Source organism: Hermetia illucens, chromosome 4, assembly GCF_905115235.1.
Source record: "Hermetia illucens chromosome 4, iHerIll2.2.curated.20191125, whole genome shotgun sequence".
NCBI lineage: Eukaryota > Metazoa > Arthropoda > Insecta > Diptera > Stratiomyidae > Hermetia > Hermetia illucens.
Window position 1 is genome coordinate 41,210,643 of NC_051852.1, and position 995,532 is coordinate 42,206,174.

The window sequence follows — 995,532 nt, forward strand, 5'->3', positions numbered from 1 at the left end:
AGCCTCATTAACGTTCACGCCCCTACAGAGGACAATATAGACTCGGATGACTATTTCGTTAGCATGGTGCTCCGAGCTCGAATAGCAACACCGCCCAGGATCCCCTCTGACAATCAGGTGAGAGTTAACACTGAAGTCATCCACAAGACAGCGCTCCGCAACACTTATAAGAGGGAAATGATGCCGCAATAACCGCAGTTAACAGAGGTCAACAAATGATCTTCACAATCACCTGAAGAACGTTACGCTCAGAACATCATTGGCCCATACCAAAGAGGCTTCACTCCAGGCAAATCAACAACAGATCAGATTTTCTATCTACGGCAAGCGATGGACAAACTGTTGGAATATAGACATCAGTTGCACCATCTTTTCACCGAATTTAAAACTGTTGGGTCTACTCTTTATATTATTCTGCGCCAGAAGGTTCAAACGGACTTCCACTTGCAAGTTGTTTCAAATAAGACAATAAAAGTACTTCAATTTATAGTCAACCTCTAAGTAACTTTCACTCCGGATGTTTGCATTTAGAGTAATTTCCAGTTTAGCGCGTTTAGCAAAACAGAAAATGAAATCAGTGGGAAATCCATTCAGCTTTAATTTAATTTAATATTTTTAGCCTTTTTAGGATTACATAAGTTTAATTAAAACAAAGCACCGAAACCGATCAAGAAGACACGTCTGCTTACACCGCCGCGGTTGGAACACAAGAGACCGACTTATTTCCATGCGGTCCTTACTGTCCCAACCAACGGCATATTTTTCGCCGCTAATTCTCCACTCCCCCGGTGCGTTCGGAAAATGAGTGAGTGGAGAGTTCGCCATCTACCCGTCCGCATCCGCAACATTCGAAATAAATTTCGAATGCCGCAGATCCTGCCGCGCCACAAAGCCATCTATGATAGCATAGCCAGGGTAAAACTGTACACGGGCATGAGAGAATTCGGTATCCCGACGAAATTAATAATACTGACTAGACTGACCCTGACCAATGTGCGAGGCGAGGATCACTCTCAAAACCATTCGACATCAACAACTGTCTACGACAAGGGGATGCCCTATCATGCGTCCTCTTTAACCTGGCCCTCGAGGAAGTGATCCGTGATGCTGAGGTATATGCGGGGGTACGATCCCTTTTAGGTTCACCCAACTACTGGCCTATGCTGACGATATCCACATCATGGGAAGAACCACCCGAGACGTAAAAACTGCCTTCATTCAGACCGAGCAGGCGGCGCGAGATCGTGGGCTGCACAGCAATGAAGACAAGACAAAATACATGGTGGCAACGTTAGCACCAAAAACCAACTAACCAACAACATCAAACCGCACTGGTCAAACGGGAAGAATAAAGATAGGAAACTACAATTTTGAGACCGTTGATAATTTCTCTTATCTAGGGTTGAAAATCACAACCGATAGCAGCTACGACGATGAAATCCGGTGGTTGGCTGCCAACAGAGTCTATTTCAACTTACAAAAACTGTTCCGCTCGAAACTTCTCACCATAGGGTCAAAGCTCTTATTGTACAAAACAATGATCTTGCCAGTCCTCATTTATTCCTCGGAGACAATGGTTCTTAGCAAGAAAAATTCTGAACTCTTGGCCGCGTTCGAAAGAAGAATCCTCCGAAAAATGTTCGGCCCCTTACATGAGGATGGACGATTCCGTGGCCTACATAACGACGAAATCTATGAGCCATACCGTGACCGTCTGGTTGTGGACAAAATCCGGTTCAATAGGTTACGGTGGGTGGGTCACTTAATCCGTATGGATGAGGATGATCCAGCCCGGAAAATCTATAAGGGTAATATCTAAGGTAGAAAAAGAAGACGAGGCAGACCCTGCCTGAGATGGAACGATGGCGTAGGTCAGGACGGCAGACAGCTTTTAGGGACATCAAATTGGTGGACCTCGGCGCAAAACCGAGATGTCTGGAGTTCCTGATTAAGGCAGGCCTAAACCGTATACCGATTATTGTGCCGTTGATGGTCATGATGATGAAAACGGCATGTTGGATTTGTGGAAAAAATCTATAGCATGAACGTTTTTGGATTTTTCAGAACCATCGTGTAATAGAATGGCAATATATGCATATACCCTCATCCGCATCCGTTTTTTTTTCCATCGCCGAATTTTTTCGCACTGCTGCCCACAAGGTTTACCTCGTACGCTCTCTTCGTTTTCCTGTTTATGTCAAGACCAATTTGCTGGACAATAGCAGAGGGAAAAACACATTTGAAAGCATCGCTTTTCTCCGAAAAATCTTCAATAGAATACGCGTATACTGTCACTCTTTCTCGCTTTAAAGCTTCCGTGCGTGCATTTTTAGTTTTACTCAGCATAGACCACAAAATGGTTTCCGTTGTTGCCTCTGTCTCTGCCGACCCTGCAATGTCCACTATTTCTCCAGCACCGTCATCTCTACACGTGCATCACTGTCATCGACTGCAATAGAGTGCTGAAGTGCTAGCACTTTAAGATCTTCAAGCCGCCCCAAATCGTCAGGTTCATCGAAGTCGGATGCGTTACTATCTGCTTTATATTCTGAAAAGTGACTACCACCATCACTATCAATCACTATCACACTATCAATGTCATCATCCATGTCCAGATGTCCGGATGAAACATCACTATGTCGCGACATTGTTTTCACTAAAAGAAATGCTGACTCATTTTGAATAGAATGCAAGTCTAATTAGATCAGTTTAGAAAATAGTAAAGGGCACTGAGTGCCCGAGGGACGCATGGGGGATGTTTGCCATTAACACGGATATCAAACAGATGCAGTGAGTGCCCGAGGGACGAATTTAGGGTTAAAAGCGTTTTTCTCAAAATAAATTTCTTCACATTTGCTCGAATTCTAGCTCAAAACACTATGAACTAACCGCTATGAATTTTGGAAGTATGATTCTTTGCAAAATTATGAAGAAGACGAACTAACATTTGGGATGTAATCATATTATTAAATGTGTTTTTTTTCCCATAATTGATGAAAAAAGTGGTGAAAATTAAAATATTTTTTTGAGCAATCTCAAAATTTTTAGCTTCGACTATTTTTACCAGCATGGAAGTTGATATTCTTAGAAAATAAATTTTTCGAAATAAGACTAATATAATGTTATTTGATTGAATTATAATTAATTCTTCCTAGTAAAAAAATCTCAAAAAAGTACACGAAAATCTCATGTGGTTTCTTACTTAATATCTCATCTTTGATGAGTGGGGCTTCCAGGTCCGGCCAAATATGTAAGCCTTCCAAATATCAAATGATGAAAAAAATTAAAAGGGGAGGGAGACAGCTTACGGCTTTGTCCTAGAGCACGGGCAACTCATCAGAAACTGCCTCACCCCTCCCCTGGAACTGCCACAAAATGAAAAATTTTCCAACTCCGACCAAGCGTTGATCTGAAGTTTGGGCGGATTTACGTTCGATATAATTAGCGTTCTTGTTATGTTTTGCGAATTATAAAAAGGAGCATATAACACCTGCGAACCGCTTCGGTTACGCTACTTCCAGGGTGGAGGTGATTCAGCGTCTGATGAAATAAAAAGAACGCGGTTTTCATCCTGTTTTAATTTTTTGAACCTTGCGTGTTACGCCCAAAAAGGACCTAGGACCCTTCAAAACCTAAACAAAAAATTATTAAGTGATGCTTCTTAATATTATCAATCACACACTCTGTAAATTTTCAATCAATTCTTGATAGAATGAAGTTCTGTAAATTCAAATAGGTGCCATCATACTATATATTTCAGTTGTATAGTAGTTACGAATATCTATCGTCCAATCCGAAAAAGATTTGGAATTTCGAGCTGATTTAGAGCTTTTCTATCTCAATATGTTTCCGCCAAATCAACTTCATATCTGGTAGAATTCCGTAGTATTTGGTCTCAGCAGCAGCGGGGCGGATGTTCCATTCAGTTCAATGGAGGGGTATTTCCACTTGTTTAGAATGAAAATAATATAGAAAGACTTCACCCGGTTGACTTGAATTCTTCATCAGACGAGCCATTGTTCGAAATTCTTCAGATGCTCCTGAGGTCATTTTAAAAGTCATAAAGTACAGTGCAGTGTAGCAAATGTAAAGTAAGATTCGCGTTGGTAAAAAGAAGCAGAGGATGAAGCAAACCCCCTGAGCCACTTCAGTTTTAATTTTAGATTCGTATGAGAGAACGATGAGTATTTTCTTTCAGAAAAATATTAGCATTAGTCATTCATCCTCTGCGGGGACTTCAATTTTCTGCCTGTCCCTTCCCAAACATATCACTCTTCCATGCTTAACTCTCACAGCGTTCTCAAGATAAGCGTCTCCTCTATCTAATTTTTTCCAACATCCAATATAACTTGTAATTATCTCCTAGTAACTTATTTTAAAATTGTCGCCAGTACCCAATGGAATTATAGCCGAATTGGTTAAATGTGGAGGCAACCAATTACACTAAGTAGTTCATCAACTTGTGCTCAAGGTGTGGGGCAGCGAATCAATGCCTGACGACTGCCAAAGAGGTATAAGCTGTCTCATACATAAAAAGGTAGATATCACACAGTGCAGCAATTATAGAGGTATCACGTTGCTGAGTATTATCTATAAGATATTCTCCGCTATCTTACTAGACCGGATAGCCCCATATGCCCAGAACATCATTGGCCCATACCAAAGAGGCTTCACTCCAGGCAAATCACAGATCACAAATCAACAGATCAGATTTTCTTTCTGCGGCAAGCGATGGAAAAACTGTTGGAATATAGGCATCAGTTGCACCATTTTTTCATCGACTTTAAAGCCGCCTATGATAACATAGTCAGGATAAAACTGTACACGGTCATGTGCGAGGCCAGATAAAAACAGCAGGATCACTCTCAAGACCATTCGACACACAACAACGGTCTACGACAAGGGGATGCCCTATCATGCGTCCTCTTTATCCTGGCCCTCGGGAAAGTGATGCTGAGGTAAATGCGAGGGCATGATCCTCTTTAAGTTCACCCAATTACTGGCCAATGCTGACGATATCCACATCATGGGAAGAGCCACCAAGATGTACAAACTGCTTTCATCCAGATCGAGCAGGCACATCAATCAAGACAAGACAAAATATATGGTGGCAATGTCAGCACCGAAACCAACAACATCAAACCGCACTGGTTCAACGGGAAGAATAAAGATAGGAGACTACAACTTGGAGACTTGGGTTCTTAGCAAGAAAAATTGTGAACTCTTGGCCGCGTTCGAGAGAAGAATCCTCCGAAGAATTGTTGGCCCCCTACATGAGGATGGACGATTCCGTGGCCTGCATAACGACGAAATCTATGAGCGATACCATGAACGTCAGATTGTGGATAAAATCCGGCCCGATAGGTTAAGGTGGGCGGGTCACTTAATCTGTATGGATGAGGATGATCCAGCCCGGAAAATCTATAAGGGCAAGAAGAAGATAGAAAAAGAAGACAAGGCAGACCCTGCCTGAGATGGAGCGATGGCGTAGTTCAGGACGCCAGACAGCTTTCAGGAATATCGAATTGGTAGACTTTGGCGCAACACCGGGATGTCTGGAGTTGCTTATTAAGGCAGGTCTAGACTGGATGATTAGGATTTTCAAGGCTGAGAGAAATTGGAAGAATAGATAGCACAGTCTGTACCAGTCAGCCAATAAAAGAACGTAAGTGGTAGAATCTAAACTGCACACCATGATGTCATGTTAGATCAATGGCTGATTTTAAACTGATTGACAGAGGAGATTCGAAGAATGATAGCAAAAGCGAAGAGAGGTTGAGAGGAATGAATGAACACAGGGTAACCTCATGATGCAAAGTTTTGAAAATAGAATACCATCTGACTGTTCATAGAAGATGTCGCCGATATTTGAACGGTTCTGAACATAAGCCCCACATATGGTAAATAGACTTATTCCCTGAATGGTTGAGTACTAAAAAGGATAGTATTTAGGAAGTTATACCATAATTTGTATCCAGAACACCGTTGTCCTTCGTGATCGGAGTGAGTCAGTAGGAGTATAAGCTGGATAATAATATGATGTACATATATGATGATTTTACTAGATTAAACCCCACATAATAGTTAATATCCTTTTTGGTAAATTTTTAGACATATTCGTATAGTAACAGTTGGTAAGCTGTGGTTTGTGTGATGTAATTTAATAATTTTTAGAATAATCTAACTCAATTCAATGATAATATCTATAACGTTGTTGGTTCTTGTAGAAGTTATATGATGATGTCATCATTGCGACCAAACATTTTCCGAAAAAAAAGCTAGCACAGTCGAATTGTTACATATGAAAACGAACGCTAGATGTCAAGCCAACTATAACCCGTTGACTAGAGGACTGTTTCCTCCTGCCAATTACCAATTACTCTAGTAATCATATATTTATTGTACAAGAAATCTTTAAACTATAACATAATGCGAGGGTTGAAATCACTCGGTGGTTTCGTACCGAAAAATTTGAGTGAATTTTATAGACTTGAAGCTTACATCACACTAAGTTTCTATTGACCTTGTTGAGGAACGGCTTTGTATCATGTCCGTCTCTTCTCAGAAATGTCTCTTGTAATCATAAATTTCACCTCAATAGCAAATTTGAATACTTGGATTTAGAAGTTCAAGTGGAGACAACATACTTCGACTTCCACTCTTTGCTTCTCTAGCATCAGTTTCAATTCAGATTGATGCAAATTTTATAACTGGTGTGGTGACTCTCCTTTTCAATATAATACAGGCTTTTCTATCCCCTTCCATCTAGGATTGATATGACGGAAAATTTCTTATTTAGATTCAAGTTCTAAACCTGAAATGTTAATTAGCAACAATTTATGCAGGTGTATATTTATCGATAGAAACTGGCCACTCTCTGGTCATCTGGCAGCTGATACCTGGGACGATGTGTGTAAAATTCGCCTGCAACTTTAAATTGAAAACCACGTACATGCTGCTAACTTACTTTCACGTATTCAAACAAAATGTTATCGTAATTACCATTTACATCTAAACTTCCTTTCCCTACGGCAACTTTCCTAGTATCTAAAGATTTTCATGCCTCCTAATCTTAATATCGTGAAGACAAATCATTTCGGACTTTACTTCCGCTCGTTTGAGCGAAAATTACAAAGGCGAATTGCGACCATAAAATCAACCTTCCGCTCACAAACATATCTTGTATCTATTATTAATAATCTTTCAACTTTTCATACAAAAAAACCTAAGTAGTCTGGGAAGCAAGTTACCACTTCGTCATGTGAATGAACGCATTAATTGATCACGTCCCGTCGATATTGTCTACTTGTCGATCTTCTCGGGGCTTATTTTATAATCTCAATGTCGTGATCTCCATTTTAATGCACCTGAAAATACCTGGACATCAGCTGCTACTCTGCTTTTAGTTGAATGTGGACGTTCCAAGTTCTTTCTTGTCCATCAGTTATTTATCATTGGAAGTCAATGGGTTTTTAAAAGTACTTGAACACTCGTTAAAGTTATGACTGACTCAAGCATGGTAGAAGGCCATTTTAAAGGTGTAGAAGTATCAATAGGTTGGAGAACCGTTAGGCACATATTTCCTTTCCGTCAATGAGAAAACAATAATAAGTCTTTTAGCTGATGTTTGTTGGTCTATTTACCGCAATAAATTTAAGACGTCTAGGTTATTATATAAACAATTTCCGCTACACGTTGACAGAAATCTATCTCAAGATTGCCAGTCGATTCACTTCCTCAGGTGGTAAGCTGCTCGACGTAAGAGTTTCCACGTCAACTATCTTCCTTGAAGTTTGAAATCTAAGATGACCCTTTTGAAATAGTCACTAGGAAAAACTGGAACAAGAAAGACAAAATCAGGAAAAATTCACATATATGGTTCAGTGTTTGGATGTATTGGATGACCTCGAATCTCCTTGCGCTGCTGGTATCACCAAAATAGTATCCATGTGGATAAATAGAGTGACTTCAAACCTGTCCAGCAAGTACATCGTGCACTTTTTGAAGAACGAGAAAATTCCAAGAAACAAGGTAGTCAAGTTAATGTCTGGAGTTCCTATGGGGGTAAATCGAGAATTCGAACTCCAGTACTATACTGTATAAGCCGCATACCTGTCAATATCTATAATCTTGCGAAAGCACCAACTGCCAACTGCAAAAGTGCCAGGAGTTTACATAGAAAACGTTCATCCCTGGCTACTCTATACTTGAAGATCAGTTAGGTGGCTTTACGTAAGCAACTGCCGTGTCGACCTAACACGGCGATCTTCTCATCACATGGATTAACTTTGTGACAACAATGAGAGTCCTGTTTATACAGAGAACAGGCAACATTCATACTGGTGCATGCAAGACTTACGAGAAACCTCTACCGATCTTAGGAGTATAACACGGCATGTTGTGCAATGCTACTCCACGCTTGAGGCCCGAAGGTCGCTGTCTGTGATGTGGACATAACCAGAGTCCCCATGAAACTCTCTCTGGGAGGCCAACCGCAAATAACTGTGCCCCGGGAATTCTCCTGAGACATATGAACTCGAATGACTATCCTGGTTCCCATATTACCAGATAACCTGTGGCGAAGCTTCGTGGCCGAAGCCCCTTCAGGTGAGTTTTCGTGATCGTGATCGCCACGAACAAGTCAGTGTTAATACAGCATTTCCCGGTGCCACCACGTGGAGGTTCTCCTTCGTAGCAATGAGGCCAAACTAATTTGTTTGTTTGTATATAATCTGAAGCCAGAGTTCCTTCGGTTTCGGTTAAGTCTGTGCATTTTCATTCAGTTTCTTTACCACCATTGCGAAAAAGTGGTTAGATGTAAGGGAGTTTCGCGGGGTACTATGAATAGATTCAAAGTCCATTAGAAAGGCTGAAACATCCGTGGAATGATAGCTTTCCCACGATACGCTGAAACCTACTTACTCCTATCCAAGAGGTGATAATTTCTATTACAGTTCCAACAGCGACTAACCTTCGTTCCCTCGTACGGTACGGTCACTTTAGATATTAGATGTGAGTAATGTTATGTCAAGTCGGTTTACGTTTTGCTATTGGTTGTTATCGACGGTATCATTTCGAGTTGTCACAAGACTAAGCGAGAAATCTTTACGTAAAGAAAGTCTGCTCTCTACATTCAGTAAGCCAAGAATTCCCTTCTTAAGGTTTTGTGTAAAACAAAACCTTATTAAAATCGGTTTACTGTCTGTCTGTCACATGCATTTTTCTCGGAACTGGTTGTACTATTGATTGACAGTGAAAAGGCGGGAATTCTGAACTCTCGCGCATGCAGCGAGTTACGTAATTCTACGTCGAATTTAAGGCGGGGGGTCCCCATACATACAAATGGGGGGTGTACATTTTTTTTCATCGAATACAGGCATACCCCACATGTGGGGTATAAAATGAAAGGTCTCGGTTAGTACTTTCCGAAGCCGGTGTTAATTTTGACACTTGTTGGGTGTTTGAAAGTGATAATTTCTTTCATGGACCTATTCTCACAAATTACTCAACTGAAAAATCTGAAAAAAAATCAGAAGGCTGCCACTATGCCTATGCTCTGAAATACCCTTCATACCGATATCTGTTCAAATAAATAATTACTATAATCCAAAGTTGTCGCTTCGTCTGTCAAAACAACTTCATTAATTCATAAAACTATTTTCATCCTTGATCGATCTGATGACACAAAGGAAAAGGAAGGGAGGATGAGATGTAGTAGCAGAAGTAGATGGATAGGATAAAGCTTTGAAAGTACAGACCACAGTTCCAGAAATTTTGTTTATAATCCCTTTTTTCACGCCCTCACGATGCCGTCAATATCTTTATACCACAATATTCATTTCATATCAGGATTATGACAATTGCATTGCATGTAGTGTCTTCTTACAAGATTTTCTCGATTGACCTATTATTATGCCTACCCCAGGGTTGCCGTTCCCGAGCGCGGCTGACTTGTCAAGGTTTCCGGATCTGCTATGCCGTCTAGAAAGCTGGCTTTGATTAGGCGGTTGATTGCCACCGTTCAAGTTTTACGATGCAGAAAGCATATACCTTTCAAAGTTAAATGAGACAAGGTAACCTTTGTAGTTTTTATCATCTAGCATCCTACAGTTTTTGTCATCAATTTGTGGCACAAGAATCATATAGTCCCTATTGGGCTTGGAATTCATTATGTTCCATTTTTCGCTTTTAAGACCCACCTTCTGACTTGTCAGCTTAGGGAGCAGTTTGTCTGGACCGTAGTATTTAAGATAAGTATCCAAACCAAAATTTTCTTGGCTTTAACCAGGAAGACTCTTAGCCTCGTCGAAACCTCTTCGGGCTAGCCGGAGCTCCCCCGCATAGGGCGGCCTTCAAATCAGGCAATTACCAACGAAAAAGGGAAAAGGGAAGGAAACTGTTGGTTCAAAGAGCTCCCTGCCGTCCAGCCCCCCCATCGGTCGAGTTCTATCTTTTTTGCAACAAGAAAAACCCGAAAGTAATGCGTAACAGAGCTCCACTTGTCAGCGCTCTTCAACATCTCTCTGACAATGTTGTCTGGAAAGAGATCCCCTTATTATCGACTTGGCGATCGATATGGCATGGAAGGTCGGGATTTTCTTTTTGGTCAGGATGACTACTTCGGTTTTTTTCTCGTGCAAGGTTGAAACCATGAGCAGTCAACCATCTGTTTACCCGTCGTATCAGTATGCCAAGCCTCTCTGCACCTGTCCAACAGTGCGTGCGGAACCAAGCGCTATATCATCTGCTAGCATGTCGAGTCTTAGCAGACTATCGTAGGAAGCGCTACCCCGCCGTGACCTCCATTCCCCTCTGACCCTCTAGCGCCTCATAGAACAGGGAGCGATTTCTCAGATAATCCCTGAATATCCGTAAGAGGTAGCTCGACACGTGGAATGTATTGTCCAGTGAAGAATTTTTCTCAACCTTACGGAATTAAAGGTATTTCTGAAATCAAGCGTTATGAGAAACACCGACGATTGTGTGCTCTGCTCAGTGAACGACATATACGATTTGCATGACAGTATTCACTGTGAATCTCCCTGCACTAAAACCGAACTCCCGTGGTGGTGAGTCTCTGGTAGCAGTATCGCTTCAGCGAAACTACTTCTGATGAGCTTTTCGAGCACTTTCCCGGCAAAGTCAAGTATCTGTAGTAGCCGGTATGCAAGTGACACCTTGGTTGATTAGCGCAAGCTTCACCACCTTCCATACAGATGGAAGAATGTCCTTTTCAAACAAGTGTTGAATGTGCCGAGCAATGGGTCTGGCTTATATTAGAGCAGCAGTTTGTGTAGCTCTGATTGGTACGTTTTTGTTTTTCATAGAGAGGACTGCCTCTTCTGACTCTGTTATAGGAAAAAGGCGCCGAGGACTCCCATGGTATAGGAATGCACAGGGAATAGTGGTCCGCAGAGTCCCGATTTGTTAGGTTACCAGTTTGCAACCGAGTTCCCACGGGTCCCCATTCTCTTGATGACTTTTACGCTGCGGAGTTTCCTTTTAGCTGATGTGCACTCTGCCTTCCGGTCGTGACACTCCTTCGGAAGCTCTGCATTTTTCCCCGTGCACAAATACATAGAAGGGTTGCCATGTCCTGATGCCCTTCTGGGTGGGGAAGATTCGCAGGCTGTCCTTGTGAGATTCATAACCGATGTATCCATCCACCCATCCAGCAACGATACCAGTGATTCCAACGTGAAGGTTACGTCGGGAATGCTTCCTGCGCAGCTTGGATTTTTTGGATTTTTGGAGTGGATCCGGTGTTTAAAACTACAAGTCCTGTTCTCACCGTCATTTCGAGAGTTCGCTGACTTCTGGGGTCAGAGTGAGGCATGCCCATTCAAGTGTCCTGGCACTGAATTTATCTTCGACTAGGATTTGCCCCGCCGTACCCACGATAGCGCCCTCAAGAGCGTGAAGGCTGCGTCGAAAGTCCGGCATCGTCTCACTCGGCATTAGATAATGAAAAACGCTACCCCTAAACTCCGAGTTCAGACAAAGTCACCCCCTCGGTCTTGGACAAGAATCCTAAGGTGGATCCCGTCCTTACTTTAGTGAAGGAGTAAATTGCTTCTCAAATCAGTGCGGTCCGCCATTAAGTAGCTGGCGGGTAGGTGTAGGGTAGGTGAAAATATATTATTTCGGGAATCAACTCTCCCATTCAACAGGAGCTCAGAGCTGGCGAGGACGCAGACTGAGCAACAAGCTTCTTGGCTGAGTTAACACTAATTAGCTAAGGAGAACCTGGAAGTAGTAGCAGCGGGAAAGGTTGTATTCGCATTGACACATGTCTCAGAAAAATTCCTGAGGGATGCGTTCTCGGTCCGGTTATTCATTGTTGGTCCCCTTGTCGGAGGTTCATGGCGACTGTGGTTGCGCGGGAAGAGTTCTTTGTAGGTTCAAGCGTGGAGTTGCACTGTGCCAGTCACAGCGAGGCTTTGATTGTGGTCTCCAAATCAGACAATAAATTAGGCCAACACAACGGATAATCATGTAAACCTATCAGGACTGAACCATCACATTGAACAGTATGCTGAGAAGAGAGCAGTTTTACATCTGCCTAAGTAGGGTTGTGGAAATTCCTCAGTTATCCCCCGCTGTATGGCTGCCAGCTGGGATAACTTAGAGGCAATGGACCATTTAAGTCCAATTTCTCGACATACAAATATGTAAATGTAGTACTACCAACTATGGATACTAGAAAAATGCTAGCTTGTGCTTATCAGTTCTGACTTAGGCAAAAGTCAAAAATATAATATATTGTGATTATCGTGGAATGTACTGTCGGTCCTTGGTAATGTGCTCAGTTCATTAACGACTTTTCGAGAAGCTTGCATTCTACCTATTATGCCAGACGTAGGTCTAGGTTGACCCGTTCGTAGAACATCCTGGGATGAAGAATTCTATTACAAGGGCTGACCTACAATGCACTCGACACCGTTACTCAATGTTTTCACACAAGCCAGCAGATATCATTAGCGTAGTTGTGGTGGTTAAGTAAGGACCCCGTGTCTATTGAGCCCCTCTACATCCTCTAGCTAAAGAAAAATAGCAGATCAAGCGAAGCGGGAGCGCAAACTCCGAACCCTGCTACGTAATAATTTGAAGGGTGTTAATCTGATCGGTACGAGAAAATCCAGAGCGGTAACCAATCTGCTCCTAGTTGTTTATGGTTTCGAGGTGTCCCTTGATGTATTCCACGAATATTGTAGCTTATATTTACGAAGGTAGGAATTGCAGGCAAATACCACTCCAATTATCGCACTAAAGGCCCGTCAACCCTGCCGACTTTATTTCTATTGGAAGCATTGATGACAAAGATAATCTGACTTGACGTATTCGCATGTAACAGTAGCTTGTTACATCATCCATAAATGAGCTTTACCGAATGTTACATGGTTCACTTCTTCAGGTGCGTATCATCGTGGATAAGAAGCCTATCGATAACGTCCCTAACAGGGTCATCAAAAGTTCTTTCTCCATGAAGTATCGTTACCATTAGTGGCAACTTTTGTCACGACATGGCCGAAAACGCACCACAAATAAAAAACACTTTGTATGGTGACCAAATGATCATCTATATTCTGGTGCGACATTGTGCGTTTATGTCATTTGTGCAGCAAGAATGTTTTCCCATTGCTGGACGACATCCGCGTCGCAGAAATAAGTCGTAGCGCGCTATCGGATAATGGTTCCTTTCGAGGTGGATGTTAGCACTCCTTTTTTATGTACGTTCAGAAGATAACTCCTCCTTAAATTTGGCTTAGAAGGATTGGATCATAGATTGTCGTTCTAGTTGGCAGACATTCAGAAAAACCTGAATTCGTAATGTTAGTCCTTCTTGAAAACCGTTCTGTATCCATTATCTGTGGCGTAGGGAGTGTATGTACCATTCATGTCACACTTTCGAAATTTCCTATAGGGGATTCACGAATTCTCTCTTTTAGTGGTTTTTCACGGCAACTAGAGAATTCTTTCTTCATTATTTGCATGAAGGAACTATGTTTAGGGCGAATTGGAACTTCATTACAGCAACACAAATCAAGGACTAAGTTGAATGAGAGCCTCAAGTGAAAGCAAATGAGGTATAAGTAAAACCATGTGCTCCTAATTTCAATAGCATGGACAGTCCCAACTGATTACACAGTAAACAACTTTAAAACTCCAAAATTTGATTAATATATAATTTTGAAGATGAAATAGTACCGACTCAATGACATGCTCAACTAAACATTTACCCCTCGGGCGTTATGTATTTTGTTTCAAGTAATCGAGATTGAAGAAAGTAAGAAATAAATTTTATATTTTTTATCTTAATTTAACCAAATTATCCATTTCTTTGCGGTTGTTCGGATGAAAATTAAACTCAACTAACCCAGAAATATAAGTAGTTGTGGTCGTCGTAGTGTCGATAATTTAGATTTATTTCCCAAGTACCAAAACCAAACAACTTATGAGAAATCCTTGAACTCAATTAGTGTTATCCAATCTCTTACTTAACTCAAAAATAATATACTTGCAGTGAAGTCAATAAAATATAGAAGATATACAATGTTTATCGGACGAATGTATGCCATCAGTGATCAATCCACCTGCCCGTTGGCTTCATGCAGGCCCTGTAGCCTGGGGCTCATAAGTGATCGACCACATTATTAGCATCAAGCCATCAAGGTGATCTACCGAAAGAATTCTCAGACAACATTTTTCCAGTAATAGCTACGTCTATCAAATGATGATCTTAACGATTGTAGCTTTGATGGAAAAAGCATTAAGCACTTGGATGTTGAGATCGGAATGGGTTGGACGTATCTCCTATCTCAACGTGCATATCTCACATTTTTAACACAATAATGTACTATAAATTTTCACCTTTGTCAATGCCACTCAGCCAATCGTAATTACCTCCACCTTCCATCCATCTTAGAACATAACTCAAATTACTCGTACAATGAAAAGAAATGCGACAAGATCACCAGCACGATCTTGCCATCTAATCGTCCTGTACGACAACCCATTTGAATCTTTTTGAATAAAATTAGATAATTGTATGCAAATGAGACGAGGGAGGCCCACCTCGGCTAGAAATGCCAGTGAAGGTGGGAATATTTTCATTTTCAATGCATTGAAAACTGATCATGTCATTTTGCCGCGGTAACTATTATTGATGTTGATCGTGAACAAAAGACACGGCACATGCGATCCCGCAAAAAGCACGCTTGGGAAATCTGAGAAAACTCTGGCGGTTTGTTGTGTATTTTTAAATGGTGACTAAGAGTTTTGATGGAAGATGGATTTGCTATTTTTTCTGCGGTTTCATTATAGTAACCACATCAGGTTGGCTGGAGCAGTAGCTGATTGGATGAATGAATGACTTTTCTGATCTTGAAAATTTGTTCGTAATGACCCTGACTTCCGTTCTGCTGGGAATGTTTCTAATTTCATAATTTCAATTGTATGGCACTTGCCTAAGATAATGATGAATGTTGTTGAATTGTCTTCACTTTTAGGACTAATAAATCATTTTTGGGGTGATATTAAGTGCCAGTACTTTAGGTAGGTGTTCTCTAGAGAATATTAAACATGATGATATCATCGCCATAAAAGATGACCGTAAAATTGATGTTGATGATAATCGAATTATTATCAAGAGGATTTTTCATTGTTTTCATATTTTGGTTACATAGGGTTTAACCTTTAGAATTTACTGAAATTTGATTTTGCTTCCGATTGACGGGTGCGCTGGTCGAGATGGGTGCGCTGGTCGAGATGGGTGCGCGTTGTCTCACGGTCTCGCTATCCTGGGTCCGAATCGCAGTCGTCTTGGATGTTTGTGGTCGTACTCGTGCTGCTGTGGCCTGAAGCATAGTCTCATTGAAACCTGAGACATCCACAGGCCTACATACCACAAAAGGAGTGAACAGGAGAAATACATTCTGTTTCTAAATAAAAACGCACCTAAAGCACCCCGCTCCTTATCGAAAATGCTGCAATAAAATATTTCTATTATTAATATACCTAGTAACCCCATGAATATTGTCACAATTATAAAAATGTTTAAATTCGCTAAAATTTTATAGTTGCCAGATTTTGACAATTAGGTTTATGCCACTCATGTCTAATAATATTTGCACTACTGCATTGCTTTTGGTGGCCGATGTGAAAATAGGCGCAGGAAGATCATTTCTATACTCCGGGCTACCTACTACGGATATTAAGGGACTATTTAAAGGACCGTGTCCTACTCTACCAGACCCGGGAAGGACAGCGCAGAATGATGGCAACATCAGGGGCGACTCAGGGATCATCCTTGCTGCGAACCTTTGGAACACCTTATACGATAGTCTCCTATAATTCGACATGCTTGATGAATCGTATCTGGTCGGATACGCGGATGTTGTTGCGGCGCTGATTACCTCTGAGTCAGTAGTAATGGTGATAGCGGGAGTTAGTCCGATCGCTCTCCATGCTGTCGAGCCGAAGCTTATATAGCTCAGAAAAGGCGAAGGAAATAAGGTAGATGGACCACTCATCTCATAAAAAATGTTCGATTGTTGCTTAATAGATAGTACGGTGAGGTTGACTAACTTAGCTGCTCCGCGGACGTGGCTATTTTAAATCTTACCCGCACACAATCGGGAAGGGTCTGCAGCCACTCAGCACTACAATCACAGTACACAATAGCGTGCTATTGCGCATCATCATCATCAACAACGCAACAACCAGTATCTGGTCTAGGCCTGCCTTAATACGGAACTCCAGACATCCCGGTTTTGCGCCGAGGTCCACCAATTCGATATCCTTAAAAGCTGTCTGGCGTCCTGACCTACGCCATCGCTCCATCTCAGGTAGAGTCTGCCTCGTCTTCTTTTTCTACCATAGATATTGCCCTTATAGACTTTCCGGGTGGGATCATCCTTATCCTTACGGATTAAGTGACCCGCCCACCGTAACCTATTGAGTCGGATTTTATCCACAACCTGACGGTCATGGTATCGCTCATAGATTTCGTCACTATGTAGGCTACGGAATCGTCCATCCTCATGTAGGGGGCCAACAATTTTTCGAAGGATTCTTCTTTCGAACGCGGCCAAGAGTTTGCAATTTTTCTTGCTAAGAACCCCTATTGCGCATGATCGATTTCCTTCAATAATTTAAATTTAATTGGACAGTTACTCTCAGTCAATCTAAATTTAAATAACTTTGACAGTGAAAATTGCAGAATTCTACGAATATTTTATAGATATACATAGTATACGAAGGCTAAGATAAAGTCAGCCCTAACATATAGACTAGAGAAGATACCAGTAAAATTCCCATAGAACTACATTCCCGCGATGGCAGGCCCGGAATCTGACACTCTGTCGATGTCGGAGTCAAGTGTCTAAAACTTAAGTTGTGTGGACCACTTTTCTTATGTTGATAACATCAATCGAAAAAACTTACCACCACTGTTTAGGGGTACATTAGGGAAAGGAATCTTTTCTCTTTTCGATTTTGGTATTTGGGCAATCAAGTTACAACCTAGATTCATGTTACCCCATGTTACGAGAATTTTGTGGAAGAAATTATATCCACTTCACTAGAAAACCTGCAGTCAGCAATCAGCCAGCAAGGAGAGTATAGAAACTCCCGTAAACAGAGGAACTGGGGATCTGCTTAGGGCCGGTTTGTCTGCGGCACGGTTGCCTAATTCTCAAGACAGAGAGGCTCCGTTCTAATGTCAAAATTGTTAGGTACAACCACGCGCAGACAATTCTTTCCCCAGTACCTATTTGTGGACATCTTACAATACTAGATTAATGGCAAGAGGAGGTCATAGTTGCCTCTGGATATTTTTGAAGTACCCTTTGCGGAGCTCGACATTTACTTTTATTCCCCGACCCCGAGGCTATGCCGGCCTTACAACACCCAATAGCTTAGGTCCTTTGGTTCAGTCTCTTCTTTAGCTTTAAGCGGATGTTAAGCAATTTACTTGCTCCTCCCTCTGAGGGCAATATTTAACTAGGAATTTACTTTTCCGTACATTGTCTTTAATTAAATAAATAGATAACCAAATGGCCTTGAAATCTTAATAGGTTCCGATGCGAATGCTTAACATGTTTGTCGGAGGAATAGCAGATGTAATCTCAGAATGCAGGGTCCGTCTCTACGTTCGTGTGGCTAATTAGAGGTGAAGTAAGTAACCTAACAATTTGTAAGTTGTAAGAGTTGATTAAAGACTGGCGGTTATTAGACCAAATTTTACTCCCAAACCACCGTTACTTCAGAATTTAGCCTGATTATTGGAAGTGAACAGATTGCAATATAAGGACGGAATTCTACAAAAACGGACTGAACAAAGTTTAATGAACTTCTTTGCAATAAAGTGCAGCTGCTTAGGCGACTAAAGACTTTTTAGGCCATGGAAGATTAATTGGAAACTTTGCACCGCATACTTTTAGAGTGCTTTGAAGAGGTTTGCCCTATTACCTGAACCTGAACTCCGTTAAATGGTCTCTAGTACAACGGAGAATGGCAAATCTCAAGAAATCGACCAGACACCTGCTGAATAGTGCTGTAAAAGCAATAAGAATGGAGACTGGTTAAACTTCCGGAACTCACAGCGTGAATATTATGAAGTCTCCCTACTCTTCACTATTTCACTGAGAACCTAGTGGGAGAGTTATTGGGCGAAGTGAATCCAGTTTTTTCAATGCCTTCTGGTTCTCGGATTGCCATACATCTGTTTGGTAGAAGATATGAGCTGAAGTGTATGCAATCCCAAGGGAAGCAGCCTGCATGATTCATGAAACCAGCAATTGGAATATCAGTAGCATTGGTTAAGACTGCTAACAAAAACTAGGAAAAACTTTCCATAATGGCAGGTGGCAGAGCTCTAGTGCTGCTAGACACACCGAACTTTTTCTGTCAGCACTAGACAAACATACTGCAAAGTTTATTCTGTCGAAATTCAGGGACATTTGCAAAAGTATTGCGAGCGTTGCAGACATATATTGAGAATAGGAATTCTTCAAGATGGTACGTGCCCATCCTGTAATAAGGAAGTAAAATCCGTGTAATATTGGGGGACGCATCAGACAACAGATTTTTGGAATTGATGTGAATTCGGGATATTCTGTTAGACGGGGAAATCGAGTACAATTAACCCCAGTGCTTTGGAGCTCTAATTTGTTGTTTCCTCCCATCTCCTACACACAGATATATACTTATTCCTAAAGACTACTTAACCGAAAAGTGAAAAAAAAGGAATACGAAGGATGGCTTTATAAAATGGAGCATATCCCCATATCTGCTTAAATAAACGTAATGATAATGCCGCTTCGTTTTGGTAAATGTTTATCCTAGCAGTAATCCCCCTTCGCAATAGTATGAGACAGGATATTGGAAAGTCCGGTGCAAATTTTCTCATTATTAACAAAACTATGGTAGATGAAATTGGCGTTAGTCGATTACCGCATCCTAAGACATTGTAGAATATCAGTATAACATTAAAATGAATAGTAAGAGGCCTTATATACTACGAGAGGATTCTTGGTAACTATAATGTACTGAGCCGGTCCGGTTCCAGGGCGAAACCTAAATCGGTACCCACAATGGAGTATAAAACCTGCTGAACCAACACGAACAGCGCTACTACCAAATCCTATCTCCCCTTCCACGTGATGATCGTAAAAACTGCAGACGGAGAAGGATGAAGGCGAGTCTCCCGCGCCTAAAAACGGGACAAATTGTATCAACTTGTCCTCCAGGTTGGGTAGGGCTGACAACCCTACATGGAAAACCTAAGTTACGAAACCACAGAAGGAGCCTCGCACAGGATGGAATTTAAAATGATGAATCCGGCAACGGCAACGGAATAACGATTTGCGCATTTTCTCATGGAACGTGCGCTTCCTGTACAGACCGGATGCTGCTCAGCAGTTAGTCGATACCCTGTCCCAATATAAGGCTGATGACAGCTTTGCAAGAGATGCTGGACAGAGATCAGTTTCCAGAAGGTTCACACCATATATTATAGTGGCCATTCAGTAAACCAGGTGTTCGAAGTAGGTTTCTTAGTCAGCCAAAAAATGAAACCTGTTGTTATCAGCTTTGAAAATATAAGCGAAAGGTTATGCACTCTGCGTTAGTGAGGCAAATTTAGAAACATAAGCCTCATAAATGCTCACGTCCATACAGAGGAGACTGCAGAGTCGGAGAAGGATACCTTCTACGAGGCAATTGAGCGGACCCTCGAAGCCTGTTGCAAGTCATCATCAACGGCGCAACAACCGGTATCCAGTCTAGGCCTGCCTTAATAAGGAACTCCAAACATCCCGGTTTTGCGCCGGGGTCCACCAATTCGATATCCCTAAAAGCCGTCTGGCGTCCTGACCTACGCCATCGCTCCATCTTAGGCAGGTTCTGCCTCGTCTTCTTTTTCTACTATAGATATTGCCCTTATAGAATTTCCGGGTAGGATCATCCTCATCCATACGGATTAAGTGACCCGCCCACTGTAACCTATTGAGCCGGATTTTGTCCACAACCGGACGGTCATGGTATCGCTCATAGATTTCGTCATTGTGTAAGCTACGGAATCGTCCATCCTCATGCAGGAGCCAAAAATTCTTCGGAGGATTCTTCTCTCGAACGCGGCCAAGAGTTCGCAATTTTTCTTGCTAAGAACCTAAGTTTCTGAGGAATACATGAGGACTGACAAGATCATAGTCTTGTACAGTAAGAGCTTTGACCCTATGGTGAGACGTTTGGAGCGGAACAGTCTTTGTAAGCTGAAATAGGCTCTATTGGCTGACAATGACCGTGCGCGGATTTCATCATCGTAGCTGTTATCGGTTGTGATTTTCGACCCTAGATAGGAGCAATTGTCAACGGTCTCAAAGTTGTATTCCCCTATCCTTATTCTTCTTCGTGTTTGACTAGTGCGGTTTGATGTTGTTGGTTGATTCGTCTTCGGTGCTGACGTTGCCACCATATATTTTGTCTTGCCTTCATTGATGTACAACCCAAGATCTCGCGCCGCCTGCTCGATCTGGATGAAGGCAGTTTGTACGTCTCGCGTGGTTCTTCACATGATGTCGATATCGTCAGCATAGGCCAGTAGTTGGGTGGACTTGAAGAGGATGTCGCAAGTATGATATCAAAACCATACTTCGAGATTTTAACAGTCAAGTAGGGACGGAGCGATACGTCGGCTCCCATCGGCGCAATATCCAGTTAGCAGTATCACACGAAATGGTTGTTGGAAGTACCTGGTTTGCGCGGAAAGCGGTCCACAAACATACGTGGGACCCTTTTCAACCAAATTAACCACGTGCTGATTGAACGTCGCCACTTCTCAACCTTGGTGAATGCCAGAATATATAGGGGGGAGGGGGTCAATATAGACTCAGATTACTATCTGGTTGGCACAGTGCTTCGGGCTCGAATTACAACACCACCTACAATCCCCTCTGACAATCAGAGAGAGAGTGAATACTGAAGCCATTCACAAGATAGCCTTGCGTAACACCTATAAGGGCGAAATGGATGCCGCAATAACCGTAGCTAGCAGATGTCCTGGAGATCAAGTATCAACAATTGATCTTCACAACCACTTGAAGAGCGTTATCATTGATATGGCCACAAACATACTTAGCCCCAGCCGCACGAAAAGTCGGAACGGCTGGTTCGACGATAAATATAAGGAAGCCTGGGAGAACCAACAGGTCTGTGAACTCCAAAAGTCCGGGGGTAACCGCACCAGGCGCGCAAGCTTTACCAACAAGTCAGCAGGATGAAGCCTCATACACCTCGATGCTCAACCTGCCACGAAAGGAAGGGAATCTGATTTCCGACAGAATGGGCATATTGGAGCGATGGGTTGAGCATGTTGATGAACTACCCAACAATCAAAATATCGGCGAGTTTCCGCCAACTGAAGACGACGGACAAATGCTACTACCACCAAGCATAGAACAAACTGTCCGTGGAATCCACCGGCTTAACTGGAATGACAGCCGAATTGGTTAAATATGGGGGCGACCAATTACGCCGAGTGGTTCATTAACTTGTACTCAAGGTGTGGGATAGCGAATCAATGCCTGATTGTTAGCAACGAGGCATTATCTATCCCATACATAAAAAGTGGACATGCCGCAGTGGAGCAATTATAGAGGTATCACGTTGCTGAGTACCATCGATAAGATATTCTCTGCTATCTAGCTAGCCCGGAGCCCATGTGCCCAGAACATCATTCGCCCATACCAAAGAGGCTTCACTCCAGGCAAATCAGGAACAGATCAGATTTACCGATTTATGGACTGAACAGTACATATCAGTCACTCTAGAGCCTTGCTAACACTAAGCTGACTTTCATCCCTCAAATTTTTTCTCATAAAAAGTCACACGCGTTATACCTAAAGCGAAGGACCACTAATTTCCCACTTGCTTTTAACAGAATTGGGACCATTTTTGGTGGAGTTAAAAAAAGAGTTAATATAGGTCGTAAGTTAAAATCAAATCAAGCAAACTGTTTTTCTCTATGACTACGAAATTCATGATAGAGGTAAAAGCCTCATCAATACGCAAAAACCATTTGAAATTAGTTTCGTATTTAGTACTAATTGGCGGCAAATATTTATCTTAGCATGAGGTAGCGCGGGCGAATATATTTTCAAATCTACTGGCAAGGTTTGACACACTGTTTGAAAGACAGCTTAATAATTTTTTAGAAAATTATAAGTAGCATAAGTAGAAGATTTCAAAGCAGTTAATATGCTGTATGTATTTAATGTGATATAAATATCTGAGGGGTCAAAACTTTCTAAATTCCCGTAATACAAGCATTCTTCTAATCACAGGGAGCAAAAATTCCTAACTTGATATTCAACTACGTCAATGAATCAGTGTGGGCTCCTTTCATAAACATATCTCGGCCTCTATTAGTTTTGACGTAGTGAATAATTTATGATAGCTTAACATTCCCGTAAATTCAATGTTGTACTCAATTTTCCCAGGTGACATTGAAAGTTACATATTTGTGCCAACTTCGCAATAAAATATGCTGAAAAGGAAAACAAGCGCCAGGCCTAGTTATATCTTTAGAATGGAGGTTACAGTCAAATTTTTACAAAGGTCGTACATTTAAGATTCAAAAACCTGCTAAATACTTTTTGCCAAATTAGCACATTTTTTCCTCAAGTTCTAGCCTCTATTTGGGTTACTGGTTAACAAGTGTGTCTTTATGCCCTGATCTCTTATTGTGTTTTCTCCCAAGCCATACCAAGCCCGGTGTATTGTGATGCTGGCTACATCGTCGTAGAATGAAAGTTAGTTAGTTAGTTATAACAATAACTATTAAATTTTCAAAAGAGAAGCATAACCCCTGCCATTGCACCCAAACATGTACCAACATTTTTTTCAACGCACAAAAGCTTAAAATAGGCTTCAATTATAAAGCAATTTGCGAGTAAATTGTGGGCGGACTATAGATGCGGAATGACCAAGATGTCTCTTTTAATGGAGCTATTGTTGTGCTGGAGTGTCTCTGGGGGCGCAGCGGGAAGATTCATAACCCGTCTTACCAGAAAAGCATGGCAGATGTGTTTATGTATATTTGAAGACGATTTTTGCATGAATTAACTTGGAGCTGATGCGTACAAGTTTTGAAAGATTGTCATGTACAGTAATAATGGAGCTTGCGATGATCTCATACATTTGAAAAATTGCTGAAAAGATGGCATTTAACAACTCACAAAAGGTGTTCGATGCTGACAGAAAAAAAGCAATTTGAGGTGGATTACTTTAGTGTGGAGGCAGAATCTAATTGAGGCTTCGATTTAGCTTGAAAGTCAGAATAGAACTGTGTCGTTGCCCTTGCCTAGACATCAAGTAAATATTTATTCTGTCAAATAAGTCTACTGAGACAAGCAAATAAAGACTACCACTTTGATTGGGTGTAGAAATTGCGTTACCGCTATATACACTCCATGGTCCAGTTTGGCGCTATCCAAATGACCATTAAGCCTGCAGAAACAAAACTATGCCACATTAATGGCTTGAAGCAATCAGAATCACGACATCTCTCTTGGCACATCTTCCAATGTCCGTATCTGGACTCTAATATCTTTATGACATTTCAACTAAGCTCTCCATTAACCGCAATTTAAGCCAGCAAACATTTCAATATATTCCAACCAGCCAGACCTTAACGTGTAGGCCCTCATATGAAATAATGTCTTCCGCGTTCGTGCTGATGTAGCACAAACGCGTTCATATCTCGACCTCATTCGATAAAATTGTCGATAAAATACGGCATACAATCAATTTTAGCATGTTCAACGTCGTCTATACTCGTCCATATCTTTTATACGTTTTATGCTTTTCTAAACATTCCAGTGACTGTTGTAGGAATAAAAGGTGCATAGCCTGCCTGAAGACCCCAAAACCAAATGCCACTCTCTTCTTGACTGTCGTGTGCTCGTATGGAGCCGTGGAAGCATAGTTTTATGGCCAAATGGCTTAGAAATGGAATGATGAAGCACCGATGGTGAAGATGTGGAGTATTGGGTGTTAAGATCCGTGTAGGTTGCTTAACTAATTCTTTGAAATTAGATAAGAAGTGCAGTCGGTTAACGTACGATAGTTGTTTATGGTTATGGGAGACGGAGAACGTTTATCTGTTATTTAAAACTAATATCTCCTTTCAATTTTCGGACCACCCAAGCGTTAAAAGATATAGTTTTGCGGTAGAAATTGGGTTGGTAAGCATATTTGCTAATTGCCGCAGTCAGTCACTTGAAAAAGTGAGTTCACAAAAGGGCTGGGCGCAATCTTGATACCCAACAATATAGTGGTATATAGAACTTGAAGTTATGTCATGCTGGAAGGAACTCTATGATTTGAAATCAATGGGTCGAATGGGGCATGACTGACTTCAGTCTTTCGATCTCATGGGGCGATGATATGGCGACTTCGATTCTGTAGGGCATTCTGCTACCATTCTCGAAAGAAAAGTTTTTGGGGAAAAGCTTGAGGAGTAGGAGGGTAGAATGCTCAAGATATAAAAAATCTTTCCGGAATTGGAACAAATTAGAGTCCTGGGGTTGGATAAGATCCACCCCAGATTGACTTTGGTTAGTTAGGAAGCAGAACTCAAGCTCACACTGGAATTACGAGAATTGTGACGTTCCATCCGTCCTGTTGTCTCTGAAATCCGTAACGCGATGGGCGAGAAATTAGCATGACCTGACGACATTTCTGCTGAGCTTTGGAAAGCGATGAGCTGAAATGGAACACTGTGGCCCAGCAAATTCGTCAATTGGATTATTGAAGAGGGTAGAACACAACAAACGAAAACTCTAACATGATAGAAGAAAGACAGACCAGCCGCATGTTCAAAGTATCCTTCCATCCGGTAGTTGTCCCATACCTATATTCATGGTACTGACTACTGATGTAATACACGTTGTGCGGTTATCCATGCAGAAACAATGTGAAAGACATCCCTCTTTCTACATTGCGCTTCTGGATCTGGAGAAGGTGTTTAACCGTGTACCACACAAACCCATCTGCTATCGTTTGGAATAACAACAGTGTGTGTGTGTATGGTGGGGGAGAAGCTACAGCTTCTGAGTACTCAGTGGCGTGTTGGCCCATTGTACTCGCCTCCCCCGTCTAACGGAATATTCCGGATTCGTTAACGTATCGCAGGTTTTCCGTTAGTGGATGTGATGCTACCCGTTGCAATTGGAGAACATCGGCACCAAAGATCTGATGCCTGATGCGTCCATAGGCGGGGCATTCACATAGGAAATGCTCCGTGGATTCCGCTTCCTCATTACAGGAGGGACACGTATCATCTTCGGTCATTTCTATTCTGAACATATGCCCAGCTAGTGAATTATGGCTTGTCAGAATGCCAACAATACACCTGCAAGTCCTCCTGCTTTTCGACAGGATAAACTTTGCGGTAGTTTTTGAAAACAGACTTAGCCAATGCTACCGATACTCCAATTGCTGGCTCCGGTCCCGGCATAGGGGAGATTGACCCCTCTTTCGCTAAAGCGTCCGAGATTTCATTTCCCTCTATGCCACAGTGACCAGGTACCCAGAGTAGTTCCACCGTATTGAATCTAGACATAGAGTTCAAACGGTTTCTGCATTCCTGAACGATTTTCGAGGTGATTAAAGGACTGCTCAATGCCCTCAATGCAGCTTGACTGTCACTGCAGATTGCGATGCGCCTGCCCTTCAACCGCTCGTCAATCACCCAGTTTGCCACCCTTAGGATCGCATAAACTTCGGCTTGAAAAACCGTTGCATATTGCCCCAAAGGTAAAGCCCACTTCTCGTTTTTATTCGAGAGATAGACTCCGGCTCCAGAACCCTCTTCTGTTTTTGAGCTATCGGTGTAGAAGACTTCCGTATATCCCGCCACGCATTCCTCTGGGTCTTCCCAGTCCTCTCTACGCTTCAGGGTAACTTCATATCTTCTACCAAACAGATGTATGGGGACACGAAAATCGGAAGGCATTGTAAGAACTGTATTCAGCCCTCCCAATAACTCTTCCAATGCTTTGTGCCTCCCACATCCGTTCTTTTCCCATAGATCTAATCGAATTAGTCTATGAGCTGCTCTCATTGCAGTGCTTTGAATAAATATATCCAGGGGCTGCAAATTGAATAGTGCATTCAGAGCTGCGCCGGATGTCGTGCTCATGGCACCAGTGATACCCAGACTCCCAGTTCTTTGCAGTGCGGCTAGTTTACGGTGAAAACCTTTTTGTAACAAATAGTATCATAAGAACTTCTCTTGGACACCACCTTGCTGTGGTGGGGTTGTATGTAGTAGTTCATTATTACACTAAGAATGTTCAACACATTAATACGAGAGCTAAGGTTACTAACTCTCTAGGTGAGAAGAAGTCACAATCTCCGAATCCTTTCGCGACTATAACCAATCACGTCGCAGTCGAGGCGGGGATTTTGGAGACCACACACATTTCTTCCCACGGACATATTTGTGGAAGTCATGCAATTTACTTCAATGGAAAGCTTATATCTAGTGTCTAAATCCGAAGAGGAAGGTACGGTAGAAGAAAACCTGCGCCAGTAAGCAAGGGAAGCAAAAAACTAAAACCAGGAAGAGCGCAAAAAAGGTAAGCTGATGATGTGAACGCAACTAGTATAATGCCGGTATGGAAAAATGGAGCCATGCTGATCAGACACCGTAAATTTGTTAAGGTCTCTATTCGACGGCAGAATATGGCTCTGTGAGGAAGGCAAAACTGCGTGAGAATGAGGATATAGACGTCACTGCAACAGTAGGTGTGGAAATATCAAGAGAAAATAGATGCAAGAATGCGGAATCTTCGGAGGAAGGTGTGGGCAAACTGGCAACTCCGGTGAGACCCACATTTGATGCAGTATGTTTTTGGGTCAGTGGTAAAGCGTGCAGGAAGCATTAGGGTACCACATCTGTGGTGAGAAAGGCTTTGTTATGCTCTGCATTAGGGGTTACTTTCACGTTTCCGGAAGGAACTAGAATCGGTTTGTCGGGAAGTGATCAAATCAGCGAGAGAAATCTCACCGAAGTTAGTTCCTCCCATAGGAATACCAGCATGAAAGCGGAGAAGAAGAGAACGTTTGCACAAACTAAAGCCTCGTTTCTGACTACAGCCACAAAAGTTCTTTCTAAGGATCTAAGGATGCGGTAATGCCTAAGGAAAAAAAAGTTGCGGCCTTTGCTAAAGCCAAGGTTTAATATTCAAAGTTTTAGCTATGGGTTCCTCCATTTCCAGTACACCGATGAGCCTGCCTTGAAGGAGCTTCAGTAGGTAATTATGGTGTTTAGTTCTGACGGTTGGATCAAGTTGACCATTGCAAACTTCGAGCTGTCCAGCACAGAATATGTCGAATATTGGATATCGAAAGAAGACAGAGGACATCATTTGCATGTTTGGTGAACAGAATTCGGATATAATTCTCAGACATCGGTAAAGTTCACGAATGCCAGGAACGACAAACGCACAACTAAACAACAAAAAGAGTCTGAAAATGATTAGGGACATCACTAATCATTTTTTCTTGGAAAAATTGAAATTTAATCAGATCAGAAAACTATAACACCATCAGTGTGTTTCTCAACAATTGATCTGCTCACGGAAAATATCATGTGTATTTGCAAACCCTCGTTTGGCGCTCGCCTGACGAAGGCACTATAAGCTAGATCCTACCTGTTAGTACCTTCTCCTCTCCGTTAACGGAACAAGCGGAAGAAAGGTCAGCTGTAGACGTAAACGGAATTGGCTCTATGCAGAAGTGTGCTTTACATGAAGAGACGAGTCCCTTGGTGGATGAGGACATGGACACCGTTGCATCACCAAATGTGATTTTTAAAGACTAATCCATCATGAGAGGATTGAGTCTTTGACGGTAGTGTGACGGAAACCTGGTTACTCATCCACCGTATCATATGCTTTTCCTTTTTCTTCAGCGTTTGTCCCGTTCTCAAGCGGGGTCGGCTCGTCGTGACTTCGATGTTAAGACCAATCTTGGCGAGTGAATTCTCGTTAGTGCGAATTACGTGACCGTACCATCGATGACGCCTCTCTCGCAATTTTTCCACAACCGGTGCAACTCCATATTGATTGCGGATAGCCTAATTTCGGTTATGATCAGAACGTGTCCCGCCAGCCGTGGCATTCTAAATGTTTTATATTACATACAAAATCACGCTTATGTTGGAAAACATAAAGGTTGGACAAATCAACGTAGAGTATGCCAAAGCGTCTTCCTTTCCACTTGCAACAAGTTTGACACCTAGCTGTAAGATTATCTTTATATCTTTCTGATGCAAGAGCCATGGGTTCGATTTAACATCGGTGCTATTGGATTAAAAGGCTAGAATCTTTTCCGATGAAGAATCTACAAGACCGAACGCCTGGCCTCCATGGTGAGGTAATTCTGTTGCCAGGTACTAGTTGTAATCATCTTATAATATCAGATTATAGAAAAAGGAAAAATGCGATAGTAGCCTTTGCGTACTTACCCAATAATTTTTCGCGCCTTCCGATGATACAAGGACTAAGGGATCTAGTAATGTGTGCAAAATCAAGTGGTCTTCAACTCTTAATAGGTGGTGATGCAAACCCTCATCAATACGCAATCCTAGAGGAGTGAGTTGATTTCATCACTTATGAGGCCAAGAAGAAGTGAAATAATTGACCTAAAAATCTTCACTTCAAAGATGTTAGGGGTTGACACGAAACTGGCAGGTGCAAACGAAGTCTAACTGTCAGCGTACCGATATTTAATATTAAATTTGACTATTACAGATGAATAGACTATAATACAAAGACAAAGTCCCAAGTAAACGCGGTAAAGCGGTTCCCTGGTAGAATCAAGAACTAGAACAGGAGGCTGATTGGCTAAAATCTTTCGAACAAAATGAGATGTGGGCTTTCTCTTTGGAACAATACGCAACGGTCCTTCAGACTGAAGTATATACTTTCTTAAACGCAGCAATTTGAGTGAATGGGGAGCGGTTAAGGGACAGACCCATTGCCAAGCTGGGATCCTTCAATGACCTCAGAAATGGTTCAGAAACGTAGAAACCAATTGAACTTAATACGGTGGAATTAATTTGAGTACCTGGTTATTGTGGTGTAGAGGTAAATAAACTGTCGGATGTGTCTTGGCAAAAGAAGATTCAATTTCCCCCCTCCCGGTATCGGAGCCGGCAGTCGGAGTGTTCGTAGCATTGCCTAATGCTGCTATCAAAAACTGGGAACAAGTGTAAGGACAACTGCTGCTAGACAAATGGAAGCAAAGTCCTGTCAAATAGGTGGAAGACTTGTAGAAGTATTGAGTGCATTCCGATTGGCTAAAATTCACAAGGTGGGCATATGTTTATAATAGGAATTCTACAATGTACATACGAGTGCTCATAGACGCATAATATGTTAATATTCGTTGGTGCGGCAATCCAATTGAATCAGGGCCTTGAGCCGTATTAGGACACTTCATTCAGGACTACAGTATACTGTAGGAGATAATGTGATCAGCATTGCGATTGCACGTGGTTATTATCCTGATTTGACTCAGATTCATTCACAGATAAGACGATTGGTGAACAACCAGTCACAATACAAATCCCTCTGTCGCCAGTTAAATTGCTACGACCAGTAATCTTCTAAGCCTCCCGTACACCCCGCAGCAATCAGACCTTTGGTGCTGATGTGTTCCAGGTGCAGTCGATAGCAGATCTACTAATGAAGGGTAGGTAGGTAGGTATCAGTGGCCGCTCCGAGGAGCCCAATTAGTGCTTTGGTGCGCTAAACTCCTAAGACCGTGACTGTTGTTATAGGAACAGGGAAGCAGAGTCCAGCCGGCTCGGATCTTCAGAGCCAGCCCGTAGCATTCACGAAGGAAAGCAGCTATCCGACCCTGCAGCTAGAAATCTCACTGAGGACCCCAAAGAATGGTTTACCCAGTGTCCGCAGCCTGACTCGAGCCAGAGCTGGGCAATCGCAGAGAAAGTGCATGAGGGTTTCCCTTTCTTCTCCGCAGCTTCGGCAATGCGGGTTGTAGGGTAAGCCGAGCCTAGCGGCATGGTCCCCTATGGGCCAGTGCCCCGTGCAGACCGCCGTAATCTTGAATGTATTTGCACGCGTCTGTGATGTGCCACCTTATGTGGTTGTTGCCAGTCCACTTGGCAATACCTTACTCTTCTTTCTTTGTAAATTAGATTATGGTTAGTCGGAGCAGCTAAATGCCAAAACTCCAGACTAACCAGCTATGGGAGCAGTAATTGCCTGAACTCCACAATGATCTAGTCAAGCAGTGTAAATTTTGGGAGCAGCAAATTGCCTGGACTCCACAGAATAAAACACGTTAGGCTTGTGTTCGATAGTTCCAACGAACTACGTATTTTTAATTCATATTTCCTATTTTATACAATTTTAACCTATACTTAGTAGGCCGGTACATATGAATTTACAGTATTTTAGAGAAAATATTACATAGTAGGCAATGAGATAATGTGGATAAGTTTACAGTATTTTAGAGAAAATATTACATAGTAGGCAATGCTAATGTGGATAAGTTTACAGTATTTTACACGTCTGACACAGGACCTCTCGTGATCGGGCTATGTTATAAGCGGGCCAAATTCTCCTTGATTTGGGACAGCTTGTAAGCCTTCGCCATCTCAGGCCCGCGGCTGCTAGGTAGTGCGAGTAGACTCGGCCCCCGACAGCCACCAGCGGAACACCGACTGTATTCCCCGAGGGACTGCCAAGAGCACAGCCTTGCCTGGCCAATCCGTCAGCCCGCTCATTCCCCTCTATGTTCCCATGCCCGGGAACCCAGAGGAGAGTGATCTTGAGCGTGCCGCCCAGATGGTTGAGCGCGTCTCTGCACTCCCCCACCAGCCGGGAAGATGTCGTCGTTGAGTACAAGGCCTTGATGGCCGCTTTGCTGTCGGTCAGAATGGCTATGTTACGCTTGGGGCTCGAATCACGCTCCAGCCATCGACAGACTTCCAATATCGCCAGTACTTCCGCCTGGAATACACTGGTGAAACCCGGGAGACCATACGCCCAGATTTCTCGAGGTATTTCATCTAGGATGTTGCTGTGGCCGTAGGACTTCGCTGCCCAGCATCCAGACTCACATAGTCCGACGGCACTACACGCTGCAACATATTTGATGTGGAGGTCTAAGGGGAGGAGATGCAGGAGTACATTGAGAGCATCTGCCGGGCAGGACTGCAGAGCCCCCGTAGCACCCGCACATGCGGTTCTTTGAATCCTATTAAGCTTCGTTCAATTGTATTTCTTCTTCAAAGCCTGCCACCATACAATAGAGCCGTACGTCAGGATCGGACGCACTACAGCGGTGTACATCCAGAGAACCATCCTCGGCCGGAGACCCCATTTCTTTGCAAAGGTTCTTTTACAGGCATAGAAGGCTATACAGGCCTTTTTTAACCCTCAGTTCTATGTTCAACCTCCAATTTAGCTTAGGATCCAGGATTACACCCAAAAACTTTACATTATAGGAAACAACCAATCTTTGTTCATTCAGCCGTGGTAGATGGAATTCAGGTATCCTTGTCTTGGTGGTGAATAGCATCAGTTGCGTTTTGGTTGGGTTTATGCTGAGTCCGCATCTTGCCGCCCACAGGCACACCTTTCGCAACGCTCCTTCCATGATGTCGCTCATAATGGACAGAAACATCCCTGATACTAATATCACCACGTCGTCGGCATACGCCACCACCTTCACCCCGCTGCTGTCCAATGTACGTAAAATTTTGTCCATTACTATTAACTAGAGCACCGGTGAGATGGCACCACCCTGGAGCGTGCCTCTGTTCACAGCTCTGGTCAAGTGGTTGCCTCCCAGATCGGACTGGATTATCCTTGTACTCAGCATGGATATAATCCAATGCGTGAGATATCCCTCCAATCCAATACCGGTCAAGGCTTCCTTGATGGCGTTGGTACTGACGTTGTTGAAAGCTCCTTCTATATCCAGGAAGGCAGGAAGGGTATACTGTTTGTACTGCAGCGACCGCTCAACCGTGCCAATTACCTCATGGAGGGCGGTTTCTGTGGATTTTCCTTTGAGGTAGGCATGCTGGGACTTAGAGAAAGGCGTTCTCTCCATAATCGTCCTTAAGTGAATGTCCACGACGCGTTCTAGGGTTTTCAGCACGAGAGGTCAGGCTGATTGGCCAAAAGTCCTTCGCGGACTCATGACCGCGCCTGCCCGCTTTCGGTATTAAAACCACTCGTGCGCGCCTTCAGGACTGCGGTACATATTCTAAAGTGATGCAGCTCCGGTAAATCTCAACAAGCCGCGGCATAACCCTGCTGCTTCTGTAGCATGACTGGCATTATGCCATCTAGGCCTGGAGATTTGTGCGGAGAAGCTGTTTATAGCCCAGCCGATCCTCAGTAATTACCGATTTGATAGTCTCGCACAGCTGGGGTTGCCGCAAACCCTCCAAGCGAGGTTCTGACTCACAGTCCTTCTCGCTGGAGGGAAAGTGCGTTTGCACCAGCAGCTCCAAGGTTTCGCTAGAAGATTTCGTCCAGGAGCCTTCCGACTAATGAAAATCCTGTCATTCATAAACGAATCTGAGATATTCCGTTTGACGAAGGAAACCGAAAACAATCTCCCATCTCATGTGTAGACATACAAACACCTCTAGAAGAACTCGTGCGCTAGAAATAATTGTTCAACCACAATTCAAAGAGTAAAGTTTGAAATGTGGTGGGTATATTAAACCACTTCGTGCCTCTGTCAGTGTTCATCAAGGAAATGCCCCCTCTTTGCTCTTGTTATGACAACTGCCACGCCCGACATCCAACGCTCTGCGCCCTAAACGCTACTCAATGCAGATAATGTTTTCTTAGCGTCTCACAACAAACCTGGTCTCTTGTCCAAACATGGAATAATTGCCCCATGCAGGATAGTCTGAGATTAAATCTGAATAAAACAGAACTTTTGACGACCAACCTTAATGATATATGCACAATAACTTAGCGAGTTAAATATCTCGGATCAAAGCTATCTGTCAATGGGTAATTGTGTTATGAAATTGTCTCATGCATCAACGTCTTCCGTCCCTTCACCCTCTATGGTTCTAAGTGTTTTCCGACTAGCATAGACAATTTAGTAGCTCCCACGTAGCTTACCGGAAGGGTTGCTATTAGTGCTGCCAAGTTTGAAATCGACGCCATGATGCGTTCTGGCACTAGCCGTGAGTTTTGATGAATCCTCCCGATTGATTTATAGAGACGAGCTTAACGATTCAGCAGCCGCCAAGTACTTCGTAACGCAAAACATCGAATTGGGCACCCCAATTAGTGCAGTCTTCCCAGATATTGCCGACAATGCACATCTAAAGGACTTATCAGTCACATCCATCTAAACGTCCTCCGCGTGAACGATTGAACGCTGCTTAACAGGCGAAATCAGTCATTCAATACCTAGTTGACATTCAAGGTAAAGCGAACATACATCTTCTAGAAAGCAAAAGTGGCTAGCACTGAGTGTCAAAGGCGAGCAAGAGAGCGACTTTCTCATTTCGGCACCAGAACACAGGAACAACGTTAGAAGTTAAAATCTTCATATCCTTTCACGGCGCCGTCTATTTATCGCGCTTTATCAACACCTGGATGAGGAAATGCGGAAGCAAAAGTAGGATGACATCTGTTTACTCTTCCACTGGGTTTTGAACCTTGGTCAAATGAATAGAGAATTGTCTATTCTCTATAGTACGGACTAAAGATGAACACCAACAAAACTAACGTTCTCATGACTGGACACCAGACTTTTCCCGTTTGCGTTAATAGGCAGAATATGGAAGCCGTCGATGAATTTGTATATTTAGGGGCGTTATTTCTTTCGGTGTTGGTACCGAACTTGATGTCGGCGAATTAACAGCGTTAAATCCGTCTTCGTTGCTTTGTCTAAAATTTGGAAGTTCAGCTACCTCAAGACCAACATTAAGTTGAGGTTGTTGCGTTTGAATGTTCCCTCCTATATAGGAGCAATACATACTGTAACTTGGAAGTGCCAAGCCTTCATCAACTCATGTTATGCCATCGAGGTATTCTGCCCTGGGAGAATAACAAATGAAGAGCTTGGTCGGCCTACGGGCCAGATGCTCATGGATATATTAATCAGAAAGTGAAAGAGGCAGTGGATAGGGCGCAGTGGAAGCTATTATCCCACAATGTTGGCAACTAGGGCGTCCTATAGCTGCGTGGCGTAGAACAGTGGAAGCAGAATCCAAGCCTCTCAGAAAATCCCCATTAGCAGAAGCCGACTGCGATTCCGCGTTATGATCCGAATAGCGTTATGCCCCACATAGGAGTTTATGACAACCATATATATACATATATATATTTAGCATTTTCTTTTTCTCTTTAGTTCAGTTTTTTTTCTCGTGCTTGAGACATGCATCTACGGTGGCGTTCTAGGATGAATTTTTCTCCAAACAAATAGTAATGCCAAAACGAAATTCTAGATAATGAATGGGCATACTCGCACCTACCCAGAGAAAATTGTCTCTTTATGTGCTACGAAATCTGCATGATCATTTGTTTTGTCTTATACAGATTTTGCACGCAATTCACTACTAAAATCTTAAATTTGCTACGAATTTTCACAGGAATTCTTCGCAAATCAACTTGACAAGGGAACAGTTACAGATGGAGATAAGCCGTCAAAAAAAGTAGGAAAGTGACTATGAAAACAGACATTCTTTTAAACATAAAACTTATGCCGAGAAAATTCTTGAAGCAACTGTATCTGAAGATCTTTATACTAAAGACTAGATGGAAAAAAAATTTAAAAATATTAGCAATTTTCACAGTTAAGTCGCAAAAAATACCGCAACCAAGTCCAAATATCTCAACATCACAAAAACTTATGTAATTCGTCCCAAAATAAACACCCGCATGAAGGCCACTTCCGAACAAGATTTTACTGTAAATCTATTAAAAAGCTTTTTAAAAACCAAAAGTATCTAGTCTAACTTGTCAGTTCGCTTTTACATTATGATGCTAATCATGGTCCAAGAGTATCTTTTTGCTCTTTACGGAATTTGTCACATCACGGTTCAAGACGATAATTGATTTCGATCATATGTTAATACATTCAACATGTGTTGCTACTTTATCTGCGAGTTTATAATAGCCAGACAAGATGCTTTGTGAAAATTGAACTTTTATTTGGACGGAAAGCAAGGAAAATCACAAAACAAGCCCCAAAACCTGAACAAAGGAAAATAAGTAAACAATATGGGAACATAAAAACCAATAGCCAAGATAAAAAGACATGTTTCGAAACCGCATTCCGTATTTTAAAATTACTCACAAGAATTTAAACTGTGATGGAGCATAAGATACTCGTTCGGCTCTGTACAAAGTTGGATTAAGTATCGTACGTCTGGCGACATGAAGGCTCAATTTAACCGACCTTGTAGTCTAATCACGTTTTTGTACAAGAATATCTACAACTGAAATTGTTTCGCATGGTGGAACCTGCAAATGAGAAATATTTGGAGGTATGTATCTACCGCAAAAAAAGCGACTCAAAGTAATAGATAAAAACTCAGAGACTGACTTGTTGAACTTTAGTTGGATATTGAATGCAATGAGGGCTTGTTTAGGAAGTCCGAATTCAGATTTGAAAATCAGAAACTGCACTCTGTGCAATTGATTTGACATAGGTACATATAGATACTTGCTGGAGCCATTAACGTGTTACATTGCTTTTCGGAGACTAACTTGTAATTTGAATTTAATCTAAAATGTATCAATGCGGACTATGTCGTAAATTTTGCAATAGACGTTGAGTTCTCCTCAGCAGGTTACTAGACTGATTTGCTAACCACAGTGTTTTTAGGGAGAGTTTTTTTGGATACTATTGCAGTAAGAAGATAGACATAAAAGTCATCTCTTATTGATGGAGTTTCGCAACACAGTTCAGTCGCTTCTATTCCAAATTTGTTAAATTTTGCTGTTCTGATGCATATTATATTTTGTAAACCTGTTACTTTTTATTTCCTTTTCCAGTTGGATATGGTTCCTTTCTGTACCTGCTTACAGTTACTGCTCCTAGGATTTCTTGTATTTGTTTTGTACCGAAAACGTCACCATGTGGTGCTGGATTTGTTTTTTATGATGAGTGATGCCGACCTTGATGCAAGAGCTACTGTCAGGTGAACTGTTTCAAAATTCCTAGAAAACAAACTGGCGATGTACAAACTAGTACTGAAAGCCAGAATCGCCATGCGTGGGAAACGGGATAGCGAAACCGCCATTAGCATAGGGGAAGCTTTAGATTTGATAAAACAGAGAAAAATGGCATGGACCTTCCACAACCGAACTCTGAACCCCAAGTCAGTTGAAGAGCGGAATTGATACGAGACAGCTAAAAGAGCTCGGAAGAGCATAAGATCTACTGGCCGGTCATCTTGGAGATGTCGTTGTAAGGAGATGATGGAGACGCAAGGTTTCATTTCCCACGCAGAATGCAAGAGAGCCATCACATAGCTGCAACCTCAAGAGTGATCTTGGATGCAATATCTTTCGGTCTATGACCACATTTGGGGCATAATTTATCCCAGAAATCAAAAAGTAATTCTCAATTCAGTGAAGAATGTTGGCCTTGCGTTCACTCCTTTGTGGATCATATGGCCGAAATCCTTCGTTCTCCTGAAGAAGACTTGAACCAAATCAATGAACACAGCCACGGCACATTTATCTTAGTATCTGAGAAATGAGCAACATCATGTAAATGTGAACCCTCGAATGAAGCGGACAACGAGGTTCTCCAAATAATGAAGTCTAAAAGTTAGAGGTATATACTACCACCTGTGCTACTGCACAGATATACATATTTGGAATATAAGCATTAAGGCCATCCATTGGTACCAAAAAATAAAGGATACAATCAGAGAGTCACTTTTTTCATTATAGTCTGTCAATTGAAGAAAATGAACGGGAAGGCATCCTGACTTTTTAGAAGGGCAAAATTCAAGGCAATTGAATAGCGAAAAGCCGAAGAATAGACAGGTGGTTAGTTGAAATAGATACAAATATGTCCCGATAGCTGTCACTTAATAATCCTAGTTGCGGCGGTACATACGGTAATTGGACTGTATTAAACGACACCAATGAATCCGATATACATATCTATTCTGGGGCAAATCGTAACAGAACGAAATGCCGATGGATCTTTTATTAAGTACGTCCTTTCGTTTCATAAGAGGCTGGAATCATCGGTGGATTTATTTGAAAGGAACTTAATGTACTGTCAATCTCCATCTAAACGACTTGGACTGCCTGCGATCCAAGATGCCTCCCAGACGCATTGAAAGTACTTAAAGATAGCCAATATCTGCGACCTATTCACTGCCATTTCCGCTTTTGTATCACATCGAGTACGGGCGACTAGCCTGTGCCCCGAGCAAGGTCTTCCTTCGAAATAATATCAGGCCAGCGCATTTTCCTGATACGTCGCAGACAGGTGATGCTTTGAGCATTCGAGTGGCAGTGGTTGTTACTTTCTATGTGCTACTCTCACATAGCAACAAAGTAAGAATACAGAATTATTTTAGCTATCATTTTTGCGACAGCAAGGAGCACGCACATATCGCTTCAATTATCACACTCAAACGGGTGCCTTTTTTAGTATGTTAATGATCATCTCCTTTTTTCACTTTCTGGGAAAGGTCGCGGATTCCCAAGGTCCACAGTAACTGCAGGCGCAACGATAAATAACTTTGCGGGTACAACGTCAAACGCAGACGGGATTTCACTCGGTATCGGAGTTCCAGCGTGTCGCACATACCTTCACTCGTAGCGATCAATAATGATTAACCCCTTTCCGTTCATCGATCCGCTTCCAAGATTCCGCAGACAACAAGATTTTATTATACTCCTTCGGGACGTGGCCGACAACTTGTGTATCATTGATATTCTCAGAGGGGTTATTCAATCTATCTGCCATCCAATCAATAATATAGCTCTCCCACTGTCGAGCGAAAGTTGCATAAAAAAGTGGTCGTGAAGAAGCTCTCCAACCCTGTAAGAAGTGGCGGGCGCAGTACGCAAGCCAATGTAAGCGACCATCATATGCTGATTCCTCTCGAGGCCAATATCAGCGCCCCTCTTGTTATGCACGTCCAGGGGACAACTCCTAAATCTATTGAGGATCGCAAGGTGGTGGATCTGTCTCGTGCGGAGTTGGTCAATTGAAGTCCAACGGACCTTATGGCAGGTTCTGTGTTCAAGAAATGCACCACCAATGACGAGACAGTGAAAGCAGCAGGAAGATGTCAAGACCGTACTTCCCTATTACATCTCCGAGCAAGGAGTTGTCAGAGCCACCTTAGCATTCAGATCATCCATTATAATCACAATGCCAACTATAGGAAACCTTCCCTGAACTGCGTTTAATTGCTCGAAGAAAGCATTTCGGAAGTCTCCGTTGGTACATAGAATTACACAATTGTGATGCTCCTTAACCTGGATCAGAATCTTGCAATAAGAAGTCTCTCAGAAACCGGCTCTAGGTTAAGAGAGGGCGCCTTGCGGCTGCCGTCAGAAACAACTCGACGTCAGATTCACGTCTGCTATCACTCGACTTTGCAGAGAACAAAAGCACATTGCCGCAAGAGGGATAGAAGTATTTTCCACCCCACTCCCACCATCCTACTTCGATTAGACCCAGAATGTTTAACTTATATTGATGGAATTCCAACTCAAGTTGTAGAAAGCGAGCATTCTGTAGACCCTCGCTACTGTTGTCGAGGAGCTAGCCCATTCCAGAAACTAGTCATAGTTCGTTTTCGTTACGAAAGGTAGGTAGCCGTGAGGTCAGTCCTTATCCGAGGCGTTATTGACATTTTGGTAGCAAAAAGTTGCAGGTTGCTAGATCACAAATGTCTATCCCTTTTAGTCACCTCTTACGACAAGAACAAGTACAAGCGAAGTGTATTCTTAAACTCCAATTCACAAGAAGTCTACCGAAAGGGACCACAATATGGGCAGACAGGAGGAAGATAAGTACTAAAAAAAAAGCAAGAGTTTACGACCGTTGGTTATTGTCACATTCAAATGAAAAGAGGAGAAAAATTTCGACTTTCTCTGAAAGGTGAAGAAGACGAGGACTTCCTTAATCAGCGGATGGAGGACTTTTGTTTGACCAGAAAAATGCAAGGATAAATCTGCTCGAAAAGGAGATTTTTCGATGAAACTTAAGGGAGTCATCCCGGGTGAAAACCCCTTTCTTTCGCTTTTTTTTAAAAGGTTTTTGTGAAGAACTGGATAAAGGTATAAATGCGAATTTTTTACCATATATTTATTAATATATAGGGCATGCGTGGTAATTTTTCCAGCTCGATAGCATAGTTCATTATTGAAATACAGAGCAATTTATAAACCCATCTGCAAAAAAGGTGTTTTTTTGCTGCCACGCTAGAGGGCGCTGTGACGATTTTAACGAAAAAAAGTAAACGGCATAAAATGCAGACTTAACTACAGTCTGCACACTAGGATTATTAAAAAATACTAGAAGCTAAATTTTTACCGACGTTTTAAACTTTTTTTTGCTGAATTTTGGTGTTTTTCAAGGCTTCTTTAATGAATAAAAAAACTACTGAATGAATCGAAATGATCCTAGTTTGGGGACCGTAGAAATATGTTCTGAATAAGTCCTGAAAAGTTCAAAGAAGTTCGTTGGATAGATTTTGGGCTATGGTGGCAGCAGATTTTCAATATGCAGTTTCGAGAAAAATGCATTTAAAAAGTAGATGGTCATTAAACTGCTATACCTAGTCTATAAACCTTAGGTTTCATCAAGAAATACATGTACAGCCTTGGCTTCAATTTTTGTGCTTTCAGTGAAGTCATTTGCACGTCATTCGGACCGACAAATAAGCGCTTTATTACGGCGATCGACATAAATTTGGTATGTGACTTATTACGTATTTAACACTATAATTTCCGAACGACTCCGAATATCAAAAACTCACTTTGCCCACATATTTTATACTATATCTATAATTGATGCAAAAAAAATCGATTCCGAGTGATAGACCAATTGTCGCAGCTTAACGCCCTGAAACTTTTGCTAGGCCCATTGTATAATATTATCCCCGGAGATCGCCGATTCCTCGACCTCTCGCCAGTCTTTCAACGCGCTAATATTATCAAGCCTATACGCATCATTAGCCGCTTTCTGGTTCACCTCCAAATGGATTGGAGGTAAATTTAGAATAGCTTCGAGTGCCATGGGCAGCGTATTACTTATTGCTCCAGTAATACATAAGCAACTGAGCTTCTGAATTTGATGTCAACAGCTTCCTGCTGTTAGCAAAGTTCGGTCTCGGCTACCAGACGATGCATGCATACACGGAAATGGGTTTTGTTATGGATGTATACATACAGTGAATCCGCTTTGGTGAAAGCCCTCAGGTCTTACCTATCGCAGTCCTACAACACCAGAGAAATCTGTACGATTTCTGGTATTTTCCCTGGATATGGTGCTTCCACGTTAACTTGGGGTTGAGATATACTCCTAAATATTTGACTGTTTATACCAGCTGGATTTCCGCCCTCGCTAAGGTGGACAGCGTGTAGCTGCCCCATCTGATGTTCTTAGTGAACATAACTAATCCAGTCTTCCTAGCGTTCAACGTGAGTCCATTATGGAAGCACATACTGTGCCCGCAGACGTGCCGATAATCATTATGGCTAGATCGTCCGCAAATAGCAAGGTGTCCATTACCAGGAACCATAACAGAGGAGAGGGAACTCCTCCCTGTGGGCAACCAATAAGACACGCTGCCTCAATAGACTTCGGTCCGGCTAATATGTGGATCTTTCTCCACTCTAGCATGTGAAGGATCCAACTGATTAACAGCAGATCGATTCCATGCTGTCTTGTCGCGTCATAAATCGCCGCGAATGAGGCACAATTGAAGGCGCCTTCGATGTCAATAAATGCGCAGACATTGCCTTCTCAATTTTTGCCGTTAGCTCATGGAGTGTTGTCTCCGTGGATTTGTTTTTCTGGTAGGCCTACAGTAAAGTGGCCACTTACACTAACACATATCTATCCCTTATGAACCAATGTGGTAGTCTTTCTGGTCATTTTAGCAGAAAGGAAGTTGGACTGATCGGCCGGAAGCTTTCTGCGTCTGTGTAGGTTGGATTCCCTGGTTTGGGAATCAATATTACCTTCACATCACACCCGCTGGTAAGAATATAAGCGCGTCCTAGGCAAGCGCAGTATATATTCCGAATATCTAGACCCAGGGCATCCATCCCCTGTATCACTCGGGGAGGAATAATGCCATCCAGACTCCCAGACTTATATTTGTGGAACGTGTTAAATGCCCATTTCACTGAACTCGTTCACTTCAGACCACTTTGCATGCAAGATTCGAATCTTCCGGCTGAGGGCTGTATATTTCTGTCGGTTTCGAGATGATGGATACTGCCTGGGGAGTGCACTTCAAGCAAATGATTTGCCGTTTCCTTATCCCTTTCTGTGTACCTCCCCCTCTGTAAACGTAGATAACCCAACTGCTGGCTACGTATTTTTCCAAGGATCCGGTTTAGCTTTAAGGTTGGCTCAAGAGAATTGATATCTTCATTAAAGCGTCTCCATAATGGCCGTCATGGCGTTTAAGAGATTTCAAATTGCGTATGAGGGTGGTTAGATCATTATCAAATGTAAGTGTATAGTGAAGTGCCGCCATATCAGGAACTCCTTTTACGAGATTGCTGTTCCATTGGAACCAAGTCCTTGTGCAACTGAAAAAACGATGGTATTACCATCGTGTGTTGTGTAAAATAGTGTCCGCAACTGTATTCGAACAGACAGAAATGCAATCAATAACTGTTTCGCCTTCTGTGAAAGGTTTATTAGATCTCAACCAGTTAGTTTCTTTTTATTAGTACTTTCTGCTATGGTGGCTATGCCCTATTTTAGGCATGCCGCCATCGCTGTCGGTTCTTGATGAAGGCTTTCATGTTCCAATCGTAGGTCATCCTTATTTCTCAAAGAATGGCCATTGCCCCTTACGCCTTCTCATCAGCATGGCCACGATTATCTGGCCCGTACGTTCTTCATTTGTTAGCGACTACGCCGATTATATGTGCCAGACATGAGCTGCTGAAATCTTGGAACTTTCGAATAACAGTGTTGATTACTTTCGACGTACGTGGCGCGGACCGGTATCAACGTCATGTTAGTGTTGCGATTTGATTTCGATACAGTCCGCGACACATTGTGGTGTCTTATGTAATTCTGGCAATACCTATTAGTTTGTCCGGCATGAATGCATGATGGAAAGGGACTCCAAAGTCCACCCACTACTCGACTGGGACACCATGTTGTCACTACAGGAGGATCGAGGACGTATACAAGCTTGCTCATTGTCCGTTCCGAGATTATTTTTGTTGTAATCCTTGCAATAGCAGGAAACACACAAATATCGCTCCAGTTGTCGATCTCAAGAATTTTCTGAGTATCAGGAAGTTAGAAACTGGGTGGATATCCCACGGTACAGGAAAAAGTGAATGAGCTTAATTTTTATTATGACAATTGTTCGAAGAGGGATATGTCAACTAATGCAATAATGCACTGTAAACCGAGTCCTACTACTGTTTTTTTTTCAACTTGCCATGAGAATTTACTTGGATATGTGTGTTTCATGCTACAATTGTTTACCTAGCTATAATGACAGCATCCTTGTCTTGAAAGCTATGATAGTACAATTAAGAAAGGAAATTCAACTTCAACAAATTACTTCATTATGATCCCTAAGGTATTGACCTGGTCAATACAAAAGAAAAAACAATCTAATCTACGCTAATCAAGCTCTTGAGATATTCAATAATTTGTTGCCCCATGTCATATTGAAAAACAATCAAAGCCTCCTATTAATGCACAAATTATATCAAGAAAGTTACTACCTCTGTTTGCGTACTAAACACTAAATCTATTCATGGTAGGAATCCGTAAATACCATTAAAAAGTACTTTTTAAATATGGTGATAAAGCATTCGACCTCTAGACATTGCCTTCCATAAAAGATAACAAGACAGGTTCTTATAAACCTCAGCTGCTAATCAGAAGGAGGTTATTTACCTTTTTATCGCATCTCTCACACTGCCAGCAGCGGGCGGTTTCTTTTTCTTCTAGTTTTTATTATTATCTTTCCTCAGAGATAAAACTGCACTAGCATACGGTTACGTGCTATGTTTACACATTCCACATATAACATTTCACCGGATTACACGCTTATAGAGGTATGGACAATATGCCAAGCCACGGGAACTGTTACAAAAGAACATTCATGCCACCGTCATCGGCCACCATAGAGTCAAGTTCTTTGACCATCATCATCACTATCAGCCAAGCCACGCAGAACAACGCTTCCACTCAGCTTCAAGAATGGAGAAAATAAGATAAAATCCATGTGTGGATGACGGAATCTTTTTCTAACAGTATGTTTGAAAGAAAATAGAAATAATTGCAGAGGAAAAAGGTTGAAGACTGGACACGTTGGTCGCACTTTTAATTTGCTATAGATCTTATGGGCGGGGGTACAAGAAAAGAGCTGACTGAAGAAGAAATTATTTAAGAGAATTACATAGAAACCTAGATGAAGCGGCGTTTTGATAAAAGACCAGAAATCGGTTGTTTTATCTCCGGTTCCAGCTGCTTCAGGGTTATAATTGCAGTGGTGCTAGTCACCTGTCCCAGGTGCTTCGTGGTCTTTTGGCTGGTTGGAGTTACCGTTAAATAGGAATTCATCAATAGAGCCGGAAGTATCTGAATATCTGATCTGAGGTGAAAGAACGCTTCTTAGAAGTCCCGGAATAAATTAAAATAGATTCAGATAACATTTTAAATTAGTGGATAGTTTCCATAACAAATCAATTTTATTCACTTTTTCTAGAAACGCACCTTCGGCAGGACTAACTGGAACTAATTAAAATTTCTATCGTTTTGCTTATTCACAATGAAAATCGAAGACTTGAATACCGACAAGATAATCATTTTATAACGCAATCAATTTATATTAATATTTTTATATTATATATATTATATTTATATTCAGCCCATCTTACCGGTAACACCTACCCCTTTGATGATAACTTCTGCAACACCGGCGAGATCACCTTCGGGAGTGTTTATCTGCCGCTTCAGGATGGACCGTGTTGTGGTTGGTCGACATGGATCCTCTTCTCCATGTTGTCGAGGGACAAGTTTCTTTCCAATCCAGATGGAATGTGTGCGCACCCTGAGATTGCTGATTTCTTGAAAACTGGTTGATCGTGGTAGCAAAAAAGATATGAACAGATTTGCAAACGTGAAGGTAAGAAAAAGTGGGAAAATAATATTTATTTATAATCCTGAGTTGTTGAGCATGCCGCAAAGAAATAGGTGTTGCGGTAGAGATTCATGAATGCGAATGGTGGTTGCCGACGAGAGAGTATAGGTAATATCGAGTCAGTGGTTGATAGGGGAGATTGGCGCTTAGTAGATCTATCTAAATTGTTCTCAGGGTCGGGTGACTTTTTTTCTAATTTTTTTACAAGCCAGTTGAACTAATTCGATCACATTGAAGTGCCTCTGACTCATTATTTTCAAAAAAATGCAATCTAAACAGATTCAAAGTACAAAATCCTTAACTGGCTAGATTAAAATTACTTTCAGGTATTGGGATTGTGGCACCAAAGCGGGGAATTGTATTAGCAGCTCGCTGGCTTCGCTAGGATGGCCGTAAACATGGAAAATCATAAACCTTTAAAAACAAACTCTCAAAAACCCTGAAATGATGCAACTTGAACTAAACTTCTTGCTTATGGGTTGCCATAAACGCCTACTTGCCACTGTTGACGGAATCTGGCAATATCCTTCAGCTTCTCTCCGACTTCCAGAGGAGCCTGCACTCTTTCCCTACTGTACTGCGTTATGTAGCTCTAGGGCGGCCTACTCAACGACTATTCTGGGATAATAGATTCCGCTGCATACTGGCAATAAAACCGCCACTTCCGCCTTTTGGGTAAACCTTCCATATTAATTTGCCCGTATACTGGCGTAATTTTTCACCTGAAATTCCCTTGGGCCAGGGTACATCGATGATATGAAGCAGGATTGAAACTTTCAAGTAACAGTGGCGATTACTTTCCATGTGTTGGCCCAGGTAGCACCACAAAGAGGACATTGATGCAAAACAATCATAACTTGGTGTTTGTGCTGAGCTGCGTTTTGAAATTGTTTACAAAATAATGAAGACGAATTAAGCACCATAAATGCGTTAAGCGATATGAAGTTCGGTTTCACCGTTGACAGCAGCAACGCTATCTAGATATAAAGAGTTTAGCGCTCTCGATGTTCTGCTCATTGCTGCAAATAGGAAGAGGGTGATAATCTGTCAAACGGACAACCTTTGTTATTTCCTATCCGAAATTGCTTGGTGAAGGTCGATGACCCGATAACAGAGTAAGCAGATGTCATTACCATAGTCAAGGTGTTCAAATAAAGATAACATGGTTGATTGAACCTATTCATACCTTCCCGGCAAGATACTATGAAGGAAGTTACCGCTGGCGAACAGAAAAGTTTCCGGGGGTGAATGTTTCCTCCAGGAATTTATGCAGCGCATGCGTTTTACGCCGTTGCATGTGGCCTTCATAATAGCTACTAGTTTCTCTGGAATAGTTCTCCTGTATAGCACTCTATAAGTTCTCTATGTTCAGCATGTGGAAAGCCATTTCGTAATTGATAAGGAGATGAAATGGAGATCTAAACTCCGTATATTGTTCCTTAATGATTCAATAGGGTCGGTATAAGAAGATCCAGTGTGGAAACCGGTTTCTTTTCTTTGTCGGTTCAGCTTTCGAGGTCTTCTTCCATTCGAAGGGAGAGTGCACGCAAAAAATCGTTTTCGTCATGTTAATCATGTTAAAGGTTTTTTTTCAAAAGCGATAAAAAGCAGGTGCAGGGGGTATCCTAACTTTGCCTACTGCTCCGCACTGATTGGTTGCTGTCGTTGGGTTTGTTGACTCTTTGATGCGTTTCGAGATTATTTTAGCTTGTATCCATTTGAGCACAGCAAGCGCGCAAATACCCCCTTTCTCTCTATTGACGACGTCGAAAGTTTTCCGGAAAGTGATGAAAAGCAAGTAGAGTGGAGATCTGAGCTCCGTGCACTGTTCTGCAATGATTCAAAGGTTATTGGCGTAGTCGGTGCAGAGGGATGCAAAACGAAAACCAATTCGCCTTCTGCCGACTTTGTGGTGTGTTTGAGGACATTCTCTAGGTAGCATCTATGCTACTTTTGACAGACAGTGCAGGGAGGAACCAGGAGCGCAAGTCTTACCAACATTTTAGCTGGATGAAGCCATTTACACCTCGACCCCAATTTCGTCGACACAAAGAGGGAAATCTGATTTCCGACAGAATAGGCACATTAGAGCGATGAGATGAATATTTTGATGAACTGCTTTACAACCAGAATATTGGCAAATTGGAGGTCCCTCCAACTGAAGACGATGAACGAATATTGATACCGCCACCTATGGAAGAAACAGCTCATGCAATTCGTCGGTTTAAGAATCATAACTTGCAAGGAGCCGATGGAATTACAGCCGAACTGGTTAAATGTGGAATCCAAACCACACCAAAAGATCCATCAAGCTATGCTCAAGGTTTGTGACAGCGTATTAATTCCTGATGACTTTCAAAGAGCATTATCTTTCCCGTTGATAATTCATAGGGTCAATGTACTAGACACTCATGTATTTCTCGGAGACTTGGGTTTCGCAAACTTTTAGTTGCGTTCGAGAAGGGAATCCTTCGAAGAATTTTCGGCCTCCTACAGGATGGGGATAATCTAACCCGGAAAGTCTATAGGGCAATATTTATCGTAGAAAAAGAAGACGATGGCGTAGGTCAGGACGCCAGAGAGCTCTTAGGAATATCGACTTTGTGGACTTCGGCGCAAACCGGGATGTCTGGAGTTCCTTTCTAGGGAAGGCCTAGATCGGACACCAGTTATTGCCTCGTAGATGATGATTTGATAGAATATAGTCTCAGGCATTATTTTTTTGAAGATAAATCAGATAATAAACCAAAGATTCACACAAATAACTAACTAAAAAGAAAATACAAAACATCATATTTTTCATATGAATTGCGGCACCACATTTCGCGAATATTTTTTGAGATTGACCGGTCATCTATTATCCAATTTGCTTGATTCTTTTGGGTTTTATTCTGAAGATTTATCTTTATAAAATTGTGTCTCATAGGGTTTTACATTTCGGATGGTCGGAAAGATCCCCTAAAACTTTGAACGTGTTCATCTCCAAACTAGGTTTTTCAAAACTTCTCCTCATGGAACTTCTGGATCGATTATAATAATTCTTTAATCAAAATGATCGTAATACTTGCCATTATGACCCAGAATTCCAACTAATTCTAATATATATTTTTTTTAAATCTGGGAAAATTATATTTTTCAACCGATCTCGCTGGGTCTAGTTCGGGCCATAACAACTTGTGTTCTGAAAAAAAGAAAAACAGTATTTACGTCCAGGGCAGAGGCAACTCATCAGACGCTGCCTCACCTCTGCCCTGGGAGCAGCGTGACCACACATCTTGCAAAATATACAAGGGATGCAGAAAACAATTCTACTGTTTGAAAGTTAAAACGCAATATATTATTATTAAGTTTATTTGAGCAGATATCAGCAGATATCAGATATTTTGAGATCTAGATTTTTTCCGATTTTTGGGTTGAGTGGTTTCCGAAAATGAGTCCTGTCTCACTTTAAGTGTACACATTTTGCACCCATCTTCACGAGAAAGAATTATCTGACACCTTTCACTTGATATTCTCCCCCCCCCCCCACATTTTTTTTGCATGTATAGGAAGTTCCCTTTAAACTTTACCTAAACTTATGTCACTTACTTTGTGGGATTTCAGAGTTTCCACATTTCAACAAAATTTCGTTTGAATTGGTGTTTTCGATTTGTAGAAATATGCGTGTGACAGACAGACAGAGAGACAGACAGCAAACCGATTTCTACAAAAAAAAAACTTAAAAACATTTAAATTTTTCCGAATATCAGGAACTCGAAAGAAAATTATAATAAACCATCGCATAGAGATTTCGCGATGAATTTACCCAACAACATTTGCGCAATAACTCAAGAAAGAGGATAGGGTGCTTTTTAGAAAAACATATCATAGACTTCCTACGATTCTTTCGATAAAAGTGGACAATGGCTTTAAAGAAAACTAAAAATCTATGCTTAAAATCTATACTTACCTTCGTCATCAGTAAATCCTCGCAATGGTTCATAATCGCAGTCTTCCTCACTCTGCTAGTTTTCCTGCAAGGGAAAAGAAAAGGAAAATTCAATTCAAACTGATAAGATCTAGAGCACTAGGTTGATAATTCTGACAAAGCGAATAATGAGCTTAACACTACTTTTAAGCATTAGAAATATTAGTGACCGGAACTTCAATATCTTCTGAATCATTACAAGAAGGAGTTGGGAATGAAATCTTTCAGAATTATTACTGTTGTAAAGCCATATGAAACTCCTCCCCTAGGTTCAAGGGCAATTATCCCTTCCGTTGGTACAATCGATGTGCCGCAGTTGAATTATCGAACAACCCAAAGAAAAACGAGTAGCATGTTTGTAAGTCAGGAAAGGAAAATGAAGTATAAACAACATTAGGGTGGAAATTGAGAGCGTAAAAACAACTAAAGTGCCTGCTGCAGAAGTGAAATTGTGCGGAAGCAGCGTCGTAGACCACACAAAAGCAAATGGATTGTAAAAGCTAGTTCGTTATACAAGCAAATTGAATTTGGTAAAAGGAAATCTGACAAGCTAAAAAATTAACCAGGTTAAAGATGGAAGAGAAAAAAGCTGCCGGATAACAAAGGCCGATGGCAATTACTTTTTACTTTTCTCTTTCTACACGGACTTGACTTTTAGCTTCATCTCGAGCCACGGGGACCACTTTAAGACATGATTTCGACTACTGAGAGAGGACTTCGCCAATTGTTTATTAAAATCTATCATCGGTTGCATGCCCATTGTAAGGTCTATCAAGAGAATCCATTATGAAAGATGAAAATAGTTAAGCAACATTAAGAAGGTCCAACATTGATTGAAAAAGGAAAGGATAGACCCACTAGAGTATGACTGCGTGAAGATCATTTATCTTAAGGAATTAACTTCTCTATAGTGTATCGGCATTGAGCCGGTTATTAAGTGAAAACTAATATTGAATTACTGAGTAGAAATTACGGCGTCTGTCAACTATTCCCAAAACAGATTTTCGTTTCCTGCATTTATTGGCAACTTTCATCCCTCAAGTTGACGACAAGTCGCCAACATCAATAATAACTTTCGTACTGCAGATCTGTTGCCAACATAGGACTCCGTGACATTAAGGATGATTATTTACTTTTGTTTTGGTCTCTGTTCAGCATATCCACATATTAGTGGAAATTCCAGGGTGGAATACCAGTACTGAACACTCTATACTTTTTGTCTATTTTTGGGGCAACCAAACAGAAAGCTGTTAAAAATGGGATTTCGTTAATCTGGCGATATTATAGTGCTGGTCGGTAACAAGAACATTACTAGATTTAAGGCCCTCCTAAAAAATCATAAAAATAAGAAGACAACTATTAGCGCTCTCAGTAGTTTACCATTAAAACTACAAGAAGTAAGCAAATGCTTGTCATTGAAAGTAGGGTGAAAATACCCAAGACCATGTGATTGCATAAAGTTGCTGTAGTCGACTCATAAACAGTTCTTGGGACGATCTCCGGTAATTGCTATAGCTAATAACCTGACACTTATGTATTAAATGTAACTATCAATGATACAAGAAAGGGCCAAACTTCCATAGACCGCACCTCATCAATAACTGAGGAGTGAAGAAATACGGGATTGCAAGTTCTAAATGCACGAATATTTTTGTATAAAATTTTAGGGGGGCTAAAGTCGTTAAAGAACTGCTTTTCCACTGCAATAGGTCAATTTTTTCCTATAAAGATGTTTCCGAGTTCATTCAGATTAAGGTTGTGTGTATGGTGGGGGAGAAGCTACAGCTTCTGAGCACTCAGGCCGTGTTGGCCCATTTTACTCGCCTCCCCAGACTAAGGTTAGTACATGTTTCCAAAACCGAGCTAATGCAGCCACTGTTTTGAATGGAGTGGTCTAAAATGGCTCAACGCACAGATACAATTGGTCTGTTGCCCCAACTATTACTATTAAAACAATCATTGCTATGTTTCGAAGAGTTGAAATATGTCATTTTATTAACATAATATTTCGTTATTTAGATAAACAATATTGTTTGTTATTAGTCTGTAAAATTCGACTATTATTGTTGTTAACTGTTCATATAAAGACGATACACTACATAAAAAAAGGTGAAATGCATTTACGCACAAAATGCCGGACTCCTCTCTCAGACAGATTACCGACTAAAACACCCTCTACAGCGGAACCGTTCAACACATTACATGAGGCCAAACCTATTCAGTATAGCAGCCAAACCCCGTGTATTCAGGGAGCCCCACCTACCATGAAAGATTGAAAATACCCATGTCCGCCGAGCAGCCGGTGGAGTCAATTTTACTGTTCTTTCGATTGAATCATGGCCGCACGTCTATTATGAGGTGCGCGGTACATCAACCCCTCGATTCTCTTTCCTAAGATTGCTCACATGCGCACAAAGTACAGGCTCTTTCAAAAACGACAGCTTCCTTATTTGCTTCGCTTTTTCTCAGGAATATATTCCGTTCGGTAGAGATAGGCGGACACAATCCGCAGAGCTCCTTGTCTTTGTACTTGCGCTAGGGGCTTGCGATACATCTCTTTACTGAGGGATTTAGCCTATACTTCGGAATTGTAAAGAAAGATGGACTGAACCATTCTCACAAGCAAGTGACGCCGGCTGGATAAAAGACCTCCCACATTGAAAATCGCAAACAGGCTATCATGATGCCGAGATATTTCGGCGCCGACTTTGACAAGACCATGGTTTCACCAACCTGAACAGGGAGGGCTGTGGCAACCCTCTCCTCGGTCAGGACAACGACTTCGTTTTTCTTTCGAGCTTGAGAGAATTCAAGTTCAGCCATCCATCTTCTAACTCGCCGCCCACCATTCTCAGTGTGTGGTGAGTTTTCTCAATCGTGCGTATGGGAACCGTTGTCGCAACATCATCCGCGTATTCCACTAAATGCGATTTATCAGGCATCTCGAGTTGCAGAAAACTATCGAATAAGGCGTTCCCACATACCGGACCAAGTGTAGATCCCCGCCCCCGATGTGACCTTCATTCTGCGCTGTCCTTCTCGGGTCTTGTAGAGTAGGGCAATAGGTTGCCTGGAATATGGAAATTATTTTCCAGTGCTTCACAGAATTGAAGCCGTTTCTTACGTCTAGGGTCACAAGAAGCGCCATTCGCCGACAGGGGCGCCTGTGTACCTTAGCCAGTTCCACCGCATAGACCGCTTCCCCAATGGCGTCAATTGTGAATCGCCCCGCTCTGAAAACATATTGTGTTGGTTGCGCAGTTTGCCGCAACATGTCTCGCATCGGCCAATCTTGGCGTGATGAGCAGATTCCCCGCTGCAACTAACATAATGACGATACGCTGACGGCGCCTCGGGATCGCTTTTGCTCATGCTTATCAGTACAAGCCCCGCAACGTTCTAGCGAGAGAGAAACAGCCATCGTAAAACATGCGTTGAATGCGCCGAGTAGCAAGTTCGGTTTTATTTACTTACGAGTTTCAACACTTCGCTGGGAATACCACCTGGTCTTTCATGAACAAGACCGTCTTCTCTAGTTCCTTTTGCAGTGAAGAGTGGGGATTCCTCAGTATTCACTCCTTCATCATCATCAGCTCAGATGGGGTGCTTAAGGACGCTCATTGTTGAATGAACTAGCGGTTCAGTCGCAGTTCTTCTACCTGCACTTGGGTCTTGTTGCTAATTTACCTCTATCAAGAGAGAGCTTTGACAAATTTTGCAACGTTGATATTCCCGATGTTCTACCCGGTAGGTGCTTGCCGGACGTCAGAACATTAAGAGAAGCAGTTTGTCGCTCCGAAGGAAGTGTAGCGATGGTCGTTGGACGTGGAATCTTCCAATACTTTCCATTGTTGGCCCGAAAACGCGATAAATAACTAGTCACTACAATTAGATAGTTGATTGACAAAGATTATGACAGTTTTGTAAGCCTGGTCTAAGAAAAAAATGCTAAGACAATTAAAAGCACCCAGATTTTGAAAATAATTTCTTGTTTAAGGATTGAGAGTCATGAAATCGTTTAATGGTATACCGGTCGGATCAATAGGACGAATCCCTCTTTCAGGGCTATGTACTCAACTTTTCAAAAAGGACAACTGTTAGTTCGTCCAGCGCCACTTTCGGTCATTATTATTTATTATTCTGTTAAGAGAAAGTCGCACCGCGTCCTTGAAGAACTATTGTGCCCCTTTACTGGTTATAGTGTACCTATTGATCATAGTATCTCAACTTTTTAGTATGTTCCCTACTTCCAGATCTTTCAGCTTTGCATCTGGTATTAAGTGTTCTCCCAGATGTCTCGACCTACTTTGCACAAGTGCCGGACACTGTCCCAGGACGTGTATAGAGGTTTCGTCCATCTCCTCACAAAACCTGCAGGCAATGTCCGTAGATGTCCCTAGATTCTCTAGGTGATAGTTCAGCCAACAATGACCAGTGAGAATTCCCACTATGATTCAGAGGTTCTTTTTGGTGAGGTTTAAGCAATCCTTTGTGCGCATGCCTTCGTATCCCCCAATAAGCACGCTGGACTGCTCCATCCCTAGTAGGCCCACCCAGGATAGTTCCCTCAATCGTTCCTCTTCACAGAAGGGTTCTGGCCCGTGTAGAGGCATCCCTGCTCCCTTCTTGGCTAGCTCGTCAGCTGCCTCGTTGCCTTCCAATCCAGCATGGCCTGGAACCCAAAGTATCCAGACCTTGTTGGACGAGCCGAGTGTATTCAGTATCTCAAGGCATTCCCATACCAGCTTAGAGTTCACCTGGTTGGACCTAAGTGCCTTGGTCGCTGCTTGGCTATCGGTGAGAATAGCTGTGTTCTGCCCCCCGTAGTTCATTTGCAGATTAAGGGAGGCACATTTGTCTATGGTGTATATTTCCGCCTGGAATATGCTAGTGTACCTGCCCATTGGCTCAAAGTACATTTTCCTTGGACCAATGACACCGGCAGCCGTTCCCTCCCCCCAGTTGAACTTGCTCGGAACAGGGGTGCATTTGGTTTTCTACCCAGACTAAACACAAATGTTTCTATAATTCCCGTCCTGGCGTTGTAAAAATAATAGTTAAAATTATACTTGAATGCATGAAAAATGACATCGCAAGGAGCCTGATTTCTGTTGTTGATCCTTCTACACTGATAATCTTATCATCCTATTGATCATAGTGGAACAGTGTATGGAACTAAGATTCAGGCAACCACTGATTTCGAGAAGATTTCCTGTGCGACAAAGGTAGCGAGGACCCACAGAATGGTCGCTCCCGCCAATCTAAGCTAGAAGTTCGGCCATATAGGCTGGGAATTCTGAGCTTAAGCTAAGTGAGCTGACGACTCTGGAGAGTTCTCCTCTCCCTCTTGAGCGATTGTGCTTTTGTACTATGAAAACGTAGATGATAGGAGATGCGAGTGTAGTGTTGGACTGCTACTGACGGCTGCCGCAAGGCTCGTTCTCTTGACCTGGAATTGCATTTCTGACAGGATCTTAACTGGAAGATTCTGATCTAGGATAAGAAGCATCACGATTATGCAATGCTATATTCCACTGGAGATTTCGGACATAGAGAAGACGGATGCTGCATTTATATGAAATTCAGGAGACAATGATGGTGATCTTAATGCGAATGTGGGCTTTAATAAAACCTTGCTCGGGCATATAATGGAGATGCATGGTGTAAGCGACCGTAACAACGGTGACGCGCACAAGTTCGCTGGATTTGTGGACAGGCTCTACGTAGAGCTACGTGATTGAAATTAAAGTGCATAGTTCATTGGCTATCTTTGAAGTCCCTTTGGTAGCAGGTCCACGATATCGCTACCGAGAAAAGACCTTGTCGTCCAGACTTCGCAGCCTTCCTTTACGTCACGCGGGCAACGTAATTTTTCAGAACGTTCTCTAATCCCTGAACTGTTCGTTCGATACTTTTATAGAGGTACACATGATCGAACTATTCTAGTTAACTTCTCAATTCCGCTTGATAGAGCAGCCTCCAATGTCAATAGTCAAATCAAGAATCATTTTTAGGGGTTGTTCGATTTAACTGGATAGAATCAAGTTAAAGGATCCAGATTTCAAAATGTGTTTTAATAATTTTAATAATAGAAAGGATATGTTCAACTGCCAAGAATTGGTAGCGAACGGATAAAAGGAGAGGTAAGTCAGTCCGATTTGTGAGTGCACTGAGAATCAATATCAGCAATCATCCCAACATACATCATCCTCCTCTATACTTTCGCATACCATGTAGTCATATTAGCCACCATAGCCACCAAAACAAGCAATCCGACCCGCAGTGAACGTATCGCGTCTTTCAGCATGTAACGCGAACAGGTAAATTCAGTCTTTTAGTACGCTTTAAGTTTTTACCTGATGATGATCGGTGCGAGCGATTGTCGCTAGTAACGTGTTGATTTCTTAGGTTTCCTGTCGTCTACAGACTTGAATAAGGGTCTCAAAAGTATCTTGTCGATTATAGTCTATGCGTCGGTATCTTTAGGGTACAAATACAGTACGTACACTGTCTAATGCGAAAAAAATCGAACGAACGAGTTGTTTAGCGTTTAGTGACCGGTTTTTCGTGATCGCGTATAGTATCTATTACTACGCAAGACGTGTGGTTTTCGCAATTACGTGCTGTACATTCCTATAACTTCTTTATAAGTTGTCTAGATCAGGCGAAGTGCTATACTAACGGTGAATTTTATTAGAGCAATCACTACACTATCTACTGTGCTAGATTGACATTATTTCGACATACCGCTGAGTGGTGCGCTGAGAAGATCAATTATCAATAGTCGATCTAAAGTGAGGCATATAAATCAGTGAGTGAAAATTCGGTGTAGATATTGCCTGATTTGAATTCTACTCAAGCAATTACCTTCGTCTTACGCTTTGGATTATACATACTTGGATAATTACCCATAATTTGAAGAAGATCTTGATTAATTAAGGTAAGTTAGAAAGAGGATATTGGAGCAAATTGAAAATGGAGCGCTAAGTAGAAAGATTAGAAAGATTTCACGAATCTAGGAAAATGTTTATAACGAATAAAAACTGACTTTGACTATGACATCAATTCAGTGAAGCGAAATGATCATGCTATGCAAACTATCTACAATGTTTATCCAACTATGATCCTCACTAAATCGTATCTGTCTACAACGGCCATTAGTACTCTTGACTAACTTTTCCAAGCTAATAATTTCCCGGTTAACATCTATGCATACTTGACTGATCCTCTACCCCACATGTTGGGTACCATAGACTATCGAAACCCATGCTTCTTGGCGATGCATACAAACATTTCGTGTCACACTGTTTATTGTTTGGTAAATTCAATAAAAATTTCTCTTTGCATAGAGCTATGAGGCATTTACCATTATTAACTACTGCTTCTGCAAGTACGGGTATTTGTCCGCAGTTTTACAGCGTATGCACAATTGAAAGGTTTGTATCTTTTGTGAGCAATGGTACGTGTGTGCCACTTATGTCACACACTGTAACGATCCTGAGTCTGTAATATAGCATACCTGCATGCATGCCCGCAAGTCGAAGAAAGTTTGTGCGATTTGTTGTTTATGATCAAACAGTTGTAATGATGAAGCTACGCGAATTTTTTTGGTAATGCTCCGAGATAGATACTTTAATGTTGGCTTGGGAGATTGGTATCTTATTGTCTAATTAGGAGGAAATGGTTTGAGATTGAAAAATGATGGGTGATAGCGATAATTGATGATCGTTAAACTTTTACTCTCAGATGCATTTAACAGGAATTAAATGTTCGTAGAGAGCTGCACACACTGAGCTTACAGCGTATTGGAAAAATTTGCATATGGGTGGGTCCCGCAAACTTTTTTATTTAAAAGGAGGTTAGTATGCCCCTTCGGTCTTCAAATTGTGCTTTCTACGAATGGATCGTTGGTAATCATTTGAGGAAATTAATGAACACGGAGCATATTTGCAAACTCTCGGAAAAAAGACCTGAGGCTCGAAAGCCCAATCAATTTCCCATTTTTCAATAGGAATTTATTAATCATTTGTTTTTGTATAAATTAAATAAATGGTTTACCTTAAACGATGTAACGTCCCAGATATAACCAGTCATCTTCTAAAATTTTCCCATAGATCAACGAAAAGTTAATCAAGCTAGCTGATAAGTAATGTCCAAGGAGAAAATCACCGTTAATAATTTCAACCTCAGAAATTGATATTTACATACAGCTCGACTCAGAAATGTATTGGAGTCGACTGGTTGCCCGAAGCGAATTGAAAACTGAGTACGTGTTGAAAGTTAAAAGGTATGAATACGTTATTGGGCAACTAGTAATCACACCAATAAGTTGAATAGAAAATGCTAAAGATACTATCCATCGACTTATGGTTGAAGGTAGTTTTCGCTTACAGGTGCATGTCTGGCCGCAAACTTAGCAGTTAAACCTTGTCGTACGTTGTGAAACGTCTATGATTTTACTGCCTAGTAGATATAAAACATAACGTATAATGGAGGGCTTTAATTTAAAACAAGATTCATTCAAAATCTTTGAGCACTTTTAATTAGAGGCCACTTAAAACATTGCGTTGATTGAAAACGTTGAAAATACAAATATTAACTACTTTCATTCAACAAATTAGCGCTAACTGGGTAAACATTTCAACTGTTTAAAAAACATGGTGCAATGGGGCTAGCGCCCGATTAACAGACACCTGATATTTTTTAGGAATATCTCGGCCTCATTTGGTTGTTCTACTCAAGAAACATTTTGCTGAAAAAGTTTCGAATTCAAATTTGAATATAAACAAAAATTGTTTAAACTAAAACAAGATGATCTGAATCAAGGTAGGAAAATGGGAGACCATAATTCCATAAATATATAGACGTAAGGGGGTGACGTAAATCATAACTTAGCTCCTGTAAGTGAAATGGAATTATCTGCAATTGTGTTGGAAGTTTTGATAGCTGGTTTAACTAGCCTGGTCGAAATGTTAGAGCCCATTGCTGCGGGTTCGTCATGGAAATTTGTGTTCATAGACAAGTAGCTTCCTCCAAACTACAATTTTTATTTTTCAATTTATGTATAGATATAGATATATAAATTTAGCTACTCTTGTAGCTTTGTACTGGTGAAGGGGGTAAGTTGCTCCCGAAATATATATCTGCATTGAAAAGTAAAGATTCTAGTTTGGAGGAAGCTACTGGTCTATCAATTTTAAGCTAGACTACAAATAGCAGACAATATCTAATCTCTTTGTGTTCACTGCTGCTTATGATAATGAAATTGACGCCCAATGGTCCACAATGTAGTAAAGAGAAAACAGACAACCTAGAACGATATTCAGGAAAAAAGATTAGAGAAAATAGAGACGTCACTATCAATACCATCTTCTTTAAACATACCCTTTTGAAAGATATGGCTTCATTTATCAACCCTCAAGATTTTACGATCCCCTAAAGCATGATGGAGACTCCATCTCAAACTCAGAGAGCATGAAGGAACATCTGGGGACCGTACTTTAGGGAAAGCCTCACAATTTACAGATACATGATCAGGTTCAGTATCGAAGAGGCACCTACAATTACACTCTATTTAATTAAAATAGAAAAACTTGACCTAATGTCTGTGTCAAAATTTTCTTGCCGAAAATGGAATTTCCATCACATATCCGCGTTTCTTCGACAACCCTCTTGCCCACACGTTTCCTCATTTCTCTATTAGTACTAGAGATCTTAGAACTTATTTCTCTATCACTACTAATCCTCTCGAGTGGAAGTGGTACAGAAATTAGGTGGCATCAGGTTTACAAAAGAATGGGCTTCAAACTGTCATCATGTGGACATCGTCATGTAGCAACACAAGAGCAGTTAAACATATATCTTTCACCAATGGATGTGATAGCTAAAATGAAGAAGTTATTCTTCACGAATTGACAAAACAATTTCCGCGAAATATCTCAAATCATTAATCGCCTTTCAAACAATCGTCTTTAGAGCAAATCAATTTCGAAACTAACGGGCAAGAGTGAGTCTGATGTTTACAATGCACGTCAAGTTAAGGAAATTTATATATATATATATGGTTACCATTCACCCCTTAGGGGGGTAAAATGCATCAACCACACCCGCGTACCATCGATTGCGGTTACCTGCAATGGCCTTCAGTACCAATCACGAAATGCTCGCACTAATCCTATACTGTTCTCTGCCAAGGGCCCTTGGGTCGACCCACTCGTCGACCATCTTGAAAGAGTGGATTCCACTGCATGGTGTCGCCCGCAATGCAATTGTCGCCCCTACTTAATATGTGGCCTATCCACTGTCATTTATCCCTTCTGATCATATTGCATACGAGTGGCAAACCTGTGCGCCGACCAAGATCTTCGTTTGAGATAGTGTTAGGCTAGCGTACTCCGATGATACGACGCAGACAGGTATTGACTAAGCGTCGGCAGAAGCTACGGTTCCTAGATATTCGAATTGATCGACACCTTCGGTGCTTTGGCCATTGACGCAAATAGGGAGAACGCGATTGATTTTATTAGTGTTTATCTTGTCTCCATCTCTACTTGCCCCCTCTTTCCAAATTCAGAGACATTTGGCCAAGATCCAACAGAGAGAACAAACAGATGTCATCAGCGTAGTCGAGATGTTTGAGGAAATATGTCATCGTCCATTAAATTTCTCCACATCCTTCGAACAATGGAGCACGAAGAACGTCACCGAAAATTATTATTACTATATCGGTGACAGGATGCAACTCTAACGGAATTCGCTTTAGACCTCATAATCCTTCGAGATTTTAGCTCGATGAATTACGTGAGATTTTGCGTCATCATATGTCGCTCTGATAATAGCTATTATTTTCTTCGGAGTGCCCCTCCTGCGTAGAGCACTCTAAATACACTCCCTGTGCAGGCTACCGAACTCTATCTCGAAAATGATGAAGAGCAGGTGCAACGAAGATCTAAACATGGTTTCAAAATGATCCGTAGGGTGTTGGCGTGGTTAATGCCGCGGGATCTGGAGCGGAAACCAGCTTGCTCTCTGTCGATCAAGTTTTCGAGATATTCATTGATGCTTTCCAGCAATATTTTAGCTATTATCTTTGCGATGGCAGGGAGCACGCAGATACTCCTCCAATTTTCACCATAAAAACGGGTCCCCTTCTTTGGAAACTTGATGATTTGACGATCATTTCCTTCTTCCACTGGTAACGATCTCTAATTCCCAAGATTTCTTTATGAGTGGAAGCAGCAGATCAGTAGTAACTGCGAGTGTAGCGGTAAATAGCTCTGCAGGGAAACCGTCAAGTCCAGCGCTTAACGCCGTTTGAATGCATTAATAACCGAAATGATTTCTACTCTGCCTGGAGGAGCAGTCCGTATCCGCATGTTACGATGACTAGACATTTCATCCACAAGAGCAGGAACTTCACCGGATGTAGTAAGATTAAGAACCGTGGTGAAGTGTTCTTTTCACCTCTTCAGTTGTTCAGCTTCGTGGATGAGAAGTCGACCGTTACGGTATACATTTCCTGAAATCATTGCCATCTGCGGCATGTTCCGCTTTTCAGACAAGCGCAATAGCAAATTCTCTCTTGTCACGGCGTACGCTATGCTGAACTTCTCGGGATTTCGCTCAGTAATGGAGTTCGAGCGCGTCACTCGCAGAGGTCAGTGGAGCCTTCAACTCCTTCCGTTCACCGATCCACTTCCACGATTCCGCAGTTAGCCAGATCTTATGAGGAGGACAGTCCCTAAATCTACTGCTGATCGCGAAGTGGTCGATTTGATTGCTCGTAAGGCGTCGGTCAGTTGAAACCCAACCAACGTTATGACAGGCTCTGTGCTCAAACATTGTTCCACCAATGGCGAGACGGTGAAAGTTGCAGAAATCCACGAACTTCCCACTATTACCGTTGCGGCCGCCAAGACCGTGTTTCCCCATCACATGTTCGAGCAAAGGATTGTCGGATCCCACCTTGGCATTCAGATCATCCATAATGATCACAATGTCAACTGTAGGAAGCCTTCTTCGAACTATGTTTAGCTGCTCGTAGGAAGCATCATTCTCCACTATATCAAAAGTTTCTGTTAGTGCGTAGCATTGTACAAGTGCAAGATGCTCCTTAACCTGGATCGAAATCTAGAAGTTAGAAATCTGTCAGAAACCGGCTTGCAAGCCTTGTGGTAGCCACCAGAAGCAACCCAACAACAGATTTGCATCTGCTACTACTTGGCTTTTCGGAATAAAGACCCACATTGCCACAAGAGGAAGAGGTGTACTCTCCAGAGTCCCATCATCTTACTTCGTTTAGATACAGAATGTCCAGCGTATATCGCTGGAATTCCCGCTCAAGTTGTAGAAAGTGAGCATTCTGAAGACCCTCGTTACCATTGTAGATGAGCCTACGCACAGGCAACTACATTCTAGGTCACTCTTTCGAGTCCTGTGAGCCACTTCACGCATGGATTTCGAAGTCAATATAGCATTGCCTTTAGTCCTTCTGGAGCACCACTGTGGGCAGTATCTAGTATTTTTCACCACAGCCTCGGAGATAAAACAAAAATACAAGGACACACACACACATTTATGCTTTTAAAATGAAGTGCTCTAATACGATTCAAGACCTTGGTCCAAATTGAATTGGAGACGAAGATACTTTTAGGAAATTTAATTTAGCTAATTGTGAGGGCGGAGCTATCTCTTGCAATTGGAAAAACAGCAAAAAATTGCGGTTCTGCTCGCGTCTTGTAACAAAAGTTACCCGCTTCTATCATTTGCGTCTGGAAATCTCATCAACTTTTTCAACAGTTAACAATGGTGCATATTTTTCTTATTTGAAACTTAGGAGACAAAAAACGATTGGAAAGATGAAAGAAAAACAACACAAACCAATTGTCTCCTGGTTGCCATTCGCGTCAACCGCAACTGTGCGAAATGCGCTTCAGCTCCCCCCACCACTTCCCGAGACGCTCGCATTCCCACCCTGCTGTTCTGCGGCAAGCGTCCTTGGATCGACCCACTCGGCCATCTTAGGAGGTTGGATTCCAATGTATATTGTAGCCCGCAATGCAATTGTCGCCTCTCCTTAAAGTGTGATCTATTCACTCTATTCAACTAAAGCATAAAAAAATGAAAAAGCACCAAAAAATACGTTATTATAGACATTAAAGCGAAAATCAGAAAACTACAAAAAGAAGAAAAGATTACATTCGGGAAAACATCCACCAGCTATTAAAGTCAATATCTCTCGTAAAGGAGAGGGGGACCGACCAACCGACATCAAACATCACTATCAGGCGCAAGGAACAACTTCCATCTACTCACCCCGACATTCGCGAAGGATAGAATGGATGTTGATTGAACCCTTCTTCTACTTCATCAGCCTTCGACACGTTCAGAACCCCGCGGCTCGTCTTGATCGGTTGGGCCATTTTGCTCTATCAAAGCCCCGATATGGATATAATCGCAAGACTTTCAGATCACCGTCCAGCGTATCAAGCCATCATTGCTTCGGCCGGTCATTTGGTCCTTTTCGATCGACTTTGATGTCCAGACCCATCTTGGGAAGTGAATTCTCGTAACTGCGAATTACGTGACCATACCGCCGAAGATACCTCTCTCACAATTTAGAAACATGTATAGCGTCAAATTCATTACTCGTCGCTATCAGTACAAGAGAAGTTTCTGAGAAAACTAAACGTATAGTACGTCAAAGAAGACGAGGCCTGTAACAGTAGCAGAGGAAGACAGTAAGAGTATGCTTCAAACGAACCCTAAAAACCAAGCTTTTCGAAGATTTCCTTTAAAAATTAGATTGTTCTGAAAAGAAGAAGAACGCAAGATCGGTCATATGGCGGAGACGTATTCCTGAAGAGACGAATTTGCAAGAGTCCTCAAAAAAAGAATATCCAGGAAATTGACAAATTGTGCTTGTACGTCCGTTTTACAATGAAAGCAATGACGAAACGGCAAAGATTTTCTTTAAAGTACATTTCCCTAGGGGCATGCAAGGTCATAACTGCGGGCTTGTCTCTGACCTGAAAGTGGTCTTTGGCATAAACGTACTATGTCATTCGAGCGAATTGAATGGGAATTTCATTCGACCTTCGGATATAAGTCCCTTTCCCTTAATATGGTCCTTGGTAATCGATACTTCGGTAAAGCTTTTGGAAGGTGATAGAATTTTTACCCAAGAAATTTACGGATGATCAAGTTATTGTGCTTTTGTGTAGCTGTGTAAGCAATTCACAGTTAATGTCTCGGAAATCGTCTCATGTTGGCCGCTGGGGAAATCGAAAGAGTTAAGTTTATGCTGCTCACTTTATCAGGGAACTATCCCAGTCAAATATTTGTGTATTTTGACTTTAAATTAACGGAATTATATTAAATAATGATCCTCATCATCAGTCTTGTATGAGACTCGGGCTCATTGCGGTTTCCGGAGAACTCAAGGATGAAACTAGGGCAGTCCATCGGAAAAATTGTGGCTGCTTACACTACTCCACTGTTTGGCGTTAGGTCGTTCTATAGTAGCAGAGAATAGTAGCGTGCTGTTAACAGCATTAGACCAGAACATTATAGCATTAAGCGTTCTTGACCTGGGTCAAAGCACTTGATCATTATTCAGAATCAAGATGTTAACAGATTAGTTTTGCAGTGATGGGATTGAAGATTTTGACACCATGTCATCCACTGTCAAGATCGTACTAAACGGCGGAGGCCAGGATCAACGTAGTCGAATTCTTTTTTTACTTAAATATAGAATCTAGTCTTTCTAAAGTTTGTGAAGGCAGACATGCAAACCGGCGTTTATCAAGTTAATGCTCTTTAAATTATTATCTGAAGGGAATTGAGATTATGGGCTCGATTGTGAGAAAGCTGAGAAAGCGGCCTGCATTTCATATGAAGCTATCCAGCTTCAGTAACCCTTTTAGAGAAATATATTTTTCGATGAAAAATTTGCTCGTTCTTCATCTCTAGAAAGCGTCCTTGAATGGGCAGTGGAGGGAGATGGATTAGCCTAAATTTTCCTCAATAAAAGAAAGTGCCAAGTAGTGCTGACAGAGGAAAAAGTAGAATTGGCAATCTAGGTATTGCATAGACAGTGACAATTTATCTAAGATTTACGAAAGAAAGACTAGTAGTCAATGAGGTTTTTTTTTATAAGTGATAATTGTTTGTGATACATCATCTTTTCAACTCTAGAAATTGCGGCTTTGAGCGAAAACCAAATTCCTTCAATCATCAAGCTCTGTAGTCGAGCGGCTCAACTCCCAACCCGACAAGTTCCAGATAAAGGATTGTTGAAGACTAGTGTTTACTAATGCAAAAAATTAAGGACCAGTGTTTGCCCTAATAAATTAACTACTTCTTCTCTACTTTTTTTAGTTGGGCCCTTGCGATAAACTGTTATATTATTTTTGATAAGAGAATACGGACTTGATAAATTGAAATTTTTCGCATTATTCAACAACGACCGTCAAGTTGCTAATGTCAGCACAAGAGGATCGAGAGCGCAAGTCGCTTATCGACTACCAGCATTTTCTTCCATGGACTTCAGTATTCTTTGAGCTATTATTTTTGGGACAACAGTGTCCCACGTTCACTAGCTAATTCAGGCAACCAGCTACTACCCATTCAAAATTGTAATTTCAATTGGTACCACCACTAAACATTCTTTATTCCTTTTCTTCAACGAAGTAGTTTCGGCAAACAGGAGCAAGTTTTCTTTCGATGTGTAAACGATGATGATTTTTTCTCCCTTGCGTCGTGGTTTAATGCCATGTTGTTCTGTGTAAGGATTGGTTCAATGACATGTTGTTCCATGCCAGTTAGCTTACCTGAGAATTAATAGATTGGAGCAATCTAAAAAACTTATGTTGATTTTTCTTTATAATTTTTTGTTAGCTTTATTATTGAAATGATATTGAGCGAAATACTTTTTCAGAATTCAGATAGAAGAGCAAAGAGAGATTCAGGGCTTAAGAAAACAAATTGTATGCCAGATCTTTCATGTACCACGGATAAACTCTTCAGGTGCTACCTGCTCACAGTATATAGTACTGAGACTTGTTAGCACTGATGAAGGGAACAAGTGGTTTCCGAAATATCGGTATTTACAAGACCAATGAATAGCACTAACCAATAGGAAAAAAGCAAGTCTTAAATTATTTCAAATAATTTAATCGCTAGAAATACCGCGTAATTACACTTAGATAACGATGTCCATTTTATTTTTAGTTATTTCTAGATCGATTCTCGGTACAAAAACAAGCTACAAAGAAGGTTAAGCAAATCGGTACAGATTGTGGCTTCTACGGATGTTCATAGTCAAACTGCAGTTCACTGTCTATCTAGGTTTAAATTGAATAGGAAGTTGAAGAAGGAATTCGACACTTCCAGTTTGAATAGACATTTCAGCTGTCAAACTGGGGGAATTAGAACTCATTTTTGGATTCATAAAAAGGCGACATCATTTTCATTACAGCTAGAAATCTGGATTTAGATTAATCACTTCGAAGCCGCTTCGCGCTTCTACAGGGCGAACACTTCACACATAATAACAGCATAACGCTTCTCTAGTTGCAATCAAACAGAAAAATGATCTCTAGAAATTAACTTTCTAATCCAAATTCATCTTGACTCAAATTCATTTTCTTGTTCCATTGAATTTCCAGAACTAACTAACCAAAACGCTTTTAACGTTTGTACAACATCGACTTAGAAGTTCTAACCCGAATAATAGCATCTTTTCCTAGGTCGATAACTGTGAAACTTATACCGAATTGTTAGATGGGCAACAAACCTTCATGAAGAATTAAGAGTTCTATCGGCTCCACAAAGTCAATTACAGCAAATTCAGGCGAACATTGGGATGTCATTATTTGTTTCACGGTTCATTTCTGCGGAATCATTCTGATCTGCCAAATCATGGTTAGTTCTAATTTAGATACAAAGCGCATCCTACCATTGATTATCAAGATGTCGGTTCATGCCTTTGAGTAACTTTTGTAAACATGGACTTATTACAGATTTTTCATAATTATGCACCCTATTTCTCACCATTTTGTAGCAATTCTACATTAAACCTCATCATGAGGGCTTTACAAGCAAAATTCGATTTACAAAACATGTTATAAAAAAGATACAAAGTAACATAAGAAATTGTAATGCTTACGCAAGTTTTTCGTGTAGGTAATATTTCAATATGTAGGTATGTATGCCCAGTAATAATTGCGGGCATTCAAAAGTTCACCATCACAATTTAGACAGAAACCAGTTTTGGAGGCATTCAACTTTCAAATTTGTTGATTTGGTTTGCAACCTTTAATGAAACTTGATTATATTTAAAGAAATGTAATTAGTGAATATTTACAAGGTGTCATGTAGACATTTTTAGAGGATATGGAAAGTTCCCCTTCGCAGGGTTAATACGGAAAGATATTATAACACCTCAATATATGGTCTCAATGAGACTTTGTTCGACCAGGAGAATTCAGATAAAAAGGGGCAATGAAAAAAAAACGTTGAAATTTATGAAATGCGAGTTTTGATTTGTTGTTGTTGTTGCTCCCTTCAAACAAGTGCAATATTTCTAGATTAATTTATTATTTAACGAAATTCTATTTTTTTCCTTACCAGAAGTTAGAGACCAATTCATTATCACACTTTTCCGTGAGCGCTCGGATCGTTATCGAAGCGTGCTCCCACATACGATCCTCCTGACTTATTATTTGACAAGCAATTTTTACTCCTCAGCAAAGGACAAAAATGTGATCCTTTGTGATCGCCCACTTTCTCAGTTAGACAACAATCTTACTTTATGTCTTTATATGATCCTAGAAAGCAATTCCGGTCCAGTCCCGAATTAAAATTTTAAAACAGTGGGGTATGAGATGAAAGGTCTCGATTAGTACTTTTCGTCGGTCTTAACTTTGACATTTGTTAGAAAGGCGGGGAATACGGAGGACTAGCCCGAAAAAAAACTGAAAAAAATCACCCAGCTATCCACGCCTCAAAATATTCTCTAGCATATTCTAATTCGACTCTTTTGCTTCCATTTTATCGCATCTAAGTTACTTTTTCTCTGGAAGCCGTGCAATTCTGATAGATCATTATTTCTCGTATCCTCTTCACAGGGGGTCGACTTGGTGCTTCTATTGGCATATCAGGAAATATTTACTGTGGCAGTTATATGTGTTTCCACTAAAATTTCCTTTCCTCTGAAACATTTAAGTTATAAATGAGATCAGTATTTGGTTAATTCGCTCTTTCTAGCCGTTTCCCCGTGGTGTTCTCATTGCAATTAAAATACGTACGCTATGTGCTCTCTCCTTTGTAATAAATTAGCCGCAAAGGCGGCTCTTTTATTTAATGTCATTTTTCACGAAAATAGCATCCCGTTTTCTTGATGGATTCATTTCGTCCTCACTGGTACAATCACATGACCTTAAAGAACGAACTCACAGCAACCAAAGTTTCCCGTTTTTCTCATTATAAACCAATGTCGATCCTCTTTATCTATCAGCATAAAGCGTATACGTTAAATTCAGAATAACGCAAATTTCCCTTATGAACTTTTCAATTACGTAAATGAAAAACGTCCTTCAAGATGATTAGCCTTCGTTCTAGCTTTCCCTATAGAAACAGGTATGACGACCAACGCTTCAATCGACTCTTTATGCGAGGATGAATACAGAATTTTACCTTTAACTGAGATTGTCTCACTGGACGAGTCGCCGTATTGATAACAATTAAATAGAAAATGCTTAACGCGCATCCTGAGTTTTGCTCATTATCATAGTTGAAACCCTGAACTTTTTTTCATTAAAAAATAGTATGTATAGTATATGTAATAATGATTCCCCAAGTTTTTCGTCTTTACATTTTTCGTCAATTTCATGAACTCTCCACTTTTCTCGCGACACAAATTTGGTAACCTGCTCTGAGTGGTGGAAGGGTTCATGACAAGTAAGAGTTATCCATGACGATGTCTAGTGAATACAGAAAAGGCGCTGCCTGGTTTGAGTCTACCAAAAAGCCTTAACGATTTAGGAAAAAAGGGTTGTACCTGGCATAGACTCTTAATCCAATCGTTCTGCAGTGATAATAATTTGTTATATATACAAACATATATGGTTGCCATAAGCCTCCATCTACTTCAACTCCCTCCTCTTTTTTTTGGAAAGCTTATACTAGTCCAATCACTGAAAGAGTTGTCTTATTGCATGGTATAACCTCTTTAATATGTAACCTACCTTGTACCACTTCCGCTTTCTAATCAATAAAACAAAGTACTTCATAAATTCTGCCTTAATTTTACGTTTATTTGGAGGAACAACCTGGAATACTCGTGCATATTACGAGTGCTTGCCATATCTTCGAAGGATGGAATTTGACCTGTTGTTCTACAATTCATTATCTTGGTGAAGTGCTTCTTGCATCTCCTCACCTTGTGTGTGCTCACATTGTGGATGACAAGCCTACCTTTAATGTTCCAAATACGACCATTGAAAGGCTTACGAACCCTTGCAAACTCTTTCATGATGCGGTAGCAAAAACACAGCTATTTTCGGGGCTTCTGCTCCCTAAAAAGTACAATCGAAGAAGTATTTGCCACGGCGTACTCTACCCCGCATTGGTCATCGATTCGCCTTCAGTCAGATCTTGTAATATCCTTTGTGTGATGTACCGCTAGAGAAGTAGATGCTTTTGATCGCGACTGAGTGTTCATTAATATCCTCGGGTGCATTGTTTAGAGTTTGTGCTGTCTGTGCAACAAGAAAGCTTTCCCAATCTTACTGAATTAGGTGAACTGACGCTTCGAGTAAATGCAATACGATAGCGAAAATAAGTGACTTTCGAATGATGATTCCTTTCGGGGACGATGTCATTACCTCTTTTGATACGTACATTTAGCAGGCAACCCCTAAACCCACTGCTGATATAATAAGATGTTTGTATAATAACTGATCAGTCGAAACTCAAATGGCTTTGAGGCAGATTCTGCACTTGAACAGTGTATTTCATCCTAGTTGTAACCGAGACTATCACGTGCCCAAACAAGGTGTTGCCAGAGCCTAATTTGGCAATCAGATCATTGATAGCGATCACAATGTCGCTTTCAGGAAGCCTCTCCAGAATTGCATATAATTACTCATATGAAGAATCTTTCCCAATTATATCGGAAATCTCCGTTGGTGTGCAGCACTGATGAATATGATGCTTCTTAACCTGAACTAGAGTTTTGCAACCAGAGACCGACTGCTAGGTCAAGAGATCATGCCTTGCAGCATTCCGATATCGGATTCGCGTTTACTATCACTAGACTTTCCAGATTAGAAGTGCCGCCAAAAAAGAAATGGAGGAGTACTTTCCAGAGTGCCACCATCTCTCTTCGTTTAAGCCAAGAATTTCCAATTTATATCGCTAGAATTCTCGCTCTCTACCTCGAAGAAAGTCATCGTCTTCGAAGATCGATAAGGCGAATCCGCCACTGAATATTTACCCGCGGATTTTATTATAAATGAGCAAATCCATTGAATTCGTTCTGAAAGATCCCAGGCTTTGCCTATCGTAGTTTTGCAGTTCCGGAACTGTCATGTGATGATACAATAACTTGGGGACCAAACACAATCTTAAATATTTGACAGCTTGGAATAATTGAGATTTCAGTACGAGAGAGGCCACAGGTTACTGTATATGACATAGTTTATGTTCCAGCATTCACTATTTAGAGGGCGTTAATTGTGGACTATTTACATAACAACATTGCACTGATACACCCTGCTCCAGCTCGTGATCAATGGCTTCTAGTTGAAATAAACAATTCGAAACTTACTTTATTAGTTTTTTATTTTCGTAAGACATTCATATTGTCCCCACTTATCGCCTTCCTCAGTGCTTTAGTTTATCATTATAAGAACATTTTGATTGGAAAAGTTTGGTGAGTCGAGCAGCATTAAGGCTCCGCTACCTGTCATTGTGGGATGCTTGTTCTCCATTTACGATAACAATATTATCCAATGCTACTGACACTTTAATTGTTGGTTCTGGTCCCGACATGGAGAAAATTGAACCCTATTTTGCTAAGGCATCCGAGATATCATTTTGCTCTACACCACAGTGACCAGGCCGGAAATAGAGTTCAATCGGTTTCTACATTTCTGGATGATTTTTGAGGTGATCAAAGAATTATTTAACGTCCTAAATGCACTTGACTGTTACTGCGGATTGCCATGTGCGTGCCCTTCAGGTTGCTGCCCTCAAGATAGCATAGAAAGGAAAAGCCCGCTTTTATACGAAAGGTAAACTCCTGCTCCCATCGGTGACCTCAGACCGCATTCCTCTATGTTTCAGGATAACATATCTTCTCCCAAACAGATGCATGGGGATTCGAGAATTAGAAAGGATTGCAAGAACTGAATTCAGTTCTCCCAATGCCTTGTGCCCCCACTTCCGTTGTCTCCCAATAGATCTAAAAGTATTAGTCTATGAGCTGCTCTCATTGCAGTGTTCTGAATAAATAAAGGAGCGGGCCGCAAATTAAATATCGCACTTGGCGGTGCGTCGAAAGTCGTGGTCATGACACCGGTAATACCCAGACAAACAGGTATTCGCAGTGAGATTAGTTTACAATGAAATTTATTTTTGAGGTTTGCCTGCACAGCCCATAAACTGTGAGAGTTCGTTTCAATTTTTTTATTATTTATTTATTTATTGTTCCAAAGGAAGTTATTATCTAGAATAATTCCCAGATATTTTACCTTTTCGGAGAGTTGAAGGCAAAGACCATTCTGTTTTCTACTTCTTGGAAATAATACCATTGCGGTTTTATTTGGATTGGCTGAAAGTCTCTGCTTAAGGCACCAACTGTCAATCAAATCAACAGCGCGGTATAGATTTCCACACGTCGTTCTGAGATCTCGGCTACCAGCTGGCGCAGCCAGGTTATTGGGCATGTATTGGCAGATTTTGCAGTTAGCATAATAGTGTGTCGATCAACATGTGTGTCATAACATACTCCACAGAAGTGGCTGTAATACACCTATTCGGAGGCAGCCCTTTGTTGCTTTGGTTGTAAGGTAGTAATCACCACACAGCAGTCACTGCATTAACATAGCGTAGACCCACTTAATTAAAGCATTAACGACATCTTTGTCTCTGGCATCATTACAAAGTTGGTAGAAAGGCACATAGCCAAAAGGTCCTTTAATGTATGTAAACTGCCCCATCATGAATGAAATCAAAGAATGAAGAGCAGACTCACAGGACTTTTCACACCCGTAAGTATGTTGGCTTTCATTTAGAGGCTACGATCTTCTCGTGAATGTGAATGATGTTAAAATGATCTGGCATATTTGAGCAGTGACACAATATTTTCCTCTCACAAAGGCGCAGTTTCTCGATTTGGGTTGGTGAGCTATCTGCCCAGAAAATGAACCCGAAAGTGAAAAGGGGTCGTATGAGCTGCTTATAGCAGAGTAGTTTAACTTTCTGCATAACAGGTCTACTGTACCGATTTAGATTTTGATTTAGTTGGGGTCGTCAGGAGGCGGTGGGATGTCCGAAGTAAATAATGAGAAGAGGGTGGCAGAGAGTACCGATCTCTGTGGAATGTCCCCGGGGCAAGTGCATACTTCAGATACATGACCTTAGACAGAAACCTAGCCTTTTCTATCATGGAGAACGCTGAGGAGAAGTTTGCAGAGTTGTGATGGAAACGGAGTGACCTTGAAACTTTGGCATTGAGTCCGTGTTGTCAAACGGAGTCAAAGGCTTTCAGTTCAAGAAGGCAGGCGATGGTTGGTGTTGCGATTGAATCCGCTGAACAGGTCGGTTTTGAGTGCGAAGAGTGCGTGCTCGACTGAATGTTGTGGACGGTTTGCAAAGTGGAAGTTTGGGATGATGTCGTTGGACTCGCAGTGCTCGTCAATCATCGTTTTGATGGCCCGCGCGAAGATATTGACGATAAGATTGAGATACTTGATACAGTCAAGTATCAACGGGTTCTAGTTTTTCTTCAGGATAGGGACTATTTGGCATCCTTCCGGATCGTGGGGAAGTGTTCATTGAGTATGCAGTGGTTGAAAACTATGGAGAGGAAGGGACTGAGAGAGGCGCAGCATTGAGGACGATATTTGGGATATCGTCCAAACCGATGGATTTTTTGTTCTTGGAGAACTTAATAGGTTTTGTAACTTCATTAGGCTTCAAGAACTTGATGCGCGGGACATTGTCGGAAGGAAGTGGGGCTATTAGGTAGCCTTGATGCTCGAGACGCTTTTGGAGAAAGGAGGGCTACTAGATAAGCTCAACGTGAAGGCAGAAATACTGGTGAGCGGAAGAGAGAGAAGATAGAGGAGGCGATTTCTTCATCTGCCTCTTTACTGCGAAGATGAAGTGTGGTGTGGCCACAAAAATACCTAACATCATTCTGACTAAAAAGTGGTTTTTTTCAGTAGTGAAAAAAAAGAATTAAGGAATGTCGAAAAACTTAGGCAAACAAGTGGTCTGGTGTGTCATCAAGTGGATGCAGATTCGGGATTCCCTTCATCCTCAACAATAAAAAGAAAACAATTACATCTACGCGATGTAAAGCGAACTCTCTTGACATTAAGGACTTTTTTTCAATACGACAAATAAATGGTCGCAGACATAGTGCAGGACGACGAAATGAATTATAATATGCCTAAGGTCCTGTGAAATGCCATCCAGGAGTCTCCATAAGCTCACTACCGCAAACTCAAAAGTGACCATTATCTTGTCAAAAATCTTGACAGGCGGAGTTAAAAAATTATTTAAAACCAACCACTCCGGGTACATTGTACGCTCCGCAATGTCTCTAAACTTTTTCATTGCACATAAAAGTTTTCTCAAGATTTAATTAAATGCAATTTTTGGCTGCCTCTATAAACCATCAAAACGTTTTCAGGTGCACTTAATTAGCTTAGTGAAGTGAAATTTCGACAATTTTCTCTATGTTCATTCCAAGGCGATCTGATGTTATCACCTCTCCTCCAAAAAACTTACAACAACGCAATTTGCTCAATTTAAAATTGCTCAACATGAAAAAATTGCATAATTATACCTGAACAACGAATTATTTTCACTGCAATTACTTGGCCACTCCGAGGAATGGAGAATCAAGTGCCAAACAATTGACCAATTATTTGTTTTAAAATGCAACTATTACATTTTTTTATCTTGTTGTCTTTATAAATCATAATAGCTGCGCATAGAGGCACAATAAAAAACCAAATTGCCTTGAAGCTACCTTGAATCTTACCTGAAAAACGTGTTTAATAAGTAATCGCGACTGTTTGTATCTAAATCACTGTAACATAACGAAAAAAACACAAACATTACAAGTCAGTCCCAGCAAGCATGAATAATGCAAATTCCAAAGCTTCCAACCTTTCCACCTGCAGAAATTATGCATTAGCCGCCCGGTTACCGTTTTGCATACCCGCCGACTTGCAAGGTGTGCACGAATTATGCTTTACGATGGAATTAAGATACTTTAGAAATTATCCAGTGATTAGACTGATTGGTTTGGGGCTAGGGATCGGATTTCCTGATGTTCAACAGAGGCCTTTGCGGTTTTGGATCATGAGCGCAGACACTCTCGGGACCACCTTCGCGAGGTGTTGGGTTGAAAGGTGGAGGTTAGTGAACAATAAAACACCGTAATGTTTACCACCTCAAAACTTGCTTCAACTGAGTGCCAGATTCATACGTGACAGGTAGGGGAAGAGGAAAATTGAAAGTGTTGCGTTTGCTGTTATGAATTTTATGTAATCAATGGAAAATCGGATTGATTATTTTGACTGCGGAGATTCATAATCGAAAATAACGGCCGTTTTGTGAAAGACGTTTGATTGAGGAAGTTATATGGATGCCTCATGAGAGCGTAACCGATTGTGAGCTAAAAATAATGTTTTGAATTGGATTATGTTTTGATTATGTGGTTGAATTGTCTTGTTGGCTTGAAGTGCTTGATTTAATTGGGAATGGCGGAAATGCTCTTTGGGAAGATTTTCAGTATTGTCAAAAGTGTAGCTGGACATGGTGCCATCAATTGGTGTTACGGTATTAGACCAACTGCATTAATAGGCTCTAAAAGATTAAAGCTGGTTTAGGTTATGGAAACGTAATAACGAGCTCCAAAAAAGGCTTTTTCAAAATGCAAGTGATGCTACTATGCCTAAAAGGCAACTGATCTGTAGTAGGCAACTCCACTACTGGTGGAAAAAGGAAATCAATGTTTTTGCGCAAGGAGACTTTAGGCTCAGAGGAAACGAGTGCGCGAGACCTCCATTTACCTATCGGCGGCAATACGCTGCGAGGTGTGCATGGTGTTCTTAGCAACCCAATAATCCACCTGAGCAGGTTGTCAGGTTTAAGCGTGCAGACTCCACTGAATGCAATAAATAAAATAATGAACCTGGTAAGAGACGTATCGAATTTTGGTGGGTGCTGTGTTGTGCTGACGTTGGATGTCAACTCCACCAACTGGAAACGAATTAAAGGCACATTGGTAGTTTGGTCGAGAATTACTTCTTGAAGAGCAGTCTCTCGCACGGGATGGAAAAGGGTACTAGAGAATACATCGTTACGGTGCCAGCACAACAAGAATCGGTGCTGGAGACTCTGGTCTGGAATGGGATGTACAATGGATTGCTTGCATAATAATAATCGTTGGCGCAACAATTCATATTGGATCAGGGCCTTGAAATGTGTTAGAGTACTTCATTCAAGGCCGTAACGGTACTACTACAGGATAACCTGTAGGAGGCAATGTGGTCAGCATTGCGCTCAGATTGTTTGCATGTCCCGTCTTAAACGATGCTATGATTGTCGGTTTTGCGGATAACTTGGTTATTACAGCAAAGCGTTCGAAGGATGTGGAGGCCTACACGACGGGCATAGTGAGTGAAGTTCTGGCTGGAAAGGACCGACTTTGGCTGAGAAGAAGGAAACGGTCTCACTAACAAACCGTGGAAAGATACTGTTAAAGTACATTATCAAATACTTGGGGAGGGGACACCTGATGCGCCTACACTGTGCTTGTCGACTTTTCCGCGGCATTTGCGAGAATGTTGCCGAATATTCGTAGATTGAAGCATTGCCATAGCTGGTTTATGGCTCCGGTGGTGCGCGTATTCTTCTATATACGCCGTTTGTGTCAGAGGAGGCGATAGCACGGTAGGTTAGTTCACTTTACCGTCTGATGATGAGGTAATGCTGACGAGCATGTCGCCAGTAAACATTCTCGCGGCAAAAATGATTATCCTGCCCCATATAAAACGTTTGGCGGGGTCGTTGTTATATAAACACTGGCAATACAACTGGGATGAGTTTTTGAAAGGTCGGTGGATACATAGACATGAGAGGACCAACTAATATATTACCCGGTTCCTAACAGAACATGGTGATTGCTACAGACATCGCTTTAGATAACTCCTCGAATTGTCCTGGATGTGATAGGTTTCCAGAAAATCTAGAAAAAGTTTTGTTTTACTGCGGGGCAGAAACGATCGAAAGAAAATTCCTGATAGAGGTGATGAAGACAAGGTTTAGTCCGGGAAGTATAATTGTAGACATCGTCAAGTCAAAAGAGAGACGGCCTACAGTTACCTCCCCATTTGTTGAAATATCACTCCTTCGCTAAAGAAGGCAAGGAGAGGAAGCCGAAAAAAGTCAAAAGCACGAGGATCTAAGGACGAACCCATCCGCGATATCTACATATTGGTCTCGTGCGATTTGGGTGCTGCGAATTGTCCTGAATGTAGTAGGCTTCCAAAAGGTCCAGAGCAAGTTATGTTTTACTGGCGGGTAAAGGTGAAATATATGGAGATCCTGATCGAGGCGCTGAAGCAGATTCCATGTACTACTCCCATATAAGAGCACAGAAAAAACACAGGCGCTAAATGATTTTAACGTTGGTGCTGAGGTAGTTGCATTTTCAAATCTTCGACAAACAGCCAAGGCGGATGTAGCACTGTTGATACGATGAACAACACCTGCCGCCGTCGTAGAAACAACGTTCCCTACACATCATATAAAAGTTGTTCAGTCCGCCTGAGCATGTTGGTTTTGTTGGTATTTATCTTCAGTCCGACTCTGCTTGCCTTCTCTGCGAAATCTAGAGTTATTTAGCCAAGGTTTGTGATTTGGTGAGAGAGCAAATAGTTTGGTAGAGGTATTTGAGTTAGGATGACCTCGACCATTGAATTCCTCCACGTCGTCCAGCCAAGGCAGCATAAAGAACGTCACCGATAACGAGTACAAAATGTATCAGTGACAAGATGCAACCTTGGCGCTTTCCACTTCAAAATCCTCTAAGATTTTATCTCGATGCATCTCATGACATTTTCCACCGTCATCTGTCACCCCGATAGTAGCTATTAGTTTGTTTGGAAATTTTGTACTATACTCAGTAAACAAAAATAAAATGCTGAGATCAGAGAAAAAGATAAATAAAGTATAGTTGGAATTATTCCACTATGCTAAATCCTACCCCATTTCTCTTGTTGAAAGGTCCCGCGACAGGCCGACCAAGAAAATGCATCCAATGTTGTTAAAAACAAAACGATCGTGTTGAGAGATCCTAACCTTTGGGAAAATGCTGAACCGTTCACCTCAGTCAACGCGGCAGAACAGGCCCTGGTCCTGTCGAGAAATGGGGAAGGGTTCCTGACGCATGGACGACGTCAGGACATAAGTAAATTTGTAAAACAAATAAGTGTCCGCATGCTAAATTGAATCAAATCATAAATCAAACGATTGTCTTATCTTATCAAATTTCACAGTCGTAAAAGCACAACGCAAGTCGACTATATTTTCATAAGATCATCATCATCAACGGCGCAACAATCGGTATCCGGTTTAGGCATGCCTTAATAAGGAACTCAAGAGATCCCAGTTTTACGCCGAGGTCCACCAATTCGATATCACTAAAAGCTGTCTGACGTCCTGACCTTCGCCATCGCTCCATCTCAGACAGGGTCTACCTCGTCTTCTTTTTCTACCATAGATGTTGCCCTTATAGAGTTTCCGGGCTGGATCATCCTCACCCATACGGATTAAGTAACCCGCCCACCGTAACCGATTGAGCCAGATTTTATACACAACCGGACGGTCATGATATCGCTCATAGATTTCGTCGTTATGTAGGCGATACCGTAGCCTACATAACGACGTCCATCCTCATGTAGGGGGCCAAAAATTCTTCGGAGGATTCTTCTCTCGAACGCGGCCAAGAGTTCACAGTTTTTCTTGCTAAGCCTCGGAGGAATACATGAGGACTGGAAAGATCATTGTCATTGTACAGTAAGAGCCTTGACCCTACGATGAGACGTATCTAGTGGAACAGTTTTTGCAAGCTGAAATAGACTCTGTTGGCTGCCTACAACCGCGCGCGGATTTCATCATCGTAGCTGTTATCGGTTGTGATTTTCGATCCTAGATAGGAGAAATTATCAACGGTCTCAAAGTCGTAATTTCCCATCTTTATTCTTCCCGTACCAGTGCGGTTTAATGTTGTTTGATGGTTTTCGTGCTGACGTTGCCACCATATATTTTGTCTTGCCTTCATTGGTGTGCAGCCCAAGATCTCGCGCCGCCTGCTCGATCTGGATGAAGGCAGTTTGTACATCTCAGGTGGTTCTTCCCATGATGTAGGCCACTAGTTGGGTGCATTTAAAGAGAATCGTACCTCTTGCATTTACCTCAGCATCACGGATCACTACCTCGAGGGCCAGGTTAAAGAGGACGCATCCCCTTGTCGTAGACCGTTGTTGATGTCGAATGGTCTTGAGAGTGATCCTACTGCTTTCATCTGGCCACGCACATTGGTCGTGGTCAGCCTAGTCAGGGTTCTCAATTTCGTCAGGGTACCGAATTTTTTCATGGCCTTGTATAGTTTTACCCTGGCTATGCTATCATAAGCTAATATGCCGACATTTTATCATAGTCAATGCACAGCAATACAAAACATCGTTGATTGCCGTCTAGCGAATCAAACCATCGATAAAACAGCGTGAGGAATACACTGATCCGGCGCACATCCGCATCCTGTCGCGATTTCATAAGGAAAGGAAGAAATGTTCTCACTTATGCGATTATCAACCATTACGAATGTAGAAGAATCTTGGAACCAAGTTAAAGACACAATCCACGAAGCACCTATGCATACATCGAGGTCATCAATCGAGATACTTGGCTTTAGAATAATGGAATAATGTCCAAATGAAGGCCTGTGAAAAGAAACGCCTCTACCATAAGCTTCTCGACGATAAAACGCAGATTTACAAGAAAGCCGACCGGGCAGAAAGGAAAGTGATCGCTGTTACCCAAGGCGTCTATTACAAAAATCTTTACGATAAACTGTACACTGGGCATGGCGAGAGGGATCTGTTTTGACGTGTCGGAAGTCGACACCAACGCACACAGGGTATCGAACATTGCTGCTGTATTAATGACAGGGAAGGTATTTGCTTACAGATCGACGGATAGATGGCGAGAATATTTCTAGCAGATTTCAACTGAAGAATTGTTCATTCTCCACTTGCACAAGCACTGCCCACATTTCGAGCAATTGTACCTGTCAGCGCAATTGAAATTAAGGAACTAATAAAACGAGTGAAATCCGCAAAAGTAACAGGACCTGACGACATTGCATCTGAGCTCTGTAAAGTGAAGAAGAAGTTCCAATATGGAAAAAAACGTAGTCCAGTAGAGTGTTCGAATTACCGTCCGATCCGGTTGCTATCCAATACCGTGAAGATTTATTAACGCATTCGTGGCATCTTTCAAATAACCGTGAATCAAGCCGGGTTTGTTAAGAACTGTGGAACTACTGGCGCAAAACACGTAGCATGGTTACCCATACAGAGACATCCAACTTTTTACATTTCATTTCTGGATCTAGACAAGACTTTTGACCGTGTGAACCACAAATTCATCTGGTATGGTCTACAATAACCCTTAGTGCCAGAAGAACTAGTGCGCTGGTTTAAATTGCTCTACCACGGTCCGAAAAGTAAAGTTCGAAGTATAGCGGGTGTAGCAAAACTACTTCGTGTCTACGCCCGTGTTTATCTCTCTCAGACAACATGCTCTCAGATTGAAACAGAATTTTTGACGACGGATCCCCATGAAACAGGCACTATCACTGTCAGTGGTAGTGACTTGGCAAGAGTGAGCGATTTAAATATCTCCGGTTAATATTATCAGCCAAAGTAGAACTGCGCTATGAAATTGCTTTACGCATTAGTGCATCTTGGATGAATTGGCGCTCTACAACTGGTGTGCTTTAGGATCGACATATTAGCGAAAGTCTCAGATCTAAAATAGTGTCGTTTGCCATGTTGCCCTCAGAGTTGAGAGTGTTGGTCGGCTATAAAAGACAATGATTGGCGTCTTGCGGTAATGGAGATGAAGGCTTTTAGTTGGACTAGTAGCGTAACACGCCTTGATTACATCCGAAATGCGGATATCCGCGATCGATATGGGGTTGTATCGATCGTGGAAAGATTGTGAGATAGTATGGTCGCGTAATTCGCGCTAAGGAGAATTCACTTGTGAAAATTGGTCTGACAACGATATACGGCGGCGGAATCGTTATTATTTGTGGTAGCTCTGTAATGATGGAATTCCTTTTATCACGGCACACATTACTCTGTATTTATCGCACTTTTTCGTGATAACTGAATTCCACAACGTTGCGCTTATTCCAGTTCCAAGCCGTCAACGGAGCTCCCAGCTCCATACGACAAGCGACTTTCCACTTCGTTTGCACGGTCAGTCGATTTTGCAGTCAAGATCATATCAGAGAACGGGTCTCAGGACTAGAGAGTGCACCCTGTCATAATCGTCAGCAACAGTTCGACATTAGATTTGCGTTTACTGTTGCGCAACCAAATTGCAGTTGCTCGATGAATCTGCAGTAATGATTGCAGGAAATAAAACAAAATCAAATTTGTAGGCGGTCCTTAAGGTTAGGAACCGAATTACACTGCCTATAGCGTGGCAGGATGGTAAGGCCAAAACAACAACCACTCATCACACGATTTTCACTCGTCAATATTTTAGAACGTAATGAAGTTGTTAATTAAATAGCCACATGATGAACTGAGGATGAGGATCATCGTATTTCCCATCCGATATTTCCCCAAGTACTTTTTCTTTGCGGAAGTTAATTCTTTTATTTTCAGAAATTTGAAAGTTTATATAATTGAAATGCAAACTTAACAATATTCTGGCTACTTTTAGAGAAATTGATGTCAGAAGAAAGGGAGCGACTTGAAGCTGTGAGGACGCCCCCTTAACCATGGAACATTTACCCCACGGCTTGTGACTTTGCCTTTAACACAAGTACATGAACCTCAGAAGCTTAACAGCAGGGAGGAGCCATTAATGTATTTATATGGAACGGTCCCAGAGCTAAACACTAAGTTAGCAACAACCAAGACTTTTCAAAGCCGACTACCCCTGGAGTTGTAACTGAAAAAAAGATCAACGGAAATTGATCTCAAAGTGAATATTAAATTCCCTAAACCTTTTGAATCATCGTCTGTACTGCTTGTATGTACATTTTGAATTTTTGGGTTAAGGCGGGGACTGGAGTCACTAGGAAATGTACATTTCATGGTAATTTCCTGCTTTTTCGAATGATTTCACATAATAATAATAATAAAAACACAATTAATCAAACATTCAACGAGCATTTGTGAAAATTTGTTTCTCATAAACTGCCTCATACGCTTTCTAATCTCATGGTTAAATTCGCGATATTATTCGAAATGAACTCGGATGAACGCGGAACGACCCCTAGTCGAGTCAATAATTCCACCAAGTTCAATTATGTGAACTCAATTGGCTGAAACTACCTTTCATTGCGGATATTTGAAAAGTTCATTGAAATAGGAAAATTTCTCCTCCAATTCTATAATTTACACATTTGGAAAAATTCACATTTTGGCATCTAAACTTACGGAAGTCTGGAATAATTAAAAGTTCATTGAAAGAAACCTTCATTAGAACAGAACAAACTAATGAGCTTTTCTAATTTTTAGAAGTTTCTTAGTAGACTCTGAGCATACTTGCTTAGTTTGTTCCATATAAAAAGTCTAGATTTGATCAACTTTGAAGGTTACCACCAAATCATTAGGAAAAACTTTGCCATGTTACCAAAAAAGATGTATAATTTATTGCCATAACGTTTTTGTGAAACAGTTTTGGTTTCTTTCGTTTTGACCAAAAATAATTTATTGGTTTAGTCGGCAATATGCTCAGGTGTTTTGTTATAAGACAATACCTCATTTCCCTAAGGCAACAAAGCATCTCGTAGTTTTCGCGTATAAAACGAAGGCTTCAGGCAAAGCAGAAACTAGTATGAATTTATAGATACTAGATGCTATACGTTGAATAAAAATTACATATCATCATGTACTGGTTGAGATATTTGTGTTTGTTAAGTGAGTAAAGGATACTGTATTGCATTTGGTCCTGAGATATTCAAGGAATATTTTTTTAACAGTGGTTTTCAGCGTGATCTATGCGCAATCTAATAAAAAATGTATTAGATGTCCACGGATGTATAGACCTGTTTGTGCCATTGAGGCCTGTAATAAAAGGACATTCAACAGCAAGTGCACGATGCAAAGGTTTAACTGCGTGAAAAACAGGAGTAAGTACTGAATGTCATAAAATTACGACCATGAGAAGTCATCATCTTATATATGTACATTATATTTAAAATCACTCTTCGTTATTATTCTGAAATACTCTAATTTCACCTTCTCTTCATGGTTCAATCCTGTCATGCAGTGTTAAAGAAATTGAAACATTTCCTTTCTCATTTGTTTCAGAATTTAAAGTACAATCGCAAGGCCTTTGTGATGGTGACGAAGCTTATGTAGATTAGTTGTAATTTCAATAAAATAATACAATGTTATTTTCTTCTCAATTCTTTTAATAATAATAAAAAGAAATATATTATATTAGTCAAGGAACTTTGTTGGGTTTGAAATGACCATGCTCCATACTCAGCAACATTGGATACAGATAAGAAGGCGTGAATTTATTATATAATAATCTCAAATGAGGGAGGGGTTTTATGAGAGAGTCGGTGGAGTCTAGACGTAAGTTAAACTACTACAAAAATTCTACTTTATTGTGGCAGAACCGTTATACCCAAAAAAACTTTGAGGTGTCAATATAATTATATTTTGGTTGTACCCTGATCAAATTTAGTTCATCCTTAATCTCAAAGGAAGAAACAGCCAAATAATGGGATTGAAGACAGCTCGCGCAGAACACTCCTGGAAAACGCAGTGGTGCAATCTACTATAATTTTTGTTTAATCTAATCGGAATATTCGCAAGCTTTTCCTGTTTTTACTTACGATCGTTAGTGCCGGAAAGACCAGATACAAGGAAATTGATGATGGAAATAATATTTTCATCTCGAGTTCCATCTTACGTCGGAGCAGCTGTTGGTACTGGTTAATCAAATATAAACTGGAATGAACGTGAGGTGCAAATGTCAATTTTAAAGGCAATATATGTTTGCCTTAAACCCCCATGAGGAGCACAGTGAATAAACTACGCCCATGCGCCATCGTTGCTGGGTCCTAGCAATGTACTTCAATTTCCACTGTTCTACGCCTCGTAGTAATAGGACGACCCACTCACCGGCGGTGGATCAAAGTCCATCCATCGTTGGCAAAGAACTCAGCTTCTTAAGAATCACGATAGCTTTCTTAGTTTACCATTTAGAAATTCCGTCAATTCTTCGCCCGGGTTGTTGATGAAAAAAGGCTTTTTCAGTGATATAAGTCATCATTCTTCGTTATAATTTCGTGATAGAAACATGAAGTCTTACCAAAAAAGGCCACAATCTGATTGCCTGCAGGAAAGCTTCCTGGATAAGGATTAAACTTTCAACACCATTCCCGGGCGGAGTGGAAAACTGATGAGCAATGATAGCCAGATCGTTACGTCTTAGTAGCAGATGAACATGTAGTAGTGGTATTACGTGTTGATTTGGGTACTTTAGATTGACTGAAGATATACCCTAAAACTAAAAACTCCCAGGTTCCTTACATTTAGAGTAAATAGTAGTGGATTTCAAGGCTAAACCCGTAAAGACCGTGCCTTCCCGATATTGAATTGCCGGCGATCATTGGTGTTATATCCAGCGGTAATCTAAATCATGTAAACCCCATTTTTCAAGCAGTCTGGATCTACTAATCGCATTCAATTCTCAATAGCTGACAAGATACAAACAATGCTTGGGGTCGTCAAACCCAGGGCAGAAAAGTAACTTCCATCCAGGAGCCGTCCGACTATTCAAGTTTCTTGGACAGAATCTTACAAAGGCTTGCGGATTCGCTGGTGTTTTCCATGTTCCGACAATAGTCCAACCAGGACCGCCTTCTGCCAGCGCCGATAGCTGACTTATACTTCTTCAGAAACCCTTATATGGCCTTATATCCAACTATGATATGAGAAAGATCTCTGTTCAGACACTCTTCAATTCTCCACCCTAAAAATCCCATTGTCGGTTAGTAGTATTAATATCAAGGGCCTCCTCCCAACCGCCACAGTTTTCCGAGCTGGGAAAATGGAAAGTTGCTGTACGGTTACACACCAATAGATGTGTATGATTAATGAAATCATAGAATGACTCACCTCTTTTGTTGATTTCCAAGCTGCCCCAAAGCGTATGCTTTGCATTGGCTTCGCAGCCTATCAACAGATTGGTCTTCCTTGCTGGTATGGTGGCCTTCAAATATTGCCGTTCTTCTGGCGGAGCTGATCGGCCGTGAGTCATGTAAGTCGAGGAATTATACACTCAGGTTTGGACACAGAAAAGCGCCTGCACTAGTGCGATGTCGATGTTCTTCTCTTAGCCGAGGCGCAGTTCGAGTGGTGCAGATTTATTTGCGCTACCTTCAGCATGATCTGCTTGCGTGGGGGTTCGCCAGTCTCCGTCGGATCGTCGATCCTCATCTTCTCCAACAGGTCGTTGGCGGCGTCGACTGGATCCAAGTGGTCGTTCGGTTTTGCAGACCGGAACACTTTCACCTTTACGTTTTTGACTCCGAACCGCGCTATATAGTCTACCTTTTCCTGTTTATATAGAACAGAAAAGGTTTTCTCCTCGTCTTGGATTGATAACTACCCAGTCCATGCATCAAATCAGAACAGGGGGCTCGATGATTATCTCCAACAGCCTGGCATCATGCGCTCTTCTTCTATCGTCGGTTTTCTGTTTTTATAGAGTCTATGTCTCCGTTTTACGAGTAGTCCGGGAGCAATATCCACTCTGGCTAACCTGGCAACCAGGGTAAGGGTGTTATTTGAAACTGAAGGTGTCCAAAATATTCAGAGTTCGCAACCTAAAGACCAAGCTCCTCATTGGCAGCCTGCGACGAATGTTGTTCCATCTTGGCTTACGACCCTGCTAGCACCTTCTCCAGTGCAGGGAGGATGATCTCGAGTTGTTGCTTCGGCTCATCCCCTCGCCAGATCCACTTGCCCCTAACATATGATCAGCAAGCAAACAGATCCTCGTCAGTTCGCCATGCTCATTCTTTGCCCGTCTGAAGACGGTTTCCAGCGGCCACCGCGAGGAGGATGTGGTAGGACTTGCCGAATTGTATAGTCTTAACAAAATTAGGCGCTACTTAGAGCTGGGCTTGGCACAAACTAGAGATAGCTACCCTAGCTAGACGCTTCGAGCTTGAAAAATAGCAAATGGTTTGTACGAATATAAAAATAAAATAAAGTGCCGAAAAATGGAAAAGGTATGAAAGTAGTCATTATTTTCAATACGATGAAGATGAATAAAAAATAGATTTGAATGATGATTACTAATAGTTAGATACTAAGATCAGTTTACCGAATTAATATCATATAAAGGAATCCGGGTGCAATTTGATTTGTTTTTTTTGGTCGTAAAAGGACACTAATCAAAATGTATCTGTAGGAAAATAAGAGGATAATTAGGTGAGTTTTCTCTGAAGCAAGCCGAAGGAATGACAGAGAAGTTCCGTGGACCTTCAGAACATAGAAAAGAGAGTATGCCTGGATAATATCATAATAAAAGGCCGCACTCCAGTTGAAAGAGCTCAACTTTGCAATTGAAAATGTCAACCATCCATAGTTAAGAGAAGACTCTCATGAGGAAGCGACTCATAAATGTGCCAGATTAGGGTTCTTCAAATTTCGAAATTACAAAGTTACAAACTGACAAAGTCTAGTCTTTAATCACTAGTTTTTAAGGTTTTGTCTGTTTGCCTGTCACACACAATTTTCAGAAACCATTACATCTATTGAAAGTTGCAACTGTGAGTATTCAATATATACACTATGAGATATTTAGCTAATTGGACCATGATTTTCCCAAATATTCTTACATAAAAAATCCACAAAACTTCTCATACTTGAAGAAAAAACCAAATTAAACTACCTGAGCACTTGGGCGTTAAGTTTCGATCTTATTATAGTATATTCATCAAAATATGGACAAATATGCAATTCAATTTGTTTACATCGCTTCTTTAACATATGTTTTGAACGGTTTTCCACTAATACTCATTTGTATTTACTATTTGATAAAACTTCGCAATTTATCGAAAAAAAGAAGATTTCATACAACCGGGAAGCGTAAATATTCTCCTCATATATAAATGGGAGATGTTTCTAATGTGGAAGTTAAATTCAGTGCAAATTTTTAATGGAACATTTCTTAATCTGAAGATCATTGGAAAAAAGGATGACTTGGATTCGATACATCTGTTGGCTCGGTATGTTAATGCGTAAATCGCATTTAAAGCGTTTATTAAAATTATTTTTCATTGAACTGTTTATTAAATACTAAATACTTGTCTAACACAGTTCTGGTCCTTGGGACTATCGCCCAGGACACATTTTGTCCCCAAATCTGCCCCCGAATATATCGGCCCGTGTGCGCAATAGAGAATTTCACTAAAAGAACTTTCAGTAACCAATGTGAAGTGAGAAAATACAATTGCCAATATCAAAGAAGTGAGTATTTAAACACAAGTGAAATCATCGTGTTTCTAAAACACTTGAGGTTGCTACTCGTAATTCAATTGTTAGTAGGAGCATTCAATTGAACCAGACAAGAATTTAAGAACGTTGACATTCAACGTGTTTCTCTAATCAATTGAATAGTTTTCGTTATTGCTTTGTTGTTACTAAATAAAAAGAAATATTTGAAATGCTCTGAAGCAATGAAATATATGTTTACAATCAAATCGATTAAACGTTATCTTTGCCCTTAGATTTCCTGCTCCTGAAACAAGGACGATGTTAAACCAATAATCAGTGATTAATTATTTGTGATCTTAAATGCTTTACCAATAAAATATATCATTTCGGAGTCGGATTTTCAGTATTATCTGAAATATCAAGACTAGTAAAAAAATATTCTAATTCCCACGTTCCTACACTTAATTCTGCTCTTCAACATAACATTATTCTTCTTTGTTGTAAACAAAGTAACTACAGTGTGCCACCATATTTATCCATAATAGCAAGCGATATCCAGGTAATTTCCGCATGTATGGTTTCTTTGGGCAAATGATACAAAATGAATTGATGGTTTTTCCTATTATGTTCCTTTTGCGAAAAGTTTGTGGTTAAAGGGATGGCGAAAGTTGGACCAGGGTTTCTGGGGAGTAGATAGCGTATAATACTGAAAATCAAATTAATTTCGAATATCATTATATGATGACGGAAATATGCTAAATATCTTTGGAGAGAAGAAAAGAAAACGGATGTGAATACCAACTAACAGGGCTGCGGAGAGAAAATCCTCCATCATTCCTTTATTTCAAATAAGACCATGCCGAAAATTATTTGTTTCCTTGAAATTGAGCAATGATTCTTACTTTGATAAAATCTATCTATTCCACCCCTCAAAGGGAATCAAACGTCCTCATCAGTAATGAGGCTAGCTTTCATTTTGACAGCTCTATTAATGATGCGATGCGAATACGTCTACAAAGGGTCACTATTTATTGCCGATTTTTGGATGCAAGCATTATCAGCAACTTTGAAAATTTAACAGGTCAAGGAACATTAACGAGTAGTCCTTACTACCGTGGCATGATGAACCAGTTTCTTATGCCAAAATTCAAATTGTTACATGAATTATTCCTTGGTGGTGTGATTTCTCATTTCGATGCTTAGCCGTCCCAATCATGCGATTGCACTCCGCTAGACTGGAACCTGAAGGAAGTTTTTCAGAGTACAAGTTTTATGTCGGCAGACTGGATTTGGAGAAAATTGAGCGCTATATCAACGAAATTTAGGCAGATATGATTTGCCGAATCATTGCAAAAGACATCTTTTGAGTTCTTGTACAACTCGAATTTATTTCAAATATAGATTTCTATACTCAGAGATGTAGAAATGGTATCGTAGTAATTTCGCAGCATTTACCATAGTTCTGCCTTGTATGGAGGATACGAAAAAGTTCCACGAACATCAGTGTTTTCCCCTTCCCCTTCCGATTACACAGATGATATTTGCTTGGTTATTTATCGAGTCATGGGCTTAAATTAAGCTATACTTTTCGATCAATTATAACATGGTCACTCTAAAGTCACTTCCCGCAAAACATTTGAAGTTGTCTGGATGGCTCAAGTGGTTAGAGCGCTGGGTTGTCGTAGCGGAGGGTCGCGATTCAAATCTCACTGATAACAGAGGGATTTGTTATCGTGACTGGATATCGGATACCAGTCGACTCCTACAGTATACTTTAATGTACTGTTATGATCTTGAATGAAGGACCCTAATACACTTCAAGACCCTGATCCAATATGGATTGTTGTGCCAATGATTGTTACTATTATTTGAAGAAAAATGAAGATTTCTATATTTTTTTTTTCGCATTGAATGAAGGATTAAACACTTCTTCGTCATTAAAGAACTAGTCTGAAACCGTTTTACACATCAGAGAGCCTCCAAGTCAGGGAATTCCCTTTAACAACGAGAAGGAAGTAGACGCAGGGAATTTGTTCGTTCAAAAAAGCTGCTATTATTTGGTTCCTCCATCGATCGAGTCCAATCTTCTTCGCATGAAGAAGAATTCGAACGTGATATTCCACACGACTAAGCGCTTCTCAACATCTCTCTGGCAACATTGGAGCGGGGAAGGTTTCCTATGTCGGTGTAAAATTGCTCACGAATCACTTCCCACTTTCCATAAGAAAAGACAAATTGACCCGGAAGCTCACCTCGGGGGCGGATCTTTGACAAAACAAATCTGATAAAATTATCCATTGGTTAAGAAAAAGATAATTTTTATTGGTAAATTATAGCCAAATATACAGGTCAAGTACACTCCGTTCTGACTGTTACATTTTTATAGTCAGTATCTTCAAGGTTAATAAGGTTTTGTCTTACATAATCAATCAATCTTACAATGTTTCCGGTTCAATAACGGACCTAAGTGTTCGCGAGCGGCGCAATCCATCTGCTTCTTCACGCGTTTTCCTAAGAGGGTTGCCAATCATTCAGTGTAGGTGGCTGCCACTTTCCTTGAGTCTTCTTCCTTGAATTTGTAGATTTTTTTGCGCCTCTTAGCAAGGAGGCCAACGGAGTTCACCCCTCAATCGTCAAACAATGCGGTAGGCAGACGCCCCTCAATCTTTTTATGTATTTTCTCAAAAGCAAAGGTCTATGAATCAAAAATGAGAAAACACTTTCTCCCCGACTAGTGCGGCTCGATATCAAATGGATGCGAGCACAATATTCTCTCAGTCATCACCAAAAGCTATCGAAAGTGTTTTTTTAATCGCTTGAAGGTGGAAAGATTCTGAAGTTACCATGTTTGTTATTACGCATGTTATTTCGTTGGTTGTAGCACAACAGGTTCATAGTATACTTAACTGATACCTCCTACTCAAGAGCAATGGACCAGACTTGCTTAGGGAGAACTAAGAGGCATATTCACGGTACTTAAACAAAGAACATAGAAAAAAGTGAAAATCATATTATTATTAGCAAAACGAGCAACGATTAGCGAAATAGAACTATACATGTCGCTGTAGATGCAAAAAGTATCATATCTCGATCAGCAGACAACATTAAAAAATAAAAATGTATTCAGGAAAACCATGTTTACATTATACGAAACCTCAATTCGGCAGTAGCTATCTAATAGCCGGTGACCTGAAAGGTGGACTAGCTTGAAAAGCAGATAATCAGTGACTCTGAATGTCGATTCTCCACGACAATCTAAGATACGATGTTTTAAAGCTGATTTCTGTGCTTGAAAATCATCTCGTTACATAGTGCTTTGCTTGAGAAGTGCTGCAGCATACTTATATTTACAAAATAACGTGCATTTTGCTTGCCTTGAACTCAGAATGAATCCAATTGTTGCCTAGGCCAGCACTGGGAGACAAGTAAACTTTGCGTTCTGATCATTGTTGCGAGTTTCCACTCCTTTTGTCTCTTCGGCTATATGTGGCCATCCTTTTCAGCCTTTTATAGACTTCCAAACAGAAAGCTATCTAAGCAATAGTTTGGTAGGTACAATGCAACTGGGGTAAAAAAGGACAATGCATAAACATCTTTTTATTACGGGACTACCCTGAAGTTTGACAGTCAAAATTTCCCTTTTAGTCTGCAAGTCATATTCAAAAATTCATGAATGATCGATGGTCCTAACTTCTAAACTAAATTAAGATTGTTTTTATACATTGCCGAGAGTTTGTACCCGAGCATTCGCAACTCCAAACTATTATAGTTTCAACGCTTTTGGCTACAAGACGAAAAATAGAGTTTCTATTATTAACTGAACATTATCCTGGCAATCAGAGTTTCACCTCTCCTTATATTTTCGTCGATTCAGGAAGTTCAGGATCTCCACTGCGGCGACCTCATTTTGGCTTTCGTCGAATCAATCATGCCATCCGAGAATTTGAGATTTGGGCTAGTCACTTCCAAAGATCTCTCTGAATAAATGAAAATGTTTTGCATGTTATGATTCGCCCGCAGCAGAAAGACGACTAAGATCTAGCACATTATCAAGTTAACAACCCTTTCATCTAGTCTAGCAGATGATAATGCGCTATACTGTATGGTTGTGTCAGGCAAAAATGGTTGCATTACTTATGGAACTGTTTAGTCCTCAGATGCAATTGATATTTATAAGTTGAAGTGTTATATTTACATTTGATTCAGTTTAGTTCGTTTAGAAATTCGAAAACCTTGAAGGTCAAGTCCTCAGTTCTGCCTTGGGAATGAAGTTTAAAAAAAAACAAAGGAAAATGAATGGTGGAAATAGTAGTCTGAAATGAATAAAAAGTGTGTGTAACAGTTCTAGGCAAGCGGTTTTTACTGCGAACAGCCTTACGAAACACATTCGTAACTGCTTCACAGTAATAATCAGGCAGGAATGGTGTCGCGTAGGTTAGGTTTATTTAGCAGGAGGAGTTGCAGCTCCAAGCACATAAAGTTTTTATTTGGCCCATTTACTCTTCCCTAAAATAGCGTATTCAACGGCTTTCTGCATGCTGCGTTCACGGATTTTTGCGAATCTGAGGACAACTTCCAAGGGTAAAGAATGCACAGATTCCTCGCTGGAGAAAACTGTTCCAAGGTATTTTCGTCTAAGGTCTGAGGAAGACATACGAAATGCAGAATCGTGTCCACCTTTTTTTTCACATTAGCTATAGATAGCTGAAACCCCCACATTAATTTTATCTGGAGGACCTGATGCCGAATTCTGGTTTTGGTTCCGCTATTGTAGAGCCAAACCCTTGATGAACCAGTCTGTCAGTCTCTTCATTGCCAGCGATAAGCGAGTGCCTTGGGACCCTCATTCAGTCAGTTAATTTTCAATAGCACCTAGTGGCAGCTCAACACCAATTGGCTTAATATGGTGTAGCTCTTTAATTTCGGCGCTGTATGACTGCCGGAACAGTTTCTTGTAATGCCAATAAAAGGGCACTTATCTAATTCAATTCATGTACAATGTCTTCCATGACTGATCCGTCTATGAAAATTGTTAAGTCCGTAATTTCAAAAGACTGGTGACTATGACAGAGTATGTCTTCCTAAAGACCATATGATGGGCAGGGATCAGAGCTATCCGTCGTTTCACCAAAGATGGACGCATGATTGTACGACTGATTGAATTTCCTTTGTGGATCTTTTCTATCGTAGTCTCGCAGGATTTATGCGGTCAAGGAATAGCTGAAGGCATCTCCAATTGCCTATTTCCGAATATGGCCTTCTAAATTTTTACCGACTCCGAAGATTTTCCTTTCTGGTAGGCATGCTGCTTGGAGTGAAACGAGCAATTAGGAATACATATATCCCTTATAAGCCGATCTATTAATGTGTGCCGTCCTTTTAGGACAAAGGAAATTAATCTAATTGGTTAGAAACCTTTTGAGATTGTGCACTTGAATTTCCCTGGTTAGAGAATCACATCTTCATCTTTTTCTTCAGCCTTTGTCTCGTTCACAAGCGGGGTCGGTTCGTCGCGATCGGTTACGCCATTTGTCTGATCTGGATGCAATCTCAAGGCTTTTAAATCCCCATCCAGCGTATCAAGCCACCGTTGTTTCGGCCTGCTTTTTGGTCGTTTATCATCGACTTCGATGTTCAAACCAACCTTGGTTAGAAAATCACATCGAGCTAGGTAATTAGAATATAAGTGTGTGCTAACCCAAGCTCCTTTCTCTATTCGTATAATGAAATCTGGGTTCTCCTCTTTTTTGTCCGACTTCTACTATGATGTTTTATTTGCCGTTACTGCAAGAAATATTCAAGGAAATCACCAGAATGACGTGATTAAGACATTGTAATATTGGACATGCACTGTTTCCTCTGATGAGCTTATTTAGTTTGATAGGATCTGTCTTGAAAGAGAAAAAATTAAAAATTTGGCCCCCTGGTGAGAGCTCCCAATACGGCAAAATTGTTATTCGAAAACTTTGAGAGCCCACAGTGGCCATTAGATTTAAGTTATCTTTGTTATTTTAAAAGATTGTTTTTTATTGTTCATTTTTCCAATCTATATACTATTGTTACCTATTTTTTAAAAGTAAAAATGATTTTAAAAACTAAAACTAAAAACTGTAAAATCACTTTATATATAATACCTATAAGTGGCGTTCCAGTACGATTCAACTCTGGGCCATATTATTTGTTTCTGAATAGAATACTTTATGGGTGTTTTTCTCAATACGGGTCCAAATCATAGATAATAGTTTGGACGAGAAATCTACGTATGAAACTAGTCAAGAAACCTGACTTATTGGAAAAATAATGAAATAGCAAAAATAGGCAAAATGGATTTGAAAAAGAATTCAAAGATACATTCCGAAGGAATTCATATATAATTTTTTTAATCGATGACTGCGAATTACAACACGAATATAACAGAGTATTCATTAAAAAAAAAAATTAAATAAAGGTTTTGCATCCTGGTTTGTAATAGGATCATTCCCTCTAGATATTACTTTCGAATATCTTTCTGAAAACCTTAGTATAATTGCTTAGATCTGAATGTCCAATGCATCCAAACGAATTAATTGAGGATAAATAAAATTGTATAGTTGGGTATCTAAATCCAGTCAACAACTAGGAACCTTAGCTTCCATCGGTTTTCAGAAAAAGGGCGGAGAAACAAATATACTTTTACGGCTGCACTTAAATTGAGCAAGTTTCTTTTTTCAATTTCTGTATGTCAATACAATAGTTAGTATGCTCGCTGCAACGTAGCATGCAACCATGTGGTCATGCAAGATAACATGCAGCTTAGCAAACAAAAACGAGCAACTCCTAACAATTACTGCACTATTAGCACATTTGAGTCATGCATTGAAAACTCTGCCTCTGTCCATTATTGTAAATTTCCACAATGCAGAAAGTTTGAACACACGTCATGAATATATACAATCACTTATCATCTACAAAATCACATGTGAATTAGCAAATAGAGGATAAATTTCAAATGCAATTAGCTATTCCAACAAAAACTATTAAATTTCTTTATTCACATGCACATGTATCTCGCTCGCTGGTCATACAAAATTTTTCATTCCTCACAATATTTTGCACTGAAAATTGTGAGGTGAAGTGTACCGCAACAAATTAGCAAATAATCTTCATTAATTCGACTATTAGATTTATAGATGTGAATTGTAATGTTTTCATGTGAGTAAAAGGAGGCAATAAAAATTTTTCACTTTGTTTTTACTCCACCAAGTTTAGCTGCAGATGAAATATACCCTGGGCGGTATGAAACTTTATAATTACTACGTTTTTTTATCTTTTTGGAAAATAGATAGTTGAAAGCAAAATTTGCTGTATGGCAAGTACGTAATTAAAGCAAAATAATAGAAATTCATAAAACAGAAGGTTTACTTCATCTGTTTGGCACAGGTTGCTGGTTAGGAGTAACAACGACTGATAGCAATTGGCAATAGGAAAGAATTAATTTTTACTTAAATTTAATTAGGCATGCGATTTGATTGTGGCTGTGAGGAGATATCGGAAATTCAGAGAAAAAGATCTTAATTAGTTGTAAGCTACGCAAGTAGGGAGAGACCGATGGCGTGTTGCTGCAATTCAATCTACATTTTGAAGTGGATCAATGAGATACAGACTATTGCATTACTGTGCCAGTAGTTGAAATTATGTGGAAACACACGAGTAATTGGAATATTTACGTTTTAGTTGCTTGCTTGATGTGTTAAGGTTAATTAGAGCTCGGGGGAATGTTTAAAGATTCTTCTGAAAATCCTACTAATCATTAAAGCAGAAATTAATTATCTTTTTTTTTAACTCACCAAAGTTAATTTTCTTCCTTTCTTTGTTTCAGATCTTGCTTCTAATTTTTCTTTAAGGATTGCAACAAAAGGTAATATAATAATTTCTAACATTTTCATTGTTTTAGATTTTAACTATTGGTTTCTTTGCGTATGAAAAGAAGGTTGGATATTTTTTCAAAAAGTAAAGCGTAAGACTCCGCTTATAAATCAAAATTTGTCACATTTGCTAAGAAATTGGGGAAAAATCCTCAAGAGGCCACAATGGACATAAGGAAGAAATACTTCTGAAGGTAACATCTGCGTGAATACGGCAGAAGTAACATTTTCAATTTCCAACCCCTTCGAACGATATAACTTTGTAATTCTAAGAGTCGCAAAGCTGCGGATATCGCCACCTATAGGAACACCCCTTGAGGGACCAGAAGAGAATTCGCAAAACGTTGCGTAGAGGAGAGTTTCCTATCTTTTTCTTTGACTGTATACCTCCGCTAATCAGTTCTTGTGTTTGTCGTGGGACTAATTGTCTCATAGTAATTTCCTTCCAGAAATGTTTGGATTCGCAAGCCTTTGCGGCTATATGCCGAAAGGTATGAACTGTCTCTCCCTATCTTTATGTGAAATGGTAATCTCTTCGTTAGTTGAATTGAAAACTTTAACAATCTTTCCCTGCGTCAGGATGAAGTTACAGCTGGCTTAACTGTGCTTATTTCGGCCCCAAAGTTTCATTCTCACTTTGTTTTCTAATTCCAAACGGGGAAGATTGGATTATTGCGATTCGCTCTGGCTTGTTTATGTTATTTTCTAAGACGGGAAGCAGCTTATCAGATATTTCTCCTTCGCAATGTGTGCGGGAATATTTGCCAGCAAAATTTTGAGCATTTTTAGGTAAGAGTGATCCAGAGCTAAACAATTTGGGGAGACGAATTCTCAAGTTCCCTCTGAGAATTGTTGCTTCATTTTGCATTCTTATGATTTTATGATATATGCGAACTCATGTGGCGTATTAGGACGTGAATACATAAACGATTTTACGAACTTGTCCACTGGTCCGGTCTGGTGCTCCTTAACGACAACTTTTACGAGCACCAGACACCAGACACGACTGCTTAATATCATACCTCCGGATCGTATATATACTTAACGAAAGAAAGGTTGCTAGCATCTGGGAATCGTTGGTTAAATTTTTAGATCTGATTTAGTCCGCAGAAAGGACATAAGTGCGAAGACTGTTTGGGGGAACGCCGCTGCTGCGATGGTAGGCTGCCGAATACTCACAAGCCAGAACTCAGCACCAAACAACGGAGTATTCCAGTTTCTACGGAGGTACCTACAAGGGCATTACGACAACGTCCCCCAGATTAGTTCCGAGAGTAACCCTGTTGCCAACACAAATTTGACTCCATCACCTACCATTGCAAGGAAATCGATGCTTTCGATTCTAAAGCCATAGCATGTTGTATGCAACAACACTTAGCGGCCAGCGAGTAGCAGAGAATACACATATATATAGTGTTTCCTGTTCATTCCCTAATAAAGTATAGGGCATTCATTATCACACGAAACGCTGTGCAAGTGATAAGCTCTCAGTAGCGAGACAAACATAAGTGGAGCACAAATACCCATTATGCCTGGGATTTGAAACCAGAGCAGCAAAAATAGGATGCTTCCAGCATGGGAAAAAGTATTTTTTGCAAGAATTCTGACCTGCGCTGTGTTGTGTCTGTGTGGAACCGGATCGTCTGCTGATAGATCGTATGAATATTCTCATAGTAAATGAACTGAACATTTTTTTGCCTGGCACGTGCAGCTGGACACGCTAGCTTGATGGTATGAATACGTTCGACTGTACTGTGTTGGTTACGCTCCGTGCTGGATACAGAACGCATCCTGCTGGATCGTATAAACACTCTCATAGTAAATGTAGGGAACAATTCTTTTGTGTCTGACACGCCAGTTACTGGATTGTATATATAGAGCTTAAGGCGAACTGACCTCGCTTCTGAACAGGACAAAGGCTGAAGAAGGAGTGTCTCGGAAAGTCATTAGACTTCCAGTGCGACTCAAACTCCAATCGGCAGCCTAATAACGGAGATAAAATTTTAAATAGTAAACACTGGAAGTTTGAGAATTGGCAGTTACATATACGCCAACTCAGGGGGCAAGTGGCGCTAAAGTGATGTTTCAGTTTCTTTACAGTGAAAGCATCTTCTAGTGCGTTGGAGAGCATACAAAAAACAAGTTGGGAAACCGAAAGCTGCACGCTTCAGGTATGAAAGGTTTTTGTATTTCTTTTATAAAGACATAATGTATGCATATATTATTTGAGAATATCCATATTTAGTGTTGAATTTGCGAAGAAGTAACAAATTATAATTTTATTAGCAGTAAACTTAGTAGGATGCGCTATATTATACCCTATATTGTTGCAAAATTTCGTGGTGCCAGAATGAACTGAAGGGGGGTTTTGCTGCCAATAAATGATCACTTTTGATCCTCTGCACTTCCCACCTTTCCAACAAATGTTAAAACTAAGACCGGCTTCGGAAAGTACTAATCGACTATACTTGGTAGAAAAAAATATACACCCCCCTTTTGCATATAAGGGGAACCCCGAAATATGCAGAAAGGCAGAGACAATAAGGATTCAGATGTCGAGGGTAACCTGCATCAAAGTTTTGCAACTAATTCCGAGGATCAATCACGATTTGTTTACCAATACTTTGTAATGGCTAATAGCATAATGTCATAGTGGAAAAAATAAAAATGACTACCGCTGCCAAAGTATGTAACAAGAATCATTCATTGTAGACAATAGGAACGGGCTGATGGAACGGGGTTAATGAGAATATATGATATGCATATGAGCCAATCTGGCCAGAAATGCGATGAGTCTTGGCCCGTTGGTATTAGAAATGAATTGCTTTATCCGAACAGAGGAGCCTGTCCTTGGTTACTTTCCAGAATTGATTGAAGGACTTTCGTACACTAGATGGATTGTGGATTGACTCCGTATTAGCTATTTACTGTAGTGCACGCTCGCGCACCCCGTTTTATTTTTAAGAGGGTGTGAAAAGCTTACGTGACGAAGACAATGAGGCGATTCCTTTATAGAAATGATAGGGGAGAACCAGGGTGGCTTTGACAACTGTGAAGCTTTTACAAATAGCTTATTTTGGCTTATGTTATTAGTTGTTGTTTCACCATATTTCTTCTCCCGCCTGCTAGATTAGGGTTTCTTACCTTTTCCTGCGTTGGCATACCACAAAAGATTGTTGTTGCCTTTCTCTGAAAAAAATGGGGCAATGGATACTGTCACCTCCAATACTTTTTCGTCGGCCGGTTTTCGGAGTTTATACAAGGAAGGCTGAATTTTCGTGGTTCTTTTGTTGGGAAAAAGAGGGAATACCAACATACTTGATGGATGATGTACCTTTCTGTCCATAGTAAGTTCTTCTTATCTGGCTTCCGGATTACAAGTGGTTTTCATTTTGAAAATGCTTTTAATTTTGTCTTTTCCTTATTTTAGTTAAATTAAGAAATTTTTGGTCTGTGAAAAAATGATTTCCCGGTCGCTGTTCTCGGTCATCTACCCGAAACCAAACAGAGAGGGTTGAATTTTCAGGGTTTCTTTCTTGGAAAGAAGAGGCTACTTGGCCGATGTTATAACTCTCACAATAGCTCATTCTCTTCTGGGTTTTGGATTACGAACGATGAAGAATATTTTTTCGCATTATTCCTTTTGCGTTCCTTTCTAATTTTTTATATCGCGATTCGATTATAATCACTTTTTTGCTGATGTTATTTCGTTGATTTATCTATTAATTTATTAAATTATACTTGAAGTTGGTAGGTGATTAACAGCTTGATAAATTGCTGTTTTTCGTTCGTTCTCTTTTAAGAGTTTTGGTTTTCATTTATATATTTTGTTATTATCAGATTCAATTTCCATTTCTTAGTAAATTTAAATAGATAGATAAGATATTTTTGAAGTCATGGATGACGCAAGGGGCAACGAGGAAAAAATACTGTGGATTGAGATAATAATTCCACTGAGGGTTCAGTGGCGTTACTTCACGAATTAAGCAGCTGGTTTGAGTGATATTGGTTTCAGTGCCAGTTTCGATCAACAGTTTGCACACAACATAACAGATAGGACAGCAACAGTTTGCTCAATTTGCATATACCTAGCAACTTACGCGGACACCAGGACCAAACTTTTAATTTGCTTCCAGAAATTTTTGTCTACACTGTCAATGAGTCTTTAGAGCTTATCAAATAGCTAACAACAACATCTAGAGTTGAAGAGAATGAGTTAAATTACGCGTCGGTCCTAGGGAACCCGATGAAACTGTTTCATTCAAAATGTCATGAATATCGGTACCGAATATCATTTGACGTCTAAGCAGCGAGCAAAAGCAGCGAGCCCGCACTTAAGCTGCGCTTAACTGAAACTGTTTCATTCAAAATGTCATGAATATCGGTACCGAATATCATTTGACGTCTAAGCAGCGAGCAAAAGCAGCGAGCCCGCACTTAAGCTGCGCTTAAGTGCGGGCCTGAACTCTCAGTAGTCGTCAATTTTTCAAAAATATGGTGTTGGTTGAGCACTTTCAGCATTCACATTTATTGTAAGGGCTTTGGCGATCAGAGAGAAATCACACCCGCGACGGAAAAAACTGGGATGATGCTTATGGTGTTGCTTCATAAGGAAACGAATGCTGCCATCAGAGCGAGAAACCACATTTTCATTTCAAAACCAGCAACTAACTTTCCTGTAGCGACAATAGATACTAGGCTGAACTTCAACCGACATTTTCAAAATACTTGGAATAATGGGTCCAATATCGGCATAACCGTGACAAGAATAATGCTAAATGTTAGAACCCCGACATGTACCCGGACGCTTCTTATAACTAGAATAATAGTAAAGACAATTGTGCATGCCGCAATGCAATTGGATCAGGATCTTGAAGCGTCTTAGAGTACTTCTACTAGTACCAGAAAAACTACAATCTCACGCAGTTTCTGACGGAGCATGGTGGATATCGTAGATGCCTGTTTTGGGTTTGAAGTGGACGGCTCTCTAATTATCCTCATTGCGATTGTATCCCACAAGATTGGAGCGTAGCTTCTTCCATTGTCACAGATTTACGTGAGAAAGGAAGGCCAGGAGGAGAGATTAGGGAGGACGCCAACACCTGAAAGCCTAATTGAGAAAATGGGTACCAAGAGAACTTGGATATAGTTAACGAGATGGTGTAGCGAGCTCATATAAGATGAAAAAGGTAGAAGAGGAGAAGGAAGCACAGCTGTGAATGTAATCGGTTGGAAAAGGGAGAGATACTGGGAAAAACCAGAATCTTGAGGGTAGCCAGATGCTATATATAGCTGGAAACCTGTTCTAAAGTGAATAACTGTTCTCATCCTCGAGTTTTCTCAACCCATACCGAAGGACAGTAATATTATTTTCACAATTTCCACTTGAACTTAGAAGACAGAGAGACATGGCATCTCATGGCATATTTCCATCTATAACCCATGACTCATCAACTATCCAACTTATCCCCCCCCCCCTCATCGCATCATAGTAGTGAACGATAAGAATTGTCGTTCCAGAGGAGGATAAGGATATATACCGAGAAGCTCGGACGGAAAAACTCTTCAACCTTGGCTAATATAGTCAATATTTTTAGAACCTTCTGAAAGCAACCACTTTCGGGTTCTAGGACCCCAATAAACGATACCAAGCAAAGTATCGCGAAGACACTTCCCTGTGAGCTGAACAACTTGAACACTTATCTCAATATAGGTCACATTAAGTTCTGTACCTTAATACTAACTGAGAAACTGATTGGAAGGCCAAAACCAAAGTTTGGGCGTAATTTAATGCATCTTACTATTTAAAAGGAATATGACGTAAAGACAAAGAGACGTGTCCCTGTCTAAAATTAGTGGGAAAGAGGCGTCATATGATGAGACCAAGTCATGGATTTTCCTCTCCCCGATCGCCATCTTGATTAGTGATTAGTTTGGCTCTATGCACACAGTTGAGCTATTATTTTTTTCCTTCTTTATGCACATCCATACCAATTTGGTCACACTATTGATTAATGCTTTGGTTTTCATTGTATTTCGATGTAAATGGCGTGGGTGAAGGAGAGACGTACGAAAAAACTGGCCCACTAATTCGAAAGGACCAGCAAAGAACAAGCCCTGTGGGTTAACGAACTCTGCTTTGACAGTCAAAATTTGCCATTTTTCGGCTTTGTTGAATCGCTCTGCGTTTGGTTCTTATTTGAGAGGATCCTTAATTTCTTTCAAAATCACGTGTTCTGTGTTAGTGTTATCCTGTGAAGTCTTTTGTGTTTTACTATACATAAAATGATATGTTACTGGCGAGGACGTTTGTTTGAGCTTCTTTGTTGAGCCATTGGGTAGTGTAGTCCCTGGGTACTCGAGGGGACTCACTTAGAGTGGCTCTCAGTGGAGGTTATTTGTAATCTACACCTATGCGTCGTCCATGAGAGTGAGGATACTTATAAGGCTGCGAAACCGTAAGATCCGACCAATGCTTAACATTTGTAAGGATTTTCTGTCAGCTATTGTAGAGATTGTTTCAACCAGCCATCTTCGCAATAAAAATCCATTAATGTTTTTCCAAAGAATAATTTAGTTTCAACGAATTCCAGTTAAAAGTTTAGAGAACCCGGTCACTATGTAGACTTAGTGAACCATGAAAAATAATGAGGAGGCATGAAAAACAGCATTTTAAGAAGAACTAAATCTGTACTATGTAGAGGAGTTACTTTATAATAAACTGCAAAAAGTAAAATAAAAGAAACAGAAGTCTCCCTAGTAACTAAGAGTCGTATGGAGCATAGAAACATGCAATTGCTTCCTGCTATGGTACTCCAATTTTTGTTAGGCAAGTGAAGTAAGTATGCGAATATTAGAACAACATTAATAATGTTTGATCGTTTTCTCATCTAACAATATTTGCGTTAGTACAAATATCTGGTAAATTTCTATGCCCCCATGTACTTACTACATTAGCGCAAAGATGTAAGTTTCCTGAATAGAGTATAACTCTTCGTACACATATGTTCAAAAACGGTTATATCGGTTAATTCTGGTCGGAATATTTGAGGTAAAAAGGAAAGAAGATGACAAGGAGAATATTAGTTTCTTAAAACCTGAATTTCATAATTTTTATACATTTTTCTTCTGGATAGTTTCTGAGAACAACTTCTCTATAACTTTCTCATCGGCACGGCCACATCAAAAACGCTGCAACACATACCGTATCAAAAATGCTGAAAGCGAAGATTTTCATTCTGAGTTATCATTTGATATGGGTCATAGTAAATTAAGAAACATGCTTGGATAATTTTTCAAGTGGATTTTCAGATTTTCGATGACAGGTTTCAACCTAGCCTCTTACTTGCATTTCACCCACATTCCTCTAGTTGTAACATTCAATCAAGACTCAATTTAAATCTTCTTACCTCAAAATCCGATCAGATTTTCGATTTCTCAAGTACTAAGACGATACCCTACATCTCACTAAAACCTAAATTGTCATTCAAAGTCTCGTGTACATTTTTTCATGTTATAAATCCGAGAAAAAGCTGTAACTTTTATCTACAGCATTCCATTCACTTTTCGTCCCACTCAAAGAAAAGCATAGGTACACACCATAAGTATCGAAATGGTCAATCAATTGAACTTTCTACGGTGACTACTTCAGAGTTCCATAAGAAACCCACATAGTCCCCAGGCAACTTAGATCTGTCTGCACTTGGGGTTTTTTTCTGAAATTAGGTGTGGTAAATTTACTTATAGGCCTCAGAGACGTGTATTCATCAGCCCATAGAGTAGATTGTGAAAATTTCACCTTTTTCTCAGTGATAGGCGTCGAGATGCAGATTGTTATTAAAGTATAATTTCCAATAAATCTATCATAAGAAAGCGGACTGTGCTTAAAATTCAATTAAGTGAATGGCTGGTTGCATTTAGAAATCGATATCTGGTCAGCCAGCAATTAGTATTGTTCGGATTATGGATTGCGTTCAATTGCATTCTTGTGATTCATCATGGTCAGCAATGTGATATCATATCGTGCGCTGCTAATTGCATCTGAGTATGATCCGCAGCTACTGCGGGCAAACTTGATTTAAATTTTCTCTGAGAAATTGCTCATTCGATTGCATTTTAATTCAATTTATTGCACACGATTAAAATAATCTCCATTAATAATTGAATATCGAAACAGACATTAGGGGAATTTGAAGAATTCCTGGGATTTAAATTTTCTGCAACTCATGTGATTGGGGAATTTTATAGCACATCAACATAAAACGGAGACACAAACTGCCTTTACATAGGAGTTTCAGATAATATGTTAGGGTCGTGCAGTGTAGAAACATTAGAAAGTTTTCAGATCTGCTATGCCAACTGCTAACCCGGAACCATTTCTAAAATCTTAAAAGAATTAACCGTTATTTATGTTTAATTTCGCATAAGAATACGTCAGCGTAAAATGCCGCTTTCAATTCAATTTAACCTAAATAGAGCGAGTGAAAAGGGATTTTGAGTTTTCTAAATTGTTCACAACAAAGTCTCCTGTTTGGCATTTCGGAGTGCTCGCCATTTGACCATATATACCTTAGGTTTATAACATTTGACATTTCAGCGGGAAATGGTATTTAATCCATGTTAATATGAATAATTCAAGCTGAAAATTTACAGATTTTTGTACCCGACTATGGGAGCTTTTGTATCAACAACCACAAGCTGTTTGACTGAAAAGGTAAACAATTCTTGACAGTTGACTTTACCATCAGGTCTGACTTTCTTTCAAAGAGAATTTCACCACAGAAATCCTTTGTTTCTGCCGGTACTATATAAATTCTCAATGCCTCTAGAGAGTATTAAAATTTCTTCACAGGCGGGAACAAAAGCGCCAAAGATGAAACCATTTCCTCAGTTTGATTGCAAATAATTGGGCCACCTAAACATGCTGACAGCAACTGAATAACGTCCAATCCTCGTGTTCGAAGTTTGACCTTTAGTCTTCCCAAAACCAGCGTTGAATCCACTTCAGTGCGAATTAAACCCAGTTATTATACCAAAATTGGAAGTCTAAATCCGCAGTTAGAATCCGTAAGGTAACCATGCATTCGCAGATTGAAAATTTGCGACTTAACTTCAAGGTGTGAATGAAAAAAAGGGAATCTGTTCCAGAAGCGAAGTATTAGTCATTTTAGAAACAAAAGGCATTTGTGATATTTCCTTAAATCTTAGAAAGACGAGCATCTGTACATAAAGAGCAAACAACTCTACTTCATATTGGCTACAGATAGCCGAATCCACTATTACCGATTTCCTGTGGATAATAGTTCAAGGATCTGTTCCCTGTTAGAGGCTAAGGTTTTCATGTCCTTCTTCTTAAGGGAATATGAAAATACCGCACTAACCGCCTTAATTTCACTTATATATTTGCGGTCGTAGAAGTTATGCCTTTTAAACTGAACACGGGAGCATTAGCCTCTGAACAGACATCTATAGCAGGCAACATTTCAGGTTGAATTGTAAAATGTAGGATTTAAAGTAGATATTATCAGGACTGCTAACGCAATACACGCTGTGCAGTAACTTATGGAGAAACGCCGTGAGAGCATCACCCACGCATTGCTTTACTGGATCTAGAGAAGGCTTTTTACCATGTGCCATACAAACTCGTCTGGTATACTGCGTGCAACACCTAGTGCCAGAGGAACTCAGACGCTGGGTTAAATTCTTCTACGCAATCCGAAGAGGAAAGTTCGAAGTGTCGCAGGGATGTAAAAATCGCTTCGTGTCTCTGGCTATGTTCTTCAAGGAAGAGCACTCGGGACAACGCGTTGCATCATATACACTGCTCCATGAAGGTGGTGTTTTCTAGGGTCTCATAACAGAGTTAATCTCGAGCAACTTGTTCAAAAGTGGAATGATGCGCCGCAATACAACCTCAGAGTGAATCTGAATAAATTTTTGATGACCAAACACAATGAAATAGCCATTGCGACCTGCCTAGAACTGACCGATTTAGATATCGTGGGTCAATGTGATCAGCCAATGGTGATCTGCTTTATAAGATTGCTTTACGCATTAGCACAACTTAGATGAAGTGGTGTTCCACAATTGATGTTCTTTGTCATCAACATGTGAGAAACGTCTTAAATCCAAAAATTAACCACAGTGTATTTCGTCCTGTCACCCTGTATGGTTCTGCGTGCTGGCTAACTATCAAAGACAATGGATGACGATTCGCGGTAACGGAGATGCAGCTGTTGTGTTCGGCCATTCGAGGTCAATCTGGGTTTGGACCGATTGTGAACAAAATTGCAAGGAACCGACTAAAACGCCATCCGAAACAAGTCAGTATGATGATTTGAGAGTCTTTCGACCCCATTTAGATCTGGCCAGCAAAATTGCATAATCGATCAGGGCTTTATAATTCAATGAAGTCACTCGGTAAAAGAAAGCTAACGAACTCACCCGATTAGTCATTATGAGCCATAATGGATTATTTATTTTCTCAACTATAACCTTTCCTTTATCTAGCATACAAACATTATCACGTTTAAAACTTCTTAATAGCCTTCACCTAGATTAGTACCACGCGAAAGTTTTCCCTCACTTCAGCCGAAATTTTACGCAGCAAGGATTTAAGCTCCGAAAATTAGCATAATCCAAAAATTGCTAGTAACAATTAAACTTGCTGTACTCCAATGATGATGCTGTGAAAATTGAACCTGACCTTAACAATCCAAGAACACATGGCTGCAACTAAGTTTATGCACCATGCAGTGCTAAAAATAGCATATTTCCAAGTTGTACGTCGAAAATGCTGTGCTTATAGGTAGATTCCGTCTATTTCCAAAATACACATTTTCTGGGCAATTATCGTTGGTATTGTTATGGAAGTTAATGTCCTTTTCGGTTGCGTGGGATATGACTTTCATTCCAATATGTAGGTAAAAGACTTTCAGGAAACTAAATTCCTCGTGAATTCTACGAAATTTTAGGATAGTGATGTTTAACGTCTTCCGTTTGTTTATTCCAAAATCCGTACGTACCTTAGGATACATTTCGAAAAAAAAATAGTTTGGGGGAAATATATGAAATTCTAACTTGTGCAGTACCAGATTTCTACATTTCGTCATTGCTGATTAGAAGGTAGTTTTACATTTGCTTTGGTAAATTGATTATGACGACGGTGCTAATTGCGATAATTCCGTTTATGTGTGCCATCACACAGATCAAAGCATCACAGTTTGAATAACTTTAAATTCTAACTTCATTCAAACAAACAGTTTCGTTCACTTTCCAAGGACAGGTTGCCAAGTCTAATACAAATTGTTAAGAACACGGTAGAAAACGCATTTGTCCTTAAACTTCAATCATAACCCCATCCCAACCATGGGTTACACTTCAATAGCCAAGCTCTAATGATACACTGTATTTACTCCCCATATGGTAGGATCGTTACTTCTCGCTTAGCGAAAGTTTATCTACAAAATTTCGACCTATGATTCAATTATAAAGGGGGAGAAGAATTTTATTAACTCACTTGCTAACTCGATTGGAAGAGTTGGGCGAAATGCTTTGTTGTATGATAGTACAAATTCCATGTCCCGATATATCAATGCAAATACAACGTCAAGTTTACGGTTCCATATCAAAAGAACTCAAACTGGGCCAGAACCCCTGCTTACGTTAGAAAAGACTTCTGCGATACGCTCCAAATCTACTAGGTAAGGTATAAGTGCCCGCTCCAAGGAGCCCAATTAGCATTGTGGTGCGCCGTTTTGATGCCACAAACACCTAACACCATTACAACTGTTGTAAGAGCAATTGAAGCGGAATCCAGCTGTCTCAGAACTTCAGAGCGTAGCACCCATGAAGGATAGCAGTTCTCCCACCTTGTAACTAGAGATCTCTTTCAGGTCCTTGCGCAACATAGCTCTAGCTAGAGTTGGGCAATCGCAAAGGTACTACCTGAGGGTTTCTCCCTCCATAGAATAGAATTGTATCTTAGGATGAGACGAATCACGACTGTGTCCATCCAGAGAACCATCCTCGGCCGGAGATCTCATTTTTCCTTTTTTTCTGCAGGCGTAGAAGGCTATACAACCTGTCTCAGTTGTATGTTCAGTTTCTAATTTAACTTAGGATCCAGGATTACATTGGAGGAAAGAACCAGTTTTGCTCATTTAGGCGCGGAAGGTGGAATTCGGGTAACCTTGTTTTGGCAGTGAATAGAATCAGCCGCGTTCTGGTTGCCGGTTCCTTTCTTAACGCACTCTTCATGGTTTCACTTATCACGGAGGGATATATCCTTGACACAAACATCACCAAGTCGTTGGTATACGCCACCATCTTCGCCCCGCTCCAATATGCGTGCAATTTCGGGTGGAGTGTACCTCTGTTTACAGGTCTGGTCAAGTAGCTATCTTCCAGATCAGACTGAATTGTACTGATGTATAGCAATCCAATGAGTAACATAACTGTGCAATCCTATTCTTGTTAGAGTTTCTTTGATGGCTATGATACTGACGTTTTTAAATGATCGGTCTATATCGAGAAAGGCAGCTAAGATATATTGCTCAACCGTGCCAATTACCTCGTGATGAGCCGTTTCTGTGCATTTGCATCTGAGATAAACGTACCGAGACTTGGAAAAGGGTGTTCACTCTACAAGAGAGATAAGATTCCATTCCGGACTCATAGCCGCGCCTGCCCGCTTTCGGTACGTAAACCACGTGCGACCGTCTACAAGAGTATGATATGTATCGGAAGAAACAGCTCCAAGGTCTCACCAAAAGATCCCATCGAGCGGCCTTCTGACTTCTTAGGAAAGGGTTTCTTGGCCACAATTTTATTGAGTCTCACAGATTCGCTGATCCTTTCAATGCTCTGACAATAGTGTGGTCAGGACCGCTTCCTGGCAATCTTCATGGCGGGCCCTGTATGACTGCCAGGATTTGTGCCTGTAGCAGATATCGAAGACCTCTCTCTCAGCTTCCTGATGTATATTTATTGCACCACGGTAGCAATGTTTTTTTTTTGCTGTATTTGGCAGGGCACGAGACCTCGAAGGCAATTTCGAATGTCTTCCCTAGAGCCTCGGTCTTTGAGTTTATTTCGTCAGTCTCGCCAATATTGCCAATTTGCGCAAGGAAGAGTTTGTTCTTGGTAGCTTGACCAAAGTTTCTCTAGTGGACCCTCCTGGGGCCTCTGAAAGTATCTAACTATGATCTAAGAAGAATCTCTTGAAAGTCCCATTGTCGATTAGTAGAGTGATATCGAGGATATTCTCCCAACCGTTGTAGTTCTCCCAGCTAGGGAAGTGGAAAGTTGGTGTACTGTCCCTGTGTACATACCAATAGATTTGTGTTTATAATAAAGGCAAAGAAAGACTTGAATCTTTCGTTGACTTCCGCGACAAAGTGTATGCCTTGCATTGGTATCACAGCCAATCAACAGACTGGCCTTCTTTGCCGCGATGGTGTTGTAGTACTTCTGTTGGACTCGATGGATCAGTCGAACTAAATCAAGAAAAGTTAGTCATGTCGGAGAAAAAATACAACTTAAGTGGGTCTCCCTGTGTAAAGGCTGGTTTTGAAGCATTTTTTCGGATTTTAGGCATATATCTCTATAAGAGGACAACCACCTTCAAAAAAGGTTGTTGAGGGTCTCGATAACTCCATCAGAACGAGACGTGAATTAGCAGAAAATATTTAAAACTTGAAAGCAAAAGGGCAAATCCTTTTGAGATATCGTGGAAACAAATTATGAAAGTACGGTTTTGAGAAAAACGCGTTTAAAAATTCATGTGCTTCACTTCACAATTGAATATCTCTCATTCCTGCCAATATTTTCATAACTCTTTCTTGAAATCCATCATTGAAGATAATTACTTCTTACTTTTTATGATGGCCAGGATGAATGTTGCCCACATTACTTTCATTTTTACTACTCATTGCGAAAACTAACAACTTATAAACTAAGTTCTAATTTCGAATTCATTTGTTGCGGCTGTTATTGTTTACAGTGCCAAACTTAGACTAAATTAATTTTAAAATTTCAAAATCAGTCTTAAAAAACACGTAAATCCCTACATCTAGCAGCTATAACTTTCTAACAACTTTGAATATTATAAAGTCGTTTTACCAAGTATAATAGGGTTAGAAATCCCATCGAAAAACGCAAAGAATTATTCTAATACGTTAGATATAAACACTAGCTTGAGTCGAAAAGAAAGATGTATACGATAGCTTTTCTCTAACTTTATAGATGTGATTCATATTCATAAGTGAATGAATATAATCAGAGATTCAGAATAGTGTTCTCTGAATCTTGCTTTACTGGTTCTGTTTGGTAGTCCATTTGACTCCACACGAAGCAATGGAAGAATAATTAAAAAGATTGTCAAAGGTATTAATTAAAAAAGTAAAGTTTCAACCTGTACAATTCAACTTCCACCAAGCTTCTCTGAGAGGAATTTTTATAGGAAATATTTTACTTCTTGGTAATCTGATATTATTTTTTGCTATCAAATGCAGTAAATAAACTTGTTAATGGGTTGTGCTGAATCCAGTTCAAGCCCATAAAAGTCGATGTGAAGAATGCAATAACCTGCCAGACTGACTGGCAGCATGAAATGCTTGTTTTCGCTGGTATTTGCTCTCTTCTTAGAGCAGTTCAATTGAACAATTTAGATAAGATCGCACGTAGCACCCTCGTAATCAACACGGATTTCAGACAAGAGGTAACATGAAGGAATCCACTAACAAAAGAAAGTTAAGAAACTGTGATATATTATGACTTCATTCCACCTAGAAACTTCAAATTCTTCTCAGATTTCGTTTGATGCTGAATGATGAAAGGTGCTTATTTGGTCAAGAAGAGAGAATTAGCAATCAAAACTAGTTTATTTTTTATCAAGCCCGGAAAATATCTTATTCATTTTGTATGTATCATACAGATACTACTACCAGTATCCTCGGCAATTGAACTTCAATGTAATATGCCTATCGAAGCTCTTGCTGACCCTTGAAGTAATTATACTCAAAAATCTTAAAAAATGACCTTGCGCTCGGCACAGAAACCAAAGACTAGATAGTTTAGATTCTATCTGAGATACTTTACCGAGTAGAGAGTTTAGTTTTTCTGATTGGCCAATGTATTATACAAGATTTCACTTCATAATAACTCAATGTAGCTTCCACCTAGACCCTAGAATAAATGTGGTGATAGTAACGACTTTTTGATGCATTTTTCTTTCAATCCGAACATTCGCTATAAAATCTAAATCAGCACCAAAATCTTTCACTTTTCAATCTCTCCAAAGTCATCAACCCCACTAAATGTCATTACTTTTTACGCACAACATTATTACAATTAGCACGAATTTATAACATCACGCAAGGTTCAGCCTTCATACGCCTTTCCACTGACTCTCGTACCTTCTCTGAACTTTTGTAATTTGACAAACGCCAACAAACTTTCGTGACAAACAATAAAATGTCCACTACGTGCCTTGGATGAACGTTGAACTCACATTTAACATATTTCTTCCATCATCATGCAGAGAAGATGCACTCCCAGTTTTTGAGGTATCTGGATTACATATTTATGGAACTTTCTCTAATTAAACTGAAACCAAGACGGTGATGGATGCTGGTACGACGACAGTATCTGACTCGATGCCATTATTATATTTGTGGGTTGTTATGTTTGGTTTTGCCAACCATTAATTTTTACAGATCCATTTAGGACCACAGCGGAAAGATGGTCGACTGTGAATATCTCAAATGTACGCAGATGTACATATTTGTATGGGTAGGTAAAGATACGGACGCTGAAGTGTTAATATGCATCTAGGAAATTGTGTTTTCGTTATTGTTGCATAATTTATAGCGATTCGCGTAAGATGCAAAAATGATAATTTAGTTTTCTTCGTTATGATGTCATAAGACAGATAATAGTTATTGAACGTAATCGGCATATTAGAGAAAAATAAAGGAACGCCATTGGTAGATGGAGATGTAACCGTTAACAAACATATTTTTAGACCAGCTATAATTTGTTCAGGTCTATGAAAATAGCATCACATTACATATGGTGCGGACCACATTCTTAGGCGATTTAATGCGAAAAAAACGCTCTTGGAGTGAAAGTAGAAAGAAGTAGTTATTTTCTGAATTACTACGTTGAGAATTCCTGCATTTTAATAAATATGCAGCGAAGCAGATAGTTGCACAATATTAGCAAAAGAAATTTGAGACCACCTGCTGGAGGCTAGGGAACGGCGTCTAGGTCTTTTCGTTTTCCTACAAAAATCTTTAAGGGTTAAAGTGAAAGTCTTGTTTCCAAATAATGGACATCACACTTTAAAACAAATTTAAGGTTATCCATAGAAAACTTAAATTAATAAAATTTAATTTTCTTGCAAGCCATGAGGAGCATCTGGAGGAAAGATTACAAAGAACCCCAATCGATGCAGGGGTCTTGAAAGTTGGAAGGAAAGGGATGGGATAGGATTTGGGGATGGAAAGGGAATTGGATTAGGAACATATGAGCCGGTGTCCTTGGGGGAGACACGCATTGGGAATGAGTGTGGCGGCCAATGTAGAGAGCTACTCTACCTTCCCCATCGAAAAGACGGTTATCACTGTTATGGGGAATGAGGATTTGAGGGAATTGATTCTTGTGCAGGAAATTTTCCTCGGTGATTTCAATGCCCACACATTCGACAACTAGTGAGTTGAATTCGACTGCATTTTTGACCATGACGGCATCGGTAGGCGGCGTCCGGGAAATGTCATAGAGGATCTGGTTGGATATGTACTTCGAACCATGGTCGTTTTTGAATATGCCGGTGCAGTGGCGGCGGATTTGCCTTACCTTGAGGTGTCGCCTCTCTATTTGTCTAGGGGAGATATCCATCCAGAAGATGAATCCGGAAGGGATCAAAGGTCTAATCAACTGTTTGTAGCAGAAAATTTAAACCCTTGGTGGAGTGGGTTTATTAAACTGAAGGATAGGGTATAGGGATTTCAAGGCACCGCTTACATGGTTTAGTACCTTGTTAACATGAGAGATGTCGGATAAGTTGGAGGTGATGGTAACGTCCCGATAGACGACTTGTTTAACTTTAGGAATGTGAATTGAATTGACGAAGAGAGACAGGCTCTTGATGTTGAAAGTCATTCTCCGAATCATCCTCAATCTATTCCCGCGGAAGACAATCGTTTGGCACACTTGAGGATTGAAGGCTAGGACCACCTGGTGAAGTATCGGTCAAACTCGTCCAAAGATGAATTCAGACAAGCTTGCCCGCATCGTATGTCCTTCGTGCAGATGTAAACTTTGATGTGGTCGGCATATTGGAGGATCTTGATGGGATTACGACTAGGAGCGGGTTTAAGAATACCTGCTATGAAGAGCGAGAAAAGGGTTGTGTAAAGGGCGGATCCTTGTGGGATGCCAGCAGGGCAGATATAGGGAAAGTAGAGCTGTTGTTGAACTTTCACTTGGAATTGCCGATCATCTAGAAAGCTAAAGGTTAACTTGCAAAGGTGCGGGTAGAAATTTAACATTTTAGTACGCTTATAGACTAACCCGTATTACCATATGGAATCAAAACCCTGCCTTATGTCAAGGGGCAGGCTATTGTAGGTGTCTTGCGATAACCCCGAGCAAGATATCGGTTTTGAGGATTAGCAGGGCGTGTTCAATCGATTGATCTGGGATGGAAAATCTGGGATAGTATTGTTGCTATCGCAATGCTCATCGATGATGAGTTTGATGATCCGCTCAAAGATTTTAACAGAGGTTGAGAGGATTGAGGTAGGCCTGTAGCTATTAGAAAGTAGAGGATTTTCATTTTTTTAGGGATAGGAATGATTTTAGCATACTTTTAGCTCAGCGAGTGGGCGTTCAGCAGGCAGTGATTAACTGAAAAGGGCAGAAAAGGGTTAATGACTGCAGAGGATTTTTTTAGGACAATGGTGGGGATTTCGTCAAGCCCGGTTGATTTTTTGTTTTTATTCTGCTTCGACCCATTTGGGTTTGACGAAGTTAATGGGTGAGATAGAGCTAAAGAGTTTGTATGGGAGAAGTGGATTCTGGAACACGTCAATTTGACTGGTTGATTGGGTGTATGTTGCTGTGGATTTGAGGAGCGCGATAGAAGCATTAACTTCAATTTCAAAGCTTTAATCAAGCATATGGAGTGTGGATTGGTGAGCTTTGTGAAAGTAGCTTGCAAGGACATTTTTTGAGGAGGAGAGATGTTTTGGGGTAGGATATCATTACGGCTGGCAGCTCTGCTTAGTCGCGGGGAGACGTTACGGAGTTCCATGTATATATTTGGATTGAGTTCTATATTGAATAGGCGGTTGTGTAAGTGGTTAGTATGCAGGGTGAAGATTGAATTATTGAGGTCATGGATTTCGTTCTTTAGGAAGAAATACTGCGGAGACTATCTACTTCGCAATAATCTCCCTTGTAGGGTTTTTTTTATATTATATATCTTGAAGGATGTCGTCTGAGGGGGAGATAAAGTTACGGTAGGTCAGAGTGTGGCCAGCAGAAGCTCATCGCATACCACCTAAATTACTTTCCTGTACTGACGAACTGTGTTATCAATTACATCATTGGATACCGGGTGATTTTGGGGAAGTTGAATTTGGGATAGCTTGGATCTAGGGGGCTGGTTAATGAGCCGGCAATTAGCATTTCTGAAGTCAGGTACAGTTAGGTGCGGTGGACGCATGACTCCATCAGGGAGTTGGATATCAAAGATAATGACATCGTGGTCACTGATGTCACGAACGATTTCGAGAAAGGGAAAGGTATTCGGGTTCGAATTTACGTTGATGTTGCTGCTGATCAGCACGTGGTCAAGGTAAGAGTGGCAGTTCCTTACGTTGTAAGTATATGTTTATATATGAATCAAGCCAAGAGGTATGTCTGGCATTTAAATTACCCCCAAAGATTAGGCGCCACAATTTGCCAGCTGTGCGGAATTGGTGAGGGGTAGAGAGGTCGATTGGGTCTAAAAGTCGTTTAGGATATTAGAGGAGAACGTTGTAGATGAAGTTGAATGTTGTTTCGATAGAGGCGATAGTTGCCTCTACAGTTTTAAGGAAATTAGGTGAAAGGAAAAGTTGAGTGGCGAGGAACCTGGTGTGTGTTAATATTGCGGTGCCTCCAGCGAGACATGCTGGGATTTGACAAACAACCAACCAACCTTGTTTAATTGCCTAAACTGGCAACCAGTCCGCAGCTAGGATAGAATGGTTTTTGCGCCTGAAGTGAGCTGCTCGATTGCAGGATTAGGACTTTACAAGAATTCTTCAATAGCGTTCATGATAGTATCCTTTGCTTGTTATTTGGTTCCTCCTATATTTATAAATTTTACTGATAATACGCAAAGAAAATATTAAAAGGGCACCTCTAAATGGAGATTATGTTGACTCAATGCAGGTAGTAATTGTTGAATGCATAGATTTACTGACAAGAATATTCCTCATCGAGACGCTAGGGGGGTACTACTTGAAACCGCGGCTCATCCTACGGCATTTCGTTGAATCCTTTGAGTAAAATGTCGAAGCATTTAACTATTCATTCCCGATATTACATGCATATCGAGTCACTGCCCAAGTGTTACTTGATTTTCTGCAAACTACCTACTGACCTCTTGAGATACTATCTAAGAAGTAAAAATAATGTCAATTTTAGTAGATAAAATTATCCGAAATGAGGGCAGAGATGAGGCTGAAGAGTTGCTTCTTTCCTGGACGGAACCGCTAGCCCTTGTTTTTGAATACTTGGGTGCTATGTTCTAAACGAGGGGTCCGTGGACCAAAAAACGTGGGAGAAAGATGCTTTCATTTGATCCGGTCAAACATCATGCGGATTTGGACTTAGGATCCCCCATATCCCAAACAATAACCTAGCTTTAGTCTAGCTTACGTTGAAACTATTGGCGGTTTAACTTGAATATAATTAGCAACCTTGTCGTGTCTTCGCGATTATATAAAGAAGCATTTTTTTCCACCTGTTCAGGAGGGTCATTTATAAACAAGTCGAAAACGGGCAGCTTAACGCTTCAGGTATGAAATGTTTTGTTTATTTCTTGTAGTATATGAGAACTATAAACTCTGCTTGCCTGTTCCTATAACAACAGTCACGGTCTTAGGAGTTTGTGGCATCAAAACGGTGCACCAAAGCGCTAATTGGGCTCCTCGGAGCGGCCACTGATACCTACCTACCATATGAGAACTATCCCATTTGTATGTAGCCCGTAATGTATATGTATACTTATATACATGTCGAACTACTCACTTCAGTGTGGTATTGACATTTAGTATTTTGGATTGCAGTAATTTTACAAGGAAAAGACAACTTTGAGCTACTATAACTTTTTATCAGTAATAGTATGATTTTGACCAAACTTGCGTATATCATGCTTCGTACTATAATCTATATCACTGTTTTTTTATGAACCTAGGATAAACATTAGGGAGGTTTCCCGGCCATTTCCCAAAAACCTAATAATATACTATTATTAACTAAATTGGAGCAGATATGTGGAGTCTTCCTTTTGATACCTAACATGACTATATTTCATCCCTTCTTTTGCATATATAGGGGACCCCCCTTAAAACTGACGTAGAATGATTTAACCCTGAATGCATGAATGTTTATAGTTTTCACCTTTCCACCGAATTTGATACCAATCGCTATAACCGTTTCCGAGAAAAGTTGGAAGTTGAGCAGAGAGAGTTGTGAGAGGAGAATATTTTGGTTATCAGGACAACAGGAAGGAGTAAGAAGAATGGCGAGAAATTCAGAACAATCTGCTCCTAGAAGAGCCGTAAAGGGCGCAGTGGTTGAGGAAGAAAACACGGAAGCGAAGTAAGAACAGAGTAATTCACAGTTGTTGGCAGTAGAGTTGGTAAAATTAATAGAAGAGGGAAAGATTGGGCGACTTACGGGGACAGGGAGTGTAAAGCCAAAACGATTTCAAATCACAACGAGCAAGGGGCTGATACCTCTCGACTGCCGCTTGCTTTTTTAATCATAGACTTCACAGTGGAGCGCATAGCTTTCAAATGGGCAAAGAAGACGCAATTCTGAGAAGGCATTAGATGGATGTAGTGAACCAATTGAGTAAGACCGCAGACAAATAGGAGCTCGGAAATAAAAGTGCAAAAATTGCTAGATGTTTGATCACATGACGATAATACGTGATTCAAATTTATTGAAGCTAACCACTCCACTGCTTGTGTAGAAAAACAGTTGTAATAGATGAATATCTGTAAGAAACTACTATAAAATCAAATCGAATAAAGGACATCCCATACATTATCTTTTAGATTCTATTGGGGTGTTAGAATGTTTCCGTCTTAAGCCACCCCTTAGCCGAATTGCTGCAGTGAATTGTAGAGTTGTCAAGCTGGGCGATTTGAAACCGACCAAAATGTGGTTTCAAATTACCTTGGAGAATACGCGGATGATCCCCAGTATCCATTGACCGCTAATATAGCCCTCCTGCATCCACTGATGCCTATTCAAATCATTAGGGCACAGATGTCTACGTGCCTCCCTGATGTAAGACTTCATCAAAGGTTGTTTGACTTTCAGACATTCTTTTTAATTATTAATAGCACTGGTGGAGCAACTAAAGGTTTTTCGATTTTACAAGCAATTTCAAAGCTTTACTTTTCGCCTTTCCCATTTTTGACAAATCGAAATGCCTGGCTGTCCTGGCAAAATAATATAACACTTAGATAAACATAAAAAAACTACTATAACAGCTCATATGAAGGTAAATAATTATACTTAAAATAGCTGCTGTATCAGTAAAAATACGACTTCCTTCAAATTTCAAACGTCACGTTTTTATAAAGAAAAATGAGTAAATTTTTTCCGCAGCACCAATTGCTTTCAAATTCACCAAATTTTACCCTTCTATGACAGGCTTAAAAAAAATTTGGCAACAAATTGGGTGAACCTAAAATTCCTGTGTCCAATAGTCATTAATTTTGAAAAGTTAATATCCTGAGAAAGGTGGATACCGGTATCGAAGACTGTGTTCACACACCAAATACTGATTGATGTTAGCTAAAAAGGTAAAAGTCTGTGCATACTGAACCCCGTAGCCTCTATTCGACGCGTAGCCATTGTGTCTCTAGCAAGCAAATTTGACAGCTGATAAAATACTGACCCATAAAGTATGTTAATTTATCTTTAAAAACAGCAAGAAAAACGGTGAATAACGCACGTAATATGAAACTTAAGATTTCCAATGTTGATCTTTTAACTTATCATCGTTCTGTAGAATATTTTCTTGTTATTGGATCATAAACAACGCTCCAAGTGTAAATTGTTTCTTGGCCTTCACAGATCAAAACTCTTCGCTTCTACTAAAAGAGAAATCTCATTATAAAATCGTTTTCCCGCAACTACCATTGCTTTTTCATCCAGAACACTTAGAAATTCATCATAAAATTCTGTCAAAATACGTTCTTGGTCTGGTTACTCGTTCAACTGAACATAAATTATTCCAAGTTAAGTAATTTTTGGGGTTCTTCCCAGACTGGCGCCGTGTTCTCCAAGTAGGCGTATGGTAGCCATAATTCAAACTTTTTAACGTTTTAACATAACCGTTAGTAAGATAGCTCCATCCAACTGTTAATTAGAATCATTTAAAACACATAATCGCATAAAATTTGCACTTCAATGAACTCTTTTCAGATTTTGGCTACCCCAAGTGTAAAATAATGCTTAACTATGCAACAGTACCTAAATATGGTTGTATTTTCTAATTAACAGCATTCCTTCAAAATTCCATACTGTTATGAAGACTTTACCACAGAAAAGGTAAAAGCATCTAAACAAAAATTCATCTGGGGACCGTAAAATTCAATTAAATGTTTATCGAAAAAACGAACGGCTACCAAACTGGGCAGCATAGAAAACACCAACGGAATTTTGCCTATGAGGTACGTACTTGGATAACGATTGGGGAAAATTAGTTTTAAATTATGCAACCGGCACAACAGTATTTACATAAATACTGAAATAATGCAGAAAAATCTGGTTTGGTGATTTGAATAATTGATTGAACCTCCATATGAGATGTGAGCAAATATACGTGAAAACTCTATTGGGGGAGTGAATATTTTGCATCTCATTTGGATATTCTGGCTTTGACGAAAGGTTTTACACCAATAATTCCCGTGTGAAATCTGATACGGTAATCAATAAAATAGATAACCTGCGTGTGAAATTGATTAGGGACAGAAGGAGAGAGTAGCACCCTAATTGCTTTGTGGTAGAGAAATTTCATTTCGATGCTCGATCTGTTGCCCCTTGGGAAGTAAAAATTTGTGAAAATATAATATGTTAATAAAAGTTTGATATGTTAAGTTTGGTACTTTCGCTTAGAGCTTGGGATATAATTGATTGCATGCGTGAAACTTTGTCATTTTTTTGGGTCAAATAGTGAAAATTAAACTGAATATATAATGCCCTATTATTCAAAGGCTGATTATCAGTTAAATCCCAAACTATGTGGAGCAACATAGCTTGACAATCACATCAGCTAAAAGTAATATCATACGAGCCTAGAAAGAAAGCTCTCCGGGAAAGTAGAATAACAATGGATTAATTGGGAAAGAACAAACTTTAAGAAAACTCTTCAACAAAGCAAAGTCTAGTGATCAAACAGAAAAGTTCTGATCAAAGAGGAAATTATGGAGGAACGTGCATGGAGAGCGACCTCCGGGCTACAAAAGATCAACATATACGATTTGACCCTAAGTAGCTAGTCCTATATTTAAAGCAGTATGACTACTAGAAAAATCAACAGAGTATCCTTTGCGCAACCTATTTATACTGGTTGGGACAATTATCTACGACAAAGAGATAGTCGTATGAACTTTCTGGCGCATAGATTGATACTTTTAATAACACTACAAACATATCCATTGAGAATGCCGCACAGAATAAAAATGAAAGTAATCACCATGCTAACAAATGGAGAATATGGTAGGCAATGGCTGCTTCTAGAGGATGCCCTTAAGATGGGTCTTAGCCACTTTGCTATAATCAATGGTCATAGATATACTTTTAGAAAAACTAACTTCATGCGACATTGAAGTACAAGAATATTCAAATGATATGTCATCATTAGAGGAATATATTAGATTAAGAGGTTTCGTAGAGTAACTCAGGGCCCTTGGACAGTGATCGATAGTTAACTAAGGTAAGGCTCAGAACTTTCTTCAGAAAACTCAAAAACTAATTTGACTGGAAATTACAGAGATCATAAAAACATGTCCAACAACTGCTATAGAATCAGTCTGGTCACCATCAGAGGGCTCAATAACCTAAATGACTCCATTATAAAACGGATAGGGGATACTCTTTCCAATGTGACGTAGCAACATATAATTTAAACACTACCCCAAGGAAACGCAACCACTAGGCAGCCTTTGCATGCTGAATTCTGAGGATTCATAGTATGACACACACTTATTTTTTAAAAACTCCATCATTCTGAGGATTCATAGTATGACACACACTTATTTTTTAAAAACTCCATCATTCATATGTGACCCATGGTTATTTTGACACTGCTGTAATCTGGAACGGACATTTTCAATGACGGCTTTGCAGGTGTTTTGTGAAATGTTCTGTATTTCCTCGTGAATACGTTCCTTTAATTTCTCAAGAGACACTGAGTTGCTGTTAAAAACTTTACTTTTAAGGTATCCCTACAGAAAAAAATCCATTCGGGTTAAATTGGGGCTACGAGGTGGCCAGTTAATATCACCTCTTTTGGATGTCAGTTTTTGCCCAAAAATTGCGCGAACTGCACTCATTGAGTCATTGCAGATGTCACATGTTGCCCCATCTTGCTGAAACCACCATTGTTGATTAAAACCATCGAAATTCTGTAACGCTGCAGCGAAAAAGTTCGGTAGCATGACAATATACCGCTCTGTATTCACTGTAACAGCATGTCCGCTTTGATCTTTATAAAAATATGGACCAATAATGCCTCTGGCTGACAAGGCACCCATATAGTAACCTTGGGTGAATGTAGGGGGAGTTGATGCTTCAACTTAGGACTAATGTCACTCCAATATCTGCAACTTTGTCTGTTTACGGATCCAGTTAGGCGAAAGTGTGCTTTGTCTGGTGAACTTCTCTAACATTTCGTTAGCAAACTGGAGCCTATGAGTATGATCTTAATTTTTTACTTTCTATACCATTTGAAGTTTGTACGGATATAAATGTAAATCTTTCAAGATGTCTTGGGCACATTTAGGACTCTAGACCGCATTTAAACAGCGAGGCCAGGTTGTTCACGAACAAATGTTCCTACACGCTCTATGCTTTCAGGATCCCTAGGTCGGCCACATCGTGATTGATTCATTGTTGAACCTGTCTCCTCGAACTTCTGCATCCATTTTCTAATCAGTTGAATCGACGGAGCTTCAAATATTCTAATGAGCGCCAAATGTTGCGTTGTAGTCAAAGAATAGTACTCGCGCACGCAGAGCGCACGTTGTGCTCCGCTGAATGACGCCATGGCACTGAATTACCATCCGCTGCTCTTGCGTGTCGCAACCCCTCCGCCCCACCCCGGTGTCGCCGTTCGATGCAGCTACCGAATCAAAAGTAAACGACTTTTGGTCCACCCTGTGTTAGTGTGATGTAACGGGCTAGGATCACAGGCATTTTAGATTCAAATCTGAAAAAGTCCTTTTCCACTATTATTCTTCATACGAAAGTACACACCACAGGTCTACAACCTAGCAAATTCATGTAGAAGTTTTTATCCAGATTAATTCTAATTAACTCATTCCTGTGAGTTGGGGCTTATCACCCATATCGTCTTTGCTTCTTGTAAAAGGTGATGACAACAACAGTTCGTATAAGAACTGACCTCTCATCGAAGACCTTCGGCTTTCGAAAACGGACTACGATTTGTTTTTGGAATGTGCGCTCCTCAACAACGATGGGAAGTAAGATGGCGGAACTCTGGAGATTAATCCTCTCTCTTTTGCGGCATCGTGCTTTTACTTTTTGGAAAGTCAATGAAGGCTACCGCAAGGAGCGCTCTCTTACCCTGGGAACCGCTAGATTCCGGTCTAGGTTAAGGGGCATTACAATTGTACAGTACTATACATCAACGGAGAATTCGAATATAGTCGAGAAGGATGCTTTCTACGAGCAATTACAAGTACTTCAGGTAGTGAATGCCAAGATGGGCCCTCACAACACCTTGCTCGAACATTTGATGGGAAAATACGGTCTTGGCGATCGTAAAGATAATGGTGGTAAGTTTATAGATTTTTGCAGCTTCCACCGATGAGGCAATGCTGACATCGGTCTGGAAAGGGATCACTATCTGACAGTTGCTTACCTTCGCTTGCGTGTTGCGCCCACCACTTATCGCAGAATTGGAGAAACGCGGCTCCTAAGTTCAACTTCGACCGCATGTATGGGTGTGGAAGTCGGAGAGCTATCTTGCTGATTGGACGGCAGATATCCTGAATAACCTGAGAATATCGATGAATTGGGTCGCCATGAAAAGTGTTCTCTTTTCGGATGTTATGCAGATCGTCGGCCAATTCCTTAAGGGGAGTCATAAGATCCGGCTGCCTGCGGAATCGTGCAGGCGGACCGATGAACGGAAGCAATTAAATCGCCGCGAGTGATAGAAAATTCAACGCGATGTGCGCCGGATAAAAGTGAATTCGTTTTTGTGCTGGTCCCTGCAGAATCACTCATCGGTGCATCTACACTTTCTGCAGATTTGCTACTTCCACCCGTGCAGAAATTCTGGAAATCCGGAAGACGTGGGGTGGGGTTCAATGGACCATGACGTTTTTCCTCAAACACCTTCACTGCGATGATAGCAACTGTTTGCTCTCTCATCGACTCATAGACCTTGGCCAAATGGCTCTTGGAAAACAGTCAAATAGAGTTGGATTGAAGTTAAACACCAACAAATCCAAGGTTCTTAGTCTGACGGGTCACCGAACTTTCCCTATAATGGGTAGAGCGTCGAAGGCGCCGATCAGATTTCAAAGAATGAAGAGCAGCGCCGTGATCGTTTCATCGTTTTCTGAAAATCAAACTACGCGACTTTCCCCCTCATTTTTTCTCAAAACACTGACTGGCTGATTAAAGTTAATAGCCCGACATAAGATTGACAGCGCGATGGTTGAGACGGTAGGCAATCTCGCTGCCCTGCATTCGAATCCCAGTCGTCATTGATGTTTTCCTCGCTGCTGGGAGCTTATTATGGCAATGAAGCAGAGTCCCACTGAAAATGGAGGAAAAAAACAATAACAACAAAGACAATACACCTCCCAGGAGCGGGCATGAGATACACAAGATTGAGTTGCAACTGGGGATCGCTATACAATTGCAAATCAGAAAATTGCAATGAAGTCTCTCTGAATTTGTACGATTAATTCATTGTTCACACACTATAAAAATAACTCCCCCTCATTGTGAACATGACAGAGTCATCCCTTTGTGTAGCCCTGACACCGAGTACTGCCCACTTTTAAAACATTGGTCGAATGACCCCAAATAAGCCTTTAGTGGCAGCGAGCCCAAACAAAATATAATTCAATATTAGCTGATCTTTACCTCAAGACCAGCATTAACTTAACGCATACTAGAGTTTTTTATTGAATAATCAGGAACACTAAAAGCCTGCTTACTGGTGCCGAACCTGATGAAGGCAATTAAGTATTCCCATTTTGCTTTTTGTAGATTATCTGTTCCTCGTGAGTGCTTCTAAAATCTAAAAAAAAAATGCAAAGGAAATTCCTAAACTCTACAGATTTTAAAGAGAGTCAAATAGAGAGTGAAACCAAGTCCTAAAATCGAATCAACAACAATTTCCAGGCGTCCAAAGCATTTATGGTAAGGTAAGTGCAAAGCTTACAGGAACGCAGCTGGTAATGAATGCGAAAATAGGCCCTGTCACACCTCACCAGGGAACGATTACCCTCACTCACAACATAACTAGGTTTATATATATCAGTCTGACATCAATTATACTAAAATACTGGTCGAGATTGGTTTGGTTTCACATTCGCTATAGAGCGGGTTCATTAAATATAATGCAAATGGGGAATATCCTCATATAAGCAAGGCAGGAAGTAAATTGAATAGACGTTAGGGTACAAGACAATGGTCCGGCAATATGGAGCCTGAGCGATTGGGGCTGATGGTCGGCCCACCTTTCTCAGTCTACCTGGAGTTACATAGAAATACAGAAATATTCTCAAAACTTACGATACATTTACTTTATTTCTTAATATCGGTTAGTCGTACATGATAAACTGATTGTTATTTTTAAATAACTTACATAGTACTCGACAGCAGCTTAATTTCTTTCTTTCTTTGTTTCAGATTTTGCTTCTAATTTTTCATTAAGGATTGCAACAAAAGGTAATATAACATTTTTCAATGTTTCATTGCTTTCAGATAGGTTCACAAAAAACTTAGATCTTTTATTAAAAGGCTTTCAGTGAGAGTTTCTTTTATGAGGAGAGGGGAGGAATAGATATTTTTCAGAGAAGCGGCCACACTTAATATCTATTTTACAATTTGATCGCTTCAGAACTTCAGATCATAGGACCTTTTCTCTCATCGTCCCAAAGGACCTAAATTTCGTGTAAAAACAACATTGAAAGATGGTTGTTGAGTATTTAGTTTCTGAATGACTCCATCTCCATGAAATGCATAATTACTGGTGATGAGACCTGAGCCTACGAGTTTGATGTGGAGGTAAGTCAAAAATCATCCCAATGGCGCTTCAAAAACGAGCCGGAAAAACAGAACGCGATGCGCTAGAAGTGAGTGAAAGGCTGGCACACGTGAGTCGCTGTTATTTCGAAGAAAATGAAATAAATTTTCTTGAAAATTAATCCGCTTTTACTTCATCGTTCCTAAACCCGAAATAAGAGACGAATTGTAATTCTTCTCCTTCGTGTCATGAGCGGCCGCATGTTCAACGTGTAACTAAGGTACTGTCAAATGCTCAACATAAATTTATTCAGCATCTTTCTCAAGTTTTTCAATGCCGTATAGTTGCCAGAAAGTCAGGAGCATGAGTAACAATAATTTACAAAGGAAAATTACTAGATAATTTTCAATAGGAGTTTCAGTCAACTTAACGCAACTCTATAGGCAATCCTCTTATAGCATCTTCGCTTTGTTTTTAGGACTTTCCTTGATATCCAGTCCTTCCTTCCTTTTGTACAGTATCCATTTACACATCATAATAATACCATGTTGACCAAACAGTTGTTGAAATTACCACCGTGTAGCATTCCTACTTACCCAATTGAAGTAATGTATTTTTGTTGGTAGGTTGCACTTTTTCTACTGACATTACCTCCATATTTCGTTAAATTCCACAGTTGCGAAAGTAACGCCGTGCATCCACGATTCATGGGTACGATTTTTGTCAATTTTAAAAATGAAATTGAATTTCCAACAGCAAGTTGGTACTGACAAGACAAAGACATAGTTTCCATGGCTGATCCAAAATGTCTCCAACAATAAAATCATTAAACGAGTTATTACCGCGTTTATTAGTACGATACACAGTCCAGACATCAAGCGAAAAAAAAATTATCACTGTATATAGCCATGTGCGGTATCAATTGAAATGAAATCAATGCAGATATTAATTTTAACTCTGGCTACAAAGGGGAGGAGCGCGGGGGTTCGGAAAGGGCCAATTACTTCCAGGAGCCGTTCTTAGAGACTGCTCAACCAAAAAATTTAAGAAGAATTAGTGGTCCACAGACATGGTATCTAAGCTTAAAATTACCTCAAAAAAGTTAATAATAGTATACGATTATTAATATATTTTTCAGAAATTGACGGGAAAGCTCCCTCCCCCATTCCCCCCAGGTCAAAGTTGTCGCTTTTACACAAATTTACTGCAATCTCAGACTTCGAATGTCAGTACTATATCAAAGTCAATAATAATCTGGCATACTAGATTCGTAAATATTAAGAATTAGGTACAAATGGGACCAATTTTCACTCAAATATTCTTACATAAGATATACACAAAACCTTTTATACAAGAAACGTCCAGTTCCCGATAAGAACCGTAGTGTTCTTATTGTAGATATTTTTGTGATGCAAACATTTTCAAGTTTCAGCTAGGGTAATTATCGGAAGCCAAAGGTTTGCATATATGAAATTTGGTAGATTGGCATTAGAGGAGTTAACCATTGTTGCTTTTCAAGAACAGATTATTAAAGCAGTCTAATAGTCCAGATCATAATTTTCACAATTTTTCACGATCATCTTCTAGCACACTTTCAACAGTGGGACAGGACTCTGTTGACCCTAGTCACAGTTGAAGTTTATTGTCTCCTCCTTTGGTAAAAATAATTTATTAATTTGTCAATAACAATAGGCCCACATCTCTACAAATACGTTAGCGTCACATGCGAATGGACAGTCTTTCACCAATATTATGCATACAATCCTTGGCTTCATAATCCACGGGTCATAAAAGCCATTTTATCGGCCACACAACTGTGCTTTAAATGCAATTAAATCTTTGGATGTTGTTTGTTAACTTGACTCCAATCAAAGGCTGCTTACCTGGCGTGAACTTCTTTCTCCCCAACTATGGAATCATGAACCATACATTAATTCATTTCTCCACATAAGTCGAATATCCACAAATGGCACGCCGTGATGTCAACTGCACTTCGAATGCAAATTTTTACATTCTCTCCAATTATAGCTCTCGTTGCACTGACTGCATCACTGCGATCCAGTCCGAATGACACGTTTTACTAATTACCTATCCAGATAACGTCATCACCATTAAAATAGTAACAAAATGACAATGTAGCTGAGCTTGTGTAACATCATCTTCCCAAGATAATGGTCATTGCTCGTTCCGTCATCTCTGTAATGGGTAAGGCATGCTAATATCTCAAAATCGTAACAAATGACCGTAACAACAAAACAAATATAGATACAATCTCCAAAGTTATTCCATTTTTATAAGGAAACGTCTCATATGGCATAAACTTCATATATGCCCCGAGTTTTTGGACCATGAGTGAACCCCAAATTGTGATCATATTTTGCGTTGTATCTTCGCTTTGTTACTATCTTGTTGGAAAACTTGATGAGCTCCGTCAAGCATTACGAGAAAATCAGTCAAGCATCCCATCAAGTGACAATGTATTATGAAGGCCATTTGAGGTCCAATTGGTGATTACCGGCCGTAGTTGCTGCTTTGCTGTTTATTCTCAGATAAAAATGGAAAGGAGTCTCTTAAGGCTTTTGTAGAAGTGGCCAAAGCGTGACTGTTAGTGAAATCAACGATATTGATAGCACGTTTGATATTGCCAGCCATGAAGTAATATCACTTGAAGAGATTTCTTTTGCATGAGGCACTCGTCTAGACTCGAGTACTGTAAGCTGATATGAGTGTATCAAATGTCACGTTGATTGTCGGCATCATATATCGAGTGTCACAATAACTATGATTCTACAAGCAATTAAGGGGTGATGAAAACGAAAGTTGAATGGCAGATTGGATTCTCTTCGATTTGTCTTGAAGGTTGCGCAGACTACGATAAGTATGTTTTATGCAACATTCCAAGATTCAATAATTGTAGTGATCTTACCACTAATAACTTAAATATGTTTGGAACTCGAACTGTTGTTGATTTGTAGGTAATCCGGTTGTCTTGGATAGCAACCAAAGGAGGTCAAACCTTTGGCAAGGTTGTTTGGTCTACGAACGAAATACGAAGATTCAGTTCAATTAGTCTTTTATAGCCTTATAACAGACTGTAATCGTTCCATGCAGAAATATTCTAGCCCCGAGTTTCAAATAATGACTTTGCAAATTAACAGATAAAGTATCTGTGTTTCTAACATATCTCCGGTGAGTGAAATCTGTAAAATGCATCACATTATAAGTATACTTTTTAACCAATTGTTGTTAGACCTTAGAGGCTCGCCAAAAGTAACCTAAGCCAACAAATGAGGAACAAAGCCCGTCTGTCCGTAACGGTCTAATGAAGATATAAGTACGTTGATTGCTACACCCAATGCTTGAGTGTTCTCTTTAAGCTTATGTTACAATAATGGAAATGTGTACGGTAACATTTCCTAATGATTTATACAACAACTTTCTAATAAATCTAATGTCTAACGCATAAGCGTGCTTCCCTATAAATTCATCTTTCTTGTTGGAGCCTTTTTTGTAACTTTTGCAGACGGAATATATAAATTTCAAGCCTAGACGAGGAATAAATGCTGATACCTTTCATTTATTCGTCATGCATTTGGTTTGGCTCATAGATTCGGTGCTGGTTATTACTTTTGTGGCGATGCGAAGTATCATTAATAACAGTCGCGCTTTGCGTTGAGTTTGAAAAAAGGCATACCGTCCTAATGAAATTATTAATTAGTTTTGGTTATATCATTGAAAAGAATTGTTGAAAGAGATATTACTCGTGAGGAGCTTGTTAGTTGGACAAAAATGATTCAATTAGGAGCACGGTTTGGCCCAGGAAATCACCCATGACATGAACATCTTGCTCTATGGGCAGAATAACCCCCAAGCGTACATCTACTAGCATGGTAAATCTTGTTGCTGTCCAAGCCACGAAAGGTCGTTATAGAAGCTTCATGATTTCGGAGGCGTGGATTCAATTTGATGAACTCGAGGAGCTGAACAGTTCAAATAATCGCTGTGAGCAGGTACCAGGTTAATGCACTAGTAATCCGATATCACTGAAAATTTTCGAGAGCCCAGTGTCATATTATGAAAGGATCAAATAGCTTGTGGTCCATTCGCAAGTGTTTCTATCATTCTATCTCGAATCCTATAGAGCGCGGTTACGGTCTTGAATGAAGTGCGCTAACACATTTGAATGCCCGGATACAATCATGTATTTCTGCATGTTTTGAACCAGACCGTGTCCCAGGGAGCCGTGAGGGATTTAGCTAAAATACCTGTAGCTGATATTATTATGGGAACAACAACCACTTTCTCGAGCCAGTAGCTCATTGTTCACCTTCTTCACGTTCAGTTTTACTATTACGGGAGATAACAACATCAATATTATACGCAGAGCGATCCGTCTTATCAACTAAGAGCACGTCAGAATTGTTCTGTTGCGTATGCCATTTAATTATAACTTGGCGGGCCCAATACACGCTGTAAGCAGAACTATCGAGTACGGCTTGCGGGTCATACCGGTAAACCGGACATGTTCTCGGGATCAGCCCATGCTTGTATGCAAGGTTTTGATGAACCACCTTACATATAACATTATGTCTGTTCCTGTATTGCACCGGCGCTGTGTAACCAGAAATGAAATGGTCTAACGCCGAACCACAATCTTGTACACTGATCGATGTCCACCCACTTTTTATTATAAGCTTGTTATAAGCTCGGATAACGATCAAAATTCCGAATGCGTATGTCAGTGAAAAGGCAGCCAATATGTTCAGTGCGCTTATTTTATTTTCCCCGGGAGATGCGATTTCGACACCAACTTCAAACATCGCAGGAATTCGGACAGCAGAATATACTTCAGATCACCAACTCGACCATGGGTTCCTTTGAGAATGGCTTGTCTAATCCAATTTTCGTCCGAATAGCATGGCTAAATACGACTACTATTCGCAACAGAGTTCTAAGATGGTCATCAGTACCAGCATACGACTTGATGTTATCTGTGTACATCAAGTGTATTAGCTTCAGCTTAGCACGTCAATGAGAAACCACGCCCTCTACCATCATCCAGTAGCCATGAAAGGGAATTTAGTGCCATGCAAAACCAAAGGGGACTCAACGAATCCCCCTGGAAGATGCTCTTTGGATTTTCTCTTCGGTAGCATCCGCAAAATTCAAGCCGGGTATATTGACAAGGCAAGCGATAATTCGCCCAAATTCCACCCCCATATTGTTTCGTTTCCGTTACCGGAAACTGCCCTGTCTGGACCCTCTGTTAGGATTTGTTGCGTGGTATGAGATAGCTCCGCTGGTTCCTCATGAACGATGCATTCTGGACACGTTTGCAGTCGTTGCAGTCGCCATTCCGTCCTAACCGACTGCATACGACAGAAAGTTTCTGCTTTAGTGTGCCCAGAATTTCAACTACAGGTGTCTCACTGTATGTAGCATAATTCCCTCTGCACTTTATTCTTTATCGATCTGTTGGCATTGCCAGCTCCTTAGTGAGTCACACCGACGTTCCAGACGGTGGATCTCTTCGGCCACTCAAATCAATAACGCGAAAGCGAATCTTCTGATTGTGCAATCAGACAGGCGCAACTGCACCAAAATACACACGTGATTCTAGTTGCAGCATCAACGTATCAGTACATAGTCGAGATGCGATCTCATCATTTGTTTCAAATAGAATTCCCGCGGTTGCTGGAGATGCATAGGACCTGGGAATACGGTATTGACGTCGCCTCTACCCCCATCGACGCTTGGTCACCAGTTTCCGCGATGAGTTGAAGTGAGGAAAAGGCTGGTTACCGCAATATGCGGGCATAATACAGCACACGTTTGAAACGTCTCACCACAGATTCAAAGCTTCTACAAGACAAGACAATGATGTTGCTAGTCCTCAAGTCATTCTCAGAGACTTAGGTACTTAGCAAGGAAAATTAAGAACACTGAGTCATAATCAATGAGTTGCGGAAGGCGTAAATCTTTCATCATCCAGAGAAGGATTAGAGTCTTAAATGCAGCTATTGGAGATAGAATAAAACCACTGAATACTCTAGAGGAGGGATGATGCACTAATTATATTGACGCACTATTGTCCTCTATTTACAATATATAATATATGATCGGTTTCTCTTAATTGCTTCGCTCAGTCTCTTTAATTGTTGACAGCAGAGATGAGTGGATGATTTCCTCGTACACCACATACAGCGCATTCTTTTCATATTCGCCAATCCTGGCTTTTCGACTGCTTCTAGAGCTTCAGATCGCTTTTTCCATGACTCACAGTTGTTTGTTTTTGCACATTTTCAGCGGTTCATTGCATGCAGAAATTCGGTCCATTCCATTTTTTGGACTCAATTTATGCACTTCTTGAACAATCCAGCGAAATGCAAATGGTTTAAAGCATTTACATGACCAATATCTAGCTTCTGAAAAAAATCACGAGTGTTCGCATGTTGATTTTCATGAACTTTTTTCATTATTTCGTCGACTTTTTCCTGATTGGCCGTCCAGAGCGAGGTTCATATTTGTTATCGAAATTTCCCGAACGCATCTACTTGAACCATTATTGTGCTGTAAGTGTTGTTACAGCATTGTTGCTGTCGCTTTGAAAGTTCACTATTTCTCTACACCAAAATATGTACCGCACAGTATTGCGGGAAGGTATTACCTACTAAACTATCTCCTTGATCAAAAACTAATGACCTCCTCCCCTATAACACAATGGAAATTATAATGCATGCGTAAAGCGTCCCTCCATACTAGAATGCATAATTAAAGGCAAAGTAGAGGATCAGAAACCTCCTAGCTCTCAAGTAGAAGGAGGCACTTAACGGCACGGACAATGTACTGTAAAAACCTCTTCGAGGCAAGAAAGACTGCTGTTCTAAAGGAAGAATAATATCCTCACCTGTGTGTGGAGACTTTAGTCTCACTTTCTACTGACCGAATCTTTCACATTTGTCAAATTATTGTTTATGATATGGGGGATCCTAAGTTCACATCCACATGATGTTGGAACGGACCAAATGGAGACCTTACTCCTACGTTTTTAAAGGACCGTTTTTCCACCTGTTGCCACTTTCGGCCACGCTGCTCCCAGGGCAGAGGTGAGGCAGCGTCTGAAGAGTTGCCTCTGCCCTGGACGAAACCGTTAGCCCTTTTTTAGTTTTTGGATGCTTGAGTGCTATGCCCCAAACTAGGGATCCGTGGACCAAAAAAACGTGGAAGTAAGTTGCTCTCCATTTGGTCCGGTCCAACACCATGTGGATGTGGACTAAGGATCCCCCATATCCTAAACAATTATCTTGAATATATTCTACTCTACCATGAAAACGAAAGCTTTTTCATAGAAACCGCAATCTACTGGGAAAAATTTTGAGAGAATATTTAAACATTGTATGCTAGATGAGTGACTGAGGCAAGTAGATAATATGTCATATAGAAAACCTGAAGAATTGCTTGCATCAAGTAAGATTTCCTTACGAAAGATGTTGAATTAAAAAACTCAAATAAGGTTCTGGACGAATTCTAATTAGGATATTCTCCACTGCAGAGCGCTAAAAATATTCCAGAAGTTTTTGAAAGAAAACCATCGACTAAATGGGCAACAGCAAACTGGTTGTTCCCTTTCAGCTGTGTGGCGAAATCTTTCTAAAATTGGTACCTTTTACATATGCGTTATTCTGTAACTCTAGAATTAGTTCTGGCCCTATATCGATTCATACCTAATTAATATTACGTAACAGCATCCACCAACAACCTTATCAATGAGTCTTGGAAGCATACATATATATTTCTAAGATGCATTTATTCTTTGTCTCAAATATATTAATTAATAATATGCTGGAAATAGTGTAACTCCACTCTGAGCGCAAAGGACTGTCGCCTAGGATTTTAAATATCAGCGGCAAGCGGCAACTTCCATACTAGGGCTCATACGATAAGATTTTCGTAAATAAGGAATCAAAAAGGAACATCCTGATTCGGGCCATCAGTTCAACTCGCAGGTCGGATAACTACTGGGTGCGTGCGATTTTACATTGGCGACCAACCATGTGGGGTCCCGGGATTTTCGACCGACAATTGATTGAAAGGTTGACGCTCTACCCCAGCATCGCACCGTTAAAATAAGGTTTCCATCATCATTAATTGTTAAAAGAAGAAGCTGTGTGGATACCCTACACTCCATTAAGGAGTGAATAGAAAACACTAAAACTTTATTGTGACAATTTAAAATCGAAAGCATAAAGTCAAAGACGTGACTTTGGTTGTAAGTAGACCAAACGACTATCCTGAGTTGCCTTCTCTCAATGAAAACCAATATATATGCCGCTCACGACCGAAAGCATGCTAACAATAATGACATGATTCCGCCTCCACCTAAGTACAGCTCCCCAGAAGCGGTAGTCGACACATGCTTGTAAGCTACCGTATTAACTAGTACCGGAAAGTTGGCAAAGCCCTTCCCATTTTCATCCCTCACATGGCATTCTACCAAAATATCACGTGTTTTATTCCTGTATCCTTTGGCAACAAGGGGAGCCTTGGAAAGTCAAGGACCAACAAAATTGCCGTAAACATCATCGTTCAGATCGTAAAACAAATCTGACTATAAACGTATTTGAGAAGCTCGTGCGGTGAATGTTTGCTTACCTATGTGTATTGCCAGAATATTATTATAGGTTGTCGTCATTTGTTTGGTTTGGGTCCCAGAATATTAGTTTGTGGTCGTTTATTTGGTTTGAGTTCTTCAAGCTTCAACATACTGGTGTCGTCACTGGATTGCTTACATGGTTTCATAATATATAAGAACTGGGGAATCACAAATCGATAGGTTACTCTAGATCCAATACCTGCATGGATAGGATGCAGATTTTGCTTGCATATGCATATTTTATTCCCCGGGATTCCAATTAAGCCGAAAACGACGAAAAGATGGCGGCTTCTTTGGAAACGAATGTCAGCGCCTCTCTTGATGTGTACATCCAGAAAACAACTCGCAAATCTATTGCTGGTTGCAAAATAGTCAATCTGATTACTTGTACGGTGTCGGTCAGCTGAAACACAACTGACCTTGTGACATCTGTGCTCAAACAATGTACCGCCAATGATGGGGCGGTGGAAGCTCCAGAAATTCTGAAACTTCCCTCCAGTATCGTTTACGCTCGCCAAATGGGTTTTTCCCCATTAGATATCTAAGGAAGATATTGTCAGAGCCCACCTTGGCATTCGGATCACTCATCACAATGTCACCTCTAGGAAATCACTCCTGAATAATTACTCATAGAAAGCATCCTTTCCCACTATATCAGAAATCTCCGTTGGTGCATAACAGTGTTCTTTTCCGTGAACCTTGATCTTGCAAACAAAATTCTGTCAAAAACCTTCCCTCGGTCAAGAGTCTTGCGGTAGCCATTAGTAACAATCCGGATTAGTATCTGTTATCACTTGGCTGGAATTTTCGCGCGAGTTGGAAAAAGTGAGCATTCCCGATACCGTTGTCGAGAAGTGGCACACATTCCAGAAAAAAAATCATTAGCCCAAATTATCACTTTGATTTCAGTACCAACTTACTACCTTCATCAGCGGGTCTTGGAAGAAAAAAACAATTGCCTATTCTGTCTTTTGGCTCATTCTGCCTCCTTTAGGTGTTATTTGATTCGACCATGAACCAGTCGTTTTGTCTGGCAATTATGGCAGTTCATCCGGTATATCCCGCGTTTTTCGGCATCGTGGTAATGGGCTTCAGCAGGGAATACACGCTCAAGAGTCGGTTAACAACAGCGAAAGCATAAAGGAGTGTTTTGCAGGGAACATAAAAGAGCGTTTTGATTGGGGATTCAGCTGCAATTTGAGAGATCAAAAATTTGTTTCCAGCGACTCGGCATGTTGTTGCCAATAAGTTCGATATCGGGAGCTGATGTATGAAATGACACAAAAGTAATATCACTTTAAAGTGTATTATCGCATTACCAACACTAAACATCACAAAATCACTTAACATCACATCGCTTAATATCACAACATTAACCGGCAGAGAAGTAATGATTATTTTATTCTTGTGATAGGTAATGTTTTGAAATGTCCCTGTTGATGTGGTACCACATTATAAAAGAACATTCGTTCTTCATAATGCAATTCGCAGTGGTGACTGTCGAGTGCCGATGTCGACTGTTGCTCACGAATCTGTTATTCCTAGTTCCCTTGGCTACCTAAGTAATATTTGATAACATTGCCTGGTGATATAACATCACATGTACGTTAGGGTAATGAAAGGTGCTGTTTGTGATCACACTTACTAAGGTATTACTTAACGCATCTCTACCATATATACTACAGAAATTCTTACTGCAGGTCGAGGAAATCATTGTAGAGACTTTGATGATAAGGGGAAACATGTACATTCCAGATACTTGTAGTTCGCGACTGAAATGTCATAACGGAAAAGTTCGTTTGGTACATGGTCCATATGGAGCCGAGGGATAGAATCTATGAATATCAGTGGATTATTCGATACCTTGACTTTCAAGTAATAACGCAAGCCAATTAAGTCGCACTTACATTTCTGATGACTCGCTCCTCGGTTCGATCTTCATTGGAGTTGTATGATTCATAGTTTAACAATTAATCATTCCTCACTTAAAAATAATCGAAAATGAAATCGAATTTTCTCGGTTTCTAAAATGGAGAGTCAAAATCACTTTTTTCCACGCTATCTAAAATTTATTAGTATTCTAGGTGGTATGAACAATAAAATCAATTCATATAAAAAGTTGGGGACACATTCAATAATAAAGTCTAATTGTCATCAAGGTCATTCGCATGTTTTGATGGCTTTCATTAAAGAATACAATGAGCAATAGTTTCCATTTTAATCTCAAATGAAAAGAAATCCATCACCTAAACGAGAGAGTATTTCATTTTACGCCTTTGGATTTTGAGCTGTCTCATGTGCGTGTCGAACGTTCATTTTGAATTTATTTTCTCAGTTTCACTTGTTCGAACGAACAATACATTGGACTATGGCTGATGTCGTCAATTAATTAAAATTCAAAATGAGCCAGACCGAAGTGCTGCGCTTCAACTAATTAACAACCAAGTTCCATTATTGGAAAGCAAACGCAATGCAAGCGTAGTCAAATCAAGATTTCAATTATCTTAAGTTGGTTGTTTGGCCGTCAAGCGTGAAGCGTGTTCAAGTTTTTCAAGTATGCGAAGGATAAAAAAAAGCTGGAATTGCAAGTAACTACTTACAAAGTGGAAATTGTTTTTTAACCGAAATTTCAATCAACAACCTGAATAATGTAAAATACGAGTAAGTACAGTAAAACAACATCTCGCTTTTTGAATGTAGTCATTTTGCAGTTAGGTAACCCGTTCTCACGAGAAACTGCAGATAAATTGTCGATTATTTACTGCTCCTCTGAATCTCCAATAATCAGCCCCCATATGTTCTCACTTCTATCTACAGGCTTAATGCATTTTTAATGAACATTTTCATATTCCCATCGAAAATTGGAATCAACCTCTGCAACAGATAATCCATCAAGAACCTCAAGCTTAATGGTATTACACGCTAATCCCCATTAATCACTATTTTACACTGGAAGCCATTTATTGAGTCTGGTAGTCACGAAATGGGATTTATTTACCATGTTTGGAGGTCTTTAATTGAAAAAATAATTGCAGGGTTAAGAATCAAAGTACGTTGACCAAGAATGCGTTAAGGTTAGTTTCTATGCGGCGCTGCATAAATATGTATGTGCTAGCTTAGCTTCCACTCCGAGCTGTTGCTGCATCGGGAGATTTCAATTGAAACCGTCTTGCGTAGCTTAATTAGATTGTGTGCAAGTGCATTGATGACATCGAGCGGAACCGATTTTAATACAACAGCCGCTTTCAGATACGCTTTAATTATGGCCTTCTTTTCAAAACAAGCTTGAGAAATTTTTAGAAACATGCCAATTTATCTTTTGAATCCGCGGTGAGTTTATAAGCACAGTTACGTATAAGGGGGCGACAGGAGGTTTTAGTTAAATAAAATTTAAGTTGATCGAAATAAATTTAGCATTTCCAAAAGCGGGAGTGACAAATTACAACTGCTTAAAATAAGTATGTCACGCGGATTAAAAAAAAAGTGACTAACATTTCTTTTCTCAGCAAAACTGGATTTGGTTTTTCTATACGAATTTCGTTGACTGTCTTTGATCCACCTTTTATACAAAACCTCCAATCAATATCTGTCTGTCCGTCTGTCTTCCTGTCTGTCAAACCCAATTTTCTAGGCAACGGCTGAACCTATTGTTATGAAATTTGGTGAAGAGGTCTACGAATTGTTTTACATGCAACGAGTGTTAAGTTTAAGCAGGGCTCTCCATACATGTGAAGGAGAGGTGTATTTCTTTCCCAGGATATGGGCTGTCAAATGAAACGGCGAGATTACTTTCAGAACTAACTTAACTTTCTATATTAGCTGGGAGGTAAGAGAGTTGTAACCCAAAATGTAGGCACCATAAAGTGTACCAGGGCTAGTTCTTAGAACCTACCGATTTGGGACCTTTACATTCTGAGAGACATAAACTAATCCTTCGTTTCTCTCGATTGTTATTTGCAAATGAAGCTGAAAATATTCTGATGAGATCTGTCTGACAGGTTGCTGGTTAAAGTCATTAGGCTGCAGTGAACTTTTCACTTTTCAATTCCAACCAACCTGAATATTGAAAAATGTAGACTTTCTAATTGTCGAAATTGATCAAAAACGGGATTGACAAAGTTAGAGAACTCTCAGAACAGGACAATCATATTATTTATAGGAAAAAAAAGAAAAAAAAATAAATGAAAAAAATTAATTAATTAATAATAAATTAAAAAAATCTGTAAAGACCCCTTTCAACAAAAGTGATGAAGAATGACTGGCAATTTTGCTTCTCAATCATTAAAAATAACGTACCTCAATCTACCAGTTTGAGAGTCCGTAGCATAGTTCAAGCGGAACCCCATTTGAAAACATACAATCAACATTGTTCAATAAAGAATTCAGAGATTCCTCCTTAAAATCTCACTCCATAGTTTCCCTTCCCTCAATATTCATCACGGGCCTCGACACTGGAATACTATATGGCTATATTTCTAATTTACCGGGAATGAGACGTTTGACATATGCATTATATAGATATGATGTAAAAACCCTTGGAATAACCTCAAATCATATCTTCGAAGCAGAGCTGTGTTCTCTGTTTTATGGTCCATATTCACTAGCGAACGTTGCTACACCAGCATTCAAACATTTAATTAAATTAAATCAAACTGCTAATTTGGTTAAAGTAAGCCATACTCTTATTGCACTTCAAAACGACAGTTGTAACTAACCGTATAACAAGTGATATCAAAATTACCCTGCGAAGAATACTGCTAAAAGTGATAGCTTATCCAAAAGCAATTTTACGACAATTATCAAATGTATGACATTGATTCCTAGCATCATACTTTGATAATGGAGCTTTCGAAATTGATACAACATTGCAGATACAGTAGGAAAAGGTGAAGTAACATGCATATCTTTTTCTTACGCAAAAAGGGAATAACGGGAAGTTATTATAATAATAATAATCGTTGGCGCAACAATCCATATTGGGTCAGGGCCTTGAAGTGTGTTAGAGCACTTCATTCAAGACCGTAACGGTATACTACAGTACACTGTAGGAGGCAATGTGGTCAGCATTGCGCTCGCTCAGGAAGTTATTACTATTCCTAAAATAGGTAGTAACACCACTACATTTGAAGCAATCGCAATCTCACAAATAACATTGAACCAGCTAAAGTATTTTAGTTGGGAACTGAAAAAAGTTGTCCGAAGAAAAATGGTGATTGGCACACGAGAATCTGCCCAATGACTATTGGTTTCCGTAAAAGCCTTCCTCTCGCTTGTATTACATCTGGAAAAAGTGGATAACTTTGAAAAACACTAATCAAAACCTTTCATTTGATACCCCACATGACCTTTTAAATGAATGTGGGCTCCTCCTTAATGCAAGGGAACACACAGTTCTCATCTTTCCACTAAATTTCGTATCAATAGGAGTAACCGTTTCTAAGAAAATGGCTGTGACACATAGACAGACTGATGGACGGATAGACAAAAAGACAGACAGTGCTGCGAGGAGTTACAAGATCATTCATCAGCAGCGACCCTAGGTTGCGGTAAGGGGTGAAATTTATGTGCGATGAACACATATATAATACTTTTCTTTTCTGACTGTGCTCATGTCTGGTGCGTAGATTAAAATATCCATAGGAGGGATACCTAGAAAATAATACCAAAATGGTGGAAGTAAAAAAGAGTAAACTGACGGTGCAGGGGCTCAGAGTGTGTAAGCGAGCTTCCGACTGCCAATATCTCAGTGCTTCGGTGGTAGACAACTTGGCCACCGTGGCATTTTATGTTACAAATGTTTTAGTTTGGGGAAGTAGGTGCTCAAACGAAGCACAACTCTACCAAAAACACCAACAACAAAGGCAAAGAATGATGGGCTGAAAGGGGATGGCTGGAAAAAGAAGACGATTTCAACACCCACCGCAACTGCTCAAGAGGTACTCCAAGACCAGGAAATATACTCATTCAGGAGAAGCTTATCAATTTTCAAACGTGAAGGAGCCTGTAAAAGGAGTGATATGGCAAGGACTTACCGAGAACAGAGCCCTGGTCCGGAAGAACCACCTTTCATGCATGAAGCTAAAATAGTGGAGCTGCCCGAACTCATTTAGGGCAAGCACAAGATGCACCAAACTATTAAGAGTCAACAACTTGTGGCAAAGCAAAAGAGTGCAAGACAAACAGGGGGAACCTTCAGGAAATCAACAGGCGCCAAAAAGGCAAAAAGGCATTCTGATGAGTTTAACAAACAGAACTAAAAGTTCAGAAGAGGGAAAACATACGTCCAAAGTAGGAATGTCGACTGGCCAAGCGAAACCCAAGGAAAATAAAAACGGTGGATGCAGTAAAATCATAAATAAAAAGAAGCAGAAACCAATGGGCGCTGGAGTCAGACAAATAAGAAGGTTAATCGTCTTGCAGACACACTCTTCGAAGAATCTTGCGTAGGTTCTGAGTCATTATGGAAAAGGTGAAAAAATTTAATAGAATCCTAATGTGCTTAGTAAGCAACTTTAAGCCAATAACAGCCGTCTAGCCTGTTTCTCGTATCCCTCCGTTCTCGGCATCTCCAAATTAGGTGCTAGTGCAACCTATATTAAGGGCTTTATCTATATCCTTCGTTGTCTACTGATAAGCCTTTGGATAGCACCATCGCCACGTAGAGCGTATCTTTATCTCATAAGAATCATCGAAGTTGCCTGATAACCTGAGAATTAGAAAATCTTTCAAAAAATTCTTAAGGACTTCTTGTTCAATGATGGTAGAGATACTAGCACTGAAATCTGTCTAGACACAATTAAACTCGTATCTAATGAGAAATGTGAAAGGGTATTTTCGCAGAACACGTAGTTACTTGTAAATGAAGAGTTTGTATTTTCAAAAGGCGCTACCAGCTGCTAAGGGCTCGTACATCTGAGAACAATTTTTTGTACCAAATATGTAGGTATGGGCCAGCGAGATTGAGAATGTTTAGTTGCAATTTTTTTTATATTCCTGCTTCTTGGTATAATTGTCCAAAAATTGAAATTTATTAATTGGCTGTGATTGAGTGATTTAACATTGTTAAACGCACTGAAAAAGAGAGCAAGTGGCTCTCAAAATGTCAATATAAATAGAATAAGAGTAATTGTATCTATAAAAACAAGGGAGAGACTGGAAGCCTCACTGGAAGGGTGGCCCCTTGATCTCGTTTTCCTCGGGTTCGAATCCCGGTTGTCCGTTTTTGCTGTAAGCTTATCTTATTGAAAATAAATGGAAAATAATAATAAAAACTAAGATACTGCGGGGATGGCTCCACAAAGAAGTAAACAGGAAGCATATACATATATTATGTGAGGGATTTTGGAAGCGCGATTAGCCCTTTGAATATAAGTTGACAATCTAGTATATTTCCGGATGCAATAAATTCGTAGACTCTCCTCCGCGATTTGGGGCTGCCACAAAGGAGCCAACCACAACCGGGCTCGGTGCTCCCAAACCAAATTTCTAGTCAGGTATCAATTGAGTCCCGTACTACCTGCATATATTATATTTAGGTTAGGTGGGTTCATTTCATTGAGGAAAACGGCAAATGGCTGCCGAAATATGTAATCGGTTAATGAAAAAAACTCATTGACTATAAGAAATTGAAATTGTTTCCTTTTTGGGTAAATTATATTTCTACGATATATCAGGTCTGTCGCCTAAAAACTCATCTTTTCATTCAAAATAGTCTCCTTGTATATTGATACCCAACGTTTTGCAAGGTTCTGTAAGAATATCCTTCAGAATGGCGATGGACGTCTTTTGTTTAGTCTCAATATCGGCAAAGCGCTTTTCTTTCAGTGCCTAATGCATGTAGTTGTCTGAAGAGGTAAAAGTCGCAAGGTGCCAAATCAGGAGTGGTTGACAGTTGAAATGTGATTTTTGGTCAGAAAAATGGCGTTATCGTGGGTGCTTCCATTTGCCACTTTGTTCCGGGGTCATATTGAAAACACCACGTGCTGTACTTGAAGTTTGGGTCCTTTTTCAACTCTTTAATCAACTCGTTAGAATATAGAATTCGGAGCAACTTTTGGTCATCAGTCAATTTGTGTGGTACAAAGCGAGCGAAAATCTTCCTGAGTGCTAATTTTTCGGTCAAAATGCGATGAAGTGAATCTTCTGATAAGTTCAGTGCCATTGCCTTGTGTCGCAACGAAGATTTTGACTGATCTTTTAAAAACCACGCACAATTTCCATGTTACTTGATGTAATCACGAAACTTCTCTGACCGGCATGTTCGTGTTCCTTGATGTCCTCATGACATTTTTTGAATGGTATAAACTACTATTGTTTCATCAATTCAAATGTTTCAGTAAAAGTTTTACCAAGTCGAAAACAAAACTTTCAAATTCGTTCTTTCTTCATTTTTGGACCGATGCTACAAACACGCTGTCACTTATACAACAACAACAACTCGGTTGGTCATGAAATTTTGACAGAACGTCAGTCAAGGATGTACCTTTCCAACTACTACTCTCGTCGAAAGATAGCTTCACTATAAATAGAGATTGCGGAAAAGTCTCGTTTAATTTGCGAGAGACCTGGTATAAGCTATAGTAATCCTCCGTTTCTCGGTAACCTTCGTGATATCCTCGGCTATAGATACCTGCCTACAAATTAATGACCACAAACTAAATAGACAAGCTGCGTGCCTTAACTTATTCCCATATCCAACAGCATTCCAAAGATACTCAATTTGACAAAAAGCATTAAATTTTATCTAAATTTTATCCCGGGATAAGTTCCACAATGAATGGCCCAATTTAAACATATTTTCTTGGTATCTTTATCAAAGTGTAGCGAATGTCATTATCTGAGACTAATCGGTAACCACCAGAGAGGTACACCTACTTTATTGCATACGTCAGCTTCTTTTTCGAAGCAATCGCATACCGCATACCGACCGAAATTAACCTATCGCTGAGCTTCATTCCTCAATATTCAGGGCAATTTTGAGGCAGTTACAAAATCCTGGTAGTCCCTGGTCCATTTGCAATTAGCACCGTTTGCAATAGATATTCCTCTACGCTGGCTTTCCATAGCAGTGTAAATCATTTACCAACCAAAACAAATTTAAATTTTGCAAGACTCATTACAAGTTCATCAGCAATTTTCTTCTCTGGGAACATTACAACGATCATTAAAGATACGAATATTAATGCATTACCAGAGACTAAGATAATCGTCGTGAGAAAGTTGACCTTGCGCGTCTTAATACCATTTTATCTAATGTAACACTATTTTTCAGAATTCGGAGGGAAAATTGAATTGGAAGCCGATCGAAAGTGAAATTTTCAAGGTAAACATAATAAACGGCATCAACCGCAAACAATATAAAACGGTTGCATTGTTCGCGGATCATCTTTCTACCTTGTTATTTATCTTTGCTCCGATATGCTACTGATGTGATGAAAGATGCATTATTACGAGTTGCTCTAGACGTCGGGCAAAGAAAAATGGAGATCATTATTTCATATCAAGTTCACTGTCTTATGGATCTAAGTGAGGATGCCGATTTTTGCTCTTGTATCTTTGTATCTTCTTTCTATCTATTTTTTCGGAAAATTCACACCTGCAATTACACTCACGAGCCGTAATGATAAGTGTGTGAAAAATCCCGAACAATTACGCATCAAATGGTTAATTTAACGGCTGAGCAAAATGATGTCTAGGGTATTGTTAGGATGGATAGATAGCATCATTAGAGATAGAGCTATTTTCATGATGGTAGTTGCTCGTTATGCGGTTGATAATCGAACCTGATGAGCGGATAATTGAAGATGTGTCGGAGATGGGCTTAACCGAAATTAACGGAAGGCTTTTTGCTTAATTGACTAAATTAATAGGCAGGAAAAGTGCGTTTGCATAAGATTACGTTGTACGAGATGCTTCATTGGATGTAAGTTGATTGACTCGTCTATGATTTAATAGCTATTGCTCCAGCCCATTACGTTTGATGATGCTTGATCGTGTTTGATGATAGAAAATGTAAGTTTCCCCAGCAAAGGAAGAAATTATCTGAAACGTTGTAAATTTTCTATAGGAAAAAAACAATTTCGTTTCATCTATAGAGTTGAAATATTTTCCCTAATTAGTATGCTGTAATTTTGGCTACATCCACCTTATGTAACCTTAAAAGATCTCAGAAAGAAAGAAAAATGTTTAATTGATTACCTACTCATCACAGTAACACAAATGCGCTAAGTAATGATGATAAGCATAAATTCTGTTGAATGAGCGTAATACTTATAAGTTAAGGTCCAGTTTTGTTTGGAATATTAGCAACGTTCGTCCTCATTCATTCTTAAAACAATAGACAAAGAGTCTAAGAACCTTAATCTGTCTTCCTTTCTTCCGATCATGTCTGCTTGTGACAGTAGACCCTGGAATTTATTTCGTCGGTCGTGTTACTCCTCCCCATTCTTGTCGCAGACGATAGGGGCGGCAATCTTGCTATGGAATGTAGTCGAAGCAGTAATTCCATTCCTGACCATGTAATGGGAGACTGTCTAACAGCGAATATCGTCATATCCGCTATTAATCTTCTTAAAAAAGCATCGACCCCCCAGGACTCGTCCAACCTCGAAATATTCACGCATCAGTAACCGAGGTTAAATACTGCAGCCGTGTTAATAAAATGCAATTGACACAATGTGAATAAAATTATGTTCAGCGACACAGATTAGCTCCAAACGAATATAAAGAACCTAGAGTCGTCTAGTGGATGAACGAATAATCCACCCGGGTAGGCTACTGCCAACCAAGAGGGAAAACTGTACCGCAGTATGAAAATCGGAAATCCATGGCTGTTCAGTTCAGTCGCTGTCGATATGCGACCCTTTGCTAATTAATTGGACAAGGTAGGCAAGGTGATTTGATTTGAAAATGAAATTGAGAATCCACTAACTCGGATATTTAATATAGCCTCTAGGCGTCAGCAGGCAAAAAACGGTGGTCGCTGGAATTCCTAACTTTCCTTCTTCTTCTTTATTTTTCCTGGTTTAATATATGTGGTCACCACTAACGCCTTTGTGTAGTGTAGCGCGTCAACCACACCTACGCGCCATTGCTCGCGGTTACCTTAAATGCGATTCAACTCCACCCAGGACTTCCCGAGATGCACGCGTTCCTCCTCTACTCTTCGGCACCAAGTGGTTTTGAGGCAGCTCACTCGTCGTTGCGAGAGTGGATGGCGAAACTCACAATGAAATTGCCGCCCTTTATTAATGTGTGATCTGGCCACTTTTGCCCTGGACGCTGGCCAAGTTCTTCGTTTGAAATAGTGTCAGATCATCCTATTTCGATGATACGATATAGACAGGTATTGATGAAAGCTTGCAGCTGTCGAGAGACTGGGAGTCACTTTCCATGTGTCACCTCTACATAGCAACACCAAAAAGGCACTAGCACAGAACAGTGTCCACTTGATCTTGGTGTTGAGATAACTGCGTTTCCATATTTTACGTAAGGCAGCAAATGCGGATATAGCGCTGTTAATCCGTCGAGTAATATCTAGTTCGGTGCTACCCTCGCCAGAAACTAGGTTTTCGAAAACTTGTTTGCACTGATGAAGGGAACAAGTGGTTCCCGAAATATCGGTATTTGCAAGAATAAATACCCACACCAACGAAAAAGAAACAACAAGTTTTATTATTTCAATTAATTAATCGTTGGAAACACCGCATAATTTCACTCTGAGGATTTATAGTCCATTGAATTCCTTGAAGGTCGCATGATATTGGTGACAAAATTCAACCCTGGTGGACTCCACTTTGAACCTCAAATTCCTCCGAGATTTTGCTCTGATAATACCTATTATTTTTTCCGAAATGCCCCTTCTACGTAGAATACGCCAGATACACTTCTTGTTCCCGCTGTTGAAAGCCTTTTTGAAATTGATTAAGAGCAGGTGAAGCGAAGACCTAAACTCCGCGCACTGTTTCTGCCAGCCTGGTCTTTGTCGATCAAGCTTTATAAGTGCCCTTTTATTGATTCCATGATTATTTTAGCTATTATCTTTGCGCCAATAGAGATCACGGAGATACTCTTTCAATACTCACATTCAAAACGGATACCCTCCTTTGGGATGACGACGATCATCTCCTTCTTCCATTCTCTGGAAAAGGTTTGGAGTTCCAATGATTTTCGGATGAGTGGAAGTAGCAGATCTGCAGAAACTGCAGGTGCAAGGACAAATAACTCGGCGCGGAGACTGTCAAGCACAACGACTTTACTTTATTTGAATGTACTGATGATTTCAGTCTGTATCCACATGTTACGGTGACTAGCCATTACATTAACAGGAGAAGGAAGGTCACCGGAACGTGATACATTTAAAAATCGTGGTGAAGTATTGCTGCCATCTCTTCAGCTGCTTGTCATCGTGGATGAGAAGTCGACCGTTAATGTCCTTCACAAGACCATCAGCAGCTAGGAGAGGCGAACACAATATGAAAGTGATTCCTTTCGCGGCCAATGCCAGCATCTCTCTTGTTACGCACATGCAGGGGAAAACTCCTAAATCAACTGCTGATCGCAAAGTGGTCGATTTGATTGCGTTTACTACCACGTGGCTTTCAAGGGAGAGAAATACTCTCCAAAGTCCCATCATCTCACTTCGCTTAGGCCCAGAATGTTCGAATTAGAGAACCTGAGCATTCTGGAGACCCTCGATATCGTTGTCGAGGAGCATGCGCATACTCCAGAAACCAATCATAGTCCCTTTTCTATAGCTAAAGTGGTTGCCAAGCCAAGGCGTTATTGACGTTTCGGTAACAATAAAGTTTCGGAATTTTCAGGTTGCTAGCCCACAAATTTCTATTCTTTTTAGTCGCCTTTTACGATAAGCAGGGAAAACTTTTTGTGTATTCTTAAACCCCAACGCACAGAGTTTCTTGCTTTTGCCGCCATTAAAGAATTTTTTTTCCTATAAATTCTATAGCTATGTTGCTAATCCGAACGAAATTTGACTTTTCCACTTTGAGTTGCAATAAAATCAACTATTTCCCTCGCCAGTCCAGCTTCTGTTAAATCCTTCAGCTGCTGGCAAAATCATTTGTTTCATCGCCAATCAACTGTTGCTGGTCCCAAGTGATTTCAACGGCTCGGACGGATTTGACTCAAACCCACTTCTTTTCTCTTAGATGAATCCGCTGTCCATCTAATTCATAATGCTAGTGATAGCACCATAACAGTAACAAATGAATGAGCTATTGTAGACATGATCACATAGGACATAAAGTAAAATCAAAGATATAGGCAAATCTAACCCAAGTGCAAGATGGGAGTAGAGGTAATGTGTGAAATAAATGCCCAACTAAGGAAGGGCAGCGTCGAAATCGATAGAAATAGGAACTGTATTACAAGGAAGTCTTAATAATTTTGGAAGGAACTCGGAAGTTGAGGTAGGGAGGAAGGAGGGGGTGGATGACTAAAAATCTATGCTGTAAGAAGAGGAATGAATGAAGGCAATTAGATGCATTTTGAAGATATACTCGTACACTACGCCAAGTGAATACTACACCTTTTGTGACTTCGACAAGTCATGTAAACGATCGATTAAAACCCATATTGCAGATCGCAAATTATTGACAAAGTTCAGCAATATTTTATATTTCTTTGATTGGTGTATTCTGTTTTTTTTTGTTATTTCAGTCCTCATTATCCTTCTCTCTTTTGTAGCTCCTGTCACTTCCCTTTTTGCGAACGTTGAATTCAATCCTCAATGTTCTACATAAATATTTCCATAACCGTCGACTGGATAATATGATCAGTTGGTGATTCCGTCCCCAACTATCATATATAATTTAGCACTATTTCATAATAACCCCCGCTGCTTTTCTATCACGATCTAGGGGTTTCCTTCTGTTTTCACCTGTTTCATCTTTTGCGAATACGCTTTTTTTCCATCTTAAAACACTCAGGTCCATTGATATTAGGCAACCAATTTCTCTCTCTAGTTGGTGGAATGTAGTCCTAACTTCGGGTATTAATTATCGTCTTCATGAACTCTATATTCATCGCATTTACTATGATTTGCCTTGGTGATCAAATCTCATTTCAGCTGTGTTACCCTTGCCATAAGTAATCTGCAACTGTGAAGCTTGCATAAAGTTATAGCCGCAGGCTTCCCGCTAAAAAATATTTCCGTAATATATTGTAAAACTAACACTGAAGAATATATTTTGCTTTTGAAATACGTCCTTGCTTGCGAAATATAAAATATCTACAGTATAAAGGAAACTGTTTTTGTTAATAACCTTCGTTATTCAGAAATCGATAACGACCTGACCAGAATTACAAAGTTCAAGGACTCGACGACTGGGCCGATTGAAAATTCCGAGTCCGTGTTACGCTAAGAGTTGCGAGCGCTTTGTTGGTCTTCGCCGAAAGATCGACCTTTCCGGCCCGAGAAGATACCGAGACAGTAGATATATTCCAGAGAATACTGCATTAGATAAAGTATGACTACCTGGCGCAAAAGATTATCGTAACGACCGCCCCTCTCATGCATATTATCAATTGCGAGGCATCTAAGCCCTCGTAACACCAGCTCGCTGTAGTTTACGAGTAAAAATGTGAGAGCAATGTTAAAATGCGTGTTAAGCATGGTACAAAATGGTATGGCATGGCACAAAAATGTCGGCATAAAAAAAAACCCCACTGAAGACAGATCGTGGCCAAGTTCGGTAAACTGGGTGGAAGAATATCTTCACCAATGGTTATAACTAAAATCTTGACGACAAGTAGCCTGCAACATATCACCAAAGCATGGAAATTGACCAATAGAATGCTCCAGAACTTGATCTTCCAGTTCACGCACGAGGAAGCTCGCACACATTCCAGCTGGAACACCGAAAATGAATCCTTTTTCGAAAATAGGTCCTCAGAAGACCAATAATAATAATAACAATCGTTGGCGCAACAATCCATATTGGGTCAGGGCCTTGAAGTGTGTTAGAGCACTTCATTTAAGACCGTAACGGTACACTACAGTATACTGTAGGAGGCAATGTGGTCAGCATTGCGCTCGCCCGAGATTATTACCCTGATTTTGATTCAGGTACTCATTCACAGCTGAGTCGACTGGTATCCGACGTCAAGTCACGATACAAATCTCACTGCCACCAGCGAGATTTGAACCGCGGCCTTCCGTATGACAGCATTGTGTTCTAACCACTTAGCTATCCGGACAGAAGACCAAAGCATTAAAAAATTGCTAGGTAAAGCAGACATCTACATTACTTCTAGGAAGCCCTTATTAGCAGGCGTAGTCGAGACAAGGACAGCAACGCTTGGCTAATGGACTCCGGGATTGTCGGTGACATTATCATTTCCCTCGGGACTTTATACAGAATTCAGATATCCTGGCATGCAGGCTGATCGAAGGAAAGGAAGCCCTTATTAGTGGGCGTAGTCGAGACAAGGACAGCAACATGTGGCTGATGGACTTCGGGATTTTGGGTCACATTATCAACCCCTTTAGGACTTTATACAGAACTCAGACATCCAGACATACAGGCTGATGCAAGGAGAGAAAGTCATCGCAGTCAGATTCAAAACGAAAAAAAAAAACTAATCGCGTCAGATTCAGAGTCATTTTAGTGGCAAACCACCATGAAGCAGATGTAGCCATAATTTGGCCTCTATTTTTTCGTACATAAGACAAGCCCACCGGAACGCGTCAAGTCAATGTCTGATCTTCGTGGGAATTTTATCCGCACTGACCTCTGCGAATCCTACCTAACAATATTCCGTAAGAAGAGTGGTGTATATTTCCCTGGAAAGAGGCCAGAAGTGCGAGGTCAGCTGGCGCATCAAGGATTTTCTCTAGAAAGTTTCCAAATAACTCGACAAATGCGATCCGGTAACAGCCTCGAATTTTTGAACTAACAAATCAGCAGGCCTAACCAATAACTTCAGGGTAATCCCCTGAAAGACCGTAGCAAAAGGAATCGAGCGAATGGGGGAACAGAATCATTGTCGGAGCAACACGAAGACCACTCCACACCAACTAATTCCCATCTGCAATTTGAGCGGAAAAAGCAAACTGCATCACCCACCCTTAACGGTGGAGTTAACGGGGCCAAACAGTGTCAGAAATAAGAAACCGACTAAACTTTGGAACAGCTAACGAATGGACATCCACGTCCCAAAAGAAAAAAACTAACCGATAACTCAATAAAGTAGCAAAACGTTATTTTAAGTGAAAGTGAGATCAAAGGTTACCGAATTTGATTTCGCAGAGACGTCAACTTCACGAAAAAAACAGTACAAGAATTGCTACATTAATTTAATACAGGACAGTGCAGCCGCAAACCACCTCTATGAAAAACCCCACTCAGAAATGGGTTAAAAAACTCGCGGAAAAATCCACTACGAACGCGAAGGCAGGATATATTTACCCATATCCAATAAGACATGAAAAGCAGACCATAGATTACCGAATTCGACTTTAGGAACAAGGCAAGATAAAACTCCATCTTCATAGGGAAACAGAGCAAGAATCGCTCCTCTAAAGCAACAGAAGACATGATAACCGCAAACCATGCCCTAACTTTACCACTCAAAGGAGCGATAACCTTCGAAGGCAACGAACATGACACGCTCGGAAAACATGACTTAGACCTAGCCTGAAAACTCGTAATAAAACCGACTATGAAAGCGAAGACTCGAACCAGGTTCAACTCAACAGGAAGTCATGATCTCTGGCGTAGACATGAACTGGAATTATTAAAATCACAAGCCACATAAAGATAACAAAGAACTACCAGCGAGCTTAGAGATGCTCAAACACAGAAAAATGGGATGCCACAATGGACGAGGAGTTCAATGCCCTAATTAATGTCCGAACTTCGGTTCCTGCTAAAAGAGTCCTCGTTGACCAGTATGTCATCTGGTAAAAATTGGCAGAAGATGAACTGCAACAACAGCATTTAGGGACGTAAGGGCAAACATGTAATCAGAGGTCTTAAGCAGATCGCGGGCATCAACTTCAATAACATTTAGCTCAGTGAAGGGATTCGACTCCATCAGGGTTATACTTTCCGTTCATCTCCTTGGTCTGAAGCAAACCATTTATATGCGCCAGTTTGAGGGGGACAACGATTGGAGAATCAAAATTTGCAAAGTCAATCATAGCTGACGCTCATATCAATCATACGACCTCAAATACTGCAAAGGCCGCTTCATGGATTCATTGAAAGATCTAATCGCCTGTGGGTGGCGGGTTTTGAGCCGCCAAGACGGAATTCGATAGCGATTCACAAGAAAACCTCAACATCCAAATACAAACCTCAACAAGGGTGTGTTTATTACTGCTGAGGTGTGTTTATTACTACTGAGGGTAATGAAAGTTTGATTTAAGAATCCAAAATCGGTTACGTTAAAATACTGGGCCATGATCTTTCCATCGGGAGGCATATAAATCGAGTTTACATCCCTGAGTTTCAGAATCGGTACTGTTTGGTCCCTTCCAAGATTGAAAGGCTATATCATGCGAAGCGGTGACTACAGCACTATTTTAATCGAAATTTTCTGATGCGTTTGCCATTGTAGTTTCATCTGTTGAGAATTTGTTTAACGCCAACTTGTTCTACGCTAAAGGACTAGGATTACTGACCGAGAAAATTCAACATCTCATTATTTTTTGGTACTATTTTCAAGGCTTCATCTGTACCCATGGCAGGAAGTGAAGGCATCTGAAATATTTAGCATTGCTTTCACCAAGTTCGACAGTTTTCTTTTCGATAGTCTACTGAGCTTGAGGTTCGCATTGTTATCTGTAAAAATATAAAACTCTAATCTAGGCAGAAGTAACTTCACTCTTCATCCTTGAGTTCAAATTATTTGAATCTAAATGAATATGGCGTCACATTATGTGGTTGATGCGTTTTATATAGCCTATTCAGGGTCCAGCAATGAATTTCATTTTATCTTTTTTCATGACCTATTTATCTAAACATTCTAAATTGACGTGTAACTTCTGGTAAACTCGCAAAAGCGAAGACTCATTATTTTTCACATTCTTGCGGAACTTTGAGATAAAATTGAAGTATTAGGGTCTTGGGAGTTCCCTTGACTAGTTTTTAATGCCAACACGTCCATTTTTCGCGATAAGTATTAAGAAAGACAATGAAAACAACATTTGAACCATTTAAACCTTTCGACAACTAAACACTCCGCTAATACACTTTATCTTTTTCAATCTTTTTCAGATATAATGCCATAATGGACCCACAAACAGCTCTAGTTCTTGCAATACAACTTCTTGCACTGTTCTCCATTGCCGGAGCATTGCTATTGTACTTATTATGCAAAGTTCGTGCGACTCGGCCTGAACTCACAGAATTACAGCATGGCACCGTGTTAATAACCAGCGCAGATACTGCCTTGGGACTCCAATTGTGCACTCATCTAGCGAATCGAGGTTGTAGGGTATTTGCCGGGATGAAGGACGCTGTGGACTCATTGCCGGCAAAGTTGCTTCGGGGCTGGATGAAAATGAAGGAAAGCTCCGACGAACCCATCCAAGGATCAATAGTACCCATGCAATTGGATGTGACCAGGGAAGATGTTTTGCGTGAAACCACTGAAGCCATGGGGGCTCATATGAATGCGGGCGAACGAGGCATTATGGCTGTGATCAATACCGCGGGAACTGTTTATCGAGGAAGAATTGAGAATCAGGATGTTCTGCAATGGGAGACCATGTTGAAGACGAATATCTTAGGATCGTTGAGGGTGGCAAAGGCATTTTTAGGACTATTGCGACCAACCCGCGGACGATTGATCTATTTGGGAGCAGGAAATAATAGTGGAGATGGATTGGTAGCGTTTACCGCATCACGTATTGCAGTTGAGAGTTGTGCAGAAGAGCTGAGGAAGGAATTGCAACCTTATGGAATTAGTGTGATAGCTTTGGACACATCTGGAGTTCCAGCAGAGGCTCTTTATCGTGCCCCGACACCGTATAGTATGTTTGTTATTGATTCTTTCCGCGCGTTTCTGGGTAGTTGGTATCAGTAGAAACGCTAACAACACTAACATGAAGAGAAAGGAGATAACTTGGCGACAAATTATTATTCGGTGTAAATTCGATTTTTATGCAATGATGAATAAGTTTCAAAAGAAAACATTTTCTTATTTGGATTTTAATTTGTGATCTGGATAAAATTCGAGTTTGCACTATATAAGATTCTAAATAGGATTAAGCAATTAATGGGCTTTTGATTCATTTCAGACATCACCGATGGCGAGGGTTCGCCAACACAATATTCTGCTGAAGTCCTCACATCAAGTGCTCTAAGTGTCATAGAACAGGCCCTCTGGGATCCAAGACCACACGAACGTTACGAATTGGCTGTACGAAATAGCAAATTCAATTTGCATCTGCCATGCCGATCATCATTTCACTTCCGACCGGACAGCAAGACAATCCAAAGGGTTTAAAAAAAGCAACCGGATTAAGAGAGTTGCAAATGTTCATCATCATTATCTACGTCCTCATCACCACTTTTTTCCAACTTTCCTGATCACACATTATCACTATGGATTCATTCGTTAAAAATGCGATTTCAGGTGTAATCTAAGATGCCATGTTTTGTAAGTGTTCACGTCAAATGTATTGGAAATTTAGTAGTAGTTCAAGGACCCAAAAGTCCGTTCAGCATTCCAAGGCCGTTTGATGTGAACATGCTTTTGATAATTATCATACTTTTGAGAACACCCAGAAATCGCTTACACACAATGTATGGAGAAATTGCTCTTTTTTAAAGGGTATTTACTTCTGACTCTTATTTTCCCAATATATTATATATTTTTTTTCTTTATTTGTTTCTGTATATATTAAACATTATGTACATATTCTATTTCCACTTCATATGCATACATATCATTCCCAATAAATATATTCAGTTAATATCAATTTAAGTCATGAAAGATTTAAAAATAAAACATAAAAATGAGTAAATTTAGATATATCTTTTATTTCAAAAGATAAGTAGTTAAGTGGATAGTATTGAAAAGATTTCAGTGTTTTGGACATCTGAGGAACAAATTGTGACATTGGTTTTTAAACAATCTAATGCGCACCCTACACCCTATATCAAATTGGCATATGAGCAAAAAAAGGATGCAAGAAAGTTGGGAGAATTCTACGGAGAGATACTCAAACACAAAGGCGTAACTATTCCCCACTTTGGCAAAAGAGGGTCAAAATTTAGATGGTAGAAAAGTGGCCCTTTAGTTGCAGATGCATATGTAAGCTGGTCATGTCCAAACGAAAAGTACGTGTTCCTTGTCATGCCCAAACGAAAAGTATGTATTCCTTGACTACCCCTCGGACTCTACGGCGCGATCAGCCAGAAGGGATAGAATAGTAACTCCCTTAATGAGAGGAACTGGAAACCTGACTACGGTCGGCCTGTCAGTGACACTATTGCCTAATTCTTCCAAAAGACGGGAGAAGAAGGCTCGGCTGCCGCAAAGGAGAAGAGACTACAGACTTGCCTGTCAGAACCTTCTTCTCCGCCTCTACGATGAAAAGCGGATGAAAGACTGGGTTTGTGGACGCAACTGGTCTAATTCCGGTATGTGGAAACAGGTCCCTGCAGCTCGGAAACCGTGAACTTCGGAGGACTCCTAGACGACGAGAATGGAAGGCACTGCAAAAGGAAGCGCAGCTTCTTGGGAATGAGGATATGGTCTTTGCTACACCACCAACTGTGGCGAAATCGGATACAAGAAAGCGGAACTTTCGGTGGAAGGTGATGACAAGCTGGTAACGCCGGTGAGATCCACACTGAACGCAGCAGACAATGCCAGGTTAATGGTAAGAACAGCGTTCGGGAGCAGGAATAAAAGTTCCCCTCCACCTAAGGGCGGCAACCTGGGTGATTGACGAGCGTTTAAAGGGCAGGCACATCACAATCTGTAGCGATATTCAAGCCACATTGACGGCGGTGAGCAGTCCTTTGATCACTTCAAAAATCGTTCAGGAATGTAGAAATTGATTGAACTCCGTTTCTAGATTTAATGCGGTGAAACTACAGTCGGTACCCGGTAATTGTGATGTAGAAGGAAATGAATGAATGTTCGATTTCCGCCATGCCCGGGCCAGAACCATCAATTGGGGTATCAGTAGCAGTGACTAATGCTGCTATCAAAAACTGAGAACAAACTTCCTATAATGACAGGTGGCTGAGCCTCAATGCTGCTAAACACACCAAACTTTTCCTGTCAGAACCACACAAATATACTGCAGTTTATCCTGCCGAAAAATAGAAAGACTTGCAGAAGTATTGTGGGTATTTCGACTGGATGTTCAGAATAGGAATTCTCCAAGATGATACGTGTCTATCCTGTAATGAGGAAGCGAACTCCGCGAAACATTTTCTATTTGAGTGCCCCGCCTATGAGCGCATCAGACACTAGATATTTGGTGCTGATCTGCTACAACTGCAGCGGGTAGCATCACATCCACTAACGGATATCCTGCGATACATAAACGAATCCAGGATATTCCGTTAGACGAGGGAATCGAGTACAATGGACCTCTAGGGTCTGAGCACTCAGCAGCTTTGCCTCTCCATCACCTTAAAAACACACGCACACGTGTTACTTGAACCGAAAAGGACCAAAACAAGAACAAGAAGATAAGAATTCGCCCTAAGACAATTATCATCTCCAGGACGGACGCTATTGGAAGCTTTCGAGAGGCTTATCATCGGCTGTACCATTACCAAGGGAAGCAGGCTACACTTTTGTGGCGACATAAAAATTCCGCATTGAATGAATGAGGATCGACGCAAAAAGCGCGGAAGAAGAGTCCTCAGGTCCATGTTATATCGTGGAGGGCCTAAATAGAAAGAATTCTTCCGAAAGCGACTAATTCAAAGGTATGTGAACGGCAGTGAGCAAAAGAAGTTGATTTGAACCAACTTCCAACATGATAGAGTCCCTCAAGATTTATTCTCGCAAACCAGCTGCAAATCGAAAATGTGAGTTGTCATAATAAACGAATCCTACAAAAAGTGCATTACTGGTGCAATAGCGAATTATTTGACTTCAATCGGCATATCAGAAAAGGGAAAACCTTAAAACCACAGTAAAGAAATTACTTTAGACTTCGCGCAAAAGCGTGAATATGAGGAAGGGCCTGTTGTTGTAGTAGTCAGGTTAAAAGGTCATATAGTACATGCCTTCCTCTAAAAGATTATCCAGAGATTATTCGCACACGAGGAAAAGTGAATGCTCGAAATGTGCAGACTAATAGTCATTAGTCATTATCAAGGCAGTCGCGGGGGCTGATAATGAGCTCTGCTTCTCTGTAGGCACACGGAATTTGGAAAAAATGGACAAGTTATTGAAAGTTTGAGAGGCCAATCGGATCCACAAATCAACATGAGTAATGCCAAGTATTGCGCAGCACCGATTACCTCTATCTGACGGATGGAATGGTTCAGCACATATTTATGACGGACCCCGCTCTCAAATAATAGACGCCAAATCAAGCTTTAAACAGCAATAGCAATATACTCTCTTGCTAGCATGACTCAGGCAATTATAATGCCAAATATAGGAGGCCCGCTATGCCCTTTGTTAGAGTAGTGGGAAGGAGTTGCAATACAAATCAAAAAGATGGGTGTGGCTGGAACGTTGCGCTGTCGTAGCGGAAGTCGGCCGTTCAAATCTCACTGATGGTAGAGAGATTTGTATCGTGATTAGATGCCGGATGCCAGTCTATTCAGCTGTGAATAAATAACTGCATCAAATCGAGATAATAATCACGGGTGAGCCCATTGTTGACCACATTGCTTCCCATAGTGTACTATAGTGTACCGCTACGTTCTTAAATGAAGTATCCCAACATGCTTCAAAGCTCTAATTCAATTGGATTGGCATCGACATATACCAATATTTCGGAACTCGGATACTCCTTCCTGCAGGACGTCTTAAAATCTAATATATATATATTTTTTTTTTTTTTTTTTTTTTTTTTTTGGGAGTAGGGTAGGTGAATGCGTTTACGCACAGAGTGTTGGACTCCCGCAACAGCACGCTGGCGGACTACCAACTAAACACCTCCCCGTCATCAGAGAACTAGCCTGGAACCGTTTGACACATTACTTCGGGCTAGCCCTCCCGCTCTCCCGGCTTTGGGAGCCTTCAAGTCAGGGAATTCCTTTCACCAACGGGAGGGGAGGGGAGGAAGGGAGTTGTTAGTTCAGGGAACCCCTTACCGTCCGATCCCTCTGCCGGTCGAGTTCAATCTTCTTCGTAGTAAGAAGAGCCCGAACATAATGCGCAATACGATTCCAGCTGCCAGCGCTCTTCAGCATCTCTCTGACAATGTTGTCTGGAGAGAGCTCACCTGTGTCTGCATAAAGCTGCTGGCGGAGGCCGTCCCACCTCTCGCAAGAGAAAAAGGTGTGTTCAGCGTCATCCGCCACTCTATTGCAGAACACACAGTCAGGAGATCGCGCCTTCCCAACCCTGTGCAGGTAAGAATGAAAACCTCCATGCCCACTTAGAAGTTGGGTAAGGAAGTAATCAATCTCACCGTGCTTTCTGTTCAACCACGGGTCTAATTTGTCGATGAGCCGCGCAGTCCACTTGCCCCTTGGCTCATTTTGCCAAGAAAGTTGCCACTCGTTAAGGGTGTGTTGACGTTCTTCACGGGCAACCACTTCTCTTAAGTTTTCGCCCTTACGGCGATAGATAGCTTTGCGCTCCTTGGCAAGGAGGGCAACGGGGATCACTCCCGCAATCACCATCACAGCCGGTTCGGAGACAGTGCGATAAGCAGACGCCACTCGCAAAGCTCCCCGCCTCTGCACTTGAGCGAGGCGTTTACGATGCACCTCCTTGTCAAGGGCATCAGCCCATACCTCCGCAACATAGAGAAGGACGGACTGCGTTGCTCCCATGAGGAGACGTCTCCTAGTTGATATAGGGCCGCCGACATTCGCCATTAGCCGACTCAAGGCCGCGACTCCTGCTGCAGCCCTGTCCGCGGCTGCTTTGATTTGCTCGAAAAAGCTCATCTTCGAGTCGAGCATTAAACCAAGGTATTTAACCGTTGGTTTTGACTCTATAGTCAACTCGCCGATCGATATGGGACGCAAGGTCGGGATTCTTCTTCTGGTCAGGATGACTACTTCGGTTTTTTCCAGCGCAAGGTTGAAACCGTGAGCAGTCATCCATCCACTTACCCGTCGCATCAATATGCCAAGTCTGCTTTGCGCCTGTTCAACAGTGCGTCCGGCAACAAGTGCCGCAACGTCGTCTGCATAACCGACCAGGCGCGACTCTTCAGGCATATCGAGTCTCAGCAGACTATCGTAGGAAGCGTTCCAGAGGTCCGGCCCTAGGATGGATCCCTGCGCTACTCCCGACGTGATTTCCATCCTCCTCTGGCCCTCTAGCGTCTCATAGAACAGGGAGCGGTCTTTCAGATAATCCCTCAATATCCGCAAGAGATAGCTTGGCACGTGAAAGGAGTTCTCTAGTGTGCCCAGCATATCTGTCCATCTCACGGAATTGAAGGCATTTCTGACATCAAGCGTTATGAGGAGCACTATCCGTTGAGATCGGCGGCTGCGTGCCCCGGCTCGATTAAACGCATCTACGACCTCCATAACAGCATCCACTGTAGATTTCCCTGTTCTAAACCCGAACTGCCTTGCGGATAAGTCCCCGGCAGCACGGATCGCTTCAGCGAGTCTACCCCTGATGAGCTTCTCGAGCACTTTTCCGGCCGTGTCAAGCATACACAGCGGTCGGTATGCAGACGGGAGCTCCGGATCTCCTTTACCCTTACGGATCAATGCGAGTCTGGCCACTTTCCAGCGAGAAGGAAAAATGCCCTCCTTCAAGCACGCGTTGAACGCTTCGAGCAGCAATTCTGGCCGTTGGCGGAACACCAGTTTGTAAACTTCCGCCGGGATGCCATCAGGACCTGGCGCCTTCCTGTTTTTCATAGTGAGAACCGCTTCTTCGAGTTCTCCCATTGTGAAAAGGGGGCAATCCACGACGCTTTCCGCGCTGTTTACATCAAGCCGTACAGGGTGTCTGGGGAACAATGCCCGCACAATGCGGTCCATCTGGTCGGTGCTCAGTATGCAGGGCTTCCGCAGAGCCCCGATTTTCCGAGTGACCAGCTTATAGCCAAGTCCCCACGGGTCATCATTCACCTCATTAATAAGATTTTGCCAGCCGCGAGCTTTGCTTTTATTTATAGCGCTGCGGAGTCTCCTTTTTGCTGATCTATATTGTGCCTTTATGGCACATGCCTCCTCGTTGGCGTACAAACGTTGTGCCAAACGGCGGAGCTTATGACACTCCTTCCGTAGGTCGGCAATTTTCGCCGTCCACCAGTACATAGAAGGCTTGTCGCGCCTGGCGCCTCTCCGGGGCATGGAAGCCTCACACGCCGTCGTTATCAGATTCATCACTGAATTTACGACGGTGTCAGCTGCGACACCACCACCCCCCGGAGTGCCCCCCAGCGCGGCCCTACCTGCTCCAAGAGCTTCGACGAACCTTCCGATGTTCACCTTCGCGACATTCCACACGCAGGGGGAACGTCGTGTTGGTGCTCGCCGGCAAGTAGCGTCAAACACTTCGAACGCAATGTACTGATGATCACTTGCCGAGAAGTCTTCTAGGACTCGCCACCCGTCCACCGATGATGCCAGAGATTCCGACGCAAAAGTTATGTCGGGAATGCTTCCTTCACAACCTGAGCGTCGAAACGTTGGCGTGGATCCGGTGTTTAAAATTACGAGCCCGGTTCTCGCCGCCATTTCCAGAATCCGTTTCCCTCTGGAGTCTGATTGAGGCATGCCCCATTCAAGAGCCCTGGCATTAAAATCACCGCCAACCAGGATTCGTCCCTCCGTGTTCGAAACGGCGTCCTCCAGAGCATCAAGCCGGCGTTGAAAGTCCGGAATCGACTCATTCGGCGTCAGGTAAACGCTAAAAAACGTTATCCCTAAACACCGGATCCAGGCAAATCCGTCCCCCCGGCCTTCGGCAAGAACACGAAGTCGAACGTCGTCCCGAACCCAGATGGCAGCAGTGCCCGATAAGTCGAGATACCATGAGGACGGATCCTTGTTTCGGTATTGCTCGCTAATCAGCACTAGATCAGCATTTACTTCCGCAGCGAACTGCGCTAGCAACTGGTGAGCGGTTGCACTCCGGTGCATGTTAATTTGCAAAATGTGGATCATGGCGTTCGCACCCTAGCCCTCTCCAATTCCGCCCTGAAGATCGGACACCGTCCCGAGCCCGCAGTGTGTGCGACGCTTTCGCCAGATGCGCCACGATCCCTGCAGAGAACACAACTCTCGCTTTCCTTGCAAGTCTTCGCTTGATGACCCGCTTGGCCGCATCTCCGGCATGCTGTCCTCCTGTCCGGACCCTTGCAAGCTGCTGATGTGTGTCCATAGTCCAGACACCTGTAGCACTTGGTGGGGACTATCCGCATTCGTACCCTGCATACTACCCATCCGATTTTGATTCTCCCGCTGTTAAGGAGTTTCCTCGCATATTGCTCGGGGACATCCACCACGGCAAGTTTTTGGCCTCGAGCATTTACAGAGGTAATACCTACCCGGGCATTGGTTACCTCTGGACATTCACGCTTTAGCGCCTCCTCTACTTCGACCTTTTCTGTGAGGCAGTCAAGATCCCGTATTTCCAGAGAGCACATGGGTTCTAGGCTGGAAACAAGGGCCTTCTCCCCCAATAGCCCCTTGACCGCTTCGCAGAACGTGCTCTTGTCGGTCGTCTTTGGGCCCAGTTCGACGAGAACTCCACCACTCCTCGTTTTCCGTATCGAAGACACCTCTGCTCCGTTTTCCTCGGGTTTCATCCTGTAGCGGATTTCACTAAGGACTTCCGCAAATGTCTTGCCTTCCGTCGGCTTAATGAGCAGAGCCGACGATCTAGTCCTTCTTCGTTTCCTCGTTTTTTCCGCTACTGGCTTTGGGTTGGCAGCCTCCTTGTTTTTGGACAGACGTGTCTCTGGCGCCGGAGTCCGTTGTTTCTTTTTATCCTTTTTCGCCTTCTTTTTTTGGGCCTTGGAGACTACTTCGATAAAGTCTCCTTCAGGCACGTCGTCCTCTTTCCGCTTTTTCCCCTGTTCACTTTGCAGAGGGCTATCTGCGGTCCGTTTGACGCAAGCAGCATTCTCAGCGGGGAGTGCGACTGTTTCTGCTCTACAATCGTCTTCCGCTGCTCTCCACGTGCGTCTATAAAAGGAAATGCGGTCCAGTAGTTCCTCCAGTTCCATCAGCCCGTTTTTGACGCCTTTGCTGACGTTTCTCTGAAGGAACGTTGCCGACCGCATACGTTTCACCACTGCTGCGCACTTTCGGATGAGCCTTTCCTCTTCGGCTCTAGCGAGGACGGTCGAATGCATTTCCACTCGATTTGTGTCCAAATCCATCTGCTCAGGACTAGCGTTTCTCACTGAGCTTACTTCCAGGACAGGGGCACTGCAAGGTAATGGAGTTGCCATCCCCGCACGGTCAGTCGCACCACTTGATGAGGCTTCCTCTTTATTTGGGCGCCCCGGTGTCTCATCGGGTATATCAGCCCTCGTTGCCTCTTTCACTGGTCGCTGCGGTGAACGACGCATCTTTGTGCTCCGCCCAAACGCACCCAGCTCTTCCTCCTTGTCCCAGCTCTTCCTTCTTGTTATATATATTGGGTTGGGGAAAAAGAAATGTATTTGTGATCGAAATTTGACACGTTATTTAACATACTTAGAATGATGCGATTTAGGTAAAATATGCGCCGTGTTGTTCTTGTTGCTATTTAGAAGGCAACTCTATTATCCCCTTCTTATAAACCCCCCCCCCTCCTTATTTGCAAAAAACTCAGCCAGTTTTCGTAACCCCGTTTTGAGGCGAACTTAGTAGCACCAAGAACGTTTTGCATGGACCGGAAGAGGTGGTGATCACTTGGTCCCAGGTCCGGACTATACGGTGGGTGCGATAGAACATCCCATCCGAGCTCCCGTAGCTTTTGGCGGATCATCAAAGATGTGTGAGGCCGAACGTTGTCCTGGTGGCACACAATTCTGACCGTTTCTGGTCAATCGCCTGCTTCAAACGGTCGAGTTGCTCACAGAAAAGGTCCGAATTGAGGGTCTGGCCATAGTTGAGCAGCTCATAGTAGATGATTCCCTTCCAATCCCACCAAACACACAGCCAAACTTTCCTAGCCGTCAATCCGGGCTTGGCGATGGTTTGGGCCAGTTTAGTGAATTACCCCAGCTACAATAGCGTTCTAGAAGATCCTGGAAGGGTGTGGAGGTAATATGCAAAGAAATGCGAAAGAAGCTAAGAAGTCGTGGTTATAAGTGAAGCTGATAAGTGAGTGAAGTGTTTTAAGTGTGAGTTTAAGAGTGAAAATATATGAGAAGGTGAAATTATCAATCAGATAATTATAAAACTTCTGAAGAAATATCGTTTTGTTTAATAGTGTGGCGCGGCAGGATCTGCAGCATTCGAAATTTATTTCGCTGGCGCTGAACGCGGAAACTCTCCACTCACTCGTTTTCAGAACGCACCGGGGGAGTGGAGAGCCAGCGGTAAAAAATGCCGTTGGTTGGGACAGTAAGGACCGCATGGAAATAAGTCGGTCTCTTCTGTATCCAACCGTGGCGCGGAACACTTCGACTCGCGTTTTCCTCGTAAAGTCAAAATATTATAATCAAAAAAATAAGAGTTAAATAGTTAAAGTAAATCAAGTCAAATCATTACAAGTCCAACTTTTTCTTTGCTTTCGATCCGATCTCGACTTTTCTATTTACTGCCCTCGACACCCAAAAGTTATTACGAAAATTCCCAGGGCATCTCACAAGAGCGAGCTTGTCGTGCGAACGGACAATGTTCGATTCCAACAGTGAAGATTAATTAAAGTGGTGACCCCGATAGGAAAAAGTGACAAATTATCCGCCATCGCCGCCATTGGCGAAGTTCTATTGACGACAAAATTCGTACGAGCAACACGGCAGAAATAGAACTTCCAAACACCTTTCACATACCGGACCAGCCATCATTGCCACGACCTTCCGACAATCTTTGCAGGAAATACTATCCGCGCTTCAGAAGTGTTCCCAAGGTGTGTGGGCGGATTAATGGCGTAAAAGTCTGACGACGTTCGTCAACAAAAAGAAAGTGTCTACGAGATCTCCATATTGCATTCCTGTAAACGCCAGAGTAGCGGACATTCTTGGTAATCGCTTTGAATTGTGGCTGTGTCGCTCGCAACTGTTCCGAGTCCGTGCCCAGCTCGCGCCGCTCTTTCGGCATTTTCTTTTCATCTTGGACAACGGCTCGTGGACAAAAGGAAAATCAGAATTGGGCAGAGTCCAGCCCGCGATCAGGTTCAGAGCAATTGGGCGCTGCAGCGTTCGGAAAGGATAAGTTGAACAACCGCCCGGTCTCCTCGCAGTCAGTGGCCGCGTCATTGCCGTCGTCATTTTGCAGCAAACGGACGTCCCCAGCACCGCCAACGCCGCAGCTACAGCCCGGCGAATTTGATCCAGCGCCGCCGTCGAGGAGGACCCCAGCTCGACTGGAAATTATTAAATATATTTATCTCATCTCTATATTCATTTTATATTCAATTGTAGCATTAGTTGTGCAATATTTACACGAATTATTCGTTATATTAAAAAGTGTTAATAAAATTAAAGCCGCTGCAAGAGACGGCGTTGAGGTGTTTCGAATCGCGAGTTCTCTGTTTTCCCGGTGTTTTTGGTCTGCGCTGGAGAGCGTCCGCTTCGGTCGTCGTTTTTCTCGGTTCGTGCGTGCATTTGTGGGTACGGCCTACCGTGTTGGTGTAAATGTCACCGCGTTTCAGTATAAACTCACCGCGTCTGCATCACAATCTCGTACTTCTCGGTAGGAAAAATGTCGTTTGACAGTAAAGACGCGGCAGGCCCATCGGACCCACAAGTGACCGCCCTCGCCGTACGCGTTCCTCCGTTTTGGCGTCGGAACCCCGAGCTGTGGTTCGTGCATTTGGAAGCACAGTTCCAAATGTCCGGCATCACATCGGACGCGACCCGTTTCAACTACGCGGTGGTCGGCCTGGACGAAGAGTCCATACTTCTGGTGTCCGACGTAGTGAAGTCGGCATCGTACGCTCAGCTCAAGAGCGAGTTGATCAGGCGCCTGTCGGCAAGCGAGTCGGCAAAATTAGACCACTTGCTGGCGGGTTTAACGTTGGGTGATCGAACTCCCAGCCAATTGCTTCGTGAAATGAGGCAATTGGGTGGGAGCAAGATCGGCGACGACCTGATCAAGTCGCTCTGGCTGCGTCGGCTTCCGGAGGGCACCCAGGCGATCCTAGCCTGCGTCTCCGGTTCCTTGGAGGAACTGGCAGCAACGGCCGATCAGGTACAGGAGGTGTACGTTCGCCCAACCATAGCGGCCGTTCAACCACCGTCGGATGAGGTCAGCGACTTACGGCGCGAGATCGCGGCCTTAACTGCCAGCGTGGCCGAGATGCGGGCGACGTTGGACGCTCAGCGTTCGAGTGCCAGGCCGCGAGCTCGCTCACGGTCTGCCACACGAAAAGGGCGTTCGGGTAGCAGGTGGTCAGGACAGCCTACGGACCAGGGTATTTGCTGGTATCATCGTAACTTCGGAGATAAAGCGACAAGATGCACGCTACCTTGCAAATTCGCGCCTACCACAAAAAACTAGGTCCGCGGGGGGTCTTGGCGACGGCCACCCAGAGCGCAGCGCCACGTCGCCTAACTATTTTCGACCCCCTCAGCAGGCGCAACTACCTCGTCGACACGGGTGCGGAGGTTTCGGTTCTTCCCGTACCCCAGCATCATCGACTATACCCACAACCCCTCAAACTGGCGGCAGCAAATTCCTCCCACATCAATACATACGGGTACAGGCAAGTGGACGTGAGTCTTGGCTTGCGTAGGACGTTTCCGTGGCGTTTCATCCTGGCGGATGTCAGCTTCCCCATATTAGGCGCAGACTTCTTGTGTCACTATGGGTTGCTGGTGGACTTGCAACATAAGTCCCTTATAGACCCCACAACCAAACTAAATTCGTCGGGCCAAATGGTATCTCACGCTGACAATAACCTTTCCGTTCTTTTGGAAGACATCTCCCACTCTCGTGTTCGGACACTCCTCCAAAAGTTCAGCCAGATAACTACCGAGTGTAGTCTCTCGAAACCAGTAAAGCACAATGTGCAGCACCACATAAATACTACTGGTTCCCCGATTTTCTCAAAGGTGCGTCCTCTACCACCCCAGAAACTGGCTATCGCGCGGAAAGAATTTAAACAACTTGTTCAACAGGGTATCTGCAGGCCCTCAAACAGCTGTTGGTCTTCCCCTTTACATACGGTTCCTAAGCCAAATGGCGAATGGCGTCCCTGTGGGGATTACAGAAGGCTAAACGCACAGACTGTTCCTGACCGATATCCGGTTCCACTCATCCACGACTTTGCGCATCACCTCGCGAATTGCCGCATCTTTTCGACCTTGGACTTAGCCAAGGCATACCACCAAATCCCAGTAGCTCCTGAAGACATTCCAAAGACGGCAATATGCACACCCTTTGGACTCTTCGAGTTCACCCGAATGACTTTCGGATTGTGCAATGCGGCGCAAACCTTTCAAAGGTTCATTCACTCAGTCCTGCGAAACCTCGATTTCTGTTTCGTCTATTTGGATGATGTTTTGGTCGCTTCTTCTACTGAGTCTGAGCACTTAGCCCATCTCGAGTGCATTTTTCAACGTCTCCTTGAGGCCGGTTTAGTCTTAAACGTTGAGAAGTGCAAATTCCTTCAAAAACAGGTGAGATTCCTCAGCCACTCCATTTCCTCTGAAGGAATACAGCCCGACCCAGACAAGGTGCAAGCAATCACAAGCTTCCCGCGTCCAAAAACAGTGAGGGAGTTGAGGAGGTTCTTGAGCATGCTAAACTTTTACCGTCGTTTCCTGCCCAAGGCCGCCCATCACCAGTCCGTTTTGAACACGTACTTGTCTGGCCCCAAAACAAAAGACACGCGAGAGATTGTGTGGTCTGAAGAGGCTGTCTGCGCGTTCAATAAATCCAGACAGCAACTGGCTGATGCTACACTTTTGGCATTTCCTCATCAAGATGCACCCCTAGCCGTTTTTGTTGATGCCTCTGACATCGCAGTAGGTGCTGCCCTTCACCAAAAGGTGGACCAAGTTTGGCAGCCGTTGAGCTTCTTCTCGAAGCAGTTGAATCCCGCTCAACGGAACTACAGCACCTACGATCGCGAACTGCTCGCCGCATACCTGTCCATCAAATACTTCCGTTTCTCCCTAGAAGGCAGGCCGTTCACAGTGTTCACGGACCATAAGCCTCTCACGTTCGCTTTGAAACAGAAGCCCGACAAAGCGTCCCCTCGTCAGCTTCGACACCTGAGCTTCATAAGCCAGTTCACGTCAGACATCCAGCACGTGTCCAGGAAGGACAACATTGTTGCTGACGCTTTGTCTCGTGTCTCCGAAGTCAACATCCCCGCCTCACTCGATTTCTCGGCTATTGCCAAGGCGCAAGAGGATGACGCAGCACTTCAGAGCCTCAAGTCCAACCCCAAATACAAATTTCGGGAGTTGCCCATCTTCGGCTCAAACCTCTCGCTCTGCTGCGAAGACTCGGAAAAGGGACCTCGGCCATACATTCCGGCCACATTTCGCAAGGAAGTGTTCCACGCAGTTCACGACTTGGCGCATCCCGGCATCAGGACAACAAACCGGTTAGTCACCGGAAAATACTTCTGGCCCTCCATGAATAAGGATATCAATTCCTGGGCCAGAGAGTGCATCGCATGCCAGAAGTGTAAAGTCTCCAGGCATGTAAGGAAAGAAGTGGGCTCATTCCCCCGCACTACCAAGCGTTTCCACACCATACACCTCGACATAATAGGGCCTTTGCGAGACTCGCACGGTTACAAGTATTGCCTCACAATCATCGACAGGTTCACGCGGTGGCCTGAGGCAATACCTCTGAAGGACATTACGGCGCAATCTTGTGCCGAAGCCCTCTGCCGAGAGTGGATACCTCGCTTTGGCGTCCCTGCAGTGATCATCACTGACCAGGGAATGCAATTTGAGTCAACCCTTTTCTCCGAGTTAGGCAAACTCCTGGGTTTTAAACGCCAGCGGACTACTGCATACCACCCGCAGTCCAATGGGATGCTAGAACGTTGGCACCGGACGCTGAAAGCCGCCATTATGGCACGCGACGACCCGTCCTGGACTCAAGTCTTGCCTCTCGTCCTACTCGGCCTTCGTACAACCCGCCGAGAGGAATTTGCTGCCAGCCCCGCCGAGCTGGTTTACGGGGAGAACCCAAGACTCCCAAGCGATCCGGTCTTCGACAAGAGATCGGGTCTCACGGAGTCGGGGTTGGTGCGTCTGCTGAGGGACAATCTCCGACGCATCAAAGCGCCACCACCCATTCGACACTCGTCCATACCTGCTTGTTCGCCCAAGGAACTGGACACGTGCACGCACGTGCTGATCAGGACGGATGCCGTCCGGAAGCCGCTGCAGCCTCCATATGAGGGCCCGTACCGCGTTCTCGAGAGGGGAGAACATTTCTTCCAGCTCGAGATCGGTGGTCACAAAAAGGCGGTCTCTTTGTCCAGGCTGAAACCCGTGTGCGCCCCGAAGCAACGTCGTGTCCGCTTTGTGGATTAACGGCGAACGAAGTTCGGGGATCCGTCGCCGAAACCCCCTAGGTTTCGTCTGGGGGCGGAGTGATGTGGCGCGGCAGGATCTGCAGCATTCGAAATTTATTTCGGATGTTGCGGATGCGGACGGGTAGCTGGCGCTGAACGCGGAAACTCTCCACTCACTCGTTTTCAGAACGCACCGGGGGAGTGGAGAGCCAGCGGTAAAAAATGCCGTTGGTTGGGACAGTAAGGACCGCATGGAAATAAGTCGGTCTCTTCTGTATCCAACCGTGGCGCGGAACACTTCGACTCGCGTTTTCCTCGTAAAGTCAAAATATTATAATCAAAAAAATAAGAGTTAAATAGTTAAAGTAAATCAAGTCAAATCATTACAAGTCCAACCTTTTCTTTGCTTTCGATCCGATCTCGACTTTTCTATTTACTGCCCTCGACACCCAAAAGTTATTACGAAAATTCCCAGGGCATCTCACAAGAGCGAGCTTGTCGTGCGAACGGACAATGTTCGATTCCAACAGTGAAGATTAATTAAAATAGCGTATGCAGAATCAAGTGGTCTCGAACTCTTAATATAATAGATTGCAACGCGAACATATTAGTGTGTAATTCAAAGATATAAGAGATACCTTAAGTGTTCGAAACGAGACTCCTTTAGAGCGTACTGGGAGGAACTAGAAGGCGAAAGAAAGACTTCAAGGCTATGCAGTGTCCTTGAAAAGGATGAGTCGGCCAAGTGGGACTCTCTTAGAAAACCCGATGGCACTTTCAATTCCAGACTGTAATTAGTACAGATCCTCTTGGAAGTACACCATCCGGGAGAATTCGTGAGAGAAGTGGAAGGGGGAGAGGTGGCGGTCCCTGCAACCCCTTCAGCACGTAAGTATTGCAAAGTGAACTGCAACACTACGAAAGCGGTTGTTATCAATGAAAAGATGAGAATTGCCAAACTGTCCTTGAACACTTCAAAGCACCTGGCATGGGTGGCATCTATCAACAATACTAAAGGAAGGTATAGGTCACTTAGAGCGACTGCTAAGAAATATTTTCTAGCATGTCTTGCTTTGGGCTATGTGCTACCTCTACGCAAAAGTTTAAGGTAGTCTTCATACCGAATCCTGGGAAAGATGACTATTCCAATCCAAAGAACTTTAGACAGACCAGTTTGACATCATTCTTACAGAAAAGTTGGGAGAGACTCGTTGAGCGTCACACTCCTGGGAAAGCGCTTATGTCACACTCACTAAATAAAAACCTACCCGCACTTCATTCTTTGGTTTCGGAGATAAAGGATGTAACTCTGAAGAGTGAGTACGCGATGGGGCCTTCGTGGACATTGAGGCCAGAGAGCATGGTATTGATGATACTTTAATTAAGTGGATCTATGCTATGCTACCGCATAGGTTGCTATGTGCTGAAGTGGGTGTCCAATGCTACTTAACAATAGAAACAACAAAAGGCCTCCCCAGGGAGTTGTGCTATCGCCACTTATGTAAAGTATTTTGATCGACTCACTACTACGCGAACTGCAAAATTTGCCAACACACGCCCAAGCTTATGCTGATGACGCGGCGGTTCTTACTGTTGATCGGAATCTCGGAACGATGTGATTTGATTGACAGTTGGTGTCTCAGGTTGATTCAAATAAAACTACAAATTTATTATTTAGAATTATGAACGTTACCTCCCAGAGATGGGGGTAGAATTATTCAATTCTCCGAAAAAGTGAAATATATATCTAATGTGGATCTAACTCTCCGAAAAAGTGAAATATCTATCTAATGTGGATATACGTTGCTATCTTTGGGAAGTTCCAGAGGAATCCGTCGAGGAATATACTTGTACACTGAAGGCTCAAAAATAGAAAAGAGTTCTAGAGCCTCTCAAATAAAAACTTTTCCTTTGGGGCAATATGCAACGGTTTTTCAGGCTAAAGTATATGCGATCCTAAGGACGGCAAACTGGGTTTTTGAAGAGCGGTTGAAGGGCAGGCACATTGCAATCTGCAGCAATAGCGAGACTGTATTGAGGGCGTTGAGTAGTCCTTTGATCACCCCGAAAAGAACTCTGCCTCTAATTACTCTAGGTACTTGATCACTCTGTAGAAAGAAATGAAATTTTGGCTGTCTTAGCAAAAGAAGGTTGAACCTCCCCCAAGCCGAGGCCAGTACCCGCAATTAGAGTATTAGTAGCATTGGCTAAGGTTGTCTCCATTAACAAGCTTCACATAATGACAAATGGCAGAGCCTAAATACTGATAGAGATACCAAACTTTTCCTGGCAGAACCTAACACGCATACCGCGAAATTGATCCTGTTGAAAAGCAGGAAGACTTGTAGGAGTATTGTTGGCATTCTGACAGGCCATGATTCGCTACTTGGATATATGTTCAGAATTGGAATTATTCAAGATCATACGTATCTCTCCTGTAAAAGGAAGCGGAATCCTGGATCAATTTTAATTTTGAGGACGAATATAAGATAAATCCAGACATTATGAAGAGACGATTAGCGATATCAAGCAAGTGCTAATTGAAACGGATTGAAAGTTACATCCAGGTCTCGATACGAGCTAAAACATTATTTTCCCAAAAATGAGGTAGTCCCAACCTTAACAAGTTCCACTGCACTTTTATGTAATCTCCCATGGCCATGGAAGCTGCTCCTTTGGAGGTGAATTGAGAGCAGGTGGAACCGACGGTTTGACAGCTGTTCTACGGTATTCCTGCAAAACTACACTGGGCGTCATCTAGAGTGCTTGCGCCTAAGGTTAGAAAAGTTAAGTGTCTTTGATGTTGCACGCCTTAGAAGCAAATCTTGATTATTCGGACTGTTCCGAAAATTGTCGGAAGTAGTGGAACCGCCATAGGCGTTTCAGGCGCAAAGGAAATTATAGCTGGGCGACTGCCAAACATCAAGCTAATTGCCGAAATAGACGATATTCTAATTGCTTTGTCGGTCATAGAATCACAACAGCCTAATAGAAACTTCTTTTTAGGCTTGGTCGATTTCGATCGGTAGAGGCGATCTCACCAGATGCAGTGAAGCAACGTGACCGAAAGCACTTTTTGCCTAATTCAAAACCCGACAAGGGTATTCATTTTTTGCATTTTGTTTCACACAAAGCCTTATTAGAATCGAGTCTGTCACACCTGAATTATTCGGAAACGGCTAGACCGAGTGTCTCGAAAATTGGTGAGAGCGTGTGATCTGTTGCCCCTTTACATACAGCAAGTGGCGCCATTTTGTGTTAAGTTTAAGGGGGGGCTCCCCATAAAATGTGGTGTATCAAATGAAAGGGCTCAATTAGCAAAATCTTTCTGCATGTTAGGGCTAAGATATGCTAGGATGCAGTGGGTTTTTAAGGCCGCCCGTCATTCGCTGAGCTGAAGTCCAATTGGGAATTTCATTTACACCCTGTTGCCAATGTCAACTGACCTGAGCTTTTGACCACTCCAGACAAAATGATTACAATGCGTAAATGAAAACTACTGATGTTTTTTATTTGGGTTTGTTGGGTTTCTTTAGATAGAAATCTCATTTTTGGTAGAAAGACAGGCAGCCGAATGAAAAAACCTAATTCAATTTAAAACGCTAATCTGATGACTTTAATGGATCTCACCAGAGGCGAAAAATTCGCGATGGGAAGCTGTCCCGTCACCGTTTTACCCAAATCGTAGCTTTTTTGTTCTACTATGGGGCGGATTTCTGGAAAGAAGCTAGAGCACCTTGCCAGAAACCGTTTTCTGGCTTGCATAAGAGCTATGGCTATCATTTATTAAAGACTTTAGCAAACAACATTAAAATAGAAGAAAGGAGAATATCAAAATTGCTTAAAAGGATACTTCAGGAAATTTTTATTGGAATAAACCCCCCATATTTTCTCATTTAAGGTTATATGGCCTACTTTCAACCTTAATGTTTGTCATTGTCGGCTAAAAGGTATCGGTTTAAAGTAAAATTTGATATCAGTTGGAAATATCTTGTCTGCCAAAAATGAAAAACAGATCCTCTTTCAGAAAAATAAAAAAAGACATAATTAAGCCATCTTACTGTAATTAGGAAAACCGACAATTATACCATATTTGAAACATAAACTCCATTTTTGAGATAATCCTTTTCACCCATTAGGGATTTATTTTAGGATATTGAAATTACATACTTCTCCTTTCCTGAATCGAAACATATAAATACTGCCAGCCAAACAAAACTAGATCAGACATCTTGTGAAAGTGGTGGAGATACTTTGACGACTCAGCGCCTTTTCTTTGTATCCAATATTTCTACTAAGAAACAATGACAAAAGTCATGAAGAAACCTGTCGAAGATAGCGGAGTCACCAAGGATTGGTTGAAAAAAGTTTGCAGTTTCTCAGGAATTGCCAAGAGAGTGCAAGATAAAGATTTAAGAATTAGAGCAATGATTCGAGCAACAATGCATAGAGCATTTGAGAGGCAAAAGGAGCAGATGCGAAAACATCGAGAAAGAGCTATTCGCAAACAAGCCGAACTCGAAAAGTGGAATTTAGTATGGGATAGAAAGAAGGTGCAGAGAGGTCCAGAGAAAAGTACATAAGTAGATACCTGAATTTTGCAAATTGACTACCAGCCAGTTTACCATTTCCTGATATAAGAAGTGATTGTGCTAGCTTTGTTCACTTAGATTTTTGACGCTTACAATACTTTGATAGAAGTCACAACAATAGGCTTTGGTTATATAATAGATTAACGGAGATCGAATATTGTCCGCAAGGGATTCAAAATCAATAGTACTACTAATGTTTGGTCTAACATTGAATATTTGCTTGGAATAAACAGTTCTACTCAATTGTGGAGTCGGTTTTTCCTATGTTTGGTCAAATGGGATGTTAAGGGTAAGGGTACGTTTTCACGCTGATGGCACGAAGCGAAATCTTCGATCAACAAGAAATTATTCACAATAGTATCAGCGATTCTCTTGAACATATCATACAATATCGGTATTCTAAATATTAACATGATTGTGCTGAGCCATGAGCCGGAAGTCTAGACCAGTAGTGAAAGTTGTGCACGTCCGCCAAAGGTACGAAACAATTCAAATTTTGTTGAGCTCTCTATTCTCTCCCCAGTCGGTGGACCTGTAATTTTTCGAATCGGCTCAAAGAAGTTACTACTGCCTCATTAAGAAGACGCAATTCAGCGGACGCTTTACACATGATTTCATCCATTCGCATAAGAAGGGAAAGCGTACTAATTAATTTTTAAGCTCAAACTTTCTTGAAATAAAATTCCTCTTTAATTTAGAAAATTTTTTATATTAATTTATTATTTCTTCTCTCTTCCCCCCGCCACTCCCCAATGCCGCACCCCAAACCATCCCCCTTCCCCCCCTTCCTTGAGACGATTCTGTGCTAATGTTCTTTCTGTGTTGCCAGGATAGTCGATGAGTAGGTCGCCTCAAAGACACTTGGCGCAGAACTGTGGAGAAGGAATTCAGGTGCCTCAAGAAGTCGGGAAGATGACCGTGAACGATGGCGCGTAGGTCTGGTTGGTACGCTGTAGCACACTAAAAGGTGAATGGCAACCATATATGCAAGCAGTTGCTTCCCCTCGAGAATGATCCTGAACCTATTTCGACGGAAGAGTGTCTTAACTGCACTGATGATGGTGTTACTAGCGAAATGCCTCAAATGACAAGAGACACGATGCGCAAAATGGTGGCCGTGGATTTGCCGATTCTCACAAAAACGCCTGTTTAGATCCACTAACTGTGTCACAATGCCGGTATGGTCGGTGGGAGGTTAGTGGAACATCAAGTACGTTTGCAGAATGGTATATTTCTGCATGGTTTGAATCAAACTGTGTGAGAGTCACAGATAATCGATAGAAGCGATCTGGGTGCACAACCTGTAGCTGAAAATATTATGGGAGCAACAACCATTCTCTTTTCTTTACCCAAATGGGCAAGGGTGAACTAGTTTAAATGTCTTTTAAAGAAACAGTATTATCATTATTCTGTTAAAGTCACACCGCGTCCTTAAAGAACTATTGTTCCCAAAGAAACAGTAATGCACACACAATGGTGACTGGCGACAGTTTAAGACTCCCATGACCTGACCATTCTTTGTCAAGATAATCGAACAAATAGAGGATGACTATCACTTAGCTCATCGCAATACTTCCTTTCTATTAACACAAAAAACAAACACTTCAAGTGAGAAAGGGGAGCTAATTTATTTTTGATAATTGTATTATGATCATAAGAGTTTTGTTTCAATTAAGAACTTTTATTTATTTATAACCTTTTCTTTGGTCGCGGAATGGAAATGAAAAAGCGGATTTATTATTATCACTTTACAGCTGCTCCAAAAGCAGTAATAATCTTGGTTTATTGTTTTATTAGTTTAGAGGTAATCCACTAACAAAATTTCTTCAGCATCCCAAAACCTTTGTGACTGATTTCTGCTCACAAACTCGTTTCAATAGCGAAGATTCGGGGGAACACCACTCCTCAGCCTCTTGTTTCATTTCGTCATCCATGGTGACGAATTAACGAACAAAACATTTTTTACTTTTCCTTCAACACTTCAAATGTTGCTGAGAAAGTCGAATTCGTATGTATTGTTAAAGAATGCTGCACCCGTTGCGCGCCCAGCTTTCTGAAACCCAACATTTCCTTTAAAATATGGCTTGCTGAGATACCTAAGGCCATTACTAATTTTTCTGTGTCATTCGACGATTTTCCAAAATCATATCCTGTATTTTTCTTATATTTTCTGAATTTGATACACTTTTTGGGCGTTCTGTGCGTAGATCATCTTTAATGCTTGTACGACCTTCTTTAAATTTACCAGACCACTTGTAAACCATTGTTTTCGGAGGAACAGATTCAAATAAACATTTACTATTTCGGTATAAATCTTCATTGGCTGGAAACCTTTTTTACAAAAAATTTAATAATTCCTGTTTTTCATTGTTGCAAAATGGACTGATAGGCCGAGTAGCCCGCCGCGAGCTCGCTGAAACTCAGCTGAGGGCGGAGTGTTGTAGCGGAATGAACGTACTCTGTTTGAAGAATGGCGTTGGCCATAGGAAAAAAATATAAATCAGTATGGACTGACCATCTCCTGCATTATTACTTAATGAAGAAATTAATGATTACTACTACGTTTTTTAGTAACAAATCATCAAAGGAGACACTTATCATCATGTCATCTGAATATCGGCTACTTTGTTGGTACAGTTGTCGTTCTCGATGGGTGGCTTCCCTAGGCCAAACAACTTCTTGCGGAAACTTAGTCATTATCTGTAAGACTGCTCTACGAGACCTAAGACTGGGTCTCTGGAACGCTTCCTACGATAGTCTGCTAAGAATCGGCTTACGATGCAAAAAACTGATCGTCTTCATTAAAAATGAATCCCGACGTTGTTGCCCGTGGCCATCCGCGAAGCGATGATAAAGTCAAAGTTAATAGCTACGTATATCGGTATCACACTCCACTTGAAGATGAGTACCAAGGGACAGGAGAGTTGGCCTTAAGTCGGTTAATGGTAAAAGTTGGAGGTTCTGCTTCTAACAGAAGACGCCTCCTCATAAGTATTACGCAGTTCGTCCTACTCTACCGCCCGTAGGTACGCCGTGATGTTCTTAGGAAGGAAGTGCATCGTAGATGCCTGATGCCAGTTGAAGAGATTTCAGGCTGGCGTAGTGTCTCAGAGCCGGCTGCAATCATGACCGTGGGAGTGATCACCGTCGCTTTCCCTGCTAGTAAACACAAGACCATCTATAAACGTAAGATAGTGCATTCCATAGAGGTGTTTACTTTTGGTTTACGATGACATGCACTCAACGAGTGGCATCTTTCTGGGCAAAACGACTCAATAGGCAGCCGGACTGTGTGACTAATCGGAAACTTAAGTTCGTTGAAGAACCGAAAACATGGTGAGATTGATTATTTACTTATCTAGTTTTAAGTAGGCATGGAGGTTTTCAGTTTTATCTGGTTGAGGGACCGGACCAAGCCCTGCAATGGGGTGGTGGACTATGCGGATCACAGCTTTTTTCTTGTAGAAAATGAGGCGCCGGCTGAGCGTTTAATATGCCCTATGTAGGTACATGGGCAACCCTTGCAAGGGATTTCTTTTTTATATTGCTTCTTAGAGCCTTTTTGGTGCCCAATAACCGTTTGGGCGTGTGATTCCTGCTTGATCCTACCACCTCAACACTTTCTGTGGCTACGGGAGGCCGCACGGGAGGAGAAATTTTCACGAGTATGTTATACTGACTCGTTTTGTATGTTTCATTCTCTCTTGTTGTAATAGTGTTGTCGGCGATTCCGTCCGTTCGTTTCCTGCTTCCTCCTTATTAAACTGTGGATTAAAGCTGACCGAAGTGCATCCACAATATATGCTAATTTTTTATACCTTTCTTTTGTGAGAGGTATTGATAAGAGTCTATGGATCATAGATCGGTAAGTGACCACTTTACCATGGTTCGCAATTTACGTCAGTGGATTAACAACGTTCTCCTCATATCTCAACTAAATGCAATTCCTTTTCACCCAGGCACAGCTCACAACAAAGGCTTTAGGCAGAACTCAAATAGCCAAACATGGAAGAGAGGATGCTATTGCCGTCGGAGACAAGAGGAAAATGAGGCTCAGAGTAACCCTGGCAACGAAGCAATCATATCCAAAAGGCAACTTTTAAATTTACTACTCACCACAAAGTGATCAATCCGATTGCTCGAACGGCATCGGTCAGTTGAAATCTAACTGATCATATGGTAGACTCTGTGCTTGAACAAAGGTGTCACCAATGACGAGATGGTCGAAGCTGAAGAAGTTCACAAACCTCCCACCAACATCTTTATAGTCGCCAAAGCCGTGTTTCTATATCACATACCTGAGGAAAGTGTTATCAGAGTCCACCCAGATCACCCATCACGATCAAAATGTCACTTTTAGAAAGCTTCTTCTGAATTGAGTGTAATTAATAATAATAATAATCGCTGGCCCAACAATCGAATTGGATCGAATTGGTCAGAGGCTTGTAAACGGAAACAGAATTGCCAGATCGAGTTGCTTTAAGGTACGACCGCACCTACGCTACGCGATGGTATATATGGTTTTGTAGGCAGCAATACACACTTGAGCGAAGTTTCTCGACGCGACGCGACGCGGCCGAGTTGCCTGGCAGAGAATATTTTGCAGTGTCACGTGTCGTTTCCATATAACGGACTCAGTTGACTGCTAACCTGTTAAAATGTCAAAATATGTAGTTGTTTGCAGTTGGCTGTCGCGCTAGTGAAATATGGGCATGCCGTCGCGGCAGTTGTGCGTCGCGTTGCGTGGGCTAAATGGAGTCGTACCTTTAATAACAGATGGAATGTTAAAATGTGATCCAAACCCTAGTTCTAATATCGATGGATAGATAGCGTTCCGCGAACTTTGTGACATACCTAATATTATAGGAATTACTCCAAACGACTTAAACAAATGCAAAATTAATTAACTCGCTCTAGTAAGACCGGAAGCGGAATGCCATAGAAAAGGTCGAGTAAATATGGTACATAAAGAAGTGGACGATAACTTGAAACAGATCTTAAAAGGACAATTGAGTGAATACATAAATAGTTGTACCTCACTAACGCTACCCCCGGAAATCGCAGCGAAGAGAACAAGATATTCCCGAAACTGCAAAATTAAAACAATTGTATTTACTTTCCATAGAAGCATCGAAAATTCACACAAATATTAACCAACCATTAACCATTGAGGAGACCAACCTAAAAGCAATGTATCTCCAATTTTTCAAATTTTTATAGCGAATATACGCGGTATATCGTCGGTCAGCCTTTTCTCTATCTATTCAATTTCAGATGTTACTACAAACGAGATCGAAACAAATTCAAAATAGGAAACGGCAATACGTGTTTACCTGTTCGAGTTTCACATGAACTATAAGTAGGAGTGTAAACTAAACTGTAAAATAGTGAAAATTACAACATATGTTCCTTCGAAGAAAAGTAGAAAAACAACATTTTGAAATCATCTATAACTATATTCGAAAACCAACACGTCAGATCCAAAAATATTTTTGTATTCTTATATAATAAGTAACGCTTTGATCTATAAAACTTGTAGTTCTACTTCTAAACCTAATCAATGGACTAACCCTAAGTACGTATTAACTAAGTAGAAACATATCCTTCTAGGACATTGCTTAAGATTCAAAGTGTGATATGAAGTCACATCTCAGTACGGAAGCATCAAGAAGTTCCCCGGCTGTAAGCACCTGCTTTTCTGGAGTCCATCCAGGCAAATGAAGCAGGACATCTGCCCCAAGGATGCTTTGCAAACGACTACTCATCTGAAAATTGATTTGATCCATTAGAAATTTAAAGAGTTGGACTGTTGTCCGTATGAGTGAGTTGTTAATTAGCATCCACTGATTACTAGAATGTGGTTAATGAACAGAAAAGATGAAAATTATTAAGATGAAATTTATGAAACTGGGGTTAAGTGAGACATCAGGAAACAAATTGTAATATTATCAGTAAGCATCAAGCAACGAAATACATATAATACAAATCAATGCGATACATATAATATACATCTACGAGAAATACGAGAAAGAAGAGCCAACCGCGCTTCTGAACGGGACAAAGACTGAAGAAAAAGGGTTGGAAAGTTTCCATTAGAAAAACCTGTGGTAGAAAAAGTAGAGTTGGCAGACTCTACATAGAGCGAGTATGTCGGTGTAAATTGACTTTGCTGTCCCCATTTCTAAATATACGAAATCAGTGTTTGTGGCATGCTTGCTTTTCTTCTCTTGTAAAGATACCGCACCTCAATCGATAGATCTATAGGTCTATTTAACCCAATGTATCCTAAATACGCAGCATACTCTCAGCACAATTAAATACTATGCCAAGCTCATTCGTCTCTGGTTCACGGCGGTGGTCACTGCTCCCGCTCAGGCAAAAGCCATATATAGCAGGATGAACCATACCACTCCGACTACGAGTAAGTTGTGACTGCATCTGGGGGTATCATCGTGAGCGAAACTTCCCTGCCTTTTTCAAGGTATCACTTGTTGTCATCCCCAGATATTTGATCATCGATTTCGAGAAGACCTCGCGAACACCAATCTGTATATAAGGAATGTTATCTTTCCTTCGATGGATATAAGAACATTTGGCTATGCGTAACGTGCAATGTATTTGGTATGACTTGCTACCAAAATCATTGCCAAATTGTTCGTAAAATCGATAACCGTTGTCTATCCGATACCTGGAGGCCACGCTCTTTATCATAAAAGATTTCCAGCAGAGAACGTGACGAACTCCTACCATAACCAGCGACCCTTATTGCAATAATAAGAGCGGTGCCTGGGCTGCAGATGTCACTGGCAAGGCGGCAATATGGACCTGTGGAAATCAAGCCATTCAAGAAGTTGGATTCAACAGGGCAAAAATAGCTGGTATCTGTATATATAGTTGTTATGCTCCACCAAGCGCGACGATAGCAGAATTCGAAAGAATGCTAGGTATGCTAGTCTCGCATGCAAGAAGTCGAAACCCCAAGATCGTAGCGGGTGATTTCAGCGCGTGGGCCGTGGATTGGGGCAGTCACATTACGAACACCAGGGGCCGGATCCTGCTCGAGGCTTTCGCGGAGCTAAACTTGGTGTTTGCAAATACGGGAAATGTTTCCACTTTTCGTGGGATAGGGTCGCGCTCAATAGTCGATCTGATATATGTGAGTACCACATTGACGAGGAGAATGGCATGAGCATTATACTCAGAGCGACCACCAGGCAATTTTCCTAGAGATCGAATATGGGCCATGCGGCAATGTGCGCTCCCGCGGAAACCAGGACTAGTCCGTGAACAAGTTTGAAGATGATGCATTCATAGAGATGCTATTGGGAGGGCACAATCCCGATCGTGCGGTTACAGAAAAGGTAGAGCAAATGATGGGACGCATAATGAGAGCATGCGCCGCTGCTATGCCGAGGCGGCGAGTCCTCGCAAAAAGGCGCTCAAGCTATTGGTGAAATTAAGAGATCGCGGAGTTGCGGGATGCGTGTTTTGGAGCTAGAAGGATCTGCCAACGATCTAGAGGAAGACCGAACTTTGACCAGAAACGGCAAGTATATGTGAACCTTCGAGGTAGGTTTAAGTGGGCTAGCGCAAGCGAGAATGCTTCAAGGAACTTTGCGCAGAGACAGACCTCTGGGGAACACCGTGGTTATGCAGAAGATGAGAGGGCGAACACCTCAACTGACCTGCCCGCATCTTCTGCTCTATATCGTCATGGCGCTCTTCCCCCCGGATAAAGGGGAGCGCAAACAACACTAGCGAGCATTGGACGTCTACACTATACCTGCGGTAACTGAGGAGGAACTCGCGCAAATTTTTCGGAGAATTGGTGACAACAAAGCACACGGTCTGGATGCTGTTCCCAGTAGAGCTCTTAAACTCGCTATTAAGACCAGACCCGACTTGTTTGTCAGCGTATTTGAAACATGCAGTGTAGGAGTTTTGTTCCCGAAGCCGAATAATCACCCAAGAGATCCGTCATCATACCGCCCGATTTGCCTCATCGATACGATAGGAAAGATGCTGGAAAGGGCCATTTACAATAAACTGCTAACTATCATTGAATATAAGGATGGACTATCGGAGCGGCAATTTGGATTTGGACAAGCCCACTCAACGATCGACGCCGTAGACGTTGTTTTGAATACTGTGCCGTGGTGACGTTGAAAGTGGGAGTGAATAAAATGCTAACTGGCTAAAACGGTTGTCCCTAGTTATTTGACTAAGGTCCTCGAAAGATACCTCTGAGAGGACAGTTTAGTACGATACGGATGAGAGATCGAAGCAGTACACCGTCACCGCAGAAGTACCACATGGCTCAGTGTTGGCTCCTCTCCTGTGGGACGTGATGTACAAAGGGGTCCTTGTCCTTCCCGTGCCAAAGGAGGCCACTATAATCGGTTTCAAAGATCTAGCTGTGGTTGTCGTCGCAAAACAACCTGAAGACGTTGAAATGTACACTAACGAAACCCTTAGCACCATAAAAGCGTGGCTGCGGATGGTTCAGCTTGACCTTGCGGAACAAAAGACGGAGGCGGTCTTGATTACCAACCGTAGGAAGAAGAATACGGTTAATATTCGTGTTGGTGGTAACATCATCACTTCGAAACCTGTTATGAAATCCCTAGGGCTGATGATTGACGATAAAATTGGATTTCAAGGGACACCTGGACTATGCCTGTGAAAAGGTGGCAAATATCAGCGTATCATCCAAGGTACAGTCGCAGATTACTTGTAGCCGGAGTGGTTCGCTCCACACTATTATACGCGGCACCAGTTTGGGAGGAAGCATTAGCGTGTGAGAGTAATCGTAGGAGAGTGAATATGACTTACCGCTTAGTGGCGCTAAGGGTGTGCAGCGCCTTCAGAACAATATCAGACGAGGCAGCGTGTGTTATTGCGGGAATGATCCCGATAGACATTCTGGCAAGTGAGACACGCTGCCTGTACGAGACAAGGAAAATGAATCCTCTTGAAAAGGATGCAGAATGCCGAAAGGCGGCAAGGCGGGAGTCGCTGGAGAAGTGGCAGAAATGGTGGGATGGCTCGCAGAGGGGTCGCTGGACCCACACTTTGATTCCCCGTATTGAAGAGTGGATCCAGCGACGACACGGTGAGATTAACTACCATTTGACGCAATTCCTGTCAAGTCATGGTGGTTACAGGAAGTATCTGCACCAGTTCAGGCCGGATGATTCTCCCTTTTGTCCTGAATGTGGCTGCACCCCTGGTTATATTCCACTGTCCACGAATTTACTCAGAGAGGAAGAGCCTGGAAACCCCCCTCTTTCTCCAACTGCTACAACCTGGCGCTGCAGTGTCTTTGGAAGATTTCCACCTCCATCCATGAAAAAAGACAGACAAACAGATAGTGAATCAATTTTAACAAGGTTTTGTTTCACACAAAATCTTAAAAATTATAACCGAATTCAATACTAAATAATTGATTTACACACGTCCAACTGTTGGCAATTTCACCATCTAATAAATTCGTTTCCTCGTTGATTTAAGAGAATCATCCCCTCCGGAGACCATCTGCGATCTTCAACGGATCGCTCACGAAATGTAGAGTGACGTCCCGGAGATGTCCGAGTAAGTTGTTTTGGCCATCTAGCTGACAGCAGACCCACGCCTTAGGTAGTAGTCGTAGTGTAGTGACCAGCGATGAAGGTGGCAAAAAAGACTGAAACCTCCGTGAGACAATGGAATGCGTAATAAAGGGGAAATTTCGGAAAGTGATGTGGATGCTGAGACAGCAATCCCAGTACTCTGCAGTGCTCCTATTCCAGAAAAAAACCCCAGAGAAAATCGCAGAAACTGAGCAGGTGGATTCGGACAACCAGCTTGGTTGGGGGCAGAGTTGAAAGAAGCTTATCATGAAATGCGCAGCAGTTCTGAAGCGGATGCGGTCTGCAGCCTACCTAAGGAAAAACGGCAGCAAGGGCGTGAAAAACCGGCTGATGGAACTGCAAAAAAGCAGAAACAACTGCGCTTCCCGTAGAAAACACTGTAATTGCCAAGCGGACTTGAGACTAAGTCCGTTCAAATCAAATTGGGGAAAAGCGGAAAGAGGAACATGCGTCTAAAGGAGACTACTGAATGAAAGTCTAAAGGGCCCAAACAAAAAAATGAAGCACAGGTAGCCCGATTGGAAAACCGTCTGCCCAAACTCAAGGCGGATACGAATGGTGGATCGCCAAAAGAAAAGACGAGGAAACGAAAGAGGACAAGTCGATGGAAGGCATGACATTTGCGGAAATTCTGAGCCAGGTGCGCTACAAGATCATTTGGAAAATGAAGGGTTCGGTTAAGCGAGAGAATGCTCGGGTTCTAGGCTAGAGTCTATATGCTCTCTGAAATTCTAAGATCTTGAGTTTCTCACAAAAAAGGTCGAAATGGAGGCCATTAAGCGTACGTGTCTACGAATTCACTGTGGTAAAATTTGTCGGGCAATACACGAGAAAACTTCATTACAGCGGTAAAATAAAAATTGGCTCAGTAATATGTAGATCATTAATGCGGAGAGGCATGCGAAGCCCATCAAATGTTACAGGCGCTTAGACTATGAGCGTAGGAAGGCAACATGACGTGGTGCGCCCGGTTAGTACTTTACAGACACTGCGGGGATGGCTTCGTCTGGATTCGGTTCTTAGGAATAACGTTTTTTAACATTTATCTAACACCGAATAACACTTTGTCGGACTTTCAACACACTCCATGTCCGCCGTTTAGTGCAACAATTAAACGCCCGGAAGGAGACACGGATTGCATGGTCAGAGTATAGATCAGGTAAAAGAAAACTCCGCAGTGTAATAAACAGAGACAAGGCTCGCTTCTGGAAACCTCTAGTCGGGGATCCTTGTTGACACAGTTATAATAATCACCCAGAAAACCGGAGATCTGCAAAAACGTTCTTCACTTAAGGGGGAAACCATATTAGAAGGCTTATTTTCACGTACTTCTTTGCAATTTTTTTAATTAGTCAAAATTAACTGGAATTTAATCAAATTTGGACATTATATTAGTCGTGTTTCGAAAAACTTTTGAGAATTTTTTGGAAAATTTAAGCATAAAATAACAAAGTTAAGCGACATTCGTCCGATGAAAGTCGCAACTAGAGTCCGCCAATTGCGGGACGTGTAGTAATTCCAGTTTTTATCTGAACAGAAAAAGGTTTTAATTTTGCATTAATAACTTATTCTCATGAACCTGAATGCAGGTGAAAATGATTAAAAGTTTCAATATTCACCACTTTTTCAGTAACTATGCACAAAAGGCGCCCTTAAAAAGATGGTATTATCCCAATTAATGGTTCATATTCTTGGTAATTTTATAAAAAACTGTACCTACAAATTTTGTAATGACCGCTTCATTACTTTCGAATAAGAATTGAAATGTTAAAAAAGGTATTTTGGGAAAAACGCGTCAAAAAATGGGTTGAAAGCACCTAATTAATTACAAACACAATACACTTACAACAAATACAAATGTACTCGTAGAAGGGACTGACGCCGATACACTATTTACATGGCCATTACCACCTGGGCGCTGGAGCCTGAGCCTGTACTCGATAATCGCTCCGTTCAACGCTCATAAAATCTAAAGGAACAGGAGGCAAACATGATGGAGAGGCTTTGACAGTTGCATGCAATGGCAAACGTATGGATCCGTGATGATCTGATCGACTACAAGCGCTTACAGAAACCAAGCTAAACACTCTATCCAGATGTTTGAATGCTTTCGACCCCGTCCCTTCCCCCGACGCGTTAACGCTCGACGGAGAAGGCTGCAGAGCTGACGTTTCGGATTTAATTCGATTAAAGATGAAAGATGGGGCACTACATTACTAGGATACGTCGTTTTATGAATGCATCACAGTCTCTTCTGTTCTATACCGCGGGGTTATGGGTTGATTTCCTTGACAAAAAACATTATTTATTCCTTATATCTCAATATTTCATGGAAATTGCCCTCTTCCTCAGTGATCCTTAGTCTGACTTAGACTTTCTTTTGGTTTTTTAACTATAACCACACTAGACAAAATTACATATACCACAGTAGAAAAATATAAATATAATTGAACAATGCTGAACGACAGATATGAGGAAAGCAATGGAATATTCTAAATTTGTTTAGTGTAGTAAAATTATTAATTGTTCAATAATGTTAGTGATGTGTTAGATAACTAAAGCATCCCCAATTTTCAATGAATACAATGAAATGGCTATGAATTTTTATGCCATCAAACAATAAGCAATGCAACCTAAACATGCACTTACCTGATTTCCAGTTACAGTAGCAAGTAGTTCCCCTTTTCGTGAAGTTATGGTTGCTCGTACATATTCTGGACGAGGATCCAATTCAATTTTTTCACTGTCAAGCTGGAATTAATATTCATTTATCAAAACCAAATTAATAGCAAGGAAATAATTAGAACAGAAAATGACAAATATATTTCAAATAGAATTTCTAATTTAAAGAGGATCTTAGAACGGAGAGGTGGTTTCTTCTTTCATATTAAGCACAAGCACTCACCTTAACTTTAATAACTGCCAATTTGCTTTTATTAATATCATGGCCGGAGGCGTATCGTATGGCGGGAAGCGTGAAAATGTGGAAACAAACAAAAGCTGAGACTGGATTCCCAGGCAGACCGAAGAAGTATTTCATACGATTGGATGCAAAAGTCATCGGTTTTCTGCGTGAAATAATTTCAAAAGTGAATTCAAAAACACGCTTAAAACAAAAGAAACGAAATTACTCACCCTGGTTTCATATTGACTCGTCCGAAATGTAACTTAAACCCTAGATCCGTCAAAACGGGCTTGATATAGTCTTTATCGCCCATTGATACTCCGCCCGAACATATAACGAAGTCGACTTCGTTAAACATGTTCTCAACAATCTTTCGGACATTGTCGAAACTGAAATTTAGATTTGATTTCGTATAATACTCAGGAATTAACAAAACTTGCTCAGAGTCATACTTATCATCCACCACGGCCTTGACATGGCATTTGAATCCAAAATTTTTTAATAACTCTTCCAGCATTGTTGTATTGGAGTCAAATACTTTCCCGGGTGAGTACGCCTCAGTGGGACGAACCAATTCGCTCCCAGTTGATATGATACCGATTTTTGGTTTTTTGATGTCATATTCGTGTCCCACGGATGCCATTAGAGATCGGATGGCCACGTCGGAGACATCAATATTTGGAAATAGAGGGCTACCTCGTTTGAGGTCACATCCAATTGGCCTGAAATTTAGGAAGAAATTAACAAGATCAATCAATCTATTTAACATAATAGTTTATATCATGATCATCACAGAATTTACTCAAACTCAATCATAATTTTATTCACTTCCCAACTCCTAAGTTCTTTTGTTACCATATGTGACAAATGTTTCTCGAATATATAATTAACACGCAATATAAGAGATATTATGGAGGGAGGATTGTTTTTCTTGAAATAAATAAATCAACAAGCTCTCGTGGATCCAGTAGCAGAGCCTTTACAATCAAAATCGTGTACAAGAGTACCGTCTGCGCCCAAATATTTCTAGAGAGTTCAACTTGAATCATCTCAATTTCCCCTTCTAGTCTATTCCCTATGTCGTCATGATAAACTGTTGGAGGAGTGCTCTTCCATAAACTATAGAGATGCTCCGTCGAGCTCAATGCAAACGTTCTTGCATTAGGATGCTAGGGCTTTGGGCACGTTCCGCGTTTACAATATGATAACTTTCCGCAGTTAAACACTGCGCAACTCGATGTTGCGGGGAGTTCTCGACGGATTCTCCCATTGACCTATCAACGGCCACTACCATCAGCGCCCCTTTAGTTTTTTAGAGAGAGAGATGAGATGGTCCAATGTCTCTAATGCCGAACCACACATTTTGCACTGGTCGTTCTCCACCCGTTCTTTCATGATGAGCTTTTTATAAGCTCGGGTGGCGACCACGCCGTCGTGAATGGCACAGATGAATCCATCCGTCTCAGCAAAGAGCTCCCCAGCACACAGCCATCTGTTCGACAAATGGTTGCCAAAGACAATTGAAAGGGTAGTATAGATCTCATAAGCATGGAGCATAAAACCTGGGAAATACCTGCTGAACCAACACTAACAGCTCTACTACCAAACCCTATCTCCACCTCCACGTAGTGACCGCTGGAAGCTCTTTCTTAACGAAAAGCTGCAGACGGAGAAGGATGAAGGCGAGTCTCCCGCGCCTAAAAACGAGACAAATTGTACCAACTGGTCCTGCACAACAGAAGCCTCGGACTGGACGGATTATACAACGACGAACTCGGAAACGACAACGGAATAACGATTTGCGCATTTTCTCATGGAACGTGCGCTCCCTGTACAGAGATGAAGCTGATAAGCAGCTAGCCGATACCCTGTCCCAATATAGGACTGATGTAACAGCGTTACAGGAGATGCGTTGGACACGGACCGGTTTCCTGGAGAAGAGCCGCTACACCATATATTATAGTGGCCATTCAGTAAACCATGTACTCGGAGTAGGTTTCTTAGTCAGCCAAAACATGAAACCTGTTGTTATCGGCTTTGAAAACATAAGCGAACGGCTATGCACTCTGCGCTTGCGAGGCAAGTTTAGAAATATAAGCCTCTTTAACGTTCACGCCCCTACAGAGGAGACTGCAGAGTCGGAGAAGGATACCTTCTACGAGGCAGTAGAACGAACCCTCGAAGCCTGTCCCAGATATGATATTAAAATCATACTTGGGGATTTTAACAGCCAAGTAGGCGATACGTTGGCTCCCATAGCTTACACGAAAAAACAAATGATAACGAACTGCGGATTATTCAATTAGCAGGATCACACGAAATAATTGTTGGAAGTACCTGGTTTGCGCGGAAAGCGGTCCACAAACATACGTGGGCCTCTCCAGACAGGACCACTTTCAACCAAATTGACCACGAGTTGATCGAACGCCGCCACCTCTGAGCCTTGATGTCAGAACATATAGGGGGCCCAATATAGACTCGGATCATTATCTCGTTGGCATGGTGTTCCGAGCTCGAATAACAACACCACCCCTCTCCCCCGCAATAACCGCAGTCAACAGAGGACCTGGAGATGAAGCATCAACAAATGATCGTCACAACCACCTGAAGAACGTTATCATGGTTACGGCCACAAACATACTTGGCCCCAGCCGCAAAAGGAGTCGGAACAGCTGGTTTGACGATGAATGTAAGCTAGCAATGGAACGCAAGAATGTCGCATACCGAGTAATGTTGCATTCTCAAAGAACACGGGCACGCGCAGAGAATTATCATGAACTCCGTCGAGCGGAGAAGCGGAAAAAGGAAGCGAAAAAAGGGAGAACCAACAAGTCTGTGAACTAGAAAAGTACAGGGAGCAACCGCACCAGGCGCGGAAGTTTTACCAACAAGTCAGCAGGATGAAGCCTTATACACCTCGCTGCTCATCCTGCCGAGACAATAAGGGAAATCAGATTTCCGACAGAATGGGCATATTGGAGCGATGGGTTGAGTACTTTGATGAGCTCCTGAATAGCCAGAACATCGGCGAGTTGGAGGTCCCGCCAACTGTAGACGACGGACAAATACTGCCACCACCAAGTTTAGGAGAAACAGTCCGTGCAATTCATCGGCTAAAAAATCATAAGTCGCCAGGAGCCGATGGAATTACAACCGAATTAGTTAAATATGGAGGCGACCAGTTACGCCAAGTGGTTCATCAACTTGTGTTCAAGGTATGGGACAGCGAATCAATGCCTGACGATTGGCAACGGGGCATTATCTGTCTCATGCATAAAAAGGGAGATATCACACAGTGCAGCAAATATAGAGCTATCACGTTGCTGAGTACCATCTATAAGATATTCTCCGCTATCTTGCTAGGTCGGATAGCCCCATGCGCCTAGAACATCATTGGCCCATACCAAAGAGGCTTCGCTCCAGGCAGATCAGCAACAGATCAAATTTTCTCTCTACGGCAAGCGTTGGAAAAACTGTTGGAATATGGACAACAGTTGCACCATCTAGTCATCGACTTTAAAGCCGCCTATGATAGCATAGCCAGGGTAAAACTGTACACGGCCATGAAAGAATTCGGTATCCCGACGAAATTATGATAATAAGACTGAATAGGGTGACTCTGACCAATGTGCGGGGCCAGATAAAAGCAGCAGGATCACTCTGAAGACAATGCGACATCAACAACGGTCTACGACAAAGGGATGCCTTATCATGCGTCCTCTTTAACCTGGCCCTCGAGAAAGTGATCCGTGATGTTGAGGTAAATGCAAGAGGTACGGTCCTCTTTTAGTCCACCCAACTTCTAACCTATGCTGACGATATCGACATCATGGGAAGAACCACCCGAGACGTACAAACTGCCTTCATCCAGATCGAGGAGGCGGCGCGAGATCTTGGGCTGCACATCAATGAAGGCAAAACAAAATATATGGTGGCAACGTCAGCACCGAAGACGAACCAACCAACAGCATCAAACCGCACTGGTCGAACAGGAAGAATAAGGATAGGAGGCTACAACTTTGAGACCGTTGATAATTTCTCCTATCCAGGGTCGAAAATCAGAACTGATAACGGCTACGACGATGAAATCCGCGCACGGTTGTTGGCAGCCAACAGAGCTTATTTCAGTTTACAAAAATTGTTTCGCTCGAAACGTCTCACCATAGGGTCAAAGCTCTTACTGTACAACACTATAATCTTGCCAGTCCCTATTCCTCGGAGACTTGGGTTCTTAGCAAGAAAAATTGCGAACTCTTGACCGCCTTCGAGAGAAGAATCCTCCGATCCTCCCCTACATGGGGATGGACGATTCCGTAGCCTACATAACGACGAAATCTATGAGCGATACCATGACTGTCAGGTTCTGGATATGGCGGGGTCATGGGCGGGTCACTTAATCCGTATGGATGAGGATGATCCTACCCGGAAAGTCTATAAGGGCAATATTTATAGTAGAAAAAGAAGACGATGCCTGCCTATGATGGAGCGATGGCGTAGACCAGGACGCCAGACGGCTTTTAGGAATATCGAATTTGTGGACCTCGGTGCAAAACCGGGATGTCTGCAGTTCCTTATTAAGGCAGGTCTAGACCCGATACCGGTTGTTGCGCCGTTGATGATGATGAAAGACATTTCACGTGTTTACTGTGCATTGCCTTGGACTTCCATTCATCGATCCGCTCTTGGTTCGACTTCAACCCATTCAGAGGATTGAAAGTTCGATCCGTCAAGTTAAGTGGAGTCAGCCCACAGTCTGCCTTACAGACAGCCGCATGCAAGGGACTCGCCTGCTCTTTGCTGTAAAAATAAGCGTCATAACGGCAGACTTTGGATGATGCATTCGGAATTTGGACATAGTTGTCCGTATCCGCAGCTGGACGTTTTCCAGATCGGTCTTCGTCCACGGCAATATTCCGAATGCATAAGCCAGTGAAGGGATAGCGAATACATTCAACGCGCTTATTTTATTCTTTCCCGAGAGATGCGATTTCAGCACCAGCTTTACACGTCGCAGGAATTCGGACAGCAGAGCATCCTTCAGATCACCAACTTGAGCATGGGTTCCTTGCAGAATTCCTAGGTACTTGTAGAAGTCTGTCTCATAGCTTCGATGCGGAGGTCACCAATGCTATGTCCGGCATGCGGCTCGTGATGACCTTTGCGGCTGGCTTCAATTCGACACTCGTCTAATCCAAACTTCATTCGAATATCACGGCTGAACGTGTATATTATTCGCAACAGACTTCTAAGATGGTTGTCAGTACCAGCATACAGCTTGATGTCATCTAAGTACATCAAGCGTATCAGTATTAAAACCTAAGAAAACACGCTTTCTGCCAAGGGACCGTAATAAAACTGGTACAATCACACTGTCGGAGATAGCGACCAGTCCTGAACTGAACGATTTAAGTATCTTGGATTAGCGCCATGAAATCACTTCATGTATCGGTGTAGCCTGGACGAAATGGTGATTTGCAATGTCCTTTACGATTGAAGCATCAAGGAACGACTCAAATCTAAATACCGCAGCGTCCTTTGCCCTGCCACCCACCATCTGAACGTTCGACAGTGAATTCCGCTTCGTGGTTGAGGATGAAAACGTTGCGTTGGATCAGTGGTATACCTCGATATTACCATGTTTGAAAAGAGAACAATCGTTGTCGATTCGAAGCTGCGCCCATCGAAGGAGCTACGAGTGGGAGCGATGGAGCACTTCCCCGCGCTTCTGATATATTCAGATAGAAATCAACAATCCTATTTGCGCATAAGAGGGAGTATATAAGGAATTATTGGCCCAACAGAATCTCTTCTCTATATCTGCGGTTACCGAGGCAAATAACCGAGAGCCCGTGGATCTTTTCGGGGCAACACGCAGCAAGGGGATGACCAGATAAGGAGCGGGACAAAAGGATACAGCTAAATCCACAAAATTCATTGTTTCAAGGATAAAAAATGCACAAACTTACCTTACATCTTGAAGAGGCTTCGGTTCAACCAATATCTCCACAAGATACTCCCTTCCGTCCGCTTTTTTCTCCAGCAATTTGGTATCTTCGATTTGAACCACACAATCTGCGTCCGTTGGCAAGGCAGCGCCGGTATTGATTTTGAAGCACTCATCGTCGCTCAGCTCATAGCTGTTAGCCTGAAAAAGGAAAGAAAAAAGAAATTTAATGAAATATTCCAATAGAAAACCAAACTCCCCACCTTGTCTCCTGCAGAAATGCACCCGACGACCGTCTTAACCCCAGCGAACCCTGAAGATCTCAAGGCGTAGCCGTCCTTAAGTGAGGCGCGAAACGGCGGAATATCCACTGGAGCCTCAAAATTTCGCAAGAACTCTCTGAAACTTGCACCTCCGAAGGCGGCCACTTTTTGCAGAACAATTTGGACAGCGTCCGACACACAAATCATCGGAAAAGGAGAATTTCGATCGGAAATTTCGCCGGAGTTGGTCTTATTGGGACAAACGTGGCGATAAATGGTCTCGACGGGTTGCTGGACAGTATCATGAGTTTTCCGAACAAGTTTCACTTCATCGCGGATGAGTTGGATTGCGTGGGGAAGCACCATCTTAATCGACTCGAAACACTCTCGAACCGCCTTCACGCTCCCCGGGAAATTGACGATCAACGTTTTTTCGCGGATACCACACACGGCACGAGACAACGCTGCGAATGGAGTCTTCTTGAAGCTCTCCAAGGCCATGGCAAGCGCAAGTTGAGGACATTCCCGGTCAATCACCGACTTGGTAGCCTCCGGCGTTACGTCGCGTGGAGCGAACCCCGTCCCGCCGGTCGTAAAAATCACCTGCACCCGGTGCTGGTCCGCATATTCACAAAGAGCCATAGCAATCACCGATTTCTCGTCGGGAACGATTTTCCCGAGGATGGAGGAGGTCTGGAACGCCTCCTCGATCAATTGAATGAGGCATGGTCCGCTGGTGTCTTCGGCGGTTTTGTTGAAGCACGAATCACTGACTGCAAAAAATTCGAGAGATAATTGGTGCTTTCATAACCAAATGACATGCAAATGAGATAATACCTGTAATCACGGCGAATACCGTCTCTGGCATGGTCTTTTGCTTATCGGAAGATCAGGCGGGGCTTAGAAACCGGTCGTGCCTTGCAAGGAACTTCGAGGGTGAGTGGCGGTGGTGCGAGATTTGATGTCAGCTGGATGCCCTTGCACGTCCTTTGGAGGGTGCAGTTAGCACAAGGCACATCCGAATGTTTTGACAAGATCCAGAGGAAAATAACCGATAAAAAGGCGAGAAACCAACCACCTGTTGATAGGAATTCCAAACACTACCGCGGAATTAAACAGCTGATTAAGGTGTGGGAGAAGATCCGCGCCGTCTGTAGGTCAAATTGAGTACTATAGATAGAGTTGAAGTTTGAAGGCAAGTTTACATGAGATAATCGGAAATTGGAAGTTTTCAAATTGTTTGCTTAAGTAACAGCGTTTTGAACCCCTTTGGTAATGATGACTGCATTGGACGAATAAGCATAATTTAAAAAAAAAAATTATTGAAATTTCAACACTTGCGAAGAGGGTGGAATTAATAAACTGCAAAACATATGATAATTAATAGATTCAAACGAGAATAAGTAGCTGTTTCTCATGATACGGGAGAGCTCGTTTTATCAATGTTCTGGGAATTGAAACATTTTCAAAAATGTGGAACGACGGTTTGCTCCCGGTTAGAAATAACTCTTCAGAAACCTCTCCATATATACCGGTCTTTCGTGACTACCATAAGTAAATAAGCATAACTTACCAGCTTTCCTCCCTCCCTTTAATTCCCAAATGTGTCTTATACATAGATTTTATTCTACGAGAACCGGAACCCTATAATTCAAGCCATAATTTGGCAAGCAAAGGTTTTCTTTTCGAGATCGAGGCGGACCTCAGTTCGCATTCATTAGATATCCGACTGCACCAATTGAGAAAAAAGTGTTGATTCATTTTTAGTGCACCCCGAATTTGGTAAATAGGACTAAACAATTTTTTGAAAAGGTGATGTTTGATGATCGAAATTCTTTCCCGTTCGTTACCTAATTGACCAGCTGTAACGCTCCAATATTGAAAAGGTCATATCGTTATTGCGGTAAACAGCAGCCGCGTAAACAAGTATTTTGCACAATACTTCTGCTGAAGCAGCGTGTTCCATATTCCGAAACACACGATCGACGACCTTGCGTGTATTTACTTCCGTGTGTTAGTATGTTACTAGCAGAAATTATAATTTTTTATAAGAGTTCATACTGCTTAATGAACTCGCGTCGTAGCAGCTTAAACGTAGAACGAGACGAATGAGCAAGTACCAACGAATGAATTAATTAAGTAGCATTTTTTGTAAAATAAAATCTATCGTTGTTCTTATTCTAACATATTCCCTTTCAGCAGCGTTGCCCAGGGAGATTCAAGAGCTTCGCAAAAGAAGCTCAGGAAAACAACGCGGATCCACAATTTCAGGGCGTGAAGCTAGGCGAGATTTGCTAACGCAAATCAGGAGTTTCACGGGCCGGATCAGCATTTGTTACTTGTCCCAAACAGATGAAGTTGTCTCTAGACTCGACAATATCAATATTTCACTTCCCTAAAGAAATATTTAATGCTATTTGCATAACAAAAGGTTCCAGCACCAGAAAAGAAGGGGCCTTTTTCTTGATTGGAGCTTATACTCAGGGTAGGGATCCCAACACTAAACAAAAAAAGGCCAAACACACATTCTCAAATAAAAAATGGGCAATTCGACAATATCCGAACAAAAAAATATTCAAACAAAGAAACTGATAAAATACCGACTGGAGACATGATACAAGAACTCATCGGTGAGGGGATTGCCGAGGGAAAAAAGGTCGATAAGAAGTCATGCCAAGGAACAGTCGATAGCGACTCATGGCTCATGACTTTAAATAAATAACTATCACAAGCGGTTTTCGAACAGAGACCATTGTAGGTAACTTATAATAATTATAATCGTTGGCGCAACAATTCAATTGGATCAGGGTAGGTGTGCTAGAGCACTACATTCCAGACCGCAACGGTACACTACAGTACAGTCTAGGAGGCAATGTGGTCAGCATTGCGCTCTCCCGAGATTTTTACCCTGATTTGAGTCAGATACTCATTCACAGCTGAGTCGATTGGTATCTGATATCCAGTCACGATAACAAATCCCTCTGTCACTAGCGAGATTTGAACCGCGACCTTCCGCTACGATAGCCCAGCGCTCTAACCACTTGAGCCACCCAAACATTGGATGAAATGTACTCAGCGCTATGAAGACGAATGCCTTCGACTGGTTTTATTTGGACAATAATCACTATTAACTTTTCTAGTTTAATTCGGAATCGCAAGTTTAGATGCAGATCCGCAATTATTTCTCTGTTTCATTGTGTAACCGGTTGCATCTATGATGCCTGCAGTATAATGTTTTCTTGCCGAAGAGTTATCGGGCAGGAACAAAAAGATGGCAACCGTCGTTGCGGGTTGTAGTTTGCATCTAGATTTATTAAAGCTGTATATGGCAGTGAATTCCTTAAAAAACACAAATTATGCCTTTCATTATGAATGTTCCGGGTCTAAAAAACCTTGGCATCCGGAGCGATGACTTTTTCAATTTAAATTTAATTTAATTCAAAGCTTGCAACATGTAGAACAGGGCAATGGTCCAGAATATTCAAGGTATTAGAATGGTTTTCAGGAGTTGACAAATGAATTCACGGCAACACGAGCCGAGAAGCAGGATCCTGCACTGCAAGAAAATGATTTTGATGTTGTCCCAACGTACTGCTTTATGCTATAATAATACTATGCTAGATAATACTTGGAAAATTATCTTTCGAGTTCCTCATGTAAGTGTCTGTTTCAATAAGTTTTTTTGCACACGATCTTAGCTATTTCGAGTTGTGAGCTATGTAAGGCCATCCAAAATTTGTATGACGTATGTTAAATGAATTTTTGATAAGTTTTTATCAAACATGTTCCATATAAAATCCAATACAATTGAAAAATTTACGCCATTAAGAAGACACGAAGCACTCGCAATGAAGTAGTTGATACTTTGCTCCTCATCACCAAAACAGCATAAGACAAACGGTGGTCCAACTGAATGACTGCTTCGTACCTTTAGTATCCAACAAGGAACTTTGAGAACGATCGGCGACAACGGGGCCCCAGGTTTGGATAGCATCCCAAGCAGAGCTTTGAAGCGGGCAGTGAAGACTCGGCACAAACTTTTTTGCCAACGGGTTTGGAAGAAATATTCCTTGTTCTTAATGTTGCGTCAACCCAGTAAGCCACCTGGAGATTCCGGATCATATCACTCGATCTACTTGCCGGATACAACATTGAACGCCAGTATGTGTTTTGACGCCCCTACTCTACGGCAAATGCAACAAGCATGATGGAAAAAGATGCACTGAGCTTTGGTGGCTGCTGTGCCGAATGACATTGGCACTGAATGTTAAAAGCGCATTCAACTATCAACTGAATGCAATTTAAAGGCGCAATCACTGACCTAGACGTTGCTAGATATTCTGTGAGTCTAGTGGAGAGTTACCTTTTGGAGAGCTCTCTCTAATACGGGATGGAAGATGGCCCCAAAGAATCCATCGCCATATCGAGTGGATCACAGAATTCGATATTGGGTTCCCTACTGTGGAACATCCCTATAGGGGTGTGCTTGTACTCCCCGGCCCAGAAGAAGTAGTAATAGTTTGCACATCAAAGCACTCGGAGGATGTGCAGGCTTACGTTTGGAGACAGTGCGAGCGATAAAGTCTTGGATGGAAAGGGCTGAACTGACATTGGCGGATAGGAAAAAGGTCTTAACAGCGAATCGTAGAAAGGAGGAAACTGTCAAAGTGGAAGTCGATGCACCCACGGTCATCTCTCAGTCGGCGCGTGAACTTGCTTTATCGGCTGATGGTTTTGGGGGTTTGCAGCGCTTTTAGAACCACATCATATCAGATAGCAGGGGTGGTGTTGAGTATGATCCTAGTCGATATTCTGGCAAGAGAAATGAATAGATTATACCAATCAAAACGAATGGAAGTGCACTCAGAATGCAGTAATGGACCGTAAGCCTGGAGAGTCAGCTGTGGAAATTCTGATGTCGAAGGAGGGTCCAGATGGTGATCCCGTGGCGTTGGGGATGAAAAGAAAACGGATGGTTTTTAGTGGGTTTTTAAAATTTTTACACTTTCACGTATAGGGTTCAAATATTCCAATTTGAAGTTAAACTTTGGAAGTTCAAATTTGAATTTTAGGACCTCGGCCACGGAAAGGAAATTTGTCTGTGTGGCGCCCTGCTCTGCTTTGCCGCGCTACATGATTGGGGAATTGGTTTTTCGAAAAAGAGAGAGAAGAAGAAAGTTGTCAAGTGCTTATAACTTGCAAAGAGCGAAGTCGTTTTCCGTCCGGGGAAAATGTGTAAAGTGGATTGCAAGTTTTGCGAGTGCTAGAGAAGACACCCGTTTGCAATTGGCGAAAATTTTTCGCGAAGTGAAAAATGTGAGTCCATCGATTGACAGGAAGACGGACATTTTATAGTAACGAGGAGACACCAGAACGCGCAAAAAATTGCTGAACAATACGGAGAATTGATCGATACAGCAGACTTGCAGGCGTTCCTCGTCACAAAAGTCGAAGGAGGCGGTAGCTGTGCAAGATGAGGCGACTGCAATGTCAGCAGAGACAAACTCGTCCACCGAATCCACAGCGACTTTAAGCACTATCAAGAGGGAAAGCACCAAGCCGACTACAATGTCTAAGTTCCCCGAACGATAAATGAAAAGACTTGAGTATTTCGAGTAAGGAGGAAAGGAAGACGGGGACCGCTCGTCGCATAGATGGTCGAATCAGCTCAGAGCTGATACTTCCCCGTCCATTCGTTGCGCGTTAGGTTTTTGTGAGTTGGTCCTATCTCGAATTATGCCGTTTGGCATTTTAGCTACTTTTTGATTAAAATCTTCAGTGGAATCATTCCGCCGTGATTGGATTGCTTTAAGCGTCAATAAATCTTCCCCTTCCACACTCTACGTTGTCACAGAAACGCCATTTATTCTTTAAAGAAGTTCCTAACTCTATTAAAGTGGCTCAACTCATGAACCGAACCTACTCCCATCTAATTTGCTAATGAGTGGGCATGATTTTTGGTTTCGCAGAACTTTGTAATGAGTCTGGTCATATTTTGTTTAGAAAATGGCCCAAGTTTGACAATTAATCTTAAATTGTCATAAAAAATGCATCTATCAGATCCTCACAAATAATTTTGTGAACTGAATTGAATTCAGATTAGTACCGATTAATCTGTTCACGAATTGAACAAATTTCTACACATAGCGTTCAACAATTTTTTACGTCTAGTGTAAATGCACCCACCGCACCATCTGCCTGTCGAAAACACAACGTCGTGCTGTCAAACCAATTGTCAACTCGGCAACCAAATTACTGTAAACATTCTAGTCCTCGCATTGAATCTGTGAAAATGAGTTTTTCGAGCGTTGAAGACTTGTCAGAGGCAGGAAAACTAGCCCAACGGCGATCTGAAGTGAGTCCACGAACTCTTCCATTCACCACTGACCCTAACTCGCCCTAAATTCCAACTTTTAGCCAATTGTCAAAGCCTTGCCCGAGAACCTGACCCCCGGAAGACGGAAGCTGCGCTGCTGGCTCGGCCGCTACTTTCGCGTAGTAATCACAGACGGGCGGATCCTGGTCGGGATGTTCAACTGCACCGACAAGGATGCGAACATCGTGCTGGCCATGTGTGCGGAGTACCTGAAGGAGGACGGCGAGCCGCGGATCCTGGGCAACGTCATGATCCCGGGCAAGCACATAGTCTCGATCGAGGTGGACAAACGCTCCTCCGACGAGGACGACTGACACTCGAGCACAACAAACTCCTCGTGTTAGATTTTAGACGAGTTTTACTTCACTATTTAACTTTAATGACTAAATACTTCGATATAAAAATTTACAAGTAAAACAACTGAAATTTTTTTGCCTTATTTCTGGTCGCGTAACGGGTCGTATCCTTGGTTCATCTTCGCCTGGAACTGCTCGTACAGCCGCTTCCGGTCGAAGTGCTTGACCCATTGGCTGGGGCAGTTTTTCTCGAATAACTTCCGGAGCTCCTTGCACTGGTCCGGCACTTTGTCGTCGGTGACATTGTGTTGATCGAGACATCGCCAGTACTCGTCTCGGGCGGACCAACAGCGCTCTCGGTCGGATTTGTTGGGGAAGGACATTGCGGTGGAGTAGACTTGATTTAATAAAATAAAAATATTTCCTAAAATTCAATCGAACGGTGGAGCAACAACTTCGGAGCGGGACGTAACCTAAATTCCACTGTCACAGCTGTTTGATTTGTGTTGAGAAATTGTGGAATGTATGTGGAGAACGATTCTGGTGGAGCAAAGTTCGTGGTGGGAAACTGATTTAAATCTAAAGCTGAATCAGATACAAGATCTTTAGGGTTGGACGAAGAAAGTGCAAGACTTGCTTTCTTTGGAGGATTACCTGCGATACTTTTCATCACTGAATTTCTCCTACTAACCAACAGTCAACGTAAATTTGCATCAAGTGATCTAAATCTATTGAAAAAAGTTTAGGTCCTAGTTTTCATGGCATCTTGGTATTTTACTTTCAGCTTAGAATTAAACGAGATTTTACCCACTTACAAAAAAGGTTGCACGGCTTTATCCTCTTAGCAAGAATGACTACTTGTTGGTTAGGCTGGTTAGTACTTCGAGGGGCCAATTAGCGCTGTGGGGCGCCGTTTTTATGCCACAAACATCTAAGACTGTAAGGAGGGGGATTCCAGCTGGCTCAGATCTTCAGAGCCAGCCCGTAGCATTCACGAAGGAAACTCTCTGAGGTCTCCAAAGAATGGTTTACCTAGTGTCCGTGGCCTAACTGTAACTAGAGCGGAGCAAACACAAAGGAATGCCTGAGGATTTCCCCCTCTTCTCCGCAACTTCGGCCGTGCGAATTATAGGGTATGCCGAGCCTGCCGGAATGGTCCCCTGTAGACCAGCGCCCTGTGAAGATCGCCATAATCTTGTATGCATTTGCACGCGTCAGGCACAAGAGGTGAGATGACCTTGAGCGTGTCAGCCAGAGTGTTCAGCGTGTTTCTGCACTGCCCTTCTAACCTGGAGTATGTCGCCGCTGAATACAAGGCCTTAATGACCGTTTGGTTGTCGGTCAGAATGGCTATGCAGTGCTTTTGGCTTTGATCATTCCCCACCATCGAGGAAGAGCAGGAGTACATTGAGAACATCTGCCGGGGAAGACTGCTAGACCCCGGTAGCACCTGCACACGCGGTTCTTTATATCCTATTAAGCTTCATCCTATTGTATTTTTTTCTCAAAGCCTGCCACGATACTATAGAGCCGTACGTAAGGATTGGACGCACCACGGCGGTGTACATCCAGAGAACCATCTTCTGTCGAAGATCCTATTTCTTTACAAAGATTCTCTTGCAGGCATAGAAGGCTATACAGGCCTTCTTAACCCTCACTTCTATGTTCAACCTCCAATTTAGTTTCGGATCCAGGATTACACCCAGATACCTTATATTGGAGGAAAGAATCAAACTTTGCTCATTGGTGGTGAATAGCATCAGTTCCATTTTGGTTGGGTTTATGCCGAGTCCGCATCTTGCGGGCTACACGCACACTTTTTGCAAGTCTCCTTCCATGATGTCGTTCATAATGGACGAAAACTTCCCTGACACTAATTTCATCAAGTCGTCGGCATACGCCACTACCTTCGGTTCTGTGGTTTTTCCTTTGAGGTAGGCATGCTGGGACTTAGAGAAAGACGTTCTCTCCATAATCGTCCTTCAGAGGATGTCCAGGATGCGCTCTAGGGTCTTCAGCACGAAAGAAATAAGGCTAATTCGTCGAAAGTCCCTCGTGGACTCATGGCCGCGCCTGTCCGCTTTCGGTATGAAAACCACCCGTGCGCATCTCCAGGACTGTGGTAAACCCTCCAAGCAAAGCTGTAACTCACAGTCCTCTTCACTGGCGGGAAAGTGCGTCTGAACCAGCATCTCTAAGGTTTCACCAGAAGATTCCGTCCAGGAGCCTTCCGACTTTTTAAGAAAGGATGGGCCCTTATGTCCCTTGGACAGGATTTTGTTGAGCCTCGCGGATTCGCTGGTGCTTTCGATGTTCGGACAATAGTCCAACCACGCCTGCCTCTTGGTGGGTTTTGATGGCTGACTTGTACTTCTTCAGACAGTCCTTGTATGACTGCAAATCTTTATGCCGGTAGCAGATGTTGAAGATTTCCCTATTTAGCTGAGGCTGGAGAGATTTTCATTCTACCACGGTGGCAGTGTCTTTTTGCTGTACTTAGTAGGGCACGAGACTGTAAAGGCGGTATCGAATATCTTTTCCAGAGCTCCGACCTTTGACTTCAGTACGTCTGTCGTGTCAATCTTACCAATTTGCGCACCGGACAGTTTGTTCTTAATTACTTGACCAAACTTTCTCCTGTCGATAGTCCTGGGGTCTCTGAAAGGTTTGGAGACATTTGGGGCGAGATCTAGACTGAAAAATATCCAACTGTGATCTGAGAAGGATCTCTCATCAGACACTCTCTAGTTCTCCACCCTAAGAATCCCATTGTCCTCCTTCCAACCGTAACGGCACCCGCATCTCAAAGCCTCAATGAACAAATGGGGAAAGTCGCGAATACTTCTAAATGAGGTGACGTAAAACTGATAATAATACAATAATCTAGGGAGGTTCTTGATATTACCCTACTTACGGACTTTCAGAGTGGAGAAATTAAAAGTGTCTGACTAAAAACTCTTCCAAAATTTCATTTGGATACTTTCCAGTCTGAATTCCATTGCGAAGGTCTCCGACTCTTTCAGAGACTACAGGACAAAACTTCCAAATTATCAAAAGCAAATTCGCCGGCGTGGGAAATGGTAATATTGGGAAGAATGGTGAACAGAAGTCAAAGGTCGGGACTCTGGAAAAGGTATTTAAAAGCGCCCTTAAAATCCACTGTGGTGGAATGAAGATTTGTCTATCCTTAGCAAACTAACCAGGGAGATCTTTAACATCTGCTACAGGCACAAATACTGGCAGTGATGCAAGGACGGTTTGAAGAGGTGCAAGTCGACCATGAAGACTGCCAGGAAGCAGCCCTAGCTGAACTATTGTCAGAAAATTGAAAGCACCAGCTTGCAAGACTTACCTACGTACCTAGACGTGTTCGAGATCAAGGTACTCCTTTTACGAGAGGATTGACGATTAAGAAGGCTGTATAACAATTATGGGTTCGTTACTTGATTCGAATGACGAGGAAGATCTTGCGTAATATCTATTATAAGTGAGCATAAGGTTGGCACTGCCTTGGTAGCGCGATGATGTATCTTAAGATTATTTTCGGATGAAACGAATTGGACAGCGTTAGTAGGACAACGTGCTTCTGTAACTTTCAGTTACGACAGGACGAAAGCGAATATGGATGATCACGAAGCGGGGTGTGATCCCTCGATGGGAAAGAGTAAAGGCGAAGACTTCGCGGGTCAGGGGGAAACATAGGACTGCGGTGCCATAGAAGAGGAAGGCCATAATGGCAATCAATTAAGGTTCTATTTGATAGAAGTATATAAGAAAAGGATCTTCCTGTGTAGTAACACAATTTTGACATTTCAAATGTCCAACAGTAATGGAGAATATGCATGATTGACCTTCTATGACCCACTTAGGTTATCGGGACCGGCTCCTGATTTGAATCCCCAACAAAACTCCTAAGGCAGCAGGCAATATAGCGCCAAATATGTTTGCCGAGGTATTTAAATATCTTAAGGAAGGAGCATTTCCCACAGCGTGGAAAAAGCAGAGACTAATTCTCATTGCCAAACAAGATGAACGTATGGATGAACCTTCATCATACAGACCAATATGCCTTCTCAATAATACTGGAAAATTATTTGAACAAATAACCTACAACAGATTACTTTCGATTACGGAAAAGGAAGGCAGATTCTCTGAGAACCAGTTCGGGTTTCGAAAGAAAAGGTCTGCGACCGTACCGGATCGTGAACCTTGGCCAAATGGCTCTGGATTTGGAAAGAGAGGCAAGTAGAGTTGGGTTGAAGATAAACAGCAACAAAACCAAGGTTCGGAGTCTGATGGGTTATAGTACTCTCTCTATTTGCAATGATGGGCAGAGCTTCGAAGGCGTCGATCAATTTGTATATTTTGGAAGCGTGATTTCGGTCCACGGTGACATCGAACTGGGTGTCGCCCGAAGCATTAACAGCGCTAGATCGGGTTTCGCCACCTTGTCTGAAATCTGGAAATGCACTTATCTCAACACCAAGATTAAGTTGAGGCTGTTCTCTCCAAGCGTTCTTTCTGTGTTGTTATATCGGAGTAGTATTAGGAAAGTGTTACTCAAAAGTTCCAAGCCTTTGTCAACACCTAATTGCATCGTATTATCGAGGCACACTGGGCTGATACTATTACAAACGAAGAGCTTGGTCGGCGCACAGATCTGACATCCATAAGCGGTGTGTTCGGAAGGCGGAAGTGGCAGTAGATAGGTCCCATATTAAGGAAGGGCAACAAGCAGGAAATCGTGGGGGAGCTTAAGCACATTTCAGTTAACCGTGAAGAATGACATGCTATACCCCACCAAGAGGTAAATGGCAACCATATATATAAAAGCCCTTACTGTGTAGGACCAAAATCTTGTGTCCTTCTTCGGAAATTTAAGTCATAAGCAAATAAAATTGCTCTTGTTTTGATTATGCTTCAGATTAAGGTTGCATAATTTGGCAAGTTCTTACACGCCCTCCCCATGGCGGCCGCTAGAAACCGTATTTGGACGGGCCAAGAGAGTGCAGGATTGGGCTGTGTGTAGATTCATTCAAATGACGAGGATCCGTTTATTTGCTGTTTATGTTTTAGGGGCAAGAGCATCTGACAGGGGATGGATCAAAGCAAAAGGCGATGCCAAGCCAGGATAGAATACCATATGCTGAGTGCTATGTGGCTAATTGGAGTTTCATATCTAGTATGTGAACTCCGAATACCTTACACAGCTTCAGTTGAAAGTAGGAGTAGGGTGGACATTTTTGTCGGATTACTTGTCAGCCTAAGACATAGACTTAAACTTTGCAAACAAAAACGGAAGACAATAAAGGAAGGAGAGGTTTTGTTGCCAGACGGACCATTGGGGCAGATCTAGAGCTCCAGTGTAGACCTATATGCATCACAACTGATCAGCGCCACCAAAGGAACCACCACATTTGACCCCCATCATCACAGCGAAGAAGGTCAACCTGTAGGACAGTACACTAACCTTCCTATAGAGGTCTCCAGCCCTTTCAGAGACCCTAAGGGGATTGGTCAAGTTATCAAGAAGAAACTATCTGATGCGCAAAATTGTAATATTGGCACGAAGTGAAACGTCGGGGTTTTGGGAAAAACATTCGATATCGTCTGCAGAGGCTCGTGCGCTGCAAAATAATGCAAAAAGACATTGTGACCGAGATAAAATGAATATCAGTCTAACCTCAGGGTGCTGACCAGGAAGGTTTCCAGCGTCTGCTACAGGCATAAATACTGCCATGGAAAAACTGTCTGCAGGGGTATAAATTGGCTATTAATACTGTTAGGAAATGGTCATGGCCAGATCATTGCCAGAACAACAGTCTGCGAGACAAAGTAAGATTCTAGACAAGGAACACAGGGGTCCATCTTTACGTAAAAAGTCGAAGGGTTCCTGAACGGAATTTGCTGGTGAGCCCATGGAGTTGCTAGTCCATACGCATTTCCCCATCAACGAAGAGGACTGTGAGTCAGAGCCTTGCTTGCCCCATTTGTGTGAGATTATCAAATCGGTCACAGCCGACGATAAAATCAGCTGGGCTATAATAGCTTCTTGGCACAGAGGCATAGAGAAACAGCAAGAAAGGGTTGTGCCGTACCTTGTAGAGATTTATCGAGGTTGATTTTCTTTCGAATACGTGCCGCACTTCTAGGGGTGAGTGTGCATCGTTTTCATACCGATCATGAAGTCCTCGAAAGACTGTTAGGAAATCAACTTCAGTTTTTTCGTATTGAAGGCCCTAGAGCGCGTTATGGACATCTCCTTAAGAACGATCATGGAGAGGACGCCATTTTATAAGTCTGAGTATGCCAACTTCAAAGGCAAAACCACAGAAACTTCTTCTGAGGTAATTAGCATGGTTGAGCGGTCACTACACTACACGCAATATACCCAAAGGGCCTTCATGGATATAGAGGGCGCATTTAACGTTAGTTTGAAACCATCAAGTTCTAACCAACTACTGAAGCTCTGCAATTTTATCCCCTCCTGCAGCTCCTCCCTTTGGACCTATACATTAAATACGCTGCAGCGTACAGCAAAATTCGGAGGACCCAGAAAGGGAATCTCATGTTTGAGCTGAAAAAATCCAGCGTGGGGAAAACTGACGGCTTTCGTAACCAAGTTATAAACTCACTTGGGGAGAATGTCGTGGTTCGTTCCCAAAAACATGAGGTCTATATACAATGCAAGGATCTCGATGCGGTAACATCCAGAAAAGAGATCTGCACTGCTTTGAAGCGACAATTCAAGTTGGAGGAATTCAGCGAAGAATCTATCGTGAGCGTGAGTAAAGCTTATGGCGGTACTCAAACTGCCACAATCCGACTGCCAGTGGCAGCGCAGAATTTGTTGGATTGGGTAGGTTGTTTGCCGACTGAGGGAACAGATCTCTTTAAAGAGTTGCTTCAAGTGCTTAATGTTTGGACATTTCGCAAAGGCATGAACTAGCGGCATCGATCGGTCCGATCAATGTCGAAGGTGTGGGGACACAGGACAGGACAGGACATATTGCCAAGGAGTGCAATAGAGACCCCAAATGCATTTTGTGCGAAGAAAAGGAGGGACGAGATAACTGGCATATTGCCGGAAGTGGTAAATGCCCAGAATTTAGAAAGGCCTTAAGTGTAGTGAAAAAATGTGGTTAATCCAAATAAACCTCAATCATTGCAGGCTCGCACAAGATTTGCTTGCGCAGACCACTCACGAATCGGCGATGGAGATTGCTATCATTAGTGAATCGTATAGAAATCTTTACGGTGGTGCATGGGTCACAGATTCGACTGGTGGAGCGGCAATATGGGCGTGCGGTTGCCAAACCATATAATATAGCATGGGTCATGCAGCTAGTGGCTATGTATGGGCAAAAATAAGCGGTATATTCGTATATAGCTGTTATGCTCCACCGAGCCTCACACTGCCTGAGTTTGAAGACCTGTTAGACGATCTTGTTCACGACGCAAGGGGGCGAAGTCTAAAGTTGATAGCTGGTGACTTTAATGCGTGGGCTATCGAGTGCAGCAGCAAAGAGATTAACGTAAGGGGGCGGTGCTTATTAGAAGCATTCGCCCAGTTGAATGTAGTTTTGGCCAAAGAAGGCGATGTAAACACTTATCGGAAAGGGGGAACTGGTTCAATTGTAGATCTGACTTTTGTCAGCCTTGCGTTAGCACGTGACATGTCCTGGTAAGTTAGCGAGGACTTCACGTACAGCGACCACGATTAGGAACCAAGGACGGAGCCACAAGGCAGGAGACCCGCACCCCGGAAGCCGAAATTCAAAAGAACACCAGGATGGTCTGCAAAAGCGATGGATGAGCAAACATTCATGGAGGTCTGGCTAGATCTGCCTAGCAAAGCAGGCACCTCTACGGATAGAGCATCTCTAAAGCATGTGACACGTCGATGCTTAGGAGATGGTCATTCCCCACTAGAAGACCCAATTATTGGTGGAATAGTGAACTTGTCAGCCTTCGATCGATTTGTCGTAGAGCCAGACGAACGGCTCAAAGGGCAATAGGTAGGATCGATCAAGGGGAAAAGGAGCATGCCTATAGGGAAGCTCGTAAGAACCTCAAGCTCGCTATCCAACGGAGTAAGAGGGAATGTTTTAAGGAGCTTTGTTCTGAAGCGGACATAAATCCGTGGGATAGCGCCTATAAAATCGTGACAGGGCGATTCAGAGGCCTATGCTCTTGTTCAAAATAATCCAGGGGTTATTTCCCCAGCAAGAGGGGGGTACTGACACCTTCTAGCGTCTAATGAATGTGACGCCGATTTCACCAGTCATCAGGGACGAGCTGCTGGAGATCTGCAATTAAATAGGCGACAGCAAAGCCAAGGGTCTGGACGGCATACCAAATAAGGCCCTCAAACTTGCCGTCAAATGTAGACCGGATATGTTCACGGAGTTGTTCGAAACGTGCATGTTCGAGGGTATCTTTCCTGCACCACGGAAGCGGCCAGAAGCTGGTGCTGCTGCCTAAGGCTGCCAAACCTCCTCCTTCTTGATACTATGGGGAAAATGGTGGAGCGGGTAATTTATAATAGATTACTCCAAGTCGTCGAGAGCCAAGGGGGCCTTTCAGATAGGTAGTATGGGCTCCGTAAAGCCAGATCAACCATTGATGCCATCAAAATGGGTACCGGCTTCGCCGAAAATGCAATTTTCGGGAGGGGTTGTACCAGTAAATATTGTGTGGTGGTGACCCTGGACGTGAGGAATGCATTGGCCAATTGGAACCTTATACGAAAGTCTCTGGCGGCGATTGGTGTTCACACCTACCTCGCCGCTATTATCGATAGTTACTTGCAAGAGCGGACACTCTGGCATAATACCGATGATGGACCTAACGAGTGCGTTGTCCCCGCGGAATCCCACAGGGCTCTGGACTGGGTCCACTACTGTGGAACATTATGTAAAATGATGTACTTAACCTTCCGGTTCCGGAGGAGGCCACGGTGGTGGTTTACGCCGATGACATAACACTGGTTGTGGTCGCAAAGCATCTCGAGGATACTCAGTTGTACTCAAGCGACGCAGTCAGTATTGTTAAGGCTTGGTTAGAGAATGCTGGACTGGCGCTCGCGGAGGAAAAGACGGAAGCGGTCCTCATCACTAAGCGCTGCAAGAGAAATTACGCCTGCCTTAGAATAGGAAATCATGTTATCACTTCCAAGCGGACCATCAAATACTTGGGAGTGATGATAGACGGAAAACTCAATTTCAAGCAGCACATAGAGCACACTTATAAAAAAGCATCTACGACGAGTATGGCTCTCGCAAGGATGATGCCGAACGTAGGAGGACCGCAGCATACTTGTACATAGGCTGTTCATACCCAGGGTGGTGAGTTCTATCATGCTGTATGCAGTCCCAGTTTGGGGAAAAGCGCTGCAGGTTTTAGGCAATGCACATACTCTCAGTGCGATTTACAGAATAACAGCTTTGAGGGTGTGTTCTATCTTCAGGACCATATCAGACGATGCAGTATTCTCCATCTGGGGAATGATGCCGATTGACACCCTGGCAACCGAAATGATGAACATTTATAACACCAGGTCCATCTCTCCCTTATCGCAAGTGAAAAAAGCTGAAAGGGAGAGATCCATAAGGAAGGATAGGACCAGTCAGAAAAGGGAATTCCAACGACGACAGGTTGATCGCTTCCATCGGGGAGTGGCTGGAGAGACAGCACGGGGAGATCAATTATAATGTCACCCAGTTTCTCACCGGCCATGGAGGATACCGTCAATACCTGTACAGGTTTAAACTGGACACCTCACCTAATTGTCCAAACTGCGACGGGGTCCCAGAGGACCCAGTGGTGGTTTTAGTGGGTAAAAATCCCACACTCTGGCGTGCCCAAGCCAGTCTTTTGAAGATTTCCACTTCCGGAAAAAAAGACAGACAGACAGAATTGACCCAATTCTAATAAGCTTTTGTTTTGCAAACAAAACCTTAAAAAAGAGCAACCCTAAATGTGTTGCAATTCTGGCCTTCAAATGCCTTGGCTAGCTTTAAGCATGTGATTTTGATTTTCTAATCTATATATAATCGATCGATAAAAAAATTCGAGTTGTCTAAAAATTACACTTATATGTATGTCTTGATGAATGTTTGCCTGTCTTTCATGAATTACACTGAAACCCGCTGTCACATCGCAGAGGCTCTCCAAAGGTACTGGGGTTGGTTGAAGCACGTTATCCGAAACCAACAGCAATGGAGCGTAAGCATGATTGAACTTCTATGGTCTAGCTAGGTTACCAGGAACTATTTATACATATATTCATTGTATATTCCGGAAGGGGATTGGGGGGGAGACATGACAGAGGATTTGAGAGTTTTAAAAGTTATTTTGCAACTCCGTTATTACGTTTGTATGATATATTCGAATCGGGAACTAAGGTTTGTCGGCCTCTGTAAATAAATTAGGTCCAATTTTACAATTCTGGAGACATTTTAATTTTATGAAAGAAGTTCTTTTGTTCAAATAAAGTACTGGTCGGCCATTAGCTCTTGAAAGGGTCATAAAATCATGGTAAAGCCCATTCTGTTCATAGCACCCACAACCACTGTGCCAACGACATTCTAAGTAAATAATATTTAAGTCAAGTTCAGAGACAACGACCGCAAAGAATAACAAACAATAAACCAAACAATTAGTTATGCATGTTCGCTAATTGTTTCAATATTGGTGCAAAATTACCCGAAGAACAATAAAAATGTGAATATCAGTTGGAATAAGGCAAGAAGCAAGTGGCAGCCATCATTGTACGCATTTCGCACTTCGTCTGTGGATTTCTCAACACTTGTTAAGTTAAATATTTTCTCGAAAACAATTAGCTATTGTGGTGATGCTGCAGCCCCCAGAATCCATGGTTTTAACCCGAGTTTACTGAGAGTGTAATACTACGGGGCTTGGTTGATTTGTATCTGAAATTGAGGAACAGATTTAAAGCTATCTTCGATTGGGCCAGGTTCTGGGTCATGTAGAATAGAAGGACCAAATTCGATCCTATGAGGTGTTAGCTTAAATGAATATCTAGGTATCTTCATAAAAGACTCGATCATGGGTTAACTCCCTGCTTGCAACAAGCCTCTAGTAATTGGCGCAAGCTGCCATAACCCATAATACGACTCACCTGGACTATTCTCCCCAGAGATGCCAGGTGACTAAGCCCATTGTCAATCAACAAACACCTTCGCTACCTTTACGATTGCAGCCACGATGACCAAGTCACGCATTCCAGCCTAATTGAATTGAATCTGGAATTATTCCGAAGGCCAATGTCGTCGCTGGGCTGGGTCTGTTTATGTAGCGTCATGAGTTCTCCTCAGATTATTTTCCGACACACGTTCCAGGTGAGGCTGTGGGAACTGCACTACGACGAGAAGTACGTGTACCACTTTTTCTGTTTATTTATGCATTTTTTCTTCCGAGTCGAGGTATAGGTAATAATTCCATATGGAATTTGTAGTAAATTGTGACAATTCACGGCGGATGTAATGAATAACCGCGCGATCTTGATGGAAATATGAATGTTTACTTTCAGGTGAGCAGGTGCCGTGTTAGATGCCGACAAAGAATTTAAGACTGTGCAGCTAATGAGGAAAAACGGTGGTCAGTTCGCTCGTAATTTAAGATGGATTAGCCAATTGTTGGTCAGTATTCAACCGCATTAACAATTTTTCCAGTCGAATTCAATATTGTCGACATTGATACTGTCAACGTTTACACTATAATCGTGTTTCTCCGTTGTATTGTCCAATAGAACTTTACAGTATCATTTTATAGTGCAGCGACGGTTGTCCTTCCTTTGGGTGTAAATTAACCTCAAAATTTTAAACAGCTCAAAGTCGCAAAATAGATTGACTTATCAATCTAGCTAGCACCACTGTAGGCATCCTTTCTTCGGATCTGATCTGCAACAAGCAATAATCAGACTATTCCTTGCCATCTTCGTGTTAAATGTGAATGCTACATTATTTGCTATTTTAGGAGTAGTTTTATAGCTTAAATTAAGGGCATCCAGGAAGGGATGAATGGGAATTCGTTACTCTCCATAGAACAAACTATTTTGAATTGGAACGTGTTCTCTTTCAGGAGTTATTTCCTATTAGCGCTAAGCGGCAAGAAGTCTTGAATTGAGTTCCTCTTCGATGAATTAGATAGATGGTAGCATACTAATAGGTTTTACCCAGAACGAGCGCAAACCAACACTCTGCAGATTAAGGTGGAAAGGAAAAGGAAAGAAAAGAAATTCACAGAAGGAAATGGCCAGTGATAAATTGCTCATGTTCAAAATTCTGCGAAGTTAACTAAAAATTGAGTGCTCATCCCTGAGGAGTATATCGCTGACGCAACTCTGTGAAGGTCTATAATGAACTGAGTCCTCTATTTTCTTCGTTCTTCTATCCTGCCAAATGGGGAAGGCACTCCTGGACCTAGAGACGAAATTAACACATTTTTAATGATTTTAGCACTGACGTCAGCACCTAAGCCAAATAGTGAGTACATCGCTTTTGACACGTTAGCTAACAAGAAACAGTTTTTGAGAACAGCTTCTCAATTTAAGTGACTCCTTTATGACCCCTTCAAACCCTTGTTCCGCATATCGACTTTGAAACTAAGACCTGATTTGGAATGTACTAATCGAGACCCTCTATTTGATACCCCACATGGCTATATTCGGTGAAAAAAAGATTACCCCCCCCCCCCCCCCCCCCTCCTTTTGCATATATGGGGACCCTCCTCCTGAAGTTCTGCATAAAACCATGTAATTGAATGCAAGAATGGGTATTCATAGTTCCCACCCTATTGCCAAAATTGGTGTCAATCGGTACAACCGCTTCTGAGAAAAGTGCGTATGACAGACATATAACGCGACCGCAGGTGGCGGATAGGGGCATACCTATTGATGTGTTTGCTCATCTCTGCTGCGTGGACCAAAATGGCTATGGAAAGGACACCCAGAAAATAAAACCAACATGGACGAATTGAGAAGAAGTAAAGTTACGGTGCAGGGGCTCGAAAACCCAGTACCGGCGGCTTTTGGGGGTGATCAAACGGGTTGCCGAACGTTGTTATCTCTCGACCGCAGTACCTCGGTGGTGGACAACTTGGCCACACTTGGTAGCATCTAATGATACAAGTGTCTTAGATTTGCAGATGGAGATATTTAAACGAAGCATAACTCTGTCAAGAACACCAATTGCAGGGATAAAGAATGATGGACTAAAAGGAGATAGCTGGCCAAAAAAGGCGAATTCGACACCCATCGTATTTGTTCAAGAGGTACTCCAGCAGCAGCGAATAGATTCGTTCGGGGGAAGCTCATCAATTTTACGATCTCGTTCAATACCAAAGCGGGCAAAAGAGAAAGCTCATAGGAGCTTAGCAATTGAAAAAGGGGAAGGAAATATGAATGGTGGTTGGATTAAGGTCGTAACAAAAAAAAAAGAAACAAGAAACCAAAGGCGCGAATTCGCCCGGATGCAATTGTAATCTCCAGCAAAGAAAATCTTACGTATGCGGAGATACTGATAAAGGTGAAATCTGACCGCGACCTAAAAGACCTAGGCGGAAATGTCAGCAAAATCTGGAGGACCCTCATGTTGGAGCTGAGAAAATCAAGCGACGTGGAGAAACTGACGGTTTTCGTAACCAAGTTATAAACTCACTTGGGGAGAATGGCTCGTTCCCAAAAACATGAGATCTATATACAGTGCAAGGATCTCGATGAGGTAACATCCAGGAAAGAGATCTGCATTGCCTTGCAGCAGCAATTCAAGTTGGAGGAATTCAGAGAAGAATCTATCGTGAGCCTAAGAAAAGCTTATGGCGGAACTTAAACGACCACAATGCGACTGCAAGTGAAGTCAGCGCAGAAGTTGTTGGCCGTTGGGAAGATTTGAAATGGATGAGTTGTTTGCCGACTAAGGGAACAGATCCCTTTAGAAAGAGAGGTTTGGACACTTTGCGTAAACATGCACTAGCGGCATCGATCGGTCCGATCGAAGGTGTAGGGAGAAAGGACATATTGCCAAGGAGTGGAATAGGGGCCTCAAATGCATTTTATCTGAAGGAAAGGAGGGATGGGATAACCGGCATATTGCCGGAAGTGATAAATTCCCGGAAGTTAGGAAGGCGTTAACTGCAGTGAAAAAATTATATTAATGCAAATGAACTTCAAACATTCCAGAGTCGCACAAGATTTGCTGACCACTTACGAATTCGCAATGGAGATTGCTATCATTATTGAACCGTACAGAAATCTTGACGGTGGTCTATTGGTCACAGATTCGACTGGTGAAGCGGCGATAACATAGCATGGATCAGGCGGCCAGTGGCTTTGTGTGGGCAAAAATAAACGGTATATCCATACACAGCTGTTACGCTCCACCAAGTCTCACCTTGCCCGAGTTTGAAGACTTGTTAGACGATCTTGTTCACGATGCAAGGGGACGAGGTCCAAAGGATGGCGTGGGCCATCGAGTGGGGCGGCAAAGAGACTAACACAAGGGGGCGCTGCTTAGTAGAAGCATTCGCCTAGTTGGATGTAGTTCTGGCCAACGAAGGTGATCTAAACACTTATCGGAAAGGGGGATCTGGTTCAATTGTAGATCTCACTTTTGTCAGCCCTGCGCTGGTACGTGACATGTTCTGGCAAGTTAGCGAGGACTTCACGTACAGAGATCACTAGGCAATCACCTTTGAACTAAGGGCAAAGCTGCAAGGCAGGAGACCTGCACCCCGGAAGCCGAAATCCAGCAGAACACCAGGCCGGTCTGCAAAAGTGATGCATGAGCAAACATTCATGGAGGTGTAGTTAGAGCTACTTAGGAAAGCAGGCACCTCTAAGGATAGAGCTCCCATCTTACACAAAGCATCTCTAAAGCATGTGACGTGTCGATGCCTAGGAGATGCTCATTCCGCACTAGAAGACCCAATTATTGGTGGAACAGTGAACTTGCCAACCTTCGATTGATTTGCCACAGACTCAGAGAGGTAGGATCGATCAAAGGTAAAAGGAGCATACCTATAGAGAAGCCCTCAAAAACCTCAAGGTCGCCATCCAGCGGAATGTTTTAAGGAGCTCTGTTCGGAAGCGGACATAAATCCGTGGGGAAGCGCCTATGAAACTGTGACAGGATGATTCAAAGGCCGATCTTCACCGCCGTTCACGTGCCCTATGCTCTTATTCAAAATAATCCAGGGGTTATTTCCCCAGTAAGAGGGGGATACTGACACCTTCAAGCGCCCCTTGACTGTGACGCCGATTCCACCAGCCACCAGGGGCTAGCTGCTGGAGATGTGCAGTTGAATAGGTGACAGCAAAGCCCCGGGTCTGGAAGCCATTCCGAATAAGGCTCTCAAAGTTACCATCAAATGTAGACCAGATTCATTCATTCATTCTCAAAACGAATAGACCAGATATGTTTGTGGAGCTGTTCGAAACGTACATGTCCGAGGGTATTTTCCCTGCACTATGCAAGCGGCAGAAGCTGGTGCTGCTGCTTAAGGCTGGCAAACCTCCAGGGGAACTATGGGAAAAATGTTGGAGCGAGTAATTTATAATAGATTACTCCCAGTCGTCGAAAGCCAAGGGGGCCTTTCAGTTAGGCAGTATGGTTTCCGTAAAGCCAGATCAACCATTGATGCCATCAAAATGGTTACTGGCTTGGCCGAAAATGCAATTCATGAAGAGGACAGTACCAACAAATATTGGGAGGTGGTGACCCTAGATGTGAGGAATGCACTCAACTCGAAAGTCTCTGGTGACGATTGGTGTTCCCAGCTACCTCGCCGCCATTATCGGTAACTACTTGCGAGAGCGGACGCTCTGATATAATACCGATGATGTTTCCGCGGGTGTCGCACAGGACTCTCCGGAGGAGGCCACGGTGGTGGGTTACGCCGACGATACCGCTGAGTTATACAAGAGCGAAGCAATCAGTGTTGTTAAGGCTTGGTTGGAGAGTGATGGACTGGAGCTCGCGGAGGAAAAGAGGGAAGCGGTCACACATTAAGCGGTGCAAGAGAAATTACACCTGCATCGGGAATCGTATCATCACTTCCAAGCCGTGTGGTTGATGATAAACGGAAAACTCAATTTTAAGCTGCACATATTTGCGAAAAAGCATCCACCACGTGTATGGCTCTGGCAAGGATGATGCCGTAAGAGGACCGCGGCATACTTGCAGGCTGCTCACAGTCAGGGTGCTATATGCAGCCCCAGTTTGGGAAAAAGCGCTGCATGTTTTAGACAATGTATCATACATAAACTGAGTATGGTCTACAGAAGAACAGCCTTAACGATGCGTTCTGCTTTCAAGACCGTCTCAGATGATGCAGCGTTCGTCATCTCGAGGATGATGCTGATTGACGTCCTGGCAACCGAAATGATGAACATTTATAACACCAGGTCCATCTCTCCCTTATCGCAGGTGAAAAAAGCCGATAGGGAGAGATCCATAAGCAGATGGCAACAGCGATGGGACCAGTCAGAAAAGGATCGTTGGATTTACAGGTTGATCCTTTCCTGTCGGGGAGTGACTGGAGAGAGAGAGAGTGGGAGATGAATTATAATCTCACCCAGTTTCTCAACGGCCATGGAGGATACCGTCAATATCTGTACAGGTTTAAATTGAACACTTCACATAATTGTCCAAACTGTGATAGAGTCCCAGAGAACCCAGCGCACGTATTCTTCCAATGTTCTAGGTTCGTGGAAGAAAGGAGTAACCTAGAGAAACTCTAGGTGAAATGCTGTCACCGGAAAATTTTCACCGGAGAATGGTAGCTTGCCAAGAGGATTGGGATGCGATCAATTCCAAGATCGCAGTAATCTAGGATAAACTGCGAAAAGCAGAAGTGAGAGCGGTTACGAAATCCGCGGGTAGAAGTAAGCTAACTTCACTCAGTGACGTAATATCTACAGGTGGTTTCACGCGGTAGGGATGAGTCGGGGTTAGTTGTAATGGGTAAAAATAATTGGCGTGCCCAGGCCATAGTCTTTTGAAGACTTCCACCTCCTTAAAAGAAGACTCCATCATATGGACAAAAGGAAGGTGTATAAACTTACGGTGCAGGTGTTCGGAACCCTCGCGCTATGGAACAGAAGTCCGACCTGCAGGAGTCTTTCTTTTCGCTTGGTACGAAAATTGTTGAGTTGTCAGAATTTATTAAAGGTAAACACAACGTGCACCAGGCAATCAAGCACATGGTGACAGTCATCAAGGTTCTGTATAACAAATGCAGTAAGATGCAAAAGAATTGAAGGAGAGCTCTAAAATTATTCCTTCGACGGTAACGTAGTCAACGCAGGTGATACCCAATCGTATATTCGTGGATGGACAAAGAATTCACCTTCCTACAGGCCTGTTTGTCTATTGGACACTTTGAGGAAAAATGCTGGGGCGAATAATCTATAACAGATTGCTCCCGACTGTAGTGTTTGGGAGGCTTATCAGGCCGACAATTCGGCTGCCATATGGCGAGATCAACAACGCAACTAAGCTGCTCACTGGTTTAGCTGGAAATGCGAAATATGAAAAGGGTGACACTAGCAAGTAGCAAAAATTGCGAAATTATTGCTTTTGACTCGCCAAATGCGATCGTGTCAAAATGGAGAAGTGTATCATTACTTCAAAATTTCAAGCAGTAGCTATAGCATGTTTTCACTAAGGCGTCCAATGCTAGCATGGCCCTGGCAAGGATGGTCCCAAATGTTGGGGCACTACACCCGTAGGCTGCTAGGGTGGTGTGCTTTACACTGCTGTATCAGCTTCAGTTTGGGCAACTGCATTGCATGCTCAGGGCCAGAATATCCAGTTTATATCGTTACAATTGTCGCTTGAGTTCGAGAAAGCAAATGAAAACATATGCTTGGTCCTAACACATTGTCACTGATCATAAAGTAACCAGCGTCCATTTTTTAAAAATCACCCTTACTTTACTATTACTACTATGACAGGCATCGACTGTTTTTCTGAACCGGTTCATATCCTTTGCGAGGAGCCTTTCTCCTATGATGTGGTGAATTCCTGTTCACAATAATGCTATCTGCGGCGAATATGCTGAATATCCTGATCACAGATTACAACCAGGACCATTACACTATCCTCTGGAAGGATATTTTTGAACTAATAAAGACAGGAATAGAATGCTATGAATAAGGAATGGTTTGTGTATGAGCTTAAATTTTCGAAAAAGCTATTTGAAACTCTCCAAATGTGGAAATCAAGTATCGAGATACAAAAAGGAAAGTGTTAAGTATAGACAATTATCCTTTGTTGAGGATTGGTTACAAAAATAGAGCCCAATTTACTGGTTGGGACTAAAAAAGGAAGGGTGGATTGGTTAGTTGTGCCATGGGTGGAAAGAAAAGGTCGATAAACATTTTGAAGCTGATAGCAGACAGTATCCTTTTATTGAGTTCCTTAACCATTCAGTTTTTTTGTGGGAAGAGAAACTTTTAGCTGTCAATTTCCAAAAAGGTTCATAACATATATGTAATTTATAGATAGCAATTTTACGAAAAATCTGGAAATTTATAACCAAATTTATATAATTTTAAAGACACGACGGCATTGCTTTGCTTTTAGAAGGACTCTTTGAATGATATTTTTGTTTATCAAAAAAGGACGCCGAAACCTTATTGTTTTGAGTGTTTCTACAATTTAGGAAGTCAATTTTTGGAGTCAATAGATCTTTTTGGATATTTTCCCCTTTCGTTTTTGCTGAAGCTGACTTGTGTCAGTGTGATTATGGTGTAAGATTGCTTTTAGCATCGTTATTATCAGCGCTCATGTTCTGAGGGCTGACTGCCAGAACTGAACTGGATTAAAAAGTGGAGGATAGTAGCGTTATTCATTAATTTCTGAGGAGGGGAAAAGGTGACTCTGTACGGATCTTACCATTGTTCTTTTACCTTGTTCGTTTGCTGATGACTTCAAACATTCTAGAGGTGCTGGGGGAGGCGAGGCTGAAGTTGTAACTATGAACAAACTGAAAACCTTGTGACCAGAGAACTATTCCGGAATTATCTCTTCCTAGACTTTCTGCGTGGTTATTTTTTTGGGATGCAATCACAAGGCTTCGTTGGTGATTAGCTCCTCACTCGCTCCCTCTCCTTTTGTATGTCGCCTGTTCATTCCTGTGTGGAGTATAGTGCATCCGTGTAGTCTCTTTGGTTTTGTATGGAACAATACCTTATTAAAATCGATTCAATGTCTGTCTGTTTCTTTCGTGGTGTAAAAAAGGTTTTGTGTAAAAGCAAATCCTTATTAAAATCGGTTTACTGTTTATCTGTCTGTCACACGCATTTCCTCGAAAACGGTTGTAGCGATTCACACAAAATTTGAGGGAAAGTTGGGAACTATGAGCGCTCACGCATATAGCGAGTTACCAAATTCTACCTGGAATTGGAGGGGGATTCCCATACATGCAAAAGGGGAGTGAACACTAAATGTAGTCATATAGGGTATCAAATGAAAGGTCTCGGTTAGTACTTTTCGAAGCCGGTCTTAGCTTTCACATCTGTTGGAAAGGTGGGGAATGCCGGGGGAGTGGGGGTCGAAAATGACCATTTCTTTCACGGACCCATTCCCAGAAACAACCCAACCAAAAAATCTTAAGAAAATCAAGAAGCTGCTAATATTTTGGGAATTATCAAGTTAGGTAGATAGCAGAAGGTGAATGAAGAGCCTTTTATATAAGCTTTAGATGTGTATTTAAATACATCTGACCTGCATCTCAATGTGAGAGCTGTGAGCAGACTGACTCTTCTACCGAGTGACTACTCTCCTTAACCCACAGCAATTGGCTAACTTTTAGCGAGTAGATCACTTCGGCAGAAAACAAAAGTAGTTAAAAGTTCTATTCTTAGACGAGTGTCTGGAAGTAATTGGCACTACACCAGAATCTACATGTATAGTTTGGCACTATATGAAAGAGTATTTTGCATTCTTAGCTATGAACAAATGGAAAAACGTGCATAGAGAGGTGCTCCGATAAAATGAAGAAAAGACCTTTATACCCGAAGCGCCGAGCTTCCGGTATTCGGACTTGTTTTCAGTGAGACTATGTTTCACATTCACTATTATTATACTAATGCTTTAATAAACTTACAGAAGTGGGACTTTAGGAGGAACACAACGATTCATGGCGACTGGGATTCCAAACTAGAACAACGAGATTGAGAGGCTGGTACTCTACCCCCTGAACTATCGCAGTATCTGTTTTTAATCTCTTGTTTTTTGTAGTCTATTTGCTTAGTCAGACCATTTAAACATTACTTTTGTGGGTTTCTTCAGGTTCAACTGACGATTCTTGCGCCCTTTACGATACATTGTTACGTACTCGGTTTATGTAGACTTGTATTACTGGATTGCGTAGCACTAGACAAAAACCAGTTCTACATAATTAATTACAAAACAATTTACAATCGACGCGATCTGTTCTAACTCGAGAACTAGATTGGCTCGGTGGGCGGACTTCCGGCCGTTTTATACCCCGCGGAACGTTCCAGAAAGGCATGCAAACTTTGTACTAGAAAACTACTTTGCGCCTTTGACAAGATTTCCTTACTAGAATTAGAGTCATCTGTTAACAATTATCCTAACTAAATATTCGCCCTACTTTTATATAATTTTGTTGCCCTGACTAATTATCGTTACTATGATTTACATTGACGTCACACATAATTTTCCCAAAGTGGTTTTCGTCATAATATATATGGTTGCTATTCACCCCTTATTGCCTTACAGTGTGGCAACCACACCTACGCCCATCATTCACGGTTCACTGAAATGCGCTTCAACTTTCCCCAAAACTAACTGAGACGCGCGAATTCATCCTCTACTGCTCTGTGCCAAGTGCTCTTGGGGCAACCCCTTCGTTGCCCATCTCGAGAGGCAAGGCGTAGCCAATAATGCAATTGTCGCTCCTCCTTAATGTGTGACCAATCCACTGCCATTTCCACCTTCTGATCACATCGCCCACGGGTGATAGGCCTGTGCGCCGCCAGCAAGTCCGAAAATGTTTCTTTGTACACTGGCTACCTGATGTTCTTGGTACCCTTTCTGGTCTGGAACTATTCTCGAAATAAGGTACTGTATCTAATGCTTTTCATTTTTGCTTGCAAATGAATAGTTGGCGTAACAATCCAATTGGATTTAGGCTTTGTAGGGTGTTACAGAACTTCATTCAATACCTTACACTAAAAGGCAATGTGTTCAGTATTACGCTCGCCCGTGTTTATTACCCTGATTCTGATTCAATTACTTATTTTCAGCTGAATTGACAAATATACAGTCACGATACAAACCTCTCTGCGACCAGTGAAATTTGAATCGCAACCTTCCTTGCGACAAGCTAGTGTTCTAATCACTAAGTTATCCAAACTTGATGGTACCTTACTATATAAGAAGAGGATAGCGCAGTGCCCGCTGTGGTTCACGACTCAGTGGAAGAGAGAATGGATGCTATGTATTTGGATTTTCATGAGAAACAACATTCTCAGTAAACTTCATCATATAACCCAGGCGAATCATATGGGCATTATAATATCCCACATTTTGTTTTTTTTAAGTAAAAAGCTCCTGTTTGGAACCTCCCTTCTATAAAGTTTAATGACAGTGTCCACCCTGTTAGTGCTGTTTGAAACTTACTTAAAATTAACTGAAAACAAGCAAAAGAAAGGTCTACATTTAATGCAATGTTTCATCATAAACCACAGGGTACTAATGCAGTTGACCTAGGAGGACCCAGAATTGAATTCGGCCTACTCTTTGTTGATTAACACTAGACATTTCCTTTTCGTCCTCTTTGGAGGGATTAGTTTTATTATATCCAGGACCAAAGGCTATTATCTCTATTACATTTTTTTTTATGTAGCACGATGACCCACCATTTCACTGGAATAGGGTGGAGCTTAATTTACCTTATATTTGGAGAACTTGGAACCTGTTATTCGGTCTGCTTTTTAAATTATTTATTTATTCGAACTATGATTAATCTCCAACATTCCCAAGTTCAAAAAAATTACTAAGCCTCTAAGTTCGGTTGATACTTTGTATAGAATGAGTTTCAAGCAGTGACAACCCTTACTTCCCACACACACTAAGGAACGGAAAACTACACCAACTTCCATTTGCAGCGGTCATATGGGTTCTCAGCTCTCTGTAAAATTATTAGTCGTTTAGGTTCTCTGATTATCATCTAAAATGAGGCCTAAAATTTGATTTGCAATAGAGTTAAACGTACTTTCATTGGTGGCCTAAATTTTGTTAACATTCCTTGTTTAATTGATCAAGAAATCTGCCTTTCATTCGAAAAACTCCAGGTGGATACCAAATTGTTACTAGGACTTTCGAGTTGGCAAATTAAAATCTAATCGTCAATAGTGTCAGTAGATCTATCGAAATAATTGTTGAAATAATTAACGTAAACCCCGCTAAAGTTGGATTAAAAAAATACTGTACCCGTTTAGCACGACCAAGCGATAAGTGAGAATGACAGTTCTCTGAATACACTCACAAGTTAGTGCTTCCAACAGACAGGAGATGAGACTCAATTTCAACATGACTAATATGCAGCTGTATCTTGGCTACTAAGATACAGCCGCCTTCCTAGATGTATAATTCAGGTGTCCTTAAAATTTAGTTTTGCGTTGATCTACTTAAAGGGTACCGTCGCCACCAACCAGAATGCTAACAGCATTGTTTTTCAAACAGTTTGGGATTAAGACCGCATCTGCCTTTAGTTTCGGTAGACGAAGCACCAACACCTCTAGCTACATTTTCATGATGATGATGGAACAACATCAAACCGCACTGGTCAAACGGGAAGAATAAAGATAGGAGAATGCAACTTTGAGACCGTTGATAATTTCTCCTATCTAGGGTCGAAAATCACAACCGATAAAAGCTACGATGATGAAATCCGCGCACGGTTGTTGTCAGCCAACAGAACCTATTTCAGCTTACAAAAAATGTTTCGCCGGATACTTCTCACTATAGGGTCAACGCTCTTACTGTACAAGACAATGATCTTGCCAGTCTCATATATTCCTCGGAGACTTTGGTTCTTAGCAAGAAAAATTGTGAACTCTTGGCCGCGTTCGAGAAAAGAATCCTCCGAAGAATTTTTGGCCCTCTACATGAGGATGGACGATTCCGTAGCCTATATAACGACGAAATCTATGAGCGATACCATGACCGTCAGATTGTGGATAAAATCCGGCTCAATAGGTTACGGTGGGCGGGTCACTTAATCCGTATGGATGAAGGTGATACAGCCCGGAAAGTCTATAAGGGCAATATCTATAGTAGAAAAAGAAGACGAGGCAGACCCTGCCTAAGATAAAGCGATATCGAATTGGAGGACCTCGGTGCAAAACCGGGATGTCTGGATGGATGGATGGATGGCAGGCCTAGACCGGATACCGGTTGTTGCGTCGTTGATGATGATGGTTTCTTCAGCGTATTCAAAATCCTCACGTTCACGCCAGCATTTACAGCCCAGTCATCCGTAAAACCTATTATCGTAGTTTCATTCATTACTGAAAGAAAAAGAACTCCATTGTACATCGCGTACAGGAAAGGACTCAGTACTGAGTTTTGTAGCTCCCTGACTCGATTCGTACCAGTTGTTCCTCTGGGAGACTTTAACAGAACAACTATGGATATCAATTTTTGACAGTTCTTAATGCACCTTTTGAGATAAGCTCAACACCAGACCAATTGCGTAACTAGGATGCGTTGATTGAAATATATGATAAGTATGTATGGCCTAACTTACTATCTAGACCATCTTAAAGAGCATACCAAAAAGCCAGATTACATTATGCTTGATGGTTTTGTTACGAATGGCATCTTAATGCGGAAGTTTTTCATCTCCAATTTTTTTACAACTTTCCACAAGTTCCTTCGCGATTAGTTTAGGTACAGTGAATATATTCACTGCTGTTTTATATTTCTTACGATCTCCTTTCTCGTACGACAAAAGATCTATATCTTATATTGAGAAAAAGATGCGGAAAGATCAGCGGTAGTGTTTAGTCCCCAAAAAAAAAATTCTGCTTGCTGCCTCAGGGATTCAAATCTGTCTCCACGCAACGCTTTCCTAAGTATTTTTACGTGTTGGTGAGTACGATCTCCAAAGAATGGCACATACTTTCTATCTTCTACTGAAATCCTGACTCGCTGGCAAAAGTTTCCTGCTAGAAGGCATACAGCCAGGCAGCTCAACGATGCCATTCATCCACCGAGAGTTTGGCCGTTTATTTGTGAGTATTTGCATTCGTTATGGATTTTCTGCAGTTACACTTTCAAGATCATGTCCTCCTAACCCCATTCCACTCAAAGCACCAACCCGATAACATTTTGCAAAAAGGCTTTCGCATGGCTGATTTGAAGGCAAATTACTTGGTGATTGCTCTCAGTATAATGCCCACTATTCTATTAGACTATCCCTCAGATAATATGGCATTCACGAATGCTAGGTCGACTATTGTGCCCGAGTCCTCGAAAAGTAAATGCCTGTCTGGTGTTTGCTTGCACCGTATCTACTTCCTTGAAATGCTTGAGCAGGAGAGTGTCCCTGTTGTCTCTAGCTCTAATGTTCCATGCCATGGCTAAAGTGTCAAAATGACCAGCTATGATTCTGGGAATTTCAACTCCTCACATCCGAAACCCAGACATTTAACATCTCCTCATATGGTCAGGTTGGGTTTGGAGGAGTATAACTATTGAAGATGTGAACGCCAGTTATTTTTGTCCTGATGGATCACACATTGGGGAACTCTATAATTTTTCGAGAGGCTTTGTTTCCACAAACCCATACTGTTGCTTGCTAGTGATATCTTTCAGTTGCTGTCACTGCGGTAACGTTTGCAGATTATGGCCCCCTTTGAGATCATAGGTTTACTGGACAGCAGCTCACGATCCAGCAAGTGCCTGCAGTTTGAAATCTGATTTCGCCGGTAAACTTATCGTTTCAGTTTTAAATACCCCATTTACCTTCCTGAACCCCTTAACTGTCAGGTTGTGCAGCCTTAGTAGCTCCGACTATATTTCTAGAGTATTGCAGATGACTGCCTCATTTTGGTTTTTTCTCAATAGTGGTGATTTTCGGCTCTACCTTAGGCTGGCGTTCTGGGGACATGCCTGGCGTGTGCCTTTTTTAGTTCCGAATCAAAACCCCAGGTATCAGCCCAGAGTCCAATTTTCTTTTTCGAAGAATGTTGGCGTATATCAAGCTACCTTTTCTGAAGATGATAATCGATTCATGATGTATTATCCTTTTATTGGTCAACTCTTTAACCGGTTCAAACTTAGGTCATGCCTTGACTTTTTTGGGGGGCCTTTTCGCTTTAGCAAAAGTTGAGGCGGATGTCGCTGCTTCCACGGTTTTGAGAGAATTTCCTCGCGTTCTCGCTTAGATAGTTTAATAAAGTGGTATATAGCAGTCCTCTTAACTATCCTTTCGTCTATGCTAACAAGGCATGAACCAGCGACCCGTCCACCCCCACAAATCATCAGCACTTCGATTTAAAGCCATATCACAGTAAGTTCTGTTTTCTATTCCTTCTCTCTTTTGGATATGCAAAGACGTGCAAGCAGCTGCACATATATATGCTTTAATTCGTTACCTGAGGTTGTCTCAGGTGGAGGATCCGTTAATTTCTCACAGGTCTTTTTTTTAAAGATATGAAAATCTTCAAAAAATACTTTCGCGGGTATGGTACACTGTGCATTTTTGCCAATTAAAATCATTTGCCGCTTGTCCCGTGGAACCACTATAAGGCATTATACCACTAGGAAGGGTTCACCTCAATTTATCTAAATCTTTTGACTTTGAATCAGATGCGAGTGGCGGAATTTCGCGGTTCCAATCTGATTGGTGGCAGGTTGACTGGATGTCGAATACCAGTCGACTCAACTATGACTGAGTACTTGAGTCAAATCAGGGTAATAATCACGGACGAGCGCAATGCTGATCACATTTCCTCCTTGATTGTATTGTAGTCCTGCAGTGGACTGTTGCGGATTTGAATGAAGTGCTCTGACACGCCTCAAGGACCTGATTCAATTGGATTCTCACGCCAAAGATGATCATTATTATATTATCGGCTGCGGAAGGATGTCAGAAGTGACAAAGTTGCTTATAAAACCTTTAACAAATTTAATTAGTGTACATAGGACGGAGAAGGTTCGGAATTTCGAAGGAAGAACGTCAGTTACTGTAGTTAAAGAACGTTCATTTAAAGAATATGGGAGCTCGTGAATGCATATTGAGCTGTCTCATGTAAGATTTACATTCGCGGATATTTTTGACGAACGAGTTGAATAAGATAAATGAAAGTAATTTGGGATCGGACTGGGAGCAAGAAAAAGGGAGAAATCCAAAAATCTTTGACACATCTCTAAAAATATCGGCAGATCCTTACGAGCCGAGCTTGTCACCGGAGGTTATACGTACGCTTGAAACGGGGCATTGATTTGACTAAGGGTGACCACTGGAGTAATACTCACAGTAGTGGCAATGAAGCTTCATTTCCAGGTTGTAGGTTCTTTCACCTAAAGGATGAGGTTTTTTTTTTTAAATAAGGCAGGAGTGGGTCATCCTATGGACAAAATTTAGGTATTCAGTCACTGCGAATGGTGAGAGTTGAAGAGTGCGTTAAGATTTCTGCTGTATAGACTGAAATGTTTCTAGATAAATGCTAACTGAAGAGAATATGGGAGAATCCATATACCAGGATCTAGGAGGATGCTAAAGGGTAATGTAATTTCAATTAGAGGCGTTGCTCCTTTTTAGCTAATAATTCAATATAGAAATTTTGCAATGATCCAAATGCATTTTACTCTCATTGAAAAGTCAAATAATGGCCTAGTTTCCTCAAATAAAAGCAGGTGCAACAAATCTCAGGCCTGATGGCTCTTTCGATCAGATCTCCTAGCATTGCGTAAATAATCTAACCTAAAAACCAATACCTTCAGATATTTTTTGCCATAATTTACCTTCGAAATTTACTGTCTCGTGTCGCTTTTGTGCCGAAGAAGCCAATTAGCAACTTTTTGAAAAATACAATTCATTCATTGTTTGACGATATCGATCGTTTACATGTTGGCGAAAAAGATACAACGCTCACTTAGAAGACGATCTTTCTTGGGACATTGTAATTTGTTTTCTTCGCCAGACCAATTGAAATGGAAATTTGTAACCTGTGGACACATATTGCAAACGCAAGGTACATTGTGGGGTACCTAATGGCCACGTATTTACTAATTTGTGGAAAAAAAGGTGTTTATTGTTTGATTGCATAATAAATTTGACTTCTAAGCTGGCTCTGGGGCTAGTCTAAAAGGCGACCTAAGTCGTGCTGTTGTCGGGCGAGTCATACATTTGTAACTACTGCGGCTACTATGTAATCTACAGGGTGACTAATCCAGCACTGTGGGAAAATCATAGACAAACTGCATGCAAAATATATTATGCTAAACTGAGTGGGAGCGAGTATCTTTTGAGCTTCCGATCGAATATATAAATATTGTGTTCTTAGAGATCTTCATCAGTTCGTTTCGATCTTTTTTATTCAGTACAGTCTTGTGAAGGAATATCTATTCAAACATGAAAGTTTTAGTAAGTGAAAAATTGACTATAAAGGACTCTGTGGATATCTAATTTTGTGCCAATTATTCCAGGCTTTGAGTGTCTTGCTATGCGCAGTAATAGCAAATGCTGAGGAAGCAGTACCACAAAGCTTGGAACTTGCAGTGGAATCATCGTCGCCATCTACACTGAAGAAACAGGAAAAACGTGGAGTGTATGCCGGAGGATATCCAACTGGAGCTGGTTATGGATACGAACAGCCACTAGGATACTATGGGGCTGCATCCGCATATAATAATCCAGCGTATAACCCAGCTATTGGATACAATGGCGGAGCCGGATATTATGGAGGATATAATGCAGGTTTAGGTTATAACGGCGTAGGATATAACGCAGGTTTGGGATACAATCCGGCTGTAGGATACAGTGGAGGTGCTTTGCCTTATAATCCAGCCTATGGTGGATACAGTGGTTATTCAGGATATCCTAGTAATCGCGTTATTGGACTTGGTGAGTGAAATATCGAAAGGCTTCGATTAGTTTATTGTGAAAAGTGAAATCGACTTCTTGTAAAATATCCTGTCCTCCTTCATATCCTAGATTGTCTCCAATCTTTATTTGATATAATTCCCCATTTTTCAATTACATTTCTATCCATTAAATATCTTTTATATTCTTTATTTTTTAAAGGCTATAACACTGGCTACAATGGATACTCTGGAGCCGGATACAGTGGATACTCCCGCTTCGGTGGAAGCTACCCATACACTTACAACCGATACAATACTTACAGCAACTATCCAGTGAATGGCTATGCTGGTGTGGGCGCAGGAGCAGGATACTCATATGGGCCAGGAGTATCTGGAAGCGTTTACTAGAATTAAGGACAGCATGCGGGGTTGCTTGACCGACATTTCATGTTTTGTACTAAGAATCCATTTTCTGCCAATCGTTTCATTGAAACTGTGCCAATTTAAATTATAAATTTATTTTCAAAATAAATTAAAAATTTTGTGTTGATTGATGATTTTATTTTATTATTGGTTTCTGTGTATGTGTACTGATGAGAGTATACAGATCAAATTTTGGAGAAGTCTGTTATGCTCCAGGAAGTTAAAGGTTAGTTAAAAGAGAGAAAATAATGTGATACTGATAGGCGCTAGCAGAATACAGATTATATTGGGTTTATTTTGAAAATTCTGAGAGAGAAACTGCCATCATTTTGTTGATGTAAGCTCCTCCTACCTCCATGCATCATTACAGCATTCCCGTCTCAAGACCTCAGGTTTTCTCACTAAAATCACGTTAGAGATAAGTACATGTCGTCCAATTTCTTCCTCACGAAATATTTTGAAAGATATTGAGAAAGGTTGTAGGAGGCTGAAGGTGGTGTTTTCCCTACTAGAAGTTGCAAAGGATCACTAGATAGCTCTTCGGATAGCATCACTGATCGCCATGTGGGTTGTGGCTTAAGAATACAGTCAAAGTCTTCCCTGCTTCTCGTAATGATGCATGTGCGTAGCAAGAGAGGCATTGACATCGGCTTCGAAAGGGATCACCATCTGATGATGGCTTACGTTCGCTTGCGTGTTGTGACCGTCACTTCGCGCAGGGTTGCAGAGCTGCGACCCAACTTCAACATCGACTGCTTGTATGGTCTAGCTGTCGTTCAACAGTGGGAGAGCTATAGATGCGAATCCAGTGGTGGGCTGTTTTTTGACCTGGGAACCGGGTCCTAACAGACTTCTGGCTGGAAGATTCTAGTCCAGGTTAAAAAGCATCACAATTGTACAGCGCTATGCGCTAACGGAAACTTCTGGAGTAGAGAAGAATGCTTTATACGAGTAATTGGACATAGTTCAGGAGAGGCTTTGCAAAGGTATAAGAACATTGTGATCGAGGTGGGTGATCTGAATGCCAAAATAGGCTCTAACAACATCTTGTTCTAGCATTTGATGGACAAACACGGTCTTGAGGAATGTAACGACAATGATGGGGACTTTATGTATTTCTGCAGCTTCCATCAACTCCATCCATCTGGCTGAATGCGGAATCGCGAAAGCCGATCGATGAACGGAAAGGATTGCGAAATTCCGGAAGTTCAACAGTGCGCGGCGTGACAAAAGGCGATTTGTTACTGCGTTGGTCAGGCAAACGGAAGATGCTACAGAACAAAATGATTTCAGAAGAATATACCGCATTACGGGAGAACTTACATGTCGTCGCAAATCACTCGATGGTTTTGTGAAGGACGTCAACAATCGACTCCATCTCCATGGTAACAAGCAGCTGAAGAGGTGGAAGGAACACTTCACTACGGTTCTTAACTTTATCATATCTAATGAAGTTGCGCCTCTTGTTGATGAAATGGCTATTCACGGTAACAAGAGGATACGGACTGTTCGTCCAAGCAAAAGAGAAACCTTTCGGCCATCAATGTGCTCAAACGGAATAAAGCTGCTGAGCTTAACGGTCGCTTCGCAGAGTCATTTATTATGCAGTAATCGCAGATTACCTACCTCCACTCGTACGGAAATGTTGGGAATCAGAGACCTGTACCAGACAATATACGAAGAAGATGATCGTTGGGATTCAAAAGAAGGGCACTCGTTTCGAGTGTGACAATTGCAGGTATATCTGCGTGCTGTGCACTGTCGCAAAGATAATAGCTAAAATGATCTTGAAATTCATCAAACAACATCCCAAGGCTTGATCGACAGAGTGTAGGCTGATTTGTGTTCTGGATTCTCCTGTATTGACCACATTAACATCCCCGACTCATTTTGGAACAGTGCGCTGAGTATGGATCTTCGCTTCACCTGGTTTTTATCGCTTTCGAGAAAGTTTTCGATAGGAGGGATCTTCCAGAGAAACTAATAGCTCTTATCAAAGCGGCATATGAGGGCGCAAAATGTTACGTGCTGAATTGAGATAAAATCTCAAAGTAATTTGAGGTTTAAAGCGAAATCCCACAGGGCTGCATTTTGTCACCAATATTATTTCTTCTTGCTATTGGTGACGTTCTTCATGCTGCCCTATCCGGAGGTCTTCTACGTCCTCAATGGAGTATGACATCTTTCTACAAGCACCTGGACTACGCTGATGACAGCTGTTTGCTCTCTCACCGGGACATCGACCTTGGCCAAATGGCTCTGGATTTAGAAAGATTGACAAGTTGAGTCTCAGTCTGATGGATTATTATACTCTCCCTATCTGCGATAATGGGCGGAATATCGAAGGCGGCGATCAATTTGTATATCCAATAGCAGCTGTATGTCGCTCAATGCATTAAAAACGCTAAATTCACTTCCGCTGCCCAGTCTTAAATCTGGAAATGCAGTTGTCTCAATATCAAGATCAAATCTAGACTGTTATCTGCTAGTGTTGTTTCTTTGCTGGTGAGGGTACTGGCAGTGGCTAGGTCACACATTAACGAGGGGTAACAATTGCATTTCTGGATATGCTATGCAGTAGAATCTACTGTCTTAAGATGGTCAACTAGTGGATCGCCTTAAGAGCACTTGATGCAAAACAGTAGGAGTGCATGCATCTTCGGAAGCCTTGCGGGGGCTGAAGCGCATTTCAGAGACCTTCGGGCGTTGGCGTGTCGGTGTGCTTGGCGCGTTATACCCCACACGAAGGGGTAGATGGTAACCATATATATTGGAATTTTGAATTCAATTTCTTTCCCCGTGAAGAGTTTTCAAGAGACCAGAATAAATAATAATCTGAAGGTGTATAGATAGAGCTATACAGAGAATGGTTCAATAGCTAAAATCCCCCAGTTTTTGTCGAGTGACCGAAGATGTGTGTGGCCTTGCGTTGTTCAGTTGGGAGAAGACGCCACGGGTTTTGGTTCTGATCGCTTTTCCTTAACTACTTTGGTTAGTTTCGTTAATTATTGACAGATCGAAGTCAATAGTTTTGGCTGGCTGGAGCAGTAGTTCGAAAACACACAGAGCATCATCTTCCAATTCGTCAAACCTGGTTTCGCAACTCTTTTTGGGGTTTCTGATCACTTTTTCCACGACCTCTTTTGCTGCACATTTTTCATTCTCAGTGACCAATGATTTCAACAGTTGGTTTTCAACTTCTCAAGAGTTAATTGCATGCAAAAATTGGGTCGTTTAAATTTTTTGCCCTTAGTTCTTGCACACTCACTTATCGAGCTTCTTGACCAATCTAGTGAACTGAAAATAATTTAAAACAGTTATGTGATCATTGTTTAACTCCTGAGCAATCTCGCATGTGAATTTTGAAGCACTTATCCATTAGTTCGTTGAAATTTTCCGAACGAAATCGCTTCAACCATCATTGTGCTATACGTGTTGTTACAGCATCGTCATCAAAAATTTCGTGGATGTTCTGACGGGCCTGCGACGCATTCTTGTCTTGCGGGAAATAAAACTTCAAATTATCACGAATTTCTTGGCACGACACGTTTATTTTCAAGATGGAACAACTTCTAAACGGTTGATCACAACAATGGAGTTTCTTCACGTAAAATGACCTATGACATGCCACCTTTCCAATGCGTTCTTACTCGTCAAAATTGATACAGTGTTGTCATAGAAAATACAGCTACATCTTTCAATAAAATATGAATTATGTACTCTTCACCAACCTAATTTAACTACAGCATAGATGGTGCGATTGCCGAGATTATTGGGGCGTTAGTTTCACGATCGCGGCGTCGTGCCCAGGGTTCGAATTCCGTCTACAGTCATGGATGTTTGTGATTGTCTAAAAGGGTTAGGGTGGATAGGCGGCGAAGTTCTTGGAAAGATGATGGGAGGATTGAGACCGGCGGGAAAAAATTCCTCCCGCGGGTCCTTATTCACTACAACGGCCATAACCGTCTGTTTGACAGGAAAAGTAGATTAATCTTTTACACGGGTCGCCACTCCTATTTCTAATACGTTCCTCCATATAGCGACTAACATCGTTTCTGACCAATTCTCTTCGCGATCCCAGACCCTATCCTGTCCCTCCGTCATGCCCTCTCTTCTCTCAAAACGATTAGACATTCCAAATGCCATGTCAACGTTATCCAAGAATCATATCTTATTAGTTTAGGCCTCTATGCATATCTTTAGTTTAAGTTAGCTCCTACTGTCGGGTTAAGTATCTTTAAAATGTTGGGGGTCCTTATTTTTTAATAAAAATCTTTTTTTTGGGAAAAGTCCTTGGAATTGAGAAACCTATTCTGGATGGTTCAAGTTCCTTCTCATGAAATGCCTGCTGCGACTTGTTCCTCTCAGGTATTGTCGTTGATATATTTACTTGCGTCGACTAGGGTCCATCCATCAAAGTATCCTTCTGCATCATTACTATCGATATTCCTGCAAGTGATGTATTCTAATTCAAACACTCTTTTTTCAAAATTGAGAAGTATTGGCGGCTAGCATTCTGCTTGTTCACTACCAAAAGCCAAAAGTGCCTTTCTGTACATCTGTATGGTTGTCCCATCTAATTCATTGGCGCACAGCTTCCTATCCGCAATGTGTCTTTTTCCTCAATTACAATGCGGATAGTCCCTAATTGAAACCATTGCTGAATTCACAGGAAGGATATGTTTTGTGGTTGTGTACCATAGTACATCGAGTAGTCGGATGATTTATTAATGAAGGTACTATGAACACACTCTGCATATTTACCGCTGTGGTGCGTTCAATCCTGACGTACGGCCCTATTTTATGGTGGCAGGCTTTGAGTAAAACGTACAATAGAACGAACCTTAATAGGATTGCGACTGCAGGCGTTACTGGGGCTTTGCAGTCCTGTCCGGCAGATGTTCTCAATGTACTCCTACATCTCCTCCCCTCTAGACCTCCTCATGAAATACGCTGTAGCGTGCAGTGCCGTCAGACTACGTGAGTCCGGATGCTGGATAGGGGAGCGCTACAGCCACAGTAACATCCTAGACGAAGTACCTCGGGAAAACTCGGCATTCCCCCGGACACACACAAGCTGAATATCACGAGAAACTTTGCTGTGGACTTTCCAACCAGGGCAGAGTCGAAGATCGGCGACGTGTTGGAAGGTTGTGACACAGTATTTGTTATCGATGGATCAAATATGGTCTGTGGAGTCGACGCGGGGGTTTTCTCGAATACACACAGTGTATCCGAGTCGTATGGTTTACCAGGTTTCGTCAGTGTCTATATCTGGAGCATGATTTGAGCCCCAAGCGTAACAAAGCCATTCCGACCGACAACGAAGCGGTCATTAAGGCCTTGTACTCAATGAGGACATCCTCCAAGCAGGTGGGGCAATGCAGAAACGCACTGAACAGTCTGGGCGGCACGTTCAAGATCACCCTCGTCTGGGTTCCCGAGCATAGGAACAGAGGGGGCTGACGGATTGGCCAGGCGGGGCTCTGCTCTTGGCAGTCCTTTGGCAGGTACACTTGGTGTCTCGCTGGCGACTGTCAAGGGCGGAATCTACTTACACTACTTAATAGCCGCGGGCCTAAGATGGCGAAGACTTACTACCTACCCTAGATCAAGGAGGATTTGGCCCGATCGCGAGAGCTCCTGTGCCCGACGCGTGCAAATGCATTCAAGATTACGGCGGTCTGCACGGGGCACTGGCCCATAGGGGACATTGCCGCCAGACTCGGCGCATCCTACAGTTCGCGTTGCCGAAGCTGCGAAGAAGGGGGGCGGACCATCAGGATTGCCCAGTTCTAGCTAGATTCAGGCTACGGGAACTGGGTAAACCATTCTTTGGAGACCTCAGTGATGTTTCTAGCTGCGGGGTGGGAGAGCTGCTTTCCTTTGTGAATGGTACGGGCTGACTCTGAAGATCTGAGCCGGCTAGACTCTGCCTCCCTGCTCTTATAATAGCAGTCACGGATTTAGGAGTTTGTGACATCAAAACGGCGCATCATGGCACTAATTGGGCTCCTCAAAGCGGCCCCTGATATCTACCTACCCTACGAACACACTACTAAGTTGATTCTTCAGTTTTTCTTCAGATAACTCCCCCACTCCACCGTTTAAAAAGATTATTTGAGTCCTCCTTTGACACCTACCCTAAACTATCCAAATCAAAATGAAACTCAAGCATTGGCAATTATCCAATTATTTTCACCTTCCCTAATTTTAGGTGATATTCTATCCAATAGAGAGATTAATTGGATACGACACTGCTATTTGCTATGTCTTCCACTCACGTGCTGTTGTCAAGTTAGTCTGACGGGATAGTGCCTCCCTCAATACAACTTACGATACATTCACCAGGAGTCCTCCGTGGCACTGACTCGCTTAAATCATTACTGACGTTAATTGAAACAATAAAAAGCTGTGGAATGTTCCGTTAACTTCCCTTGAGTGTATTTACAATGAAAGGGAATTTATAGAGTGAAACGAAGCAAGGGGTATTTCCTCAAATTAACTCCTTTCAAGTCTATTCTTCAACTTAAATTCTTTATCCGAAATAGAATGGAATTATCTCGTTACCTGGCGACAGTCCTTCCTTTCTCCAAATGGAAAACTTCCTACGAAATTCATAAATTTCACTGGGAAATCAAGAAACTTAACATTACGTATCCAAGTATATCTGCCATTGAAATTCCAAAAATCTAAATACAATGCTAATGTTGAAAAAGCTGGTCCCCAACACGGATTCCTAGGGAAACTGTTTATGTCGACTAATTTACATAACTGCTTTGTCACGCTCCTGTACACACATTCGCGTAAATGGAACCTGCCAAGTTAGGCTCTAGGTAGTTAGATGGAGGATGTCTGTATGAATATACACACATGATCTGAGAAATCAAGAAAAAAGGACCAACTAAGCTTTGTATGATTCCTGCAAGGAGATGCTCGTAGTGTTGTTTGTCGCGACGAGTATCCTTGTTGCCAATGCCGACGTAGGTGTTTTGTTCTTGCTGTCGTCATCACACATAGCTCTTCTACATATCCCAGATGCGTACAACATTATAATCGTGGAAGCCTTGATAGTCCTTTGAGTCCTGCCATGTGCCAAACGATATTGTATTCTACATCAATTGGTGCGTACGGTAGTGATGTCTTTAAAAATAATGTACATTTCATAGACATGTAAGAGCCTTTTCCGTTTAGCGACTGATGACTCAGGATGTTGTGTGTACTAGTCCGGGTTGTGCCCAAGATTGAAGACTAAAGATATACTATTTTGAAGAAGTTTAGAAATGAAGCAATGAACTTTGCTTTGAAGTGAGGCCTGCATATCTACAGGAAAGAGGATGCATTAATTAGTCTGACAATTGCTAAGTTAGAGTATTTGCGTCCTGTGATGGGCTCCATGCCTGTAGGAATTTCCCTTGATGAAATAGGTTGAAATAGGGAGGGGAGGCTCCTCAAATAAGTTGCAACGAAGCTTATCCTTTACATGATGTGCAACAAAAGTCAGTCTTATTCTCTTTCCTTGGAAAAACAAACCCTTCCGCAGTTTTCTCATCTCTCAATCGATTTATTCTTTACAATTCAACCCATACACATGCGAAAAAAGGATTTGCGAATTGAAGTCGAACAGACAGTGAGCTCTAGCCAGCCACCATGCTTCACCCCAAACAATGTATCTCGGAAATGTGATTAATTTTCATTTGTGTATCTTCCAGCGAACAAATCGAAATAAGATTTCGCGAAATGTTCGCCTTGATGATATTATCATCAAGATAATCATCGTCATCGCCATCTCCGATTAAAGGACAGTCGCATGAAGACCTCATACCCTCCGTTTATAAGGCTTTGGGATTCATGTAATTATTCGCAGGATACGCGATCATCAAATGTGACATGTATGTTTTAAAAGGGATGACATATGGGTGACGCCTGGAGCTCTTCTTTAGAAAGTATGAAATGCGCAAAGTGTGTATGCCCATAAATACGTTGTTCGTATGTCTGTGCATATGGGCTGATGGTGTTATGTTTTTCGCTTATTATCCTTCTTGCGACTAAGTAGTACGAGAGTGAATGTAACTTGTACAAATGTATTCTCTTTCTGAATGATGATGATAAAGTTTGTCAGTCCTCCTTCCCAGGATAAGGGATCCAAGCGGCCCTGCAAATGATGAGTGTAAGCTCTGAGATGTGAACAGAAGTAGTCTTTCTTATTTGCAGGTGTTTTATGATTATCAAGGAGTACATATCACGCACATTTTCTTCAAATTGAGTCGTAGACAGATGACGGGGTTTTCGTGGAAAAACATTTGAAGTATTAGATACTTGAAAAACTTGGCTAAGTGAAAATGGGTCTAGGGTGAGATGCGTAAAATAATTTCCAGACGAGCGTTGTGGTTATCAGAGCAAGATAATGCTCAGTAGTCAGATACTTGTAGAAGAACTACGACTAGGGGATCTGATTTTTACACGCTTCGTCTATCATTGCGTTCCTCAAGGATAACTTCAGTCATGACGACCCCATGTTTAATTATCCATTTACTACTATATTTTTCCCTAGATTCTTTTGAAATACGACTTAAAGTATCCAATTTTTTTTGGGATATTTTCAATTTTTTCCGACTATTCTAGCAAGGTCTTCATATGATTTTTTTTGTTTTTTCGGGTATCATACCTTTGAATAAGAAAGAAGAACTAGTCGTTGTAGTTTAAATGGCTGCGTAACACGTAGGCTATTTAGTGTGTAGGTGGAGTAAGCTTCACTCAGACTAAGAGTATCCATCTATATTTTCACCCAATAAAATCTCCCCGACTTCTCCGCCCATATCGCCGCGCGACCACCGTGAAGTATTACTCCGCGAGCAGGGCTTTGGTTTACAGCACAACTAAGTCACGGGTCTGTCACGCTTTCCAGGCGCGATCCTGTTCTTGTAGCTTTTCCTGTGTCGCAGTTACTGTTGCATTTATCGCACTCCAATTTGCTTCCGACCTTAGCGTCTCCTCCACGAAATCATGGGGTCTGATAATTGCCTTGAGGGCGTCGTTTAACTTTCCTCTTTCAATCGTGAATTTCGGACAATGCAACATAACATGCTATGGGTCCTCGGTTATAGATGCGCATTCGGGACAGTCGGGGGACTCATCCAATTCGAAGTGATGCAAGTACTTCCTGTGTTCACCTTGTTTCGTAAGGAACTGTGTTAGGTGGTAACTCAATTTTCCGTCCTTTCGCGCGACCCATCTATCAATACACGGGAACAGTGTATGGGTCCAGCGGCCTTTTTCAGAATTATCCCACCGTTGTTGCCATCTCCTGCACACACCTCCTAGCGGCTTTCCGGAAGCCCACAATCACTTCGGTCGAATCCGCCCTCCTTCTTCGGTAGAGACAGTGAGCCTCATTCGCTAGAAGATCCAAGGGAGTCATCCCTGTGCCTAGTACTTCCTATATGCACTGCACACCCTCAGCGCGATCGGTCGGTATGCTAAACTTATCCTTCCCTAGTTCACTGTGTTATCCAGTGCGCACGCTTAGAAAAGAGGCGCGGATTTCATTGCCTCTGCGATAAACAGCCCGCGACTAGATTTTGGCCCTCTAATATTAGACATCATTCTTGCTAGAAATGAGCTAACCTTGCAGCCTTTTCGCGTGCATAGTCCAGGTGCCCCTTGAAGTTCAACTTAGCATCGATCATTACCCCCAGGTATCTAATGATCGATTTTTAAACAACCGTTCCAATTGTAACGACAGTGGACGGCGCTCTGCGAAACCCCTCTTGTTCTTTGGCAAAGTCTCCTCGCTCGCAGACACGATGCTCTCAACAGCACGATTTCTTGGTTCCACTAGTAGCATTGCAGAGTCGCATGCCTAAGTTACCCGCTGACATAGTTGACTAGTTGAGGTTAATTTGTATCAACCTCATTTAACCCTGCGATTCAGCTCCCTGCTATATGCCGGCACCTACCACCACCTACAACGTGCCGGACGTCTACTTCTTTTTTTCCTTTTGCACAACATGCATCGCGGACCTCTAGTGTAATCTTTGATAAGATAGCCCTCAATTTGGAACTTCCTGTGTGTGAACCAAGGGGTTCACTTATTCCGTCCTTACTTCGTTTGCCTGCCTTATGTTGAGGAGACGTTACCAGCGTTTCTCGCGTGACTTTGTCACATGACGCTTGGGCGTCTTTTTTCCTCACCCTATTAATATAGGACAACTTAGAGTTCATTTATGCGCTCCCCAATGAAACAAACACTGTTACAGTTTGCTGCATTCTACGCTCGTTTTTTACAACATCAGTAATCATGTCAATTCGGGGAATATCCAAGTTCCTTTCCGAGCCCCGCGACGCCTGTTCACAAGAAATGTTGCCCTCAGTGCTGACCTCCCAAGCTTTGAGCTCTTGCGAAAAGGATTCGGTGTAGATCTCATTTTCACTTCATCAAGATCTCTTGCAGCATTAGATGCCGAAGTAGCCAAGTTTCTCACTACTGAGGCACTGCGGTCGCTGGATATCGACGGCTGGTAGCCCGCTTGCCCACTCCCAGAAACCCGCCAGTGCTGGGTTTACGAAGCCCTTCACTGTAAATAAAGTTCCTTTCTCGTCCTCCATATTTGGTTTGATTTCTGGATGTCCTTCCCATAGCCAATTTTTATCCACAGGTGGGCGTTTGATTCCCACCTATCCGGCCTGCGCATAAGCATGGCCATGCACGCACATCTCCTGATGCGTACATGCACATGCACATAATGCATCCGAGCGTTCCCTTATCTGCACGAAAGCATGTGCCTGATAGGATATTTGACTAACAGTATCTACTACTAGGACGGAGGGTCGAAATCCCGCTAGGATAGTGACTGCCTGGAGCTGCATGTTAAGAATTCATTCAAAGTATTCACTTCTCGTTTTACGATGGGGGTGTTGAACGACAAAGCACGTGAAGCCGTCAAATTTGATGTGTGGCCTTCAAAATTCCCATCTTTTTTTGGTGTCCTCAGGCCATTAAAAATGCGAGTAGAGGATCATCTCCAATTTAGTGTCAGATCAGCGGGAGTGAAAGAAGAGTGGTTCACCGTGGATATTTTTCTGAATTATGGCCTTCGAGTCTCAAATTTTCTGGTTTCACACCCACGGTCGTGTCCGTTTCCGTTTTAACTTAGTCCAACATTTTTTTGTGCATTTCAGGTTCCCTTGCGGTCCCCGCATCGGATTAAAGAGAACATAATGTCTTTGCTAATGACGTGAGAAGGTTTGCAATGTCCAAAGCGTCCAAAAGCGAGAAATTATCACGTGATGCCTAAATCTCACTCTGCTTTTTATTTAAAAGCTCGGCTGATGTCCAAGCTAAGTCTATTCGCCAAGGAGGTTCCAGATGAAGAACAACGTTCGCCCACCTTCGAGAACTCGCTAGCGAGCGAAGCGGCCATCACCTCCTGTTTCATTGCCGCCTATGTTACCCTCATTAACGCTCCAAAGCAGTTCAGCAGCACACGTTTAACACTTGGAGTCTAAAGTATATTAGTTCGTAAGGTTGGCTATCCATTGACGAATTCCTTTTACAGGTTCGAACATTTGACTTAGCAAGGGAATTTTTCTCTGCTGTCGGAGGATGTCTAAATGCTCTTTACATTACTGACTGGGACTGGGAATGTCGACAGCCCGTTATAGAAGTTGCGCGACATTCTTTGGGATCAATTCCACAACTGGTTATGCGAAATTCAGCTTTGGTAGTGAATTCACAGTCGGATCCAATGACACCGTGAGCCCTTCGCCAAATTTTATCAGGATTTACACAAACTTGTGTCTGGTGGAAACCTCCTAAAAGCGTGGTTTTCCATTCAAGTTTCTATGGTCCGGAAATTAAATGGATGCGTGAACAAATTCGATCGGCAGCAGGAACGTTTAGCTGCCGGCAAGTTCTCTGAGAAATCTACAGGACACAGAATAGTAAATTTCGACCGGAACATTACAGGCAGGATTATTTGGGGCAACGGCGCCGCACATGCTCGCATTGCGCCCTGCTAAAAACCAGAAGATACGTGGGGCCAAGGATCCACGTGGGCTCTTAGGCGATCTAACACTTTATTGACTGACACAGAATCATGACCACTACTTATCGAAGGAACTCGATGCTTCCAGTTATAAAATCGTTGCGGGGAAGACTCCAATAATACCAAGTGGCCAAAGAACAAAAAATGAGAACAACAGAGGTGATGAGCAGAAACCTATGCTCTCTACACTTCGCTCGCGTCAATATTGGCAGAAAATAATCCTCAGCCATCGTCTCAACTACTCTGTTATTCTCTTCAGCCTCATCGGCCCAGCCATGATATCCGTTCATATGTGGATGTCACGGTAATTGGTGAAAAGGCCTCAGGACTGGATGATACCAGAGTCTCCAAGTTGTGTGGCTTGTACCTTGGTGCTGATTTTGTATGAACTTATATAGAAGATATTTTCGCCTTCGGTTTGATCAATTGCAAAAATGGAGAACGTTAACCGTCAGAAGAAGTAAACCAATTAAGCAGAGGCACTTTTCAGTTTTTCCTGCAATCGAAAAGCTCCTTTATGCCGAGATTGATCGGATGCTGGCTTTGGTAGTCATCAAGGAATCACAAAGCACATGGCCTCCGCTGGCAAACCTTATGGTCAAATCTAGCAAAGTGTGCGTTTGCCTTGATTTGGATAAGGTGAACAATATCGTCGTGAAGAACGCTTATTCTCTGCATCTCATCGAGGAGTTTTTATGTCGTTTCCCAAAGGCTTGATGTGTTCTGGCAAATTTTACTGAGTGAAAGCCGTCCTATCGAGCTCCAGGCTGACCATTTTATCAGTTCGTGACAACGTCGTTTGAATCCCGCAATGTATCTCTGGTATTCGCGCAAAGTCAAAAGCCTTATCAGGGTTTTCATGTCTCCCTTTTCAAGGGGCAGTAAAAATGCGCTCTAAAGGCACAGGGTTATTCCACAAAGATTATTGCTTATAGGCAAAATTTCTTCATTTGACTGCGTGAACCCCTGCAACTTCACTCTGCAGAATAGACTAACTAAGTAGTGGGTGGGATAACGCCAAATGCAGGCAGGCTCTTCAATTTTTGTAAACTTGTCTGTCAGCTTCCTCGTTGATAGTTGGCCAAGTTTCGCATCAATTGGTGGCAGATAAACCCCAACTGGCATGTCCTTATTTAGTACTGATAATGCTGCCTGACTGTCGGAAGATATTTGAATGGTGTGACCCCGTCATTTTGACCATTTTTCTGCCGTAAATAATTTCAGACCTAAATGCCTTATTAGCTACATTGCGGTGCACCTCCAAACGGGGGGGGGGGGGGGGCCGTTTTTATATCACCTCAGTTACCACGGTCGGCGTAGTTCCCATCATTCTAGCATCAGAGAAATCTGCAGGATCTCAGATATTGTTCGTGGATACGACGCTTTCATGTTCGCGTGGAGTCGAGGTATATTTGTAAATATTTGACTGTATCTGCTGGATTTTCATCCCTAATAAGGTGGATAGTGTGCTCCTCTATTTAACGTTCCAGACAAACATAACTGTCGGTAATTATTGCGCAAAGGCTTTTGTGTCCTCCAGGAGCTATACCAAGGTGTCCATTTGCAACAGCCATAGTAAGAGAAAGATAACTTCTCCCTGTGAGCAGCATCTAAGACATCCTGCCTCAATAGATTTTTGTCCAACTTATGTGTAGATTTTTCTCTACTCCAGCTGATTAATAGCATGTCCATACCAGGATACCAAAGAGATGCCACCGTAATATCAATGAGTTTTCGCCTGGTATTGAGTAAAGTGAGTGGAATCTGCAGTTCGGTCCCCACTAAATATTGTAATTATTTCGGGTATCAATGAAGTCAAGCGGGGCAAAATCGGGGTAATCGTTGGTCGACGAACTGTTTCCTCCAACTTCTGCCATTTCTACTTTAGCTCATACAGAAATCCTGCAAATTTGAATCTCCTTCAGGGAATGGAAGAAGAGGATATTTCTTAAAAGAGAAAGGCATTCGCGTACTTACCGTCGGAACTTGATATATAAATTGAGATGGGAGTGAAGGTGAAAAGGAGAAATAAAAAAAGTACCGCTTGGACTGCGCGCGTAGAGCCGTAACATCAGCGCCGCGATTAAGAGAGAAGGGTCACGACGGATCACATTCTTAATCAATGTTTCTCCTGGTGGAGAGATATTCCCCATAACCCCCTTAAGTCATTACAGGTTGAGGTGAGTAAGAATGATTTTGGAAGTCCTTTCATCGATTTTGAATGATGGTCTAGCAGAGAGAATATAGACTTTCTTGCTAATACTCCTTGATGCTCCTGGGGAGCGTTATGTTTGGGGATTTCTTCCGTCCATACTTGGCAGAGAAAAATTTGGTATAGGAGGTAATCTAATTTCATTTGTCTAATTTTTTACCTTAAAGATGTGTCGTTAACAGCAAAACATATCGAAGACACGCAAACACTTCACCTGCTTTCTAAAAATAGAGGCCATTAATCTATATTTGTCACATCCGAAAATGGAAAATTTACGACTACCCTAATGAAATGTATCAGATAATGACCGATCGTAAACACCACTAGCATAGCAAAACCCAAAAAAAGGATCTAACTACGGAACACTCCCCATCCTGTTCTATACTAGCCGAAACCTTTCTGATAACTTTTAGCTTTCAACTTGAAAACTTCGTGAAATGTACGTGATCTCATTTAATGCATATTGAAAACGTGGTTGCGCTCTACATGTCGCTGACCCTGCTCTCTACGCGGGACAAGCGGGTCCCCGTTGCTTTGAACACTCAGCAAAAACCCGAAAATTAAGTAATGTCCTGTCGTAAAATCCAATCCACCTGCAACACGTACGAAAACGGGACACACACTATCTGTTTAAATGGCATCCGCCATCCCACCGGTTGAATCCTTAGGCCTGCTCCTTTAGAGGGTCGAGCTGTTGTGTCTACATCTCATGCTGCCTTTGTTGGAAAACTTGACTATGACTTCTACCCCCTCAGTAGCTTGTCATGATAGCATTTATGCCAGCGATTATAATTCGGTTGTAATTAGAGAGAGCGCAAATTAAATTTCCGACTGAAATAATCAGGACTACAAAACCTCTAGACTCGGTTGGACTGACATGCACATAAGGACGAGAGAGCAAAAAAATTAGAAGCGAGGCATTAAATTGAAAAGAACATTGGGGAAATCTAATTACGAGAGTAAAAGTCACGGCAAGGAGGAAAAGGAGGTGATAGGGTGTGAAGTCCTTGACTCCCCATGGTTTTGGTATCTGTCTATCGTCTCACATAAAAAACTCTTAACTCTGAAAATTTGTTGGACGGAATATTAGATTTTAGAGGCGAAATGAAAAGCCGCCAAATTGGACCTATTCAAAATGTCCACATTTTTCATTTTGTGTCACAGTAAATGCGCAGTGGGTGATTGTTTGGTTTGCTTTAGGTAAAGTTGCACTTTGTGATGCGGGTGCGGAATTCATCGTCCAGCATGTTTCACGCCCATATAATCTGTTTATGGGTTCGAAGCCCTGGACCGACTTCATGGATAGTAATGAAGTTTCAGTGTATGGTGCATGGTATTCATAGTACAATGGTATATTAAACTGTGCTTTTTCCAGTTTAGTGTTTCTGGTGATATGTGGCGAATTTGAAGATATGGCATAGATAATATGCTCCTTAAATTGACGTGTGCGAGGCGCAAAGCTGTCATTAGCCTTGTAAATAACGAAGAACTCTGGACGACAGGAAATCATTCCCTCGTAAAGAGCAAAAGCGGCCAAATTTATTGACAATCTTTTGTTCTAGCGGAGCTGGCTTGGTGTATTCCTAGAGTCGCTCTATATTGAGACAGCAGGCATGGGGACTTTATAAGGTTTTTAAAAGCTATGCAAGCATGTACAAGAAAATACTTATGGAGAGAGGGCGCTCACAATTGCCTCGAAAGAGTTTTAACTTTCAATGAGAAGCGGTTCCGACTGAGATTATTGGAACTGTTGGTTTTATCCAGTGCAAAGGCAACTCATCAGATGCTGCTTCACCTCTACACTAGGAGCAACAAGGCCGAAAGGTGTTAGGTGTTTGCTCCATACACTGATCCATAAACATGACATGTAAATTATATTGAAGAAAAACCAGGACCAGGACTACGTAATTTCTGTTTTAGTATTGAGTGAGTCACCATCCTCTTTTTGGTCTACCAGAAGAATAATAATGGAGATAACCTTTCGTCTTTCGTTTTGTTGAAGCGGTGCTATTCACACCCAAGTCATGACTAAGGACCTATATGAGGGAGCTAGCAGCACCTAGGAAACATTTTCCACCGTCACGCTGTTCCAGGGGAAGAGACCAGGCAGCGTTTGAATGAGTTCCCTTGAAACGTGCGCTCCTTGTATAGAGAAATAGCTGCCAAGCAGCTAGCCGACATCCTGTCCCAATATGGGGCTGGTTCCCCGGAGAAGAGCCACTACACCATATATTATAGTGCCCATCCGATAAACCATATGCTCGAAGTAGGTTTCTTAGTAATAATAATCGTTGGTGCAACGATTCATTTTGGATCAGGGCCTTGAAGTGTGTTAGAGCACTTCATTTCTGACCGTAGCGGTACACTACAGTACACTGTAGGAGGCAATGTGGTCAGCATTGCACTCCCCGAGATTATTACCCTGATTTGACTCAGGTACTCATTTACAGCTGAGTCGACTGGTATTCGACATCCAGTCACGATTACAAATCCCTCTGCCGTCAGTTAGATTTGAACCGCGACCTTCCGCTACAACAGCCCAGCGCTCAAAGAACTTCAGCTATCTAGACATAGGTTCCTTAGTCAGCCAAAAAATAAAACCTGTTGTTATCGGCTTTGAAAACATAAGCGGACGGCTATGCACTCTGCGGTTGCGAGGCAGATTTTGAAATATAAGCCTCATTAACGTTCACGCCCCTACAGAGAAGACTGCAGAGTCGAAGAAGGATACCTTCATCGAGGCAATTGAGCGGCCCTCGAAGCCTACCCCAAGTATAATATCAAAATCATACTTGAGGATTTTAAAAGCCATGTAGGGACGGAGCCCGTATTCAGGCGATACGTTGGCTTCCATAACTTAAATAAGGATACCAATGATAACGGGCTGCGGATTATTCAGTTATCAGTATCGCACGAAATGGTTGTTGGAAGTATCTGGTTTAGGCGGAAAGCGGCCCACAAACATACGTGGGCCTCTCCACATGGGATCGCTTTCAACCAAATGGACCACGCCGCCACCTTTCAGCCTTAATGAAGAGCAGAAGGGCCAATATAGACTTGAATCGCTATCTCGGTAGCATGGTGCGCTGGGCTCAAATAACAACACTACCTAGCATCCCCTCCGACAATCAGATAACTGCAGCCATCCACAGGACAGCCTTTCGAGATACATATAAAACGGAATGGATGCCACCATAACCGCAGTCAACAGAGGTCCTGAAGATGAAGCCTCGACAAATGATCTTCACAACCACCTGAAGAGCGTTATTATTGATACGGCCGCAAACATACTTGGCCTCAGCCACAAAAAGAGTCGGAACGGCTGGTTCGACGATGAATGCAAGCTAATAACGGAACGGAAGAATACCGCATACCGAGTAATGTTGCATTCTCAAAGAACGCGGGCACACGCAGAGACTGATCATGAACTTCGTTGAGACGAGACTTCACAGATGGAAAAATGAACCCTAGGAGAACCAACAGGTCTGTGAACTCGGAAAGTACAGGGAGCAACCGCATCAGGTGCGGAACTTTTACCAACAAGTCAGCAGGATGAAGCCTTATACACCTCGATGCTCATCGCGCCGGGATAAAGAGAGAAAGCTGATTTCCGACAGAATGGGCATATTGGAGTGATGAGTTGAATGCTTTAATGGATTGCTGAACGAAGAGAACATCAGCGAGCAGGAGGCCCCACCAACTGCAGACGACGGACAAATGCTGCCACCACCAAGCACAAAAGAAATAGTTCACCCAATACACCGGCTTAAAAACCATAAGTCGCCAGGAGCCGATGGAATTACAGCTGAATTGGTTAAATATGGAGGCGACCAACTACACCAAGGTGTGGAACAGCGAATCAATTCCTGACGACTGGCAACGTGGCATTAACTGTCTCATACACAAAAACTATCTACAAGATATTCTCCGCTATCTTGCTAGGCCGGATAGGCCCATACGCTCAGAACATCATTGGCCCATACCAAAGAGGATTCATTCCAGGAAAATCAGCAATAGAGCAGATTTAATCTCTACGGCAAGTAATGGAAAAACTGTTGGAATATAGGCATCAGTTCCACCATCTTTTCATCGACTTTAAAGTCGCCGATGACAGCATAGCTAGGGTAAAACTGTACATGGCGATAAGAGAAGAGTATCCCGACGAAATTGATAAGACTGACTAGTCTGACCCTGACCAATTTGCGACAAGAGAATGCTCTATCATGGGTCCTGTTCAACCTGGCCCTGGAAAAAGTGATTCGCGATGCAGATGTACATGCGAAAGGCACGATTCTTTGAAGATATTGACATTATGGGAAGAACAACCCGTGATGTACAGTCAACCTTCATCCAGGTCGAGCAGGCGATGCGAGATCTCGCGCTGCACATTAATGAAGGCAAGATGAAGCACATGGTGGCACCGTTAGCGCCAAACACCAAAGAAAGAACAACATCAAATCGCACTGGTCAAACGAGAAGAATAAAGATAGGAGACTACAACTTTTAGACCGTTGAAAATTTGTTCTATTTAGGGAAACCACCATCGATAACAGCTACGACGATAATTTCACGGTTATTGGCAGCCAACAGATCCTATTCCAGTTTACGCAAAACTGTTTCGCTCGAAACGTCTCACCATATCCTTATGTATTCCTCGGAGAAGTGGGTTCTTAACGAGAAGAATCCTCCGAAGAATTTTTGACCCCCACCATGAGGCTGGGCGATTCCGTACCTTACATTACGAATAAATCTATGAGCTATACCACGCCCGTCTGGTTGTGGATAAAATCCGGCTTAACAGGTTGCGGTGGGCGGGTCATTTAATGCGTATGGGTGAGGATGATCGAGCTCGAAAAATCTATAAGGGCAATATCTATGGTAGAAAAGAAGACGAGGCAGACCCTGCCTGAGATGAAAATGCATGTTAGCATCCAGGCGTATTGTGAATAACATTTAAAATTACCCTGGACATTTGAAAGTCAATAAAATCTGGCCTTATAACCGACAAGAGTCAAGCGGCGTTCCAAGTTGGTTTTAAAATACTGATAATTATACAAACTCTCTTTCTCTCCATGGTTGACTACTCGTGATAGCAATTTGAACATCTCAGCCCTTCAGTTCCATTAGAATTGCTTTTTGTTTATAAGAAATATACCCCAAAGGCCAACGGGGACCAGATTCAATTGTAGCATCTCGCAACTCTACCACGAGCCACATAAATAAATTACCAGTCGATACAGATACAGACTCTCCGTGGTGATAAGAATGAAGAAGTGCATGACAAAGTAAGATGCGCTACTACAACTAGTTAGTAATTGGCTTGATAGTTGAAGAAAGTTAGAAGCGAAGGCAACTACACAATTGAATAATAAGTCTGAATGACGTGGTGAGGCCCTAATATCTATGATCCTTATCAAATAAAACACAAACATACTGAACAAAATATAATTCGAATAAAAGTTGGAAGTAATAAGAATGGCTCTACTACCAAATCCAATCTTCACCTGTGATCGGTGGGAGTTCTTTCTTAATGAAAGACTGTAGGCGAATAAGGACGAAAGCGAACTTTCGTGGCTACAAACGGGGCAAACTCCGCTAACTGATTGGGTAGAGCTGCCAAACCTACGCGGAATACTACATGTTACGGAGAGACGAAAGGAGACTCGGACGACGACGGACCTAGTAATGAAAACGGATAAAGGAATTGCGATTTTTTACAAGTAATGTGTCCTTCCTGTACAGAACAGGAGCTGTCAAGCAGCTAGCCGATACCTTGTCTCAATATAAGACTGCTATCAGAGCATTACCTGGGCAGGGACTGGATACCTTCCAGAAGGCAGCAGAACAAACCCTCGAAGCGAATTCAAGTTGTGAGAACAAAATTCTACGATATTTCGGCTCCTAGAATGTGGATTATTCAACTAATAGTGCTATACGACGTGGTTGTAGGTAGTACTTGGTTTAAGTGGAAAGAAATTCACAAACGAAAGCTTCTTCGGATGGGACACAACAAAACTGACCACGTGTTAATCGAACGCCGTCACCGGATAGCCTTGATGAATGTTAGAACATGTAGGAAGGCCAATATAGGTTCAGATCACACTATATCGTTGGTATGGTGCTCTAGGTTCGATAAAAAAAAATATAAAGAGGAAATGGATAGCACAATAACTGCAGATAACATAAGTCCTGGAGATGAAGCATCGGTAAATGACCGTCATAACCATCTTAAGAATGTTATCATTGGCCCTACTAGCAAAAAAAATCGAAAGGACTAGTCTGACGATAAATGTAAGCTAGCACCAGGATGTAAGAATTCTGCATATAGGACAATGCGGTAATCTTAAAGAACATGAGGACGCCGAGCGAAGAAGCGCCTTCACAGGAAGAAAAAGGCCACCTGAGAAAACCTGAGAATTCGAGAAGTGGAGGGAACAATTGCACCAGGTACGGGAGTTTTACCAACAAGCCACCAAGATACCTTTCCTGCCAAGAAAGAGGGGAAATCTAATTTTCGACTAAATGGGTGTATTGGAGCGATGGGCTGAGTCTTTTGGTGACCTACTCAATAATAGCTGAGAAATAGCCCATGCAATTTATTGGGTTAAGAACCATAAGTGACAAGGGCCGATAAAATTACAGCTAAACTGGTTGAATTTGGAGGCAACTAACTACACCAAGCGATTCACCAATTTGTACCGAAGGTCTTTGGACGACGAATCAACACCTGATGACTGGCAGTAGGATATTATCTGTCCTATACTAGGACAGCCACACGGCAGCCATCGACAACAACTTTTGCGGAAGCGGGAGAAGACGACTACTGACTAACTGATTAGTAAGTCCTTTTTGTAGAATATCAGAAATACATGCATGTTATACCAAAGGAGGGGCGTGTCATGTTTATTTCCTGTTTGTTAATATGGAAGTGAACTTGATCCGCAAAGATCTATCAAATAGATGTTGTCCGCTATCTTGCAAGGCCGGATAGCCAAATACGCCCAGAACACCATCGGCCCATACCAAAGAGGCTTCACTCCAGCAAATCAGCAGCATCATCATCATCATCAACGGCGCAACAACCGGTATCCGGTCTAGGCCTGCCTTAATAAGGAACTCCAGACATCCCGGTTTTGCGCCGAGGTCCACCAATTCGATATCCCTAAAAGCTGTCTGGCGTCCTGGCCCACGCCATCGCTCCATCTTAGGCAGGGTCTGCCTCGTCTTCTTTTCCTACCATAGATATTGCCCTTATAGACTTTCCGGGTGGGATCATCTTCATCCATACGGATTAAGTGACCCGCCCACCGTAACCTATTGAGCCGGATTTTATCCACAACCGGACGGTCATGGTATCGCTCATAGATTTCGTCATTGTGTAGGCTACGGAATCGTCCATCCTCATGTAGGGGGCCAAAAATTCTTCGGAGGATTCTTCTCTCGAACGCGGCCAAGAGTTCGCAATTTTTCTTGCTAAGAACCCAAGTTTCCGAGGAATACATGAGGACTGGCAAGATCATAGTCTTGTACAGTAATCAGCAGCAGTTCAGATTTTTTCTCTTTGGGGCAAACAATGGAAAAATTGTTGGAGTATAGTCAGTGACGACATCTCTTCATCGACTTGCAGGCCGCCTTGAGACAATTTGGTATCCCGGATAAATTGATAAGATGGACTAGACTGACCCTGACCAAAATAGGAGAATACAACTTTGAGACGATTGATAATTGTTCTAATCTAGGGTTGAAAATCACTAACCGATGACAGCTATGGTGAAGAAATCAACGCACGGTTGTTGACAGCACTCGATATGCTTCGCCACAGGGTGAAAGTTCTTACTGTATAAGACAAAGTCCCTTCCAGTCCTCATATATTTCTCGGAAACTGATGTCGAAAGCAAGAAAAGTTGCGAAGACTTAACCACATTTGAAAGAAGAAACCCTATAAGATGATGGACGATTCCGTAGCCTAAATAACGAGCGAAATCACGACCAACTTGTTGTGGATAAAGCTACGATGGGCGGGTTACCTAATATATATGGGTGAGGACGATACAGCCCCAGTCTATACGGGCAATATCTATGGTAGAAAACCTAGACGTGGCAGACCCTGCCTTAAATGGGGTGATAGACCAGGACGCCTAAAAGCTTTTAGGTAGATGGTGGATCTCGACTTAAAACTAAGATATCTGGAGTTCCTTACTAAGAACGACGTAAACCGGACATTGGTTGATGCGTCGTTTATGATGATGGTCCTTAATTTGAGGTTGCTGCTGGAAGTAACTTTATTATCGATGTATGAGTAAGTGAAGAGTTTTGAGTTAAATGGATTTTGCTTTTGCCATTAGAGGCTGATGCAAAAGGATAGATACAGCTAATCCCCTACATTTTCTACTATTATTTGTCTGTGCATAGCTAAATTGCATTAAATCTTAATAGAGCTTTCACTTACTTTTCACCGAACCCCGTTCACATCACTTTGAATCTTTCTTCGTATTTTTTTCCAAAATCCTTAACCTTCGCCGGATTCTGATAGTGTGTAGCTGAATGATTTCTTTAATAAAATATGAGCATTCAGATTAGATGGTGTAAAAACGTATCGTGTCATGCTTCGTTAAATCTCAGCAAACTAAAAATTGAAGTGTGCATTTTGAAACTCCGGAGAAAGAGGAGAGCACTTCGAACGAGGTAGATCAGCCTTCATCCTTCCGTTTTACTTGTTTCAAGTCTTTTTTGATATTCACGTTATTTATCCTGCGAGTTTTACCTGGTTTTCATTTATGTATGTAGCTGAAAACATCACTCGGGTAATTTCAATTTTAGAAACAAATTGGAGTCATGCCAATGGGAGGGGAAAGTTGGGTGAGGGTGTATTGTGAACAAAATGAAAAGCGGTTCTTTCAAAAATGGAAGCCGTGCACCTGTACATGGATAATACGATTACATTTTTGATTTTTCATGTTTAGGATTACATATCCACCGTGTTTGCTCTTCACAGGACTTTTTATAGGGAAAAGGTGTTCAACCGTTTTTACTGGTATTTGCGATGGTTCCTCCCTTGGCGTTTCGTTTTAATTAGAAGCGCATTGTGTTGGCTGTATCCCTACAAGGATAGAAGCCGCTTGTGGGAATATTTTTTTCTCTATTTCATGCTTGGCAATTTTCACTTTGTTGATTTTGTTTCCGAGTTTTGATTTAATCGTAATTAAGAGTGGCAGTTACTTTTACGCCTAAAGCTCTTTGTTGGTTTTTAATTCAATCAAATATTATTTCGAGCAACTGAGAGGACCACAAATTACTCAAGATAATGTCGTTATATTTCAAATGGATAAGAGATTTATGATACTTAGGATTTATCTGGTGTTACCTGAAAAACCTTGGAGAAAAGTGTCAAATTTTGTTGAAGCACTTACGAGTGAAGTGCTGATTTATGTAATTCCAGGAAAAACTTATCGGGCTAATAGATTTGAAGTACTTTTTCTATCCCATTATAAACTGTATGGAAGTGGCTAGGCCTGTACCAAGCTTACCAGGAAGAAGTGGTGTGTGACAACGACGATAGAATTGATATACGAAAGTACCCAGGATGGAAAACTGTTTGACGGAGGTGGGTATACTTTGAATGCACTCTACAAATTCGTCGGGGCGAAGTACAATGTCCACCGTACATTAAGGTAGTGGTTGGGAACCTTAAGAGCTTCTGCGGAGAGGCCATAGTCGAATTGAATTTGACTGACCAAGGCGCAACGAATGCAGAGCATTTCCAAATTCCCGGGTTGACCTCATTGTGGCAGGCAACCATTGTTGCTAAAGAAAAAAAGTGAGCTACTCAAACATGACTGGAAAGTTGAAGCGAACATAAAGAGGATTAGAGAAATACTTTTAACTTCAGACAAGTGCTGAAGATCTAAGAACTCAACAGGAGGTCTGGGTCGAAAGATTAGAATTTTAAATTCGGAATTGAAACCGATGAAATCCCAGAGTTGGAACGGACAACTCTGAAAATAAAGGAATAGTTAAATCCGTCCGGGCACGATTGTTATCGAGAGCAAGGGTGACTTCTCTTTCGCTGAGATTCTGGTGAATATCAAGGGACATCCGATGATAAGCGGTGTAGGTGATAATGCCCCAAGAGTTAATTCTTCGTAGTTTCAGAAAACGCAGTATGCATAACTACCAGAACCTGATAAGTTGATCTTCAGGAAAGGATATTACGGCTAGACAATTGAAACACGAGATTCCTGTGAAGTGTAGGAACCTATATGAATGTCGATACAATTTAATACGCATACGGCGGCATGTGAACAGCAATCATCGAATGGGCAGTCTTTAGATATTGCTCTGATTTGCGATAAAAACCCTGAATGTGGGTTGAACAAGGATGCGGGCCACCCACAGGAAGCACTGCCTAAAAGGAAAACAAGAGCAAGGAGCAAATGAGGTTGATTCAGATAAACGTCAATCTGACTGATCTTGCTAGAAACCTTTTCGTCGGACATTGCGCTTACTAACACTGAAAGCACCTAACGTACCTAACAACATAAAGGGAGAGTAGGCTTAGTGGTAGATAATACTTTCGTAAGTAGTGCATTGACGAGCGAAATTAGCGCGCGAGTTAGTGAACACCAAGGCCATATACAGCGACCATCAAGATACTGTTTAGTATAATAGAGAGCGGGAGAATAAGGAATTCGAGAGACATAAGATTAAGTTGAACAAAGCAGTGGATTTCGATGATGTTTAATCTGGAAATGATCATTGATATTTGCACGTCATAGTTAGGAGGGGACAAATCTGAATAAATCGTTAGTAACGTAGCCGCAGCCTGTGATACATCTATGCCAAAGCGTTGAAAGAATATCCACACATTGCTGAAAACCTGTAGGAATGACGAACGAATCAGACACCTACTTGAGGAATGCCTGCAAGCGGTGATTACCTACGCGCAAAAACTGAGCACGAAATTGCACAGAAAATGGCGGGAAATTCGGGAGCAAACATTTAAAGAAGAGACCACCATGAGCCAGCGAAAGGGGCATATAGAACAGAAATAGCTAAGCTGAAAGGAAACATAACCCAACGGATCAAGTTCAAGATAGTGACTACTCTATTTTCATGATAAGACAAACGTAATATTTTGAAAGAGAGCATCCCCCAAAAGATATTGCAGGTTTAACAAAATGCGAGCTTATCATTGCCTAGGCTGGGTCAGGAAATAGTGGAAAAAGCAGATACTGGTGCTGCTAAGAACGAGTGGCAAACCACCTGTTGAGCCATCAGCGCATCGTCTCATTTGTTCACTGACATTATGGGAAAGCTGCTGGACCACATTATACACAACAGGTCGCTCGTGGAGGAAACAAGAGGAATGTCTACACAACAATATTTTCCTCGTTGCCCGATCAACGCAATGGTCCATCTACTGGAGGAAGCCATTGCAGGTATAAGATGTGCTATCATCACACCTTCGATTTGAGGAATGCTTTCACCTCCGCGCAATAGCAGCGTATTATAAGATCTCTGAACCGGCTTGATGTGACCACGTATATTCAGATAATCATCAGGGTTTTTTTTTAGGCAGAGAGCAGTCAGCTGAATATCTTTTTCTCTAACCGACGGAATACCTCAAGGTTCATAGTACTAGAGTGTAAGGTATGACGATGTGCTACGTCAAATTCCTGCGATAAACTATCCTTATTCGCTATGCTGACGATATCGTAATTGTGATAGTAGATAAATATCTCCAGCATATTACCAAGCCATGTGAAACATATGTCAGGCTGATCAAGGAATGCTTGTGATTACATAGGAGAGAGAGTTGAACGACCACAAGACTGAGACTGCACTAGTCAGCAATCGCAAGTGGAAAGCAGTTCTAAGGTCTGTGTGGGATAGTATTGGAAAGAGTCCTAGCTGTTCATCAAATACCTGTGTTGTCCGGCATTATCGCTTAATCTTCAAGTCCTTGACATATGTGAACGAAAATGTGGGTAAAGTTGTAGTTTCACAAATTGACATACTGCCCAACATTGGGGGACCCAAACCACTGAGTAACTTGATGTTAGCCGCAATGAGACCGTCTATTCTGTGGTACACAGCGCTAGCTGGGATGAAGGGCCTTAATGTTGAAGAGTATTCGAGCAAACTATCGACAGTATATCATGTAAGCGCACTAAGAGTTGTTAGCCCATCCAAATTCCGTCAGACGAACAACATTCGAAGAAGGTACACGGTGACTATAATGTGAAAAAGCGACAATGGGAGGAAAGAAGGCGCAAAAACAGGGTGTGACACAAATGTTGGGATAATTTTCATAAAGGAGGGTGGATGCACAGGCCAATTTCAAATGTCGTGATTTAGACTATGCGCAGCTATTGCGATGTTCGCTATTACTTGATTCAGATTCTGACTAGTTTGATGGAAGGCGCTCTATTCTCATGGTTTCCGACATGACGATTCCTCCTCTCCTGTCTTGATTGTTTAAGTAAATGCATACACCCAGAGCACGTACTTTTCCTGAGATTCTTGAAAATTATGACGATCATTCCGAAAATAAGTAGACTTTCAAAAAACCAAAAGGGAGGAAACAATTCTCATAGTAGGAGTAAACCGGTGGGGCTTTAAGCCGGCGTACGACGCAATGTTTGTAGATTATTCCGTGTGACACAGCGAGAGAGGTGGTTTTAATGGATGGAAGTCCAGTCCATAACTTCAGATTGTAATACAGCTCTCCGTGTTCAGAGGTGCTGACGAGACAATAAGGACAGCAGTGTTTCCGGGTCAGTTAACACTAAATGGCATCGAAAACATTGTGTCCACTGTGACTTGCTGGTCATGATGCAATGGGCGAATGCTCTAATAGGCCCGAGTCCTCACGAAGCATCTGGTGGCATTGAAACTCGAATAGCCCTCTGAGATCATATGTCTCAGGAGTATTTCTGGGGATGGGTCTTTTTGTGGGAGTTTCATGGTGGCTGTGGTTATACTTACATCAGGCAGGGCTTCTTGTGGGCGTGGATTTCCGATGTACTACTCTGGCTTTGTACCCCTTAGTCACGGTAGAGGTTTTAAGAAGACCTCGCATCCACCGGTATGACTGCTGAACTTGCACTCAGTATAAACCAGTACCGGCGTTACCCGTCACGAAAGGGAAATCAGATCATGTCCGAAAAGGACCCTGGCTCGGGTACTCATGAAAAACCACCAGGACTTAACTATCCTCCAATCGCTCATCAATGCTGTTCTTATTGCCGCACAGCTTTCAGCTAGAACGATCGTTCTATATTGGCTCAAAAAAACCCTCTTCTTTGGAGAGCAAAGACTTCATCTCATTTTTGTACCACTGCAGTTTTATTTGGATCTACGGAAAGCGCTTGTCTAAACTAACTGTCAATCGAATCAACGGCATGCTGTAAAATTTTACAGACTGTTCGGATGTTTCGATAAATCGGTAGCATAACCACGATAATCATATGTAATCAAGCGTGTATCGGCTGATTTGGCAGATCAATTGGCAGTCCTTGGATCAGTGCACTATCTTTCGATTCTTTTGTCATCAAGTAGACATCAACACAAACTGCCACACACAGCAATCTCTGCGTCAGCATACCGTAGATCCATCCAACTAAAGTATCATTGGCGGCATACTCTGCACAGCATAACAAAGTTTTTTAAGGAGCGGGCAATCAAAAGCTTCACCAACTTTGGAAGCCACGAATAGAGCATATTAGTTTTCACTCGGTAAGCGTAGTAGTTTTCACTCAAAGGGTATAGTTTCAACGTTTTCTTGAGGAAGGGCTCTTCCGCCTTCTGGTTCCTCGCAGTTTGTTCCCAAGGAAGATCATCTTAACCTTCTTACAAGTCTCTTATATTAACGCTGGAAGTCCCTGTAGTTTAGCCGGTCTTCATTCTTATTGTTGTTCATTGTTTTCGATTCCACTAGGGAGACACTTTATTACGGTTTTGAGTTTTCAATTCAGATTCTATCATTCGGTCCTTTCGGATTCTGCCCTTGTCTTTTCTAAATGACGGTGGTCTAACAATCAGACTTCGTCTAGCACTTGCCAATCTCTAATTCTCTCTATACCTTTGCAGTACAAATTGCTAGGCCATCTTATCTGGTTACAAATATGTTCAACGTTCGTATTCCAACCTATTTACAGTTTGAAACCACATGGATCTGCATTTAGTATCAGATCCTTTGCCTCATGAGACGGCGTAAGACACATATAATCATATGAAAAATATCCAAAGGCAACTATGTCATTTTTCCTCTTATGACTAACCTGGTATTGCAACAATTGTCTTTACATGGTTGCTTCTAACAAATTTGACGTTAGAACACAAGCTCTCGGTCTTGTAGATCTATTATCATAGAAGATAATAGCCTCCTTCATAATCATCAACGACGCAACAGCCTTAATAAGGAACTCCAGACAACCCGGTTTTGCACCGAGGTCCATCAATTCGATATCCCTAAAAGCTGTCTGGCATCCTGACCTACGCCATCGCTCTATCTCAGGTAGCGTATGTCTCGTCTTCTTTTCTACCGTAGATGTTGCCCTTGTAGAATTTTCGGACTGGCTCATTCTCATCCACACGGATTAGATGACCCGCCCACGCAACCTGTTGACTTTATCCACAACCAGACGGTAGTTGTATCGCGCGTCGATTTCTTCGTTATGTAGGTTACGGAATCGTTCATCCTCATGTAGGGGGTTAAAAAATCTTCGGAACGCGGCCAAGTGTTTGCAATTTTTTTGCTAAGAACCTAGGTCTCCGATGAATACATAAGGACTGGTAAGATCATAGCTTTGACCCTATGGTGAGACGTTTCAAGCGAAACAGTTTTTGTAAGCTCTGTTGGCTGCCAACAACCGTGGGCGGATTCTATCGTCATAGCTGGTATCGGTTGTGATTTTCGACCCTAGATAGGAGAATTTTCAACGGTCTCAAAGTTGTAGTCTCAAATCTTCATTGTTTTCGTTTCACCAGTATGATTAGATGCTGTTCGTTGTTTCGTTTTTGGTGCTGACTTTGCCACAATTTACTTCGTCTTGCTTTTGTTAATGCGCAGCCCAAGATCTCGCGCTGTCTGCTCGATCTGTACATCTCGGGCGATTCTTCTCATGATGTCAATATGCTGCTTTTATATGGCCTCGCACATTGGTTAGGGTCAGCCTAGTCAGTCTTATCAATTTCGTTGGGATACCCTGGCTATGCTGCTTTAAAGTCGATGAAAAGAAGTTTTTCCATCGCTTGCCGCACAGAGAAAATCTGATCTGTTGCTGATTTGCCTGGAGTGAAGCGTCTTTGCTATGGACCACTAATGTTCTGGGCGTATGGGCCTAGCAAGATAGCAGAGAATATCTTATAGTTGGTACTCAGCAACGTAATACCTCTATAATTGTTGCACTGCACTCATTCATCAAAAATCACAAATTTTGCTAGAGCGAACCCATTGCTTTTGTACGAGAAAAATATAGGGGCAGTTCTGCAACTTGGCTAACCTTGATGTTATTGTAAAGAAAGATACTTTGGCATTTTCAGGTTAATTTCACCAACCTTTATTTTCGTATGATTTCGGCACTTAATATCTAATGGAAAACTACCGCTGACCGAAGAATCTACAATCGTCATCATTATATACAAATGGACGCTTTTGATGCTCCGCCCATTAATGCTAGTAGGGAGGGTGTGATGATTCGCCAGACTGAACACCCTAGTTTTGTTGGTGTTTATCTTCAGTCTAAATCCACTCGCCTCTCTTTCCAAATCCAGAGTTATTTGGCCAAGGTCCACGACCACATGTCATCAGCGTAATCAAGATGTTTGAGGAAGGATGTTATCGTCCATTGCTAGGGTCTGCTTTGAACGTTAAAGTCCTCTGACATTTCCCTTCGACATTTTGCGTCATTCCAACTGCGTAGAATCCTCAAGATACACTTCCTGTTCACGTTATCGAAAGCTTTCTCAAAATCAATGAAGAACAGGGGAAGTGAAGATCTAAACTTGCGCTTTGTTCCAAAGGGTGGTGATGTGGTCAATGCAAGTTGATCCGGAGCGGAAACTAGCCTTCCCTCAGTCAGTCATGCAATCGAGAATGCATTCCAGAATTATTTTAGCTTTTATAATATTTTTCGACGGCAGGGAGCATGCAGACACCCTTCCAATTGTTATACTTAAAACGGGTGCCCCTCCTGGGAATCTTAACGATAATCCCCCTTTTCCATTCTCTAACTGCAGTGGTGTATGCAGAGGTGGGCAACTTTATTTCTTGCGATTTCGCACGGTGCCGGAGTTCGGGCACGTCAGGCTCATCATCACTCGCAGCAGTCACTTTCACGATTTCATTGTTAGCCAAATCTTATGACACCCCTTCGAGACGTATCCGACGAACTCCGTAGCATCCATGAAAGGAAGATTTTTTATTGTAGCCCAATGTCCATCGATATTCTTAGGCGGCTTACTCAGAGCATCTCCTGTCCGATCAGCAAGATACCTCTTCTACTGTCGAGTGGCAGCTGAATCATACAAGCGTTCAATGTTGAACTTGCTAGAAGTTCCAATACGCAAGCGAACGTAAGCGACCATCAGATGATGATCTCTCCCGAGGTCGATGTCAGCGCATCTCTTATTATGCACATCCAGGAGGCAACTCCCAAATCTACTGCTGATCGCGAAGTGGTCTATCTGCTTGCTCGTAGGGTGTCGGCAGGCCCTGTGCTCAAAGAATGTGCCACCAATGTCAATGTCCTACCATTATCATTACGGTCGACATGACTTTGTTTCCCTATCACACGTCCGATCAAGATCTTGTCAGAGCCTACCTTGGCATTCAGATCACCCATCACAACCACAATTTCACCTTTAGGAAGCGTTCCGTGAACTGTGTGTAATTGCTCGTAGGAACCATGCTTCCTCACTACATTAGAAGTCTTCTTTGGTGCGTAGCATCGCACAATTGCGATGCTAATTAACCTGGAGCGAAATCTTGCAATTAGAAGTCTATCAGAAACCGGCTCCCCGGAATTAGCGTTCGCTACCACTTGGCTTTCCTTCCTTAGGCTCACTTATATCGTTGGAATTCCCGCTCGAATTGAAGAAACCGAGCATTCTGGGGATGTTGGATACCGTTGTCGAGGAGTGTGCGCACATTCCAGAAACCAATCATTGTCCGTTTTCTATCTGAGATATTCTTGATTTTCAGGTAGCAGTAAAGTTTCGAATTTTGCAGGTTGCTAGACTACAAATTATAGCCCATTTCGCAGCAGATTATTGCGAACTCGAACTTAATTTTGCTGCATCGTTAAAATGCTACCGTAAGCACCTCTCTTTATTTTTAAGCTTGGTACTCAGATATCAGAGACTCATTGCACATTTTTTGAGAAAAAATGTAATCAAGCTGTCATTCACTCCACCATCACGGTCAGAAATATTAGCTCTTTGCAGATGGTGCGTAGATACACATTTCAAATGGTTGTACTCGTACATTCCTGATTTTTGTTGCTGATTCTTACCAGCCCCAAAACTACAGCAATCGTATTTCCTCAATGGAATAAATTTTGTCAGATTCTGTTCCACTACTTTACAAGTATACATGAAAAATATGATATTCCGCGAAGTATTTCTCATTTTTATTAAAAACTCCATAAAAAAGAAATTCCTCACCTGCATTGCCTCTGATGCTTTTTATGGTGGTAATGACGATAGGTCAAGCATTTTTACAGATTTTTCTGTAATCCTTTGGTTGATAGATACACGTATAATCCAATGAAATTCACTCCGAACAATTGGGGAATTAAATGAAAATGGCACCGTGCCCAGGTGAAAAAAGGCAATGGTCGAAATATTCAGGTGAAAAGGTGTATTACTGCCCTGAATGCAAATAAACTAAAATTGATAGTGTTTTCATGGCTGGTTGGTCAAGTAGCGATACAAATAGACAGATGTTTTCAGTAGGTTTTATTCGATATAATCCTCGGATAAATACTCGTATTGGATGTAAATTTAATATTTGGTTTGCTTGCCTTTTACATGGCTGAATCTTTTTTTCGACTGAGCGAAAAAATATTTCAATTCAGTGTTCAACAAGCGTAAAAACATATAAATAAAACATACCTGTATAGGCGCACGTATGGGCGCAGACGAGGTGAGCGAAAATTGAAAAAGGGATTACCAAAGTAATAGTCCTGGTATTGTTCGTGGCATTGAGCTGGTATTTCCCATTTAATTTATTGCATTTATTGTTCTTAATAATTCGATTTTGGTTTTAATTCAGTTTTTTATTTTTATTATTTCTTTTGGTGTATTTTTTGTTTGTTGAATTTCCACTCAGTTATTCAGAATATTGTTTTATTAAAACAGTGCATTTCATTCAATAAATTTTATAGGGAAAAACCGTTTTTGGTTTGTTTTGAATTTTTCATTTATGTGTTTTCTGATATTCGTAACAAAGATCGCTGAACAATTTGATTTTCAAAGGATGAAACAATTAAAACAAAACAAATCGAAAACCAATAATTCGGCGCTTCAGGTATGAAAGCTTTTGTGTAGTTCTGACGTAAGAATATTTGAATGGACATATTGCCAAACCTGAGGATATAATAGGATAAACTTAAGGAGGAATTTCCGTCAATTTCGAAAAAATATAGTATTAAGAAATATGGTACCATGCTATTATTAATTTTAATTAAGCAGATATCGGTATAGGGGGTATTTTAAGGCCTAGATGCTGAAAAGTGGCAGCCTCGTGATTTCTTCAGATTTTTCGGTTTTCCAGCCTTGCATTCCTCCTATTTTGCGTCAAATGTCAGCACTGATGCTCGATTTGGAAAGTATTAATCATTTGATACCTCACATGACTATATTCGGTGAAAAACAAATTTCCAACAACTTTTTGCGTATATGCAGGAGGACCCTTCTTAAACTTAGTATGACGTTACCAACGACTTTACCGATGTTATCCAGTTCCAACCTTAACACCAAATTTCGAACCAATAGGAGTAACAGACAGGTAGATGTGGAGACAGACAGGCAGGGAGCAAACTGATTTTAATAAAGTTTTGTTTTAAACGAAACTCTAGAAAGGCACTTGACAATTTGAAAAAGTTGCCAAAACATGATGAAATTTAGAAAATTATACCTTTTCAAATCGATGGAAGGGCTTGCCAATCTCCTTTAAATGAGTTTTTATTGAAAATAGCTTCAGAGGAAACCACGATCGGATATGGCGGAGAAGAAAGGTGAGCACCAAAAATCCGCTTTGTGGAATATGTTTAGAGAATAGGAAGAACGCGGAACAGACTACAAGAGCCATTGCAGAAAATCTCAAATCAAAATGTAGGCAACATCTAGGTGGGAGTCGACAATGAGGTTTACAAGCGAAACAGGTGAATGAGTAGAAGTCTTTGCACAGACAAGGCAACTGCTTAAAAAGAACAAGTCGGGAAACCGGAAGCTGGATGCTTCAGATACGAAAGGTTTTGTGTATTTCTTAGTTCACAGCAATTTTGCGTGATATTGACATTCACAGTCTTGAATTTGCAAAGATTCAATAACTTTGACGTATTATAATTTTGTTAGTAATAGTGGTGTGCTCTATATTGTAACCTACATCACTGCAATCAATTCCGTCGTGCCAGGATGAACTTAAGGGGGGTTTTGCTGCCAATCACTAAAAATTATAGTAATATACTATTAGTAACTTTATTTGAAAGGATATCTGTATGGAAGGTATTTTGGAGCCCAAGCCCTATATAGTGGCAGCCTCCTGATTTTTTTCAGATTTTTCGGTTGGGTGGTTTCTAAGAATGACCCCCTTAAAGAAATGATCACTTTCAACCCCCCGCACTCGCCACCTCCCCAAAAAAACGTCAAAACTAAGAGCGCCTTCGAAAAGTACTAACCAAGACCTTTAATTTGATACCCCATATGACTATATTTGATGAAAAAAAAATTTACATATGCCTTTTGCATGTGTGGGGGGGGGGGTTTCCCTTAAACTCGATGTAAAAGGATGTAGCTCACTGTATGCGTGAGCATTCACCGTTCCCACCTTCCTACCAAATTTGGTGTCAATCGCTATAACCGTCTCCGAGAAAAATGTGTGTGACGAACAGACAGACAGACAGACAGACGGACAAACAGAGCATGGGGAGATCAATTATAATCTCACCCAGTTTCTCACCTGCCATGGAGGATACCGTCAATACCTGCACAGGTTTAAATTGGACACCTTACCTTATTGTCCAAACTGCAACGGGGTCCCAGAGGACCTAGCGCACGTATTCTTCCAGTGTCCTAGATTCGTGGAAGAAAGGAGGAACCTAGAGGAAACTCTAGGTGAAGTACTATCACCGGAAAATTTTGTCCGGAGAATGGTAGCTTGTCAGGAAGACTGGGATGCGATCAATTCCATGATCGCAGTAATCCAGGAAAAACTGCAAAAAGCAGAAGAAGTGAGGAAGGCGGGGTTACGAACTCCGCGGGTGGACGGAAGGATATCTAGCTAAAGTAAGTTAATTCCCCCGGTGATGTAATACCTAAAGGTGGTTCCACGGAGTAGGGAGGGTGGTTTTAGTGGGTAAAAATCCCACCCTCTCGCGTGCCCAGGCCAGAGTCTTCCACCTCCTTCAAAAAAAAAAAGACGGACAGACAGACAGTAAACAATTTTAACTTGGTTTTGTATTTACATAAAATCTTAAAAATTGACAATAAACAAGTTTACAAAATTAAAGTTAATTGATATTACAGTGATTTGAATTTAAAACAACCCTATGTAAATTGAATGAGGCATAATTATTGAAGATGACAAGGAGACTCCAGGATGACGTGTAGTTTAACTATTCAGGCCAAAAGATTGGTTGCCTGGCATTGATGGCATCTCAAAGAAACTTATTAAATAACGTAGGCAGCAGACTTCAAACGTCATCTATTGCGTGCTCTGCAAATGCAGAAATAGTATGGAGACCCCACAGAAAACCAGTTGATTACAAACAGGTATGTCCACATACTTTGTAGGTCCCATAAAATATTGACGAAAAACGATGCTAAGGAGGTTTCTATGATAGTCGAATTGACTAGCTACTAACGATCAATCAAGGGTTGGAACTCAATATCTGTGCTCAATAAATGTTCATCGATTTCAAACAAGGATATAACAGTGTTAAACGAAATACGCCGTTAAAAACAATGGTTGATTTCCAAACTGCAGTCAAATTGATTCGATTCAATGGTGAGGGTAAACAACCGTTTGAAAAATATATTGGAGACACAAATCGAACAAAAGCAGGTTAGACAACTGGTTCTTCTTTCATTCAATCTAGGATTAAGCACCTTCTATAGAATCTTCCGATGAATGTTGTAAGAATGCCGCTTTGTAAGCCCAACCTTGGAGTTTGCGAAGAAAATTCATACAAATCTCGATCAGCTTTCGAATGAAGTAGGCAAAAATTATAACACAAACTTGAAATATGGTTTTCACCAGAGAAAACATGACTAATGACTGATTTCAATGAATTTGACGAATACAACAGGCAAATAAAGTGTTTTGACTTTACGAGGTATATGAAATGTGTTTCAGCTGTTTCCAGGGCTTCGGAGAAGTTTGCGGTCCTATTTCTACTGTTCTGAGACGACCCACCCGTCGGCCACTCTGCAATAGTGAGTTTCATAGCAATAACATTTGGCCAAGGTCCATGACTCCGTTATGAAGAAGCAGACGTCATCAATAGTCATCAGTACAGGCGAAGTGTTTGACCAAAAACGTTATGGATCATTGAAGTTCTCCACGCCGTCCACAGAAGACAGCAGGACTTATATTCCTCTGAGGTTTCACATCGATGCAACATGTGACATTTTGAGTTCAGCCCTCCCGCACTAGGCACGCCAGGTATACTCCTCATTGACGCTGCTGAAAGCTTTCTCAAAGTCAACGAAGACCAGGTGAAGCGGAGAATTAACCTACTGACACAGTTTCACAATGATTTGCATGGTGGTGATGCTGTCGGTTAAGGATGATCCGAAGCCTAAATCATCCTGTTCTTTGTCGACGAAACTTTCGAGGTGCTCCCTGGTATATTTCAGGATAACTTCAGCTATGTGAGTGTATACGGTGGGAGAGAGTATATGAGGTGGTGGAGAGGCATAGCTTCAGAAAAAAGTGGTCCATTATACTCGTCCCCACCATTTAATGAACGCCATCCACCAATGGCCACCCAGAACGCCTGTTGTTAAACAACACTTCATCTAAGCTGCGTTGATGCGTAAAGCAATTTCATAACGCAGCTTACATGATCGACGCATCAACAAACGATCCGAACCTAAAATTTACCGTAGTGACATGCTCCCAGCCGCCCTCTTTGGTTCTGAGGGCTGGCCGACTATAAAAAACAATGAACAGCGCCTTGTGATAATGGAGACGAAGATAATGCGTCGGACCAATGGCGCAAGCTCCATTCGAAGTGAGTATGGCGCATTTTATTTTTCTGCACACGATCAACAAATCAACGGCTAGTACACACACCTTCCGCATAAGCTTGGGCGTTTATGGGCAAATTGTGAAGTTCACATAGTAGTGAGTTACTCACCATACTCCGCAAAAATGGCGGAAGCACATTTTCTTGAGGAGAGTTTTTCGTTGCTTCTATCGTCACGTAATGCCGCAGCGGCAACGGCTGCGTTAGTATAACATTGGTCAAGTATCAAAAACCTCTTCAATGTCCATGAACACTTCCACTTCGTCCTCCCCTTTCAGAGTTGCATCTATTTTTGAAACTAATGAAGAACAAGTCGGGCTACCAGAAGCCGGGCCCTTCAGGTATAAAGGTTTTGTGGTCATCTTATGTGAGAAACTCGCTATACACGATTTTCCATTCGTACATAGCCAAGAAAACAAAATATTTTGTCAAACCCCATGATACACATATATACATACAAATCAACGACATAAATACTGTGTTCACCCTAAATAAACAAACATTGTCTATTACCGCACGACGATGCATGCATATATAATATATGTGCACATCTAAATTGATGTAAGGCATCATCACGCATTTCCACTTTACTCCGTGCACAAAAGCATACATATATATAAGTAAGGGCCAGATGGCAAGAGGTAACTCTCGAATGAAAGGACATCAATGGGGGACGCAGATTGCAGTTATCAGCCTGCCCGCAGAGACATCGTCCAAAATACCAGCGGCGGGCAGAGTCAAGATAGGCTGGGTCAACTGTCGACTCAGAGAGCGAGTGGATATGAAAAGATGCTTCAAGTGCCTCGACTTTGAGCACATTCACCAGCGCCCATGGTAGATCAAAGCGGTGCAGAAAGTGCGGAGGAGATGGACATATCGCCAAGGAGTGCACAGCTGATCCGAAATGCATGCTGTGCGAAGGACAGGAGGACATCGACAACCGACATATTATTGGTAGTAGCAGATGTCTAGTATTCAGGAGAGCGCTAAATACAAGGCCCAAATGAGATTCATTCAATTCAATCTCAACAACTGGGAGGCGGTGCAAGACCTCCTTTCACAGACCATCCGAGAGAAGGGAATTGACGTTGTCATTATTTGTAAATTCTATCGCAACTACGGTCATAATGTGCGGAGTTGCCAAATCTCCCATCAGGCGCGTCCCTTCGTGCGGATAAGGGAATGCTCGGCGAATGTGTCATGGGCATGCATATGCACGCATCCGGAGATGTGCGTGTATGGGCATGCTTATGCGCAGGCCGGGTAGGTGGGAAGTAAACGCCCACCCGTGGATAAAAATTGGCTATGGGAAGGACACCCAGAAATTAAAGCAAATATGGAAGAGGAGAAAAGTAGTTTTTTTACGGTGCAGGGCTTCGGAAACCCAGTGCCGGCGGTTTTTGGGAGTGAGCAAGCGGGCTCCCGGCCGTCGATATCCAACGACCGCAGTGCCTCAGTAGTGGGAAACTTGGCTACTGTGGCATCTAATGCTACAAGAGATAATGGTGGATTGGAAATTAGGTCCACACCGGATCCCTTTAGGAGGAGTTCGAAGCTTGGGAGATCACCACCGAGAACAATGGTTCTTTTTGGTAGTCGAGATTCGTCGCGGGACTCTGAAAGAAATACGAATAGTCCCTTAATCGAGATCATTCCTTGTGGCGCAAGGCGCGAAAGCAAACGAGAACATACCGGAATGGCGTTCGTTACACTTGGGGAACGAATAAATGAACTGTGTGAGTTCATCAAGGAGAGGCGGAATATCCATCAAAATATTCGAGCCTTGATAAGAGGCATTAAATTGTCTTATATCAGTTCACTCGAAGAAAAGAATTCCCAAGCGTCAGTTGGCAAGGTCACAAGGGAAACGCAGGTGACGCCTCCCCGTGATAAAGCATGCGGGAAGACAGGAAAACGGGCTAGAGACGGTACCAGCGAGCCTCTTGGACCACAGCAAGCCCCGAAGAAGAAAAAAGCCTCTTCACCAAAGAAGGCGGAGTCGGCGAGAGTACCCGCGAAAGTCGGTAATCTCACGATTGCAGCCACAACACCTACAAAAGTGGAAGAAACCAACGCCCGGAGGCCCGAACAATGGACTAAGGTGAGCAACAAGAGGAAAAAGGACAAAAAGAAGCTCCGCCCGGAAATAATAATTATTTCCAAGAAGGGAAATATGTCCTATGCCGACATCCTGCGAAAGGTGAAGTCAGACCCGGAATTGAAGGATTTGGGGGATAATGTGAGCCGTATTAGGCGAACACAGAAAGGGGATCTGATGCTGGAGTTAAGTAAATCCGCCGACAAGTCGGCCGATAACTTCCGCGGGAAGGTGGAAAGTGTACTTGGAGAGGAAGCTGAGGTAAGAGCTCGGAAACAGGAGATAGTGGTTGAGTGCAAGGACCTAGATGAAGTCACCTCACGGGAGGACATCTGTGCTGCGCTAAAGCAGCAGTTCAACCTTGGCGATATAGACCAGAGTGCCATAAAAAGGATGAAGAAGGCATATGGTGGCACACAGACCGCTATTATTAGTTTGCCGGCGGAATCAGCTATTAAGTTGATTACCGCGGGCAAGGTAAGAGTAGGTTGGGTCGTGTGCAGGCTCAGGGAACAAATCTCTCTAAAGAGATGCTTCAGATGCCTCGATTTCGGCCATTTTGCGGCGGCATGCACTAGCCAGCATGATAGGTCGAGGAGTTGCAGGAAGTGTGGGGAAGAGGGCCACCTCATCAAAGATTGCACCGGAGATCCACGGTGTATGTTATGCAGTGGGAAAGAGGGCGTGGACGGCCGGCATATTGCGGGAAGCAGCAGATGTCCGGAATATAGGAGGGAGCTGAACCGCACAGGAAAATGAGATTGATACAAATCAATCTCAATCACTGTGAGGCAGCTCAGGACCTGCTCTCGCAAACCATTCGAGAGTCGAATGTCGATGTCGCGGTTATTTGCGAGCCATACAGAAACTACGGCGGTGCGACTTGGGCGGTGGATGCGTCTGGCAACGCCGCAATCTGGGCGTGCGGAAGACAGGCCATTCAGGAAGTCATGGCCCCCCCGGCAGCCGGTTTTATAAGGACGAAGGTCAACGGTGTCCATATTTACAGCTGCTACGCTCCTCCTAGTGCAACCTTAGCACAATATGAGGAGATGTTAGACAGTCTGGTGTTGGATGCTAGAGACCGCAGCCCTAAAATCATTGCGGGCGATTTCAACGCGTGGGCCCTGGACTGGGGAAGCCGATCGACGAACACCAGAGGTCAAATTCTGTTGGAGTCATTTGCGGAGCTGGACATCGTGCTGGCCAACGTTGGATGCGTGCCCACCTTTCGAGGAAGAGGGTCGGGTTCGATCGTTGACCTGACATTTGTTAGCACTTCACTGGTGAGGGGGATGGCTTGGCAAGTGAGTGAGCACTACACCCACAGTGACCACCAGGCCATCTTCCTCCACATTGGGAACCGGGGAAGCAGTCAACGACGCTCTGGAGGTGGAAAGGCTAAGGCGGTTGGCTGGTCTATCGGAGCTTTCGACGAGGAGATATTCCTGGCCGCATTGGAGGGAGCCCATGATCCGGATGGAACAGCGGTGGAAAGGGTCACACAGCTGTCTCAGCGTGTAACCGAAGCATGCGACGCTACGATGCCACGACGACGTTTGCACCACGGCAAGAGGCCAAACTACTGGTGGAACACGGAGATCGCTGCCTTGAGATCCTCTTGTCTCCGAGCGAGGAGACTTTCCCACAGGACAAGAGGAAGGCCGGAGCACCAGGAGCGTGAGGAAGAATACAGGGATCTGCGAAGCAACCTTAAGAAGGCCATTCGGAGAAGCAAGCGGGAATGCTACCAGAAGCTCTGCATGGAGGCTAATACGAATCCGTGGGGTACAGCCTACCAAATTGTAATGAAGAAGATCCGCGGGCGAAAATCACCTCAGGTGACATGCCCACGGCTCTTGTTGCAAATAATTGCAACTCTTTTCCCGCAGCAGGAGCAGGACGAAAGAGAACCCCAACTGGCAGCTCAGCAGGACGTCTTCTCGATCCCTGATGTTACCGAAGAGGAACTTTGGGAAATCTGCAGACGTATTGGGGACAGCAAGGCTCCGGGATTGGACGGAATTCCGAACAGGGCTCTGAAGGTGGCGGTCAAGGCCAGACCAAGGTGGTTCGCAAGCACATTCGAATCGTGCATGGCGGAAGGAGTGTTTCCCGCCCAGTGGAAGAGGCAGAAACTGGTCTTGCTACCGAAGCCTCGAAAACCACCCGGCGTGCCCTCTTCATATCGCCCTATTTGTCTCTTAGACACCATGGGGAAGATGTTGGAGAGGGTGATATACAACAGGCTGCTCCCGTTCATCGAGCTTGCGGGTGGTCTTTCAGAGCGGCAATATGGGTTTCGGCGAGCCCGTTCTACGGTCGATGCAGTAGCAAAGGTCGTAGAATTGGCTCGAAATGCGATGGCCATGGGCAAATGCTGTGCTCTGGTGACGCTGGACGTCAAAAATGCTTTTAACTCAGCCAACTGGGGCTGGATTAAGGGCGTTTTGGCCAAACTGGGTGTTCCTAGCTACTTGGCTCGGCTCATCGAGAGTTACTTTTCGGATAGACTTCTCTGGTACGAGACGGACGACGGGCCGAAGGAGTACATTGTGACAGCAGGTGTGCCTCAAGGTTCTGTATTGGGACCGCTGCTGTGGAACATAATGTACGACGGAGTGCTTGGCCTTCGCGTGCCGGAGGAGACAACGCTGATTGGTTTTGCGGACGACTTGGCGGTAATTGCAATTGCAAAGCATCCCGAGGACGTGGAGCTTTATGCAAATGAAGCCATTCATACCATCAAGTCATGGTTGCGAATGGCCAAGCTGGACCTGGCGGACGAAAAGACGGAGGCGGTCCTCATTACCAACCGTAGGAAGAACAACACGGTTACCATCCGGGTTGGTAATCGTGAGGTCGTCTCAAAATCGGTTGTCAAATACCTGGGGGTGATGATCGATGCCAAGCTGAGTTTCAAGGGACACTTGGATTATGCGCGAGAAAAGGCAGCAAATGCCAGCTCATCCCTTGCAAGGATGATGCCTAACGTGGGAGGGCCGAAGTATAGTCGCAGGCTACTCATCGCGGGAGTGGTGAGGTCGATCCTGCTATACGCGGCCCCTGTCTGGGCGGGAGCGTTGAACCACGCGGTCAACCGGAGGAAGATATGTTCGGCATACCGGCCAATTGCGCTAAGGGTGTGCAGCGCATTTAGGACGGCGTCGACGGAGGCAGTGTGTGTTATCGCAGGAATGATCCCTATAGATCTTCTAGCGAGCGAGGCACACTGGCTCTACGAAAAACGGAAGGCAAATCCAGCCGAGGTGAATGCGGATTTCCGAAAAGCCATCAGGAGAGAGTTGTGTGGCAAGTGGCAACGACGATGGGATAACTCCGACAAGGGCAGGTGGACCCATACATTGATCCCGTGCATCGAGAAATGGGTCAACCGAAAGCACGGAGAATTGAATTACCACCTGACACAGTTCCTTACGGGACACGGTGGCTATAGGAAGTACTTGCATCGCTTCGAGTTGGACGAGTCTCCCAACTGTCCTGAATGCGGTGCTACACTCGAGGACCCGGAGCACGTTATGTTCTATTGTCCCAGATTTCTACAGTAGAAAAGGAGGTTGAACAGCATCTTAGGGGCGGACATCGAGCCCTCCAACCTGGTGGAAGAGATGTTGAAGTCGGAGGAAAACTGGATGGCGGTAAATGAGGCAGTAGCCATGGTGCAGGCAAAACTCCTGGAGTTGGATCGAGCTCGGAAGGCGGCGCGACGGAGACGTGACATGGACGAGCTGGTATAGCGAACCAGAGCCTCCCCCGCGAAGTAATACTTCACGGTGGTCCCGCGGGGAGGGGCGGAAGAGTGGGGGTGGTTTTAGTGGGTGTGAATCCCACACACTGCTGTAACCTGGCGCAGCAGCGTCTTTCTAAGATTTCCACCTCCATCCATAAAAAAAAAAAAAAAAAAAAAAAAAAAAATATATATATATAAGTAAGGGCCAGATGGCAAGAGGTAACTCTCGAATGAAAGGACATCAATGGGAGACGCAGATTGCAGTTATCAGCCTGCCCGCAGAGACATCGTCCAAAATACCAGCGGCGGGCAGAGTCAAGATAGGCTGGGTCAACTGTCGACTCAGAGAGCGAGTGGATATGAAAAGATGCTTCAAGTGCCTCGACTTTGAGCACATTCACCAGCGCCCATGGTAGATCAAAGCGGTGCAGAAAGTGCGGAGGAGATGGACATATCGCCAAGGAGTGCACAGCTGATCCGAAATGCATGCTGTGCGAAGGACAGGAGGACATCGACAACCGACATATTATTGGTAGTAGCAGATGTCTAGTATTCAGGAGAGCGCTAAATACAAGGCCCAAATGAGATTCATTCAATTCAATCTCAACAACTGGGAGGCGGTGCAAGACCTCCTTTCACAGACCATCCGAGAGAAGGGAATTGACGTTGTCATTATTTGTAAATTCTATCGCAACTACGGTCATAATGTCTGGACCGGGGATCAGACCGGTAAAGCAGCGATATGGACGTGCGGCGGGCAGGCCCCTCAGAAAGTTATGCAACTTCCGGAAGCTGGTTTCGTGAGAGCAAAGATGGGCGAAATTTATGTCTACAGCGCAACAGGTGCGTAGTACGAGGAGATGCTACACCATTTGGTGCTGGACGCAAGAAGTCATAATTCAATGACTTGAATGCCTAGGCCTGTGAGTGGGGCAGCCGAAGGACAAGCGGGAGAGGACGTATCCTGCTAGAGGCATTTGCTGAGTTGGATGTTGTACTTGCCAAAGTTGGGAACTCATTTACGTTCAGAGGGAGAGGCCTGGGCTCTATCCTTGACCTCACGTACGTGAGCGCCGCATTGGCAAAGGGGACTACCTGGTATGTCAGTGAACATTACAGCCACTACCAGGCGATCTTTATTAAAGTTGCTGGTGGGGCAAGTGGCGGGTTGAATGCTCGTAGAAAGTGAGTAGGGAAGTCGGGCTGGACGACGAGCAGGATAAATTCTCTGAAGCTCTGGCGGGTTATGACGATCTGAATGCCATGGCGACCGAAATGGCATCGAGAATCACGCGACGGGTGATGGAGGCTGGTTATGAAGAAGTTGCAGGGGCAAAGGTCGCCTCAAGGGACCTGTCCACGGCTTCCATAAAAATTGTAACCACACTCTTTCCGTATCAAACGGAGGCCCAATTCAAGGTGGATGTAATACCTCGCGTTAACGAGGAGGAACTTCGGGAGGTCTGTGGAAGGATCGGCGATGGCAAAACTTCGGGTTTGGATAGCATCCCTAATTAAGCCGTGAAGCTGGGGGTGGGGACCAAACCTGATTGGTTCATACATACCTTCGAGGCGTGCATGGCTGAAGGTGTATTTCCTCCACAACGGAAAAGGCAAAAACTGGTGTTGTTGCCCAAACCCGGCAAACCACGGGGGGACCCAGCATCCTATCGGCCTACCTGTTTGTCGGACTATAGGGAAGAAGCTCGAGCGTATCACCTACAATAGATTGCTCCCAATCGTAGAAGACGGGAATGATCTTGCGGGTGAACAATATGGGTTCCGGAAAGCTCGCTCTACTGTTGGCGCGGTGGACTTGGTTCGAGAGGCAATGCTTTCTGGCAAGTGGTGTGCCGGGGTAACCGTGGACGTAAAAAATGCATTCAACTCCGCCAACTGGGGCCGCATTAAGGAGTCATAGACTAGAGTTAATGCACCTGTATACTTAGCTGATTAACTTACCTGTCGGACAAAGCTCTCTGGTACGGGATGGACGACGGGCCCAATGAATACATCATTACAGCGGGGGTACCACAAGGTCCGGTGTTGGGCCTTCTGCTCTGGAACGTGATGAATAACGGGGTTTGTTGCTTCCCGTAGCAGAGGAGGCCACATTGCTGGGTTTTGCAAATGACCTGGCCATAGTAATCGTTGCAAAACTTTCGGAGGATGCAGAGGTTTACGTCATGAGTTGGTCATGGCTGTAAGGTCCAAGCTCCAGGGGGCCGGACTGAATCTGGCGGGGGAAAAGACGGAGGCAATCCTCATTATAAATCGCCAGAAAAGAAATACGATCAGTCTGCGAGTTGGAAACCATATGATCGTCTTAAAGCCGACCATCAAATATCTTGGTGTGACTCTCGATGCTAGGCTGAGTTTCAAAGGGCATATATTCCACGCCTGGTGGTGGACCTGGTTGTCCATACTATTGTATGCATCGCCTGTGTGGGCGGAGGCTTTGAACAACGTACAGAACTAGAGGAAAATGAATGCTGCCTATCGTCTTATTGCACTGAGGGTATGCAGTGTAATTCGAACTAGTTCGGATGATGCAGTGTTCGCAATTGCAGGAATGGTCCCTTTTGACCTTTTAGCGAGAGATATGCGATGCCTGTACGGGCGGGTGCAGGCGGGTTCATCAGAAACGGATGCAGACCACCAGGGAATTGCAAGAGAGGGGTCGCATAGACTCTGGCAACGACGGTGGAACGAGTCGTCGAAGGGTCGGCGGACATACAAGCTTATTCTCGATATAAGGGAATGGCTTGACCGACGACACGGGGAGGTGAATTATCACCTCGCGCAGGTTCTCACTGGACACGGTGATTGCTACCGAACGTATCTTCATCACATTGGAGCATGAGCTGTTTGAGTGCTAGAAATTCCGGCAGGAAAGAAGAAGCCAGAGCGAGGCCCTGGGAGTCGGCGGGAAATGCTCTGGTCGGAGGCAAACTGGACTTACAAACCCAGCTCCTGAGAGAAGCAAGCGAAAGAAGAGCGGAAAGAAATGATGGAGATAGAATGGAGCTGCTGAACGAAGCAAAGAAGCGGAAGACTGCAGAGTTGGAAACATGAAGGCCTACGGAAGGCAAGCCCGCCCCGCGAAGTAATGCCTAAATGGTGGTCCTGTGGGGCAAAGGCAGGAGAGAGAGGCCAGCTTTGACGTTCACACGGCAGACCTGAAATGGATGTGTCTTTCTAAGATTTTTTAACACTTCCGTATATTCAAAAAAAAAAAAAATACGGGCAAGTTCTATTAGCGTATACATGTCCACCTGGAATAATTGACACTGAATTGCAAATAACTAACAAGTCGGAATACCGGAAGCTCGCGCTTCGGATATAAAGGTTTTGTGTTCATCTTATGTAAGAAATTTCAACGCATATTTTGCTATCCGTATTTAGCTACAAATCCAACATAATCCTTCATATTTTTCCAAACTACGAGACATACGTACATATTACAACCATAGATATTACGCTCACCCTAAACAAACAAACTGCCTATTTCCGAATACTGTACACATATATGCACGTATATAAATTGATAATACCCATATTTCCGATTTACTTCTTATATCTATTTGAATTAGGCACTACCCGCAAAGTTCATTAGCACGCATATATTATATACCTACATGCACACATGTCTGGCTGGCAAATAACTAAAAAAACTAAAACAAAATAATTCTCTGCGACCCAATTCATAAGAACTTATTTCATTGTGGTATTGGCGAATTGATATGTGATGATGACGTCATGCAGGTTGTAGAGTGCACGAAATCCACAAAAAATTGTAAAGTTTCACCTCCTATAACTTTGTTAATAATAATTGGATTTTCTTCAAACTTGACCAAATTGTGCATTATATTCTTCATTACACGCATGCCGAATTTTGTACTTCTGGGATGAACATAAGGGGGGTGCCGGGTAAATTTATAAAATGTGTAAATATACTATTATTAACTTTATTTGTGCAGATGTCGGAACCGGATATATTTTGAGGCCTAGATTTCGTAGAGATGCGCTACTGTGATTTTTTTCAGATTTTTCGGTTGGATAGGTTCTGAGAACGAGACCTGTTACACTTTTTGGGGGTCATATTTTGAGCGCTCACTCCTCCATGTTTCACCCAATATCAAATATTGAACCAGTTTCGAAAAGTACTAATTGAGACCTTTCATTTGATACCCCACATGGCTACATTCTTAAAAAAAAAATTTGCACCCTCCATTCACATGTATGGGGAGCCCCCCCTTAAACTTAACACAAGATAGCGCCACTTACTGCATGTAAAGGGATCACCAGATTACATACTCTCACCAATTTTCGTGACAATTGGGCTAGCCGTTTCCGAATAAATCGGGTGTGACAGACAGACAGACAGACAGACAGACAGACACCACCTTCCGGTTCCGGAGGAGGCCACGGTGGTGGGTTACGCCGATGACATAGCACTGGTTGTGGTCGCAAAGCATCTCGAGGATGCTGAGTTGTACTCAAGCGAAGCAATCAGTGCTGTTAAGGCTTGGCTGGAAAGTGCTGGACTGGCACTCGCGGAGGAAAAGACGGAAGCGGTCCTCATCACTAAGCGCCGCAAAAGAAATTACGCCTGCGTCAGAATCGGGGATCGTATCATCACTTCCAAGCCGGCCATCAAATACTTGGGGGTGATGATAGACGGAAAACTCAATTTTAAGCAGCACATAGAGCATACTTGTAAAAAAGCATCCACCACGAGTATGGCTCTCGCAAGGATGATGCCGAACGTAGGAGGACCGCGGCATACTTGCAGGCTGCTCATAGCCAAGGTGGTGAGTTCTATCATGCTGTATGCAGTCCCAGTTTGGGGAAACGCGCTGCAGGTTTTAGGAAATGCATATAAACTGAGTAGGGTTTACAGAAGAACAGCCTTAAGGGTGTGTTCTGCCTTCAGGACCGTCTCAGACGATGCAGCGTTCATCATCTCGGGAATGATGCCAATTGACATCCTGGCAACCGAAATGATGAACATTTATAACACCAGGTCCATCTCTCCCTTATCGCAGGTGAAAAAAGCCGAAAGAGAGAGATCCATAAGCAGGTGGCAACAGCGATGGAACCAGTCAGAAAAAGGTCGTTGGACTTACAGGTTGATCCCTTCCATCAGGGAGTGGCTGGAGAGAAAGCATGGGGAGATCAATTATAATCTCACCCAGTTTCTCACCGGCCATGGAGGATACCGTCAATACCTGTACAGGTTTAAATTGGACACCTCGCCTAATTGTCCAAACTGCGACGGGGTCCCGGAGGACCCAGCGCACGTATTCTTCCAATGTCCTAGGTTCATGGAAGAAAGGAGGAACCTAGAGGAAACTCTAGGTGAAGTGCTATCACCGGAAAATTTTGTCCGGAGAATGGTAGCTTGCCAGGAAGACTGGGATGCGATCAATTTCATGATCGCAGTGATCCAGGAGAAACTGCGAAAAGCAGAAGAAGTGAGGAAGGCGCGGTTACGGACCCCGCGGGAAGACGGAAGGAGACCTAGCTAAAGTAAGCTAACTCCGCCCCGTGATGTAATACCTAAAGGTGGTTCCACGGGGTAGGGGGGGAGTCGGGGGTGGTTTTAGTGGGTAAAAATCCCACACGCTGGTGTGTCCAGACCAGTGTCTTTTGAAGATTTCCACCTCCTCCAAAAAAAAAAAAAAAAAAAAGACAGACAGACAGACAGACAGACGGACAGACGGACAGACAGACACCGTCTCGATTCTAATAAGGTTTTGTTTCACACAAAACCTTAAAAATGGTCAAAAAAGGAAAACTAAAACGTTCCCATCGACCCCGCCGTTCATATAAGTTCATTTTATATGATGATGACGTCATATGAAATGCGAAACTTTGACCTTTGATAACTTTGTTAATAATAGACAGATTGCTTTCAGAATTGTGTTCTATATTGTCGTTTGTTGTTGATATCGTGAATAGTATTTCTGGGATGAAGTTAAGGGGGGTTTTTCGAAAAATTTCAAAAACATAGTAATATACTATTATTACCTTCATTTGAGATATGGGACTTGGATGCATTTTGAGGCCTACATTTCATAAAGCTGCATTACTGTGATTTTTTTCAGATTTTTCGGTTGGGTAGGTTCTCCCTATGTTGCATTCAATTTAAGAAATTTTCGAAAAGAACTAATTGAGCCCTTTCATTTGATACCCCACGTGACCATGTTTTGTGAAAAGAAAATTTACACACCTCTTTTCGCATGTATGGGGAGCCCCCTTAAAATTCAACATAAAATGGCGCCCCTCGCTGCCTTGATGAGCACAAAATGTAGTATAGTAGCTTTTGCTCCCGGTCCGATCACGACTAACACACCGCATCAAGTCAAATGTACAAAAAATGTAGGATCTCTTCCTAACTTCGAAATGCTTGAGGTCTTCAGTGGTGTCTGATCTTGGAATTATAGTCATCCCAGTTTTTTACAAGAATGCTTAGGTGTAGAATCCAATTAATACGAAACTAGTATATGCGCCCAGTTTAAGCAGCTGTTTATGGAGTCTAGTACAGGACATTTTGAATGTGGTTGCAAAAGTGCTACAATTCTCTTTTCATTCTTTCAATAATATCAAAAGGTTAGAAAAATGCGCTACTAAATGTCCCATTGCTAAGGATATTGATATATAACTTACGAAGATAAAAATATGTAGCCGAATATTTGAACGGATGAAATTTAAGAGATACTGTATTACACAGGTACGTATTACACATATGTCATAACCCTTTACAATTACTGTAATAAATCATGCTGGAATGGCACATGATTGCAAATAATCACTGTTTCTAAAAAATGATTTCAAATCGACGGCACAACTTTCGATTATTTAAATGCATTCATAAATCATCCAACAACCAACCCTAACTCTATTACTCCATTTCATGGAGATAATTAATTTCGCGCCATTCGCGGAAGGAAATTTACTTCCTTTTCGCAGCAACAATAAGCGTCTAATAGCGAGCAAATTGTTGTCATCATTCGATATTATCCCTAATATATTTTCTTTATATTAAAATTTATCACCGAAAATCATGATTTAGGCTTTAATCTTTGATTTAGTGAATCTAAAGGCTTGAAAATTTATATCTGAGCAATACGTACTTTCATGACATTCTTATGGCCACGTTGTTATTATTGTTGGCGCTGCTCGCCCGTTTCTTCATAAAATCCTTCTAAGAACGTCGTTCCTCATCCGTTCGTAAATCATCAAAGACGGCAATGAACAGTTTATAATAAATAAAAAAAAAATAGGAAGATTGTTGATTCATTGGCTTGAAATGATGGCTGGTTTGTAAGGGAGTATGTTCCAGGCAACGTCCACAAGGTTTCGTTTGGTTTTTCCTGCTTCTTGTTAAATTGCATTTAGGGTTCAGGATATTGAATTTTATATGAATTAGGGATTATTTCAATGGAAGTATCAAGGCCGCGTAATTTACGTTTTCCTGTACCTTGTCCTGCGCAAAAAAATTTGGTAAGGATTGCGGTCTCATAGGTCCAAAACACGTGCGGAATTGCTATGGGCGGTAAAACGTTTTTATTGGAAAGAGAGAATGAGGAGGTGGTTTTTATCTCTTCATATGGGGAAATATTCGCCCCAGATGCATGCTGAGGGAACGGCCATGAAGTGTGTAATAGCAACCGTTTCTGTTTAACTGACATGTTTTCACACCTTCATACCATTCCTATATTTCTCATAAAGGAATAATAATTATTTTTGTCCTAAGGAAGAGAAATGATAATATTTCAATCACAATACGGATATTTTGATTTTCCGGTTTAAATTCCTCGTGATTAACTAGCCCGTGAACGTTTAGCCGAGGACCGTATAATAAGTGAGGATCGAAAGAAATGAACTCTTTCCAGATTTTACTTAGTAAGAGTTGATACCAGTGAACCTAAATCTTCTGAAAATAGGTCCCTTTCTCTCACAATTTCCTTCAAAGATTATACTAGAACAGTGGTTAATGCACTGTTGCTTGGATGCTTCTCACTAATGTCTAACCAATCGTTTGCATTGTCGGAAATCGTAAATTAACTCCTTTTCATAGCCTTTTGCTTAAATCAAACTCTAGAAGATATTTAGATTTAATACCTTACATATTTAATGATCTTATATAAAAGGAGATGGCGGTCAAATAGTGGTCTAGGTCCCATGGCTAAAACGTGAATTGGTAGCCGCGATGGATTAAAAAACCTGGGAAACACCTGCAGAACCCACACCAATAGGCTCTACTACCAAAGCCTATCCCCATCTTAACGAAAAACTGCAAATGGAGAGGAATGAATGTGAGTCTCCCGCGCATAAAAACGGGATAATTTGTACCAATTGGTCCTCCAAATTAGGGATTCGGAAGGCCTGACAACCCTACATGGAAAACAAAGAGGTCCTCGTACTGGATGATCTTACAATCACGGACCCGGCAATGGGTGTCCTAATATAAGACTGAGGTAGCGTTCCAAGAGATGCGCTGGACTCAGAGCAGGTTTCGATTACAACGAAAACCCGCTTGAAAATAATACGAGGACTACAAACACCGTTCTGAGACCGATTAAGCCGACCAAGGTTCGTTTTCGTGATTTTTTAGTTCAAGAGGAAATACAACCCCAACACCAAATTTAAAATACCCGTGGAGCCGAAGCTGAAGACAGGCACCGACTCAGTTTGTGTCTTAGAGGACTCCCTAGATGGTGGGTTGCCATCAGTAAATTCCGATGTAGGAACAACATCTTTCCCAGCACCTTCACTCGCATCGACACCCGTTTTGGCTACAACAAGGTATTTGATGTCACAACTTCAGTAGGAGCAACCGCGGTTTTCATGGGCCAGTCAGCACTTGTTCCGCTTGCGTGTTGTTGATGTTTGTGGGTTTTTTGCTTAAGCTAACGATGTCCACCAGAATAGAGGCACACTCCTCGGTAACCACCGTGGTCGTACGGGTGTCGCCGCTTCGGCGTAGGAACTCGGCAGCAGGATTCTCTAGCTTCAAACACACACTAGTCAGGCTGGATGAGGAGATAATTGAGCTTGTCTCCGACATTTTCGACGACTGCTCTTACGTTAGGTGATCGTACGTCAGCTCAACTGCTGCGTGAAATAAAGCCTGCAAAGATCATGCTCGCATGTGCGGCTTCGAACTCTCTGGACACGTTAGCTACCATCGCGGATACAACTCATGAGGTCTACGTGCGACCCATGGTTGGCGAAGTGTCTCGCGACACATTAAGGCAGATGACTCAGCTGCAGCAGATGGTGACAACATTAACAGCTACCGTCTCTGAGTTGGCAGAGGCCGTCAGTGCTTTACATTTGGGGATTGGGACTGGATCAAGGTCTAGATCCGTCTCCCGAAATGGGCGATCGGATATCGATCGGTCGTCGGAATTCTCGTCAAGTACCGGGGCATGCTGGTGCCTTCGTAGGATTATCGAAAAAACTAAGAAATGCACCAACGCTAGCACTTTATCACCGAAATGAGCCACCACGTCGCTTCAAAATTTACGACCCTCGACCAGTGCACCTACCTGGTTGATACAGGCGTTGAACTCTCGGCTCTTCCCGTATCGTGGCATTATAATTTAATACCATAATTTTTGAAACTCGCCGCAACAAGTTCTTTGTCGATTCACGCTTATGGCTACAGGCAGGTAGACTTGAGTCTGGCACTGCGATAAGCGTTTTCTTGGCGCTTCATTATCGCGGGCATCGGTATTTTTTCGAACTTGGACGTTAAGGCATACCATCTAATCCCTGTAGCTCCCGAAGACATCCGAAAACGACAATAAGCACACATTTCGGACTCTTCGATTTCATTAGGATGACTTTTGGATTAAGCAACGTGGCATAAACAATTCCTCGGCCACCTGAAGGCATCAATTAATCAATCAACTGGACTCAGCTAAGATGCAAGCGATTTCAAAATTTTCGCTTCCAAAAACTTTTAAGGATCTGAGAAGGTGCTTGGACATATTAAATTTCCATCGTTTCTTGCCCAAGGTCTGGGCCGAAAGCCAAAGATTCCCGTCTGATTGTGCGGTTGCCAAAGGCTGTCCGTGCGTTGGAGACCTCCAAGCAAGAGCTGGTGGATGCTACGCTTTTGGCATTCACCAAAAAGTGAACCAAATCTGACAGCGGTTGCGCTTCTTCTCCAAATAGATCAATCTACCTCAACGGAGCTACTGCATCAATGATCGTGAGTTATTCGCCACGTATCTCACAATTAAAAACTTCCGGTATTCCCTTGAAGGCAGGCCGTTCATAGTGTTAATGGGCAATAAGCCACTCACTTTTGCTGTGCACTTGAACTTTATCAGTCAGTTTGCTTCTGATATTCTTCACGAGCCTGGAAAAGATGATATAGTTGCTGGCAGAGTGTCACGTGTTGCAGAGGTCAAGATCCCGGCCACCGTCGATTTTCCGGCAATCAACGAGGCACAGAAGGACGACGCAGTTCTTCAGAGTCTAAGGAGCAACTACAAATACACATTTAGGGAGTTTCCTATTTTCGGCTCAACGTCCAGTTTATATTGAGAGACCTCAGACAAGGGACCAAGGCCATATACTCCGGCGGATTTCCAAGAGGAAATGTTTTGCGCCGTTCACGATCTAGCGTCCGCAGGCATTCGGACAACGAATCGATTAGTCACGCCGAAGTACTTCTGACCATTTCTGAACAAGGACATTCATTCTTGGGCCAAATAGTGCATTCCATGCCAGAAGTGCAAGACTGTAACGTTGTGAGGAAAGAGGTAGGCGTGTTCCCTCGGTCCACCAGGTGATTTCGCACAATCCACCTCGACCTAATTAGCCCTTTGCAAGACTCACACGGTTTCAGATATGACTTCACAATTATCGATAAGTTCACGCGGTGACTTCAGGCGATACCTCTGACACATGTTACATGTTGAGGCCCTCTGTCGAGAATGCACTCCACACTTTAGTGTGCCGGCATTTATAACTACGACTAGGAAATACAGTTTGGGACCTCCCTTTTCTCAGAGTGGGGCAACCTGCTCGGCTCCAAACGCCACCTGAAAACTGTGTACCAGCCTCAGGTCGGGATTCAATACTACCGTATTCAAGTGATATTTCAGCTCCTATAATTTAAATAAAAACACCAAAAAAAAAATTCGGAGCGAGAGGTTCGACAATCAATATATCTAGTTAGCAACGGAATGGTAGAATGCTGCATAGCGAGCAATGTTGTAATCTCAGTGAGCGCGGTCACGTGCAGAGATTTATCACGAGCATTGTTGAGCGGAGAAGCGAGTTCATAGACCAAAAAAGAAGCCTGAGAGGACCAACAAGTCTGTGAACTCGAAAAGTACATAGGACAACTACCGAAGTTTTACCAACAAGTCAACAGAATGATAAAACTGTTGGAATATGGACAATAGTTCCACCATCTTTCCATCGAATTTAAGGTCGCTTGTGATAACATAGCCAGGGTAAAACGGTCCCGGTATCCTCGCGAGATCGTTAAGCTTCCACAACAGAGTAAGACCTTTTAACCTGGTTTGGTAAAAATTGATCTGTGATGATCATATAAATATGAGAGGCATCCTCCTGTTTCCATCCATCCAGGAAAACAGGTAGGGTGAGAAGAAAACGATTGAAACCTTTCAACCAGAACGTGTTGGAAGGGAGACTGAAATACTACGAGAGTAGTTATTACCGAGCTGTTATCCAGTCTTTTGAGCACTTCGAAACACTAAGTATGCAGTGCATTTGTATAGCAATGGTAGATGAGGGTACATGCTATCTAGAAATATTATTCCTACTACTTGGTTACTTCTTGGCAGAAGACTAAGGTAGTCTTCATAAGGAAGTCTGGGAAAGGTGACTATTCAAACTAAAGAATTCGGGACAGATTAGCGTAAGATTATTTTCATTGAAATGTGGAGATTGGTTGAGCGTTACATTCGCGAGAAGGTGCTATGGTTGCACCCACTCAATGAAAACTAACATGTTTTGCAGCGTAGAAAGTCTTTTGAGTCTTTTGTTCACTCCTTCGCTTTAAAGATAAATCGTCCTACTTTGAGAGCCGAGTAGTCGATGGTGGTGTCCGTGGTCCTTTGATTCTGAACATTCCAAAAGGATTGCTATGCCGTTGGGGGCATAATATGTAGGGTGGTACGTTAATTAAAGGATCTATGTTGTAAAAATCTAGCGAGTGCTATGCACTGAGGTAGGAGTTGATCACTACATGAAAACAGAAGCAACGAAAAGCTGCATTCAAGGAGGTGTACCATCGGGAGGTTCATCGTTTCACTATTACTGTGACATACAAAATCTGATAATACACGTTCAAGTTTGTAAGGATAAGGTGACCGTGGTAGATGCTGGCAGATGGGTGTATAGAAATATACAACGCACCGCCGCTTTGGTTGATACTTGACACCTCAGGCGCGGGCTTTCAGTATAACCAAATAAAACTACAAGGGTATTATCTACAAAATGGATTAAAAGGAATAACCTTTATGTTCTGAGGATAAGGCGAATAATCCGCTTTCCGAAGAAGTGAAATACTCGTATCTGGTAGGTATTCCAGACAAGAATGTTGTTTGGAATGCAACAGACAAGTAGAGGCAAAGATGAAACGATTCTCGCGGCCGATGGGCTCTGCAGCCGAACCTTTGCTTCAACATGGGGACTGAGGTCTCATGTAGGCCTCACTGTAACCCACCCTCACTACAAAGGACGGTCTGTCTAGGTATTATCGTTGCCATGAACTCGACATCCGTATGTATACTATGTATATATTCAGAGCACTGTAATGAGAGCAGCACATAGACTAATTTGTTCAGGTCCATGGGGAAACAGCGACCGTGAGGCGGAGACAGCATTGGAAGAAATATCGGCAGAACTGAATGTGGTTTTTATGCGTGGCGGGATATATGAGGCCTTCTATACCAGTGGTTCAGAAATAGAACTGGCTTCTGGAGCAGAACTCTACCTTGCGGATAAAACTGAGAAGTGTGCTTCTTCTTTGGGACAATATGTAATGGCCGCAACTTGGGTGTTTGGCGAGCGATTGAAGGATAAGCACACCTCAATCTGCAGTAATAGCTAACTTATATAAAGGACGTTAATCAGTCTTTTGAATATTTCAAAAATCGTTCAGGAATACAGAAATTGTTTGAACTCAATTTCTAGATTCAATTTCTTTGAATCTTTGGATAACTGGTCGCTGTAGTGTGGGAGGAAATGAAATCTCGGATGCCTTAGAAAAGGGGGTTCAATTTGTTGCTTGCCTGTTTGTACCAGAATCAGCAATCCTGTTGTCAAAAACTGGGGACAAATTTTTCATAAGAACCAAGCCAAGCCAGAATATTGCTAGAAACACCAAACTTTTCCTGTGAGAACCAAACAAACATAATGAAAAGGTTATCCTCTCAAAAGGCAAGAAAACTTGTAGAAGTACTACGGTCATTCTGATCATTAGCTGGGAATATTTTCAGGATAGGAGCTCTTCTGCAATCAGAAAGCGGAACATTTCCTATATGATTACCTCGCCTACAGATGGATCAGACATCAGATATTTGGTGCTGATGTGTTTCAGTTGCTACGGGTCACATCACAACCACTAACGTAAATCCTGCGATACATTTTATAATTATTCTGTTAAAAAAAAGTTGCACTGTGTCCTTAAAGCACTATTATGTCCCTTTTACTGGTTGTAGCGTACCAATTAACTATAGTATGTGAAGCAAGCCTATAATCGTTAGGAATTTTAATATCAAGTATTTTAACTTTACATCTAATATTAACTATTCTCCTAGGTGTTTCGACCTACTTTGCACAAATGCTGGACATTGTCCCAGATCGTGTATGGAGATTTCGGCACACTCTACACAGAACCTGCAGGCAGTGTCCCTAGCTTCTCCAGGCGATAGTTTAGTCGGCATTATAATCTTTACGTTTTTTTTTTTGGTGAGGTACAAACAGTCCTTTGTGCGCTTGGGTTCATATCCCCTTATAAGCACCCTGCACTCCTCCATTTCTGGTATGCTCACCCAGTGTAGTGCTCAGCTGTCCCTCCTCATTTTGTAATGTGATATCCCGTTTTCAATTTCACAGAAGCGATCTCATCCGAGTATAGGCCTTCCAACCCAACATGCCCTGAAACCCAGAACATCCAGTTCTTACTGTACCAGCCAAGCTTATACAGTCTCTCAAGGCATTCCTATACCAGTTTAACGTTCACGTTAGTTAAAGAAGGCACATCTGTCTATGCCTTAAAGAAGCCACATCTGTCTATGACATCTATTCTCGCCTGAAATATGCTAACGTGCTTCCCCATTAGGATGAAGTAGATTTTCCTTGACCCCAGCACCCACTCCGTCTGTAATCTGGGATCTGTCAGTGTAGCAAGTAATGAGTTGCTGGTTTCAGACATATGACACAGCCGTGGATTGTTACTCGAACTTCCTATAAACTTCTTCTCGAAGTGAAAACCCGTTGTCATGGTATCACTTGGTATCAATACCGCCTAAAAAGAATATTAATTTTCCTTTCATTACCCTTGGTGCATATCAAAAGAAGTATCTTCGGAGTGTAACCTCATTTCTTTGGAGACATCGGTAGGTTTCCCACACAGGTACGTTGCCAAATCTATAGTTGATATGGCAACTTCGACGTTTGATCGCTTCCAGGGATCGGTCATATTCTGAACAATTGGGCGGCTCATAAGATTTTCCCGCGTTGCAGCTTTAGAAAAAAACAATGTCGCCGTGAGTGATATTGGATTTCATCCCCAGAACATGTCGACTATTCTGCTCCCTCCCAGCCTAGCAATTTAGGAAATATAGTTCTAAACCACTCCGCAGTGTCCTCCATCGCGTAGCCCACCAGTAAGTGACCTAGTCGAAAACGTATCCCGGTGTTTTGCTGTTGTTTCTGATATACTGATCTCAGACGTACTTTTGCTTCTCCCTGTTCTTTAAGCAGTGGTCTTTGTTGGTTGTGGTCCTCGCAGTATGCCAATGTTGAGCTTGGCTCCACTGCGTGACGCCCCAAATTATCGCTTTTTGGGTGTAATCACCTAGCTCTCAGTATTTCGGAGTTCTACCTCCGCCCGGTTTGCCAGTTCATATGCGGTACAGGCTCCCACTTGTTTGGTTCTAGTTTTTATTCGTGTCCTCATTTGGTTACCACGAGGGGTTAGGAGGTTCGCCGGCCATAGCCCTCGTAGTACGGAACCGTCAAACTTACTTCTTAAGGCGACCAGGTGTCAGTTAGACTCTGTTTGAATAGTCCGTTATCCCCGACTAAAAACTATCCAATGAACACGGTTCGCATGACAACCTGGATTAAGGGAGATATTTTTCGACTTCCCAGCCCCTACGATACATAAACTAATCTGAGATATTCCGTTGGAGGGGTGCGTCGAGTACACTTGACTACTACGGTCTGAGTACTCTGAGGCTGCGTCTCTACAAGACCGCATTAACCCCCTTTAAGGTTCAGACTTGATACCTCAATTCAAAATCACATTTCACCTTTAATCTCTAACCTATCGACTCTAAATAGCTGTCGTTTCTTTGACAATAATGTAGAAAATTACCGCCATTATACATCTGTTTATGTTCATCCTTCATTGCCCATACCCTACACAGAAAATCTTTAAAACGGTTCAAGGACTTCTAGGTACTCCATGAAAAGATTATTTTCCATATGAAAAACACAAATACACTTATTTATGGTGATCGCATGCATGAATGTCGGTGAAAGGGAGCTTTACATAATGCAGCCAGTACCTTTCATCGTCAATTCGACGCTCTAAATACCGCTGCTCTGCGTCGCGAATAACAGAACGCTATGAAGGACATTCAGGGGAGCAATTCTACATAATCAATGATATATTGAAGAGGCATTTAATAGGCCCTTAGCAAATGATACGGGGCTTTACTTATGCGGCGTTTATGGTGAAGGCTTTTGACTTTTAGTCCAGGATTTCAAATTTAATGTCAATTTTTTAACGATGTTTACAGGGGACATGTGAGTAAGCTCACGGATTTTGAAAAACGTAGTGTGTGAAATAAAAATGGGCTTAGCCATGTTTGTTAAATTGCTTTTCGTTAGGCATCTTATATGCATGGTTATGGTATTCCCAAGCAGTTATGGTTATGGTGCTCCTATGCAGTAAAGGGCTGACTAATCCAGAACGAACATGGTCTCTGAAAAGTCCCGAATCTAAAGGACATCATTCGTTTGTAAGTGAAGATGCGCGGCTGTTAGCTCAGGGTCCGTGATTTGACGACGAAATCAAGGTAAGTAGCCATCCTGGGAATCGGCTTTTCTTTAGCTTCCTTTGAAGAAGTGATTTCCCCCATCAGTAATTTAGGGAGATAAGTCACAGGGACTTTGGAGGATTTAGAGCAATGAAAGCTAAACCGGGATATCGGGGATGACCTGAGGTTTGACGAAGGTATATTATAAATATATCAATGAAATTTTCGGGGCCAAGATAGTGACAAAACAATATTTTCTCACAGCCTATGCACAATAAGCGACCAATCCTTCATTTTCTCATCCCCTGTCTCGTTGGGAAAAATACTGCAAATCATACGCCACATATGTACGTGAGCAGAATTTCATCATAACATTTTCCCTCCCTTTTGATAATTCTCTGTTTTCCTTTCTTTTCACATATAGTATATCCGATCATCAGAGCAAATCGAATTTTATTGGCAATTTAGATATTTCCCTGCCATGCGATCCTGAGAAAAAGGCGTTATGTAGGCTCGTGTGGATGTCCCGATTGTGGGTGTAATGCGGAATTAGCGTAAAGTCATCTTAAAATTGTTATTATGTTTATTATGTTTGTAAATATTGTAAGCACTTAGCGTACGTTTTGGATATAGATGACTCAATTTAAATTCTCGACTTTACGTAACATTTTGAGGGTTGAACTGGAATTGGTTCAATAATATTGCGGTACGTTTCATGCGAGTATAACTATAATTTTGAATATTTGGGTATCTAGAGCAGTATGGATTCCAGGATTTGAAAAGTATCTAGGATCAGGCACAAGTGATTAAGAGTTTGATATCTTGTAAAGTATGATATGGTACGAATTGTGTCGCAACGTTTGCAACAGGATTTACTGACGAGTAATGCCATTCTCTCACTTCATACTAAGGCTCTATCCAAGCCAAAGGACACACATTGTACCATTTTCAATATAGTATCCTGACACTAATTGGACATACAACATCCTTCATTGCAATTCTCGAACGCGCCTTCTATCATATCAGCAATAGAAGGCTATCCCTTGTACAGGACATAAGGGCTAAAAAAAATCGGATGATTCCTTGACAATTTGACAATAGATCCTCCAGTTTTTTTCATGCATGAAAACTCATTCAAATCAAGGACACCGTCCATCTGTGTTAGATGTTTGTCCATGGTCGTTCAAGTTCAATAGCTGAGCAATCAAGATGCAGTCCGTAGGGCATTTTACAGCCTCGACAGTCTGGCTAGCAGCACCATAATCCTCTATCTCTAATTCTCGATTTCCGATTCTTCAATCCAGCTTCTCGCATGTATAACGCAAGAATTATTTAGCCAATTCAGCTGGCACATGGTGAACAAGCGTTTAGGCTTTTATGCTCCGATGAAACCATGACAGCTAGTGCGGTAATCCACTTACATGCCGCCGAAGGATGACGACAATTCGATTTAATGAACTTCTACCCGCTGTTTGCTATGCTTGGAGAGGTATAGAAAGAGAGTGGGCAGGAATGCTCTGTCGTTGTTCTTGGTAATTCAGCTGAAGCAGTTGTTGCTGCAGTCGTCATTTGTAGGGATGCAATGCCAACAAAGACGAGTATCAGATGGAAATGCATGTGAGCTGGAAAATTGGAAATATGTGCGCCGTTTAAACTTTCTGATTGGTGTTATGATTTTGCCAAATTGAATCAATTACTTCCTTCGAAATTGATATAGGTAGAATAGATAAATTATTGAAAGTAATTCGAATGGATTACACTCAGTCACTATGACAAACGAAGCTAATTTCATCAGAAATTATCCAACCCCAAAAGATAATTCACTTCCTGGGATTTCAGGGAGCACGCCTCAATCTTTTTTTTTGTACTTTGGCAAGTCTTCCGGAAGTAAGCGTGAGTTCGGTGCTGGATTAATGATTACCTTATCAACTGGATCCTCCCACTTTCCTACGAACCGATATTAGACTCGATATTAACAACAAATTTCAGGATCAGAATGGGAAAAATCTCAATAGCGCAGTGTGTAGTATCCGAAGGTTGTGCAACATTTCGTTTGCTGTGTCCGGTGACAAGCTGCCTAGGGAATGAATTTGCTAAAATCCAGAGCTTTTCTTCTCGTTTTAGCTCCTCTTAGCTTCTAAATCTAAATTTTAATATATTAATTAGTATTCCGAAAATGACCACTAAGTTTGTTCATGTTGCATATTATTAGCAGCATTCCTAACGCTTGTTTCTTGTTAAAGTGAAATGCATGCGAATGCAAATTGATTTTGTTGGGTGTAATGAGGCTGGTACGAGGCTCAAATTATATATGTAATGTATAGTAATCTAGGTTTTATAAAGGAAGGTTTTTTGTTTTCTATAGTTCGTTTCAAAACAAAAAAAAGTTTCCGATTTTACTACAGATTTATTTTGGATTTTTGAAAAATGCAAACACGTGTTTCGGACACAACATGTGCCCTTCTTTAGTGCTGGCTTTGTACTTAGTACAATAAAAATATATAAGATAGGCCCTTCTAAACCAACCATTATAATCTCCCATATCTGAAAGTATTGTTGATTACCATTTTTTCAGTTTTCAGAATTGCCACAATATTCGCAGAATTCGAATTTTACCTGATACTAGCGCTAAGTGCCAAGCATTTCTGCATGGTTTGAAGCAGACTGTGTGAGAGTCCATTGCATTGCTTGTTCTCTATCCGCTCTTTCATTATGAGTTTTTTATAAGCTGGGGTGGCGACCATGCGGTCGTAAATCCTCCGTCTCAGCAAAGAGCTCCCCAGCAAATAGCTACGACAAATGCAAATCGACAAATGGCTTTCCACTTCCGTTCATCGATCCGCTCCTGTTCAGACCTCACCCCATTCAGCGGATTGAAAGATGGATTCTTTAAATCAAATGTAGTCAGTCAAACAGCTGCATGCAAGGAACCTGCCTGGCCTTTGATGTAGAAATAAGCGCATAGCGAGTCGATTTGGCGGTGATGTTGTGCGTTACATCGACCACGCTCTTGCTGCCGTTTAGTTGATGCATTCGGAATTTCAACACAGTAGTCCGTATTCGTCCACGCAATATTTGCAATACATAAGCCAGTGAAGGGACAGCGAATGCATTCAATGAGCTTATTTTATTCGGGCGGAATTTGGCCAGCAGGGCATCCCTCAGATCACCAACTAGAGTATGGATTCCTTGTAAAATTCCTAGACAGTTGTAGATGTGAAGGTTACCAATGTTATGTCCGGCATGCGGCTCATGATGACCTTTGCGAATGGCTTGGATTCGACACTTGTCTAATCCAAATTCCATCCGAATTCTTTCTTTTTTTGACTGTATTTTCTCATTATACTTCTTAAAAATGTTTGTTTTTTAATAATTTTTCTGTATTAGGCCACTATGCTTTAGTAATAAATGGTAACGAAATGAATCGGAGATAAAATATTTTCCTTCCTTCCTCTTCTCCTGTCCTCTAATCCGCAGGACGCACACTAACACAGGGACATCCCTCATATAACGGGCACCTCACCTCTGAGGCAGAAGAAGCATCGATTCAGGGTACGCTCCGTTGTTGATATTGTCTCTCGATCGCGGCAGTCGAGTCCGGAGTTATACGGCTGCATACGCGTGGCAGTTATTTTTTTGTTTTAATTTCCAGATTTAACTTGCATGTTATATTCCGATAGGTATTGCGACGTTTGTTCGTTTTTCAGGTTCTCGTGCGGACCTACTGATCGGCTAAAGTCCCTGTAAAGTTTCATTAAATTGCACGTAAGGGGCATACGCAGGAACTGAAGTATTTAGAAGACCTACCCCCTATATTCTCGAGCTTGGCTAGTAAAGAGGCACGCCTGTGTCGACAGAACACTTCCATGGAGCTTCAATATTTCCGGTCTCTTGGTCGTTTCCGGCCGCACAGGTTGGTCTTCTGCCTATCGTACAATCACTATAAGTCGACAATGTTGCATTCTCTTTCCGATACTATTCTTCTATTGATGGTCCTTGATGTTGCCTTTGCTTTCGGTTCAATGACCTAGTGTTTAAGATTAGGATGTAAGGCTTGATCAATCTGGTCACCTTACCGTCAAAAACCACAAGCTCTTAAAGTAATTAGGGAGTTAAAATTCCTAGTATTCGGGTTTATTGTATACAAATGGAAGTGCTGGGTTCTATTCTTATATGGTGGTTCCGAAAGCCCCCCCGACTATTTCAGTTAATGGTCAATGTGATGACGACACCACACGAGTTAAAGAGTCAACAGGATGATAAGGAGCATTCAGCCTACTTTCCGTACTATACAATAGGAGAAAGCAGGAGAAACATTAAAATTGGTTTCTGAGTACGTTGAAGAACGGGAACATTATTTGTGACGCCTTCTATTAAAAAAGGGAGTTGTTTCCAAAATATCGGTATTTGCAAAATACAATACACTAGACTAGCCACGACAACGATGGTTGCAATTGTATTTACTTCCGCTAGAAACACCGGGAATACATGGCAAAGACTGTAAAATAAATAGAAGATGCTCATCGCTCGACTATGCGCTGGCCCATATGCCACCCTTTGTTTTTCAAAATGTCAGCGTTTTGCTTCGTGCCTTGTTGTTGACAATGTTGACAAACAAGCGGCCAGGACGACAACTTCGACATCTAACGAAAAAATGACAAAGATAACTGTAAATGTCTGTCAGTTAGTGGATCCTTTCCTTTCACTAGATGCAAAACAGAAGTCAAAATCTAGGAAACGCAAGACCTTCATTTTTCCTAAATTAGCTTAGGATCACATCACGATTAAACAACTCGACAACCGTCTTACCAGCCCTCTTTATTTAAGACCTACACATAGAAGCGGACTCTAAGGACATTCTTTAGAATGATACGTACAAAGTGCGCAAATGAAATACCATCGATCGCTAATTTTGTGCCCAAAAAACGTTCACCGCAAGAAGAATAAATCCTTCCCTCCTAATGAGTTCAACGTGGTCTTTAGGGTGCAGTATACCCTTGAGAATTATTATTATTATTCTTGATAGAGTTAGAAGTCATCAGTATGTTATACTCATTTTTTAACTACCTACGGGATCGATTTTCCCGCATGCTTTCGAATTCCGTTAATCTTAAGCTTGTACGAGAATAGATGTTTTTCCGACATTCAGATTCTAATCTTTTTTTGGTCGCCCAGCATGTTTTTGGTCAAGATACGACTTTGTGCGGTTCATATTCGTATGGACGCCACACTTTGAAGCACCAATGATTTTCGAGATTTTCACAATGCCCATTCTGCTTAAAATTTTAATTGAGAACGTCTTGCGGCCCATATTTTTCCGTTTTTTTTACCATTTTTGGCGACCAGAGATTCCAAGAAAAGGCTTTTTCAATCCATCTAAAATTTTCCGGCGGTAGTATCAGTCTGACATACTAAATGCATAAACATTGCGAGCTAGGTACAAATGGGATAAGTGTTCACTTACTATATAAGAAATACACAAAACCTTTCATACCTAAGGCATCTAGTTTCCGGCTTCCACCAAGTGTCAAATTCCTGTCTCAGGCAGACCACTGACTAGAACATCCCCTGTTGCATCCAGGCGTGGCCAACCATAGTTGTAGTGAATGCAATCGGTCGACCAGGTAAGACTAAAATTCGCTGAGCAGCTAAATTAGGCAATAGCTAACCTCAGCGTGTTTTCGATTGAACGACGTCCGTAAGTCTTTGATGAGATGCGGGCTCAATCAACCTCTCGACTCTATTTCCCAGGATTGCCGCCTCCATTCTGTAGCATGGAGAGTGATCGGAATAATTCTTGCTATCACCATTACTATTGCCTCCCAGTCGACAGTTCAAACTTCAGAATCGAAGAGTAGGACGGACCAAATCACACGCATCAGCAAATGACGATTACTATATGAGGGACTTTCAACATTGACGATGAGTCGGCAAATTGCAAACGTTCTAGCTTTGACTGTGGTGTTGCGAATCCGTTCGAAGAAGCTTATCTCCTCTAGCATGATGCCAATGTATGGCTCCAAGAAGGCCATGATTTCACTAACCTGAACAGATAGAACTGTGGGCACCCTCTCCCTGATCAGGATGATTGTTTCGGATTTCTTCAGATCTAGGGAGAATCCATGCTCAGTTATATATCTGCTGACTCGCTGCATCACCGACCTCGGTGTGCGTTGAGCATGTTTGACCGCAATATCACCCGCCTATTCGACCAGATGCGATTTATCAGGCATCTGGTGTCATAGCGAATTATCGTTTCAAGCTCTCCGAAGTTCGTAACAAGAATAGATCCCTAAATTGCCCTAGTTGTGACCCCTCATTCTATGCTGTACTTCCCGAGCGTCGTAGAGTAGCGTGCAATTCGTTAATTCCTCAATATCCGCAAATAGAAGCAGGTAACAGGTTGCCAGCGAATTGAGTACTCCGCACCACCTCGCAGAATTTAAGGTGTTTTTAAGATATAGCGTCACCCACCCATTGATAGTCACGATTGTCTGCCTCAGCCACTCTCACCACTTAGATCACTTTCAGAATCACATCAACTGTGGATGGTCCCGTTCTAAAACTAGATTGTTGTTGATAAGAAGTATCCCGCAGCATTCCGCCATTGAATCTTACGTAGATGAATTTCTCAAGCAGTTTCATCGATGTGCACTGTTTGTTCTGTGAGAACAGTACGCTGATGGCGCCTATTCTTACCCGCTGTCCAATTCGCCAAAGTCGGAGGCAGTTCCTTCGTACACTTACAGTTTTAGTAGTTCATCAATGCAGAAGTAATTGATTAAAGTCAATCTTTCTCACAGGCTCGCGGGCGCCTTCAGGAAGTGCAATATTTGAGTTTTTCGTGTTACTCCTTGAAAATCTGGGGGCATTCTGAAATGATGCGATCTGTAATTATCTTTGCAAAGATCTCGGATACAACATCATCCGGAATACGGTTCTATTCTTGTTGTAACAAAGGGAGTGGAGTATGAGCAAGTCCTCATCAACAACCTACAAGTCTGTCCCTCGCGCTGATCGTATTCAAAACTTGATTCTGAGGAGATGCACCTCAAAGTAATCATCCAGCCAAGCAGTCCGTCAATAATGAACTATGCCATGATCTCTGATGTTTTCGGGGGATCTTCGCGGTTCTTAGATGGGATCGTCGATCTACACGTGCTTCCTAGGCTGGGGTGTCAATTTTTATGCTATCTCATATTCGAAGGTAGTATAACTTTCATGTAGAGGCTGGATCTTCTCGACCCCAATATATTACTCCCTTGAGACGATTTCAATGGCGAATGAACTTTCCATTGACTCTAATATAAAAATTTTTGATTTTTTATCCCACCTCCGCCGATATAAAATTTACGACTCTTTCACTGCTTGCGTTATATTTCTTCAAAATCATGGAAAGAAAGATTGCTTCGATCAGTTTGTTCACGCTAAAAATAAACATGCAAAGAAATTTCTATCGCATTGTTATGTCTAACTGCAAAGGTGGCTGCGAAACTACTTAAAAGATTGTCGGAAAATGGCAAGAAACTTTCGTTCCCCCTAGTCAGGTTTAATAACAATAAAGAAAAGCATAACATTGATTTAAAACCTGTCTCCACATAACCATCGTTATGCATATTTGAGATAGCCACGGGAGATGATTAAGATAAGTCTTCCAAGTGTATCAAAACCTATACAATTTGCAAAATTATGCAAGAATGTGCCACATAATCCATCGAGATTATGAATAATGACTGCATCGCAAGCAGGAAAGCACAGAAAAGCAAAAACTTGAGGAAGTGACAATAAAATACGTCGATCAACGTAAATTAGTAGAAACGTCGTTTGGTATTTACGACGTTTGCCTTCCCTTTTATTATCGCAGATTATTGGATGATCTAAAAGACGGTGATGCTCCGCTAGTAGTCGAACTGCAAGTGCCACAATGATCCTCATCGGTTTGCAGCACTTAGACCCCAATCAGGTATACTATTTAAATGGATTAATTGGACGGGATTTCTTGCGTATATGCACCAAATCGACACTCTGCATCTGCCAGGTCTTCATTCTCCACATTCTCTCAACATTTCATAATATACTAGTATTACACATCAAAGTATCTTTTGATATGCATCTACCATTTCGCGATGAGTTTACGCGATGCTTTTAAGATCGTCGACCTTCAGGTGTGTTTACTTATGCAAAATGCTGGAGGCAAAGGAGTGAAAAATCGGAATTTCAGATACACTGGAAATTTATGAATGTCGAGTAGAAACGTAGCGATTTGAATAGTGCATGTCTAGAATATTTAGAAGCTTGGCGCGAGTAAGGAGAAATCGGCATCTACATGATGCTTGTTACCAATTCTAGGACGTGGCTCACTTTTTGAGTCACGAAAAGTAGATTTCCATCTGGAAATCACGGCAGTATTTTGGGGTATCAGATAATTGATTTCAATTTCTGTCATATAATCAATGCTGCTTCATACTCCTTTCCACAAGACCACTCTTACTATGCAAAAGGTGTTGATCAGTTGATAAGTTATAGGAATACCAACTTGACATCAGAGTGAACTAAAAGTGCATCTATCCAACACCAGACAAACTGAATCGTTATAATTGATTGGGTCATAAGAGGCGTTAAATTGATGACAATTTTATATTAGCTCCTTCCAGGGTACACTTACCCTGTGCATTCAACTTTTTGCTCTCAAATTACCTATGGCGGAGTCTACACATATTAGCCATATATGCATACACTTGGCGCTTGCAATGTAATGCAAACCACCTAACACTGACCATTAAATATCACTTTCGTTTTCATAGTCGAAGTTCATTGTAAATAATACTTGTCCTAAACCGGAATCGTGTGGGGCTTTACGCATGACTAGGAAAGTAGAAATGGAAATACGATGATCACTTGGCGAAGTACTTGTTGAAGGCTTGTGTATGGCTTCAAAGCAAGTACTTCAGGCCATGGTATTCGCTCGTAATAAATTCAATGATTTAAGTAACGGAAGACTTGCACTACTCAAGAGGATTTTTATGATATCAAAAAATTACATCTTGATCGCAACAATTTATGGAATTTTCTAATTGGACCAGAAATGCTAGGCAGTAGAAAGTGCGACATGGTAATTATGGGGGAATATTTACATGATTAGATCTGCTATAATAATGTAAAATAGTAGTTGGCCCCGGATCAGAAAGATGCTATTCAAGTTCTTCTAATTGCATAGCCCTTGGTGTTTTCGAAATCTTATTGTTCCTCACTCATTTAGCGTCCTAGTGACCATTTGGCACAATGTGGAGTCGAATGTTCTGCCTAGAGGCATCAGCACAGGTACCTTTATTTTCAAAAGCGAAAAAAGTTAAGGTTTATCTGAACACTACCCTTTAAGTTTTAGTTGAAATGCCTTTGCAGTAAGATTGTATCCCTAACAAAGTTTTGAAATTGGTAGTAGGATGGGCCAATTGGTTAAATGTTTGATGAATGCATGATAGATGGAGCAGCTGCAAGGATAAAAAACCGTACTACCCATGGAGTCTAACGATCCATCAGGTGATCAATACTGTACCTGTAGGATCTAGTAGACAAAATGCTGTAGAGAATCACAGGGACTGTAACTTTCCCATAAAAAATTGGAATTTTCTCTAAAAGTTCTAACTACACCGCCATGATCATGCTGGTTGTTACAGATGCACTTAACTCTGTCATTTGGGATATATTGGATTTCGCAACAAATATTCCGAACTCTAGTTAGTTTGTGAATCCTCCATACTGCGAGTAAACACTGAATTTTTGAAGGATTGGTTCATTGATGCGCATGCTTCAACGAAATATAAAGAGGGTGCAATGACGGATAATTTGTATAGCCCAGCGTGATTGTAGTGTCCGCGACTTCCTAGCATGTGTATCATGCCGTACACTTTTTTCTGTGAGAAGTTGAAGGGAGACTTATTTGACAATATCCAACATTTTTCCTATTTATTTATTTAGTACCTCTAGCTTCTCCTTTCAAGCTTTTAAAATCCCATCCCGATATTCACTTATTTTAAAATATCAGTTTATAATTGATCATTTGAATATTCTTTCATAATTGTATTCACAAAATCTTCTCTCTTTTAAAATTCATTTAAATATTTCTAATAATAAAGAGATTTCCAAATATTTCAAATATGATCATTTATAATTTTTGTTGTTGTTTTCACCATAAACCCGTGCTGTACATTATTAAATGTATTTCTAAAATGCTATTCATGCAAATACAATTGCGAGGATTTTGTAGGTGAAAAAAGGCCGGTGGATGGAAGGATAGAATATAGAAAAATTAGAAGTAGCTTCTACTGGTAAATTGAATTTTGAGTTCATTGGGTGGTCAAAAATTAGCAGCATATTTAGCAGCCGGGGCAGGATGAATCGGCTCAACTGAGACATACGATTTGCTCCGACCGAAATGGTAATAAGTGTTGGCATATTAATCAGTTTTTTCAACTTGTTCAGGAATTGAAGTGACATTAAGCAGATTCAAATGTCAGTTAACTGAACCCCCGTCATATGTTGGGCATATGTTTCTCCAAAACGGCTAAACCGATCCGAATGAAACTTATATTAGTTTTGGCGTGAATTGCAAAATGCGCGAGTAAGAAGTCAAAATGTACGCACTTAAAATGAGACAGGACTCATTTCCGGAAACTGCCTAAATCAGCGTGGTGCGCTTAAATGAAATCTAGGCCTCAAAATATGTCCCATTCCGATATCTGCTCAAATAAACTTACTAATAGTATATTACCAACTTTTCGAAATTTACTGAAAAACCTCCCATAAATTCATCCTGGGACTACCATGCACCAGCATACAGGACAATATTTCATATACACATGTCAGATTTCATGGAAATCTGGTATGCTGACGCCAACGTTATAGTAGTAGTAGCTTAGCAATTTCGTGCGAATTCACTGTTTCTAAAGTCATGCCATAAGATGCTGACGTCATAATTAACGAGAATAATTGACATTCGTCCGGATGGCTCAAGTGGTTAGAGCGCTGGGCCGTCGTAGCGGAAGGTCGCGGTTCAAATCTCACTGGTGGCGGCGGCGATTTGCTATCGTGACTGGAAGTGTGAATGAGTATCTGAGTCATATCGGAGTAATAATCTTGGGCGAGGGGAATGCTCACCACATTGCTTCCTACAGTGTACTGTATGTACCGTTATGGTCTTGAATGAAGTGCTCTAACACACTTCAAGGCCCTTATTCAATATGAATTGTTGCGCCAACGATTATTATCCCGAGTTATCACAATCTCGGCAGATGCCGGATTTTACCTAATACTAGCACTAAGTGCCAAGCATTTAGACTCGGACGATCCAACCTACTCAAAAACTAAAGGGTCGCTGGTGGTGGCGGTCGGTGGTAGGTCAATGGGAGAATCCGTCGAGAACTCCCCGCAACATCGAGCACGTATGCAGAATGGTGTACTTCTGCATGATTGAACACCAACTGTGCGAAAGTCCCAGGACATCAACAGAAGCCGTGAGGGATTTAGGTACAATACCTGTAGCTTACAATATTATGGGAGGTGCCAAATTTCTTTGATTTCCCTAGCTAATTCTGTTCGACAAATGGATGCCAAAGACAAGTCAAGTATTTACCGTGCATTGTCTTCGACTTCTATTCATCGATCCGCTTTTGGTCAGACTTCACCCCACTCAGAGGATTGAAAGATCGATCCTTCAAGTTAAGTGGAGTCAGCCCACAGTCTGCCTTACAGGCAGCCGCATGCAACGGACTCGGCAGAGTTTGGATGATGCTTTCGGAATTTGGACATAGTTGTCCGAATCTCCTCGCCGCCAATAGCGAATACATTCAACGCGCTTATTTAATTCTTCCCCGAGAGATGCGATTTCAGCACCAGCTTTACACGTGACAGGAATTCGGACAGCAGAGCATCCTTCAGATCACCAACTCAAGCATGGGTTCCTTGCAGAATTCCTAGGTACTTGTAGAAGTGTGTCTCGGTCATAGCTTCGATGTGGAGGTCACCAATGCTATGTCCACCATGTGGCTCGTGATAACCTTTGCGGGTGGCTTGAATTCGACACTTGTTTAATCCAAACTCTATCCGAATATCACGGCTGTACATGTCTACTATTTGCAACAGACTTCTAAGATGGTAGTCAGTACCAGCATACAGCTTGATGTCATCTAAGTACATCAAGTGTGTCAGTTCGCACTTAGCACGTAGGCCATATTTAATTGCAAAATCATGCCTTCTAGCATCATTTAGTAGCCATGAAAGGGGGCTCAGTGCCATACAAAACCAAAGGGGACTCAACGAATTTCCCTGGTAGATGTCCCCCCGTATACGGATGGGCTCTGAGGTATTGGCACCCTCAGATGTACGCATCGATTAGTCAGGTATGTGGGACGCTATCGAAAACCTTGGTACCCGCCCCGCCATTATTTCGTAGTAGGAGCGGATGATGAAGAAGTTCACTTCTTCAGTCCACTTCATCCGCTGCCTACGCGAACCTGCTAAAGTGATCCCCACAGATTGTGGCGAAACAGCTGCAGCAGGTGGAGCAATGCTCCTGGTCGTCGTGGCGCCTAGACGTCGAACCGCCCCACGACTAGCGGTTTCGACGCCGTTGTGTCCATTACGAGAGCCCAACCCAGTTACCAAGTCAGACAACTCCCGCCGGTTATCTGTACCCGACCTTAAATTCCTTCTTCTTCTAATAGATGGATTTGCATTTTATACCCAACTGCCAGGTGTGCCAGGTATTATTATTATTATTAATTGACATTTGCGTGAAATATTGAAGTCGCATTTATGAGGAATCTGCTTCTCCCCAGCCCTTTTTAAGGTTTTGTGTAAAACACTTACGTGAAATCTAACCCTCGAAAGATGTCTTCACATGTATGGGGAGCCCTCCTTAAACTTAACACAAAATAGCGCCACTTACTGCATGTAAGGGAAACAACAGATCACACGCGCTTACCAATTTTCGTGACAATCGGTCAAGCCGTTTCCGAATAAATCGGGTGTGACAGACAAACAAACGGACAGACAGACAGACATCGACTCGATTCTAAAAAGGAAAACCACATTGAAGAAGCAAAGAAATTTGTTAAGCTACTACAAAAGGCAATTTTTTACGACACACTAATTCGACCGATTACCTCCTCGCATGTGTATTACGAGGGTAGTAGTGAGGGGTGAGAAATTACATTTTGACTTTTACTGCTATTAGTCAATTGTGATGAATCCTGAAGGCATATCGAATTTGTAAGCAGAGGAGGAATAGAAATTTGCATGCCCTCGCACGTTGCCTTTGTTTTATGTAATTTTGCCTTTGTTTCACCGACTTGGGATTTGAAGTTGAAGGTCGGAGTCAACAAAAGCAAAAATTATCGGGATCCGGACTGATAGAAGAGTTTGAACGTTGATCAGCAGGATCGCAGTGACGTAGTGCAGGAAAAAGGAGAAAAATAAAATAATCGTGATCATTAGTGAATTTTTGTGATTAATTACTGATTTTAGAATTGAAATCAAGAAATTAGGATGGTGTCTCAGTGTAGTGTACTGGGAATGAGTTGGTGGGATTTGCGTGGAAGTAGTGGCGAATCGGGATAGCTTTTCGTCCTTCGCTGGCGTGTAATTTGTTTAGTCATCAGCTGTGCGATAAGCTGACGATCATCAGATTCCAATGGCTGGGATCCCGACTCCATGTAAACAGGGCGAATTAAGTAAATTAAACGTCACGCTGTTTGTAGACACGTTGGAGAATGTCCTGCAAACTGGAAATTTGGTAATAAGATGGTGGCCTACAATACTGACCAATTCAACGAATCTTGATTTGATAAATGAAAAGAAAATCTATTTATGGTTTTAATTTGATGTGAGAGAATATGAACAAATCTTTATTATATCAAGCTATTATATACAATATATTTCAGTGAGACAAGGACCTGGGACTCAAACATCTCTTTCTTTTTATGCATGTTGTTTGTCCTTTTTGATGTGAACCAAACCTTCAGAGCTCTCGAGGCAACGGGACTTTTATTCCAAATGTTTGTTTATTGTTGATCATCATCTTTTATTTTCGCAATCATTTTATTTTCTTGTTTTTTATCTCTTCTTTGTTTTCATTGGTATACGTTTTTCCTTATGTTTTTTCTTATTTTTTCTCTTTTTATTATAGTTTATGTTTGCATACTATTTATTATAAATTATTTATTATCTGTTTTTTTTTCTCGTAATTGGTCCTTCTGAGTGAGTTAAATTATAATGCTCTCACATTAACCAAAGAAGCATCCTCCACTAGAATGGCGTGAGGATGCCAATCCAGGGAGAGAACCTCAAAGGCTCTGCTTCCTATCACGTTGTGGATTTTCCTTCTCGAGTTCGGAGCTTTACGGCTTACCCGCTTTTGCAATTTAGTTCGCGTGTTAATCAGCCGATGGAAACACGCGGAGTCCCGTGTTGGTTTGGTTATTAGATTCCGGTGCGAATCCACGATCTGCTTAAAAACCATGTGCAGTTTATCTCAAATGATACAACTTCAATATTGTTCACTCGACCACCATGACAATTGGAGCAGAGGTTGTCCTTTTCACCCCACCCTCGCAGAGGTTTTTGTTATGTTGTCATTGTAGTGTTTTAATTTTCAACCCTACCGCATGAAGGAAAAACGATGGGAGGGGTATGCAAGGGAAAGACGATTTAGCTTTGAACTCCATTCGCCAAAGCGAAAGGGGAGATTTTCTCTCTCAAAGTCCTATGAAAAATGGCCACGGACACCTCCCCCTAAAAAGTAATGGGAAATGAGAATATTTTGATATCAACCTGGTAAAGTTGGATTTGCTGTAAGTCCTGAAGAGCAAGATACACAACGTCAAGCTGAATGCTCACAACAGGTTCGGTTAATATTAAGAATCGATCACCATAAACCAGTATTAAGTTACAATGAAGACTACGATTACAACAGGTGAAAATGAAAAGACAAGGGTATCATCAAATTGATCCACTTCTTCGAGTACCCAAAACAAATGCGCAGCTTTTGCAAATATACACAGACAGAACAAGGTCTGCCGGGTTCAGCTAGTAAAAATATAATGAATAAATGTAGAATTTATGCACAATTTTTCTAAACATACATAAAAAGGAAGATATCACACAGTGCAGCAATTATAGAGGTATCACGTTGCTGAGTACCATCTATAAGATATTCTCCGCTATCTTGCTAGGCCGGATAGCCCCATACGCTCAGAACATCATTGGCCCATACCAAAGAAGCTTCACTTAAGGCAAATCAGCAACAGATCAGATTTTCTCTCTGCGGCAAGCGATGGAAAAACTGTTGGAATATGGACAACAGTTGCACCATCTATCCATCGACTTTAAAGCCGCCTATGATAGCATGGCCAGGGTAAAACTGTACACGGTCATGAGAGAATTCGGTATCCCGACGAAACTAGTAAGACTGGCTAGGCTGACCGTGACCAATGTACGAGGCTAGATAAAAGCAGCAAGATCACTCTCAAGACCATTCGACATCAACAACGGTCTACGACAAGGGGGTGCCCTATCATGGCCCTCGAGAAAGTGATCCGTGATGCTGAGGTAAATGCAAAAGGTACGATCTTCTTTAAGTCCACCCAACTACTGGCCTATGCTGACGATATCGTCATCATGGGAAGAAGGATGAATAAGGATAGCAGAATGCAACTTTGAGACCGTTGATAATTTCTCCTATCTAGGGTCGAAAATCACAACCGATAACAGCTACGATGAGAGCCTATTTCAGCTTACCTTTGTAAGTTCCGCTCGAAACGTCTCACCATAGGGTCAAAGCTCTTATTGTACAAGACAATGATCTTGCCAGTCCTCATGTATTCCTCGGAAACTTGGGTTCTTAGCGAGAAAAATTGCCAACTCTTGGCCGCGTTCGAGAGAAGAATCCTCCGAAGAATTTTTAGCTCCCTACATGAGGATGGACGATTTCATAGCCTACACAATGACGAAATCTATGACCGTCCGGTTGTGGATAAAATCCGGCTCAATAGGTTACGGTGGGTGTGTCACTTAATCCGTATGGATGAGGATGATCCCACCCGGAAAGTCTATAAGGGCAATATCTATGGTAGAAAAAGAAAACGAGGCAGACCCTGCCTAAGATGGAGAGATGGCGTAGGTTAGGACGCCAGACAGCTTTTAGGGAGTTCCTTATTAAGGCAGGCTTAGACCGGATACCGGTTGTTGCGCCATTGGTGATGATGATGATAAGTTCATTTTCGTGTGTGTTTATTAGGTTCTAATAGGAAAAGTTTGATGTGTCCAACAATATTTAGGTTCTCCCACTTGTCATTATGGGAAGCTTGTTCTCTGTTTTTGAAAGCAGCCTTTTACTGCTTACACTCAAATTGTGGTTTCGATCCCCGCTGGTCAATCACCCCTTAATTTTTCAGCCTGAAAAACTGTTACATATTGCCACAAGGGGGAAGCCCACTTCCCATTTTATTTCGAGAAGTAGACTCGTGTTCCATGGGAGCCGAGAATCAGAATGCAGTGTAAGAAATGGATGTAGTTCTTCCAATAAATGTCCCAATGCTCTGTACTCGCATTGCAATGCTTTGACTATATATATTCAAGGGTTGTGAAGCGAGTAATGCATTTAAAGATCTGCCGGAAGTTGAGTTCATGACATCGGTTATACTCAGATACACAATTTCTACGTCTCATGGTAACTCACCACATTACAGATGCATAAACGAAGATCCTTGAAGATATTCATTCGGATGGAACGTTTCTTGCAAGACAAACTTTGAGCTGACCTATTGAATTAGCGTTTGGAGATAAAGACAACCCTTTGCGCCTACTTTCAAAATTCAAATTGTTACCATGTTGGCATCTCTCGGGCACCAATAAAAACCATGTCTGTGTATCAGTTCATTTTCCAAATGCAGAAGGTCAATTCTCTCTCTCCATTGAAGACATTGAAGACACTGGAACAAAGGTTTTTTCTTCACAATCGCCAGCTAACAGGCAAAGGTAGGCGAAAGTTTACGAATCAGGAAAGGTTAAAACCCTTCGACTGAAGTATTTTCGGAAAAAAACGAAGAACCATTTAAATGGCTTTTGGTGGCTGGAGTAGTTCGATTTCAAAAAGTAACCACTCGGATGTCGTATTCAGTTGAGGAATCGGTAATAATGGCCTTTCAGATCTCCTTTGCGGTTTTGCAACTGAGACAATGATGAAATGTGAAAGTGTCCTTATAGCCATTTGATTGCAGTCTAACTACCCACAGACTTTTTGCGACTTGCAATACAAATGAATGACTTGGGCAAATTAAAAGCTTGAAATAAAATTCGCTGTAGATACTCAATTGCAAGCTATGAAACTATCCGAAAACTTTCAATTAGCCTGATGTAATTGCACCATCATTTTGAGTACCTCAAAGCATCTACTCTTTGCTAGCTCAAAAAAAATCCGGGAGCACATATTTTTTCCAGCCCTTGTCTACTCGTCTCTGTTCTTTCGATACAAGCAGCAGCTTCACTTCTTCGCAGAGGCTTCGAGGGCACTTACATCCATCTTCTGTTCACTCCGAAAACTTTTGCAATTACGCAACACTTCCTAAACAGAATCGGTACAGCGACTCTGTTAGTATCAAATATAATTGTTAGATAATCACATCTAGCGTGAGTACTTTAATTCTTACTTAAATTGAGCGAAGAAATTGTACAAATTAACAAAAAAAGAAAAGAAACTGTACTTGGGCTGAGTGAAGTTAATTTAGTTTTTGGAATTTTCATTATGTCGGCGTTGGATAAGTTTCACGGCAATTATGAAGTCATAAAAAAGTTAAATTCAGAGTAATGAATGGAATCACATGTGAACATATGAAGTGAATTGAAAATACATGTAATTCCGTTTGGGCAGGTTATGAGTGTCGGAAAGGGCAAAGTCTTATGAGTTATGAATGGGCGGAATTCCAGGTTTCTATAAACTAACAGAAATAGTTAAAAGTGCATTATCACTTCCATGAAGGCATGAACATGGAAAACACAAATATCTTTCGAAAGTTTGGAAACAGAAAGGCACTGCATTCTGTTGTGACTGGCTCAGATGAGTAAAAACTTCAATAGTGCAAATATGAATGTCTTCTGGCTTATTGCAGATGCATGACTTTCATGAGAGTCAGTCAGTGAATTGTTGCTTAAGTGCAAGAGAAAAAGGATGGAAGGATCTTGCTGGCTGTCTTTTAGTATATAATCGGTATTCTTAAAAACCAATGCCTTACTTAATTTAAGCCAAGGTATTCCTCTTAGGTGAAGGGTTAGTAAACTTCGAGGTATCGCTTACCTGAGTTAATTCTGAACCAGTCCGCCTTAAATAAATAAGGATCGGCAAGGTCGCAAATGATGTTGAATTTAGATGCGCGAAGAAAAAAATCACTATCATTTTTATAGTTAATTCATCAGGTCAAATCAGCGCAAACAATGCTGCAATCAAGTAATCCTATTAAAGTGAAAACTATTCCAGTATCAAAAATATCATCAGTTTCGAAAAGTACTAATTGAGCCGTTTCATTTGATACTCGACATGAACATATTCTGTGAAAAAACATGTACACCCCCCTTTCACATGTGCGGGGAGCCGCCCAGTGCAAAATGATGCCACCAGTTGTATGTAAAGGGATTCACAGGTCACCCATTCTCACAAAATTTCGTGATAATTGGTTTAGCTGTTTTCGAGTAAAACGGGTGTGACAGACAGACAGACAGACGGAGAAACATCGATTCTAATAAGGTTTTGTTTTACATTCATATAATTTAAAAAGTGAGGAAACTATTTGTTTTAGATTGTCTTTTCCTAGGTTTTGCAGATAAGTTTACGGCTTTGTCTCTAACATTTTGTATGGTAACAATTTTGGACCCTGGTAAATAGTTCTGCCTACTCGTCGAATCTAAACTACTCGATGAATTTAACTTTTGGTCAATAATATCATCGTTCTATCCTTTGACCCGAAATCCCGTTACTTCCTATAATAATCAGGAATCCTTAAATTGGTTATTGTGTCATCTGAAAAACTCATGATCTACTTGATCCAGGAATTGAGACAGTTCGGTACTTCCTGCCTATGCATTAGAATAGCAAGTGGAATTTTGTCTTCCTCTTAAAAATCACTTCTCTCGGCGATATCCACGATAGTATTGTCGGCACAATGGTCCAAATTTTCTTCCAGCTTGAATGTAGTACAGCCTGAAAAATTTTATCCCAAGCGGACTTTAAAAACAGAATAGCTTTGTGGATTATAGCTTTCTTCAATGCTACCGATATGGAGATCAAAGCGAATCTAGTGCTAATTAGCGAACAGTACCGCAAAATGGGGCACAGCTCATCCAGAGTCCAGATCCAAGTAATTACGGTGAGAATGGAGCCCGTAGTTTTAAACACTGGATCCATGCCAATGTTCGCGTCGGGATTAGTGGCGTCGTTAGTGCACGGGTTGCGAGTTCTGGAAGACCTTCTGGGCAGCAATATATCGCATTCGGAGTGATTGATTATATCTCTCTCGACCAGACCAACACTCTCCCTCCGCGTGGAATTCGTCGAAGCTCTTAGAACAGGCAAAGTTGCGCTGAAACTTCGGGAGGCCGTAGCGGAGACTTGGTTATAAACTGATCACCAGAAAGATCGATATTCATCCGAAATCCCCCGAGAATTGCGCACTTTTCACAATGAAAAACGTGGAGGATGTAGTCTTCTCCATAAAAGAATATACAGGCGCAAGGACCTGAGGATATCGCGGAAAGATGTCTTATTTGGGGGAGGCAATTTTCCTTAGTGCTGGAAAATGTCAACGCAGCGCAAATTAGCTAATACAAAGGAGACCCTGAGTTGCCGTCTACATATCGATCATTCTGTATGCTCGAAAAGCTCATAAGGACTAGACTTCGCGAAGCGGTATATGCTGCGGGGGAATTATCCCTAAAACAGTCCAGTTTTAGAGCAGAAAGATCTTGTGGATGCTGTTCACCTCTCGTAACTCGTAACGTCAGAAATGCCTTCAATTCTGCAAGATTGGAGATATGCTAGACACGCTATAAAGTTCATTCAACATGCTAGGTTACCGCATATTGAGAGGTTATCTGAGAGTCCGGTACTTGCCCTATGAGACGCTGGAGGCCACAGGAGGATGAAAATCATGTCAGAGATAACACAGGGCTCATCCTAAGGCCGAACCTCTCAAACATTTCCTACGATATTCTGCTAGGACTCAACATGCCAGAAGAGACGTACATATTGGTGAATAGTCACAAAGCAGAGTTAGTATATTAATGTGATGGATAAGCGGATGGATGACTGCTCATGGTTTTAGTCTTGCTTCGGAAAATACCGAAGTAGTCATCTTGAATAAAAAGGAAATCTTGACTCTGCGTCCTGTTCGATCGGGAAGATTATTAAATAATCAAAACCAATTAGTAAAGTACGTTGCGAGCTTTTGAGTAGATCTAAGCGGCAGTGGACAAAGCCACAGCCGGAGTTTCGTCCCTAAATCGGCTCATGACAAACGTTGGCCCTATCGTTAGCAGAAGATGTCTTTCCATGAATGCACCAGTTTCAGAATCTATAGTGATGGTGGTCGCGGGAGTGACTCCCGATCCTTGCTAAGGAATGCAAAATGATTTACAAGGAAGAGATTCAAGGGAGATGGTTGCTCGTGAAAAACAACAACAAAGGCCGATATATTGCGCGGTTTATTAGTAATTTTTGTGTCCGGATAGCTGAGGGGTTAAAACACAAAGCTGTCGTACGAAAGGTCGCAGATCAAATCTCACTGTATCACTGTGATTAAACGTCGGATACCAGTCGACTCAGCTGTGAATCAGTACCTGAGTCAAATCAGGGTAATAACCTCGGACGAGCACAATGCTGACCACATTGCCTCCTACAGTGTACTGTAGTGTACCCTTCCGGTCTTGACTGGCGTGCTCTAACACACTTCAAGGCCCTGATCCAATTGGATTGTTGCGCCAACAGATATGGAGGATTTCAGTGTCACCTGGACAAGACTGGGAAGGTGCGATTCCCTGACTATGTGTTCTGCAATGGTGGACGGCGCCGATCGCATCTTTTTTCTTGTGAAAGTTGGAATAGAATTCATCAGTAACTTTACGCAGATACAGGAGAGCTCTCTACGGACAATAGTTGTCAGAAAAATGCCGAGAAAATTTGACAAATGGACCGGTTTTGCGCGTTATTTTTAGGTGCTCCATGCGAAAAGCCCGGTATGGTACCAGGTCGTTCTTAGACAACTAACTAACAATGCCCTTTCTCTTCCAATACCTTCTTTTTACCAAAGGGAGGGCAGGCTTTGGTAAAAAGAAGGTATTGGAAGACCCACGGCTTACCGTTACGGAAGTCGATGCGTTGGACTCTACTCTATCTATAATAGAAAACGAGAATATTGGAAGAATGGGAAATAAAACATAAGAAAAGCTCGGAAATTAGAACCACTTATTCTAATTTCAGAGCGGCACATGTGAATAAATAGTTTGTTCTAATTTCCAAGCTTTTTAAGGGGGGGGGGGGGGGGGTAAGGTATTTAATTTTTTTTTTATTTTCGAAATTCAATCCGTAATATCTGAAGAATATTGTGTTAAATTTTCAAGTCAATTGGAGCAAAATTGACGAAGTTATGAGTAGATCAAGCGCTCATGACTGGGCGCGATCCACTGACTCCATACGCATAAACCGAGCAGAGCAGGAAGCTCAACGACAAACCAAAAAAGGCAGGATTCTTCGTAGGCAGGAGCAAAAAGATGCATTAGACATCATCGGTGATATCAACATCCTCTATGGACCTGGCATTGATGACTCAGTGTGAGGTATGTCGATAAAATTCGCTTATAAACGTTTTAACTAGATTTTTTTGTGATTAAAACTTTAAAGCGTTTTTCCCACAACTCACGTTTTCAAAGTCGGTGCCCCTGATAACTCCAAAACTACTGCACCGATCCTTTTGAAATTTTAAACACTATTTCTGTACATCATTTACGAGGTAACGCTGTCGAGTTTTTTTTTTTATTCATAATTTTGATTTTGCAATAACAAATTAGCCGATTTTTTTCCACAAAATTGTGTTTTTCCCTTTAAAGTGTTCGAAAAAATGAAAAAAATTTGGGAAAAAAAAACTCGACAGCGTTACCTGGGGAAAACTATTATCTAAGGAATGAACTTTGATTTTTTGATTTCAGATGATCCAGCACCAAGTTATGAGGGGCACCGCAATTCAACTTTTTTTCGAGACACGTCCGAACAATTGCTGCCATTGCCGTATTTTTTAATATTTCTTTGTAAAAATTTGATGAAACATTCTTCGAATGTCATACTTTAATGTACCATTGGTTGAGTAAATAAATTTTAACTGTGTCGTTAGAAAAAAAATTACAAAAACATGGCTTTTTTTGTACGATTTGACCCCCCCCCCCCCCCCCCTGAAGGGATAAGTCGTTATTGTACAACTAACGAATAGGACGTTCAATGGTACGAGAATAAGTTCATGCAGCTGAGAATGAGTTTATATTAATAAACTTGTTAAAAGAATTGTACAATTCTTGAAAGAATTACTTATTCTTAAAGTTGAAGCATTCTTACTTGTTGCCTACCATGCCCCTGCCATGATACAATTCAGAACAACATCCTTTCCTATTATTCATTACCATGAAGTCGTTAATGCTCCAAGGGTGTTCGAAAGGAAAATTTAGCACAAAGTTTATGTGAAATTTGTAGAACAAAGATGGAGTTATCTGATCCATCCTCATTTGTTCCAAGAAATTGAAGGTATTCATTTACATTCATTTAAAATTTAAAATTTCAACCAAGCATTGTATTTAAAAGTCTCAATTCCTGAATTTCAGTGAAAATTCCAAGAGTACCATCAAGTGCGTTGTACCTTACTTGCCTTCTAAGAAATGTGAACATATTGTACTGAAATATGAGATAAAAGCCAACAAATTGGATTAATTACCCTCAAGTATATATGAGCATCTATCTCTTAGGGTCGCTGAATTCTGCTAGGTCATTCACTATGATAGAAATATTCGATGTGCATAGTTGAGTTGATTCAATAGGAAGATTAGAAGATAACTCCCAGTGGACCTTTTAGCCAAATTTCATGTCAGTAGGCTGTTCTTGATATAAAAGCCTGCGATAGACAGGCAGATAGCTGGATAAGAAGATGGACAGATGAATTGTAGACTGTGGCTGTGAGACAGCGGCAAATACCAGCGAATTTTCAGCAGGAATGACCCCTAGCATTGGAGGTCCAAAATATAGCCGCGGATTACCTGTGGTCAGTGTGGTTCGTTCCACACTATTATTCGCGGCACCGGTCTGGGAGGAAGCACGATACCGGGTGCCGCGCCTTCAGGACAATCAGACAAGACCGCGTGTGATATTGCGGGAATGCATCCTTTCTAGTAAGTGGGTCACGCTGCCTGTACGAGAGAAGAACAATGAATCTACTTGAAAAGAATACATAATATTCAATGGAAGCAAGCCGGAAGTTGCTGGAAAAGATCAGAAGCCGGTAGAAACTGCAGCAATACAATCAACACCAAAAGTGCTCCTTTATAGATGAAGCAGCGTAGCAAGTACGTAGGACAGAAAAAGGTCTGAAGCAACTAGAGAGGCTCTCCCGATGCGTTAACTATAATAAAAACAAAAACAATATTTTGCGCAAGTTACCGGGTTCAGATAAATTTGTAAACTGTATAAGAGGAACGCAGTAGGGTTGAGGTGCTTGAATTCGAAAACTGAGTCGCCATTGGGGGAAATGGCAATGTGAAACTGAGTAGAAATCAAGTGGCGCTCGAATACTAAAACCTGGAAAGATTAATACAAAGAAAGAAATTTACCAATATTTACGGTCTTAACTAGGAGTAGTGTTAAAACAAGGCAAAGATATTCAACGACTAAGGAAATTCTATGGCGGCACACAAACTGGCTAACGATTTAAGCTACAAAAAGAACTACCACTGTTGAATCGATTGGATTATCTGCTGAGTGCGAGAACAGACGTCCCTATTAAGATACTTTAGGTGTTTGGAATTTGCGCACTTAACAAAAAACTTTACTAGTGAACGAAATTTACAGGAGTGTTCAAAAACACTCAATTGTCTGTTCTGCATGCAAATAAATGACACAGATAATGCTTCCATTACAAACAGCAATCCATTTCCGGTATGTAGAAAAAGGCGATCAACAATATGCGTAAATGACACTTTGACAGCTAAATCTGAACCATTGCCAAGTGAACTAGGACCTTGTTTTCCAGAATGCACTCGAGAGCAAAGTCCATGTCCCCATGCCTACAAAAAGTATAAAGTTGAGTATATTAGACGATGACGGCCTTGCGGTTTTTGACCAGGGCAGAGGCAAATCGGCAGACGCTGCCTCACCTCAGTCCTGGGCGTAGTGTGACCGGAGCCGCTCGCAGATGTTAAGTGCTCCTTTATATAATTTGCAGAACACAATATGACTACGAATTATATTGGGCGTAAATCCGTGCATACTATTGATCGAAACTTGGTCAGAGCTGAAAATATTTTCTTTTTTTGAGAATTGCGGGGTCCTAAGTCCTAAGTGGACTAAAAAAAAACAGGGAATAAGTTGCTTGTTATACGGTCTAGTCCGGCATCAAGTTGATGCGGACTTAGGACCCCGCAGTTCACAAAAAAAATATAAAGTTGAGATATACATCTTTTTTGTTTGAATTTTGTACTGGCAAACATTGGATGCATCAAAACTTTTTGAAATAGGTAAATGAGATGGATGATGAATGTCACATTTGTTAGCGACACTTTAGCTAATGATCTCCGGTAACATGTCAGTGGGGACTACACACACAGTGTCTATTAAGCCATAATTTTTGAAATGAGAAGTGGTGTACAATAATAAATTGGTCACGAAAGACGTTCCGCGGTAAAATGCAACGCAGGAAGGAAGCGCAAACGCTAAGGCCTTATATATATGCGACAATTACGGCGAACATTTGACGCATCCATTAGTATTAGTAGTATTAGTTCCTCGAAAAGAGTATAACTTTTGGCGGAACTCTGAAATTGAGGAAAGCTGCAGAACTGCTTGAAGAATAGAAGGCGCTGTCAACGAAATCCAAACCCATCTGGATCTGAGGACAAGTCGCCGTATATGGGAACTGAGTGGTGATTGCATGCAAAACAATAATGCCGAAAGTCATTGTTCACTTCTTAATCGAAAGAATTCAGTACAGAACGGCATTTGGTGGGGTCCTAATGTAGATGACCCAAGGTCGAGCTAGTCAGCAACATCCTACGGTTTGTGGCTACGAGAAAAATTAGACTTGCATATCGCACTCCCGATCTGCTGCGCTCATAGAACCATATTCAACAGTGCGGCCTGTTTGATTGCAGGGATGATGCCAGTTGATATTCTGGGAGAAGGACAGCGTTTATACGATCAATCATATGTTATCGGAAAATCTCCTACCCGTCGGTTATATATGCGAGAGCATGAGAGTGGATCAGCTTTTTTTAATGAATGTTCCACATGAATCTCAGGTTGGCTTTAGGACTCATCCGATAGGCTGAAATCGCCAGCCGTAATGTTTGGGTAGAGAACTGACTTCAGTACTAAACCCACCGTTAATATTGCGAACTGCGTCGGATGCTGTGGGCTTACGGAAGAGTGCGCATTTTGTTAACATTTGAATTTCAGACTAGTTTCAGCCCTTATTCATTGAGTAGGAACTGGCCTAATATTTTGGAATTTGTTGGTTGCTGTTTCAGATCTTTAGTCATGTTTAGAAATGTGAAAAAGCACGTAGAAAAAACTTACCGGAAAAGCTCTAGTACCTTTGTTCCCATCATTGAAAGTTCAGATACTATTCAGATATTATTTTTTCAAATTTCTTGTTTGAAGTGCATTTTTCACCAAATAGACTTTTACATTCATCAAAAATTTAGGACCCTCTTTACATTGAAACTTGATCACGAGAACTTCACAAGTTCACCTCTTTTGGCGCATTGCACGCTACTGTATATATACATAGATATACATATTTATGAGGGAAAGTTTTAACAGCAACCAATGAACGACGAGCGGATTTTATCCGGATATCCTGGTGAAATATGGGTGCATCCCAAAAATTTACTTCATATGATTATCGATCCAGAAACTGACGGAATTCAGGGAAAAAGTAATGTGAGCAATGGAAAACGGTTTATGCCATTACAACTAGGTACACACTTCTGGTTGAAACCAGCAGCAAGCAAACCTTTAGCGCAACATTCTAGTCCATGTTCCAGGGTTCTGGAAGTTTGTAAAATTTTTGAAAGTAATAGTATCTTTTATACATCCTTCGACTTTAAAATTGGTGATTGCCACTTCATAGTCGCGCAGCTAACGATTAACGTGATGGTTTTTGTAGAGATCATTCTACGTTCTCACCAAATTGTTCTTCCTTCTTTGTACCTTTCTCTTGTTTACCAGTAATCCTGGTCCAATTCTTTGGGCATGCGAGTGTAATTCTTATTTTCCGTTTGATTTACCTGGGAGTTCCGGTATGGTTAGGATTCTAAAAATTGAATTACATTTGACATTTTCAATTTCTTTGTTCATCTTCCAAAAAGAATGAAAAATCTGAATATTATAGCAGAGCCAACTCAACTCCATCAGCTCTCTCGTGTGTGAACCTGATGGTTCTCGCGACTGAGTTATAGCTTCCTTCAAAGTTATATTTCCGCACGAATTCAGTCAGTCGCTTTAAGTACTTACGTAATCTTGTAGCGCAATGTAAATAGAATATTTACAAATACTTGACGATAAACCTTTCTAAGAGTGGATTTGGATTTGTTGTAACTGTATTTTGTTAGTAATTAAGAGTGAGAAATAACTATCCTAAGGGCGACTTTTCAAACCAATTTTTCAAACGCTACAAACGTGGTGGAAATGATATTTTTTTTTGTAACAGTTGCAAAATTTTCGATTTTGATTATTTTTACTGGTACTGAGGAACAGATTCTTAGAAAATGAGTTGATAATGTAAAATTAAAAGCTTTTTGGCTTCAGATAAAAATTGGAGTCGTTACACGTCCCGTAGTTGGAGAACGATCTCCATCGGAATAATGTCGCGTGACTTTTTTGTTTTTGGCTTAAATTTTTTAAAAAAAATCTTCAAAGTTCTTCGGAATATAACTGATATAATCCCTAAATTTGATTTAATTCTAATTACTTTTTTCTACTAAACAAACATTCCAATTCCATTCCACAAAAAAAACTTTGTGGAAAATAGCCCTTCTAATGTGGTTTCGTCCGTTAGGTTCTTGTTTTCTCCTCCTTTTGAGGACACTGAGTTACTAGAGCTATTACAGTTTATTATGTTTATTAGTCTGTAAATAAATAAATAAATAGTTTAATTTATTACCATCCCTGCTTGGCTTCAACTAATATAAAATTATCTTATATCAATAAAGGAATATTTTCCATTTCTAGTATCACTACTTTCGAAAAAAAGGTAGACTTCAAGCCATAAAGCTGGAAGTACTCTAAAAAATGCTTAAGATTTGTTCCTCAATAATAGTAAGTAAATCTGCCCGGTTGTTTAAATAACACGCGGGTCCAAAGTCCACATAAGTATGTGAGTCAGAGGCTATATGCTATATCCACAGATAAATATCATATAGGTGACCGGTTTTAGTGAAATCTTAGCTCTTTGAGTGAAAGGTTTCACGGCAAACCGACTAGGAACTTTATAACAAAAAGATCATGGCAATGAATAGTATCTTCTTTTCCTTCAGCCTTTGTCCCGTTCACAAGTGGGGTCGGCTCATCGTGATCGATTTCGCAATGAATAATATGCTCCGGGGAAATGTTATACGAAGTTATATATTATATGTAACTACGGGTGACACAATGCGAGTGGTAAACGTATCGACTATTTTTCCGACACTGACTTTACTTACAAATTTTATTAAACGATTGTCACATCTTCCAAAAGGGGTAGATTTCTCTCTACAATGCCATTATACCTCAGCATGGGTGGGTGATTGTTGTTATCTTTGACTCTGCAAAAATGATATCTAAATGAAAGGCTGTAACCACAAACATTTTCTCGTCAATAAAAACTTGCCCAATTGACAAGTTTATAAGAACGTCAAACACGAAACAACGAAAATTATCGCTGTTACACCGGCTGCCCACTACTTTTTTCTCCTTTAGCCTTTGTCCCGTTCAGAAGCGGGGTCGCCACGTCGTAATCGTAATCGGCCATTTCGCTTTGTCAAATGCTTGATTTGCATGCGATAGTGCGGTAAATTTTGATTTGAGACGTTCGCTGATATGTCAATCGCAAAGAACGCTACTTATGGAACGCTACTTCATCCAGATTGTGCTAATGTGTGAAGCAATTCCATAACATATTTTACCATAGCATTGATCCAATGTATTTAAATCGTTCAGGTTTGGGGAGGTCACCAGCACTGACAATGGTGATGTCTGTTTCATTGGGGTTGGTAGTAAAAAATTCTGTTCTATTCAGATTCTGTTTGTCTGTCTGTCTGAGACCGTATTGCATGAGGCGACCATTCCATTTTCGAACAATTTAAATTTAATTTTAAATATTTTAATAGCGTGATGATCCCAAGCCCGGACAAAGGAGGAGAATTTGAGATAAATTTTGTATTGTTGTCGGTAAAACAAAAATAAAATGCTGAGGCGAAAAAGGCATAGTTGGAGTTATGCGCTATGCTAAATCCTACCTGAGGTCTGATAAAGTCCGCAACAAGCTGACCAAGAAACTGGTGAACACAACAAGGTGAAAGATAATTACCTTCAGGTTCTCCATTAAATTTATTTAGAAACAAAAAAAAACCTTTAGCTTGGATGACAACGAAGGGTTAAATTCATCATCATCATCATCAACGGCGCAACAACCGGTATCCAGTCTAGGCCTGCCTTAATAAGGAACTCCAGACATCCCAGTTTTGCGCCGAGGTCCACCAATTCGATATCCCTAAAAGCTGTCTGGCGCCCTGACCTACGACATCGCTCCATTTCAGGCTTGGTCTGCCTCGTCTTCTTTTTCCACCATAGATATTGCCCTTATAGACTTTCACGAGCAGGTTCAACCTCATCCATACGGATTCAATGACCCGCCCACCGTAACCTGTTGAGCCGGATTTTATCCACAACCGGACGGTCATGGTATTGCTCATAGATTCCGTCATTATGTAGGCTACGGAATCGTCCATCTCCATGTAGGGGGCCAACAATTCTTGGGAGGATTCTTCTCGAACACGGCCAAGAGTTCGCAATTCTTCTTGCTAAGAACCCAAGTCTCCGAGGAATACATGAGGACTGGCAAGATCATTGTCTTATACAGTAAGAGCGCGGATTTCATCATCATAGCTGTTATCGGTTGTGATTTTCGACCCTAGATAGGAGCAATTATCAACGCTCTCAAAGTTGTAGTCTCCTATCTTTATTCTTCCCGTCTGGCCAGTGCGGTTTGATCTTGTTGGTTGGTTGGTTTTTGGTGCTCACGTTGCCTTGATATATATGTATATATATTGGTTAAATTGGCCAAATTAAATCGATAAACAAATCACTTGTATGAGATTGGGGTTGATTGGTATACGTAGCTACTTTACAAGACGTGAGTGCAGGCTCAATAAGCGTAATTGCGCCCCTTTAAAACCATGAATTCTACGATACTACTATGCGAAGTCGGACAGCATTTCATACTGTAATGTATTTAATATGGTAGTTGAAGAGAGGAAGGACAATAAAACACTCAAAGTCTCTGTAAGCATGATAGAAAAATACCCATAATGATGTTACATGCTAATCTTTATACTTTGGTGAGCTTCCGCTATGTTGTAGCCTTTTCTTAGCGCAGGCTATCTCCAACTTTGCCACAATTTTCCTGGAGTTTAGTCTAGATACCGTTGATTGACCTGCATCATGTCACCAGTCCATCACATTCTTTTTGGACCTTTTGGGTTTTCCCGATATCAATGTTGTTAAAAGCTTCTATGCCTAGGAAAGAGGCAAGTGTATATTGTTTGTAGTGAATTGTCCATTCAATCATACTTAGTACTTTGTGAAGGACTATCTCAGTCAATCTTTCTTTCGGGGATATACATTGAAACATGCTTGCGGGCAATCTATCTGAGACGTGAATCTAAAGTGTGTTCCAATGTTTTTAGCTCAAACTGATAAGTCTTATAGGTCTACTACCTAACTAAGAAGCATTTGATAGCCTATTTTATCGCACTAAAAGTTCCATCGTCCCGGTAAACGGCTCTGCAGTGATAGACGCATCATGCTGTATTTCTTGAGGCAGTTTCGACAGCTTCGTGCAGTGTTTGTATTAGAAATGGTTGTTTTTGGTAATTTAAATCTGCAGACTTGACCAAATTTGGTCCAACCGATTCTTTTTTATATCAAAAACTATCCAGCTGTAATTTGAAAAAATGTCTTGTCAGGCATACCCTAGTTGCCCAATCCGAAAACTTCACTAGCTACTATGAAAATAGCATTTATATCATATTTTTTTGCGTTTGCGTAAAAGAAATTAAGGTTGCCTTTATACTCCGCTTTTCCAGTGCTTCCAGGCACTTTTCAATCAATACGAATGAGGAAAAATATTTCCTTGAAGTTCCTCGTCCTTGGTGACTGTCCAATCAAGAGATTTCAAGGGAGCAGACATGGACCAAGCTTGTTTTTAACAATGTTTGTCTTGGTTACCGAAATTCTGACGATAGGTGTCCTGACCACCTTGTTAGTCGCAATTAGCGCAGCTTCCTTCAGCTGCACATAGATAACATGATACTCCCCAAATTATTTGGTCAAGTCAAGGTGAAAGGGTGTCTTGGGGGTTCTTCGGAGACGTGATCACGTCATGTAATTCTCATCTATGTAAGTACATGCAGATGGCTTCTGCCCAACTCATTAAAAGGCATCCTGACGGTGTCCATTCTCGCTACAAATTGAGAATGTAGGCTCGATTATTTGCTGCTAATGTCTGACTTTTTTCGACTTAAAAGAAAAATATCTTAGAAAGTTTTTTTCAGGTCGAAATTTGCAAGTTCCTATCATTTGGAAGATGTCCTTAAATTTGCAAAAGCCAGTGAGCGTCGCAGCCAAAAAACGGTCTAAATAGACGTGTCAAAGAATAGTGCAATATACTTAATGGACGAGACCTAAATGTTTGAACTCTTCATATCTCCTGAAGTAGTGGATAATATATTTTCTTAAATTGCAGCCTTCCAAATTTATAAGTGGCCTAAAATGTCTATTTTTTAGACATTTTCTAAAACAGGTAGGAATATTCTGAATGAACTGCTAATTTTAGGTCATGGAAGCGCTTAATACACCGAAGTGTGTTATTCAACTCGGTTTCCTTTTAATTTTCCACCGGAAACTGATACAAAGTTGCAGACAAGAGGCGAACGTCTTCTAATGACTTAATAAGAAATCATGCGTTTAACATAGATGCATCTACTCCGCAAGTAGGAACAAATTTCTCTGGTGCAACGTTCGAATAATTTTTGGAATTTCTACCTGAAAATTTCGTGATTGTTTCAACTCTTCTGGAAGCTAATTGCCATAGTGCATTAGCAACTCGCGCATTTCACTGCACGAAAGTTTATAATTTATATCACATTTTTGAAGAGCAACCTTGCTCTTCTGCCGCTAATTTTCTTTTCTAATCTAATTTTTTCACTCTATAACCCTCCCAGCCACCTAAAAATTAGCTGGCGCGACTCCAGATTTAATGTGTACACCTTTTGATTACTATGATTTTCTTTGCCGTGTGCGTTTTTTCCACTCAACTTTTGCTACATATTCCGTGCAAAAAACAAACAACAAACCAACGCAATCCCAAACAAAAATTTACCTTTACTACCGTCTTGCTTGGAGCATGATGACGACTCATGCAATGTAGTATGTTCGCGACATTCACATTTCTTTTACTGTTGCATATCTCGGGTATGGATCATGTGGGGAGGAAGTTGTCCGGCCCAACGGTAGCGCAGCTCTTTGAGGTGATACCTTCCTTACCGCCACGGCTGTGCCAGCATAAGATCATTGATCGTGGCGATACACTGCGACTGCACATGGTATAAATATAAAAATCATTTCAATTCACTTTTCAATTTCACTTTCCGTTCGAACATTCCGGTGAACTGATTGAGCTTCATGGTTTGACGAGATTACCTAAGGACTCCGAGAATTTCTTAAGGATACCCCCCAGTGTCCAGTTTCAAATTTGAAGTTTTTGAGTGATCGCGATCGAGTTCTACCAATAGTGTCTTGGTTTTTTCTCGGTTCAGTGGTTTTTTAAAATTCTCGCTGGAAATATCTTGAAAGTTATTGTGTAGTGAAAGATAATTGATAGTTGGGAGACCAGAATGAAGATCATGGTAACGATCGCTCCAATTAATCAAGTCGCGATTGTTTTTCTTACAACCCCTAATTAACTTCGGATTCTCTGTAATTTGTAATTGTAGATTGCATTATTGTTTGGGTTTGTTATGGTAGGACGAGTTTTGAGTGATTCACCACACAATAAAGATGTTTACGGAGGAAAACGAGATGATGACCATGGAGGTAAGCGCTTTAAATTGTTGATTGATTAATTTGTAGTGTTTATTTATTTGCAATCAATCCTGAATATTTTTAAAAAGTAGTAAAATATTTCAAATTATTCATTGAAACGTAGATCTTTGTTGTCATTTGCTTTAGAATGAACGTGTATTAACTCAAATTTAGATTAATTTTACTAATTTGTCCACAATCGACCGTTCTATCCTTTAAAGTTAAAGAGATAGCTGGAAGAGTTTTATAAGTGTCGAAGGAGCAATGACAGTGTAGTTAAATTTAAGATAGTCTAACAAAGAGATATAACAAGTGCGTCGGTTATATAAATTCGATTCAGCCTAAAATAATCCTATGATATTCATAAGTGTTCAATATGCGGCTTAATTTGGTGTATGCATGAAAATTCTTTATTGCAGCTAATATCCGTAAGAATGTGATGACAATTGTAATTACAGGAAAAGGAGTTCAATATGTTAACAACGTAGGACCTGCCAGCCATTATGTTCTTGCTCCAGCTGGACCGGTATGTATCTTTTATTGTTTGTAGGTATAATATTTAAGAATTTATATTCACAATCAGGGATTATTATTGAGCAGATGTTTGTATCATTTATGCTCCGAATGTTTGATTTCCGCATATTGCATAAATATCGTATCTAATCGAAACAGATTTTCAATAGCTCGAAAACAAAATAGAAAACAATTCATCAACGCAATTGCAAATCCTCTGCTATGCATATAATTAAAAGCGAAAATGGAAAAAGAGCACATTCGGAAATAAATCTGTGTCTATGTCAATGTGCCGAATCAAAGAGGAATGCATTCATTCTGAATTCATTGAGCTCTAATTAAAATGCATTGTCATAGGTTTCAATGCATTATTCAAAGCGTAATTGAAAACAAAATATTGAATTTTTCATAAATTATAGTATAAATTTTTTGCTTCAAAATAGCAGTGAAAGTAGAGCGGAAGCATTTGTTGATTTGTTTCAGATTGGCGTAAATATTTCAAAGGGAGGATATAGCAATGCATATATGCATAAAAGACTATTGTGTCCTTGGTGACCAATTTCTATGGAAACGGGCTTTAGTTTACGACTTTACTTTTCCTATTGTTGAGATGTACTCAGGCCCATTGAAAGGAGGTAGGAGTTCCGCAAAGTAGACTTTTTGCCTAACGAACCCTGAAACTTACAAAATCAAGTCAGTTCTGCAATTCGGGAGGGAGGGAAAGGAACCACTTTCTGTCATGATTTTCACTCCTAGCTCCATTGTTCCTTCCTCTGATCCTGGATGTACCGAGATTTTTATATAATTTGAAGGAGCTGCCATTATGATTGCCTTGCTACGGATTCTGAGGCCACATGTCCCTGCGTGGCACTGATCCGTGTTGGACACAACTCAATTTCTTAATTCTGCAAGGTTAATATTATGTAAAAACCTAAACTTATTCTCCTACATTTTCATCGCTTTGATCGGGAATTGCAGGATATCCAACGTCAATATTGGCAAATTGAGAAACTTTCATCTTCGTTGTTGAAGACACTGAATAACTCTTCGCCTTGAATATGCTTCTCTGGTTCAAGTCATTTGTCAGTGATAGTTCGAAGCATAATTAGCAATTTTTTGAACATTTTCAGTTAACGTGGCGTAAATGTAAATGTCCAAACTCGACGTGAATCATTCTGATTGATTCAAGTAGGTCCCTCGTTTCCTTTGAATATGGTTTCATTGACAAATTTGATACAATCATTCCCGGTAATTCTTTTGTTACTGCTCCTTGTGCTTTCGAAGCCGACTTTTTTTTTGAAGTTACTGAGTATGAGAGCAATACCACCTGCACCATTCGGCATTATTTGTGGTTTCGCTGCCAACTTTGATGGAGTCTTCGCAAAGCTTTCTCGCCTTTTTCTGGTGAATGCATCTTGTGTGCTTTACTTCATGATTTGTTCCAAAATATTCTAATGTCCTCCACCCCTTCAATGTCGACCATGAATTACTTCGCAGAATCGTTTGTAAGAGTTTTCATTTGAAATTGCCCAATGGTATGCGAAACTTTTACAACAAAGATAAGACAGGAGTCTTTTATATGGTAAATTTTACATTTTGCATGTTTCAAGGCTTAGTTATGAGGCTTTATATTATGCCCAATTTGCTGTTAATATTTTTCATTTTCATTCCCAGAACTTGGAAGTCACCAAGATTAGATCTTGCTGAATTTTTTCCTCTTTCCTTGATCCAATTCTTATTTAAACTCAAGACAACTCACTGAGTATAAAAATTCTACTTTCCCTTAGACAATTTTCTGAGTACAGGGAAGGTAGTATACCTTCCCTTCTATTATGAGCGTCAATGATGAAAGCCCCAAGTAACATATCAACTAAAATTTTGCGAATGATCGAAGTTCAATCCATCTATTTGGCCTAACTCCGTTTCAGTTTAGACGCTGTCGATCGCGTCGTGGGATTTAGCCATCGCAATCTGAGAACGTCCCAGTATTGGGATACATGCGATCTAATAGAAGTCTCAATTTTGGAAGAGGCCTAAAATCTTTTGATAGTAAGACTGTTAAAGGCATATTTTATTATATTTGTATAGAATAATTTATTTGTAAAAAAGGTTTCGCCACATAATCAAGCCAAAAACCACAAGGAAACACTATCATAAGATAAATACAAACATTCATACCAGATCTAAGCGGTCATATATAGCATTTCCACACTAAATTAACGGCAGATGAAATCGACAATTTTCTAAATCAAATTAATAACTTTTCTGATGAATTTAAAATTTTTCTAAAACAAATTCACGATTTTCCAAATGAAATTGCCATTTTTCCATGTCAGATTCCTGATTTTCCAAATGAAATTATCTTTTTTGTAAATCAAATCCATGACTTTCCAAATTCTCGAATAAAATTAACGACTTTCCAATGGAATTTTTCAGATCAATTTAACGACTCTATTTGAAAAGTTTATTAATTAGCACCCCGCATGAATATTTTGGCCCAACCAACCTGCAAAGCATATTTTTACGAGAGTAGGTATCCAAATTAGATGCCTCATGGGAAGGAGAATTAATTATAATGGATAACGCCCAGATCCACAAAATAAACGAAATCAATGGGACATAACAATGTACAAGACAAAATTGGACGTTATTGCTGCCATGCCCCCGATGGTGAATCTAATTGAGAATGCATTCTCAAAACTCTAAGCATCTGTTCGGCAAGCTGCAAGTGATGTTACAGGTGATCGTGCCCTTACTATCTCACAGTTAATTCGGTAACATCCAGAGATTTCTTTCATTTGCATCGATTGACATTCCATATATTAACAACTTTCTAAATCAAATTAAGGGCTTTCCACTCCAATTTCACGTCTTGCCGAATCAAACTCACTTTTTTATTAATGAACATAACCTTTTTACAAATCAAATAAACGATTTTCCCAATAAAATTAACATTTGCCAAATTAAATTTTCAGGATGAAATTATTTCATAATCTAAAAACATTATTATATTCCCACTTTTCACTCATAATTTTCTTGTGGATTATTTTATAATTTGATCCTGTAAATTTGATTTGAAAAAATGTTAATTTGACATAGAAAAAAGTTAACTTCATTTTGAAAATCGTGAACTTGATTTGGAAGGACGTGAATTTGTTGTTGACAGCCGTTAATTTCATTTGAACAATTGTTGATTTCATCTGGAATGTCGTCAATTTCATTTGGGAAACGTCAATATCATCTGCTGCCTTGTTAATTTCAATGAAATGTCATCAATTTGAGGAAATATAGAGATGCTATAGAAAACTTGGCAAAAAATAAAATTTAAGCCTTTTGCCAATAAACTATCTAAAAATCAACCTGGTTTTCAGAGGGTAAAAATTGTCACATGGAATAACTTTTTTCTAAGGAGCTGATGCTTTTTCATGATTATGTCACACCGCTTTTCGTTAACCCTCTTAAATTGAATGAATGCCTTTGGAGCAACAATGTCTTGTTGGGAAAAAATCCGTTATATATATGTATACGTTATATGGTTGGTACTCATTTCCTAGATTGTGAAAATAGGACGACATGCTTTACTAGGAAGCATATCATACTGGATGTATGTATTTAACATTGACTGATTTTTCGCATCTACTCGCGAATTCCAGGACAGCACTCTTTGTCACCTCAAACTACATCCCTACCTTTATTGCTGTTCATTTGGTTTCGTTGCGATCTTTTCATTTAAGTGAACATTTGCCTGTTTAGCATCAGGTTTTTATAACCATCCCTTTTACTATCATCGTAAAACTGCCTGTCATATGAATGGTCATTAAATTGAACAATTGAACATCGTTAATTTTTGGACAAAATAATACGTATTTCCTAGAAATTGGTTTTCAGTTTCCGTGATCGTAAGGCCCAAGAACGTTTATTGGCTCTTTGCTATCGTTGTCAGATCTGTTGGTACCCTGAAATAATTAGATTAGATTTGATATCCCGTAAGGACTATGAACTAGGGTGCTTCCAATTATATCCAACCAGGCGAGCACATTTACAGTTATATTTCAAAAATAACAACACGCTTTTTGCTAGCGGCTGAAGTTGTGGATATGAGTTTAAGGTGTTTAGCTATTCACTAATCCCTTGAGGACATATACGTGGAACTTTCAAAGACGATTCGCATAAATAAGTTCAAACTGCTTCTTAACGAAAACATTGAAACAATTCAAGTGGTACTGAGTGTCAACAACGTTGACTTGCTCAGAATAGAAGAACATTTCCATTCGAAACCTTCTAAAACAGGTATACCTTTCGGGTGCTACTTCCACGGAATGAAACAATTGTAGTTAATAGTTAGGTGATTTCTATCTGGCTTATATGTATAATCCATTGGGCACGTTAGGTCTATAAATTATATATACCGGTGAATTTTTTCATGAAGGAAGGAGGAAGCTTCCACTTACAGCAACATAGAAGTGGAGATAGAAAGTTGATTATGACGTATCGAACCTATCACTGAAGGTTTTCATTTTGAAAAAAGGGCCACAAGATATCAACGCTGCGAGCAGATATATTGGTCACTAATGTGGACTTCCGGTGCGTCTAGCAAGTAAATTCAGTTTTGAACTTTACTTGTTAGTGAATCTTTTTATTTCGCTGAACTTACGTCCATCTGCTACAGTTTCCGACAACGCCCTCCTGTCTATCTTATCCACTACAATATGTATTCTTAAATTGGGACGTGCTTCTTCTACTAAGAAGCTACAGGTATAAATTGGTCCCTGGTCTCTAAAAGGATATAAAAAAGGAAACAAATTATGCACTTGCATCTACTGTTGCTCTGATTAAGCAGCATAAAGAAGATTAATGTCTTAACAGCTAAGCCACTTTCTGAAAACATCCTAAAACAACTTGTATTAACCTTCAGCAATAGCATTGGTTCTATCCTATCCGACATATTTACAACACAAGCAGGAACAAACGCACCACAAAAAAACAAACAGGATGACTTTACAGATAGCATAAATATATCCAAACTATAGAAAATATTAGATGTTCCTGCCATTCCTACTTCCTCTTTCCGATTGCAATGACACTAAAAATGAATCCCAGCCATAATAATAAAACTTGTTTTTTCTTATTCGCTAGTGTTGATATGTTTATTTTTGCAAATACCGATATTTCAGGAACCACTTGTTCCTTTCATCAGTGCTAACAAGACTAGCGGATAAGAAAAAACAAGTTTTATTACCTCAAATAATTAGTCGCTGGAAACACCGCATAATTACACTCAGAATAAGATTCAGCAGCATTAAACCCAACAATGAACCTGTTGCCAAATTATGACCCTTTGTAAGAGTCAGCTGAGGTGAATGGCAGACCCTCGCCACCATTGAGGTCCAATCTTTAGATGCGTGCGTGTAACCGGCCCGGACGAGAGGAGGGAAAAAAGAGGGAACTTCCAACAAGCCTAGAAAAAAAATTTAACGAAAAAATGGAAAATAGGCGGGCCCGAATAATTTTCTCCCCCGTCTTATGCACAATTGGCCTTGGCGCTGTTTTCCATACAATCACCCCGATCCCGGATTTTCTCTATACAGAAATGCTACTTCGAGAAGCCTAGCATATTACGGTAGGACAAGAGCACAAACTCGTCACAGAAATACGGAGTATTTAACAGAGGGAAACTCTGGACTGTCATATTTCTGAATGTAATCCAAATTTTCAATAGAGTTTGTCACGAGGCCCTTGTTTGTAATTGTCTTAGAGAGCTACTTACTGAACAAGAAGTGCGTAGTGGCGCAAAAGAACTTTACCTCCAACAGGTATAATGTCCCCGTTTGAGGGAAGGGTTCTAGTTCCGATAGCTTGATAACGATCTACGTAAGCAGAAAAATTGGATAATTTCATAGAGCCAGGACATCCAATACATTTTTTTTTGCAATGTTGTCTGGAGTGTGTGTTTAAATAGAGCTGCTGGCGAATCCCATCCCATCTTTCACAGGAAAAAAAAGTGCGATGGGCGTCGTCCACAGCTCCATTGCAAAACACAAAATCCGGAGATCGTGTCTTTCCAATCTTGTGCAGGTAAGACTGGAAACTTCCATGCCCACTTAAGAACTGGGTAGGGAAATAGCCTCACCATGCTTCAGATTCAGCCACGGACCTAAGTTGCCGATGAGCCGCGCAGTCCATTTGCATCTAGTTTCATTTTGCCAAGGTGCGTTGCCGTTCTTCACTAGCAACCACCTCGCTTGGCTCTTCTCCCTTGCACGTGCATATGACTTGACGCTCCTTAGCAAGAAGGGCAACGGGGGTCACTATTGGGCTGTTTAGAAGCTTCCTCGCGTATTGGTCGGCAACTTCCACTACGAGTTTTTGGCCTCGGGTCTCCAGTAACCAGTTTTAAAAGAAGATTCGTTTCATTAAGAATCGGTACATACCATTGGGATAAAAAACCTGTAGATTTGTTACATGTTTTCATCGGACATTTATAGATAAAAGCCTACCCACTGTACTTAGCCATCTTTCCTCAAAAATCCTAAGATTTTTATGAGGAGTCAAGGTGAATGAGATACTCGAGATTACTTTGGATCGGAGTATCTTGACAATATATCGCAGGCAATTATCAATCAAAAGTTAGAGATGTTGGCCGTATAACCTTTTTCCGGAATTTTTCCAGCTTATCTGCTTTTAGGAGTAATTTTTGCAGTCTGTAGAATGCCTCCTTCTGTGACAGTTTCGCAGTAGTAAATATCTGAAAAATTAAACTCTCAGAAGAAGGAAACAATTCGTTCCCGAAATAAGTTATTCTTAAAAATTAAAGAACAACCTTTTAGTCTAAGGAGGAGAGCTGTCATGCCTTTTCTTAAAAGGTTAACTTTAACAATCTGGCAAAGTAGGATCCCCAATTATGTAATTCTTTAATTTGCACCTTCCCATTTAGTATGTAGATAGATTGATTTGAACTGATTTTAGGTTATTTTTTAAACTCCGTGATGCTTTTAATATTGTTTTTATTCATTGACTATTAAGTTGACATTGTGAGCTCTACCCTTAAATTCAAAAGCGTTTTTAGTTTCCCAACAGTATCTTATTGCTGCGGGACGTATGTAGTCTATTGCTGACATGCACTGATTGTATGCAGATAGAATCAGTCGTTATTCGGATTACATGTAAGATCCTGAATCCTGAAAGGAAAATCACCTATTGAAGCCTTTCTAATCATTGCGCTTTGTTTATATTCGACCTGTTTTTTAAAGAGATACAAAGAAAGGCGCACTTTATCGGGCATAATAATTACCCAGTTATTATATATTGAAATTATCACTTGCGCGCAAACCTTTCACTGGGCTAAAATTAATTACACATGTTGATAATGATTGAGTGTGAGGTAATGAAATTGCTCCCAAAATTTCCCAGGCCTACTAATAAATTTCAAATATTATACAACAATAAAAGCCGCTCAAAAAAGAAAAGTGTACATAGATACAAACTAGTTATTAGCTACTTAGAGACCTAAAGTCTGACTCCTTCACTTGTTGCTGAGTCAAGTGTGACTGATTTATTTGGACAGCACTTTATCTTCAAGAGAACCAAATAAATCGCAACCCAGACGCCACTTTCCAATGGAACCTTCCGCATATCTACTAGCATTCATGTTGCGGAAATGGCCCCAACCACACGTTACCGTCAATCTTGCTTATTAAAGATCTATCTAATTCCCGGTAGCTGCACTAATTGGCTCAAAAGAAAGGCACTAAAACCCGGCGCGAAGAACGCCCAAAACATAACGATAATTGTAGCAGAAATATACGTTGTTACGCGGGTTTTTAAGAAATGTTATCTAAGACCCCAGAGTTATTACAATGACTGCACTTAGACCATATGACGGCAATTACTGTGATGGGATGCTGGATGTGATGCTGGTTGTGATGTTGTTTGTGTTGATTGCAGCGGTGGACAGTAGTCGAGAGAAACAAGTTCAAGTGAAAGTAAATTTTGAATGTAATGATCTGGCCGTCTAATAGGGAAAATTACTCTAAGGCATAACATGAAGTGCATCTTTGATCTTGTTAGGAAAATGCTGGGCTTGCAGACGAGGATGCTGTTAATATAGATACGCAGATAACCTTGTAATTGATGGGTAACACGAGCCGTTCATGGAGCATTGCTTCGTACATACCTGTGGTCAGTGAGGTGGTTGGTTTGAAATTGTAGCTTAGAAATTATGATATGTGAGAAGTGCAATGTGTTTATTTTTACAAGATGGATTTGGTTGCAACAAGAGGAAAGTTGGGTGGTATTATGAATTTGATTTTTACACTTTTGGAAACAATTACTTTTTCCCACCAACCATCCGCTCCTTACGCTTTTTTATAAAATACAAGAAGCATAATTTCTCAATCTTCATGTCATATACTACCCAGGATTCTTGGATTTGATTGCAAGATGGCAATTTCTCTTCATCGGTAGTAAATGTTGCGTGTATGTATCTCTTCTCTGTGTTGGGTATCTACTATGCTTTTACGCCAATAGTTACTTAATATCCGATTGTAAACGGTCGAACAAGTATTTTTCAGTTTTTCTTTTCCGTCAGTCGATTGGATAATTAATTTCCGCACGTATATTTATCGGTCAGGAAGTAATCTTCCACCTTTCCCAATTTAAATAATGGCTAATTAGATACTTACTAAAAATATGTGTGGATGAGCAAGTCTCTAGAAATCGTGGTTATCTTTTAAACAAAAAAAATGATCATTACATGAATTAAGTTTGAATGATTTTACCATATCACTGAGGCTGGGAATGGCATTTTTGTCTCAAAAACGGAAGGTGGATGTAGAGAAGATTTCAGAGACACTGCATCGAAGAGGTTCATTCAGATAATCTAATACCTTCACGCAACTCAAGCAGATCGCATATTTGTTGTGCGTCTATTCTTCTGGGAGCCGTTAGCGTTAACACAAATACTTGATGCACGCACTTTAGTGATCATCATGGTTATGACGAACTTCTATCTGAACCCCAAGGCGCCTTTGTCACTAGGATTCCTCCAACTTCTAAATCTGTTACTTAGGTCACCATTGGGTAGACTTCGAATATTATAGATAAGGCCACCTTTGGGTACCCTGGCATTTATTGAAGTATCGATTTCGAAGGTTCGGTATTTTGCAGCATTTCCAAAATTTTCTCATACGTTCCAACAAATTTGAGGTAGTCAATCTTTCGTTTAGATATATGCAAGCAAATATGGGTATCAGCAGCGTTTAGTTTTATTTTTAAGTGTTTGTTGAAAAGTTGTTGATGCTGGCACCAAACATTCCCAGAAAGCTGCTCATAAAAGTGAAAAGTCTAAGCTCCATGGTGAAAAATAACCAAAATAAGGTCATTACCAATATTGGTTGACTTTGAGAAATCATTTCATGCTAGAACATTGTTAACACGATCATTAATGCTGAATTTTTAGAGGAGGTTCACGTTTCGACTTACTTTGAGGACTATGGGGGCCAGATCTCTGCAAACTTCAACCATTCGATAAAAATAATAAAACCCATCATCCATCAAAAAACTAAATATCGTTTCGCGAAACAGGATAAACAGCTTCCGTCAGGATTGATACCAAAGAAACGACCGCGGAAACGAATGAATGACTACGATTTTAGATCCTGAAATGTTAGACCACTAAACAAATCTAGTGCTGTCAAAGACCTATTTCAGCAGGCCCGCAAATGCAACGGCAGGGTTTTAGTACTCCAGGAAACGAATTTTTAATATATGGCCTTTGAAGGATGCCCAGATATTGTTCTGGGCCTGGGAAGCCTACAAATGACAAATGGTATGACCTAAAACACGCTATTAAAACAACAGCAGAAGAAGTGGTTGGATATGAATCTTGGCGTTGCAGAAATGTTTGGGATAATGATGAATGCCAGGAAGCGCGAAAAGAAATACGAGACATGCAGACAACATATAGATCGAAAACAAGGACGAAAAAAGAAATTTGCGAAGTTTATAGACGAGCGACATTAGGAGCAACAACACCATTAGTGAGGAGCCTGAGGCGTGGATATCAATCCAAACCAATCCTTTGCAAAACAAAAACGGAGCACTCATTAGGGACGAAAGTGAATCACGTGAGAGATAATGATAATAATCGTTGGCGCAATAATCCAATTGTGCCTGGGCGTTGAAGTGTTTTAGAGTTCTTCATTCAAACCCGTATTATCAAATTAGGAAGCAACGTGATCAAGCAATACGATCGTCCGTAATTATTGCCCTGATTGGACGCAGGTACTCCCTCATCAGCCTAGTCGACTAGTACCGGACATCCAGTCACGATACAAATCCCACTCTCACCAGTTAGATTTGAACCATGACCTTCCCTACGACAGACTAGCCCTCTAACCACTGGACCATCCGGACACATAATAATGGACGTTTTATTTCAACCACTCACACATAGCTCACAAGAATTATGGTCGAAAATAATGGGAATATCGAATCCCCAACATTGGAAGAAATAGGAACCAGCAATCAAATGCCAATGGTCCATGGACTATGAAAGCTATCCATAATTTGATTCTCTCCATCTGGAACCATGAACAGAAGCCGCAAGAGTAGTCAAAATGTGTGATGATGCCTCTATTACATAGATAGTTTACTCCTTTGCATGTCCAATAAAATCTTCACAAAAAAACTACAGATGAGAATTAGATTATCCGCCGATAAGACGATTGGTGAATACCAAGGAGGTTTTCGGACTGGAAGAGCGACATTTGACCAGCTATTCACGGTCAAATAGATGGTAGAAAAAAGTTGGGAATTCAACATTGATGTCCATCAAATATTCGTGGACTTTAAGTAGGCATATAACAATATTGACTGAAATGTACTGTACAAGGTAATGTTTGCCTTAGGGATTTCATAAAAACTAGTTAGCTTTCCCAGAATGACATTGCCTCACACAACAGCGCAGAACAGAGTCAATAATAGTCCGACCGATCGGTTTGAGATAAACGTCGGATTAAAACAAGGAGATGCGTTGGGACCTCTACTATATAGGCTGGCACTGGAGTGGGTTATACGAAAGTTGCCTGTGGACAGAAAACGCCCGTTACTCTATGTATAAGTCTTGCCGAGTCGTCACATATGTAGATGATGCAAACATAATTTTTATAAACCGCGACAAAAGTTCAAACGAAGTTGGTCTACGAAATTATGACGCCCACAGCTGTATAATTGACCAAAAATGGAGATGAACTTTACGAATCGCTGTCGCTTTAAAGAGTCGATCCGTGTATACAAAATAATAATAAGACCTGTTCTCTGCTACGGATTTGAAACATGGGCCCTAACACAAACTTCTGGAAAACTTGTCAATACCTTCGGGAGGAAGCACCTGGGAGGAATAACAGGAGCTAAACGAGAGGACGACCAACGGCGAATCAGATACAACCATGAGTTATACTATATTTATTGAGGCCTGGAGTCTCCAAATTGATAAAACTTCGGAAATTACAATGAGCTGGCCACGGGCAACGTATGGACCATACACCAATAAAAAGGTATTCAAGGGGAGAGTTAGAGGACGAGGACCGGTAGGAAAATTCCGAAAGCGCTTGGCAAATTCTGTTGATGAAGACAGTGTATCACTGCTCAGATTTTGAAATTGAGGACGCGGTCGATGGATGGTTGGAACAAGACCCAAAATGGGCTGTAGGGTCTCGACGACGAATCAGTAATTTGTTTTTGGTTTATATATCAGCCTTTCAATCCGCCTCCTGGCTAGGCTTCACGTGCCTTTCTTTCATACTCCCAAGTTGGAACGCCGGCAAGATGGTCTAACCACATCTTATTGCATCGTGTACATACTTTTACTAAGCCATTAGAGCGGGTATTCGATATCGGCCTAATAACTCTGCCCATCAACCAACTCATGTGAAAATATTGACTAGATCAACCTTTAAGGGCAATTTCGGGCTGCTGAGTATTTACCGAAGCATTAAGGACGGTTGGTACTAATGAAAAGCTTTCCCTAATTTTAGCATAAATTGCCAAATTAGCTATTCCAGAGAGGCGTCTTCGATGTTACGGCCACGTAATTCGCGCTGATGAGAATTTACTTGCCAAGATTGGTCTGAGCATCGAAGTCGATAGTAAGTGACCAAAAGGCCGTCCGAAATAACGGTGACTTGATACGCTGGATGGGAATTGAATTCAGATCAGGCATTTGATAGAACCATATAGAGAAACCGATAATGACGAGCCGACCACGGTTGTGAACGGGACAAAGGCAAAAGAAAGAGGAGATTAAATTAGGTATTCCACCGTAGACGGAGTTGGATCTGGCCTTAAAGCGTGTTAGAGCGATTCATTCAAGATCGGAATGATACGTTAATAGGCAATGTGGTCAGCATTGCATTTGTCCGTGATTGTTACCCTGATTTGACTCAGGTACTCATTCATAACTGAATAGACTGGTATGCGACATCCAGTCACGACACAAATCCTTCTGCAACGAGCGGTTTTTGAACTGCGATGTTCCGCTATGACAGTTTAGCGCTTTAACTACAAAATTTTCCGCTATCGAAAAGCTACTTTTGCCGAGTTTGACCAAACGCTGGGATTGACAATTATCAAGGTCAATCTTATGGTAAAGTACTACTAGTAGTATCCTGTCAAAGCTGATTGTCCTCTACCACTTACCAGCAGTGTTTTCAATTCTCTCCCGAAAGCCACATTTATTAGCTATATGTGCACATGATCATCCCTACTCACTTGCGATATCAAATATTTAATAATTGGGGATACTTTACTGACAATTTATTGAACGCTTAGTAAAATTAGCACTAAATCTAAATTCCCTGGTCTATGATTGTCTGATTACGCAAAAGGAGATACGATTATCTGGAATTACGCAAAAGGAGATTAGTTGAAGGGAGGACGAGTCTAGAACTTTGGACTCCGGGAGGTGACGTTCGAGGTGACCGCCTGTTCCAATCAACTTTCAAAATTTCAACCGATAGGTAATTATTCTTTTGTTCATAGATTTCATCGGCTGATACAACAGATTGCGCGTCGCTAATATTGAAGCAATAGTCATTCCGGATTCCAATCTTAACTTTTTATTCGTGGTATAGATCAAACGATTTTCTGTGTCCTCGGATTATTCTCTTATCTGCAGATTTATGTGTCACTAGAATACCTGGAGAAGAGAATATTCCACATCCCTGAGGTTCCTCTTTTGCTGCGTGAAATGGCTAGTAACCATAACATGCGGATTCGTCTTGTTCCTTCAACCAGAAGAGAAATCATTTCGGCCATCAATGCACTCAAACAGAGTAAAGCCGCTTTGCTTACCGATCTCCCCACATTTATTGCTGCAACTGCAGGTACTGCCGATCTATTGCTTTCACTCATATGGAAATCTTGGGAATTCGAAACTTTTCCCAGAGAATAAAAAAAGGGGATGATCATCAAGACTCCAAAGAAGGGCCCCCGTTTTGAGTATAACAATTGAAGGGTATCAGCGTCTTCTTTGCCGTCGCAAAAATAATGACTAAAATAATCGTGGAAAACACCTTACGGGTCATTATGGAACAATGCGCAGGTTAGATTTTCACTACACCTGCCCTTCATTCATCATCATCAACGGCGCAACAACCGGTATCCGGTCTAGACCTGCCGTGATAAGGAAATCCAGACATCCCGGTTTTGCGCAGGGGTCCACCAATTCGATATCCCCAAAAGCTGTCTGGCGTCCTGGCCTACGGCATCGCTCCATCTTAGGCAGGGTCTGCCTCGTCTTCTTTTTCTATCATAGATATTGCCCTTATAGACTTTCCGGGCTGGATCATCCTCATCCATATGAATTAAGTGACCCGCCCACCGTAACCTATTGAGGCGGATTTTATCCACAACTTGACGGTCATGGTATCGCTCATAGATTTCGTCATTGTGTAGGCTACGGAATCGTCTATCCTCATGTAGGAGGATTCTTCTCTCGAACGTAGCCACGAATTCACAATTTTTCTTGCTAAGAACCCAAGAGAGAAATACATGAGAACTGGCAAGATCATTGCCTTGTACAGTAAGAGCTTTGACCCAATGGTGAGACGTTTCGAGCAGAACAGTTTTTGTAGGCTCTGTGGGCTGACAACAACCGTGCGCGGATTTCATCATCGTAGCTGTTATCGGTTGTGAATTTCTACCCTAGATAGGAGAAATTATCAACGGTCTCAAAGTTGTATTCTCCTATCTTTATTTTTCTCGTTTGACCAGTGCGGTTTGATGTTGTTCTCGCGCCGCCTGCTCGATCTGGATGAAGGCAGTTTGCACGTTTCGGGTGGTTCTTCCCATGATGAATGAACAAGGAGTGTATCTGGACTGCTTTACGCAGAAGGGACATTCATCAAAAATTAATCAATATTATCAGAGCGACTTATCCAAGTGCAAAATGTCATGCGGTGCACCGAGATAAAGTCTCAAAGCATTTTGAGAAGGAGGATGTGCAGGAATTCAATGGACGATGACATCTTTCCTCAAACACCTTGACTACGCTGATTACATCTGTTTGCTCCCTCAACGAGTCATGGACCTTAGTCAAATAGCTCTGGATTTGGAGAGAGAGGCAAATAGAGTTGGACTGAAGATAAACAACAGCATAACCAAGGTTCTGACCCTAACGGGTCATCGCACTTTTCTTATTTGTATTAATAAAAATTGTCAATCAATTTGTATATCTAAAAGGCGTGTTCTCTTCCGACGGTGCCATCTAAGTAGATGTCGACCGACGCATTAACTGCGCTAGATCAGCTTTTACTGCCCTGTCTCTGGAAATGCAGCTATCTCAACAGCAAGATCAAGTTGGAACTGTTCTGAGCTAGTGTTCTTCCTGTGTTACTACATGGGAATAGCAATGAAAAGTGAACTCCACTATTTTCCAAAAGCTCCAAACTTTCGTCAGCACCTGCCTGTGTCGTATCTTCAGAGTGTGCTGGCTTAATACTATTACAAACGAAGAACTTGGTCCAAGCACAGGCCTGCTATCCGTAGGCAGTGTGATCGGAAGACGGAAGTGGCAGTGGATAGATCACACATTAAGGAGGGCGACAATTGCATTGCGGGCTACTCCATCCAGTGAAATCCACTCTCCCAAGATGGCCGATGTGTGGGTCACCCGAAGAGCCCTTGGCACAGTACAGTAGAGGAGGAGTGCGAACGTTTCGGGAAATCAATGGGGGCAGCTGAAGTGCATTACATCACCAAGGGCAGTGGCAACCATGCATTTGCATTTAGCGAGGCATGTATCGGGGGACTTCCCCCTATTCCGGTGCTTTTAGACACTAAACTTTTTTAATGTTCTTGATGGTGTAGCTTTTTTTTACTTCAGGATGCAGCTATCTAAATACGTATTTTTGGATTTGTCGCCCCCACAAGATTAAATGCAATCTATTTCCAAACTTTCATCTCCATGGAATTCTAATTTAAGCGGATATTGTAATGCAATACCATCAAACATAGAAAGAATTTCAAAAGTATAAAGGACGCTCTATGAACGGAAGCCCGATAAGTAAGTCAAGAACAATAATACCATCGAGAGTAGGTGTTCAAAAATTAGTATCACCCACGTTTCGTTTTTCATATTTCACAATTTCCGTACGTAGCAATGTATCTTCCATTCTAAAAGGTCTTTAAAGGTTAAACGAATACGAATACAATCCATTTAAGTTTTTATGTATGTACAATTTATACGTGCGACCAAGATGTATATCACAAAAGTTAACGTGTCTTTATAAGAATATGTTGGATTCCTGCAAGCCAGGAAATTGCCAGGTGATAGTTTGATGATAGGTTCAAGATTCGAAAAGTGGAAAATTTGGGATTCACTCTGACATTCTTCCCTATTTTTTTTCATAAGCACCCACTTATGCTGGAGAAGGCATCCAGGAGAATCAAGAAATATACTACATGTTGATTGTCATTTTGACAAATGCATTTCCCTACAATGACTGTATAAATAATACACGATGTAGACATGATTGCTCTATGAGTGTTTGAGTGAAAGGTGGTCTTAAATATATTTATGCAACCGCAATATGATCTAATTAGAAAACAAAATGAGGACAAAATACTAACGAGTAAACTGGAGAATATATATGTAAATGCCATGAGCACTGGGAAGAAACTAATACGAGATCTATATGGGGCCGGTACCTTTGTTCAGCTCAGTTATTACAACCGGCCATAGAGATCTTCGGGTCCTGCATCCGTACTGGATATTATATTCGCTTGATTAACGATGGACGATGAAAAATTTGGAGAATGCAGGTTGCAGCATTTCAGTAAAATAGTCTGCTAGCTCTAAGAATCCAAGGTTTTGTTACATTTGTATACCTTTGGGTGATAATCAATAGCCAGAACCGAAAACCTCCCGGTTAATTCCCAAGGTAATATACGCTAAGTATTCTACTAATTGGCGACATATTCCGCTGAATAAGATCCTGAACAGGATACTCAGTCTGACAGTAACGAGAGAGTTATCCGTAGCATCACAACGAAAGTGCTGCTAAAAGTAGGTCCCTAATATTGTTAACAAAGCCTCCGGGAATCATTTGACAACATTAACGGTATCATTCAAATCCACAAATGGATAAAATTTTGTACCTGAATATACAAAGTCTATCCAGAAACAGGTTCTTTATGTCAATAAGTTAACGACAAACTTACAAAGTATCTATCGGAATACAACCTTATCTTCAAAAACAGGGACGATGGTTTTAGTAAAGTTAGGATTGCGTTCAGCAAAGACATTACATTTCGACAAATCTGATATGATTGTGATCATGATATTGATGATATGTTACTCAAAACATCACCATAGTTTCGGTCTACCTACCGTTGTATACACCAAACAATCACAGCCACCCACCTTATTTTCTTCATAACATGCCTTTAAAGTAGGCAATGTAAATGCCATGGCGAGGTGCAATGCTGACACCGTTGATTCTCTTGAAGGGCGTTCACTCGGGGTCCTGATTTATAATTCAGAACTCACATTTCCTACTAACGGCAAATTCACTTTTTCAAGCCCCTAACATACTCAAAGATGCAAGGACCGACACCTAATATAAATCTGTTCACTACAAAATTTCCAATAGCATCTCTCTAAAGCTTCAGAGCAAAGAAACTACCATACAGAGCTTTCAGGAGTGAATTTAACAGTCACTATCATCAAATATTCTCACAGGTTTGTAATAAATGGCTGCTAGCGGTCAAAAATTGTTAAACGAAGCACTAGCAGGACACTTGGAGCTTCTATGTAATAATTGAAGGAAGGATTTTTGGTCCAGCAATATGGGTTGTTGCGCCAACGATTATTATTATTATTATCAGATAGTTAAGGCTCTTTCGAAATGAGGGAACTGGCGAGCAAAGATGGAACAAGAAAAGCAATCAACTCTATCTGCTGCAGACACCATGTCCGTATAACCACAGCGGGAAGAGCTCTGACTTTACCAATTGGTTCGGTTTGTCCTACAACCTTCGTCCCTAGAAGATCTGTCTGAAACCCTGCAACGCTAGTTTGCGCAAGTCTGGATAGGATAGCCTATCTTGATATACAACAGCTCAATGAACAAACGAAGGTCGCGCTTCTGAAGGTTCTCAATCAAATTTGGCTTGACTTAAAGGCTCAAACGATTGGAGATGAAAGCGATCTCCATACCCAAGAAATAGAAGGACTTCAGTAACATAAGAAATTATCAGCCTATATCCCTTATGAATACCTTTGTTATGTGCTTAGCCGTATGATCCAATCAAGACTATCATTCCTCGCCGGAAAGAAACGTTATGCTTACTAGAAGGGCAAATTTACCCTGATGTGATTGAATGAAATCATTCTTCACATCTCAGTGGTCATGAGCAAAGAAATTACCTCTGATGGCCGTTTCGTTTGATATTAAAAATGCGAGTTTCCTGGAAGTGCTGGGAGGTATATTCTTATACCAAAATTTCCCTGGAAATATTTCAGATTCATGAAGTGCAGAAAACTAGCTGTTGACGATGACTTGATCCTGATCAGCCATAGGATTACACAAAGTTGCGTCTTGAAACTGGTGATCTTTAATCTGTATACTTCCTGACTACACAGAAGATCGTCTAAAAAGATGGAAATGGAACAGTGATTCAGAATCCAAGAGAGGAAGCAGAAAAGTAAAAGTGCAATAGGCTCAAGGTACTTTAAATATTGAGAAGTCGAACACTAACCGTCACTCACCATCAGAAATCATGTTGACCACATCTCAAACAAGATCAAAAGTATTGCCAGGGTCCTCAACTTCCATTCAGGGTATAGTCACGGACTTTCTAAAGAAGTCTATCTATAAAACCGTGATAACGCAGACAATGTTTCTCACCCTTCCTACAAGCTCTTTGTAATCCTTTCTCCTCTTTCAACACTAGACCATCTTGCCACAAGAGGAATAACAAAAGCCTTTGGAGTATAGGCGAAGTGTTTTAAAAATGACGGCTATCTGATTGTAGCATTATCAGCTGAACTTTTTGTATTCAAGGGAGCACGGGAAAGACAGATTAGGAAATTGGCAATATTCAGTGACTCACTAGCACCAGCAATGCCCTTACTTCTACTGATCCAGTATCTTGCAAGGACGATCCACAACGTGATAAGAAGGACCAACTGTGCCAAAGTCTATGTTTTATGGTGCTCTGGCCAAAATGATGATTTTAAGAACGAGGATCCCCATCTGGCTGGTCAGAAGGCATAAAGCGTAGGAAGACCTGTTAGCCTATTGCCAGCCACTTCGGATGGCTGAATTATTGTTCTTAAATGTTTGCAACAAGAATGGGAAGATGAGTACAGACAGATTTAGCTGAACAACGAAAGGTTCTTTGTTGACAGGTTTTTGAACCTCGCAGTCAAACCGAGTGTATTTTGCCCGCCACACATTTGTAGCGGAGTCAAAGTTTATCTACATGTTACTCATAAACTAATCCTTGCGAATGACTTCGGAAAACTGTGACTCATGTGGAGTCAACGAGACGAATTATCACATCTCTGAATACTCGAGTGTGATAGATAAGTACAACTAGAGTCGTTCATATGATTTCCTGAGGTCTCAGCTTATGGACCGGTATCCGGAACATTTGCAGGACCTTGCCAAGTGCATTAAGTCGAGACTAAAACATAAGCGTTTGTATTTTCACAAATTTTTGCTTTTCTTTCATACGTAACTTCCCTTTTTTCAAAACCAGTTCACCTTCTGTCTGTTTGTCACACGCGCTTCTTTTAGAAACGGTTACATCTATTGGCACGAAATTTAGTACAAATGTTAGAGCTACGAACTGTCCTGGCTGATTGGATACGACAAGGGGATGCCCTATCATGCGTCCTCTTTAACCTGGCCCTCGAGAAAGTGATCCGTGATGCTGAGGTAAATGCAAGAGGTACGATCCTCTCTAAGTCCACTATTACTACTGTTTCATGCTGACGATATCGACATCATGGGAAGAAGGACCCGAGACGTACAAACTGTCTTCATCCAGATCGAGCAGGCGGCGCGTGATCTTGGGCTGCACATCAATGAAGGCAAGACAAAACGTCTGCACCGAAGACGAATCAACCAACAACATCAAACCGCACTGGTCAAACACGAAGAAGAATAAAGATAGGAGAATACAACTTTGAGACCGTTGGTAATTTCTCCTACCTAGGGTCGAAAATCACAACCGATAACAGCTACGATGATGAAATCCGCGCACGGTTCTTGTCAGCCAACAGATCCTATTTCAGCTTACAAAGACTGTTCCGCTCGAAACGTCTCACCATAGGGTCAAAGCTCTTACTGTACAAGACTATGATCTTGCCAGTCCTCATGTATTCCTGGGAAGCTTGGGTTCTTAGCAAGAAAAATTGCGAACTCTTGGCCGCGTTCGAGAGAAGAATCCTCCGAAGAATTTTTGGCCTCCTGCATGAGGATGGACGATTCCGTAGCCTACACAATGACGAAATCTATGAGCGATACCATGACCGTCCGGTTGTGGATAAAATCAGGCTCAATAGGTTACGGTGCCGTATGGATGAGGATGATCCCACCCGGAAAGTCTATAAGGGCAATATCTATGGTAGAAAAAGAAGACGAGGTAGACCCTGCATAAGATGGAGCGATGGCGTAGGTCAGGACGCCAGACGGCTTTTAGGGGTATCGAATTGGTGGACCTCGACGCAAAACCGGGATCTCTGGAGTTCCTTATTAAGGCAGGCCTAGACCGGATACCGGTTGTTGCGCCGTTGATGCTGATGATGATCGTGCAAAAGAAACTAGAACAAATGACAAAGCCCGAATTGACCAAGACACGGCTACTGATACAACTTATTTAAGATGCTCTTTTATTAGCATCTTTAGTTTATTTAAATTATTAAAAATTTAAAAAAAAAGCGCTTTGACTGCGATACTTAATTGAAGGTAAGAATCATGTGATCTCCATACTAATAAAAAACTTGTTTGGTCCCTATAGTCATGTAGTCTTCGATAGTGCGATGGGGGAGTTGGTGGAGCATCAGCCTCTCGATCTCCTTGCTCTGGGTCATGGATGCTTGTCTTCTTCATTGTTCCATTAAGTGTAATGAAACTGAAGCACACACAAAGTAGAGAACGGATATCATATATAGTGGTTGAAATGCTAGCCAACATTTTCCCTTTCGATTTGTTGGATGGTCCTCGTTCCGTGTTTTTTGACTTGCAATTTGATGGGACCATGGTTCTTAAGACTTTCTACAATAACCAGGAAGAGATCATTCAAAGAAATTTTTGAGGTAACCAGTAATCTTTATCTGTGTCTGTGGAGAGTAGAAACCTCCCATCTGGAAAAAATGTTTCCGAAATAAAAGTTTGCTGCCATATTTGGACTTTATGCTTACTTTGCCAGCGAAAAGTTGCTTCCAAACAAAAACTCTTAAAGTTTCACTATCCACCAAATGAAATTCAAACATATATTGGAGTATACGAAAATGTCCACATATACAGCTCTCCCATCGTACTAACTTTCCATAACTGCGTCACAAAAATATATTTACCATCGACAACATATAAATATTTTTTTGTGCTCGCCGGCAAGAAAACACTAAAAAACATTAAATGAACCCACCGTACATAATACAATATCACCACAAAGTGGAAAAGTATGTTCATTTTGACTTTTAGCTCCCTGAAAAACTGCTTTCTGTACCTTTTTCCATTCTCTTCCAGTTCGTGGAATGTTCTCAAAAGAACTCGCATACAAACGTGAATATTCTAACGAGAAAAGCATAGAAAACAGCAGCAAAGAAAAAAAATTATTCTAAATTTTTATAGCAACCAAACACGTGTATGTGTATGTGGAGCATATATGTCGAGGTATGACTAAATGGCGTTTTTCTTTCCATTGAAAAAATTTAAAATATTTTATATAATAAGCGCTTAAAAATGGAGAATTCATAAAAAATGTATGTGTACCGCTGGTGAGTGTCGGTGATGCTTTTATTATGAATGTTTATATGATATTTTATGCATAACTGAATGTTGAAAGCATACAGGAATCATGGATCATACGTAAATGCGATGAAATCACAAGAGAGAGTTGTTGATGCAGGCGTATGTATTGTGTTTGATTCGGAAGAGAAAGTTGGGAAAATATGGTAAACTTACTTTGACAGAAATTGTCATGTGTCCGTTGGGCAAAGAATGTAATGTTATGAGGAAATTTGCAATTCAAGTCAAAAGTTCAATCGCCCAAAAATTATCTTTGGTATTTTGCGTCCTTCTTGGTTGAATAATTTGTCAGGTGAAGGACGAATATCAGAGCATGGATGTCAACCAATGAAAGTTTACAAACTCTGTAAATTTAATTTTTAATGAAGAAATAGAGGTCCCAGAAGCTTTCTCACAGATATCCACTTTCGATTTATTTTTCAGTCACCGAGTCCAAAATATGAGCTTAGCTTAGCATATGCACCAAATAATTACCGAAATCCCCACGTCGAAGCTGTACCATATCCCGGAGTGTACCACTACCCATCAAAAATGGGTCCTATACAATACGCGGTTGCCCAACACCAACAACATGCCTCTTATCAGCAGCCCATCCACATGATCGTTACTACTTATCATTCGAACCCGCCAGCGCATTATAAAGGAGTTAATGTACCAGTTCACCATGGCCAACCCAATGTTCCACGGGCTCCAGTTCACCAATCAGCACCGGTTCATAAATATTCTCCAGCCCAATATAATACTGTTGTTCCTGTCCATATTCCACCCCAACATCATGCTCATCGCCATCAGCCACAGTCTTCGGCTTTAGTACCAATCGCTGTTCCATTGCAACACATTCACCACCAGCAACCTGTCAGTCATGCACTTGCAGTTTTACCGTCAGCTCCTCAGCAGAACTACTACACAACTTCCGCTGCAGCTCAACATCAACAACACGAGGAACAGCATGCAGCACTCCCTCCCCCACAACCTGTTACCACAGCTGCAGCTTCACAGCCAACACAGCAATATATTAGCTCACAAAGCAATCAAAATCAAGGACATCAGCAGCAGCATTACAGTAAGTAGGAGAGGCCTTCCTGCCTTGCCATTCAAAAATTGAAAATCATTAACGTCTAACTTCTTCTCTGTTCTAGCATATTCTATCCAACCATCAGTTCAGATTTCAGCAAGCAAGCAAATTGTTGCACCTGCACCGCCTACACCACAATACAAACAGGAGAACTACCCAACCACCCAATATTCCAATGACGCAGGTATTGCCTCCAGTTACATTTCGTTGATCCGTCAATATACCATGGCTCCACCGAAATCAGCCATCCCAGTGCAACAGGTTTACTATCCAACTCCATCAACTCCGGTGTATTCCACTGCGAAGCCCTACGTGATGGTCCCAGTTCAACCAACAGGACCAGGAGGCAACTTGGATTACACAAGCGCAGGAGCGGCTACACTGCAGTACGGTACCCAGCTCTACCATCAACCCGGGGGTAAAACCTCAGCCGTATCAGCGGCGAAATATGCCTAGGTTTAGGGTTGATTGAAGAATGTTTCTGGCATTGAAACGAGTTATTATGCAGAGTTGACGTACCTATTTATTATATGTATTATTTTATATATGAATTTATTAGACTGTTAGATTTCGAGAGTATTGTTATGTACTTATTGCGCAATATAATGTTTTGTATCAGGGAAAATTGTTTAATTTTTGGCATTTGGAAGTTGGTCCCTGATAGAGGTCACTTTACAAATATACATATGGTTCCCAATATTCCCTAAATGGGATAGAGGAAGGAGCGGGTGCCGGTGTCATTGGTCCAAGGCAAATGTACTTTGAGCCAATGGGCAGCTACACTAGCATATCCCAGGCGGAAATATATGCCATAGACAAATGTGCCTCCTTTAATCTGCAAAGGAATTACAGGGGGCAGAACATATCTATTCTCACCGATAGCCAAGCAGCGATCAAGGCACTTACGCCCAACCAGGTGAACTCTAAACTGTTGTGAGAAAGCCTTGAGAGATTGAATACACTCGGCTCGTCCAACAAGGTCCGGATACTTTGGGTTCTAGGCCATGCTGGGTTGGAAGGCAACGAGGCAGCGGACGAACTAGCCAAGGAGGGAGCAGGAGCGCCTTTGCACGAGTCAGAACCCTTCTGTGGAATCGGAAATGGTTTCATGGCTATGAATCTAAGAAATGAAGAGGAACGGTTGAGGGAACTATACTGGGCGGGCCTACCAGGGATGAAGCAGTCCAGGGTGCTTATTGGGGGATACGAACCCATACGCATAAAGGATTGCTTAAACCTCACGAAAAAGAACTTCCGAATCATAGTGGGAATTCTCAGTGGTCATTGTCGGCTGAACTACCATCTAGGGAAGCTAGGGATATCTACGGACACTGCCACACTGCTTTGTGAGGAGTATGACAAAACCTCTATACACGTCCTGGGACAGTGTTCGGCACTTGTGCAAAGTAAGTCGAGGCATTTGGGAGAATACTTAATACCAGATGCAAAGCTGAAGTAGGGAATATACTAAAGTTCCTGCCGGTTACAGGCCTGCTTGAGATACTATGATCAATAGGAATACTATAACCAGTAAAACGTTCTTTAAGGACGCGATGCGACTTTCTCTTAACAGAACAATAAGAAATAGGATAGAGTGTGGCCACTATGCTTACACGTCATCGTTCCAATTCGACGAAATTAGTTTTAGCTCCCTGATTTCTGGCCGAGAAGTCTACGCTTCTCCTCTACTGTTTCTGCACTACATGATTCAAGAGCGACCCACGCGTTGGCCACCCTGAGATATTAGATTGTCTTTCTTAAAATGTGAGCTATCCGCTGCTATTCCCTTTAACCAATACATCTGCCGATACCTAATCCTTAGACCGAAACAAACTTTCCTTTCGATATTGTATTGGGCATGACTACCCTGAAAATACTGCGGAAGCGGGTATTAACTTTTGGAGTATCGATTGCATTCACTTCCCATGTGCTACTTGCATATAACAGACAGCGCGGATCTAGCGTTGCTAATGCGTTGGGTAGCATCATGCTCGAAACAAGGCTGCCAAAATAGACAAATTCATGAACGCCTTCCACGTTCTGCCTTTTAACACAAGTACGAAAAGTGCGATGACCAGTCAGACTAAGAATATTCGCTGGTGTTCATATTGAGTCTGGCCCTGACTGTCATCTCTACATCCTGGCCAGGATCCATGGCTCGATAAGATGGCAGATAAATATTATCAGCGTAGTGAAGCTGTTTAAGGAAATACGATATGTTCCATCGAAATCCTCCGAACAAGGCTACTTGAAGGACGTCGCAGATTGCAACCTTAGTGGACGTCACTTTGGAATTCAAATTACTCAGAAATTTCATCTCGATACAACACGTGACATTTTATTCCATCATATGTGGCTCTGAAAATAGAACACCTTTCAGGTGTGGAGTGTACCCGATATACTTCCTGTTCATTCTGTCGAAAGGATCAACAAATCCCTCAGGATTCACAAACCAGGCAAGCAGATGAGAGGAATTCTTTTCGCGGAAATGTCATTAAAGCATCAACTAGCCAAATAGTTGATGAATAAATTCAAGGATATGGTTAATTCGTTTAAGACTAAATTGCCAAAAATTCCAATGATCCTCGCAGACTCTTCAGTAGATTGGAGAACTCGAGAAACAAGAGACAGTCTTGATGTTCTTTGAAATTCAGGCTCTTCTTACCAGTATTCCGGTCAAAGAAGGAGCCACTTTAATAAAGGATTAGCTACATCAATAACAATATTAGCCAAAATACAACTACACGATGGGAAACCCTCTCTACCCATTCATTTGCGAAATCTTAATGTCCAAATTAGGACCATCGGAGAACAACAAGTCGAAAATAATTTCAACTCTCTCAATGGATTACATCCAAATATTGAATTCACCCTAGAAGTTGACGAGGATGAAGGCAACTACCATTCTTAGACCTGTTATTGAGAAGCATACAGAACATATTACACCGGAAGATCTGCAACGGCTTCCAAACTAGTCATTCCTAGCACTTCGGACCACGCTCATCAGCACAAAGTCGTCTCTCTCAAGTAGGTGACGCACACGGCTCTCAAATCCTCGGAGAGCGTGTTAAAAGAGACCACACATTCAAGAACGTATACATCTCCAATGGCAAGCGCTCGTTAAAGTAGAGGACCTGGTTTGAACTCTTCTGCAAATTGCAACAAAGTATACATCGGATAGGCAAAAAAGGTGTGTGCAGAGCACCTCAAGAAAAGGAAGTTGGCAAGAAAACATCCGCTTCTTCGGCGAATCTAGTAATCAAGATGACCAGGTTAATGAGGATCCAATTTCACATACCGGGTGGGTACCCGGTATGTGAAACAAGAAACGGTATATGTCGTCATAGTTTTTCCCTGCTCCCCCTCAACGAGCTGGCGATTAGTTTATTTCATTTTCCTCTTTAGCTTCGAATGACTTCGCTATTGTAAATTGAAGCAAAGGTTTTACTTGTGTTTTTTATTATTATTAAAGCACCAAAAACGTGTCTTTCAATATTTTTTTATAATCCTAGTTTACGTTAAGTCCGCATGTTAAAATGCCGTCTACTTTTTTCTTCTTTATGATGAGCAGAGTACCCTCTAGCGTGGCAACTAAAAAACACTTGTTTTGGATATGGTTGTAAAAGTTGCTCTGTATTTCTATAATAAACTATGATATCGGGCTGCAAAAAATATTACGCATGCTCATGATATTAGTAAATATATGGTGACAAATTCGTATTTGTATCTTTATCCAGTTCTTCACAAAAAATTCTAAAATGACCGGAACAAAACGGCCTTCACACGGGATGATCCCCTAAATGTCATTACGAATTTAACCCAATTTAGGATTCATCAAGAATTTTTGAATCATGATATGGAGTTAAGGACTTTACTAAAAAAAAATTTACCTGTTGTCTTTGGAGTTCATCGATAGCCAATTTTCTTCTGATCTAGAGTTTTGCTTCATTAAGGGTTTACCAAAGAATAAACTGAGATCATTGCCCACCCTAGGTGCGATTCCCTCTAATAGTTCCTATTGCTAGCACTTAGACATCCTGACAATACAGACATTGTCAAGTTTTTGAATCGATTGACAATATCCGTAGCCATTTTCAACCATTCTGCTCCGTAGGACAAAGGTGATGGCACCTCTTTTTGGCGCTGCCCTAATGAACGAGACGGTCAGTAAATAAAAACAAAACTTTTTTGTTTGTGGCATAATCCTACATCTTCATAGATGACCTTCTCTTTGACCTTGTGCTCCGTTGACCACTATCAATCCCCGCAAAAGCAAAATTTTGTTGTTGTGTGTTTTGTTATAAGTGCGATGTCATTGGTAAAAAATGTCATCCGGAGTTAGCTACCAAATGATTAAACTGAACTGCCAATAAATCTGAATTGTACTACCTCTGACCATATGCCAGAAAAGATTGTAAAGAGTCAACATTAGTTACAGTGCAGATAATATAATATTTAGGCGGTTCACTCAAAATCTCCCTCAGATATAGGAATATAGAAGAGAATGTTTAGACCAATAAATTGGACAGACCTGGAACCGATTTTGCTAGCGCCTTGGTGGTAGTAATTTGCGTCTCCTGGCTCGCAGTACTTGTTAGTTATTGACCCCAGATGGTCCTAAATCAAGAAAAATTTGGCCTTCTCGACACGAAACCTAGACCGCTAGACCCCTAGACTGTTATCATAGGCACTGGCGGTGTTGCGGGGAGCAAAACGACGCCTCTATTCACTTCTTTCGTGATACCTAAACTCTAACCAGACCCAAAGGATACTACTAAAATCGTTCTTTGACTATCTCAAAGAAATATCTAGTTGTAGGATAAGGAATTTGGCGTCCTTTCCAAACTCCATGGGCCAATATTAAGATTCAATACCCGCTGAATTTTCAGGGTTGTGGCATCAAAACGGCGCACCACAATGCCACTTATACTTACTTCCCCAAGTAAGCCACTAATACGAAAATATACAAACCGCCATCCATTAGGTTCAGTTCTATACTTCAAGTTTATCTGGAACTCAACTCATTGTGGCATATAAACTGTTATCTCAGCAGATTTTAGTCTGATAACGCCTTTTCTAGAAGAGCATCCCAGATGACTCCTCTGCTTTTGTTCTTAAAATTCTCAAGTAAAAAATGGAGAATGCTGACGTGGACATTGCAGAAGGATCTAGAATAATACTCAATACTCGAAGACCTCCAATTGTTGCCCTGAAAGGAGCTAACTTTTAAAATTTATATGAATATATTTTAGTTAAGTTTCAATTTTTAGGTCCTTAGACATTGACGAGCGGGAAAAGTCTGCGGAAACTAATTCCACAAGGAGTAACTGAAATCTAACTATTTCTCTTCTCACAATTGCAATTGGGTCAAATGAAACCTAACTTAAAGAGAGAATTGTATCCACAGTGAGTGGCATTTCACTCACGAGGCATCAAAACTCTTTGGTTGAGCTTCGAATTGAAATGTTGGTGGAATATTACCTTTACCTTTAGCTTTTAATCAGATCATCAAATGACCGTCTGCTACCAGATGATTCAGATGAAAGGAAGGAAATTATTTATGTAGCCTTCAACATAGATGGAAGCAAACCTCCCCCCCTTCCAGGGATTAAAATTACTTCGGTAAGAATACCCAGAATAAGAAATCAGCATCGAGAGACAAATCAACAAGAGTCCTGGTCCTGGGTTTTCGAAACAATGTAATAGTACATTGTTTGGAAGTGGGAAGTTGGCCACTTGGCTGCCGATTTTAATTCACGGTATGTATGTAACAGAAAACTTGGCTAATGGTGCAAGTTTACATTAAGGCATCGCAAGAGTCAAACACCTAATCTGTACATAGGAAAGCAACAAAAGGAACGCAGATAGTATTTCCCAGAGCAGCAGGAAGTAACAGTGAATGCAGGCGGTATAGATGGACTAAATGAGCTCTTGGGAAGGCAAGAAACCATTAAAAGAGAAAAATCCTGTCTACGAAGGTCAATAATATATTGGCGATGGCTTCGTCAGAGGCCGGAGAATGATGTACTAAAAAGTTTGCTGTTGGAAACAGTAGATCACATCTTCATTGGTAATTTGAATGCCTAGGTCATGTAGTGAAATAGCCGATAGATGAACTCTAGCAACAAATTCTGCTTGAAGCCTTTACGGACCATCGTTTGGAAAGGGGAGGGAGTTACGCTCAATTAATGGCCTAACAGGCGAGGGAACAGGGTGCTTTAAAGCAAGGTTTGGTGGCTTTGAAAGGATGTGGGGAGCCGAAAAGAACGATGAAGAAGGCAGGACAGTTGTCTCAACGCGTGAGCCAGAGTGCAGCAATACGAGGAGACGTGGTTTCCTCTTCAATAGGAAACCGACTTGCTGGTCAAAGTATGAAGTTCATACGACGATGCCATCCTGTCTCCCAGGGGAAGACTCTATCAAAGACAAAGAGGGAGACCGATGTGTCTGAATTTCGGAAATAGCTTTAAGCAAACTATATGGAAGGAAGGAAGGAATAAAAGTGTCCTAAATTGGCATGAATCCATATGGCACCAGAGACAAAGCTGTTATGAACAAAGTAGGTGGCTCTTCAATCCAGGACAATCCTAGAAGGAGGAGTGTGTCCCTAAGGTTAATTTCAACGGTATGTTCTCTCAACGCCCTCATTGGAAAGAATTGCGGAGGATCTATGAGGATATTGAAGACGACGACGACGCTCCGGAATTGAAAAAAAACTCCGAGTATGTTGAGAATTTTTTTGTTCATTTTCATTTTTTTCTTGCGTGGTCTAAGAGGGTGAGAGTGATATCCTTCGGAAAATACCGTGATGCGCCGCATCCAGGTAACTAGGGCTGAAATAAATGCACTTTAGGTAGCTTTGGCTATTTAGTTCATTGAATGAAGAACTACCTTTCAGAGAGATTTCGATGGTGCAAGATGAATTATATTGTTAAGGCAGGGTCCCCCAAAAGTTCTAGAGTCTCCTTCATCGAGTTTTCAATCTTTGTGTTTTCGAGAAGGCAACGGTTATCGGCTTAGTGGTCAACTTGGCGGTGAGTGAAGTTGTAGATTTACACCGATAATACGGAGGTATACGGAAGGAAATCCTTTCATACCAATAAAATATGGTAAGTTGCAGGGTAGTTGATTAGTTAAAGAATAAGGCTGTCGTACGGAAAATCGCCGTGCAAATCTCACTGGTGACAGGGGAATTTGTATCGTGATTTAACGTCGGACAGCAGTCGACTCAGCTTTGAATGAGTACCTAAGTCAAATCAGAGTAATAATTTCGGGCGAACGCAATGCTGACCACATTGCCTCCTACAGGGTTCTGTAATCCTGTCGTGTACCGTTAAGGTCTTGAATGAAGTACTTTAACACACTTCAAGGTCCTGATCCATGTGGATTATTGCGCTAACGATTCTTCCTTCTTCTGCCAGGGAGAAGAAGTATTGAATTAGAGATAAGTGAATTCGGCTTACCATGTCGTGTAATGGGAGTGGACAGCATATGATATTTGTGGTCTGTGGCTTAAAAGTATACTTAAGTATTCCCTGTTTGTCCTAAAATGCGAATAAAAGGGATGTCAATTTGTGGCTAACAACCTGTAAAACCTTATTACTACTAAAACATCAACAGTGTTCCGGATAGGGAGTGTCTTCACGATTATGAGTTTTGGATATCGAAAACGGTTTATGAAGTAATGGAACTCAAGAGAGTACTCCTCCTTCTCTTGCAGCACTTGCACTCTGGAGTTGGTTTCTGACGGGGTTGTGACTGCAAGATTACGGTTTACGTTAAGCAGCAAAACGATTGTACAATACTATGCGCGAATGAAAATTTCGAATATGTTGCGGATGGATGCTTTTTATGAACAACAAGAGACGCTACCTAAAGGTGGAATTGTAATGACTGAATGCCAAGATGGGCTTGTTCGAGCATGTGATGGGAAGGCGTGATATTGGTGAGCGTAAAATCAATTGAAGGAGGAGAAGAGGAGACTTCTGTGGCTCTCAACCCCACGTTCTCGGAGGCACCCTGTTTGAACACAGACATAAGGTCAGTTGGGTTTCAACTGAAGGATAGCAAATAACTAATCAGATCAACCAGATTGTGATCAGCGGTAGATTGTCTTCTGAACGTGCGTAAGAAAAGGGATGCTGGCATCGGTTTGGAAGGAGACCATTGCTTATGTGTCGCTATTCCACCTACTTCCAGGGAAGCAGAGCATGAGTCTACCAAATTCAATCACAACAGTGGAAATATTTTCTTGTTGCACAAACGACACAAACCCTAAACAACCTAATCAAGAATATTGATGAGCAGTAGACCATCACCAAAAGTGACTTTGTTCCTGTCACAAATGAAGTTGTCAGTCAAAAGGACGTCCCCTTCGTTATCGATAACGCTGTTCATGCTGTCTTGAATTGTAGACGTGTCGGGATTTAATGGACAATGCAGTATTTCCTCAAACTCCTCGGCTACACTCATAACTCCGGTTGTTTCCTTTCCCAGTTGTAGATCTTGGCCGAATGCTCTGGAGAGGAAGAGAGTCGTACTGAAGATAAACACAAAACAAAACCAAGGTTCTCGGTCTGGCATGTTATCGCTCTTTTTCTATTTGCATTGATGGACAGGCAAGTGCATCGCATAATTTGAAAATCGAGGAAGCGTTATTTCCGCCGGTAGCAATGACTTTGTTGTCGCCCGACATTTTAGCGTTTAGGGGAGGACGTTTCTAATGTAGTGCCGGCAAAGTGACGACCAAAGTTAATCGTGTCATAGGGGTAATAGGGCTTGAGATACTAAAAACTGAAGATCTTTGCCAGCGAAGGGTGTAGATGCCCGTGGATGTTTTGATGGGTAAGTAGCAGTAGATAGATAGACACGTTAAAAAAAGGCGAAATGCATTATCCCAGAACTCAGTAGATTAAAATAGTCGGAGAATAGTGGAAGCCTCTCACATAACCTTGGGGTGCGTTGAAGTATATTGCTAGCAACGGGGAATGATGACAAACTGTAACCATATAGCATCGAATGAATAACGACGTATTAACGGAGGTCCGGAAAGTATCAATGTTGTATTTTAAAGGACGAGGCTTTACGGGAAGCTGCACGATCTCCCACATCCTTTTGAATGAATTGGTTGAAGAATCCAGCATATATATATAACATATATGCTCCTTTATGTCCGTTCGGATATAATGGACCACTTGGGTCTGAAGTTCAGAAGTTTGGCATCTCCTTCACCTCATACACAGGCACACCTCTGTTCATATGGTCCAGGGAAAGCTCGAGCTAAATAAAACGAAATAAGGAAACTAGGCTCCTTAGTGTGGAGATAGTGTTCCTGTTATCAGAAATACATGTTTGCTTCTGGCTTCTGTGATAAACTAGCGTGTTCGGTCACCTTAGTTGCGCCAGATGCAGAACGATCGGAGAAGGATGAAAAATCCCAAATGCCGGAATATGAACTGACAGGACCATTACCTGATTTGAAGGTCGCAGCAGTTGCATTAGTAATCTTTCGTAGGCTAATGCACTGGTGAAACAAATTAACTAAAAAATTTGTCTACCTTAACAGGGGACGAAGTAAGGAAATTAACAAGAATCTACAAATTCTAGATTATAAATTCGCTTTTCAGGGATCTTTTTGGAGTCACTTAAGATTATAAGAGTATTTAATCATACGGAAGCCATTAATTCAGTGAGATTACAATCCCTTTTTCACAGTAGTACATTCATATCTGCCCAAACTCAAGTTCGCATGAAAATTACCTTCTGAGCTTCCTTTCTTTGCTGGATGTGGTATAATGTCAAAGGGATATTTTCTAAGGACGACTATTTGCCGGAAAGACTTTGCCATGTAGTATGGAGAACGTCCGCAAATGTGTCCTTCACCTTCGTTTCACCGACGACTAGGAATCGAAAGGAGGGCTGTAAAGGCAAATATCAGCGTGTTACTGTGAGAATTAATGTGAACAACAGGATACTTCCTGGCTTCATGTTTTTACAAATGCCACATAGAAATATATTTGCCAGACTATTCTAGACTCGACACTATCCTTAAGTCGAAATTATGATGACAATTATGGTGTTTAGATGGTGGTTTTTGGTTCTCTCACATGGAATAAATTGCTTCTCCCAAAAGTATGTATGTAGCTTATATGAATGTGATGATTTCCTGGACGATATGTGGTAAACACTTAAATTCAGTTTAGCTTGTGGAACTTTGGTAGTTTTTCTAGTATCTGTTGGTCTATTTGGTAAAGTAGTCCAATAGAGAACCTTATTCGAGACGTATTGTTTACTTGTGACAGTATTCTGACTTTATGCATCTTTACTTTTTGGACCACTCCAAATAGGATGGTTTATTCTAAATTTCTTCGTTTAAAAATTTTTGGGAAAAAGTTGACTTCGCCCCAAGGTACGCATCCTTCTTAATCGAAATAGCCCAATCATTGGCGTTGATGGCAGAGTCTAGACATGGCTATTTTAAGGAATACCAAACAACTTATCGCAAACAACAGAACTGTTCTCACTGTACCGACAGGATCCCTTCAGGAACAATATTGCGTCTGATGGGTATACACGTAAACATGCTCCTAATAGACAATAACTTACCTTCATCTAAAAGAGACATTTTCATTGGAAATTTATAGATACAACATTGTACTACATAATTTGTGTTAGCGTCGACATATTCAAGGATATTTTTGACCACACACAATTCACGAAAGCTCGCGTGGAGCAGGGAATCTAAAGGTTGCCCCTAATAGCATTCTCCATGGAATGTTTGTAGATGAGATTTATAGGGGAGGACATGTACCCTGCCTCGGCCTATTGGCTTGTCTAGGATATGTACATACTCGTATGTCCTCCCCTAGAGAACCTTCTGCATACATGAATTTTGACCACGGTAATCCAAAAACCCCGAACTCCTCCGTATCTGTAAACATATCTTACATAATCTGCTACAAATCTAAGGCTTGGAGAATGTACATACAAGGGTACATGTATGCTTTAATAGGTCCTGTTCCGATGTTACAGATAAAATTCGATAAACTCTGAGAATTTACGCTAACAACTACAGCATTGTCGGTGCAACAAGTTGTCGAATTCGTTGTGCATATTCATTGTGATGATTTTCATATTTGAGTAATAAATTTTTGTCAGCAATGGAAGAGGAAGTATTGAAAATCGGTGAACAGTTTTCGACCGAACGGTTGTGAATGATGGCGGTCGGAGAGAATGATTGGAATCATCGATTATGATTGTGCAGTGAAATGTGTGGATATCTTAGTGGTTAAAGCACTAAGCGGTCACAAGCAAAAGTGGTTAGAATCTCACTGGTGATAGATGGGTCTCTATCGTGATTGGATGTCGGATATCATCGGCTCAGCTATGAGTGAGATCCTGAATCGAATTAAGGTAATAATCACGGGTGAGAGCAATGCTGTCCAGGTTGGTTTTTAGTGTACCGCGCTGTAGTCTTCAATTAAAGTTGTCTAACACGTTTCAAGGACTAGATCCAAATTAGATTATGACACTATCGATTTTTAAGGTTTTGTGTAAACACAAAACCTTATTAAAATCGGTTTACTGTCTGTCTGTCTGTCTGTTTGTCTGTCCGTCACACGCATTTTTCTCGGAGACGCTTATAGCAATTGACACCAAATTTTTTAGAAAAGTGGGAACTGTGAACGCTCACGCATACAGTGAATTACATCCTTTTACATCGAATTTAAGGAGGGGTCCCCATACATGCAAAAGGGGGGTGTAAAATTTGTTTTCATCAAATATAGTCATGTGGGGTATCAAATTAAAGGTCTCGATTAGTACTTTTCAAAGCCGATCTTAGTTTTGACATTCGTTGGAAGGGTGGGGAGCGCGGGGGGTTGAAAGTGATCACTTCTTTAAGGGGGCCATTCTCAGAAACTACCAAACCGAAAAATCTGAAAAAAATCAAGAGGCTGCCACTATATGGTGCCTGGGCTCCGAAATACCTTCCATACCGATATCTGTTTAAATAAAGTTAATAATAGTATATTACTACAATTTTTTGTAATTGGTTAGAAACTCCCCTTAAGTTTATCCTAGTACCATGAAATTTTGCAGTGATATAGGCTATAATATAGAGCATGATCTTACCAAGTTTGGTGGAAATCGCACTATTACTAACAAAGTTATAATACCTCAAATTTGTTGCTTCTTTGAAAATTGAAGACTATGAATGTCAATATCACCCGAAAGTGGATACTCTCACATAGTATATGGATATATTACGTGCTACGTACTAAGAAATACACAAAACCTTTCGTACCTGAAGCGTCCAGCTTCCGGTTTCTCGACTTGTTATTATTACTTTCCCTGAAATGTAGCCCTCATTGGATTTGAGAGCTAAATTCTAAATACTTCGAGAAATACAAACATGACTTTCAGGAGCGGAGGAGTTTTAAGGGTATTAATATTGATGCGGGGGTCTCCCACCTCTCTCACCCTTCATTTCAGAAAATAGGATAAAATTATTCCAATGCCAAGAAAATATATTATTTGTTCGGCGAAAATCTAGCCAATCTCAACGATTACTTACCTTGTCATGGAGAGGGGCTCAGTAAGGGGGATCCTCTAGGGAACCTGTGGAGAAGCCTGAAACTAAGTGGCAATCAAAACCCAAAGCCAAGGTGTAACTACCGTGCTGAATGGTCAGAGGGGTTAAGACGAAACCGCAAACGTTGAACTCTCGATACTAGGCGATCCCTACTTTCAACTCGTCGTGCCTCGGCAAAATCGATTTAGTTTCCCCAGTAAAACAAAGGCCATGGCGGCAGACAATCATTGTATGGGGTAACTCTGAGCTCATCGATGGAGAACCTGATGTTAAACTCAGATTTTCCACTTATTCAATTGGGGGCCATTTCAATTGAGACCTAGTCTTAAATAGACGAGTCGAAGCAGGCCCAATCCCAATCTCCCCGGGCATCTGCGGGCAAGTTGAAGTGGCAGCGAAACTATGATGATCCTAACTAGTCGACATATGTGCGGAACTAATACTGAAAAGGGTCTCTGAGCTGCCACCGTTCACCAAGTGCTTTCTCTCGCTTCCAAGTTAGAATTGTCAGGATCAATTCTTGTAAGACACTCAGACACCTTAAACAAAATCTATGGGTTACTGGTGGGTTAATAGGGACAGACTATTTAGACTGTTAGAACACCTAGTATAAACCAAAATGCAGGTCGTCAACTTGGCTAAGAAAGTCACACTCTTCGACGTGGTCGGGCGAAAATTCAACGACTCTTTCCGGAGTGTGGCGGGTATCGAAGGATACCACCTTCTCAGAGAACAAGCGCATTGATTTCACAATAGTCATGCATCCACCTCCTACCGCTCTATTTATAAATCGGCAAAAAATAGATTGGACGACGTACAAATTAGTGCTGAGCGTCCAGGTTAAGATCCGTGGAAGGCCTATAAACTCATATGAAAAATGCTTTCGAAACAGGAAACAAGTCGAGAAACCGGAAGCTGGACGCTTCAGGTATGAAAGGTTTTGTATATTCCTTATATATAAATATTTGAATGGACATTTGCCTCAGGGATAACTTTCACCTATTATAACTTTGTTAGTAATAGTGCGATTTCCACCAAGCTTAGGTACGATTATGTTCTATCTTATAGCGTACATTGCTGCAAAATTTGGTAATTCTAGGATGAACTCAAGGGGAGTTTTGGAGCAAATTACTAAAAATTATAGTAATATACTATTATTAACTTTATTTGAATAGATATCGGTATGGGGGTTATTTCTGAGCCTAGACACCATATAGTGGCAGCCTCTTGATTTTTTCACATTTTTCGTTTGGGTAGTTTCTGAGAATGGATTTTTGAAAGAAATGATCACTGATCACTCCCGGACCTTTCCAAGAGATGTAAAAACTAAGACCGGCATCGAAAAGTACGAATCGAACCCCACATGATTATATTTGGTGAAACAAATGGCACCCCCCTTTTGCATATATGGAGACCCCCTCGATCTAGAATGATGTAATTCGCTATTCCCACCAAATTTGGTGTCAACCTCTAAAACCGTTTCCCTGAAAAATGCGTGTAACAGATAGGCAGGCAGTAAACCGATTTTAATACGGTTTTGTTTTGTGAAATGTACCTCCGAAATAGCATTTTGCTCTAAGCCGACGAACCGTATACAGCCTTCAACCCAGGAATTGTACTCTGCATACAAAATAGCGCCGTTTAAGCGAGTAAAATGGGCATTTAACCCGGGGAACCCAGGGAACCCACCTCCATGGACACAAAAATTTTCCGACCTATCAGCCTACCATGCAGTTAGCCTACCAGAAGGACAAATCCATGGAAACAGCACTAAAGGAGCTAATGGCGAAAAATTGAAGAGGTGTTATCCGAAAAGGGGTACACTATGGTTTTTCTAGCTAAAAACAAGGCGGAGAAAACGACATAAACAACGCTAGAATCATATTCTGTCGTAATCACTAAATGTGAAGAATAGATGAAAAATGGCCACGAATCTTTTGGGATTACAAACTTGATAGGTAATTCCCACGGATGTGTCAGTTATAGAAGATAGATGGGGCTCAGGAGTGTTTTCAGAAAACCGATTATGTAACTGTCCCGAGCCACCCGAAAAACGAGGACCATATTCGAGGCGGAGTTATATGTCGTTGGTAGCCAAATGGTAGCTTCAACAGACAGGCAGCGTTATCAGCACTAAGTAGCAACAGCATATCAAACCAATTGGTGTGGAACCAATTACTTCTAAATCTTGGTGAACTGATCGAAACACTCCTGATGTGAATGCCAAGGACTTGAATATTATTGACAATGAGGAGGGTGACAGACTTGTCCGCCAAGGGACGGGCTTCATAGCGGTGGTACTCGAGCTAGCTTTTGGCGTTACGGCAACCGCTATCAATTTTAGTCTGAGTGGTAGAATCGCTAGGGTTCCAGCGGCCGGCTGGGGAAAGTTCTCTTGGCAGGTGAAAATCTTTGTAAACCAAGAGTCTCGAGCGGCATTATTACTGGTTCTTAGAAGGGGGACATGGACTACCCTTTCCACAATATATTCCTCCTAAAACTACCACATGAAGAAAATCGGATGATAGTCAATGTGAGGAAGACAATAGGACGACTCGCATGTCATATGCAGCTGCCCTGTCCCCTTAGATGAAGATATATTGGAAAGGTTTGTTTCATCGAAGAATCAGCCTCTGGAAGAGGTTCTCAAATCCATAAAAGCCTGTGAACCCCGCAGGTGGTAGAACGTTGCATAAACGATTTTATAGGATAGCACAATGAGCCTAATAAAAGGCCTGAGTACTTAGAGCTTTGGCTCCATCCTAGCCCAACCTAACCTGACTACTAACTGCATCCGCCAGTTAGATATCGACATTTTCTTGCTCGTTCCTTTGTGATTGACTTGAAGAATTTGAGTAAAACCTTCTCATATTATCACCAAAATCTCATATTATTATATTACCAACCCAAGTACTCCACTGTACTGAAATTGAAACGTAAAACCTTTCCTCATCTCTTTCATCTACGTCCCTAGTGGGGGGAAGAATCCGAAGATACAACTTATTAGGCCTTCGTTTTTAATCAATTCTTAAGATTCTCGATGACGGTGATTCGGACTGAAGTTGTCTAATGAAGCTACACGAAGGCTAGACTTAAGTTCTACTTCATATCAAAAATCCCAGAATTATTGCGCTCAAACATAAGGTTATTTCCCACCACCGCGCGTCTCGCCAGCGTTTAAGTTTATTTGTTAGCATCTTCAGCATTAAATACGTTTTCTTAGTGACTTATCGAAGGATCTGCCACCATGAGAGTTAAGTATATTGAAGAGTAGTTTATTTCAGCACATGTTACGAAACTACTCGTGATCTGAATTTAAGGTTCAAAGTTTTAGAGAACGTGCAATTAGCACCAATGTCTATCAGAAGATGTATAGTCGAGAAACAGTAAAAGGTAAAGATAACTCCATTCCAAATAATATGGCTATCTAAGAGATTACCTAACAAAAGAGAACTAGAGACACCAGCTACCTAGCGTACCCGGGAAACCAACAGAAATAGTACACACGCAGGTGGCAGCACCAGCGATCGAACGGATAAGTGACAAATTGGGAATGAGAGAGATGTGAGTGAGAGTGAGTGAGATTTTCTTTAACAATAGCCGAACAAATATAAGGTAAGGGAATGTCGAAATAAGGAGACTAGATACCTCCATTTATTCACTTACTTAGCTTACGTTAATCTATCCTTCAATGCGTGCAGTTTTGTAGTCTGATCCTTCTTATTTGAATATCGAAAGATGTCTAGAGATAGCCAGATGCAGACTTGCACTAGGTAACTAATTTCCCAACTATACCAACCCTCCATCCCAGATTACCAAACAGTCTCTTCCAATGGACAAGAAAGAAGTGACCCCTTTAAATTACATAGATGAACAAAAAATAGGCTTCTATGTTTCGCTGTTTGACATCTGTAAATCGTAAAAAAAATAAACAAAATATTTATGGTGGTTAGACACAACTGCATCTGTATCCGTTTTCAATCTCATACTTGCTCCTCCTGCTTCCTTAACCTGACACAAAGAAGGAGATGTTTCGTTTTCAATACTTTTCGCGACCTTTTTCAACACCAACTTTTGCGCCCGACCGCTGTCAATTACCTTCTTCCTCCCGGCGAGGAGAGAGAGCTTTAGTTGGGCGATAAAACAACAAGAATTTTCATTCAGGCAGGAAAAGACAGTTTCTAAACAGTCATACAGGCAGCCTCAAGCTGCAAAAACTTCTGTTGGAGAGACTGGGAGGTGATACTGTCAACCTGTCAAATGTGCAAAGCCAGGTAAAAGCAGCAGAAACACTTTTGAGACCTTCACCATCAACAAAAGGGTAAGGAGATTTTCCATCCTGCATCTTTTTTAACCATAGCCCGGAATAACTTTCAAATACAACCGTATTTATAATAAAAACGAATAATTTTCTAATTCTGGATAAAACAAAATCAGATAAAAAGCATCTGACAAAAATTAAAGGAAAACAGTTTTTCAATTATCTTTTCCTTTCGTTTGACTTTTGTTTAATGTCGTTCCAATTTAAAAACGAAATTGCTTAAATCGCTTATTGAGCAATTTCATTCGAGAGAAAATCATCTGCGTGTCTCTGGCTTTTGCATGCTGCAAGTAGGAAACGTGGTATTCCACTGAACAACGGCGAATCTGCAGGACTACAATCTACAAAAAGTCAACTAAAAGTACTTTCACTGGTTGAGCCACCTTGTCCAATCCGGGTCAATAAGGCCCCGGAACAGCAGACTTGAATCAAGAAGCAACATCTTTAAATCGAGATTTCGTTAGCGCCTATATTCACAAGAAGAGAAAGCTAAAGAAGAACGCAAGCGAGTGTCTGAAGGAAGAAAAACAAAATACTTAGATTCCGTTACTTATGTGACCGAGAGCGGTGGCGAAAGTGAGAATTGAAAATGTTGGCTATTCGCACTGTCAGACGACAATTCTCACTAGCGGCAGCGAACCCTTCAATTACCACGTACTCAAGAAATCCAGCGAGCGCGACCATCTACCAACATTCGCAGCAGAATATGCCAAAGGACAATGAATAGCAGTAGCGGCGCTTCGCAGTAGCAGCAAGAAATCGAGTAACCTTCACTAGCCAGGCACTTCCCAAGGGAATCATCAACATTAATGTTGCAACCGCCCCCAGCAGATAATAATTTTTTTTTTCTCTATTATTTTATATTATTGAAAAGGATTAAATCTTTTAATGTTAAATCATTATTCTTTTTGTAAAGTAAGTTGGCCGCAAGAGTTGTCACTGCCTTTTTCTGTTATCATAAGAAAAGAGAACGCCGCAAGAGACGATGCAGGACCGTTTTCTTCCCCGCTCTTTCGCTTCTTTGGTTCTCGAACTACACCCATTCCAGTTCGTTTCCACTGAAGATGTCCTCAGTCCTTTTGGCGTAGGAGGAGGCAGGATGATTCCGCCGTGTCACAAGCTGACTGCTACGTGAAATGAAGCAATTCGGCACCGAGCTGCTAAAACCTTTGTGGCTACAAAGGCTTCCGGAGAGCGCACAGGCCATCCTGACGTGTGTGGATTCGGGGTCTTTGAATACGTTAGCCGCCATCGCGGACAAGATTCATTAGGTCCACGTGCGACCCAAGGTGGTGAGGTGTCTTGCGATAACTCAGCCCAGGTGGCTCAGTTGCAGCAGATGGTGGCAACATTAACAGCCACCATCTCTGTCGGTGCTTTACGTTCGGGGAGTAGGACTAGATCAAGGTCTAGATTCGCCTCCTGAAATAGGCGAACAGTTAGTAGGTCGTCAGGACGTTCGACAAGTACCGGGGCATGTTTTCGGTTCTTCCCATATCCCGGCATCATAAGTTAACGCCGCAATCATTGAAACTCGCGGCAGTAAATTCTTCATCGATCCGCACGTATGACTACAGGCAGGCAGACTTGAATTTAGGACGACGACGAATGAACGCTTCAAAGAACCTTTTAAGCAGAGTATTTCCAGACTTTCAGACAGTTGTTGGTCTTCGCCACTTCACTCTATTGCAAATTGCCGTATTTTCTCGACCTTGGACTTAGTGAGATCCCTTACAAAGGTTCAGGTGCAAGTAAACCCCATGTAATCCGGGGAATAAATTCTGGATACCTGCGAATCCGCTGTTAGGACAGAGCGTAACGAATCAGCAGACGAACGTAGAGAGGAGACGAAAATCCTTATATGGCAGGAGGAAGGAGATCATAGCCATGAGAATCAAAGCGGGCTAAGAACAATTGATGAAACCGGATTACGTTTGTGAGAACATCTTGTATAAGTCAAAGTGCTTGCCGAATTGCTCAAAAGTAATCAAGGTGTCTGAAGATGTACCCTAAGCTCAACCTATCGAAATCGAATTTTCGAGGATATCTGGAAGGAATAATGGAATCTCCATAGAATTTTCCGGGGCAATCTTCGGTATTTGCGCACAGTATGAAAATAGGTCGTGGAAACTATCTAGTAGCAGGTAAAAGCAGAAATACATTAAATGCAAAAAAAATTTTCCAATGATTGAACCGAATGAGATAATATAATTGTGATAGGCACAATAATTCTGCAGAACATGGCTCACATCCTTTTGATTGAATAATAAATAACTAATATGCATATGTATATATACGGAAACTGACTTCTTTATCATATTGACAACCAAAAATTTCTTCTGCTTTTTTATATTGATCTAAGCTGTTTTAGGGATAATCAAAAGTTTTAACTGTAAGGTAGCTGCCTAACTCAATTTGTGTTAAGCTATGCTTCCATTCATGCATTTTCTTTTGTGCACCCAAGAATTACCAAGGTAAGTTTATGCTTTGAACTGAATTCTCTTAAGCTTAAATTACCTCTGGTAATTGAAAAACTAAAAATTAAGAAAGTTACCTGATAATGTCCTATCCTAAATAACACTGATCACACTTTTTCCGGTTTAAAATTAACTTTAATTTCACTAATCTCTAATGAAAAAACACCTGAGCTATGCATATTCCAATAAAGATACTAAACTCCGTTTTCATACGACCAACCTGCTTGGGCAAATGCGCGGGACTGCTGAAAGGATATCAATCCTAGATCCCGTCCTTCATTTGTTTAAGCTAAGATCTGCTATCATACTTTTGCACCCCTTGCCTTAGGCAATCTGTATCTTCCCATTGGAATCTTATCTTTCCATTGCATACTCTTTGGTAGATTCACGTCTGGTGGTTATATTGGCTTTTGATAAGTCCAATAATCAATTGAGATAACATCATCTGTTTCACCGGAACACTGTTCGAACTTCTTGAGTTAGGACGGGGACTATGAGAAAAATGTCCACATGAAGTGCTTAAGTATTTCCGCTTTGGTCTTGAATATTTGCAGATATTACACATGTATCTAATACCTTTTTTACAACAGAGTGTTTCCGGTTTTGTTGTTTTGTAACAGGTCACTTGTACGTCATTTACAGGCCCGTGGAAAGAAAATCCGGGCCCGGCGTGAAAATTATTCGGGCCCCTCTATTATCCCTTCAGCGTTAGTTAATTCTTTATGTGCCTCTATTCAGGGTCCAAGAGTAATCACCTCCTTTCCTCCCATTCCAACCGGCCTGAGGAATCTACTTGCGATGGCGCCGGGCTGGTTGTTCTTTAACGTGTCAACAGCGCTGGATCCGCTGCCTTGTCTAAAACCTGGAAAGGTCATAAGTAGCAGATAGAAAGCGACCAGCAGTGTTTTTCAAAAGCTGGAAAGTTTCGTCAAGGCTTATCTGCGATGTGACATAAGGTTGTTCAGGCCTGATAAAATTTCGAATAAAGAACTTGGTCGGCGCCTAGGCCAGTTATGCATTGGCAAGTTGATTAGAAGGCGATAGTGGCAGTAGATAGGTCACACAGTATATCATTGCACTACATGCTATCGAACCCATTATCTCAAGATTGGCGACGAGTGGGCCGCCCAAGGAGTAGCCAGATCTCCTGTGAGGAGTGGCCAGATCTCCTATCAGGCGCGACCCTAGCTGGCGGATTGGGGCATACCTATTGATGTGTACATATGTGGGCTAGTGTTTGCTCATCTCTGGTGCGCGGACCAAAGTGGCTTTGGGAAGGATACCCAGAACATAAAACCACCATGGAAGACGAGAGAAGGAGGAAACTTACGGTGCAGGGGCTCGGAACCCCAGTAGCGGCGGCTTTTGGGAGTGAGCAAGCGGGCTCCCGGTTGTCAATATCCCTCGACCGCAGTGCCTCGGTGGTGGACAACTTAGCCACCTTGGCATATAATGCTGCAAGTGATTTGGATCTGGAGATGGAGCTGTTTAAGCGAAGTACGACCTTACCGAGAACATCAATAACAAGCAAAAGCAAAACAAAGATGAACTAAAAGCAGCTTTTTTGACAACAAAAACCGTGACAACACCCACCGCACATGCTCAAGATGCTCGACAGCAGGAGGTGCTCCAGGAACAAGGAAAAGATCCATTCAAAAGAAGCTCATCAACTTTGAGATCTCCACCAATGCCAAAGACGATGAAGGATAAGGTACAGGCAAGGTCAATAAACGCCAACAGTGAAGGACCATGTAAAAGGAGTAACCCTGCCGGGACTTATAGGGAGCAGAGTCCCGATCCGGAGGAATTACCCTTCACCCAGCTTGGGGCGAAAATAGTTGAGCTGTCCGAGTTTATCAAGGACAAGCACAACGTGCACCAAGCCATAAAGAATATGGTGAGGGCTATTAGATTCCTCTATAATAGATCACAGATGGAGGAAAAGAATAAGGACACGCTGAACCCCGCCGTGCCAACAGTATCACAAGCGACCCAAGTGACGCCTAACCGTACTACCATCGAATCCCAGCGAAATAAGCGAGTACGTGAAAAAGAGGGGGATCCTTTAAATAATCAGCAGGCGCCTAAGAGAAAAAAAGGCGGACAAGACATCCTGAAAACCAACACCAACAGCTCAGAAGGAGGAAAGCGTACAGCGAATCTAGGAAACTCGACCAGCGTTGCGAAGCCCAAAACGAACGAAAACGATGGATGGACTAAAGTTACCAACAAAAAAGCGAAACGAAAAGCAAAAGTGCCAACTCGTCCAGATGCAATTGTTATCTCCAGTAAGGGCAATCTCTCCTACGCGGAGATACTCAAAAAGATCAAAGCTGATCCCGACCCAAAAGATCTGAGCGGAAATGTGCACAGAATCCGAAGAACCCAGAAAGGAGATGTCATGTTCGAGCTGAAAAGATGCAGCGGTAGCAAAACTGATGGCTTTCGCACTCAAGTGAAAAACTCACTTGGGGAGAATGCCGCAGTACGTGCTCAAAAACATGAGATCTATATACAATGTAAGGATCTCGATGAAGTCACATCGAAAGGCGAAATTCGTACTGCTCTGAAGGAGCAATTCAAGTTAAAAGAATTTACCGATTACGAAAGGCCTATGGTGGTACTCAAACGGCCACAATACGAGTACCAGCGGAGGCAGCGCAGATGTTGTTGGCAGCCGGAAGCGTTCGGATTGGTTGGGTTTTCTGCCGTTTAAGAGAACAAATTTCACTGAAGAGGTGCTTTAAATGCCTCATGTTTGGGCACTTCGCGAAGGGATGCACCAGCAGCATTGATCGATCCGATCGATGCAGAAGGTGTGGGGAGAAAGGCCTTATTGTCAGAGAGTGCAATGGGGACCCCAAATGCCTACTGCGCGTAGTAAAACAGGGACAGGATAACCGGCATATTGTCGGAAGTGCAAATGTCCGGAATCTAGGAAGGCACTCACTGCAATGAGAAGATGAGGTTTATTCAAATAAACCTGAATCATTGCAGGGTCGCTCAGGATTTACTTGAGCAGACCACGTTCGAATCTGAGATGGAAATTGTCACGGTGGCATATGGGTCATAGATTCGACTGGCGGAGCGGCGATATGGGCTTGTGGTCGACAGGCCATACAATGTACTGCAAGTCAGGCAGCTAGTGGCTTTGTGTGGGCGAAAATAAGTGGTGTTTATGTATACAGCTGCTACGCCCCACCAAGTTTGACACTGTCTGAATTCGAGCAAATGCTTAATAATCTTGTTCTCGACGCAAGGGAACGAAGTCCAAAGGTGATTGCTGGTGATTTCAATGCTTGGGCCCTAGAGTGGGGCAACAGAGAATCAAATGTTAGGGGGCGCAGTTTAATAGAAGCTTACACGCAGATGGACATAGTTTTGGCTAACGAAGGTGCTGTAAACACCTTCCAGAAAGGGGGGTCAGGCTCAGTTGCAGACCTGACCTTTGTCAGCCCTTCGCGGGCGCGTGGTATGCCCTGGTGCATCAGCGAACGCTACACCCACAGCGATCACCAGGCAATCTTCTTTGAGACATGTGTCAAGCCTAAGGCCAAAGTGCACACGCTGGTGTGTCCAGACCAGCGTCTTTTAAAGATTTCCACCTCCTCAAAAAAAAAAGGAACACATCACCTGAACAGTGGAGGGTGCATGTAAACGTGATTGATGCACTATATGCCCCATTAAGAGGTAAATGGTCGCAGGTATAGTGATTTCCAGACGTCCATTACTTTTAAATCCCTGACTCTTAACTGATTTCTTCAATCTAACGCCAGTAATTGATTTGATTTAGCCATATTTTGACAGAAGCCTTTGAAAATGGTGGCTAATCCATCGGCTAGGAAGTTTTAATGATTTTGGCATCTATCTGTCAATTGAGACCGTTGAAAATTTCTCCTATCTAGGGTCTAAAATCACAACCGATAACATCCGATCCGGCTCAATAGATTACGGCGGGCGGGTCACTTAATCCGTATAGATGAGGATGGTCCAACTCGGAAAGTCTATAACGCCAATATCTAAGGTAGAAAAAAAAAGACGAAGCAGACCCTGCCTGAGATGGAGCGGTCAGGACGCCAGACCGCTTTTAAGGATATCGAATTGGTGTATCTCGGCGCAAAACCGGAATGTCTAGAGTTTCTTATTAAGGCTGGCCTAGACTGGATACCGGTTGTTGTGCCATTGCTGATAATGATGAGCTGTCTATTGAACACCGAGTGAAAACGATAAATTGCACCTTAATAAGTTTGAAATCGTTAAGCTTTGGCTAAGAACTCCTTTCTCAGTATAAAAGTTGACGCTTAAAGGTTACCAAACTAACATCCAAAGAGTGTCCATTTTAGCAAAAATTGAAAGCTTCACTTTTGGGTTGTTTGGCACTAATCAAACCTTTCGATAGCTAACACTCGGATCATAGTTTTTGAGCTTAAAAGGCTGATTATTACTGCCGCCTTTATCTTGTGGTGTCTTGGGGCTTTGTTGCCTGTTTTTCCAAATCCAGAACCAAGGCCAAGGTCTATACTCGCTGAAGGAGTAAAGAAATAACAGGAAATCAGCGTGGTTGAGGTATTTGAGGCAGTTATGGTCCGTTGAAACTCCCTACCTATTTTAGACAAGATAGCATGAAAGAGTCCACTAATAATATGAAGAAAAATATTTGGGACCGAATGCAGCTTTGTCGGCAAAGACGGTTTAAGATGTGTTCGGAGGAGGATTATGTATCGGGATGCCCGTTGACTAAGCATTTCATCCATAAGATGTGAAATTTTACCAGTTTTTTACGGTTGGGAACTTTTTAATGGGGCCAAGTGTTCATCAATATTCTAAGGCAAGCTGTTTAAAATTTTGTAATCGTGTAATAAAGATGGTTCCCCTACTGCCGACCGAGAGGCGGGTCATGAAACAAAGGGTTTTTATGCCCTATGTTGCTGTGGCATTAGCAATGCCCTCTGTTACTGTCAAGGAGAATAGGATATGAGACAGCGCTCTCGATTTAACTTGGCCTTTGGTTTATCGTTAGAAAGATCCAAAAGCTTGACGGTAAATAATTACTTTTTATTACATGGATTGCCCTAAAGAACGTTGTCAGTAGCCTGTCTAAATATCCAATTCAATTGGGGACACTTTTAATAATAATAATAATCGTTGGCGCAACAATCCATATTGGATCAGGGCCTTGAAGTGTGTTAGAGCACTTCATTCAAGACCGTAATGGTACACTACAGTACGCTGTAGGAGGCAATCACTCGCCCGAGATTATTACCGGGATTTGACACAGGTACTCTTTCACAGCTGAGTCGGCTGATATCCGACTTTCAGTCACCATAACAAATCCCTATGCCACCAGTCAGATTTGAACCGAAACCTTCTGTTACGACAGCCCAGCACTCTAACCACTTGAACCATCCGGACACTTCTAAGATCAATGAAAAACGGGAATCTTCGAAATCTTGAATATGCATAAAATGCTAATATAGTCAATGGACTAAGATGGACACGATCTTAAGTTGCGGCTTCGATGACTAGCTTAACTAGTATCCATACATCCTTCTTATTATTACATTCAAGCTTAGAAATTATACACAGAATGTCTGGGCCTAGACGAACCACAAATCCGAAGCTGTAAAAGAGGAAAAGATGAGACGAGCGATCGCACGAGTAAAGTTGCGTTGAGCTCATTCTCCAAAGTCCAGCTAACACTGTAGTGGAGTTGGTCCTAAGGAGACAACTGGAGGTCCAGATTACGCTACGAATTGTGTTTTTTTTTGCGGATGAAGGTGGAAATTTTGAAAGGACGGAATGGAGACCACCGTGAAATATTACTTCGCGGGGGTCTAGCAGCACGATTTTCAGGGCCGCTTGTCCGACACGCTTTTCGGGCTTTATTCATTTCTTGCAGCTTTTCCTTCATCGCAGTTATTGTTGCGTTGTTTACCGCGCTCTAATTTACTTCCAACCTCAGCATGTACCCCTCCTTCTTCCTCCTTCGTGATGTATTCATGCATGATAAGGGCCCGAAATAAATGCGAACCCATGTGTGTTGTCAAACAAACTTAATCGTTTAAAAATCTCTTTTGCCGGCCTTTAAGGAATCGCTACGTCCGGGGAGAATCAACCTTTCCCCTCTCTCGTCTCGTCAGACCTGCCTACGCTTCACAAGGAAAGAAAGAAAGCCTATGCTCTTGTCAAGATTACGCCTACGAACGAAAGTGTCATCAGTTTACCTAAGTGAAGCGTAGGCTCACAAAGAAAGAATGAAAGCCTATGCTCTTGTCAAGATTACTTCTACGAACGAAAGTGTCTGTTTACCTTAATCAACTACAGTCGCATGGTAAGTGCTATAAGGTGTTATCCTACAAACAACCGCCTATTGTTTTGAAGCAACCAATCTGGCCTATACCGCACTGGCTCGGAATTATTAAATCAGTTTGACTCCGGCCTCATTCACAACTGAGTCGATTGGAACACATCCGGCCCCTAGAAATCCTTTGCCCAACAATGAAATTTGGACCGCGAATTTCTTAGTGTGTCAAACGAACCCAAGATTAAATCGTCTAAATCACGTCCCCAACACAAATAAGTATATGACTTGCGGTTTCGTCCACGTCAGAGGCAACTCATCAGATACTGCCTCACCTCAGCCCTTGGGTGCTTGTCCAAGAATGAGGGTTCCAACTGGTCCGGTACTCCATTAAATGGATGGCGGACTTAGGAATCCCTCTATTCTTAAACAAAATTTTATAAAAAAGTAATTCAAACTTTTAAACACGAAGATAAAGAAAATTTCACCAGAAAGTATTGTTTTGACCAATGACCGGAAGCTTTGATATAAATCCAGCTGACACCTCGGGATATATGTAGCATAGCAAGGTGTTGACGATTGGGATAGATACCTACAGTATTAATAGGCCTGGAATCACCCAAGTGAAAGGCTAGTAGCATCAGAATTTTCGACTTAATTCCTTGTCACCTTGATTAAGATAACTTTCTCTTTCATAAGAAGTTAGAACCTAGGAAAATACGAGTATAATGTTCCTGTAATCTCTATACCACAAGACTTAAAACAACTACTAACCGAATAAGAAGCTAAACAGTGTTATAACACTCCCTGTATAGAGTTTACCAAATGAAATAAGCTCAGCGTTTCCTATCAAATTAAGTTTTTTTGAGGAAAAACCAGTATCATCTTCATCACTTTCCAATTCCTCAACACTAATACTCGCTTATCCCCAACGACACGTACCAACTTACTTAGGCCAATAGGTACCTACTTTATGTCCTTGTAGAGATGATCCTAACAAGAGTTAGCAGTGCAGATCGACAATAGATGCCAGGTAGTAGTGAGTAGTGAATGTTATAATCAGCTCTATTGGCTTGACCTTACCAGAACTTTTCGACACGCCTTCGTCCAGGTTACACTGATATACGAGGTAATTTTACAAGATTAAAGTATGCGAAAAAACAGGGTCTGGGGTGGAAATTATACGAATCTCGAGCGAAAATTATGCCTACCCGCTCCTCCCCTTCCCACATCAGATCTGGTGATTTAAATTACAATCGAATGTTGTTATCAAAAATGCAGTTTTTGTTACGTTGAATAATCTATCAATAATCGATTTTTTTGAGTTATCAGGCCAACGAATATCTCGGATTGGGTCGATTATGGACAAACCCCCCTGTATCCTCATGATCAATTATCAGTTTCATGGAACAAAGTTGTCCCAACTCCCCCCCACTCTCTCTTCGATCGACCTTCAATTTATACTACACTACCAGCCAATAGTTTTCAAGGTAAATGTTTTCGTCAATGTCTGACTCCCCTTCATGCGTCGCTACGCTCCCCACTACATCATCTGATGGCACTTTCCGATATGTAGGTTGAACGTAGAGTTGGGACTCTGCTGCCTAAACTAATCAGGGAGAACAACCCAAATCATAGTATGGATCGAAATTGGGAGATTATTCTCTATAGACCCCTAGTTACTCCCATTTTACTCCCAAATAGCCTCCTGTCCAAATAACATTTGCTTGCTTGCTTATTTTGTCGCTCCATGTATTTTCAGGTGATTTAGCCAAGCTTTTATTCTCTGTGATGACTTCAATTTTCTTTTCAATGAGTATCCTATCCTAGGAATTCTCTCTGCTAATTACTTTGCACGTGAATGTGCCCAACATCATCATCATCATCAACGGCGCAACAACCGGTATCCGGTCTAGGCCTGCCTTAATAAGGAACTCCAGACATCCCGGTTTTGCGCCGAGGTTCACCAATTCGATATCCCTAAAAGCTGCCTGGCGTCCTTACCTACAACATCGCTCCATCTTAGGCAGGGTATGCCTCGTCTTCTTTTTCTACCATAGATATTGCCCTTATAGACTTTCCGGGCGGGATCATCCTCATCCATACGGATTAAGTGACCCGCCCGCCGTAACCTATTGAGGCGGATTTTATCCACAACCGGACTGTCATGATATCGCTCATAGATTTCGTCGTTATGTAGGCTACTGAATCGTTTATAAACGGTTTCAAAGTTGTATTCTCCTATCCTTATTCTTCCTGTTTGACCAGTGCGGTTTGATGTTGTTGGTTGGTTGGTTTTCGATGCTGACGTTGCCACCATATACTTTGTCTTGCCTTCATTGATATGCAGCCCAAGATCTCGCGCTGCCTGCTCGATTTGGATGAAGGCAGTTTGCACGTCTCGAGTGGTTCTTCCCATGATCTCGATATCGTCAGCATAGGCCAGTAGTTGGGTGGACTTAAAGAGGATCGTACCTCTTGCATTAACCTCAGCATCACGGATCACTTTCTCGAGGGCCAGGTTAAAGAGGACCTATGATAGGGCATCTCCTTGTCATAGATCGTTCTTGAATGTGCCCAACATAAAATATTTATATTTATATTTTGAAGGCTCACTCAATTGTTGACCGACACATTCTCAGAACCTGCCCAACCGAAAAATCTAAAAGAAATCAAGAAGCTACCAACAAAAAAATCCCCATACCGATATCTGTTCAAATAAAGTTAACAATAGTATATTACTATACAATAATATAGGGTATAATATAAGGCGTGATTCGGTGAAGTCTGGTGGAAATGATTTGATAAAAGAAATACACAAAACCTCTCATATCTGAAGCGTCCCGACTTGTTCCTAACTAACATGGATCTGCAAATCATCAAAGCACTCGTAGCTTTCTTATACACATATTATAGATGGCGTCTTCCAGAGTAGCTGTATATTCTGACGGTCCTCAAGCGTTCTACAGAGCTTACTCTTTCCAATTAATAGTACTATGACTGTCTTAGCTCGATTGACGTTTAGGCCCGCCCTCCTGCTTCCTAATGATTTGTATCATAGCGGCCTTCATTACTCTGCTGCATCAGTTACTAGTAATTCTTAAACCTAATTGAATTTTATTGCATAAGGTGTAGGTAGCTAGATCGTCTAAAAGAAAAGAATGACACCTGACAGCTCCTTTGAGGAATATACCATCCGTTCTGATGGTGGTGGTTTGAAAATTTTCACTTTCCATTCCATTTAAAATTTCGAGCACATGTCTTCTGCAATTTTTCAGTTTTCTTTTTTTATTTCTCTGTCTGTTTGGGTATCACACAGAATTTTACTGCGTGGGTACAGTAGGATATGACCCCGAGTAAGCGGTTTCGAGAAGTAGGTGTATCATATCCTTCGGTGAATGTTCCGTCCTCCTTTTTCGTGCAGACGGAGAAAATTGCGTCGCTTTTAACCACAACTTTATAAAAAACTAAAAACTATTTCGTTTTGCTTCCTTAATCATTCATGGCATTTATGACATCTTTTGAAATGTTCCACCATTGTGTTCAATTGTAGTTCATTCCTGATGTGTTATACAGGTTCCTAGGCTTCATCATCTATTTTTCTGGGAATTCTTATGGTTTTATCTATTTTGAAAATGCCCATGATATTAAATCTGATTATCTTTTGATCCGGCACAGAGGGCTCATTCGAAACTCCTCAGTTCTTAATTAGCCTACCATAAAAGTATTCGCTAGGGCTATACCTAGAACCATTGGTGTGGGCTCGTGCTAGTCACGAATTTCGGCCTATTCCCTACATTGTGCATATTCAGCTATCATTAAAAATATGTTCATAAAGATGTAAATCTTTTCGGTTAGCCTCGCTGCTTGCCCATTTCTCGCTTCCTTTCGTAGCACCCCCTCAGTTTATCAACATACTCCGGGGGAATCAGAGTGTCTTGTTTTTCCTTTCTTTCGCGAATTCTACAGCCTGCTTTCTGTGGAACTTGGACAGCTAATATAAAGCCGAAAAATATAAATATACATTTCAAATTGCATTTAAGATAGATACAAGCCCATGGTTTTTATAGAACCTACCTCAAATTACTGCATATCTTTTCCTGGCAGACAACGGATCCGCCCTTTGTGCGCCCAGAGAAGTTGAACGAGCTCTACTCTGATGTCATCCTTGAAAATTACCCTTGATATTACTAGCAATTCTTTAGCCTAGTGCGTGGCCTTTTCTTAGCACTAGGGGCATCTCACACTTGGGAGATGAGAGGTCTGGCTCCTGAAACTGTCCAAGTTGGTTCCCGGAAAGCTACATATATTTCAGTAGTCAGCCTCTTTTCTATCGACTTATGACTATTGATTATAGACTGTTTTTACCGCCTTTAAATACTCCCACGCATTGTTGTCCTCCATAGCTATCAATTTCTGAATACCAAGATGTTTTGATGCGTTTGCTTTGGGATCTTTGGCTTAAACTTCAGGAGAAAATCAATATACCCTTTGAATGCAACACGGAATCACTATTCTTGTGCTGGCTTATTATTGGAATATTGAAATTGCTACTCTCATTTGTCCAGTTAAGTGATGACGCCACAATATTTTGAAGCGATATGTCATGGAAAATTATAATGGAAACAAGACCTACTTCGTGAAAACAGATGACGGCTACCTAATGGAGTGTGTAAAGGAATAATGTTTTTGGTTGGTTCACCAAAACTATATGATGCGTAGTTCATGTTGAAGCCAATATGTTAAAAAGAAAAAAAAGCCACTTCGATCCCATTATTTACATACCATGCTGGTTCCAACCCCAGCTAATGAAGGAGTGTTTGAGGCAACGTAGTATCCTCAATAAAAGAAAAATAAAATACTGAAGTCAGGAGAACAGATCTACACGCTAAATATTGCCACTCTCACTGTAAAAACGGAGTCCTTCGGCAAAAGCGCGGTAAATATGGCTATAAACTTGTCAATTTTGGTAAGCCAGGGACATAATATGGTGTCGTCATTGTCATCTCCGAGAGTTTCCGTGATGCCATCACAGCACTCGAGCAATTTGATGATGAAGCTGACTATTGTATCAGCTGATCCCAAGATTCATTTCGTAACTGCTTGCACACCGCAGACAGGTCGACCCGATGCCGAAAAACATATATATCTCAACTACTAGATACAAAGACAACGTGCTTGCCGATGACTATGCCGTCATTGAGGGCGATCTTAATAGTTACATGAGTGGAAAAGAGTGGTGAGCATATCGATTGACTTTCGGACTCCCGCGATCTTTTACTCGTCAACATATGGTTAATCAAACGATTGTCTGATCTTACCAACTTTTATAGTGAGACGCCGCCTCGCATTAAACGGTGGCGATTTCGTGAGAAGGAAAAGTGCATTTTCCGATCATTACCAATGTCCACAAACCGGCCTCTGCTATCTTCGAGTTCATCAAGCCTGGTAAAGAGTTCATCAGTTGAAATATTGCAAAGATCTTAATGGTAGACTGGACACTCGGGATGGCGAGATAGATCTGTATCGACTTGTTAAAAGCGGACACCCACGCGTACAGGACATCGTATACTTCTATTGCGTTAATGACCAGACGGGTAGATGGCGGGAATATTTTGACCAGATTTCAACCGAATAATTTGTTCATCCTCCATTTCCATAAGTACTGCCGATATTTGGAGTAATTCCACCTATCAGCACCAATGGTGTTCAGAGGTGGCAGGGAGGAAGACGGGGCGGCAACCCTGTCGGCCAAACCAAAACCAAGTGGCGAAGGAGAACCTTCTTAGTGGTGGCACCGGAAGACGCTGTATCGCAATGCCTTGCTGGCTGTGAAGCAGTAGGCGAATGCTACAATGGCCTAATTAGGGCGATCAAACCCGAGTCGGCACGGGACTCATCTGAAGTGTAAACAGTCACGAAACCTTACCAGGGGTATACTGGTAACATGGGAACCGGGAATTCACATGCTTCCTGTTGTATGTGCGTTTTGCTCGGTTGTTTGCGGTTGGCCCCCTAGTGGGAGCTTCATGAGGGTTGTGGTTGCGTTCAAGCGAACAGAGACCTTCGGGTATCAGCGTGGTGTTGCGTTTCAACGTGGGTGCCGTACTCCTTAGTTCGGTAGAGATTTAGATAGATCTTGCATTGTATGAATGCTGAGCCGTGCACTCGGTATAGACTGATACCGTCGTAGCTTGCTGCGGCGGGGCTCAGATTGTGGTCACAAAATCAATCCGTGTCTTAAGAAGACCGTGGGATTAAGTCCTCGTGACAGGTGCCCACTTAAAACACTATCACGTAACTGTCAGCACCAATGAAGTCGAGGAAGCAATCAAACGAATGTATTTGGAAAGCGAAAGGCTGGGTAACAACACTGTGAGTGAGTTTTTCAATCTGGTTATTATGTAGAATTGAACACCATATGACTGGCAGAAAAGCACAAACGTTTCAATATGGAAAAGAAAGGTAATGCCGGAAATGAACGCCCTATCAGATCATTGTCCATCAAGAAGCTTTTTGTACGCATTTTGGACAAACATTATCGGGACATCGTTCAAATAACCGCGAACCTAACACACGCCGCACGGTTACTTATGCCGTGGGAAGTATCGCCTCTTTCTACATTGCATTTCTGGATTTAGAGAAGGCATTTGATCGTGTGCCACATAAACTCTCCTGATATGTTCTGCAACACCTTCTGGAGAACTCACTCTCTGGGTTAAATTACTCTACCGAAATCCTAAGAGTAAGGTTATATATCCGAACTCGTGTCTCTCTAGGTGTTCATTAAGGATCATCTTTTCGCCCTTCCTCCTTGTTTTTGTTAAGGACATTGCTACACGGGGCATCCAGCATCCAACGTACTAAGAGATTAGATTTTTGTCTGCTATTTGTAGTCTAGCCTAAAATTCATAGGCAAGGAGTAGCTTCCTCCAAACGACAATTTTTAGTTTTCAAAGTAAATATATATTTCGGAAGCAACTTAACGTTGGACTATTGGCGTAAAACGTCTGAAATGAGGATACCCGCGATCGATATGAAAACTGGGTCATGTGTTTTTTTTGTCTCTTGGATCCGTAATATTAATGAACTTAATTTCTTTCCCACGGCTCATCGAAACGCTTCATCATCATCAACGGCGCAACAACCGGTCTAGGTCTGCCTTAATAAGGAACTCCAGACATCCCGGTTTTGCGCCGAGGTCCACCAATTCGATATCCCTAAAAGCTGTCTGGCATCCTGACCTACGCCATCGCTCCATCTTAAGCAGAGTCTGCCTCGTCTTCTTTTTCTACCATAGATATTGCCCTTATAAACTTTCCGGGTGGGATCATCCTTATCCATTAGGATTAAGTGACCCGCCCACCGTAACCTATTGAACCGGATTTTATCCACAACCGGACGGTCATGGTATCGCTCACAGATTTCGTCATTGTGTAGGCTACGGAATCGTCCATCCTCATGTAGGGGGCCAAAAATTCTTCGGAGGATTCTTCTCTCGAACGCGGCCAAGAATTCGCAATTTTTCTTGCTAAGAACCCAAGTTTGCGAGGAATACATGAGGACTGGCAAGATCAGTTGTACAGTAAGAGCTTTGACCCTATGGTGAGTCGTTTCGAGCGGAACAATCTTTCTAAGCTGAAATAGGCTCTGTTGGCTGACAACAACCGTGCGCGGATTTCATCATCGTAGCTGTTGTCGGTTGTGATTTTCGACCCTAAATAGGAGAAATTGATAACGGTCTCAAAGTTGTATTCTCCTATCCTTATTCTTCCTGTTTGACCAGTGCGGTTGTTGGTTGATATTTTGTTTCGCCTTCATTGATGTGCAGCCCAAGATCTCGCCTCAATCGCCGCCTGCTCAATCTGGATGAAGGCAGTTTGTACGTGGTTCTTCCCATGATGTCGATATCGTCCGCATAGGCCAGTAGTTGGGTGGACTTGAAGAGGATCGTACCTTTTGCATTTACCTCAGCATCACGGATCATTTTCTCGAGGGTCAGGATAAAGAGGATGCATGATAGGGCATCTCCTTGTCGTAGACCGTTGTTGATGCCGAATGGTCTTGAGAGGCACAATGGTGAGAGTCAGCCTAGTCAGTCTAATCAATTTGGTTGGGATACCGAATTCTCTCACTATCGTGTAAAGTTTACCCTGGCGGCCCATAGGCGGCTTTAAAGTCGATGAAAAGATGGTGCAATTCATTTCCACATTCCAACAGTTTTCCCATCGTTTGCCGCAGAGAGAAAATCTGATCTGTTGCTGATTTGCCTGGAGTGAAGCTTCTCTGGTATGGGCCAATGATGTTCTGGGCGTATGGGGTTATCTTATAGATGGTACTCAGCAACGTGATACCTCTATAATTGCTACACTGCCTAATATCCCCCTTTTTATGTATGGGACAGATAATCCCTCGTTGCCAGTCGTCAGGCATTGATTCGCTGTCCCATACTTTGAGCATCAGTTGAGAACCTTGATGTAATTGTTCGCCTCCATATTTAACCAATTCGGCTGTAATTTCATCAGCTCCTGGCGACTTATGATTTTGAAGTCGATGAATTGCATGGACTGTTTCTTCTAGACTTGGTGGTGGCAGTATTTGTCCGTCGTCTTCATTTGGCGGGACCTTCAAATCGCCGATGTTCTGATTGTTCAGTAGTTCACTAAAGTACCCAACCCATCGCTCCAACATGCCCATTCTGTCGGAAATCAGATTTCCCTCTTTGTCTCGTCGGGATGAGCATCGAGGTGTATAAGGCTTCATCCTGCTGACTTGTTGGTAAAACTTCCGCACCTGGTGCGGTTGCTAGATGGATTTTTCTCGTGATAAGTCTCTGCGCGTGCCCGCGTTCTTTGAAAATGCAGCATTATTCGGTATGCAGCATTCTTCCGTTTCGTAGCTAGCTTACATTCATCGTCAAATCAGCCGTTCCGACTTTTCTTGTTGCTGGTGCCAAGTATGTTTGTGGCCGTTTCGATGATAACGTTCTTCAAGTGGTTGTGAAGATCATTTGTTGATGCTTAATCTACAGGATCTCTGTTGACTGCGGTTATTGCGGCATCCATTTCGCCCTTATAGGTGTTGCGGAGGGCTGTGTTGTGAACGGCGTCGGTATTCACTCTCACCTGATTCACAGAGGGGATTGTAGGTGGTGTCGCAATTCGAGCCCGGAGCACTATGCCAACGAGATAGTGGTACGAGTCTATATTGGCCCCCTTATATGTTCTGACTGGCTGAGAGGTGGCGGCGTTCAACCAGCACGTAGTCAATTTGGTTGAAAGTGGTCCCGTCCGGAGAGGCCCACGTATGTTTGTGGACCGCTTCGCGCGCAAACCAGGTACTTCCAACAACCATTTCGTGCAATACTGCTAACTGAATAATCCGCAGTCCGTTATCATTTGTATCCCTATGTAAGCCAAGTCGACTTACTGCGCGCTTATTGTTACAGCAAAGAGCAGGCGAGTCCTTTGGATACGGCTGTCTGTAAGGCAGACTGTGGACTGACTCCATTTAACTTGGAGGATCGATGTTTCAATCCTCTGAGTGGGGGGAAGTCGAACCAAGAGCGGGTCGATGATTGATGGGCTGATCACGGGAGCATATCCGGTATACCGATATGAGTCTCAAGCAATACTAATTAATTCTGCTTGTAGGTTGTATTGGGACTGGCAGGTTCTAACTAATCGCCACATTTCGCACAACAAGCCTAACGTGCTGTTCGTTGACAAGATTGGTCGCTCCGCGTATATAACTGATGTTGCTACCCCTCATAATAGCAACATTGAACGGAAATATATGGAAAAGAAGGTGAACCATGAGCCACTGGCTCAGGAAATTAAAGAAATTTGGCGTCTCAAACGGGTGTTTATAGTTTCCACAATATTGTTAGCTTCAGGTTCCCTTGATGTCCTAGGACTCTCACAAGTCTGGGTCAAACCTTGCAGAAATATACCATCCTGCATACATGCTCGATATTGCGGGGGGTTCTCGACGGATTCTCCCACTAACCTACCACCGACCACCACCACTAGCACCCCTTTAAAATTTAGGTAGGCAGTATCGTCCGAGCCTAAATGCTTGGCACTTAGTGCAAGTATTAGGTAAAATCCGGCATCTGGCGAGGTTGTGACAACTCGGAAAACAATTGTTGGGCAACAATCTATTTAGATCAGGGCCTTGAAGTGTGTTAGAGCACTTCATTCAAGATCGTAACGGCACACGACAGGATTACAGTGCCCTATAGGAGGCAATGTGGTCAGCATTGCGCACGTCCGAGATTATTGTCTTGATTTGACTCAGCCATTCAGCGGTATCACTGTGGCTAGAGGCCCAGCAGCGAGCTTGCTGTTTGTGTAAATATTTTGTTATACAGTTTATTTTTGTGTTATTTGCATGTAGCGTATGGTGCAAATGGTAACTATTTTATTGAGAATGGGGTTCACCCTGTCACTTGCATCCTGTTGGGGGTTCTTAACTTTCCCTTTCGGACTACCTTTGCAAACGTGATCCTAGGGAAAATTGGTGTTAAAGAGACGGTATCTTATGTATTGCGATATGCAGGACGCCCACGGTACGAAGCTCTCCATTGCCGCAGTTGACACAGAAAATTTTTCCCTTGCCCTCTGGTTTAGCCAACGAACATTCAGCTGCCGCATAGCCTTTCCCGCACTTTACACATCTCAAGACCATTTGGCAGTCCGCTGCCGAATGACCATCGCGCTGGCATCTTCGGCACTGAGTGATTTGGCCCTTCAGAGCTCAAAATAAATCCTTTGGTCGTTCGACCAGATGCCGATCAGACCACTTCCTCGGGTCTGCGGGCTTATCTGCACGAGGAAGTGCAGGAGAATTCAGTTTTTCAAAACGGATGTCCTTGTACTAAAAGACAACATCCAGAGGAACTTGACCTCAGTTCCCGTCTCCCGGAAAATTTTGAGCACCTCCTCGGGGTCCTCCTCCGCATCTAAATCTTTCAGAAGGAAGATTTGCACCTTCTCTTCTTCTGGGGTGTAAATAAAGTGAGGAGCCTTTACTCGCTCAAGGACCTCCCTTACTTTCTTGTAATCGCCATTATGTGTAGGTGGGGTTGCTCCTTGACTTCGAAAGCCTCTATTGTTGAGTGGCATATCGCAATGTTATGCTCTGTAGCCTAGACTGTAGTTTAATTTGGTCTGGAATTAATTCCCAGGTTATGAGGGCGTGCTTTCGAAAGTAGTCAGCATGGATCCGATATCACATTAATGTCTACTATCTCAAGCTTGGCAGAATACAAATGTATAGAGTAGCAGAAGCGAGAGGAGCGTTCAAGAAGGTCTCATCATCTACTGTGCTGAGGCCCGGAATTTAGGGTGGGTATCGCTTAAATTCTCTTTTAATTTGGAAGAAGCGAGCATTCTAAGGAGAAAATGTTCCAAGCAAGTGCTTTTTCGTTTTATTCCTATTTCCCAATTTACGTCTGGCATATCTGAAAGTGCCATCAGATCAGGTGTCCTTTCCAGACTTCGGCACAAAATAATTGTTTCGAAGATATGTCGACAATACTTCCCTTGAAAGGCGTTGGTTCAAATCAAGCTGATATAAGGGGGCATTGAAACAGCGTTGTTCAGTGCAGTTGGTAGATCGGAGGTGGAGGATTTGTCCATATTATAAAATTCGATTATTGATTCATTTATTTAACGCAGTAGACACTGAATATTTGGTATGTAAGTACTTCCATATAAAGTTTTGCAGAAAAGCGCTAGCGGCTGAGGAAATTTTAGGATGGGATGGCTTCACTCTATTATCTGTACTTAGGCGCATCGGAGATTATGAATTCTTGACAATGGCTTATTGTTATTCTTCAATTTGCATCATTACTGCATTTGGAATTACAGCAAAGTAAATACAACCACCAAATCTAAATGTATCTAAACGTATGCAAAAAAAGATGCGATATCTTTTCTTGGGATTGCATAAGTTCAGGTAAGTAGTCTAAAGGTAGGAAATTCCACACCTGAAACAAATGAAGGACAGAACATAGTATTGCTATCTTTTCAGCAGTCAGGTGTGTTTGTCGGATGAGATCGGTCGTATGCACCTAAAGGTGAAATTTAGTGTTTTTATTTAGATACAGCTCATTGAGATTTTACATGTTTGAAATCGGGAAGAAATGGAATTGGCATTATTTAACCATAGGTAACCATTTTAATTTTCAGTTTTTGCAAAATACCAGAAATAAGTTAAGCTTAAATGAATGAAATTTTAAACACAATTTATCTTGGTAACGGTTATGTACAAAAATCAAAAAAATACAATTGAAGAAGGATTGTTTCGAACTGATTTATGTAGGTAACTTTCCTACAATTACAAATTTTGGTTATTATTTATAACGCTATAAATACGATCATAGTTAGCGATGTATAGCAAAGCACTTCAGTGTTATTTACTGTTCAATGAAAGGGATGAGCACCATGTCTTCGCCGAATTATTATGTCCCTTCGAAGGTTGTGTACTTACATTACATTCGGTTCTATAACCGACAAAAAACTTACTATGTTATCCACTTTTGCCAGCTACCAAATACCTGGTGAATTTTTATAATATCCCGGAATGCTGAACATTGTTCCATTAAGCACTTCACAGAATCTGCAGATATTGTCCTGGAATATCCTCCTTTTTGATAGGTGGTAGTTTAGGCTACTTTACCGTTGGATATACCCACCAAGATTGTTAGACACTTTTTGGTTATGTTTGGGCACTCTGTCAAGCGGGTTTTTAATATGTTCGCAGAACTAGCGCCATCCCTGGTAGGTTCACATCCAATACCAAAGTATCCCCCCGAATCCCGAAGTATTCAGACTATTGTACGGATTATGATTATTTCCTTGATTAAGGCACTCCCATATCAGTTTGCTGTTTACCCGATTAGATTTGAGTGTTTTTGGTTACCTAACTATCCACTTAAATTGCAATTGCCGTATATTGTTTTGATACGATTTAATTGAAAAAAAAGTATTTGCTTGGGTTTGGATTGGGATTAGGGTGGTTTTATATGATTGGAAACCGTATATTTAAAATACCGGGCAACTATCAGGATACTCAAGCGACGACGGCTTTACGGTTTCTTACCAGGGCAGAGGCAAATCGTCAGACGCTGCCTCACCTCCTAATTAAGTTGATGCGGACTTAGGACCCCATCATTCTCAAAACGAATATTTCAGCTCTGGCCAAGCTCTGGTCAATAGGGTAGGCATGTCGTGTTTTACGAATTATATAAAGGAGCATTCAACATCTGCGAACCGCTACGGTCACGCTGCTCCCAGGGCAGAGGTGAGGCAGCGTCTGACGATTTGCCTCTGCCCTGGTAAGAAACCGTAAAGCCGTCGTCGCTTGAGTTTTTTTAAAAGTTTGGGTGCAAGCCCTAAGCGAGGGGTCCGTGGACCAGGAAAGAGGGAGTAAGTTGCTCCCCATTTGGTCCGGTCCTGCATTAAGTTGATGCGGACTTAGGACCCCATCATTCTCAAAACGAATATATCAGGATACTACAATTCATCATCATCAATGGCGCAACAATCGGTATCCGGTTCAGCAATTCGGTATCCCTAAGAGCTGTCTGACGTCCTAACCTACGCCATCGCTCCATCTTAGACAGTAGTAGATATTGCCCTAATTGACTTTCCGAATCATCCTCACCCATACGGATTAGATGACCCACTCACTGTAATCTGCTGAGGCGGATTTTATCCACAACCAGACGGTCGTGGTATCGCTCATAGATTTCATGGTTATTGAGGCTGCGGAATCGTCCATCCTTATGTAGGATTCATCTCTCGACCGCGGCCAAGGGTTCTCACTTTTTTTTGCTAATAACCAAGCCTTCGAGGAATACATAAGGGCAATAAGTAACAGTTTTTGTAAGCTGAAATAGGCTCGGTTGGCTGCTAACAACCCTGTGCGGATATCATCGTTGTAGCTGTTATCGGTTGTGGGTTTCGACCCTAGATAGGAGACATTATCAACGGTCTAAAAGTCGTAGTTTCTTATCTTTCTCTCTATTTGTTTGACCAGTACGATTTGATGTTTCTGGTTCTTTGGTTTGTGGTGCTAATGTTGCCACCATGTACTTTGTCTTGCCTTAATTAATATGTAAACCAATATCGTGAGCATAGGCTGGATTTGAAGAGAATGTTGCCTCTTGTATTACCTTCCAGGGCTAGATTAAGGAGGTCGCATGATAGGGCATCGTTTTGTTTTCATTCAGGGTCAGCCTAGTCAGTCTTATCAATTTGGTCGAGATATCATTCTCTCATGGCCGTATGTAGTTTTACCCTGGCTATGCTATCATAGGTGGCCTTAAAGTCGATGAAAAGATGCTGTAACTAATGTCCATATTCCAACAGTTTCTCCATCGCTTCCCGCAGAGAAAAAATCTAATTTATTGCTGATTTGCCTGAAGTGAAACGTCTTGGGTATGGACCGATGATGTGCCCATGGGCGTATCCGAGCTGGCGAGATGGTGGAGAATATTTTATAGATGCTAATTAGCAAGGTAATACCTCTAAGATTGCTTCACTGCGTGAAATCCTTCTTTTTATGTACGGAACAGGTAATGCCTTGTTGCCAGTCATCTTCAGCATCAGTTGATGAATCGCTTGGTGTAGTTTGTCGCCTCCATATTTAATCAGTTCGGATGTAATTCCATCGGCTTCTGTAGGTGCACGGACTGTTTCTTTAGTACTTAGTGGTGGCACCATTTGTCCGTCACCTCTAGTTGGCGGGACTTCCAGCTCGCCGATTTTCTGGTTGTTGAGCAGTTCATCAAAATACTCAACCCATCGTTCCAATATGCTCATTCTGTCGGAAGTCAGATTTCCGCCTTTGCCTCGGCAGGATGAGTATCGAGCTGGATAAAGCTTCATCCTGCTGACTTGTTAGTTAAATTTCTGCGCTTCGTGTAGTTGCTCTCTGTATTTCTCGAGCTCAGAGGCTTCCACTTCCAGGCTCCTTTTTTGTCAGTGAAGTCGCTTCTGTACTCCGCGTAGCTCGTATAGGCCTCTGCGCGTTCCCCCGCTGAGAGTACAGCATTGGCCCGCATACAGCATTTTTCCTTCCGTTGCTAGCTTATATTCGTGGACGAATCAGCCATTCCGATTTTTCTTGCGGCTGGGGCTTTTTATGGTCGCGTCAATAACGTTCCGCAGGTGGGTGTTAAGATCATTTGTTGATGCTTCAGGCTCTCCAGGCTCTGTTATCTGTGGTTATTGCGGCATCCATTTCTTCCTTACAGGTGTTACGGAGAGTTTTGTTGTAGATGGCTTCAATACTCACTCTCACTTGATTATCAGAGGGAGTTCTAGGCGGTGTTATAATTCGAGCCCGGAGCATCATGCCGACGAGATAGTAATTCAAGGCTATATAAATAATAATAATAATAATCGGTGGCGCAAAAATTCATATTGGATCAGGGCCTTGAAGTGAAGCTCTTCATTCAAGATCGTAACGATACATTACAGGATTACAGTACCCCGTAGGAAACAATGTGGTCAGCATTGCGCTCGCACGAGATTATTAATTTGATTTGACTCAGGTACTCATTCACAGCTGAGTCGACTGGGATTCAACGTCAAATCACGATGCAAATCCCATTGCCACCAGTGAGATTTGTGTGAGATCGTGGTCTAACCACTCAGCTATCCGGGCGAGCCTATATTAGCCACTCTATATGCAGAACATAATCATCAAGGCTGAGAGGTGGCGGCGTTCAATCAACAGCTGGACAAATTGGTTGAAAGTGGTCCCGTTTGGAGAGGCCCATATATGTTTGTGGACCGGTTTCCGCGCAAATGAGGTACTTCCAACAACCATTTCGTGTGTTACTGTTAACTGAATAAGCCACAGTGCGTTATGATTGGTATGGCCTGAATACGGGCTGTTCCCCTACTTGGCTATCAAAATCTCCAAGTATGATTTTCATATCATAGGAACTGGCTTCGAGAGTTCGTTTTACTGCCTCGTATAAAGTATTCTTTGCCGACTCCGCAGTCTCCTCTCTAGGAGTGTGAACGTTAATGAGGCTTATATTTCCAAATTTGCCTCGCATGCTTTCAAAGGCGATGACAGCAGGGGAAACCTACTTCGAGCACATGGTTTACTGGATGGCCACTATAATATATGGTCTAGTGCCTCTTCTCCAGGAAACCGGTCTCTGTCCAGCGCATCTCTTGTAACGCTGTTGAATCAGCCCTATATTGAGATAGGGTATTGACCAGCATTTCATCTGTACAGGGAGTGCAAGTTCCATGAGAAAATGCGTAAATCGTTTTTCTGTTCTCGTTGTTGTAAAGTCCATCCAGTTCGAGACCCCTTTTGTTGTTTTGTAACAAGTTGTCTTCCGTGTAGGGATGTATTTGCCCGGGCCAAATGCCGCTTGGATTTTCAGTTTTGTGACCTCCCCACCAGTCGCGAGAAATGTGAGCCTCTATTTTTATTCGTGTATTGCCATTCCTGCGGAGAAGACTTCGACCGTTCAAGTTTCGGGTTTAGGTTCAACCTCACCGTGCTTGAAAAATGCGCCTGACCTGTTGTTTCCACATCCTGGCTATGTGCCCAAACGTACAGTATTTGAAAAACAAGTTCCAAACTGCTCCTGTCTAGATGATCCACCTGATCTTCATTTTCCCATCATAGAAAGGTCAGTTTTTATTCTCTGGAGTTGAGAGTGAATAAGAATCATACTTTTTTTGAGATTGATCAAAACTGGTTAATCTCGCTTGATTCCTCTTTACCTTGTTCTATCCGGAAGAGAGTTCAGAATCCCCATTTCAAAGGTACATGTGCATTCGAGACTATGTAGAAACAACTGCTTTTGTTCACAGGTTTCATTTTAGGTTGCTTCGTACAACATGTATGTTTTGTCATTGTTCGACTCTAGCTCTGGTTCTCCAGCATTTCCTTGATTGGCTCTCTTACAGGTTTCTCGGCGAACTATTGAAAAAGATCGACTACCATTCGGATTCATGACCAGTTCTTCCGGCCGTGGCTTTTTCGTCCTAGTTGTAGCTATTGTTATCGCAGTTGACTTTAGTTTTAATACAGTGGGACCATTGTTGCTGTTTTCTAACTTAGACTTTTGCTACATGTTTTCTACGGTATCTGTTCTGTTTGGAAACTAGAAGATGAATTTCTCTTGCTGCATCATTAGCGGTAGATCTCCGCCTTTTTCCCTTGGTCTCCTTCTATCGGTTTTTTGTTTTGTCTCTGGCGAGCTAAGGGTGCTTCATTTTAGACAGCTAAGGTTTACGCTGGCGATATTTTTCCATAGGGAAACCTCTCCTTTGGTCTTTTAGAAATTTTCCTGGTTTATGATAAGGTCTTCCTGTTCCTGCAGCTCCATTTATAGCACTTTTAATGTCCAAAGAGGTATTTGTTTAAACGATTGTAGCAGCTTTCATTATCTTTATGACCGCTACACACATACTGAGCAGTTTCTTTTTTTCGATCTTTCTCTTCCAGATTATATTGTATTCATTCTCTTCAGGGCGATAAATTGCGGCATAAATGCTTTTTCAAGTTGAGAATATATCGTCTGGCTCCAATCCTGCCATGTTTTCTCCCCACTATTTTTTCAATCTCCGTTCGGATAACTGAGTGGTTCAAATCTCGCTGGTGGCAGTGGGATTTGTATCGTAATTTGACGTCGGATACCAGCCGACTCAGCTGTGAATGAGTACCTGAGTCAAAACAGGGTAATAATTCTACAGTCTACTGTAGTGTACCGTTGCGGTCTTGAATGAAGTGCTCTAACACACTTCAAGGCCCTGATCCAATAAGGATTGTTGCGCCAACGATTATCATCATTATTATATTTTTTCAATCTCAGGCCGACAGCGTCTTTCGTTTTTGGTTGGCAGTGCTTCTAGCTATTCTCCCACTTTTTCCCGTCTCCTGCGCTTGCATGCGCTCATGACAACTAAACTGAAGCGCTTAGTTCCAATTGTTTTGTTACTTTTTACGGAATTTTTTTCGACCGATTCCTATGAAACAGACATTATCACTGTCAGTGGTAATGACCTGCTTCCAACTGATCGATTTAAATAACTCGGGTCGATGATATCAGTCAAAGAAAAACTGCGTTATGAAATTGCTCCATGCATTAGTACAACCTGGATGAAGTGGCATTTTACAGCTGGTGCTCTTTGTGATCGACATTTTAACGAACGTCTCAAATCTAAAATTTACCGCAGTGTCGTCCGCCTTGCCGCCCTCTTTGGTTCTGAGTGTTGGCCGACTAAAAAAAACAATGAAGATGTTGTGTTGGACTAGTGGCGTAGCTTTGATCACATCCGAAATCCGCAATTGATATTGGGTTGTACTAATTGTAGAAAAATTGCGAGAGAAGCAACTTCGATAGTATGGTCGCGTAGGTCGCGCTAACGAGAATTCACTTGCCAAAATTAGTCTGAACATCGAAGTCGATGGAAAACGACCAAAAAGCCGGCCGAAGTAAGGGTAACTTGATACGCTGGATGAAAGTCCTGCGGGTTTAACGTGAGTACCTGCCGTGTAGGCATAATCCCACGGTCCTCTTCGGACACGGATTGATTCGGAAACTACAATCAAAGCGCCGCCATGACTGGCACAGCGGTACTGGTTTATACTGAGTGCAGGCTCAGCATTCATACCAGTAGATGTAAGGCCTATCTAACATCTCTGCTGCAGCTAAGGGGTACGGCATCCGAGTTGTACAGCGCTACTCCACGCTTGAGCTCGGAGGAGCTCTGTCCGCGATGTAGGCATAACCACAACCACCATGAAACTCCCACTGGGGGCCAACCGCAAATAACCGGGCCGAGAACATATGCTCCAGGAATTCTCTTGGAGCATATGCTCTCAGGGGGCCATCCCGGTTCCCATGGCACGAGATAACCTCCGGTGAGGCTTCGTGGCAACTGCCACTTCAGATGAGTCCCTTGCAGACTCGGGTCTGATCGCCCTCCTCGAGTACATGGGTGATACGCTGGATGGTGATTTGGAAGCCTCGCGACTGCATACTTGATCAGACAAATGACAGGGAAAAATGGCGCAAACCGATTACGACGAGCGACTCCGCATGTGAAGGGGATAAGGGCTAAAGAAAAAAATAAGTTTTCCTAAAACTTCGACAAATAAACTTCAAACTTCCTTTCTCTTGAAAGAAAGGAAGAAATTCCATTCATTAGTAGCCTTTCATTACCTTCCCTCTATGCATTCTCAATAATTTTAATTAAGTAGATCCTATCCTTCATTCAAACCAATATGTAGAAGCCAACACGATTCAAATTTATTATATTTTGTTGCTTCAATTATGATTTGGAGGAACAAAAAGTTTCAGAAGTTCTACATTCAAGTGTCAATTAAATGCTGGCAAATTTAATTGAAATTACTATTTATAACTCGTCCTTTTCAATAGTTTAGACATTTCAATTATTTAATGGCATTACTTCCGCCTGTCTGATTTTAAGGTAGCACATATAGGTTTATGGAGGCGCAGGAGATGCTGCTGAGTTAAAAGCCTTTCATCTTTGATCATCTCCAGGATAAAGAAAAGTTTCTTTACAGGCACATATGAGTCAGGGAAACAAGAAGGATTTCGTCAACAATAATCACCGCAAGTCAACACATTCCTTCAGATAATTCACCCTTCCCCTATTTTATAGCAACATGTTGCTGGAATCGTTCGAATTCCGAATAACAGTTCGTCTATGAAGCGCATGTTCCAGATAACTTTCAATGTCACAAGGTGAAAGGATTCTTCCCTTGAAATATATTTCCCCTTCGAAATTAGTCACTGCTCTTTCGAAGTACTGTGATTTCGGCATTCCCATCCCATTGTCCTCTGGGGTAGGTGGAATGAGCGGCACTCATCCTACCCTCGTGGCAAATTCGAAATTATAAGGTATACGCGGCGAATTCACTAGGGGAACTTCACATTTGCAGACAGCGTGTCTTCTTGTCTCGCAGCAAATATCCTTGCAAAGGACTCTTGAGCAAGTTCGAGTTTCGATTAAGCGACTGTTTCGACGCCGAGGTCTGGCGAGGCGAATCAGGCAGATTTAACATCCTGATATCTCGGCACGGTGCTCATCCTGTCGTATCAGCCTGCCAGGACCAACGCGGTATGTTCACCTTCTTACTTGGCTCCCGGCAGTCCCATTCTACGAATTTTACGGGGGGTTTCGCCACGCTCACCATAAATATACGTTCGCTTGTAAATATCTTTTGTTCGTCCTGTTCGTAGTTTGATCGTTGGTAGTTCGTTTATCGGGAGCATCCTTAATATCAGTGGGGCCTGGTACGCCGCCCAGCAAACATGTTCCGTTAATGGGTTCTCGGCTCGTGTTCGCGGATATAGCTAGCTTTCCTGGCAAGGCAATTAAGTCCTGAAATTGACCTATCTTATTCCAAATAAATAATCGGGAGTTTTTGGGTGAATGAAGATTTAAAAATTTAAGGAAGAAAATTAAATTCTTGTTTCATTTGGATCCTTTCCCGGATAAGGATAATCATATGGTGAATATTTCTTGAGTTATATTTGTTGTTAAATAATGGCGCGGTTATGAACGATTCAGTGTCCGGGTCAGTAGATAAGGTTTTGTTCATGTGATTTTTCTCCTGTCTTGGCGTCCCCGCAAAAAATGGGTTGGTCTTGAAAAGTTTCCTCAAGTTTCCTCATTAGTTTGTATACTTAGTGAATTGCTCACGAGAGAAATATTAAATCCTTAAAGTGATGCTAAGTGACGGTGTTGTTCCGATTGGTGTATTTGTGCTCTGTTGACGCCCCGTTCGGTGCTCGATACCTTCCTTGCAAAGTGGTGATAGGATGCAAAAGTCAACAAATTGAAACTTTAACTTGGATGGAAAATTTATCGGAGGAAAACGTTGCGGCATCCTGAATTCACCGTTCCAGTGAATATACTCATAGAAGAAAACGTAATGTAAATTTATATCAGTTGTTTCAGGATATTGTTCCAAAGCTAAGAGTCCTGGCGAGGTAGTGATGTAAGCACGTTCTGTTCTAAATTCAATCAAATCAAGGAATGAGTTTACCTCGGTCGGTGCTCTATGTACTGCACTGAACTTTCCGATAGTTTCGTAATTGTAGCATATTGAAGACTTCGCTACCAAAGGCTTAAGCTTTGCTGGCTCCTTTTTCACTTCATCACAGCATTAGAATGCTTCTGGATAAAGTATCTCGTGTTGCAGAAGGTAATACGAGACAGATGTTCTTAGCAAACTTCTTTTCAAGAAATTCGCTTTCTTCGGTGTTTGAGGTAGATAGTATGAAGGGTACTCGGTGAAGGAATCTTGGAAACTGTAGCACCTTCAACAGGAAATTGGTATGCAGACAGTAGCGTCTACTTCTTAAAGGATTATCGGCATACCACTAAGGATTTACGATATTGTCTCGGAATGTGAGTGATGAAGGCAGCGGTAAATTGTATGATTTGTTATATTTTCATTCCGGTGGTGAGTGGTATATAACCACGATATTGTGTTCTAATTTCCGGGAGGATTTTGTGTTGACTCTTCTTCCTGAATGTTTCAGAGGCGACGTTAACCTCCCCTTCAAGTTAGTTGAGAGCTTGATATGCTTACCTTGGAAAATTGTGATAATAATAAGGGTTGGTATTCCCCTGGAGTACGTATGATTTCATTTAGTTGAAAACTTTTGATTCTTGGAATTTGGGGAGACCGGATTGTTCATTACGGTATCTGTGGTACTATCTATTTAATCAGGAAACTCTCCCAAGTTTTAGCGATGATTATTTGTGTCTAAGGAGCACCAATGTTCACCGCTTAGGTTTATTATCTTCGGAATTCTTGAGTGATTAACTACCAGATCCAATGGTGTTACTTCTTTATGAACACATCCTCTACGATATTGGGGATGTATTCAATGGAAGACCAGTCAAAATTGAGACCGTCTTGTATCGTCATTTTTAATGATCTGGGCTTCTGCTTTACCCGTTTGCATTTAGCTATATATTTTCGACCCGTTTTCCTGCTTTGTGGACGTGCTTCTTGGCTTATGTTCTGAATTGGTCATTTCGGCAGTTTATTGCTTCCGATACAATCGACGATGCCGGCTTTTTGTAGTTTTGCTGATCTAATGCGTGGACATTTGCAGTTTATTGTAATGTGGTACATGTCTCCCTTTTTATATTGAATTCGTTATTGACGCTTGTAATGTGTAGCTTAATGTGTCTGAATATTTGGAGGTCAATCACTCTGGAAGTTTTCTCAGAAGTTTATTTAAGGGTTGAAGTTTTATTTCTATTTAGTTGCTTCACGAGGACTTGGTAGATGCTAAAGTTTTTTTGCTGTATCTGTTTGGAGTTATTTCTGCAGAACTATGAAAGTTATTCTTTATCTTAACTAGCTAATTCCAAATTTCGTTCTCGTTCTCCTTTGGGCAAAAATTCGGTTTTATTCCAAAGTACCTCTTATCTGTCTAAAGTAGCAGTAGAAAGATACTATTTGTTTATTTGTGCCGACACCTTGGGCATTAGGTAGCATAACTATAAGTCAACTAGTCTATAACTTTGAAATGGAATTCAAAATCTCCCGTATTTAGGATTCAAAACTCTAACACTTCTTATCTATGTTTCCTGAAACCAAACAGAACCTATTTTAGCTTCCAAAATCTCTCAAGACATGATAGACTCAAAGTTCATACTGTACAATACAATGATCATACCCTCATATCTTCCTTGGAGGGTTAGCGAGCTCTTAGCTGCATTCGCCAGGAGAATCATCTGAAGAATTTTTTGGTCCCTTACACAACGAAAAAAATTATGAACGGCCATTGTAGAGAAAATTCGACCCTTTACGGTGGTGGTTATCTGCATGGGTAAAGATGATCCATCCCGAAATATCTGCCATTTTTATTCTAGAGAAAGAAGACATGACTGATCTTGGCACAGATGGAACGATGAGGTTATTTGGCTCCTGGTATAGGAATCGAATTGATATACTTTAGTAGAAAACTGGAAGGGTTGAATTTCCATACTAAGGCAAACCTAGATCGGGCACCGGTTGTTGCGCCGTTGATTCCTATTGTATCCTTTTTAAGTATCATCATCATTTATTTCCTAGCTTACATAATAAGTTGTGATAGGCGGGTCATTTAATCTGTATGGGTGAGCATGATCCAGCCCGGAAAGTCTATAAGAGCAATAACGAGAACGTGCCGGACCCTGCCTTAGATGGAGCGATGACGTATACCAGGCCACCACACAGTTTATAGGGATATCGAATTGGTGGACCTCGGTGCAAAACCGGGATGTCTGGAGTTCCCCAGTAAGGCAGCGTTAGACCGGGTATCGCTTGTTGCGTCGTTGATGATAATCATCTACACGAATCGGTAACCCGGTATCGGCGGCTTTTATATTCAACGTAGTAGCTGCTACCCAGGCCCTCTAGGAAGCATAGAAGCCTTGCAATTGGATACTGTGGACAAGCTGATGAAAAAACGTTTTTTAAGGTTTCCATCACGAGAGCTAGAACATGCTGGTAGACCCCGAGTTCAAAGAGTAAGTTAATACCAACGCTTTTATCCATAAAATATATATTATGGTAGCATCAACACGTTTGGGGTTCAAAGATCTTTGTTCCAAAAAATAATGGCTTTGAGTTCGACTGTCACCCGTAATTCAAACTGAAACCAAATTGAAACTAATCGACTATTCAACTTGACCATGATAATAGCGCCTACCTTTGTATCTATCTTCACGTTAAGTCCTCTAAATTGTTCAAATGGTCACTCTTTTCAATTTATTGTACACAACAACAAAAAACTTTCCCTTTACTGAACTATTTCCCAGGACACGCTTCTGCTTTCAACTTTCAGAATCTGAATGATGCGACATTTACCCGCCGGTAGTCGAGATTTGCTTGACATTATCAGCCGCCACTGTTCTAGTAGTTTTTCAGCCGATCAAAAAGAAAGTTGTTTCTTTTCTAGAATGGTAATTAAACATTTTAGCTCCCGCACGCATTAAAAATAATCCCAGGCTGTACTTGCCAGCATGCGAATAGCGCCAGTGGACTCGTTTTCCAAAAGTACATACGTTTTCCAAGTACATACATACAAATGTTTCTCTATTGCTTGCTAAGATCCGTTAGGCAAAAATATTTTTGATTGTATGGTATGATGGAAAGGTGCATAGCCTTGTAGAAAAAAGAAGGTTAATGATCATTTTAGTTTGGAAAAGTACTAAATTGTGCATTTGCTAAACAGGTTTTAGGGTCACTGGCGGCTTTCGGCTTCGTAGGTTTGGGGTAGCAAGTTTAAAATAAAGCTGAAATGGTTATTTAAAATGAATTCTTAAAAGACATTTATTAATGTTGAATCGAGATGATATTTAGAAAATTAAAAATGAGAATTTCCTTAGAAAATGGCGAATTCGAAGTCAATAGCAGACGAAGGGCAACTCATTGTTTCTGGCGTTGATATGAGAAGAGATCTGCGTTCAACCAGCCTTTTTTGACATCTCAGTGCCTTTCTTCTATTCGATTTAGAATTGTCAGTAATCCTTTATTAATCAGAAGAAGATTACAAAAAGAATTACTTCACTCTCTCTATTTTAAAAAAGCTGCAAATGAAATCAGATCTGATATATTAATTAAAGTGGCTCTTCTTTCTATCTTTACATCTAGCAAAGGTTACTGACCTTGATTGGATGTTGTACATCTACAAAAAAGTTTGTCATTTGGCCAAATAAATTCTTAGAGAAGTCGATCCTTCTGATCTGCATTTGGTTGTTTGATTTTGGGTGAGAGGACTATGTAAGGGTAAGCATATTCTTGATGTTAACGTTCAACATGGCACAATTAGTGGAATCCACAGAAGCCGCAGTACTCCGGGAAAGTTATTGCCTTTGTTATAAAATTATTGGATGAAAATTTCCATGAGATGAAGACGACCTTTGTTGCAGGGAAACTCTTTTAACAGAGTTGAGTTTTCCACTTTACCAATTTAAAGTGGGAACCGGGGTTATCACATTGATTTAACATGTATTGCATGTTGCAGTATTTTGGAAAAAAATTTTTCTTTCCTTCAATATAAGATCTTCCGATTAACTCGCACTGAAAAGGGAGAAAATGGTTCCAGAAATTTCGTGCATGTACGTAATAAAGCAATGAAAATATTTAGCCAAAAAGGAAACTTTTTTGACTGTTTCGTATTTAGGGGTTTATGTGAGCGACCAAGACTACCACGAACTATTGACTTATTTTATTATAATTTTGTCCAAAAACTTATAGATAGATACGCAACGTAGAAAGCTTTCAATGGAGTTTTTGGATTTTTCAAAATAAAACTTTATTATGTGGATCCTGATTGCTTGAACTACGTTGATGGTTGTCTACCTTTTACTTTCTTCTTGTAGGCTTTTGCGTAAGAAGTGTATAGCTTGTAGGTAACTTTACTTGCGCTTGTCTTGGAACAAGCCCGGTAGACCAGCTCCTCATTTTTAGAAACCTTACCTTGTTGTCATTTCTTTGTCATATTTGTAATTGCCTTCGTAAGCTCTTAAGAGCTGTCATTTCATCCCCGGAAAAAATTCACGTTTAATACTGTCCTATTCTTGCCATTTTAAACTTTTCCTTTACAAAAATAATTTCTATATTCATCATTAACGCCGCTCCAACCGCTCCTAGTTATAAGCGCAAGAAATTCCGACTTTTCGCCGAGGTCCTGGCCTACGTCATCGCTGCATCTGAGGCAGGGTCTGCCACATTTTATTTTTCTATCATCATTTAAGCCAAATAGTTATTGTAATAGAAGTTATTGTAAGCAGAAGTAGGCTTTAGTGGATTCCATTGTCGTAGCTGTTATCGGTTGTGATTTTCGACCCTAGATAGGGAGAGTTATTAGTGGTCTCAAAGTTGTAGTCTCATATATTTGTTGTTCTTATTTGACCACTACAATTTGGTACTGTTGTTCCTCTGGTTTTTTGTATATTGCCTTTCTTACTTTTCTCATCAATTGGAGTTTTATACCAGCCCTCGGGGAAAATATGTTGCGTTACCGTTTGTTTAAGCTCTTGTCAGTATTTGTGAAATGCGCAGTTCCGGTGGCATAAAAGAGCCACTTCTAACACCTTAACTGGTCAATCTAGTTTGAATTCCTGTCGATTTTGAAATCATTGATAAGACGCGACAATCACCATGAAAGTAGTTATACAAATGACCATCTGATTTGGATGGGCAGAGCTATCAGGAAAACCTGGGAAAATGAAGAAACTTGGCCGAAACTGCTCCGCTAGCAGTTAAATACAGCTTAGCTAGAATGCTTCGGCGATACTTAATTGCGATGGAGGGGGACGGGCGTGGGTTTGTTGCAAGCTTCAGTCCCCTCTTGTCTTGGGTGTGAAGTGACTCTCTATTAAAGTTGTCACTGTTCCGTATTGTAGTGGAGTTGGTGCTCGCAATTTGGGTTAAGCTCCATGTGCCGGATCCAGGGAGGAGCGCGACCTTTAAAAACGCCCAAGGGTCAGCCTTCTGGGCAAGCTCCATCCAACTGTTACCATTGATGCATACCATATTTTAGGAGTGCATGAGAAAGTAGAACGTGCACAAATTATTTCACTTAAGACAACTGAGGTACATGTCCTGTGCAGACGCCGGAGGATAAACTATGGCAAGTGCATAGACTCTCTTATCCATAATGACTGATCCACTACAATGGACTATCATATTAAGCAACAGCTCTTGAACTGTGACCCACACAACTTTAAACATCACCACCTCGTATCTAAAGGAAACCAACGTTGTCAATCCTGAGGCGGCTGCATGTGAGATTGCAACATTAGCTGAATCCGTGAGACAAGTTTTTTGCAATAACGAAAATGATTACAAAGTAGTCATTTTATAGTGATTAGGTATGCTATCGGATGGCTTTCTTTATTTAACGTTCTTTGAAGTTCTTTAATTGTTGGATGCACTCGCCTTTTCGCGAAAAATTTTCGATTTTTTTCCATATGACGATGCCATTACAGATATCTAAAGAGTGGGAAGTATATTTGGACCAAATATGAGCCGTTGTGCAGGTTTTCTGGTCAGACATGGTTTCATCCATTAGTAGGAACCAAGATTAGTGTAATCTGAGGCTTGAATTCGAATTTTCTCAACCCGTAACTGCGTCAAAATACGCGTCGATTTTTCCTTTGTAAAGAATAAATCCGTGTTTGATTTGATTTTTTACTTTTTCCTTTCATGACTCTCAGTATTCTCCTCAGAAATTTGCGCCTACTTCAGTTCACACATTTCGTGGAAACCTTGGAATAAGCGTTTCCATTTTGTTTCGTTGGTACTTGACTTATCAAGAAGTGAAATGTGCCATAGGCAGTCATCCTTGCGTATAATATACTTAACCAGAACACGCCAATTGTATGTATAGAGCTCAATACCTCCAGCAAGTGTCTACGAGGATAGCATATCAAGAACACGCAATATATCTAGTCATGCCTTGTTGAAAGTAATTATTTTGCAGCTCAGATAAGGGAATAACATTAAATTGAACGTTATCATGAATAAAGGCCAGACGGTATTGCACAAGGGTCAAATACTGGAATTATGAAAAGCTAGCATTCAGAAAAGTTATCCACCGGGCTGAAAAGATCCTTTCGAGAACGGGTTTTAAATAATAATTCTACTATGATTCGTTAACCGGTGGTATCGTACCCTTTTCAAAAACCCCAACCCATTTTGGGAATATCTAGGAGAATAAGTTTTTTCGGAATTTATGAGCAATAGTCGCAGGTTCGATTACAGTCATATAATATCTAACCTCAAAGGAAGTTCGGTACTGTCACATATTAAAAAAGAAACCGCGCGTTGTACGGTATACACGAGATGCCTATTTGAAATCTACTCTACAGGGATGCGTCATTCACGTCGCTTATTTTAATTCCAGAATAGTAAGGATCTTCTAGTATACGACATTATATTCGCTAAACATTAACTGGCATTTGCTGCATTCGCTACGATATAATTCATCACATTTGGATGTTTACTAATCGATTTTGAAACAACCTCACAGTCATCAATCCGCATGTTGACAATGTTATGTTTGCTGCGGCCAGCGGTATCGATTACCTCAATTTTTTCCTTCCCCATTCCCAGTTTCCCGGTACTATTTGCAGTGGAACCCACTCTCCCAAGATAAGCGACGATCGAATCGCCCCAAGAGTACTTGGCACAGAACAGTAGAGAAGATGTGCAGGCATCTCATGAAATCGTGGGGGAAACTGAAGCGCACTTCAGGTAACCGCGAACTTTGGCACGTAGGTGTGGTTGACGTGCTATATTCCATTAAGGGGTAAACCTCCTGCTGTAACAATGTACTCCTGTATCCTTCATTGATCTTTGGGAGAAAATTCTCGATTAGCCTAGCTTTGCATTCAGGGATACTGAATTTCTCTAAGACGGCCCTAATCCTGTTAGCCGATTCAAAATCACGTTTGATGTCAAGAGTTACTATAGTCCGCTTAAGGCACTTGGTATTCCATCGGTCATCAACAGGGTCGTTGTTATGGTAAACAATGAGTTTCTTATATGAATGGGAGCAGTCTATTCTATACCACTCCCTCCAATCAATATAGCATGGTATTTAGAAGTATAGGGCGATATGAAGAGAGATTTTTGTGGTTTTAGTACCAAATCGAACATAAACACTCACGCGCCCTGCATGACCTCAACAGTCAGTTTCAAGGCTTAACAGTCAGTTTAAAGGCTTCGTTTTGAATTCCACCCAATTACGGAGCTTTATAATCAGCAATGCGTTTGCAGATCTTCTACAGTGCCGCTTTGCACCTGAAAGTACCGAAGAACCGTTCCGCTGTATCATAGAAAGATTTTTATTACTTTCAAGAAGAGTGGACGTGTACAGGTGGCTTTTGCTCATGACTTGCTCATAAAATCTTTGTGAACAGGGCTTTAAGGGATCATGTACATTTCAAGACACAGTTTTCTGTAATATTTTTACTCATTCCGTTGTATGCCCTGATTAAGACTGCTTTTTAGGTGTGTAGTTCTTAGTTATTCGGTCTTTCTCTTATTCTTTGATAAAGTCCTGTGTCCGGACAGACTAGGAGGATATCAGAGAAGGAAAAAGACCTTCGTTGATGAAAAGAGGCCTATGTCTGAGATAATAGTTTTGTCTGGATTTGGTGTTATTCCTGACCACGTTACTCAATATTTGTCTATGCTCAACTTTCTGCGTAAGAATGATGCTCTGGAGGACGATGTCTTGGGCACGGACGGGGGGATCCCGGTTGGAGGAATGCATCATTCGGGGAAAACGGGTACGAGGAGGACGAGCAATTGCCAGGCTGCAGAAGGACTGTCATAAGTTCCACCTTTGGCCTTAGCTATCAAGAGATCGGGAAGAGGCATGCACTAGATTGGGAGAGTAGAGATTCGCTAAAAGGAGATTCCGCAATAGGATAAATAAAAGCAAAGTTTACTGCTGGCAGGTCCTGGTTGTACTTGGTTTTAAACTCATCCGTAAAATGTGGACTCTGAGGAAACCCTGCTTCCTTAATGCCGAATAGATGGACACGACATTATTTCCAGCATATCCCGTTCATGTTGACGTGAACAGCATAAAAGGCACTAGTGATTTCCCACTTGTCGCCATAAAAGAGCTGGAAGAGTAGTATTTCGGCTGAGGTACAGAAACTGGTGTTTCACCGTTGCGTGGACCTACTGCCTGGCGCAGTTAAAGTTTACTGAAGTAGGAATCTTTTCTCTCGTTGACCAACAAAGGCAACGGAGACCTTAATTGCCGTCTGCATACCGATCCTTCTATATACTTAATACAGTCGAGTCATGAGGCATATGACTGCGCATCTTATTGGAAATTTAGGTTCCTGGCCGTACCCAAAAAATGGTGAGATTAATTATTTCCCTAACCAGCTACCAAGTGGGCACAAGGAGTGGAGTGGAGGTTTTCAGGTCAATACTTTAGGGAGATGCTGGGGAGAGATTGGATGCGGGAGGGCTAGTCAAAAGTAGTGCGTCAAATGCTTTCAAACTAGTTAGCAGGCGTCACTACAAGTTTTATTCTTTCTTTCTTGATGGTTTCATTTCACGAACAATAATACCGAGTTTGGTCGAACTCTATTTCTAAAAGTCGAAACCTGTCGTGAATATTAAAATATGTATTTCAATTATGCAGAATAGCGCTCATTTATGGTTTTACATCAGAAACCAACGTTCGCGGCAGAATCTGAAACCAAAATAACAACAGTAACTCTCTTTCTCAATATTGTTAAGAAGGTAGCAAGAGCGTCCCGAATCGAATAGAGAGATTACGAAAGAAGTTTCGAAGAATAAGAAAAGCAAATCGCCTCAAAAACTGCCAGGGAAGCCACCTCAAGAAAGGCCACCTTTCTAAGAGATCTAGGGGAGAACGTAACGTATATCAGGCGAACGCAGAAAGGTGGATCATTTCTGGCGATTAAACGTGATGAAAATCACTCGGAAAACTTCCACAAAAAAATCCAGGGAAAAGGCACAAGAAAAAGCTTTGTTTCGATTGAGTGCAAGGATCTGGAAGAGATCACCATCAAGGTTGAGTTATGCGAAGCGTGACGGTTGCAATTAGGTTTACAATTTACACCGATTCAAATACTGTAAGGATGAGAAAAGCTTGTTGAGATACTCAAATTTCGATGATAAACTTACCGCCCGAAGTAGCGAAAAATGCCGTAAGTAAAGTATGTTTGGGTTGTCTGTCGACTCAACGAGCAAATATCGCTAAGAAAATGCTCCAAATGTCTAGAGTTCGAACACGTGGCGAAAAACTGCAGCAGCCTACCTGGCAGATTTGACCGATGTCAAGCTTGCGCAACTATGCTGCGTTCTTCAGTTCTATTTGTTGTTGATTTGTTGCGTTCTTTAGTGCTATTTGTCTTTCACCAAGGTATCGATGGGGACCATGCTTCCTATCAGACATGCCGTTTCATGAGATGCTGTACGCTGGAGACACAATGTTCGAAATGTACTTAGTTTGGTGTGAAGTTCCAAATTTTTTTCGACATAATTTTTTATCTAATGCCAATGTCCAGACAGGAACTGCATAAACCCAAATGGAGCTAACAAATCTCCAAACAAAGATTCGACGTCTCTCGTTTGGCAATATTCTCCAGATGCTTTTATGGGGAATCTCTCAAAATGTGTAGTTTATGGTGTAGTTTCCGGTCAATCATGATTTTTAGATATTTGAACCCTGTGTGCGAATATATTGCTTGCTTGCCAATCTTTCTATCTTTATAGATGTTTCCTTTCTTCGGTTCGTGAGTAAAACTACGAGCATGAGACCAGCATTCTTAAACTAGGAATTGCGTGGTTGTGGTCGGTCACTTCGATGTCATCTAAAACCCCATTAACGACGAACTCTTTAGGGGATCTACAGCGTCGCCCTTATAAATTAGTATTCATAACAGAGGTCCGAGGATTGACCCTCGTTGAACCCCATAGTTTGTCCGATGAGTTTTATGTTCAATGTCCGAATCGAAGCCCAACAGCCTCTCCAGGAGGAATTCAACACTGACCCCACAATATATTTGGAAGTAGCCAATTTAGTTAAAAGTTTAATTACTTCGCTCTACTTCGTAGAATTAAAAATAGTCCTCATATCGATATTAGCTATTACGTAAGATTTACATGCCTCCATTTCTATTTCTGAAGTTTTCATTAATGTACTGATTGCAATGGTAGATTTCGTCTTTCAGAATACGAACTGCGATACTAAGCAGACTACCCGCTTTTCCAGCGATCAGCAAAGGGCTTTTCTAAATGACCCGTTTGAATAGTTTATAGGACAAAGGTTCCCTCAGAAAATTATTTGGCTTCAACTTCTGTTGGTTCAATTTTGTAGGGACAACTTTACTTTCAGGCACGCCGTTAAATTTTGAATTAACGTTGAACTTGTCGATAACCTTCTTTACCGCTTCAAGGACTTCTTCTGCGGTTGTGTTGGGAATTTCATTGGGATGTGCCTGAACAGGGAGTGGTTTGCCTCACTTGGTACTTGCGGGAAAAGAGTGCCAATAATGTCCCGTTGCAAATCAGCACTGATGACTTGATCGCGTTTTACGGATCCCAATGGGCCAGAGTTTGCTACTTTGCATAATCTTTTAGTAAGCGGTTGTGCTTACCGAAATGCTTGTATGCAAAAGTTTTCTTGCCTTTTTATATTGTTTGTACAACTCTTCTCGCTTAGGTTGGTTGGCGGTAAACTAGATTTTGTGGCATTAGCTAATTCCAGAATTCCACTCGAAATTGGAAATTCCTTTCTTGGATACAATGCAGCGTCTATGGAAGAGTTGCTTGCTTTCAACTTCCATCAATCTCTTTTGCAGCTTTCCTTTGCTCACTACTTTAGTTCAGGTGGAGCCGTTGGTGTGTTTATTCGTAGACTTAAGATGGGTAAAATTGCTGATTACACCGGTGGTCTCTGTCCGTGATTCGTGCTACCAAATGAAAGCTCAGAATTTGACATCACTTGGAAAGTGGAGGTTGTGGGGGAGGTGGAGGTTAGGTCCAGTTATATGTCACTTAAATAAATGGGTCATTCTCAAAACTACGTATCCAAAAATTCTAACTAAAATGATTATATCCTCTATATACTGATATTCTATTTTGAAAATTAACCACCTTTTGCATCCGAAAAGTATAACATTTTCCAGCAATATATAAAGCATCATACTAGAAAGTTTGGTGAAAACCTTATTATTATTAAGAAAACTTGAATAGGTCAAAGTCGTCTATTTCGCATGAATTTATTGCATCCCAAGAAACCGTATGTGTATAGAATGTGGGAATTACATTAAAGTGAGTAGTCTGACTTGCATATTACGAGCTTTTTATAAATGGAGTTGTCGAGCGCCAAAATATTCTTACGCAAAAAGCTTTCAAAAACGTTTTCAATTTGTTTGATTTCATGAACACAGTCGGGTCGTAACTGTTAGCCTGCGAATGATCTTGTATTTTAACAGGTCTCAAAACAGCATTTTTGGTTCAAAAATGTCCGATGCCGTTTCGGAAGTTTGTATAAGAGTGACGAGGATTCTAGAATATCGAAATTGACTTTTCCGGTACAAAGGCGAAAACCCAACCCGCACGATCCGTTCAGAACTACTTTCGATTTTGGTTGATTTAGTTGTTGAACCAGCTGGTTTCGGGCTTCATCCATATTAGCTAGTTAGTTGCTCACATTTTTATTCGAAAAATTTTGAGAACTTTTAAAGTGAGTATCTAAATTCATCGCAATAAAGTCATGGTTGCCACAAATGAACGTGATTACTTGCATATTTGTCCTGAATCTTTCTTGATTTATTTCGATTTATGGCTAATTAAAGACCACCTCACATTGAGGAGATGAGGTAATAGTACCCCATCATCCCTAGCGACAATATGATTGATGGAAATGGGCTATTATATTAGCATGGCATTGCTCCTGGGAATTCGGGTGAGTTTTATTTGATTTTATCCGTTGCTTCTGAAGGGATGGTTTCCTCAATTAACGGAGCCAACCTTCACCTTTTTGGCTCGGAGAAATAAAGGCCTGAAAAGGTGAGATGGGAAGGCTAAGCTGCCCTTAACAAAATATTGTTGAAAACATAACTAGCAAAGCAGAAGATTCCCATGGGAATAATATAATTGGGGGAATGTTGTCAGGATTAAGGTATATATTCGTAATTGCAGCTTCTTACTACCAGCATTCAATGTAGAACGTCTGCCTAATGTAGCGTTTGAAGTCAGCAACAAATCTGTGATATAATTTCACCCTTAACAAATCAGGCGTGAACGTTTCGCGACATTAATTTTCAACCCACAGCCCAGGATGACACAGGGATTTAGGTTATTTTAATTAGGTTTCTAATTTAAGTCCCTTATCATCCTTAGTCCTTCCTCTTTAAATATTGATTTTACGTTTACGCTAAGCGGAGACAGGCTCTTGTAAAAATTTGAAATATGATATTGAGGGTATTGCACTCTATTTTAAATTTATTTTCACCCACAAATATGGTTATAAATATCTTTGATCGAAAAATGACCTTTAGGGAGGTTTGACGCTTTCAAATGATAGCAATAAGTTAGGCGTTGACTATTGGAACATCTGATTTAGAGGCCGAAGTAGGGAGGGGAGAATGTTTGCATCATATATTTCTTGTTTTATTATTGAAGTACTTCCAGCGCTTTTTTGTGACTCATTTTCTATTGAAAGGATATCGTTTGACCCATATCCATTTGCATCTTTTCCATATCACGAAAAAAACGTTGTGAGATTAGGTGGCGAATGCAGTTTACAGATACTAGCTAAAAACGGTCGTGGAGACAATTTCAATAGAATCGCATCATTGCAATGCTCCGCAGTAGTTATCGCACAATTAAGTGCATTTTGCCTAAGTGATCCGGTACAGGCAATTCAGAAATATTTATGTATGTAATGCTATGAAATTGTCGGATGAGCATTCGCATTAGGGAAAGTTTAGCCTCGGGATTTTTGCTGTTGCGGGCAGCTACCAAGATGTGCATTCGATTGCTTGAGGTGATAATGAGGTGATAAATTAGAAATTGGCTACGTTATGTAATAATTGGTTGCGATGGTTTGTCATGCGTTGAGTAGTATATAATTGTGCAGTGAAGTAAATTTCCTGGAATAATTAATAATTTTATTTTTAATACAGGGATCCCTTCCTCCCTACCGGGGAAACTCTTACTAAATGGTATAATGGCTGGAAAGTACCGGGTTAGGTAGGGTTCCTAATAGGCCACACCTCTTCGACATCTGTGATATGAAACGTTTTATGTATTTCTTAATGCTCATCCATTTACTTTGTCAGAATATTCAATAAATTTGCACAAAAGTGGCAAATTTGACCCTTTATTTTTAGTAAAAGTGTGGCTTCCATCAAACTTGGTACTATTATGTTCTGCAGTACAGCCTATACTACTTCGAAATTTGATGACTCTAGGATAAACTTAATGAAGGTTTCTAGTCAGTCTCTAAAGGACATACTAACTACTGGTAATATACTATTATTAACTTTATTTAGACAGGTCTCGGCCTGGAGAGTATTTTGAGGTCTAGATATTATGTGCATGGGCCACCATAATTTTTTTCACATTTTTGGATTGGGTAGTTTCTAAAAACGGCTATATTCATCGAAAAAATGTACACCCCACTTTTGCATATATGGGGATCTTCGCATAAACTCACCGTAGAGCAATATTACTCACTGCATCCATCTTTTCATCAAATTTCGTATTAATAGGAGAAACCGTTTTTGAGAAAATGAGTGTGATAGACAGACAGACACACGTACAGACAAAACAGTTCAACAGTAGTTCGCAGAAACACTTACGGCGTGCTTCAAAGAAGGGAAGCAACAGAAGCTTGTGCTAATTCCGTAAACCAAATAAACCTTTGGGCGCTCTTTCGTGCTATAGGCCTATGTGCCTATTAAACGACATTGACAAACTTTTCGAACGAACTATGGAACACACCGCAGGGTTCCACAAGGAACAGTCCTCTTTAAACGGAGGTGTAGTGAAGTTTGCTACGACCTAACTCAATTCCCAAGCCGACACGGAGGGTAGCGTACATACCTGTATCGCTTCGATTGTGACGACGCTCCATCCGAGAATATCATGGACCCCATGCTAGCGTCTGAAACAATTTTGAGGGTGGACGAAAGACGATTCGCAACCTGTTGAGGAAGGAGGAACTTCGGAGGACGGTGATAAGTAGTAATACGAACCGTAGTTCCTAACTGTGGGGCAAGCGAAAGAGAAGGAGGTAATTTTAGAGAATAAAAGTCTCACATAACTGTATGGTAGGAGCTAGAGGTAAGTTTTGAGCTTTTCCATCTCCCCGCTAAAAAAAAAAGCAGACAGACAATAGACCGATTTTAATGAGGTTTCGTTTCACAGAAAGCCTAAGTAAAATGCTGAGATCAAGGAAAAAGATGAATCCTTCCTGCTTTGTATGTTCTATTATTACTTGAAATTTATGGACCACTTCAGCATAAACGGCACTGTTTTTAGTATTTCAAAAGTTACACATATTCCTTTCTTGGTTTTGGCTCTTTAATTTCCCGTCAGATAGATCGGCGAAGTTATTGTAGGTAAATTATGAGGTCTGCCTGGTTGATTTACGATCCACTGGGATCATCTCACCATCTGACGGGTGATTTTTATGCTCGCCGTTTTAATTTTCAATTTCAAATTTTGGGCAAATGATAAGCCCACAACAGCAGGATCACTGCATCGCCATTCCCCATTCGCGTGATGATCCCATCTCCATTCAACATAGTACTTTAGAAATTTAATCGTATTGCCTCCGTATCCTGAGCGATTATAGAAAAGAACACATTAGTTCCGCAAATTTGACGAAATCATGATTATGTACCTATATGACCTCATGACGTAAGGTACCATACTAGAAAGTTTGGTGCAAAACCTACTATTAATAGGAAAGTTATGGCAGGTCGAAATTGTTTCGCGTGCATTTATTCTGTCTAAAGACATATGCATCTACATTGAACGTCAGTATCGTATCAGAGTAACTGGTTTGACTTAGTTGATACATATTCACTACGAGCTCTGTGGAAGTGGAATCATCGACCACCCAAATATTCTTACATAAAAAGAACCTCAAAATCTGAAGCAAAAAGCTTTTAGTTTAGTGTTCTTATGTTGGGTTTGTGATCGACAGTTCAATCCTTCAGTACTTGTTTGGTCCTTCATGGAGTACCTTACATACCATAATCATTATGGTTTAGGCTGGGTACTGGATCATATAATTTCAGACAATATACCTATATTACGTCAAGTTCTAAAACATATCCGTTTGTCACGGAGTCCTGTTAAATTTAAATTGCAGGATTACTGTTGAAATAGTTCTTTTCCGGAAAGCCATTCCTATTCAACCATACCAATGAAATGGGACGTTCAGGAAACTTCACAGCAACATGATGAAAAACGTCCTTAAATTTTGAAGAATTCACAAAGATATCTTGATTCTTTCTGGTGGCAAAGGGAACGTCATTCTGATAATGGAAAGGGACGAATCTATGCACTTCAGACATACAGCCTTTATTGAACCACAAAACAATTAACAAATTGCGTCGGGGTATTCAGTGTGTGTAAGCTGTGTGTGATTGTAAGCTGTCACTGAAAAAATGACTTCTCAAGAGTTAAATAATAGACAAAAACATTTTGAGTTAACAATAATACAACAATCGTTATATAGGTTAAGAAATCCTCCTGTAGCAGGTTCCTTCAAGGATTTTTCTGTCGAATGCGGCTAAGAGGTCCGGAGGAAAACATAAGGACAACGTTATTGCATTTTATAGTTAGAAGCTTTGGCCATATGGCAAAACACTTTATGCCCAGCAGTTGTAAGCAGAAATAGGCTCCACTGGTTGCCAACAATCCCACATTCCATCGTTATATGTGTGCTATTTTTAATTGTGTCTCTCGACCCTTAATAGGAGAAACTCTCAATAATTTCAAAGCGGTAACCTCCCATCTTTATTGCTCTCTGTTGACCAGTGCTATTTGGTGTCAAGATCTCCCTATGACTGCTTTATCTGGCAGTTTGTATATCTAGGCTACGTTTTATTATGCCAATATCGCGGCCATAGGCTAGCCTTAGAAAAGGCCGGGTTAAGGGGGTCAACCTGTGTGAAGGCCGTTTTTTCGCTTTCTTTAGAAATTTTTTGTGAAGAACTGGATAAAGATACAAATACGTATTTTTCACCATTGTTTTTTTTTGTTAATATCTTGACCATGCATAGTAATTCTAGCCCGATAGATTTTTGAAATACAGGATAACTTATACACCCATCTCAAAAAAAGGTGTTTTTCTGCTGCCACGATAGAGGGCGCTGTAATCATTTTAAAGAAAAAATGTAAACGGCATTTTAAAGTGCGGACTAAACTACAGTCCGGAAACTAGGATTATTGAAAAATATTGAAAACTAAATTTTGATGCCTAGTTAAGTTTCTTTAATGAATAAAAAAAATACTGAATGAATCGCAATAATCCTAGTTTGCGGACCGTAGAAATATATTCTGAACAAGTCCTGAAAATTTCAATAAATTCCATTGGATAGATTTTGGGCTATGGTGGCAGCCGATTTTCAAAATGCAGTTTTGAGAAAAACGCATTTAAAAAGTAGTATTCGATTTTTAGCCATATAACCTTAACTAACCATTAATCTACTGTACCTAGTCCATAAACCTTCAGTTTCTTGAAGAAACACATGAATGGACTTGGCTTCAATTCTTGTCGTTTTAGCGAAGTCATTCGAACGTCATTCGGACCGATAAATACGAGCTTTGTTACGGCAATCGATATAAATCTAGCATGTGACTTATCACGTATTTAACACTATAATTTCCGAACGACTCCGAATATCAACAAATCACTTTGCCCATATTTTCTACACTATCTCTAGATACAATTGATGTAAAAAAAAAAAATTTGATTCCGCGGATCTGACACATGGGATGACCCTCTTAAAAAAGTTGTATTTTAGAAAGTTGCGCTTGCGGTACCAGCACTAGAACGTTTTATATTACTTACTCAAACTACCTGAAACTACGTTGCGACTTAACATAACTTAATACTAATATTTACAGTAGGACGTTGTGATATATTGTGCGTGACATCAATGTAGCCCTATCAGGCAAGGGGAGCAAAAAGGGAAAGAAAGGCGCGTTTTGAGTTCGTGCTTACTATTTGACAGGGCATTAAGAATGTGACCAATGAGTTGTTCTGCTCTACTGGTATATATATCTTACGAGTGGGTTTCAATGAAAGAGTTCACACAAAACCTTAGAAAGAGCGTCGCAAGAGATGGCCTTCGTTCTCTTTCGCCCTGTCCTCCTGCTTTATTCTGCACTTCTTCCGCTTGCGTTTGTTTGTTTTTGTAGGTTGTTCGCTTCCGCTCAGGATGTTTACTGAATAGAGACAGGTCCTTTGGTAATTGTCGTGCCCGTACGCGTACCGCCGCGTGTATTGGCGTAGGAACCTGCTTCCTCCAGCTCGAGGCCCGATTTGCTTTGGTTGGCGTGACAATGAATGCTATTCGCGTCACGAACTAGTCGGGCTAGATGAAGAGACAATTGGTCTACGCGCGACCCGTGTTTGGCGAGGTGTCGCGCGCCCCAGTTGCAGCAGATGATGGCAGCATTAACAGTTACCGTTCCTGAGTTGGCAGAGATCGTTGGTACATTCGGGAAATAGGATTAGATCCTTCGATGAACATATGATTGCAGGCATGTAGACTTGTGTCTAGGATTTCTGCATTTCCATCTTAGGCGCGGATTTCCTGTGCCACTGCGGATTGCTAGTGGATCTACATAATGAGCCCATGATTGACTCTGCAACTTCCCTTAGGTCACCAGGAAGAATATCATCCTGCTCACTCAGTACTCTTTCCATCGTTTTTGAAGATGTTTACAAGGCACTCTTTCTCAAGGGTTCTTTCTGAACCCTTTAAGCATAATTTTCAGTATAACATCAACACTAAAGGGTCCCCGATCATTTCTAAGGTGCATCCATTACCACCGCAAAGGCTCGCAGTTGCACGCACGTTCGAAGATCTTCTTAAGCAGGGTTTTTGCATACCTTCAGACAGTTTCTGGTCTTCGCTACATCACATGATCCCTAAATCTAATGGTGAAAGGAGACCTTGTGGCGACTACAGAAGTCTAAATACTTAGAAGATTTCAGACCGATATCGTATTCCACGCTTCCACGATTTTGCGGACTCTATTGCAAACTGGCGTAGTTTCTCTACCTTGTAGTCAGTCAAGGCATACCATCAAATCTCTGTGGCTCACGAAGACATTCTGAAAACGGCAATATGCATATCTTTCGGACTCCTTGAGTTCGCTACGATGACATTTGGACTGTGCAGTGCTGTGCAAACCTTTCACAGGTTCATGTGCTGCGAAATCCCCACTTCTGTTTCGAATATTTGGATGTTTGGGTTGTGCCTTCCTCTGAGTTCGAGAGAGAAAGGCAAATTTCTAGAATCGCAGGTAAATCCTCGGCCACCTGATTACCCCTGAAGGCATCCAAATAGCGATTTCGAGCTTCTTGCTTCCCAAAACTGTTAACAATCTAAAAAGGTTTTTTGGCATGTTAAACTTGTTGTCAAGGCATTTGAGATCCCCAAGGAAAAGCTGGTGGATGCTACACTTCCCCTCAACAAGATGTGGCCCTAGCTGTATTCGTCTGTTACTCAGCCATTGGCGTAGGTGCTGATCTTCACCAAAAAGTGAACCAAATCTGGCAGTCGTTGAGCTTTTCTTCCAACCAGTTGAATCACACTCAACGGAACTACATCATTTATGACTGTGATTTTCTAGCCGCGTACCTTTCATTTAAATACTTGTGGTATTCCCTTCAAGGCAGACCATTCGCAGTATTCACGGACGATAAGCTTTCTCACTTTTGCTTTGAAACAAAAGTCCGACAAAGCGTCCCCTCACCAACTTCAGCACTTCATCAGCTAATCAACTTGTGACAATCAAGACGTGTTTGGAAAAGATAGCATAGTTGCTGGCGCTTTGTCACGTGTCTTATGGGTGAAGGTCCTCCCCACCGTCAATTTTCTGGCAACCGCGGAGGCGCAGAAAGATGACGCGGTTCTTCAGAGCTTGAGGACCAACTCGCACATTTAGGGAGTTTCCTATCTTTGGTTCAACATCCAGTATATACTGCGAGGTCTGAGATAAGAGTACAAGGTAATATACAGGTATTCTGCTCGATTTCCGAGAGAAAGTATTTCACAGCGTTCACTATCTAGCGCTTGCAGGCATTCGGTCTACGAATCAGTTAGTCACTGCAAATCATTTCTGGCCGTCAATCAACAAAGACGTTAATTCTTGGGCCAGACAATGCATTGCATGCCAGAAGTGCAAGATTATAAAGTATGTGAGGAAAGAGGTAAGCGTGTTTTTCTCGGTCCACGAAACGTTTCCCACATAATCTACCTCGAAATCATTGGCCCTTGGTAAGATTCCCACGGTTTCAGGTGTTGCCTTATAATCATTGATAGGTTCACGCGGTGGCCTGAGCCGATACCTCAACCCAAGACATTAGTTGATAATCTTGTGCCGAGGTCCCCTGTCGAGAATAAATTCCAAGCTTTGTTGTGCCGGCAGTTGTAATCATCGACCAGGGAATGCAGTTTGGCTCCTCCCTTTTTTTGGAGTTGGAAAAACTTTTCGGCTTCAAATGCCACCGGAAAAGAAAGAACCACTCGCATAGGACGCTGAAGGCCGCTATAGGACGACCCCTCTTCGTCACAGATTCTGCTACTCGTCCTACTTGGCCTTCGGACAGCCAATCGGGAAGAATTTCCTGCAAGTCCCGCAGAGCTGGTATACGGAGAGACTTGACACTCTCTTCTGACCCTGTACTCGACGTTAGGACGGGACTTAACACTACCAGTTGGTTGTGTCTGCTTAGGACTGAAGTTGAAGTCGTCAACACCCGCCAACCACGCGAAAACCGCTGGTGATGTACCCGGGGATCTCGAATTCTCACCGCATGTCGTAATTAGGACGGTCGCCTGACGGAAGCCGCTGTAGCCCCTTTGTGAGGGCCCCTTCGATGTCCTCGAGCGAATAGCCTTAACATCGGAGGCACGGTCAAGAGGATCTCCCTGGCTCAGCTAAATCGTTTCACCTGGCTTTCTCATATATGTATAGAGTGCCAACTCCACTGCCTAAAGTAAAAGCGAGGTGTTTATCAAATATCAATAAATCAGGCACTTGTTTGCCACATTGCCAAATCACAGCTCTTCGCAGGTTGAGAGAGGTTTACGGTCAACTCAAGGCTAAAAGTTTTGCACCTATTTTCGGCCATCCCTTACGATTAGAAAATTGTTCAGAATACTGTCATGGCAAATATTGTATTCGAACAGTATTTCTCCAAAAATCAGGGTGTCGATTTTACGGAGGTCAATCAACTTTGGTTTCAGCATGCTTTTCTGAGAAAGCATTTTTTTTTCTTTTAGAGGGTCGTGTTCGTTTGTACGAGGTCCTGCTCCCTGTTCACGGATGAAGTCACAACCTTGGTAATATAATTGCGGAACTTGAGACCGAGTTAAAAACACTAACTACTTAATTGCGTTTTCCTTATAGAAATGAATGAGGCAAAATTGACTCCTTTTGCACCTTTTTCATTCCCACAAAGGTCTTCGATGGAGTTTTCCTTGGAATTCAGACAACATCTCAACTGCCAAGTACTAGAAAGCTGCTGGAAGCCTTCATTCTATAATAGTCATCATTATTTCCTTTGGCAGTTTATTTAAGGAATTCCCAATAAAACGAGGTCTTATATTATTTTACCGGAAAAAATCAATGAAAACCTCGGCCATGATTTCTCTCTAATTTATTTCTCTTGAATTCATTCAGTTTCTTAATCCGCTTAGTGCTTGCTTCGTTTGAAAAATATTCCTGGAAATCAAAAAGGAGGAAAAGAATTTTGCAGAGAAGCTAAAAGTGAGTAATTCCATTAAATCACTTTGAAGGACACACAGAACAAAGGCGAGTCGGATTTATGCAAAGCATACTCATATCGATAAATTCAGCATAAAATGAATGCTATTATCATATTTACGTTTCGAGGAAGCGTCCTAATTGACTGCTGAGGAAACTTTCTTCATTTCGCCTCATCATTTGAGGATTTCTGTTGAAATAAGTGAAATCACGTTTAATGTCGCCAAGTCGTAAGAATCCATTGTAGGCCGGACTCTGACTTTTCCTGTCTTCGTTATACTTTATTCCTTACACGTCAGGATCAATCACTTCATTATGAATCCTGACAACTCAGCGAATTCGCACAAATACATATATTTTGAATAATAATGGCATAGACTCGTCGTTCGGCTGATATTTTCCGACTTCAAAAAGGTTATGTGATTTCTCGAATGAATAAACAGAAAAATTTTCACAGGAACCAAAATATGATTTTCTTTTTCTATTGTGAAAATTCCCATTGATGCGGATGCTATATTTTGCCTGGCAAACAAGCAAACTTATCGATTTTCGTGCTTCTTGGAGTCTTAAACGACGCGATACATGTGTGGGTTTGTGCATATATGAATGTGGAGCATCTTACATACGCAGATGATTTCATCGAAGGAAGGATTTTATTTTTTCGGATCACATTTCGCCATTAAAAGTTGGGAGGGGGGTGGGATGAATAGCTTATTTACGGGGCTGCCACTAATACTAAGGCCCAGCTCTCAATGAACAGTAAAAGTTTTAAGAAGAACTCACAGGAAGGATACAATGCTCAAGGATATTTCCATAGCTTTCTTACTTCAACAATTGTAAACACACATCCCTTGTAAATCGGTAAATGATTCCTGGGTTACGGCATGGTCTATTGAATTTTCCCTAATAATAATTATTTACGTATGGAGGAGGAAAGGATGTCAGAGGACTTCATTTAACTTTGATAATACTCGCATATCGATTTATTGTGTTAAGTAAGCGAACAATGAAAAAAGGGATGGAGAAAGGATTGTGTACTTTATTCGCCATAGTAGTAGCTCCATGGTTGTTAGCCTTATGAAGCGGAGGAGGGTCGCCTTTAAGGTCTAGATTAGTAATTTGATTTACAACATCAAAGGGATTGTGTACAAATTTTATTTAGGGGGTTTATGAATTTGAGTTGATTAGGAATCTTCAAATTTTTTTTAGAATTTTTACTTAATGTTTTCGAACTTTCGTTTGGAACAAAATTGATTCATTGTCTGTCTGCGCGGTTGTTTCCCCCTTTGATTTTGGGGATGACCATTTTTGAGACCATGTTATGTAGAGCAACAGCGACTCTCATTTATCCGGCCCTTCTCGAGGTCTCACCGCAAAATATTGTGTGGTCGAGTGGATATCGATTCTCTTCTCTTGCACTGGTTGCGTGTGAAGTGGTACCTTCTCGCCCTTCCCCACTTTCTACCATATTATCTTGGGATGCCAGTACTTTTTGTATTATATTTACGTACTATATTGTATCGTTGTTTCTGTTTATTTTGTTTATATTTTTCGAGGGTACCTTCTTGGGGAGTATTTCTTTTAGGTTCCCATATTCACTCGTAAGTCTCATATAATAAATAAATAAGTGATGTGGATTTTGATTCATTATCGTGACTTACGAGCTGCTAAGGTTGACCGGATTTGGGGATTCACGCCTTCGTCACATCGCGTGCGAAATTCGGTGTGAATATATATAATTAGCCAATTCATTTTCTTCAGATTAATAACAGTGGATCTGCAGGGCCATTTCCTTTTCTATCCCTTTCATTTATACCTTTGGGAATATCTCCTGTGCGCGCCTTCTACGTATGGGTTGTTCTGATCCGAGGAATATTTTGAAATAAATGAAGTAACATATCGTCCTTCAGATTAACCACCAAAAATGTTACATAGTAAAAAGGACGCAGATCAAACCTGCATGGACCCGTTGTGCTGGAGTTTAAGAATACCTTCAAAGTAATTCCTCTTCGTTGTAAAACGCGACGAACGTGATTGCCTTGCTTTGTTGCGACGGAAACGTTCACAAGGCTCAGAATATCGACTGAACTGCCTTTGGCTATCGAAAAAGGTACAAACCTTTGGTTGGGTAACTCTGCTCGACATCGGTACGAGGGTCTCCAGATTGCTCGCTTTCTCCAAGTTGAGTAAAAATTTTGCCGAGATAAATCATACCTTCCGAGTCTTAGCCAAGTGGCTTGGTAGGACTTTGCTGCTCACCCCTCTGTCTTCTGCGAGACTATGCTTTTGGGAAGCCTAGTACCAGCAGATGGATCTGCCTTCAGACTGCTACTGCAGACTAGTCCAAGAGGTTCCTGTTTCTGATAGCATCAGCCTGGAACAAGGAATCAGCTTCCAGAGGGAATTCTCTCTTGCTGCGCAAACGAGACAAATTCTTAACGATTCTCCTGAGAAAATTGATAAGTACTGGGTTATTATCGATAGGGTCTTAATCTCTTGTGACTGGAAGAAATTGCCGACCACGTCACGAAGGGAATTAACAGAATCTGGCTAACTGATTACTTAGCCACGAATTGAAGAGCTGGCTTGCTGGCTATGAGCGGAAGTGAGTGCTGGAACTCCGTCACTGCAGAAAAGTACACGAAGTTTAGCGTAGCGTTACCCATAATAAGAAAAATTCGATAAGTACATTGGTGGGGAAGCAGAAGCTGCCGCAAATAGCAGCAGCAATTTCACTACCGTATACTGCATCACGAACGATATTAGAGACAATTGCAAATCGTTTCAAAATAGCAAGAACATTAACAATAGTTTTTTCATTCACGATGATGAGCAGCTGATTAGGTGCAGATTTTCAGTCTTATAACTTTCGGTAAAGTTTCACTTCCTGTGGAAGAGCCACTATAACATTCTCCTGTAAATATAGGTAAAATTATCTTTTTCATCAATGCGCTCAAATAGAGTAAAGCCGCTGCCCTTAACGTGCGAAACGTTTCCAAGTAGTCCTTCCAGTCTCTTCAGAGTTGCTACTTACAGTCATTCGTAAATCTTTGGCATCTCTCTTATCTGTCTTCCTCTTTCTTCCTCCTCTGTTCCATGTGTCCTCGTCCTGCAGTGTAGCCTCAATTATGGTGTACGGGGGCACAACACCCTCCCATCGAAAGGTAATGGCGCTCCTACCTTCAGCAAAAAAAAGGTGTGGCATGCATCAACTACCACATCCTTAAAGTAGATGCAATTAGGTGACCATGATTTCCCGTGTCCGTGTCTACCGAGCAGATAGATAATAGTCTAAGTTAGATAATAGTCGACCCTGGACTTGGGAACTCTTTCCTTGGGAGGTTTTCTCTAGAGCTAGGGAGAATTTATGTTCAGCCATCTAGCTTACTCAACCCTGCAGTTCCGCGACATCATCCGCTTATCTGACCAGATACTATTCATCAGGTATTTCGAGCCGTACGTGACTAGCATATAAGGTGTTCCAAAGGCTCGGACCAAGGATAGCCTCTGAGCCGCCCCCGATATTACGGGCGCATTCGGCGCCAGCGTCTGGCAGAGTAGGGCACGGTCTTTTAAACAGTCTTTCAATATCCTCAATATGTAGCCTAGAGTATGGAAATGATTTTCTAACGTGTCCCGCATGGCGCGACTCTTCGCAGAATTGGTTGCTTTTCTTTCGTCTAGAGTTACAAGGAGCACCACTCGCCGGCAGTGGCGTCTTCTTCAATCGCCTTAATTATGAATCGCCCCGCTCTCCTGCAGCACGTATTGTGCCAATCAGTGTTGGCTTGATGAGCTTGTCAAGAAGATTCCCAGCTATGTCCGACAAACTGCGAGAATGATACGCTGACGTCGCTTCAGCGTCGCCTTTGCACTTGCAGCACAAATCTCACAATCTTCCAGCGGGAGGGACAAATACCCGTTGCCAAACACGCGTTGAATATGCTGAGTAGCAAGATCGGATGGTACTTACATACAAACTTCAGCACTTTGCTGGGAATACCATCTGGTCTCGTTGTTTTTTTGTACTTTGTAGAGAAGACTGCATCCTCTAGTTCCTTCTGACGGCTACCGCAAAGCGCACTCTCTTGGCTTGGAAGTTGATTTCTGCAGACTTCTGGTTGCAAGGTTCCGTTCTAGGTTAAGAAGCATTACAATTTTAGAATGCTATGTGTTAACGGAGATTTCCGATTTAGTGGAGAAGGATGCTTTCTACGGGCAATGAAACGCAGTTTGGGGAGGCTTTTTGTAAGTGGCATTGTAATCGCGATGGGTGATCTGAATGATAAGATGGGCCCTGACAACACCTTCTTCGCATATGTGCTGGGGAAGCATTGTCTCGGCGACCATAACTACAATGGTGAAAGGTTCGTGGATTTTGGCAACTTTCACCGCTTCATCTCTGGTTTCATAGTTGGGTTTCAACTGACCGACACCGCACGAGCAATCAGATCGACCACTTAGGGATTAGTAGTAGATTTGGGAGTTGCGTAATAAGAGAAGTGCTGACATCGGTATCAAAAGGGTTTGCTATCTGATGGTCGCTAACGTTCGTTTGTGTGTTGCGTCCGCCACTTATCCTAGGGTTGGGGGGCTTCGACCCCCTAAATTCAACATAGACCGCTGATTTGATTCAACTGTCGCTTGATAGTGGGATAGCTATATTTTTAATCGGACGGGAGATACATTACATACACCTGCCTGAGAATATCAATGAGCATTGAGCGCCATCAAAAGGGAAGGGACGTCATAAGATCTGGCTGACTATGGAATCGTGGAAGCGAATCGACGAACGGGGTTAAAGGTTCTATTGATCGCTGCGAGCAATGGCGGGTATGGTGCGCTCGAAGTCCGAAATCGAGTGAAATCCCGGGAAGTTCAGTGTAGTGTACGCCGTGACAAGTGATCGATTACGTCTCGAAGGGGCATCATAAGATCTGACTGCCTACAGAACCGTGGAAGCGGATCGATGAACGAGAGGGGTTAAATGCTCTACTAACTGCTGCAAGCAGTGACGGGCGTGATGCGCTCGAATTCCGATACCGAGCGAAATCCCGAGAAGTTCAGGATAGTGTACGCTATGACAAGAGAGAATGGGCTATTGCGCAGGTCAGGGAACCGGAATATGCCGCAAATCGCAATGATTCAGAACTGTACCGCATCACGAAAGAGCTTCCACGTGGTCTATGGAGAGGGGTGACTGTTAAGATTCAAAAGAAGGGCACCCGTTTTGAGTGGGCGTGCTCCTTGTTGTTGCAACCATGATAACTAAATTAATTCTGGAAAGCATCAGGAAACAACTGGAAAGCTTGATCGACAGGAAGCAGGCTGGTTTCCGCTCTGGATCCTCCTGCACTGACCACATCAACACCCCAGGGTTAATTTTGGAACAGTGCGTGGAGTTTTGAACTTCGCGTCACCTGCTCTTCATCGGTTTTGAGAAAGCTTTCGACAGGCTGAATAGGGAGTGTATCTGTAGTGCTCCACGTAAGAGGAGCATTCCGGAGAAACTAACTAAATCGGAGTCCGCCGGAGTTTCATCTTATCATCAATATCATTTTTTCTTATTATTAGTGGCGTTCCTCCTGCTGCCTCGTTCGAGGGACGAGGAGGAGTTCTTTCTTTCTTCAAATACCTCGACCGTGCCGTTGACATCTGATTGTCCTTTCACCGGACAATGAGCCTTGGGCAAATGGCTCTGGATTTGGAAGGAGAAGCAGGTAGAGTTGAACTGAAGATAAACACCAAGAAAACCAAGTTTCTCAGTTTGACGGGTAATCGTACCCTCGATATCTGCATTAATGGGCTCAGCACCGGAAGCGTTGATGAATTTATATATCTTGGAGGCATGGTTTCTGCCGACGCTGGCATTGAGCTGGATGTTGCTTGATACATTAACAGTGTTAGATCTGCTTTCGCTGCCTTGTCTAAAATCTGTAAATGCAATTATCTCAACACTAAGATCAAGTAGTGCTAATGTCCTTTTCGCGTTTCCTGTGGGAGTAGTACATGTAAAGTGAACTCCACTGTTACTAAAAAGCGCTGAGCCTTCGTCAACCTCTATTTGCGTCGTATCATCGGAGTATTCTGGGCTGATACTCTTACAAAAGGAGGACTTTGTCGGCGTACAGGTGACGTGATCGGAAGGCGGAAATGGTAGTGGATAGGTCAGACATTAAGATATTCACAAAAGACCGACGAGTCAGCCACTACAAGGGCGCTTGATGCAGAACAGTAGAGGACGACTGCGAACGTCTCGGGAAGATATGGGGAGAGCTGAAGCGCATTTCACGTAACCGCGAACAATGTCGCGTGGGTGTGGTCGATGCGCTGCCCCATCAAGAGGTAAATAACAACCATATATATCTTTTTCATCTCATTGGCGGGAGAATGGGTGTTCATTTCTTTTCCAGAACAGAAATATACCACTGGGTCACTGGTTCATGCTCAAGTCGGTTGTTGTTGGGCTCTTAATGGCTTTGTTTTTAAACAGTGTATATTTTCGACACCGATAGATGGCTTTCACTAGTAATCACAATCACGCTCCTCGATACATGCAAACATTGAGGGTGCAGGTAGCTGAAGATTCCCAGGATATAGGTTCTGTACGTGCATATGGGGGAAACATGTGAGACGTATTATCACATCTCTACTAGAGACGAAGTCAACGAGGTGTTGTCATTATTGGTTTCGCGAAGACTGGCCTGGTGTTTTTCCTGGGTGCGGGTTCTCCTCATTTCTAATTTAGTTTAAAGACGTCTGCATAATTCATCTTTAGTTATCTCTTAATTTTCTTAAGTAGGAGCATGTCCTTTGACTAGCCATAATTCAAAAAACTTGCTTCGTATTTGAATTGAACACACCCTTTTTGTTGATGGGTTTCAAGTCTACAAAAAGTAGTTTGAGGGTTTCATCAAATCTAAACTTTCTCTTATGTTTCTCACTTTTAAGGGTTGTGTTCGATTTCATGTCCGTGAGTTGTTTTTTGCAACCCTCCGATTTGACTCGGCAGCCCGCACTCTCCGCTAACGAAGAATGTAATAAAGCGAGTAAATAATTGCTCTTGTTGCAGCGGTATCCTTCATCGTGTTGTTTTGTGGGGCAGGAAATTCCTGTAGTGACGACCGGTCAAAATTCCTCCAGCCAAGTAATGACCTTGTTTATGCTATGTGCCATCTGACCATATGTACTGGTAAACTTGTTGTAAATTATGCACCCGATCCGGACCAGGCCCCTCCACTTCTTTGAATTGCTGAGAGCTCGCTGAACCTTCTCTTCGAAAAAGCTCAGCTGGATTCTCTCGCACGTTGCGTGCTGAACACGTCTGGAGTGATCTTCGCTATGTGGTCGCAATCTATACGTTCGTACGGGGTAGTCTAGTTACGGCAAACCCTCCGCACGCTATTTTCAACCTTCTCTGGTACTGATAGTGCTGATTTCGCCTAGTAATGTGCAGTTTCAATGAGACCCGCTGACGTTTCAAACGAATTTCCCACGGTAGATTTATTTGGTCATTCAAATAAATAATATGAATGCGAATCTTTTGGCAGCGCAACCTGATAACTGGATCCGTACTATAATACACAAGTGGTTTTAGTTGCAGCAGTAGCATGTCTGCTGTCTGCTTGCCAGAGCTGAGTAGAGTCAACCTAGCAATGTCCTGCCTTAGTGAGTCACGCCGACGTTCCAGACGAATTTTTCATGGTGCATCTCTACGATCACTCAAATCAATAACGCGAAAGCGAATCTTCTGACCGTGCAATCTGACAGCCGTAACTGCACCACAATACACAGATGATTGTAGTTGCAGCAGCGACATATCAGCACACAGCCGAGATGCAATTTCATTATTGATTTGAGATAGAATTCTCGGAGTTGTTGGAGGTGCACACAGCCTGGGAATACCTGGTCTATGTAAAGGATCTATTTCCGAGAATTCAATACACGCTCTTTGGAATTCGTCCTGAACCTCAGCGGTAACTTCAGTTGGACGTTGGAGAAGAGTGCTTTGGCGAGTTCTGAAACTGTTCCTTGCAATGCGGCGTGGTGTTGCTGATGCCGCTGTCACTGGAACCATTCACTCTTGGTCACCAGTTTGCCCGATGACCTCAAGTCGAACACGTTCCCTGATGATGGCCGGGATTGTGCTGCTGAGAGTTGTAAAGCGGTACTGGTCTGTGACTCGCTGCACAGTAACGTGCGCGAATTGCGGGAAACGCTCGACGAATCTCCGGTGCAACAAGGGGCGGTAAGATGTTGTACCCGCCCCCGCTGTTATTTCGTAGCAGGAGCGGATGATGAAGAGGTTCATTTCATCAGTCCACTTCATCCGCAGCCTACGCGAACCTGCTAAAGTGGTCGCCACAGATTGTGGCGAAACAGCTGCGACAGGCGGAGCAATGCTCCTGGTCTTCGTGGCGTCTAGACGTCGAACCGCCCCACGACTAGCGGTTTTGACGCCGTGCTGTCCATTATGGGAGCCCGACCCAGTCACCAAGTCAGACGAATCCCGCCGGTTATCCGTACCGGACCTTAAATTTCTTCTTCTTCTCATTTTTGGTGGTGCATTTTTTCCCTCGCTGGTGTATGGATAGCTTCCTCAGTGAGTAAGACTGCAAAGTTCCTCCACTTTCCTCACCTAAACACTGAGACGCTGCAGTGGCGTAGAGCCATTTAGACAATAGCCATTCATCCCTCCTCCTTTCACAATCGGGCTTGGGACCGGCTACGGCGGAGTTAGAGGCAATGTCGCATAGTTATTATTATATTCTGGTGTCTGAATTCCTAACGTAGCCATTTTACAGCTCTAGTATACTATAATATGGCATCTTGCTTTACTTGCAAGCTTTTGGTTGCGGTTGTGTGGATTTGTGGCTCACATTACTTTTGGGATTTGTTCAGAGGGTATAGTAACACATATTTTCTTACATCGCTTTCCTCAGGAACTTTTAATAAATAACGAAAGACTAGGCATCCCCTCGTTGATTACTTAAATCTCAGAAGTGGCTACCCTCGCACCGAAAATAAATTGAAGAATCGACTGAATGAAGTGGAAATATAAATTAGTTAAATAAAAATAAATTAGTTTTATTATTCAGAAATTGTACTTCAATATCTAAAGTCCTTCATATTTGGCATTATGTTAGAGCTCTCTGAATTACCAAGGGAATTTATAAAATTCTGCATTATTTACAGAGGGGCTGACATTCTCCAGGACTGCGTGTACGAATACAGCTCACTTTTCAGACTTTCTCGTTATGCGTCTTAAATCATTTCATTGTTATTTTGTAAAGGTCAAAGCAGGAAAAATTACGTGCCAGCGGCACTCAGCCAATTTTCCCTCCCCTCTAACCGCCAGTTCATTTCCCAGCCTACACCGTTCAAAGCCCTTGAGCACGAAATCGCGATTTCTTTGTAGCTTCTTATCATCTCGCCAATTTCGGCTTGGAGCCTGAAGGGTGTATCCTTTTTCACGCCTCATTCTACCCCATCATATCTTCCCATCTATCTGTTTTATTAGTTCTATTCATACGACCCACAATTAGATCACAAGCGACAATGAACGTAATTCGATGTGAATCAAGTTCCAAATGTTAAGTGTAGGGACGCGTATAAATGTAAATATATTTGGCAGAGTAGGCGACACAAACGCTCAGTTCAGGATGCTTGAAACCTGGCACCATTAGTTGGGATCATTAACTTTGAACTTTTCACGACTAACGACTTGTAAATCAAATCAGCGCCATCGTAGTCATTTTGGAGCATCATTTGCCAGCCAAGCCTGACAATGATTTCACAATTGCATTACACCCTCTATATAGTTGTAAATTGTGCTCTTGGTTCAGGGGTTGGGACCAGGAAAGATCTAAAGATTTTCAGTCTGCCCTTTCGGGGTGAGCTCAATGGAGTTCAGTGGAGTCTGGGAGGCTCTCGAGATATATTTTACTATGCACAGGGTTGATTACTCGAGTTGTGGAAACGGAGCTATCGCAAGGGTGGGTGTTGTGTTGTTTCTGGAAATATGATATGTAGCTGTAAATTGCATGGGGAAATGTACCCTTTGTGCATATTGCGAACAATTTCCGAAACATGCACCAATGTAACAATGCAGTCTTGGCTTTTTAGATAATTAATTTAACTGGAAATATCGACGCTTTCAGCAGTCATAGAGAAGAGCCCTGGCTACCCCACCCACTTGTATCCTCCTATTGCCATTCAAAAACGAGACATCAGCATCAATGGCATCGGAGTCATTGTCACCCCCTTTCAATTTTCTTATATTTTGGGTTCTTTGGCATTTTATCAAATTTGCGATCCATTTCAATGGAATCACTTTTCTACCGTGGAGTGGCATTATGAAGGTCTCCTTTATCCTATCATGTCTTGCATCAATTTTTTTGCTTTTTTTCCGTTGTTGCTCGTTGAGAGCCATGTCGTCGTTTATTTACAATTTTTTGCCATCTCCGGTTAATGTTCTACACGTCGATATGCCTTGTGACAGGGAAGGTGATGAAGATTATGGTGTTGAGGACAAATAGCTACGTGCACGGACACTTTAATGGAGTGTGTTAATTTATTCGGTAGACATTGAAGGTTTCATAATATTGCTCAGTTCGGTGTCGAAGCGCCTTGTTGCGGCATTTGATAGTGATCGAAGAAAATTTGTTGTCTCGCAGGAAGCCCCATTCATGGCGCTTCTTGGTACAATGAACATTAACAGGCAACAAACTCGGTCGTGTGTCCTTTCTCCTCATGTGTTCCACTTTCATCCTCCCGGAGCTCAAAACCTCGAACAGTCCCAGGCCCATTCGACCTCATTGCATGCTTGCAAAAACTTATTCGAACCCAAATATTTACCTAGACAAAAAATCACTTACCTGTCTCTTTTTCCGCACTGGGGGTGGGGATTTCTGTTGTCACACAACACTCACTACATTAATTTTTCCCAGGCACTTTACCAAAGTAAACACAGAGCGGTTGAAGGTTGCCGCCGATGGCTCCGTGTTGCAGGGACATGGACATCGACATGGTGCGACAATTTATTCGTGCTCTAGTTGATGGTAATCAATTTTTTTCTCATTAAATATTAAGGACGAGTAAATGGTTGAAGTAATAGTAGGTGGCAGCCGTCACCGACTATTTTTCCGCAGTGGCTTCAGTCCTCTGTGGAATGGCTACGGTGCATAGCAGTGGATTCCATGGAAAATCCTTAAAGCTATGCAATCAGGCTTTGATGTTGTAATTGTTTAAAGTTTGCACAAGAGAATTCCACTCACTGTTCGTGCCTGAGATGCTTGGATGTGGTTTGAGGATGATTGGTTCCGTTGCTTAATGACAACCGTAAGGGGTTGTCTGTCGTCTTAGGGAGAGCCTAATGAAGACCCAATTCGGAGCAATACGGCTATGTAGAGTGTTTTGGTTTTGTATCTAGGAAGCTATAATTGCTTCATGACTGAAATTATGTCATCATTACGCTGAACATTTTGAATTGAGGGTCGTTGTTCAGGGTAATGGTTTTTGACAGTGGTAAATTGGATTGAAGGGGGAGATTTCCCGGCACAGTAGAGTCATGAATTTCTGGTTGGAATTCAAAAAGGAAATGTGGTCTCAAGATTTTGGTGACATTACCACATCAATTTAGAACTGGTTTGAGGTGATGAAATCGCTTTTAAGACTTCCCAGCTGCCTTAGGAGTACTCAGATGTCACATTTTAGATTCCTTTGACACACCCTTGCCTTTCCACCCTCTGCTTGGTTTCTCAGATGACTATGTCTCAGGGAATTCCAATCTTCTCTAACGATTGAGGTCTCGATTTTAGATTGTAATCACAACTTTAAAAGTATAATTTCACTGCCTTATATCTGTGTAGTAATGCAATGTCGCATTCTTCTGTAGAGTTTATATGGTCACTATTGTGGATTCGCCTCATCTAGAGTCCGTGAATGTTCCATTGCCCTCGGCGGTCATAATTCGGCTCGGTCCTGTCTTCATGCCCATTCCATCGTATTGCTTGCTAGCTTCATGGCCTTTTATTGTCCTTGCTTTGATTTGTTAGTGTAATATTCGCATGTGATCCTACATGTACGACTGTAATTTATGTTTCATCAGCCCAATGGTCCTTGTCTACACGCTAGGCTACTTGCATGGGACAGCGGCATCCCTTACTAGGCGCGGTAAAGTAGGCAAAAAGGAGTGAGGAGATGATCAGTATACTTAAGTCAGAAGGAGTTCTGCTATATGGTGCAGGAAGGAACTGTACATTTGGCCTTAATTTTTGAGCATAGGGAACGAGTTTGCGATCCTCACAGTTGCGAAAAGGGAACGTCAAACAGAAACTTACCTAGCAATAACTCTGAATAAGGAAAACTAGTTCAGAATTCATTTTACATATTAACCTTCTCGGAGTTGAAGAGAGTAAAGAAGAAATCTGGGTGCAGCTAGATTTAATAAATTAATTCGAGTAAGGCCGTTTCATTGAAGCAGCTAACCGTGCCTCGGATAGGAACCGAGGGGTTTTTGCTTGCTTATACTTAGTCATCAGGTTTTAAGAACTTTCGTTCTACAATTGAATCACGTTAGGTGTTTGCTGACATTCGCCATCCAAGAGATCAACATTGGACGAATGCAATATCTAAACCTCTTCGACGAATGCAATATCTAAATCTATCCCAGGAGCAGCGTGCTCGAAGAGATTCGCAGGTATTAACACAATGTGAAATCCGCCCATACTTGACGAAACATTAGCCGGAGTTAGGACTTTTGTTTAACGATCGAGCGATCTTAAGTCTGTATCCACTCGATGTTGGACAGAACGAAATGGGAAGCAACTTGCTCTCATTTTTTTTTGTCCACGGATCTTTCTTTAAGGGCTTAGTATCCAAGCGATCAAAGATTTAGAGAGGAAGACGACTTGACGTTTTGTACCAGGGCATTGGCAACTCACTACACACTGCCAGTGGTAGATTCCCGCAACGGTACGCCGTCCTCCCCGTCGCCAAAGAACTAGGCAAAAACCATTTGCCATATTACTTCGGACTAGCCCTCCTGCTCCCCCGCTTTGGGTAGCCTTCATGTCAAGGAATTCGTTTCACCAACGGGAGGGATAAAAGGGTTCAGGGAACTCCTTGTCATCCGGCCGCTCCACCGGTCGAGTTTTATCTTCTTTGCAACAAAAGGAACCGAAATGTAATGCGTGACACCTCTCCACCAGCCAGTGTTCCTTCGCATCTCTTTGAAAGTGTTGTCTGCAGAGAGCTGCCCAGTGTTTAGATGAAGTTGTTGATAAATCCCACCCCATCTTTGACAGAAAAAAAGGTGTGATCGGCGTCACCCACAACTCCATTGCAAGACACGTGTAGGAGATTGTGCCTTCGTGCTCTTGTGCAGGTATGCCTGAAAATCTCCCTCGCCATCTTTGTACTTGCGCAAGTCGTTTACGATGTACCTCTTTGCTATGGGTACCAGCCCATACCTTCGCAACATTGAACAAGATGGACTGCGCTGTAGTCATTAGAAGACGTCGCCTGCTAGATGTAGCAACACCAATGTTTCCTATTAGCCGACTTAAGGCCAAAATTCCAGCTGAAATCTCCTCTGCTGCCGCTTTGATTTGATCGGAAAGGTTTATCTTCGAGTCGAGTATTAATTCAAAGTAATCGACAGTTGATTTTGACTCGATTATCGACTCGTTTATCGATATGGGACTGGCGGTTGAGATTCGTTTCGATTTTCCGAGCGCAAGGCTGAAACCATGAGCAGTCCGTTTATCCATCGTATCATACCTTGGACTGACTCTTGACTTGAAGATGAGCTTTTTTGAGCAAATCAAAGCTGCAGCCGGAGTTTCGGCGTTAAGTAGGTTAATGGCAAATATTGGTGGTCCTATGTCAAGCAGGCAGCGTCTCCTGATGAGTTTAACGCAGTCTGTCCTGCTCTACGGCGCAGAGGGCTCTTGACAAGGAGGTATATCGTAAGCGTCTCGCGCAAGTACAGAGACGGGAGCTTTGCTGGTGGCGTCTATGTACCGCACTGCCTCTAAACCGGCCGTGATAGTGATTGTGGTGGTGATCCCGTTGCTCTTCTTCCTAAGGAGCGTAAAACCATATACAAGCGCAAGGAAGAAGAGCCAAGGGAGCTGGTTGCTCGTGAAGAAGTTAACGCACCCTAGATGGGTAGCAATTTTCTTGGCAAAATGAAACTAGAGGCAAATGGACTGCGCGGGTCATTGGCCAATTAGGTGAATCGGAAGCATGGGGAGACTGACTTTTTCCTTACCTAGTTCTTAAGTGGCCGTGGAGTTTTTCAGTCTTACCTGCACCAGAGTGGAAAGGCGCGATCTCCCGATTCTGCCCACCACACATTTTTTCCTGTGGAAGATGGGATGGGATTCCGCAGCAGCTTTATTTAAACATAGGAGATCTCTCCGCAGACAATATAACTGAAGAGATGCTGAGCATTGCTGACAGGTCGAGCCGTGTTGCAGCGTTTGGGATCTTCTCGTTGAAAAGAAGATACTGCTCGATTGGTGGAGGAGCTGGATGGGAGGGGGTTCCTTGAAATGACAGCTTCCTTCCTCCTCCTCCCTAACGTTGGTGAAAGGAATTCCCTGATTTGAATGCTACACAAGGCAGGAGAGTTCGTTGGCTAACTGGAAGTAATGTGACAAACGGTTCCAGGCTAGCTCTCTGACAATGGGGAGGTGTTTAATTGGTAGTCCAACACTGTGCGTAAATGCATTCACCTACCTTACCTAAAAAAAAAAATCCATGGTATCAATATGTCTGCGCCTGCCACAACAACATCTACATAATCGACTAAATGCGACTCTACTGTCGTCTTGGTCATAACAGACTATTGTATGAAGCGTAGCAGAGGTATGGCTCCGACCCTCTAGGGTCTCATAGAGTATAGAATGTTTTCTCGGATAATCCTTCAATGTCCGCAAGGGATAGGCCGGCTCGTCGAATTATTGTCTATTGGAATTAAAGGCATTTCTTACATTAAGAGTTACGTGGAACACCACCCGTTGAGGTCGGCGATTGTGCGTCTCCGCTTGATGGGAGCTTTCACTGTGTTAAGTATACAAAGTGACCAATGTGCAGATGGTAGTTCAATCACCTTTCCCTTTGCTGATTACCGTGAGTCTTACCACCTTCCAGTGGAAAGTAAAAATGCCTTCTTTCAAACAGTTGGTCTGGCTGATATTGAGACAGCTGGTTGTATACCTCTGCCGGGGTACCACTGGCTCCTGGCGTCTTCTCGGTTTTCATTGAAAGTGTTGCCGATCGCAACATTTTTATAAAGAAAAGTGGGCAATCCTCGGCTTTTTTCACGATGCTGACATCAATCCGCGGATGTGCAGGGAGTCGTGCCCGCTCAATGGGATTCATCTGTTTGACCTTAAGCGATCAGGGCCTCGATTTTTCGTGCTATCAATTTATAAACGAGTTTCCACGGGTTCTCATTCACCTTGTCGACTCGGTCTGCTGTAGTTATGCAGCGGGCTTTATTTCTATTTATCGCGCTGTGGCGTCTCCTTTAGCTGATTTGCACTCTGTTAACTTGCTACATGCCTCCTCCGGTCGTTTAGGTGTTTTGTAAAGCGCCGAATTTCATGAAATTTTTTCCGGAGTGCGACAATTTTCGCCATTCATCAATGCATGAAGGGTTTGCCATGTCGGCATGCCCTTTTAGACATGAAAGTCACACAGGCTGTCGTTATTAGGTTAATAACTGAATTTACAACAGTGTGAGTTGCAACTTTACCACCCCCGGAATGTCCTCAAGTGCGGCTCTATCTACTGCAAGAACTTCGACAAATATCCCGGTGTTCACCTTCACGAAGTTGCACGCCCAGGAGGGGCACCAGACTGGTGGTGTCAACCGATGTAATGATCGTTGCTTACTGAGAATTTTTCGTCTCATCCGATCGCGCAATCCGTTCACCAACATGCGAAGGCATGTTCGCCTGAACATTAGTTTGCATTCGGTTTTTAGAACTACGAGCCAGTCAAGTGCGCAGGCGTTGAAATTACTCTCAATCAGCACATCAGGCCGTCATCAAAAGTCCGGCATCGTCTCATTCGTTGTGAAACAAGCGTTGAGAAACATTACCCTTAAACATCGAATCCAAACAAAGCCATCCCCTTGGCTTTGGGCAAGAGCCCTAAAGCGGGTACTGTTCCGAATGGAGATGACGGCAATATGTGATAAAGCGAGGTGCTATGAACTGCGTTGTAGCTCCTGAGCTTCTACGTTCCGGTGTATGTTAATTTGTAGCTCTTTCCAATTCCGCCCTGAAGACTATGTACTGCCCCGAACTCTCTCTAGATGTGCCATGATCCCTGCACAGAACGCAACTCTTTTGTTCATTCAGGTGTTCGTGGTCTTCCTGGCTGCATTCTCAGTATACAGTCCTCCTTTAAGACCCACGGAGGGTCTATAATCTAAGTATCAGTAACACTTGATGGACCTGATAAGCCATTCATCTCCTACATACTACCAAACAACCAATTCAAATTTTCCCATTGTTAACAAGTGCGGATGGCTAAAGTGGTTAGAGCGCTGGGCTATCATAGCGTACGGTAGCGGTTCAAATTTCACCGGTGGCAGAGGGATTTGTTATCGTGAGTGGATATTGAATATCAGTCGACTCAATTGTCCTCAGGGCGATAATCTAGGGAGAGAGCAATAATAATAATAATAATAATCGTTGGCGCAACAATCCATATTGGATCAGGGCCTTGAAGTGTGTTAGAGCACTTCATTCAAGACCGTAACGGTACACCACAGTACACTGTGGGAGGCAATGTGGTCAGCATTGCGCTCGCCCGAGATTATTACCCTGATTTGACTCAGGTACTCATTCACAGCTGAGTCGACTGGTGTCCGACATCCAATCACGATAACAAATTCCTCTGCCCCCAGCGAGATTTGAACCGCGACCTTCCGCTACGACAGCCCAGCGCTCTAACCACTTGAGCCATCCGGACACACGGAGAGAGCAATGCTGACCGCATTTCCTCTTACTGGGTACAGTACTCATCGTATAGTGTGCAGTTGCGGTCTTGAAGGACTGCGCTGATCCAATTGGATAATAAGTCTCCTGGCGTATTGCTTGGCAACTTCTACGAAAGTGCGTTTTTGACTGATAATTCTTAGGAATGATACCTATTTGGCAGGCCATTTACGATTCTTGACCTTCTCTACTTCGGTCCTTTCTGTCCATCAGTCAAGACCTCACAGTTCCAGGAAGAGAGCACATGGGTTTTAGACTAGAAACGAAGAGCCTTGTCTTCCAATAGTCCCATGACCGTTTTATTGCTTTCGAACTAAATTGGACGAGAACTCCATGAGTTATACCAGCGCATCGTGTGCAAGGAAGCGGGCCGTTCCCTGAGGTCTGGCCTAAGTTTAGCTGACACCGGAACTTGCAGACGAACAGGGCTCTCTCGGGTCAACGCGATTTATAAATACCGGTTCGATGCACACTGCCAGACGAAGAGTTAGGAGAAGCTGGCTCTTTATACATGGCACAACTAGCATCTTGGCGGAGCTAGGCTTATATTATTCCATCAACGCTTGCGAAGAATTGTCGACAGGTCCAGTGTGTCCGGCCGTGTATCGGTCATTCGCGGTCCGCTCTTCACCGAGAAACTTTCTGGTGGCTGTTACTTAGGGCGCAGATGTCAGATAGGAGGTCGAAACTACTTTCTCGGGAACTTTTTGAACTCTACTCTTCGTATCGTAAGTAACTGATTAAAAATAGCTGAAGACCCCTGGGCGCTGGCTCGTGTTTGCGATTGTTAGGTTGAACACAGCTGGAAATGATATCAGCCAACGAAAATGATATCAATAGGTAGCGAAAAGGCAGATGTGTTTGAGCTGTATGTAGACATTACTGGTGGAATAGTACTTTGTTTGGACTGATCGAAAAGATAAGAACAAGCCCCCCCCTAACTTGAAGTTATTTGTGGGAAGTGAGAAGACCGTCAAAAGCAGTTGGTTCCCTGTGTATGGTGGGTTTGCAGAAAGCTCTATACGGGGAAACTGCTGAAGCGGATAATAACTACTCTGGGTTGCTGATGGTGTAAGGAAATTGTATTTCATACAGCATAACATCGCCGCTATTAGGCTGACTGATAAGTGAGAGTGGTGATACACGCAGCGAAGCTCCTGCAGCATTCAGCGACTTTATGGTACAGCCAAAGTTGTAGGTTGCTCGGACCTGAGGAGTGGAGGTAAGAAGGAGATGATTTTCCACAAGCCTGGAATTTTCGGGGGCTGAAAGTATAAGCAAACAAGGAATCTAAAGCCAAAGGGATGATAGAGGGGTCGCATAATTTTCCCATGATTTTTTCTTCATGCCACTGGTCGGCAGTTACCTTGCTCAGTTCAGGTGTTCATCTGGATAAAGGTTTCACAGTTTACTCCCAATGGGAGTGACATTTGAATTTCATATCAGATATATCCCGTTTGGAGGCTTTAATAAAGCCCACAGGGCGAGTATTAAACTGAAATAGAAAAGGTTATCCTTCAACTTTCCACTACATTTGAAAAGTCGAATGCACAAATTTGAGCGAAGTTTATGCTTCACAGAGCAATAACTCTCCATACGCCATCAACCAACAAAAGGTAGACAATCGATTCCAATCAACATTGTTTTCGGGAAACCATTGACAAAGGATTTCCATCACAAACGCGACTCCATGTACACACTAGACACATTCTTTTTTCCCAACCACATAGCATCAATTGCGGTATTCAAATACTGAATTGTTGGCACAATTCCACACAGAATCCTTTCACCTCTATCAGCGAAATTCCCAAAGAGAATGCAGTACAGCTTGCATAGTGCATTGTATGCTCGCTGTGTTCGCGGAGAACTATTAGAAACACTGGCGCACATACATATATTTGGGAGTGTGTTAAGCCAGTTTTTTTTTTTAAATAATTCCACCGAAAAATGGCTGAAAATCCTTGCAAGGCTCATTGTTGTTATATTGTAGAGCTGATTTTACCACAGGACCACTTTTCAGAGCCCTCGTTGCCGAATGTTCGCTGGGGTGAATGCAAATTTCCCCGATGAAAGAAGAATGTAAACAATTGGCGTAACTGGCTTTTATGTAATTTTTTTTCTGTTCGCTTTCAAGCTTGGAGTGTTTTCCTTCCGGAAATATTCAAATTCAGGACTTTTCACTTTGGGCATGTTTATTATGATGGAAGGGATGTTCATATAAAACGGAATGAAAAGCTTTCGAATAGAGAGGGTAGGGTTTTCGGTGCTTTCCAATAGGAATACTGGTTTAGCCTTTTTTGCCGTTATACTGGAGGCACTACCTTAGGAGTCGCAGAATTATACCCATTTAGCCACTACGACCTCGTTTTTACCTATCGGATTAGCATTTGATTTCAAGGACTTTTTGCATGATTACTTGAAAGGAGTGTCGATCTGGAAAGTTGAGTACTCAAATGAATTTAGTAGTTAATGATGATTTTTTCAATATGGTCCCTTTGGTATTCAAAAGTTGTAAGGATACTCAAGGTTTTTTTTTGCGATTTAGAGATACCCAATCTAGAGGATCTGCCTTTATATTCTATTTCTTTTTATTGTAAGGGTTTGAAAGGGCTAAGAAATCATCTGAAAATAATTTTTGATATTTGCATTCCGTCAAGTCATCATTTTCCCTAAGCCGCTATCAAGTAAAGGACGAAATATTTACTTTTCAATTGATCTGATCTGATTCCAGCTGCGAAAACCTCTAGAAACCTCTAAAGAAATTCCCTAAAAGCCTCGGCACAATTGATCAGTAAACCGATTAGATTCTGAAAAGTTGGCTGCAAGTCCTCAGAACATACTTCACTTCTTCAATATTTTATGAGGAGAATCACTGCAGATACATATCGCATCCACAGACTACGACATTCCAACATAATATTCATTCACATTTGTATCCTTTGGATTCGGATAATTTGTAATAGACATACATAGCCTCCATGATTCGTTCAGGCATCCTGGCAAGTCAGCAGACAGTTGGACAGATAGAATCCACTTTACAGACACATTGATGATATATTACATTCGAGGATGGAACGATAACGAAATTATGTTGCTAATCCGATGACGTTCAGTAGACATTTATGGTCCTGATACCAAATTTGCTGGTCAGTATTGGAATCGGTCGAATCAGTCGACCATTGGCTGAATTAATCAAATCGTATAACGAATTTCACGTAAGAGAGAAGGCTATGAAGGTTGTTTTTATGGTATTGATGCTTTCAGCGTAAAGAATCTGCATTGCGAACAGGAAAATTCACCAGTTATTGACAAATCCTGTACATCCGCAATATCCAGGGCACATTAAATTGCATGATCTGATTCATTTCAACACTCTCGAGAGTGTAATGGTTTCCCAAGAAGGATGCAGTAAAATTAGCATTTCTGCAGCAATAATTCTTGCCTGAATTATTAAAATTTAATTCAACGTTTTCCAGTGCCGTTTTGTGCACATTTTGATATGGAGCAATCAAAATGCCAATGGACTGGCTGACGGGCAAAGACTGCTTGACCTGTGAAAATATTTGCAACTGCCATCACAAATATTGAGAAAATTTGTTATTCCCTGGAGGGCGTGAATCTTTTAATTTGAAAGGTTTAAATTTTTATCGATTATGGTCGCCATGCAACTAAGTGTTATTAATGTTTGGTCCTGCGAATATCGTATATGTTACAGAATTAGGAAGTATTGGAAAAAGCAGCCACAGCAAAAAATGTAAATATCTTTTTGGTGTTCAGTTGAAATTAACTTAATCAGGATCTACTTTCCTGGAGAAAGGGTTCAATGGGAGGAAGCGCCAGGCTTTAGTAGGTCATTTATTTTGCAGTACATGAAAAGCCTTAGCCTGTTGATGAAAACGCCCAGGAATTGTCTTCCAAATAAGGACTACGGAAAGAGTAGAAGACTTTTGTTAGTTAGATTTTCCCCAGGTTCTTATCTTCAAAAGGCACTCGCTTTGACACGATACTGGTTGTGGGTTATTCATCAGTTAAAACCATCCCTACTATCTCCTCCCTGTTGATAGGTGAGATTGTAGTCAATCTTTCCATGTCTCTAGGCTGTCATTACTGCTATATGGTCCTTTTCTAAAAACTGACATTGGGTAGGCTAAGTAGAATTTCGTCAACTACGTCAATAAGAACAGTAAACAAGAGCATTTCAAACCTCCTATGTTCGGCATTCCGGTTGTCACGTCTAATGAACTAAGTTGGTTAAGTTGACCGTGGAGCCGAAGTCTTCGAACCCATGTGTCGCGATCGAAAGGAAAGATCCGCGACGAATCACAGCTTCGATTCTAGGTTCTCCTGCCTCAGATGTTCAGTGAGGTGCAGCCTCTGAAATTCCCACCCAACCTTGACATCCTAAGGTCATTTTTTGGAGGATATCTCTAAATTGTGAGAGTTTTGCGGGGCTAAGGGGTAGGAGAGGAGAAAGGAGAATTAGAATTAATGATATAATATATTCGCTTTTAAAAGTGCGCAACTCCTGTTCCGTGATATAAGTTTAAGCACGGACCATGGCATTCGCAATGCTTCTAGAATTATCAGGTGCTTACATGCAACATTCCTGTAATATTTTAATCCGGATCAATGCTATCGTTTTAACGGTTTCACCAAACTGTCCTAATTCATTTTCATATAAAGCAAAATCCAAGCTGCAACCACTTTCTGCTAACACGCAGTGAAGAAACGACTGATCGGCATGAAGTTGTCGCGCGAATGAATCTCTTTTCAAATTAAAGTACCGACCCTGCTCATGGTTTTTTGATGAAGTTTTACCACCCACCTGTCATATATTTCCTGCAGATATAGTCAACCACTGCTTCAATTGCTATACCCGCTGTCCAGATACTATCATTGACGACCAATTTGGCAAGCCTCCATAACACGCTATTTCCCTTTATCTTCCTCCTTCGGCTTCCGTGTTCTTGACTGATCGATGTACGACAATCTAATATTGGATGGTTCTATCCCCCTAACTATTACTATTGCCTGAACCGAAATCACCACTCAAAGGCTGGAGAAGTTGGCATCCTTGTAAGTAATTACAAGTTTCTACTACTTTACGTACAACAGCCAATACTGCCTCAATTAATTTAGTACCTGATTGTTATCATATTGGCGAAGTAATATTGCGTATTATTACATGCATTCTCCCGCCAGATTGTCCCTGGACGAGGCAAAGAAAATGTTGTCGATGTCGCAAGGTTGCGGCCACTACATGTGCACAAACCGAACCAATCTTATATCGTCAGTGCAACTCTTAGCTAGATATTCAAGCACATTATTCTGAATGGTGCTCACCAATATAGGGTAGTAGGGAGTCTTGTGGGATACTTGAAGTTTCATACTGGACCCGACTTCCCTAGCAACGGGTTAGATGGGAATACCAGTTGCCATTCTTAGCTCTGTTGCGAGTGGCTTATTGTTTCAGCAAATTGAATTTTCGGTGAAACTACCTACCAATTTTATGATAACCGTGATTAATCCAACTTTATCTAGCATAGTGCCAATCAAGAGCACTGAACTATAGTCTATACACTCTAGTATTTGCTTAAGAAGAGAGGAGGAGTGGACAAATATGAAAAGATGAAGCACGGTACTTTTTGTAAGTCTACACGCTTCTTCCTCTTTCTCCTTCCTTCCTTCAACTCGCCGAAATAATGTTTACCGCCTTCTTCTGCAAAACCGCTAATTATAAAAGGCATAGCTTGCTCATTCGGAGTAAATCCCCGCCTTGCAAGCGCAAGGACGAAATCTTGTTAGAAGAACGATGAAACAATTCAAACTGTAATTTGTATAACTTCGCGGTGGCTAATAACGACGACCGAGATGGTGCATTGTCTAATTTAAGAGATTTTTTTTGCCTCAGTTGCGGCGGTTCTTACGCAATCTTTTTCATCAGCTCGTCAAACAACGATGCATGATGCTCTTGGCCCTTTTTGAAGGCATACGACTGAGATAGCTGCAGGGCTATCTCATAAAATAGTCGACATAACGTCACGTGCTGCTCTTCTTCAACTTTTGTCCCAATCAGAAGCGGGATCGGCTCACCTTGGTTGGTTCATGGCTTGCTCTGTCAATGGCTTATCCACCGGCATTTTGCTCTATTCTCGCCGTGAATCCGTACTGGATCCTGAAAACTGAATTAAACTCGGGGATTCGTGCGAGCTTAACGGAATAACCCACATGCGAGCGAAACCTGGAATCACAAAAGAATAAAAGAACAAGACGGCTCGACGGCGTACGAGGATTCGCAAATCTTCGAAGCCGCGATCGAAAAGAAGGATCCACGGCGGATCACATCATAGAGCATTGTTCCTCTTGCCTGAGATCGCTTTCGTCGGCGTTACCCCCTCTTCTCTATTATTGGAATACGCATATATACTATTTACCGGAGAATCGGCGGACTGGTTCTGGGAGTATCGGCAAGGCAACCCAAATGCTCAGTGGGCGAATCCATGGGACGTTCTCCGGGATCAATTTCGGGATCGTCTGCCAGACGTTGACCTTTGGGAGCGGATTCGAAGCCGGACCCAAAACAACCGAGAACCCTTTGTAGGGTCCTATAAAGAAATCCGCCATTTGGTGTCCAGACTCTAGCAACCGCCCATGGAGGCTGAACTGGTTGAGACCCTGCGTCGCAGCTTGAGACTCGAAATCATGTAGGTAATTTCTCCATCCACATAACCACTTTTCGCGAGTTGCGTGGATGGGTAGAAAAATTCGAGAACCAGTAATATCGTCCAAAGCGTCTCTTGTCGGAACTGGACTCAGTGGAAACTTTTGGCGAAAGGTTCCGACAGAATCTCCATGATCTTCGGAGAGCAGAGCTCGAAGCGGTTCAGTCTCATGGTTGCTGGAATCTCGGACACCAGTAGCAAGATTGCCATTGCAGTCTCTTCTGCTTCGGCTGTTGAACGCCAAATATTATGAAGCCACTGCATCCCCGCTGCGCACTTCTAAAAAAAAATCAGGGAAGGCCGCAAAACTCAATTGCCAGCACAACACTAAATGTCCCGACTCCAGATCCGTTGCTCGTATGGAAACCGTCCGGCAACCTAAAATTGACGTACTCGGATTTGACTCCATCATCTATCATTTCGAGAAAACCAATGCTTTCGGTTCTGAGGCCGTTGCAAGTAAGATAGCAATAATACCAAGCGGCCAGAGAAAGGATCTTCGATGTAGTAGCGATGGCGATGCTGTCATTGGCAGTTTTCTGTCTTTCAAGTTGGATGTACAAGTCCAAACGACACACGTCATCGATATTGGGAATAATAAACCGATTAAATTGAGACATTTCTCTTATGCCATCGAAAAACTCCTCTATGAAGAGATTGACCGGATGCTGGCTTTGGGAGTCATCGAGGAATCGCAAAGCCCCTGGTCTTCGCCAGTCACTCTTGTGGTGAAATCTGAAAAAGTGCGGCTTTGCCTTGATGCCCGTAAGGTGAACAATGTCACCGGGAAGGACGCTTATCCTTTACCTCTCATCGAGGGAATTTTCATTCGCCTCCCAAAGGCTAGATTTATTACGAGTCTGGATCTGAAGGATGCGTTCTGGCAAATTCTACTGGACGAGGCGTCCAAGGATAAGACTGCCTTCACAGTTACAGAGCGACCACTTTATCAGTTCGTAATCATACCGTCTGGGCTCTGCAATGCATCTAAAACCATGCAGCGACTGATAGACGAAGTCATCCCTGCTCACTTGCAAATTTTTCGTATATTTAGATAAATTGTTGACCATCACGGAGACTTTCGACCAGCACTTGATGCTCTTAAGCGAATTGATTCTCTTTATGACACGAACTGGCCTGACATTGAACATCCGGGAGAGCAAATTTGCCATGAAGCAGCTTCGATACTTGGGGCACATTATTGTTAATGGAAAGATTTGTACCGATCCCGAGAAGGTGTGCGTCATCAAAGATTTTCTGCAGCCGAAAATCGTCAAACAACTACGGCGGTTTCTTGGAATGTGTGGGTAGTATCAGTGATTTGTGACAAATTACGCTTTGACGTTGAATTCACCATTGACAGACATGCTCCAGAAGAGCATCATTTTTGCTGGACTGAGAAAGCCATCTCGGCCTTCGACGCTCTAAAAACGAATCTCTCAGTGGCTCCGGTCTTGGACAGCTGCGACTTCTCTAAACTTTTCGCCATCCATGGTGACGCAACGCAACATGGCATAAGAGTGGTGCTGATGCAGAAGACAAAGGAGTGAGATGAAGTTCCTATAGCGTACATGTTGAAGAAGCTCACTCAGCCCTAGCGAAACTACACTGTTACTGAACAAAAATTTTTGGCAGTGGTGGAGGCAGTATGTAGTTTTAGGGCGTAGGAGCGCAGATACAACATTCGAAGTAGTAACTGACCATGCTTGTCTCAAATGGTTGATGAACCAGTCAGACTTTCACGATAGACAGGTCAGATGGGCACTGAAGCTTCAAGGGTTTTCGTTCATCATCAAACACAGGAAGGGCTCACAACATCTGGTGGCGGATTTTCTATCTCGCATGTATTCATCAACGGAGGTGGATGCTTTGGGGAGAAATGGGAACAACATTTTCGGTCTGCGGACTACTTGCGACTGATCAAGCGCATTAGATTGAATTCCAACACACTCCCTGATCTGCAGGTTTGCGATGGATTGGTATACAAGCGAATCAATCATGCTTCAGGAGATGAGCTGCAAGGACAACAGGCTTGGGAGGTTTTATTGCTCTAAAATGGTTTCGCGAGTCAGGGAATACAACGAAATGTGTCGACGAACGATCAATTTCGTCTACTTTTTTTAGGTTCTTGGGATACCTCTTCCCTCTAGGTGATAATCGGCCACTCCTGATGGTCGTTTGATCATCGCTATCCGAATTTAAGCCAATACACATGCTGTCGCGGAAAAAACGAATGAATGATCTATCTACTCTTCCCCTCTAAATTTTCAAGCATATAGCAAGTGTCGAAGGTTGCTAAAATGGTATGAGAAATGTCATCTGCTTCTGACTTCATTAAGGGTAAATTCAATTGAGAGTTGCCTAGAACTGCTTTTATTCTACTTCTATTTGATAGAATATTAACACTTGGCATCTCATCCAAGATAAAATCTCAACATTTAGAAGCAGATATCCCGAAAAGTTTGTTGTCCATTCGAAGAAACTTCTATAAAACAGGCGCCTCAAAAGGACTCATTCACTAGACACAATTTCCGAAGGTTGAAGATACCTAGCATTGGGTAGCGGCTTTGAAGATTGGATACAGATTCAAGATTCGATAAATACTTTGTACGTGCTGAAAAAATTGCTGCTGATTAAAGCAATGGAAGAGAATAAAACCTAGATCAATAAATTTCCAGTTGCGATGAAAATAAATCTAGTTGTCTACCCAGCGTTGGAATGTGATCAATATTCTTTTAAAGTCGCCCACTTGCATCTTTACCTTGTAAAGCTCCCCCTTAGTAATTCCAGCCAAAGCTATAACTTGTACCGCTTTGGGGAGTCATCAAATTACATCCTTCGACCATTAATCTAATAATCGTTAATACTCCTTCGCTCCTGAAATTATTTCGCCTCTCATTAAACTCCTTAACGTCCGCAAACTTGAAATTATACTTTTTCTTAACGATACCCGGGCAGCCTTGAATACTTTCCTTTTCCTTTTCAATTAACATTATCATTGTTGTTTTGACCCTGTCAAGGAAAACGGTTTCGTACTTGAGGGTGTCTGCCACATACGCTTCATACCACATTCCAGCTATGCGCTACACTCCAATGGGAATTGGATACTGGTTGCTGCCAGTGCAAACCATATATTTAGTTAGTCATTATCGCGATGACTTCTAAATGGGGTGCTTTATCCATAATTGCCTCTCTTGCCGATTAAATGTACTTAACAGTCATAAAACTTCCTCACCATTACCTTCACTCAATGTACGTTTTAGGTATACAGCGTTACTGTTGGTATCAAGTTATGTTGCGTTATCATGTTGGCAAGTAACAGCTACTCAACGAATTTGTAGTGAGGTTGAAATAGGTTTCAGAAGCGGGGAATGGCTCGTTGTAGGATGTGAGGTTGCCAGGCTGACGTACCAGCGCGTTTGCCGAACAAGCTCAGCAAAGTGGAAACACTCAACTTTTATGCGAGTGTTTTGTTTATTATTCATGCGAGCAGGGATACTAAAAACCTGCAATGATTCGGAATCAATCCATCTTCGGTTGGGGTCGAGAGGGAGATTCAGGTTGCTCTTTTGGCGCTGCTTAGGATTCCCGCTGATTTTTCTACGACATTATGGGATTCCCAGAATACATTTATTTGCATGAATAGCAACATGATCCTTAAGTCATCTGAAAGGGTATCCTTCATGAACCTACTTTTATACATAAACCTAAAAATTATATTTTTACAGTCTTCGCTACTCACATTTTAATATTCTTCCATACAAACCACTTGTGCCTGCTACCCTCCATAAGCAGAACGAAAGATCCGGTCATCTTCCGCTTTACCGTGGCACATCGGCAAACTTTATTCTTCGGGTTAAGCTCTAAAGACCCATTTAATTGAGACCATTTCATTCTTCTCCATTACGCAACACGTCCATTCCCATAAAAGTGCTGTAACGTAGACAATGTAGACATCGCGGCGTAATAACCTCGCTCCCAAGGTATCCTTTCCGCAACAAGGTCAGTACATGTACCTGAAGTTTTTCTTGTACGCTGGGAATCATAACTTCAGGGCACATATTCAATTATTTCTTGGAATGTATCTTATTGTGCTGCAAGGTGTCTATGCTGCGTGCAGGTTGCTATTTTAAAAGGTTTATATTTTGCGCAAGCATCATCTGTGCAATTTCCGGAGATGTACGATAGCCGAAAGGGCAAAATGGGAGTATGTGTGTAAATCAGGTTGGGGGAAGTAATAATAATGTTTTTAAGAAAGAAATACATTATTTTAGCGAAGTTTCCGTTTACTATAATTATTTGAAGCTCTAGTTAGTGATCCTCCCAGCAAGTTGTACCGCAAATTTTTTTTTCATTAATTTTTCTGCGCCTATGATGATTGGGGGATAATGAGATATCTCTATATATTTTGACTTGAATCGTAGGCTGCACGAAATTCGCTCCAGTTCCTCAAGATTTCCCAAGTGCCCTTGGCACGACCCGCCCGTCGGCTATCTTGTAAGAGTGAATTCTACAGCCTGGCGAAGCAATAATACAATGTCGCTCATTTCGTGTTTCGATCACATGGGCTACGAATGCCAAGCCTGTGCGTCGGTCAAGTTTTTCGTTTGTAATTGTATGAAACCAGCAAACTCCGATGATACGTTGCAGACAGGTGTTGATGAATAATTGGAGCTTTTGAGTAACATCAGGGGTCACTTTCCATATACATCCTGCATATGCATAGCAAGACAGAAAGAACAGTCTCAACTTGATCTTAGTGTTGAGGTAACTGCAGTTACAACACCCCCCAGATATACGAACTGATCGCCGCCGTCAATGTTCTGCCTGTTAATGCAGACAAAGAGGGTGCGATGATCCGTCAGGTTTATTACCTTGATTTTGTTGGTATTTGTCTTCTTCTTCTTCGCTGTACCGCTGCGTCTCTTTCCGAATCTAAAGCCATTTGACCAAGGTCCATGACCCTATAAGAGTGCAAACAGTAGCCACCAGGTTCCCTTCTTTGGAAGCTTACTTTCTGGAAAAACTCTCGGATTCCTAAGATTTCCGTACGAGTGAAAATAGCAGATCTGCAGTTACAGCGATAAATAACTCTGCGGTTAGGCCATCAAGGTCAGCGGCTCGACCACGTTCGACCGCATTGATGGTCGAAATGATTTATCTTCAGCTTGGAGAAACAATTTGTATCCGCATTTTACGACGACTAGCCATTTAATCTACTTCTGTTCTTCTAACCTTTTCAGTTTCTCGTCATCGAGATTTCACTCGCAATCGGGATTCGAGCACGTCATACTCGCTCACTTGCAGCGGTCAATAGAGCCTTCAAGTCCGCCCGTCCATCGATTCGCTTCGGAATCTTGCAGTCAGAGGTCAGAAACCGGCTCCTAGGTCAAGAGAGCGCGCCTTGCAGTAGCCGTCAAAGGCAACCTGATATCGGATTCGCATTTGCTACTACTTGGCTTTTCAAAGTACAAAAGCGCCTAAAAACGGGACAAATTGTACCAACTGGTCCTCCAGGTTGGGGGTTGGGTAGGGCTGACAACCCTACACGGAAAACAACCTGTTACGAAGTCACAACAGGAGCCTCGGATAGGACGGATGTTAAAACGACGGACCCGGCAACGACAAAGGAACAACGATTTGCGCATTTTCTCATGGAACGTGCGCTCCCTGTACAGAGATGAAGCTGATAAGCAGCTAGCCGACACCCTGTCCCAATATAGGGCTGATGTAACAGCGTTGCAAGAGATGCGATGGACAGGGACCGGTTTCCTGGAGAAGAGCCACTACACCATATATTATAGCGGCCATCCAGTAAACCATGTGCTCGGAGTAGGTTTCTTAGTCAGCCAAAAAATGAAACCTGCTGTTATCGGCTTTGAAAGTATAAGCGAACGGCTATGCACTCTGCGCTTGCGAGGCAAGTTTAGAAATATAAGCCTCATAAACGTTCACGCCCCTACAGAGGAGACTGCAGAGTCGGAGAAGGATACCTTCTACGAGGCAGTAGAAAGAGCCCTCGAAGCCTGTCCCAGATATGATATCAAAATCATACTTGGGGATTTTAACAGCCAAGTAGGGAAGGAGCCCGTATTCAGGCGATACGTTGGCTCCCATAGCTTACACGAAAAAACAAATGATAACGGACTGCGGACTATTCAATTAGCAGGGTCACACGAAATGGTTGTTGGAAGTACCTGGTTTGCGCGGAAAGCGGTCCACAAACATACGTGGGCCTCTCCAGACGGGACCACTTTCAACCAAATTGACCACGTGTTGATCGAACGCCGCCATCTCTCAGCCTTGATGAATGTCAGAACATATAGGGGGGCCAATATAGACTCGGATCACTATCTCGTTGGCATGGTGCTCCGAGCTCGAATAACAATACCACCTAGAATCCCCTCTGACAATCAGGTGAGAGTGAACACTGAAGCCATCCACAACACAACCCTCCGCGACACCTATAAGAGGGAAATGGATGCCGCAATAACCGCAGTCAACAGAGGACCTGGAGATGAAGCATCAACTAATGATCTTCACAACCACCTGAAAAACGTTATCATGGATACGGCCACAAATATACTTGGCCCCAGCCGCAAAAGGAGTCGGAACGGCTGGTTTGACGATGAATGTAAGCTAGCAACGGAACGGAAGAATGCCGCATACCGAGTAATGTTGCATTCTCAAAGAACGCGGGCACGCGCAGAGACTTATCACGAACTCCGTCGAGCGGAGAAGCGACTTCACAGACGGAAAAAGGAAGCCTGGGAGAACCAACAAGTCTGTGAACTAGAAAAGTACAGGGAGTAACCGCACCAGGCGCGGAAGTTTTACCAACAAGTCAGCAGGATGAAGCCTTATACAGCTCGATGCTCATCCTGCCGAGACAAAGAGGGAAATCTGATTTCCGACAGAATGGGCATATTAGAGCGATGGGTTGAGTACTTTGATGAGCTACTGAACAACCAGAACATCGGCGAGTTGGAGGTCCCGGCAACTGAAGACGACGGACAAATACTGCCACCACCAAGTTTAGGAGAAACAGTCCGTGCAATTCATCGGCTAAAAAATCATAAGTCGCCAGGAGCCGATGGAATTACAGCCGAATTGGTTAAATATGGAGGCGACCAGTTACACCAAGTGGTTCATCAACTTGTGCTCAAGGTATGGGACAGCGAATCAATGCCTGACGATTGGCAGCGAGGCATAATCTGTCTCATACATAAAAAGGGAGATATCACACAGTGCAGCAATTATAGAGGTATCACGTTGCTGAGTACCATCTATAAGATATTCTCCACTATCTTGCTAGGCCGGATAGCCCCATACGCCCAGAACATCATTGGCCCATACCAAAGAGGCTTCACTCCAGGCAAATCAGCAACAGATCAGATTTTCTCTCTGCGGCAGGCGATGGAAAAACTGTTGGAATATGGACAACAGTTGCACCATCTGTGCATCGACTTTAAAGCCGCCTATGATAGCATAGCCAGGGTAAAACTGTACACGGCCATGAGGGAATTCGGTATCCCGACGAAATTAATAAGACTGACTAGGCTGACCCTGACCAATGTGCGAGGCCAGATAAAAGCAGCAGGATCACTCTCAAGACCATTCGACATCAACAACGGTCTACGACAAGGGGATGCGCTATCATGCGTCCTCTTTAACCTGGCCCTCGAGAAGGTGATCCGTGATGCTGAGGTGAATGCAAGAGGTACGATCCTCTTCAAGTCCACCCAACTACTGGCCTATGCTGACGATATCGACATCATGGGAAGAACCACCCGAGACGTTCAAACTGCCTTCATCCAGATCGAGCAGGCGGTGATTGGCGCGAGATCTTGGGCTGCACATCAATGAAGGCAAGACAAAATACATGGTCGCAACGTCAGCACCAAAGACGAATCAACCAACAACATCAAACCGCACTGGTCAAACACAAGCACGAACAAGAATAAGGATAGGGGAATACAACTTTGAGACCGTTGACAATTTCTCCTATCTAGGGTCGAAAATCACAACCGATAACAACTACGATGATGAAATCCGCGCACGGTTGTTGTCAGCCAACAGAGCCTACTTCAGCTTACAAAGACTGTTCCGCTCGAAACGTCTCACCATAGGGTCAAAGCTCTTACTGTACAAGACTATGATCTTGCCAGTCCTCATGTATTCCTCGGAAACTTGGGTTCTTAGCAAGAAAAATTGCGAACTCTTGGCCGCGTTCGAGAGAAGAATCCTCCGAAGAATTTTTGGCCCCCTACATGAGGATGGACGATTCCGTAGCCTACACAATGACGAAATCTATGAGCGATACCATGACCGTCCGGTTGTGGATAAAATCCGGCTCAATAGGTTACGGTAGGCGGGTCACTTAATCCGTATGGATGAAGATGATCCCACCCGGAAAGTCTATAAGGGCAATATCTATGGTAGGAAAAGAAGACGAGGCAGACCCTGCCTAAGATGGAGCGATGGCGTGGGCCAGGACGCCAGACAGCTTTTAGGGATATCGAATTGGTGGACCTCGGCGCAAAACCGGGATGTCTGGAGTTCCTTATTAAGGCAGGCCTAGACCGGATACCGGTTGTTGCGCCGTTGATGATGATGAAAAGCATATTGCCGTAAGAGCGAGAGGAATACTTTCCAGAGTTCACCACCATCTTCTTCTTTAAGACCCAGAATATCCATCTTATACGGTTGGAATTCCCGCTTGATTTAGAGAACGCGAGGATTCTGAGAACATTCGCTACCGTTGTCAAGGAGCGCACGCACATTCCAGTAACCAACTATAGTTCCTTTTCGATAGCCAAAGAGCTTCTGCGTGAGGACGGTCCCTATCCGGATTCGGTAGAATAAAGTTTTCAAACTCGTAGGTTGCTAGCTCACAAATTTCTATTTCAGTCGACTCCTATGGCAAGCAGGGAAGGCTTTGAGTGTGTTCTTAAGTCCAAAGTCACAGAGTCCTTAACCTTATTAAGGATAAATTATCAACCTTCCCTGTGTTCCTGATCTGTCTTGGAAAAATCGTGACCGCAGACGCAACGGTCGACGCTCGAGATCGCGTGCCGATCTTTCACCAGGTAGATGTTCAAGTTCAAACTCTTGACTATGTTACTTGTACTCGAGGATCGTCGCCGGTGGACGAAAGTGGAAGCAGTTGTGTACCCCTATCAATCATCAGCACAACTAGTGCCACATTCAGAATATTGTCACCGGACTGGTGGACAGATGAGTTTTTTTCAAAAAATGACCTCCTCCATGTATTTTGCCACCTATCGCAGATGCTACCCTATCGAAAACAACAGTCATCATGCTCTTCAGATTATTCGAGTTTCTCCTTATAAAGCTCGGAGTCACGAGCCCAGCATCGATTATGGATGATTTTGCGCGTGCTGTATGACTCGATTAGAATATGATGACCTCGAACAACAGCAAGAGCACTCACATCTAGTATTTAATAGACTCTGTGACTATAGGGTGGTAATCAACACCTCAAAGCTTACCTTTGGTGTTAAAGAGCTCGAGGACACCAAGTCAGTGAATATTGTTCCTCCATCACTTTGCGTCGAAACCGTCGACTGTGAAAGAGCTTAGTCAATTTCTTAGAGCTCTGAATTATTATCGGTGGTTCTTTCCAGATGTTGCTATGTTATAAGTCCCGTTGCACTATTACTTGTGCCACTATAAGAAGGGAGAATGCTTATTCGGTTTGTTGGATCCACACAATGGGTTTGTACCTGACAGAAAGTTTCAGTACTCGTATTTGGACATGGAAAATAGCTTTCTTAGCTATCGATCCAGATAATCCGCTGCAACATCCAGGGCAACCTCAAACCCCTCTGTCACTGATCGGACACCTTACCAACGTCACTAATGTGCTCCTTAAGGTTCAACCATTACCGATTCAACTTCAACATCATTGTCAATCGAAATCACCACTGAAGATCATTCAACCGATACGCTTCCTAGCCTGTTAAGAAGGGCATCACCTTTGATTGACTATGTTCTCCAACCCCAACACTTTTCCTAGCATTTAGGACTGCACCATCAAAGTCCACCCAGTAATGTTATTCTCTGTGTTAGGATACTACAGTTAACGAGGTTGCGGTTGATTTATTCAGGGTACTATAATATACTTAGTTGAGATTATCGAAAGATTGAATGCAATTGATTCAAGGGTTGAGAGGGAAACGGCCAGAATACAAGAACAGAAATAACAAATGTTGATGAATGCCAAAATGGAGCGTTCCATTTCTTGGTCCACTTTGTACAGATATTACTTGTGCCGATTATTTGGCTTGTATGAGCATCACTAACACAAAAGCAAACGAGTCGCAAATTTCTAGCTCGGCGATTTACCTATGAAAGGTATAGTCGATGTCTTTTTTTGGATATTCGGGTACACTGTCCTTCTGTTCATACATATAGCTCTTAGTCTACATCCAACAATTGATTTTAATGTCCAATTTCAAGAGGAAGTGACAATTCCGACCTATTAAAATTCAGTTGATAACAGTACGGTTTGCATGAAACTTCCTGGCATGATATTATGGACTACATTATAGCCAAATCTTATGAGTATTAGTTGAACTTAAAAGGGTTTGCAGTAAATTTGCAAATTATATAATTAACATTACCTGAGTGCATATCCTGACTATTTTGAGGGTTTCATTGTATTATACGGGCACTACCATGATTTATTTCAGATATTTTTGATTGCGTAGTTTATGAAACTCCCATTCGTTCTCATTTATAACTTATTAATGAAAAACTAAAAGCTGATTCGGAAAATGTCCTCATTTCGGTCAACCCTTATTTTCAGGTTGCTTAAATTAACAATTATTACAGTAATAAAGGCAATAATATGGAGCACCATATTGAAAAGTTTGATGGAAACCCTATCCTTATTAACAAAGCTATATTAGATTAAAGCTATCTACTTTATGTAAATTTACTTTAATCCGAGATATGAAAGGCCTTGACAAACTAAATGCATGAAGTTGCTAGCTTTCCGTTTCAAACTTGTTTTCATTTTCAGTTGATGATCTAATCGTTTTCAGCTTTTTTACTTCAGATTGATAACATTATTTACTATCGCAATGTAATGAAATCCTCATTATACCGGCAGTACATTATCCAGAAGACCACCCTTCTTTTTTTATTTCAATGAGAAACAACCCCGTCAGCACTTTTTAAGCGAGCTTTACTCTGATGCACTTCAATATTTTGCACCTTTTCTTGGTAAATTTATTCTCCCGCTGGTACACACCATATGCCTTACTTATGAGAGGATTATTCGCACCATTCATAAATGATATATGTTATCTCACCTGAAGTTGTTTTGTAACCGTAGGACAAACTTAAAACCACCGGTGTTGGTTAAGTTCTTTTTTCTGAGTGATTCGCAAGACCAAATTTTGTTATTTCACCTTCCACTGGATACTCTTCCATTTCAACCCTTCTTTTCAGACTTGTAGCAGTCTACCAACCACCCTGGCTGTGAGTAACCTAGCTTATTTTCTACGTTGAGTGTTAGCTACTACGGGCCCTTACGAGATCACAAGGGAAATTCTCCCTAAGCCCAGGATTCTCTCCATGACCAGAAATAGAAACTTTAGTGAAAAAAGTGGTAACATGTTGGCAAGCATAATTTTCATATCATCCCGTGTCCCATCTTTCCGTATAATTTTCCTTCCGAATTTTCCCTTTCCCACCCTGGCTGACAATGCCCCATTCGCACATCTTCTCTATTGCACCTTAGAGACAAATCGGGCGATGTTTGTTGTGTATGGGCGGCTGATCAACAAAACTAGCCTCAATTCTATCCAACAGGTAGGGAATATCACTCCAATCTTAGAATCCTCAAACTTAAGAGGGTCATCCCGTGTGAGGGCCGCTTTTTGACTTTTTTTAAGAAAGTTTTTGTGAAGAACTGGATAAAGGTGCAAAGACGAATTTTTCACCATAGATTTATTAATATCTTAAGCGTTCATAGTAATTTTTCCAGCTCGATCGCATAGTACGTTATTGAAATACAGAGCAATTTATACGCCCATCTGCGAAAAAGATGTTTTTTTGCTGCCACGATAGAGGGCGCTGCGATCATCTTAAAGAAAAGTAAACGGCATTTTAATGTACAGACTTAATTGCAGTCCGCAAGCTAGGATTATTAAAAAATATTAAAAGCCAAATTGGTGCCGTGTTAAACTTTTTTTTTGTGAATTTTGGTGTTTTTTCACGGCTTCTTCAATGAATGAAAAAAAAACTACTGAATGAATCGCAATTATCTTAGTTTGCGGACCGTAGAAATATGTTCTGAATGAATGAATGAAAATTTCAAAAAATTTGGTTGCATAGATTTTGGACTATGGTGATAACAGATTTTCAGTATGCAGTTTCGAGAAAAACGCATTTATGAAGTAGTAATGGGGCTCGAGTCGGAAACTTCATTATTCTTCCATGAATCTATATAAGTTGTCAATTTTTTATGTTCTTCATCGGCAATGATGTACTAGTGACCCCTGTTCCCCATTCCTCATCATGAACCTTTCCTTTAGTCAATCGTATGACTTGCTTGCAGGGCGCCAATTGTATCCAGTCTATATGCGTCCTTAGTGAATTTTGGACCTTGAAAATCTCCCACGTTATTTTATTCAATATTTAAAATTATAATTTAATTTTTTCTTTATTCCAGGTAAGTGGTCAAAAATTATTGGCAAAATATTTTTGATAAATTCAGTTAGGGTAAGTACTTAATACGTTTCTGTGAAGTTTTCTAGAACTATTGCAAACCATTATATTCAAAAGAAAAACTTTTAGAGAAGCCTTTTTATCGTTGACTTGAATCCTGATGGAAACAGAAGCAGACCTAATCCAACTAAATGTGGACATAATGAATCGATTTCTCTAGGTTATCTTTTTTTTTATTTGGGTTTGATTTGATGATCGATAAAATAACTGTAAGGTTAACGATTAGAATGACCTCTTTCTCCAATCGGACTCTCCAGCTCGGAACCGTTTCCGCATTACTTCAAGATGGCTTCATTTTTCTAGGTCTACTGTCCCCTGGTGAAACCTTAGAGCTGGTGGTTCAGACGCATTTTCTCGCCAGCGAGGAGGACTGTGATTCAGAGCCTTGTTAGGAGGGTTTGCAGCCACTCCAGCCGCACGAGACTAACAAATCGGCAACTATCGAGAATAACACCGGCTGAGCCATAAAAAGCTTCTCCGCATAAAAATCTTCGGCTTCAGATGGCATAATGCCAGTCATGCAAGAGAAGCAACAGGAAACGGTTGTGCCGCGGTTGGAGCGGGGTCAAGGTGGCCGCGTATGTCGATGATTTGGTTATATTAGTGTCAGGGATGTTTCCCTGTGTTATGAATGATATCATGGAAGAATCGTTGCGAAAGGTGTGCCTGCGGCCAAAGAGATGCGGACTCGGCACAAACCTAACCAAAACGGAACTGATGCTATTCACCACCAAGACAAAGGTATCTCAGTTCCATCTACCGTGGGTGAATGTACAAAGATTGGTTCTTTCCTTCAATGTAAGGTATCTGGGTATAACCAGTTTGGGTGGCACGCTTAAGGTCACCCTTCCATGGGTTCCCGGTCAACATAGAGGAGAATGAACGGGCTGACGGATTTGTCAGGCGGAGCTCTGCTCTTGATAGTGCTTCGACGGGTACAGTCGGTGTCCCGCTGGTGACTGCAAAGGCTGGAATCTACTCGCCCTACTTAGAAGCCGCAGACCTCAGATAGCGAAGGTCAGGTCGTGGAGGATTTAAATGCTCCTGTGATTACGGCGGTCTCCACAGGGCACTAGTCAAAAGGGAAACATGCCGCCAGGCTCGGCATACCCAAAAATTTGGAAATCCGCACTTCCTCTGCAGATCTAGCTAGAGTCAGACTGCGGACACTAGGTAAACCATTATTTTGGGACTTCAGAGAGATTTCTATCTGCGGGGTGGAAGAGCTGCTTTCCTGCTAGAAAGCTAGGAGTTTATGGCATCAAAACTGAGCACCTCAGTGCTAATTGGGCCCATCCATGAACGATCGGATGTCAGTATGGTTTTAACCTCATTAAGACCCGGATTTTTTAGTGTTCTTCAGTCTTTTCACTGCGGGGGTCAACTCTTGTTCTACGAATAGTAGGGAGCTGAAAGTGAGCGATATACGAGTCTGCCAGGATTTCACTATCCATCTGCACATCAGAATTACTTTGCAGACTCCTGAATTACGATTTTAAATACTAGTCCTCAAGGGTAGCTGTTTAGATCGTTACGGAATCCTTAAACTTTCGCCTGTTTATTTCAAGTTGTCCTTGGCTTATTTGAACTCACGCGCTTCTGTAAACGTCGTGGTAGTGTTGTTTTGTGCAAGCAACTTTTCCTCAGTTGCGTGATTTCCAATGTTCGCCACTGCATAGCTGACAACCCTTGACAATTAACTAGCGTGGATGTTTGGTTAAAATGCCATGCCTACGAGCATTGACATTTACTTCGAATAAACTTCGGTTTTTATATATTTTAGAATCTATGCTGTAGCACCAAAGCATTCCATTTTCTTGTACCCAACTTTTTGTTTGTAATCTATATTTTTTTTATCTGCACTCTATGTAAGACTTTCGAAGCTAGCGTGATGCTCGAAATGATCCTCACGAATTCTAGTCTTCTGAAGGCTGTAGAGGTACCTATCATAGCTACTTCTCTTGAACTCATCATTTGTATGACCAATTTAACTGTCTTATGTTTCAAATGGGCTATACTATTAAAGGTCCTCATAATTCTGCTGCTGATGATGCCTCATTTGAAAGGCCTAAGTAAGTTTATTACTAGCCCCTTATTGTAATCAGTTTGCTGTTGAGGATCGCCAAATCGTGCTTACAGGAACCTTAAATAAACAACATTTTGGAATTTCAACGCACTGATTACTCTCGTGCCCTTCTTCGACGCAGCATGGCTTTGTCGGTCTGGGCCAAAGGAATCCATATCTAAATGATCTAGAACGAAACAGCGACATCATTTCTTGGCGTCCTGACAGAGACCTATACTGGCTCTGATTCAGCCGAACTTTATGCCTGTTTGCTTGAGTAGAATTTCAGTCCATTGTTGGTTTCTTTCCGGGGTTATTCAGGAAAAGCCCTAAAAGCCTCTGTTGAATTTCACTACGATTCCTTAAGACTTTGGCATAGCCGCTTAATTTTTTTCGGTAAGCACTGCTTTGGCCCTACTCCGCCCCTCTCTCTTTCCTTTTTTTTTGGAGAATTTCGTCCCCATACTTTTTCCTGTTTTATTTCTTCGAGCGACTTTCTTGTATTTAGTGAGTTCCTTTCTTTGGCAATCTTGTAGTTCTTTTCGGGTTTTCTATCCCTCGTTATTTTACCGTTTGGGTGAGGCTAGCTGCTAATTTTTCCGGTTGCGCAATTTGTGCCTTCTTTGCGGCCTCTGTATTAAGTTTTGCACCCGTTGCAGGGGTTACCACCGTGGTATTTTGTATTGCCCCTTTTTCAATTTCTCTCATGATTTCCGACAGTATTGAATGATGTTGGAAAGCTTTCGCATCTCAGTGATACCGTCTTTAACATTAATACTGATGTTCCTCTACGCTACGTCGTTCCTGACTGAATTTAACTAGCGTTTCCTGTTCTTTAATCTGCTATTTTATAATCCACTCTTGTCATGGGAAACGCCTTGCTTTTAGTGCTTATTGCTTTTGTTATGGTCGGTTTGGCGTCACAATACCATCGATCGGCGCTATGTGTAGTTTTTCCATGATCTATTAAAGTTGCGTTTTCCAGGATCTATTAAAGTTGTTTGGAAGCGAATTATTGAGGAGTTTTTTGCTAACTTTGGAGTTGAATGATTCTGGGCACTTGTCATAATTTTTAGCGGATTTTCTCACAAGGAGCGTGCAAATAGTTGGGGCACAAAAGTAATATAAAAATCTTAATAATAATTGTAATAAGAGAGCTTGAATTACATGCTAACAGAACTATCATGCCCCTTAATCGTTATAGCATATTTGCGAACTATGATATGACGATGAATCCTATAACAGCCGGAAATTCAAGGATGTTTTTTCTTTTTTGGTGTCGTAATCTAGCATCTGATCATCTCTCAGTGCTTTATCTTCCTTTGCATATATGCCGAATATTATTCTAGGATATGCGCTCTGCCCATAGGACCAGATAGTATCCCCAAATATCCCGAACTTATCCGTTTGGTAATTTATTCTGCAGGGACACACGAGTATTCCCACAACGACCCTTGGTGAGGTTTCAAAAACCCTGCGAAGGCTTTGATTTATATGAACACCCTGGACTGCTCCATCTTTAGCAAAGCCGACCAGTATAGTTGCCTCAACTGTTCCTCTTCATTTCTTAGTGCCAAGACCATGAATTCCTTCTCGATTGTTCTGTGTTCAATTTCCGCCAGCTCATTCACTATTTCATTGCTTTTTAACTCAATAAGACCTGGAACTTAGAGTATCTAAACATTATTACGCTAGCCAAGCATTTGTTAAGGCATTTCTATACCAGTTTAGGGTTCACCTGGTGGGAATCGCCATGTTCTGTCTCCTATAGCTCCTTTCGAGGTTAAAGTAGGTTCACCTTATCAATGGTGAATATTTTCGCCTGAATTATATTGATATGCTTACTTATTGATTTGAATTACGTTTCCTTTTGGACCAATGACTCTTGGGTCCGCTTTCTCTGCTGTGAAGGACCTGACAGTTAGTGGTATCAGCCGTCACTGCTCCACTCTCCTGATCTTTCTTGTTACTCCATCGTGTTTCAAATTTTTTTTTCCAAAGTAAAGCTCATTGTCATGCTATCCTTGAATATCAATAATTCGGGATGTCACCTATAAAGAATGTCAAATTTCTTTCGACTTAGGAAGCTCTCTTCCTCACTGATAGCTCGGACATTGCGAGAATTGCACCTAGCCCCTTGCTAGCATTTGTATGAGAATATAGAGAGGAGTCAATCTCAAAAGAACTTCCAGAGATGCCGTTGGGCATGTCTTCATCGCCCCAGTTATATCTTACAGTGGTTTGAAATCTTCACCGCCCATCTTATTCTAGCATCCGTGGCTTGTTTCAAATTTAATTTTTTTCTCCTTCTTTCAGCTACTTGAAATATCAAATGAAATATTATAGGTCTTGGCCATTTTTTGGGACCAGGGAAAATTAATTTTGAGATGCAGATATACCGTGCCCGCCTTGTTCTCGGTAAATATTCCATTTTCATTTTTCAAATAGACAGAATATATTACCCTATCCTTGGTTTCACTTTTGTGCTTGGATGTTTTTCGGTTTGGTCTGTCCTTTTACAGAATTTACTGCACTTATTTCGTTTTGCTTCTCTGTTTCCATTGCTATCGTTGTTAGTGCGTTTGCCGATTCGTCTCACTCGGTTGAAGGGCTCTCCGACTTCTTTTGTCGTGTTCCTTGTCTGCTGAGATACGTCCCTTGATGTGGTTGTTGTCTTAACTGGACAGCCGGTCTCAAAAACTTTAATGATGGCTCTGTGGAAATCTTTCGCCACTGTCCCAGTTATTGATATAACCGCCCCTTCTAGATGAAAATATTATTGCTCAGGTGTCTTAAATAGGAACATCACTCTGTTTTCTTGGAATTCCTTAGTACCACTTTGGAGTTGCTCTGAATGTCGAATTTTATTATTCTGCAATCCAACATAGAGGATTCCGATGCCCGTTCATAAGAGTATTCCCTAGGGTTATGTCTAGGACCTCTTGCCTGATGCTGGCTATGAAGGTTGGCGGGCTTCCATTGGAAAAATGGAGATCTTCGGTCGGAAATCTTAAGGAAATATATATTTTAATTTGGACTTAGAAAATGATGTAAACTCTAACCTTTTCACAGGAAGAATCGAATATTACCTGCCTCCTTGCAGTCCAGGAATCTGTCCCCGCTCCTCACGGGTTTTGAGCCATCACTTATCCAAAGTCATCTTTGAAAGTTGACTTTGAATTACTACTGATGCAGCTTTTGTATGGTAGAGGTTTTCCTGGGCTATCATAGCCCTGATCATTGGCCCTTGCTGCTGTTTTTCTCCAATGCCAGAGTATCGTTCTCCTCCCCCTTTAGGCCTTGGGAGATCTAGGATTAGATCATCCAGCTTCCCCTCCTTAATAGACAATAGGTATACTTCCGTAACCGATTTCTGACTTTTGATTGCCCCTAGGGATCATCGGTCAACTAGCCCGGTCGGATGGAGTTTGATTTTGCTTTCCACTCTGTTCCTAAATGCTCTCTCGACAACCATGCGTAAAAAAATCCTCATTTTTGAGCCGTTAAGAGATTCCTGCCACTGCGTCTTTAGGAAAGTTGACTGTCACCAAGTGCGCCTTGGTATGACATCCCCAACACACGTGCACATTTCTATACCCTTCCTATTTATTTAGGGATAATCGGCCCTTGTACACCTGCGTGTTCTGCTTCTCACGAGTGAGTGTTTACTCCGGAAATGCCCTTCATCGCACTAGCGTAATTGACGCTCTACTTTCGCCCTTGACCTACCCGGAGTTTGCTCCTTCGTGGGTTTGGACTCAGAAGCATTCCTCTCTTGTGGGCTGATCATTGTTGTTCCTCTTTTCTAAGGTTACACTATTGAGGGCTTCTTCTGTTTCCCTTCAGGTAACGTAGATACCGTTTAGTACCCGCGCCACTGAGGCTTGTTTACTTCCTGACTTCTGATACGCTAAACTCTAACGTATTTTTGTTAGTCTCCGCTTTCTGATCAAAGACCATTAACTGGTCCACTGACTGTCCTCTCCTTCCTTTCTTGGGTGTTATCCGCTGGTTATCAATATTGCGTAGATGCAAGGACCATATTCAAAGTCAAATGTATGGAAGATAATCAGCATTGACATAAATGGAAATAAATTAGGAGGAGTACGCAAATACTCATCCTGAGGTATTTACATTCATTATCCTAAAAGCGTCACTTCTCCAGAAAAAATAGAATGGGAAAAACTTCCTCTGCAGCCTTGACATTCTCACCTCAGACTGAGTAATTATCATCTTTTTGTGCTATTCATTCCATTTTCGTCCTTTGCATACCATTCAGTTCTTATTAGATACGGATATGGAGAACTTTTTCCAGTTTCAAGTACCAACCATAGATGGAATTCATACCTGTCTAGATATATATGTAGCACACATGAACGTACCATCCTGCGAAGGTAAAATGAAATTTATCTCTTCAAAAGAGGTGCAATTACGAATATATGTAAGTTTACGAGTGTATGAAATCTCAACTTTCGCACGTAAACTCGAAATTTTTCCGTAATTACACAAAAAAGACAGAAGAGTAAGCTGTCGATGTTTGCACACACACTCCCCGTGTGGCTTCATATGTGTGATAATTTATGGGAGAAAACTCTGAACTTCTCTAATTTTCCTCCCCTACTTCAAAGGGAGCTCAAGGATTTCCAACTAATAAAGTTTAGCGGATGAATTTCTGCCTTGCCGATGTGTGCATATCTAAACCGGTTAAGCAGGAATGGAAGGAAGGTTTATATCGTCTACTGGAAAGATGAAATTTTATGAGATTATTAAATATTTGTTCTTTTGAGTTATTTTTCCAGCCACTTGAAGATGATCCAGCTGAAAGTGCGCTTTTTGCATAGCAATTTACTCACACAGGATAAGGATTTTGAGTTTGATGCAGAAATCATTTTCATGATAGGAAAGTTTTATTGGAATTTCAAGGAATTTTCATTTTGTTTCGAAAGCAACATGGAGAACTTAATGCATACTTTCATCTCATTGAGGTACATCGGAACTTTCCGAGAGAATTGAAAGGATCTAGTTAGTTTTTGCCAATAGATAGTAATTTCTTAAAGCTCTCGTGAACCATGCGCTATGAGCTTGGGCTACTACCTCTTCAACAGCATTACAATCTACCCTTCGAGTCCGTATTCGAAAACGAAACTCCTTTCAGTCAAATTTATCTATGCATCCTTTCCACATTTGTTCCTTTCAACTTCTAAGCGGTTCCTTCGCTTATCTGAGTTCATTTTTTCTCACCCCAGGAGGGCTTCTCTTCCTGCCCTTGTAATGAAATTTAAACTCCTATGTAAGTAGGTATGTGCAACATTTAATGAAGGTGTACAAACTTTCTAATTAAATGCAAATTGAAAAAGTTAATAGCTCGCAGCGTGGTGGTAGACGACGTTCAAAAAACGAGAAAGCCGGTCGAGGAGAAATAGCCTCTTACATCGCATCTACCATGCATGCGAAAGCTCCAACCATCTAGGATACCTGCGAACAGCCTAGATAGATGCACTCACATGCACATGTCTATCTGCAAATATATCCTAGTTTGTCTGTGGCCCGGAAAGGCTTGACGAAAGTGTTACGGAATTTTCACAAGGCATAAGTTGAGCATTGTTTGAAAATGGTGGTGAAATGATGCACGAGGTCCTTAGAGAGTAAAGTTGAATGGAAGGAAGGCTTCTGTGACAAAGACGATGGTGTGATGACGACGGAGTTGACGGAAGAGCCTCTGCTGATGACAAGGATATGATGGATGAATGAGGTGATAAGAAAAGTGCATAATAAATGTTAATACAAAGATATATTTGGAGCTATACGTGGAGTGTAGCGTAATGAAATTTGGTCTTTTTCAAAGGCACTTCATTAAGTCGGGTTTTAATGGAGAGAGGTGTTGAGTGTGCATACCTCTAATAAGGAAAATTATATTAAGAATGAAACTTGATGAGTTTGTTTGCATATTCCACAGAAAGTCCTTTGTGCACTTTGAGTTTGCTTTGGATGGATTGCGATAATTGTTGTCGTCGGTAAGGAAAACTGTGAAGAAAGTATGTTTGCTTGCGTTAAGAACTTCTCCTATATATGGGGGTGCCAATTTGAATAATTGAATATTGATGTATGGTTGCAATAAGTTCTATATGAAGCACAACGCGGCAATTACCCCTACGCACCACTGTTGACGGGGCGTTGACACGATGATGCGTTGTTGACATGAGATGATGGAATCTGTTATTAATCCATCGGATGACATCAAGCTCCGTGCCACTGTTGCCAAAATAACGTTGCCTAAATATGCAAATTGGTCGACCCCTTGACGTTTCTCCTATTGATCCATAAAAGAAGATTGTGGTAACCCACCAGGTTGTCAATCTTGATTTTGATGGTATCTTTTCTACGATTTGTGACTATGATAATCCACCTGGCTGTCATCTTCTCAATGGAAGAACAATAAGATGTCGTTACCATAAGCGAGGCATTTAAAGAAAGATGACATGTTGAATTGAACTTCTCTAGGCCTTCCAGCTACGGTAGTGGTGATGGTAGTTTAGATGTAGATACCGAGTTTTAGATTAGCCAGGTTGCCAGCCGTGTCGGCGGCAGTGCAGTGCGTGGACGGAGGTGAATTCACCACCGGCAATGCAGTCACGGTTCATGACTCCGATGTGCCGCCATTTGGGCCCGCCTCGAACGTTGTGCTTGAAGGAGTGTTCCCGTCGCCTCCGGCGACGTGTGTCGGAAAGACGGAGTCGGCTACAGCATGCTGGAATCGCTTTACCCTGCTCTGATATCCAGCACAGGGTGGGCGGGGAGTCGCAGATTTTCCGTGTACATAATTTCAGGGGGGTTGGCCGCCAACTCCTCTCGGTGAGCTGTGCGAAGGCCGAGGAGGACAAAAGGCAAGGACCGTGACCACGACGGATCGTGACGAGCCATTAATATGGTCTTTAGTGTCCAGTGCTATTGGACTGCGGATAGTTAGCAGTGGTCCTGTGACGGTTGAAACCAAGGAACTGGCCTTACTCCGAGAAAAGAATCGTCTCAAACTGCATTCCGTCCGTGATGCTTACGGCTGGTACACCAAAAGAAGAGATTCTCGGTTCTCGACAGAGGTCCTCCGCCATTGATTGTTCCGTAATGTCAGTCAGCGGTATTGCTTCATGCCTCCACGTAAACCTGTCGATGATTGTGAGGCAATACTTGTATGCGTGCAAGTTTCGCAAAGGGTCAATGATGTCGAGGTGGATGGTGTTGAAGTGCTTGGTAGACCGGGGGAATACACCTACTTCCTTTTTTATGTGCTTGCTGATTTTTACTCTTCTGGCCCGCGGTAGACTGTCTGGCCCAAGAGTTTACTTCCTTATTTATGGATGGCCCGAAGTATTTTCCAGTGACTAACCGGTTCGCCTGAAATATTTCCTTGCGAAAATTGGCCGGGATGAATGGCTTAGGTCCTTGTCTCAGGTTTGGCAGAGTAAGTTGGAATTTGAGCCGAAAATGGGAAACTCTTTGAACTTGTATTTAGAGTTTGTCCTCCTCCTGAAGCTCTAAGTCGTCTTTTTGCGCCTTGCCGATTGCCGTATAATCGACCGCGGCGGGTCTGTGACCTCTGAAATTCGAGACAAAGCGTCCGGAATGACGTTGTCTTTTTCAGACACGTGTTGGATGCCGGAAGTAAACTGGCTGATGAGGCTTAGTCGCCGAAGTTGGCGAGAAGACGCTTTGTCTGGCTTCTGTTTAAGCTTAAAGTAAGAAACTTGTTATGTTCACGATAAACAGCCCGTCCTCAAGGGAGAAGCGGAAGTATTTAATGGAAAGGTACGCGGTGAGTAGCTCACAATCTAAGGAGCTGTGGTTATGCTGAACTGGGTTGAGTTGTTCCGAAAAGAAGCATAACGGTGGCCAGGTTTGATTCACCCGTTGCTGAAGAACGGCGCCTATCGCTGTGTCTGAGGCATCGACGAATACGGTCATGGGTACATCTTGCCGAGGAAGCGCCAGTAGTGTAGCATGAACAAGCTGTTTTTTGATGGTTTCAAACGCCTGAACGCCCTAAGTAGACCACGCAACTTCGCGGGAGTCCTTGATTTTGGGCTCAGATAAGTAAGCGTTGACGATCGCTTGGTGGTAAGCGACCTTGGGCAAGAAACGACGATAGAAATTTAAAATGTCCAAGAACCATCACAGATACTTCACTGGTTGGCAGTGGGAAGTTTTTTATCCCTTCAACCTTGTCTGGGTCTGGTTGAATTCCATCAGGGTTGATCATAGGGCCGAGAAATTTCACCTGCTTCTGTAGGAATGTGAATTTTTCCACGTTCAGAACGAAGCGAAGATGTTAAAATGCACTCGAGATGGTCCAAGTACTCAGATTTGGAAGGCGCGAATAAAACATCATCCATATATGCGAAATAAAAGTTTAAGTTTCCCAGGACAGAGTGGATAAACCTCTTGAAAATCTCCGCATCGTTGCATAAACCGAAAGTCATCCTGGTGAACTCGAAGAGTCCGAAAGGTGCGCAGATAGCCGTTAGTCTTCGGGAGCGGCATGGATTTGATGGTACGCCTTGGCTAAGATCCAAGGTCGTGAACATACGACAGTTTGTAAGTGAGTGCACGAAATTATGGATGAATGGAATAAAGTATCGGTCTGGAATTGTCTGGGTATTCAGACGCCTGTAACCCCTGCAAGGCCTCCATTCGCGGGTTTGGCTTAGGTACCAAATGGAGTGGGGATAACCAACAACTATTGATCTGCAAATACCCTGTTTCATGAGAGCATTGTGTGTCTGGATAGAGCACAAGGCTGCCGTACGGAAGGTCGCGGTTCAAATCTCACTTGAGGCAGTTGCGCCACGGAAACGTTCGGCGTAGTCCAAGGCTTACTTTCAATTGCCTGCAGCCGTAAGTGCGAATGGGGGAAGAGTTTGCGGCAACTAGTCGCAAGTTTTGCGGTATCAAGATGTTTGGACGGGTACGGTGAGAACCGACAGCTCGGCGCGACGGTGTCGACCAGATAGCAACGCCAGCTCAGAGGGTCGAGTATTTGAAAGCGACGTGGTACTGCGCTTCGGGTGACCGTCGTAGCAAAGTGAGCGGCCTGAGAGTATCGTGGTAAACTCCTAGGAATTCGATGTGATTTTCGCTTGATCGTATATGCATTTTAATTGTCGTTTTGTTGATTTGGCGGCCGTTTCCATAGGTCTGCCAAAACGCGGCGTACCGACTGGTGTAAATTCCCATCTTACGTCGTCCTTGCTTGCGACCAATTCAAGATACACTGCCTTGGCAGGCGTACTTATGAAGATAAAAATATACCCCTTCAAAGGATTAGTGGATCGGTCCTCCGACATTCGTATCCACTTTGCGGTGTAGAAAACGTGTCTTTCGTGATATTATAGCGCAGCAAATCAACCAGCAGCTGCTGATTCATATAATTTACATAGGTGAGACAACTGGGCCATTCCCTCCGTTTCCCTGTCTGGTTATTAAAACTGTCGGCATGCCAAGTATTCCGGTGAACCTCTCGTCTAATTAGCTGGGTGGCATGATGATTTCTCGGTGGGAGAATTGGAGATGTCTGAATTTCCAAGCCTGCTTCTAACCCGAAGAAAACCATAGATTGAATGCAAAATTCTGGACTACATTGTAGACACATGGTTTTTCCTTAAATCGTGCATCTTTCTCTTTGCTCTCTTTAGCAAAGTCTGTTTCTCGGAGAGATTGTAGGACCCTGAACAGACTTTTTTGGTATTTTGCCACATTGATTGGTCTCCATTTTGCCAAGTGGCGAACCAGGAAATGGAGGCCGCAATCCTTGCTAGTTCGAAAAATTTCGAGTGCCGTTCTAACAGACTACCCTTGTTCGCAACACCAGTAATATAGACTCTTTTTCGAAGTATCGTCCAACCAGAAGCCACAATAGACCCTGGCACTAAAGAGTAACTTTACTCCAAACCGTTTTCATGACTCCTTCTTACTTGTTTCAATGTAGAACAAACTTTTGGAACAACACTTTAATTCCTCCCATGAAGTGAAAATTTGGATCAATCATTGGATAAAGAGCTCTTTCAGTGATATCTGGTATGTGCCACATAGATGGACAAACATCATAGTCAGCGATAAACAAATCTCTTGATTACCAAGTTGCATTTCCCCTAGTAGAAATGGATGCCCATAATTCAGATAAAAATCCGCCTTTTGTGTTGGTAGATCTAATAAGTACTGCAATGTCAAATTGAACTAAGAATTCACGAAAGCTAGAGTTAAGTAAAAATTTGGCATCGGCTCCGTTCAATATGAAACAGCGAATGAACCGGCGGACTGGTGAAAGGTTCCGTAGCGGTTCTCCGCCTCGGGCTGATTCCAGTTAACCCGTTGAGGAGTTCCGTCCCCACGTACTCGAGGAGGCCGGTCAGACCCGAGTCTGCAAGGGATTCATCTGAAGTGGCTCTGTCACGAAGCCTCACCGGATGTTATCTGGTGCCATGGGAACCGGGATCGCCCTCTGAGAGCATATGTTCCAGGATAATTCCTGGGGGATGTGTTCTCGGCCCGGTTATTTGCGGTTGGCCCCTTAGTGGGAGTTTCATGGTGGTTGTGGTTATGCCTACACCGCGGGCAGAGCTCCTCGGAGCTCAAACGCGGAGTTGCGTTGTATAACTCGGGGGCCGTGCCCCTTAATTGCGGCAGAGGTGTTAGATAGGCCTCGCATCCACTGGTATGAATGCTGAACCTGCACTCAGTATAAATCAGTACCGCTATGCAGTCATGACGGGGCTCTGATTGTGGTTCCAAAATTAATCCGTGTCCGAAGAGGACCGTGGGATTATGCCTACACGGCAAGTACTCACGTTAAACCCCCGGGACTTTCAATGCATACATGCTCAATATCAAAAATCAAAATTGTTTATTAGCACAACATGAACGAATACCCAAAAAGCGAAATTACTTACACTGGTAAAAATGCTTAGGAACGTTAAAACCCATTCATAACTCCAAAGCAATCAAAACTCGCTCTCAAGTGTTCCACTCCACCCACTCAATATCTCCAAACATTTGAATGGGTTAGAGAATGAATAACTTTGGCCTTCAACAACACATCCCCAACAGAAGCTTCCCAACCCTAACCTGCAACAATTTATACATTCCAACGCACATGTAATCTGTTTTTTCCATCTGTACCCAAGTCATGTCATTCTGCGGTACTTAGATCTGGTTTTTCACGCTTAATCCGTTTTAACAATTTTAGTCACGCAACTAAAATCGAAAAGCCATGAGATAGGGGAGGCCTAAGGAGACTTATATTAGGTCATCATACCTTGTGGTGCTTGCGCCCGTCCCGTACACTTGATGGCGTCTTTTCGCTTTTTGGAAATAAATTTCAGGACTTTTTTCGCACTAAGCTGTGTAGGTGCGAATGTGAGTGAATGGTGTTGATAAGTTGATACTTCTGTAGAAGGGTTTAAGGACATTAAATTCCTAGTAAGCGGAGATATGAATTTGAGTTACCCAGGGTGGGATTTGACTTTGGAGTTGCTAGAGTCAGGAGTTTAGGCCCTTAGTTTTTGAGCACCTATAGTTGACCCTTAAAGAAAAGTGGCTCAAATCAATGCTGAAGTTCCTTTGCATGCAGATTTCAGCAGAACATCATCTGGATAGACAGTTTTCTTGGTATCGCTCAAATTTCTGACTCCTTATGACGTTCTTACCCACTTAAGTCTCAAGGACTCACCGAAAGCTCCGCTGAAAACGGCAACACCTTCGAATGCGACGTGAGCTTATGTAGACTCCTTGCGAATATTCTTGTCGCAAAGATAAGTACAGTTGAAAAAAATCAAGTTATCACCATATTCAGCCGACACTTCCCCATCCCGTCTAGCTGCGACTGAAAACCACTTGGAGAAATAGCTCCCGAATACTAAGAACTGAAAAAGGAACTGGAAGAAAGGCTCTTGCAATGAATTTTCCGCGTGACGTTGACACTCTGAGACGATCATCCTGAAAAATACGCAAAAGTTGATTCCTTCTTCTCGGATTTTTTTACTTTGCTTTTATACATTTTTTGCTCCTTTGCCTTTTTTATAGCATCCTCTGAGAAATGCCTACAAAATGTACATACAGTAATTTATTTCTTGGATTGACATAACACTCGAGAGGATTAAACGTATTTATTTTCGCCTGCATGCCCATACTATTCCGGCTGTGATATCCTTATTTTCTCCTCACACTGAATTTCCATTACTTTTCCAGTATCAATGAGGTGGGGGTAAGACACATACGGAGTGGGACTGGAGAGACTGCTACCGTGGCAGCGATGATGATGATGATGACGACGATGATGATGCTTTTACACTTGAGACGCATGGGAAAATGCTGTGCGTTTGAATGATTGAATTTTACTAAATGTGACATTGTCGTATTTTTTAACATTAATGATACGCGTATGAACTCATTTCCGGGAGTATCTAGGATTGGATGTATGCCGTGTGCAGATTGTGAAGATGTTAAGCTACTTCACGGGGGATAATGATGATGTACTGAGCGGATATTAAGGAGTATTAGAGGGAACAGCAGGGATTAGAGGTCCTTTATTGACTAGAGCACGTGTGGTGGAAATGGCAATTTGTGGATAATTACATTTGACATTATTAAGGGGTCGCTAAAAATTTCAACCCCGTCCCAATACTCTGTGTTGTGTTCAGCAGATTTGATTTCTTGGAATCAAGGATTTTGCTTCCATAAAGAACTTTCTTCATATTCATATTTTCCAAATAAAGACTCTCAAAAATTCATATTGTGTTAGAAATCCTCGGTGCAATTGTGGCAAACACTGGATTGATTTCCGAGAATAATATATCCAGGGCATGATTAGTTTCATGATGGTTTCCTTAAGAAGCAGCAAGTCTGGAAAATTCATTGCTTGCAGTCACTGTTTTTCCATTATTCTGAAGAAAGTATCCAATTTACTATTTCTGCACACGTTCCTGAAATAATCCGGCGATTATAGTCAATATACATAGATACAAGTTGGAGAAATTTCCATTTTGATCAAAGGTGGATAGGGGGAAGTGTGCGGGACTCAAAGTGTGGTTACACATGTATGGGATTTTCGCCTTCCAATGATTACTTCGATCACCTTTTAGATATCTGTTCACAGGGTAGGCTTACTTCAAGACCCTCTTCATTCATACCATTCCTACTCTTGTATTTTTTAATAAGTTTTGTTGTATTTTTGTAATTACAGAGATAACTACAGGGTTTCCCTTAATTTCCCTAAATTTCTAAATTTTCAGCTTCTTGTTTATATATACACGGTGGTTGCCATTTACCCCTCGGTGGGGTATGGCGGGTCAAGCACACCTACACGCCATCGTTCACGGTTACTTAAAATGCGCTTCAGCGCTTTCCACGGTGTTCTGAGACGCTGGCACTCCTTCTTTACTGTTCTCCGCCAAGTGCTCTTGGGAGCCATCTTGAGGGAGTGGATTCAGCAATGTAACTGCGGCCCCTTTTCAGCGTGTGACCTATCCATTGCCACTTCTGCCATCCGATCGCAGTGCGCATCATCTGCCTTCGTTTTTGATAGTATCCGTCGTATCCAATGATCCAGATTTAATGTAGGGGTAGACCGGTCAGACTGAGAAACTTGATTTTGTTGGTATTTATCTTTAGTCCAACTCTACTTACCTCTCTTACCAAATCCAGAGCTATTTGGTCAAGGTCCATGACCCGATGAGAGATGAAACAGATGATATCAGCGTAGTCGAGGTATTTGAGGAAAGATGTCATCGTCCTTTGAACTTCTTCACACCCTCCTGGCAGGCAGCATGAAGAACGTTACCAATAACATGAAGAAGTAATATCGGTAAGAAGATGCAACCCTTGCGGACTCCGCTTTGGACCTCTCTCTCTTCTAAAATTTTACCTCGGTGCAACACGTGACATTTTGCGGCATCATATGTTTCTGTGGAATGCCCTCCTGCGTAGACCACGCCAGATGCCCTCCTTGTTCGATAAAGAGCAGGTGAACCGACGATCTAAACTCTGCGTACTGTTCCAAAATGGCGGATCCGGAGCGAGAACCGGTCTGCTCTCTGTCGATCAATATTTCGAGATATTGCTTGATGGGTTCCAGATCTAGTTTAGCTATCTTTGCAATGGCAGGGAACACGCAGATACTGTTACACTCAAAACAGATGCCCTTCATTAAGATCTTGACGAGCATCCCCTTTTTCCGCTCTGTAGGAAAGGTCTCGGATTCCCAAGATTTTTGAGTGGAAGCAGTAGATCTGCTGTAACTCCAGATCTTCTTTTTCTTCAGCCTTTGTCCCGTTCACAAGCGGGGTCGGGTCGTCGTGATCGGCTTAGCCATTTGGCTCTATCGAATGCCTGATCTGGGTGCAATCTCGAGGCTTTCAAATCCCCATCCAGCGTATCAAGCCACCGTTGCTTAGGTCTGCCTTTTGGTCGTTTACCATCGACTTCGATGTTCAGACCAATCTTTGCAAGTGAATTCTCGTTTGCACGAATTGCGTGACCATACCATCGAAGACGCCTCTCTCGCAACTTTTCCACGATCGGTGCAACCCCATAACGATCGCGGATATCCTCATTTCGGATGTGTTCTAAACGTGTGATGCCACTAGTCCAACGTAGCATCTTCGTCTCCATTACCGCGAGACGCCGTTCATTGTCTTTTATGGTCGGCCAACACTCAGAACCATAGAGAGCGACTGGACGGACGACATTGCGGTAAATTTTAGATTTGAGACGTTCGTTGATACGTCGATCACAAAGGACATCAGTTGTGGAACGCCACTTCATCCAGGTTGCGTTAATGCATGAAGCAATTTCATAACGCAGCTCTCCATTGGCTGATAGCGTTGACCCGAGGTATTTAAATCGCTCAGTTCTGGGCAGATCACTGCCGCTGATAGTGATTGTGCCTGTTTCATGGGGATCGGTCGTCAAAAATTCAGTTTTGTTTAAATTCAATCTGAGACCGTGTTGCATGAGGCGATCATTCCATTTTTGAACAAGTTGCTCGAGATCATTTTTACTATCAGATGCTAGGAAAACATCATCTGCATAAAGCAGTGTGTGGGGCGCTGGACGTTGGATATCCCGTGTGACGGTGTCCATAACAAGGACAAAGAGGAGTGGTGAGAGGGCACTTCCTTGATGAACTCCAACAGAGACACGAAGCGGTTTTGATACACCCGCCATACTTCGAACTTTACTTTTCGGATCGTGGTAGAGCAATTGAACCCAGCGCACGAGTTCTTCTGGCACGAAGTGTTGTCGTAAAGCATACCAGATGAGTTCGTGTGGTACACGGTCAAACGCTTTCTCTAGATTCAGAAAGGCAATGTAAAGAGGGCGATGCTTCTCACGGTGTTTCTCCATGAGTAACCGCGCAGCGTGTATTACGTCAGTAGTTCCACGGTTCTTGACAAATCCGGCTTGATTCACGGTTATTTCAACGATTTCGCGAATACGGTTGTCAAGAATGCGTTCAAAAATCTTCATGGTATGGGAAAGTAACCGGATCGGACGGTAATTTGAACATTCTGCTGTGCTACCTTTCTTTTTCCATATTGGAACAGTGGTACTTTCTTGCCAGTCAGATGGTGTTCTTCCTTCCTGAATAATCCGGTTAAAGAATTCACTGAGCCACAGTGTTGGGTCCCAACTCTTCGCTTTTCAGAGCTCAGATGCGATGTCGTCAGGTCCTGTTGCTTTTCCCGATTTCATTTGTTTTATTGCCTCCTCGACTTCAGTTGCGCTGACTGGTGGAACTGCTCCAAATGTCGGCAATGATTGTGGAAGTGGAGGATGAGCAAATTCTTCAGTTGAAATCTGCTCGAAGTATTCTCGCCATCTATCCGTTGCGGCTCGACGGTTGGTAAGCAAAGTACTGTTCTTGTCATTAACACAACAGAAGTGTTCGATATCCTGTGTGCGTTCATCACGGCTTTTAGCAAGTCGATACAGATCTCTCTCGCCATCCCGAGTGTCCAGTTTATCGTAAAGATTTTTGAAATGGTTCGCTCGGGTGACAGCGACCGCTTTCTTTGCTTCCCGGTTGGCATTCTTATAAATTTGCCAATTAGCAGGCGTTTTATCGTCGAGAAATTTGTGGTAGAGGCGTTTCTTTTCACGGACCTTCATTTCAACATCATCATTCCAAAGCCAAGTATCTCGGTTGATGTACCGCTTACCCGGCTTGGTGACCCCGAGGGTTGCAGAGGCCGCTTTGTGGATCGTGTCTTTCATTTGGTTCCATGATTCTTCCACATTCGTAATGGTTGGGAATCGTATGAGTGAGACCGTTTCTTCATTCTTCTCACCAAATCGCCACCATTTAATGCGCGGCGGGCCAGTGCGTTCCTCACGCCGTTTTATCGGTGGCTTGATTCGCAGGACAGCAATCAACGGCCGATGCTGAGGTGCGATGGTCTCATAGGGAACGACTTTGCAATCAGTGACAGTGGTAAAATGTTGGCGTCTTATGAGAATATAGTCGATTTGCGTTTTATTGTTCCCACTATAAAATGTGGGAAGATGAGACAATCGTTTGATGAACCATGTATTCATAAGTACAAGGTCATGGGTGTCCGCAAAATCGATTATACGCTCGCCACCTTCATTGCGCGCTCCGAACCCCTTTCCCCGATGGCATCTGTTACCGTCTGCCTTTTCACCCACATGACCATTAAGGTCGCCGGCAATGATTATGTAATCGTCAGCAGGCACGTGACAAGTCTTTTCATCGAAAAGTTGCCAGAAGGCATCTTTCTCGGCATCTGGTCGGCCTGTCTGTGGTGCATACGCGGTGAAGAAGTGAATAGTGCGATCAGCTGATATAATGGTGAGCTTCATCAGCCGATCATCAAATCGTTCGACTTCTTTAATGGCATCACGGAAACCCTCTGAGATGGCAATGCCAACACCATATTGAGTGTGTGGGTTACCAAAATAGAGAAGTTTGTAGCCATTTTTACCGCGTTCGCGTTCAATGTCGCAGCTTTTGGAACCAGACCATCGGGTTTCTTGCAGAGCGCAGATGTCAATGCACCTTTTCCGAAGGGCTCTTGCGAGTTCCTCGGTCTTTCCAGTTAGGGTACCAACATTTAGCGTGCAGACACGTATTTGTTTTGTTCGTTGTGTGCGGACTAACTTGCTTACGTCCTGACGCCGTCCATGCGTCAAGAACCCTTGCCCATTTCTCGACAGGACCGGGGCCCGTCCTGCCGCGTCGACTGAGGTGGACGCCCTAGCATTTCTCCGAGGCCTGTGACTTAATCCGATCATCATGTTTGTAACGACATTCTACCAAGAGAGATCAGGTAGGATTTAGTATAGTAGAATAACTCCAACTATACTCTATTTATCTCTTTCCCTGATCTCAGCATTTTATTTTTGTTTTACTGAGGATAGTACAGAGTACGTTGCCTCAAACCCTCCTCCTTTACCTAGGCTTGGGACCAGCATACTATGTTAATAGCATGGCGGAGTTGCTGCTGTAACTCCAGATGCGAAATGATTTCTCATCTTCTTGGAGGAACAGTTCGTATACGCAGGTTACGGGTATTTCATCTACAAGATGGGAAACTTCACCGGATGTGATATGGTCAAGAACCGCAATGAAGTGCTCTTTCCACCTCTTCAGTTGCTCGTCATTATGGGTGAGAAGTCGACCGTTGACGTCCTTCATAACACCATTGAAAGATTTACGACCACATGCAAGTTCTTTCGTGATGTGGTTGTCGCTTCTGAAATCGTTTCCTTCTGCAGCATCTTCTGCTTCCCTGACGAGCGCAGAAGCAAATTCCCTCGAATGCTCCATGTCCACAATTACTCGCCGCGGTCAATAGGCTCTTCAATCCCTTCCGTTCATCGATCCGCTTCCACGATTCCACAGTCAGTGAGATCTTATGATTTCTTTTCGGGACGTGGCTGACGACCTGTGTAGCACCTGAGAAAGTAGCATTTTTGATGGCAGCCCTCATCAATATTTTCAGGCGGGTTATCCAATATATCTGTGGTCCGATCATCAATGTAGCTCTCTCACTACCGAGACGGCTCATGCATCATGTTGAACTTGGGGGGTGGCGCATCAGCAAGGTGTTGTGAGAGCCCACCTTGGGATTCAAATCACAATGTTACCTCAGGGAAGCCTCACCTGGCTTGCAATTGCTCGCAGAGAGCATCCTTCTCAACTTTATCGGAAGCGTCTGTTGGTGCATAGCACTGTACAATTATAATGCTCCTTAACCTGGACCAGAATCGGGCAGATAGAAGTCTGTCAGAAGCCAACTCCTAGGTAAAGAGAGCGCACCTTACGATGGTTGTCAGAAACAACCTTACATCAGATTTGGAGGAGTACTGTTCAGAGTCCTTCGCATAGGCCTAGAATATCCAGTCTATTTTCCAATTTTAGGGAAACTGTGTAATCTAGGAAGTGTAATTACCATTTGCTAGGCTGGTGTTGGCATGACTTTATCGTTCACCATTTTCCTGGTGCTTCACAAGTATTTCCTTGCAAATATGTATTTCCACTAGAATCACAATTGCTAGACCAGATATCTTAGAGGCGCTGACAGAAACACGCAGGTGAAAACTATCTACCGATGCTCGCGGCCCTTTGTTTTATCAATTTATTTCCGTAGCCTCCTAATCCAACAAAGGCTCACTTCGGAATCAGAATACGCAGTGAATTTAATAGGAATTGTCCTTAAGCTACTCAATACGTCCTTGGAAAATTTTACACGAAAACTACCACGCGCATCAATTCAAGAAATGTGTCGTTTGTCAAGGGAGAGGCAAAGTCGAGTATTTGCCAGGGGCACGGAGTTGCTCCTCAAATTTATAGTGATCCGCCATTAAGTAGACGTCTGATCCAGGATTACTTCATCATCAAATAATAAAAGTTGTGGTTCAGGCTTAGACCAATCAAAGGTTTAAACCGACGTCTGAAGTCATAATTTATACCCATGACAGGTTTTGAATTAATATATTCGGAGTCAACAACACCGGTGCTGCTTTCGGTCACACTACTTCGCAGGGTAGAGGTGAGATAGCGTAAGTTTACCTTTGCCCTGCGAACAAAACTACCGAAAAACACTTTTTGAAAAGTTAGGTTAGGTAAAAAAAGAAGAGAGGTCCGTGAACTAGAGGGATAGAGTAAGCCGGTCCACAAAATTTTTGCTCAAGGCCACACAGTCCTTAACAAAACAAAAAAAATCTTTTCTAACTGAAAGCTTCAAAAGCTACACATGCCGGATTCCTGGGATTTAGAGTGAATCAACCACAACTGCTGGTATATTTTGTTTGGCAATATATTATCGCTGGATTCGCTATATGTCACCGCCATAAATCGATGCTTTCTTAAACTTTATGTTAACATGCCCAGTCCATCGTAGACTCCAGATTTGATTTAAGCATTTTAGTGACGTCAGGATCTTCTTCTGTTGATTCTTAGATGATGGAAGGACAATTCCAGCCATACCCTCCCTTCCCCAAATGCTGAATATCAATCCTTAATTTCATCATGACTGTAAGTAACCAGGCGTTTCGATCAAGAACAGAAGCGCCTATACTTACCACCCCTCTTTTGGAATATATAGTATTGAAGTTCAGATGAAAGCTATAGCGTAAACAGTCTTCTTTGAGATTATAGCGTAAGTGAAGAATCTTAAGATCCTTCTCTGCTTTCTCTTGCTTAACATATGACTCAACGTGGCCTAGTACTTCTGTTAGGTGTCCACGTTATCAATAGATGTTGACCTTTCGTTGTTTCTTTCTTTCTTTATGAGTTTGATAGTGTCCTGCATTTGTTTTAGGTTGCGACTCTCCGGACAGAAGTTCTTTTTCATGATTTAGATTTTTCATCTGGAAATTGAATGTCCGCTCAGTCGAGTGGTATCCGACATCCAGTCACGGTAACAAATCCCTCTGCCACTAGTAAGATTTGAACCGCAACCTTCCGCTGCAACAACCCAGTGCTCTAACCGCCTGAGCCATCCGGAGACGATGAACTACTTTGGCTTATACAAAGATAAATCAAACTCTCTGGGAGTCGGCATCTCCATTTCTCTTGTTGTTGTCCGCGTTGAATCCGCTATGAGTGAGCTGGGTCGATGCCGGTACATTTGACTCCAGTAAGGTTTTTCGAATTGCTCACTATTATACACTTGCTGAGTGACTCTAAAGGGTCCCTGTCCATCGATACGTCCTGGAATCGGTCGGCGCCGAATAAACCCAAATCAACTCCTGATCGTCCCTGTTCCTTGTAGAGTGATGATAGTGCGTCCCTGGTCTGAAAGAATGCTAAAATGATTTGGTCCGTCCGTCCCTCGATTTCAACCTTGTTATTCCGCAATTACTACACCTTTCGACGGGTTTTGTTGTAGAAGGTGCTTACAATCAACCATAAATTCTGAGCAGACTTTGTGGACTCGGGGTCCGCTTCTCCTGTCGAAGTTTTCACATTGATTCTCAGATGCCATCGATTTTAGAAATCCGAGCTTGCTGGGTATAAATGATCTTATGGATCTCCATCATGGTTTGTGTTGAACGTGCAAAATTTGGCTCTAATTGACTAAAGTTTTTCTTTTTCGATTTCACCGAAATGAAATTGGAGCAGTAATTGATTTAATAAGTAGCTGATGAAGATAGAATGGTAACTCTCTCATTTCAAGTAAATAACATGGTAGTCCCAAGACCAGGTAATGGAAGGAGGGTTTGATTTAGTACTATTCTCAGCAAAAAAACCTGTGATTGAGACAATCGAAAAAAGTGGAGGTGAACGCCCTGCTTAGTTTGTCTCCACGATGCTGCATCCTAATCACATTCCTTTGTCAAAAGGGTCTAATGCAATTATCCTGGTCTTCCAGGTTCATGTATAGAAACAGAATGAACAGGGGGAAGGACATCCTGAAAACCAAGGTCTGAAATGGGCTGTAGCGCCTTCACGACGACTATAGCAGTACAAGCTGTGATAAATGCTATTTGAGGCCCAAAAAAAATTTAGATCAGAGCCTCTTGACAATTTCAATTTTAATTAAAGGACCTGTTTTGGCTTATCCTTTTTGAACTTAGACCCCTGATCATGAGTTATTTCGAATGATGAATATTGTTCTTGTCTGTATTGTCTGCTCTTTTTAATAGAGCCAACCTTGTCAGGTGTAATCCGTTTTATTGTCAAGAGAAAGTTCTTTGGCATTGGTCTTCATGGTCCACCTCCACCTCATTTACACTTTGTGGTAGACAGATTATGGCAAAGTCGACTAAGGCGATGGCAGTGGTTATAGGATTAATATTCAGCGTCTAAAAGCTAAAGCCTTGAACTATCATCCTTAACTGAAAAAGAATTGTCGGGTTATTTCTAAGAACCAATTCATTTCCCGAAAAAGTAGTAATTATGTAGTTTTTCAATTAGAAACCAGGCATAGTTTTTGATGGTGTACTTGTGTCCTCGGCTTAAAGCAATAAACCATTTATAGGTCGCTCTTAACGCAGGGGCTATGATGAAGCTATTAAGGGAGGATGAGCTAAGAGGTACCTCGATTTCATCAAAACGCAGGGAACCATGCCCTTTTGAATGCCACTTTTGCACTCGATGTTCTGGCTTTTAGGTTGTATAGCGTATGGGCCACAGCCACATCCGCAGGCACTTTCTTTAGAATTATTCGTAAATCAGGAAAAAGATTCAGTATCAAGCAAAACCAAAGAGGGTTATTGTAATCGGCTTGAAAAATGCTTCTCCATGTGTATATGGACAGGTGGGGGGGGGGGGGTGTATGCTATACCTGTAGTAGGCCTGAATGTATGTAATGCTGATTAACACGACGATTGACCAAATATACGCGCCGCTGCCAGAAGCCTTGACATAATCTGCCTGTGGTTGTTCGTTCTGTGTCGAGCCGAATATGAGCTGGTCTTTGCAAACTTTCTTTCCAATTCCGCAACCTCCACTCCTAGGTTGGAATCTGTCCATTATAGGTGCACATTGATCGTATTATTAATGACAACTGTGAATTTCTTGCCAACTGCTAATACAGGTAATACATCTTGGGTTTGTAGGACCATGCGTCATGTTTATTTTAAGCATAAGCCATAGTGTGAATAGTGGAGATTCCTTCGGTTTTTATCATGTACCAACAGATAGCGTTTACTGAAGATCCGGGGGGTTTAACGTGAGTACCTACCATGTAGACATAACTCCCAAGTTGTCGTCAGACGCGGATTGATTTGGAGACCACAATTAGAGTTGCGCCGTAACTACCACTGCAGTACCGGCACCTAGCATATCTAATATCGCCACTAAGGGGAGCAGTACAACTCCATATTTGAGCCCACGATATTCTTCGTTTTCTTGTTTTTTATGGCTATTTGAACCGCCTCAAATCCAGAAATCTCATTTCGTGGATATGGAAAAAAGAGCAAACCTCTGATGTTCAGGCGAATGTGTTATCGATGCTTCATGTTCGCCTTCTAATCAGTATATCTACCTAAACCTGCTTTAATGTTGTTGCGTGAATGTCGAGACGATGGAGGTTGGGGAAGTCCACAAATCTGCCACCATTATCGCTAGGGTCACGGTGATCGCGCTTCCTCATCACATGTGCTCTTTAGAATTCCATCATCTTACATCTTTTAACCCCTGAATGGCTAGTCGGTAAAAAATGAAATTTTCATTAAAGTTGGAGCAAGCTAGCATTCTGGGGGGCCAAGAGGTCGTAGTCGAAAACGAGATAAGTTGGAAGGCATAGCAGGTTGCTAGCTAAGGATTCAAATGGGACACATTCACGTGAGAGAGTATTAACTTTCCGACTTCACACTTTTATTAGTTCAGGCGAAGTTTATCCGCATTGACATACCTGAGATGCCTAGATGCTGGACAGCCATTCAGCCTATAGTGGCTTTTCCTTCCTCTTCTCTCAAAGGAGCCTACAACCGTGTATGGTTTCGAGCGTCCGCTAAATCTGAAAACCATGCCAATATTTTGTTTGTTTGTTTTTTGGGTAAAGAGATTTCTGAGTCCGCATCTACTTGATAATAGATCAGACGAAGTAAGAAGAAACGGTCTCTTCCTTCCTTGAGCCATGGTACTCTTTCTTTACAAGAAACAAAGCGTTTGTTTATCCGAAAAAGTAGGAAGTGGCAGCTTCGATTTGATCAGAGAAAACTCAGCATACGCTTCCTCGCCTCTGCGCTGTGAGCAGCATGGCCAAAAGTTTTTGCTACGTATTGGTTGATCGCTTATATATGTACATACGAGTATGTTGGCAAACAGGACTCGAACATTTTCGACCATACTGCTCACAGAGATACGGTGGCATTAGAAGAGTTCCTTCTGCATTGAGTGAAACAGTTGCCTATTCTTTTCTTCCAAGTCATTATGATTTCTCTCGATAGAACCTTATAACCTTTATCCGAGATATGTAATGAGCAGTGCATGATTCATAGCGATATTCTTTGCATCACGGTAAGCGTTGACAGAAGGGATCGTTATTCCACCTTATATCACCTCCATTGTAAAATTTTAGTAGGGTCATAATTCTCTGGCTTACTGGTTATGGTAAATCTATTCACTATATTTTGTCAAACATACTTCCAAGTATTTCAAGTTGGCATCTGGTATAAGTATTCTCGCAGGCACCTCAAGCTACTTTGCATAAGTGCCGGGCACTGTCTCAGAACATGTAGGGAGGTTTCGTCTCTTTCCCAGTATCGTTCCCTAAACGGTTCCTCCTTATTGTTGAACGTCATCGCCATGGACCCATTCCATATTCAATAGGAAAGTTCTGGTCCTTGCAGAAGTGCTCCTGGTCTGAGAGTATCCAGACCTTATTGAGCGATCTGAGCTTCTTCGGTATCTCAAGGCAATCCCATGCCAGTTTGTAAAGGAACCGTCAGTGTGCCAGGTAATTAGTTGTTGGTTTAGGCTGTAGATCATGTGTAACTCCGTGGCTGTTGTTTAGTTCTACGTGCGAGGATAATCCATAGGTAATCATTGGCCTTGCTGTTGCAGTGTGTATCCAGTAGTAGTTTCGGAGGGTGTCCCCATTTTTTTCTTGCTATGGACCTGCAAGTAATCACAGCTCTTGAAGATTTCCGACATGTCTTTCCATGCCTTTCAGAGTAGAGAGAGACCTTATTGTTACTCGATTCACCTCTACGCCATGTAATTTAAAGGTTTACAGGTGGTCAAGTTTCTGCGCCCTAGTGAATGGTACAATAGTTCATTTTGGATTCTATCACATAGAATATCCTCATATTTGCCCCCACAGATGGCATTAGCGTAATACTGGATCTGTACTACAGTGTTTACTAGCTTCCCTATTAGTTTATCTACTACCATACTCCACATTACCCAGCCCTGTAGACAACCTCGAGTAGTGTTCATGACAATAGAATTTGTACCTGTCGGCACTTTCATCTGCCTTCTCTTTAACATCCTGTCCACCCAGAACGCCAAGGTGTTTCCTACTCCCTTGTGGATCAGAGCATCTCGTTTATCTGTTCGTAATGTGTTGTCGAACGCTCCTTTCATGACCAAAAACCCACACCCTTTAATTTCTATAGTACCCCGAAGTATATTTGTCATCTGATTCAGGGCAGTTTCGGTTGACCATCCTGCCCTGTAAGCATGTTAATATAGATATAGGGATTGCGCATTAGAACGTTGGTTCTAATATAGTTGTCTACAATCTTCTCCAGTGCAAACGATGTCAGGCAAATTGATCTGAGTGATTTAGGTTAAAAGGATCCTTTTTACGTTGCTGGAGTGTCAGGTAGAATGTTTCCGCCTCCCGCTATGAGGTAGGACTTCGAGAAATCAGTTCTGAGAAGCAGATGTACCCTGTTCTCCTCATTCTAGGTAAATGTCCCATCTTCCTTCTTTGGACAGACAGAAGATATTGTCCGGTTTGACTATAGGTTCGTATAGCCTGGATGCTTCTATGATTAGTTGGATACCTTCACAGAATTCTCTGAAATTTTTTTGTACGTTTGTTCTTATTCTGGCAAGGTTTCTGTTTCATCAGGGTACATCCCATGGTGGCATACTGCCTTAGTCGGGCAACTGGCTCTATATGTGTTACTACTATTTCGCGTCTGGTATCACCGCCCCTGAGTTATGTTATTGCTGAGGTGTCTTCCATAGGAGACCCAATCTCTTCTCCTGGGATTCAGTACTACTCTTTTTGTTTCGGAGTTGCTTTGCAGGTCGAATATGATTATTCTGTGATCTGACATAAAGGACTCATCTGGCACCATCCAACCCTTGACCAGTCCATTCATCAGAGTATTCATTAGAGTTATGTCCAGTACCTCTTGCTTGGTGCTGGTCACGAATATTGGAGTCTTCCCAATATATATATATGCATGTGTGTATACTTCTAGTTTATCGCTATGAATAAATTCAGAGAGCTACTCACTTCTTTGTTTAGTGTCGCTGGTTCCGTAGGCTTCAAGATGAGTGTTGACATCGAAGCCGAAATGAAGTAGTAGCGCCTTCTTCTCGCAGAACTTCATCCGTATAGCAATTAAATCCGGTCGGATTCGCATGTCGTTTTTTCAGAAATATCTTGATGTTACGATTGACTCCCGAGTTCTCCTCTCCCGCTTCCAGTAAAATTTTGGACTGCCTTTCATATACAGTTTGAAAAAAAGAATATGTTGGGAATATACTGCACAAATTCTAGATTGAAATTTGAAATGTTTACCTAGTGACAAAACGTGGAATGTTGTTGTGCATACCAAAATGCGTTTTTCTCGCAAAGACATTGTTCAACAAGAATTCTGTTCTCCTGATTGGGCTGAAATTTTTACACATCTATAGTTTTGGTCCAAACCACGATTACGTATTTTCATTTATAATTTCTTATTTTGACGTTTCAATGAAAAATAGAATTGATGTTTGAAGATTTTTCTTACAAGCTCTGCCATTTTAATATCATGGTATATAAAATGTTGAAATCTCGGCCGTCACATAGGAAAACTCCCTTAATGCTGGTCATTGGCTCTATTAGTGTTAGGAGCTCTTCCCCATTGCCGGGACGTCATCCTCCTCCGACATTATACTTTTCTGCATATTACTGTTGCCCCGGGCAGTAGATTTAGATCTTCCAGATTCTCCTCGTTGGCAAGACCCCTACTTGGTTCTGACCTTTCAGCCGCTTTGGCCTCCACGATTCTTTCGAGGATCTCGGTTACCTTTCCACCCGATAATTCCCCAGGGATCATTCATCGGAAGTTAACCTTTGCCCTCCTCCTTGGTTTTGAAGACTTTCCATAACCGGATATCAAGCAATTTTGAGCAATTAGGATGCCCATAAGTTCCTCCGTCACTAGTACTGGAACTTTAAGAAGGTAGACTGTCACCATGTGCGCCCCTAGTATATCATTATGCTTCCTTCCGGCCTAACAACTATAATTTAGGAACACTGATCCAAAGTCATTCCACCGTGTCCTCTGTTCCGGTGAACACGAGTTCTGCCCTCCATCGGCTGCACTTCTGCCTGACGATAAGGTGTTCAATAATTTCTTGCTCCTCACGAGTAAGCATTTGCTCTGGAAATGTTTTCGGGAGAATCTCATTAACAGCACTTGCATAGCTAACGACGGCGCACATGGCTCCAATCTTCAGCCCTGATCTATTCATTATTTGCTACCTTTTGTGTTCGGGTTGGCGGTTCTTGCCGGCAGTTCCCTTTTGTGGGCTGATGTCCGCTGCTTCCCTCTTCCTTGATTTTATATGCTGTCTTCAAGGCTTAGGTCTGTCCTGAGCCTTCCTGAGGACCCTTTTCTGATTACAGGCCTTTCTTCATGTAGCCCAGATACTATTTTGCACGTGCGCCACTGATGTTTGATATCCTGACCTCAGACGTATTATACTTTTGTTGGTCCCTTCTGAGCACCCTGACCTTTGCTGGCTGTGGTCTTCGCGGTAGGCCAATTTCGAGCATAGCCCCAGTGTTTGACTATCCAGCTTCTCTCTTTCTGGTGTAGTTATGCCTGATGTGTGCAGTACGGTGTCCTGTTTGTTTATTTTTTTTTGGTCCTTGTCCTCTGTGCTATTGTCCCCCTTACCACGGTAAGATCAAGCTTCAAAATAATTGGACCCCGATAAACTTCCAATACTAGTGATATTCTTTTTATATAAATATAAATTTGACAAACTATATTCCTGGAAACTGATATATGCCAGTTTATTCAGACAAACTCTATCATTCTAGACCATTTTAAGGACACAAAGTTTGGGTATATCTTACTACAACTATTTGCCATTTCCCGGGAATTATTGAATAATTCTAGTCATAATTATATCCTGTCAAAGTTTAATGGCATAAGAGATTGCAAGTAATCGTTTTTGAGTGTGGGTTCATATCAAACAGTTTTCAAGTGATTATTATTTATGTAAGCACGAAGTTTCCAGGACATCAAGAAGGAGTGCTGTGACTCTTATTGCATCACTTAAAGTGATTTGCTTACCGTCACGTCGTGTTGAGTTTCAGTTATGCACAGTATGCCACCAAAACAATTTACCTCCCTTCGTTATAGTTTCTGCTGGGATTTCAATAAGGGGGTGGTAGGGATTATGACGAGGATGACTAGTATGACTGAGAAAATGGGAGTGGAGTACCCTGCGCCTAGAAGTATGGGAGGTAATAGTGCCCTAACCTTTATTGAACGGAAGTAAACGTAAGATGCGAGATTGAGCACTTGATCCATCGATTTGGGAATTCTATACTTTGTTTACTTTGTAGAATGTGCTTGAGATGTTTAGTAAGTTTTGGATATGAATTTCGTGGAATCGAGTGCTCTAGCGTATCCATGCATGTCAAACTTTATCGTAAATCAATACATTCTATAACGAGGAAGGATTAAATGCAAAAGTATTCGGTTCTACAATAAATATGACTCCCTTGAGAATAGGCAACGCTGATTTCGAGTTATGACCGTTCCTCGTCCTTTATTTCTATATTTACACGTTAATAGTTGGTAAACCCCTGAAGCGACCTGACCAAGGTTGTGAAGTCCTTAGAAGTCAAAATGCCTGTTGCAGTCGGTTTGAGGCTTTCTTTGCACAAAACCTGTTTGACGTTTAACCTTTTCTAAGTAAAACAACACCGAATCTCGTACCACACACCAAAGGTCTATGAATCCTAGAGAGGAGAGAAAGGGTAAAAACAAAAACAGAAAAAAATCATAACATCCATACCCGCGTATACGTATGAGCCTGATTACGAGAATGACATGTGGTTTTCGCCTTCATTCTCAATTCCCTCGGCACTGGGAATTGCTTTTATTGGATGACACGAGGAGTTCCTCTCATGTTTCCGTAGCAAATTAATTCTAGGCTTTCGTTTTTCAAAATTGTTTACGAACACGCACCGCATCAGGTTTTACTGCTTTACTAGCATTGCTCAGCATAAACGGTGACATGACATAAAAAGGGAATTCTCTTTTGAGCGTAGCTGATGTGGTAAAGTGGTTTTGGATGTGAAAACCACCGAGACATGGTATGTTATAGATGTTGGAGAGATGTGGTGGGGGTCGCTAGTGCACGCAGGTACGCTGGCTTATCAATCATATTATCTACTCCGGAAGCAGGTTAATGGAAGAAGCCGACAGAGGACGACTGGAATATATCTAATAATTTGCATATGTTTGTCCTTGATGGTTAGCGAAGCATGAATATATCACTTTGATGGTATGATGTAGGTCAGTGGGGTCCTCCTGTCTTTTTACAATTAGCGCACTTTGTAGTTTGGTACGTATTCGAGTTAATTAATTATGCTTTTTTCATTTACTTTCAGGTAAGTGTTGCTTACTGTTCATCATATTATTCCGTATCTAATATAAAGTGTGAGTAATTGCGAAGTAGGTAATACATCTTACAATGAGAGAGCTATCTAGTGATAGTAAAGGTTAATTTACGACTATGCTTCTAAATTTATGACTTTGTAAGTTCACATTGTAGGGAATTAAATAAGAATGGGTGAGAGAAATTTTAAAACCGGAGACGGCTGATTTTTCTTTACTGTCTTTCGCAGTTTTATTTTCTAAAACTTCACGTCCAATGGAGAGTCGCAGGGCAGGCGTTCACAAATTAATCAGCTTCTATTGAGGATATGTGAAACCACGGAAACTGTGTTGCCAATCATATACTGGACATACAATCTTTGTCGACTTCAAAGGAGTGCTTAACCATTTAGATTTGCCTACTGTAACTTCCAAATTGCACATTATAAGTCGTGAAGAAATTCCTCTATGGCAATGATGACTCTATTCAGGTTAATATTGAGAGGATTTCCGCCGGGGTTAATAGTGGGATCCCCCAATGATCAGTCATCCTCAAGTTTTCCTTGTAATCCGAGTCTTGATAAAAAATGTACTCATCTGGGAATGGCTATCCCACCTTGTTAAGGAGAATAGTAAAACTGTCATGGCGCGGATCACAGTTGGCACTGTTGGCGGTAATTCCCGAAACGATGGTCAGTGTAAGAGGAAGAAGTAAAATCGGTTGGGATTTGAATATTAGAGCCAGTTCGTGGAGTTCACAAAAGATAACAACACATTTATTCTACAACAAAAGTCTCAAAATGGCGTCGGATGAGTAGTTCTACCTAGAGCTGAGTTATGGCAAAGAAAATGTATTAGGGTCTTTCCTTTCTCATCCCAGCTTCGGCAGTGCGTATTATAGAGTATGCTGAGTCTGGCGGCATGGACCCCTATTGACCAGGATTTTGGTAATCTTTTCCTGTTTATAGACGTTGTGCCCGGGCGCCAGTTGAAGAGAGCAACTGAACAGCAGTGTGAGTAAATTCCGCTTTTTACTGCAGTCGATCGGTCATACCTGGTCAGTTCGTTCTTTTCTATGTTCCTATGTACGGGACCCAAAGACAAAGACTTTGAGTGAACCAGACTGAGCGGTTCAATTAACCTGTCTACTAACTCGAAGCTAGCTTTTAAGATGATGGTGACCTCACTCCGCTCTAGCCTGTCCTAGAGTAAAGAAAGGAGAAGGGAGGGTTAGCTGTAGCCTAAACGGCTGAGTTACACCTAAGCGTCTCAGGTTAGTAGGGGGTCACGAACTACGTAGCCGAACCTGCCATATTATTGTGTGATCTCTGGCACGTTTCGAACCACTGGAAGCCATTGTAGTCGAGGCCACCCCTAGATAGATTCAGTAGGCCGACAACCCTTCCATGTAAAAATTACTCCTTGTCGAGAAACCTGGAAAATTTGCCTCGGATTGGATGGATGAATGACGACGGCCAAGCAAACATCTAACGGACTATCCTCCCAAGACCCTCCTTCAACAGGTCGAAGTTTACAAATGGCACATGGTTCCAGTCCAAGAAACAAATTGGATAGCTAGCGAAATAAGAGATATGAATTCGTACTCAATTTTCAAAAGTTGCCACCCGTCGAATCACAGGGAGTTTAGAGTTACATTTGTAGTGAGCAAACAGCTCAAGCAGCTCGTCACTTACTCGTTTTTTCAAACTCTGGATCTTCAATTGCGCGCCGCGACTGAAGTCAAGGAAGATGCAGTGAAGGACGAGTTTTATGCACACCTATTGATGTCAAAATACTGTTGGGGGATTTTAATGTGAAACTCGGAAATGAAAGCTGGCTTCAGGGAACCACAGGAGGATACAGCCTCCATGAGGAATGAAATCATAATCGCGAATGATTAATTGACTTCGAGCAGTAGAAATCTTGTCGTAAGCTCCACATGTTTCCCGCATCGGCGCATTCATAAACAGACTAGGAAATCACGAGACGGATATACTGTCAACCAAATTGACCACATCTTCATTGATGAAAGATGGGTGTCCAGTGTATTGGATGTACGATTTTATCGAGGAGCAAACTGTGATTCAGACTATCATTTGGTGGAGGCAACATATCGGTGCAGAATCTCCACAATCCACCAACTGGACCCTGCCAAAATCTTCGCGGCTGATAAACTTTTGAGCAATGCTATGGCACAGGCGCAGCTGCCCTGGAGGAAAAACTATCACCTATGCTACACGACATCAGCAACACAGGGAGAAATCAAAGGCATCATCAAGGAAGTTGCAGAGAAGACCAGAATTGACTGGTTTGACGATGAATGCAGAATATCACTCGACGCAAAGAACGAAGCCTACAGACAATATATCCAACGTGCAACCAGAGCCAAAAAAGAAATATATGACGAGTAACGGCGAATTCCGAATAAAATAATTAGACGTAAGAACCTGAAATATTTTGGCTAGCAAATGCTGAACATTAATGAAAACCTAGCTAATAGAAACAGCAGTCAAGCATACAGACTAGTGAATACAATTAAGAACGGTCATCAACCCAGGACTAGCCTCTGCATGGACAAAGATGCCGACAGCATCAACAAATTTTGGGCGTCCTATTTTGAAGAGCTTCTGAACCCGACACTTGGCGCCCCTATACAATGGTGGGTGGTGGTCCTAGCTCCATTACATATCCTCCGACAGCAGAAGAAGTTGATTTCGTCGTGAACACTGAAATCAAAGAAAGCGCTGGGCACGGACGAGATTTCTGTCGAGCTTTTAAAATCCGGTGGAACGATATAGGAGCATCATCTGTCCCATCCACAAAAAGGGAGATCGATTTCGTTGTGAAAACTACAGAGGCATTTCACTAGTCTATTCATCCTATAAAATACTGACGAAGATTACGGAGAATAGAATAAGACCATACGCCGAACGACTCATTAGCGAGTACCAAGCGGTTTCAGGCCGGGTCGTTCCAAAGTCGACCAGCTTTTTTCTGTCAAACTAATCCTAATAACGCCTATAATCCTAATAACTAATAACGCTTCAATTTGGTATACCAGCTAAATTAGTACGACTGATGAAGATGACTATGACCTATTCCATCTCACAGGTCAGGATCTAGAACAGGTTGAATAATTGTTTTGCAAGACGTTCTGGTTTGAAGTAGGGCGCCGGAATGGTACTGGCGCACTTCCATCTGGGATTCGAATACGCTATCCGAGCAATGAATACCAACACCATCGGGACGCTATTCATTAAGTCGACATAATTGTTAGCGTACACAGATGACATTAACATCATGTCCCAAAAGCTAACCGACGTAGAAGAACTTCTGCATACTCTTGATACTGCTGTGAAAGAAGTTTGACTACGCATCAATGAGGACAAAACGAAAATAATGGTGCCACCAAGAAGCTGGACGCCAGCTCATTCGAGTATCAACGTAGGGGACCTCAACATCGGACTCGTAGGCAGCTTTATATATCTGGGTAGCAGCCTGTCAAAGAACGCCAATGAGACTGACGAGGTCAAGCCACAGATACAGTTAGCGATTAAGACTTGCTTTTCGGTCCTTCCCATAATGAAATCAAAGCATGTGCACAGAAACATGAAGCTTCGCGTATACAAAACCATCATACGTATATGTGAGTGAGGACCTTCGATGAGCGAGACCGTGTAATGCCAGTGTCGTCGGTTTCTTAGATCCTGTTAAATTTGGTCCTACTTCCTGCTCAGCGCTCTCATCACACAACAAAACCTAACTAAAGTTTAAATGAACGACGTAACAAAGCTCCTAGTTTTTATTAAGTTTAGCTTTGCCTTATTGGCGGATTGCATCGGAACAATTTCATTTGGACTTATCATTACCATCAGTGGTGCAACGACCAGTGTCTAGTAGTGGCCTGCTTTAGTAATATATTCTGGTTTTGCGCCGAAGTCCACGGGTTCGATATCCTTAAAAGCTGTCAGGTGTTCTGGCCTAACCATCGCTCCATCTGAGAACTACCATAGATGTTGTCCTTATAGACTTTCCGAGCACTCGTCGCAACCAATTGAGCTGGATTTTATTCACAACCAGACAGTCGTGGTGTAGGCTACGGAGCTAGTACCCTTTAACATAGATGTAGTTAGTGTGGAGGTAGTGCCAGTGTCGGCGTGGGCAAAAATTGGCTACATCCAGAATAAATATGGAGGACGAGAAAAAGACATTTTTTACGGTACAGGCTTTTTTTTAAATGGGCAAGTCCACTCCGGGTGCGAAAGTGTGAAAGGGAAAACACCGGAACAGCATTACTTTCACTTGGATAATGTATAAATTAAGCGTCTTAGTTCACCAAGGAGAGGTGAAATATCCGTCAAAGCAGCCAGGTTTGGTAAGGCACATTAAATTCAGGTATACTACGACATTGGATGAAAAGAAGCTCGAGCATCAGCAAAGTTACGTGAGAAAGCGACAAAAGTAACTAGGGACATTGAGCCCTCGGGTTCTCAATAAGCTTTCACGAAGATAAAACTCGAATACAAGGACCGGGACGAAATGACTTCGCAGAAGTGTATCTTTTGTTGCTCTAAAGAAATAATTTATACTTACCAGAATACAATAGACTGTCATGAATATTGTGATTTGGTACCAGGCACCATATTAGGTCGAAAAAGTGCAGAAAGTGCAGAGAGGAGAGCTACTTCATCAATGATGACACCCGAGATCAATGATGCATGTTGTGCAAAGAGAAAAGACGTGCGGGTGACTGTCAAATGGCAGGTGGTGTCAGGGGTCCAGGCCGACTCTGGCAAATGAGGTTGATACAAATCAATCTCAACCGCTACGAAGTTGCTGAGGCTCTGCTTTGACAAACCATGCGTGAGTCGAATGTGGACGCGGCAGTATCGAAATTACGGTAGCATTACTTGGGTGAGGTACAAGTCTGTCAACGTCGCAATGTGTGTATGCGGAAGAGAAACCATACATAAGACAATAGCCTTTTCAGGAGTTTGGTGTTGAGCGCTAGAAATCATCATCCACATCATCAACGGCGCAACAACCGGTATCCGGTCTAGGTCTGCCTTAATAAGGAACTCCAGACATTCCGGTTTTGGGGCGAGGTCGTCTTCTTTTTTTACCATAGATATTGCCCTTATAGACTTTCCGGGCTGGATCATCCTCGTCCATACGGATTAAGTGACCCGCCCGCCGTAACTTATTGAGCCGGATTTTATCCACAACCTGACGTCGTTATGCAGGCTACGGAGCGCTAGAAATCACATCCCTAAAATAATTGTCGGGGATTTCAACGCATGGGTCTGTCGAAAACTAGGAGTCAAATCATAATCTTAACCTTTGCGGGGCTAGATACTTTACTGAGGGAGAGGTTTAGGCTCGATTAACTGCTTAACTTACACAGTACCGGGTTGGTTAGAGGAAGTAGTTTGCAATTCGAGTGAGCACTACATGCACAGCGTCCGGGTGGTCAATATTTTCGACCCTAGAAATGGAGGAATCGGAAATCGAAGGTGTGCTGGACGTAGAAAATCGTAATGGTTCGCTAGTTTACTGAATTCCTATCGGCTTCAAAAACGGGGCACTGCTTAAAGGGAACTGCGATGAAAATCGTGGGCCAGTTGTGCTACTCTATAACTCAGAAAAGCGATGCTACGCCTCGAAAGTGTTTGCACCTTAGCTGAAAACAAAATTGCTGGGGAAATTGGAAAATTTCAAAAATGGAAACCAGAACGTCGGAACCTGGAGGAAAATGCCGCGACCTCCGCAGTCACTTTATGAAGACTACGCCCAAAAACCAACTCGAGTCGACAGTAGTGCTCCAATCTTAATATGATTCCGTGGGACCTGACTACAGGATTGTAATGAACAAGAAACATCGGCAGAAATCATCTCCAGCGGCGTCCTCGTTGCTTTTCTTGAAAGCAATTACATCTCTTTATCCGCAGTGGGAGGTTATTGGAAGAAACTGCGGAGATATGTGGTCAAATTAAAGACAAGAAAGAGTCGAGGTGAGAACCGATACCCAACAAAACTATAAATTTGGCTGCTAAGAACAGGCCCGAGTTGCTCAAATGAGGAATTGAATGGGTGCTTTGCTTCCGTTTGTTAAGCTTGCAGCCGGGTCTACCAGGTCGCCATCGTTCGCAGTTACCTGAAATGCACTTCAGCTCCCCAAACTTTTCTGAGACGCTTGCACTCTCCTTTTCTGCTGTTATACGCAAGTGCGCTTTGGTCAACCCACATGTCGGCCATCCTGGGAGACTGGATAGCCCTGCACGGTGTAATCAGCAATGGAATTGCCGCCCCTCTTTGATGTGTTACCTATCCACTGCCACTTTCGCCTTTTGTTCACGGTGGGTACAAATTTCAAGATTGCATCAGGCCTGATGATATGACGCAGACAGATGTTGAAGAAGGCTTGGAGCTTATCAGTAACAGTGGGGTTCACTTTCCATATGCACACTAGCACAGAACTTGATCTTTGTGTTGAGGTTACTGCCTTTCCAGATTTTAGATGAGGCAGCGAAAGCGGGTCTAACGCTCTTAATGCGCCGGGCAACACCCAATTCGTTGTTACCGTTGCCAGAAACCACGCTTCCTAGATATACAAATTGATCGAGGCTTTCGATGCTTTGCGCATTAACACAGATAGGGAGAGTGCAATGATTCATTAGACTGCAAACCTTGGTTTTGTTGGTGTTTGTCTTCGGTCCAACTTGATTTCCTTCCTCTGATGAATTCGGAGCCATTTGGCCAAGGTCCATGACCCAGTGAGAGAGCAAACAGATGCCATTAGTGCAATGATAGAATGATCCATAAAGTGTTGATGTAGTGATGTGGTGGTGGGTTCTTCTTTGGAGTCTTAACGATCATCTTCTTCTCCCACTCTCTGGGAAAAATCTCGAATTCCCAAGATGTCCGTACGATTGGAAGCAGCAGATTTGCATTAATTGCAGGTTCATTGATTAACTCCGTTTGAGTGCATTGATGGCCGAAATGATTTCTCTTCTGCTTGGAGGAATAGTCCGTATCCGCATACTACCGTGATTAGCCACTTCATCCACAAGAGGGAGGACTTCACCGGAAGTGATATGGTTAAGAACCTCTTCAGTTGCTCGCGATAGCAATGGTCGCGGATATTGCTGGGGAGGCGAAGTCCGTTGATAAGTGTTGGTGACTTAGATGCCAAGAATGCCTTTAATTTGAGTAACTGAGTTTGAGAGGTTACTTTGATTAATTGATTGCGTTCGACTACTTAGCTAGGTAAGTTGGGAGTTGCCTCTCGGGGAGGCTTCTTTGGCATGAAATGGATGGTGGCTAAAAAACCACATTACAACAACGGATATGCTTCTGTCATGTATGTCGGAGCCCTTGGCTATCTTGAGCTTGACTTACCGGCCAATCACGCTGATGGTGGGTGTGTAGGACAGCACCAGGTGAAGCAGAGTATGTTATCGGCGGTGCAAATCGGAGCGCTACCGGAGAAGTAAGATTTGCTCTCATTTGTTAAAAAAATCGGCTGGAGTACTTTTGTGTGAAGTTGTCTATATGATAAGTAAGAGAAAAACCGAACCAAGGTTTTCGAAATTAACCTCGTTTAGTTGTTTGTTTTATTAAGGCCGAGACTAACTACTTTTAGAAAAAAAAAATTGGGCGGATAGTTCCGCTTTCAATGGGAACGTTCTTCCACAACATCTTCTCCGCCATCTTGCATTTTTAGTAGCTCCAGTATCATTATTACATTCACATACTGTAATCCGCAGCCTAGAATGGTTAAATAAAGTGTACCGAAAATATCGTCAACATTATCATCTTTCCTACATTCCACGTGGGCACGCTTTTGACCCATTCACCTCTTTTCTTTCCCAAATTACGATGAATTTTATCCTTCGAACAATCAGGGAGACTCCATCATGTTTACAAGACTTTACCGTAGACTCGATTATTAATCATAAGCTTAAATTGAGAAGAAACACGCTCTGCTGCTGTCATCTATACTTGGCGCTAAATTGCGAGCCACACACTCTCGTGAAACCAACTGGAATCAACGTATGAACGCATTTCCGAAATTCCCAGGGACCACCCCATCCATCTGTTAAGTAAACAGACAGAAAAAAAATATGTGCATCATTCTAAATTTTCACTTGTCTTAACAATATTTCTCAGATAATTAACTCCAAGACATTCGCTTATCTCTTACAAATGGCAGCACGTCCATCATTTCAATCTCCACGATATTGGCCACGACCCCATCGGGTTCTGGGGTGTAATTTTTCAAACTACATCAACAAACTCATTTTGGAAGATACGAGATACAAGATTCAAGGAAATATTAACGTTGATAATATGTATTGTGTGTACAGCATTCCCTGTCAAGTAGGCAACGGAAAATGCTACAGGACCTTGTGCGAAAACTCAAAACTTTTCCTTTTTTTGTCGTGCAAAAAAAAGTTCCTTTTTTGGTTATTTTATATTTTGCTCTCGGTTGCGGAAGATAAGTATGTACTTTGATGATAATAATGATGACTACGATGGGATGCTGTTACCATGGCTATAACGAGCCAACTTGAAGAGGATGAAAAGTTTTGTTCGGAAAATGGTTGTATGCAATCATTAGATAATGTCAAAATATATTAAATGGAAGGACTCCTCTCTGAGGAAGCTGAATACCAACAGAAGTAAGGAATTGCCCTTATCTACGTCGAATGCATAATTTCTGCTGATAAGAAAAGTTGGCGAAGAATAGGCTGACTTCGAATTCCAGGACTGTTTAATTATTTGAGAAACAGCCAATTCCACATTAAATCTCGACAACAACTTCCAGGAGGGTGGGTCTAAGTCCTTCTGCTCCAATCTCATATTTTACCCTTATTTTTCTGATTCTGATTCTTGCACATGAACCAAATGAAAATCTCACACCATGCTGACCCCTAGAACGCACGAGTACTCCGTAGGAAATGCCAAACTAGAGAACCTGTTAAAGACAGATTTCCCGGCAATAAATTGTGGTTTTAATGGGTCCCAAATGTGCACATGTGTTCATTGCCCAAAACGTTCTATTAGCGAAGTGATAGTGTACATAAAATTCAACAAATTACCTTTTTCCCCGCAACTATGACGTTGCTACTGCCCCGGATCCTGTCGTGGGTACTCTCCTTAGATGTAGCGCCATTCGAATGACCGCTGGCGCTGGAGTATGGCGAAACCTCAGCTGACTCAATTCAACATGTTGCCTTTGCTTTTATGTGCATGAATATGTAGACTTGAGCAAGCCCCGAAAATATCTATTATAACATCTCCCTTGTCAGATAAAAAGTTTTCGGGTTGAACAGAACTATCCTTTGAGTAATGCGTGTTTTGTTATCCTTCGACCGCGCCGACCCCCTGGCCGCGAGGGATATATGAAAAGGAGTTAAAGTTTGGACGAAAAGATTTTCGATATGAGATATAAAGTACGTACGCTATGGGCCGTATATGAGCTTTTAGGAAAATTAGCTCGGTTTTTGTGTGAAAATAGGGTTAAGTGGTGGCAGGGGGTGGAAACATTTGTTTTATTTTGTTTATTTTTTTTCTGGTTTACATGAACATCTGCCGATAGTAAATCTTTGCACAAAATTAGGATCTATTTTCCAGAAGTAAATTGTATTCCCATTCAAAGGGTTTTGTTTATATCTTGTTATTTTTGTATAATAGGTTCGGAAAGTCCCAGAAGGGAGGATTAACAGGTTTGAGTAACGACACATAAAAGTTTTGTGGGGATTTGAATTGGTATGTCCGTTTAATTTATAGGTGCACGCAATCAGATCTTTTTCGGTGTTTTTGAGGAAATGGCTCCAGGTATGGGTTATTTTGTTTAGGGTTGTTACGATTTGAATGGGTGGATGTTATTATTTCGTTAAATTTTTTATGTATATTGAACTATTGGTAGAAAGGTTGGAACGAAATGACTTTTGTAGTTGAGCGGGGAGCTTTTAGTATCTCTTGAGTTGAAGGTGTTAGGCATGAATCTGTTGTATAAAAGGATGGAATAGCTATTCATTGGGCCGAAGTTAAGTACTTTAATTTTATTTCCGATTTCCACTTTTTATGAGCAACCAATCTTGATGAATTGAAATTCGCGTACCGGAATCATATCGATCTGTTGATCCACGATGTTATTGCATGTCCTGGGACTCCTGAAAGGGTCAAAATTTATGTCAGGCATCGAAAGAGGACGTGTCAAATATGCTCCAATTTAAATATGGATTATGTTTAATTACTAGTTTTTAAGGTCTTATGTAAAACAATACCTTATTAAAATGTCTGCCCGTCTGTCTGTCCGTCGCATGAATTTTTCTCGGAGACTGTAGAAGGGATTGACACCAAATTTGTTGGAAAGGTGGGTGCTGTGAACGCTCACGCATACAGTGAGTTACATCCTGTTACGTCGAATTTAAGGGGAGGTCCCCATACATGCAAAAGGGGAGTGTAAATTGTTTTCACCAAATATAATTATGTGGGGTATCAAATGAAAAGTCCCGGTTAGTACTTTCTGGGCTTCTGGTCTTAGTTTTGACATTTATTGGAAAGGCGGGGAGTTTGGGGGGTCGAAAGGGGTCATTTATTTAACGGGGCCATTCTCAGAAACTGCCCAACCGAAAAATCTAAAAAAAAAAATCAAGAGGCTGTCACTATATGGTGGCTAGGCTCACATACATACCGATATCCCTTCAAATAAAGTTCAGTAGTTGTAGAACCCCGCTTAAGTTCACTCTAGCTCCGCAAAATATTGAAGCAATGTAGGCTATAAAATAGAGGTTGATTGTTGATGATTTGGTGGAAATCGTACTATTGCTAACAAAGTTATAATAGATTAAAATTGTCACTTCTTTGGAAATTTAAGATTCTGAATGTCAATATCACCTGAAAGTGGATATTCTCACATAATATATGCGTATATTACGTGTTACGTACTAATGGGACAAATTTACACTCAAATGACTTAACAAAACAAATACATAAAGCTTTCACGACTTGTTTCAAATTTTTTTATTTTGTAGTTGTATGGAGGGAGAAACTTTGGAAAGGTTTTGCATGAATAAAAGTTTTTGTAAGCTGAAAAACACTCTGTTGGCTGCCAACAACCGTGCGCGGATTTCATTGTCATAAATGTTATCGGTTGTGATTAGAATAGAATAGAATTTAGGAACAGTTAATGTCAAACAAGTGCTTTAAAGTTCAACCTGGCATCAACTATTCCTACTGGTGCATAACGGTATACCTCGTAGCATATAATCCGGATATTGACGGTATTATCTTTTCCGATGTAGGTGATTTTGTATTGTACAACCATATGAGCTCATTCGTATATAGCTCAGAGTCTTCATTGAACTTCGCAATTCCAATCTTGGCGAGATAATCTCCAAAACTGATTGGTATGATCTCATGCGATATTCAAAAACCAGGTACTCCCTCGTACTTCACTTTTGATTAAACAGGTTGCAATACAGAACCTAGGGTATCAGAATTTTTGAAGAAGCGATCCGCGTAGTTATCAGTGCAAGAAATGGCCCTGCTTTTTACTTGGATGGCACAATATTCCAATATTATATTTCCTCTCTTCCTCTCCGTGCTTGCATTGAGTTGTACTTCTTTAATCAGTTTTCTATTTGGATGGAAAAGGATAAAATTTGGGTTGCGTTCTCGAATCGCTGGAGGAGCCAACGTGGGTGCGTTAATGATGCTAACTTGAAAATGCAACTATCTTATTATTATCATTAAGCTAGGGTTGTTCCCCACCAATGTTCCTTCTGTACTTATATATGGAACTAGTATATGGAAATTGGTCAGAATGACGGTAGGGCCGAAATTAATGTCGCTCTTTCCATTAACAGCGGGAGATTCGCTTTCATTGTTTAGATTAAGATCTGCAAATATACGCATCTCGATACCAATTTCAATTTGAGAGTATTCCGTGCTAACATTCTTTCTGTGCTGTTATGTGCCTGTAGCCCGTGAAAAGTGACCGCCAAAGTCATTCGGAAAATCTAGGCTTTCATGATCCCATGTCTGCATTTGTCCTGAGTCATTAACAAATTGGGAACTTTCTAGGCATGTAGGTCAGATACACGCAATGGTGTGGGAATCTAATTGAATCTGGGCCTTGAACCGTATTATCATAAAACATATTACACAAGGAGGCAATGTGATCACCATTCCACTCGTATGTGATTGTTACCCGGATCAGACTTCGGTATTCTTTTAAATCTGAACCGACTAGCATCAGGTACCCAGTCATATAACAAATCCCCCTACTACCATTGAAGATTTGATCCGCGACTTTCTCCTGCGACAACCTGACCATCCGGATATATTAAACCTTTCTCAAGTTTCTCGAATAGTCGCGGCGGGAGCTGCTTGGCACGTGTGCGTGTTGAAGACGCTAAATGTCATATAGTTTATGGAAACCATTCAGAGAATTCCCTTTCTCACCGTTGCTCTACCTTGTTCATCGTCGCTTCGAATCAGCAGGACATAATCAGGATACGATTTTAGCTCTTGAAATAAACAGCTATACACTTAAGATCTCTCCTTGCCGCTTCATTCAAGTTTGTATATTGACTTGCAAAGCCGGCAAGTTAATTTTTGGTCCGTGAGTTTGTAGACAATATATATCTCCTTGTTAAGTGGAAAGCCGATAGATCCTACCGGCTGCGTTAAAATGTTAATCGTATGTACTGCTACCTAAAGTGCAGTAGTACATTTATGGTTTCCTTTGCTTATCTAGTTTGTATATTCGTACGGGTAGCCCCAATTTCATCTGGGTTTTACCCCGTGCTGTCACTGCTCTTAAACCAAATTTAAAGAAGAACGTTATCTAGAAGATAGTTCTTTATGAATCTTTTCTATTATATAGAACATAACCTTTAGTTACATATAGCTTTACACAATCTGCAGTGGGCCAAAATCTAAATATGAAATGTCCTAGAAACGGGTGATAAGCACACGAGGTCCATTGGACGAAAGCGCAAGAAGTGCATAAAAAATATATACACAAATAACAACTATTACTCGAAGCACATGGTGAGAGATAGTGGGTGTGGTTTAGGTGGACGTGCGGGTACTCGGATCGAAGCAGCATAAGAGATTAAGGCGCTTTTTATGCTGGTTCGCTTCGATATTGTACTACTGCTACGTACCAAAAGTGTCTGAAGCTTTTAGCTTGGATTTTGCATATCATAACATCCTCCTCCCCACTATGACTTTCAGTGAGACCATGTTCGGATCGAGTTTTGCTTCAAGTGTGCAGAGTAAATGAATTGACACATACCTTACTGCGGAGAGGAGGAGTATGACGACAACTCTATTCCGTGTTATACCATGCAATAGAATCCACTACCCCAGGATGACCGATGAGAGGGCCTCTCTAGAACTACGGGTGTAGAACAATGGGGGTGGAGTGCAAGGGCGGAAAATCGGGAAGGGACCTGAAGCACATTGGCGAGACCGATAACCCCATATGCCCATATATGTTATTATGACAACCATATTACTACTGGGGAGTATGTCTTCATGTAGTTCATATCTTCTATATGTGCATATCCAGACACGAATGGTCTCTCTTTGTGACGTTCATTGCGGTTTTACATTTTCTGCGGTTTGTGGAAGTCGTAGTCTTTTTGAAGTTTTACAAATCGAGGTCTGACCTGTATTGATGGTGCAATTTTCTTCTGAATTTTTTAGGCTTTATAATACTGGTATGGGAAGTTCTGATACTCTTTTCATCTTCAGAGATAAGGTTCACATTTCTTGGCTCCTCGGCGTAAACAGAATACGCTACTGCTGCCAACTCAGCCCTCCTGTCATCCAGCAAAAGATAGTTTTGCTTACCGAAGCCTTTAAAATGGCTATCGATGTGCCAACAAGCAGATGGTGCATGAATTCCATTAGGGTTCTTCTTCAGGCAGCTGTCGGAAGCTGCACAGCTGTATTCTACTTACGGCCTCATCACGTCAGACCAGGCAGCATAATTTCATCAGTCGGTTGCGTGGAGGCGCCGCAATGAGATGTCAAGATATTAGCGCTGACGTCCACTCCGCCTACTATGCCGAGTTCAACGGCACGATCAAATGATATATACCAATTTCATTTCGGCGCGAAACTTTCGACACCATTTGTAATCCTGATGGCTTAACATGAGTACCCGACGGATTGATTTAGTAGCACAAAATATCTATCCGTGGATAAAAACTGATTATGGGAAGGATACTAAGAAATAAAGCCAAGCATAGAGGAGCAGAACAGGAATAAAGCTAAGGTGCAAGACTTCAGAAGACCAGTAGTGGCGGATCCTTAGAGTGGGAAAGCGGGATTTTGGCCGTCGAGGGCGACTAGAACTGGCGCCATCGGCATGGCTCAAGATGAAAGCTTAGTGAAGGCCAACCCACTTGAAGACCAGCCCCAAATAATGGCATAGGGAACACATGCACTAAGAATTCTTTTGTGATATATGAACTCAGGGAGCTTTCCCGGTTTCCTCTTTATCAGTGATTAGATTTCATGGCCGGAATCAGTGCAGGTGAGTCCCCTTGCAGAATCGGGTCTGATTGCCCTAATTAAGTCTTGGAGCGTGCATCTACTGCATCACGATTAGTAAGTCACAGTGAGTGCAGCGTTTTCTGGTTCCACCATGTGAAGATACTTCTAAGCCACTTCGTTTTAGTTCCGTTGACAGGATCTTGCCCCGTATTCCTCCTTGCTATCGCAAAGCAACCACATTTATCAGCTAGCACACCCCAGCGGCCGGTTAGGTTTTTTAGGCCGAGTTTCCGCAAGGTCTTGTGCTCCGCTAGTCTTGTGCTGGGCTAACCAAAGTGTGCTATGTCAGCTTTTCAAAGTACACGACCACAACAGTGCAGGATTTATTAATTTTGAAGCGCTTGATACTCGCTTCGATCACAGCCAGGTGGACCTCATCCTTTATGCAAAATGTGTGGGAGTTCTCTCACCATTATCGATCGTTGCACATTGTGGCATGAGGTAGTTCCAGTCCTGGATACGACGGCCTTACCGTACGCGTATGTATATCACCGCTGATCAAAGTCGTCAGTTTGAGGTTGATGTGGGGAAAATGTGTCCAACCGATACCTTACCACCGGATCAACAGAATGGTGAAACGGAAACACCACACTCTCAAGACTGCCCCAGATTCCATGGCTCTGGGGACTTCTAGCAGTTTTCCCATCTTCTAAGAGGCAAGTTTTTCCGGCTGAAATGAGTTTTGGTTTATCGTTCCGCATTTTAGGCAAGTTTATCGCTTTTCAAGAGAAATCAGTCACCAGCCACAACAACTTCGTTATCGACCTGCGTAGCTTCTTTAGAGCTTTTCGTCCTATCCTAGCGTCTAGGCATGAATATCAATATTTCGTCTTGAAGGAATTACTTTACTTTTCCCGAATAGAAGCAATCAAGATTTCACTTTCCATAGTCGTCGTAGAGATTAACAGGGTAGTAAGTTATTTTATGGACCACCTGAAATCTGCTTATCTCGAATGAGCAGACCCACCATTCTCGCAGGTTCCTTTATCCCAGTCGCCACAGACCCGGACACCTTAGCTACTGTTTATCAATCTGCAGCCTTTTGATATACAGCTGCTTTCATCGCTTCTTCGCCAACACCATCAAAATATCGCAGCCTCTAAGAAGAGGATGACGTTTTCACTCCTTTGGCGGCCGCAAAAGTCATTAGGAAGAGAATACCATCACCAACGCTCCTGCAGCCAGCTCAGCGCAAGCGAGCGTTGTTCTTGCGCGGGATTTTTGCCTGTAAGTCAGTTCCACTTTAGTGGACCGTAGAACTAGCCATGTTTGCCTTTGGATGTATTTTACACCGATTGTCGAGATTATGGGTATCTGTAAAATTTAGTTTTATGATTATCAGTGAACAAATACATGCAATTAAGCAGAAGTGCAGTGGGACAATTAATAACTTGCTCTTTACTCTTTTTAATTTTGGTGTTAACTTGCTGCAGTTAAAATTTTGTTTGAGAATCGAGGGAGTCCTAAGTCCGCCATCCATTTAACGGCGGACCGTACCAGCTGGAAAGCAACATATTTTCTCGGTTCTGGTCTACGGATCCTTCATCCTTGGACAAGCACTCAAGTTGGACGAAACCGCAAGTCATATATTTTGCAACTTGGGTGCTTGCCCAAGGATCAGGGATGTGGTCCCGTCCGCCATTCAGTGCATGGTCGACTTAGGAATCTCTCGATCCTCAAACAAAATTTAAGTTTCACCTCGGCCGGCTTAGGCCTGAATTTTACAAGGCGGTTTTGTCTTCATTGTAATTCATATACATATAGTGTTTTTGAATTAATATAAGAGAGCAAATGCCAACTTATAACCATTTCGGTCAAGCTGCTTCCAGAGCAGAGGTGGCGCAGCGTCTGATGAGTTGCCTTTGCACTGAAGGAGTCATATCATTTGCTGTAACTGTTTGGTTGTTTGAATTATATTTTTTCGATGTTGTCAAAGGTTTTAATTTATACTAAAGGTCGTTGTTCTTACTTTATTGCTGATTTTGCCGCGAGGTTGTCACTGGATAAAAGCTTACAGTCTGTTTCATTGAGGCCTTATTTGTAGTTTTTATCTGGTAGGGTTAGACCCAGCGCAGCCCACTAGATGGAGAGTTTCGAAAAAATGTTATGAAGTGATGGCTCCTTATGGGAGTGTCGTGATCCTGTGTTTGACATCCCAAATACCAGGGACTCTCTCTAAGAGTAAGTAAGAGTTTCTCCAAAAATTAATTTGTTTTTTTTTGTAAATCACTCTTTCTTGAGTTTTATGATAGCGAATATCAAACCCAACGGAATTCCTGAGCTCAAAACTTTCCGGCATCTTCCACCTTGGAGTAGGTCCAGAGACGAGGAGAAAATCTTGACAGCGCATATGGTTTCGAGCAATTTCGAAACTGGGTCAATCTGACTGAAGCATAGGAAACTCCTTGTTGAGTAGCATTTACTACTCGCTTCAGATCCCCTTGAGCTTCAGGTTTCTAGATCTGTCAATAACTGAGATGTCCCTTTCTTCTAGAAGTCTTTGGCATCATTATGGTACTAGAGGGAACTGCCCCCAAATTAAACAGGGAGGAGGGGGTAGTTTTTATTGAAAAGAATGCCATAGAATGCGTAGAGGGAGGCACTACTCAACGGAAATTGCTGCAGGGTTGGCTTCAGTCCTAAAAAGTTCTTCATGGTAATTCCTCGCAAATGTCAAGCCTAACTCTGCCTTCGCAGTTGACAAAACATTTCTCTACTTCTAAACCCTCTGGTTGATAACGATAGACGAAACTGGTCTGCTTACATTGCCCTTCATTTCTTCCAATGTTTGAAATAAAGAGGAGCTATTATCATACTAAACCTCTTACTCACTTACGTTCCGGCCAGACATTGGAAAAACAAAAACAAAAATATTTTTCATAAAACTTTCTAATTACTGTCATCCATTTCTTCCTGAATCTCCATAAATCACGTCTCCCCTCCGTAAATTCAACAGAACCACTCAAAAATCGACATTTCACACGAAATGAATTGTCGAATTATTCAAATCTAATCATTCATTCTTCACAGTCTGGCCGTCTTCTAGAAAGGGTTTCCACCAGGCTTAAGTATTAATTCCTAGCTAGCTAGCGCGTGCACTACATTAAGCAGTAAATCTCGAAGCTAAGTAAGACATAAACATCGTCTATCCCTAATTGGCTTTCTCCACTTCGATTCTGTGTTTCGCCGCCTGGGCCATAAACTTTTGTCAATAAATTATTATCCTTCCATTGTCCTTTTCCGCTGTGCATTGTTATATATATTGATGGTGGCCGTTCCCCCGTAAAACTTTAATCTGCCGCGATAATGATTTATTCAAAAACTATATATAGGGAGAATCGCAGCCAAGGAATGTGGTTTTGCTGTCGATCCTGACGATGTTGTCGTCCTTTTTGTCATTTCTTTTTCAGGGTTTCGGTGTCGCAGACAGGAGTACGACTGGATGTGGTTTTCGCTAGTTGTGGAAAGTAATAACGATGACAATAGTAGCGATACAAAAGCGTAAGTAGCCCAAGTAGAAGGGAAAAGACGTCGTAGCTTTGTATCCTGTCGGTAAGATCGATAAATTCATTTTGAAAGCCTCAGCGAAAAATTTACATAAACAAACTTTTGTGTAAGACGCAAACACATAGACGTATGAATACCGTAACGGAGGATGAAGGAAAAATTTTCTTGGGAAAATGACTGGAAGTATTATCTCTTTAAGGGATGAAATTGGAAGATTTGCTTCTTTGAGGATATACTTGTGGTGGAGTGTTATGGGTTGATGAAAAACTTTTAGGTAGGGCATGGAATGTCCTCGGTTTGAGTTCCTTTTTCTCTTTTGGTGGATTTTCTGAATAACACACATTTTGTTTAACAATATAGTCGTAGTTGAGAAAAATGATCCCTCTTTATGGATGGTATTGTAGAAATTTAATAAAGACGAGGGCGTCATATATTGATGTGATTACACCGAAAAGGCATGGCAATAAGGATAATTATGTACATTGCATAATAGCATAATTAGCAATGATTTCCAAGGGCCATCTAGTATCCCGATTATTTATTTAAGGTGTATAGATCTCCGCTCCAAACCGCGATATTACCTTTCTCACCACTAATACCGTTAGCTCGGGAATAGTGTTGTAGGTGGACATTAATGGCAATTGCTTCAGAGCTCTAGAGGAAATTAAACGAACCGTGATAAAGTGATGCCCGGCTTCAGCTTAGTCCGCATTCCTCCTATCCTGCTCGAAAAAGCTCATCTTTGAGTCTTGGCAGTGATCTAATGAACCCGTACGGGAAGCCCTGTAGGAACCCTCTCTTTGCTCAGAATCATTTCGGTCTTTTCTGAAGCTAGGAAGCATCCGTTCCCAGTGAGCTATCCGCCGGCTTGCCAATTTGGCTTCCATTCTCCGTTGTCTTTCATTGGTCTCGTAGAGTAGGGTGTGGTTCGTTAGGTGGTTAACCTCGCAACCTTCCTGACCGAGAGAACACAAATGTGTTCAATTCGCTGAGAAACAGGTGTGACTTATGATAAAATGAAAATTCCACCATTTCTTTGTAGATACTATTGGGTACAGCCGTTTTTTTTTGTCCTACATGGCCAGGAGCGCTCCTTGGTTGATTTATTGCGCGTACTACGTTTCTTGCAACAAGTATTGGCTTGCACGTATCTTCCTTTATCGGCGCCAGAATGAATTTCTAATGCAAATAGTCGAATATTGGCAACTGAAAGTTATTGTGTAGAAAACCCCAGCAAGAGCAGCAGGCGATGGGAAAACTGTTGGAATATGGACAACAGTTGCACCATCTGTTCATCGACTTTAAAGCCGCCTATGATAGCATAGCCAGGGTAAAACTGTACACGGCCATGGGAGAATTCGGTATCCCGACGAAATTAATAAGACTGACTAGGCTGACCCTGACCAATGTGCGAGGCCAGATAAAAGCAGCAGGATCACTCTCAAGACCATTCGACATCAACAACGGTCTACAAGAAGGGGATGCGCTATCATGCGTCCTCTTTAACCTGGCCCTCGAGAAAGTGATCCGTGATACTGAGGTGAATGCAAGAGATACGATCCTCTTCAAGTCCACCCAACTACTGGCCTATGCTGACGATATCGACATCATGGGAGGAACCACTCGAGACGTACAAACTGCCTTCATCCAGATTGAGCAGGCGGCGCGAGATCTTGGGCTGCACATCAATGAAGGCAAGACAAAATAGATGGTGGCAACGTCAGCACCGAAGACGAATCAACCAACAACATCAAACCGCACTGGTCAAACACAAACACGAAGAAGAATAAGGATAGGAGAATACAACTTTGAGACCGTTGACAATTTCTCCTATCTACGCTCGAAAATCACAACCGATAACAACTACGATGATGAAATCAGCGCACGGTTGTTGTCTGCCAACAGAGCCTATTTCAGCTTACAAAGACTGTTCCGCTCGAAACGTCTCACCATAGGGTCAAAGCTCTTACTGTACAAGACTATGATCTTGCCAGTCCTCATGTATTCCTCGGAAACTTGGGTTCTTAGCAAGAAAAATTGGGAACTCTTGGCCGCGTTCGAGAGAAGAATCCTCCGAAGAATTTTTGGCCCCCTACATGAGGATGGACGATTCCGTAGCCTACACAATGACGAAATCTATGAGCGATACCATGACCGTCCGGTTGTGGATAAAATCCGGTTCAATAGGTTACGGTGGGCGGGTCACTTAATCCGTATGGATGAGGATGATCCCACCCGGAAAGTCTATAAGGGCAATATCTATTGTAGAAAAAGAAGACGAGGCAGACCCTGCCTAAGGCGTGGACCAGGACGCCAGGCAGCTTTTAGGGATATCGAATTGGTGGACCCCGGCGCAAAACCGGGATGTCTGGAGTTCCTTATTAAGGCAGGCCTAGACCGGATACCGGTTGTTGCGCCGTTGATGATGAGGAAGAGCGATTTCGAAAGACCTTTTTTTTCATTGATGTTGCAGATATGAAACAGGGATACTTAGATTATTTGCTAGATTGAAGGGGATTATTCCGATCACTGACTAACCGGTTGACATGTTGAACTCCCTCTTTTCCTGTTCAGATCATTGGAAAGTACTTCCGTATTACAGTGGGACTGAGTTCATAATCCCCGGTTATAAGAAGCTATCAATTCTATTTTAGTATCCTAATATTTGACTCATACAGATGAACTAACTGTCCGGCCTTCCTCCGCGTCTAGTCCAGAGGTGACCTCTGGTGAACAAAGCTAGGCAGCTAATGACATCCAATTAAACCAACATCCCTTTAATCCAATTCCTGTTGGCCGTATTCAAGGTGGCCCTTATCAACGACTACTGCTGTCACATTTACTGTAGACCGTGCTTTATATTAATATTATATTAGACCACCCGGAAGCCCGATGAACGAATCCCCCATAGTGGATTTGCGGGTCGTTGGTAGAAGCAATTTCTGCCATTTCCACTGAATAGAGAACGTATATATGTATGGGGAATATATGGTTCAGAAGAGCTGGTCTTAGAAACCAACAAACTTTTTGAATCTGTTAACGTTAAAATCATTAAAAAGCTTTACGTTGGCCTTAATTCAAAACTGTCTGCGGCAATCCCGTTTGATATTTTGTATGACTTTCCCGGTATTTTTCTTCCAACTCTTAGTATTACGGTTCCTAGACATAGCCTAGCTCCTGGTAAATCCTGAAAAATGGCGCTTGCTAATTTGTGATTGCGTTGTTCGAGGAGTAGGTGCTTTGCCGATTAGAGAATAGTCACCTTTTGGGCATAGTAGTATTACGCGCTTTCGTCATTGGGTGATTTGGATGAAATTTTCTCTGGCGATACCATCCAGAATTACGTTGGGCTTGAGCGCCGCGAGAATCGTGTCACCTGAAAAGCTTTCGCCGTCGTCTCGAGCAGCCCAGGTGGCATTCTGTGAGAATTCTTTATTGGCCTGGATTTCACTGTGAGTATAGTCCTTACTGACTTCTCAAGCAATTCAACTGACTAAACCTGCGCTCACGTATGTCAATTCCAAAATATACTCCACTTGACTTCCTCTGAAAGTGTATGAGGTCCCGACATTTGTGAGTACCACGTCTAGCTTTCAAGTAACGTTCTGCATTTAAGAACCCATCACTGAGTCCTGTGGTTACCTAAAGCTAACTTTTGTCTAGTTTTGTTCGGATAACAAGGGATACCTCTTTTAATAAAAAGCTCTTTATCCATTTCCACCGAACCATGACGCAGTATTTGTTCGAAAAAACGGTCATGGAAACTTTTTCCATCATGCATGTTTTAAAGACATAGTGAAATTAGTCGAGCCTGGTGATAATAGGGGCCGTAGAGCAATCTAGCCTGGAGGTAATAGTGATTATGGCTCAGCATACCTTAGTGGTAGCAGCGTGCATATATTAGATAGCCCTGGTAATTGTGAACTCAATGGCTTTCTTCGGAATAGTATTTAAACCGAGGCTTTTATTATTCCAGTTCTCTGGCAAATCCCCGGTTACCGCGGTTACAACCAAAGCTGGTTCATATTTGTCATTTTATCTTTGCGCGAGGAAGATCATCGTCATTTTATTGAGTAGAAGGTAAGCAGGTCAACTGCGGTATCGTTCCTTCCCCCTCGAATGCCTACAACGTAACCATATATTCTCCAGTGATTTAGATTTCATCATTCCTATTGATTGGTGCGTATAGCTTGCTGAGGCTTACTTAATATTTCCTGTTTTCCTTAATCGGAAGCATGTAATTCTGATTCCCAACTTCGACTAAAACACGGCTCCTCAGGTTTGTTTGTGTTTCGACTGTCCCTATTGATAGTCTAAGCGATAAAATCACCAGCTATGATTTCGAGGCTTCGAGCTCTCCCTACTGCGCTTTAAACTTGCTAGTGTTGTGCAATTGTTGCGCTTGGTGCTTTTACTCGTAGTTTAGAGGAATTCGACATGCTAGAATTCCATAATTTCTATAATCGCTTGATTTTCACATGCTCGTATTGTCGGCCTGCCACTTCTATCTTTCGCTCACGACCCACTGCTGGTGTTGCGAAAAAGTGGTTTTCATAGATGGTCCGTAAGAGCAAGTTCTGCGCTGCCTCGCAATGGTTGAGTTCGATTTATATTGACCTCATTTTTTCATCGTGTCCCTGGCGCTCTTGGCATATGATTCTGTTTGCAACCATATTTTTTTGGACAATGTTTGATCTTTCGCAATCGTTGGTGCAAACTGCGGTTATACTGCTGAATTCAATGCATCTGAAGCAATGCTTGAAGGACACCTAACAAGACGCTGTTCATTGTCTTTTATATAACTGCCACTTCATCCAGGTTGCGTTAATGCGTGAAGCAATTTCTTTACGAAGTTCTCCTATTTTCTGAGTCGACAAATGACCTAGCCTATTTTCACGTTATTAACTGCCAGCAGTCCTACTTCAGACGGTGAACTATTATTTAACAATTGCTTGCCTTTATACTTCAACGTGCTCTACCAAGAATTTCTTCATCCTGCAGAGGAAATGTTCAGCCGTTTTGCTGAGAACTTCTCTTTTAGCGTATGGGGTCCCGAAAATCAGAAAGCATTGCGAAAACTGAATTCAGTTCTCGCAATAACTCTTCCAATGTCTCTCTCTATGCCCCCACTTCCGTTGTTTCCCCATGGATCTTACCGAATTAGCCTATGAGCTGTTCTCATTGCAATGCTCTGAATAAGCAAATTAAAGGGCTGCAAATTGAGTAACGTATCTAGAGCTGCGCCGGATGTTGTGCTCATGACACCGGTAATATTAAGACCCACAGTTCTTTACAGTTTTCTAGTTTACAGCGAAAATTCTTTTGATTCACCTTATTACGTGAGACCTAAGTTCCCATGTACATGCAAAGCCCACAAGCTGTGAGGTTCGTTTCATCTTTAGCTCTTTTTCTTCCAGAGAAGATTCTTGTTTAGAATAACTCCCAGACATTTCACTTCTTCGCAGAGTTGAAGGGTTGTACTCTTCGTCTCTCAAATGCAAAGACCATTCAGTTTCCTTCTTTTTGTAAACGATGCCCTTGCGGTTTTATTTGTATTTCCTGAAACTCCATGCTATCAATCAAATCAACGGCGCGTTGTGTATTTCTACACACCATTCCGAGATTTCGACCAACAACTGCATAACCACATCATCCGCATAAGCTTGAGCGTGTGTTGGCAAATTTTGCGGTTCGCATAGTAGTGAGATGATCAACATACTGCACAGAAGCTGCGATAACACACCTCCTTGTGGGCAGCTTTTCGTGACGTCCGTTGTTAGGTACCGACCAACACTCGCTCCAGCATACAGCAATCTCTGCGTTAGCATAGCATAGAACTACTTAAATAAAGTTTTATCAAAACCATGCTCTCTGGCGGCATCACAACGCTTTTGCAAGGGCGCACAGTCAAAATCCCCTTCAATGCTCCCCAACAACCCGATGGCGTACTTGCCTTTCAGAAGTTTACCTTCTATCTTTCAAAGCAAAGAGTGAAGGGGAGATTCACAGTTAGGCATGTTGGTTTTCATTTAGGGGGTGCGAGCTTAGCAATCAATCAAGCAATCAATCAGTCTCTCCAGACATTTCAGCGAACATTTTGTCATCTTTCCCAGGCTTAGGTATGAACGCTAGGCTAACCTTCTGCCAAGAGGGAGCCACGTAGCCTAGAGCAACACATCCACATCTTAAGAGCAACTCTAAGTCTTCTATACCTTCCTTTACCATTGCTAGATGGAGGCAGACCCTGACTAAGATGGAGCCATGGCGTAGGTCAGGACGCCAGACAGCTTTTAGGGATATCGAATTGGTGGACCTCGGCGCAAAACCGGGATGTCTGGATTTCCTTATTAAGGCAGGCCTAGACCGGATACCGGTTGTTAATGATGATAATGAATTTTGACATGCTTACACAGACCCTCGATTTCGAGGATCTCTCAACGAGGAAGATCCTTGCCCCTTTACTGATCCAATACCGTAGATTTTGTTGAAATGAACCCAAGGCTCTTGAACCAGAAATATGTAAGTACAGCCCTGCAATTTTGGCAGCCTTGATGCTAATAGATAGGAAGAGGCTTTGGCATGCTGCAGGTTAATTTGACTAGCTTTTATGTATGTAGACATAGGTGTAGTCGCCGCTAACTGGAAAATCCGCTGCGTTCATCGTGGGTCTCACCGGGGTTACTAGATTGTCCTCACCGTCTGCCGAAAATATCGCTTTCTTGTGTCTGATTTCTCTGGATATCATCACACTTCCAGGTGTATCAACGCCAACGTCCTCATTCCGGCTTCCTTCGCAGTGTTTTCTGTTGTCGTCGGCTGTGAGTCTTCCTAGGTTCACGGTGTCCGGACTGCATAGATCTGTTTCCACATACCGGAACTAGAGCAGTTGTGTCCACATCAGCAGCCTCCCTTCCTTTCGATTTCCCTGGTAGAGGCGGAAGAGAGCATTCTGATTGGCACACCTTTGGTCCCTTCTGCTTTTCTGTTGAAATTTCTTCCTGCCGAGTCTTCCATTCCCGTTTTATGGAAGAGTTAGGCAACAGCGTCACTGACAGACTATTTTTTGTTCTTCTCAGTAAAGGAATCGCTTTCTCCTGACGTAGTGAAGTGGAAAGGTTGCTTTCGACGGATTTTTCTGTGGGGAAACATGAATCTGGTACGTCGGGCACGACCTAATTTCTGAAAGTCGCGAGTGGATTCGAAGTCTGTCACTTCCTGGCTCTTGAAGAGTTAAAATTTATTGCTTCCATATTCATGGGTTTTTGGACACACTTGCTGTAGTAGTAAACTATTATAGGCTCCTCCACCACGACACCGTGGTGCCATGAGGGGCAGTATAGCGCGAACAGGGGGGTTATATTTTTTTCTCCAACTATAGCCATGTGGCCATAAAGGGTCTCTATTAGTAGTGATGATATTAGGAAAGTTTTAAATGATTTTCGATCAATCAGAGAGTCCTCCCTCCACTTTTGTCCGTTCATTTTTAGTCGACACAAGACAGTTTAGTGGGAAAGAATTTTAAGTCGTCAGCATTGAAGGCTCATAGTTAAGTGTTGGTTAATGGTTAAAAATCGAAGCTGTGATGTGGATTTGTATCAGGCATTAAAGAACGTTTTCCTAGTAAGGATAATTCGAAAACAGTTTAGTCCAACACCCTACCAACGTCTTCAGTAGCTATACCAAGGAATTATATCAAAGCAAGCCACTTGAGGAATTCTGTTCTAAATATCATATGTATAGTATATTTTGTGGCTGCTTACTTCTTTGCATGCTTCACGTTAAAAAACTTGAAAATAAATATTTTTTATGTGGTACACCAACTCGTGACATTATTATGAAAGTTATGAGGTCTTGTACGTCCTTCCGGAGTATCTTCTCCCAGCTCCTAATGGCGCTCTATCGTAAAACGTACTGTCCGGTTTTCCTGTAGCAACATTCACGTTCGGAATTGATTACAAACTTTTCCCCCACCTTCCACTACTACTTGTGCAAAAAATTCCACTTCAGATACTCACCACAAACTGTTCTTTCAAGGTAAATTTTCCTTTCACCTGCGTTTTTCACAAGCCTCCTGAAACTTTTCTTCTGATCGTTAAGTCACTGAATTTTCCACTAGAAATTTTGGTTTTATCGTCGCCGCAATTGAACAGGTGGAAGAAGAAAATATAAAATTCAGATGAGATGGAGGGACGGGATAAAGTTTTGTCGCGACTTTTTTCCACGGTGACACCTGAGAGACTTTTAGCAACGATAAGTGACCATGAAGATGGAATCTGAATAATAATGCATTGGGACTTGAATCAAGTTCTTTGGAGATGAGTGGCTCTCAGATTTTGATGGACGATTGCTTTGCAATGTTATCGAGCCGGGATAATGGTGGATGAAGTTATGAAGACGAAACAGAGTTGCTGATTTTGAAGGAGCTTAAGATTTTTACAACAACTTTTCCGGTGTATGATTGGCTAAGGATCCCTTTCAACGAGGATATTTATCTGATATGCCTGTCATTATCTGAAGCGAATGAGGCGAAAATTAATTTCTGATTAACAACTTCGAAAGGAAAACGGTGCCAATACCAACTAATTTTCTTCCCCGAAGCCTAATTAGGGTGATTTAGCAATGAGCCCAAGGCACAAGAAATGTTGTAACTACCATCCACATCACCTGCGGCAGCTTCCAGTCAAGGCTTGAAAAGTGCCTGCATATCGTGCGCAATTTGATCCTATCTCTTCACAAGAAACCTAAGTATGACAGCCCCATAATGGAAAACCTGGTGGTAATCCAATAAAGTCGCTCGATTTTAAGTTATAGGAAAGTTTTCCGGCTGCCTGAAAAAGATGCTACTTAAGATGCTGAAAACGAGGCGGTTGTATGGGGTGGGTGTGTCGGGGTCATCTCGCGTTACATGAATATTCTATCGTAGAAAATTTCTGGTGCTTGTTTTCGATAAATTCAAGAATTTTCATAGACAAACTTTCTCAGTTGGGTAGTCATAGTAGGAGAGATGAGCGTTGTTAGGATGAGAATTGGTTCCTGAATTTTATTCATTAATTGTGCGATTTCTCGTAGGTAATGGAGTATTGACGCGGCAGAAATAACAGCCTATTAAAGGTTTCTTTTCTTTGGGGAAAATAGAATAGAGCTTGTCTCCTTCCAAATACGGACGATATTTAAACATTTTACCATTGAGAATTAAGGTAAATCGTTCTCAAGCCCTTATAGAGCTTATCGACTAAATTGGATTCGCGAACTGCTCATAATAACAGGGAGGGAGAAGTTCCACAAGTCATAAGCTTCCCCTGTTGCCAAACTGAACCACACACTTCTCTACCACTTCTGAAATGCCCTCAAGAAGTTACCTAGATCTGCTTGGCATTCTAATATATACCGAAAATCGATATCTGCACTTGATAGCTTTCCTCCATCCAATCTTCCCACCTGCCCACGCCGTCCTGTCTCGATGGTAGCGGTAGCTATTGGGAAACAAGCTATAAGCCAATAGCAGGAAATTTAATTTGGTAATCGCCTAACTTAGTGGTAATTGACTGAGATTTTAGTGTTTTCGCTTCGTAGGCATTTCAGTGGTTTCGTGTTCCTAAGACGCTAGTTAAGTATTCAAAACCAAAAGTCTTTCGCTCACTCGCCCTTTCTCGCTGGGTGCCAATGTCAGACATACGGGCTGAGAAAGTTCATAAGATAGTCAAGCCATCAGAATTACGGGAAAGTAAAAGTGAAGTAGAGAGCACGAAGTAGTTCTTGAAAACTAAGTAGTTTCGAAAGAATGTTGAAACAGGATTGTTGACTGGACTCCGAAGTGAAAACTTAATACGAACAAGGTGAATAAGGTAATGTTGAAGTTTGCCCCGAGCTGAGATTAAGACAACATTACTACGGGACAAGTTGGAAAAGTTTCCTTAATTGCACTTGTAAGGAAGGCAGAATATTGGACGCTGATTACTGGGAAATTAGCTTTTGAGTCTCTGCGATACACCAAAGAAAATTTCATTAAATAGTTTGGGTATTTAAAGTTTTTTAATTCATTTTAGCTTTCATACTTAATTCAACTGCTAAGCAAGTGGAAAATGCAAATTACCATTATCTGACCAAATTAGATTCTGATCAATTGTTTGGGTTTTATTTCTGGGGAGACAGGTTTGGACCCACAGGAATGACCCGGAAGCATATGTCTGATATTTGGTTGCCAAGTTTCCTTAAATGGATTATAGGGTGTTGACCGGCACAATATATGATAGATCAGCAAAAAGGAGACACCCCCGCGCTATAAATAAAAGCAAAGCTCGCGGGTGGCAGAATCTTGTTAACGAGGTGAATGAGGACCCGTGGGGACTTGGCTATAAGCTTGTCACCCGGAAAATCAGGGCTCTGCGGAAACTCTGCAGCGATCAGATGGACCGCATTGTGCGGGCATTGTTCCCCAGACATCCTGTACGGATTGATGTAAATAGCGCGGAAAGCGTCGTGGATTGCCCTCCTTTTTACAATGAGAGAGCTCGAAGAAGCGGTTCTCATTATGAAAAACACGAAGGCGCCAGGTCCTGATCCCGCCGGAAGTTTACAAACTGGTGTTCCGCCAACGATCAGAATTCCTGCTTGAAGTGTTCAACGCCTGCTTGAAGGAGGCCATTTTCCCTTGTCGCTGGAAAGTGGCCAAACTCGCGTTGACCAGTAAGGGTAAAGGAGACCCGGAGTTCCCATCTGCATACCAGCCGCTGTGTATGCTTGACACGGCCGGAAAAGTGCTCGAGAAGCTCAGCCGGGGTAGACTCGCTGAAGCGATCCGTACTGTCGGGGACTTATCCGCAAGGCAGTTCGGGTTTAGAACAGGGAAATCTACAGTGGATGCTGTTATGGAGGTCGCAGATGCGATTAATCGAGGCGAGGCACACAGCCGCCGATCTCGACGGGTGGTACTCCTCATAACATTTGACGTCAGAAACGTCTTTAATTCCGTAAGATGGAAAGACATTCTAGGCACACTAGACAATACTTTCAACGTGCCGAATTATCTCGTACGGATTTTGAGGGACTATCTGAGGAACCGCTCCCTGCTCTATAAAACACTAGAAAGCTAAAGGAGGATGAAAATCACGTCGGGAGTAGCACAGGGATCCATCCTAGGGCCGGACCTCTGGAACGCTTCCTACAATAGTCTGCTGAGACTTGATATGCCCAGATGGCAAAATGAGGCAAGGAGCAGGCGGACTGCGCGGCTCATCGACAAATTAGATTCATGGTTGAACAGAACACACGGTAAGATTTATTATTTCCTTAGCCAACTTCTAAGTGGGCATGGAGGTTTTCAGTCTTACCTGCACAGGATAGGGAAGGCGCGATCTCCTGATTGTGTGTTCTGCAATGGAGTGGCGGACGAAGCTGAACACAACTTTTTATCTTGCGAGAGGTGGGACGGCCTTCGCCAGCAACTTTATGTAGACACAGGAGAGCTCTCTCCAGACAACATTGTCAGAGAGATGCTGAAGAGCGTGGCAGCTGGAATCGTATTGCGCATTCTGTTCGGGCTCTTCTTATTACAAAGAAGATTGAACTCGACCGGCGGAGGGATCGGACGGTAAGGGGTTCCCTGAATTAACAACAACTCCTTTCCTCCGCTCCCCTCTGCTATTGCGGGAGTCCAACGCTCTGTGCGTAAACGCATTCACCTACCCTACTCCCAAAAAAAAAGGGTATTAACCGCGCCTAAGTGCCATCACTACCAGTCCGACATAATGTGACTCAGTTTTCTCCAGGGGTCCCCAAGACGCTTATACTCGCCTTTATTGTTCTCTGGCACATGTTCTTAGGGTGACCCTCTGGCCGGCATTCGGGAATGGAAACCATTGCAAGCCATAGCCAGTAATAGGGTTTTCCCTTTCTCGGGTGTGGCGTATCCATTGCCACCTCCGTGCTCTGATTAACACATCGACAGGTACGAGGTCCATATGCCGTCTCAACTCTTCCTTTGAAAATCGCTGAGAACAGCGTACCCCGATAACACGTCGCAGACAAGTGTTGCAGAAGGCTTTAAGTTTTTTGGCAATAACGGTTGTCACTTCCCATGTAATGTGTACTCCTTTATAACAGCATAGCAAGAACAGGCGGATTCAGCGTTGTTAATGCGTCGATGCCTACATCGGCAAAAATGACGCTTCCTAGATATAGAAATTGATCGAAACTTCAGATTTTAAATTTTTCTCAGATTTTACCTCGGTGTAACACGTGGCATCTTGCCGCATCCTAGACAGCTTTGATAATAGTTTTAGTTTCTCTGGAATGTCTCTTAACCCAACTCAGACACAGTTTCTCTTTAGGTTATCGAAAGCCTTCATGAAATTGATGAATAATAGGTAAAGCGGAGATTTAATATCCGCGGATTGTTCCGAAATGATCGGAAGAGTGCTGATGTGGTCAATGCAAGAGGCTTCAGATCGAAAACTAGCCTTCTCGCTGTCGATCAAGTCTTTGAGATGTTCCTTCCGTGTTAGGATTAGGAAAAATACGCGTCCAATTGTCGTACTCAAAACCCTTTTTTTTGCTAAATCGCAACGATCATGTCCTTCTCCCACTCTTTAGCAAGGTCGCGGGTTCCCAGGATCTGCTTATATCTGGAAGAAGTAGCTATGTAAAAACTGCAGGAGTGGCGATGACTAGCTCTGCGGGGAGACCCTGAAGCCCGTCGACTTTTCTCCGTTTGTGTGCGAATGTGATACGGTTGAGAATCGTGATGAAGTGTACCATCATGGACGAGCACTCGACTATTAATGTCCTTCACGGGACTATCGAAAATTTACGACCACCTGCCATTTCTTTCGTGATGCCGTGTAAGGTTTTGATATAATTGCTATATGCGGCAGTCCTTGCTTCGCTGATCAATCCAGGTAGTGGATGCCCTCTGAGTTGGGGTTGAAGACTACACTTAAATTATTCCCTGGTTGTCGTCAGAGGCAACTAAAAAGGATAGAAATTCGTGGGTTTGCAACCTGCAAATTTTGAAACTTTTCTGCTATCGAAATGTCAACAATGCTTCAGGTAGGCACTGATCTCATGGCAATGACCTTTGTCTATTGATTTATTGGATATATGCACGCTTCTCGATAAAGGTAGCTAGGGTCCTCAGCATGATCGCTTTCTCTAACTTGAGCGGGAATTCTGGCGATATAAACGGGACATTTTGGCCCTAAGCGAAGTAACATGGTGGTTCTCGGGAGAGTACTTCTTTCCCTCTTGCCACACTAATAGATGGCAATGTGCTTTTGTACTCTGGAAAACCTGGATAACCTTTTGTAAGATGTGCGGATGAAATCAAAGTTACCAGTATTGAGATAAAACGGTCGGTAAAAGCTAGGTGAAAAACAAAATGTGCTTAAGTTCTTTCCCGGACTTGCTGAGAAGCGTACAGTTCTTCTCTACATTGTTGCATCACCCGTTTCTAAGATGGTTCTGGGATAGTGGATTCCATCCCACGGATATCGAACACTGCTGTTGCGTTAACGACAAGAATGGTACTTTGTTTACCAACCGTCGAGCCGCAACGGACAGATGGCGGGATACTTCGAGCAGATTTCAACTGAAGAATTTGCTCATCCTCCACTTCCACAATCTTTGCCGACATTTGGAGTAGTTACACCTGTCACCGCGACTGGAGTCGAGGGGCCAATAAAACGAATGAAATGGGAGAAAGCCACAGGACCTGACGATATCGCATCTGAGTTCTAGAAAGCGAAGAGTTGGGACCCAACACTGTGGCTCAGTGAATTCTTCAATCGGGTTAATCAGGAAGGAAGAACACCATCTGACTGGTAACAACAGTTCCAATATGGAAAAAGAAAGGCAGTCCAGCAGAATGTTCAAATTATCGTCCGATCCGATTACTTTCCCACACCATAAAGATTTTTGAACGCAGTTTTGACAACCGTATTCTCGAAATCGTTGACACAATATACGCTGTGCGGTTACTCATGGAGAAACACCGTGAGAAGCATCGGCCTCTTTACATTGCATTTCTGGATTTTGAGAAAGCATTTTACCGTATACCACACGAACTCATCTGGTATGCTTTACGACAACACTCAGCGCCAGAAGAACTCGTGCCAGTTCAATTGCTCTACTACGATCCGAAAAATAAAGTTCGAAGCGGGTGTATGAAAACCGCTTCGTGTCTCTGTTGGTCTTCATCCAGGAAACGCCCTCTCATTACTCCTCTTTGTTCTTGTTATGGACACCGTCGCATGGGATATCGAACGTCCTGCGCTCTACACAAAGGTTTATGCAGATGATGTTTTCCTAGTATCTGATAACAAAAGTGATCTCGAGCAATCTGTCCAAAAATGGAATGATCGCCTCATGCAACGCGGTCTCAGATTGAATCTAAACGAAACTGAATTTTTGACGACCGATCCCCATGAAACAGGCACAATTACTGTCAGCGGCATCACATCCGAAATGAGGATATCCGTGATCGTTATGGGGTTGCACCGTGAAAAAATTGCGAGAGAGGCGTCTTTGATGGTATGGTCACGCAATTCGTACTAACGAGAGTTCACTTGTCAAGATAGGTCTGAACATCGAAGTCGATGGTAAACTGCCAAAAGGCAGAACGAAACAACGGTGACTTGATACGCTGGATGGGGTTTTAAAAGCCTTGAGGTTGCACCCAGATTAGTCATTCGATAGAGCCAAATAGCGAGGTCGATCATGACGAGCCGACCCCGCTTGTGAACGGGACAAAGCCTGAAGAAAAGGAAGAGGTATACTCCGCAATGGAATCATTACCGACTCTTAAAGTGTGAAATTGTGCCGAACCACAGTACCTCGGTGTCGTTTCAAGTTACAATGGAGCCCATTTTGCGTCTGCTGATCTTCAGGCTATGTCTTCTTTTTTATATATTCGACTATAAGCAATACGACCATTTTGGTCTTGATGAAGTTGATTCGCGGGATTGATCCATTAACCCTTTCTAAGAAGAGGTGTGATAGTCACGTCTGGCTCACTGGACAGTGAGGATCGGATACAGTTAATTGATGCATTGGTTTTACTCTTGGTCGAACATGGGAAGAATGAAGATGCAGGCTTCCACGAGAAGTTGACTACATTTCTTTTCAGGAAGGGATATGTTCTCTGGAATGATGACATTATGGCGAGAAATTCGACGAACTCACGATGATATTTGCTTGGTCTTGCTTTATGCATTTGAATTTAGTTCGGCATTGGAGAGTCGGTTATGGGGGTGGTTATAGGGTAAAAAAGAGGTTCTGCTGCTGCTACGCCGCTGCCTGGTGTTCATGTAGTGTTGACGTCATGCAGGATATCAATTGGGAGTTTTTGACGGTGTTGAAGGAGCGCGTTGACACGAATTCGTCACATGCCTTCTGAATTGCTTCAGTCCGTTGACTAACTGTACGGTTAGTTAATGGATGGTGCCCAATTAGGGTCAGGGTTCGTATTCGTTGGCTATGATCGCTTCGAAATAATTCGCCCTTGTACCAGTATCGATAATAAAATGCATCTGAAGCATGGTGTGGGTTGCCGCTGCGTTGTGCTTCGACGAAAGACAAGGTTGGCGGGACGACAAAATTAGGACATTTTCGGTAGTTGGCAGGGTGATCGCATATCCTCAATGTATCTACGTAGGACTTTCGTTCGGCTTTCAAAAGGAAGTTCTTGGTGATGATATTGGAATTGAAAGCCCGCGTAGCTCTGGAATCGTCTGCTTAATTGAAACAATAGGAGGAGTGCTATTTGTGACTTATTTCTTCGGAAGTATCTCTGCTCGAGCGCATTACAATCTGCTGTTTACTGTCAGGTTTATCAATAGAAATAGTATAAGGTGCCTGTTCCTGCTGTGTTGATGTCAAGTAGTTGATTTGTTTGGGGCTAGATCTAACGCATGCTTAAGCAATTGCTACTGCAAGTAACGTATTACACTTCCAGGGACTTTCTATTATCTGTAATGACGACTGAGGCCGCTGTTGACGCGAGCTCGTATTCTTTATAGCTTTTGCAATCACCACTTGGGGAGTCAAATTACTGTTTTAGGTTTTTGTTCTCCACGCTGGCTAGATTGCTTCCGTGAGGTTGCCTTCTTTGAGGTATATTCTCTATCCTCATATCCAACTTTGCTTGGGTGTTCAGGTGACCAATCTATTAATTGTACCCTTTTCAATGAAAAGGTAGACTTATTACCTTTCTCTTCTTCTTTTGAAAGCGGGGTTTTTGACCTACTAATGGTGATTTACCGTTTAACCAAATTTCATTTAAACAATTGATGTACACTCGGTATCCCAACTTGTATCACGATAGCTTCCACGCGATGGTACGATATATTTTTTCTAGTAAAACCTCTATATCCCGCATTAATTTCTTTAAAAAAGATCTATTGATAATTTCTCCTATCTAGGGTTGAAAATCACAACCGATAACAGCTACGATGATGAAATCCGTGCACGGTTGTTGTCAGCCAATAGAACCTATTTCAGCTTACAAAAAACTGTTCCGCTCCAAACGTCTCACCATAGGGTCAAAGCTCTTACTTTACAAGACAATGATCTTGCCAGTCCTCATGTATTCCTCAGAGACTTGGGTTCTTAGCAAGAAGAATTGCGAACTCTTGGCCGCGTTCAAGAGAAGAATCCTCCGAAGAATTTTTGGCCCCCTACATGAGGATGGACGATTCCGTAGCCTGCATGAAATCTATGAGCGATACCATGACCGTCCGGTTGTGGATAAAATTCGGCTCCATTCTTGTCTAGAAAATTAACACATTTTTCTAGAAATTAAGAATCATTATTGAAAATAAAGGATACGGTTGTGATGGTCAGCCCCATAAACAAAGGAAATTATTGGCTTCTTCATCATTTTCCAAGAAGGAAACAAAACTCAATTTATCATTACATACCGCCACCTTGCTCAATCATGGCTATCATTCTCGTTCCTTTTGTTTAATCCCACAATGATTAATCTAGTTTTCTGCTTCGATTCGGCAACAAATATCAGCACAGTAGAAAGAATGAGTCCAAAAAAGTTCCTTCATTTCAAAGCCAATCTCTTACACGTTGCTCTATTTACCCTTATATCTCATCAACCAATATCCAGCCTCATCAGATACAGAAACAGAGGAAAACAATTCTCGCCAGTTTACTTTTGTCTGATTGAAACATTTCCTTCTTACCGCAGAATCCATAGCCTTAACTCATTGATTAGAAAAGGCAACACAATGGACTCCTTATTCCAATCACTGCCAAACACAAGCCGATGAAGGTTCGAGCAAAATCACAATGTGGATAGGGAGTAAAAAAGTGCAGGCATTTCACGGTGTTGAATTCTAATCACTGAAGCCCGCAATCATCCGATCCTTTGCCCTGAATCCTTCCCTCTCCGCTTAGCCACCGAGTTTTAAATAGACATTAATCAGAAGCAATCATTCCTATGTATATTTGTATTGTGTGTAGATAATTCCTGCGAATTTCTCTCTCTGGTCCTGATAAGGCTGATTTTCATTTTATCATGACTAATGATGCTCATATAGTTGGCCACCTTTTATTCAACCGAAAAGAAAGGACTTAAATCTCTGGTAAAGATATATTTATAGCTTATAACCCGAGCAACTTTAACCTCATCCCTGGAAAGGATTTATTTTTTTCCATTCTTTTCATAAACGAGGTCGATACTGAATCATCCTGATGCCTGGAAGAAGGCAGGACATTGAACTAATTCCGAATTTCCAGCGCTGACTGACTGCGTCAAGGAGAAATTTGCGAAAGAATTCGAGAAGACAATACAAAAACAGGGAGAGCTTTTCAGACGGATTTTTTCCTTCCATTTTTGGATGCCCAGTCGGTTCCTGTTCTTTTAATTAATAGGAACCATTTTTTGGCTGGACTCAAGATCCTAATACTGTGGCAATTTGTCTGTTCCCTGGACTGTTTTCGCTTTGTTGTTTCATCTTTCATAACATTGCGCTTGACCCACAAATCCTAAGCAAACAATTGCAAAAAATGGGTAATAAGTTTTAGAAAATGGCGGGTTTTACTCTGGTCCTGCCTGAATTAACCGCCATAAAAGTAATAAATCTTTCTATTTCATTTTTTTTGTCGAGGAGGAAGAATAGAGTGCGTAGGGACTGGACAGCTAGGAATAAGGAAAAAGTTGAGTTACTGAGGGTCTGCTAGAAGCAGGCGTCTTTGTTGACGGAAGCAACGTGAAACATTTGGATATCCTTTTGTACCATCGCGACTTGTACTTTTGGGGGAAGTTTTACGCAATCAAGGCATTCAATTTATATGGTTGCAATACAGAAAATGAAACTTACACAAGCAGGGCTTTATTTTTGAAGGACTATCTACACGAGAAAGAATAAGTGAAATTGAAGATGAGAAAGTTATGCTGAAAGGAAACATGAAACTAGCTTGAAGTTTTTCTGAACACTTTCCCATAATATAGTATAATTTTTGTGGGAATTGGTATTGAAAAAATAATTTCTACTCACAAGCGTCACAGTCTCAAAAGGAAGAAAATCAGGAAATGGCATGCGTCAATCGAAGTCCTCTCATCGAAAAAGCAGCATTGCATCCATATTATAAGAAAAAGGATTTTGGCTAAATCCTAGTTGCTAATTCAGTTAGATGTTCTATAGCTATCGCCTTACTCAATTTCTTTTCCAAACACTTTTCATAGACGAGAATAATGAAAGGAAACATATTTCCGAAGCATTCCGCCCCATTCCTTCCCGTCTTCTGGAGCACTCCCACAGCTGCGACGATGAGGCCAACTATAGGTACTTGCGGCATCCCCCATACCACTGGAAAATTTGAGTTTGTTCCGTGTTTCCGTTTACTCCAGACATTGAGGTTGGAAATATTTCTGTTTGTTCACAAGATATTTTTTTCGATAGTTCCTAATGTTGTTCCTATTTACTCAACGATTTGTCCTTAAGGCAACTCCCACTTGCCAAATAGATGATCTTTCGTCGTAAATGCGCTCTTATTATCGACGTCATCCCAGCAATATTATGTGCCGACTGAGATGGTCCTGGAAGCGCAGCACACTCCACTAGCATCTATTACCATTGCTACGGATTACGACGGCACTGGGCTCCGCGCATTTCCCTCAAAAAAGAATCTTTTCTGCCAGCAACAACCATGGACCATAAAAACCGATTTCAAAATTGGAAGACATATGAGTTGTATGTTAACTCAACTCATCAGACGCTCCATCACCTCTGCCCTGGAGCAGCGTGATCGAAATTAGCGACAGGTGGTTGTCGATTCATTTATATACAATCGGGAACACGACATGAGTGCGGATTATATTGAAGTGAAATCTGCGCTAAGTTCAAACCTAGTTCAGGCCGAGGTGAACTTTTTTTGTTGAGGATGCTGGGAGCATCCGCATCCACTTAATGACGGTTCGTTTTCAAGTGAATGCGGACTCAGAACTCCCAGCATTCTCGTCAATGATTTATTTTTTTTTAAAGTTAATATAAAACGAATTGCGATTACTGAAACGATTCCGACATCCTTTGCCGGTGACACGCTTTTAACTCATAAGGAGATTCGCAAAGCAATTCATGAAGTCTTCGTCAACAGAGTTTCTGGGTCTATTTAATCCGTCCCAACTACACTTCTGTCATTGACGCTCTCCTCAGCGAACAGCAAAAGGGTCAACTTCAATTCGGACGACTCAAAAATCTACAAGCTCAAAACTTCTGAAGCGTTGGTGTATCGATAATGGTCTCCACCTCATCATCATCATCATCAACGGCGCAACAACCGGTATCCGGTCTAGGCCTGCCTTAATAAGGAACTCCAGACATCCCGGTTTTGCGCCGAGGTCCACCAATTCGATATCCCTAAAAGCTGTCTGGCGTCCTGGCCCACGCCATCGCTCCATCTTAGGCAGGGTCTGCCTCGTCTTCTTTTCCTACCATAGATATTGCCCTTATAGACTTTCCGGGTGGGATCATCTCCATCCATACGGATTAAGTGACCCGCCCACCGTAACCTATTAAGCCGGATTTTATCCACAACCGGACGGTCATGGTATCGCTCATAGATTTCGTCATTGTGTAGGCTACGGAATCGTCCATCCTCATGTAGGGGGCCAAAAATTCTTCGGAGGATTCTTCTCTCGAACGCGGCCAAGAGTTCGCAATTTTTCTTGCTAAGAACCCAAGTTTCCGAGGAATACATGAGGACTGGCAAGATCATCTCCACCTCAATGTTGATAAATGCATTGCCATGAGTTTCTCTGGAAATTAGCTTCAACTCATCACTAATCCGTCGATAAAGTGAAACTGAACAGAATTGATCATGTCACTGATCATGATATAGTTTTGGACAGTGAAATGCGCTTTAGTACACAATATGACGGAATCCTGTCCACGGCCAATAAACAAATTGGAGTTCAAAAACATTTCGGTCACAAGTCCTTGTATAGGACCGACATTGAATTTATCCAGAAACAATTCTTGTTTTCTTTTGCATTGGCAGATTCTCCCAAGATGGCTGACGAGTAGGTCCCAAGGGCACTCGGCACAGGACAGTAGAAAAGGAGTCTGGGTATCTCGGGAAGTTCTGGATTTCAGGTAATCGCAAGCGGCACGTATGTGGAGTTGACATGCTATAAACCACCAAAGGGTGAATGGCAACCATTCATTCAGGAGAACACCAATCTCAGCCTTTTTTATAGTTGATATTATAAGCGGTGCAATTAATGTTGACGTTCCTTCAATTAAGATCAATTTTGAGGAGCAGCCGAAATGCACTAGACAAACATCTTAAACTTAAAGCATATCAGTACCAAACTAATAATAATTGTTGGTGCTTCAATCCATATTGGATCAGGGCGTTTTAGAGCACTTCATTCGAAACCGTATCGGTACACTATGGTACACTGTAGGCGACAATGTGGTCAGCATTGCATTTGCCCGAGATTATTACCCTGATTTGACTTAGGTCTCATTTGCAGCCCGTAAACAGATACTGTCGAATATTCAACACTGCCAAGGCGCACTACTCTCACTAGTCTATCTAGATCCCAGCTCAAAAACGACCTTTCGAGGAACCGTCTAGCTTTATGGTACTATATCCTACCTTAATTTGCTTAGTTTATGATATTTAACGTATAATTGTTAGCTCATAACGTTTATCATTGTCTTTTGCTTTGTGTTATATTAAATCTTAATTTCATGTACTACTTATTATTTGCAACCTCATTTATTTCGGATATTGTGTAGCATACACACACACAGCTTATGTGGCAAATAAATGAATGATTATATTTATAAATCACTGCTCAATGCTTCCTGGCACTACATTTTTAAGGTTTAGTCTAACACAAAATCTTATTAAAATCGGTTTACAGTTTGCCTATCCGTCTTTTTTTTCTGGGGGTGCAGATATTCTAAAGGCACTCGTATACACCGTTTACCCACTAAAACTTAACTACTGTCCTGTTTCCTGCGGAATCACCACCACCTCTCCACTCGCCCATTGATTGCATTCGTAACCGCGTCTTTCTCGCCTCCTCTGCCTCTCTCAACCTGCGTCTGCCCCATCATATCGTTAACTGCAGTTTTCCTTGCACGCAAGGTTCCCGGGGCTACTCTTCCTCCCAATGTCTCCTCTAGACTCTTCCTGTCCTCTGCGAATCTAGGACAATGGAATTTCTTCTATGCTTCGGGTCCTCTGGAATACCTTCGCAGGGGATTGGGCTGTTCGGTGAGCTGTCCAGTTTAAACCTATAAAGGTATTTACGGTAACCGTCATGTCCCGCGAAAAACTGCGCGGAATCATAGTGTATCTCACCATGTGTTCTCTGCGTCCACATCTTAATCTGAAAATCCATCGATCCTTTTCTACCCGTTCCCATCGTTGTTGCCGCCTGTTTACCAACTCTTCCCTTTCGACGTTTTTCCCGTGCTGCTTAGAGGAAGAATCGTGTTCATTGTATACGCGTAAATACAAATCTCCAGCACTTCTTTCGTCGTTACAAGCGGTTTTACAGCCACATCTAAAGGTATCTGCCGCCTGCAACCACTTGTGCTCTCCTGAGGAAACAAACCCTCAACATTTTTCAGTAGGAGATGGAGACATGTAATTTGTGGAGTTGCCTGATCTTTAATCTGCCCATTACATCCCTTTAGGCGATTCTCCATGGGTTTATACCAGATTCAGTGCAGAGTTACAGCTTCAGCTTTCTTCAAGCTTCCTTGTAAATTCGTTGCATCACCTCCTCGTCAATCCTACCCGTTGCTATCTGGGCATCTTTCTGTCTGTCTTCATTTCTCTTAGAAATAGTTATTCCGATTGACACCAAGCTTGGTGGGAAGGTAGGAACTCTGACCGCCGTCGCATGCAGTGAATTACATCGTTTCACTTTGCATTTAAGGAGGGGGTCCATACATGCAACCGTACAATTTTTGCATCGGCTATAGTCAAGTGGGGTATTAAATGAAAGGAAACGATTAGTACTTGTCAAAACTGTTCTCAGTGCAGACATTTTATCGACATGGGTGGTGAATCTTAGAACCCCAGCGGAAAAATATAAATATAATAGTCAGGAAGGTGCCACTACATGGTACCTAAGCTCCGAGATATCTTCCATATCGATATCCGCTCAAATAAAGTTAATAATAGTATAAAACTATAATTTATAGTAACCGTTTTAAGTTCTTTATGTATTTATGACATTTGGCAATAACATAGGCTACTATATAAAGCATGATCCTTCCAAGTTTGGAAACAAAGCTGTAGTAGTAATTCTAAGCCTTTGTAAGTGAGTATTCTGACATAATTATGTGCTATCTGCTGCCATGGGAAAAATGTCCACTCAAATGTGTTTATATAGAAATACACAAAACTCTTCATACCTGAAGCCCTTAGGTTATATTTTGACCAAACCAACTAGTTTAATATCGAATAAGCCTCCCAGATTCCATTTGGAGAAATCATTTATAGATAACTCTTCCCAGTATTTTCATTATTGTGTCCAGAAAGGCATACGGGTTGGGGTATTTATCAGCTTTAAGCCGCAATACCAGCTTTTGAGGTTTTCATAATGCACGAAAAATCTCCTAATTTTCGGCCTTAACTCCACATATATGAGCCTTACTTAAGGCACTCAACATTTGGTGGTTTTTTGTCTCCCTTGCTCTTGTAAAATTTCCTGCAGTTCCTCTCATAACTACAGGGATTATAAAAGCGTCTACATGGGGGTTATTTGATTCAGAGTGATGGTATGAGAGTGGTGGTAGAGTGAGTATGGGCGGCCGAATATTTGTTCCAGCTCAGAACAGCGTTTCCTTGTAGTTATTATTTTTTACTTCAAATTTCAACCCATCGATGTTTGGAACGGTAAAATGCAATTTGCAGCTGCAGTTCTTCCCAGCAGTTGGGAGCGCTGCTAAGGAATACGTATCATTTCAGCAATTATGGGGTTTACACGCCTATCTATAAATGCATGCTAGCTCTCAACAACTTGGTTTGTTTTTCGAAACGAAGATGATTGCCTGTTGATCTCTATGGATGCAGTGTTCACCGAAACTTCAAGACATATTGCGGGCCCCATTTTTTACAGGTGATCGTGTTACCCTACCTAGCTAATGTTATGCTTAACTGCGCAAAGCCTTCCTGCAGGAAATACCGTCCTGCACTTGGCAGTGAACTTCCAATTGCTAACTTATTGAAGTCATTGGCGATGATTCGCATCATACGTTTAATTACGCTCAGACTCAGTTACCGAGAGGTAAGGAGGGACCTAGTAACTCAATACGAATACGGCGACTATTTTTATCCATAATAAGGCGCCAGTTGTAGCCAGCTTTATCTACTGGGCATTGCTTGTCTCTCGATGGATTTGGTCTAAGGCTGTACCAGCCAATTCACTATAGATATCTATGCTTCAGTTTCTGTAATAACATAGAACGACTTTCACTTTGTCAGCTATGTAAAGTTTATTACACAGTATCATACTTATGTAAAGCTATTCAAGGACGGTTGGTCATTCACACAACAAATGATACTATTACTAGGTCATTCCAGGAACGCTAAATAACTAGATTTGAGATTAATCACATCAAACAAACCAAGGTCCGTAGACCTAAGCAAATTTTTTTATAAGCTTCGTCCAACTCAACTTACAGAATCATCCCAAGTTATTAGATGCGCGGAATCACTGGCTAACGTTTAATTCGAATATTATGAGCCGGGAAAATCTACCTGCCATGCAGCTAGCACTTCTTTGCACGAGTTGGCGTCAAGAGACCTCCCAATCTGCATTATGATGGATTTTTGAGAGAAATGGACAGTTGAGAAAATGAACATACCATCCAGCTACATGAGTTGGAGGAAGCACTGTCAAGAGACGTTTGGAGCCAACAGTTCTACTTCGAAAACCAGGTGATCTTCAGCATGACTAAACGAGGTAGATCACGTGAAATGGAAGTGTGAAACCTAAGGTATGTACACTGTACTATTTAGCACGACAGTGGGGATTGGGAGGAGGCGCTGCGTATTAATGAGGGAGGGCAACAGTTAAGATTACGAAACAAAGGAATTCGCGGAAAAAAAAAAGTGGCATTAAAAAGAGTACGTTTCCTATGTTACTATCTCAAGACCCGAAACATTGCTTCAAAATTTTGTATGAACCGCGAGTATAGTAAATCTGGAGTCAATTCGAGAATCTGTTCTTTGTCATTCCTTTCCCTACGGAGGGTCTTCTTTTATTTCCTTTATTTGGGCCACTTTTGTGGAACCTATCTCATAAGTCATTCGATACCCAAACCTACCTAAATAATGACACGAACCTTTTCAGCTTGAATTTATGAATGTAGAATTAGTTGGAGTCTTATCCATGCGTGACGATTACAAGGAATCTAAATTTCTATTGATCATGACATCGAATCAGCATTACATTTAAGAGTGGAGTTAGGTCACACTACCTAGGTCTCCTCCCTTCTATTGGTGGTATTTGTAATAGTGCCTTTATGGTCTCTTTCACTTCTCTCAGCTTATATTGGATTCAGTCAACCACTGAGCGATTGACGCTACCAATTCTCCTGACATATTGGCTTTCCTGGCATCTGGATTTACCGATTAAACCAATTTACCTACACTCTCGCAATTTGTCACTTTCGTCTTCTTCTTTTTGTTCAGCCTTTGCCTCGTTCATAAGCGGGTCGACTTGTAGTGATCGGTTTCGCCATTTGGTTCTATCAAAAGCCTAATTTGGATACAATGGCGAAGCTTTCAAATCTTCATCCAGCGTATTAAACCACCTTTGTTTCGGCCGGCCTTTTGGTCGCTTACCATTGACTTCGATGTTCAGACCAATCTTGGCAAGTGAATTCCATACCATAACATCGAAGACATCTCTTCCGCAATTTTTCTACGGTCGGTGCAACCCCCATAACGATCGCGGATATCCTCATTTTAGATGTGATCAGTACTAGCGGAATTTTCCATATGTCGCGAGAAACTGGAGCAGATTGTAATTGATTTGCCCGCTCTTCTTCCTCCGTAACCGCTTCTCCATGGCCGGGTTCAGCCTATAGATTCATCCACCCTTTCTTGAACATTTGATCGTTATTGCCACCTGTTTATAGATCGCTTCCTTTTTGGATGCATTTCATTCTTTTTTGCTGAAAAATTGGGACTGTCCTCATATACATGTATGCCCGACATTTCATGTACCAAAATGCCAATTGGTATCATTGTCCCGTTGTCAAATGTTGCAACATCTGAATGGTCTTCTGGAGATCGTATTTACTTTTTCTGCATTCTGCCTAACTGGCATATAGAACATGATGCAGCTCCTTATCTTGGCTGTATCACATTAGTATTCGACCTGCGTTTCCATTGCCATAGCTATAGCCGCGCAGGATGCTTGCTCATTATTTTAGTCAGACATAATTTTTTTCAGTTTTGGTCATGCGGGTCTCCGACCATTGGGTTTCCCCTTAATTCGAAGACAACTAACTGCCGGATGGTCGCTGAAAGTGGAATTCTCGGTAACGTGCCAAGGTATGATGGAGGCCAGTGCTGTACAGAGGAAATTCATGACAGGGTCAGTCCTTGATTTCAGGTAGAAATCTTCACTGGTTCTGCAACAGTTTCTACTAAACTGTACTCTCTTAAGTTTCCTCATTCGAGAACCTCGTCTTTGAATTTATTTGCCAGCATCACCCGGCAAAGCTAGTAGCTGATGGTATGATTTTTGACACTATTGGCAAGGATTCTGTTCCATTTCCGTTCCGTTTACTTATAATTACATCGTGAATTAGTGAGAGGTATGCGTGAGTGAATCCTGAGAGGACTGTTAAGTTTGAGGTTTATTTGAATTAACGTAATTTCTTCGTTGTTGTGGACATCCCCATAAGATCCAGTTATTGTCATTCCTGGCTAGAGGAATCTGCTCTCCCAGACAGCAAACAAACCACACAAGGCGAACTTTCTCGGCGGCCAATAATTGGTATGTCTTTTTTTCCACGCTTGTGTACCTTTCGGCTTCCTCTCTAAGTTTTTCGGAACCGATGACTGTCTTCAAGTGAACTAGTAGGTTTAGTTTCTCCTGGTGCTCTTTCTTTACGGGTGGAGTCTGTCCATCGTTAATGCTTTTCTTGCGCTTGACTTTACTTGCCAACACTCGGACTTTGGATGTATTTTTGCCACATTTTTAGCTCTTAGTTCGGTATATCCTTTAAATCGGGCGTTTTTTACTGGTCTTCTTTTAAGCCTACGAGCTATTTGGTAATTTGACTTTTATCTTTAAAAATCTTCGAAACGCTAAAGCTTCTCCTGAATGAATTCAAGTCAAATTCCTGTAGTACAATTATTGGTGCCCCATCCTGGAGGATGGAACTTAAGCTAAACACATCCTTGTTTAATTTATTTTTAGTTATATATGCAATGGTAGCTAATCAGTCTACTGACGTGGAATTTCGGGAGATAGCTACGATCGGGAACTGGTTTCTATCGCTCCCAGAAGCCGTTTTGACTGGGATGTCAAGCCACCGCACCGTTAGCTGAAAGCCTTATTTTGCACCCATTTAAATTTTCTGTTCTGAGTTTCCTTGTTTGAGAGATGTGCATACCCGTGCCTGTGTAGAACGTATGCATGAGGTTCCTGACAGACTCTTTGTCTGTCTATCGAACGTAGTTTATTTGAAAATACTTCTATGATATATTTGGGGAGGATATTGATAAGGAGTGAACATTTTTTTCTGAATGTAGCAACTTCTGGCATTAAATGGAAGATCCCGGTTAATACATTTGAAAATGTTGTGATATGAATTTTGAAGTATGTATCCTGGAGGATCTGAGTTTTTCAGTTTTCTAATGCGTGCCTCCAACCAAAAGAGCCAATATGGTCCGCTTATTCTTCAAAGTACACCTGTATTATTTTTGTGGATGCCTATAAAAGTAACCAGTCTCTGATGCTTCTTTATATTTGGGTAATAACATAATGGTGAAGGTATCCTCGATCCCTAAACTGAGGCTTGAAGTGAAACCATTTCGTTGATACTTGCCCTCACAAGTCGTTTTTATTGAAAGGCTTCCTTACTATCAGGGGGCCTTCAGGATGACCTGTCTAAATATCTCGGCGGATTGACCTAACTTCTTCAGTACACATTTATGTAGGTTTTGAATCTTCTAGCACTTATTCGATGGTCTAAATCGAAAAATTGATATTCAAGGGTAGATTGAATAGGGTAGATTGAAATTGAATATCACTCAAGGGTAGGAAACACTTCTGCTGCATGCATGTGCGTCAAATGGCCACGGTCTCTGCCTCTTTGCAGGCGCATTCCTTATAAATGGGGCTGTATGGCCTTGTGGCCTAAAACGTTTGCATGCTGCAAATGAAACATTTCAAACTGGTTTCTAGCCCCATATTGATCGTCATTTAATGAGTTGTAATGAACATGGACATTTTAGAGCCTTATTTTACTTAAAATAGGTAAATATAGATATATGTGGGTCGTTAGCCGTACCCCACAAACAATACTTCATGCCTCATGCTAGATTTATCTACTATTTGAATCACAATAGTGGGTTTCCCTCACTATTCAGACTGCAGTGTACGATATTTTGTATCCAAGAGATAGAAAGCATGCACCAAAGATGCCAGGTTTCCCTGTACTATTTCAGCATACAAATGTTTTCCTTGGCTTCATTGGTGTACTATTTTCGATGCTTTTTAATCCCATAAATTAACAGAAAAAACGGCACATTTAAATTGGATTTTGAAACCCAAACAGGATCATGAAGGCATTAGTATGCAAAAGTGAGAGTTGCCGGAAGTAACGACTTCAAACAACATTCGTAACAGCTTTACCTTTTCCATTATCTTTTTTGACTTTCTGGACAGTATGCACCAAATGAATACATAAAGGGAAAAGTCTCGAGGGATTATATCCTTTGTACATTCATTCCACATCATGTGACTCCACAGTGAACTGCAACGACCCTTCCCCCGTTGAAACTCATGCCCATGTTTTACCAGCAGATGAATCCGGGAAACAGTTGAATTACATTCATATCTGGAGAACAGGTGACAGCCGACTGGAAAAAAAATCCAACTACATGGATCCAAAAGGATAATCAGATTTTATGTACTTGAAAAACGATTTTTCGTCTAAGCGGTTGGATATCCAGAACCGTGGCAGCAGCACTATGGCAACAATTTCCCGAGTAATCAGCTTGTAAAAAAGGGGAGAAGGGCGGGAGGCAAGAGAAGACAAGAAAAACTAGTTACATGACACGAATTTGCTTTTGAAAGGAGCAATTTAGTCCTGGAAAGAACGTCAGGTGAATGTGAGCAAGCATTGTAATGAGGTAAGAATAAAAGTAAGCTGGGAACGAGATACAAGTTCACCTGGATGTATCCTTACAGAATGAAACTGTGTTTTTACAAGTCCTTGTTACGTACATGTATGTAGAACGAGTTTTCTTTATTATGCAACTGAATAGGATTCACCTAAAATCCCATTCGTGTGCGACCATAGGATGTCACGCAATCCTTGTTTGTGAAGGATTACGGATTCTAATTGCTCCAACGATATGAATTCTTTGCAGCAGAAGCTTTCAAATAGGATTAGGTCCGAACGATTACCAACGCAACGCACAGATCCGCCTGTCTTATTCCATTTCCGCTCCCATTTGTGGAGAAAATTGGTTCCCAGAAAGGATTCATCCGTTCAAGTGTCGGATACTTAGGATCGGAGCACAAAGGTCCCAAACAGACGTCCGATATTCTACTCAGTATAATTGTCGGGAATTAAATTTTCTTTTGTTCCGCTTTTGATTTCCCATCGGATATGATGTAGTTGATGCGCCGGCCCGATATCCACTCTCGCTTCCGAAGCTGGAGTGGCATGTAAATCTCCAAAGGAAGAAAAATGGAAAGGTCCTTTTTTTTCTGCACATTTTTCCGCTTTCATCTAATCAGAGTTGGCGTTTATCCTTCATAGGACACTGGAGGGAAAAAAAGACGAACAAATGCGGGAAATGGATTCAGTTAGCATTTTTCCTCCCTTTGTTGCCCTTTTTCATCGCAATTCGCAATAATGCGAAACATGGCTTGCATTAAGTCATGAATATTAAGCAAGGCCAGAAGGAGGACAGGAAAATCAAGAACAAATAAAATCTGAAGGGATTAAAAAGGTAATCCGTTTAAAAATTTGTATAAATTTTTTAATTTATTTCGGGTTGTCAGGAGATTTGTGCTTTCGGAGAAAAAAAAGGTAGCGGTCGTTGATGAATCATAATTTGCCGCGGAGCGAAAATGTATTGATAAAGTTACTTCTCTCGCGGGAAACTTCGCCACTTTATTTCCCGAAATTTAAAACGGGTAATAATAATTAATGCATGTCTTACAAATTAATGCCAGAGGCATTTCGGTTTTCGCGGCAGATTCATGTTTCGGGAATTAGGTTCACGGTATCTAATAAGCCTGAAATGTTTGCGTAGGTTAAAAAGTTACAGAAAGTTTGTAAATCGAAATTGCAAAGAGCTTTTCTCTGATTAAATTAGTACATATTATTGCTGCGTGGCATTTACTAATTTACCTAAATTTTTTACTAAACAAATTATAGCGATCAAGGGTTAACCTTTTGGTTATATAGTAGTGAACACTTTGCTAGGAAGCCAATGACTGTTATGGTTAATTTTGGAAAAATGCTTAATTATTAATCGCTGCCCAAGGGTTCCATAGTTTAAATGATTTAGGAAACAGGATAAAGGCGAGTTCTGGAATAAGTCTCTCTTCAGCTTGATCGATATCAGTGGCGTTTGATGAAGTAGCTGACAGGACTCTGAAGCGCGCCTATGAAGATCAGTTGACGCATATCTAGCGTTGTGTGGTTGAAAATAGACCGGAAGCATTGCGTGGAAACTTTGTTACGAGCTTCTTAACACAGATCAATTGGAGGTAAATGATTAGGACTTGAACCTCACCCGGGAAGAGAATAATATTCCACTCTTCTCGCTTTTTTTCACGGTCCGTCTTGTTAAATTCCACCAGGTGTGCAACCCCATCCATGATCAAAGGGAAGAACATCCCATATGGATCGGTATTGATATTCCACGTAACCACAATATTCTGCCAAGAATTGTGTCGGCTGGTAATTAATTTTTCCGTGTGAACGTTCAATCCACTCCTTAATAAAGGAAATGGATGCGTCAATCCAGTGACCTTTTAGATTAATCACACTACCGTTGTTGCCACTATTTCCATGCCTCTTGTCTTGCCATTTTTCGGTATCCCATATTATTTTTTGGTAAAGTCATTATTCTTCTCTCATACAGGGTAAAGCTAGCCACTTCGACCGTGAGGATGACCCTTAGTGTTGATAGTTTGACTGTTTCAATTCACAACCTAAGCGTTAAAATTACAGGTTATATTCGCGATCGTTATGGGGTTGCACCGATCGTGGAAAAGTTGCGAGAGAGGCGTCTTCGATGGTATGGTCACGCAATTCGTGCAAACGAGAATTCACTTGCCAAGATTGGTCTGAACATCGAAGTCGATGGTAAACGACCAAAAGGCAGACCTAAGCAACGGTGGCTTGATACGCTGGATGGGGATTTGAAAGCCTCGAGATTGCACCCAGATCAGGCATTCGATAGAGTCAAATGGCGAAGCCGATCACGACGAGCCGACCCCGCTTGTGATTGGGACAAAGGCTGAAGAAAAAGAAGAAGAACTTTGTGTTTTTGAGTTTTCTCAGTCTAAGTAAAGACACCTATCATCCCTTCGTTGAATTGTTTCGGTTTGAATTGTTTTCCAAGGCCTTATTCTCTTATCGTGTGCTCAAACCCAGGTCCCCACGATGCCTTTTTGAGGCTTTAACTCCCGCATTCATTGAAGCTGGTGTCCCTGTTTTGGTAGCAGGCCCTGTCAAATCTTGTTGTGCTTTATGAAATGGATTGGATTATTTTCTTCTTACTACTTACTCTTTTCCGCGCAGGGCAAAATATGACTCGTCCGTATTCGGACTTTGCTCCTTTGCTTGGTTTTACATCCCAGAACCTCCAATTTTGATGATTTTTGCAAACATTTCTTTCAGCAATACCTCCTTTCAAGGATACTTGTAATATCAAATCCAATAGTGGCCAAGAATCTCACCACCACTTGCCACTATACTCTAAACTCAAAGCTTCCGCCATTAAAAGTCCGAACTTTGCACAATTCGTTTCATTCTTTTTCTTTCTTGCATTTTGGTCAATTGTTCTATTTTAAGTGTACTTTTAGGAGCCTTTTGTGTTCGAGTGGGAGTTCCCTCCCACCTGCTTAACATGCACGCACCTCATTATGCGTACATATACATGTAAATGTACTCTTCTCACTGCAGACCAGAAGCCCTCGGATGCCGTGGAACTGAAAGTTTCCCACTCGGAGGGCCAGTTGGGGTGTCCTTTGGCGGTAGATGATTAAATGGTGATGAGATTCACTGTATGTATCCTAAGCGATTTTTCGGAAGCTAACCGGCATCAATGTAGAGTTGGAACCGATGGGTGTCAGCACTATCCCTCGATGCGTATCGAACGTGGGTCATTTACTTGCGTTGATGAACTCTTTAACGTCATCCTGGCGGTTGTCCGATGTGAAGAATTCTCCTGATAGTGATAGCGTTGAACTGTATACTTCTCAGCTGTTGTTGCTTAGTCCCAACAAGGTTTTTTTCTGGTATCTAAGGATGCGTTTAGCGATCGATACGGCTGTTCCAGGAGGGCATTCGAGACTTGGCCTTTTAACAGCCCGCGAGTACTGCGAGAAAGACTGACTAGAATTCGGTGCACTCGTCTATAGTAATCACTTGAGGTGAGCCATAACTCGAAATCCACAGTGAGCCGAATGGGTAACTTCGAGGCATCTAGAGAGCCTACCTATTATCGTCAGACAATACTTGTATCCCTGCGATTTAATAAGGAGCTCGTGAAGGTGTTTAAAGTTTCGAAGGGTTGTCTGCACAACAATTGTGGAGCGAAGGGCTGGACGACTCCCGTAGAAGTATCACAGATGATGTTCGGTGTTTCATTTCGACGAATTGCGTGCAGTTTCGGCAACGTTGTATTCAAATTCAGCAGTTGGCTAAGCTCGAGATCGTGCTTTCTTGTTCCCGAAACAAATACGATACTTGGATACCTTGGGGCTTTATCGACCTACCTTTGGAAGACACAAACTAGGGGCTTATGATCCATGAAAACCGTGGAGCTTGATCCTTCTAAGAAATGTTTGAAATGCTTGAGACTAACTCACACTGCCAAGAGTTCTCTATCATAGCTCAGTGCTCGAATGCCTTGAAAGTGCGCCAATGGTATCCATCTGCCATATTGAAACTACTGCAAGACCGCACCGACTAGAAAGTCTGATTCAACCGCAGTTAAACGTAGGGGTAGTACAGGTTTGAAATTGAAACCAGAAGTGTGATGTCTGCGAGAGGCAGGCCTGCAAGGCTCACCCAGAATTTGGAATTGGAGGACCTTATATATAAATTGTTGGAAAGTTTGGGCTATGGGTTTTAACCCGAAAATAATCGTTGTGAACTCATATAAGCCAAACATCGTGATGACTGCCGTCTTTGGTATCTTCTCTTCCACTACGGAAATCTGAAGAAGAGCCCGAAAGAGGTTTAGTTTAGAAAATATCTTCTTCCCCTGTAACTCTGCGACGATATTGACAATATATCATTCTGAATGAATAAGAAAGAGTGATGTTGAGGCGCCGGTAATCAGGAGTGTCAGGAGTCCTTTTTGGCCGCTAAATGAAGCGTGCTAGCTCAGCATCTGGAAGCCGGGCGACAGCGACCACTTTTCGGCACAATCTCAAATTCTCATAGAGCCACATTCAATTTATTTATGGTTGCTGGATTTAACAGATGGGCGTTCCAAAGATATACCAGAAGGCCGTGATGTCAAATAAAATTGACGCCTCGTATCGGTAGTGGTGCCTTTATCATCACCAACGGCGCAAAAACCGATATTCGGTCTAGGACTGTCTTAACAAGGACCTCCAAACATCCCGGTTTTGCGGGAGATCTACCAATTCGATGGTGGTACCCTGGTGATCACAAACTTCTATTCAAACGCTCGTTAGATTGAAGAAGTGAGAAAACCCCGAAGTTTAGTATTAATTTCCTTAGAATCGAAATAACTAACTAACTAACATCGGATTTGAATTATTAGTATAAACATCCACCTAAAGTAGAGCTATTCATGAATAACCTGAACCAGACACGAATTTTCTCTCTATGGAATTATTATTTTTTTGTGTCCGGATGGTTCACTGGTTAGATCGCTAGGCCGCCTATGCTCGACTCGAAGATGAGCTTCTTTGAGCAAATCAAAGCAGCAATGGACAGGGCTGCAGTTGGAGTCTTGGCCTTGACTCGGCTAATGCCGCATGTAGTTGACGATGAAATGAAAAGCAACGGTTAAATGCCTTCGTTTAATACTCGGCTCGATGATGAGCTTCTTCGAGGAAATCAAAGCAGCAGCGGACAGGGCTGCAGCTAGGCTCGGTCTCAAATCGGCTAATGACGAATTTTAGGGGCCCTATATCTAATAGGAGACCTCTTGTTATGAGAGCAATGCAGTCCGTTCTGCTCTAGGGCGCGTAGCTATGGGTTGATAGGGGTTGAAGGAGGCGCATCGCCTTACTTAAGAGTGGTGTCAACTTATTGTACTGACTCAGAACCGACCGTGATGGTGATTGCGGGAATGATTCTCGTTGCCCTTTCTTGCCAAGGAGCTTTCTACAGCCGGAAGAATGAAAACTTAAGAGAGGTGGTTATCCGTGCAAAATGAGCCAAGAAGCAGATGGACTGGATGGCTGATTGACAATTTAGATCCGTGGCTGAACCGAACACATAGTGAGATTGATTACTTCCTTACTCAACTTCTAAGTGGGCATGAAGGTTTCCAGTCTCACCTGCACAAAATTGGGAAGGCGCGATCTCCTGATTGTGTGTTCTGTAATGTAGTGGCAGACGACCTTAAATACACCTTTTTCTCTTTTGAAAGGTGGAACGGCTTTCGTCAGCGATCGTCAGATACATTGGAGATCTCTCCATCTTTCTCCAACATTGTCAGAGAAATGCTGAAGAGCGCTGGCAGCTGGAGTCGTGTTGGGCAATACGATTGAGCTGTCCTTATTACGAAGAAGATTGAACTCGCGCTGCGGATTGGATGGCAAAAGCTTCCCTGAACGAACAACTTCTTTCCTCTCTTTCCCTGACTTGAAGGGTAAAGCCGGGAGAGCCGGACAGCTAGTCGGAAGTAATGTGTCGAACGGTTCCAGGTTGGTTCTCTGATGACAGGCATTAAACACTTAATTGGTAGTCCGACAGCGTACTGTTGCGGGAGTTCAACACTCTGTGCATCAATTCACCTACTCTACTCTCCAAAACCCACAACGCCAGGACATCGTAAACACGAACACAAAAAAAACATGACGAAGCGGGATTCGAACACGCGACAAGGAGAGATGACACACAACCAGCTCAGTGATTGCCCCGTCACATGATGAAACTAAAGGGCCGAAGTTATTTTCCAAAATTTATAAATTATTTCTTGAGTCGTATTCCGAAGAGGTCATCATCCCTGACTATATTTGTTTTAAGTGTTCCACGAGTATCTCCAAAACTACTGTTGGTAAGAAGGCCTTTTCAATTGAGGAATGTTAGCTAATTTTTTATTCTTAAGATCCTATCGCTAGGAGGACAGCGAAATTCCTTACTTGTCCTCGAAAATTCACAGCTCCTGCGGAGACATTAAGTATTTGATGCATTATAAGGAACTGTAATCCTCAAGCTTTAATTAAAAACTATCGCCTTTTGCAAATCATATGTCTGAAGAATGACCTAATGTTCCGAAACTCAAGATAGGCTGTATAGCATTTGCTATAGATTAACTCATTATAGTCCTACTCTTCTCACCTTATCTATATTAATGCGTCCTTTCATCTGGTGAGGGTGTAATTCCGAAGCTGCAGGTGTTCCTTTCTGCCAATAGAATTATTACAATTAGAATCTCATTTCGTTGACGAACAGTCATCTAATCTTTGCACTAATATTGGCTGTTTCGGATTGTAAGTCTTATTTTATGCCCATGTAAATAGGATTCACAGTTTCCACCTTTACGATTTTTCGGGAAGTTTGTACTTCTCCTCCGGTGTTGTTTTAGGGCGAACCAATCGTCCTGGATTAGCGAGGTATACTGCATTGTAAAGTTCTCGTTTGTTCTTAATGCGTGACCTATTCACTGCCACCTCCGCCCTTTGATAAAAAAAGATGATCAACCCGTGCCTCGACCAAGCTCTTCATTAGTTACTGTGTTAGGCTAGAAAGTCCCAATGACGCTAGCGCAAAACAGCCTCAGCCTGATGTTAACGTTGAGAAGTTGCATTTCCAAATTTTCTACAAACGGACGAAACACTAAAAACTATACTCTACCCAAGTTAACATTTCCAGTGCAGATTATGAGTAATAAAAATGAGTACGAGATCAGCAGCTCCTACCTAACAATAACTCTAATTCCGTTACAATGGTGCAAAGGCCCCAAGGTGGGACACCTTCCAGGGAAAATTAACTCTCTCTTTACAAATTTCTATGGCAATAATCCTTATGACTATGCTCACCAGGGACTGATGACCAACATTTTTCCTTTTCTCGTGAACCAATTTCCAACTAGAGCTCAGGTTTATTTTGCATCAACTTCGGTAAAGATGTGACCACTCCTTTGTGATGTTGAAGGTGGAGCTTTGCTAGGTCATTACATTTTCCTAAAAATCGCGAAAATACACCGACTCAGACTAATTAGTACGAAAGACATAACTGAATTAGTTCAACTTCCGGCCAAATATTCGGCGCTCATAGAAAATAATTTTGCTAGCAATATTGAAATTATATATCCATATATATATATAGAGTAGATGACCCTGTTTTCGGGTTTTAGGAACATTTGCTTATTTGTGTATACTTACTGGAATATCCCGTCAATGACGAGTACTTAATCCTCGCCTGCAATAATTTTAACTAGTGCTCAGAATGAAACCGACGGAACATAAAAGTCAGCCATGCTGAAACAGTGGATTTTATTTGCCAATGTATCATGTACTCTTCTTCGGGAATGACTACATAAAATCCAGCACATTTAACACAGCAATCTCTCAATTATCTGACACAACGGAAACCTAATATTGTGCAATTTCCGACATACTTTTTTACGACCCTAATTAAAAATTCCTTGGCTTTGATTCCATTTTTCGATTTTAATTCCATTTTTATCGCATAAACACAAAGTCTGAATTACAAACGTTGCAAAACGACGGACTTATAGCTGGTCCAGTCCCTGAGGCAGGACAGCATAGCGTAAAGATGGATCGCGATATTGTCACACCAAGCACCAACGTAAAGTAAAGCCTTTATTGCTTTACGGCTCAATTTAAAACTGTCTGTCCCATCGTCTGCATTGCGCTCCTTTCTTGTCAGGATTTGCCTCACTGTTTTTAAAATGATACATGAAAATATGATATTGCTATCAGCAGCCGCTGAATGGGACAAGTTCAACTGATATTTTGGTGTTTTTAACGTCGGTCGTAAAACAGAAAATTGACGAATAGCTTCTTCCTGAATGGAAATTATGGCGAGAATGTCTCTCCCCGTCGCATTTGCCAGGATAGGATCGTTTAGTAGTCAATTTATGTCGGAAAATTCCCAGAAAGCTATATAAAAGGTTCGACGAACAGAAAAGCTGTTATTTTGAGGTAAACAATGACTGGCCTTTGACTTTTGATTGCACCGCGGCCCTTTGTACGGCAGCCATCTGGAAAACATATCAGCAATTTGAAAAGGGCTGAGTAGCGGTTGCATAGCAGCTTACATTACGCTCGGCATTTCAACGCATCCTTTGAAGGTTTTGGTAGGAGGCAAACAAAGAAGAGTCCTTTCCCTCAGCTAGCTCTGCTACCAATTCGTGCCTCACCAGCTTTTGCATCATTAAAGCGACCACTACCGTTCAAAGCAATGGATCCTTTTTTCAAAAGCGTTTAAAGCACTTATTTCCTTTTATTGCACTTTCCTTCGTTCAGTTTTATTTCATTTTCATTCGCCTTTTATCAGGCCATCATACAGAAATATGACAGCGGACGGTCGAGGCGATGACCGAGGCATGATGATAGGATCAGAGCATCGGAGCCATGATTTCTGCATGGGACGACAGGGATGCTGGGAGTAGCAGTGAACAGAAGGAAGACGACACGGGCTTCGGGACATGCAATAAAAGGCGACTTGATGAAACGACACGATGGTGTTAAAAATGGAAAATGTAATTAAACGCGATTTTATGCCTTCGAGCAGAGCTCAAAAGCTTCTCGCGTTTCTTTTTAATATCGCGTTCTCGACTGTACGAGAATTGTAGAAGTAATTGTATTGAGTGGGAAGTGAATTAAAAGATTTTCCTTCTTCCGTGGTCTGGTAAAATGAGTTCCCGTTGAGTGTTGAGGGTGTCATATTTTAGTAGTTTGGTTGCAAATAATTTCATGTTCAGAGCTTTTTGCTGTTACCACTTTCTCCACCCAGTCTTTCACCGAATTTTTGCTTGAGACCCATTAAAAATGTAAAAGAAAATTCTTGAAGTTCTTGATTTGCTGAATGTGAATTAAAACTTAAAAGTAGTGACGAATTTATTTGGAAAATATTTAAGCTTGTTAGATTTCAGTTTAGAATTGAAGAGGTAGCTTCATTATAGGCAAGTATTTGTCAAATCGTTATTCTGGTTCAGAGTTATATATCTTTGTACATACCAAAAAGTGAGATGCTTATGAATTAAATCGGCTTGAAAAAAGTCGCTTAAAAGAGAAGGTGAATCTTTCAACGAATATCAAATTACCATTAATCGCAAAGGGGATAAAGTTACAAATGAGGTTTTTATCGCCAAATCCTCTTGAGGAGGTCGTTTGGTTCTTGGTAAGAAGAGATTGGGAAGACTGTCAAGACCAGGACTGACATTGCCGTCAAGATTGCCAATGAAGTATTGGACTTATGAAGGGGTAAAGAGGAATGTTGCGGACAGCACCCAGAGGGAGAAGTGAGGAGTAAAACAGTTGTACTCCGAGAAAAAGTACTAAAAATGTAAGTCATACGGGAGTTGGGGCGAGTCAGCAAAAAAGCCTGCAAACCTTACGATAACAGGAGGAAGGCGGGCGGAGTTGGTGGTGTTGCAGATGTGAGATTAGAATGGCTTGAAATTCCCGCATTCCAATGCGTCTCGGCACTGACGAGATACTCCTTTCTGGACTTAGTCATCAGCGACTTCACTGAAGTTCAAGGAACTTTGAAAAGAGTGAGGTTAGTGTGGCTTCCGGTTGACTTGACTACGCATGAAAGATAAGCTATAAGGAAGTAGGTTGGAACGAATGGTATAAAAGTAGTCGATGCCTTGGTCTAACGTTAAGGGAGTAAGGGAGAGATCCCAGTTGATAGCAGCCAGGTTTGAATTTAGCTCTTCACAATTGGCTTTTCGAAAATTGAACTTAGCAGGCTTGCACACAAAGTTGCGACAGTAATTTGCCCATTGAATTCAATAGTAGGATGATGTGCATCAGGAGGGACGAAGGGACGACCTTCGAAACGCACCGAACATTTTTCTTAATTAAACTAGCCCTGAAATTCTGCCCTTTTCGCATTATAGGTACAGCATCCATAGCAAAATATGTCACAATTTAAGGCTTTTGTAAAGCAAAACTTCATTAAAATCGTCCGTCTGTCTGCCCTCTTTTTCAAGGAGATGAAAATCTTCAAAAGGTACTGATCTGGACCCGCCAGTGTGGGATTTTTACCCACTAAAACCACTTCACATCCCCTTTGCCCCAGGGAATCATCATTGGGTATTGCACCACGAGGTGGTGTTAGCTTAATTTAGCTATGTCTCCTTTCCTCTAACGGTGGAATTCGCGACCGCGCCTTCCGCTTTCCGTAATTCATTTTGGATTATTGCAATCATGGAGTTGATCGCATCCCAGCTCTCTTGGCATGCTATCATTCTTCGAATAAAATTTTCCTCTTTTCTTCTATGAACCTCGGAAATTAGAAGAATATATGTTTGGGACTCCGTCGTAGTTCAGCAATCAAGTGATGACCTCAATTTAAACCTGCACCGGTATAGCCGATGAGAAACTGGGTAAGATTTTAATTGATCACCCCGATGGCAGCGATGAACCTTGAGTGATTCCATCGTTATTGCCATCTACTTATAGATCTCCCCCTTATGACCTTTTTCAATTACAACAAAGGAAAGTAGAACATGCCTGCTTGCAGGACTGTTCTGCTTTTATCTCTGTAGACTGCATTCAGTTTATGTGCGCTAGATAAGATGTGCAGCGCTGATCCCCAAACTATGACCGCATACAACATGGTTGAATTTACCATCCTAACTTTAACCAATTTATGAAAGAAGTACATCATAACAATCGGCGTCATTTTTGCTAAGACCACACTTGTGGTTGACGCTTTCTTGCAAATATGTTCTATGCTTAAAACTGAGCTTTACTTACTTTCAACTAGTTGATACCCAGAATGGAAGTGATGACATGATTTTAAATACTAGAAGTTCTCCTGAGACATATGAACTCAAAGGGCTATCCCGGTTCCCGGTTCGTATGAGTCCCTGTGCAGACTTGAGTCTGATCGCCCTACCCAGGCCATGGAGCATTTGCCTGTCGTATGACGATCAGCAAATCAAGTCAAGGTGAATACAGCGTCTACCGATGCTACCACTTGGAGGTTCTTCAAGTCCACTAGATGCTCGCCACTTCCGAGCACCACTGTGAAAGATTTATAGACTTTTCCAACTTCCACCGCCCGATTGTGTATTAATTAAGTTGTCATTAGGATAAGTGCAGTAAAGAGGGTCTCATGTTGCTGTCAAAAGAGTCTTTTTTAGGCCGCTAAGTTTAGTAGGAGTCATTTTCATCAAGTAACTGACCATGTCAAAGTTTTGCAGATGATAGTTCAACAATGTACGGGATTACCACCTACTATTTATTGGCTGATAAAAATCTGAAGTGCTCTGTTGAAATATTTCTTTCTGACCTGCTATCTTCTTTCTTTGCTTTATCATCGTCTTTTGAATCTCCGTGGTGCCTCTATATAGGCAAGTACATCCAGATTGAAAATAATTGTTAACTAAAGTAAAATTTGATGTTCGAAGGGTCTCTTGGAAATCGGACCTCTTCGAAAGTCTTTTTCCACTCTGGTTTTTAACGGGAGGCTCACTGACACAAATGTCAGGTTTGTAATCAGACTGGTACTTCCTCTTTCATAGCTGGACCTCCCCTACGTCCTGTTTTTTACTTTCATGAGCGCTAGAAAAGATGAATGAAGCAATGAATATGACGCTATCTGCATCTGCGATTTTACGAAATGCTTGAAAATATATTTCATTAAGCCGGGAGTTGCTGAATACCTCATTTACTTCGTTTCGCATGGGTAAATGTTTCTCAGGAGTTCCTGAATATCCGATCCATACTTATTGATATAAAAAGCGGCGTATGAAGATTCACATGTACATACCGAGATGAAATGAAGCTTGCAAAACGTCGTGTCATAAACCAAAATCGAGAAAGCACCTTGAGATAAGAGTTTGTAAGCAGGATTAAATCTTCTAAAGTAGAGACATAGATAAGGCTAGTTCCTGAAGAGATCTATGAACTGCTTTTTAAGAATCTTTCGGGCGTAGTGGTTTAAAGCGGAAAGCAGAACCAGCGACGTGTTGCAAGGTTTTCTCTGATATTTACAGTGTAGCCCAGTTGTACGTTCTCCCAGGATTCACTAGTGTATTCCAATTAGAAGTATTCACGTTACTGGAAGGCTGTCGATAGTTGGGATATATATTGTAACCATTTTGGCCGACAGTCAAGGGACCATTAAGGTTTTGTACTCAATGGTGACATTGTTCAAGTTAGTGAGCCAATGTATTTACGCGCTGAACGGTCTGAGTGACACACTTCTTTGGGTTCTCGATCATAGGAACATAGAGGGAAATGCGTGGGTGACGGACTGGTTAGGTGGGGTTCTGCTCTTTTGCAATCCCTCGGTGGACAGAGTCGCGGTGCCGCTTGTGTCTATAAGGGTCGTAATCTAGTTGCACTACTTAGCAGCCGCTGACTTCAGATGGCAAAGGTTTACCACCTGTTCCAAACCAAGGAGGATTTCATCCGCCTATAACAAGACCCCATCGCAGGAGCTGGGGCTCCTTGGAGCGGCTATCTACCATTTCCTGGAATATAGCTCTCCTGATGGCAGCGGATCCACGACCGAATACGCATCGGAGTCTTGTTACCAAACTATGGTTACGCCCTTGGTTGCTCGTCATCAACCGCGAGACAGTATTTATTAAGAATTAGTTGTCAAAGCAAAAGTTTGACTATTGCCAACTATGAAGGCAGAGCGGAGTCAGAAAAATACTATAGCATACTGTAGAGGAAAGAAGAGGACATGGGAATTAGATGAATTTTTGAAGCGACTCCGGAGATGAAGTGACTACACAGTGTACAATATTTTATTTATGACGCGCCAACAACGCTTTAGGGACAATGTATCCCGTGTTGTTGAAAACACCCGGCAAATTTTTAAACAGACGGACCTGAATGTTCCTTGATGATTATGTGGTACAAATAGTTGCCAAATATTGATACTAATAAATACTCGCATCGCTTTGCAAGGCATTTATTTACTTTTTTCAACAAAAGTTGCGACTTTTTCAGGCTCGTCTCTATTCCAGTTATGGTCTGTTGATTGGGTTCATGGCTCACAATAGAGGCCTGGTCTATTGAGTTTTTTCGATGTTATTTCGGGGTGGGGTAAGATTTGCTAGAGATTATTTACAGTTTCCTGACATTTTCAGGCTTTCTTTGTAGTTTGATTTTTTTTAGCGTGTATACCGTATCGCTTGTCCCAGACAGGGCTGTGAAGCGGGTGCATAGCCAGAAAAACCCTAGACTGTGAAGATTGCTCCTTGATCTGCCACAATTGCCCGTTGTAACTAAATGACTAAGTACTTAATTAAAAAGCACTTTGTCCACTGTGGTAGTTTTCTGATCAAACATAAATCTCGTCAAGTCATCCACCATGGAAAGACTTGCCTTTCGGTGTCTCAGGCAACGGTTCTACCAAATCGTTGTATATCTTATCGAATAGCCTGTCCGACGCTGAATCAATCAGAATCTTATTTTACAATAGTTCTTGTTTTTCTGGCATCTTAAAACACCCGGCCATATATCCCTAGACTTCCTTCTCCACCTCCTTCCACCCGAAAAACCTTCTCACTCTAACGAAAGGTTTGCTGGCTTCGAAGTGGCCTCCGAATCGCGAGTCATGATAGTCTCTAAGAACTAACCACACTTCCTTCAAACTCCTTACTATTTGTACATCGTGCTTCTCTTCCACCTCATGCCGCGTCAATTCCTTCCTATCTTCAGGCATCTTTCCTTCAGTGACTCGCATCATTCACCTCTATCCGGCGCTTTGATCGTGCTACTACTAAGCAATAAGATTTAGATACTGCTAAATCTTTCAGCTGAATCGCTCTACTCAAAGCATTCGTATTCTCTATCGGCCGGCTATACCTATATATTAATTCGTAATTATATTCCGATAACTTCTGCTGAAGGCGAAGCATCTGACTTATGTTCCAAGCCTTCGGCATTCCCTTCAACGGCTTGTGATCCGTGGAAAACTTAAATGGCTTTCCTAAGAGGTACCAACGGCGATTTTTGGTTGCTAACGTTAATGCCAACAGTACTTGTTCGAAAATGGGGAAATTCCTTTCCGCCTGGTTTAGCTTCCGACTCACGTATGTACAGGCCGTTCCCCCTACTCCAGTACGTCACCAAGGACCTTACTACTAGCGTTTGTCACTAAAGTAAACTCCTTATCGAATTGGGGATACCCAAAAATGGGCAGCGATACCAATTTTGTCTTCAACCTTCCAAAAGCATTCCCGTACTCTTTGTTCCATTCAGATTTCACTTCTTGTCTCACCAATCGATTAATAAGAGCCGCAATATTCACAAAACAAGGTACAAACCTTTCACAGTAATTGGGCAATCCGAGAAACGATTTTAGCTGCTTGGAATTTTCGGGCGGGGGAAATCGCCGGTTTTTTCTATTAGTTTGGTATCGGCTATAATTCCAGCTTCTGAACAAACGTGTCCCAAGTAAGTCAGCTCCTTTCGCTAGAAATTGGACGGTCGCAACCTCGAATTGGCGTAACGGAATCGTTGAAACATCTCGTTCAACTTTCGATTGTGGTCATCCAGATTTTTGACAAATACAATGATATCATCTAAGTACAATATGCAAAGTATTTTATATCCTGCAAGCCTTACAAAATCTTAGCTAAGACTGAAAAATGGAGGAGCGGTAAAAGGTAATTTCTTAAACTGCAGGTGCTGGTATAAAAAAACTGAATGCTGTTTAGCTCATATGCATCGGATTGATAAGCACCTGATAATACCCTTGGGTCAAATCAAGTAAAGGGAAATGTCTTGAATTCCCAAGCTTATCCAAGATATCATCAATCCACGGCAACGGGTACGTCATAGGTACCACTTTCGTATTTACCGCCATGGTTCTGGGTTTGGGCGACTATAAAAGACAATGACCGGCGTCTTGCGGCAATGGGGACGAAGATGTTGCGTTAAATTAGTGGCGTGACACGTTTCGATCATATCCAAAGTGAGGACATCTGTGGGCGATATGGAGTTGCACTCATTGTGGAAAAATTGTGGGAGAGGCATATTCGATGGTATGGTGACGCTGAGGAGAATTCACTCGGGCCAGCTTGTGAACGGGACAAAGGTTGAAAAACACATAGCCGAAAAGTTCCTTCCCCACCTTTCAACTACTTTTTCGGTACCAGGATTGGGGGGGGGGTTGTATGGACTATCGCTCGACTCAATTATATCGTCTTCTAAAAGTTTATTTATTTGCCGCTTACGTTCATACCGATGATGATGATGGTGGTCCGCCTGCTTTTCATTGATTTCGAGAGGAGTTTGTAGTCCAAAATGGAGTCCTCCAGGGTTGCGTCTGGTCACCGATGCTGTTTCTTCCTGCCACGGTGACTGGAGGAGATGGAGCGGTTCGCACGGTGTCATCTATCCTCCAATATATCGACTATGTTGATATCATCTGATAGCTCCCTTAGAGAGTCACCGAGCTTGGCCAAATGGGTCTGGACTTGGAGAATGTAGAACATAATATCATTTGGAGATTAGCACTAAAAATCCCGGGTTTTCAACCCAATTAGAAAATATATTAATGGCCAAGTTGGCTTGTAGGAAACTGAGTCATATATCAGAAATATTAAGAGTGTTAACTCCAGAAAATCTTTGAATTGTCGGATAAGTTTCAACACAATATCAACAATATCCACCCCTATTGAATGCAGAAAAGGAAGCAAAGTACTCAAAACTCTTGATGGAAATTCAGATCCCAAAACATATTCAAGGTCCAGCAATGCCATAGTTGCCATAAATAAATAAATAAATAAATAAATAGTTACCTCTAACTCAAGTGCCCTTTTGGAGAGTAGATGGACATGGGAAAAGTGCTTAAAGAAGCGTGGCTTACTTTGCTGTCCCAGGTTATCGGTTGATTCTCCTTCATGTTCTGCTAAACAACTTGCCAAACTAGCCCTGTCTTCTTAGTTTTCTAACTTTAGGAAAAGGCTATGAAGGTCGAACTATGTACCAGCGCTGCAGTTATTTCGTGCTAACTAAGAATTTTTTGGCCCCCTACATGAGGATGGACGATTCCGTAGCTTACGTAACGACGAAATCTATGAGCGATACCATGACCGTCAAGTTGTGGATAAAATCTGACTCAATAGGTTACGGTGGGCGGGTCACTAAATCCGTATGGATGAGGATAATCCAGCCCGGAAAGTCTATAATGGCAATATCTATGATAGAAAAAGAAGACGAGGCAGACTCTGCCTGAGATAGAGCGTTGGCGTAGGTCAGGACGCCAGACAGCTTTTAGGGATATCGAATTGGTGGACCTCGACGCAAAACCGGGATGTCTGGATTTCCTTATTAAGGCAGGCCTAGACTGGATACCGGTTGTTGCGTCGTTAATAATGATGAAGAATTTTAGTTAAAGTAGCTTTCTAACAAAAATGCCTTAAACTTCCAATTATTTCGAAATCATACACTTCTATTCAAGGTCGGCAATAACCTTCTTTTCTTTAATTTTTTACAGGTGAACGTATAAAAGTGCAGCCATTCTCCTCTTCCATTGCTTATTCACTTCAAGGTATTATAGCTCCTAAATTCATCTCCAAACTACGTAACTAATATGGCGTATCGAAATCTACTGCAACAATCAAAAATATTGTGATCCAATCATAGCCTCGGATACTGAATAAATCTGCAGGCGAGTGGGACTGTAACATCCAGTTCCACGTCGCCACACCACAAAGTAGAAACCACTTACATTAAAAGCAACGATCAGGAGAAACATTTACAACCATGACTACCCTCGAGAACGCCACTTGGAACTCCACAGATTTCTTCAAACTCTACGATGACACCAGCTTCATTACAAACGACACCACAAATCACACCTTTTCCAATCTCCTCTACAATGGCTACGTGAACGGAAATTTCGGAGCACTAGCCAGTGCCGAGGCCCTGAGTAGCGGAGGTCTGGATTTTGGAGATTACAATGACGCAGGTGGCGTGAGTGGGGGTCTCGGTGGAATACCATTCAATCGAAGTGGGGATGAATTGACGGTTAGTAGACGGCAACAAAATGGATATGAAGGTGCTGGCGGCGGGAACAATTTCATGCTATTGTTGGAGGATTTCGGAGAGTATTTTTATAATTACAATGGAACAGGTATTGCGACGGCGGGAAGCGGTGCAGCGACGGGAACAACTCCAGGATTTGGAAATACTACGGATTTTGATTTTCAGACAAATTGCACGGTGACAAACTCGACAACGTGTCCGGAGATAGCGGCAGGTAAGCGACTAACCTTGACTCCAATTTTTCAATAATGTGCACACCTTCGTCTTTATTTCTTATCCCAACCTATTTCAGTCCAAAATCATTTGTCTGAAATCTGCGGAAGTTAGGAAGGTACATTTAGTTCCCATCTAGGCAACGTATCCAACATATTCTACCAGGACCCCTCCCTAAAAATCGATTAAGAAAACTATAAGTTCTGCTTCTGAATACGGATTTTTTCCGCCCCTATTCTCTCCTTGGAACTTGGAACAATTAAATTCGATTCATAACAATCCTTTCCGCTTATCTGCACATCCATTTTCATGTTAGATAATTCTAGTACGGAAGAGTGAATCCCTTTCCACGGTTCCAGGTTCTATTTCTAATTGTATGTTGCCTCTTAAGCTGAGCCTTTGGCTATTAAATCTTGCAGATGGGCCCCGAGCTAGAAATGTAGAGTGAAATAGCCCCCAATTGCCATTAGAGACATTCGACACTAGTCCTTGCTGATTTAAAGATTGAAATTGATCTCGGCCGGGAGAGGTTAATTGCGTGTTAAAGGGTTTTATTGGGGGAATGCCGAGAATGACGATTAAATGGCTTTTGTATAATGGCTAAGCGATAACAGCTGATTTGCGAGGTTTGGCATTCTATCCGCATGAATGGGTTGCTAATGGCTAATGGCTTAGCTTAGATTGAAATTGTCCACGACGTTACTGGTCTTATTATCCTTGAATATACTCTGTAAGTAATTTCATTCGACTACCCTTCAGAAGAATGCGGAACTGACAACCCGATTTAGGCAAACCCCAAATTCCTAAGCCTACCTTCCCTCCAGGCCATCACATTCAGCTAATCTCCGATGGGAAACCGCCAGAAATAGCCATGGCTTGCCCCCATTGGAACATTATGAACATTTTAAGAGTTTATTTTTGCTTTGAAATTAATAGAAAATCGCATTATCATAATACGAGTGAAATTTTCTTTGGAAAAGTGCCCAAGCCACTTCCCAATGAGATGTCTGGCAGCAGCACAAAAGGAGCGATTGAGGATTATAGTGTCAGTTATTGGTCGGATTAATTTCTCTGACGTGGAAAACCATTTTAATAGATTAAAATGGTGGTAACAGCTTGCTTAAATGTTTTTCCGGAAGGCTTCAAGGAGTATATGTGGCTGTTGTATGTGTGGGTTTGCAATGATGATAGAAAACTTTCCATTATTGCGTTAATTGAAAAGTTGAGTATAATTTTAGCTCCTCCGAAAATAGATTGTTTACATAAAGGGTTAATTAGAGTCGATTTGGTCCAAGTAGCATAGTGAGAAGGATTACTGGTTCGAATTTCATATTATTATTCTGGGGGATGCCTACTATTTTGGAGGGTGAGTTGTAAAACTTATGTAAATCTTCTGTGAAGGCCGCAATAAACTTTTAGCTGATAGAGTCCTCATTTTCCAAGTGTGCTGCAAGATAAAAAGTGTATTTGCGATTTAGCTCTTCTGTTTGTTGAGATAAATAAAAGCTCTTCAATTAACCTTCCTTGCAGCTTCCACAAAATTTATATAACACCCATCTTAAGACAATATCACTAATTTCCTCATTATTATATCTGCCGACGACATATTGCTAAACTCCGATAAGAGCAAAGCTAACTGTGGGTTTAGATGAATATATGGTTGCCACTAACAACTGAATGGAGTTGAGCGTGGCAACCATTCCTACGTGCAGTGGTTGACCGTTTGCTTAAGGTCTGTTATCCGCTTGGACGTAACTAGCAACCCCTATGAGACTCTCATTTTGAGACCAACCCCAATTAGCCAGGCTGAGAACACATTTCTCAGGAATTCTCCTGAGAGGTATGAACTGAACGGGTAATATCGGTTCCATCTCCCGAGGAAATACAAATTGAACAGCGCTGTCATTATTCTGCCCACGAAAGCAAATAGGAAGAATGGGATGATCAGTCAGACTGAGAACCTTGCTTTTATTGATCTCTTATGGAAGCATCCCCCGGACAAGGTACCATGAAAAACATCACTAGTAACATGAAAAAAAATATCGGTGACAAGATACAACCCTGGCGAATTCCGCTTGGATCCTCAAATCCCTGATATAATAGCGTGACCACCAGCAAGTTTTTTCGTTATGCAATCAGCGGTAGCGAAGTCATAAATATTAGCAGCAGCTGCTTACCTGACTAGCGCGACTATTTACACTTCACTTTTGGCGATTTTTTGCGATACTATGACACAACTTCTCTAAGGCTCTGGCTCGAGTCAGGCTGCGGACACTGGGTAAACAATTCTTTCGGGACCTCAGTGAGATTTCTAGTTACAGGGTCGGAGAGCTGCTTTCCTTCGTGAATGCTACGGACTGGCTCTGAAGATCCGAGCCAGCTGGACTCCGCTTCCCTGTTCCTAAAACAACAGTCACGGTTTTAGGAGTTTGTGGCATCAAAACGGCGCACAAAAGCGCTAATTGGGCTTCTCGGAGCGGCCACTGATACCTACCTACCTACCCCCATTCTAGATCCCAATTTTCCAGCCGAACACTCTTCTATCACCACTCCTTACTTGGCTCGGTTGGCAAAGGCTAAGTCTTTCTTTGCAGTCAGAACTATCGAAACCAATACATGGGTCTTGTATGACGACAAGAATCCATCTGGTAACTATAGTAAGCGGTGCGAACAAGTCAGAAGGAAACCCTTCTTAGCCGCAAAAATTGCGTCATCGGAAGGCGTTATTCTCTACTTCTTTACTTTTCAAACTTTCTCGACGAAAGCACAAGCAGTTGTTGTTGAGGATGCTGGAAGTCCACACCCAGTTGGTGATGGACCGGACCACTTGGGAAGCAAGTTACTCCCTCTTTTATAGTCCACGGACTCCTCCATCTGCCGTTTGTCGTTTTATTGAAAACTTGAGTGTTTAACTCAAAAAAGAGGAGCCCGTGGACTACAAAAGAGGGAGTAAGTTACTTCTCAAGTGGTCCGGTCCGTCACCAAGTGGGTGCGGCCTCAGGACTCCCAGCTTTCTCAACAAAAACTTTACTTCGGCCTCGTTTAGGTCTGGACTTATGACGGATTTCACTTGAATATAATTCATACGGCCATGAGAGAATTCGGTCTCCCGACGAAATTGATAAGACTGGCTAGGCTGACCCTGACCAATGTGCGAGGCCAGATAAAAGCAGCAGGATCACTCTCAAGACCATTCGACATTAACAACGGTCTACGACAAGGGGATGCCCTATCATGAGTCCTCTTTAACCTGGCCCTCGAGAAAGTGATCCGTGATGCTGAGGTAAATGCAAGAGGTACGATCCTCTTTAAGTCCACCCAACTACTGGCCTATGTTGACGATATTGACATCCTGGGAAGAACCACCCGAGACGTAAAAACTGCCTTCATCCAGATCGAGCAGGCGGCGCGAGATCTTGGGCTGCACATCAATGAGGGCAAGACAAAATATATGGTGGCGACGTCAGCACCGAAGACGAATCAACCAACAATATCAAACCGCACTGGTCAAACACGAAGAAGAATAAGGATAGGAGAATACAACTTTGAGACCGTTGACAATGATGATGAACAGCTATGATGATGAAATCCGCGCACGGTTGTTGTCAGCCAACAGAGCCTATTTCAGCTTACAAAGACTGTTCCACTCGAAACGTCTCACCATAGGGTCAAAGCTCTTACTGTACAAGACTATGATCTTGCCAGTCCTCATGTATTCCTCGGAAACTTGTCTTCTTAGCAAGAAGAATTGCGAACAATTGGCCGCGTTCGAGAGAAGAATCCTCCGAAGAATTTGTGGCCCCCTACATGAGGATGGACGATTCCGTAGCCTACACAATGACGAAATCTAAGAGCGATACCATGACCGTCCGGTTGTGGATAAAATCCGGCTCAATAGATTACGGTGGGCGGGTCACTTAATCCGTATGGATGCGAATGATCCAGCCCCGAAAGTCTATAAGGGCAATATCTATGGTAGAAATAGAAGACGAGGCAGACTCTGCCTGAGATGGAGCGATGGCGTAGGTCAGGACGCCAGACAACTTTTAGGAATATCGAATTGATAGACCTCGGCCCAACACCGGGATGTCTGGAGTTCCTTATTAAGGCAACCGGACACCGGTTGTTGCGCCGTTGAAGATGATGATAATTCGTACCCATTACGTGTTTGCGATTATATTTAAGTGGATCGATTACAATCTGTCGTTACTTTCGGTCACGCTGCTCCCAGGGCAGAGGTGAGGCAGCGTTTGATGAGTTGCCCCTACCCTGGACGAAACCGTCGATCAACTTTTTCGTTCTTTTTTCACAAACAGTTGGCTTTGTAGTTCGTTCAATAAATGCTTCTTTAGGATTTTAGTTGAGAACTGTAATGGCGCTGGGGCTCTAGACTAACTTAGTATCCAAAATAACTTCAATATCACAGATTTTGGTGGGTACCAGTGTAGAAGAGAGAATCAATAGGTCGGAAACTTTCCTTACCTTCGGTGCAGACTCAAAAGGACCGTAGGCTACGGGTTTGTTATCGTCACGTTACAAGCCTTGTTAAGTACAGCCCACCGCATTTTTATCTAAATCGTAGACCTTAACATGACTGCGTATAAGCGAAAGCAGGGGCATTTATTTCGTACTGAGTTTGGATCCATGTCTAGTCGATTCCGAAAATCAAACGAACTCCATTCCCGAAAGGTGGGAAAAGAACTGAAATGATCGCAACTAATATCAGAGAGCCTTCCAAAGAGAACTCTCAAATCAATACATCCAAGAAGGGTAAAATTCTCAAGAAGGAAGCTGACCCTTTTCAAAGTTGGAGCTGACTCTCTTTTCACAAAAAGTGTGGAGAGGTGTAAAGAAAACAATGAAGAAGCGGTAAATCAACTGATTGAAATGCTTTTTCACAGGTATATCCAAAATCGCAACTCAGGGGGAAAACTACATACAGTCTCAGTCGGGATATTAAATGAAAAATAGTGTCACTTGAGTGAGTGAAATGGGCTTTCAACTTGTCTCATAGATATGAATCTGCGGACCCAGATAACGTGATTCCTCCTCTAGTAATAGAGGGAATATGTGCTCTCTACATATTCATGAACAGCTATGCCCCGTTTGCGGCAACGCAGCATGGAATCGATTCGGTGCTAATCAGTTGAGTTCTGCCAGAGTAGAGAAAGGCCCACATAATGGTCGGTCTACTGACGTAAAATGTCTTAGGAGCTGCCCACAGGGAGGCGTTCTCTCCCATTTGTGATGGCTCCAACTAATAGACTTCTTATTATGTTTCCTGCAGGATACCGAGGCCTTTGCATATGCATTTCCGGACGATAATCGTTATTTAATAATTATCGTGAAGTATGTGACTATTTGAATGCAACTCTGCAGATTATACTTCGTTTGTGCCTCTGTAACAGACTCTTCGCAAATCCTAGGAAGACTGTACTGGATACGCTCACTAGAAACATTAGGTGGGGGAGCAACACGCTACCAACTTTATCATTTCATATTTATACTCGAAGTTCATCTCGCCTTCTGTCTTTCAGGCATTTTGTATGAAATTTCGCTATTTCATCGATCTGCCAATAGGTAAGGTTGGCATGGAAGCATAACATGCTAGATATATCTGCTGGGGCAGCGGCGATTCTTTTTCTACATTCGTTCCAGTAAACTTGGAGTTCCAGCGCAACACCTTCAAAAATCAATCCTCAACAAGTGGTCTTGATCGCTGTTTCTGGTCTTTTCTGGTGATGATTTATTGTTCTGTGTCCTTTACTGATTGTAATATATTTTGCCTAGCGGTCGCTATGCGTATATTCTCCGCTAACATGCCAGTGTGGACCTTGACAGTGAGTCAGTTACGAAAGTAATATCCATGACGAAGCCTATTTCTCCAAGCCTAGATGTGCTTACGTTTGCAATGTTAGCCAGGGTGGTATGTAGGAAGGAGAAAACCTCGAGTAGAATTCCTCCCCTTTTCACTTGGGTGATCTCATTTATTTAGGGTACTTCAAGCGATCCTGTAGGCTGCACAATTGGTATTATCCGTTATATGGTTTAGTTTTTCTACATAAAAGACATTGAGGGTTCTTAGTGTAATCCTTTGCTAAATGACTTTCACCACATCCTCAACACAGTTTGGATCTATCTGTACTATTACTGGTGTAATTTTCCATCATATGCCTGATTCCGAGATATTTGAAGCAAATTTTTAGTGGAATTAGCTCGGGTAACCTGCACACGATCCATCCAACGCGGACTTTATTCTCAAACAGTGATTTTGTAGCTGATGCCACAGACATAGTTGGCGGTGTTGTCTACGTTCTACGTCCTTAGGCCCCTGATATCCATTTCCTACATATTTTTTATTTTTTAGCGTTGCGCAAATTTTCTCCTCGATGGTGACCTTGTCAAGAACTCTGCTTATTGAGTGATGACCTGATCTTGTTTTGTAAGTCATCGTGATCGTTTTCTTTTTTCGATAGTTCGACCAGCACTCCCCGCCTTATCCGCGTAACATGTCGCTAAGCTCCTTCAGCGTAGGATTTGCCTTAACTCTGCGTAAGATATCAGCATTGGACTTACGCTCCCTTGCTGTTAATACCGGAGTTCCTTGGCGATTCCGTTTCGGAATTATTCTCCCCGCTTCGCCTTGCTGCTTTCTGGTATTAACCAGAGTTCAACATGGGTTTCGATTCCCTTGGCTGTTGGCTCCTCTTACCTCAGCATTGACCAATATTTGTTTTCTCTTGTGCCTGTTGATGTAAGGTTGGATCGTCAACAGGCTCTCTGACATGCTTTTGTGTATCGTGTTTTGGCTGCATTGCTGATTGCTGATTTAAAGACTTCCTTCATATGTGGACTAAACTTTATTTTCTCATCGGTTTCAACATATTGAATGATACGCCTTCCCCCTCTGAGGAAATTTTCTCACTCCAAAACTGGTTTCAGATCAGTTCTCGTGGCAAGTTTCACCGGCCCATCCATGATTACATAATGTTTTTGTTAATACTTCCAATCTGTAGTGATAATAAGACAGCTGGGCTTTTTGTTAATACTTTTCTTCTTTTTTCTTTACAGTTCACCATAACTACTGGGCATTAATATTAATTTTATTTCCATTTTTAACGTTATTCGGTAATGTTTTAGTGATAATATCAGTGTGTCGTGAGAGATCATTGCAAACGGTGACCAACTATTTTATAGTATCATTGGCATTAGCTGATTTATTAGTGGCTGTTGTTGTGATGCCATTCGCCGTTTATGTTTTGGTAAGTATCTTTGAAAATTTATTATAGTATTATTTCAGCAATGGTAGAGATAATCTTAACAAAAATAAACCTTTTTTATAACGTAATGAGTGAGAAAAAATCGAGATTAGAGACGAAAAATACATACTTAATTAAGACCTTGCATTGAATGTTACTTTTGTTATTTGTCCCACATCACTAAACTTGGTGCAACATTTTGAAAAAACTCTTTCCGTCAATTTTTTTTTACGTCTCCATCAACATACAAGGTATGTGTGTATTTTATTCCTATCCAAAGAAATGTCTTAAAGATCATCATGATCAACGGCGTAACAACAGGTATCCGGTTTAGGCCTGCCTTAATAAGGAACTCCAAATACCCCGGTTTTGTGCCTATGTCCACATTTCGATGTCCCTAAAAGCTGTCTGGCGTCTTGATCTATTTTCGACCCTAAATAGGACAAATATATATTATACTTAATTAAGACCTTTCATTGGATGTAATTATATTTGTCGCGCGTCAGTAAATTTTATGCAAATTAGTCTAAGAACTTCCAGATAAACGTTCGGGGTAGATATATACATAGAGAGGTATCAATCGAGTTTGATACTTTTGATTGCAATCTTTCGGAAGAACTTTATCGGTTAAATTTTTTTTACGTCCCGATTAACATGGAAGGTATGTATGCATTTTATTCCTATCCAAAAAGTGTGTTAAGGATGGTATGGAGAAAAGTTTACCCAGTGCATATCATCATCATCAACGGCGCAACAGCCGGTATCCGATCTAGGCCTGCCTTAATAAGGAACTCCAGATATCCTGGTTTTGCGCCGAGGTCCACCAATTCGATATCTCTAAAAGTTGTCTAGCATCCTGACCTACGCCATCGCTCCATCTTAGGCAGGGTCTGCCTCACCTTCTTTTTCTACCATAGATATTGCCCTTATAGACTTTCCGGGCTGGATCATCCTCATCCATAGGGATTAAGTGACCCTGTCTAACCTATTGAGCCGGATTTTATCAACAACTTCACGGTCATGGTATCTCATAGACTTCGGAATCGTCCATCCTCATGTGGGGGGCCAAAAATTCTTCGGAGGATTCTTTTCTTGAACGCGGTCAATAGTTCAAAATTTTTCCTGGTAAGAACCTCGGTCGCCGAGGAATACATGAGGACTGGCAACATCATTGTTTTGTACAGTAAGAGCTTCAATCCTATGGTGAGACGTTTCGAGCGGAACAGTTTTTGTAAGCTGAAATAGGCTCTGTTAAATGCATGCATACATGCAGTGCATATGTCTGCTTTAAATGTACGGCTCATACATCGATTGAAATGTTACCTTAAGTCTAGCTATACTGTCTTTTTCTAAGATTGTAATTGGCAATATATGAGGGATACTACTGGACTAGGTTGAAGTAAAGTGTCGGATTGACACTTACCAAAACAATTTATATTTTTCTTTCGCCTTTATTCCCGCGAGCAAATGGATCCAAAATGTCATAAAGAAAATCTGTGGATTGAAGGCACCCATGAAATATTCGTGGTGATACTCCCGCTAACCCATTTCCTTCCTCAATGGCGCTATAGTCAAATATCAGTCCTTAATAATAATAATAATAATCGTTGGCGCAACAATCCATATTGGATCAGGGCCTTGAAGGGTGTTAGAGCACTTCATTCAAGACCGTAACGGTACACTACACTACACTGTAAGAGGCAATGTGGTCAGCATTGCGTTCGACGGAGATTATTACCCTGATTTGACTCAGGTACTTATAGCTGAGTCGACTGGTATCCGACGTCAAATTACGATACAAATCCCACTGCCACCAGTGGGATTTGAACCGCGACCTTCTGTATGACAGCCTTGTGATCTAACCACTCAGCTATCCGGAGTCCTTGGTTTCGCCGAATTCTCGGCCCTCACTCTTCTTGTTCGGAAGCCCGCGTTCTCCATTTTCGAATACCGAGTAGCGTCCAACTAGTGTGGTTAACGGAATCTTCTCTTCTATTTCGAGGTTACCCACTCACGTCTGTTTTACTTTGACTTCAAGGACGCGTCTGGCACCTAAATGGCCTGTTAATTTGGGTTTCCGGTTGATGGTGCGTTTTGGCTTCGATATACAGAAGTTGCAACCGCCTGTTATATCTGATTTGCATCTACAGTTGTCCTCTTTTTTAGTTAGTTTTAGTCGTTGTTTCATGTTTCTCTCTTCTTCTGAATTGCTTCTCATAAGTCTCCAGTTGCATCTAATGGAATTGTTCCTTTTCCATTACAAAACTATTGCACTACAATCGCTAGAATAACTATAGTGATCAGTACCGTGATGACGTGATACGTACCCGCCGCGTAATTACATTTGGTTTACGGTCCTTGTCTACTCTTCCATTCATAGAAGAGCCGTAAATAATTAGATGGGTGGTACCACTCACGTCATGAACAGCCTGTGAGTGAATCTCAGTTCCCTAGTTTTAGGCATTATTTTTGCCAGAAATGAGCCTACCCCTATTACCTTTTATCAGCGTATAATCCAAATGTTTTTCGAAATTTAACTTTGTATTGATTATATACCTTAGGTAAGAAAACCTACACTTAACTTCGTGGTCATTAACCGCAGTATTAACAACGTTTATCTTTTATTCCGCCAAGTTCAGTGCAGATTTTGTGGGTTTGGTACTAAAACCAACCTTTCTGTTTCTTATTTACTGCTATTCATCCTCAGAAACCTAGCGTTCGCAGTCAATTTGTGTGAGCTTCTTCGGAAATTCCATAAAATTCTGAAACAATCTCCTACCCAATACAGGTTTCACGCAGTACTTCCTTGTTAACTGAATGTATAGAGATGACAGCTCGATAAACTAAAGTAGGACATTCATCCTGCCATTTCTTTATTATTAACTACAACCTTGTAGGCAGTGCTTCTCGAAATCATGTTCGCTTGGAGTCATAATTTCCTATAGCAGAGCTGTCTGCTCCCCCTATAGTACGATACTTCGGAGATGGCGATGTTCTTCTTCAAGGTTCGTTTGATCTTACAGACACAACAACGTCAAGGACTCATATAGACGCATATAGACCACCACTCTCCTCATGTCATAATTTCCCCGAGGAAAAATGCTGGTTAGAAACTACGAAGGAGCAGACAAGCGTGTGAAAATATCTTCCTCCCTATTCCTTCGTTTTCAGTATCGAGGAAGATCAGCTAACGGTCACTGTGGGTATGGTGTTCGCAACTTCGCCTGTCAACTCGCGTCGTCGAGGAGACACTGACATATATTATCTTTCTCTTTATCAGTATGAAGAACGTTATCGATAACAAGAAGAAATAATATCGGTGATAAGATTGAACCTTGGGGGATTCCGATATCGACTCCAAAATCCTCTGAGATTTTACTTTGGTGCAGGCGATCTTTGAATCGTTTCAAAATTATTTTAAATAATATCTTTGCGACAGCAGGGAGCCCACAGATACCCCTCACATTTTCACTCTGGGAAAGGGCGTTCCATATGATTGGAAGCAGAAGATGTGCAGAAATTGCATGGTACGGCGATAAATAACTGGGCGGGGAAACTGTCAAGCCAAGCGGCTTTACTTCGTTTGAGTGCATTTATAGCCCCAAACGATTTCCCTTCTGCTTTGAGGAATAGTCTGCATCGGCATATTACGGTAACTACCCATTTCATCCACACAATAGGTGGAACCTGACCGCTCGTGATATGGTTAAGAACCGTGGTGAAGTGCTCGCCCCACTTCTTCATTTGTTCATCATCACAGTCGACCGTTAATGACCTTCACAGCACCATCGAAAGATTACTGATACTTCTGAGCAGTGCAATACCAAATTCACGGAATTTCGCTCGGTATCTGTGTTCGAGTGCATTACGCCCGCTGTCACTCGCACTCGCGGCCAATAAAACTTTCTAGTCCTCCGAGAACTGGCGGGCGCAACCCGCAAGTGAACGTAAGCGACCATCAGATGGTGATCCCTTTTTAGGCCGATGTCAGCGTCTCTTCTGTTGCCCACATCCAGGAGTGGGCTCTCTCGCAAAGAGGTCGATCTGATTGCTTGTACGGTGTTGGTAAGCTGAAACTTAGCTGACCTCATGGCAGGCTCTGTGCTCAAACAATATGAAACGAATGAGGCGATGCAAACCGTAGTTATTCAGGAATCTCATTGTCATTACGTACGCCGAAACTATGCTTTCGCATCATATGTCCGAGCAAGATGTTGTAAAAATGCACCTTGGCATTCAGACCACCCATTACGATCACAATGTCTCTTTTAGGAACTGGGTGTAATCGCTCGTCCAAAGTGTTTTTCTCCACGCAAGTCTCCGTTGGTACGTTGCATTTGCGTTGCAATTGTGATGTTCCTTAACCTGGACTGAAACCTTGCAGTAAGAAGTCTGTCAGAAAACGGATTCCAGGTCACGAAAACGGGCCTTGTGACAGTCGTCAGAGACAACCCGACGTCTGCTAGCACTTGGCTTTCCAGAGTACAAAACACATTGACGCAAGTGGGGGAATACTCTCATATTACTCTTATGCACAGAATGTTCTCCTTATATCTTTGGAATTCCCGCTTGAGTTGGAAAAAGCGAACATTCTGAGGAGTGTCGGTATCGTTGTCGAGGAGCTCGCGCACATTTCGGAAATCAATCATGTTTTCGATAGTCAAATGTCTTCGCCATGAGGCCAGTTGGCATTTCGGTAGCGGTAAAGTTTCAAATTTGCAGGTTGCTAGCCCACAAATTTCTATCCCTTTTAGTCGCCTCTTACTTCAAGCAGGGAAGATTTTCAGGGTATTCCATTACTGCAGAGCGAGTACAGGAAACCCAGAGCGCAGTGCAAGATAGGAAATTTAATAAAGGAACACTTCTTCAGAGCAGACAAATGTCGGTTCTAATTCGTTGAAGAGCTGGCTGTTAGTTAGTTCCCGAAAAAAAAAAACGGCTTCAGCAGCGCCGATAGCGGGCAAAACTTGCGGCATTTGCTCCTCACGGTTTACTATCTATAATAGTAACAACTAGGTGATTTTTTTTTTGGGAGTAGGGTAGGTGAATGCGTTTACGCACAGAGTGTTGGACTCCCACAACAGCGCAACAACACTGGCGGACTACCAACTAAACACCTCCCTGTCATCAGAGAACTAGCCTGGAACCGTTTGACACATTACTTCGGGCTAGCCCTCCCGCTCTCCCGGCTTTGGGAGCGTTCAAGTCAGGGAATTCTTTTCACCAACGGGAGGGGAGGGGAGGAAGGGAGTTGTTGTTAGTTCAGGGAACCCCTTACCGTCCGATCCCTCCACCGATCGAGTCCAATCTTCTTCGCAATAAGAAGAGCCCGAACATAATGCGCAATGCGATTCCCGCTGCCAGCGCTCTTCAGCAATTCTCTGACAATGTTGTCTGGAGCGAGCTCCCCTGCGTCTGCATAAAGCTACTGGCGGAGGCCGTCCCATCTCTCGCAAGAGAAAAAGGTGTGTTCAGCGTCATCCGCCACTCCATTGCAGAACACACAATCAGGAGATCGCGCCTTCCCAATCCTGTGCCGGTAAGACTGAAAACCTCCATGCCCACTTAGAAGTTGGGTAAGGAAGTAATCAATCTCACCGTGCGTTCTGTTCAATCACGAGTCTAATTTGTCGATGAGCCGCGCAGTCCACTTGCCCCTTGGCTCATTTTGCCAAGAAAGTTGCCACTCGCTAAGGGTGCGTTGATGTTCTTCACGGCAACCACTTCTCTTAAGTTTTCGCCTTACGGCGATAGATAGCTTTGCGCTCCTTGGCAAGGAGGACAAAGGGGATCATTCCCGCAATCACCATCACAGCCGGTTCGGAGACGGTGCGATAAGCAGACGCCACTCGCAAAGCTCCCCGCCTCTGCACTTGAGCGAGGCGTTTCCGATGCACCTCCTTGTCAAGGGCATCAGCACATACCTCCGCACCATAGAGAGGAACCGACTGCGTTGCTTCCATGAGGAGACGTTTCCTAGTTGATATAGGGCCTCCGACATTCGACATTAGCCGACTCAAGGCCGCGACTAAAGCTGCAGCCTTGCCCGCGCCTGCTTTGATTTGCTCGGAGCAGCTCATCTTCGAGTCGAGCATTAAATCAAGGTATTTAATCGCTGGTTTTGACTCTATAGTCAACTAGCCGATCGATATGCGACGCAGGGTCGGGATTCTCCTCCTGGTCAGGATGGCTATTTCGGTTTTTTTCCAGCCCAAGGTTGAAACCGTGAGCAGTCATCCATCCGCTTACCCGTCGCATCAATATGCCAAGTCTGCTTTGCCCCTCTTCAACAATACGTTCGGCAACAAGTGCCGCAACGCCGTCTGCATAACCGACCAGGCGCGACTCTTCGGGCATATCGAGTCTCAACAGACTATCGTAGGAAGCGTTCCAGAGGTCCGGCCCTATGATGGATCCCTGTGCTACTCCCGACGTGATTTCCATCCTGCTCTGGCCCTCTGGTGTCTCATAGAGCAGGGAGCGGTCTTTCAGATAATCCCTCAATATCCGCAAGAGATAGCTTGGCACGTGAAAGGAGTTCTCTAGTGTGCCTAGCATACCTGTCCATCTTACGGAATTTTCTGACATCAAGCGTTATGAGGAGCACTATCCATCGAGATCGGCGGCTGTGTGCCCCGGCTCGATTAAACGCATCTACAACCTCCGTAACAGCATCCACTGTAGATTTCCCTGTTCTAACCCCGAACTGCCTTGCGGATAAGTCCCCGGCAGCACAGATCACTTCAGCGAATCTACCCCTGATGAGCTTCTTGAGCAGTTTTCCGGCCGTGTCAAGCATACACAGCGGCTGGTATGTAGACGGGAGCTCCGGGTCTCCTTTACCCATACTGATCAACGCGGGCCTGGCCACTTTCTAGCGACAAGGAAAAATGCCCTCCTTCAAGCACGCGTTGAACACTTCAAGCAGCAATTCTGGCCGTTGGCGGAACACCAGTTTGTAAACTTTCATCAGGACCTGGCGCCTTCCTGTTTTTCGTAGTGAAAACATCAACCGCGCTATTTGCCCGTACAGGGTGTCTGGGGAACAATGCCCGCACAATGCGGTCCATTTGGTCGGTGCTCAGTATGCAGGGCTTCCGCAGAGCCCCGATTTTCCGAGTGACAAGCTCACGGGTCCTCATTCACCTCATTAACAAGATTCTGCCAGCCGCGAGCTTTGCTTTTATTTATAGCGCTGCGGAGTCTCCTTTTTGCTCATCTATATTGTGCCTTTGTGACACATGCCTCCTAACATCTAGGTGATATTGACATTGTTCTGGTACCAGTATCACGATGGTATTTTACTTGTCATTTGTTATCCAGACGAAGCATTTGCTGGCTTGCTTGATGGCAACTCAACAACCCTTTTCAGCATTTGATACACCGTAAATTTATGCATTGCTAATTGCTAATTAATTAATCAAGTATCTCGCATCATAAACTGGCTGATCGGCATCAATCAAACTAAGTCAGGTTCAAATACGAAAGCAAATCAGTTGCCATGCATCGTACTAACCCCCAAGCACATCTTCAACATGTTTGATTACCAATCGCTCTCCTGTCACCCTTAGCCGATCATCACTCACGTACATTATTCCCAATTCCTAATGCTCCACATAATGTCCTTGCTCTTAATATCTCGGGAAAGCCTCTTAAATGGCCTTCATTAGGTGCCTATTAAGCTTTGTTACCTATTATCACATCGAGAGATGACTAATTGACGATAGAGCCAATAATATTTTCTTTTCCGCCCGTAATGGCAGGGATAATTGATTTTTTGTCACAATGTCAGGCTTCCCATTGTCCTGGCTCCAGGTAAGACTAGTTAGGAATTGTAAAGGCTCCATAAATTGATATTGACTTAATTTCCTTGGGGACTCAGGTGCAAATGGAACTTACTCCGCGTCCTTTCTTCTGAAATTATGAGGTGAAAAGCTTTTGTTGTCAGCAGAGTACGTGGCGGAGATTTAAAGAAATTGAATAGTCGCGTTAGGTGGGGCTTACGAAGAACTTTTTTGGATTAATTGGAAACTCCTACAGGTGTTTTATAGCTTTTTCAATTTTGCCCAATGGTAAAGAAATTAAATTTTCAATCGTTGGTTGGCCTTTGACATCAATTTAATTATTTTCTCATACAAACATTTCTAATTAATGCATGTCAGCTAAGGGAGGATGTTCGACATCAAAGGCGCTTACTGGGAGTCAATGGGATTGAAGCCTTAGAAGCTCCGAATATATAGGGACGATGGAGATATGTAGCATCCAAAGAATCCGTTCGGCTCTCTGCCTTGATTCATGCATACATGCATCCAATTCCGACATTCATTCCCCATTTGGGATCAACCAATTTGGGTCATAATATTCAGCAATCCTTCCTTTCCTGCAATCCTCTAGGATAAGAATCTTTTCGAACCATTATGAAATAAATTTCTCATATTCTTTAATTAGTTTCACAAAGGCTGCAGCCAGTATTGCTGGAAATTTGAAATAATCGAAATGAGAATTACTGCCCTGCGAATGCCGCCGTTACAGATGAAATTAATATTCTGAGTCAGGCATCAGACTAGATAACAGCAAAAGTTTTTTAATCAGACTGTGCGGCAAGGATAAGAACGAAAAGTTGCTAAGACCAATGGGAATCTTTTGAGATCAGGGAATATGTTAGGATATTCTGTTTGTTTGTTTTTTGCTCTGTACGAGATGGAGGAGGGTATGTAGATACAAAGGTTGTTTGTGGTGGAGATTAGCAAAGTTTCCATATGATCCGCTTAGTTTTGCTTGATTTGAACTTTTGGAATTCGGGACAGTAGACAGAGTGTGGAATCTATCGTTTGATTTGGAAAGGATTCTCATGTTGTGACCCGCTGGATAAGAGTTTTCCACTGGAAAGTGGTAAGACGTAGAAAAGACGTCTGGTTGGGTATGGATTAGATGACTTAATATCAGGAAAGTCGTATTTGCAAGCAAACGACATATGGGTTTCTGCAGTCTTTGCCCCACAAAGGTTATAATCATGGAAAAATATCATCTTTGCTATTTCGCGTGTCCAATTTGCTTTACCTTTCCTAACGCAACTTATATAAACTAGATCAGGCAGGGGTTCGGAAGTTGTGAAGTTATGTATGGTCGATAACAACCATAGGCAGCACAAAACTCTCATAAGAGAATTAAATGCAAATATTTCCATAAAGAGTGAACTTTAGGAAGATTTCACTTTAGAAGGATATCTTCGCACTCGTGTTACAAGATAAAACTATCTGAAGTCTCATACCAAGAAGATCACTTAGAGGATGAGCAAAACGAGTTTATGTGGCACGTCATTGCATATATGTCGGTTAGATACCAGTTAGCTAACTGACGCATGTGCCGAGAATGCCTGGATGATTTTCTTGTGCATCCATCATGCATCAGATACACGACACTAACACCATAGTAAATGGCCGAAATTTTTCACACGCAACTGATTGAAGAACATAGAACATGTGCAATACTCTCCTTCCACCATGCAAATCCAAGTAATGGATGGATTGAATTAAAATGCGTGGTAAGAACACTATGGCTAATTATAAATCAATATAACTCAACCGCACATAGTATACTGGATGTATAACCCGTGTTTATCTGCGCACCTCTATAATGATGGCCAAAGATAGAGCAGAGAGAAGCTGAAAATAAACTTCCCTGGCTTCAAAAACTCTCTTTTCTTTGTGTCTTCTGGGTGCTACACCTTTATCACCCTCGGATTGTATAATCAAAAAAGAGGCGCGAATCAAAAACAAAACATGAAGGAATGGGGCAGATGTGTGGGTACTTCTAATCCAACACAATATTTTAGACAAAAGTGTATGCGATGCGCCTATGTGACCGGGGTAATCAATAAGAAAAGCCAGACGTATAGGAATCCATATTCTCTTAGGCTTAAAACCTGTTGAACCTCTAGCTAGATCCAAACTGAAGTGGGAATGCCAACAAAGCCTTGAGACCCTGTCTAAAAAGGAAGTAACTTTGAAGTTGGCTGTTGGCACATAAATGAAAAAGTTCCACTTGCATTTGTTCGAAATCACAATCCCTATTTGTAGAACCGGAATCGAAGTGGTGGAAAACATAGGTGACTGGATAATTAAACTGCTAGTCCACCGACGGAAACAGCAATAGGATACTGGCACAAAAATTTCATGATGCAGGATGTTAACCAAAAGGACCGCCATACGAGGTCAAGTGTCATACGCCGATATTCGCAGAGTAACAGCACTGTATTAGCTTCCTGGATAAATTACCATCGGAACTTCAGACATTCCGAACGGCCAACGCCGCGATTCGCAAGTGTATTCAAAACTGGAGTACTGGCAATACTGAAGGTCTGTGGATGGCTGGGGCATGATCCGACGAACAATGTCGCTGTCGATCACCCCTTCGGGTGGTAGAGCGCGTTAAACACATCTACGCTTCATCATTTCCTGTTACCTGAAATGCCCTTGAGCTCCCTCCACGACTACCCGAGACGCTCGCACTCCTCTTCTACTCTTCTGCACCAAGTGCATCTTGGGAGACTGGATTCCATTGTATGACTTAGCCAACAGTGCAATGGTCGCCCCTCCTTAGTGTGTGGCCTATCCACTGCCACTTCCGCCTTCCAATCACGCCACGTATGAGTTGCCAAGCCTGTATTTCGTTTGAAATAATGTTAAGCCAGCGCACTCTGACCAGGACAGCATGAACAATGTCATCGAAAACAAGACGAATCTCCTGTATGTAGTCTTCTTGCCTCCCCCCCTCCTTCAGTGTTGGCCATCATGTAAAGCGAATAGTTTTGATCATCCAAATTATGTTTACAGCAATGCAGGCATCGTTTTGATCAAACTTCAAAATTAAACAAGAAAATGAGTTTAGATGAGCTTAGTTCCAATACCTATGTTTTGTTGAGACTGTTAACAAATCATGTTGAAAGGACAAACAGACCGCCGGGGCTCAACGAGCCTCCACTAAAGCTAAGCTTTGTTTGTAAGCACCGAAACTATTTACAATATCCTTGCTAGAGTCAATGAACTTTGGTTAGCAAGCCAGTTAATTACACTGTTGAAACCAGCCAGTTAGTTACACTGTTGCACTTCTGGACAACTGAGAATCTATTAACCAACAATAATTACATCGAAGTGGACAGTATTCTAAAGGTTCATATGTGGTATATCCTGTGCACATCGTTGTCATTAGGCATTTATACCAGCGTCTAGAGCTGTGTTTCTAATTTCAGCTCCTGCAAAATTTCCCTCTTAATGGCACTGGTAAGGAATTTAGAGTGGCAGCGATTGGACTCTCTGTCGTTTCCTAAGCCTCCTCAATTGCTAGGTATTATCGACTTTTTCTGCCATTTTTAAAACTGTCGAGGCGCCTATTCTTCGTTCGTGCTCTTTTGGTGGAGACTTTAGTTTCTCATCTTTATCCATCTGTCATCCGTTGCTATGAATAGTTTCTATGCGATCAATTAAGAGTTTTCTTTTCAAAAACAATCGGAAGTCCAAACTTGGGCTGTCAAAGCTGGGTATACATAGTTCTCACGAATACTTTATAGGCAAATAGCTTGCACGTTGTTAGCCGCTCCCTTGCTAAATAGTGAGTAATTAGGGCCATTTGTCGCCCCCTGTAATCGATTCATGAGCTGCCTGAAAATATAATACATGAAAGTGGATGCGATATCTAGATGTAGTTTCTTCGAATCTCTTTTCTTCTTCTTTCATCAACTTTGCTCCTGGCTATATTTTTTTTTGTTTGACTGATTTGATTTCCTTGTTAGTTCGGGCTTAACAGCACACTGGAAGGCTTCTTTGTTTGTTGGAAAAGGCGACTAAAAGAAGGAGAAGTATGTGGACTAGAAACTTGCAGATTTTGAAACTCTACTGTTACCAAAATATCAACACCGCCTTGGATAGGGGCAGACCTTCCGGTTGCGACCCTCCTTTGGATTTTCCAATGTGCACATGCTCTTCAACATCTATTTCGATACTCTGGGCCTAATCGTTCGGAGAATACTCTACTCTCTACTTCCGGCGGCAAGGTGTTTTTCGTTTTTATACTCTCGAAAGCCAATTGGTAGTAGATGTGAATCCTTTGTCGGATTTTTACTAAAGGCTACCGCAAGGCGCGCTCTCTTAACCTTAACCTTCTAACAGGGTCTAGATTGCTAGAATCCGATTGAGATTAAAGAGTGTCACCAACGGACACTTCTGAGATGCAAACAGATGCTTCCTACGAGCAGTTACATGCAGTTCAGGAGAACTTTCCCCAAGACGACGTTGTGATCGTGCTGAATTGTCTAACTGACATGCGATGGGGAATTTGACCGTAACGATAATGATGAAAGATTTGTTAATTTTCACAGTGCCACCGCTTCGTCTTTGGTGGCACATTGATCGAGCACAGAGCTTGCCAATCAGGTTGACGACTTTGCGATTATTGACTTTTGAATATGGGGAGCAAGAAAGGCGCTGACACTGACCTCGAATAGGATCATTATCTGATGGTCGCGTCAACAGCCCTAGATTCGCTTGCTTGTCCAAACCCCAGAAATGCAGTCATTTCAACACCAATATTAGGTTGATACAGTTGGGTGTTGATGCACGTTGCTGTTGCTATACAGGGGTTACATGAAAAGTGATCACAACTAAAAGGTTATCACCACTGTTATTCAAAACCTCCAAGGCTCCGTCAATGCTTGTCTGCGACGTGACATCGGGATATGTTGGCCTGATACAATTTCGAACAAGTTGATCAGAAGGTGGAAAGGGCAGTGGATAGGTCACATATTAAGGACGGGAGACAGCTCCTTTGCTAGCTATTCCATGCAGTGGATCGCACTGCCTCAAAATGGGTGACGACAAGGCTATCCCACGAAGACATGCCGCAGAACAATGGAGGGGGAGTTTATGCATCTTGGGAAGTCGTGGAGGGAGCAGAAATGCATTTTAGCCAACTGCGAACTATGGTATTTAGGTATTTGATGTGTTTGAAATGTCCTGGCCTGGTTAGAAAGATAGCACTCCTACTGCCCAACGAAAGCCGGGTCATTAAACGGAGGGTTTACATGTTCTAGGTTGAAGTGACATTAGCAGAGTCCTCTGCTACTGTCAAGGAGAATAGGATATGAGATAGTGTCCTAGATTAAATATGGCCTCTGGCTTGCACAAATCGTTAGCAAGATCCAGAAGCTTGACAGTTAATATTTACTTTTTATTGCATGGATGTCCCCAAAGGAAAGGTGTAACAACACTGTCGGTAGCTATTGTTAACTCTATTTCAGGTTTGGGACCCTTCAGGATTGTGCCCTGAGATTGTAACAGGCATTTCAGTTCATAGATATACTCTCTATCAACGTTCTGGTGATACCAAAAACTTTCGCAGAAACTCTTCCTGTCTAAAATGTTTCAGATGTTTGATCGGGGAAACTCCTAACATCAATGGAAAACGAGAAGTGTGGAGATCCTGAATTTGCACCTCAGTTAACTATGATCCATAACGTGCTACTATAGTCGATGGGCTAAGATTCAAATTAAAACACAATCTTTGATAGCTTAGCTAGTATCAATCCGTCCTTCTTGTTATTGCACTCAAGCAACTGGATAAAAATTATACGCAGGATATTTTGGTCCAGATGAACCACAAATCCGAAGCTATGAAAGAGGAAAAGAATGAGCTGAGAGATCACGTAAGTAACGTTTCATTGAAATCATTCTTCAAAGTCTAGCAAACACTGTAGTAGAGTTGGCCCTGGGAAGACAACCGAAGCTCCAGATTACGTTCCGAACTATCTTTTTTCTTACGGATAAAGGTAGAAATTTGGAAACCACCCCTACTTCTTCGCACAGGTCTTCTGTGAAATATTACTTCACGGAGAGGACTCTGGTCCAACTGCATGATTTTCAGGTGCCTGGCGCGCTTTTCGGGCTCTTGCAGCTTTTCCTATATTGCAGTTATGATTGCTTTTACCGCGCTCCAATTAGCTTCCGACCTCAGCTTCTTTTCCTCTCCCTTCTTCTTTAATCCGCAAATGCCGGGCAATGGAACATAACATGAGAGACACTAAGAGGACCCGTCCTGTATTTGTCTGTCTGTGTCTGCATCCAACGTATAGCGTAAGGAACTGTGTTAAGTGGGAATTCAATTCCCCGTGTTGTGACCCATCTCTCAATATTAGGAATCAGTGTATGGGTCTAGTGGCCTTTTCCGGAATTGTGGCCGAGTCAAAGGCATTTCAAGTATCTACCATCACCACCGTGCAGCACTTTAGTTAGTTTAGTTTAGTTAACTGGGGGGAGCCGCAGCTCCGAGTACTCAGGCCATTGTAGGGCCATTGTATCCTCGTAAGTTGCCTATTCAATGGCTTCCCGCCTACGGTGTTAGCAGGCTTTAGCGAATCTTAGAACATTCGCCAGAGGCAAAGAGTGTGCAGATTCCTCATTGAAGAAAACCTTCCCAAGGTGTCTTCGTCTGATATCTTAGGATGCCTGCCAGCTGCATAAAAAGTGCAGGGCCGTCTCCTCCTCCTCACATTGGCTGCACACAGCCGAAACCACTACCCCAATTTTTTCCATATACCGTGCAGCACTTACCAACGGTGCTATTCCATAGATCGTAGGATCGGTTCGGTGAAACGTATGAACGAAGACAGCCTGTTGTATATCACTCTATCTAACATCTTACTTATGGTATATAGAAGACAGATAGGGAAATATGAAGAGAGCGCGGCTGTTTAGTTTTGGGGCTTCCGTAGAAGCACCAATCTCTGCCTCTTCCAATAGTCGGGAAACAACCATGCGTGCTTGATTTTAGCAGGCGTCCAATCCTGGAGCCTTACGATCCCTAATTCGACGGCAATTCTCTTATAGTCCCTCTTCGGCCGATAAGTAGCGCCAAAGCACAATTAACATACCAGTAGCAATTCTGCTTATTTTCCCGTATGGCCTTCGTAAGATTACTTTAAAGATTGCGGTATTCTTGCTCCGTCTGACCATGTTCGGGTTTTCGTCTTGTCTTTTGGCGAAGTCCTGGTTCCACTAGAAGTTTGGGAACGCCGTCGCGGCATTGTAGAGTCGCATCACTCTGACGTAGATGGCTTAGGTTTACCAGCGCCGTTCCCTTCGGGTTATGACTTCGTTCTATAGCATCCAGGAATATCTTCTCTTCGAGAGCCCCAGGGCACCAACCAACTGTCCGGATTTAACCACTTCTGTTACCCTCTCGACTATCGCCTTCTGGGTTTCTTTTGTCGAGAAAAATGATCTACTGGTCATTGTGCATTTAGTGTTCACTCACTCGCCAGAGCATTCCTCTTCCCAATGAGGTACTAAGGTAATTCAGATCGACAATTAAGTCCAACTCTCAGCCTCGAAAGATGGCCACCCTACCAATGCTGATCAGTACAACGTCCAGCTTCGCGCTGGTAATTTGGCTTCCCCAATCTAAAGCGAACGCGTTTTTTCCTATGCATAACATTCATCTTTGGTCTTCAATCTAATCTTTGATGAGATGCTCCGCCCCCTCTTCACCTGTACCTTTCCGACTGATCGTGCTGACTAGTGCTTGTTTTTGCAAAGTGACCAAAAATAAGGCAGCGAGGCGAACTGTGGTGAAAGCGTTTGAAATAGATATTGTAAGAACAGCTTCAGTAGAGAGACTTCGTAGAGATCAGCGCATATATCCCCATCAACGATATTTGGTAAGTACATATATAAATGTCAATGCCAGCCTAAACCTGTTCAAAGCCAAAAAGTTGAAATTCTGTTTAAGGATACGGATTTCTTGTTCAGAACAGAGTGGTCCGTGGACTGAAAACAGAGCAAGAAAGTTTCTTTCCAATTGGTCCGGTCTGCCATCAGTGAATGGCAGACTCAGGACTCCCTCATATCCTTAAACAAATTCTAGATTTTCCTCGGCTGGCTTACGACTGAGTTTACCTGGCAGTCTTTATCATGAATATTGTACATACTCGGGTTGTGTTATAGTTCGTATACAAGAGCAGAAACAACAGCCAGTAACGACTTCAGTCCTGCTGCTCCTAGGGCAGAGTTTAATGCATTGCCTCTGTCCTGGACGAAACGGCATGTCGTCTATTTTTGTGCAAATAGATTGTCTTAATCTGCGATGTACATAATTTATATCGATTATTTTGGCTGTAATTAAATTGATTCCCCCCTCCTTTCCAAAAAGGTTTGGGACTCTTGTGAAATATGACAATTCCTCCTGATTAGTTTTCCCAGTACGGTAATTTTATGGTTTCCAGAATTAAATTCTGTATCTGTTTCATGTTCCATTTCGAGAAGTGGCAATTACAACATACCTTTCACCCAATTCCTGGGCCATTAAATGATTGGCACTATCCTTAAACCCAAGTGTTGAATCTGTCAACTGCAATCATCAACTAATCAAATGCACCTGAGCTTGGGCATTGCAGCCCTTACACTTGAGCTCCTTCAAGTACAATAATTGCCTACAGGCAATGGTCGTCCTTTTCTGTAATACATGAATGAGTGCTATCCCTCAAAGGAAGCATATTCACCCCCTGGTATTGCTGCCGACAATCAACCACTTAACAGAATTGATGCATCTGACAATGCGTGCGTAAACAGAAATCCACTTGTGTACAGATCTCAAATGCAATCTCCGTTTCAACTGAAGTTTAAATTGTCACTGCTTCTAGTGTGCCTACATGTGTCCCTGGCATGCCTAAAACCGAACTTAAACGAGATTCTGGTATCCCACCGGTCTGTGCGTGAACGAAAGATGCGCTTGAATATACAATTGGGGCTGGTCGCCCCTTTCTGCTCCAGTTAACATAAAATCATTAGACGTCCTCAAGGATTTTGTGTTTGATGTGATTCCTTCCCATTTCCGGTCACAATGTATTTAGAATGCGATGATGGAAAGAGGCATGTCTGTCTCGTAAGATTCTCAAGGACGGTCCTTGCTCGCCTTCTCTTGAGTTTATAGGTGACTCCCGCTTGTGATGCGTCTGAAGTCACAAAAATTGTCGTCGTTGTATCATCATCATAAACGCTGTCTTTTATCTGGAGTTCCTCTGAACGTTTTTCTATGGCTAACATTAACTCACCGCCTCATGCCGCCCGCTCGAAGTGTCCTCCTTTCACAAGTGCAATTCAATCGACTGGAAGCAAAGTGGAAGAACCTTTTAACAGCTCAAAGCATTTTCTTCTGCCATTACAATTGTCTCTGTCCTAGGATTTATGCTTTTCTGTGCCATTGAAGGGAGTGCGGTGTTGCAGGCTAGTGGAATGGGAACTGTGCAGGGGGAGGGTCGGCGGTAGCAAGCGAACATGTGTCATTGTGGATGAGGCTATAAGGCAAGTCGCTCCGAAGGAAAGGGGTCCTTTAGTCAAATAACTAGTTGGTACTCTTTGAAAATTTGAAAAACTTTAGCATCCAGTCGGGCTTTTAGGAAGGAGAATGGCTGCAAGGACATTTAACAAGAAATTTTTTATTTGTTTAGGATGCTGTAGCTTTGATGACTCCAGAGCATGTTAGACAGTGACTTTAGTTTTAAAATGGAAAAGGGTTATTTGATGTTGAAAGTCCATATTTGAATGGAATATTTACTCGAGAACAAATAATTATTTTGCATTGTGAATTGATCCAGTGCTTTTGAGGTTTCAGAGCGGAACCTAGGATGTTGGCGAAAAGGTCTTAAAGTTAGTTTAAAGCCTTCCTTTGATATAAATCTGGAGGAGGAAATAATACAAATAAGTAGTAAAATCAAGGGGAAATTTTTCGACTTTTCTCTGGTCTCATTATAAGCTAGGGATGAAAGTGCAGAGGTGTCTGCTTCTAAAGAATGGGGCTCATGGTTACATGACTTCATCTAGTCGTTGATTTCATTACCGGTGTAGACACTGTTTGGAAATTATGAGTACCCTTCTCTTATATTCGTTGATGGTAAAGTTGTGGCTTTCTAGCCTATGATGAATGACTAAAATGGAACCGTTTTACGGCTTCTCTGGGTAAAGACGATTGTCAAGATAAGTCAGAAAACTTGTGATAGATAAGAGAAGCATAACATAATATCGCATAGCTACTAAGTAGGCGTAAGAATAAATCCCAAAAGGATTCGGATGATATAATTCGTAAGTAATGCCGAATATATTTAAGGTCTCCGTCTGGTGGAAGCTTGCTAATGGTTTCATGCAAAGGATATAATATCTTCATAGATTAGAACAATCATGATCGTTAGGGGATAATCTATTGGGTCTAAGTCATAGCGTCCGAGATCTGTGCTAGAATAAAGTATGATATCCTGGTTTCAAAACCCAGTTGTTGTGAAATTAAGCGATGGTTTCTTTTTTTGAGGTAGATTAGGTGAATGCGTTTCCGCCTAGAGTGTTTGACTCCCGCAACGGTACATCTCCAAGCCTTATAGCACAATGGACTGCGTTGCTCCCATAAAAATACGTCTCCTGGTAGATCCCCCCAACAACTCCCCAACATTCAAAATCAGCCGACTCAAGGCCGAGAATCCAGCTGCAGCCTTCTCCGTTCCTGCTTTAATTTGCTCAAAGAAGCTTATCTTCGGGACGAGCATTAAACCGAGGTATTTAATCACTGGTTTCGACTCTATAGTCAACTCGCCGATCGACCTGGGACGCAGTGCAGGATTTCGTTTCCTCGTCCAAAAAGACTAATGGAGTTTTTTTCCAGGGCAAGGCAGCAACCATGAGCAGTCATTCGTCCGCTTACCCGTCTTACCAATATGCCAAGTCTGTTGAAAAGATCTTTGCCCCAGTTCAACAGTGCGTTCCAGGGCGAATCTGCTTGTTCCAAGAGCTTCGACGAATTTCCCGATGTTTACCCTCGCGGCGTTATGTGCCCAGTTGGTTGGTTTGGTGTACGATGACAGATGGCGTCAACCATTTAGAACGCAATGTATCGGTGGTCATTTGCCGAGAAGAATTTTAGAACGCACCACACGTCTACCAACGGTGCCAGAAACTCTGATGCGAAAGTTACGTCAGTGATGCTTCCTTTAAAGTGTGGGTGCAGGAACGTTAGCGTGGATGCTGCGTTTATAACTACGAGCCAAATTCTCACCGGCAGGATCCGTTTCCCTCGGGGGTTTCGGGGTGGTATGCCCCATCCAAGGCCCTAATATTAAAGTCACATCCTACTAGGATTCGCCCCCCGTGTCCAAAACGATGTCCTCCAAAACATCGAGCCTGCACCGAAAGTTCGGTATCGTCTCATTCAAGGCTATGTAAATGTTATTCCTAAATACTGAATCCAGTCAAACCTATTATTTGAGTATCCGTATTCGTACCTTGCATGCTACCCATCCAATTTTAATTTCCCTCTGTTACGGAGTTGTTCAGCGACTTCCACAACAGCGAGGCTCTAGACTTGAAATCAGAGCCCTCTCCTCCAGTAGCTTTTTCACTGCCTCTCAGAACATACTTGTGCGTATTATCTTCAGGCCTAATTCAACGAGGACTCCGAAACCCTTCGTTTTTCATATGGAGGACATTCTTGCTCTATTGTCTTCGGGCTTCATTCTGTAGCGCATTTGATTATGAACTTCCGCAAATGAGTTGCCTTTCGTTGACTTAATGCCTTTGCCTTTTTTTGGGGCCCTGAGGACTCTTTGGATAAAGCTTTCTTCAGACATTGGGCTCGTGTACGAATGCATCTGCACGGGTCTACCGATTTTGTCTGAACTTTTTTTCCTTATATCCCTAGTATCTGCATTAACTTACCAAAATATCCCGCCAGCTTCCACCACAAGCCGCTGAGATATCGAGTAACGCAACTTGTTGAGCAACAACAAACATTACATAGGTACAGAAGAGTGTCGTACCTATGCAGTCGTACCTATCAAATCGAAGACGAAGACCTCTTAAAAAAGGTGAATGGAATTTCAAAGGTTCCCAAATTCGAAATTGAAAAAAGAAAACACCAATGCAGACAGGATACCGAACATTTCTGTTACGTTTATGACAAGAAAGTTACTTTGATTACCGATCGACTGTGGCTGACTCTGTTCAATCAATCGGATTATTGAAAATTGGCAAGAAAGCACCTCAATTCCGATTTGGAAAAAGAATGGCTGTCCAGCAGGGTGTTCAAATTACTGGTTCATTCGGTTGCTTTCCTATACGATGAAGATTTTTGAACGCACTCTTGATAATCGTATTCGTGGAATCGTTTAAATAACCGTGAATCAAGGTGGATTTGTCAAGAACTGCGGAACTACGGACGCAATACACGCTGCGCGGTTACTCATGGAAAAACTTCGTGTGAAGCATCGCTCTCCTTACATTTCATGTCTGGATCTAGAGAAAGCGTGCCATATGTGCTCATCTGGTATGCTCTATGGCAGCACCTAGAACCTGAAGAACTTAACCTCTGGGTTCAATTGCTCTACCACGATTCGGAAAGTAAAGTTCAAAGTGTGGCGGGTGTATTGAAACCGCGACGTGTCTCTCTCAGCGTTCATCAAGAAGGCGTTCTGTCACCACTCCTCTTTGTTCCTGTTACGGACACTATTATACCGGACATCGAAAGTCACACTGCTTTGCGCAGATGATATTTTCCTGCGCTTAATAGTAAAATCGATCTCGAGCAACTTCCACACGCAACACATTTTCAGATTAAATCTGAATATCATAAAATAGAACTTTCGACACCGATTCCCATGAAATAGGTAGTATTAGTTGCAGTGGCCAGCGCAAAACTAAGCCATTTACATATTTCAGAATAATGTTATCAGCCAATGGTGAACTGCTTTACGAAATTGCTTCACGCGTTAGCGCAACCTTGGTGAAATGGTGTTCCACACTGGCATTCTTTTATGATGGACGTATCAACGAACGTCTCAAACCGAAAATATATCGTGGTGTCGTACATCCTATCGCCTTCTATGCTTCTAACTATTGGCCGACTCTAAAAAACAATGAACGTTGCCTTGCGTTAATAGACACGAAAATGGTGCATTGGACTAGTAGTGTAACGCACCATTTTCGTATCCGAAATGAGAGTATGCACGATAGATATGAGATTGCACCAATCATGGAAAAATTGTGAGAGATGCGTCTTCGATTGTTTGGTCAGCCGGCCCCGCTTCTGAAGGGCAAAGGAAGAGCAAGAGGTGTCGATGAAACATTGGGACCTAGTTTCCTGCAATGAGGATAGGTAGACACTTCCCATTAATCTTGCTGAGAATGAATTACTCTCGTTTTTTGAAGTGGAGCGTTCTTGTCAATTACAGTGTTGTTCCGTGTTCGACTTTCTGCCTGCGGCGATAGAGATATTCAGTCTTACCCAATACTTTGGCATACTGTTCTGTTTCTTGATTGTTAAATTTATTAATGGTTTTCTACAGGGGCTTGTTCTGAAAGTAGTCTCAGATTGATCTGTCATCAATACCATAAGCTCCAGGAGGTACTCATGGATGTGGAATGATTCCTTATAACTTGTGTGAAGTTCTGCGAATTGTAGTCGGTATTTACTTGTTTTCCTTCACCTTACTTTACACACGGATAGAGAATTTCACCTGTCATACTATTGGAATTTTTCCTTTTATTCTTCACTGATTAGCGGAGCTTACTCTCTATCCTTTCTATAATAATAATAGTGTCAAGGAAAACTAGGCTGCGGCCTAGAAGAAATATTTGCCCCTTTAATGGTTATGGTACATATACTTATTAACTATAATATGTTGATCAAGTCTACGTCTGAGAGGAATTTCTAGATGTTTCCTGCTCCCAGGTGTTTGAGCGTGACGTATTCTCCTATGTGCCTTAACCTACTTTACAGAAGTACTGAACCTGCCCAAGAACTTATATGGTAGTTTCATCACTGTCCCCATAGAATCTGCATACAGTGTCCTATCTCCCCCAAGCGATAATTTCACCTACAATTACCAGCGAGTATTCTTACTATGATCTTAAGGTTTTTTTTGAGCACCCAGGACTGGTCCATTTTTGGTAAGTTCGCCCATTATATTCCGTCAGTAGTTCTTCTTCATCCGCTGACGCCATGGCCATGGACTCCTCTCCGATATCTCAGAGCGGTTCTGGTCCGTTTAGCGACGCCGCTTCCCCTTTTTTGGTTTTCTAAGTCAATACGGCCTGAAACTCAGAGTATCCAAACCTGCCGCCCTAAGGGAGAACCTTATTCAAGCTTCCTAGAAGTGACTACATCTTGGGGGTATTGAATCTACCCTTACGAAAATTTAATTTTCCTCAAGATTGATTGTCTGGAGATGTCGGTATTCATTCAGATACTAAAATTTCAATAAGCACCTTATTTGATGTTGGCTTTTACTTTCTTGTTTCTTCTGACTTTTGCATTCGCAGTCGTCCTTATAGAGTTATACTGCGTAAAAAGTCTTGAAACCATTAGCAAATAAAGGATCAGAGCAATTCGAATGATGGTAACCAGCATAAGTCATACGGGTTGGAAAAGGGGCTGGGATTACGCTTCTCCACTTCCCTTGAGTACAAACGATGTTAGCCAAATTGGTCTGAAAGATTTAGGGTGAAAACGATCTTTTTTACCCGCTTTCGGAATAAAGACCACTTTTATCCGTCTCCATGCCCTTGGTATGTATCCCAGTGCTATGCTCCCCCTTACCACCCTCAGAAGAGGCTCTAAGATAATTCCTAGGCCTTTCTGGATTAGTGCTGGGAAAATAGCATCTACTTCGGGAGATTTCAGTGGTTTAAAAGTTGCCTACTGCCGACCTTAGCCTAACTTCTGAGCATACCTCTTTTGCTAGTTTCCAGTTCATTTTTCTTCCCCTTTTGTTCGTTGTTGGGGTGTCAGGCAGAAAGTTGTCGCCTGCCACCGAGGGGTAGGACCCCGGCAAATGAGTTCTGAGAAGCAGGTATACCCTGTCTTCCTCATTCTCGGTAAATGTCCCATCTTCCTTCTTCAAACAGACAAAGAATATTCCCCCGTCTTTGACTACAGCTTTGTAAAGCCTGGTTGCTTCTGTGATCTGTTCGATCCCTTCACAGAATTCCCTAAAGCTGTTCTGTTTTGCTCCCTGATCGCGTTGCTATACGCATTCAGTGCATTTTTGTACCTCCGCCAGTCCCGGGTTTGTTTTGCCTGATTGAAAAGTTTTCGTGCCTCTGTTCTCATTCTAGCCAGGTTCCTGTTCCACCATGGTAAATCCCTTGATGACTTACCTGTCTTAGCCAGATAGCTGGCCACATATGCGTCAATGACGACTGTGCTGAGGTTTTCCATCACTGTTCTAGTTCCACTTCGCTCCTAATGTCACTGCTCCCTTCAAAGCGGGCAATGTTGTTGCTCAAGTTCGTTGCGTAGGATTCTCAATCGATTCCCCTGGGATTCCTTATTATTCTATCTATTTCGGAGTTACCCTCAATATCGCATCTGATTATCCTGGGATCAGACATAGAGGGCTCATCCGACACCCTCCAATTCCTGACCATTCCGTTCATTAGAGTATTTCCTAGAGTTATGTCTAGTGCCTCCTGTCTAGTGCTGATCACAAATGTTGGAGTGTTCCCTAAGTTATATATTCCTAACTTATTGCTAAGAATAAATTCAAGAAGGAACTTGCCTCTACGATTGGTGTCGCTTCTTCTTCCCCAGACTTCGTGGTGGGCGTTGGAATCGCACCCGAGGAGAAGTGGTAACGCCCTCTTCTCACAATACTTCGTCAGTTTTGCGACTTGTTCCGGTGGAGCCCGGATTTCGTCTCCTGGGAAGTATCCCGATGTCACGACTGCCTCTCGAGTGTTCCTCCGGCTTCGGAGACTTGCATAGCCACAAGTTCCTCGGTTGAGAACTCTGAAAGACATATGTATTTTATATTACGTTTAAGAATTATGCAAGCTCTTGGTTTTTCACAAGATGAATCCTAAATTACTTGCATGCTTCCTCCTTGCAGACCACGAATCTGCCCGTGGTACACCCAGGGCTCCTGAGCCAGCACTATTCCAATGTTCTCTTTAGAATTTGCCCTTGCAATTGCCGCAGATGCAGCTATCGCATGGTGGGGGTTTATCTGGGCTGTCTTAGTGCTGGCTATTGGCTCCGTTATTGTTTGGAGCTCTTCTACACTGTCGGAGCCAGCGCATCGCTGTCCATCTTGAGCTCTAGGAGTCCTAAGTCTAGGTCGTCCAGCTTCTGCTCTTCACTGGGTAGCATGTCTACTTCACTGGTTGATCCAGTCCTTTCCGCCTCTATGGTTTTCGAGACTTCTTCGGGGACCTCGGGATGTTTTTCACCCGATGTCTCCTCCGAGGTATCTTACCTCGGCTTTTTCCTGTGCACATGACCGGGTATGTTGCCAAATCGGTAGTTGATATGGCAATTCCAATGCTTGATTGCCTTCAGGGATCGGTCATCTACCCCGATCGGTCGCTTAACTTTTATTTGCTGTGCATAAGGTGGTGATTTCTATTATAAAAAGATTAGTCAGCGGACTCTTTCCCTTTCGAACTTCCAAAAAGATATCAAGTAATATTCTTATTCATTGCAAACATTCGAGTAACTTTCATCGTAAGAAGCCACAATTACGCAACCATTTCACCTAATTCAATTTCACCCCCTGAATTTGCAAACAATTTTGTCCCGAATTCCCAAGCACATCTCTCCGTGAAGTGTAAATGGCTTACTTAACACTCCTCGCTCGGAATTACTAAGATATCTAAAGAGCATTTGTGTCTCGTTTATAGAAATTAATCGCCAGACAAAATGCCTAGCACGTCATTTAAGTCACGTTTGTCACATCAGCGCGCAACAGTCCCGCTAGAAAACGAGGTATTGACGTGCGGCTAAACGCTTAAAGGATATACGCAAAGATAAGGTCAGGCTTACTATGTTATTGCCTTTCACATTCACTGTTCGAGCTTGCATGCAGATGAAATAGCGTGAAGGGTGCGATCCGGGACATACATATGTGGAAATGTGAAAACCACTAGGAAATGAACAACGTCGCCGTGCGTTATTCAAGCGCTAACATTTCATCCCCTACTTTTGTTGCTTTGGTAATTTCGATACGATGTTTTACGCGACGTCTGGCAAAATTCATTCCAACACAAATCCCATTTTTGAGTGCGACTAACAGCTCTTAAGCGCAGAGAGGAGAACCTCGTTTCCTTGGCAAGTTTTACACCCTTAGCACATTATTTTCTTGAGAAGTAACATATAAACGAAGTGGTAGCGGTGATAGTCCCAGTACTCGTTTAAATTTTCGCGTCAGGGGAAAGAATGCTATCTCCCTGGTGAAGACGTATACACATTGCACGAGGTCGGAACGATGTTGAAAATGTCCTGCTATCCGAAATGAGCTTAAGGAGCCAAGCTAACGTTTCCTGGGTGGTTAAATCGCAGTTAAATATGCTTCACTTTAAAGGACAAATTTTCACTTCCATTCACTCACGGTAGGTAGTTAAGCACTGCATGTGGATCCTTTCAGAGAATACGGAGATAACCAAATTTAAGATGCTCATATGGAATTCATTCTTCTGAGGCGAGGAGTGAATGTAAGCTGGGAACAATGTAATGAGAGATAAGTGGAAAGTTACGATGTTGTTGAAAGATAATGTAGAATGTCACCTTGAAAAGCTTTCCAGGATTTCATTTTATTTTTTTTATGATAGGAATCAGCACACTGAAGCACGTTCACTTAGCTATAACCAATAATTCATCTAGGTTTTTTCATTCGTTTCAACTTCATGTCGACTGTCTGCTATCTCCACTTGCATAAGTTGATAAGTTCCTCAGCATAACATATTATTCCAGAATTCAAGGTCGTAATCCTTTATTTCACCGCGTTTAAAACCCGAAGAGGATGTCACTAATGGCGATATTTAGTCGAGGAACTTTTTATCTTTGTCTTACTGAGGAAAGTATAACAGGCTGCAGAGTTAACTAAGGAACAAAATTACACAGGATTAGGCAGTAGTTACAGGGTTGAGATACAATTTGAATAATGCTACAATAATGTAGAGACTTTGGCAAAATCAAAGAAAAGACTTTGGGAAATAGTATATTTCTTCGTGTTAATTTTCCCTGTTTTATTGGTAAACTTGACTATCTTTCTCTTAGATTACGAGAACAACGACAGTCCTTAGTAGATACGAGTATTTGCTGAAAATAATAATAACAAAAATAATCGTTGACGCGGCAATTCAATTCGATCTGGGCCTTGAAGTCTGTTAAAGAACTTCGTTGCATACCGTAACGATACATTAAAGGGTTATGGTACCTCGAAGGAGGCAACGTAGTCAGTATTTCGCCCATTTTATTGCCACGGATCGATCCAGCTGAGTTGACTGGTATCCGATATCCAGTTATAATACAAACTCCTTTGCCACCATTAAGATTTGGACAGCGCCCTCCGTTACAGCACCCTACCACCTTAGTCATTGCAAATAATATTTAGATTTCATTAGATTCCTAGGCTTTTATATAACAAATCCTTTCAGGTCATTCGTGTATGTCTTTAATGTCCCACTTAACTTACAATTCAAGGTTGACAATATAATAATAATCGTTGGCGCAACAATCCATATTGGATCAGGGCCTTGAAGTGTGTTAGAGCAGTTCATTCAAGACCGTAACGGTACACTACAGAACACTGTAGGAGGCAATGTGGTCAGCATTGTGCTCGCCCGAGATTATTACCCTGATTTGACTCAGGTACTCATTCACAGCTGAGTTGACTGGTATCCGACGTCAAATCACGATACAAATCCTACTGCCGCAGCGAGATTTGAACCGCGACCTTCCGTACGACAGCCTTGTGCTCTAACCACTCAGTTATCCGGACACTGACAATAAGCCACATGAAAATCTACATCTGTGGTGATTGATTGTCTCCAAAGTTTCCGCATCCTCTTGTTCACGAAGAGACAGAAAATTAGAAACAGGATGCCTTGAACATATATGGAACCTAGAACAGAAAACCCGGAAATTAGGATGATCATCCCGTCAGACTACCATGAAGAACTGACCCATGATGCATTTTAAGCTAGTGTGGTCTGTCGCCAATCCAATAGTTGCACCCTTCGCATAATTTACAAATTTAAGTCTGCTAAATATCCCTGCCCAATGACAGCGTAGTTTCCTCGAACCTGAATAGCAGTTTTTTCAACACATCGCGGAACTTCATTTGCCCATCTGCTTTTTACATCAAAACCGCATCTAGAAAATGTTCATTTGCGTTACAAGACTTTCACTTTTATGCAATTAAGATTGTAGGAGACAGGAGAGTCCGAAAAATTCCATAGATTAACAAAGCTGACACTTCTTTTGCAAGATGTCTGTCAGTCATGCAGTTAGCGAAGCATGGTTTGGTGCAAACGGTTGATATGACCTACAGACTTCAATGAACTGGAACTCTTCGATGACTCTCAGAGCTGATTATTCCAGATATAGAGAAACTTTGATAGTGCTAAAAAACAAAACATCTCAAAGCCAATCAACCACCACCACTTCCTCGGTAGAACCAAATTTAAGAAGAAGAAGTCCTTTTATCAATTATTAATGTAATGTGACGCGATGTAATGTTATCTAGTATGCCGGCCTTTGTGAATGTAATTGGCAATTATGACATTCGATTTTCGACCAATTCATAGCTGTTAAGAATACTTTCGTAAGCATAGCATTCAGTATGTTCGACTCAATGAAGTGTTCCGACGGCACGTGTGCTGCTGGACACGCTCAAAAATGCGGGGGGTCCTTTCAACACTTCAGCCCCTCACGGGTTATATTCTAGAACTTCACGTGTCCTTAAGCAACTCGGCCAAGCGCGTGAAGCAGTAAAACTTGGGACACGAGTGTCTCGGTTGAGATCTTCCCCTGCCTCAGCTATTCATAAGGTATGGTTTGTCACCCTGCCTTGGGATCCAATGCAAATGGCGCCTCACGTTGGTGAGTCAATTCTAATTCAGTGGATTGGTTAGTCCACTGAAGAAATTTTGTACATAGGGGCTTAGACGTGTTCGGATGTCGCAGCCATAGTAAAAGAAACTGAGATATTCCAGACAGTCTACGCACAAATGTCTAATCTGCCTTCAATTGCAGCAGACCAAATTTGAAACATAATCTTGATCCTCAAACTGGGGATTTCCTTTGATGTGCTTAATTTTCATTCCGAAAATCATCAGAATAACTGTACAATTGGTTAGACAGCCTGCTGAGGGACGCTTCTCTAAATTTTCCCTTTGCTGTGCTAGCTTACGTAGCCACTTAACTCAATTTGCCTTCCGAAAAAATTTGCTAGCCTATTAGTTAGCGTATCTCGGCTTTATAGTTCCTGATGAAATTCTTGTATGAATCGGGTACGGCCTTACATCTATTCAAGTATATCCCAGTTATCTAATGAGCCCCTTAACTGCAGGCGAAGGGGGTCTTCCAACAGACTGTTGGTAGCCCCAATACCGATTTGCTGCTCTAACTCTGAGAAGAGTATCTACATGAACACACAGTAGATTGAAATCCCCTTATAAGGTTGTGTGGGTTATTACCGCCATGCAGAACAGGAACTGGTTGATTGGCAGATCTGTCAATGTACCATCAAAAATCAGCTCCCAAGACGCGATAATAATCTAAACCCGATCCGCTGAAATTGTCTTAAACAGCCATGCCTAGCAGTGGTGAATCATTGTCTGAGTCGTCATCATCATACATCAGGACCGAATCTTTCGCTACTAAAAAGTTACCGGATCCATACCTGGCGTCAATTCTGTAAAAGTTGGGTTTCCGCCCATCGCCATGTCTGTCTTTTAAATGTGCTGTGTGAATTGAAACAGGCAGCGGTTGTGTGGATTAATACACCAATTTCGTGTTCTGGTTCGAGCCAGTCGCTCTCGAATCAATCGTTCATCTCGTGAAGCGATAAATACGTGCGTTGCATCCTCGTTTAGAACAGACGCGCAAGGAAACTCCCACGCAAAGCGCATTATCAAAAGGAGAAACATCAATCGAATTACTTGTCGTTACAGAATATAACATAAGAATCAAATTAAAAAGGAATCCTGTACTCGTGTTCAGCGGCCGTGAAATCTTCCAGTACGCTCGTTATCTTTATTGCAAAGGTCCCGTCAGGGATAGTGCCTTTGCAGCCAGGATGTCGGAATGTCGGAGTGCTATCGATATTCAAGAAATGCCCTAGTAGCCATCCTCGCAATTTTTGTGTTTGGATAATCTCGTTAAGTTATATCACATTCCGAGGCTCTGGCGTTAAAGTCTCCTCCAACCAGAACTCTTTCGTGTTTCAAATTTCGATTCGTTTGCAAAAGACAGCTTCTTTACAATGAGCCGCAAGGAAGTCATTTTCTAAACAATGATCCAACACACACAGTTAATCCTTTCTCTCATCCAGATGGCAGCAGTGACAGATATACAATAGTCTGCTGAGGAACAACAGTTCAGTCCTTTTTAAGGTTTTGTGTGAAACAAAACCTTATTAGAATCGATTCGATGTCTGTCTGTCCGTCTGTCTGTCTGTCTGTCTGTCCGTCTGTCTGTCTTTTTTTTTTTTTTTCGGCGTTGGAAGGTGGAAAGGTTCAAAACCTAGTGCTGGCTCCTGCCACGCAGCTATGTGAGACTTCTACTCACTAAAACCACCTCCTTCTCATTCCACTCTCCCCACGGAACTCCTATCAAGTATTGCATCGCGGGGCTGGATCAGCTTTTAGCTGCGGCTCATTATGGTTCTCTCCCTTCCTTGTTTTCGTCGTAGTTCTTCCTGCCTAAGCTGTTGGTGAATAGCTTGCAGTTCCCTTACAACCTGGTTCCAGGCATCCGTTGACTCCAGCATAAACTCCACAATGTTTTCGGGTGTTAAACGTCTGTCTGCGACCGCTTCCATTCTTGTTCGGTGCGCGGTGAACCTGGGGCAATCAAATATGACATGCTCCGCATTCTCAGCCACGTTACCACATCTTGGGCAGCATGGTGATTCGTCGTGACCAAATCGATGTAAATAAGCACGATAACCTCCATGTCCACTCAAGAATTGTGTTAGTTCGTGGCTTAATTCCCCATGGTTTCGTTCAAACCATCTCCGAATATCCGGAATGATGCGGTATGTCCAACGACCAGTTTGGGACTCGTCCCATCGCTGTTGCCACCGTTCGATAGATTCCCACCGTGCCAGCTGCCGTCGAAATGCGCTAGACTCTCCAGCTGCATACGTTTTGTCATAGAGTCGCCGACTTTCCTTCGCCAAGATGTCTATGGGGAGCATCCCTGCTAGTACATATGCCGCTTCTCCTGATGTTGTCCGATATGCACTGCATACCCGGAGTACACTTAACCGATACGTCATTCCCAATTTTCGGCAGTTCACTTTGTTATTCAGAGCAGTTGCCCAAACTGGAGCTGCGTAGAGTAGCACGGAGCTGACTACCCTGGAGAGCAGAAGACGTCGACTTTGTCTTGGCCCACCAATGTTCGGTAGTATCCTCGAGATCGTTGTAGCGATGGAAGACGCTTTAGTTGCGGCGTACTCAATGTGTCTTTTGAAGTTGAGTCTTCTGTCAATAATTACTCCCAAGTATTTGAGCGATGGTTGGGAGTAAATTGTTTTTCCGCCAACTTTGATTTTCACAGTTGTGTTCTTTCTTCTCTTGCTAATGAGAACTACTTCTGTTTTATGCTCGGCAAGTGAAAGGCCAGAATTTCTCAACCAGGAATTGATCTCCCATATCGCTTCATTTGCATAGATCTCGATCTCGTCTTGGTGCTTTGCAACCACCGTTATTCCGATATCATCGGCGAAGCCAATAGTTGTCACGTTGTCCGGTAGGCGTAGCGTCAACACTCCATCGTACATAACTAGCCACAGCAAGGGACCCAGGACAGAACCCTCTGGCACTCCGCAAGTTGTCGGGAATATTTTTAGCCCATCGTCCGAGTCGCAGTAAAGTCTTCTCCCAAGGAGAAACTCGACTACAATGCGTACAATGTACTTCGGGGCTTGTATCTTGTCGAGTGCCTCGATGATTTTATTCCATTTTGCACTATTGAACGCATTTTTTACGTCGAGGGTTATTACTGCGCAGCTTTTTCCTTCTTCTATTGCAGCCTGAGCCAAGCCAGTCAGCATGCTGATTGCGTCGACAGTTGATTTTGCCTTACGAAATCCGAATTGTTTGTCGGAAAGGCCTCCTTCCTTTTCCGCAACAGCGAGCAGTCTGTTATATATTACTCGTTCAAATAGTTTGCCAATGGTATTGACCAGACATATCGGCCTATAAGAGGAGGGGTCACCTTCCATTGCTCGGGGAATTCTCCTTCCCTAAGGCATGCCGTGAAAACTTGGGCAAACATACCTGGTGCTGTCCTGGCTGCTACCTTCAGGGCAATGTTAGGGATTCCATCCGGTCCTGGAGTCTTTTTTTCAATCAATCTTTTTGCTGCGTCTAGAACCTCCTCATTTACCACTATCGGAACTTCGCCGGGATTTAAATGTACTGCAGGCAGACTTGTACCATTCAGATCCACTGGGAATAGAGTGTTCACTATATTCTGCAGCAACTCTGGGCAAGTAATCGGTGGGGAGCGCTCGCCTTTTAGTGATGACATCACCGACCTATATGCGCCACCCCATGGGTCAGAATCAGCTTCAGTACACATCCACTTGAAATGTTCGGATTTGCTCCTTGCGATAGCTACTTGCAATTTTTTCCTCGCATTTTTATATTGCACGTGTAGCTCTTCGAACTCAGGTCGGTTTCTTCTGCGCTGGGAGCGTCTCCTAGCTTTGAGACACTTTTTCCGGCATTCCTCAGTTTCGGAATTCCACCAAAAATTAGGATTTCGTCTTCGGAAAGTGCTACGTCGAGGCATAGCGGCATCGCATGCCCGCTGCAATTTTTCCACGACCTGTGAAACTTTGTTTTGTGCGCTTCCCGATAGCAATGTATCTTCCAGAAGTACCTCCTTGAACATTTCTGCGTCGAATTTCTTAGTTACCCAGCTCATCGTTATTCGTGTTAGTGGCTTCAAATTATTCCTTTGCGAGGTTTGAAAGCAGCAGATAGCCTGATGATCGCTGTGTGTGTACTCCTCGCTGACACGCCACTCCAAGTCTTTGATTAGGGTATCACTGACGAAGGTGAGGTCTACCACCGATTGCAATTCTCCCCTCCGGAATGTGTTGGCTCCCCCAGAGTTGGCAAGTACCACGTTCAAGCGCGAGAATGTCTCCAGCAATATTCGTCCTCTTGCGTTGGTTTCTCTGCTACCTCATTCTTCTGCCCATGCGTTGAAGTCGCCGGCTATTACTTTGGGGTTGTAGCGACTTGCATTGAAGGATAGTTTCTCCAGCAATGACGTGAATTCCTCTAATGTGAGGCTCGGTGCTGCGTAACAGCTATAGATATATATCCCTCCAATCTTGGCACGGGTGAACTCGTCTTCAGGATGTTTTTTCGCATCTACTATAGCTTGGCTTCCGCAGCTCCATATCGCCGCCTTACTGGTTTTGTCTGCTATCCATACTCCGCTATGCAGATTTTCGTATTGTTCAGATACAATCGCAACGTCGACGTTGTTCTCGAATACGCTTTGGGAAAGTAGGTCTTGGGCCGCTCGACAGTGATTCAGATTGAGTTGCATAAACTTCATTTGGCTTTATTTATGAACGCCTTTCTGAACACTGGGCATTTACTGCTTCCTGCAATGTGTCTGTCTGTCTGTCACAGCCGATTTATTCGGTAACGGCTGAACCGATTATCACGAAAATTGGTAGGAGTATGTGATCTGCCGTTCCCTTTACATGCAGTGCAGCAACTGACGCCATTTTGTGTTAAGTTTAAGGGGGGCTCCCCATACATGTAAAAGGAGGGTGCAAAATTTTTTTTCACAAAATGTGGCCATGTGGGATATCAAATGAAAGGTCTCAATTAGTACTTTTTGAAACTGGTTCAATATTTTATATGGGGTGAAACATAGGGGAGTGAGGGCTCAAAATATGACCCCCAAAAAGTGTAACAGGTCTCGTTCTCAGGAACCTATCCAACCGAAAAATCTGAAAAAAATCTCAGTAGTGCATCTCTGTGAAATCTAGGCCTCAAAATATATCCGGTTCCGATATCTGCACAAATAAAGTTAATAATAGTACTCGTATATTTCAACATTTTAGAAATTTACCCGGCACCCCCTTATGTTCGTCCCAGAAGTACAAAATTTGGCATGCATATAACGAAGAGCATAGTGCATAATTTGGTCAAGTTTGAAGAAAATCCTACTATTATTAACAAAGTTATAGAGGGTAAAACTTTACAATTTTTTGTGAATTTCGTGCACTCTACAACCTGCATGACGTCATCATTACATATCAATTCGTCAATACCACACGAAGTAAGTTCGTATAAATTGAGTGGAAAAGAATTATTTTGTTTTAGTTCTTTAATAATTTGTATATGAATATCAATTATTCCAACGAGACATGTGTGTATGTAGGTATATAGTATATGCGTGCTAGTGAACTTTGCGGGTAGAGCCTAATTCAGATAGATATAAGAAGTAAATCGAAAATATGGGTACGATCAATTTATATACGAGCCTATATGTTGTACAGTATTCGAAAATAGGCAGTTTGTTTGTTTAGGGTGAGCGTAACATCTACGGCTGTAATATGTACGTATGTCTCGTAGTTTTGTAGCTGGATACGGGTATAAAAATGTGCGTTGAAATTTCTTAGATAAGATGAACACAAAACCTTTATACCCGAAGCACGAGCTTCCGGTATTCCGACTTGTTCTTATATAATCATCCCATCAAGTCGTGAATATTTGCACTCCTATGCTTGCAGGATATGGATCAAGGTGCTTCACTTTTCACTTTCTGAAATTCTTTTTTGAAAGAGGGGAATCGAAACATGAACCACAAAACTTTTCTTTACAGACCGCAGTTCTTGCTAAGATCGCAGCATTTTTCAGACTCGCAAGTCTTTCCATGGTACTCGGGTTCGCGACAATTCTAACAAAAAGTGCTTCTTTCCTCTCCTTTGGAAACGCCGGCTATGTGCCCGCACGTTAAACACTTCAAACAGCGTGCTGGAACTACCATCTTGAGGTGGCTCTCAGCTGGGTAATCCTTTTTTATCGTCTCCTTCACCTCTTCCGAGACAATCCAAATAACTTATTTTGAGAGTATATATGGGTTCTAGGCTCGAAACCACTGCTCAAAAGGTTTCGGAATGTTTCGTAGAACGTGCTTTTTTTATCGTCTTTGACGTAAGGTCGATCCCGTAGAGTGGGCTCGCCGAAAACCATACTGTAGGACCGAAAAGTCATTGCTGCTTTCAATGATGGGTAGGAATCTATTGTATATGACCCTTTTCATCATCTTCCCCATTGTATCCAACAGACAGGTTGGACCATATGATGCTGGTTCTCCCGGTGGCTTATTGGGTTTAGCAAGCGACACCAACTTTAGCTTTTTCCACTGAGCAGAGAATATTCCTCCTTTTAGAGACATCTCGGAAGTTAAAAAGGAGTGCTACTCTTCACTGTCGGCTTCAAAGCTTTGTTAAGGATACCACTCAAACCCGACACCATATTGTCGCCGATCCTATCGCATTTTTCTCACAGCTCCTTCGAAATTACTGAAAGTATTATGTCCTTGTTGAGCTGGACAACCATTTGCTTTCAGCTTTTTCGTGATAAGGGAGCGGAATAGTAACAATTTGTTTTAGGGAGCGCGGAAGGTCATCTGATCTTTGTAGCCTTTTTACTACTTCTCTTTCCTTTGCACATTAAACAATTTGGGTCAGTTCGACAATCCTTGATGATATGGCCTTCCATTGCGCATCTTCTGCATTGCTCCGACCTGTCAACTGGACTGGTACATGTCCTCGCAATGTAATCGAAGCCAATGCCTTGCACGTTATAGTGATCTCATGTCTGCTAGCCTTTATGTCAGCTTCCTACACTAACATCTTTCTGATTTGGCTCAAAAATTGGGCTTCGGGCACATCGTTGAATTTATTGAGCTACAACACAAAGACCCCTTTCTAGGATCGGCTGACATTGTTTCCAAATTCCTGGGGACGCAGTCTGCCTTCACTTTACTGAGAATGTCAGCTTTTGATGCTTCACCTTGTAAGGGGATGATAATCACCTCCGATCTTATATTTCTTTGATCTCTTCCCTTTCAAGGTGCCACAATTCTCTAGGCTTTCATATCCACCTTGAGAGATCCAGTTCCGTTTCCCGAAGTCGCGGCTACTTGAATTTTGCCGATAACTTCAGCCTTTGTCCTGGCGGGCTTCAGTTTAGCAGGCTTTTGAACTCCCCCTTTCTTGATTGTTCAACCGCTCGTGTAGTTTTTCTCCAGTTTCTCCTCTTACGTGCATCGCTGATATGCCGCCGCATAAATTTAAAGTTTTCTCCAACGTCTTCTGGTTTGATAGAGATTGGGTGGGGAAGGAGATTCCTAACGGTTCGGTTTAGTGAGCATAACTTCTAACTGTCGTTTGTCTCTTCTCTTTTTCTTTGGCGCTCTTACAGTGGAGTCACAGCCCTCGCTACTCAACTTTTTTTTCTTACTGCGTCATTGGTGGCAAATCACCGCTGTTTTCTCTTCGTCCCCTTTTATGAATTGTTTGTTCTCCATTTGGCAGGCTGAGTGCAATGAGTATTGTGCAGCTAGGGACAGCGATAGCGATGGCTTTTTCTCTTCGGCTCTTCTCTGGCTGTTTTCGGTGGGGTGTAATGAGGTTTCGGAGCTCCCCCATCTCAATTATGCCACTTTTGACATCTATAAAGATGTTTCACTGGACGACGATAGGAACCTTTATTTTTTTTCACCACGCCGCACTTTTTGGGTAGCCTTTGTTCCTCTACCTTTGAATTTCGGAAGATGCCCACTCTTTCCGACGAGATGACTACCGTTTCCACCTGGTTGGTCAATTCATCAATCTTTTTTCTGTCGAGGGAGTGTCCCACAGCTCGGAATTTGCAATCTTTTTTTTTGCCCGACTTCGAAGTCGATGATATCTCACCTTTTTGGCCACCAGAACTCTTACGTTTCACGGTGGCACTTCCTTTTTCATTACTAATCGCCTTCAACATTGGCGCAGGGGACCTTTCTATTTATTCAGTAGGTCAGTGTAGTAGGTTTGTGCTTTTTGTAAAGGGATTTATAGTAGGATCTCTTATTTCAATTGCCAAAAGCGGAGGGCGTGGTGTATTACCGCTCGTTCTAAAAATATCGGCTATCGCCGGTTGCACTGCCAACTTAGTTGGAAACGCACTTACAACTCTGCCAAGATTGCCATCAGGGCGAAGGCAGCTGTAATATTAATGTGAAACCCGTTTCCATGAGATGTCGTTCCGATGTAGTAAGGTAATAAAATGCCAGAGGCACCAGTTCATGTCTAACCTATTACGAATGCGAAATCATAAGTCCATACCATGTCGGATCGCCGTTGTCATCGCCGCTCATATTAGTTCGCTTCTAGACCAACTGGTTGTTATCCGGGGATACCAGCTGGATGGTGTGAGTTGACTTGGTTCAGAAATAACGAGCATTGTTGCCATCTTGTCTTTTTAAGCCTCACTTCGGGTGATGATGTCAGGATGATCCTGAAGCAGCATTTTCAACACGTTCATATTAAGGCGTCCAAAGTCAGCTTAGGCTTCTCAAGGGTAATGCCAAATCTCAGAAGCCGTGATGCTGCCATAGGCTACTTACAACTAGAGTAGTGAACTCCATACTGCTCTTCCAAGCGCCAGTTTGCGGAACTATAGTTTATCAAAACATGAATGAGGTTTAAAAGAGGACCACCTTAAGAGTGTGCTGTAGTTTTAGCACCGTCTCAGGTGATTCAGTATTCGTGATAGTTGGTGTCTATTGGTATTTTAACCAATTAGACGATGTACATCTATAATGAATCCGCTTCTTCCTCCGATCCGTACGTCAAAATCATCTATAGGGAGGAATTGGTAAGCTGGTGACAACCACAATGGGAACGGGCGAGAAAGTTACAATAGTTTGGTTAGTTCCAAAAATCAATGCAAGTTAAATCTATGCACCTGGACAGTTTGCCCACCTGTCCCAATTGCGACAGTATCTCAAAGTGCCGGGAGCATGTCTTCTTTCATTGCCTTAGATTTCCAGAGAAAAGAAAGAGTCTTTAGGAGACGTTGAAAAGGTCAATAACGAATTAGAAAAACTGGCGTGCCAGGAAAACCTGGGATGAGTTAATGAACTGGTGGGATGAATTCAATGTAAACTGAGAGAGATAGAGGAGGAGAGGAAGGTGTCGTTGTGAATTCAATCAATAGGCGAAAGGGAAGGTAGCTACTTCCTAATCCATTCTACTACGGAGCTAAAGGTACCTTTGGAGACAGGCAATTGTTGTTACGCAATACAAACCCTTAATCTTTTTCCTAATGCGAAGAATATTTGCAAAATTTTTGGAATAGAGAGTCAACCCATTTTTGGATCACAAGATATACCCTAAATATACATAACAAAAACACTTTAAGGTAGAAAGGAGCTGAACTTTTTCAATGTAGTAATGAAAAAAACTTAAAGGGAGGCAAGCGCTGCAACCCTTCTTACATTATATTTACCTTGAACTTAATTATGTCTAATTGGCCACAACGAGATTTTTGCCTCATTCAATCAACTTTTTAATTGCACATAGCATCACGTGGCTAAAATGAATCCCTGAATAATATAAAACCCTCAAAGAATATAAGGCAATTTTTACAACATCAAGGAAGAAGTGAACCAGCTGCAAATTCTCCCAAAATCCGTGGCAGATTTACTTAGACATCCTTACGCGTGTACATCACAGAGCTCGCACAGCTTTTAGAGTTACTACCCTTTTTCGTACCAGAGGTACTAAGGCATGACTAAAATCCAATCCCCTGAGCATAAGCCATTGGTTTCTATGCGTTGCAACACAAAGCGAAATAACTCCACGTTACTGTGGATCATCCTGACAAGCAAAGACCATCCGAGGACGAGCTGGAGTATCCTGTGTAATGTATATGGAACATAGGACTTGCGGAAAGAACACAATTTTGCTGCTGAATTATTCATAAATGCACAGAAGTAGGCAAGCAGACGAGCAGACAGGCTGCAACTGGTGGTTACATAAAGCAGTACAGTCGCATCCTGTTTCCTACATGAAATGTACACTGGGAAGGGAAAAACTTTGTGCACGTTGGAGGGGAGAAAAACCATTTTCGATGCTTGATGAAAGTTTCCAATGATTTCGTTGAAAGACTGGCCTGAAATAAGAGAGCGTTTTGAGCCTCAAAGGATATTGGAAATTCGATGATACTTCTTGCAGTTTGTAATCAAAAGTGGTGAAAATTTCGGGTGAATGATTTTTTTTGTAATAAATTTCTAGCCTTATAGATTCAGTCTGGATGACTGTTAGTTTTACATAGTCCTGTTTTCCCTGATCAAAAATGTTCCTCAATTGGAAGGTGGTAGTAATGCAGGAGTAATATCTGACCATGTAATAGCCGACCATGGTTCATAACTCACAAGAGGTGGTGAAACGTTTTCGCAACGGAGTATCCGCGGATAGTTGAACTAGAGCGCGGAGATTGAATAATCACCAACTTATGAAGTAAACGATTCACGTACCATCAAGCAATCACTCTTGGTTTCACCATTTTACATCTCCTCCTCGCACAGACTCAGGATCAGCCCGGAATCTGTAAATACATGAATCCATTATCCTGTCGACAGCAGTATTTTATTAATAGGCATCGCGGGGCTGATTAATTCATGGAACGATTAAAGACTTGCGGTTGAGGCTTTATCTGGATTTAATTTTGCCAGCGGAATGACGAGGCTGTCGCGCATACCATCGTCATCCGACCACATCCTGCAATCATCGCGACTGCCAATGTTTCGTAGCCATTTGCGTTCCTGGAGATTTTTATTTGTTCTTCTCTAATGGATTCTGAGCAAACTGCCATAATTGAAAATATAATCTTGCCCTGGATTACATGAATTGCGAATAAGTAGATTCTGTGTGTGCTCGAATTTCAAGATGGTCGGGAAGATTTATTGAAATTTGTCGAGCGCTGACTGTAGTTGGGTAAATGGAAACGGTTGGTGATAAACTGGTAATAAATTAATCAAGAACCAGCAAAGATTGCGTCGAGTGTGGATGTGGTTTAGGAATGTGTTTGGGTAATTTGTTTTTCATTCAGATGAGATTTGGAAACAACCTACATTAAATTTATCCACGTGGCTTCATTTACATTCGTACACAACTTGGTTGATTGCTGCCTTGTCATTTTAATAACGAGAACAGAAAATTACCGAATCGTAGGTTTTTCCGCCCATGGTTATTCGCGTCTTGGAGTGTAACACTTCCGCATGGGTTGGCTTTATTTACTGGCTTTGAATTGATTCTTCAGAATCTTCGCTTTTGTAATAAACACGTGGGATTAAAACGGAAATCCGAGCGTAAATAGCGTAGGTAGAAATGTTTATGGGATAAACGTCTATATCCGCAAATAATACAGCTTGGAGTGTAACTTATCCAAACCTGCATTGCGTTGTGGAATCGGATAATTCTGGGGAAGAGCGCAACGTTCTATTGGAGTAGCTACGATTTCCACTAACCTGGAGAAAACGAGCTCTGTGCGATTGTAAAGTGTCTCAAAGGCAAGATATAGTTGTTCATATGAAAGGATTTAAAATGTTGCATCCCCAAGAGGTTTATCTAGGGACACTCTTTCAGAATTTGATAGCAAATGACCCAAAAAAGTAGGTCCTGAGTCGAAAACAATTATACCAAATTCCCCTTTCCCCTTCCCCCGCAAATACTACAAAAGAGAATGATTGCGTGACAGACAGGAATATTTCGAAACCGATAAGACTAATCACTTTGGAACAATCGTTTGCTAATTTGGGCCAATCCGTCGTATGAAGACCAGGAGTACCCAGGATCTTCCTTCCACTTCTAAGTTGATGCTGTCGAAGGATATTTCTATGGGGCTACACATAGATGTGAGCGGCCTTGAGCAGTCAGTTGGGGTCGATCTTTCAAGAGGAAATAGACATTAGGGGATGCTCGTTTCACCACCCTCAGGTCACTGTGTTTTTTGCGTAACACAAAATGATCTGGAATGAAATAGTTCCTTCTCCTACCAATAAATATTTCTTATTGCACTCAAAGACTTCTTTTTTAGGTGAAGGTGATCTTAAATTGACCTCGCGTAATGTGTTGAATTTTCACCCACTCTGGTCTACACCATCACGTCGGACAAGTTTTTTGGGATCGTTTCAATTCCATGGGTTTCTTTTTGACGGTGATCATTAGGAGTTTAGTGGCATTCTATTCACTTTCGACCTCGACCTCCAGTTCTCCTCCATGAAGCTTACAAAGAAATAAAATGCACTCCATGTCTTCGGAGCGTAACTACGCATTCCTCCAGTTGGGAGACTTGTTCAATCCGAAAGGAGGCAAACACACACTATAACCACCGCGTTTAGTAAAGAATTCTGTCAGGAGGTAGTTCCGTTCTCTGAGCTATCAATGGATCCATTTTTCCGTACACCAGATAATTTTTCAGTATACCGGATTAGTTATATATCTTCTTCCTAGCGTTTTCTGTAGTCAATTCAAACGGATTCGCCCTCTTCCTCTGGTAGAGGACTGGCCCCTTATTCGGTGGAAGATCACAAGGGATCATTTCTATGATGACGCACACGGCTTAACCCAATGTTGTCCAATATTCTATGCACACTCTCGTTGCCATTCAGGCTCCAGCAGTGTCCACAACATGAGTCGACGGATTTTGCTTAAGGTCTGGTGATCGATTTTGGAAGGACTTTGTGATTACTAACCCGTATGTTAACAGTACTGTTTTCTGTAAGGATCAGTTGGAATATGATCGCCATCCACGATTAGACCGGCCTGTCAGTTACGCCGAAACAGTCCGCAGTTGGTTTGCCACCAGAACTTGGATGGGAACGGGCTGTCCTGCCAGTTTGGAGTGTGCAGGCGGCCGGTGATCGATTGAAAACCGATTCGGCTAGAATGGAAATAAATCAAACTGGTACTTTAGGCAGAACGAGAATTTAATGCACATCTTCCTCGCTGGTAAACACTTTCTATGAATGGTTAAAAGCAAATCCATTTCAAATTGCTATCTCAATGTCTATTACGACTAGAGTTTAATAGTTGGTGCCGTCCGGCTTGGCTTTGCGTGGCTGGTGTTGTCAGTAGGCGGAAGGACTGGAGACTGTTCAGGAGAGACTGACAGCCTGTTTCATCGTGGATGGCCGGTTTAAGCACAGTTGTTTGAATTAAAAGCATTTCTTACATTAAGCATCATATCTCGAGCTACACTGATGACTACTTCGCTGATTATTCCATCGATTGTAGAAATCCATATTGTTGCCTCGATAGACCACCTGCTAATTTGTTGAACGAATGCCGTTAGCCACCCCCGTCTAAATATTCCCTGTAGTATCCAAAATATAGATAGCGAAAGGCCCTAACCCCTTAATGCCGAATTTCTGGCGAATTAGATCAATGAGGAAATGTTCATCTACATGAATCAATTGCCACAAATCTCTGAAGAGATAACCGCCGCTTCGACAGGGAAGGTAAAGTAGTCTTCTACATAGGTCACTGCTCATGCGCTCAATGCGTTCCATCTAAACAAAACGGCTGACACCGTTTGTAATCCACCTTCGTCTCAAGTCTAATCCCTACCCCATCCTTCTTATTCTCGTACTTTTACCGACCCTTACCTTAGAAAACATAGAGCATGACGATAGTAAGTTTTTCAACCTTTCTTCTGGGTACCCATTTACATAATCTACAACAATTAAATAAAATACTGTTAAGTTCTACAATTTTAACATCAGATTAAGTTAGCTTCTTTTCTGTTAGATTAAGTATCTTTTAAATTATGATGTTCATATTTACTTATTTTCGAAAGCCTTTGGAATCTACGTAGGTTGAATTATCTGCAAATTTTTAGTAGCAAGACCTTTTTAGTCGCTCCTGATAAGTTACGTTAATGGAAGAACCCCAACAAAATTACAACCAAAGGCAAAAGAAAATTGAGTCGGCATTTTCGAATATTCAATTAAATATGGATCCGATGATGACATTATAGAAAGATATTATGTCAAAGGGTAGTATAGGTCCCAGGGCGAAACGTGGATTGGTACCCAAGATGGAGCATAAAACCTGGGAAACGCCTGCTGAACCAACAGCTCTACTACCAAACCCTATCTCCATCTCCACGTGGTTATCGCTGGGAGTTTTTTTTAATGAAAAACTGTAGACGAGAAAGAATGAAGGCGAGTCTGACGCGCCTAAAAAAGGGACAAATTGTACCAACTGGTCCTTCAGGTTGGGGGTTGGATAGGGCTGAAAACCCTACACGAAAAACCTAAGTTACGAAGCCACAGAAGGAGCCTCGGACAGGATGAAATTTAAAACGATGAAACCGGCACCAACAAAGGAATAACGATTTGCGCATTTTCTCATGGAACTTGCGCTCGCTGTACAGATATGAAGCTGATAAGCAGCTAGCCGATACCCTGTCCCAATATAGGGCTGATGTAACAGCGTTACAGGAGATGGGTTGGGAGAAGAGTCGCTCCATCATGTATTATAGTGGCCATCCAGTAAACCATGTGCTCGGAGTAGGTTTCTTTGTCAGCCAAAAAATGAAACCTGCTCTTATCGGCTTTGAAAACATAAGCGAACGGCTATGCACTCTGCGTTTTTGAGGCAAGTTTAGAAATACAAACCTCATTAGCGTTCACGTCCCTACAGAGGAGACTGCAGAGTCGGAGAGGGATACCTTCTACGAGGCAATAGAACGAACCCTCGAAGCCTGTCCAAGAGATGATATCAAAATCATACTTGGGGATTTTAACAGCCAAGTATTGAAGGAGCCCTTATTCAGGCGATACGCTGGCTCCCATAGCTTACACGAAAATACAAATGATAACGAAATTGCGGATTATTCAATTAGCAGAGTCAAACGAAGTGGTTGTTGGTTGCGCGGAAAGCAGTCCACAAACATACATGGGCCTCTCCAGACGGGACCACTTTGAACCAATTGGCGAACGCCGCCACCGAATGTCGAACATATAGGGGGCCAATAAAGACTCGGAACACTATCCTTTGGGATGGTGCTCCGGGCTCGAATTACGACACCACCTATAATCCCTTCTGACAATCGGGTGAGAGTTAACACTGAAGCCATCCACAACACAGCCCTCCGCAACACCTATAAGAGGGAAATGGATGACGCAATAACCGCAGTCAACAGAGGACCTGGAGATGAAGCATCAACAAATCATCCTCACAACCACCTGAAGAACGTTATCATTGATACGGCCACAAACATACTTGGCCCCAGCCGCAAAAGGAGTCAGAACGACTGGTTTGACGATGAATGTAAGCTAGCAACGGAACGGAAGGATGCCGCATACCAAGTAATGTTGTATTCTCAAAGAAAGCGGCCACGCGCAGAGACTTATCACGAACTCCCTCGAGCGGAGAAGCGACTTCACAGAGGAAAAAAGGAAGCCTGGGAGAACTAACAAGTTTGTGAACTAGAAAAGTACAGGGAGCAATCGCACCATGCCCGCAAGTTTTATCAGCAGGATGAAACCTTACACACCTCGATATTCATCCTGCGGAGATGGAATTACGGCCGAATTGGTTAAATACGGAGGCGACCAGTTACACCAAGTGGTTCGTCAATTTATGCTCAAGATATGCGACAGCGAATTAATGCCTGACGACTGGCAAAGAGACATTATATGTCTCATACATAAAAAGGGAGATTTCACACAGTGCAGCAATTATAGAGATATCACGTTGCTGAGTACCATCTATAAGATATTCTCCGTTATCTTGCTAGGCCGGATAGCCCCATTCGCCAAAGAGGCTTCACTCCAGGCAAATCAGCAACAGATCAGATTTTCTCTCTGCGGCAAGTGATGGAAAAACTGTTGAAGTATGGACACCAGTTGCACTATCTATTCATCGACTTTAAAGCCACAATTGATAGCATAGTCAGGGTAAAACTGTACAGGACCATGAAAGAATTCAGTATCCCGACGAAATTAATAAGACTGACTAGGCTGACCCTGACCAAAGTGCCAGGCCAGATAAAAGCAGCAGGATCACTTTCAAGACCATTCGACATCAACACCGGTTTACGACAAGGGGATGCCTTATCGTGCGTCCTTTTTAACCTGGCCATCGAGAAAGTGATCCGTGATGACGTGAGACGTACAAACTGCCTTTCAAACGGGAAGAATAAAGATAGGAGACTACAACTTTGAGACCGTTGATAATTTCTCCGATCTAGGGTCGAAAATCACAACCGATAACAGCTACGATGATGAAATCCGCGCACGGTTTTTGTCAGCCAACAGAGCCTAATTCAATACGTCGATCGTCTGTTTTAACTCCTATGTTGTGTGCAAACTAACTATGTCCAACTATCTGAGCTCAACCCTAGCGACTGCTAACGTTAATAAAATTGTTTGATGAGTTGCCCCTACTCTGGGCGAAACGACAAGTCATACCATTACTAGTTTTCTTCTTCACCATCGACCTGTCTAGCTCCAAATTACATTATTCTCATGACTTTGACTTTGTCCAAGTCACCTCCATGGTGCCTCAAAGTCAAGGTTTTTGAGGAAACACACTCACAGATTTGATTTGGAACCCCATTCTCGGGTGGTGTAGAAAGGGTGAGAAAAGGGAAGCCGGAGATATCTTTTTTTCAACCGGTTTGGATTTTTAAATGGAGACTAAGTTGATATCATCAAGGTAAGTTGTCATTGGTCCCACCCCCGAGGGAGATGGGTGGGCGACTCATGCAGAATATTTCGTCTTGATAGGCCGACTAAAGACTCGTAGCGATGTCGTTCTATTACAAAGTTACGCCCTCCTCCGTGCATAAGTTTGACAAATCAAACTTTACTCTTTACTCTCTCTCTCTCAAAGTACACCCCCCGCCCCCCCCCCCTTTGAAACGCTCCGACTTTAGTGGAAGGGGGGGGGGGAGGTTGACTACTGCAATTATAGGGAAGGGGTTGATTGTCACATTTTTTTTAATTGGATCGAAGAGACAAGTTCTCCCGCTTCTCTCTCCATACGCTTTCTAGTCTCCCTAAAGAGAGGATCAAAAATTAAACGATACCTAACATAGCTCCGCTTTGAGGTTCCATAATGTTTTAAGCAAGAAGATCGCTATAATTGAAGAATAGAAAGAAGGACATCAATGCTCCTCCCAGTAATCGCTTCCCCTTCCACGGTAGGGTTAAAAATTCAAACATCAGTTGAAGGGTACCCGTTTTTTCTCCATAGACTCCCCACTTCTCTTCTCCATCCCAGCATGGTGTTGAAAATTCAACTTTCATTAGAACTTTATTTTCACCCTCCGATTTTGATGCTTTGTCAGTGCTTTAATGCGTTACAACTTGATTCATTACAATCTTTTTATAGTTTTCAGTGTAGGCTAAGTAGATAACTTTCTCCTCCTTCTGATGGCAATATGGATTCTCCCTGTTTATTTTCCTCTGAAATAAATAAATTCCTTCAACAAAACTGTATTCATGTTTGCTCTCTTTTTTCTTTATTTCAATGTTTCTTTCAAGGTTCAGGTTCCATTCAGTTGGGTTGCCTCAATCAGAAGGATGTTCATTTTATAAGTAGAGAAATGTGAAAAATATTTAAGAGATTCTAGGGATTTCCAGGAATGAAGGACTAAGTAGCAAACCTACTTGAAAATTTTGCAAAAAATCTCAGTTTTTCGGATATTTTTCCAAGATGTATCTGAAATGAAATCCTATAATACATATTGTATGTAGATATGTTGTGTATAAATATAATGAATACCGAAATATGGGCCTAATCTGGAAATCAACGAATAAAAACATCATCAATCAATCTTTAATGTAAAGCATTGTCTGCGTTACTAGAAATAAAAGTTAAAATTGCGTAACAGTAAATTCAACTAGGAAAATCCATTTACTTTACGCTCAAATGGAAGGAACAATTATTTCAAATCGAAACTTCGCAGTATCAATCACTGGCTCGAGAATTCGGCGTGACAATTTCAGTTTATATTGATCTGCCGTCGAGCTTCAGATATAGATTCATTCGCTATATACACTCGTGCATATGTACACAATCTTAACCAATGGATATTCCTTACATAAGCAGCAAACAAACCATTTCCCAGACAAACATTCACCAGATAAACAATTAATTAAACAAGGATAGCTCCTTGCTTTTGTATCCGCATCTAATTTCTGTAAATTCTCTGTTGATTTCCGTAAGATGTTTTCAACTGAACCGAGAAATGGAAATGAATTGATTTTGGCAAGATTTATCCAAAGCCCAGTATAATTTCGTATCTATGAACAGATTGTGTGTAGAATGTTGAAGATATTAACTTGTCTGTATGGGTTTCGAGGCTTCCAGGACTGTCGGAAGTGAATGGTTCATTGGGGAGATCAATATATTTGAGTGTTTTGAAATTTGTCTATTGTGCAGCATTTAATTGAAGATATAGGAGTGCAAGGATACACAAATAAAGTGTTAATATGTACATTGCTCCGGAAATTTGTCTAATGTGCAATACTGAGCTGAAGTCATCCAAAGCCAACAGAGCAATTCTCAAAAGCTACTGATAAGATTGTGTATACCTATGTTGCAAAGCAAAGCGGTTGATTTGGGTGAAAGATGAATTTTCAATCCCATTCTCGGTCAGGAAGGGGATTTTATAAAGGGGGAAAGGCGGGGTCATTTTCGCAAGAACTTCGGCGGAAACTACTATCATGAAAGCAACCCTCCCACGGCAGTTAAGAAATTATGGGACCAGAAAGTGGTTTCATTTTATTTCATTAACCTCGCAGGTGAGAAGGATGGGAAAGAGCGCAATCCTCTCCCCCTCACAAATCGCGGCGATAATTGCCTCATCGGCAAATTTATTAACTATTATATATCACCGTCAGTTTTTTAAGAGAGGCGACCACCGAGTTTTCAATGTGTCTAAGGAAGCGGAACCTTTATCTACCCACCCTGCGGGTGGGATTGGTAAATCAATATTTACTATGCTGATATTAAACTGCCTGGACCGCTCTCTCTCTTCCTCTCCATGTTCCCTGCCATCCCCGGGAGTAATCTAGACATTGAAATGGTCCTATTTGGAAGCATCAGAACTCCTTAAGGTGACAATCCTTCGACGAGGTTAAATTGTTCAACTTTCTAAGATTTTTCCAAGAAACCGATACTTTTTTCAATTCGTTTACAGCACAAACTTGCGGAGAGATGGACTTTTCCGCTCCACTCGGAACATGGATCCCATTGTGTAGTGTAATTAGCAATTGTTATAATGAGGCGGAACAAAATTGAAACAATAATTAGCAAAAATTAAGCCGTAAGATTACCAAACAAATACCTACGCACCATCGGAGGATTAGCCTGAAGCCGTTTGGCCCATTACGTCCGACTGTATCTATCGCTTTGCCCCTTTGGAAAGCTTCAAATTCAGAGGGGCTTCAACCACGGATTAAGTGCACTCTTTAACAAGGAGGACGACTCGTGCCTCTCTAACGATAACCATCACAGTCGGTTGTGAAACAATGCGCTGGTAAGACACGGCCTGTAAAACTTCAAATTTTTGCACTTATGGAGGATGCTTGCGACACATTTTCTGGCTAAAATCATCATCTGTTCATTGAGTGTTGGACTACCGCAACCGGAAAACTTTGGATTAACGACCAAAAACTTTCTCATCATCGGAAAATAAGCCTGGAACCCTTTGACCTATTACTTCGTTCTAGTTCTTCCGCTCTTTCTGTGTAGGGAGTCAAGCGAGGAAAACTTTAGCCACATATTACGCTCGTTTGGACGGTGCTGGTCTCTAGCGATCTCTAACGGTCACCGCCACAACCGGTTCTGAAGCAATACGCTAAGCAGACACCACCTGTTAAGCCTCAGATCTCTGCACTTACGAAAGCTTGAATGAGGCAGTCCCCAAAGTCTTTTCTTTCGGTTTTCCGATTTATTGGAGAAAGGTCCTCTTAACATTAACCTTTGGTTTTGATTATATAGTCGTTTCATGGATTACCACGAGATGCTCGAATCTTTAGGTTTTTTAACGCAGTGTTGAAAGCATTGTTAGTCATTCGACCGGCAACAACTGTCACAACATCATTTGCATAGCCGACCGGGCGTAACTCTTCTGGTGTGTTGCTATAACCGGAGTAGTTTTCATTTTCCTATGTCCTTTTAGCGCTTCCAAAAGCACGAAACAACTCTCAGATAATTCTTCAAAGTCCACTAAAAGTAGCCAACCGCAAAATTTCTTGTGACTGCTATATTTGATCATCTTACAGAGCTGCAGGCATTTTTACCATCGAGTGCTACCAGAAGCACTATGCACTATGCGATGAGAATTAGAACCAGTTTGTATACTTTTGCTATGATGTGGGTTCTGGCGCTTTCCTATTTTTCATAGGAAGAATTGGCCTTTTTAAGTTCTTAATGCCGAAATGTTGGAAAGTTGAGGAAGAATAATGTACGTGCGATGCGGTCCAACTGTTGGGCATTTGGTGACTCAGATCTTGTGTCCATAAAGTCCTAATTTTCCGGGTGCAGAATTTATAACCAAGTGCATTTGGATTCATATCATATCATTCATATCATCGTCTAATTACTACTAGCAGTTAGCTTCGCTGCTCTTGATGAACTTCCTCCATCTGTTACATGCCTTCTCCTGGTGGTTTAAATGCTATGTCAAATTGCGGAGGTTATGCCTTCCTTTCCCCAAATCGGCAATTTCCGAGGTCCGCCAATACATGAGAGGCCTGTCACCACATATAGAGCTTCCGGCCGAAACCAAAGTTGGATTTTCTCCAAAAACCCAAATAATGACAGTACCTGGTGAGTCCATACCGTGAATCTGACCAGCTGGTCAGTGATCAGCAGCACGTGAGCTGTTACTTCCACAGCGAACTCCACTAGCTACACGTGAACGGTTGCATCTTGGTGGATATTGACTTGTAAGATTTGGATAATGCTGGCCCCATCCTAGCTCTTTCCAGTTCTGCTCTGAGGAGTTACCACTCTTGCAGAAATCGCAACCCTTTTTTTTGTTGCCTGGTGCCCTTCCTGCCTGCTTAAGCAACATTCTCCTCTTAAGCTCGCTATTTATGTACTGTTCAGTCTGTTAGCTACCCCTGAACAGTCTGTATTTGACCGTGGGTCGTAACGTGGATGGGATGCAGTTGGTTTTTGCTCACACGAAAAAATATCTTAAATTTTCTCTCTCCACGTGGAGAGTTGAACCAATAATGTTGCGGCTTGCAGATACGTTAATGACGCTTTCAATTTAACTAGCGGTCGGGTGCATTGCGGGCTCATTCGATGTAACTGACAAGCTGAACTGAATGCGGATGGTGGGTTTTATGTAAGTTCTTCGGCTGGAAGAGACCTATGATCATAGTCCAATACTTTGTGGGACCTCCCGTACTCGTATCTTACATATTACCCAACCAATACAGATGTTCCGACTACTAACAGGCCTTCTCGTGTATTGTTTGGCGATTTCCACTGCGGGTGAATTTTGGACTCGACAATTTGCAGAGGCGGTGCCTTTCCGAGCTTTGGTTGCCCCTGGGAATTCACGCCATTCAGATTTCGCCAGCGTTCGTTTCCCGCATGAAAGATTTTTCCGCTCCACTGTTTTTGGGCGTGATCTTATCGCGGATCTTGTCGAGGACTTCGGCAAAAGACTTGCTTTTCGTAAACAGAGATGGCGGCGTAGATCACCTCGCGTTACTTTTGCCGCTCCACTACTCTTATATGGCGCTACAGGTTGTTTTTTTTTGTTTTCTTTTGCTTGTTTCGCGCCCTGGCGACTAACTCAATCAAATCTCCTCTAGGGGACTCCAGACCAGACTACCTGCGATCTATTTGGCGCTTACAGTGCTCTCACTGGAGATTGGACTATTTTTGGTTTTTGCTTATTTTCTACTGCTGTCCATGCTCCTGTATTTCCGAATAAATCCTTCCTTTTCAGCCCTGGCAAAGGCTCAAGTTCAATGTACTCAATCTCTTCAGTTTCAGCAATTGATACCTTGCTCGTTGCGCACAGCGGCGAGTGTTTTATGTAGAAATTCATCCCACTCTTTCTACTTTCTTACTATCACCTCTTTTTTTAAAGTTTTTTTTTTGAAAACCCATCAACCGCGCGTCCGTGCTCTGGCCAGATCTCCGTACGAGAGATATTTGAAGCATGTATTCAACGAGATTTGCCTTCTAAGGCGATAGACTAACCACCTATTACGAACCTTTCCGAGACCTAGCAGCTTGCGCGCTGCTTTTACTGGTAGCCGGATGGTAGCCGTCTGTCTGCCTCCATACGCCTTTCTGAGACTTATAATAGATCCCTCCTGCAAGTCGTTCAGCTTGAACTGTTCCGCTAAAGCAGTGCAGAGTTCCGCTTTAGGAGTAGCCTCATCTAGGTCCTTGCACTATATAGCGATCTCTTGCTTTGAGTACGCATAGCAGCACTTTCTACAAGTAAATTGTTTACTAGGCTGCGGAAGCCTTCAGCTTTGCTTTCTCCGAACCTTTTCAGCTCCAGCATGAGATCCCCTTTCTGGTTCTCTCCGAATTCTGCTTACATTTCCCAGTTTCCCTGCCTTGAACATACAACGCGTGTTTGGCCGAACCTCAGACCGACGTCCCGTATCTTTTAGTCGGACAAGTAGGTAGGACTTTTGTTCCACGGTCTCCATTCTTCTTTGAGACATTAACGGGGTTCTTTTGGTCCAGGCCTTTTTCCGCCTTTAATATTGGAGGAGATCTCATAATCGCTGAGCTTCTCCTAAATTGCTTCATCTCTCGATCCTGAGGAGCCTCTCCTAATTCATTACGCACGGATGTAGTTGGTGTCACCACTGCTTTTGATGGCCATGGTTCTCCCTTGCACACATGCTTCTGCGCTTCTGTTATGGGGAGCGATGTGCTCAGTTTAATTACCTCCTTATCTAAGGTGCTTTTAGCATTAGATGCCATGGTGGCCAACCTCCATACCACCGAGACACTGCAGTCGAGGGATTGCCTGCTTGCCTACTACCAAAAGCCACTGGTGCTGGTGTCCCAAGTCCCTGCTACGTAAGTTTAAACACTTTCTCTTCATTCACATTGGTTTATTATTCTGGGTGATCTTCCCATAGCCATTTTTGTCCACGAGTGAGCGTTTTCCTCCTATTTCCTCAATCTGCGCATAAATCTGCCCATGCATGTACACCTCCAAAACATATTCATACGAATCTGCCAAGCATTCCCTTATCACACACACAGGTGAGTCTGTTTGTTCATCACATCCATTTCCTCAGAAATGGTTATTCCTATTGATACGAAATTTGGTGGAAAGGTAGCAACTGTGAATCTCTCCAAGCATTCCCTCACATTACTCACTAGTAACATCTCTCTACCTTGAGTTTAAGAGAGGAGGGATGTAAAGTGTATTTTCACCGAATATAGTCGTGCAAGGTATCAACTAAAAGGTCTCGGTTAGTACTTTTCATTTTGTTTTGAGATTGGATGCAAGAGACGAGTGCAGGGGTCTGAAAGCGGTCAATTATTTCAAGGACCCAACTACTCAATCAACAAATTTGAAAAAATCACGGTGATCAAAATGATCCTCGTTACGATATCTGCTCAAATAGACTCAAAAATAGAAAATTATATCTTGATAATTAACTGCAAATCCCCTTAAGTTCATCATCAAAATAGTGAGCATTATACTGGGAAGTCTGGTAGAAATCCTGCAATTGTTAATAAATTTATAGTATGTCAAAGTTGCCTCCTTTCTCGTCAAATCACTACTCCACATGAGATAAAATGTCGGTACCACGTCGAATTTAATATCAGGTATGTCAAACGTATATACATTACCAACTATGTAAATGGTCCTATCCTGTAGCCAAATATTCTTACGTAAGAATATCAACAAAACCTTTCATACCGGAAGCGTTCAGCCTCCGGTTTCTCGACTTGTTTTCATTTTCCCTGGAATTTATGCTAGTGCAGCCGAATGACTCTATTCTCAAGAATAACGCCCTTATCCCAGTTTTATGTGACTTAGCTGAGCCCGGAATTCATGAAGAGATCAGCGTCATGCCGAACGACGTGGCCTCTCAATACCGATTCAGTTAACACTATCTGAGCTGTTTCTCGAAAGAACTAGTTTCTGATATACAGCATAACCATCGCCATTGCAGAGCCAGGCTCATAACACCCCATGGATCTTAAGCTTTTACCTGGGATCCTCGTATCGAAAGCGACCCATTAAGGAGCACAGACTACAGAAACTCTCATTTTCTGCTCCAAGAAATACCTGTTCAAAAGACCTTTGAAAGGTCGAGGTCGTTTCTCAGTGGCAGAGACTGTGCCGATTCCTCGGTGTAGAAAACCTGTTCGAGTCAACATTGTCGAAGGTCTGAAGAGGTTGATTAGTTGGCTGTTTTCATAATAAGGCCACTATCCTAACTTCTTGGGCTTTATAAAGCAACTGCTCGCGACAACAATTATTTCGGCAAGGTTGTCATAAAGAGTTGCTTATGCGTGATAATGGTCGTCCCTAGTACTGTTCTCAAAAGGCTCAATTTCACGTAGCTTAACATAGCCGTCCTAGATACTTCCGGTTGAACCTTGCTTGCCAATGAAGGCTAGCCCTAGTTGAGATTGATATTTCCCTCCCTCAGCTCGTTTGCAGGATAAAGTTAATATCACGTTTTTCAATAATAATTCCTAGCGACCAATTTAGAATTTGTTTCTCTGAACTTGAACATTCTATTTTAGTGAAACGATAGGTTACAGACCTTTGGTGACCACGCGTCATTGAGAATTCAAAACAACCAACTTTATGGCAATATTTTATAACAATAAGTTTTTCAAGTTAAGCTCTCCACTGGTTTCCACTTTTGTGGGTTCTTCCAAAATGCTAAGTATCGACATCAAATGTGGCTGAAATCACAAAGGAAGCTGCAAAATTTTCATCTCTGCAAAATTTTCCGTCTCAAACCCCTTTACCCAGAGAGACCGATGTCATTTCCGACTATAATTATTTTAGAACCCAGAACGTGATACTCTTACTAAAATGAATATCTTCTGGTTGCAGACTTCATTCCTTTACTCTAAACTTGTTAAGATCAAGTTTTCATACACATATTCCCTGTCTAACAGAGTAAGGTGAAAAGTTTTGCTGTACTGATTCCATTGTAAGATTTTCTTTGCATAACTTCATAACAAAGTTAGAAGAACCATCAGAAGTTTATGGCTCAGAAGATCAGCACATATGCATGTTTCACGACTGCCTCGAATATACTGATACGCATATGCACAAACATACGTGCAAACCTCCATATATCAAGTTCACTCAACCCTGCTCGCAATATTGCCGTCTACTGCAAATCCCTGCGGCCAAGTTCCCAATAAACTTTATTATAATCGGCTCGCAAGAAGGTGTGGTGAAATTATCCTTCCCGCATTACAGAACTAGGAGTAGTTTAGACGTAAAACTTACTCGCAACAGTTAAATTGGAATAATCCATTAAAACTACATCATCCTTCGGCGCGTAATTGTGTTGCGGCTGTTGTAAGTCTCCTTGTCTAGACAAAGTGAAAGTTTGTCTGTTCTGTCGCTTCATTTGTAAATTTTCTAGTTGATTAGCAATCACGAATGTTGTAGTTATGCAAATTCCCTCATTAATTCCAGCTGAACCATTTTTCCCAGTATTTATGGGCTGGGAATATATATGCAAATTTGGAGGTCATTGAGCGTGTGGCAAAACTATAGATCGGGTAGGAAAATTGAAAAAAAAACAACATTTCATATTTAAAATCTTGGGCAGACTTTTACAAAATAAAACCCTTTCATGCGTTTCCTTAGACTTTCTAAGAGTGGACCTCACTGGAGTGAGACGAGAGCATACACTCTATTCGGAAACTTGGCGAAGCAGTAACTTCTTCAAAGACAATATCAAGCTCAGTTGAAAGCAGGTAGAAGAAAATCGCTCATGTCCTAAACAGGAGGGGATATTCAGATAGTTCAAAGTGTCGCCACGGTAACTCAATAATTACAGACGTGTTGGCCTAATTGTCAAAAAGGAGTCAACTTATTTATGAGATAGATTTCAGGCGTTCGTCCCCAGGATTCTGTTTCTCATAAATTATAAAAAGGGTTGTCTGTGGAAAGTGGGAACGCTCAGTAGATGACTGTCGAGTCTGGTGGAACTTTATTGGCACTAAATGCAGTTTGATCTGGAAGCTTGTAAGTAAGCTATACCGAGAATTCTTCTCTCATATGCTAGAAATCCGAGTTCGTATTTGTTAGAGAGGTGAAGTAGCGGTGTACGGGTCACACAATTCGACATGGAAAACAATTCCATTACTGACTATATCAGGCTACTATTCCAGAGTCCTCTTCGGCAACCCCATATTGATCGCGGACATCTTCAATTTCGGATGCGATCAAGGCGTGTTCTGCAACCAATCATCATCATTATCATCAACGGCGCAACAACCGGTATCCGGTCTAGGCCAGCCTTAAAAAGGAACTCCAGGCATTCCGGTTTTGCGGCGAGATCCACCCATCCTATATCCCTAAAAGATGTCTGGCGTCCTGACCTACGCCATCGCTCCATCTTAGGCAGGGTCTGCCTCGTCTTCTTTTCCTACCATAGATATTGCCCTTATAGACTTTCCTCGCTGGATCATCCTCATCCATACGGATTAACTGACCCACCCACCGTAACCTATTGAGCCGGATTTTATCCACAACCGGACGGTCATTCTATCGCTTCGTCATTGTGTAGGTTACGGAATCGTCCATCCTCATGTAGGGGGCCAAAAATTCTTCGGAGGATTCTTCTCTCGAACGCGGCCAAGAGTTCGCAATTTTTCTTGCTAAGAACCCAAGTTTCCGAGGAATACATGAGGACTGGCAACATCACAGTCTTGTACAGTAAGAGCGGAACAGTCTTTGTAAGTTGAAACAGGCTCTGTTGGCTGACAACAACCGTGCGCGGATTTCATCATCGTAGTTGTTATCGGTTATGATTTTCGACCCTAGATAGGAGAAATTGTCAACGGTCTCAAAGTTGTATTCTCCTATCCTTATTCTTCTTCGTGTTTGTGTTTGACCAGTGCCGTTTGATGTTGTTGGTTGATTCGTCTTCGGTGCTGACGTTGCCACCATATATTTTGTCTTGCTTTCATTGATGTGCAGCCCAAGATCGCGCGCCGCCTGCTCGATCTGGATGAAGACAGTTTGTACGTCTCGGGTGGTTCTTCCCATGATGTCGATATCATCAGCATAGGCCAGTAGTTGGGTAGACTTGAAGAGGATCGTACCTCTTGCATTTACCTCAGCATCACGGATCACTTTCTCGAGGGCCAGGCTTAAGAGGACGCATGATAGGACATCCCCTTGTCGTAGACCGTTGTTGATATCGAATGGTCTTGAGAGTGATCCTGCTGCTTTTATCTGGCCTCGCACATTGGTCAGGGTCAGCCTAGTCAGTCTTATTAATTTCGTCGGGATACCGAACTCTCATGGCCGTGTACAGTTTTACCTTGACTATGCTATCGCAGAGAAAAAATCTGATCTGTTGCTGATTTGCCTGGAATGAAGCCTCCTGGGTATGGGCCAATGATGTTCTGGGCGTATGGGGCTATCTGGCCGAGCAAGATAGCGGAGAATATCTTGTAGATAGTACTCAGCAACGTGCTACCTCTATAATTGCTGCACTGTGTGATATCTCCCTTTTTATGTACGAGACAGAAAATGGCTCGTTGCCAATCGTCAGGCATCGATTAGCTGTCCCATACCTTGAGCACACGTTGATGAACCACTTGCTGTAACTGGTCGCCTCCATATTTAATCAATTCGGCTGTATTTCCATCGGCTCTTCGCGACTTATAATTTTTTAGCCGATGAATTGCACGGAATGTTTCTCCTAAACTTGGTGGTGGCAGTATTTGTCCGTCGTCTTCAGTTGGCGGGACCTCCAACTCGCCGATGTTGCGGTTGTTCAGTAGCTCATCAAAGTACTCAACCCATCGCTCCAATATGCCCATTCTGTCGGAAATCAGATTTCCCTCTTTATTTCGGTAGGATGAGCATCGAGGTGTATAAGGCTTCATCCTGCTGACTTGTTGGTAAAACTTACGCACCTGTTGCGGGTGCTCCCTGTACTTTTCTAGTTCACAGACTTGTTGGTTCTTCCAGGCTTCCTTTTTCCGTCTCGCTTCTCCGACGGACGGAGTTCGTGATAAATGTCTGCGCGTACCCGCGTTCTTTGAAAATGCAACATTACTCGGTATGCGGCATTCTTCCGTTCCGTTGCTAGCTTACATTCATCGTCAAACTAGCCGTTCCGACTCCTTTTGCGGCTGGGGCCAGGTATGTTTGTGGCCGTTTTTTGCCGGGTTCGTCGTTGTAAAGTCCATCCTGTCCAAGGCTCCTTTTGTGGCTCCGTAACATCGGTTTTCCGTGTAGTGTTGTCAGCCCTACCCAACCCCCAACCTGGAGGACCAGTTGGTGCAGTTTGTGCCGTTTTTAGGCGCGGGAGACTCGCCTTCATCCTTCTCCGTCTGTAGCTTTTCGTTACGAAAGAGCTCCCAGCGGTCACCACGTGGAGGTTGAGTCGCGATGTGCAATCTTCTCATGAAGTCATCCAACTTTGGACCAAGTGATGATTACCAATAACTTTTGGGTTTTTCTCCGGGGATATTCTGATTTTACGCCAAGAGTTCTGGCGACTGTACGGCATATACGACCCTTTTAGCATACATAATAACCTCCGAATTCGACACTGCGAGAGAGAGAGTAAAGTAAGACTAGACTAATTACCTAAATTACTTTAAAAAAAAAATTAAATTATTAACCTAATTACCTGGTAATTACCGCGGCCAGTTTTATTAATTTTGAGGGGCAATTACCGGAATCTGTGTTTAATAACCGCGTCGCGTCTTCTCTCAAAATTTCTAGACTTTCCCAAGGGTCCAAGGTTGCCGGTTTGTATGCCACAAGAATTCAAGATTTTCACGTTGAATGGTATGGGCTTCCTCGTCTATTCGCGCTGCGACTGATGATCTTATGCACGACTTTTGTTTCTGAACACTACTTCCCACTTCCTTGATGTGTAAATTAAATCTAGTCGTTATCAGGCGTTTCGTCTGTCCTATGTATATTTTATTACAGTCGCTGCACGTTATTCGGTAAATCCCGCTTTTTTCCTCCGCTCCCAAAGGGTCCCTGACGCTTCCCAGTAAATTCCGCAAGGTGGACGATCGACTCGAACCTGCGACTTCCAGTTTGTACCTTTTTACCCAATTCCTGATGTTGTTAAATAGGTAGGAATACGGGATACTTATTCGTCCGGTGGTTACCTCCTTCTGCTGCGAAAATAGTGTGATATAGGCATGCCTATTGCGTTGCTTGACTTTCCTTCCAATCAATTTCTCGATAGTCTGAGGATTATACCCATTCTTAATAGCGTTGTCGATAATATATTGTCGTTACTTATCGAAACCATATTCTGAAAGAGGGTATGTGATCAGTCGGTGAATGATGCAATTATAGGCTGCCATTTTTTGGGAAAATATGTGGTGCGAAGTTGCTGGTATCGTTCTCTGTGTTGCTGTAGGCATATCTCGAACTTAAGCTTTCCATTAGAGTTGACGATATTTAGATCGAGGAAGGGTAGAGCCCCATCCTTTTCTGCCTTCCACTCTCCAATTTTCGAAAAACAGCCTGGTCATACTTAGCTTTTTCCATAGCAACGACGTTGTTCCCCTTGTCCGCCTTGAGAAAGTACAGCGGTTTATTACCCATTTGGGTAGGATTGCGAATTGAATGAATGAAGATACTCTGAGTAGAGCGGTTCAGTAAAGTTAAGAGGCAGTAACCTCAGGATTTGGGTGGTTAGCAGTGATGTGACAGCCCGAAGCGCTAGAAAAACAGAATGCAGGTGATATAAAGCGTACGGAAAAGACGCCCTAAGTTGTTAGAGACTATCACAACAAGGTTCAAGATATGAAGGGCTTGCCAGGAAGAATTCTGCTAGAGTGAAGAACTTGTTCAAGTAGAAGGAGGTATCCAAAGTGTCAAAAGGACAATAATCGCCGTCAAAGTAAAATATCATTGCTTATTGTATCGATGTCGCTTTGGTAGGACTACTGTTCGAAACTCGATGAAGTGGATGATTTGACGAAATTTGTGGCTAGCAGGTTGTTCGATGAAGTGAATAGCCGCTATTCTTTCCCACGGGTCATTCTGACGGCTGAGAGTCGAACTTTTTATTTAAATCATCCGCAATCTAATGCTGTAGAAAGGGAGCATTGGTTTCTGGTGAACTATTTACCATATTTCGTCGGTAATGCACCTCGTTTATCTCGTGTCTGTCGGACACTTCCTTTTCGTGGTGGGGGAGCCTGTAGTACTATTACACTAAGGGTGCCCAAGCAAGAGTATGGAAGATATGGATTTCAACACTCCACGTGGTAAGAAGTTAGAAACATGAACATTCAGGTCGCGGCCGAGGTGTGAATTCTGGAGGCCACACCAAATTCATGTCCCCCTTAGGAGAAATCTGTAGAAGGCATGCTTTATAATTCAATGGGAAACTAGCATTTAGTGTCTACGGCGGAGTCAGCCAGAATGCCCGTCCGTGGTACTACAGCCCAAATCTACTCGCAAACGCAACTTAGGCCACTAAAGTTGAATCCCGTCAGACAGAACCTTCTCCCTCACCCTTATCTGGAGGAACGGAAGAAAGGGAAGCTGACGTGGACGCTACTGGTTTAACGCTCGTATGTTTAAATGGACCCAAGTGGCCCGGATGCCATGAACCTGGAAGGGCCGCAACCTGTCGGCAGAAGAAGGCACTGAGAGGGAAGATAAAGCATCTTGGGAATGAAGACATGGAAGTGGCTGTACCACTAGGTGCGGTAATGCCCAGAGAAATTGGACGCAAGGAACAAACTGATAACCCCGATAAGACCTACACTGGACGCATTAGACTCTTTTGGTAGCGGTAGTGCGCGCAAGAAGCGTAAAACCAACACATCAGTGTTGGGAAACGCTTTATTGTGTTCCGGAGCAGGGCCTACATCCGGGCGTCCCGCGTGGATTAGGACCGGTGTGCTGGGAGGTGATCAATTCAGCGAAAGATATTTCAACGAAGCTGGCCGCTCCCATAGGAATAAGGACACGAAGGCAGAAGGGAAATGGACGTATACGCAACTTTCAGGCTCATTTCTTACCACTGTCGTGGGAGTTTCGTTCAAGAACTGTAAAAAATCAGACGGACAATTTACCATCCTCTGGGAATGTCTGTGGAAAACTTACTGGAGCTATGGGCTTGGAGTATATTGATAATGCTGCCTTAAAGTGGCTCCAGCAGGTAATCACTCAAAGAGCATTGGAGGAGTTACTGGTTGAACTGAATCCAGTTCTTATAAGTTGCAGTGATGACAAGGCTGCATTGAGGGTGTTGGGTAGTTCCTTGGTCACCTAAAAAATCGTTCAGGAATGTAGAAACCGATTGAACTCTATCTCGAAAGAGGGTTCAATCTCCCTTATGCCAGGACTGGAATTAGCAATTGGAGTATGAGTAGCATTAGCTAGGACTGTCTTCTGGGAACAAGCTTTACATAATGACAGCTGGCAGTGCCTATATGCTGCTTGACACAACAAACTTTTGATACGTGTCGCTCCTGCAATGAGGAAACGGAATCCATGGAGCATTTTCCATGTAAATGCACCGCCTATGGGCGCATCAGACATCAGATCTTTGGTGCCGATGTGCTTCAGTTGCAGTGAGTAGCAGCACATCCACCAACGGAAATCCTGTCACACATTAAAGAATCGAGTACAATGGGCCACCACGGTCTGAGTGCTCTGAGGCTATAGCTTCTCCCCTGCCACGAAAACACACACACACAAATGTATTGAACTTTGATTCCCTGCCTTTCGCCTTAGCTCAGTGATCCTGTTGGATGGGCAGTACTGATTAGCTTGTAGAATGACGTGGTCACTGTATAGAGTCGGAGTTTTCAACTTACAAGCTATGCCCTCATTGCGACAATGAATGATAGTACACAAACTCATCTTATTTATTAGGGTCAATCCTCATGTTTCCCAATGAAACCCCAGGCAAACTGCCGAGTTTCACCAGAATGTGAGATGAAGGACATCGCCAGCAATTGACAATGAGCATGTCTACAAAAGCCTAAGTTAACCTTAGCATGATATGTACACGTATTTATATTTGACTCGAAAACAATCCATTTCAATTACAGGACAATGTTATATTCATGTTGTTCCCACTCCAACCCACAATTTTTCTGAGTGATCCCTCAATAAACCTTTGCCCGGCTGATACTCATTATCCTTGATGATAAAAAATGTGCGGTGGAAATTGTATTATGATAAATAGGTGGGGCTTTTATTGATTTCCCACAGGTATATCATGATGGATTAAATCGGTACAAAGTGGATTCTTGCTCCAGGGACTTCATTACTTGATTAGTGTTCGATTTAATATATTTATCTCTTGACTCAATCCAGTAAACAAATTGCGACCAAACCGAGAAGTGAACCGTGCGTACTATCTACGGTGATGCTATTATGTAAATTACACTGCATATATCTTTTCAAACATATTGAATTATAACCACGTGCTAATGAACTCTTTTGAAGTCCTTTGACTACTAACTAAACTCTGCTCCAATGACTCCATGCCAACCGCAAAGACCCGATGATTTCAATCGAAAACGCTTGTTCCAATGCTGTTTCAATCTTTGAGTACGGATAAGTATGAGATAAACCCTGTGTCTAACACGTGCGATTAACGATAAGGACATTGTCATAGCAGATAACCAATAAGACAAGCACAAGAGGATTTTCGGTTTTGAACCGTCCATAATCAATTTTTCCTAGTAAATGTCCCTTTTTTAATTTACCCTTAGCATTATTCCCAGGAAAGCTGCCGATGATGATGATGACGATGATGATGGTGATGGCGACTACGATGACCATGACGTCCGGCACAATGAGGGCTATAAGGACCATATAAGGATAAAAATGATCACTGGAGAAATTCGTTTTCCACTCTGTTTGACCGGTCACGAAGATAAAAGTCCATTTCATTGAATGCCCCGAACACTCCACCGTTGGCCCCGCAGGATATGACCGCTTAAAGCTCCTTGACTCGTTTTCATCCGTATGAGTCTTTAATGGAATTTAATGTAAAGGGATAATGGTTTTTTAGATAGTAAAGCATAAAAGGATGTGACCATCATAATACGTAATACACAAGCAAAAGTTAGGATGGATTACAATATCCTAGGGGACGGTGTTAGTGGATCTTTCAGTGTAGTCCTGTAGACTGTTGGGTTGTACAGCATAACGAGATGTCCTTAGCCGGGAAAAAAACTAAGCCTACTCCTATCTTTGTGTAGCATGTTTCAATTTTATTTGATACTGTTCTTTGATAAGGGAGTGACGGACGGATGCAGGTTATGGTGGTCACCGCTTGGTGCTTAGCGTAGCGTGGTATGTTAGCTGAGGTTATTAGTTTGAAAAAAAACTTGAAATTTGAATAGTTGTCTCTCTTTAGTTTGAGAATATTCTCTACAAATGTTAGGTGTAATATCAGAATTTTACATCTGTCTGTATCCTTCTGTATCCTAGAATAACAAACCACTTCCCTTTTAGTCTTTCATTATTTATTTGAAAACTTCTCTGAATTTTGATATTGTGAATCCTTGAATAAATAGAGCTCAAAGTTGGTTGCACTAGCTGTATTTACCATCTAACTTTTTCATTCAGAGTATCAAGGACGAAAGCCACAGACAGCTCTCCCAGTGAAACTGTATATATGAGCAGGGATATCATATTTATACGAATACGGGTATGAGGATAATAATGACGATTCCTGGAAACCAGGTTGTACTATTGACAGTTTCATGCGACGCACTCTGTACGGTCAGTCCAGTCAATCCATTAATATAAGAGCCAGGAAGGCACATGTTATATAGAAAATCAAGGAAAGCTGTCACATTTCTAAGAAAAGAGATATGAACTCGGTCATCTAGCGTCTTTGTTCCGGAAAGATATTGGCATTAAGGAGGTCTTATGTCACATGCTCTGTGAAGTAGGATTTTATCCATTCGATTCATATATAGTATATGGTCACAAGTACGTATGTATCGTATTTTAGAGTTCTTAGGGATGGATTACGTCCTAACTGCCATTCGAATACATGTATCCTGTCTTAGCCTTTAGAATTCGTTTTGCCTTTTCTTGCTCTATGGATAGAAAATCGTATTAAGATGACGTCAGACGATCTGTGATTTTTGGGTGCTTCTCATCCTTTTCGTCCTATCCTAAATTGTACTTTTTCTTTAATTCTTGGCGGACCCAATTGAAGATAAATTGAATTTTTAAGGGTATTACGGAAGAGATCAAACGGATAAAATTTAATACTATCGGGAGTGGTCGATAAGGGTTGAATTTTGGTTTTCAGCAAAATTGAATTTTCATTGTTCAAGGATGTAACTTTGGCAAAGTTTAAAAGAGATTTTTGAGAAATTTTAATGGGAAAAATGTCTAAATAGCAACAGACAGAGGAGTGAAGCTACATTTTCTAGCACTGTTCTGATGATCTAGTGAGGACTGGTTGCTGGTGACACTTCTGGTGCAATGATATGTTAAGAGTGACTCAGTAGGGGTCAACAAATTTAAGAATTATTTTTAGGGCAGGAGCAGTTTGTATTTTTTTAATACAACGAGATATTCGCTAGCCTGAAGTAAGCCTTTTTTTTTCTATTTGAACTTTCGAAATCCATGTGTTTCCTGTTCCCTCCTTTGTGGAGTGTTTGACATCTATGTACGCTGCTTTCCTTATTATTTTTTCCTATTTTGTTTTCAATGAGACTGCCTGATTTTTTAAGGTTGAACCTCTCTACGTTGAATATTTCCCCTTTCAGTAGGTCGCCGTCCTTCTTGAGGCATATTTTCTCATCATGGTCATCTTTTAAAGATGCGATGGTGTCCCCTGTCGACGTGACAATACAATTTTTCATAAACATTGCTGAGTAGCTTCGACAGGACCATAATATAAGTTCGATTAATCTCTTGCATCCAGTGATTATCACGATGTGCTTGGCCACTTCTCATGTATAATACTAATTGATGAGAAGGCCTCAAATTTAAGCTCGGTAGCCAATGACCTCCAGCTGAGCCCGCATGCAATCTCCTAAGTTGGTTGTTCATCATCTGTGTCGCATGGAGCCGTAGGTATAAACATTTTGTCGTACTTGTCATTGGTTCAAGCTAATCTACTTGGAGCCGAAAGGGCACCCTCTCGAAATTGGCGAGTTCATAGATGTATACTTTCATCCTGTTGTTCCTGATTATGAACACGAAATCTTGTTTAAGAGCCCGTCTCATGATATCGACTTAGAATTAGGATGGCTTTAGTTTGCGGTAAGCAAGTGGGAAATGTTTTCAAAGTCGATTCTGCGGCAAGAGAAGCCGTAAGGGCGCCTGGTTTTCTTGCTTTCCTACTCGTTTAGTACAGAGAACTACAGCCCTCATACTGAAACATCAGTTGGTCGCTTGGAGCTGCAAAAAGGAGACCCCACCGTTCATTCAGCCTGCAATATCTGAACGGGAATGGATGCTTTACGAATGCCATTCAAGAAGGAAACCTCGAAAGGTAGTAAGATTCTATGAATATGATTTAGAGGTATCAATTGCCCAGAAGCTTGGAGCTAAACCCATCGTACATGGTTTTCATAACTTCTTTAACGCTTGCCCGCTGCCAAAAGTCCGTTCCCATAAATGATACGCGTGTGAATTACGTCTGGTTTGAGTCTTGTAACGGAAATTTTCAAACGGATGCAAAAGATTTTAAGGAACGCAGGCGGATGTAACTGAGTTGAATATACTGCTTGGGAAAGGAGCTAGCCCCACTGAAAAAATCTAGTTTGCGCAAAACTGATAGCTTTCGTAACCAAGCTAAGAGGGGAGAACGTCACGGTATGGGCGGAGAAATTTGTACCGCGCTGAAAGAGGGATTTAAATTGGAGGAACTGGGTGAAGAATCCATTGTGAGCCATAGGAAAACCTATGGTAGCACTAAAACGCGACAATGCGACTACCAGTGGAGACAGCACAGAAGCGGCAGGAAAAGTTCGAATCAGATGGGTTATCTGCCGGCTGAATGAACAAATATCATTTAAGAGGTGCTTTAAATGCTTCATGTTGGGACACTTCGCGAAGGCATGCACTAACTGTATCGAGCAGTCCGATCGATACCGAAAGTGCGCAGAGAAAGGCGGTATTGTCAAGGAATGCAATGGAGAGAAAGGACAGGATAACCGGCATATTTCGGGAAGTAGTAAATGCCTGGAATTCAGAAAGGCGTTGACTGCAATTAGAAAATGAGGTTCATTCAAATAAACCTCAATCATTGCAGAGTCGCTCAGGATTTACTTGGTTGCCATCGTAAGTGAACAATCCAGGGACCGTCACGGGGGCCTATGGGCCATAGATTCGACTGGTGGAGCGGCGATAAGTGATTACGGGAGGCAAGCTAAACAATGTGCCACAATTCAATCGGCCAGTGGCGTTCTATGGACAAGAATAAGCGGCGTGTACGTGTACAACTGCTGCGCCTCCACTCAGTCTCAAATTGTCTGATTTTGAAGTCTTATTGGACAACCTTGTTTATGATGCAAGGGGCGAAGTCCCGAGATGCTTGCCGGTAATCTAATGCGTGAGAATAATGCAAAGGACCGAAGTCTGTTAGAGGTTTTTGCCCAGTTCAATGCTGTTTTGGCCAAAAAAGGCAATGTAAGCATTTGTGGGAAAGAAGAGTCTATTTTAATCGTAGATCTGACGTTTGTAAGCCCTGCACTAACGTGTTATATGACCTAGCACGTTAGTGAGGACTACACCCACAGCGATCACCAGGTTATTATTTTTGAATTAAGGAGAAAGCCACACGGTGGTCAAATAACATACCAACCAGTGCTTGGTTGAGCGGACCTTCATAGCAGTGTGACATAATGCATTTCTAAGGCATGTGACGCAACTCTGTCTAGGAGATGCACATTCCCCAGTAGCAGATCCATAGTGAACTGGCCTGCCTTTGAGCAGCCTGCCGCCGAGCCGGAAGAGTACCCCAGAGGGCGATAAGTACGTAGTATGGATCAGGTTCAAAAAGAGCATGCATAGGAGGAAGCCGGCAAAAATCTCAAATTTGCCATCCAGCGGAACAAATTGGAATGTTTTTAGGGGCTCTGCCCTATACAGATGTGATGGGACGATTCAGAGGACGGTCATTTCCGCAGACCACGTATCCTACTCTCTTCTTGAAAATCATATCCACCAAGAGAGGGTGCCCATACCATTCAGAGAACTTTAGATGTGGCGGCAATAACCGCTGACGAGCTGTTGGAGATCTGCATCAGAATAGGTGATAACAAAGGGCCCTTAAGCTCGACAATATGGGTTCCGTAAAGCCAAATCAGCCATTGATCAACCATCAAATTGGTTACTGGCGTGGCTGCAATTGCGATTAATTGAAAGGGTAGTGCCAGTAAATATTGCTCGATAGTAACCCTGGATGGGTCAAATACATTTAATTCTGCCAATTGGGGCCGTATACAAAAGTCGATGATTTGTGTTCCCAACTATCTCGCTGTTGTTTTAGAGCTAGCTGAGAACATACGTTCTGGTATAACACCCATGATCGATTTCAGGAAGATGTTGTCTCCGCGGGGTCCCGTAGGGCTTTGTATTGGCCTCACTATTGTGGAACATCATGTACAATGATGGTCTTAATCATCTGTTTCTGGAGGAGGCCACGGTAGGGGGCTACGTATTATATGGATTTTCCATGTAAAGAATTATATTAAACTAATTTTCATGTGACACCCAGATCCCTCCGTGAATTGTGAAGCCAAGAATACTTTATGAGCTGGTCTGTAGATTTGTTGACTTAATTCATGAAGGAGGGTTAGATTTCAGAGAGTTTTGTTTAGAAGTGACGCTGTGATGTTCGTCCAACGATTTTCCAAGATATCCTGTTGCTGCACCTTTGGCCGCATTTTCTTTTCATACTCCTCATATTCAGTGCACATATCCCTTAGTAGAACATGGAAACTTACTCGTAACAATGTCCCAGAAGTTATACACCATACTCTAAACAATACACCAGAAGTTTCCAGTTCAGAGCGGAGCGCGTAATCAACAATTTGATATTACACTGGGCCCGAGTGGGAAAGTGCAAAGCCAGGTGAGCGAATGAAGAGGATACCGTCCATTGATTCCCTAAAGTTTGAGTGGAGGAGCGGGTGGACCTGAATCTCACCATAAAATGTTTTGATTTTGTTCAGCACTGCTGGAAGAGGATGTGGTTTTTGATAGTTAGTTGCCTGTTCTGCAGGAAGGATATCGGCACGCAACAAAGTTCAAAACTAAGACAGTTGTGAACAGGTATTGTTGCTTGCATTGTTGGAGTTTGAAATTTATTTACGATTACATGAGTTAGGAGTGATTGAGTTTGTTGAAAGTTTAACCAGCAGTGAATCTACTGACTAGGAGTTAGGTGAGTGTTTAGATTAGAAGTAGTTGCATGCATTTGTCGGATGAGTTCAGCAGCTCTGGGTGTTCCTATACTACCAAGTCGACAATCTGGTTTAATATAAATGCAAAGTACCAGGAGAAACATAGTCCAGTTCAGGATAGGTACTATTTAGTAGAAGCCGCTGTCTGCAGTTTCTGGTGCATATTTATATTGGTTTTATTGCCTGACAGGTTATTATATTAACATCCTAGAGAAGGGTTTTCAGGACGTTTTATTGAACTAACATTTCATTGATAATAAGTCATAAAAAAAGCTTTGTTTTTATGAACTGAAATTTTTCAGCCATTTCCAACCATTTACATATGGTTGCCATTTTACCTTACCTTTTTTTGGAGTATAGCGCATCAACCGTAACTATGCGTCATTGCTCACGCTTGCCAAGAATTTCAGCCTCCCCTCCCACGATTTTGCGAAATCCCTGCACTTTTTCTCTACTGCTCTGCGCCAAGTGCCCTTGGCAGTGACCTACTCGTCGGCCTTCTTGGCAGATTCCATTCGACTGCATTAAGTATCCAGGATTGTAATTGTCGCCCCTCCTTAATGTGTGACCTATCTACTGCGACTTCCACCTTCCGATCACATTGCGTACGGGTGCTTAGACTATGCGTTGACCAAGTTCTTCATTATAGTATCAGGTCAGCGTACTCCGATGATACGATGCAGGTAGGCGTTGACGAAGGCGTGAGCAACAAAGGAGGACTAGTGTTCCTTCTTTGTTGCATAAAAGTCTCAATTTTATTGCAATCTCGTTGCATTCCTAGATTTTGAACAAAGCGGCTAAAGTGGTACCACCGTCGGCAGAGACCACGCTTCCTGGATATACAAATACATAATTAATCATGTAAAAGTCATCAATGGTGCCATAGAAGCTCCCAAGGAAGATAATGTCGCCACTATATTGGGTGTATGGACCATCAAATTAGAGATGTCATAGCCATTTTTACCACTTTCGTGTTGTCTGCTTGAAGGGCTCTTGAAAGCTTCTCCATATTTTTGTGTGTAAGTAACGAAAATCCAGTTTTTCATGTGTGTAAACCACTAAAGTCGTGATGAGTAACAAGGCTACGTGGAAATAAGTTACGATACTTATGTCATCTGAATCCGGAATTCCAAACCCAAAGTCTGAAACCGTAAAACGTTATTTTCCAGGGCTCTGAAGCTAAAGTCCTGTCTATGGGTAAGCATCGGTCTTCGGGCAAGGAAAAGTCTCCGAGCAAACGGCCTTAGGGCAAACCGCCTTCGGGTAAACCGCTTCCGGACAAACCACCTTCGGGCAAATCGCCTCCTGGAAAATACAACTCCCGGACTATGCCAATGTTGAAGGGAAAGGATCGTCCGGAGTTATCTGCGGCTAAGGGCAAACCAAAGCGGCAGCGGCCTTCTGGTGATCCCAACTCTCCGGCTCAAATGGCTGCAAAGGGGGCTCGGTCAGCCACGGCCAAGTCTTCATTTGCGACCAAGGCTATCGAAGCTGATCCTTGTATGACGACACCAATCTATTCGTTTACGATATCGAGCAGTGCGCACCACTTAGGAGAAGACTCGCTTTAGCTGCAAGGACTGCTGGAATTATAATACGCTTTGAGTCGATAGGAGTATACCGTAAAATGTTACGGATAAACTTTCTGGATGAATGCACGAACGAGTGGCTTAAATAGAATTGCTCTTCCTTAAATGATATGTGGGAGGGTGCACGACTGACCCTGAAGAGAGTTTTCGAGCTACCATCATTCAAAAATGTTTTCTCTGGCTTCCAAAAGAGGAGCGTAATGGCACTTAAGTCCTTGAACAACTTAGAGTCCAGATAACCTGAACACCTCCACCCGGATGCTGTTTGGTAACAAAGCATCAGGAAGACCCGATAGGCCGGAACTATCCTCACTATTAGCATTCCTGAACGGGGTATTAAGAAAGTTCTGGAACAAACGGGCTGCCGGCTCTACTATGGGCTAGTGACCGTTACATTACAAGCGTCGGCTGCTAAAATAAGGAAGGAGACGTGCAGTCCACGGCATCTTCATCTGAATCGTTGCTGAGCTGCAATATGCATCAAATAAATTTGTATTATAGCAATAGCTGCAAAACATGTATATACCTCATACAAGAACCATGGGTTATTGGTGGAGAAATTAGGGGCTTAAACTTCCGACATGTTGGCTTGTTGTATGCCAAAGGAAGTAATAGGCGCACCTCCCGAATGGCGGTTTCAAATTAACTCCAAATTATCTTGGTTTACGACCTATGTGATGGCGACACCCCAGCGATCAAATTGACTATAAAAAGTCAACAGGGAAATAAGGAGATTCTATGGTGCTCTGCTCATTTTCTTTATGATGTAGGCGACGTTCCTCGTGGAACAAAATATGCCAACCAATATATCAAAAGTAAGAGCCTGGGAATAATAGCAGGGTGTGACGTTAACGCCTACCATATATGCTGAGAATTTCCAACATCAAAGCGAGAGGATTGAGATTACTTGAGTATCTGGTAGGAACCGAATTTCAGATCCTCAATTTGTGTAATGAACTCCCCTTTCTTCAATGTGGTTGGTAAGTAGTCATCGGCATTAAGGTAGCATCCTCTGGCATTGCGACTCTAGTCGGAAGGTGGAGAGTATCAAACGATGTCACCCTCTTAGATCACAGGGGCATTGATTTCGTAATAGGCATAGATCCATCTTCACCCACTTCATTTAGCAATTTACATAAGAATTGGGCGACGTATAAAACAAGAATGAACGCCTGAGTTACGATCCCTGGGAGACGTATTAAATCCATTGCTGGGATTCAGAAACCAGACCAAATGATCGCAGCGTAGTATGAGAGAAGCCAAAGAAGGGTAAGGCACCATGGTGGAACTCGGATTTGGCGAAAAAGAGGCGAACGACAGCTGAGCTCTAATATCCGATCCAACCGCTGGCTGGAATTGATGCAAAAAGTCTCTGAAGAAAAGCATAAGGTCGGCTAAACGATCATCATCGCTTTTGTGAAGAGACCAACTCCTCAAAGCTAAAGAGGGATCCTTGTCAAAGAGCGTAGCCAGCATCTGAGTTATCTAAGCCTGTGGATCCAGATGGCATTTTTCCTGCTATAGTAACAGAGGGAATCGATGTCCTGAGCTTACACATTCGGAATGTATACCGTACTTGGCCAGCACATGCTTAAATGTGAAGATAATATTTATTCCCAAAACAGGCGACCGCTGCACTGTAGACAACATGCCTATCAGAAAAGTAGACAGCATTTCATGAGCTAACGGCAAAAATTGGGAAGGCGATGTCCAATAAATAAATACGCCCTAGGCACATTCCTGGACATCGAAGGCATCTTAAATTATGCCTCTCTCGCGACGATTTGTAATACAGCAAGTCAGCATAGAATTGATCCGCTGTTAACCAGTTCGATCCTTCGCATGCTAGAGTGAAGAAAGATCCACATATAAGTCGGACAAAAGTCTATTGAGCCCTGAATGCAACACTGCATGTAATACACAGTTAGCGCATCCATAATGGACTCATGGTGAACGCTAGGAAGACTGCACTAGTTATGTTCACTAGGAACGTTAGGTTGCGCAGCTGCATGCTATCCACCTTAGCAGGGTGTAGATCCAGCTATTACAAATAGTCGAATATCAACTCCATGTTAACGTGGAAGCACCATATCCAGGAACAATACCAGAAAACTGCAGATTGCTCTGGTGTTGCAAGACTGCGATTGGTAAGACCTGGGGACTTTCAACAAAATGGACCCATTGGATGTACACATCCTTAAAAACCCCATTTTGATGTGAGCATGCATCGTCTGGTAGTCGAGACTGACCGACCGCGGCACTCGAAGCTATCCTAAATCTACCCCCTATTCATTTTGAGGTGAAACGGAAACGCATATAAGCTTTATACTATTGGCGTACGGTTATACGTCCATTTGGACATTTTTTGGCAAACGTCAGACGGTTCTGATGCCCGCTGATCATATGGTTTCGAAATTCGTCTTCGAAAAGACACACTCTGTCGTAATCGCCAACAGAGAAGAATGTCGATAAATGGCTACAAGTCTTTTGGGATTAAAGACTTCATATTCGTCACCTCACTAACCCGTAACCATGGAAGATGGACCGGGTGCACGGGTGTCCTCAGGAAACCAGATTGTGGAGCTGGCTCAACCTTTCGGAAAAATGACGACCATACTCCAGGAGGAGATATATGCCATTTCATTGGCAGCAGAACAATGTTTGCGACAAAAATGTAGAGGCCGTACCATTCGAAGCTGTTCCGACAGTATAAACGGCATTAAACGGCAACGACAAGTTAAGTTGTTGTGGGGTTGGTGCGGAGTTGTCATCAGGTCCTGCCAAAACTTGACCTCATGTAAGTGGCACTCATACATCGCTGGTAATGAGGAAACTGATAGACTGACTCGCCAAGGTTGTGTACCTACAATGGTAGGGCCAGAACCAGCTTTTGGCATCCAGCCATCCACTGTCAAGCCCAAATCTTGAAGGGGGAAATTGAAAGGATTCATGCTGCCGAATGGAGAAATTTGAACTCCCACCGGCAGGCGAAAATTTTTGTGAAGGAACCCGGGGCCGCTAGAGCGCCATTTTTGTTCTCCCTTAAGAAGTGGGACATGAAAACCCTAGTAGGGCTTTTAATGGGGCATTGCTTCTTAAACTACCAAATGGAAAAATTAAGGTGGTGGTCTCGGCCATATGCAGCCAATGTGAGGAGGAGGAAGAGACGACCCTGCATTTCGTACTAGCTACTCGGCCTCCTCAGACCTCAAACAAATATACCTTAGTAAGGTTTTCTTCGACCGGCACGTTGGATTCGCGACTTTCTTCGATCATAGATTTGGTCCGGGTTGACTTGTGAGGCTCTGGATCTGCATTTGGGTCGTTTCTTTTCGGCTTCGATGTTCATACCAGCCTTAGCTAGTGAGTTCTCGGTCGGATGGGTTCAAATGTCTTGGATCGTCTGAAAATACTATAAAGCTTGTAGTTGTCTTAAATAGTACTGAGTTTTGCTACTGCATTAAAATGCGCTTTTTTCTGTATTCTGGTTTTCGCTTCCATTCCCATCCTGTATTTCTACATTTAAACTAGAAGGAATATCTTCTTCAGCGTCATAAATTGAGAGATTAATGATTCATGTTTTCGAATCAAATTTCATGCAAAACTCTTCAGAAAGTCTAACGAGGATCCTGTCCATTAGATAAAAGCTTCCATTATATGATAGAATACAATTTGTATTCTTTCTATTAAATTTCTCCGCCATTCAATCACTTGCATAGCCCGATGAAGCCGTCCAATCTCTAGCACTTCATCCTGTCCTTACGAACTTCTTGCTCATTCTATTCAACTATCCCTAATGCTTCATAAATCCTTAATTCCACTCCGTAAATAAGTGGAGCAACAATACCGAGTATCTTCCTGCAACACAAAGAACACACAAATCTATTGAAAATTTTCTTGCTCTCACGACAATATGTCGTAGGGAGTAACTACTTGTACAAGCAGACTGCAAGGAAAGCGCAAAGAAAGGGCAGCCAGGATATTATTGTTAGTTGGGGCTTCATCATGGTAAAATGTATCGTCTCATTATAATTAAATATCCGTCACATTGTACTTCTTTTGTGTTTGCGCAAGAAACCCAGGTTCCGACTGAATGACCCCGTTCACCCTGCGTATGGAACTTTGTATGCTGTACAAGGAATTTCTAGTTAGGACATGAAAAGGATGTGACCAGAGGTAGCATAATGGGACAACTATGATATCTGTATTTGTTGTGAAAGATACTCTCCCTCGTCGTAGTCTGCGAAGAAAAAATTGGAGATGCAGAAGTGAAGGACGAACACGGGGAAGATACTGCATCAATCTCTTCAAGGAGTTTTCGCTGATACACAAACGCAAATCCTGTTCATGAAGGAGTGTAGAGGGTGCTTGTGTGTCCATTTACCTACTTTCCATAAGAGATTGGAAGCTGTGCATTCATGGTGAACCCCACCCAGGGATAAACGCATATTCACAGTTATACAGTTTTGATGAAAAATCTAATAAACAACACAAAGCCGGCAATCAATTGAATTTTACGCATCCGACTCATGATCAAAAACCTGCTATTGCGTCCTTTCCATCGATTAATAGCAAATATTTCTGGCAATTTAAAAGCTCCCAGTTCCGATTTATAACGGAATTAGTCGATCCCCCCAAATATCAAACGGTATGGCAAATAGGCTGAATCAGTAGAATATTCCGCTCGTATTACTCTATCAAAGGATATAATTTATCGAATGAATATATCGTAAATAGAACATACGAGTTCAAATCACAGGACACGTTCTAGATGTGGGCTGGATACGTATGGGAATTTATTCGACATTGGCTATCCTTTTTCCATTGCTTTGAATCGATTAAAACATTGGGTCGATTTGTTAGAAACCCAATTTTTCATTTCACGTGAATGCAGATAAAATTAAATTTAGTATTGGGATCACTGTTTTAGATACTTTAAAGCTTTCTATTATTTCCCGATTGTTTTATTGGAAAATAGGTGCTCTTCGGGCTCCTATTCCAAAGGGGATATTTAATTTGATGACGTTGCATTTTCTGGTCAGAGCAAAGATAAAGGTGATTTATATGCATTGGGTATGTGGTGTGTGTTTTGTGGAATGGAAAGATAACTTTTCAGATTTTTTTTAATACAAGCAACAAATGCGATTTAATTTCATTACGAATTTCAGAATTAGAAGAGGTGCCTTGACCTTAGGAAGGTTTTGAATCCGAACGATAATTATGATTTACACGAAACCCTTGACCTACCAGTTTCCATCCCTATTCTGGTTGGCGTACTTTGAAGCTTTCAATACAATAATTTTACTCTCTAGTCGCCATGGGAATTTGTGTTCGTTTTATGTTTATATCACTGTTGTGAATGTGGTGATAGTGAAACTGATGCTGGTTATACTCCATTAAGAAGTGAAGAGAAAACACTAAGGTAATTGATGAAGTAAAAGAAGTAGACCTTGAATGGATACTCCTAGCATACTTGAGAAAGTGTAAACGGGACTGGATGCACACCCACTAAAAAAGGAATGGATGACGGGGGAATATTTAGGAAGGCGAATTTGGACACACGATTTACGATTTTGTACGATTTACAAAGTCAGAGAAATCCTTGTCGAAAACGTGTACTCCCTATGGAGAATGTGGTTATTTCACCTCAACGTCCTTAATCGACGTTTAGCTGAGCCGTGTTGCTTTTTAACTGCGAGGTAGCCAAAGTTAGTGATCCACCGGTCGTACAGATACTTTTAAGGATTTGAGAAGAGGGGATGAAAAAGGACGGCAATACTCAGCGAGTGCAGCATCGGCAGCTTCATATTAAGGGTTATAAGAGCCGCTTTGCACAAACTAACTAGCTTGAAGTTTTCTCATACTAAAACTCTCTGGACTCTGACCAGATGTTCCCTTCAGGACTTAATTATCCATGATTTTATCTCAAAATTGGAGGAGTAGGCGGTTTGAAAGGTGCCGAAGGGTTTATTCTTCAAGTTGCGCTTTTACAGATTTACAGATTTTCTGGTACCAGCACCTCTCCTAGAGTCTCCCCTACATTCCTCCTTTCTTCCACTAATCTCGGATAGTGGAAGAATACATGCTCTGGGTCCTCTGGGACCCCATCACAATTTGGACAGTCGGGTGAGGTCTCCAATTTAAACCTGTGAAGGTATTGGAGATATCCTCCATGTCCCGTGAGAAACTGGGTGAGATTATAGTTAATCTCACCGTGTCGTCTCTCCAACCACTCCTTGATGGCAGGAATGAGCCTGTGAGTCCACCGACCCTTTCCCGAGCGTTTCCACCACTATTGCCATCTATTTATCTACCTCTCCCTCTCAGCGTTCTTCGTCTGCAATAAGGGAGAGATTGACTTCGCATGGTATTCGCCATCTCATCTGCCAAGATGTTAATCGGCATCATTCCAGAGATGATGAATGCTGCATCATCTGAGACAGCCCTGAAGGCAGAGCATACCCTCAGAGCTGTCCTCCTGTAGACTGCATTCAGTTTGCTAGTATTAACTGATATCCGCAACGCCTCGCTCCAAACTCCGTCTGTCTGTCTGTCACTTTTCTCAGAAACGGCTATACCGATTGGCACGAAATTTGGTGAGACCTATAGACCCCCAGACATGCAGTGAGTGATATCCTCCTACATTGAGATTTAGGGGGGTCCCCATACATGTAAAAGGGGGGTGTAAAATTTTTTTTCACGAAATATAGTCATGTGGGGTATCAAATGAAAGGATGAAAGGATTAGTACTTTTCGAAGCCTGCCTTTGTTTTGAGATTTGTTAAAAAGGCGGGGAGTGGGATGGGTGCAAAGTGATGATTTCTTTAACGGACCTATTCTCAGAAACTACTCAACCGAAAAATCTGAAAAAGATCATGACGTTGCCTCTATTTGGTGCCCAGGCCTCAAAATACTATCCATATCGATATCTGTTCAAATTAAGTTAATAATAGTATATTACTATATTTTTGGGAAAATTTAGTAAAACCCCCCTTAAGTTTATCTCAAAGTTATAAAAGTTGGTATTAGTATAAAATATAATATGAGGCATATTATTTCCAAGTTTGATCAAAATCATACTATTAGTAACAAAGTTACAGTTGCTCAAAGTTGTCTTTACCATGTAAATTTGCAACCCGAAGTACTAATTCTGACATGTTAAATGCATATACATAACGGGCTACGTACAAATGGGATAGTTCTACACTCAAATATACTTACAGAAGAAACAAACAAAACCTTTCATTCCTCAAGCGCTCAGCTTCCGGTTTCCCGACTTGTTTAAGGTTTTCTTTGCAGAACAAAACCTTATTAAAATCGGTGCAATGTCTGTCTGTCTGTCTGTCACGCGCACTTTTCTCAGAAACGGCTGTACCGATTGACACGAAATTTGGTGAGAAGGTGGGAACTGTGAACGCCCAGACAGGCAGTGAGTGATATCCTTCTACGTTGAGATTTAGGAGGGTCCCCATACATGTAAAAGGGGGGTGTACAATTTTTTTCACCGAATATAGTCATGTTGGGTATCAAATGAAAGGTCTCAATTATTACTTTTCGAAGCCGATATTAGTTTTGAGATTTGTTAGAAAGGCGGGGAATGGGAGGGGTAGAAAGTGATGATTTCTTTAATGGATCCATTCTCAGAAACTACCTAACCAAAAAATCTGAAAAAAATCATGAAGCTGCCTCTTCAAAATACTCTCCATATCGATATCTGTTCAAATCAAGTTAATAATAGTAGTATATTACCATATTTTTGGGGAATTAAGTAAAACCCCCCTTAAGTTTATCCCAGAATTATAAACGTTGGTAGTAGCATAAAATATAATATGAAGCATATTATCCCCAAGTTTGATCAAAATCATACTATTAGTAACAAAGTTACAATAGCTCAAAGTTGACTTTACCCTGTAAATTTATTTCAACTGAATATCATTATCACGCTAAAGTGGGTAGTCAGACATGCTAAATGGAGATACATAACGGGCTAGGTACAAATAGGATAGTTCTGCACTCAAATAAAATATACTCACAGAAGAAGCAAACAAAACCTTTCATACCTGAAGCGCCGAGCTTCCAGTTTCCCGACTTGTTTTTTTTTTAAAGCCAGAGTTTTCAAATTGTTTACTTGTTTAGATTTGGCTTGGGATTGTGCAACAGGCTATCAAAGAGAAGGTGGATTTTAGTAAGATTTTATTTCATCTGTAGGATCTCACTGTCACACTAAGTCAACCCATTCACCTCAGCCTAAGAAAAATATTAATATGTTGAACCAATGGTTGTGATATGTCGCATGTATCTGAGTCCCAGTTACCTGTCCATTCATTTACGTTCTGAAAGTTTCTCGTCCTCGAGTCCTCTTTGGCTAGAGTCCCGCGGAGGCGCATTTCTTCTAAAAGTTTCCTGACAGAATCTTGTGTGCATACATCTATTCTCATTTGAAGTGATGATTACCTTGTTTAGCTCATCTACGGTCAGGCGGATATCGTATGTGAAAAACGCTTTTGGGAATACTGCATTTGCACACCTCGGCGCAAAACCGAGATATCTGGGTTTCCTTATTAGGGTAGGCCTAGATCTGATACCGGTTGTTGCCCCGTTGATTATGTTGATGTGTGCCTCGCAGTTGTAAGCCAGGTACCGTAGTTCCTTCGTGAGTAGAACAACCTACACGTCGTCTAGGAAATAAGCGTTTGTCACTAAGTAGTCCCGCAGTCACTGGAAATAAAATCATTTAGTGATAGTGTCAAAATATATGCCGTCTTTCTCATCTCTTACTGCCACTAGTCCGGCTATTCTCCTAGACAGGGTTTATAGATCAACTAGTGCAGGACTATGATTGCCCTCCTCACATCTTTACCATGCCCATAGTTTATTTTGACGTAAGTTGCATAGAAAGACCATCTTTATTGAAACTATTATAATCCTGCCTAATCTAAAAGTATGGAAGAGTCCAAATACCTGGTTGTATAGATGGCATCTGCTTGCGCCTACACTGAGTAATGCGGTGGGTCAAATCCTGTCGATGTACCCATTTCGGCAGCAAAGTTGACGACTAGGCCTAGAGCTACCTGGCGTGAGCATTTGAAGAATCCAGTATTTTTTTCCACGTGTCCCTATGGGTAGCTTTTTTATTTGGGTTATTTATCGAGATGTATTTCAAGATACGCTGTCCTATTATAAGAGTATCATGCTTGTATTTGGCGTAATATAGAAGTATCGCTTGCAAAAAGTCTACCCACGCTCAGCAACTCTGTTCAAGATGCCTTGCCTTGATATTGTTTATGGGTTGGCTGGAATGCTTGTGACGTTGTGGGAGGAGTCTTTTAACAAATTTTCTTCATTTGATGGCTTTTGTTCAATTCAAAATGTCATGCCTCGGTATAATTTTAGGCCAGATGGGTAATTTCGCGGAGGATGTGTGATATTTTATTCATCGCAATGAGAATTATCAGCTTATATAGCTTTCATAGGCATTCGAACTTATCATTCTCAATTAATTGAGGGAAAATTATATTACTCCTTCCTTATCTTTTTTCTAACTCATTATTATTGTTCCTAAACATTTTGAAATAAAGTTTTAACAAATGTCTTCTTTTCGTTATAGGTAAGTTTGCAATATATGTATATTTTGCTGTAAGGGTGAGTATATGCAAATATCTAAAAAAGTATAAAATAATAGATAAATAGGAATTTTTTCAAACATGAAATCTGTATTTAACATGTTTATAAATTAGTTCAAGATTCGCTTAATATGATAAATTCTAGTGATGCTAATAGTTCCTGCATACTTCTGTGACAGAAATGGTAAACTACTGTTTGATTATTTATCGAAGAGTAATCTATTAAATATTGGTTTTTCAGAGTGATGTGAACTCTTTCACCGAATTTGGTACAAACCTCAAACCGCAGGAAGGGTATTCACAATTCAATGGTTAGGCAGTTTACACCTCCAGCTTAATTTTGCCTCAGCATCCTTCTTGGTCTGTTTGTAGTTAGTTAACTCTGATTGCTGGAAACATTTTCACTAACACAAAAATTTTCTCTCTTAGCAATATACATAACACTTCGTTCAATAAGTCCCGGGACTAACTATGAAAACAACATTTTATCGGCAAAATTCTTTATTATTCATCAACATAATCTCCTTCAAGGTATAACCCTTCCTTCCTTCCCTTCCTCCCTTCCTTCCCTTCCAACGCTTCTCTAACTTTTCAATGCCATGTTTGTAGAACGATTTGTCTTTTGACTCAACATGAGCCTCAGTAGCAGCGATCACCTCCTCATTTGAGCCAAATCTTTTTCCCTGGAGCATCTTTTTGAGATCCGCAAAGAGGCAGCAGTCGCTGGGGGCCAGATCCGGCGAGTACGGAGGATGAGGAAGCAGTTGGAAGCCTAACTCGTTGAATTTGGTCATCGTTTTGATTGACTTGTGACACGGTGCGTTGTTTTGATGAAAGATGACTTTCTTTTTCTTCATGTGTGGGCGTTTTTTTCGCTATTTCGGCCTTCAAACGATCCAATAACACCATGTAGTAGTCGCTATTGATGGTTTTTCCTTTTTCGAGGTAGTCAATGAAAATTATACCATTCGCATCCCGGCCGACTGTTCTGTTTTTGGACGCTTTGGGCGGCTTTTACCGGTCGTACGCCATTCAGCTGACTGTCGACTTGACTCCGGAGTGAAATGGTGAATCCATGGTTCGTCCACTGTCACATATCGACGCAAAAAATCCTGTTTATTGCGAGTAAACAGTGCCAAACAGCTCTCTGAATCATTGATACGTTGTTGCTCTTGTTCCATTGTGAGCAAACACGGCAGCCATTTGGAAAAAACCTTTTTCATAGCCAATTTTTGGTGCAAAATAGTAAATGCACTACCAGTTGATATGTTCACCATCTTAGCTATCTCACGCACTTTCATTTTGCGGTCACCCATCACGATTTTCAATACTTGCTTGGTGTTTTCGGGAGTTACTCCCTCATTTGGCCGACCCGAACGTTCCGCATCATTTATATCAGCACGACCGCGTTTCACGTAGAAACCACCGACAAATGGTTGTTTTCGACGGAGTAGAGTCCGGATAACGTTTTTCAAGTTTTTCATTAGAAAACAATGTTTTATCAACACACGAAACTCGTTTTGGTCCACTTTTTAAGGTTTTGTGTAAACACAAAACCTTATTAAAATCGGTTTACTGTCTGTCTGTCTGTCTGTCTGTCTGTCCGTCTGTCTGTCTGTCTGTCTGTCTGTCTGTCTGTCTGTCTGTCCGTCACACGCAGTTTTCTCGGAGACGGTTATAGCGATTGACACCAAATTTGGTGGAAAGCTGGGAACTGTGAACGCTCACGCATACAGTGAGTTACGTCCTTTAATGATGAATTTAAGGGGAGGTCCCCATACATGCAAAAGGGGGGTGTAAATTTTTTTTCATCAAATATAGTCATGTGGGGTATCAAATTAAAGGTCTCGGTTAGTACTTTTTGAAGACGGTCTTAGTTTTGACATTTGTTGAAAAGGTGGGGAGGGCGGGTGGTTGAAAGTGACCATTCCTTTACGGGGGCCATTCTCAGAAACTACCAAACCGAAAAATCTGAAAAAAATCAAGAGGCTGCCACTATATGGTGCCTGTGCTCCGAAATACCTTCCACACTGATATCTGCACAAATAAAGTTAATAATAGTATATTACTATAGTTTTTAGTAATTCGCTGCAAGACCCCTCTTAAGTTCATGCTAGGACTACGAAATTTCGCAACAATATAGGACATAATATACAGCATGATATTACCAAGTTTGGTCGAAATCGCACTATTACTAACAAAGTTATAATACGTCAAAGTTGTCGCTTCTTTGCAAATTCAAGACTATGAATGTCAATATCATCCGAAAGTGGATATTCTCACATAATACATATATGCATATATTACGTGCTACGTACTAAGAAATACACAAAACCTTTCGTACCTGAAGCGTCCAGCTTCCGGTTTCCCGACTTGTTCACGATTGCAAAGGTAGCGTCAGTTTAACCACTATAGCTTTCTTGGTTATGTTTCGAATTACATCAAATTTTGACACATCTTATCTGAAGGTTGGTACTTCTGAACCTTGGTATATAAATGGCATTATTAGCGCCATTTCTACGCTAGTCCCGGGACTTATTGCACGATGTGTTATATGACATGATTCATCCATGCCTCCTACAATGGTCCGCGTTGGGAAAGGTTACGGGTTGATCCTTTTTGATTTGCTTTTTGTTTATGGATACAAATAGTTATTTACTATTCTCGAGTTAAGCAGGACAAGTTTCCCGCTGATGTAAATATAGTCTGCAAGGAATTCTTAAGGTCAGCATATCCATCTAACGGCCGCTTTTAGAGTCAGTACTACTTTGACGTTAGCTATTGTATAGATTCTTTGCAGAGGCTTTCCGGGAGACCACAGTAATACTCAATGGATTCGTTTCCCGTGTCGCGTAAGGATGCCATACCATAGCAGTTAGAAAATATTTACATATCTTTTTCACAATAAAGCCTGTGCTCGCCAAAGGAGGAGAGGCGGTTTTTTTGGACACTTCAATAGAGCTACATCGTTTGATCGTGTCTGAGACATCAGTGAGTCCTGGGATCTGAAGTAGAACCGAAAGGACTGGAACCGTGTACGTGTGAAATGAGCATTACAGCGAGCATTTCTTTACTATCCCAACAGTAGAGTTCGCGAGGTGCCCAAGCTAGCGGAGCAGAGTGAAGACTTAGAGAAGCATCTCTCTAGCAGATATTTGGAGCAATCACAAATTTTTCTGTTGAACCAGATTCGATGCTGTCATTGACACGCGTCATAGATGTTAGTCACCGCCATAGCTGTTTCTTGGTATGCATGGGTGGAATCCATCACACCACACTTTCATTGAACAGGAATATATAGCAGCGGTGGAGGCAGGGCGACTCCTCGGCTCGTAATATCTCTTTCGCATGTAATCTCCAACGGAGGTGGGTGCATTTGATATCTTTGAGCAATGACAAGTTTGGATATTGGTTTACCACATTTTCAATCTGAAGGCTACATTTGCCGTTAGTAGAGTTCACTAAGAAGCCTTTCAATAAACTCCCTGATCTTCTGGAATACAATGAAGGGGCATAGCAGGCAATTAATAATACTTAAGGAGATAACCCGTGTCTATGATTTTTGAAGTATGCAAGGCCGGGGGCGGGAATTGATATGATCTTAGTTGCCTGCAGAAATAGTTTTGCGGATCAAGGATTACATTCGCTATTATGAAATATGCTTGACTTCGAAAGCTTCGACGTTCAACGGTCAAGATGCTGACCTTAAACAGGCTTATACGCCACGCCACGCGCTGAAAATTTTAGTGCAATAGTTGTTCTCGATTCCCTCTTGAAGTTTTTATTTGTGGAAGTGATTAATATGGTTTACCACGAATGGGTACTTGGGAAGGAGAATCTTTTATGTATTCGGAATCCCACAGTCGTTAACGTCTGGCGATGGGGAGGGCATTAAACATATCTATACCACATTGTTACGGGGAGTAGAAATGGAGACATTGAATCATTCACCGTTGGCTGCTAACCCACATACATATATCATTCCTTACATCAGTGGTCGTGATAACTGTTCTCTCCTTGCAATAAATCGCGTTGGGACTTCTCCCAAGTGGGGGGGCTTTAGGTAAAGCACTACTCATTGGAGTATATATGTCCTTCTGAAACGATTAAATGCCTGACGCAATGTAAGCCTGGACGCCTACCTTCTGGAAAGGCTTGCTGGTCAGATTGCAGAACTTTAAAAGGATATTGTGCACGCATAGAAGGAGGGTTACAACTTGTGATCTTCAGCTCGTGAATTTTGTGGAATGTATCGCTTAAAATCCGTTCTTGAAGCAGTGCGGTGAAAAGTTCGTTAAAGCAAAGCTTGTCGAAAATGTTGGAACCGTTCAATGCGAACCGGAGAATGGTCGTAATCTCGGTGCCGTTCGCGCCAAAGATCGCAAAGTTTAAAGTACCATCTCGGTAGAATGTGAGCTCCCAATATTGGCTAATTGCCCACAATACTTAACTGTTTGACAATTTGATAGCTGTCTCTATTCTCTCAGTCATATAGGCGTATAATAATCACCAGACAGTATTGCCTAGAAAGGTTTACATGCTTTCTGATGTCAAACATGCTCCAGTACTTGTGGCTTCTCAGTTATAGCCATGAAGTTTTTTGGGGGAGACAATTTCCATTTTGCCTTTTTTATCACTCGGGTTTTGTTGTACAATTGCAGTTGCTGTCACTAACGCCATTGTCCTATCTAGGCAGACTGGACGAGATGCTTTTCAACAAAATGTAAAATTTTGGTTCATATGTTATTTTCAATATTTGATTCTGCCTTGACTATAACCTCTAACCTACTTTCCTAAAACAAACGCACAAGTGGGTGAATTCTATATAGACTCCAAAAAGCCAATCAATTTCAAATTCATATTCCAATCATATCCCCAATTTTCACAGTAATAGCTCGGAGCGCCGCACCATGATATGAGCATCAACAGCAACCGAACCTATTTCTTTCATCTAGGCCCAATATTGCATTATCTTTCATGCGAAATAATAAAAAATTGAATCTTTCATCGACATTTTTAAATTGGTGGTAATACAAGTAATATTCATCTAATACCCCAGTCTCCCCGCAAGCAAGGTGGATTCATCACTCTAATGTAATTCTGCGGGTTTCTCGTTTTTTTTGGGAGTTTTCATTGACTTGGAAAAGGGAATGTACATACTCGGTATACGCTATCAAACATGTATTTTATTTTCATGCTATGGAACGAATAATATCGTGAAGGAGAGGGGACCAGACTTGAAAGAAAAATCATACACCACCTTATTATTAAGAGGATCATGGAAAATGTCGCGGATGCATGGGCGTAAGACACAGGTCGTTGGTATATCTAACGTGGGAATCAATGCCAGTTCTGCTGAACAGAAGGAAAATGTGATATGGTAATAGAGTTTTCTCCCGCCACCTTTATCGCCCATAATTCCAAGGGCAAAACATAAATGTGCAAGGGAGCATGACAAAAAAATCGTAGCTTTTTTTAAAGGCTTTTATCTTCTATATCATAAAATCCGATTAAACCTTAATCAATGTCATTTATCCTCTTTGTAGTATTTAAAGGGATAAAATGTGCTTTCTGTTTAAGCAGTTGCAAGAGTTACCGGTTGAGCAACTTTGCAATTTTCTTTTTAGTTTTGCCAACCGATTTTGTTTGTTTCAATTGAATTCACAAGCTATCCTCTCGTAAGGGTTGCCTAACCTATTTGGGGTGGGTGTCGGCTCTCCATACATGTGAAAGCGGGTGTAATTGTTTTTTCCACAGAATATGGTCATGTGGGGTATCAAATGAAAGAGATCGATTAGTACTTTTCGAAACTATATTTTTTATATTTATATATTTTAGATATCGGGTGAAACGCAGGAGAGTGACGGCTCAAAATGTATCCTCCAAAAAGTGAAACAGGTCTTGTTCTCAGAACCTATCCAATCGAAAAATTTGAAAAAATTCATGAGTTACAAAATATAGACCTCAAAATATATCCCATTCCGATATTTCCTCAAATAAAGTTACTAATAGCATATTACCATACTTTAGAAATTTGCGTGAACATCCATCTTAAGTCCTAAGCATGCGAAATTTGGTAGCATTATAAGTAGTAATGTAATATACAATTTTGGCAGTTGAAAACATTCCAACTGTTATTAACAAAATTGTAGAAGATCATAGTTGCGCATTTAACGCGAATTTATGGCAATCTAAGACGTGTATGATGTCATTACCATACAAAGCGAACTCATATGAACGGCGGAGTTGGATATATCAAGGAATATTTTGAATTTTTAGCATATACGACTGGGAAAGGGCGTTTAAAAAATTTCTCACACAACTTGAACGCTAAACATTTATACCCGAGGCGCCCTCCTTTCGGTAATCCGACTATTTTCATTTATTTTGAAAACGAAGTATAAATCTGTCCCTGCATGTAGTGATATTAGTCTTACAAACTATGTGATTCGTCCTGGTCGTTGAATTTGCCTGTCATAGTTCTGTAAGCAAGTTAAGAGAGTTTATCGTTGAGGTGAGCTACACTTAGCCCATTTTTGTTGTTCACTGTACTGCTAACAGCAAACCAGGCAGGGTGTACTTCGTTAACCACTCATACAAACAATCGTAGACTTGTATCTATATGCTTTAGCGCTCCAAAAATTCTTCCCCATAATGTAGCATAGTTTCGGACCAACCCGTTGGGAAACTACGGTCGATAGCATTACCCAGGGTTAGTGTTGCTTATATCACAGCTATCGTGTCTGTATATTCAGACAGGTATTTGAGAAGTTTGCATCTGTCAAATGCTTTTGGTCACGAGGTCATTATCGCGGAACAGCATTAGCAACGCAAACACACACTAATTCACTAAACTTCTTCCTCTTCTTTCGATGAGGTGAAATGGATTCTACAATATTAGCAAGAACAAGTTAAAATGGCAGCTCTGAGATCTGACCTTATAATATATGCGAATCTGATAGTTGTTTTAGAATAACCTTCGTATCGATTATGTAGCTGATCGCATTCCACCATGATAGCACGCTTCCCACAAGATTTTTTAGTACCAGCACCTCTCCTGGAGACTCCTCTAAGTTCTTTCTTTCTTCCTTTCTCCCCTACCACTCTTTGATATCAGGGATAAGCCATTGCATCCAGCGACTCTTCCAGAGGGTTCCAGCCGTTCTTGTCATCTATGTATAGATCTCACCCTTTCGGCGTTCTTCGTGTGCGAAAAAGGGTTATATATGTTCGTTATCTCATTTACCAGAATATCAACCGGCATTTCCGAGATGACGAATCATCTTAGACAGTTCTGAAGGCGAAGCACACCCTCCCTGAAATGTGACCTGCATTGCTTATCCCCAAGATTTCTGCGTTCTAAGTTGATCGTTGATGTCCTTCACAGGACCATCCATGAATCCGTAGTCACCCAGATTTTAAGACTCCCCTTCGGGACGTGGACGATGACCCGTGTAGCACCCATGAAAACAGTACTTTTGATGCCGAGGGTCCAATGCTCATCGATGTTCTCAAGCGGGTTACTCAGCATATCTGTCATTCGATCAACAAGATAGCTCTCCCATCGTCGAGTGACAGTTGAATCGTACAAGTGCTCAATGTTGTACTTACGAAGTCGTAGCTCTTCAACCCGAGAAATGGTGGACACAATACTCAATCGAACGTAAGGGACCGTGAGAAAGGGATCACCTTTCGAGGCCGATGTCAGCGCTTCTTCTGTTACGCACATTTAACTATTAAATCTACTGCTAATCATGAAACGGTCAATCTGATTACTCGTACTGCGTCGGCCAGTTGAAACCCAACTGACCTTATGGCAGTCTCTGTGCTCGAACAATGTGCCACTAATGACGAGACAGTGAAAGTTGCAGAAAGACTGTGTTTCTCCATTACAGATCCGAGCACCATGTTGCGAATTCCAACTTGGCATACGGATCACCCACCACGATCACAATATCACCTTTAGGAAATCTCTCTGCGTTTAATTGTTCGTAGAAAGTATCTTTCTCCACTACATCGGAAGTCTCCGTTAGTGCGTAGCATTATACAATTGTGATGCCTTTTGACCTGGATCGAAATTTTCTAGTTAAAAGTTTGTGAGAAACTGGCTCCCAGGTCAGGAGAGTGCGCCTTGCGGTGGAAACAGCTCGACACCGGATTCACGTGGGTTTACAGAGTACAAAAGCAGCAGCCGCAAGAGGGAGTGGAGTCTCTCCAGAGTTCCATTACCTAACTTCGCTTAGGCCCAGAATGTCCAGTTTATATCAGTGGAATTCCCACCCAAGTTGAAGAAAGCGTACGTTCCGGAAGCTAATCACAGTTACTTTTAGACAGCCAAAGGTCGTTGTCGCGAGGTCAGTCCCTATCCGAGCGTTGTTGACGTTTTGGTAGCATTAAAGTTTTACAAATTGAAGGCTACTAGCCCGCAAATTTCGTTCCCTTTTAGTCGTTTCTCACGACAAGCAGGGAATACTTTGGGTGTATCCTTAACTCACTGGTGCGTTCCCGTATTAGTTTCCAATTGACCGAATTGAATGCAATTCTCACGTCCTGGGTCAACACAACGCAACACTTACTGGTACCACCCTTTCTATAAATTGCATCTTCCGCCAAGCCAGTAATCAATTTGCTGACATCAATGGTTGATCTAGCTTTACGGCTGTCGATCTGCGAGGCTTGCTTTGCTATAAACAACCGGGAGTAATCTGTTGTAGATTACCCATTTTTTTCTCACAGTATCCACATGCACGCTTTGAACAACTCAGCCAGCATATCGGTCTAGATTTTACCGCAAGTTTGTGGACCGCACTTGGTATGCCATCAATACCTTCCCTGTCTCCTGTTCTACCGCAAATCTCCAGCAGCTCGTCTCTCTTGACTGGTGGAATTGCTGTCATATTCAGCAGTCGCTGGGAGTTGATAATAGCGTCCGTTAACTGTGGGACCCTGCATGATTTTTTACAATAGGGAAGGGCACATGATCTGCGCTGATGAATGGGCTTTGAATCACGATCTATAGGCGGTGCCCCAAGAGTTTATGTCCGCTTCCAAGCAGAACGTCTTAAAGCTCTGGCTCCGTTGGGTGGCATGCTTAAGGATTTTGCGGGCTTCTTACTTATAGGCGTACTGCTTTTGCCCTGATCGATCCTACCTACCGACCTCTCGGCTGTTCGTTTGACTCGGTGACAGGCTGAGATCGAATTCACTATTTCACCAGCAGTTGGGTATTTTACTGGAGAATGATCATATCCTAGACATGGAAATGTCACATGCTTTCGTATTTCGTATTAACTGACATGAGCAGCTCTTTCTGCAGAGGCGCCTGCTTTATTAGGTTAGTCTAAAATACCTTTCTGCTTGAAATTTAACTGGGCAAAAGCTTTTAATAGACTGTGCTCCCTTGAATTTGCCTCTCACTCGAGGGCCCAAGCGTTGAAATCACCGGCAATCACCTTTGCACTTCGCTCACTTGCATCGAGAACAATATTTCAAGCATTTTTTGTCAAGTTCAGACAGTGCCAGATTCGGTGGGGTGTAACAGCTGTACACAACTATACCACTTATTTTTGTCCACACACACTGGCTGCCTGCGAAGTTGCTCCAATTTGAATTGTTCTCCTAAGGCAGTTTAGATTTTTGCTTTCGATATGATTTCTTTAAGATCCTTAGAGTCTATGTAGACATGTACTGTAGTATTCTCCCTAAGCAAGCTTCAAATTGAGTGCGAAAACCATCAGTTTTTCTCACGCTGAATCATTTCAGCTCGAACATGAGATCCCCTTTTTGGGTTCCTCGGATATTATTGACGCTCAGATTTTTGGGTCGGGATGAGCTTTGGCCTTCTTGAGTACTTCCGCGTAAAGCAGATTTCCCTTGTTGGGGATGACAATCTCCTCTGGGCGAATTGGCTCTTTTGCTTTTCCTTTCGCTTTTTTGTTGATTACTTTTATCCATCCATTGCCGCTGGTTGAACTTTTGTTCCCGGTTTTTGGAGCTGCCGGCATCCCCTGTTATTGCCCAAGGATCCCCATCTTTTTCTCGTACTCTTTTATTTAACTATAATTTGATGGTAGTATTGTTAGTCACTTGGGTCACCTGTGACAGTGTTTGGACATAGAGTTCGGTGTCTCCTCGGAATCTCTTTCCTCCTCTTTCGATCTATTATAAAGAACTCTAGTAGCTCTAACAATATCCTTTATCGCCTGGTGCATGTTGCGCTTAGCTTCGATAAACTTAGACAGCTCAACTATTTTTGCCTCTAGCTGGGTGAAAGGTTATACCTTCGAATCAGGGCTCTACTCTCATAGAGAGCGATGGGGTTACTCCTTTTATATTCTCCTTTACCTTTGACCTTCTCTGTACTTTGCCATTTATGATCTTTGGTATTGGCGGAGATCTCAACGTTGACGCACTCCTGAATGCGTCCGTTTTTTTATCCTGGAGCACCTGTAGCACCTCTTGAACAAATGCGGTGGGCGTTGTTACCATTTTGTAGTCCAGCGATCTGGTTTGAATTCATCTTACTTTGTTTTGGTTACTAATGTTATTGATACTACATTTAGGCACCTCTTGTTCCAAATCTAAATTACTTGTAGCATTCGATGCCACGGTTTTTAAGCCGTCCATCACCGAGGCACTGCGGTCGAGGAATATCGATGACCAGCTTCCTCACTCCCAAAAACCACCGGTACTGAGGTTCCAAGCTCCTGCACCGCAAGTTTACTTCTTCTCTCGTTTTCCATTGTGCTTTTATATTCTGGGTATCCTTCTCGTAGCCACTTTGGTCCATGCACCAGAGATGAGTAAACACGTATGTATGCGCAGTCTGAAAAAAGAGCTTCAGCGTGCATATTTACACATTGCTAGGTGTATTCCTATCCACCAGCTGGGGTCACGGTTGATGGGAAATCTAGCAACTCCCCACAGAGGTCTGTAGGCTTATTGATATAGTGAACCATCTTCAAATATATAGCTCGCGGGTGATCCTCCTGAGCCACAGTTTAGTTTGTGATCATACACATGCCTGGGTCTCAATTTTTTAGGAAAATACCTTTCTCGGAGCGGTGAAGTATTTTTTTATACTATAAACCTGGAGCAAATGGAGACAACAAACTAAAACAAGTTTAGCGCAGATTGTCCTCCTTAAGGAAGTTTCATGACGTTCTTCAGTACGTTTGAAACTGGATACATACTTCTCCTTTTTAAATTATGTTCATAAAATTAAGCTCCCTCGGAACACAGCTTGTTCAATCGTCTCTATTCATTGACTATATTTGCTTTTTAATGAATCATATCTTTTGGCATTAGTAACATGTTTCCTTTTAATTTCGCACTTCGATATTACAAGTTTTTCACAATTTCCTAAACATTGTAGTCTGAACAATCTATAAAGAGTAAATGATTGAATTGATTGCAAATCAATATCTTTGAAACATACACATTCCACGCCAGCCATTTATCTCCAAAAAACTTTCTCTATCGGCAACTCCATCTTGGAATTCACTTTCTTTCAATCGATGTCCACGAACAGTGCGATAAGAAGAAATTTACTGGAGTGAGGACATCAGTTATTATGACTGAGTTTTTCCTAATATTTTTTCGTATCTTTTTCCTCGAAAAGATCGAATTTGTCGTTAAAGTTTCTTCTACATATTTGGCAGTCCTTTTTCATGTCCTTCATTTTTTCGCTCTCTTTCTATACTATTTCCATTCATCTCTCTGGGTTTTCCTGAATAGCACAGATTCGCATCCTTCCCCATCGGAAATTTATTTATCTAAGGCGTGAGAATGTTCATGTTCATCTTCGCATTCATTTCATTTTCTCACTCGATACGTTTTCCATCGTTTCCTGTTCTCTGCATATCAGCCGTCCGTGACATCCTGATGAAAAGTGCTGTTTGATTTCGTGGTAATGAGGAAAACAGAGATGGAAAGGACAATGGGGAGCACGTAGATGAGAGATTTCCCGAATCCTCGTGGAATGGAATCTAGTGACGTAAATGGTAAATCGACTCCAACAACACACAAGCTTTAATTGCATTGCCTATGTGGTTCCTTTTAGCCAACACCCCATTAAATTACTGCAGATGGAAGACCTTGTGATTATGACCATAAAATAGAATTAGTTTTGATGACTGGCCGAAAACGTTATGTGGACGATGGAGTAAATTTTTGGAACCCGTCGAGGGTCGACAGACCGGACTTCGAAAGGGAAAAGTCTTGAAGAATAGATGGCTGGTATCTATCTGAGCTAGTGTTAATTTTTCGATTAATAGACATTAGAGGCTTTCTTATTCTTTGCTAATGGATACTATATTTGGAATTGGTATGGACTGCAATGGCTCGGAAAATTGATTGGGGTGATAATGAAGAATGACATCTGAAAAACAAAATTTATTAATCTTGTTTAGCAGTGAGGAGTATTTAGTAACGACGCCAGTTTTGTTGTATTAAATAAACGGAGAAAATAAATGGAAGTTAATGCTAATCGCGTCAACTTTGTTGGATGTCAATACAGGCTTCTGGGCCAAAATTTTAACATTTCTGTACGCTGTTGAATTTAAACCACATAAATAGTGTCTGTTTCGGCGAATGTCGGTTGAAGTTTATCTTCCAAAAAGTTACAGTTTTCAGAACCACGTTCTATCTATCGCTGGCACCTAAAAAATATCCAGCGGAAGTGTCCACTGCAAAAGTTTAATTGTAGATGTGGCAATAAATGGTCTATGACCGGGGATGTAGCTGAGACTCCATAGTGTAAATGCATCCCCGATACTTCCAAAGCTAACACTAATTGAATCATACCAGGTGAGCTACCTTAGTAGCTTAGTAGCTTAGTAGCTTAGTAGGGCTTTTCAGAAGTTTATAACCTCGAAAATTAATGACTTAAAATAACAAATTGGAGAGCTTTTGCTTACTTCTAGGTTTATTCCTGGAAGGAAGCAAGCATATAACCCAGATCGAGGGTCGCAATTTAACTAGAACTAAAAAAATTGTTGGAAATGCCGGGTTTGAACTGTACTCCATAATCACATCGATTTCGATTACTTAGAAGCGTTGTGGTTTATTTAATATTTTACCAACCTATCTCAGGTGTCAATTCCTTGATAATTTAAGGCTTAATTGCTAGTTACCTTCATTGCGCCCCAACACGAAAACGTGAAAAATGGAAGTGCGCTTTTATGATATTCCTGGATTTTCCTAAAGCGTCTACCATGCTAGTAAATTTTCGCAGGAAAGAGAATCTGACACAGCCTACAGTGAAAGTTGGGCTAGTTCATCAACCAATGAGTCGAAACGCGGTCTATCACCACTTTATCAGTTGAGAGGAACTTCTGGCCAAAAGAACGTGGATGTCGAATATACTTTGTCAGGATCAGTACAATTCGTCCTGCCGTCCCGTCGTCAATGATATTCCCTGAGTGTCAAACCATCAGATCCAGTTTATTCAAGGGCAGCAAATGCTAGTCAAAGACCATGCTCATAGGCAGCAAATCATCCAGGAATCCAAAGATTTTTATCATCAGTGAGATGAGTTTCTTTCATCATCCAAAATACAACATGCTCAGGAATTGAAAAGATGGCGGGCGTATGAAGACCGTGTTATTCTTCGACAGTTGTTAGAAGGCATCCTCGTAATGAATGTAACTTTTGAGAGAGAAATTAGATAACTGTCTATAAGTAGCAGTACATCGCTCATAGTGGCGCTGTTAACAATCGCACTTTGCAAGGTTGCATCACGAAAATAACAGAAAAGGATTAAGTTTTTTGGTACTCCTCCTTAATTCCCAGTACTAACTTCTAATCAGTATCAGCATAGAAGATCTTACCATAAATGACAAGAGAAATTGCCAGGTAATATTTAATAGGTTTGCTAGTACCAAAATTGGGATGTGGGTCACAAGACTTGTACCAAGTAAGTCCTCGAATGATAAGAATGACAACTTTGAGCCTCGTTTGAGATTTGTGCATATTAAAACTTGAGTATCAAGTCAATATCACGATTTTTAGTTAATAAAGTTAATAACTAACTATGGAGGAATGCCCACGGTTCCCTATGATGCCAAGTGAAACTCTTTTTACTGTCATCAGCTATCCTACGCATGGTATCTTTCAACTACACTGTCTGCGCTTCTCACAAAAATGCTAAGAAAAGAATTTTCTCGAGGCTTTAATATCCACCGAACCCAAGGTTATTATATTAAAGACAGTGACCTAATGGCAAGGATATGTGGTTTGGTCTACCAGCAACAATAGCGTAGTATCATCAGCTTCGCAGCAAAAATCTAACAAAGGACAGCAGATCGTCTTGTTTTTCTCCTGGAAATACCCTAATTCTGGCTCGATATGTAGCATGGAACAACAACAAACGTTATGTCTTTGCAGCAATGTTACCGTTTTGAAAGTGGCTTACCCGGCTAAAAATCTAAGTTTGAAAAGCGTAGGGTAGCGATTTAAGCAATTGAAGCTAACTGATGCTCATAGAAAGCTGGTGCGGCATAATAGGTGGAGAGGCTACAATTTCTTTGTGAAAGCAGGCAAATCATCTTGTGTGGATATTTGTCTTCGAACGCTTTTTATTATCATTCTGTAAACCGCACCGCGGACTTATGTCAACATTCTCGTGCTGTCTAAAGCAGTTTGTCCTGGCTTTGAAGCGTTAATTTTAGCGTATTTCGCCTGCTATAATTCAGGAGCCATGTTCCAACGAGTTCAACACGGGAGCACCTCTCTGCTCATATTTAGACAGTATCGTGAGGAGAAAGATAGCCGCTCTTAGTTCGTTTGGATATTTTCTTATTTCTTGAAATACCTGCCTCTTTCGCGCCTCTTCCCTAGGCTGTCTCCTGTGCCCCCACACTTTGCATCGAATAGCAAGTGTAAGATCTGCTATCTTTCTCTCTTGCTCTTTTTTTGGCGGAGTACCGGGCATCCACACAGTGAGACTATGCTTCAGTTTCATTATCATCACATCTTTTGCAGTGCAAGTGATAAGCTTACAGCAACAAGTAACTATAAGACCAACACAAATATTCACGTCCGCTGGAAGTCGAACCCAGCGGAACGAGATGGTGAAGCCAGCGTTCTAACCTCCCAGACTGCTATGACTCTTCTGAAAATGATGGCGTATGGCACATCACCCCTAGTTCTATACTTCGTTTTCTTGGGTGCGACTTTCTTTCGTGCCTCCGCATTCTCCTTGTTTGATTCACTCCTGTCTGCAGGCGCTGTGGGTACGCGGTTTTTGCTAACAGTTTCAACCGCCCTCCTCCCCCGTTCCGCTTTCTTCTCACCCCATCTTGTTACGTATTTTGAAAGGGCGCCTCTTGTGTCGCCTGGGTTATGTTTTAGTTCGATTCCTCTTTTTTTCTCTGAGCCATTTCACACGTCAATGTGGTGATCATGACCCTTGTATTACGGGGAATATTTCCAGTTCATTAGGCATCAAAATCATCTATTTCCGGGCTCGTTCGATTGAAGAAATATTACCTACATCCGCGCATTATAACTTCTTTTCATATTATAGTCCTGTTGAATAATCTACGCGTAACCATACCACACACACCCTGTTAGTGTTTTGTAATTCACACGAAGAAATGCACCCCATGGGGAACTTGGCAACTCCACATAGGTGAGCTAATTCACCCTCTTAGTTCTCTGGGTACCGTAAATTTTCTACAAATGAAATGAGTCTTTTCAGGCACATCAGTGTTGCTGTTGGACCACTTTGCCTCTTACAATACCAAGGAATTCTTATAACACTGCTGTTCTACAGAAAGGCACATGTCAACTTTTCTTCGGTAGATGAATCAGCTCCTTTTTTCCGATACCCTGTCGTTGGTTCCTGAATAATGAATTTCTTTTCCGCCCCAAACTGGAAGACGAGCTGCTTCCTCTTCGTATTCCTTCCAAACGTTAATTTTGATGTGAGCATTTTGATACATCTGGTTAGTCTCTGCAATTACTTCACTTTTCAGAACGATGTTGTCATTCTACGGATTTATTAGTGGCTCCCAAGTTGAACACCGGGAGTACTTTTTTGATTATATTGTCATCCGGGAGGAATTGGCTTCTTAGACTCAGCTTTCATAATCATCATTATCAACGGCCCATCAACTGGCATCCGGTCCAGGCCTGCCTTAGGAAAAAACTCCAGACATTCCGGTTTCGTGCGGATTTTTACCAATTCGATATTTCTAAGAGCTGTCTGGTGTCCTAGCCTGCGTCACAGCTCTATCCGAGGTAAGGTGGAAGGTTTAAGGGAGGAATGCAGGAGATACCTGGGAGCTGCTTCCACTAGTGCGACAAAAGAGGAGGGAGAATAGGGAACATGGATTCAGTAGAGAATTTAGTGAAAGGAGGTGATGGTGGGGCGGGACTGCGGGAGTTGCGAATGTGGGACCGGAGTGGTTTGAGGTTTCCGCCCTCCAATGAGTGTTCTACATCGTGGTCAGATATTTCCGTCTGAACTAAAACATCATGTATTTGACTGAAGAACGCAGGCTTTTGAAAAAAAAAAACACGTAGTCAGCATAGGTTCCAGAAGACAGAAACTTTTTCCGAGGTGTGAATTTTTTACGCAGTCCTTTTGGGGTTGCGAGGGACGCAAGGACTTAAGGAGGGGACGTAACAGGCAAGAAGATCTGACAAAATAGTACGTTAAGTGAAGGAGTAGGGGTGCCCAGTTGATTGTACGGCTGTAACATCAACAATATATTGGGACAGGATATCGGCAAGCACCTTTTTTTTTACAGGAAGCTCACGAGCCATGAGAAAACAAGCAATTCATTTGTGCGTTTTCGTTGCCGTATCCATCCTTGTAGAATCTACCAATTCCGAGGCTCTTTTTGTTGCTCCGTAAACTTGGTTTACTATGTAGCATTTCCGGCACTACTCAGCTTTGGTGATTGCGTATGAGTAGGGTTTTCTTCTGGAATATCCTTTTTAGCTAAGATGAGATATTTGGCAACATTTGCTGAGCATTTTATGTTTAAACGAGTTAAGATGATGAGGCCTCTTTGGATATTTTCCACCGTCGTTGGTTCCTATATCGCTGTAGTTTGGTTCTAACAATATCTATAGATGAAATTGTAGCCTGATTGCTAATTTACACTGACATGACGATTACATCACATGGAGGAACTCCTGGATGAGCTAACAAATACTAGAATACATGCCCAAGGTTACGCTAACGACTTTGTTTTAATTTGTAGGGGCAAATAAGGGATTAAGGGTTACTAGTGCCTGGTGCAGGAAGGCGGGGTGCTTATCAATCTAGCCAAAACGACTGTAGATCATTCACTAGGAAACGTAAGCTTGATCATCTGAGAGCCATAAGGTTACATGATATGGAGGTGAAACGAGAAACAGAGGTCAAATATTTGGGACTTATGCTAGGCCAAAAATCACTGTGGAAGACTTATGTCGGGAGACCACAAGGGCTGTGATAACTTGTAAGTCCATAGTAGGAAAAAAATGGGGTTGCACTCCGATGATACTATTTTGAATATACACTGCAATAGTAAGGCTAAGGATTACCTATGGGGCGGTAATCTGGTCAGAGAGAACTGAGCTCAGTGCGCAAGCCGGGGAGTCATAGAAACTCTAAAGACTGGCTTGCGTGTGTATCAGTGGCGTCCTTAGAAGTCTTTGCGGGATTAAACCCTCTCCATCTGCACATACAGATGCAGGCATGAAGGGCAATTTTCAGGATGGCCAGGAGTATCAGTGAGGCAGAGGCCTGACTAAATCGAAGGAAGATTGATAACATAGCAACGAGGTTTCACTTCGATTAGAAGTTTGAAACACGTTGGAGTAACAAGGTAAACTGGGAGAGCGTGGCTGTAGCACACGGTTTAAACCAGCAACTGATTACTTGGTATACTGTAGAATCCCTTACAGCAGGGGTCGTTGGCCCAACGAAAATGTATTTGGAACCAATGGGTAAGCACACTAGCATACTCCAGGCGGTAATATACACTATAGACTGATGTGCTTACTTTAGTCTCCAAAGGAACTACAGGGAGCAGAATATTGCTCTTTTGACTGACAGCCAAGCGGTGATCACGGTGTTTAGATCCGATTAGCTGAACTCTAAACAATGCTTTGAAAGGCTAAATTCACTCGGCTCGCTCAACAAGATCTGGATACTCTGGGTTCTAGGCCATGTGAGGTTGAAAGGCAACGAGGTAGCGGACGAACTTGCCAAGAGGGTAGTAGGGATGCTTTTACATAGGCCATAACCCTTCTGTGGAATCGGAAATGAGTTCATAGCTATGGCATTAAAAAACGAAGAGAAACAGCTGAAGGAACTATACTGGGCCAGGCAGTCCAGGGTGCAAATTGCGGGATACGAACCTAATCGCATAAAGGACTGTTTAAACCTCACTGAGTAGAACCTCCGAATCATAGTAGGAATTCTCACTGGTCACTGCCAACTAAACTATCACCTAGGGATATCTACGGACACTACCTGCAGGTTCTGAGCGGAGTATGTATGATAGAAACCTCTATACACATTCGGGGAGAGTGTCGGAGACTTGCACACAGTAGGTTAAGGTACCTGGGAGAATGCTTAATGCCATAGGTAAAGTTGAAAATATGGAAGTAGGGAATGTACATAATTTCCTAACGGTCATAGGCTTATTTGGCATACTATAGTTAATAGATGCACTATAACCAGTAAAAGGGGCAAAATAGTTCTTTAAGGACCCAGTGCGTCCCTTAACAGATTAATAATAATACATTACAATCGCCAGTAGATTTCGAAGGCAGATGACCTATAGATACGGGTAATTGGCTTTATGGAACACTAGGAGCACAAATACAGATACCATAAGCAAGTCTCACACTGAGTTTAGTTCACTAAATCTGCTTATTTGCCTAACTTTTTACTCTGATGAAAATATTTCAATTGATTCAAAAGATAGATAGAGGTAATCCAAAAAGTACTCATAAAAGTGGATCAACCCTACAACTTAACACAAGGACGCAGACAAATGAGTTAATTTTCAACTGAATGGCAACAAATTTCTGCAGACCAATTTGTCACGGAACACATTCGCTGACTATGATAGCTTCACTCGCAACCCTTTCTCAATAATATTCAGGATATCCTGCATTCTCATCAAATTTTACGATTCGCGTGCTTCGACTGTTCACCTCGTTCTTGTTCTCTACTTACAACGACAGAAGCTTTCCAAACAAAGTCCTTATTTTTGTTTCGGCCTCGTTTTTTACTGATTTTATGGTATTCATCTATCATTCCATTGTACCTTCGAACTCCATTTATTATATTTGGAATTCCGGTTTGCCGTAGTCGAGAAATCCCACTCCCTTCACGGGGCTGTAGTTGGAAACACCTTGTTTGGTATTTGCAAGTTACAATTTCGTAACGACTGTTGATTGGGCGCAATGTGAGGGTAGAGGATGGATGGCAATGGAGATGTAGATATGGAGATTGTCCGATTTTTTCCTCCTTTCTTGGCAGCAGATTTATGAATGTAATTTACGGAAATAGCTAAATTTGAATGAAAACCCATTGATTTGGGGGATAAGGAGAAGCTTGTTCATGCGAAGGGGTATGAGGAGAGCAGAGGGACCTCCATTAGAAAGGATATTTGGAGCTTGTGAAATTGATCAATTTTCTGATTTCACTGCGGATACATAAAAGGTAAATTACCCTATTTGTATCGATTTTCATAGTTCATGGCGTACTAGCATGTTTATTGCCAACCTCCATAACGCAGTGATAGTGTCGTAATGTACTAGTAGAGGACGCGCGCCGCCTGTTTCCAACAGGACAGAAAAACAAGAGGATAAATCTCTGAAAAAGACGTGCATGTCATAAAATTTTATAGATGAAATCACTGGCATGAAAATCCATTAACTTGAAAACATCATTTCGAAGAGGAGTCTCCAGGAGACCCGTCACTCCGCGTTAGGATTCCCTCAAAGCAGACACTCAGCAAAGGAAATGAGACTCAATTCGGGAAAATTTTGCGCCACTTCCCTGGAGTCTTTTTTCACACATAAGTTTCACTATGTCAAGCTTGTGTGCTCGCGTATAGTAGGAACTTCCTCCGGATTCCTCAGAATATTGTTCTTATGTCCCGAGTATGGAGAAACCATCTATATTTAGCTTTTAATGCTTTCAAAGCCAGTTTTTCACATCATTACATTCCTATTTTCGTTTTAGAACGTCCAACAATTTGGGCTAAATTATCCACTCATCGGGTCGCAGAAGAGGATCGCGCGGATATGACATGAGGATAAAGCGAGAGAGGAAAAAATCCCATATCCTTCCGTTTTACGCCTTTCATCGCATTATTGACTTCGTAGCGAAAATCCCCTTATCTTCTATTTTACTTATATTTTTCCTCTACTTACACGTCCTTGCTGGTGCCTCTTATGGATGTACAAACGTGTTTTCTTCCTTTTCTTTTATTCGCCTTTTATTTCGACTCTTTTCCATGGAATGTTATGACACATGAGAGAACACGTACGCAATTTTATGTACGTACATCTTTATTTCGGTTCATTTCACCTTCATATCGATTTACCGCATTATATCAATGGGCGGTGGCCGTCTCAATATTCCAGGCGTATGGGTGGCATGGGTTACTGTGCGGATCCTTGAAAAGTAGTCCCAAAATGTAAAGCCCAAAAAACCTGTCGTAAGGAAGTCATGGGAACCATTTTATGATCTGTGGCTTATTATGGGTAGTACTGTGAAAAAATATGAGCTGAAACATAGCGAATTTTCGGTAAAATACTATAAATTCCCATATACGATTTTTTAGGGTTGAATTTAGGGGAAGTTCACATCCGGGTGGGTCTATATAAATTGTTTTAAAAACATTGTAATCAGAAATATAACTGCTCCAATGATAATTACGGTTTATAAGAAATTAAGCTGAAAGGGGCGTAACAGTTGTTTTAACCGAAATCCAAACCTCTAAGACCGAAATCCAAACCTCTAAGACCTCTAATTCGGCTTTACCCCTAGATTTTGAAAACTGGGAAGCTTATTCTCAGAAAAGTATTCTTTCGCGTGAGATCCACCGAGCTATTCAATCCTTTGGAAATAAATGCGGTTCTTGGCTTTAAGAAGCCCCCGACGTCACTTCTCTCAATAGAGCCCCAATTTTGAAAATTTTATGTATCATGTTCGTTCCTATCTGCAGATCTTTGTTATTATTACTCCCAATTTTATTTCCATCAAGACTGTGCCCCAGGCATTCATCATATCCATTATCATAATATGCTATAATGTAGGCAATAAACCTACAGCTGCGAAGCAAGCACAACGCCAAATGCAGACTAACATCAATGCTAGGGTCCAAACCGGCTGCAAGGTCGAGAGACTGACACTCAACTCACTCAACCATCGCGTCTTTAAACAAGCGTCTGCTTGAATTCTCCTGTCGCGTATCTGCTTTATTTCCCTTCACCAGGCAGACCACACATGCTTCTAAACTTTGATAAGGTTGTTGGCTTCAAGGTCGACGTATTGGTTCGCCATCGGCCTTCCCCCTTACCAGTCCTTAAAATCGTCGAAGGATTGTACTTTTGAAGGTATTAAATACTTCGTCCCTGGCCTGAATCAATGTTCTTCTGCCATAGTACAGGGTTTACAGAATCAGTGCCATGTCAGCTGTGTTCTTCTGTGGATATTCTTTCCAAACATTAGGGACTGAAGATAATACATGATTCATCTCTTCAAATCTTTCCACTCCAGTTCGTAGTCTGGTCTGATGAAGTGAAGTGGTTTATGTAATCAATAGCCGCGAAGTTCTCTGCGATAGCTTAGTTATTAATTTCGAACACGATATGAGCAACAAATTCGAAAATTAGTTTATTTGTTTTTTGGTCGCTCCCTTTAATTCATTTTTAAACTTAATTTAGTCATGAACCATAATAAGCCAAGGCAATAACTTAGTCATGACTCATAATAAGCTATACCATCTTTGTTTTTTGATTATTGAGGGAGCCAATCTAGTTGTCGTCTACATCATTTGGGGGAAATTGCCTGAGGGCCGAGGTATAACATAAGAGCTGCGTCCGCCCTAGATGAAACCACCTTATATTTTTTTAAAAGAATCGCATATTCTCAAAACAAGATATAACATAAACAAAGGGCTGATTTTGTGAGATAAGCGTGGTATACTTTTCTCCATACACCGTGATTCTTGTTGGTAGGGATCAATCTGTGTTGTCCAGTGACTCTTTGTTAAGCATTCCCATCGCTGGTTCCATCAATTTATAGATTCCTCCTTTCCGAGATTCTTCGTTTAGGACAAGCAAGAAATGGAATTCACGTTGAACTTGTTCTTTATCTTATCTGCCAAGGTGTATTCATTCACTTCCTTCATATCATTCCTGATATTGATCACACTTAGTTTACGTGCACTAGATTTGTAAAGGTGGTTTCCTAGCTGGGACCGCATATGCCAGGATGAAATTCACCCCTCTGGATACAAATGTTGTTGCCATTTATCCCTTGGTACGGCACTGAGCTTCAACGAAGCCCATGCACCGTGACACACCCTCTACTGCGCTTTAGCTCCTTTCAATACTTCCCGAGATCCCTACACTCTTCCCCTACTGTTCTTCGCTAAGGGCTCCGGGGGCGGTATAATAACAGACCAGCGTACATCGATGACCTGCCGCGGACGTTCACGAAGGCTTGCAGCTTTTGAGAAATATTCGCATTGAATACTATTATAATATTAACACAGAAACTTGGTGTTGGTCTTGAGATAATTGCATTTACAGATTATTGACAATATGATAAATATTGACAATTGTTAATACGTCGGGCAACATCCAGTTCGCTGCTACCGTCGGAAGAAGCCATGCTTCCTAGATATACAAATCCGTCAATGCCTTCGATGCCCTGCAAATAATGCAGATGGGGACAGTCCAATGACCGGTCACCGGACTGAGAATCCTCTGCTCGTCTCTATTTCCAAACTCAGAGCAAGGCCCATGATTCGGTGGGAGGGTTGGCAGATGTTATTAGCGCAATGGAGGTGTTTCAGGAAATATGTCATCCTCCTCTGAACTCCTTCGCATCCTCCAGACAAGGCAAGCTGAAGAACGTTACCGATAACCAAAAAAATTGGTATCAGTGACAAAATGCAACCGTGGCAAACTCTATTAAAGTTTTACCAAATGCCGTAAAATTTTGTGTCATCATTTATCACTCATTATTAACGTTGCTTGAATGCTCCTTCTAAACTATATCAAATATCTAAACCCCACGCATTGCTCCAAAGTGATCCGTGGGGTGTTGATACGAACAATGCAGGAGGATCCAGAGCGAAAACCAGCGTTTTCTTCGATGCGTTCCAGGTTTATTTTAGCTATTATCTTTGTCATGGCAACGGGCGCACGTCACTCCCGTGGCAGCCTTTCTTTGCAATTTTGACAACTATCCCATTCTTCCATTCTTTACAGTCTTGATACGAGTGGAAGCAGGAGGTCTGCAGAAACTGCAGGAGTAGCGTTGAATTGTTCTGCGGGGGGGGGGGGGGGGGGTCAATCACGCCCAGCGGCCTTACTCCTTCTTGCTTCTTCATCTGCTTGTTAACGTGGATAATAACTGACTTTACGGTAAGCTTTGGGCTCGAACTATGTGTCACTCCTGAATACGCGTTGGAAACTACAGAGACCCAGAAACCATTTACCATTATTGTAAATATCACCGAGGCCGAGATTCGTCACTAAATGTCTTAGCAAGGTATTGTCATAGTCCACATTGGCATTCACATCGCCCTCCACGTTCGCTATGCTACCTCCGGAAAGCCTCTCTGCAAATCCATGTAATTGCTGATAGAAAGCATTCTTTTTCCCGTACGCTACAACTAGATCTAAGAAGAGAGGAAGCAGACGATGTCGTTCCTACTACATTTGGCTTAAATGTATGTGTCAGTGTTATTCATCATCATCAAGGGCGTAACAACCGGAATTCGCTCTAGGCTTGTCGCCGAAGTCCACCAATTCGATATCCCTAAATGTTCTCTGGCATCCTGGCCTACGCCATCGTTCCATCTCAGGCAGAGTCTCCCTTGTTTTCTTTTTCTACCACAGATATTGCCCTTATTGACTTTCCGGGCTGGATTATCCTCATCCATGCCGATTAATCTAAAGATCAATCTTTTCGACTAGACTTGCGGTATTTGCTTTTGGTTCCAGATGGAAAAAAGCAAATAATTAATAGCTTTTATGGTTTCAATGTGATGAATCCTTCAGGAATATCACCGATGGGTAGCTTCCTTGTTGTTGCAGGGTCATTATTTTCGAAAGATTTGACTATATTTCTACCTAGTTCGAGTATTTTCCAAGCGGTTTCCTCCATTCTTTTGACTATACGGCTCCACAGTGGCCCGCTCACAGGTTATCTGGCATTCTATAGTATACCGGAAATCGCAATGAATTAAGTATCCTTTCTCGATATGCGACACTGACTGACATTTCTTCCTTGCCATTAATACATTTACGGGTATCTAGCGCGTACGGCAAGGAAATATTCCAACTCAATCATCCTAGAGTAAATGGGGAAGACACTACGGAGATTCTAGTTGAGGAAAGGCTGGAGGGTTCGAGGAACTCTGGGGATCATCAGCGTAAATAGGTAGAGTGCGGCGATTCGCCAATCTAACTTTGCTTGCCTTTTCCACCAAGCCCGTTGCCACTTGATAAAGGTCAATGTCTGTTTGAGAGAACAAGCAGATTTTTCTGTAATCGAGGTGCCTTAAGATAATATCGTTCCTCTAGGGGACAAAGTCCCAAACTCCATCCAACTAGTGGTCTACGCTGACGATATCGACATCGTCGGAAGAACAACCCGAGATGTACAGTCTACCTTCATCCAGATCGAGCAGCCGGCGCAAGATCGTGGCCTGCAAATTAATGATGGTGGCAACGTCAGCACCAAAATCAAAAGAACAAACAAAATCGAATCGCACTGATCAAACGAAAACAATGAAGATAGGAGACTACAACTTTGAGGCTGTTGAAAATTTCTCCTATCTGCCGTCGAAAATCACAACCGATAACAGCTATGCCGATGAAATTCGCGCACGGTTGGTGGTTGCCAACAGAACCTATTCCAGCTTACAAAAACTGTTTCGCTCTAAACGTCTCACCATAGGGTCAAAGCTCTTACTGTGCAAGACAATCATGTTGCCAGTCCTCATGTATTCCTCGGAGACTTGGGTTCTTTGCAAAAAAAACTGCGAACTCTTGGCCGCGTTCGAGAGAAGAATCCTCCGAGGAATTTTCGGCCCCCTACATCAGGATGGACGATTCCGTAGCCTACACAATGACGAAATTTATGAGCGATATCATGACCGTCCGGTTGTGGATAAAATCCAGCTCAATAGGTTACGGTGGGCGGGTCACTTAATCCGTATGGATGAGGATGGTCCAACGTGGAAAGTCTATAAAGGCAATATATATGGTAGAAAACGAAGACGATGCAGACCCTGCCGTAGGTCAGGACGCCAGACAGCTTTTAAGGATATCGAATTGGTGGACCTCGACGCAAAACCGGGGTGCCTGGAGTTACTTATTAAGGCCGGCCTAGACTGTATACCGGTTGTTGCGCCGTTGATGATGATTCTTGTGAGCAATCCTCTTCATTTTTTTAATACTAACTATCCTTATTACAGCGGTCTCTTGTGTATTTACATTCCAATTGCCGCCGTTTCAAAAAACTTGGGGTTACAATTATTACCAGTGGCTTGGTGAGCAAACGACTGCTCAATTATCCTCAGCAAGTAATCCATATCGATAAATGGTCATTTTTATTTTCTGTCCTGTTTACCTTTGTATACTTTGTATATCAATATCATAGGATGATACGCGTAATTTTTGTTTGCATTTTCTACAAGAAATCGCGCCGGTTTTTCTCAAACTTCATGCTTGGCTTTGTACACACACGGAAATGTAAAATTTTTAAAAAGAAACGTCTGCCCCTGTGACCCGAGCGGCTGACCTAGAACATGTGTGGGCATCGCACTCGTTAAAAACCATCCGCAGACTTCCCAGCCTCAGCACAGTGTGTCACTATTTAGGTATTCTTCTTTCTCTTCTTATTTCACCAGTTTGCATCCTCCTCTTCACTGTGCCCCCTCTTTATTTATTTCACCAGCTCCTTCTGTATCTTTACAAGTGCGTAAGCCAGTTCCTCTAGCTGCATTTTGGCATGCATATTCTAGGTACTCCCTAAAGCTCATTTCGGCGTCAACTATCACCCCCAGGTACTTGACTGCCGGCATAGAGGCGATCGCACGTATGCCGAGTCCCACCTTTATGTGGTTTTTCTATCTACCGTTTGAAGCACCCGGACTTTGCCGACGTGGTTTACCGCTCTTATTTTCTCGGTCGTATCAACCTCCAGAAGCTCTGAGTGCTTTGATGTAACAACTACAGCCGGGTCATCGACAGTCGTAGCCTTGTCTTGGATGAGATATTAAAGCACTCAATTGTACATAATATTCTACAACAAGGGATCAGAATTAAGTTCTGTCGTACACACGCTGTCGCGCGGGTAATGTTCCCGACTGGACTCGGCAAATATCTAGGCACACCTACGCCTTGTGCATCCACCATAGAATGGGCAAATCGACACCCATCATGGCGCTCTGGCAGGCTAATGCCGCTTTCGATCACAAAATCCATTGTAGAGAACTCCATCATCTTGCACATTTTATACAGCAGCAAAACTAACTTTAGTTTTTTCATTGTGCAGATAATCTTCGAAAGCACATCTCGAAAATGTTAGCCAAAAGATCGTGACAAGCCTTCATTTCCAACCAAACCTGGGACATATTTTCACTGATCCCACCACTTATTTCCGGTAGATCCTCCGTGGTAACTGAAGTTGTCACGCGCTCGCTGACTTGGACCATTGGCTGGTTTTCGGTGATCTGATGATGAGGAAACCGAGTTGCAACACTTCTTTTCAGAAAGCGCGAACAGGACAACTAGGGCGATCTTCGCAGTCTTTTCGGTACCAATCTGTAAGCCCCACCCCAAAAGTATATCGACTCCTTTCTAGCATCATAGTTCCTTTAGCTTTTGCAATGAGGTCCTGAAGTCGTCTCCTTCCTAATTCTCTGGTAAAGCCTCTTTACCTGAAAACGTTCGGCTTGCAAACTTGCGATGAATCGTTGTTACAGAAGTTGGACTGTTTACTGGGAACAGTCCCCTTTTGGTGAAAGTAACATTGCATAGTGCCAGTAGACAATGGGTAATTTGGGCGACTTTGATTACGGCCATACCATTCAGGGACACCCCGCGAATCCCCCAAAAACTCTGTAAGCTCTTTTGGAGGTTCTTGCCTGGTGGTTGCTGTGACGGTAGTTCTCAATAACTTGACAAGTAACTCTTCTGACTAAAGAAGTGTTTACGTATGTCAAATCCACTATAGACGCAGGCCTCTTCCTCTGAAAGTGTATTAAGTCCAAACATTGTGGAGTACCATGTCTTGCTTCGCGAATGCTTCGAGTAGAGTACGTTCTCTCGCATTACTTGCTTGACTGTCTCTTCCAAGAGACTATGCAATTAAATCACCTGGCGCTCAACATTTGTTCAGATTCGTCAAGTGTAGTGCTGAGTGGAGTAGCTATATACAAGTATTCCTTTCACCTTTGCTCTGATGAAGTCTCCTTCCATGTGCCTCATAATGTCTTGGAAAGCTTGTTCTTCATAAACCCATAAAGTTATTTGGCCCGGTTGATTCTTGATTCAAATGCGACCACTGTGATTTCGATATGGCCACATCGATATCTTTCTCGCGGATGATTTCCCAGTGTAGGTCTTGCGCTGCTTGGCAGTGGTTGAGATTGATTTATATAACCTCATCTGCGATTTGTGTTGACAGTTCCCCTGTATTCTGTGCACCTGCTGGTGCTTGCAATGTGCCGATGGTCCAAACACTCCTTTCCTTCGCTCGGTGGGCAATTTGAGTCCAATCCAATCCTTCCTGATGTGTCCCTCCGCTCCGAACTGGTACTTACCGTTGTGATGTGACCGAAGCCAAGGCGTCTTAGGTACCGTTTCAGTACCACCTGCCGCTAAAGAAGACAATAATGTCGAAGTATTCTTCCAAAGCCTCGCGCACTTCCATCTCTGCGGTAATCTCATCTATATTCTTGGAAACTATAGGGATCTCTGCTAGCAATTTTTGCAGCTTCCTGAAATTTGACTCAAAAACTTGTTCACCATTATATCCTTGGATTTGCTGAGCTCCAATGTAAGGTCTTTTTTCTGGAACCGGCTAATGTGGCTAACATTATTTCCCAAATTAGTGAATTCCGGGTTTGCCTTCATTCTCCTGAGAGTGTCACCGTACGGCCTTTCACTTCATTTGGTGATGATGACCTTCGCTCACATTCTCCTCTTATCTCTCTTTTACGGCGCTACCCTTGTCCGGTTTTTGCTCTCTTGAGTTTTGAGTGGGGATCACTTATGTTGTCTTTCTTATTTTTTCGCGCGACGTCTTCAGTCCTCTTTCATGCTGACCTTTGCCGTTCGCCAAATTGATGCCCCTTATCATAATATATTCTCTCTCTCTCTTATATTCTGGTGAATATTCTGGCGTTCTTTGATAAATTCGCATAACTCGGAGATTTTATTACCCAGTACAATAAAGGCAGCTTAAGATTGACCGCTGCATCTTTCATCACTCTGGTAGTTAGGCGTCGTAGTTTCCTCTTTTCCTTATCCTGCAATACTCTCTCTCTCCCCCAGGATTAGCACTTCCATTCGCGGAAGTTTTGCCCGTAAGAGTGGAGATCTACGAAAAAGTGCGATCATGTTATAGTAGCTAAGATCCCCACTACTGAGGTACTGTAGTTGTTGAATATCGATGTCCGCGGAAACGCTGGCTCATTTCTAAATCCCCCTGGGTTTCCGAAGCTCTTTATTTTTGGGTATCCTTCCTATAGCTGCCTTTTATCCACGGGAGGGGGGCGCTATTGTCCTCACCTACCCGTCCTTCGCATAAGTCAGCCTATTTACGCACCTGTATACCCATGACACATCCGCCGAACAATCCCTTATCCGCACGAAGGGTTGCGCCTGATGGACTGTTTTGCAACTCCACGCGGGGCTAGAGGGTAGTTTGGAGGGTCCAATATAAGAGTGTTGGAAGTAGTGGTTCTCCTATTTCCTCAAGTTAATTTACCCGAACCTATGCTGAGTATTCCAACTTACAAAAAGAAGAATAAACCGTATCCATAAAGCCAATCACAGCAATCATGTTATGATACTTGGCAGACACTGGCATATCCTGCATCGTCTAGACAACTTGCAACAACTTTCAACTGTTCTTTTATTCTCTACGAAAGGTAATTCGCTGGATACTTCCACGTTATTTTACGAGAAGCAATTAGGAGTTTTGAACGAGTCCTGGGAAAGGTTAATTATTTTGAACATATCAGCTCGAACTTGACTAAGCGAAAGTCGTTCCTAAAAAAATCCGAAACAGGTCATGATCCTCTAAACAGTGCACTGCACCGAATGGTTTTCCCTCGAAATTCCAATCCGCCGCCAACTACCCTCCAAAAAGGTTCTCCCAGAATTTCCCAAGAAATATAGCTTAAGAGCTTGACCTTTTTCCCTTCGGCAAATTATTGGCAAAACTGAATTTTACGAACAGTGACGGCATATTTTACGTCAGAAGGAGCAACACATAACAAAGGTGTTTTCGCACTTGCCAGCGCCGAACGTAAGTGGGGTACGTACGCATCGTTCAGCCAGAAAAAGACTTTTCCTTTGAAAATATTTTCTAAACGATTCCTGAATACCAAATCACGTACAAAAGGTGGAAATTTGTGTCAGGTGAAATTTTATTAGAAAATAGTTTATGCGTCTATTTACGTCACATGCTCGAGAATGGATGGAGATAGGTTGAAGTGGTTGCTTCCCTTCCGGGGGGTTGAACAGAGTCTGACATTTCGACTGGAGCTAGGATGATTTATTGAATTTCTTTCGTAGAATGAAGTCTGCTTACATACAAACGTACGTATTCAATTTTCTCAGCCAAGAAATGGGGGTCCTTTAAGCAGGATTTGAGGAATTAGACAAGCTTTTTCGCTTTCTTGCCGTACTCCATTGTGGTCTCTTTGCATCTTCCACTGTGCTGACGTTCGTTGATTCTTCGATATTTCTTTGGTGGGCGATGCTAATACCGGAAGAAGACGTACTCATTTGGGATTGATTGAGTGGCCAGGTGAGGTTCCTGGAATCGCAGTTTATGTTTACTTCAAGATCAAGAACTACATGAATAGGCAAATTTCTGAAGCAACCAGCTGCAACCAAGCATTTATCTGTTTCAGCCTACACAAGTTGAGTTAGAAGTAAGCCAACTGTTAGCAGCTTAACGCCAGAAATTGTGCATACTGGAATGGTTATCCTTAAGCCCCCGCAGATCAAACATTTGGTCCTTATTGTGTAGGTTGGTCTTCATAAATGTTCAGGGATGGCCTTAGTCTCGCAAAGTAGTTACGTTTGTAGCCAAGAGTAGAATTCGACCCGAGGCACAAGGAAACGAAGACCCAGAACGTCAACTTGCAAATCTAAACCCCATTGGAAAGGATGGTGAAACCACCAGAGCACCTAGAGGATATGTCAGTTTACGAGTGTGAAAAGTGGTTTCTCTCGTAATTTTGATGATGGGAATAATTTATTTGTCTCATATATCAGATTCACAACTAAAAGCAAAAACTTGTGTGCGAGCATGGGAATGAAAAGTGTATGACGAGATAGGAGCAGAGGAGACGTACGGACGCTGTCTCCCCTTTGTGTGACGTGGAAAATGAATAGCTTGCTCCCATGTAAGTCCTCGCCTTCCCCGGATCCTTCATTTCTCTCGTTATGAATGTATGAATCGTGACATCATCTTTCGGAGTAAATTTGGAGCAAACGGTTGTCACTAATGATAAGTATTATGTCAGAGAGAAATGTTGCTGGGAATGAATCGAATATTGTCTTGGTTGGTTGTTGGGAGAGACAGTTTCGCCTCTGGATTAAACTTGCAGAATGTGGTTTGTAACTTTTTGATGGATGCGGTTTAAAATCTGCCTAGAGCTATTGCCAGGTTGATGCAGTAATATTTCATGAGGGATAAGGATCTAAACCCAAAACGAGGGCACAACTTCCTAATAGGGTAGAATATCAAAAATATCGATTTCCTAATTTCATCCCTTTACTTTTGGGGACAATTTAGTGTCGGAGAACCTGTTTATCAGTGAGTCGATTGACGCTTTGTATATGTTTTGATGTTTATTGTGGTCAAATGTGATTAGCCTTCAGTAGTTTACAAGTCCGCCCGAACCAATAAATACTGGATCATCGAAAATTAAAATGGACGTGCTAAGTTTGGGTTTCGTAACAATTAGGAAGAAATATAAGGTATATTTCTCCAGTTTTCTCTGAATTAAACCCGTACCACTTGTTTCATGACATCTGCCGTTGGCGGACGCACGTGTTTGTATCGACAGGGCTGTTTAGTTTGAAGTTAAATCTCTTTTTGCCTATCCGCATGGGTCTAATAAACCGTGTTTTTTTTTGTTCTTTCGGCTGTGAATCCGTTCCTGCTAACGAAAGGTGACTGTTTAAGTTGTTTTCTGCTCTTACATATAATCAAACCTTGAAGTAGAAATCTGTTTCTGCATTATCTGGTGTGTGTTTTCTCCTGTAAACAGGCATTTCTGCCTTAGTCAAGATAGGCCATGGAGGTTAGGGAATGTGAACCCCCAGACAAGGGGAAAATAAATTTAGACCGGTCCGTCTCCCAAATACCAATATCTCCTCAGACACCTGTAGGGCGACAGTTCAAAAGCCCAACAGAAATGGGTGGCTATGTCCTGACATGGAAAGAGAGCCTGTCAAGATCCCCGATTCAATCTTCCACGATTAAACAGCAAAAGGTTTCTGGAATTCTACCAGCCACGGCTCAACTCATAGCTTTTCCTGAGGTTACCCAGTCTCACGACCTAAGTGAAACTTTTTCTCCAATGGAGAAGCAAAATATAGTTCCTAGGGAGCAAGCAACCCCAGTGTACAAATACAGCGAGAACGCTCAATGTAAAGCCTACACAGTATGTGTGGAGAGAAGTCGCCACAAGCACATACATAGACAAAGTTCATGGGCAAGATAAAATTGAGGCTTTCAAACCCCTCAATTTCCATAAATTTACGAGGTGTGTTAATCTCCATGGCCAGGTAATTATAGTCAAGGAAGATGGGCCTATGAGGATACAAGTTTATTGTAAGTCAGCGTCCTGTGCGAACAACCTGACATCCGACAATCGCTTGAGCACATTAGGGCTAAAAGCATACACTTCCTTGAGAGATACCCATAGATTTGGGATCATTAAAGGTATCCCCACGGATTTCTCTGAAGATGAAATACTACAGGATATTAACTCCCCGATTGGCGAAAATGCAAAGGCTAAATTTCAGATCTAAGGAAAACAAAGAGGTCTTCCTTCCATGTCGAAGAGTCAAACTAACCTTCGTAGGGTTTGAGATCCCCAAACATATCTCAATCGGTAACCAGGTTGCCCATTACTTGAATAGACCAAGACAATATTTTGCTTGTGGTAGATTGGGCCACATTGAATAGAACAAGACAATGTTTTGCTTGTGGAAGACTGGGCCACATTGCAACTGTAAAGCGAAATCGAGTAGATGCTTAAACTGCAGTGATCCTAAAGATCAGTGTGATGGCAACTCTTTCGAAACAAAATGTGCTCTATGCGGTAAATCAGACCTTGACGCCAGGGACAGAAGTTGCGCCATCTGGGTTGAACATTTGTCAATCATTAAGATAGCAGCAATAAAAAATATCTCCATGAGTGAAGCTACCAAAAAAGTGGAAAATGCCGGATTTTACTAGCACTAAGTGACAAGCATTTAAGCTCGGATGATCCTAACTACTTAAAAACTAAAGGGGCGCTGGTGGTGGTCGCCGGTGGTAGGTCAATGGGAGAATCTGTCGAGTACTCCCCGCATCATCGAGCACGTATGAAGAATGGTGTACTTTTGCTTGGTTTGAACCAGACTGTACGGAAGCCCCAGGACATGAAGGGAAGCCGTAAGGGATTTAGGTACAATACCTGCAGTTGACAATATTATGGGAACTATAACCGATAAATTTCTTTAATTTCCCGAGCCAGCGGCTCATAGTTCACTTTCTTCTCTACGTATTTCCGTTCAATGTTGCTGTTATGGGGGATAGCAACATTAATAATATACGCGGAGCGATCCGACTTGTCAACTAACAGTACGTCAGGCTTGTTTATTATGATTATGATTATTATTATGCGATGTTGACTGTGGCGTAGCCTTCCCTCCGCTGGAGAAAAGAGCAAGTCCGAACAACTGGATGACGAATTCTCAACATGAGTTTAACAAAACCATCAGAGGGAGTCAAAAATTCAGTTCTGCAGTCAAATCAAATGAACGCCCGAACACCAGAACACCCTTTCCCAAAGGTGACTACCAAGAACTACCTATGCCAAACCATCCTGTTTTCGAACACCCACCCTATACGGTTGTATCCGAGTATCAAAAAGTATTGTCGCAAATTCTCAAACTCATGAACAGGGTCTCCTCAAAGATACAAGATCCATCTTTGGTAAAAGGCATACAAAAAATAAAAAAAACAGAATGACAAACTCAACATCACAAGGGACTTAACATTCGTAGAAATTGCAAATGGTCAACATCCTACAATATAATATTCAAAGTCTAGCTAACAGAAGTTTGAAATAGAATACTTTGCTAATATGCATGGCTATGACATGTTATCCCTGCAGGAAATTTTCACCTTTAACTCGTTTCATCATTCTCGTTACCTAAAAGGCCTTATGGCCTTATGTACATAATTCAGAGGGGATAGCTATGTTAGAGTTGCCCTTGCGTTTCGCAAAGGCATAAATGCAAGGCCAATAACCTATGATACCGAGATGAACATCATTATCGGTAAGACCTTGAACCTTGACACTGAACCTTAATCCAAACATCGCCAACGCCTCCATATATATGCTCCCACATACAACCACGACTTCTTTCAAAGTAGAGCTGGACAAACTATTTCAATATCTTAGCAATTTTTGTGGGCCAGTTAACAAATGGAAAATCAAGAGCAGCTGCCCCAGATGTCACCCTCACTAATTCCAATACTATATCCTGATCCTGCACCGCACTGTTACAACCGATTTCTAAGAGCAGGCATAAACCAATAGCCATTCACAGCAACACCATTGTAATTCAACAGAAATACAAAATAGGTTTTTTTACCCTTCGGAAAATTCCTAAAAGGATCCTGGGTAGGTAGGTAGATATCAGTGGCAGCTCCAAGGAGCTTAATTAGCACTGTGGTGCGCTGTTTTGATGTCTTCGCCTTAATTGCCACTTGGCTATCAGCCAGAATGACTATATTACGCTTGAGCCTCGAATCATGCCCCAGCCATTGATAGACTTCCAGTATCGTCAGTACTTCCACTGGCGAAACATGGGAGACCACAGACTGTGTCTATTCAAGAAAACTCCCCCACCGACTCTACAGACTATCTTTGATCCGTCGATGTAGAACAGCCTTGCCACGCACCGCTAGTCTTTCACGCTGTTCTGATTGGAAAGTCCACAGCAAAATTTCTCATGAAATTCAGCTTGCATGTGGCATAGTCCGTAGGGGATGCCGAGATTTCCCGGGGTACATCGTCTAGGATATTACTATCGCCGTTGGCTTCGCTGTCCAGCATCCGGACTCACGTAGTCTGACTGCACTGCACGTTACAACATATTTAATGTTGAGGTCTAAGGGGAGGGAAGTAGAGAGAGAACACCTGCCGACAGGACTGCAGAGCCTCGATAGCACCTGCACACGCGGTTCTTTCAGTCTTATTAGACTTCATTCTATTGTAGTTTTTTATTAAAGCCTGCCAGCATACAATAAAGCCGCACATTAAGATGGGATGCATCACAGCTGTGTACATCCAGAGAACCATCCTCAGCGGATACACCATTTCTTTGCAAAGTTTCTCTTGTAAGCATAGAAGGCAATACAAGCCCTCAGTTTTACATTCACTCTCTAATTTAGCTCTAATACCCAGACAATTTATATTGGAGGACAGAAACAATCTTTGTTCGTTCAACTGCAGTAGGTGGAATTTAGGCACCCTTGCCTTGGTGGTGAATAGTGGGGTTGGAGTTATGCCAACTCCGCATCTTGCTGCCCGCATGCACACCTTTCTCAAGGCTCCGTCCATGATGTTGTTCATAATGGAGGAAAATATTCCTGATATTAATATCACCAAGTCATCGGCATACGCCATCACCTTCACCCCGCTGCTGTCCAATATTCGCAAAATTTTGCCCATCGCTATTAACCAGATCACAAGAGAGATGGCGCCACCCTGGGGTGTGCTTTTGTTCACAGCTCTAGTCAAGTGGTTGTCTCCCAGATCCGACAGACCCCTCCAATCCAATACTGTTCAAGGCTTCGTCGATGTGGTTGGTACTAAGGTTTTGAATAATAATAATCGTTGGCGCAACAATTCATATTCGATCAGGGCCTTGAAGTGTGTTAGAGTACTTCATTCAAGACCGCAACGGTACACTACAGTACACTGTATGAGGCAATGCGGTCAGCATTGCGTAGGTGTTGAATGCTCCTTCTATATCAAGGGGGCGGTTTCTGTGGATACCCTTTGGGACCTGGAGAAAGTCATTCTCAGCATAATCGCCCTTAAGTGGATGTCCAGGACTCGCTCTGGAGCCTTCAACACGAAAGACGTGAGGCCGATTGGTTGAAAGTCCTTCGCGGACCGAAAGCGGACAGGCGCGGCCATGCCTGTCCGCTTTCGGTATAAAAACCTTGCGTGCGCGTCTCTAAGACTGTGGCACGTATCCTAAAGAGATATAGATCGCAAATTTTGACAAGCCACGGCACCACCCTTTCCTGCTGCTCCTGTAGCATGACAGCCATTATACCATCTGGACCCGGACATTTATACGCGGGGAAACTGTTTATAGCCCAGCCGATTTTATCCGCGATATTTACCGATTTGATAGTCTCGCACGCCTGGGGTGGCTGCAAATCCACCAACCAATGCTCTTGCACAGAGTCCTCCTCGTTGGCAAGAAATTTCGTCTGAACCAGCAGCTCCAATGTTTCACCAGAAGATTCTGTCTAGGAACCTTCTGACCTTTTAAGAAAGGATGGGCTCCTATGTTCCTTGGACAGAATCTTACTGAGCCCAGCGGATTCACTGATGCTTTCAATGTTTTGGCAATAATCCAACCACGTCTTGATGGCCAACTTGTACTTCTCTAAGGCAGTCCTTGTATGTCTGCCAATATTTATGCCTGTAGTAGATGTTGAAGATCTCCTTCCCATCACGATGGCGGTACCGAATGCCTTTTCCAGAGCCCTGACCTTTAACTCCAATTTGTTTGTCGTGCCAATCTTGCTAATTTGCGTACCGGATAACATGACCAGACTTCCTCCAGGCGATCCTCCTGGGGTTTCTGAAGGGTTTGGAGACCTCTGCGGCGAGAGAGAAAGTGATCCAACTATGATCTGAGAAGGACCTGTGATCAGGTACTCTTCGCCCTGAGAATCACATTGTCGGTTAGGCGGGTAATATCAAGGACGTCTTCCCAACCGTCACAGTTCTTCAAGCTGGGAAAATGGAAGGTTGATGTGCTGCATCTGTTACAAATCAATAGATTTGCATTAATAATAATACCAAATAATGACTGACCTCTTTCGTTAATTCCCGAGTTGCTCTAAGGCATGTGCCTTGCATTGACGTCTCAGCCTGTCAACAGGTTGGCCTTCTTTGTTGCTATGATGTTCGTCAAATGTTGTAGGTTTTCTAGAGGAGCTGATCGGTCGTGAGTCATGTAAGCCGATCAAATATACACGTTCTCTCCCCCCCCCCCTGCTCCAGTTTGACCACGAGTAGGTCGCTGAAACTTAGGTTCGGACACAGAAAAGCGTGAAGACTCCTCCTCGCGGGGATATATGATCTAGGTCTGTCCTGATTAGCGTTTCCTGTGCTGGGGAATAAATTTTAGTATTTGCTTTGGAGCCGTTTGATGATTTGGTCTAAGGCTTCTGTACTAGTGTGATATCGATATCTTCCTCTAGGAGGAAAACGAGTAGATTATCCGAGACCGACTTCGAGTGCTGCAGATTTGTCTGCATTACACTCAGCATGATTTGCTTGCGTCTCCGTCGGAAAGTCGATCCTCATCTCCAACAGCTCTTTGGTGGTGTCGATTGGATACAGGTAGTCGTCCGGTTTTGCAGAGCGGAACACTTTTATCGTTGCGTTCCTGACTCTGAACCGGGGACGGAGAATCTCGTCGTAGGAGATGGGTTTCAGCTTTACATCCTCCCAGGCGTCGCTGATCCTCACTACATACGAACCCTGGAGAATTGGTGATCGCAAGCTATAATGGGGAATCCAAGGACCACTTGAGAGGAATCAAAGCAAAAGATTGATCCCGTGCGTTCCCCTTGGGCAACCAGAAGATGCTCAATAACCATCCTCAACACTGTAGGGAGGACGATCCCCGGGCTGTTGCTCCACCTCATTCACCGGCAGGACCCCATGGCACTAACACATGATCAGCAAGCAAATAGTTGCTGGTCAGTTAGATGAGTTTTTCCCAGCCCAGTTCTACGTACTCTTGGCCGCTTTGATGACCGCTTCCAGGGGCCATCGTGACGAGGTCGTGTGAGGACTTGCCGAATTATACAACATTAATCTGAAGCATAATCAGACCAGGCTGCCAAAAGATCCTAAATAGTCAAAGTATTTGCGAACTATTTCCTACGATTATCTAACACTCCAAAGTTCTATTCAAAAATGGAAGTCTTCGGCCCAAAATTGTAACTAAGTAACTTACCTATTTGGATAGCAGACGGGTATTGTCTTTTGTAAATTGTTGAACTTTTTAATGGTGTATCCTTTTTTCTTCCCAGCTACATTGAATAATATATATTTAACATATCCACCTTCCTTCTTATCAGCTACACAATTTGCAGGATAAGTAACTACACAACAAAAACTTTCCTGATAAACAGGTCTGAAACGAAAATCTTCGAAAAAGTGAATGTCAGACTGGAAAATCTACTTTAATAAAAATCTTCCTGTCTGTCCTGACAAACATTCTTTGCCCGAATTTTTTCCCTTTTTTAATTTCGGTCCCAAGCTTTACATGGGAAGGGATCCCTTTTTCAAGTTGTCATCGCATTGTTATAACATAAACCTGTCTCTATGAGTACCTTCTCCTATCTACGCATTACACTTCCAAATACTTAGGTGACATATATATATATGCTGCTTTCGGTTTTTGCTCCATGTATCTAGTACCATTGGCTCCATAACCCATCACAATGGTGTCCCTCGTTCTGGCATTCCTTACTTTCGGTTCGATGTATTAAATTTGTGAGTCTGGGTTTACATTCACTGCCCGTGTTCATACACCTGTAAGGGGATGAGTGGTTACTTGTTATAATACCATAGATTCCTCCCCATCGTGCAGGGTACATACTATATTTTGGCTCAGATACAAGACCATATGTACCCCCAAAAGTATTATAGATACATATATGCAGGACCATGGGGGTAACTGAATTCGAGATGTTTTCCGTACTTAGTGGCACAGATCTACCGCCGTCGAAGCTAATACAAATATCTGAGCCCAGAAACGTCGAATTGCTCTACATCTTTAACGCTGTCGAGAGGAGATCTTGCGTAAAGTAATTTTCCCTCGAGTACGTATGTAAACATTTTGATACCATATTGGAACGGAATGTATACAAAGTTAAGGTGTTGCGTTGTACGTTGCTAGCGATGGTAATGGTGATAGCGGGAGGGTTCGGTTTTGATAAAAAATGTAATATTCGGAAAGTCTCAAGGCTAACCGAGAGTCGATAAGATGATTCCATACTTAAGAAGGCTGAAGGGCACCCAAGAGCAGACTGATTGCGAACAAGATGGTTGCCTTGCCACGTGTTTACGTATTTCTCGAGAATGAACTCACTCCTGTTTTGCATGCTTAAGTCCATTAATTCTGCTTCACTAGACAATAAAGGTGTCAATGCCGTAAAAATCTCGGGCTAGATGGCACATATCTCCACGAAATATCGATTCCTTGTTCGTCTTTTCGACTTAATACTTCCCATTCGAAGCAAGCAGCTGACAGACTTCCCCTTGAGACAAGGCTGCTAAACACCCTGCACAAAAACTGACGTCACGCCATCCATTGTGCACAATTAGCAGGCTTAGGGCATAAAATTCCGACACTACGTAGCTACTTAATAAAAAGGCACTTCGTCCTGAAAACCCCAGACCGAAGACGGCGAACGAAAAGAATCCTTAATTACTCGGCGGCATGAAAATTTGCTTTTAATTCAAATCGGTGGCGTATTAAGGTCGTGGGACCAACCTGGTTCCCTAATCCGCTCACTCTCAGTGCCCGACCCCCTCCACTTCGACTGGCATACCTCCCTCCCACCTCTTCGTCGCTCAGAACATCTTAAACCATGCATAAGTAAATGGAACCACATCGCTCAAGAGATGGAAGCAGCAGAAACGGTTGAAGGAATTCCTCCGCTACAACGACTACTTAGGCAAAAAGTACTTTCTTACATCGCGAGCTTGTCATACGCCAGCCTGAAGGGGTGGGGGTTGCTCTGTTTACGTGTATTAACTTTTTTGATTAAGATCTTTCGGGCGTCTTTTGGAAAATTGCTTTTTGCCATTATTATGCGCGGGTTCGGGAGCGATTTAGGGTTTCGGTCGTGCTTCGGGCATGCCATGTTGTACCGGAAAGAATAGGAAACAAGGACAAGAAACACCGAAATGGCATTAGCATTGGAACTTGAACCTCAGGCTAAGTTTAAGGTTGCACTAGAATCGTACGCTCGTTGTAAATGTTAAATTTTTATGATGTATGCCAAAGGGAAATTAACGGGAAATTATAGAGGAATAAATGCTTAAATGAGAGGATTTGTATCCTGCTTTCCTTACGTGCTCAAATTGGGTGGATATTTAGTGAATTAGAGGTGACTAGGCGACACAAGGACGAAGCGTGTCCTAGTGGGATTAGTCACGGATGTGATGTGTTGGGTAGTGTGATATTAATTTTCAGATTAGTAGTTATCGGAATTAGCATAGTTCTCGTGAGTATGGAAGGGAAATTGCGTTTTAATAGCCCACGACCAATTCAATCAAATTGGATTCGTTATGGATTATTCAGATTTGACGAGTGATTCATCACGACACCGTATAATTCGAATGGAGTTCAATAACGTTATTTTTCAAGGAATATTTCTTTCATTAATTTCTCATTATATGGTTTCCGGAAACACCTCAAAGCCTTTGGAGTCGAATTTCTAAGAAATAACTCTCTCATAAATTGAGGGTCATGTAATTAATTCTGTAAGTCGAATTGGGATTTTGGGGCCTTTGTTCCGTTCCCGCACAATATGGCAAGGAGTAAGTTCCTGGGGAATATCCTCAATTTGACATTTGTTTCGAAGGAGCTAAACGCAAATTTTGCCAGGTTTTTTAGTATTATGTGCATTACGGCACGATGAACTGCGTGTACTTGAATTTGTTTGTGTTTTCTGCATTCTTATTCCCCAGGCTCCCCATCAAATTGAGAACCCTTTCGCCATTGGGTAGAACAGAAAGCAGATCCGTTTTCCAAATTTGAGAAACATCTTCTGAAAACAGAGAAGAAAATTTTACTAAATTTAAATTTCCGCAGGAATTTCGCCTTTCAGAATAGACTTGGCAATTGATGGTCGGATGTTGGTTCTTCTCCCACCATTATGGACCCAGACCCTTCGTGAACCAGTCTTTTGGCTCTTTCATTATAAGCGATGGTCGAACGACCTGACGCCTAACGCCTATAAACCTTTCGTTCAGTTGGCCAAGTTTCAGCAGAACATGGCGGCAGCTACACACCACCTGGCTTGATATGTTGCTGCTATTTAGTGCTTAGTGGTTAGAGCGCAAGGCTGTCGTACGGCAGGTCGCGGTTCAAATCTCGCTGGTGGCAGTGGAATTTGTATCGTGATTTGACGTCGGATACCAGTCGACTCAGCTGTGAATGAGTACCTGAGTCAAATCAGGGTAATAATCTCGGGCGAGCGCAATGCTGACCACATTGCCTCCTAGTGTACCTTTACGGTCTTGAATGAAGTGCTCTAACACACTTCAAGGCCCTGATCCAACATGGATTGTTGCGCCAACGATTATTATTATTATTATTATATATTTAGTGCTGGTAACGTGGCTCGATTATTACAAGGATATTGCGACGTAACCATTTTTGTCGCAAGCATGATTCTGCTGCCAATGTTCTTCTTCTTCAGCCTTCTTCTGCATTCAGTATCACGGTCGGCTCACCTTGAACGGTTGCGCCATTTTGCTCGGTCAAAGGCCTGATCTTGATGAAGTCAAAAGGTTCCCAAATCACTACGCAGCGTATCCCGTCCGAGATATTGTCAACATTTTTAATCAGATTTTTCGAGAACTGCTGACTTCGATCTGTTTTCTTCGACTGATTCACCGGTGAAGATTATTAAGTCTTGCATTCCCAAAAGGCTTTATCGACCATTATTATCCATTATTTGTCGACCATTTTTCTATATAAGTCTTTCTGAGGAGATATCTTCAAACCATCAGAGCCAACTGATGTTTCGCCAGCGAGTTCCCGATGCATGTATGACGGTATGACTGATTAATTAAAAGCTCCTTCGAAGTCCTCAAATGTGCCTAAAGAGTATTCCTTTCTGGATATCGCCTTCTCAAATTTTTACCGTGAGCACATAAAATGTTGGCCACCTAGGAATGCATGTATGTATCCTTTATAAACCGATCTACTAGTTTTTCCAGTCCTTCTAGCAGGAAGGAAGTTAGACTAAACGTCTAGATAGGTGGGTATTCCTGGTTTGGAGGATATGAGCGTGTAACAGACATGCACGGCATATATTCCGAATATATAGACCCACTCCGTTACTATATATGTTTGCCCTTCACTCCCTGGTGGGACATACCGTATCAATCACAACTACGTGATTGCGCACTCTCTCTATTCTACGCCAAGTGCCCCTGGATCTATCTTAATAGAGTGGATTCCACTGCATGGCGTTGCTCGCAATGCAATTGTCGCCCCTCCTTAATGTGTGACCTATCCACTGCCACTTCCGTCTTCCGCTAACAGATTATACGAGTGCCAGGTCTATGCGCCGATCAACTTCTTCGTTTAAGGTAGTGTCAGGTCAGCACAGTGCGATGATATCGTGAGAGGACACTAGCACACAACAGTCTCAATTTGATGTTGGTGTTGAGATAACTGCATTTCCAGACTTTATATAGGACAGTGAAAGCGGATCTAGCACTGTTAATGCGACGGGCAACACTCAGCTCGGTGCCGCCGTCGGCAGAAACCACGCTTCCAGGATACACAAATTGATTGACGCTCGATGATCTGCCCATCTTTGCAAACAGAGAGAGTGCGTTGAGACGACTTGACTGAGAATTTTGGTTTTGTTGTTTATCTTCAGTCCAACACTACTCGCTTCTCTTTCCAAATCCAGAGCCATTTGGCCAAGATCCATGAGCCGATGGAGGGCAAACAGATGTCACCGGCATAGTCAATGTGTTTGAGGAAATATATCATAATGCAATGAATTCTTCCACATTCTTGGGACAAGACAGTATGAAGAATGTCACCGATAACAAGAACGGACTCCGCTTTGAACCTCAAAATCCTTTGAGATTTTATCTCGTTGCGTGATATTTTGCGCCATCATATGCTGCTCTAATAATAGGTATTAATTTCCTTCGAACAGTGCACCAGATACGCTCTTTTTTCACGCTATCGAAAGCTTTCTCTAAGTCCATAAAAACAGGTGTAGCGAATATCGAAACTGCACAGTTCCGAAATGACCTATAGGGTTTTGATGTTTTTTGATTAGTCCATTAGCATTTGGAGCAATAATCAGTCTTCTCATTCCCGATCAAGCTCGCGAGATGTTCTTTGAGGCGTTCTAGGATTTGCACGCAGATACCCCCCCCCCCCCCTAATTGTTACACTCAGATAAGCTCTCCCTCTTTGGGATCTTCACGATCATCTCCTTCTTCCACTCTGTGGGGAGATCGTCACGCTCAATGGCTTTACTTCGTTTGAGTGCATTAATGTCTGAATTTTTTTCTCTTCTGTTTCGGGGAACAGTCCGAATCCGCATGTTACGGTGACTAACATGGATTTGGATAGTGAGGCAAGTAGAGTTGGGCTGAAGGTAAATACCAACAAAATCAAAGTGCTCAATCTGTCGGCATACACATCCACGTCTCTTGTCACGGTATACACAACGCTGAATTTCTCAGGATTTTACTCGTTATCTGAATTCAAGCGCGTCACGCTCGCTATCACTCTTAGTGGTCAGTAGAGCCTTGAAATCTTTGCGTTCATCGAACCGCTTCCAAGATTCCACAGTCAGCTAGATCTAATGGCATTTCTTCAGGTCGTGGTCATCCGAGAAAAGAGTAAGCGGGTTACTCAGTATGTCTGCTGTCCTATCATCAAGATAGCTCTTCCACTGTCAAGCGGTCAATGTTGAACTTGCACAGTATTGTACAATTGTCATGCTCTATGTTAAAACCTGGGCCGGAATCTTGCAGTTAGAAGTCTGTCAGAAGCCGGGAACCGGTTGTCTAGCAGATCAAAAGATCCCAATTAGCTGCAGTTTTTACGATGTATTTTAGAGCGTTGGTAAGGTTTACATTCTCAAGGTCATGCAGCGACATCCTTTCGTATGCCCGACCAGACGCATTTCTGTTAAAACAGGCTAACTATTGCTCTTACGTTACGACGCGGTTGTGAAACACATCAAAAGCTTTCTTGCGTAAAGTTAGTGGATAGCGTCTATCGCTTTCATTCGGAGTGTCGTAGAGGATGCCTGTGGCCGTCGATGTCCCATTGTTGGAGAGCCAGCTTAAGGTTTGAGACTAGAAGATGGATTTCCTGATCGCTTGCTTGAGCTTCAGCAACGACTCTGCATTGAATGTTTCGGGCGTTGTGGTGGCGCACATACGGGAGAATCCGTCTGCTACTTCGTTGTATATTCCCTTCATAAGCTTGAAAGCTACCGAGTATTAAAATATGTATTCCATCTGAGGCGCTAGTCTTCTCGAGGGCATAAAAAAACCGTTCACTGGAGCTAATATTTCAGCAGCCCTTGGACTGCAACGATCGTGAAAATTCTTAGAAACTGGCATAGCTCGGCGGTTGTCTCTGGCCTCCAAAAATCCTTGATGACTTGCGTCTATCACAAAGAAGGTTTGATACCTTCTGAAGAGGCGGTCTAGCCGAAGCAATCTACTTCGCCCCGCACAGGGCGGATTTGTCTAAGTTGATGACTAGTTTCTCGAGAGAAAAGTCTGAAAGAAGTTGTCGCGATGTCGGAGGTTAATATGAATAACCTCATTTTTTGCTAGGATTTATTTTCGTACGCATGTACCAATATTTCCGGAAGGAGTCAGTGCTATATGTGTTTATTGTGGCCATCCCTTGTTGTTAAATGAAGAAGGCGCTCTGCAAATCTGCCCCTGAAAGTTATACCAGTACCAGTGTCAGTTGGCTGTTGATGGGATGGGATGTCTCCGTTGGCGGCTGAATCCTTTGGCACATCCTCGCTGCCGCTGTTCAATGGCGGAGGTGACCGCCTGGTTCTTGATCGACTGCCTGGTCAGAAAAATCATTCTGGACCGGAGCGTTGCTTGCTTCACCCAACTTTTGGAGGCGAAAATGTAACTTAGCATGATTAAGTCCGAAGAGAGGGCGTTTGTGGATAGTATGTCCTCGTATGCATCGTGACATTACACAGGGAATACTTTCGATGGTTGAGTCATATAATTTGTGGCTAAAATTATTTAACTTAGTAACAGCAAGGTTCGTTCGATAGATAACTAATTTTTGTAAAAACATTGCGGGGAACGTCACTTCTCCCACATTCGTGCTTGACAATTAGTTTTCAAAAAATCATCCAATTGAACATGCTTTCTGATGATAGCTAGAGAATCGTATCGCTAATAACGATGGAGCATAATTGGTCTGATAAGCGTTACTGATTTAGGTGCGTTCACTATAAAAGCATTATATATTGAGACAACTAGACATCGTACATCTTACGTATCTCATTTGAATTGTTAAATTGCTCTTTAAAGTCAGTGCGATGGTACTGAGTTTGATCAATCATTCACTTTCTCTGCTTGATATATGTTACACTTTCTTCTGACTTTGTCTTATAGATGGTTGCCCTTTATTCCTTGTTGAAGTACAGTGCGTCACCCACACCTACGCACCACTGCTTCCAGTTATCTGAAATGTGCTTCAGCTCTTCCCACGACGTCTCGGACCTATGCAGCCCTCCTCTACTGTTCCATCCAAGTGCTCGTGTGGCGACTTGCTCGTTAACTATCTTGGGAGAGTGGATTTCAATGCATGGCATAGCCAGCAATGCTTAATGTGTGATACGGGTACCAGACTTGTATAAAGATCTTCCTTTGCAATAGTATCCGGGCAGCGTACTCTTTTGATACGATGCATGCAGGTGCTGACGAATGCTTGGAGCCTTCGAGTGATAATGGGGGTCACTTTTCATGAGCTACTCCCATATAGCAACACAGAAGAATGCTCGCAGAGAACAGTCTCAACTTGATCTTAGTGTTGAGATAATCACGTTTCCAGATTATAGACAAGGCCACGAAAGCGGAACTAATTCTGTCAATACCCTGGGCAACATTCAGTTTGATACCACGTCACTAGAAACCACGCTTCCTTAATATGCAAATTGATCGGCGCCTTCGATGTTCGACCTAAAAATGCAGATCATTGCCACAAAACATCTTAAAGGAACCGGTGAAAGTTCACATTTAGGACTCTGAAGTTGTTGTATAATGGCTTAGCACTTTTATTGATAATAATCATACATGGGATTTTTTTCAAAAGCCTTTACTGGTCCGCGTAGAATATAAATGCCAGATTGAATTGAAATACACAGAAACGACGCAAATCGGGACAGACTTAGGGTATCCATTCTCGCCAGGAAGAGCCTGCCCGCTTTTCCATGTCCGCATTTGTGTTCCAGCAACCCAATCGTGGTCAAACTGCAGTAGGCATGGTTTCCGACCGATCAGCTCCGCCAGAAGATTTACAGAAGTTGATGTCTAATTACGCGCCAAAGAAGGCCAAACAGTTCATAGGCTTCGAAGCCAATATAAGAAATACGCTTTGGAGCTTGGAAATCAACGAAGGAGGTGGGTCTCTCTTCGATTTTATTATTAATACAAACCTTTGGGTGCGTAGCAGGGGCAGTATACCAACCTTTCATTTCTCCTGCAGAGGAACTGTGACGGTTGGCAGGAAGTTCTTGGTATCAACAACACAATAGGACTTTTAGGGTAACCAACCCTTCCAGGGACCGCAGGAAGATTGACTGGAGGCAGAACAAACAGCGTATAAATTGACAACATTAGCACGACAGTCGAGCGGAAGTCTAAGACTGAAGCTGTTGGAAAGGCATTCGAAAACGCCGTTTTCAGTTTTGCTGAACACATAAGACGTTGACATCGTGGTGGAATAAAGATCTTTCCAGCTGGGCGGAAATGTCTTCATCAGCTACTGGCACAAGTATGGGAACCCATACAAGCATTGCGTGAAGAAGTACAAGATGTACGGGCATCAAAACTACCATGAAATAGTCCAGGTGGGACTACTGTCAGAACGCTTGAGTAAATCTACGAGAATCAGTAATATTCTGGCCATGGAACATAGAAGCCTATCCATTCTTAAAAAGTCGAAAGACTCGGGGATGGGGTCTAGCAAGGAGGACTGTGGGTCGGAACCTTGCGTGGAGGTAAATACTGGGGATAAAATCAGCTCGACTATAAAGAGATTTTCCGCTTAAGAATCTCCGGGCCCAGGTGGTACTATGATATTCATGCTATAGAAATTCGCGGATCTCTTTGGGATACGTACTATACTGTTGCGGATGTGCGCGCGTGGTTTACATACCGGCACGGTCTGGAACCCGGGAAGGACTTTCGACCAATTAGCTTTACTTCTTTTGTATTAAAGCCTTTAGAGCGCGCCCTTGACATTTACCTAAGTACGATTGTGGAGAAAACGCCCTTCTCCAAGTTTCGGCACACCTACCTCAAATGTAGGAGGCCCTCTTCATAAGGTAATCAGCAATATACTCCAAGTGTCTTCCTAGATATAGAGAGAGCATTCAACAAAGTTAGTACATATCAACTCCTTCAAGCACGCTTTTAACAGTATCTTGCGCATTCGAGCTAAGAGCTTGGATAATCCACCCTGGTCTGAGAGGTAACCACTTAACCAGAGCTGTGACCCGAGGTTCGCCCTAGGATGACGCGAACTCTCAGGGGTTCTGGCTGATAGTAATGGACGAAATTCTATGCATATCGGATAGGAGCGAAGCGAAGGACGACTTGGACATTAAACGTAGAACTGCGGACTAAGAAGCCTGTATAGTCTTCAGTGCCTGCAAGAGGGGTTTTGTAAGCAAATGGGGTCTATGACTGAGGATGCTTCTCTGGATAGGAGTTTGTAGCAGCAGAGCGGCGTATCACAGCACAAATTGGGCTCCATGAAGCGGCCATCTGTTTCAGTCTTTTTGAAATTTGATTTTCATGGGATCTTCACTTGCAAGGTTAAAGTCGGTAGGAATGAAAATCTTTTTTGACTAAAACTTATTAATTAAATATAAATCAAAACTTTTGTAAAAATTGCAAGGTTTCCTTCCCGCCAATTTCTTATCAAAAGTCTCCCAAAAATGTGAAGAATCATCTGCAATCCTGAAAAATTAAGAAGTTCCCTAAAGGCTTTCATTATTAAAAGCAAACGTCACATAAAAGTACTTAATTCCACTTAGGTGTTAAGGAGTTAAAAGTTTGTCTTGATAAAATGGAGTAAGAGTTCATGTCACACTGCGAACTTTACTTTCTTCCTTGCTTCAAGTGTCCCCTATTCTTTGCTACCTGTCTGGGATAAGTCACTCCATATATGAATTCTTCGCTTTATTTTAAGGATCATTTTGTTTATGGCTTTATATGTTTTCCTCGCATACAGACATATCACGACTTTTATTAATGGAGTTATTCACCTGCCGCCATAATTTTGAAGACCCGTCCTGGAGAAATATGACTTAAGAGGATGTAAACGTTGAAGGCGTAAAAGTAGCTCTATAAATACTTGCTTTGTTTTGAATGTAGGAAATAAAGGATATAGGATGATAGTGATGAATTTTGTGTAAAGTTGAAGCCATTTCGGGTAAAATATTCAGGGATGGCTCTTAATGTTTTGATCAGGTTTAAATTCAGCTCTTGAAAAATCTGAATTTGTAAATGAAATCTAGAAGAAGAGTCGAAAGTTTCTTACATAATTTATTGAAATAACAGCAAAATATTGCATTCTTTGTAGAATATTCTATTCTAGGATTTTTCAAGCACTTTTTTGTATTGCGTCAGCAAGATATATCTTTGGCTCTAATTAATAATTTATCTTCTAAAAGATATGAACTTTGCCAGGATAGAACTCTCGAATGTTATTCGATTTCAAACCTTCTATTTCCCAGCATTTTAGTCCCAAAGTGAAATAAATTCATTTACACTTTGTGTTTGACCTTCCTATCTTTGAATATATTGATCGGCTACACACTTAAATCCTTTTCTTTTCAAAGCCCAGAAAATCTTTTATAATAAATTATGGTTATGGTTGCTAATGCATACGTTAACTCTTCCTCTATTGAAAATTTTTCCACAAAGTTACCCTCCCTCAATGAACCCCGATTTGACTTTTCAGCCTCTTCCTTCGTTTCTGATCCGGAGGTCCTCAAGTATTTTTCAATTGTTTTATGTTAAATTTATAATTTCGTTTGACTCTTTGATGGAAACCGCAAGCGCGTGTAGAATTTTAATTTAGAAGAAAAATACTAATAAAAACAATGTTTAGAGAAAAACGAGAAAATCAGAAGGGCGGTTAGTGTTGTTTCAAGGCAGAACCAACTTCCAAAATGTTGTTCCTCCTACACTTCAAGAATGATGTGACCAAAGGCCAGAATTAAGCTGGTGCGCTTTACAGTCCTGATTTCTTTCAATTCTTGAGAGGAATAATTCATGAGCATTTAATTCTTTTCAAATCATTTATTTAGGGTCAATGCATAATTTAATATCTAATGAGGCAATAAAAATCTGCATCGATCTCAATCCTAATGGTTTTTAGCCCACATAACGTTACTAACCAGTAGTCAGGGAAATCAAACCGGAACATTGAAAGTGTGGTTTTCTCCACTTCAATTTATTCAATTTGATTCAAAAGGAACGATCGGAAAAATGTACTGTCCCCTTGATAATCTCCAACTAGGTACGCTACTGACAACCTAATACTATTCACGACATAAAGCCTTCCTTGGTGTATTATTGACACCTCCAATTCACTGTGGCGGTTACTTAAATCCCAACCTATTCAACTACGGGCTAAGGTTGAAGGATCAAGACAAATCTCACCCTCACTTTCAGGTCAGTTAGTCCCCGCAAGGGTTGATGCCTCAGGAACTAATCCCAAAACGCTTAAGACGGATCTACAAATCACTTTAAGAGGTGCAGACGACGGTTTCACACCAAAGTAGATGCAACTCGTCACATGCTGCCCCACCTCTGCCCTGGAAGCAGTGCAGCATCAACATCATCAACGACTCAACAACCGGTATCCGGTCTAGGTCTGCCTTAACAAGGAACTCCAGACATCCCAGTTTTGCGCTGAGGTCAACCAATTCGATATCCCTAAAAGATGTCTGGCGTCTGCCTCGCCTTCTTTTTCTACCATAGATATTGCCCTTATAGACTTTCCGGGGTGGATCATCCTCATCCATACGGATTAAGTGACCCATCCACCGTAACCTATTGAGTCGGATTTTATCCACAACTTGACGGTCATGGTATCGCTCATAGGTTTCGTCGTCATGTTAACTACGGAATCGTCCATCCTCATGTAGGGGGCCAAACATTTTTCGGAGGATTCTCGAACGCGGCCAAGAGTTCGTAATTTTTCTTGCTAAGAACCCATGTCTCCGAGGAATACATGAGGACTGGCAAGATCATAGTCTTGTACAGTAAGAGCTTTCACCCTATGTTGAGACGTTTCGAGCGAAACAGTTTTTGTAAGCTGGAATAGTCTCTGTTGGGTGACAACAACCGTGCGCGGATTTCATCGTCCTAGTTGCTATCGGTTGTGATTTTCGACCATAGATAGGAGAAATGATCAACGGTCTCAAAGTTGTATTCTCCTATCCTTATTCTTCTTCGTGTTTGAGCAGTGCGGTTTGATGTTGTTGGTTGATTCGTTTTCGGTGCTGACTTTCCTACCATATGCTTTGTCTTGTCTTCTCGCGCCGCCTGCTCGATCTGAATGAAAGCAGTTTGTACGTCTCGGGTCGTCAGTATAAGCCAGTCTCGGATATCGTCAGTATAAGCCAGGGAGGACTTGAAGAGGATCGTACCTCTTGCATTTACCTCAGCATCACAGATCACTTTCTCGAGGGCCAGGTTAATGAGGACGCATGATAGCGCATCCCCTTGTCGTAGACCGTTCTTGAAGTCGAATGGTCTTAAGAGTGATCCTGCTGCTTTTATCTGGCCTCGCACATTGGTCAGAGTCAGCCTAGTCAGTCTTATTAATTTCGTCGGGATACCGAATTCTCTCATGGCCGTGTACAGTTTTACCCTGGCTATGCTATCATAGGCGACTTTAAAGTCGATGAACAGATGGTGCAACTATTGTCCATATTCCAACAGTTTTTCCATCGCTTGCCGCAGAGAGAAAATCTGATCTGTTGCTGATTTACCTGGAGTGAAGCCTCTTTGGTATAGGTCAATGATATTCTGGGCATATGGGGATATCCGGCCTAGGAAGAGAATATCTTATAGATGGTAGTCAGCAACGTGATATCTCTATAATTGCTGCACGTGTGATATCTCCCTTTTTATGTGTGAAACAGATAATGCTTCTTTGCCAGTCGTCAGGTATTGATTTGCTGTCCCACACTCTGAGCACAAGTTGATGAACCACTTGGTGTAACTGGTCGCGTCCATATTTAACCAATTCGGCTGTAATTCGCCGGAGCCGACTTATGATTTTTTTATCCGATGAATTACACGGACTGTTTCTCCTATACTTGGTAGTGGCAGTATTTGTCCGTGGTCTTCACTTGGCGGGACCTCCAACTCGCCGATGTTCTGGTTGTTTAGTAGCTCATCAAAGTACTCAGCCCATTGCTCCAATATGCCCATTCTGTCGGAAATCAGATTTCCCTCTTTGTTTCGTTAGGATGAGCATAAGGCTTCATCCTGCTGACTTGTTGGTAAAAGTTGCGCGCCTTGTGCGGTTCACAGACTTCTTGGTGTGCGCGTGCCCGCGTTCTTTGAGAATGCAACATTACTCGGTATGCGGCATTCTTCCGTTCCGTAGCTAGCTTACTTTCATCTTTAGACCAGCCGTTTCGACTTCTTTTGCGGTACTTTTTCCGAGTGTACCCGTCAGACACGGTCTACACAATTTCGAAACGCGGCTTAACAAACACCGCACCTCAACCAAGGAAAAGAGCGAAAATTGCCAATATACAAAGCTAGTGTCAATATCTATGAGCGAAAACTACTTCACCTTCCGGAATGAATACTACAAAACTACTGCAGGCACGGGTTCCGCCTCTACTTGGCTGTTAAAATCCCCAAGTATGATTTGAAATCACATCTGGTACAGGCTTCGAGGGTTCGTTCTACTGCCTAGTAAAAGGTATCCTCGTTCAACTCTGCAGTCTCCTCTGTAGGGACGTGAGCGTTAATGAGGTTTATGTTTTAAAATTTTCCGCGGAAGGGCAGAGTGCATAGCCGTTCACTTATGTATAGTTGTCGTGGCCGGGTTCGTCGTTGTAAAGTCCATCCTCTCCGAGGCTCCTTCCGTGGCTTCGTAGCGTTGGTTTTCCGTGTGTTGTCAGCCCTACCCAACCCCCAAACTGAAGGACCAATAAAATTTGTCCGGTTTTTAGGCGCGGGAGACTCACGTTCCAGTTTTCCATTAAGAAAGAGCTCCCAGCAGTGACTACGTGGAGGTGGAGGTAGGGTTTGGTAGTAGAGCTGTTGGTGTTGGTTCAGCAGGCATTTCCTAGGTTTTATGCCCCATCATGGGTGCCAATCCACGTTTCGCCCTGGGACCTACACTACCCTTTCACCGCTTGTTAAGCTAAATGCATAAAAATATGAACGAATTCTAAAGAAAAAAATTGGTAATTTATTGTTTTGGCACTCATTTGAAATCGGATTCGTGATGAATGGCTAACCTGCACGCATCAGTCAATAAGGACATCCTATTTAAAACCGTGCCATTCATTTCCTTGCAACTACCTAGAAGAAACATAGAACTAAACTCAATTCATACTGCGGTGACTCCCAGTATGATAAGATTAAATCTCTCTACACGATGACTATTGCACATACAGTTGTCTACAGTTGTCCATAATGACTGCAATAGCACAATAACAGCAGAAAGCAAATTGAATAATTTATAATTCGAATTTTGCTGATTTAGATGGAAGGTGCGGTATGAGTCCTTTGTAGACAGTAAGAGAAATGGTTACAATGCATGGACGATTTTAACTTTGTTTCTTTTGAAGTTTGTAAATTGGGAAATATCTAGGTGTTAAGCCATCCCTCTCGGCAGTTTCTCCCTCTGATGTAAGCAATGCCGATTTGGTGAAATTTCCTCTACCTTGCTCAATAGTCTTTACGGTAGATTTTGCTTTCCCTCTAGATCTAACTTTCTAACTGTCACCCAGGATCCAAAGCTCCATTATTTGTCGCCCATTTCCTTACAAAGAGAAAAACAAATTTACAGTAGAGAGCCCCCACATATGCAGATATCAATGGATCTGATTCACAAAAATTGTTTTCCAGTTTACACGTCCCAATTTTTCATAAGGGTTATTCGTATTCTAATATTGATTTGCCCACTGAACTTCGGGATATTTATTCTATGTACATTTGTATTTCAAGGATTGAAAACATCACAAAGATTCGCCTAACCGCATTTAGCTACCATTCCCACAATTCCCTCACACATAACCGAACATTTTCTTATTTAAATTTCAACAACGGCTTCCATCTAAGTGAGCCTTGTGGATTTTTTATTTATTCAATAAATGGATTCACTATGGCTCCTAAGTGTGTCATAAAAGAAAATTCATTGGAACTCCATGCTTGCTGAGGTGAGAGTGAAGGGTGGCAGGTGCCGAAATCCAGCGAAAGTAAAATATAAAAGGACTTTAATATTGAGGTTCAATGTACCGACATATGGTCTTGTTGTTATGTTAGAGGTTAAGGCCCAAGGATTGTTTCTGCATGGTAATTTGCTCCTTCGCAGAACCACGCAAATACTTCTACTTTTGTGCAGCGATAAAGGCTAGACGCGCTTAGACATGCAAAATGTAGCTCTGTAATATTGAAAGAAAATGGGAGGCAAAAAATCGGGATGGGTATGGCTGAAAAAGGAGTCTGTATACGTAAAGCGTTAAGCAACTGAAGGTTCATATGAAATGCCCATAGGTATCCTTGGATATAGTTCGCCCTGAAGTATTTAGGACCTTCTAATACAGGTGATTGTAAAGAAATCTAAATATGTGCTGGAAGGACACAAAATTATAGGACTCACGAGTCCTTATTTTTGAGCTGTTCCTCATTTTGTTAAGAAGTGTCCTTTTATATTTCAACGATATGCAAATTAACCTTCCCCAAGGCAACTTGTTCAGCATATCATCAAAAATACGGCACCAGCCATATGCGCAAATGTTTCGACTTCCTGAAAACACGGAGTGCATGTCTCCCGTACTTCAAACTCCATCCCCTGAATCGACTTCCATAGTAATTACCAGATCTGAATCGATCTCACTTCCAAATCACAGTTCCCTCAACCTCGTACACTGTCAACGTACACAAATAGTGCCGGACGTCCTGAATTGCATTATGGATGTATTGGGATTTGTTTTTACTGTCCAAGCAATAAATACTAGAGTGGCGAAATGTTGAAAGGAGCAGAACGTAGAGAAGCCATTGAAGATGGTGGAGCTGATAAAAATGACAATGTCGTCTCGTTGCCCGGCATTGAGCACTCTCTACATCTCACGAATGGTATTTTCGCTGGTGGAACAGAGGAGCGACATTAAGAGGACAGAATGTGACGATCCCCCGGGAAGGATACTACACTAGTCTCAAGTGAACTGTACTTCGTTTTACGGTTCGTCACGAACAACAAGCAAATATTTTATTCATAGATAATCTACCAGTATCTATCTTCCATCTTCCGCTGGTGCGTCCTTGCCGCTCAATATCCTGTCTCTCAATGTGTCGCTTCGCTCATTGCTGTTGTTGTTTTATTAACTTGAATGTATTCCGGTTTCGAAATGAAGGAATCTAATGATTATCTTCTCCTCGGATCCAATAGGTGTATTCTGTCCTGTGCACTTTGTATTGATTGGTCTCCGAATATCCATTCATCGGAATTCAGTATCCATCTTCAAGTTGTACCAACTTCTGTGTGTTTGTTTGCCTATTCGGTGGTTTGTAATACCTGCTATTCGAGGACAACCACTGTTGCAGGCTTCTGTAAATCTCGACGGCGTTGTAAGCTGTATTAACAATTTCAAAAGACTATTCACAGGAAATGCTTTGGTTTTCCTTATGGTAATTGCGTTTGGAAAATGAATAGTTTGGGGAATACTTTCGGAGACTTAGATGGATGGGCACAAGTAGGTTTAGAGTTAGAAAACCAGGAAACGATTTGAATTTCATGTCAATTCTGGGGAACATGTTTGGATTATATATACATGAATTGGGACAAGAAATCTGATGAGCTTAGCTTTTTGAAATTGTCCACCCTTATAATGGGCCTTTCTACATTGTCCCTAACGATTTAACCTTTTTACGGGTTTGATTACTAGACGCCCTTAATAGGACCTTGGAAGTTTGCAAATCCAATACCATTCCAGACTATTAAGTAAAAGCTTTATGGTGATAGTTGGCGAATCCGACAGTTAGTAATCACAATTGTTATATTATAGTAAAATTAAAATTAAGGATATTTATAAATCCTTTCACCCCTCCTTTTTCATTCACGAATCTCGGGCAATGGAACATAACATACTCCCGATCCGGCATCATCCTTGCTAGAGATGAATTCGCCTTTGCCGTTTTCCTTCGCATATAGTCAAGGTTCCTCTTGAAGCTCAACTTGGCATTGATTATTACCCCGAGGTATTTAATGAACAAATTTTGAAACGACCTCGTGCTTGCCAACCCGGATTTTGACAGTATTGTTTTCCTGTGATTGTTAATAAAGACTGTTTGGTCTTTTTGTCCACCCTGGACCTGGACCATTTATAACATGCTTTCATGGCATGAATAGATTCACTTCCATAAAGTTCTACGTCCCCGGGGTGTTTTGCAAATTCTACCAACGTTACTTCCTTTGGCACGCGAAGGCTAAGCACTTCATCATACATTATATTCGCCAGTAGGGACTCTAATATGGAGCCGTGAGAACGCCTGCTCTCACAATATATTTTTCCGGCGCATCAACAGGGTTATCTTAATGCAACTCGAATTGGCCGAATTAAAGGCATTCCTGACATCTCACATCACCACCGCACAGAATTTACTATCGACATCTCCTTCGCCAGATCTTCGCCCATTACTATTACATTGGCCGTAGAACGTCTCTCCGAAACCCACAAAGCCGCTTCAACTACCTTCCAGCTGGGCGAAAAAAACAGCCTATTCTACATAACACTCTCCAACATCTTCCCTATAATGTTGAAAACACAGATAGAGTGATATGACGATATGCACCAGGTGGTTTTAAAGTTTGGTTGCAGAACCAACCTTCGCCTTTCCACTGGCGGGAAAACAATCTTTCCAAAATCTTCTTTTTCTTCAGCCTTTGCACCGTTCACAAGCGGGATTGGCTTGACTCAATCCGATCATGTTGTTTTTAACGATATTGGATGCGTTTTCTTGGTCAGCCTGTCTCAGGACGAATCACGAAGAGAGATTAGGTATGATTTAGTATTGTGGAATAACCCCAACTATTCTTTATTTATCTCTTTCCTTATCTCAGCATTTTATTTTTGTTTTACTGAGGATAGTACAAAGTACGTTGCCTCAGACCCTTTACTTGGGTTTGGGATCAGCATGCTACGTAAATAACATAACGAAGTTCTTCTTCCAGTGTCCACAATTCAAATGTGCTTATGAACCATGCAGGTCTGATTTTCGGAATCCCATCCAATTCCGGTGTCTTATTATTATCAATTCATTCACAGATCTCTCGTAGTTCATCCTCAGTTCAGAGACGTCTTTTTAAACTTTTTGTTGACATCCATTTTCTTCATGTTGTTGGAGGAGAGAATTGTGATTATTTTGGACAAGAGTCGCGGGCACGTCACTTGCGGTGATTTTTCCCACCAAATCTTCTTCATTACAAGCTTGTAAGCAGCACCCCACGTCAAGGCACAACTGCCTGTAACAATTTCGGTTATTCTCCCGTGTGGCCTTCTTCGAAAACTGCCGATGCTTTTCTCCAAAAGCCTCCCTCTTTTCCTTTGCCAAAGCCTCCTTATTCGCAGACAGGATGATCTCAACACCGAGATTCACTGGTTTTACCAGTAGTTTCATTTCGTACTGTGGTGGAAACTCCGTCGCGGTATTATAGAAATGCTGACATAGCTAACTCCATTTTCTCAGTGCCGTTACCTTCGGGTCGTGACCTCCTTCTAAAGTCATCAGGAGTGTCTCCTCATAAGTTCCAGTAAACAAGCCAGTTATCTGGGCTTTTTTTACTTCTGTTGTGCATTCGACCATCGTGCCCTCTATTTCTAATGTCGAGCAAGATGGTCTGGTTCACGTTCGCGTTCATTTACTCGCCAGACCATCTCTTTCGCAAATCGGGTACTGAGGACGGTGGGCAAAGCACTCATTCAACATTGGCTAGAAATGATGTCCAGCTCCGCGAAGGTTCCGGGCTGGATTTGGCCAATGGTGTCCATTACTCGGCTTGCCCAGTCCGAGGCCCTCGCGTCGATATTGCTGGCAAAAATTTAAGGACTATTGGCCCTAACACCAGTATCTCTAGTATCGCATTGTGCTAGTGTTACACTAGCTGGCACGTTAAAGTTGTAGATATGGATGCTGTCGACTTTTGCCCTTAAAATACGACTCCAGAGAATGCTATTTTTTTGTATGACTTGCCTTTCGCATGCTGATATTGCCGCGTTTCCACATGAGCCCTCCACTCACACCTTCAACACTTCCACATTGAATTCTCGAATGGTTTCCGAGAGCAGATTTTAAAATGCCTCGGAATGGTTTGTTTGTATTAACTTCATTTAGCCCTCCGATTAAACGCTCTCCTATATGCCGACCACCGACCACCACCTGCACGCGCCGGTCGCCCACTTTGACTTCCCTTTGAATAACATGCATCGTGGATCTCTACTGCAATCATTGATAAGATGACCCTCTTCTCCACACTTCCTACAACTGTTGGAACTATCGATCGAAATCGAGGCTGATATGATATATATTTCTTGAGAAGTGCTCGCTTCCTCGGCAAACGACTCAACCTATTCTTACCTTCTCCACGGTAGTTAGTTTAACGGCTAAGTGCACGGAGATAGTTTCATACCTCTCCTCCATCCTCTTTATCGCACTCTCATCTATTCCGTTAAGGTTAAATTGATGTCTTAACGCAAGATACTCTCGCGACAAAACCCAGTCTTGGTCCTTGCACTTGATTACACTCTCTTGCTTTTTAGCTTTCACTTCTACTTGCTTACTTAGCACCTTTTCCACCTGGCTGCGAAAAATATCCGCTGTCTTCCAAGCTCCGAGCTCCTATGAAAAGGATCCGGTGTGGACCTTATTTCCGCTCCACTATTATCTCTTGTAGCGCTAAGGTACTACGTTTGCCCGACATCGACGCGGAGAACCACCTTGCCCACTCCCAATTACCGTAATTTTTGGGTTTCTAAAGTCTTGCACCGTAAAAAACTTCCTTTCTCCTCCTCCGTATTTAGCTTAATTTTTGGCTATGCAGCCAATTTTTATCCACAGTTGGGTATTTGCTCTAGCCTAGCCGGCCTGCGCATAAGCATGTCTATGCGCAAACATCCCCTTATACGTACATATGCATGCCTATGACGATTCCGCTGAACGTTCCCTTATCAACGAGAAGAGTTGCGCCTGATGGATGGTTTGGCAACTCCACACAGATCCCTTAGGATCTCTTAGGAAAAAAACCAATGGAGATTATGATGCCTTAAACCGCTGAAGGGGTAGACAGTTGTTGGAACCGCAAGGGAATGCACCATACCGTAAACTAATGGTGGTGAGCCAGGGTCCCTAGGTCCAAGACTGACTGAAAATAATACGAGGATTAATCTCCAAAGAAACATCAGTGAGCAACAATTCACAAAAAACTCAACACGTCGTGTAGAAGAGTTAAGATGACAGATGCGCGCAGGTCCAACCATCCAAAAAATGGAATACCACAGGGTGATCAGAGACATTGACGATGTAACCTCAGCCTTGCACGTCAAGAATGAGCTATAGAAATGCTGGTAAAACGATGAAGGTAGTTATTAGCTCTAAATATCCTACTATGGTTCTGATAGAGCAAGTATTAAACTCTGCTAAAAAGGACCACAATATCTATTGCACTGTTTTCCAATAGCTAGTAAATGGTATAGGTTGAATATAAGGTATCTTACAGATTTGGTAGATCGAGTTTAGTCCTCTGAAAATAAGAATTAAAGTAGCGTATGGTGGTATTTCTAAACAGATCTACATTAACCAGCAGGTCAAATTGGATTAGAGGTTTTCAAAGAAAAAGAATATAGAACCCCTGGAGATATCAATGGAATATCAGAGGCTTCGCTTATCAATTTGGCTATGTGATTTCGCGATTGGTCTTAATATGATAGATATTTTAACGACGACTACTAACCTTCCATTTATAAAATATCAAGAGATGATCGCAGCCTCAGTTATGCAGTTGGTGGCTTTCACTTTGTTACACCGTATTGGATAAAATCTTTCTGATTCTATTGTTGCTGATAATTTAGACTTAGGAAATACCCATTAAGAAAGAGGAAGTAGAGGCTACCATTTCACATAAATCAAACCAGGGGTACCAGTGTCAGCGCCACGTTGGACGTTATTTGTAATGAGTTAATCGGCTGAGGGTTCATGCCCGGCCTTGGGCGCCATTTATACTGACGTAAGGAGATTGAAATGTGGCCAAAAATAATCCCAGTTGGTGGAAGTCGACCAAGGGGCTAAATTTAAATTAAGAAAAGATTATCATCAGCTCTTATTATCATTATTTTGTTCAGCTAAGCTTGAGGAAATCATAAAGCGCCTCCTCTGCCTACTCTATCCGAAACGATGTTCTCGACGAAGAGGAACATATTGCACACTTGTCAGCAAAAGAACTAGAAGGGATGGTTTCGTCATGGAGCGTCGGAACTGGATGGTATCCCCAGGAAATGGTTGGAGCTTGTGTTCAGGCGTGAGTCGGTTTGGTAGCTTATGTTCTCCCTTGTTGATCAGAAGTCCCAAGCCTCGTGCTGGTAAGTGAAGAAAGGAAAAATCCTGAATTATAATGAGTGCATCGTCCTTTCAACATATTAGATATCACGGGGAAGCTATTTGAAAGCCCATCAAACCGAGATTTGCAGACTCTATTCATATCACATGAGATTCATCGTCAAAATTGTGTGGTTTTAGAGCAAGGTCTCCACAGATTAGTTAAACAATTTAGGGAGTGTTATTGCCGACGAGTGCACCCCTCTAACCCCGGACTTAATTTCGCGAACTGTGCCAGTATGCTTTAGGCTTGGAAAATTGCGATGGTATGGCCACTTAATTTGTGCTAACGAAAACTAATTCGCCAAAGTTGGTCTGAACATCGAAGTCGATTGTAGGCGACTGAAGGGCCGATCGAAGCAACGATGGCTTACGCTGGATAGAGATTTGAAAGTCTCGCGATTGTATCCAGATCAGACTTTTGATAAAACGAAATGGTGTAACTGATCACGACGAGCCAACCTCGCTTGTGAGCGAGACAAAGACTGAAGAAAAAGAAGAAGGTTTCAGCTTCCTGATCCAACATCGGGAATGCTTCGGGCCAACGAGAGGATCTGTCTACACACGTAAGGCACCATCTTTTGCCTTCTGACGTTGCATAACGATTATGTCGATGTGTCCAAGTTCGAAGCGTGATGATGGTGATAAAAAGCTGTCCACAGGTATGCGTGTATGTCCCGAGACTTTCGAATAATTGGACTGGATTCACACTTGCGCCTATATGCATGAGATGAAGCATTTGCTGACATCCTGCTTTGTCGCTTTGATGCCTACATGAGGTAAACGATGGAAAGAGTTGAAGGGCCCTCGTCGAGCGGCTTGTGTGGAAATATCGCAGTATATTTGACCATTCACGCCTGGAATGTTTATTTCCTTCAACTGGAATAAACATGGTGAAGCGAATAGTTGCTTCAGTTTCTCGTCATCTCGCTGTACTCGCGCAAACGTTGCATAATCGAGTGACTTTGACTCTTCTCCGATGCGAAGGAATGCACCGGAGAGGATGTTGCCCGACCCAGCGACGTATGGGGTATTCGTGAAAAACTGGGCGATGAAGTCCGGATATCGAGCTGTGGTGAAACCTTCCCGAGCCTCTAATGAAAGTCAAAGGTAAGCGGCTTATTTATGAAAAGTCACGTCCTCCGTCCCAGCGTGTGTCGAAACTGTTAAACAGTCACGTATGCAGCGAGCAGGTCTCGGCTGAAGGTGCTGTAGCAGCTTCAACAGGGCTAAATTTCTTTGAAAAGAAGGCTGGCGGCTCCCACAAGCAGTTAACTTGCTGTTGAAGGGGCTACCGCCCATCGATGAAATCAGTAGCATCCGTTAAACGCCGAAGTGGCACTCTGTCCTGAGGATAGGCGAGCAAGGTAGCTTGCACGAGGTCGTCTTTTGCCATCTGGAAAGTCGCCTCAGTTTTGGAAGTCTAGCGCCATGTCCATGTCTTTGGTATTGCCGACGAGAAGATCATTGGGTGGTGGTTTTGTTTCAGTGCAGTCTGGTATGCAGCTTATGTGGAGGTTCATGATACCAAGCAGCTTCTTGGCATTGTTTGCCTTGGGATAATTGAGGGCGGCTTCGACCATCATCGTTAACCAGATGACCAAGAAAGATAACTTCAGGTGCGTCGGAAACACATTTTGCCATATACAGAACAATCTCGATTGTCAAACCATTGGAACAGGATGCGAAGGATGAGGATATCGTCCATATATAGGGGGAGTCTTCAGGTAGCCTTTGGCATGTCTGCACCCCATTGCGACAACCGAAGGTCAGGTACGGTGATTCAAACAGGCGAAATGGTATCCTCATGACAACCTTCCCAATGTCTTCCTTTGCCATAGGTGTAAAGCGGAGGTGCCCACCTGCTGGGAGATGGATGCATCGTGCCCGCCATGGTTTCGTAACGTAATCCGTCGCGAGACACTGAAATTTCCTTACTCACGTCTACGGTGGCCCGTGGCATGTTTGTCAACTCCAACACGGTCGGCGGTGCTATTAATCTCGGGGAATTCGGTTAACAGCTGATGGTAAACCGATCTATTGATGATAATAACCTTTACGTGCGAAACGTTACACATAGAGACATGACCATTAGAATTACAACTCGTCTCTCCGTCGATGAGCTTATTGTTTTTCAGATCCATCGTAAAAATTTACCCCGATAAGGGGTCTTGAATGGATTCGTTGAAGATCGCTGCTCGGTTGACAGCTGCACATAAAGTTAATCTCTTAGCGAACGAACTGAAATTCGTCCTGAGAGCGTTCCTGAGAACTGTGCTAATCTGTCGTGCCGTGTCGTTCCCAGTAAGTGCGCTCTTTCGAGCGGATCCTAGTACAGCAATGGTTTCATGAGGTGTGCTGCCACCCGTTTTGAGATCATTTCGAAGTAGAAGTGCTTTATAAAGAGGTTCATCGGCTTACCCTCTGTTGGCAAGAATGTCATCGCAGTACTTAATGAAACACTCATACAAGGCGAGAGGAAGATCCAATATTTCACAATGTTTCCTTGGCCATGACATCAATCCGTTAGTTACTTTTACATATTGATCCTGGCATCTTACACGTGTATTCTTCCTTTTCGTCAGCTAACCCATTGTTTCTCACGTAGATACAATGAACAGCTGCCCCGAACGTACAAGGTTAGTGAATAATATTGATTCAAACGAGAGATTTCCATCATTCCAGGTATGTTCGCTTCAAATAACAACCCTTACTGTTGTCATGCTTCATATCCCTCTCTCTAGAAAAAAAATAAACACCAAAAATTGAGAGTTCCACAGAACTCCATGATACTCATCAGATTCAAAAACATAAATACTTGGAAAATTCGGTTATCCATACTTTCCCAAGGATCTCGATTGGCTAGCTTCCAAGAATATTTCTTGCCAGATGTTTACTGTAAACAGAAACAAACGACTTTTCCCGGTACCCACCTGAATGTTTCCTGAGAATTATCGAGCAATGAACCTGTTACTGTGTTTTCCTATGCAAATTTTATCTTGGCTTATTCACCGAAAAACGATAATATCACATTATCTGGATTTATTTTTTTTGAGGAAAAAAAGAATTCCGCGGAACTATGTTAATGGAGGAGCAAAATTCAATCTCCTCTCATTGAATTACCGTTAACAGGTTAGGCGTGGGGGAACTTATTATTCCTGAATTAATTTTCGTTTAACTAAACTTCATAATTAGCACAACAAATTATCTTGTACACGCTCAACTGAAAGTAGAAAATTAGATTATATCTTCAAGCGCAGTGTTCAGAATGATTCATGGACTTGGCAAACTTTTCAAATTGAAACTTTTCACATTTATAGTCTAATTACATATGAAATATATGCAAATTAGGACAGAAAACTTGAATAATTCTCCAGCCGAGCGCACATTATTCAATAACCCATTCCCATCTACCCACCGTACCCCATGCAAGCTAATTTGCAAGGTTAAACTGGATTCCCTGACTTTTTCCACTCCACCGAGGAAACTTCAAATTTTCTTGTTTACCTAAATCCTCTCAGCAAATCCGAATTCCATTAGCGACAAATATTCCTTCCATATTTACACTTTGATTCGCTCTCACAACCATTCAGCTCACCGTCGAGTTGCGAGCCCAGATAAAAAGCGGAGCAAGATAAACTGTATAATAAAATGCCAGGACTACATATGTCCTAATCCTGAATATGAAAATTTATGCTGACACCCTTTCCAATAATCCACTCCTTGTCGTATTGCGACGAAACGAAGGAACTCTATTCACGAAACGAATCAGACTCATATACGGATATTCCTGCAAGAGAAGTCCTTTTTTATAACGGTTAAATAGAAAGAGCTGGAAAAGTGACGAAGACTAAAAAAACTAAAAACGCAATCATACAGAAGTAAATATTGCATATGTAGTATATTGGGGGAGATTTAGAAAGCCCAAAAAGGATACTTTGCATATTTTTTACCAGAGCCCTCCTTCAGTCCGCCCCCCCCAAAAAATCGGGTATTTCGGCACCTCTATAAAACATGGTACAAATTTTTTAATATAAAACTGGAAAAAGGCATGATATGCGTCCCAATTGTCTACTTCTGCCCTTTATGCTGGCTGTATCGCCAAGCAGTACTCAGCTGACGTGCTACCGGCGAGAGATATGAAATGCAAATTTTTCTGTTTGTAGTCCTCTTTGCCACTAAGAGAAAGGATTGAAAGGTTTTTATTTTCCCTAAATTTATACAGTTATTTTTTCGTTAGTCGAAAAGAGGTATAAGCTTCGTGATATGAGAAAAAAAAAGATGAAACACCCAGAGAGGGAGAGTAAAACCGTCTAGATAACATAAATGCAAAACAAGAGCAAACGGGCAAAAAGGAAAAAATGAAATCTGCATTTGTTTTATTGATTCAATATTTTTGAGCCTTACAAGGTACTTTTCACCACGTATGTGTGGGCTGGTCCCTCTATTTGGTACCAGATTGGGTGGACTAAGGGTCTACAGACATTTCGCTGGATATCAGAGAGGGAGGAATTATCTTCAGTGCCTTCATCCAGTTTCTATTAGTAACAAATTTGACTACTGCTACTACTACTGAAAAAAATGGATAAAAATTCCTGCAGGAACATCCGAAAGCAGCAAATTTTGATATAAAAAGGATCTGAACTTGCCTAAAATCTGCCTTAGCTGTTTGACAAGCATTGAGGTATTGGTACTACAGGTTAAGGCGCTTTTTTAGAAGAAGGTAAATAAATTACCTAATAAATTTCCTCTTCCAGATGATTTCCAAAAGACATTTACCCAATTGGATCTTTAGTAGTTTGACAGTTGAAGCATCCTGGTGGGGCGCTTCCCTTTAGTTAGCTGCGATGAACTGCGCTGATAACTGTTCCTTCCCAGTCTATCCCATATTCTATCACGCAACTCACCATGTTGAATCACGCACTATATAACGTCCTAATTAATGTCTCCTCTAAATATATCCTTCCATATAAACCTGCAGTAATGAAAGAAAACGTGCTTTATAACCTCCAACTTTCAGACTTCCGAGACTTGTGAGGAGTGGGGCACATTAAGACTTCAACAGAGTTCGTTGAGTAGCATGTGCTGCCACCACGAGTGCCTTGCGGAACATACTCTCAGAGGCTTTGAATGCTCTTTAAATGCTCCTTCCTCTTGGCCACTTCATTAAATATACCAAACCATACAGTGCAGTCTGATTATAGAAATCAAAATGCCGGGCAACCAATCCTTAGGAACTTAGCAATATCCCGGAATATTTTTTCCAAAAACTGGGGATAATTTCAACTGACTTTACCATAACAAAAATTGGTCTTACCAAAAGTTTCACCACGGAAGTTCTAACTTGCGCATTGGGTGCCTTAATTTTTACTGGGTCATAATTCACCTGATCGTGAAATGTTGGATCGTTGTATCGCTTATCATTCGTAATAATTGGTTGGCCTACAGTGTTCGAAAACAATGGGCACCTGCCCAGTAAAGTTAACCCTACACAGTGACTTTGGGGTGGATGTAATGGCTGCTCGTAAATGATATGAAGATTCCTAGAGCACAGATATGAATATGTTGTTCGTTCACGTTTTCAATATGATGGAAATGGGCCTTATCACCCTGATAAGTTTTAACAAAAAATTGGACATTTCGCTTTTAAGATCTAGGATGGCCCAAACGTATCTCAAATGCATTGCACGGTCAACCGGCAATAGCTAATGCCGTCTGCATTTTGTAAGTGAACATCTTCAAATATTTATTCAAAATGCGGCCCAGAGACGACCGCGAAAGGTCCAGTTGAGTCGCAAGTGATGTTGTTGCGTTTCCCACCATACCCTGAGCCACAAACGCCTGAAGTAGAACGAGCAGTTCAGGATCCTCAACTCTTTAATTCGAGTGACTAAACACCGAAACGTTCACATAGTGGACGTTATACAACCTGGAAAACGATGACGGAATCCAAGCTGTGTCTAAATTAACAATCACAAACACTCTGTTTTCTTCAGATTTATTGAGTCCCGTGGTTCCTCTACACAATTTTTTAATAGTTCATTCCTCATTACTACCCCCACCGTATTCAATGGTTTCTTTACACAGCTGTGACGTTTGTCTTCGTTAGGGAATTAAAAATCTTAAAAATCTTCAGATAAGAAGCATGACAATTACATAAGCGTTGATATCCTGATTTATGTCTGATTTTATCATCACCATCATCAACGGCACAACAACCGATATCTAGTCTAGGCCTGCCTTAGTAAGGAACTTTAGAGACTTCGGTTTTGCGAGGTCTACCAATTGGATGTCCCTAGAAGCTGTCTAGCGTTCTGATCTAAGCCATCTCAGGCTGCCTCGTTGCCTTTTTCTACCATAGATAATGCCCTTAGAAACTTTCCAGGCTGGATCATCATCATCCGTACGGATTATATGACCCTTCTACCGCTACCTGTCGAACAGGATTTTATCCACAACCAGTCGATCTTGGTATCGCTCATTGATTTCGTCGTTATGTAGGCTGCGGAATCGTGTATCATCATGTAGGTGGCCAACAATTTTTCGGAGAATTTTTCTCACGACCGCGGCTAAGAGTTCGAAATTTTTCTTGCTAAGAACCCAAGTCTCCGAGCAGTACTTAAGGATTGTCAAGATTATAGCCTTGTACAGTAATAGCTTTGATTCTATAATAATACGTATCGAGCGGAACAGTTTTTGTAAGTTGAAATATGCTACCAACAACCGTGCGCAGATTTCTTCGTCATAGCTGTTATCGGTTGTGATTTTCAACCGACTATTGACCAGTGCAGTTTGATGTTGTTGGTTACATTGCCACCATATATAATATTTCGTCTTGTCTTCATTGATGTGCAACCCAGGATCTCGGGTCACCTGCTCGATCTGGATGAAGGCAGTTTGTATGTCTCGGGTCGTTCTTCCCATGATGTCTATATCGTCAACATAGGCCAGTCGTTGGGTGGACCGTGCCTCTCGCATTTACCTCAACATCACGAGTCACTTTTTCAACAGCCAGGTTTAAGAGGACGCATGGTAAGATGTCCTCTTGTCCTAGACCGTTGTTGATGTCGAATGGTCTTGAGAGTGATCATGCTGCTTTTATCTGTCCTCGCACATTGCTCAGAGTCAGCCTAATCAGTCTTATTAATTTCGTCAGAAAATCGAATTCTCTCATGGCCGTTTCAGTTACAGTTTCGCTCTGGCTATGCTATCATATGCGGCTTTAAAGCCGATGAAAAGATGGTGCAACTAATGTCCATATTCCAACAGTTTTTCCATCGCTTGCTGCAGAGAAAAAATCTGTTCTAGGCATATGGGGCTATTTGGCTTAGCAAGATAGAGAAGAATATCTCATAGATGGTACTCAGGAACGTGATACCTCTACATATAATTGCTGCACTGCGTGATATCTCCCTTTTTATGTATGGGCCTCGCTGCCGGTCGTCAGGCGTTTACTCGCTGTTTCACACCTTGGGAGTTAGTTAATGCACCACTTGGCGTAATTATTCGCCTCCATATTTAACCAATTCGGCTGTAATTCCATCGGCTCATGGCGACTTATGGTTTTTAAGCCGCTGTATTGCTGTTTCTTCTTCTTCTTCTATACTTGGTGGTGGCAATATTTGCCAGTCGTCTTCAGTTGGCAGCCAACTCGCCGACGTCCTGGTTGTTAAGCAGTTCATCAAAATACTCAACCCATCGCTCTAACATGACCATTCTGTGCGAAGTCAGATTTTCCTTTTTGCCTCGGCAAGATGAGCGTAGAGGTGTGTAAGGGTTCATCTTGCTGACTTGTTGGTAAAACTTCCGCGCCGGGTGCGATTGCTCCCTGTACTTTTCGAGTTCACAGACCTGTTTTGCTACCCCAGGCTTCCTTTTACCGTCCATAAAGTCGTTTCCCCGCTCGACGGAGTTCGTGAAAAGTCTCCGCGGGTGCCCGTGTCCTCTGAGAATACAGCATTACACGGTATGCGGCATTCTTTCATTCCGTTGCTAGCTTACATTCATCGTCGAACCAGCCGACTTTTTCTGCGACTGAGGGCAAGTATGTTTGTGGCCGTATCAGTGATAACGTTCTGTATGTAATTTTCAAGATCGTTTGTTGACGTTTCATCTCCAGGATCTCTGTTGACTATGGCTATTGCGGCAACCATTTCCCTCTTATAGGTGTTGCGGAGGGTTGTGCTGTGGATGCCTCCAGTGTTAACTCTTACCTGATTGTCAGAGGGGATTCTAGATGATGTTGTTATTGCCAACCACCACCACTACGTCAACGAGATAGTGAGTCTATATTGGGCCTCTATATGTTCTTGCATACATCAAGGCTGAGACGTGGCGGCGTTCAATCAAGACGTGATTAATTTGGTTGAAAGTGCTTCGGCCTGGAGAGGGCCATATTTGTTTGTGGACCGCTTTCCGCGCAAACTAGGTACTCCCGTCAATCACTTCGTGTGACACTGGTAATTGAATAATTCGCAGTCCGTTATTATTTATATTTTTATGTAAGCTAGGGGAGCCAACGTATCTCCTGAATTTGAGCAACCTCCCTACTTGGTTGTTAAAATCCTTAAGTATGATTGTGTCCTGAGTGGTTAGAGCGGAAGATCGCAGGTAAATTCTCACAGGTGGTAGTGAGATTACACAGGAGAAATATTCCGCAGAAACTGATTGCTATCATCAGAGCTACATACACCGGTACAGAAGTAAAATCTCAGAGTATTTTGAGGTCGACAGCTAGGGTTGAATCTTTTCCCCCACATTGTATCTTCTTGTTATTGGTGATGCTCTTGATGCTGCCTTCTCCCGAGGATGTGGAGGAGTTCAATCGACTATGCAATCTTTCTTCAAGCACATTGACTACTTTAATGATATCGGTATATTCCCTCACTGGGTCATGGACCTTGGCCAAATGACCCTGTTTTTGCAAAAAGAGAGCTAAAAAGAGTTAGATTGAAGATAAATATCAAGAAAACCAAGATTCTCAGTCTAATGGATCATCCCACTCTCCCTATCTACATTAATGGGCAGAGCATCGACGGTGTCCATTAATATCTCCACCAAGGAAGAGTAACGTCTGCCGTGGTACTGAAGTGGATGTCGCCCAACGCATTTACAGTGCTAGATCTGCCTTCGCTGCCTTATTTAAAATCAGGAAATGCAAATATCTTAGCATCAAGATCAAGTTGAAACCGCTTGGTGTTAGCGTTAGTTTTGTGCTCCTATATGAGAGTATTCCATGAAAAGTGACCTCCACTGTAAGCTTTAACTCTTCGAGAATATCTGTCTACGACATACCGTCGAAGTACGCTCACCTGATACAATTGCATATATTTCGAAACAACTTGGTCGGAACACATTAAAGACGGGCGACAATTCTATTGCTGCTACGCCTTGCAGCAAACTAATGATAGTGATGTGTTTGACTACACGGCGATTCATCTGGAACCCTGTGGTTTTTCGTCATGGACCACATATATCTTCCCACGTGATAGCCTTATCTACCTTGTCTTATTCTGTAATAATTTCCTGATTTCGAGCTCTCCTCTTTAAATCTGCCTGCTGTCTGAAGTCCGAAGTATGAAAGACTTTGAACATATTTTCATTTTTTTCTCGCTGAACTCCTAAACAATAACACGTTAATTCTTACCTGAGAACTTGGTTTTTCAGAACGCCGCTGTGAGATATAATTGCTAAACGCCATCCATATTAATAAATAAAACAAAACTTTCCTTTTTTTCTTACAGGTAAGTGTGATCATCACCTTTTATACCTCAATGAATATATCCTGAGTAAGTACATAAAAATATCTTAGTTAGGGATCCACTAAAATACAAACTTTACTTGATAGTCCATAGTTCTTGTTTCCGAGGGGCAGGGGGTATCAGCAATAAGATGAGAGGAAGGCAAAAAAGAATATGTGCGAAAACCAAATTTTATTCAAATCAATTTATTGTCTATTTATCTGCCACATGCACTTAAACGAAATTCAATGGAAAGGTTGGAACTGTTAGTTCATTTATAATCAGCGAATGACATCGTTCTACGTTGACCATGCATGCAAAAGGAGGGGTAACTTTTTTTCTATCCAAGCTGGGCATCAAATGGAATGTGTAGGCTAGTGTACCAGCAGCTTTTAGTTTTGACACCGTTTACAAAGTGTAGAAGAGGAAGGACTAGAAATCATCATCATCATCAACGGCGCAACAACCGGTATCCGGTCTAGGGCTGCCGTAATAAGGAACTCTAGACATCTCCCTTTTGCGCCGAGGTCCACCAATTCGATATCCCTAAAAGCTGTTTGGCGTCCTGACCAACGCCATCGCTCCATCTCAAGTAGGGTCTGGCTCGTCTTCGTTTTCTATCATAGATATTGCCCTTATAGACTTTCCGGGCTGGGTCATCCTCATCCATACGAATTAAGTGACACATCCACCGCAAGCTATTGAGCCGGATTTTATCCAAAACCTGACAGTCATAGATTTCGTCGTTATGTAGGCTATGAAATCGTCTATCCTCATATAGGGGACCAACAATTCTTCGCAGGATTCTTCTCTCGAACCCAAGAACATCAAGAGTTCGCAATTCTTCTTGCTAAGAACTAAGTCTCCGAGGAATAAATGAGGACTGGCAAGATCTTGTACAGTAAGAACTTTGACCCTGAAATAGGCTTTGTTGGCTGACAACAACCGTGCGCGGATTTCATCATCGTAGCTGTTATCGGTTGTGATTTTCGACCCTAGATAGGAGAAATTATCAAAGGTTTCAAAGTTGCAGTCTCCTATCTTTATTCTTCCCGTTTGACCAGTGTGGTTTGATGTTGTTGATTGGTTGGTTTTCGGTACTGACGTTACCACCATAAATTTTGACTTGCATTCATTAATGTGCAGCCCAAGGTTTCGTGCCACTTGCTCGATCTGGATGAAGGCAGTTTGTACGTCTCGGGTCGTTCTTTCCATGACGTCGATATCGTCAGCATAGGCCAGCAGTTAGGTGAACTTAAAGAGGATCGTACCTACTGCATTTACCTCAGCATCACGGATTACTTTCTTGAGGGTCAGGTTAAAGAGGACGCATGATAGGGCATCCCCTTGTCGTAGACCGTTGTTGATTTCGAATGGTCTTGATAGTGATCCTGCTGCTTTTATCTGGCCTCGCACATTGGTTGGGGTCTGCCTAGTCAGTGTTTTCAATTTCATCGGGATACCGAATTCTCTCATGGTCGTGTACAGTTTTACCCTGGCTATGCATTGCTCCGCCTGCTGCAAAAATTTCGCCACAATTTATGGTGACCACTTCAGCAGTTTCGCGAAGGCAGCGAATGAAGTGAACTGAAGAAATGAACCTCTTCATAATCCGCTCCTAACGGCGGGGCAGGTATAACATCTTACAGCCCCTAGTTGAACCAGAACTTTGTTGAGCGTTTCCTGCAATTCACACACGTGACTGTGCAGTAAGTCGCAGACCAGCACCGCTTTATTACTCGCAGCGACACATGATGATGTTTGATGATTGATGTCATCGCGGAAACTGGTTACCGTGTCTATGGGGGCAGAGGCGGGATCGATAACACCACGCGGCACTGATGGAAACAGTTTCAGTAGCTCGTCGAAGTCTCCACTGAGGTTCGGGACGAATTCCAAGAAACGTGTATAGAATTCTCGGAAATGGATCCTTTGCATAGATCAGGTATTCGCAGGCTCTATACATCTCAAGCAACTCTGGGAATTCTATCTCAAATCAATGAAGAAATTTTATCTCGGCTGTGTGCTGATATGCCACTGCTGCAACTACAATCACTTGTGTATTGTGGCGCGACTCACTTAGGCAAGACATTGCTAGACTGATTCAAATAGGGACTGGTAATGTGCAGAAAGTTTACAGGAACTAGTCATTCTTAGTGAGACAGCCGTAGTTGAACCAACCACTACGCATGCCATGAATATGTCACCGAAGAGGAATTTGACGAGCCATAAACAACTTGAAGAACTGGAGGGGTCCTGGCCTGGATTGGGTGCAGAATTTCTGGTATAAGAAATTTACCAGTATACACAGTCTGTTGGCACACAGCACAAATCAGGTCATTAGTCAGCCGGATGATTTTCCACCCTTCTTCACTGCAGGAACTACCTACCTCCCTAAAAACGACCCGGTGCAGAACTCCGCGGACACAAGATCCATTACTTGCTTGCCAACCCTATACAAATTCATAACCCCCATTGTTAGTGGTAGGATCAATGCGCACCTCGAAACTAACAACATTTTGTCCGAATAGGAGAAGGGTTGCCGAGTCGGCTCAAGAAGTTGCAAAGAACAACTCATTATCGACTCGGTAGTTGTAAGACAAGCAACTAAAGGCCAAAGAAACCTTTTTATTTGCTTTATGAACTATGTCAAGGCTTTCGACAGCGTACCGCATACCTAGCAAATCGATGCCATATGCCTGTACCGCATTGATCCTGAACTAATAAAGTTTTTCGCGGCAGTCATGGAAGGGTGACACACCACCTCATCAGGGCGTTCATCTGAGGGTGCCAATACCTCAGACTCCATTTATATATGGAAAGGCATCTTCAAGGAGGATTCGTTGAGTCCCCTTTGGTTTTGCATGGCACTGAACCCCCTTTCGTGGCTACTGAATGATGCTAGATGGCATGATTTCGCAATCAAATCACTTGATGTACTTAGATGACATCTAGCTAGATAATGGTATTGACGACCAACGACCATCTTAGGAGTCTGTTGCGAATAATAGACATGTGCAGCCGTGATATTCGGATGGAATTTGGATTAGGAAGTGTCAAATCCAAGCCATCCGCAAAGGGTCATCACGAGCCGCATGCCGGACATAGCATTGGTGACCTCCACATCCAAGCTATGACCGAAACAGACTTCTACAAATACCTAGGAATTTTCGAAGGAATCCATGCTCGAGTTAGTGATCTGAAGGATGCTCTGTTGCCTGAATTCCTGTGACGTGTAAGGCTAGTTATGAAATCGCATCTCTCGGGAAAGGACCAAATAGGTGCCCTGAACATGTTTGCTAACCCTTCACTGGTTTACGGGTTCGGAATATTGACGTGGACAAAGACCGATCTAGAAAACGTCCAGTGGCAGATACGGACAACTATGTTCAAATTGCGAATGCATCATCAAAACTCGTGACATCGGAGTTAGGGCGTGGTTGACGTGAGAGCACAATATCTTCGCCAAGTCGATTCGCTACGCCCTTATTTTTACAGCAAAAAACAGGAGTCCCTTGCATGCAGCTGTTTGTGAGTCAGACTGTCGGCTGATTCCACTTTGCTTGAAGGATCGATATTTCAATCCTCTGCGTGGGGTAAAGTCGGACCAAGAGCGTATCCATGAATGGAAGATGAAGGCACCCGAAGTTATAAAAAGCTCATAATGAAAGAGCGAGTGGACAATAACCAGTGCAGAATGTGTGGTTCAGTGTTGGAGACATTGAGCCATCTCATTTCAGGCTGCACTGTTATGGCACCGGTACACCACCAGGCACAATGCTGCATGTAAGGTGATACATAGAAACCTTGCAAACAAATATGCGCTAACTACGGGAACATGTCCGGTTTACCCATATGAGCCACAAGCAATACTTGATGGTTCTGCTTACAGCATGTATTGGGACCGCCAGATTCTAACTGATCGCCACATTTCGCCCAACAAGCCTGACGTATCATACTATTGGTTGACAAGATGGGTCGCTCCGCGTATATTATTGATGTTGCTATCCCCCATAATAGCAACATTGAACGGAAGTACTTGGAGAAGAAGGTGAACTATGAGCCACTGGATCGGGAAATCAAAGGAATCTGGCGTCTCGAGCGGGTGGTTGTAATTTCCATAATATTGTCAGCTAAAGGCTATGGCTTGCCTTGATTTCCTGGGAACCTCACATAGCCTGTACACCGGCACCTACCGAGATTGTGACAACTCTGATAATAGTAACCGTTGGCCAACAGGACACAGGAAATGAAGGATTTACAGGGTAACAAACAGGAAGAGTTTTCAGGATTAATTTTTTAAATTTCGAAGATGTAAGGAGGGATAAAGGAGAATGGGAATTTGAAGTAAAGAGAACTCGAAAAATGCTATGCTCTACGAGAATGATGAAAGCAATTAGATGTATTTCCAACGAAGGACTGAGAAGCATCGTGAGTAATGAGATTTACAGGGGTTTTGCTTACAGTTGATTTTCTAACTTGTGAATAAGTAAAACAGTGGAATCCTGGTAATTCGTACATCGATTATTCGCACTTCCGGCTAATTAGTAGTAATTTCCGGTCCTCAGAGTTAACTTTCGGTAATTTGCATTCTCGATATTTTATAGCAAATCGTCAGTCCCTTGACCATATGAATTATCGACAGAGACAAGGAACAACAGAAAGAACCGAGGCAAACTAATGGAAAAGTTTCGAAAGTACCTATTATCTTCTATTACATTTATCCATTCATAGCTTAATAGGCTTAGTACCAGTTGCTGCCCCGTCGGAACGAAAATTCTAAAAAGATCAGAATTGATTATTAATGAAGTTGCCCTTTCATTTTGAAGGTAAAAGAGCTAATCTTGTATTCAAAATTAACCTTTTCCTTTTTTTGAAAACAAAAACCGTTTATTAAATCTACAGACAAAAAATTCATTTTCAATCCTCCACATTACTCATATTCTATTTTCACCTGGGAAATGAATGAAGATAAATCGTCCGAGTACAATGAAAATTGATGTAATGCGTCGGTTGCCATGAATTTATCATCTTCGAACCCATCACTCGTGGATAAAATAAAATTTATTTCAATATTGTTTCAAGCCGTCCTCTCCCACTTGCCCTTAAACTGTTGGAAAAACACCTGTAAGTGGGGGTATCCAGCATAAGCAAAGTATCTAATATCTTTTTCGTATTAACATTTTTGAAACTTCTACCCTCGACTCTACACTTAGACAACATAAATTTACATTCCCGGCAGGTAGTCCCAGTAGATGTGGATGTAGAGGTTTGTCTCTCTTAAAAAAGTTACCAAGAAAGATTTTCCACATTTTTTACGACTTTAATCGCGTGGCCGGATTGGACATGCCAACGCCAAGGTAAAATCTTGCCTCGAACATTTCTCACATATCCAAAGGACAACGTCATAATCACAGGCAGGTTTGAAAGGAAAGTTTTACAGCCTCCCCTCAAGCACATTACCGATCGCAACCCAGCATTTTCTCCATCCGCAATGGAGTTTTCTAGTCCGGCTACCGAATTCCGAGAAAGTAAATCTCCTTTTCTTCTCCTTGCGGAGAAGGAAGAGAAAAAAGAAAATTTTCACGGGAATTTTCTCGGTAATAATTTATGGCAATCCTGTGGCAATTTTGACTTATATTCTGCCTAATAGTAGGGCTAAAAGCGGAGCATTTCGCAGTACATGAGAGGAATTTCAATAAGATGAGACGATACACCCTAAAGGAGATTGAGTACCGGAAGAAGGAGCCGACCTGCTACGGGCTCCTGTAACTGAGGGCTGCAGGGAGCAATGTTTTGAGGAATGACGCTATCTACCTTAAGTTTACGAGTAGTATGACTCGTGATGAATAGTGTGGCGCGGCATGGCGGAGGGTGGGTAGTTCCTTCGAACATGGCCAAGGTGAAGTTAAGTCCTGGCACTACATGTATGGCAGACGAGGGAGGTGCATGACCACGGCAAGTAGCTTAACTGAAACGTGCAGAGCGAGCTCCTCCACTCAGGACGATTTTTTCTCTGACAGTTTAATTGAAATTTTCGAATTTACGTTTAAATTATATTTTTGTATGCAATGCGAAAGTGTTTCTTGCTTTCACGGGAGTTGAATTTTATGTGATGACTGGATAGCATGTCCCGGAAATTTCATAGCAGATGAATGAAGTCAGGGAACGTAGCAATGCGGAAAAATTGGGATAGAATCGTGGACAGTTTCGCTGGAGTGAAAATTGGCAATAAAGTGAGAAATGAACAAGCGGAGAGCACCTAGTCTGAATTTGTTATCTCGCAATTAGGCGGGCAAACTTTCTGAATGAGCTGCAATTCGAATGCACTTTTATATTGGGCAAGGCTTGCACGTACAGATGCAGCATTTTAGTTATTTGCTGAAGCGCTTGTCATAGCTCTTGTTGCAAGTTTGCCGTGTTTTGGCAACATAAAGGTGATTTTTGAGTACTGCAATGTGGTTGCAAATTGAGTGCTAATTTGTTAGTTGGGAAAATTCTACAGGGAGTCCTTTTTCATGATTTTCATGAACAGTGGTACTGAGAAACTTTGAAATTCGTTAAATTTTTCAAACTTTCGGTCTAGATAATTAATTATTTGGATCAGGAAATGTTTCCTTTGTCATCTTTCGATTAATACTAGTTGGTTAAAAAGTTTTACTTATCACAATTGATTAGCCACTGTGCCGAAAGATAGCTCTACTGTGTATTATATTTTTAGTTAGTCAAACCCGTATGTGGTATTATTACTGTTTTTTCACCTTTTTTCTATACGCGGCGCACGTGACCGCGTTTTTCTCTTCTCCTCTGCTTTTCGCAGTTTATTTGGATAGATGCGATCATAGAGTTGACCGCATCCTAATTCTCGTAACGTGCTAGCATTTTCGGCACTAGATTTTCTGGTACCAGCACCTCTCCTAGAGCCTCCTCTAGATTCCTCCTTTCTTCCACAAATCTCGGATAGTGGAAGAATACATGCTCTGGGTCCTCTAGAACTCCATCACAATTTGGACAGTCGGGTGACTTCCAATTTAAGTCCAATTTAAACCCGTGCAGGTATTGGCGATATCCTCCATGCCCCGTGAGAAACTGGGTGAGATTATAATTAATCTCACCGTGTCGTCTCTCCAACCACTCCTTGATGGCAGGAATGAGTTTGTGAGTCCACCGACTCTTCCCGAGCGTTCCCGCCGTTCTTGCCATCTATTTATGCATCTCTCCCTCTCAGTCTTCTTCGTTCGCGATGGGGAAGAGGTTGGCTTCGCATTGTATCATCTCATCTGCCAAGATGTCAATCGGCATCATTCCATAGATGACGAATGCTGCATCATCTGAGTCTGAGAGTAGGCAGAGCATACCCTCAGGGCTGTCCTCCTGTAGACTGAATTCAGTTTGGTAGCGTTCACTAACATTCGCAATGCCTCCCTCCAAACTGGGGGTCACCACCTTGGGTGTAAGCAACCTACAGGTATGCCGTGGCCCTCCCACGTTCGGCATCATCCTTGCCAGGGCCATACTTGCAGTTGATGATTTGTCGCAAACATACCGCACATGTTGCTTATAGCTGAGCTTCCTCTCTATCGCCACCCCCAAGTATTTGATGGTCGACTTGGAAGTGATGATATTATTCCCGATTCTTATACAGGCGTAGTTTCTCTTCCGGCGCTTCGTGATGAGGACCGCTTCTGTGTTTTCCTCCGCCAGTGTCAGACCTGCGCTCTTTAGCCAACTTTTAATAGCACCGATTGCTTCGCTTGAGTATAACTCAGCATCTTCGAGATGCTTTGCGGCAATAACAAGCGCTATGTCGTCAGCGTAACTCACCACTGTGGCTTCCCTCGGAAGGGAAAGATTAAGTACATCGTTGAAGACGATGTTCCACAGTAGTGGGCCCAATACGGAGCCCTGCGGGAAACCCGCGGAAGCAACGTACTACTGGGGTCCGTCATCGGTGTCATACCAGAGCCTCCTTTCAGTTAAGTAACTATCGATGATAGCAGCGAGATAGGCGGTAATACCAACCTTCGCTAAAGATTTCCGTTTTAGATTCCAATTGGCCGAATTGAATGCATTTTTCACATTTAGAGCTACTACTATGCAATATTTGCTGGTACTACCCTCTCCGTGAATAGCATCTTCGGCCAAGCCAGTAACCAATTTGATGGCATCAATGGTTGATCTGGCTTTACGGATCTGAAAGGCCACCTTGGGTCTCAACAACCGGGAGTAATCTTTACAGATTACCCGCTCTAACATTTTCTCCACAGTGCCCAAAAGACATATGGGTCGGTATGAGGATAGTTCACCTGGAGGTTTACCTGGCTTAGGCAGAATTACCAACTTCTGCCGCTTCCATGCCGCTGGAAATATCCTTCCCATGCATGCAACTCAGCGAACATGTCCGGTCTGGATTTCACTGCAAGCTTAACCGCCTTATTCGGTACTCCCTCTAGTCTCGGCGCTTTATTGTCTCCTATTCTACTGCAGTTATTCAACAGCTCGTCTCTGGTGACTGGAGGAATTGCCTTCACATTCAGAGGTGGCTGGAATGTGTCGGTGCTCTCCGCTTGCTGTGGGAATAATCCCTGGATGATTTTCAGCAAGAGAGTGGGACACGTGATCTGCGGAGATAAATGGCCTATGAATCGTCACATCACGATTTATGTCTGCTTCCGAGCAGACCTCCTTAAAGCATTCCCTCTTGCTTCGCTGGATGGCGAGCTTGAGGTTTTTGCGGGCTGCCTTATAGGCGCGCTCTTTTTACCCCTGATCGACTCTACCTACCACCCTCTGAGCCGCTCTTCTGGCTCGGTGGCAGGCTGATCGAAGATCAGCCAGTTCACCATTCCACCAGCAGTTTGGTCTCTTACTGGGGAATGAGCACCTCCTAGGCATGGGCGTGTCACATGCTTTTGCGATGCATTGGGCCACATGGATGGTTCTTTCTGTGTGGGACCCACACTGAACGTTACAAAATATTTGGGAGGCATTAACGTATGTAAAATGTGTAAGGCAAACACAGTCAATGAAACCAACGAAATGGGCAAATTGAAGTCCTACCAGATTCAGATATTATTGAGCGTCATCTTTTGAGAAGAAAAGAAACCACGGGCTTTTACCAAAAAGAAAAGCATGGCAACATTACAGTCAAGGAGCTACATGTTTAGCCCTACCTATAAGTTTATAGCAGTGTATCAGCACAAAGCCAAACATAAACATCTACGACCAAAGATCATTCGAATCCTCCTTCTGTCAAGGCGACAGTCGGGCCGTCAATATGGCTGGTTGCATGCTAAACCAGAAGGATTTCTAGCAAGGCTGCTTGTGAATGGGGTGCTGCACCGTTTGGCCCGAAAACATATAGGTTTGCCAAATGAACTGGCAGCAACTGCGGTCTGCGTATTCTATGATCTTCTGGGTCGTCATCTCACGTAAAGGGTCTGGCAAAGTATACAGAATCAAGCGCTTTCGAACTGTTTGTTCTCACAAGCTATCAATAATCTGAAACTACTTAATTCAGCGTTTTTGCTTCAGAAGAGGAGCCAAAGGATCAAAGCCTAGGTATGTATATGAAAGCAGCTGTGATGTTTCTATTCTTCACATTAATCTGGCATTGCAAAATGGCCAGAGCTAGGTCCTGAGAATAGAGTTATCTCAGCATGGTTGTGGAAGGTAATGATAAGATGCCAGCGTTGTCATCTAGTAGCTGGTTGCAAAAACAAATTATGAGTCTGGTTACAAGAACTGACTTACCTTGTTCTGGAGGAACTATTTGACTCTACCACTTTAGCAGCTTTCATGGCTACTAACATAGGTTGGACCCCGATATTAGTCGTGTCAAGGAAAATTGAAGTAATTGACATAAAAATGTGTTCTTAAAAGAAAAAAGTTTGAAACAATACTCTTTTGGAATATATTGTGAGAAACAAGCAGGCGAAAGAGAGATTTCAAGGCGGACTTCTTAAGCGGGATGAGTCAGCTAGGCTAGGCGCTGTTGAAAAGCCGAGTGAATTCCAGAGAGGAGCCAATGTAAACTCTCTTGGATATCTGATCTTGGCAAATAGAGAAAAGACAATCAGCATGTTTGTTTATTGCTTGATGTTTTTTTTTTTTTTGAAAAGTTATGGTAGTCTTCATGCCAAAGCATGGAAAGAACGACGGCTCGAGCGATCTTTAAGGTCGTACCTGCTAACTGAAAGCAAGCATGCTTATCGGCACGGAAAACCTGAAATCCTGCTTCATTAATATGTCCGTGGATGCAATTCGGAAAGATGGGTATGCGATGGGGATGTTCCCAGACACAGAGAGCGCTTATGACGGTTCGCGTTTTCAGGAATTTAGTGATATTGACATGAATGCATCATAATGTCAGTAAATTAGGTATCGATAAGAGGACAAGGAGAAGTCGTAGTAGTAGAAGACGCGAACCCAGGATCGAACTATTGCTGACGGGGCTACCACAATGACCTGTGAGCCAGTCTGCCATGACCTGTGAGTCAGTTTCTAACAAGATCTTGACTAAGAGATTACGGTCCAGCTTAAGGGCCATTACAATTGTACAATGTTATGCGTATACGGAAATTTCTGACATAGTGACTACGCTCTATTCAAGAGAGGCTTCTTGGAGGTCACATTGTAATCGTGGTGGGGTCTCAGTTCAAGGTTTGCCGACTTCTGAAATTTTCACAGCTTTGTAATTGGCGTCACACTACTCGAGCTATTGCACTGCTTCGAGCCTAAACTACCTCCACACAATTTCAGTTCGAAGTAGCTTTTACATTCCGGCTTTTCTTCTTTCCCGCTGGATAAATGCCACAAACTCGAAGCAAACCCCTCAGAATATTGATGAATACTAAGCCTCTAGCCCTCATTCTTAGTGCACAGTGGAGTGCCACATTATCTGGCCGTAGACGTATCGGCTAAAGTAATCAGTTTTAACATCTATTAATGGTTGTGGATGGTTCGCAGGAAGTACCGAACGTAAAGCGTAGTGCTTGCTGTTACGAAGCGAATCCCATAATCACGTTGGCGATGGAAATAGGAGCTGCTGCACAAAGCAGCGATTCCCCTACCATATATCGCATCACGAAGGGTGTTGCAGGTGGCTCTATGGAGGACTTCAACGTTCGTTATCCGTGATGGAAGGCAACAGAAGAAGCCGAAGCAGCACTTCACCACCATTCTGTTTAACTTCCGATGAATTTCCACCTCTGATGGATATGGGCAGCTCCACCCGACGGAAATGGAGTTACTTTTGGCACAAACGCTCTTAAAGTGAGTAAAAACCTTGAAAGTCTCCTTGCAGAACTTATCTGCTCAGCCCCTGCAATCTCTGCCGAATTGCGTCCTCCACACATTCATAAATTCTAGAAAGCTGAGATCTTTCCCGTTAAGACTTCGAAGAAAGGCATTGCGATACTTGAAGAGGATTTATATGGCTTCTCCTGTCGCAATCAGTTTGGAACGCGTCAAAGCATATTTGGCAGGGAGGAGGCTGGTTCGGTTGTGAATCGTCCAGAACCGATCACAGTAACACCAAGTAATCATTGTAGAGCAGTGTGCGGAGTTTAGATCACCACACCACCTTCTCTTCATTGGTTTCGTGAACAGAGAATGTGCCCGGGATGCTTTACGAAGAAGGGATATTCCATGAAAAATAATAGCTATTATCAGAGCGACATATGATGATGCCAATTATTGTCTTCTGCATTGAAGCAATATCTTCGAGGAATTTGAAATCCAAAGCGAAATCCGCCAATCTTACATTTTGCCACTGATAATTTTTTTCTTGTTATCGGAAATGTTTTTCATCGTCCCTTGGCTGATGAACGTGGACTATATTCAGGACATCCATCTGCTCTCTCAACGAGTCATAAAGCTTGCTGGTGACCCCAGCTCAGTCCGGCTGGTTATTGCACTTATTGAATTAAGAGCAGAATATTAAGATCATCGAGCACTTGATCTATTCAGCAACCGTTATTTCCGCCGAAGGTAGAGTCGATTTTGATGCCTTCGGTGTTTCCTCGCCAGATGCCCTTAAACGTGTTAATGAGAAAACGTAAGTGATAATAGATAAGTCACATCAAGGTGGGCGACCGTCAAGCTACCCCTCCGATTCAGGGGGTTCACGTTGTGAACTCTAACTCCCAGTGCAGGAGCTACCTCGTATATTGAAACCGCGATTTCCTTTGGTGATGCCTCCTTGTTGCGGCTCTTCACAACCACTGATCACTAATCTCATTACCTTTGGACCAACGACATTCGGGACCATCACAGCAGGGCCCCATATGGCAACCATTTGCGACCATCAGTTCTCCGCTTTGCCGCTGAGTACGGCATCGTTTCCTGCCTTTCTGGTTACCATTCCGCTGTATTTCAGGACGACTTCATTGGTGACTTCATTAATAAATTTATGCGCAGCGCCGTTTTCCAGCAGAATGCCGTCATGTTTGCCAACTATTTGGCTGCCCTCTGCTCGTGCATAGGACAGGAGGAAGGAATTCAAGTCTTTTAGGAAGTTCCGGAGGGAGACGGAGCAGGATAATAGTGACAACGATGGTACGTAGTTGTTAGCACGGTTATGGCGGACAGAGTACACACTGTTAGTTACAAACTTACCATGTTAACGAGGAATCGTCAAATTATTATCACGCCGTCCTTCTTTGGTGATTCACAAATAATACGTCTGCAATGTTTTGTACAAAATTAATCTTTCTTTTGGATTATCAATTTCTTTGATTTCTGGGTAGGTTATTTTTACTGGCCTTTGTTTTCACCTAAACATTATCTTTTCTAAGCCTGAAATTGTTCGACTCTATTTTATGTCTTTCATCTTTCCCTAACGCCCGGATATCTCAGTAGACTACACAACCTCGAGGGAGTCTTTCGTTTTGGCCCCGGGAAAGTAAGCTTTGAGGATCGCTTGGTGATGAGCGGCCTTGGGCAGGAAAGGACGATAGAAGTTTAACATACTCAAGAACCTTCGCAAATCCTTGACAGTGATTGGCAGGAAAAATTTTTTGATCGTTTTACCCATGTCTTGGTCTGGTTGCATTTCTTCAAGAGTGATCATGTCACCGAGACATTTCACCTGCTTCTGTATGAATTTGTCAACGTTTAGAATGAGCCCGGCCTCAAGGAGACGTCGAAAAATCCACTCGAAATGATCCAAATGCTTATATTCGGAAGAAAAGGCAACCAAAACATCATCCATGTAGACAAAACAAAACTTAAAATTTCGTTGGACAGAGTGGATGAATCTCTTGAAGTCCGCTCATACTGGTGAACTCGAAGAGTCCGAAAAGTGTGCTGATAACTGTATGTCTTCAGGGATTTGGTGAGACGCTTTCGCCAGAGCCAAGGTCGTGAAAATACTGCAGTTTGTCAGTGTATGCGAAAAGACATGAATGAATGAAATAGCGTATCGGTCGAGAATCGTGTCAGCATTCAAAAGCCTGTAATCTCCGCAAGGCCTCCATTCTCCGTTTGGCGTAGGGACCATATGGAGTGGAGATGACCAACAGTTATATTAATGTTGCGATATTTTCGGAGGAGTGCGCGAATGCGATGTTCGGCAACGTCCTTGAAAACAATGAAAAGAGTGTCGTTTGCGCAGGTGGAAGTTCTTTCTGTCGACTTCGAAGAGGTTTCGGGGTCTATTGGGGCTTTATTCTGCAGCTCCACTAACAGTCCATAGTGACACAGGAAGTCTGCGTCTAAAATGGGAGTGCTAGTTTTCGTCAAAACGAATCGCCACGAAAACGTTCGGCGCAATCCAAAACTGACATTCATCTGTCAGCCCAGTCAGTCGCAAGTTCTGCGCTATCAACGTGTTCGGACGGACCGACACCTCCACGCCCGTGTCGACTAGAAAGGAACGGCAGCTCAGAGGGGCGAAAATTATAAGTGCAAGTGTCGTTACCCTTACTTTCAGGTCTTCCACTTTTTGACGTCTGTTTCTAGAGACTGCCGCGACCACTGGGCGTGGATTTTATCGGTCGTGGCGGGCGTCCCCGAGTCCACGCCGGCCAAGATGGCGCGGGTGCTCTCCGGGAGCCGCTGCACCCATAGGGTCTTCAATAGCTCTGAGCCGACCTTATTTCCAACCAACTGCCTAATTTTCTGAAGAAGCTGGCTGGGGTGCCGTCATCCAGCTTCAGCTAGTTCAGCAAGTTCAACTTGGCTTCCGCACTCACTGACAGGCGGCGTATAGACTGCTCTGTTAGCTTGTCATAGGAGTCGTCTTTCTTTGGGCAACAGTAATGAATGCCACTCAAGGATCAAATTACAAGGCTTCAGAGCAAAGAATAGTTAAGCACACGGCGTATTGCTAGCCACTGAAAATTCTCCCCACATATTTCAAAATCATAATCAAGGAATTTTCTTCTAACTAGCATATTTTGCCGACTAAATAGATCTGGAACATAAATAGCTTTGTGAGCTCTTTAAAAAACAATTGATTTCATTCCTCTATCCAATATAATTTTCCAGAAGACAGGGACGGGCTTCATCAAGGCAGGCGTTCTTGTGCCATGAGGGATGATTTCCATCACGTATTCTCCAGATAATTTAATTATGATGGAAAAAAGTTTCACGACTGCTACGCTATGAAATTAATATTGTACAAAAAATTCTCTGGATAAAAGAATTCTGTGCTTTCTGCATTCTGCGAGCTACCGGGATGTCTGAAATTTTTTCCTCATATTGGATTCACAGCTGTGCCAAAGATAACAAAAGGACGAGAGAAGACAAGCAAACAAATAAAAATCTAATTACCGCACCCCCGAAAGGACAGTATTTCCATTCAAGAAAAGAATGAAGGACCATCGTTCCTGCATCGCCAAAAGACAATGTACCTAAACGTTCCGTTCTATAACTGTCATCTGCCAAGGGATACAAATCGATATTAAAAGGTTGCAAGGAATTCATTCAAGTTGTCCACTAACTTCATAAATTTTTTCACACTAAATTTCCCTTGGAAGTGGTTGGGCGATGTTGGCCGGAAAACTCAGTTGTGGGAAATAGTTTGGAGGACGATTTTGTTAGTTTGCTTTCCGCCTCATTCGACCAAGAGCCACCTTTAACCGAGAAGCGAAAAAATGCCATCAGGAAAGTACATTTCAAAGGAACACGACAGAGCCAGAAAGCGGTCTCTTCAGCACACACTACACTTTATTACATAATTTTTAGTGATTTCGCGACAAGCAATTAAAGTAGGGAAAGGACGAAAGTTCCTAATTAATTAGGAGCAAAACTTTCCACTTATTTGGCACAATTAATATTTTGATTTATTTGTTTGAACACTTCTGCGGAGTAAACTGTGAATTTGTTCTTCAACTTGCAATTAGGACGGGTTTATGATTTGGAGTAATTACTGCCGCAGACACAAGCTTAGCTTCATAATTGTGGCTTTTAGCTACATAACTGGCAGGCATTCGTTGAGAGATGGAGGGTAAATATTGGTGTTCGAAAATGTATAAATAATGGATTTAATATGAATTTAACGAGGAAATTAGCATCGCTTTGGGCTGAAATCTGTAAATATAGATATGAATGTGAAGCAATGATGAAAGTGATATCATATCAATCACCGTGATCTGATAGACATCACTGTCGCGGTTGTATCTTCTGAAATTCTGGAACTAAGCATTTATCTGTTGATTTTGTTTAAGAGATGTTTTTGGGAGAAAACCACCTTAACAAGAGTACTTTTTTCAAGATGAGAAATTCTAAGTCAGTACCTACAGTTTTAGAGAATAGTTCTCCTACGTTACTGCTGCACGGTTAAGCTGTCATCATAATTTGCAACCATGCAACGTTAGCGAAGTTTTAGAGGGAAGCTACCGTTTACGGTCACACTTCCCCCTGATAACATTTGCAATAACATTTTTCCGGCCTTTTAAAAATGTGTGGTACTCGATTACTGATAAAGCCTTTGAAACTGCCAGTAAACCCTGTTCGATAGTTTCTTTTAACTGAAAATGATTACTTCCACCAAAGCGTTATACAAATTGAAAAATGTCGAAACGTATTCTCGTCATGTTTTAAATGTGAACGTTTTTTTCCAAACAGCCAGGAACACACACACTGAAGGCCTAGATAATATTCATTATGGCCTGTTTGACTCTCTGAAAGGGATATTTTGTCAGCAACGTCACGATAACGGAAGAAAACTGTCAACTTAATTTTGACTTTAGATTTTTCTTCTCTTTCGTTCGCATTTACCTTTAGCATGATGTTATCTTCACCGTTGAGTTATATGCGGATTATTAGCATACATTTCTGTTCAAAATGTAATCAATTTATTCAAACAAATGCCATATTTCGGGAATCAGCTGCTCCCTTTTCAGTGTTTATTTGCCTTCTGGATTGACGGAAGGAAGATGACAACCAACTCCTGAAATATGGCATTAAAAGTAAGAAAGTTTTCTACTTTTACATCATCACTGAAGGAAAGTATCTTTTGCTTGAAACACCTCGTCTTAAACCAACACTTAGCAGGCAATATTATATATTCGGCTGCTATTTAACCCTTAGCTCGTCAAACATACCTACGTGCAATCGTTTACGGTTGCCTGAAATACTCTTCAGTTCCCCCATGATGTTGACATAACTACATTTCCAAACTTTAGTCAGGGCAGAGAAAGCGGATCTAGCGTTGTTAATGCCCCTTCGATGCTCTGCCCATTAATGTAGATAGGGAGAGTGCCTTGGCCCGTCAGACTGAGAACCTTGGGTGGTTGTTCGTGTTTATCTTCAGTCTAACTACACTTGCCACGCTTTCCAAATCGAGAAACATTTGCCTAAAGTCCATGACCCCAGTGAAAGAGGAAGCAGATTTCATCAGCGTAGTCGGGGTGTTTGAGGGAAGATGTCATCGTCCATTGAATTTCTCCACGCCTTCCGGACAACCACAAAGCAAGAAATAATATCGATAGCAGGATGCAACCTTGTCGAACTTTGCTTTCGACCTCAAAATCCTCCGAGATTTTACCTCGTGCAGTACGTGACATCTTACGTCATCATATTCCGCTCTGATAAGAGCTACCAGTTTCTTCGGAATACCCTCCTGGGCAAACAGCTTCAGATACACTCCCTGTTTATAATTTTGAAAGCTTTTTCGAAATCGATGATGAGCAGGTGCAGCGAATAAATAAACTCCGTGCACTGTTCCAAAATGACCCCTAGGATATTGACGTTATCTCTGCTGTTCAAGCTCTCGAGAGGTTCTCTGATGCGTCCCAGGATTATTTTACCTATGATCTTTCCAACGGCAGGAAATACGCAGATCGCCTCAAACCGTCATACTCAAAGCGAGTCCCCTTCTTTGGAATATTAGCGATAATCTCTTTTTTCCACTCTCGGGGAAAGGTCTCATATTCCCTAGTTTTCCTTACATGCAAAACTAGCAGATCTGCAGTAATTGATGACAATAGGTACAGCGATAAACAACTCTGCCCTGAGACCATCAAGCCCAGCGGCTTTACTCTATTTGAGTGCATTGATGGCCGAAATGATTTCTCTTTTGCTTGAAGGAACAGTCGGAATCCGCATGTTACGCTGACTAGCCATTTTATCCACGAGAGGATGATCAGTGTTCCAGTACTTACAGAAAACTACTACGTAGTTAACAACAAATGAGATGAGTTCCATTTAACTTTTAATTTTTCTAACTCTCCAATCTGTAGGTGAGGTGAAAGTAAAACTTGTACCTTTCTAAATTTGGGCCAATTAAATGGTTTATGGAAAGTTCTAGATGATACTGCCATTATAGACAGTTATGTTTTTAGAGTGGACAGTTGAAGGCCTTTTTTGGCCGCAAATTTAAGGCGAAATATTCTTTCTTGGGGGGATTCGATTCGAGAAACTGGAGAGAATCGTCCTCCAAGAGACTGGAACTTTTAGTGAACGAGCTCTTCAGTTCTGGTGCATCTTTATTCTTGTCGTTTGACCAGTATTGTATTTTGTCTTGCCTTAAATGATTGCGCCGCCTGCTCGATCCCCTTGTCTTAGATTGTTGTTGATGTCTTATTTAACCAATTTAACTGTAATTCCATCGGATCCTGGCGACTTATGGTCGTCTACAGTCGGCGGGACTTCTAACTCGCCAATTTTCTGGTTGTTGAGCAGTTCACCAAAATACTCAACCCATCGCTCCAATATGTCCATTCTATCGGAAATCAGATTTCCCTTATTGTCTCGGTAGGATGAACATCGGGGTGACTTATTAGTAAAACTTCCGTGCCTTTCCGTCTGTGAAGTCGCTTCTCCGCTCACCGGAGTTCGTGATAAGTCTCCGCGCGTGCATGCGTCTTTCGAGAATGCAACATTACTCGTCATGCGGTATTCTTCCGTTCCGTTGCTAGCTCCCGTTCCGACATTTTTTGTGTCTGGGGCCAAGTATGTTTGTGGCCGTATTTATGATAACGTTCTTTAGGTGATTATGAAGATCATTTGTTGATGCCTTATCTCTAGGATCTCTGTTGACTGCGGCTATTACGGCATCCATTTCCCCTTATAGGTGTTGCGGAGGGTTGTGCTGCGGATGGCTTCAGTGTCAACAATTAGCTAATTGTCAGATGGCATTCTATGTGGTGTTGCTATTCGAGCGCGGAGCACTATGCCAACGAGATAGTGATCCGAGTCTACATTCGCCTCCCTATGTGTTCTGACATTCATCAAGTCTTAGAAGTTCAGTCAAGACTTGATCAATTTGGTTGAAAGTGGTCCCGTCTGGAGAGGCCCACGTTTGTTTGTGGCCAGCTTCCTGCGGCAACCAGGTACTTCCAACAGCTATTTCGTGCGGCACTGCTAATTGAATAATCCGCAGTCGGTATCGCCTGAATACGGGCTTGGTCCTTGCTTGGCTGTAGGTTACCTACTTGGAGAGAAATACCATTCCTGGATATCAAAATAATTAGAAACGGGGAAGATTTCGAGTTCGATATATTCAGGAAGAGGCTATCCAAACAAGCAGACATGTGTAACTTAAAACTTAACTTAGGAGCGTAAAGGACCCGAAATTCAAGGAGGAATAGAGCTTGATCTATAAGATCACATGCCCATAGGGCAGACTAAGCGGTTGGTAAAAATACGACTTAAAGAACATACTCAAAGAACATACCAAAGAAGAGGTGAGGCAGCGTCTGACGATTTGCCTCTGCCCTGGTAACAAACCTTAAAGCCGTCGTCGACTTTTTTATACCAAAGAAGCGAAACTAGCGGCAAAAACCCACTACGGCATGTCAAGTCTGCAGTCGCAAAACACATAGTAGGTAGCGGCCATAACATTTCTGGGGACGACGTGGATATTATAAAAAAAATACTTAAACTTTAAAAAAACAGTTAAGTTAGTTTCAAGCCTTTATTAATACCTGTCATCACCATGTGGTTCAGCTACTTTGGCCTCAGACAGTCTCGAACGAAGAGCTACGTTGTTGTATTGGCTTGATGCTAGTGGACCAGTTAGTTAAAACGCGGAATTGACTGTGAATAGGTCACATTTTACGGATGGCCGACAGCTCCATTGTCGGCATTGTCATGCAATGGAATCTACTATCCCAGAGTGGTCGAGCGTAGGCAGCAAACAGACAGCGATGACGCTTAGTGATTTGTGGCAACCATGTATAAATGCTTTTGTGAATATTGGTTGCGAATGCCATTTCGGTGCATGCATAGTCGCTTGATTAAGAACTAGGAAGATTGCCAAGCTTGGCATTGCCGATTTCCCTAAAAAATTAGAAGAACATCCTAATTCGAGGCTATATTCTTCTTGAATGGAATCTTGAACATATTTGATAAGAGCGATGTGATGGTATTAGTCTGGATAGGAGACTCCAACTTTGAGACCGTTGAAAATTTCTTCTATTTAGGGTCGAAAATCACAACCGATAACAGCTATGACGATGAAATTCGCATACGGTTCTTGGCAGCCAACAGTGCCTATTTCAGCTTACAAAAACTGTTTCGTTCGAAACGTCTCACCATAGGGCCAAACCTGTTACTGTACAAGGCTATGATCTTGCCAGTCCCTATGTATTCCTCGACTTGAGTTCTTAACAAAAAAACTGCAAACTCTTGGCCGCGTTCGAGAGACGAATCCTCCGAAGCATTTTCGGCCCCCTACTTGAGGATGGACGATTCCGTAGCCTACATAACGGCCGGCTCAACCGGTTGCGGTGGGCGGGTCACTTAATCCGTATGGATGAAAATGATCCAGCCCAGAAAGTCTATAAGGGCAATATCTATGGTAGAAAAAGAAGACGAGGCAGACTCTGCCTGAGATGGAGCGATGGCGTAGGTCAGGACGCCAAACAGCTTTTAGGGATATCGAATTGGTGGATCTCGGCACAAAACCGAAATGTCTGGAGTTCCTTATTAAGGCGAGTCTAGACCGGATACCGGTTGTTGCGCCGTTGATGATGATGATGATGGTATTAGTCTAAGGATTGTTTTCCTCTTCATCAGTGTTAATCCAAATAGTGGAGACGTAAATCGACTCAAGCATGCACCAATTGTCTGTCATTGTCTGGTAGTGCAATGTATGTTGGCAAAGCGCTGAAAACGAAATTTTACTGGGAACTATTGAACTGCAGATTTAGAAAACCTCATTATATCTACAAAAGTACCTTCACCAGAAAGGTGAAAGGTGAAAAGCTGAAAGAAGGGTATAATATATCGAGGTTCAACCGAGTGCAGAGAGCAGCATCACGAATGTTTTGCTGACGTGCATTACAGAGGTTTTCGTTATATCCCCCCTCTTTCGACTACCATATATATATACTGTAGCATGTAGTGATGTTCAGCTATGAGAATTTGCATTCTAGTAGAAGGTGAAATAAGGTTTTAAGAAGAATTTTCCGTTGTGAGCCATTTAGCCTCTCGCCTCGCCTGCTTTTGTTCTAAAAAGCGTCCCTCTTCCACAGTTTTGTTTATTTGTGATTATTGAGCTATTGCTGCTTAGGGGAACAGCTAAATGTGCTGTACTAATATTGCTAACGAGTGTGAATGGAGTATGCGGGTAATAATAATCGGCCGCACTACTTCACTGGTACTCATAGTAGTTTAGATTTGCTTTGGGGTGATACGATAGTTTTGAATGCTACCTCGCTGCTAGGAATTGGTTTACGGGTTTCGGCAAATCGTACCGTCTTTTATCTTAAATCCATCTGTATACGACAGTATGTAGTTTCTGAGGTGGATACGACTCCAAAGGTTGCATTTCGCTATAACTATCGCGATCTCGACTTTGAGATCGAAACAGCATTTTAGTGACTTAAAATCACTGCCGATTCCACCCGCTTTCTCTCCCTAATATGTGTCATAATCTGATTAAGTAGAGAATGTTCCTTTCTCATTGAATATGAATTGTACTTTCAAATCCAAGTACGCAAATATTTTCCATAAATTGGATAAACATTTCGTTCAAAGACGCAAGTTATAGCTTAATCATAGCAAAAAATACTAACACAAAACAATTGTGAAGACATTTATTCAAATAAGCACCAACCAATTGAATGAAAACTAAAAATATCCTTGCATTTCAATATAAACCTCACGTTTATCCTTTCTAACTAAACAATTTGTGGAATTCAGACTCAATTTGCAAATATACGATCTGATTTGTTCGGATCGAATATGAACGTCAGAGTTGTGCCTATGTCTTGGCACAATAATGTGGTTTTCTCTTATCAGATATCCCGGAAGCTTACAAAGTCCTTAGCAAATACCCTTGTATGGTAAACGCTTTTACCAAATTCTCGCTTTTCAACCTGTTTTAAACGAAAACTACAGAGAAAGGAAATGTTGTATATTCGACACGATACAATTATTCAAATCAATCCTCGGAAAATAGGAAGGGAAACAAGGAAAAATGTTAGGCTTATGCTACTAGGGATTTTTTTGAATATGAAATGCAAGGATTTAGGGAAATATCAATGTTTGGTAAGGAAGGATTTAGGAGGCTCGAAATCAAGTGAAAAAAAATGTATGTAAAATGTGATATATATTTCCGCTATTTACATGATTATCTTTTATTCTGTTGATGACTATATGTATTTGTTTTGGTCCTTTACACAGCTGACAACTAAATGCCATTTAATTCTCACGGTTTGACATTTGTTACGTAGTATAATTTGGAAAGTAACTTGAAACCTATCCGAAGTCCATTTCGCGATTTTTCAAGAATAAAAGGATTACAAAAAAGTAATTGGAAGAAATTTTTTCCTTATGGGAAACTAAACTAAACTACTCTTATTCTTCGGGATATGCCAACACGTATAAGAGGAATTTTTTAAGTTTTGGATTGAACGGAAGGCTGGCTCAACAACAATGGCTACGGCTGATGATCTAACAACTACTGGACACCACCCGGACCAAGTCTATGACCGAGAAAAGTGGCAAATTCGACCTAAGTGAGTGCATCCCGCCACCGCAATGGATAAAGTTTAAAGAAGAGTAAATGGCTGACCTAATCCCCTATGTGCAGCATAGTGCGTCAATCACAGCTGCTTCCACGATTTTTCGAGAAGCTTGTACTACCCTTCCAATGTTTTACGCCATTTAGTCATAACACTAGCCACTCGTCGGCCATCCTGGGATAGTGACTTCAATTTCATGTCATTGCTCGCAATGGATCACTTTCGTTTTCTAATCAACAAGTCTACGGGCATCTGGCTCGGGTGTCGAATAAGTATTTTACCATTTTATTGTCTTAGGCCAAAATACGCCAAAGATACGACGCAGATTTGAATTGATGAAAGCTTGGGGTTTTTGAGTAACACTGGCGGTCACTCTCCATGTACGTCGTACTACTTCCATATAGTAGCATAGATCAAACATTGGCATAACACATTTGAATTCCCAAATTTTGGTGAAAACAGTGAAGGCGGATCTGGCATTGTTAATGAATCGTGTGTCATCCAGTTCCGCGTGTTACTTATTATATCATCCACAACAGACGAGACTTTCTTCGGATGCTGTACAATAGAGAATGGTGATGAAGCGCTGTTCCACCTTTTCAAATGCTCCTCGTCGCGGGTCAGAATAATAATAATAATTGCTGGCGCAACAATCCATATTGGATCAGGGCCTTGAAGTGTGTTTGAGCATTTCATTCAAGACCGTAACGGTACACCCCAGGATTACACTACCCTGTAGGAAGCAATGTGGTCGGCATTGCGCTCGCCCGAGATTATTACCCTGATTTGACTCAGGTACTCATTCACAGCTGAGTCGACTGGTATCCAATGTCAAATCACGATACAAATACCACGCGGGTGAGAAACCTACTGTTAATGTCCTAATGAGACCACCGAAAGACTAAAAGCTTTTTCGTTATGCCGTAACGAAATCGACGTTATTTACGGGAGCTTCTGCCTCCCTGAGGAACCCATTGGTAGAGTGACAATTTCATCTGAGCTGAAGATAGGAGCTCTTTTGAAGGGGGCGCAGAGCTCATGAAATTCGTGGGTTGGACACAGTTTGTGTAAGGAAGCTTTTCCACTGTTGGAGAAGAGCCGAATCTCGCAGACGATACGCTTTGAATTTGATAACAAACGCTCTGTTCCTTTAAGAAAGTAAGCGATCATCGGATAATGGCCTCTTCAAAGCAGATATCACCAGTTGAGTTTAGTAGAATGCATTATTTGTAAACAATGATACTTCCTTTCTCGTTTTACCGTCTGTACAAGTCTGGTAATAACCTTACATCTGAGGAGAAGAGTTAGCCGATTTTGGTGAATTCCTATTAATAGGGTCGATCGTTATATATAATAGTATCCATAAAAGTATTATATAAAAATATCGAAAGTAAAATTCTATTGACCTTCTCAAACTTCAAGCTGAACATATTCATCTATACTAAGGGCATTTTGGACCTTCATACTGGTAGATATTCTTTTAGGTAAACGAAGCCCGGTGGGACCAAATGTGGAACTTCATACGCGTTTTAAATATACCTTACTCCTGTAGTACCATAAGTACTCTGAAACTACTGCAGGAGACGTCTGAACAGTATGTTTTCAAGAGAAAACACTGTTTCTCATTCTTGTCACTATAATCAATCGGTCACTGTGGTCTTGACTTTACCGCTACTTATGGGATGCATGGGAAAATCAAATTACACATAAATATCAATATTACCGAACATTGCGTGTTCCCTATTTGCCTAAGAAGGTTATTTCAGCAGTAGTTTTTTTTGAAGTGTAATATGAGGGTACTATGCTGAAAAGCACTTAAATGTGTCACTAAAAGGTCCAGTTTATTTAATTGATAATTACAAGGGATCTACTTTATCAGTCATGACGGTACAAAAGTTGTGATAATTTAGCCCCAGTGCCTCGATGTAATCCCTCTTGTGTAGGCTTCAAAAACATAAAGGGCCGTGGTAATGAAACTTATGAAATAAGATAAAAATAAAATTGTAGAGAGTCATCTCTCTTGAGTGATTTAAAGAGTTCTGAGCCGGCTATCCAATTGATTTCGGCTGGCGCTACTTAGGAAGGAACTTTTGGTACACGGGCCCCTAATTTCGGGTAAATGTTGGAGACTAAGGTTCCTAGTTGACTACTTAGTGAAAATTGACTGCGGTTCTTCTGAAGAGCTTAGTATCGAATTGAGTTACAAAAATTATTATCCACCAAAAAATGGTGAATTTTGATCGTTTTGGCTCGCCAACATTTCTATCTCGGAATATCCAGTAGTGGGCACCTAATATCGCGAATATGATCTGTGTTCCACCGTGATGGTTGTAATATAAGTGACAATAAAAGCTGGAGCGTTTCATGGCAAAGATAACTGCTTCATCGAGAGCTTGATGCATGGTGATGAGGAGGAGCAAGTAGTAGCCATAATCCTAGCCAGGACCGGGCCTTTTCCTCGAGTTGAATCCAGATCCCTTGGGAAAGGTAGTTCAAAGTTGGCGGCAGGCATTAGCTGTGGCACAATGAGTTAAATTGAGCTTCAAATTAACGATTCCTGCACTACTGTAGGATGATCTGCTGCACCGCTTATGTGTCTACTGTGATGAAGAAGGCACTGCTGCTAATGGTATCAAAAAGCTGAGTAACTTCTGTTGTCTCCACTTCATGGTAGTCCCAGGGGGATGTTTCCAATGCTCTCGTAAAACGATATATAGGCGCTAGCCGAACTTGACAGAGCATCTTCTCGACGTGTGCAGATGACGCCACTCTGAACTGAATGAAATTGGAAAAGAATAGGTCGTATTGGAAAAGAATAGGTCAGCGTTCAGCGAAAATTCTGCAGCACAGTGTGATGTAGGCTGTACCTTACTCAAAAACACACTCTGAAAGAGAATTAACGCACTGCATGTCCACCAGCATCTCGGTTTCTCGCATGTTCTGTGCGCATTTATCAGGAAGTTGAAATTGGGAACAACGTGGCGATGGGGGTTCTAAGATTGTCGCGAGGTTTTCTGTTAAGAATAACCCACGTCTGCGAACTCGGTCTGGAATTGGATCTTGCAAATGTAGCTGGCTTGGAGTTCGAAACTAAGTGCGCGATTGGATGCCAATCTCTTAGAAATCTTCGTATAAATCATTATCATCATCAACGGCGCAACAACCGGTATCCGGTCTAGGCCTGCCTTAATAAGGAACTCCAGACATCCCGGTTTTGCGCCGAGGCCCACCAATTCGATATCCCTAAAAGCTGTCTGGCGTCCTGACCTACGCCATCGCTCCATCTTAGGCAGGGTCCGCCTCGTCTTCTTCTTCTACCATAGATATTGCCCTTATAGACCAGAACGCGTTCTTGCTAAGAACCCAAGTTTTCGAGAAATACATGAGGACTGGCAAGATCACTGTCTTGTACAGTAAGAGCTCTGACCCTATGGTGAGAGGTTTCGAGCGGAACAGTTTTTGTAAGCTGAAATAGGCTCCGTTGGCTGCCAACAACCGTGCGTGGACTTCATCATCGTAGCAGTTATGGGTTGTGATTTTCGACCCTAGATAAGAGAAATTGTCAACGGTCTCAAAGTTGTATTCTCCTATCCTTATTCTTCCTGTTTGACCAGTGCGGTTTGATGTTGTTGGTTGATTCGTCTTCGGTGCTGACGTTGCCACCATATATTTTGTCTTGCCTCTTCATTGATGTGCAGCCTAAGACCTCGTGCCGCCTGCTCGATCTGGATGAAGGCAGTTTGTACGTCTCGGGTGGTTCTACCCATAATGTCGATATCATCAGCATAGGCCAGTAGTTGGGTGAACTTGAACAGGATCGTACCTCTTGCATTTACCTCAGTATCACGGATCACTTTCTCGAGGGCAAGGTTAAAGAGGATGCATGATAGGGCATCCCCTTGTCGTACACCGTTGTTGATGTCGAATGGTCTTCAGAGTGATCCTGCTGCTTTTATCTAGTCTTGCACATTGGCCAGGGTCAGCCTAGTCAGTCTTATTAATTTCGTCGGGATACCGAATTCTCTCATGGCCGTGTACAGTTTTACCCTGGCTATGCTATCATAGGCGGCTTTAAAGTCGATGAACAGATGATGCAACTGTTGTCCATGTTCCAACAGTTTTTCCATCGCTTGCCGCAGAGAGGAAATCTGATCTGTTGCTGATTTGCCTGGAGTGAAGCGTCTTTGGTATGGGCCAATGATGTTCTGGGCGTATGGGACTATCCGGTACTCCGGTAGATGGTACTCAGCAACGTGATATCTCTATAATTGCTGCACTGTGTGATATCTCCCTTTTTATGTATGAGACAGAGAATGCCTCGTTGCCAATATGCCCATTCTGTTGGAAATCAGATTTCCCTCATTGTCTCGGCAGGATGAGCAGCGAGGTGTATAAGGCTTCATCCTGCTGACTTGTTGGTAAGACTGCCGCGCCTGGTGCGGTTGCTCCCTGTACTTTTCTAGTTCACAGACTTGTTGGTTCTCCCACGCTTCCTTTTTCCGTCTGTGAAGTCACTTCTCCGCACAACGGAGTTCGTAATAAGTCTCTGCGCGTGCCCGAGTTCTTTGAGAATGCAACATTACTCGGTATGCGGCATTCTTCCGTTCCGTTGCTAGCTTACATTCATTATCAAATCAGCCGTTCCGACTCCTTTTGCGACTGGGGCCAAGTATGTTTATGGCCGTATCCATGATAACGTTCTTCAGGTGATTATGAAGATCATTTGTTGATGCTTCATCTCCAGGTCCTCTGTTGACTGCGGTTATTGCGGCATCCATTTCCCTCTTATAGGTGTTGCGGAGGGCTGTGTTGTGGATGGCTTCAGTGTTCACTCTCACTTGATTGTCAGAGGGGATTCTAGGTGGTATTGTTATTCGAGCTCGGAGCACCATGCCAACGAGATAGTGATCCGAGTCTATATTGGGCCCCCTATATGTTCTGACATTCATCAAGGCTAAGAGGTGGCGGCGTTCGATCAACACGTGGTCAATTTGGTTGAAAGTGGTCCCGTCTGGAGAGGCGCACTTATGTTTGTGGACTGCTTTCCGCGCAAACCAGGTACTTCCAACAACCATTTCGTGTGACCCTGCTAATTGCATAATCCGCAGTCCGTTATCATTTGTTTTTTCGTGTAAGCTATGGGAGCCAACGTATTGCCTGAATACGGGCTCCTTCCCTACTTGACTGTTAAAATCCCCAAGTATGATTTTAATATCATATCTGGGACAGGCTTCGAAAGTTCGTTCTACTGCCTCGTAGAAGGTATCCTTCTCCGACTCTGCCGTCTCCTCTGTAGGGGCGTGAACGTTTATGAAGCTTATATTTCTAAACTTGCCTCGCAAGCGCAGAGTCCATAGCCGTTCGCTTATGTTTTCAGGTGTCATTTTTTGGCTGACTAAGAAATCTACTCCGAGCACATGGTTTACTGGATGACCGCTACAATATATGGTATAGCAGCTCTTCTCCAGGAAACCGGTCCCTGTCCATCGCATCTCCTGTAACACTGTTATATCAGCGCTATATTGGGACAGGGTATCGGCTAGCTGCTGGTCAGCTTCATCTCTGTACAGGGAGCGCACGTTCCATGAGAAAATGCGCAAATCGTTAATCCATTGTCGTTTCCGGGTTCGTCGTTGTAAGATCCATCCTGCCCGAGGCTCCTTCCGTGCCTTCGTAACATCGGTTTTCTGTGTAGGGTTGTCAGCCCTACCCAACCCGCAACTTGGAGGACCAGTTGGTACAATTTGTCCCGTTTTTAGGCGCGGAAGACTCGCCTTCATCGTTCGCCGTCTGCAGCTTTTCGTTACGAAAGAGCTCCTAGCGGTCACCACGTGGAGGTGGAGATAGGGTTTGGTAGTACAGCTGTTGGTTGGTTCAGCAGGCATTTCCCAGGTTTTATGCTCCATCGTGGGGACCAATCCACGTTTCGCCCTGGGACCTATACTACCCTTTGACCACCTTCGTATAAATAGAAGCATTTAATATGGATCTCTCAGTGAAGATTCCTACCGCCGGAGTGCACAGCAAGTTTGGAGAAATTGTATTGTGAAAGTTTGGCTTGAAACAGCCTAGCTAGATCTATACGTCCCCGAACATTGGCTTCAAATCGGATGTCGGTGCCTGTTGCCAGAACAATCGAGACCGTAAGTCGCGTCCGTTGGCATGAGAAAAGGCGGATAATCCGGCATCAGGGTCGAAGCTAAAGCCTGCTCATTTGTTCTACTTTTCCAGGCTGACAAATTGCTGAGTTGGTAAATGAATTTATGGAGAGAGTATTAGACTCGGGCGATGGTACATCGTCGGATTATCATCTACTCACCTCGTCGTCATCAGAGAAGTAGTTTGAAGTTTGTCAGATTATTTTGGACTAGCCCTCCCGCTCTCCTGCCTTTCGGAGTCTTTAAATCAGGGAATTGCTTTCACCAACGAGAGATGAGAGGAGGAAGGCAACTAGTATTTCAAGGAATCCCATGTCATTTGGTCGAGCTCTATATTCCTCGTAAAAATTGCCTACTACCCCCTAGTGGTGCCTACATTTATATGCACACATCTAAATTGATTGTACGCATCTGAATATTTCCACTTTATTTGAAACACAAGGGAAACTGAGAGTGATATACACATAACTATGAAGAGCTAAAAAAATAAGAAACTCCCCTCGCGCAGTTCGAGAGGACCAGAGATTGCCCAGGCGAATGATTATGCACGCTACTGCTGGAGCATTGTTTGGGCTCCCAAGATCTCAAGATCCTGAACGTATTCCCGAAAGTGACTGAACCATGCCTTGCTTGATATAATTTTGTGGCTTGTGGCTTTTCTCCTCTTTCCAGTCTCAAACATTCCATCTATAAATTCTCTTTAAAACCATCTTTATGACCAACACCGAACCGCATATACTATCTGAATCTCACAGCTAAGCAGATAGACATTTAAGATGATTTGAAAATCTTTTCTATTACCAGCTATTTTTAAAAATCCCTATTAAATTTGAAAGGTACACCTAGGAAGCCCGCAAAGTCCAGAAAAGAAATTCGCCCCTAGTCAGCCGTTAGTAGAAGAAAGAGGACATAATGCGGAAGAACTTTGTGATTCCTTATACCTCCTCATGACGTGATATGACTTCTTATTTCCAAAATACTTATCCCCTGTCTTATCTCCGAAGACACCAGAAGACAAACTATTTTCCGTGAAAAACCACCAAAGATTCAATTAACCTGGAGGCTACGATTAACGAGGACAACAGCAACAACATGATAAAATGATGAATTTCATCTCCTGCTCTGGGCCGGGCTTCATCCCCATGGGTTCCGCTTGGCCCCATTATTTATTCTTATCATATATCAGATGTTTCTCAAATTTGGACGTGATTTGGGTTAATACTACCCCAGCAAAGATACTGATACTATCATTTCACTGTACATGCGATGAAAGGATGCTGCAGTGGCGGCAGTGACTTATAGTAATGCAAAACAAGGAGATGGGAGGACTACTCGGCCCGCTTCTTCTGCTCCTTCCTTGAAGCTAAAGTATTGAATATTTTTTTTCGGCATTTACATTGTAGTGGATTTTAATGTGATTTGATGGGGCTGGGCTGATGGCGGTTAGGACTTCAAGTGATGGTCATTGCGTACATTCTGTCAAGGCATGGGAATCCGAGCGAACACAGACACGTAGAAGAATGGGCAAAGAAGAAGATCAACAAAATACACAGAACCCAAAGAAACTTTGCTTCGTTTTCAAAGACGAAAAGTTTCAATGAAGGAAATAAAAACGAAACTCGCAAAGTCAATATTGGAAAAGTTAGGAAAGCAGCAAAGAAATCTGATTGTGATTTCTCTCTTTTCATTGTGGACTCGTGTAGATTTGCATGATGGACGCATTAGGGATTATTATTTCTGCGCAGTTTGTACAGGCTTCCAGCTGCAAAGCGGTTGGGGTATCATCAAGAGGACATTGTTTTCAATTTCTGGGAAAAGGACAAAGTTGAAATCCAAGTCAGGATCGGATATGATTTTAGAACAATTCCATCGCAGACATAAGGACAATGTTGACTTTTCTGGACAAGCTTACAATAATCCAAAGTGAGTGGATGTGATTGCCGGAGGGACATTAGGTGAGGGGCATTGAAAGTGGCCCCAAGTTTTCCTATCATTTTCGTGTTGCATAATTCAATACTAAATATATCCTTGCCGATTATTCGGCTTTTATTACGTTTACACCAATGGCCTCTAAAAATGTACTCGGCAACAAAAAACTGGAAAAATCCGAATTTTCCGCATACATAAGACCTGTGGAAAGGGTGAATAAAGGAATGAAATATTCGAGCTACTTACCGAGGAAATCACATTTACATGAAAATAACCAAATAAAATCGCGGCAAAAATATTCTTTTCTTTAGTTCTATTTTTATTCGCTACAATTTGATTAATCGGACATAAATGAGGCAAGAACCCGCCAATTGATGACTATAAATAGGCGAATTAGGATTCTAGGTGTATGCTACGCTCCGTCTCGAAATATTCACGCAGGCAAAGTTCTCGTTACTTTCTTGTTTGATGGGCCGATTAGTCCTTCCGACATAACGAGAAATCTAATAACTCCAGGTGTTATAGTAGTTGGAATTTCATATTGCATGCTGGCGGGATATTGATATTAGCCCATTTGGTTGCGGGCATGACGGTTTCGTATTTTAGCGAGAATAGATTAAAGTCGCCTGGGTAATTTCGATGTAAATACAATTGATTGCACGCTGGTATACACAATTATGTATTTTATTGCCATAATCTGTTGGAACTCCTTAACCAACCTGAAATGAAACTCTTTTTCCTCGAATTGCACCATGTACTTCTTGGACGACCGACTCAAGTCCAGAACATCCGGGAGAGCCTGAGAAGCAGTTTGGTATCCTTTTTTCTCTATCTTTTACCTTTGCACACGGAGTGCTGGACTTCACCAACTACCACCTAAACACCTTCTCATCGTCTGTGGATTAGCCTGGAACCGTTTATCACATCATTTCGGGCTAACTCCCAAACTCATCCGCCTTAGGGAGCCTTCTAATCAGATAATTCCTTTTACCATCGGGAGGGGGAGGAGGAAGGCAACTGATAGTTCGAGAAACTCCCTACTGTGCGGCCCCTCAACCAGTCGCAACCAGTTGCAACGGAAAGAATCCGCGACACGGTTCCACCTGTTCTTTTTCTTGTTTCGTATAGCAAAGAGAGTTGCCTTTCGGTAAATGTGCGTTGATGTGCGTTTACCAGCAGCCACCTCTCTTAAATCTTCACATTGGCGACTGCAGGTAAGGAAGGCAACGGGGATCACTTGCGCAATTACCATCATGGCCGCTTCTGGGACAGTGCGTTAAGCCGGTGCCACTCATAAAGCTCTCTGTCTCTGCACTCTGCCTGGGCAAGGCGCGTGCGAGGAGATGTGTCAAAGGCCCATTCCTCCGCGACGTAGACAAGAAGAAGTTTGCCGGTGGATATAGAGCCTCCAACATTCCCCTTTAGCCCACTCAAGGCCGAGACTTCAGCTGCAGGTCGGTCCGCTGCTGCTTTGATTTGTTCGAAGAGCTCATCTTTCAGTTAAGCATTAAATCAAGGTATTTAGCCGCTGGTTATGACTCTATCGTGAAACTAAGCGATTGGTAAGGGGTCCAAGATTGGGATTCTCTTTCTGGTCAAGACTTCGCTTTTTTCCAGGGCAGAGCTGAAACCATAAGAAGTCATCTATTCGCTTACCCGTCGCACCAATAGTCTGTCCAGCAACAAGAGCTGCAACTTCGTTTGCATAAACGACCAGGCGCGACTCTTCTGACATGTCAAGTCTTAGCGGCTTATGGTAGTAAGCGTTCCAAAAGTCCGGCCCTAGGATGGATCCCTCCACTACTCTCGACATGATCTCCATCGTCCTCTGGACCTCTAGCGTCTCGCAGGGCAGGGAACGGTCTTTCAAATAATCTTTCAATATTCGCAAGAGACAACTCCGCACGTGGAATGAGTTTTCTAATGGGCGTAGCACATCTGTCCATCTTACGGAATTGAAGGCCGTCGAGATCGATGGTTATGTGCCTCTGCTGAACCGCATCCATGATCTCCATAAGAGCATCTACCGTGGATCTTCTGGCTCTGAACCCAAACTGGCTTCAGAGTAAGTCTCCGGTGGCAACGATTGCTTCCACGGGCCGTATCAAGCATACAGAGCAGTTGGTACGCAGTTACTTTGTTGATTAACGCGAATCCTCCCATCTTCCAGCGGTGCGGGAAAGTGCCTCCTTCAGGGAAGCATTGAAAGCCCTGAACAGTAAGTCTGACTGCTTACTGAATATCATTTTGTAGACTATCGCTGGGTTTTCATCATGACGTGACGCCTTTTTCTTTTTATGGTGAGAACTGTCTCTTCGAGCTCTCATGGTAAAAAGCAAGCAGTCCTCGATGGCTTCCGCGCTGTTCATACCATCCTGTGTGGGGTGACTGGGGAATAGCGCTCGTACAATGCGGTGCAGAGCCCAAATTTTCCGGGTGACAAGTTTATAGCTAAGTCTCCACGCGTCCCTATTTACCTCGTTGGCTAGGTTCTGCTAGCTGCGGGCTTAGCTTTTATTTATAGTGTGGAGTATCCTCTTTGCTCATCTGTACCCTGCCCTTACGGCGCCTCGTGGGAGTTTATGGCTCTCCTTTCGTAGGCCGGCAATTTCTGCCGCCCATCAGTACACAGAGGGTTTTCCCCAGTTGGAGTCCCCCGGGGCATGGAAGCTATACAGACTGTTGTAATCGGACTTGTCGAATCTCCCAGTATTCTCCCTCGCGACATTCTAAGTGCAGGAAAAGCGCCGGATTGGTGCACGCTGAAAAAAAGCGTCAACCACTTTGAGGGCGATGTTCCGGTGGTCACTGGCTGAAAAGTCTTCTGGAACTTACCACTCGTCCATCAACGGTGCCAGAGCAAGAGTTACGTCACGGATGCTTCCTTCGCAGCCTGAGCGCCGCCACGGTGCCGTGGATCTGGTGTTTAAAACTACGAGCCCGGTTTTCGCCCCCATTTTTAGGGCCCGTTTCCTCCTCTCTAGTACTAAAGACGTTTCATACCAGGAGGGAATCTTCCGTGCCTAAAACAGCGACCTCCTGGGTATTGAGCCTATATCGAAGGTCCGGCATTGTCTCATTGGACGTTAGGTAAACGTTGAAGAACTTTATCCGTAAACACCGAATCCAGACACAGCCTTTTCTTTCGACCTTGGGCAAGAACCCGAAGTGGATTGCCGTCCCAGATGGCAGCAGTACCCGATAAATCGAGAAGCTACGAGGCCGGATGTTGATCCTTGTTCGATTCCAACCCATGTTGTGTTTGCACTCAACAACGAGTCTCTTCTACCTTTTAGAACAAGGACATTTTTAACTGGAAAGCGAACAACCGCTGGATCTACTCCCTCATCACATGGACTCCTTTTCATGGACAATAGTCTAACAGACGGTATGGAAATAAACAAAGTCTTACTTACTTAACCCTCATAGAAATGTAAATTGTTGGAACAGTACCGATCTAGCTATGGAAAGTGCCTGGTGACAAAAACATTAACAACATAGCAATCATTTAAATCTGTGATCACGAGACTGCGTGACTTCGGCGCAGTAATAACTTCTAGAATGAGAGGGGCAGTGAGCGTGCCAGATCGCCGCGTGTCGGTGGTAGATCCGTCTGTTTACCCTTCCTCCGTGACTTCCGCGCTGTAAGTGGAGAGAATAGAATGAAGGCTAAAGAGTTGCCTGAATTACAAAAAGCAAATTTTTCAAGATATATCCTATAGACCTTGGTTCCTAGTTCTCCGATTGAATTCGTAGGATATGAAATGCCTTAACAGAATAGTAACTAAGTTCTCTCATACTAAATTTCACTTGGCGAAAATCTATGCAGCAGAGTCAGCGGACTGCGACTGCTGCGGGGTGAGGAGGACCAACGATGGCATAATTTTCTCGTATAAAAAATTCAGAAATATAAATGGAGTTATAGACGAATAGAAGTGGAGTATGGTAACTATTTTGATTCCTTGACCGCCTTTTCCGTTAGGCAGAAACCCACTCTGAGAGTGGGTCCTCACCCACTCATACGGGAGGTTGCAATCAGACTCTAGCTTATTTGACGTTATTTTGTATTTTCTCTTACCGGTGGTCTGTAATATTTTGGCCGCCCTTCAAATCTCAAGTTTTTTTTCATTCATACCAGACTCACCCACAGTACAAAAAAGAAGGAAGAAGGGGCAAAACCGTTCGACGTGAAGGAAGGAAATTTCGCCCTTTGAATGACCACCGACTTATCGATACCGATGGAATCTTAAGCAATAAACTTGAGTGTGTATCAGCCGATTTTGCAGATCGTTGATCAACATACTCCACAGAAGTGGCGATAGCATACTTCCTTGAGGGCAGCCTTTCGTTGCTTCCGTTGTTAGCTAGCGATCCACATCCACTTCATCAAATAGCAATATCTGCGTTAGCATAGATCCCCTTAAGTAAAGTTTCGCGTTCCAGAGTTATGTCCTGTACCTTTGAAACCATAGAGTGAAGAGAAGACTCACAGAACTTTCTACTTTGGTAAGCGTCTTTGTTTTCATCTTTGGGCGCGACAGTGGATGCCTCTCCAGAAATTTCAACAAAAATGAAGTTAGGCTGATTTGTCTGAAGTCCTTTGGATGTAAATAGTCAACTTTTGCAGGCTTCAGTATGAAGATGACATTAACCTTCTGCCAAGAGGAAGGCACGTAGCCAAAGGAAGACATGCACGAAACTCTAAGTGTTCTATACCCTCCTTTAACACCGCTGGATAGATGCCATCCATGCCAGGTGCTTTGGAGTCTTCAAAGGATAGAATACCATCTCTCACCTTTTCAGTGGTAATAACTGCGCTCGCAGTGTCCCGATGCCCCTTTGCGTTGAAAGATTTGCAGGAACTGAAGTTCATCAAACTTTGTCCAATCCGTTTTCCAAAGGAGGGGGCCTTTATAGTACAGACCATGCGCCTAAAATGGTCATGATGGTCTGAGAGTGACACTCCGTCCAGCCGTCTCCACTCTTTAATCAACACTAACCACTATAAAGTGGCGACTATTAGGTCAATTACTTCACTTCTTCTTGACTCTACAAACGTAGAGGGGCACCCTACATTCGCGGTCATCAGATCAGCTGAAGTGGTAAAATTAAACAGCTTTGTGCAGGCGCTGCAGGGTGGAGCCGCTTAGCGAGAATTCACCCAAGCTCCACACCAAAATAGGGCAACTCACCACGACTCGAAACTCACCCAGTAGCTCGCCTCCCTGTTAGCAGGTTGACAGCTATGAGGCCGCCGTTGGAACCGGGCAGTTGACTCCGTCGACAGTTGTGGAAACAATATGAACGATAATGAAGTGAAGATAAATAATGCGCCTTCAGTACAAAGTAAATGTATAAATCTTAATATATATAAATCTCGTGTCACAATGTTTGTCCTCAATGGACTCCTAAACCACTTAACCGATTATAATAAAATTCGCACACCATGTGCAGTTCGATCTAACTTGAGAGATAGGATAGTTTAAATCTCAAATTATAGTCGCAATTTTAATTTATTGCTAATTATTTGTCTGTTATTATTTGACAGTCACAATTATCTGTTAACTCCAAATGATTCTAACAGATGTCGATACCTTTCGACTGGGTTGAGTAAGTAATCAATAGATGGCGCTGCTATGGTAAATCTACGAACGTGTCATATAAGCTACATTTTAACAGCATAATTACCACGTATTGTTGACGCTATAAAATTAATTAAATTTATTTTGTAGTGAACGAAATACCGTATAATTCAATTATTTCCACTTTTTAAATTTTTGGTGTTAGCATAGCCGGCCACGTGTTACTTAGACTGAAGTGCCAAAGCCAAAATACGGTCGCAACAAAAAATCGCATTAGCAGTAGCATCGTCAGGCATTGCGGCTACTTTACTGGATGGTGGGCGAACAGCACATTCAACATTCAAGCTGCCATTGGACGTTCATAATAAACCAGATGCAATGTGTAAAATCAAAAAGAATAGTGGAATAGTTGCAGTGTTGCGGAAGAGTTCTATAATAATTTGGGATGAGTGCACAATGGCACACAAATATTCACTTGAAGCATTAAACAGAACTATGCAAGATTTAAACAGCAATAATAAACTTTTCGGTGGTGCTATCTTACTTTTGTCTGGTGACTTCCGGCAGACCTTACCGGTTATACCTCGCTCTACTTTCGCGGATGAGGTTAATGCATGTTTGAAACAATCATTCTTATGGCGAAGTGTTAAAACACTTCGATTGACCATAAATATGCGAGTGCAATTGCAAAATGATCCATCAGCACAAATATTTTCCGAACAACTACTAGATATTGGGAACGGTAAAATAGAACTGCAACCAAATACGCAATGCATTAAACTACCAGACAATTTTTGCACTGTTGTTCAGGATAAAAATGAATTGATTCAGAGTATTTTCCCGGATATACAGAATAATTATTTGAATCATGAATGGCTTAGTCAACGGGCGATTTTGGCAGCCAAAAACGTTGATGTTGACGAAATTAACTTCCAGATACAACAGTTGCTACCAGGTGATCTGATGTCTTTTAAATCAATCGATACTGTTGTTGATGAAAATGAAAGTGTAAATTTTCCGATTGAATTTTTAAATTCATTAGATATCCCTGGAATGCCACCACATAATCTTCGATTAAAGATTGGTTCCCCTATTATTCTCCTCCGTAATTTGAATCCACCTCAATTATGTAACGGTACGCGTTTGGTCATCAAAAAGATCACCGGAAACATTCTTGAAGCAACCATTTTGGCTGGGAAGTTTTAAAGAAAAGTGGTCCTGCTGCCACGTATTCCGATGATACCATCAGATTCTACCATACCCTTCAAAAGGCTACAGTTTCCAATTCGTTTAGCTTTCGCCATGTCTATAAATAAATCTCAAGGTCAAACAATGTCCATTTGTGGTTTAGATTTGGAAAATCCATGTTTTTCTCATGGGCAACTATATGTTGCCTGTTCACGTGTTGGGAAACCGTCGAATCTATTTGTGTTAGCTAAAGACAGGTTAACCAAAAACATTGTACACCGATTGGTGTTAAATTAAATTGAAATTGAAAGTATTTATAATTCAAACAAATAGATATTAATGTTTAAAAGTTTAGGACTGTCTGCCTTGCCTACCTCATTCATGAGTTTAAGCGTCACATGTTATTTACTGTATTATACTGTAATATACTTATATTTGTTATAAAATTAAATGGAAATAATAAATCTGATAAATTTTTATTTTGTACCTATTGATTTCTGCTTAATATCAAGTGTAAGAACATTGTAATTAATTGTGTTCAACGTACTTCCCCTTCAAATCTCAATCCAGTGAATTTGTATACCAACATCAACATTTTCGTCTTTGTTCGTAAATAATTTCATTGTACTAAAGGGTTATAGTAGTAGAAAGTCAAATAAGGAGATCACCATATTTTTTTACAAATTCCATCTGTGTGAAAAAGCATAGTGGACTCCGTGACTGATGTTCTCTTATTGTTCCTCTTAGATTGTTTACTATAATGTAATATAACAAAAACTTTAGCCACAGCAACGCGTGGCCGGGTCAGCTAGTAGTTAAATAGATTTCAATTGAAGTCTTATATAGTATGGTATAAGAAAGCTGTGATTTTTATGGGACAGAATTTAATTTAGATTCTCTCCTATATGATTGCATTTGCTACTGCCCCAACAAATGTGCATATTCGGAATAGAAACTATTAAGAATTCAAGGCCGCTTGATTATGCATACACTAGCCCTTAGCTCCCTTAGTTCATACTTCGGCGGAGGACACAAAGAATCATTTTGGGAGCAGAATAGTATTAGCATGGTTGCCTCGAATGATGTTGACATCACGCCGTAGGCTCTCAGTCTCAACGATCTTTCATGGAAGAATATCCTAGCCTTCTTACTGATCCAATACCACCCATTTTGTTAAAATGAACCCATGGCTCTTGTACCTGAAATATATAAGGACAATAATGCAGCTTTAGCGGCCTTGCTGCCAGTAGATAGGAAGAGGCTTTGACATGCTGCAGGTTAATTTGACTATCTCTATGTTTTTCTAATATGACAATCGCTGCTAACTGAAGTCTGCTGCTTTCGATTTGGATTTCCCTGAGGTTACCAGCTTGTCCCCACTTTTCGCCGGAAGTTCCGCTTTGTTGCATCCGATTTCTCTGGATATCGCCACACTTGGTGGTGTAGCAACGCCCATATCTCCGGTATTAGAACAGTTGGGACCACATCACCAGTTTCCCTTTTCTCTGCTTTTTCTGGCAGAGGCGAAAAAGAAAGTTCTGACAGACAAACCTGTAGTCCCCTCTTTTTTACGGATGAAGTTTCTTTCTATCGAGCTTTTCTCTCCCGTCTTCTGGGAGAGTTAGGCAACAGTGTCATCGATAGATCGGCAATAGTAAGATTTCTAGTTCCTCTCATTAAGGGAGTTGCTGTATTACCCTTTCTGGTTGACCGCGCCTTGAGCACTGGGTGCAGGTTTTCCACTGAAATGAAGAACCTGTGTTTCACTGATTTCTTCGTGGGGGCACAAGAAGCTGTTTTGACTCTGGGCTAAGAAGCGCCAGAATCATGCAGGGCTACGGATCACCGCAGATTTGGAGAAGGAGCAATTGTACTTAGTGATGTGAATGTCAATGAACTGACAACACCTCGCTCTGACATGTAATGGGGAAGCATGGTCTTGCTGACCCCATCTTCCTGCAACTTTCAGCGCCTTCTCGCCGACGGTCTGTCCAATGGAGATAGGCTCAGTGGGGTTTCTACTGATTTACCGGTCAACATCTAATCAGATCGACCATATCGCGATCAGCATGCGTTTCTACTGCGTTTGGCTACAGGAGAACAGAGAATGGGCCCTGCAATTCCGCGCAGATCTGTCACATTTTAGCTGTCGTTCAGCAGTGGGAAACTCTCCTGTTGCGCGGACAACAATAATAATTTGGACTCCATCAAAAGCGGCTTTATCTGTGGTGCGGAGGAGGTTGTCGGCTAATTTTCAAAACGACGTTCCAAAACCTAGTTGGCTGCGAAAATGTGGAGGGGATCGATGAAGGTAAGGAGGTAAGATCTCTATTGTTGGCTACAAGGGAGGCGGATGGTTTCAAGCTTTTCGATGGACGTTCAAAGTAGATTTCTCATCCACGAAGATGCGCAGCAAGAGCAGTAGAGGAAGCACTTCATCACGATTGCGAAGCGTACAAGTTCCATCGAACATACAATTGAGAAGGCATTTCTTATGCAGAAAGATAAAGTAGAAGCGAGTTTTGATAGTTGTGTATAAGAGTGGCAATGTGATTGAAGCAAACCTTTCCTTCCAGTATAGTGTTCTGCAACGAAACGAATTGATGGATTTTGAAAATACATTGCCACGATACGTGTCCCTCAAGTTCCGCATCAGGATCTCCTGAATGAAATGCATTTCTCATTTGGACATTCATTCAGACGTGAACAAATATACAAATCGGCCATTTACGCCATCAAATCATGGCTACAAAAAACAGAACATGACCTTGCAAAGAAGAAGCTCGGGCTTATCATAAAAAGACCAAACCTAATCGCATATTGGAATCAGGGGGAGGGGGGAAATGAGTAATGCTGAATCAACTTCGATTACAAGCATGAGAAAACACCAAAGGAGAGTTAATCCCTGCTTCTAAGATGTTATTCATTACAGGAGCCCTTTCCCAGCTTCTTCGTGATGGGGACTATTCAGTTCATTCCGGGAGGAAAGATCATTTAATGGTGCACGCAAAAAGGATCAGTTTGGCTTGGAATCATCGTGAAAATGCTAACCTTGGATCCTCCAACGAATATGAATGAGATGCGTCATATGGTAAAATAATGAATTTTCTGAATATGATGTTGACACTGGATCAAATTTGGCTTTGATTGGCGTAATCGAAAGAAGATACAACGATTGGGTTAACATAGACATATCTGAATCGGAACTCTTCCTGTGAAACATCCTTAGGCAACATCGAGTTAAGATGCAGGCGCAAAATGTAACTACCATGTGTCCAAAATATTGATGTACTGATCTGAATAGTCTTGCTCTGTGATAAGACCATGCGAATAGAAATAACCGCAGGGTTAGTTGCAGGGCCTATCGAGGATTGGGCTTAATTTCCTGCTGTTTCACGCTTTTACAACGCTTATTTTAAATTTACCCTTTGAAATTGTCCTATGTCGGATCCTTCAGAATAAATATATATATAAAAGTCAAGTAGTGGTTCCAACTTTCCTATCAACCGTATTCTCTCAGATATATGCAGATTCCATTCTGTTGCTAGCTATCTAAAACCAGCTATTCCCAAAGACGCATTGAAACTGGAAGTTACGAAATGGATGCATTTCAGTCCTTTTCGGATTTCAAAATGAACAACAATTATTCCTTGATTATCACACTTTTATTGCATCCATTTTCTCTGATCAAAAGTAAGATAATTTAATGCGATAAAATATTGGCCTATAAAATATTGAAATATCCATCTTCAAACTTACCACTTTTTGCACTAATTCTTGGTGACCATGCAATTTATGTCTTCCTGACTACTTGACATACCACATAAATCTCAATGATTTTATCTAACGTGACAGCCAAAGCACCAGATTGGCACCATATCTTGCAACCATTAAAGCTGCAAAACTGAATTCAAAGATTGAAGAATTTCAAATCCACAGTAAAACCCCCTTAAATCACTTTTATCAAAGCAAATCTCGCGAATAACAGGAATTTTCATCCAGCACCTGAAATCCTGAGGAAAGTGAAAATGCGAACATCAACAACAGGAAACTCGAGTGAAGAAATCCAAGCCATTCATCCCCAACGTGGACTGCAAAAGTATAGAAAGGTGTCAAATGGAGATAGAATATCTTCACTTTAATATTTTTCTCTCGAAGTCATTTTCTTTCCCCTTTCTGGCTCCGTAGTTCGGGGGTTGTTCAAGGGAAAAATGAAGGATCTTTTTTAATACCAACAAAATGGACGCGGATATAATGGTTATACGCTCAGGGTAGTCCTGGCGTTTTTCATCTTGAGCGAAATGAATTTCGTAAATGTCCTGCTGTTGAAGGTAATCCTGCTGACTTAAAACTAAGACGAATTTACAATTTCACACTACATTCAGGAGTATGTGTCCCTTTTTGCAAGTTTTCCTGTTGTTTTTCGGTTTGCTAGTGAAGCAATTTTTCTGAATCAATATAGGAAATTCATGTTGCGAGGAGAATGAGGACGGTTTGAATTCCTTCAGAATAGGCAGCTCTTAGCATCCTGGTGCGTTCTTCTAATTACATCTTTAACAGAAACAGCAGGCAACTCCTGAATTTTAAGCAATAAATTTAATCAATATATTTAGCTAAACTTCTGCGCAGATTTTGACGAACCCCTTCAAATGGGTTGAGGAGTTAGAAAAGGGAGACGGAGTGGTCATTATCGTCTGAATGGTCAGGAAGTAGTTAAATGTCTTCTAGAGCAAGTGACAAGAAAATATATCAGCAGTTTATAGTGGATATTATCATTTTCAATGTAATTATAAACACCTTAAGGAAGTAGCACTCTCCTCCTATAGTTGGAAACTATTTATATCACGAACTATTCGACATTGGAAACCCTTATCGAGTAGGTAAAATAGGCACGGTCAGAGATAACACTGCAGATTGCTGCAGATTCTCTTCTATTATGAAACTGAGAGTCTTCACAATGTTGACTTTCTCTAGCCTAAGTGAGAATTCCAGCAATGTCGGCTTCGCATGTTAATGCTAAGCTAGATAAGTTGTAGAAAATATGTGAGGCTGTACCACTACTGACCAGGTTTATATTGGGGTGATGACGCCAGCTAACCTTTAAGATCTTGACAATGGAATACGAAGTAAAATTGATGGGCAAAAGTTGTCTACGTGGGTCCTAAAAAGAATCTCAAACAGGACCACAATGCAGGATCAGAATCTGCGCTTGACGTTAGAAAAACCATATCTGTCAAAGAGGGTCGAAAGAGGATCAAAGCGGCCGAAATCCTGAATGTGAGTAAAACCAAAATAAGGTCACTTTCTTCTAAACAAGTTGTGCACATTATGGGCCTCTACACTGAAGACCCAACATGTAGACCTTGTCATAAGAAAACAAAGCTTGTCATACAGAGTCCGACACTTACACAGTAGGCTACCTCGGAATGGGTGAACTTACCTGAGTATCTGTGGAACCTTCTGGTTCGGACTTTACACTTAAATCAACTTATGTTGGCAATACAGCAAGCTACTAGGATACAGTATGAGGCCACAAAGCCTCACCCAACAGAAATCATTATTTCGGTTCCTACAAGGATAATATGGTAAACCGCCCAAATAAACAAAAATACAGTGTCAATCAGTGTCACAGTGTAAAGTAGGTGCATAACTAGATTTTAGCATTATATTCCAATGAGAAGCTCAGCGTTCCAAACATACCTTTTCAATATAATAATCCAAACGCCAACTGCTAGACCCGTCGCGTTTCCCTTGGAGAATGTTTAAGGCATTCTAATTGTCAGATTTATTCCATGAAGGTAGCAGCCTCGAGACCCAATAGTTACATGAGGTTGACTAAGGACGGTTTTCCTTGTGTTCACCGTCTGCCTCTAGATAAAACTGGGCAGTCCCAAAGCTTTCCCTTTAGTTCCAGCAATGCATATTATAAGGTACGTTAAGTTAAGCGATCTCTTGTTGACAAGTCTTCGGTGTAGACTCCGTACAACTCACATTGATAGGTTTCGCTGTGGGTGGTCAAATTTTTGTCGATTAGCAGAGGTTTCCTGTAAACCAGCTCCATCTGGAGTCGGTAGCTGACAAGCCGTGTGAGTGAACTTCATTCTTCACAATAATTAGTGGACTGATTACTGCATATATCAAAGAGCTAACAAGGGTGGGAGCCCGCCAGTCCAGTTCATCGCCAGCCCGTTCACATTCCTGTATTCGGGAACCATTGACTCATGAGCTCGTTGGAAGTAACACTGACTCTAAGATTTTCATGGTATCTTCCTATTGGCATAGCTATGTTTTGCTCTAAGTCCGTGTTATTTATCAACTGTTGATAAAACTTTAGTTAGTAGTGACGTTAGTATCTCGCTTTCACCAAGTTCGATGATGCCTTCAGTAGAAATTGCACTTCCTAGATTAGCAAATTGTCCGATTCTATGTTCCGCTCATTAACGCAAATACGAAAAGGGCGACGACCACACATACAGAGAACTATGATTTTATTGGTGTTTATCTTCAGTCGATTTGAGAGAGTAAGCAGATATCGCTTCAGGTACGAAAGGTTTTGGGTATTTCTTAGTACGTAGCACGTAATATATCCATATATTATATGAGAGTATCCACTTTCGGGTGATATTGACATTCATAGTCTTCAATTTTCAAAGAAGCAACAAATTTGAGGTATTATAACTTTGTTACTAATAGTGCAATTTCCACCAAACTTGGTGTGATCATGCTCCATATTATAGCCTATATCACTGCAAAATTTCATGGTACTAGGATGAACTTAAGTGGCGTTTCTAACCAATTACAAAAAATTGAAGTTATATACTATTATTAACTTTATTTAAACAGATATCGGCATGGAAGGTATTTCGGAACCCAGGCACCATATAGTGGCAGCCTCCTGATTTTTTTCAGATTTTTCGGTTTGGTAGTTTCTGAGAATGGCCCCCTTAAAGAAGTGATCTCTTTCAACCCCCCGCGCTCCCCACCCTTCCAACAAATGCCAAAACTAAGATCGGCTTTGAAAAGTACTAATCGACCTTTAATTTGATACCCCACATAACTATATTTGATGCAAACAAATTTTACACCCCCCTTTTGCATGTATGGGGACCCCCCCCCCCCTTAAATTGGACGTAAAAGGATGTAATTCACTGTATGCGTGAGCGTTCACAGTTCCCACCTTTCTATCAAATTTGGTGTCACAAAACCTTAAAAAAGTATCGGTGATGAGTTGCGATCGTGATGGACTGCACTTCAAATTCCCCCTGAAATTTGGCATCGGTGAAACGCGTGATGTTTTGCGCCACCATATCTTTCTCTGATAACAACTTTTAGTCTCTGAAAAATGCTCTTCTTACGTTGAGCATTTCAGATTCATGCTGTAGAACTCTGTTTCGAAATAGATGAAGAGCAAGCGGAGGTCTAAACTTCGCGTACTGCTTCAAAATGATGCGAAGGATAGGCAGAGGACGATCTATAGAGGAACCCATCTTATCCCCTTTCGTCAAGAAAGGCTTTGTATTTGGAGGATTTACGAATGAGGCTGCTCGAACTGGATCGAAAAAGTCAGCAGAGTGATTATTAAAGTTGGCGATTTTACTATTGTCGGGTGCGTTGATGGTAAGTTAGTTCTAAGATTAAGAATAGTGGTAAAGTGTGCCTCGCACCCTGTGTAGTTGTTCATCATCATCGATGAGTTGCTTAACTTTAACGTTCCCCTGAAAGGCTTCACATTACCTCGAAGTATACAGTATGCAGTAGGAAGTCGTTACCATTTGTGGAAATTCTACTCCCTCATCAAAGTAAAGGTGGCATTCCTTTTGCAAGCGACAAATACTACCCTAAACTTCTCGTACTTTTTCACGATAACAGCCAGATGTTGTGATGCCCTTTTCGGACGTGACCAATATTTTCATCCATACTAGATATAAAGCATTTCTGATCGCGGTTCAGTGCCTATTAATATTTTCAGGCAAGTTGTGTGAAGTTTGTGTCGCTTGCGTAGTAGGGCGCTGAAATTTGCAGTAAGTTACAAACCTTTTACCATTTTTTTACGGTAGCAAAGACCATATATTATAATTCCATCAGATCTTCGACCGAGATGTTATCAGAGGGCATTCTGACTACCCATCACCATCCCAATCGCACATTTAGAAAGCCTAACCTGAACGGTGTGTAATTGCTCGTAGAAAGCATTCATGTACCCTATATGAGAGTACGCAGAACGGTAGTTGACTAGTAGAAAGATTTCGTGGTGGGTTTCCGCACTGAACTGATTCCAGTCAATCCCTTAGGAAGTGCTGGCCCCAAGTACTCAAGAAGGGGGGCTATATGCAGTGCTTCCCACAACAACCAATATCCTCTTATAGCACTGTGTTCCCTGTTCGAGATACCCGAAGTTAGAAGAGTCTCAACTCAATCCTTCAAGCCAATAAAGCTCTCATTAGGAAAACCCAGACCAATTATCTGACCGCTCGGATACACGATGAAATGAGGAAAGTGCGGCCTAAATAGGCCTCATCTTCAAGTCTCTCGGGCATAGCGGCAATGTTTATAACGAAAAGGCAAATGTGACGGCTGAACGATCCAGGGTGGCTGGCATCCCTCTTCTCCTCGGCTTATTCAGATACATGACTTTGTGTTCGCAACAACATTCACGCTGAATGGAACGAATAACTCAAACTGATCTCTTTTCAGAAAGGCAAGTTCATTGGTGGAATCTTTCATGAAGTTTCCCTCAGAACGGGGGATGTGAACACTCTTAATAGATTGGCCACCAGTTTCTCGTTCAGCAAAGCGTTTTTCACCAAGATTGAGAGGGTTCCTTTGCCGGCCTGTGACTGCTGTTAAGTTACGGAGAGAAATGACCATATTACCTTTCAGTGTGACAAGTTCTTGGGGCTCTGGGCTGGCTAGACCTTCTCATGGCGGGTGACTGGTCTCTTTGAACAGACCTCACCAGATTTATCAGAGAGGCTGGATTTAGATTCTTGCTTTGAACTTGTCTTTTCCCTTTTCTTTCTTTCTATGATTTTTATCAGCACGTTGGCAGGTTATGTTGCTGACCCACACCAGCCCGCTCTTTCGGCCTATCTTTTCGTTTTTGTTTTTTTCTTTATTCTCCGTTCATACATCAATGCCCAGTAGTACAACTTTTTCTTCCACATCCCAGCAACAAGTAGACACTTTTAGTCTTCCGTTTTGCTCTTTCCTAGAACGCGGAACCTCTTTAAGGCAGCACCAGAAAGAGTGACTCTTCTACCTTATTGACAACCATTCTCGTCGGGAGTCATCGTAACTCGGATAAGTGTGACATACACACACATAGTTAGTTATTATTTTTTACGGAATGCCCTGCTGCGTAGAGCACGCCGATGTTCAGACCAATCTTGGCAAGTGAATTCTCTGTAGTGCGTCCTTTTTTTCCACGATCGTGGCAACCTCATACTGATCGCGGATATCCTCATTTCGGATAGGATCAAGGTGTGTTACACCACTAGTACAACGCAACATCTTCGCCTTCAGTGCCGCGTGACGTCGTTGATTGTCTGAGTTTGAGTGGCCAATATTCAGAACCATAGAAGCCGAAAGTGCGGACGACACTGTAGTAAATTTTAAATTTGAGACGTTCCTTATCACGTTGATTACAAAAAACACCAGTTGTGGAACGCCACTTCGTCCAGGTTGCACTAATGCATAAAACAATTTCATAACACAGTTCTCCAATGGCTGATAGCATTGGCCCGAGATAATCAAATCGCTCTGTGCAGGTTACTGCCACTGGCAGTGATTGTGCCCAATTCATGGGGAGCGGTCGTCAAAAAATTCAGTTTTATTCAGATTCAGTCTAGGACCGTGTTGCATGAGGCGATCATTCCTTTTTTGGACAAATTGCTGGAGATTAGCTTTGCTATGAGACCTTAGCAAAACATCATCTGCGGAAAACAGTGTATAGGGCAATGGACGTTGGATGTCCCGTGTGACAGTGTGCATAACAAGAACAAAGACGAGTGGTGAGAGAAGGCTTTCTTGTTGAACACCGACAGAGATATGAAGTAGCAGATCGGCAGTAACTACAGATAGGAGAGACCGTCAAGCCCAGTGACTTTACTCCATTTGGGCGCATTGATCATCAAGATAATGTCTCTTTTGGAAATCGACAAGAGGAGGAACTTTACTGGCTGTGATACGATTAGGAAGGGTTGTTTTCACATCTAAAGTTGTTTGTCATCGTGGATTCGAAGTCAATCGATCGGTATAGGAGTTCAAGCGCGTCACGCACGCCATCACTCGCAGCGGTCAATAGAGTTTTCAACACAGTCCATTCATCGATCCGCTTTCATAATTCCGCAGTCAGCCAGATCTTATGACGCTCCTATGGACGTCGCCGATGACCTGCGTAGCCCTGACAGCCCAATGCTCATCGATATTATCAGGCAGGTTACTGAATATATCTGCCGACCAATCAGCAAGATAGTTCCCCACTGTCGAGTGACAGCTGGATAATACTATACAAACGGTCGATGTTGATTGGTTGGGAAGTCGTGGCTTTGCAACCCTGCAACAGTCAAGCGAACTTGAGCGATCGTCAAATGGGGATTTTTTCCGAGGTCGATGTCAGCGCCTCTCTTGTTACGCACATCCAGTAGACAACTATTAAATCTACTGTTGTTCAGTTGAAACCCAAATGATCTTATAACAGGCTTTGTCCACGAACAATGCATTACCAATGACGAGTTGCTAGAAGCTTTTCTTTTTTGAGGAGGTAGAAATCTTCAAAAGATTCTGGCCTGGGCACGCCAGAGCGTGGGATTTTTACCCATTAAAACCACCCCCGACTCCCCCCCTACCCCGTGGAACCACCTTTAGGTATTACATCACGGGGCGGAGTTAGCTTACTTTAGCTAGGTCTCCTTTCGTCTACCCGCGGGGTTCGTAACCGCGTCTTCCTCGCTTCTTCTGCTTTTCGCAATTTATCCTGGATTACAGCGATCATGGAATTGATCGCATCCCTGTCTTCCTGACAGGCTACCATTCTCCGGACAAAATTTTCCGGTGATTGCACTTCACCTAGAGTTTCCTCTAGGTTCCTCTTTTCTTCCACGAACCTAGGACACTGGAAGAAAACGTGAGCTGGTTCCTCTGGGACCCCGCAGTTTGGACCATTAGGCGAGGTGTCCAATTTAAACCTGTAAAGGTATTGACGGTACCCTCCATGGCCGGTGAGAAACTGGGTGAGATTATAATTGATCTTCTCATGCTCTCTCTCAAGCCACTCCCCGATGGAAAGGATCAACTTGTAAGTCCAACGACCCTTTTCTGACTGGTCCCATCGCTGTTGCCATCTGCTTATATTCGGCTTTCGGCTTTTTTCACCTGAGATAAGGGAGAGATGGACCTGGTGTTATAAATGTTCATCATTTCGGTTCCCAGGATGTCAATCGGCATCATTCCCGAGATGACGAACGCTGCATCATCTGAGACGGTCCTGAAGGCAGAACACAGGGATGTTCTTCTGTAAACCGTACTCAATTTATGTGTATTGCCTAAAACCTGCAGTGCTTTCTCCCAAACTGGGACTGCATACAGCATGATAGAGCTCACCACCCTGGCTATGAACAGGCTGCAAGTGTGCCGCGGTCCTCCTACGTTCGGCATCATCTTTGCTAGAGAAATACTCGTGGTGGATGCTCTTTTACAAGTATGCTCTATGTGCTGCTTAAAATTAAGTCCTCCGTCTATCATCACCCCCAAGTATTTGATGGCCGGCTTGGAAGTGATGATCCGATTCCCGATTCTAATGCAGGCGTAATTTCTTTTGCGGCGCTTAGTGATGAGGACCGCTTCCGTTTTTTCTCCGCGAGTGCCAGGCCAGCACTCCCCAACCAAGTCTTAACAACACTGATTGCTTCGCTTGCGTACAACTCAGCATCCTCGAGATGCTTTGCGACCACAACCAGTGATATATCGTCGGCGTAACCCACCACCGTGGCCTCCTTCGGAACCGGAAGGTTAAGCACATCATTATACATGATGTTCCACAGTAGTGGGCCTAGTATAGAGCCCTGTCGGACACCCGCAGAGACAACGTACTTCTTGGGTCCATCATCGGTATTATAACAGAGTGTTCGCTCAAGCAAATAGCTATCTATAATAGCGGCGAGGTAGGCTGGAGCACCAATCGTCGCCAGAGACTTTCGTATAAGGTTCCAATTGGCTGAGTTGAATGCATTCCTCACATCCAGGGTCACCACCACACAATATTTGCTGGTACAACCCCTTCCGTGAATTGCATTTTCGGCCAAGCCAGTAACCATTTTGATGGCATCAATGGTTGATCTGGCTTTGCGGAACCCATACTGAACATCTCCTAGACATCGACGCGTCACATGCCTTAGAGATGCTTTGTGTAACATGGAGAGCTCTATCCGTGGAGGCGCCTGCTTTGCTAGGCAGGCCTAGCCACACTTCCATGAATGTTTGCTCATCTATCGCTTTTGCAGACCATCCTGATGTTCTTTTGGATTTCGGCTTCCTGGGTGCGGGTATCCTGCCTTGTGGCTCCGTTCTTAGTTCAAAGGTGATAGCCTGGTGGTCGCTGTACGTGAAGTCCTCGCTAACTTGCCAGGACATGTCACGTGCCAGCGCAGGGCTGACAAAAGTCAGATCTACAATTGAACCAGTTCGCCCTTTCCGATAAGGGTTTGCATCGCCTCCGTTGGCCAGAGCTACATCTAACTGGGCAAATGCTTCTAATAAGCACCGCCCCCTTGCGTTACTCTCTTTGCTGCCCCACTTGATAGCCCACGCATTAAAGTCACCGGCTATCACCTTTGGACCTCGTCCCCTTGCGTCGTGAATAAGATCGTCTAACAGTTCTCCAAACTCAGGAGTGTGAGGCTCGGTGGAGCGTAGTAGCTGTATACGAATATACCGCTTATTTTTGCCCACACAAAGCCACTAGCCGCCTGGCGCATGCTATATTGTATGGCTTTACGACCGCACGCCCATATCGCCGCTCCACCAGTCTAATCTGTGGCCCATACACCCCCATAGAGATTTATGTCCGGTTCACGAATGATAGCAACCTCCATCGCGGATTCGTAAGTGGTCTGCGCAAGCAAATCTTGTGCGACCCTGCATGATTAAGGTTTATTTATTGTTTATTTATTTCCGCATCACGTTCGAACAAGGTGTTATCAGAGGCCACCTTGGCATTCAGATCACCCATCAGGATCACAATATCGCCTTTGGGAAGCCCATCCATGTAATTGCTCGTAGAAAGCATCCGTCCCTACTATATTGGAAGTCTCCTTTGGTACAGTTAAGTCAGAAGTATGTCAGAAGTCGGCTCCCAAGTCTAGGTTTAGAAATAATCAGCTCAAATATTGTTTCAGTCGCCAATCAAAAAATCGCGTTCGGGACCGGCTACGTTATGCAACCGCCTTTTTTCTATTTTGCTGAGACCGAAATGCTCTTCAGCTTTATAATGGATAGATGGCCCAAAATGACCTCAGTTCCTGTTAACAGTTATCTTTTCTTCGACCTTGTTAAAAATCCGCTTTACATTTATTCAACTCCAGGATAAAATATTCTGTGATGTCGTTCATGTTAGCGCCTATCAAGTCTTCAATTATCTTTATATCCCGACAAATATCCTTATTTTGTCAACTGCAATCAATGCTTTGGGTTTTGTTTTTTTTTTTTGAGAAAATACTTTCTCTCTCTCTGTTTTTTCAGACTTTTCTATCTCCTGGAGGTACAATCTTTGTTTCCTATAGGCTCCTTTAAGTATAGTAATTAAATGCCCTTTATTTGAGATTCATGTTTTTGAACGATGTTGAGCCGTTTCTTCTGAAGTCGACACGCTTTATTCGCCACGCAGCCAGGTAACACAGAAGTTCTCCCTATTTGCCGCTCCATTTCAATAGAGCAATAGCGCTTCGAAACTGGTTACCTTGGGCAGCCCTAATTGTGCATGGTGAAAAGTCACGGTGTTTCCCATTCAGTGAAAAGGGCAGAAATTGTTTTTACCGTCAAAATCCTAGAATCAATGTGCTGTATCTTCCCCATATTCCCCCATTTTTTTAGACATAATGGGAACGATGCTTCCGTCCTTTGAAGATGCCGATGGTCTCCTTGAGCAGTAATACGAGCTCGATGTACGATCACAAGATGCAGTATGGCTCTCCAGTGATGTCCAATGAAGATACTGGATGAGAAAACACATTTGATTCGCTAATTATCCAATCTACTTGGACACCTCTTAGCTTAGCGCTGGGAGATTTCATGGTACATAACAGATGACAAGCCAAAGGACCAAGAGTGCTTGTGCTTGACCAAGCTAAGTACTTGGCAGCAGTAATGATAGACTTAAGGACATACCAAACTCTGGTTCATGTTCCTGGAGGATGATGGTATTAAGCATCTACTAGCAGACCGAGACGCAGCTGAGGCTGAGGCATTATGCTACATGTGGCTCTTATTAGGTTTGATCATTAATAAGCTCCATGAACCGGAGATTAGTCAGTTCAGCATACCATTTAGGATAGCTACGTCTGGAGTGTGTACTGCATTTAAAACAGTGTTGGATATGTCGTAGCACTATAGACGTCCTGGAAACTGAACTGAATTGTAAAAGTAGGAACACTGCATACTGACCCTGTTTATTTAGAAATGGATGGAGCACGAAAATATTGTGAAGTTAATTATCATTTAACATGAGGACTCAGAGGTATTTGCAGCACTTTCGATTAGACAAGTTTCCCGGCTGCCATTCGTTGATTTAGGGTGTGCAATATTCCAGGTTCCGTTCCCGGAGGAGAGGAGGAGACTAAGCACTGGAATTATGCATATTCGTCCCCATAACCTGACCAACGGAGTGCTAAAATTTTAGAGGATCTGTCGCCTCTGAGTGCCCTCTAATTCACAACGAAACCTGATGGAAGATCTAGTGGCTCCACACGCAGCGTTAAAAATATTCAGCGTTAAATATTATACATGACTCCGCAATTAACGCATAAAACCACATTTTCAAACAGGTGGCGTGCCATTTCCAATTTATTTTTAAATTGCTCGCTCAGGCATTCAAAAAATCCACACGCAATCAGGAAGTGCATTAATGGAATTTCATATAAGGATTTTGCAGGAAATAAACTATAGTTTTCAGCTCTCGCTCTTGCGCTCATGTGAGCATCCACATTTCATTGCATTGATCGGGCTGAATCTCGCAATTCCATTTTCCGAAAAAAAGCAAAATGCATTAAAAAATTAACTTGCGGTCTGAATAACGAGGTATGACACCGGCCAAAGAGAGTATTATAGTTAATTTACCACTCATGCAAATAACTTATTTAATGGCAGAAACGCATGGCCGTTGTTATTGTTGTCGGTTTTTGTTTTGTTTTTCCTGTAAAAATGCGAAGAACGCTCTCCAAGTTATTTGTAGAAGCGAAAAAAGCAATTATGATAATGAATGTATGGATAAATGCAGCAAACATTGCCAAGTGGTGTATGCATATGTGAAAAATTTTCCATCAAAAATATTTACCTTTTTTCCATTTTTCATTTGTGATTTTTAAAGTTGAGTGAAAAATAAGCGGGGATGAAAAAGCAGCTGTTGAATGCCGTTTTTAATGGGAATGGGAACGTATAAATGAAAGCTTTATTGTTTTAACAGCCCAGTCCTATATTAAAACTGTAGATTGCTTAACCGAAAAAAATAGCTTTTAGAAACTATAGAAAGAAATGTTGTATTTCTCAGCTATCTTCGATTCCAGCAGTAACATTTAGAACCTACATTTTCTCATAAACTATCACAACAGTGGACACTCTCACTGTGGAGCTCTCATCTTCGATCCTAACCAAATCGTGAACCTTGCTTTTAGGCCAGCGCCATTTGGGGAATTTAAAATCAAGTGTCCTCTTCAGAATATAACTTATTCTGAAACTATTTGAAGCTTCGTCAATTTTATATAGCAAATTCCTTCTACGCTACCATAGTCATGTCAACGTACCCGGTAATGGAAGTAGATACATGAAAGTTCATTATAACCACCCTTTTTGACTCTAATAATAATCATTGGCACAACAATCCAATTGGATCAGGACCTTGAAGTGTTTTAGAGCACTTCATTCAAGACTGTAACGGTGCACTACAGGATTACAGTACCCTGTAGGAGGCAATGTCGTTTGGAATGTGCTGATTTCAATCAGATCATTCACAGTTGAGTCGACTGGTATCCGACGTCTAATCACGATACCAATGCCACTGCCACCAGTAAGATTTGAACCGTGATTTTCCGTATGGCAGCCATGTGCTCTAACCATTCAGCTATCCTTGTTTGACTATTATCATCATCATCAACGGCGCAACAATCGGTATCCGATCTAGGCCTGCCTTAATAAGGAACTCCAGAAATCCCGGTTTTGCACCGAGGTCCACCAATTCCATATCCCTAAAAGCTTAGGAAGGGTCTGCCTCATCTTCTTTTTCTACTATAGATATTGCCCTTATAGACTTTTCGGGCTGGATCATCCTCATCCATACGGATTAAGTGACCGCCCACCGGTCATGGTATCACTCGTAGATTTCGTCGTTATGTAGGACACGAAATCATCCATCCTCACGTAGGGGGCCAAAAATTCTTCGGAGGATTCTTTTCTCGAACGCAGGCAAGAGTTTTCAATTTTTCTTGCTAAGAACCCAAGTCTCCGAGGAGTACATGCGAACTGGCAAGATCATTGTCTTGTACAGTAAGAGCTTTGACCCTATGATGAGACGTTTCGAGCGGAACAGTTTTTGTAAGCTGAGATGTTGTTGACTATGGTCAATTTAAATAGGCTAAAATAATACTAATGTCCCATGCAACTGCTTTTGGTAATCACGAACCAATAATAAACAACTTTTTTCCTATATATTCGATTAGCAAAGAATCCCTGCGTAAAAGAAGAAGAACAAGAAATAAGAGATTCCATAAGTACCAACATCAGAGTTCCCTGAGAATGCGATGGCACACGTTTCGGCTATGCACCAGAAGCCAAGAGGTATGAAACTTCTCTTCAGTGTCACTTGCTCCCTAAGGTGATAACTAGCCAAGCTTGTCACTACTCTGCCCCGTTGCTTAAGGTTTCTGGTTTCCATTAAAAGCACCTGGTCTGCTTATCACTGGTTTTTGAGGTACGTTAAGGTTGAACTCCATTTCCAATACCTCGTCGGTATTTTACTTACTCACTTGTACGTCTTCCTTCTGCCCCAATTTAATCGAGGAATTTGCCAAAATTACATTCATGAATTTTTGAGAACTAGCATGAGGTCTACTACGTGGAATCGCCTGATGCCCCAAACATTTTCTCCAAATCCGCGAATTCCAGATTTATTTTCGACCGTCTACGCATATCGGGGTGTAATTCTTCCCTTCGTGATCGCTTCCAGGAGTATTCCCTTATTATCTCCCCTTTCCCAGAATGCTATGTTTCTTTAGATTCCTACGACATCTTTTTCTCACTCGCGACTATATGCATTTCACCAACAATTATAGCCGCTCCCCTTACATGTTTCACTTTCTTGGAAGTGAACTCCTTTTGCCTCTTGTAAATTTGCTATCCTAATGATTTATTTGTTCTCCGATCTCCCCTGTTTTGTTCTTTAAATGGGTATCACCTGTGTCGCCTAGCTCACCTTTCCGTTCGACGCCTTAACGCCTCTTTTATCCTGACCTTACCGTACGTCAACCTAATGGCTCTTATTGTGAACTTATGTTTTAGTGGTCTCAAATCTTAATATATTACCCAGTGTGATGCAAATGTTGGACGGATTCCAGTAACATTGGTTTTGGCCATATGAGAGGGAATTTACGAAGACTCGAAAATCTTCTGAATTGATTCAGTTGATGGCTCGTGGGTGGAATCAGTTTTCCCAGTATTTCCTCCTCCGGACTTGTAGCATCTGATGTTGCTGTTGGGAAGATCCCCACTACGTTGTACTCGTTGGATGTCAACGGTCGGGTGCGCATACCCGCTTCCAAAAACCACGAGTACTGGGGTTGCGAAGCTTTGCAACGTACCTGTGTATTCTTCACAAAATGCTCTGATCGGGGATTTAGAAACTCCATGCATTGGTAAACCTAACCAATGTCGGGACAGCCAGCTCCATCGCAAAGCGGTCTGGATATTGTCTGTAATATTGTCGTTGCTTCTCTTCTATCTCGATTTTCCCTCTGATAGTAGTTTTCTTTCTACAGAATTAAGAGCACTTCTGTTTAGTGTAGAACACGTTGAAGTTCTCATCTGTACCGTACCAGCAAGTGCTCTGTCAGAGGTAATTCGTCACTAACAAATCTAGCAATATCCAAGCTATCATAGATCTTTAAGGTGTTCATTGGTGACCCCAATCTCGATAGTTATCAAGGATTAAATTTGGGCGTGAACACATTGTATGGCATAGGAGCTATTTATAATCTATTGAAAATCGGTGCCTAATTTCTAGTCTCTTATTCCATCAGGCTATTGGTAGTCAGTATGTATTACCATCATAGACTCCATTCATAATGTTGATAGTTTGTCCAATTTGTTGTTCAAATTTCCTAGTGGTGCGAGGCTGACTTTGAATACCTGTACGAGCATCGTTTTGATCTCCGGAGTTTTTTACTATGAATTTGATAAATCAAATGGTAGACACTGACTAGTGAGCGTGGATTCATATCAATCGAGTCGATTCGTAATCTGCGGTTGATTTCATTCATGTCGATGTCTTTCCCCAAGCTTTACTGAACTCTTTATTCTCGGATATGGTATAGGTTAGGTTACATTAGCTTGGGGGGAGGTCTCTGCATCTACCACTCAAGCCTATTATCAGGTCAGTGGCAATGGCCTTTAAAATTGCCTTAAAGGCCTTCCGCTTGCGTTTTTCGCACACACTTGCCAATCTGAAAACATCTTTCAGAGGCAGAGATTGAGCAGCTGCTTCGCTGGTGAAAACAACCCGAGATATCTTCGCCTAAGGTCTGAGGGTCTGTTGAAACTCGATGTTGAACGCTGTGCCTTTTGCTATTCTTCATTATATCGTCTACATATAGTCGAAATTTCAACCACACTTTTTCATATGATAACATAGGGAGCACAATTTCTTTGAAAGCCAGTGTGTTAGTCTCCTCAGTGTCAGTCACATTCGAGTACCCTTGGAACCATATCGTGAATAATTCATTCAGACAGCAGCCGCTACCAGCGACTCCATATAAACTGACTTGATATGGTGTGCGAATATTGCTGATAATATTACCCGACAGGTGCTCAAAGCTCACAGGTCTTACCTATCCCGGTCTAGCAGGATTTCAGATATTGATCATGGATATGGTCTTTCCACTTCAACTTGGGGTTGAGATATTCCCCTCAAATATTTGACTGGATTTCCCCTGATAAATTGAGCAGCTCATAACTACTCCAACTAACGTTCCTGTGAACACTCTAGTCGAGTTTTGGTAGCGTTCACCATGAGTTCATTACGGAGGCACCAACTGATCTCCTGGTGGAGGGTTATCTACTGATATAATCACTAATATCCTTATACCAGATCTAATAATCATATTAAAGAGTGATGTTTCAGCAGTCCCTTATGTAAATCACGTTTCAATTTGCTTTATGCTACCAGTGCAGCAGTCTTTAAAGGAACAGTTAGCAGCAGATTATCCTACTCTGACATTCACGCCTGATTCATCTTTATGAAGGGTTATGCCTCCTAAAGAATTGTTTATCTCGAGATTCGCCTTCGACATTTCCTTGGATGACATCCTGAGCTATGTTAAAGGCAGACTAGGATACTTGCCGACTCCATTTGATTGTACTGTTAATGAGTAACAACAATCGTAGCGTCATTCAAAATCCTCTACCCACATGGCTTGAAGGGGTTGAATCATCTGTCGTCTGACCTTTCGGCGATTTCATCAAGGATTTTCAGCGAGAAGCTCACCCTGTGAATTTCCGGAAGCATTAACTCCATCACATAATGCCCTTTTTTTTATACTGGCAAAGTGTGAAGGTCGTTAGAACCAAGTTGAAGGATTTTAGACAATCTGCAAAACGTTACATCATCTGTATATCTGAAATTTGTCTCAATTCTGTTGTAGATAGCTTCTCGATGGCTACTTTATCCTTTTTAACGATCGTGGTTTGTTCACAGGGTGGTATCTTACATAACTGCTGTTAAGCAGCATCTTTTTGTTAGCCTCTTGTATCCTTCAGTGCCCTTCTTTACGAGTCGCCTCAATTTCTCCTCCGAAAAGTGCCCAGTTTATAATATCATGTGTCTATTTTCCTTGCTCGCGTTTCTTAATGTACTTTCGGATCTTCTCTTAGTTAAATATCTTCCCTTCCCTGCGAAGGCTTCACAATTTTCCTTGCATTGCATGACCAGATTTTCCCAGTCTTCCCTTCTACCCAAATAATGTGACCATACTTGGCCCTCACCGCATTCATGAATTCTTGATCCGCCTCCCATTTGAATGTCAATCGCAATGACGATAACCGCATTCCCGATGTGATACTAACCAATATTCGTGTCAATCGGTTAATTTTATTTCTTTTCGATTCGCCTTACCTTAAAATTCATGCTCACCTCTGGAAGATGATTTCTACTTTAATTGATTCAACATACAGCCGCGTTACAAGGCGACCAAATTCAACTTTCACAAGGCTAATTTCCGAGGTTTGAGTGATTTTCTTAAAGTAGTTGACAGTCAAGTATTTCATGACTTTTTAAAAAATCTTGTACACTGTTTCGCTCCTCTCTCTCACCCTACTCTGCGTAAATACCCTGTCTGATCACCTCGTTTTAGGTTCCAACTTTCCAGTAATACCAAAGATACGATAAAAGTGATAAGCCTGCCTTCTGCTGCAAAAATTCTAATAAAAAATGCACATTCCCAATATTTAAATAGATCGCAAGCCCTCTAGAGCGACGGGAATTTAAACTCTTCTGATCACGCGCCCACTTCTCCCTATTAATAGAAAATTGGATGATCATCTTTCTCATTCCTCCAAATCAGTCTGCCAACTTCTTTCTGATAATTTTATCTTGGTTTCAGATACAGCTGATTCCTCTTTGGCTAGAATATCGTCCATTCCTTTTCCGAACCCTCAGCTGTCAAATTCCTTCTCGGAAACGTTGTCGTTAGTGGGGGTCGCGGTCCCAAAGGTATTCTGAATCTCTTCTTGAACAAATGTAAACAGAATACCTCCCTTCTCCTTACTATTATTTATAACAAGAGCTTATCCGAAAGTCATCCTACAATGGCTAAGCTGTTAGAATTCTCCGATTTTGTCACTAAGTCTGTAAATAGGAAAAACGATGTCTATACCATATATACCGACTTCTTCAAAGCTTTCGATTCTATTGACTACTTTTTGCTTCTTGCCAAACTACGATCGTATAGATTTTCGGCAAGTATCCTTCTCTGGTTAAAATCCTCCTTAGATGTTAAAATGGGCCTTCTTCAATGGTTGCATCTGGTCTCCATTTCTCCCCTCATCGAGAGTACCACAAGGATCCATTCTTGGCCCATTTTGTTTTAGTTTTTCATGAAGGATTTTCCTCCCTTCATATGCAGATGATTAAAAATTGTTTTCTGTTGCCGGTTTGCCTATTGATCATGCAGCCTTCAATCAGACCTTTTTACATTATGTCGCTGGTCCGCTAGTAGAGTTTATGGTATTCGATAAGAACGCCTCTTCGACACCCGTTTATTATCTTCATGATTGTCCTTTAACCGTGGTGTCCTTTTGCAAGGACCTAAGTGTGACCTTTGACAGCAAACTCCAATGCAATTTTCATTATGCCGATGTACTCAGCCGTGCGTCTAAAGTGTCTGGCTTTATCCTTCTTTTCGCCTGTCAGTTCATGGATATCCATTCCTCAGTTATCCTTAATAAATCCTTTGTGCGTAATATTCTTGAATATGCTTCCATATTATGTTCCCCTTATCACCACTGTGAAAGCTAAACAATTGAATCTGTGCAAAGGAGATTTACTCGATTCCTAAACTTTTAAAAGAACATTCCTTACATATCCTAATCATCTGGTTTGCCTTAACCTGACATCTCTGCAATCCCAAAGATTTTTGACTAACGTATGTGTCCTTTTCAAACTTTATAATGACTTGACGGGTAGCTCTGTAGTCTGCGACTCAGTGCCCCGACACATCAAATAGTATATTTTGGAGTTTCCATTCCCGGAGCTCTTGTTCTATTATATTTTAATTCCACCTTGTTCAGAATGTTACGTGATTGCAACTCTTTCCAGTTTGGTCCTCTGACTTCGTCCCTAACTACTCACAAAAGTCGAGTTATTGGCACTTTGTATTATTTATTCTTTCTGTATTGTTTTACAAAAACCATTTAATGTTTGCCTATCCTTCTGTCCGTTTGTCATACCCGATTTATTTGGAAACGACTGAGGCTATTATCACGAAGCTAAGTGAGAACATGTGGCCTATGAATTCCTTTATATGTAAGAAGTGGTGCAATTTTCTGTTGAGTTTAAAAGAGAGGCTCCACATACATGCGAAAGGAGGTGCTTATTTGTGACACAAGTCACCGAATATGGTCATGTGGGGTATCAAATGAAAGGGCTCAATTAGCACTTTTCGAAACTAACTATTTTTGATGTTCGGTGAAACATAGGGGAGTGGGGCTCAAAATGTGAGCCGAAAAAATTAACACGTCTCGTTCTCAGAACCAACCGGAAAATATGAATAAAACACGATTTACACAAAATCTAGGCTACAAAATTTATGGCATTCCGATACTGTTCAAATAAAGTTATTAAAAGTATAATATCAAAACCTCCCTTAGGTACATCCTAGAGGTCCAAAATTTGGTACCATCATAAGTAATAGTACACAATTTTCAAAAAAAAATGTAACCATTATGACTGAAGTTGTAGACGATCAAAGTCACTATATACCGCAAAATTGCCGATAATCATTATGGCTAGATCCGGAAATGCTTGCGCGAAAACGTTTGTATCTTCAAGAAGTCATAGCAATGGAGAGAAAATCCCTTCCTGTGAGTAGCGCATAAAAGACTTCTGGTCCATTAACGTGTGGATCTTTCTTCACTCGCTTTCTTATTTTTTTCTGTAAACTCACGCGGTGCTGTCTCCATCATTTTGCGTTTCTGGTAGGCATATTGCCTGTAGTGATAGTGTTAACCTGGATATAATTTAATGTGCCAATATCGAAAACTCAGTTGAAAAGTCCGTGAATGATGAAGAAACAGCTTTAAGCAAATGCTTTTGATTTCTTTAACTATTGTCAACGCATGCAGGGCTATACGCCTAAGAAATGTATTATTATCCGATTTAAAGCGGGAGGAAGTCGAAAGAAACATGAATTATCATATCTTTCTCCAAGGTACACGCGTTACCGTTATTGAAATACTTCGCTTGAAATTCAAATCCAAAGTAACTTATCTAACTTCTCCGGTTCTATCCATAAATCCATCTTTCTCATCCTAGCAGTCCAACCGTAACGAATTAGTCAAGAAAATCTGCCATTCTACAATATCCCAGTAACACTATCTGCCTTACTTAAACAATTTCTGCTTGAGGGCTACAAATATTTCCGGATAACAGAATCCATCATACAATCTAAACAGCGAAAATTTTCCTGAAAATCCTATTCCTTACCGACGGTTTTTCATTTCAACAATAAGAGCAAGAAATTACAGAAAACAAATAACGGTCGGGAGCCTTGTAGACAAGTCAAAAAGGAACTTTGAATACAAGGCACGATAAGGCCTCAGAAAAAAAGGAAGACGGGATGAAATACAAGATGACTTCGACTACGAATCCTCGAAAACGAGCGTAAGCTGGCAATACGATCCCGGGAAATTCCCCTGAGGTATAAATGTGATAAGACAACAAAACACCTTCCAAGATTTGAAAGGATTATCTTTGATTTACCTGCAGACAGGATAACAATATTAGCAGCGCGTTTCTGTAAACTTGAGCCACGACGGTGACGATGATTCATCTGTGTGGGAGGTGTGTGTTCTGTCATTGTCTAATTAATCGGTAAATAGAGAAAAACCGTCGACCGAAAGTGGAAACGTGATTGAATGAAGGAGCTTTCTGCATGGGTATTTCGGGCCAACGGAGGAAGGAGGGTATAAATGGTGAAAGCGTCTCTCCATCGGCCGAATCCTCCTTTTTTGCCCCACGTCGACTCCGGGACTGAGCAAAAAAATAAACACTTGCTTAATCGCTTTGCTGATTGAATTTCAGGTCCTCTGGCTAATGTGTGTTTCGCTAATGCAAAAAGTGGATGAAAGGAAATCTATCTTCCAAAAATAACTACGGATCTATATTCTAAGTCCATAAATGTCCTTACGTCATAGATACCTCAATCCTCTTTTGATTCAGTGCCCGCAGTAAGTAGTATTTGCAATTCAAGTGGATTGTGTTTCAAGCCATCATTTAATTAAATTGGGGAATTTGTCCTTTGAAATTATATTCTGTACCGTCTATCTCACATTCAGGATAAGATAGCAATGAATTAGGTTGAATTTCAGTGCGCTTTACATCGACTTGTTCGTGTTCTATCTATCGCTGGCAACAGCTTTATCTTACAACTGCTCTCCCTTGATATACGAGTAAGTACATTTGCGTAATCTGAGCAATGATTTCTAGCTGAATCTCTCTCTAGTATCTGGCAATTATTTAAGAAGCGCTGCCTTACTCAGTGATATACCAAATATACATCCATAAATCAAACAATTGAAAATCGGAAAGGAAATCTAGTTAAGTGTTCATATTACTATGTAATTGTGAAACTGCAAACAATCAACATATCTAAACTAAAGTAACCGAAGTAACCTCTGGTATTAAATATTCTCTCAGGTGCCTCAACCTACTTTGCGCCAGAAACTGTCCCAGAACGTAGATATCCCAAGCAATTCTCCTTCGATTTAGTATTTGACCTCTGTTACTTTTTACCTCCATGCAATGTAAACTAATGGGTCTCAGGTGATGAAGCTTGCAATTCCTAGCGAATGGTACTATGTTGGCCTTGACTGGATTGATGTCCAGCCCCGCCTTTCAGCACTTGTAATTCATAGTCCAGTTTGGATTCTGTCACATAGAGTATCCTTATATTTGCTCGTGCAGATGACAACAATATTATCAGCGTAAGCTTGGGCCCGTATTCCTGTACTTGCTAGTTCTCCTAGGAATGTATCAATTACTATGCTCCATAATAACGGTGATAATATCCCATGTTGTGGACAACCTTGAGTAGTGCTTATGACAGTAGAGTTTGTACCTGCCGGTAGTTCTATTTTCCTACTCACTTACATTCTGGCCCTCCAGAAGGCGAGGGTGTTTCCCACTCGCCAACGGATTAGGATACTTGGCACCTCTTTGTGCGATGTCCAGAAACGCACCCAGTACTATTTCCTTTGCTTCTATTCCATCCCGTAATACATCCGTCAGCTGATGCAGGGCAGTTTCTGTTGACCGGTGAGAAGGATCCTTTTTATCACCCGGCCACCCTTGTCCGTCTCTATGCCCTATGGCTATGGCTATGTTGCCATTTGTCACTCTTAGGGGAGGTACTAAGATGATTTTTAGTCCTTTCTGCCGTTCTGCTGGAAAATGCCATATACTCCAGATGATTTCAGTGGTTTAAAGGTCCTCACTGTCTATCTTATTCTAAGTTCTGAGTATACCTCTTTTCTAGTTTCCAACTAAACTTTTCCGCCCTCTGTCCGTTGTTGATGTGTCCTGTTCTCCTCATTCACGATATATGACCCATCTTTGGGGATAGCTTTGTATAGCCTGGATGTCGACAGCTTCATGTGATTCCCTCAATCTGTTTGGTTTGCTTCCCTACATCATCAATGCTTTTTTTACCTCTGTCAGTTCCCGGTTTGTTACACCCGGCACTTTTCTTCTCATTTTCACTAGGTTCCTGTTCCACTGGGGAATGCCTCTTACTGACTTGACTGTCTTTGTCGGAAAGCTGATCTTATATGTGTTGATGACGAATCAGTTGAGGCCTTCCACCACTTTCTAGTTTTATTTCTCTTCTGATGTCACAGCTAACTTATAGACTATATATAACTTGCCACTCAGGTGTCTTATGAAGTATGATCTTCTGGGATTCCTGATTATTCTAGCTACTTTTGAGTTGCCCTCAACGCAGAATTTGATTATTCTGTGATCCTAATAGAAGCCTCACCCAACACCCTTCAGCTCTTGACCCACCCAACACCCTTCAGCTCTTGCGGCCACCTTCCCTACATTATATTTTTCTAATTTATTACTGAGGTTGAATTCCACTCACCTCTTCGATTAATGTCTCTGCTTCCGCAGACCTTATGGTGACTGTTAGCATCATAGTCGGATAGAAGTACTAGCACCTTCTTCTCGCAGAACTTCGCGAGTCTAACGACTAATTCCGGTGCGATTCGACTGTCGGTTCCTGGGAAATATCCTTATGTCATCACTACTTCTCCCGGGTTCTAACGATACGAGCGCTACGGGATTTCTAGTTAGAAATTCTGAAAGATATATCTATTTTAAATTTCGTTTTTGAATGACACAATCTCGTTGTTTTTCACGAGACGAATTCCAAATTACCTGCACACTTTCTCTTTGTAGACCACACTCCTGCCCCCACTGTACCCTGGGTTTTTGAATCAGCGCTACTCAATGTTATCCTTGGAGCTTTTCCTTGCAATTTGAAGTATTTTCCTCCTCCTTCGACACTTCTTTGCGTTTTGCAGCCCGACTTGAGTCCTATAAACCCTAGGTGAAATTCGTCCAGCTTTTCCTCTTCTGTACAGTAGGTCTTCTTCGGTAGACTTCCCACCCGATATGCTCTCCAAAGTATCCTTTGTTGATTTCTCCCTGTGCACGTGCACATGTATGCTACCAAATTTACAAATAATGAGGCAATTACGACGTTTAATTACTTTCAAGGATCGGCCATCGTGAGAAATTTGCTTTTACCATCATTCTTGTTTATAACAGTTTTTTTGGCCGTATATGGAAATTCATGTTTTGTGATGAAGGGGCGTAGAATCTTCTCCGTCTGAATCGCTACGGCTTTGGGTGCCTCTGGCATATCATCCCAGCACATGTTGACAGTTCCGTTCCATTCCATGCTGGCAATTAAAGGAATATAGTCCTAAGCCAGTCCACCGTATTTTCAGTCGGGCAGTCTACCAGACCTAGTTGACAGCGTATGAAGAACACTGGCGCCTTATTCCGCACCTCATCCTCATGATGATAAGGTCCTCAGTAATTGTTCGCTCCTAATGAGTAAGTATTTGCTCCCGAAGTACTTTCGAGAGTATGGCCAGTTGAATGCTCTTTAGCTCATAAGCATAACTAACGGCGGGTCTTCTAGCTCCTCTGCCTAGGCTCGGGTTGTGTGGTAAGGGGTCCCGCTTGTTTGTTGTTCGATGTTTTAATATTTTATTTTTTTTATTTTATTATTGGTATGCTCATTTAAATCCCACGTTGTCTTAGGAGTTAGAAGATCCGCCGTGCCATAGCCCCGTAGCACGGTGAAACGAAGCATACTAGTTGAGGCGAATGAGGTACCTTCGCTGCGCTCATAATCTTCCGTAAAATTCTCTTTCCTCGGAAATTAAGGCGCTCCTTTTTGCTCTGCGAAAGTTGGTTTTAATACTGGTCTCTTGCCTAAATCAGCCCGTGCGCCAAACCCTTCATCTTTGCCTGCTCCACAAGGCTGCGGTGAAACCTAAAATTTCGCTGCCAATCCAACTGACTGTTCAACCAAAGCTTCATCCAACATCAATGTTTTATTAATGAGACAGGTTCAGCGGATGACAGTAGCGCATGCAACACCGCAAATCGCTCTGTTCACATTGAATTGAGTGTAATGCACTTGTGCTCATCTCACTGACGGTATCCACCACAGTACCGCTGCCTGTGCGTTACTTTTCCAAACTTTTAGCTATTCCTACTTGCGGTGTTCCTGATGCTCATCCTCTTCGTTGTGTGCTAGCGCGCTAAATTCACCTTTTGCAAGCCCAAGTTGCAAGTTCTTAATTCTGCCCTGGCGACTCTCAACTTCGATTTCATCCTTGTCAATTCTAATACTATGCGACTATTCTTTCTAACCTGTTTCCTTGTTACGTACCCTCGTCTCCCAGGTGTCAGCGCTTTTAACCATTCAGGCTCTGCGAACTTCAGTAAAGGCATTGGTAACTACACCATCTTATAGCTATAAAGGCGGTTTACTAGTCTACTGAACTTCATCATCTTCGTGGCCAAATTTCTACATTTCCTGTAAGAAGGGCACATTTCCTGCAGGAAGGGCAAGTCATCTATATCTACCAATCACGGAGTACTTTTGTCCAAACCCGGCTCTCCAACTATTCCTCTTCCTGTGTGGAGTTGCCAAATCTCCCATCAGGCGCGTCCCTTCGTGCGGATAAGGGAATGCTCGGCGAATGTGTCATGGCCATGCACATGCACGCATCCGGAGATGTGCGTGTATGGGCATGTTTATGCGCAGGCCGGGTAGGTGGGAAGTAAACGCCCACCCGTGGATAAAAATTGGCTATGGGAAGGATACCCAGAAATAAAACCAAACATGGAGGAGCAGAAGAAGAATGAAGTTACGGTGCAGGGCTTCGGAAACTCAGTGCCGGCGGTTTTTGGGAGTGAGCAAGCGAGCTCCCGGCCGTCGATATCCAACGACCGCAGTGCCTCAGTAGTGGGAACCTTGGCTACTGTGGCATCTAATGTTACAAGCGTACGGGAGGAACTTGAACTGGCTCCAGTGATGGATCCGTTCAGAAGGAGCTCGATTTTTCGCAGATCCCCTCCCACACGGGCACAAGCCCCCACGATCGCTACCCCCAGTGGGAAGCGTATAGCGGGAGTCTTCGAGGAAGAATCGCTGACGCCGATTCACCCGAGCGATGTTTTGGGCAATGATCAGTCTGGAGCTCTCTTTACTGCCCTCGGTAAAAAGATCATGGAGCTGTGTGAGTTCATAAAGGAGCGCAGGAACATTCACCAAAATATAAGGGCCATGATAAGAGGCATCCGTTTGACGTACGGCAAGGCCCAGGATGAACGAGTAGGGAAGTCGCCGATTGGAAAAGTGAACCAGGCAACTCAAGTAACGCCGGTTCAAAACACAAAAGGGGAGAAACCGGGGAAGAGGCTGCGCGAGAAGCTGAATGACTCAACAGGCCAGCAAACCCCGAAAAGAAGAAAGGACTCAACTCCCAAAAAGGCGGAGTTCATGAAAATTATGTCTGAAGCTACCAGGGAAAATACTGCAGTGGCTACCTCGAGAAAAGGGATCGAACCTTGAAAGGGGGATGCGGAAGCTTGGAGGAAGGTAGAACCGCGGAAAAGAAACTATCGGAGGAAGATTAGACCGGAGGTGATTTTCATTTCCAAACGAGGCGAAGGGTCATACGCCGACATACTCAGGAAAGTGAAGGCAGACCCCGAACTCACCAATTTGGGAGACAACGTCAGCCGTATTAGACGGTCGCAGAAGCGAGATCTTATGTTGGAACTTAAGAAATCTAAGGATGTAACCGCGGACAAATTCTTAAGCCAAATCGGGAAGACTTTAGGGCAGGAAGCCGACATAAGAGCTAGCAGGCCGAAGATCACTATAATCTGCAAAGATATAGATGAAATCACGACGAAGGGGGAGGTTCGCGAAGCGTTGGAGAAACAGTTCGATCTTGCCGGACTACAAGAATCAGCGGTAAAAACTCTAAGGAAAGCCTATGGGGGAACACAAACCGCCATCATCAGCCTACCAGTGGAGAACGCACTCAAACTGTTAGCAGCAGGGAGAGTGAGAATAGGCTGGGTTATGTGTCGCCTTAGGGAACAGGTGGCGTTAAAACGGTGCTTTAGATGCCTTGGCTTTGGTCACATTGCGAAGTCATGCACTAACCCAAATGACAGGTCAAAGCAATGCAGGAGATGCGGAGTGGAGGGCCACATCAGCAAGGACTGCGGAGCTGACCCAAATTGTCTACTGTGCAAAGGAAAGGAGGGTGTGGACCATCGGCACATTGCAGGCAGCAGCAGGTGCCCGGAATACAGGAGAGCCCTTAGCACAAATCGCAGATGAGGTTGATACAAATCAACCTCAACCACTGCGAGGCGGCGCAGGATCTACTCGCGCAAACCATCCGCGAGAAAAACATCGATGTGGCCATACTAAGTGAACCATACCGAAACCGCGGTGGTAGCGTTTGGGTCAAAGACCAAACGGGCCAAGCAGCGCTGTGGACTTGTGGAGAACAAGCCTTCCAGGAAATAATGGAGCACCCGGAGGAGGGCTTCATCAGAGCGAAGGTGAAGGGCATCCACATCTACAGCTGCTATGCTCCACCCAGCGCTACACTCGTCGAGTATGAGCGGATGCTTGCCGCTCTTGTTTTGGATGCAAGAGGACGTTGGCCGATCATAATAGGAGGCGATTTCAATGCGTGGGCTCTTGAATGGGGCAGCCGGATAACTAATGTCAGGGGACGTATTCTCCTCGAAGCATTCGCGGAGCTGGACGTGGTACTGGCGAATGTTGGGTCTTCGTACACTTTCCGGGGAAGGGGCCTGGGGTCTATAGTGGACCTGACATACGTGAGTGCCACTTTAGCCAGTAGAATCGCTTGGCATGTCAGTGAGGACTATACTCACAGCGACCACCAGGCAATCTGCATAGAGATCAAGGGCGGATCGAGCTCGAAAAAGAGTTTTCGCAAAATGCCGGGTGGTATGCTTGGCTGGACAGTGAAAGCGTTCGAGGGGGACACGTTTTCCGCGGTGCTCAAATCCGACATATCCCTGAATGGTACGGCTGGAGAGAAAGCCACCCAGATCACTCGATGGGTGACGGAAGCATGCGATGCTACTATGCCCAGAAGGCGATTGCTCCCCAGTAGGCAACCCAACTACTGGTGGAACAATGAAATCGCAAGTTTGCGAGCCGCATGTTTTCGGGCAAGGAGGCTTTGCCAGAGGCTCAGGGGAAAACCCGGTGGCGACGGTCGAGAGGAGGCACACAAGCAATTGCGTGGCCGCCTAAAGGAAGCCATTCGGAGGAGCAAAAAGAACTGCTTCAAACAGCTGTGCGACCATGCCGACATAAACCCTTGGGGCGAGGCTTACAGAGTGGTGATGAAAAGGCTGCGGAAATCACCCCAGGTGACCTGTCCGCGCCTCCTGAAACAGATTGTTACCACTCTGTTCCCTCACCACGAAAATAGGGGAAGGCAAGTTTTTGTCCAGCCAAATGGCGGCATAATACCGCCTGTAACTGTGGAGGAGCTGCGGGAAATATGTGGTAGGTTCGGTGACCACAAGGCCCCAGGTTTGGATGGCATCCCCAACCGAGCTTTGAAACTGGCAGTGAAGACTAGGCCCGACCTTTTCGCCAACACCTTCGAGGCGTGCCTAAAAGAAGGAATATTCCCTGTCCAGTGGAAAAAGCAAAAGTTGGTGTTGCTTCCGAAGCCTGGCAAGCAACCTGGAAACCCAGCGTCGTATCGTCCTATCTGCCTGTTGGATACAATGGGGAAGATGATGGAGAGAGTCATCTACAACAGACTCCTGCCCATCGTCGAAGCCAGCAATGGTTTGTCGGAACGCCAGTTTGGTTTCCGACGCGCCCACTCCACGGTGGACGCAATTGGCATGGTGGTAAACCTGGCAAAAGGTGCACTGATTTCTGGCGGCTGCTGTGCCGTGGTGGCGTTGGATGTCAAAAACGCATTCAACTCGGCCAACTGGAATAGAATTAAAGGGGCGTTGGCTGACATAGGTGTCCCCGGATACTTAGCGAATTTGGTGGAAAACTACCTCTCAGAGAGGACTCTCTGGTACGGGACGGATGAGGGCCCCAAAGAGTACATTGTCACAGCCGGGGTACCACAGGGATCGGTACTTGGTCCCCTGTTGTGGAATATCATGTATAATGGGGTGCTTGCTCTTCTCGTCCCAGAGGGGACTACGATTGTCGGCTTTGCTGATGACCTAGCTGTGGTTGTTGCAGCAAAACACCCAGAAGATGTGGAGGTTTACGCAACGGAAACAGTGAGAGCGGTAAAGTCCTGGCTAGAAAAGGCCGGGCTGACCTTGGCGGACGCGAAAACGGAAGCGGTCTTGATAACGAAACGCAGGAAAAATAATACTGTAAAAGTGGAGGTCGGTGGACATACGGTCGTATCAGAGCCGGCTATCAAATACCTGGGGGTAATAATTGACACCAAATTGAGTTTTAGGGACCACCTAGAGTATGCATGCCAAAAGGCAGCCAGTGCCACCACGGCACTTGCAAAAATGTTGCCAAATATTGGTGGGCCGAAACATTGCCGGAGGTTGGTGCTAGCCGGAGTGGTGCGCTCCATCCTGCTCTACTCGTTGCCTGTGTGGGCGGAGGCGCTTGCAAACTCTCAGAGACGGAAGCAGGTGAACTCGGTTTACCGGCGGATGGCTTTGAGGGTTTGCAGTGCTTTTAGAACCACATCAGATGAGGCAGTATTGGTGGTGGCAGGCATGATCCCGGTTGACATTCTGGCCAAAGAAATGAGTGTCCTGTACAATGCAAGACATATGGAGGGGCATGCACAGCGTAGAAATGCGGCAAGGTCAGAGTCGCTTGATCTTTGGCAACGCAGATGGGACGAGTCTGCGAAAGGTCGGTGGACGCACAGGCTCATTCCCAACATTAGGGTGTGGCTTGAGCGAAAACATGGGGATACTAACTACCACATTACCCAGTTCCTCACGGGACACGGTGGTTGCTACAGGCAGTATCTGCACCGCTTTGGGTTGGATGATTTTCCGAACTGTCCCAGATGCGATGGCATACCGGAGGATCCAGAGCATGTGATGTTTCACTGCCCACGATTTGCGATGGAGAGAAGGAGCTTAAACCAGGTGCTGGACAGGAGCGGGACCCCGGAGAGCTTAGTTACTGAGATGCTGGAGTCCGAGGAGAAGTGGCTTGCGGTTAGCTCCGCAATCATCCAAATGCAGGAGGAGTTGCTGAAAGAACAAAGAAGGAGGAAAGCTGAAAATAGGAGAAGGATGAGTGCCTAAGGGCAAACCTACCCCGCGAAGTAATACCTCAATGGTGGTCCCGCGGGGCTGGGGCTGGAGAGCCCGGGGGTGGTTTTTAGTGGGTGTGAATCCCACACGCGCCCGCTGTTGTTCCGCCGTTCGGGCGGCGGAGCTGCGGCGGACGTGTCTTTCTAAGATTTTCCACCTCCGTGTACGCACAAAAAAAAAAAAAAAAAAACTATTCCTCTTGGCGGGTTTTCCACCTCTCCAATCGTCCTTGCCGTGTTTCATTTGAAGCTGCATATCCTGTTTCTTTCTCACTCCTATGGTTTGCTGTTACGTTCTATTCTGAGCCCACTACTATTTCTATTTTTTTCAACGATGTTCCCTCTCTCTTCATGGAAAGGAAGGCTTGTTTTATGGCGATTACCTTGAACCAGTGCCACTAATAACGAGGCTTACCACCATTGCCATTCCTTTTCACACGATTAACATATCTGAGCTAGGTATTGGCGCCCACTATACCATTTAAGTTACCCATCACTATGTCAACTTTAACTAGCTTCTCCTGGAAAGAAGAATACTTGCCAATATTCCATTGCTTCAGCCCCAGCCTGTTTCACTGGAAACCTCGCTTAAGTTGGAGAAAGTGACCACACTAGGGAGGCACGATACCGTCATATGGAAGGACGCCAGAATCAAAAATTCAGTCCACCTTCGAAGCATGGGATTCGGGATTTATAGTTTACTAGCCTACAAATCGCTATTGGTTCTTGTTGCTTTTTACGTCATGCAAGTACTTTAGATGAATTCTCAAATCTTGAGGTCACACAGAAATCACTACCACAGCGAGGATTAACTTCCTGGCATAACAGTTAATAGTGGTAAGGTTTACTGTACTTATACTCAGGAAGATAAGCTAGATGATATGCGACCATTTATGCATAAGTGGCTTTTCCCACCCCTTCTCATAAACGGGTTTGGGACTACCTAAGGCGAAGGTCTGAACACAGCACATTGCCGGAAGAGCGATGACACGTAGGTGTGGCTGACGCGCTATGCTCCGCATATGGGTAGTGGATATCCCTAACTGTAGTAACTCGGTTGTGAAAACTTACACAATATCAGCAACATCGAAATTCCGATCCAATAGACACCGAAAAATAATATTTAGGGAAACCTTTGAACGTGAGGGAGTAAACAAAAAGAGAAAGCTGTTTGAGCCTTTCAAAATGCACAACAGTCATCCGGGAGAATTAACCTTCGTATAGGCCAGTTCAAAAATATTTGGACTATCCTAGTTTACCAAGGACGACGTGCATCAAACTACGAAAACCTGGAAAGAGCCATTAACTTAATTGACTCCGAAAGTGGAGAAATAAACGCACTTGTGTGGCCGGTTTGATGAAAACGATGAACAAGGGGATCACGGTTTTAGATCTATCTTCATTCAGCGTCGTAAGTTCTGCTATGTTAGCGAAGACTACACCTACAGTGACTAAAAATTAATTAACTATGGACAGGACCAAAGGCCATAAATCCCGCGTGCCTAAGATTGACACAGCAAAGGACAGTAGGTTAGCCTGGGACTCCAATTGATGAGCAAATCTTCACGGATATTTAGCTAAACTAGTCTACTGAGGCAGGCTCTTCTATTTGGAAAGTTCTACCAGAGGCAGTCATCCTCCCACACCATTTCCCCATTTCTTGCTGAAAATCGTCCGAATATTATTCCACGAGATCAATTTAGTTGGATAAATATGCCCTCGTGATGATTAATAGTCAATTTGGAAACGCGCCTTCTGGACGCGGTACTTCACAGTTCATTATAGGTTTAGTGGACGACATTCGCACCAGAGATAAAGGCATTTTTTATGGCGGCCCTATACTCATCCTTGTTTTCAGAAGGGTTGTTTAAACTTTCTGTTGTTTGCGCACGAAGGAAATTTTCCCACTGCTGGACCAGAGCCGGATTACGGAGACCACCGGTATGGAATTTGGCTGACAGACTAACTGTTCTTTTACGAGCAGATGTAGTAGCAGGATTCAATCGAAAGTAAGGGACCATAATATAATTGTCTCCCCCGAGCATCTGGTTTGTTACGAAAATCAGAAAGTAATCTCTAACCTCTCTAAGTCGACTGTGGATCGCGATATGGTCGATCTTGTGGCGGCTCATCGGAGGCACCAACTTGGGCGCCATTGTGGATTCGCCTCCACCACTGCATTCAATGGCCGCAGAGAACGGCTGACGGCCTGACATGAGACTGAGAAACAAATGTCAATAATGACATTTGTCAACGGTTTCACAGAAACTCAAGTTTCTTCCGCCGGCCAGAGAAGGCCAAGTTAAGTTTTGTCTCGTCAAATTCCAACAAATATTTTTGTATAAGAATTCGTTATAGAAAGCTGTAACCAAATTATGATAATTGATGTATTGTTTAGATAAATGAAGTTCCGAAAATGAGGAAACGGATCTTGAATTATTGCGGAATACCGTACGTAAAGTTTGATTAGATATTCGTTTTCGGTCAGTCACATCTCAATTGGCCTTGTGGCGGACCGTCATACAGAAGTCTACAAACTCAGATCGTTGTTGTTAAGGTCAGCATGGCAATGCCTCCCCAGTACACTTCTGCTATCAGACGTCCAAGCAAAATGTTGTCGAAACTCACCTTGGCATTCAAATCATCAATCACGTGTAGTTTCTCCTTCTCCAGCACTGAACAATTGTGATGCTTCTTAATCTGGACCGAAATTTTGATGTCAAGATTCTGTCAGAAGCCAGTTCCCTGGTCAAGGAAACACGCATGGCAGTAGTGGTTGTCATTGTCCAACATGGGATTGGCGAATGGCTGTGAGCTGCTCAAACCTTCCCAGGAGCTATAGTGATCGTACCAAGTTTCACTAATTGAACTGCTTTGGGGGGCAAAGGTCCTATCACTGCATCGAGGAGTTCAGGAGTCTCCAATGAAATTTGAAGAGGAAGTTGCCAGTATTGATTCCAAAGGTCACGGTCGTTGCGAGGCAACCCACATCGCCTATCACTCCGTCAATTATTGTTGTGGGGTTTGAAGTATAAGTTTCGATATCAGATGGAGTCTTCTACTAGCCTTCGCTGGTTCATTGTTCTGATTCAGAATATCTGAAAGCAAACGAATAGCCATTCACTCTGAGTATTGTGTACTTGTCTTTCTGAAATTTCTGATGTGGGTCATGGTTGCAAAACATCCTTTTGTCCACAACTACCCTCGCCGATTTGATTTCAAAATACTTTACAGCCACCCACGGATCCTAGTCCGCCAAATTCTTTATAGTTCCTGGCGTTGCCCCATTACGATAATTTTCAAATTGCACATACCGAATACATATCGGAGCTGGTACATAAATCAGTTGAGCGGACCTAATTCCAATTACCTTCACATACATTCAATTCGACTTGTGTACACTCAAAACAATGCACAATCTAATTAGCTTTTTGATTGTGTATGCGAAATTGTCAGGTTGGTCCACACACCTCCGCAAACATTGTACCGGGTCCTTCCGTATTCCCTTGTTGGCAGTGTGTATCCAAAAAACATGTCGGTAATGGTCCAAATTCCAAAGATATCCTGGTCCTGTAGGGCCCCGCAGGCCATTGAAACGTCTGGTTGTTGCTGAACACTGGCGGCGGACTCTATCAGCCTCAACTGAAATTCGCAATTACACTTTGTGAATTATGCACGCATCTACACCCAATTATTCCCTCCTGGACGCTGAGAGGCTCTCATTATCCCGAACTCGTGTTGGGATTCAAGGAATCGTAATTGCAAACAGGTCAATAATAATATGCTAATTTTCAATTGCAATTCACCGGAGTGGTTTTCGTTATGAAATAGCTTTCCTTCGCTAACAATGTGAAATATTAAGTAGGTAAGCTCGGGCGGGTAGCGCAAGGATTCCATTTGATGAATTATGAGTTTGCCATTTGCTCTGGTTGCAACGCTATTAGTTGTGTAATTAGGCTCTTCATGCAGTTGCGGGACGTTAATGAAATTTATGCAAAGCGTCATGGAAGCGTTGCGAATCAATCTACTCAATTTTCGACGGAATTAGTGAGATGAGAGCTCATGATCGGATTTGCATGTGATGATGGAAATTCAAGGGATTTTAAACACGGAACTGGAGGAGGAGGACTACGTTCTTCCCAGAATGAGCACTGCATGTATGCCTTAAATCATGATTTGTATGTTATTCAGAGGCCAGGAGGATACGGCGGAAAGTTGTTATCTTCTCAGTGAGATCTTCCTTATAAATTAGCATTTACGCTTTCCGCGCTTAATTCACAAGATAAGAGGCTGGATGATTTCCATTTTCGAGTTACAATCTTCTGTGCGAAATACCTCCAGCACTACCACCGCTATCAACCTTAACTTCTATAAAGGACAAACTGCACGATTCTGAGCTTGACCACAGGGTCCTTCGTAGGCAAATTTGCTATGCAATGGAAGTTGGCCCGGGAATATCTCAGTCGTAGCTTAGAATGAAGCGATTTTGTAAAGGTGATAGTGGAAGAATCCCATACTCTTCGGGCACCTTAACCATTGGCTTCTGATAATAGAAATTTAATGTTAGGTGCGTTGTAGACCTCATCTGCAAAGGGGTTACGGTATACATTCGAAATTCTTTTCGACTAAAGACAATTAAAATGAAGCAATGGATGTAGGTATGCTAGGCGAGCAGATCCCCTACCAATATCTCTACCGAGAAGAGATATATGTGTGCAGATGTGATCTATCAAACAGACGCACTAATTTCTCTCAATTTGCCTCCTCCTGCACGATCTTTCGAATGCACTACACCTCCCATAAATTGTCATCGATGCAGCTGGGAAAGTGGATTCAAATTGTAGTTGATAGCCACGAACCCCTTGCTAAACGCATGACCTATCTGCTGCCACTTTAGTCTTTCCATCAACTCGTCAACAATTATTTAACTATAACGCTATAACCACAGGACTATAAACATATGTATAACCCATAATAACGCCAGCCTGGACTCAATATTTACAAAGATTAGAACAATTTTTAAGATAGATTTAGTACACGATTCGGTGAAATCGAAAGCAGATATCATTTCCGAAGTCGAAACTTTCCATATGTAATTATTTATGGAATTTTCAACACCCTCTAGGTAAAGCATCACAGAGTACCTTCCTGTTCATAGAGGGAAGATTATTGCCTTTAAGAGCTACACTTTGAATTCAACTTCCAAATTCTATGTAGGAACTGAAGGAGTCCTGGTACGAAATTAGTCGGGAACAACTTTTTTTTAATGGACCATCGACCTCTCAACATTGGGGTAGCACCCAACTTGGAAGAATAGACGACTTGAGCTTTTCTCCAAGGGCAAGGCAACTCCTCATATAAAACATCATCTCTGGCTTACCGACTAGGGATGAATGTTACCGAGGTTTATCGAAACTGGTATTTACTTATAGTGGTATCTCTCATGTAATGGGTGGCAAATTCAGGACTCTCAGAATTGCTAAACAAAATCTAGATTCGGCCGGCTTAGGCTTGAATGTTACTAGACCGTTTTTGTAATGAATATAATTCACACCGGCAGATTAATATCAAGGAACAAATACCAGCTTGTAACCACTTCTGACACCCTGCTCTTAGTGCGTTGCTGAGGCTGTGCCTGGTGAGTTGCTTCTGCTCTTACAGAAGTCGACTGCAATTAGTTGTAGACATATGATCTGACAACAGTGCTTTATCTCCCCTCCTGCATAGGGCGCTCTCGATACACCATGAAAGGGCAAAGAATGCAAAAAGTGCGGAGAAGGCAGTTACTTTCAAGGATTCCACCAGAACCAGAATGCATGTTGTGTAAGGAGAAAGGTGATGTAGACGACCTGCAAACAGGTGTCTAGCATTTAGGAGGAGGGATAACCCGCACAGGTAAATGAGTTCAATATCAATAAAAGGTAGCCCAAGTCGAGATTACGGTGGCGAAACTTGGGTGAGGCATTCGTTTGGTAACGCTACGATATGGGCATATAGAGCCATATAAGAAAAACTGGTATTCCTGGGAGGCAGTTTTGTCAGAACAAAAATCAGCGGCGTCCGTATCTGGAGCTGATATGCCCCTCCAAGTGTCACAATATGTGAAGAGATTTTAGATAGTGCCCTTAAAATAATTGCTGCCGTTTTCGACGCATGAACCTTATAGTGGGGAAGCCAGGAGCTGAACCATCATTCAAACTCGTATGCGGCTGAACATCGTACTAGCGAAGGTTGTATGTGTGCCAACTTTCTTAGATAGCGAGGTATGATCCATCAGGAGGGTGTGCACTATACCCACTTCTGTCTTTCTTGACACTGGAAATAGTGGAGGCGATAACCAAATCCGCACAAGAATTGAAAATGCCACGATGGTTGACTAATCTACCGCAGCTTTCTTGTGGTGTTAAGAGTAGGTCACGCCTCAAAGAAGATAGTGATGAAAATTACGAATTAAGTGTGTCAGTGTATAATGGTGGTATGGGACGCATTATTTACTGTGGAATCACGAAATCTCAAAGAAGAGGGAAAATGGATCATCGGGAGCTGAAGAAAAAGTACTGGGAGCTCCGAAATAACCTTAAAAAGATTGTACGGAAAAGCAAAGGGCTGCCCCGATACCAATACGAACCTACAGGCCACTGTATACAAGGATGTAAAGAGCAAGAAACTTGGCACACTAGCGAGCTCGCGACTATTGTTCAAAATAATTGCAATACTTTTTCTAGGAGGACTAGGAGGTTTAATATCCTTGATATTGCCGAGCAGGAAGAGTCACGAATCTAAGGGCGTATTGGAGGGAAACAGGCTCCAGGATTTTTCGAGTGGTAGATAAGCAATTTGAATTGTGGATTTTGGAAGGAGGAGACAGAAGATAATTCCGCCAAAAATCACTGGGAGTACCTTCTTCATGTACACACATATGTCTTTTAGACACTATGGAAAATATATATTATAGGGTGATATATAGCCTGCTCCTGTTTATCATGCTTGCGATGGTCTATTTTAGAGAGAATGTAGATTAAGGTATATGCAGACCTTGCAACAGCAGTTGGTCATCTCCACATCATTTGTACCCCATTCCACTCATCCAAGACTTTGCGCATTATTTAGCAACCTGTCATGTTTTCTCGACCTTACATCTCGCCAAACCTTACCACCAAATTCCTGTAGCTCCTGAAGATATTCCAAAGATGGAAATTTGCACGCCTTTTGGACTGTTCGTGTTCACATTGATGATGTTTGGCTTGTGCAATGCGGTGCAAGCTTTGCAGTGGTTCATCTACACTGCCCTACGAAGCTTGGGCTTCTGTTTCTACTTGGATCATCTCATCGCATCTTCCACCGAGTTCGGACATTTGGCATATCTTGAGTGAAATTTTCAATGCTATGATAATAGCCAAATTCTTAGGTGAAATTTCTTCGCTATTTCATCAATCCGGTCCAGACAAGGTGCAAACGGTCGTGAGATTTCCGCTGCTGTAGATGACCAAATATTTTAGAAATTTTTTTTTTGGCATGGTAGACTTCTACCGTCGTCTCTTTCTCAAACCCGCATCCAAGCATTACTTAATGCTTGCCAGTTTGGCCTAGGACTAAAGGTTCGCGAAAGGTTGTGTGGTCTTCAGAAACCGCCCAAGCGTGTGAGACCGCAAACCAATAGCTGGTAGACAGCACACTTTTGGCATTCCTTCAACTAGATGCACCCATAGCTGTGTTCGATGATGCTTCAGACTTTGTAGTAGGTTTGTTCTTCATCAGATGGTCAACCGAAGCTGGCAACGGTTCGGTTTCTTCTCAAAGCAGAATTACAGCGCCTGCGGTCGCGAATTACTAGCCGCGCATTTCTGCACAAAGTATTTCCATACTTCCCTTGAAGGCAGGCCGTACACCTTCGTTCATGGATCATAAGCCTTTCACTTTAGCCTCACGGCGGAAGTCCGACCAAGCGTCCCCGCGCCAACTTCGGTACTTAAGCTTGTTAAGTCAGTGCCTAAGACCCTCGTACGGAAGATCACGGTTCAAATCTCATTGGTAGCAGTGGGTTTTGTAATAATCTCGGGCGCGCGCAATGCTGACCGCATTGCCTACATTTGGACTCCAAATACAAGTTCAAGGACCAACTTCGGCACACCTTCCTGTATCTACTGGGAGATCTCCGAAAAGGGACCTATGCCGCTTTTCGTAGGGGAAGTGTTCCGCTCGGTACACGATCTTGCCCACTACGGCATTCGGACAACGAACCGGCTAGTCTACAGCAAATATTTCTTGAGTCCTTGAGTAAGGACGTGAATTCCTGGGCCAGAGAGTACATCACATGCCAAAAGTGTATAGTCATTAGGCATGTTAAGAAGGAAGTAGTTGTATTTCCTAAACCGACAAAGCGCTTCCACACTATACACCTCGACATTGTAGGCCCTTTACGAGACTCGCACAGCTACAAGTATTGCTTGACAATTATTGATCAGTTTACGCAGTGGGCTGAGGTGAAGAACATTACAGCACAGTCATGTGTTGGGCCCTCTCTCTATAGTGGATTCCACGCTTTGTTGTTCCCGCCATAACCATCACAGGTCAGGTAATGCAATTCGTATTTACTCTTTCCTCAGAGCTCTGGAAGCTACTTGGATTCAAACGCCAGCGGATAACCGCATAGCATCCGCGGTCCAATTGGGTGCTAGAAAGTTGACATCGGACGAACCGCCCTGGTGGCGGGTCTAGCCTTTCATTCTGCTTGCCCTGTGTGCAGCCCTTCACGAAGAGTTTGATGTCAACCCTGGTGACCTGGTACATGGGAGAACTTCCGATCACATGACTACTTAGTACTAGACAAGAGAGACGGAATTGGAGTAACCGAATTGTTATGTCGACTACGGGAGGCCGTTCCCAAAATGAAGCCGCCTCCACCATCTCGTCTCGTTACAGGCACATCCTTAGGGAATTTGAAGTCTGCACCCACGTCCTGATGGGGACAGATGCCAGCCGGAGCGGCTGCAGTCACCATAAGGTCGTCCGGATGTCGGTGGCAAGTCCAGGACAATTACTTTGGACAGAGTGAAAACTTTCTTCCCGGAGGCAGACGACATTGGACGGAAAAGTGAGCGCCGCGTTCGTTTTGATGTCCGTTAGTTGATCATGCCCGAGTTGCTGCATCACGGTTTCTCTCACCAAAGCCCCCCGCTGTATAGGAAAGCAGGAAGCTGAAAAGCCTTTAGGAGAACCGAGACAGATGGCATGTGCAAACATAACATCATATTTGAGCACGAAGTCATTTAGAAAATTAAAATATATTCCGTTTTATCTCCCTGTACATAAACCTATTTACTTCTTGTGCCGTATGGAGTGCAAATTACACGTAGAAAGAATATACACATTCAGATACGTCAGCATTTACAAGGCTCAACTTTTCTTTCGAATCTATTATTGGTCTTTGCCAGGGTCATTGCTCGTTAATAAATACTAAAGCCCTTCGGACTTCTTAAATTAACTCAGCACCACTTACTATTTAACTAATCATTATTTGTTTTTGTGTACTTCCAGGTAAGTCCACACTCTAAATTGTTTGGAAAGGATCCGCAACCTTTGCGAAACGGCACACATTGCTCGTAAGTAAATTACCTCCAAGGAAAAATTCCGCAACGCAAAGATAAAGGTAAAAAGCTTCATTAAACAACCATGAGCTCAGAAACTTAGATTATACCTCTCGCGATAGCAATTAAATCATCGTCATGTCGTCCTGGCGTGCGGATTTCCAAGTCGAAAAACACCTCGGGGGATGCTTTAAGTGCGTCTGTTGCCTGGTATCCAAGTAAACGAGGATTTATGACCTAATAAATTTTTGCGAATTTAAAGTTCCTAATTGGATGGTGTACTTAAACAAAACGCGCACACCATACAACGATGGCGTGGGATTGTGCAGGTTTTCTTGTATCCCTTTGCTGACAAGATAAATTCAAGGACGCAGCCTCACACGGGCTTCTCGCTGCGGGCTTAGGAGTTATATCACGGTAATATTGCGAAAGAGTTCCAATAACTTTGGATTTAATTTTCATGGGGACCATTAAGTGGGCGCGAAGATTGAAGGTAAATGCACGGTTTAATGCGTTGTATTTTCAGAAGGACTATAAAGTGCGCGCTACACACTCTAAATCCCTTCAGCTCATGCGGATATTTGCCATAATATGATTTTTAACACGGAGGTAGTTAAGCGAGAGAACGTGTCCCGTGCAACATTCTTAATTCATGGTTATTTTTGTACATCCAGAAAGTGTAAACCGTCATAACTCCTCAAGTAGGAAGTAAGTTTACACCAGCCACCAACTTTCTTAAGGGTGTCTGATTTGCATTTTAGATGCTCTTGCCGTATATTTCCTTATAGAAGGTGTCCTTTTAGTAAGTTCGTCAAAATTAAGACTAAAGGAGACTCTGTAGATCTAATCGAAAACCGGAATAGTTTTGCATCGATAATGAAAACTAAAAGGATTTTAGAAAATTTTTCAGAAGTTAAGCAACAACAAAAAATATTACTCAACGTAGCTTTGAAGATGAAGAATAAGTTAAGATTGTGTGGTCATCTCCGAGACATTTTGGCGAGGAGACTAACTCTTTGAGGGCTTCCTCTAAATTAAAAGAGATTTTTGTCACAAGCCGGTAACTGACGCTTCTGGAACGGGAGGTATGTTGAAAGCGATAAGGCGGATGATCTTCTCCATGTGCACTTCTGGGGTAGTTCACCGGACCATGTTCACTCGCCAAATTCTAAACGTATTCCCCACCTCGGAGTCTAACTTGTGAGTTAGTAGGTTTCCAGCCCCTTCTAAATATACAAACCTGGGAGCGCGGACTTCATCTTTCTGTCTTAGTAGTAGTAGCAGAAAGGGGTGTCCTAGGCTTGCATAGTAAAAGTATGTATGTACCGAAGACGTTCGCCCAATATAGTTCCTTAAACTGTTCCTCTTCCTCCCTTATCGCCGTCGCCATGAACCCCCTGTCAATTCGGTTGAAAGGTTCTGGTCCATTCAGCAATGTTTTTGCTTCTTTTCTGGATCATCACCAGCGCTCATCCTGTAGTGCCTAGAACCTTGAGTATCCACACCTTATTGTACGAGCTAATCATGATATAAGTTTTTAAGGTATTTCCATGCCAGTCTAGAGTTCACCTGGTTACACCTAAGAGACGTGACAGCCGCCTGGGTGCCGTCAATGGTCGCATTAATCTACCTCTGCTATTAGTTTGCTTGAAGGTGTCCGGATAGTTCAGTGGTTAGAGCACTAGGCTGTCGTACAGAAGGTCGCGGTTCAAATCTTATTGGTGGCAGTGGGATTTGTATCGTGATTTGACGTCGGATACCAGTCGACTCAGCTCTGAATGAGTACCTGAGTCAAATCAGAATAATAATCTCGGGCGAGCGCAATGGTGACCACATTGCCTCCTATCGGAGTGCAATCAATCCAAAAAGGACCAATAGGGATTCCCTTGGGTATGTCCTTATTGCCCCACTGATACACAAGCCAGTCTTTCTAATGGTTCACAGGTGATCAAGCTTGCGCTTGCTAGCGAATGGTACTGTATTTTCCCTAGCTGGAATTATTTTCAGCCTCGTATTCCTACACCAGTTCGGAGATTCGGAGTCCAGCTTGGATTCTGCATTTGTTAGCTTGCCTAGGAGGTCATCAACCGTCATACCCCACATAACACCCCAACCTGTGGATAACCTGGAGTAGTGTTCATGATAATAGAATTTGTATCTGCCTACATTGGTCAGCATTCTGGCTCCCTTTCTTCTCTCTCCCTTGTGGATCAGAGCATCTTGTATTTTTATGTGCGACATACAAAACTGCGCACATGCTGCCTCTGTGGCATTTACCGGTTGACCCAATCTGGTAAGCGTCTTGACATGAATATAGGGGATTATGCATTAGAACACTAATTGTAATATAGTTATCTATGACTTTTCCCACCATCTTAAGTACAAACGATGTCAGCTACATTGGTCTCAAAGATTTAAGATGAAAGGGATACTTTGGAGTTGTTTAGTTTTGCTTCCCCGATAACGTTTCTATACGTCGTCAAGGCATATTTGTAATTCGGCTAGTCCCTAATTTGTTTCGCCCGATTGATGAGATTTCGGACCTCCGTTCTTATTCTGGGTAGGTTCCTGTTTCACCAGGATACGTCCCTTGACGATTTGATTCTTTTAGCCGCCCAGCTGCTTCAATGACGACTTTGTCGAGGTTTTCCACCACCGTTACTAGCTGTATTTTGCTCATGATAGCACCCCTACCGGAAAATGAGCTATGTTATCAGTCATGGGGTACCTTAATATTCTTTTTATTTCGTAGTTGCCCTCAATTTCGAGTTATGTTTAGTAGCTCTAACCTTGTGCTGGTCACAAATGTTGACGGATTCCCTACGTTATGTATTTGTAACTTATCATTGGGGATAAATTCAAGAAGGTATATACTATCTCGATTGATGTCGCAGCTACCCCAAATTCCATGTTAAGCGTTGGCAACGCGGCGACGAAAAGGTAGCACCTTCGCCTTGCAGAACTTCGCCAGTCTATCAAGTGATGCCTGTGGGATCGGAGTGTCGCCTTCTGGGAAGTGTCTTGATACCTCGACTACCGACTACCAGCGAGACTGGAACATAGATCAGGTATCTTGGGTTGCACAAGAAATACCTGCTTGCTACCGATACAGCTTTTTCTTAGTGGAGGTTTACCTTAGTGATGCTCATTGGATCCATTAATGGTTGGAACTCTCATCTATTATATTATCTGGGTATCCTCCTGCAGCTCCAACAAGACACTTTCTTAGGTTTCGCTGTCGGACTAAACCTATAAAGTCTATGTTGCTCAGTTTCTTCTCTTCTATAGTGGATAGGTCCACTTCCCTAGTCGATTCTGCCCTTTCAGCCTCTATAGCTTCCACAGATCTTCCGGGGACCTTAGTAGGCTTTCCAACCGCTGTGTCTTACGAGGGATTCTTCCTTGGTTTCTCCTTGTGCACGTGCACAGGTATATACTATCAAATCTATAATCGATGGGGCAATCGACTTTCGATTCTAAGGATCAGTTATCTATTCATATCGTGAGTAGTTAGTCTTCGCCTTCGTCCTTGCTACTAAAAACTCTACATTATCGTGTGGAGATCGATCTTTTGAGTGATGAGGAGGCACAGAAGCTTTCTTGGCTGGATCGGTAGAACCTGGTACTGAAAAGCTAGTCCGTCCCCATGTCTGTCTTTGGTATATCATTCCCAACACATGTCGGCAGTTCTATTCCCTTCCATCTTGGCAATTTGTGAACTGTGGTCCTAAGCTGGCACGCCAAGTCCTCCGTCGCGCAGTCTACCAATATAAGATCTATTCAAAAACGTATGGTGATGAACACGTGTTCCGAGTGAGTATGTGCTTCATCCCTCAAACATCTCAATGACGATAGGGTCTTCAATTATTTCATGCTTCTTACGAGTGAGCATTTGCTCCGGAAATACTTCCGACAGGCTGGTTAGTTATAAATAACTAGTACACTGGTGCAGTATGATTGATGCCAGGCTAATTGGATTGAAAAATTAAGGGTGAAAACGACCGTTTTGCTCACCTTCGGAATGAAGTCCACTTTCCACTTTATGCCTTGGCATGTGTTCCAAAGCTATTACTACTATTATTAATTATTTTCAGAAGAGATCCTAGAATCGTTTCTATATTCCTTTAGAGTAGCGCAGGATGCATCTACTCTGGGTGATTTCAGTGGCTGAAAGGTTTCCACTGCCCATCAGGATACATTTCCTGAAGAAATGACTACATATACTGGACAGCTAGTCTTATACGGGTCATCAATGACTCTCTTCAGGTCTTTCAACACTGTCTCCAGTTTTATTCTATTTCTGATATCACTGCCTGATTCTGAGTGAGTTATATTATTGCTCAGGTGCCCTGCACGGCAATTTCTTCGCGCAGTACTTCACCTGTCTATCAATTTGCTTGGGTGGTATCCGGGTGTTATTTCCTGAAAAGTAACCCAATGCTACCAGTGTGGCTTCTAATGGAACTTGGCACGCTTCATGATCTCCTGTCAAAAACTCTGAAGGACTATTTATTTGAGGTTGGATCTAAGACAGATGCAAGCCCTTGGTTTTCCGCAGTAGGAGTTCTACATTGCCTGCACGGATCTGCCCCTAGTGCACCCAGGGTTTTCGAGGTAACACTATTTCAATATGTTCCGGGAAATTGCCTTTGCAATTAATACGAATGCAGTCTTTACGTGGTGAAGATTTGCTCGTTTTGGTTCTAGTAGCGTTTGGAGCTTTTTTCCGATCTCAGACAATCGTCCTACTTCTCTGATGCGGCAAATTTCTATGAACTCTATATCCTTGCCATTTCGGCTTCCATGATTCCTTTATTAGTCCTGGTAGGTTTTCCACCAGATGTATCCTTCTTCCTCTCCTCTCTCCTTGGACATATGCAATAGGATATTATGGAATCTAGGATTGATTCAGGAATCCGTTGAGCACCCAGATCGTGAGAAGTTTCGCTTTGTTCGCCGCTTTGCTTCTGAAAACTGTCCACAGCCCTTGCAAATACCCTCATTATTCGCGATTAGGAGGTTTAGGTCTTTCTGTCTTCATCGTTGCAGTTTTGAGAAGTTGCCATTACATATGCTCTTGGCATATCATCGCCATCACTTGTAGATAGTTCTGCTCCTCTCTAACTAACTATAAAGAGCATGGTGCTGAGCTATTCCAATGTGTCCTCGGTCGGGCAGTACATATTATATATGTGCTTGTCATTATCTCTTAAATGGGACACAACGCGCCAGCGACATCTGCGTGCCACAGCTGTTAATTCTTGGCAACGTGCTTTAGCTCTCTTCAGGGCTTCCCGAGAAGTCTACACTCTTTTACCAAAAGGTTGGTAGAATCTCTCCGCCATCCCGGGGTTACACTCATAAATTTCGTCTGTATGGGATAGCCAACGATGTAGTTGTCGCAATTACCAATGTGTGACCAATTCACTGCAACTTTTGCCTTTCTATCAACACGCTTCCCGGTACCTGGGTGCACGCCAATACAGCTCTTCGATTGAGATTGCGTTCGGTCAGAGTTCCATGATGACACGACGCAAAGATGAGACCTTTCATGTATCAGTACGTTTGAAGAAAGATGTCATAGTCTATTAAAGCCTTTTACGTCCACGAACCAAGGTAAAATAAAGGACGTCATCGATAAGCAGAAAAAAGGTTTTGGCTTCAAAATCTTTTCAAATTCTACCACTTTACAGTATGACATTTTGCTTAAACAATATCACCGCATATGTGGCTCTGATAATACCGATTAGTTTGTCTAGAATGCTCCTCCTGCACAAATCATTTCAGATGCAACCACTGTTCATGCTTTTTCTCGAAATCAATGGAGACTCCAAGGTGATCCGCAGAGAATCGATATGCAAACAACTTTTTCTCTTTCAAATTTTTCTTTGTATCGATAAGAAGCGCGAAGATACCACGCCAATTATCGTACTCCAGACTCTTCTTTGAAATTTTAACAATAATCCGCTACTACCAATGAATAGTTCCGCGAGGAGCTGATTCTGAGTAGTCCGGATTCCTAGGTGCCTAATTATATCACCGCGGGAGGCGAGTTTTCACCGATTATTATACGGCGAAATATTATGGAAGAATGCTCCCTTCACCTTTTATCCTGTTCATCCGCATGAATAAGGAGTCGACTGTTAACACCCTTGACCTGTCCATCCTGTAAGCTTTTTTGTCAGGCATCATACGGTTCTCAAATTTTGGCGCACCCTACCCTCCACTTCCTTACAGTCTCACTGTTATCGTTGTGGTCAGCAAGACCGTGTATTTTCATTATATGTCTAGGTAGCGTGCTGTGAGAGACTATCAAAATGTCATCTTTCACAAGCTTTTCCTGATCTGCAATCAATCGCTCTTCTTTCTTATTTGTATTGGAAGTTTCCATTGGTGCATAGTAAGTGGTAAGATGTCCCAAATCAGCTCCGGACAATGAATTTACGAATTACGGTTACCGTTTGCATTAGTTCAACAGCGGAATATAAAAGCGAAGGCCGCAAAATGAGAGGGATGCTCCCACAATGCTATCTTAAGGTTTGTATCGTCAGAACTTTCGTTCGATTCTAGAGGTCCTCGGTATTGTTATTGAGCGGTTATATGGTGATAGTGTTTCAATTCTAGATTTGGCGAATATTAATGAACTGAGGTTACTAAAAAGCATGCCAGTTATTAACTTAAGTACCACGTTCTCCGGTCTAGCAACTTCCTTGTTCACTGGCTCGTTAGGTGATGAAAACGTATGTAACCATCCCGCTCTCTGTTTCAACATTCTTAGGCTTTCGTTATCTTCGATATCGATTACAGCAGACAAGTAATACCGTCTTCGTTACGCTGGGAATAGATTCTCCATCTTCTGAGTCTTCAGCATCGCGAGGAGGTTCCCTAAACCACGTCATCTAATATGTCTATATTCGGTATTGAAAAAGAACACACAAGGGCAGGATATATAGTCCTGCCCTTGATAACCCGCCATCCCACGGAGTAGGGAGTAGGACCATGGCTTATTATTATTCTGTTAAGGGAAAGTCGCACCGCGTCCTTAAAGAACTATTGTGCCCCTTTTACTGGTTATAGTGTACATATTGATCATAGTGTCTCAAGCAGGCCTGTAATCGTTAGGAACTTTAGTATGTTCCCCACGTCCAGATGTTTCAGCTTTGCATCTGGTATTAAGTGTTCACCCAGATGTATCGACCTACTTTGCATAAGTGCCGGACACTGTCCCAGGACGTGCATAGAGGTTTCGTCCTTCTCCTCACAAAACCTGCAGGCAGTGTCCGTAGATATCCCTAGCTTCCCTAGGTGATAGTTCAGCCGACAATGACCAGTGAGAATTCCCACTATGATTCGGAGGTTCTTTTTGGTGAAGTTTAAGCAATCTTGTGTACGCATGGGTTCGTATCCCCCAATAAGCACCCTGGACTGCTCCATCGCTTGTAGGCCCGCCCAATATAGTTCCCTCAACTAGTTCCCTGCTGTCTATCTTGATCTTGATCCATCTGATTTGTGAGGGTTATAAACAAGATTTCCTTGTCCAAATAGCCACTCGTGAACTGAGACTCAGTGAAGGGTTTATAATGTGACATCTTAGATAGAATAGTCCATTATAGTATCTTGCTCTTTTCTTCCGGGTAGTGCGACTAGTGTTGTTGATCCAACTGAACTTGCTTCTTCGACAGTTTCACTTTGCAGTTATTCCAAGGGAGTTTTGAAGCTGATATCAGGAGGTGACTATGATTTCTACTTCCCCCCTTTCACTTGGTTTAGAGTTTCGTCACCAGTTGATTGGTTTTTGATAAGAAATGGTTATTCCCGCGGTTGAAGAGGTTTCTCTCTTTCCCCCGCTTTTTCTAGCTCTTTCGATAGCTCTCTTTTACCTCGGGTATGTTTGGTGCACCCAATCTATACCTGCTTGCTTTTCAGTACTTTCGTCAGTTACGCATGGGCTTAAGGGTGCTTCGTTCGCTTAATGACCAAAGTGTCGTGCAAGCACCTCATGGTTTCCAGGAGATATATCGTACTTAGCCACAGTGGAGTTTGTAATCGCGGGCGAGGAGTACTCTGATTGCTGCTAACATTGCTCGTCCAGAATAACTTTTGGTTTAGAGAGATTCAAAATGCTAAGCTTTAATATCTTTGTTTGCCGCCGTGCTGTGTAACCTAATGATCCTGAAGTGCTTCCCTATAAAATAGTGCCCTATTGGTTCCGGGTGGATTGACGTTCAGTTCCGTTTTTCTGTACCTATTATTGGTAATATTAACCCTAGCTGGATATCCTTTTTAGCTTGGGACCGTATTTCCAAGGATTGTTCTTTTCATCATCAGGAAAAGTCTAAATAACTCCGAGCCATTCGAACTACAACGAATCTTCCTTCCCCAATTTCTTGCCCATCGAATATCGATGCAATTATGTAAAAACAAACAACATCGTCCGACAATAAACTAGCAAAGTTGCTTCCAAGTCAGGAGCTAGCAGCAGATGTTGCCGGAATCCGTACATTCGACCTTGATGAAATATTGGAGAAATTAATATGAAACGACTCCCAATAAGCAATATCTTGTCCGCATTTCAGTAATGAATAGACCCGAGATAAACTCATGAATACACTCATACATCCGCACACAAATCGAGAGAACAAAAACGTATTTATATCAGCAACTGTGATCCTTCTTCACCCTGACGAAATCTTCGGTTGAATTATTTATAAATCGGGGCATTTCCCTTTGATATTCCAATCGAGAATATTTTTAGCCGCCCCATGCTTGCAGCACGAATAGATTGGATGATGATGGCGGGTATTGTCGGGGTACATATCGTGTCTGGATGGGTACTATGAGGGCATTAGTCCTTTGAACCTTTCATCTTGCCATATCGTCCTCGTGTTGCTTCCATGCGGTCTGTTCCTGGAACCGGGTACGAAGGAGCTGGTACAACGTTGTGCTTAGCTGCTCTGCTAAACTTCTCGCTTCCTGAATTCCTTTGTTAATGTTCACCTTGTATCACGGAAATTGTTATATCCGGATAAGCTTGCGGGTATTTTCTTTTTTTCACAGTTAAGTGCTTGTTAAGTTGAGATTACTAGGCAAGAAAATGGTATTTGATTTTCTTTTTGTTTCCAGTTCAGCAGACTCTGAGCAATTGAAGATTGATATTATTGCAAACTTTCCCGATGGAAGCTGGTTATTTGTCATCATCGAGCTGGAATTGATAGTTCGAAATGAGGTCGAGAGACAAAATATTGAAATCTTGACTCAAGATGTCCTCTCTATTCTCTTGCATAAGGAGCTGGCAAGGAGTAGAAAACCCATTAGCATCTGTATTTAAAGATATCCCTTTTAAATTGCTCCATTTTCCCGAAAGTGCAAATACTAAACGTTCTCGGAATGGGATCGACCAAATCATTGCAAGGGTACAAATCTGACTCCATACACGCACAGAGAAGCGTACGTGAAGCGACCATACTAAAAGTCCTTGAAATTATCCCCCAAAGATTTAGACGGGGAGGCGGAAAAAATAGCTGAGCCGAGAGCGAATAAACTAGCAGATGCTGTGATGATTCTGTAGGATTTTATGAAGCAAGTGCGACTGAACAGCTGATACATATATTACGGAAGTCCCTTAACGTTTTTTCCTCTCAGCGAATTTTGAGTTTTCTAAAGGCTTCGCTTGGATGTCTTCAATATGTGAGCACTTATACGTGGGGGCACTCATCCTCAGCGCAAAGACCACCAGTGTCCTACTCCCATCCATCTGTCGTTCCCCGGTCTGTAGTTGTCTTTTTTTAAACTCCACATAGTATAATGTCACCTAATCGAATATTCATGATATTTTATGGAAAGATATATTTTGTTAGCATGCATAGTGTGTATGCGTCCGAGGGCTGCCTGCCTTCTTTCAAGGATAAGGCAACGTAAGTTTCTCAGAGATGATAGTTGGTTATGCATGGGAGACAATAATTCAAAAATTAATTTGGGCATCCGGAAAAAAAATGATTTCATCCACGCGCTTGTAATGAGATCCCATCACCATCAGATACCAATTGTTGCATTTTTCCATCTGTTAAGGGCGTTGGAAATAGCAGAACATTTTCAGAAAGTTTTCCACTGATAACCTTACTTTGGCCCTCTTAGTCGGATACACACAGCGTACATTGTCGTTTTCTTGCTTTAATCCAGGGTAACGTACTGTTGTGAGCCTTTGATGACAAATGGCGGATATATTTTACCACACTTGGCGAGTATTACTTAAATCGAAGAAGGTTTCCTTGTTCGAAAGATTGACGTTGATTCGAAGATGTCCTCAAATTAATCGTACAGCGACTGTTATTCTAAATAAGATCCTCCTACAGGGTATTTGACGATATAATCAGTTTTTTGGCTGAACCAACCATGAGACAACAAATCACCAAAATGAACATGTTCTAAGATATATTTGGAAAAGTACTTTTGGGCTGGGTTATTTTTCCACTCGCTCTGACCGGTTCTGCTGTTTAGGCATTCCATTGTTAACATGTTCGTTCTTCAGTGATAGACAGATTTTGATGACGGGACTATTAATGATATTTAGAGCAATCTTGATAGTTACGGCTTTAACTAGGCCATCAGAGACGGGGATTTTACGGCTCGAACGTGACTAAGATCAGGAGGGTGTACACCTTTCGATGTTTTATAAAGGAAGATTCCCAAGAGACCGGTTAGTCCGATTTGATAGGCGAAGATTCACATGGATAAGGTCAAACTCTTCCAATCACTGGGCCTTAAAAACCCTAAGACCCTTGTGGATCATTTTGAGGTGGTCAAGGTACGAGAACCTCAGGTGAACAACCAGCCTTTCCGTGTCCATATTCTAAAGGCTGCTGAGAGTAGGGCGGATAAACATGCAGTACTCGACGTGCACCCCAGCTAATCCTTTGATCTTTCTCCCAAATTTCGACATCGCATTGGTACAGAAATCTTAGCTCGGGGGAAGCCGAATCATTAAAGGACTGAAAAGTTTAGGTTGGTGCCATATTCTTCAAATAAATTTGATTGCATTTTTTATTTGTTCAAATTATCATCCTCCTTCATTCATCCTCAAAGAATCTCTGTGGCTTTTGGGCAAAAAATGGGAACAAGTGATTTTTACAGTCACTTTTTCAATCCAATTTCTTTCCCTATAGATAGTTTTCAAAAGACCGGAATAAATGATAATCTGAAGGTGTAACGGCCAGGGCTATACGGGGAGTGGGTCAAAACTTCCCAGCCAACCTCGTCCAGTGTTGTACGGTGGCCAAAATGTATGTGGTCTCGCGTTGTCCTGCTGAACGTAGACGGCACGGGGCTTACATGATCAATTTTTAGCTCCTGGACAGTCTCACGAATAATTTTTTTGTACTTTTTCCACTATTTCGTTGACTTTTGCCGTGATTGATCGTCCAGAGTGAGGTGCATATTTGATATCGAAATTTCTCGAACTCAAATACTTGAAACATCGTTGTTCTGTTGTTACAATTCCGTCACCATTAACTGGACAAATTTTTTCATGGGCTTGAGAAGGATTCTTGTCTTTCAGGAAGTAAAGCTTCAAAATATCACGAATTTCTTGCTGGAGAACTGTGAGGGGTTGAGCGAGTTCCCTGATATCACCCTACTAACCAACAATGGGACCTTCAGTGTCTGATCTGAAATGCTTCTGAGATCAAAGTTGTATACTGTTCAGTCTGTATTTCATCATCTAGGTCCCTAATCCTTTTGGTGAACTCTGGAGAAACGGTTGGAGGAAGTGTGGTTAAGTTATCAGGAATGAATTGTCCGATGTTTGCAATGGTAACATTAGTACGGGGACGGACTAGTGTCAAAGGTCAAGAGTCTAAAAAGGGCATTCGAAACAACCTTTCGTTTCCCAGGAAGGTGTTTAAAATCTGTTATACACAAATACTGGCAGCCATACATGAATTATTTAAAGAGGTACAATTCAGGCATTAGGACTTTCATGAAGCAGGCATGGCCAGAGTGTTGTCAGAACATTGAAATCAGGCTCAGTGCTATTCTGGTCAAGAAACAAATGATTCTATCTTTTCTTAAAAGGTCGAAAGGTTCCTGAACGGAATCGACTCGTAAGATCCTGGAGCTACTAATCTAAACACACTTCCCCGCCAGCGAGGAGCACCGTGAGTCATAACCCCGCCTAGAGGTTATGTAGTCCCAGCCGTGAGAGATCAAAATCATGTTACTGAAAAATTAAGAAAATAGCTTCATGCGTGACTTGTAAAGATTTATCGGAGTATCGGAGTGTATTTCATTCCGATATGTATCACGTTAAGATATGCGAGTGGTATTCATACAGAAAGCAGACGGTCAAGGCTATCGAGTGCGCGAAGACCTTTTTACCAATCACCCTCAACTCTTTCATGATACACCGTATCCTGGACATCTACTTAATGACAATCATAGTGAGTTTGCCCTATTTTGAATCTGTCGAATCAACTGAAACCGCTCTTCATGGGGTAATTACTATAGTTGAGCAGTCACTAGACAGCCTAGTTTGTTCCCTATTGAGAGAATATTTAACAGGATGAGTGCCGCACCCATTAAGGAGGCGCTAACCAGAGCAGGATTAAAGAGGTGTCTTATGCATTGGAACCAGAATAAACCAATCTAATTTGGGGGCTAGCCGCTTGACTAAAATTGACGGTATTTCCCACCAAGCCAGGGATACCCCATTTCTACCTTCTTATAAAGAAATGGAATGGAAGATTCGCACTTTTCCCCAATGTAAAGTAATTGGGTGTGATTCAGGATCCTAAGTTAAATTGGAGACTGAACACAGAACTGAGAGTTGGAAAGGCCTTTATAGTCAGGATGTACACAGTCATACGTCTCACCCAATGTAGGGTTCTATCGCATGATAATTGCCACAGAACAAGAAAGAGAGTAGAATCAACCTTAATAGGATTGAATAGGAACCGAAGACAGATGCTCTGGATATATTCCTGCACCTCCTTCCCCTAGACTTCCACATTGAATGCCCTGTTGCAAGCAGTGCTGTCAGATTACGTGAGTGCGGATGTTGGTCAGTGTAGCCCCACGGACAAATCAACATCCTAGACAAACTCTAGGAATTCTCGGATCGGTTGCCTCTACACGAAAGTCAAACTTCAAGGGGAATTTGGTTGCGGGTTTCCCATTTACGACAGAGTGGAAGACTGACGATGTGTTGCAAGGTTATAACATAGTATTTTTCACCCATGGATTAAAGATTATCTTTGGAATCGGTGTGAGAGTTTTATTGTATACGAACGATATATTCGACTGCCAGACTGGGCACCTCCTACAGTTGCGGAGAGAAGGGTGAGACCCTCAGACACTTTCTTTTTGATTGCCCCTCTCTAGCTAAAGCTAGACTGCAGGAACTAGGCAAACACAGAAAAAATATCACTGGTTACAGGGTGGGCGAAGCTGTTATCCTTCGTAGATCCTGCGGGCTAGCTCTGAAGATCTAAGCCGACTTCATCGGGTTCACTTACCCTTCCCGCAGCCGTCACGGCCTTAGGAGTTCGTAGCATCCAAATGGTGCACCACAGCACTAATTGGGCTCCTACCTTTCCATCTACTCATATTTATGTATATCTTTGTTGGCCCTAAACCTTTTTGCCTTTTGTTCGTGCTGCGTTCCGTATTCAAGATTCCAAATTGTTGCCATAATGTTTTCATTAACTGCTACTTATTCGTGGGACGGCCTTCTGTATTATCATCTGGAACTTCAAAAAAATTGCCCGAGTATGAAATTGCCGGGTTTAGCGCTATAAAATTGTTAGGGCCACTGCTGTTCTGTACTAATGCCCTTGGATTTGTAGATTTCAATTTGTGACTACCAGCTATTTTTTGGCGATGAAGTACCCTTTCAGCTTTTTAGTTTCTTTTCCATTACTGCATATAATAGATATAGTACCAACATAGTCGACACCACTTTGTGCAGCAGCTTCCCTAGACGGACATGATCGCTATCAGCTGCCTGCTCATTTTGACTTTTACTCCAAAAAGCTTCCTTATTCAGGACTTGACAGCAGCCTTTTACGATTCAATTTTCGCGTATTTTATTGAGGACCTACTGGGCTCCTCCACAAAGTGTTAAGTGAAGATGATGCTAAAAAATATTCTGCTGGAAATGGAATGGTTTCCTAGTTGTCGTAAAAGATGATTAAAAGGGATTGAGATTCGTGGCCTAGATAGCTAACCTCGCTAACTCTCAGAATTGATCGGAAATAGCTACCAGGGTTTTGAGTTGAACTAATTTTTCGGCTATGAACTTTTGATTTCTTAAACGATTTATGATTGCATTGTAGAATGTGTGATGGAATCGAAGCTGCTTGACTGCCCACCTTGAGCCAGAATCACTGAGATATAGGCTGGCGTTAAACAAATTAAGATGGTAGGACTCTGTGGAGCGCTCTACCCCATTTTGCGACACTAGACACACCCTCACGACATGGAGACCGGTTTCATAAAGTATATTCTGGTTCAAGATGAGCAGCCCTTTAATCGTGTAGTGCTAAGTACCAATGGATACTTCCTGCGCAGAGCAGAAAAAGTCTTTCTACGGGCAACTCAATACAAATCTAGGAGACCTAAACCACCATTAAAGTGTTATTGCGATCGAAGGGGTCATCTGAATACCAACACCTTGCTTGGGCACGGAGAAACACGGTATTGATGCGCGTTGTCTTTGGTCTTCTAATAGTCAGTTGACCCTTTTCATAATAAGCAATTCCCTGTGGTTTACTGAGGAAATGTTGTACGAGACGCGGCGTCAACTGCATTGGAACTACTCATCACGTAGTTCGATTGAATGAATTGGGAATTCGATTGTATTAAGCAGAATGGATTAGCTTGTGAATCGACTCGAAAAAAATGGTGAAATCTGCCCAATAGTAAGGTTTGATGGGAGACTATCCAAGTGCCTCCAATGCAGATGGTTTTGGGTAGTGCTGAGGTGAAAGAGCATGTCTCCAAGGAAGCTCGAAGAAAGGTCAAGTTAGATATACAGCACAGCGAGTGCTGCTTCAAAAAACTTCTCGCAGAGATGAATATATAAAGCCACAGGGAAGCGCCCACAGGGTTTTAATAGGAGAATTCAAACTTCGGGCTGCTCCGCTAATAAGGGTTTATTTCTGCAGGAGAACAGGGGCGGCAACAGACTCTAGAGGCTTTATCTTTGTAATACCCACAGTAACAAAATGAAAGAAGTACTGGAGATCAGGCTGGGAGACCGAAAAGCGTTGGGCCTTGACTGTATATCATACAAAGCCCTAAAGTTGCCTGTTAAAATCGTAGTTGTTTGAGGTATGCTTGGGACGCGGATGGATGGATACGTCAAAAGCTAGTATTGTTGTCTGTAGCTGGTAAAGCTCTGGACGAGCCATCCTCCTACTGATCCATATGCCAATTGAATATTATTTATTATTATTTTGGAACGAATTATTTATAATAGATTACCCCCTGCTGTAGAGAGTCTGGGATGCTTATCAGATCGACAATTCGAAATGGCAAGATCTACTACCGACTTGCTTGGCTGAAAATATAATGCACCCATGAAGTGAAGTGATTACCCTCCTTATGCAAAATGCATTCAACTCGGCTATTTGGTCTCGAGAGTTGATTGGTGTACCCAATTTCTTAGCTGCGCTTGTCAGTAGCTATCTGACAGAAAGAATGATTAGGTACAACATAGAAAATAAACCCAGGGAATACATTGACTCTGCGGGTGTTCCAAAGGGCTCTGGACTGAAATCACTATAATGATAACATGAATAACGATGCCCTTAATGTTGCTAGGGAGTCCATGATAATGGGTTATCCCGACAACATAGTGGTGTGGTGTTGTATTCATCTGGATCAATCACTGCTATAAAGAAGGTGGCTGAAAATGCATGTCTTGCAGAGGCGGTATTTATTACGAATTGTTGGAAGGAAACACTGCCCACATCCGAATTAGGAACCATGTCATCACTGCAAAACCAGAAATCAGGAGGGAGAACAGGTGCTAGGTCGAATTTCAACAGGCATTTGCAGCATCCCTGCATTAAACCGTCCAACTTGAAGGGGTGATGTGAAATGCTAGAGGCAGGCCATGGGGTCGTAGGTTGTTAATAGTTTTAGTGCTGCGATCTATATTGTCCCACGCAGCGCCAGTTTGGGGAGCTACATATCACTTGCAACGCTTAAAAGGTGGATGCGATATAGAGCAGGACCCCTTTCCTCGTCTGATCAGCACGTAAAAAACGGCGAAAAGGAGAAAGCGTTAAGCAGAGGAACGGGAGGAAAAGGGGTGATGGATCCATAGATTGGTTTCCTACATCTAGATGTAGAGGCAGAGAAAACATGGTGAGACAAACTATGGTCTTATGTTGTATGGGTTTAAGTTAGACAGCTCACCTAACTGTCCTAGTTGCGACGACGATTAGACGATCCAGAGCATGTCTTCTTCAATTGCCGTAAAGTCGTCGAGAAAAAAAAAAGTATGGTCTTGGGGTTTAATTGGGCAAATGCTTGGGTGTTAGAAGGACTGCAATGTAGTTGACCACATAGGCGGTGAATTCAGCGTAGGTTCAGCTGAGGCAGACTAAATCAGAAAGTAGTGGCTGCGAGTACGGTTCCGCGGGGAAAAGCATAGAAGTTGCGTGGTGGTATGAGGGGCTACAAATATTCCTCTCTGGAAGTCTTTTGAAGAGTTACATTTTCGAAAAAAAAACTTCCAGCCGAGGAGTTGGTTGCATTTTCAATAGAGCCACATGGGATTTAGATGTAAGCAGCCTCTTGATCGTACCGCCTGAACCTTGCATATGAGTATTTATCAGTTGTGGAAGCGCATCTTCTGATGCATTACGGAATTCAGGCTAGTATTAGCCTCATCTCCGGAGCCGAGTGGTTAGAGCACAGGGCTGTCGTACGAAAGGTCGCGGTTCAAATCTCACTGGTGGCGGTGGAATTTGTATTGTGATTTGACGTCGGATACCAGTCGACTCAGCTGTGAATGGGTACCTGAGTCGAATCAGGTTAATAATATCGGGCGAGCGCAATACTGACCACATTGCCTCATATAATATACTGTAGTGTACCGTTACGGTCTTGAATGAAGCGCTTTAACACGATTCAAGGCCTTGATCCAATATGGATTGTTGCGCCAACGATTATTATTATTAGCCTCATCTAAGCAGCGTAGATAGTTGCTTACGGAGTGCCATTCATCTTATATTGAATTCTTCGTCGATGGTCTGTTTCCAACCCGCTTTTCCTGAAGCATGATATTTCCAATAGCAGTTCCCGTCTTGTCACTTTTTTCTTGATTTCCGAGATCACACTTGTCTTAAATGTGAATGCCTCATTAAACGGCACTGAAGCGAAATTCTCGATTATTTATGGCAATCACCTGAATTGCTGAAATATGATAAGCAGTTTGAAACCTCCTTTGTTGAGTACAATTATGGGGTCTTGTTGTAATTGACTAACCTCTTCATCACCGGACAAAACGTCGTCAAGCTAAAAGTGCCCTCCAACGTTTTGGGAAAAGTCAATCGTTTGTCATTCGTTAGTTGATGTAGGGTCTTAGCAGCTAGGAATGGGATACTGTTCTGCCGAATATATGCATACATGTTGATCCGCGTTAATAATACGCTTATACGTTCGTTGAATAATGTGACTTTCCCGAGGGAACGGTTGTTGACGTATTGAACATATTTTCAAAGGTATTTGTTCTGCTTTCTGTTGTAAAGACTGCATGCTGAGAAAGATAGTAGTTATCCATTGCTCAGAAGGAACCCGGAATGGGAGGGGCAAAAATGAGGATTGCGCGAAAAGCGGTCCACACGCCTTTCCAGACGTGAAAGTGGTTTTAACCAAAGTGATCACGTGCTGATCGAACGCCGCCATCTCTCAGCCTTGATAAATGTAAGTATATATAGGGGGCCGATATAGACTCGGACCACTATCTCGTTGGCATAGTGTTCTGAACTCGAATTACGGCATCAAATATAATACCCTCTGACAATCAAGTGAAAGTGAATACTGAAGCCATCCGCAACACAGGCTTCCGCAACACCTATAAGAGAGAAATGAATGCCGCAACAATCGCAGTCAACAGAGATCCTGGAGATGAAGCATCAACAAATGATTTTCATAACCACCTGAAGAAAGTTATCTTTGATACGGCCACAAACATCCTTGGCCCCAGCCGCAAAAAAAGTCGGAACGGCTGGTTTGACGATGAATGTAAGCTAGCAACTGAACGGAAGAATGCTGCATACCGAGTAATGTTGCATTCTCAAAGAACGCGGGCACGCGCAGAGACTTATTACGAACTCCGTCGAGCGGAGAAGCGACTTCACAGACAGAAAAAGGAAGCGTGGGAGAATCAAGAAGTCTGTGAACTAGAAAAGTGCAGGGAGCAACCGCACCAGGCGCGGAAGTTTTACCAACAAGTCAGCAGGATGAAGCCTTATACACCTCGATGCTCATCCTGCCGAGACAAAGAGCGAAATCTGATTTTCGACAGAATGGACATATTAGAGCGATGGGTTGAGTACTTTGATCAACTACTGAACAACCAGAACATCGGCGAGTTGGAGGTCCGTCTACTGAACACAACGGACAAATACTGCCACCACCAAGTATAGGAGAAACAGTCCGTGCAATTCATCGGCTTAAAAACCGTAACTCACCAGGAGCCGATGGAATTACAGCCGAATTAGTTAAATATTGAGGCGACCAGTTACACCAAGTGGTTCATCAACTTGTGCTCAAGGTATGGGACAGCGAATCAATGCCTGGCGATTAGCAATGAGGCATTATCTGTCTCATACATAAAAAGGGAGATATCATACAATGCAGCAATTATAGAGGTATCACGTTCTGAGTACCATCTATAAGATATTCTCCTCTATCCTGCTAGGCCGGATAGCCCCATACGCCTAGAACATCATTGGCCCATACCAAAGAGGCTTCACTCCAGGCAAATCAGCAACAGATCAGATTTTCTCTCTGTTGGAATATGGACAACAATTGCACCATCTATTCATCGCAGCATAGCCAGGGTAAAACTGTACACGGCCATGAGAGAATTCGCTATCCCGACAAAATTGATAAGACTGACTAGGTTGACCCTGACCAATGTACGAGGCCAGATAAAAGCAACAGAATCAGTTTCAAGACCATTCGACATCAACAACGGTCTACGGGAGGGGGGGGATGCGTTATCATGCGTTCTCTTTAACCTGGCCCTGGAGGAAGTGATCCGTGATGCTGTAGTAAATGCAAGAGGTATGATTCTCTTTAAGTCCACCCAACTACTGGCCTATGCTGACGATATCGACATCATGGGAAGAACGACCGGAGACGTGCAAACTGCCTTCATCCAGATCGAGCAGGCGGCGATTGGCGCAAGATCTTGGGCTGCACATCAATGAAAGCAAGACAAAGTATATGGTGGCAACGTCAGCCCCGAAAACCAACCAATCAACAACATCAAACCGCACTGGTCAAAGAGGAAGAATAAGGATAGGAGAATGCAACTTTGAAACCGTTGATAATTTCTCCTATCAAGTGTCGAAAATCACAACCGATAATAGCTATGATGATGAAATCCGCCCACGGTTGCTGTCAGCCAACGGAGCTTATTTCAGCTTACGAAAACTGTTCCGCTCGGAACGTCTCACCATAGGTTCACAGCTCTTACTGTACAAGACAACGATCATACCAGTCCTCCTGTATTCCTTGGAGACGTGGGTTCTTAGCAAGAAGAATATCGAACTCTTGGCCGCGTTCGAGAGAAGAATCCTCGGAAGAATTTTTGGCTCCTACATGAGGATGGACGATTCCGTAGCCTACATAACAACGAAATCTATGAGCGATATCATGGCCGTCCAGTTTTGGATAAAATCCGGCTCAATAGGTTACCGTGGGCGGGTCACTTAATCCGTATGGATCAGGATGATTCAGCCCGGAAAGTCTATAAGGCCAATATCTATGGTATAAAAAGAAGACGAGGCAGACCTTGCCTGATATGGAGCGATGGCGTAGGTCAGGACGCTAGACAGCTTTTGGGAATATTGAATTGATGGACCTCGGCGCAAAACCGGGATATCTGGAGTTCCTTATTGAGACAGGTGTAGACCGGATACCGGTTGTTACGCCGTTGATGATGATGATGATCTATTTACGTTATGTTTTCCTTTTATTAATATTCCATACGATATTCCTTCGCTTCTTAAGGGTTAAGGATTGATACTTGCTACATTGCGTCTGGTGATCCTTATGTCACATGTTGCATTTAGTAACAGCACGATCTTCCAAAGTTCTAAAGCCACTGGTTAATAACCCCATAAATGTTGACAACTCCAGCCGCCAAGTGGTGCCCTTCCCTCAACTCTTGATTTAACTTTTAGGAAATCATAAAAATCTCTGTGTAGATTTGAGGACGTCACTACATGTGACTATAGCCCTCTTCGAACATGGTGATAGTAGTTCGTTTCAGCTGTATATGCTCTGGAGACGCGGATGACTGATCATTCTTCCCTCCATCGCCGTGAGCTTCGAAACCGTTGACCGCTGCCTGGAAGTTAGTGAGTATATTCTCTGTCTGCCCATACTTCTTGCCGACTTCTCCCGTTCAAGTCAAGTAAGGTTCGCTTCGGATATTCTCATCAACCATCACCTACATATTGTTGCACAACTATTCACAGCATTGAAAACCTTCTCTGGAAGTCATTCCACTGATGCAGTTTTTCGGCCCCCGTAGTCAGATTTGTGGAAAGAAGGAACGTTAGGCTTGAACCATTTAAAATGTTCATGTTCTCGTAAACATTTTGAAAGCACATTAAAATTAAGGCAATAAAAAAATTGATTGCATACTGAATTGCTCGGAACGCTTCAATGCATGGGTTATCCGGAGTAAGCGGGGTAATTTAGCAAACAGAAAAATGCTTGGCCTTTTCATCCGTAACTTGTTCCCTACATTCAAGATAATTTCATTTTATATTTCATTCAAAACAAGGCTTCTCTGCAAGCGTATCCTCACAAGGTAATCCCCTGCCCCAACTACTTAAAACTTCAGCTTTCAAAGAATGCTCCCAGCAAATATTTTAATGGGAGCCCAAAGCACTCATGCTCTACATGATTGCTTCGTAAATCATCAAAAAAAAAAAACTGTTGCCAGAAATTAATAAAGATAAAATTTCAGGCCTACTACAGATGAGGTGGGGGGCAAGGAAGGTCAAGGGGATACTGCACGTGCCGATTAAAGAGACGAAATGTGTATCCACCTTTCCTTGCAATGCCAAACAACATATTTTTAATGAATACATTTTTCAAATTTCTGAATAAAAATTTTTTTCCATTAGTGTATCCGCAACGGAGAATCCTTAACCAAATAGCATTACTCGAAGCACCAGTCCCTTGGCAGCAGCATACACTCGGGTGGCTCAATTTTCATTACGATTTATATTATATGCAACAGACGTGAACGAGGGTTTGTAAAAATGTAACTCGGGTCCGTTTCGTAACGAGACGGAAAGCCGCTTTTTTGCTTCATACCACAAAGTATTCGCAACTCTCTCCTAGGAGTCGCTGCCCTTGCCCTCCACCCCAATGTCCTTGCATGAATAATTATGAAAGTCTAGAGAATTATATATCAATGTTATGAACTCCATTTAGGCTGGATCTCGGCCGCCTGAAAACGGGGAGGTGGAAAACAGAGGGGCAGACGACACAATCTTAAATGAAAAAAAGGATCGCCTGGGAGGAAATTCGCCTGTGAAATTCGTGACATTTTATTTAATTTGTTGTCCATTATTCCGGGCTGAAACTCTATTTACAGCATTTGCCAGATATAGGGCGCTAGGAGCAGAATAGAATTAGAATGATTAGAGCTCAAAGTAGAGTTTTAAGGATGAAATGAGGCTACTTAAGGATATTATTACGTTAAGCCCGTAGTCGTGCCACTAGCCTGGTACCAATTGTTTGACGAGGATGCCGTGGATTGTCCCTTTGTCTATTCGTTCGTGGTAATGCTCTCTACTTGAAGTTCTCCAAGAACAGAAGGTTAAACTCAAAGTTGAAGAAAGGACTAACCCCTATTTGCTTTCGAAAACTACAATCAGAAAGTAGAATTCTCACGCAATTCGAAAAGTGTGTTCAAACTCTTAACGGACGTTTCGACACTAAGCGAATTGTCCTTTTTCACTAATCGAAAGAGTGCTTCCATGCGAGCTGAATATCAATTTCTGCAGCACAACTCAAGGACATTTATACCTAATCTTATTTGCAACTCACACTGTTTCACGACTCCAAGGGTTCTTACCAAAAACAATAGAACAACATAAAGATCGAGACAAAGACGCGACGAAGAAAAAAACGGCATAATTGAAGACAACATAGTCAACTTCACTCTTAACGCTCCAGTAATTTCGGAGATATCAAGAGCAAAGCAAAGTTACAAGAAACTTCATTATGTCCTTGCCATTCATCCGGTATCCTTTGGAACGGCAGAAAGGAAAGACATAAACTACGAGAAAATAAAGTAGGACAGAACTGGCTAGTGAAAAACTTAGACAAAGGTCAAGCCCCGAACGGAACCAACTTAAACGGATGGGGTGAGGTAAATTATCGCAGTGTATCTACCCGAGGAGCAAGAAATCAGATAATTGAATGTAGGCTAAGTATATATCTGGAAGGATAACAGACTTAAGACGGACTAGAAAAGAAATTGTGTATTTGGAGCATTTGCCAAGTGCGACAAATCATTATGGCACGTTTTTGCACCTTTTTTAATGGAATTCCAGAATGGACAAGAAAGTCACACCGTTTTAACCAGTCACACTCAGGACATAAATATGAATTCAACATATTTAATGTATATAAACAAATAATGAAAAAAGATGGTCAAAGATAATTAAAATCTTGGTGAGTCCGGGAAAATGGAACATCAAAGATGCATCGGATTTTTTTTATCAGAGATAGAGCGAACATCTGTTCGCATGTCGACATAAATTGTTAATGTGCTTTTATACATCGGAAAGCTGTGATTTCTCTTTCGGGCTGTGGATATCCAGTTCACTCAGAGTTTCCTTTCTTTGTTTAAAAGACACTTCAAAAGGATTGACATTCGTGGACGACTTTTCGCTACCGATTGTTCCCAAAATTCTCATTTTACAGACTGCATCATAAATTTTAAATATGAGCTATTCTCTGTACCTGTCGCACAGTGTTAAAGAGGTTTACCGAATTCAAAGGTACCTGGACTCCCTTCTTTATCCATCCTATAAAATGTTTGGAACTGTTAGGTTCCACTAACTTTTACTTACTTTTCAGCGTTTTTATATTACAGGTATTACTAAAACTTACACCTCTCGTGATTCTAGTGGAAGCCCATTTGCCAGTTTGCTTGTCGTTATACTGTCCTTAGTACTATATAAGGCTCCTGCTCGAACATTACCTTGTTGTGGTGGGGGAGCCGGCAGTAATATACTACACCATTAAGGGAGTCCAATCATGAATATGGAAACTATGAATTTTAACTCTCCAAGCGGTAACAAGTCGCATATTTCGAATCTGCGTTCATAAGTAATCGTGGTCGAGGCGCGGGCCGAATTCATGTCGTCCTACACAGAAATCTGTAAAAGGTATGCTCCCCGACTCAATGGAACGGACAGTTAGTATCTACGGAAAAGACAGCCACAAAGGAAAATATGGCAACTGTTAGCTTGGAGAAACTAGAAAGTCGACTGCGGCCGGCCCGTCCAAAGTACTACAAGCTAAATCTATCCATAAACGAAAGAGAGAAGCTCGGGATACGGGAACTTCAGCCACTCAAGAGGAGGAACTACAGGCTGAATCCTCCCTGTCACAACTTTATTGTTCACCCTTACCGGGAAGAGCTGAAGAAAGGAAAGCTGATGACGTGGACGTTATTCATTTCACGCCAATATATTGAAGTGGACCCAAGCGGCTCAAACACGCTAAACCTAGCAAGATTCCAAGCCGGCACTTGAAAAGGCACTGCTAACGAAGGTGCAGTACCTTAGGAATGAAGATGTGGATGTGGCTGCACTGGCAGAGAAATCGGACGCAAGGAAGTAGAATCTTCGGTGCAAGGTGGGGAAAATCTGGTAACCCTGGTGCGACCCACACTGGATGCACCAGATTCCTCTGCCAACGGTAATGCGTTCCCACACCAGGGACTGCATTTAGAACCGGTGTGTTGGGAGGTGATCAAATCGGCGAGAGATCTTAAAGAAGCTGGTCCCTCCCATAGGAATACACGAACGCGGGAAGCCAGAGGACGTATGCTCAAGCTGCTAAATGTCAGAGAGCTGATTTACCATTCTCCGGGAGTGCCTGTGGTAAAAATCCTGAAGCCTGGAAGGAAGCCAAGGTTTAAAAATCAAAGAGTCATTTGGAGTGCATTCAAAGTGGCTTAAAGTGGCTCCACCAGGTAATGCCGTCTTTGAGTTCTAGCGGTCGGCGCAAGTTCACTATTGTTAGTACTGAGCTGCCTAGGGCAGAACATGTCCGATATTGGTTACCTGGCCCTCGACGGAAGACAGGGGACGTCATCCGCGTCTTGGGTGAACAGAACCTTGGCATGGACTTGAGACACTGGAGGGTAAAATTTATTAATGGCAGGTAGGACAAATCTTCTAACGTGGAGGGTTTCAGTTTGGTATTCGAACTGGACTAAAAGAGTTTGAGTGTGTTCAGGGGCAGTCACTATATGGTGCTTTACTTTTTCCTAGTTAGATTGAAATTCAATCATATCAGAAAACTGTAGAGCATCACCTCTATTTTGAGAGCGAAGAACAATGATTGTCTTTGACTCGCATAAGATAGAGCAGATTGCAGAATCTTCGATGCGCCTTCCCACTATGAAGCTGTGCACGGAGGATGGTGTATACAGTGGCAAAACCCAAGTATGGTGAAGGAACTACAGAGTGAATTCTATCTGCTAGTAACTTGGACAAAGTTCAATGAACTTCTTAGCAATAAAGTACAGCTCCTCAGGCGACTAAGGGCCTCGTTGGCGCTTGAAAGTGAATTCAAAATTGCATACTTTTAGAGTACTATGAGGAGGCTTGTTTTATTTCCCGAGACCAAAGCGGTAAAGCGGTTCCCTTGTGCAACCGGGAACTGCAAAAACTCAGGAAATCAACCAGTTGACTTCTGAACAGTGATTGTAAAAGCAATAATAATGAAGACTGGTTAAACTTCCGGAATTCACAGCGTGAATGTAAGAGACGCGTTAAGTGTTCGAAACGAGATTACCTCAGACCGTACTGTAAGGAACTTGAAGTCGAAAGAAAGATTTCAAGGCGTGAAAGAGCCCTTAAAAGTGATCAGTCGACCAAGTTGGATTCTTTTAGAAAACCCGAAGGTGCTTTCACGAATTCTAGACTGGAATCAGTGCAGACCCTCTTTTAGGTACACCATCTGGAAAAACTGGTGAGAGAATTGGAAGAGGGAGAGTTGACGGTTCTGGCATCCCCTTAAAAACGAAAGTGTTGCAAGGTAAACTGGAGCACTGTGAAAACGGTTGTTACCTATGACAAGGTGAGAGCTGCCATACTGTCATTTGAACACTTCGAAGCGAAGGTGTAGATGACATCTATCCAGCAATATTAAAGGAAGGTATGGAGCGATTGCTAAGAGATATTTTTCTTGCATGTCTTGTTTTCGGCTATGTATCTCCCTCTTGATAGAACGTTAGGGTAGCCTTCATACCGAAACCTGGGAAAGCTGACTATTCTAATCCATAGACCTTCAAACAGACCAGCTCTACATCATTCTTGCTGAAAGGTTCGGAAAGACTAGTTGAGCGTCAAATTCGTGGGAAGGTGCTTAAGTCGCACCAACTTAGTGATAACCAATATGCTTACAAGGGTGGGAAATCCTGTGACTTTGCTCTTCATTCTTTAGTTTCAAAGATAGAGGATGCAACCCTGTAGGGTGAGTACGCGATGGGGGTGTTTGTGGAGGTTGGAGTGGCGTTTGATTGTGCGCCTTTCCAAAAACGTAATGCCACCAGGGCGCATGTTGTGATGATACACTAATTAAGTGGGTCTATGCTTTGAAAATGCAGAGATTGCTGTGTGCTGAAGCGGGTGTAGATCGTTATCTAACAGCAGAAGCAACGAAAGGCGGGCCTCAATGAAGTTTTTTATCGCCACTTCTGTGGAGTATGCTAATCGACTAATTTTCAAAATGCAAAATTTGCCAATACATGCTCAAGTTTATGCTTATGACATGACTGTACTTGGTATTCTAGAGGTAAAGATGAAGCGAGCTTTTACAGCTTATGTTCTGTTTAGGCGGACCTTTGTCACTGTGGGTTAAGATAAGACAAAAAAGTTTTCGCCGTAAACTAGCCGCACTGCAAAGAAATGTGTGTCTGGGAATTAACGGTGCCATAAGCGTGGCAGCTGGCCTAGCTTTAAATGCATTATTCAATTTGCGGCGCTTGGATATATTTATTCAAAGCACCAAAGGACCAAATCTATAGGAAACAGTGGACGTGGGAGGCACAGAGGATTGGGACAGTTACTGGCAGAACTGAATACAGTTCTGATAATTCCTTTTGATTCTCGGGTCCCCATATCTGTTTGGTAGAAGATGTGAAGTTACTCTGAAACGTGGAGAGGGAAACCCCAGGGGAATGTGTGATGAGTTATACGGAAGTCTTCTACACCGATGGTTCAAAAACAGAACAGTGTTCTGAAGCCGCATTCTACCTCTGGAATAAAAATGAGAAGTGAGCCTTTTGGAACAATATTCAACCGTTTTTCAAGCTCAATTATTGCGATCTTAAGGGCGGCAGGGGCATCATAATCTGCAGTGGTAGCCAATCTGGACTCAGAGCATTGAGGAATTCGTTCAATTGCATTCATTCAGCAATGCGGAAACCGTTTGAACTCTATCTCTAAATTTAATATGGTGAAGCTACTCTGGGTATCTGGTCACTGTGGAATTAAATCTCGGATGCTTAGCAAAAGATCGTTAGCAACCCCATGACAAAGACACAAATGCCAGCGGTTGAACCGTTATCTATTGAAACCCATAATCATCATCATAACCAATAAATTGCTGTTGATAAAATGCTGATTAATGGTGGTTACCGAGGTTATCCACCAGCTCACGTAACATAATTTTCCCATTCTCTTCCTTGCATTGTATATAAATGGTTGAACTTACGGTTCATTCTCTTTTTCTCTAGCCTGCGTCCCGTTCGCAAATGGGGTTAGCTTGCCATGATCGGCTGTGCCATTTTGTTGTCATTTGCCTGATCTGTATACTGCCCCGAAGTTTTCAAATTATCATCCAGCGTATCAAGCTAGCGTCCCTTTGATCGGCTTTTGGTCGTCTCCCATCGACTTGTTCAGATCATTCTTGGCAAGTGAATTATCGTCACCATACCTTCGAAGATATCTGGAAATTTTTCCACGATTGGTCCCATGATTAAGGCATGTTACGACATTTGTCTAACGTAACATCTTCGTCCCCATTACTTTGAGGCGCAATTCATTGTCCTTTTCAGTCGGCCAATACATAGAACCCCGACAGACAGGGCAAACGAAACTGCGGATTTGAGACGTTCGTTGATGCGTCGATTACAAAAAAGTTGAGGAACGTAACTTCACCCACGTTGGGTTGATGCGTGAAGTAATTTCACAATGCAGTTCTCCATTGCTTGATAGCATTGACCCGAGATATTTAAATCGCTCAGTTCTGCCACTGACAGTGATAGTGCCTGTTTCATGGGGACCAGTCGACAGAAATTCTGTTTTATTCAGATTCAATTTGAGACTGTGCTGCATGATGCGATCATTCGATTTTTGGACAAGTTGCTCAAGACCGGCTTTGCTATGAGACGCTAGGAAAACTTCGTCTTCATAATGTCCCGTGTGATAGTGTCTATAACAAGAAGAAAGAGGAGTGGTGAGAAGGCGCTTCCTTGAGGAACACCGACAGAGACACGAAGTAGTTTTAATACACCCGCCACACTACGAACTTTACTTTTCGGATCGTGGTAGAGCAATTGAAGCCAGCGCTCTCTATACCCAAAAATGTAATATAAAGAAAGCGCTGCTTTTCACGGTGTTCCTCCATGAGTAGTTGCGTAGTTCTTGACAAACCCGGCTTGATTCACGGTTATTTGAACTTACGGTTCTGATTTTCTCAAACTAAGAGTTATAGAACAGAGCTCTACTTGAAGTCTTACTAGGATTTTCAGGTCATTCTTCATAAGAAACATTAAAAACCCGTTATATTTTTTCGTAAAGGTTCTCGTCGGGTGGCTGGAATTCAATTTTTTTCGCCAGCCGATAGAATCCTTAGTGTTTCATCCTTCAGAACAGAGTTGACAGTTACATGGGTTCCCACCAGAAAGCTAATTCTGATGCGAACATTATGAAACTATACCCCCGGCAAGCCAATCAGTTTCTCCACCTCGATAGCTATATCCTTTATTTCAGAAGACCCATCAGTGGCTTCTTTCTGTTTTAAGTCAAGTTTTAGGATACCTCAGAGCTCCGCAGATCATGTAGTTTCTATTACTCTCGATGGAAAATTTGTACTGGGAGCCTACTTCTCTTACCAAAGGCTCGGACACCATGCCTGCAGTGAAGCATCCACTGTGAAATATTTTTTTTGTTCTCACGCGCTGATTTCAAAGTCAGCTCTACTTCAGGAGCATCGTACCTGCAGCGGGCGCATGGGGGATTTGCACCCACTAATAACTAATCCCATGCCTCCAGATCTTCGCCGTCGGGAATACCATCTAGGTATTACTCCGTGGTTTCTCTGTAACATCTCGTATGTCATTGTCTTGTAACTTTTCTTCCCTTTACCTATTTCGGTAGGTCATTTTGTATCTTTACAATTCTGGAGGCAAACGACATTTTCTCATTTATTCTCTCCCTCGCACAGGTTTATTCCCTCTCCCAAAAATCTTGGACGAGAAAAAATCATATGTTCTAGATCCTGTGGGTATTCAATACTTTCTATGTATCTATCTAGAAGACAATTTGTTGAATCTTTTAAACTGAAGTACTGCATACATGTCTGTCCGAAAAGTTCCCGGAGTAATCTTTTATAATAGGCAATGTTGGTGCGGAGGGCGGCGCTTCGGATGGAAGAGTTAACGGGAGATTCAAGCTTCGAGGCGGAGTAGCACCGAAAATCCTGGTGAATGAGAAACGAGCAGCGTTTATGGAAGCGCCAGAAATTTCAAAAAGCAAGGATGTGCAAATCGCGAATCGAGGAAATATTCATTGTATTCTTTGACGCAAAAGGTGTGGTTCATTAGTGAATTCGTGCTACAATGATAAACAGTCAATAAAGAGTGGAGGTCTCAAACGGCTGAAAATGTTGGATAGATGTTGTTTTTTTTACCCAGACTGCTTGGTGGTCAGCTGATTAACAAGCGCTCGTAGATTTCGAAAAGAACACGCCCCCTTACATTGTTCAGCTGTCCACTAAAGAGCCCACATGTAAAAATCACCCACTGTAGTTTTCGCTCCACGCATCCTGGAGTCCAAGGACAGATTCGGCAAACGTGGCACTAGGTGAAACATACCAACCATATATATGAATTCCTTTCATCTTCCCATTTTCGAGTCCTGCTCTCCGGTACTCCATTACTTACTGATTGGTGCATTCCTTCAAACACAGCAGTTGCGGTTTTACACAATGAGCAGCAGGAACTCCATCGATGCCGACCTTTTCGACGATGCTATTGGTGCAGTCGAAAATAGAGTGCTGATGACATGAGACCTAGAGTCGTTTTATTTTTTCACCTCTCCATTTCTTGTGTTTCTTTGGATCTGATATACTAACATATTTCATCTATTTGTCGCCTACTTTTAGGTTTCCCTACTAAGATGCCACATGATAGGTTTTCCAGCCCTTGTCACCATCTCATACCCTAATGAACTTTTTACCATTTAGTGCTAAAGTCCGTTAAAGTGGTCTAACCGCTCAGCTATAAGTTTTAGTATACAAAAATATGAGTTCCGGAAAAAATAGGATACATTGTAGAACCGAGGTTGTTTGAGATCCGGAAAACCAACATTCAGTATACCTTCAGGTGAAATAAAAGGTTGTCTGCATCCTCCATCCGAAAGGTCCCTAGCCCAGACTAGAAATCTGGCAGCAGCTTGATGCGCGAACACATAGAAGCTGCTCGGTAGTTTAAAGGTATCTGACACCGTGTGGATCAGGTACCTCCCCGCCATTCTACCAATCATTGTGGATGATTGGAGCGCCGAGGGGTAATGGTAGATCAATGCAAGAAACGAGAACGGGCATATCAGGAAATGCCATGCCGCGAAGAAACTGAGATTATATGTATTAAAATCTAATTCTTGCCTCTTTAAAGAAATATAAAAGATCATAAATCATGCAAGAATCTCTGCTTAAAAAGAAGGTTAAAAAACTTATTATACTATCTAGACTTAATCCGAACCTAAGGATAATGCTTACACCCGAAAATTATGTGTTCCTTAGGTTCCCTAACCATCCAAGTGTTACATTTGTCCGAATTTATGTGTCCACCCCTTTTGAGAAAAACTCTATTATATGTGTGATTGGTTTAAATACGATTGAGTAATTTTGAAAGTCATATTCTCACTCGCTACAAGAGTGTTCCTGTAGTGCCTTTAGAACATCTACAGGGGAGAATTCGACCAGAAGCAAGGGTATGTACTTTTTGAGTATTTTACAAGTATGGAAAGAGTCACCTTGATAGTTGAAGTACAGCAAAAAGTTCAGCCACTAAAACCGAAGTGACCAAGTGTCCCATCCGGACTAACTACTGCACAGGCAGACCCACCACGCATGAACGCAGCATCAGACGCCAAGACCAGAAAACCCCTTGATTTGAGGCCGTCCACTGACCTGCCATACATAGCCGCCACCTGGGCTTCACCACAGGTGCCCCTCAAATTATATCACAGGATAACCCGAATCTTATTAGAGGTTGCGGGAATAACATTGGGAATGACAGTGTCAAACAAGCTCCGGAAAGATTTATAGATCGAGAAGAGACCATTTCCAGCATTCGGGTTCTGAACCGCCAAATGATAGTTTTTGGGATTTCTATCCTTTAATTTAGGAAGGATGCGGCTTCTTGGGCAAAGCAAAAATCTGATGCAATAGGGTGGTTCTAGTCAGCCCGAAGTATCTTCTCAGGATACAAGCACATATTGCGTTGAGCTTGTTTTCATTTCTTCGGATTCATGGTGTCAACTTGCCTGCCTTTACGGTTTTAGGAATAATGGAGTTCAGGTGGTCTCTGACTGAACACGTCCTCGTTATCTCCCTACCTAAAAAGGTAGTTTGGGATTCGGTTATATTGTTATGTTATCTTCGAGATTCATCAACAAACGCATTTATCTGCCTTTTGCAAACATTTGAAAGCCGATTACCAATCGTCTCCAGTGAGCAAAATAAGGAAATCGTCCGCATATTGGAAGTTTTTAATGCTATCAGACCATTTATTATCCAGTGATGTTGCACGAATATTAAATATCACTGGACTTAAAACGCATCCTTGGGGAATTACATTTCCAACTTGAACGCTGTTCAGTCCAGTGATTGGACATTATCCTTGACAACCATAAAGTAAACTTTATGTCACTAAAGGTAGCCAGATCAACCTTCTCATAGGCGTTATTTACATCCAGCATCACAGCCAACAGCTGCTGAACTCTACCTTTTGCTATCGAAATACCCAAAAGGATATCATTGATGCAGGCAGACGTATAGGTATAACAGTTAGCAGACAGGGCATTGTATTCATCAATGAAACTATTCATACGAATATTGATCATAGAATCAAGCAGTTTGGCAAACATATTAATGAGAGCAATAGCGCGGTAACTGGTCAAAACAACTCAGATGGATTGATGGTAAGGCCAAGTGGACCATGAGAGAATGGGAGAATTCGGTATCCCGACGAAAATGATAACACTGACTAGGCTGGCCCTGACCAATGTGCGAGGCCAGATAAAACCAGCAAGGTCACTCTCAAGAACATTTGACATCAACAACGGTCTACGACAAGGGGATGCCATATCATGCGTCCTCTTTAACCTGGCCCTCGAGAAACTGATCCGTGATGCTGAGGTAAATGCGAGAGGTACGATTCTCTTTAAGTCCACCCAACTACTGGCCTATGCTGACGATATCGACATCATGGGAAGAACCACCCGAGATGTACAAATTGCCTTCATCCAGATCGAGCAGGCGGCGCGAGATCTTGGGCTGCACATCAATGAAGACAAGACAAAATATATGGTGGCAACGTCAGCACCGAAGACGAATCAACCAACAACATCAAACCACACTGGTCAAACACGAAGAAGAATAAGGATAGAGAACACAACTTTCAGACCGTTGACAATTTCTCCTATTTAGGGTCGAAAATCACAACCGATAACAACTACGATGATGAAATCCGCGCACGGTTGTTGGCAGCCAACAGAGCCTATTTCAGCTTACAAAAACTGTTCCGCTCGAAATGTCTTACCATAGGGTCAAAGCTCTTACTGTATAAGACTATGATCTTGCCAGTGCTCATGTATTTCTCGGAAACTTGGGTTCTTAGCAAGAAGAATTACGAACTCTCGGTCGCGTTCGAGAGAAGAATCCTCCGAACAATTTTTGGCCCCCTACATGAGGATGGACGATTCCGTAGTCTACATAACAACGAAATCTATGCGCGATACCATGGCCGTCAGGTTGTGAATAAAATCCGGCTCAATAGGTTACGCTGGGCGGGTCACTTAATCCGTATGAATGAGGATGATCCAGCCCGCAAAGTCTATAAAGGCAATATCTATGGTTGAAAATGAAGACGAGGAAGACCCTGCCTAAGATGGAGCGATGGCGTAGGTCAGGACACCAGACAGCTTTTAGGGATATCGAGTTGGTGGACCTCGGCGCAAAGCCGGGATGTCTGAAGTTCCTTATTCAGGCAGGCCTAGACCGGATACCGGTTGTTGCGCCGTTGATGATCATGATGATGAATTGCCAGTTGCACGTTTTATTATTTGCAGCACTTTAAAGGCAGTGACCGTGACAGCTGTTTGTCATCTTTTCCAAGTGGAACACTTCTAACATATTTAAACCTTTTTTACATAAAATCGAGAATTTACACATCTATCGCTTCCCCACCAGATCAACTTTTTAGAAGTATGGAAAGCAAAACTATTCCAAACCGATGATTCTGAAAGTAAAGATATGTGTCCTTTAATAAATATATTTCTGCGGATTTCAGTGCCCCGGAAGCAATACTTTTCTTGAAACTTTACTTTCAAACATTAACTCTAACTTTTCGCAGCAGTACGCCCTGCTACTGTACTTCGCCTCATATTTTAGCCAAAGCTAAGTGCTTGAAATTTTAATGTGCCCCACACTTTCCTGCAAATGTGACAGCCGGATGACAAACACATCGTGTCCTTTTTGTATACTACATATTTAATATGCCGCGAAAGTGACTCCCCTGATGTACATTTGGAGAATATGAACTACTCAACATATCAAGCGAACAACATTACATGACAGCGTCGCGTGTATGGGCAAACTGGAGTGACTTGAAAGGGTTGGGAATGAAAAATCTGCAATAGAGTTATTTGCCTTCAGTGTTGAAAAATTCAAGTTTTGGACCAATGCAGAGAATTGAAGGAATGCATACTAAATATAGTTTTCTGGCTCAAGAGAATTGAGTAAATAATGTTCGCATAACGAACTTATTCGGGAGGAGTCTTCTAAGTACAGGTAATTGTGTTTCACTAGCCTTTTCGTTGTTGATCAAGCTTTGCCTTTACCTTTCCTTCTCTATTTTTTGGGAATTGTTTTTATTACGGCCGATATAATTCATTTAAGTCTCCATCCTACATTAGAAACGTGGTGATGAATTTTCTCCCATTCCTTACGAGTTCCGGGACGTAATGAATTTTTAGCATATCAATGGCATGACGAAACCAGATACATTAAAAAGTCTGCTTCCACTGGCTTTTTAATGATTCATTATCCGCAGAAGTTATCGGAGCCTAGGATGAGTCCTAGCCATTTTCAGTTTTCAACTCCAAGCCACTTTATCTTTCGAAAAGATTCTCAAGTTGCTATGTATTATCTTGCAAGCTTCTTCGTGGATATTATTGGTCCCTCGCAATTTTGTTCTTTCTGGCAGTTTGCCCTCATTCCAACGAAACAGTCGCCTTATCTCATGTAGACTGAGTTATATACAAGGTACGGCCATCTCGTCAAAGAAAATTCTCTGCCCAATTGGACAGTGGGTGAGTCCTAGGGGGTTTTACGTGACTACCTCTCTCGTGGACTTAATCCCACGGTATTCTTAAGACACGGATTGATTTTGTGACCACAATCAGAGTCCCGCTGTGACAAGCAAAAACGGTACCAGTCTATACCAAGTGCATGGCTTAGAATTCATAATGGTGGATGCAAGACCTACCTAAATCCCTACTGAACTAAGGAGTACGACACCCGTGTTGAAACGCAACTGCCAAATTGGACAATACTTCTGATGGGCTATCGCGTTTTTATGGGAGACATAAACGTCTAATTTGCAAAAAAAAAGCAACGATTCACTACAGAATAACGATTGGCCGGAAACCTTACTGGCTTCGTCAGTAGTAGAAAGTTAATCGCAAGCTCCACCTATTTCCTATGTAAAAAATTACTCAAAGTCGTATCATCATAATGGATAAATACTTAGCTAAATTAATGACTGTCATCGGAACAAGGAATACTTTCAATATATTGGATGTCAGAACTGGGTTCTTCCTTTCTCCACCTGCACACATAGTTTATAAACTAATCATCGAGCGAAAATTACTAATAGTATTATATATGTAAAACCAAGGTAGGAGAGGTATAGGGACTCGATACAACTATCGTCATATCAAGTGTTTGACGATATAACTTGATTAAATTTGCCAAACTACAATGGGCTGGTCATTTAAGGCAAGTGCAGAATAATTGAGCACCAACACGGACTTTGAATGGATGAAAACAAAAAGGAATCACAGGGGAAGCCAGGTTGGAAGACTAAATCAAGGTGGATAGCAGAGGGAAGATAGAAAGTTCGGTGTGAGCTGTGTCTCCATCATAGCAGTAGCAGCCCCTGGTGAATGAATACTAATATGAATCTTACCCCAAAAGAACTGCATTCTTTTGTTGATTATTCTTTTCTTTTCTTGAATCTGTGGATCATATAGTTTGCAGACATCAGAACCACATGATATTTTCCCAGAGATTCCCAAATGGATGATTGCTGGCTTTTCCGAGTACTTGGGGTGAGGCACAGTTGATAGCACGCCCATCAGATATTGACCGTCACGTTCAAAACGAATTAGTTTTCCTCTAACGCCTTATAAATTTTCGATCGCTTGAGGAGTGCTGCCTCTGTGCTAATGTGTCCTATTAGGGTTTGATTGAGGATGCTGGGAGTCCTAAGTTCGCATCCAGTTGATGGAGGACCGGACCACTTGGGAAGCAATTTACTTCCTTTCTTGGGGTCCACAGACCCCTCTCTTTGGGTTAAGCAGTTCAAGTTAGCAGTGATTACTACCTGTCGCCACTTTCGGTTACGCTGCTGCCAGGGCGATGAGGGTGATGAGTTGCCCCTTCCCTGGATGAAACTGTCAGTTAACTTTTTTTAATAGCTTCAAAAACTGTCCTGTTTTCCTTCTTAAAAGCAATAAAGGCGCTACTCTAATAGCTCGGATTCTTTTGCAAAGACTGCGAATCCTGTTAGAATGTCAATTTAGGTTGATTACTTAGAAATTTTTTGCGTCTATGTAGGTGTGTTTCCTAGGATCTAGGATAGATATCTGGATATGCTGCTTTGCATCTGTGAACTGAATTATATATCAAACAAACAACATAGATTGAATGTCACACACCAGCCTTGGATTCAGGGCTCATTGAGGCCACTCGTCCAGACTTGTGGCTTTGGATGTGGCCTAGAGAATGCCACATGTTGCTTACGAACCACTTTCAATTACCTTTTTCTCTGCAGAATTAGTTCTTTAACCAGAACCATCTCTCCCCAAAAGCGTATCCATTATTATCGTTTAATCGATCAGCATAATGAGCTGATCATTTCAGTGTTCAGTTGCTCAGCCTTCAGAGCGCAACAAGGGTGTTCTTTTCCCAATCGCAAGTTCATCATCTCTTGCGTCTTGTACATTTGCTAAAAAGTTTTTCTTATACTGGTAGGGGCCACCTAGATTTTTTCTGACAATCAACTGTCTATGTGTGTGCACTTAATGATCGTCGCTCAGCTCTCGTTTCTACATTTCAAGTTTTTCGAGAAGGAAGTTTGCGCAACTGAAATCGATAGTTGCTTGTACAGGAAAATTATAATTAATTCAAGATTAGCCGGATAGCGGATATGCAGCTGTTATATATCCTTCCTGGATATTCTTATAGGCTATATAGATCCCTATATCTTTCCCAAAGTATATTATGTAAATTGTAGTCAGAGACGTCGTGAGTGAAATAAGTAGAACAGAAAGAATTTATCTTTGTTGACTTTGTGTGGTTAGTTTCACCCATGCTGCAGCTACCCTGATCTCTAAATTGGGTTATCTGGAGAGCTTTCAAAACCATCATATTAAACCAGATTCTAGCATTTTTGCCGACACATGGTAAATCACTGACAGTTTAGGGCCCAAATTTTTCCTAAAAAACCTATGACTTACTAACGCAGTGGTTGTTTTATAATAGTGAGAACGTATCTGTGAAATGTTGCATCTAATTAACACCTAAGAAATGTGTAAAGTACCGCGGACTCAAATTCAATAGTTTTGAGAACCGGAGCTTGTGCCGTGACAGTTCCAAGCTGTTACAAGAGCTGATTCTGTATCTTTTTAGCATACACTACGGAAGTGACGAGTGCCCCGAAAATACTTTCAGCTCTTCCTTCCAGTCGAACAGCGAATCCTTTTGGCTATCAAACTAATTCGACACCTCAATTCCAAGCAAGTTTTTAACTGAATGTCAGGCCAAGTGCTTCTTGCATGATGACAACTCAGTAACAATTTTCAGAATTAAGTGTCTCATAGATCGAGCTAGCTATTTCATGGTATATTCCTACCAACTTGAAGCAAATCCAAAATGGCTACAATGGTGTCATCGTCATGGCTTTCCCCTTAAGCCTTCACACCGCTCATCATTGTGGTTTAATTGTCGTAGTATATCTTGCCGTTGTCAGCCGATCGTTCTTTTCTGCCGATTGAGCTGATGAGCTATAATTGTGAAAAGGCAAATAATGCTTCAGTTTTCATTTAATTGTAGTTGTCTCCGAAGTGGGTTTGTTGGCCGCACAAAGGTGCAGAATGACTTGGCTGTACTGAGGTCAATTAAAATTGAGTTTGCCTAATACCATGGATTCATCGTTCACGGCCACATCTCAACTCCTATAACTGTATAGCCCTCGACCGAGAATTATATCTTGGCTTGGGGCTTGGATATTCAATTTCTCTTTCTGAACTAAGCCGTCCCTCCTTCAGTGCAAAGTGGGTAACCAGAGTCAAATGAATGCAATATGACAAGTTCAGCCGAATTGCAAATCACAAGCAAAAGAAAGTTTTTAAACTTGAGCACTATTCGTGTCTAGAAACCATACGTGCCACGTCAGTTGTGGAGGCTACAAACCAGAGACGTTTCCCTGTAGAAAAATCATGATAAGATTGTAGGCAACCTCGATGATAGAAAAATTGTTGACACTGCCTAATCCAACAAACGACCCCTGAATACAAAGTAACATTATTTTACAATTGTGAATAAATTGTAAGATCCACTGACGTTTGTTATATCGAACCTATTTTACGAACTTTATGGTAATGCCAGCGAAAAGGATGAGACTTAACGTTAAATGATAATGTCAAACAAGCAAGCAACAATCAACAAAGTTTTTCAAAGGCAAAATGAAAGAAAAATAACCCATAAAGGAACTTGATGACAGTAAAGTGTTCATGACAATAGAGTTTGTACCTGATGGCACTTCTATTTGCCTACTCTCTACTTGATCAGGACATCTCTGTGTGTGATGTGTTATCTAACGCCTTTCTCGATATGCATAATCGGGCCTTTTCCACTAAGATTCCGCTGAGATTCGGGTATTGTCTCCTGGGAAGTAGCCCGATGCCACAATTGTCTGTCAAGTTCTCCATTGAGACAGCCACGAAATCTCCAGTCAGAGACTCTGAAAGAGATACATACTTTAAATTTCAAAATCATGCAAAACGTTGACAAAAGGAATCCTAAAGTAACTGCGTACTTGTAGGCCACGAATCTGTTCCCAGTAAACCCAGGTTTTTGAGGTGAAGGAGAGGCAAAACCTCTGGGCATTCACATCCTAGTGGTCCATTGTACTCGATTCCCCATTTTAACGGAATATCCCGAATTTGTTTATGTATCCCAGGATTTCTGTTTGTGGATGTAAGTATTTCATCATAGGTGGCATACCCGCTGCAGTTGCACATCAATACCAAAAGTCTGATGTATGATGTGCCTGACATAGAAAATGTTTCGTGGACCTCGCTTCCTCATTATAGAATGGGCATATATCATCTTGGAAAATTCCTATTCTGAACATATGCCCGACTAATGAATTATGGCTTGTCAGAATGCCCAAAATACTTCTGCAAGTCTTTCTGCTTTTCGGTAAGAAAAACTTTGGATGGCTCTTATTGGACAAGTTTGGTGTGTTTAACATTAATCAATGCAACTATACCGGACATCCAGAGCAGCTCGACCATATTCGATGGAGAAACAGAGTTCAGTCTGTTTCTGCATTCCTGAAAAATTTTGGAAGTAATCAGCAGTGCACAACGTCCTCCGTGTAGCTTAACTATCGCTACAGATTACGATGTGCCTGACTTCCAACCCTTCGTCAATCATCCAGGTCGCCGCGTTTAGAATCGCATACCTTTCATCCTGAAAGATCGTTGCATATTGTCCCAAGGGAAAAACCTACTTCTCGTTTTATTCGATAGGTAGAGTCCTGCTACAAAACCTTGTTCCATTTTTAAGCAATCGGTGAAGAAGGCGGCAGTATATCCTGACATGCATTATTCCGGTTCAGTCCAGTTTTCCCTTCGTTTCAAGATAACTTCATATCTTCTACCAAGCAGGTACCTGGGACCCGAGAATCAAAAGGTATTACGAAAACTGGATTCAGTTCTCTCAATAACTCTTACAATGCTTTGTCCTCTATCTTTGAAGTCAAAGAGTGAGTGACCCACAGGACTTTCAACGCTGGTTAACGTGTTGGTTTTCACTTAGTGGGTGCGACTTTAGCAACTTCTCACTAATGTGATGCTCAACCAGTCCCTCTAGACATTCTAGCGAAAATTGATTGATTGATTGATTTGTCTGACGTTTTTTGGATTTGAATAGCATGAAGACTACCTTCAACTTATGCCTCGAAAAATATTTTTTTGAAGTGCTCTATTCCCTCCTTTAGCATTGCTGGATAGTTGTCATCCATGCCAGGTGCTTTGACGTGTTCAAAGAATTGTATAGTAGCTGCTACCATTTTGTTGGTGACAACCGTTCTCGCAGTGTCTCAATTTCCCATGCCAGACTTTGATGTTGAAAGTTTGGCAGAAACCGCCAATTATTTCCCTCCCACTTCTCATACTGTTCTGCCTGATGAGAGAGAGCCAGTATAGATTTAACTCTGGTGTTCGTGAAAGTTCCATGCGGTTTTCTAAGAGAGTGCAACCTGGCTGAGTTATCTTTTTGGGGACTTTGCACAGCCTGCAAATCTCCCTTTCTCCTTCCAGGAAGAAAAGAATTTCGCTTCGAACGTTCACGCTATGAGTTCTGGAAATTTAACTAGTCTTCATTCTTACTGCTTTTGCAAGCACGATCCAGAAGTCGGCTCGGTATTTTTTCTTGAGTCTTTGCAGTTCTCATTTTCAGCATGGACCTGTTTTATCGCCTTGGCGTCCGTAAATAGGACAAACCTCTTCAAAGTACTCTAAGAGTTTGCTATTCAGAGTTTCCAATTGATCTTCTATCGCCAAAGATGTCGTTAGTTGCCTAGCGAGCTTCAAACGAGCTTCGCCAAGAAGTTCATTGAACTTTGTCCAACCCCTTTTCCTAGGATTCCGCCTTTGTATTACTGACTGTTCGCCTGCAATAGTCAGAGTAAATTTTAATTAACTGTGATCTGAGAGAGCGACTTGATGTAGTACTCGCCAGTCTCTAATCAACTCTAACAATTTTGTGGGTTAGGTCAATTACTCCACTTCTTCTTGGACCCTCGAACGTATAGGTCCACCCTACTTTCGCGGTCATCAGACCAGCTGAAGTGATAAAATCAAACAGCTTGTCTCTTCTGTGACTGGGTTCTTAACAGCCTCATATGCTAAGCGCTCGCATCACAACCTATTGATAGTGTAAGGCGACTTGATTCTCCATACACTCCCCCCTTAGATTCTGTGTCGGCGGATTACACAAAGAATCATAAATAAAAAAATAAATAAATAAGTAGAGGCAACTGTGGCGTTTCTCCTCTTGCCATTAATCTGGTATTGTAAGTTGACGGTAACAAGGTTTTGTGAACAGAATTCTCCCGGCATGGTTGCCCCTAACAATTTTGAAATCAGGACGTAGGTTCTCGATCTTGGGAATTTCTCATCGAAGAACATCTTTGTCCCCTTTATTCATCCAATACCACAGATTTTCTTAAAACAAACCCATGGTTCTTGTACCAGAAACATATAAGGACAGTTTTGCAACTTTGTCAGCTTTGATGCCAGCAGAAAGAGGATTTGGCATGCTGTAGACAAATTTTACTAACCTTTATGTTTGTAGACATAAGTGTAGTGTAGATTTTTCCGTGGGGGAACGTGAATATGGTGAAGCCTCCAAAATCAGCGCCTGATTCCTCAAAGGCGCGGATGAATTCGGAATCTAACTCCTTACCACTTAGTGAGTTGCAATCCATTGCGTCCATCTTTATATGTTTTTAGACACCCTTAGTACAGTAGCAACTACTGCAAGTTCCCTCACCAAGATAAAGTGGTGTCCGATGGGAGACCCTGACCTACCTTAGCCCTGACTCCATTAGTGCTTCGAGTTTATATCCAATGTTTCCTACGGCGTCGCCTTGGTCACGATTTCATCAATGTCCTTACATTGTATAACAATCTCCTGCTTTCTGGCCAGTTTTTGTACTTTTTCTTCTAAAGAGTTCTTCACGTTGCCGAGGAAATTTTCAATCGTTTTGCGCGGAGATTTCTTCAGTTCCAGCATCGAATCTTCTTTTTAGGAGCATCTGATTCGGCTGTCGTTTTCTCCAAAGTCATCAGCTCAGGATCGGGTTTGACCTTCCTGAGGATTTCGGCATAAGTCATATCACCTTTTAGCAGATGATAATTAATTCGGGCTATAATCTTCTTTTATGTGCCGCATTTTTCTTTCCGTCAACTTTGGTTCATGTCTCCTTGGTTCCTTTTTGGGGCTCTACCTCCCTTGGGTCGATTGGAGCCGGCGGCGCAGTTTCCACGATTTTGATAACTTTGCTTGTCTTCCTCCTTGCCTTTTTGCCTTTTCGCGTCCTGCGAAGATTCAAACAAATCGTTCACTCTCTCTCTACTCCTCTTTTCACGCTTATCGCCCTTTGAATTTTGAGGGGGTGTCACTTGTACTGCCTGTGTGACGCTTGATTTCTTCCAGGCGTTTTTTCCGTCCTTGGAAATATTGTACAATACTCGAATGGCTCGGACCATGTTTTTGATGGTCTGGTGCACATTGTCCTTTATGAACTCGGACAACTCTATTATTTTTCCTCCGAGTAGAGCAAACGATGATTCGTCCATATTCTGACACTGCTCCTCTGCTTGGTTTTCCCACTGAGCACTTCCGTATTTAATAGCCTTACGGGTGCTTCCCTGATTTCCTTCCTTCATCAACGTTGATTTCGGAGGAGATCGCAGGATCGCCGAGCTTCCCCTAAATGGATCAAACACTTGCGAAATGTTCCGACCAGGTGTAGTCACTCCACTATGGGCTAATGAATGACCAGTTTGTGGGGAATCTTTCCGTATATTTTGAACAGGCGTTCTCGGGAGAAATGTACTCCTTTTAAATGCCTCTTTCTCCATGCTGCTTGTAGTATTCGATGCAACGGTGTCCAAGTAATCGACCGCCGAGGCACTGCAATCGAGGGATATCGACGGCCGCAGCCTGCTTGCCCATTTCCAAAAGTCACCGGTACTGGGGTTCCGAGTCCCTGCACCCTAACTTTTTCTCTCCTTTTTTCTTCCATATTGGTTTCATGTTCTGGGTGCCCTTCCCCTTAGCAATTATTGTCCACAGGTGGGTGTTTTTATCCCTCCTACCCGACCTATGCATAAACATGCCAATGCACGCACACCTCCAAATGCGTACATGTGCATCCGCCGGGCATTGCCTTATGCGAACGAAGGGACGCGCCGCACTTGTCTGTTTGTCTGTGTGCCTGTTTGTCTGTCCATCTCACGCATTTTTCTCGGAGACGGTTCTAGCGATTCACACTAAATTTGTAGGAAAGGTGGGAACTGTATATATATATATATCATATATATATTTTCAAATATAGTCATGTACGGTATCAAATGAAAGGTCTGAGTTAGTACTTCCCGAAGCCGGTCTTAGTTTTGACATTTGTTGGAAAGGTGGGGAATGCGGGGGATCGAAAATTATCATTTCTTTAATGGACCCTTCTCAGAAACAACCAAACCGAAAAATATGAAATCGCGCTATTATTAACAAAGTTTTATTAGGTTAAAGTGTCGTTTCTTTGCAAATTCAAGACTGTGAATGTCAATATCACCCGAAAGTTGATACTCTGACATAATATCTGTACAGATTACGTGCTACGTTCTACTGAGCCAAATGCACACTCAAATGGCTTTAAAAGAGAAATTCACAAAACCTTTCATACCTGAAGCGTCCATGTAGTATCGATTGATGGTGAACTACTACTAACTAGCTAGAACTGGTGTAGAGTCGTGCAAGCCTTGATTATCCTCATTAAGTGAAGTGTTCTGCTGAATTTTCCCATTCCAATCGTGGATGATTAAACGCGATAAAGGGTAAAATAGATTTCAGTATTAAGCCAAGTCCATTGACAAACCTTTTTGGCGGGCTATTTCCAGAGAGGGAGCAAGCTACTTTTAGGCTTACTACATTTTATTCAGATGCATATATTTTATGCAAGAAGGATTCAACGTAGTCAACACATGTACTTAGATAGGTTGGAGATAACCACAGATAGAGCCACTCAATAAGAACAGAGAAAAAGCACGCGCTTCATACCCTTACTAAAAATTTCTGAAGATTTTCTGAAAACTTCCTTTTGGGAGTTAACAATTTCACACGTGCTTGTCTATGAAATACGAAAAAGACTAAAATATTGTCGGTTTGTCGTATTTCCCGAATAACAGACAAACTGACCTTCTCCTCACGTTCCTCCGAAAATAAGTGAATGTGTCAGAAGCGTTCCCAAACATGTTGCATTGCAGTTGGTTTCAGGTCTGCAGTGTGCAATCCAGGGTCTCACGTATAAAGAACTGCAGCGTGTACTTAACGAAAGCTGACGGGGATTGATAATGAGCACGCCAAACGGAATTCAACTTTGAAACGATATATTAAAAGAGAAATCCTGTTGAAAGTTTGTTATCCTGTATTACCTGAAGAAACGTCTGGAAAAATACATTCTTAATAAAAACTGTTTAAGTTCTTAAGCTGAGTCGGGAACATGAAGAAATTGATTGAATTTTATCAAAGGAGTCGCGAGAATAAAGTGAAGGATTTGATTTCTCGATTAATCATTTTCAAACAAGAAAGTTTTTGCAGCCATTATTAAAATGCACCATTACTAATTCCAAAGACCAATTCAATTATCCCAAATGAAATATTACTTCATATCAAGATTTTCACACTAATGCTGTCTGCAAAATGTGTTAAAATCACGATAGAGCCTTCAGCTTAACAAGAGCCACCTCTCCGACCCTTGTTCTCACCTCCGCGTCACGAAACTTAATATTGCAATCAACTTTCAAGGTCGAATTGGTCAAGTCCAGCCACTAGGCTAAATCAAAGTAGTTCGAGTGGTCAAACAAGGTGATTCCAATTACTGTGCGGCTGGAATTTATTGCTTACCCTCGGAAGCCTTAATACAAAGCACCAACAAGACCCTGAACACAGCTGTCTTTAAACATGCAACTTTCGCCAGCCGCCGATGGTCGTCGTGTCTAGATGTGGCTGTGAACCTTGTCGTGGAAAGGAAAGAGGTTCAATAGTTGTCTCAGCTGGCGAGAGTTCAGAAAATTTACAGCCGAGTCAAAGGATGTGAAATTGATGGGACTCTTCACTTCCAGTCCGTATGTCCTTTTGGAGAAGAGTATGCTCCTAACCAAGTTATGCACCACTGTCCCGACAGGAATCACTAACAATTCCGTAACACACCATGCCTGCGAATCGCGATAACACACCTAACAGCACTTTTGAAGATTGTAATTTGAAAATGGCATGATTTATGTGCATTTCCACCCAACCCTTGTTAGTGTGATTGCAACAAATTGCCAAGGAACTTTATACAGTCGTCGGAAGGGTAGAAAGCTGGCGGGAATTCAACATTGCAAGTGAAAGTATTAAAGGCTCATCGGTGCATACACTGAATGCCGGCCGACTAGCCTGCTACTTTGAATGTGAAGGCCAGGATAATCATCCTGTTTAAATCGCGGTCGTGTACTTGCCATGGTCATTGGGTTTTGATCAGTTGAATTGAAGGGGTGGGTATTTGGAAACTATAGCGTGCTGTTATGAAATTCTTGTTAGTGAGAGTAGTCTATTCAAAGAGCTTAAGGACGTTAGTCAGGACTCGCTGCGTACGTTATCACTTTTGATAATTAGCTGTAATATCAGGAACATTGTAATCTTTTACGACAATCAGGATTCGTTAGTTCTTGCCTGACCAAAAGCATATCGTCCTCAAGGTCATGCCCTTAAACTGTCTACTTTCCACGAACTAAAAAGTATACATCACGAAGCTAATCTACACTCTAAATATCTCCCACAATCCGCCCCTATGCCATATCCTGCAGTTAAACTCCAACTTCAATTCTCCCGGAGTAAATATGAGAAACTTATCAAGCAACAGAGGATGGGATACGAACTAACCTTCTCCCTTCAGTTCCTTCTCGATATAAACTAAAATGTCTTTTATAATTTGCCTGCATCTGCCCATATCATCGGACCAAATCGAAAAGGATATCCTCTGATACCGAAACGAATCGGGAATCGAATTCAGGACAGGACAAGATATTTTCTTCGACTTGCGTAGCGTGCATTAGTCAAAAAAAATTCCAGCAGAAAAAGCCGCCCCAAAATGAATACTTGAAGTATATTATTAGTGACTTTCCGTTTGACATTTTTCCGGACGAGCAGTTTTCCTTTTCCGACTATATCCCTTTTTTTGCGAAATTCGTTAGTACGGTTCCTTGGGACAGGACTCCCACAATATGGGTGGCTGTAAGGAGCTCCTCTGCATTGGTGGTTCCATTTGGTAGTCTTTACGTATTCTCGCTTCTATATTCGGGGAAAATATCTTCTTGACACATTTGTCGAATTTAGTTTATTTTAATGGCACAAAAAGGATTTTTGTGTAAAGATGTGACGGAGATGGGGTTGGTGATATGAGCATTCTGAGATGTATGCTAGTAAGTATGCAGTAAATGGTCGTTTTGATATTTATCATGCTGGGCAGGATTACTGTCGAAGAGCTACGGAATTTATTGATTGACGGATTCTGGGTAGCTACTCAGTGTGATGTCCGAAGAGATTTGATCCTTTTTATTGAATGTCAGCTAGAACTAATGGATTTTCTTATAAATATCGTAACATTGCAGGCGCTAGTAGATTTTTGGGTATTCCTGTGAGATTTCTGGAATTCAATTTTAGATGAGAACACATATGTAATAATTGATTTAAACCCTAGTTCAGTTTGGTGTATTGGAAATGTAAGACTCAGCTAAATAGCTTCTATTGGTTACTAAACGTCGAATCGAATTTGATTTTTAAAAATTTTTTTTATAGGTAGAAGAACTCTTAGAATATTCTTATGAAGGGGTGTGGGCAGTGGGACTCCCATTCCTAATCTTATGTTTTAGATTCTTTACCTTATTCACACTCCTGAGGATTCTTAACTATGCTCTTTACCAAATTCATGGTGCGCTATTTTTATCATTACTCCTCGTGCTTCAAAATATTCTAGGAATTCTCTTGGATAGTTGACGTGTAGGCATAATCCCAAGGTTCTCTTCCGACAGAGATTGATTCGAAAGCCACAATCAGGGCCCGGCTATGACTATTACTGGATACGAGGCCAATCTAACATATTATCACCATCCATTAATGGCGAATGATGCGACTCCCCGTAGAAGAGATGAGTCGATACTGATGACTTGACCTGGAGAACCAGTTGGTAGAATTTATCCCCTTTTCAGATGCAGAAAACACATGCTTCTATGTCATACTTGACCCTTCTCTGTCAGGAGTTTTTCATTAATAACGAACTCGCACCGATCACCATCTAGACGAGGTAGAGTTATCGAGTTGCGTAGCTGTTAGCTGCCTTCATCTGGATCGAGCAGGCGGCGCGAGATCTTGGGCTACACATCAATGAAGGCAAGACAAAATATATGGTGCAACGTCAGCACCAAAAACCAACCAACCAGCAACATCAAACCGCACTGGTCAAGCGGGAAGAATAAGGATAGGAGAATACAACTTTGAGACCGTTGATAATTTCTTCTATCTAGGGTCGAAAATCACAACCGATAACAGCTACGATAATGAAATCCGCGCACGGTTGTTGGCAGTCAACAGAGCTTATTTCAGCTTACAAAAACGGTTCCGCTCGAAATGTCTCACCAGAGGGTCAAAGCTCTTACTGTACAAGACTATGATCTTGCCAGTCCTCATATATTCCTCGGAAGCTTGGGTTCTTAGCAAGAAAAATTGCAAACTCTTGACCGTGTTCGAGAGAAGAATACTCCGAAGAATTTTTGGCCCCCTACATGAGGATGGACGACTCCGTAGCCTACGCAATGACGAAATCTATGAGCAGTACCATGACCGTCCGGTTGTGGATAAAATCCGGCTCAATGGGTTACGGTGGGCGGGTCACTTAATCCGTATGGATGAGGATAATCCCACCCGGAAAGTCTATAAGGGCAATATCTATGGTAGAAAAAGAAGACGAGGCAGACCCTGCCAGGACGCCAGACAGATTTTAGGGATATCGAATTGGTGGATCTCGGCGCAAAACCGGGATGTCTGGAATTCCTTATTAAGGCAGACCTAGATCGGATACCGGTTGTTGCGCCGTTGATGATGGTGATGATAGCTGTTAGGGTTGATTCACCAGATGTTTACTAAGTTGTATGCCCCATTTTTAGTGTCAATCCACATTTTGCTCCGATATTGACAAGTATTTCCGCTCGCAATTAGGGCACAATCACAACCAAATTAAATTTCCACAAAGGAATCAACCGCAAATAGCCGGGTCAAGAGCTCATCCCCTAGCATATTGTCTCAGAAAGCCATCGCAGTTCTCATCCTACCAGATAACATCCGAAGAAGCTTCCTGGTGAGAGCCACCTCAGATGTGTCCCTTGCCGACTCGGGTTTGATCCCCACCTTCGAGTTCGCGAGGACGGCAGTCCCGAATCACTCGGACGGAATCAGCCCAGCGCAAAGAGCCACAAGGAATCCTTTCCTCCAATTAATTGTAGCTCTGCGTGCAATGCAACACATGTCTAGACGATTTGCGGTTTCACTTAGGATATTAATAACTCATCAGATGCCGCCTCAGCTTTGCCCTGAGAGCAACGTGACCGAAGTGATTACCGGTTGTTGTTTGCGTTTATGTATAATACAATTCATAAACACGACATGAGTAAGAATTATATTTATGATAAAAACCTCCTAGTAAATTGAGGCCTGAGTCAGATGAGGCTAATCTAAACTTTTGTTTACGATATAAGAACTCCAACTTTTACCCGATGGCGGAATGGACTAGTTGAGGACAAACTTGCTCCCACTGTTTCTGGAGAAGAGCAGAAACAGTGGGAGAAAGATTCTACCCAGCTAATCCGGTTTGCCATGAAGTAGATGGTAGACCCAGGATGCCTCTTATCTTAAGTAAAAATTTAACACAGAAGATGTAACAAGACAGCGAAAGGCAAAACACACACACATATCAAGCCGCATCGAGGAACTGTCACCTTCGCCGGCAAACGCACCGATCTATTCCACTAGAAGGGTAAATTATTCAAGCTACAATCCTCCCTCCCCCTCCCATCTTGAGTTCAAAATCCACGATAGAGCTCCGTCTGGTGGACACACAGTTCGTGGACTCATATATGACTCGACTTTTTCCACTTCCGTTCCATATAATCTGCAACTTAGATATAACACTCTCGTCTAACAACACAGGAAAAGAGGAAGGCAATACGCCGCCTAAAATTCTGGAAGCACAAGTCTGCGCAGATACTAGGAAACCCAGCGGCTTTACTCGGTTTGAGTGCATTAATGGCCGAAATGATTTTTCATCTGCTTAGAAGAACAGTCCGTAACCGCATGTTATGGTGACTAGCCACTTTATCCACAATAGAAGGAATTTCACCGGATGTGATACGGTTAAGAACGATGGTGAAGTGTTCTCTGCACCTGTTCAATTGCTCATTATCGTGGATGAGAAGTCGCGCGTTGACGTCCTTCGCAAGCCCATTAAAAGATTTGTGACCATTTGCAAGCTATTTGGTGATGCGGTATACATTCCTGAAATCATTGCATTCTGCGGCATCTTCCGCTTCCATGACTAGCACAATAGGAAATTCTCTTACGATGTATACTACGTTGAACTTCTCGAGATGTCGCTCGGTATTGGAGTTCGAGCGAATGACGACCGGCGTCACTCGCAGTGGTCAATAGAGCGTCGAACCTCTTCCTTTCATCGTTCCGCTTTCACTACTCCGCAGTCAACCAGGTGTTATGACACCCCTTCAGGACGTGGCAGACGTCCTGTGTAGCACCCGAGAAAAAGCATTTTCGCTGACGGCCCAATGGTTATTGATATTCTCAGGCGGGTTCCTCAGTACATTTGCCGTCTAATCAGCAAAATATCTCTCCCATTACCGAGCGACAGCTGGGTCATACAAGCGTTCGACGTTGAACTTAGGGGTTGAGCTTCTCGAATTCTGCAAGAAATGGCACAACAGCCAACCAAAGACGACCACCAGATGATGATCCTTTTCGAGGACAAGGTCAGCGCCTCTCTTGTTACGTACATCCAACAGATAACTCCTAAATTTACTGCTGATCACAAAACGGTCGATCTTTTTGTTCGTGCGACGTCGGTCAGTTGAAACCCAATGGACCTTATGGCGGGCTCTGTGCTCGAAAAATGCGCCACCAATGACTAGGCGGCGGAAGTTGCAGAAGAAGGTTCGTACCTTCCACTATTACTGCTGCGGTCGCCCAGGCCGTGTTTCCCTATCATACGTCCGAACAAGGTGTTGTCAGATATCACCTTGTCATTCAGATCACTCATTATCATTGCAATGTCGCTTTTAGGAAGCCTCCCCTGAATTGTATTTAATTGCTCGTAGAAAGCATTTTTCTCGAAGTCTCCGTTGGTGATTAGCATTGTACAATTGTCATGCTGCTTGATCTGGACCGAAATCTTGCAATTAGAAATCTGTCAGAAATCGGCTCCCAGATCAAAAAAGCGCGCCTTACAGTAGAAGACAGAAGCAACTCGACACCGCATCTGCTACCACTTGGCTTTCCAGAGTACAGAAGCGCATTGCCGTTAGTGTGGCAAGAGGGAGAGGAATACTCTTCAGAGTCTCACCACGTCATTTCGCTTAGGCCCAGAATGTCCAACTTATGCTGCTGGAATTCCTGCTCAAGTTGGAGAAAGCGAGCATTCTGCGGACCCTCGCTACCGTTATCGAGGAGCTTGAGCACATTTCAGAAACCAATCATAGTCCGTTTTCGCGATTCTGTAGCAGTAAATTTTCTAAATTTGCATTTTTAAGCTCCAGCTCACTGGGCACTGTTACTAACAATGTTATAATAGGTCAAAGTTGTCGCTTTTGTGCAAAGTTCCTGCAATCCAAGACTTTGATTGTCAGTGTCATACTAAAGTGAATACTCTAACATAATATGTGCATATCGATTACGAACTAGGTGGTAAGAATATTTGAGAGATATACAAAGCCTTTCCTACCTAACCGTTGAATTTCCGGTCTTCTACTTGTTTATTAATAACGTTCTCTCTTTCCTCATTTGCCCGTGTTTATTTTACGCAGGCGAAGTTCAGTCATTCGCTCTGCTTCGTCTGCGCTTGACTGCGCTTTCTCACAATCCGCTTAGATCCTTCTCAACATCTTTGTCCAACTCTCTTGAAGAGCAACTTCTTTCACTTCTGAGCTCCTTTTGAAATCTGGGCGTTTCAATTACTACTTTATGTACTTCATCAATCACATCTCTAAAACGTTTAGTTTTATCTTACGTTCCTCTTGTGGCTTCGCCTAAATCTAGTACTCTTTGATACTCTTCAACTCCGTCGTTAGAAACATCTTTGAATATTTCCATGTAATTTTGCCTCCCTTTCCCAACTTTAACTGCTGTACAACGTAAGCTCACTTGACCTCCTTTTTTTATGAGAACATTTATCGTGTGGACTACCCTTCCCGGCTCTGCACTCTCTATCTGCCTTACCTGCAACAACGCCGTATGTGAGCCCTTTTCCAATCCTGTAATTACTTGGTAGACAGCCTAACTTCTAACTTCCCTTCGCGAAGGTCGATGACTACTTTCACTCCCCGTTCCCGAGATTATGCTAGCCCATATCGCCCTAGAGCCTGGTTTATTTGACCCTGCCTCTTTTCTTAGTGTTAAGCATAGTTAAAGCTAATTTATTTTTTTTTCGTATTGTTCGTTAAATAAATCAATCAATAAATAGCAAGGATCTTGCCCATCTTATCAAACTAGGTAGCAAACTGATGAAGGAATCAATGTCGACGAACTTTTCGACAGAGCTGTCATTTCGAGGGTATGATTTCAACGTTTGTCGTCAGCTTGCCAGATACAAGCTATCTTTGCCGTTGGAAACAGCAAACCAGGATTAATTATTTGAAAGTACTCAACTTCCACGTTTGCTACCAGTTGCTATGCTTGCGGCTTACCCTTCTCATTAAGGCTTTTGTGTGACAAAACCTAATTAAAATCGATTCGATGTCTGTCTGTCCGTCTATCAGTCTATCTGTCTGTCTGTCTATATGTTTTTTTTTGTAAGGAGGTGGAAATTTTCAAAAGACTCGGGCTTAGATACGCCAGATTATGGGAGTTTTACCCACTAAACCTACTCCCGGCTTCCCCCGTACCCCGGGGAACCATTCTTAGTTATTACAGTTAGCTATTGGAGTTAGCTCATTTTAGCTATTTCTCCACTCTTCTACGCGCGAAGTTCGTAACTGCGCTTTCCTCACCTCTTCCGCTTTTCGCAGTTTGGTCTGGATTGATGCCATAATTGAGTTCCAATACTCCTGCGATGTAAGCATTCTCCTCATCACATTTTCCGGTATCAGTGCTTCATCTCAGGTTTCCTTTACGTTTCTCCTCTCGTTCCTGAATCTCGGACAGTGGAATAATATGTGCTTGGGGTCCTTGGGGACTGCCTCGCAGTTTGGACAATTGGTCGATTTGTCCAATTTGACCCTGTAGAGGTACTGGCGATGCCCCATGCTTCCTCAGAAACTGGGTAGGATTATAATTAATATTCCCAGCCGCTTTTTGGTGGTAGGGATCAGCTAGTCTGTCGGCCCTTTCCCGAGTGGTCCCAGCGTCTCACCCCTCCCCTCCCCCCTTTTGGTGTTCTTTGTCTGCAACAAAGAAGAAACTGACTTCAGATTGTATATACTCATCATCTTATCTGTCAAAAGCCTTATCTGAGACGGTTCTGAAGACAGAACACACTTTTAAGGCTGTCCTCCTATAGACCGCATTCAGTTAATAAGCATTACATGATATGCGAAATGCCTTTTCCCGAATAGGGATGACATAAAGCAAGATCAAGCTCACCATTCTGGTAATAAGTAGCCTATGAGGATACCGTGGCCTTGCCACGTTCGCATTATTCCTGACAGGTCCATAATCATCGCGAATCCCTTGCCATAAGCATATTTCAGGTGTTGTTTAAAACTTCCCTTGGTGTCTATTATCAATCCCAAGTATTTGGTGGTCAGTTTGGGAGTGACGATGTGATTGCTGATTCCAATTCGGGCACTTTGTGATAAGGACGACTTCCGTTTTTTTCTGCGCCAGTGTCAGTCCAGCGATCTCTAACCAGGCCTTAACAGAACTGATTGCTTCGCAAGAGTATAACTCACCATCCTCTAGATGATTTGCGACTACAACCAATGCTATATCATCGGCATAACTGACCACTGTGGCCTCTTCCGAAATCAGAAGGCTAAGTACATCATTGCATATGATTTCCTACAGTAGTGGGACAGCCGCGGAGACAACCTACTTCGTTCGTTCATTCTCGCAAGTATCTATCGACAATAGCTGCGAGGCAGGTGGGAACACCAATCGCTGCCAGGCACTTTCGTAAAAGGTTCCAATTGGCCTAATTAAATGCATTCTTCACGTCCAGGGTCACCACCACCCAATATTGTCTGGTACTGCCCCTTCCGTGAATTGCATTTTCGGCCAAGCAAGTAACCACTTTGATAGCGTCAATAGTTGATCTGGTTTTACGGAACCCATACTGCCGATCTGAAAGGCCTCTCTGGCTCTTGGCGATCGGGAGTAATCCGTTGCAAATTACCCGCTCCAATATTTGCTCCATAGTGTCCATTCTTTCGTAGCAGTACCAGCTTCTGCCGTTTCCATGCTGTAGGGAATATCCCTCGGACATGCACACTTCGAACAATTTAGCGAACATGTCCGGTCTGGATTTTTCCGGGAGCCTCAAGGCTCTGTTCTGTATGCCATCCAGGGCCGGAGCTTTGTTATCACCCATTCTGCTGCAGATCGCCAAGAGCTCGTCCGTGGTTACTGCCGTCACATTCAGAGGTCTCCAAAATGTGTGCTGTGGAAATATGTTAAGCCGCAGCTTCCGATATTTCGATTTGCTATCTTATTGAGCAATGAGTCACGATTTCAAAATTTCCCACGATGATGCCGTGGCATTTTCGAGTGATTGAGTGCGTAGAAGAGCGCAGGACCTCACTCATTCAATACATTAGGCCTATTTATTGTAGCATCAAAACTCACAGTAGAACTGTCTTGAGTGTAATCAATGTACACCAAATTTAACGCGTTGCAATTTTCTTATGCAACTTGAATTTGAATGAGGGACGACATGTGGGAGAATTATGTCCAAGATGGTTCCCGTCTCCACTGTATATTAAAAAACGCCATAACAGCCCATTTATTACAGTAATACATACATACATATGTAGGTTGGATATAACAAATGTAATAGACTCCACGTCCTAGTAATTTTTGTGTGAAAAATCACATAACCCAGTGGAATACGAATCAGATGAAACCATTGGTTCTCCCTCGATCCCTTCGCTCTCATGAACCCGTAGAGTACCAAATTATAAAGGCTAAAATCCTCGTGTGTACATTTTCTCTGAACCCTTGTTTGATTTCGGCATTTTGCGAGTATATATAATTCACAAAAAGAAAACGTTCATGTTGATTTAGTTATATCCTCATATTCCTTTCAGCTATCGCTTTCCCAGTGACTGCTCACGGCAGAACCCAAACGAAACAAAATCTGGCTCCACGCAGCGAACACAGGCGAATGCTTTTAAAATGTTAATTTCCATTCGTGTTCGCATTCGACTTCTGAATTATAATTGTGAATACGATTTCATCGGGAGTAATGTTTTATCCTTGTTAGAATAAATGGTATTGCTTAACAACCGGCAGAAATGTAGGGAATCCAAATAGCTGCAGGAGTCTCTCAGGCGGTAAGTTGCGAGCACAATACCGCCTCTCATAGTAACATAGCGGGATAGGTGAGAAAGTCCTTCAAAAAGGCTAAAGTACTTGGTGAAATTGCTTACATACTCGTTCACGGCAACGTGATCAAACGACCCAATAAAATTGTCATCTAGAAAAATTATTGTAGTTTGAGGAGTTAAGAGAATCCCGTTTTAATGGGGAATATTTCAAGAAATATATTTTGGTTCTATATGGAATGTCGAATCTGTCGTTATGTGTAGAGCTGGTGGTGGTTGTGTAGGAAAGAGTTAATACATAAAGTATAGTCAGCACATAGCATTTAACACCCACCCCTCCCCAACCATCATTTTTTTAGAGTCCAATCAGAAGGAGAGAACTTGTGGCAAAAATCTGATAACTATGATATTTATAGGTCAGCGATTTATTGTCGTGAACGTATTTTTAGAAATAGCTTGTTCATCCATTATTTCGGTCACTCAATGAACCTAACATCACTGATATCCCCTTTGATACCTGTTTACGGTTTTGTGTAAAAGAAAACCTTATTATAATTGGTTGAATGTCTATCTGTCTGTCACGCACATCTTAGCAGGAAGCGGTTAAAACGATTGACACCAAATTTGATGGAAAGCTGGGAACTGTGAACCGTTATTCGTACATCGAGTGACAGCATTCTATGGTGAATTGAAGGGGGGGGAGTGTAGCGTTTTTTTCTATCAAATATAGTTATGTGGAGCAATAAAATGAAAGGTCTCGGTTAGTACTTTCCGAAGCCAAAGTTTTGACATTTGTTGGAAAGATGGGGAGTGCGGGGGGTCGAAAGTGACCTTTTCTTTCACGGAACTCTTCTCAAAAACTACCAAACTAAAAAATCTGAAAAAAAATCAAGAGACTTCCACTATATGGTGGCTAGGCTCCAAAATACCCTCCATCGGTATTTTTTTTTGTTTTTATAGGGTAGGTGAATGCATTTACGCATACAGTGGTGGACTCCCGATTCGGTACGTCGTCGGACTACCAACTAAACACCTCCCCATCGTCAGAGAGCTAGCCTGGAACCGTTTGTCACATTACTTCGGGCTAGTCCCCGAACTCTTCCGCCTTGCGGAGCCTTCAAATCAGGGAATTCCTTTCACCAACGGGTGGAGAGGAATGGAACTGTTCGTTCTGCCATCCGGCTCCTCCACCGGTCGAGTTCTATCTTCTTAGTAATGAGAAGGGCCCGAACGTAAGGGCAACACGGTTCCACCTGTCAGCAGTCCTCACGCTGACGAATCCCACCTTCCACAAGAAAAAAAGTGTGGTGGGCGTCGTCCACAACTCCATTGCAAAACACACAATCCTGAGAACGCGCCTTTCCAATCTTGTGCAGTTAAGACTGAAAACTTCCATGCCCACTTAAAAATTGGGTAAGGAAATAGTCCGATTCAGCCTCGCACCTAAGTTGCCGATGAGCTGCGCAGTCCATCTGCTTCTAGTTTCATTTTGCCACTCGTCTAGAGTGCGTTGCCGTTCTTCACGAGCAACCACTTCTCTTGGCTCATCTCCCTTGCGCTTGTATATGGCCTGACGCTCTTTAGCAAGAAGGGAAACGGGGATCACTCCCGCGATCACCATCACGGCCGGTTCAGAGACAGTGCGGTATGCAGACGCCACCCGCAAAGCTCCACGTCTCTGTACTTGCGCGAGGCGTTTACGATATACCTCCTTGTTAAGGGCCCCAGCCCATACCTCCGCGCCGCAGAGCAGGACAGACTGCGTTGGACCCATCAGGAGACGTCGCCTGCTAGACGTAGGACCCCCAATGTTTGCCATTAGCCTACTTAACGCCGAAACTCCAGCTGCAGCCTTGTTCGCTGCTGCTTTGATTTGCTCAGAAAAGCACATCTTTGAGTCAAGAGTCAAGCCAAGGTACTTTACCGTTGATTTTGACTCGATTATCGACTCGCCGAACGATATGGGGCGCAGGGTCGGAATCCTTTTTTTAGTCAGGATGACTACTTCGGTTTTTTGCAGTGCTAGGTTAAAACTATGAGAAGTCATCCATCCGCTTACTCGTCGCATCAATATGCCGAGTCTGCTTTGCGCCTGTTCGACAGTGCGTCCAGCAGCAAGCGCTGCGGCATCATCTGCATAGCCGACCAGGCGCGACTCTTCTGGCATGTCGAGTTTAAGTAGACTGTCATAGGTAGCGTCCCAGAGGTCCGGCCCTAGGATGGATCCCTGTGCTACCCCCGACGTGACCTCCATCCACCTTTCACCCTCTAGTGTTTCATAGAGCAGGGAGCGGTTCTTCGGATAGTCCGTGTTCTCTTACGTATCCGTAAGAGATAGTTCGGCGCGTTGAAAGTATTGTCTAGTGTACCTAGAATGTCTTTCCATCTTACGGAATTAAAGGCGTTTCTGACGTCAAGTGTTACGAGGAGCACCACCCGTCGAGTTCGGTGGCTATGTGCCTCTGCTCGTCGAACGGCGTCCACGACTTCCATGACAGCTTCAATTGTCGATCTCCCTGCTCTAAAACCAAACTGCCTGGGAGATAAATCTCCGGCAGCGCGTATCGCTTCAGCGAGTCTACTGCTGATGAGCTTTTCGAGCACTTTCCCAGCAGTATCAAGCACACATAGTGGACGGTATGAAGACGGCAATTCGGGGTCGCCTTTCCTTTATGGATCAACGCAAGCCTCACAACCTTCCAACGAGCAGGGAAAATGCCCTCTTTCAAGCAAGCGTTGAACGCGCCGAGGAGTAAGTCTGGCCGGTGTTGGAATACCAGTTTGTTTACCTCTACTGGAATACCATCTGGTCCTGGTGCTTTCTTGCTTTTCATAGAGAGGACTGCCTGTTCCAACTCTTTTATAAAGAAAAGTGGACAGTCCTCTGCGCTCTCCGCGCCGACGTCGTCATCCCATAAGGGGTGCGCAGGCAAGAGTGTCCTACAGTGCGGTCCATCTGCTCCGCCTTAAGTGAACCGGCTTCCCGCAGAGCGCCGATTTTTCGGATTACCAGTTTGTAACCGAGTTCCCACGGATCCCCATTCACCTCGTCGACCAGATCTTGCCAGCAGCGAGCTTTGCTCTTGTTTATTGCGCTGCGGAGTCTCCTTTTGGCTGATTTGTACTCCATCATTATGGTACATGCCTCCTCCCGATCGCCTAGACGTTGTGTTAAGCGGCGGACCTTTGACAGAGCTCCGTAAGGGCTCTGCGATTTCCACTGTCCACCAATGCATGGATGGTTTGCCGTGCCTCGATGTCTTCCTGGGCATGGAGGCTCCGAAGACCGTCGTTATCAGGCTCATAACTGAATTTACGACAGTGCCAGCTGCGGCGCCACCGCCCCCAGGAGTACCCCCAGCGTGGCCCCACCTGTTCCCAGAGTTTCGACAAACTTCCCGGTGTTCACTTTCGCGACGTTCCATGCCCAGAAAAATCGCCGGGGTTTCGCACACCGAGAGTTTGTGACCACCACTTCGAAAGCAATGTATTGGTGGTCACTTGCCGAGAAGCCGAGAGCCCTTCATCGGTATGGAGTTCAAAAAAAGTTAATAATAGTATATTACTATAACTTCTAGTAATTGGCTGCAAGATCCCCTTACGTTCATCCTAGAATCCTGAAATTTTGCAGCATTGAGCATGATCCCATCTAAGTTTGGTGGTAATCGCACTATTACTATTAAAGTTAAATTAGTTAAAATTATCTGTCCGTTTCCCGACTTGTTAGGTATCTGTTAGTGCTCTAAGTGTTCACTTTTCGCTTTCCGGAGGTCAAATTTTTCAAGACATGCAATTGACCACCTCTTATTATTGGTTTTAAGCATAGGACCCCGTCGGTCTCTATTGTAATTGAAACGGTCTGAGTGGTCCAGTTTATAAGTAGGGCATATTCTTTTTCTATATTGTCTACTTTGCACACCCGCTTTTGTAACTTTCTTCCTAGACGTCAAGTTACTAATATTTTCTGAATAGTAATTATGAATTGTCATATTCACCCTAGTTAGCGTCGATTTCCCTGTTTGCGTTAGAATGACAGGCTTTCAGCCTTGGAGTTGCACTGCAATGTCCTGTTTCCTTATGTGCATCTACTAGTTTTGCCAAAATGTCATTTATCAGGAATGAAGGAGCGCTGTTATCACAGATAGTGGAGGATCCTATCTTCTGAATAAATTTGCCCAGCTGGTAAAATAAAAAATTGGAAACCAAGGCAGCAATGTGCATCCAGATGACTCAGTAGATAGAGCGCTAGGCTACTGTAGCGGTTGAAATCTCATTGATGTCAGAGAGGTTTGTATCATGACTGGAGGTCGGATGTCAGTCAACTGAACTGTGAGTGAGTACCTGAGTCAAATCAGGATAATATCCTCAGGTGAACGCAATGCTGCCCACATTGCCTCCTACAATGTACTGTAGTTTACCGTTACGTTCTTCAATAAAGTACTCTGACACGGTTCAAGGCCCTTTTCCAATTCGATTGTCGTGCCAACGATTATTCATACTAATCTGGAATGCAGTCTAGCAGCTTCAGCTAACAGTCTGAAGCTGACTCCAAAGCCTTGCGATAGTTGTCAATGTTATATGCTGAAACTTCAATCAAGTTAGAGAAAGCGGCCATGGGCACTGCTATTGAGGAGCATGAATGTTTTTTTTAAAAATTGCTATTAGTCCTTAAGGCTATTGCCAGGCGATTTATCCTTATCTGAGACGGATATAACATTTTATTAGTACAACGAATTCCAAAATGTGCAGACTGCCAGCACAAAAAAGTCTTTCGTTTTTAGTGAACATAACCTACGTATATTGGTTACTTTTCTAATATCTTTCACATTGGCTATATATAGCAGAAGTCATCCCCCCTCCCACCTATTAAAAATCCTACTCCTCTAGAAGCGTCAGTCTCTTTCACAAAAATGTTTGTCTAATTTATTCGCTAGCGACGTCAATTTTTCCGACTTCATCCTTCAGAGTAGGTTAGATAGGGAATACCCCAAAGACAAATGTTAGCTTTAGTTTAATCTTTATGGAGTCCGACTGTTGACCACCCAATCCGTTAACCTTCTCACTATCAATGTTTTTGGAGGGGTGTGTGTTTTTTCTAGTCAGCCAAGTTTCAGTGCCAACTAGCTGCAGCTCCACACTACCTGGCATGATGTGGTATTATTATTTAGAACTAGTGAAGCTACCTGACTGCTGGAGGGATTCGATTGGTGCCACCCGCCTGTCTCCTGCTTCAGTGTTGTCAAAGGCCTTCTTCAGCTATCAGTGTTCAATACCGTACACGTTTTCCAAGCAGACGATTTGCTGTTTTGATTACCTAGGTCCAGGCTATGTTCTCTTGACGAGGATCTGTTTTATTTTTGTGGTTGCCTCGAGTGAGCTAATCTCTTCACAAAAGCGTCTTTAAAGTGATAATTTAGCACACATTCTGTTGTCGTTCTCTGTCGTTCTCCTCTGGTCTGGTCTTCTCCTCTGGTTGGATTTGGTTCCACACCAATTATGAAATCAATGGACCTGTCGTCAGAAGTGTGTTATCTTTCATTGAAGAAAGTATCGATTCGTATCTAGTAGCTACCCTCATAGTTAGAACCTCTCATGTTGATGTTGAAACTCGCCTAATATAGGTAAAATGATATCAACTAAATTAAAATTCCAATTTTCCCCCTCTAACTCCACTAACGTTATTTGTTCGCAAATATGAGTATTTGGATATCTATCTTTCTCACTGTTAGAATTCGAATCGATTAAAAGAAAAATTTGACATCATGCCGGGGCACCGAGCACCTCTTATGATTGAGTGGCGTTAAGAACTGCCACTTATAACGTGACCGATACTAAGCACCTAGCAGCCTACCTTTTCTACTGCTAAGGTGTCTTTATCTGGACATCCAGTTGCCCCGAAATCTCAGCACTACTTAAATGCTTTTCTAGAGCCACACATAAAGCTATTGTTCTTTTCCTTTGCCCTTTGTCCAGTTCATAAGCGGGGTTGGCTTGCTGTGATCAGTTATTTTATCGAAGGCCTGATCTGGATGTAGTCGCGTTTCGGCCGGCTTTTTGGTCGCTTAATGCCTACTTTGAGATTCTGGTCAATCTTGGCAAATTAATTCTCGTTAGCACAAATTACATGACAATGCCATTGAAAACGTCTCTCTCGCAATTTTTCTACGATCGGTGCAACTTCATATCGATAGGATGTTACGTAACATCTTTATTCCCATTACCGCAAGACGTCGTTCGTTGTCTTTTGTAGTCGGCCAACACTCAGAACTATTGATAGCAACAAAGCGGATTCCCTTGATACGTCAATAACAAAGAGTGCCAATTGTGGAGCGCCACTTCATCCAGGTTGTGCTCATGCGTGAAGTAATATAATAAAGCAGTCGTTGAATCGATTTGCCATTAGCTGTAGATGTTTTCGACAACCTTTTGCCCTCAACTTAGGTTATCGCTTAGCAGCCGACGGTATATCCTAAGACAATTCACCCGCAGGGATGGTTTCATTCGTAGGTTGTTTTGTTTCCCGACTCTAATTTGATGATAGGAGTTCTGCCTCAGCAAATGACGTCAATCAGTCTTATGTCAGGAGTGCTGACAGAAGCGGTTTGCTTCGTTTTGATCATTAAGAACTTGGTTCCAATTTAACATGTGGATAATCTTTGCCTTTTTATAAGTTGGAGGTTATTTCTTCATTTAGGAGTGGATCGTCATGATTAAATTTTAGTTTTGATATTTGATTATTATAATATTTTTTGGGGAAGTAGGTCGATTTCAGCAGAGCTCCGTTTTGTTGGAATTTAGAAGATAATTTCCTCTAATTTTAGAAAATGATATTAATACAGTATTTCGGGGACCAACTGTCCCCTTCTTCAGTGTTTCGTTTCCTGAAATTCTCATTAAGATTTTTAGTTTTAGTCTTTAGTTTTGTTTGGAGAGGCCTCTCTCTATGCAAAATCCGAATCGGCGCTGCAGGAAAATTCAGATAAACTACCGTCTCTGTGCAATCAGGCTTAGTTATCATAGTAAATCAATTCAGCCCATCTCATATATCCTCTGTGCAGGATATTTGAAATGAGGGAACACTAAAGAAAGCATAAAATAAGGATGCAATCGGTCCTGATTTTCTCCCGCTTACTTTCTTTCTGGTTAAATGTAGATCCTTCCATTTGGACGAAGTGACGGTATTTAGTATTCAAGGTACAACAATCTGTGGGTCTAGAGATTTCGTTAAGTAACGTGCGAGGTGCAGAAGTACCCTGAACCCATTCCCGCAGTGTTATACCAGTGAATCTTGACAAGCATTTTTGTCACGCCGCACTTAAGGAGAAAATTTGAAAGAATTTTCAACAGATGAGTTATTGGTCTAGCCTTGTGGTTCGCAGCCATCAATTCAGAATGCTCGATGATAACCCCAGGCACTCATACGCATCACGCCAATTAATAATCCAATTTCGGAGTCAGAGAAATGTTAGCAGATTTTCGAATACAACTTCCATAATGTAGCCATAAAATGAAGTCCTGCAAATTGGGTTTTTTAAGAACCATTCAGTTACGAACCTGCTATTTCTTTAAATATGATTCAGGTGCTTATCTCATCGACGAAGTGCAACCCTTCTCACCGCGCGAAAGGAGGGGAAAACAGTTATCAACACAAAAGGGGGCATCATCGTATTGCTTAGGCTATCCAGTGTTTCTGCATTATACCACTAGTCTGGAGTTTGCCGTCACTGAGTACAAGATTTTAATGGCGTCTGCTGCGGTCTGAATGAACATGTTACGCTTGGGGCTTAGGTCAGCCTTTGGGAGAGTTTCATTATTGCCAGTATTCTGTTGAGAATACTAAGAGTTTCTTTGGTGTTGGTGTGGTGTTTCGTCCAAGGCGTATGGTTTCGCTGCACAGTAACCAAACTCACAGAGTCTGGCTCTACTGGACAATACATACATACATAGATTTCATTTAAAAATCCAAAGGAACGAGGTGTAGGATCACATTGGATTGCAGATTCCCCGTAACATCTGCCTTAATGATACCTTTAGTACTATATCCAGAAAGGCAGCTGAAATCTGCCTCGTAAAGAGCTGTCTGCACGGATTAATCTTTGTGCAAGGAAGTGTGTTGGACAATTGGCCACAGGGTCTCACCGCAAGGCTGGATTTCCATGTTCCTGGGCCACAGAGGTACTAAGATACGCTGAAACTTTAGATGCTCTGAGAATACTACAGCCAGGAATATTTCCACTTTTGGTAAAACTGCCCGTATTTATGCCTTTAGCAGATGAAGAAAATGTCTTTGGTCAGCTTCCTTCATTCAGTTTACGGTGGACGAGGTTCTAAATACGATGCAGAATCACTTCTTTAGAGACCCCGAACTTTAATTCAAGTTCATCCGCTATGGGGGTGTTACTATTGGGAGCACTGGTAATTTTGATTTTGATAACTTGATCAAACTTCTTTAGTCCGATCTCTTGGGGTTTCTGCAAGGATAGAAAACTCTTATAGTGTCGTTTGCAATGAAAAGTACGGAAACATATTTCTGGAATTAAGGTTGAAACACAGAAAAAGTGCAGCCAGTTCCTGGTGATGATATATATCTGCAGTAAACAGTGCTGTGGAATGAATTATAATGTTGAAGCTTTTTGATGAACTATCCTTCTCCCATTCAGAGTTCCTGTATTAGTGCGAAGGTGATGTGTTTCTCCAGGAGGAAGACCAGTATGGTAGCCAAGGCAAACATGCACATATTCGTACTGCAGTCTGTTTGGTCTGCATAGAAGAACTGTAGGTGTTCATCAGACTGTCGTTCTTCGATTTCTCCGACTGCTCGTTAGAAACGTCAATTGCTGCCCGGTTTTGCGGGGTGGAACATTTTGACGTTCGCGTTCCTGATTCCTGTGTCTGGAAGCACTCTTCATTAATCCGTAGTAGGAAAAGCTGGCTTGTCGTCTGGGGTTCCTCCAGCATAATCACTACCTAGTCGTGTTGGGGGGATTCTGGGGTTTTGAAAGCGAAGGGATTGGACGAGAGTGTTTTTGTTAATTTATTTCTTCACAACAAGGTGCGAACAACCGATCCCCAGAAAATCTCATCGTATGGGATAATCTTGAGCTTCATGCCCTCCCGGGCTTCTCGGATCTACCCCAATGCCATATATGGCTCGAACAATCTCCTTCCACGCAAAGATTCAAACTATCCATTTGGCTCCTCATAACCTAGGTCCTTTAGAAAGGAAGTTAAAACGGAAAAAATGGATAAAAGCTATCAAGCAATTATTTCGTTAGAAGATACGATTTCAAATTGCCGCATATTTTTATCATTTGATCTACAGAAGTAATTGAAGGTCATTTATATCCATCCGGACCATGCACACTTACTCAGCACGGACAACTCTAGTCACATTCCGTTCATGCAAGAATAATTACATTTCTCACCCGGGAAACTTATCACACACACCTCCTTGCACTCTATCTTCTCGGAAAACATTTGTTAACTCATTAACGCTGTCCGCATATTTCTTCACGCGAGAATACCGTGAAATGGCACGCATTGTTAGTCGGGACCCTGCTGTTATATTAGCGTTAAATGGACTTCATTACTTTTACTCCACCGTTAACTGGCATAATAGTGCCGAAAATGTTAGAGTTAATTATTATCTACGGAACTTCTTGTACATAAGTTTTGCACGTCACTTAGGTATTTCTCGGAGAGGAGCTATAAAGGCAATGATAGTCCGGCGGTTACCTCCTTTTCCAGCCAGCGCGGATCCATTGTTAGTGGAAGTATCCCTGGTCGTAGGGAGTAGACGGTAAAATTAACATATTGTGAACTGAAGGATATTGTGGAAGATTTTTCGTTGAGTCCTGAGAATGGGTTGCTTAATTATTTAAATTAATGCGGAAAGTTCAGACCGCCCGTCAAGAGGAGTTGCTTTTTTGGTGAATATATTGCTGCAGGACCGGGAGTGAAACGAAGTAATCAGGGAGCTTAGAGTTGAAGACGAAGCAGATTCAGAACCATACCTGGCCAATTGTTTTCAAGAAATTGAAATTAAACTTAAAGTGGTTGAGTTTAGTTAAATTATTTTAATTTTGTACTTTGAGTTTTATGACTTTTTGGAGTTTTAAAGAAGAGAGGGTGCTGAACAAAGTATTTCATCTACTGTCTCTAAGAAGCAAAATTTGCAAACATGTTTTTTTCATTCACAGGTGTACCTAGCACGTTGTATGCACGTCCCCATTTAAAAAACTCTCACCTAAGTCGAATATACTATTAAAAATGTAGACTAATAAGGAAACACAGCTAAAGGGATGTTTACTGTCCGAATTCGTAAGATGATAATGACCTTGTGGATTAGACTTTCTTCTATCACGTTTGTCAATTCCAGTGAAAATAATTCTATCCTAAAGGTTTTGCGACCTTGATCAACTCCCCCACTTTATTCAGATAGCATAACCCTTTTAACTCTCCTGCATCGGGCAAAAAGATAAGGAAAGTATGCTATATGCTGCCTGGTATCTTCTCGTGGCAGAACTCTAGATAGAGCTATCAGAAAACGCATTTAATATAAGTAAACGATGATAATCCGACGTGCGTGCGTGTCATGTTCGAAGATTTCGACTCTCTTCTCGCTATTGAAATGTCACTCTCGCCATCCCCAGAATTATCCAATCCTCCCACTTGGGCGAGAGATCTAGCGCTACAAACTGGATATGGTATCGTCGGACTTAATACGATTAGAGGCTACCGCTTTCATGAACTCCTTCAGTAGGTCTGGATACTGAAATTTGGCTGCTCGGCCGAAAGCAAGCGCAAATTCGGTGGTTAGGTTCATAACAACGGTTGATAAAAAACGCTACTAAAACCTAGTTTTGGGCAGGATACTGGCTCAGAAATTTTGGTCCAAAATGAGACACAATTAAGTACTGCGCCGGGCATCAACGGAGAGAGAAGAAATGGGTTTTACTTGCAGGGTTTAGAGTCTTGACTCCATAAGCTCAATACTACCATCTGACACTATCCAACTGACGCTCAGCACTGCAAGAACAATTCTGCCGACCAACGGAAAATTACTTAAAGAGTCCGCCTGAGAATTTTGAACGGGCCTCTCCTCTATTGATTGCATCGATTAGTGATAAAGTACGAGAAGTTCAAAGCAACCTGGGATAAAAGGAAATTTATTATTGGACTGGTGAAGCCATCGGAAGCCGCTGGAAATAACCACGATTTCGAAATCATACCATGATAGAATTTTTGATATAACAACCAAAGACAAGGACAACTTGAGATAGCGAGAAAAATACGTCATCAGAATAAATAATTATTATATTTCACATCCGATAAAGTTTGGTCTCGTGAATGAAATAGAGAATCACAGTAATTTGGGAATACTAATTGCTACTCCAACTGGAGAGAAAATCACCTCGGCTTCCAATACCCCGGAGTAAATTCGGCGAATTTGACGGCCTCATTGCAATTACTGCAGAGTTACTATTTCCATTAGCTTATTTTGCATAAGTGGCAGTAAATTTCCCAGAATGCATATTAGGGTTCATTGCTTTCCCCAGAGAATCTGCAGACAGTGTTATGGGATATCCTAGCTTCTCCAACCTTAAGGTCGTAAAGGACAGTATTTGAATGCGAGCATTTGAGGATTATTTGCATGTTCCCTGCCATGCTGCACAGATGGAATGGTTTGCGCGTTTGCGAAAAACTAATGACAGAAAATCACAAGAAAGTTTAGAGCCGAAAGCTTGGTTTGACAGTGTTACATTTTGTCATTAAGAGTTACTCTTCTCGTTACCAGTGACATCACATATGCTGGAGAAGGCGGAAGGTTACTGAAAACTATGGTTTCTCAAATATTCGGACTTCGCTGTCACGCAAAACACCTGTTTGACCTCGTGATCGGACGATTTCGACGGAAGAAAAACCTACAAAACCAAGGCTTTCATTCTGACAGGTCATCAGGCTCCCTCCCTTAATACGAAAACACTGAAAATGTTGTCTAAAATTTGAAATTCAAGTTATCTTAGCTTCAACATCAACCAGACTGTATGCTGCTGTATGGAATGTAGCAGCTATTTTTAATCAAATCTTCAAGCGTACTGTAATCGGACCCAATAGAATCTCCAACGAAAAATTGCTTCAGCGTATAAGCCAAATATCAATGCACGCGTTGAAGAAGATGATAATGGTGGTGGACAGGTTACACGTTAAGGTAGAGAGGTAATGCCAATACTCGCTATGTCATCTACTAATTCAATGTATCCGACGAGTGAGTGCCTTTAGAAACACTTGACGTGGGGCAATGGAGAAGGAGTGAAGAGAGCCGTGGCATGTGGCGAAAAGCACTGCTCGTTACCAGTGAAGATTTCAAGCCTAAGCCTGTCTAACCACCTGGGACAGTACATTATATTATACTGTTTTGTTCGCTCCCGCTGTACAAATCGTCTAACTGTTTCGCCTAATGAAAATTTTTTCTACTGTGTCCAGCATTCCAGGACAGTACGTTGACGGCAACTCAGAATTTTCTCCGCCTTTCTTTATAAGTGCGATCCTCGTAACCTTCTAACAAGGGGAGAACTACCATCGCCAACCACAGAATAAATTCAACTTGTGGCTACATAAGAGTTGCAGCATTTCGCTGGAATATAGATGATATTCGATGTTTCTTTCATGCTTTGTGTACAAAATCGTCTCTATCAGTTCCTTTACCGTAAAAATTAGCCCGACTGCGATACGTCCAGTGAAGCCCATAGTGTGTTACGTAGGCACCTGTCGTGAGACTTAATCCTACGGTCCTCTTAAGACACGGATTGATTTTGTGACCACAATCAGAGCCCTGCTGAAACAAGCAACAACGGTACCAGTCTATACCAAGTGCATGGCTTAGCATTCATACTGGTGGATGCAAGAATTACTTCAGTCTCTAAGGAACTATGGAGTACGGCACCCGTGTTGATGCGCAACACCACGTCGAGGCCCCAAGGCCTCTTCTCGCTTGAGCACAACCACAACCACCATGAAACTCCCACTAGGGGGGCCAACCGCAAATAACCGAGCTGTCCTCACATACAACAGGAGTTCACCCGAAGTATGTGAGTCCAGGGGCTTTCCCGGTTCCCATGGTACCAGTATACCCCTGGTAAGGTTTCGTGACCAATTTGCCACTTCAGATGAGTCCCCGTGCAGACTCGGGTCTGATCGCCCTGATTAGGTCTTTGGAGCATTCGCCTACTGAATCACGGCCGACAAACCAAAGTGATTACAGCGTCTCCCGGTGCCACCACTATGGAGGTTCTCCTCAACCACTTGGTTTTGGTTTGGCCGAAAGGGTTGCCGCCCCATCTTCCTCGCCGCCACCTCTGAGCACCTGCGATACGTCCAGCCGATATCGTCGGTTCGAATTTGTTGGACTGGAAAAAGTGCCTGCACAATTTCCTTTCGACGTCGAGTTTTCGGATTATCAGGTCATATCCGAGTCCATCCGTGATAATGGTCGTATAGGAGTCCATTTGTAATTAAGTGATGGCTCTCCTATTTGGATCCGGGGCTGGTTGTTTACGTAAATTTCTACTTCATTTTATCTAAAAAATATTCGCTGGTTGTTAGAAAAGGACAGAAATGATCCTTTACTTTAAAGGAGAAGAACAGATGATCATTGACCGCGTAATTTTCCAGTGTCCTTCATTGTTACACTGCTGGCACTAATGACTCCATGGCATCGGCCAAATCGAAGATAGTGTTTATCCGCTGCGTTACTGATATTTAAAACAGTGAATTCTTTTTTGGCAGTCATCTCAAAAGCTCAAGTTTCACGAGTAGACTCGTTCCTTATTCAAGGACTCTCCATTCCGTATTTCAGATTTGATTACTCAGTTACAGAGCGTCCCCCGGAAAGCAGACAAAGGCTCGTTTGACTCGGAGCACATAACTTACAACGACCTCTGTTAAGCCTTTGAGTTCATCAACCACAATATACTCCTCTCTAAACTCTCTCATAGCTACATAGCTACATAGCTCACCCCTTACCACTCTGATTGTCCCTGCAGAGCTTCTTTTCATGGTTATCTATCCTGTTCCTGCTTTCCATCAAGTGTATTAGGTCCTCAACTATTACTATTTTAGATTTTTTTGGTTCTGTTTCATCTTCGCTGGACTGTTGTATCTTGTTATTCATCTTAGATACGTTGGTGCATTGGTGTTCGACGAGCATGCGGACACTAAATGTCAGAGAATGCCACTTGCCGCTTAAATCTCCCAACATCTTTTCTGTCCTCTTTTGCGGTACATTCATCTTTGTTTCTGAATTCCTATCAAAAGCAGCATGTAACCTTCAGAGACGACTTTCGTTTTAATTCCCACTTCATCAACATTATTAATCGCGTTTCCAAAACGTCCGGGTTTATCCTACGCTTCTTCTCCAAATTTATCTCAATCCGTCCTGCCTTAATACTGTTCAGCTCCCTCGTTAAAGACATTTTTGAATATTGGTCTATAATTTAGTCTGCCCTCCGTAACTGTGACTGCCTCCCTCTTAAATCTGCACCACGCAAATTCACCGCCTTTTTCTTTAAGAATAACTTTCCGCAAGTGGACTATTCTTCCTGTCTCCTCATTAGCAACACAACCGACTTGTCCTCTTGCTAAGCACATCGGGTTTGATTCATTCTTCTATCGCTTCTTAGTTTTCAAAACGTCCATATCTCTTATGTCAACTTTGGACGTGAGTTCAAGGCAGCAGAAAACTGCCTTTGTCATCAGGCAGCTCTAGAATGTCTCATAAAACATATTTTTCTCATCTTTAGCCCAATTTTGACAAGATGGATTTAATTTCTCTTGTAGCGTGACCTCGCTTAACGCTATTGCAAATTTCTTGAAGAGCTTTCGCCAAAGGTGCCTTCTTGGATATAGAGAGAGCATTCAATAACGTTAGCACAACGCCATCAATGAAGCCTTGATCGCTAATGGATTGGAGGGGTATCTTACGCATTGGATTATATCCATACTAAAAACCAGAATAATCTAATCGGATCTGGGAGGCAACCACTGGACCAGAGCTGTGAACAGAGTACGCCCCAGGGTGATTTCAACGCTCCGATATTCTGGTTAATTGTGATGAACGATATTTTTCGAATATTGGACAGGAGCGGGGTGAAGGTGGTGGTGTATGCCGACGACCTGGTAATATTAGGGTCAGGAATGTTTCCCTCCATTATGAGTGGCATCATTGAAGGAGCGTTGCGAAAGTTGTGCCTGTAGGCCCCAAAATGCGCACTGAACTGATGCTATTCACCACCAAGGCAAGGGTACCTGTATTCCACCTACCGCGGCTGAATGAACAAAGGATGGTTCTTTCCTACAATGTAAAATATCTTAGTGTAATCCTGGATCCAAAGCTAGATTTTAGATTGAACATAGAACTGCGGGTTAAGAAGGGCTTCTATGCCTCCAAGAGAAGGATAGTTCTATTGACGTGACGCTGTGATCCGAGCCGAGTACCAAGCGCAACATAGCATGCTGATCGACCGCCAAACGGCCATTGAGGCCTTGTATTCAGCGGTATCCTCTAGGCTAGTGGCGCAGTGCAGAAACGCGCTTGATAGTTTGGGCGGCCAGCTCAAGATCACCCTCCTCTGGGTTCTCGGTTTTAGGAACATCGCCCAGGCGGGGCTCTGATCTTGGCAGTCCTTCGGCGGGTACAGTCGGTGTCTCGCTGGCGACTGTCAAAGGCATAATATACTCGCACTACATAATAGCCGCGGACCTCAGATGGCGAAGGCTCACCACCTGTGCCAAGTCATGGAGGATTTGGCCCACTTATAACAAAAACCGATCACTAGAGCTTCTGTGCCAGACGCGATTGGTCAGCTCTAGCTGAAGTCACGCTACGGGCACTGGGTAAATTCTTCTTTTGGGACTTTAGAGAGATTTCTAGTTGTGGGGTGGGAGAGCTGCTTTCCACCGTGAATGCTATGGAGTGGCTCTGAAGATCTGAGTCGGCTGGATTTTTCCTCCTTGCTCTCATGACATCAGTCACGGTCTAAGGAGTTTGTGGCATCAAAACGGCCTACCACATCTATAATTAGGCTCCTCGCAGTATCTACAGTAGAACAGAAGGGGACTAGTCCGAGCGCCTCGGGAAGTCGTGAGGGGTGCTGAAGGGCATTTCAAGCAACCGCGAGCGATGGGGCTTAGGTGTGGTTGATGCACTATACCCCACTAAGGGTGAAGGGCAACCGTGTATGTATATAATATTGTCTACGTGTAATTATATTCTTATGCAAACATTGGAAACGCATGGAAAGCACGTAGAGCTGATTATTGAGTTCATCTTGTTCTTCAATGGTTTGGCACACCAAATTGATCCTTGAATTCCATGATGGTTTGCCCCAGTCATCTGAGTTCAAAGGCCGTAATCTTCAGTTCGATATCCTCACAAACAATCTACTACCGACCTTAATGACTTCCGTACATGGGTTGGCTTTGGAATCTGATATTCCCTTGCGAAATTCCACGACGGTTGATGTACATAGATGTTCGTCTTTATCATGCAACGATCACCGTAGACGAAGGAAGTGGTTAACCCTCTGCAGGTTAGAGCCCCCTAGAGTCAAGTCAATCCCGAATGGAAACTACACTAAGGAATTGCAATTATTCGATTATTATCGATATCTGCTCCTAGTTCAATGCAGGGTACTGGAAAAAATCTAAATGTCATTTTAATATGTTAAAAACCCTCGTCAGTTGAGTTTAAGTATGTCAACATTTGACGAAATACCTACAAAAATTTGAAAGTTCATATCGGTGCCCATTCTTGGCCTGCATCCAAAATACCAAACTGCAACCAAGGAAACCTATACTCAAAGGCTCCTTTACATAAAATTAGCTCCAAGGTCTTGAAATAAGCAGCTTATTGTATCCGCAAAACGTCAAGCACAATTACTCGAAATCAATACATCACTAATACGCCCCAAGAATGAATATTGAGAACGAGCAGCCCAAGCTCACGAAAAACACCAAAATAAACTTCACCTTTTCATTCAAGTGCCTCAGATACAATCGCCTTTCGACAAAACGAACTCCAATTCTGGTTTAAGCAAACAGGACACCTCAAGCAAACATTCTCAGTGACACTTACAAAAGGGCTGAAGATATCAAGGCGCCGATAACAATATCAACGGCAACAACCTTATTCTCGTCAAATCCATGAATGTTTGTTGATGCCCATTCTCAGAGTTCCGCCTCCCCGTCGTCTCCCTCCCTGGGAAAATCTCTAAATAGGAAAAAAAATTTGTTTGTACGTTTGTGGCTTTGGATTATAGCTTCTAGTTTTCACTTTACAAGCACTCTTCGTCGTACATGTGTCTGTATTTTTCTTAGTATATCCTGCAAACAATAAGCTCTCTCCGTTTTCGTCCTGCTGGCTTGCGGAGGGCGAAAACAAGGGAGCGGGGGAGGGAAGAAATGGATTGACAATTGAGGCTAATGTTGACACATTTCCATCAATTTTATTTGAATCGTGTTGAAAATATGTGAGTTGATGGTTAATCGAATGTGGGAATCTGATAAAAAAGATACTCCGACGAGCGAGTGCAGGGTAAATGTGAGAGGCAGATCAAATATTGACAGTGAAAGGGTGTGGTATCGATTTCGTAATGTAATTTAATCATCGTTTGTTGGAGGTAGATTTTATTATGCATTTTGTATCAGCAAACGGTAAATGGTTTTTTGTTGTTCAGATATTTGATGTTGTCGTTAGATTATATTGTATGTAGGCAGTTGGGGTTTAAAAGGATAGAAAACCTGAAATTGAGGCACTCACAAGTGAAATTTATCTTGGTCTATCACGTGTCTTTCTGGAATTTGAATTTGGACGGTTGCGTGATAATTTCCATTAGAATAGTGGACATTTGTGCCCTTATTCTATGCAATGCTAGACTACCTTGAGAAACTCTATTACACTGTTAAAACCTCACTCGGCCCTATAATACTAAGGAATTCTTCAGGTCGACATACATCATTTAAAATATACTTAAAACTAGCTCACACATATCTGCATCTATCCCGTTTGATGCAAAACACTGGAAAGTGAGAAAGGCTGGGGCCTGTTTCTTTGTCTAGCGTGGCCCGGCGGTTTCAATCAATCTTTAGATTGCTTCTCATATGTTCAGATGCTCGCGTCAATCTTAACCAGCCACTCGTCAAAAATGCACATGACCTGACCTCATGCTCATGGAGGAGTTCCGTATCTACATCTTCTTCCTTCCTTCTTCAGTATAATATTTTGCTCATCACTTTGATACCAAATCTTAATTAATTTCTGGACTCTTCTTCTTTTTCTTCAGCCTTTTTCCTGTTCAGAAGCGAGGTCGGTTCGTCGTGATCGGTTTCGCCATTTCGCTCTATCGAATTCCTGATGTGGGTGCAATCTTCAGACTTTTAAATCCCCATCCAGCGTATCAAGCCTCCCTTTTGGTCGTTTACTATCGACTTCGATGTTCCGACCACTCTTGGCAAGTGAATACTCGTTAGCACGAATTACATGATCATACGATCGAAGACACCTTTCTTGCAACTTTTTCACGATCGGTGCAACCCCATAACGATCGCGGATATCCTCATTTCGGATGTGATCTGAACGTGTGACGCCACTAGTCCAACGTAGCATCTTCGTCTCCATTACCGCGAGACGCCGTTCATTGTCTTTTATGGTCGGCCAACACTCAGAACCACAGAGAGCGACTGGACGGACAACATTGCGGTAAATTTTAGATTTGAGACGTTCTCCGCCATGCTATTAACATAGTATGCTGGTCCCAAGCCCAGGTAAAGGAGGAGGGTTTGAGGCAACGTACTCTGTACTATCCTCAGTAAAACAAAAATAAAATGCTGAGATCAGGGAAAGAGATAAATAGAGTATAGTTGGAGTTATCCTACTATGCTAAATCCTACCTGATCTCTCTTGGTGACAGGCCCCGCGACAGGTCGACCAAGAAAATGCATAGAATGTCGTTACAAACATGATGATCGGATTAAGTCAAACATTGACAGAATAACGTCATTAAAACTGTAGCTGCGGACTAGCATGGTTTGAACTTCGTAAAAGACCCTTGCATATGTAATTATATGAAAAGTTTACGCCAAAAGCTTCAGACACTTTTGGTACGTAGCAGTAGAAAAGTACTATTCAGAAGCCAGCCAGTGTAGAGAGTGAATGAACCTCCCACCCCCTGTTTTATTTCTTACACAAAGCAGATAGGTAACCAGTAGACTTCAAGCAGATTTTGGCTTTCTCAAGCATAGGGGAAAGACGTAGGAACTCTAGTTAGTCCTGAGCCAAGAGTAGCCACCATATCGAATTGACTAGCACATGTCAATGGTTGGTTCGTTGTAGCCGCACTTAGATACTATAGATACAACTGGTCTATATACGTCACTTTTTACTTTTTTAGATAGTTCTGCCTTCGTCGTTGACAATAGTCTGCTTTTGACGATAAATTCAATCCGATTGTGATTGAAGTAATTTATGCCACCAATCCACAACATCTTGTCCCTAATGCAACAAGATAGCATTTGTTTCTTTTGGTGGCTACTTAGCTTTCGAAATCATACTAGAATTCGTTGTTTGTTTTCGCAGCGAATGCCAGACAAACTTATGCGATTGAGGAAGACAATATATAATAGATAAGGGCAAAGCTCCTTGCGATGTTCCCTCCTGAGGAGATGTGGAGTGTGGCTCACGTTGTATGTGGAACAGTTCTTGATAAATCTGGCATATGTGTCCTGTTCACCGCTTTGTGAAGCATAAGATATCGACAGCCAGCTTTTCGTATTTAACTTCGTTGATCGTTATCTACACGCACACTCTCGTCTGCAATTGAATATTCATGCTAAAACATCCAATATTTTCACTAGATTTAGGCAGGCAGCTTTCTTTTTTTTTCAAAAGTGCGAATACGATATGCTGAATAATAGAACCCAAAACGAACAATCTGCTGAAAAACTAACACCACCGTTCGCTTCCAACAACTCCCTGCAACCGATTTGTCAGTCTTTTCTTTCTTTGTTTGATCCCGATCAGGTCTAACTACCATCGTTGTAGTGCTATGTTTGATTGAAGGGATAATGCAACCATATGCAACTCTTAGGATGTAGCGATGCTGTTGTAATATTTAGTCAATGTACCCCCTGACACCTCCACACTGTTTATCAGTCTTTCTACTCTTTTATTTACAGAATGCACCCGGCGACTTATGTTAAAAACCTGTTTATCTTTTCCTGTTTTCTCGCATCCATGCTCTGGAATGTGGAATGTGTCCATTCTGATTTTAAATATTGTCTTTGTGGGTTTACGTTACAAAACAAAGAACCAAAAGAAAGCAGTTGATAAATCTGCTAAGTAACAGCCTTTCTACCAGAAAAGCTTTAAATTAGCTGCAATCTAAATCAGCCCTCGTCCTATTCCCTAAGCGAATTATCAGAATTTAAAACTGCTTATCATAAAATCCCACCCATCGCCAACTAGGGAAATCCCAACTTTACAATTTATGAAATGAAAATGCAACCGCTGAATTAAGCCATCAATTATTGTCATGAATTGAGACGATTCACATTTTTATTCAGGAAGAACCTTTTACAATAAAAATGGCCGTAATAGCATCTGACAAAGTGCAATTCGTCGCCATTAAATTTAATGCCGATGGTGTCCCTGCAATATGTTTCTGAACTTCTTTGTGCTTTCCACATTTATCTTTCTCACTTCTCGTCCCGTTGGACTGTTCCATTGGTTGTGGTTGTTGGAATCAACTTCCTTGCGGGATTGCTGCCGCCCGTTTCGGAAACTTCTTCCTTCTTCGGTTCATTCGAATTGTCATGACAATTTTGAAATTGTTCATGGAAATTGCTTTGTATGTTTGGGAATGTTTCAAGTTCTTGAGATTGTTTTATGTGATTCGGAAGACGTTGGTTGATGATCTATTGAAGGATAAAGACGGAAATAAATGGTTTTCTGGACTTCCTTTTCAAGCTATAATTACTATTTGAAGTATAGTAGGTTATCTCGCGGTTAGTGATAGAGCAATGAAACCAGCTTATTTGCTTTGAACTTAAGATGGGGCAAATTATGGTTAAAAGGAAAAAAACGACTCCATTTATATTTAAGATCTACTTTACCTCAGAGATTAGAAAAGGGGGAAGAATATATATCCTCCCTTTTACTGTTTATGTAGTCCAATTGTCTCAAATAACGAAGATCTAATGGATCAGAAAACCGATATGTCTCTCTTGGTCTCTCTTTTTCTCCAGCGCTTAGTGTCATTTTACTAAGCGTCATCAATTAAATACTCTAAATGCCTTAAATCTAAACTAGATAGTCTGCGGAAGCAAGTCTTCATTATATGGTCGACATAAATACCTTCGGAGGTTCCCCCTATTCGCCTAACTAAAGTCAAGTCATATTTCATGCAAAGAGCCTCTCAAAGAGGACTCTTTTCAAATTATGTGACCAAATTCAGAGTCGATCATTTTTTCGCTCAGAACGGTGCCTAATAGGTTTAGTCCCGGACATCAACGATCCGAGCTGCAAGGTTTTTGTATCTCTATTTTTCCATTTGTTAGAATTATTGAATTGTGTTCACTTTTGGATTTTTTTTTTACTAGCTGAAAATGTTGGCACATGCTCACATGCATATCTCCAAAGGATAGAGAATTAGACCCTATAAGGATTACAGCAAGAGAGGAAAGGACCAAATTCCATTATATTGTAATTACAAAGTAACAGGTCCTGTCAGCAATTTTGGCGGCATAGACATATTAACTACTTCTAGTATCACACCTTGGCTTCTGATGAAGGGAACTTATGACAACTTCAAAATTCAAAATTCAGATGAGCCTTGCTACTTGTTGCATATTGTGGCATCCTGATTGGGTTGGATGTGGGGGCAAATTTCATGATGTTCGTGGTGATGAATGGAATGAAGATTCCAGTTAGATTGATGCTAAAACAAGAGTCTCTATGGTTTGCTACTGAAGTCGACGTATGAATTGTATATCTGTAGCTTCTTTGCAGCAAAAACTAAACTTCGGGAAGAAAGGAGGAGTAGGACCTTTTGACAGCTGTAATATTAGAAGGAAGTTCTATTCGTTTCTTTCTTGATTTAGAATAAAATAAATAACCACTGGAAGACTAGCCTTTGATTTCCATTGGTGTAATAAGGTTCTTATCATTATCGGTTTTTCTCCAGGAAGGAATACGTGGCGAAATGAATGTACTAAAACATATTAAAAAAAAGATAACTAAACTATAATGATTGTTTTGGGAAGGACAACGAGAACAGAATCTAATCGATTCAGTTTCTCCGAGACAACTCGTGGAAGTAACGGGAAATAGCAGCTCCCCCATCCTACAAACAGAGATCTTTTTCATGCCGCCAAAAAATTGGCTTTATCATCTATAGATTTGTGTTAACAATAAAGTCAAGCAGGTATCCACCTCTTCTGCCGACCTCCGTGGTGTCCTAATGCGATGGTAGACGTCAGATATTGTCATTCGTGCAGTGGTACTGATCGGTTGTCAGCAAGGTAAGCAGGGAAGGTATACATGGTTTCTATTCCTGATTGCTTAAATTTGGCCGCGGTTTTGTTCCTAAAAGTCCCACTTGGATACGGACACGGAGGTGCCGGTGGTGGAGATACATAATCTGTACAATCAATATCTCTAACCCCGTGTAATAAATTGCAATATTTGCTTTTAGCTCTTTGATGGCTCAGCCTTATACGAACTATGATTCCAGTATTAGTACCATGTCTATATCTTTCTCGGGGAGAAAAACCAGCGGGTTAGCCGAGGTGTACTCCGCATGCTGTAGATTTATCTGCGCTATTGTAGCATGGTTCATTTACGTTGGGAGTGGTTCCCGTCAAACCATCAATCTCCATCTACTTTAACAGGTCGTTGGTGGCGTGGACCGAGTCCAAATCGTCGTCCGGTTTTGAGGAGCGGAACACTTCGACCTCTGTATTGCCCCGAATGGTACTCTGTAGTCCGCTTTTACCAGTGGCGGAATAGGAAAGGCTGACTTTCCGTCATGGGTTCTTCCCCTTGGTCACCACTCAGTTCCTCATAGCGATGTTGAAGTTTTGAGGGCGCAGTAATTGGATGAGTTTGTCTTATCCATTGGGGTCTTCATCAGCAACTGAATGGGAACAAGAGATCTCTTGAGAATCTCGCCGTATGAAGTAACCATTAACTTCACGGCCGTTAAAGCTGATCATAGCAACGTATGAACTGAAGTTATTAATAATAAATAAATAAATTAAAACGCATAGTGCAGTAACACATAAAATACGAAAAACATCGAGAAAAAAAATGTAAAAAATAATTTTGGTCGTAATAAAACCATAGGTATCAGCTATTTCAGGAAGTTAATAATAATAATAATCGTTGGCGCAACAATCCATATTGGATCAGGGCCTTGAAGTGTGTTAGAGCACTTCATTCAAGACCGTAACGGTACACTAGGAGGCAATGTGGTCAGCATTGCGCTCGCCCGAGATTATTACCCTGATTTGACTCAGGTACTCATTCACAGCTGAGTCGACTGGTATCCGACGTCAAATCACGATGCAAATTCCACTGCCACCAGTGAGATTTGAACCGCGACCTTCCGTATGACAGCCTAGCGCTCTAACCACTGAGCTATCCGGACACAAGTTAGTTCTAACTTTTCCCGTTGTTCACTTTTCCGACGGTATTTTGTGCCTATCTTGGGGGCCTATCTGAAAACTTTTCTCTTCTTCATGAACCTCAGATAATGTAATATATGACATGAGTTTTACGAGTGGGGCTTTTATGATGGCTGTGAAACTTATATAGGGATCGTACTGCCCTTTTACAAAGCATGCGAAAATGAGCTTTGATCCCACTCGTCTTAGACATCATCCTTGTTAGAGATAAGCTAGCTGTTGCTACCTTATTCACGGTAATGAATTATTTAATGGTCCCATTAGAGGAGGTGATTTCATGGCATTAAAGGTTTCTTCTGTAGGTAATTCAATATCTTCAGGGCATTTAGCAACTACAAAAGTCGTCAGATCGTTCGAAAATTTAATAAACGTTTCCACCACCATGCCTGTAATTCCAGAGCACACTCCTCAAGAGGTTCCTTCAAACGGTGACTAACATATAACAGTTCCATATAAAAGTTCTCTTTAGCTCTCCCCAGTCGTGTAATTTTTGAGGTATCGGCAACTTCTATGTTTTGCACTAAGTGAAGAAAAAATGTCTTCTCTTTACACTACCTTCTAAAATTTTATTGGACCAACAAGGACTGTTTTTAACGACAAACTTGAATTGTCTATTTAGATCTGAGATCGCAGCTTATTGTACTCACTTTACTGAAGCAAAGGATGTTGTTATTTTTAAGATGATCTTAGACCAGATGGCATGTTCCCTCTGTCCCTATGGGCAATATCTCACCTCGAGATTGGACTTTCAGTAACGCTACCATTATTTCTTTCGTATAGCCTGTCTAAAACCACTTGGAGAAAGTTAATACTCTCGTTTCAATTTTCCTTTTTTTTGAGTTTGGGTCATGAGACCCTCAATATTACGTGGTTATTGTCGCACCAGTGATTTGACTCCTCACAATTGAGCAAATGCCATCTAACTGTGGTATCATCACGTGCTTCAGCTACACAGTGGGCTAATGCGACCTGTTGTTAGGGCCAGCAGGAACATCTTCATCAAAATCCTTGACTTACACTTGCATCAATGAATGGTACCAAGCCCAGAATCTATGGAAGACTCCCTACTCGGCGGATTACTAACATAGGTATTGAAGTCATCAATCCCTCGTCACCTGATTCAATGCTCTGATAATTGTAGTATAGTTCACCCACCACTTCTTCGTTAATATTCTATCCACAGTAGTCATTAGAGCAGACCCTGAGTGACCTCGTAATAGTTTATGTTGGTGTTTGTCAACTTTACTTACTCATTTACTATATCGCCAACCCACTGTGCATTCAACCGATATTTGACTTACAAATTAACTTTCAAGGACACCATGGTTCTGCTATGGTGGCAATATATCTACTTTCTGTGATGCAATTCTCCTTACAGTAGATCTTTCTCAACCTAAACATGAGCGGCTTTATTTTCAACTCAATTTTCAACTACAATAATTGAACTAAGCACTGCTTGCTCCGGCAAACTAATAACAGCAGTCTATAGAATCGCTCATGTCCTTTACGATTCATCTCCTATTTAAGGATAGTATGGACACCTTTTCTGGTGAGATGGCCTTATATAAATGCTTTCATTCAATGGGTATATCATCACCATACCGTTTTGATTTAAAAACAGAAAATTTCCACTTTTATTTCCTTAAATTGGCCCAACCTATCCATCTCTTCTTTCTTCTTTTCAGCTTCGTCTGGTATGGCCTACACTGCCCTCTAAGTTAGCCAGTTCTGTCTCTGGAAACTTTCAAAGTATATCGCTGTAGCATTGATAAATGCTGAAGTTCAATCTTTAATCTATTTTATTGATGTGCTCTTACAAGCTGTTTCAGTTCCCCTTCATCGCTCGGATTGACATCTTCAAATGACAGTCTTCTTCTTCGCATATATCAAAAGTACTTTTACTTGCTTTGTGTCAGCTCACTATTTTATGCTCGAGCGTTGGATTGAACGATGGATCACCTATAGCGGTATTACTTGCAGATTTCCTCAGTATAAAGAATAAGTTTGGTTCGGAAAATATGGAGGACAGTACTCAGGCTTCACTAACTAGCCAACCAACGATTGGTAAGATGGTTTGTCAGCTGCGATGCTTGTGGAATTTTGTGAATCTAGAAACCTTTTCTCCTAAAGATAAAAATTACACAAACTCCAGCTTTCCAAAATCTGTTCGTCAAAAGTCTAAGGAAGCAGGTCAACTTCATAGCAAGGACCCAAGGGCATCACCTGGAACCTTTCCTATTGATAGTTTATGGAGCAGCATTCCGGTATGCTATTGTTATGATCATGCCCTCCTTCCAAGGGACGTTAAAAATACATTTGAGTGCGGACTTAATAGCGAATGGTGAACCACATCAAGACGAGATCAACTCGCTACCGAGCAAAATCAAGGTTAAGAAAGAAGAAGAATGGAGTGCTATAAATGCTATTAGTTCGTGACTGTTGTAGATGCTTCGAGCAAATGACGTTTTCCAGTCACTGGATACACTTCTCAACTAGGATGGAGTTTGCAATTGCCTTGGGCGAGCTTGTCTCTTCTCTTCGATGAACATTTAGCGAATCTTATGGTCTTCTTCTTTTGCTTGACCAAATCGAAGTTCCACAATTTTGCTTCCTTCCTCTTTAACGTATGATGAAGGCAGCTTTTATCGAGATCTCTTCTTATGTTAGTAATGGTCATCTAACTTATTTTCTCACTTCCGATTATGGATTTGGTGTAGCTTTCCGGGATTATAACTCGGGAGCTAAGTGCCAATTTGTACATCGCTTAGTTGGTTTTCTGCGGATTTCAAAATGGAGCAGACCCTATTGAGAATAAGATCAACATTAAAAAGTCTGATTCTGATTTTGCTGATTATTTCTGCAGAGGGGGGAATGCAGTACTTCTTGGCAACCCCTCTTGGTAATTGTAGTTTTATGTGGGGTGCGCCCATTGCTGAGTCTCAAGACAGTTAGCATAAATTTGGCATCGCTGCGAATCTGCCTTTCCGTTTTGGACTCAGGGTTGTTATGTGCTTACATTGTGATAATTGTATGATAAGTTCGTAAAATCATTGGCAGCTCATTTGTTTCCGTACCTTCTTAGCATTTGTTCTGGGAATGCCAAAAGGACATCCAGGAGGTAGTTTTACAACGTGGAGGTATTTTCAGGTTTTGATACCGTACTATTCATAATCTGGAAGCCAGAGCGCGATGGAGCCTCAATGACTACGCAATTATTCAGGCAGGAGAGTAGGCAGCAGTACTCGATCCTTTTTCCGTCGAAAAGTGTGGCTGTGACGCTTAACTGCTTGACGATCAGAAAGCAGTCACTTAAGCAGATAACTCCAGTCATTATCATAGTGCATTAGATCGGTGTCATACATAGAAGACCCATCCACACACTTCAGTAGTCTTGGTTATTAACGGAGCCTTCCGTGAAAAGAGAAAAGAGAAATACAAGAAAGAAGAGAAAGCGAGGCCTGCCAGAGCTTCATCATCTAATCCCATTCAAACTTTGATTCTCCAGATTTTTTCAGTATTTACAGTCTAGTTAGAAAAGTGTAATAAAAATATTATCAAAGGAAGTCGCGCCGGATCCTAAAAGAACTATTGTGCCCCTCACTGGTCATAGTATACCTATTGACTATAGTACATCGTATATAGTCTATAGGAACTTTATTATGTTCCCAAATTCTAAGTTATTCAACCTGACATTTGGTATTTAATATCTCCCAGGTGCCTCAACCTGCCGAATAATTGCTTTACACTACCTCAGCAAATCTATGAAGGTTTTGTTACTCTCCTCACAAAAGACATTAACTTCAACAAGTGACAGTTTAGCCGGTAATGAACAGTCAGTATTCCTAATATGTTCTGAAGACTCTTCCTGGTGAAGTTTGAACTATCGTTTGAGCGCTTCAGTTCGTATCTCGCACCTTCGACTTCTTTATATCCGGTCGGTTCGTGCAGTATAGTTTTCTTAGCCGTTCCTCCTTTTTCAAGGTCGTAGCCATGAACCCATTTCCAAAACCATAGAAAGCTTCAACTCCGCTTAGAGGCGTCTTTGCTTCTTTTCTGGCTAGCAAGTCCGTCGCCTCACTACCTTCTAGTCGTTCTAACGTGGCCTGCAGTCCAAAGTATCCTGGCCCTATTGTGTGAGCCAAGTGTTTTCAGTCTTTTAGGGCAGTCCCATACTAGTTTGGAAATCACCTGAAAGCCTAAGTGCCTTACCAGCCGCTTGGCCGTCGGTTAGCATAGCAACGTTCTACCTCCTTTAATTCCTTTCGAAGTTGAATAAGGCACATCTGGAATATGTTAGTGTGCTTGATAATTGGTTCAAAGTACGTTTTCCTTGGACTAATGACCCCGGCGTTTGTTCCCTCTGCTGTGAGTGATCCGTTGAGTATTGAGTTATCAGTTCCTGATTTAAGCTATAGGTCAGTGTTGTTCCAATGTGTGTAAAACTTTTTATTGAAATGAAACCTCGTCATTATATCCCTTGTTATCAGTAATTCGGGGTTCCACCTAAAAAGAATATCAATCTTACTTCTTTTCTTGTATGTAAGCAGTTCCCTGTCTCGCGGGTACTTCCGGATATTCTGAAGATCACGCTCCTTGCGTGCATCTGTAGAAGAACCTCTAGGAATGCCGTTGGGCAACTTCTCATTTGCCCATTGATACATACGCAAGCCAATCTTTGAAGTGCGTATAGCTGCTTCGCTGCCGTTCCAAGCTCAGTTTTGCTTACCCAGATTATCGCCTAATAGGTAGTTATTGTTCATACTATCGCAGTACATATCACTTGCAGAATTTTCGGTTTGCATCCACTTTTTTTTCCTACTATCGGCCAGTGAGTCATCCGAATTTTCAGCTCGTGCCTTCCACAATGAATTTTTGGTTCAGTGTTATTCACAAACATTTAACTTCTGTTACTCGTTTCACCTCCATGCCATGTAATCTAATGGCTCTATGATAATCAAATTGTACTTCTTAGTGAATGGTGCTATATTGCCCTTGGCTGGACGTATGCCTAGCCCCGTCTACCTGTACCAGTTGCTAGTAACTCGAAGCCCAGTTTGGATTCTGTTACATAGGGTATCTTTATGTTTGCCCCCAGATTTTAAAACAATGTCATCAGCATAACTGAGGGACTGTATTCTAGAGTTTGTTAGCTCTCCTAGGAGTTCTTCAACTACCATACTCCACATTAACGGTGATAATAGCTACCCTGTGAACAACCTTGAGTGGTGTTCATGATAATATTATAGAACTTGTACTTGTCGGCATTTCTGTTAACGTACTGCCTATTCTAAAGGCGAGGTGTTTCCCACTCCCTTACGGATCAGGCCATCCCGTATCTTGGTCGATGTCTAAAAACGCAGAGGGCTATTTTCTTTGTCTCTATGGTATCCCCCGTATTTTCGTCAGCTGATACAGGGCAATTCGGTTGACTATCTTGTCCGGGAAGCGTGTTGGCAAGGATGTAGGACATTACGCATTGGAACTGTAGTTATAATTTAGTTGACTTTCTCTACCGCTTTGAGTAAAAACAATGTCAGGTGGATTGTTCTGAAAGAATCCTTTTTACTCACTTTCGGAATGAAGACCGCTTTTGCCCGCATCCATGTCATTGGTATATAACCCAGGATTATGATGCCTCTTGCCACTCTTAAGAGAGATTCTAAGATTACTTCTGGGTCTCTTTGCGGTAGTGCTGGCGAAATGCCATCTACTCCGGATGATTTCAGCAGTTTAAAGGTATCACTTCGCAAACATAGCTCTTACCAAGTTTCCAATTCACCTTTTTTCGGAAAATGTCCCAGGCAGAATTCTGTTGTTTACGGTGGTAGGGCCTGGGGAAATGAGCTCTGACAAACAAATGTACCCTGCTCTCCTCATTCTCGGTAAATCTGCCGTCTGCCTTATTCAGACAGGCAAAATGTATTGTGTAGCCTGAATGCTTCTACCATTTGTTCTATCCTTTCGAAGAATCCCCTGAAGTTGTGTGGTTTTGCTTCCCTGATCACATTGCAATACATTGTCTGTGCTCTTTGGTACCTCTGTCAGTGCCCAGTTTGTTTCGCCCAGTTGAATAGTTTTCATACTTTCCTTTTTATTTTAGCTAGATTCCATGGTGACTTCATTGTCTTGGCTAGGCAGCTGAGCTCAAATGCATCAATAAAGACTCTGCTCGCTCGCTCCTGATGTCATCGCCCGCCTATAGATGAACCATGTTGCTATCATTCAGGTGCCTTATATGGGAGGTCCAAACTGTTCTCATGAAATTGCTTACTATTTTTTCTACTTTTGAATTGCTTCAATATCGGGTTACTCTGTGTCTGACATAGAAGGTTCATTCGACACCTTCCAATTCTTGGCTTTCATTCCCTCGGGTTACATCTCTTGCCTGGTGCTGGTCACGATTGTCGGCATGTTCTTACATTGTGTCTTTCTAAATTATTGCTAAAGGCAAATTCGAGAAGGTATTCACCTCTTCCGCTGAGGTCGCTGCTTCCTGAGATTTCATGGTGGGCCTTTGCATCGCACTCTAGGAGTAGTGGTCCCGCCTTCCTCGCGCCAGTCAAACGGCTGATTCCGGTGGGATCTGGTACGCCCATGGTTCTTGAGCCAGCACTATTCCAATGTTATTCTTGGATCGTGCGTCTGCAATTACTGCAGATGCTTCTTTTGCATAGTGGACATTTACCTGGGCTAGTCATGGGCTCCATTGGTGCTTTGAGCTATTTAGAGAAAGTAGACATTTTGAAGACTGCATTATAATAGTAATAATAATAATCGTTGGCGAAACAATCCCTATTGGATCAGGGTCTTGAAGATCGTTAGAGCACTTCATTCAAGACCGTAACGGCACACTACAGTACACTGTAGGAGGCAATGTGGTCAGCATTGCGCTCGCCCGAGATTATTACCCTGATTTGACTCAGGTACTCATTCACAGCTGAGCCGACTGGTATCCGACGTCAAATCACGATGCAAATCCCATTGCCGCCAGTGAGATTTGAACCGCGACCTTCCGTTACGACAGCCCAGCGCTCTAACCACTTGAGCCATCCGGACACCGACTCCATTACCGTACGCAAATTCCGATTTCTTATGGCTTTTAAGTATAAAACGCAGGATGAAATAGCTAAAAAGCTGAATTTGGGTTTCTTCACTAGCTTAGCTTCGATATTTGCAGGTAACCGCTTCCCAAAAAAAGTTGAACCAAGCTCGAAAGAATGTAGTCATGAAAACCTTCCCCGAACTCGACACACACCCTCATAGCTTCCAGGTGAAGTGGAACGACCTAGAAAGCACAAAGTTTTAAACCTTGCCCAGGCTGGGAACGACTTTCATTACACTCGACTAATCCAAATATGTTGTTCCACCATGTCTGCCAGACTTCTGGTCCCTTCAACATAACGTCAAATTGCTCAGTATCGAGATAAATTCCCAAAAGACCATTATGACCACTGTAAAATCACCACACGTTCTATTCGCTCAGCAATATTTCATCTAAAATGGGCAATTTCGCAAACATTAAAACCCCTCGGTGCTTGTTGTTTCCAAACTTTACTAAAAACGGAAAATTCGAGAATCACTTAAGACTTTCCCTAAGACTTTGCCCATTAAAACAAAGACATTACCAACACTCAATATTAATTAAATACCACCTCCAAGCTAGGAATAAGACAGAAATATCCTTGCGCCTTGTACTCCTGCATTTCGTTGTGTTTTTCCAAGACAAAACAACTATCATTATACAATATCGCAGATACCAATTCGGCCTTACGGGCCATAATCTATAGCAGCTGAACAACTAGGCAGACTAGAGGAGGTGGCCCGGCAAGGTCCTTCTTACTGGAAAGTTGTCTGGTAAATTAGCTGGTGCTGTTTCGCCCTAGTCGACGCAGGAAGCAACGAGAAACTGAGATCTATTGGAAAACTTTTAAGTTGTGGACGAATGAGACTGAGTTGGTTATTGCCGCTTGTAGGGAGTTTTTTTAACGGCGCAATGGGCGGCGGAATTCCTAAGCAGTTGGACCATTCTTTTCAGGATGTGAAGGAAAGAATTTTATGATATAGGAAAGCATGAGAAGGAATTAGACTCTGTCGGGTTATATTGGGCAATTCGTTCTACAAAATAATTCCTTGTTCCATATATTGATATGCCAACTAAGGTCCTGGCGATTCTGTTTCTAGGGCGAATAGTCGCCACCCTGCAAAATGCTAAGGATAATAAACCCACTATCTAATCGATAGCTGCGTAACTAGCCAGACATTATAGAATGAAATTCCTCCCGCTCGGGTTCGTCCAGTCTGGGTCACACAGATTTCAGAAGGTTACAACCTTCAATTGTACTCCTTCCCACCAGAAAAAAGTTATAAATAAACAGCCATAAATGGAACTTCCAAGGAACTGCGAATATTTATCACTTCTTTAAATTAGTTTTCTTTGGGTGTTTGTTCCCATTGCTATAGCATCTTGGAGTGCCTTCCGTCTCTGCCAGCCTTTGAAAATCTCCGAACAATACAAACAGAGGGAATTTGGCGTGCGTATAGAAGTTGCGATACACATAGTCCTGCAAACCATCAGTCTATTTTCGTGCAATAGGAAATTGGAGGTGAGATCCCGGTACTTCTCGCCAGCCACCCTGAGATATTATCCTCTCACCTGCCAGGGTAGGTAATTGCTACTTGATATACTCGGATTCCGTCTGCAAATGCTGATAAAGAGAGTTAGGTGAATGGAAAAAGTTTTCTCAGGTCCCTTTGTCGAGGATCCAGACTCATCCCATCGGTGAAGAGTTTTTTCTTTTTGATTGATGGCAATTTCCTTAAGCGCACAATAATGTTCCATTATAACTCAGAAAACATTAGTATCTTGTTTCATTATAGCTTGAGTTACTTTTTAAAATGCAATAACCAGCGGTTTACTTTTGGGAGATACTTGAAAGGGATGGGAAGTGAATTTGCTTGACTCATAAAAAAGTCGAGAGACCTTCGAAATGGGCAAGTTTTGCACATGAGAGCGGTTCTTGTTTGTTTCGAATTCAATAGCTTTTACACTATACTATCATATCTAAGATGTATGTTTTTCTTTCCAGGTAAGTTCCAGTATTTGGCTTTAGAGTCTATTCATATATGGAGCCACATTATCCCGATATTTGATTGTAAGTATGCATTTACTGTTCCAAGATTGTGGGGCGGATGTGGTTACTGGAACCTGACACATCATCGCCTATAACAATAAGAGATTCCAACTACAGTGGACCCTGTTTACACCAACGACAATATGGTATGCCATCCTTCCACGATTATCACTAAAGACTTTATTACTTCAATTAATCGTTGACGCAACAATCCATACTGGATCAGGGACTTGAAGTGTGTTAGAGCACTTCATTCAAGGCCATAACGGTATACTACAGGATTACAGTACCCTGTAGGGGGTAAGTTAGTCAGCATTACGCTCGCCCCGTGCCAGTGAGATTTGAACCGCGACCTCCCGTACGACAGCCTTGTGTTCCAACTATTCAGCTATCCAGACACAGTAATCAATTATCATCATCAACGTTGTAACAACCGGTATCCGGTGTAGCCCTGCCTTAATAAGGGACTCCAGACATCCCGGTTTTGCGCCGAGGTCCACCAATTCAAATATCCCTAAAAGCTGTCTGTCGTCCTGGCCTACGCCATCGCTCCATCTCAGGAAGGGTATGCCTCATCATCTTTTTCTGCCACAGATATTGCCTTTATAAACTTCCGATTTCGTCGTTATGTAGGCCACGGAATCGTCCATCCTCATGTAAGGGGCCAAAAATTCAAGTTCAAGTCTCCGAAGAATACATTAGGACTGACAACATCATTGTCTTGTACAGTAAGAGCTTTGCCCCTATGGTGAGACGTTTCGAGCGGAACAGTTTTTGTAAGCTGAAATAGGCATCATGGATCACTTTCTCGAGGGCCGGGTTAAAGAAGACGCATGATAGGGCATCCCCTTGTCGTAGACCGTTGTTGATGTCGAATGATCTTGAGAGTGATTCTGCTGCTTTTATCTGGCCTCGCACATTGGTCAGGGTCAGCCTAGTCAGTCTTATCAATTTCGTCGGGATACCGAATTCTCTCATGGCCGTGTGCAGTTTTAGTCGGACTATGCTATCATAGGTGGCTGATGTGTAATCAATGCAGCAACTAAAATCAGTTCCTATTCCTTTAGTTACCTGTCATACTACTATTGAGCTGTTAATGAGCCGCGCTTGTAGTTCCAGATCCAGCATTGCTGCCTGTACCAGCCAAACTTGGTGAACTTCTTGTATCATAAATTCTGCATACGATCCCTCCCCCACATCCCTTGGAGCTGGTCGAACCATTCAGCAGCAAAATCCACCTCAATATTCTTTTCCTTTTGAATTTTGAACGCACCTGCAATGGCTTTCGCAATGCTTTCGTAACCAAATACGTTTGACCGAATCTTTCTGTTTGAGTGTGTCTACAATTCCTACTATGGGTGTTTCGCTTGGAATGACATACTTTCGGAATAACTTCTGCACTTTAACTTTCACGTACCTGCTGACATTACTTGTGACTGTAGCTTCAGTAGCCATACATCAGTATATAGTCGAGAAAATTTCACCATTTATTTGAGGTAGAATTCCCTGAGTTTGTCGAGATGTATAAAACCTGGGGATGCCTGGCCTCTGCGATAGATCCGTTTCCGAAAATGAAATACATGTGCTTTGGAATTTGTCCTCAACCTCAGTAGAGACTTCAGCCTGATAGTGAAGAAGAGTGTTTCAGCGAGTACTAAACCTGATGCCCATAGTGCGCTGCCCTTACCCCCATTGATTCTTGGTCAACGACTTCCGCGTAACCTCTATTCAAAGACGCTCCCTGATGAATAAAGCCATAGTGATTGAAAACCCATTGCACAGTCACGACCCCATATTATGGAAAACGCTTGACGAATTTTTGGTGGAATAAGAGTGGTACATTATTTTACCTACCCCCACTATTATAGTTTCTTCTTTTCAGCGGATGATAAAGACGTTCTTTTCCTCAGTTCATTGTATCCTTTCCCTACTGGAACCTGTTGAAATCCTTCCAATAAATTTTGACGAAACCGTACAGCAAATGAAGCCATGTCCTTGGTCAGCGTGGCGTGACCCACGATTAATGGTTTCGACACTATTCTCTTGATTACGGGGCTCAGTCACCAAGTCAAACGACTCCTACCGGTTATCTGAAACGAACCTTGATTTTTTTCTTTTCCTTCTTCACATGTAAACACACTTTCGTGCGCAAATCTCGGATGGGTGGAGACCTACGTGCTCCGGAATTCCACCGCCTGATAATCTAGTGAAGCATCTAATTTAAACCAATAAAGGTGCAATCTGAGAAGCTGGGTGAAATTATAATTGGTCTTGGTCGCATCAGCCTCCGTCTCCACCGTTACTTTTTCGAGCATTTTCATTTCCGTTGCTGTCAACTTTTAGATTTTCCCAACGGTAAGGGGAAATGGACACTATGTTGTATGTGTCATTTTATCTGATAATATTTTAACAGCCGTCAAAATGGTAAATGCTGCAGCGTGCTGCTGCAAACCGGCAAAGTGTGTGGCATAAACTATGTAGTGTCCTCCCCCAAACTGGGGTTGTGTGCAGAAAGATGGAGCTCACCATGTTAGCTGTTAGTAACTCAGGATACCGCAACCCTTTTTCATTTGACATAACCACTTCAGAGGTCAAATTCGCGATGGATGCTTTATCACAAGCGTGCTACACGTGTTGCTTAAAACTGAGCGCTGTGTTTGTCATGACTTCCAAATATTTGATGGCCAGCTTCGAGGTGATGATATGATTCCCAGTTCTAATCCAAGGGTAAATTTACTTACGGCACTTAGTGTTTTAGCCTTTTTTTTTTTTAGCTGCAAACGTTAGTCTCTAGCAAACGGTAGTCTCTAGCCCTTAAATCAAGCCTCAGCAGTACTGACTGCTGCACAAGTCTTTAACTCAGAATCCACAAGATGTTTTGAAAGTTCAACTAATGCCATCTAGGTAATCCATAGTCCTGGCCTTTCTGGGATCGACGGAAAAAATTTTCACTATGGCACACGATAATCAGTAGAATTGTGTTTAGTACGGAGCCCTGTGGGCACACGCGGAGGCAATGTCCCCTGTCTTTCTTTCTTCTTCTAACTAACTATCGTAGCAACGAGATAGGTAGAAATACTAGTCGTTACCTGGGAAACTATTTCGCCAAAATAAAACTATTTGTGTACTTAGTGAGTTGCATTATCGGCAAAATCACTACTGAATTTGATAGCACCAATGATCGATCTGGCTTTACGAAGACTTCTTCCGCTCCATCATTTTTTACCATATTGCCTTGGTGACATTGTGTATACACAAAAATGGCTAGTTTAGACGTTCATAAATTCCAGGAACTCAGTACCAGCTTCAATCGATGTCCGGTCTAGATCTGCCTTGGGAAGGTACTTCAGACATTCCCATTTTGCACCGAGGTCTGCCAATTCGATGTCCCTAATAAGTCCAGTTGTGTCTTGCCTTGAAGAAGGCTAGAAAGCTGTCCCGTTCGCAGTCCTTCGAAAGTTCCTAAAAGCTGGCTGCTTTGCCCGAAAGAGAGACTGAAAATCCGTACTCCACCACGGTTCCTGGATCGAACCCCTGCTATTTGATTTACAGAGCAAGATTTGGTTTCTTATTGTTTCAGATATATTTTTAATACCAGTGGGAAGCATGTTTGTGGAAAGTCCATGGCGGACGTAGGCGCGCCCAATTCTAGATGGATGATCTTGCTACTGTGGACCAGTATTGGCCGATGGTGGCTCTCAAGATCTCAATTTCCTCTAGCGTGCTACAGAGCCTATTGATCGGGACTGAATTTGATAGGTTATGTCACGGGCAGAGCCGACAGGGCAGGAGGATTGTCATTGTTTCGATGGTGGAAGTTAGAGATACCAACAGTTTCCTCATGAGATGGAGCCTTAAAGGAGTTGCCAAAGTTCTCAATGAATCTAGCGCGTGCATTCAGATCCTTAGGTAGAAGGACATTTTTTCTATTATCTAAGAAACTGATTGGACTATTAACCAACAGTTCGGCAGTTGAAAACAGAGAGGGATGGAGAGAAATAGGTCGAAACTATTGTCCGGTTAGGATTTGGATGATGATTTTCATATCCGTGAAGTATTTGATTTTGCGAAAACGGATATCCCTGTTGAAATCAATGTCGACTCCATTCTGGACTTGTACGTTGTATCTCGAAATTCCGTTATAGGGGGAGTTCAAATTTAGGTTCAAAGTTCCTTGGAACGCTATGATGTCAATGCTATTAGAGTTGGTATAGAATTTATTTTTATTATTTTATTTTTGTACCATTTGCCAATTTGATGAAGCGCAAATCGCTGTTAATGTTTATATTGACCAAGGTATTTTTGAAGTTATTATAGCCGTTCTGATGTTCGGAGACGATAAAGTAAAAATAGTTGTTGGAGGAGTCGGCGGCGTGGGAAAGGTTGTTGGGTTTACTCTGCCGCGCCTTATGCTTTTTTTTCGGGTCATTTCATTGCTATGACTCGAGAAAAAGTGTGGCAACCGCGTAACACTTGGTTGACGCTACTATTGACTTGAAAGTTCCTCAGATGTTTCCAGTCTGCAGGCCTGAATATTGGAAAGTTGGAGTCCAGGAATTCACTAGGATTAAGTCCCTTGAAAGAGTTGGAGAAGATTTTCTTGTCTTTCCCTATCGTGGTGTTTTCCACGGTCGTTAGTCAAATTAATAACAAATGTTCTTGCCGATTCTTAGCGTTGTGTTCAGGGTTCTGGTACAAAAGACAAGAGTAACCTTGGCAGATCTTCGTGCACTTGCTCTCTTGGCTGCAGCTTAAACATCTTTCATTATTGGACTTGGATATTTTTGTGGCGTAACCCTAACTTCCGCACTTATAGCATCGCTTGGCTTTTGCGATGAAGTATTCCACGGGGATTTAGATGTATCCGAAGACGATGAAACCCGAAGTTGCGTTCCGAGAAGGCCAATGTCACAGTGGTGGCCATAATTAATGAATTCTTGTGAGTTCTCAAGATTCCTTCTGTTTAGGCTGAGATTCTGGCTTGATTGAGACGAAATTCATCCCAGTTCCATCCATTTGCAAATCATACAGCCTGTCTCCCCGTTGGAAAGCCACCAGGGGGAGGCCACCTTCCTTGTCTCTCATGTCACCGGAGGGAAAACTTATAGACTCCACTGGTCGGAGAGGCGACAGAAAGTGGACCAAAAGATACTTGAGGAAATAGGAAGAGAACCAAAACAAAAAAGAACACCCCGACAATGCTGAAATATGGTAACAGCGTAAAAATACAATAAATAACTTCAACGATTTAGGGGTACAGTTTTTGCAAGAAAGGCAGTAAAACAGGTCTGACCAATATTTTGAAAAAAAAAAAACGCAAAATGAAGATGAAAATGTAAAATGCTCCTTCAGCAGCCATCCACCTGTCTCGAACATTAGCGGAGACTTCAGTTTAAGGGATATAGAGAGGGTATTCAATGAGTTTTCAACAACGTTAGTACCAACGTCGTTATGGAAGCTTTAACCAGCATGGGATACGCATATTTGACATGAGCGGGATGAAAGAAGTGAACTGTGAAGGAGTGAACTGCAAGATGCGGATTCGGCATGAATGTAACCTAAACGGAACTGATACTATTTACTACCAAGAAATGGCGATACTGGAAGTCTGGTGGTCTGATCGTTTGGGCATGTTCCCAGCCCCAAGTGTAATATATCCATTCTGACAGACAGTGAAGCATCATTAAGGTTTTACAATCAGTGATTTCCTCCAGGCGGGCGATGCAAAAATGCACTATTCAGTCGGGGAGACAAGCTCAAAGTCATCCTTCTCTAGGTTCCCCTTCATAGGAATATAGGACACTGAGCGGGGACTGGCTAAGCTCTGTTCCTAACAATCCCTCGGTGGGCATAGTCTGTGTTTCGCGGGGTACTGTGAAAAGTGGTACCTACTCGCGCTACTTAGCAGATGTGGGCTTCACATGGCGAAGGCTCACCACCTAGGCCAAATGAAAGAGAATTTGGCCCGCCTATAACAAGAGAAATTCCTTAACGCTTTCTTTGCGATTGCCCAGTCCAGCTAGAGCAAAGTTGTGGGCACTAGGTAAACCATTCTTTAATCACCTCAGCAGATATATGGTTGCAGATTGGTCGAGCTGGTTTTCATCGTGTATCCTATAGACTGGCACTGACCCTGCTGGATTCTGTCATGTTCCTAGGAGCTCATTGCATGAAAATGGCACACCACAGAGCTAATTGGTCTCCTCGGAACGGCCACCACTCATCCACTTGCGCATTGAAAAAAGTTGTTAGACGTGTCTTCAAATTTAGACAAGCAACTTTTGCGTTGTGTCCACTGTCATATTATAGCGATTTGAGTATCGTCAGAGGCTTTACTCAATGAATTTTTATCCAAGCTTTTTCAGCTTCAACGGTGCTGCCAGTAATGTTGCATTGTGCGTATAATACATTTACTGGGGCATTTTCCAAGGAAGGTGTTAATTTAGTTGCGAAAGCTATCAACTCCGCTGGGTCTATTTAGTTCAAATTTGAGAACCGCATGCAGGGTTATTCGGATCTGGCTGACACTTTTGCCTAGGCTTTTTAAGTCGGCATCACATTTGACCATTTCTGGTTTCTCAGTGTAAGACAGGTTGCTTTTGCTGGAAATAATAATCGCTTCTGAAGGAATTTACTCTTCATTTTTCTTCTTTGTCTTGTTGTTCCTACTATTGGTCAACCCGCCTTCGTTTCTCGGAACTGCCTCTTTTCGTTTAGGTACCTGCTGATTCCATAGATTACCCCCTCCTCTCTCGCACTCTTGTGTTTTTTTTTGCAGCATTCCAGTTAGTTTAATTTGAGCTGGCTGTGAAACTGTCAGGACCGCACGATTCAGTTCCCTCTGCATTCTGCTTGAAACGACCCAAATGACGGAAAGCTTAACTATTTTTGTTTTGGCCTGTGTTGAGTGTAACTCTCAGCTGGATCACTGTTTTTGTTTACAAGAATCCCCGTTTAAGGCCTTTGGGATCGAGCGAGATCTCTGCGCTGATAAGCTCCTCCTGACTGGTCCATCTGATGCTGGAGTACTTTCCATTGACGCTCTTTGCTCTTCAACAACTGTGGTGAGCCTCGACATCATTTTTGTTAGTCAGTAATGTCTTTTCAGCTAATCCTTCTGCCCCTTTGTTATAGATATTCGTGATAGGGTTATGTTTTGTTTGAACATCAAACCAGGAAGAAATATTGGAACTGTACATTCCTACACGTGCAATGAATGACGTAATTTTATATTGACCTTAATTAAGGGGGGGTCCTCATATGTACAATTGGGAATTTTAATTTTTTTCCAACGAAAACGGCTATGTGGGGCATCAAGTAAAAGGTCTCGATTAGGACTTTCCAAAGCTTAGTCAGCAGATTGAGAGGGTAGTGGAAGGTAGGTTAAAGCACGGGTGCTCATATTAATAACCCATTTGCTCTCTTCATTTGCTTTCCATTGATTCTAAGTTTAATTTAATAATTCCCGCGCGTATTAAGGATATCAACCCCATAATTATGACTGCTGAACTCTCACTTGACTATTCAATCTCAATAAATAAATCTGGCAACAAATTACATCCTTCCTTTCGCATCTGACTCGACAATTGAATGGTGCATATAATTAGCTCTGAATTCATTGTGGAGTAATTCACTCCGTAAAATTGGAGTGAAATGAAATTTTTCCTGCGAGAAGTGGTTAATTAATTTCACCTTGGCGGTGCAAATGAGAGTAGGAAAAGGAGGAGAATGTATAGAGGATACCCCTCCAGGGCAATGCAGGCATGAGAGTATTCTGTTCCGGCCGTGGTTGATTTATTTGAAGGATGCTTGTATATGATAATTAGTGTTATGATAAGCTATTGTTCGTAGGGGTTGAAATGGAAAATATGTCGGGGTTAGTTCTAGTTAGATGCGTCTCCTTCCAGTCGGGTGCCTGTTTATTAGTTCTTAATGGTATTAAGTAGATGATAATGAGAAGTTATCCGACTAGCTCCTGGCATTATTATTAAATGTCATAATTAATTTATGCAGAATAATGGTGCCTGTTATTAATGATTAAAGAATCATTACACACTATTGTATAGATGATATTACAACTTACCTGTATGGGACTCAAATATCTGCAGAAATTAAATCCTAAAAGAACCTATCCAAGCAATTTGTCTTCAAGATTTACACGTGTGATAATAATGCTCAAATATCCTGGATGAAGTTTCCAATAAAGCAGGCATTATTTCATTTAGAAAGGTCTTAAGTGCAGTCGAGGAAGGAGCAACAAAAAGTGTGATGACTATCTGTCAACATCGTCGTCTTTAGACGAATTCGCTTCGCACCTATTTCGAGAGCAAGGAACAAACAAGACTCCAATATACAATTGTCTAGAATAATGATATTACGCAAGAAGAAGGTGAGAGATGAGAGGAGGTATCCATGACGAACTGTGGTGTGACATATTGCATAATGTAATGATACCGATACATTTCGCTGGTAAGAATAATGTTGCATGCGGTGGTCTTCTGCGGCTTCCGGTGATGTTGATACCAAACTTTGTCCCACCCATCTTCCCCACACTATCCTAATATCAGCTTTATCTTGATACTGTGCTACACCATGGGATAGCTCTCCGTCCTTGGTTGCCTCCGGCCACTCAGAATGGTCGTTTGACCATCGCCAATTCCTATAACATGTAAAGTAATCGCCACAGATCCTTGCTCCATGTCTTCTAAACACCTGTCTGTGTGTGTTTGACATAACTCATCCTCAAATAAAGAGCTACGTCGGTATTGGGGTTCTAACATTCCTAGGGTTGTTAATCAGGAAGCGGAAATGGCGGTGGTTAGGTAACACATTAAGAAGACAGTATAAAATGCATTCTACTATTTGATGAAGACCATCAAATAATTCATGTTTCTTTGGAAGTTCTACTATAGGTTGAAGCAGACCTCGAAAGCTTGATTGACAAAAAGGGCAGACTGATTTCCGTTTTGAGTCGTCCTACACTCACCATATTCACCCTCTTCGGATCAACGCAGATTTAGTATGTAGGGAGATCAACAAAACCCTCCGTGTCATCAGAGAATTAGCTCCAAACTCTTTGACACATTACTTTGGGCTAGTAGTCCTCACCTAGGGAGCCTTCAAGTTAGGAAATTCCCTTTACTAACGGGAGGAGAGTGGAGGAAGCGAGTTGTTCATTCAGAGAACCCGTTGCCATCCAGTTTCTCTATTGGCCAAGCTCAATTTTCTGCGCAACAAGAAGAATCCGAACGTAATACGCAACATGTCTTCATCAATGGTTGTTGAAAGTACCTGGTTTGTGCGGAAAGCGGTCCACAAATAAACGTAGGCCTCTCCAGATGGGACCACTTTTAACCAAATTGATCACGTGTTGATCGAACGCCACCACCTCTTAGCCTTGATGGATGTCAGAACATATAGAGGGGCCAGTATAGATTTGGATCACTGTCTCGTTGGCATGGTGCTCCTGGCTCGAATTATAACAGCGCCTACAATCCTCCCTGACAGTCAGGAGAAAATGAATACCGAAACCACCCACAACAAAGCTCTGCGTAACGCCTATAAGGGGAAAATGGATACGCAATAACCGCAGCAAACAAATATCCAGGAAATGAAGCATCAACAAATGGTCTTCACAACCAAACGAAAGGTGTTATCATTGATACGGCCACAAATATACTTGGCCCCAGTCGCAAGAAAAGTTGGAACAGCTGGTTCGACGATGAATGTAAGCTAGCAACGAGGCGGAAGAATGCTGCATACCGAGTAATGTTCGCAAAGGAAGCGGGCACGCGCAGAGGCTTATCACGAGCTGCCACGGGCAGAGAAGTGACTGCACAGACAGAAGAAGGAAGCCTGAGAGAACCAGCAAGTCGTGAGCTCGAAAATTGCAGGAAGCAACCGCATCAGGCACGTAAGTTTTATCAAAAAGTCAGCAGCATGAAGCCTTACATGCCTCAATGCTCATGCTGCCAAGACAAAGAGTGAAATCTGATTTCCGACAGAATGGGCATATTGGAGCGATGGGTTGAGTATTTTGATGAATTGCTCAACAACAAGAACATCGGCGGGTTGGAGACCACGCCATATAGAAGATATAGAAGGAACAGTCCGTATAATTCGTCGGCTTAAAGATCATAAGTCGCCTGGAGCCGATGGGATTACAACCGAATTGGTTAAATATGGAGGAGACAAAATTACAGCAAGCGGTTCATCAACTTAAGCTCAAGGTGTTGGACAGCGAATCAATGCCTGACGAGTGGCAACGTGGCATTATCTGTCTCATTTATAAAAAGGGAGATATCATGCAGTGCAGTAATTATAGAGGTATAATGTTCTGAGTACAGAGATATTATCAGCTATCTTACTAACTCGGATAGCCTCATCCGCCCATACCAAAGAGGCTTCACTCCAGGCAAATCACTAACAGATCAGATTTTCTCTCTGCGGCAAACGATGGAAAAGCTGTTGGGAAATGGGCATCAGTCGCACCATCTTTTCATCGATTTTAAAGCCGCCTATGACAGCATAGATAGGGTAAAACTGTACAAGCCCCTGAGTGAATTCAGTATCCCGACGAAATTTGTAAGACTGACTAGGCTGACCCTGACCAATGTGCTAGGCCATATAAAAACAGCAGGATCACTCTCAAGACTATTTGACATCAACAACGGTCTAAGACAAGGGAATGTCCTATCATGCGTCCTCTTTAACCTAGTCCTCGAGAAAGTGATCCGTGAATGCGAGAAGCACGATTCTCTTTAAGTCCACCCAACTACTAGTCTATGCTGACGATATCCAGATCGAGCAGGCGGCCCGAGATCTTGGGCTGCACATCAAAGAAGTAAGATATATGGTGGCAACTTCATCAAGAACAACCAACCAACTAACAACATCAAACCGCACTGGTCAACTGGGAAGAATAAAGATAGGAGACTACAACTTTGAGACCGTTGATGATTTCTCCTGTCTAGGTTCAAAAATCACAACCGCTAACAGCTACTTCGATTGAAGCCGTGCATGGTGGTTAGCAGCCAACAAAGTCTATTTCAGCTTACAAAAACTGTTCCGCTCGAAATGTCTCACCATAGGGTCAAAGTTCTTACTGCACAAGATTATGATCTTGCCATGTATTCCTCGGAGACTTAGGTTCTTAGCAAGAAAAACTCTTAGCCGCGTTCGAGAGAAAAACCCTCTGAACAGTTTTTGGCCCCCTACAAGAGTATGGACAATTCCACAGCATAACTATGAAATCTACAAGCAATACCACGACCGTCTGGTTGTGGCTCAATATTTTGCGATGGGCGGGTCACCTAATCCGTATCGATGAGGATGATCCAGCCCGGAAAATCTATAAGGGCAATCTCTATAATTAAAAAGAAATTCAAGGCAGACCCTGCCTGAGATGGAACGATGGCGTAGGTCAGGACGCCAGACAGTTTTTAGGGATATCGAATTGGTGGACCTCGCCGCAAAACCGGGATGTCTGGAGTTCCTTATTAAGGGAGACCTAGACCGGACACCTTTTGTTGCGCCGTTGATGATGATGATGATAATAAGGAAAGTCAATCTCACCATGCTTTCGGTCCAAGATCGATCTCCTTGTCAAGGGCATCAGCCCATACCTCCACACCATAGAGTAGAATGGACTGCGTTGCTCCCAGTCGTCTCCTGGTCCGGTCCGGTTTGGCTCAGGGCCTAGACTCCAGCTGCAACCCTCTTTGCTTCCGCTTTATTCTGCTTGAAGAAGCTCGTCTTTGAGTCGAGCATTAAACCAAGGTATTTAGCCGCTGATTTTGACTCTACAGTCAACTCGCCAATCAATATGGGACGCAGAGTCCTTATTCTCTTGTTGGTCAAGATGGCCACTTACCACTTACCCGTCGCACTAATATGCAAGTGCCACAACGGCGTCTGCATAACATACCAGGCACGACTCTTCTGGTATGTCCATTGTTTTCAGACTACCGTAGGAAGTGTTCCGGAGGCTCGCCCCTAGGGTAGATCACTGTGCTACCCTCGACGGTATCGCTATTCTCCTCTGGCCCCTACGAAATAGCTCGGCCAGTGGAATTATTTTTCCGGTGTGCCTCGCATACCTGTCCATCTTGTAGAGTTGAAGGCATTTCTGACATCAAGCGTTATGATGAGCACTATCCGTCGAATTCTAGGCGGTTGAATGCCTCGACTCAAGATACTGTATCGACGACCTCTATGACAGCATCCACCGTAGACTTTCATGCTCTTAACCCGAATCGCAGTCTACTTCTGATGAGCTGTTCGAGCACCTTCCCGTGTCAAGCATACACCACAGTCGGTAAGCTCAGGGTCTCCTCTTCCTTTGCTGATTAGCTTGCCAGTGGCAGCGAAAAATGCCTTTTTTGGGGCAAAGTTGAATACTGAGGGCAGCAAGTTTGATTGTTGGCGGAAAACCAGTTCGTAAACTTCCACCGGGATACCAGCAAGACCTGACGCCATCTTATTTTCCATGATGAGAACTGCTTCCTTGAGCATTTTTATTGTGAGAAAGGGCAGTTCTTGACGCGTTCCATGCTCTTGACATCAGCCCTTACGGAATGTCTGTAAATTCTGCTTTATTTATCGCGTTATTCCGTAGGTCGGCAATTTCTGCCGTCTACCAATACATTGAACGCTTGCCACAGCTAAGGGACATCGTGGTATAGAAATTTGACAGGATTTCGTTATTAAGTTTATCAGTTAATTTAAATAGTATCAGCTGTAACGACACCACCCTCCCTAAGTGCCCTCCAGGGTAACTCTGCCTGTTCCAAGGGCTTCGATGAATTTCCTGAGAGCGTCTGGTTGGTACACACCAGCGAGCAGAGCCAACCACTTCGAACACCATGTACTGATGTACGGTGATGAATGACGGTGCCACCAATTCTAACGCAAACTGTTGCCAGTAATGATCCCTTTGCAGTCCGGGCATCGGCGTGGATCTGGTGCTCAAAGCTATGGTTCTTGTGACCATTTGCAGGCTTGGCTTCCCTTTGGAGTCTGGCTTCGGTATTCTCCATTTAAAGGTTCTAAGACTAAAGGGCGTCCAGATGGTTATTCCGGTGCTGCTCGCTCATTAGCACTAGATCAGTTTTTACCTATGCAGTGAACTACGCTAGCAACTCGTAAGCTATTCCGGTCCTAGCCTTTCTGGTACCACTCTCAAGATAAGACACCGCCCCGAACATCGATCCCTGCAGAGAATGCAATTTTCGCTTTCATTGCAAGTCTTCGCTTCGTGCCCTAACCACATCTACGGTATGCTGTCCTCCTGTTGGGTTCCTTGCAAGCTGCTGAAATGTGTTCGTACTTCAGACACCTGAAACCTTTCAGAGGCTAATCGCATTCGTATTCACCCATTCAATTTTCCCGTTATTGAGGAGCTTCCTTGCATATTGTTTGGCGATTTCCATCACAGCGAGTTTTTTGCCTCAAGCATTCACAGTAATGACGTCTCCCCGGACATTGGTTACCTCTAGAAATTCAGGCTTTATTACCTCCTCCATTTTGACCTTTTCCGTGAGGCAGATCTCGGATTTCTAGAGAGCGCATATGCTGTAGACTAGAGATGAGAGCCTTCTCCCCCAGTAGCGGCTGACCGACTGTGGAAAGTACTCTCGCTAGTCGTCTTGTTAGTTTGACGACGACTCCGCCACCCTTTGTTTTCCGTATGAAAGACACTTCTGCTCCGTTGTCTTCGGGTTTCATTTTATAGCCGGTTTCACTAAGGACTACGGCCAATGTCTTGTCTTCTGTCGACTGACAGCAAAGCCGACGGTCTAGTCCTTCTTCATTCCTTCGTCTTCTCTGTTAGTGCTTTTCTATTTGTAGTCTCCTTGGCTTTGGGCAGACGGGGTTCTAACGGTGCAAGGTGTTCTTTCCTTTTGTCCTTCTTTTTTTAGGCCCCCTTTTCCCTGTTAATACGCGAGCAAATACCAATCAAAGTTTTGATATATATTTGAAACCGTTACATAAAAATCACTACATTCCGGAGGACGTGGAGGACGGTTACCGTGGCTGTCATCGTTCACCGTTGGAGCGAGAAAAGTCTGTTTTTCGCACATTTGCTGATGTTTTTCTGGATGAAAGTTACCGAACGCATACGCTTCACTACTGTGTCTTTTATCTTTGTTCTCCATTGTAATTTCACCAGCGCATTGTGTATAAGGGAGTCAGGAATACAGTCTACTACTAACGGTTTAATGCACACTGCCCGACCAGGGTCCTGAAGGGGCTGGCTCTCGATACACGGGAGGGCTAGACTCACATCACTCCGAGGATTCTGAGTGTGTCTCAGACGTGTATCGATCAGTCGCGGTTCACTCCCCACAGATAAGCTTTCTCAAGGCTACTACCTATGACGCAGGTATATTGACAGCTAGGGGGTCAGCACTACTTATTCGGGCACCTCGGAAGCGTCACCAACCCTTTCATAAGCGACCCGTTGAAGATCAGTGACGACCCTAATGGTCAGTAAGTTACTGTATAGGAGTAATGCATAGAAAGGGACCATCACTGTTAACCAAAATATTCGAATTTTCTTCAATTCATGTCTGTGTAAAGTTATTGAAGTGTTCTGGTCTGGATCAATTACTAATGAGAAATTGGATCGGCGTGCGAGCCAGATACCCCTGAACGTGCTAATGAGAAAGCAGAAGCGGCTGTCTTGGAAACCGCCAGGGCAATAACTCAGTTTCGGGTTATGCCACGTAATGGAATCTACTATTCCGGAGAGCCAACAAGTGCTTGCAAACTGTTTGGAAAATCGTAGAAGGATCTAAAGTAATACCAGGAAGCCCGCACGAACAGTCCTATGTCCCACATATGGATTGAGTGTAACGTTTCAGAGGTGTTGACACTTGCTATTTTAATTGTGCAAGCTACGCCATTTTACCTTGCATTTCACAACGGCACACTTCTCTGGTAGCCGGTGAATAATGTGAAAAGCCTTAATTTGCTGTTAAAAATGTGATGAGTGAACAATTTAAGGACGAAACACGTGATCCACCGTCATTTCTTACAATAGCTTTTACTTACTCACTGCTTTTTAAATTGCAAGAAAAGTCCTGCTAACAGTCTTCATTCCTTGACTAACGAGCCTTTTTGCTGGTAAACTTTGCTCCTAACAACAAATAGAGGATGAACTTGATGCCAAGATTATACCAATTCCAGAAGTGGGCTGAAACTAGAAGAGTACAGCTTCCGGGAAAGTATCATTTCCGTCAAAGTTATACGTCCAAGTGCATATATGCACATATTTTGCATTATCCAAAAACTCCGCGCATAGAAGAAAAACCGAGCCAAAGAAACAACAGGAAGTTTTCCTTTGACAAAACCGCTCGTCTCGTCCTGGAAACAAGAAGTGGGGCTGCGTCGCATAACTTCCACAAAGACTTATCAAATTTTCAAAATCATTTGAAATTCCTTCAACACAGGAAGTTTTCCACCCCCCTCCACAGAACACTGAAAACTTTGTCCTTCCGCGGCAACGATACACTTTGAAATGGATTCTTGATGTTTTATTACGACATCCATATCTTCAAAGGCAACCAGGACCGAGTAGCGTTTATTTTCAATTTGTTTGTAAATAAGTGCGCCATGTCTACATGGCTGCATATGGCGATATTCCCTTCCAGTGTGTGTATTATTTCGCAGACATAATATATCCATGGTTACCCCACAGTCACCCGTGTAGCAATAAAACCTGAATCAATCCCACGGACTGACAAATAGTTGGACAAGATTCGCGGGCGGTGCCTTTGTGTACCCAAAAAGCAAATAGTCCTCATTGGATTTTGTATGGTCTCAGCTCGCGAAACAAACACAACTGGAGGTGGAAGCAATATTTTTACCAAGAACGATACGAAAATATCCCACAAAACTGGAAAAAAGGAAAACTTTCGCAGTTTGCCGGGGCTATAATGGTGGAGCGCGATAGATCGTAAAATCTAGTCATACCATTCCACCCCCAGACCACGTCCAACGCAAAATTCGCTATTTGCTCCAGCGCCTGCTGCTCCAGAACTTCTTCCCTTCTCGGCCAGGACGAAGAATGGAAAAAGTCAAAGTTTTATTGAATTTCTTTCATATGATGTTTGTGCCCGTGTCCTTCTTCCTTGTTGTGCTCAATTTTTCCACTTTCGTTTTTTTTTGTTTCCGCTTTTTTCCTCTGTGTTTTATTGCCTACGAATGGAAATTTAACACCAACATTGGGAGGGTATTCCTCCTGCCGTTGCCGATTGATTGAGCTTAAGGACGAACAAGGTGCCGGGAGAGGAGCCGAGCGAGCGCATAAACGGAGGAAGATGATTTGATAGTATCCCAATTTTTACGATAGAAAGTTTTTTCGTTGATGATTGGTTGTTTGCATTCGAATCTTGTTCAAATTCTTATGAAAGATGAACCCAGCCTTTTATTGCCCTCTTTGGAGGGGGTTCTTGGGAGATAATTTCGGAATGATACTTGTTTACAAATTTCTGGTCTGCTTGGTGTAATCTCGCTGAAAAGGATGGGAGTATCTACATCCGTTCTTTCCGTGCTTTATGGATTTCGCTGAAAATTTCAGACATGTGCGCTCTAAATTCCACAAAGATGCAGAGATAAATTCGAAATGGAACTAGGTCGGGTCAGAGTTTGATACTGACTCTGCCGCTCGTGGTAGTCAGGATTCATCTTAAAGCTGATGGAGATGACTTTTGGGATCAGCATCCTCATGAACACCGTCTGAAATATTGACCTTTCAGTTCTTATTTTTTATTCAGCTCTAAACTTTCCAAGTCTTTTGAGGACGAGGAATACTATGTCACTAATAACTGTCCCAAAATCATCCCCTTATAGGGATCACTTTCCAATTTAAAGTTGTGAATGTAGATGAACGCTTTTGAAGGACGCTAAAACTTTCTGAATTTTTAAAGTATTCGAACTTTTTGTTCACATTCTCCGCCGTACAAAGACTTAAAGTTAGGAAGTCCTTCTAATTTGGGTTCCATGGTAGTGGCTACAAGATTCACTATGGAAACTCTTTCGGGAAATATATTTGAGAAGTTTCTCCCTCGGTCACTGTAAATATGTGCATGTTTATACACACGCGGAAGTTCCAGGCTCGTGATCTCGTTAAAATTTCATTCTAATTTCATGATTTCCAAAAACGTTCATTCAGCAGAAGTATCAACTTTCCTGTTGTTAGTTTGCAGTTTTCCTGGAGTTTTTGGAATTTAATGAATCTCCTTTTTAGGGAATTTGCGGACGTATCTGTGTAGGCGGTTATCTTAAAGCTCGAACGTATTTTCCCGCCATCAAGTTATTAAAGGGCATTTAAGGGCCAATTTTCGCTGGTTACCATGGTTAAATAATATTGTTCGCTGTAATATCTTTCATATCTATATAATATGTTGAGGATAGCAAACCGTACAATCTTTGAAGCCGAACTCTGGTCACGGAAAATACAAGCAATAATTAGAAAAAAGTTTTGTTCAAACAGAAGAAGTTCAAGAGGAGATATTCAGGAAAAGTTTTACGCCGCGAAAAGTCAAATCACTGAGCATATACTAAAGCCCTACTAGGGTTTTTATGTCCTACTTCTTAAGGGACAACAAAAATGCCGCTCTAGTGGCCCCGGGTTCTTTCACAAAGATTTTCGCCTACCGGCAGAAGTTAAAATTTCTCCATTCGGCTGCGTGAATCCTTGCAATTTTCCCCTTCAGAGTGAACTTGACAGTGGATGGCCGGATACCAAAAGCTGGTTCTGGCCCCACTATTATGGATTCAGAACCTTGGTGTGCTAGCCTGGCAGGTTCCTCATTACCAGCGATGTTCGAGTGCTCTGGCACCCACATCAGGGATGTTTCCTTCAGTCGGCCAAGTTTCAGCAGCACCTGATGACAACTCCACACCAACTGGCTCGAAATTTAGTACTGATACATAATACTGCCCGACTGTCGGAATACATTCGAATGGTGCGACCCGTCCATTTTCCGAGCGGTCGGGCTAGATTGCCCGCGAACACCCCTGCACCCGATCCGTTTTCCATGGCCGACCTGTCGGTGAAAATTATTAAGTCTACCGTCCCAAAAGACTCGGACATTTATCGACCATTCTTCTCTTTTGGTGATTAAGACAGTGAATGTGTATTCATAGGCGAATTTGAAAACGATTTGATCCGACGGCATCAGAGCTACCGGATATTTGTCCAGGAATTTCCTGATGGACGGATGACCCAATGATTGGCCGCCTTTCCACGCGCCAATAGAAGCAAGCTTTCCTTTTCACTTTCAAATGGATTGGGGGTAAATTTAGAATAGCTTCGAGGTCGACGTACTACTTATTGCTCCGGTAATACTTAGCACCGATCAACCGAGCCTGTGAATCTTCGTCACCAACTTCCTGCTGTTAACAAAGTTCAGTCTCGACCACCAGACCAGATGCAATCCAATAAATCCGTTTTAGTGAAAGTCCCCAGGTTTTACCTATCATGGTCCTATAGCACCAGAGCAATATGCAGGATTTCTGGCATTGTTCCTGGATATGGTGCTTCCAACTTGGAGTAAAGATATACTCCTAAATGTTTGACTGTCTGTACCAACTGGATTTCTGCCCCTACTAAGATAAGTGGAGTGTACCTTCCCCACCTAATATTCCTAGTGACCACAATTAGTCCAGTCTTCCTAGCGTTGACCGTGACTCCATTTTGGAGGCACCAACTGTTGATTACATGCAGTATTTTAGGCGGTCACATACTGTACCCGATAAATTGCCAAGAATTATGACGGCTAGATCGTCCACAAATGCTTGTACGAAGAGCTTTGTGTCCTCCAGGAGCCATAGCACGGTATCCGTTACCAGGAGCCATAGCAGAGGAGAGAGATCCACTCCCTGTGGGCAATTCTTAAGATACCCTCCCTCTATAGACTTATTGTCCAACCAATATGTGGATCTTTCCCCGCCCTAGCATATGAAGGATCCAACTGATTAACAACGGGTCAATTCCATGATGACTTGCTGCGTTACAAATCGCCGCACATGAGGTACAATTGAAGGTACCTTCGATTTCCGTGAATGCGCTTAACGGGCACTCTTTATCCAACCTCGCTTATCGCTTTCTGTGTACCTCCCGTTCTGTAAAAGCAGATAAGCCAACTGCTGGCTACATTGTTTGACAAGAGTCCGCTTTAGCTTTGAGGTTACCTACAGAGGGTTGGTCTCTGCGCAAAATCGTCTCCATGATAGTCATTTTCCCGAACTTATGCTCTTCGTTAGAGTTTTTTGAGCCTCTTTGTACTGAATCCAGCAGGCGGCTGATTCAGACTTTAGAGTTTGGTTGCGGAGCACACTTGCCATTCTCCTCTATTTCGCCAAATCCGAGTTCCACCACGGTGTTATAACCTTCTCTCTTCGGAAGCTTTTTTCATGCTGGTTGTGCTCATCTGGGTTGTTTTTGCAATTCCAGCAACAAATTTAAACGTGTCTCCCAAGGATCGTAACTGGGCCGCTCAGTTCTGTTTCGTATGTCGCCCAATCTGTCTTACATGGACTCGGAAATGGAGTGGGTGGAGGTGGATCCATGCTCATTACGAAATCACTGCGCCTGTGATTGGAGAGCGTGATATCGTTTGATACTCTCCACTCTCCGATAACAGTCCCAGTGTCAGGGGTTGCCACATTGATGTCGTTCACCTCTATTAAAGTGGGTTCATTACCCAAATTGAGGATCTGCAATTCGGTTTCTACCAGTAGTCTCGATCTTCTCGCGTTGATGTTGGGATTTCCCCAGCATAAATAGTGGTTAACATTACATCCTGATATTATTCCCATGCCATCACTTTTGGTATATCGGTTACCTCTAATGAATGTTCCACTGGGAACTTTGTCACAGAGGGCCATAGAATCTTCTTGTTTCCTTTTTATGGTCAATTTGACCGTTATGGGGTCGCCATCACATAGGTCGTTGACCAAGGTAGCTTGAAGAGCCCCCCTAGTCCCATCCAGGAGCAGGGTCTATCACTTCCATGCATACAATAAGTCAGCTTGTTGGAAGTTTAAACGCCTAATTTCCCCACCAACAACCCATAGTTCTTGTATGAGGTTTATACATGCCTTACAGTTATTAACCTCACGCAGGCGCCGCTTTGCAATGCTGCCAATTTATGTGAGACATATGGCACCTCATCTACGGTTCAGATGAAGATACCGTGGGTTGCAGGTCTCTGGTTGTAATGTGACGGTCCCAAGCCCGTAGTAGAGCCGGTAGCCCGATTGTTTTCGAATCTTCTTAATATCCGGTTCAACGTCAATAGTGAGGAAACTTTCCGCCTTATCGGCTCTTCCCCTTGCTGTGCTACCTAGTAGCATCCAGGTGGAGGTGTTGGACTCCAAGTTGTTCCAGGAGCTCAGTACCATTACGTGTCCCTTCTGCAAGCCAGAGAAAGCACTTTTTAAACTATGGTAGTTCGGAAAACCTCTCTAGGGTCATCGCACACTCTCCCACACATCGTTGAAGGATAAGCGGTACTGTCTGAGCCATTCGTTCGTGCTTTTGTTGGTAAAGTTTATCCGTAACACTTTAGGGTATACACCTACCGATTTAAAGTGTAGTGTAATCCCTTGAAAGGATGCAGTTCATATAGCTAGGAAGAGTGTGTTTTATCTGGAGGCGGTTTGACCCGAAGACGATTTGCCCGGAGGCGGTTTACTCGGAGGTTTTTTGCCAACAGGCTTTTTTTTGCCGAAAGGTTGTTTGCCCGGAAGCTGTTTGCTGCCCGCAGACAGATGTTCACTCGTAGGTAAGCCTTTAATCTCAGCAGTTGGTGCCGATTGGAGCCCAGTGTCAGGAATGCTGACAGAAGAAGATTACGTCAGCTCTTCCATTAAGGACTCGGTTCCAATAGGGTTTGGTTCCCATCTGAATAATTGGCGAATCTGAGTCTAGACTCAGGTTCTCCATCGAAGAGCTCAAGGGTGCCCCTTCGTTCATGGTTGAATGGTCGTAATCAAAATGCTGTTGATTTCTTTTGTTTTTTAAGTTTTTATTGTCTTCATATTTGGCTGCCATGGCTGCCGGGGAAAATAAGTCGATTTCGGTAGAGCCCCTTTTTGCCAAGACAAGGCTAGTTGAAACGGTGGTCGCTTGGTACCCAGTGTTCACCGTTCAAGACCACATCTTAGTCCCCCCTCGTCACAGTAGTCACACCTTGGCTTGAGGTTTTCATTATACTATACTTAGCTCCCTTACCACGACAAGGTAGGTAATCGTCGAGGAAGGATGGAAGGGAACTTCGAGCTCTGTGAAGAGGCGGACCAGTCCATCAGACCCGAGGGAAGTTTAAAAATATGCATAAATCTAGATAGGATCTACGCTGTTGGAGGTAGGAAGGGTACACGATGGAAGTTTTTCTCAAAGAAGAGAATGAATTACTCATTTTCAAAAGCAAGACAATCACAGTTACGGGAAAGTGAACAGATCACAGAGCAGTGCTCGAGTGTATTCCTCACGAGGATTTTGAAGAGAGCTAAGGACAGTTGAATGGAATCAAAATCAAATGCTACTCGATTGGTGACTTGAAGGCAATGGGTGTCGAAGCGAAGCTTATTGCCGAATGTGACTTCGAGGTCTTGAGTGCAATTTATGAATGATAAGAGATGTCCGTTAAGAGAGTAGGAGAAGAAACTGGGTGAGGATTTAAACGAGTAGTACATAGAGTGACACTTTCTGACGTTTAACGCTAAACCATTAGCAGAGCACCAACGAACCAAAGTGTCCACGTTAGATTGAAGCACACACAGGAGCAAGTGTGTAGAAACTGCTGGTGCAGCTATAAATAACTCTGCAGCGATACCGGAACCGTCCATATTCGCATGTTAGGAGAAAAAACTGCACCGGATGTGATACACTTAAGAACCGTTGGGAAATATTGCTCCAACCTTGTCGGTTGCTCGTTATAGTGGATGAGAAGGCTACCATTAACGTCCTTCAGAGGACCATCGAAAGATTTATGACCACATATCTATACTTTCGTGATGCGTCATACACTTCACAAATCATTGCGTTCTGAGGCGTCTTCCTCTGTTGCCAGCGTAAAAGTCTACTCCCTTTTTTAACAGCATGTATGACCATGAATTTCCCGGGATTTTGCTCAGTGTCAGAGTTCGAGTGCGTTCCATTCACCGTCACTCACATCGGCCAATAGAGTCTTCAACCTCTTCCGCCCATCGATCCACTTCGATGATTCCACAGTCATGCAGATCTTATGGCATTCCTTCGGTACATGGCCAACAACCTACGTAGCACCCGAGAAAAGGGCGTTTTTGATGGAGGCCTTCCAGGGTATCTGCCGTTCGATCAGCAAGATAGTTCTCTCACTGTCAAACAATAGCTGAATCATAAAAGAGGTCGATGTTGAATTTAGGTGGTCGTTTCAAACCTGCAAGAAGTAGTGGAAACAACACACAAGTGAACTTAAGTGACCATTAGATGCGGATCCTCTTGGAGGTGGACGTCAGCGCCTCTCTTGTTTCGTACATCCCGGGGACAACTGTTAAATCTACTGCTCATCGCGAACGGTTCGTTCTCATTGCCACGTTGGTGTCGGCTAGTTGAAACCCAACTGACTTTATGGCAAGTTCTGTGCTCGCATAATATGCCAATAATGACGAGGCGGTAGAAATTGCAAAAATCTACAAACCTTCCACCATTATCGTTACGGTCGCCAAGAACGTGTTTACCCATCATATTTCCGGGCAAGGTGTTTACAGAGCGCACCCATCACGACCACAATGTCACCTTTACGATGCCTTCCCTGAATAGCCTATAATTTCTCGTGGAAAGCATCCCACTTGGGTTTCCAGAGTACAAAAGCACATTGGGAAGTGTGGTAAGAGGGAGAGGAGTACTCTTCTGAGTTCCACCGTTTTACTTCACTTAGGTCCAGGATGTCCAGCTTATATCGTTGGAATTACCGCTCAAATTGGAAAAGGGAACATTATGCGGATCTTCGCTACCATTGTCGAAGATCGTGTGCACATTCCGGAAACTGATCATAATCCGTTTTCGATAGTCAAAGCTCTTCGCAGTGAGCTAAATCCCTATCCGAGGCGTTATCGACGTTTCAAAAATTGGAAAGCTGCTAAAACACAAAATTCGTTTCTTTTTAGTCGCCTTTTACGACAAGCAGGGAAGACTTTGAAAGTATTTTTTAAGCCCCAATTCATAGGGAGTAAGACGAAATATTGAAGATAGAAAAGGCTCTCAACTAACTACTTACGTGTCAATGAGCAAAATGATAATCTTGGACAGAGTATGCCAGCTCTTGTATATAAATATGTAGGTCTTATTTGACACTACCCCAGAGGGTGCCAGAAATATTGGTACAATGGCAGTTCTCGATTCTCTCTTGAAGTTTTCATTCGTGGGGCCAACAAAGACGTCTACTGTGACCGCTCTAACGAAGAGGATCTTCTATGTCTTCGGAGTCTCTGGATGGATAACCTCTAACAACAGGGTACAGTTTTGTGGCTTGCAACGACCTTCTGAATTAGTATGGTATTCAACATATTTACACCGCATTATACCCCGGTTATAAGTAGCCCGAAGGTAGAATTTCGTTCTTGATAAAAAAAATTGAAATACCAAGTTTTGATACATCAACATTTCGATATTGATTGCGCATTGTCACGTTGGTTTTGGGTAAGTCATCCATAGGAGCACCTACGCTCTTTTACGATGGCTAAACGCTAAGCATTATGCGAGGTGGGATAGATGTTTTCGGTAGAAACTTATCCGGAAGGCACAGGTGGAGGGCTACAACTTGCTGAGAGTTCGGAGGCATGTAGAGCCGGTTCTTCTACTGTAAGGCGGTACAGTGCCTAATTGGGTCAGAAGCTCAATCTAGTTTGAACGTTTTCCTAGTCTCCTCCATTTTATGCATTTTACGCTGGATCGATCCTACTACTGTGGAGTTGATTGCATTGCAATTTTCCTATTATACCAGCATTTTCTGCATCAGTCCTTCACCCAGGTTTGTCCTCTCGTCCATGAATCTCGGGCAATTGCAAAATATGTGTTCTGAGTCCTGTAGGACTCCATTGCAGTTTGGACAGGGGAGGTGTCTAATTTCACTTAAAGCTCGTTGTGGTAGTGGAAAGAGTAACACCAATCGAATTATTCGTTTCACGCTTCGCATTCCCACTGCTTTGTAATTAACCACGCAGGACTTGTGGTAGACGTGGTTCTTCTCAGGGATGTGGTTGTTTTTTCAAAACCTGCAAATTACAACTAACCCGACGGTTCCGTCTCCATTGCCTTACTATGTCTATAAAAGCAGAATGACTCCCAGCACTTGATCTAATAATCTCCTCATTTGAAAGGACATGAATATATGAATGCATTTTCCCGTAAATTCTGCAATCTTTCCTTCCTAGTCCCTTCAGAACACCCTCATTTGCAAAACATAACACGAAAAATTTATTTTAGTCACTGAAAATTTGAAATCTCTCAAATTTTTCATGAAAATTATGCACAACATTTTATAAACTACTTTGCCACTCTTGCATTTTGAGTACACGGTAATGCATTTCAAGGGAGCAAATAAACAGACGTGAATTTATGTCCCCGAAACTTTTTCTCTGACTTGCTGAAAAATGCTGATGATACCAGCAGTCCTTATAGTTCCCCCGAGTCCTATGTTTTCTGACGAATGTGTACGTTACCAACTGCCGGTCCCGGTGCCGAGAATAAGAACAACATCTCCGGCAAGAAGATAGCAAATCAACTTTAACGTAAACATGGACCATAAGTTTAGAGCAACATTTGTTTATGAAATTGTCTGTAATTTGTAACCGTCCATGCTGGGATGATTGCCACTACACACATCCTCGCTCGGAAGATGAAGGACGAGGCAATTGGGGATGTGCGAGGGAGCTTTGTGAGGACGCTTTACTACGTGGCTTGTCACTCGCTGATAAATAATCAAAATGACATCGGCAGCCTGGAGGCAGACAGGATAGTTAACAAATATACGCCACTTACTGTATCCTGGCCGGCTGGTAGACCCACAAATGAATGCAGTAATGGCGTGAGCAAACAGACAAGCAAATGTCTGATTAGGTGGCTACGTAGATGCACGGATGGTTTTATGAATAAATGAAGGGATTGCTTAATGGATGAGGCTTGTAACATGCGGTCCGCAACATGGTCCATTGATAATGGATTTTGATTGAATGCTAGCGCCATCGGGCCTAACATGACTCTCGGGAAATTCGGTGCCCGGTGAATCGGTGTGGCTGAGAAGGCACTTTTCAACGCATTAACGAGATACGCAACCTCTAACGTAGTTGACATCGGGGTTGATTAGCGGGCATCATCAAGCCGACATAAAATTACAACAACTCTACGTGAATAATTCAGGCCTGTCTGGCGGCTTTATAATGGACACTGCAGTCCTCTAGAGACGAAAATCAACATTTCGATAATTCTCCACTTAGTTCGTCTGGCAAACTCATTAATCAAGGCTACTTTAGATTCAAAGGACTTTAATAGCCTCATGCATCATATTGATTAGTTTAGAACTTCGGGAGTTTGATTCATTCAGAGCGCGAAATTAGTGGTCTGAAGTGTTTCAAATTAGTCCGACAGCTTTTAAAGGATCCGTAAATCCAAGCACGTCACCTTTAACATTTTTGCTACTACGAATGAACTTCAATGAATTGGAACCAATACTGCCCCCGAATGTCTGCGAGTCTATGTGTCCTGACGTGCTGGTTTCCTCATCATCTATCACGTGCTGAGTGCCAACTTTAAAGTAAGAAAACTCTCAAAGCGTGACGGAAACAAATCTCATTTTCTACAAAATCTTTCATTTCACTGCACTGAAAACAAAGTGACGATTGACTGACTTTTCAATTTACTCATGGTTTCCGTTTGAAACGTAGAGTGCCGGCAAAAAAGGAGCGGGAGTATGAGGATGTGCGTTACAATCCTCGATTTTCAATCTCACCAGTTCCTTTCTTCGCCATGTCTCCTCCTCCTTGGAATTTATTCTTTCAGAAATTGTAGCAACTCTGATGTGTAGCTTCCTTCGGGACCATCAACGTTTCTAAGGAGTACGTCTTGGAGATAAGGAAATGCTTTCAATAGAATTTGAATCGTATCTGTATGTGATATTTTTCCATTATCCTTCTATAACCACTTTGAAAATCGTTTTGCCGCAAGGGTGAATTTTGAGGAAATGTATGCATTGAGAGTCCTTAGATGAGTTATATTCTGTGGAATTCTAATGGCTTGAAAGGGGAGTAGTGGAGTTTTCAGGTGCAGGGCTCACTCAGCGATAGTTGGATGAAACCATGATGTATGAAGCGAATGGAGAATGAATGGAAAATCGGAAATATCGGAACCCATTCGCCATTCATTGAACCCGGTTCTGGTCTTGTTCCCTTTCCTATTCTCTATCTGAACTGTGGTGATCGAATTTTTTTCTAGCCGAGATGATGATTTGGCATTAGCTGGGCCTACCAAAGGCACCATAAAACCTCTTCAGCGGTACAGTAGATGGTACTTTGACAGCAGCGGGAAGATTCAGCTGTAACCTCAGGCAATTTATTTCGTTTCTACCAAAACAGTGCTGAAATAGGGATGCAGCGTTCCATCTGAGCTATGCCTAGATGCTGTGACACGTAATTGTCCTTGACAGTTAGGAACATAATCTGCTACAGCTGCATTCTAGAAGCCTGCGGAATTCGGGTTTGACCTAACCCTGCTGTGGGAACTTTCTTTCCTTTACGATAATGTTGTGTTTTGAGGCATTCTTTGTCGTAAGGATCGCCTTTTATAAGTCTCTAGAATATGGGCCGAGGTTGTGCGAGTTGCGTTTTAAGATTAAAACAGTAAGTCAAAACCTTACTAAAACGGGTTTACTGTTTACCTATATCCATCCATCACTGATATGCATCTCGAATCGAGAATGCGCGCGCCGGATTTTTACTGACTAAAACCTCCCATATTTTCTCCGCACTCCCCCCGTGGGACCGCTATTCTGGTGTTGCTTCGTGGAACTGTTCAGTTTATTAACTGGAATAGCTGCTTCTCCTTTAGGTTGTGTTAGTTGTATTAGCTTCGCTCCTATGCCTCCGTTCAGCTTCTGCTTGTTTTAGCCATTGGTGCGTCCGTTCCGCCGCTCTACTTCATTCCACGCGGTATCGGATTTCACCATATAGCTAACCAGATATTCCAACGGAGACCTCAGCTCATTCTCGAAACTTTTGGGCATTCGAATTTTGGGCAGACGAAGAAAACATGTTATGCGTCTACTGCTGCACCTTCACATGTAGGACAATCTGGCTATTTATCCAAACTGAACTCATAAAGGTACTTTCTGTATCCATTATGTGCGCTTAAGAATTGAGTCAAGTCGTAACTCGTCGCGCCATATAGTCCCCATCCTTATGTTCGGGATTACCGTGTATGTTCACCGATCATTCTTCGCCTGGTCTCATGCTGTTTGCCGCGCACCCATAACGTAATCCCCTCAGTTTGCTTGCCAACGTTTGCTTCCTGCTTCTTGTACAAACGTTTTGCTTTATCTCCTAAAACATCCAGTGTAATCATCCCCGCATTATGCATGCTGCCTGATACTATCTTGCCCAGTAGGCCGAGCATGTGCGGAGAGCACTTAGCCGATATGCAGCTTGAAACTGTACAGTTTTTATCGCAGATACAGATACTGGTTCCGCGTATAAAAGGACAGAGCTGACAACTCGCAATAAAAGTAATCGTGGGCTGTTTTTCGGGTCTATATTTGGAAGCATCCATGCTAATGTCGAGGTAATGGTCGTTACTTTTTGCAAAGTAAGCTTTAAATGTGGTTTAGAACTAAGCTTCGAGTCGAAAGTTACTCCCAAATATTTGAACGGTGGTTGGTAGCGAGCCGTATCTGAGGTAATGCAGATCTGAAGAGTTTTCGTTTTCGTCGTTAAAAATACCAGCTCCGCTTTCTGTTCGGCAAGCTTCAGTCCGAAGTCTTCAAACCAAGCCTTAATCGTACAGATAGCCTAACCCTCACATCCCACAGCAACAGCCTGCTTAGGTACCTGTAGAACGCCATCGTGCATTATGTTTCATAGCAGAGGGCGCAGAACAGACACCTGCGGTACTCCAGCGGTTCTGTCGTATATCTTCGACCCATCATCCAAATCGCAAAGTAATTTCCGCCGCCAAAAGTAGTCGAAAATTATACTTAATGTATAATTTGGCGTTTGTGACGCGATGCGTGCTTCGATGATACAGTTCCATCTTGCAAAATTGAATAAGCTTTTGATGCCGAGAGTCGTCAGTGCGCAATATTTTCCTCCTCGTCAAATTCTTTCCTGGCTAATTCAAAAACCACTGTGGTAGCATCAACCGCTGACTGAACCTTCCGGAACCCAAACTGCCTCTCTGATAAATATCGATTATTTGATACAGCCAGTTATATTTTATTTGCTCAAGAACTTTGCCTATTGAATTCAAAGGACAGTTAGGGCTGTAGGATATGAGCCTATCGCCCTACTTGGCTATATATGTTTTTGAATTTTCCACTCCCCGAGGAAAGGTCCTTCTTTTAGACAGTGCGAAAATTGTTGGTGCCATTTTCATTGCCAATTTCAACGCCGTGTTGGGGATACGATCAATACTGGAGGCTGCATTATCCCGGACTCGTTTTACTGCGTCCAAAACTTCGTCTGCGGTTACTGGAGGGATATCTTTGGCACTTTGTGAGATCATAGGAAATGTATTTTCCAGATGTTGGGGAAACGATCTCTCGCAGCAATCTGGGACACATAATAGAAGGCGACCTGTTACCTTTCACTGCCGACATAACCGATTTGTATGCATCTCCCGAATGGTTAGAATCTGCCTCATTACAGAACACTTGACGCAATCCTCTTTACTCTTCGCGATGGCCCATTGCAACTTTTTACGCGAGTTTTTATACTTGAGGTTCTTTTGTTCATATTCCGGCGTGTTCCTTTGGTGTTGGCTTCGCCTTCTGGCCTCCAAGCATTCCGTCCGGTAGTTTGCTATTTTAGCGTTGACATTCCGGTTTTAAAAGTGTCTTGTCATGGAAGCTTTGCAGGCTCGATACTTCTATTTAGACAACTGTGGCGTCTTATCTGCAGCCGTTCCAATAAACTCAGTACGTGATCCCGATGACCAACCTGGTTTTCATCTCTTCAGGTTAACATTTGTTGTTTTCGCTTATCAGTGGTGATATATATTGCCTGGTGGTCACTATATGTACACTCCCTCCCCTCCGATGATGTTTAGGCAGGAGAACACCCCGAGTAAGATTCTTCCCCATTCATTTATTTCTCGACTTCCCCACTCCTCCGCCCAGGCATTGAAGTCACCGGCAATAATCTTGGAGTTATGCTCTTGGGCATCTCTCACTAGTCTGTGTAGTATATTGCAATATTTTGATATTTTCATACTTGATGCGGCATAGCAGCTGCAAATGCAGAGGTTGTCGATCTCAACTCTCATAAAGTCGAATTCCCCTCGCATCCGTTTCCCTTTGATGGAGGTTTTTGATTGCTGACCGACAATAGCAACATCAATTATCTTTTCAAATACCTTTTGTTATAGCAGGTCCTGAGCAACTTGGCAAAGATTTAAATTCAATTGGATGACTCTCATTTATGTCAGCTAGTTAAGGAAATTCTGTAGGGTGGACACCTGGTACTAGATAGTAGGCTGACATTTGTAGAGAACGGACGTGTCTACAAATTGATATTATTAATAAAAATAATTTAAATTTAACTTTTATCAAGAATTAAATTAACTTTTATCAAGAATATAAAAAGATATTTATATTACTTAATTAATAATATATAATTTAAAACTTAATTGAAACTAATTTACTTTTGAGTTATTATCTAAGTTACTTTTCCTTAAAAAGTTTTGAGAAAAAATTCGTTTTTTTTTGGCTTGGCGGGAATGAGCGGCGAGCCGCCGGCGGGTGGCGGACCAGACCGGCCCCCCACCATAAGGCCTAGGGGCACTCGGATCGGTCGTGGAGTCCGCAACGAGGAGGATCCAGACTTGAAAATAGCCAAAGTGAGGATAGCCAATCTTGAAAGGAGAAATGGCGAGCTGGCGAAGACACTCGAAGATTTCAAAAGGCAAATGACAACATTGATAAAAAAAAATGAAAAGCTTTCAGAGCAGCTAATGGCTGGGGAGACGGGCCCGCCGTCTCCAAAAGTAGCCAGAAAAAAGGTTAAGCTATCTTCGACTACTTTTGCAATCATGGAGGAACCGGGCTGCCTTGAGGGCGAACAAGTTCTCGACAGCGAATCTGTCCGTATGGAGGACATAGAGAGCAGTAAAGCAGACGATACGAGAGTCGGCGACAACGGTGGCGATGGAAATGTCCCAGAAGAGGATGCTAACCAGGCAAGTTGCAATAGTGAAGATGGAAAATTGGGTGAGTTTTTGGTCTATGTTTCCAAAAAATTAAAGAAAAAAAACAAAACTCAAGAAAAAATATTAAATAATGTACGAATGAAAATTTAAAAAATAATGCAAGTACGAGTGAAAATTTAAAAAATGGTCCGACTGGGGATACAATTAGCACCCGAAATAAAGAAAAGGGGGAAAGGGTGCCCCCCATTAATGTTTATAAATTAGGTGGTAGAGATTTAGCCACTCTACTTAATAGGAGCGCGGGGCTCTCAAATTTTGTTATTAAAAAGACGGGGGCCGAGAGAGCCCAAGTCAAATGCAATAAAATTGCAGATTACAAAAAAGCACGGGAGGTCCTCGAGCGAGTGAAGGCTCCTCACTTCACCTACACTCCAAAGGAAGAGAAGGTGCAAACCTTCCTTCTGAAAGGCTTGGATGCGGAGGAAGAGCCCGATGAGGTGCTCAAAATGCTCCGGGAGACGGGAACTGAGGTTAAGTTCCTCTCAGTGTCACGGTTTAGTACGAGGAGGTCCGTTTTGGAAAAACAAATCCTGCCGCACTTCCTCGTGCAGACAAGCCCGGAGAGCCGGGGAAGCGATCTGATCGGCATCAGGTCGCTTAATTACCAGGCCTTTCGTTTTGAGCGCCTGCTAAGGGGCGAAATAGTCCAGTGTCGAAGATGCCAGCGCTATGGTCACTCGGCAGTGAACTGTCAAATGACCTTACGATGTGTAAAGTGCGGGAAAGACCATACCGCAGCTGAATGTTCGCTGACTGAAGCAGATGGCAAGGAAAAAACTTTCTGTGTTAACTGCGGAAGCGGAGGGCATCCGGCTTCGTACCGTGGATGTCCTGCATACCGCAATGTTAAGGTCACAAGGCAGCAAGCACCGAGATCGGCCCAAAAAACGAAGGTGTCAGCGGCGTTGGATGGTACCGTCCCTTCGGCATAAATCGTCTCGGGGATCCCATTTGCAGAAGTAGTTCGACAAGGGGGAGCTAAGAAGCCCCAACAAGATGCAAGTGGCGGGATGAACACTATCCTCAATAAAATACTAACCATGTGTGAAAACATGCAGCATACGCTACACGTACACAATACAAAAATAAATAGCATAACAGAATATTTACACAAAAAGCATGCCCGCTGCTAGGTCTGCAGTCACAGCGGTACCACTGGATGGTCTCCGGATCATCGCGATTAATGTGAATTCCATCGTAGGAATCCATCGAAGAGCGGAGCTCCTTGATTTCGCTGCCAGACAACAGCCTGACATAGTCTTGATTTCAGAAACCCACCTCAATCTGAGGCATTCGATAACATTCAAGGATTTTGAATTCGTGAGGAACGATAGACGAAATTGTGATGGGGGAGGTGGTACCGGAATACTTGTGGGTCGCCATTATCGTTTCAGGCATATTAATAGGCCTGAATTTGAAACCTTTGAGTGTATCGAAGTCTCATGTATTCTTTTTTCACTGCCTAGAGGAGGGAATTTATACATTCTGTCAGTCTATGCAGTGGGAAACAACCGAGCCAAGTTCAGGGAGGAATTCCATTCTCTGTTTACGATACTCGAACTGAATAGGCTGCATAATTACTATATTATAGCTGGCGACTTGAATGCTAAGCATACCTCGTGGCTAAACGCCACAAACAATCCCAGAGGGGTATTCCTCAAATCTTGGATAGAGCAATACCAGATAGAGTATAAATGCGAATTATATGGGTCAGAGAGTCCAACCTGGCCCAGGGCAAATTCCTATCTGGATTTGTGCATTGCTGACGCGCACTTGAACTTTAATTTTAGGAATCCTCAACGGAAACTACAGACTCTTCCTTACGATAGCGATCATAACGCTATTCTTATTGAAGTTCTGTTTGATGGACGAAGAGTTCGCCTTCTGCCGATGGACAGTGGCGTCCACAGGCTGAACTTTAAACAAACAAATTGGAAGAAATTCCAAGAGAGGTTTATTCGGGGATATCGAGAGGAATGCCCACCTCTTGATGGGGAAAACGATAGTACAATTGCACCAGGTGACAGGAACTTGAGCAACGAGGAAATACTTCAGTATCTTCTCAAGCTGGAGAACTTGACGCTGGAAACAATTGAACAAGTCGTCCCTAAAATTAAACCTCGCAATAATATGGACGGATATGAAACTGCAGCCATAAAACGGTTGAAAAAAGTGAAAAGCCTTCTGCTCACTCGCGTCAACAAAATCTATCGGAGATATGGGGACTATCATCATCCCATATTGGTTGAGTTCAAATCACTTCTAAAGATCGCGCGGGATCTTATCCGTCAACATTACGTAAATGAAGTGAACTCCCAGTGGCGGGAGAAGTTAAAGGGTATTTCACCAAGCGATCCAGATTCCATGTTTACTAAGATAAATACGTTATTCCGGAAGAAGTCACGAATAACTGTGCCGAGAATTAAAGTCGGTGGCAGCGAGATACAACACCTTATTGACTCAGGTATAGACACGAATAGTGTAACTGCTGATGCGCAAGGCAATTACATCGTGATGGATGATGCTCTGAAACTCGAACTTATAGGGGAGCACTTTGAATCGGTGCATCGGCCCAGAACGGACTTAGAGCCAACGCGACTTTCGGAAATTGTAGAACGAGATGTCCACAATTTCAAATATAGCCTGAACGGCACCACAGTTCTCCAATTTAGCTCTGCGTTGCAGGCTGATCTCATACCGAGTGATAATCTGCTTGATTACTTTGTCTCATGTGTTGAGTTAACTTCCATATTCAGAAGAGTAAACAATAAGAGATCATCCGGTATGGATGGCATTCCCAACGTGCTCCTCAGGCATTTACCAGACATTGCCATTCGTAATTATTGCATTTTGTTCAATAATTTATTGAACAATTCCTTCTTTCCAGGACAATGGAAGAAAGCCCGAGTATTCCCGATTTTAAAGAGAGGGAAGGATTCATCCAGCCCTCAAAGCTACCGCCCAATCAGTTTGCTGCCTAACATCAGCAAGGTGTTTGAGGTTTTGGTATTGAAAGCCTTGAACGGGCATATCAAGAAGAAGGATTTATTGCCGAACGCGCAATTCGGATTTCGATCTGGACATTCGACAATACATGCAATAACGAAGGTAACGTCTGATATTTGCTGGCGGATTAACAATGGTGAGTGCGTAGGCGCTTGCCTTATAGACATGGAGAAAGCCTTTGATACCGTCTGGTTGGATGGACTGATTTTCAGGCTCCTGAAGAATGAGTTTCCCAGTCACCTCGTAGCGATGATGTGTAGTATGCTGTATGGCAAGTGCTTTGTTATTACGGACGGAAATCTCACTACTAACAGAGAATTTCATGTTCTGAATGGATTACAGCAAGGGACAGTGACTGCGCCTACACTTTTTGCGGTATTTGCCGGCGAATTGCTCAATTCTTTCGATTTTAATAAATCTCCTAAAAGGTCGTTGGTTGCCTTTGCTGACGATCTGATAGCCTACACGGCGCACAAGAAGGTAACTGAGGTGCAAGTTGAACTTCAGAAGATGTTCAATGATATTAAGTTCTTCACGAACAGTTGGCGGATGAAAATCAATGCGCAAAAGTGTGAAACGATTCTGTTTCGAAATTCCTTGGCGTATGCCAGTAGGAACTTGAAAAGGAATTGGAGAGATTTCCACATTGTCGCGAACGAGGATAGTTCAGAGCGCATTCCTCATAAGAAGTGCGTTAGATACCTGGGTGTGCGTCTTGACGAGCGTCTCCAATTTAACGAGCACGTTAAAGTCGCGCTAGAAAGCGCTCGCAAGGCATTCATGTCTCTTCGAAGACTCTTTTATGCTCCACATCTTAGCCGGAAGGTTAAGATTATTTGCTATCTTACTTTGGTTAGACCGGTGCTTACCTACGGGTGTGCTATCTGGTTTAATTTGAGTGCTAGCCAAATGGAGAAAATAAGGATCTTTGAAAGGAAATGTCTGCGTGCATGCACGGGGCTTAACAGGACTGCTTCGTCAAACTATGAGCACTATGTAACTAATGATGTGATGTATGCAGCTGCTGCTGTGCCAAGAATCGATACAGTTATCGTCAGATTGATTCGGAATCATATAGTGCGATCTGCTTCGCATGGTGAGAACCCTTGGGTTTCGCAGCCGTTCTACCCAAATGATGGGTATTTCGAGAAAACTCTCACGACAGGCTTCATTCCTCCCGAAGCGTTCGTGTATCTTGACAGGAATGGTCTAATTCTTGATTCTGCCGGTGATCCGGTTATGTATCATATACATAGACGGGCCACGGACAAAAGGATAGAATACCCCCCGAATTTGACAGTGGGGGCTCCGGGATTCGACTGGAGATACTCCAGAGCGAGAGCAATTGACATTAAGCGGGATGAAAAAGAGAAATCTTGGTACTGGTGGCTGCGGGATGCCGGTTAGCGGTGGCCGTGCTCAGTCCTGCCATTTGTTTCTTGGTGGGGCTTTGTAAATATGTATACATTGAACGGGTGCTGATTTTGTCTCCAGTTGTAACTTATAAATATATACGTTATTATTCTTTGTTTTTTTTGTATGTTATTGTAAAAAAAAAGAAAAAATGTGTAATATAAAATCTATAATTATGATAGTTTAAAGAACAATAATTTAAGTTAAAAGTATCTTTTGAAGCGATCAAATATTTATTATTACTTTTTATATTTCTTTATTTGCCACTAAGGCCAAGTGAATTCTGTCGGGTTTTTGACCATTTCCCGACAACTTATTGTAAAATTAGATTTTCATTTCTTACTGTTTCTCTTCTCTGTCTGTAAATCGTTATTCAAAAATTTTGAGAGCCCACAGTGGCCATTAGATTTAAGTTATTTTTTGTTATTTTAAAAGATTGTTTTTTATTGTTCATTTTTCCAATCTATTGTTACTATTGTTACCTATTTCTTAAAAATAAAAATGATTTTAAAAACAAAACAAACACCTGGTACTACTTGTTATATGGTTATAATCGCGATCTTTTAGTTTCTCTGCATAGAAGACAGTGAGGGTGCTTGATGTAACCAATTGCCAAATGATTTTCTCCTCCACGTCTTCAACACAGTTTCGATCTATTAATGGTCCTAGTGCAATATTTCACCATGTGTCCGAACCCGAGGCATTTAAAGCACTTTTTTAGGAGAATTTAATCGCGTAACCTGCACACGATCCATCCTTCGAACGAGACAATGCATTCGTAGCTGGCGCAACAGACATAGTAACAGTCGCTGTCTACGCTCCGCCTTAGGCTCTTCACCTAATTTTCCTCTACGTTTTCCAGTTTCAATTGGTCTCTGAGTGCTTTGTATTTTTCCTTTCTGGTGGTAACCTCATCAAGATCGTTGCACTCTATCACAACCATTGGTCGACTAACGCAGACGGTGGCTTGCTCGTGGAATGAAGCCTTGATGTTTTTTTTTTGTACGCCATCGTTCTTGTTCGATAGTTCGAATAGCAGTTCTCCTTTTTGTGTTCGCCTAATTCTCGCCGCATTGTTGCTTAACTTCTTAAGTGCAGGATTTGCTTTTAGACTACGTAGAATGTCAGCGTAAGACATGCCACTTTTTGCTGTTATCACCAGGGCTTCCTGGCATTTTTGTTTTCGAATTATTCTCTCGGTTTCGCTTCGTTCCTTTTGGATTCCATCTTGGGTTCAGATCCTTTTGCCTGTCGGCTCCTTCTGCCCCAAGACTGTTCAATGCTTTCGTGCAAGATCTTTTCTTTTTTCTTTTGAGTGTGTTGATGTCTCTCTGACTGTCCGTCTGCCTGTCTGTCTGTCGCACGCAGTTTACTCAGAAACGGTTGTACCGATTGACATTGGTGGGGGTTGGTATAAACGCCGAAGAGCACCTGGCTGGTGCTAAACATACCCGCCTTTTGTTTCTTCCGACCAATTTACGTAATCTAAACAAGAAAGACTGACTGACTTCCCAGAAGGAGAATAAGGATTGGTGAATGGCGTTATACTGAAAACGAAGTTATGTAGTATGGAGTAGCCCATCTTGATATTATCGTTTTTACTGTCCTGGCTCAACATCTGAATATGCTGCCACCAACCATGACTTCGACTGCTGGACAGCCAAAATAATAACTGCGGCTCCGCCGTTATGAAGGCGAAGATGTTGCCTGGATTAGTAGTATAACTCGCTACGAAAACGGCCGTATTGAAAACATTCAGAATTGATATAGGGTTGTGCCTCCTCGATGGTGTAGTCATGTAGCTCACGACGATGATAGTTTGCTAGCTATGATTGATCCATACATCTAAATCGAACGTTGAAATCGTCACCGTTTCTCAAAATAAGGCTAATTGTTCCACTGTCTACTTCGGAATTTTAGTGATCATCCTCTTCTTCCACTTAATGGAAAAGATTTTCTTTTTTCAGCATATTATTACATTATATATTAGCGGAAGTAGGAACTCAGCAGAAACTTCAAGGGCTGTAAGCAGCAGTTCCACAACGAGACCGTCAGTTCCAGCGGGTTTGTCCCGCATAAGCAGGCTGACGAAAAAACGATTTCCATTCTGCTTGGAGGAACAGTCTATATCTTCGACTAGAGGTTATACGATTCAGAATCAGACGAGGATGCGCATAGAATATTAGCGATTTGTTGGCGTCATTTGTTAATGAATGCAGTTCGATCCTTCTTTTTTTTATGGTTCCGAAGTATGGGTTGGCTCCTTCAGCGAAGACACGTGGCATTTATAACGCGAAAAGGAAGGAAATGAATGGGAGAGACGGGAGGGTAGCTGACGCGCCCTGAATCATAGGTTCCTACACTGTATAGACCTGACGTGAGGTAATGTGTCAAAACGGTTCCAGGTTAGTGTCATAATTGCAAGTTCTTTTTGCCTTTCAACCTGTTTCTTGATGTTCTTGCATTCAAATATCTCTTTTGGTTAACAGTGTCTACGCTATCTGAAATATTCGGGGCGCGCCGAAGTAGACCGGGAAACTTACTTTTCACCCGCAAATCGAACGTAACCTCTGCTGGGTGTGAGTTGCCTGTTGACTGTGTCCACAGATCGTTCATGATAACAGTAATCAACTTGCCTTACTGGCTGCAGATAATAAACTACTTTAACTAAACGAACTTGGAGAATAAGACCTGTATTTTGGGACTTTGCCAAGTAAGCACTTCTCCTTCAGATGCGCTCCTTTGATATTGTCCAACAACAGATCCGGGTGTCACTACTTTTTATCCTGACAGAAGGTCGGCTTAAAATTCACTGATGCTAATACAAATCGATATGTCTAATACAAAAACGAAGCCCCTTAAAATCCAAGACAATGCAAAACCCTCCATTCCAGAAATATACTATTCAATCTCCAAACCAAAGTTCCGCCTATTCATCACAGCTCACAGCCGGATAACAAATGAGACGAGAATGTTTTCACTATTCTGACTTCAACAATAAATAATGTTCTCAATTTATTTATTTTTTACTTTGTTTTCTTCCCAGAGCGCTTCAAGAATGCTAACAATTCAAACAAGCAACTTTACAGCCCACCATGTTACCATTGCTCTCTGTCGAATGGGTCGCACATATCGTTTTTAAAACACTTCTGCCGTCAAGCTTGCATCGTCAAACCAGCGGGGAATACCCAGCGAAACGAACTTGCTACTTTATCTACGATAATTTATCTTATTCCCACCATGCTCTATCTAGTCAATCTCCTTGGCTTCTCACGGCCAGGTCGTCTCCAATGTGATTTCCCTCCTACTTTCTCGGCCCAGGATGTTTTTAATTCAAACGCGTTTGTAAATTTCTGTTCAGATCCTGGTACTTCACTCTAATTTTCTAACTTGACACGTTATGGATTTGCTCCTCGGTTGTGAACTTTCTATTTTGGAAGTCCATAGAGGATTGCGCACGTGCGAGGAGGATGTCTTAATCCTGTAAAGGAAGGAAATAAGAATGGAGACCGTAAGCAAAGCATGAACGAAAGAAATTGCAAAATGTAAGCAATTTGAAGGAGACATCGCAGGAATTCCTCGTCCACTAAAACATCATTTCGTTTATTGCAAATCATTAATCACTTTACGACACCTCCAAGAGTCAAAATGTCTCCCCGAAGTGGTATAACCGCTCAAGGTTAGCTTTTGTACATTTTTAGTCGACCAGTCAGTCTTTGCGATTATATGGGGCCGGGCAACTTCAAATTTATCGGTACGTGACCGTTTCTTTGTTGTCATCCGCCTAAACTGTTCCTTGAATTCTCACGAAGGACAATTCAAATTTCTTTGAGAAGGGACAAGTATGTGGGAAATTGAATTGAATATTAAAACTAATTGTCGGGTCTAATTATATCCACTTCAAGTACGGACTTGAAATTTTCAAAGGAACCATCCTTTTTGCCAGATGTCCTTCAAAGAGAAAACAACAAATTTCACAAAAGTTCGCATCTTGCGTAGAGTCAGAAAATTGCTCCGCTTATTCACACCCCCTAAACTCAGCTTGTTTAGTACAACTGTTCGCATTTACCATCATTTACGGGAAATTTAATTATCTAACACTTTTTTCTCACATGTTCTTATACAGCTTCATACTCGCAAGGACGATACTAATTGCTAATTCCTTGCAATGCACTTCTCCTAACAAATTAAGGAAACCTCAAAGCAGAAACAACTCACCCAGCAAACCAAAGGGGATAACCGGAAGAGAAACCTCCTCGGAAGCTGGCATAGAAAGCGAAAGTTTAGTTGTCGGTAGAGAAGGCAAAGGAGCTAATTCCAGTTCACCACAAATGACTCTGTAAATAAAGAATGAGGGAAAATGGAAAAGTTTTCTTTCGCCTTTCCCGCTATTGACTTTTCAATCCGCTTCCAGAGTTAACGGGGATGCTTTGCAACGGTTGGGTAGGTACTTTTATGCGATAATGGTAGTCAGGATCTTATGAATGCAATAAATAGTGTAAACATATTTTTGCATTCATGTGAATTCTGTTTACCCCCACCCTTCATGGCACCCAGTTCAAATCATATCCTTCCAGAGGGAAGATGAAATAACTTGATATTTTACAGGGATTCACATTTTATCTACTTATTTAACAAAGGACATTATAATTCTTAGAGCTCAGGCTGGAGGAGGAAGTATTTTCCGCTCTCAGGTTAGCTTCAATGTTTAATTTCACCGTGATAGGAAAAATACTTCCCAACTTTTCCTCATATTCGTCGCACTAGCTGTTGCAGTGGAAAATTATCCTATTTCACACAGAAATTTCCTTCCGAAGGAGCAGAGCAAGATTTAGAAAAAGTCTGATCGCGATTTCTTGAACAACAGAAGTTTAGTTAAGTTTAGTGGGGGAGCCGGAAAGTACTCGAGCCTTTTGCTAAGCTACGAGTATTGTACTCCCCTCTACGGCATTCGCCAACTCCTGCGAATCTAAGAACCTTATCCAGAAACAGAGAATGCCCAGACTCTTAGTTGAAGAAAACCTTCCTAACGTATCTTCGTCGGAGGTCTTTCTTTCTCGGCTGCATATAGTCATGTGGTACTTGTAGTTTAAGGAGCCATATCCAATTAAATGGCCTACCAGTGTTTTCATGTCCCACTTCTTAAGGGGCAACAAAAATGTCGCTGCCTCGGGTTCTATCACAAAGGCTTTTGCCCTCCGTCAGAAGTTCAAACTTCTCCATTCGGCTGCGTGAATCCTTGCAATTTCTCCCTTCAGAGTAGATTTTACAGCGGATGGTCGGATGCGAAGAGCTGCTTCTAGCCCCACCGTTTTGGATCCGGATCCTTAGCGACCCAGTCTGTCAGCTTCCGCATTACTAGCGATGTTTGAGTGCCCTCGCACCCACATCAGAAATGTTTCCTTCATTCGGTAAAATTTCGCCAGCACTTAGTGACAACTGCATACCAACTGGCTTGACATTTCATTGCTATTTAGTGCTGATAATGTTGCCCGACTGTCAGAACGGATTCGAATGGTGCAACCCCGGCATTTTTGTGGCAAACATTTTTCTGCTGCCATTGAAGTGGCGTATATCTCCACTTGCAATGGGTTGATCACTTTTCCGAAGGGTGTGACCAGTTCTATAATTGAATTTCCCGAGACCACAACTGTGCCGAATCCGTCTTCCATGACTCACCCGCTGGTAAGGATAATTGTCTGTAATCCCAAAAGGGTCATGTCCATTCATCGAGGATGCTTCTCTTTTGGTGATTAACGGGTTGTATGTATTTTCAGATTTGAATCTGGAAACCATATGATCGGTGGGCATCAGAGCCACCTAATGCTCGCCAAGGAATGTCCTGATCGACGCATAATCGAATGATTGAACGCCTTTTTACGCACCGTTAGCTGCTTCCCGTTTAATCTTGAAATAAGTGGGGGGGGATTTAGGATAGCTACATTGCTTTAGTAAAATTTAGGCAACCGAGCCTCTGAATCTGCGTCCTTTCCAGGATATGGTACTTCTACGTTTGCACCGGCTAACCCTAATAAGGTAGGTATCGTGTAGCTGTCCCGCTTGACGTTCCTAGCAAACAGTCCTTTACGGTAGCCTTCCACTGTCCTTTACGGTAATACCAGCTGTGGATTACATGTAAAGTTGCGCTCAAGGGGCCACATACTGTGCCCAGTAATTACTGTGGCTAGATCGTCCAGGAATGCTTATGTGATGACCCTTGTGTCCTCCAGAAGTCATAGCAAGCTTCCAATTAGCAGAGGTTATAACAAGGGAGACAGTCCCTAAAACATCCTGCTCAATATCCACAGGCCCGACCAATATGTGGATCTCTCTCCATTCTAGCACGTGGAAGATCCAACTTATTAACAGCAGATCGATTTCATGCTGTCTTGCCGCATCACAAATCGTCGCGAATGAGGCAAAATTGAAGGCGCTTTCGGTTTCCATACATGCGCCTAATTTTGTTTTTTTTTTTTTTTTTATTTTGGGAGTAGGGTATGTGGATGCGTTTACGCACAGAGTGTTGGACTCCCGCAACAGCACGCCGGCGGACTACCAACTAAACACCTCCCTGTCATCAGAGAACTAGCCTGGAACCGTTTGACACATTACTTCGGGCTACCCCTCCCGCTCTCCCGGCTTTGGGAGCCTTCAAGTCAGGGAATTCCTTTCACCAACGGGAGGGGAGGGGTGGAAGGGAGTTGTTGTTAGTTCAGGGAACCCCTTACCATCCGATCCCTCCGCCGGTCGAATTCAATTTTCTTCGCAATAAGGAGAGCCCGAACATAATGCACAATACGATTCCAGCTGTCAGCGCTCTTCAGCATCTCTCTGACAATGTTGTCTGGAGAGAGCTCCCCTGCATAAAGCTGCTGGCGAACGCCGTCCCACCTCTCGCAAGAGAAAAAGGTGTGTTCAGCGTCGTTCGCCGCTTCATTGCAGAATACACAATCAGGAGATCGCGCCTTCCCAATCCTGTACAGGTAAGACTGAAAACCTTCATGCCACTTAGAAGTTGGGTAAGGAAGTAATCAATCTCACCGTGCGTTCTGTTCAACCACAGGTCTAATTTGTCGATGAGCCGCTCAGTCCACCTGCCCCTTGGCTCATGTTGCCAAGAAAGTTGCCACTCGCTAAGGGTGCGTTGACGTTCCTTACGGGCAACCACCTCTCTTAAGCATTCGCCCTTATGACGGTAGATAGTTTTGCGCTCCTTGGCAAGGAGGGCATAGGGGAACACTCCCGCGATCACCATCACAGCCGGCTCGGAGACGGTGCGATAAACAGACGCCATTCGCAAAGCTTCCCGCCTTTGCACTTGAGCGAGACGTTTACGAAGCACCTCCTTGTGGAGGGCATCAGCCCATACCTCCGCACCATAGAGAAGGACGGACTGCGTGGCTCCCATGAGGAGACGTCTCCTAGTTGATATAGGGCCTGCCACATTCGCCATTAGCCGACTCCAGCTGCAGCCCTGTCCGCTGCTGCTTTGATTTGCTCGAAGAAGCTCATCTTTTAGTCGAGCATTAAACAAGGTATTTAACCGCTGGCTTTGACTCTATAGTCAACTCGCCAATCGATATCGGACGCAGGGTGGGGATTCTCTTTCTGGTCAGGATGACTACGGTTTTTTCCAGCCCAAGGTTGAAACCGTGAGCAGTCATCCATCCACTTACCCGTCGCATAAATATGCCAAATCTGCTTTGCGCCTGTAAAACAGTGCGTCCAGAAACAAGTGCCGCAACGTCGTCTGCATAACCGACCAGGCGCGACTGTTCGGGTATATCGAGTCTCAGCAGACTATTGTAGGAAGCGTTGCAGAGGTCCGGCGCTAGGATGGATCCCTGTGCTACTCCCGACGTGATTTCCATCCTCCTTTGCCCTCTAACGTCTCATAGAGCAGGGAGCGGTCTTTCAGGTAATCCGGATATTGAGTATCCGCTTGAGATAGCTTGGCACTTGAAAGGAGTTCTCTAGTGTGCCTAGCATATCTGTCCATCTTACGGAATTGAAGGCATTTCTGAGGAGCACTATCCGTCGAGATCGGCGGCTGTGTGCCTCGGCTCGATTAATAGCATCCACGACCTCCATAACAGTATCCACTGTAGATTTCCCTGTTCTAAACCCGAACTGCCTTACGAATAAGTCCCCGGCAGCACGGATCGCTTCAGCGAATCTACCCCTGATGAGCTTCTGGAGCACTTTTCTGGCCGGGTCAAGCATACACAGCGGTCGGTATGCAGACGGGAGCTCCGGGTCTCCTTTATCCTTACTGATCAACGCGAGTCTGGCCACTTTTCAACAACAGGGAAAAATGTCCTCCTTCAAGCAGGCGTTGAACACTTCAAGCAGCAATTCTGACCGTTGGCGGAACACCAGTTTGTAAACTTCCGCCGGGATGCCATCAGGACCTGTCGCCTTCCTGTTTTTCATTCACCTCGTTAACAAGATTCTGTCACCCGTGGGCTTTGCTCTTGTTTATAGCGCTGCGGGGGTCTCCATTTTGTTGATCTATATTGTGCCTCTATGGCACATGCCTCCTCGTTGATGTGCAAACGTTACGCCAAATGGCGGAGCTTATGACATTGCTTTGCTCTTGTTTATAGCGCTGCGGGGGTCTCCATTTTGTTGATCTATATTGTGCCTCTATGGCACATGTCTCGTCGTTGATGTGCAAACGTTACGCCAAATGGCGGAGCTTATGACATTCCTAGGTAGTAGGTCGGCAATTTCTGCCGTCCACCAGTACATAGAAGGCTTGTCGCACCTGGGGCCCCACCGGGGCATAGAAGTCTCACACGCCGTCATTCTCAGGTTCATCACTGAATTTACAACGGTGTCGGCTGCGACAGCAGTATGCGCCTAATACGTGTCCTTCATCGAACATCGCTTTCTCAATTTTTGCCGTTCGCTCATGCAGTGCGGCCTCTGGGGATTTGTCGTTCTGATACGCATGTGGCGTGAAGTGGCCACATAGGGATGTATGTATTCTTTATGAACCGATCTATTAATCTTTCCAGTCCATTTAGCAGAAAAATATTAGGTGGGTTTCCCTAGTTTGCAAATAAATATCACCTTCATGTCACGCCAGCTAATTTGAATATAAGCGCGCGTTATATATTCCGAATATTTAGATCTAGGGGATCCACTCATTCTATTACTAGCCCAGGATGAAGTTAAATGCCCATTTCACTCGTTCTGTTGTGGTCAGCTTAACAGTTATGGTGTCGCCATTATATAGGTCGTTAACCAAGATAGCTTGGAGATTTTTTGTAACCATCATGTATCATGATCAGATTCTCCATCAATGAGCTCAGGGTTGCTCCTTTACTCATGATTGAAGTTGAATTTTTGCTTTCGTTTTGTTTTGCGTTTTGGGTTTTCATCTTTGTCATAATTGGTTGGCCTTTGCTTTATCGTGGAAAATAAGTCAACCTCGGTAGAGCCCCATTTTGCCAAGATAAGGTTAGCTGAAACTATGCTTTCAGAAGGTCGAAGCGATGATATACACCGTTTCACCCAATACCGTCCAAAACTCACTGCTTGGTCTCAGTACAATTAAGTGGGACGTTGGCCTTTCATAGTCTGGATCTGGATGCTTTTGTGGTCTATTCAATGCCTATCTCCTTTTGCTTCTCTAATTGCTTTGTTTTACGTCCTATATGGGTTACTTTTCCCCGTTCGAAGAGCTTTTGGACCTTTAGCTTGAACCGGGTTTTTATTCCACCAGAGTATGTCCCTTGCTACGGTGATAAACTTCAACGGACAGTTGGTTTCTATTGAAATCTTTTACTATTGCTAACTTGTTCCCAGTGTCTTAATCTTCCGAATAACCCAAAGAAAACCTCAATCTGATCTCTCCTCTCCTCAAAAGCGTCCTCAAATTCAAATCGAATTATTCTGTAACCCCACATAGAAATCTAGTCAATGTATTGGCCATCACAATCACCTCGTCTATCCTCCTACTCATTTCTGGCTATACAGCCTTTCAGGTTGACAACCCTTCTGCAATCTTGGTTCAATTTCTACGGTTTATACCTGGGCAGCTGCACTTGGTATTTCGTAATCTGCGATTTACGCGGCACTTGTCACTCTTAATTCCTCCGGAAGCGAGTCATCCAACCCAATCTTGACCAGTTTTCCTTTGCCCCCCATCTTACTTCTAAACACTCCTCATAATTCTTTATTTCATTTGTTGCGACTTTGGGAAAATTCTCATAATGGCATATCATAAATAGGAGGATCCAGAGCAGAAACCAACCTCTCTTTCGATCAAACCTTCGAAGTGTTTCCTGATGCTTTTCAGGATGATTTTAGATAATATCTTCGCAACAACAGGAAACATTGGCCGGTGTGGCCGAAAATGACATCCGGCGCATCTTAATTGCCAAGATGATTTCACTTTTATTTGAAAGAGTAGTTCGTGTCAGCATGATACGGGACCTTGCCATTTCAGCCATGAGAGGTGAAGCTTCTGGCGGTTTACTATGGGTACTGGCCATGTAGGCATAGTCTGACGGTACTCTTCGGACCTCAACGGATTTAGAGACCACAATCCGAGTCCCGCTCGGACAGCACACCAGTGCCAGCTTATACTGAGCCGAGGCCCAACTTTCATATTTGTAGATCCAAGACCTATCTAAAGTCTCTATCGCAACTTAGGAGTACGGTACTCGAGTTGTATAGCACAACTTGACGCTTGAGCCCACAAGGAGCTCTGCGCATACCAACAATCATCATGAAACTCCCATAAAGGAGCCAGCCGCAAATAACCGAACTGAGAACATATCCCACATTACTTCTCCTGGAATATGTGCTCTCAAACTGACACCGCGGTTCCACAGCTATGAGACCATTAAATATCCTGGCGAAGAGATGCCTGCACTGTTTCAGCTACTGGCCAACGTGAACAAGGAGCCTACGGCTCTGTAAGACGAAGGAGTTAAATTTGTAGGGGTCGAAACCCTTGAACGCAGGGAGAAGCATTGAACATAACACACAAGAGAAGTCAAGCAACCATTAGAAAATGATTCCTTTCCAGGCCAATGCTAGCGTCACTTTTGTTAAGTACTTAATCCCAGGAAGCTCAGTATCCGAACATCGTGCCACCAAGTAGAAGAAAGCCATGCAAGCCGTGCATTACATTAGCTCCGTCGAGTTTTCCAGTATACAATAATGAAGTGTATCAAGTAGAAAGGGTGTTTACTCTACAGTTTGAGCACCTAACCCCGCTTAACCTCAGCTTGTAGCGGTCTCCCTAAAGTTAGGAAAAAGAGCACTCTGGGGCTATCCTTGTATGATAGCTCAGTTTCGTAACCAGTAAATCGAAACTGGACAGGGTTTACTAGAGATTGATGTGCTTCCTTCTTTAAATTCAGTACATCACTCAGCTGATATCGAAAGCCTTGTCGCCAAAGTTCCAAATTAGCTAACCATTATTCAAAAAGTGAGTACACGCCGAAACTTCAGTATCATTATTTAGTGGCTTGCGCATATGTATCGCGATGCATACCGCAATCAGTAACTGCTCTTTGAATCTCTAAGTAAGTCCTTAAGTAAGTTAAAGTTCTAAATAAAAATTCAAAATCTTATTTTTTTTAAACCTAAATTTCGTCCCCAATTTACGAGTCTGCAAAAACCCAGCCCATAATTCAAACTTCTGCCAATCTATCTAGACTAATCTGACCATCTTTCTCTCCACCTTTGGTTAAAGGACAAAGAAAAATTTTCCCTGAAAATGGAATTTAATTCCATCGCCGCCTAATTACAACGACATTGTGAAAGTGAAAATCCTTAAAATCTTCTGATGACAGAACTCAGTTGGGAAATGGCTCGGAATGATAGCACTAATAATAATGAGACGAATTATAGACAGCCGACTGCGACATAATCACTGACCGCGAAACTAAGAAAAAAGGACCATCCACCACAAAAGGATCAAACGACCGTAAGAACAAATGGATATTTCATTTGCGGCTACCGCCACGAAGGGTGAACTTTTCCCGTCAGTAATTAATCATCAGTTGGACGGTAAGTAGGGTTTTATGCCGTGATGGTCATCAGAGGGTTCGTTTCCTGTCATCTAAATTCACAAAATGGTAGTGGAACGTAGAGACCGAAGCTCCTTTTTACGGAGCCCTTCAGAGCGAAGGCTTGTTAATCATAATTTCAGTATTTTTTCGCTGTTTCTGTTTTCCATGAATTCGGGGACTTCTTCAGGAATGTGCTTTTGGCGGTGGCTCGTTGGGAATTTAATCCTTTTTGGGAAAAGTTGATTGTGGGGGATTGGAATATTTTAAGGGAATTCTCACGGTGGGATTGGAAGGCAGGGGCGAGTATTTAACTTACAAAACCCATGATGACAAGCTCCTTGTAATTAAGGGTTTGAAAAAGGGAAGTAAATTTAAAAAGATTTCTCGAACTTTTGGGGGCTTTGTGATGTACAACAAGCCGTATTGATTGGCTTATGCAAAACAAATGCATAAGGACTAGAGAAAAATGGCGTGCGATAACCTAAATTGAAGCTTACTGAGCTGGGAATTGGATGAATTCAGTTGCTCTGCTTATTGTTTACCAAGGAAGGAAAAACCAGGACACCTAGTTCAGAAGTCCAGCCATGAAAACGTCCTTTAAAATCTTTGCACGTACAAAATTGCTTCTTCTGCAAGAAAATATTGTATCAATCCTTTCAAAGCAATTCGAAGGAGAACCATTCTCCTCATTCACCACATGTCCTTGGGTTCCGATATCCTGAATCCGTTTTGAATTGAATTTAAAGTAAAAAAATTGAGCCAGCATCTTTGGTCGTGATTCGAAGCCTGAAAACGTTGAACAATAACTAAAAAGTGGATATAATTTCGTCCTTCTCACAGCACACTTAAACTGCCGCATTCTCCGGCCTAAACTCTGAGGAAATCTCAAAGGGCTGACGACGTTCCAATTTGATATTAAAACCAACATTCGCCCTGCACGCCGTGTAAGGAAATGTCGACGTGAATTGATGACAAAACAGTTTTGCTCTCAGCTAAACGTTCGCAGGCGGCAGTAACATGGAGACAAGGCAAGCAAAAGGAACGTTATTGGGTGGATAAAGAAAGGAAAAAATTGGTTGTTAGTTAGATTTTTTTCCAGGAACAATATCCACAAAACACATTCACTGGGTTCCGTTTTTTCCGCGTGCGAATCCATCGCCATGGAGAAAAAGGCTTAAAAAATAAATACGAGAATGCCGCACTGGGATAGTCCCTGTCATCGCACACAAGCGCTATTCGATGCCTACACAGGAAAAAACAACAGGAAGTCCAGGATAATGCCATGCCATCACTACAATCTAAAAATATACACGAGAGAGGCAGCATGAAAAAGGATAATATCTCTTTCGCTTGCCAGGAAGATTGATTGCATACGCCAGGCTTTCTAATTTCGAATATTGATTCTGGACATGTAGAGGTGTGTCAGTGAAATTGTATCTTGATAGCAGTCCCTTCGGAATGTTTTATAGTGTCAGCAAAACAGCCAGCGGATGTCAAAAGTGGTAATTGTTCTGTCAGGCTGCGATGTCCTTAGTGCCACAGGGAAAACTTCCATAGTTAAGTGGGAGGGCCATGCAACGGATCCAGAATTTCATTAGGGCCTACTTCAAAATTGAAGCGAACATAATCTTATTTGTTTGAATTTCAAGCCCTCCCGGGGGTAAGTGGAAATATTAAATGATTTTAGGTTTTGCCCACTTGGCGGATGAGGAATTACAATTTCTGTTGAAAGGACAATAAATTACATTACTGGACTAAGTAAACATGAAAAGCGCGGCCAGGATTTCATAATGGGAAATTAGGTTTGAACATCAAAGTCCAAGGGACTCATAATGGGGGAAGTAGCGTTTAAGTGGATTACGTAGAATTTAGAAAAGTGGCTAAGGAAATGAAATGATACTGATTAGTTCAGAAAGGAGCTGGATTTCCTGCTGAATACGTCTCTAGATGCCAAGAGGGACCTGTGCGGACTTCTGGTGTCTGAGCATGCACATATGCATGCCGTATTATTTTAGTAATGGAAACATCACTAACGAGGCGCCTGATGCCACAAAGAATTTTTTAAATTGGAGGATGTACGGAGAGAGATTAGAGAGATTAGAATTAAGACCGTTGACCGTGGAAACTGAGAAAGATATCGTTAGTTCCCTGATCACTATTGTTTTAACGCAGTTCAATGGACGTTGCAAAGGAATGAAGTAGCACACACAAATAGCATTTTTGCCATTTAGTATTCTTGCACTGAAATATACAGTTGCCAACTATTAGCTTCAAGGTTTCCTGTGCTAAGTGGAAGTAGGTATGGTTAACCATTTTAATGCCACAATACTGCTGCGATAAAAGCAAGGGGACAGAGTCCAGGCGGCTCAGGTATTCAGAGTCACCTAGTAGCATCCACGAAGAAAAGCAGCTCGCCCATGCTACTGCTAGGGATATCTCTATATCTCCCTGTAGGCCAGTGTACCATCCAGACTGTCGTAATCTTGTATGTAGTTGCACGCAGCTGCTACAAGAGCTGTACCGATCGGATCGTTCGGTGGGTTAAATACTCCTTGATTTGGCGCAGGTGGTGAGCAGAGTAGATTCCATCGTTAATGGTTGCCAGCATGATGAAGAGGGTGCCCACGGAGAGACTGCCAAGGGCAGAGTTATGCCCCGTCCGTTAGTTCATTCGTTTGCCTCAATGTTCCTATTACCGGGAACGCAGAGGAGAGTGACCTAAAGCCTGCTACCAAGAGTATTCAGCGTGTTCCTGCATCCTGCGGGACCGTACGTCTCGGCTACACTGTATGTATTCGAGAAAACTCAAGTATCGTTTCCATAGACCATCTTTAATCCGTCCTAAGGCACTTCACCTTGGATGTTACTATGACTGTAGGGCTTTTCCGTTCAACATCCGGACTTGCAAAGTCTGATAGCACTGCATCTCTATGACGAGGAGGTGTATTTAAATATTGAAAACATCGGCCTAGGAAGACTGCAGAATCCCAGAAGCACTCGCAGACGCGGTGCTTTCAATCCTATTAACCTTCTATTGTACAATTTCTCAACGCCTACCACCGCACAATAGAACTGTTCTTTAGAAAAGATCCAAAGAATCATCCTCCGCTGGAGACTCCATTTCTTTGCAAAGGTTCTCTTGCAGATAGAAGGTTAGACAATACTTCTTAATCCTCAGATCTGTGTTTAACTTCCAATTTTGTTTCGGATCCAGGATTACATTCATATACTTTACGTTGGAGAAAAGAATCAATCTTTGCTCATTGGTGGTGAATAGCATCAGCTCCATTTTGGTTAAATTTATTTCCGATCCGCATCCTGTAGTCCGTAGGCACACCTTTCCCCTACCCCTTTTGCACAGTTTCACTCATAATGGAGAGGAACGGCGCTGACACCAACATCACCAAGTCGTCCGAATACGCCACCATTTCCACGCCGCTCATGACCAATGTATGTATGATAGAATTTTATTCATCAATATGAATCAAAACACCGGAGAAATGGTACCACCCTGAAGCCTACTTCCACTCACAGCTTTGGTCAAGTGGCTACCACCCAGATAAAACTGATTTAACCTTGTTATTAGCATAAATATTATTCAATGCGTAGGATACCCTTTCCTGTGTGTGGAAATTTCACCCACTGACAGCACGACCAACTCTTCTCTTCCCCCGGAACCACCATTAGATATTATATCACCGGGTGCTCAGTTTAGCTAGGTCTGCTTTCTTCAATTTCACAGTTTACCCTGGGTGGTTATGATCATGACCGTATCACAATGCTGTTGGCATGTTATCATTCTCCAGATTAAATTTTCGGGGGGTAGCATTTTCCCTTGAGTTTCCTCTAGAGTTCTCCTGTCTTCAACAAATCTAGGACTTTGCAAGAACACGTGCGCAGGGTCCTCTGGGACCCAGTAATAGTTTGGAAAATCAGGTGAAGTGTCTAATTTAAATCTGGCTGGATATGGAGGGCTCTTTCTGAGGGTGTACCTTGTATAGTGTCCTGGTCCAACCATAAATCTATGAATGCTTGCGCGTCAATCGCTTTCGCAGGCCAACCTGAAGTTCTTCTCATTTTTCAACGAGCAGATTTCCAACCACTTGACTTGCTCTTCAGATCAAAGACGATGGCCTGGTTATCACTATGGGTATACTGCTCACTAACGTTCCAGGACATATCGCGAGATGGGGAAGGACTAACAAAAGATCCACAACCGAACCGGACCCCCCTTTCCGGTGACTATCGATAGTCAATATGATTTTTAACTGCGCAAAAGCCTCCAAGAAATAATACCCTCTTGCATTCGTCAGTGAACTTGCCCATTTTATGGCCCATGCATTGAAATCACGGACGATGGCTTTCGGTTCCGAGTTTTTTATTGGTATATCACCACGTAAACAACAACTGGAGTGGATTGAAGACATTCTCTTGACTTTTCTGGAACATCATTCCCACGTTCTCATAAAATGCAGCTGCATTCACTTATTAAAAGTTTCGCTTGGAATATCTGAAAATATTATTCCACATTTACATTTACAACGTATCGTATTGCATTCAAATTGCAAATTTCCAGCAATATCATCTCCATGGAAAGTTCCTACGACATTGTCAAATTACAATGACTTGCTTTGCAGGCAAAACGTCGTCCTTAATTCTCTGTCAACTTATTCCCTTAAGCTGATCCTTATATTGCTGTCATTTCTCCCTTGAATTCCGAAACTTGGTATCTCTGTAACTTGTTCAGACTCCTCACACCCTCGCACCAAACAGTCCTTTCACACATAGCCTGCCCGGTTCGAATGGACATCCAGCCAAAGCCAGACTCACACATGCAGATAAACCGATCCAGGATCCAAGCTAAACACAACAAATCCACCTTGAGTTTGGTTAAACTTACTGAAATCCGTTTTGGAAAACTAAATCTGAAATCCCATTTGTTGTTATGGAATCAAACGGGCGCGGGGGCGTTATTGTGCAGTTGTGTACGATATCGTCTTTATTCCCGTGGGAAGAAGCAAAGGGACGCTCGGCAGCTACTTTCACTTTAAACACATTCTGCAGGATATGTAAAATTTCTGATGTATGAATATTGCCGCATAAGCACAGCACACAGCGGGCAATCCTGCATGCATGGGGATTGCTGGAATATTTCGAGCTTTGACCAAGGGATTTGCGTAATCCACAGAAAATCCTAGACACTGAAAGGACATATTTATCTATCTACATGTTTGTCGGTTGCTACTTGCTACAAGCTCTATATGACACTTTAATTTTCGGATGTAATTTTAATTCGTCCGTTTCCATATCTCCTGCAATGCTACATATTTTGACATTGTATTCACAGCAGGTAATGCACCAACAGGTGGTAGTGTCAGACCCCCAGCGGAGCTAACATTTTAAAATTACTTTGGAGATATCCACGATAAAGGTAAAAATACCAAAGAAGTAAGAAAAACGCCATTATCGATTTTATCCGACCTTTCCTATGTCCGCCACAAAGAGTGACCCGCCAATTTGGAGTGAGCATTATCACTGGAAATTTCATTTGAATACGTACGCTGTCTCTTTGATTTCGACAAATTTTCATCTATTTCACTTCAATTGTCCTAACAGAAGCTTTTTGTGTAAACAGAAGAATGTTTCGTAAGAGCAACCTTATGGAGTCTGAAAAAGCTCCCTAAACATAGCGTTGGAGTGGTGCCGACCTTAATCGACTATTAGTTCTGCTTCATCAGATATGTGTACAAATTTCGGTAACTGCAATGACAAAATGAGATTGAGCGATGGCCAATCCTGGGCCGCCGGAGATAACCTAGAAAAGAGCGCTATCCTAAAACCTAAAAGAAAAAAACCTTAAAAAAGTTGGCAAAATTGACCATTAAGGTCCGCCCGCAAATACTGAAGCTCCAATGGTTTCTTCGGCCGCTTGCCTCTATATTAGCTAGGCTCGGAAATAGGGAGGTCCTTTGAATACTCCGATCAGTTGCCCCAACGTATGAGTGGAGCGTGCAGAGCTACCACACTGAACAGGAAACTGAACTACTAGAACCAAAAAATTGGAACGTTGAAGCCGTCTTACTTCCGAGTGAGAAGACTTTGCCAAGAATAAGAGGAGGGTGAATTAACAGAGTCTAGCTAGGCTCTCCAAAGTAGTCTTAAGCGCAGTATACGGACGAGTACGTGCGAGTGTTACTGGGAGCGTCATGTCAAAGTGCACTGCTTGTTGAATTGCTATAAATAAAGCACGTAGGCAAAAAGTTCCTCTAATGACCTTTCACGAATTTCTTTCAAAGTAAAAACTACCGTTTTACCGCGGGAAGAGAATGATAGACTTCAGAGCTTAGCTCACTTTCTTTGACCGAGGTGGAACTGTAGAATATCTACAACAACAAGGTTGCCAGAGAGGGTGGAGGCGGCGACTCAGTAAAACTATGGAGTCGCACATAGTAAGCGACAAGTTTCTTAACCCGTGGAAGAAACAAATGATGATTTTATTACTAAAACTTTAAAAACTGCGTCGCCTATTTTTATATCGGCATATCTGTCTGTGGATAAAATCCGGCTCAATAGACTACGATGGGCAGGTCACTTAATCCGTATGGATGAGGATGATCCAGCCCGGAAAGTCTATAAGGGCAATATCTATGGTAGAAAAAGAAAAGACAGACGAGGCAGACCCTGCCTAAGATGGAGCGATGGCGTGGGTCAGTACGCTAGACAGCTTTTAGGGATGTCGAATTGGTGAACCTCGGCGCAAAACTGGGATGTCCGGATACATAACCTGGTGGCGTTCCGTCTGCAGGTATGTAATTCCGCTGAGGTTGAATTGCAGGCATTTCATCCCGATTAGGTGTCTCTACTTTCTTAACTCGGCTAACCGAGAACGTATGGCGAATCGCGGGCTGAATAAATACATTATTGTGGGCAGAGTTTCTCAAGGTTCAGTTTTTCTTCTGTTCGTATACATGGGCAAAAAAACAGACACGTTTACTCCAGCTCAGTGGAGCATTGGAGCTTAAGCGTATGTGGTATTTGATGTTACTAAAACCACTCCGGCCTCTCGCGAGACTACCATGTAGGTATTGTTTCTTGAGGATGATTTGCCTTTAGGCACTCGTGCTTTGAGCCTTTCAATTATAATTATCCTCGTCTTACTTCCTTCCACAGCTCATTGTGAATTTTTATGGTTGCTGAGGAAACTGTAATTTTTGTAAATATTTGACCTAACTATCTTTGCTACAATATTCCGTGGTATCACGCTCCTTTTGGTGGGCAGGTTCAAACTCCTTTTCTTAATTTCGAACCTCGGTGAAACATCGCATGCTCAGCATCCTCCGTCACACCACTACATCCAATATATTTAGGTAAATCATACAACCTAACTTTATGCAGGTTCTGCCTAAAAAACCACCTTCTTCCGTGAGAAACTGGGTAAATTGGTAGTTAATGTTTCCACGTTATCGCTCAAGCCATACCCTAATGTTGGAAATGAGCGTCCGCGTACCGCGATCTATCGAAGTCTCGTCCTAATTGGGTTTTCTAGAGTTCATGCGACTGTGAGGTGGCAATATGCGTGATATGCGTCCATACGTTTTGCACACTTATATTTTTCGCCAGAATATCAACGCCACCACCAGTTTTGGCTGATATAGTTCTAAAAGCACTGCGAATCCTTAGGACCATCAAGTCGTGAAATGAATTCAGTTGCATCATTCTCTAAAAATACCTTCACCTGTATAGGTGGCACGGAAGGCAGAATGGTTTGCACTACTCCAACTAGAATAAGTCCGCAGTGGCACTAGCTACTTGTTGGCATGCGTACTTTCGGCCTTTCCTAAAGTTCAATTTCGTCAATCATCATCTCGAGATATTTGACAGCTGACTTAGAGACGACCATATGTCCACTGACTGCAACTTTCAGTATTCTTCTTTCCATGGTCCGTTATAAAGACCGCTTCCGTTTTCTTATCCGCCACGGTCAGCCTCGGTTTTTCTAAGTAGGCTTTTACTGCTCTTACTTTCTCTACCGCTTAGATCTCCACATCCTCTCAGTGCTATACTATAACAACTGTAGCCAGGTATTCCGCAAAGCCGAAAATTGTAAGGACCCCAAGAGCAAGCACGCTACTATACATGACATTTCAGCGCAAGTGGGCCAGTGCCGAGGTATGTGGTACCCCTGTCGGGACAACGTACTCTTTGTGACCCTCATCCTTACTGCATCAGAGAGGCCTTTCTGGGAGGTAATACTTCACCAAACTCGACAATTATCCATTTACACCAATGTCAGCCAACGCCTTGGGTGAATAAAATTGGTTTTTGACATATAATGCCGACATGGCACAAAAGCTGGTCTTTTGCCAGATTCACATCCAAGCTTGTCGCATCGACTGAATAGTGGGCCGCGGAAACCCATGCTGGCGTTCCGACAAGCCATTGCAGCTTTGGACGGTGAGTAACAGGCAAATCGAGCTATATGACGTTGGAGATGACTCGATGTAGCTTGTTGATTTACTATGGTTCTTTCGCACGACCTCTTTTAAGTGACTCTGGGCTCGTCGGTGTGCCTCATCTACATCGTCGCTAGCGGGTTTTCCCTTAAGCCTCTGGTGTAGTCTCCTTGCTTGGAAACGTACCACGCGAAAAGCTGGGATTTTGTTGCTCTACTAGTAGTTGGGTTGCGGAATAGAAATTTCTACAAAAATAATTTCCACTCCATAGATTTTCAACCCGCACCCCGTTTTTACACATAATTTTAACCACGAGCGAGGATTTTCTCTCTACGGAACCGTAAATTAAACTACTAAGTAATCTTGAAATTTGAGGTAAAGATACATCCCAGAATATTTGAATGTTTAGAATAATTGATTTTTCACTCCCAGTAGAATAGGCGGCAAATAGTTTCGCTAGTTCTATGCTCACTTGGAACTAATAACTAATTCAGCCTTCACTGTATGTAGGACATTTTTGAAGCTATTATCTGATGATGGATTTCCGACCATTTACAATAGCTAATGATTAACTTGGGTGATGTAACGTTGCCTTCACTTAAGCTCATTATTGATAGAAGGTGTCATGTAAAAACGGACTTCAGCAGAATAGTGTACGTTTTCAGGTCAGAAGTTTAGGACCCTAATTCTATCACCAATGGCCTAGAAGCCCGCAATGAGAACGAAATAACGTTTTCGGTATATTCTCATGGAACGTGCCTTCCCTGTACAGATTGAATGCTGCTCAGCAGCTAGCCGATACCCTATCCTAATATAAGGGAGATGTAACAGCGTTACTGATGCGCTGGACAGGGACCAGCTTCCTGAAGAAAAGCTACTACATCATATATTATAGCGCCCGTCCAATAAACCATCTGTTCGGTGTAGGTTTCTTAGTTAGCCAAGAAATGAAACCTGTTGTTATCGACTTTGAAAAGATACGTCAAAAGCTTTGCACCCCGCGTTTGCGAGGCAAGTTTAGAAATATAAGCTTCGCTAACGTTTACGCCCCCACAGAGGAGACTGCAGACTCGGAGAAGAATATCTTCTACGAGACAGTTGAGCGGATTCTCGAACTCTGTCCCAAATGTGATACCAAATCCATACTTGGAGATTTAAACAGTCAAGTAGGGACGGAGTCCGTATTCAGACGATACGTCGGCTATCATAGCTTACATATCATAGGAATTCGTGTTGATTAAACGCCGCCACCTCTCAGCCTTGATGAATATCACAACATATAGGGATGTCAATATAGAACCGGATCACTATCTCGTTAGTATAGTGCTCCGGGCTTGAATTACAACATCACCTACAATCCCTTCTGACAATCAGGTGAATACTGAAGCCATCCACAACACAGCCCTCCGTAACACCTATAAGGGGGAAATGGATGTCGCAATAACCGCAGCTAACAGATGTCCTGGAGATGAAGCATCAACAAACGATCTTCACAACCAGATGAAGAGCGTTATCATTGATACGGCTACAGACATCCTTGGCCCCAGTGGCAAGTTCGAACGGCTGGTTCGACGGTGAATGTAAGCTAGCAACGGGACGTAAGAATGCTGCATACCGAGTAATGTTCAAAGGAATTATTCTCAAAGGACGTGGGCACGCGTAGAGATTTATCACGACTTCACAGACGGAAAAAGGAACCCTGGGAGAACCAACAGGTCTGTGAACTCGGAAAGTATAGGGAGCAACCGCACCAGGCGGAGCAGATTTACCAACAAGTCACCAGGATGAAACCTTATACACTTTGATGCTTATCCTGCCGAGACAAGGAGGGAAATCTGATGTCTGACAAAATGGGCATATTGGAGCGATGGGTTGAGTATTTTGAGGAACTGCCCAACAACCAAAATATTGGCGAGTTGGAAGTCCCGCCAACTCAAGACGACGGACAAATGCTGCCACCACCAAGCATGAATGAAGCAGTCCGTGCGATTCACCGGCTTAAAAACCACAATGCGCTAGGAGCCTATGGAATTACAGCCGAATTGGTTAAATATGGAGGCACATCAAGCGGTTCACCATCTGATGTTCAAGGTGTGGGACAGCGAATGAATACATGACGACTGGCAACAAGGCATTAACTGTCCCATACCTAAGAAGCAGGATATCACGCAGTGCAGCAAATATGGAAATATCACGTTGCTGAGTACCATCTATAAGATATTCCCCGCTATCTTCCGGATATCCCCATACGCCCAGAACATCATTGGCCCGTACCAAAGAAGATTCACTTCAGGTAAATCAACAATAGATCAAATTTTCTGTCTGCGGCAAACGATGGATCTTTTCATTTTACCTATCTAGGGTCGCAAATGATGAACCTATTTCAAATTACAAAAACTGTTCCGCTCGAAACGCCTCACCATAGGGTCAAAGCTTTTACTGTACAAGACAATGATCTTGCTAGTTCCCATGTATTCCTCGGAGAAATTTCGAACTCTTGGTCGCGTTCGAGAGAAGAATTCTCCGAAGAATTTTTGTCCCCCTACATGAGGATGGACGATTCCGTAGCCTACGTAATAACGCAAACTATGAACGATACCACAATCGTCTGGTTATGGATAAAATCCGCGGTTGTAGTCGCAGGTAATCCGTATGGATGAGGATGATCCAGCCGCTGGAAAGTCTATAAGGGCAATATCTATAGCAGGAAAAAAGACGAGGCAGACCCTGCTTGAGATGGAGCGATGGCGTAGGTCAGGGCGCTAACAGCTTTTATGGATATCGAATTGGTGGACCTCGGCGCAAAACAGGGGTGTCTGGAGTTCCTTACTAAGGAAGGCCTAGACCGGATACCGGTTGTTGCGCCGTTGATGACGAAGATGATCGGTAGATACCTCATGGAGCCGCATGCTAAACCCTCAGATCGTTTGACGGCGACTGGTTTTTGACACAATTCATTGGCAGACTTAGCTCAGGAATATTCCCTCGCTCATATTTTAAGTTTTTAGTCAATCCTTTTCCCTTTTTGCTTTCTGCTTGTTTATTTCCTTTTCCATGGCATTAATTTACTTGAAAAACCAAACCTCAAAAGTCTCTTTTTATGTCGAGGTAAGGTTGGTTTAAACTGACTGACCACATTCCCAGTATCTGGCGTTTTCGCGGCTTACAAAAAATCTAGTCGTTCCTGTTGAATTGCTGCAGGGTCAGCTTCATTTGTGCTGTAGTTAAGTGCCGACGGGTCTGAATGGTTAGATTCTCCTATCAGTTTATTAAGCATTACCGACGTCCTGGTTGAGAAAATTGAATTTAGGTGGTAATTTCCACATGCACTGAAGATTTTTCTCATCTTTGTTGGTGTTGAATTATAAGATTCATGTTTCGCAGAATTGGCTCCCCTCAGCTTCAGAAATCTTGTCGTTTGAACTGTTTGGAGTTGTCTTTCCTCGCCCATATATAGAAAACTCTCTTGCTTTGGTTGTGCGTCAATTGTTCTTCCTTATATGAAAGAATAGAAAGGAGGGGACAGAACGGAGGTCAGTAACGTTTCGAAATGAAGTTACGTAGCAAATGGCCTTTTCCAACATTTCCCACTCGGTCTGCTTAGGGCATCCAAAGAAGAAAGATGTGTAGGGAACAAGTCATGGATTGGTTTGCAATATTTAATTAGATAACACTTTTAATAGACAAACCTATATAATGTGTTTACGGCTTTGAAAATTTTGCAAGTATGTCATATGTCTCTCAGAGAAATATTGCCCCCATCCACGTATCTGATAGAATAGTTAGAAGCTTAGTCAATATTTTAAGTGTTGTGAATTTGTAAATTGTGTATTTCCTTGAATAAACGAATTTTATTTTAAGTAAAAGCAAGAACTATTCATTCAGTAATTTAAAAGGTTGCTGTAAGTATCTAGAAAGGTGGCACTTTAAATATGCCTTGGCTTCCTCGCTAGTTGCTCTCGATAAATATATTCTTTTGAATTACTAACTTGAATGGAAGACATAACACTGTCAAGCTAACGAAATCGACTAAATCGCACGTTGACGAAGCGGCGAGGTGGATTGCTTCGAATATTGCTAAGTAGATGCATCTCCAAGGCGCACCACCGTCTACCCTGATTTAGTCACGTTTTTCTAAAAGAACTTTGAATTTATACTCATCCCCTTACAACTAGTATAGCTTCCATCCTAAAATTAGACAAACTATGGAAAAGTGTCAATGCAGGCCCACCAATGGTGAAATGTAGTTCCAATGAATGCGCAGCCCTGATACAAGTGAAGGGTTTGGTGCTTTAATTATCGCCTTGACTACTCAACTCAGAGCAGCGACGACATTAGGACCTGAAGGCCTAAGATACCAGGATTGGAGTAAATTAGATCTAAATACTCCTGGAAATTATGTACCATTAGTCGACATTTTCAACATAGTATGTAATTTAAGGCTTGTGAACTCTCATACTGTGTTGTTCAGAGAAGGTCTGCACCGCCGAGCTCTTGTCTAACTCGGAGATATCAGGTCGTGATGAAGGAGCTTCCGCAGGACAATTGGCTGTCAGGTGCTCTTACTGACTATCAAACTTGTGGGTCTAGCTGTATAAATCACTTACCATGGAGATATATATTATATAAGGAAGAGAGCTTTCATAGCATCTGAAAGCCACACCCATAGCAAAGTTTCCGACAACTCCAACGCACTAGGTGGATGTTGCTGTCTAGACACCATTTTCTGGTTGCTGTTGCTGACTAGTCTCTGAAACGAAAAAGGCGGGGTTCTCTTTCTTTTTTGTATGCCCTCTGTTCATTTTTAAAGTTTTGTGTAAAACAAAACCTTATTAAAATCGATTTATCTGTCATACGCATTTTTCTCCAAAACGGCGAAACTAATCCGAACGAAATTTGGTGGACAGATGGGAACTATGAAATCCCACGCATACAGCGAGTGGAATGAATTAAGGTGCAGTTTAAAGGGGGGCTCCCCATACATGCAAAGGGGGATCCAATAATTTTTTTCACCGGATATAGTCGTGTATCAAATGAAAGGCCTCGATTTGTACTTTCCGAAGCTGATATTAGTTTCGGCGTGAATTGTAAAGTCCATGAGTAAGGAGTCAAAATGTACGCACTTAAAGTGAGACAGGACTCATTTTCGGAAACTACCCAACCGAAAAATCCGACAAAAATCAGGGTGGTGCGCTTAGATGAAATCTAGGCGCCAAAATATGTCCCATTCCGATATCTGCTCAAATAAACTTACTAATAGTATATTACTACTACTATTTTAGAACTTTACTGCAAAACAATCCTTAAATTCATCCTAGGACTTCCGAATTTTGTACCACTATAGAGGACAATATTATAGCAGTTCAAACTTAGCACTTCCGCGCGAATTAACTGCTTCCAAAGGCATGCAAATAAAACGCTGACGTCATAATTTACGGGAATAATTGACATTCGCGTGAAATATTAAAGTCGCATTTATGAAGAATCTATTTATCTGGAGCCCTTTTTAAGTCCTTCCTAAGCGAGGGGTCCGTGGACCAGAAAAGAAGGAGTAAGTTGCTCCTCAATTGGTCCGGTCCTGCATTAAGTTGATGCGGACTTAGGACCCCCTTCATTCTCAAAACGAATATTTCAGCTCTGGCCAGCTCTGGTCAATAAGGCGGATTTGCGCTCAATATAATTCGTTGGCATGTCGTGTTTTACGAATTATATAAAGGAGCATTCAAGATATGCGAGCCGCTACGGTCACGCTGCTCCCAGGGCAGAGGTGAGGCGGCGTCTGACGATTTGCCTCTGCCCTGGTAAGAAACCGTAAAGCCGTCGTCGCTTGACCCCTTTTTAAGGTTTTGTGTAAAACACTTATGTGAAATCTAATCTTCGAGAGATGTCCCCTTCCGGTATCTGCTCAAATAAATTTACTAATAGTATATTATCAACTTTTTGAAATGAACTAAAAAACTCCCCTTAGGTTCATCCTACGCGTACTAAACCACCGACATAGAGGACAGTTTCGTTCATACACCTGCCAAGTTCCATGAAAATCCAACTATTAGTGTCAAAGTTATAGTAGGTCAAACTTATCAATTTCGTGCGAATTAGCAGCATCCTAAGCCATACAAAGAAGATGCCGACGTCCCGAGCCCTTTTGAAGGTTTTTGTGTAAACACAAAACCTTATTAAAATCGGTTTACTATCTCTCCGTCTGTCTGTCTGTCCGTCACACGCATTTTCCTCGGAAATGGTTATAGCGATTGACACCAAATTTGGTAGAAAGGTGGAAACTGAACGCTCACGCATATAGCCAGTTACATCCGAATTTAAGGGGCGGTCCCCATACATGGAAAAGAGGGGTGTACATTTTTACGGTTAGTACTTTTCGAGACCGGTCTTAGTTTTTGAGATTTATTAGAAAGGTGGGGACTGCGGGGGGTTGAAGGTGATCATTCCTTTAAGGAGGCCATTCTCAGAAATTACCCAACCCAAAAATCTGAAAAAAATCAGGAGGCTGCCACTATATAGTGCCTGGGCTTCGAAATACCTTCCATACTGATATCTGTACAAATGAAGTTAATAATAATAATAGTATTTTAGTTGCTCCTGCTGCCAAACAATAATAGAAGCTAGAATTTATCTAAACTTAGTTGCCTGATTATATCCTTAGATGGAGTAAATTAAAATGCTTCTTTAGGGTCGAAGAAAATTTATATCAGTTTGACAAGGAAAATCGATTCGTCAATGTCACAGCAGCACCCTTCCCGACATGTTAATCATCTGATAACGAGTTACTTGAAATTTAGTTTAACGTTTTCACACATATAAAGTGCGTTTTATATAATAAGGTCACTGACAATTTTGTAAGTTGAACGACTTTTTGTATAAAACTCCACGTAAATAATTGAAACAGACAATTTGTGATTTATTACAAAAGTGAATTATATTGTATATCGAAAACCACGTTCTCATTACAGTTGTTACGTTTTACGCTACTGTTTACTCGCTTTTAGAATTCAATTTAAATTTTTTATGGAAAACGCGTGTGTTCGCTGCCGCGGTTGGAAACAGAAGAGACCGACTTATTTCCATGCGGTCCTTACTGTCCCAACCAACGGCATTTTTTTACCGCTGGTTCTCCACTCCCCTGGTGCGTTCGGAAAACGCGTGAGTGGAGAGTTTCGGAGTTCAGCGCCATCTACCCGTCCGCATCCGCAACATCCGAAATAAATTTCGAATGCTGCAGATCCTGCCGCGCCACAGTATATTACTATAATTTTTAGTAATTGGCTGCAACACACCCCTTAAGTTCATCCTAGCACCACGAAACAATATAGGGTATAACATAGAGCATTATCTCACCAAGTTTGGTGGAAATCGCACTATTACTAACAAAGTTATAATACGTCAAAGTTGTCGCTTCTTTGCAAACTATGAATGTCAATATCATCCGAAAGTGGATATTCTCACATAAAATATGCGTATATTACGTGCTACGTACTAAGAAATACACAAAACCTTTCGTACCTAAAGCGTCCAGTTTCCGGTTTCCTGACTTGTTTTGTAATTATGGGGCATCCATACAGTCACTGTTTCGTATTATTGTCTTAGTCCCTATTTGATTTCAAGAAGACTCAATAAGACTCTGCTCAGTTTCGTTATCACTGTTCTTGATGCTATCATAATCCCACAGTAGCTGAATAATACAAAGACGAACATAAAACAGTGGGATTCGAACCCGGGGCGACGAGCTCGAGAGGCTTGCACTAAACCAATTCTGTCATCGTATTGTCAGCACTTTTGAATTTTAGATTTTGTATCTCATACACTACAATGTTAATTGTTGCTATGCTGTGCATGGTCATATTTAGATATAATTAGATTGAATTAGAGGTGGTGATGGAAGGATTGCAATTAGCTAACTCTGGACTGAAGAAAATTGGTGATTATTCGAAAAGTTATTTTATTTATTTTAAAGAGAAGTTTTTGAAATATTCGTGAATCAAAAGGGAATTGCATTTTTGTTTAAGGCCAGCCTTCAGAGATTTTCTAGTGATCGACTTGTTCAGGGCAATATTATCATAGGTGTCGAGTTTTAATCAACTCATTATCGAAGACGCTTCTCTCGCAACTGTTTTACGGTGCGCAGCGGAAGAGGGGATGAAGTAATATCGCAGTTCAGCATTCACTGTGAGCAGCATTTCACGGTAATTGAATCACACAATTCTGGCCAGCCCGCTCAACAATAGCAAATCACAATGAACCCAACTTGAAGAGCGTTATTCCAGGCAAAGCATTAAAGGACTTCTTGGTAACTCTTTAGAATGTAATTTCAGGGAAGTGACTTACAACTGAGGAAAAGTTCACTTGCATACTACGAGTACTAGCCATGAAGTGATGTTAGGAATCGATTCAAAACACGATAAGTCTTGAGGCAGAAACCACTTGAATAGATGATTTGTAATTCATTCGGCTGTACTCCTAGTTGGGCAGTGATGGTAGGAGTAATGGCCAAGTTTGTTGTGAATTATTTTACTTTATTTATTCTCTCTTGAAATAAATATTTAGTACTTACTTAGAAGCATTAAAATTAATCCTGACATTTACAAATTTACCTTAGTTGAATTGCTCTCCATCGTGCTCGCCTACTTTTGTTTACAGCCTTCGTGACCGTGGAATTTTATTATTTCAATTATGGTAAATGATATCTTAAGATTCTTTCGCTCTACTCCTTCCTGTGGCATTTCAATTAAGTTTACTTTGCAAGGGATTCGAATTTACTGCTTGAGATTTCCAAGTAACCTGCGTTCTCAGCACAGCTTTTAGTATTAATATTTACACGACGAAAACTCTACTTCAAAGATAATATCGTATTCCTTCAGAAATATTTGCAAAAAGATGAGTTATCTTCTATACGTACTTATGAGGTTATGCAACTAGTTTCCATGCATTTACTTCTGAGAAACGGAATGTATCCTGAAGGGTCTTCCACTCAAAGGAAATATTTATATGAAAAGGACTAAAATCTTGATCGTAGCAACCGAAATAACTTGCAAATGTTATTGATGATGAGACCGAGAATGTGAACATGCGTTTTTGTAGCTAAATGTATTTCAATATTTATCTAAAAGGTTTTAAAAGATTTTTTCGTTTTCCATCTATTTTCAGGTAAACGGTTCGTGGTCCTTACCAAATTTCGTATGTGATTTTTATATAGCAATGGATGTGATATGTTCCACATCATCGATATTTAATTTAGTTGCAATATCGATAGACAGGTGAGTGAAGACTATTTTCAAATGAATTAGTTTAACCTTTTTTATATTTTCAATAAAATAACTCGTGATTGAATGACTTAATAGCAATATAAGATATATAAACATCTGCAGATCACCTTGATCCATGTACTTCTTGAAAAGATAAAAAAAAACCATATCGTAGCTTTTTGATCACTTGGCAATCTAATTGTAGCGCAATTTTTCAAAAAAATATGGTCAAGTATCCCTCTCTGTTAACTTATCATGGAGGTCCGCATTGTTTTGTTGTTAGTGGTTTATTCGGAAAGAAGAAAATCAGATGAGTGGATTCGGTAATTCAAATCCATCTCATTTACCTCGCATTATAAGTAGTTTAAGGGATACCTGAAGGGCTTACACTATTTCGGCAAAAGAAATAACATTTTTAGAACTGCCGAACATAATTTGTAGTGTTCGCTTCTCCAGCGTGGCACGAGTGGCTGTCACCTCTTCACATATACCTTACAGAAAGGCTTTTCATTCAGAAAAAAAATTGAAAAAGTTAAAAATAGCCTTCTTCTTAAGGAAATTAAAACGTCACACCATCTTCGTCGCTTGTAGTGATTATTTTATTAAGCAAATATCAATATTTCGGGAACAACTTGTTCGCTTCTTCAGTGTACGGGTGTATACTCCTTCTTCCTTCCTAATAGACATCAAAAACTTATCCCATTTAATTATTTTGTTCAGTTAACTTACTGAATTCTACCGCTGTGACCCATTTGTGAAACAAAACCTTATTAAAATCGGTTCAATGTCTGTATCCACCTGCCTGTCTGTCTGTCTGTCACACCCGATTTACTCGGAAACGGCTGAATAGATTGTCACGAAACTTACTGAGAAGATGTGGTCTATATGCTCTTTCCATGCAATGAGTGGTGCCATTTTATTTTGAGTTTGAAAGGGGCACTCTGTACATACGAAAGGGAGGTGTAAATTTTTTTATCACCATTCGGTGGTGGTCATGTGGGGTATCAAATGAAAGGGCTCGAGTACTTTCCGAAACTGATCTAATTTCTGATATTGCGTGAACCATAGGGGAGTGAGGGCTCAAAATGTGGGCCCTATAAATTCAAATTGGTCTCGTTCTCAGAACCTACCCAATCAAAAAATCTGAAAAAAATCATACTGATGCAACTATATAAAATTTAATACATACATCCCATTCCTATATCTGAACAAATAAAGTTAATGACAGTAATATTACCATGTTCTTGGAATTTACCGGAAAACCCCCCGTAAATTCATCCCAGAAGTACTAATCAGGACATCATCACAGGCGACAATATAGGATACAATTCTGAAAGCAATCTGACTATTATTAACAAAATTATCGAAGGTCAAAGTTTCGCATTTCAGGTGAATTTATGGTACCGTTATATGTGTATGACGTCATCATCATAGCTTTTTTAGTTATTTGCATATCAGTGTCAATTACTCGAGATAGACAGTTAAGTCCTTGAGGGTTTAACGTGAGCATCTGTCTTGCGACTTAATCCCATGGTCTTCTTAAGACATAGATTAATTTTGTGCCCACAATCAGAGCCCCTCTGGGACAAGTAACAACGGTACCAGTCTATACCAAGTGCATGGCTTAGCATTCATACTGGTGGATGCAAGACATATCTAAATGTCTACCGAACTAAGGAGTATAGCACCCGTGTTGGAACGCAACACCACGCCGAGGCCCGAAGGTCTCTCCTCGCTTGAGCATAGCCACAGCCCCCATGAAACTCCCACTAGGGGGCCTATCGCAAATAACCGAGCTGTACTCACATACAACGGGAGTTCACCCGAAGTATGAGAGTCCAGGAGCTATTTCGGTTCCCATGGTAGCAGTATACCCCTGGTAAGGTTTCGTGGCCAATTACCACTTCAGATGAGTCCCCGTGCAGACTCGGGTCTGATCGCCCTGATTAGGCCTTTGGAGCATTCGCCTACTGCATCACGGCCGGCAAACTAAAGTGAGTACAGCATCTCGTGGTGCCACCACTATGGAGATTCTCCTCGGCCACTTGGTTTTGGTTTGGCCGAAAGGGTTGCCGCCCCGTCTTCCTCACCGCCACCTCTGAGCACCACTCGAGGTAGACATGATCATCATCATCATCAACGGTGCAACAACCGGTATCCGGTCTAGGGCTGTCTTAATAAGGAATTCCAGACATCCCGGTTTTGCGCCGAGGTCCACCAATTCAAATATCCCTAAAATCTGTCTGGCGTCCTGACCTACGCCATCGCTTCATTTCAGGCAGGGTTTGCCTTGTCTGCTTTTTCTACCATAGATATTGCCCCCATAGACTTTCCGGGCTGGATCATCCTCATCCATACGGATTAAGTGACCCGCCCACCGCAACCTAGTGAACCGGATTTTATCCACAACCTGACGGTCATGGTATCGCTCATAGATTTCGTCGTTATGTAGGATACGGAAGGCTGCGAGGTAGACATGTGTATGTATATGTATATGCTAATAAAGTTTGCGAGTAGTAATTAATGTATTCGACATCTTTGTACCTGGTTAGAAGCGTTTTTCAATTTATGTACATAACGTATATATATGTATGCTTTTATGCAGGGAGTACAGTGAAAATGCGTGAAGATGCGTGAGATTAATTGAGCTGCGCACATTCATATATTGTATATCTATGCATCTTCATGCGGCAATAGCCAATGTTTGTTTATTTAGGATGAACACAGCATTTATGTCGTTGATATGTATTTACATATGTGAATCTTGGAGCTGGGCTAAATATGACGGAATATTTTGTATGTTTAGCTATGTACGATTGGAAAATCGTGCATAGAGAGTTTCTCACATAAGATGAACATAAAACCTTTATAGCCTTTATAGCTTAAATTTTAAATTCTTTATAATAATAATGTTAATTTGAAGAAACGTCCGTTCTCTACATAATGCCTTGTGAGAGTCTTTCAGCTTTCTTCTCTCCCCTATGAATCTCAGTCAATGGAATATGATATAGCGGCACATTCGTGACAATTAGGGGACCTGTATAATCCAAATCGATATAAATACATACTTCCTTTAACCGCCCCTTCCCGAAAGAAACTGCGTCAGGTATTGATTCAATTCTCTGTGCTTTGGTGTGACCCATGTTTTGAGTATAAGAGACCAATGCATGGATCCAATGGCCGTTTTTGAGAAATCCCATCGTTGTCGTCATCTTTTATACAGTTCTATGGTAATGGCTGTTCGATCTGCAGTCACCTGGGATGTGGGAATTATTTGAATTACTTTGTAAGTCCCACTAAGAATCTTGACTATCCAATACCTCCCAACCTCAGAACTGTTGGTAAAAGGATCCGGTGTTGATCTAATTTGATGTGTTCTGGAACGATAATTGGATGTCGTTTTTCATATGCGTTGCTCGTTCAGATGTAAGACTTAAGGGGGTCATCCCGTGTGAAGGCCGTTTTTCTTGCCTTTTTTGGAAAATTATTTTGGAGGACTAGATAAAGAGAGAAATGTGATTTTTTCACCATATGTTTACCGATGTCTCTAGTATATGTAATAAATTTTTCAGATCCGCAAACTAGGATAATTAGAAAATATTAAAAGGTAAATTTTTGGTGGGCTTTTAAACTCAATTTTTTGGATTTTGGTTTTTTTTTACGGCTTTTTTTGTGAATAAAAAAAACGACCCGTCCGATTGCAATTATCCTAGTTTGCGGACCGTAGAAAGATGCATTAAAGGAGTCGTGAAAATTTCAAAGAATTTGGTTGGATAGATTTTGAGCTATGGTGGCAGCCGATTTTCAAGATGCAGTTTCGAGAAAAACGCATTTGAAAATTTAAATGTGATTATCAACAGTAAAATTTTAACTCACGATTAATCTGCTATACCTGGTCCATAGAGAGCACCCTCCGTTTCTTCAAAGAAGTCTTGTTAGGCCGATTGTTACCCTCTGGTTTCAATTCTGGCTCTTTTAGCGAGGTCAGTCGATCGTCGTTCGGACCGCCAAATTCGCGCTTAATTACGGCGGTCGGCATAAACCTGACATATGTGACCAACTTGACACTAGGATTTTGAGAATGCCATTGAATCCTTCATTGAAAATAATTACAGCCAGAAAAGTGGCTATTTCTACGACCTTGGCCCCAGAATGAAGGTTTTTAGGAGCGAAAGTCCAGATCAATGTATTTAACGACTCATTGTTATTCTGGGTCTCTGCTCCAAAACATCTGTTCAAGAGATCATCTCGTGACAAACCTTCGGACATTGATTTGATGACTGTTTGAACTTCTTCAGTCAAATGTGCCTTCTCGTGGTGGAAACTATCCAGTTCTCCTTTAGCTTCCGCTTTGCGCCATTTGCACCAACAGTCCTCGCCTGCTGGACAATTTTGATGCCGAGGATTTTCGTCTGTAGAACATTTATGGAAGCAAGTTGCCTAAATTTCTTGCTTCATTCCTTCTATCGAATTTGCGTGTCGACGTGTCGCCCAAAAAATGTAGTGAGGTCGTTAATAACCTTATCAGTAAGTTTTCCAGCCCCTTTTCCATCAATGCCTTTGTGATTCTTCTTTGCATTTCTAAGCCGCGTTCCCATTCTTTTCTCGACATGTCCTAAGCATTCCTTTTTCACTACTACGTATATTTTATTATTTGCAGAAATTTGCAGAAATACCGAGGAAAACTCCAGCGAAATCCAATATAGAATATACAAAACCTGTTCGCAATTGGAACATCCATGTTCATGCTCGCTAAAAGTTTCTTTGCTGATGTTGATGCGAAGTCCTTTTTCTTCTCTGATAAGTATCGATTCCCATGAAATACTCATTTTCTAGTGCGAGCATGACATTGAACGTTAAAGCGATCTCCCTTCGTACGATCCATTTAAAAAAATCACTGAACACACAAACAGCACAATACTTTCAACAAAATATAACTGAGTATATCTTGAAGGCCTTTCAGTGCTCACTCTAGACTGGATTATCCTTTTTATTACAAACAGCAAATAAGTTTAGACAATTGATTGGTTTTCCATCTTTTTATCTTTATATCTGTGTTCGAATTTATACGGCTCAGGTAAAAAACTAACAGGTAAAAAGATTCGATGCTTTTTCTTATCGAGTATTCTAGCCGCGGCTGCAAACTCCGTACTTGTTTAACACTGTAATTTCTGAACGACTTGGAATATCGGAAAATCCCTTTGCCCATATATTCTCCACTATATATAGATACAATTCATGACAAAAAATGAGAAATTTCTCCAACCCGATACACGGGATGACCCCCTTAAAGTGCCCTAAATCTGCACTATGCGGCACAAAGGATGGTTGTGGATGGTTAGCAGCTAGAGCAAGTAATTGTTGATAGTTGTTTGGAGATGAGTTTTCCCCAATGTTTATTCGGTTATTTATCATACTCTTTTCCGAATCACTTTGGCCGGGGGATGGGACTTGAGATTCTTGACATTTGTCCCCCAGTCTCATGTCAGTTCGCCAGTTGTTTCTGCGGAGGCGAATTTACAATGACGCCTAGGTTCGCGCCTCTTATGTGCCGCCACAGTTTCATAGCATACTTTGCTCGGCTAGCATTTAACCACAGATGTCGATTTAGATCCTTTTGTCTGGTTTAGTATCTTTATCTTGCCTTGTTCTTCACGAGCTGTCTTTCTTTGAATTTGATGAATTTCAGCGAAGCAGGCACATTTACTATCAAAAAGATTCTATCGCTTTTCTATTCAAGATGGTGTCAATTTCTCCATTTCAAGTATTATTAGAGTTACTTCTCCATTTCGTTCCACCGAATGTAATTAAAGTACACTTGTCTTATCCATTTATAAACCCGTTAATTAACAAAGCGACTATACAAACTGAAATGAAATTAGGAGGTGCCTTGAAAGGAGTCTAGAAAATATCTCTAATCCAATAAATGGGGAGATAACGAATTCTTTTTGACTTAACAATGGTTTCGCTAAAGTAACAGTTGTCAACTTAGTAAAACGACGAAACATTTAAATGTATACAAACACGTCCATACGTATGAACGAGGATATGGACAATAAAATTATTTTGGAGACTGTCGAAATCTCTGGCTTAGATGGTTACGATTTCCAGGACGGCATACTCCCCATTGACTCAGTTGCACTCATACTCGTATAAGCAACGTATCCTTGAACTCTAGTAACCTTTTATCACCTTTCCTACTAAGTATGCTGGGAACATCAAGTGATATGCCACACACTCTCTCCCCTATGCATATGAAGGTACCTAGGATCCGTAATGAAATTAATTAATACCCGTTTCCCTGCCAAGGCGAGAAGTGTAAATGCTCGGGAGCTAATGTAATTTCGTTTAATTGACAAAATCGAAATTCACTGTTAGTGCACAACTGGCGGAAGATAGAGTCCTTCCTGCTGCCGAAATGAACCTACAAATTCCCTTCTAATTTTCGTGAAAATTCCCGGAAAATCTATTTACGCACGGAGGAACCGACGTTTCATCTGGTTCGTCGGCAACATATGTACGTACAGATGCCGGTAATTGTTCTCATATGTCTGACAACTAGCTCACCTCGTGGACTGGCGTATTGTTAAAGTAAACGCCTAGCGCCAACTAAAATTGATGCGAACGATTCATTCTATCTTGTACTAATACACATGACTTTAATTAAAGGATAAAGCGTTGAGTAATGAATGAGAAAATTAATTGAGATACGTCTTCAATATGTTTCACATAAATTCTCATCGTGTTATGCTACTCATTTCCACGAATGACTAAGAAATTTGAGAGAAATTCGGTCTTCGTCTTCTGTAATATTGTTGAATGACGAAAGGAGCGAGGGAACGATCCTCGGAGTGTCTAAGCTATAAATAAGGAATGATTAGTTGGGGATGAAAAATTAACAGCGCAGTTAATTAGAAAGTTTACTGTAGTTGGGGCAGAATTTATGAGAATTCCGAAAGTCTAAGAACAATTTCATAATGAGCGTTTAACAGCTTTCTGACTGATGTAAATTGATTTTTTGGTTTCTCGTCGATAAAGGATGAAGGAAAAGGTTCTACTGTCGTGATTTGATGGTAGGACTTATTGAAATAACCTAGCCAGGCTCCAGTCATTATCCTTTTGCAATGTAGATAAACGCGGCGAGAAGGGCAATGAACTAAGAATAGAGCAACCAAATGGGGACACGAAGTGTCAGGATCAGATCCTCACGTTGTGAAAGTTAAAAGCATATGAAAACATACAGTAATAACCTAACAGGGTTTAGCTTGTAATCATAGCCGCCATTTTTATGTTAAGTTCCTTGTTGAATATTTCCACACTTTGCCGAAAATCTTAAAATACTCAATACATCGCCAGTTTATCGGCTTGCTACGCTAGAGGTCGGATGTTTTTCCTCTCAAGTAGGTAGCGACTACGACTGTTTGGTGACACCAAAATTTTAACACTTCTCTTGTTTTTACAAAACTTATGGTGACAGTTTTGTATATTCAACAAATTCGCAACCATATGTACTACATTCTTATGTTACTTAAGTTTAGATATGTTAACGTTACACTTTTTCTTTTACGTTTAGCCGGGTCGGCGGACGTGACTCGACTTTTTTGTTGTTGACACAAAAACTGTCATTTTATTCGCCTTAGTCTCATGTCAGACCGTCAGCTGTTTCTGCGAGGTGAATTCAAGTTGGCACCTAGGTTCACGCCTCCGAAGTACCGCTACAACTTCTCCCTCCGACGGTATTCCAATTACTTCTGACGTAACCTTTGTATAGTGGAGGATTGCCTTGGCTATTTGAGTGCTAGACATTTACAGCTTTTTCAAATGTTGTATCACAACATCCTCGTTCTCTAATTTTTTACTACTCTGCAACTTGCTCAACTTGAACCTTAGAAGATCCAAGACGAAATCGTCGAGGTCTACCGCTATATTTGCCTCTGTTTTTGCGGAATCTCTAATATTATATCAGACCTAGTCCAAAGCATATGCCGTCATTCCATTCCTCCTTAGAACTGAGTATAATGTCAGAGCTTGACATGGGTAGAATGGAGAATCTTTGCCCGCGTTGGAATAATTAACGCCGGTCATTCTGGCTCTTGTCTCACTTCCTTCTTATAGTATTTTCTTCAATTTGAGACACACTTTCAAGGTGTATCATAATAATATTCCCGCTATAGAGCTGCTAATTTAAGGACCAGTCGCCGCATACCCTTTAACTTTATTCGATCTATGTAACAGATGGAAGTCATTTTATGGCTTCCAGCTTATAAAGGAGAAGGCTACCCCGCATTTCGTATCCAGTTTTCCGGTCTCCTTATGCGACCACGGAATAAACAAAGAATCTGCCTACACTCCCGTCTACAAAGCACTCCCAGATTCCTTGCAAACATCGCAGGCAAAAGGCAGTCGAATAAGTAATTTAAGGAGTCAGTACAATGGGCCTAATCGATGGCCTGAGTGTTTGGAGTAGGCTCCCTCTACAGACTGACCTAACCAAACCTTCTCATCGATATACGTTTGCTCTATCAGTGTTCAGACTTTCTGACATACATCCGGGAAGATTTCGAATTGACTAAAAGAAAAACTCGCGCATAACTTCCTGAATCCTATTCAGTTTCTTCAATAGCATCTAAAAATACCCTCGACCTCGAACTGGTTTGCCGTTTATGCTTCCCCTGACTTCATGATCGATTAGCCTGTTACAGGGCTGATATCTCGAGCTATACCGGTACCTACTTTTTATGCTTCTCGTGCACTTTTAGTAGGACGAAGCTTACGACGTATCTTCACGAATTAGATATCAATATTAATTCTTCTTTCTGGCTAAGCTGTGTGTAGATTAAGCTATACAAATGCCTGATTAGCGAATAAATTTTCGTACAGCCCATTAGCCCCCTCGACCTATCAAATTGTTAGGTTTTTAAGAATGAGGTGGGGGCTTAATTTGTTTACGTTGGCTTAAGAGAATCATGTCACCTGTATTGTGGAAACCCGGACATATTAAAAAATATCAAGTTCATAACTCTTTGAAAGACACTCCATTTTTCACGTTGGAGTAGTTCTGATGAGAATTAAACCTCGATTTCATTGTTAACCCATTATATCTTCCCATGGATAAGTTACCCCACGTCACTTCCCGCTTAACATTGTTCAATTTATTACTGGTATGACTTTTTCCCTGGTGAATGCTCCACCCATTATTGGAGTGTATCGGCTGCAGATTATCAACCCTGACCATTCAGACCACAGTGAACGCATTATACTTAATTTTCGTGTGTAAAGGAATATCTTGGGTTCATCTAATGTGAGGCTACCTGCCGCACCAAAAATCTTGTAATGACAAATTGAAAAAGCGTTGGTCACGGTACCATCCTGAGTAACCAGAGACGACCAAGAGGAAGAGCTATCCCAAAAACCCTAAAAATATGGTTAAATTTACCGTGAAGGTTCGCCTACAAATTCTGAAACTCCATCAAAGTGCTCCGTCAACACGTGCTTGCACGCCTATGTGCTAACCAGGCTCGGAAATGTGGGGGAGGGGTCCTTTGAGGGCTCCGATCCCTCACCTATCCATCTGATCCATGTTTCCCCTTCCTCGGATGTTTTGTGAGGCGCGGCCTCTGAGGTTCACGCACTTTCTTGACATCCTCAGCCCATGATTATGAAGAGTGTCTCCAATTTATATGAAGAGTTTTACGAAGTTAAGGAGGAAAAAGGAAGAAGTGGGTCCTCAAACTGAAGATAGAGTTAGTTCATATTAATGATTATATTCATGCAAAAAAATTAACGAAACGAATAATCGTGCAAATTGACCACCAAATAATATTAGTTAAAAAACCAGTATGGGTACATTCAAAGAGAAAAAAACTAGTGAAATGAAAGGAAATGAAAGTAGAAAAAAATTGAATGAACAACAAAAAAACTAAACGGAACCACTCCGAAGAAAAAGAAAGTAAGTAATAAAAAAAATATGAAATAAATACCTTCCCCCTGGTGATCTTTTGCCAATAAATTTCCTCAATTACTGCTACAACTAATGAGTGGAAAATGTTCAGTAACCAAATGAGAAAAAAAAATCTTGGATCCACATAAACTTGTTAACGATCTGTCTTGGAGATTTTAATCAGAAGCGCTGTGGTTACACTCTCAGAAGATGCGACAATGTTTCTTTAACGTTCTTCTTTATGCGTACTTTAAAGAATTCCTTAAAAATGTAAATTTAGCATGGTCCATGTCAAGAAAACGTTACGATCAGGTGAAAGTGGGTACTTCCGGCTCTTGGTGGATGCGGAGCAGTTTAACCAGTAACATAGTTACATGAGGTTAGCGGGACTAACCTGTTCCTCGAGAGTCCTTTCGTGCCGGTGATTTCTTCTGCGATCAACGCGCAGGTAGCTAGATTGCACTACTTGTGGCTATCCTGTCTTGGTCCTAAATGGAGCCGTAGACGGATTGTCCGCACAACCTTTTTCAGCTGCACACTCTCGGGTGTGGAAAAACTAAGCAATTTTTGACTTTAAATTTCCTCTAAATTCCGTGCGCGGAGGTCTTTTCTCTGCCAGAAAAATTAGACAAAAAAAGATGTCACATAAAATCGTGGCGCATGCAATCCCTCCCTCGGATAATATCTGATGTTCCCCAATCACCGGAGCAAAATTCACGATTCTGCAATTCTCAATTTCCTTTACTCCCTCTTTCCGATAATCGCCAACTTTCCAAAAGATGCACATTCTTTCTTGGAAGAAACGGCTTTACTCGGTGAGACTTACTTATAGAATGACAACCCGATGCAGTTTCTCAGCTGTTCCTTCAATGAGCCGGTTCCCTATTCCGGAGTTCAAATTTTTGCTTCACATGCTCCTCATCGATTTGAAAAAAGCTTTCCTCAGCGTGAATAGGGTGTTTATTTGGTGTGCTCTTCGCAGGAGGGGTATTCCGGAGAAACTAACGGCTATTATCAGAGCAAAATATGCTGACACAGAATGTGCTTTAAATTTCAGAACATTTTGCGGTCGAAAACGGAGTTCGCCAGGATTGCATCTTATCACCCACATTACTTCTTCTTGTTATCGGTGACATTATTCATGCTTTCGGACAAGGGCCCGAAAGATGTTGAGGAGTTCAATGGATAATGACATTTTCCCGCTGGTGACATCAGTTGGCCCCTTCACCGAATCATCGACCTTGGCAAAATATCACTGGAATTAGAAAGAAAGGTAAATAGAATTGGACTAAAGATGAACGTCGACAAAACCAAGGATTCGTAGTCTGACGGCTCATCTCCCTCTCCCTATGTGCATTAACGAGCAGAGCACCGCAGGCGTTGATAAATTTTATATCTAGGATGCATGATTTCTGTCGACGATGGCACCGAACTGCATGTCGCTCGATGCATTAATAGCAGTGCTTTCGCTGCTTTGTCTAGATCTGGAAATGCAGTTATCTCAGCACTAAGATCAAGTTGAGACTTTTCTGTGATAGTGTTGCTATATGGAAGTTGAACATAGAGTATGGCCCCCAGTGTGACTCCAAGCTCCCTTCATGAACTTACCATCGGAATATCCAAGCCTGACACAATTTCAAACAAAAAGCTTGAGAATTCACACATTAAGGAGGGGCGACAATTGCATTGCTGGCTATACCATGCATCGAAACTTATTTTCGCTAGGTGACCGGCAAGTGTCCCAAGGGTACTTAGTGCAGAACAGTAGCGGAAGAGTGCGGTCGTCTCGACAGTACTTGGGGCTTCAGTCACGATGGATATCCTTCTGCCACCAGTGAGACTTGAAAATTGGTCCGGATACCAAACTTCGAACAACTCATATAATGACAATGTACTATTTAGACTGTCGACTTTGGAGTTTGGGGCATAAAAGCAGAATCCGGAAAGTGAGATGTTGAGAAAACTCTGTTAAGAGTAAAATGATCCAACCGTCTAGGGAGTGCGACGGAGCTATGATCTTTGAAATAGAGTTCATTCGATTCGTCGTGGCGGAGTGAGGGTGAATTTGATCTGATCTGAATTTGTTTTTTGGAGCGGGTTGTCAGAGTAAAATGCTTTTAAATGTGCGCCCCATCTTATTTGCTCTTAATCTTCAATTTAACTTCGATTTGTACACCTTCTACCATTAGGAATGGAACTATCATGACTATGTTGATCTATACTTTTGAACTTGTGCTACAGAAAATCATTCCCCCAAGGACTTCAGTGATTTGAATTTCCCGCTGCCTATTTTACTCTAACTGCAGAGCATACCTCCTTCACTATTCTCTTTTTTCGTTACTCACTCTGTCAATTATCGGACATGATACTGTGGAATTAAACCGGTTCATTTTACCAGATTGAAGAGTTTTTGATCACCCTCAGGGTGGCTAATTGATGAGCTGGCGGACAGCTACTGCGTCTAGGATGATTCCATTGAAGCCTTCAACCATCGTGCTCGTTTTAATATGTTCCCCATATCACTGACCACCATGCTTTTACTCACGTATCTTAACGGAAACTCAAATATGATCTCTAGGGATTCCCAACCATTTTGTCTTTTTCAGGGTTAGCTTCAACTTATAATCAAATTATTCTGATATTCAACACAGAAGCCGTACTATCATAAGTTCAACAGCCTGTCACAGTCGGGGCCTGCTTGATTCTCCTTGATAGTAGCCGGCCATCCATTCATCCTCCCTAATCAATCAACCTTCGCCTCATTCAGGGTCCCACATTGTGACCCATCATTACATTTAAAAGTGAAAGGAAAGGCACTCCGTGCATCCATGGTATGTCATATCCGCACGTACCGACAGTTATGTTTTCTCTTAGCTTAGCAATTGAGAAACTACCATCCAAAATCATTATTTCGGCTTCTCTTGCAATAGCACAATTCGCCAACATTAAATCTGTGCAAATGAATATGTCACCGAATGAAAGTTTTTGTATTCATGTGCTCGACAGTAAGGGTTCCAATTTTCCTGTACTTCACATGAGTGAGAATTTGTATCTGATTTTGGGAAAATAACCAACCAAAATCGCATAGTCAACCATTCTCCTGACGGTTGCCTCGCTATCTTCCCATAATCATCGCTGCATCTTCGGTTTAAGTCGAGATTCAGTGTCAAGTTTTATGATAATTGAATTTCGATGCATTCTGCTAGCCTAGAAAAATATTAGAGATATGGTTTCAAAATTTCCAATTTGGCGAATGGTTTCATTCGTTAAATAGAAACTCCAATATTCTCAACTCTTCTGTGGCCAAAACTCTACCTACTTTCCCAAATGTATTTCATATAGTCCTTCCATTCTTATTTATGCCTTCACTTAGCCCATATTTGCCCTCTGTATTTTATAATTTGCAAATACCTTTATGAAATTTGCAACCAAGCCGAATGTTTCCAATTCACGATCAGTTGGGCCTGTCAGTTATGCCTGAGCATCGGGCAAAGTGGCATGTGTGTGGGTTGTGACGCCTGGCCGATGGTCTTTGGACAGGCCGTTTAGGCAATGATCGAGCATTGCATGTGCATCTTCATCGCTGGGAAACATTTTTTATAAAATTTTATAACGTTAAAATATCTCAAATTTGTATCTTAACGCCTTTCACGGCCAGAATTGAACTGACGATGCGTGTATGCGTTTTTTAGTCCAACAGGCAGGATGGACTGTCCAGCCGTTGATCATATTGAAGAAGAGCTCCTGTAAATTTTGGTTTACTTGATTTAAAACGGTAGGGGACAACCTCAGGTGATCATATTGGTCAAGAGATTAATAGCCTTTTTTTTAGATGTATCTATTGACATGGATATACCAGTACAAATTACTTATTGTCAAAGGTGCAGTTATAACTTGATTCAAATAAACGAGGGATCACAAACTGGGAGTATGATTTGATAGGCGCCTTAACTTCTATTCATATGATCTAACAGCGATGCAACAGCTAGCGCATCCAGCACTTTACCGCACAGACGTAACTTCCAGCAGCACGTGTTCCAGTTCCAGCACGGAGCGTGTCAGACACGGCATCGTAGAGGCCAAGAACACACGAAAGGAATAAATTTGGCATATGGGCCTTCGAAGGAGCAATTCCTAAAGAAACTTCCAATGGAATAGCTTTTCCATTTCGCTGCTGGAACACCTTCCAGCACCGGGGAAAATATTCCTTTTAAGAATTTGCCTATTTTTATATTTGTTTGTGTCTGAAACGTGCAGTGCTTAACACACTAACTGCTGGGTTGTACAAATAGCTAGCAGAGGTCTAGAGATAACAAGGTCACTTAAATCTGATTAACATTTAGACAGCTTAGACTCAAAACTTCGGCAAGACTATTTAAGTTTCTTATGGTTTGAGTTTAATGCAGACAATTCCAGTGTAAACATTTCGAGTACGATATTATGAATCCCCAAAATAATTATCTGGACAATATAAAGCCGCACATAAACTTCGAAATAATTGCATGCGCTTCATGCAAAATGCCTCACATAAACCTTTACAAGCAGATCACCTGGCAAGAAATCAAAAGGATAATTCAGCGAAGTAATTCCAAAATGATGGGTTCATCCAAACTGCCAACCTGGATAGCCGTTATGTTGAAAAATAATAGAAGAGCGGTACAAATTAAAGGACGTAGTCACTTCATAAAACTGCAATTACACGTGACTTAGCAATGCGTTTCAAACACCATCCATTAGTCCCTTCTCCACTTCTAATTAACATTCCAGCTCTGCACCATACAACACAGCCATACAAATGACCACAGAATCTCTGAAGATGAATGCTCGTATCTTTTTTGGGCATTAATCTCGGTGTCAGGTGTGCTAGGTGGAAAATTTCTCTCATATAAAGTATTCAATGGATGCACATTTTACAGGACAGACCCATTCATAATGGCCGCTGAGGTAGCACTGCTCCTGCGATGATATTTTTCCGATGATTGCAGAAATTGTTGGCGTTCTTAGGACACATTTTTCATGCCTTTTAAAGGACACGAGCGGATGAATGCCCCCACTCAAGCATGTTGGCTGTAACAATATTTATCAGCAACATTTTTTCCCGGTGGTATGACATACACGGTGTTTCCTTATTTAGACTCTATTCTTCACTCCTTTCTCTCTTAGGGATGCATTGCAGACGGCATGGAACTATGTAAACCTTGTAGACGCTTCCGTGTATGCTAAATTGCTGCGCTCACGTAAATTTTTGATTTATAATTGCCCACACAAGATACGGTAGTTCTTTTGTAGAAGGAGTGGTAGTTTTCGTCTCCCTTTGTGTAATGAGAAAATGGTTCATAAGCAGCAGTCTTTGCAGTTAGCAGATCATTTTCAATTTCGTGATTATTGTGGGTTGTCCTGAGTAGGTAGGCTGGAGATTTCCAAAATGTCCAGGATGTGGAATGTCCGCGTTTCTCGAAGTATGTCTAGCACCTTGTGATTGTCCATGTGGATATTGTGGTTGTTGTTTAGCATGTGCTTGGCTATTGATTGTTTTATATCACTCGCTGCTCATCCTTTCTTTAATGCTGCCTATGCTTTATCTACGTGTTCCTGGTTCTGGTTCTTACTAGTCCTTTTGTTTGTCCGACGTAATCCTGATCATATTCTGGACAATCGATTTTACAGATTCCACTCTTTTCCTTCCCTTCCCTTTTTTGTTGGGAAATCCTTGAGTAACTGCAAAGGAATTTCTTTCAATTGTCCAGGTTTTCCAGCCGCACGCACGGGTATGTCAGCTCTCTCCTCTTCAGTTGTCTCTCTTTTCTTTTCAAAAGATGTTCTACTGTTTTCGAATGGAGGCCGTTCTTCTACGTGGTGCTGATGTATTCTTTTTCCTCCTTGAAGTTTTCCTCATTTTTGACTCCATGAATGACTGGAGGCTATTGGGATGGTCGGTCGGGTGTGGGGGATGTTTTCTGTGGATGTCAAACTTTACCTTCCCATCCTTGTTCATTGTTCCGTTTGTGGTCTATTTCTATTATGAAAACGTTTGATATTGTTTAGACCTGCCAAAGTGGAGCTTGCGTTTTGCCTCTTGCCCACGGCAAGGTCATCTTCCACGTAGCTTACTCAGAATAATTTCTCCTTTTTCCATTTTCTCTTTAAATTTACTCATGAAGGTTTCCCTAAGTAGGCGAGAACTCCTGAGATTGTCCTGTATAATATATTTCTGAAAGTAGAATAGGTTTGTCTGTTGCTTTGTTTTTGTTTTAGAGTCTTCTTCCAATCACTTTTCTCTCAATACTATTCTCTTGGAGAAATAATGTAAATAACCAATCACGAACTAAGTAATACCGAGTCAACCAATGATTAATCGATTGTGTATGGAGTTTTCTTTAGTCTTGTACAGCACAAGTCGAACGAATTTCTTTGTCATTGTATTAATGTCAAGCCTCACCCTTTTAAAGTTGATGCTTACTCCTTGCACTATGTATCAGTTAAGGGTTTACAACAGCAGTCAATATCTCCAATTTATCTGCAATTAAAGGTATCTACTGTAAAGGATCGTTTCTGACTTTCTTACTTAAATCAGAGTTATGGCAGCAGGTCAGCAACTGGAAATAGGAATGGAAGATCCTTTTACGAAACTTTCAGGACCTAGGATTTTAAAGGAAGTTCCTTAGCTCCAGGCATACCAGATAAATTTTAGAGACGCTTCGCATCTGAAGGTCAGCATCTTGAGGGCTCTGTCCTAACCTACTCTCTACTCGTAAAAGTGAACGGTTGTGTGTTTTTATATGCTCCACATTTCCAATTTGACCTATATTGTCCCTTTCTTTAGCTTCAGTCCCGTTTGGTAGGGGGTCGGCAGACGGTGTTTGGTTAAGATGGAGAAAAGAAGCTTGCAAGTCACAGTCTAAAGTGTCAAATTATTATTATAAGGAGTTGTTACTTCACTGCGATTTTGCTAATAATCTCGGCTTAATTGGCAGCAATTGCAAATTGGGCTTGCTATGAATGCTGACTAAAATTTTCAATAACTGTTGAACAAATCATCGACTCAAAATAAATATAGTGCTGTAAGGTTACGAATTAGTTTTTATCAACAACGTTCGTCTGATTGCTTTTCCAAATTTTATGTCGCTAGCCTTCTTCTTCGTCAACTTTTGTCGAGTTATGCAGTGATGTGGGTGGTATATGCAACCCTAAAAGCGGCAAACTGGGCGATTGACGAGCGGTTGAAGGGCAGACGCATTGTAGTTTGTAGGCCAGACTACATTGAGTATGTTGAGTAGTCATTTGATCACCTCGAAAATTTATCAGGAATCAGAAGCCGATTGAATTCTATCTCTAGATTCAATGCGGTGGAACTACTCTGCTTTAGCAAAAGAGTGTTCAATCACCCCCATGCTCGGACCGGAACCAGCAATTGGAGTATGAGTAGCATTGGCCAAGGCTGTCTTCAAAAACTTGGAACAAGCTTCGCGAAATGACAGGTGGCAGAACCTAAATATTGCTAGACACATCAAACATGCATACCGCATTGTAGGCATTCTGACGGGCGATAAGTAACTAGGTGGACATATGTTCAGAATCAGAATTATTCAAGGCGTGTCCCTACAGTAATGAGGATGCGGAATCCACGGAACATTTTCTATGTGAATGTCCCGCCTATGGACGCATCAGATAGTATCGTATAGCATCACATCCACTAAGAAAAATCCGTTAGACGGGGGTGTCGAGTACAATGGGCCACCACGGCCTGAGTGCCCAGAGGCTACAGCTTCTCTTCCACCACAAACATACAGACAGGTACGACACTGATGGCGGGACCCCCAGAAGTAGGGTGACTCTTCGAGCTATACAGTCTTCTGAAGAGTAGCGTTAAGGCTGTGTTGAGGATTGTTGAAGGGAGGAGATTTCTGAATAGATGGCAAGAAAATTTGGAACGCTCAGAAAGGGTTGGTGGATACACGTGCCAATTCCTACCATCAAGGAGTGGTTGGAGAGACAGCATTGGAAAATGAATCAATCATCTGACTCAGTTTCCTCGAAAGCATCCTCCATATCCCCCATTTTCGGTACGTTCAAATTGGACTCTTCAGCCAATTGGCAAGTCCAACACAGTGACAGAGTACCCTAGTCACGCATTTTGCGACTGTCTAACACGGATGAACTTAACAAAAACTGTAGAATGTAAGCAGGATTAGATGATCGCATCTGCCGAGAGTATAGAATGGAAGGCGGAGGAAAACAGGGAAGCGCGAATCCAGACCAGTATCATTTGAAAATATCCACCTCCTGAGAAAAAGAGCAGACAAACTTTAATAAGCTTATGTTTTACAGGAAACCTTAAAAGCAGCATTTCCTCGGCCATGATACTGTGGCGCGGCAGGATCGGCGGCATTCGAAATTTATTTCGAATGTTGCGGATGCGGACGGGTAGATGGCGAACTCTCCACTCACTAATTTTCCGAACGCACCGGGGGAGTGTAGAATTAGCGGCGAAAAATATGCCGTTGGTTGGGACAGTAAGGACCGCATGGAAATAAGTCGGTCTCTTGTGTTCCAACCGCGGCGGTGTAAGCAGACGTGTCTTCTTGATCGGTTTCGGTGCTTTGTTTTAATTAAACTTATGTAAATCCTAAAGAAAGGCTAAAAATATTAAATTAAATTAAAGCTGAAGGGATTTCCCACTGATTTCATTTTCTGTTTTGCTAACTAACGCGCTCAACTGGAAATTACTCTAAACGCAAACATCCGGAGTGAAAGTTACTTAGAGGTTGACTATAAATTGAAATACTTTTATTGTCTTATTTGAAGCAACTTGCAAGTGGAAGTCCGTTTGAACCTTCTGGCACAGGATAATATAAAGAGAAGACACAACAACACAACAATACATTGAGTGCACCATACTGAATTCAAACCTGAAATAACTTCATTTTTCTGGAGGAGCTGACTGCTAATGAAAATGATGGTTCCATCGAATTCGAAAAGTGGGAACACCCATAGGCCTTCAAAAGTTGGCTTTTATCATTCCATGATGGCAAGGCAGATAGCTCCTAAGTGCAGCTAAAGATAAGTTTCCTCGGATGATCTCCCTTAATAGTTGGCGAGAGTGGAACCGGGAAGTCTACCAACCGGCACCAGAGTTTAGTACATAATGACAAGATGCAGAAGTCAAGAGAAATTCACTTATGAAAATTGCAAACTGGTATGCAGTTTTTATCTTAGGACTTTCAAGGCGGCAAACTTAGAAGGACTACATTGATTTTGAGCATACGAACATTATTACGTTAAGGTCCCTCGTCTCCCTTCCATTGGTGAGAGCGTTTAGCATTAGAATTTTTACCACTTGGACTCAGTTTCCCTTTGTATATTAAGATTAGGCTTCATTAGTTTTGAATAACATCCTCTGAAGACCTGACATTTTAATTTCATGTATCTTTTTCTTTTTCTTATCATTCCAGATATATTGCTGTTACGCAACCAATAAAATACGCTAAACATAAAAACAGTCGTCGTGTGTGTCTGACTATTTTATTAGTTTGGGCAATATCAGCCGCCATAGGATCACCAATTGTCTTAGGTTTAAATAATACACCTGATCGTGTACCAGATCTATGCTTATTCTATAATAGTGACTTCATAGTATATTCATCGTTAAGTAGTTTTTATATACCATGTATTATAATGGTATTTTTATATTGGAATATTTTTAAGGTAAGTCCTTTGAATTGCGCCATCATTCGGTTATTTTTGGAACTAATCTCATGCAGGCCCTACGAAGTCGAGCACGGAAGCAGAGAGCGGCTCGCAAGCCCCATATATCAGACCTAACAACTGGCGGCAGTATAATCGAGAATATTGCTCAGACAAGGCGCCTGGCTGAGACGCAGCTGGATAGCAGTAAAAGCGGGTCAAGGATCATTCCCGACGAACAACCTACAAATACGGCGTCGGGTTCCAACGAGGAGGAGGACGAGAACGCAGCGTCCCCGGACATCGAGGATTGCCATGTTATTGTTAATGATAAATCAACCGAATTTATGTTAGCTACTGTTGTTGAAGAAACTGGGAAGTAAGTTTTTGCTGTTTGATATACTGTTAAGGGTGGCTATGCAAGAGTGGATAGAGCTTTCTCTCGTTGGCTTCTAACATCATCCCCTGATTTCAAGACACATAAGTTGCACAAAGTAACACTAAATACTAATCAGAAAACATCCTTCAACCCATAAACTGGACAAATGAAAACAAACGCCACGTAGAAATCACCTTGAATCCTGTGTAGTCCTTAAGTGGCAATTTAAATTCATAGCGTGGCTATTCGAACTAATCTTCATAAAACCGAATTGCAAAGTCTCTAAAACTAAACACATGAAAATTTATTGCAGTGTTGTTGCACAAATAACTACACAGCCGCAACTATCGGTCGCCGATCCAAACGGTAATCATGATTCTGGTTATGCGCCATCAAACGTTGATGATGTCCTTGCAGGAGCGACTTCGACGCCGCCCGAGAGTCCTATGCCCAGTGGTAGTATAAAGCGTAGCAGCCTAAGTAAAAGGAATGGATACGACGGTTCACCGAAACGAGAACCACTTAGGTAATGGCCAACAAAATTGACCGGATAAATTCCACTCCCTGCATCCTGTACATGTCCCAAGATCCTAATTCGTCCTCGTTATCGTCCACACTTGTTCGTGTTTCGTTACGAATGCATATTCATTTAATAATGCGTTTCCACAATGATACAATCATGTTTTCTCTGTTACCGTTTCAGTGTTGCAATGAAACCATTATCGTTTGTTCGGTATGGAATCCAGGATGCTCTGTCTCTGGCCAGGCATGATTCAACATTATCGTCGGTTTCGAAAAATTCTAGGAAGGATAAGAAGAATTCACAGGCGTCAAGGTAAGGATTACTGATATATATGACTATGGGACTTTTTGAATTCAATTTTCCGTCATTAATTCCATTTGGAATTGTAATCACAGTAAAAGTTGGATAATTTTAATGACAATTAAGCTTTTTTGAAAGCGACCCTAAGCAAGAAAGATCCTGTTGTTTAATAAATTTCCACTTACACAGTTTAAGGAGGAGGATTGGATTGGGCATTAATTTTCCTTTTATTTCGTTATATAAAATGTTATAAACACACATAAAGTAAAGTAAATGCTAAGGATTCCTTGCCTTAAATTTCACCAAATTAACCAGCTTCGGGAGGGAGCTAAAATATCTAATGAAATGAGAGGAAGTGCTTGATGACTGTGAGCTGCCCTTTCCTGTTGCACCTGGGAAACTAATTTAGAAATTTAGATAAGAGGGTCATTGGCGCTCGTTGCTGTCCCTCTCATCAGTACTCCATAATCTTTTTTGCCTTCCTTCGCTTTGGTATTTCAAATGAAACGACGTCCTTAACGACACAAATTTAGGAGGTCAGCATTGATATTCCTCAAATACTAGTGACTTCAATTGAGCATTGAACATTGAACAGGATATACTATACAAACTTGGGGCTTGGGAATTCCAGTAAAACTGACAAACCTTACGAGAATGACAATGTTCCATACAATAGCGCAGATTAGAGTCAATAATAGTCTAACATATGTGTTTGAGATAAACGTCAGGAAGAAGCAAGGAGATCGGCACCTCCACTGTTCAACCTGGCATAGTGGCGGGTTATACCAAATTTGGCTGTGGACAAAAAGGCACGCAGATCTATAAGTGCAGCCAAACCGTAGTATATGCGGACGATATAATCATCATCGCGCGATCTTTCACAGCAGTAAAGGACGTTTTTATAAACGTCAATAAAACAGCAAACGAAATTGGTCTACGAATTAACGGAAAAAAAACGAAAAAAAAGCAAAAATAAAACAATTGACGAGTGAAACTCAGCAAATGTGGACAATTTTATATATTTAGGAGGGCAACTGACGAAACAAACAACGACGAATTCTCGCAAACAGAGCCTTCTACTTGGTCCTTTCAATTTTAAAAGTCAGCTGCATACATAGGCCAGCAAAGCTCCGAGTGTATAAAACGATAATAGGGTGGCCAATGTCGGGCCTGTCCCCGATGCGCTTCCTAATCTCTTCCTTCTTATCTGTAGAAAACACATTTCCCTCCCCCTGAGTATAATCTACAACAAAAGAATGCTACTTTCCCCATCTCAGGAAAGAGGACTTTATCATCCCTATCCTCAAGAGCGGAGACTCTTCCCTTGTTGTGAACTACCGCCTCATTTCTCTTCTCTCCTCTGGCTCCAAAATCTGGAAAGATACGTTGACCGCGCACTTCGGTCCCCTCATTGTCGAAGTGCAGCATGGTTTCGTGAAACATAGATCTGCGGCTTCAAACCTTCTGGTTTCTACAACTTTGTTGCTAAATGCTTTAATTCACGACAGGAGATAGATGCTATTTATATCGATTTCTCCTAAGCCTTTGATACCGTTTCATTACTAGACTTCCCTTCCTCAGTTATCTCCTGGCTTTCCTCTCTCATACGGTTCCTGCAAAGCTTCTTTTCATGGTTACTTATCTCGTTCCTTCTCTCGTTCCTCTGGTGTTCCCCAAGGCTCTATACTTGCCCCGCTACTCTTCCTGTTTTTTGTCAATGACCTCGCCTCCAGCCTCACCTGCCCATATTTAAATGGTTAAATGGTTTACTTCTGTTTCGCATCCGCTGGACTGTGCTCTCATACAGTCCAACCTTGATAATTTAGTCCGTTGGCGTTCGGTCAACAAACTAATACTAAATGTTAACAAATCCCACTGGATGTGCTATTTGCTTAAACTCTCCCCAACATGCTTTTCCTATTCTCTCAGTGGACAACCCCTTTCACTACTGACCTCCTTCATAGACCTGGGTGTAATATTCGATGACAAACTTCGTTTCAATTCCCACTTCGTTGACATCATCAATATAACTTCCAAAATGTCTGGTTTTATCCTACGTTCCTACTCTGACTTTACCTCAGTTCAGCCCTTCTTAACACTCTTCTATTCCATTGCCAGAAATATCCTTGAATATTGGTCTGTAGTTTGGTCCCCATTCCACATTCGTGACTGCCGCGCTTTTGAAGTTGTACAACGCAAATTCACCCGGACAACACAAAAAGAACCTTCCACGGGTTGATTATCCGTCACGACTCCGCACCCGCAATCTATCCTCCTTGCAGAAACGTCGTATCTTCCTTGATATGTGTATTCTTTTCAAACTCTGCAATTGTCTTATGGACTGCTCCGCCAACTCGGATATTACTTTCCGTGTCACCTCGTCTCATAACACACGTAGTGCGGGCATTGTTCATGTACCCTTCGCGGAGCTCGAGATTTACTTCCACTCTGCGATCCCGAGGCTACGCCGGTTCTACAACGCCCTACCGCTTGGGTCCTTTGACTCTATTTCCCTCTCTAGTCTTAAGCGTAAAATAAGCCATTCACTTCCTCCTCCCACTGAGGTCAATATGTTAAAAGGAATTTGTTTTCTGTGTATTGCCCTCATTAAATAAATAAATTAATATCTGACGACCTTGACTCCAAATGATTAAAACTTTAGAAGTCGCAATCAGCTGATCACGTTCATCGGGGATACCTTAAGTGGTAAACGAAGGGAAGGCAGAAGGAGAAGACCGGTATGAAAATCATCTGCTCGGATTTCAAAATTGGAGGACGCGATCTATGGATTGAGATGGCTGAAGTAAGCACACTCTGCAGACCAAGGCCGAAAATGGACTGTAAAGCCTCAGCCATGACGTCAACACGAGAACCCTTCAGGACTAAATCTTCGTTCCAGACATCTTCTTTTGACTCTTATTTTGTCTGTACTAAGTAGCAAATCTTCCATGGGCGACGGGTTGAAAACCGGAAAACTGCTATTCATGTCACGCTTCAGCTCCTCATGCTTCCTTTGGATATTCCACTTTTAAAAACTCCGTTGGGGCTCTGCGGGGTTTTACTAAGAGAGAGTATTTCCTTTTCCGTTTTGATCCAAATGACAAAAAGATTAGAATGCTCGGGATTACCAGGTGTGCTAACCCGATTAACGTAAACTCTCCTAGGGGAACAATAACGTTATTGTGCATTGCTCCATAGGATGATGAAATATTCTTTAAATCCTTATCAACCGATACCGAGGGACAACATGACAACGAGGTTTCACTTCGATAAGAAGTTTGAAACACGTTGGAGTAACAAGGCAAACTGGGAGCTTTATGTATGTATGGCTGTATGTATGGCTGCGACATACGGCTTAAACCAGCAACTGATTACTTGGTACACTGACCTCACAGCAGAGGGAGCGGGTGCCGGTGTTATTGGTTCAAGGAAAATGTACTTTGAGCCAATGGGTAGGTACACTAGCATATTCCAGGCGGAAATTTACGCCATAGACAAATGTGCCTCCTTTAATCTGCAAAGGAACTACAGGGGGCAGAACACAGCTATTCTCACCGATAGCCAAGCAGCGATCAAGGCACTTAGGTCCAACCAGGTGAACTCTAAACTGGTATGGGAATGCCTTGAGAGATTGAATACACTCGGCTCGTCCAACAAGGTCTGGATACTTTGGGTTCCAGGCCATGCTGGGCTGGAAGGCGATGAGGCAGCGGATGAACTAGCCAAGAAGGGAACAGGGATGCCTTTACACGGGCCAGAACCCTTCTGTGGAATCGGAAACGGTTTCATGGCTATGAATCTAAGAAACGAAGAGAAACGGTTGAGGGAACTATATTGTGCGGGCCTACATGGGATGGAGCAGTCCAGGGTGCTTATTGCGGGATACGAACCCATGCGCACAAAGGATTGCTTAAACCTCACCAAAAAGAACCTCCGAATCATAGTGGGAATTCTCACTGGTCATTGTCGGCTGAACTACCACCTAGGGAAGCTAGGGATATCTACGGACACTGCCTGCAGGTTCTGTGAGGAGGAGGACGAAACCTCTATGCACGTCCTGGGACAGTGTCCGGCACTTGTGCAAAGTAGGTCGATACATCTGGGAGAACACTTAATACCAGATGCAAAGCTGAAACTTCTGGAAGTGGGGAACATACTTAAGTTCCTAACGGTTACAGGCCTGCTTGAGATACTATGATCAACAGGTACACTATAACCAGTAAAAGGGGCACAATAGCTCTTCTAGGACGCGGTGCGACTTTCCCTTAACAGAATAATAATAATCATATCAAAATATCTTCTTGCAAATGTAGTTACCCAGTAATTAACATTAGATTGGGGGAAGGATAAGGAAGGGAACTGTAGCACCAAGGTATTAGGTGGTACCCTCAGCCAATTACCTAAATCCATAAAAAGGGTATTAGTGCGATTTTTTTCCTGCGGCGCTCGCGAGCTGTTGTAAATTTACTTACTTCTTTGAAATAAGGGGAGCGTGAAGATTCCTTGGAAAATAAAACTCGACCGAGGTGTCTCCATCCAGGGACAACGATGCCCAGTGTGTGTGCATGTGTGTGAGAATGGGGACAGGCAAAACCTCGGAGCACTAAGACCCTAGTGAGGTATTGTATCTGAACATCCCGGATTTGATTATGCAACGTATGATTTCCGTTAGTTTCGCTGTAGCTGGAGCATGTCAGCACCAAAGATCCGAGTCAGATGCACCCATAGGCGGGGAAAATGCTCTGCGGATCCCGCTTCCTCATTATAGGATGGACGAGTATTATCTTGGAGAATCCTTATTCTCAACAAATCCTCAGCTAATGAATTAAAGCTAGTCAGAATGCCCACTATGCTCCCGCAAGGGGTTGCTTCTGACGGCTACCGCTACTGCTAACTGCTAGATTTCCGTCCAGGTTAAGGAGCATCACAATTGTGCAGTGCACCAACGGTGACTTCCGATATAGTGGATAAGGATGTTTTCTATGAGCAATTATTATGATTATTGATATTATGATCATAATGGGTGATCCGAATACAAGGTGGGATCTGACAATCCCTTGCTTGGACATGTACCGGGCCGTAACGATACTGGTCGGAGGTTCGTTGATTTCTGTAACTTCCACCGCCTCGTCATGAGTGGTACACTCTTTGAGCACACATCCTGCCATAAGGTCAGTTGAGTTTTAGCTAATCGAAGCCATATGAGCAATCAGATCGGCCACTTCGCGATCAGCAGTAAATTTAGAAGTGTCTTCTGGATGTGCGTGACAAGAGAGTTGCTGGAATCGGCCTCGAAAGGGATGAACATCTGATGTTCGGTAAAGTTCGCTTGCGTGTTGCGTCCGCTATTTCTCGCAGGTTTTGGGGAGCGGTTACGCGATAAGTTCAACAACGACCGCTTGTATGGCCCAGCTGTCGTTTGACAGTGAGAGAGCTACTTTGTTGATCCAACGGCAGATTTGCTGAGTAACGCGCCTGAAAATATCTATGAGCATTGGGTCGTCATCAAAAATGCTTTTTTCTCAGGTCCTGCACAGGTCGTCGGTTACGTGCCGAAAGGATCGGAAGGGGTTGAACCTGATCGCTGTGAGCGATGGCGGACGTTACGTCCTCAAACCGCGCTATCGAGCAAAATTCCGAGAAACTCAGCGTAGTATACGCCGTGACAAAAGGGAATTTGCTATTGCGCTGGTCAGTGACGTGGAAGATACCGCAGATTGCAATGATTTCAGAACTGTATACCACAACAGAAAATAGCTAGTCACCTTTACATGGTCATCGCACTCTCCCTACCTGTGCGTGGTTTCAGCTGACGACGGCACGGAACTAAATGTTGCCGCTCTCGCTACCCTGTCTAAAATCTGGAAATGCAGTTAACTAAACACTAAGATCAAGTTGAAATTGCTCTGTGCTAGTGTTCTTTCTGTGTTGCTATATGGAAGTAGTACATGAAAAGTGAACTGCACTGTCCGTCAAAAGCTCCAAACTTTCATCAATACCTGTATGCGTCATATCATAGGAGTACGCTGACCTGACACTATCTCAAACGAACAACTTGGTCGGTGCGCAGGTTTGGCGCTCGTATGAGCCACGCAGTGGGATCCACTCTCTCAGAATGGCCGACGAGTAGGTCGCCCCCAGGGCACCTGCCGCAGGACAGTAGACGAGTAGTGCGAGCGCCTCGGGAATCGCGGGGGAGCTGAAGTGCATTTCAAGTAACCGCGGGCGATAGCGCGTGTTTGACGCGTTATACCCCATCAAGGGGTGAAATATTATATATATTTTATAGTCGGCCAGCATTGAGAACATAGTGTTAGTGTTAGCACGACACTGTGGTAATAGGGTGACAAAGAGGAGTGGCGAGCGGGCGCTTCCTTGATGAACATCGACAGATACACGAAGCAGTTTTGGTACACCTGCCACATTTCCAATTTTACTTTTTGGGTTGAACCCAGTTGAACCCAGCGAATTAGTTCTTCTGGCACTAGGTGTTGTCGTAGACCATAGCAGATGAGATTGGGTTGTGTGGCACGCGGTCAAACGCTTTCTACAGATCCTGAAATGCTTTTCACAGTGTTTCTTCATGAGTGAACGTTTCATTCACGGTTATCTTAACGATTTCGCGAATATGGTTGTCAAGAAGGCATTCAAAAATCTTAATGGTATGGGGAAGCAACCGGATTGGACGGTAGTTTGAACATTTCGCTGGACTAGCTTTTTCCCATATTGGAACTGTGGTTCTCAATAGTTAGATAGCGATCTACCTTCTGTTCGAACTATTCTTGTTATCTATCCGTCGGTCGACTCGCCGGTCGATAAGCAAAGTACCGTTCTTGTCATTAACGCAACAGAAGTGTTTGATATTCCAGTCGATACAGCTTTCACTCGCCATCCCAACTGTCGAGTTTACCGTATAGATATTTGTAACCTGCTCGGGTGGCAACGATCGCTTTCTTTGCTTCCCACATGGCACTTTTGTAAATCTACCAATTGGCCAGTGGTATGTTGATGAACCACATATTCGTAAGTACCAGGTCATGAGTGTAAGGATTAGACGCTAGCCACCGTCTGGCATTTCACCCACATGACCATTAAGATCGCCTACAATGGTGATATAATCATCACGTCACAAGTCTTTGCATTGAGAAGCTGCCAGAAGGCATCTTTCTCAGGTCGATCTTTCTGTGGTGCGTACAAGAAGTGAAGAAATGAATATTGCGATCAGCTGATATAGTGGTGAGCTTCATCAGCCGGTCATCATATTGTTCGACTTTTTTAATGGCGTCATGGAAATTCTCTGAGATGGCAGTCCCAAAACCGTATTGAGTGTCTATGTCTATGTCGCAGCTTTTGCAATCAAGCCATGGGGTTTCTTGTAGGACCGGGGCTTGTCCTGCCGTGTCCACTGAGGTGAACCACCTAGTATTTCTCCGAGGCTTGTTACTGGGTCCGATCATCTTATTTCTAACGACATTCGATCCATTTTCTTGGTCGGCTGATCGCGGAACCTGTCACCAAGATAAATCAAGTAGGATTTAGCATAGTAGAATAACTTCAATTATGCTTTACTTTTCTCTTTCCCTGATCTCAGCATTTTATTTTTGTTTTACTGAAGATAATGCAAGTGCGTTGTCTCAAACCCTCCGTTTTTGCCTGGGCTTGGGAGCAGCATGCATGCGGAGTTTGTAGTCCAACCGCTGTATTCTAACAGTTCAGCCAGGTCAATATTTAACTAGTAGCACCTCAATGTATATGTCGGGTGTCCCCTTCCTCACTTCTAAAAACCTGATGTTCTAAAACCTGCAAATTGTTTCTGTTTATTTGTTCTTGGTTTTCTTCTCACATTTATATCCTTGAGTGGGTGTTTTTCAGGTTGCGCATGAAGGGACGCATTTGATGGAAGATTTAAGAATTCTGTACAGCCCTCAATTTCTTAAATGCTTGCCCCAAGCGGGTAATTATCGTAACGGGACTGGAAACCTCTAGGATAAGGTTATTAGGTGCGAAAGCTACAAAATGATGCAAAAAGGCGTTATTCTGCGAAGACCACAATCAAGCTCCAAACTGGCTAAGCAGAATATAATGGCTTCTCTGTGCTTTAATCCCTTCCCTATTTAGTTTGGTCTTCCCTTCAAGAAACAAGAATTGGAACCACAAAAACTTTAATGCTGGGTTCACACGCCTGTCAAATCTCAACAAGCTGTCATAAACGTATGGATGGACTGTTGGATTTGGTTTATGTATGTTTGCATGCGACGTGCATGGGACGTTTCTGCGCTTGCGAGGCATCGACACATTTCCCTCGTTGTGTTTATGGCGATGTTTGGTTCCCCAATATCGAACCAAACCTTTGTTGAGATTTGGGGTTCGCGCAACTGCTTAGTGTGTGGACCCTGCATGAAGAATCTCTGGTGAGTTACCATGTTTGCGGTCGGCCTAGCTATGCTGTATAGAAATCAAACCGAAATTACGAGTTTTTGTGAAAACAAACGATCTTTGTAAGCAAAGTCATTCTAAATTGAAAATGGTACTAAAATTTGAAATGACTGTAAAGCTTACAAAAATTTATTTAATTAATCAAAATAGGTGTCAGTCCATTCAAAACACTTCTCCCAGTGAGATACAAGAGCATGTATGCCGATGAATATGGCAGAGTCTCATACTGCAATTCGTTCAACTTTTGTACCGTTGTTCTTGATACATGGGGTAGTGCATTGTCGTGAAGGAGTATCACACTATCTTTGTTGAATACTCAATTTTTGGTGCTCTTCCTCGAGTTGGACATAGTATTTCTGTGCATTTATCGTTTTTTCAGGTCCCAGAAAAAAATAGTTGACAACTCCAGCTGTAGACCACCAAACAGTCACCATTACCTTTTTCGGATGGAAGCTCGGTTTCGGCATATGCTTCGATGACTCATCAGCATCTAGCCACTGCGCTGATTGGCGACGATTGTCGTATAATATCCGGTTTTTATCACATGTCACTATTCTGTGCAAAAAGGGATCACTTCTGTTGCGGGAGAGTAAAGAACTGTAAATTTCCATTTGAAGCGCCGTGTTTTGCTCCGTAAGGGCATGCGGAACCCATTGGTCGATTTTTTTCACCTTTCCAGTTGTTGTAAGTGCCAGGAAACTGTCGAATAGTGTACGCCCAGTTTCTCTTCAATGACTCCCACAGACTGACGTGTGTCGGATTTGACTAGCAAACGCAGCTCGTCGTTGTCAATCGATGGTCCTGGATGCCCATGTGGCTCACTTTGAAGGTTAACGTCGCCTGACCGGAATTTTTCGAACCACCGCCGTGTGGTTGGTTTGCTTACTGTTGTGCTGTTAATGTTCCTGGTCGCCTCCGTTGCTTTATGACCGGGTTTGAACTCATACAGAAAAAGTATACGCTCACGGGTCTTTTCCATCCTTTTTTCCTTTTTATTCCCTATTATCACAACGATGGTCAAAACTGAAATGACTTCTTGATTAAGTGTAGGAGTATTTATACTTCATTATTCGACACCAACAGCGCCAACTGGTGGTGGTTTGATACAGCAAAATCGCAACTAACTTCACTTGATTGCCAAATCGGCCATTTCATATGCAACAACCTAATATATCTCGAAAAATTATGCATCCTTAGATAGTATTCTATCACGGAAATTGATCTTCCATCACAGTTGAAAGATCGAAGTAAGTTAAATCCTCTTCAAAATAAATGTGTGGTGGCTGGTATCTCACTCATTGAGGATACAAAGTGGAATTGACGCTTTTTAATTAACTTTATCGAAAAGAACACAATTTCGTAGCCTACACATAAATGTAGCCTCAACAGGTCAAAATGCTCATCCTGTTACTGTTTTTTGTTACACACAATCTATTAACCCATTTCACTTCAAAGCGACTGGCAACAGTTCTAAATTCGCGTTCAAAAACATGTGTCCAATATTCCGTAAATATAATAATATCAACTTCTCGGCTAACACCTTTCCTGTAATATCAAAACCCTCGTCCATTCTCCAAACAAACAAGCGAATCCTGCACAAATATAAAAGGACGAGAAGCTGAAACATGAACTGTCCTCCATCCAGCCAGCTAGTCATCATTTAGAGGCAAACAATAAAATTGTCACATTACTCCATCCTTTATTCATATGTTTGCTACTTTACTTCCTTTTACCCTTTCCCACTGGTTCCTTTTTTATGAACGCAAGCTGATCCTTCATCCGTTTTTATTTACAGGTTCACAATCTACAAAGTTCACAAGGCGTCGAAAAAGAAACGTGAAAAATCCTCGGCAAAAAAGGAGCGAAAAGCAACAAAAACTTTAGCCATAGTCTTAGGTGAGTAAAGTGGGAGCGAGTTCAGGAAGGAGCAGGGATAGGTGCATTTCCTGTTGGTTTTCTAGCATGAAATTCCACCGATGTTGTGCAAAGAAAGTGTTGTAACTAAAGGAAAGCGTTTGTTAGCAAACTCAGACCAGAATATGTGTTGATGGTGCTGAAAAACGTTTGAACAGGGTGCGGTTCAAAAATATGGTTTGATAGTAGTCAAGGACGAATGGTTATAATGTATGAATGTAGAAACCTTCCGCAGCAGTTGAGCAGAGCCGAAGTGGCGAAAATTGCTTTAATCTTAAAATATGTAATTTTGCTTTTCAGGATATCTAACCTGGCTTCCTTCCTTTTCTATTTCCGCAGGTGTATTTCTAATTTGTTGGGTTCCCTTCTTCACATGCAACATTATGGATGCGATGTGCACGAAAATCGGAATGCAGCAATGCAAGCCAGGCGTGACGGCATTCATCCTGACAACGTGGCTTGGCTACATGAATAGCTTCGTCAATCCCGTCATTTATACGATATTCAATCCTGAATTTCGGAAAGCCTTCAAGAAAATTATGAACATTGGATGATTCTGTCCGATTTGCTCTAATTGTTCCTGTACAAGTGGAATATGGACGAAATGGATCGCAAGCATGGAGGTGAAATTTAGTATGTGTGCCAAAAAATTTAAAGAGAATTTAGTTAAGTTTAAAAATGATGAGTTTTCGTTAGATATTATGTGAAATTTGTTATGTGGATTCCAAAGACCGATTTTGTATTTATTGTTACGCAAAGGATGCTTTTATTGCGAAAAAGTTATTTCAAATTTATCCGTTCAATAGTTGACTCTACATAGTTTCTAGAAAGCCAAGAATTCCTCAGTAAGTCAAACTTTTCCACGGGAAAGGAAGCATATTTTAATTCTAGAGGTCCTGATCGCGTTTTCACAAACAACGAAGAAATAATTTGAAATGCTTTCTCGAGTTAAGTTTAGGGTCAGTTAAAAGCTTAAAGATCTATAAACTAGCTGTTTACTAGGAATCGTGATCCTGCACTTTCTATGTTGAAGCTAGGTTTAGGTTAGCATCTTGTAATTGCTGAACGCATCTCTATGCGCCCTTATCTCGTAAGCATCTACCTATTAGATAGCACCCCAGTCTGCATAGAACTTAAATGGTTCTTGTCACAAAACCTCATCGGACATTATTTAATACCATGACTGCGAGTTCTAGGACAATTCCCCGAGGATGTGCTTTCGGTCAGGTTTCTTGACGTTGGTCCCTTTGTGGGGGTTTTGTGAAGCTGCGCTTTACAACTTAATTGTAGCATAGCTGTTAATACAAAACGTGCAGTTGTGTTACTTCTGATGAGGCTTTCATTGCAGCATTCAAATCAATTTGTGACGAGAACTGTGGAGCTATGCCTACACAGGAGGCACTCATATTAACCCCCGTGATTAAAACCACAACTGACGTCCTCCAGTCCCGTGGAACTACCAACGCCGAACCAAATACATATCCGCGGAAGGAGTTATTCCCTTAGTCCTAAAAGAATGCGGTTGTAAACAGCCTTTTTTTGTTTTCCGTGCGCAGGTGATTGCGTCTATGCACAGAGTGTTAGACTTCCGCAACAATATGTTGTCGGACTACCAACTAAACATCTTCTTGTTATCAGAGGACTAGCCTGGAACACACATTACTTCGGGCTTCGCTCCCGCTCTCCCGGCGTAGGGAGCCTTTAAGTCTGGGAATTCCTTTCGTCAACGCGAGGAGATAGGAGGAAAGGATTTGTTACTTAAGAGATCCCCTTGCTATCTGGTCTCTCCGCCGGTCGAGCTCAATCTTCTTTGCAACAAGAAGAACCCAAACATTATGTACAACACAACTCCATCTGCCAATGCTCTTCAATATCTCTCTGATAATTTTGTCTGGAAGGAGCTCCCCGGTGTCCGCATAAAGCTCCTGACGAAAACCACAAAAGAAAAAAGTGAGTTCGGTGTCGTCTACCCTCCATTGCACAACACACAATCAGGAGATCGTGTATTCTCAATTTTGTGCAGGTAATTTTGAAAACCTCTATGCCTCCTTGGAAGTTGCGTAAGGAAGTAATCCCATCATGCATTTGGGGTATCTGCACTACTAAATTGTCGAGGAGTCGCGCAGTCCATCTCCCTCTTGGCTGATTTTGCCAAGAGAGTTGCCACTTGTTAAGTGTGCGTTGACCTTCATCATGGATAACGACCTCTGTTAAATCTTTGCGCTTGGGGCTGTAATTAACTTTAGGCTCCTCAGCATGGAGGGCAACGGGGTCACTCCCGCGATCATCATGGAGTCGGTTCTAGCAAAGCTCCCCATCTCTGCATTTGGGTAAGGCGCTTACAATGCACCTCCTTCTCAAGGGCAGCAGCCCATACCTCAGGGCCGTAAATCAGAACGTCTCCTGGTAAGTATAGGGCCCCAACATTGGCCATTAGCCGACTCAGCTCGGTCCGCTGCTGCTTTGATTTGTGCGAAGAAGCTTATGGTAGAGTCAAGCATTAAATCAAGGTATTTAATTGTTGGTTTTGACTCTATAGTTAAGTCGCCAATGATATGGGACGCAGGGTCCTTCGGTTTTTTTCCAGCGTAAGGCTGATACCATGAGTGGCCATCCATCCGCTTATTCGTTGCATCAATATGCTAAGTATGCCTTGCACTTATTCGACAAAGCGTCCAGTAAAAAGTGCCGGAACGTCGTCTACATAACTGACCAGACGGGACTTTTCTGGTATGTCACCAGGTAATCCCCCGGAGCAGACTATCATGGGAAGCGTTCCAGAGGTCCGACCCTAGGATGGATCCCCGTGTTACCCACACCGTGACCTCCATCCTCCTCTGTCCTTCTAGCATCTCATAGAGACCGCTCCCTACTCTCCCCCCTCCCTCATCAGGTAATCCCCCATCCACAAGAGATAGCTTTTCATGTGGAAAGTGGTGTTTAGTTTACTTAGCATATCCTTCCATTTTACGAAAATAAAGGCACTTCTGACGTCAAGCGTTACGAGGAGCACCACCCGCCGAGATTCTCGGCTGTGTGCTTCCGCACGATGAATGATATCCGCGACTTGCATGACAGCATCAACTGTTAATCGGTTAATCGGTTCTAAAGCCAGACTGCCGTTGGGATTAGTCTCCAGCAGCACGTATCGCTTCAGCGAATCTAATTTTGATGGGCTTTTCGAGAATTTTTCCGACAGTGTCGAGCATATAAAGTGGTCAGTATGAGGACGGCAACTCATGGTCGCCCTTTCCTTTGCTAATCAGTGCAATCCTCGCCACCTTCCAACGAGAAGGGAAAATGCCCTCTTTCAGGCAAACATTGAATACACCGAGCATTAGGGCTGACCGATGTTGGAACCCCAGTTTAAGTACCTGGGATATCATCGGGTCCGGGCGCCTTGTTGCGTTTCATAGAGAGGACTTCAACTTCCAACTCTTTAATAGAGAAAAGTGAGCAGTCCTTGGCGCCCTCCCCGCAGCTGTCGTCATTCTACACGGGATGCTCAGGGAGTTGTGCCCATACAATGTGGTCCATCTGCTCGGTTCCGCAATACCCCGATTTCTCGGATTACCAGTTTTCGCCGTCCGATACATAGAACGAAGTGGCTAAGGCTTGCCAAGTCCCGATGTTCTCCAGGGCATGGAAGCTCCGCAGGCCGTCGTTATCAGGTTTCTAACTGAATTTATAACAGGTCCAGCTGCAGCCCCACAACTCCCTTCCACGCACAGAAATAACGCCGACGGGAGGTTGAAGAGAAGTGTTGCAGAACTCGCCATCCGTCCACTAGCGGTATCAGTCATTTCAATGCGAAAGGTACGTCGTGAATGCTTAGAATGGATTTTAAACCTACGGTTCCTATTCTCACTGTCATTTCGAGAATTCGTTTTACTCGGAGTCTGGGTAAGACATGCCTCATTAAAGTGCTCTACAACTAAGGTAGCATCCGGCAGAGCATCAAGCCTGCGTCAGAAGTCCGGCATCGTTTCGTTCGATGTCAGATAGGTATTGGACCAAAACACTAAGGTTGACGTTTTTCTGGAGGAACGTCACAGACAGGATGCGTTTCACAATTGCTGCGCATTTCTTGATAAGTCTTTTCTCTTCGGTGTTTGCAACGCAAGAGCAATGGGTTGCACTTCCACCCGGCGTATATTTGAAGCCATCTGGTTAGTTTCAGCAGTTTCCACTGTGTCTCTTTTCGGAACAACGGAACTTCGTGGTATTGCCTGCTTTGCCGTCAGCGTCCCAGGCGCCGCATCGCTTTGCGAGGTTTCTTCTTTATTTGCGCATCCCGGGTATTTGAACCCTTTGTGTGTTTTTTGCTGGGCGCTGCGGTGAGCGACTCATTTTCCGTACAAGTTCAGTCAACTCTTTATGTATTCCTACTGCTTTCTTATTTATGTCGTTTTTATTCTCCATTGAAGTTTTTATCAGTGCATCGTGTGCAAGGGAGCGGGATGCAATAGTCAAAACTGGGTGTACCTTCGGGGACACAGCCTTACTTCAGTTCCTTGAGGTCTGACTTACGCTTAGCTGATCTAGGAACTCACGGTCGGATCATCGCTCATTCGGGGCTACGCGGTCTGTTAATACCGGTTCAATGCACTCTATCCGACCACTCCAGAAGAGGCTGACTGCTGATACATGCCGCAACTACCACCTTCGGAGAGCTAGGGTCATATCACCCCATCGATGTTGCAAGGAGTTGTCGAAGGCTTTGGGGACTCCCAGTATGTGCCGGCGTGTATCGATCATTGGCAGTTCTTCTTGACCAAAATCATTTTCGAGGCTTCTACCTAGGACATAACTATAATACCAGTTAGGGGGCAGAACTACTTGCTTCGGCACCTCGGGGACGCTGCTTCAATATATTCAATACAGCAGCATACGAAAAGATTAAAGTGCGAAATTTTGTGAAAATCCTCCTTTTAATAGGAAGATGTCAAAGTTAGTCAACAGTTTTTTAGAACAGGATGGTTCCACTTATTGGGATTTAAGAATTACATTGGCGATTCAATGAATAGCTGTTTTTTATGAGGGCAAAAACAAACATCTCGTAACGAGAAAGAGTCTTTTGGAGCCTGGAAAAGGATGTAAGTTTCACCCATATTTCTAGTGGAATTCAAACCTATTTAAAGCTCTACCGTTTGAGTAATCATCCGGGTTGACCACTGAGCAAAGGAGGCTAAAAAAAACAATGCGATAAAGATTTTTCCATAAACTTTGGGGAAATCTAGAGTTGATTTCGACAGTAATTCATCTCAATCTGAAACTCTAAATTTAACTCCGTTACAAATGCTTCCCATTGCAGTTTTTGTCAGTTCATCCAACGAAAGAAACTCAAAATTAGGGCTACTATGGTATTTTCTAAAAGCGTATATTTTGATTTTAAAATAGCAAGACGAAATAAAATAATGTGCCCGAGTCGAATCGACTGAGGTTAACCTTAACCCGTTCATAAAAAGGGATGATAATACCAGCATCGACTTGAAATTTTTATGACGTCTGCACCAGACAGTGGTCTGGCAGTCGAAATAAAGCAGTAGCAGTAGTAGCTTTCTCCTAGTGCGGCGTCTAAGACCGTTTTTGTCCTTTGTCAGAAGGTCAGAAGGGCGAATATAGATGGCAAGGATGTTTTATGCAGACCTACGAAAGCAGAAGTTAGGAGAATCGTATTCGTGTGCTAAAACGTCAAGAAATGTATACGTCTTGACCTCAGTGGAAGTATCCCTCAACGTGTTAAGTTCCAAACGGTGTAGAATACTTTTCAATTGTGTTTGCCCCATTCTTCCAAGAACCGAAACCTCCAGGAGAACAAATATAACGAGTTCCCGCGGAAACAAAAGTATGCAGTCTCAATTTGCTGAATTTCTGAACGACTTACCTTCCTTAATCTGGTACCCACACACACTGTTGCCTATTTTTTCTGTTCGGCCGAGAAGCGATGATCTGTAACAATTGGGCGAGTAGCATTGCCGAAGTTTTTGAGCGAACTATATTGAACTCAGACAGCTGTGACAAAAAAAGTCGACAGTTGTAACGAGAATCCAGTATTCAGATTAGGAGCCTATTCGAAACAGAAGCGAAGTGATAGAACCGTAAAAAGCAGCGCCGACATCACTGCAGCTGTTCAGAGCGTTTCATGTCCAGTCTATGCGGTGGTATCTTCTTACTTATCACGCTGATTGTTCCGCAAGATCTGTCCCGACCTGGGGAACTCACTGCATTCTTGAAAGAAACAAGACATTATTGGTGTAAAGTGCCACATATGTATAAAGATGGCTGGTTCGTTACTTTTGGTCAATTTTTAAGGAGCATCAGCTGTTCCAATCTTTGGTAACGCAGTTATTAGAGATTTTCGTTTAAACTCTGAAACACCACCAACTTGCTCCTTCTAGAACGGAGATCTTTTGCTTTTGTGACATAACTTCATCGGCTCCAATTAAATGATCCATTCATCGTATCGAAACAGACTCACATTTATATCGTTCCAGTGATAAATTTAAATTCAAAAATCAAACACTGGAAATGGTACCATCGAAGGAAGATCTTCCAAATGCTTCCTAGATCCTCCCACCATAGACAATTCACAGCAATAATATTGCAAATTTATTGAAATTTGTTAATTCGCTATGATAATATGGGAAAAGTTTCACTTATCTTCAATTTTCACCATAAGATCCGTACTCTTGCAGAATTCCGAAGCCAATTCGGTTCGATATTGGAAAAATATTGACTTGCCTCATCTCCAATTTTCCATCACCATCCAGTCCTCACTTTGAAATTCTATCTACTCCTAAAACTGTCTAGATTCGTCCTCATATCGTTCCTAAGTCCGTCCCCACCAGGGGTCAGATAATTGCAAGGACGTCGATACAAAGGAACTAAACTCGTTTACCTTTTGCTTCATGCCATTAGTTGCCATCCTTTCACCAGGTCACGTGATACAAGGATCATTGAAAATATTGCCAAGCACATACGCAGGCCCACGGCATGGCCCACATAAATGAGTCGGCATTGCTTGGAGGAAAACGCTTAGAGAAAATACATAGAATTGCACGCCAGCAGAGGTAGTCAAATGGCATGGTAAGAAAAAAAAGGGTCAATGATAATTTTAGGATTTTTAGTTATATAATGCTAAAATGGGACACTTATTGAATACAATTTAAGGTTGCAGAAGGTTTGAAGATTCATTGGCTTTTGAAAGAAATTTTTTTAAAATAAAATTGCAATAGTCAAATTGAAACTTTAAAATGGGTTAATTTTTGTTATTGTGGAGTCGGAATGAACTTTAAGAAATCCTATCAAGAATGCTAAACAATGCCATGAAATAGAGAATGGGTAAATGCTATGCGAAATCAAATGGATTCTCTCAGCGAATTGGCACCAGAAAATAAAGAGACAAAGAAATTTGCAGTCCTGAAACCTGGGTTTAGTTATTCAATGAATGTCGCTGTCTTTTAATCTAGTTTTCTGACAAACACAGGTATGACATTTTATCTACAAACTAACGACGAAGGTGATAATTCCAGTAAGCTTAGTGGGGTGTTGAAATTTATAGTGTTTACTATTTCGTGCTCAAAGGATTCTCACGGTCTTCCCATCGGTTCGGGCACATTTTGAATATTTACAGCCATTCAAACTATGACAACATTTCTTGGCACTGAGACAGCTTTATGGAGCATGGTAGGAAAATAGGACAAATTATCAAACCTTACCGAATTACTGCAAATTTATTTTACCGCACTTTTTGATTTTTACGTAATAAAAGCATCCTGCTTGCACTTAATATTATGTTTTATTGTAAAGCTTAACGTGAAACCCACTTTATGAATTAACATATCATAAATTTTAAATTTTACACAAGTTCCATGAATTGTTGATGTTGAATTAATCAATTGTTGTGTTTAAATTATAAATTCTTTTTGAATCGAATATTTGATTCCGAATATTTTTGTTTTTGTAATGTTTTGGATTAGTAATAATTCTATGAATTGAAACAGATTAAAGTAAGTTTTGGTTCAAATTATTTCATCCCTTATCACAAATAAACTTACCCCAGAGTCTAAATTCGCTTTAAACAAAAACCAAACTGTATAGTATGAACTATATGCTTAGCAAATAAAACTCTGTAAATAACGAATAAAAACCAAAACACCAGTAGATTTACTCTAAGCCACAACTGAAAATACATCATATATTTATAAAGAGGAAACCCTAACCGAATAATGTGTATCGTGTATTCTAAATTTAAAAGAAAAATAAAATCAAATAATAAAAAGGGAAAGTAAATAAATCACAACTTCAGAATGATTAATTATAAAAGAAAATTCCAGTGGAAATTCCAAAACATTAGGCAATTCCTCTGGAATTTTTTGGAAATACCTAATTTCAGCGCAATGTTATTAGCCAACTTTTTGAAAGAATTATTATGAGATAAAAAATTGATGAGCCCCAAAAAGAAGTTGTGATTATAATTTACTTTCATTAATTCAATAAAAATTTAAAATGAAATTGAAAAATATTTGAATTTAATCATAGTTATCTTAAATAATAATTCTGGAAAGTAGAAATATTTTAAGCATTATTCGATTGTTTTATAATCGAATCTAAAAAATATATAACAGGAATACAGAGTAAGGATTATGTATAAATAGTTTTGATTGGAAAAATAAAATTGGATAAATATTATAAATTGACAAAATCTTTAAAGGAAGTTTTAAATATTTCACCTTAAATAAGGATGAACAATATTTCTCAACTGGTTCTTTTATTTATTCAGAGAAGAATATTTTTATTACACGGTTAAACAAAATTAAATAAAATCCATTAAATAACGTTCCAACTTAATTAAATATTATTTTATATACGAAAATGATATATTAAGTGAAATGAACAAATTCTAGCTATTTATGTATAGATAAAAATCTTCCAAAACGCTTATATAATATGTAAATTCAAATTTTATTAAAATTAAAAGTGAAGTATCTGTAAATACTAATCATAAGGGATTTAAACAGAAATTATAATAAGGGCTAGAAACTTATTCACGCAGCAGAAGATGTTTACAAGTAAATAAGATATCCATGTAGATAAATTAAAAGGAATAGCTATAAATTTCAAAATGAAACTAACGATACCAAAAGCAAAGTACCCAATGTATCATAATTATCTACGAAAAACACAAATAGGATAATGCTCAGCTCAAAACCAAATTTTAGCTAAAATTACAATGTAATGTATTTATTCCGAATTAAGATTTTAATTTTAACAAAATTTTAGCGAAATATGAAATAATTCTTTTGAGTTTATAATAATTTTCTAACGAATCATGAGGAATGAATGGAAAGACATAAAATAAAATATTTCCAAATGAGAATGTTTTAGTCTAGAATTTTTTATTGTAATTCTAAATTCCCTTGTACCATAGAATGAAGGAGAATACAGTATAAATGCTAATATATATATAGAATATTACACGTAATGAATAATGCAAGTAAAATTATCTGAGCAAATGAAGAAAGCAAACATACAAATTTAAGAAATTGTTGTAAGAAGAATACAAGAGAAACTACGAAACAAATGATTAATAAAATATTAATAATACAAGATATGGGATTTTCATTTGATGCATGCATATATTACTACACGCTTGCGTGTTGAATTCTGAAGGCAGTGTGAACCTCTCAACCCAATTGCCATTAGCCAAGTATAATAGTAAGGTTCGATGACGTCAATTGATCTGGAATTACGGCTCTGACCGGGCCTGTCCTTTTGGATTTAACCATTACTGTTGCTGATGAGAATAAGACAATTTCGAGGGTGAGTATAGTGGAGAATCCCAACAAACTGTCTCCTATCCTCTAGAATAGGATGTTTCATCATAATCAACGGGGCAACAACCACTATCCGATCTAGGCCTGCCTTAATAAGGAACTCCAGACATCCCGGTTTTGCAACGAGGTCCACCAATTCGATATCCTTAAAAGCTGTCTGGTCACCTGACCTACGCCATCGCTCCATCTCAGGCAGGGTCTGCCTCGTCGTCTTTTTCTACCACAGATATTGCCCTTACAGAGTTTCCGGACTGGATATCCTCATCCATACGGATTAAGTGAGCGACTCACCGCAACCATTCGAGCCGGATTTATGTATATGGATTACGGTATCGTCCATCCTTATGTAGGGGGCCAAAAATTCTTCGGAGGATTCTTCTTTCGGACGCGGCCAAGTGTTCGCAATTTTTTTTGCCAAGAACCGAGGGTTCCGGGAAATACATAAGGACTGGCAAGATCTTGTACAGTAAGAGCTTCCTATGGTGGGACGTTTCGAGCGAAACAGTTTTTGCAAGCTGAAATAGGCTCTGTTGGCTGCCAACAATCGTGCGCGAATTTCGACGTCATAGCTGTTATCGGCTGTGATTTTCAAATTTTCAACGGTCTCAAAGTTGGAGTCTCCTATTTTCATTGTTTTCGTTTGACTAATGTGAATCGATGGTGTTCGTTCTTTGTTTTTTGGCGCTAACGTTGCAATCAGAGATTTCGCGCCGCCTGGTCGATCTGGATGAAGGAAGACTGTACATCTCTGATTGTTCTTCCCATGATGTCAATACCGTCAACGTAGGCCAGAAGTTGTGGGGACTTGAAGAGGATGCATTTACGTCTGCATCGCGAGTCACTTTCTCCAGGGCCAGACTAAACAGGGCCCCTTGTCTTAGACCGTTGTTGATGTTAAATGGTCTCGATAGTGATACTGCTGTCATAGGCGGCTTTGAAGTCGATGAAAGGATGGCGCAACTGATGTCCATACAGTCCAACAGTTTTCCCATCGCTTGCCGCGGAAAGAAAATCTGATCTATTGCTGATTTGCCTGGAGTAAAGCTTCTTTGGTGGGCCAATGATGTTCTGGGCGTGTGGGGTTATCTGGCCTAGCAAGATAGCGGAGAATATCTTATAGATGGTACTCAGCAACGTTATACCTTTATAATTGCTGCATTGTATATATGGACTTTTTATGTATGGGACAGATAATGCCTCGTTGCCAGCCGTCAGGCACTGATTCGCTGCCCCACACCTTGAGCATCAGTTGACGAACCACTTGATGTAATTGGTCACCTCCATATTTAACCATCGGCTCCAGGCGACTTATGGTTTTCAAGCTGGTGGATTTCATGGATTATTTCTTATATTCTTGGTCATGGTAGTATTTGTCCGTTGTCTTCAGTTGGCGAGACCTCCAACACGGCGATATTTTGGTTGCTGAGCAGTTCCTGAAAATACTCATCCCATCACACTAATATGCCGATTCTGTCGGAAGTCAGATTTCCCTCTTCGTCTCGATAGGATGACGATCGAGGTGTGTAAGGCTCCATCCTGATGACTTGTTGGTAAAAATTGCGCATCTGGTGCGGTTGCTCCCTGCACTTTTCTACTTTACAGACCTGTTGGTTCTTCTAAGCTTGCTTTCTCCATCTGTGAAGTCGTTTCTTCGTTCGACGGAGTTCGTGATAAGTCTCCGCGCGCGCCCGCGTTTTTTGAGAATGCAACATTGCTCGGTATGCAGCATTCTTCCGTTTCGTTGCTAGCTTACATTCATCGTCGAACATGCCGTTCCGACTCCCTTTGCGTCTGGGGCCGTATCAATGATAACGCTCTTCTGATGGTTGTGAAGATAATTTGTTGATTTTTCATCTCCAAGACATCTGCTAGCTGCGGTTATTGCGGCATTCATTTTGCACTTGTAGGTGTTACGGAGGGCTGTGTTGTGATTGGCTTGAATATTCACTCCCACCTGATTGTGAGAGGGAATAGTAGGTGGTGTTGTATTTCTAGGTCGGAGCACTATTTCAACAAAATAGTGATCCGAGTTTATATTGGCACCCCTATATGTTTTAATATTCATCAAGGCTGAGAGATGGTGGCGTTCGATCAGCACATAGTCAATTTGGTTGAAAGTAGTCCCACCTGCAAAGGCCCACGTTTGTTTGTGAACCGCTTTCCGCGCAAACCAGGTATTTCCAACAACCATTTGGTGCGATACTGCTAACTATGCTATGGAAGTTATGGGAGCCAACGTATCGTCTGAATATGGGCTCTGTCCCTACTTGGTTGTTGAATTCTCCAAGTATGGTATTGGTGTTATACTTAGGACAGGCTTCGAGGATCCGCTCAAATAACTCATAGAATGTATCCTTCTCCGACTCTGCAGTCTCTTCTGTAGGAGCGTGAACGTTTTTGAGGCTGCTATTTCCAAATTTTCCTCACGAGCCTTTCGCTTATATTTTCAAAGCCGGTAACAGCGGATTTCATTTTTGATTGGGAAAGTAACCTACTCTGAGCACATGGTTTACTGGATGGCCGCTATAATATATGGTGTAGTAGTTCTCCTTCAGGAAACTGGTCCCTATCCAACGCATTTCTTGCAACGCTGTTATATGAGGCTTATATTGGGGCCGGGTATCGGCTAGCTGCTTGGCAGCTCCATCTCTGTACAGGGAGCGCACGTTCCATGAGAAAATACGCAAATCGTTTTTCCGTTGTCGTTGCTGAGTTGGTCGTTGTAAAGTCCATTTTGTCCCAGGCTCCTTTTGTCGCTTCGTAACGTTGATTTTCCATGCAGGGTTGTCAGCCCTCCTCAACCCCCAACGCGGAGGACCAGTTGGTACAATTTGTTCCGTTTTTAGGCACGGGAGACCCGCCTTTATCCTTCTCCGTCTGCAGCTTTTCGTTAAGAAAGAGCTCCCAGGGGTCACCACGTGGAGGTGGAGATAGGGTTTGGTAGTAGAGCTGTTGGTGTTGGTTCAGCAGGCGTTTCCCAGGTTTTATGTTCCATCGTGAGTACCAATCCACGTTTCGCTCTGGGATCTATACTAATCTGTAACTACGGTGTTTGTTGAGATTTAACTCGACGTTAAAATTAACAACCGGGTCACAACAGTAGACGCGAAAGACCGATCGCGTCTAACTTTCCAGGTTATAATATGTACAATAAGCTGAAAATTCAACGATAGAAATTGCATTGTAATCGTCATAATCATCAACGGCCTAACAACCCCTATCTGGTCAGAGCCTGCCTTATTAGGGTATCTCACATATCCCGGTTTTGCGCAAAACAATACATTCCCAACCTGTGCTGAAGTATTTAGGTATAATGATCGAGGCAGTATTTCAAATCATGTATTGAGTGTGCAGCAACCAACCACTGATTGTGAGAATGTTAGAATATCTAGGTGGCCAAAGACCGGGCTGTCGACTCTTCATTTCGTGCTTGGTCCGATCCTACTATATGGGCTCCAGTGAGGGCAGATGCACTGAAAAATATTGTTAGAGGCAGCCTGCGTAATAATAGACATGATCACGAATGATATTATGGCGAGAGAAGGAAAACGACTTCTAAATTGTACGTATCTCACCGGAGAATCTTCTGCCGTCGGTGGTAGTTCGCACGCACAGAAATTATCGCGAAATGGCTGGTAAGTTAAGAAAAGGTCACTGGAACCACCGATCCCACGAAGTAGTTATCGGAGGTTATCGGTATGGTGGTTCGCCATATTTCCTAAGTTGCTTGAATATTGCAGCAGACGCAGAACACATTTTATTTGACTATCTGAGATTCGCAGCTCAGAGGGCTGCATTGGAAGTTACGACCGGGAAGCACTTAAAAGCCGATAATATCAAGTATATGTTGAAGTCGAAGGCGATATGGATTAAATTCGAAAGGGTGATAGCAGAAGCTTAAGAAGGAAGAAGCTTAGAAGGAAGAACGAGAGAGGAACACGAATGCTAATATGAGTGCAGGAAAAATTCAGATCCAATCCTCCGACGTAATACCACATGGGGGTTCCGCGGGCAGAATGGAAGGAGAAGGAGGTGGTTTTAATGGGTAAGTGGTAAGTGGTTGTATGGCCATCTGGCAGAAGCCTGCGGTAGCTTTTAAATCTTTCCACCTTCCATCGATTAAAAAAAGGCCATGACCTCTTAGCGAGAAAAACGTTGAAGGGTCTTTCAAGGATCGCAATCACTAATATGACTTACATATTCAACGTAATTTTACGTCTCCCCTATTCAAAACAGCAAGCGATGGCGGCTTTACGGTTTCTTACCAGGGCAGAGGCAAATCGTCAGACGCTGCCTCACCTCTGCCCTGGGAGCAGCGTGACAGTAGCGGCTCGCGGATGTTGAGTGCTCCATGCAAGCCCTAAGCGAGGGGTCCGTGGACCAGGAAGGAGGGAGTAAGCTGCTCCCAATTTGGTCCGGTCCAGCATTAACTTGATGCGGACTTAGGACCCCATCATTCTCAAAACGAATGTCTCCCCTATTCTTCCAAGGTTTAGAAGGTTTCAGAAATTACAATGATTTCTAAATGTGTAAAGAACTAAACCGCAGATTGCATTGGAAAGGCCCATAAACTATCCTCTCGAAAGTGCTCGAAAAACTACGACTCAAAAATTTCGCTTGCACCTAGTGAAAAACAAAGGAATTCTTCAGCACCCGTTTGGCTTTTGAGAGAAGCATTATATCTACAATCGAGTCAGTTCTCAGAATCGTCTAGGAGATAAGGAGTCCATTGGAGGATAGATAGATCTTGCTCAGCAGTTTTATAGGGGGCGCCACGTGCTTTCGGAAAAGTGTGTTACGAAAGTCTAATTTTTAAAATGTCAAGTCAAGGAGTTGTGGAGTTTTTACTCTTGGCGCGAAAATCCACATCATTTTAGCTGGAGTCTTTCAAGGCAGCGTCCTTGGGCCGATACTCTATCTAATTTATATCTCGGATCTAAAAAATAATTTGATAACCTGAAAGTTTGCCCATGATACTGTCATTTTAAGTATCCACACCGATCCTCAGGTTGCATCAACAAACTTACAAACCCACCAAAGGGATTGAAAGATGGTTTACCAAATGAAAAATTCGCGCGAACGAAACCATGTTACGTCACTTTTACCATGAACTAACAAAATTAACTTGGAGAAAACATATTGAGAGGATCGCAATGCAAATGAAGCTACGAAAAAGCTATGTACTCATATTGGCTTTTAAATAAAAACTCTAAGCTGGGACTCAAGTACAAACGCCTGCCCTACAAAGCCGTCATCATGTCAATATGGACTTACAGGATTCAGCTCTGGGGTTCAACGTACACACCGAATATCGAGTTGCTAGGGAAAGCTCATTCCAGGGTATTGTGGATGATCACCGATGCACCTTGTTAGGTGAAAAATAAATGCATCTACAGAGACCTTAAAACTGTGACTGAAAGAGACGAGATCGCACACCTGGTAAAGAAGTATAAAGGAAGGGTGGCCCCCACCCTTACTCCTTAATCAGGAGAGAACTGCAACAGCCTACTATCAGTCGACTAAAAAAAATTAACAATACATAATATGGATAAAAGGCAAAGAAAAGGTTATGTAGGCACAACATAATCTTGCTTTGTGAATAATACATTATATAGCTCTGGCGATGAATCCATCTGAAGTTTACTTGGTTTCCATTTATCTCTTGTTGTGGTTACCTGAACCCTGCTTTAACTCTCCCCAGGACTTTCTGGGACGCCTGCGCTTTTTCTCTACTATTATGCGCTAAGTGTCCTAGAGACAACCTACCCATCGGCCATCGTGAGAGAGTGTGTTCCACTACACGCCGTAGTCAACAATGCAATTGTCGCCTCTCTTTAAGGTGCCTCTTATCACTGCCGCTGCTTCCTTCAGATCACAGTGTGTACGAATGCAGTGACAAAGTTCTTCATTTATAATAGTCTCAGGCCAGCATTTCTTTATGATACAACCCATACAAACGTTGATGAAGGCTTGGAGCTTTAGAGTAAGAGTAGAGATCATGTGCTACTCCTATATATGATAATAACCCACAAAGAACACAGCCGCAGAAAAATCTCATCTTCAACGTGGTGTTGAGATAATGGCGTTTCTAGATTTTAGACAAGGCAGCAAAAGCGAATCTACCCCTGTTAATGTGTTGGCTTATATCCAGTTCGGTGCCACCGTTGGCAGAAATCACGCTTCTTAGCTACACAAACTGATCATCGCTCTCGAATTGAAAGGAAATGATAAAAGTCACCAATAATAATAAGTAATGATACAATGGCAAGATGCAACCCTGGCGCACTCCGTAGGGTGCTCATGTGGTCAATGCAGAAGGATCGGGAGTAAAAATCAGCCTGTTCTATAATACGTCAAACAAGTTTTCGAGATTTTGTCTGATGCACCCCAGGATTATTTGAGCTATTATTTAGCGGCGGCAAGAAGTACGCAAATATCTCAACTGTCGCACACAGATCGGTTGCCTTTTTTTAGAATTTTAGCTTTAATTCCCTTCGTCTACTCTGTGAGAAGGGTTTCGGTTTCCAAAAAATTTCCGTACGAGTGAAACAAGAAAATCTACACCAACTACAGGTCCAGCGATGAATACCTTTGCGGTGAGACCATGAAACTCTTCTTCTTGCAGGAAGAGTCCGGAACCACCTCTTCGGAACGTGGCTGTAATCAACCCTCCAAAAAGTGGCGGGCGCGATATGCAAGCTAATTTAAGCGATCCTGATCTCGTTACCCACATTCAGGCGCAACTCCTAAATATTCCGATCCAAAGTATTTGATTTGATTGCTGGTAAAGTGTCTGTCAGTTGAAGCTCAACTGACGGTATGACAGTCTCTGTGTTCGAATAATATGTCACCAACGATGAGGCAGTTGAAGACGCAGAAATTCACAAATTTCTTATCATTATTGTTACAGTTGCCAAGGCCGTGCCATCACGTGTTCGAGCAAGTTCTTGTTTGAGCCAAACTCTGGCATACAAATCACTTACCACGATCACGATGTCACCTTTAGTAAACCTCTCCAGAGCTGCGTCTAATTGAATGCAGAAAGCTAGTCTGTCAGAAACCGCCTCCTAGATGAAGAGCACCTCTTGTGGCAGCCGTAAGAAATAACAAGATACCGAAGTGGCTCCTGCTACCACCCGGCTTTCTAGAGTACAAAAGCACATTGCCGCAAAAGGTAGAGAAGTACTCTCTAGAGTTCCATCATCCTACTTCACTTAGGCGCAGGATGTACAGTTTATATCGTTGGTATTCCCGCTCGAGTTGAAGAAAGCGGCCATTTAGAGGGACCTCGGGGGGCTGCTCATATTCCAAAAATCAATCATAGTCAATTTTCGAAGCCCGAAGGTCGTAGTCGTGAGGTCGGTTGCAATCACCCAGCCGGAGAACTCGAAAAAGGCTGAGAATAGACCAAGACCTTCAGCAGCTGAACTGAAGAAGACAGAAGCAGCAGAGGTCAAGAAGGGAAAATTCCCCAGAAATCCAAATCGGGCTCAAGAAGGTATCTTGGTCTTGGTAAGTTAAGGACGAAAATTGGAGTCAGGACATTTAAAAACCTTACTGGCGGATAAATATGTATAAGGAGTGGAATGAAAAGCTTTCATTGATGGGCATATAATAATAATACTGAATTATGGCCAGTCGGAATCTCCACAAGTCTTCCTGCTTTTTGACAGGAAAAACATTGCAGCATATTTGTTAGGTTCTGACCGGAAAAGTCTGATATTTCCAGCATCATTTAGGCTCTGCCACCTGTCGTTAGGGGAATATCAACACCAGTTAGCATTAGCTAATGTTACTGACAATCTCATTGCTGATTCTGGTCCGGGCATGGGGGAAATTGAACCTCCCTTTGTTAAGGCATTCGAGGTTTCATTTCCCTATGCACCACCGTCACCAGGTATCCACAGTAATTTCACGGCGTTGAATATTAAAGATTTCAATCGGTTTCTTCATTCCTGAACGCTGACTGCTCAACGCCATGGCTATAACTGCAGATTAGGATGCGATGCCCTTCAATCGTTTGTCAACCAACCAAGTTGCTGCATATTGTCCATATGGAAAACCCCACTTCCCATTTTTACTTGAAAGTTAGACTTAAGTTCCAGAACCCTGTTCTGTTTTTGAACGATCGGTATAGAAGACCATTATCTGCATTTCAGGATAACTTCTTAACTTCTACCAAACAGATGTATGGGGACCCAAGAATCAGTAGGCATTGTAAGGATTGGATTCAGTACCTCCAATAACTCCTACAATTCTCAGTGCTCCTCACGTCCATTGTTTTCTCATAGATCTAAATGAATTAGTCTACGAGCAGCTCTCATTACGGAGCTTTGAATCAATATATCCAAGGGCTGCATTTAACGTAGTAATATTCATGGCACCGATAATACCCAGACACACAGTTCTTTGCAGTGCCGTTAGTTTATAGTGAACACTTTCTTGTCTCACACTAACACACCACACTACGGATGCCCAACCGAATATCAGCCTAATAATAGCAACGTGTATACGCATTATCACATGAGACTTAAGTCCCCCCATGAAGTCAAAAGTCCGTTCGCACAGAGGCTGTGGCAGCTCGTTTTATCTTTACCTCTACACGTTTGTTCCAAAGGAGCCTTCTATCTAGAATGACTCCAAGATAATTTACTTTCTCGAAGAGTTAGAAGGGTTATATATCTCATCATAACCATGTTATCCAAATACCACGTTATTCATGTTCGCAGATTTTGCAGTTTTCATAGTGGTGAGTCAGACGAATGCATTAGCGCACAGAGTGTTGGACTCGCGCAACGGTCCGACGTCGGACTAGCAACTAAACACCTAACCATCGTCAAAGAGCTGCAACCGTTTTTCACATTACTTCGAACTGTTCCGTCTCGCCGAGCCTTCAAATCAAGTAATTACCTTCAGAAACGAGGAAAAAGAGGAGGAAGGGAACTGCTAGTTCGAGAAACCCCCTGCCATCCGGCTCCTCCACCGTCCCCCACCACAGTGTTAGCTGGACGCCATCACCCCCAGAAGTATCCTCCAGCGCGACCCCAACTGTTTCAAGAGTTTCGACAAACCTACCATACAGAGAAAGAGCGCGAAGTGGCGCCCACCGAGATTTTGTGTCGCTTGCCGAGAAATCTTCCAGAACCCACTCGCCTACCAGCGACGCCAGTGATTCTGACGCGAAGATTACGTTGGAAATGTTTCCCTCGCTGCTTGGGCGCCGGAACGTTGGAGTGGTATCTGTGTTTAAAACTACAAGTTAGGTTTTCTCGCCATTTACAGAATTCGTTTCCCTCTGGAGTGTGGGTGAGTCATACCCCATTCAAGTGCCCTGTCAATGAAGTCACTCTCGACCAGGATCTGCTCCTCTGTGCCCAAAATAGCGTCTGCCAGAGCATCAAGCCTGCATCGTCTCATTTGGCATTAGAGTCACATTAAAAAACGTTACTCGTAAACACCGACCTCAAACAAAGCCGCCTCTTTGGCCTTGGGCCTTCCTAATGTCAGTGATGTCCCGAACCCAGGTAGCAGCGGTACCTGGTATATGGGGGTGCCATGAAGCTGAGTCCTTGTTTCGCTACTGTTCACTGATGAGCACTAGATCAACTTTGGTTTCTTCAGTAACCTGCTCTAGCAACTCGTGAGCGGTTGCACTCCGGTCGCATAATGATTTGTAGATATGCAAATCACGTTGACCGCGTCCTAGCCCCTACCCCGCAGTGTGCGCATCAGACGCACCACGGTTCCGCAACCCTCCTTTTGGTTGCTGCGGCATGTTATCTTTCTATCAGGTCCCCGACAGGGTGCAGACGTAGTTCTATAATCGGAACATCTGTAACGTTTGGCTGGTGTAGCCCGGATCTTATACACTGCCTGACAATTCTGATTTTCACGCTGTTTAAAAGCTTCCTTGCGTATCGCTCCGCAACTTCCACTACAGCGAGTTTTGGCCTCGAGAGTTCGCAGAGGTGATACCAATTCGGCTATTGGTTACCTCTGGATATTCGCATTTGATGGCCTCTTCTACCTCTCTCTGTGAGACAGTCAAGGTCTCGGATTTTCAAAAAGCACGTGGGTTCGAGGCTGGAAACCAAAGTTTTCTTTCGCGAAAGCCCCTTGACTGCTTCACAGAACGTACCTTTATTTGTAGTCGTCGGGTCTAATTCGAGTAGGACACCTCCACCACCTCCGGATGACAGATGTTCCTTCCGCAGAACATAATGTTCGGTGGAGTGTCTGGTTCTCGCTTCCCCGAAGAAGTAATGTTGATTGGTTTAGCAGAAAACCTGGCGGTATTTATAGCTTCGAAGCACCACCAGGACGTGAAACTTTATGGAAGTTAAACCATTCATGCTATCGAAGCATGGAGAGAATTTGAATACATCTAGCGTATAAGCGATAAAGTACAATAAATGGTATTTGTAAATGGAAACGAATATAATTCCAATGGTGCTGCTTATTTCATCAACTTTGATGTTTTCAGTAAATCCAATATCATAGGCAATATGAAACAAATATATGAACTTTCCACGGTTAATCGCCTGATTCAATTTTACTTGAATCTCAAATTGCTTGAAAGAAACATTTTCTATGCCCCTCAAAACTCAGGACACCAACTAAATCATGCGAATCATTGTTGACATCATATCGGCATCGTCGAAGGATTTCATAAAATAAGCCAATCGAACCCCTAAAGAGTGCCAATCTAGAATATTTTTCTGGCACGTTTCCTTCCAATGAAAACCGTGAACCAATAAACTTTTCCCGATAGTGCATTTCAGTAAGAGCCTTTCCTGGTGTCCATCACGATAACGACAGCAAGTTCCAGCGCTACTTAAGAACCAAACTCAACAGTTTCGCAACCAATAGCTATTTGGTGTTTCTTCCAAGGACTCATTCAAGGGAAAATGGTTTCCATTATTCGCTTTAAAGTGCCCATTCCAGTCACCGCTTTAATGTGACTTAAGGGCGGGTGGTCGCCCTACTGGTTGAAGGACTCTCAATATTATGTTCCCTAAAGAGGGTGAGACGGACTTTGTAATGTAAAGCATTAAAGGATGTTTGACTGGATATGTGGAGCTATTAGAGTGAACTTTTCTAAGAGCTGCATTCGATGGGAAAGATTTGCATTCAAAGCAGAAATATGTCGGAAAATGAAATCAATCTATGACTCTGACTTGTCCAAGTGGAGCTTATACGGAGGTAGCCAACGCGGAACCGAGGGTATATAGTAATTTTATCAGTGAACAGACTCCAATTTAAAGGAGTTTGTGGTAGCTTCAACCTCAAATTTTACTTCTCTTTCCTCATCATTTACTCTTCCCAAAGAGCTCGGCTAGTACCCAGGGGAAAGGTAAAAACATCATATTTTCATTTAATAAATCCTCCCAATGCCGGTCTATCTTCTTCATTATTGACTGCAATTTTTGGATAAGTTCAGCAGTCCAGAATCTAGGGTCCAGGCCATCACATCAGCTCTTCGATAGTTTATAATAAAAAACGAAGCTTTTATGTTAGCGCCATTTGCTTAGTGATCCGAAAAATTGAAATAAATCCCCACATGGACTGGACCGACTGCTCCGTATGCCTGGCAAAGCGAATACTCCATTATACGCACATAACTCCGCACATACCCCAGAAAGGGAGTTCCAAAGAAATAAATAAAATAAAAATCAGTGACTAAAAATATAAAAGAGGAAGCCTGGAAAAGGCATGGGTGGCGGGGCCAGGAGGCAGCCACAAATGAACGTTGCGAGAGCGGCGTGAAATGGAAAAGGACATAACAAAGTATACGAGGAGCATATGGTTGACGATGACGCGGACAAGGATAAATGTCGGAATTCGATAAACTATTCAAATGAACTGGACCAAAAATGCCAGCCTAGGATATTTTCAATTTTTAATCGCAACTTCATACATTTATGCTCATATGCCTGCACAAAGGACCCCGCGCGTAGGGCGGCCCTAGTCGCTGCTGTTTCGGGATACGCTAGATAATCCCTACTATCACCGAGGGCTGCAGATTTATTTGCACAGGCAAATATTATTTTCATATGTCGCAGACTAAAATATACCAAATTGTCATGAAATTTTCGTGAACGCAGGACGAAATGAAATTTGATTTGTGAGCTTCCATACGCGGCTGATGAGTGCTCGTTTCGTGATAGTGAAAAATTGATATCCGTTCTCGTATGTTTTGCGTTTTTCAGGTCATGACACACAAAAACTGTGTAGGCAGCGTGCATTTGTGATTTGTCATTTGCAAAACCATTCGAAATAAATGTATTTGAAGGATCTGATATTCAAATGGCAGCAGTTGAATTTATTTAGGCAATCGAATTCGCTTAGTCTGGGGCGGATACAGTTGAATTAGTTGAAATGTTTGCACTGGACATGTGGCGGGAATGTGGTCCTTTTAGTGAACGTTACAAATTTGAAATTAAAATTGAAATATATAATAATGTCATCCGGTATTGCGACTGGTTCCAGTTGTGAGGAAGAGAAGGCAGCATTAGAATTGGCAGCCTGCTTGAAGGTGGGTGGGAGTCATGCAAGACCTTCGAAGTCTACTAGCAAACTGACAAAGAGACGTAGCCCCTAAATTATAGCCATTGACAACAAGAGGCTACATATATTGTGTGGCGGTGCCAATTATCATACTTCCAGAGACTTGTCTCTAATTAGAACTTTAAACTAGCTTTCTTTTCTACCGAAGTAATCTACTCCCAAAAAGTTAGCTAATTGCTAGAGGGGTAAGTCGAAGTGGCACTCTATTCACAGCTCTCATTTTGTGAACAATTAGAATAGGATCGATATTGGATTTAAATAAATATATCAAATATCTAAACATGGCTTTTATTGTCTCCCAATTTAAAAAAAGCTAGTTGCCGGGTTCAAGGTGACCGTAGAAACAGTGACAAAGAGAATGCCTAGAATTAGCAATACGGCTGCAGACAAAAGTATGACTCCGACCACGACAAACTGGATACCAAGTTTTTTTTTTAGTTTCGAATTGTGCAGGCAAGCTGCAGTGTTTCGGTGGTACTATGGGTCCGGAGCCGCTGATGAGAAGTCTATGGTTAGGACGCCTGCCATCTGCTCTTCAACTGATTATAGCGACGATGAATGATCAGCCACTGCAAACTACAGCTTACATAGCTGATGAGACCTACGCAACACTTCCGTCATATAGCGCGGAAGCAAAATCCTTGCCTTCACCAACGGAAACCATTTCATCGCAGCTAGTCCAATTATCAAGTCAGTTTGCAGCGCTGTGAATGGAGCTATACACGGCCAAAAAGGACCTCAAGTCCCAACCCGAGGATTCTTCCGGACGTAAAAGTCGATGCTCGCATTCACAACCCAGATTCGAAGGTCTTCGTCCCCAAGGCATCTACTGGTTTCACTGTAGGTTTAATGCCGATACCACCAAATGCGTGAAACTTTTTAAGTGGACTTCGGGAAACGCTATCGAGAGTCGTTAAAGTTGGCAAACGGAACTGTTTCATCGTTTTTATGTCGCCTATTTGTGTTCAACAAATTCATTCAATTCAAATTCGAGAGCACGGTTCCTCATAGACACAGGCGGCAATGTATGCTTTTATCCGTGCTCAAAACTACAAGAGCCATGAAGAAAGGCTGCCAACGGAAGACCAGTTGACACATACGGAATCGCTAACCTCACACTCAACCTCGGTCTTTGGTGGGATTTCCCATGGAGTCTTTAGTCTTTAGTCTTTCGGATCTTCTGCGCGGTTGCCTTTGCGATTCATCAACTCAGTTTAGCTGCCAAGGAGACATTCCTGAATGTACCATCCTGTACATCACAACAAGTACTGAAGAACCCCTTATTACGATATCCTATAACTAACAACTAATAACTTTGTTAGTAATGGTGCGATTTCCACCAAGAATGGTGAGATTATGCTCTATGCTGTACCCTATATTGTTGCGAAATTTTGTGGTGCTAGCATAAACTTAAGGGGGTATTCCAACCAGTCACTAAAAATTATAGTGATATACTATTATTAACTTTATTTGTACAGATATGAGTACGGAAGGTATTTCGGAGCCCAGGCACTTTATAGCGTCAGCCTCTCGATTTTTTTTTCAGATTTTTCGGTTGGGCAGTTCCTGGGAATGGCCCCCTTAAAGGAATGATCACTTTCAACCCCCCACACTTCCCACCATTCCAACAAATGTCAAAACTAAGACCTGGTTCGAAAAGTACTAACCGAGACCTTTAATTTGATACCCCACATGACTATATTTGGTGAGAACAAAATTGACACCGCCCTTTTGCGCCCCCTTAAATTCTTCGTAAAATTATGTAACTCATTGTATGCGTGAGCGTTCACAGTTCCCAGCTTTCTACCAAACTTGGTGCCAATAGGTCTAACCGTCTCCGAGAAAAATGCGTGCGACGGACAAACAGACAGACAGCCTGACAAATAGACAGACGGACAGACAGTAAACCGATTTTAATTTAATTTGTGTAAACACAAAACCTTAAAAATGCATTTCTCCGAACAAAGCATCAGATAGTCACAGCGCCATTGCCACTAATTGCTTTACAAAACCTGACGATTAGCTCCGGACAAGATGAACATCGCAAAAAATGAATTCAATACTATGATTCAGCTAGGATTGGGAGATCCATCAAATAATCTGTGAGCTGCACCCTTGCATATGGTGCTTAAAAAGAATAACGAGTGGAGACCGTGCGGAGATTACCGCGTACTCAACGCCCGGACTTCTGGCGACAAGTACCCAGTTGACAAAACTGCCTTTTCAACAATTAACCTGATAAGAGCAGTAAACTAGACCCCGCTGAAGAAGACATACCAAAGGCTGTCCTCACAATACCGTTTGGCTTTTACGAGTTTCCGCCTACGGAATGCTGCGTAAACGTTCCAACGATTCATCGACGAGGCTTTAGAGGTTTGCATTTCTGCAATGCCCGCATCGATGACATATTAGTCGCTTCATCTTCATGCGAAGAGCACGTCAGTCGCTTAAGAGCTCTGTTTCAAATGTTGAAACAATATGGAGAAGTCGTGAATCCAGGCAGATGCGTTTTCGGTCAGCATGAGGTCAGTTTTTTAGGATACCTTGTCTCAAAGAAGGGGACATGTCCCTTGTCAGTCAAAGTCAAAGCGATCCAATCATACCTGCAACCAAGCAACGTAAGGCAGCTTAGAACATTCTTGAGTATGTTAAATTTTTACAGAACTTAGAGCAACAGCAGTACAGGCACTATTCAATGAGATTTTCACGGTAAAATTAACGGAAATTCACCAATCAACTGGGCCAGTGAATCGACCTTAGCTTTTGAAGCTTCGAAAGCCGAAAATTGTCAGCGACTAAGTGGCTCGTAGTGTGACTGCACCAGTCGCGACCCTTGGGCCATCATTATCTAGAATCGATCACGTTCATCTGGATCTTATCGTTAAGCCTTATTACGATGGGCAACCCTACTGCCTGACCATTTTAGACCGTTTCTCATGTAACACCAATCCACCAAGTTGCCAGAGCGTTCCTTGACACATGCATTTCCAGGTTCGGCATACCACTTTGGATCACCACCAACCAAGGAAGGCAGTTTGTATCGAGGTTGTTTGAAGAACTTAGCAACCTGACCAGTGCAGCCCACATCAAAACTACAAGATATCATTCGAAAGTTAATCGCATGGTCGAACATTTTCACCGTTACCTCAAAGCAACAATAAGATGTTAGAATAGTCGCTGGACGGAAGTATTGCCTATTGTGCTACTAGACATTCGCACAGCTTGGAAGGGAGACGTTGGCGCAACTACAACAGAAATGGTGTATCAGCTATTCCGCCTACCAGCCGAATTTTTCGACTTACAGTCCAACAACGAGCAAGTACATACGTCTAATTTCGTCGCCAATAGGAGTCAACAAGATAGGAAAAGAAAGAAAGAATGAAAAGACCTGACAACAACAGGCCATGTCTTCAACCGTAACGATGGTCCAAAGAAAATACTTCAACATCCGCGCCAGGGCCCATATCGGGTGATCAGTAGAATGGATAAGTTCTTAAAAGTTGAAGTTGCCGGACGAATCATTACAGTATACATTGATCGGCTTAAACCTGCTTACGCGATGGCCGACAATATTGAAGAGAACCTGATCTCGGACCAAGTCCACTCCCGAGAAAGAAATCGTTCACCTGAAGTGGAAACTCAACGAAATCTGGCAGACGGGTTAGATTTCCTGATCGTTACCAGTCACGTGAACCATGGTAATTTCCTCACACTAGCAGGGGAGTGCTGTGGCGCTGCTAATTCCATATTTGGGAGTTACGCTCAATGTTATTCAGTGATCTGACGTAGAGGGCTCACCCGACACCCGCCGATTCCTGATCAGTCCGGTCCACCCGGGGCTCGTAAAGCATGTTCAATGTTCTCCTTGGAATTTGCCTTTGCAATTACGGTAGATGCAGCTTTCGCATGGTGGACTTTTATCTGGGCTATCTTAGTTCTGACCATTGGCTCCGTTAAGGAGGAGGGTGATACCTCCTTCGACATGACGTTAAAACCTAGAGGATCTAGATCTAGGACATCCATCTTCTTCTTTTCACTGAGCACTAGGTCCACTTCCCTGATTGATATAGCAATATCCACTTCTATGGCCTCCGAAATTCAATTGGGGACGTCGGTAAGTTTTCCTCCGATGTCTGCTCCGAAAAGTCTTTCCTCGGCTTTTCCCTGTGTACAGGTATGTTACCAAATGTATAACCGATATGGCAGCTTCGACGTTTGATCGGTCATCTACGGCGATCGTGAGGAGTTTACCCTTGCCCTCCACCTTGTTTCTGAATACTCCCCATAATCGCGTATGGAAGTCCTCATTCTCTTTCGATTCGATTGGTACGGTTTTAGGAAGAAATTCTGTGACCTTGTGCTCCTGATATATCATGCCTAGCAGCCTGACAATTTGGGAACTGTAGTCCTAAAATATTTCGCAGTGTCCTCCGTTGCGCAGTCCACCAGAATGTGATCTGGTAGAAAACGTATCTCGGTGAACACTAGCTTTCAAGTCTATGCCTTGCACATCTGTGAAGATTAGTTCTCCGGTAGTTTCCTGTTCCTCACGAATGCTCGGGACGTTTTCGGCAGTATGGCCCTTGACCGCTATGACTAGCTAGATCTATACGGGCTTTCCTCTCTCTTGTGTTCAGGTTTCGGTTTTTAGGAAGCATTCCCTCATCTGGGCTAATATCCGCTCCTCATTTTCCTGGTTCTGACGAAGATGGCTTAGGTCTGTCATGAGCCTTCTTAAGGTACTCTTTTAGTTTTTGGCCTCCCTTCAGATAACGCAGGTACCATCACCGTTTGCGTTACTGAGGCCTGTTCCTTTCCTGGCGTATGATGTATTGATCCAAGGCGTGCTTTTGCTTGTCTTTACTCGTTGTAGACCTCGAAGTAAGCCAATATTGACCTTAGATTCTCTGATTGAAGTCCCAACTTTTCCCTTTTTGGGTGTAATCACTTGGCTCTCAGTATTTCGGAGATGTGCCTGTGTTTGGTTGAAGTTGTTTTCTTTTTTATTCGTTTACTCATTTGATTCACAGGAGGATGGGGGTTAGGAGGTCCGCTATGTCATAGCCCCCCTTAGCATGGTAAGGTCAAACTTACTTACTGATGCGACTAGGTATCGGTGAGGCTCCGTTGAAATGCAGTCATTCACCGACTGCAAACTATGCAATGGGCACGGTTCGCATGCCACCCTGAATTGGGAGGTGTTTTTCGACCCTCCAGTCTAGATTCGTACCGTTCTCTTAATAGTATCATCTCGTACAGGGTGTGACAATCACCACTCACTAACGGTGTTGGTAGATGAGAGGCTTGGCTCCTGGAAAGCCCCACATCGCACTCAAAATATATCTTCCGGTATGTGCACCCTTTTTAAATTATCTATCCGCCTAATGGCCTGTCCTGCTTAATTGAGAACGCCTATCGCACTCCTTTGTATAGTATAGAACCGCAAACATTCTCAGAGTGGCCTTCGGGTGATACGGTGTACCAAACCTTGGTGCGTTATACTCTTCCTCCTTTAAGGGCGAGATAAGCTTTCTAGTTTTGCCTCCTTTTGAGGGCAATATTTATTTGGATTCTCTCAACATATTGCCCTCTTATAATAATCAATAAAGAGTCAAGTGGATCGCCATCCACTACATGAACTTACCTTCCGCCTTGGGCACCTCACTCTTGGCATGTGGACACTTTCCAGCGACTACCGCGGAGTTGCCTGCCTGCTAAATCAATTTTAACTTGAAGGATAGACCAAGGGGCCGATGCAGGTTCAGCATTATTCGTGCTATCGCCACATTCAGCGCCAAATAGTGTGGAGCAATTTCCGTCTAAAAACCTGCAAATGTTTCCACTGTGCACTTCCTTTTAATAATTCAACCCCAATTCTCTCCCAGTGTCCAATACTTTACTTGCAAACAAGGTTTTCCAAATATTCATTCATACGTTAACCACCCGAAATTATTCACTTCGGTTTCGAGCACATTCAATGTCACCTTTCTAACCCTTACACCCTCGTTAATCAAGTTTACAATATCATTAAATATTTGTTGTGGAATTCACAACGAGTCGGTAATTATTTCATGCAACCCTTGTCACTCATTTATTAATAGTCTAACCGCATTACAAAGCTCTGCGAGCTGAGGTGGAAATTATTATAAATGCATGGAACGTATATAATTCCGGGCAACGCACAAACGCACACGCAGATTGCCACCTAACGACGCCTCTGCTAATTATTGCATACTTCCAAATTCATGTGTCCAATTAATAGGCAGTGGCGGGAGGCTGATTACAGGCCGGCTCGAAACGCCTCTCCAGCGATGATTTTCTATGAAATTAAATTAACCCGCTGGTAATATCATACATTAAAGCTACTGAAGAGCCAAATTAATTATTTCGCACCTGTATTCATAGATACTCCATCAAACACACGGAAAGCTACTCACATAGCAGAGTAATTTAATTAAAATTCGGATATAAATTAGCGGAATTAAATAAAATTCACGATTCCACCACCGAAACCGCGACCACGTGCGTTTCAATTTCTCTAATGATATTTCTGCAACCTAGAAGTGAACTGGATTTCGAAACTTCCACCTTCGTGACGAAGTTAAGGAAAACGATTCCTTCTGTAAATATTTCTGGTCCGCTCCTTTCCTTTGTAATGCGGGAAAAAGTCCCGCAAAGCGGATTCGCTAGCAAAGAAAGAACACGGGAGTGGAAACATTGGCAATTAGTCAGCTGAAGCCAATTCTACGCGCTTGTATTTGTTCAGTTCCTTTGATGTGGCCCTTGTACTTGAGGAAGGTCCTTTTTGTCGTCGGAAAAAATCAGGTTTCGTTTTCCAGAGATCACTTAGGGCGGTTTTGCATAGGCCGGGTAAGTAAGAATAAAGCGACCCCCATGAGTAAGACATGGAATGGACGCCAAGCCTAAAAAATATAAAGGAACAGAGAAGAAACAATGCAACAAAGCAGCGCAGCACTCGAAATCCTGGGATTTTCGAAACTGGAGAAATAATCTCTCAAACATTCATTGCAATCCTATAGAGGTTTGAGGATTATTAGCCATCCGAGAAATGCGAAGTAATCCCTTGGAAATCTTGAAACACACACCTGCTTTATTATTGAGATTTTCAAGGAGAGAAGTGTAATTCGTGATCCTTACTTTTAGGGCAGAAAAAGACCTTCGAACTGCAACATAGGCTGGCGGGTTTGGGTGCCAAGAAAGTTACCGAAAAATTAAGGAACAATAGCACAATGTGTCAAGCATTCAGGCTCGGACGATCCATGGGAATTTGGCGATGGCTGGTGGAGTTAATGCGCCAAACTGACAAGACCCCCACCAAGAACATTTTCAGAATGTTGTACTTCTGGAATAGCACTTCAAAGCAGACTGTCCGAGACTTCAATGACATCTAAGGAACTCGCAAAGGGTTAACGTATGATATTTATAGTTGCTAATATTATGGAAACTACAACCACCCTCAGTAGATGCCAAATTTCATCAAATTCTCGAAACAATGATTTACCTTTAAAATACCACTTCATGTACGCCAGGCTTGGTGTGCGGTATATCGCGATCAGCTGAAGGTTGTCAATTTCTTTAAACTGCATATGCTCTCGCGATCAGCCCATCCTGGCATGCTAAATCACCACATATAAAGAATTTTGACTGAATTATCAGAACGAATTGAGATCAGATCGATGCTCCTTCGCCCTTGCATTATGGGTTTTTATAAGTCCCGGTTGCAACAGTACTGAATGAAACACATAAATCCCACGGTATCGACAAAGAGTTCGCCAGGACAAATCATAACATACCGTCTAAGTTGAGAAATTTTCCTGCCACCTGGACTCCCCAAACTATACACCATTTTCAAGCTCAGACCTTTCACCAGCAGAAGTGATCACAAATAAAGCTCCTTTTTGCAAAATTTTCAATCTTTACGTAGTTACAAGCGTCTAAAGTTTCCCCGAGATTCCTCCAAAAATCAACAATTTTCCTGGCACCCACACCCCACAGCCTATATACCATTTTCAAGCTCAGACAGTCCCCCAGCAGGAGTGATCACAAATTAAGCTCCTCTTTTCGAAATTCTCAATATTAACGGAGTTATAATATCAGCGTTTAAAGTTTTGCCCAAGATTCCACCAAAAATCACAAATTTTCCGGGCACCCACACCCCACAACCTATATACCATCTTGAAGATCACACCCTCCCCCAGCGGCAGCAATCCGGAATTAAGCTCCCTTTTGCGAAATTCTCAATATTAACGGAGTTATAAGCGTTTAAAGTTTTCCCCAAGATTCCTCCAAAAATGAGCAATTTTCCTGGCATCCACGGACGGAGTTATAAGCGTTTAAAGTTTTCCAAAAGATTCCTCCGAGAATCACCAGTCACCCACACTCCACAACCTATATACCATTTTGAAGCTGAGACCCTATCCCAGCAGGAGTGATCACGAATTAAACTCCTTTTTGCGAAATTCTCAATATTAACGGAGTTATAAGCGTTTAAAGTTTTTCCCCAGATTCCTGCGAAAATCAGAAATTTTCCTGGCACCTAGACCCCACAACCTATATACCATTTTGAAGCTCAGACCCTCTACCAGTAGTAGTGATCACAAATTAAGCTCCTTTTTGCGAAATTCTCAATATTAACGGAGATATAAGCGTTTAAAGTTTTTCCCCAGATTCCTCGAAAAATCTGAAATTTTCCTGGCACCTAGACCCCACAACCTATATACCATTTTGAAGCTCAGATCCTCTACCAATAGTGGTGCTCACAAATTAAGCTCCTTTTTGCGAAATTCTCAATATTAACGGAGATATAAGCGTTTAAAGTTTTTCCCCAGATTCCTGCGAAAATCACAAATTTTCCTGGCACCTAGACCCCACAACCTATATACCATTTTGGAGCTGAGACCCTCCACCAGTAGTAGTGATCACAAATTAAGCTGCTTTTTGCGAAATTCTCAATATTAACGGAGATATAAGCGTTTAAAGTTTTTCCCCAGATTCCCGCGAAAATCAGAAATTTTCCTGGCAACTAGAACCCACAACCTATATACCATTTTGAAGCTCAGACCCTCTGCCAATAGTGGTGATCACAAATAATATATACCATTTTGAAGCTCAGACTCTCTACCACCAGTAGTGATCACAAATTAAGCTGCTTTTTGCGAAATTCTCAATATTAACGGAGATATAAGCGTTTAAAGTTTTTCCCCAGATTCCTGCGAAAATCAGAAATTTTTCTGGCACCTAGAACCCACAACCTATATACCATTTTGAAGCTCAGAGCCTCTACCAATAGTAGTGATTACAAATTGAGCTCCTTTTTGCGATATTCTCAATATTAACAGAGATATAGGCGTTTAAAGTTTTTCCCCAGATTCCTGCGAAAGTCAGAAATTTTCCTGGCGCCTGGACCCCACAACCTATTTACCGTTTTGAAGCTCAGACCTTCTACCAGTAGTAGTGATCACAAATTAAGCTGCCTTTTGCGAAATTCTCAATATTAACGGAGATATAAGCGTTCAAAGTTTTTCCCCAGATTCCTGCAAAAATCAGAAATTTTCCTGCCGCCTAGACCCCACAACCTATCATATATACCATTTTGAAGCTCAGACCCTCTACCAATAGTGGTGATCACAAATTAAGCCCCTTTTTGCGAATATCTCAATATTAACGGAGATACAAGCGTTTAAAGTTTTTCCCCAGATTCCTGCAAAAATCAGAAATTTTCCTGGCACCTAGACCCCACAACCTATATACCATTTTGAAGCTCAGACCCTCTACTAGTAGTATTGATCACAAATTAAGCTCCTTTTTGCGAAATTCTCAATATTAACGGAGATATAAGCGTTTAAAGTTTTTCCCCAGATTCCTGCAAAAATCAGAAATTTACCGTTTTGAAGCTCAGACCCTCTACCAATAGTGGTGATCACAAATTAAGCTCCTTTTTGCGAATATCTCAATATTAAGGGAGATACAAGCGTTTAAAGTTTTTCCCCAGATTCCTGCGAAAATCAGAAATTTTCCTGGCACCTAGACCCCACAACCTATATACCATTTTGAAGCTCAGACCCTCTACTAGTAGTAGTGATCACAAATTAAGCTCCTTTTTGCGAAATTCTCAATATTAACGGAGATATAAGCGTTTAAAGTTTTTCCCCAGATTCCTCGAAAAATCTGAAATTTTCCTGGCACCTACAACCCACAACCTATATACCGTTTTGAAGCTCAGACCCTCTACCAATAGTGGTGATCACAAATTAAGCTCCTTTTTGCGAATATCTCAATATTAAGGGAGATACAAGCGTTTAAAGTTTTTCCCCAGATTCCTGCGAAAATCAGAAATTTTCCTGGCACCTAGACCCCACAACCTATATACCATTTTGAAGCTCAGACCCTCTACTAGTAGTAGTGATCACAAATTAAGCTCCTTTTTGCGAAATTCTCAATATTAACGGAGATATAAGCGTTTAAAGTTTTCCCCAAGATTCCTCCAAAAATGAGCAATTTTCCTGGCATCCACGGACGGAGTTATAAGCGTTTAAAGTTTTCCAAAAGATTCCTCCGAGAATCACCAGTCACCCACACTCCACAACCTATATACCATTTTGAAGCTGAGACCCTATCCCAGCAGGAGTGATCACGAATTAAACTCCTTTTTGCGAAATTCTCAATATTAACGGAGTTATAAGCGTTTAAAGTTTTTCCCCAGATTCCTGCGAAAATCAGAAATTTTCCTGGCACCTAGACCCCACAACCTATATACCATTTTGAAGCTCAGACCCTCTACTAGTAGTAGTGATCACAAATTAAGCTCCTTTTTGCGAAATTCTCAATATTAACGAAGATATAAGCGTTTTAAAGTTTTTCCCCAGATTCCTCGAAAAATCTGAAATTTTCCTGGCACCTACAACCCACAACCTATATACCGTTTTGAAGCTCAGACCCTCTACCAATAGTGGTGATCACAAATTAAGCTCCTTTTTGCGAATATCTCAATATTAAGGGAGATACAAGCGTTTAAAGTTTTTCCCCAGATTCCTGCGAAAATCAGAAATTTTCCTGGCACCTAGACCCCACAACCTATATACCATTTTGAAGCTCAGACCCTCTACTAGTAGTAGTGATCACAAATTAAGCTCCTTTTTGCGAAATTCTCAATATTAACGGAGATATAAGCGTTTAAAGTTTTTCCCCAGATTCCTCGAAAAATCTGAAATTTTCCTGGCACCTACAACCCACAACCTATATACCGTTTTGAAGCTCAGACCCTCTACCAATAGTGGTGATCACAAATTAAGCTCCTTTTTGCGAATATCTCAATATTAAGGGAGATACAAGCGTTTAAAGTTTTTCCCCAGATTCCTGCGAAAATCAGAAATTTTCCTGGCACCTAGACCCCACAACCTATATACCATTTTGAAGCTCAGACCCTCTACTAGTAGTAGTAATCACAAATTAAGCTCCTTTTTGCGAAATTCTCAATATTAACGGAGATATAGGCGTTTAAAGTTTTTCCCCAGATTCCTCGAAAAATCTGAAATTTTCCTGGCACCTACAACCCACAACCTATATACCGTTTTGAAGCTCAGACCCTCTACCAATAGTGGTGATCACAAATTAAGCTCCTTTTTGCGAATATCTCAATATTAAGGGAGATACAAGCGTTTAAAGTTTTTCCCCAGATTCCTGCGAAAATCAGAAATTTTCCTGGCACCTAGACCCCACAACCTATATACCATTTTGAAGCTCAGACCCTCTACTAGTAGTAGTGATCACAAATTAAGCTCCTTTTTGCGAAATTCTCAATATTAACGGAGATATAAGCGTTTAAAGTTTTTCCCCAGATTCCTCGAAAAATCTGAAATTTTCCTGGCACCTAGACCCCACAACCTATATACCATTTTGAAGCTCAGATCCTCTACCAATAGTGGTGCTCACAAATTAAGCTCCTTTTTGCGAAATTCTCAATATTAACGGAGATATAAGCGTTTAAAGTTTTCCCCAGATTCCTGCGAAAATCACAAATTTTCCTGGCACCTAGACCCCACAACCTATATACCATTTTGGAGCTGAGACCCTCCACCAGTAGTAGTGATCACAAATTAAGCTGCTTTTTGCGAAATTCTCAATATTAACGGAGATATAAGCGTTTAAAGTTTTTCCCCAGATTCCCGCGAAAATCAGAAATTTTCCTGGCAACTAGAACCCACAACCTATATACCATTTTGAAGCTCAGACCCTCTGCCAATAGTGGTGATCACAAATAATATATACCATTTTGAAGCTCAGACTCTCTACCACCAGTAGTGATCACAAATTAAGCTGCTTTTTGCGAAATTCTCAATATTAACGGAGATATAAGCGTTTAAAGTTTTTCCCCAGATTCCTGCGAAAATCAGAAATTTTTCTGGCACCTAGAACCCACAACCTATATACCATTTTGAAGCTCAGAGCCTCTACCAATAGTAGTGATTACAAATTGAGCTCCTTTTTGCGATATTCTCAATATTAACAGAGATATAGGCGTTTAAAGTTTTTCCCCAGATTCCTGCGAAAGTCAGAAATTTTCCTGGCGCCTGGACCCCACAACCTATTTACCGTTTTGAAGCTCAGACCTTCTACCAGTAGTAGTGATCACAAATTAAGCTGCCTTTTGCGAAATTCTCAATATTAACGGAGATATAAGCGTTCAAAGTTTTTCCCCAGATTCCTGCAAAAATCAGAAATTTTCCTGCCGCCTAGACCCCACAACCTATCATATATACCATTTTGAAGCTCAGACCCTCTACCAATAGTGGTGATCACAAATTAAGCCCCTTTTTGCGAATATCTCAATATTAACGGAGATACAAGCGTTTAAAGTTTTTCCCCAGATTCCTGCGAAAATCAGAAATTTTCCTGGCACCTAGACCCCACAACCTATATACCATTTTGAAGCTCAGACCCTCTACTAGTAGTATTGATCACAAATTAAGCTCCTTTTTGCGAAATTCTCAATATTAACGGAGATATAAGCGTTTAAAGTTTTTCCCCAGATTCCTGCAAAAATCAGAAATTTTCCTGGCACCTAGACCCCACAACCTATACACCGTTTTGAAGCTCAGACCCTCTACCAATAGTGGTGATCACAAATTAAGCTCCTTTTTGCGAATATCTCAATATTAAGGGAGATACAAGCGTTTAAAGTTTTTCCCCAGATTCCTGCAAAAATCAGAAATTTTCTTGCCACCTAGATCCCACAACCTATATACCATTTTGAAGCTCAGACCCTCTGCCAATAGTGGTGATCACAAATTAAGCTCCTTTTTGCGAATATCTCAATATTAAGGGAGATACAAGCGTTTAAAGTTTTTCCCCAGATTCATGCGAAAATCAGAAATTTTCCTGGCACCTAGACCCCACAACCTATATACCATTTTGAAGCTCAGACCCTCTACTAGTAGTAGTGATCACAAATTAAGCTCCTTTTTGCGAAATTCTCAATATTAACGGAGATATAAGCGTTTAAAGTTTTTCCCCAGATTCCTCGAAAATCTGAAATTTTCCTGGCACTACAACCCACAACCTATATACCGTTTTGAAGCTCAGACCCTCTACCAATAGTGGTGATCACAATTAAGCTCCTTTTTGCGAAATTCTCAATATTAACGGAGATATAAGCGTTTAAAGTTTTTCCCCAGATTCCTCGCAAAAATCAGAAATTTTCCTGGCACCTAGACCCCACAACCTATATACCATTTTGAAGCTCAGACCCTCTACCAGTAGTAGTGATCACAAATTAAGCTCCTTTTTGCGAAATTCTCAATATTAACGGAGATATAAGCGTTTAAAGTTTTTCCCCAGATTCCTCCAAAAATCAGAAATTTTCCTGGCACCTAGACCCCACAACCTATATACCATTTTGAAGCTCAGACCCTCTACCAATAGTAGTGATCACAAATTAAGCTCCTTTTTGCGAAATTCTCAATATTAACGGAGATATAAGCGTTTAAAGTTTTTCCCCAGATTCCTCCAAAAATCAGAAATTTTCCTGGCACCTAGACCCCACAACCTATATACCATTTTGAAGCTCAGACCCTCTACCAATAGTAGTGATCACAAATTAAGCTCCTTTTTGCGAAATTCTCAATATTAACGGAGATATAAGCGTTTAAAGTTTTTCCCCAGATTCCTCCAAAAATCAGAAATTTTCCTGGCACCTAGACCCCACAACCTATATACCATTTTGAAGCTCAGACCCTCTACCAATAGTAGTGATCACAAATTAAGCTCCTTTTTGCGAAATTCTCAATATTAACGGAGATATAAGCGTTTAAAGTTTTTCCCCAGATTCCTCGAAAAATCAGAAATTTTCCTGGCACCTAGACCCCACAACCTATATACCATTTTGAAGCTCAGACCCTCTACCAATAGTAGTGATCACAAATTAAGCTCCTTTTTGCGAAATTCTCAATATTAACGGAGATATAAGCGTTTAAAGTTTTTCCCCAGATTCCTCGCAAAAATCAGAAATTTTCCTGGCACCTAGACCCCACAACCTATATACCATTTTGAAGCTCAGACCCTCTACCAATAGTAGTGATCACAAATTAAGCTCCTTTTTGCGAAATTCTCAATATTAACGGAGATATAAGCGTTTAAAGTTTTTCCCCAGATTCCTCGCAAAATCAGAAATTTTCCTGGCACCTAGACCCCACAACCTATATACCATTTTGAAGCTCAGACCCTCTACCAATAGTAGTGATCACAAATTAAGCTCCTTTTTGCGAAATTCTCAATATTAACGGAGATATAAGCGTTTAAAGTTTTTCCCCAGATTCCTCCAAAAATCAGAAATTTTCCTGGCACCTAGACCCCACAACCTATATACCATTTTGAAGCTCAGACCCTCTACCAATAGTAGTGATCACAAATTAAGCTCCTTTTTGCGAAATTCTCAATATTAACGGAGATATAAGCGTTTAAAGTTTTTCCCCAGATTCCTCGCAAAAATCAGAAATTTTCCTGGCACCTAGACCCCACAACCTATATACCATTTTGAAGCTCAGACCCTCTACCAATAGTAGTGATCACAAATTAAGCTCCTTTTTGCGAAATTCTCAATATTAACGGAGATATAAGCGTTTAAAGTTTTTCCCCAGATTCCTCCAAAAATCAGAAATTTTCCTGGCACCTAGACCCCACAACCTATATACCATTTTGAAGCTCAGACCCTCTACCAGTAGTAGTGATCACAAATTAAGCTCCTTTTTGCGAAATTCTCAATATTAACGGAGATATAAGCGTTTAAAGTTTTTCCCCAGATTCCTCCAAAAATCAGAAATTTTCCTGGCACCTAGACCCCACAACCTATATACCATTTTGAAGCTCAGACCCTCTACCAATAGTAGTGATCACAAATTAAGCTCCTTTTTGCGAAATTCTCAATATTAACGGAGATATAAGCGTTTAAAGTTTTTCCCCAGATTCCTCCAAAAATCAGAAATTTTCCTGGCACCTAGACCCCACAACCTATATACCATTTTGAAGCTCAGACCCTCTACCAATAGTAGTGATCACAAATTAAGCTCCTTTTTGCGAAATTCTCAATATTAACGGAGATATAAGCGTTTAAAGTTTTTCCCCAGATTCCTCCAAAAATCAGAAATTTTCCTGGCACCTAGACCCCACAACCTATATACCATTTTGAAGCTCAGACCCTCTACCAATAGTAGTGATCACAAATTAAGCTCCTTTTTGCGAAATTCTCAATATTAACGGAGATATAAGCGTTTAAAGTTTTTCCCCAGATTCCTCCAAAAATCAGAAATTTTCCTGGCACCTAGACCCCACAACCTATATACCATTTTGAAGCTCAGACCCTCTACCAATAGTAGTGATCACAAATTAAGCTCCTTTTTGCGAAATTCTCAATATTAACGGAGATATAAGCGTTTAAAGTTTTTCCCCAGATTCCTCCAAAAATCAGAAATTTTCCTGGCACCTAGACCCCACAACCTATATACCATTTTGAAGCTCAGACCCTCTACCAATAGTAGTGATCACAAATTAAGCTCCTTTTTGCGAAATTCTCAATATTAACGGAGATATAAGCGTTTAAAGTTTTTCCCCAGATTCCTCCAAAAATCAGAAATTTTCCTGGCACCTAGACCCCACAACCTATATACCATTTTGAAGCTCAGACCCTCTACCAATAGTAGTGATCACAAATTAAGCTCCTTTTTGCGAAATTCTCAATATTAACGGAGATATAAGCGTTTAAAGTTTTTCCCCAGATTCCTCCAAAAATCAGAAATTTTCCTGGCACCTAGACCCCACAACCTATATACCATTTTGAAGCTCAGACCCTCTACCAATAGTAGTGATCACAAATTAAGCTCCTTTTTGCGAAATTCTCAATATTAACGGAGATATAAGCGTTTAAAGTTTTTCCCCAGATTCCTCCAAAAATCAGAAATTTTCCTGGCACCTAGACCCCACAACCTATATACCATTTTGAAGCTCAGACCCTCTACCAATAGTAGTGATCACAAATTAAGCTCCTTTTTGCGAAATTCTCAATATTAACGGAGATATAAGCGTTTAAAGTTTTTCCCCAGATTCCTCCAAAAATCAGAAATTTTCCTGGCACCTAGACCCCACAACCTATATACCATTTTGAAGCTCAGACCCTCTACCAATAGTAGTGATCACAAATTAAGCTCCTTTTTGCGAAATTCTCAATATTAACGGAGATATAAGCGTTTAAAGTTTTTCCCCAGATTCCTCCAAAAATCAGAAATTTTCCTGGCACCTAGACCCCACAACCTATATACCATTTTGAAGCTCAGACCCTCTACCAATAGTAGTGATCACAAATTAAGCTCCTTTTTGCGAAATTCTCAATATTAACGGAGATATAAGCGTTTAAAGTTTTTCCCCAGATTCCTCCAAAAATCAGAAATTTTCCTGGCACCTAGACCCCACAACCTATATACCATTTTGAAGCTCAGACCCTCTACCAATAGTAGTGATCACAAATTAAGCTCCTTTTTGCGAAATTCTCAATATTAACGGAGATATAAGCGTTTAAAGTTTTTCCCCAGATTCCTCCAAAAATCAGAAATTTTCCTGGCACCTAGACCCCACAACCTATATACCATTTTGAAGCTCAGACCCTCTACCAATAGTAGTGATCACAAATTAAGCTCCTTTTTGCGAAATTCTCAATATTAACGGAGATATAAGCGTTTAAAGTTTTTCCCCAGATTCCTCCAAAAATCAGAAATTTTCCTGGCACCTAGACCCCACAACCTATATACCATTTTGAAGCTCAGAC

At 42.3% G+C, this 995,532-nt stretch overlaps 8 protein-coding genes across 9 annotated transcripts; 6 read left to right on the forward strand and 2 right to left on the reverse strand.

Moving 5' to 3' along the window:
* Positions 1 to 55,199: 55,199 nt before the first annotated feature.
* Positions 55,200 to 151,204, forward strand: LOC119654654 (uncharacterized oxidoreductase SSP0419). Of its 2 annotated transcripts, XM_038060142.1 has the most exons (5): positions 55,200 to 55,827; positions 93,762 to 93,800; positions 122,218 to 122,256; positions 149,447 to 150,204; positions 150,472 to 151,204. In XM_038060142.1, the coding sequence occupies exons 4-5, from the start codon at positions 149,460 to 149,462 to the stop codon at positions 150,678 to 150,680; spliced, it is 954 nt and encodes a 317-aa protein (XP_037916070.1). In that variant the 5' UTR covers positions 55,200 to 55,827; positions 93,762 to 93,800; positions 122,218 to 122,256; positions 149,447 to 149,459; the 3' UTR covers positions 150,681 to 151,204. The 2 variants fall into 2 exon arrangements, with proteins under 2 accessions (XP_037916070.1, XP_037916071.1); XM_038060143.1 differs by lacking the exons at positions 55,200 to 55,827; positions 93,762 to 93,800; positions 122,218 to 122,256 and adding an exon at positions 133,733 to 133,868.
* On the forward strand, positions 85,608 to 86,295 carry LOC119654655 (enhancer of split M1 protein-like). Its single transcript, XM_038060144.1, has 3 exons — positions 85,608 to 85,695; positions 85,787 to 85,936; positions 86,197 to 86,295. Exons 1-3 carry the CDS (start codon positions 85,665 to 85,667, stop codon positions 86,226 to 86,228), a joined length of 213 nt encoding a protein of 70 aa, XP_037916072.1. The 5' UTR covers positions 85,608 to 85,664; the 3' UTR covers positions 86,229 to 86,295.
* A 23,773-nt stretch (positions 151,205 to 174,977) lies between the features above and the next one.
* LOC119655216 (molybdenum cofactor synthesis protein cinnamon) lies at positions 174,978 to 189,415 on the reverse strand. Its single transcript, XM_038060992.1, has 8 exons — positions 189,113 to 189,415; positions 188,276 to 189,048; positions 188,035 to 188,213; positions 182,521 to 182,790; positions 182,299 to 182,457; positions 182,069 to 182,231; positions 181,813 to 181,914; positions 174,978 to 175,299 (listed from the first exon to the last, which is right to left on the reverse strand). Exons 1-8 carry the CDS (start codon positions 189,141 to 189,143, stop codon positions 175,153 to 175,155), a joined length of 1,824 nt encoding a protein of 607 aa, XP_037916920.1. The 5' UTR covers positions 189,144 to 189,415; the 3' UTR covers positions 174,978 to 175,152.
* A 5,054-nt stretch (positions 189,416 to 194,469) lies between these two features.
* LOC119654546 (N-alpha-acetyltransferase 38, NatC auxiliary subunit) lies at positions 194,470 to 195,077 on the forward strand. Its single transcript, XM_038059990.1, has 2 exons — positions 194,470 to 194,630; positions 194,693 to 195,077. The coding sequence occupies exons 1-2, from the start codon at positions 194,568 to 194,570 to the stop codon at positions 194,963 to 194,965; spliced, it is 336 nt and encodes a 111-aa protein (XP_037915918.1). The 5' UTR covers positions 194,470 to 194,567; the 3' UTR covers positions 194,966 to 195,077.
* Positions 194,992 to 195,441, reverse strand: LOC119654547 (cytochrome c oxidase assembly factor 6 homolog). Its single transcript, XM_038059992.1, has one exon. It carries the CDS (start codon positions 195,328 to 195,330, stop codon positions 195,088 to 195,090), a length of 243 nt encoding a protein of 80 aa, XP_037915920.1. The 5' UTR covers positions 195,331 to 195,441; the 3' UTR covers positions 194,992 to 195,087.
* Positions 195,442 to 222,446: 27,005 nt separating this feature from the next.
* LOC119654590 (prisilkin-39-like) lies at positions 222,447 to 223,592 on the forward strand. The gene is made up of 3 exons (XM_038060051.1): positions 222,447 to 222,598; positions 222,661 to 223,078; positions 223,259 to 223,592. Exons 1-3 carry the CDS (start codon positions 222,587 to 222,589, stop codon positions 223,444 to 223,446), a joined length of 618 nt encoding a protein of 205 aa, XP_037915979.1. The 5' UTR covers positions 222,447 to 222,586; the 3' UTR covers positions 223,447 to 223,592.
* A 90,838-nt stretch (positions 223,593 to 314,430) lies between these two features.
* On the forward strand, positions 314,431 to 338,688 carry LOC119654964 (extensin-like). The gene is made up of 5 exons (XM_038060625.1): positions 314,431 to 314,772; positions 314,860 to 314,959; positions 315,406 to 315,473; positions 337,423 to 338,062; positions 338,139 to 338,688. The coding sequence occupies exons 1-5, from the start codon at positions 314,761 to 314,763 to the stop codon at positions 338,528 to 338,530; spliced, it is 1,212 nt and encodes a 403-aa protein (XP_037916553.1). The 5' UTR covers positions 314,431 to 314,760; the 3' UTR covers positions 338,531 to 338,688.
* Positions 338,689 to 384,606: 45,918 nt separating this feature from the next.
* Positions 384,607 to 956,348, forward strand: LOC119654976 (dopamine D2-like receptor). Its single transcript, XM_038060636.1, has 10 exons — positions 384,607 to 384,711; positions 537,554 to 538,318; positions 545,389 to 545,579; positions 924,521 to 924,630; positions 944,011 to 944,263; positions 944,320 to 944,621; positions 944,935 to 945,147; positions 945,325 to 945,456; positions 955,676 to 955,776; positions 956,134 to 956,348. Exons 2-10 carry the CDS (start codon positions 537,823 to 537,825, stop codon positions 956,346 to 956,348), a joined length of 2,013 nt encoding a protein of 670 aa, XP_037916564.1. The 5' UTR covers positions 384,607 to 384,711; positions 537,554 to 537,822.
* Positions 956,349 to 995,532: the final 39,184 nt, after the last annotated feature.

Bases quoted from the DNA above. Each gene is read 5' to 3' on its own strand.
- LOC119654964 (XM_038060625.1), top strand. The intron at 314,960-315,405 runs GTAAGCGCTTTA...TTGTAATTACAG, and splicing joins ACGAGATGATGACCATGGAG to GAAAAGGAGTTCAATATGTT. The intron at 315,474-337,422 runs GTATGTATCTTT...TTTATTTTTCAG, and splicing joins TTCTTGCTCCAGCTGGACCG to TCACCGAGTCCAAAATATGA.
- LOC119654654 (XM_038060142.1), top strand. From the start codon at position 149,460: ATGGACCCACAAACAGCTCTAGTTCTTGCAATACAACTTCTTGCACTG. The intron at 150,205-150,471 runs GTATGTTTGTTA...GATTCATTTCAG, and splicing joins TCGTGCCCCGACACCGTATA to ACATCACCGATGGCGAGGGT.
- LOC119655216 (XM_038060992.1), bottom strand. From the start codon at position 189,143: ATGCCAGAGACGGTATTCGCCGTGATTACAG. The intron at 181,915-182,068 runs GTGAGTGCTTGT...TATTAATTCCAG, and splicing joins TGGCAGTTATTAAAGTTAAG to CTTGACAGTGAAAAAATTGA. The intron at 175,300-181,812 runs GTAAGTGCATGT...ATCAATTTTCAG, and splicing joins CTACTGTAACTGGAAATCAG to ATGAGTAGTCGTTTGCAAAG.
- LOC119654655 (XM_038060144.1), top strand. From the start codon at position 85,665: ATGACTTGGATTCGATACATCTGTTGGCTCG. The intron at 85,696-85,786 runs GTATGTTAATGC...TGTCTAACACAG, and splicing joins TCGATACATCTGTTGGCTCG to TTCTGGTCCTTGGGACTATC. The intron at 85,937-86,196 runs GTGAGTATTTAA...CTTTGCCCTTAG, and splicing joins CAATTGCCAATATCAAAGAA to ATTTCCTGCTCCTGAAACAA.
- LOC119654590 (XM_038060051.1), top strand. The intron at 223,079-223,258 runs GTGAGTGAAATA...TATTTTTTAAAG, and splicing joins TAATCGCGTTATTGGACTTG to GCTATAACACTGGCTACAAT.
- LOC119654546 (XM_038059990.1), top strand. From the start codon at position 194,568: ATGAGTTTTTCGAGCGTTGAAGACTTGTCAGAGGCAGGAAAACTAGCC. The intron at 194,631-194,692 runs GTGAGTCCACGA...TCCAACTTTTAG, and splicing joins TAGCCCAACGGCGATCTGAA to CCAATTGTCAAAGCCTTGCC.
- LOC119654976 (XM_038060636.1), top strand. From the start codon at position 537,823: ATGACTACCCTCGAGAACGCCACTTGGAACTCCACAGATTTCTTCAAA. The intron at 944,264-944,319 runs GTAAGTCCTTTG...AATCTCATGCAG, and splicing joins TATATTGGAATATTTTTAAG to GCCCTACGAAGTCGAGCACG. The intron at 945,148-945,324 runs GTAATGGCCAAC...TTACCGTTTCAG, and splicing joins CCGAAACGAGAACCACTTAG to TGTTGCAATGAAACCATTAT.
- LOC119654547 (XM_038059992.1), bottom strand. From the start codon at position 195,330: ATGTCCTTCCCCAACAAATCCGACCGAGAGCGCTGTTGGTCCGCCCGA.